At 32.7% G+C, this 1,138,211-nt stretch overlaps 42 protein-coding genes, 4 long non-coding RNA genes, 8 other non-coding genes and 3 pseudogenes across 130 annotated transcripts; 31 read left to right on the top strand and 26 right to left on the bottom strand.

The window, feature by feature from the left end:
- Nucleotides 1-1,825: 1,825 nt before the first annotated feature.
- On the bottom strand, nucleotides 1,826-9,336 carry LOC105152314 (transmembrane protein 164). 3 transcript variants are annotated; one of them, XR_846933.2, is made up of 7 exons: nucleotides 9,170-9,336; nucleotides 7,801-8,145; nucleotides 7,580-7,696; nucleotides 7,426-7,504; nucleotides 7,260-7,360; nucleotides 6,839-7,181; nucleotides 1,826-6,660 (listed from the first exon to the last, which is right to left on the bottom strand). XR_846933.2 is itself a non-coding variant. In XM_011066519.2 (7 exons), the coding sequence occupies exons 2-6, from the start codon at nucleotides 8,116-8,118 to the stop codon at nucleotides 6,897-6,899; spliced, it is 900 nt and encodes a 299-aa protein (XP_011064821.1). In that variant the 5' UTR covers nucleotides 8,119-8,145; nucleotides 9,170-9,336; the 3' UTR covers nucleotides 1,826-6,660; nucleotides 6,869-6,896. The 3 variants fall into 3 exon arrangements, 2 of the variants coding, with proteins under 2 accessions (XP_011064821.1, XP_011064820.1); XM_011066519.2 differs by having other exon boundaries at nucleotides 6,869-7,181; XM_011066518.2 differs by lacking the exon at nucleotides 1,826-6,660 and having other exon boundaries at nucleotides 6,804-7,181.
- Nucleotides 9,337-14,171: 4,835 nt separating this feature from the next.
- On the bottom strand, nucleotides 14,172-18,378 carry LOC147909223 (uncharacterized). Its single transcript, XR_015545746.1, has 2 exons — nucleotides 16,745-18,378; nucleotides 14,172-16,303 (listed from the first exon to the last, which is right to left on the bottom strand). It is a non-coding gene; the product is annotated as an uncharacterized LOC147909223 (long non-coding RNA).
- Nucleotides 18,379-46,767: 28,389 nt separating this feature from the next.
- Nucleotides 46,768-250,656, top strand: ss (aryl hydrocarbon receptor spineless). 5 transcript variants are annotated; one of them, XM_087408049.1, is made up of 10 exons: nucleotides 46,768-47,058; nucleotides 120,338-120,528; nucleotides 194,699-194,817; nucleotides 216,148-216,237; nucleotides 239,700-239,909; nucleotides 242,841-243,135; nucleotides 243,481-243,622; nucleotides 243,686-245,110; nucleotides 246,939-247,238; nucleotides 247,990-250,656. In XM_087408049.1, the coding sequence occupies exons 1-9, from the start codon at nucleotides 46,937-46,939 to the stop codon at nucleotides 247,195-247,197; spliced, it is 2,853 nt and encodes a 950-aa protein (XP_087264175.1). In that variant the 5' UTR covers nucleotides 46,768-46,936; the 3' UTR covers nucleotides 247,198-247,238; nucleotides 247,990-250,656. The 5 variants fall into 5 exon arrangements, 2 of the variants coding, with proteins under 2 accessions (XP_087264175.1, XP_087264174.1); XM_087408048.1 differs by having other exon boundaries at nucleotides 46,769-47,058; nucleotides 243,686-245,027; nucleotides 246,958-247,238; XR_015545743.1 differs by having other exon boundaries at nucleotides 46,770-47,058; nucleotides 246,958-247,238.
- On the bottom strand, nucleotides 158,030-187,453 carry LOC147909222 (uncharacterized; annotated as a pseudogene).
- Nucleotides 237,983-238,054, bottom strand: TRNAM-CAU (transfer RNA methionine (anticodon CAU)). The gene has a single exon. It is a non-coding gene; the product is annotated as a tRNA-Met (tRNA).
- A 4,103-nt stretch (nucleotides 250,657-254,759) lies between the features above and the next one.
- LOC105152313 (putative sodium-dependent multivitamin transporter) lies at nucleotides 254,760-261,160 on the top strand. Of its 11 annotated transcripts, none has more exons than XM_087408052.1 (11): nucleotides 254,866-255,815; nucleotides 255,889-256,014; nucleotides 256,573-256,733; nucleotides 256,880-257,101; nucleotides 257,190-257,530; nucleotides 257,616-257,735; nucleotides 258,015-258,232; nucleotides 258,492-258,709; nucleotides 258,774-259,021; nucleotides 259,892-259,992; nucleotides 260,065-261,160. In XM_087408052.1, the coding sequence occupies exons 1-11, from the start codon at nucleotides 255,755-255,757 to the stop codon at nucleotides 260,190-260,192; spliced, it is 1,944 nt and encodes a 647-aa protein (XP_087264178.1). In that variant the 5' UTR covers nucleotides 254,866-255,754; the 3' UTR covers nucleotides 260,193-261,160. The 11 variants fall into 11 exon arrangements, with proteins under 11 accessions (XP_011064817.1, XP_087264180.1, XP_087264182.1 ...); XM_087408051.1 differs by having other exon boundaries at nucleotides 259,892-260,208; nucleotides 260,433-261,160; XM_087408054.1 differs by having other exon boundaries at nucleotides 254,788-254,917; nucleotides 255,916-256,014; nucleotides 259,892-261,160.
- A 6,427-nt stretch (nucleotides 261,161-267,587) lies between these two features.
- Nucleotides 267,588-277,755, top strand: LOC105152309 (sodium-coupled monocarboxylate transporter 2). 2 transcript variants are annotated; one of them, XM_011066507.2, is made up of 9 exons: nucleotides 267,588-268,004; nucleotides 271,473-271,808; nucleotides 272,535-272,760; nucleotides 273,148-273,215; nucleotides 273,297-273,592; nucleotides 274,290-274,508; nucleotides 274,618-274,801; nucleotides 275,196-275,474; nucleotides 275,863-277,755. In XM_011066507.2, exons 2-9 carry the CDS (start codon nucleotides 271,476-271,478, stop codon nucleotides 276,109-276,111), a joined length of 1,854 nt encoding a protein of 617 aa, XP_011064809.1. In that variant the 5' UTR covers nucleotides 267,588-268,004; nucleotides 271,473-271,475; the 3' UTR covers nucleotides 276,112-277,755. The 2 variants fall into 2 exon arrangements, with proteins under 2 accessions (XP_011064809.1, XP_087263721.1); XM_087407595.1 differs by lacking the exon at nucleotides 267,588-268,004 and having other exon boundaries at nucleotides 271,659-271,798.
- Nucleotides 277,756-278,534: 779 nt separating this feature from the next.
- On the top strand, nucleotides 278,535-284,927 carry myd (stromal cell derived factor mayday). The gene is made up of 5 exons (XM_011066509.2): nucleotides 278,535-279,152; nucleotides 280,255-280,732; nucleotides 281,673-281,936; nucleotides 282,021-282,202; nucleotides 282,556-284,927. Exons 1-5 carry the CDS (start codon nucleotides 279,135-279,137, stop codon nucleotides 282,733-282,735), a joined length of 1,122 nt encoding a protein of 373 aa, XP_011064811.2. The 5' UTR covers nucleotides 278,535-279,134; the 3' UTR covers nucleotides 282,736-284,927.
- Nucleotides 284,928-285,370: 443 nt separating this feature from the next.
- Nucleotides 285,371-309,404, bottom strand: Pdfr (Pigment-dispersing factor receptor). 6 transcript variants are annotated; one of them, XM_011066505.2, is made up of 16 exons: nucleotides 307,678-309,403; nucleotides 304,202-304,374; nucleotides 303,019-303,126; nucleotides 297,849-298,012; nucleotides 295,688-295,791; nucleotides 294,772-294,916; nucleotides 294,263-294,365; nucleotides 293,700-293,820; nucleotides 293,391-293,469; nucleotides 292,893-292,978; nucleotides 291,644-291,824; nucleotides 290,895-291,009; nucleotides 288,263-288,356; nucleotides 288,127-288,191; nucleotides 287,770-287,845; nucleotides 287,224-287,362 (listed from the first exon to the last, which is right to left on the bottom strand). In XM_011066505.2, the coding sequence occupies exons 2-15, from the start codon at nucleotides 304,281-304,283 to the stop codon at nucleotides 287,805-287,807; spliced, it is 1,488 nt and encodes a 495-aa protein (XP_011064807.1). In that variant the 5' UTR covers nucleotides 304,284-304,374; nucleotides 307,678-309,403; the 3' UTR covers nucleotides 287,224-287,362; nucleotides 287,770-287,804. The 6 variants fall into 6 exon arrangements, with proteins under 6 accessions (XP_011064805.1, XP_087263726.1, XP_011064807.1 ...); XM_087407599.1 differs by having other exon boundaries at nucleotides 288,127-288,173; nucleotides 307,678-309,400; XM_011066503.2 differs by lacking the exon at nucleotides 287,770-287,845 and having other exon boundaries at nucleotides 285,371-287,362; nucleotides 307,678-309,404.
- A 6,079-nt stretch (nucleotides 309,405-315,483) lies between these two features.
- Nucleotides 315,484-319,511, top strand: Arp8 (Actin-related protein 8). 3 transcript variants are annotated; one of them, XM_087407742.1, is made up of 9 exons: nucleotides 315,484-315,686; nucleotides 316,017-316,114; nucleotides 316,509-316,676; nucleotides 316,745-317,242; nucleotides 317,375-317,719; nucleotides 317,809-317,955; nucleotides 318,044-318,260; nucleotides 318,339-318,467; nucleotides 318,888-319,511. In XM_087407742.1, exons 2-9 carry the CDS (start codon nucleotides 316,079-316,081, stop codon nucleotides 319,058-319,060), a joined length of 1,713 nt encoding a protein of 570 aa, XP_087263868.1. In that variant the 5' UTR covers nucleotides 315,484-315,686; nucleotides 316,017-316,078; the 3' UTR covers nucleotides 319,061-319,511. The 3 variants fall into 3 exon arrangements, with proteins under 3 accessions (XP_087263868.1, XP_011064804.1, XP_087263869.1); XM_011066502.2 differs by having other exon boundaries at nucleotides 315,984-316,114; XM_087407743.1 differs by having other exon boundaries at nucleotides 315,495-315,513.
- LOC105152305 (hypothetical protein) lies at nucleotides 319,130-321,377 on the bottom strand. 3 transcript variants are annotated; one of them, XM_087407744.1, is made up of 5 exons: nucleotides 321,227-321,377; nucleotides 320,704-321,073; nucleotides 320,502-320,655; nucleotides 319,474-319,530; nucleotides 319,130-319,405 (listed from the first exon to the last, which is right to left on the bottom strand). In XM_087407744.1, exons 2-5 carry the CDS (start codon nucleotides 321,039-321,041, stop codon nucleotides 319,253-319,255), a joined length of 702 nt encoding a protein of 233 aa, XP_087263870.1. In that variant the 5' UTR covers nucleotides 321,042-321,073; nucleotides 321,227-321,377; the 3' UTR covers nucleotides 319,130-319,252. The 3 variants fall into 3 exon arrangements, with proteins under 3 accessions (XP_087263870.1, XP_087263871.1, XP_011064801.1); XM_087407745.1 differs by having other exon boundaries at nucleotides 321,155-321,375; XM_011066499.2 differs by having other exon boundaries at nucleotides 320,502-320,637; nucleotides 321,227-321,375.
- An 80-nt stretch (nucleotides 321,378-321,457) lies between these two features.
- On the top strand, nucleotides 321,458-324,552 carry mRpS22 (mitochondrial ribosomal protein S22). Its single transcript, XM_011066501.2, has 4 exons — nucleotides 321,458-321,676; nucleotides 322,043-322,518; nucleotides 323,152-323,627; nucleotides 324,398-324,552. Exons 1-4 carry the CDS (start codon nucleotides 321,583-321,585, stop codon nucleotides 324,405-324,407), a joined length of 1,056 nt encoding a protein of 351 aa, XP_011064803.1. The 5' UTR covers nucleotides 321,458-321,582; the 3' UTR covers nucleotides 324,408-324,552.
- Nucleotides 324,553-324,682: 130 nt separating this feature from the next.
- Nucleotides 324,683-652,317, bottom strand: LOC105152304 (uncharacterized). 17 transcript variants are annotated; one of them, XM_087407726.1, is made up of 28 exons: nucleotides 651,490-652,317; nucleotides 650,521-650,576; nucleotides 650,138-650,197; nucleotides 649,911-650,068; nucleotides 649,612-649,732; nucleotides 649,317-649,364; nucleotides 562,530-568,129; nucleotides 471,092-471,142; nucleotides 443,046-443,395; nucleotides 435,967-435,993; nucleotides 434,295-434,463; nucleotides 433,953-434,151; nucleotides 433,426-433,621; nucleotides 373,403-373,556; nucleotides 370,201-370,329; nucleotides 366,138-366,309; nucleotides 364,648-364,791; nucleotides 359,574-359,719; nucleotides 357,947-358,000; nucleotides 357,665-357,733; nucleotides 356,255-356,344; nucleotides 354,813-354,875; nucleotides 349,917-350,142; nucleotides 349,476-349,595; nucleotides 349,288-349,395; nucleotides 348,894-349,076; nucleotides 348,011-348,107; nucleotides 324,683-331,082 (listed from the first exon to the last, which is right to left on the bottom strand). In XM_087407726.1, the coding sequence occupies exons 7-28, from the start codon at nucleotides 568,090-568,092 to the stop codon at nucleotides 329,640-329,642; spliced, it is 9,753 nt and encodes a 3,250-aa protein (XP_087263852.1). In that variant the 5' UTR covers nucleotides 568,093-568,129; nucleotides 649,317-649,364; nucleotides 649,612-649,732; nucleotides 649,911-650,068; nucleotides 650,138-650,197; nucleotides 650,521-650,576; nucleotides 651,490-652,317; the 3' UTR covers nucleotides 324,683-329,639. The 17 variants fall into 17 exon arrangements, with proteins under 17 accessions (XP_087263852.1, XP_087263851.1, XP_087263850.1 ...); XM_087407737.1 differs by lacking the exons at nucleotides 649,317-649,364; nucleotides 649,612-649,732; nucleotides 649,911-650,068; ... (1 more) ...; nucleotides 650,521-650,576; nucleotides 651,490-652,317 and adding exons at nucleotides 342,191-342,243; nucleotides 578,330-579,528 and having other exon boundaries at nucleotides 330,836-331,082; XM_087407739.1 differs by lacking the exons at nucleotides 649,317-649,364; nucleotides 649,612-649,732; nucleotides 649,911-650,068; ... (1 more) ...; nucleotides 650,521-650,576; nucleotides 651,490-652,317 and adding exons at nucleotides 332,990-333,095; nucleotides 578,330-579,528 and having other exon boundaries at nucleotides 330,958-331,082.
- On the top strand, nucleotides 374,370-384,818 carry LOC147909220 (uncharacterized). The gene is given in 4 exon segments (XM_087407783.1): nucleotides 374,370-378,012; nucleotides 380,233-380,338; nucleotides 381,903-382,111; nucleotides 382,660-384,818. Coding segments are annotated over 4 exon segments (1,206 nt in total). The 5' UTR covers nucleotides 374,370-377,841; the 3' UTR covers nucleotides 383,380-384,818.
- b6 (pentraxin-related protein b6) lies at nucleotides 397,101-432,685 on the top strand. Its single transcript, XM_011066497.2, has 8 exons — nucleotides 397,101-403,422; nucleotides 407,699-407,982; nucleotides 415,141-415,246; nucleotides 419,401-419,615; nucleotides 427,006-427,105; nucleotides 427,682-427,896; nucleotides 428,833-429,189; nucleotides 430,720-432,685. The coding sequence occupies exons 2-8, from the start codon at nucleotides 407,728-407,730 to the stop codon at nucleotides 431,101-431,103; spliced, it is 1,632 nt and encodes a 543-aa protein (XP_011064799.2). The 5' UTR covers nucleotides 397,101-403,422; nucleotides 407,699-407,727; the 3' UTR covers nucleotides 431,104-432,685.
- LOC147909219 (uncharacterized) lies at nucleotides 479,737-508,590 on the bottom strand (annotated as a pseudogene). Its single transcript, XR_015545676.1, has 4 exons — nucleotides 508,526-508,590; nucleotides 508,108-508,449; nucleotides 507,881-508,064; nucleotides 479,737-479,970 (listed from the first exon to the last, which is right to left on the bottom strand). The product of XR_015545676.1 is annotated as an uncharacterized LOC147909219 (transcript).
- Nucleotides 596,407-605,758, top strand: LOC105152301 (uncharacterized). The gene is made up of 5 exons (XM_011066496.2): nucleotides 596,407-596,650; nucleotides 603,679-603,859; nucleotides 603,991-604,148; nucleotides 604,231-604,350; nucleotides 604,728-605,758. The coding sequence occupies exons 1-5, from the start codon at nucleotides 596,631-596,633 to the stop codon at nucleotides 604,903-604,905; spliced, it is 657 nt and encodes a 218-aa protein (XP_011064798.1). The 5' UTR covers nucleotides 596,407-596,630; the 3' UTR covers nucleotides 604,906-605,758.
- LOC147909218 (5S ribosomal RNA) lies at nucleotides 616,369-616,487 on the bottom strand. Its single transcript, XR_015545813.1, has one exon. It is a non-coding gene; the product is annotated as a 5S ribosomal RNA (ribosomal RNA).
- LOC147909217 (5S ribosomal RNA) lies at nucleotides 616,926-617,044 on the bottom strand. Its single transcript, XR_015545812.1, has one exon. It is a non-coding gene; the product is annotated as a 5S ribosomal RNA (ribosomal RNA).
- LOC147909216 (5S ribosomal RNA) lies at nucleotides 617,485-617,603 on the bottom strand. Its single transcript, XR_015545811.1, has one exon. It is a non-coding gene; the product is annotated as a 5S ribosomal RNA (ribosomal RNA).
- LOC147909215 (5S ribosomal RNA) lies at nucleotides 618,156-618,274 on the top strand. Its single transcript, XR_015545809.1, has one exon. It is a non-coding gene; the product is annotated as a 5S ribosomal RNA (ribosomal RNA).
- On the bottom strand, nucleotides 622,086-622,204 carry LOC147909214 (5S ribosomal RNA). Its single transcript, XR_015545806.1, has one exon. It is a non-coding gene; the product is annotated as a 5S ribosomal RNA (ribosomal RNA).
- Nucleotides 622,911-623,029, top strand: LOC147909213 (5S ribosomal RNA; annotated as a pseudogene).
- LOC105152300 (uncharacterized) lies at nucleotides 626,899-642,488 on the top strand. Of its 2 annotated transcripts, XM_011066495.2 has the most exons (10): nucleotides 626,900-627,665; nucleotides 634,149-634,279; nucleotides 634,717-635,068; nucleotides 635,343-635,541; nucleotides 636,124-636,161; nucleotides 636,252-636,446; nucleotides 636,710-637,019; nucleotides 637,584-638,155; nucleotides 638,887-639,526; nucleotides 640,992-642,488. In XM_011066495.2, the coding sequence occupies exons 1-10, from the start codon at nucleotides 627,643-627,645 to the stop codon at nucleotides 641,355-641,357; spliced, it is 2,826 nt and encodes a 941-aa protein (XP_011064797.1). In that variant the 5' UTR covers nucleotides 626,900-627,642; the 3' UTR covers nucleotides 641,358-642,488. The 2 variants fall into 2 exon arrangements, with proteins under 2 accessions (XP_011064796.1, XP_011064797.1); XM_011066494.2 differs by having other exon boundaries at nucleotides 626,899-627,665; nucleotides 636,124-636,446.
- Nucleotides 652,318-654,289: 1,972 nt separating the features above from the next.
- Nucleotides 654,290-661,369, top strand: Atg9 (autophagy-related protein 9). Of its 3 annotated transcripts, none has more exons than XM_087407741.1 (8): nucleotides 654,290-654,846; nucleotides 656,292-656,400; nucleotides 656,613-656,932; nucleotides 657,016-657,470; nucleotides 657,542-657,726; nucleotides 657,965-658,933; nucleotides 659,027-659,395; nucleotides 659,494-659,547. In XM_087407741.1, the coding sequence occupies exons 2-8, from the start codon at nucleotides 656,347-656,349 to the stop codon at nucleotides 659,512-659,514; spliced, it is 2,373 nt and encodes a 790-aa protein (XP_087263867.1). In that variant the 5' UTR covers nucleotides 654,290-654,846; nucleotides 656,292-656,346; the 3' UTR covers nucleotides 659,515-659,547. The 3 variants fall into 3 exon arrangements, with proteins under 3 accessions (XP_087263867.1, XP_011064794.1, XP_011064793.1); XM_011066492.2 differs by having other exon boundaries at nucleotides 654,305-654,846; nucleotides 659,511-661,369; XM_011066491.2 differs by lacking the exon at nucleotides 654,290-654,846 and adding an exon at nucleotides 655,271-655,325 and having other exon boundaries at nucleotides 659,511-661,369.
- Nucleotides 661,370-661,476: 107 nt separating this feature from the next.
- On the top strand, nucleotides 661,477-664,352 carry LOC105152298 (uncharacterized). The gene is made up of 3 exons (XM_011066490.2): nucleotides 661,477-662,089; nucleotides 662,262-662,384; nucleotides 663,958-664,352. Exons 1-3 carry the CDS (start codon nucleotides 661,940-661,942, stop codon nucleotides 664,159-664,161), a joined length of 477 nt encoding a protein of 158 aa, XP_011064792.1. The 5' UTR covers nucleotides 661,477-661,939; the 3' UTR covers nucleotides 664,162-664,352.
- A 2,376-nt stretch (nucleotides 664,353-666,728) lies between these two features.
- Nucleotides 666,729-743,255, top strand: LOC105152297 (trissin receptor). Of its 5 annotated transcripts, none has more exons than XM_011066489.2 (5): nucleotides 682,144-683,065; nucleotides 684,175-684,993; nucleotides 708,363-708,538; nucleotides 739,221-739,872; nucleotides 740,662-743,255. In XM_011066489.2, the coding sequence occupies exons 2-5, from the start codon at nucleotides 684,851-684,853 to the stop codon at nucleotides 741,074-741,076; spliced, it is 1,386 nt and encodes a 461-aa protein (XP_011064791.2). In that variant the 5' UTR covers nucleotides 682,144-683,065; nucleotides 684,175-684,850; the 3' UTR covers nucleotides 741,077-743,255. The 5 variants fall into 5 exon arrangements, with proteins under 5 accessions (XP_087263796.1, XP_011064791.2, XP_087263792.1 ...); XM_087407666.1 differs by having other exon boundaries at nucleotides 684,072-684,993; XM_087407668.1 differs by having other exon boundaries at nucleotides 683,979-684,993.
- LOC105152296 (sodium-independent sulfate anion transporter) lies at nucleotides 668,203-681,866 on the bottom strand. Of its 3 annotated transcripts, none has more exons than XM_087407664.1 (12): nucleotides 679,745-681,866; nucleotides 678,861-679,118; nucleotides 677,536-677,720; nucleotides 676,747-676,942; nucleotides 676,021-676,241; nucleotides 675,646-675,790; nucleotides 674,544-674,705; nucleotides 673,593-673,754; nucleotides 672,583-672,723; nucleotides 671,359-671,504; nucleotides 669,918-670,082; nucleotides 668,203-668,439 (listed from the first exon to the last, which is right to left on the bottom strand). In XM_087407664.1, exons 2-12 carry the CDS (start codon nucleotides 678,862-678,864, stop codon nucleotides 668,260-668,262), a joined length of 1,707 nt encoding a protein of 568 aa, XP_087263790.1. In that variant the 5' UTR covers nucleotides 678,865-679,118; nucleotides 679,745-681,866; the 3' UTR covers nucleotides 668,203-668,259. The 3 variants fall into 3 exon arrangements, with proteins under 3 accessions (XP_087263790.1, XP_011064789.2, XP_087263791.1); XM_011066487.2 differs by having other exon boundaries at nucleotides 680,440-681,866; XM_087407665.1 differs by having other exon boundaries at nucleotides 676,819-676,942; nucleotides 678,861-681,866.
- Nucleotides 743,256-758,537: 15,282 nt separating the features above from the next.
- On the top strand, nucleotides 758,538-758,656 carry LOC147909212 (5S ribosomal RNA). The gene has a single exon (XR_015545805.1). It is a non-coding gene; the product is annotated as a 5S ribosomal RNA (ribosomal RNA).
- An 8,736-nt stretch (nucleotides 758,657-767,392) lies between these two features.
- LOC105152294 (uncharacterized) lies at nucleotides 767,393-778,092 on the top strand. The gene is made up of 7 exons (XM_011066485.2): nucleotides 767,393-767,552; nucleotides 769,457-769,597; nucleotides 774,030-774,181; nucleotides 774,727-775,079; nucleotides 775,683-775,901; nucleotides 776,490-776,921; nucleotides 777,335-778,092. Exons 1-7 carry the CDS (start codon nucleotides 767,397-767,399, stop codon nucleotides 777,577-777,579), a joined length of 1,698 nt encoding a protein of 565 aa, XP_011064787.2. The 5' UTR covers nucleotides 767,393-767,396; the 3' UTR covers nucleotides 777,580-778,092.
- Nucleotides 778,093-778,699: 607 nt separating this feature from the next.
- Nucleotides 778,700-780,610, bottom strand: LOC105152293 (uncharacterized). Its single transcript, XM_011066484.2, has 5 exons — nucleotides 780,366-780,610; nucleotides 779,640-779,745; nucleotides 779,345-779,542; nucleotides 779,056-779,262; nucleotides 778,700-778,988 (listed from the first exon to the last, which is right to left on the bottom strand). Exons 1-5 carry the CDS (start codon nucleotides 780,542-780,544, stop codon nucleotides 778,932-778,934), a joined length of 747 nt encoding a protein of 248 aa, XP_011064786.1. The 5' UTR covers nucleotides 780,545-780,610; the 3' UTR covers nucleotides 778,700-778,931.
- Nucleotides 780,611-781,790: 1,180 nt separating this feature from the next.
- On the top strand, nucleotides 781,791-802,649 carry LOC105152292 (uncharacterized). 5 transcript variants are annotated; one of them, XM_011066481.2, is made up of 8 exons: nucleotides 781,791-781,930; nucleotides 792,764-793,096; nucleotides 794,266-794,349; nucleotides 796,027-797,356; nucleotides 800,449-800,544; nucleotides 800,634-800,986; nucleotides 801,069-801,394; nucleotides 801,591-802,649. In XM_011066481.2, exons 2-8 carry the CDS (start codon nucleotides 792,810-792,812, stop codon nucleotides 801,905-801,907), a joined length of 2,793 nt encoding a protein of 930 aa, XP_011064783.2. In that variant the 5' UTR covers nucleotides 781,791-781,930; nucleotides 792,764-792,809; the 3' UTR covers nucleotides 801,908-802,649. The 5 variants fall into 5 exon arrangements, with proteins under 5 accessions (XP_011064783.2, XP_011064782.2, XP_011064784.2 ...); XM_011066480.2 differs by lacking the exon at nucleotides 781,791-781,930 and adding an exon at nucleotides 782,480-782,621; XM_011066482.2 differs by lacking the exon at nucleotides 781,791-781,930 and having other exon boundaries at nucleotides 792,738-793,096; nucleotides 796,027-796,852.
- Nucleotides 802,650-816,587: 13,938 nt separating this feature from the next.
- Nucleotides 816,588-837,343, bottom strand: LOC147909211 (uncharacterized). Its single transcript, XR_015545631.1, has 2 exons — nucleotides 830,665-837,343; nucleotides 816,588-830,575 (listed from the first exon to the last, which is right to left on the bottom strand). It is a non-coding gene; the product is annotated as an uncharacterized LOC147909211 (long non-coding RNA).
- Nucleotides 819,220-842,223, top strand: LOC147909210 (uncharacterized). The gene is made up of 2 exons (XR_015545632.1): nucleotides 819,220-822,291; nucleotides 839,143-842,223. It is a non-coding gene; the product is annotated as an uncharacterized LOC147909210 (long non-coding RNA).
- A 233-nt stretch (nucleotides 842,224-842,456) lies between these two features.
- Ets97D (DNA-binding protein Ets97D) lies at nucleotides 842,457-846,616 on the bottom strand. 3 transcript variants are annotated; one of them, XM_011066477.2, is made up of 6 exons: nucleotides 846,497-846,616; nucleotides 846,025-846,322; nucleotides 845,069-845,216; nucleotides 844,915-844,991; nucleotides 844,141-844,375; nucleotides 842,457-844,044 (listed from the first exon to the last, which is right to left on the bottom strand). In XM_011066477.2, exons 2-6 carry the CDS (start codon nucleotides 846,286-846,288, stop codon nucleotides 843,500-843,502), a joined length of 1,269 nt encoding a protein of 422 aa, XP_011064779.1. In that variant the 5' UTR covers nucleotides 846,289-846,322; nucleotides 846,497-846,616; the 3' UTR covers nucleotides 842,457-843,499. The 3 variants fall into 3 exon arrangements, with proteins under 3 accessions (XP_011064779.1, XP_011064776.1, XP_011064777.1); XM_011066474.2 differs by having other exon boundaries at nucleotides 846,421-846,611; XM_011066475.2 differs by having other exon boundaries at nucleotides 846,387-846,609.
- Nucleotides 846,617-847,410: 794 nt separating this feature from the next.
- RpLP0 (ribosomal protein LP0) lies at nucleotides 847,411-849,633 on the top strand. Its single transcript, XM_011066473.2, has 5 exons — nucleotides 847,411-847,535; nucleotides 847,987-848,081; nucleotides 848,269-848,679; nucleotides 848,769-849,113; nucleotides 849,361-849,633. Exons 2-5 carry the CDS (start codon nucleotides 848,028-848,030, stop codon nucleotides 849,505-849,507), a joined length of 957 nt encoding a protein of 318 aa, XP_011064775.2. The 5' UTR covers nucleotides 847,411-847,535; nucleotides 847,987-848,027; the 3' UTR covers nucleotides 849,508-849,633.
- A 561-nt stretch (nucleotides 849,634-850,194) lies between these two features.
- Nucleotides 850,195-853,058, top strand: Trmt61 (tRNA methyltransferase 61). Its single transcript, XM_011066471.2, has 5 exons — nucleotides 850,195-850,399; nucleotides 850,488-850,933; nucleotides 851,017-851,289; nucleotides 851,504-851,673; nucleotides 852,001-853,058. The coding sequence occupies exons 2-5, from the start codon at nucleotides 850,579-850,581 to the stop codon at nucleotides 852,175-852,177; spliced, it is 975 nt and encodes a 324-aa protein (XP_011064773.2). The 5' UTR covers nucleotides 850,195-850,399; nucleotides 850,488-850,578; the 3' UTR covers nucleotides 852,178-853,058.
- On the bottom strand, nucleotides 851,296-855,537 carry LOC105152289 (tubulin gamma-2 chain). The gene is made up of 8 exons (XM_011066472.2): nucleotides 855,294-855,537; nucleotides 854,749-854,951; nucleotides 854,485-854,631; nucleotides 854,222-854,358; nucleotides 853,736-854,042; nucleotides 853,210-853,341; nucleotides 852,919-853,101; nucleotides 851,296-852,799 (listed from the first exon to the last, which is right to left on the bottom strand). Exons 1-8 carry the CDS (start codon nucleotides 855,340-855,342, stop codon nucleotides 852,596-852,598), a joined length of 1,362 nt encoding a protein of 453 aa, XP_011064774.1. The 5' UTR covers nucleotides 855,343-855,537; the 3' UTR covers nucleotides 851,296-852,595.
- Nucleotides 855,538-856,329: 792 nt separating this feature from the next.
- LOC105152285 (uncharacterized) lies at nucleotides 856,330-861,542 on the top strand. Of its 2 annotated transcripts, XM_011066470.2 has the most exons (10): nucleotides 856,330-856,556; nucleotides 858,054-858,221; nucleotides 858,299-858,474; nucleotides 858,551-858,742; nucleotides 858,836-859,027; nucleotides 859,190-859,317; nucleotides 859,391-859,616; nucleotides 859,698-860,095; nucleotides 860,416-860,513; nucleotides 860,875-861,542. In XM_011066470.2, exons 2-9 carry the CDS (start codon nucleotides 858,068-858,070, stop codon nucleotides 860,501-860,503), a joined length of 1,554 nt encoding a protein of 517 aa, XP_011064772.2. In that variant the 5' UTR covers nucleotides 856,330-856,556; nucleotides 858,054-858,067; the 3' UTR covers nucleotides 860,504-860,513; nucleotides 860,875-861,542. The 2 variants fall into 2 exon arrangements, with proteins under 2 accessions (XP_011064772.2, XP_087263810.1); XM_087407684.1 differs by having other exon boundaries at nucleotides 860,416-861,542.
- A 996-nt stretch (nucleotides 861,543-862,538) lies between these two features.
- On the top strand, nucleotides 862,539-867,708 carry LOC105152284 (uncharacterized). 3 transcript variants are annotated; one of them, XM_011066467.2, is made up of 7 exons: nucleotides 862,539-862,613; nucleotides 863,880-864,001; nucleotides 864,098-864,226; nucleotides 864,887-865,060; nucleotides 865,617-865,870; nucleotides 866,012-866,234; nucleotides 866,657-867,708. In XM_011066467.2, the coding sequence occupies exons 2-7, from the start codon at nucleotides 863,902-863,904 to the stop codon at nucleotides 867,025-867,027; spliced, it is 1,251 nt and encodes a 416-aa protein (XP_011064769.2). In that variant the 5' UTR covers nucleotides 862,539-862,613; nucleotides 863,880-863,901; the 3' UTR covers nucleotides 867,028-867,708. The 3 variants fall into 3 exon arrangements, with proteins under 3 accessions (XP_011064769.2, XP_011064770.2, XP_011064768.2); XM_011066468.2 differs by having other exon boundaries at nucleotides 862,579-862,665; XM_011066466.2 differs by having other exon boundaries at nucleotides 862,598-862,613; nucleotides 863,792-864,001.
- Hsepi (D-glucuronyl C5-epimerase) lies at nucleotides 867,519-872,534 on the bottom strand. 2 transcript variants are annotated; one of them, XM_011066465.2, is made up of 8 exons: nucleotides 872,318-872,534; nucleotides 871,868-871,934; nucleotides 871,105-871,432; nucleotides 870,788-870,926; nucleotides 870,544-870,672; nucleotides 869,715-870,428; nucleotides 869,452-869,639; nucleotides 867,519-869,118 (listed from the first exon to the last, which is right to left on the bottom strand). In XM_011066465.2, the coding sequence occupies exons 4-8, from the start codon at nucleotides 870,917-870,919 to the stop codon at nucleotides 868,587-868,589; spliced, it is 1,695 nt and encodes a 564-aa protein (XP_011064767.1). In that variant the 5' UTR covers nucleotides 870,920-870,926; nucleotides 871,105-871,432; nucleotides 871,868-871,934; nucleotides 872,318-872,534; the 3' UTR covers nucleotides 867,519-868,586. The 2 variants fall into 2 exon arrangements, with proteins under 2 accessions (XP_011064767.1, XP_011064766.1); XM_011066464.2 differs by lacking the exon at nucleotides 871,868-871,934.
- A 729-nt stretch (nucleotides 872,535-873,263) lies between these two features.
- On the top strand, nucleotides 873,264-876,677 carry l(2)k09848 (WD repeat domain 74 lethal (2) k09848). The gene is made up of 7 exons (XM_011066463.2): nucleotides 873,264-873,669; nucleotides 873,769-873,919; nucleotides 874,214-874,309; nucleotides 874,980-875,283; nucleotides 875,380-875,477; nucleotides 875,578-875,779; nucleotides 875,860-876,677. The coding sequence occupies exons 1-7, from the start codon at nucleotides 873,615-873,617 to the stop codon at nucleotides 875,944-875,946; spliced, it is 993 nt and encodes a 330-aa protein (XP_011064765.1). The 5' UTR covers nucleotides 873,264-873,614; the 3' UTR covers nucleotides 875,947-876,677.
- Nucleotides 876,678-877,239: 562 nt separating this feature from the next.
- Nucleotides 877,240-956,323, bottom strand: SNF4Agamma (SNF4/AMP-activated protein kinase gamma subunit). 3 transcript variants are annotated; one of them, XM_011066460.2, is made up of 16 exons: nucleotides 956,174-956,323; nucleotides 941,822-942,541; nucleotides 939,432-940,105; nucleotides 932,125-932,212; nucleotides 931,248-931,585; nucleotides 929,766-929,987; nucleotides 921,106-921,145; nucleotides 898,629-898,762; nucleotides 888,293-888,341; nucleotides 883,008-883,145; nucleotides 882,771-882,923; nucleotides 881,293-881,471; nucleotides 881,011-881,214; nucleotides 880,779-880,925; nucleotides 880,594-880,687; nucleotides 877,240-880,334 (listed from the first exon to the last, which is right to left on the bottom strand). In XM_011066460.2, the coding sequence occupies exons 2-16, from the start codon at nucleotides 942,531-942,533 to the stop codon at nucleotides 880,030-880,032; spliced, it is 3,477 nt and encodes a 1,158-aa protein (XP_011064762.2). In that variant the 5' UTR covers nucleotides 942,534-942,541; nucleotides 956,174-956,323; the 3' UTR covers nucleotides 877,240-880,029. The 3 variants fall into 3 exon arrangements, with proteins under 3 accessions (XP_011064762.2, XP_087264222.1, XP_087264221.1); XM_087408096.1 differs by lacking the exon at nucleotides 956,174-956,323 and adding an exon at nucleotides 956,038-956,156; XM_087408095.1 differs by lacking the exon at nucleotides 956,174-956,323 and adding an exon at nucleotides 954,653-954,760.
- A 69-nt stretch (nucleotides 956,324-956,392) lies between these two features.
- Nucleotides 956,393-962,144, top strand: AsnS (asparagine synthetase). Of its 2 annotated transcripts, none has more exons than XM_011066462.2 (10): nucleotides 956,393-956,886; nucleotides 958,292-958,482; nucleotides 958,557-958,682; nucleotides 959,029-959,265; nucleotides 959,807-959,981; nucleotides 960,105-960,334; nucleotides 960,407-960,534; nucleotides 960,852-961,141; nucleotides 961,369-961,603; nucleotides 961,693-962,144. In XM_011066462.2, exons 2-10 carry the CDS (start codon nucleotides 958,357-958,359, stop codon nucleotides 961,859-961,861), a joined length of 1,716 nt encoding a protein of 571 aa, XP_011064764.1. In that variant the 5' UTR covers nucleotides 956,393-956,886; nucleotides 958,292-958,356; the 3' UTR covers nucleotides 961,862-962,144. The 2 variants fall into 2 exon arrangements, with proteins under 2 accessions (XP_011064764.1, XP_011064763.1); XM_011066461.2 differs by lacking the exon at nucleotides 956,393-956,886 and adding an exon at nucleotides 957,897-958,206.
- A 563-nt stretch (nucleotides 962,145-962,707) lies between these two features.
- Nucleotides 962,708-962,780, bottom strand: TRNAR-CCU (transfer RNA arginine (anticodon CCU)). Its single transcript has one exon. It is a non-coding gene; the product is annotated as a tRNA-Arg (tRNA).
- Nucleotides 962,781-963,092: 312 nt separating this feature from the next.
- LOC105152279 (RNA exonuclease 2) lies at nucleotides 963,093-965,262 on the top strand. The gene is made up of 6 exons (XM_011066459.2): nucleotides 963,093-963,243; nucleotides 963,436-963,760; nucleotides 964,185-964,261; nucleotides 964,342-964,503; nucleotides 964,611-964,831; nucleotides 965,100-965,262. The coding sequence occupies exons 2-6, from the start codon at nucleotides 963,688-963,690 to the stop codon at nucleotides 965,221-965,223; spliced, it is 657 nt and encodes a 218-aa protein (XP_011064761.2). The 5' UTR covers nucleotides 963,093-963,243; nucleotides 963,436-963,687; the 3' UTR covers nucleotides 965,224-965,262.
- A 1,070-nt stretch (nucleotides 965,263-966,332) lies between these two features.
- LOC105152278 (Uncharacterized protein) lies at nucleotides 966,333-997,342 on the top strand. Of its 5 annotated transcripts, XM_087408084.1 has the most exons (6): nucleotides 966,333-966,538; nucleotides 967,632-967,757; nucleotides 968,958-970,946; nucleotides 971,238-971,403; nucleotides 971,994-972,056; nucleotides 997,302-997,342. In XM_087408084.1, the coding sequence occupies exons 1-6, from the start codon at nucleotides 966,473-966,475 to the stop codon at nucleotides 997,325-997,327; spliced, it is 2,436 nt and encodes an 811-aa protein (XP_087264210.1). In that variant the 5' UTR covers nucleotides 966,333-966,472; the 3' UTR covers nucleotides 997,328-997,342. The 5 variants fall into 5 exon arrangements, with proteins under 5 accessions (XP_087264210.1, XP_011064759.2, XP_011064760.2 ...); XM_011066457.2 differs by lacking the exon at nucleotides 997,302-997,342 and having other exon boundaries at nucleotides 971,994-988,141; XM_011066458.2 differs by lacking the exons at nucleotides 966,333-966,538; nucleotides 997,302-997,342 and adding an exon at nucleotides 966,750-966,870 and having other exon boundaries at nucleotides 971,994-988,141.
- On the bottom strand, nucleotides 989,319-1,040,844 carry LOC105152329 (ADAM metallopeptidase with thrombospondin type 1 motif A). 3 transcript variants are annotated; one of them, XM_087408079.1, is made up of 29 exons: nucleotides 1,040,500-1,040,844; nucleotides 1,035,252-1,036,561; nucleotides 1,021,869-1,022,000; nucleotides 1,021,296-1,021,456; nucleotides 1,020,941-1,021,066; nucleotides 1,008,768-1,008,966; nucleotides 1,007,320-1,007,530; nucleotides 1,006,518-1,006,728; nucleotides 1,004,704-1,004,918; nucleotides 1,004,125-1,004,277; nucleotides 1,003,399-1,003,548; nucleotides 1,002,304-1,002,455; nucleotides 1,001,705-1,002,044; nucleotides 1,001,036-1,001,124; nucleotides 1,000,562-1,000,909; nucleotides 1,000,071-1,000,237; nucleotides 999,724-999,974; nucleotides 999,007-999,385; nucleotides 998,468-998,626; nucleotides 998,254-998,394; nucleotides 997,913-998,038; nucleotides 997,618-997,785; nucleotides 997,231-997,446; nucleotides 996,613-996,804; nucleotides 995,167-995,355; nucleotides 994,368-994,696; nucleotides 994,102-994,238; nucleotides 993,715-993,908; nucleotides 989,319-993,294 (listed from the first exon to the last, which is right to left on the bottom strand). In XM_087408079.1, exons 2-29 carry the CDS (start codon nucleotides 1,035,508-1,035,510, stop codon nucleotides 993,205-993,207), a joined length of 5,484 nt encoding a protein of 1,827 aa, XP_087264205.1. In that variant the 5' UTR covers nucleotides 1,035,511-1,036,561; nucleotides 1,040,500-1,040,844; the 3' UTR covers nucleotides 989,319-993,204. The 3 variants fall into 3 exon arrangements, with proteins under 3 accessions (XP_087264205.1, XP_087264206.1, XP_087264207.1); XM_087408080.1 differs by having other exon boundaries at nucleotides 1,007,386-1,007,530; XM_087408081.1 differs by lacking the exon at nucleotides 996,613-996,804.
- A 1,614-nt stretch (nucleotides 1,040,845-1,042,458) lies between these two features.
- Bruce (BIR repeat containing ubiquitin-conjugating enzyme) lies at nucleotides 1,042,459-1,073,369 on the bottom strand. 3 transcript variants are annotated; one of them, XM_087408076.1, is made up of 51 exons: nucleotides 1,073,063-1,073,369; nucleotides 1,071,699-1,072,018; nucleotides 1,070,918-1,071,162; nucleotides 1,070,425-1,070,764; nucleotides 1,068,350-1,069,868; nucleotides 1,068,053-1,068,227; nucleotides 1,067,545-1,067,763; nucleotides 1,066,706-1,067,135; nucleotides 1,066,472-1,066,619; nucleotides 1,066,093-1,066,243; nucleotides 1,065,792-1,066,016; nucleotides 1,065,460-1,065,714; nucleotides 1,064,736-1,065,021; nucleotides 1,064,492-1,064,653; nucleotides 1,063,724-1,064,029; nucleotides 1,062,325-1,062,621; nucleotides 1,061,793-1,062,007; nucleotides 1,061,500-1,061,656; nucleotides 1,061,205-1,061,396; nucleotides 1,060,783-1,061,003; nucleotides 1,060,332-1,060,579; nucleotides 1,059,928-1,060,103; nucleotides 1,059,432-1,059,631; nucleotides 1,059,147-1,059,288; nucleotides 1,058,526-1,058,685; nucleotides 1,057,923-1,058,301; nucleotides 1,057,421-1,057,547; nucleotides 1,057,045-1,057,203; nucleotides 1,056,394-1,056,551; nucleotides 1,056,060-1,056,282; nucleotides 1,055,298-1,055,598; nucleotides 1,054,642-1,054,817; nucleotides 1,054,352-1,054,550; nucleotides 1,054,040-1,054,267; nucleotides 1,053,388-1,053,903; nucleotides 1,052,738-1,053,008; nucleotides 1,052,365-1,052,624; nucleotides 1,051,008-1,051,290; nucleotides 1,050,362-1,050,744; nucleotides 1,049,935-1,050,078; nucleotides 1,049,637-1,049,814; nucleotides 1,049,206-1,049,351; nucleotides 1,048,847-1,049,089; nucleotides 1,048,460-1,048,681; nucleotides 1,047,982-1,048,203; nucleotides 1,046,479-1,047,846; nucleotides 1,045,934-1,046,154; nucleotides 1,045,209-1,045,448; nucleotides 1,044,849-1,045,037; nucleotides 1,044,250-1,044,384; nucleotides 1,042,459-1,044,142 (listed from the first exon to the last, which is right to left on the bottom strand). In XM_087408076.1, exons 1-51 carry the CDS (start codon nucleotides 1,073,247-1,073,249, stop codon nucleotides 1,043,849-1,043,851), a joined length of 14,241 nt encoding a protein of 4,746 aa, XP_087264202.1. In that variant the 5' UTR covers nucleotides 1,073,250-1,073,369; the 3' UTR covers nucleotides 1,042,459-1,043,848. The 3 variants fall into 3 exon arrangements, with proteins under 3 accessions (XP_087264202.1, XP_087264203.1, XP_087264204.1); XM_087408077.1 differs by having other exon boundaries at nucleotides 1,066,715-1,067,135; XM_087408078.1 differs by lacking the exon at nucleotides 1,063,724-1,064,029.
- A 1,161-nt stretch (nucleotides 1,073,370-1,074,530) lies between these two features.
- Nucleotides 1,074,531-1,081,356, top strand: LOC105149997 (PHAF1 protein CG7083). Its single transcript, XM_011062775.2, has 8 exons — nucleotides 1,074,531-1,074,895; nucleotides 1,076,549-1,076,631; nucleotides 1,076,799-1,077,026; nucleotides 1,077,143-1,077,352; nucleotides 1,077,453-1,077,602; nucleotides 1,078,243-1,078,407; nucleotides 1,079,191-1,079,367; nucleotides 1,079,448-1,081,356. The coding sequence occupies exons 1-8, from the start codon at nucleotides 1,074,832-1,074,834 to the stop codon at nucleotides 1,079,643-1,079,645; spliced, it is 1,275 nt and encodes a 424-aa protein (XP_011061077.1). The 5' UTR covers nucleotides 1,074,531-1,074,831; the 3' UTR covers nucleotides 1,079,646-1,081,356.
- A 1,007-nt stretch (nucleotides 1,081,357-1,082,363) lies between these two features.
- On the top strand, nucleotides 1,082,364-1,085,671 carry LOC105149996 (S-adenosylmethionine mitochondrial carrier protein homolog). The gene is made up of 7 exons (XM_087407644.1): nucleotides 1,082,364-1,082,530; nucleotides 1,082,787-1,082,871; nucleotides 1,083,597-1,083,753; nucleotides 1,083,842-1,083,951; nucleotides 1,084,360-1,084,600; nucleotides 1,084,717-1,084,855; nucleotides 1,084,937-1,085,671. The coding sequence occupies exons 2-7, from the start codon at nucleotides 1,082,806-1,082,808 to the stop codon at nucleotides 1,085,052-1,085,054; spliced, it is 831 nt and encodes a 276-aa protein (XP_087263770.1). The 5' UTR covers nucleotides 1,082,364-1,082,530; nucleotides 1,082,787-1,082,805; the 3' UTR covers nucleotides 1,085,055-1,085,671.
- On the bottom strand, nucleotides 1,085,119-1,089,251 carry Hsdl2 (Hydroxysteroid dehydrogenase like 2). Of its 2 annotated transcripts, XM_087407643.1 has the most exons (8): nucleotides 1,089,111-1,089,251; nucleotides 1,088,096-1,088,259; nucleotides 1,087,293-1,087,506; nucleotides 1,086,908-1,087,113; nucleotides 1,086,471-1,086,668; nucleotides 1,086,050-1,086,232; nucleotides 1,085,837-1,085,965; nucleotides 1,085,119-1,085,668 (listed from the first exon to the last, which is right to left on the bottom strand). In XM_087407643.1, exons 1-8 carry the CDS (start codon nucleotides 1,089,122-1,089,124, stop codon nucleotides 1,085,556-1,085,558), a joined length of 1,221 nt encoding a protein of 406 aa, XP_087263769.1. In that variant the 5' UTR covers nucleotides 1,089,125-1,089,251; the 3' UTR covers nucleotides 1,085,119-1,085,555. The 2 variants fall into 2 exon arrangements, with proteins under 2 accessions (XP_087263769.1, XP_011061075.2); XM_011062773.2 differs by lacking the exon at nucleotides 1,089,111-1,089,251 and having other exon boundaries at nucleotides 1,088,029-1,088,169.
- On the top strand, nucleotides 1,087,343-1,089,105 carry LOC147909208 (uncharacterized). The gene is made up of 2 exons (XR_015545628.1): nucleotides 1,087,343-1,087,479; nucleotides 1,088,102-1,089,105. It is a non-coding gene; the product is annotated as an uncharacterized LOC147909208 (long non-coding RNA).
- LOC105149995 (outer dynein arm-docking complex subunit 4) lies at nucleotides 1,089,124-1,092,180 on the bottom strand. Its single transcript, XM_087407645.1, has 3 exons — nucleotides 1,092,016-1,092,180; nucleotides 1,090,189-1,091,056; nucleotides 1,089,124-1,089,401 (listed from the first exon to the last, which is right to left on the bottom strand). Exons 1-2 carry the CDS (start codon nucleotides 1,092,178-1,092,180, stop codon nucleotides 1,090,754-1,090,756), a joined length of 468 nt encoding a protein of 155 aa, XP_087263771.1. The 3' UTR covers nucleotides 1,089,124-1,089,401; nucleotides 1,090,189-1,090,753.
- Nucleotides 1,092,181-1,092,252: 72 nt separating this feature from the next.
- On the bottom strand, nucleotides 1,092,253-1,093,025 carry LOC147909207 (uncharacterized). The gene has a single exon (XM_087407648.1). It carries the CDS (start codon nucleotides 1,092,586-1,092,588, stop codon nucleotides 1,092,253-1,092,255), a length of 336 nt encoding a protein of 111 aa, XP_087263774.1. The 5' UTR covers nucleotides 1,092,589-1,093,025.
- Nucleotides 1,093,026-1,094,895: 1,870 nt separating this feature from the next.
- On the bottom strand, nucleotides 1,094,896-1,098,213 carry LOC105149992 (Cyclin-dependent kinase subunit 85A). Of its 2 annotated transcripts, none has more exons than XM_011062771.2 (4): nucleotides 1,098,136-1,098,213; nucleotides 1,097,293-1,097,352; nucleotides 1,096,652-1,096,779; nucleotides 1,094,896-1,096,554 (listed from the first exon to the last, which is right to left on the bottom strand). In XM_011062771.2, the coding sequence occupies exons 1-4, from the start codon at nucleotides 1,098,201-1,098,203 to the stop codon at nucleotides 1,096,457-1,096,459; spliced, it is 354 nt and encodes a 117-aa protein (XP_011061073.2). In that variant the 5' UTR covers nucleotides 1,098,204-1,098,213; the 3' UTR covers nucleotides 1,094,896-1,096,456. The 2 variants fall into 2 exon arrangements, with proteins under 2 accessions (XP_011061073.2, XP_087263773.1); XM_087407647.1 differs by having other exon boundaries at nucleotides 1,098,087-1,098,150.
- A 1,397-nt stretch (nucleotides 1,098,214-1,099,610) lies between these two features.
- Rat1 (5'-3' exoribonuclease 2 Rat1) lies at nucleotides 1,099,611-1,136,860 on the top strand. Of its 2 annotated transcripts, XM_011062769.2 has the most exons (17): nucleotides 1,099,611-1,099,857; nucleotides 1,100,860-1,100,987; nucleotides 1,101,068-1,101,179; nucleotides 1,101,255-1,101,428; nucleotides 1,101,678-1,101,840; nucleotides 1,101,928-1,102,388; nucleotides 1,102,825-1,103,031; nucleotides 1,103,244-1,103,384; nucleotides 1,103,497-1,103,660; nucleotides 1,103,806-1,103,974; nucleotides 1,104,056-1,104,145; nucleotides 1,104,636-1,104,792; nucleotides 1,105,460-1,105,688; nucleotides 1,105,965-1,106,171; nucleotides 1,106,611-1,106,690; nucleotides 1,133,924-1,134,156; nucleotides 1,134,843-1,136,860. In XM_011062769.2, exons 1-17 carry the CDS (start codon nucleotides 1,099,783-1,099,785, stop codon nucleotides 1,134,924-1,134,926), a joined length of 2,874 nt encoding a protein of 957 aa, XP_011061071.1. In that variant the 5' UTR covers nucleotides 1,099,611-1,099,782; the 3' UTR covers nucleotides 1,134,927-1,136,860. The 2 variants fall into 2 exon arrangements, with proteins under 2 accessions (XP_011061071.1, XP_087263806.1); XM_087407680.1 differs by lacking the exons at nucleotides 1,133,924-1,134,156; nucleotides 1,134,843-1,136,860 and adding an exon at nucleotides 1,107,189-1,112,178.
- Nucleotides 1,136,861-1,138,211: the final 1,351 nt, after the last annotated feature.

Here is a 1,138,211-nt window from a genome sequence, read left to right as displayed (position 1 = left end):
TTATTTAATTGTATAAAGAAAAAATATGTAATATTTTATACATTTATTGTATAATAGTTTATTTATTGTATAATAATTTTATTTTCAAAAAAGGTTTATTTCAAAAAGAATTCCATTTTAAACAATTGTATAATATTTAAATAATATTTAAATATTTTTCGATTTGTTTGCGTTTGTTTCTTTGTATTGTATGCAATAATCTCAGGACACTCGTTACAATATTACTTTTTATTGCTAGAATTAATTTTATTTTCAAAAAAGGTTTATTTCAAAAAGAATTCCATTTTAATGTCTTTAAACAATTGTATAATATTTAAATAATATTTAAATATTTTTCGATTTGTTTGCGTTTGTTTCTTTGTATTGTATGCAATAATCTCAGGACACTCGTTACAATATTACTTTTTATTGCTTAGAATTAATGAACTCGTTACATTCTTCCTGTGGTGCGTTTAAATTCCCACCCGAATGCTTTTCAGTATCATGTTATCTATTGTTTATAATTTGATATAATTCGAATTGTTAATATTCGATGAGCAAAGATATGAACAAAGATAAAATGATACCTCGGGTGAAAATCTAAATACAGCCCTGAATGCTCATATTTTTAATATAATTTATTAATTTATAACATAATTTATTAACTTATGTCATAAATAATACAGCCAAAGGAAAAATAATAAGAAAATCTTGTGTTTTTTGTAAATCTTAATGTATACGATTTGCTTGTTTCTTGTGATTTAGTGTAATTATATTATATGTAGAAATTAAGAATGCGACAAATTATATTTTATTCGTATTATAATCAAACAAAAAATGGTTTTTAAAAACGATTCTTGACGTAATAGTATACAGGGTGTCTCACTTCAAGTGTTCATTGAGTATAGCTACATTATTTTTTGTACAAGATTAAATCACGAAAATAATTATATAGTATAATAAAATCAAATAGTCAATGTCTTTTTCAAGGCCTCATTCAATAGGCATGAAAACCATTCGTCCTAAATAAATAATTAAATTTTACATTTTTTATTTCTAAAATAATAGATAGGGTTCCACACATATTCAACACATAATTTCTTTGGGAAATAAATGCGAAAAAGAAAAAAAGAAAAAATTCAACAAAGCATTGCTTAATGCAATGTATTTTTCCTCATATTTTTGAACATTTAACATCTTACATCAAAGTGATTTGATTTAGATTTTAAGTCGCCATAGATTCTATGTTGCTATATATTGAAATCTAATATCATTTTCATATCTTGTGTATGTTGCATAAATTTTTATGCCATTATTGTGGATGAATGAATAGCACAAAAGAGACATTTACTGCATAAAATTTTAAAAGTTGTCGTTTTCATTTATCGTCTAGTGAATTTTTATTGACGACATATACATGTATTTATATACATATATATGTGTATATATATATATATATATATATATATATATATATATATATGAAAGATTGTATATTACAATCTATATTTATAAATAATACTGTTTTTAATATAAAATTGAATACTGATGATTAGAGTGAACTAGGTGTGATTACTAAGACGATTATTTATAATGTACATATTTATTACAATATTTGCGTTTGCTGTATGTAGTGTTCGTGAATTAGTTTTTCTAAACTTTTGTACAGAATCGTGTACATAGTGATTATAAATATTTGGGAAATAAACTTTATTTCGTATGTATCTATTGGTTCTATTCATCTAGTTTATCAGCCTTTACTTATATTTCATAAGCATTGCATTTTAATGCCGATTTAATCTACTGTTATTACATAAATCTTGTTATATAAATAAAAAAATACAGCTAGACTTAGAATTCTTTATTCACTTTACCCAAAACCTTACAATATTTTCACAACTCGAACTAGTGTCAGTGTAACAATGTTACACGTATGTATATCTATTTCAGATATTTTAGTACCTTAATATTAACTTGTAGATTTGAAAGATTATTATGTGATATACTAAATGAAAGGCCTTTTTAATATGATCTGATACTAAATGTTGAAAATTTTTTCTCTCTTTTCAATTCTTTTTAAATTATTTAAATGGAGAGAAAAACTTTCGAATATAGAGTTTACAAATTTCCACAGCGTGAATGTGTTATTTAATCTTATTTTATTAAATAGACGCAGTTGTGTTTAGTGAAAGGAAAAATGTACAGTGAAAAATGTACATAGAAACATAATTACAACAATACTAATATTCTCTCACTGTGCAAATTTGTATACCGTAGTTAGTTAGAACCAATGTTGGATATTTACGAATATAATATAAATTGTTAATGTGTAATCTAAATCAAATGATGAAAAGCAGTTTCACATTATTCGTTTATCTAGTTTATACGTATATTGTCCCGTCAGTACTGTTTATTTATTATAAAATTATTTACTTTTATTCTTTAATATAAATTTGAGATCATATTAAGTTTGTATAAGTCTGATGATATTTAAATGCTTATCAAGCATTCAGTACAGTATTAAAAATAAAATCATTTTAATGTAATTTAAAAAATGAGATTAATTGAAAAATTATTTTAATTTTCTTTCTTCTATTTGTACCTCTAAAAATGAATTCATTCTTTTATTTTTAATTCTTTATAACGTGAGAATTTTTTTTTTATGAATGTATACGATGTGTTTTGTATATTTTAGTTTATATATTTCATATTATATATAGACTGTACGTAAATAGCCAACATTGATATAATGAAGAGATAATCTTCATACTGTTTCTTTTTTTAATCTTTTCCTAATTAAATTTGATTGAAAAAATTGTTAGTGAATCATTTAACATTGTATTTAACATCATATGTACTAAGAAATATATTAAATCATATTTTTAAGATAGATATTCAATCGAAAATATTCCATTAAAATAAAATTTCGTTAATTTTTAGTGTTTTCTGTATATCATAAAGAAAAAATTTTATTTGAATACAATTGATTCGTCATGGAACGCAACGTGCAATATGAGTACTCGCCAGAATATAATTCCACATACTTAACGTTATCGACATTATTTACACGTTTTACGTTGAAAATAAGAAGTAATGTATTTTGTACAGAATATATGTATAAAGGCAACGCGAAGTCATGTACAAAATTGTGAACAATTCACTGGCAACGCATTTTGCATATAAGCCAAGTATTTATAAATATCATATAAATGAGGCTGAAACTGACAGTAAATTCATTCACGATTAATTACAAGAATACAATCTAAATCATATAACAACAATAACAAATTCACTCAATATTTCTAATTTAAAAATAAAAATGTGCATACAAATAGTATAGATGGTATAGACGCTGTATATATACTTATATATTGTCAATCTTTTATATACATAGTGTCATGAAATTCATAAATCAAAAATATATAATAAGAATTCTCGAAAAAATAAGTTATAAAAATATTTGCGATTTGTCTTTTCGAATAGTAATTTTTGAGACATAAATATTAAAAAATGTAATCAATTATAGCTTATCGTTAAACAATCATTTAATCTATAATTTAGTCTATATAGTTTAACATATAATTAATCTATTTTTAATTTTCATGTCTTAACAACTACTTCATGAAATTGCAAATGGCAAAAACTTTTATAATTTATTTTTTCGAGAACTTTTTTTACTGTGGTGTATATATAAAATTATTCTTTACATAATATTATCCATACAAATAACGAAACTGCAAACTTATTTCATCTCTCTCTCTCTCTCTCTCTCTCTCTCTCTCTCTCTCTCTCTCTCTCTCTCTCTCTCTCTCTCTCTCTATTTCTCTCGCGTATTAGGAAAATATAATTTGAATCTTAAAATAATATTGCAATTGGTATATGAAATTTATTAGAAACTCACTTAAGTAAAAGATTACACAATTATATTTTTTTATCTCTAAATAATATTAATAACTTACAATATTAACGCAATTATCACATTAGTGACACTATGAAAATATTTCATCTAACAAATCAAATTAAAATCTTTAATATGGAATGCTCGAACATATCTACACTATTTTGCAAGTTTCTTTGTTTTAAATGTTAACGTTTGTTATCTTTTTTGACATAATTGCAATACAAACTATATAAATGAAATATATCTCAATAAATTAGAAAAATTTTCTCCGCATAAATAAGTAATTAATAACCTAGTTAAGCATATCTTACAGTATCGTATGTCAGAAATACATACACATATATATATATATATATATATATATATATATATATACTCTAGTGAAAAATTATTTAAAACAAAAATAAATATATAAATATGAATCGTTATTGAAACAGTGAAATAAATTCAATTCATCCAAAATAAAATGTTAACAAAATATGTCTCTACATAAATAAGACAATATGTTAATGTAATTTTAATTTTTCCTCTTAAAATATATGTAAATTTATTATTAGTTAACGTATTATTAGTTAATAGATCGAAAATTTCATATTACAATTATTTATATATAATATATAATAATAAAAAAACTGTTGAATAAAATTCGACTAATTTATGATTAATGATGAAAAGTATTGATTATTAAATAATAATAAGTTTACATTATTTTTTACTAAATGCAATCTGTATACAAGGATCACTTTTATTAAAACATGTACAAATAATTAATCACATCATTTTTAAATGATTTTTTTTACAATTTCTATTCTCTCTTAAAAAAAAAACCCTTTACACGATTTTCACTTTAATAAAAGATATTATAATATTGTTTTTATAATATCATGTCAATCTTATTTGCTACTACTTTAATTTTCGAAATATTACTATACATATCTAATGCAAGAATTGGAACATTCTCGTGCAAGAATCATGATCATTCTGTTTTTAATTTGAGATTTAATATGTAATTTTTATATATATGTGATATATTTAATTTAATTATATTCTACAAAGATATCTACATATTTAAACTCTTATATTCAAATTACAAGATTACCAAGTAAAATTTTTCTATATCGTTATTTTAAGTCAATTCTATACAGTGTCACTAATATTACTATTATTATCCATATTATCATTAGATACTGATAACATGAATTCCGTATTATCAAGCTGTTTTCATTAAAAAATAAGTTCTTTCTTTAATGGCAGCTTACTGAAATTGTTTTGCTTTCGTTTAAATCTGTACAAGTAACAACATGGATCGTTCTATTTTAAAGCAACAAATTTACAAAAATTTACTATATCACAAAAATTTTATATGGAAAAGTTGAAAGGACGTAAAATGGACGTTAGTTTTCATCCATGCACTATTTTCATGAATTTTAATTTCTGTCTGGACGAAAGCATTAATTTATAATCTATGCATGTATCTATTTATCACATAATATGCTATACATCGCAAAAATCGAATTCTAAATTCTAAAAGTTTCTCACTATTATAATAAGGATATATTTTCGTATGCGAAAATGCGAAAATTCGTATATAGTATGTAATTAGATAGTATAGGAACTGTCATATAAAAATATTTCCGTATACATGACTTTCGCAAATAGAATCGTAGATTTATCAAAATAAGAGCATTGTATATGTCATAAAATGCTTTGTCAGCTCTTTATGGTCTCCCGATTATGTTTAAACCTAAGAATTATTAATGTTTAAACCTAAGAGATGATACCTGAGGCCAAAATACTTATATTATATGCATTTTAAACTGAGGAAATTTACGAAGTTTCAATTTGCCAAAATGAGCAGTATTAATCATGAACATTTTATCAATAGCAATCTCCTTCAGTCCTGATAATATACGATAACATCAATCATGATTTATTAAAATTTTTGCGGATATTGAATTTAGATTAAAAAGGAAAGTTAAAAAAGATGTTACAACCACTACATGTAAATAGAATTTATCAAAATCACTTTACAAAGAAATTTTTGTTCTCTAAAAATAAAATATTTGATGTTGAAGCAAATTTTTATTTCATTGTATCATTAAGATAATTGGGCCTATTTTAGGCCCAATGCACCTCAGACCGTGCTACTAAGAAGATTTACCGTAAAACTTCGTAAACTTTTACTTTGTGCCTATCTATTATGTATAATATAAATAAAATATTGCAGTTTCGTTATTTGAATATCTTCATTTCTATTGCGAAAATAAAAATATTAAAAATGAATATAAAATGGTGACACAAAATGGTTTGTATACAATGTGTTTTTATCTAATGAAAAATGTAATTATATTTTTAATAAACCATTGTTATTACCAAACGTCAGTTTAAGCCTCTGAGATTCTATGCACAAGACTAGGCATGATAAGCTAGCATTTGGACAGAAATTCATATTTCAAATTGACTATTCTTATTCGTTTGGTATTATATACTAATGAATTGAAACTAATAATAATGATCACAACGATTGTATCAAGTTATCTATTTGGTAACTTATGTATGTATCTATGAAAGATTTTAATCCTCCAAAAACAAAAATCCTTTTAATATCTTTTAAATAAAAATTTTTACTGAAAATATATTAATTGTTTATATTGGACTGTAACACAATTAAATCTGTCAGAAATTCGTTTTTTCCTATCTCCCACTTTCCTCAAGTTTCCTTGTACACCATATTTAGGAAATTATATAATAGACATAATTATAATATAAATTGTTTTAATCTGCAAGGAAGAAAAACCTGATATTCTTATATATCTATAATCTATGATAGAATTAATATCTGCGTGATCACGAATGCAAATGCACATTATGCAAAAATATGTAAAAATCTGTTATTTCTTATAAACAAATATTCTTATATAACTTTTGGTGATGCAATATATATAAATATATACTCACTGAATCAAGATGGGTGTGCTTCAAACATACCTCTGATAAAACAATTTTCTCTTCCATATTAATCAAAATGTGTATGGCCATTTCCTGAGGTGTTAGATTCTTCACATAACTTCTCATTCTGTTCATATGTATAATTCTTTTTTGGAATAGTGCATTCCAGCGATGGCTTAACTCTAGTCAATGGAAACTTAGTCAATAAAAAATTAGATATATAACAAAACAGCTTGCACAAAGTGGGACATAATATTAATTGATGAGTTACTGCCCATAAGCGATAATTTTGACCTTCAAATGGATCCAAAACAGCTGCACATAACATATGACTAAGATTCACCTGTACAGGCTGCAAAGAACAAATAATATTGCAAATAGATCAAAGGATTAATTATAACAGCTAGATAACAAGGTATGATGTACAAACCAAGGCAACACTTTGAACAATCCAAAAGTGATATCCTACATTAAGGCCATAACTGAGGATTGACCAGCTCATATCAGATAAGGGCTCAATATTATATACACCTAATGGAAAGAGTAACACAGTATTATCCATCTATTCTATTATTCTTATTCAAACACATAATTACCTCCAATCCTCAATAAATAATATGGTATTATAAGCATCAAACCGTGCTGAATATAGTACAATGCTTTGTCCGCAAATATCTGTAAAAAACTCTCATTTAAAATTTTATTTTACATAACATATTTAATTACATAAATAATTTAATTATGATTTACAATGCGAGACTCTGTTTCTGGAAATAGATATGCTAATACCGGTCCATTCAACAGATTCAAATGTATCCTAAAGATAGCAGTGACCATTGGACTAGGATCCGCAGCCAGCAAATATAACTGTTTTATAATAGAAAATATAATAAACATAGTAAAAGTTTGTTAACTTGATTTGTAAGAAATAAAATTTAATTATTACACCAATATAATTCAAAAAAGCTTACCTGTAATGCTGTTGTAATATGACAAGGATTTAATAAATATATGACAGTTCTGCTGGTGAATTTAAAACCGATTTCCATCCCCAGGACCAATGACATCATAATCAACAAAACTCGCCTGCCTACACGGTCCTGGCCAACATAAGCTAGTTTCTTTGGCAAAGTTATTCGTTTGAGACCCCATATGATACAGGATATGATAAATACAGATATAAACAAAGTTTCTATTATCCGTCGTTTAAGTGTTAAGTAACTCGCACATTCTGGACCGACATTGCGTGGTATAGAGCCATTTACACCACCATATGCCCACTCGAACATTGCTCTAAATTAACTTCTCCTCCGAAACTGAAACAGAACAGCAATTGTTCTCAATACCTACGAGTCTTTTACTGCCTGCAGTCATGATGAACAAAATAATCGAACGACTTTAGTCACTCAGTTATTTTTCTTAACATAGAAATGAGAAACAGATCTTTTAATTGTAGTAAAAGACGTTTTACGATAAAAACGTTTATCTAAATCCTGAAAAAATGTGTTTTTTTTATATTAAACTTCAATTATCTCATATTATTTAATATCTTTTGTCTTCGTTATAAATTATATTTGAACACGTTTATTATCCGATACTTTGCGATCTTTTTCATTTATATATTTTTATATTACTGAGAATGACTAATGAGAATCGAAACATATTGTATTTAAATAATTGTAAGATTAAAATTCACATTTATTGTCATGTGTATATCACAGCACTTAACATCCTGCATTGATTCGCAGTTTTTATTATTTAATCTTCTGATCTTTTGTTTTTTTATAATTTTAAATATCGAAAACGTCTTTGCATTGTTGAAGTGCTTACGAATGGATAACACGTTTTCGAAACTGGTTATAATTAGTTTCCGAAATTAATTATAAATACATTCTGGCCATCACTTAGAATTAGTCATTATACCCATTTTAATTATTTACAGATATTTTTACACAGAAATCTTTTGGACAAATGCAAAAACTGAATTCTATAACAATAATATGGCATCAAATGTTTAAAAAAAATACATATTTAAGCAAAAACTTTCAGGGCCGGGTATAATAAAACTTTGGTTCTTGTGCTCAAAAGTTTCTAATCTTTTCGATAATTTTCCTCTCTAAATTTGACACAGTGAAGAAAAAAAATATCGAAATAGCACATAACTAATGAAATAAAAATAATGTTTTGCTAAAACGAGAAAGAATTATGAAGCCGTTTTAATTAACGATCAGTATGTTGCGGCAAGTCGAACAAGGTTAGAGTCAGCGTAAGTCAAAGGACGTACGATGCTTTATTGATCTCGACATCTAAATGTCAATCATTTGATATGCACGATCGTACCTTAAAACAAAAGATGTCTTTCGCCACAATGGAATCCGTGCTTGAGTAATAATATCTGCACCGTATACCAAAACGAAAACAATTCAGAACATCGGAATGTCAATAGACTTGATTCCACTGGTTCGACCCCCCCCCTGCTTCTGCCCCCTCCAACGAATAGAACATCGATTGGCTGACAGCGAAGCAATCGAGATATTGTTACCTGGCTTCTAGATGGCGGCACCTTCATAAAAATGCACTGTTTGCATTACACCTTTCTGCACTTTTGATTTATCGATTTAATTTAGGCCTATTCTTTTTTGACTAAACTTTTGTACCAGTTCATCTTACTTTCTTTTCTCTCAAAGAGAAAAGAAGAGGAGGAAAAATGAACTGCAAAAATTCAGTCAAAAAGAACAGACCTATTGTTACATTAAGCTTGTATTGCTTGAAATCCTAAAAAATGTTGAATTAAAAGTGAAATAAAAACATAATTAAAATAAAATCAAACAAAATATGATGATAACAAAATATAACAAATTACACATCTGTTAATTAAGAATAGTAAATCAGGAAATATTACAAAGTTTGTTTATATCTTTATAAGTTCTTAAAGAAATTATACAAGATCACATTTTTTGTAATTAAAGAAATTTTGAAAGTCACAAAATATTTTTAATTTTTTAGGTTATGTTTTCGAATAATTTTTTAGATTAATGAATTAATCCATTACATGTTTAGATTCGCTATTTTAAAGGATTATTAATCCACAGTTCTACAAGGAACATCTTGAAAATGACTCTGAAAATACTTACAACAATTCTAAAAAAAAAATTATATTTGGGAAAATACGTTAGCCGAATATCACATTTATATTTTGTTTGTATATCTGGAACAAAATCGTAAAGCTCAATTTATATGTGTTATATATAAATAAATATATAAATAATAATAAAAAAAAAGAAAAAATTAATTACAATTAAACTTAAATATAAATTATTTAAAAAATGGAAAAATACACTATATATACGATTCAAAACTTTAAACTTTTGATTCGATAATATAGATCTACACAATTAAATAACGTAATTTTTGTGTACATAAAAATATATAATTTATAAGTTTTCTCAGTCTTGTATAATTTACTTGATACGAAAGTTTTTGATTTCGATATACTTATATATTTTAACAATAAGGACTGATTTTTACCAATGCCGTTAACTGATGACCAATCGCATTTGCTGTTTAGTAGAATTGACCAATTATGATTGATAGTTAATTCCGATTAGGGTTAATCGTCGTTGATAAAACCGGCCCTAAGAACAAAACATAAACGATTTTTAGTTTTCGGTTAATTTTTATATTTTTGAATTTAATAGAAATGTAATGAGATGAAAAAACATTTATTTGCAAATTTACAAGATAACATAAATTTTAGAATAAAAATAAATTTGTGTTCAACAAAAAAAGCAGCTTTAATAAGCATTTTATGCTAATTGGATATACATATATCGAGAAAAACCGTTGACTTGTTTAATAGAATAGAATATTAGATCTGCGGTTGGTATTACGCGATCTACGTTGGTACACGCGATGTCACGTGACGCATCTAACGATTAGTGAAATAAAACGCAGGCGCGAGGTTGAAATTTAAACAAGAACATTTTTTATACGCAAATACTTACATATCGATAAAAATCTCTACAGAAAACATCCAGGATAACATCGACAATTATTGTAGCTTGTTGAAAAGTGTGTAGAAAGCATCTGATTCTTATCGCAAATCCAAATTATTCATATCTTAAATTACTGTACACCGAAAGGGCGGGAACTTTGCGCGCGCAAATGCAGCCGCCATGACAGTTTCAACGGCGCGAGCCGGAGCACAAAGACGTAGTTGCTCCGTAATTAATCGCCGATTTCATCTATCAAAAATGCACAGCGAGCCCGAATTTCTACTGGAAATAGCGACTAAGACGATGGACGATTGCCAGAGAATGTCAGTTGTCGCGGATCTTCGCCATCATTGCCGTTTCGTCGATTACGATCGGTCATACGGGTGAGTATAACATTCCGATGTCGTAGATACGCAAAATGGTCTGTGTGTCTTTTTACGAGAGAATTGAAGTGATTAGTATATTTTCTTTCCACTGGATGCTGCATATTAGGTATTTCAATTCTAAGAATATCACTCGTACGTTTATTGCTGTTTCCATCACTGGATGCAGCGTATGTTAATAAAGTTTGCATTTGATTATATTTGAATTGTAGATATAAAAAAGACGTAATCCTATCAAAATGATTGATTCTTTTATCGTCGTGCACGTCATTTATTAAATTATTTTAATATTACAAACTGAATATTACGCACATTATGACATTTTCGACGTTTGGAATGCGAATATGCGATCATTTTGCAAGGAATTGCGAATTTTACCCGTTAAAAGTATGTTCGAATTTTTTCCAGGTATCGTACATACAGAATACAGTAACTGATAATGGCTGGAACGAATGAGTTATCGCGGATTATTCATCGTTTTTGTCATAGCGCTGTTTGATAGTTAGTCAACAATATTGTATGACATCGCGATACCGGTGAGTATAAACTTCAATGCTATTTACACACGAAAATAATTAGTTTTCTCGAAAAAATTGAAGCAATTAACATACTTTTCACTAGGTGTAGCCTATTAGAAATACCAATTAGAAATACCAATCATTGTAACAATATATATGATGTTGCATATTTTATTTATATTATGTTTAATATAAAAATTGCTACTGAATATAATATATTGTGGGAGTTTTCCAACAAGAGACATTCATGACAGTGCCATATCTCTAAGAGATGACAATAAATTGTATATGATATGCCAAAGTTTGTGCATTATGTCTATAACTTAAATCTCTAAGTAAGTGTTACGACTTAGAGACTTTCTTGTGCTCAGATTCTGAGAATGCTATTTCATTTGTGCGTTTTTTGTTGTACGATAAATATGTACACAATAGAGAAGTCCTCGTATCTCTCTATCCCATAGCCAACCAACAAACTTGAAAAATTTGTCGTATGACAAAAACGCACAAATGAAATGAAATATACCCTAACACCATTACATCCTTGTGAATTATTACATCCTTGTTGTTTGCCAATATTAAACAAAGATGAAATGATCACTGTGTACCTTGCTGGAAAGCTCCGTGTATTGATAAAGTGCAAACGTTTGTCAGTTCCTTCAAGTGAACTACGTGTGATCGTAACTAGATATAGCTTATCATTTCGATAGAGATGTAATATGTATCAATTTCATCAAATAAATCTCAACCATAGTATTATTTGTATAATAAATTTAAGTGTGCACTTAAAATATTTATACATAATTCAATTGAATATATAATATTTGTATGTAATTTTATTGAAATATGCAGAATTGATACTGAAAAAAAAACAGATAATTATTATATTATGCGCACAATCTAGTAAATTTGATTACCCTTGAGACCTCTAAACGCAATTCTTGATTTAAAAGAATAATATTGAAGTACTATTGCGCATGGAAAGTTTATCATTGAACATAATAATAATCGGCCACAATTATATGCACGAAACGCATTATGGCACTAAGTGCGTTCTATTTCATGTTCTTTGTTTCATGTACTGCAAAAATTTATGTTCTTCGGAAATGACGTGCGTGGCAGATATCGAATATCATTGGGTAGTGAGCGTAATTAACTGCTCATTTCCGGTGTTCGTCCTTTCCTTGATGGAGTTTGTTTCTAAGACGTAATTTGCAACGGATGGAGTAAACTACAATATTCCGGTGGGTAAGCAAAATTAATTATGCATTATTTAAATATGTACAGAATCGTAATAATATGTATACTGCCCTTATAGCGATTATTTGTTTTAACACAGAAAAACATGTTTAGTTGAATTAATTAGAATTCATGTGGAAAATGAACGCTCTAGAATTCTAGTTAAATTTACACGATTTTTTAGAAGTTAAATCTATTACAATTCTAATTGAAATAACCAACATTTAGATTTAATTAGAAATCTAATAGATTTAACAAAAATTTTAGATCATTCATTTTCCACTGGAATTCTAGTTAATCAGCTTCAACTAAACATTTTTTTCCATGAAGTATTTATCAAAGAATTTATATATTATACATTATATATATTTATATATTATAGAAGAAGAGAATTTTTAATTTAAGAAAATTTTATTAAAATATTGCTATAATGGAGAAAGATGATATTAATAATGTCAATAATAATCATGAATTTTACAATTTGTAAAACATTTCTTGTTTTTTCTGATTTCCATTTTGATTTTATTTTTACCTATTCTCTTTCTTTGCAGTTCTTATTTAATTATTTATAAGTATTTGCAATTGAGAGTTTAAATGATGGTGAAATTTATGTATAAGTTAGAATTGTGAAAATATTAAGAAGTCGTGCGTTTAAAAAGCAAGTTTATAAATAATTTATTAATTAAGTGAATATAATCATTTTCGATAACAATGGTTAATAACTATGAATATTAGAAATAAAAATAACTAATTATTTAAAACAAGAAAATAAATAAAAATATTATACATATATAAGAAATATAAAAATAGTGCACGTTTATTAAATTTTATTGTTTCTTTACATAGCGACCACTGGAGGGTATTCCAGTGTATGGGTGACAACTTGATCGACTTCATTGTTTAACAATATCAATTTGGCTGACAAACACCGTTAAAATGTGAACAACTCTTCACGCGCGCGTTCAAGGTAAGTTCTTAGAAATTATTATGAAGGCTACCCAGTTTAGAAAAATGGAACATTTCTAATGCAGTATTGTCACACTTTACTGATGCTAATGAATTATATTAAATTTTGCTAATGAACTATATTAAATTTATGAATATTACGTTCATTATTTGAAATACAAGTTGCAGCGAATAATTCATATTGTTAATACCATTAAAATAAATTATTATTATCATAGTTATAAAGAGATGAAATTGATAAATATGTTTATATCGAATATTTTAATATATATTACATATAATAATTTTATTATTTAATTAATATTTACATGCAAAATAGCAGTATAGCTCTAATTGTTTCGTTTAGAGAGGTTTTCAATAGTATTTTAAAACTATGAATGATAAAAATGACTTTTTTAATTTCGTCATTAGCACATGAATATGTTTTTAATATTTCTCGTAATTTGTAAACTAATTATTTAATTTACAATATTTGCAAGTTGTTTTACAGCTGTGTAACTCAGTGCAAATCATATGTTTATAAATATTATTAATATGTTGTGTAAAAAGATCACACACATATATTATAGTTAACTTTATGTTTTTTTACTTGATGTTTTTTTTAAATTAATAATGTGTGTACTTCTCGTAATGGCGGCAAATGCGCCGAGCTTATACTATGTTATATACCATCAATTCTTAGAACTTCATTAGTGTAGGCTTAAAGACTCTTATCTTGCGTAAGAATGTACTTTAATTATTAAAACAATCATGGAGGAAAAACTGCTTGCGCAAAAGACGTACAGATTGGCTTTCAATAGCTTTTGTAACGATGATCTTTTCAATACATGCATATTTTATGAAAAATTCTTGTAATATTATTAGTAAAAGTTATATTAAATTTCGCATTTTTAAAAAATATATCTATATGAATAGAAAGCTGTTTTTGTCTAAAATCATTAACAATAGCACTTTGTATGTAAAGTTTTCTGACTATCATATATCATATCTTAAAATTTCTTAAATCTTTCTATCGGTTGTTTTATTTATCACACAGATGATCTTAAAAGATTCTTTCTTAAAAAGATTCTTCTGAAAAAAATTCAAAAATATTTTTTTATATTTTTCAATATTTGATTTCAAATAGCATTTATGCAATATGTATTTTTAATTATTATTTATATGTGATGTCGTAAATAATGTTAAATATAATCGCTCGAGTTTTTCAAAGCCTGTTAAATGGAGTACTATAATACTAAGGCATCTATCATGGAACAAGTCGGAATGGATTCCGATCGGAATTACTCTATTTTCTAGAAAACGCAATAGAAATTTGGAGAATAATTGAATAATTCTGATCAGAATCCATTCCGACTTATTTCATTATTGATAGATGCCTAGAATTAAATTGAATATTGAATGATTATTTTTGTTTAAAAAAATATATGTGCAAAATAAATTTAATCTCAAATTGTTTAGAAATACGTTAAGGATGTAAATTTTTTTTTTATTGTGCTCTATTATGTATCTCTTATTTTGTTCTCAATTAAGCAATTCATTTTTACACGATATCTATTTAACATCTAACACTGGAGCAAAATGAAGTAGGATCGTTCGTTCTTTGTGATATTTCTCAAATTTCTTCTTGAAATACCGAATTTAGAAAAGAGTAAGACAAATCGATAGACGTACGCAACGAGCGTTGCCGAGTGAGTCAGATTTCCAGGGAGTCCTGGCCATTGTTGAGTACAAATATACACAAACACATATATGAGTACGTACGTATACACATAATGAACATGCTTATAGTGCGGTAGTGCAAAGGCGGAGCGCGCGGCATCAACGGTGCGGGATGCGCGTCGCGAACGGCCGAACGTGTCATGTGTGCGCACCGCAAAGTGAGCAGCTTGGCACTTGCAGTTGCACAGGCCTTAGGCTTGAATAAGGGGAGGAGCCTCGTGCATTGCCTCGCGCACAATTATCCCCATTCTCCTTTTGCGGCTTCCATTCCTGCTCCGCGCGTTCTCGTCCCCCGTATCCTGTCTATCGTATATATCGGGGGTTTCGCCACGACGCCATCTTGCTCGCGTGCATTCGTTCGTTTTCTCGGCTCTTTTTTAAAGTCTTTTCCACCGACCCGCACTTTCGCAGCCCGCACGGGGGTCGCCAGGGTCGCCTGGATCGCCGCTACCAACGATCTGCACTAGGCATCCCTTAAACGGAGAACATCGAAGAGGTGTTGCTCGACAAGATAGCTCTTGACGCTAAGATAGCTCCAGTTTCCATAGTTACCATCGCTAAAACTCGCTAGATAGTCTCTTCAAACTTTTATAGAATATTATTTCTTCAGAAGAGTATTCATTTCAAATATACAAATTTCTACAAAATTCCTTTTACCTATACAAACAAAAAATAATTTATTGACCGGCACATTCTAACTTTCATCTTATTTATTCAGTAACACACTGAGAAAAATATTCTGATTATACCAATCAGAATTCTAGTTATCATAATTGAATTTCTGCTTATCTCGACTCTCTCTAGAGTATAATAGATATATATTACGATTATAGAATATGATAGATTTAATTATAAGTGTCTGAGAGATTTAGTCCTTTAGAAGTGATTATATTAGAATTCTAATTAATACAATCAGACTTTTTCTCAGTACAGTATTAATGAAACAAATAACATTTTATATTAAAACAAGAGCATGATATATTTGTTTCATTAATACTATCATTGAATTAATAAGAGTATTTTTAATTAGACTACTGATACATTATTTAAACTGTTACAAATACATGATATAATGATACAATATCATAATACAATTACATTTTTTATGTAGTCATAGCTCAGCAGAAGTCAGTCAGTTTTCAGAAAGACGATTCCTCTCGAGACGTCAAGTACTATGTACACTAATAGTACAATTAGCAACTTAAATATTTTATGATACTGAAACATATTGATTGTTCAATCACTTATTATAATAACGCTATTTACGTTTTTTAAAGACAGAGTGTTTACTGTTTGGAAAAACCTGGAATTTTTGGGATTTAGTTTTTATTCTTAAAAATATAAGAGATTTTGAAATCTCACTTTAAAGAATGAAAATTGAGCCAGTCTTAAAAAAGAATGGCTCAATTTTCAATCTTTAAGAGTGAGATTTTACTCTTTCAAGTGAAATTCACTCTAAAAGTTTTAATGAGTATATTTTATCCTATAGGTTTCGCGGCTCCAATTATAGAAAATGATAAATATATCGAGAACTCCTGTCTTCTACTAATTTATAGAGAAATTATACAAGATTTGTTTGCGTTACTTGATTCTAATTTATTTCAAAGTTGCATTAAAAAAATTGTCTAATCTTACTCACAAAAATCCAGGATATATCAAAAATTTTTTAACAAGATTTCGGTAAACATCACGAAAGATGACTCCTCTCATCCGCGCAAAATGTGAATAATGTATTTACACTGATATTGCCTCGTATATGTGTTATTTTATGTAAAATGCAGAGATAAAGGCTCGGAGGTACTAACACGCGAAGAAACGAAATATTGTAATTTTACCGCGAGTCTGTAATTGCCGTATTTATTGCGTCCGCGATGGATTATCGTCGTTATTATCCACTCGATGAGACGTTACAATACCAGCATTGATAATCGTAGACGTGAGATTATAACAAATCGGCAGATTTACCGTTATAACACTGTCGTTTAAGAAGAATATAAGAACCTGGTAATAAAGCCCGACGTTTATACGATGCATAAAAGTGTTGACGAATGAATACCAATATTTCGTGCGCGGAATATATCATGTGGGCCGATAAAATTTTTCAACGATATCCCGACTTATACGTGGGAATATGCAGTTGTTACGTTTTCCTCGTTATCGATATTCGAAAGCAGTATTAAACGCCTGACAGTTATCGATATCGCGGATCGGTCCGGCCGACTGGCCGTGCATTATTAAGCATTGTTAACTTTATACACTTGTGACATATACGCCGTGGATATTATCACGATTTAAGCACGCGGGGATATGCCACGGCTAACTCTATCGCGCACGTGCATTTAACATTAAATTGCTGAGTATATAGTACGTGCGCGCGGAAAACCGGGCTTCGCGTTGGAGCTCTGCGGTTTAGACACCAGCTATCTTGATTCGTGATATGAAAAAATGAACCTCTTTTATGTATCGGCGGCGAAAGCTAAATAAAAAAAAAGGCGACACAGAGTTTCCGAGATGTTAATCCGTTTTCGCGCGCAACCTTCCAACTCGTAAATTGCGGTCGCCATATACACGTATATATGCTGAGTTCGTTCGGTAATCGGAGAAATACATGAAAAATGCGTCGACATGATGTCGGTCGCATACATGTTTGCTGATAACGTGAATTATTGGAAAATACATGCCGACTCCGATACGTGGCTTTCAACCGATTCATATCATTTTTCAAATAATGTACCAAGAGTATGCAAGTATATAAAAAATTCCACTAAATAATTAAATTTAAAATAATCTTAAGTTTAAATTTTATAATAATCTACTTCTTGAAAGTTCGATTATGACGAATACATTATTTTTTGGAATATTTGAAAACAATTTCAAACTAATCAACTAAACTGATATTCCGACTTAATTTTAGAAAGAGCGCTTTACATGCTTTGCAAATCTGGTGAATATGACTTATGTATGATGGATCTGATATGTGTTATAATATAAAATGTTTTATATTTAAATCTTTGAGCGTAACATTTAACTCCAGTTTAATTAAAGAGAATAAAAGAATAGTTCTATTTTAATTCGCAGCAAAGTTTGTTATTTCATATATTCAAGTAATTAATCATTTTCATTATGTGATTTTTGTTTACACATGAAGAAATAATATATATATTTATCGCAAATATTATAAGAAATTTGAAATTTGAATAGAATTCTACAGATTAAGAGTAAAAAATTTTAAAATTTTTAAAAAGATTTAAATTTTTCCAATTTTTTAGACTTTCTTAAATTTTTTTAGATGTGCAAGAAGCACACTACGAGCTCCTAATAAAAATTGAATTTTCACTAATCTGAAACACAAGATTACATATGAATGAATATTCATTAGATATGTATATTATACATTTGTAATACAATTTTATCTACACATGTTTTTGTGCTCATTACTTTTGCAAAGTTTATGTATGAATTCACACAAATATACTTTCATGAGAAAAATTTTAATTTACACTATCAAACAAATAAATATAATAATTTAATTTTAGAGGAAAGTGTATGAACTAAAAAAAATTGAAATTTTTGTCGTAAAACGCTTTTTGTTAAATCAGCACGATCTTTTGACTTTGTTCTTTCCACGATCAACTTTACGCGCTTAGTATTATTACAAGTAATTGTCATTTCAGCATGGCGGACTATAATTGGCCATTTCTTAATGCCGGTTTACGAGATAAAGTAACGACTTGCCGACAAATGCGGTAATAGGATGAATTACATTAACTTTATATCGCGCGCGCGAACCTTTGTACTATTGCTTTAGAACACTTCATTTTTTTTTAGTGTATAGTTTAGAAATTGTTATTTTTTATTTAATGCATACATTGCTTTCTTATACCAAATAATTTATATTATAAAACGTAAAAATAGATACACAACAATTTTGATCCTTAACATAGTCAACTTAGAAATTATGATTTTGCTATATTTTTATGATAAATTTTTAAATAAATTTTTAATAAATTAAATAATAAATTAAATAATAAATTTCTAAAAGTTATTTATGTACTTTATTTGTATTATAAAAATATTTTTATAAGATTTATTTAAAAAATTAGTATTATCTACACCCAGTGCAAAATATATAAAAATTTAGGAATAAAATTTCCTAACATATCACTTCCCTTGGTTTCATTAATAATAAGAGTATTTCTTGAAATGGTCCTTTACAGTTTTTAGCCGTAAAAGCGGAAATGAACGATTTTAACGCAGTCGTATCTTCATCAGAAGGCTACGTTGAAAATTTTCACACGATGCCTTTTTTTATGTGTACCAACACTTAATTCTAATTATCTCATATACTATGTGCGTAATTATAGTATGCCTTCGTAAATTGCAGGATGTCGTGGAAGCGATCCATACAATATTCTTCGAGTTTTTAATGAAAAGCAAAAATCAAGAACATTTATGAAACGAAGGAATTTCTAATAAGTATAATGAGAAATCGTAGTTTTTATTTTTTCACATTTTTTTATTCTCTCGTGTTAGAGATACTCGATTGTTGCCCACTGACACTCGCGATAGTGAAATCGCGATGAAAAATATAACGCAGCGTATCTCCCAGATAATTATGGTCTCCTTATGAAATGTTTCGTACGTGAAAGATGCCGGACATACATACATGTACACAACTATGCATTTCGAGGCGTCATGCTTACGTGATCAACATTTTCTTAATAACGCGCGCGCGCGTTTCTTTATGTAATGTAAATCTCGCGGTTATTTCAAGTGACTGTTAATAGCGCCAGACACCGTATAATTATAGGTGTGCCTAGATATGAAACTATAATAAAGCTAAATTTCTCTACGATTATATGTGGCCTATTTTCACCATGTATAAATTTATATACTTATAAATACAAATAAAGTTTTTAAAAAATTAAAATTATTAAGTACTATAAAATTAAAGATGAAAATGAAATTTTTCAAAGCATTGTGTACTTTCAAAGCGATTAATAACATAAAATCGTAAGACACTTAGATTCATTTTATTATTAAGCTGAAACTATCAACGTGTTTTGTTGTCGTCTAATTTTATACTAGGCGTCGCATTTTACGATCCATAATTAATGGAACTCGTGATATACTATAAACTTCCGTATTTTTCAAGAAATAATTAGAGTCATTAGTGACTCATATGATAAACACCTTCGAAGGATTTCGTGCAGGTCATGTGATTGATGCATATTCAGTAGAAAGAAACTGACCGGTACATGGTACCTGTTGATTTCTGACGTTAATTCCCGTTACCAACTTGTCATCATACAGGTAGTTGAACTCCTTGACGACGGAGGCTGTTTGGTCACGCAGGTTACGTTTTATTGTACACGACAGTTCTGGATGAATCTCGCACCATACGTCGTGCACTCGCGCAATATCCGCTCTATCGCGTTTTCATGCACTTTAGATATAAATGTTGAAATTGCAATCGTTCGTTTATTTGCCATTACTAATTATAATCATTGCTCTAACTTATGCATTTTTATTTAAAGGGGTCGAACTCTTCATAATAGCGCAACAGTTGTAATGACAGTAATCTCTGACTGTAATTTTGCTCTTGTTGCGTTATAACATTTAATTATTACAAGACACGTTTTAGCAAAATAAAACAACAAATGATCTAAATATACGAAATTATCGAATAACCTTTTTATAAATATATTAAAATTATGTTATGATTTCGTGTGTAAGATTTAATAATGTAATTGTACTTTTTTTTATGATACGCGATGGATGATACAGCAATTATCTGTAATTTTTGATACAATGCAGGAGCGTAAAAAAGAATTATATAAACTATACATTGATTGACTAATTGCAAAATATTCTAAAGCAACTTATGAACAAGAACTTTCTTGTTATCGTGTAAACGCGAAGCTTTTCTTATATTTCCGCAGTGCGGAGATTGTTACGTAAATAGCATTTTTCATCATTGGCACAGTACATGAAATATAAAAGTAACGTGAAAGGCAACTAATTGTGTAATTTCCACGATTTTCCATATATATTTTAATTTCTATCAATAACAAATATAAAAATATTAAAAGTACAAATATTTAAAATCTGACGAGAAGCAACAGAAACAAAACTATAGTGAGTAATTATTGTTGTTTCCGCGACGATTTGTAATGAAGAATTCGGCAACTCTTTAAAGACATGCGAAATTAATGTAGAGCAATTATATCTAATATTAAATAATTAAATTTAAGTCTTTCTAAACTCTATATCTATTAAAAGAAGGAAATCTCTATATTCATTAAAATATTAGAGATTTATTATTTCTGCACTTCGCTTCTTTTTTTTTCTCTCTTCAAGGTTTCATTTAATGTAAAATAAATATAAAATAAAAAATGATTTTAGCAGGAAGTAATACGACTTTTGTGTAATTAGTTGTTTCTATTGCGAATGTATAATACGATATATTGTCATTATATTCGATTATCCGGTGCTCCGACAAGAAGAAGAATGGCGAACGGTTGGGCAGGACAGGCGTTGCCTGTGAGACTTTCCTCGAATAAGTGGCTAACCTAATTATCGATGGGTAATTTGGCGTTGGGCGATGATGGCGATCGCGTGTAGGGATATTTTCGCCCTGAAACAAAATCCAAAAAGGAAAGTAGATCCGAGTAATTTCCGAGTAATTGCTCGTCCATCGGGTCTAGAAGCGGCGATCCTTCGGCGATCTATCGACCATTCCTCCATGTTGAGAGAGAAATAAGCGTATTCCTTCTGGGTAGCGTGAGGCCCATCCCAGCTACCGACATCCACGGACTGGAATAATTTTCGACGGCGGCGGCGACGGTGACTGACGATCCTAAACGTCAAGACGAGAAGAGCGCGTCCCGATCCGCCGGCCACCACTGCCGCTGCCGCCATGTTTTATTCATCGAAAAACCGGGGAAAATAACGGCGTTAACCCAGGTAAAGATGATTTGGACGAGCGGTCGGTGATGCAATTTAAATATGATCCTGTCGATGGTCACTGTTATTTTCTCAGGGTGCAAACCGCTTTTAATATTCTGGAAATCGCCGGGCAGTTAGAGTAGTTATATGCGTAATTTTATATCTCTGCAAAGTATGTAGCTCGCAAAGGAACTCGAATTTATATTGTCCATACAAAAAAAAAATAACTTTCTATTCTTCATTAAAAAAGAAAACAAAATGGAGACATAAAAAATATAAAGTCTTTTTGCTAATTAATGTAGTAATTTTCTAGTAATTTAGTAATTTTTAAAAGAAAATTATATTATAACTTTTAGATTCTTTTTAGATACATGCATTGTTTATCATAAATCTAATATTGTTTATGCATTAAAATGCAAAAATGTAAAAACAGATGTTACATATTGCAAAAGTTTTTAAAAAATTAAAAGGTTTAACAAATTTATGAATTATGATGTTTCTGTAATTACTAAAATTGTATCAGTTGTGAGTCCTTCTTGTCAGAGATTACAAGTATTGTTTTAGATATTTTATCCTAATTGTATTGTAAATTGTTATACTGATGGCAATGAGATCATAATGATCAGAACGAACGGATGTGACATATATGGCATATGCTCTTGTATTTTAAGTGTTTAATTGTGGTAGGAATAGGTACACATCACGCAATAGTTCGTTTCGAACGTGACTTTAATTGTATCACCCATTAATTACTTACTTATTCGCCCTACATTTGAAAAGTTATCTGTCATCTTGCATATTGTAACGTATATTTAACTACTTCCTACGGATTTTATACATAACAACCCTGGTTTGAGGTTTATAGCACATTGAGAAAGTGTACTCTACATTTACTAATTAAAAAAACTTACAAAAAAGTTTGGTAAAATTGCTAAACATTCTTTAGTTATTACTTGAAATTTTGTACAATACTTTTATATGAAACATTTGTGTGTTTTTCTTATTGATATCTTAAACTGTTGACGCCGAATAATAAAATTAAAATATACAATATAAAAAACAACAATATAAATAACTTTTTTAATTCCTTAGTTATACGAATTCAAGATTAGATCGCTAATTCAAATAATACCTTATTCATTAAAAACATGCACTTGTACAACGATATCAACTTTTAAAACTTAATTATTTCTTATTATAAGTTATTAACACCAAAATCAGAAATAAATAATTAGATGAATTTACATGTTAATACTCGAAAGTATTGTATAAATCTTTTCAAACCCGCGTTGCTTACGTGTGCAAAAGCGCATGATATACATAATTCTGAAGACTGTATCTTTGTGAACTAGGGCAGCATGACATCCGTGACACTAGTCATTAAACGGTTGCAGCATTTTCCAGCTATTAAAAGAACTCGGTTAATAATTAGCGAATTAATGATAATTATTAACACGGGCATGAGTACGGGTAGTCCTATGTGAGTTTTCTCAGACAAAAAATCGGAGACTTTCTCGTTATGTCATACATATGCGAAAAAAATGCGGTGACAATACTTCACTGTGTCATAAACAATCACGTTCTGAATTCGGATTATATGACGGCATTATATTTCCTGCAATATATGTACAATTCTTCTTTTATTTTTTATTACATCTTAAAATTTAGTGATGAAATATTTTCCATATAAGAATATTAATTTTATTTTTTTACATTTTTACGAAATATTAAATTTGTCAAATTTATTATCAATTTTAATAAATATATTTTTTAATAGCTTATTGGATGTATAAAATTCGATTATTTAAATATAAGTTTATATTAATTTGCTTGATTGATATATTAATTTGCTTGATTGACTTAAAATTTTGGATGATACATGTGATATCCAAAATTACATCCAAAATACGTGTATTTTGAAAGTGTATCCCGACGGGATTTAGTCGAATCCGAAATACTTGATATACTAAAAAAAATTGCAATATTTAAATAGCAACTCTATATTGAGAATTTTAGCTATAAAACTTGTATAATTATTTGTCATTATTATTTTGATAATAATAATTTATACTCTGGAATTATATTCTTTCAGTCTTGAAAAAGAATGTAAAAGAAGTGCTCATTAAGTTTCTATAATAAAAGAATTTTATAAAAACAAGAATATAATCTTGAGTGAAATGCTATAAAAAGTATTAAATCTTTGCATGAAAGAACGTGTGTTCGAATACTAAAAAAAGATATTAAAGAATCATTTATTAGGTGTTGGAATTAATTCGTAGCGTTTTTAATGAAAGAATGTTATTTATTTCACATGAGCATTAAAAAATACATTAATGAAAGTACTTCCCATCACTTGTAAAACGCTACGAATTAATTCCAACACCTAATATATTCTTAAAGAATCATTCATTTAATATTTCTATGATAATGTGATAGTGGAAAATATAAAATTTCGATATTTTGTAAATTCTGCTATTACTACCTGGAATTTTCTATGATATTATCCCTTTTCTATGACAACACTCATCGATAAGTCATTAGGGTAGCGTGTATCATCCATAATGCACGATATTTGCTTTACATATATTTAAGTTTGCACAGTCAGAATATTGCAATTAAATATAGTATACATAGTCGGATGTGATGGAATTGATAGAAAATGTATAAGAAAGTTTAACAGATAATATATAACGTGAGTTGTTACATATTTATTTTGATATATAACTATTATATATTTTGATATATAACTATTTTATCATTAATTTATGGCATTAAATGACGTATTGATATAATAATTGTTTGATATCACAGATCATTCTTTTTAATTTATACAACATATCATTTCTGTTATAAATTAATGATTTGATAATAAATAAGTAATTCAAATAACACTATTTCTATGTTTCTATTATTGCAAAAAATAACAAAAAAAGTGTAGAATAAATTACAACACGAAATAATTAAATTTAATAGTTAATTAATTTAGTTAATTTATCTTTTAAAGAGTTAAGGAATCGGATAGTTATATGTTTTTATTTCTAATCGTTTATTACGTTTATATAGATGATTTATATTTCTTTTTATAACAATCGAACGTTTTCTTAATGAGCAAGTTATGCTTCAAACTATCTGAAAATTAATCTACGAGTAATCTATTCTGTAAAAAATACATAGCGATAATATTCAAAGACATTTATTTAACGTAAATAATATAATTGTCTAATTAAATTTTGAATAAATTTTCAAAATGATGTTATTTACAAATTTAAAACTTCTTGTTTTAGTGTTATGTTTCATTATCAATTAGAGAACAGAACAATACGCTTTGAAAATTCAACGTATTGAAAATTCTACGTATGTTTAATTTTGTTACACACCGTTAATCTTTAATATAAGACAGCTCTCAATTAATTTTTTTTTATATAAATAAGAGCGATTTAGCTAACTAATGCAAATTTTAATACGATTCTTTTGCTTATATTCGTTTTATGTCGGCTAATATCGCGTGCTACACGTGCATGCGCTCCGAGATATCGCTATCAATGAGCTATATTGCAGCACTGGCATTGATATCATAGAAATTAATAGGTGCCATGATAGAATTGAAGGAGATTGTGTTCCAGAAAATTTTAGCGTCAAAATCGGTTCTTATGCAAATTTATGGAAATATATTCTATAAATGACTAAATGTGTCATATTTCACTTTTATTTGAAGTTTTCAATGTCACAAGAACGTTTTTGGCACTTTTATGAAATCGACTGAATAATTAAATAACAGAAAAGACACATTAATTTGATTATTAATAAATATTTTTTATTTAATTTGGTTCATGTCGGTTTGTTTGTTTGTTTAGCAAATTTTAATCAGTCTCTCTTTGGAGAATCTACTAGATTTAAAAATTAAACAATGTTTAATATTCTTATGTTTTTTTTTTATTATTATATAAAGTAATAATAGCGGATATTTCGACAATTTTTTATATCTGGAATGATAAAAAAGAAAAAGAAAAAAAGAAATCAGATGTGAGATTGGATCAAAAGAAGCTCTGTTAATTTTCACATTTTGTTTTTTTTTATAACAATGCTGGCAATTCAAATTAGATAGAGTAGCAGACTAAAATCGTGCGAATAATTTACTGATCTTTATGATATTTCGCTCGCAGATTTTTTCATCTCTGGTATAATTCATATATATATCGCCAATTTATTTATTATCGCACCTCCGCTCTTCAATTCCTCTGTTCGTTGTTTCGATTATTCGACTAAGAACGGCGTCATTATTTATTTCTCGTGCATGTATGACACATAAATCCTATACAACATATACCGACGATGCATAAAATATTTGAAGCTATATTTGTACCTTTGTGAATCTTGTTTTTGCTACGATAATTTTATATTTTATTCAAAAAAATTAACCAATTATTCTTGAAACATATGTATAAATATCTTGCAGTTGATTTTGGAAACAAAAATGTAGCACATAAAAATATTTTCATACATAACATTATCTATAATGCAATTGTCAATAAACTAATTCTTTGGAAAATATTTTTTTGAAAAAAGAATTAAAACAGAACTTGATCGAATTTTTTTAGAATATTATAAATTATTAGCTCACGGTATCAATCAACTATCATTAAATTATACAAACATACATACAAAATTGATCATTAAAATCTATCCTTAGGCAAGACGTCCTTTTTAGAAGAATACATGTACAATGTTCAAAAATTATACGTTACCAGAGCAAACATCTTGACATCTCACCCTAGAAGAAGGAATTCCTCCGTTCAAGGGTTAATGTAGTTAATAGACGTAAATTTGAGCAATTTCTATCCGATCTGCCTGCATGTATGATCGCGGCCTCGAATCGGTATTGCGGCCACGTTGAAAGCGATTTCCTTGTCAAGACGAAGCGATGGGACGGACGAAAATCCGAAGCCTTAATAAGCGCCGTGGGCGCACTCTGCTTTCTTACATCGAGACACACCGTCGTCGGCACTACGCTTTATTGGGCCTCCCCGAAACACAAAACAATCGACCGCGACCGACAAAGTTCCCTGGAAGGAAGCAGAGGCGGCATTATAGCGTCTCGACTCCTTTATATCGTGAAATTGGGCTGTTAAAGAATTACGCCGAATCTCGTGGTCCCATTTCGCGCAATCATTCCGTAGAAATGCTTCTTTCAGGTCAAGTTCTGTGCCACTTCGTTTCCCCTATGTCCTTTTGATCGACACGTCGCTTTTAAGATACCGCAACGCGTTCTTTGTGACATCACTGTGTGAAGGAAGTGAAATAATAGTATTGAAATGTATCCATTACTTTCTAGATAGATTTCGGAACTTAGATCTTTGGCACAGAGAGCAGCTCTTGCGCTCATCAAACTATTTTATCATTAGACGAATGTTATAACAAGATATACGAAACATTAATATTGCTGAGATTCGCTAATAATGTTCGCTAATAATTGTAAGATTGAAAATGTTAAACGAAGATGATTTTGCAAAAATTAATTTATTATTTATATTTATTATCTTTTCCAATTTTCATTTTAGAAAATATATGATTTTAATAATTTAATAAAATAAGATTAAGTACTATTTTTTAAAGCGATAGTTTAATTTTGTTTTCTTAATTTATTGAGATCAAGAATTATTAATTTATTAAAATCATGCATTTTTTTATTACTTTTAAGACGTAGCAATTTCGAAAAAATTAGTAATCATAGGCACATATTAATTTTATATAAATACTTTCCTCATTCATAAAATAAAAATATGTTTTTCATATAAGTTTTTTTTTAAATAAAATAATCAAACAGTCATTGAGATCTTTCAAAAAAATTTAATAATTTGTTTTAAACAATTAAATTGTTTATTTTTAGAATGTGCTGTCTATTTTTAGGCAATGATTATTTTCCGAAACAGACATTTTGCGTAATATATTCGATAGAAATAATAATAATTAGAAAATAGAAATTATGAATTATTTTTTCGTAATATTTGCAGAAGATAAATCTTCAATGATATTTGAGTTGAACATATTACGTTTTAAATTTCTCTTTGGTTTGTAACGCTCACTATTTCTAGATTGAGAACATGAAGAATATTATACGAATCGTGCGAATTAAATGATTTAAGTAGAAGAAAGCTGTAATATACCGATTATATATCAAAGATTAATTTGTAAAACTCATGTTGTTAAAACACGGCATTTTGTTAAAATGCAATTCCATTTATAATCTTATACTATGTGTGTCTATCATGAAGATTTTGATTTTTTATACATTTTTCATGTTATATGGCATGTAGCGTTACAAATAGAATTTCATTATCAATTTCTATACAATAGAATTACATTATCAATTCCAATACAATTCATAATTCGTCTAAAATTACAAGACTTTGTACAAGAAATATTTGACGTATAGACATGTATTTATTTAAATATTTCATAATGGTGTCGGAATTGGTTGACACACGTTTTTTATTACGCACTGTACGGGATGTTGCTATATACACAAGGACACCGAGCAACCATTCGCACGACGTCATTCGAACGGGCAAGTAATGGAGCGAGGTGCTCCGTGTTGCGTTGTGCTATTATTCCTCGGTACGTAAAAGCAATACTGCCGATACTACAGATAAATGTGATTATATTTTCTAGATCGAAACAGTGAAGGATTATAGTTCGCGCGATTGATTATTCTCACAAATAATCTAGGAGACAGGGAGTCTATATTTTAAAAATCTTATAGCGTTTCTTTTTGAGTAAGATTTATTATAATTCATTATTTTTATTGTATTCCTTGCCTTAAAATATTGTTTTAGCGCCACTACAGTAGGGCTTTTCTTCCATAAAAGTTAATCTAACTCTTGAAACAGATATCTCGCGCGATTTATTCTTTTGAAATAACAGTCGTAACAAGAGAAGAAAGATTTTTAAATGTTTTAAATTTTGTGTAGTGTGAACAATTATACATATATATATATCTTTTACTGAATTCGTGTTACACTTTAAAATTTTTCGTCGGTATATGATAATTCATTCAAAATTTTCATAATAAGAATAGCGGAGTAATACATTAACGCTGAAATCAATTGATTCGTAATAGAAAGTCATGATATTCATATCGACATTATTAAGAATTAATTTTCGATGTGAGAGAGAAAATTCGGCGAACGATAATAATTTCAAATATTCGGTTATCAACGAACTGGCTTTGATCACGCATAAACACGCTGTATTTACAAGGTCGATTTTGTCTATCATTTACACAGTGAGACTCAAGCAAGTGGGTAATTCCGCATGTCGTCTCTCATTCTCTTTCGAAATTCATTGTCAATTGCTATAGATATTCACAAATGAATTATTCGAATAAATAACCAATATGAATTCGTAAGAATTATTCAACTTCTATGATTTGCGATTTGTAAGTGTTTTGAGATAATCATTGGAATCAAAGCGATGAAATATAGGATTATAAACTGTTGTCGTGATATTTACGGGCAACAATTATCTGTTTAAACATGATCTGCTTATTTTCGATTTGAAAACATTGAATAATTTATCGAGATTTAAGGATGTATTATATGTATTTTTTAACAAATTGAAAAACTTTTGAAAAAATTACAAATTTTTCTATATTGTATATGAAAGTGATACAATAGTAGCTTGGTATATAATATATAATAAGTAATAGTTTGACGATTTAGAACCTAGATGAAAAGTTATTTCAAGTAGACGTGCTTTTAAAGAATAATTAAGTAAAATATGAAAATTTTCGTTTAAACTATAAAATTGTTTTGTTAAATATAAATATTGATCTTATATATCGGACTATATGTTTCATTGTAATATAATGTTCATTTTTACGATTGATTAGGGATGTATTATGTATAATCTTTGTAAAAAATAACTGAAATTGGAAAATATTTTTAGAAAATATTTTTAGAAAATATTTTCCAATTTCAGTTATTTTTTATAAAGATTATACATGATACATCCTTAATCAATCGCACCAGTATAATTACTTTTATATAGTCTTTATTCGAATTGAATAACTTGTTAAAAAGCGTAATGTATTGATTAGATATATTATTTTGAGTATTTTTCAATAATAATTAATTCGGATGATATAGGTTTATACGCGTATTAAATCGCGATTGTGGTTTACAGTTGGTGTGTAAATACTTAGAAGAAAACTGTGAGGAGGAGGAGGCCTGGGAGGCATCGGGCGATGGCGGAGCAATTAGAGGGTAAGTAAATTATTATTTATATATGCTACAATTATTTATTGAAATATCAATTTTAAAATAATTGTTATAATTTGGACATGCTTGTATGTTACAGTTCAACATAGTTCAACTTCTCCCGCTACTGCGCATCGAATTGGTGAGTGATAAATTATGGTTTATTATCTTTAAGATAACAGCTCTATAAAAATATTATATGTTATATGCTCTATAAAATTATTATACAATATGTATAAATATGTACATATCTTTCATAAATTGAGAGTATAAGAATAATATAATTGCTTATAAACCCATTGTTTTAAAATGGACAAAACAGATTAGCGTTTATTTAAATTCTTGAATTTATTATGTCGATACTCTTGGATGTAAGATTGAAATTATATTGATACATTAATTATTAGCACATTTCTGTGTCATTAATTATGTTTTGTACGACAAAATATACTAATTGCAGGATATATACATATATATATATATATATCCTGCAATTTTATATATATGAAATTATATATATATATATATTAGGTGTTGGAATTAATTCGTAGCGTTTTACAAGTGATGGGAAGTACTTTCATTAATGTATTTTTTAATGCTCATGTGAAATAAATAACATTCTTTCATTAAAAACGCTACGAATTAATTCCAACACCTAATATATGTATATATATATATATATATGATTTATATATATAATTATATATATATATATATATAATTATATATATATATATGAAATATATGATAATCTCGCTAAAAAATAGAAGATTTAGTTTAGAATCCAAGTATAGTTTAGAACCCAAGTTTAGAACCCACGTATTTTATTTCAATATCAATTTGGCTCAATTTATATAGTGATCGAATACTTTTTTTGATTTTGACAGATCTGCTTTTTATCTCAAATCGCAATATCTCACAATTACGATAAGCTTATATTCGTGTTTATAATCGTCAATAATCTTGGCGCAAAAGTAATTTAGTAGTTTTATCGAACGTTCTTCAGAATTTCCGTGCTGAACAAAATTGGGCATCTGATCTAAATCTAGCAATAAGTTTTAATTAGTACGAAATTGCAGAAATTGGTATGTAATTGATGTTTCTTTCTTGACGTCGGTGGGTTAATTATCGATTAATTCTTCGCGTTTTATTTTGATATCGCGCGTTGTCAATGAACTTTCGATATTAGCGAAAAGGTAAAAATTGAAACTGCATAACGATGTAATTTATGATATTAATAATGTTAATATTATTCCATCCTTGACATTTGAATCGAGTCCGCCCGATTGTGCGCTTCGATAATCACGATACACTGGAGTAATTTACTGTAAAGAGCGAGTCGCGAAGTTTGAAAAGTGCCGGTATTGATCAGAAAGACGCCAAGCGTGCATTAGTTTGGCGCACCGCGTCTCGTGTTATCCCGGTGCTGTAATTTCAATCGCGATATCATAAATTCGTTGGAACAACGCCTTTTATTAAACTTTAGAACAAGATTTACGCCGGACGACTGATTGTAGGCTTGAATTGTGATTGCGAGTACAACGTATTGCCTTTTATGTTTTTTAATAGGTCGTCGAAAAAAGAATAATATTATCATTGTTTTTCTTACTTGAAACACAAGGCATATTTTTACACTAATATATTTTTATAAAATTTAATTTTGTATTCAATTAGTCATTCAAATTTTTTTGCAACTACTTTATTTCTAAGTTTTTAGTATACTTAAATTAATTCAAATTTTATATCAATTTTATACATCTCTCTCTCTCAATTTTTTGTTTCCAATTTGAATTTATATACATTCTATTTTATTTAATTGTTATGAAACATGTTGTGCTGTGCTATCATTTCGCTTTCTATGCAACATATATATTTCTAAGAAAAACGTGAACGTGGAAAATACATGGGTGCTGTTACCGAGAAAAAGATCTCGTGTGGTGAGGTAGCAAGATTTCATCAGTTGGAAAGGAAGCCACACTAAATACTTTAATTATTGCAGCCAGGTTGCAGACGCAGCCATCTTGGGCATGTGTCGGCGCTGTGATGGATACTTCCGATCATTATATGCGCGGACGTATCCTTCAACATATAGTTGTTTTCGAAATCTTATTAAGAACATTAAAAATTTTAGTCATTTTATTCCAAACAATTTTAGCTATCATTCGTATTATACGCGCTATTAATCTATTATTACAAAATTTTATCATATCGAATTTAATAAATTCGTCACGACTTCTGCTTTGCTAATCTGATTTAGTTTTGATTTGGAAACTGAAATATTTCTCTATTAACAGACAATTACATATTTAAAATAATGTAGAGTAGTATAAATGATAATAGAATAATTATAGTTTTTTTTGGAACTTTTCGAAATTTCTTTGGTATTTTTCATATCGTTGAAAATGAATTATTTTCACTGCCTTATCCTCCTTTAAGGCTCGGTTTTTTGTTTTCTGATTAACTTATGGTTAGATTGAACCTAATTATAGTGGAAAAATTATTATAAATATTTTTCTAACTGTGATTAATCACTATTAACTTCTAAAGCTATCACTATAAAACGATCAATTTAGTAATTAATTATGACTACAAAAATACACTTTTTATATTATCAGATTAAATTAAGTCATAAATTAAATTAAAAATTAATCAGAAAATAAAAAGTCAGATCTTAATCAGATTTTCGCAATAAAGAGTTTCTTCAACGGGAATTATCCTATTCTGTAAGTCTCGCACTCAAGGCCAGGCGGTTCTATTATCATCGCCCCGCATTTAAATCGTTCACCTAACAATTATTAAATTATTCGTCCGCCATCCTTCCCGGAATGCCCGGCTCTCGACCAAACGAGTAAGTTGCAGAGCAGCCGACCCTCACAGCCCCACTATCATGTGCGATTGACGACAATTTCAGCAGAGCTCCTTTGTTTCTCTCAACATACTTTGTTGGTTCAGAGAGTAGCTTCAGGTCTGTAATGCTTTCCAATCATAGGATTATTTCTCGGTCAGGTTATCCTAAGGGACAATCGAGGAAAAAGACGCGACTTCTCGCGGTACGCGGGGCAACGAGGGGCGAAATAGGGAGACGACGAGAGGAAGAACGACTGGTGGAAGGAACGGGGGTACGAACGATGGGTAAGATGCCCGGGTGGGTATAGGGACAGAACTCTGGACAGAGATACCGGGTGGCAAGGGGGGATGAAGAAGAACGCTGCCTGGGCAGACCGGGCTGTCAATCAACCGCGGGCTAGACTACCAATTTCTTCGCTCATAATTTCTGATAATTTCTCCGGACCGAGCGAACTGGCGCGGCCAGCCTCGTCCCTCTTTCTCCGTTTCTTCTCTCTTTCGCTCGTTCCTTCCTCGCCGCGCACCACGTCTTCTCGGCCACGAAAATCATCATAAGAAGGTAATTGCACCGATCACGTACCAGCGGCTTGTATTTATCCTTGTTTCATTATAATAACAATGTAACGCGCGCCGCACGGCCCGCTGGAAGCTGGGATAATCATCGGTTCGACACACACCGCCGCGATACGGGCTCTGGATATGTATTTTTGCGGCTCTGCTACGTACGTCCCGAGCCAATTAGATAAACGTAACACGGGTAGGTAGGTAGGTAGAAAGCTGAGGCTGCCCCTGAATCTCGCTCGCCTTCGCCGCTCTTTTCTCTATTCGCCCCGATCGCTGCGAGTCGCGGTCGAAACGAGCCCACGTTTGCTGCATTTTCGATAATGAAGGGATAATGTACGCGCCACGTGTACCATGTACCATGAATCGCGTGTAGCGCAATGCACGAAAACGCATTTAACTGTATGGATATTAGAATTTATATGTTTGCGACTATATATATATATATATATATATATATATATATATATATATATATATATACACACACACACACACACAAAGCCTATTTAATTTAATAGGATTTCCTTTTTCCGAAAGTGTTTCACTTTAGTGATCTTGCTGCATGTAGAGACGATCATAGGAAAGCGTTTCTTAGAAAATAGTTCAACGAAACTCGTTTGATGTTTCTATTTCCTGTAATATTTCATCGCGCTCGCGCTATAAGATTGCATGTTTCAAAAGAAATAAAATAACATCTGTCTGTTTGATGCTCAACACTGAGCAGGCGTTAACTGCGTACACTTCCTAGTATTTTAAAAGAATTGTGTTTGATGCTGTCATTCTGCCACTTGCGTTTAGAGTTCAATGTACTTTGATCGCCCGATATTGGCCCCAATAATCGCATGAAGGCGGCAAAACCTGTCGGCGACGATTGCCATTAATTCGAAAGGCTCCGCAATGGCAAAGTTCAGTGCTTCGTTTGACATGGCGCTTATATTTGACTCGCTAACTTTGACTTTGGTTTGTCAGCGGTACTTTAGATCCTTAAAAATTAGGAAGCTACAATCTTTTGACTTTAAACTTCGACGGCTTATTCATTTTACAAGATTAGACAAAATAATTTATTTGTACAGCAAGATTCACTCAATTACTTGTATTTTTAGTACGAAACGTAATTAATTTTAAAATGCAATTTATCACAAAGAAAAGATTCCCGTCCATTAGAAAAAATAACATGAAATATTATTTTTGAATATCTTTTTAGCAATAAGTCTAATTATATCTAATTAAAAAATTATTATTATATCTAAATTAATAAAAGAAAGCTTCATTTTTATTTACCGTAAAAATATGACTAAAATGATTTTTACGAAATTATTGCATTTATCACAAGCTTGACATAATAAAGAAACTTATTAAAATGATAAATAATGATGAAACTAATTAATACACGAAATTACTGTACAAGAAAACAAACTATCGACGTCGTGCTTTATATTTTCTAAGTTATCTGATAACGCATATATTTTTGTGTAATATAAAAACATAGCCATTAATAATATAGTCGGGATTTATTTATTGTTTCTGTTAAATTACATATAAATATGATTACACACAATTACTTGTAATGGTAATTAAAGCGAGGAATTATTTTTATACAATCTTGAAACTCGTCTAATGTGTTAACATGATTTTATCTTCGAAATTATGTAAAAGTTTATGATAATTTTTTCGAAATATTCTATTCTGTGTTATTATTCTATTATTTTTATTAACGATACTTTCAACATAAAATAACTAAAAACGAAGCATTTTTTCATTCTTATATAGAATATTAAATTTCATATTTTTTCATATATATTTTTTCGTTTGAGATAAAAAGATCATTGATATAAAAAATACCGCATATACATATAATATAAAACCGTTTAAATTCGCAAGAAAGTCACATATTAAAGAAAACGGTTATTGCAGAATTATTCAGTATTAACGAAAGTAATCAATAAAATAAAATATTAGAATTGATCTCTTTCTAATTATTTTCTTAGAAGTCAATTTGTTAGAAGTTCTTTTATCGAAGTTATATCCGTCGGGACAAGATAAACACTATGTGACGATCAACAGACGTGGAGCTAATAATTTCGTCACTGTATCAATAGTAGTTTGTTGTCGATTCAACTAGACATCACGCTTCTTTCGACGCCCGGAGTGCGGGGCCGTCCGATCGTAGCGGAAAAAGCGTTTTCATGGCGCATCGCGCATTACATGGCAGCGCCGCTGTAAATGACACGCGCACGCGATGCATGTCGAGAAACTGCGAATCCGTGAGCGAGCCGCGTCGTCGCATGACAATTTTGTAATATTCTCCGCACGACGGTGGTCAGATGAAAATAAGGGCGAATTTTCGTACACGTAGACCGCGTCGTTGTCTGCATTAATTCGTTCGGCTGAATATATTGCGGAAAGAACGCGAAGAATTGGATTTCTACCCGTAGGAAGATGGAGGCCGGCTTTGCGGTAACCTCAGTCGTTACTCCGAGACTTTACGGGCAAGTTGTTTATGCATGTTCAAAAATTGACGGTCGAGAGTTGATACGCTGCGGCTGCACATCACGAAAGAGCCTCCACAAGCCTCTGAATTTCCGTCGTGGTATTTTTGTCGGGTATACTCGCTTTTAGACGCACCGCGCAAAATAAGTCGAAGAGATGGAAAAATTAAGAATTACACTCTTTTAAACTTTCTCAAGAAAAAAATGCGATTTTGCATACTGAGCAAAGTGGATCTTACAATTGAAAATGATATTATCAGAATAGTTTATATTTTTAAATTTTTTGGGGATTTTGAATGATACTAATTATTATTTTATTTACGTTTAATTAAACATAGGTATATTTTAATTAAACATACATTTTAAAATATAATTTTAGATTCTTGTATTAAATATTATTCTATATTTAACATACAAATCGTGTTCGAATTATGTGTCCTATTATTTATATTGTCTTATTCTTTTTAAAATTATTTGACATTTCATAATTACAGAATATTCTAAAATATTCTGTACAACTCTACAAAGTTTCTTTTATTTGTATACATTACTTTAGAATTTTGTAACTTTGTTACACGAAAAAAAGTATATAATTAAAAACGTCAGCTGACAGTATCTTATTTGAAAGTAGTATCTTGTTTCTCTGCATTAATTAATGATAGTATTGATGACAGCATCAATACTATTGATAGTATTAATTAATAGCATTTGCCAATAGTAGTCTCGAAAATAATTAAATCTTAACAAAAATGTTATATTGTTTTAATAAAACTTTATTTGTTTCATTAATACTGTCATTGAATTAATAAAATTATCTCCAATTAAATTACAGTTGGCTCAAGCTGTTGATAAACTCAACATTTTTTTTTCATGTAACTTGAATTAATACTCAAGTTATTCAACTTACTCAAGTTTAAGAGAAATTACATATATTTCGCGTTTTATATATGGGGATAAATGAGAGCTTTTACTGTTTAAAAGTATTAATTTGTATGCAAATGTTTGTTTATATCTTTAGCTACCCCCTTTGGTTCTCTCTAAAGTTGGTGCTGCTAATAATATTATGTAAAAGAGAGACGCGGTGCGCGATCGTACCGTCTCGCAGTTGGCTACCCCTGGTCAGGTAGTGCAGAAGTAATTATTCATAGCACGCAATTACGAGCAGTGCGCGGCCGTGTCGCGCTGGCGCAGCGACGGTATCGCTGCATCAATTGCGGGTGCTAGTTGCGGCCCTGATTGCAGGCTCACGTTTCAAAACAATGATTTATCTAATTAAGCCTCACTTTTGTATTGTTAGCCGCGCTTTCGTTGTTGTACGCTCGCCTATTATCCCAGCGCGCCCATTACTCCCAGGGCACGAATAGCGATAGACGTCCACTCGATCGCGATCCCTTCCTTCTCTTCCCCTTACAACTTTTTATTTCTTCCTTTTTTTCGTAAATCGCATGTGATCGCTTTTGCTGGTGACGCGAGGAAAAAGTTTCCCGGAAAGTTTCCCGCGTATAGGAGTCGCTCATTCCCGTCCATGTCTACGGAAACGTAACTACATGCAATCATGGCACTCGCCTCTCTTTAGATTTCGTGGAATTTAAAAGCGATTTCTACATCGCTACGATTGCGGAAGCTAACGGTAGGCGAGAAATAGGAATCCCCGATATCCACACACACACACACACACACACACACACACACACACGCGCGCGCGCGCGCGCGCACACACATTCCCGGATATTTTTAAAAAGCCAATATTTATTTTAATAATATATTCTATCAGTTTGAAAACTGTGAATTTTTTAAAATTAAAACTGGCTCTATTTTAATTGTCAAGTTTATAGAATGTAATTAAAGAGCAAAATCTTTTAATTTATACATATTTTCTAAGACAAATAAAATTCAATGTAAAATATTTGCAATAAATGATACCTTCTCGTGAAAATGATATTATATTCGTAAAACATACTTGTTCTTATATATATAATATTTTCCTATTATTAAAATTTTTATTCAAAAAGTAGGAAGTATTTAGAAAATCCTAAATAAAATTTTGATTAAAAAACTTTTTTTATACAACGATGCAAATTAGTAATTATCAGATTATGTGCCAAATGCGAGGCCTACCGGCAGATATTCTATCTCATCGTACTACTGAAGGGATAGTCAAAGGTTTCACCAATAGATGGCGAACGTATTACATTTAAAAGTGAATTTATATGTTTTACAATAATTTTTCGGGATTACATTTCGTTATTTATATTTAAGATTAAAAATATGTAAGTCTTAATAGTTAATTTTTATCTTCTATGTTACATTTTATGGTACACGTCGAGTATACATGCAATATAAAATACGATTTAAAAAATAACATGTGAATGAGGAAAGTTAGTTAAATCCTTGCATTTGTAAAAAAATTGCATTACGTGCTTTAAACTATTTTACAAATATATACGTATTTGCGCTTGTACATTATAAATATTTAATATGTTAACGTTTCGTCAACATAAATTGCAATTTTTTAACATAAATTTCAATTAAAATAGTTTCCAAGAACTTGCCTTATAAATTCTACAAAATTTTCATGTGTTTTGCGCTAGCAAGTTTCTTTTCTCCGCAAAGTTCTCCGCGTATACAAAGTGCCTTGCTATGCTGCTTGCATAAGTACTGCTCATAAGTACCTACTACGCGCAACTTATACGATGCAAATGACTCTCGTCTCGTGCAATTCTCGCGGAGGATTGATTCCTGCAAACGTCGAACACCTGTATGTCGGATTTAATATCCAAAGATGCCCGCATTGCAGTTACATAGGTTATTCGTTTTTAAATATGCATAAATACAGAGTAAAATATATATCCAATATCTGACGTAATATATTAGCAAGATGGCAAAAAACGCTTATTATAATATTCATGAGAGTAAATTACAAAAAATGTGGCATAAACAGATGGCTTACAGACCTCGTAAATCTTATTAAATTAGTCTAACATTAAGTAAATTGTGCAGTTTTAAATATTATCGCTTTTAGAATTAAATCGCGATATAATATTCCACCGATATTAGAATTTTTTGCATTCTAAAATAATACAAAAGGACGAAATAATAATAATAATAATGCTTAATGAAGTTTGATTCTCATATTATATCTATATCTGATGGTATCTGATTTTTCACAGCAAGGGCAAGTGTGAATTACATGTGTGTTGAATTTCCATATGTGTACTGTTGTAATTCCTGTAACAATGAAAAAATTACGTAAGCCTACTTCTCACAGTTTTTCCACTGTGAATAAAAACTGGAAAAGTTCTTGCGATTGTATCATACTCAGTGTGCTGAATTTTTGCAATATAATAATTTGATTGGAAAGCAGGAAAGTTTTGATGAAATATATGTTTTTAACTTATAATTCTAAAGTATTATCACTATATCTTTAAAATATTATGAATGCATTAATATTTTAGTAATAATCTCATGTAATTAATATTTCAGTAATAATATAATATTTTTGATTATTTAAAATAACGAGTTGATATCGTAACATTCGTAATTCTTTCATTCCTTTTGCATTAATACTTAATTTTTTTATTAAACAATAAGTGTGTTGAATTGCTTAATTTTTATTCTTTGTTATTTCGAGATGGATTTAATAGTTTTTTGAACAATACATACAGTAACAATAGTTGATTAATAAATGTATCATACACCAACATGGACATTTCCATTGCAGAATCGTATAAAGCAATGAAAGAAGAAACAATGACAGAGGGTATTGCGTATGTTTAATTTCTCACACTATTTTTCTTCTATTCGAAATCTTGTTGGAAAAATCTATGTTATCTTTTAACTGCTTTCCAAGATATATACTGTTTTCTTTGAAGGTAATTTCACCGATATCGTATTTCCATTGCATGAAACAAACGCGATATACTACATATCTTTATTGATGCATCTATGATACAAGTGACACGTTTGTTCCATTTACAGATAAATGTTTTTTCTTGCAAATTTGCATTAATATGATTCTTTGTATGAAAAAAATCGCTTTATATGAAAAAAAAGTCTCTATTACATTGATATTTTATTGCGATAATAATATTTTTATTTAATTATTACATTTAATTGGATCATTATTGATTTGCTGCGGAAAATTGTTTTATAAAAAAAATAAGAGACTTAATTTAATTTTTACATTGAAAGTATATATTTTGAGATAAGAAATACAATGAAATAATGAATTATAAGTTTTTAGAGAAAAGTTATAAGATTTTAAAAATAGATATCCTCTAAAATTTATAGAATTATCGAAAATTTATCGAATTTATATTGCAAGAAATTAACATAAGATAAGCAATACAATCATAAGAGCATGTCTAAACATAATGCAATATATTATATACGTAATATACTAATGAGTTTGGTTTATCTTTTTTCTTATTTCGAAGTTTTTACATAAATGAAGCTGTCAATGAATGCGTTAACAATCGATTTTGCAGACGAGGACAAATTTATTAAAATTCCTTGGCCAGTATATGTATCGGTGATGAAAAGTCATAAAATAGGAGGTTTTCACATACGAAGTCTACTATAATTACGGAGACAATGGTTACATTGCGTTCAAGGAGGGAGGTTATTTTCTTTGCGGTAAAGAAAAATTAGAAGATTTCTTAACTATCGCTTTCAGCAACATTTTATAATGTAATTAAATTTTATATTTCTTGATAGAAACGAATAATATATTATACAAATAGAAATATTCTATAAAATTTTTAGTTGTATCTCTTCAATTCTCTACAATTCTTTATTCGTAAAACTATCTGAATTCGTGCCGCGTGCATTATTCGGGCTTAATCGCACGTATCGATATTAAAAAGTGGCGCGTCAGTTACGCGGTGTTAAATTTCATAATTAAGGGGCATCGATGTGCATACGTGCGCCAGGAGACGAGAGACGAAAGTAAAAGTTGTCAGATCTCGATTCCGGCGAAGAAGTAAACGAGCTACGTAGCCCGAATTCGCGTGACTCAGACGAAAGAGAAGAGACAGGACACGATAGAATGTACGCGGACGGAATGAGAAGAAAGGGCGGTGGAGGGCGAGGACGAGTCAGCTGTAGATGAGAGAGAGGGGGGAGAGGGAGGAGAGAGAGAGAGAGAGAGAGAGAGAGAGAGAGAGAGAGAGAGAGAGAGAGAGAGAGAGAGAGAGAGAGAGAGAGAGAGAGCTTGTGTGGTACACGCCGCGGATCTCGCGTGTAAGAAGTCCTGGGCGACGTGAGGTAGCATCCGCATAGCGTTCTGATGCTGCATGCGTGAAATGAGTTCTTAACGCGAATGAGATTTTTCGTAAAAAGGTGTGTAATACGTTATTAAAACAAGACAGAGCACGGGATATTTATTATTCGGTAATAAGCAAGTGGTATGATATTCTGAAAAAGCAGATTACTGTGTTGGATGTGAAGGATACAGGAGGATATTTTCGTTGTTCATCCGGCATTAAACATAGAGTTCTATTTACGAAATTTTATTTATTTGATATAAAAATATTAAAGTTGAAAAATCAAAGTTTTCTATACGAAATCTACTGTAATTAATAATGGAAACAATGATTATATTGCCCTTATAGTCAAGCAAGCTTTTTTCTTTGTGATGGAAAACTAGATTTCTTAACTTACACGACGTCAAGATAAAATGAGAATCAAACAATCATAATGAAAATTAAGTTTGTTAAATACAGAATTGAATAAGTTAGTAATCGTAAAATAAAATAACCCGATAAAAATTGTCGCAATTTGTTACGGCTAATTTTTAATATAACCATTTCTAATGATTTATAGTTTTAATAAAATTGCTGATTTGCATTAAAAATAAATTTGATTTAAAAAAATTTTAAATATAATTTTTATAATTTTTGTTAGGATAATATTTATTATAGGTTTCCTATCGATAAATTACAAAATATATCATAATCATGTTACATCACAAACAATATTGATGATGATTACCTTAAATGGATAAAACTTAAATATAAATTGGAAATGTATTAATAATATAATTATATTATTTGTTAACTTCTTAAAGTCAATTATTTTTTTTTAACTTCTCTTCTAATTTAAGAAATAATAATTTGCACAATTGGAATTATTATGTAATAAAATTAAATATTATATAATATAACAAAATTTTAATCTTAATGTTACGCGATGCAAGCGACGGTTCGTGCTGTTTTAACTCGCGTCATCCGCCGGCTGAAGAATGACGTAAAAAGTGTGGATTTTATACGAAAACTGAATGAAGAACTTAGATTATTCGCCTTTTAGTCAAATACTACATATATTACTCGTAATTTCTTGTAAAGGTAAACTGTATCTTATCCAGTGATTTGTTGATACTTTTATATCTCACGATTCTTCAAAAAATAAAATATACCGCAATAATGTTCGGAAACTATCCGTGTTCGACGTATCGTCGCTGATAATACAAAATATTGCCAACAGCCAAGCGATGCGTTGCGTGTCGCCCAAGCATTTCGATCACCGACGAACTCGTTTTCGGCATATATCCGGCTTGTCGATATCAGTTTACGATATATATCGAGGTGCATGAGAAATCGCTTTCGTCGCGGCCCTCGCGAGATCGTTGATCTCTTTTTTGATCGTAATATTGCTATACAATCGATACCAACGTTTGCTTTGACTGCTGTCATTTTTAGCCACGGTGATATCGCTCATGTCTCGCCATCAGATACTGTTCACGAAGAGCCAGGCTCTTCAGATAAGAGGAAAACGTGTCCCCGGACGAACGTGTGTGTACGCGTCACCCGACAGGATGATGATGCGTGCTACGAGAATCGTCAACGATCGCGGAACATTATTATTGTTCTGGTCTAACTTATCGTGTGCCATGGTCGGCAATTTATTTATTTTGTGGTCTGCAATTGGATTACCAAACACAACTCATGTGATCGATGTTTTTAGAAGAAACGTATTATTATGTCTATAGATGCAGGTATAACTCTCGAACGCTGTCGTTATTGAATGATGTATTATTGACACGTAAATTTTATGAACATTGGTCATTTTTAGTTAACGCTATACAAATTTTTTATATATTTCACATTTTTAATGACAAACAATATTTGTATTCTAGACTTTTATAGACACAATCAACTTAATTATTAACTCTAAAAGGAAAGAAAGAATAAGTAGATTGTCAATTTAATCTTGAAGTGATATGGAATATGTAATCCAATTGTATATGTATATCTTTTTGTGACATTTAAATAAAATAACAAAATAATAACATATATTTGCTTAAAAGTTGAACTTATCACATTTTCTGTTATAATATTGATTATCAGAGAGTCCAAAATGATATAAAAAAATGGACAGACTTTTGAAAAAGTCTTGTTTCTAATTTTCAGCATGGCATTAAGCTTCTTAAAGGCACAGCTTAGTGCTTAATGATTTCGTTCACTTGTACATAAAATTTACATATTGATAGCATTCTAGGGTTATAATAGATCGTAAGATATGCGTTCTCTCTAACTTGGCATACGAGTCAATTTCAAAGTACGTGACGATTAACTTTGTGAGGAAAATTTTTTGTTTAATTTTTTTACTATATCAGGTGATTAAAGCAGATTAAATGAGACAGAAAGACAACTGTTAAAAATTATGACACATTCAAATTTATGTTACATTATAATCTCATAGCTATTTTAAGTTGCATTGTTAATAGGTACTTGATTTTTATTGTTATCAATTATTCTATTTTCAGAATCACAATTAATATTGATTTTATTTCATCAAATCATTGTTCAATGTCAATATTAATTTCTTATACTTTGGCGTTTGAGATTTGAAAAGATTGGTTCATTCGTGCTCTATAATATAATTTAATGTATATAATATAAGATACTGCAACGATTATGATATTATTGTCCATTTATTTCCATTTTGTGAGAACCCATTTCATCTTTTCTCATTTGAGAATACTCGTTGTAGAACGAACTATACAGTATCTCTGCCCGATAGAAAAATATCCATTCTTCCGGACTTGTCCCAGGAGTAGTCAAATATCTCGCGCGTTTCTATCAATGCGTTTCCGAGAACAGATAGGCGCTACGTACAGGTTCGCGGACTCGTAAGGAGGAGGGCGCGAACGCGGAGGAAGAAGGAAAAGCACGTTGGGAGTAGGTGGAATCTCGAGGCGCGCGCGATGGTATCGTTTCATCGGTGGTTCCGCGGTGGTTAGGCCGGTAGCGCCATGCTGGCACCACGATTGGTCTCTTCGGCTTATTCGTAGGCGTGGCGAGCGTTGCGGGTGGGAGTCAGAGTGGTGACCCTGCTTCACGGTGGATAGAAACCAGCGGCCGGTCTCCTGGTCGACCCATGGAGGGTTACTCCTCTGTTGGGCCCACCACCACTGGCCTGCGCCTCCACTCTCCGATCTATGCCACGCTCTCCTGACTTATGCTACGCCCGGCAGGCCCGCCAGTATACGATACGCTTCTACGAAGCGAGCACCGCATCGTACGCGCTCATTCCTTTACCGCGAACCTGCCAGCACGAGGGTTCCGTCACCAACCTACCAATTAGACCTCGCGTTCGCTACTGGTTTTGGGTTCTCCAGCATTGTCGAGCGTATTAGTGCAGATAGATTCTAGAGCAGGTCTTCGACGATTCGGCGAACGGGATCGTTTCATTCGGTTATTCACATTAATCAATTCCGACGGATCGCAAGGGTAAAGGAAGAGTGACTATGGTAGGGGAAAGAGATGGCTTTCTCTTTCCTGTTCGAGACAGATAAGGGAGGGACTGTGACACCGATCTGGGGTGGAAGGGGGGACGAGAGGATGATCGTGTAACGAGTGAGGACATGCAAGTCAGTTTTCGCGCACGTGACACGACCGGATTGAGAAATCTAGTGATAAACGTCTCGTGTCGACTGGATATTCTAAGTGTTCTGGGCAGATATATCGAGATATCGCGTCATATGACCGCCACGCAACTGGATGATAATAATATCGAGTGGTACCAAATATTGAAAAGGTGGCGCTTGGGATAGTGAGTGTGAGATTTACGTGTATTTGCAGTGAGGATTAGATAACGCGCTCGAACCATCTGTAATATCGAGGATAGAGTGAATCCCTCGTTTTCATTCCAGGCTAAAAATGTTAATAGCCATACGAATGGCATCAAGTGTTTTAAATGTTGCTGCGTCCTCCGTGATGTATAATGTTGACTCCAATTCCATCGGATGGGAAAGTGAATGACTAGCGATCACAATCTGATTGATGTCGCGTCATGATTTTCATGTGACAGTGAACTTGTTCCGTAGAGAATGGTGGAAACATGATCTTGCTTCGTGTACAGTGTATCGTGAATTTCACGTTGTGAATGATATCGTCGACGAGTTGTTGACCAAGCCTGAAGATTTTCTAATGACGCTACGCATCACGACTTTTTATGAAATTTAGGGAACACAAGAGTGAACCACCCGATGCGTACTTTTTGAAAGTCATTCACTAAACTATTCCATTTACGATCCAATGACAGTTTGCTATTCTTTACCGTCGAAGTTGTTAAATGTCAATTGACGAGTGATAAACGTGTAGAGAGCCCTCGATCAGTTCTTCGTCATTAGAATCCCGCGTCAAAAGAATCCCGTGTCCATAGGGGACACTGGGTCGCTCGACTTTGCTCGAGAGGGCGAATTTGCGGTGGTAACAGCTGTCGCAGCTGCCGTGTCGTAATCGGCCGCGCGCGTACGGTGGTGTCATCAGGAGCAAGTGCCCCGACGCCAGCAGCTGGTGGCAGTGGCACCGACGGTGACAGAGGATGACGTAGCGTCGTCGCTAGAGGCAAGGGGCGTCACGGTCTGCACGGTGTACGCGCTGGACAGAACCGCCTCGGCGGGGCTGGGGGTGGTCGGGGGTGTTGGTGTCGGTGTCGGTGGTGGTGGTGGCGGCGGCGGCGGCGGCGGAGGCGGCGGCGGCGGCGGTGGTGTCGTCGGTGGCGGTGGCGGCGGCGGTGGAAACGGCAGCGGGGGCGGTGGTGCACCGGGGATCGCCGGGATCTGTGGACCGCCGACCGCGTCCCTCGCGCCGACGGATTACGTGACGGCGGCATGCTATCCCCCGGGATCGCAACTCACCCTGACCGCCACTCACCCTCAGCCCCACGTCGTTGATCCCGCGATGACGCCTACCTCGGCGCCGGTGCCGACTCCGACGTCGGCGTCGGGCCCCAACAACCCCGTCGCCATGAGCCAGCTGGGGACCGTCTACGCCACCAAGAGACGGCGTCGGAACGGAAAGAGGTCGGTGCGAGTCCGTTAAATCGATACGACAGACGGAACGAGAACGACTGATGTTATTTTGTGACTCGGAAACGGAAAGAAGGTGGTGCTACATGCGTGACACTCGGTCCTTTTTATCTCTGAGTCATAAAACGATACAAGTCGTTCTCGTTTTAAAGTATTGAGATAAAGTGTGATGATCTGATGTATTTAGGATTTAGAAATGCGTTTAGGAATATCAAATTGACATATTTAAACAAGGACTTTAAAAGAATATTGATCTTACAAATATAAAAATAGGAGATAAACGGAGATTTATGTTTCAAAGGACTTTTGAAAACCAATGAACATTATGGCAGTGAGTTTTGCTCACAAAGAGAAGTAAATGTTTAATTAATGAGTAAGGTGATGTTGCACATTCATTCTAACATAATTAAGCATAGTAGGAAATAATTATTAACTAAATAAGAAAGAGAATAAAGAGTATAAAAACGAGATCATAATTAAAAACAAGACAAAAAATATTATTAGGTGTTGGAATTAATTCGTAGCGTTTTACAAGTGATGGGAAGTACTTTCATTAATGTATTTTTTAATGCTCATGTGAAATAAATAACATTCTTTCATTAAAAACGCTACGAATTAATTCCAACACCAATAGTATATAAAAATAAACTTTTACGAAATATTAATAAACATTAATAAACTGACAGAAAATATCATTTTAATACAAAAATCGCGCATAATCGCTGTCTCGCAAAAACCTCAAAGTTAGTCCTTTCAGTGTGATTTAACATTTTATGATTTAATTGGCAAACGTTTTCCGCACGCTCAATTATTGAAGTGACTTAAAAAGCAGTCTATGGGATTAGTTTTGAAAGGCTCCGAAGTATCGCAGTTCCAAACGCATACATAATTCACGCGTTCGGAGCCCATGCTAATGGGGACGAAGCCTAGTGTTCGCACGTAAAGTTGTGCGTTTGCTCGTAAAGTTAAGTCGATGACTGATTCACAGACGTACTTCATAGTAGTACTTCATTCAGACGTTCTCGCATGAGTAACTTGAATACGTTTACACTTGATTTTGTATTATTAATTGATTATAAACGATCTATTATTATAGATTTTTACGAAATTATACTTTTATGAAAACATAATTAATATTTCTATCTTTTATTATAGAATATTTTAAACATATTATTTTAATTTATTCAATAGTTAATCAAATATTATATGCGTTATATATTTGGTTGAATTAATATTAAAATTTATTTGTTTTTCCTAAAACTATTTAGGCCCAAGAAAAATAAAAAATAATAAGGATCTAATCTGTTCTGATTTAATCATTTGTTTGATTAATGTATTTATACGTCAGTTTAGATTATCCAAAATTATTGTTTCTCATAGCTTATAAACTTAGATTTATTTAATAGAAATTATATAATATTGTATTTCAAAGGTCTTTCTCTTGACTTTTCTGTAATTTCTTGTCTTTCAAGTTTTATTCGACATATGGAAACGATGATCGCATTATGATTAAAATAATGCTTTTATCGCAAAAGGAAATAATGTTCAGTACCATGAAGCAGTTTTCAAGGCGTAATAATAGATGCGCATCACAAAAGATCCGTCGTTACGTTCATAATGTTGCGACTGATGACCGACGAAATTGCAGGTGCACGGGTCGCCAGAAAATGTTTCCTATGCATATGCGAATTAGATAGAAGCCAGAAGCCTGCAAACGATCATTTGTGATTTGTTAGACAAGATACGGTTATATATTAACAATGATGGGGCCGGAATAAGATGTACGGTCGCGTGTTTGTTTGTTCTGGAAACACGTGTATCAGGCTATTTTTCCCGCATCAAATCGAACGTGCGATGCTCCTTCTTTGTGCTTTCTGTCTCACGCCAATTTAGTTTTTCTAGACGCAAATGGTTACACCACGATTATTCGAGGAAACTTTAATGCAATGTAAGTTCCTATCTGCTTATAGAGATACGTTCATTCGTGTTTGACGAAACACTCGACAATTATGTATATCATAATATTATTAGAAAGCATCCTGTATAGTTTGATCTAAATATAATTTTATCTGTCAAAATATCAAATTGGTTAACAAGTCTACAGAATCTTATATAATGCATATATTACATTTAAAAAGTAATTTATTAATATATTTTGATATTTATTATTCTCATGAGACATAATAGAAACATTAATTCATCATTTTTTTTTATTTTTACACGATATTTTATCATGTTACTCAATGTAGTTGAGTTTGATAATTGTTGTGTCCTAAAAGTTTTGTTACGTTTAATCAAGCTCGCGTGTGTTAATGGAATTAAGATTTGCAGCACTTGCATAGATATGCATAGTTCTGCCGTTGTTCTGTAGTTCAGTGGGTTGATTGCTTAAAAAAAAAGTGTGAGCAAATAATTAGACAAGTAGAAACATTTAAACTTTCAAAATTCCACTTTAAGAATACTTACGTTATACACATTGAATATCAATATACAGTACAATTGATATTTTTAAAAGTAGTATATAATGCTCTATATTCTATTTTCTGCAAAATAATACGATTTCTTCGAATGGTAGATGAAAAGATTACAAAATTTAACGAATATTTTTTATAAAATAATTAGTAAAGAACTATGATTGAGAAATAAAACAACTAAAAAAGAAATATTCAAGACGAATCTTGGTGCTTAACGATTTTTTTTTACGTGGATCTTACATTTTTCCGATTATTATCTTGAAACACAGTTGGAGTACGTATTATAATATTACAAATTAAATTAGCAAGTAACATAATAATACAGATACTAATTTTAAAATATTTTTAAAGCATCTTTAAAATATTGTAAAAAATTTATAAATTAACATACTCAGAGTTAACATGTGATTAGTGCCATAATCTTGCCGAAGAAATCGCAACGTCGATTTAGCCAAAAAGAAGAAAACAGGTGCGTTAGTATTTCATTGCGTTAGCAAATCGAGTGTCAGAGAATTTTTTCATCGCTTCGCACCTCGAGATTGTGTGTCTTGCTCGGACGCTTGAGAAATTAAAGCAATCTGCACCAATCTGGTAAGCTCTTAATCCCCTCATAACGCTCTCGCATGCTCCCAGGTGCTTCTCTTTCGCTCGCGAGCACGCGCCCGCGTGCGTGAGTGCGTACACGCGCGTTACGTGCGGGTGTGTGCGAATCACCAGGGGTTGCTGAGTCGCACGGGTTGTACGTGCGGCACGGCGCGTTCGATGCATCAAAAGGAGGATGCACCTAGGGTAGTTGGCCGCTAAGCCGACAGAGATGGAGCGGCTCGGCTGATTGCGTAGAAGCGGAAGACTAAAATCTTACCGTGCCGAGTCTCTCCTTCGAGCCCGTGTTCTTCCGAACCGCGTCTTCCGCAACCTTGTTAACCTCGAATGGATCGCGGTTTCAACGACGCATTGCAGACGCACTTCCAAATGCAGAGTACTCCGCAGACTCGTCGGTACTCAAGGCGAACATGTGCGAAGGCTAGCCACTGATATACGTATATACAGGGTAGCCCATTAACTTCAACCACTTGACGTCTTGTGTGCCCACTTAAATGTCTTCATAAAGTATCACGAGGCAGGAGGCATGATTAATTTACTGAATTAATTTTTGAAGGCTGTCTTGGAACTTTTATTTAATATATCGTACATTTTCTCATTAAAAACAAAAGAAACTTTGACTTTTATTGCGACGAGAAAGGCTTTATGAATTTTTGTAAATTTATAGAAAAGTAACGTGACGAATATTTAATCTTTTAAACAAAATATGTTTTTAAAAGGAATAAGAAAATGAAAAAAAAAGTTTGTTTTAAAATATAAAGATACAGTATGCAATTAGTATCACTATCAATCGATGCGAATCACGAGGGGTATCTATTTTTATTTTGACAATAAGTGTAGCTAGGGACATATTTTAATAATTATACAAAAATCTACAAAAAAAGAAATTTGTATAATTGCTTTACACACTTAAACTTATATACATTATCACTACTCCTAATGAGTCTTAATCAATGTATCATTAATTCAACTAAATACTCTGTCTTATAATTTTGAAGATTATGGATTTTTAATATATGACATACCGCTTATAACTTGTGTTATAATTTTTATGCTCCTTTTATCACATTGTTAACTAAAATAATAAAGTTAAACAATTTAACTCAAGAAATGTATTGACTCAGCAATTCAATTACAGAAATGAATTGATTTATATTTTGACGTACATGGAAGTTTAAAATAATAGAACGTTATTGACACAAGGAATTGAGTTACCATTGTTCTTTTGATATTTGTAACATTGTAAGGGCTTATTCGAATATTTATTCAAGCAGGATACACAATGTATTCCTACGATTACGTGGACCCGCAGGCTCAAGAAGCGTCAATTTCTCGACGTTGAAGACGATCTCCTTCCTTCCCCGTAGCTTCGAGATCAACGTGTCACGTTGAGTAATCGGTTGAACCCTTTTCCAGTTCACGTAGGTGCCTTCTACGGTGAGGAGCGTGTACCCCGTGATCGCGCTAAGGATCACGAACGAGCGTAATGGAGTTTTAAACGGTCGTTCGAGGCATACGGGCAATGATCGGCGATCTTCTTCTCATTCCTTTCCCTCGAGTCGTCTTTGATACGATACGAGAGAGGGGAAAGAGAGGAGCACAGAGAACGAACGTTTTCTGGCTCTATGCCAGAAAATGCCCGCAGGGTTTCAACCTGGTTCGTTCCCTTACGCTTCTTCGGTTGCTTTGGCTCCTAAAGATCCCTTCGCTCAAAGAAGTCCTTCCTTCGGGCTCCGCTGGTCCTAGGCGAATGCACCTTAGAAGGTATATAAGTACGCATTTAGAGTCATTCTGTGAAATTCCATTTCGACTGATATCATTTCGCGCGGACAGTATATCGCTTTGTTTCGATCTCCGAAGTGCGAATGAATTATCAAAGACTGCGACGATCGATAAAGCTATTGTGTATAGCGGTGGATGTCGTGTACAGCGAGGCTTTCTCGATTTAATAAATACTGCTGAGAATATTTAGAATTAGTTGTATACAATTTTAACATTGTTGTGGCTTACGAGTGCGGAATGCAATTTATTCAAACTTTTGTTTGCAAAAAATTTAAATTATGTATCATTAATATATATCATGCTGAAATTTTTTTTTTAATAATGTGTAATTTTTAATATCTGTAATTGTTTGAATTATATGAACTGTGAGAAAGAAGATTTTATCAGAAGCAGATTTTTCAAATTATACCGAAAGAACAGTCTCGTTAAAGTATCTAAAAATTTAGCTACGGATAATTTGTTGAAAATTATCAAAATAATTATATAGGATGTTCAAGCTGATAACTAAAATCTTTTGCAGTGTACTCTGAGTTTTCTGCATAATTACCTTGATAGTCCAAAATTATTTTCAGATCTGTATCTAACTGAATTTTCAAATATTTCAGCAAAATCGTTTTTTTCCATATGCAATATGCTAATCAATACGTCACGATAAAATCTCTATTATACTTCTCTTTTATTCTTGACTTGTTTCTACTTGCCAATTACTTTCACTTCGAAAATCGCATCGCAGACGCATCTTGACAGCTACTTAACTCTAACAAGAAGTATCGAAGTGAAGAACCGTTGAACATCGTATCATCCTCGTACCTCGAGCACCGTCCTCGAAAGTCCTGTAAAATGTCCAGGCCGCGGGGTTTGTCAACGTCAAGGGAATGTTATCGCTAACGATCGGACGTGAACTTGCTGTCGAGTTTCCCCCAAAATTCTGTCGAGTTCGGGGAAGCAGACGAATGCAGCGCGATGCTGCGCGTACAGTGCTCGCCGCGGCCTAATGACAGCAGCTTCTATAATTTGGAGTTTTTGAGCGAACAGCCAAATTACCGGCGCAGGGAGGGATTACTGTTATTACACGCGGCCGCGGACTCAGTCGAAACCTGATTATACTTCAGTCAGTCTCTCTCTCCCGATCTTGACCCGTTCGTTCGACTGTCAGCTCTTCGCTCTCGTTCACCTCCACGGCACTTCTCCACGAGACGGACAGGCCTTCTCTCTCTTTTTCTTTCTCATTCCACCATTCGCGCGATTCCACCTCCGAACGATCCTTTAACCACGCAAATCGCACTCCACCACCCTACTCACTGGAAGCACGAAGATCTAGTATCTTGCCCATTAGCAGTTTCAAGATTCTTTCGCGCGACACCGGTAGCCACGTAGAGATGCATACGTCAGAGTATTCTCTTTCACAGATATTTATTAGTTGTCAAAATTGATTAAATAGATTTTATCAATGATGTTGGAACGTATGAGTGCACAAAACTATTTTTATAAATTATTTTTTAACTTAGATTGTATTTTATTAGAATAAGATTTAAAATTAAAAAAATTTAATACATTTTTTTAATTTCGTATTAATTAATTAACGTTAAAGTTTTTTTTTATATGAAATAAAAAATATTTAAAAAATTATTTTTCTATTTGTCAAATGTGACTTGAAAAATGATTTTTGTTTCTAATGCATTTGATACAAATAAGAATATTAAGGAGTTAATATTTGGGAATAAATTCTTTATAGTCTTTTAAGTGCTTATTAACACATCATTAAAATTGACGGTCAATGTAAAACTTGTGATGTTATTTTCAGTTTGTGATTGCGTTTCAAGTCTCTCAGACCGAATTGGTTAGTTTATATAATAGAATGAAAAAATATGTTTACAAATTTGCATATGAACTTTATCAAACACTGAGATCCATTTTAATCGAAAATAGGATTATTTCTTTTTTTGTTGGATGTTGTCCTAAATGAATTTAGGATGTTATTTTTTTCTGCAAATTTATTAAATTTAAAATCAGAGGTTAAACTATAAAGATTTAATAATTCTTTGTAAAAAAAAACCTACAAGGAATCACTGAAGATTTTTCAATTATAATGGAAAAAAGTCCGAGATTTTTTAATGAGAAAGTATAAAGCTTTAGTAATCTTTACAAAGGATTACTTAAGATTTTTCAATTATAACGAAGAAACGAGAGAACCGAAAATTCTCAATGATCATCGTAAGTAACGTGAAGGCGCAGCAGGACCATTCGAACTGAGGTCGATGATTTCTTGATGGATAGCTGCCATCGTCTCAGGTTTTGGCTGATTAGTTCTTAAGTAATTGCCGCGCATCCTTAGGGACTTATAACGTGCGTTTATAGCCCTGTAATGAACCCGCTTCTAAGACCTTTGCTCCATTCAACCAGTCGAAGACTGTAGCCGAAGCCTCCGAGGCGTGCCAAGATTTTCTTTATACATTAAGCATCACCGATATTTACCACAATATATACCACATTTATTTACGCTATTGGCTAAATAAGATCACAAATCGATTTTATCATTAACGATTAATTGTATGGCTCGGAGATACTTAACAGACGATTGATGAAAGACTATAATATACATCCAAGTGTTCTGAAAAGACAATAGTCTATACCAGATATTAAATTAGAAGTTGTGTTTTTTGTTTTATTCAACGAGTTGCAAATTAATTCGTAATGTTTGTATCTATAGATGACACTCTGCATAATTTATACAATATATTTTTAGTCATATAATTTTTAGTCAGTCTACATGCTAGAAATAAATATAGGACTCAACTCGTAAAATTGAACGTGTTCTTTCAATCGGACGTATTTCACATAAGTATACATTTCTCCCCGTTATAAATTTCGTTTGTTAGTAAAAATAGATCTGTCTGATTTCTTACATATATATATATATATATATATAACCATCTGCGATATCACTCTGCATTAAAGAAGGATATCGCTTACCTACTTTCTACATCGTAGGCGCTGTAATTTAATAGACTTCCCTTACGTTAGTCAGCGTCGTGATGCGTTGCGGTCGTGTAGGTATAATACATATAGCGACAAGAGAATTATTGGCGGGCATAACTCCCGTGTATAGCCACACCCAGCAGATTTAACACCTCGTATCCAATTATAAAGACGCCCCTTGTCGCACGTGTGATTGATACTGCATTATGTATAGCCATTGCTCCCGAAATGCCTTGTAGTAATAGTGGATTGCCACTATAAGAACTGTCGACGGTCGATATTTATAGTTCTTATTTCAAGACCTTTTAAGTAATGTCTTAAGACGCTAATGCGGCCCTCTGATTGGTTCGTGATACCTCAAGACAGAACTTAAGACGGTCTTGAATATAAGAACTGATTATGAATACTGGCCAATGAATAGAATTCCTGTATTAACTTTGCCGGTATTCCATTATTCAATATTTTTTAGATACATGGAAAGAATGAATTTGTCAGAGTATCACAAAATTTAGCTGAATACAGATCTGCAAATAATTTTGAACCATTAAAATAATTACGTAGAACTCTTTAGTGTTGATGACAATGCAGCGAAAAGTTTTAAGATTCTAGCAATTAATTTAAAGGTTTTACATAATTATTTTCAGATCTACTTATATCTAGATAAATTTTTAGATATTTGAACAAAATGTCTCCCCGTGTCAGGGATCACTTTGATTGAAACAATTCTGTTATTAAAACTGAAACATTAAAATTAATTAAAGTACGCCCTTTGAATTTGCTCTATAAAATGTATACGTTTCATATTTTGCATATTTCTCATTATAAACGTTGTCAAAAAGGACTTTGTAATTTAATTTTACCATATTGTTTCCACGCGTAAACATATTACCGATAATAATGCCATTTGTACGTCTTTATGATTGCATTCATCACGTTTATGCGTTGCTCTCTAGAGAAACAATCGACGATACGCATCGTGCGCATTCTCCAGTCGCAGTTGATGCTGCGTTGCTTTTGGTGTTTCAAGAGTGCTGAATGGGCCGCACAGCAAGGAATATCCCGTCCTCGCGTGGTTACGGCACTGAATAGAGCCATAACGAAGTGAAACGCGCAGGTGAATTTATGCCGCAGGAACGGAGGCGCCCGACGAGGAGACCAATAAGCACCGAAACGCCTTCGAGCTTCGAAAGAGAGAGAAAGAAGACCTATCTTGGAGGTGAACTCTAAAGGGATAAGACGGATAAAAAGAGACAGCACAGATGAAATGCAATAAGGAATACCTACAGAAAGAGAGAGAAGGAAAGGTGTTGAACCTGGAGCTTTCAAACTTTATAATCTCGCATGACCAATTTCGATGTGCGATAAGAAGTTATACAGCTTCGTATTCATAATGACAATTTTATTTACTTGATGTTTTAATGAGAAATTTTTTTACATTTTATGACCACGATCTGCTGATCCGAGAAACGAGCTACCGTTGTATCTTTTTGAGTATATTGATATATGGAATCAGCAGGTTGTTCAATGAATATCTCCATTGATTTGCGAGGATTGTTTTTCCATAAAGCAAGGCGTGAACATTTTATATTTTATAAAAATTAATTAAATTTATAGATGTTAGTTTTACTGTTAAATGTTAGTTAGATAATTAATTTAAATAATTCATTAGTCGTTGCAAAAAAAGTATAGAAAGGAACAGAGAGGTCAGTACCTGTTTAGAAAAAAAATCTTTAAATTCAAGTTTTTTTTAATTACAATAAAAAAAACTCAAATTTAAAAATTGTTCTAAATATAAATACTGACTTAAAAATTTTTTTACTTTCTCGAATATAAAGAGCAGAAGAATCTCCTTGAAGTTGTGTTATAATTGGACCAATTGTATTGCACGACACAGTTAAAAACTTGAATATGGAACATCGTTATCGCGTATCGCTGTTATTCATTGCGTTATGCCACCAACAACGCATGTGCTTCAATCTCTGTATTGACTTCCTCCAATGAATTATACGAATTTCGTTACACTTTCTTAAATGGAATTTAAATTTTGCGTTATCAGGCGCGGCAATCTGTCGGGAAAGAATTTAAATATAAATAGTTGCAGGATATGTGTCGCCTTGCGTTTCGTTGGTATTTCTCGGAGTACACCTCCGTCGCACCATTACCCTTTCAAATGTAACATTGGTAAGGCGTTTCGCGATGAAGGCGATTACAAGTTTTCCCAGCTATTAAAACTATAGAATTCCCGTCTCAGAAAGCAAAAGTAATGATAGTATCGTCGCATACTTAATTTATTTTGTTATATATCATATTTGCCAAATATCTTAATTTTATTTTATAATGCAATCATTTTTTTTTATTTTGTCCTGATCTGGTATATCTTTGCATTTATTTAAAATAGACGAATTTCATTTCGATATTGAAACTTGTGAAAGAAAGCTTCTCAGACAACAAGCATGTCTAAAAGATGTTACAAAGACATTTTTCAGACACGCCTATTGTTTTCTATTTATTATAAAAATCTGACTTTATCGAAATCGGAATTGATTCTAAACTCGATTATTTGACATAATTGAGTTATTAAAACTCATTGTAGCGAAAAATCATCCGATCGACACAATCAGATATTTCGAGGTGGAATTCGAGACTCTGTTTCGCAAGAAGCGGCCCTGGCACTGATCGGTAACGATGTATCTCATTCGGCTTCGGACCCGGCCCGAGCCTGGGGCCCAGCCGGTCCGATAAGGCGCTGTGTGTTTAACTATTCAATAATTCATCCCGCCATTCATCACCAGCCGAGTGTAAAATTTATCTTATTTTTATGTATTGGCCCCCTCCAGTTCGCGGCACCATGCATCAACCTCTTATTAGCCGCGATTTGTTTGGCGCGCGCGGCATCCAAATCCCATTGTACCGATTTGTCGAGTCGCGCGCGAACACGTTCCTAGTCCGTTGATGTGGGCCCCCGAGACCCGAATATGACCTTTTTCTCGGAAATGTGTGCACTGGAATAAAAAACAGGAACGATCATTGACCTCGAGTCCAAATACGTTGACTTTTCGCTTGTCTAGTATTCGCCGAATTACAAGATACACGAGTGATAAATCCAAATTGAAAAACATTCAAAACTTGGATGCAATTTTGTGATATTAATGAAAATTAATGATTTAAAAGAGTAATTAAATCTCAATTATCAATTTTTCTTTATATTACAAGTTTTTAAATAATAAAAGTGTTTTTGTTTTGATGAAAGATTATTTAATCAAAATGTATGTCTCTGATTTTCTTAGTTTCATTTTAAACTAATGCAATTTTTATATATTTTACATAATATATATAATATATGTGCATACATAATATATTTTCTGTATTATCATATTTTTTTTTTGTAAAATCTTAGTGAGAAAATATGCAAGAATGATTGTGTCCTTACATATACAAGGTATAGAATATTATCTATTTACAATGAATTTTATTTTTACAGTAGTTATATATTAGCAAATAACCGGTATATAAAAAGAAACTTTATCAGAGATCGTGAGAACGTACTCCGGAACGTGAGACTCAAATATTTGCTATAAGCGAACTAGAACTTCTAAATTTAGATTGTAAATTCCCGAGAGGCGGTATCATTATACGTAATTTATGTTGCGTCCTTCTCCACAGTTGACGAATAAGACATAACCGCGTTATTCTACGTGTTCCGCTGATAACTATGCTAGCTACTAAATGACTAATTCGTTATGGAAGAGTAACAATAATGTGATTTAAATTGCTAATGGCTTTGATATTTGCTTCAACAAGAATTTTTGTGTATTTTTAAGAGAGAAAGAAGGGAACTTTTGAAATCTTATTCTAGATCTTCTCCTTCAACTATTGCTAATTGAACTTTATTTAAAAAAAAAAATTGTTCGGTATTTTTCTTCTGAATTTATTAAAAAATGCTATTATCAAGAAATATTTTATACTAATGATTAGAAACTTCCAAGTATTATAGAAGATATCAATCATTTTAAATGTGTCGCAAAGTTTCGTTGAGCAAGTATACTTACTTGTTCAGCGATACTTATACCTGATAATTTTCAGCTATATTTGCCGAGTTAATTTAAATTTCCGTTTTTATCTTACGTCGGATATTATTATAATATCCAGTTCCACAAGACTTTCACGCGAAGACTGATTTCGTCGTTGATTTCGTCTCGTTTTTTCGAATCATTTCGCGGAGCGTCGCTTTTTGTTATTTGTCGAAGGTCGATAATTAGCGACAATCGTTTCGCGGCAATTTAGTCATTTATTCGTTACACGAAGAAGACGCCGGTGTATGACACCGGCGGCCCGACTCGACCGTTCGGTTCTCTGGCGTAGCGAGCACTTCCTGTGCCAAGCAGAGGTGGGTATTCTCATTGTCATTACGTCACCAGAGGCTGTCATTTGGTTTTTCAAGCGTCCGTTTTTCTCACCGCGAGAATAGAGGGCTTGATGATCGTAATTACACATGGCTAGCCTCGGAGAAGGATAGGCGGATTAAGGCTGCTGCGTGTGTGTGTGTACAATTTCCCTTCAAGAAACATGGCTTATTGAACCCCGAAAGCAACATAAAGTTATTTCACGAATTAGCATTTAATGTTGCTGAGAATTTGCCAGCTATCCGATTAAAAACGATAGGATGAAATAAGAAACAAATAAGAACAATCAATTTATTAAAAATTCTTGCTGCTTATTTGTGACACTGCACAAATTTTTAATCCAACACGATTTATATATGTGAAAACATATATATTACTAAAATAAGAACATAAAGTTAAATAATTAATATAAAATTAAAATGTAAGAAATATTTTAGGATAAGAGAATTAATGTCAAAGTCAAATGTTAAATTAAATGTCAAAGTGGCACGACAAATAACGTCGGATTATTTGCTAGGAACTTCAACGTCAATCAAATAAATTGTGACAATAGCAATTGAGGGTAAAAACATAGAAATCTAAAAATGGCATTTAAAAATATTTACAAAGAATTGTAATTATATTAGGTAGTCTTTTGATATTATTGCTATTGTTTATTCGTAAAGTGTATAATTCGTAAACTGATTCCCTATGAATGCGTCTTGCTAATTAGGCAGTTCTGTCATTAGTTCAAGTACCACCGCTGCCCTTCTTTCGTGACAGAATTCACTCCCCGTGTCGCACTCTGTATACCCGATGGTTGGCGTATCCTGAATTCGCCTTCCTATTAGGGTGTGGCTTACTCCCCAGGCACAATGAAATTGGTGCTGGTGCCAGTTCTCTTGTAAAGTTTAACAAAATTAATGTATGGCATTTTTTTGTTCTCGAAGTTTTCATAAATATTAATCTTTCAAAAATGTAAGCCTGATTTCATGATATTAGATTAAATGTTGTATTATTATCTAAAACAACATTTTTTATGTAATTTTTATCACTTTATTTTTTAGTATTCAATAAACGCAAAAATAACTGAAATTAATTGAAAGTGGATATAAATAATGATGAATAGATGATATATACGTTAAATATTTATAAATTTATTAAAGATTTACAAATTTTATTTATATATCAATTAATTTAATCTATTTAGAAGAAATTTTTGATTAAATTATTATGCTTTTATACGTTCCATCATGTTTGTCTGTCATTACACTGAGAGAAATGATTTTGTTATAGGAACAAATCAAGGAAAAGCAAATGTGATATTTGTTAAAAAACCGATCGATTTGTTACGGTTGCAAATTAATTCGTAACAGATAATCAATAGCAAATAAGAGGCTCATATATATATATAAAAATCGTAGGTTGCAATTTCAAATCATAAGAAATTGACCAATTCTAGTCAAGTATTCTTCCTATATCCTGCTTGGTCGGTTTCCTACGATTTAAGACTCCACGATCATCTATGAATTCTATGTAAACGAGTCTAAAGTTTATCCAAAAGATAGGTTAGATTCTATATAGTTTGTTTCTATTACTAATAATATTGATTGGTATAGCAGACTAGCAGCAATCACAACAAAATTTATTGTCACATATTTACCGATCACCGGTTAAAGATACTGGTGGCTTGTTAAATTAACAAAATCCTTTCTCTCAGTGTAAATTTATAGTTTCTTACACCCTTCTCTTATAAATAACAAGTCTATTGAAAATTACGTGAGAATTTGCTATAAGAAAATGACAGATCTAAGTAACGGGACCTTTGTGAACTCGACATATGTCAACACTGACGACTACATATCATCGTATTTCTTGAAATAAACTCGTTAGAAATAGTTGGTTTCTGTCTTCACGTTCATAATGCGTTTATACGTGCAATATACCTAGTAATATTTTGCAACAAGGTACTAACTTTTTTATTAACGCGCAATTGACGTAATATTTTTTTTTATATTTAAATCCTAATGTAAATTTAAATTAAACTGTTAGCACAAGATTGCTTCCTCGTTAGATTAATTACAAAATATTCTCCGATGGTTTAAATTAATACATATTTCGATATTTTTAATAATATAACTGCATTTTTGGAAATATAGTGAAATATACTCCAATAGGATGGACTTTGTTTCGCGACTTTACGATTGAAGCTATCAGGGAGACTTCCGTTCCGACGTGACTAATGCAACGCGTCCCGGATAAGTCAAGGGAACCAGCGGTTAGTTCGTCGTCATCGCGCTGCATCCCTTCATTTCGCCATCCGCTCGTTTCAGTAGAATTTGCATTTCAGAAACGCGAGATTGGGCGGTAGAAAGATAGAGCTAATGCTCACGGGGCGGCGAACCGCGCCGTATAAACACAGGGTAGCTCGGAGCCCCTTTTCGACTTTACATCATCTTCTGTTGTAGTGCGGTTTTACGTCGAGCTTTCTGTTTTTGGCGTAAAAGAGAGGCTACTGGTGAACCTTGAAATGCGGGGTTGCACCGAGCAACGTTATTTTAGGTAATTTAACCCTTCTGTTTTTTTTAAAGATAAAGGAATGAAGGTTAACTCGATAAATCTTGCTTTTCTATCTTCAATCGTTTTTATTCCGCAAACGAAAGTAGTATCGACTCTTAGCACAAGTGGCAAAAAAATAATTCTTTTGTATTCAATATTTATATTAAAAAAAATAGATATTATATATTAATTTTAAAGTAAGAATTTATTAATTTTCAACATTGTAAAAATTATAGTAATTTGATGTTTCTGTTTGTAATTTTTTTTTATTCCCTAAGATATAAAGTGGATAATTTGTTTCGAATCTGATGTATTGCATAAGTTTAATAATGACAGATAATTTTATAAATTGATGTTGAAAAAAGTTGTGCAATTAAGAGGCAATTAAATTTCTCGTCATGCTTTAGTCCCCTCTCATCGTTATTAGGTTCCCTCTTCAGTCCTTTAATTCTTTGATTCAGTGAAAGGCAGCATATTTGCGTAAGAAATCAAACAGCGATTCTACGCCATACATAATCAATCGCAACGAAAAATAGCCGATTGTTTTTATCACTGTTAATTGTCAGCAGTGCAAAACATGAAGTTTGCCAATCACTCCTGTTGGAAATTTTTTTCGAGATGCTTAGTTACTCTTTTATAATAACCGATAAATTGAAATCAAATATAATGATTGATTATCTCATGATACATCGTGATTGATATCTTATGATATATCATGTGTATCGACGAATTATATGAATATATAACATCGCGTGTTCCTAAAGGACGCTTTGACTCATATTCTATGCGTTGAAACGCGTAGTTTTATTTTTTAGCCAAGGAAGCGTGTATAAGTTAACTAGTATAGCTGCGAGGATTCCGACTGATGTAATTTGTTTTCCGTAACGTATAATGACGTAAATGCCTCGTATAATCTCTTTGCACTGATACATAGACATACGTTCTGTAATCGATATGATGCATACATATCTTAATAGTTTAATTTATGATCGTATTTCTCTCTCGTGGAGTTTAATCATAAATAAAATAAATTTTAATTTGTCTCTGTATCTAATAGATTATAAAACATTTGTAAAATTGCAAATATACAAATTTGTGTCAAAGTGTAATAAATATTAACTTATAAAGCAGAAATATGTTAATATGTTTATAAAAACTTATGCACGGAAAAAAATGATTTGCAGAAAGATTTAAAATTTGGCTGAATATAGATATGAGAATAATTTTGTTGGAAATTTAAACATTATTTATTTATTTTAATGGTCCAATAAAAATTTTTTTTCAGATCTGTGTATCTAGTAAAATTTTAGATCTTTTAGCAAAATCGTTCTTTTCGTGTATGTTCGAGGATACGCGTTTGTTAAAAAGTAAGAAACTAATTCTATCAAATTGTCGAACGAGCGACATCCTTGTGCAAAGTTAATTACTATTACCACACGGTAGTTGCGTGTACGATATCTTTTGCAACGCGCATTGCACCTCTATTATTCTCTCAACCGGTATTATTACAGACTGACTTACGATTAGAGCGAATAGCTTTCGATTCACGTACAAAAATTATCTCAGAGTCTATACTATGAGCCGAATTCTTGTCCGTGCAATTAACTCTCAGGATATCATATTTGGAATCGCGCGTGTTACGTCGCGAATGGATAACAATTAAAAAACTGTCGGAATATGTCCAGATTTAAAGACACTCAATTGAAGATTTAATAATAGTGATCGTATACAGATAATTCTTGCTTCGTTAACAAACCCGTATTTACTGAATGTTCTGTTAAATAAAACTAGCATAAAAACATATGTATGTTTTAATTATAGTGCAGAAAGTGTTACATTAATAAGTCTTATTATTTAATATTTTTATTAATCTTACGATAATTAATCTCATAATAACACAATATTTAATATTTAATTGCTGAAACTTAATGGCATTGGGATGTATCATTGATATTTCTGATATGATAAAAATTTAATTTGAAAATATTTTAAATTGTTTAATTTTTGTATCCTTATATTGTCTATTTTTGGAGACGTGAATGAATTCATAACGATTATCGCAAAATGGCAACTTACAGCGCACTGAATGGAAAAATATTACAAGGGGGCGTATCCGTAAAAAATTTATACAACTATGATGTGCATTTAGAGGCAAGTGGCGTAAAATAATCCCGCCTAGTATATTGCAGCATCCTTGCTAACTTACATTAGATGCACATTTCGCACCACTTACTGACAGTTACAATTTTACGCAGTTATAGATCTAGTTCTTTTCCTGACGTTTAATTAGTTTAACGTTCCGCGAGAAACTGTGAAATGAATGTTTTCGCATAACATAAAAACGCGAGGAAACGCAATAATATACCGCAACGTTCAGATGGAATTATCAAAGTCCGAGATAAAAAATAGCTCGAAAAAATGACACTATTACTTGAATTCTTATGAAATAAATGAATAAATAATAATCCCTGTTAGACAAAACGTGTCTCAATTTTTAATTACAAATTTTTTATGAATATGCAATTTTCTTAAAAAATATTCTGGAAAAGCAGTAAGATTTTCAAGACAAAAAATATTACGAACGTAATAAAGTTTTTCATAAAAACGTGTATAAAATTACAAAGTTTACCGACGTAATTCTTGAAAGAAAGCGTTCGAATTGCACGCCGGGAGAATCGAGTCATATTATTCAATGACAGATTTGTAGGCTGTTTCGCCGGCCGTTTTACTCGCGTTTAGCGAATGACGGTGAAAATACAGTATACGATGAATTGGTCGATGGCTATACGTCTAGATCAGGCGTTCGCGTCAGGTACGTAAATATAGATCGCTCCCGTCTCGAAGCTCCGACTTGTCTCACCAAGTACTCACCACCGCGCGTTCGACCACCTCTTTCTATAGCGATACTAGTGGCTACTACTATCTTGATACCCCTCCGCGCCGATCGCGAGCGTATCATTACCCCGCCTAGTGGCTAGCTCGGCAGATTACACGTCTGCGAGCCGAGTTTGGCTCAAGCTGACCCGACCTAACACGAATTTGTAACAACGATTGCGCCGGGATTTGCATGTTACCAGGCGGCATTGGTCATTTCAGAGAAAGAGAGAAAAGAAATAAAAATAATATTATTTTGGCGGTAACAATAGCGATGACGCTAATCAATGGTGTCGTCTATACGGTGAGGAATCCTGGTTATAAAAATTTATATACAGCAATCTTTCAAGACTTGAAATTTTGGAATATTGGTATATACCACAAAAATGCATGGAAAGAACAGTTTTGCTGAAGTATCTAAAGATTTAGTTAGATACGGAGTTGAAAATAATTTTATTGGATTATTAAAATAATTATGTAGAGGACACTCTTGAACTGATTGAACTTTTTGCATTGTTCATCATGCTTGATCCGACATGTTTAGATAGTTTAGCAAAATCATTTTTTCATGGGGAAGAAAGCTTCGTAAAGAATAGATGTTTATTCTATATACAGATGATCAATATTTTATTATCATCCATATTACATTTCATAATGATAATTAAAATTTAATTTAAGATTAAATCTTCAAAAATTGTATTTTTTCATATTTTTATATAGATGTATTATCATATATTTTTATCCGTGCAATAAACGCTTTTATGCGTTGATTAGTTGCTATTGTATTCAGTTTTGATTATAGAAAACGCAATAAAAATAATTTCGAGCATTCCGTTCACTTTACTTTTTCGCGTAATTGGGTTAAATAAATCGCATCGAAGTAGCAGTGACTCTCCTCGAATGCCTGCCGGAAGCGGCGCCGTTCGCTCATGTCCCACCTGCCAGTACTGGCGGGCATGAAATTATGCTAATTAAACATATCGAGCAACAAAACAGCGCTGTGCTCTCTTATATTTATATGGGCGTTGTCGAGGACTGTCGTTAAATATTTTTGACAAAAATGCAAAGCGATACAAAAATTCGCAGAAAATCTCTCGAAAACGATTAAGTAAATTTTTCTGTTAATCGTTTCTTTAAAATATTTTTCATTAAAAATGTATTAAATTCAGAGGTAATATCTTACAAGAAATCTGGTCAAAAGAATTTTTACTTATTATTTACTTATTATACAATAAAATGTATAATATGCCTAAAACGTTCAATTTTAAACGTGCGCGCGATAATTGAGTAAGAATGAACATCGAAGAGACGAGTTAACGTGCTCTAATTAGCAGGATTATGATCATATCGCGCGTGAGAACAAGTTGTTGTCGTAATTGTTTAATGAAATCTGAAGTTAAATATTTATTGCGCATTATCCATAAAACGCGCCGTCCTAATATAATGAATAACCTTGATTCGTATATTACTTAATTATAATTTTATTTGCATACATCAAATTTTATATTTTAATAATTATTTTGTTTCTTCATATATAATTAAGGCCATTTTTTTTCGAAAATTTAATTCAGCTGCTAGTATTACTGACTGAGAGTGACTGCATCGAGGCACTTTATTTGCAAATGTCAATCTTTAATACTTATCTGTGGGCCACTCAATGCACTCTCGTATGCGTTGCTATCATAATTAATTTGCAGATATTATGCATACATGAATTCAGGGACGGTTAACAAATCGATTTATACTCAATATATATCAACTCTCGATATAATATAACGGGAGATATATAAAATCGACTGCGTTAATTTAAGATGACAAAGTCAAATCGACAACTGATAAGTGAAGAAGATAATAAATAATACAATAACTTATAAAGATTTGTCACTTGAAACAATCGGAAAGATTGAGTATGTCAATATTTTCAAAGATCGAAAATTTTTATAAAATTAATTTTACAATATAATTTAATATTAACTATCTTCTTAAACTTACTGATATTCTGTGTATGTAGGACTAAGTCATTGTTTATTAAAGAAAATATATTTTATATAATATATGCCAATTTTTTATTAAAAATATTTTATCGCTGTAAAAATTTAGAAAAGTTCCACATCGCGCGATATAGACCATTTTTTTCTAAAAAAAATTATCAACAAATACGAATAAATTTATTTTAACACTTAAATAAATATAGTTAACTTTGAATTACATTTGAGTAAATGTAAGGAGATATACAAATTTCTATTGATAATTTTTTTGTGCCATTGTAGAAAAGATTTTTTTACAATACGTGTAAACTAGAAGCCACATTTTTTATTCTCTTGTTCTCCAATTAAAATCTGATGAAAATAAATATAATTCAAAGATACATTATTGTAGTAGTGATTACAGGTAACAAAGTTAAGATTATAATCATTACGGGCCACAAAGTTATGGCACTTTCTCAACACGAACGTATACTCGCTGCGTAGTAGATTGTTGATTGTCAGAACGCGATATAAATAATAAATGCTCTTTTTTTTATTAACAAAGATTTTACGATCATTTTGATATCATTTTGACATCTACACAGAACCTTTAACGTTCTAATTGTTCTAAACGATTATTTATATCACGTGTCCATGTATGATGAAATAATATAATAAAACGATGTTAATTGATAAAAAAACAAGAGCAGAATAATTATTTTAAAATGTTATGCTAAGATATTGAATGTATATGTAATATATTATTTTTGTGTTATATTTATCGGTACATTTATGAAAAGTGTTAAGAACGGTTATTTAATAAGCATCAATTAATATACTCGGTTTTGTTCTAAAAATTTAATTAAATACAACAAATAATTTTGTTTCAACCATCAAAATAGTTATATAGGATATTTAATTGATTGCTTTTTGCAGCATTGTCATTAATGTTTTAGCGTTCTATATAATTATTTTGATAATCCAAACAAAATTATTTTCACAGATTTATATCTAACTAAATTGTTAAATACTTTAACAAAATTAATTTTTCCGGATAACATCAACGTTATGTTACTGTTAATTGGTGTTTATTGGATTATATCTTGCAACATATGTATTTTAATTGGATTTTATATAAACAATAATTTAATCAGAAGTTTAATTAATGAAATAAAGAAAATTAAAAAAATTCAATGAATAATAAAAGGCATTTGACTTTATTAAATATTGAATTCAAATAAATTCTCAATCGAACACCCGGTAGAGGCTTGCGGCCGTCTGTAAGTACGTTGCGTTAAGATTGTGTTGTGAACTTGGTCGACCGATGCAGATGAAATCGCGATTCTCCTGACGTAGTATTTCAGAACAGATTAAATCACGATAGTTGCAGGGACGAGAAGAAAATCTGTTCAAGATTCCATATGCAGAACGATCGGTTTTTACTCTCAAGTTTACTGCTGTCGATCGAGTAGCTACCAGAAAAATCGATCGCTTTTAAGAATTATCTGTGGGCGCGGTTGCAATGTGATAGTCACGCTGTGGTGTGCGCATGCAGGAATAATTCAGTATTACCATTTTAGAGATCTTTCTGTATGTACGTATGGGAATATCCGTTTGTGGAGAACATCCTGTTTGTAATTTTTCTTTTTTTGCGATTAAATGCAAATTAAAAATAATTCTCGTCCTCAAATGAAAATAATATATCTTCAATGTACTAATATTATTAAAATGCTTATATCTGTGAATCTTAATAATATTAATACACAAAACACACACATACATATCGGTAATCTTGAAATACGAAGAAGGAAAACTATAATATTCTGTCTTTATGGATATTAAATTGAAATTGAAAGAGCAAAAAGTTTTTGCTATTTAGAAATTTAATGTGGAACATGGAGAGCTTCGAAAAGTAAAATAGAATTACAGGCTTAAATTCAGAGAATCGTACTTTGTCCAAGCTAGAAAGTATCGCAGTAAATTTCGCCTATATATTTACGACGTAAATCAACGACGGAATTTTTAGAAGTTTATGTCGCAAATTTATCTCTCTTGTCCTGTGGAAACAATTTGAAAAGTTTCCCGCGCATTCCTACTCGCTAATAACTCGCGAGATTATAACTACCGAACATTCGTCCGCTATTATTTACTCTTTTCAACCGAGTAGATGCTACGGCAAGTGCCCGGCAAATTGTTCTGGATATAACTGCTCGAAATTACATCCTTGATTATGAGGTCTAGAGACGCGTGGGACGTCGAATTCTGTCGCTGCGTGCACGAATTCGCTTCTGAAAGTTCCGCGGAATTTTCTAAGTTCGCGATGGACGACCGAAGCGCTTAAAGTAAAAGAGCGATGTATGAAGTAACCTATGGAAGTTTTACACGAGCCGCACGTCAATTATCGAGGTATAGAATCATCGTGATTGTTGTTCGCCATAGAAAGTAAACGTCGCTGCCGCTAAAGAATTGCCCCAAGAATTTGAGAATTATGTGCGCATTCAGCGATAAATATCACGACTCATTGAACTTTACTGATGTGCCATTCGCGTATAACGTTCCGTAATTGCGGAGTAACAATCGTAAAACGTAATATTGTAAATTATATAACGAACCTATACATCAGTCTTCGTAGAAGTAACGGGGATTTTTTTTGCAAATTATCAGAGAATCTTGAAAGAAACAATTTCTGGATCACGTTAATCCTTTGGTTTCATATTATGGTAATATGATTCAATTCAATATTTGTAACTTTCATAAAAATAAACATAAAGAATTTTTTTTTAATTGAAACATTGGAAAAAGCATCATATCGAAAGTGGAATCGAAGGATTAACTGCTCAACTAAACTTTCGTTTAAAGCATTTCTTTTGCATTTCGAATTCTGATGCCTCGACGTTGCAGCACAGTTTCAGAATTAACCCATTCGCACTAATGAGAGAATCTGAAGTCAATTAAGCAGCCTTTGCTGATACGAACTCGATAAGCCAGAAAACCAATGAATATGCAAACTATTATGCCATCACCTGCCACATATTTTTTCGTTATGTGTGCGAACAAGTATCGGCATGTGTCTATATGTGTATACATGTGCTTCACGGTATTGTAGAGAGTCAGTATTATATACACCAGAATATTCTCCGCTTTTTATTTATACAACTCGTGAACGGCTAGACGCCATGAATGAGCAACCGTCATGCGGAAACTGTTTTGTTTTAGATCGAGAGAAAAAAATTCCGCGATCTCTTGCGATCGTATTTGCATATCTTTCAATTTTTCCATGCGATTCTCATAAAATTTCGTGACAATTTGTGTTATAATTTTTAAGAGGGAAAAAGTTACATATATATACAATAATAATAATATAATAATAATGGTTAATAGTAAGTAAGTAATGATATAAATACACTAGAAGGTCAATTGAAATTTATTATAAAAAAGGAAAATCATAAAATTAGGATATCTTTTGTAGGGAAACATAGAAATTTTAATAAATCTTGTCTCGTAAACGTTCAATTAATTTCAGAAGTTGATTAATACCAGGGAAAAGTCGCCAAGTGTATAAATCACAGTGCTGTTGGCGGAGTCACGCTGTTTCACACCTCACGGCATTGATGCCAATCATTGTCGGCTCATTGTTGATCTTCTTATTCCCACATCGAGTCGCACTTTTACGTATTCTATTGATCGATAATTTGATTTGCTTGAAAGGAAAAAAGATACGGATTATTCGTCGAATCGGCCATTGGCACGGTGTGTATATATGCACGTATCCATCTTTGCGCAATGTAACCCTAATGGTCGGACAATTTGCAGAGGCGTGCCGAGTTAAAGTCAGACTCCCCTGCAAAGTTCCGCCGAGCCAGACTCGAAAGTAATGGCCTAATGTTACTTAATATCTACCGTAGACGCGCTTATTCCAGATATGCCCTAAAGGGCTGATGTATTTCCATATTTTACCATGCCACAGTCGCATCGTGCGCGAACTTCTACGGCAAAACCTGTGCATCTAATAGATGCATCTAATAGAATGCACTTCGATCTAGGCCTAGGGAAGCGAATTTCCATTTTGTACTTAGCAATAACATTGGTTGCTGTGTATAATACGAAAGTCGTCCATTTTCTCGCGTTAACACATTAGATCTGTTCTTTTCAATTGAGCTTCTTACAGATCATCTTTTCTCTTTTTCTTCTCATGTTGGAGAAAAAAAGAGAAAAGATGGATGGCGTAGGTTCACTTAAAAAGAACATATCGAATCTATTATTAGATAAATTCTGCTGTTAAATTCATAATATCAAATTACATCCAATTTAAATAATTTTTTATTATTCCTATAGATCGTTACTTCTGTTTAATGTGCTGTTATATCAAAATAATGTTTAGATTTATATTTACTTGGTACGGTCCCCAAACTTGTTACATAAATGTCTGGACAATGACGAATTGTATACATGAAAAAATTGCAAATACCTTCCACAGTGATTTTCGTCGATAGCTCGTGGCCGCGGCTTCATTTTTTCCCTGCTAATTTCCGGTCAAGATGTAGGTTACGATGATAAAGCTCAAGCACATAAGTCTCTCTGATATCAGTAGAGCTTTCTCTCCCTCTCTCTCTCTCTCTCTCTCTCTCTTTTCTCGACTATCATCTCTTTTTATCCTGTCTTATGCTGCTGTACTTATATAGTAGTTATGTTACCAAAACGGAAACGTCCAATACGTGAGAATATATGTCGCTTCAAGCTAGCGAAAGTTTCAAGTTTTAGATTTGCATTCTCAAAGAACTAATTATTTAATTAAATATTTAATTGGTTTGTGTGTGCGAAATATAAAAAATAAAATCTTAACACAATTTTTCTTCCTACTGACTGCAGAAATGATAAACAAAACGTCAAAAATTGTTTTTAATATTTATACAACATAAAACGATAATTAATTTATTATATAAAAATTGTTGAAAATTTTTATTATCGCAGATAAATGAAAATTTATTTAAAGAAATTTATGTGTAGAGAAAAATTGTAGTTAAACTTAACGATAAATTATACTGTAACTGATTGAAGGATTTATTATAGAATTTTTGAAGCTGTCGTGATATCAGCTCTAGGCTGTTAACTTATTTCTTATCCGTCAACTCTCTCGACGTTTAACGTTATCTTTCTCAGCGACATAAGGATTAGTTATTTAAATGCATAAATTTCGTGCGCTGTGACACGTTGAGAGGCTGAATATTCTCAGATCTCTGTTCAATTGCATATTAGCACGCAAAATTTGCAAATAAAGCAAAATAATATCTTTCCTTATATTCTTAAATTATGTAAAATTACTGTATATCTTTTACATGTAATGCACGTTGTCGTATTATTAAATATACTACATATGACAGACTCCGATAACGTGGGAGATTCTAATATATTTTAATGACACAGATTTGTTTCATAAAAAAATTATGTTATGTACAAAATATGTATATAATATTTTATATTTATATATATAGAAAAGGGTGTTTCAAAATTTGCGCTCGCAAAGTACAAGACGTGATACTTTATGCTTAAACAAATAACTTTTTTCTTTAACAAAATTGCCTTCGATAAATAATTTTTGCTCTTATTTGTTGACTTTAACCTGCTCTCCTGCAAAAATTACTTATCGGATACAATTTTGCTAAAAGAAAAAGTTATTTCTTTTAGCGTAAAGTATCTTGTACTTTTCGGGTGTGAATTTGAAAACACTCTGTATATACCTTTCTCAGTCATGCAAAGTTTGTCAAAAAGTTAACTTTCCATTAATATTTATGAGGGATAACAGATATGAGTAAACATCTTGTTTTTTTATCGGAAATGTATTGCATCGTAAACGACCGATAAAACTTCGATTTTGCCGAGCGATGATGTGTCATTTAATGCAGAAAATGTATTTGGACGCAGTGCGCGATGCTTTCGGACGATTAAAAGACTTATTATCAGACTTATACAATCTTTCTGATATCAGCAATCACTTTGCGACACGCGCGATCAACAACCTCACTGTTGGCGTCTTTCATCAATCGCGTTTTATTGCGGGAACGTGCTTAAGTTAAATGAATAAGGATAAGATCGATGCGTTACACTGCAGAATTTTCGATCACCGTGTTTTATAACGTTATATAAACATCTATATTCTATCAGTACGTTCCCCATGACGAAGTTATTGTTAGCTCTCTATAATTTTAATTTTTTTGAAAAGTCTTTAAGAAAGAAAATAGGAAATTCTAATTGTTGATTTTAAACGAGCAGTGTAGAACAAAGCTTTGCGATAATGTAGTAATAAATAATAAATAGGATCAAATTTTAATATTCGTCAGATATAAAAGAATTAAAGGAGTCACTATTATTTAACAGATTATATAAACAAATTAGTATATTCTATATTAACTATAACTAACTGTTAACTATATAATATATATATATATATATATATATATATATATATATGTGTTTATTGTATATAATATGCAATATTATATTAAAACAATCTTATTTTCTTTTTTCAGGTAAGTGAAAATGCACAATTTCTCTTTGGGAATAATAAATGAGTCTAAATCGTCTGAAAAAAGGTAATCTTGAATAGGAAGCTTTAATCAAAAAAGAGATTTGTCTTTGCGTTTCTCATCTTATCCGAAATTGCTTTATATGTAAAATTAAAAATTCAAATTGCGTTAAAGATATCAAATGATTTATTTGAAAAATATAGATTAAATTCAATACAAGCTCCAAGTATGAAATATTTTTTTAGCGGATTTCATTATTTTTGTTTTAAACCTATTACATACAAGAGTAACAAATTCAATGTATATATTATATTATATTATATATGCTAATATCACATGGAAAGAACAATTTTGCCTAAAGTACCTAAAAATAACTAAACTACAGATCTGAAAATAATTTTGTCAGATCAAAATAATTACATAGAAATCTCAAACATGATGAGCAATACTGTGAAAAATTATGACATTCTAACAATCAGTTTAATTTCGATGGTCCAACAAAATTTATCATCAGATCTGTATCTAGCTAAATTTTTAGATACTTCAGCAAAACCGTTCTTTCTATGCAAATGTATTATACTGCATTGAGATTTTGCCTATTCACAAATTGATTCGGCTTAAAAAAGACCGTTGTTAATAATAACTAACTAAATATCATTTTGAGAGAGAAGCAAGCAGTATAAGAAGAGAGACGCAAAACGACAATATGCATGGCCCGTTTACATACATTACGCTTTCAAAACGCTGTTCACGCAGACGAATCACCATGATAGCCGGTGCGACGGACGGATGAGTCGTACAATCGTACAGTCTACTATATCTGGCCGTCGCTAGTACACTCGTTCAAACACAGAGACATAAACTTCCACACATCGAGATACATATATACTCGCGGCACACGTATAGATCCGCGAGTGTATACACTGCCGTACGTAAGGATCCACGATTACATTTACAAACAGTTAAGGCCATTAGCGAGCACGCGAAACCTCGGGGTACTAATTTAATCCAGCTCGGTAATTGCGAAAGATTCTAATGGCCTTCGCCTCCTCGCCGCATTTCTTTTCGCCGTCGACGTCGTCCTCGTCCATCTTGGTGCCGAAATTTTCATAATTTTCGTTACCCTAGCGCGAGAGATTAGCCCTTCTCTTCCGTTTCCTTTCTCTTGAACTCGTTACATTAGATTCCTCCACGTTTTCCGTTGCTGTTCCTCTTCCTTCTTCTCTTTCGACGTGCGATTCGTTTTTCGCTTGTTGCCTGGAACAGTAAATATTTTTCGCGTGGCAAAACGAACGGGAATATGGAAATCGAGTCTTGTTTCTGGGTAAAAAGGATTTATTTCCGAGTTGGTGCATATTAATGCTGGTTCGCGCGCCGGTTTTTCGCGCGTGTCGGTCATGTCGGTGAACGAGAAATTTACGTCGCGCAGACAGCGCAGCCCCGGCGATTTCGACGGAAATCACATCGGCACTTGCACTCACGAAACCGCCACGGCTCTTCGACTTTTCACTTAGCGTGTTGAGTATCTGGATACTTTTGTATATGCCCGTATAGCTGTAATTGTCTCGTGATTACGATTTTCAATGTATACAACTTCTCGTGTTTGGAGAATTGATATTTCCTGCATGGATGTAGAAAGAAAAGAAAGAGGCTTGACTTTAATTGCAAATTTTCAAGACAGATGATGTGTCCAAAATAGACTACCGCTAACAAAACCGATTCTGAATCTGCTGAAGGATTGCAATCAAGATAAAAGTATACGATTTCGATTTACAATGAATACGTAATTTTTCATACTTTTATTACAATAGGAAAATTATTATTTTTGAATTAAACATAACATTTTTATGTATTATACAATTATAATTTTGTATAAAATCTATTGTAATATTCTCTTGAAAAATATTTGTTATAATTAAAATGTCAAATTTCCAATGCTCAATCTAAAATTATTGGTAATATATTAAATGCACACATAATACAAATTATTCAGAAATTAAGAATATAAGAAAAGAATATAAGAAAATTGATTTTTAAATTTTTCACATAGTGTCGGACGCTTGGATACAATTAAGATAATTTTTTATATTTAAATATATCGACAAAGTTAAAAAAATGATATGAAACATTCTACTTATTTGCAAATCTACAAAATTTTAGTCGTAAGAAATAGCAAATATATTCCTCGTCCGCAAAGTCGGCTTTCGTGACGCAACCGCTCCCGGATTAATCTCATTTATGGGACGCTTTGTAACCAGTCCCTGTGGTGCGGACGCGCGACAATTCCACGCGAAAAGTGCGGCGGCAAGCCGACTGCAATCCCGAGAGATGGGAAAGCCCGGAAAAAGGAACCGAAGCGAATTACTCAGCGTGGGGCCGCGCCCATTTGCGGAAAAGAAGCGGGTATAATGGTAAATTCGATTACCCGCTCGGGCGAAGAAAACGAGCGAGCGAGCGACGTGGTGCAAGAACGCGAGAAATTGCCGGTTCTCTCACTATGATCCGGTTACGCGACGATTTTACGAACGTCTCCTCGAGAACGAAAAAAGGGATATTACGATAACGATTCGTGACGAATCGGCCAAGCGGTTTTCTTCGTAAACACTTTGTGCAATTTTAAGGACCATGACATTATAAGATATAATAAAACAGAGATTTTTATATATAAAGTAGTAAGAAATGGATAATTTTGAAAGAATATTTTATTAAATGATAAGTTATATTAAGAAATGAAAAAAACAGCTATACTTCAAATAAGCCAGTCAAATAAGCATTAACATATCTTTATTTTCTAAACAATATTAATAAAATGATCTATTACAACAATTTATATAAATTAACATAATTAATGATATTCACTTATACAAAAATACATACACATATTTACTTCTGATTTATTTTAGACTTTAGTAAATAATTAACTTAATAAGATTTTATAAGACTTTAGTAAATTATTCTTTTTTAGCAATATTTTTTGAAATTCAACATTTTATTTGCTGTTAAAAATAATAAGTGTAACATATTTAGCTCAAAGATTGAAAACATGATATTATACGATTATTATCCGTATATCGCATAATCTGTACTGGAATGAACGTTACGTTTATTGGGACAACCAGGATAGGCATTACTGTCATTTGCTTCGATTCATTACTTCCGGGATTATTGAGATCACCCCTGTCATTACTCTTCCTTTCGATTTTCTTACAGCACGCGCCCTTTTTTCTGTTCCTTAAATCGCGATCACACGTATAGACGCGTTAAAGGAAATGTTAATCATGCCCGGTTAATCATCGAGATATTTATCAATCATTAATGAGGGGTAGGGAAACCGCGTTAATTAACAAACGCATGCAGCGCATTTAGCATCGTTGCACCTGCATGCAGTTCCGTGTAAAGTCTTTCGCGGCCCATATTGACAGATTAAACGAATATTCTCTTTCTGTCTTGATAATTATTATTGATGTGTCCGTAAGATCAGTTGATGCGTATTCTATTTAAATAATAAACGTTGACAAACTACATCTCTGTTATATCTCTTTATATATCAAAGTAATCAAAAAATGATACCTGCAGAATAGACTTTCCTGATTTCTTTGATTTTTATATCACCTTTTAAAAGAATTGTGTATTTTTATCTTCACACAAAAGAACGAAAAGTTTGTTTTGCTAAAGTATCTAAAGATTTAGTTAGATTTGAATTCGAAAATAATTTTGTTAGAACGTTAAAATAATTAGGTAATGTTTAAACTGATTAAAACTGTCAAAATTTACATTTTTGCAAATTTCTTTGTAATTGTTTTGATGATCCAATCAAATTATTTTCAGACTTGTATCTAACTAAATTTGAAATACTTCAGCAGAACCATCCTTTCTGTGCAAGATTATTAAATATTGTAGTTATAAGGGATTGTACATCGACATATATATTTATATGTCGATACTGTTATATGAACACGGAAATTCCCTAAGTAGATTGTTAGAGAATGATGGCAACGTTTCGATTTACGATTAGATAAATTGCACACCTTGGCCGGTCGCACGTGCAGGATGAACACGCTTCTTCGTGTGTTTATTTACGACTTCTATATTCAGAAGCATACAATTAGGTTTTGAGTTGATACGCAATGCACGCAGCCGGAAAAAAGCCGGAAAATCGTTAATGAACAAAGCGGTAGACATTCCGTTCCTCTAGGCGATACAAAAACTCATTTCCGGCATAAATTAAGTGCGTGTGCGTAAGAATAATTACTTCCACGTGCGTAATCAACTTGCGGCAGATTACCGTTTAAATTAACACATGATGCGATTAGTCAATGTGAAATATGAAGCATCGCTTTAATTGTAGCGGAAATACCCGCATTTGTGTTGTCATCTTGGCGTGTTATTATATTTATTAAATTATTTAATATTAGCCGTTATATTATATTATGAATTACAACTTTAAACGTTTTGACAATCTTAATATGTAAAATATATCACTAAACAGAAAACTAACATTGACATTTGCATCTAAAATTACGTAGCTGTATTTTAGTTATTTCTTTATATTTACTATCGTGATATACAATAATTTTTGCTAAAGCATGCATCTGTCCAATAATTTTACATAAAATGTTATGAATAGTTATTTTATTTTTCTTAGCATGGACGGATTTAAAGCATTGAGATGGAACTATACGTTATAAATGCATTTTACAATTCTACAAAATTCTCAATGTGGCGTTATCTTCGTGAAAAAAAACTGTTAACTTTCCGTCGTAATATTTCAAAGAGATATTCGCCAAACCGTGCAATATATTCGCATATATACTGAAACGCATTGGTCGCAGCGGGTGACACGACTCGGCTCCTCCCTGCAGGAACGAAAAAAGCGACCAGGCGCAGAGCACCGGTGCGCAGGGTGCGTTTTCATACAAAATAACGAAAGCTCCTTCCGGTATCGGCCGGATCACGTAATATGCCAGTGTGTGCGAAAGTTCTCTCCGCCTGGTAGGCGTGGTCGGCTGCCAGTCTAACCCTACAACGCACATTCGCCGACTATTTACGTACCCGATGTGAAAGCGTCGCGAAATGCAAGTCCCGCCCAATGGGCGGGTGGTTGCCCATTTGTTCGCTCTGGCGGGGCGATAACGAAAATACTTTTCTATTTTTCGTGAGGACTGCACACAGACGGAAATCCCACATTCGTTCGATACTTCGATACTTTTAACTCGGGTTTTCTGTTGGGAGTTAGCCGGCGTTGTCAGAAACCTGAACTGAACGCGCGCGTTTCATTGTGAAACGCAGATTGGTCTTCGAAGAAAAAAACTTTTCAGATGTGTAGTATAAAATTTTTTTTAAAGAAAAATTCTCTGCCTTTAGCTTTTTAGAATTCGAGAAGTTATCGTTACTTACATCCAAGCGTCAGACATTATTATGGTCATGCAAGCACTAATATTCCACAATTATTCTATTCCTGCGTTGAACAGAAAAATTTATCTTGATGCAGATGTAAATAAATTTTGTTGGATTATCAAAATAATTATCTAAGACGCATAAACTTAGAATGTTAGAATGTTAAAACTTTTTGCAACATTGTTCATGTTTGAGTTTTCTGCACAATTATTTTAATAATTTAGAATTATAATTATTTATAGTTATCTTCACTATCTAAATTTTTAGATACTGCAGCAAAAAATTATTCTTTCCGTGTAAGAAATTTTAATTTATTAGTTTTCGTGTTAATGACTGGCTATGAACTTGCTTTTGTGCTTTTCTTTCAAGATAATGAACGTATGCGTAAACATAGAAGATATTAAAAGATATTAGGGCAAGTTCCAGCTGAGAAAGTTTGAGGATTTTTAATTTACCTTCTAACACTTGATATTATCATATTCCCAATTAAAATCGTTGATTGAAGCATAACGTGTACGTCGTCAAATCAGGACAATGGAGCGTGTGCGTCACTAAAATATTCCGTTGTCGGGAAAAGAAAAAGAAATGGCAGCAAAAATTGCCCCTTCCGGGATGGGGTGGGGAAAAATAGCTGATAACTTCAACGGGGGTACATGATGTATGCGTGAAAACAGAGTTTAATTATACTATTAATTACACTAATTAGGAAAATGCAATTATCGACAGTTCGTACAGAGAAAGAATGATTTTGCTGAAGTATCTAAAATTGTAACTTAGATACAGATCTGAAAATAATTTTGTTGGGCTGAATACTCACGTAAAAATCTTAGCATGATAAATAATGTTATAAGAAGTTATAAGAATATTATAAGTTTCGATATTCTAGCAACAAGTTTGTGCATCCTCCATAATTATTTTGATGATCCAATAAAATTATTCTTAGAAAAAATTTTTATATAGATACTTTATACTATACTTATATAGAATACTTTATACTAGATACTTTATACTTATATTTTTATATAGATTTATATAGATTCAACAAAATTGTTCTTTTCGTATATGTTGATACAATTACGTGTACTAGCCTGTAATGTTTTCGCGGTTTGATCTTGCCGACCTGTCCATGTTCATGTTATTTTCTATGTATACGATCTCGCATATACATTGGTATCCGTGGCTTAGCACATTGCAGGTACCCCGTATGTATTTCTTCATAGGTGTTGTTTATAGCAGGAGTTAAAATGTACCGCGCGTTGATAAAGCGTTTTAAAATGCAATCATTAATTTCGCATTTCTATTACCGTAATTAGAATTTGCATATTATAAATATGCGATTTTTTGTTATGCAACTAACCCACTCTCGTAGATCATTTATCCCTCTTTCCATTCTAATCCCTTCCAGTATCACATCCCGCTCGCGATGTTCTCGTTTGATATATATAAATCTGCTTGTAATTAAAGAAAGACCTTCGGCATCTTTACAATCAAAGTATTAAGAATAATACAAATGTGACATATATCTTACAGTTAAAATACTCAATAAAACGATGTTCTGTTAGGGAATTCGCTTTCAATCCCTTTCAACTTGTGCTATTATTTTGTAATTATATCTTATTAAGATAGAGATATATTTTTATTTTTAGTCACATAGTTTTTATTCATTATAAAGGATTTAACTAATAATTATTTATTTGGAGAGAAAATAAAATATAATATATCGTATTGAGGCTTCAATTATCTATATTGCGATAAAAATTTTGACACTCTTACATTATTTTAAAGACACCCGGTATAAAAGGCACGAGCTCTGACCGGCAGTTTCAACCATGAAGCCTCGAATTAGCGATTCTAAGTATTTTAGTCGCGAGACGTCAAGTGCATGACGAGTACTCGTTGTCCAATTTTGTTAAATCTTTGATCTCGCCGCAAAGCAAATAGATCTTATGACGACCTTTGTATTCATCACATCTGCGTGTTATTTTTATCGCGGTTTAAAAATTATTGACATAATAATAATGGGGTTTTAAATTTGTTTCAATTTAATTTACTCTTTTTATTTGTGTTCATGACAATAAAATCCGTGTAACTTTTACTGCTTTACAATTTATCAGGAAACTTGCGGACGTGAATGCGCGAATTACTGAATAAATGGAACGGAATAGAAAATTTATTTTTTATTTTTATTCTTCATATTTTCATTTCTCAGTTCCTTAATTTTCTTACTTCTTCACGTATTATGAAACGTTAAAAAATTTTTTTCTATTCTGATATTTTTTCTGTTTTAATAAATACAAGTTTTCGGAACGGATATCGATAATATTAACTAAATATTAATCTTGATTTTGATATCAATCATGTATACATGAATTCTATCTACGCTGTAAGCCGTAAAATTCCTGCCTGCCAATTATTGCGAATAATTCCGCGATAAAGATGCAAATAAATTTCAACATGCATTGTAATATCCGTGAAATATTTGAGAAATATGTGTTGTTCGGAAAGGTTCGGATCGTTAAGCCGATTCTCCGAAGAGAAATTAATGATTCTAATTATCATTCCTGTTGCTGTTGCAATTGCGAGCGATGCCACACATATCGGACGACTCTGCCGGCGAGAGACTGTTTTTATTATTCAAACTATCGTGACAGCGAAAACCGTACACGAGTGTCTATGCATAGAAATCGATACCGCTGCATCTAACTATGTAATCGTGAGAAACTGGAATTGTTCAATCACGCGTTGGGAGCGAGATCGATATAATTGCATCGTCGTTGACGTCTCAGACCCGCATTCGTATCCCGCATTTAGCGCTAAATGCGTCGATGCGATTCTCAACCTTTAATAACGTTGCACGCTATCTTCACTGTATATAAACTTCAAAATCGAATGATTACGTTTAATGATAAATTGTAGCAAGCTTACAATTCATTATACGCATTGCACGCTCATTAATAAGCCATAAAACGCATCTATTTCATTTATTACAAATCTATAGGTAATTTAAAGAACTACTGTGACTAATGCATATTTTTTTAAATTAATACCCAATTATTTTTTTACAACGGTTATTGCAATTTGATTATACTGTACGTATATTACGTCGTAATAATTATCGTAGCTAATAAATATAGTTAATATATATGAGCAAGAGATATTAGCAACAAATATTATAATTAGTGGGAATTTAAATCGAAATCGTTTATCATGTTCTAAAGTATCTAGATTCTATAACTCTTAATGACACTATCGTTATCGTTACAATGTCGTTGCGTAGTTATTATATATAAAAAAACTGCCCGACAATAATATAACGATATCGACACTCTCATTAAGGTTACAGAATTGGGATACGAATCTAATTTCGATATAAAAAAATTGATAAGAAAAAGGTGTTCGTATTAGCATGCATATGTTTCATCGTTGAGATTCGAATTTGCTCTAATTATTTGATCTAGTTTAGCGAAGTAAATTTAGTTCTTACGATCAAGGCATTAATATCTCTAGGCACCAGAGAGGATACAGTCGATGCGGACGCAACCAAAGGAGCAAGAACGACCGTGGGATTCGCGCTAAGGATGCTTGCCCCGCCGCGTCTGCCCTCTGTTCTCTCTGTAACCGCTGTTCTCTTCAATCTCCGCTTAATAATTGTTTTTTGTACTCGTGTTTACGAGGACTGGGGCCAATGATACGCATTACACGTGGTATTGGTGCGCGCGTCTGCTTCTTCAACAATCTCAACTCAAAATCTGACTTACCCTGTTATCGTTTTTTTCACACTTGTCCAAGTAGTGAAATGCATTTTAGGAATTTTTTTTTCTGTATAAATAAATCGCCTGAACTCTGCAGAGAAGACTGATCCGCATAATATCGTTTAATATCGTTAGATTAGTGAACAGATCCGAACTCAATACATACATCATTATTATTACACATTATTCAATTTAATTAGAGATAATAAGACTGAATAGCATTCTGTACGTGTTTGATATAAATGGAACAAAATAGTGAAAGTTTATTTTTTATTTGTATTTTTTAATTAAAAAGATTTTTTTCACTGTAAAAATATTTTTGCATTTAATATACGAGAATATTGTTTGAAAGTATAGGATATTTATTTTTAATCTTGATATTGTTTTGGAATAGCAATGCAAGTAAAATAAATATCTCTAATGTGTAACACAAGAATTTATATTTTATTTAAAAAAAAAAACGTTGGTGGAAAGAAATTATCTACTTTCTGCAATATGTTATAATATAAAATTTTATCTTATTGTTTTTATTTTATTTAAATTAAATAAAAATGATTAACTTTAAAAAAATATATCATAAAAGCATAATATTTTTAAACAAAATATTAGATTACTTCTACTAAACAAGTACGAAATCTTGATCTTGCATTGTTATTTATAAATACTTACATATAACGGAAAAGTACTAAATTAAAGTACAGATCAATAATACCGATTCGTCCCGGATCATTTTCTGTTTTTAATTATACTTGGGTTAGCCGAGGTTAACCCCATTAAGTTTGCGATGCCGTAAGAGAAGCTACCGCGATCTTTATTTCGTTTCACTCTTCCGAGATCCAATTATGTCCGTTTACGTTAAACATTTTCGACTTTATTGCCTGGCATTGTGAAACATGAGAAGTAAGAATGGCTCACTATTGTCAGTTTGTAAATTTAGTTAAAAAATTTGCAACTTTTATTGTTATCATAAAAATACATGCATGATCATAATTATTAAATCAATAACATATTAATAATTTCTTGATATAGAAGAAATATTTCTTTCTAAGTTTTTCTTGAAAAAATTACACTTATGTCATTTATCAAACTTATGCATTTTTCAAATATAGTTTGATAAATATAGCTTGACAAATAAATGACAACAAATATTAAAAGATATATTACTAAAAGATATATTACTAAAAATGAAAACATTAAGAACAAAAAGATCGATATGTTGTGTGTGCATATGCATTATCATTTTGATTTTTTAAAATTATTTTTAAATATAATTTATAAGTAAGTTTAACACTTTTCTTGATTTATGAAAAAGTCAAAGAATTGTATTATGTGACTGTAAATTTTTTGGGTTATTAGAAAAAAGTTTTTCGCTATTATATATAGAAAGAGTGATTTTGTTGAAGTATCTAAGGGTTTGCTTTATATATGGATCTGAAAATAATTACATTGAACCAATCAAGATAATTATATGAAGACACTCAAATATGATAATAATGCAACAAGATTTAATATTCTAAGCAATTTGTTTAAACATTTAATATGATTTGGGTGGCTTAATTAAATTGTTTTCAGATCTGTATCTGGCTAGACTTTTAGATATTTCAGCAAAATTGCTCTTTCTGTGTAACATTGATTCGTTAAAAATTATATATAATTATGAATTACGCCATAAAGTATCATAGCGATTACAATTAATATATCATATTATAATATTTTATATATATATGAGAGTTTGTTCGGTTTGTCTTTAAAGGAGCCCGACATGACTCAACTTGACGACGTGACCATCTTCAGTAGAAGATATAATAAAAGCCTAAGAAATGGTTAATTTCGCACGATCACAATGAGCCAGTAACGCGTATTTGCGAGAACTTAACAGCTTCATAGAAAGGAACCAACCATTCGTTCAACCGATTCCTGTTTATCTCGGGCATTTACTATCTCGAATGAGAAGAAAGAGAGGTCCAGTAGGAGGTCGGAGTTCGGTCTTCGACGAAACTGCTCGAAAACTAAAAGAATAAGAGATAATCGCTGAACGAGCAGCAGTTAGTTTTATGAGAACCGATAATTCCGCAACGTTTTCTTACTACGTAAAAAATCATGGTTTTGCCGATATTCCGCGACTTCGTGTTTACTTTCCGGTTTTCGACAGCGCGCTTAGATTGCTACTACGGATATTTCCCTTTTACTGATTACGAAAGGTCGGGTCAACGAGGAAGTTTCGAGGAAATGTTCGACAATGCCGTCCGTAATAATTGCTGGTTTTCTCGTCTTGAAACGGTCTTGTTATTGATCTCTCGAAGCGAGACTTTTCGAACGCACGGCACTTGACTCGATTAACAATGGATTGGCTTTTTTCTGCGGCTGTCAACAATTGCGATCGATTCAGTGAGTTCTCTGGATCGGAGAGATTAATGCGAATCTATAATAGTTAAAATTGGGAAAAACTGAGATATACACATGCAGAATGAATTGGAAGTAAAATCGACATTATTTAAAATCGTGTTATAGTATAGAATTTTCCGAGACAATTTTTGAATTTAGATAATATGGAATAAAAGTTATGGGATGGTGATTTATGTAGATATTGCGAAAAATAATAATTCTAAAGAAACTGTCGGAAAAGAAAAGGAGATGCAGGATAATTAAGAAAAGATATTATAAGAAAGATATAATTTTTTTTTAAATGTAGGAAATAAAGTTGATTGAAAAGCACTGATTTAAAGGATAGTTCCATGAATCATTTAAATAGAAATATTAAATATAAATATCATATAAAGTGTTACTAAATCTGAAAAACTTGAAAATGCTAATGTATGTAGGCTGAATATTAATAAATATAGATGAAGTTATTTCTTGATTAACCGATATTGCTTACTTCACTTGAATTTTTTTGTTATAAATAATGTTGACTCGCATTTGCGAAAGACTAAATGTTAATTAAGGCAATTAACCGTCCCAACGAATTTGAGTTTGAATGAGAACATCTCGTCAAGCGTGGTGGATAGGGAGAGGCTGGACTTATCGAGGTTTTAATTATTCCGAGCTTACTCTCGTTTTAATGACCGTAATGACGCCGATCGCTTTAAGACGATTTCCGAAAGTGAAAGGGAAATGAGGGAGGCGGGGACAAATCGCTAGCGTGGTGTTTCTTCGAAAGAATCGGAGGCAGCAAGAAGCTACCGTCCAGATAATATGCTAATTTCTTGACAGTTAAGTAAAGCACGTAGGGGATCAGACCATGCTAACCTCACAATTCTGTCGAATCGGTAATGGTTATGGCCGTTAATGGCCACGTATTTCATGGCCGGCCGATCATCGTTCTACTATACACGACTTTACTGCCTTTTCCTTTCTACCCCTCCGCGCTTATACACTCACCTCGCGATATGCAGCAATTGAAAGGGCTCGTATTTCTCTTTTCTTTTATTTGTCCTTTTCTTCTCACGCAACTTCATCCGTTGTTCTCCCAACAAGAGAACAGCTGATGAGAATTGAGATTTCTTTCGTGGAACGAGATCGAAATACCAGCGAAAGAAATGAAATTCGCGAACCGCGTCTTACTTTTACACGTTGGGACCAATTGTGCAATTAATAGGTACTTTAAGAGAAATTTTACGAAGGACTTTACAAACTGCTTTGTAATTGACAGTGAATAATATTTTTAATATTATATTCTTTAATATTAATTAGGACATAGAATGGAAATTTAATTATCGTATAAATCTTGCACATTTGTACAAAAAATGAAAAGATTTATTGAATTAAAAAAAATCTTAATTAAACTGTTCATACATAATTTATACCCTTTTATACACTTATCCATAAATTCTCATAAAAATCTCATAAAAACTAAGAGATAATAAATATTATGTAAATAATTACAGAAAGAAAAAGAAAAAAGAAATTAAAAATCACACTCGCACAGATATAATAATAAGTTTTATTATAATAAAAGTTTAGTCTCGTCAGATGCTTTTAATATAGCCTACCATGCAGCCTCAGCATCGCGAAACATAACTTTGATTTCAGCCTTGCACAGAGCCGCGCAGCTCTCGGCCTTAATAACCTTTTAACGCGAGGGCAGTATCTTCCGAGTGAGAAGTGCGAGTTAAGTGCTCCACCCCGTGTGTGTCGGGCCACCCCGAACAATATCCGGGGGTCCTGCGTTCTGCGACGCCCTCTCAACGTCCCTCTCCATCGATGGACCCACGCGAGTGCGCGAGTGTGATTACCGATATTACAATTATTATTATATCATTCCGGGTGTCAGGGGGTCAAGCGTGCCACGACTACGTATAGGCGTAATATTGATGCCTATTGAACGCGCGCCACGTTCTTCTCCGCCCCAGGTATATGGCAGCGATACGTAATTATCCGGCGGTCTGCCTTGCCCCGATATTTATGGGATCGAGAGCGAGAGATCGAGCGAAATCGAAATCGTGCCCGGGCAGTCCCATCTGCCGATCTGTCCTCCCGAAATGTACGGCGTATCTACGAAATCGGAACCGACTCTCAATTCCAATAAAGCTGCCGCTTTAAGCACTTGCTTGTGGTTGACATTCATTAATATCGTGTGCACAAAGTCATTGTGAAAAAGATTTATAAAGTTAAAAAGAAGGTCATTATTTATATAGTCCTTAAAAATAAGATGTTTAAAGAATATTAACATTAAGATTAAAAGGTCAAACGTACTACACTTCCTAAAATAAAATAAGGTAGATAAAAATAACGTGAAATAATATAATATAAAATACAATACAAAGAAAATAAAGATGACTTCTTATTCGGCGTTCTGCACTACTGTTTCATAATTAAAATATGATTTTCTATTTTTAATTCCACTCACTTTTTCTGTCAAGATGAGAATTACTTTTCGCAAAGTGAGATTTGGTTGAAGAAAGGGATAAAAAATTCGGAAGGTACATCGTCCACCCTCATCGTATCGCCTTTCTCTTCCAGATCCGGCTATCGATTCGACTGCTTGATTAGCCGGTGGTCGAGCCTGGCCCAGTCCAGTTTCTCTTTCTTCCCGCGGTTTCCCAACCGGTTGGTCAATAAAATCTGTTTTTATTAATATCACATTATTGGATGAGGTTGAGGATATTTAATGTTTACGACGGTTCCACGAAGAGCACAGAATCGTAATAATACCCTGCAATTTGCCACTGGGTGGTTTTACTTTATTCGTGATAATTTAGCGCTCGAGAATCCATTTCTTTATATCATTAATTAAAACTCTATTCCAAATGCCAATCATTAAATGTACATATAATGTTGTATCTCAAATTCTTGCAGGATTTTCAAAATAATTGTTCCAAAGAAACTGTTTAGTCTTTATTGAAAGATATGAATATTTACGTCAGTCTTAACTCAATTTTTCAAGATTTTTTTCTGTGTTAAATTGTTTAGATTTTATGTTACTTTCACATTAATATTTTTATACGAATGACATTTTTTAATTAGCGAAAAAATTTGGATTTTCTTCTTTTAGCCAAATGTTAATTGTTAATTAATTATAAAAAATTATTTAACACCCTCTGTGTCGATAGAATACTGAAAAAATTGTGTAGAAACTGCAGACGCGAAAATTTCGCGACGCTTTCGTAATTACTCTGGGTCAATGACAGTGGTGGTTCACGTGTACGTGAAAGTCGTCACGGCGGTGCTAACCTATTGACCGAAGACCGAATACCGATGCATCACGCGATGCACGGTGCACTCGTGGTCATGTAAGACCTTGAACCAATCGGGTAAAGAAACGCGCACGCACTCCTGATGAGAAGGACAACGGTTCATTGAATCGCATGTGCCTTCGTCGTCGAACAAAGTGCACTCGGTGTAACTTGTTCATTCATTCGCGACGTAAGCGCGTAAGCGCGAATGTTTCCGCACATCAGAAGAACATATTTCATTGCGCCGAGTATTGTAACGAGAAGGCATTTGTGGTATTTTGAGGCTATATATTAATAGACCTTCGATGGATCCCTAGCTAATATATTATAGTGAGTCATATAGATGACCATTTCTGCGGTTTATTCACCGTGCCGCGAAAAAAAGACACGTGGCAAACATATGCGTGTGTATTGAAGCATAAATGACCATTTACAGAATGGAAAATTGCGGTTTGCAACACGCTAACCTGATAAATGTAGGGAATAATAGTGTAACGCACGCAGAGATCTTTATTTATATGCTCTATGTTTATCCATCTCTTGGTGAGTACGAATAATTAGAATTTACGTCGTAATCTGTGACTTGCTGCAATCGTTGATAGTCTGAGAAATTTACTTTTAGAAATGCGTGACTTCTTTCTTTTTTTGTAAAAAATAATCCTATAGTTCAAATTTTTTTCAGCAATTTTAATATTTTACATCACATATATTATATTGATAATACCAAACTATAAAAAAATATTAATTATGATATTATTATAATAATGTCATTAACAAAACATTAAATTTTTTCCCATTAAACTTTGCCTGCTTAACATTCTTTTTAATGCATCCATCTGCAATCTGGTCTTTTAACTCAAATGTTCCAATCTTTATTTGGTAATAATTGAAATTAAAAAATGAGGAAAAATGAATTAATTTAAAAATATATATCTTATTATTAGCAATAAGGAAACCGGATTCCATTAGTCTTTCTTATTGCAGAGAAATTTGAGAATGGAATTTTGTTTGTGAAAAAAGATGGAGGATTAATATTGAATTTTATCGTATGCAAAAAAAAAAGCAGTAATTGAGGGGATGGACGGAATAAAGACCTAATTACAAAATCTTGATTTGTAATTAGATAATAAAAGTTAAAATAACTTGCTACTTTTTTATTATACACAAACGGGCACAGTATCAAATGAATTTATGTAATGTCTTTAAGAAGTTACATGTTACAATACTTCTCTATTACGATCAATATTATATAAAAAAGCTAATTTCCGGAAAAAGGTCCTAAGAATCGTACCTTTATTCCGCTTAATTATTAATCCCTTTAATTATTAATGACAAATACAGGGTTGGCCATATTCGACGGAAAGATGTTTTTTTTTTTTCAATCATGGGAAACGTCGTTACTCGATCTCTTTCCCATGATTGAAAAAAAAAACATCTTTCCGTCGAATATGGCCAACCCTGTATTATTTATTAAAGTATCTTATGTCCTACGATTTTTATTTTTGTCATCCGCGGTCTTTTTACCTTCGATCAATAATCGCCTACCACCGAATTTGCTGTCCGAATATATCACCGATGGCTAATCAGCCATCGGGAAGTATAAGTTAATGCAGCACGCGAGGTGCATCCACGTGCGATATGTACTTACACGTGAAGACCTTGAACCGACGGAACGATCGACGGAAAAAAACGCATGCACGCATTCATTCTCGTCAGACGGGCGGGGTGGGACGACAATGGACAGACGGTTCATCAGTTCTTGCATGTCTCTCGGTCTCGAGGAGGAACGGATAGATTTACGGGGTCGTTGGGGCCGTTGCCGTCGAGGTTGTACACTTCGGCGCACCTCGGTGGTTCATTCACCAGCTCGGTGCGCGTGGATGATAGCGTGCCGCGGCAGACGCTGGTCTGTGTGTCGGTTAGGTCAGGTTTTTAACGGTCACGTGATCACGTCATCGTGCGTGCACCATCCCGCGGAATGGACCACGCGAAGCTACAACGTCGAACGTCACGAAGACGCTGCGACCGGGCGCTTCGTACGCTTCCGTTTCGAGCTCTTTCTTCTTCTTCCGCATCTTCTTCTTCTTCTTCTTCCCGTCACGATGCCGTCTCTTCGACATTCGATTAACACAGATCAACGCAGTTAAGCCCGGATATGTAGTGAGGAAAAACTTTTGAGTTGTAGTTGCGTCATATGATTATAACAGAAGCCCCGCACTAATTATGTGGAAAATTGGATCTCGACGAAATAAATTAGTTTTCATACATGATGTTAGTGTATAATGTGGTGAACGAAAGATGTCGTATACGCAAGGTTCAATAATGAATAGTTTTTGAGTTATAATATATAAAAGTGCTCTGTGAACACAAGTTTTCTTTTTCATAATTCAAAAAACTTTCCATTATTGAATCTTGTGTCTATAATGTCTTTTGTTGATATCACATTATAAACTACATTATATGTGAAAATTAATTCATTTCACTCGGATTCAATTTTTTACGTCATCATATAGAGTTATTTATATAGAAAAGAAAAAATCATTCTTCTTCTTTAAAAAGACTAGAAATTATCTTTTCAGGAAAAGAGATAGGAACTCAAAGATTAAGATATAAATTGTAATTACGGATCTTGCACTTGCTGTTAAACCTGGGCGATTGAGTCGGTATAATTAGAGAAACGTTACTATGTTTCTAATTACTCTAATAGCTAATTATCTCGTTACGAGATTATTAATAATAATCTCATCATCACACACACACAGGAATGCCATTCTTAGTGTCGTAATACAATTAAAAAAAAAGGAATACCAGAGCATTTAACAGACATCTTCCTTTCTCCGCGACACATTATACTCCGCTGGAAATCACTCAAGGTGAGCAGGTGCTCTCACTTTCGACTACAAGTACAGGAAGGGTATCGTTTTAACGGTCGATCATTAATTTCAGTCTTAAAGTGGTAACGATCGAGTGCCGGTAATAACAATGGCACTAAAGGCGCGTATCCAGTCTCCAGTCGCCAGACTTAATTACCGATTGAAAATGTTTTTCAGTCACTCCCGCCGACTGAAATGTATTATTCGCTAATGTTAATTCAATTCGACTGCAATCGAGGATATCATTCGATTATCGCCAGCGAGCGAAATTCTCCTTGAAACCTCGAAACAACTTCGAGTCATCGCTTGAAATTAAATCGCTGTTATATTTATTAATTATAAAAAATATTGTATTTATTAAGGACTTAAAACTGTTTTTAAAGAAATCAGTTTGTAATTAAGAAATGCTCAAAATCTCGGGAAAAGTATATATCTCTTGCATTTTTTTTGCAATATTTCATAAATCCATATAGCAAGAATGGTTTATAATAATGCAAATTATTATAATTGTCGCTTGCTATTTTATAAATTACAAAAAAATTGATATTGAAATAAAATACACTAGAAACTTAATTACGTTAGAAAAAGAATCGATGAAATTTTACAGACCGGTTTTGTTGCACTTTCATCCGATTGCTTCGCGGCACCGCAATCGAAATTACGATCGTTCGTTGCTGGTTGAATGCCGAAGAAACGAGACCTCATTATCGGCGCATTCGCTTAACGTCCGGTATTAAGAGAATTAGGGAGTAAATTAAATAAGAAGATATTGGCGATCGGGATTCGAATTGTCGCAGACTAGTGCACGCTGCTCGGCTGGTCCCTCGGACTGGCTTGACGATTTTGCGGACGTCGAATATTGTAAACAATCTTGTTGGGATACGAAACGGCTGACATTACCGTTAAGATAACGGCCGCGTGCCGCGATAATCGAAGAATTAGTCGTCGCATCTGCGCTGCTGCTATGCATAGCCGTTATACCGTGGAGCCGGTATTGCTTCCTATCAGTTCCGGTGCAGGAACGGAAGGTGATACGCAAAGAAGATGAAATTACGATGTATCTACCTTTGACTCACCGGGAGTAATTTAGATATGAGAGAGCGACGAGCGTATGGCAACGCAGTCCCATCATCGAGGGAAACACGCGTGAGCGAACGACTCTTGTTTCCGATAACCTAACATGTAATTATCCGATTATCTCGCGATCGGGATCACCGACGCGGTACATACATTTGGAAACTGTCGGTTTAGTCGGCGACCGCCGCGATCATGATTTCCTTCGAAGAGATATTTTTTAGAATGAGATGGAAAGTGCATCTCTCGGAGAAAATGTGAAATTTATCTATTGTAGAATTCTAAATATCTAGAATAGATTTATCTATTCTAGATATTTAGTGCAAAAATTTTAAAAGTGTTTAGATATACTTGGAAGAGAATATATTTCAAATACTTTCATTATTACAAATTCTACACTGAGAAAAAAAATTCGTTGAATTAACTTGAATTTTCATACTTCTACGCGAAAACTTTTAAGACGATCGTTGTATCGTAACGTTAAATATTCATAGGAATCGTAAATTTTGCAAATTTAATAATGAGATAAAAATTTTAAAAAATATCTTTTTCTTAAAGATTGCAAATTTATCAAGATGTTATATTTGACGAGATTTTATTGTTTTTCTATGAAAATGCAAGGATATAGAATTGTTAATTTGAAATTAAGAGTAATACAAACCATTTGTATTCGGTTATTTCTTTTTCTGTAACACGTATTTATATATGATCTAGATTACAATCATAAGACTTTACAAGTAGTTTATCTGTCTATCTACTGGCACAGTCTTTCTATCGGGTATCATTAGAGCCTATAATTTTAAACAAGTTTCTCTTTCATGCGATATGATACTATCAAGCCAAGTAAGATAATATAGCCAACATGTTTTTTCTTCTCTATATTACATAAAGTACCGGTATGAATGCAATGCATTATTTCAATAATTATACGCCATGTAACCTTACGCCATAATTATTGTATGGTACAAAGCCATAATTATTTTAAAATTCCGAAATACTTGCATTTATACATGAGAAAAACATAATTTTCTCTATTCCGTCTTCTAACGAATAATAAACGCTTGATCTTCTAATACAGTTTAATTCTAATCGAAGATTTCAATTTTATAAATTAACAATTAATTAAAAACCTAATATATACCTATAATATTATAAAATTTTTTATATACGTATAAAATATTTTTCAACGTTTCTATTATAATACATTAATATTAATGCCAAGAAAAAATTAATATAAATATTTAAAATAATAATTTAAAAAATGTAATTTAAATCGAAATATAGTTTACGTAATTACAGTTTGTATTTGGCCTAATTTTAATTTATTTTATAGCTTTCAAATATTACAAAAAGGATACGTATATCATCATAGTTTTGTAATTCTTTCAATCCACGCGCGAAACAACTTTTGATCAACACGACATTTCTTGGTCTTCCGTTAAACTAATCCACGTTATATAAACCAGCTACATTAGAGAGTCTCAGATTCGATACGTTCGCGTCGATGACGGTTCGGTACATCCTACAAAACGATGCAAATGCAGGATACGTAAACCGTGAACTATTGGATTATTCGAAGTGTACGAGTGCGGAAAAGCTGCGGTTAGCAGGCATCAGTCTGAGTTTGTTGGATTCGGGATCAGAATAATCTCGTTTGCCACCTCGCCAATCCGACCTATCCATGCTGATCAGAAAACCACGCCTAAACAGACGCAGTTATTTCCCGAAAAGTATTTTTGAGAAATTTTACATTTACGATTATCAGCTTCGAGAACAGTTCGACTTTTCACAGTCTCGATCATGTCGTATTAAACACACGTAGAAACGAGAAACAGAAAATACAATAACAGAAAATAAAGATATCTGGATATGTATTTTTTATGAAATGCATTACGCATTTCACGTTTCGAAGACATACGAATTTTCGATGGAAACACTTTATTTGCTTGAGTTTTTAATTTGTTCAGATTGTATAGCATTGTTAAATTTGTAATGCAAAATTATATTTTATTTGAATTATTTTTAATCATTTCTATCGTCACTGTTCCTACTCAATACGTTAACTAAAATAATAAAATTAAACAATTTAGATAGATTTTTCATCTTTGGATAAACTATATTGTAATTTATTTACTGAAACAAAAGAGTAAAAGAGCAAGAGTATAAGAGAATAAAAAGTAAGACAGTGAGTTGAAGTTTATCCTTTAGTGAAAGGTGGTAACAACTTAGCCTTAATTCATGAAAATAATAAAGTAACTGAAATTTATTATTTCTAATTGCATACAGTAATGGACCTTATTTTGAAATTAATCACAGAATGAATTGATTTATATTTTAATACGTATAGAAGTTAAAATTAACAAAATGATATTTAACTCAAAGGATTGGGTTACCATTACTCTTTTGATGCCTAACAGTGCATTTACGGAATGTTGGAAACCCCTGTGTCATTTGAGGCGTATGATCTAATTTGTTTGCTCTAGGGTGACTCGGTATTCTTTACCTTCTACTGCCCTCGGTGAATCGCAATCCGTTTGTTTTTCGAGCTGAGATTAGCTTTAGAATAGTGGTGATTTCAAAATCGAAGTAATTAATAAAGTATATCAAGAAAGATATCGAACATTTGATAACGAATGATAATATTTGTACAAGTGTCGATATAAAATATACTATACGATAAATTTTATTAATAGAACATCCTATATGTTTGAAGATTAAGTCCATTTGCTATGTGACATTTATTTGATTTTTTATGTTATACAGCATATTTGAAGCAAGCATCATATTATAACTTCAGAAATTCATATACAATACTATAATTATGTTTGCAATATGCGAACATATTTAACTTTTGTTTTAATTTCGAATTTCCTTGTATATAATTATTATCCTTGTATAACTGTATATAATTTAATATTACCTAAACAATTAATTTTTTTTAATTTTTTTTATTATATGTATATAACTACGTTTTATTATTAAATTATTTTTTATCTTTTATTATGTGTAACTTTTTATTATTAAAAATATTAATATATTATAATAATTGTGTCAACTGTGTAGTAACGTTTAAAAATCATTCATAAATGAAATGGCACGATTGTCGATATTTATTGTTAGCAATTTATCATTTTGTCTGAAAATATTTTAAATTTAATGAAAGCAAGGACACAAATTGAAACTAATAAAAAATATTTTAAGTCGCTCGATTGCTCATTTTACCATATATTCGCTCGAGTTTGCATCAATCGGAACTTTTTGTTCTCGTGAGTGGATTGAAAACGATACCGTTGCTAAATCCGAATCTCATCGGGATTAGGGTGAAGCGATAGCATAGGGCGATACTAATTGTAAAAGTTCACGCAGCCATACGTTTGTCGGAGTTCTGCTTACGCCAGGATTAGGTTGCACCCTTTAATTGGTTCACGTTTCGATCAATGCACCTGCTGCGTACAAAAGCTTCTGAGATGCGCACATTGTTCACAGTTTATTCGCGTCCTTGCCTCGATGAGAACTTCTGTTTCTTGCGTCGTTACTTGCGAATTGTCATGTTTACGTTTGCTGACTTCTTTGTGCTCTCCTCGATGTCTGATATCAATACTATCGCGTATTCATCGCAGTTTAATCCATTTAATCTATTTAACTTGAGATTATCAAAAGATCAGGTAACACGCACAATTATTTTTATGTACATTGTGAAGTTCCAAAGTTTAGTTGTGGAGATTTAGAGTTGTTGCTTGAAGCGCCGAATTTAATTAAGATTTTGGAATAATTAAAAATATCAGTTGAAAAGTTATTCATAAATGCATTAGTGATTTCTCAAATGGTCTAAGAGAATTTGTAAAAAAATGATTTGGTCAAGTGACTGTATTTCCATGAGAAAGCGTTTCAACTATGCACTATTGTCAGTTTATTCTTTGATGATAAGTAGCTAAGTCGAAGGTTCAGAGAATCGTGAGCGAGTTATCGGCGGTTTGAAACGTGGCAGGTACCAATGTACAGCAGGTACGAGCAGCAGGGGGCATAGTGTCGTGATGCCTCTGTTGCGCTGTTAAACACCTTCGAATGGATCTGATAATCCCATTGTGCCAGGCGACAAGTGTGAAGCCATTGCAAGTATTTAGCCGATTGCGATTTACTTTTTTCTTATTGTCGTTTCGCATATCAATTCTGTCTAATATAATTAACTGTCGCGTTTTTAAATATATATATATATAAAGTTGAATTTAATCCCATGTTAAATTCAAAAAAAATAATCATTAAACGAAAATTATAAATTTATTACTGTCTTATAGAAATGTCTATGAATATATCAAATATCTACATCATTACACAATTTAACAGAACGGTGCAATTTTCTAATATGTAGATACAATTAATAATCATGTATCATTTTATGTTTACAAAAGGAAAAAAAACTACAATTTCTAAATAAGAAAAATTTTATTACTTCAGTAAACTTAGATATCAAGAAGGGATTTAATTTACATTTTTGTTTACTCTCATATCTTATAGTTAATGTATAGTTAATGTTAAAATTTACTTGCAAGATAAATATTACTATCACCTACATTTATAGATACCTACATTTATTGCATATCTTATATACATATTACAATACTATTTTATATATTACACAATTTCTTGTTATTATATTTTAGAGGCTAGCAAGTCATAAGTCGTAATATATGGACTAATCATAGTGAGAAAAATAATCGAACATGATTAATTCATTTCTTACGGTTTACGTAATTATCTTCATTGTAGACAGTTCTTTACACTGCTTTACATTAATATCACATTTACTTTATTGTACAATTTTCAAATGAAATCCGAGTCTTTTCCTTATCTTTGTAATCTCATGTATAATCTCTTCTAATAATAAATTTTCCATACTTCTTCTTGAATTCTTCGATTTTTTTTTCTCTTAAATCTATAACTCATGTAAAGAGGTCGATCAAAGAACAGTTCAAAGTTACAACCATGATTTATGGAAGATTCGAATACGAAGATTCTCGATCCTATATCTAAAATTTAATATGAGATATGTGCATTTGTGCCATTTGAGAAACGCGATTTACGCAGATATTTATCGTGTGAGTGATCGGGTAGTAGGAAAACAACAATAGATACAATCAGAAGCAGGAGCAGCGAAGTAGCTAGACGTCTGTCGCGTTATCTGTTCTCGTGTGCGCGCGACGAAAGTGTGAAACGGTTGCGCGTTTAAGGTGCGAACTTGTGGACCGCGAATTTCGTGTCCGACTGGATTCCGAAGAGGGAGGGAGCGAAAGGGAGGATCTGGACTACGATACGAAAAGAGATACGCGAGAGAAAGAAAAAAAGTGACGGAGGAGTCGGAGAGAGGTGCCTCTCTACGGTACCTTTCCTTCTCTGCGAAGCACTCGCTCCAGGGAGGATACAAGGTCCTGGTATGCGGTGATATCGACTCATTACCATGCCCGGTGCAGAGATCGGGGCGCGACTTGCATCCATTAGGATAATTGCTCCTCTAAGTCTCCATAGTGTTTTCTTGCCTCAACCCTTTCGCCGATTGCTTTACGCGCACGTAGCAGTTAGCGTACGATAATTCATTGATTGGGTTCGGTTAGCTCACCTTCTACTTATCGCTGCTGAGATTGTAGCTTCTCACGGTTTTTGTAGAGATAAGACAAAGATACTGACAATAAGATTTGAAGACGAAAAACGAACACATTCTTCTTTCATTCTAGAAAAATGTTATTGAAGTAGAAAATAATTATATTTATATTTCAAATTTATTATGTTCTCAAAGAATGTGTGAAGAAACCGTAATAACACCTTAAAAAAAAAAGAACGATTTTGATAAGGGATTAAAAAATTTAGCTAGATACAGATCTAAATATAATTTGTTGGATCATCGAAATAATTATATAGGATGCTCATGGTAGAATATTAAAACTTTTTATAGCATTGCTTATCATGCTTGAATGTCCTATACATAATTACTTGTACAGTCCCATGAAGTTATTTTCAGAATTGTGTCTAGTTAAATTTTTAGACACTTCTGCAAAATTATTATCTTCCTTTCTGTTATATAACAAAAGATAAATTTATTTGATAAGGTATATTTGAAAAAGAAAAGAAAGACGGAGTATTTTTTTTTTTTTAATGCGTGCATGCGCATCTTTGGTGTGTCCATTTCTGATGGGCACATCCGGCACGCCCGACGATAAATTCTGCGTCGGACGAACGCAGCTTTTCCGTATCCGGAGAGGAGGGAAAGGGCGCGCGATTGCGTACGCGAGGACCCAGCACGGCACAGAAACGATTCCATTAGATAATTAATTTCGCCCTTAATGAGCCCGCGGGGACGTATGTTAATACGGAGCGTAGGACATTTACATCTACGGTAGTCATCACGAACGGCACTTTCGGTCGTTGTTCACGTATACCCACGCAACACGGAGACGCACGTCTGCCGGAGAAAAGGGGTAGTAACGTCCGAAACGTATCTCACTTCGTCTTGACACCTGCGAATTCCAGTCGGCGCGCGATACAAGCGGTCCTTCTTATTTATTCGAGTTTTTCTGCTGGCGGAGGATGTACGTCATGTCGTCGGTCAGTGGGAAATTAATTAAGTATAATTACAGGCCTCTCCTTCTCTATGTTTCTTTGTGAACTGCGGGTTTCTTTTACGAACCTGCTTAGTGTTAACATTATTTATTACTGAATCTAAAAATGCCATACAATTCTTGCTACTTTATGTACCGTGTGTAATTTTTATATTCTTTACTATTTCACATCTATTTTCTTTTCATGTTTTTACTTCTATGTTTCATCATTTACAATCAAATAATTGTCTGATTAAAATCTCCCGCTGTTGCAGATATACTTTTGCAATAATTAAATGCTGCATTTCTGGTATAAAGTTAAAGGTGTCGATTTTTATTAGTACAATCTTAAATGTTTCTACAAAACTAAAGCTAAAATAGGAATAACGAAAAGGAAGTTAGAGAGAGAAAAGACCTGGACCACTAATCTTCAGCGGTGAAAGGCCGACAAGCAAGGGGCCAACACCCGATAAATGGATTTGAGATCGTTCTCTTTTAGCCTTTTCGTTCCCTCCTTCTCCCTTCAGGTCAGCCACGATTTGCTTTTTGCTCTCTACATCGAACAGAACGTTCGTGTTCGGAATTGCTTGTACTATGTCACATGAATTCGGTAGCGCTAAGCTATTCTGTGTGTGCGTGTATGTAAGAAGGAATCGTCGAAAGAATTGATTAAGAACTGCGTGTCCCGACGATCTCTTCATTATCGCGTTAGAACGAAGAAGAAAACATGGGATGAATTTCACACGTTGTCAAAGATTCACGAAGTCACTTTGTTTTGCTTTATTTTATTCATTTTATTATTTCCTTTTTATTTCGCAAACTTTATGTGAACTCTTATAATCGTAACAGAATGATTGAATTTAAAAGAAACAAAATATTCTCGTGTGCAATATTTCAACACACAGGAAATGAATTTATGAAAATTGGACATAAAACTACAAGTTTTCACGAGGATGTACATTTTTAATTCATTAAAGGAAATTAAGAAGTCTAGTTCAGGAATTTAATTTTCTATTTTTAATTCTGAATGTCTATAATAAAAATAATTAAATTAAATTTTGAGGAAATAATATAATTTCCTCAATTTTTTAAAAGATTCAAAATATGTTATATTTTGATTGAAAAATAGTAAAATAGTTAATAAAAAATCGGTACGTATTATTTTATTATTTATAGATTTTATTATTTCATCCTGAAATATTTCCTCATCTTGTTTATCATAGTTTCACGCCATAATAAATTACTTAATTAATAGAAAGTAATGCTTATCCTTACGATTGCGTTATTACCAGATAATTAGATCAGATCGATTAATAATTAATTAAATGAATGTTGTATTTACATATGCGGCTTCTCGACTATCATTAATGGTATATTTAACAAGACCGTGGTTAGTAATTACACCGATATACCACTATTCGTAATTCAATAAGCAAAAGGGTAATACGCGGTCGGCGGTGAAACGAACCGGTTTGCGTGGATTCACCTAATTCTACTTCTCACATATAGATACGAGTAAATGAGTCCCGTGCTAATCTCCACGTATGATTTAATGTATAACTGCATATCATCTCGTTCGATATACCTACATATATAAATCACACTGATTTATACATACAAAGACATTTTCATTTGTTGTGTTTTATAGCATGTACGAAATATATAATTAAGAAATATAATTGCACATAATTCATATTCGCTAATTTATTTTATCACATACGAGATATTCGGTAAGAAATGTATTTGCGGTCGAAACATCTTTTCAATTAAATCTAATTAAATCTTTTATTTTTTAACAAATTTGAGGCTTTAATATTTCCACATATATATTTATAATTAGTTCTTTAAATTAAAATTTAAAACTCGTTGAATAGAGTTTATCTATTTGCATGAAAAAATTTTTTCTGATCAGAATTACGGAAAATTATCGATATTTTAATATTTTGTAATATTTTTTGTTGTAAGAATTAGAGCTTATTTCATTTTTTTGTATGAAACCTCTATAACATTAGAGACTCTTTATAACATTAAACTTATCGATATTAAAGATATTTTTAGATGACTCTAAAAAACAATTAGAGATTAATTAATAATTTTAGAAATTGATTTCGGATATTTCTACATCATTCAGAAGAAACAAAGTTTTTTTTACGTAGTTTTATACATTTGTACATTTTATTCGTTTGAAACAAGATACCTCGCGATTTTCGCATGTATAGAGGCATATATACGGTGCAAGTTGCCGATTGTCACATATATGCCACACCCGAGTTCGAATGGTGCTCCACTTGCACCTGTTGACTTCTAGGGATCACTTGATTAATATCGCTTTCTGAATCATATTGCCTTGCGATCTTTCTTCGTACTTATTGAAATGTACACGATATAATCATACATTCAGCTCATTTTCAACCGCGACATTTAATAGTTGTATTTATTTTCAAACCATTGACTTTTATGATCATTGATGATAGATATGCATTGCGATCGTGGATTATTTCAACAGCGTCTTCGATTATTTAAAATATCGTTAATAACTTCAGGTATCATTAATTTAACTTTTATCTGGAAACTGTTAACTTATATCAAAGAGTATTGTATCATATAAAGATAGTTATTATTTGATGGAATGTAAAAAGATGTGAAAAATATTCGCATAAGACAAATATTATGTGTTCAAACCATTTTATCGAAATGCAATTTTATATTATACATATAAGGTGTATTTACTGTTATAGGAAATGCTTTAATAATGCTAGGGTTAACGTCTTTATCGTATGCGTTTTATTTGGAGGACGCTGTGTTGGTCCAGTGCTAAGTACTGTACGGTGATTAGAGAGCTGCGATGCGTAATAAATCACGTGTATACGGTGAATTATATATCATCCGAAGTAATTATTACGCATGATTATAAAGGAGGACGGGGTCGACTTAACCCCGATGTTTGTATCTCGTCTTTTTTGCAGGAGCCTGCGGAAATGAATTCCCGCGGTGAGCACTGCGTAACAAATGCGTGAAACAATTTAATGCAATAGTATATAGATTTAACAACTCGACTATCCCTTAACCTTTTGACTTCACTTATCTTGCGCGTATCTTGCTTTACCGTTACTTACAGTAACTTGATAGCTTTAGGTATCAATATATATATATATATATATATATATATATATATACTGAAAAAAATAACTTAAATTTAAATAAATATTTATTTGAATACTGCCAACTAAATATTTACTTACAATAAATAAATATTAGGTGTTGGAATTAATTCGTAGCGTTTTTTAATGAAAGAATGTTATTTATTTCACATGAGCATTAAAAAATACATTAATGAAAGGACTTCCCATCACTTGTAAAACGCTACGAATTAATTCCAACACCTATTATTTACTTAAAATATTTACTTAAAAAGAAGTGATTATTAAATTAAATTAATGTTTTTTTATACCAAATAAATATATTTTTATATTTAATAAATATTTAATTGCTACTATTCAAATAAATATTTATTGAAATTTAGGATATTTTTTTTCAGTGTAGAATATCGATAACTACATGGAAAGAACAATTTTGCTAAAGTATCTAAAAATTTAGCTACAGTACAGAATTGAAAATAGCCATGGTAAACTATTAAAATAATTATGCAGGACGTTCAAGCTGATTGCTAGAATATCAAAATTTTTTGCATCATCGCTCATTATGTTTGGATTTCCTACATAATTATTTAATAATCCAAAATTATTTTTAGATCCGTATTTATAAGTTTTTTTAAATATTCAGCAAAATCGTTCTATCTGTGTAACGTTTATCTCTATAAGTTTTCTAATTACTCCAAATCTAGTCTTTCTTTAAATAATGATATTAAAATAAATAACTGACTTTTATTCAATAAAATTATGTAGCTATCGCAAATTAAATGTCTAGACAAACAGACAGTTTGTTTATTAGAGTTTTGTTAAGGACTGCGTTTACGATATATTATATATACTTAGATATATGTGGAGACTGGGAATCAGTTAAGTCTCACTTAACAATAAATTAATGTTAATCGAGAAGCGAACCTGAGTGAGAAGCGAGTAGAGACACGCGAAAAATTTCCTGGCACCGCGGGCACAATATATAAGTGATTTAATAATTATCGAGCGCACCGGGGCACGAATTAATGCCGCGGCCGCGACCGACCGATACGTTATTTTAATGAAACATGAACACGTGTATATAAATTACATCTTGCCGTTCGTTTTTTCCACGGTATCCTTAATGGCAGCGTGCGCGTCCCGCCTGGCCCACGGTGGCCGACCGCGGGCCGAGGACTAAATTAAATGAACATCTAAATCGTCTCGAACGCGGGCTCCACAAATCTTCCGACTGCCGAAAAACGACGGGTGCAGAACTGCTCTCTCGCTCTTTCTCTCTCTTTCTCTAGACCGAACCCACGGACAGCTACTAGGGATCGGCGCTAACCCCGCTCGCGAATGCGTCGCTATAAATTCTCCCGATCGAAATTCGAAATTCGGCATACCGTCGTGCAACGGTCACATGAGAGAGAGAGAGAGAGAGAGAGAGAGAGAGAGAGAGAGAGAGAGAGGAGAAAGGGAGAGAATGTAGAGAAGAAGAAAGAAACCGGCTAGTATGAATTTGCCAATGTAACGCTGCATCATGTGATGCAGTAGTGCAACGAGGCATTTTTATTACTTGTTTTATTACTTGTTAATTGAATTATCTGTGAATGAGAAAAAAAATTGTTTGGCTTATGTATTTCTTTTAATCTCTTATTAAAAAAAAAACAATTATTAAATATAATTTTTTATTACTATTATTAATATTTATATAAATAAGCTTATCGTCTCAATTATATGACATTTCTTTTCAAATAATTCTATTATATTATTGATACAATAATTAACAATGTTAATAATTACTGTGTGACAACATAGTATAATATAGGATGATTTTTTGAAAGAAAACTTTTAAAATGAATTATTTTTTTAATATTTATAAGTGAGATTTGAGAAATCTTTGTAAAATATCACATTTTATTATACGGACTTTAAAATTAACATAGGGGATGTGTTGGCGGTAAAAATTGTTTTTGCTGATTATACTGGAGAAGTAACAGGAAACAAATCCAATCAATCCAAATTGCTACAATTAGCTAGTTCAGCATGAGTTTCGCGTTCGTCGAATTTCAAGCGATACGATTTATAAACTCACGGCATAATTTAGTTGTTTTTGACGGCTACGAAGTGACTAGGCCGTGAGCCAGGGATTTTACCAGTGACAGGAAATTCAGAAAAAAGGCAATCCATTAACTGCCCACTGCGAACACGGAGGCTGCCTATTTCCTAAGAAATAACGAAGTCGGTTCGTGCGTCCAGTATATCTGATTGGAAATCCGCGCGACAGATTTATCGATTTCGAGAGATCCATGAATTTTTATCGTCGATCCTTTTTCCCTCCTTATAACTAGAGGCCGGTTTCTGTGAATAAATTCACACGTAATAGATATTAATATCTCGTATGTCAATTTTATGTGTTTTATAATCATCATACTTACGTATTTACGATATTCTGAAGATGTAACATTCGTTTTTTTGACGATGCTTTTTGCATCTTTCTGCAATTTCTTTTTCTTTTTTCAAAATGTAAATGCTGCAGCATTTTAAATATGACACACATACAGTATATACATAAAGCATTTAAAGAATCGATATTAAAAAATGCATTTAATATGTATTTAATATATTGTAAAAAAAATGGAATTCTTTGAAGGTTTTTATTTTGCGTGAACGATATTTTATATTGACTTCATATTTCTCCAAATTAAATGCTAATATAGAACTGTTAAACGAATCAGAGAGAAGTTTTCTACCAATTTGCCGGAAAAGAAAGTTTGGCGAACATTGAATTAACAATGATTTCTAAGTAATAGGTGCTTCTGATATCAAAGTAATTAGAACGTGTAATTATATTTAACTACCTTTATAGTTTAGCACTTTATTTTAATTTTAAATTTCTTTATTTGTGAACTATTATTCGTGTATTTTAGCTTTGGACATACAATGTCAATTATTTTATATCTAGAATCTTTTGAAGAAGTTTTCTTTGGAAACCATAACTGGAATTACAGTCGATTTTATTGTGATTAAAAATAAGATAAAAATAAATAAATATCCGCGTAAAATCATGCATTTATACTCTGAAAGAATTTCTGTAATAGAATGATTTCAAAGCAATTTCTGGGGAGAAATTTTTATTTTCTGAAGTATAGATTTCGCGTAGCAACGATTGTCGCGATGAAAATTAATATGCCATCTAATATGTTTTAATATTAAATTATAATTTCTACATTGTGCTGTCGCACGTTTACGCAAAGGAATCGTATTGGTGAAAATCCGTGCAAAATCGTGATGTCGTGGCGCAGCGAGAAATGGCCGATAGGGATCAGAGGAGGGAATAAGGAGGTTGCTGGTGTAGCATCGTAAACGTAAAAGCCACAAGGCGTGGGACGTTTAGCAGAGAGGCCTCACGGATCTTCGTTAATTGTACGGAATTGAGCACCGATCTCGACGCTGTGATATCTTCGATTTCTGCAATAATCAACTCGCCGCCAGCTGCTGCGTAAATCGGCAATTCTCGCGCCCCGACGGTGGATTTATCGATAAGCCGTCTAAATAATCGTATAAAGCTGCGATTGATACAGAGATCTTTGAAACGATCTCTATGAAATTATAATTATTTTGCATGCATATTTATAAAAAACTTATTAATTAAAAAATTATTAACAGCCAAATATTCTAGATTACTATTGCCCGTATTCATAGTCAGGTCTTATATTTAAGGCTTCCTTAAATTCATCTTCAGATGCTCTACGAATTATTTCATTGGCTACTGAGCATCTAAAGATAAATTTAAGGAAGCATTAACTATAAGGTCTGATTGAATACGGGCATATATGGTATTAATTTTAAATAATAAGATCGTTTTATTTCTATTACTCGCATATCTTAGAAAAAAATCTCCAAAATGTCCTATCGCATAGAATTGATAAAACTTATTTAAATTATGTTATTAATAAAGTTTATTAAAATTAATAAGTAAGTAATTATTAATTATATATATATATATATATATTGTATAATTAATTGATGATATAACTGTAAATGCACATTCAAGAGAAATTCGATTTGCAAGTGCGAGAAAAAAGATTTACCTACGCAGAATTTGGGATTCAGTGATTATGTAAAGCATAATAAATGCATCACAATTAGCATTCCATCGAGTAATGTATTCAGGTATTCGGGTGCTCTTCAGCAATTACTGAATCCTTCTCGGGATCACTCGTCTTTTCGATAGCTGCCATCGCAGAATTTAAATCAGCGATATCTAACGAACGACTCGTGGACTGCATTCAAATGCAAGGGCAACTTCATCTCAGCGATCTTCAACTTCTTCTTTCTGGAGTGCTGTGAAAAAACAGAACAATTTAACAAACTTGTACATTGACCGGTTTATGCATATAAACTTGTTGATTTATATGCATTGCAGTTTTATTTGAAGAAGATCGAAAAGTTGTTGAAATGTGATTTATAATATACATTCAAATAATTACACATTTTTATGAAACTATAAGTTAGAACGAACACAACTAGAACGAACGTTATTAGAATCTTATATTAAGTAAAGGAACATTTAGAAATTAAATATTCAAATAATATATAATAGTCGGATTATGTCAGTTTACAGGAATAATATTTTTAATTTTTATGAGAAGGTACGCACAAAGTAGATTATGAATCTCGTTGTTTCTGAACATAGAATGTGGGAGAAATGGGCACAGCCCAATATCCGCTAATGACTTTTTAAGTGTGCTCCAGGTAGGCGCACGGCCATGTTCTGAAGCTGCCCTAATCTGACTTTAATTTATCCTACCGTTACCCTATCAAGAGTATCCAGTAGCCTTTCCCATTTTTTTTTGCTCTCACCTATCGCTCGTCTACTACGCCCTTTTTTCTTACGAAAGCGTAACTCGAATGTGATTGATCACGAGAATTGCGAAGGAAATATACCGGAAATCGTCTTTTTTGTTCCTTCACATCCGACCGTAAACATCATACAGCTTTTCTATCGACTTTTTATTTTGCAGTTGTGCACATACCTAAGAAATGAAATAATAACTGATTTACGCATTTTAGTGTCGTATTAATGAGTTGTTGAAATTTGTTGTAACTTGTTCACTTTCACGCATTCACAGACAGAACGATTTTTCTAAAAATGTCTAAAAATTTAGCTAGATACAGATCTGAAAATAATTTTAGAAAAAATAATTATGTATAACACTTAAGCTGCTTGCTAGAATAGCAAATTTTTTTACCAGATAGATACTAGAAGGTTTATCGCTGTCCTGGTAAAAATTTCATGCATTTTTTGAACAATTACTAAATAGTTATACCAACTTCTGTAACTTCTAGTAACTGAGAAGGAAAACTACTTAAGATTTGGATGTAACGCTTTGTTTGCAATTACTGCATATAAAAGTTTCGTAAAATTTTAATTCATTTACTGAATAGAAATACAACAAATAATGGATATTAAATTGATTAATAGCAAGCCAACTGCTCATGAAATGAACAGAATAAAACTCTATCAAGTTCTTGTCCATTTCCTACTCAGTATTGGCACAACTAATGAGAATACAGTAATATTAGATAGTAACTGGAAAAGATCTAGGAAAATTGCATTTCTACTGGGGCGTATTTTTTCCATTACACTGTAAATAAAAAATAAAATGTTTAATTTAATTTTAATTTAAAAACGTTTAGTGGAACAAAAACGTTAATTTTAATATTTTTGCATGTCTTAGAAAGTACTAAATGTCTTTGAATTAAAATTAACATTTTATTTTTTACAGTGTACTATACCAAAGGCATTAATAATGTCTAAACAAGAACATGGCGATGATTTGCAAATCTTCTGGGATTATTTTGATACTTTAATAAATTTAAATATAAGTAAATTGCCTATATTCGTGATTATTAATACACACATAAATAATATATTTATAAGGCGATGAGATATAATTTGCGAACAACTGGAATATACCTACTTATCAACAAAATTATTATAACTGCAAATAATATAAAAAGGAATAAAATAAAACTATCATTATTTAATTCTGTATTTAGCCAAATTTTTAAATACTTCAGCAAAATTGTTTTTTCCGTACTGTTTTTATCGATTTATATTTTATCTGTTTTTACAATAGGGATTTTTATGCGATTTTACGCAAGATTAATTTAGCATTTTTTTTTTACATTTTCCCGCGCATAAAATAACATGTCGAAGTGTACAGCAGACTATTCTTTCGTCGCGTCGGTAAAAAAAAAAAAGAAAAAGCGCAACGGAAACGTATCGGACTTCGAGTTGGACGTAGAGTTTCGTAACTATCGGCCAGAAGGAAAGAAAGTGACTTTGGCAGCGGAACAACTTTCGACATCCTGTGCCAAACAATCAGCCATATGCCGCGCCGAATGCCGGCCGAATGCCCGAAACACCCGAATTAGTGGTTTTCAGCCGCGACGTCAAACAATACGCTGTCCAGCGCATCGAGAATGCAATTGCAGCCGGTGGTCGGCACGAAACTTTCGTATGCATCAGGCTGTATTTTGTGCTCCCTGCACACGCACGCACGCACGCATGCTCGAAACATTGTGAACAGCAATGTCTACCGAATTCAATAATTACGAAAAATTCGCGATCAGCAAAAACGTTCGTTTCGATTTGCGGTGCTTAAAATTTTGTAAAATCATGTATCCTCCTCTTGAAGAAAAATGTATATTAAGGACATTATGCATGATTATATTTGACATAATCTTTTATTACACGTGATATCAACGCAAGCTATACTGCGAAAATAAGTAATGATTTTTAAATGTTCCGTTAAAAGTAAATATGTTACTTTAATCTTTATTCATGTTTATTTAAAACCGTATTTGAAATTATCTGTACAATTTATATTCTTGCCACTTATCATAAATTGTTTTTTCTTCTTTTCCTATGTATATCTAAAATTATTTTAAATTTTTAATTATTTCCCAATCAGTTCAATTAAACTGGCTATCTTCTTGCTGACTATATTATAAATTATGTAGTTTCTTTTTTTGTCTGCAATTATTTGACATTTTTAATTATTTACTAAACGATTCTTTCAGTCTTAAATATTGTATCTCTTGAAAAGAATATATATTTTAAACGAAACGTTTCCTTATCGAGTGAGAATGAGCGAATTATTATCGAAAAAATGTGAATGATGCGAATGTTTTTGCTGCTTGTCGTGAATTGATGCAGTGTAATTTAATGCCAAATGCGACGGATAACGAGAAGTGGATAACGAGCTGATGTATGGGCGGTTCGTACCCTGAAAATCATGTCCAGACCGGAATAATTTCTCAAGTAGCTTTGCATCGATAACGTATAATGGATGATCATTGATCTCGTAATTTGCAAATACGAGGAAAAAGTTAATGAATTTACATCGTGCACATAATCTTAAATTGTAGAAGATATTTCATTTAAAGATATTACGAAATTGCACATTTAAATTTTAATTAAAGTTTTTAAATATTTACATAATTTAAAAACTGTGAACATATTTTTTTTTAGAAAAAAAAAATTAATTACAAATTGATCATGGAATCGTTAAATGGAAGCAAATATCGAGTCCCTGCGATTTAAAGTACTATCAATACTACTTTCAGTAAAATTTTTGATACATCTATGATAGTTCTAGATAAATTCTTTCTGCATTTCTCTTATTAACATCTCGATTATTAACGTTAATGGAAACAATAAAAATCAAAACAATCTCGATGAACGGGACTAATTCGTGGGATCTTATCGATCCAAATTTGCGTATCGATTATCCCAAAGTGCGATGCCCCACGATAGAATGTCGCGGCTCCTATACTCAATTAGTTCCGGCACCGCGGAATCGCATCATCCCGATAACGCGCTTATACTGGCATAATAATTCTGTTTGTCACGCTAGTTACGCGCTCTACATAGCGCCGTGCGAGAGAGATCGCACGCGCATCGCAGACGCGCAACCACAGTGCCGCATAAAGCTGCCGCATTAGACGAGGGGAGGCTCAGGCGTCGCGACGCATCGCGTCTTTTTCTCCGCAATGGGAAGAACTTTGGCTGGAATAGCAGTTTCTACTAGTAGATCTTAAAATTTGATACATTTGAATGTTTCTCTGCGTCCTTATAAAAGCGATAGCAGTTAAGTTGGAAAGATAGTTACGTTTATACATACCAGATAATTTTATAATTTTTTATTTTATTTTTTTTTTAGCTACGAAAAACATCCAAGGAAAGATAATTATGAGAATTATTATTGCCTCTTTAAATATTTATTAAAATTATTATGTTAAAATTTATTGAAATTATTATAAAATTCATTAATGAGCAATGCTGCATTGAAAAAAAAGATTGATTGTTGTAACAATTTAGATAGTAAAATATGGCATTTTATATGGTTGCAGCAACCAATCTTTTCTTTCAGTGTGCAAAATGTTTTGATATTTTAACACTTTGAGTACCTTGCATAATTATTTTAATAGTTCAACAGAATTATTTTTAGAACTGTATTCAGTTAAATTTTTAGATACTTCAATAAAATTGTCCTTTCCCCATATAAGTGTATAAATAGTTATACTGAGAAACAAATTATTATAATTATTATAATAATTTACAATTTATATTTATTTTCAGTGTCAACTATACATTTTTATAGCACTATAAATCTAATTATCATTATACTAATATAATAATAATAATAATAATAATAACTAAAAAATGAATTAAACTCCTTTCCGTGATTGTTTTATCGTATATAATATAATCGCAAGTACCAAACACTTTACTTTTAATATAATCGACTTCAAGATCGATTTGCATTTGCACCGGGAAGATAGAATTCCATATCCTGTTAGGGTTTAATCGGCAAAATCTTCTCCAGCGCGACCAACAACCCGCGCCTCATGTAATGGCGTACGATCCGTAGCATAATCGGCATATTATACGTGATATTCCCGGGCGCGCGTGATATTAACGGGAGCGTAAAGCATCTCGTTCTCTTGTTACACGCGCGCTGCATTAGACACGTTAGCACGTATGGAAGACGTATAGTGCTGCATGTTATTACGCGTGGTAAGCGCCACCGGAAGAGTCGTCCCGAACCAGAGCGTCGCGGAACTCCTCTTCGCTTCCTAAAAGTTAATTATTATAATCGCCGCGATTGTGAAATTAATTGCGCCGGCTGCGCAGACGAGATACGGCCGGCAATCTTCAACGCTGTTCGCAACTTCTGGCCAAGCCAAGCACTGTTCATGAGATGAATGATCCCCCATGATCACAGACAGTATTTTTGTTGTTAAAAAGCTCCGATAGTTAACTTATAAATGGATGTAATGGATCAGTTAATATTTCCATATGTATATTTATTCACCTTGAAAACGAATAATTTTTTATCACGTGAATGATGTTTCGACTGCAATTAGAATGCTGTAAAGTGGAATGTTTAAAACGCGTTAATTTCGGAGAACTTTTGCAAATTTTTTCACAGCAAAAATATACGTGAAGTAAACTCTGCATGGAATATTTTGCGTTATGTGGACTGGAAACGGGATCTGCGCTGCTAACGATACGTGGAATGCGTTTTCACGCTCCACGCATGGTTGACCCGCGAGAAATGATTTTATAGAGCTAGGTAAATAGCAATTTTCGCAATTTATTAAGAGTACTCGTTACTCATTAGCAGATCCATCCTTACAGAGTTAGTTATACATATCTTTTTATTCGCAAAACGCGAGAGACTTTTAAGTAGCGTTACCTTATTTGTATGGAATAGTGCAGTTTTCTCTACTTATAAGAAAGAACGATTTTACTGAAAATTCTAAAGAAAAAATCTATTGTATATAAAATTAATTTTTAATATGGGATATGTCAACTTTACTTGCAGATAGCATATCACGATATGATAACAAGGATATGTTTTTTCAACATTCTCTTGTCTCCTATGGCGTGATGAAGGATACTTACACGGCAGCAGTAATTTATAGCGGCTACTCATAATTTTTGTTTTCCAACATGGTTAAGCGTTTTTACCGTAATGTGTAATGTTTTTCTAAACGGGTTCAACGTGGCATAATGAACGCTGAGAGAATCTTTTTGAATCGAGTAAACGGATGCAACCGCGAATTCAACGTATTGTTGCCGACCTCAGATCGCGCTGGAGATAGTCGCTTATTAGATTCAATGCCTCGTTCTATGTTGAGATTTGTCAGTTAAATAGTTTTCGACCGTTAAATAGTTTTCGTAATAGACTACAACAATTGTTACGGTATTCACGCGTATCGTTCGCTTTTACAACAGTTTTAGACAAGGAACATAACTTCTTGATTCCCCTATTTATTATTGTATGAATATGCAATTGGATATTTTTTTGAGGCGATGGACAGCCGGCTGCACGTGTCATTTCCGGTGGAACGAAATTTTCACTTTTCCAGTAGAACATAATTATCGCATACGGATCCCTGAAAAGCACCTGAACCATTATCCACAGTAAAGCAAGTCATAATTTTCTGGTCACGTGATCGATTTTTATAATATCGTCTCGTAGGATCTGATTCGATAAAATCGGCTTCTCGTCTCTCACGGAATATGGAAAGCCGGTGGTGCGTAAAATATAATTAACTGCGATGGAGACATTTCGGCATGCATAATTTATTTTGAATCAATCATAAACACACACGAAGAGTTTCTTTCGTCTGTTTGGTAATTTAAGATTATAATTTCGATAGTATTTAATCATGATTTAAATACTTACTAAAGTACTTATTAACTTTCCATAAAACTCCGTAATTGATGATGTTATCAGTGAATAATTATTATAATTCTAATAATTTATTATATTGTAGCACAATATAATATATAGGGTGATTAAAAAGAATCATTCAGCATTTGTATAGTAGATAGTACTGAGTAATAAAAAGCCTTAGTGAACATAGATCGAAAATTCAACCGTTTCTAAGATATAAAACAATTTTATATGTTAGTATCATAATTATCTGACTTCTTTTTGATGTATCATATGCGATGTGGAAATTTACTTCAGTGTTTACAAACCGCGTTCTGAATGTTCTTATTCAATTTCCATACACACTTTATAATGAAAAATTTCATCGGGAATTAGTAAATCGACATTAATCAGCCATTACTATTGAATGGGCATTATCTCATTGGACCCGTCATTCTCCCAAATAGGCTATTAGTGCTATTTATTTCAATTTCTGTCTTTTTACGTGGTATATACAAGACGTAGAAGAGGCAATAAAAAGTCAGTTATATAATACTAACATACAAAATTGTTTATATCTCAAAAACGTCGAGCTTTCGATCTATGTTGTTCACTAAGGCTTTTTTATTTAATATGATTTATACTTAGGTATATCATAAATGCTGTAGGATTTTTTTTAATAGCCTGTATAAAAATCAAGCTCTATTAGCATTACGTTCATTGAAAAATTACAAAACAATTCTTGTATATGATTCAACACCTCGTCTATCATTTATTGATAAATTATGTGATTATCTCGATGACAGAGCATCTTCCTTCTCATGTCTAAATTCAGTACTCGATGCACTAATATGAAGGCTAACTAGTCGCTATTTCATTTATAATCCATCTTTCGGCAACGACAGACAATACGTGCTCCATTTTAGTTGCCATCTCCTCTCTCGCGTGAGAAGGGATCGGTCCAAGGTCGAAGCCGAGCACTCCCAGGTAGCTTTTCCCTTGCACCCCTCTCTTTGTGGAGTATATATTGCCCTCGTACGCGGTGGCTATCGGGGTGACCATCCCTCCCGCGATGGGAGCTTCCATTGCTACCCCATGCTGTCTGCCACCCCGGAACTCGACCGGCGGTGTATCTACCCTCGAAAATCCATAGTGGACCCACCCTTGATAGCGCCTGCGCATCTCTTAGTTTCATTTCAACGACCAATCCCTCGTTCTTGTCCTCGGCGGAATAGCGTCGACGAATACATACAAAGCAAATAAGCTAATAATATTATTGCAAGTATAATTACATCTCAAATATGTCGAGTATATAATTGAAAAATTATATACATCTATGAACAAAGAGAGAGATTGGATAGTTCAATAGAGAATAAAAGACAAATTAATACACTGAAAAAAATTTCTAATTAAAGATAAATGAATTAGAAAATTTTGATCGTGTCACTATCATAATTCTGCTTATCTCAAATAGAATTATAATAGATTTAACTAGAAATTTTTCACTCGTCTATTTTCTATCAGAATTCCAGTTAATACAACCAGATTCTTTTTCCAGAGTAAAAATAGAAAAAATTAGGTAGAAGAGAAAACAATACAAGTGTACATAAAATGTGCTTATTTATTTATTTCAAAGCGCCATAATAATTTTAGTTTTTCTATAAGATTTATACATCAACGATAGAAAAGTTAAGTCAATGAGAAATTTTAGAGAAATACTTTCTGGATCTTTTCTCTCAGTGTAATTATCTTTTCTTTTCTTGTACTGTTCTTCACATGATTTTATTCGGAATCTTTAAAATATCGATCGATCGTAGTTCCGAGTCATCGGCCATTCTTTGTCCACTCGTCTTCCGCTTTTCGCGCGAGGAGGATGGCAGTGCACAAAACAGACTTTAATGCGAGCACCGAGGCAACCTTGACTGGGATTTACCCGCCTGATGGATTCGAGGATGGCGTGCGGTGAGAGCTTCCGACCGTCTGAACGCGCCACCTTGTAACTCATGTTATTTAATTCTAATCAGTCAGTCGCTTACGGAATTAGCTAGCGAGAGAATGCGACCGATTTATAATTCCTAATCGAACAATCGGTCACTTGTTACGTTTTTTTGGTACTTGTAGATACACAGGAAAATTAACGTTTAGCTTAGTTTTATTTGATTATTACATATATGCATGTTTTCTAAAAGAATTTCTAAAAGAAAAAATTATAATTATTAACAAATTTAACAAATTGTAATGATTGCGATATATAAAGTTTATGTAAACTGCTAAAAATTTTAATATCTTTTTATGAATATAACGCAAATAAGTGAGTGACACTTAAAAATATGACGGATACGAAATAAGTTCTTAATTAATTTTTATCCATATTTATTATAATGCAACATAAATTACATTAAAATACCTACATTCACTTTTTCCCTTTGGTCGTGAAAACAATGTATCCCGTTCGAATATGATACTGGAATGCGTTTTGGTACAAAGCTTTATGCGTGATTTTTTTCGAAAAGTCGGTGAACTTGTCTCTCCAGGAAAACGTCGAAAATTACCTTAGTAGTGTTCCAGGATGAAAATTACCCGGAGACCTTTCCTTAACGACCGCAGCAACATTGCCGGCCATTAAGCGGAGTCTGAAGTATACATACGTATGTTTCGAGTGTGCGTTACAGTGTCACGGTTCGCGGAGTAGATACGCATCTACGCAACTGGTCTAATACTACAAATGTGTTATGCGTGTGGATTATCGGGAGGGGCGCAAGGACTTGACACGTTATCACCTGGCTTACCTGGACGGGCTAAAATCATGCGTCACTTCTAGCTCGATCGAAATAATCGATAAGCACTCAAGATGAAATAATCAAGCTGTTATTCGTATATGTTTCATACTGCCTCTGACGCTAAAGGCTAATTTATGTGCTTTTTGCTTTCTATTTCTTGCTTCTTATCTCTTGCCTTCCTCCCTCTTTATGACTATTTTATTGTCACACAGCACACTTCTGTTATGTATTTCTTATCTCTTCGAAAGTTCGTTAACTTTTATTTCGGGCTACAGAAAACGAAGAAATAAGATAAAAGGCAAAAACCAAGAGGTAAAAAGTAAGTAAAGAACAAGAAAATATTGCAGATCAGCCTTAAATGCAAATACTAAACTGTCGGATTTGTTCAGTTCAATCAAAAGTTATGTTTTGAAAGGGTGGATTCACCCCGTCCTTAAGTTAGCAAAAATGAAAACAGTTTCGAACGTAAAACGAACTTCTGCGAATAAATGTCGATTGCATAACGACGTGTATATTCTTCGGGCGGGACACATCGCATTGTTCCTTCAGATCTATAATTTTTTTATTCATCTGTCATCGAGGTACCATGCATGTACCTACAGATAATGGCATAGCGTCGGATCTTGTTTGTATTTCCAAGGTAACTGTAATCGTGCACACGGCCATGGTCTATCCATGTAGTTACTTTCGTATGATTTTATTCTTATTTATGCTTCTATAGATATGCTTTCATGTTACTTGATTTCGATGAAATATAATTCAATATATTTATAATATAATATATTTCATATTGATGAGAGCAATTAGAACGCTCAATTAAATACTAATTAGTTAAATTTGCATACAAGTGATATGTAAAAATATAAATAATAAATTTAAATTTATTATATTCACGATTTATTGTGTATAAATTTATTCTTTTTATTGTTTATAAAAATATGATAGAGCAGAATAAACGATTTATTTCGCATAACGTTATGATGTATTAAAGTATTAAAATATTAATTTTGAATTACTATACGTATAATTCAAAATTCAAATTATCATTTGAAAATTCTGCATCGTTTTTTTATTGTTAATTTTTAGTATTGATTTAGACACCAAAATTCGTATGAGAAAAATTATATTTTGTTTAGCAGTCAATTTTTCATGTACCTATCTCACAAAATTCCTTAAGCGACAATTTACGGAATGTATTATAGTTCTGAAAGATGAAGATATCGTCGTCCTCGGAAGTCGCGAATCATCAAAAATGGTGAACGCAACATACGTCCTGAAAAAGCGATGTTATTAATTAAAATGCTTAGGGGTTAGAAAGCGTGATGAATGAGATTGTCGGCCGTATATACTGCGCGACGCGGCCGCGCCAAGAAGCACTCTATTAATTATTAGACGACACCAAATCCATTATCTGGGACGAGGAGTGACGGAGGTCCACGAGGAATAATCTTATTCGAATGTTATTAGTGTTTCACCGGACGTTCATTTTCCTTTCTTCTCATCCTTCACCTCCTCGATAAAACAAAGCTAATAACTGGGCCCGTGAATAGAGCAGGCATCACGGTGTAGGTCCGGTATTAACCCTATGTTTCCCCTTTATTGGATCCACCGGATCCATATGCTACTAAAAAATGATCTTACTTCGAAACTCTCTTTCTAAGCATAGATATTAGAGAATAAAATGAGAAGAATAATGGGTTATCAATAATTACGAAATTATAAAACATTACAATTTACAATTTTTTAACAAAAATATAATAGTAATATATTTTAAATCTTTTTCAGCTAATGTATGCTATAAAATGATAAATATTAATAATATTTATTTGATTATAAACATTACGATGAAATTATAACTATTTTTAAGCTATAATTAAGAATTTTCAATAAATTTATTTCTGATGAGTTTATCTTGATACTGAAAGTATGTCTCTTGGGATGAAAATAAAATTCCAGGTATTTTTCCGACTTGTTAGGCTATAAGATAATTTTTCTACTGAATGATTACAGGCAATTTAGTATCATATACTTTAATGATATTATCTACTGCTTACACGTGTTTAAATTGTCGATTTGAGTAACAATCATCTTGTTATTTTTGAATACCTTGAATACTCGTGTATTTTTTTTTAAATGAAATTTATAACGATATTATCAAAATTATACTTTTTAAAGATTCTGTTTAAGATTTAACAATACACTGAAAAATAAAGATTGGTTGCTGCAACAATTTAGTAGAGCAAATTTTTAGTTGCGTTAGCTTATCGAAATCATACTGACACTGCGAATAGGCTAACACAATTAAAAATTTGCTGTTACAACCCAAAACTGATTGTTGCAGCCATATAAAAATGCTATGCCATATTTTACTATCTAAATTGTTGCAGCAATCTTTTCTTTCAGTGTAAATGTATAAAAATGTTATAAGAACAAAAATATGATATAAAAAAAATTGTGTCATATTTAAATTATTTGTTGCAAGAGAATCATGTACATTAAATCTAATGTCTGATAGATATCTATTATAAAGCTTTCTATTATAGACATAGAATAGATTTCTAGATATGAAGATTCATACTTTCGAATCTTTTTAAAATAAATAAAATATCAACCGGAGGGAGAGAGGGAGAGGAGAGAGAGAGAGAGAGAGAGAGAGAGAGAGAGAGAGAGAGAGAGAGAAGATAATAATTTTCGAATACTCACCGAAAATTATAAGTCATTTCTGGTACAATGATTTTATAACGAATGTTTACTTATATATTGATTTTTTTGCGAACAGAACGTAGCGTAGCACAAGATACATAGTTGCAAAAGCCAGGGGGACGAGGAGCGGCAAAGTTCACAGTGACATCTCATTAACACTATTTTCTTAATAACCAACGATAAGAACTGGTCCTGCCCGCGAACCATTCCGACATGTCCATCTCGTTTTCTTGCACAGCCTTGACGAGCTCCTTGGGGGTAAAGCGCAAGTAAAGACCGCGCAAAGGCCGTTAAATATATGTATATACCGCGTAAGAATAATAATTATTCCTAAGTATAGGCCTGCGCGAGAATGGTCATCGCGTGGCAATGCGGTGTCTTTGACGGGCCCGAGAGTACTCGTCTCACGGCGTGGTCGTTGCTTTTCTTGGCGAGTGCTTCAATTAAACAAATAATCTAGGGCCACAGATGCGTAAAATTTGATTTTACATATTCTGCGGATAGTCAATGGCGTCGCCGGGGTATCTGCAAATTAACGACGTGACTTACGATGCGTTAAGCGCAGCGAGAGTCGATGGACATTGTATGACTAGAAAGAGAAAAAAAATATTCATGTCCGAAGATAAAAATCGAAATATTTGTTTTGGAGCAAAGAAATTAAAAATTCCAAAGTATCCTACATTTTTATAAAAATGCGTGAAAATAAGCTTGGTAATAATGTGTCTGTATTTTAAAAAGAATCTTCGTAGAGTCGCGACTTACATTCATTGTGACTTTTAATTATGATTATAACTTTTAATAATATTATATCTTTAATTTATACAGGTTGAGCAAAGATTTGCATTTTAATATACAATATTTTTTCTGCGTATTAAAGTCACTCATTATTGTTACTTCGAAGCATTGCATTAGGTACTCCACGTGTTCTTTAAATTATAATGTTAATTTTGTAAGCATTCTATTGTGATAGCATTGCGTGTCGTATTAACTATATGATACGCGTCAATGGTTTTCATTTTCATAGTGAACGTTTTAATTAAGCAGACAGCAGGTTGCTTAAAAATGAAGTTTATGTTAATTTTATGGCGCAGCGTCGCTTTTTATTTTCTCATTTGTGTATATTATAAGTGTTGAAAAATTTGAAAAAGTACAGTTTTTTTAACATCTTAATTTTAATTTTAAAACAATTATTTTACTAATTAACGATGTTTCTTATAAAAGATAATCTTCTAATAATTAAATTGCATAGGTATAATTTTTTTTGCTTATAAACTACTTTTCACGTTCTTGCGTTGTCTAAATTTATTGTAGATAATTTTATCTTATAAACAAAAAGGAAAATAATATTTTCATGCTTTTTTTAAATAAATTTAGAAATGTAAAGAAGTTTTGCTTCTCAAGCACGAATTTATTATTTCTATAAAAAACAGACATTAGACGAATTCACTTATTTCTATAAAACGTTTATGTCAATGTTGTCTAATCAGGTCATCATATAGTAGCTATATTTGTCAGTCACCACATAATTACTAAATAATTCACATATTTTACTCCGAATCGAGCGGCTCGCTCGCCGACGTAAATATTTCAGGTTACGAGCATACATGTCCTTGTTTAAGGACACTGGACTGGCAGAGTCGAAGCGCATACGTGTCTGCAGGGTGTCAATCAGTCCGGTTGGCACACCGGTATCTTTTAATTATCGAAATCCTACGAGACACAGCCCGTTTGCTGTTAACGATTCGAGAAGCGCACGCTGATTTCAGTAATGAAGAGTAAAATGTAAATTCACGCACACATAACGGTCGGCGTGCCGCCGCGAATTGATTATTAAAATTAATCCCCTAGTCAACATGAAACTCGGAACAAAAGCCTACTGGTTATTGAACCCTCATCGCTACGAACCAGCAATATCGTTGATTACTGCGCATTGCAACAGTTTTATTTTTAGCAAACTGCAACGAGTCTGCTGGATACTTAGAGCGACACTCCATTGCAGTTTTATTTGCAACCTTCGTTGAACAGCGTTTTTTTGTGAATGTTTATACTTTGGAAAATTCTAATGTCAATCTTCTTTGCTTGATCTTTTAAGTTATTGTTTTTTTATTCTATAGTTCTAAATTCTCTTTTATTCCAAAACACGAAGGTTTTAATGTTTAATATATTTTTAATAATCATTGAAGTGTTATATGGAATATATATTAAAAATCTATATTTTCTATATTTTAAATAAATTATTTACTAAATTAAAAATAAAAAATATATTGTTATTTATTTATTTATTTAGTCTCTTAAACTTTCTATTTTAACATAACATCCGTTATAGAATCTCTTTTTACAATAATGTTTTTTTCTCTCTCTAATTTATTAAAATTTAACATAACATGTATTATTGTACATAAGAATATATTTGTCTCATTGCAGCTTAAAACCACCACAGAAGGACGGGGTGACAAAGTCGAATCCCAGCAAGCGGCATCGAGAACGATTAAATGCCGAGCTGGATACGCTGGCATCATTACTTCCCTTTGAGCAAAATATCCTCAGCAAGCTGGATCGACTGAGCATCCTCAGACTCAGCGTAAGCTACCTCCGCACCAAGAGCTACTTTCAAGGTAAGTATTCAGAATTACATTGCGCATATTACTGCAATTTATACTGTATATTATATTTTATAAATTTCATCCAATGTAAATATTGAACGCATATATTTCATAATTTTAAAATTTACTGCGTACATTCAAGAATCTAATTCAACTTAAATTATGTTGCTCATTTGACGATTTGATTCAAGAAATATATGACGCATATTGGTTAATTATTAATCACGTTAAGTCTATTTGAAGCTGGTATTACTAGAGTGGCTTGATTAAGTATTAATTAATCCTATTATTATTAGTAATTTAATTTAATTTATTATTGCTATCTGTGCGTAATAACAGCTGAACTAGAATAGAATTCGGACAACAAATATCTTGAATTGTAACTGTGAGCTCCATTATAATACAAGTATCCACAATCTTTCGTTGGCACGCGAGATACTCGTTATATTTTCTAAACAATATGATCCGGAAACAATGCGCGGTTCATAAACTTGCTCATCATTCTTTCACAATCCATTGACTGATGGCTTAATATCAAAATCATGTTTTACACAGAGACAGACTATTGAAATTAAATCTTTATTCGGATACACACAAAATAAGAATTTGCAGTAAAATATAAATTAACGCAGCATTTAAGGATTAATTAAAGTTGAAATATTAATACTATTAATATATATTAAAACGATTTATTTAATCATAAAATTAATGATAATTAATTCTTGTTTACATTTAAAGAAGAATTTTTTTTAGAACAAAGAGATTTTTTTGTTTTACTTCGCGCTTATAGAAAACAAAAGAACTGATTTGCTCCCGTGAGTAATACATTCGGCTGCTATGCAGAAATTATGCAACTTGAGCGAGAGAACGCCTTCCTGCACCACGGGTGTGCAATCTCATCTGCAATCGCAATCAGGTAGGGCCAATCGAAGAATCGCCGCGGAATAATGGGTAGACGCTCTCGTCTTCTTCCTCTACCATTATCCGCCACCGTACTTTCGTCCCTTCTGTTTCCAATCTCGCGACGAGCAAAGTGACTCCTGCGCCAACGCGAAATCGAGCTCATTGATTTTACGCCGAGGAAGATAGGCAAAAAAATAAGATTGTCGTCGCATTCACTTCTCATTTTCTTTAAGAAATCGCATCAGAATTTAAAACGTATCTCCGTCAGCTGATCGACAAAGATTATTACAAGAAGTTCCTAATACAATGAGACTAGATTATAACGTCTTCGCTTCAGGAGTACGTTCTTTGATAATAATTACCTCAAAGCAACTATTAACTTCATAATTAAGGAGTCTACTCTGTAATTCTTAACGATTGTAACGATATAGTTACAGTCGTTAAGAGTTACAGAATAGGATCTTTAATGTTAGGAATTCTTGGAATTACGAAAGTACAATAATACATGCGAGGAATTTAAAGAATGATTTTTTTTTTAAATTCGTATTAATATACTTGTATCTGCACTAAACAAATCATGGATTTATATTGCTTCGAGACTTTCTGTTTTTTGATTGCTCATTTTAAATTATCTTCTATCTAAACTTTTCTAATCGTTCCAATTAGTTTTAACTATCATTCTTTTAAATGCGACTGTTTGACTTCCATGTGAATGTTAAACATTGTTTCGGACATTGTTATTTTAATATTAAAAAAAGGGCTAATTTTTACTTAAACGTCACCAAAATTTTTCTTAATATATTAAAAATTCTGCAACTCTTCAAAATGCTAGAACTCTTAATTATGTAAATAGGAGCAATTAACTAGACATGTGACTGTCACCGCACAGGACTACGCGACGATATTTCCTTCGAAAGAGAGTGGCAAACGGAGAAGAAACGGGTGGGAAAGAGTCCATTAGCGGAAGAGGTTGGCATCATACGGCTCGGTTGATGGTCGAACGCGCGAAGAGTCGGGAACGACCCGATCCTTGTTTCGAGAGGACGTGAGGAAGCGAGATGGCAGATATACCGGGGGTGCAATAGCGTATGCAAGGTAATGCACGAGCACGAATCCGGATTGAACGCGCAGAGGAGGACGGCCTCCTCCATGATGCTGTTCGTCTGTTTGTGTACGTGCGTTGCTTGCTGCTGGCTACATCCGCGCGATATCGCGGATCTCGCAGTATATCACCGAGGCCCGCGCGCGAGGTTGCGGCCTGGGACTTCCACTTAGAGCTCTTGTTGCTGCCGTTGCGTCGCTATCCTGGTCACTGCTGGTTGCTGCTGCGATACCGCAGGATGGAACTCGCACGCTTGCGAAAGACGCAGCGACCTAACCCGTAGCGCATTGTTCACACCATTTTAATAGGTATTCATTGTCAAGACTTGAATCTCTGCCGAGGATTCCCAACAGAGTGTCGTCTCCGATCTGTTCTGATACCTGGGAGTTCCCGCGTCTGTATATTAAGTCCCCGTCTTTTCTTCCTTATTTCCCTGACACGCCACTTTTGCGGAATTTTAAATTATGGAGAGGGATATGCATGCACATAATAGTTTCGAATTTTATCTTCTTTTGTGTGAACAGAAATAGAGTTATCATTATTGTGACTTGACAATTGATCTTCAACTACATTTAGGTTCTAAAGCGTTCTGTTTGAAGCACATAATGTAAGCAAATATTCACCTTGGCGATTGAAGGTTCAAAGTTTTTTATTTCTACAAATCCCAGTTTCATAACTCATGGTTAACTCTTAACCGAGGTTTAACTTGGTCGTCATCTCTTTCTAATGCTAAAATTAGGAAGAGATGAGAAATAAGTTGAACCTCGGTTAAGCGCCATGATTTAAAACTGAGCCTTAGAATCTCATAGTATCATATATATTGTATAACTGTCTAAAAATGTTTGCTTTTTCAAATGACTTGTTGCTATAATCGAAGATTAAATAGAAATTAAGTTAAAGGTAATCAGGTAGAAATAATAAGTTTTAGGTTGCTTGTAGTTTTAATTATGATCATTTATCTTTGTGTATCTTTTGTTTCTAGGTATAGGGCAAAGTGATACAATTTCAAACGTGGTACAAATCTTCTAATATAAGATTTTAATCCAATTTTCAAGTCCAAAGTACAAGTTTTAGTTTTTCCTGTTTAGTACTTTCCACACAATGAATTACAGTTGAATTTTTTGAAAATTGAATTTAAATTTTATTTTATTCAGAATTGTACCATCTTACCTTATTATTTTTAAATATTACTAATATACATATTTTAATTAAAATATTATTAATATACATATTTTAGACATACAATCAATTATAACATTGATTAAAACTGCATAAAGCATTAATAAAATCGCATTGTCGTTTTCGATTTTCTACATTTTCTTATGCATTACTGTGATTACAGAATCCAATTTCCGAAAAGTTATCAACATCAACCGACTCGTTCCACAGAATCGAGCTTCTCGATTAAAAAGTTCTGTTCGCGCCTCGACAAGCGTTGCAGCTGTTAACAAGATTAACAGCTCCACATTCGATCGGCAACATTAATCCGAGTAACACGGGTAGTAACCCGTGAGGAATTCCCCCCTTTCCCCCCTTTTGCTCTCCATGAACGCTATGTAAATTAATTAGGGCCCTCGGTAACCGCGCTGATTTTTCAAGTAGGCACGTGATGCGTGCCTCCCTCGCCTCGAGGTAGAAAGAAACGAAGGAAGAAGGAGATGAGAAGAAATGGAAGAAGAAGAATAAGGTGGCGAAGTCCGGGCCTTGGAGGTGGATTCGCCGGGTGTTGAAGAGGCGGTGTGCGATAGTCCCTGGTACTCTGGTACCCTCTGGGGCTCCAGATAGCAGATCTACCCCCGGAGGTTGTGCGTCTCCCTCGCCTTTCTCACACGTTCGAGCTCATCTTCCCTCACACTCTTCGCCGTTGTGCTCTCGCTACCGGTCGCAGAGATCCTGCGAACGAGAATCTCGGCAATTAACCTACGCCACTTAGTCTTATTATTGGTAGGTCTCTTCTGCGCGCGTCGTCCTTGATTCTCGTTGCTCCATCCTCGGTTTCGAGCCGCGCTTCCTGCACGCGTTCTTGCGTCAGAATACAATCTCGCGGAGGAAGTCTTTTTTTGTACGAGAAGTTTGCTGTTAATTTTGATCTCACTTTTTTCTCTTCGACAAATTTCTTCAATTTCAAGCGAAATAATTACTTTGACAATCGTGATGTATAATAATAAATAAGATGTATGTATGGATAAGATGTATAGTTAAGAGAAATAATATATTATAGATTCTGACACACATTATGTATTGAATGTATAATATTTATTAAATGATTTTTTAAAAAGTATTACAAATTATTGTAATCATATTTTCTTTTGATTTTTTAGAAGTACATTACGTACATTATTGCAGTTAATAATGATAATTTTACTACTAATAGAACATTATAAAAGCCGTTATTTAATAATTATTAAATCACACACTTAAACAAATTATTGAAAATTAGTATCTGATATTTATTTAAAGAATGAGATTTGTTCATTTTATTTAAAACAGTATTTATAAAAATATCTATAAAATTTTCTTTTATTTAAAAAAAGTATACAAAAATTAATTTATAACTCTACTTTTTCTTCAATCTTTGATGAAAAATATATTGATTTTAATAAATTACGAAAACATGAGAATAAAGTCATCACATTTTTTGCAGCGATCAATTTCATTCTTATCATTTATTAAAATTATTACAATTAGAATTCGGCGTTTTCCTAGTACGTATATTTCGTAGAAAGCTGGCGGGTAATCTTAACGTTCGTTTTTGATGACGTATGACCTTGGTGTTTAGGCGCGTCATTGTGTATGTCGCTCAGTCATTGTTTCCCATTCACCTGATAGAACTCGAGCTAGCAGGTATCGCGATTCGCTCCGTGTATCGCGCTATCATTTCTCGAATCGCGTTTGCAACTGAAAGCAAAACGCTACCAAACTTCCTCTTTACTTATTCTTTATACAATTAGCAATTATTAACGTGTATGATCAATTGTCGCGATCAAAATTCGTAAGCATATTAAAGCATATCTTCGCATAATTTCGTTTTACGAACTGAAATGATAAGGGATAGAAAATAGATTATCTACGGACAATAAATATTTCTTCAACGATTTAGAATTCAGATTCATAATTCAGATTTATCGTGCTTTTATCTTCCGGAGCTGATATCTAAATCTAACATAGTTACTGACGTTGAATTTGTAAGATCCATTTAATTATATTAATTAAAAAGCACTAATTAGTTTCAAAGAACTAAAATATACATAACTCATTTAAAAAGAATAAATACTATATTTAATATGAATAATCTAAGATTATACAGATGTAACTTAAATAAAATTGAATTGTTTGACACTTTTTACAAGACAAAGAAATTTATAATTAAGTTTGATGGATACATTGTTAATTCCGAAAGATTTTGGTAATTTAAACATAAATTGTCTCTTATTTTGATACGAAATGTATTGTAGTATAAATCATAAAAAGTGATTTCGTAACAGAAAGACATGTAGAAAGATATGTAGATCGTTTTTTAAAATCTGTGATGCGAGGAATAGAATATTCAGCATACATTAATATTTTATAAACGTGAAAATGAAATATTTCACCCCATTCATATATATGTTTAAACATTACTAACTTTAAAATAATTATAGCCTATTCTTCAATTAATCAATCCAGATGAATAATTCTAATAATTTATACAAAAATTTTTTCTTGATTATTATATTTTATTTTTTATTCAATTTCCCTTCTATCATTAATCTTTATGTTATTACTATTTAAGATATCTAAAAATTCCTATACTTTACCACTCAACATTAACTTTAATTTTATATTTTTATTTATTCTCTTTAATACGCATTACATTAATATATTATAACGCATGAAATATTTCGTGCGTAATAGCGGAATGCGGCGGTTGATGTTTACTTACTCGCGCGCGGCGCGCGGAGCGCGTCGACCGTTGAACTTACGCAGTCACCTGTTTATTATTCGCGCTGTGAGTCGTTCGACGTCACAATATTTCTCGAAATTTCGTCGCGACAAGTGCCGAATGGAATCCCTCTCTACGAACATTTGGCGTGTCGGTAATTTGTTAAAACATCTCGTCGTTCGAAACTCGTTCATTCAATGAATCGTGGAATACGATTGAGTGATATAACTTAACCTAATTAGACGCAGTCTGAGAGTTTTCTCGCGCGTTCTCATCGTGTTGTCCGTTCTAGAATATTCCAAAAATGATTTGCAAGGTTATGTTTGAAGTGTTCGATAAAATTCCCGTATTAATGTATTTCGTAACTTATTTTCGCGGGTGTTAAGTGGTGTATGTGCAATGAAGGAAACTGAGAGGAGATATCGGGCGACGGCGGAGCAACTGTATGGTAAGTTTTCGATATATTTTTTACATATTTGCAACGTTTGAGGTTTTTATTATTTTATGTACAATTATGCAACAATTAATCTTTTGAATAACAATTATTTTAAATGCTAATTCAGATATTACGTTCGTATTTTACAGTTCGACGTAATTCAACGTAGTTCAACTCCGTTGCTGCGCATCGTACCTGTAAGTTCTAAATTATATTTTATTTTAGAGGAAAAAATGGATCTACGAAATTTCTATCAAATGTATATGTATTTCTATCAGATGTATAATGTCCCATAGATCTATTATTTTGTAATGGACAAGCTCTAAAAAAAGAAAGCGATATTTATTAATAGATAGATAATTCTGTGTAGCAATTATGTAACTTTTTTGGGGGATGGAAACATAAAAATAAAAATTTTACCATTGAAGTTAAGAAATTTCTTACTTTTTACATTTTCCATCCTAAGGAAAAAGTTACTTAATTGGTATCCAGGTATGTACAATTATTTATTGTGCATGGAAGACTAAATATATTTAAATTAAAAAAAAACGAAATTAAGACCACTGTAAAAAAATAAGGTATTACATAATAATATTGTTTAGACAATTTTGATGTGTCGAGTACATTATGAGTAATAAATTTTGGAGTTTGCTTAAATAAATGCTGAAAAAGAAGGGAAACGTAACAAAAATAAAACAAAGCTATAGAGCAAGAAATTGAAATACAAATATCCTTAGAACAATTTATAATTAAAATTAATAACTTTCATTTATACATTTTTATAGCGTTCTTATTTAATTTAATTGGAAACTTATCTGTCGGACGTTTTCCTTCGTTTATGTATTCGTAAAAAATCGATAGAATAGATTTTGCTGACACCTAAAATAAAACATTGAGGGAAAAAGATTAATGAGCATAGCTCGGAACTCATTCACACGTCGTCTTACACTTAATGCTCGATTAAGCGTGACTAAATATCGCAGCGAGAGAGAATTTTTCCGGATTGGTTTTCGTCCGATGCGTTTGAGAACTTAATAGCTATATCGTGATGGCCCTTCTGTGCGCGCAGACAGGCGTTAAGAGGATCGTACACGTAAATAGGATCGCACACAATGCGTGACTGTGCGCGGCCAATTATTTCGATGATTTACGACGTCGTATCCTTATCGCCGTAATTAGTAGAAAAAAAGATTTATAACCGAGACGTGTTACGTATATCACTTCGTTATCAGCTTATGCGAATTTTAAACATCTAGGACTACCTCCGGGATGTATCCGAGTGAGACAACCGCGTAATGCTGGCAGTTATACTTGACGAAGCCGAAGATATTTTTTATTGCAATTTTAATGAATTGAGCGATCCTCGCTACTTAAAGAGCACGCGAACGAAGCAGCAAGGCTGTCGTATTCGCGGAAAGAAACTGCACGGTATAGTTTTCTATATAAATATACCTACTTGGGAAAAGCACATAAACGTTCTATTGCTTAAAATAACGCATCCGACTTTATTATAATATTGTATCACTTCTTAATTGGGATGATTCGTGTTTAATTCATAATAAAATACTATTCTCATATAATATGATTTCATTTGACACTGAACTTTCGCGCAAAACTAAAACGATTTCTTATTATTGATTGCAAATTGTAAACGGTAATCAAAATTGGTTTTTTTCAAAATGATTTACGATATTTTATTAATCTGAGGAAATAAAACGCATGCAAAAATGCAATTACAATAACAAATTATTGCAAGCAAAATGTTAACAAATTTTTTATGAAAAAATATGTAATATAATTATAATAGATAAATGTTCTTATAGGAAAAAATATTAAATTATTCTTATTACTAAAAATAAAACTGCTCAATTATTTATAATTGACAAAGTAATATTAATTGAGTAAATATTAATTGATCTTAATTAGATAAAGGAAATATCAGTTAAATAAAGTTGTCGAATAAGATTGCATTAGGATTTATGCGATCTTTATCGTATTTTTCAGATACTGAGATTACTGCTATAAAATCATAATGAAATTAAATTATTGTATAAATACAAATTAATTAAGCTTTATATATACGATAATCACATCAGTTGATTATGAATGGTTTTCATTTTGCTTTGCGTTTTGTTCGTACTGTATCATTCTCGTCGAGGTTAGATTGTTCACATTTTCCGTATCATTTCCCAGTGTGAGTTACATACAGCAATATAGCGATAAATCAATTCGTGATGTATTAATTAATGCGATCATAATTAATAGATCCTTCGATATTTGCAATGACATGCGTTGCTGTGCGTCGAGTCAACGCCGCGTTCATTGGAGCGATTTAATTATTAAGACGCATCCTTCGTGTCTGAAGTGCATCCAGTGCACGAATCGGGTGTCGAGAGTATCTGAGCGGATTAATTAAAGATACGCGATAGTAATTAGTCGTGCAAATTTTTCAAGTGTGACACGCGTTGCGTGCTCAATAGGTATTGGAGCGTATTTCGTGTTATATATTCATTCTTCCTGAATTGCAATTTCAACAATGAAGCGCTTTCTTGACAAGAAACACAGTTCATTTATTTAACAAATTGTCTGTTTGTTTTATTCTTGACGATCTGACATCATAATATTCGCCGATTTGAACCGGACTATCTTTATCTTGAATAAGTACTTCATAAGTTAACCTTCCGAAGCTGACGATGAGTCTTTTGGAGACTCATTCATAAATCTCTTTATCAAAAGTATCAAACATTTTCCATTTTCTTTATGTTACATCTGCAAATTTAAATTATTCTTATTAAAATATAATATAATTCGGTCATTTGCATTACATTAACTGCACATAATTAACTGTACATGAAATTAGCGAAGAATGCAAATAAAAGCACATAAATATTTTAAACGATTAAATACTCAATGATATTTTGATGTTATTTAACAAAATGTACATGTATTATTTCAAAGTTGATTATATAATATTATGTTACTACATTTAGATATATTATATAAAATAGTCTTTAATGTGCACTAATCTAGTTAGTGTAAATGACCGAGTTTTATTAGTATTCATTTTCTTTCGTACGAGTTATATCATATTTTTGGTTCTTTGAATTTAATTGATGTCTTTTAATTAACATAAATTAAATATGTCTTATAGGTCCAGTGTTAGTAATTATAATAAGATTTTAATGTCAGCTTCGGAGAGTTAAATCATGTTAAATTGCCTGCATGGCAGAGAATAAATCTGAAATTAAATTAATGAAATTTAATTTAATTGTTTTGCATTAAGTATTTCAGCTACTGTATTTGAATTATCGCAGAAATTTCTTTTTAGAGTCTCAGGAATTTTTAGAGCGTTAATATCATATAAAACCAATTTACAAAACATATATACACATTCAGATTTTCTTAACAAATAATAAGTCAAATATCAAAAGAGTCAGTTTTTATCTCGCGTTCTTCCGGTTTTCGACCGACAGATCCGTCTCGCTGATTTCTCTTCGACTTTGCCTCTCTCATTCTTCTCCCTTTTATCGTCATTGGGCTCTTTCTCTTTTTTCTTCCTCCCCTCCCTCTCTCTCTCTCTCTCTCTCTTCATTTTGCTTTCTCTCACTCTGCCAGGTGCGGCGACGAAATGGAAAATGCAAATAAGGCGTAATAACGAGATGGTAACCGTATCGCCCGGCTGTATCTCTCCATCGCGGACTTACGCATCTCTCCCGGACGTTTATGATATACATTTACACGTGTGTATGATATATTAAGCATAGGCGTGTCTATATTTATAAACGTTGCTCGCGCGCGAACACCGATCGGCCAAAATGATCGGATCGTTTAGGGACGAGATGCGCGTGCCCCTTTTTTGGCGGTAGCATCACTGTTCGCGATTTGTTCGTGCCAGCGGCGTTGGTAAATCGATGATTTTTTGATAGGACGCAGTCACGATTAATCCCGATCTCTTCAACAAACCAAAACTTATTTTATCTAAATAATTGGATTTTTGTGATAAATTCTTGTAATAAATTAAAATAAATTAAAAAGATAACTTATATATAAATACATCTATAACAGGTAGCACATTTTGATCAAAATAAAAATAGAAATTGAGGAGATTTTTTTCGCAGAATTATTTATAGATATTATAATACCAAGAGGAAAATTAATTCGATACAGATGACACTTTTAATATTTCGAGGTCAGGTTTTTGTAACATTCATTTTTTGTGTTATTTAATAAGAAAAAAGTCTCCGTTCCGCAATTTAATTATTAGGTACGTACCGCTATAAGGTGACAGAAGTGTTATGGTTAATTAAGGCAAACAGCGCTGGGTCTTTAATACGCTGAGAAATTGCGGCACGTTGTCAGAATAACTCCGTAAAACTCGTTAATGACGAATGCAGAGGATATTTCGCGTGAAACCAGCATCCAGAGAAAGGTTTCTTTAATTTAAAGAAATGTTTCTTTGCTACACGGTTAAAGAAAAAAATTTCTTTGATTTGAACATAATTTTTTAAAATCAAATAGATTATTTTATTTAATTTCAAAAAATAATGTTTAAATTAAAGAAATAATGTTCAAATAAAAAAAAATTTTTTTTTAACCGTATAGCAAAGAAACATTTTTTTGAATCAAAGAAATCTTTCTCTGGTGAGCAAATCGAGAAAAAATCAAAGTATTCCACCGGTAAATGCACGTTATTATATTAAAAGGATGAAAATTTATCATTATTTATTATAATTATTATTTTTTTATAATTATTGACATTCATCAAAGAATGGGATAACAAATCAAACGCATATTATATGGTACATCTGTACCAATTATTAATTATTCAGCATTTAACTTCCTTACTCAACAAACAAATTGACATTATTTATCATTATTTTGATACTAAATGACGTTAAAGTTATTTGAAAATGATGACAGCTTGTTTGTTGAGTGATAAAGCTCTTTTTTTTCAACAGATTAATACTACTCATTTACGTAAAATCGTATCTTAATCGGATGTTATAATTTCAGTGTATATATTTTTAGATATCTAACAATACAGATAAATGTATATACCCAGTTTATTTAAATACATACATATTAATACATGTATTTAATTATAATTAATATATCTTCATAAACTGATAATTATTCAAGAGAAGATTATTCGAAATTGATTAATTTATGAATAATTCTTAGAAATTATGAGGGATTCGGCTGACATGTTTGCTTTAAATTTGAATGACTTCGCTGGCAGACGTTTCTACATAGTGTCACAAACTGATATATTGTGCACATATTGCCACCATGTCATGTTCACGTGTGGTACGTTTTGATTAAGGTGTCTGAGGGTAACGAATTGTGTAATGAGTATTTGATGCGCTCGCCCAGTGAGTAATTAGTCCTGCGACTATTATTAATGTTTCGGACTAACGTTTCCATCTTTATTCTGGCGACTATAGTATTTACAACATCGCATTCCTTCCGTCCACATTTCTAATGTCTTCTTTAAATACGCGGTGACTTTTTTTCATGATTATGGGAGGAATAGATAATTTTAAAATAAAATTAATGCATAAAATATTTAATCTTTACAGGAAGGGAAAACCATTATAGTGGCGCTAAAACAGTGTTATATTTTGAGGTAACAAATAAAATAAAATGATGAATTATAACAAATCTTACTTGAGGAAAAGCTCCCTATAGGATAAAAAAATAGACTCTCATCCTCTAAAAGTTAATTTTAATAAAAACAAAAGTATTTTTGAATAAGAATATTGGATGTTAGGGGAATAGAATAAGATTTTAAATAGCGCGAAATTTTTATTTTCTTTTACACGTCTGAATTTATTAAAATTTTATTCCTCTCTCTACATTATGCTTTATATCGATGAGTTTTGAGATATCACCATTTTATGGTATATTATATTTTATGTATTTAAGTCGAAATGATAAGAATTACATTTTAGACTACTTTTTTCGCGATGAATAAATAAAAAGCGTATTTATGCTTGGAATGAAAGGATTAAAGAAGATGTGATCAATCGATAGAAACGATGGTCCGTCATCCAATGCATTTATTTAATTTCGCCGATTATCTGCGACGGAATTCATTTTTCACGATTATCGCGATGCGGCGAGCCTTCATGATTTTACCGGACAATGTTGCAAGCGACGCACGTCGTTTTATAAAGTCGTCAGTGGCTTCCACCATCTCACCTGTCTTGTCTCGCCTCTCTTTGCAATCCGCCGTGTCCGTCTGTCCGTTGACCGCTTGAAAAATGATTCCATTCTAGATCGGAGTCGCGCCTCTCGTTTGCATCGATAGCCATCGGCAATCGCAGACGGGATCCACGAGTATCCTTCGGCGCAAGTTTGTTAACTCGACGAATAATGGCGTACGTTATAAAACCTATCCACTTCAGTATATCTTCTCTCCAAAGGATTTGCATAGATTGTTTTTTTAGGTTGTCTTTCTTCGATCGAAGTTACGACAATGAATTGTAATAAATGTGGGCAGTATCATTTTATTGCGACGTTAATTCTTGTGGTCGCAAGATCTTATTATTTTCTGTTGCAATTATACAAAATTATCTTAAAAATAAATCCTACTTTGAGATGGCTGTGTAGTTAAAGAGTGAGTCGTAAAGAGAATTGATATGCATTGCATCTCTTTTCAAAAATTTATTAGTCTTGATATTACATAAATAATGAAAAAAAAGTGAAACGACAAAGATCAATTAAAGGATTAATTATTATTCGCGAGCAATCTTTTTAGCAAGGTGAAATGCCTAATTAATTTTGCTACTTTAACTTTGGCATATCTAGAAGATTAAAAGTTATTTCACTTTGGTTGGAGTCTCTCAAGTCAAGCTATTTGGCAGCTTGATATCGCAAACGACAGAATTACAGTATATCCCCCTAACATAAATTCTCGACATTCCTATCGGATCGATCAAGAAGAACTAACTGCCGCATTTATTTATCTCCAGTTCATTAGTTTTGCATTCGTACGTCGAAATTAGTAATTATTTTTATCTTAACAAAGATATGGAAATTGTGAAAAGTTTAGCTGTCTTGAACTTTAAATCAATTAACATTAAGAATAACGATGAGAATTTATTTTATATATCTTATTCGATATATCTTAAAGATGGATATAATCACTTAACTCTCAGAGCAATTTCTTTTTAATCTCTTTCGTCGCACAAGAATAAAAATTTTGCTGTTTATATAAAAATTATACAAAAATCTTAAATCTTTGGTCTTCGTAACTTGTAGATTTTTATGACTCTATTTCAATTTATAGAAGTTTAGGAATATATTATTATATTATATTATTAACATTATATAGTAGTAATAATTATAAAAATGGAGCTCTTAATTATTTATTGTGCAATTACAATCACAAATACCAAAAATTTTTCTTTCGATATATACTTAAATAGAGGACATATAATATGTAAAGAATATTATAACTTTGTATGCGAATGTTGTTAAATTAAAAATTTTAAATTCCATATATACAGGGTATATCTTAATAATAATAATAATAATGCCCACTAATTATACAGTGTTATTCCTAATAAAAAACTGATAATGAGTCTTCTACCATTTCACAATTTTCGCAATAGTTAACGAGATATTAATTTCTAAAGATTACCGAATAAACGAATAAAATCGATATATAAGACAACTTCAACAATTTCAAGATTCAATATTCTTTCAGTATTCTTTGTGAAATATTTTGAAGATGTTTCTTAAAGTTGTCTTATACGTCGATTTTAGACATTTTGCTCATTGAATAACTAAAAAAAATATTGCGAAAATTTTAAAGTGATAGATAAGAGGATCTTTTGATTGACTCAGTTTTTTATTGGGAATTGCACTATATAATTAGTGGTTTAAGATACACCTTGTACATCCAAGATACATATTGAATGTCAAATAATACAAATCAGATTGACACCGATTTTGTTTGTGATCTCTCGCATTAAGTAACAAGCGTCGTTGTCAATTTTTCCCTTATCGTTCGTTTCGACAAGAGACGCTGAAAAAGTACGTTGAGACATCTGCCGAGTTCGGTAGCCGGCGAGGAACGTCGTCAAATATCGCATCGCGAAGAAGGCATCATCCGATAAAATGACATGACACGTAAAGGATCGTTGTTGGCCATGTGTGTGCGAACCGCGCTTTTTTTCATCCCTTTCTCTTAGATGAGAACACGGTACGCGTGCACGACGATCGGTATCGCCATCGGTGTCGGGGACAAGTCCGTTTCAACGGAGGTTAACAGAGGGAAAGCGAAAGAGAGACAGAGAGAGAGAGAGAGATTCGGTTTGCCTTTAATCGGATTGGTAACGCGCCAAGTTGGGCCGAGCTCCGGGCCCAGCGAAGTAGTTGAATCGAGTCGAGTCGAGTTGAGCCCACCGGACACGCGATACACATCGTTCATTAACGTCATTATTAAAAACACAGCAATTAGACCGCGCCAAATATCGATCTGCATAGCGGACACACATGACGGCCCGATGCGAAATGAGAGATCGGCGATCGGCAGACTCGGCGCGCGACGGCCGGTTTTTGACGCTCGACACCTTTCTTCGCGACTGCGTGACGAAAACAACGTCGGTTTGCAACGAACGCATTTATCGGCTGGTAATCGCGACGATAATAACGTTCGGCGATTGTCGATATGCAGATGACCGAGGGAGACACAAAGACGGAGAGCCTTGTATTAATTATATTATTAACTTTATCTTGCAACACTGGTAAGGTTTGTCATATCCCGGTCGTTAAATTGCACTGTCATTTTCAGCGGAACGGTAATGAAGGAGTTCTTCGCCGTTGCGAAAGAATAAAGTCGGTTATATTATAATAACGGTGAATGAATGGGATTGAAGGCTGAATCGGTTGAAGGCTGATTTATTAACCCTCATTTCCTTGTACTCCAACTTTTCTATGTTATTGCTCCGCCCTATTTGCCAGGAATTAGTTATTCTTATTTCGCGTTTTAATCCTGCTCATCTATATTACGAAAAGAATGATTTTGCGCGTTAAAGTATCTACAAAATTTAGCTACATTTAAATTGAAAATAATTTTGTTGGACCATTAAAATAATTATGTAGAACACTAAGATCCAATTTCATAATATATATGATAACCTAAAGATTAAAGGTAATCAAGAAATTCATGAATGTATTTCATTGATGAATCTGTTGGTAATCTTTAAGTAACCATATATTGTAAAAATGGGCTTAAGTGTTAATGACAATACTGCAAAAAGTTTTCACGCTCTAGCAATCAGTTTGAGCGTTCTATAATTATTTTGATAATTTAAACTTTTTTTTTTATTGTCAAATAAAATGATTGTTCTATCAATATTCAATCTGAGAATATAAAAAACTAGTTTGTATGTTTGTCAAAAGGAATTATTACTATAACTTTTAAAAGCTTGACTCTCTCTTGTCAGAACTTTATTTACTTTAAATTAATACCGTAATCTTATTCATTTTATTTTGAATGGTTTAAAATAAAAGAAATTCATTAATGTCATATTTAGACAGAGAAAAATATTGCCTTATAAATTATTATATCAATATACTTAAATAATTCTTTTCAGACCCGATTACACCAACGTTACTTCGATTTTAAACGGGCTTAAAACTTTCTCTGTCTCTGTTTCTTTATCAGCTTTAAAACGAGAGTGAATTTTAAGTCTTGCTTTAAGCAAGTCAAAGTGACATTGATGCAATCGGGCCTAAATATTATAAAATTGAGTTTAGGTTGCGACGCTGATCAATCCTTGCATCCGTTATAATATTATCGCGCTATAAGTGATTTTGCAAAAGTAATACGTATTCTCTAAATCTGAATCAGTGTATAGTCACTAATTATGTAATTATGTCAGTGGCATACTTGACACTAGATAATCAGTGAAATTCAACTAAAAAAAGAAGAATGTTTGAACATTATATAATTAAAACATTGATATTTGCACGTTAATTTCAATCTAATACCATATTCATTGAATTTATACACTAAAACAAGATTAGATCACATAATAAAGATTAAATAAGTTAGAGATCTCACATTTCATTCACTGATTACCAGTGGCATACTTGGTACCGATATCAGTGATTATCACTGATTCAGATTTAGTGAGTAATAGGAAAGAAAATGAGAAGATTCTTGTACGACAATAAATGATAAAACAGAGAAAGAGAATTAGAGATTTCTTTTCCACCTGCTCACCCGATCGGCCGTATAGTACTTGATCATACAGCGGCGTTTGTAAAGCCGTCGCAGATGTCGCGAGGACCGGCTCCGGGCCCCGTCTTGTGGGTCCGCCCGGTTCCCGTATATAATACAGCGAAAACAAAACGGTTCGCGTGGACAAGTAATAAGTTTAAAGCCCGTATACATCAGCGGCTGAATGTCAGCCGGTGCAATCGGACGGAATCATCAAAGGTGGTAGGAAAATCGATTGCCAGCATAAACCGGCGTGGCCACTTTTCGCGATGGACGGCGGTACTCGCGTGCGAACGCGCACCTGTCTCCGGATCCCCGCATCCTTCGGTTGTCCGGTCAAGTGGAGTCACGAGCCTCGTTCGAGTATGAGTCAAGCGGCGCGTCGTATCGCCATCGTCTCTCTTTCCGACGCGCTATTACCTCGCGTCGCGAGACCGCGATATTTATGGGGTGGAGTTCCGTCGACCGTCGGCGGACTCTGTGGATCTCGAACGCATCGCGAAGGAAGCGCGAGTTGTGCAGAGGCTGCTGATTCGATAACTGTTGCTGATAGTTGATGAAAAAAGAGACTCCCCGTGATGTGCCTGGTTCGAGTGATTCGTTACGTTTAGCAGCGTGGTATTGGATGAATATCGTGTTCTAAGCCTGATTTTATACCCTTATCTTAGCGTTATCTTAGATATCTTCATATAACATATAATTTTAATTGAATTATATTTTTTATTATGAAATTTATATTAATTTAATTTATAATAATTTAAGGTATTTCAATACACACACACACACACATATATATATTTATCTAGATTTAAATGAATCGCTGCGACGAATAATTTTCCGATGAGTAATTAATAGCAATTAATATAATATAGCTTTAATATAATTTTTAAGAATAATTAATATATTAATTTCTTTTTGTAAAAATGTTATAATTGTTTTCTGTTACAATATTCAGAATTGAATATTTTAAAAATTATGATACAAAAACTAGCGTTCTATAATTCGAGGATACACTACGCGATATAGACCATGGGATAGATCTTTAAATTAACTTATACATTAACAATATAAAATTGATATGTGTAATTAATTTATTACCCATCACTGTCTCGGTGAAAAAGAACTTATATGTGCAAATTTTAAAAATTCCACGACAAGGAAATTGAGCTCTTACACCATTCGGTGTAAGAGCTCAATTTTTTAATCGAACGCTCACGGCGTGAACACTCGTGCGTATTAATCGCTCATTAGGGAAGAAATGAGATCGTGGTCGAGTCGTTCGAGAGGGGTCCCTTCACTCTAATTTACCGTGCCAGGGAGGACGTAGGAAGATACGCGTTTTCGACGTGTCATTAGGTCGCGCCGCGCTACGCCGAGGCTAAGAGTTCATCGAAATTAGCCGCCGATGCTCGTTATACGCCGGAGCACTCGTCTTGCCGTTGCGGGATGATGAACTGCGATAAGAATGGCGCGGGGCGTAAGACTGTTATTAGCTGAAAATACGACGAACACCAGCGGACATCAAGCAGCACTTTTATGGGAGAAAGGGAATCATAATTGCAAGAGTTTAGCCGTAATGTCGGCAATCATTTTAATTAAGAATAACCTCCCCTCTCCCTTCTCTCTCTCTCTCTCTCTCTCTCTCTCTCTCTTTTTCTCTGCTCCCTTTTTCTTCTCTTCCTTATCTTCTACTATATTTTTCTCCTGTCGCGGCTTAACGCGCCTGCACACACACGCTTTCACATATAATTGGAGTATTTTGTATTTTACCGCGGTGTTTCTTACGCAATCGGTCGAGCAATCTATCATATCTCATTTGAAATACTAATTAAGGACCAATTTCATGAGTCTGATTTTTCTCGATTAAAAATTCATTGCAAAGATCTTAAAATTAAATCAAAATTTGATAAAAAAATTCAAATTACTCTCTAAAATTATATAATTAGTAGTATTAATTAAAGTAATTTATTTTAAGAGATACATATGTATGCATAAGTTTTAAGAAAATTATAGATATTTATTTCGTACTGTTATATAATATTTAAAATATATATTTATAATATATGTTATTTTACATTTTACTTCACGCAAGCAAAGTATTCGTGTATTAGATTTTTGTTGCAAATTCAGCTGTTGTTATACATTTATTTCTTGTGAAATATAAAACATGGATTGCTCTACTCTCTCCCGAAATGTATTCCTATCGCTCTTAGTATGGAACGAAACGGAGTTGTTCAAGTTGCAATCTGCTTAACATTAATTAAGACATACATTCCACTTTTCGATGTACTCCATACATTTTCCGTGAATTCTTTTCTTTTTTGCACGGCTACCGCTCGCAATTCCACGAGCGTATCCGACAGGTGATTGGAGAATTCGTTGTACTCATTGCGCCGCATCTGTCAGTCGATTCCATCAGACAATGCGTCAGTTTCTATTCAACTTTAACGAATTATACGCTTATTGTCATCATCGCGAAAGGAACGAGATTTACTTTTTAAATTGGCGATAACTACAGGCACCTTTCTGTCTTAGCTCATCTTATAATTATATTGAAAAATACAAAAATGTATGCATTTATGTTGAAATTTTCACGAGTCTTGATATAATGAATATTACTGTTACGAATTAATTAATCATTAATTAAGAATATATTGACATTTGACGAAAATATATACTAGAATATACATCTTTTGTTAAAAAAAAACTTTTGTTATATATAAATTTCTTTTTTAATCTAATTTTTTAATATTTATAAATAATTTTATAAATATAAATTATTAGTAACGGCATAACGATTAATTATTTCATATTAATTAAATAATTTATATCAATTAAAAATATATTATTTAATTACGATTCAAAATAACTAAACAAAATTTTTATATAATAAAACGCATTCGTGAAAACATTTACGTAGACTTTGCTGACATTTTGCCGTCAAGCCGTTGCTTTTTATTAATCTCTCGCAATTTTTTAAACGTCGCACGACAGTCGATCGAGGAATAATCTCGCCGGTTTTTTAATGACGAATTACTTATGCGCGTTCTCGTTTCACATTAGTGCATTCACGTTGGTAGGAACGTAATCATAACGTAACGCGGCAAACGATCGAGCTATCGTAAGTCTCGATACACCGAGCCATCAGAGAAGTAAATTACGTCGTGTCTGACTTATCCTGCCACGATCTATTCGCATCGACAGACTGGTGTTGTGTTCGCGTGTGTCGCGAGAGTAGAGTGGCTGCGCGACTTTTCTAGCGACCACGAAATCATGACGTGCTCATTTATGTGTCATGCTATGCCCATTGCAAGCCTTTCCCGATTGTTTCTCGCCGCCGGAACATCATATTTAGCCTGATCTTTCGCATGATGCAACTGCTAGATCGGAGATTTGATAGGAACGATAGTTTCTCGCTTTGGAGGAATGCGGGAATCATGCGGATATATTGTTAGATAATATATAAATAACGGGGTAATATAAAGATAAGACAAAGAAATTAGCTAGACGATATCATTTAATAGTTTATTGGATAACATAACGTAGTATAGGCAAAATTAAAAACATGCAATAAAAGAACGAAGGTATAATATTTTATTCAGCACACACTTCGAAATTGCGTATAAAACAAAGAGTTCCGTTTGAGAAGGAAATTCCAATTCGAAATTTGCTGATGCAATTCAATATATTATAATAATTTTGTTTTCTATAAAATTTTTATGGGAAAACTGTTTTCATTGTCAAAGAATTTTAAATACTCAAAATTATAGAAAATACTGTCGCCTTGATTATGCTTTCTGAGATATACGGTATATGTATTAAGCAAGCCAACTATGAATTGTTTCATTCAAAGAATAAAACATCGCTTTAATTACTGAGTCAGCAAGAAAATACCGGAACATTTCTCTTGAATGTATAGATATATGAAAGAAAGAGTATTTAATGCATTTTACATAATCATAAACTGCATGTATATTACATCATTTCCGTGTTTGTTCTTTTGGGACAAAATTGACGTATATAATACAAATGATAAAATAAAAATCCCAGAAAGCTTCTTTCCCGAACATTCATTTTTGCGGGAAAAGATAGGAAAGATATTAGAATTTTTATCATCATGTTATCACTTTTCTCCTGTATTATAGAATGCTGTTTCATTTCATACCAATAAATCCTCAGATAAATGGAGAACATAGTACAACTAGTTTCATGTCAAATATATCTTAATTGAGTTGTACAGCGCTGTACAGCGAGTAAATCGAAAAAAAAGAGAGCATTTATGAATATTGCATTTCATCGCCGATCTCGTTCGTCGCTATATGCATGTTCATAGATGCGTACGCGATGTGCGTGAGAAGAAAAAAATTTGCTTTAGCCGGCGCTCTGAATAGGTTCCCACCTGGATTTTCATATGAAAAATATTCAGTCCACTCATGGTCGCTGAGCTCGCGGCCGAGAAGATCGCTATCCGGACTGCCGCTGGTTCGCGGCTCATGCTAACGACTAACGGGGATATCTTTCTTAGGAAATCGCTAATTTCTCCCTCGTTTCCTCGCGCAAAACGTATCTCAAATGACGAATAATCGTCAATCAGAACGTCAGAGAGATGAAACGATAAAAGAGTAACATCAAACCTTTTTAATCGGTCGATAATAAATCGAATTACAATATATATATATATATATTAGGTGTTGGAATTAATTCGTAGCGTTTTACAAGTGATGGGAAGTACTTTCATTAATGTATTTTTTAATGCTCATGTGAAATAAATAACATTCTTTCATTAAAAACGCTACGAATTAATTCCAACACCTAATATATATATTTTTTTTAAGTTTTCGTTGAAAAGGACACGTTATGGAAAATTATTTATACAAAAGTTATAATTAGGAACGCATCCAACCAGCTTGTGTTCATAGTGAAATACACGCGCATGGAAGCATGCGCAAGTGCGCCACGGATCGCAGAATTTTCTTATTAAGAGGATTCTTGCTTCTCCGGGCGAATCTGATCGTTTTTCATCTATTGCTTCGTATAATTGCGCTTAGTAAGGCTTCCTTTCCCATGTATAGTAAATTAATGGAAAAGCGCGTCGAATTTCTTATATGCCAGAATTATGTATCCAAAGATCATTCGAGTCTTGCAGATGATATTGTGAACTGTTGTTAATAGGTATAAACTTTCATAAGAACTTTCATATTAATAGACTAAATAATCTCTCAATTTGCAATTTTTAAGGGAGTATCTTAAATACTTTTATTTAGCTGACAATAAATTTTATTTTACACTTTCAATTTTAAAAGAGATGTACCATAAAATTTTTAAATAATTTATAAACATTATAAGAAAAACATTCATATGTATTATACAAACAAATTTGTATACCTAAATTACTTATCAGTAACATAATTATTTTGTGCAAAATGTAAATTTAGTTTTATTTACGATAAAAATAAATGTAAATTTATTTTTATTTATGATAATAAATAAATTTACATGGCATGAAGGAATGTCAAAGAGGCATCAAGTGCGAGTAATCTTGATATCGTACGAAAAGAATAATTCTCGACGGGAAGTGTATACGTACTGGCGCCACTAATAAAGTATTAGCATCGACTTGAGCGGAGCGGCGCGACGTGGCGCGCATAAAAAAAGAAATCTACGTACATGAATATGAATCGAGCGTAATCCTGGTGATTACAGTCGAGGCGTATCCGTAACCGATGGGCGCGAATTGGAGTGTAATAACAACTAGTAATTATTATCGGCAATGTGGTTGTGGCATCTTGAGATCCTAACGATCTTTCCTCCTGCGCTTTTTATCCTGGCGCGAATCGAGCCGCAAATTTTTCGCGACGAGAGGCGGTCGCGGCAGAAAGCCGCGAGAATTCGTTCCCAATTGAAACTTTACTTGGGCCTCTCCTCCTCTTCCATAAATTAACGCAGAAATGCGCACTGGCGCAACTCGTGTCTGCGGTTTCTGCACTTATGTAACATCGGTATCTTAAATGTCTCGTTACAGAAATGTTCGACGCATGTAACGCGCACGGCGGCTAATTGTTGCAGCTAAGAAGCTACCCGCGATCATTAATCTTAATTGCGTAGAATGGCGTAGGATGCGCATAAACGCGAAGGAAATTAATGTATGCGCGGGAGATCGTAAAAGCGATAGAGCTCGGTGCGTTTAGATTCGCAATGGCTGATTCATCCGGTGTAAATTAAGCGACAAGATGCTCCAGCTTCCATTTCGATGCCAGGATTTCCCGATTCTGAGCAATTCCTTTAGATTTTGTCTATCGAAGTGGATTAGGATCCTAAAAAGAAAATATATTCTCTTCAAGAAGATTAAATTTTTCATGTATTTTAAAAGTAAATATACATGTCAATTTTATTTGTCTTTTCTTTTTCAAAAAAGAAAAGACAAAAATAACATGTATATTTACTTTTAAAATACATGAAAAATATAATCTTCTTGAAGAGAATATATATATTTTTTTAAATAAATTGGAAATTCCTGATAAAATATCTATATATGCACATCTCATACGTACGTATTATTTTTATTAGTTATCGAGTACTCTAGATGTAGAGAAATATTGAAAAAAGTATAACAAAATATCTAATAATAAAAGAAATATAAATATTAAAAATTATAATTTGATAATCTATAATTATAATCTTATCTTTGACAGATTTCTGTTTCGTAACTTTGAGATAACAGTTGTAAAATAAATGCAGCAAGAAAGTAATTCCATAAATTTTAATAACTATATATATATATATATATATATATATATATATATATAATGTGTGTGTGTGTGTGTATGTGTGTGTATGTGTAGAACCTCTGCAGCATAAAAATATTACTATGTATTTCCTAGTTAATTATTCTATTTTTAAGTTTAATTAATTTTATTGGCAGTCGATAGTTTACGTGCGTTTGTTTTACGTTAAACAGCATTGTGCCGCGTAGTGTAAGACGTGAGCAAGTTCGATGTTAGGACTCGTAGAAGATTAAAGTTACGAGCATAAAATCGTAAATTTTTCTTTCACGATCACAACCCGCTCGAGAGTGTCGTGTCTACGGAACACATTCGCGAAATCGAAATCGCACACGGCGACGTGTGCAGCAGCAGCTGTAATTCCTGTTGCAACCCGAGACAGTATCATCCTGATATAAATACGCTCGCGATGGTATCGTAACATACTTTACGTACGACCTTCTAATTCTTCACCGTATATTTATACGCATATACGGTATACATATCGGGAGTGTTACCGTGGTATATTAGCCAAGAATTAACGACCGTGGTAATCAGCACTCGCTTCATAACATTCGCCGTGTTACACGGCCAAGGTTATTAACACTCGAGCGCATGTCAGAACGCGTTATTGATATCTACCGCGATACACAAATCATTTATATCATTTCTTTTTCATCTACAAGGTTGAACTACGATACACTTTGAATGACTAATCTTCATTGAGTATGATTTAATCGAGAGATCAGGTTTTAACTTTGACTCTTTTTCACTCTGAAACTACTCTGGAATATTATTTTTTTTTTTTTAATATTTTTAGAATTATTTGGAAACTGTAAATTCAAACAATTAATAAATCATGTATTTACAGCTTTGGCCATAAATATAAAGTATTTTCAATTTATTGCATTTTTTTGGTAATAAGATATAAAGAACTATATAATAAAATATTAATATTGTTATAAAAGTAAATATTATGTTTTAATAATACTTCAAATTTATTTTTTGTCAGATATAAAACATTTACATCAATTTGAAACTTGAGGAAATAAAATGGAAATTATGAGATGCGAAACGGCATTACTGTTCAACGCACATTACATTAATATACTGAATATTTTTGCAATAAACTTGTCCATAAAACGGATCAACATTATGTTTAATATAATATATTATTACAATTATATAATCGTTAATTTCATACATAAAACTCTAGAAAACTCTTATTAAATATACATTTAATTGTTTCGAAGTTATTTAGTGGATCGGTTACATTTTGCATTTTATGGCTTTCTTCGCTTTCTTTCTCGATATTTATCTACTTCGCAGCGACTTATCCCCCAAGCCTTGAATTTCGCCCAACTTAATTGCTTAGTGTGCACTTAGAGGCAAGTTTAGCTCGAGCAGTGCAATAACGTGCAATTTGGCGAGCCCGGGTGATGGTAAATAACTTAGCGTTTTACGCGATAAAGGCCGAGTTAGGAGGAAGCGCCCGCGCCGTTCGTCTCGGCCGAATCAGAATTTACGTTTTTCCTACCAGCGCACATCCATCGACCCGAATGGATTGTAAGACTCCGGAGGGGAGGCCCACAATGCGCCGCTCACGGCCGTCCCGCCGTCGGGCAATTACGTGCTTTATGCATCGCGAAATAAGGCCGTCTTAATTTCATCGCGATTTATAATTCAAATTGCGCACGCTATCGGGATAACAATCGTCCGATTCGTTCGCAATCAGAATTGGGAAGAAAGAACTCAAAGAACATAATCACGTTGGATATAGATAAAGGGGAGAAAAATTGCAAATCAATAGGAAATTTTACTTTTAATCTGTTACGAAGTCTCCTCATCTTATCTTTCAAGGAATACAAGTAATGGGTATTCAAATCATCTCTCTTGCGAATTTTCAGTCAATTTAATCATTGACTTTCTTTCGAAACATTACGAATATTATTCGAAGCTGTATACTCTTGAAAGTCTTGATAGGTCTTGAAAGTCTTGATAGGACTTGAAAGTTTTGATAGATTTTTATAGGTCTTGGAAGTCTTAATAATTCTCAATTTCTTCGATTAAAAAAAATTTGTTGAATTGAAGAAATTTTTAAAGAAGTATTGCTATACGATTAAAGAAAAGTTTCTTTGATTTGAATGTCATTTCTTGAAATTAAATAAATATTTCTTTGGTTTGAACCTCATTTCTTGAAATCAAATAAAATTTTCGTCAAATGTATTTTCACTTTAATTTAAAAACATCAACGAAAGAAACAATTTTTTCAGTTTAACATTTTTTTTAAACATAACTTTTCTTTTTAGAGTGCCTTGAATCGCTTAGACTTTTTAAGACATTCAAGACTTCTCAAGACATGTATGATTTTGAATCATATTTGAATCATAATTCGAATTTTTCATGATATATTCGAATTAATTCACAGCATCTTGCTATCCATCACTAAATATATCCCTTAAATTTCATTGAATGGATTTTTTTATCTAAATGGGTAGATCATACGTTAGTTATTAGTTCTGTTTAACAAACGAATAAGAAAGACAATTATTTTATAACTAGAATTAGTAATTTAACAATAATCAAACTTGCGAAAAAAAATTTCACACTAGAGTAAGTTTAACTTCTAAGTGCACAGTAATTGTAAGTTGAGTAATTAAGTTGAGCGAAATTCAAAGCTTGCAGGTATAAGTTTTGTAAAGTAGATAAAAATCAGAAAGAAAGCGAAGAAAACTTATAACAAACTGCAAGCAATCCACTATACTTTATGGAACCATAATACATTTCTCGTTACAATAGACTTGTTTAAAAGTTCAATTACTAGCAAATATTGATTACCATTTTTAACCCTACTCACAAAGAATTAGCGTAACTCCCCCCCCCCCTCCCGATTTTCATAGTTCTGACGTTTTTTTCTGATCCCTTTTCACTTATTGCAAAATATCTTTTGTGCTACGACATTTTAGACTTTCTAACTCAAATTCTTTTTCTTTTCAGTCTTCAAACAATAGATTTAAAAAAAAAATTAGTTAAAATCGATGCACTACAATCTGAGATACAAGCAAAAGAAAACTGGGATACTCGGATGTGGGTGGATAGAGACTTTGAGAGATGTGGGTACTAAAGGTTAAGGATACTCTATAGCATGAACTTTGTATTTATTTTATCTAAATAAAATACCAATCCTTCGCTGAAATTTATCATATAAATGAAACAATTATTGCTGGTTTCTTAACGCAGATGAAAGAAGCTCATTTATCTATATTGAATTTATAGCAGTCCTATTAATTTTTCTAAATCATTCAGTTTTACTATTCGTTTTACATTATCTTATATACGACTCCGCTGTCATCCGGGTTCGACGATTCGTGATGCCTCCACGAGCCTTGCCGGATATAACGCTCATATTCTGAAGTTTAGCACGCAAGGCGAACCGCGGTGCAAGTTGCTGTACGCCGAGCAGACTCATTGTAACGTATACGGTGCGTGCGGAGAGAGAAGCAGATAGAGGCGAGAGAGAGAGAGAGAATGAGAAAGGGAGCTTTACGTAGCTGCACGCACGGCACCTCGAGTTGCCCGAAGGTAGTATCCACACGGATACGTCGCGGATACCACCGACGGAGGGACACGACACACGAGAGCGAAACGACGAGGCTCATGGATCCACAATATCCGAGTGGCAGGCCCGCGGCAGACCGTGCTGAACTAACTTCCCCGGGCACGGGGCAACCTCCGCCCTCTTTCTCTTTCTCTCCCCGCGTGTGCGGGTACCGCACACGCATCACGCCAACACGCCACGCCACGCCACGCCACGCCACGCCATGCTATGCCGCGATCAGCTGGAAACCCGGAAGGTTTCTTGGCACTCCTGACCTAGTGAACAAGACACCTTTGCATGTGCTCGCTCGTTTAACTTCACCCCCCTCTCGCTCGATGGTATCTGAAACTTTGGTGATTGTGAATGTCGACGTAAGGTGCATTGTTCATTCCCTCGGAGAACTGACCATTGTTGATAGTGTTTAAAAAAAATCTAAAAAACGGACCTACGACAATTTGATAAAATGATAAAGGATGATATATGAAGGTCTTACCGATATTAATGGTATATAAAAAATTATATGGAAAGGGAGAGTCCAACAAAGGCAGAAGCTTATTCAGTCATATAATATGTTTCTCAGATCAAATGCGTCACTCTATGCTACCCCACTTTTTTTATCGCGAATAATCTGTGATTATGCAATCTCGCGGAACGCGTAAGGTGAAGTTCAAAATACACGTTCCATAAAATGACGAATGCGCAATGATATTTATGCATCTCTGCATTCCTAGATTTGTCGGTCCGATAATAGCTTATCGATTTGTCCATTAGCCGCCGTCATTTCATGACAGCAATGCCGACGGACGCGTGACACTGTTCGATAACAAAGCACTACGGCTACACGATTCTATATGTTCTTGACAGAACAAGCAGGATACTGACGCGCGTGTCGCATGTTTATACATATTACGTTCACTTCACGTCCGTAGTCGATGGCGAGCCCGAGGAATGCCGCGAGCGATGAATCGCAATCATCACGATGCCTAAGTTTATGTTGATCGCTGATTCGAAGATTATTGCGATACATCGTGGAACTGAGTTTGATTCATGAGCGTGCAGTGCGCGATTTTGAAACGCGCAGATATACGCATAAAGAAATTTTTTGCACGTTAATTGATAATGATGTGCCTACTACATGTGAGCAACATCTTTCCGACAATCATTATAATGATAACTGGTACATTACTGGTCATTTTGACATAAGCTGATTTTTATCTACACGAAGAATGATTTTTTTGTAAGATTTAAAGTTTTGTTGGCTATAGATTTGAAAATAATCTTGTTGGAAACTTTTTGTATAGAATAAGATAAATATATATAGAAGAAAATAATTTGTTATTATGTAAAACGTAATTTCAACTAAATGTTGCAAATATTGTTATTCAAATATAGTCTAAACGTATCATAATTTATATAGAAAAAATAATTTTGTTGAAGTATCTAAAAATTTAGCTAAATACAGATCTGAAAAAATTTTACTTAGCTATCCAAATAATTATGTAGGACGCTCAAACTGGTTACTATAATATTTTGCTAAAATTTCATATTAATTTTCTGCATAATTATTTTGATGATCTAATAAAATTATTCTCAACTAAATTGTTTAAATACTTTAACATGATTGTTCTTTTCGTATACAAATTTTGCCTCCTACATTGGTTTGATTAATTACCAATTGATGCAACCAAACTTTTTAATAACTAGAGACGAACTGTTGCATTGCATTTCATAATAGTAATGACTAGTGAAAGCGCATTGTATTGTGCGCAATATCCGAGACATTGAAACGCTCGGAAAAGTGTACACATTACGAGTGCACTGTAACTCTCGGTATACACATGAGAAAAAGAAACAATAATTTACAACGATGTATACGAAATTATCACTGTACTGACAGCCAGTTTTCCTTTTATTATTACAGGCAGGAAATGCAATTTCGCTATTATTATTACGCAAGTTCTGCAATTTTACATTTTCGTATATAGAAACTTGTAGTTTCATCAACCTACAACAAATCTAATTTTTAATTTTTACAAATGTAGTACAGTCAATGGAATACAAGTAAAATATTAAATTTCCTCGGAAATGTTTTTTATAATTTTTAAGAATTTAATGTAACGTAAAATTAGGTCTAATAATTCATATTTAATATGATAAATAATATTGTCGAATAAATTTTATCAAATGTGCAATCATGGTATCTTAAAGCTGCATTATGAGATTTCATAGATCTCGGCAGATATAATGGACATTTTTTTATCCGGATGACGCACGATTAATGCTACTTAAGGACATGATTTCTCACTCCGTTTCGGCTCGACATCGTGGAACTGATCTGAAAAAATTCCGCGAACGTTTATCGACGCGACGACTGGCCCAATTATGTCCAGTCGGGCCGAGTAGTTTGTGGACCCGATCCCGAAAAGATCGCGTACGAACAAAACCGCGCATGTCCGTGACCTCTGATCGTGGAACTAATTCAAAGTACGCGTATCATGACGGCATCACGGCGCATTAAATGCGCCGTGTGAAGTCACCGGTTGATCGATGGCGTTATTAGTCAGTGGGACCGTCGGGCGTCACAAAAGGAGCCCTTCCTTTAAATAATCGGACGGCTCTCTTGACGAGCGATTAAAAAGTTCCGTCCCGCCGGACGTCCCGAGATTGATGTCGGCACGTTGCGCGAAGAATCAAGAATATTGTCTTTCCCTCTGAAAACTGTAATGTCTTCGAATCGAAAGAAACGCAGCGCGCGTTCTCTTAGTTTTCGATTATAGCGAAATATTGTAATCTGGTGCAAAATATCGAAATTCTAGTGCGAATGTCAGAGAACTGTTTAAGCTTCGAAGATTTTTTTAAGTTTACATTTTGAGATGTCAACATCTCAAATAAATGGCGATTGATAAAACAAATTCGATAAATTATTAAAAATATTAAAAAGATTAGCTGTTTTGTGAATCAAAAAATAAATATTAATTTAAATTTTCCAAATACGATAACACAGAATAATTGCAAATTGAACAATTTATATCATTACTCATTATTTTGATGTCCATAGACTTTTCCTGTCATATGTAGCCTCTCTGCAGACGCGCGACCCTTTTGCAGAACAGATTATCTACATCTTGACTCTACTGTTATCTCGGTGTTGTAATATCGTCGCACAGCGGGCGAATGTCGTTCCAATTATTCTTACACCGTCCGGAATCGCGGACTCGAGTACAGTGTCGCGGGGAATAGCGTGCAGAGACACACGAAATTATTTCCCCGACGTCAAATCTTGATCGCGAGATTTTGACTTACTGTAGCGACGATTTGAAATTATTAATACACCGTATATATATATAGCTGCGATTGAGTATGTAGAATAGATGTGTGATATCAAGTTTTTACAATTGTTGATAGAATCAAGATAATTAATCAAGATCGAAAGATTGTATTTTGTTAAGAAGCCGTGCGTATGAACTGAACTGAATCATAATTTATTAACGCAGCTCACTGCAAAATAGGCTGAGCGAATATCTATTGAACCATCGAAGAATCTAGGAGAACATTAAGAGCTGTACTTTGTCCTAAATATAAAGCTTCATATTTGACCTTATTATAGTCTAATCTCTAATCTCTATTAATCTTTAAAGGATAGATGTTTATTTTTCTAATTTTGAGGTTTTTCTTTGAGTGATATTTGTTATAATTTATTGTTATTTATTGTATTTTTTGCCTCAATATATCACTGTTTTAGCAACACTATAGATATAATGGCTTTTCTGTCTTGTAAAAGTTAACTTTTAATTGAAACTAGTTAGAAACTTACTTTCCCAATAGATACTTGATCACATTTTGTTACTATTCTCGGAGACTTTTGTTTTGTTTCTAAGCTTTTATAATGTGTATAAAAGAGATCATTTTTTGAACTCTTTTTAAGGTGTTCACTTCATTATTGCATGTTAGAGTAAACTTTAGATTAACCCTTACCCTACAAGGGTGCAATTTATTTCATCCAAATACAAATTGGGGGGGGATACTAGAATCCGTCCGTTTTTTTCACCTATTTAGAATAATTCAAAAAATCACTAAAAATTTATCAACTTTCTAGAATAAATATTGAAACTTCATTTTGGAAAATAATAAAATGTAGTATAATTTATAATTACCGGAAGACTCAAAGAAACTTGCACGAACAGGAGAATCGCTCGGGTCACCAGTGCGTTATGCAAGAGTCTGTGCTCCCCGCTTATGGATTAAGAATACTCTGCCTCGCTTTAATCCTTTATTTCAAAAATACTTTATATGTTCTACACTGTATTCTCTATCGCGTTCCATTTCTTCAATTACACTTTCCCTCAAGCGTCAATCATACATGAGTGGATTAGCTCACTCCCCTTGGCACGATCGCTCGGATAATCTCGCCAGTTCTCACGGACGGGTACAATTATATGGCGATCGGAATTAAATGTGGAATAGGAAACGCAAACATATCGCTTTCAGTCCTTGCGGCAACTTCGCAGAGCGAGCGGCAGAACACTTGCAATGAAGAGAGAGAAAGGGAGAGAAGGGAGCAGACACGACCCTGGCAGGGGAGTTTGAGGGGGGACAGAATGTGGCAGGGGGCACAAGTGGCACAACATGGTGGTGAAATGGGGGAGGCGAATGACTGGTGTCGGTTACACGGACTGGCACTGCAGCTCTCCGTACTTCCTAGCTGAGCTACCCTTGCGGTTACCTGCGGATGCAGCCCCTTCTTGCCCCCTCATATCGACTACGCTGCAAAACGGCGTATTTATATTTCTATACGTTCGTAGTTTGACCCTGGCTGTACACGATCGTCGTTAGAGACGCTAATCATCGTCGGTCTAATCGGAGTCCGCCATTACGCCTGTGCCGCGGCGTGCTGGGTAATGCGTCGGGGTTTAGCCGGTTAATTATTGTTGGCGCGGTCAGGGTTTATGTAATCGTCATGCGATATATTGCAACTCGTGTGGATGATTATGCGGGGTTCGCGTTTGTACTTTAGGATTAGGGCTTGGCAAACAGCACATTCTGTTCGTTTTAACGTGATTCGTTCTCGTTTGAATTACGGGTCTTATTGTCGGGTGAGAAATCTTAACCGCCATTCAACGGAGCAGCCTTGTAAGTCTTGTATAGCTTCTTAAGCAGGTGAACGGTTGTGTCAAGTGAGTAAAGACAAGATGCAAGTGATCTTGCCAGATTAGAAGCCCGAAAAGTGATGTGAAGCGAGCAGTTTACATCTATCACGTTGTCTTTTATTTCCCGCATGTTTATAGAAAAATGATATTAAGGTATTCTCAAGCGTGAATAATAATCTTAGACATAATTTACGGAAAGAACGATTTTGCTGAAGTTTCTAAATTTTATCAATCAAAGTATTTCCATAGGAATTTCATGAGATCCTCGTCATACTTGCAAGTATGATGAGGAACGTTGTAAAAAGTTTTTACAACATTTCAACAATCTGTAATTTGAACGTCTTATATAATTATTTTTTGATAATGCAACAAAATTATTTTTAGTCCTGATGTATTTAATTTTTAAACACTTCAGTAAAATTGCCATTCCATGAATGGATAGATATCTTATTATAAGAAAGAAACTATGCTGATGGATAAAAACTGGTTTAGCGCTCAAACACTACATTTGATTAATTTAGTGTTGCCTCGAATATAATTTTCTAAATGTTTGTAATTTTCTAATGTTTCACGTCTTACGCCGTCTGTCGTGCATTCTTTTTCGGATACAATACGTGGATTACTAATAATCGAAATCGTACCCCGCGTATGCGAGATATCTCACAGGGGCATCCACTTACATATGTTTTATCCGTCACGGGCCAACGAAGATTACGCATTCCGGACCGGTTCCTAGCGCCGTGCAAAAGCAAAGGTACCGGGGGTAATTTCAGCGATAGTGTCTGTTAGAACAAAGGCCTGGGAATTAATTAGTAGGCGCGTATATGGTTGAGCCCCCTAGAGGGCGCAGCATATGGTGCGATCACATCATCGCATCAGCGGCACACCACCTGGCCCTCCCTTTCACCTCTGCCTCTGTCTTTCGCCTGTATCTGCGTAGGGTCGAAACCATGTCTAGATGGACAAACCAACGGTCAGACAAAAAGACTACGAACAAATCGACAGGGGTTGCCCCCGTCCGCCGCGCCGGCCGGTCTTTCCATCCCGGCGTTCACGAGCCGTGGAAAACGTATTAGTCGCATAGCAGGATGAATTCCTGGATTTTTTCGATTGCTCGTAATTACGGTCGTCTGGATATATATCGCAGACAGCTGAGTCTGTCTTGCGTAGGAGCGTTATTAATTTCTCTATCGTTAAAAATGATGAAATAATAGACACACGTATTTTCGTCATTTACATTGCACCAAAATAAATTAACAATAAATTTTTTAATATATCAAAAATGGACAGCTTAGTTTATAAATGACAAGTGACTGGACATTATTAATAATGTTATAATTACTAGTGATTTGTTCTACGTTCTCAGAAAAAAATATCGTAGTAGCAACTACAATAAAAGTGACAGTTATTTTATTGTAATATATAGAATTAATATTCTAAGTTGATAATTTATTGTATGTATACTGTATGTATATTAATTCTATATATAAAACTTATACAATGATTATATTTTTATAATTGTTTGCTTCCACTATGTTTTTTTTCTCTGAGTGCATTATTATTACAATGCTAAGTGTATACAGAATCGGTTTTATTTTTCTTTAATTTATATGTTGTACAAAAGTAAGAAGGATTATGATAATTAACGCTCAAATATATTCTACTATTGTATAATCACATAACACGTATTGTATGAAATAGAATAAGACGGCTTTTAACGTACGATGAAACATGGCACATAGAAATAATTCGTACATGTTAATTAGGATGTATTATACATTTCCACACGAACGAGCGAGCGAGTTGCCAGAAGTTCTTGATACGAGAACTTTTAATTACAACCTCTGATGTTCTTTCTCATTGACCGAGTCACGGGTGACAGGTGCGATTCAAGCGGATCGTATAATAAAAAGTATCGATTTCAAACTACTCACCTATGTCTAGTTAAAACTGACGTTTGCTAATCCAGTCATGGTGAATATATTAGTATAATCTACCCTATGTTCTTCCATATCTAAGCCACATGTCATAATTACATGAATATTAATATGTTTATACTTAGACACATTTTAATTAATATCTGTCAATTCGCGCAATTATTTTTATTACAAGTATTTATTAATTGTTGCATTTTTATATTTGCAAGAACTATCGAATTTTTTAACATTTTTGAAATTATTAAATAATTATTTAATTATTTAAATATCTCGTGATTTTAGAGACTCATTTAATTATCTATAATTTATTATCTAATTCATTATCTAATTCATTATTTAATTCATTATATCATTTAATTATCTATAATTCATATTGCAATGTTTTTATCCAAGGAAGACTATCGATCAAGGAATCTATCATTACAATATTTTCATATTTACATTTTATTTTTTATTTTAAATAAGAACATTATTTGAAGTAGTTATTAAATATTTTTAAAAATATTAATAAAATTAATGCAACTGATTAAAGAAATCATAACATTTTGAAAAATGTTTGAAAACGTCGTGTTCTCCATCGCGTTAAATCTTTCGGATTAGCTTCGCTGGGTCATCCTTGATCTCGCAATGATCTCGAGGATACCGTAAATGGACGCGTGAGGATACATCAGCCGAGAGCGAGTTGAGAAAACGCGGTATCGATTACCATCCCCCGGCGTGACGTTGTGGCAAATCACCGGATATCAAGCTGAGGTATGATGATTGTTGATACCGGCAAAACGCAACGAGCCCGCTAATATTCCTCGCCTCTGCCGCCGCCTTTCACCTCCGCAGGAATGGACGACTCGTTGTCGGCGTATCGCGAGTTAAGCGACTCGCGGCAAGAAAGTCCGCGACGAATGTCGGAGTAAATCCGTAAGCGTGGCTCCGTGTCAGCGAAAAAAGGAGACGAAATAGATAAAATCTTGTGATCGTCTTATTGTTGCTCTCTGCGCTGAGGGAGACGTATTGCTCCACAACTTATTGGCGCTCGCTATTCACGGTATTTTATGAGTGATTTGCCAATTTAGCGATTTTGTCGCTAAATTTGATGATTTCAGGTACCATCTTGGCAGACAAATTTTTAGCTAATTGTGACTTTAATTATAAGTTCGTAATATTTAAATTTTACGTAACGAGTATATAATACAATCTAATATAAATTTTAGGGCTTTTTTGGACTATTTTAGCATATATTGACAATATAGGTGATGAATGTAGTATATAGTACAAAAGTCGCTCAAAATCTGATAACCTTGTGAATGATACAGTTGGCTTTACGAAAAGGAATGATCTGTATCGGTAAAAAGATTGAGATCGACATGACATATTTAACAAAACACAACAAAATTCTTTTCAGATCTATATCTATCCAAGTTTTTGAATACTTCAGTAAAATCATTATTTCCGTGCGTCAAACAATTAGCATTTGACTGCGAAAGTGTCGCTGATACTTACGGAATTACGTGTCTTGATGTCGATAATACGATCCAGTCTTCACGCGACAGGTAGCCACATTCCGCTCGACGCAACTTTTCGCTCCCGACAAGGAAATCCGGTTATTCGAGCCGTTTAGTTTAGCCCCAGTACCCTGATTTCGGCAGAAAGTCGACTCGTCTCTTACGATCAATCGAGCTGCGATCATGAGTGAATCGTGCATAACGCGCGATTCTTTCGATCGATCGGAAAGACTGTTCTCCCCGAGGCTGCTTTCCCACGTTGAAGAAGGAGAACGAAGCGGCGCGCAGCCGAGCGGAGCGGAGCGTCGGTATACGCGAGGTTGAAGAGGACTCGGGAGGATCGGGCCCTTTTGCGGACCCTAAGAGTCGACCGGAGGTGAATTCCAGAAAAATCTGCCTCCTCGAGTGCGAAGAAGGAAATAAAACGAAAGTCACGTGTCTCGAGTGTCGGCGCGACAAGAGCGACGTGGCGTGTGTTTGTGCACGCGCATCAATGCGTCGTCGAACCCTAAGATCTCTTCCTTGTTTCTCTCCTCATCGTTTCCCTCTTTCTCTCGCGAGTACGTTTGCCAGCCAAGTTCCTTGAGTACTTATATACGGAAATTTTGGGCGAGGTCCGAGCCAGCGTAACCCGGCAGCCGCGTAACAGGCGGCTCACCTTTCATGCCTCGATCATCAGCTTCGAAAAGAGACCAAACCAAGACACCTCGCGGGGTCCAAGAGGGTCTGCGCCAACGTCGCGCCATTTTTCTTGTTGCGATCGCTACCGGTGAACGCTCTCGGAGCTGTGCTCAAGGAGCAGCGGAAAGGACGAGAATGGAAGGAGCGAGCACGTCATTTGCGTGTGTATACCTCGCGAAATTCGTTTATCCCGCACGCTGGACCTGAGTCACTCAACTCGGCGTATTTGTCTTCGAAATGAATGCTCGAGAGGAGACATGCGGTACAATTCTTTCCTCGAACCTTAGCAATGCTTGAAAGTTTTGTCACGACGATCAGCAGATGTTGTTTGTTTCATTTTTTAAATGAATTTTATTTATTTATTAATTTGTTTCGTTTCTCTGATTAATTACAGAAGGAATTTATACACGGCAAATTTGCTTTATTTTAATTTTAGTTAACTTTTTGAAATATACATTGCTCAATGTTATTTAAAAAATGCAGCGTTAAAAGTTTACATTAAAATGCAGTATATAATCATACTTTATTTAATAATTGAAAGTTTGTGGCCACAGATTTTTTCCCGTAAGATAATATTTTTAATGCGTGATTAATCTCATTATGTATACTAAATTAAATTACGATTGATGTGAATGCGATTTTCCCATCATGGAATTCATCACGCGTAATTTCCTTCGTATTTTCTCATAGTTAATCGAGTCATGGAATATTACAGATAGATCGTAACAACGCGGGATTGTAAATGGCACATATGATATGCTTACTCCGCGCGTTTGCTCCAAGCAATTTGGGAAAGCGCAATGTGTATAATTTAATTCCATGCAAACCATAGCCTTGTTATGTGCATTATGTCGTACCACGTACGCGCGTATACATGCGATATATGTATGCTGATGAGTCAGAATGAATCATATTGGCGATCAATTTTATAGCTGTATATATACATGCCGCATCGCGTACATACTCAGAACTCTTCGCGTCCACAAATCACGCATTGGATCTTTAAGCTTCGATTAGCCGAATCGTCTTTGTCGCATTTAATTAAACGTGATTTATTTCGAGACGTACTCGGAATCTCTCCAAGAATCTTTCAAGCTTTTTTGTCAAGTATCTACTTAAGAAAGTATCGTAATAATTTTTCTTTTGTTTTATATTTTACATAATGCAAATCTCGCAAAATTCACGAAATTGTGAAAATAATTGAATAGTATTTACTTAATTAGTAAATATAATATCTTAAATTTTTTTATTATAAAATTATTCAGTTTATTATATATACATTCAATTTTTTTTTTTTTTTTTTTTTTTTTTTTTTTTTTTTTATAGAATTACAAACATTTTTATTTACCCCTAACACTGATTCTTAATCTTCCAAAACTAATTTCGGACATTTAAGTAGCCCATAACCATGTCGACCGGTTATTCAGTATCGTCTTTCGCGCACAAATCCACGCAGGAGATATTAAATCGGGTTACAATAATGGCATACGATCATCGCTCTCCCCCTTTTCTAGCCGGCATCACTTTTCGAGAGTTAATGTCGGCGATATTTCACGCGCAGGATCCCCGCAATAGGCGTGTAAAATGATTTGCTGTAAATCTATCGTCTACCTGGCCGCCACCACCTCCGCGAGACGCGCACCTGGTGGTATCTCACAATATCTTCCAGTTCTGTGTATGGAAGAGAAAACGAGAAAGAAAGAGAGAGAGAGAGAGAGAGAAGCAGAGGGAGGGGGATGAAATTATGTTCTCTCCTTTATATTTGAAAGGGCACAAGCACAGCTGTGAACACCGTGTTCCTCCACGTGCCGCCTGTTTTCCGCTATAGCGTGCTAAAGGTATATAGGACTTCTAACTCCACCCGCTCTCTGAATAGAGAAAGAGAACAACGTGGAAATAACGTGGGAGGGAGAGGGTGGAAGGTGAAAAGATTTCGCGGGATACGCGTACTGGAACTTAACGCGAGAAACGGAAAAGAATGGAAATTGCGAAGTAGAAAACTGGAGCGGGCGCACTCACTTACGCGCGATTGTTCCGTGAATGACGGACTTACTCACGATGTTACGGGATAATTTCGCTAGATAATGAGTTTACGTCAGCTACAGTCCTTGCTTGAAATATAGCTGCAGCATATACCGTCGTATATACCTACTTCACTACCGAAGAAAGTTCTTTAGGGATTAAAAATAGGATATAAGGCGTATTATAAGATTTGTTTTCATTTTTTTATCAGTTTTATTGAATATTATCATAGAACAGTTTTTTTCAATTATTTCAAAATAAAATTTTCAATTCTATGGTTCGAGATAAATTAAATTAATAAAATCATATACAGATTGAAGTCATTGAATAGTGGATTTAATCTGAATGCAAATATTTCGAATTATATAATATATATTTTATTTATTTTTTAATAGAACAATAAATAGAATTGAGTATTTCACGGTTTAATCACTTTCTATATTTATAATAAACATATATCTTTACGTCAATTCGTATACGACGGTTTAGTATGCATTAGTGAGCATTGAGTGCGTCCAATCGAATTTGCTATTAGTAATCATCAGTCTATTTCAAGAATTTTTTCGATGAAAATGATCTCTCCGAGGAGAGTTGCGCTTTTACGGTTTCCAGTGATGCTCGTCAGCAGGATTGCAATAAACCGATTATCCGCGTCACCGGTACCAGTCGCAGGTAGATCAGCCATCCGGCGATTGCTACAGGTCGTTTCACGGTGATTTCTGAGTACAAGTCGGTCGGGAAAGGCACTAGCGGACTGAAAGACGATCACCGTCGTCGGTATCCCGCTGAGAGAGCGAATCTTTCGCGTTACCTAGAGGCCTTCATTAAACTGACACTGATGGCGAATCGGTGGTACGAATCACGTAATCCTCCGGCCGCTTGGATCTCCTCCATTTGACACATCGAGGATCCCGATCTTTCTCGCATTTCTCTTCATCTCGATTCATCGCTTCGCGCCCGGCGCTTTGTCATCGATTTCACTCTAACCTTTAATAGTTTCTTGCGAACAAAGTTTGTTTCTAACCCCTCCCCTCCCTCCTCTCTTTCTCTCTTTCTCTCTCTCTCTCTCTCTCTCTCTCTCTCTCTCTCTCTCTCTCTCTCTCTCTCTCTTTTCGCTCTATGTACAGCACGAAAAGAATGATTTTGCTGAAAAATCTAAAAATTTAAATAGATCTGAAGATAATGTTGTTGGACCATCAAAATAATTATGTAGGAAGCTCAAGCATGATGAATAAAGCTGCAAAAAGTTTTGATATTTTAACGAATAGCTTGAACATTCTACACAATTATTTTAATAATTCAACAAAATTATTTTTAGATTTGTATCAAAATTTTTAGATACTTTGGCAAAATCGTTCTTTCTATATAGTTCTATTTTTGCTTCCGTTATATCTCTTTGCAGTCGTTTAGTTTCTCTACCTCACTTTGGAGAGGCAATTTTCCGTTAACATTCGCTCGTTTTCTTGGCGCCATGAAGAGAATTGATCAGCAATGCCACTCTTCTCCGCGAAGACTTAATGATGAAGGTAATGAATGGACAGACGGATGGATAGATGAACGAGGGTAGGTCTGTACGAGTCACTCTTTCAATGTGTGCCTCCGTGACTTGTGTGTTGATGATTATTCGAGAACGATCATGCGATCGTGTTCGATTCTGCCTAATACGAGTGTATCATCACCTGGAGGCAGTTAGGCTGTGCGATGTCAATTCATTGCGAGGATTAGGCGACGCGGTGCCAGCTGCATGAATTGGTAAAGTGGCGGCCGCGTGCTTCGTTAGTCATTCAATATAGTGACGTTGATAAAACTACTTAGCTTAATTCTTTATAGCGTCTAAAGATGTCTCGAATCATGGCGCTGACCCTTGATATTCGTCGGCGCATCAAAGTAAGAATCTGTGTTGCAGCTGGAACCGTTGGATTAACATCCTGTTGTAATAATATTATATTACGTATTTTTGCACTTATTTAAAATAAGATAACGCAACGTAGAAACTCGTATAATTAAAATCGCGTGAATGTACGTAGGCAACGTAGAAACTCGTAATTAAAATCGCGTGAATATTAGCAATATAGAAACTCGTAATTAAAATCGCGCGAATATTAAAAGACTTCAATACGATGCATAAATATTCCTGAAAACTATAATACGTTCACGAGATAAGTATTGCGCTGTAAAAGGATAAGAGAACTACTTTAAGTTGAACCACGCGCGCTCTAACTGTTTTTAATCGTTCTCTCAACTTTGCATGTTCATTACTAGCATAGCGTGTTAATTGCTGCGTCATTCCGAGGACTGCATCCGACACAAATGAGCAAGAAAATATTATTCCTACTGTCTTGCGACACAAATATGCATTGATACGCATGGAACTCGTGAAATTTACCGTTCCGAGGTTTAGGAAAACGTTATTTCAAGAGCTAATTATAAAAAAACGGTGGGATCTCTAAGAATCCCTCGTGACAGTCTATAAATGTCTCCATGCACGAAATACATCATATATCATAAAAACGTCAATTATTCTCTCTGTCTCGTTTAAATACAAGGATTGTGGACGGAAGAATTGAAATAATGCGACTATGTACATAAATTATGCATGGATTTAGACCTAATTATAGAAATATATTCAAATATTTTCATTAGTTTAAATATCATTTCTTGTTATATTATATTATATTCAATCATTTATATATCTATTCAAAATTTGTTGAGTTAATAAGAAATTTAAAAACTCATTTTTATTTCACGAATAGAGTTATGTATCAACAGAACTATATAATAATGAATTACAACGTTACGTTTGTTCCGCAATTAATTTTCCATAATATTTTAATTTTTATGAAAATGAAAAAATTAAAAATTAAAATATTGAAGAGAATTAATTGCGGAATAAATGTAGCGTTTGTTCTGTAATATATGCAGTTCTGTTGTTACGTGGTTCTATTGATAAAGTAAGAATAAAATTTATATGAAAAATTATGTTGATTTTACAGCGAATGTTTGAATTATTTTGTTATCAGAAGCACGAGTATCAAAGTTGTTTGAATATATCGAGAATTCCATCTCTTGCCTTAGTAGTTACTATCGTTCTCGATAGTATTCATGAGCTTAGTGATATTAGCGAGGGTTAGTTTTTTAAACGTGAGTTTTGATGGCAGTAAAGCTCAAAAGAAACGATAATAAAATAGCTTTACGCGATTCCTAAGACTTTATCGGTCGCCCCCGAATGGTATCTTTTATGGAAATGCCGCCGATGCTCGCTATGAGGGTAGTTGCTTTGTGCCATGTTGATTAAAAAAGGGGGTAGAAGAATTTAGGGGAAACGAAAAGAAGAAAAGATGATTCGATAAAGATAATGTTAATATATATATATATGATTTGAATGCTGATTCGGATACTTTTATGTTCGAGAAAAAGAAAAAATATTGCTAATAGGAGAATGTTTGTATTAATATTATATTTTAATTCGTAAATATTTAGGACTCAAATTTTGTGTGATCTAGAAATACAATAACAGAAATACATTTTATATATATTGCATTTAATATCTAATTTTAGATTTATTAAATCGAAATGAGAAAACGACATTGTCATAAACATAAAGTTTATAGCTGAGAAATTTAATAAAAGTATAATTTATTCAGCAATTAAGACTCACGATTTTGACGAAAATGCTAGAATCAGTCGAGGAATAACGCTAAGGGTGATCCAAGTTTGATTGTCGGTAGGTCTGACAAAAAAGAGGCAAAGGGAGTAAGCATGGCGGCGAAGGAGAGCGAACAAAGGATGGATCAATGGTGGATATAAAAAAGGGTCGAGAAACTCGTAGTTTGCGTATATGCTAATATCGGCGCTCTGATTGGGGACGATAAACAAAGCAATTATACGAAAAGGGCGGTATCCCATAGGTGCGGCAACCGGTAGTGTCTACTCCCGCGACAAGGACAAAGTATAAAAACATTTTGAATTAATTGGGCCAAATGACTTCTGGCTAATAATGGCAGTGATAACCGTCATGGCGGGTAGCGCGGACCCGCTGAGAGAGTGATGTACGATTTAACGTGTTAGTAAAATGGGTGTTTGCCTCGCAAACTGACCATGTATATGGCGACAGTAGAAGACAGTCACATTGTACGAAAAATTAAATCCCTGCTAGATAATTTAACGGGTGGTTAGAATTGTCGCTCAGCAATATGGAATATTTTACAAGAGACATTAAGGTATAATTCCATACAAAGAAAATTTGAGTAAAGATTATAAAATGAAAAATTAATAAAAATGTTTAAACATTGAACACACTTTTGATTTATTAAATATCTAAATACGTTATAATTAGAGTAAACCAAATTCAGTTATTTTATAAAAATTTTATAAAATTCGTGTAACTAGAGAATTAATTAATTCTAAAAAGATAATAATGTATTGTAAACTTTCTTTAAAAAGATTTTACTAAAAATATAGTTATTTAATCTCTTGAATATATTTTTATATTCAACCAAACAAAGGAGTTATAATTATTTATAAATATTTTAAATTATCGAAAAGTTTATAATAAATTTAGTTATATAAGATTTACATTACGAATAATTAGTGCTGAGTAACGTTAAAGAAAGTATGAAGAGATTTATGGGAGTAAATAAAATAAGGATTTATCGTCTTTTTTAGCCATTTGACTTTGCATGCTTCGTCTTGGGTTCGCTTTATGATTTATAAAGCTATTATTTGTGCTGTGTTTTCTAATCTGATAATCTTTTTGCAAACATTCTGATAACATCGAATTCTACATAATTCAGGGTGCTCTGTTTTTCGCAAATCATGTTGTTTCATCATATCTGCGTGGCCAGTGCATTTTTTGTTCCTTCCACTTCCATGCATCGTAATTATATCCCTTAATTAATTGAGAACGGTAATCCTTTTATATGTTAATAATTTACCGTCTCGTCAGATAATTCCACTTGCAATTAACGCAGCGTATACCGTATCTTTATTTAAAGTATTAAACGTAATTAAGAGGTCATTAATTCATTCGAAAAAAATTTGATCTTACTTTTCTAACCGATAACTATATTTGACACTTCCGACATGTTGATAAAGCGTATTATGTGTGATAAAACGTGATAAAAATACGACTGACAGGTTATACAATATTAATGTAAATTAAACATTAATTACATTTGAAATTTATATATTTTTGATATATTTTGATATTTTTAAGCGATATCAAGTTATTCATGCCACGAAATTATTTAATATTCCTAATGAAATGCGTTAGTAATTATGGAAATTTTATTTTTAATGCTAAATTGTAATAAATATGATTGGAGAATGTAATCATAGGAAGATACTTTACGTTTCAATTACTCTATACTTTTATCAAACGCTTTAATAACACTTTTTAATTTTTATAATCGATTATTTTCTTAATCTTTATTTTTAATTTAATGATTAAAATATTATAATTAATAATGATTACATATTAAATATAAACGATTTCGCAAAAAGGCTGAAGTTTAAAAAACGTCAACATGGTAAATTTTCACTTGGTTAGAATTTATTATCTTTGTTTATATTATAAATGGGATGCACATATTTTTGAAACTCTAATGAAAACCTGCATTTAATTCTATGATCTTTCTTGAAGTAACTTTTACTGTAAAAGTAACTCCAGTAAAAGTTACCAGTACCAGTAAGTTCTGGTTTCGTGGCCGCCGTTGCATGGAGGAGCGCGTCGAAATTAGGCGACGGCGAAGGTGACAAAGAAGGGACGGCAGGGACACCCAGATTTTATCAGGACGTTTCATTGAACCCGCGCCACGGCGCGCGTATGCTCGGCGCGGGCGGAAGTAAGCTCGGCGATGGCGCGGGCGGGCGCAGCACCGCACCGGCGGCAACGGCACGCCAATCAGCATTAGCAGAAATGTATTCATGCCACGAAATCATTTAATGCCCCTAATGAAATGCGCTGGTAATTACGGAGTGCGCCGGGAGTCATTCATATTGCATGAGAGCTCCGGAGCGGCGGCAGCGACCGGCGGTGGCAGAACGATATAACGGCGGCGGGCCACCGCGAGGTGATGCATGCCGTTCGCGCGCTGTCGTTACATTCAAACACATGTTGCGAATTTCTAATGACGCTGAGAGACGTCGCGAATTATTCTCCGCCACACCTAATCGAGGACGAGGCGGGCGGGGGTCGCGCCTTGATTATGCGCTAGGAAGACGTATGTGATGTTTAAGCCGCGAGTTGCGCTCGATCTGCGATTAGCGATCTCGCTGATCGGCCGGTCGACCGGCCGATATCGCGTGTAGCTAAATTACGTTAAACGCGTAAGTAGTAGCGGCATTAATCGAAACGGAGGCGGTAAAGATATAGCGTCGATCGCTGATATGAGAGATCGATGACTTGTATATAGCTTGTATTCTGCAAGAACTTCTCTCCTATGTCGGCGAGTGTTTTATTTCGTTAATTTAATGTGAGTATCGAAGCGTTCTTATAGAAATTTAATGTTGAAGGTACACTGAAAGAAAAGATTAGCTGAATATGATATAGCATTTTTAATTGATTGCAGCAGCCAATTTTTGATTGCGTTAGCATATCGAAATCTTATACCGACATTGCGGATATGCTAATTCAACCAAAAATTGACTGTTGCAACCAAAAATTAACTGCTACAGCCAATGAAAAATGCTATCATATTTTACCATCTAATTTGTAGATATTTTCTTTTAGTGGAGTGAAGTATTGTTGTTCAGTGCCTTTAGTGCTCAAAATAAGTAATTTTAATAATGAGTATTACATTGAATTTCTATAAGAGTAGAATCTCGAAAAGTTGCGAAAAGTTAATTTACTAAATATTAGTTTATTCTAGAATAATCTGATGAATATATTCGATGTATTCCCGTGTTGTAAATGTCTCCGCGAAAAGGATTCACTATTTCTGATCTATATTTGTAACAATTTCTTACACGAAATTAAATAAACTAACAATAAATAAGGATCAAGCGGTAATGTCTGATAACCACTTACGCGACTTTAAGAGATTAACGCGACCTTAACGTCTTAACGCCGGTAGTCAGTCAAAGGGTTAAGACTGTCATTAATATCAATCGAAGCTCTCGATTGATCCCGAACTAAGCTGCGAATGTACGATAAGCATCATGCCTTGATCCTGGGGAACGATTAATAAATTTCACTGCCATGGCCCATCTAGCGGTGAGATCGTTGGTTAAAAATGGATTCGACCCCTGTCATTGGGACTATATTTCTTGGGAATTCCCCTTTCCATATTCGTCCGACACGTGGCACCGCGTGGCTGACTTCACCGCAGTCCCGTAATTTACCGTTCATTTGAAATCTACGAAACCTATCGGAAGTCTACCTTGGCGGAACTATTCTATTCGTTCATCAAAGAGAAGAAGAGAAATTGATGGAGAGAGAAAGAGAGAGAAAGCAGGTTCTCGTTGGCCCGAGTCTTTGCTAAAAGAAATTATTAGAGCGAAAAAAAATCAAAGAAATATTTAATTACAAAATAAATGAAATGTACTTAATGTAATTAATTAATTCTGCTTTAAAATCAGATATTATATTCATATAAGGTTCTATTATTTAAATAATATATTTTAATCGAAGACTATTTGATATAAATTTATATTATCTTTCTGTAAATATTCTTATAATAATTTCTTGAATAAATATCTTTGAAGATATTAGAAATAAAGATAATACAAATGTAGGCTCTTTCCAGTTATTACATATCACACAAATCTTTCTCAAGCAAATAATTTTTAATGTAATTAGAATAAAGCATGACAATGTCACGTAATGACATGCAAAACATTTGCGATTAATTAGAGAACAGATTTATTGAATCAATTATGTTACAGTTACATGCGAGAAGCATTAGCTGATATGTTTATTTGCTGGTACAGACGAGATCGATTTTCAGGACAGAGCCCATTTCAGAAGTTTACGATTAGAGAACAATTGACTGTTGGAGTTAACCTGGGACGAGGGCCGGGGGTGAAGTTTCTCGGTGGTAGACTTTATCGATCTCTCGTGGCCTCAAACGACTACCCTGGTACCTTCTTCTTCCTTCTACACAGACGATAAGCCTAGTGGCGTGTTCGCTGTACTTTCCTTCTTACCTTCGACTCTTCTTGAATCTACGACCGGAATCTCCTTCGGCTCTTCCTCGCCACTTTTTCGATTCGTTATTTATTAGTGAAAAATATTGATATTAGATACGTATTTATACGTTTTGTTTTTAACAGAAGATTAGTAAATACTTAAATAGGAGAGAACATTTTAAATATTTTCTTGCTACTAATAATATTATTTATTTATTGAAATATATTTATTAATTTTTCTTTGAAGCCAACATATGAATGAAGATATATAAAATTTAAATAAATTATGTATTTGAAATACAATATGTATTTGCAAATAATTTTTATATGTTAGATAATATCGCTTTTCAAATAGAATTAACAAATATTTTATAAACTTGAATTTTTTAATGTTGATTTATATAATTGTATTATTTAAGAATAATTTTATATATAAGAAATTTTGGTGTTTCGGAGATGGTATTTAATAAAATGTTAGACGAACCAATTATTATTTCCTACGTAATTTGTCACATTTGTCTCATTAAATGAACAATGTGGCGGCACGTCAGGACATTATTCATCCGCCTATTATACGACGAAAGCCCACATACGTATTTGTCAGATTATTACATCGTCTAGGTACACCACGAAATTATACGTTGCATTTATTCGGTATAAGTGGAACGGCTGAGATTTTACGAAATGCTTGCAGAGACTTTCGTGATTCTTGAAACGATAATGTGCTGCGGGGTCCTTCAAAGGACGATCTATAAATAATTGTGATAATTTGCTGAAATATACTTTATTACAATTGAGATTAATACAGTCCTTCGTACAAGATAAAATATAGGGTCGTATATTAACGTAAATATAATATGGATGAGATAATGTTTAAGTTTGTAACGGTAATAAAATAGGGAAGTTGTCAAAGTTCGACAAGTGCGAAGTGCACTGAAAGTACATTTTGCGGGAAGTGCTTCAGTACTTTTCGAAGGACGATTCCTTAGCGACCCCTTTGAGAACAAACCGTGAACGCCACGCGGCGATACCAAGATAACCCGAAGAGAGTCGGGCCGAGCCGCTCGGAGAAGCGTCCAAGGAAAATCGATACATCGGGAGGAGGTACGATTACGCGAGTGACTCAGGCGGTTTCCGGTGGACGCCATGATGGATTTAAGTACTTCCGCTCGGAGGCGCGTGCGCCGCCCTGTCCCGTCCCGTGCGGAATTGTCGAGATTGCTCTCCCTTTCTCCCGCTCTTTCTCTCTCTCTTTATCTTCTCGTATCTCTCTCGCTGTCTACGCTGTACATTGCGCCTAGAGCAGGCCGATGTAAGTGTGATATTAGAGAGCGAATGCGCCTTGCAGTGGTGAGGGGAAGAGGAAGGTAGAAAGAGTGAGTGGAGCAAGGGGAGACGTAGACCGCAGGATGCGGTAAAGAGAGGTCATCTACATAATGATGAGGCCGAGTCTACTGCCATTTATTCTATCGTTATGCATTTATTTCGAGGATCTACAACGAATCTGCGGAAAGTGATTTCCACCCTGGAGCGCTTCAACCCCTTTGCATTCAGAGACGATTAAATTTTGGATAATCTATCCGATTTAAGTAAAATAAAATCTAAAGATATGATTCTTCGCGTCGTTTAATTTATAAAAATAAAATAATACATGAATTAGTTAATTTAACTGAACGTATTAAATCAGTTAAATTTAACAATTAAGCTGTACTAAATTTTAATCAAAAGATTTGCAAATTCTTTTCGTGTCATTAATTTATTGAAAGTGGTCAGTTATTTACATTCCTTGAATATATAATTTATTATTTATTTATTGTATTATTTTGACACATACTGTTTGTTCACAAACATCTACATAATATTAAAGAATTTTATAGAATTCGTAATGTACTTTTTCGATGAAAATTGACGAGCCAACAGACTTTCGGAGAAAGTCCGCGTATAATTTTTCGTCCAAATTCTACGTCGACGAAATATCAATTTTTTTTTTACGTGCTGATGGAAGAAAGACATGCGGCTGCAAATTGTAAATCGACGCTCATCCTAAACCTTAGAAGATGCTGAACTTCGTCTCGAATTTCCAAATCTCGATAAGAATACCACGAATTGCGAAATATTCGCAGCCATTCGTGTATAAAAGAAAGGGAAGGGCACAGTAGAGCGCAGGACAAGTCGTCTTATTTCCATTCTTGGCGAATCTAATACCGATAATCTGGGGCATGGGCGTGCCGATGGTTGACCAAGTAGTTAAGGAAAACGAGATATCTTGCAGCATCGCTAACTTAAAATCGAAGGGAGAATACATTGTTGTCGAAGTAAATCTTGGCAAAAAATAATTGAAACTAATTTTAATACGTTATAAAATATAATAAAAGACACATTATTTTGTTAGCTTATTGTAGCTATAGAACTTCTTGTATAACTCGTTGAAGCGAACTTTTTATATTTAATTGTAGAAATATTAAAATTCTCTTAATATCACGAAAATAAAAATTCAGGCAAAAATAATATTTTAACTTTAATTTTTAGAGATTTATTTTTTAATGTTATATATTTTCCTTCAGTAAGATTTATGAAATATTTTTTTAGCAACATATAATAACTTTTTCTTATAAAGGTTAATAATTATAATCATTAGTTATTTTGTATAGAATCTTCATTTCTTATTATTTGATGTGCAAAATCTATTATTTAAAAATATTATAATATTTATAATAAATATGTACTCGTTTTATTGCTATTATATTTTTAAGTATAAACAAAATAATACAATAATAAAATAAACAATATATATATGTAGTAAAAATAATAATTAAATGGAAATATAATAATGAAAAATATAACTTATTTATTTTAAATAACATAAAAGATAGCATTTGTTTGTCAATCAAGTATCAAGACAAGCTTAGTGTAACAAGTAAGATGAAATTTAATTATTATGATATTAATCCATAGATAGTTCGACTTGCGATGTTCTGCAGCTTCTTTAATTTTGTACTTTCAACGATACGATGTAATCATAGCTTTGTGTAGAAAAGGAGCAAGCGAATTTCCTACTTCCTCCGTAATAACTAGTGACTGACGATGAATGGTGTTGCTTATGGCGCCTAAGACGACTTCAGGGTGGTCCGCCTGTTATTTTACACCTCCTTCGAAAGGAGATTGTTTCACGGCGTTAAGGATGGTAGATCGATTTCCGATTTCGTTTGCAGAAGTTATCTCATGATTTATCGTTATATTCCTAATTTGCATAATAATGTCGCGATGTCTAAATAAACACAATCCTGAATAGAAAAATTAATTGGATAGAAAACCATTAAATTATTGAAGTAAATACATTATTCATAATTTATACGAAAATTTATACGAAAAAAAAGTTAACGTTAATGTTATATTTAAAAAAAAAATAGGAAATTCATCCTTCTTGTAATTACATTTTCTGAAAAATTTATTCTTTTAGATTTTTATCTTTATTTTTTTTTTTTAACTAGAGAAGCTTCCTGTTCTTTTAATCTGGCAACTTTTAATTCTCTATTACATTATTGGTAAAACTTTCAACGGACAAGAGTTTACATGCGTTATCTTTCATCGTTACATATAGTTTACGAAATGCACGACAGTTTCATTAGTTTTAATGTTAAACGAAAAATCTCAAGAAATATAATCGCAAGCGGTTTATCGAGATGAGGTACGATATGCGTCTCGACACGGCGAAATCGACGAGGATCAAGATAAGTGGCAAAATATCGCGGATGCCGAAAGTTAGATCTCGCCGAAATATATCACGCAGAATTCCCCTTGTAACGAGGAAGGCGAACGAGGCGAATGTTAGGACTCGCGGTTGTAGATGCCACCTACGATGGGGTGGTCCTCCATGGAGAAACGCGATGTTACCTTACACCTTCCACGGCACTCGCGCCGCCGGATATATATCGCACCACCAATACGTATCAACTGCGTGGCGTGCCGTCGTAAATATGTGACCCAAAGACATAGGGGCTCGTTATTATGATGCTAATGAGCGAATCCGAGTGCGGCGGAGTCCACACTAACCGAGCACCTCACTGCCGACGATTAACCGATTCGCGCAAAATCAAATGATGCTGATAGTTTTGCGCGATCTAAGAACGATGTTTAATGTTTCCGTGTATATATTCGAATAAATTTAACAGCAGGCGTGATCGATCCGCAATTAATCGATTATTTTTTGAAAATTGTTCTTTTTTTACGAATTGTTGCTTTTTAATATTGAAAGCTAATATTTTATTAAAATAAAACTTATTGTTTGAAATGGTCAAGATTTCTAAAATTGTTTTTAAAATTTTTAACAAAAAAAAAAAGGATATTTTTGGTCGACGCTAATCTTAATATTTAATACAAATTCTTGCAAATTTTTCTGGTATATAAATTGTATGTTAATTTTTTTCAGACAAAACGCAAACTGTAGCTGAAGTATTAATAAAATTAATTTAAAATTTAAATTAATTTTTAATTAATGAAGGTTCTATAAAAGTCATGTAGATATAAAATTAAAAGACAGAATAAATATATAAGAATTAATAAATTACAATAAATAACGAATTTTTTAAAAGCAAATTGGTAAATTTATTCAAACCAGTAATAAGCAAAAGTTATACTGTATTTAATTTCATTCATTGGCTGAGAAAAATACTGAACTCTCGAGCTAAATAATACACTATTTCACATTGTTATTAGACTCATTATTTTTACTTCTTGTTCGAGATATGTATGCGATATCAATCGTGATTAAAATCGTAATAACGATAGAACATCTGCTACGCTTGTTTTATGGTTACAACTCGATGTGCATCTTTCTTCCTGAAGCGATAAGTGTAAATACTACTTTAGCTACGAATTTAACGTCTTAATTGGGATAGTTCTCGGAATGTGCAAATACACATCAAGACCGAATCGGGAACAATGGTAATTGGCTCCGTCTAATTACTACGTCGCATTGTTTTTAACTTGATTATTACAAACAAAAGATTTGTCATGTCACTTTCGATCGATTTAAAATTATTCATTGATCGTGAAGAGGGAAAATAGTAATTTCGGAAAACTATCGCGATATTGTTCGCTTTATCGCGAGTGGTAGAATCATACTTTTTACAACAGATTTCACGCTCTGAGAAGATTTACGAATTAACTGCTTCGCCTTGTTATTTACTGTGAAATCAAACACCGTTCGCGTATTCGACATTGGATACTATAAGTGGATTAGCCGCGCGCGCTCGTACCGAGATCTTACACGAGAACGGCTTGCCGATCTCCTGGAATACGATTTTTACACAAAACGGCGCGAGTTAACTGATTTTCTCGCGTGATTCGTGCTCTCGGAAATCTTGATAAATGAAGTATTTACACGTTCAAGCGGTAAACGCAGCGTTAAAAATTCCGTTTTAATGTTAATTTCTTGAATTGTTATTAAATCCGATCTTTTTAATTGTTCGAATAAAAATAGAAGATTTTTAATGTGCAAAAATATATAAAGAACTTTCCGTTAATTATATGGAAAATTGAATCTCGATGAAATATGTTAGTCTTCACATATATAATGTAGTTTATAATATTGTATTATGAATAAAAGATGTCGAACACAAATTCAACAATAGTTTTTGAACTATAATATATTATAGAGGTCCTCTGTGAGCACCAAGTTTTATATCTTTGTAATTCAAAAACTATCCATTATTGAATCCTTGTATCTATTATATTTTTTGTTTATATTACTATATAAGCTACATTATACATGAAATTTAATTCATTTCACTGGGATCCAATTTTTCATATAATTAATGCAAAGTCTTTTCATGTATTAAACTAAATCTTCGTCGAATAATTATTCAGACATGCCGAAAGGACAAAATTCTCAAATTAAAATTAATATCCGTGCACACATAACACACATTAAAATTAATTATCTTCTTACAGTTTACTGTTTAGCTTTTACAGCCTTGCATACGTTAATCCGTTACATAATTTACCAAATATGGTGAGTAATTCAAAATTTGTACATTAATTGCAAGTTACCGGATATCAGCTGTGAAGTTATCGCGATCACAAAATGAGCATTGCCCGGTTGACGAACAGGAAAGCAAACTTTATCGGTCGGCCAACACGCCCCTTCTCCCTTTCTCCTCTTCTTCTTTTTTTTTGTGCGATTGGGCAAAGTTATAAGATCCGGTATCGATATTCTCCGGATGGACTTGAAGCGCATCGCTCGCTCATTAAACGTGAGCTTCTCTTCGCGACGCAGCGATAGCGGCAGCTGTCGCTACTCTCGCATCGATGCGTTTCAGCTGTTGACTCTGACACAAACTTCGCGGTATCCATTACCTGTTATTAACCGCGTAGATATGCAACCGTCCCGGGGTAGTCCAAGTAATTGCAATCCGTTGCGATAATTATGGTTTTCAATGAGACAGCGAGCGTTTTAATCTACCGCAGAATCTAGTTCGGTATTGCCATATCGAATTTGAACTGATACTGGACGCTGAATAAGAAGTTGATGAATTTTAAATGTCCTTCCGGTATCTTTCTTAACGAGATGCATCCGATTATATTCCTGCGAAAATTCAGACGATAACGACGATAACAATTAACATAATTAGGATAATTCGTGGACTAAACGTTCTGTATTATTAAAGTATTTTTTTTCTTTAATATTGTACCCAAACAATAAATAATCGCAGATCTTTTCTCTATCATTCTGTTGAGATTGCATTGCGAGTATTAAAAGGATATGACGAAATCTTTTAAAAGGAAGGAAACATTTTTGTCGAAAGACGCATTAATTAATAAAATTTTGAATGATATCGTGAGACTGAACCTTTCGCCTCTTCCAACTAATTACGATCCGATTTAGCATCGCGATAAGTCGCAACCCCTTGCACGAATAACCACAGACGACCATAAGCCTAAGGACATCGCGAGAGATAACGATTACCGTGAATCTCGTTCTCCTCGAAGCTCCCATAATACGAGTATGCAAGAGCGAACAATCCTGCTCTTTCTCGCCCTTCGTGGCGCAAAAGGGATAATTGCGTTCGCGCAAGAAGCGACATCATCTCTTGCATCGACATCACCAAACGTACAAGCGAAACGAAAATAGCGTATACAGCTTGCTGAATATTCAGCGTTAACGAGAACTAGACGGCTGAAATAAATTATGGCCTTTCAAAATCGATCGAAGAATCTTCAACCGAAAAGTCGATAATTTCGGAGCACCTTGCGCGCATCATGGATACGTATATAAAACGCGACGCGATTACGGCTGTAGCATTCCGTGAAGGAATGCGAACATTGCTCAAATGTTTATTACGTGCACATCGCTGCGAGTGCTTTCTCTATTTAACGAAAACATCTGCCAGTTGCGAAGTTGCAGATGGTTGTAGAGTGCTTAAGAACTCGTCATTTCGGCCGTTTTTAGGCTAAGGGCGTTTCGGTCTCGTTTGTGACCGTGTCTTACTTAATAAAACCGTGATATAATTTATACCCCCGTCGTAAATAACAATTAATGGGCGCTGTAAAAATTGTCCGTTCCTCTTTTATTTCATTGCCGTACTGTATTAACTGATTAAGCTAACTGCTGAATTGATACTTTGCTTCGTTTGTTGAATGACTATCCTTAATGAAATAATAATCGCTTGTTAAAAATAACACAGGTGCTATTTAATTTAATGTCGCGGATAAACCTGTGATTTTTATGCTTAATATGTTTATTCGATAAATCATCCGCACCTAATCTTATTACAATGTATTATGTATTATAGATGCGAGTAACGTCATTACTTTTTATGTTGAACGGATTTTTATAAGAAATAATTAAATGTTTATTATAATTGATAACTTTTTTTATTATTTACATAAATTTTTATATAAATATGTTCATAAATTTTTTATGGTACTTGAAAATGTAACGTTTATAATAATGCACTTATAAATGCAATAGTATAATATACTATATGTATATATAACATTATTATGTTTTGAAGATACAATATTATGATTAATAACTATCATTAATCAATTAAGCGGAGCGTTACGTAGATTTAAATCACGTGTCACAATTCTCCGCATTAGCAGATATAAATTGCATTTTTTACATTACAGAATATTCCCTGCAATTTAATAAGTTTTCATAAATATCGTTTTCTCCTTTCCTCCTTTCCACGATTAATTGTGAATTTAGCACCTTCGTTAAGCCGACGGCGTTAAACAAATGGTGTAAAAAAATGGGCGATATTAATTGGCATAAAGAAGAAATTTACGAGGACGCGCGGCGGCGATTCGCGATCGCGTAATTAACTACAAAGTCATACGAGAGACCTCGGCTGGCTGACCCGCTGAATTATCGGCACTACTTGTTAATGTCAGTGGGTGGTTCGGCGCGGCTTTTTACGTTTATTTGCATTTCCATACGGCCGCGCGAGTCGGGAGACTCGCCTTCGTTTATACTCGCGAACCGCGGGTTATCGCGAATGACAGAATAGAAAAAAGAAAATTGCGATTATATGGCGGCCCCAGAGCTAATTTGAATTCGGAGGCCTCCATGCCTCTCTCGTTCACCGTGTATGGGCGAGCACGCAAGCTTCCAGCCCGAGGCAAGTAAAAAGTATGAAACTAATTAAATTACAAATTTAATTCGCGGCATATAATTAAATAAAACTTCGGTCACTTCTACTCGCGAATTGATCCTCGGGATTCATGCTTCTTACCGTTGTCCGATTATTATTTTGCAAACATGTCGCCGATTTAAATATTCGGAACGACAAAGCACAAATCTAAGCGGATTATCGAAATAAAAAAAAAAGGCGAAGAAATGAAAAAAATCGCAGACAAATTAATTCGATGTAACATCGTAAGATATTCTTTAATATATTTTTTTATCATAATTTAAGATAAAGTTATAGGATATCTCCATCAGCTTATAGAATTTGACGTGATTTATCATTTAGGATAAATATCTGAAACAAAGCACAATTTATGCAAGTAGAAAATTTTCTTTCCACAAGTTCTGTGTACACTAAAGAAAAATTACCTAAATTTTAATACATATTTCTTTGAATAATACTAATTGTACGTAAACATTTAGTTACAGTAAATAAATATATATTCAATTAAAAAAATAATAGTTAAATTAAATTAATGATTTTTATATCCAATAAATATGTGTTTACTCAGTAAGTATTTATTTAGAACTATTCAAACAAATATTTAATAAAATTTAGTATTTTTTTCAATGTAATTGAAGAACAATTCTGTTTACTAGCTAATCACATGTAAATCTTGATGTCTGTGTTTCTCTCGGCTCGCTGAAGCCGTAACCACGCGAAACATCCTCGTTGTGGAAACATCCTCGAGAGTGATCCATTGCAATGCGATCGCGCGCGCGCAAGAACATGGAAACACGACGACCGGGACAAACGAGCCGTGCTAACGCATACCCACCTTCCGTATTTTGTCAGGCTCGTTTGCGGGCCGAACGGCCCGGGATACTTGAGTTAGCTGAAAAATTATGGCGATCCATTCTAGTTAGATGCACGAAGTAAGACCCCCGGACTACGCGGGAAGAGAAGAGGGTAGGGAAGGGCCGTTCGGCGGAGAAGATCGAGGAACGGCAGATTCCCGCAGGCTCCGTCCGGCTTGCAGGACATCAATGATCCATGACTCCCCTCGCCGGTCGGACCTAAATGATTTTACACAGGACCATACCACTGCGTCACAACTAACTCGATGCATATATCCCCGCTCAAATCCCAGTGGGAAAATTTAGACTGAAACAGAAACCGCAGTCGTTGTAGCATTGAAGCTGAAATCATTGATGTTCCGTGGATGTTATCAATTTACTCTGGGAGATTTAATTTGCGGCAAGTCAATTTCAAGTATTCTGGATAGTATTTTATCAATAAATATATTGCACATCACCTGCATTTTGCGCTCTTATTGACTACTTGTTTTGTTATTATTAGAAATTGTTGAACCATACATAAGAGAATAATTTAGAATTAAAATCTCCTTTTTAATAGAGATTTAATACTTAAAAAGTATGATAAAATCGAGCAAATTAATTCGTTATTCGACTATCGTCGACGCGAAAGAAACGTAATATCTGTAGATTGTTAAAGATTTCTCGTGGCAAAGAAATGGAGTCGGAAGTCACAATCATTACTGCATCTTCTCTGCAAACGGAAAGTCACGCGAAGTCCTCGGAGAGAAATATATCTTCTAACGACCTCGTTGGCTGGCTTTGTAGATAATAGGTTTGTAGGATGCACTATTTCCCTATGGTGCCAGTCCTACATATTTCCTCGTCTACAACCCTCCTTGCGATCGTAGCGCAATATGTTCGTATACGACTTGATTGGAAGACACATCGATTCGTATCGATTTTATCGAATTTAATTAATGGATGAACGAAACGTAATTCTGTGGAACTAATGCGAGCGTCGATCTAAGTTGTGTTTAATTAAGCTCCATGACATTGACGATCAGATGATTCGTAAAATTGATTGATTCGTAAAAGGATCTATGAGACTACGGAGACGAGAAAACTGGACTTCCTAGTTAACGATGATCTGTCAAATGCTCGGACGCATAAACTAAAACGACGATTCTTAATCGATAATGTGCTATAAGTAATTCAAACTTGGTAATTGATTTATATATTTTAGTATTTGTATATATTGTATTTTATAAAAGGGAAGACTAGTTTTTCGCACTATTGCTACCATTGCTAATCGCATAATCCATAACATATTATTAAGTGCTACCGTATATGCGGCAGTCTCGGACAAAAAACGAACCACTTTAACTTGTTCTATAACGCGATCACCGGTGATTCTAATAACGACGCGCAATTACAGATTTTATCGACGTTGGATCGGTGTTCTGCCATCTAGTCTAATCATGCGTAAGTATGCGTCACACGTTTGATATCAAATAACTTGGTATCAACTTATTATTAATGGGAAAGACTAATTGAAAAGATTTTGTATCTAATGCGCTGTAATTTCAAGTGATTGCTATTATTTTTAAAATTTGTGTATGTAATTATTAACTCTTTACAATATTGATTTTGTATACAGTGACGAAATGCGACAGAGAATTTTATTGGAAGTTTTATATCGAATCGTGTGTGAAGAATGCGAACAAGTAAAGTGCCTCCAACATTTAATTATTTGATTTTTTTATTTAACTCTCTGCAATCTAGGTTTTTTGGCACAAGTGAAATTTTACTTTCAAATTTCTTCAAAATAAAGGAGTTCAGTTTTCACTCTTAAAATATCTCTTAATAAATCTGGAGTCTGTATAGGTAATAGAGATTTTTGAAAAGTCATCCTGAATTTTTCCGTATTTTTTGAAAGCTTAGAATAATAAAAAAAATTGGACTGGACAAAAAAGATCCAGACAAAGCGAATAAAAATATGACGATGGAGGGTTTAATTACAATAGCCTAGCAAATTAATTGGAAAAGATTTTATCTTTACATATCTTTAAACATATCTTGTCAGTGAATTCTTTGATGAAAATTTTCTGTTAGGAAAACGAAGATTTCTTTATTCATATTTACAGCTAAAATTTATTTTGCAAAATTATTCGTCACTTTTTATGACGTGATATATTTATTGGGGATAAATCTTATTACTTTATAAGAATCTATACATGATATATTCTGTACCCAATATAATCCCTGTCTTCTTGGTCGCGAAAACATAATAATCACTGAAAATTTCTCCACGACAAAGAATCGCGTTTCAAATTTATTTGCGCAAAACTCATGACGACCGTAAAAGGAAGAAACGCTCGAGACTTTGCGTATCTCCGTCAGTGAGATACACCTGCCCGGTTTAGAGCGACGGCTACGACAGGAACACCCGGGCTAATGACGGCACAGATTAATCTTGCAAATTTAATGCCATAGTGTGGTCTCTAACGATGCTCGTCACTCTCTTTCTCTTTCTCTCTCTCTCTATTATCCTCGTGCCGCGTATAATCTCCCATACTCGCGAAGCGAAGACCCGCCCTGTCCGCATTGCCCGCTTCGGGCCAGCTCGTCGCGCGCGGGCCGAAAATTTAATTCGGTTATGAAACTCATTAAGTAATGCAGAAAACCCACACGAGGCACTCCGGTGATAAATGACGGTGTCGTGTCGCCGGGCAGTATACGTCGCGCTTAGACCGGCCGACAGCTGGGCCCCGTAGGATATACGCTGTGTATATACGACGTAACAGTCTTAGATAGAGCGAGAGAACCCCACGGCGGAATGCATTAATACAATTTGCCAAGCTATATCTACAGCTGTACGTGCTAATTATAATGTGATTTCCCCTTCGGAGAAACGTCGCCGCCTGAAAAATGCGCCGCGCTACTGGCGAGCCGTGATCTCGAGAATGCGGAATGGAGACGTTTCGAGCTTAACTCACGCGTATTGTCGAAGATATTATAAGATAATTGAAAACTGGAATATAAAACGATTTTCTTTGTGATATAAAATTCTTTTTTTATTCTTAATTTTTACTTCAAATATTTTTCCTCTACGATACGGAGTCTTTTATTCTCAACTTTTGAAAATACTTCTTATACTTTTAAAATGTTTAAAGAGTGAAAGATAGCACTATGTGGATAGTAGCGAGTTTTCTTTTATAGCAAATCTTTATAAACTGGTGCCAAAATTACTAATGATCGAATCAGACTAGATTGAGATTGAGATTGAATTTTAATCAATTTAAAAGAAAGAAAACTAATTTGAAGTTTGGTGAATCTTGCTTTGATTGATCAAAAATTTAATCTCTAGTCTGATACAGGTATAATATATTGTCCATTCAAATTAATGCACACGAATACGGAATCATCAAACAGTCATCGATAGGATCGTGTCAAGGTAATGTTTGAGAGTCGTAATCCGAGACCGGAAATGCGACGCATAATAATGCAAGTGTACATCGTTTTGCTGTCGCGTCATCGTCGCGATGTAGCTACAGCCATCATCGTTGCGTTACAACGGAGAAGTTTCAGATTTCTCATGAGTTCAGGGTCAGACACATCTCATGATTAGATAATATCCGTAATTATTGTCAGTGAGGAACATGGCGCGAATACGTTGTCCATTGGTTTCTATTGAATTAAAAGAAAAGCGATGTACAAGAAAAAAAGCAAAAACGAAGATACTTAAAATATTTATAAAACAGAAATTAAATGAAATATATTTTTGCCATGGCTGAAATATCTTAAGTCTTTTTTATTTTATTTAAAATTGTATTTTTTATTAAACAATTATATAATTATGTGAAGCTAAGCGGAATTCGTCGATAATTTATAAACTTTCCACCTGTTAAACAGCTAATAGGCAACCTCATAAAGCGTATAAGAGAAACATACTTCGCGAAGTGTTTCCAGTTACAGAAACTGGTCCCGACTACTTAGCAATGCGGTGAAAAGCTTGTTTGAAGTCAACGGGAGACATCAAGTGTAATTACACGTGTACGCGCGTACTTTTGAACGACTCCGGCTTGATTCGCGTCGCGAGAGGCCGGTACAAGTTTCATTAGCGATAGAGCAAATCACATTGTGCGTAATGCGTGACCGAGGTAATTAACTTGACGACATATATCTGTCGCCACGAAATTGCGAAAGGAGAATGATGTTCGATTTAAGCTGAGTATACACTCGGCAAATGTTCGGACATTCATGTTTGTGTTTATAAGTCTCTTATTCCTTTTCTTGATTGCACCGAGCATCAGCACTCAATTAGATTCAGTGTTTGCCGTATATAGTAAGCTTGAACTTGTGACATTTGTGCACAAATAACAACGAATTAAAATAAATATTTTATGGCTCCAAGAATAAATCGAATATAAATAAATTGTCAGTTGTCAGTGTATAAGTAATATATTCATAAGGCGATAAGATGTAATTTGCAAACAATTGGATTGTACTTATCAGTCAACTGAAGAGGACTCCAATCCGAAACATTCGTAGTTAAATCCGTTGATAAATACATTCTAGTAAATTATTTGCAAATTATATCTTATCGCCTCATAAATATGTTATTTGCACACAATAACCGCAGAGGTTTATGTAGGCAATTTACTTATATTTAGTAACAACTTTTGTGTTCGGCGTTTGTTTGTAGATATTTCCGGTTTTAATACGCGTACTCACGCAGTCTATCCTGCAAAATGTTTTATACGATAAAATAGAAGCACATCGATGAATTGTCTAGATCTATTCTTATAATGTTTCGTTACAACATTTAGATTCGTATCAGCAAGAGATCGTTTTAGGTCTACGTTATTCTTAGCGTCTAGGCTGTATGTATAAAAAAAAAAGCGGAGAAAGAAACGACGATATGTTTTCCAGTTAAGGCTGCAGTAAACGTTTTACGTGATTCTGTAAGAAGACTGACTACGAGACCATTTCTCTCATTAAAAAAGCAGATTGGCATTCGTAATAAAACGGAATAATCGGTGCAGACCTGAATGAGAAGAATGCCACTACCGTGACGTAACCTAATGATTTGGCGATGATTCACTATTAGCGAGTTAATTAGCGATGAGTACAAATTGTGTTGCGTCGCACATATATCCGCGACATGTATACGACATGAATTCTGCGAACACATTGTGTCGAGTAATGTGTAATCTGCCGTAATTGTTCCCGCTACGTTACTCCGCGTGCGTTATCGTAATGGCGAATACCAGGTCAAAGTGTCATCAAGGAGAATACGTTTTCTGCGCTTACGAATTCCGATGAATGCTATGAATTGTTTCCGAGTGGCAACATCCTTTACGTTGCGTTTTCATAAAAGAGCAGAAAAGTTTTAATGAAGTTTTTCAAAAATAAAAAAACTAACATAAAGAAATTTCTTAAATTTCTATTAATTTCTTTTTTGTTTATATAAATGAGAATGTTATTATTGGTAACTAAGCCGTAAGAAATCAATCAATAATTATTCTTGTCAATTTTGACTGTGATTGACTAATATTTTACGGTTTAAAACTTACTACACTTATTAACAGTCTCTTAGATGTAGTTGTTCAAAGTGTCGACCAGTCAGAAATTGGTCCCAAATTTTATTTATTGTTATTAGAAATTTGAAATTATAACTGAAATTTAATAAGCCAATAGAAGTTTTAGATTTTTACCATCAGTTAGAAATTAACCCCAAATTATATTTAGTCATCATTGCGATGTTATAAACCTATCATCACACATGGTTTACTCAAAAAGATTGAGTGCATATCCCAACAGAGCAGACTCCATAATACGGTAATACAATTATTACGTTAATATTCGCAATGATGAATATTTCCGTTTTATATGTAGCGCTTAGAGCAACCACACCCTCAGTATAATACTCAACTCGCTTCAAATATACATATTTTTTTGTACAAAAACGCGACCATACGCGGTGCATGCCAGTTGAACGATACCGTTCGTCGATTCCTGAGAAAGATTGACCGGTGCGGCGAAAACAAAAATAAATTTCCACATACGTATGCTTTATTGGAGTTGCCCGTCTAAGGATAACAGTCTAGCGGCAGAGGGTCCGTCTCGTTGCGTAATGAGAGATTTTATCGCGGTTACAGGGATAGGGCGGGGCCACCGCGCTCATGCATTATCACCCCGCTTCTGTCTGACGGATTACTTTATATACGGTCAACGTGTGTATATATACGCGGCTGTGCGTCATGGCTGTGTGCACGGCACCGAGCACTAAAGAGCGCCTGCAAAACTCCTGCCCGCCGCCGGACTCGATAAAAACTCCCGGTGTGTCTGATCGCCGCCCTCCTCCCGTCGGGGTATCAGATCATACACTGGAATTTGTATGGAAATAAAAAAAAGAAATGAAAGCGTGCCGATGACGCGTTTAACTCGCGTCTGGCGCGCGTATGATATATATATATACAATATATGCACGAGCTTTCCCCACTTTGAGAAATTATTTTCTTTAATTACGGTAAATTTACGATTAAAAATCATCTTGCAATTTTTTGCCTACATTGATCGAAAATTTCAAAGATTGCTTCAGAATTGCGTTCTTAATCTTGATTGTAATAACAAAATTCGGGATTATTGATGCAATGAAAAAAGATAGATGAGAATAGTGCTATAATTAATTCTTTTTACAAGTCATAGACAAAGAGTTGTAAATGAGAAAATTAAGTATTATTATGTATCGCTAAGAATGACAGAATTGATAAACTACGTTTTATATGAAACGATGACGTGCCATAATAAATTTTGCAGGGGTGTATTTTTAATGTTTCGCGATTCGCGAAATGCGGAATTTGCTCAACGTAACTTATTATCTTGACTGATTAATGAAAAAGGATTGCAAGGGTTATTCATCAGAGATCCATTTATAGACCTCATTTGTAAAGAAACTAATAATACTTGTCGCTTTTACCAACATTGCATTTATTTTGTGAATTATTTAACAGATTGTACATACTACGAATTATAATAAACATTTAAAAAAAAGATAAGTAAGTCATCGGTCACGTAATAAAAGCATTTATCGCCTACTGCCCTGTTGGTCGATTAAGCATATAAAATCGATTACCTTATACAGTACGAGATTAGAATTTTTTTCTTTAATCTGATTAACAAAGATTGTGTTATTTATATAGTCACGTGGAAAAACATAGGAATCTGCCAGTTCTAATCGAAAGTTCTTAGCACCGCATCCGCGTTATCGTAAAGATCTGACGGCTTCCGAATTCTACGTGGTCGAACACACTTTGCAAGCATCGATAAGTGAGTGTATCTACCTACAAGCGGTGCGCGGTGTATCATGGCTCAAGTAATACCTGTAATCATCCCCGTGTGGCAATATTGTGCGGTGAGCAGGGAGAAAGAGAGAGAGTGAGAGAGAGAGAGAGACGGAGAGAGGGAGGGTATACAATGCGACCTTGCACGGTGCATGGTGCACCATAAAAGATCCCCGGCAATACACGTTCACCCACGTGCAACGACGCGGCCGCGCTGGCGATGCCCAACATTGTGACGTTTTTCCCGACGACTACGACAACCGGTATGCAGAAACGGGGACGGTAATTGGGGTGCGCTCCCGTAAATTCGCAATCGGCGATACGCGCCCGCGATCGTTCGTCAGCCGGACGAACGGGTTAATAGTCTGTCTCTTTCTCTCCTCGCACACATCGCCGGACCAGACCATGAATTAACTCTCCACGTTGAACACAAACGGCGTTTCCTCCGATCTGTCCGCGTTGCCGCAGCGAAAGTTGCTCGGGAGACACACCTTCATGTACAGCTGTTTTCTGATCGACTTGCGCGGAAATAGATAATCTCTTGTTTTCAAATGAAAGAATTGAAAAAGTATTTTTATTATAACAATTTCTCATAATACATGATTTTTTTTTTTATTTTTATAGAGCAACTTTTTTCCTCAAAATTATTTTCTGATATAATTATGCCGCGGTTAAATAACTGTCTTGCAACTTTGTTTAGTCTGATTGATCTTGATTATAACAATGAAATGAACGTATTAATTAGGTTAACAGAAATGATAGAATATTCGAAAGGAGACTTTTGCATATTCTTTTTAATTACTTATGATTCTTTTATCAAGTAATTAAAACAAATAACTTTAGTTGTAAATTTACCTAATATTTTTTATTTTAAAATGTCAATTTAGGAAAACTCAAGGAAATAAGAAAAAATTTTTGTATTTGTTTCATGTATACAATTGTCTTTATTTATATTTTATATGAATTATATGCTTATTAATTTACATATTAGGTGTTGGAATTAATTCGTAGCGTTTTACAAGTGATGGGAAGTACTTTCATTAATGTATTTTTTAATGTTCATGTGAAATAAATAACATTCTTTCATTAAAAAACGCTACGAATTAATTCCAACACCTAATATAAGAAGACAGTTGTTTGTTTCGCTCGTTTGATAATACTCAACTAAAATCAAGAATTATTTAGTAAATTATAGAATAATTAACATATATATATATGTATAAGCCATAAAAGTAAATACAATGGAATATATAAAAACTACTGGAATAGACAAGTAAGAACCTCTTAAGAAACATGAAGTGTAGTGAGAAAAAACAGGAAAAGTATTTATACAGCGATGATTATGTAAATATTTCATAATCATCTACATATCTTTCTCGATTAAAGTAAGTGAAACATATAAATTACATAATGCTCGCACTTCTTGTTACAATGTTCTAATAATACGTTTTCAAATCATCTTAAGCTAATTAGCTAAGCTCTTATTGTGTACTATGCAAAAAGAGAACATCCTCCTTGCGAGATTAATTTTTCAAAAGGAGCTTACGCGAATCATGTATACTAAGCGCATATGTATCGCATTTTATGGGGTTTTTACAGTAAACTATTACCTAAGTTTTAAATCTTAAATCGTAAGAAATTTACCAATCACAATTGAATGTGAGAAGAAGAATCTATTATGATCAATTTTCTTGCAGTTGAAGACTTAAGGAGTTATGTCTAATTAGCAGACCAAAAGAAGACGAATTTTCGTGAATTTTTTTCAAAAAAGTATATGCGTATATTTTGGAATCGCCATCACCGATGTAGTTCGTGTATTTTACATCAAGTTTCCTGAGAATGCTTGAACATTTCTGTGATTGTTTCCACTTCCATTTTACCTGATGACCTTTCATGGTTTGCGTGACATTCTTCTTTATTTATATTTAACCATTCTTTATATTCTGCAGAACCTTTTTTTTAATCCAAAATTCACATACTTTACAATATGAACTTTTCACAAAAATGTCAATAATTTTGCCAGTGTAATATCCGATAAGAGAAGAAACACCATATAAATCCTCTTTTTCCATGTTTCATCACTAGACACAGTCAATTCAGTTGTTTCATCTACATTTTTTTCTTTATAAGTCTGTTATTTCTGCTTTCACTATTTCAGCTTTTTTAAAAAATATGCAACAGATTTAATACATTGGTTCATATATTTTACAATCATATACGTGATGAAAGAAATTTCACGTCCATTAAAGTCACGAAACTTTTGAGCATCTTTTAATCCTATTCCTAGAACTCTCATTGTAAATAAGAATCGTCGTTATTTCATATGAATGTGCAATAAAAGAACATGAAGAAATATACTGAGGCTCGCAACTTACACATCAAAACAATTTTAAATCCTAGGTCGCGTGTACTTGCCGTTTGAAATTTAATTTCTCTATTACACTGCTTGCACTTTACATCCGATATAGCAGCAAAAACTGTAATAAAATTTTAAATTCTGTACTCAATATTATTGTCTTGCGGCACAATAATTTCCTTCTATGTTTTAAGTTTTTTTGCAGATGCACTAAAGCTTTCTTCATTGCACTCCGCCATTTTTGAATTAAATACAGCTTTTCTTTTATGTGATCTTGATTTCTGAAAGCCTTCGGATTTTCGGATAATTCTCTTGAACCTTTTTTCGATCTATACTTTAGGAGAAAATAAAGCGGTCTCTGTAACTCGACGGTAACTGCTATACTGTCAGCGTTTCCAGGTTTCGTGCTTGTGTTCGTTGATCAAAAAGTCCGTTGGATTTGCTTACAAGACTCTTCAAGTCTTAGAAGACTCTTATTCGTATTTATTAACACATGTATATACTAGCAACACAATAGATGACCTGACAGGCAGGTAGAACGAGATGATATTCGTCCCTCGTGCAGCTGCCGCGCTAGACTATTAAGAGCACTTTGACTCAAGTTCGTATATCTCGTAAAAATATAGCGAATCAACTTAAAATTTTGAGGGAATATTTCTAACATTATATACTTCAAGAAAATGTGATTTTTGAAAACTCGATTTTTTTGAAATTTCTAACTAGACATAATCTCTCAAAGCTTAAGTAATTTTGTTGTAAAAAATCCATTACTATAATGCACTTTCTACAATAAACAATTACCTAAATTTTAAGTCTTAAGCCGTAAAAAATTGAGTCGATTATAGTCGATTATTCATCTCACATTCGACTGTGATTGATCAAATTTTTATGACTTAAAAGTTAAAGCTTAGATTATGACTTATTGTAAAAGCCTGTAACGTTTCTTTGTTGTTTCTAAATTACAATTTTGTAAATCTGTTAAAGTTAAATAACGTCGAGGTAGAAACCTTGCGTCATGATGAACGGTGAGTCGCGATTGGAGGTGTCCTTAGAAAACCGAAGCTCGTTGATTTTGCCAGTGTATCCTGACGAGATCCGGTGCTCTAAAAACTCGTCGACTGACCTGACGAAAAGCACTTCGTCTCCCTTATCGTGGAAGCCATTCGTTTCTGCGACACAATCGGCCCCGCCGGCCCGACCAGTCGCAAAGAACAAGTGTATTAGCACGCTAATCTGCGTGCTTCGTGGTTAATCTTTAATATTTGCCCCCCGGCTTCAACCCTCTCCGCTACCTCAAACCCGTTCCCGTTGGGCTCCTGACTCAGCAGGAACCCAAAGTCAGGCCTGACGTGCAATGTCTTTGCGCGTATCCCCAACGTGCATTTGCATGTAGCCACGAAGGATCTCGCCGCCATGTCACTTCCCCGTAATCCCACAGGACTAAAGAGTTCCGCTCGATACCGTTGAAAATCTTCCGGCTGAAAGAACTGATGATGTATGGCCTGTTCTCTCAAGGAAATTTGGCGGACTTTCCAGGAAGAATCTTTGTCGTGGCTGGGCGCCACGTTAAAGAAAATAAATAAATATAATCTTTAAATTATACGCCGTGTTAAGATAAAGTCTTACTGGCATGTAAAGGAAGAAATGAAAGTTATTGAAGGTATTTGTGTCTTACATTTTGTATATTATGTTAAAGAAATCTACATTCTTTATTATTTTCAAGCGATGCCAGTATATGATTACATAGTTATATTGAATTATTATTTTAATGATGCCACATAAATTAGAAGAACAAAGGTTACTATCCGTGACCATATATGATTCATTATGAACACCTAACAAATAAAATACATATAGTCACGTCACAAACATCATTCACGATCATATTTTTTATTTATCATATTATACAATTTCTTTTCATGTATTAATTTTTTATTTCAAATGAAAATTCTAGATGTCTTGTAAAATATGTCAGCATATATTTTTTATTTTATTACTTTGTCATTATGTTTTCCTTTTGAATTTATGAAATTTTACGGAAACTCGTTGACACGTTTATTACACGTTTACTCAGCGCTGAACACATCTTGTGACCATCTTAATTGCAAAACGAAATAAACGTAATCTTATCAAATCATACCGACGGACATTGCTTTTTTCACATGACATCGGAAACAATCTAACGGGTGGTCGGCGCGTGTCCCGTGGACATTTAACATTGAACGCGCTTGTTAATACACATCGTGTCTCGCGGCACCGACTCCATCAATCATCGATCGATTATGTGATTGGAAGATAATCACTTATTTAACCGTTCACTTAGCCCGGTTCGCACGACCGCCGGCCACGGTCGACGCCGGTGGCGACGGGGTGCGTAAAACGCAAGTCACCACGAGGTAGGTAGGTAGGAAAGGCACCCCTGAGGAGCAGCGTCATTATTTGCACTTCAAAGACGTCTATATAAATGAGGGCGGCGGTGCTTAATGAAGCGACCGAGCGATCGCAAGGACGATCTAATGAAAACGGTCGTTGACGCGGTCGATGGGCGAGAGTGGAATTCCGACTCTGGCTTTCGTGATTATAAACGAATCGGGATTTGTGCGATAAAGAGATAAACGAATAATTAATTTTATCGATTAGGAAAAGACTTTTACAGGAGTTTTACAGTTTTTATTAGGCGTCTCGTATAAATTCTTCCATTCGTTATCGATTAATTAAATGCGCAGGTACAAATTTAACGTAATCTCATTTAATAAAAGCATAATTAATGCTGCGAACGCATATATTTATGTTTACAAGATAAGACAGGTGACACATGTAAAGTGCTTCGTTATTAGAATTCTCAAATCTTTAATGATCGAGCCGTTTAAAACTTTTGTCACGCATTGGAGATCGAAGATTACGAATTGAAGATTAGAATTCAGCCAATTAGGACGAAACGGATTAAAATTAAAATGACTGACTTGTCGAATTCTAATCTCTAACAAATTAAATTAATGTAGAAATAAAGACTCAAAGGGTAATAAATTATAAGAGCCATACCAATGATGGAAATGTTACAATGATACACTGAAAGAAAAGATTGGTTGCTAATTGGCAACCAACTAAAAATGCTATTTCATATTTTACCATCTAATTTGCTGTAGCAGCCAATCTTTTCTTTCAGTGTACAAAATATAAAATCCGACAGACTTCTATTGGGTCAACTTTATCTAATTTTTAATTTGCGACGCACATAATATGACACGGGCTTTAAATGACCGGCGCTTGCAACTTTGGCAGCAAACCGCGTGAGCTCTTCCGTAGCGCTTCTCGACGTAGCGGAGAGCTTCTTGCGGCGACGATAATTTCTAAAAATAACGCGCTACATTCAATTGCGCCAATTTCCAGCGGCTCCATTGACGCTCGTATGCGGCAGGCGTGGGCGATAAGGATGCGAAGCGCACCACCGCGAGGCCCGATACCATGGCGTAAAACATCTGACGAGGAGAGCACGAGCGTTTTCCCCATCGCGCCATTCCGTTCCCGCTGGACGCTCTATACTGCGTTCTGATTGGCCTCCGCCTCCGCTTTTAGATCCCGCCACTTCCTGCGTTCCTCTCCGGCGCGTATATGTGTTCATAAACTGACCTTGCCGGAGGAAGTGTAATTATTATTACTGATTGCACCGGCGAGCGGCGGCGCATCGCGATGGCGCGACCTCCCCGCGCTCGGAACTTCATGTTCGCAACAGAGATTGCATCTACGCACCCGTTATTTTCCCTTTTTTTTATCCTCCTCTCTTTTCCTCTCTTTTTCATCCTCATCGCGTTCCGTCCTCGATTGCGCCTGTTGCCCGCGAGCGACGTTTTTCCGGCGAGTTTCACACATCTCCTCTCACTTTGCCGGCGGCTATTGTTTCACTCCATGTTACTGATTTGAGTATGATTATTATACGTGAGGACAAACGGGAGAATTAAGTTAACATCGCTATACTTGTGTGATTAAAACTCGCACGTTAGTAATTGCAATTAGTCTTTGAAGGTTTTCTGTCTTCTCTGCGCATTCCACATCCGGCAGGATTTTGTAAAATTAGGTGGATCCTCTTTGTAAAATGGTAAACATCCGCTACCATAAATTTTAATAATATGATGTTCTACGAACTAAAATAAGAAAGAATGTTATATAAACATGTTGTTATTTTTTAATAAAGCATCCATTTTAAGATCTTCGTTTATATAATATTTTTTCCTTATTTCCTCGGGTTTAAAATACTAAAGTTTATGACTGTGAATTTTACGTATGTTAATATTTTTCTCGTTTTATTTTCTAACATTCTGTATCATTCAGCACTCTCTAAATCTGAATCAGTGGATAGTCACTAATTACCCAATGGCACTGATAATCAGTAAAGTTCAACTAAAAAAAGAATGTTTTGATTATATAATTAAAATACTGACATTTGCACGATAATTTCAATCTTCCAATACCATATTCATTGAACTTAAAACAAGGTTAGTTAGCTCACATAATAAAGATTAGATAGGTTAGAGAGCTCATATTTAATTCACTGATTATCAGTGGCACACTTGGCACTGATATCAGTGATTATCCAAAAACATTTGTATTCTACAAAAACGTTTCCGTTTGTCTCTTTATTACTGTTCCAAACGTTCTCGCGTATTTCGTCGCGAAGAAGCCATTGTTTCAGGAAGCATTAGATATGGTCGTTAGACCCAAGTGACCGGTGGTGGTCTTCGTCCGGGTTCGTGGCAATCGAAAATCGGATTGTCCGATCGACCGGCGGTAGCCGGATACGCACGTGCGTATACATCCCCGGGACACTAGTGTACACCGCAGCCTTCTCGTCCGTCCGTTTACGCATCCTGCGGTCATTCCGACGATGGTCATCCTAATGGATCCTGTCCCGAAGGGTCGCGTGGCCGGCGACGCCGAGTGCTTCACGACATTGCGTGCGACTATTTACGAATGATCGTTACGCCTCGCTCTCGCACATCTCCCGGTGCACGCACCATTGCCTCGCGATACTGACCGCCGTCCGTTTAATGCTCCTTACGGTGGAATACTTGCGGCAACCTCTCAGATTTGCATCTCGTGAAGTAGGAACATCCATCTTCATCGTTTAACGAGAGAAGAAGAGGTGCTTGTATCAACAAGATCTTTCATCATTCACGAATTGATTGCAACGATTAGGATTATTAATAGAATTATTAACTTTATAGTTTATAATTACAATATTTAATGAGTCTGAATTGTAAGGTAATATAATTACGCATTAATACCTTTTGAGAAGGAATTTTGAAAAAGAACATTTAGATTTCTTTCTTGAGACAAGACAGAATTAATATTTAAATATTGATTACGTTCGAGTATAAGTTATTATGTTTTATCGGATTTTTCGAAGAAGAAATGAGTTGAGGAAAAAGCTTCGATTTATATTTGAATAGCAATTAAAAGGCAGAAATGATTCGTCACGTGTTATGTGAGAATGATATTTGTAAAATACGAAGGTATAGATCCAAGCAAATATCATTAAGTATTCATTTACCGTTTGAGGGATGTTTAATTGAAACGACGCTAAAAATGATTCCGATCAAAGTTTGAACACGACACGATTAATACCTAAAGCAAAATACTTAAATACAAAATATTTCGTATATATTGTCACGTTCTATTTAAATGTTTATATTTTAAGGTAAGTCTCATGCATAAGCCTTCTATCTATAAGCCTTGCCTCATTTGTACTTGACCAAATTTTTTTTTGTTACACGGTAAAGTAATTTACGTGTTAATGTAAATAATCTTTAAAGTGAGCCGAATTTTTTGTTAAAAATTCGGCTCCTCCTTTCCTTCACGAGAACCCAAGAACTATCGATGTCCAAACAATTTAAGCGCAAACGGATTAACGATGGGTCGAAGAACGAAGGCGGCGATATACATGACAGGATGTGAGCGACACTTCCTTTTAAACCCTATAATACACTCGATCTGTTACAGTTCCATACACCTGCTTGCCTCCTTAATATGCACGCCATAATTAGAACATACGAGACCACCGCCGTGTTAAATAATAAACCAATCGCGTTAACGTCGCGATAACTTCAACATGCGAATACGAAACAAAGCACCGGCATTCCGATCTGTTCGTACTATATTCATTAATCGTAACATTCATAACGCTGAAATGAGTCTATATCTAAAAAGTAATAGTAGGAAATGCGCCGAAAATTTCGAAATCTTTAAATTCGTGGAAATTTGAAATCATAAATTCATTTGATAGGTAAATTAATATATATAATATCAATTAAGTAAAATTAAAAATAATAAAATAAAAGGAAATTATTTTATTCGCTCGAGCTGAACCTTGATTTTTAATAATATTTCAATATGAATTTATATACATGTTTAATTTTGTAAACTGTTTACTAAAATAATTTTTGGTCTTAAAATAATAAATAATGAAGAACAGTAAGATAATTTTATTATAAATAAATTATATAAAGAAATATATATAAATAAATTCACAATATCAATTTGCAAAATTTGTACATTAAATGATACAGAATGATATATTTATTTCCTTTTTCTTTTCTTTTTTTCTGTTTCTTCGGTATAAGAATTGATAACATAAAATTTGATAACGCATTACGACTTCAGTTTATCTAAATGGAGTAAATTGATCGATTTATATTATTATAATAGAAAATGTTGATTTTGATCATCAAATCTATAGAAACGTCGGTCAAATTTATATCTTTGATAGTAATCGCTTTAATTATCGTTGGCCGAGAAACATAAATTTTGCGTTACAGTAAAAAGTGTTCGTCGCTCTTTTCATTTGCCCCTCGTCGACGTCATCGTCACTTTAATCTTTCATAAAAATCTGCGAACTGCAACCAACGTTACGGCGTATAATATGACAAATCTGATAACAGCTCGGTTTGTTACGGTTGACTTTAATGACTTTTAATCCGGACAGTCGAACGGTGTAACGCATCGCATGATGAGACAAACTGAATTTATGTGATTCTAGTAATGCCAATTGTCGACCGGAAACATATCTTTGCTCTTATCGGGAGGCACTATATTAATTTTATCGTTGTCTTTTACCGATTATTATCTCCAATCAGGATCAGCAATCACTTATGCAAATCACCGATGAATATCCTTTATTTTACGTAAATCGTATTTTGCGTAAATCGATCATCGCTTTTAGTTGCGATTTCGGCAAAATGTCTACTCTTGTAGGCATCGTAAAAATTGCGTTATAAGTTTTTAGCTGGCTATTAGAAACTGCCTATATATTGCAGTTTTATGTATTAGAATAAAGAAATTATAAAGATGATTGTGATTGTGGCTGGTTGCCTCGTTTTCATATTTATGTGTCGAGGGATGATGACGGGCGCGCTTAAACCCTCTAATCATCCCTGTGATTTGCAGTCGATGTGATAAAAAAGGAGGAGCGGACGAGCGGGCGTCTTATTAAAATTCGCGAACGAGTTCGCCGCGAAATTGCTTGATTGATATTTAATTGCACCGTCGAAATTATCCTCTTTCTCCGTGCATGTTTTCGACGACGTTTCCTTGATGGTTTTTATGCTTGGCGTTGTATATTATCGCATTAATGTGCCTTTTTTCTATACTGGATCATTTTTTTTCACACTTTCACCATTCTCATGTTCCCCGACAATTTCGTGCCTCGAAATTGTCGAGGAACATTAGAAATCAACTCGATCAGCGTGGAGGTTTTGGTGCAATTATTAAAAATGTATTGTAGGTTATTATAAAAAATTTTAAAAAGTAAAAAACAAAATTACACAAATAATATACAAAATTGCACGATTTATAGTGGGAATATATAAATTGTGGATTTTGCTTAAAAATTAGTACTTTTATCTTCAATTGTGTAAATACAATTTTTATATAAGAAGAAAAATTATAATAGCAATAGTTTTTTTATTTCTTATTATTTTATAGTTTTATTTTTATATAAATGTGTATAAGTTGTGTAATATTATATAATATAATAATACATATATATTATATTTTTCTTATATTCGCCTACTTTCATGTATATCGATAACATAACTTAAGAAAAATTGTAATTCGTTGGAAATTATTATACAAATATTTCTATACAATTTACTTTTGCGAATTATTTAATTATTATAAAAAAAAGAATAATTTTATTTGTAAGATATAATTTTAATTACATGTGTAAATCTTTAATAATGGATTCTAAAATTATCCACTATAATTGTTATAATTTTACATGAAATTTTGTTTAGTGTAAATTACATGTAGATATATTTTGTTTGGTGCACATTAAATATAGATTATCAAGATATTTAAATTATATATCTATTCAAAACAAAAAATAATATGCTCATAGACTTCAATTACTATCAAAGAATTGATCAAATTAACAGAAAACCGATTTAATCATATGCTTTGATTTAGAGAGTAACAAAAAAGAATAAAAGATATATGTATGTGTATATGTATTTTATATCGACGAAGTAAAGGGGAAAAGAGAGTCTCGAAGATTAAATACTAATGCAGAGATTATAACAAGCACTTAAACAAATAAGTGATTTTTATTACATTGGCTTTCCGATTTCCAAGCTCGTATCTTCATAATTTATTTTACTCTGTTACAGTGGTGATGCACAAGGATAAGGAGGAGAATTCGCACCACGACTCGCATTACAGGGCGAGAGAGCTGGCAGCGCTCGCTGCTTACGACCATCATCACCTCGACGGCGAAATGTTCCTACAGGTGAGTACTCGTCCAGTACGCTCATTACGTAGAACAGCCTGTATTTACGATCTCATTTAGACGCATCAAATTTTAAAAATATATGTCAGCACGACGCGCGCACGCTCGTATTTATCACAGTGAAAGACACCTGCTTCCTCTTCGCTCTCGATCGATCGTCTCAATTCGCTAACCGTAGCGGAGAAATCTATCACCACGAACGAGATCTTGTCCGTAATGCATGTCTCAGAAATAAGTGACAGTGACGAGTCGTGATCATGAAAATATTCATCAACCGATTTTGCGATGCGATGTGTCCTTGGTAACGGAAGTACGCATCTCAAGTTATGGTCTGATGGCTTTGTCAGCGAATACAAACGTTTCATGCGTACATTTTAATTCTTTACGGTTTGCGATCGAGCGGGGGATATCAGTCATATATAAAAGAAACATTGTGATGTGTGATACAATAGAAATAATGTCGGTATTTATAACGCAATCCTACTCTCTAAATCAGTGGATAATCACTGATATCAGTACCAAGTATGCCACTGGTAATCAGTGAATGAAATGTGAGATCCCTTACTTATTTAATGTTTATTATGTGATTTAATTAACCTTGTTTTAGTGTAGATTTAATGAATATGGAAGATTGAAATTATCGTGTAAATGTCAATATTTTAGTTATATAATGTTCAAACATTCTTCCCTTTTTAGTTGAACTTCATTGATTATCCAGTATCAAATATGCCACTAAGTAATTAGTGATTATCCACTGATTCAGATTTAGAGAATATCGTGCAAATTTTTTGCGAATTATTAATTGAATAAATATCACTGTACATTAACATCGATCGAAAAGATTCTGTACATATTCAGTATACTTCAGAATTAAATGATATTAATATTTATTACGGAAAGTAATAACCCTTTTACTAAAATATCTAAAAGTTTAACTGAATCTGAAAATAATTTTGTTGATCTATCAAAATAATTATGTATGACAGTTGCTCATCATTGCTTGAGTTTTCTACACAATTATTTTGATGATTCAATAAAATATTTAGATCTGTATCTATTTAAATTTTTTAATTCTTCAGCAAAATTGCTTAATAAATTATGTTTTATTGTTATATTTTTTTCTTTATATTATTTTCTTTATTTTTATCAAAATCTCTGGTTACATTTTGCTTTCTAATTTATATTATAAATTTCAATTTATTTTTACAACATTTTCACCAACGATGCTTATCCCTTAAACACTTGCCATACAAGAGGCCATTATGTCAATCTGCGTAAATGGAGAAAAAAGATTGCCGTTCAAGTTATTGATTCTAATCGTTAAGGACCAATCAACCGCGATATGATAAGTCAGCGACTACAAACGATCGACTCCATTTCGAGCAGCGATATTATCTGCGCGATACATTCACCTGCCATAAGCACCGTCTACGATTCACGATTGATCGACGGTTAGTAGTGTGAGTGAGAACCATGCGAACAGATGGAGAGATGAATGAGCAGGCAAAAAAAGAGAAACGGGCGTGCTACCGAATGACGACCCGTGATTGGAACTGTCCGTCAGGAAAACGATACGATTTGACGTTACATTTGAAGGGAACTGCAGACGTAGGGAGGACAGAGAGTATATTATTTCGATGAAATAAAACGTATAGTGAATCAAATCGATTATAACGAAAATAAGTATTACATTTTCTGATTTCGAATACAACAGTCTATTATATCAAATGAGACAATCTTCGTGGATTCCTTAAAATAAACAAAAACATTTGCTTTTTTTATCCAGAAATGGACAATGATAATTAATAATTCATTGATGAATAATTTTTGTTCTTATCTATTTAACATTAAAAAAATAAAATGAGATCCATTAATACGCGAGTTGGGAAATAAAAGGCATTAATTACGTATTATTTTTAATTAATTATATTAATTTTTATATTTTTTTGTTCAATTTAACTTCTCTACTAGTAATTTTTAAATGAAACTTCTGTATGCATTATTAATATCTCTCTTAAAGTATAATTTTAATTAAGATTGCAACAACGCAACATCATAATTATTTTGCCAAATATACATAACGTGTGTTAAATATTTTTATATTTTATGTAAATTCAATGGAAGGTTCACAATGTAAATTTGAATTTATTCTTTTACAAAATGTATCACAGTTATTCATGTATTTTTTTTTAATTTTTAATTTGATAAAGTGAATTGATTCATGTAATATAGAAGTCTTAAGTCGCGTCGTTGCAGAGCGCGCGCCGAAATTAAATCATTGTTAGTGAAAGGAAGAGACTGGGAGAAGCAAGAACGGGAGGAGGCCAGGGAAAAGAGAAAGAAAGAGAGAAAGAGTAGGAAGATATCCGGCTGATGAACCGGCTATGAAACCGAGGCGTACGAGGTGTCTATTCCTCCAAAGTATGGAAGGGTATATACATGGATTAATGGCCGTGTATCATGCAAGGCTATTACGTTCCCTTTCTTGCGTTTCAGGTGCGCACACGAGCGAAAGGGAGCTAGTCTGCGGATATGAGAGAGAAAAATGGAAGGGGGACAAACAGCGTGAGAAAAAGGGAGAGAGAGAGATATAGAGAGAAAGAAGAGAAAGAGACAAAAAGCAGAGATAACTAGAATAGAGCGAGAGATCACGAGGGACGAATATTATACGTACAAATTGTATGTACGCGTGCGATTTCATATGCGAGCCAATATTGCTACAATCGAATGGCCTTACTAACATCTATAACGGCAGGTTATTAATTGTCAGCCCGTTAATTGCATTACGTATGTCCTTGTACATCCGAAGCTAATCCCTAGACGGACTTCCGACGACGACACGTACACTCGAATTGCGAAACGATAAACGACAAACTATATGACTCGATAAGTACTGCTGGTATCATCTTTACGAACTAATCAAGCAAACTTATCGCAGTTTTATGATGTACTTCTTTTTTTTCACAATGTATCATGTACATTACTGCACACTATGTCTTATTAAAATAATATATAAAATTATCCTTCTTTCACATAGGATTTCATGTATTAATACTAGAAGTATCGAGCTGTTATTATTGGCTGTTACTATTTTTTTAGATCATTTATTAATAAATAATGTTGTAAACGTAATATATTTCAAAAAATATAAATATTGTATTTTTTGTCTAAGAGATAGATTTCTAAAACACTTTTTGAATTTTCAATATTTATGTCGTTTATAATATCGATGAAATGTTTGGTTTTTCTTCACTATCTTTATTTTCATCGTACTTTACTTGCTTTCCTTTTAGTAAGAAAAATATTGATACTTCTATTGTTAAATAAATTTTAAAAAATGAACAATTTATATAGTTACAATTTACAATTTATATAGTTATTTCATAAATTATATGTACATTATGAAGACGAATATAATTTACAAAATAATCATAAATAATTTATCAAATGCAGTGTTCAAGCTAATCTTTTTCACAAATTTATAACTAAGATAAATAACTTCGTTTACATGTCACAGTCTAGCATGTTTATGTAAATGATATCGTACTGTTTTAATTACGTAAGACTGCAGAATTACTATACTTTTTCAAGAACTATAGACATTCCAAAGACTGCAATTCAACACGACTTTGACTATATCACGAGGTATAAATCAACAGCGCGCGAGCGCGTATCTTCCAGACACGGTATCGATTTATGAAAATGGCGATGCAATCAGGTCGCGCTTGATTTTCTTGACCGAGCTCGGGCTTGGCTCAAGCCCGGCTCATGTTCCTTGAACCTGGATACTAGTTTCCGGGTAATCCACCTCACGCCATCCTCGGCTCGTATATCAATAACATATTTATACAATTCTCGCGGTTCCGTGAACCCGACTTTCCAGGACCACCCTTCTGCCTCCCACCACCCTTCGTCCAACCACCCTCGACTCCCTCCCGACAAACAGCACCGTCTCTCCTTTCCACGCGCCATATACCGTTTCGCCGATCCTCATAAACTTTACGAACCCCGACGGTAAATCCGGTTTATGACAAGCTGGCCACCACCACGAGGTATCCTCGAAATTACGGCTAAGAGCGATTGGATTTTTATATCCCTTCTCAATTATACTGTGAATCGCGACTGGATGGTGTACGTGAAGTGAGAGAGCGATTGAGGGAATGACTCGTTTAGACGCGGCACGACGTCTCCCTGTCTTGTAGTCTTGTCTCATGGAAAAGAATTTGCGTCTATCGAATTACACGGCATCAAATCAGCGCTCGCCCGACCGTCGCTGTGTATAGATCACATTGCATTCACGCTGTGTTTTCTACTTCTTGAACCCCCTTTGTAGGCGCCAAAGAGATCTCTTTCGTGCAGAGAGAACAGTAACAGAAACTTGCTTTGCTGTTTATGAAAATTATTTCTTCGTATAATTTTATTTCAGTTACTTTTAATAGTTTCTGGAAAAAGGCAAAAGAAATAAAAATGATCTCTTTAAAAATCTCTTTATTTATGTAGTATAAATATATATATTTATATATTTGTACATATATAATATATATATATATAAAACGGATATAAATAATTATTAAAATAAATATAAATATAAATATATAATATAAATATATATATATATATATATATTTATATTATATATTTATATTTATATTTATTTTATATTTATTTTAATAATTATTTATATCCGTTTTTTATTCTGAAGGATATAATATCGAATATCTTTTTTATGCACTTGGCGTACATTTTTTTTTAAAGATTCTTTTAAGGATTAAAATATAATTGTTCCAGTTTAAATTATTTAATATAAAATTATTTAGTATTAAATTATATAAATTTGAAAGATGCCTCAAAATAATAGTGTTTCTAATCAAATACAATCGTGTATTATTCACGGTAGACTCAGTGAAGAATGTTCGCGACCAAGAAAAGTTAATTTGCTCACTTTAATGTATTTCCGCCACGAACATGTACGATGAATATACTTATTAAATATTTTCACGCTTAGAAGCTTGGTTTCACGCTGCTAGTCTGATACACTAGGGGGGACATCTAATTTGTTAATTTGAATTGCTACCATAACGTGTAATTCGCATTACAATATCAAGAAAGCAAACGACTGAAACATAATATGAGATCCTTTCCGAGAAGTCAACATCTGACGCTCATGAAATATCATACTATAATTAAAAATCATTGTCAAATTAATAATCACTTTAATTTATAAGATTATTATTTCAGTTTGTGATTGCGTTGCAAATTCGACAGTAATCGATGGGCAATTTATATTTTAAAAAATGTATTTAAAATTTACGTACAGAAATTTTATTACCAATATTATATCCTTGATCATATTTAGCGCTTTCTAAATTATTTAATTTATTCCTGAAAGTAAATTTGGAAGTATATTTTTTTGTATCATCCTCTTTTGAGATGAGAGTTGATCGATTGATAGTTTCAAAGATTGCACTATAAATTATTATTAACGGAACTGATTGAAAAATTTCTCAAGCGCAGAATTCAATTTTTATAATAATCGATATATCGATATAAGGATATTTTGTGTCGACTTATTTAACAAGGAATTAAATTCATCAACGAAGCACTAATGCACAGTAGTTTTGGTCGAGAATGCAGTCTCTAACGCGACAGCAAGTATGGCGAAGACACGCAAAACAAGTTTCTTGTGCTAAATGCTGAATATTTAAGAAACAACTGAAATCAAATACACAGACTTTTCCCTTCTGCCACGTTAAAATATCGTTTTTCGTGAGTAGCGTGCAAGGAGGTACCTTTCTACTTAATACTTACTATTCTCTAAACGGTATGCGGATACATTACTTCTACGAAAGTTTCCTCGCGTAAAACGTTTACTGCCCTTTTTCGTCACTTCTGCTGTGGCGCGCGAACACAAAAGAAGAGAGAGAGAGAGACGGAGAGAGAGCAAGAAAAACCGTTTCTCCTGAATCTCCGACGTAAAAGGTTCAAGCAGACCGAAAGCATTCTTCGATCAACTCGACACGAAACCGTCGCGCCAGTAATTTGCCACACTAAACACCGCCATTTTCGTAAATCCGCGCACGAGTCAGAAATTAGAACAAAGAAAAGGCCGAGAAATAATAACGAATATCACGTGTTAATTACTTAATTATTTATTTGGAATACTAAAAGCATTGAACAACAATGCTTTCAATATTTAAAATAAGTAATTAATTACTGTCTTTCAATATTAAATTTCTATGAAACGGTATCTACAATGAGATTTTAAGATAAAACCTTAAACTTTAATACTTAAGCCGTAAGAAGTGGACCAATTACAGTCGAATGTGAAGAGACTAATCGACTATGATTGATCAATTTTTTACGGCTTGAGGCTAAAAGTTTGACATCAAAAGCTCATTGTACACAGAAAGAAAAGATTGGCTGAATATGACATAACATTTTTAATTTTTTTATTGGTTGCAGCAGTCAATTTTTGGTTGCATTAGCTTATCGAAATCTTATACTAACATTGCAGATAGGCTAAAGCAACCAAAAATTAGCTGCTACAACAAAAAATTGGCTATTGCAGACAATTAAAAATGATAGATCATATTTTACTATCTAATTTGCTGCAGCAGCTAATCTTTTTTTTTTTTTTTCAGTGTAGACGCCGCTTAAGGGAAATTAAACAAAATACATTTGGTAGTTATTACCAAACTTTTTTCTCATAATTTCTCATAATCAATGACTCAAATTGAAGTGTAAATTCTTACATATTACACATGTTCTATATGTTCTATATGTGTACAAAATTATATAATATTAATTTTTATAATATTAATTTTGTAAATTTGTGATGTAAAATGTTTCTTTTTCTATTTATAATCTTAGCTGGTGCAAATTTTAACAAATTAGCGCGAATGATGGTAGGAGACGCTTGATTGTCTCTGAAGTAAACTAATAAAACGCTGATTATCCGGCCGGACGGCCGGATTTTTCGATCGTTGAGCGAAACATACTTCGCCAATCCATTTCTGTCATCTCTCGGAAATTATCACCCGGCGCGAACGCACGATACACGGCGGGGGGCCCCCCGTTGAGCGCACACGGCTCTCAGCTTTCGTTCCTTTATGAAACTCGAATAAACTTTTCTCCAGCCACTAACTCGCGCACCGTTCGCGAGGAAAAATATGCAGACGGCTGCATTTTTCGCATTAAGACACCGCCATTACGCGAATAGCTGTGATGCACAACGATCGACCAGTGAAAAGCGAGAAAGTCTTAAAGATATAAATAGATAAGAGCTCAATCATATCTCTCGATCTCTTATAATAGATACCTTTTTAGGAGAATTTTAATTTACTGAAGATAAAAAAATTCACGGAAAAAAGGTCTTAACATACTCATCATTAAATGAAAAGAGGGAAAGAAAAAGAGTTTTAAATAAAATATTATATAAGAGAATAAATTATTTTTTAACACAAAAATAGACTTGGACAGACCAGTAGGGTTCATTTAGCAAGCCTTCGAAAAATAGAAACAGACACCCAGAGACTGATTACGCAAAGAATTGCTTTCAGATCAGAAATAAAAAAAAATTCGCGAAGGAGAATCGCATTTGCATCTTGCGGAACGGCAGGAATTTCGGGAGGAACAAAGGCGCGTAAGGTCGAACGAGGTGCCCAGAAAGCCGGCCATACGAAACGTATTGCCCTCGAGATTACCCGTTAAAGCGCTGACAGAGCCGATCAAAATGCAACGAACCTGTACATTATGTTGTTGATACATCACTGCAGGCGAAATTCAGCGACCAGCGGGGGCCTCGCGTTTCTTTCCCGTCCGCTCGCCTGCCTTGCCCCCCATTTCTGGTACACGGTGGATCGACCAATTTTTACCCTGGTGCACAGCTCGGGCTTCGGTACAAATCACGCCTCTCAGTGACGTATCGCCGCGAAAGCAGCCATTTTGCTCTCATATTTTTTATTTAATAGCCACCAGGCTATCGTGTATCGCATTAATACGCGGCAGCTACGCCGCGCGGTAGCGGTAAAAGAGGGTCGTGGTCCGAGCGACCCCCGTCACCCGGTAACCCGTAATCATAACCGAGCTATTTTTCTCCCCGCGCCTCTCTCTCTCTCTCTCTCTCTTTCTTCAACCCCCTTCTTTTCTTTTTTTTTTGCGATGCCCGCTACCACATCTACGCTTCTCGCAAATTCTGATTGCGAACGGCTACACCCTAAAGATGCTCCTAATGCTATGATACTGACGGAGTAACCATATCTTTCGTTGCAATTGAGATAATTCAACGGCAAAGCTGACATCTATAATTGTCAGGGAAGGAGCGAGATGAGGATATCTTTTATATACGAATTTAAAATGATTCTATTTATATATTTTTTGGAGTAAATAGTAATTTACGAAGGTCCATTCAAAACCTGGTCGTAGTAGGCATGGTTACCTCCGTGACTTTGATTATTTTCAAGTCACGAACACTACCGTCTGCAATCTGGGAACTATTTTCATGTCGTTCGATGCTTTGAACACAAAATGCCACTTAAACGTCATAAACCCGAAATGACATGCTTCACGGTTGAATGAATTAACATAAATGATATTTTTCGCGTACAGCTTAAGCGAACGAATATCGGCATACATATTCATTTATAATAACGCGAATGTAGAAAATATTTATTCCTCATCGAGGAAATTATTCTTAGCGATTCTTTCTTGATTCTTTAAGAGTCGGATTTTTATTTTCTGGTTAACTTGTGGTTTAGACTTATCCCTATTTCTGCTAATGTAGTTTAGTTTTAATCTCTTCAACTAACTTTTTATCTTTTTCTAATTCTAAGAATTAGAAAAGATGAAAAATAAATTGAACAGAAATGAAAATTAAAAGCACATTGATAGAAACGAAATTAATCATCACTTAATGATGATAAGATGATACAAAAATTGTGTTTTTTCTAGCCATAACGAATCATTAAACTGATAATCACTAAATTGATTAGACTCTACCTGATAATACAAAAATTGATAATATTAAAACTGATGATAATGCAACCGAATGTAAGGTGAGTAACTTAAAGCAGGTATTAAAATATAAAATGAATAACTTTTAAAGTTACCACTACAAAACCATCAATACAACCAGAAAATGAAATACAGGACCTAAAAGTACATTTAAACGTGGAATATTTTATTCCACACTTTTACTTCGCCCGTTTTCCTCTTACGATCGTTCATAAGATTTGCTATCGTCGTTCGATCGACTTAACGATCACGACAGAACAATCGCTATTCTTTCGGGCCATCGAGCCAGGAATAAGCTCCACTTTCCACATCAATCAGGACACGCGGCGGGACTTTCCTCCACTTGGCGTGAGTACAAGATGCGTGTTATACTCATGCGGGCGCGCGGTGCAATTTAGATCACGTCTCCGCGTGAGCGAGCGATGCGCCCAAGTCGGCCTAAGTGAATTCTGTGTATGCGGCAAGAGTTAGCGAAGTAGCGAGTCAGAGCCTAGCTGGCTAGATGGAATGAGAAGGAACGTACAGCCAAGTTGATCACCGTGCTATAAGGTCTTACTTGTTGCTGATGGTTGCATGTCTGCCACGACGGCGAGCCGTGCCTTCTGCTTCCCGGCTGATTGCTCCGTATGCGAGAAACGATAGGGAACTTCGTCCCGGATGGACGGCCGGCGGTTTTCTAACCGTTGAACCGGACGAAAGTTGGCGATTTCTGCGCAAAGTGGGTGAACAGCGAACCGCTTTGGTTGTACGGAGAAAGGAAACACGCTTCCTGGACATATTTAGATTCAGGCTGCATCGTGGGATGCGATATTATTTTATGTCCTGAGAAAGCAATAAAACTAAATTCTTACAGAAGTCAGTTTCATGATTCATGAGTCACTGATGATTCATGAATACAACTTAGATACTAGAGAAAAAAAATTTAGTAAAACTATGTAGTTGAGGCACTTTTTGTACAACAAAGAATTTAGTTGCTTCTATATATTTTTTGTTATTTTCTTATTTTTTAGTAATAAACATATTTGTTTCTATTTGTTTACATTAAACAATGTAGTTAACATAAAGTTAAGGTTCGATACATTTTAACCAAATTTTCGTTGTTACAGTAAAGTTTTGGTTGAACATTTTTCCTAGTGCAATTAACGCAATGTTCATAATATCTGTGTACTTATTCAAACTCTCTGTTTAGAGGATCATTTTTATTGATTTTCGTAGAAAGTTATTGACTGAAAAATAATTTTTTTTATCTCGATATCATCACGAATTAACGATGAATGAATAATTAAGTCGGTGATACTTTTGAAACGCGTGCGCATGATCTGTTCTAAATATAAAACATGCTAGCATAAGATTACTTATCGGACATAATTAAATGGCTTTCGCATTTTTTTTTCTCCGGATAAAGTAACGTTGCTTGCATGCATGTCTATAAGGATGAGGTTCTCTTTTCGCACTTGAATATTCACGAAGCGGCGCAGGTAATTTCTTCGCAGTAACCGCACACTCGAACTTTTACCGACTATGTGTGTTGCGGCACACAGTGTATGCAAAGCCATTCAACTTTTTAACTTTCTTGACCGTGACTTTTCGCGGATTGACTATACCGGCAAGAGTAATTAACGAGTTCGTTTTGGCGAACACCTAATTTCGTCCATGTTGAATCAAATGCGGCCATCGAATACATTCTTTAAATGCATCACAGGTCTAATAAGACTTCATTCTTTTTTCTTTTTCGAAATTATTTTAAGCGGTAAAATTAGAGAGATGTAAAAGTTACAGTAGTTTTTATATTTTTCAAATCAATTGGCAAATTAAACGCGATCATCAAATATATTCTTTAAATGAATCACAAGTCTAATAAGATTTCGTTCTTTTGATTTTTCTAAATTACAGTGATGTAAGAGTTAAAGTTAGAAAGAGGAAAGAGTTATAGTTTTTCTATTTTTCAAATTGACAATTTAACAAATTTATCTGCTCGTAGAAACAGTATCTATTTAAATAAGAATTTATATTAGGTGTTGGAATTAATTCGTAGCGTTTTTTAATGAAAGAATGTTATTTATTTCACATGAGCATTAAAAAATACATTAATGAAAGTACTTCCCATCACTTGTAAAACGCTACAAATTAATTCCAACACCTAATACCAAAATATACATTATATGATATTTAACATGTATTAATATAATCTTCACATTTAATTATTTGCTTCATCTATTACATGAAATTTTCATAATTTTAAATATCGTGCTTTTTCCAGCTGTAAAAGTGATGTCATTAATGATTGATGTATTAAGAGGTAATATTCTAATATTTAAATAATTATAATAATTGCGAATTTATTATTAACAACCATCCAGCATGAAAAATCAGGAGAGTTCACATTGCTTAATTAAGATTATCGCTATGTTAAGCTATGAAAAGGTTAAAAAGGCGATCTAACTAAGCAATGACAAGCAATAAAAAAAAACCATCAGCAGAAGGGAAAGCATCAGCCGAGATAAACAAGACAGTCGTCATTAAATCGATTGAATTTGATACGAAAGTCTAATCGCATCTATACGTCCTACGGAACCATTTTTTTGCAGAAATGTCAATTCCTGCGAAACTTTTTTTTTCTTAAATAATCGTTACACTTTTACCGATGATACACTAACAAAGGAAAACGAGTTGCGAAGAATACTTATCGCATTCGGAGAATAAAATAAATATGTCCGCAGTGCTTTACCGACATTTTGCGTTTCGCAGGAAACACTTTGAGGAAACTGATTCTAATAAAATTGAATCTCGTGATTTTTGTTCAATGTTATTAGCTGCAAACTTGTAGACATAGCAGAATATATAGAAATAGAAGATTCTATTTAATAAAAATTTATATTGAGAGAAACGTTTCATAATTGCATACTAAAATAATTATGAGTTTCATTTTTATTACTGCTGTAGTATTAGTAATAATAATATTTATTGTTTTTTAAAAAAATTATACAGTTAATTGAAAATGATGTATGTATAATTAAATGAAAGTAATTGTAATCATTTATTTCTTTCAATGTAGTATTTTATTAACGATGAAAGAGGAGAGGGAGAATAGTGGTAAAAATATTAATTAATAAATTATTTGATAGTAAGAGAATAGAAATAACACTTCTATACTTGTCATTTTAGTGTTAATCATACTTTTGTCTTTAACTCAACATTACATCAATCATATATGTATATAATAGATATTTTCTCATCTTCGACACTCGATACATAATCTGATCAAAAATGCATTAAATATAAAAAGGGAAGCTTGGAATGTATCCAGACATAACGATAAATTCTAAAGAACATTAAACGCGCAATGCGAAGGTAGATTAGTAGGAAACCTTGGCCGTCCACTTCAATTACGTTTTATGGAACAGCGATAATATTCGAGCTTCATTTAATTGGACGTAATCATTAATGTAACGCGGCTTACTAATCCTAAAATTAGTGAAGGCCAAATTGCGGCAGCTGGCAATTACGCAGCATTGGTTTAATGATATTAAATGTATTCCCGTTATATATTTTCCGTATAAGATAACACTTGGCGCATTTATCTTTAAATATCCTTTTCTCAACGACATCAATGGACCGCCATCTTGATATATTCCTTAATCTAGAAAGTTAATCTTCTTAATTTTCTCTTTATAGGATGTACATGAACTATAGAATTTTTATTGCTTACATTGCAATTTAAAATTTTTAATAAATTTAAAATAATTTTTGATAGTTTAATTTATATTCTCAAGCTCCTTTTTTAAGATATATCTCTATTTCTTATTTCACAAAAATATGTAAAAATTATTTTAATTATAGGTTGTTGTGCTTAATCCTGCCGAATTCCCAATGTTTTAAAATCGCAAAAATGTTTTGGTTTTAAAATTCTTTATTATTTTGTATTATTGTGGTATTTATCAATTAAAGTGCGATGATTGATTTTTCCTATTCTTTGTTGATGATTAAAAATACTTGAAAGACTTCCCGTGATAATTTGAGAATAATTCTGTGCCCCGCAATCACTGCCATCTGACTTGTATTAATATCATTACCGTCTGACATTTTAACCAGATTCAAATTATATAGGACCTTATCGCGCTTAGCTTGTGCAGAGCATAATCATGTAGAGCCTTGTAATACCTGACATAACTTAGCCTCGTATCTGAGCTACGCGAAATACTCGTCGAGTAAACGCATTGCTCGCAGCCGTCCTTAGGTAGCTCGTACGAGCCCGTTTGATGCTACCCGGTGAACTTTACGATATCAGCCTTGGGATGCTTTTGGAACGGTCGGTCGGATCGAGAGTCAAGGACGTCAATAGCAGTATGAGCGGAAATCGGATGGAGAGAGAGCGAACGTGATTCAAAGACAGTGACTCGCAGTGAGTCAGAATATACGCGTGAGAAAGACAGAAAGAGACGTAGGCTGAGTCAAAGGTAACTGTAGGTTAGGTGGGTGCATGGGATGGGATGATATCGGGTTAGGTTGGTGGTCGACGGGGCTCGCCTTGGTCTGGCACCGCTAGTCCTTCCCGTATTGATCGCGTGCTCCTTTCCTCCCTTAGATACCACGTCGACCCTCTCTTAAGCCTTACGTACAGCCCGCGTTTGCTCCTACCTTAGGCTCGACCTTAGGCCGAGGCGTTCACGGCGGATCCACCGATTGGGGGTTGAAATCAAGGATTGAAATCTATATAAATCCGGTTAGCTTAGCTCTTGATGTCTCACACACCAGAAAAGATATTATTTATTTTGAAAACACAGTCTACGTAAAACATATGTCTCTGCACTTTGTGTGAAAACTCAAACTTGACAAAATTTCGTCAACAATATTTCGGTTTGTAGTTTTGTAGTTTATTTCATTCTACTGTAACAGTTTTCCGAAAATGTAAAGAAAATTTTATTATAGACTGTGAAATCTTTTTAACGAAAACGCTTTTATTTATAAAATGAAATTTTATTTTTAGGAAGTTAAGAGTTGATGTTTCCATGTACCCTTTAGTCTTATTGATTGTCAATACCACTAGAAATGACGTTTTAAAATTTTTATTTTTCTTACCGATGCAGATAATTTTTATCATTAGGTGTTTTACATAAAAGAAATAGAAATTACAATATTTACACAAATAAAATTATCTGGTGATTTAGATAAATACTCCGGCGTGTCAGATAAAATTATCTCATCCCCCATATTCTTATAAGTCCATCGCAATATAAATTCAATTATACAACAATGGTTTACATTATATTTCCTAATAAAGGTGCATGAAGCGCATGGTCACATTTGCCTGATAGCATGGCTTTTGTTATGGCTACGGTTACAAGATGGTTGCGAATATATGCATATTCGCGATCGTATGGTTTGAGGAAAGGGAGGTATTTACCGCGTCGTTTAACGGTCTTAACAGGATACGATGCCGAAGGCTTAATTAACGGAAGGGTCCGAAAGGCGTTCGTTACGCGCGCTGGATGTGTGAGAGCGACCAATGAATTACAAGCCGGGTGAATTTACAAAGATATCGTCCCGTCTCGGTGTATGCCGTAACGAACGAGTCCTTCTCGTGCTTATCGTACACTGAAAGAAAAGATTGGCTGAATATGGCGTAGCATTTTTAATTCAACGCAGCAGCCAATTTTTGATCGTTAGTCTATCGAAATCCTATATTGACATTGCAGATATATAGGCTATTGCAATAAAAAGTTGGCTGCTGTAGAGCCAATCTTTTCTTTCAGTGTACACACAAACGATGACAACGCTGCACTACATAAAGCTGTCGCGACTGATAGACATACAGAACAAGTATTTGTATGCGGCATCGTTGAAAATTTCTGTCGTGCATTTCTGATACCAAAAAGTCTGACAAATCTTTACGTCTATTACATTGGAAAAAAAGATTGGCTGCTGCAACAAATTAGGTAGTAAAATATGGCATAGTATTTTTAATTGGCTGCAGCAGCCAATCTTTTTTTTCAATGTTGGAAAGCTAAATTTTCGATAAATAAAATTTTATTTGTTGATTTGCAGTTTTAAAATTTGAAATTACAAAATTAAGTTATAATCAAAATTAATAAAAGTTTAATACAGACGACAGTATGCAGTTATATATTTTGTGAAATAATTAAACATAAAAATAAATTGAACGCTTCAGCAAGGTAATACCTATATTTCCATTTGTGAATTAATTAATGTTGATTCAATTGACTCTTCGTCTTTTTATAATTCTGCTCATTTCTTTGAACCGAAACGGCAGCGATGGTTGTGGATATGATCGTCGTGATCCACATTTTATCGGAATCATTGCTAAGCGCGGTTGACAGCGTCCACGAAATTCCACAGCAAATCGGCATTAGCGAGCTGATCCAATTTCGTCGTTGGGTCGGTCGCGTGTTCGCTCGCGACACAATTAGTTGTTCGATAAGAGAATGGAGCGAGGCGGCCTAAACCGAGATAAAACCGGGTGAGAAAAGGGAGATAGAGAGAGAAAGAGAGGAACAGGTAAAAATCAGGCTAATTCGGATGCGGTTTCTTTTAATCGGCTAAACCGAGCGGAGTAAGACGACGTGGCGCGCGGTATACCCGATCATAACGATAATAGCGCATGCAACGAACACGGAGTAACAAGCCGTTGTTGCGTATGGAAATGAAAAGCCATGAAAATCCGCTCCGGCACGAACGCGTTAACGCTCAGTTCATATTCAGCGACGGCTTATCTTCGACACCCTTATTGATCTCTAAACGCGAACGACTTCTCGCCTCGCCTCTCTTCCTCTTCCCCCGAGCGTATCTTTTTTTCCTTCTGTAGCGTACAAACGTCGTTGTGCGTCACGTGAATTCCATTCTGGTAATACTTTGTAGACTTAACAGCTGATTAGAGACACGCGTTCGATTCTACCGCGACGTTTGAATTAAAATGCACGGCTCTGTAAGTTTTACACTTTCGCGATATCGCGTGTTTATCCACTGTGAGCCAGTATCCTGCACTTTTCCTGTAGAGAGAATTAATATGATCTTAAGTAACACGCTAAAAACAAATAAAAAAATTACTGCTCGAAAAGAACGATCGTTGAAGTATCTAAAAATTGAACTAGATAAAATGTGAAAATAATTTTGTTGAACCATTAAAATAATTAGGTAGGAATTTTAAGCATGATGAGCAATGCTGCAGTAAAAAGTTTGGATGTTTTCTACTAACCAGTTTGAGCGTCCTGTACATAATTATTTTCAGATCTAAATTTTCTATTTAGCTAAATTTTTAGAGACTACAGCAAAACACTATTCTTTTTGTATGAATATCTTTAATCCGAAATTAACTTATGAACTTTTTGTTCCATGAATAAGTATTTTCGCGATCGCCTTTAATTAAGTCTTCCAATGAATTGGCAAATTCGTGATGATTTGCATTTCCTTCAGCGATTTTAATTTTTCTCATCTAATTTTATTAAGTGCCACGTGCGATATGATACATGATGACTATTGTTTCGCTTGCTTAAGATTGCTATATCAAGCTGTACGAATGCAGAAACTTTGCGTGGCGTTTTTTTAAAGAAAGAACGAATGGAGAAGCGACTCAAAACGTCGATATCAAAAAACGTCGCGATATCAAATTTGGTATTAAATCCGACACGGTGTTTCTTTTCGTGGAGAGGATGAAGAGTGGAAGAAGGGCAGGTGAAAAAGACACACACATACATATACACACGTGGTTTTCTATTTCTCGCGTGAGCCACCCGGCGAATCAGTCGCGTGCCACTCGCGGGCGCACTCGCGTGTTCCGTCCAAGCGTGAACTTCTAATACCCCTTCATCCTCACCTTGACTCTCCCGCATTAGCAGGTCGCCAATAATACTTCACGCACGAAATCTTTCCATTTTCTTCCATCATGCGAGCGAGAGTCACGGGCACGGACATGAGCCCTGGAGCACGATCGGATACGCCGGTATGCAGATTGCGGAATCTCGGGCGATCGCGTTCCCGAGTTCAAGAAACTGAACGGCGTTTCCTCGAGTTCGGTGATCGTTCATCGGAAACCACTGTAGATGTTAAATTAATGGACACATGGAAAATGTGCATGCTCACCTAATCGAGACGCTTTGGATAAATTTTATTCAATTTTATATCTCGATCATACATTAATCTATATCTATGGCAGCATTTTCTAATTTTTTTTTTAATTTGCGACATATTAATGAGCTAAATTTGTCGAAATATGTTGTTAGATGCTTTAGTGCTGAACGTAAGTCTTTTGTCAGTTAATACGACATTCTTTCTATTTTTTATTTCATTGTTTTAAAATGATTTTAATTGCAATGATGTCGCTTTGGTCGAAATGAGATAAACACAATATAATTTGGATAATTTTCACAGTTTTTAAAATATTTGTTATACTTTGTGCATTGCTGGCTTTTTATTTATTTTTACATTTTTTCGCTTCTTTTTTCTAACTTTCGCTGATCGAATTGAAAAAGCTTAATTTCGTGAGTACACAAAGAAAAGATTGGCTGCTGCACCAAATTAGGTAAAATATGGCATTTTTAATTGATTGCAACAGCCAATTTTTGGTTGCTGCAGTCAATTGTTACTTGTATTAATCTATCCGCAATGTCAGTATAGGATTTTGATTGACTAATATTACCAAAAATTGGTTGCAACAACTAATCTTTTCTTTTCAGTGTATGCTCCGGAAATTCTGAAGATATTTTTTGTTTTGAATAATTTTTGTAAATAATAAGAACGTTCATTTTATGAAGAAATGGATTAGTGCTACCGCAAATATAAGAAACTGCATGACGCACATTGCATTTGCATTTACTTCGAGATGTATCGTTCACCTAAATATTATTAGTATTTTATCGTAACATGAAACAGCCCGAACGAAGCGATAGTCATAATCGTGAAGACTCCGCCGGTCGATCGAGAAAACTCGATTACCTCCCCAAACAATACAATTATAGTAGTAACGACGAACGAGTCTCGCGGGATGATGCCTTCCGTGGAATGGCTATGTCGGCCATTTCGTAGGGATGGAAAAGGGGGAAGCACACAGAAGAAAATCCTATTATAGCTTCGTGTCCGTACGCGGAGTGGTACAGTGTGGGGTGAAGCGAGAGGGTCGTGAGCCCGTTGCTCACCCCCTCGGGCGCACATCCGTATTGACGCAACGCAGGAGCCCACCCTGTGGATTAACCAATCGAAACGCAGCATCCGCGCATGCGATCCCTCGGAAACGCGTGCCATTTTGTATGCCACGCTATCGCAGGGTGGAATCAGGGTGCCTGTTTCCGCGACCGGAAAATGAAACCGAGAGTTTGACACAGTGACATATTTAATCATAAGGGTTGCACGAAGGGTTGCATACTTGGTCGGTGTGTGAATGAGTGACAGAACGAGTTTTTTTTTCCATTAAATTGCATTAAATTTCTCGATTCCAAGGATATTTGGAAATGTAATTATGAGTTGCATTATTTTGCGTGAAATAAATTCTTATATTATAAAATGGCAGTATAAAATTGTACACTAATGTAGATTAGAAGATAAATAATAAGGTTTCTTATTTATGCTTTCTTGGCATTTAAGAATTTTTCACAAGAAAATATAACTTATTCTAGTAAGTGCAATGTTATTAAAGATAAAAATTCCAATTTTATTGACAATATTAAATGGATAAATGCAAATTTTGTCACATCTTGAACTGACAATATTTTCACATTGCATATCATCTTGCCAATGATGACCAAAAGTAAGACTTGTAAATATACTTTCTAAATATATAATCCAAATATATATAATAATATAATATCCAAATAGATCGATTCAAAATTTATCTATGTAAATTTGCCTATGAAAATCTACCTTATTGAAAAAAATATGCCTAAAAGTTTCAACACTGATTAAACCGCGCAACTACGATAATTACTTAATGTTTCCCTTCTGAGAAATATAACCCTTGTTTTACCTTACCATTAATAAGATATTACGAAGTCCATGATCATTCCTTGTAAGATTGTCGGTAGCTATGGATTAAGAAGCCGCGAGATACCTGCAATTATTGCAACTTTACGAGCATACATCGCGTCGGCGCGTTAAAGAGAAACTCTAAAGAGTCATAAAAGACAGTTATACACTAGTATCCTTTATGTATCAAAATCATCAGAAGAAAAGCAGCAAAGACGAGAATCTGCTTTAAACAGAAATAATTATTTTAATTAAATAAAACGTTATAATAAAATCATCAATTATTCTTTTAAGAATGAAAAAGTTATTTTTAAATACAGATTTTTTTTACATATTATATTTGAAAGTAATACAAAAAAAATTTTGCGGCGATTTAAAATCTATCAAAAATTATTTCAAGGAGGAGACATATTTTTTTTATTAATAATAATTAAAATGAATTCAGGAAATTTTCATTTAAGGTATAAAAATTGTATTGTTAAATATAAATATTGACTTTATTGAACTGTCTTATATGTTTATTTTTATATTATACAAAAAGTATAAATTTCCAATTGCAGTCAACTATTGCAGAGACTGTATATCTGATATCCTTAAGTCTTTTTTAATCAATTAATTTAGGAAGCTGTTATTTACCTACACGTACGTCATCATAATCGCGTGTTGAATTAAAACGGAATTGTTGAAATAAAAAATTCGTTGGAAATTGAATTAACAAGTCTGCGTATAGCTGAAACAGTACGTCTTCTTTCTACGTTCTGGGCGGTTTTAGCGTTGCTCGCCATATTTCAGAACAATAAGTTTCCGCGGTCTGGCGTGCCTGGCACCGCCACCGTGAAATAAAACAAAACAATACACATTTAGCTCGCAGAAACGCGGAGAGCGGACGAGGCTTTAAATGGTTTCCTACCCCGTTTCCGAGCGGCGTAGGGCGGCGGGCCGAAGAAACTGCTAAAACTGGGACGGATATTTTCGGCTTCGATGCGCCGAGGGCTCGTTTGGTATTTGCCGGTATCGGGACCGCCGATAAATGGGAAAACTTTCCCGGGGCGTTTTCAACGCGTTCCCAGCGAGAAACAACGCTCGCCGCCCTCTGCTTTCCGAAAGGCAACGCACCCTTCCGTTTTCGTGCCGCCGCACTATTCTCGCGTGGTGGCTCGAAATTGCTTCTGTATTTCGGAAAGCTTAATCGTGTGTGCCACGTCGGATTACGTGATTTACTTGAATTATTCTTATCGGTATACCGGTAGCCTTTGTTCTCAAGATTCATTCACTCCAAAGTTTGCTTTTTACAGGAAATTCTGCTATCATCATGCTACAAACATTATTGGACATAATAATAAATTATCAAACGGATTTTTTCGCTCAATTTTTTTCTTAAGTGCAACTTGCGCTTTGATGTTATTTTATAATAATTTGAAAATTTATAATCTATAGATTTGATAACGCAAAGTAATGCCCATTTCTACCAATATAGATTAACTTTAATCTCGGTTCAACTTACACTTCGTCTTTTTCTCTAGTTCTAAAAATTAGAAAATTTACGGATGTGTTTTTATTGATTTTTTTTTACTAGATAATTACTTTTTAACTACTACTAGATAAGTTTTGTATTTATTTTTTTAATTAACGTTTTTAACTATTTTTTCTTACGTTTAACGTATAAAATTTAACGCGCTTATTGCATCGATCGATTCTCAATTTCGATATCTATCGGTTGAATATTACAAAGGTATGCTTTCCCTCTCGTGAGAAAGCTAGGAGAATAACAGGTATTTTGGGCTTCGAGGTGAACACTCGAGTTGTGCAAGCTCGTTTGGTATTTGCTGGTATCGAGTCGGCAGACAAATGAGAAAACTTTCTGAAACGTTTCCGACCGATGCCGCCGCAAAACGCTAACCTTCGGTTTCGAAAAGGCAACGTACCCTTTCGTTCTCGTGCCGCCGTTCTATTCGCACGGGGTGTACTCCCGCGTACGTCTAACAACGTCTAAACCTGTATTTTACTGTGCCCCTAACTTATCCGTGCTACGAATTAGCCTCTTGAGCCTCGACCCGATGCAAACGGAGCAGTCTCTACTCGATTATGTTCAATTCTGAACAATTTTACATGGTTGATTGATAATTTTTTTGGTCGATTGATCATCGAAAGAAGATGCTCGGTTTCGCCGAGTATAATTTATAAATTATTGTATTAACATAATATTTTTATAAAATGGAAAAGTGTGGGTGTATTAACATTTTATTGAAAATTAATTATTCTGTGTATGTTTACAGTGTATGTACTTAGTTGCTTTCGCGTACATTTATGTGTAATTTAATTTGTCGGATCGATTTTCTGTTCCAGGCACTGAACGGGTTCCTGCTAATATTGACTTGCGACGGAGAAGTGTTTTTCGCTACTCATAGCATAGAGAGTTATCTTGGCTTCCATCAGGTATGATTGTTATAATTAAGGCAACCGTTGTATTAATATAGCAAAGAGAAAGAGAGACACTGAATATAGAACATTAAAACCGTTGGATTTATATTCAGGATAGTAGGCGTATTATACAATATTATTATATAAATACATTACAATAACATATAACATTAAAATAACATTATAATATTATATATAATATATAAAACAAGCGGAACAAATCGTTAGATAATAATATAATTAAAATAACAACTCTTTTCACGTAATGCTGTTTTCGAAATTGAATATCTAATTTTATCCGGCCTTGTATAAATCTCTGTCGACAAATCCGAATGATGTTTGGAAAATCACTTGCGTGTATTTTAAAGGTGAAATCGTCGACGTATTTATAGATCGAAGATGCTTGCGCATTTGTCTCTCCAAGGCTCCCCCTTGCAAGGTAATTCTAGAGACAGTTCACCCTCGTTGTTAGTTTATCTTCAGTCAACGTGTGTCCACACCCAACACGCGGCAGTCACGCCAACGCTGTCAAGTCAAGTTCGCCGTACGTGTCACGTTTGCCCGAGGCATCATCCCTTTCGCAAGACAATGTATCCATCTACCAGGACTGACGGCCGACATACATTTTTCAGTAGTAACAGTGGGTCATCGACGCAAACGAGCAACACGCTCACGATATTGTCCGGCTCAGCTTAGACAAATCTGTTTGATGCTCGAATGGAAAAATCTCAATTTACTAACTCTTGTAGAAGAATCATGTCTAAATTTTGCCTCCCATAATTCATGATTGTCAGATTTGTAAATGTTTATCTAGAATAATTTTCGAGTTACTTGAGAAATGGAGCATGATTAACTGGGGAACATTAATATTAAAGACATTCTGAATGAATGAGACAAATGATAAAAATGTAAATCAAGTTATAATGAGTCATAAGAATTGAACTTGTTTTTGAAATGTTTTTTAAGACTCCTGACCACTCATGGATTTTTCATGGTGATCGTCAGAAGCAAAAAACACAATGAAAATTCTTGCAAAAAATTAACATAAAAATATTTTTTAATGAAACAACATTTGCATTTGATGGAGTACTTGTACAAAGTACACTGAAAACTTATTTTTATTTCGGAATAGAATAAAATAATATTTATTTCAATTCGATAGCTGTTATAAAGCTTGTTTTTAATTAGCGTACATTGAAAAAAAATTAAATGTTAATAAATATTTGTTTGAATTTATTACTGCAAGTAATAAGCCTTACTTTGCTAATAATATTCAAAGAAATATATTATGGTTTAGAAAATTTGTTTAAATGTAAATCAACTTCAAATATATTTTACAAATCTATTTTATCGATTGCAAATGTTATTTTATTAAAAAATATTCACATTTCAATACAGTATATATTTTCTCGTTTCTGACGTCACAATTCAAGATGGCTAAAGTGAATAGGCAAGAACATTAATATTCAATATGATAATTCGACGAGCTCTTTTTGCTCAGTCGGCGTGCGGCGATGCGCCAGGTCTCAATTATCGCGATTTCAATTATCCTAATTCATTGCGAGCGGAATCCGGATTCAGCCGCGGTACATGTCGGTAGTCGCGGATTTGCATACGCGAGTATTCCGAATAAACGTGAACTGTCGAATAAGAGACCGTTATCAGGAGCGGGATGCCAGATCGACATTGCGACGATCCTTAATTAATTATGACACCGGATAATCGTGCCGGGCAGAACGCCTCGTTAAAGGCGACGTAACTCCGGCGATTTTATTCGACCGCGACAGCGACGATCGGCCGAGGATCAGGAGAGGATCGTCTCCGGCTGGTTTTCTCGGCGTGGCGATGCACCCGCGCGGTGTGGGAACCACGGAACATCCGATCCCGATTCGCCGTGCAGACCGAATCTAATTGCGCGGCCACGATCCACACTGTTGCACATTCGATTGCTACCGGCGTTCCCGCGCACGATCATTTGAATACTTCGGCCGGACCTCGCTCGAACACCGAGGTTTCCCCTTAATGATAAAGCGGCTATGTGTAACCACAGCCCCGGCGCGGACTATTGGTTCCACGCGAGAGAATTGTGTACACAGTGTAGAAGCCGATTTTACGCTATATTCCGCCGTGCTCTCAGCGTCCATTGTTCCGAAACCCGCGACTTGATGACGGCGTGAAGTGTATCGATGGATTCCTCATTTCTCAAATTCTCCAAATCCTCCCCGGTGCCGAAACGCGAAATCGGTCGCAGGAATAGTCCATGTTTCCACGTACAGAAGTTTGAAGAATGATAAATAATTGATAAATGTATTATTTAATCCGAGAGTAACTTATTTGTTTACGTAAACGTCATCTGAGACACTTCAATTAAAAATCACACGAAAAAAAATAGTACAGTAAAGCTACAGCTTATCTACTGCGCGGATTCAACATCTATAACTAAAAAGATTTGATGGTTTAACAATCGTAATGTTATTCAGCTGTCAACTTTGCTATTTTAACACAGAAAACTGACTGTCCGTATGTTATGTCTGTAGATTTGCTGAATCAGTGAAGTTTTTTTAACTGTTTTTTTTTCCATGCACTATTATTAACAACATATTTTATGTTATTAACTGTTTCCCTATTTATTAGTGCTTGAGAATTGCATATTTAGAGATTCGTAAAGAATAATTATCAAAAAGGAAAGTAAAAAGTTATTAAAATAGAAAGAAAATATATTAAACAATATCCATTTTACAATCCACATTTTTTCGTCGCTGTAATATAATAACATCCTCAATGATTATTCCCAGATTAAACATAATTTATTAACAATTCTCGATTATAAATATGATGTATTATCTGAAAATTAATTTACATACATTTATAAGTACGCTGTAAGAATTGTACTTTATAATAGCTTCTGGACTCTACGAATGCAAGAGATGGCATGAGATATTTGCATATACATATTACGTATTTCGGGAAAAATGGTCGACAATCCGATCGCATTATCGTCGGTCGTCCACACGAAAGCGCATTAAAAAATCATCCATCCGTCTATACGGGGGATAAGTACTCGACTACCCGCGGCATAATACCGTCACTCGAGCCCCTTCGGTACACACCGAGAGGGATCCGGGCATGCACGCGAATGCAATGTGCATACATTGTAAAAAATGACGGATGATGATTTCCCGAGCCGATGACTCTCTATACGGGGCGCACGCGAACGCGTTGAGTATGAATTGCAGAAAATAGCGGACGATGATTTTCTGACTCGATGACCGCATATCCGAGACAACAAAAAAGAACCAAGAAGCGGTTTGTTATATGAGCGTTCTAGATTTCCTCCTAAATACCCCTCGCGATATGCACGTATCTATGCGTTTGAAATCACCGACGGAAATCATCCTACCCCGGTTTCGCTGGGAATGACGGAAGTCGAATCAACTTCTTGCAGAAATCCACGCGAATATGATTGTGGGAAAAAAAGTGCTGTAGTTTTATAAAGTTTTAAGATCCGCCGCTTGAATTGTGCGTTTTATTAATAATTGACCTAAAGAAAATTTATACTGATAGAAATTAATCTGTCTCACAAATGTTCGATATTATAATTTAACGTTATTATTATCTTGCGATGTATTGATAGCTAAATAATTTTTGTAAAATAAACTTAATGGTGCCTTAACAACCAAACTTATAATTTGAGGATGTTATATCAAGTTTATTAATTACAAACGTGTCATAAGAATGTGTTAGAAAGTAATTATTAACAAAATATGTTAATTTTCTTACAGAAAAATAATATTTAGAATATAATTTAGCTTTACTGAATATTTTAATTTAATATAATACATTTAAAACTTTATCTTATCTTAAAAATCAATCATAAGTTACATTTATTTAACTTTATATATTCAAAACTAATATATTTTTACTTGGCAATGAAAAAATAAGGACGAATCTTACATTCGCTTTTTTATTTTTACAAAATTGCAGAGATTATCAATCTCATAATTTATTATTATTATTCATGCACATGTTTTATACGCTTCTTATGGTGCGGATTTTCTAGTAAGCGCGTAGTATCTTACAACGTTGTTCGTAAACGGATCTTACGGAACACGCGTTGGAAATTATATTGAAAGGCCCTTCATCCGTATTCTTTAACAAGCTCGAATTATTACGCCAACTTTCGTGCACGAGTATCCATTGAGATGTAACAATGCACGCAACGGTATCGTATATATATATGTACGATATATTGAGAAAAACAAGGACGATGACTTCGCACGAAGCTGCGTTCGAGGAAAATGGTCGTCTCATTACACGATTTTTCTTCTCTTTTTTTTTCTTCGATTGTAGTACGATTGCATCTTTAATCACGGTTTGCAACGTTATGTTTCACATTAATTGATTCTCATAGTTATTATATATACACAGTTGAATCTTACCTTCTATCTTTCGTGGCGCGAATTACTTAACGCGACAAGGAATGACGTTACAACTTTTTTCGCATGATTAATAGCAATTTTCCCTCTTTCTCCACATATTTACCATTTACGTATTTTACTTTGCAATATATATTTTATTTATCAATATATTTTTTTTTTTCTAAAAATTATTTCTTCTAAATCCGGGGAAGATATTTCTAATCATTATTCACGATTCTTAAAACGCACCTCATCCCGTTACGGAGATTATTCATCTGCATCCGTAATGAGAATAATCTACCTCGTGCAGGTGCTCGTTGAGACGTAGAAACGCGAGCAAATGCACGCGAACCTAAACAGCGCACTCAGATGTGCTATAAGGAAGCATTGAATAACGTTATGAAAAGCACCCCCTCGAACGCTACATGCTATGTGATCATCTTTATACGATAGTCTGAAAATACGTCTGTATTTCTTTAGTACTATCCTTACACAATACATCCCTTTGCCCATTCAAAGTGTTTCATCTTTTTTTAAAGATCTTCGCGTGCTTGTATTTACATTGAAATATTAATGAATGTGCAATATTAATTTATTGACCTGTAAGCGAAAGAAATACTGTCAATGTTTATCAAGATTAGAAAGATTTTTTACTAACAGAATATATTTATATAATAGAAAAAACATCCTTTGATCAATTACTTCTATTTTGCGACCTAAAATTGAAAATTTTTCTCAGAACGAGATATTTAATGCAGTAAATAATTTTTATTACATTTATAAATTTAATATTTTCAAGAAGTGTAAATTAACTATCAAAACTACCCAAGTTATAAAGCATCCCGTTTGAAGTATAAAATGTAAGTGAACTTCCGTCTTAATGATTGATAGAGGAAGGTTTAAAGTTTTTTTACTTATAATTTAAAATCTCATAGTACCAATCGTAATTTTCGCTTCAGGTCCAAATAACCCATTCCTATAGTTATAGTCGAGGGTTAAGTCTCGTTTTTACATTGAAAGTTTTTGAATTCTAACATAATCCACACTGAAAAATATTTTATTTATTCATTTTTGGTCCAATGAATGATCATTAATCAATGTCCGACTTAATGTCTGACTTAATATAGTTAATTCATTGATACAATAATTGGATTCATTTATATAACTATATATTTATTCTTGCAATGAATTTTAATAATAGTTTTATAACCTAAATCATTATGAGAATTCATTGAACCATTATTTTTTCAATGAATATTTTATTGCATTTACGTACAGTTTTGGTTCAGTGCAAATTTATCAATTGCAGTCCATCCACAATCTTCGTATAGATAAACTCACGACTCTAATATAAAACTCTCGTTCATATTCAATCACGACGCGATTGTACTTAGCGGTTGTACTTAGCAGAAAAAGCAACTTTGTAACTGTTACAAGATTCTTTAATATGATTGGTTATTCATTTAGATCTAACAAGGAACTGAGGTCAAGATCCAGTCACGTTAATTCTTACAGTAATTTTAAAGTTGCTTTTTCTGCTGAACGCAGCTGATAATTTCCCGACTCGATGACCGCGTGAGCTCTCGCGAGTGCTTGCTTGCCACATCCAAGTCGGCGTAATCGCGACGGGGCGTTTCGGACGACGCGATTACACGGCTTCGTAACCCCGCTCGAGAAAGCCCGGTTGAAGACCTAGGCAGCGGCCTACGTTAGTTCGCAGCGAGGGAAAAACCGCGTAATGACAGCGCCGACCCACAATGTAATTCACGAGCAGTCTATGCCGCGGCTCCACCGACGCCGCCGGCTCTTTAGTTCCATATCTCACGCGAGAAATATAAAAAAGCTCGCGACACAAGACTCGCAGTGAATCGCAAAGTAAGGGTGCAAAGGGGCGCCCGTTAGGCCTTGGGGATCGAGGTGTGGTTTCGCGATTGTTTGCGCGGCCGGCACGCCGGTTAATTGGACTGATAAAGTCGATTCGATGCTCAACGAGCCTTTATGCCCCGTGACCTACGCCGGATAAAAGTAATAACTTAACTGAAAGGTCAAAGGGGGGCTTATCGCCCACGAAAGGAGCGAAGGGAGCGAGGGAGAGGAAAACAGGAATGGAGAGAAAAAGGAAAACGGCGAGAAAGAGGAAGGTGAGAAAAGGAAAAGAGGCTTTGAGTCGAGACCCCCTTCGGGGTAAACCATTTTCCCATGTGATGTATTATTTCATATTTCAAGATCTCAATTTTAATTTTTGCTCAGTGATGTAATTAAAGATAATTAGGAGTCTTTTGAAATTTTAACCAGACATAATTCGCAAACAATTGAAATGTACTTACTAAATGAAATTAACTGTAGACGTTTTGATTCCGGTTCTCTTCAGTACAGAAGTCAAGTACATACAAACAATGAAAGTGTAAAGGAGAACCGGATATAAACATGTAGACATTTTATTTGTATTAGATTTATTTTTGGAGCCAAAAACATGAATTTAATTTATTTTGATTTAATTAAATTATATAGTCAGATATTTTATATATGTATATATTATTTTATTTTAATTGAAATTTCCGAAAGTATAATTTTTTCTCTCAGAGAGATATTAATTACCGCAATACAGGAATTCAATATTGTAGGGCAAACATCAATTATATCCGTCGTAAAATGCGGTTTGGCGCTCTGAAGATTAATCTCACGGAGACGACAAGTTTAATTACGGTACGCCGTAAGAGTATTAAATATAAATAGTAATGATAGTAATAAAGCGATAACGGATTGGCTCCGCTCATGCCCGGCGGCGGAACGTATAATTTGCATAAACGCAACCGCGTACGAGATGAAATCCATCAGAGAATCTAATAATGCCGCGTGTCTGTTAGAGGCGCGATAAAGATGCAATTTGTAAGAAATAATAACAGCGCACGCTGATTTGAGCCACTAAATCTGTCTTGCCATTCCGCCATGTGGTTACTGAAAAATTCTTTCCTTCGGATGATAACGCGTCTTCAACGAGTCGCGGAGACGACGGTGTATTGTATCTCGCTATTATCTCGTTTACATTTATCTGTAGCAGCAATCGCGTAATTAATTGTCGTTCAGCGCGTGAAATGTCGTCCTGTGTGATTTAGGACTGGAAAAGAACGCAAGACACGCGTTACTTTATTGATGATGAATTATTTCTGTGATGGGATTACACAGCACAAACATACGCATAATCGCGTGAATTCAGAAATAATTTTGACGTTGAGATGAATCAAAATGCAAATATAACTTTCGTATAAAGTGCGATTTAAAAATATTGAGTTATATATATATATATATATATATATATATATATATATACATACTGTTACACTTGGAGGAAAAGTATCGTGATAATTTATCGCAATTCCAGTGACATTTCTCGTTAGTTCTAGCAGAGAGATTTAATATATGATACTCTACTATTATTTTTAAACATAATTCCAGCTTATTTTTTCAATTTTAATTTTTTAGTATAAAAAATGGAACGCGGAACTCTTTTTTTTATAGTTTTATAAGAAATTCTATAACTATGAAAAATGATACTGGAACTGTCATTATTCTTTTCATATTAGTAGAATGTCGTGCTAATTTTACATACCCGAAGGTGGAAGCCATAAAATTAGCACATTCCATTAATAAAATAATGACAATTAGAGTAGCATTTTTTTCATAATTTTACAGTTTCTTATAAAAATAAAATAGTTTCGCATTTTTTATACTAAAAAATCAAAATTGAAAACATTGGCGTACTAACTTCGCGAATTTAACACGACACTTCCTCTCTAAAGTGTCTAAAATACGAGAAAAGATAAATATTTCCATTTTCGACTAAAATTCCAACAATTATCAATTTTACTACACTTTATTAAATTGTGATAGTTATGAAAACACGAAGTACATACAAAGTTATAAGATGGATGATAATTAAATAAAGCATATGCAGCCGGCGGGAAATCGTGCGTTCGCAATCTTGTTAGTGTTTGAGGTATTAAAAGATCGCGACTTACGTGACTCCGAAAGGGAGCATGCTCGTACTTTCGCGCGTATCTCTCGGTGGATCAGAAGGACGCTTCCGTGATGATATGAGGATGAAGGAGACGGCAGAAAGGCAACGAGCTGCAACAAAAAAATTAGACGTGGAACGCGAGTGCGACGTCGACGGTAATACGTTACCCCTTTCTGTCATGTGACGCGTGTTTCGAACGGCCATTTTCTCGTAAATCTCGCTTGTCCCTGGACGCGAATAAATCTTGTCGTCATTTACATTATCGTGCGTAATATTTTGGCGTACCGGTAGGTGTAATGAAGCGGCCCCACGGCGCACCGGCGCCTCGGGAAAGCAAATTATCGATCACACGAGAAACCGTTTAAGAAAAAAATTATTACCAACATGGACGGTTAAAATGAATATTTGATCGATCTCGTTTATCTTGCTAGAGAGTTACAAAATTTACAGTTTAAAAATTAAATATATTGAGAGAGGCATGTTGAAAATGTATTTTTTCCTTGTTAACATTCCAATTCTATGCAGTAATAATTAATCTGAGCGGCTCCATTCTTACAATTGAAGGAATCTATTGTAGCAGTAGACTAACTCATATTTTATTTAAAAACGAAATATATTTTATAAAAACGAAATATATTTTTTTTTCTTTATTGTAACTTTAGAGTTTATTTTCTCCGTTTTTTAGAAAATATGAATTAGCCCATTATTGGAGTCCTTCAATTCTTTTAAATTAGAATTTAAAAGAAATATAAATAATTGTTGAATAACAAATTAAATAATTATCAATTACTAAACTTTGTATAACTTTGTATAAATATACGATATGTTTACATTAAGATTCTATAAATATTGCACAGAATGTATAGATTCGCTTTTAATAAGAGTTTCCTACGATCATCTATTCTTCCAATTTTATCTTTATCGATTCATTTACTGCAAAACAATAATTCTTTTTCAGTCTTTTCTCCATTTCTCTTAACATACCATTTGCTGCAAAGTACGATTCGACCTTTATTTTAGACTACCATGATCCTTCGTCGTTCCAGGCTCGCTTTCTGCCGGAGTCTCCCGTGAGAATCGTAGCGTACCTGTGTCGAAGGAGGTCAAGAGCCGAGTCGTCCCGTCTTTATCCCGGAATTAATTACCCATTAGCAATTACCCGCGCGCGCGCATTCTCTCAGAACGTCGGCGGCGTTTCGGCGCCGACCGGTACGTTTCCCCGTAGATATCGCGAATGATTCACCGAGGGATTAGGGCCCCGAGGCCCTTCCCTTCCCTTCCCTCTTCCTCTCTGCGAGAATCAATTGAGCACGTTAAGCTTAAATATATACGGCGGGGCCTCGCGCGCGAGTCGAACGAGAGAGCGGGCGTTGGGCGCGAACTGAATTATGTGGCACATTTTGACAATTAATAGTCGCTAATGAAGACACAATCGGGCTGCCCCGGAGCACTCTCGCCTTTCACCCTGTTTCTCGGGCTCGAGAGGAATAACGTGAGGAGGGGTTACAAAGAATCGCAAAAGGGATCCAAGAGAGGGGGGGGGGGAGGGCCCGAATTGGCCAAACGCCGCAGCTTCATAATTCTCTGGTGTAATTGAGAGCTCAACTTCGAGGCCGCGATATTCCATCACGTACCTACATTACGGTGTATCTGTCTGAGTGAGTGCACGAGTACTTGAGATTCATTGTTTGTATGAGTTTGTATGTGCGTTTAATGTGGTCAGAGAACCGCCAGCAGGCGCTAAGCGGAGAGAGACTCGTCTCAGGATGCATGGAATTAAAAAAATACAATGGATCATGATGACGTGCATTCACGTTTATATTAAATGTGAAAATAAAAGATTTATCTTAAGGAAGAGATGGAGATAGAAATGGAATCACATGGAATTAATGGATACGATTAGAACAGTGGAATTAATTACTTACGGAATAAATTGATACATTATTTTTTAAATAGCAATTATACTGTGAATTGAAACGTAACAAATTACGAAGTACACAAATTGCTGTAACTGCCTTCACGTCGATGAGACGTCGGCGTCGGGACGCCGGACTGTAACGATCGCGATCTGGAGGAGTGCCAGAACCGGTCGCGGGGTCGAGCGAGAATTATTAACGCGCGATCGCGGATTAATTATTATTACCCGCCTGATTTGTTTCAATTTGTAGCAGAACCCTTTGATCACGGGCCGAATCATGTTTCCGTCGTGGTCCCGCCCGGTGTCCACCGGGCTGGATTTATTTCGCCGGGGAACGGCCGCGATCGTGGCCGCGGTGCTGGTGCCCGGACGTACCACCGATGGGGCACCGGCGATGGTACCCTCGGTACCTGCCTCCGCTGTGACACTGAAATATCGCGAGAACGATTTTCAAGTTCGATGGGCGAGCGAGCGCGGCCCTCCTCGTGACGCGACCACCGCTCGTTTATCATGGCGCAAGGATGCGGCGCGTACGATCGATAACTCGAGGCCTCCGTATGATGTCCTCTTTCTCTTTCCTTTTCTCTTCCTCTTTCTCTCTTCGCAAAACCAAAATTTTACCGTGCCCGAATCTTACAAGGTTTGAATTTTTTGCCATACTCTTTTAGCGCCTAAGGGCTATTTAACTCTTCTCTTGTCCTATGCGTTGAATCTAATTTATTTGGCTCGATATTTTTACACAATTTTTACACAAATATATTAATTCTTTTTTGTTGGTATTATTGATGTAATATTATTTCAAGGTGAAAATGTGATTAAACGTTTTAATTATAAAATATTTAATCCTATCATATGATAACTACATGGAGAAAAAAATAAAATAACTACATGTGTATTTTTTACTATGTAATAAAGTAAATTTTGTCAATGCTGAAGAAAAAATATTCGTCAATAAAGTAAATTCTACTATTGAGATGTCTGATAAGTTATTACTTAATTTATGACGACAATCTCATATAATAGAAATGTAAAGAAAATTGTACATAAGGAGACACGTATCCCTATATAAACTTGATAATTGTATAAAGTTTACTAGAATTCTAGCATATATTACTGTACATTTTTCTCCGTGTAAAAAATCTACTTGGTTTTATTAAAATGAATTCAATCATATACGTTATGTTGTCCAATCAAATTTTTCTTTCATTTTTCTCAGTGAACAGAATTAATTAATCGAATATGATTTGTTTCAGTCGCTTTGTATCATAAATGTGCACTTAGCTATCGTCGGAAAAATGCTTACGGAATTTCGTGAGAATCAAATGAGAAATAATTAATAATAACAACAACTCTATCTACTGCTGTTTCTTACATTTGTATGTATAAAATGAAAAATAGTATCCGCTAAATTATTAACGTCATTACGTCAGGATTTTATTCTTGAAGCATCTTGGAAGTAGAAAATGTAAATGCTCTTTCGACTTTTATCCGTTATTGCTTTACGGAAATGTGAAATAAACGATATAATAGAATTTCCGTTGCGAAAAACGACATCTGCAAACTATTTATTGAAAAATGTAAATGGCACGTTGATAATTAAGGATTATATCACGGAATATGTCACAGTATGACGCTGTTTTTGAGCGAATATCACATTGTGCTCTACTAACGTTCAAGCAATCAGCATTTATCAACTACAATTAAATTTCACGGAAATAACCGTTTTAGGACTTTATTAACTTGTATTTGTCATTTATTTTGTAAATATGATTGTAGATGAATTTAAAAAATATATGGTAAAATATATATATTTTCCATATTAAGAATAAGTTTTCTACATTATGGAAATAATTTCCGATTTTCTACATCGCGCACTCTGCTATTGTTCACAACATTTGTTATAATAATCGTGATCGTGTTTAATACTCCATAGAGCAAAATACACATAATTTATAATAAAACACGATGCTCTTAATTGATATTCCTCGCGATAAAAAAAATATGAAAGCCTCGAACACGACAGGAGCTCATAAATCGATTGGTACATGCATCTCGAGACGCTCGTACATCATCTGTCATGTGTTAACACATTGATATCTTGGTGTCCTTACTTTCCATGTATCTATACTAACGTTTACATAATTTTCTAGATTCTAATTGAATTATACGATATTTCTTATGTTAATATTATGAGACAGTGAGGTCGTGATACATATCTATTCGAATTAAAACCTCCACTTCTATAAAAAACGACAGAATACATTTTAGTGGGAGAAAATGGATATAGCAATAAGAAAAGAATCAGCGCTAAAATGTTCTTATTTAAGCCCTTCGCTGTATATCGGGGAACCTCTTTGAAAATTTTGAGAAATAGAAGAGTTCGATCAGCGCAAAGGAAAATGTACTTAACGAAATTTATTTTCTCTTCTATATAAATACAAAATTTTCAACGAATATTCTATGAATGTGGCAGAAAATTTTTTTTTTTGCAAAATTAAGTATTTTAGAAATCATTTTCAATCAGTCATCTTTATCATATCTTTATATATATTATTAATTAATTTAAATGAATTTATTACTCTTAATTATAAAATAATTTTCACGATAACCACTCTTTGATTGAAAAATCTATCGGTTTGAATCATGTCACCGAGACAACGCGATGCGACGGTCAGGTCTCTCACTTGTTTGCGAAATAAGAGCCGACGAGAGGGTTCAAAGGACGGGAAGAAAAACGAGAATGAGATCTGAGCGGCTCGTGATGGAAGGAGCGACGGAGAAGGCCTACAGCGTGCGAGTCCTACACTTCGTGCGGACGAAGAGTTGGCGCAAGAGCGGGGGGGAGGAACGAAGCGGGCGCGGGGGTGTTGCGAGTAGAAAAAGAAAATAGAGCGAAGGAAGGCGAGGCCGACGCATTCTTCGCAGGAATGTAAATCAAGTCTCTCTCTCTCCGGTCGAGGGAGAGCTCAGGCCGCGCCGATGCCGGCGGGGGTGCGCTAGCGTCCACCACTAAATAATTACAAGCTCTTAATTAACGACGAGGGCCGATCGTAAAGCCATCCGTGACCGCGCACGAGCGCGAAGCTCCCCCCCCCCCCTCTCTCTCTCTTTCTTTTCCTCTTGCTTGTGCCTTGCAACCCCGTGGACGCATGTTTCGAGATTATTTAAACGAGCAATGGTAACAAACGTTATACGGACGGACCTTACCGGACCGTGGCCGCCGTCGCGCCGCCGTCCATCGGTGACTGGCCTCTCTCGGGTGTGCCCGGTGAGTATGGAAAAAAAGCGGGGAAAAAGAGGTAAGCGATACCTGGACGCGAAGAAAGGAAGAAAGAGAGTGAGAGAGAAAGAGACAGATCAGCGGAGAAGCTGACTCGCGCGCGGATGACATCAGGCTGGTACTGTAATTAATTGATTCGCCCAGGAACATGTGAAAATGCGAAATGAGTTTGCATAAACGTACAAAACGTACGTACAAAACGATCGAGCGAATGTACGTTAGCTCGTATTAAGAACGCTGCAAGGAATTTTGCTAAATAATCTTGCACGATATATAAAAAGATGTAAAAATAAAGTATACAAAATAATTGAATGTAAATAAATATAATGAAAAACATATGAAATAATTGAATAAATTTATGAATATGTAAATTCTGGAGAGTAGATCGAGTTTAATGAAATTGATACTTTTATTTACATTATTATAACAACTCAAGAATTAATTTAAAAAATATTTGAAGATTTGTTTTTTGTAACTTTTATTACTTTTATTAGATTGATATTGTAATTATTCGTCTTTGTACGGATAAATATTTACATAACGTTGTTATTCTATATTATTAAGGTTATTTCCTGTCAGAATGTTCGCGTGCATACGGACTGATGAAATGGAACGTTTCTTTATTAGACTGTGGAGATATTCAATAAGCTATTAATTAACATTATCGATGCAAATTCATATGCATTCGGAATCCGAGGTCGGATATTTGCGCCGCACATCGTGAATATTTTTGAGACGAGGAGAAACAGTTACTCCAAAGATTCCAAATGTCGCAGTTAACGAATATAACAAGCGATTAAGAAAAAATGCAACTACAAAGCTACGCGTTTTGTATATTATTAGCGCTATTAAAGTAGATGAATAATTCCTAATGTAGGAAGGCAATTCATCCCGCGGTTGAACCAGCGGTAGATTTCCATGGCCTTTAATTGCTGCAGGCCGAAGCATTAATTAGCGCAATCTTGAGCTAATTATGCAATAAAATTACATACGAGGTACAGCGATATTGCTGCATCAGCTATTCTGTCATCGTTTTCGAATTAAAAAGCATGTGCTTGTCAATGTCGAGTATTCCAAAGTCATTTGTCCACTCATCTCGTTCATAATATCGCAATATGTGTAACAACTTTTAACGTCGGTTGTATTTAAACATGTATTTTTTTTACTTTGAAAATCTGTCGCGTCTCTTAATCATAACATGAACTCTCGCCATTATCTGTCTAAACTCGGAGAAAACGACGCACATATCTTAATTCAGATTGTATAATTAAAACGCTTCATAATTATTTCGCATTATATATTGCACGCGAATATCATACGATGAAAAATTCAATATTAACAGCACGTTACGCAATGCCTTAGTTCTGATCATATCAGACCCTATTATATTGTCATAGGTAATTAAATCTTGGATGAAAAGCGCCAGACGCTTTTGCCATTTTTTTTTAAAGCTCCTGCTTAATAAAGGTATTAACTTTGCCGTTGTATCGCAATCAAGTACGTTCAATTAAAACGTAGACAATGGCGGCGCATAGTCAGTGCAACGATGCTGTGTAATTTACACTCTCGATACCTGCAACTCAGCGTGTGCACTTTGTAATACTGATTCGGTTGCACACGATTAACTCAACTAAATTGATCAGAAGAATATCTGTAATTATTTCGCTAATATTGCGAAACTAACGTTATATCCCCTGTTGAACCGATACTTGGTGTTACGTGTTGCGAATTTTTCCTCTAAATTCGATCGAAATAAAGGTGGAAAGAGTCAACTGCGATCAAACTGGGTATTACAATACATTTAGATGATATACATATGGAAAGAATTGTTTTGCTGAAATATTAAAAAGTTTAGTTAGATACACATATATTTGAAAATAGTACTACTATATTACAGGTATAGATACTATAATATAAGTAGATAAAAATAATAGATTTGAAAATAATGCTCTGTTGGAAAATTTGTGTTTCAATTTAAATTACATTTTACATGCCTCAAACGGGCATAAAATTAATATTTTTGATATGTTAAATTAATATATTTTTATTTAAAATTTAGGTTTTAAAATACATTATTTTTAATTATTTACTTTTATTCGTAAATTATGTTATAATATTTTAATACTATGAAATGTTAAATATCAGTTTAACATGAACTGCTGGTTAAAACAAAAAAAAAAACAATTTTTACAGCATTACTAATAATGTTTGAGCATTCTACATAATTATTTTAATGGTTTAGTAAAATTATTTTCACACACACCTGCATCTAGTTAAAATTTTAAATTCAGCAAAATTGTTCTTTCTCTGTATGCAAAATATTGCGATAATCTCACACACCAAATTTGTTTTAATTATGAGTAACATATGGTATTTGTTGTGTACCCATTTTTTTCAGTAAAATATTTTGTGAAAAGATGTGATAAATATTAAAAATTATGAAGTTATATGATGAAGAAGAAACTGTCATTTTTTATTAAAATTAATATGATCATAATGGCATCTAGAATCGTTATAAAATATATATGCCACGTTAAAAATATCGGAACATAACGTATTATCAAGCAACGTACATCTTACACATAGTTAAACATAGTAATTACGTGTCTCCAATGTCTCAAACGAGAAGACGCCATATCCTTCGCTGAAAGGCTCTGGAATGAACGAGCAATCGCATTAATGTATCGCACGTGTAAATTACGCTCGTCTCCGCGGAAGAAGTTACGGTGAAGGAATAGCAGCTGATATCGTTCGGGAATGTTTAATATGTATCGATAACGGGAGGGCTTTTGCAATTCGCTGAAATGCGCTTCCAAGAAAACGTAATGGCATTAACGGTCGGGAGAGGGATGGAATTACATTGATTATTCTTGTGATACGAATCAAAGAGTTTCTTGGGGCCGTCCTCTGACGTTTGTCAGAGACGGTTGACACACAGTCCGATTATAATTTGCGTAAGAAGCACGGGCACGTGAGCGTGCAATTATATCCTCGTCAAGTCGACCACGGGGATGGTGAACACGGTGGTAGGGGTGGCTCCGTATCGACCGGCGATTAAAATATAATTTGTGATTAGGCCACTTAACGAGAGCGATCGCTCAGATTGGAGGGCTATTATGCGTTGGTACGTGACGACAAACTATTACGACGTAAGATGTAATTGCGGGCCGTTTATAAACGGCCGCGGTGGCGTTAAGGGCAATTTACACTTTGGCCTGCCTCTATCGATCGACGATTTTAAGAGGGACTCGATTATTACGCGGAATCAGCTTCAAGATACGAGGTACGTTGTGTACCGGTGCCTCCTTTTCGTCATGCATTGCGAGGGACAATTGTTGAACTGTCCAAGTATCGGCGAACGTGCTGTTAGATAAATGTAACAGCGCGCAGCCGACGATGCATACTGTATAGTTAAAGGGTTAAAAATATACCGCCTGACCTCGACCACGTTATGCAAAACAACGTATCCCAGAAAATTCCACGCTCCGCTATCCTTCTCTACTCTAAACCGACGGTGTAATAACGGCAATCAATGAACAATGGCATAATAAACAACGAATTGGTTATTCATTTCAATTATAATAAATAGCACAGAGATAAACGTAGAGGAGAAGAATTTATTATTCGATCGCAAAACATGAGATTAGTTTTATTACGTTTGCGTGTAACGGAGACTGCATTTCTATATATTGCATTTTATATAATACATTCTTTAGCGGCTTTGAAATATAAATTATTTTTGTAGCAAAGCTTTTCAATCAATTTGTCTCTCGAATTTCTTATTTCGTTAAGTATCTTGATATCTAAATTTTAATCTAAGAATTTACTCATTGAAATTGAACGAGAATTAAAAAATTGCATTCCACTTGCATACTTGAGGTTTCATTCGTCAATTAAAACCTTCGGCATCTTAAAATTAGGATAAAAATATTCTGCAGCAATAACTCATTTTAACTCTTAATTATTTTATGAAAAAATTGACATGAATCAAATTGGTGTTCAATTATTACAATTATTTATTCTGTTTATTCTGTTTATTTTAATCCGGATTTTCATCATACTGGTTAATTAATATATGCTGATAAAAATTTTTTTTAATTTTGAATGTCTGTAATTACATATAAAATATCATGGAAAGTAAGTACATTATTTCTTTAGTGAATAGAGAATATTATTTGTTCAAGAAGATTAATTTTTATCTACCGATAAAATTTGCCAGGCACTCGCGAAATAAACAAGCCGTTCCAGCGGCGCGCTAAGAATAATCGATCGCGTCGTTCATCAATGAGAATTACAAGTGAATGTATTCTCATCGTTATTGCTGCGATATACATATGGCAAGCGGGAATGTAGGGGCACCAGGACGAAGGTGGAACATGGCTGTGCAATTACATGTCCACTGTGTGTTCAGGTGAGGTACGGACGGTGATTATCACGGAAATCGTCTGTAATCCTTAATTAAAATTAGAGCTCTCGCGATCGCAGCAGGGTTGCGACTAGTGAAGGAGGAAAAGGAGGAAGAAAAGAAAGAAAAAAAAAAGAATGGAAACGATCCGCGCTCAAATTCATTGGATCCCACGGCGAACCAGAACTTCTATCTCTTCAGCTTACCTGCGGGTTTCGTCGAGAACCCCTCTCCCCTTCGTCATATTTATTGGGATTCGGAGTTTTATGATCGGTGTGAATGCGCCGGGAAACGTTGCTTCGATGAAATTGCGCTCTCGCTGCTTATATCGAACCTAGGCGTTCGACAATTATGATCCACGTGTACGAGATATGTAATGCGAATCCCCGATGTCCCGTACTCGAGTGAGCGCACGAATCGTTAATGAATTTAATAAACTTGCGGATAGGGTGGTGATATTAATGTATATTATCTCATTCACCTCGAGTAGCAGCGAATCGCGCGTTTAGACTTTCCGCGATATTTAAATTCGCGACAAAAGACACGATAAATAGTTAACCGTGTCATAATTTTCGAAATAAAATAGATGAGCTTCTCAATGATAGTGGAAAGAACGATTGTATGATGTATTTAAAAATTTAGGTAGATATAAATCTGAAAATTTTATTGAACTGTTGGAATAATTATGTACATTGAGAAAAACTTCTAGTTGAAAATGAACGAACTTGGAGATTTTGATTATATCAATGAAAATTGTGATTATCTCAATTAGAATTATAATAGATTCAAATAGAAAATTCTATTTATTTTTTTGTTTATTTTTTTCAATCGGAATTCCAATTCAACCAGATTCTTTCAGTATAAGAAATTCGAAAAAATAATGAGTATTGCTGCAAAAGTTTTGATATTCTAGCAACCTATTAGAATGTCTTATATAATTATTTTGATAAAATTTCAACAAAATTATTTCCAAATCCGTTCTCTAAATTTTTTTAAGTAGAATTTTACTCTAAAAAATGGAAATTGAGCTCGTCTTGAAAAAGTGTGACTCAACTTTTAATCTTTAAGAGTGAGAGTTCACTCTTCAAAGTGAGACACACTCTCTAAAAGTTTTAGATTTTAGAGTTTTAAATTTTTAGATTCTTTAGCAAAACCATTCTTTAAACATTCTAGAAACAATTGTCCTGGATAAATATACGTTCTAAATAGAGATCTGTTTAGAATTATTTTCCCTATTCGAATTGCTTTATGTATATGTGAAAGCACTGTCCATATCGTAATCTTCCGAATGTCGTCGTGAATAAACTTATGACGACGCATTTATTATAGCAATTAAATTATTATGTTATACGCGGTAATTTTAGTGACATTGCATAAACTCATCAAGTTGATACATCGTCCATTATGGTGATATATTATGGACAGCAGATCTCGGATCCATAATTTTCTTCATATAGACCAAGAGGTATAAACTGAATGCAACGAGCGGGAATGACACGTGGGCAAAAACAGGAAGAGACCATCCTCGGACGTGGGATGTACGGCAAACCGAGTGGCATTATTTCAGAAAATATCTGATCGGCCGTGACGTCGCGTACCGCGATGCAAGCTCGCGTACCAGTACATGTAGTTACACGTGTTCGACGCACTTTATCGCGCATAATTAATCCGAGACTAGTCTACAGTAAGAGAGCGACGAGTCCGCACACTGAAGAAATAGAATTTTCTACATAGCTCCAGCTCTTGGAAGGACTGTAGAAATTAATACGGCATGCATTCGACGTTGCTGTCCTTTCGCTCATTAGAATATCGCTCTCTTACTGATTTTAGAAAAAAAAATAAATAAATATCTAGAGAAATGTGTCGCAAAAATGTTAAAGAAGATAAAATGGAGTGAAAAAAATTAAAGAATGAGACACTTTACTTATTTTTTATTAGGTGTTGGAATTAATTCGTAGCGTTTTTTAATGAAAGAATGTTATTTATTTCACATGAGCATTAAAAAATACATTAATGAAAGTACTTCCCATCACTTGTAAAACGCTACGAATTAATTCCAACACCTAATACTTATTTATAATTTTTTTCACTTTTTTGTGTGATATGTTTAACTCTCATTTTAACCAAAGCGATATAATTATTGCAATAAAATCATTTTTATAAAACAGTAAAATAAAAATAAAATTATAACTTTATATTAAAGTTTTATAACTTTTTATTTTTTAATGTATTAATGATATTTGATAAAAGAATTATATGAGCGCTGAAGCAAATGCATTTAATAATCTATCTTGAGAAATTTAGCTCGTTATTTAAAGTGAATTGAAAACAATTGAAAAAACGTTGATCTAAACTGATAATATAATTTATATTATCCATTTAGATCACATTTTTCATCCTTTTTCAATTTTAATAACATTCGTATGAAGAAAATAGATTTCCGGACGTATAAAAATACTATATACATAACCATAAAAATATTTCGTAAATTTTGTTGCAAATATTAAATTAAAAAAATTTCATTTATTACAAATATATTATAAAATTGAGCTACATATTTTCTATTTATGAAATAATACACAAGATACAAAATGTGTACAAGGCAAATCGCGCTTGTTGCTAAAAGTACTTTACGTAGACGTAGATAAATATAAATATTCCAGGATGCATCTTTAAGTAAGTATTTTGCATCACTGGACTTCACGTAACAGGACCGAGGAGATCTCGACCAGGTCGAGCTTAGGAGTGGATAGGTGCAACGCGCGTGACTTTTAATCCGATAATCGACACTATACACACGCACCCGCCCTAACCCCCCTGGCTGGGTTCAGCTCTAAGCCGAGGGCTCTTGAACAGATCGAATTGACTCTCTCTACATCGACCATTACCTGGTCACGGCTGTCAGCTCGGGTGCTCGCACTCACCCGGCGCGAATAATATAATAAATCACGCGGGTAGAGAGTACGATATCAGGCGACTTCCTTCGGCTACCAGAGCTACGTTTCCAACGCCGGCCGTACGCCCCGATCCCCTGTGTGTATCTGTCCAGTGTACACGACCGGCGTGTGTATTATACCTGCCTACGTACGTTCGTGCCTAGGTGTATATCAGCGGTGCCGCGATCTCACGACTTCCATGTTTAGCCGCGCTCCCTGTCGCGGTCGTTGCTGTTGCTGTTGCTGTTGCTGGTCATAAGCGAGAAATTGCGAAGTAACATTGGCAGCGACGATGCAAGAGAGAAACGCGAGGGAGAGGGAGAATTGATCGTGCCTGCCACTTCTCATGTTTTTCCACTTGAAATTGTTATGTAATTCCGCATGACGGCATTGATCGCCAACACCGCGCGAAGCGCCCGGCTGCGACCTAGGAATCCTCTAATGATATCATTACTATTATACTGTTGAAAAATTCATGTTAAATTTAATACATTTTGTGTCTTAAACGGTTCATTTCAATTTTTGTGTTAATTTAACACAAGATGAATATGTTTAATAATACAAATATTGCGTAAAAGAATTAGCACAAAAATTGTGACAAATTGTAAGCAAATTGTGTCAATTTACAAATTGTGAAAACATATAAGCTTTTCTTATACCTACAAAAATTACTAATTATTTTTTTACGAGATTGCGTAATAATATTTACTCATGAAAAAATATATATATATTTATTCACGAGCTGTATACATGATAGCTTAAATAAAAAAAAAAAAAAAAAGATATAGCAGAGCGTGGTTTCGATCCACGGACCTCTGGGTTATGGGCCCAGCACGCTTCCACTGCGCCACTCTGCTTGTTGAACTTATCAAGCTTTAAAATAGTATAATTGTGAACCTACCTATAGTTCAATTATATCAGAAATACAATTTATAACTATGCGATTATTATTACTGAAAAAACATTTTAATATTTTTATTTCAGAAAGAAGTAACATGTTTTTACATAAAAAAAATAGAAATATATAGTAAATACAAAATCAACACTAAGTTTGAAATAAATTTTTCATTACTTGAAATATTTGTACATTCATGTTTTTTTATTATTTATACATATATAGAAATGTAAGTTTTTTAATTTATAAAATTCCGAAAAATTAATATTTAACCTTTGATGCACGAATTATTCGTTGCAGTCAAATTTTCTGAAACTTCGTACCTAAGAGTTTTTTGGGTCGCTGATTATGAATTTGAAATAAAATTTTCAAAATTCAAGATGGCAGACCAAAAATATTAAAAATACTTTATTTAGGCAAAAAACGAAAGAGAAAAAGGTGTTATAAATATACAACACCGTGCAGCAAAGGGTTAAGGTATCGTATCTTTTCTAAAGACATTACGAAATTTTATTAATTATCTTGTTTACTTATAATTTTTTTTTTACTGCAATATATTTCAAGTTAATTAAAGCCATTTCTCCTGCTTTCAAAAGTGATCATTTTTAACACAGAAATGGCTCAATACATTTTATAAATATAAGCAACGCGGAAATCGGCACTGGCTTACTTCGAATTCGGACAAGTCTGATGGTCTTACACAGTAATCTTTGTACGCACCGCGATCTCCCGTGGTATAAGAGCAGCGTAAACGAGATTGCGACGAGGATTGACACGAAGAAAACGGTAGTCAAAGAGTTAATCGTAAATAATGGCTCTGAGTTCGCGCACATTCGTGACACACGATAGAATGTATGCACGAATTCTTAGATTGGATAAACGCGAATGTCAGGTGCCCGCGAGGCAAGGAACGCGAGCACTATTATTAACTCGTTTTATAGCCGGTATCTAAACTGCGAATAAACGAACATTAATTATGTATGGACGCAATAAAATCTGTATTGCTCGTGTTGTGGATAAGCGAGTCTCACTTTTTGTTTTTATTATTTTCGACGTTGGCAACAAATCACAATGATATAGTATATCACCCATTTGATTTCGTAGACGTCTTTCGTTAGGAAAAACGACGTAATATTTGATTTGGTATACATACGTAATCATACAATATGAATCTATTTTTACATACATTAAATTCTCTACAGTAAAGTAGAAATGCTATACAATACATATAATTATTGTGGATGAAATGAATTACGTTGAAATTAATTACGCAATAAAATCTACAAAAGTGTTACAAAAAGGAAAAAAATTAAAATAAAGAGAAATAATCTGTCTTAATGGATTCTTCTTAATATTTGCAATTTACATCATATATTTTTATTACATACTTTTTTAATATTTCACGAAATATTAAAAGACGAAAGAAAAGCTTATCGATCTAATTGATTGAATTCTAATCTTTAATTCGTAATCCTCAATCTTCAATGCTAGTCTGATGCTTTAGAAGAAAACACTGTAAACATCAATCATGTACTAAATATTAAAAATTAAATGGCTATGAAATATCTGATAGAGAAGTAACAAGATCTGTCCTCTTCTTTTTTCAGTCTGACATCGTCCACCAGAGTGTCTACGAACTGGTGCATAGCGAAGACCGGGAGGAATTACAACGGCAATTAATGTGGAATTCTTTCTTGCCTGCCGAAAGTGCAAGCCTGCCCTTGCACGACGCACTTTCGCCCCAACATTGTCATCTGCTCGAACGTAGTTTCACAGTTCGCTTCCGTTGTCTTCTTGACAATACATCAGGTTTTCTGGTATGTACACGTTGCTTTATATCGCAGAACTTGTATTTTTGCACTTTTTTAATTGTATCACCAGCTTACACACAATCCAAACGAAAACATGGACTTTTATATTCTATACATGTAAATATACACATACAAAATGTATTGGAATCGTTCTAATATTTGTCGATTAACATGAAACAATTTGATTTTTTATTTAATAAGTTACTAGTTCTTTTAATACCATCTTTCAATTAAATTTTATAAAATTGAAGTCAAATTACTTGAGTTTCTGTCTGCAATCTGAATCTTTTTTGACATAAGCGAAATTTTACTCTCAAATTTCTTTTCAAATTTCTTCCACTTTTATTCAAATTTTTATTTTTATTAAATAAAAGTTTAACATTGAGTTAATTGATAATTTAATCTTAAAAAGCGACTCTACATTTTTTTAACCTAAAAAAAATTATGTTGAATAAAAAGATTCAGATTGCAGATGGAGGGAGCAAAAATATGATGTAATAGAAGGTTAATTAATCAAACTTTTAAATATTAAATAATTTTTTCTTAATTAAAGTCCAACACTTTAATTTTTTAATGTATTAGAAACAACGTCAAGTTTATTAAAAACAATTATTAATACTAAATCTTCTAATACGTAATTTAAATTTACCTAATATAGAATTCATTTTTTAAAAATATACATAGATTTGTTTGAGATTCAAATGTTTCTAATACTGTGTACAATCGTTAAAGATCTCTTGAAATTGAAGAGTAAAATATTCCAAGCTATTAAAAAGCTACGAGAATACAGTGTGGTGATTTTTGCGCACAAATTTTTAATTAGTTACATATTATATGTACATAATTTATATTTAAATTATTATTATCACAAACTTACTCCGAATGTTTCGACCGCATATGGAGCTATCCTTAGATTCTAATATTATCTCGGATATTTTAACGTATTCGGATGCTTCGTGAAAGCATGTAATGATCTCGAAATCTTTGTGGCAAATGCGCCACGTAATTACAATAAATGGTATGCGCGCTGACTGCCTTAGGTAAGGACCAAGCCAAGTAGGAGTCAAGACGACGTTCCTTCATGGTTACAAAAGCGATGTGCCGACATACAAAACAGTAATTAATAATTTCACTGTCATAAAGGGAAGAGAAGCGAGCTCTTCTCTCCATAACGACGCCACTATTTCCCCCGCTCTCACGTAATTGCTTTTTTTCTCTTCCATCCTCCCGTCCATCTCCTCTTCCGATCCTCTCTCTCCTGGATTGTTTGCTACTTACCCTCTCGACCTGCCACCAAGTTCTAAAACCACGAAGGCATGTATTAGATTGTTACGCGCAAAGTATTGGTTTCAACGACCTCTCCGTAATTTTACGGGACATCGAACGTACGTCAGTACAACCGAATTATAATTTTTACAACGCTAGAGGTAACACCAACAACTTTCACCAAGCGACACAAATGCTACTTAGTTTGTACCTAAAACATGATGCTTCAAATTGACTTTCGTTCACTCGCAACGATCAGCAAAATACATATATCCGGTGTTAAACAGATTTCTTTAAATATTCCCGAAGAAATTTCAAGTCACGCTTACGTCAACGGCCTTAAATCTAGACCGTGGGGCCGACATTCTCCGCGCAAAAGCTGGACGTGTATAATCATAGGCCCAGCCAATGAACCGTGACAGCGCGGCAGAGATTGAAACGATAATTCGTCCGGACGGCCGAGCTGTCCATCGTTGGTACCGTTGTCCCGACGGCGTTCAAGAAAAGGTATAAATCAAGGGCCAAACAAAACCAGGTTCTCTCCGGAAGGGACGGGGGTGAAGAAGGGAAGGTCGGGCAGCCGGGGTACGAAGACGCGGCAAAACACTAATTATCTTACGGCAAACACACCGCGGACGCGCGCAGGTATACCCGATGTCGAACGCGGGCTGGACGGCGGTATTATTCCGGGCAAAGGACGAGACGCGCGAAAGAGAGCGAGTTCCGCGCTACGCCAAGCTCGCAAGAGTTTGGCAAAAACGACGCCGCTTTGACGTTTATGAAAATGAAATTGTAATCGTAAAAGAGTTTACGGCGCGAGAAGCGCACTGCCACCTCCTCCAGGACCTGCCCTTGACGGCATCCTTCGCGTACCATCGATCTAGCTACCGGTGAACTTTTGCCGGTTTTTTTTTGCGACGGGTCCATCTACGTGAGACCTTCTTCTGTTACGAACGCCATGGGCGACTTTGATCTATCACTCATCCGGATGCTGCGTGATAGATCCTTCGATGAAACTATATACAACTTCAAGAATTCATACATGGAAAGAATGATTTTGTTGAAGTATTAAAAAATTTAATTAGGTACAGATCTCAAAATAATTTTCTTGGACACCATCAAAATAATTATTTAGAACACTTAAGCATAGATGAAAAAATTTGTAATATTTTAATAATTAATTTGAGTGTTTAATAGTTATCTTGATAATCTAAATTTAATAAAATTATTTTTATCTAACTGAATTTTTAAACTTCAGCAAAAACATTCTTGCTGTATGTACATAACATAATAGCAATAATATTAGGTGTTGGAATTAATTCGTAGCGTTTTACAAGTGATGGGAAGTACTTTCATTAATGTATTTTTTAATGCTCATGTGAAATAAATAACATTCTTTCATTAAAAACGCTACGAATTAATTCCAACACCTAATATTTATTATATAAGTATTTATTAATTATATTATATATTTAATAATTGTGTGGCTACAATGAGTCTGTAACAAGTATTATTATACAAATTAAAAATTAAAAAAAAATAGAAATGGTTTATATGATTCCACTTCAATTAATATTTGTTCACCAAATAATCATGGTTTTATGCGTTCAACTTTTTAGTTGCATGATATTTTTTATTGTCGCTCTAGACACTACGAATTATTTATTGCAGCGTCTGGACATCAGGGGCCGAGTTAAAGTACTTCATGGCCAGAACCGGAAGACGGAAGAGCCACCGCTGGCTCTGTTCGCTCTGTGCACACCGTTCGGGCCGCCTTCGCTCCTGGAGGTGCCGCAGAAGGAAGTAATGTTTAAGAGCAAACACAAGTTGGATCTTGCGCTCGTAACGATGGATCAGAAAGGAAAGATGCTCCTCGGCTATTCCGATGCGGAACTAACGAATCTCGGTGGCTACGATCTAGTCCATTACGATGACCTGGCCTATGTTGCTAGCGCGCATCAAGAATGTAAGTCCACTGTGAAAGCTTTAATACAATATGTATTTACAACATAAAATTCTGCCCACATAATTTCCCCAGAAAACAAGCAGAAAAAATAAAAATGCACCGAATTCAATTAATATCTCTTTTATTTTTAATAATAATAATAATTATTATAAAATATGCGAATATAAATTGAAAGCGAATTAGTATCTATTATTTGTCACTTACATCATACTTAATATTTGAATAATTTTGTTAAGTTCATTGATACTAGACATAAAATAAATTTTGCTGAAATGACATATTGTTTTACGAAATTAGATAATTATAAATATAGGATTTTAACTATTGTCCCTTTTCTTCTTTTAGTATTGAAAACCGGTGCATCAGGCATGATAGCTTACAGATTTCAAACGAAGGACGGTGGATGGCAGTGGCTGCAAACTAGCTCCAGACTGGTTTACAAAAACTCGAAACCAGACTTTGTGCTCAGTACTCATCGACCTCTTATGTAAGTGTCAGTGAAACATTTGATTCGACGCGCAGACCGCAATATGATTAGTTCACATTTCAGGGAGGAGGAAGGTAGAGACTTACTTGGCAAACGTACAATGGACTTCAAAGTGAGTTATCTGGACGCCGGATTGACCAACAGCTATTTCTCGGACAGTGATACTCTGACGGGATCAGTCATGACACCGACGTTACCGGCGCAACCGGCGCCTCAAAGAGTAAACAGGCGGTACAAGACGCAGCTGCGGGACTTCCTCTCGTCATGTCGCAACAAGCGCAAGCTTTCTTCTCAGTCGTCGGTCTCGCCACCAGCTCCGCCAGTTGCGTCCGTGGACTATCTCGCGGCGGATACCAGCACAGCGGCCGCGGTCGCCGCGGCGTATAGCAATTTGAACACCATGTACCCAACACCGTACGCGCCCACGGCAGTAGCGGCAAGCACTGATCCTTCTCTGACAACTTACATCGGTCATACGGGCAACTATCATCAAACTCTCTATCCAGCGAGTGCGTTAGATAATAGGTACCTCACAGCTGCGACAGAAAACTTATTTCAATACAGACCATTGGGCTCATATTATCCAGAATATCATACCGGCACTGCATACAACGGTTTCATCGACGTATCATTGCCTACGTACGAGACTCATCAGCTGACCGGTAAGACAGAAGAGAAGCTCTACTGTCAGCAACTCGGTAGCGGCGAGTCGCCTAAATACAGCTATGTGGAAACGAGACACCCTGGAAGCGTCAGCGGTTCACCCTACGCTGCCAGTCCCGTGGCGAGCGCATCCACGATGCATCCAGCGACGACCGATATGAACGTGGTGCGCGCCGGAAGCAGGCATTCATTGGAGGGCGGCGCGTCATCCAGCAATTCTGCCGGCAGCTCGCCGGTGACTAGCGCAGCCAATGGCATGCTGACGCCGAAGATCGAGGATGTAAAATCTGAGGTATATAGCAACGAAGCGCCGCGACAAACTGTGCTAATGTGGGGCGCACCACCGTCACGCACGCCACCCAGGAACAACGGCAGCTACAGTCCTCCGACGCCGCATTCAACCCACTCGTCTACGCACTCGACAAATACCACCGGCGATCCGCTTAAATCGCTTGCGGAGATGAATTCTATGAATGGAGACTGTAAATGGCGACAAACCTCCCCAACGGATCAAGTAACTGCACCGAGTCCGCCAAGAAATAATAAAACGCAACAATCTCAACAGCAGCAACATCATCATCAGCAACAGCAACAACAGCAGCAGCATCAACAATATCCTGTCACGACGTCACAATATCAAGCAGCTGCAGCTGCTGCTGCAGCCGCTGCCGCCGCAGCCAGCACTATCGGTTATACGCATTCTCATCCAGGCCATGGTGGACACGGAGAAACGGGCTCCGAGGTATGGCAAGGAGTGCAACACCATCACTACCAGTACTATCCTTACCACCATCACCACCCCGCACCACCAAGGCACACGCCCCAGTGAGTGTCACTGCTGCCTCACAGATTTTATTATAATTTTCCGTCATTTACAATAAGATGATCAAAAAAATCTCCAAAGAAATAAAAAAACTAGATCTAATTCTGCTTTTAGATTCATAACTATATAATATCAATCTTGGTTTTTTAAAACGCAAAAGTTTATCTTTATATTATTGTATTTTTTATACATTGAAACAATTTAATCTTTAATTTTTTAAATATTAATAATTATAATTTTTCTATATTTATATTTTAAATGAAAAAGTTGATGAAAATGATAATTAAGAAAATGAAACAAATTTCAAATTCTTTTTTAAGGCGAAATGAATTGAGAAGATTGGAGGATTGGTCATCTTAAATTTAAAGATTAAATGTGAGATGCTATTACTATACGTACAAGTGATTTCAATGCTAAAATTAATTTTCATTTATAAAAAAATTAAATGCCATATCAAACTTTAAACTTTTATATGATATAAATTGAATTTAGTTTTACCTTTTGAGATATTTTTTTTAATATTATATTCGAATCTTGGAACATAATTGGTGTTATTTATTTCACAAAATCTGTTATTTGCAGATTGATTATAATATAAAAGGCATTGAAAAACAAAATTGTTCGCATACTCAAAAAGAATACTTGATAATTTCAAGTACTTGCACATCTTTACCAATTGGACAATCTGTTATTAGTATATTCCATATTCTATAAAAATATTTACTTTTTTACATAAATATTTATGGATACATTGTTAATAAATTTTCCATGATTTATGCTTGTCCATTTGGTTTGTGATATAGCAAATGCATGGTTAATTAAAATTTTATTTCTGCATCATTCTACATATATAATTTTAATAATTATTTATAAAATTCACTTCACTATTATAGGAATTATTAGAGTTTATAACTATAGTATATAATTGCAGCAACGTTGTAATCCTAAGTTTACTGTGTTGATAGAAAAGTGATACAAGTAAAAAATTAGTGTTTTTGAAATAATGAAAGAATATGCTCTCGTAAAGACTAATATATTTGTATGGAAAAACGATGTCACCCATTTGTTTATATGAAAAAATGTTACAATTCTAGGGATGAAATTTACACTATATATTAGGATTGTGTATATTAGGACTGTAATATTTGAATTTTGAAAATTTGATATACTTTAAAAGAATACATTACAATTGAAAGTATAATAATCTTATATCGCGATTGAAAATTATTGTACTGAAAAGAGTCCAAACCAGAGGTCGAAATGTTTTTTTGTTTGACAATACAATAAAATAATTTATCACACACTAATACCCAGTATTGGCTCGATCAAAGGCAATACATAATTTATATCGGAAGTACACGTGGAAAGAAAGTAAAGTTATATAGAAATTACTATATTCACTATTCTAATTAAAATGTTCCAATTCAAAATCTTTAAAAATGCTCTATTGAAAAGTTGATAATTCTGAGATGTATCATTTTTCTATCAACACAGCATGTTGTTTGATAACGTCATCAATCAAAGAATAAGTCAAACACGCAAATGTTACGTAAAAAAAATAACGATAACCTTTTACATAATTAGGAAATCGTATCTAATTCAATCTTATTTTCCAAGAAAAGCACATTTAAGAAATAAATAAAACATAATCGAATAGTCGATCATTTTCTAAGCAAACTATTTGATGTCGGATTTATATTCAGCCAAGTTAAATTACTAAATAAGCACTTGCTTCCGCAATAACATTAAAAACAAATTTCTGTGTCGATGCTGTGTTACTATCTGTGTAATGGGAAAAACCTAATTTAGTACACGTAAGATAACGGGGAGACCGTCCATTTGGTTGCAGCACGCCACCGTCAGCTGCGGGAACGGGGACGGGGGTGGCGGCAGGCATGGGCATGGGCACCGGAGTGGACAACAGCACCAGCAACAACAACAGCAACGTCTTATACCATCCTCCGCACCACGTAGTGGGATCATCAGCGGCGGCGGGAATGGGCCCAACTGTCCCACAGATTCCAAACCGGACGCCGGGAGTCCTCTGCTGTCCATCTCTGAGGTGACTAACACCCTGCTCAACCAATAGTCCCTTGATCACTTCGGCATCGCTTTATGTCAGTGATGAAGGTAAGATTGCTTAACTGACGTTAAATGTATGCTATATAGCATCACTGGAGCGAATGATTTAACGAGAGAATGAATTACCCAACAAATATAGAACAAATAAATATAAATATAATCTTTGTATTATGTCTTTTATTGTCAAAAATTAATTATTTCATTTTAATTAAAGAAATTTTATTATTAGAAGTTAAGTTTTTACCAAAATATAAAATCAATTATTTCATTAATTTAATAAATTTGTGTAAAAGTAATAATATATAACATATTGATATATATTTTTTGCTTTAATCTTTTTCTCTTTTTATTAAATAAATATAAAATAATTTTTGTATATACGGAGTGTCCTAAAATAATTACCAAATATTTCAGGTAGAGACTAAACTGAGTCGAAAAGTCGAACTATGAGAAAAAAATAAACAATTTTCGTTTCTTGCAATTTTTTTGTAAAGTTGATAGTACTTGAGTAAAAAATTATTAAAGACCAATTTTCGACAATTTTTAGTAATTAATATCTTGTTAATTATTGCGAAAATTGCAAAATGGTAGAGAACTTTTCGACTCGGTTTAATCCGCTCTATCTGCCCACGAAATTTAGCGATAATTTTGGGACACTCTGTATATTTTATAATTTAAAATAATAATTGTAATACTAATACATTTAATAAGATAAGATATATAAAAATAACATTTTTTTGTATCTTATTATGTAACATAAAAATTTCGTGTTCAAACCACTGTATCTCTTTATTTGCAGATATCTCAGAAGAGATGTTCTCATCGAAGCTGATTCCAAAACGTGTCACTGTACCATACAGATAATGTCGATTAAAAAGAATTAAGAATATTCGTATAGTACTGTAACATACTCATTGCAAAGCTAATAACCAACCTAGTATTACGTAACTTTTATTACATTAATTTATCCGTACCGATACGTTAAGTGGATGTTATTCAGGATTCACAGTTTGAGTCTGCATGTGACACTGATCGCAAACTTGTATGTATGAAGGGCAGCGATCGCAAAGCGTTTTGCAATTTTATTTATTCGCTACTACAGGACGCAGCAGTTGCATAATGAATAGCAATAGCACTCTATTGAAGAATATAAATAGAGATATCCAACAAATTTTAAAATTATATTATTTTTTTATCGTTAAAGAATGATCATCAAAAATAAGGATGTCCCATTATTTATTTCAATTTAACTTTTTTAAAATGGAAGAAATTAAAAATTTAATTTATTAAGATATAAAAATAATTTTTATCGTATATTATATAAAACAAAATTCAGGAATATAAAAGCGTATTTATGAAAAGATGAAATTTGAGAAAAAATTATTGTATAATATGATGAATATCGTTTCATGATTTAATTTTTTCTAGACTTTTATTTTTAAATTTGCAACAAAATGTATTGTTTTTACTGCATTACAATAAATAAATGTACATTCTATTCCTGTTCTACGATGAACTGAAAAATATACCGCAAAAATAATGATCAAAACACTGCCCAAAGACATTGAGCAAAATTAGGGTAGTGAATGACATTTCTTTGTACCAAAAAGCATCGAATGCTATTCATATCTAACAATGCGAACATAAAATTTGTTATTTCAATCTTCGACAAGCACAATAAATGCGACTTTAGTTTGTATTAATGTCATGACGACATATTTGTATAATTCTACCCGTACACTAATGCTTTTGTATCCCGTGCTTTTGCGTTTGTATAATTCTTTTTCTTTTCTAAAAGAGAATGTGGATTCTGTGATATGCGTTAAGTAATTTAAACAATGTTCTTCAGAACGAAGGCGTACTCGAGTGTAATATTTATTATCATAAAAATAACAAACTCATCGAGATATTTGAAAAATTCAAGCGATGTATCGTGATACAAATTATGGAAACAAAGACGGTGATTTTTTTCTAAATGAAGATCGGAAGTGTTCCAATTGTGAGACAGATCAATTTTGTAAGAATACACATTTTAAGAATGCATACAAGAAAGGATGATTTAAAAAATGCCGATTATTACAATAGGCGAACAGATAATTTTAATACAAGAAAGAAAATAATCAATAAATATTCTATACACATACACACACACACACACACACACACACACACACATACATTATACATGCATGAGTGATCTGTCTCTCTCTCTCTCTCCCCCTCTCCCTCTCCCCTCCCTCCCTCTTCCCCCTCCTCCTCCCTGTCTCTCTCTTTCTGTTTATATGAATTAAAATGCAATTCCTACTGTCGAAATAAGACATAAATATAAAGTAAGCTCTTTTTCTTTTAATAGATAAATATAATAGATAAATTTATACTTTAATAGATAAATTTATACTCTCCACTTTGCACCACATTTTTTTTATGAACATCGAGACTTCAGTGTCACCGTATATTTGTAAAAAATTCAATATTTTTGCGCAATTCTTGGCTTTCTGCATATTTATTTTGAATAATTAATAGATTATTCATACGAGTTGGAAAAAAATAAAAGTTCCCGTTTGCATTAGTCGATTAATCTTTCTTTTAAAAAAGTAGAAATTGGTCTTTAGTACTAGTAATATTTTGTGCAATACGACGTTTAGAGATAAAAAAATCATGAATCTCCAAGATTATAAAAATACTTTATATACCATTTGTTATTAAGAGAGCGTATTAATAATTGCATTTCATTTAGCGATAAATAATCTTATTTTAAAAATATAAGTATAAAATATAAGTATAAAATTATAGTCTTTCATAAATTTTTCTTGATATAATTTTACGATTTGATTAATAGACTATTGTAACGGGAATCGATATAAAGCTTTGTTAAACTCCTTTTAAGTTATTTTCTTTCGAATATTGAGATCCTTGTTAGATTATCAGATAAAGGGACGGAAAATGATGCGATATTCAGCCCGTTAATTCGGCTAAACTCGTCTTGCCAATATTTTGTTAATAAGTTTGTAATTTTTGTACTTAATTAATTTATACACATTATTTATGTATACGTGTAATTCGTGTTTAGCAACGCTAGATGGGCCTTCCAATAATTTTAAGCGCATTCTCTCTTTCTCTCTTTCTTACTTGCAAAGTCAAAAACATCTCTCATTAAAGAATAAACTTTCAAAGAAGATCCGCGCGAATAAGAATATAATATATGAGCACCAAAAAAAGCTATTTTAAGGTAACATTAAAAGAGCTGTTGTTTCCACGCGCTTCTAAAAGAGTATAACTTTGCATATCTGCAACTGCATATCAAAGTGATAAAAAATAAAGATAAAGAGAGCGGTATATATTTAGATATTCTCTTCCATACTTTTCAAATCATCGTATTATTTATTAACTATAATATGTAAGACGTATCAGGTGCGCTGTACAAAAACAACGCTCCCGTTAAGGATAATAAACGAATTCCGTTTCTTACGCGTTTCATTCTTAACGCGTCATACATTTTATATGTTCATACATACGAAATATATACAGTGTCTACATTTTTAGCATAATCGAAGCATCGGATGCAAAGATTAGAAAAGTTATTCAATGAGTAAGTTGTATGCCTTTCTGTCAGTTAGTATTGTTAGCAATGCACCAATCGCATATGATAATTAACGAATAAAATATATTGAAGAGAAACATATAGAAAAGTGCATAAACTATATACATTTTTTATTTTCATAATTGAAGGAAAACAAAATGTCTGGGATATTTGTTGCATTCTTGCAGCATTTATCAAAGTTAGGCTTGTCTGACATGCGTTATTTGCATCCTGATCTACGATTATCTAAATCTCTACTTTGATTGACTTTGTAATTAAATTCAGCTCAAGATGACATCGAAACTTATTACTATCAGACATATCCTCCTTGTCTTACAAATATAAAATATAATCATGCGTGAAATATTTATAAAGCAGCAGTATCGTGAAAATTTTAGATTCTTTTAAAACATTTGCTTATAGTAAAATATCTGCTTATCAATCACCAATCTTAATTTGATTTTAATGTGCTAAAGTCTTCCCGATGTCTTCTTCATGTATATTACCTGTATATTCCTCTGAAGTATGTTATAATTTTCAAGTCACAATTCCTCAAATATTTTTAAAAAAGATGCATAATGATTGATGAATACGTTTATTATAGAATACGTTTGATGTTAGATATATGTTGATAACAAAAAAGAAATAAAAAACATAAAAGATAACAGGGAGATACGCCGATAGTAATCTGTCTCGATTCAAAATCTTGTGTATATATTTATATATGTCTGACTTATATTGTTACAGCTTGCGGAAAATATTTCTCGTTTCTCTGCAATATCCTTAAACGTTAAGAAGCTACTATTATTATTATTATAAGTAATCGAGTCTAGTCCATTTATTAAAAAAGCAAATTAGTAATTATATATAATAATATGTATGCTTAAATTGTGATAATATTCTCGTCGAGAAGCTGATTTAATCGACAATCTTATTGATTATAAGTTCTTTTTGGTGCATTAACGTATAAATGTAACTATAAGAAAGGAGATAATATGATATATTTCCGCGAGATATGCATTGACAGTCGCCTCTATGAACATTGAATTATAATCGCGAGGATATTTTGACGATCTAAGCATTAATGTATATTCATTGTATATTTGAAGTAAGGTATCTTAATAATATAACGAGCATAAATTAAGAACATAGTTAATACAGATTCTCAACCAACTATTCATATAGACCGAGAACACGTACCTTATTTTCCAACCATTTACTCGCAGGAGTAATTAAAACTCGATTAGATTCAGCGTGCTGCATAGCAGAAATTACGCTGCTTCAGAATCGAGTAATCTCGCCGAAGAAGCTCAGAGAAGTTCGCTTCTTCGAAAATTTTGAACGGATTTCTGCGTGAGAGAAATAAGTAAAAAAGTTAAGGTTATTCCTTTTAAATATGAAGCATCACATAAAAAAATTATAAATTCGTCGTTCGAGAGCATAGTTCTTTTTTATCTTGCAGTAAAATTATTATTCTAAAGAAAATTATTATTATTATTATTCTAAGGAAAAATGTAACTCTATTTAATGTCGACAACTATAATTTCACAAAAAAATTTAATGACGTTCTAGGTAACTAATTTGTTATATCAGGTCATCTATCCTAGAAATCTTCATGTTTTTGTATTAAATATTTCAAGAGAATGTTGAAAATTATTTACTTTTATCTAAATGCTTTGTTACGAAATTGAATAAAAATACTTTCGTTGTTACTTGCATCTAAATGAATGAAAATTTAACGTATATGTATATTTGAATAAAAAATAGAATCTCTCGAACGGAGAAATATATATATAAATATCAAATAAATTGTTTTGAACTCATCAGCATAAGAATTTATTTATTTAATAATTTTTGCAAACAGTGTTTTATTTTATATGTTTGAATGTATCGAAGTCGAGTAACAGTACCATGCCAAACCGAATTTTGAATCTTGATCACTCCATCCATTTTTCTCTGATATATTATATCCTATAGGATCTAGCTATTATTAACACCATTGCTAATAATAAGTTCTACAAATAAAATTTAAAAACTGTATCAAATGTTTATATATATGAAATAAATTATGATAATGCAATAAAATTAGTGTTTTATCAATTTATGTGTCTTTAATGCTTTTATCAGTTTTTTTCTTTTTCAAAACAGTTTTCAAATCAGTTTTTTTCTTATTCCAAATCATTAGATTGCCCTATTTGAAATTTTACATTTCTATAAAATTTCTCAATTCTGAATTTCCGACATTATTCTTTTTTACTCAGTATGATGTGTACTACCTACCATGAAAATATTGATTTATTTTATATACCCTATATATGCATATCTACGAAACATCAGAATACTAATAAATCATAAAATTACTATATTATCAGTTTATTTCTCTCAATCATTTAAATATTATAAATGTTTACAGCATCCGAACTTCTATAAGATCAATGATCTTTAATAGTATTTCATCGGTAATAGCTATCAATGACCTTTAATATTTCGTCGGTAATAGCGATTTCGGCTGGGACGCATATTTTAATGTCGGTATACTTTTGGATTCGACTAATCGAATGCAGTTCATTGCCGATGCTGCGTATTCGTTTAGGTTTATCGGCATCGTATAGATGCATATTGGGTATACATAAAATAAAGTTCAAATAATTGTTCAAATTTAAGTAATTAAAAGTAAGAAACTAATAATGTATCACTAATTTTATGATTTATTAGTATGATTTCATAGACATGTATATATTTTTAAAACTCGTCAATACAACAAACATTTTAATTTATTTAAAACTTCGAATATTTAATGTTATCATCCAAGTTTGATTATCAATGGAGATAATTACTGTAGAGAAAAAAATTTTGAAGAAGCAATATGTAAGATATTATAGCATTACAAATATGTATACTTATTTATGCAGTATTTATATAATAAAAAATTATAAATTTGATAATGTATTATCCAAATATTATTTTATGTTAATATAATATATAACCGCAAATTTATATCAATTGTCGATAATATCACCGTTCATTAATTACCTCCGCACCCTCCATATCCTTTTGATGGTATCACGAAAATTTGCCGAGGATTATTAACATTATCATCGGTTTTTAATAATCAATTTAATATTATTAAATTAATTGTCTATTTAATTTGTTTGATATTACTACTCTAATTCTGTTAGGAACGTGTTTCAAAATTGAAAACTATATTCGGCGCGTAGTCTGCAGGATTAAATATGATACATAAATTATTCGATATGATACACCGAATTATTTAAATAAATTATTTAGACATTAAAGCTTTCATTTCCTAGTCATTCTTAGTTATTGTCTATTCCCATTGCGATATTAAAAAATACTTTGTTTAATATTAAACTAAAAAAATATTTTAAAGCTTGAAACCTTTAATTTTTTGTTTCAGCTCTGTTTAAATAATGATCTGATTGATTTTTTACGGAATTATGCTGATACAAATGAAGATCCGTCGAAGCTGAAATTTTTTGCGGACTTTACAAATTATTGTTTCATGAGAGGAATTAAAAATTGTACATATAAATGCAGTTTACAGTGAAAAATTTCTTTCGAAAGAGTAAAATGGTCAAATTTAAAAAAAAAACGAAATTTTTTATTCAACTTTGTCACTCTGAAACTATATCGTTTCGGATATATAAAGTTTTCGTCTTAAATTAATGCGAGAAATTATATTTTAAAATCTTTTAAAACTCTTTAACTCTTTACGAAGACTCTATATTTTATTGATACATCTGTATAAACGCGAAATTTGATTGATTAGTATTTGAAAACACGTGACAATTTTCTGGAGCACTAAAATTATATCTTCAGTCGAAATCGAAGAAATTAACAGAGGCCTCTCTTCGAAAGCATGCAAAGTAATGTCCAGAACATTATTGATGATCCCTAGTGGGTCCCCTAAGGATCCTCTGAATAGAAAAGAAATTTCAGGTATGTAGGTTTTATCAACATGACTATAGAAAATGGTCGACTCACCATGGAGTATGCGCGAGTCGTCAGGTTGTTAAGAAAAGAGAAGGTCTTTCTTGAGTCTCACCGCTCGCATTTGCTCAGCGGCACTAGCAACGATCGGACAGAATTGTCGCACACGGACTCTGGACTTTAATCCTCAAAGCAGGCAAGTCATTGAAGCAGCTCTAGGTATTAAAGAGAATGTTACATTTAAAATATTCCGAGCGGTTGCTATGCATGCATAAATGTACACATACATATATTTATACACACGCACACACCCACTCACACCCACGCACACACATACACACACACCACATCACACCACACACACACACACACACACACACACACACACATATTGCGGCGGTGTGTGTGTGCATGCACCTTTACGTTATGAAGCGCGTCATGCATGCCGCAATCGCATCTCAACGCTTCGCGTCAGGTCATTGACAATTTTACGTAATCATTTGGTGCATCCGAACGGCGAGTTGAACTGATATGAGATGCAATCGGGGGCGCGAGAAGTTTGTGTTTTATCAATGTTTTATGTCATGAAATGTATTTCGCGCGATCGCATGGCCGTTGTCCGCGCAAATTCGGAGTAAGGAAGATAAACATGAAAAGTGTGATATTAGCAAATACAGAGAATGCGCAGCTGGTGTTAATATTTAGTTTTACTTGTTGCTACGTTGTTTACCTGTTGATACATCCCATTATATGCGAAATAAAAATCTCAAAGACGAAGAAAGAATGTATGGAATGCACTGTAAGGATGGAGAATCTTGCATGAGCTGATGATGAAATCATCAATAATTGAACAAGATAAATATCACACTTTGCCTCTTATACTTTATTAGTTGGAAATCTGTTAACTGATAAAGTTAATTCCGTGTTGCTAGCTTATTCAAGGTCGGCTAGATTGTAAGACTAATAAAAGAGCATAAATGTAAATTGCATTTAAAAAACTTTGTAATAAATGAATATGTATTAATTGTGATAAATGAAAATGTATTTGACGATGATTTTTTCTTCAACAATCGAAAATGTGAATGATATTTTGAGTGAGTATTTTACCGAGTTGACGTTTTTTGCTTTCATTATAATATTTTATTTATTTATTTTATTTCTAATTAGTTTTTAACTTATTGTTGTATTCACCAGAACCACGAAAAATTTCTGACAATCGGGTGTCCTTTTGCGAGCAATTGCCGAGTTTTTGCGAAGCCACATCTCTACGAAGACCATTCGTCGACCATTCTGGTTATCTAATTCACGTATATTACTTTTTGTTTGCATTATTATATGCTCTTCTTAAGTAATAACTTTACTGCGTTTTATTCGATTATCTGAAAATGGCTCAATCAAGAAATTGAAACATGTAATAATTAATTATTGTGTATTTTTGAATCTATATAATGTAATATATTTTTATATCTTGACTTTTTATACTCATGATTGTTTAAATTAATTGTTATGTGCCCTTTATTATCGTTATTGTTTTAAAATTAAGAGATCTAACTTTCTGGTTATATAAAAATGCATTCATTAATTCGAACAAAATCAACTGCTATTAGTGCTATTATTCCAATGTTAATACACGAATATGATTGATTTATTAAAGCTATAACGAAAGTGAATCAACAAGTCCCTGAATTAAAGATATTTCGTTATTTATGTTATATTATCCTTTTCTTCTTTTATATGTAGTATTTCCAAAATATAATATGTTAAATTAATATTCAGTTTAAATATTATTATATAACAACAAATCTGCTCTCGATTTATATCTATTTTTAACATATATCTTTTTTCTTTTAGACAGCATAACTACTACTAACGTGACTGCTACTTTAGACAAAATGGCAGAAATAAATACTTTAGGATGGGTCGATTATCTGATTATAGCGATAATGCTATGTATAAGTGCTGGAATTGGTGTTTATTACAGATTTAGTGGAGGACGTCAAAAAACTATGGAGGTAATTATTATTATTAGATCCTCTCTCTTTCTCGATAAAAAAAGATGAACCTTTAAAGTTTAACTTATACTTTTTAGGCATCATTAAAATAAGGTTATTTTTTTCTTATATTTTTTTGCTGTAATGAAAAGTAATGTGTTTCACAGGAGTACTTCGTTGCAAGTCGATCAATGAGCATTATACCTGTCGCTGTCGCCTTGGTGGTCTCTTTCATGTCTGCTGTTACGCTGCTTGGTGTGTCCGCTGAGAATTATACATATGGGACACAATTTGTTGTAATAAACCTATCGTATTTGTTGGGCACTCCGATTGTATGTTATGGATTCCTACCAGTATTCTTCAAGTTGCAGGCGACGAGCGCCTACGAGGTGAGTCTAATGAAATTTGATTTTGACGCTAGAAGTTTTTAATGGAGTGTATATATGGAGTGTATATTTAAAAAAAATATTCTTTTAGTACTTAGAAAAACGTTTCGGAATGAGAGCTAGGATGATGGCTAGTTTTGTTTACTGGATTCAGCTACTTTCATACTCAGGAGTGGTACTTTATGCTCCTTCTTTAGCCTTGGAGGCGACAACAGGAATTTCAAAGACTGCCAGTATCATTATTATTGGCCTCGTATGTGCGTTCTACTCAACAATAGGGGGCATTAAGGCTGTGCTAATTACTGATGTATTTCAAGGTTTACTCATGTTTGTGGCCGTGTTCTTAATTATTAGTATAGGTGCTAACGATGTAGGGGGATTGGGACAAATCTGGGAAATCGCAAAGCAAGGGCAACGGCTTGAATTTGATCGGTATTTCAACTTATTTTTTTATTTGATCTACAAGAACTAACTAATGTACACTCAGACATTAATTGATATTTTATTTTTGTTATAGCATCGATCTGGATCCAACAGTAAGACATACCTGGTGGTCGCTTACGTTAGGTGGTTTATGTACATTTTTATCACTTTACGGAGTAAATCAAGTACAAATCCAGCGTATGTTGACTGTAAAGTAAGTTTTATAATTTATTAATAACGCCGGATAAGATTAAAAATTATCAAATATATTAAAGTAGCCTATGAAAAATGAGTCGAATTGACGGATATTTCTCTGCATATTGATGCTTTATTTATCGTAACGTAAAACGATGCCAAGTTAATCAAATAATTTTAATGTTTTCTTGCTCATGTTATGAAATACGCTATTAAATACTCTTTTCACATAACATTTACCGATTAAATTACGTTTAAAATATTGTAGGAAACTTCATTAAGATACATTTTGTTTTAGAAATTTGAAAGCTTCGCGAAGAGCCATGTGGCTATCATGGCCTATTCTATCGCTTCTTTCGATTACAACTTGCTTTTCCGGATTGGCAATATATAGCAAATATCATAACTGTGATCCATTTCTTAAGAAAAGAATTACTTCATCTGATATGCTTATGCCATTGTACGTTATGGACACGATGTCCAAAATACCTGGTTTACCAGGCATCTTTGCTGCAGGTAATATTTTTATCATAAATTGACTGGATCGAGCTTAATATCTCATAGAAATTACATATTATGAAAAAAATTCTTAACGTATTAATGTCTGAAATATGCTCTCGAGCGTAATTTAAGACAATGTTAAGATAAAAACGATTAATGAATCAGTGTGTTTACAATACTAATCTTGGACTCTTTCATAATTAAATCAATTTTAAAACAAAAGCATACAATGCATATTTATAATACTAATCTCGGCCTGTCTGTGTATTTCCAGGCATCTTTAGCGCAGGTCTCAGCTCGATATCTGCGGCGCAGAATTCTTTAGCAGCAGTAACGTTGGAGGATTACATAAAACCTTTATACAAAAAATGCGTTGGATATGAATTTTCTCCTACAAAATCAGCTTTCATGGCTAAAGTGCTTGCTTTTACATTTGGTATTATTTCCATTGCGCTGGCATTTTTAGCGCAATTTTTAGGAGGGCTACTTCAGGTAATGTTCATTATTATTCTTCGACGCGTAAGATTGATGACAATAAAATAAATTTTTATCGTAGGCTTCATTAACTATTTTTGGAGTAGTCGGAGGTCCATTGTTGGGTGTTTTCACGCTTGGCATGGGTACGGAATCAGCGACGGAAAGCGGTGCAATAATCGGTGCTCTCACAGCATTTTCATTTTTATTCTGGATAGTCTTCGGTCAGCCACGTCCAATGCCACCTAAATTACCTACTTCTATCGAAGGCTGTGATAATGTTGCAAATATAACAATGTCCGTTTTGCAGAATGTCACGAGCTTGTCTAAGTAATTGATTTATCAAATAATAGTTACTGCATGGAAGAAACGGTTTTGCTGAAGAATATAAAAATTAGACTTGATACACAAATCTGAAAATTATATTGATTGATTGGAATAATTAGAGCGTTTAAACTTGTTGCTATAGCGTCAAAGCTTTTTGTGGCATATCATCATGCTTAATTGTCCTCTATAAATTTGATGGTGCAATATAATATACAGGAATTGCTCGCATTATAACAATAACTATACATTGACAGCAAATTGACTCAGATATATGTAGCAATAGATCCTGTGGTCATCATCTACGTCTACATTAAACTTATATTTTGCCTACCGATAATCTGTCAGTAGATTGTCGACAAAAACTAAACAAAATTTGTCATTTTGTAAACATTTGAATGAAATATTATTTAAATAGTTACTGCTCAGATTCTGCTCAGTTTCTGCTTTAATTTCTGCAATTAATTTGCCATTAAATTTTGTTGGACGTCGAATTGACGATTATTTCTCTGCATATTGATGCTTTATTTATCGTAACGTAAAACAATGCCAAGTTAATCAAATAATATTTCTGCGGATAAATTTCTATTGATAAAATTTATTACAGACACTATCAAATTCTCACACAACAAAAATCTTTTAGACATTACGATCTTTAGGCTATTTCTGTGTAATTTTTGTTAAATATTTTTGTTGTATGGATTTGTTTTTAACGGATTTTAGAGTAATTTTACATATTATGTATATATATATATATATATATATATATATATATATATGTGTGTGTTTCATTTTTTATACTCTTGAGCAAACTGTTTTTTTTTATATATATTACATATACGAGATCGTTTAACGTATTGTCATATTTTTTTCCAGAAGCACCGGCGACAGTTCATACTTCTATCTGTATCGTATTTCATACATGTGGTATTCACCCCTCGGATTTTTAATAACATTTATACTTGGACTGATTATTAGTAACATATCTCGTTTGTTCTTGAAGAAACAAAATGATGAATTAGACACTAATTTATTCTTTCCCGTGTTAGCGCGGCGTATACGTTATAGACGATGCATGGATGTGGAGAATGAAAGAAGTTCTTCTTCATTAAGCAGGAAATATTCTCTTAACGACGGGAAAGACGATGCCACTGATAAAATCTGTACAAAACTTTAATAGTAATCTTAGCTAGGTATTATAAATACTCCGTACTTATAATAGAAAAAATTGATGTTTAAGTCACAAGAGAGGGAAGAAAGAAAATACAAATATATTTTTATCATCTCGTGGGACCTAAATAATTCCAGCAATTTTAAGAAAAAGCTATTTAGCATCTATGATTTAAGGATAAGAATAGAATAAGTATCTTTGTAAGTACCTGTGTGCGAATGACTTATTTGCAGTTATTTTTTTCAGATAACTTTATTTTAGTACATAAATTAAGTTGGATAATTGTATACATGTTGAATTGTATACATGTTTATCATGCTGCGTTCTGGTACTGACAGTTAGTACTGTGTAGAAATATAAAAAAGTATACGTGTTTTATATAAAAATTTAGTGAGACATATTTCTTTGAACTTTAGTTCCTTTATATGCATAATTTTTGTAGATGTATTTAAAGGGAAACCTCTTAAACAATCTTGACAATATTTAGTGACGTAAAATGATAAAAAAGAAAAATAACTTTAAGGCATTACGTTCATATCATCTACCGCGGCTGCAATATGTAATTTTATAGTAATAAGGAAAAATAATTTTACTTATTATGTATAATTGTATCAATTATGCATGATTGTTTAACCGGCCAATAGTCCTCTTGGTATTTATATACTCCAGTTGCACGAAAATATGAATTGTTGTAAAATGTATATTTTCTTTCTTCTTGGACATATTTTCTTTTTTTTAATAATTATTTTTTACATACTATTCATTGCAAGTTCTTAAATTTTGACTTAAGCATACATTTGAATAATATTATGACCGTATCTTACTTTAAATAATTTTTAATATTTAATATAAAATTTTATAAGTGCGTAATGATATTGTTAATATTTAAGGAACTTTATGGCCAATAAATCATATTTCAGAGAGTATTAAAAATTCAATATTTATCTAAATAAATAATTTTTTTGTATTAAAAATACGATTGTGTTTTATGACTATTGTTTGTCAATGTCAACTAAGATGATAAAATTACAGTTAAGATGATAAAATTACATTAAGCTCAACTGAAACGCGTAAATGACTTTTAAAATTTTCACTGAAAAACTTCTCAAATATCTTATAAAAATATGATCAGAATATTTTATATTTTAAATTTACAAAAAAAATACTTTTATATTTTATGAAAAAGTTTAAGAAGAAATTTCTAAAAAAAATATTTTCAATTTCTTCAGATTTTAGAAGTTAACAAATTATAGAATAAGATTTTAGAATATTTTATAGAATAATTTTAGAATATTTCAAATTTACACATATTTATAAAGTATACTCTAGAAATAAAATAAAGATTACTTCCTCAGTATTTAAAAAAAAATTCCAATATGTATAAAAAAGATTAGAAATTTTCTAAACAGTTACACAGTTATATATTTATAATTCTAAAAATAGATTCTATAAGTTGTCTTCGGAAATTATAAATTAAAAAAAATCTTAGAATATATTTCAGAATTCACATTTACAAATTATTCTAAGAATAAAGATTTAATATTTCGTATTAAACAGCTGTAAAAAAATGTCTATTAAGAATTACGTATTTAATTATCAGGAAACATAAATTTATGATTGATAGTTTTTCTTAATAATTAATAAAGATCGTTTACAAATGGGTGATCAATTATTGGCTACATAGTCAATAATTTCAAGATGTATAATGAAAATGAAAAATGTATCCTGTTTTCTATATTATTTTCATGTCGCGGCTTTGCTGCGCAGCTTTACCTATAACGCAATAATTATCAACTTCCTTCGAAATGCTCACAATATCCAGGCGACAAAAGAAAGGAAAAAGAAAAAAATTGCGGCCTTATGCAAAATGATGGTATACCATCGCACGATGGTGGAAGGGAACAAACCAAGGTGACAGCGGAAAGCTTCTGGTTCGTTCGGATTGATACGCCAGATTGAACTAACGCCAGCCAGTTGAAACCAGTTTCAATTTATGCGACTCTGCCGGACCACCGATCGGGACTCTCAATGGGTCCTTTTTAATTATTTTTTCACTGAAACCTTGTCAGTTGGTAGGCGGGGGAGGAGCGAGAGAGAGAGACTATATAACAACACCCGATGTTTACGTTTTTCTTCGTGAATGACTGTTTGTTCATATTAATCAATTAATCATCATTAAATCATCAATGTAACGGCAACTGATGTTTCACCTTTGTCAATAGTGTCAAACATTTCGATGATCTTCCTTCGTGCGATGATTGATTTCTTTGACGTATGTTGCTGACGTGGCCGTTCAATTAGACAATCTTCGCATTAATTTTTGTTAATTAAAAAATTACCAAAAAGAAACGAAAAAATTATAGCTCTTATTACACAATGGGCTGAAGACCCATTATATGTTGTGCCAAAATTTTATAAAAGTTAACTTTTTTATAGATACGAGAATTTTATAAAAGTTAACTTTTTTTATAGATACGATTTTTTATGAAAAGATTTCTTTAAATCAAATACGACATTTTAAGTAAATTGCAGAAATTAATTTTGCAATTATTATAAACAAATAATTGAACATTGACTACAGAGTAAAATTGATTACACCAATTGGTTCTGTAAAAAAAATTACTTAAAAGAAACACACAATTTTTTCCAATTGTTATTTTTTTTAACCTTGTTTGTTCAGGGCTGCATAAATTTTAATAACCTATGACTTTTGTTTTTTTTTCGCATTATTGGAAAATGTGTAATAAGAGAAAAATTATACTGTGTGTTTTTTTTTGTAACTTTTCTTGCAGAAAAATGATTTGAAAATTGGCGTAATCGTAATCAATTTTCCTTAATAATCGATATTTAATGATTTATTTATAACAATGTGTTGCAAAATTGATTTTTAATATGCTTTTAATGTTAAAAATATTTCTATGCTCCGATTCTGTTACCAATTATTATATTTTTGCTAATTTTGCTAGTTTAGTCATATGCATTAATGAGTTCAAAAAATAAAATTGAACTCATTTTATCTTGACACTTTCATCCAAGATCTAATTTTTTAAATTAAAATATATTTTTCTTTAAATTATATAAAAAACTGAAAAAAATCAAATCTCAAGATATTTATCTTGATATTTTTCTTGAAATAATTGAGTGCATTTATTAAGATAGGACATCTCGTTTTTAATGAAGATTTTCATTAATAATAAACAAGAAATAACAAAAATTAAGAAATTCGTTGTAAAGCAAACATGTAAAATGTATCATCCTTTTCCAGAAAAACTATGAGGCTTTGTGGAGCCAAGAGTAAATAGATGATCATATATGCAAATTCAATATATTATCGGTATATTGATAATATATGTAAATTAATATAAATTAATATTAATTAAAAAATTATAATATTATTGTAAATTTTATGTAATATTCTTTTTTTCTCTGTAATCACATAGAATTTATTATAACTTTGTCTGTAACTAAGAACATTAATGCAATATTTATGTTACTTGCCATTATTCGAAAATCACGTAAACATGTTATTATTACCTGAAAAGGAGGAGAGGATTTTTATTGTTTCAATTTTATTTTTTATTTATATATGTTATGTATATATTATATTATCTCACAAGATAATGAGATAATATATACGTGCCTTTAACATGCACTTTTGTAATTCTCTCTATTCCCGCGATCTCGTCGCATTACTTAGTTTTGACAACACGCTTACATTATCTTGGACTTTTGATGTCAACAATCTCTGTAAGTGTTGCGCCTTCTCTCTCTCGATTCTATAGTAGAAATAAAGTTTCTCTCTTTCGTGTGTACAATTACAGAGTGAATAGAGTCATGTATGAGAATAATAGTTCATTTTCGTGTATATGCGTTTCTATGTGGTATTCCATGATCTGTTAATTGTAAAATCAAAGCATATGTATAATTGATCCATTGATCCGGTCAATGTAACATGATTTGCCAGTTTCGACCACTTAAGGATCTGTTGTCCTATGAATAATTTGACAATTTTATCTGCACGATTTTCTACGATTAAAGTTGTTAAGAGGTGAGTAATATTTAAATTAGCGGAATTGTTTTGAGAGCGATAAATCTTTATAATATAATATAAGACAAATTTTTCAATGAGTTCACGCTTGACATAATTAAAAAAAAAAATTTAATAGGAGATCATTAGAGTTCGCTTCTCAATTTCTACCCCGTCATTCATGCTGAGAATGAAATATTATTTTAATATTATTTTAAACGCACGTACAAATCAATAATTAATAATGTAACTTACATATTAATATATATATTCAATTAGCATTACGACGTATTTTACAGTTAGTGTCACTCATGAATCCGAGGAATCATGATTAATGCGCTAATAGAAATGCATTGGATAAAAACCTCCCTTCGTCGATTTTAATCGGAATTATCTGGTTAGATCTGAACGCGACTGTATGTACAGGGTGTCCGAGAAAATTTTCAGGACGTTCTCTTTTCAAAGCACAGGTGTCAGGAAACAATTCAGGAAATTGTTGGCGGAACTCTTGATATAAATACAATATCAATATTTTTATGACAAATCGATAAAAATATAATTAATTACCATTCGCTCGAAGAAAAAACACAAATAATTTGCAATTTGTGTTCTTGACATAAAAAAATCTGATTCATTCGGATTTTTTTCTTTTTTTGTATACAGTTATAAATATTTTTTATTTATATATGTATATGTGTCAAGAAACACATCATTTTCGTTTGATAAGTCGTCTGCCACAGTCATAAATTCTAGATTATGATTTTAATTAAATGCATGATTTATGCAATTTCAATTTCAATTGACGCACATCGACATATAAATCCTACATCAGTTAGAAATTCCCATCTACCTAGTTTGTTTATCATCCTGTAAACCATAACCGGTTAAATGTGGACTTGGCTGGATTCGCGCGTGTTGCGACTTCTTATACATACGACATTGGCTTCTTGTCCTATCTTGCATTGCGGATCGGCTGTTCGATCCTAATATTATGTATATCATTATTTGAAAATTGTATATGTCCTACATATATAATTGAACAGGAAAAAATCATGATTTTTAATAAAAAGTATGAAAGTGATCTAACATTTTTGGAAAAGCGAGAGAGAATAAAACAATAGAAAATGATTTTCAAGTAGAAATATACTACAACTTCAACTCTCCTTTGCCACTTATGTGAAATACTCCGAGAGAAACGTCATTGAATAAATACAATTTGACTAACGACAAAGTTAAATAAAATACTGTCAGTACTGCTTAATAATTAACTAAGATTTACATTTCTTATTTATTATGATAATTTATTATGAACATTTCATTATTCACATAAAATAATCGATACAGAATTCTGTACCGATCTCTGTACCGATTATTAAATGTCAAAAAGAAACGAACACTAACCTTAAAAAATATATAAAAAATTAAATATATTATTTAAGTCCTCTCCTATCAAAAGTTGCTCTCAAACGTTTTAAGAGTGAAGAAATTAATCTCTTTTATGCAACAAAAAAGATAAAAATATAAAATTAATGAGAATAATAAAATTAATAGTAAAATAATTTAATAGTGGAATATAATTATAATTTAATAATTTAAAAAATAAAGAAAAAAAAATAGATTTAAAGAACATATTTTCTTTCTCTCTCTCTCTCTCTCTCTCTCGCATTATTTCTTCGATACCTTTGTACGTTACGTTAAATTATTAATTATGTCTGATGTAATGTAATTTATATTAGATTTTGAATAGAAAATAATAGAATACAAAACCGTAATGAGAATATGTTTCTCTTCTTTTATGTTTTCAGTATTGTTCTTGTCATAAAATAAATCACTGACGGTAGAATGAACTTATAAAATGGAATATTCAGTGAACAGAGCATTGTCCAATGTTGAGGACATATTATTTTAATAAACATCCGTCATTGACGATAAACTTGTTATACTACAATTTTGTATGCTTTTGAATAATTTCTAATAAATTTCCGCCAATTATATTAACCTTGGAATATATAAATATTTGAAAGGAAATAACTCACAATAATACCTGTTTTCGTTTGAGTCATCTCAATTAATTGTAATCTTCAAATGTTTTATTAATCTCATTGCAAACTAAAGTAATCTTCCTTTTGCAATACAAAGATGGAATAGTGATAGCATTATTATTATATTAATATATATAAAACAAAATAAGTATTATTGCTTTTAATTGTTCATGGAAATTAAATTTGAAGTTTTAACGAGAAAAAACGTGGAAACTAAATTCCTCAATATTGTATTTTTAAAACGCATTTTGAAATAAAAAAATGTTAATTTTATGCAAAATCTTATTTTACATGACAATTTTAAATATCTCTCGAACAACGCATTTAAAGAAAAAAGAGATTTACATATGGCTTGAGAAAACACGTAAATAAGAATTAATTTTTATTAGAAAAAAATTTTTATTTTAAGAATAATAAATAAAGATTGTCACCATTTTTTAAAATGGAAACATATGCTTTTTTTATATTATATGATCTTCAATTATTTATAAAATATAAAATATCTTGCAAATTATTAATTTTTTGATAATTGTTTCTTTGCTTTTATGCAGAGAATAATGAAACTTAGTTAATGTAAAAAAACACTTTTGCTCATTTAAAAAATTTTGCAATATGTAACTACATATACTTTTTAAAGTAGTTATACATATTTTTTATTATATATCAATTGATTTATTTTATTATTCTGTGCATAATAATATTAAGATTAAAATTATTTGAAAGCTGTTGATTTTTGTGTATCTTCTACAATACTCATATGCAAAATAATACAGAAAAATCACATTGTGTAAAAAAAAATATATATATATAATTTCATTATTTTTTAAAATAACCTTCGTATAAAAAAAACCGTGAAAAAAATTTTTTTTTCAAAAATATTTTTTACCTTCTGAAGTCATACAACTTTATATATGAAACATTTTTCTTTAAAATGCATTTTTAAGAGGTGAACATTTAAACTAGAATATTTTATATACATTTTCTAAACGAATGTAAAATATACGTATAGTATGTATATGAATCATATATATTGAATCATATATGTTACCTATGTTATTATCTATAAGCAGAAAATCCTTGAGAAAATTTATCCTTGGAATTATATCTAAATTGACAGAATGCAATCGAAGAAGTAAAGAAAATGCGCAATTTGTATGAATACGCAGAATTGTAAAACCGCGAATAAATCCCCTGAACGACATATATTCAATTACATGATTTATCGATTTGTTATCAATACGACGACTAAACGATTGTTACCGTTTTGGCGAGTTTCACGCTGAAACCCGTCCTACGTAGTAGGGGGATGATGATAGGACCGTTCATATAAAGGCACACACGTGACAATTAAAACGATCAGTCTCGATTCCGTTCTCCGTTTAATCCGTTGTAATTCCTGCGTTCCTTCATATTACGGAAATCGTGAAAGAGGTGGAAAAAAACAGAAATCGGAAGCTCGAAAGCATTTCGAAAATATCCGCGTTTTTTTTTTCATTTGAAGCTTATACAAGTTCTCTCGCGGGACGAGCAGTCTTGCATAAGAACGAAGTTTCGCGGGGAGCTCATCAGCCGATCATATATGCGTTACGTTAGGAAAACGAGCAAAATCATTCAATTGCAATTTCGCACGTTCCTATCGGAAATTGGTACGCGAGAGTCGCGGGACTAAGCGCGATCAGACTTAGAATTGTCTATATTGCGCATCCTCTCAGGTGATTTGTTCCACGTCTTGAAAGAAACAATCGAAAGGTGAGATCTACACTATGATTCATTTCACGAGTCTTTCTACAAGTCATTTTTTTGCGAGTATCTTTCCTGGTCAAAATTTTTCTTAGAATACTTTTATATGTATAATTTTCTACATAAATTTCAGAATTTTTCAGAATTCTTAAATGTAATTTTTACAATTTTTTATAAAATTTTTACTTAGATTTTTACTTTAGATTTTTTAGAACAAATACAAATTTTTCAATATTTTTGTATAAGTTTATAACTTTTTAAAAACGTTTTAAAATTTCTCAGATTGAGACATTTTTTAGCAACATCAATTCCCAAGTAATAATTTCGTGCAAAAGCAAACTAGTGAAATCCATTTGCTAGCAATTGCGAAAGCCGTCATATTACCATTATAATAACAAAAATATTTATTGAATTAAATTTTTTTTGCATATTGCTAAAAATCGTATTTGTACTATATAATAATGACAGTTGTCATAATTTTGCCGAAATATTGCTGTAATACATTTTTTACAATAACTGTTGAACTTAGTTTATATGCTTTTTTTTTACAATATATTGCATCAAATGAGAATTCACCTTGTTGGCAATTTAGTTGCAACATATTTTAACAATTTGTCAGAAAAATATTGGCAAAATTTTATCTGTGAAGAATTTTTCTAAAATTCTTCACACATATGTGTGAATTCTAAAATACTTTCTGAGATTTCTAAAATTTCTTAGTCTCTAATTTCTAAAGGAAACTTACATAAATCTAAAGAAGAAACTTTAAAGGATTCTTTTAAAACTTTAAAGGATTCTTTCTGCATAAATTTAAAATATAAAAATTTCTTAAAATGTTAGATTATAAAATATTAAGATATATTATTATATTTTAAGATATTATAAGAAACTTTTTCACCAGGATTTAGTTAAAATAATTCCGAAAAGAATTCTGCATAAACTTTCAAATCCACGATTGCTCGCTTTCTCTTTTAACATTCCTGATGCAATTGAGTTAGTACGATGGAGAATGCAACTTTAGGGAAATTCTATTTTATCTTTGTTTTTTTTTTGCAATTTCTATAAGTATTATGTGTCAAACAGTTTGCGTATTTGCATGTTTACATCAAATTACATATTTTTATAATAAATTCTTGCGTTAAAAAAAATATTTCTTTAAAAACATGTTTGCTTTATGTACACCCTATTTGTTATTATTTATATAATTGCTCTTGATGGCGCATTTTCAGCGTAAAATAATGCTAAATTCAGAGTTTCAATATTTTATCGTTTCACACACGAAAAATGCTGTTGGATTAAATTTTATTAACATTCTTTAAAAACAATTCTGTAAGAAAAACTTTGAGCTTTTACGTTAGGAAGTCGACAATTTTTGCAAATTTTTTTAAACACGTAACAGACCAACAAAGAGAAGAAAATTTGCCATTTTATAATTTTTTGTTTTTTATGTAAAAATTATCAAACTCAGAAACTCAAAAAAACATATTGATCTTTCGAAAATAAAGATTTTAATCTTTAAGACTCCTTTTTCTTAATTTAAATGTTATTAATTTTTTTAAATACAGTTACAGCTGCAATGTTTTTATTATAATTTATGATAAAATTTATGTATATATATATATAATATATATTAACGTAATATAAATTATATATAATATATTAGGTGTTGGAATTAATTCGTAGCGTTTTACAAGTGATGGGAAGTACTTTCATTAATGTATTTTTTAATGCTCATGTGAAATAAATAACATTCTTTCATTAAAAACGCTACGAATTAATTCCAACACCTAATAATTATTATAAAATGAACAAAGTATTGTGATCATATTGATTACTTTTTAAGTGATTAAGAAACTTTGTTCATAAATTTTATTATATTTAAATAAAGTTAAAAAATATAATAAACGGTTCTATCTGTAACTTAGCAGGTTACACTTCGATATTGAAGCAACCGGTTTTAACCAGTGAATTATAATATTAACCGGTTCTAATATATGTCTTAATTAATAATTAGTAACAATGTTGATGATAGTTACTTGTAATTATTATGTATAGTCACGCACAAATATCATTAAACTAAATCACATCGATCATTATATTGCATTTTCTTGTTAATTTTACATTGCGCAACAAATTAATTGTCGATAGATTATCAATAAATTACATGTTTTTCTTATAAGGATGTATGTTTTTCTATTCTAATTATTTAAGCTTTTATGTAAATTAATATTATAAATATTTACTTAATGAGATGCTTCGCATTTACTTTTGCTTAGATCTGAAAATTATAATTTTTAATATGATCTTTGTATCTATTTAATTTATTAAATAAAATTTATTAAAGTTTAACCTCGATATCTGAATATCGAGGTTAAACTTTACATATTTTTTTGATAATTATTTATAATAAATTTGATAAATTGATTTAAGTAATTATTCTATTCTAGAATTATGACAAATATCGATAAATATTGTAATTTTTTGATAAATTTGCTAAATTATGAATAAACATGACTAAATTCACATTTCTTTTTAGCATTACATAAATTTTCCATGCCATTCACTAACATTACATTGACACATTGATTTGAATTAATTGATATTTCGATCAATTTTATACCGATGACGTTTGAATCACCATATATCTTTGACGTAATCGATAAGATTTAAATTTAAGGTGAACGATGTCAAACGAAAGAATTAATTGAAACAGTTTCGTATATCAATTTTTATGGGTGTTGTTAAAACACTTATACATCGTATTAAACAACTTCTAGATCTTTCTGCAACGTTTAACACAAACATTCTTACATTAATTTCTAATACTGGATGATTTTTTAATAAATTAATCAATATTTTAAATATTTACATGTCCAGAATTCTACTTGACATGCGTAAAATTTATTGGTACGCAGTCATGTGATAAAATTGTAAAACATCTTATATGTAAATGAAGATAATTGATTGATAATTAATTCATTTCAGCATGATCAACGAATAAATAATGATATAATTAAAACTGACAGTTGCCACAAGAGAGTGTACATTCTGTGTACTATGATTAAACTGATGACTTATAGATTTCTAAATAACATGTCGATTTTTTTTTAATATTAGTATTTGTTGTAAATGAAAAATACCATGTTCGATCAAGACGGTACCTAATAATATTTCTTGTGACAATTTTTAATTTACGCTAACTGTGTGCTAACAAATTTGTTAGTTTTGAAACACAGCCTTAAATCGAAATCGGAATAATAATATCACAATTTTAAATTGCCAAGCAATTTTTAATATTTATACTCATAAATATTTTAATAATGCTAATAAAGATGTATCTTAAAATCTATTATATATATAATTTTATTGTGAATAATATTACCTTGACCGGGAATTATAAATAAAATAATATTTAAATTTGCATAAAATTAGAATGTAAAATATGAGGAACCATTGACATAAATACCATACTTTCAGAAAATGCGACAACATCTTCTCGTCCTGTTCCTTTTTTTGTCGGCATCATCCGCGGAGCAACGGCGTGTAAAAAGTGCCGAGGAGAAATGTCACGCGGATCATCCCACCCTGCTTCACTATTTCTCATGGGCGGATTACACGGTGCTCGGCATGATGCTGCTGGTCTCTTGTCTGATCGGCACTTTTTACGGCTTCTTCTCCAAAAAACAGGAGACTAGCCAAGATTTTCTGTTAGGTGGCTCCAGCATGGGCACAATCCCTATGGCGATGTCATTAGCTGCCAGCTTCATCACGGCCATTGAACTCCTAGGGAATCCCGCGGAGATGTACGGACAGGTTCGACGAGCCAAATTCTTAAAGTGTGTTACAACCCCCCTGGTGAAAAAAATTTATTCTTAAAAAAATTTTATAGGTGTTTTAAATTTATAAAGATTTTCTTTTAAAAATACTTTAAACTTTTCTAAATTATATAAGTTTTTTAAAAAAGTAAATAAAGAGCAATAAAAAGTCAACTAGGTAATTAATTAAACATATAATGACTATAAATATATGATGATTATTTTAATATATCACTATCATGATGGCAATTTGATTAACGATCAAACTAAACATTTCGGTCCTTCTTTAGACCATCATTAGCGGTACGAACAAAAACGTAATATTTAAAAAAAACTTAAAACACTATTAATTTGCAATCTCGCAATATCAATTGTGTTCCACTGCACGACAAACACAAGTTAATCACCTGGTTGAGAGGATGTATCACAGTTTTGAATGTCAAAATTTGAATTTTTTACAAGGAAAATTAGTAAAGACCGAAAAATTCAGAAATTAAGAATTTCTTAAACATTATTATGACCTTTTTCAAAGATCATTTCAAAAACTATTGTTAAATTCTTAAAATTAAAAATTGTATGTATAATTATTTTTATTATAAAATTTTATTTGTCTCACACACACACACACACACACACACACACACACACACACACACACACAAACCGCATCCTAGACTCTCAGCTATCAATTTGTAACTAGAGTTACTTATTGTTTTTATTGCAGGGTACTCAATTCTGGATGACGTGCCTTTCTTTCATATTCGTGGTACCGATCACCTCTCGTTTGTACCTGCCGGTGTTCATAAAATTAAGGCTGACATCGAGTTATGAATATTTACAATTGCGCTTCGACCGAAATTGCCGATTACTCTCGAGCGCGTTGTATATGCTGCAAATGGTATTATACACGTCAGTAGCTGTTTATGCACCTGCATTAGCGTTAAGTCACGGTGAGCAATGACTAATGGTTATATAATAGTTTGTTAATCCTTTAACACGCTGACTGCTTTGGTAATCATCTGTAACCGACACTGTCAAAATCATAATTATAGTAACATGTAATTATCGTTACAAGTACCAAAAAATTTCCTCCCATTGTCAGTGTTGAAGTAGATAGCTGATAACATAATTCATATAATCCTATTATATTGTATTATGAGAGAAAATAAAATTGTAAAGATAAAATCTTGTTTTGTATGAGTAATATATTATGTAAAGATAAAATATTAAATGCATATATAATCAAATCTTAAATTATTATCGTAAAATTTGTAGTATACAATTAAATATTTCATTATTATGTAGAATATAAACAATAAATGTTTTTTAATTTGCAGTTACGGGCCTAAATACTTACATAGCCGTCACTCTAGTCTATATGGTCTGCATTTTCTACGCCTCACAGGTTTGTGTTTCTGTTTACACATATTATTATTATATACATACATATACATACTTTTGCTATTATATATTGTATGGTCGATAGGGTGGTATGAAAGCCGTGATAATGACCGATACTTTCCAAGCCGCCGTTCTTATCGGCTCATTATTCCTCATCATGGGTTACGGATTATCCTGGGAGGGCGGAATTACGAGCGTTTGGGAAAAGAATGCAAAATCCGGCCGGATGGAATTTTTTCATATGGATCCTAGTCCTACAGTACGGCATAGCTTCTGGAGTGTTGTGATCGGTGGTACTTTTTACTGGACCACCATGTTCTGCAGCAACCAGGCGTCCGTCCAAAAATATCTCAGTGTCGAGAATATCTCACAAGTAAGGATGTAAGTATACGGAATCAATTTTTTTGTATTAAGTTTTTGTAAAAGAAAAAGGATGAAGGTGGATAAAGAAATTATAATAGAAAATTATAATAAATAAATAAATTATAATAGAAAAATATACTTACTTATAAAAAATTTGATAAACGAATTGAAAGCTAGCGACTCAACGATTGTCAAAATTTTCCACGTTTAAGTAGTACAACATTGATAAGTTATTAATCTTGATTGAATTTGCAAATTAAGAATATTGAAATGACGTCGTTCCATTTAATCAACATCTATGATCTATTACAATAGGAATTCTTTTGAAGACCTAAATTCTCGTAAGTGCTTAACATCTGATCTTTCGGCCTTACTTAATTGTCATTAGCATGTATCGATTCTACTTAAGAAAGTGCTATCAAGTTCAGAAATTTACATAATTTGTCTTTTAGAAAATTTAGTATGCCTCTCAATATATAATAATCCAATTATGTAATAACTTAATTAATTTTAAATATGTTAATCTTATTAACATCTGACTTTGATCGTACCTAATTGTCTTTATAGTGATATAATATATCAACTGCGTTTAACAAAATATTTGTAATAAATATTTGTAACAAAAGTGAATTTAATTATCGGACAAACAACTTTACACAATTTGTTTTGTCAAACTTTATTTTGTAGTTTATTAATTAAATGACATTTCTTACAGAGCATTGTGGGTGTCTGCATTCAGTATGATCGTAATTTATAGCGTGAATTTTCTGACTGGAATGGTGCTGTATAGCGCTTATAAAGACTGTGATCCTTTAATAGCCGGATATATAAGCGGCCAGGATCAAATACTTCCGTTGTATGTGATGAATTTCTTGGGGGGACTTCAAGGAATGCCCGGATTCTTCGTAGCTGGTATTTTCGCCGCGTCTCTCGGGTTCGTAGAACATTTCAAGCAAACAATATATCTAATGGGAAATAAATTTATTTTGAACTAAAGCTCGAGAATTCATTGAATTACATTTGAAAATATCTTGTATTTTCAGAACTGTGGCGAGTGCCTTAAACTCATTAGCGGCGATAACCTGCGAAGATATTCTTCGCGGACTCTTTCAAATGGATTTGCCGACAAGTAAAGGTGCCATTTACGCCAGATGGATCAGCATATTTTTCGGAGTTCTCAGTTTCGCGCTGGTCTTCATAGTCGAGCGTCTTGGTAGCGTCTTGCAGGTAATTTTGCTTGCGTGTATTCGAAAAATCTTTGAATTTGCATAATTCGTATACATAAAGAATTCTATAAAAGGTGTAGACTTCAGCTTTTTGAAGTGTTCCAATTTTAAAAAATTGAGAAATTATAAAGCAATTATTATTAAAATTATTACAAAAATTGTACAAAATTCTGAAAATATATAAAATATTCTAAGAAAAATTTAAAAAAATATAATAAAAATTCTTTAAGCGTAATTTTCTCGTTCCATATAATATCATTATCTCATACGATGCATTATTTCATATGATTTATTTTTTTATAAGTTCAGGAATTTCATCTTTTCTTTTTTATCGCGCTGTAAATTACATTGTGAACTCGAAAAGTCATTATTGACAAAGTCGTTGTAATTCTTAGGTTGCGCTGTCTTTCAACGGCATGGTTGGGGGGGTGACTCTAGGATTATTCTCCTTGGGTATGTTTGTACCATGGGCTAATGCTAAAGGAGCAATAGTAGGTGCCATCACGAGTTTGGTAGTCGTCATATGGATTGGATTAGGTGCCCAAATTGCGGCTGTAAACGGACAGATTCAATTGGATAGCAAGCCTATATCGATTGCAGGTTGTCCTTGCATGAATGAGACAACAATTGTGCTCAATCACAACTTCAATGATGAAGTTTCGTCTATATACAAGGTGAGATTTGTCTTCTCAAAGGTATGGTTCGTAATTACGTTGTATTACACGTAATTATCTCTCAGAATTTCAATTCACTATAAGAATAAATTAAAATTGCAATTTCTGTAATTAAATGCTTATTAGTAAATGTTTGAGATCAACATTTTTAATTTATTTATTTAATTTTATATTTTAATTTATTAGACTTTGCACAATTATCTATACGTCGTAAATAGATTTATTTATTTTAAACTTTAATTTTTCTTGCTAAGTATTCAGTTTTATTATTTTTTTCGCATAATTTATCGATTTATTCCGCATTAATTTCTTCATGCAAAAAAAGAGATTTATTTGAGATTATTACATTGACAAATGAGATAAATCTTACGCGTGATATGATTTACAGACCAGTTATCTATGGTACAGTGCAATCGGTTGCATGTTGACCATGCTGGTAGGCCTGGCGGTGAGTTTTGCGACGGGCGCACAAAATCCCGCCGATATTGATCAGGACTTCCTGAGCCCGCCGATCGCAGCCATGTTCCGCATACAGACGAAACCTTGCGCCTCCACGAATGTGGTCCAAGGTATCGCGAACTTCGGTCTCGAAATGGAAGACGAAAAGCCTCGGCAAACGGAAGTTTGCAAGAAATGATCTTCTTGCGAGAGATCATCAATGAAGATCACATGAACTGGGGGAACCCGATAAATAGATATCGAGCCCGCGAGGAAAGTAGTCTGGTTCTGCGAGCGATTCATCGAATGGTCGAAAGGAACGAATTGTCCAACAGGATATTTATCCCTCGAGGGTCCGCCACTTCGGAAGGGCGTAAAATCCGTTCTCAGACTGCGTCGACAATATTGCAGGGATATTTAGAGAAAATTGTAGTCCTTTAGAGATTTCTCTTACTCATTCTGGGCTTGAAAAGAATTGTTCAGAATTCTACTGTTTTTCCGTGCCAGTATTAGTTTCAAAAGAATCAGATAATCAGATAGCTATATCCAGTAAACATCAATTAACAGTAACATTATATAACAATATTATAATACTCAATAATATAATTAACGTACAATATGTGTTATATTACAATTTATATTGTTAAATGAAAAATTATAATATTGATGTAATATTATATTATTTGATGTTTACCGGATATTATTCAAGACACACTCTGCGTTCCTATTTGTGCGCTTGTTGAGTAGAATACATCCAGGGTACTGCAACATCATATAATATATAATATTAATTTAGTTAATTATAATCAATATAAAGGTAGTTTGACAGTTATATGTACAGAGAGTTTTATTTTTTTTAACATCTGATGAATATTTTTCTTTCTACGCAAAAAAAAAACTGACAAAATAACTGACAAAATATTGATAAATATATAAACAGATATTGTGGCGATTAGGAATTTTTTCAAAAATATTATCATAACGGAGTAGGCGAGAGAGAATTTTTTATTATTAAAAGTATTACTGTATAATGTGCAGAATAAAATGCATTGCACGCATCTGTCATTATTTTTTGCGCATCTTTTTATAACATATATTTCTGATTAATGTGATTTAACTTTCCTAAGTAATTTCTCATATAAACGCGATAGCAAGAAATTTAGATTATATGTATATTCAGCGTATTTATATATTATACGTCATAAAAATACGTCATTAAATATTAAATAAATCAAAAAAGTCTTATTTAAAGTCTTAAATCTTATTTAAATTTTTTCTTTCTTTTATTTGATATACAAACGATTTTACTTTCGGAATTATTATTCTACACCTTGCATATCGTTTCGCTTTAAAAATTCTTATTTCATGGAGACAGATATCTCAGTGTGTATGAAAGATGTTTGACTATTTCATTGTACTTTTATCTTTGCTTTCACATAATTTATTAACATGACAGCGTGTTTGGTGAATGTTTTCGAATAGTGGATTAAAGTAAATGTTAAAATATTGTATACTTGTTTTTTGTAAACACATGTGGAATAAAAAATATTTAAAAATGTAGATCAATAAATATTTAAAAATGTGGAACAATAATTATAAGCTTAAAAAATCGATTAGTAATTATATTAACGATGAAATATTATATAAAAAAATAAAAACCACATACAGAATAACATAAAACACATAAGAATAACATAAAATCCCTGGATCATATTCATCATAAAAACACTATGTTAATTTATATAAAATATTCATTAGTCCAATGGCGTTATGCTATGATTGTGCAGCTTATCATTTTATGTGTGATGGCCTTAGACTTTAGAAATAAATTAAAAGACAAGTTTATGTGAGTCTATGAGCCTATGTTAAGTGATCGTGTGTAAAAAATTTTGATTCTATTGATTTTATTGTGAAACGAAATAGTTCCTTTGTTAACTGTCCAATACTATACTGAAAATAAGGATCCAAAATAAGGATTAAAATGATTAACTCATATCTTTACTAATCATTTTTACACGTGATTATCTAACGTCTACTCGTATGGACTTTTTCTTTAATTTATGATTAATGATAAAATCATCAATTAATAACCAACTATCATGAAATAAATATTTCCTCGATTAAATGAAACTTATAAATGAACGATTTTAATAATAAGAAAGACTTTTTTAAAGTTTCTTTTAGTAACTCGGAACTTTAAGCTATTAAAATAATTTATTTATTTTAGAATCACTTTGACCGTATTTGAAGATAAAAAAAGATTTCAGTTAACGTAGAAATTCTTTATAGCTCTTTATAGAAATCTATGTTAATATTAGCCAATTTAATAATGAAAGGTAATAATAATTACTTATTTTAATTACTAAAAGCACTGAATAACTCAAAGTAAGTAATCTCTACCTTTCAGTATTAAATTTCTATAAGGAGCTATCATCTAATCAGACAAATTCTATTCTATTTAATGCAATTACAGTAACAAAAAATAAAACGTTTCCGTTAGACAGTTTTCCGTTAGATAGTTTTACATATTAAAAATGATATCGAGACATCTGGTATCCGAGTACAAGTATCATTGTCCCGTTAAAGTATCTGAGTACATAGTGAACGTACGTTAACACCATTTGTGTTATTGTGGAAAGAGGAGAGAAGGAGAACGAGACAGTGAAAGTGGATCAATACGCGGTGAGTGTGCGGCTCGTCTGGCAGCGTACGGCTGTTTCTCCGCGAAGTGAGGCCGCCTGTTCGCGCTCGCAAAACACCCACGGTGATTACGTTGATAAGAATCAGATCCATTCTCTTTGACAGTCGTGGAATCGTCGACTCGTCTCCGAATTCTACGTGGAACGGAGATGCGCGGAGCCGCGCTCGAATCGTCAGTGTTCTATCGAGGGTGTCTGACTTGGCGTGTAAGGTGTTTCGTCTTGACGATGAGGCATTTGATTTCTCAGGACGATTAAAGGAGATAGCTACATAGCTCTCGCTGGGAGAGTCTTGCTCCCACGTCATCCGTCCTCTACGATTAACCTTTTTGCCTGTTTATCATCGACAATCGAAGGGTGTCTTCACGTTTGATTATATATGCAGACGCGCGCGGTAGTGACGGATAGACGACAGATCGATCCTCGCTGCATGGAGTCGAGAAAATTGGAAACTTCGCCGGCTCACGGTTGAAACAAAGAGGGAATTAGAAAGCGGCTCGGGTCATCGTGTTACGTAGCCAAGATGTATCTGGCTCATCTTGTGAGTAAAAACGAAATCACCGACGTTTTGCCGGAGTGTTAAAAAATTATTGTAAAAGAAATTACATGTAAAATTACAAGTATAGTAAGTTGTTATTTTTTTGGGACTCTATTAAAAGTATATTTACATATACGTGATTAATATATATATGAACATAAAAATACAAATAGAATATACGTGATGTATTATAAAAATGTATAATATTTTGAAATTATATAATATTATAAAAATTTGTACATTTACGTAGAAATTATAAATATATAACTATTATTGTAATTTTCCTAATATAAAGATATATTTATATAATTAAAAGTATATAAAAGTAACTTTTGTAAAGACCCTCAATTATATACATTTACATGTCAAATATTATACTTTTATTTAAATTATTTACTGAAATTATATATTTCTGAAATTTAACATATATTGTTACTATTGCTATTATTATATATAATTATATATAATTTAATATTGTTAGTATTTCTAATATGTTTTTGGTTATAATTAGATAATGCCATTTTATTTAAATTACTAATATAATCCATTAATCTATAATTTGTATCTAAATTCTATGTCAACCTGAATCTTTTATCTCATTATTCACTGATCCTGAACTAATATTTTTCAACAGATTCTGTGCAATATTGTAAGATGCTTATTTGCATTACACACACACACACACACACACACACACACACACATTATTAAATTGATAATCAATCATTTAATTCGTAATATTATTACTTCAGTTTCGGCTTATGGTTGCATTTTATAGTAATCGGCAATTTATATAACTGAAAGATGTTTTTAAAAATTACATTTACCTAAATATTATTAAATAGATTTATTTTAATTTCAATCATATCTGGTGCTTCTTTACTTAATTTGATTTTATTTATATAACAGTTTAGAGTTTCACCTATTTTTTTTTCAACTATTGTTCACTGATATAATTCTTTAAAAAATATATCCCTTTGTTCTTCTATATCTAAATAATTATCTATATTTGCAACCTCATTTCTATCTACTTATATTTTTTCTTTATAATAACATAAATTAAACTTACTAGAAGAAGTTCATGAAGATTAAATTTCTTCAAAAGGTGCGAAGAGCGTTCTGCAAGCAGGAATTGACGTGTCTACGGTTCCTGCGTTGGACCGTCCTGGTGCCGCTTGTGATTTATATGTCGCTTCTATTTGTCAAGTACAACAAAAGCGTGCCTCTGAAAAGTTTATCGACTCCGAGCGACCGGAATAAAGAGGGTGCTGCGATGGATAGCTTGTTCTTCGAGTTGGAGGCCGTTACGGCCGATAAAAAGAACTTGGCGGGTTACAAGGATGCAGGAATCGATCGACGCGGAAACGATGAGACCATCGTAGAACTGGAAAATCGTCAGGATTTGTTCTCTCCGAGAAGCCTTCTCGAGGACATTTTCCGACGAGCAGACACGGACGAGAACGAATTGTTGGATATCCAGGAACTAGCCAAGTGGATCCATGCAAAAATCACCGAGCATATCACGCGCGCCATGCGAGAGAACGTCGGTCTATTCACTGCGATCGACAACAATCCTAGAAATGGTATGTAGCTGATTACAGTGCGGTTTGCACAAGTGTTAATTAAAATCAATTGGAGCTTAACTAACGTTATTCAAGTGAATGGTTTTATTTCTCGATGACATCGTATTCGGGACGAATGGTTTTTCGATCTACGACATGTAGCATTGCATGAGAATAATTGATGAATGTAGTTTCTACATTTCTATTTTGATCTGTTGAATTAAATATTGACACGAAATATCAAAGAAACCACATTTTTTGCTATAATATGGGTTATATTTATATTTATAGCGTAAAATTAATATGACAAAACACGTTTAATTAATCTTTTTGAGTTTATTAATTAATTTATTGTTTGACAAGTTAGTTGATTAATAATAAATAATTAATATTTATACATAGATACAATATATAGTTATAATTTAATAGATATATTGTATATGAATACATAATTGATTATATTAAACTAATTTATTATTATTATTTATTTTCTTGTTATAATTTATTTTATTTTTATTTTAAAAATTTAACTGTTAGAGAAAGAAATTCTTGTGACGGTTTATATGATCTCAGAAAAATAAAAAAGAACAATAGTAAAATCTAGTGTGTATCCGGATAACACAGTTACATACTATAAACATTTTATAAAGGTTTTCTTAAAATTTTAGATTATTCTTAAAAGATACGTATAAAGCAGGACGTTCTAAGATTATTTGTAACATATTTAATTCAATAATTAATAATTGCTTATCTAAGAAAAGCTGTAGAATATATTCCATTAAATCGTCAAAAAATATTGTAAGACTATTCAACAATAATCTGAAAGAATATTCTATGGACTTTTCTAGAATTATGAGCCTCAATTGAACATATCACAAGTATTTTGAGAATATTCTAAAACTTCCGGAAAATATTGATAAAATATTCAATATTATTGACTGCTTCTCAATATTTATCGCAGGTGAGGTATCATGGGAAGAATATCACGCTTATTTCCTGAGAACCCATGGTTTCTCCGAGACATACATAAATTCCCACGACAAGAAGCATAGCGAGATGCCGAGGACACTGAAAGAGAGCATAATGAGGGATCGAGCGCGATGGGCTGAAGCAGCTAGGAACGATCCTGAAAAGTTAGCTCTAGACGAATTTCTCGCTTTCACACATCCCGAGAGCAGTCACAGAGCTCTCCTGCAAATGGTAGAGGACCTCTTTGAAAAATTTGGTAGGGAATTACCTCCTCTATCTTTATTTTATTTTTAATTAACGAATACCGCACGATAATCATGGTCCACTCATGTAATCTTAGATCGGGATGGAGACGAGCAACTAACAGAAGATGAGTTTTCGGATTTACCATCAGAAGGAGTCGGTCTGGATTTACGCGAAGATCGACAGCAAGCGATAGGAGGTAGCGAAGATAGGCGTAAGGAGTTTCGACATCTGATTGACAAGAACAAAAACGGGAAAGCGGATCGAACTGAACTGTTGGTGAGTAATAGAGCATAAATATATTAATAAGGAACGAAGGGAGACGCTCCACAATCCCGCGATTTAATGAACGAACATTTGATGAACAGCACTATTTTTAAACCTTATATATGTGGCTTCAAACTTTTGATCGGCAGTACATACGAATGCTCAGAAGAGGGAAGCAATTTTTGCAAAATTGCGAGAGTCTACTTTTAAACATTTGTAATCGCTTTAAAATTAAATGTCAAAAAATTGAAGCATAAGTATATTTTATATATACATTTCTAAGAATTGCTACAAATATCTTTTTTTAATTACATAAAAAATATATTTTTTTAGATTTTATGATAAAACCAAAATTTTTCTTGTAGATGTACATCGATCCGCGTAATCCCAGACATGCTATTCAAGAAGCTCAACATTTGATCACCCTGTCGGACACGAATTTAGACGGAAAACTGGATCTTCTGGAAATTCTGAGTAAGATGGACCTATTTCTCGACAGCAAAATGGTAGACACTGAGAAAAGTTTTCATGATGAGTTCCGATAATTTCTGAAGACAAAAATTAAAAGAAGGGGTTTTGCTGAAGTATATAAAATGAATTGTATAAAAAGTAAAATAGATACAGATATGAAATAATATGAGGTTATCAAAATATTTAATAGGATGTTCAAGCATGATGATAATGCTGCTGAAAGTTTTTAAAGTCTATCAATTAATTTGATAGTTCAAAATAATTATTCACATGATCCAACATAATTATTTTTAGATCTGTATCTTGGTGAAAATTTCTTATATAATTTTTTAAATAAGTTTTAGAATTTTTTATAAATTTTATATAATTAAAAAAATTTTTTATATATAGTGAAATAAGAGAAGTGCTGAAAAAGTCTGCAATCTTTTTTAGAATTCTTTATGTAAATATTTATGTGAAAATTTTGAAATATCTACAATTTCTAAGATTTTTCATTTTATAATTTTCAAGAAGAATTAAAAAAGTTTATATTTTATCAAAACTCAACAAAACATAACCATAAATTGAATGTTGATTCGACATCGATTGACATTAATTCAATGAATCATTTCTCGCTGGGAAAGCATAAATTTGCATATAAACATTTTTTAATATTGTGAGACTTTTAATATTATGAGAATCTTTTCATCAGAATCTAACTAAATTTTCAAATACTTCAGCAAAACTTTTCTTTTCCAACAAACATAATTTAAAAGATTAAAGAAAGGGAAAAATTAAAGAGGAAAATTTCTTCAACATTCATACTGAGAGATTAGACAATATGATTTTTCCATCGTTAATAAGAGATTAATGAGAGATTAGACCAATTACAGTTAATTAATCAATTTGTGCAGGGTACACACTAGCAAACTTTAACGGAGTTTCTTTACGAACGTTAATCGACTTAACGCGCAAATAAAAATTGTAGGCTTTTAGAACGTATCTGTGATAGTCTTTACGACGTAGAATATATCATTTAAGTAGGCACCAGTTATTATAGTCATCACAATTGTAGACAAGCGTTACGTTAATTCGCGAAGAAATAATTCAATAAAATCCTTTAAACAGGATTAGAATTATCAATAATTACTTGCTAATTGAATGAACAATGATAATACGATAATGAAGGGTTACAAAAATCCGTCCTTTCATAGATCTCTTTTACGACTTCTCACGTGTGACTCGGCCGTAAACTATCTAGAAGATTTACTTAGATTTTAGATGCGGAGATCAGAAAAAGATTCTCTGTTTTGAATCATCGATCTTAAGATATCTTTTAAATCGTGCAAGAAGAAAATATCAGAGATAACATATAACTTGATACAATTATTTAATTTGTGATATTAATGGAGGTAATTACTAATTAATATTTATACAATATGTTATGGTAAAATAATATAATATTACGATATTAATGTAATATTATATTTAACGTGAAACATGTGCTAGCTTTTTTATATCATACTGACTTACAATTGTAGTTACACGAGTGAATTTGAAATTTGTTTTTTTCTATAATTGTCTTCATTTATTTATTACTTTGTTCTTTAGCGTTCATTTACTTTAAGAATAAACTAACACTCTTCAAATAGTTTAAATTGGAGAGGCTCTATCTATTGCACACTGAGACTGAACCTATTATTGTTGTTTTGTACTGATGTTGTACTGATTAATGGATCATTTTACTATGTGTACATCGCTGAAGATGGAATGGAATCGAAACGTCCAATTTTGTTTTAATTTGATGTAAGGAATCCAGAAATACAATTGTTAAATAATAGCGCACGAATTATCGCGCAATTATTATTTTTCCATTGCCCATTATTTAAACATTAATTTGTTGTTATATATCGAGAGTCCATTTTTATCTTGTTGTTGAAACATATGTATGTACATTCAATGTCTTTGGGGATGAAAAATTGCAAAAAGTTTACAAAACTGAAGACCGGGAAATATTTAGATGTGTTAGAGATATGATCAACATATGAAATAAGCTTGATTTGATGGAGGCGTCTGAGGACTTGAAGAAATATAACTACTCACAACAACGCAATGTATCCCGTAATGAATAACAACTTAATCTCTCATTTTACAACAAAATTAAAAATAAAATTTTATATTACATTTTAAGGACAGAAATTGATGTTCCTTTGTAGAAAATTTTGTACTTTAGAGCATTTTTCTATGTACATTGTGATGTGACACAATAAAACTTGTTTAGAAATAATCTTGTATTTCATCACTTTGTGAATGCTATATACTTATTAATGACCAAAATGTTTCAAAGTTACTTTTATTTGTATTCTTCATATATTTTTTAAATTAAATTATATATTTCTGACGTATTCTCTTTTTATTAAAATTTATTAAATTTAAATATTATAAAACAATTCATATTATAAAAGATAAAAGTAATATTTAATTTAATTTAGTTGAAATTAATAAATTGGAAACATTTGTTACGTTTAATTGATAAAGTTAGTTACAAGAAGTGATATTATACCTACATTTTCATGTATAAATATTTTCTTTTTTTCTAGCTTACGAAGAGAAATAGTGGTCATGAATTTATCGACCAATTTAATGAAAATAAATAATTAAGTCATAACACTAACATGATATTAATATTAGAAGAATGTGTGAGTAATCTGTTTGTAATGTGAAACTTCATTTACAATTCAAATTTAATTTATTACATAATAATAAGTACATATGAACATCCTGCAAATTAATTTAGTTGAGAATATCATCTAATTAAATTTACAATTAATAACTGCCAACAATCCATTTTCATTTTATAATTGAAAGTCAGTATATCAGTTGCTTATTCATTTGTTTATAAAAAAAATTCTAGACAATATAAAATTCAAAATCAGGATATGAGATAAAGATATCTAAAAGACGTCTTATAAATATCTTTTTTTTCAAGAACTGTCTAAAAGACGTCTTATATATGTTCCGATTTTAAATCTTGGAATTGCGTTGCCTGGGAATCTTCGCGACACGAAAAAGAATAAATATTTTAAACGGCGCATTGAAACGTCTTCATTGAATTCGAAGATAGAATCGGCAATTCCTGGACTACAATTAAAAGTACAAATAACTGTTAAATATTCCATTTATACATCGTTATATGTTTGGAGAATGTTTCATTAGATAAGTTATAATTTCTGCAAGTTATAATTATAACTTTGCATCGCAAAGTTATAATTTTCTTAGAAATTTTCTAGAAGTTTGAAGGTAGGCTCTAAATTAATTTTTTAACAAAATTATATCATTCGAATAAGATATATTCGATAAGACATCAAATTTATCCAAAAATTGCAATAATCTAACACACAAAAAAACAATATCCGGATACTAGATAACACGTGTTAAAATTCTTAATTTTCCATCTCAGCGATATTAATCAAAATTAACTAAAGTATTTTACAAAGTTTCTTGATAGCGTAACCTTTAAACTTCATAGTTTAGCTGCACAGTTTAGTTGCAAACGTTTGATCCGTGCCACTAATTATAAGTGTTAAAGAGCAGGTTTCTGCCAGATAACGAGCAGGCAGTTTTAGCTGAGGTCAAATCACATTTGATAGCTTCCTTTGACGTAGACAGAATCTTTTAGTAAGTCGGATTTCCGTTTTCTGTGATCCTCGACTATTCTCTCGCTCCGAATTTTCCATGATTAAAAAAATGAATTACGCATTATACCAATTACAGTGACTTGATTTATTACAAAAATACGATATTTTATTAAAACTAAACTACATTAACTCTATTTTTTCAAAAATAAATTCTACATCAAATTCACAGTTTCTCTTTTAAAGTTTCCTCAGAAGCTATCATATAAAATATTTTTCATTTTTCATATTAGTATTAAATATATCAATTAAGTCTTATAAATCAATTTTATATTAAAATAAAATTGTAGTTATAACTTAGTATATAGTAAATAAAATATTTTTGCAAGTATTAATTTTATTATTAAAATAACTTTCAATTTTTTAATTATTTTGCTAAATGATTAAATTACCTTAGAGTAATTTACAAAATGAATTTTAAAATCGCATTTCTCAATGTTTGATAATTACTGAATATAGATTATATCAGTGTTGTTCAAATGATTCATATCAACTGTTTTTTTACAATACAATGGTAATTCCAAATATAATCAAAATTAAATAAGAATATGTGGCAGTATAATTTTAGCTTAAAAAAATTATTAAAATAATCTATAATATCTTAAAAATTATGTAAGTTAAAATGAGGTAATGTAATAAATATTAATGTTTCATTTAGTTATTCTAAATAAACATTGCTCTATTTTTAAATACAACAGAAAAGAAATTTTTGAAATGTTTATAATCTATTTAAGAAAATTTGGGCATCACTGATTTACAAAATAATTACAAGAGAAGACGTCATGGATTCCATTACATTACGAGACTTCAAGACTTCAAGCTTAACGTAGATTCTTATGAGAAAATTCCGCCTCAGTTACTGTGACGTGATGCACACTGTCAATCTACGTCAAAGAAAAATCCGTTTCTTTTGACCGAAAATCAGAATGTAGCATTGATAATTCTACGATCCAAGGAATTATTTTACTGTGAGATTGACTTCCAGACGTTGAGAGATTTGCGCGTTTACTACGATTAAACTGTTGTCCTGAAACGTGAAGAAATATTGTTTTTTATAGAAATCAGCTTAAGAAAATTACATTTTGCAAATCACATGTACAAGATAATTTCAAACTAAATCATATTTCAAATCATAGAGCCGCCTTTAATTAATTTTTGAAATTTAAAGAATAAATGTTCTATTTAAAACATTTCTTTCTAACATTTCTTTTTAATTCAATAAATAAATTCCTAAATTTTTTCAAATACGATTATTACAATTTGATTAAAAACAAATTTAACTTTAACTTGATAACATAGCTTTAATTATAAAACAAAAGATGAAGTAATCTCTATTTGACTTTAGATAAGTTCTATTCATGGGAGACATTAAGATTAGGAATAACGAAAGATAAAAAGCGACAGAACAAAAACTATTACATCAATAGTATTTACAAGCTGGATGTAATCTTGAGAATTCTAATACATTGTCATTTCCTTTCACCTTTTCCTGCGTTGGAATTTTCTCGCTCTGTAAAGTGAGATACAAAAGAGAAATTTGTTTCATATTTGTTTACTTGACAGGTAAAAAATATAAACAGCATTAAAGCTTGATACTACATTAGCAAATATTGCTACATAATTGCTTGCACATCGGAAACGTTCAATGTAAAGTATGCTGGGGAACTTATTGTCTTCCTTACGGAAGTAAACAGGAGCGAAATTAAAGTACTAAGAAATAAAAGTAATTATTCTCTATACAACATTATTCTTTGTACAATATTAATATATCGGAATGTAGCTCCTAAATACCTCGAGAAAGTACGCATTCAATTTTTTCATCTCTTTGTTCTTGTATTCTGTAACACAAAGTGGAACTATATAAGATTGGAGAATAGATAAATCGGATCGGCGCTAACTTTTGAGGCCTTTCTCAATTACTACTTACTCGACAGGTCGATCTGGTGGCGGAGTATTTTTACCCCGACAGCACAGTCTCATCAACCCAATAGGTCTCGTTTCTTCCTCTTCCATCTCGATCACTGTGACACAAAGACAACAAACGTATTGGGAATAGCGCTTTTATTCAAATTCTATTAGGTGTTGGAATTAATTCGTAGCGTTTGTAATGAAAGAATGTTATTTATTTCACATGAGCATTAAAAAATACATTAATGAAAGTACTTCCCATCACTTGTAAAACGCTACGAATTAATTCCAACACCTAATACAACAAAGCTAAATTTTGCACAAATCAAATTTTCTACAAAATTTAAGAAAAAAAATTTTTTTTAAATATAAGTTTTTAAGGAACAAACATAAAAAATGATAAATATCTTTCTGTCCTTCGTATTTTACGTAAGAACGAGATAATTTAATGTTTTGAAAATTAATACGCAATTTACGGGGAAGATTTTATCATTAATATGTAAGGCACAGCCTTCCACAACTCGAGCATGCGTTTTATGTTATAAAATCTGTTTCCCTTCTTCCTCTGATTAGATTTCTGACTTACAGAGGCGATCACAGTATCATAGTATGGTACCGTGATTTGCCTCTTAAGGTCAAAAACCTAAAGAGGGGAAGAAGGAAGAGAGATTTCATAACGTAAAAGTTGGAGGACTCTAAAAGTTGGACGTAAATTCTTTATGTTGATGTTCAAGAAAGAATTCAATTTACTATGCTAGTGTAATAACGTCGCTCGAATACGATTATCTACTCCAGTGATCCGATAGATGTGACAGTATTACGGGAAAGAAATACCTATTTTCAAACGGGAATACTAAGAACTTCTATTGTTATTATTAACGCTTTTAAATAATGAATCAAATTGTTTTGTAATAAGTAAGCAAAATACTTTTTTTAAAATTGACGCTGCTAAAGCTTAAAATATATATATATAATTAATAATTATTGTATAAAGATATTTTGAGTTCAAGCAGTATAAAGATTTTAAATAAAAATTTTTTTTACATTGCAGAATGTAATTTTGTGATATCATTATTTATTTAACGATATTACAAGAATTACTTAGATTAGAACTGGATGATTCTTGAATAAGAATATAAAAATATGTACATATTACTTGGGTCTTAATCTTTTTATGTTTACGTGACATGTTGCCTATTGTATTTTTTTTTTAAATTATACTAATTCTATAAATAAAATATCAATCTTTTAATAAAAAATTTAATTAACGATTAATGTCAACGTTTGACTATATTATGATTATTGAAAATGAAAAACTGTCAATTATTTTCAAAGGTTTCAAAAAAATAATTTATCGTAATGAACAATGCTTTTCATAATAACTGAATTTATTATACATTAACAAAACTAAAACATCACTTAAATTAGTGCTGAAAAGGATCGTGTAAATTCAAAGTTACGTATCTTTGCAAAAAATGGTCGGAGAATGTTTTAAAGTTTGAAATCTCCATCTTCGAAGGAGGAGCATGCACTCTTAGTAATGAATAGCATTGGTTGATCGGTGATATTAAAAGAAGGTTTTTTTAATAAGAATACGTTATCGGCTTATATTCCGTAATCCGACATTATGGATTTCCACAGAACTGTTAAACTGCAGCCATCCAATACATTAATAGGAATTATAACAAATAATATACTGCACTTGTCTTTACATAATACTAAATGTAATAATATCGCACAATAATATGAAATTTACTAAAAATTATTCTATAAATAAAAAATATTTTGATAGAGGGAATAAGCGTTTATAAATACGCATCGAATAAAACAATAGTTGCTTGCCTTTTAAAAGTTATCATATATTTTTTTAAATTATAAAGAATTTTAATTTGTCGAGTTATACTTCAGCATTTTAGATCGCATTGCAAATGTAAATAACTTACAAATATTAATTACAAATATTCAACAAGTGTCAGACCAGAGTTTTTTAATCAATATTCTACGGTACACCGATATGCTCCAAGTGTAGCGAAAATTTTAGAGAAATAAAAAGAAAAACACACAAAAAATTAAGAAATAAACAAGTAAACAAGCGAATGAAATAAAAAATGTAAAAATAAAAATGTAAAAATTACCTAAATTATATTATATTTACTTTTATTTTAATCAAATCGAGCTTTGCAATCATCATTGCAATAAAATTATTTTTAAAATAATAAAATATTAACGATAAAACTTTAAAACTTCATTTTTTATTTTTAAGTGTCATGTTAAAGATATCTGATAATAAATCTATATTGAATGCTAATGCATGTGAACTAATGATTACCTCAATAAGTTTGGCTCATTATATGTACAATGTGCCACGAATTGAAAAAAATTGAAAAACTAAATTAGATTATTTATGCTATTTTTCTCGATTACCCCGAAGCAGAATCTGTACTTCTTTTTTCTGCGGATTTTTATTTGATGGAATGTTCTAATGGAAATGTCTTCGACAGATAATAATGCGAAGTCAATTTTTAAAAAGTTCAACATGATTCTCATTAGAGAAAAAATTGTCTGCTATTTGAATGTTTTTGTCGCTTGTTTTAGTATAAAATGTACACTTTCAACAAATATTCGTTTTAAAAATGAATTTTTGTACTTACCCGAAGTTATTCGCTGAGGTTGACCGCCGCTAAGGGTCGACTGTCTTCTAGTCTGCAAGTCGCCTCCTCTTAGAGAAAGATAAACGGCAATGGTTTTATCCAAAGCGAGTCTTACCTAAGCAAATGAAATATATAAAATTCTTATATCTCTTCTCTTTTTCTCTTTCTTTATAAGAACATAAATTAATGCTTTAATTAAAAAATTACTAATTTATGTTATTATACAGAGAGAGAGGAGATTTTTTCATAAAAAATACTTTTATTTTTCTTTATAATGCTAAGATAACAAAAATAATACGGGCAGAATGCCTTGGATCGTTTGTGTTCTCTGCTTATCATATTATTTTTAATTTTTAATTAAATCTAGATTTTTTCAATTAATTTTTTTTATTTTATTATAAAAACTTAGTGAATAAATAAGAGCATAACTTTCAGTTGTTGTTATATATTCTATTCTTTTAGAAAATTAAATTGATAAATAAATTAACAAAGTTTTAAAGAAAATGACCCCTATTTAATTATTAAATTTATATTAAATAAATTTTAGAAAAGATAATATCTATAAAATTATAAGTTCATAACAAATTATTAACTGATATAATAATATTATCTATAAAAATAAGTGGAAAATAATCTTGTAACAGTTACTCAAATATGACTAGTAAATTCTACAATTAATAAGATTAATCATAAAATAATATTAACTTCAATTATGACTGAGATAATGTTTCTAAATGAAATTTACTCACTTCGCCATTAAGAAAACAATAAAGCATTGCGATGAAAAGGCCCTGAAACGATTGCAGAAAATGAGTGGAGTAGGACCACACAGCGAACTTGCTTACGTTATCCAACGGTGCTTCGATCATGAAGAGCACGTTAGTAATACCTAATAACGGTAAAAGTACCACGGCTGCCCTCACGGCTTTCCTAAGTACAATAAAAAATTATTTTGATATTTTTATAACTGCATGTTTTACACGAATACTTGTGCTTGCTATCGACGTTTTTCGCAAAGTCATTTATAATGTAATCATCAGAAATATATTTATTGAGCTATTGAGAGATATATTAAAATCATTATTTAAACTTTGTAATATAACCTTTATTATTTTATTAATAAAAAATATTGTTTTAATAAATTATTGAATAAATAAATAATGTTATATAAATTATTTATTTATTCAATAATTTATTAACTTTTTAAATTAATATTTTAATTTTGTATAATAATTTCCCAAATATTCCAAGATATTTTACAAATATAAATTGTTAAAAATTAACACTTAGAACACTCAAGTATTTCGTTCGAATTAAGAAATTAATTAAGTTTTCGATTTAAATAAAATCGAATTCGATTTCAAATGAATGCTATTTCAGACTGATTGAAATAAAACATAGATCTTTAAAAATATATCATTCAAAACAATTATACAATTCTAAGGCAGCATAAAAAAAAATGACTGAAAGTGCACATGTGGATATAATAGATCAAATAGACGGATATTATAAAAGATACGTAAAGCAAAACTGACATTGTTTTACGTCAGATTATGACATTAGATTATTGTCAACATTTGCATGACATTGGTCGACAGCAATCGTCAGTGTTTAAATTAGAATTACTTTCGCACACTTGTCAGCTGTCAATTATGTTTTTTTTTAACGAAACTGATAAACTGGTTAACAGTTGTATACATAGATTTTTGTGCACAAAGACCAAACATGAAAAATTCAATTAAAATTGAATAAATAAGCGAAAAAGAATCAAAAACATGCAAAATATCACGCAGAAAAATTTTAAAATTTTTTATGATGTAAATTTTTATATTTCTAAAGTAAATAAAATAGAGAATATTTTGTTGGTTTAAAGTAATCGATTAATTTTTTAAGTTTTTTTTGTGAGAAATTAGAAATTTCTAAGTTTGAAAATGAGACTAAAATTCTGAACCTATTTGCTTCTTTGGAGAAATCTAATTTGTTTATTTGTGTACTTACAGAACTTGTTCAATTTCGCTTGTATGACTTTGCCGTAACTTAATCACGAGCACTCTTATAATATTCAGCAAGAATAAAAAGTTGAGCTGAAAGAAAATAATGAGAAGAAATAAGCTAAAACTTATTAAAAATTTTTAATTGATTATTAGATATAATGTAAACTTTATTTTTCTATGGATAAATAATCGCCTGATAGCATGTTTCTTTCAAGGAATGAATATATGTTATAATTATATTAAACAATAAAAAAATTGTTAATACACAAATAGTTGCAATTATCTATGAATTCATAACTCTACGAACGTTTTTATATATCTACATAATTATCACACATATTATAGAATCACACTTTAAATTTTAAATTACATTATATATATAATGTAATTTAATATATATATATATATATATATATATATATATATATAATATAATTTAAACGAATGTGATTGGTTTTTTTTTCTTTTACCGATTATTAAAAATTCATTCTGGTTTGCTCACCAATATCACTGCGAATCTAGGTCCTTCGAGGATCCAAAAGTAAGACGATAAATTGTACCCCGACCAACATCTAGGAAATCTAATATTTCAAAATTCATAATATTTAATATATTTATAAATACAAACGACTTTTGCTTTGGGTCTTCTTCAATAAATCACTGAATGTAAACTTTGTGCTTATGTTTTAATGATTGTAATATATTATTAATATTTTGCAATTGTATGTCCATATTGTGTCAAACGTTAATGTTCAAATAAATAAAAGTTATAAAAACGTCTTAGTATTTAAGCAAATAATCCGCAACTTACTTTGATTTCGGATGATAATAAAATGCCATAACAATGACCCAAGCCGAGGTCATCAGCACTGGACATCCCCATCCAACGAATCGATACATGCGATAATAAGACGTCTCTTGAAAAACCGTCACTGTAAAATTACAATCGAAATGCGAAATTACGTGACAATCATTAAATTGAAATTTGAATTAAAATATTTTTTTAAAGCTAATTAATTTGTCAATGATAGAAAAAAGTCAGATTATATTAAATAGTCTTTTGTGTAGGATAAGAATTAATTTAAAATATGTATTAGACGCGTGTGGCAATATTTATTGTGATTATTGTGTAGTGTACTTATAGTGAACAAAATAAAATACACATTTCAAATATTTTCACATTTATGTAAATAACTCGTCAGTCAAAATTTCTTACCCGATTTATTGTTATGCCAGGATTAACGAGTTGTTTACTACTTTATAATTACGATTACACAAAAATTCTAGAAATACTCGCTTTCTACGATTCTAGTGACATTAACGTGGCTTTCATGCGATACGTATGTAAAACATGTCACATTCCCGAGTACATACCAGTCACCATGTTGTGCAGAAACAGACCCTCTATGAACATCCACATAAACATCGCAGTCTTGACGTATTCCAGTAGTACGTAACTAGCCTCACACAATACCGGCTGTAAAAGAGGTAAAAAGTGCATCACGTTTTATGGATTTACATGTAAATGTAAATAATGCAAAGGTTCAAAGGTTTTCTCTATAAGTGAAAAAAGTGACGTTTGAACACTTGACATTTGAATTTATAATAAGAGATTTATATAATCCAAATTTCTATAAAATTTAGCATTTCTAACTCGTTTTTGAGCTTCGCGGAGAATCGTTTTATTTGCATTGAAATGTGGATTTTACTAAAATTGCTCTCATCTCGTAATTATATTAAGGAATAATACGGGGATAAAAATAAAAAAAAAATAGAATCGCAAAAATAAATAATAACATTAAATCTCTGTGAAAAAGAATAAGGAAATAATCTCTCGCCTTGTGCTCCAGTTATAAAAGTAAAAGAATCCCATTGTGTCTTACAGTATTTCCTATTCCTCGTTGTATGCCGTGCGGCTTCCTACGATAAATCGCGATGTCTATGTACAACATTAATCTGATCAGCACCTGTACGACCATGGCGACAAAGAGATTCTTGTGAATTCTGGTCCTCGTGTTTCGCAACGATCTAGAAAATTAGACGCAAAGACCGTTTAGCATTAATTTTAGCCGTTTAACTACTTCAGATGTAAATTTATGCAAAGTGACAGCGGTTCTACAAGGATGGCTATACGCCGGACGTAATTTTGCGCAATTATTTTTTATTAAATCAATGACTTCTAAAAGTAATTATTAATTAAATATTAGGTATATAATACACAAATATGTAACTGTATGGTCCCATACAGCACAGAAGATTGAAATAATATTGCTGCAATGTTGCAATATTACAGATTGCAATGTAACATTGCAGAGGTACTACAGAAATGTAAATTAACAATATGCCTGCAAAATGTCAATAATATGCTTGTAATATTTCACAAATATTGCAAAACTGTAATTCTTTAATTGTTACAATAATAATAATATAAAAATATAAGTTTTTACAATATTTATGTAATACAGTCTTTTAATTTAACAGCCATTTTTATGATATAATAATTAATATAATTCATTTTATATTTAAATAAAAAATTTATTGATCTATTATTTGACGGTCATTTCATTAGCTAAGTTTTATATTTATTTTAAATATGAAAGATTGTATAATATCGAATTTGTCGCAAAACTTTGTCGCAAATTCTCTAATAGGATTATGTAATGTTGAAAATCGAATTGAAAATCAAGTTACTTTTTAATTGCAAACTTTAAAGGAACTGTTTAACAACTGTTTCACTTGAACCAAGTTTCTTCACACAAATAAAATACGCGAAATCACTTTTTGAAATTTTTTACTCACCTAAATCGACAGAAAATCACCAGAGAAGCAAGTAAAGCCACCAGAGATATACTGAGACCGACAAATTCAAGGGTGCGCGTCTTCTCAGCTATTTCCATTTTCATCTGGAAAAAGAGAACAAAGCAGTCGATTGTAATGAAACTTTATACTTCGATGTAATGAAAACATATTTGCGATGTATTTCTTCACAGGGAAAACTCACAAAAATTTTTTTGTAAAACGTGCGACTTACATTACATATTTATACAAATAGATATAAAAAAAACTTTTCTAATTTTTTTTAACTATAATTCTTAACAATACAGGAAGAATAATTTGTCAATTATTTTACATAGCAAATAAATATATTTTTTTATTTGTCAAATTTCCTTTAATTAATCGGTCAATATTTTTAATTTTATTAATTAATAACTAATTCATATCATTTTTCAAACATCTATAAATCTATTTATAATGAAATTTTGAAATATTTGATAATATTTAATTATCAATATTTATAATGTCTATAGCGTACGTTTATATAAAGAAAAATAAAGTTTATCACAATTTTTTCCCAGTATTTATGAAAGTTATTTCAAAAGACGAAAAAATCAATAATATCAATCCCAGATGCGAATAAATGATCGACAGTTAGAATAAATACACAAAGGTATAAAATCAAAATATTGTAAATAAAATATAGAGCATATACGTGAAGATAGATACTCTAAGATATAAATAACATGATCCGCGAAAATATTCATTTAGAAAGAACAATAACAAAATAGTTGCATAAAAACACGTATTTCAAATAAAAAGAAAAAAATTGGGTAAGTAAGAGATCGGGGAGAGAAGCGAGAGATTAAAAAGCAAATTAACGAGATGTGTAGCCGCAATTTTTATCATCGTAGCATCCACAAAGATTATAATATGTCCGAACAATACGCAGAAACAAAACATAGGAATATCTATTGTAAGATAAAAAAAAACAATAAACATGTTAAAAATGTTTTGCTGCCTCAATTTTGTACAGTAATATTTATTTAAAATTTTGTGGCACCAACTTCATATAAATTTGATTTATTTCAATTTTTGATCTATTACGTTAAAACGTTAAATAAAACATCAGTTATACTATAAAGTCTATTTTACAACGTGTACTCTTTGTTTCCTGTCTCTTGCTTTTTCCCCTTTGCAACCGTTTTATCGACAATTGCATTTGTTGCTACGTGTTTCTTGTTTCTTCCAAAGTTCGTTAACTTTTATCTCGAGCAACATAAAACCGAATAAGAAGCAAAAAGACAAGATGTAAAAAATAGCAAAAAGCAAGAAATAGAAAACAAAAAGCACATAGTAGAATAACTATTAAACGGCTTTAAAACAAAAGTGGAATATAGAAATATCTAAAATGAAGAAAATAATAGATGCGTTAGGAGTGTTTTACTACTTCAGTTTTGTACGTAATGTTTTTGTATGTAAATGTTTGATTTGTTTTACCTTTTGATTTGTCACGTTAAAATATTAAATGAAACGTCAGTCACACTATAAAGCTTTCAAATATAAAAAATAAATTTAATTATAATCTTAGTTAATTCTTAAAAATTATATTAAATAATAATTAAGAAGATCATGTTTACAATTAAATAAATAAAAGTTTTTTTGTGTTTAAGGAAAAAAATTATTTTTATAAAATATTCAATTTTATTTACATTTTAATAAATAAAATAAATTGTTAACAATTTTAAAATTTGAATTAATCAATTATGATTAAAGCATGAATTTTTATTTGTCCTATATATCAAAATCAATTAAGAATAATTAACTGTCATGTCCTCCTATTTAAAAATTATTACTTATTATTATTTTAATTATTATTTTTTAATCTTTTAATATTCGAAATTGAAAAAAAACTTGTTGCTTTTTCAAATTTCTGCGCATGTCATGTTTTCGAAGTTTCTTACGTTTAATTTGTAATTTAATTGGAAAAAACTAACTTTTTAGAGATATAACATATAATTTTTATAAATGTAATTTATACATATAATAATTTATACATATAATTATATATATATAACTATTTTTAACTTGATTTAGACTATTTAGATTTGTACATTGCAATTCTTCAAATGCACATCATCGTCATTTTTGACAGATATCAAAACATTCAAAACATGAAATTTACCTCGCCCTCGACATTATTATTGTAGACTCTGTAATGAAGCTTCAGCATTTCTGGCGTTAAGCAGGTAGTGTAATTCGCCCAGCCAATGAACGATTCCTCGTTCATGCTTGTGCCGTTCTGTGCCTCCCACCGTCCATTGTAGCCGCATTTCTTCTCTACGTATTCTGGAAAAATATACAAGATTCAAGAGGATATGAAAATGACATCGCTAGAAATATGTCAGTTGCATCTTCATTTGATCTACATTTTTATTAGGCCGTTATTTCTCTTACTACTTTTACTAGATTATAATAATATTAAACAATCGTGCGTTTAAATATGCAATAATGTATAAATTATCAAAAAAATAAGCTGATGTTATTTGCTGTTACAAGATATCAAAAATTATCGGTCAATTTTTTGAATTTATAAACTCAATTACAGAACATATTTCTAATACTTTAGAACATGTTTCCCTATTTCTTCAATAAGAACATATCTTTATAGAGACGTTTCTCTTTGAAAAAAAATAATTAATAATGCAAAAAAGAATTTTATCACTCATGATAAAACGTATTTTTAACAGATTCATATGCGATAAAAATATTACGACATACGATTTACTTTGATTTTACGCTGAAAGTATGATGTCTCATCTTCTATACATAATAGAATCTGATCATATTTTATCTGATAATCTTTCTGATGAGTTAAATATAACGAAATTCTCTTACACGTTGAATTAAAAATCAAGTTTTTACTCAAGAAATTAAATTTTCATATTGAAGAACGTGCTGTAATGTGGATGGAAAGAATGATGCATTCAATGGATATTCCATGATTAAAGGAAACAGGAAGAAGACGACATCATGTAGTCCACTTTTATCTTAAAGATTTCTCTAAAGCTTGGAAAATTGAAGGGTGGTCCATCCATCAAGGGGGCTGCGCTTTCCACACTATTCAACATATGTTGCATATATATAATATAGTACAAGAAACGAATAATGGTGCTATTTGAGAATCCTTTGCCAATGACTAAACACTTCTGAGTGCATCCGTTACGAACGCTATTCATCTAAGATTTTACCTTGTGCCATAAAATTTAAAAGAGTCTCTTTCATATATTTTTATATAGATTTATATAGATTTATATATTACCGTAAAAATTTTCAAGGCAATTGGATCTTAAAATCGAAAAAATACTAATTAAATACAAGTATTTATACAAGTATACATATAATGGTTTCTTTCCACCTTTTATTATTCTGTCTTTTTAAAAGAAAAAATAATGATAAAAATGTTAATAATAGACGTTATGAGATATCTAATAAATAAAAAATTGTGCGCCTTAAATTTCTCGATCTTTAAATTAACCGTTAAGGGAAATGTTTAATAATGGCATATCTTAATTTCAGATAATTTATTTTCAGATAAATTACTTATTTTTTAAAATAAATAATAAATTATATTTATACTTGTAACACTTTCTGTATTAATTAATTTTAATATAAAACGAATTTAATTTAAAAACATTTTTTTCGAGTAACTTTTAGTATGCACGATTAATTGATTTCTTTTCTTGGAAATACCAGGAGCAGGAAATAATTAATTATAATATTTGTAATTTTTTTTTAATACATAACCTTACGAATATTTTCAAAATATGTTAAAGTATATGTAAAAATTTAATAATTTTTATATTGTAAAATAAATTACCCAGTTAATCCATTGTATAATAAAGAACCAAAAAATTATGTGTACTAATGATTAATTATGAAATGTTTAATTTGTGCAAATTCTGTCTTTCTTTCTCTCTTAACTATTAATACATAATTTGTGCGACGTAAAGTTCCGTTTAAACATTAATTGTTGTTAAAAGTAAAAACATTTAATATATACAATCTATTGCATAAAGATAGATTTTCTTGCAGTTTCTGTTACTGTAATTTTACAATTATTAATAATTTTTCAAAAATAAAATATTTCTATTCGTGAAACCATCGATTATTTTTCATAAATGACGAATAAAAGTATTTTAATTTATTATATGTATATATAGATACAAATGCCTTTCGTTATTTCAGAAATTTGAAGTGTGCTGAAGGTCATAATTTTTACCTTCTTGCTCTGCTTAGTTTCTTAAAGACGATGTACGACAATGAAACATCTATAACGAATTCATTCATTTGCACTACACTAAATTAGTACATACTAAAAATTGCTATGTATGAAATTAGCAAAGTTAAATGTAAAAGTATATAAATATTTTGAACAAGTAAATACTCAATAATAATATCATGTTATTTAACACAATACATTATTTTATTGTCAAAGATTATTATATTATGCTATTATATTTAGATAAGTTATTTTTTAAAAAAGTTAATGTTATAAAGAAAAGGTAATAATATATCAATATTTAAAAAATTCATTTCACGACGCATTTGCAGTTCGCGACGCTATTGAATCCGATCAAAGTGTTTCAGGGAAGACATGTCGAGAGGACAAAATCTCTCTGCATTTTTATTACGCGTCACTGCTTCGAAGATTTTTATTACGCGTCATTGCTTGAATACTTCTGTTCAGTCATATTCAATACTAAATATTTCGAATAAAAATCGAGAATTTATTTTCAATGAATAATTACTTTCATCTTGATGTAAATTTTCGATAAAACAAACTGTTGAAAATTCTCGAAGTATTTTCGACCAATTATATAATGTGCGAAGGCTTTCGAGAAATTTCTTGTCTTAAATTCTCAAAGAATTGCATTGTTTTGGACATGTGCGTCTGCAGCATCTCTCTCATTACTGCATTATCGCCCTTAAAAATTTATTTTATCCACTAGAAAACGTGATTGCATTGTAGTGAAAAACGTGACTTTAAATTAATTTACTTGAAATTAATAACACTGGCAATAAGATCTACGGTACATAATATTGCAACGACGGTAAAATTCTTTAAATATGTAGAATATACGATCATGTAATTTCTTCCCTAAGCAGAAACATAAAAAGTAAAAGATTTCTTCAAATTAATTCAATTTTTAAATTTATTAACGTATCATGCACTGAAAGAAAAATGTTTAGTATTATACTTAAGTATTATACTTAAGTACTTTAGTATTATACTATTTACTATAATGATAATAATTGTATGTATAGTTATGTCAACAAATATATACAATTGGCAACCCTAAAAAGACTGTAACTATAGTGACTATAAATATATATAGTAATTGCAATGAATTTTAATAATAACTATATATAATTGTAATTCTTTCAGTTATTAATTATATATATTTGTTAATGGAACTATATAATTCTTATTACTAACGTTATTACAGTAATTATTATAATTATGATAACATATAATAATAGTCACAAATTCCAAAAATATTTCTTTCAATGTGCGTGCTTTGGTTTTCAATTTCAACAATTTTATAGTATATTTTATCTGTAAATCAATTAAAAGATTGTTTAGTTTAATTTTCACAAATAATATAATTAATTTGGGATTAAATTGCAAAATAGAAATAAAATATAGAATATATGATTTTATTTATGGCATTTTTATTTTTATATAAAATATTGTTGTGTAATAAATTTAGTAATATCATTTCCAACATAATTTCAAAATTATGATTAAAATTTGTCCGTCTGTGAAATATTTGTGGAAACATGTTGCTGTTTAAACTCGCTTTGTTCCTATTAAAAAGGAAGTATTGTTGTGACGTATTCTTATCCACAATTTTTTCTACGAAATTTCCAAACAATATACAATATATACTTCTATAATTAAATCTGTAAATTATGATACATATGAACAACTAGATAGTGCAAACTCATGTAATTTTTTAAACATAAGTACTTACATTATTTTTGAAAATAAGCTAATTTGTTAATGATTTATTAAAAAATTATCTAATTTTCTGTCTAATTCTTTTTAATTAACATCCACTGATAATATCCAATATTAATATCTGATATTTGGTATGGAAAAATAATATATATATATATAAATTTTTAAATGTGTAAAAAATTAATTTTTAACATATAAATAATCAAATAATATAAAAAAAATGTATGTTTTTTATAAGAAATTAATCTCCAATTAATAAAATAATTAGAAAATATTTAAAAAATCACGCACATAATTAAAGATAAAATTTTGTCTCATATTTACTTATTTACTTTTTATTGTGTCCAGATTAAATAATTCTTTATTTTACAATTTACACATTGTTTTAAAAATGCACAATTAAAATGTTAATAAATGTGTAGAAACATGAAAGGTAAAAAAAATGAAAAATAATAAAAATTAAAAAGGATTGAAACATTAGAAATATTTTCAGCTTTATATTATATTACTAAAATATACATCAGTTTTTCTAATATCAATAAAATTTTATTTTCTAATAACTTTTTAAAACAAAAGTAATAATTTTTTCACATTTATTTTTCGAATAATTTTAACAAAATATGTGTACAAGCAAAAAGATTTATATGAATACTTTTCATGTTTGTAAAAGACTGATCTTATGACCCAAAAAAAATAGTTTTATATTAGTTTTATAAGTGCATTTTAATAAATGCGTAGAAATGTGAAAGGTAAAAAAGTGAAAAATAATAAAAATTAAAAAGGATTGAAACATCAGAAATATTTTCAGCTTTATATTATATTACTAAAATATACGTCAGTTTTTCTAATATCTATTTTCACAAAACATGTGTGCAAGGAAAAAGATTTTTAAAAATATTTTTCACATATTTTTACTCGCTGAGAAATCAATTTCAATAAATACATAGAAATCGAATAAAGGGCAAAAAGGAAAAAAGAGTTCAAATCAGAATCTATTTTATATTCCAAATATTAAGTTTTTTATACTAATATCCATTTTTCTCTTCTTCTAAAAAAAAAAGTGAAATTTAGAAATTACGATCTAAATATATCTCTGATTAATTCATCTTTAAAATTCGCTAATTACAGAAATTTTTATTCGATTTTAACAATTTCTTTTATTATACTAATAACTTGAAAAATGACAGAAACTCATTTAACGGACATTAAAATCACAATAAAGGAATATCTACATATAGCTATTCACAATCCATTGTCAACTCAAACAATGTCAATGTTAAATTATTAGGAAGATTGAAATCAACATTGAAATCAAGCTTCATTTACTTACTAGTCGTATCAAATCCATCCACGAAGGGGCATCGCTGCTTTGCCGTAATAGAGGCTATCGTTGGCGGCCAACAGAGTAATGAGTCCCATACCGGATTACACCAGAGCTCTAAAAAATATAAAAAGAGCAGCGCAAAGGAGTCGATAATACTGCAACTAATTTTACATGTATAAATCAGCAAATAGATCTCACAGAAAGAATTTCTAACAAATTAGGTTTTAAAAAAGCAATGAATTTTATAAAATATGTTTAATCAAATAATATTTAAAAAATGTTTCTCAACAATTTTTGATAAAGAATATTGCACTGTTTATCTATTAACTCATTTTTTGTTATAATTATTCTGATGAAAAAAATCTTATAATATCTCATAACATTTTTATAAAAATTCTTCATATTTTAAATTTATAAAAATTGCTGGAAAATATCTGACTCTTCTTCAGATTTCATACATTATATTTTCTCTTTTTTTTCAGAAATTATAAAATAAAACATATTAGAATATTTCAAAATTTATACAGAAAAATTAAAAAAAAGACTTCCTCAACATTTTTGAAAAGTGTCTCAATTGGTATAATAATTTTTGTTATTTTCTAGAAAATAGAAATCTCAAAAAATCGAATGAATTCTAAAATTTATGAAATTTTAAAAAATTATATAAAAATTTTTTGGTAAAACAATAACAAAAATTTATGATATAAAAGTAAAATGAGCATTATCTACTGCGCCGACTTCCATTAAACCATTTCACTTTTATATCGAATTTATCGAAAGTCTAGATTACTTTTATTTTATAAAAAATTATGTCTTATACGCAATCTTCATATCGAGTAATTTTTTAAGAATTTAGTTAAATTCATATGTATGAAAGAACATTTTGCAAAATGTTCTATCATGCATCATGTAAATTCAACTTATTAAAGTTTTATGAAATTATTCCGATTTGCGAGAAATGTATTGGTTATAATTCTAAATTTGATTAAAATAATTAATAAGATAATTTGTTTCTTATAAACAATTTTCTTTATTTATGTGCATACGAAAATAAATCAGTGAAAATGTTTTAGTGAAAGAACACTTGAAAAGATAAATATAGTGACAAATGAAAAATATATTCTCTCTCTCTACTTGCTTTAAATGTGAATATAAACGCGAAAAATGACAAAATCATTAAGGAGCATACCTCCGTAGGGCGCCACGAAATGTTTGTATTGATTATTACAAAATTCACGAGTGTTATTGCCGTTGACATTTAAGCTGTCCATTTTTTTTTTAACAGGATTCCCATTTTTTGCTCGGTGTCTCTACGCTTTTGTTCCAGTGCTTGCCACGCAGTCAACAGAAGTGTGCAGCGCCCTGTAAATAAGCTCTCCTATTTCCTGTTTTCTTTTCCTTCTACTTAGAGCATAAAGAGCTTCCGCTTTCTTTTTAAATAAATGAGAAAGATTCTGAAGTAAATTGTGAATTACATTCTCTTTTTGTTACGGAAAGAATACGTTTCCTATAGTTTGGATTCATATCACATTTCTTTTGAACAATTATAGAAGTGCAAAAAATTGCTTCATTCATCTTATTCATGTAAAAAATGCAGAATGAACTCAGCGTTAAAACGAGATGATAAGAATATTATCAATACATATATACTCTTTTAAATAAAAAAAAAAACAAAATATAATATAATATTCAACTGAAGCAATATATACTATGCTAAATCTATGATTCTCTCCAGTTTCTGTATTGACGTTTATTACCTTTATTATCCATAAAATTAATTGTTTTAATTAAATATTCAACTTATAATAATAGTATTAAAAATTATAGACGCATAAATCTTATATATTGTAATATATATATTATGTAGAAACAGGGAATAGAAGTAATGCCGTTATATACTTTTATTATTACTTTTTATAATAACGATAATATTTGATAATAATATTGTGAATGTTTGCTGTGTTTAATCTAATAGCTAAGTATTTAATGAAATTTGATTCCAAAATTGAGTGTTTTTTTTATTTGTATTTTATACCAGAAATAACGATTATTAATGTATTTTTTTAAGGTACTAAATTTATTTTTCATGTTGAACATAAAAGAGTCAATTCGTGCCGATATTCATGGTCTTATTAAGCTTTCACGTGAAAGAGGTCAAGCTAAGAATCAACACGTTTTCTGATGTAGCAATTTAAAAAATTTAGGGACTGTTTAAAAAAAATGGTAATTTTATTACTTCAAGAAAAAAATAAGCTCCTAGAATAACCCACACTGTATAGTCAGTCAATTAGTACATAAACATATAGATTTAAAAGTTTATACTTATCATAAATTACATTTTCTGTTGTCTAAACTCATAAACATAATTTAATATGAAATTTCTACAAAACTGTGTAAAATTAAATTAATAAGATTAACACATACTTACAATTAATAATAACATATTATTTATATAAAACATCTTTTAACATAAAATAATAATAAATATATATGTAAAATGTATCATTAAATATTACTATTGCTACAAAATTTTTGAAAAAAATTAATTAGTAAATATATATTAAGATTCCGCGACTAATTTATAATTCTGATGATTTTAGTTAAATTTTGTCGTTGTTTAAATTTGTATAATCTATTGGCTTTTTACTTAAAAAATTCAGTGAAATTGTATCTAATTACAATTTGAATGAACAAAATTCACGTTCATTTTACACAAAATTCACATTCGAGATTTCTCATTGAAATGGAACAATCGATTGTGAGCAGGCTAAGACCGCTAAAATAGGACTATATATTTTAGGATCAGAATATTTTAGTATATGATCGTTTATTCAAATGAAAAAAGAGCCTCCATAAACTGTGAAAAATTAGAAAATTTTATTTTATAATAAAAATTGATCAATGTGGATATATATATACGTATCAATTATATTATATTATTGTATATTTATATGATCAATATTATTTCAACCTTAATAACAATATTGGCTATTCTCTCTCTCTCTCTCTCTCTGTCTTTCTATATATATATATAAAATATTATACATATACAAAGTAATTATATTAATGCCAGAAAAATGCATCATTCTCACTACTGTTGACGTATATTGATTATATGATCTGCAATCGACTTTACAATATAACATTATCAAATATAATGTGATACACATAAATAGATGAATAGCTAAAACAAAATATATAGCATTAGATTATGCTTTCTACATAAAAATGCACATATGAAATCAATTTGTATCATATTTATTTAGTCAAGTCAATCAGAATATCAATCAACAAGTTCATCACTTTACAAATATTATTCGTAATCCTGTTTATTTAACATCCGTATAAAGCCGATAGCAAAACTATTGCATATTCAATTATTATTAGCATAAAAAATTCTACATATATCTATTGTAACTTAAACTCCTTTTCGTTAATAAATATAATAAAAAATATAATATTCGTAAATAATAATACTTTAACCTATTTAAAAAAAAAAACGTATTACAGAAGCAACATATTAGTTATAGATATACATACTTCATTTAATAATATGTTTAAATTGTGGATAGTTATATTAACATAATTGTAATAGTTTCTACAGTCTAGGTAATTATTCGATATATACTTATTAATAGCTTCAAAAATCTTGTTTTATGTAATTCTTAGTTTTCACGTAGATGAGTTTAATATAAGCATAATATAAAGACTGTTTTTAGAATAATTTTCGACATTAAATCCGAATCAATAGCTATCGAAATGTTTCCATCAAGTTCGATTTCTGAGATATAAGAAAAGACATGTTTTCCAATATATAAAGTAAAGTTTTATTAAAATTAGAAAACAAATCTGAAATATTAAAGTTTAATTTTTATTCTTTATATGACTTTGGAGAGGTTTCACGTATTAAAATTGTCACAGAATGCATAACATAGCACGTACAAAATGCATAGCATAGCATAGTCTGGACCAATAAGCATATTACGTAAATCAATGTGGCGAGTTTATTCTGGATGTTTATTAATCTAGACGCTATATTATACTATATTTATACATTTTGTTTAGAACAGCCCTTAATCATCTAGTACGTTTTGATTTGTCTCAATATCCTTAATAACGGTTCTCAATTATTTAAAATCTTGATGGAAACGTTCACCTTATTCATCACTAATTGCACTCACATTATTCGGAAAGGAATACTATATCTTAAAAATCTATATGCTAAATTTTAAAATTGATTGAGTGCTATATGTTAAAAATCTATGTAGTGGAATTTTTTTAAATGTCAGATTCAAACTCTCAGCGCTCCAAAATATGTTTAAAAAACTTTCCCTTTCTTACACTAAAAATTATTACCAAAATTTGTAAACTAATATTATTGTCAATGTAGAAAAAAATATATAACATTAAAATAAACCAAAAAGAATAATATATAATATTTAATAAACAATATTGTGTTGGACATTTCTTAATAAAAATTTCTTATTTATCCATATATAAAAAGTCCGCGTAATCGATAAAAAAATAACAATTATTAAATCATAATTATAGTTTAAAATAATTAATGATTAAATGACATAATCACGTTATTAATTTTTTGGGTTTATTTTATCATGATTTAATTAACCATAATTCAATCATAATGCATAATATTAAAAATCTTACCAGTATCTCTTTTTCCGTTCGTTTCACCGTTAATAGTTCAAACTTAGATTAATCAGCCTCGCTAAACTCTCTTTCATTCTTTGAACAATATGGACAAATTTTTGAACTTACATTAATGTCGTAACATAAAATGTATAGAATGATAATTTAAAGAAATAATTTTTAATCCAATTTTAATTTCTTTAGTAAAAAGGTTGAAGTTATTCAAAAGTTAACACTATTTTTTGACAAAATTAATTTAAAATACGTACTATATCAAATTCTATTGAAAATTATGTTATTTATGCCAAAGATGAGTTAATTCCAAAAAATGCGAATGTGATTTCAATTACGATTAGAATCCGAACTTGAAAATTATAGGAGCGATCGAGAGATCAGGCAAAACGTCATGTAATAACTGTTTCGATCGGAATAAGGGTTCTCTCGCGAGTTCTCAAAGATAAGAAGATACCCGAACGTTTCAAGAGACGCGTGCCGACTGTTTCGTACTTGTGAAATATATTCTGCGACAACTCGAACCACAGCGCAGCCTCCCATCATTGGTCCAGCCGTTTACCAATCCCGTATTACTACCCCTATCGCTTGCTTCTTTCGAGATTTTTATCAGAAAGTATATAACTGCTCTCAAGACATTATGTCTTCAAATTAACTCTAGACTCGATTTACTCTTATATCATGAGAAAAGATTTCTTTCCTTTTTGCTTTTAATGACATAATCTGTAATGATGGATCATTAAGAAAGTTTTAAATATAATATCAATCAGTTATGAAAAAATTAAAAATAATTATTCTGACAAATGTTTCTGACAAATTGCTGACCATAACATTTTTTTTAAGGAAAAATTATATTATTGCTATTATATTGATAATTCAAATCTAATAATCGTAAAAACGTTGCCGTATATTATATAATACTTTACTTTATTCATATATTTTTCATATCATTTTCTGGTATTATTTATTACTCAATATTGCAATTAATTTATAAGGGAAGAATTATATTGAATAGTTGGTATAAGATAAAGATTATTTAAAATATCAGGCAAAATATTAGGTCGCTTCTCTGATGAAGTAAACTGCAATGTTCATGAAACGTTGGCATTCTAAGAATTGATTTGGACGTAGATAACCCGCGAAACGCATAATTTCTGTATAGAAAGTGCCCGTGGAAGCCTCAAAAATATTATTGTTCAAAATATTTATTAAGTCCACCATGTGAGAGCTGGGATCTCTTCACATGGAGAATAGAAGCAATGTTATTTGTAAGGTATTGTGTACATTTTGTTGTAACTGTTATTTTCACTACACGGGACGGAATTGACTGCACCAACTAGTCATGTTATTAAACTCGAATATTGTTTCTAGTTTATCAATATAAACAGTATCTATTATTCTTTTAGTTATGGACTTAAAATTCTTTTTTAAAGCTGCTCGTATCATATGTTGTTTTTTGTTGTGTATTATTTGGATAAAATAACGATGTAACAAATGGTATAAGAGAATCTTTAGATAGGGATACAAATAAGGATAAAAAATCAAATATCAGCGAGTGCTGTAAAAAAGCCTCAGTTTTTAAAGAAAACAATGCAATGAAACAAGGCAATGAAAAGACTAATTGCATCATTTGCAGAAAAAATTTAAATGAAAACTAGATTTAATGCAATGAATGGGAAGGTTGAGTTCATGAAAATTTTATCAACTTTGAAGGACTTGGTTTCTTTTATAAATATAAAGTTTATATATCCAAAATAAAAAAATTAATGTATTATAATTCAAAATTTATAATTAATAAAGATATTTTCAAAAATATTTCTATCCAATACTATCCTCCAATTTATAAAAATAAAATATAATGACATTTAAAAATATAAAAATCTTAATTATTTTAATTTTTAGAAAAATATGAATAAAAAAATATTTGAGATAAAAATAATGTTTCAGGCGTTTGATACTACTCGGCTTTTTCTTATATTAATTTTGCACTTTATCGAAATTATATATGAATCTAAAATATAAATGAAATATAATAAATAATCTAAATATAAATAAATCTAAAATATAAATGAAATTAGAATCCTTCAGTATGCAAAAATATAAAATTCAATGATTCAGGCATCAATAGAATTTTTTATCTTACGCTGTTAAATTTCTTTAAATTGTTCGCGTTTGATCAAATTGAATGGCTTTTCGCCAGAGAACAACAAGAGAGTAACAAAACAAAGTAAGAGCTTTCAAGATATATCTTTAAATCACGAGAAATTGCAGGACTATCGTGGCATACGTAATAAGGATTTCATTGTAACGATATATTTATACTCGTACAACCTATGGCATGCATTTACTTCTGCTTATGCAACGTCATTCGTGTGTAACAAAATATCGCCTCGAGGACTGTGCTCCCTTTTCACGTAAAGAAAGGAAGTTCAATGGATGTGACGGTCTATAAATATCTATTGAGCGAAATAAGAATTATATTATACAGGATAATTTTCAGGATAATTTTCTAATTCAAAAAAAAGAAATACTTCATAAAAAATTCGAGATTATTTAAATTGTCGCAATGATCGTATATATCTCTATGGCAACAACTCTTTCATTAGATTTAATCAATTGTTAATAAAAAACTTGGTTTCTTTTCTCTACATGTATGAAACGTTTGGTTACATAATGGTGGGTTTCCAATAATTAAAGTTAAACTTTTCAATAATTGATTTTTTTTACGTCCAAACAAAGGGACAAAAAACTTCACAAAAATCTCTCCAAAAACAATACGTATAGTCCCACAAGATGAACGCGGCGATCATTCTATATTTCTCGTAAATAAAAGCCATACAGGATAGAATAAAAAGAACAACATATAAAATTTCTTATCCATGTTTTAATGAAATGATTTTTTTAAAACGACCGAATAACTCCAAGATGTGAAAATAAATAAAATATACTTTTTAAATATTTTGAGAATATATCAAGTTTTGAGAGTTTAACAAAAAGTTCGATGACATTCCGTTCGTGTTTACTTGACAAAAAGTTTGACAACGCTCCGTTTACATTCGACAAAATAGTTCTCTTACCGAAGGATTCTCCATACTTTTAACACTTTTCCAACATTTTGTGATGTCTCTTCTTTACGTTCGTTATCTCTATTTTTGTCTTTTACAGATTTTGCTTACACTTTTTATCTACTCTCCCTTTACATTAGATTTATTCTCAAAGTAACGTTTTATTGATGCTCGTTTTACATTTTATTTTTACCTTTGTAACATAAAAGAGCAATATGGTAAATGGAGTCGGATTCACAACACTCAAGAAACTAAAACAGAAAATGATTACTCTTCTTCTTGTGCTCGAAGAAAGTTATTTTTTTCTTAAATAGTGTGTTATCAACGCGATATAAAAGACACATGGAAATTTTAATATTTCTGTGAGAAGCTACAGAATAAATCTGGAATCGTTGTCAAAAAAAAAACAAATTCAATTTTTCTTAAATTTGCATGCAATGTATTTTTCACAAATACTCTCGTAAATAGGGAAACTATTAACTACACTATACATACATAAATGATATATACATAATATAAATCATACAAATTGGATTCAGCGGATATCCGATTAATACATTCACGATGATACCATCCATAAGTTGGATCCTATCACGAACTATATATATATATATATATATATATATATATATATATATATATATACACAAGCATTATTTGCAAACTTTTTATAAGTCGTACTTTCCATTCATAAGTATATCCCTTAAAAATATATGGCAAATGCTAGGGTTTTAAAAAGTTTTTTTAAATATAAAATATGGCAATCGCATTGTCACAAAAGTATCTATCTTCGCGGAATTCGTCGGTGCAAAACAAAAGCATAAGCACACACATATACATATCAATTGACGAACATACACGTATTTAGTTAGATATTTAATTAGATACACGAATCGTCGGTTGCGAGAACAAAGACAATAGCTCTTTAAACTCGTTAAATTTTTTTCAACAGTTTTGAGCTTTCTTTACATTGGTCGCGTATTAAAGCAGAGTCTAATCAGATTGCAGTAATGTAACTTTTGTACTTTAATTAATTTGTAACTTGTAATTTGCCGTTTAATCAGTCTCCGCGGATGTAACTGAATTATTAAAATTTAAACATAATAGCGATAAATGATAAACATATACGAATAATAAACATATCATAGCGGCGAATTAATAAACATATACAAATAATATTTTGGATACAAAGAAGTTGCTAAAGAGATGCGAAGAATAAGAATCGACTTCGAGACACGGCCAAACGCGCTCCGAGTATACATTGTTATAATAACAGCTGTATAATAAATCGATATCGAATTAACTTATTACTGAGATGGTAATTATTTTATTTTACCAAAAAAAAATTTAGCCTTCTAAAGTGATCATCCCGACGTGTACACGAGTTGATGAGTATTTTTACTTTTAATTTTATTTTATTTTATTATTCGCGGTGACGAAGTCAGAGTGTTAAACTTAGAGTGTTAAATACTACACTTAGAGTGTTAAATTCGAAATTTAGTGTACTATTAAATAAGCCGATAGTGCAAGATTGTGAGGAAGATATGCTAGAATCAGAATATCAAGAGATGAATAGCAAAAATAGCGCCGACCTGGACAAGCAGCAATTACTCGAGGATCTGCAGGAGAAATTCCTAGAGGTCTGTTTTCTCTGTGGCTGAACTTATGTTTTTAGAACTTAAAGTGAAATAGATATACGTTTGATATTTGTCGAAAGTGAGAAAGAATTAGAGTTCTAGAGCAGTTTAGTTCCAAAGACATAGAGTACTGCTCGATCTAAGTAGTATGGGCGACAAAAATGAGAGAAAGGGATCGTGGAAGACAGCCAATCTGCCTCTCATTCTCTCTCTCATTATATCGTTGAGTGAAAAGAGATAAAGATACGATCGAGAAGTCCATACTCTATATCTTTGTCTAATTCAGGAATAGAAAACAGGTCACAGAGTATAGTAGCAACAGCTTGAATGAGCGCGGCATCACCAAGATTGCAAGTGGAAGAACAGCCACCACAATTTTGTGAGTCTAAACTTAAGATGAACCGTGTAAACATGAGAATGGAGTTTACTCCTACTGATCCGAAGCTGTGGTTCCATATATTATTTTATTTTACCGACTAAACTTAGCCACCTCTCAAAAAAATAACTATTTCATATTTTTAATTATCTAAAGCAATAGACAGAATAAAGTTTTATTGGTATAGTTTATCTTAAACAATAATAAATAATACTTGATAAATGAAATTATTTTGGGGTGCAGCGTATATACCGGAATTACCTTATATTTCAGATAAGTTCGCATACTGAATAAACATTCGATAATCTCTTTTGATATCTGTGCAAAATAAAAACAGGGATATAAATTAAGAGTATAAGATTTAAAAATAAACCATATAATATACTATAAATATAAAAGCACATCAATTTCTACGTTTCATAAATTACTTTATTTTTGTCTACTTTTAATTTTGTTGGTTTATTATATTTCTATCATTTATATTAGTTTATTCTTTCAAATTCTTCCATCTCCTTATATTTTCGGTGTTACACTCTTTACGAATCCTACATATTACATAGTACAATGCATTTTTATGAAAAGTCGAATCTACCGTACATATTAAAAGCGATAAACGATATATATGGTAAACGATCTGTGAAATTGGAGAGCAGACCTGCGTTAAATCACTGAATATATAAAACGAAGTTTGTAATATCTCGTTGACAATCCCATCAACATCACAGCCGTACATTACGTAATGAAGGACACGTTCTAGCTCGGTGCTTGATACATTTACTTGCCTTTGTAATCAAACAAATTAACGCGCATTGGGATAGCGACGTCGATTACAAGTCGTTAATTAATATTCGCAGGAAATAATTGCCGTGCGTCAGCGATTGAGAACTGCGTGTTTTCAGTTACGTAACGTGCGACAAGACATGAAAGCACGTGGATCGTCGGCCACGTGATTAGCGTCACATGCCAATAAAGATGTATCCTTCCGTTCATTCGGCCACGTGAGCATCATTTCCTCTTCACCACGAGATGGGAGACAATGGATAAAATTACGTAACTGCGAAATCCCTTCGCAATAAATTGTCTTCATTGATCTTTGCGAAGAAATTACGCAAAATGGTTCACTTGATATTCTTGATACAAGATATATATATTTTTGAATTCCCCTAACATACTATGAATAACCAATTATAAAATGGAACTAAAAATATTTTTAAAATGTTAAATAAATTACTTCGAATATTAATGATATTATTTTGGCGAAAGGAGTACTGATTATAGTGTTGATTGTATATTTTACTTTAGAAGTACTTGGCAGTACTGGATTATTAGAAATTACTTATTGCTGTACTGACAGTAATACAATACACAGAATACTACTAGATAGTATTGAGTACCAATCAAATTATTAATATGAAGAAAAAACAAAACTATAGAGAACATTACATATATTAAATATAATTGTAAAACTCGATTAGAAAATTTTACACATCATAATATTTATTTGTAAATAAATCAATAAATACACAAATAGTTTCATCCCTGATAAAAATAAAAATCGGAGCATAAATCGGATGTAATTGGAGAGTAAACGAAACTCATAAAAGGCGAAAATTGAAACAAAGAAATGTAAAAGAAGCATTTACGTTTCTTTTACATTTGGATATTCCAATTTTCGCCTCCTTTCGTTTACGCTTCTGTTACTTTCCCATTACATTCGACTTACACTCTCATTTTTATTTTCATCAGGGATGTCAGATTTAAAAATAAATATAACGATCTAATGCCTGGTTTATGCTTCGGTCTTAATCTTAGTCTTAAAAGTTGGCAACAAAGAATGCTATAAAAAAAAAGGTTGTTTATGCTTCCCATTCTTAATCCAGTAGTCTCCCAGCGAACAAGAATGGATTAAAATGGATTGAAATTTTTTTCTATCCAAATGCATATTTTAAATAGCGAATACTTTTTTTTGAATTTAATTGGATTCAATTAGATTCAATTGATTGCAATTGGATTGAAAAACTGCATTTCCTATTCAAAATTTTGAATTGAACAATATTCACAATTGTATGTGTTGTGTATTTATGTGCACAGAAAATGCTAATATTATTTTTAGATTGAAAGGTATAGAGATATGCTTCATGCAATTTCTATAAATGAATAAAAATGCATTTAAGATTGAAAAGTATTCATTTTAACATTCGTGAATCAATATTTCTGAAAATCTGAATCCATTTCAATTCATTTCAATTCATTCTTGTTTGCTGGAATGGTTTTTATATCAATTCATACATTACTGTGAATCTTCAAAATATATTAATTTGCTTTGAAAACAAGATTAATCACGTTAAGGGATTTTACACAACAGTATCAATTAAACTGCTTTTTCTAAGATGCGTTTAGGGAATTATTTATCTTAAAATGAGATAAAAATTTCAAAAGTGAGCAAATCACTCGAATATTCATAATTTAATTGGTTAACACTTGCCTGGGAAAAAATATTACGTTTGTTCACTTTTCTTATTATCACATCATTTTAAAATACAATCGACCTTCGAATTATGCCCAGGTAATTTTGGTATACACTTTTGCTATAATATACGTAACATAAACTATAACCTATCTGAGTATTTTTGAACGCATCTCTACTAAACGCAGTCGATTATTGGTAGAAATTTCTCTCTAGTGAAAAAAATACACTAGTAATTTTCACTGCTACCAACTGTTTTTACTGACAATAATCAAACTTATTTTTGAACACGCGGATGTAAGCTGTGGAGAGCATAACCTATCTCATAGACGTTAAACTCGTTTTATAAATCGACAACGTACAATGAAAGAATATCTATATTTCGAATATAAAATATCATGTTAAATTATGTAATATTTTCAAAAAATTTTTTCTTCAGAAAATTGGAATAAAATATTGACAAGAAGAGGGTATGAAAAAAAAACATTGTACTGATATTGATATCATTTCTGTCCTGAAAGAAGATCTTATGTTGATTTTACAATGAGTTTATAGTCGAAAGTTTTAGGTTAATTCTACAATGTGCTTTTTATTTTGTTTCTTGTTGTTTGTCTCTTGTCTTATTGATCAAAAAGGCAAGAGACAAACAGCAAGAAATAGGAAACAAAGAGCACATTGTAAAATTAGCCTTAGTCTTAATCAGTGAAGTTGTGGCCAATCAGCGTTAGTTATACAAGTTGGCTATTGGTCAATTTCATTAAACTTAGGACATAAAACTTAGGACTATCGACTCATTGTAGAATCAGCATTAGAAGAAGAATAAAAGTGAAACAAGAAATTTTGATTATTATTGCTATATTGAATGTCAACGAAGATGCCAGTTTATCAAGAAACCGAAGTAATTATTTTTATTTTATTGATATAAATAAATCGATATATAAATTTGTTCTCTATCACTCAACTGCACTAAACTTTTTTTCTCACTTTCTCATCAAACTTTAAATATAAATTTATTTTATTTAAAATACAACAAGTTTATATCAATCCAATTATAAAAAAACATATCTATTATTTTCTATGAGCTTATTTAAGACTTCTGCTTATACTTATTTCACATAATGTAAAATATTTATACAGACCAAGTACAAAAATATAAACAAATCATGATCTTATCCTAAGTTTATATCCTATATTTAACTTTATTGCTTCATGTATATTATTCTTAGCATTAACACAAATATCATATAGAAACGACACTTGCAAGATTCATTTTTATTCTATCTATATTTCAGCAAATCCAAGCACAAACGATTATTGTTATTCATCCAGGCTCTATGTACCTTCGTATGGGCCGTGCCTGTGATCTGAAGCCCATTACGTTACTACACGCCATAGCAAGAAGACGTTTACCAAATGGAGCAACATACAAAGATAGTCTCTTGCCTCCAACTGTGACACTAGTAAGTACTGGAATAAATGTGCAATAAAATCATATTATCATGTTTCTATCTGTCATTATCTTTGGCAGACAAAGGAGTTAACACAAGCAATGGAAGAATCTCGGCTGCAAGTATCTCATACTCTTCAGTCCTGTTTACAGTCGGATGGAAGTCGAAGATATGCGACACCTCCGCAGCAAATAGCAGCTTTCAATCGTAGATCTAGCCCAGAAATCTCTTCACCCAGCAACATGAAATGGACAATCACTGATAGTAATATAGTTATCGGTGATGATATCTTATCATTAGATCCAGAGGAAGAATGCAATTTTAATATCCATTTTCCATATAGAAGAGGAGAGCTTAATATACATTCAGGCATAGGTGGTAGCATAACAGCTGTCATGGCAGACTTAAAAATCATCTGGGAATATGTATTGACTGAGAAGTTAGATATCCCTCTTAGAGACTTAAAGCACTATCGTGCAGTACTTGTTATACCTGATATTTATCATCGACCATATCTGAAGGAATTGATCACTCTGTTATTGGATGAGATTGGTTTTGGACGCTGTATTCTATTGCAAGTTAGTTGATATCCATAATACATTATGTACTCTCCTGGAAAAATTCTCGTCTTTTTTTATGAAATATTTTACTTGTATAATTATTTGGAATTCAAAAACCTTCTTTTTCAAATATCTTTTCATTACTGATAGGATCACGTAGGTGCGATGTTTGGAGCAGGTTTGGGTTATGCGTGTATAGTAGATGTTGGGGCTCAGAAGATATCAGTATCCTGTGTAGAGGACGCAATTTCTCATAAAGATACACGAGTGCGTATGGATTACGGTGGGGCAGATGTTACGCAGACATTTCTCTGGCTTTTACAAAAGTCCGCATTTCCGTACAAATCATGCGATTCTACTAACAAGTTGGATGCACTACTCTTAGAGCAACTGAAGATAGATTTTTGTCATGTAGATTTAAATGTGTGTGGCTCACAGGAGAAAACGTTTGTTGTCAGAAAACCAAAACAACAAACGGAAACATACACTATGCAGGTATTGCCTTTTTAAAATTTATTCTTTAAAAAAGAATTATTTTTTATGGTATTGAGATTAGTACATTGAAATTTGTTGGCATTGAACAGGTTGGCGATGAATGTTTAATAGCGCCTTTAAGTCTATTTCAACCTGAACTGTTCAGAATTACCGGAACGCATAACGTTCATGTTCAGAAACGATCATTAGGAGATCCAGAAGATCCTTATGACGAAAACTATTTAAGAGAAACAAGTGTAAGTAATTGCTTTGTGTTTTTCAAATTCCTAATTGATGTTTCCATTTTAACATATCCAAGTTTGATTCAATTGCTCTCGATTTTAGAGACGTGGCATGAAAGAAACTCTGGATCATTCGTCGGAAATGCAAGAGGAGGCGGCGGCTGCACCTGCAGTCGTGGGAGACGATGAAGTTGTAGTTGACGCTGGTGATCCTGCACCTAGTTTGTTAAAAAGTGATTTGGACGCTCCTCGAGATTTCGTAATCCCGCAACAACTATTGGGTCTTGATCAAGCGATTTTGCAGAGTATCGAGCGATGTTGTGAGCATAAACATATTTATCAGATACCTATAACTATAAATAAAAATATATACAGTTAGTCTAATTTCTTTATAATAGCCAATGAAGATCTCAAAAGAAAAATGTATAGTTGTGTGCTAGTCGTTGGATCAGGTTTGAAATTTAAAGGTATCGGTATGTGGCTTCGTAATCGAATATCTCTTCAAACTCCTTACATGTATAGGCCTGGTAAGTATTTCCTTCAAGACTCGTAGTAAATCAATTGCAGTAACTTAAACTAAACCGTTAAATAAATTACTTAATTAGATAAAGAAATGTCAAATGCAATCAAAGCTATATCTTGATGCCTCAATACTTCTATGTGAATTTTTAAATATAATATATTTTCTAGTATTTCCGAAAAAGAAGTTAATATAATAATATCACATTAAATTGATTATCAATAATAATGCTAATCGTAAGCTAATAAGTATCGTAAAAATACTGCAAAGAAATGTTGTGATTAATATGTATTCTCCAGCTTTAATTTCAAGATTTAGCCTCAATTGTATTTGGCATTTTTTTTACTTATTAATTTATTCAATTAATTGTAGTTTGCTTACGACGAATGAAACATATTTTTTACACGCTGCTTGATTTTTCTTGCAGAACAACTGGATATTATAACACAGCCGAAAGATATGGATCCCGGTATGACAACGTGGAAAGGAGCAGGGATTTTAAGCTGTTTGGAATCAGCACAAGAATTGTGGATCACTCGAAACGAGTGGCATCGCTGGGGTGTTAGAATATTGAGAGAACGATCCCCTTTCTTATGGTAAAAAATAATTTTCCACAAGATTAAGATTATTTTTTAAGATATTAGCGATAATATATGAACAAATAAGCAGTTTTCTATTTTTTTAATATAGTAAATCTATTATTTTTTTATATTACGCTGTAACACGAGGTTGTTGTACAAAATTATTATTATTAGGTACAGAAACATTTAAAAGATTCAGAATTACCGGATATCATAATATCTCGATCATTCTAATTCTAGTCTTATCATTAGGGTGGTATTGTATTATATCGGCTTCCAGTAGAAAATTTATGTAAGTTAATACGTTAGGCGTGACATCTACATAAACATCATCTCCCCCTTTCATGTAAGCTTTCGTTAATGCCTGTAATCGTAATTTCGTACAATTAATCAACATATAAAAAAAATATAGATGTATAAAGACGATCGTACCGCTAATAAGTTCTTGAAATCATCATTGTTCGGAAAAATTACATCCACCACAGTATGCTGCAAAGAAATTTTTATCTATCAATACTTTATTTCATGTTTTACTTCAATACTGTCTAAGATTTATAATTATATATATAGACATTTGTTTTATAATTATATATATAGACATTAGTTTTATAATTATATATAGGCATTAGTTTTATATATAGTTTAATGTTCATTCCAACTGTCTTCCTTTTTCTTAATGGAGATAGAAAAAGGGAAGCACAAAACATGAATAATACAGATATTTGACAATATCATTTTACTTTGTAAAAATCAGACATGACAAATATATATTGAACTATAATACAATTATGTCTGCGAGATTATTACAAGAATTTCTAGAATTTCGTCGACGCTTATTGATTGAAAGAAAGTTACAATTTTTACTTATTCGCGTTTGGGAATTGTTTTTACATTCTTATATGTATTTTTCTTAAAAACCAAAACTTGTCATAATAATGACACTATATCAAAAGAAAAATTAACACTTACAATAAAGAATAAAATATTCACAGTTAATCTTAAAGGTCTAAATAGTTTTTAAATGATTAAAGCTAAATTAATGATATATATATATATATATATGACAGCAATTTCATAATGATGTGTGAATAAGGATTTTGTCAACTATTTCAATATACCAATTTCCTTAAATATATATCATTAGCATATATAATTTTCGATTTCCATGAAAAATACATAAAAAAATACAGAAAATAAAATGATCCCCAAACTGCGAAAAAAATTGTTTTTATGCGATTACAGACAAATATTGGAAAAACGAAAAATAATGAAGATAATATACATTTATAATCTGTTTGCGAGAATTTTTAATGAGGCTATACAAAAACAGAAATCCTTGTTGTGACGCTCTCTTTCTCTTTCTTTTTTTTCAATGATACATAGATACATTCAAGGATCAAAAGAAAAGCTTGTTGTAATTATATTATAGTTCAATGATGACGAGTCATAACTTTTCATACCAAATCATCCTTCATTTCGGAAAATAAATGTTTCACTAAGTTGAATTCTTTCTTGTAAGTTATGTTTGCAAAGGTTTCTGTAATATCCAAATAAACTTCCTCCATTTTATTCAGTCCATTTTTCTTATTTCTCAAACTGCAATAAACAATGATACTAAAGAAACTGATGAAGGTAATGGAACTTGCGTATTACTGTACTTACTATGCAATGTCCTCCTGGATATCAGAAAGTTTTTGCTGTTGATTATCGAAGAGCTTTTGCATGTCGTGAATTTCTGCCTCCAGCTCGATTAACATTTCTGCACGCAAATCAGATGTTCTCAAAATTGGATAATCTTCGGGATCTACTTGTCGAATTTCCTTACGCAAGCTGTCATGCAACTTGTTTTGTTTGATTCTCATGTCGTCCAGCGAACTGGATGATTTTATCGTGAAGACTTCATTGTTCGATAGTTTGTTTATCAAATCTTCAATATTTTTTTCCTGTTCTTTCTTTCTCTCTATTAGCAACTCAAAAGCATCTTTTAACGTATATTCCATATTTTATTTTAAAATATAGATAAAATTCAATGCTGCAAATAACATAAAAAATGTTAATGGGGAACACAGCTTATAATAAAATTTTCAATGAGGTATTTGTAAGTCTAACCTACACAATCACAAAAATTAAAAAAAAATATATATATACTAGTCGAGCGTTTTTTCAAGAAATGAACGAATCTTACAGAAAAAAAATGTTTCTCTGCTTCACGAACAGAGATATTAATCGTAGAAGTTTTGTTATTATTGAAACCGCGAAACCTGTTACATCCACAATATAAACAAATGTCTGCTGCACACCTCTACTTGACAGAGTCGAGTTTTAGAACGCACTCCAAGCGCGAAGCATCGGTGCAGTATTTTATCCTTGTTTAACATTCAGTGAACAAGGATAAAATAGTACTTGGATTGATCGAATTTTGGAACGCAATTCTAGGAGCATTCAGTATTGGTGAATTGATGCCTTGGTGGAGCAAAGTAGAATGGAGTAAAGTGAAGTGATGAGACTATCGTTATTTGCTGTTGTTTGTTAAAAATTATCATGCTTTCTCATCATATAAGTAAACTTTTGCGTCGTTCGTATTCACGTGCAATCTCAAATTACCGTGGCTTCGCCTCGACGAACGTTGAAACAGGTATTTATTATTCTATCATGACCAGTTACAATTTTTAGGTTATCTTTTTACTGTGCCGGATAACAAAATTGATGAAAATTGTTGCTGTATAATTGAAATTATGTAATGTAATTATAGCTTCTTCGTTTTATTCTTTTATGTGATAAATTTAGTTTTCTATATATATATATATATATATATATATATATATATATATATATATATCACAAGTCATTTATAATTCTTATTTTTTTATTCCTTGCCATTTAAGCTCTACACGTAAACATTTCTAGTATTATTCCGTTATTAATGTAGAGTTATGTATTAAGTTTTATTGTTTCAAATTTATTAAGATAGATTTGTTGATCTTCATGTAATTTTTTACAGATCCAACGGAAAGAGATCCAACACCATTCTTTTTTAATAAAGAAATTCAGGAATGTCTGCAGACATTAACGACACTGGATTATAATAAGGTCTTTCGGACTCGCAAAGATGGACACAAACTAGAACCACCGCAGTTTAAATTCCTGACAGATGAACAACTCGAGGAAGCTAGGAAAGCGGCGGAATGTAGAGCGAAGGAATATTTGCAAATGCCACCAGTAGTAAAACAAAGATTGGAACCGTCTGAGCCGTTATGTGAGGATCCTGCGCTACAGAATCATGATACTGCTAAATACGTCTTTACTGATGTCACATACGGTCTTAAAGATAAACAAAGATCAATAGTAGTTAGAGAACCGGATGGTACATTAAGACACGCTTCTTGGAAAGAACGAGATAGAATGATACAAATCTTTTTACCAAAACCAGAAAGGGAACTACAAAAACCAAAGATGTTTGAAGGCGAATACTTGAAGGTACATACATTGTCTCTAATTTGTATCTAGTATCTTTGCTGAATTTATATATAGATTTAAGATTTCTAAAATATGCCAAAAATTATCTCCTTGTTTTCGGGAGAAATTAAATTATATGCATTTTTATATTTAATTATGTATTTAATTTCTATATATTATTTGTAATTTGTCATAACTGTGAACGTCACTTATATTTCAGCATAATTCAATATATATATATTATATATATTCAATATATATTATATATATATATATATATATTTATATATTATTTCTATATATGGTTATTTATTAACAAAATAAAAGAGATTTACTTTACAAGTTGATATTCTGTTGATTATAAGTGTTTTATAATAACATATCAGGTGTAGTAAAAAGAAATCCATTATTTTTCCAATAGATGGCTTTAGTAATCTATATCTCATCTACGTATGATACAGATTACTAAGCCATCTATTGGAAAAATAATGGATTTCTTTTTACTACACCTAATATTTCCACATTAATATATTTTTATAGAATTTGTGTATTTTTTTGTTTCTGAGATAGTAATGAGTTGATGAGGAATCTTAAGAGAAAGAAGGAGAATGTTTGCATGAAGTAAACACTGATGTACTGCCATATTTTTCACAGGATTTGTTAAATCGTAACGAGTACGAGTTCATACTGGACCGCGCATGCACGCAATTTGAGCCGGACGATCTGGATTATCAAGCAGTCACCCAAGAAGTCTACGAACACATAAATGCCGAGAATCATTTCGACGTCTTAAGATCCACGCGTCACTTCGGGCCGATGGTGTTTCATCTAGTGTGGACGAGTAACATCGACAATCTATTGTACGAAATGATCGAAACCAATCGGATCAAGGATGCTGCGCTGCTGATACGTCTATACCATATGGTTCATCCTACAACCAAGTCGGCAGTTGAGCAATGCGAGCACACGGACGATGTGGACTTCATTATGCATTACGTGCACCTCGAATCGCTAAAAAAGAATAAGCTCCAAAAGCTCTTGCAATCGTACAAAGAATTGCAGCGGGAACGTGAAATTGTGGCGGAAGGTATTAAACAGGCCCATGGCATTTCTTCGGAAACGGATAAAACGTAAATATAAATAAATAAATATTTCGTATTCTCTTTTTCGTTGATATAATTAGTAATTATTCTTCCATTTTTTCAATCCATTATCCCAAACGTAGTAATAGTCGATAATAAAAGACTTGAATATGTTAAATATTTTGATCTTATTCCCTAAAAAAAAGTTGCTTACCTCAATGAATTTTATTCTCCCTTAAAAGTGTCGTTTAGAGATTAGAAAAATGAATTAGAAACGTGAATTAAATTGATAAAACAGATAAATTGTGAAGAGACGTTTAACCCTTGAGAACTGGAGTTTCCTAATAAAAGGTCTTTAACCAAAAATTTTTACACTTAAAATAAGATAAATAAATAATCGGGCGAAGAGAAGATTCTGAATAAAAAGTTTAAGCAACGCGAACAAACATAAAATAACTTCATAAATTTTACTTTCTATTAAATTTTCTAATATCATAAGATTCGATTTGTAGGAGATTCTCTCTTGGTATCTGAAGTGTGAATGTAATTTAAAAATGGAAAATGTCAAAAGTATTATAGTAATCTCCATGAAGGAGGATTTAATGTCACAGGGTTCGTAATCAGAATTTAAAAAATCAGTTTGGAAATCAATAATGACTATTTATACTTCACATAACATTGATGAGCTTCAAATAAAACAAAATTGGAAGAAATTAAAAACTCTCTAAAATCGAATCTTATATATAATCAAATATGTTTTTAAAATTCTGTCCACCATATAGAATCCACTATTTTGAATTTTCTATTTTTTATCTCAGATTCGAATAAAGCATCATCAAATTAGCCATAAATTCATAAACCAAGTTTCATGAAACTTGAACAAGCAATTTATGAAGTAAAAAGGGATAAGCCCAAATGGGGTCGCCGATCTACAAAGGATTAATAAGAAAATACAGGTAATTCAGAATCGGAATTCATTTGTTCATTTGTTCTGTCCAATAATTGTCAGTTCTGATCTTCGTCAGGGAAGTGGATTCTTCTTCGAGAGCAGTCCGCTGCTCCTCTTTTATAGGACACCCTATAGAATAAGAGTGAGACTGTGCTGCAGTATGTAATGATTTGCTTTATTCGTTGTTCGTAAGGTTGAATTAATCGATTGGATAACAGACACACGGTGGTCGTCAGGGTAATTCGATGATTATTACTCGATTATTTTATTACGTACGGTAGTACTTACAAACATTTACAAATGTAACAAGTCAATTCGATTTGGCGTACAGGATTCGTCAGAAAACATTACACTAATGACCTTTCGCTAATTCGCGTTTACGGAGAAGAAAACGGAGGAGGGGAGGAAAAAAACGCAAAATCGGACAGCGCACATCTGTCCTGCGAAACGCTTTGTCTTCGCTTCAATTGGGAGGAGAATGGAGATGGGGATCAGTACGGATGAGAATAGGGAGATCGATTGATATCTAGCGATTAAATGTATCCGGTAACGAATATAACGGCTCTACCGATACTCGGAGTATCACCGCGAACGAAAATGCACCGTTCAAAGTAGCTTTATACAAACGCAACGTTACGGTTGTGGCGCCACGCTGTAAGTTACAATCGTGAAACGATATCACAAACCTGATCATTTGCGTAAAAAAAAGGAAGAGAATGAAACATAAAAAAGAACGAGATTTTCGCTTTTTTTTTTTAATTTCTCTTTTTTTCGCTTCTATCTTCGTCCTCGCACTGGGGGACTGTCTCGCTTCGTTATAATACTTGATAAGCACTCGCAAATCGTAATGTTCGTTTATCAATCATTATCATTCGCCTTATCTTTAATATACTCTTACTGCGTGTAGGTAATTATTATTTCCCTATAAAGACGTGCTCCGGATTGCGTGTACATGTGTGTTTTTGTGTGTGTATGTGTTCGTATATGTGTGACAGTAAAAAATAAATAGGGTATGCCTTTTCGCCGCGCGTTTCAACCCCCGGACGCGACCAATCGTGTTACTCTGCTTTGCGATAAGCAACTTTCTTCTCGACTGCGAGATAAATATCAATCGATCACGACAATGGAGGTCCACGTCGCTTATTATACTAATATTGCTACCAACAAATCATAAGATTAACGAGCTTCCGATCGCGAGATGCGCTAATACTAATTTCCATTCTCTTTTTTCAGCGAATAGCAAAAGGCGCGAGCACGTATACTAACTATATCGACGCAGTTATCAGTTCGCGATCTTGCTTAGAGACAACATCGCAGCATGCGCATGATCCACTCCTAATGATTCTAATATTCCTAATAACAATTTTTCAATAATTTCCTAATTCTTATGTTCAATAATTTCCTAATTCTTATTTAACTATCAACTAGGTAACTTAACGAAAGGAATCTACGAATTAGAAAACAGTCAAATATAGAACACCGATTCTCATCATTGATTTTATCATTTGACAATCGACAGATTAGAAAATTTTATTCTACAATTTTTCGATAATCGGCAACGTCTTATTCGCTTTGAAGAAGATACGATTCGCTAAGGAATCCAATAAAATGCGCGATCTCTAGGCGATCTGGATCAAAGAAAATCGTCCGTCTGCCGAAGTAAAGTCCGCAAACGCATCCGAGGGTTGATACGAAAGCCTCGTCGAATCGGTCCACGGATGCAGACCGGGTTAACGTAAGGTATGGAAGCGTACAAAATAAATAAATACGTATATACGCGAATGTGTGTCAGCTGTTAGGCCCTTCTCGAGCAAGGTATGCGATACTGCATCGAGCACCAGTGGTCCAAACAACGCAAACAGAAGATATCTCCAAGATATCTCTGAGAGGAGAGCATACCTTTAGATACTTCACTCGGAATCTCGGAGGGATGTATATATAAATATTTGCGTTGTCCGGAAGGCGCAATGACGAGTTTGTGCGGTATAAGCTGCGATAAAATAGCGCAAAACCGGCGATCGCACTCGAGAAACGATCAAGGTGACGCACGAAGTTCTCGCGATGGATTGTTACATTAAATTCTCATTCCCGATATCAATTACACTTCAATTGTACTTATGTGCGAGCTTCTTAATTAATGGATCATTTCTTCTTCAGTTCGATCGCGTTAAAAACTTAATTGTCAGCGAATATTAGTATGACAATTATTAGCATTCCTCACAGAAATTTACTGCTGGAAGGAAGTGATTAATTACTTTTTTCCTAGTAGATATTAAAAGCATTATTCAGTGTTTTTAATATTCAAAATAAATAATTAATCACTACTTTTAATATTAAATTGGTAGTGATTAATTATTTATTCTGAGTATTAAAAGCACCGGATAATAGTGCTTTTAATACTCTACTCAAAATAAGTAATTAATCACTGTCTTTCAATTTTAAATTGAATTTCTGTAAGGAATAACAGTTCGATAATGAAACTTCGATTCGCCACTTTGATCGCAAAACGCTCGATCCTTCGGCAATCGCGATAATGGAGAGACGATGAAGCTCGATGACTCGACGATTGTCATCTGATAGTGGGGCGCAAGGTAATAATTAGCTAATGATTGTGATCTAAATAATCCGACGCGGGATGCATGTTGCACGGCGTCAGTTGCGAGATGTATGTAGCGGAGCTGCGTTCGGGTTGGCAAATATTGAGCAATATCCTTCCTTACGCACACCTTTGGCCGCCGGAAAAGTTCGCCGGCAGGTCTATCACGCGTCTTGCCGTCTCTCGATCATTATCAACCAGTTGTTTCGAATTAATTATACCGACACTGATTCCACTAATTCCATTAATTCACGCTAATTCCGAATCAATTAATTGTCTCTCTCTTTTTCTTTCTTTCAATCTATAAATCATTACTGTAAAGATTTAATAAAAAATAGTTACCATTAGAAGACTTCAGAAATGATGGACTTTAAATAAAAACATTTTTCGACAAAGTTGAAAAAGTAAATGTGAAGTAAAAATTGCAGACTCATTTTCTTCATTATGTGTATTTTTCTTCTTCTAGATTTTTCTCTGATTTTATTATCTACAAGAGAATTGTTCAACTCTAATGATTTTTAAAATAATGGTCCTGCATATCGAAATAGAAATAAAATTGAGAATCTGGAGAGAGATAGTGATTCGTCAGATTGATGATTCGATCTAAGGAATTTGTTCCTTGCATCTTATTACCGCTTTCCTGGTCCCTTCTGGATCTTTTTATCGATCATCTCGTATTGTGCCAGCTTCTCACTTCCACTGTATCCGTGTCCTTTCGTACTCTTTCGTATCTCCTGAATAAATCGCGTATTTCTCGCTAGTGTCATCCGTAAATTCCTTATCAGTAATGAGAATAACGTCGATCGCCTATCGCTACGCATCTTGTATATAATAAATAGATATATAATATATATTGTATATAATATATATTATATATATGCATATTATATATATTCATGTAAATGTGGCTGGATGCGTGTATATTTTATACACATACGGTAGACAGTTGCTCTAATAAGTTTTTTCTGATAAAAGTCACGTCTGCAGTGCACGTTAGGACCGTCGTCGTGTACAAAACGCGTTTCTATACGTGTCACTTCGTCGACATCCGAAAAAAGAAATCGTTCTGCAGCTTTGTGTGCGGCGTGTATATGTGTACGACTGCAGAGTTATATATTTCATGTATATGAAATATACAATTTTATGTATATTATGTACTTAGCTCTACCTACCTATATCTCCACTTACGTGTATATATTCATATAAATCTCCTTCCCATCCGCGCGTAGTGTAGCGCGTTGTATGTATATATTTATATATATAATACGTATGTATATATGTATAATATTTATATACGATGATCACCTACGTAGAACCTTACGCTCGCCCTACTACGATGAAGAAAGAACGAATAGCCGGATAATTACGGGTGTATAATTATCTTAGAAAAAAGTACGCGAGTACTGCGTTTCCTCTTTTGTTCTAGTATTTGGCACACAGACGTTGCGAGGTACGAATGCGTGGACCCCAAGTAACAAGCTGACGTCATTTTTCTAATGTCTAATGTCGTCAAAATGACGACAAATAACATCAGCTTGTTATCTGGGACTAGAGTTCTAGAAAATCAGAGAAATGACATCGAGTCGATTAATTTAATTAGTTCGCTGCTATCATAGTTCTTTATGGGCACCCAATATGGATACTGATTGGCTTTATAAATCACATAATCACAGTGCCATTTTAGTTCCTTATTATGATAGCCAATCAGACTATAATACTCTTTAGCAGATAACAGATTATACCCTTCTTCTGTTACATTTCTGATTTTTTAGGACTCTACCTAGGACGTATACGAGCCAAAGTCGAGAACTCAGCACGTTTCTGAGATCAAAGTTGAGGGGGATTAAAGATTGAGAGACCGATGGCAAGACGCGAGAACCGGGGTGTAGCCCGCCTGCCCGCCTTGAACATGCTACGTGATGCGAGATTCGCGTCGCGTTTCTATTTCTTCTTTTCTTCTTCTCGTTTTCTAGTTTGGACGTCGACGCGACTTCGTCGCGCGTCCGCGTATCGAAAGGTTTCCTCGCGCCGCGCGTTCTTTTTTTTTTCAATCATTAATACTATATTTAATCATAACGATTAGTGCGGTATTATTACTCGCGTCTCTAGCGCTGAATCCCTACGCTGTACTCTAACTTTCCAAGAGACGCTCCAAGCGCCCGTGTACGGCGACATCCTCGTCGTTCAGAATATCGGAAGCAGCAATCTTCCTCCACCTTCCGTTCTTCTTGTTCTTCGGTTCGCATTCCTTCTTGTCCGCCAGCCAATTTGGTCTTCTTAATTCTAGCAATTCCTTGTTGTCGAACTCGAACCCCAATCTTCTCCGACGGTTTCGTATTTCGTTCCCTTCTTCTTACTCGTCTCATTTAACGGACAATCTGCCTGGGGACTGTTGTCCGAGGATCAAGGACCACGTGGTAGCAGTCTTGCGATCACGCCAGCCGTGTTAACTCGCTAGCGCGATTTCAGTGGCAATCTTGACGGTCGAGCAGCCGATCAGCGAGCGGCTTCTCGGTCACAGAATGTCCGTCTCATAAACCTTGCTGGTGGTCGTGGTGGACGTAGTGGTGACGGTGGTGGCTGATCCTGTGGTTGTGCTCGATACCACCGTTGTGGATGTGGTACCAGAGACCTGGCCGTTGGTCGACGCCGTCCCGGTCGTTGGAATCGTTTGTCCGTTGATGATCTCGATCTTGGCTACTTGATTACCACCGTCGATTGTAATCTCCTGCGAGATTTGAGGCTTAATGCTGAGGCTGGTGAGGGATCCGGAACTTGCCGTACTCAGGCCGAGACCCATCTTCGCCAGGAGATTACTCTCGGAACCAGTCTTCTTTAGGAGATCAGGCGGTGCTGGCGGTACGGTGGTGAGACCGGCCGCGTTCCTTTGCAATTGCTGTAGCCGGGCGTACTGCTCCTGCAGAGCCTTCTGCTTCCTGAGGAGCTCCTGATGTCGTTGCTCCAGTTGTTCCTGGCGGCCGCGCTTGCTTTGCAGCCCTTCCTGCGAATTGACGCTCTCACAGGAGCTGGAGTTACTGGTTGACAACACCGCGGAAGATTGCGAGGACGACGAATTATGCGGCCCGACGCCTGGCGCGGTTGGCGCCAACGAGGACGCGGCGACTTGGTCCACGGTGGACAGGATTGCGTTCGGTGGTAGAGCCATCGGCGGCTTACCCTCCTTGCCGACGAGACTGTTGTTGCGCGAGGGTCGGCGCAAGGTCGCGTTGCCGCTCTGCAGATTGCACGGATGATTTCTGGGCGGCAACTGCGGGCTGGTAGGGCTTGCCAGGGGCGATCGGGAACTGGTGCGCGGCGGTGGTGGCGGCGGTACCCTTCTGGCGGTCGCCAGCTGCAGCAGCTCGGCGTTCCGTTCCGGTACTGGCGGCTTCTGTCCAGGCAGAAAGTTCTGTGGTAGCACCGGCATGCCTGGCTGTGTTTGCTGCTGTTGTTGCTGCAACACCTGTTGGTCCAACGACAGCGCCTGCAGCCTGGCGATAGGCGGTGAGGTGTCGGTGTCCGAGCTCGAAGGATACGAATGCAGACGACGTAGAGTGCCGCCCGGTGCCATCCCGGGCAAGCCCATCAGGCCGACGGTGGGTGCGGTCAAGGTACCGCTGGAAGAATCCACGCTGCCCTTTCGACCGATATCGCTGATGTTGGGTGCGCGTCCACTGCCACCGGTGGTCGCCACGACGCTCGGCGTATCTCGAAGACTGGAGGTGCGGCCGATGTCGGCCAGGAGCGTGTTCGAGGCCGGGTGCACCGACAGGCTGCTTGACACGTGACCCATCTGCGAGCTTGGTCGGGAGAAGGTCTGCAACTCGTCTAGCAGAGCGTCGAGTGCGTTCTCCGGACGCTGCTGATGGTCGGCGGATGACTCGTGAGGGTGGCCCCCTCCCCCGAGGACGCTCGCTGACCCCACGACAGTGCGTTCCGCTGGCACAGGGGCAGTTGCCTGTTCGTTCAGACACGTGGAATCAACGGTCGGACCAAGAACGTCGCGCCGGCCGGCCGGCCGACCCGGGTGGGGCCCGGCTCTGCCTCGCGGCGTCGCGCCAGCGGTCTCACAGGAGCTGATTTCCCCTGGAGGACGCGGACCGCCGCGTCGGGTGTTCTTCCGCATGCTGGCGCGACGCACTCTTGGCATCGTAGGATGAATCGTGCTTTATTTTTGCGCGCTCTCGTTGAGAAGAAGCATCCCATGCGATCGTCTCCAGTGATGTCTCGGTTCCGGTACCTCGCGAGGTGACGCGCGAGTTTTTGATGTAAAAACGTGTATAAAGTACACAACGACACATATAGATACTTACGCGTTTGTAGACACGACGTACAATACATAGAGACACATATAGATGTATAAGGGTGTAGAGAACGATAATAATATAAGAACTCGAAAATCGCATATGAAAATCGACTATGTACACTTGATCGTATGTACAGAGATACATTTTTAAAATTTGATTCTTGGTGCTTGGTGCAGACCGGAAGTAGTCCAGTACCGGATGTTGAAAGTGTCGTGTATCATGATACACTTTCTCGTTTGCAGTATGCCGTCGCTGCGGATGCTTTTTCTGACAACGAGAGCGGTGATCGTAGAAAGTGGCGTCTCGATGCGAAGATCCGAATAATGAGATTGGAGGAAGGATGAATTGCGAAAAAGAGATAACAGAGTGATGATACTTGAAAACACGGATCACGCAAAGTCCGATATTGCCTCATGATTGATTGTTCGTTGTACATATTCATTAATATTATTTATTTTTCTAATAAAATTATTACGAAAGTAAAAAATTATTCAATAATTTTTATCATACTATTTGGCGACTCTGAAATTTCTCATAACTATAATTAAGAATTATATGCTAATTCTTATTAGGTAATTATACAGGAGTAATCCTTCCAGTGAAAGTATTCTAAAATATTTTAAAAGATGATTCCACACATTAATTTAAGATGAAAACTTGACATGTCCAAAATAACTTAATTTTAAAGATACAGGATGTCAAAATGGAAGGAAAAATTTCATCTTTTTTTTTTCAAAAATTTCAAAAATCACTTGGGTTATTTTTATAAAATTTTGTATATTCCAAGAACATAAAATTCCATTAAAATAACTCGAACGGTTTACAAAATTTTAGGAAAAAACTATATTTTTTTCATAGATATATCTTTAAAACTAAGGCATTTTACATACATAAAGCTTTGTCTTAAATTAATCACCTCTTAAAATCTTTTAGAGTATTTAAAGACCGTCCTCTATATATGCAATATCTTAACGTATAATTCAATTCAAATATTCGATTTAATTCACATTCGGACTTCGCGTTTCGTGTCATTGAATCGCGTAAACATTTTTTTGCGACGAAGACGCACTTCGATACACCACGATCGTACGATCGGATGATCACGAGTCGAATTTCGTCTTTTTTTTTTCTATGTCATGCGTATATGTGCGAATAATGTGCATGCGTAATAACGATGTGACAGAAGAGAGAGCATGATTATGAGAAGATGAACGATAAGAGACGTAATGAGCGTAAATCATGGAAATGCAGAATATAGTGAACGACGAAAGAAAAGTGAAAGAGAAAAGACGCGCGAGAGAAAGAGATGGATAAGAGAGAGAGAGAGAGAGAGATATAGAAAGTCATAGAAAGAGAGAGAAAGAGAAAAAGACGGATAGAAAGAGAGAAAGAGTAAGAGAGAGAGAGAGAGAGAGAGAGAGAGAGAGAGAGAGAAAGAGAGAGAGAGAGAGAGAGAGAGAGCGCAATGATGAGTCGTGAATCGCAATAAGTGAACGAAAAAAAAGGCACAATCGTAGAATATAATACGTAAATATGATTAATTCCGTTAGATAATTACCTGCGGATCGGTTATACGTTTTGTGCGTGCGTTGTGCGTGTTACAAGTCAGTACTCGTTTGGGGCTCTTTTACATTTGGCATCGATTGCTGTCCGGTATTAGTCAACTTAAAAAAAAAAACAGAGAAACCAAAAATCAAAAATCCGAGGTCAGAGGTCATAATCATGGACCGCGCGGAGAGAACAGAAAAGAGAGGCAGAGAAAAAGAGAAAGAGAGAAAATTCTCTTACTTCTTCGCGAAAATTTTTCGTTTCTTGTTTTTCGTTTGTTAACGCGAACGCGCCAAAAGTCGAGGGTGAATCACGCCAAGGACCGCGAATTATGTAAAAGGACTAAGGAAAATCGTGGAAGTCTTCTTGAAGATCCAACGCGACGTTTACTGAGTATTTCACATTGTATTTCACAGTGCGACAGCGTGAGATTGTCCAGAGGAAAATTGTAGCGATCGTTGAAATCTCTTCGATTGATAAATTAATATTTACAATATAATTGTTGAAATTAATTACACTATGAAGGGCACAATCGGAAGTCACGATTGAGTGAGAGCTCGCTGCTATTTCCAAGGAACACACCAAGTCAAGAGAAAGTCAAAATGACGTTGACATCAAAATAATGATTTTTGGTTACAAAATATGATTATTTTATTTACTTTAAGCATCAAAATAAAATCATTTTAACGTCATTTTGATTTTTTGTTGACTTTTGCGTGTGCCTTGAATTGTTATACTCTTTAAGATTTATCATAGCTTTAAAGATTTACTTCATATAAGCAACAATTACTGAGGACTCACTTAATCACTTCGAAACAGAATACAAATCATAATAACACCAAAATGACATTAAAATGACTCCAAAATGATTCCAAAATGATTGTTAAAATCATTTTTCGATCAGTCATGATTCACTTTAACGTATCATTTTTGACGTTATTGTGATTTGTCCTGCTCGAATTATAACTTCTGATTGCAACCTCGCACTGTCGGATTTATTCTTGGCGTGATCACCTCTGATCTTATCGAGTATCTCATACGATATTCTGCCCGTCGTCCGTACGATCGACATCCGATCTCGCGCACGAAAGAGCCAAGAACGCGCGGCGCATCGCCCGGGCATCGACCTGTCGTCATTTCGAGACTGACTCCGGATGGATCTCGCATTAGTCGTCTCACGGATTGAGAGGGACAGTTACGAGCAAATAAAAAAAATCGCTTAGAACCAATACGAGTTTTAAACGAGCGCAGTTTATCGCGATATCGCCCGCGGTGAATCCGTTTTAACACGGAGTAAAAAAAAAATAAACGCGTGAGATTTGAAAGAGAAAAAGTCGTCGTCCTTATGTTACTCGGGCAGATGGATTATAGTAACGCAAATGAAGATACGTACAGAGCGTTCGGTAATTGGCGTACTGCTGGCGAACGTGGCGATGTTGTTTGTTGAAAACCATGCATGATTAATTAATTAATTTTTTCACGGATAAATTTAATCCATCGCGATTTTCGAAATGTTGACATATTTTTCAAGCAACTTCGTTTAATATTTATCCAGAAAAATAACAATTTATCATCTACTGCACTGAGAGAAAAAACGGTTGCAATTATCAGAATCTATTATCAGAAATTATTAGTATTATTAACTAAAATTTCGTATCATCTATGTATAATTTTTCTATGTAGAACTAAATATAATTATTATGATTGAACATCAGAGTAATAAAATGAAACTCTATAAAAATGAAACTCTTAATCATAATTATTGTACCATGCAATTATCACAAATATTAAACATTTTCTCTTTAAGATGATATCATATTTATTTGCGTTCCCGAAGAGTACAGTCTATAAGACGTCTTATTTTTGCGTAATTGTGAAAATTAGTGATACCTTTATTAACAGAAATCTTAACAGAAAATCATTTTCGGTTCTCGACAAAAAGATACCGCCACGTGCACCACGAGCGATCCGTATAATGATCACCGTTCACACAAGTTCTCCTTGTTCAAAATAAAATAAAACATCGTATGAAGATTGTTGTGCCCATGCCGATGGTCGAGGTGCACAGAGATGTAGATCGCATTTACATTGAAAATAGAAGCAGAGACGTTTTTCTTACCGAGTTCGCCGTTTACGAAATAGTACGAGTACGCTCGTATTATGTCGATGCCCGCACAAATGACGCCGACCTTCCGGGTTTCGAAGCAACGGAGGATACTCTTATACGCAGAATATAATAGCATGCATCTCGAAGGCGCGAAGAACGAAAAAAAAATTTTAAAAAAATAAAAAAAAAAACAAAAAAAAGAGAGAAAAGAGAGAAAGAGAGAAAACGACGGGGATGCCTTCTCCCATGCGAAACTGCATGCGCGTCTACCCAAGATCTTACACACGTACGCATTTTATGTGTTACAGGCATACATACACACGCACCACATACACACAGACGTACATACACATGCCGCATGCCGCACACGTACGTACGAAACGTGCCTAGTAATTAATACTCCGGCTAGTTGTGAAACGAACAAAACCCGAGAAATAACACAAAGTAGTATATATTATACATAAATATATATAAAAAAAAAGAAACATCGGCCAATCAAAAAATACACAGAGAAAACCTTCAGTCCAATCCTTATAGTAAGGCAATATAATATATTAAGTATATAGTACGGACTCAGACTCATATAGATAGATAGATATATAGAGAAAAAGATAGAGAAATGAGATGGACAGAGACAGACAGAAAAGGGAAGGAAAAGAAATGGAGAGTATATATATATATATATATATATATATATATATATATATATATATATTGTATATATAGATATATAATATATGTATATCGATTCTTCAAAGTGTGTTTTCGATGGATGGGTATGTACATACATATACACAATAGAAAAAGAGAGAGAGAAAAAGAGAAACAGAGATAGAAAAAGAGAGAATGTGATGGAAAGAAGAATGATGAATCTTGTACGAGGGCGGAGTACGCATATCGAATGTGTGAGACGCGATAATAACATTCGATCGGTATCGGTGAAATCGAAAGAGGTGATTATGTGGTAGCAAACCGTCGACAGGAGCAAATACGACATAGCGTGGAGAAACCAGACATATAAGAAGCCGAAATATTATACAAATTAATAAGAGGGAGCTAATTAGATCTCTAAAGATGCTACACGCCAGCGTGTAGACCGGTGTGACCGTAAATTCGCGCATCTATCCAATAGTGAAATTTTTTTTATCAATTTGATATCGTCATTGGCTCTTCCCAAACGACAATTGAAGTTTCGTTTAAATAAAATCCAAAATCATTTATTTTATACTATTTAGATAGTTATATTTTAATCAATAATTTCTGAGACAATTAGATTTTCTAATAAAAAATTATTATTTATTAGAAATTTTGAGTTATAAAGTTATTTACCAAAGATCTTTAATATTCTTTAAGCTGTGGAGATCAACTCCAGCTTGATTAAAAGATTTCACTACGCTATATGTGCGAATTTATGGTCACTCCACTTTATCCAGTAATTTTCGCGAGGTACAATACCGACACCTCAAAATTAAAACAATCAACATCACTGTCTATAGCTTGAGGTTAATATCAACATATTTTCCTCGACATGTAACATTTTTTCCCCTTTTGCTTCCAAGTCATAGAATGACATTGGTTGTCTCGGTTCCGAGGTGCTAGAGTGCTGTACAGCCTCGTCATTGCGCATTTAATTGATTGCGATTGCATTTGTCGAGACTGATCGAGACTCGTCTTCTTGACGTTGAAAAGATTCATGAAAGGCATCTCAGTTTTTAATATACTTTTTACGTCTTTCGTTCCTCGTGCGGGATAATTCCAAAAATTTTTTTAAACAGCAGTGACTATACAAAGAATTTTTACAATACAATATGAAAAGAACAGTTTTACTGAAGTATTTAAAAATTCAGCTAAATATAGACCTGAAAATAATTTTGTTGGACTGTCAAAATAATTATGTAGGACATTAAAACTGACTACTATGTCAAAATTTTTGCAAGCATTATAGCATGCTTGAGTTTCCTATATGTATAATTATTTTGACAGTTTAACAAAATTATATACAGATCTACAGATCTGGCTAAATACTTCGATAAAATCATTTTTTCGTATATATCAACAAATTGAAGAATAATTATATCAACAAATTGAGAATAATTAGTATTTGGAATTAATACATAGGAACAGAGATACCGAGAGAATTTAACGAATCTCAATTTGTTCCCGCTCACTTCCTTTGCACACGTGCGCGTGAACACGACGAAATGCTTGTGGATTGTGAATATAAATGCATGTGAGTACTAACCAAATAAGTCTAATAAGCTTCATAATAATAATGCAGTGGAAAACAATAAAAAACCGAAGAATTAGAATTGTACAATATAAACAAGTTTAGTTATCTAGTAGTTTATGCGAATATTTGTTTTTAATGTTAAAGGGGCTCTAATAATTATTAATCTAGAAAATTAATAATAATTTAAATGTATCCCATATTTTGTAGAGGGACTATCCTCAAATGTTGTACGTATTTAGATGTAAATCATTCCACCAGTAATCGTCGATTATAGAAGAACTATAATAATGGACACATAATATGTATACGTTAGCAAGTGGAATAAATTTAACAATATTCTCCCTTTGCAATATCTTGTGATCACATAAAACATATTGAAACAAATCAAATAAAATCTACATTATTTAACTTATTTATTTCACCTACTTTAAAATAATTTGTACTCTCGTGTATGTAAAGCTATTCTTAATCCGCGACTGAAATCAATTCAATTTATTTAATAAATCAGTAACCTATTAAATAAATTATCGAATTTAATTTATTATACACGGTAATCGCTTAACAGAAATCCACTTGGAAGAGATGTCGATATTCTATAGTTTCGTAAAAATAGAAAAGGGATCAAAATCATTCTATTTCGGTCCATATCCTTGAAATCGCCACATGATTATGTCGCATAATTGTTGACTTTATTCCATTTGGCATGTATGCTCGCGCGCACGTACATACAGAGGCATAATAATATGCAGACGCATAATTTTTCATAGTCGCAGTAAGAAGGTAGAACCACCCTCTCGAATTTCCTATGCGCGAGCTGTGACGAGGCGGCGCACCGGTACGAACCTATCGCGACAATTAATATCATCGGATCATATAAAATATATATTTGTATATACATATGTACACGCTGCTGAAAGCAGCAAACAATCCGATTCGATTTACTTCAGCCGCGGAGGAATCGCGACGTTTGGACGGAACGTGCAGGCCAGACGCGTCATCATGCGTCAAGTGACCTCTTGTCGTCCCGTAAAAGACTGGTGGATGTGACGAGGTGAGACAGAGAGAAAAAAGACAGAGAGAAAGAGAAAAAGAGAGAAAGAGAGAGAGAGAGAGAGAGAGAAAAAGAGAGGGAGTCGGTGGAAAAAAGACTAGCACAGCAATACAAGGGAGAATCTCTGTGAGATGCACTTGCGCACGCGGGTGATGCGTGCCATCGTCGTGGTACGTCACGCAACGGGAAATCCAATGTAAACCTTGAAAAAACGTACGAAGATGGTACAGACGACGGTTAAGAGGACGAGGGAGCTGATCGTAGTGGTGGACGAAAGGTGCGGGCGAGACCTTACTATAAGAAGTGGATTGGAGCAAGTGTGTATGTGTGTCTGACTAAACTCGGGCCGCTACTACTGTCGCGTTTCTACGTCGTGTCGTGTGTGTCATAAAACTGTCTCGCATCGTCGATGACCCGATCGGGATCCAGAAACGCCGCAAAATTTCAACAGGCACGACTCCTGGACGTTTCGAGAATGTAAAACGGATATATTCCTGCGTGATATATCTTGAAATCCTTGCATTTGCATTTTTATGGAATAAATGTAGCCGTTTCCATTGGATGCATCAAAATGCGAACTTGCCTCGAGTATACGGGGTGTTGGATTTCATCTAACGTGATTATCCTTTATATTTTTGTAGGATAAGGTTGAAATAAAAATATGTTCAAACAAAAGTTATCTGATGAAGCACAAATAAATATCAAAATTTCATTATTCTGCATAAAAGTATTAAAGTGTGATTATAAAAAATTTAATAGTTTACGAGATATTTTATATGTGTATTTCATGTCAAAATATGTCAGAATAAAGCATAAATTGTCTCGTAAATCATTAATTTTTCGAAAAAAAAATACTTTTATATATACAGAACAATTAGAAGAATCCTTTTATGTAAAAAAGTGATACAGTTCCATTAAAAAAAAAAAGATAATACGATCATAAAAAATCAATTCGAAAATTGATTTTTTTATTTGTGCATCGTTAGGTCGTAGAACTTGTATCTGAATATTTTTAATTCAACCTTATCTTATAAAGATATAAAGGATGATCACATTAGGTGGGATATTCTCTGTTTTATATATGAAAAAAGCGATTTTGCTGAAGTATCTAAAAATGTAATTAGATACAGATCTAAAAATAATTTTCTTAGAGCATCAAAATAATTATGTAGAACACTTAACATTGAAAATGCTGTGAAAAGTCTTTTAAATTTCTAGCAACCAGTTTAAGCATCTTACATAATTATTTTAATGATCCAAGAAAAGTTACTTTCAGAACTGAATCTAACTAAATTTTTAAATACTTCAACAAGACCGTTCTTTTCATGTAAAGCAAATATAATAAGTTTTAACTCGGTTTTACTATAAAATTTATGGATAATAATATACATTATTTCTTATTTCGCGATACATTTCACAACAAAGAAGGAGGATAATCTCGTTTGAACTGGCATTTCAAGATTGAAATGTCGTTTACGAAGTTGCTTCTTAAAATGAATTAGCTATCCGGATCAGAAAAATTGATCTTATATCGACGACGATGCCAGACAATCCTCGACATTTGTCGATGCTCGATGAGCGAAAGCGCTCTCCTTTCTTCGTCTTTCGCGTCGAATCGGCATATGGGCGTCTCGATGAGGACTATAGCCCGAAAGTACAATATTTGGATGCGCGGATGGAAACCAAGAAGGAAACGTTGTTGTAAATATATATTATACAAATAGGTATATCTTGCGAAAAAGGCGAAGTGAGAGCGCTAAAATCAAAGACGTATAGCACGTAGCACAGCAGAGTCTTAATGAAAGTTTGCTCGTCTTTCGAACTGGCTAATTGTATATAAATGACACTAACCAATACACATGTATCTGAGTGGTGTAACTATGTGTGTGTGTTTGTGTGTTTATAACTGGATAATTTTGGACAATTGATGTGCCACATAAATGTTTTCTCGCGAATAGAATTTCGTATTGAATCAAATGGTATCGCGAAAGCCGTAGGACAAAGGCTTTTCTTCCCTTGTCATATTTGTATCGGACGCAGGCACTAGCAGAATATTTGAACGGTCTCAAGCAGAAAAGAAGTGTAAAGCTGTAGGAAATCAAGTAGAGTGCAAAATAACTTTAGAATAGAGCGAGAAATCGCGCGGCGTTCCTTGCGCTTCGGACGTCGCGATTCTCCTTTCAATGTGCTCCATGAAAAACGTGCAGTAGATACAAGCAGATTTAATAATAGAGAGATCCAAGGAGTGAGACATTCCTAAAGTGTTCGCCTGTTTCTATGTATTCAGAAGATAATGTTAAAAGATATAAGTTATTTGCAGAGCATAAAAGTCTGATGATTTGTAGGTACGTGCTAATGTAATGTCGAAGAGAGATTAACATTTAACAAAAATTAAAATTTAAATAATTTAAATAAGTAAAATTTACGGAATTATAATAAAACGTTGAGATGCACGTTTCACATACTATAAAAAGTTTAATTAAGCTGCGTGGCATTATTATCATTATTATATATATATTGCAATAATAAAATAAATATTAAACAGAAAGTGCATATTTAAAATCTGCTACGCAATTGTGATGTAACTTTATTCAATATCTTATTAAGCTTTAAATAAAGCTAAAGTTATAAAATAGACATAGAGTAGAAATAATTTCTCTTATTGTTATTTTCGATCTGTATAAAATTATTAATAAATCACAATGATTAAGAAATACACAACATAATTTTCAAAGATCCTGTAGAAAAGAATGCACGTTACGATCGTATGAGCGATTTTCTTCTGATCGTTCAAAGCTGCTTATACCTATTGCACATTTTAGATTATTTTTTAATTGCATTTACAAAAAACATATTTCTCGATCTTTAAACAACCAGTACAAACACGATGCCAATCAATCAGTCGCCTGTGCGTTTTCCGAATATTCTCAATGAAGTATCTTGACAAAAGGAAAAGCATCTGTCGCTTTTGACACTTTTCTTTATATAGCACAAAGTGATAGAGAACGCGAACGTACAAAAATTGAGAGAATAAAAAAATCGGACAAAAAGATTCGTCTCAGAGCAAGCATGTGGTGTCAAAACTATAATTGAAAGGTAGAATATCAGATGACTGTAGCACATATGTGAGAGATAGGAAAGTTAGACTCGCTGGATTAACTCCGAAGAATTCCGCTAAACTGCTATAAATATTGGACTTTGTCATAACTTCAAACAGAAAAATTAAAAATTCTGCACACACACATATACACACAACATATATATCTATATACAATTTATTATTTTATTACCTATATACGTGAGAATAAACTGTTAGTTTTTTTTTCCAGTTTTTTTTATCTCTCGTCGAGACCAATATTTCGCAATAATGACGGTATTTGCTCCACAAATCTGTGTGCGTGGACTTTGCAAATTATTTTATACAAATTATGGGAAATTTATACAATGATCTTATTGGAATAGTGCACGAATGGGATTTACGAGAAAAAGAAAATCTTTTACTTTTGCTTTACATTCAGAATGACAAAATAGATAGCAGGATCTGGCGGAATGCTCCGGAGTGCCGTGAAAGGATAACAGTTATCAACAGTATGATAATTGTGCTGCAGACATACCGAATAAAAAAAGAATATAAATATATTCCGTGTGTTTGATATATATGTATATGCGTGTATATATAATATATATAAAAACAGTACAGAATAATAATTATAATAATAATAATGATAATGATAATAATAATAATAGAATAATAAACGGTAAATCTTTTATAATAGTAATAATAATTATAATAATTTATAAGTATGAATAAGTAAAAATTTACTCGTGACTGGTCTGTATGGCCTCCTTGAAGTTAGTACTCCACTTCCAGCCATACTAAAAAATTAATATTATTTTCACTATCTGTTAGATTGTAACATCTGCTTATTTGTCTCTTTTTTCTTTAATTTTTATTTTTTCTTTTCTAATCTCTTTAGTACACAGAACTTTTTTATGTACGATATAGCTTGCGATAACCCGCGTCGCTCGCGATTCTTTTGCAAAAAAAAAAAAAAATAAATAAATGCGGAGAGAAAGAGAGAGCTTCGGCAAGCGGGAGCCTCTCTCCCGCTTCGCTCGTTATCAAAGATGTATCTGCTCTGTTATCAGCAACGGCGAATAGCCGTCTTGGACGAATTATAATTGCGATATCCGTCGATAAAAAAAAAGATAAAAAAAAGAGAGGAAAAGAAGAGACTCGTCGCGACGCAGATTTTCCGTCGTTATACCACAACTAACACTCATGAATGATCTGACAAAACATCGTGATCGGCGTCGTCGAAGAAGAGGATCGTGAAAGCGATCTTGCGCTCTATGCCATCGGGGCGATCTTGCGGCGCTTCATCTTACGCTTTGCGCGAATGAAAGCTCTGGCATTTTCTCATTTCTGCTTCTACAATTATTTCTACATCGTAAATCAGCTATACAGTATCGTCCGCATTGAGACGCAGAGCGCAAGATACGAAGCTGCGAGGTCGCTTTCATGGGATAGTAAGGCAATATTTGCTATAAGAAGATAGTTAAAGCAACGCGACGTTTAGGCGAACGTTGCATTGCCACTCTTCAAGCAATCTTCGAATCGCTCTCAAAACGAGTGAATGACGATGAGAAAGAGAGAGAGAGAGAGAGAGAGAGAGAGAGAGAGAGAGAGAGAGAGAGAGAATGAGAAAGAGAGAAAAAGGTAGACAGAATGAGAGAGAAAGAGAGGGAGAGGAAGAGAAGCTCGAGACAGCCGATCCGAGCGATTCGATTCTTCCGATACTTATGAACGATAAGCATCGATGGCTACGAATGTTTTGTCACACCATGCTCTAAATGTATAAAAGATATCTATACTATCGGGACACAGCAAACACTGAAAATATTGGTTTGTTGGATAAGGACGGAGGGGTCCATATCACAGAGACAGACAGAGAGAGAAAGATAAAGACATGAAAGAGTAAAAAAGAAAGAATGAGAGAGAGAGAGAGAAAGAGAGAGAGAGAGAGAGACAAGTTGTAGGAGAATTGCACATTTTATTTCGTCGAATGTTTTCTCGTGTGATACTGAATTCGGCTCGAAAAGACGAATCTTCGGAGAAGGAAGAGACAGGTAAAGACGCGCGAAAAAAAAGAGAAAAAGGTAGAGAAAAGAGAGGGAAAAAATGAGAGAGAGAGAGAAAGAGAAATAGAGATAGAGAGACAGAGAGAGAAAGAGAGACAGAGAGAGAGAGAGAGAGAGCCATCATCGTATTCGTGTATAGTTAGCATTTTTGTTTATTCCCCGGAGGACCGTGCTTAGCGAAGAAGATGGCAAGAGAGGTTTGATAGTATTTCACACGTGACCGAAGGGAAATGAAGATGTTGGCATTTCCCGGGTAGAGATGAGCGACGTCGGCCGCTGCGGGACATTCGCTAATGGATTCCCAACATCGCAATGTGTAGTGGCGATCCTTGTATGAAAGTTGAAAATTGACAGTCCGTGTTACGACTGACTTCGCGGTTTAATCGCGACAGCGAAATGCGATTAAAGGCAGATCGAAACGAAAAATTAATTTCAATGTAGCAGAAAAAGTGATTTTAACTTGAAATTGGAGGAAACGCGTTTTCAGGAAATTAAGTGCCTTATTGTCTAGATTAAAAGTCCCAAGATCAATTCGTTTGTACACGACGATAGAGCTGTCTGATAGCTGATACTTGTATGGGACAGATAATATCTTTTAGTATTGATATTTTTTATCAAAGTGAATATGACGTGCTGGTACCACTTATGTAGCACTAAAAATATATTGAGAGATAAGTACTTGGTATTTGTGACTATAGTTGCATAATAAAATAATTATTTATAGCTAAGAGCTTCATTTTTATAGTTATTACTACTGTAATATATATATATTTATAGTTCTATATACAAAAAAATATGCTACATGTAAATTATAATCATATTCGGTGCCAACTATATATTTTTTATATAGAATTATAAATACAATTATTATTACATTATAGCAGCAATAATTATAAAAATAGAACTCCTAATTATTTTACCATCCCAGTTATATTAAGCGCGAAATTATAACATTGATGTTATGTTACTTTTAGTTTATGTCGACTGGAATGTAATTATAATCAAGTATCAAACATCTCTCAGTATATATAGCACCATTATTTCTCTTTTAAATATTATGACAACTATTAACAGTCACAAAATTATTTTTCGTGATTTACTCTGGTGCTGCCCGGCACGTTGTACGACGGAGGGCAAAGGCAAATGTTTGATTTTTGATGAGAAGGTTTACATCAGATTTCGTACTGTCAATGATCGATGGTAATGCGGGATAAGCGAGCCGAGAAAAGCAAATGGAGGTGAAGGTCTGTTCCTAATTAAACAATTGATGACAGCGGAAGACTTTCGCGATAATAGTCTTTCAAATTTTTCCAAATCATATAGAGAAGAGTGTGTAATTTTGAATTCATATCGCAATTTTCAAGTTGCCTTCGATTAGAAAAAGATTCAACTTTTACATTTATCAACATCGAAAAACATGTTAACGATAGAATTCAACAAAATTTTGCAACTGCGTGTTATTTTATTTGCTATGCTATGTATGTAGATAGATTGTACAATTTTCGAATTCCAAACAGGTAAATTTTATGTTACATGTAGCACGTACTTTTTCAGTGAAATTATTTACAATCAAAATTAGAACTTAGAATTTTTAGTACTAACGCTGTATGTTACAAACATGTTGCAAAACTTTGAGATGTATTAACAATTATTCTAACAAATTTCTTATTATTTTAATTCCGCGTAACTCACGTGTGCCAATTTCTCGTCGTAAATGTATTTCCGCCGATTCGATAGCTGTCTTGTCTGTCTGACTATGCCATCATTGTTCTACTTACAGCTTTGAAGTTACAGATGAAGTTTTAAAATAATATAGTTTTATTCCTATGAATTTAATTCTAACCAGGTTACAATTTTACTAATAATTATTTATTAAAAAAATATATTTTTTCAATATTGATGATCGGTTCAATTAAGCAAATTAAAGTTCGACTATATTAAGGATTGACAAAAATATCTCGAATAAAATTAAATTTAATCACTTATATTTTATTATTATGTGATAATAATTTTAATAATAATAATAATAACAGATGTTACAGGGTATTCAAATTTCATCGTGATTATCCGGAATTTCGATGGAAATAGTACGCTAGGACATATTTCGTATTATTGCACATGCGATGACGCATGTCCAAAATTCAGTTAATAATCAGGCACAGTCAGACGTATGTTGTAATGATACCTACTTTTGATGATCTCGCGCATCACAGTGATTTATGCATGTGTATTAATGCCATTTGATTGACGCACGTCACAAAGGTTGTGCGCGTTAAAATAAACATTATTTGTATGTATATACAATATGACGTATGACGCATATGACGTATGTATATGCAAAAAAAGAGTGGCAAGTATTTTACGTATAATGTTGATGATATTATAGACATATTTATATATTATGTACCAGAACAAAACTCTATATCACTCGTTGCATGCGCTTGTTAGCATAATGAGGATACGGGGTAAGCGGTGGTCGGATAGTAATACACGTCTCTTTGCAAAATATCATACCGGCTTACTTATGTGGGACAAGAAAGATCTACGAAGCGTGGAGAGTGGTCTCATCGACGCTCTACTTTGTTGACAGGTAGCAGATGTAATATTGCCGCCGTGTGAGATAGTGTTCGGTGAACGAGTTTGCAGAGGTGAACAAGAAGCTGCGATGGGCACAATCGTGTTTCGTAGTCTCTTTGCAGTTTTATGCAAAGTTTATGCTTACGCGTTTTTTACATTATGCTTTATATAAGAAGTAATATATAAGCAGAAATTGGTAATCAAGAAATTGGATTATTACAATTAGCTTATTAAAAATCTCTCTCTTTTTTAATAATTATTATGAGGAATGGTCTCATACTTTACAAAGAGTTCAACAACTTTTTAAAAAATATACAGCAATATACATTTACAAAAATGTGAAGGTTCCAGAAGAAATGTTTTATTTTCCTATAGTTTTTAAAATTAAATTAAATTAAATTTTTTAATTAATTTTATTATCTATAACAAAATGTACGTATAATACATTAAAAGTTAGTGTTCCATGTAAATACTAATATGGATTAATTAAGCAAAAACTTTCGCGATCAATATTATATGTAATATATTATAATGAAAAATATCTGGCATCTAACTTACAAAACTTTTAATAATCTCTTATCATTAATAATAATTAGGATATATAATAATTATTGTATTAAAAAATAATTTTCATTGATTTTTTTGTCTAAGTTTTAAATTTTCATATTTCACTTTTCATTCACAATTAGAGATACTTCGAAATAATAAAATTAACTATCTAATAGAATAAATGTATAATTATATAAATAAGTAATTTAAAATCTAGTTTGTTTTAATTATGTTGTTATTATAAAGAAAAATCATTTGTATGATCAATGATATTAATCAAAACAAATAGATATAACATATACATGTATATTTGGAGTTTATTGCAAATTTCTTTGCAAAAATTTTAATTGTCTTATTTGTCATAATTTTTCAAACTACAACAAAATTCGAAGTAATTAAAGATTATAAGAAAATGAAAATTTTGTTAAAAATAAAAAATAAAAAATCTCAAGCTATACACGAAAAATATGATAAATTTAAATAATTATTCTTCATTTTCCAAGATATATAATTTGAAAATTGTACTTAATATTAATCGCTAACTTGATATTGTGGAAAATACAATGCATCCCTTCTAGAAACATGGCACCCATAATCGGGCGATTAAGGTTCGGCGACGTGCCCATCTCCTAACGAAAGCCAATATTTCGATCATCACACGTATCAGAGTGTGCGTGTGCCGTGCCACTCGCGACAAAGTGTGCCACACGACAAAATGTGCACGCAACGAGAAGGAAGGATTGTAATGCACGTAGGAAATTTGTATTGTAGGATTTCTCGTTTACCGCATTCAGTCGCGGCGGAAAGATATACGACCCTCTCGAGCGTTTCTCGTGGCCGGGACCGTACATCTCTAATGAAAATCCGCGTCCACGACCAATTGCATCTCGATTACGCGCACTCCCTACGGAAAAGGACTCTCAGCAACCAGGGGGTTTCTCTCGTCCGAGATCGCCCCCGAGACTCTAATTGAGAATTAGCGAATTGAGAATTCGCGGATTACCGCGACGTACCCCCATCTTCTCGCGATGTCTTTCCGATTCTTCTTTTTCTTCTTCCTCGAGGGAGAAGAAGCCGGGAGAACGGAAGAACGATGGATATTCAAGCGTGACACAAGGATTGATCGAGGAGAACTCGAGGGAATACTTCATGCAATTCATGGGTGGCGCGGTATTTTCCGGTACCGAGGACAGGTGCATTTTATAGGGATCGCGACGGCGAAGAAAAAATCGGTGCGGGAGATCGGTAGGAGGATTGGGTCTCGATAGAAGGTAGAAATAGATAGAGATAGAGATAGAAAGAGAGAGAGAGAGGTAGAGAAGAAAGAAAGAGAGCGAGCGAGCGAGCGAGCGAGCGGGGCCAATGGAGCGGTTACCTTGGAATGCTGTGCTGTCGTCGGTGTTATAGGCGGCGTGTCCTCGGCGTCTACGCTCGCTGCGTTTGGTAATCGCTGCTCTTGCACCGACGCCAAGCTAAGCGGGGGACAGAAACCGAGTTTCGTCAGAACAGAAAAAAATCTTTGATGTTATATAGGTCCTAATTTATCTCTGTATCAATTATTAGAAAGAAAAACGCTTGTTAAAATTTTGCGATAGACTAAAGAACCGAGCTATCTCTAAAAAATTTCGATTAAAGTGATTCTTCTTGCCAAATAATATACTGATAAATAATCGGCACATAGTTAGCTTGAAATTGTATAAATTCATAAGAAATATTATTAGGCACGAAGAACTGCTTTGATCGAATATGACATTTTTCACTCATATGTGTTTAATTTCATCAATCTATTTTCATTTAATATTGTTTAAAAAATTTGATTGAACATCTAAAGTAGTTAATCAAGTTTGAATTAATTCCGTTTAGAACCTGCGTTTAATAAGTTATATATTTGCTTTTTCTTCATCTGATAAGATTTTATTACCGTAAGTGAATTTACTACTGTAATTACTGTTTGTAAGAAGAGTATATATTGAAATCTTGCTGGTAAAAGAATCGAGATATCTTTAAAAAATTTAATTAGAGATCCAGTTACATGCTTCAAATTTTGTTAAATTAATTCAAAAAATTTAGAAAAATCTGCATTTAATATAAGCTATAAATTTGTTTTATTTTTTGACTTGATGAGCTTTTAATATCGTAAATGAAACGCAAAAATTTTCGATGTTAATTTTTGATTGCGCTCGCAAACTTTCGAAAAACATGACAATTTTATTGAACTGAAATTTCTACTACTATTTTAATAAAGTAAAAAGTCATACCGTTTAAGCGTCACGAGGGTGCCGGTGAGTTTCTTGCAACGTCTCAACGCGGACTCCAGTCGTTCGGGCTCTTCCTTCAGAAACTTCTCTTCGCGCACCACTTTTTCCATTTCGGAGCTCAGCAGACCTTTCATACCTTCTTGCAAACTCGGGAATCGAACTTTCAGGTCGGCTACAGTTTTGCTGGAACGCAAATTTATTATTCTGTAAAATTATCACGTGTACGTGCCATTGCATTTAGCCCTAAAATTTCCCGTTCTGAATTCCGAATTTTTTTATCGCTGACAAAGAGAAGACAATCAACGCAATCATTTGTAAAATTCTACGTATGTCGACTACACGACGGCAGTGATGACGCTCTGCTCAAGTGGGATTGAACGCGCGCGTGGCTTACCTGGATTTACTCAATATCAAAGCCATGTTCTCCACATCCGACATATTGACACGCGTCTTTCTATTGATCACGTTACCGCGAAGCTCCTCCACTGTGCTCTCGAGCTCGCTGAAATTCGCAAATCGTTTCGTTTACGTCTCTTGATTGCGGCATTTCTTTCATTCTCGTCTCTAGGAGGCGATACTCACGTCAGATCTTTTTCCAGCCTTATCACCTCCTGTTTGTAGAGATCTTCCTCGCGGCTCAGTCGAATCTTCTCCGTATCCCCGGCCGTCCAAACTGCGTCTCCTCCCGATAATAGCATGGCCCTGCAGCAGTAATTGTGTGAATTCACAATCAATAATCATTGAGCAGTATTTCCTTTATTAAAACATTGTCGAGAGAGAAAATGCGTTTTAATTTTATTATAACAATATATCATATAAAAATTATTAAAGCGTGTATATGAGTTTATAATATATTAAAATTATTACACATTATTGTAATATTTACATAAAACTGGCGGATGACGTCGCGCATTTTTTATTTACTTTATTCGTATCCATATATCATACTTTTTTTTATATTATAATTATAAAGTCTCGTCGTTTATTTATTCAATCGATTGCGAGATACGTTCGTATACTTACCTAATCGTGATAAACGTGTCTTTGATGGTCTCACGCACTGTGTGAGCCTGAGCTTGCGACATGCGTCTCAAATTTCTCACTTCTTGCCTGAGATCCTTCGCCTTCTTCTGCAGACCTCTCAGCTGATTGTACATCTCCGGCGTGAGCGCTAAATCCCTGTATACGTACTGACCGGCCACCAGGGCGGCCGGTTTCGGCGGTGGTGTCGGCTTGTGCCTGTCTCTCTCTGTAATCGTTCATTTAGTGCGTAAGAACGCATGTCTCTCGTGATGATTATCCGCGAATTGCGTGAACATTTAAGGGATTTAAGCTCGAACGACTCCGCTTGTTCTCTCGTGCGAAAAGTATCTTAAATTCGAAGTGGCGAGCGACTGGAACCGAAACTTTGCCAAAGATATAAGACTGCGCAATCATTCGTATCAGCCGAATCCTTTCGTGAATAATGTACAGAATATCCGAAAGAATATTGAATAATTAAATGGAATGAATCATCTGTAGTACGGTTTATTTAATCAATTTCCCCCCAATTCTCAAACAAACTGCAAAACTATTATGAAAAGATCGGTTTTGTTGCAACAGTATCTGATAACTGTATGTACTAAGGATATTTTTTTAGACCTTCTTTGTCTTTTATTACCATCCTTCAAGATTATGTAATTAATTGAAGGTGTTTTATTATATTCTTTTATGACCAAGGTTTTTAGATCTGCATCTAGTTAAATTTTCAGACGCTTCAATAAAACTGTTGCTTTCTCTATATTAATTAACAATGGAATTTGCCTTTCTCATTTCTCTTAGCCAAATGTCCCGAAGCATTCGTCGTTTTGTCGTGCGAAGGATTAGAAATCCTATATCAGAGAGAAAAGTGTGAGTGTGAGTGTGTGTGTGTGTGTGTGTGTGTGTGTGTGTGTGTGTGTGTGTGTGTATACATTTTCTTTGTATATATAATACTTTTACCATTTTAACTCACACTTGTTTCACTCTATAACTTTAATTAAGATTATAGAGCAAAACACAGTATAAGTTAAAGAGAGTATAAGTGAGATGGTATATATACAGGAAGAAATTATATATATATATTTTTCTCTCTCGTAAGATTTTGGTAAAATCAGACGCTAGATTATAGAGTCTCTATTCTACGAAGCACGTAATATGGCTGCCGTTATGATAGATAAACGTTGGCGGCATTTCGAGTGCGCGGCCGGTTCCTCAATCAGCTGATTAAATTTGACGTTCGCCACTCGTTGTGTCGTTAATCGACGCCTTGTCACAACTGTTTCGCACGATAGAAGAGCGGGGTCCGATAATGAGAGGACAGGAACAGTTAAACGGGTCGGCGACACAACACAATTTTACTGTCATTTTTATTACCGCGGTTTTATTGGACGGATGATGAAAGGCACGACAGGAACGGAAGAAAGGAGACATTGGACGGATGACCTAACTGCTGGATCAAAAGTGACGCTGTGTGTTTCAAATGGAAGGGCCATGTGTGCGTATTGAATATTTATATGTAACGTATATTATGTACATGGCGTATATTTCGCTGTGTGCTGTACAAGCGTTCCTCTACAATAACATAATTATCTTTATGGATTCAGGCGTCGCTTACTGATCGCAATGATATTTTCAGCGGCGATCAAGTCGAGTTGCGTTACGAATGCATTACGAATGAAAATCAATTTCCTTGTGCGCTCGTTTTAATTACATTTCCCGGCAGCTCCGCGTTGTATAAACGTATGCACAAATTTCCACGCGACAAACGTAGAACAGATCCACACTGGTTTCTCGATAAACATAATGTAATTGCAATATGGAATTATTTAACTTATTATGATTGCGATTGCAGTGAAATAATAATAGCTGAGAATTACATGATAGAATTTACAAAAAATAATTATGTAAAGATTAATTATATAAAAAGAGTATTGTATGATTGTATATGTAAAAGAATATTTGTCGCTATTTGTTGTACGTTAAACAAAAAAGGCAATCATTTTTATTATTACATTGCAATTGCAATAATAAGTTAAATAATTCCACATTATAGTTATGTCACAGCTTTTATCTTGCACCACAAATATTTAAAAGCTAGATATTATGATTGAATTTTTATAGAAAGCAAAATATTATTAAAATGTTGTTACTTGTACAATAAATAAAAAAAAGGCAACAATAGAAGTTATTGTTCAGCTTTTCATCATACAACAACTACAGCGGCAAGTATTCTTTTGTAAATAAAATCATAATGTCCTGCTTTTCATAATAATTCAATCGTAACATTCAGCTTTTAAATATAATAAATTGTAAAGTAAGGTGGAAGATCATATATTTTGCTGTAAAAACGCATTAATGTCAAATATAAAAGAAGCGAATTTAGGTAATAATCATATTCAATTGACGCGTTTAGGTGTACCTGTTCTACTTGAGACCGAGAAAACAATTCGCGTCGCGATTTTACATGTCAGACAATCCGTGAGACAATCCCAAATGAACCGAGCCCACGATAAGCAACGTCGCGCGTTCCTGCGGACAAATAAAAGTACGTACACCCGACACGATGAATAAAGGATGAATTTACGAGTAGGGCCGGCAGGACAGAAGGGGGTGGAGGGATAAGACGGATGTATCGTGATGCTTCCGAGTGATCGGCGGCAGATACGCAACCGTGACATATCACTCGGTCTGGAAAATAGAGAAAGGAATAGACACGCGAGCGTCGAATGCAACGCAAAGAAATGTATTTGTCGCAAGTCTCCCGTAAAATAATACAAACGCATGAATTGCTTCCTATCTCGCGCACGATAAGGCCGGTAAGGCCGCGAAGCGTTCGTCAACGAGGTGATATATGAAGGGCACATAGAAAAGGGCACTGTCACGCTTTCTCGACCGTGATCGAATGATACGTGCACTCAAAGAAATTACAGCGGTATAGCAACTATTAGCTGATAACTTATACAAGTTTTATAAAGATTATACATAAAATGTACCGAAGAGAAACCGAACTTAGGATCGAAACGTATATATATCGTCTGCATATATATTGTTTAATGAATAAATTTATTTACACATTCGTTATTCTGTGTCGGCTTGTAAAGACAATTAATTTTAATTGATTTATTTCGAGCCAGCCTCGAATTTTTCTTATATTGTTTGTAAAAATTAACTACTGTGTTAATTACTAATTACTATGTACGTAGAATTAATGTATATTAGAATTAATAAGCTGGAATGTTCATGAAATATTGATGCTTAATGATATATCAAGACGCAAATAAGTCGCAAACCACATAACTTCTTTGAAGAAAGTACCCGGAAGCCTAAAAAGAATCAATGTACATACATAGTCGAATAAGTTATTTTATAATTGATGCAACTATAAAATAGTTACAAGTTTTACATACAGAATTAACACAATTGAATAAATTATTTTATAATTGCAATAATGTATAAAATAATTTATTCAACTAAATGTATACGTATAAAATTTGAATAGTTATCGTCTATATAGTTGCTACCTCTGCTTTGTCTTTTTCTCTGAGTGTGGCTTGAAATAAAAGAGACGCACAGTGAGAGAGGCATAAGAATTTTTCATTCAAACATGAGGTCCAAACGCGCGATGTCTTGCAAATATTCTCGAAAAAAAAAAAAAAAAATTGGAGAGAATTCCCGAGAGAAAGAGAGACAGTAAATAACATTCGCCGGTAACTGAATGTGACTGATATGAAATGCGAAATGTTTTTCAAAGTAACTTCTGCGAGCTTCATGTATTGCCGATGAGTAGTTTCACATGAACACATACGAACGGATTTATTTGTACGTACGTGGCTTGATTTAGTTTTAGTTATTTTTCGCTTTGCGCCTGGATTGTGGGCCAGCACTCGCCTTTTTTTCTCCTCGCATACGGCATACTTTAAAAATCGATTTACATGGAAATGAACATATTAATTCATTTAAAATCCAGCAACGTCGACGTGCAGCAGCGCTCGTCTCAGCTTTTTATCGTGAATGGACTTACAATTTTCCGGTGCCCTCCATACAGTGTCGTCCCGGGAGGCGAGAAACGAATGAAAATAAAAAGGAAGAGAAAGAGAGTTCGAAACGACGGAACGACCGAAGAAGATTCGACACGACGCTCATTATGTGAACAACATATAAATATGGTAGACATAGCGTGACACATAGGGAAGAAGCATAGACACTAGAACTGGAACTATTCGGATATAACATAATACAACTTTGATCGTAAGTATAAAGCACCTTCTATGAGAATTTATAATTGTACGTAAAAGTGTTTCATGTCTAACGAAAAAAATTAAAAAACAGTTTTTGTTGAAAAATAATATTTTATAACAATTTTAATATTTTATTAACTCTCCTTTGGCTTTCATTACCGCATTTTCAAAGAAAATGCAATAAATTGAGGGTGCTTTATATTTGTGGCTAAAGTTGTAAAATTAATTATTTCGATTGTTTTAAAATTATTGTAATCATATTATATATAATCGTATTAAATAAATAATAAATAATCTAAAATATTTGAATATTTAAAAGGTTTATGAAAATCTTTAGTAATAAAATATCCGATTTCCGAGAACTTTTGATGAAATATTTATAAATTGCTTAATACAAAATTATTTTTATTTTATCTCATTGGAATAATGAAATAATTTTGAAAACGTATTTAAATATAATTTAAAAAATATTAACCCTCTCTCTTTAGAGAGAGAGGTATTTGTAAATGAGAAAAATAAAAGTATTTCAAGAGAAAATACAGTTCTAGATATAAGTTTTGTTTAAGTTTCATTCATATTGATGAAAATATTAGATTTCGTAAATATACAAAGAAAATTGCCGAATAGTTCCACTTCTAATAGAAAGATGGGGAAGTTTTACCTTGCGACGACATCCTCGGCAACGTGGAGGATTTGATTGCCGGTTTCGTGGGTTTTGTATCCGCTAGTTGTGGTAGGCATTGCAGAATCGAATACGAGAAGGCGTTAGAAATTATTGCGTTAGTATCCGTGTCGGAATCGTTTGCTTTATAAATATACCTTTGTGCGAAATCTTCTTACGATATTAAATCGAGTTCTTATCACTAACATCGTACTCACTGAACATTGAATATGATATTCATTACTGAGTAATCGTAGGAAGTGGCAAAAACAAATTATCGTATTTTAGAATACCTATTTTTAATTATTATCGGTCAACAATTATTGGCATAATATTAATAGGAGATTAAACAATTTCGTTAGGCGAAATAATGATATAAGTTGATCGAAATTAATATTAATATATGTCATAATATATATAAGCATTTTGGAAATGCAATATTTTTTTATAAATTTTTGCTTTTTCTCTTAAATTGGAAACATTAAAACAATGCAGATGTATTAACTCTCTATATTATTCTTATGAAGTTTTTCAAAAATGGAAAAATTATTATATTGTTCCGCTCAACGAAATTGTGGAGGTAGAGAAACGTAAAAAATATATAGATGAATATAACCAATCATATTTCGATAATTATTTATATAAAAATCATTTCATTTGTGTTATTTCTGAAGAATATGCTATTAGCGTTCGAAGATCGATATTGGGAAAGACACAAGAAAATATGTCATAACGTGCCAGATTCATTATCAGACCATTAACAGATTCATTTAGTATTATTATGAATCTATTATGTAAATGTAATAGAAAGAACGATTACTAAATGTGACCAAGCAATTATTCACGTTAATCAATCGAATGGGAGTGAAGCACGAATCGAGAACTTCGCAAGATTTTGAAAGTAGCAACACAGATTCTGTGATTATAGGTCTACTTGTGACAATCTTCAATCGAACTTCAATCGAGATCAGATACTTCAATTATTATCCCGTAGCGAAATTGCATCCAATTCCAGCTCGTTGCAAAACGACTAATCATAACACAAATTCTCATCGTTTTTAAATTGCTACAGTTTCTATTATTTCAACAGGAACAGATCGACGTCGTCGTCACAATTTTTAATTGTATTGGATTTCAATGCACGCGCAGGAGAAAAAATTTGTCATTATCAGTCCTATTAATAAAATCTAAAGAATTAAAAGAATAATATTAGGAATAGAATAGTATTACTTAAAAATTTACGCATATATTTGATGATTGTCATAAAACGAGAGTTCTTTCCGAATTTAACGTTTTGCGATGCTAGCGTTTAGACGAACGTCCACTTCCTCAATAAGTGATCCGACAACGGTGCAATTCGGTCTTTACAGCGTGCTTAGCATACATAATTTGCGATTTTGTTTCTTTTTTTTTTTTTTAATGTGAAGTGCGCTAGCCGTTACCTGCATGTTGCGGGGAATGTTGTTTGGGGGAGTTCATGTCTGGTGGCTCGTCACTGAAGGACACTGACTTTTCAAACGACACCGACTTGTCTGCAATAGATGTTGATCAGCATATTTTCGCGTGATATATGTGCGTAAGAAGCGTAAGAAGCGTGTACATGAAGGCGTGTACATCCAGTCGGGATGGACGTCGATAATGAGGAATAAACCAGCGCGGGCTTTCGGAATACCTTTCCCGTTCGGTTGAAAGAATCTCACTTTACAACTCTGCGCAATATATAATTAAGCTGAAAGCACAAACTTCGTGTTCTCCTTCAGCTTACTTCATCGACTCTTTTTATTCAAACTAATTTGTAAGTGTTTTAATTAATATAATTATAACAGTTTACGATTTTTACTTCTGGAAAGCTACGGGTAGATACTTTCGCGAATCACCCCTAAAGCCAACGCTGAGTAAAACGATCGTGAAGAGGAGATTTCGGCGCGTGCACCATGCAAACGAAAATTATGGATGATTGTAGGAAACATTAAGTCAATATTTATAATCAATTTTTATTTCAAGGCCATCTTAAATAGAGTCACAACTCATTTTAGGCTAAAATATTTCAAGCGCTCTTTTAAGATTAGATGTCATTTAATAAAATTTTTTTAAAGACAATTATATTAAACTAACTAAAAATAGATTTTCTCGAAATCTTAAAAAAATCATTTCTTTGTTTGAAGTACAAAAAAAGCAAAAAGCATACAAAATGCACAAATTAATAAAATAATAAGTATATTTCACATAATAACATTAGAAAGCAAATTTAATCTTTCTATCTAGTGACTTTAAATTATTTATGAACAACATTATCTCAATTAAAAAAATTTAATTAATTAAAAAAAATTTTTTTCTCATATTTACTGAACTTGAATAGTCTACTCAGCACATTGCTCAAATCACTGGTCTTAAGTAACGTCTTAAAATGCTATCTCACCTCTGTGATTATAACATCTTATGATACATCTGTACTTAAGACAGTCTTAGACATAAAAATCGACTACGAATACCGGCCATAACGTATTATAAATTGAATAATAATATTCTTTTTTAAAACGGCATTTCACTCCACGGGAAATAAAAAAGAAGTTATCAATAAACGATTTGATTATAAATATAACAAGCAAAATAATAGAAAAATAGAACAATTGCAAATGAGCAGATTTAACGAAAATTTGAAAATATTGATGCTATTGAAATTTATTGATGAAATCCATGAAATCAGGATCGTACGAGCGAGAAGAAAAAATACGGCACGGATGTGTATGCGAGACGTGCAACGATGACAACGCAAGAGATAAAAGGCGACAATGCGGCGAACATTCGCAAAAGTGCATACATAAAAGAAACGTATACATATTGAAGCGCACCTTTGCCTAATTTTGGCGGTTTAACGTCAGTCCTTAAGTACGAGTCATCTGTAACGGCAGGTTGAGACACTTGAATTTTAAAGGACACGCGTTTTATTAACAGCAATAAAGGTAGAAACAACGTTAAATATATATAAAAATATATATAATATATAAAAATAGATAGAAACTGTAATATCTGTATGTTATATATATATAAAGATTAACGTATGTAAATATATAAGTAGCGGTTATACAGTGATTCGGAGGTGAATAGAAGATAGAAGAAGATGAGAGACACACCTGGCAGTGAGGCAGAGCTGGAGCTAGAGTGTTTGTCGAACTCGTCCCCGGCGCCTGGTGTGTGCGTTAGTCGGAATAACAAAGCAGTTGTACAGCAGGATTTTAGGAGAGTTCAGTCCGTGAGACTACACCGCAACTATATGCCGTCGAATTCAACCAGACTCAGTGTCCTCGGAAGCGGCTTTCCAAGCTTACGCGAAAATATTTGCCAGCGTGCATATTTAAACTCGAAACAAAGCTCGCTGAGAAAAGTCAATCACGATCACGATCGCAGTCTTGCTCAATTGGCAAAATTATTGGACAAAATTCTGGCTGAGACAATTTCTTGCGGGATTCGTTACTATACATTAAGAGAAATTAACAAGTACCAATAATTCTTTTAATATTTATCGAGAGAATTTATATAAAATTACTATTTTATTTTTATTTGATAATAATCGAGTAGAACATTTGCACTTCTAACGTTATTTAATTCATTATTTTTTGTAAAACCGTTTTATTTCGTTATTTATATTATTCTAATTACAGTTGATATCACTGAAAATATTGCTAAGTGATACTCCAATGTTTCTCTAATTTCGTTAATTCCATTTTTTAATTACGCTGGCTACAAATAATGGCATATTGTTACTGGCGCGTAAAGCTCACGGCATAAATTCTCCTAATATATATGTATATCTGCATGTATGTATGCAACACATATGTATACGTATGCACGTTTATATCTAAAGTTGTGTTTTAGCGAATCTTGACTTATCTAAAAGGCGGCCACGACGTTTGTCACAAACCGAAAATATAATGTGGCATAAACATCAAAAAACTGTTGCCTACTTTTGTATGAATATACTGGATATTTCTGATATTAAACATTTATTTCTAGCTCTATGTCTCATTTTGTTTTTACAGTTCTAATACAATAGTATAAGAATAGTATAAGAGAAAATTCAATTTTTCTCGAAATTATATTTTTCATAAGTTTTATATTTATAATATTTATAATTGTTTAGAGTATGTAGTAAAAATAGCAGTGCGCGCTAGAAAAAACTCGACGTAGCCGCCTTGTTCTCAATATCTATCGACTATTGATTTCTAAAATGTATTTGCGGCATATTGTTACTAAAACCGTGGTTACAAGATGTCAGAGTCGAAAGACGATGAAGATGAATAGATGAACAGGCACGGATGAAACGAACAAGATGAATGTTAGTAGAGACTACTTTATATGAGGTGTCTAGCAGTCTCGTATGCTTCTTAGCTGAAACTATCTTAGTGAGTTAAGTGAATTGCGCTCTAAAACCTTCTGTAAAATAAGCATTGAAAGGGAATGAACGAGGTGGCATCACTAAACAGCTAAATCGATCGTCTTTATTCAGATTAGACCTCTCAAGAGAAACTATAACGGTATTTACGCGGCTTGTCTTAAAAGTAATGAGAATAATTGTAATTTGCTATTTCTGGTCAAACTAAACAAATGTTTTTTAATCAATTATTCTCGCTACGTTTGAGACGAACCTTCTTACGTCGGTACGAAAACCGTGGTAAACGACGTTATCGTGAAAGCAAAATCGAAGGTACGGAAAGAAATTTGGAGGAGGAAACGAGATCAGAGATTTTACTGGACACGTACCTGCTGCTCTCGCGTAAGGATCACGTCCCGGTGGGACTTGCAAGTACTCTCGCGGCGAAGGGCTGGTGTGCGGCGCGTGTGTCAGTGCCTTCTGCACGAGCCCGGTTAGATTGGCCAGTTGTCTTTCCATGTGCTCCACCCTTATCCTGCGACAGATAATTCTGGGTCAGGAAATGGTCAGATTAACAACAGATTTATCCGTCGCTCTAAAAAAAAAAAAGAAATGGAGAGCTCCGAAAATGTATAGGCGTTCGGCGAACAACGACGCTTGGATGCTGCAAGAATCACAGTTACTTTAAACAGATATTACGTATCACGATCTCTTTTCAGATAGTTTCATGCGCTAACGACAAATAATCCATCGGATACAGAACAAAAGAAATCTTGCTTTTATCGTATTTGGGTTTAGTGCGTTTTTGTGTCATTCTATTTTTATTTTATGTGTAATGAACGATGAAGATAGAATGACACAAATAGCACTAACAGCGTCTTCTCGAACATACCTCTAGTTAATCGATCAATTAGAATGAAGATGGCACACTTATATTACACCCAGAGAAAAGAAAAATATATAGTAGTAGCAATTATAAAAGACAACTATATAAGTTTTATGTAGAATTAATGTAGTTACATATAGTTAATTGTTTCATAATCATTACAACCATAAATAGTTTATTTAATTATATATATTAATTCATATAAAATTTGTGTAGCCATCTTTATAATTGATATTGCTATATTTTTCTCTCAGTGTATACAATGAACAAAAAAAACATCACTGTAAAAATATTAGACTTAATTTTCTTTTAATTTTTTAAGATCTTTGCCTTGATTTGTCTCGATTTGCACAAATAACGCGTTTCTTGAAAAGAAATATCGAATAAAAGAAATTCGATTTCTATAAGTTCCGTTATCAAATGAAATTTTATCTTAAACTACATTATTCATAATGCTAGAGTGCTACATAATAATGAAGATGATAATGATAAGCTGAATGTGATATAAAACGTAATGAGATGATATAAGATCAATGTCATGAAAAAGTGGTGATTGGTCAAAGATATTAATGTACATTATATTTGTATCAGATATTCTTTGAATAAAGAACATTTTAGTAAGCAAGAAAGATATCTTTCATTTTTGCTGAGCGAGTACTTATCATTATAATCTAACATTTTGGCATTCGATCTATAGTAAGAGGTCGAGACACTTCATATCACAATGTACTAACAATAAATACTGATAGACTCTACTATATCCGTTTTCACCAAAAAGATACATGGCACAGAACATTCCAGCATTAATGCAACAATTCTATAACATTCCTGCAATATTGCTGGAATATTCTATGCTGTCTGGATCGACTTTTGTGCTATGTGGGAAAATTCCTTTTGACGAAAGAGATTCTCTCGTCATGTGCCAGCGACACATGGTAAAATCTTCATTTTCGAATATATATATCCTGTCAGTGAAATCGGATATGAGTTACATAACACGATGCTAATCACGTGCATCTATCGTTTCACATGACAAGTGACAGCAGTGCCCAATCTACATCACGGTGTGACAGTACGTAAAATGATATACAGGGTGATATATGTGGTGTGGATCAGGCCAGATACGTGATTTTCATGACGATCAGTTTCGGCTTGATACAAACTTTTGTAAAAGTCGTGCAGAGGTGAGAGAAGTGAGTTTGGACAGTTGACAAGTATCCAGTTTAGTTTCCCGATATACACTACTCGCGGCATAGCATTAACTCTGTATAGAAAGTTTTTTTATGAGAATCAAATGTTCGCAACAACTTTCGAGTATCTACATCGCTAACAGAAATTTATCAAAAATGTGAATCGAGAGCAATTGCGTTATGTTTTTAAGATCTGATAAGTATCGTTATCGATGCGTTTTGTGGAAAGAAATATCTTTTTCGTTGATATTTAGAAGTTATTATCAAATGCGAGTTTCTTATACTTATCTCTCTTCATGCAAATGTAACATAAAGTAACACTGGAACGTTATACAAAATAATAATAATAAAACAATATTATTATTAAAGTGATTTCTATATGTGGATTATTATGGAAATAATGCAGAAATAGGAGACAAACGTTATTGATTATCATGTCAGCTTCATTAGACGGGGATAAATATTGTAAAGAATTTCGTGAACTGTTATGCCATTCATTAAATTTATTCAAACGCATGTTAAAAAAATTTGTAACTTGTAGTTGTGTATTGATCCGTTTCTTTTTTCCGTAGTTTTTTTCACGTGCAAAACACCCTGTATATAACCAATGCATTCTCGTCTACGATCGCTAGTCGGCATGCTGCATTCCACCGAGTTGCAAATTATATCATTTCTATATGTATTATATATATATGTATGTATATATATATATATGTATATATGTATATTCTTTGAGGCACATTAATTATTTACATATATAGTACACACACACACACCCATACACACATCTTACTTTTTTGAGTAATAGAGAGCGTAATTATTTTGCAAATGTAGAACGTTCTGAAAAATATGGGCATTATAAAATACATGTATAGTATGTAGCATGCATTAACAATCATTTTATTATTAGTTTCTTTTGTAATTAATTATAAAATAAAATTTTAATTAAAAGAATTATATAAAGATTAATTGAAAAATTATTTATTTGCGTTACTTATATTAATTTATATTTTCATGTAAAATTCAAATTAAATTAGTAACTGTAAATATTAAATAATGTTCTAATTAAAGTAAAACTCAATTTGAAAAATTAATTGAAGAATCGTCAGAGATTAATTTATATTCCCATATTATCCGTGACATACTACATAGGATGCTATTTGTCGTTTGTGTAATACTATGTCATACTAAAGTCTATTTCTGAATTCTACAATAGATAGAAAAAGTTTTGTTTTTCTTCTAATATTATATATTCTAATATACAAATTAATCTTTACAAAAACATACTTTAAAACCTAATTTAGCGATTTTAGTGATTTACGAAAATATCAGTATTATACAAACGATATCTTCATGTGTATTTGAGAAGTGGAAAGATATAAAGTTGCAAAGTTATTTTTTTTTAGTCGCAGAAGGATCATAATCGCGTGTTAAATATAATAAAATTGAAACTTCTTTCTGCGCAAAGTAATATAAATTTTTAATATTTAGTTATTAACTTAAACAAAATAAAGTGTACATCTCAATTATATAATGAATTAATTAAAAAATTCTATTTAATATATTATACAATTTATACAAATATTTGGCCTATTATAAAAATGTGATTTATACGATAAAAGTAGTGATAGTGAATTCAATAGTCGCTTCCGCTTTCCAAGTACATATTCATTAGAATCGTGCCACTGATCGATCTACCTTTGCCTCAAGAGATATAACTCGATGAAATTGGTAGTGGCAACTCTTTTTTTCTCTCTCTTTCTCTCTTTCTCTTTCATGATCACTAAATTAAGATATCCGACTTTACAACATGCACTTGCAGACAATTCGTTATGGACAGAGTTCCTGCTTTGCGTGGAGAAGGAAATGGTAGTGTTCAAAAGGGAATACGTACCTCTCGTTCGAGAGACTCGTAATGAAATTTCTATAAATTACTCAACTTGGCAAAAAAAAAATGAAAGTTGTGCAGATAGAAATCGTTAGCGTTCAGATCCGATCGGGCAAGCTGACATTTTACGAATGCGGATGTTATATTTGTATAACGATCGAGTTAATTCTGGAATGGCAAATTTTCTCTAGTTCTGTAGACGAGATTGAAAAGTTTCCACATTGAAACGGCTCGTTTTGATAAACGCGAAACTGCAAAGTCCGCAAAATATATAAGTATAAAATTTATAAATGTTTTTCGTTAGGCAAAAGGTGTGAAAAAGGTATGAAGAATATAAAAGAAAGGGAACATATAAAGAATAAAAACGAATAATTTAAATGACGCTATCATTCCCTATAAATGTAGCAATGGATACCGATCAATATTGCAGTTTAATAGCAAAACTTTGAATAGTAATTTAATGGCTGGAAATATTTCATTTCTTCGTGAAATGAGTTACATAAAAATATTTTATTGATTGATGGACATTTCTTCAAACAAAATATTTTATATAAATATAAACACAATATAAATATTAATATTTAAATATTAATATAAATATAAATATTAATATATAAATATTAATAAATATAAATATTAATAAATATAAATATTAATAAACTGTAAATAAAAATAAAATAATTAAAATATAAATGCATGTATTACTAGCTGGATTAAGTCATCTAAAAAAAAATATAATTAATAATACTATATTTATAAATGATTAAAATTATACAAAAAGACGTTACCCTTTTATGACAAATCTTTAACTATCGACACAAATTTTGCAAATTTCTCTCATGTTAAGAAAATTAATATTGAGAGATTTATAAAAAAATGATTTTGTATCATCATCATTTTATATTCTATCAAGTCACGATGCTAAATAATTGTTCGACTTTTGATTGATAAAATTTTGAGAACATTTTGTTATGTTTTACTAACAATAAATGCAATAGAACAACAATATCGAATATATCCATCCCTGGTTTTTTTTCCATTGATGAATCCAGATACTGAACAAATAGAACTGAAGAATCATTAAATTTTCTTTTCGATCTAACACAATTACTTAAAAAGTTTCTAGCTGTGTTTGTAAAAATTGTGTAAGTTCATTTCCGAGATCAAGAAAGATTTTTGCCAATAAGAGTCCTGGATTCACTAGCATTCCGCTTTCAGGGGATAGCTCGCTCGATGCTCATGCAACTCGTATTCATTCGCAAACAGCCAGCCAGCTAGCTAGTTAAGTCAGCCAGAGCCGGTCGTGGCACGATTCTCGGATGGTTTCAATTCTTTCTCCCGCTTCCTCTTTTTTCTCTCATTTCTCTCTCTCTCTCTCTCTCTCTCTCTCTCTCTCTCTTTCTCTCTTTATTTTCATTTCCTTTTTATTCTGCGCAGGCAGGCCTCTACGCAAGACAAACACGCAAGCGACAGAGTGTGCGTGACGTGGGGTGCAGTACCGAGTAGCGTCGTAGCCCTGTCCGCCGGGTGGCAAGGGTGGCGGCGCCCCCGGAGGAAACGGGGACCGCGGGGGACCAGACGGCGGACGCCCCGGTGGTTTCACGCCGTAAAGGCTGTACGATTCCTCCAACAGCTCCGTATCGCTGCACCACCCACAACAGACATACACATCCGCGCTATCAGACATCCGTGTGGAGGAGGTCACAGCGTCAGTGGGGAGTGGCGGAGACCAGCGTCAGTGGGGACTAGGGGGTGGGTTTCAGTCATTCGGGATGGGTGAGACCGGAAACAACGTTTTCCTAGGAAAGAGGTTGCGACTAGAAAGATGAGCGGATCGGGATTTCCGGATGAGTTTATTCAAACGGATTGTACAGAGTCACTGTATTTACATGGATAAATGTGCTGGATCTCTTATTAAAAAAGTTGTATGTAACAAATTAGTTCGTGCATTTATACCCAGTCAATAATTTGTCGAGGCAAAAAATACATTGTCGGCATTGGATCATCGTGCGACGCAATAACATTATATAATCGGTTATTTAATAAATTCAATCAGTTTCGGAGTATTTAAGCAGAGAGAGAATAAATGTATATCTATTCTGTGTAAAATGAAATATTGACGTTAATAAAATGAATGAAATGAATTTCGATGTAATGAAGTTTACATTCTATATATCATCGCATTTAAATAGTTATTCTTCTCCTATTAAACTTTATATGTACAGTAATATAAATTTTTTACATTTTTCTTTCGATAATAAATTCATCCGTTTATTTTTACAAATTAATTTAATTTTAGAAATTCAGTCGTCAACAGCGCAGCATAAAAATTTAAGTATATTATAATTTTATCGAATTTGAACAGTCAGTGTATAATTAAATGAAAAATGAAATTTTTCTATCATTTGCATTTTTAGAATTTAATTATCGAAGATCTTTAAGTTTTTAAATCGTTCATCTGTTAACTCAAGGAATTCCCGATGTAATTTTAATGAATAATTACTAATTGTCAGAGAAATTTGCAGATAAAAAAATCGTGGAAGTTTGGGGCATCTCTTTGTTCCGAGACATAAAAAAATTGCGTCAATTATACAGAAATTTAATACTGGCTAATTTAATACTAAAAGACAGTGATTAATTACTCATTTCAAATATTAAATGCACTGAACACACAAAAAGAGTCAAGTTACATTAATTGGAATGGTGGAAAATGGACAAATCAGAATTTTTTTCTGATTAAATCTATTAGAATTCTAGTCGAGATAAGCAGAATTATAATGATCAGAATTCTGATTAATGTAATCAGAATATGTTGGTTCGTTCATTTTTAACCACAAATTTTTCTCAATGAAACGATATTTTTAATTCTCAATCTAAGTAATTAATCGTTACCTTCCAGTGTTCAATTTTTATAAGGAAAGTCATATCACACTGTGCCTTTTCGGTATTACAAATGCGAGTTGCTTTTACTGCGCGAGATTCTGATTACCTGGCTTCTTCGTCGATGACAGGCGTAACAGTCCCCGAGTATTGCGAATAATACGGATCCTCGTAACTGCTGCCGGCGCTGTAAGGTCCGGGTGGATATCTTCCGCTTCCGGAACCGACGCCGCCGCCGCGCTCGGGGCTGCTCATGTATCCGCTTTCCCCATGTAGCCGATCTGCAGAGATTTAGTGATTCGTGTATTAGTGAAGCTCAACGTGGAGAGCACCATCAACGTTCTCTCTTTGCATCTGCATCTCTGCGTTGCATTTTTGCATTGGACTGCTTGGAGAATAATAATCCGTTATTATGTACACAGAGAGATTTATGTTCGTTTCTGTCAATGTAGATTAGTTTTAATCTCGGTTATTTAACTGATTCTTTATCCTTTTCTAATTCTCAGAACTAGGAAAAGATAAAAATAAATTAGACCGAGATTAAAATTAATCTACATTGATAGAAGTGGACATTATATTCTAATGATATTCACGTGATAACATTAGAAATTAAACAATAACAATTAATCTTAAAACGTTATCAATATTGAATGATACAGATTGCTCTTGATACATACATTTTATATGCAAGGAACTATACCGCTCTGAATTAACGTAAGATTTTTATACGTTTCATTTCACTTTTGACAAAATATTTATATTCTAGACCTTTATATATTATAAATACATATAACATAATTATTAATTAAAGGGAAAGAAAAAATAAATATACTATTAAATTCAATCTTGAGTTAATATAAAATATAAGTCCAATGTCTTCTCAACACATCAATAAATAAAATTTATAATAACACAAAACTGTACAAAAAAATTGAAATCTATTACTTTATCACGTTCCTTGTTAGAAAAAAAAACCGAATTTTTAAAAGCATATCCTCGTTTGACAAATTGAATCTCCTCGTGATTAAATTCTTCAAACATCAAAATCTTTAAATCAAATATAGATTAATCAATTAGTCGCGATCACAATTTTTTATCTCAATATGTAATAGCCAATTAGACCATATCCATGATAAATCTTTGATTTTCTAAAGACTATTCCTGATCACCGAAAGCGTAACTTAACGTTCAATGACCTTGTTCACTTGTATATAAAATTTACATACGATAGCATTCCAGAATTAAACAAGTGGGAAAAATATCAAAAGTAAAATATTAATTCTTAAACAATAATCAATCAAAAAACCAAACATGTCTTAATAAACGATTACAGCCAACAAATGATTGGTAAACAAAACAAAATTAGCAGTTATTTTATTAAAACTTAATGGTAAAGAAATTCATACGCTTGTTCTACTTGTTCTACAACGTTCCTTGTGTTTGTCAAGAGTTTTTTTTATGATTGTTATCATCTACTATATTTGGCTCGATACCTCCGTCGAGTATGAGTTTCGTGATGCGCGAAATGTGCAAATGAAATTACAATCAGAGGACCGTATCGACGAGGGAACGTCATTTATATCAGTCATTATGATATGGAGAGGATTCGAAAAAAGATCTTTCACGATCGTGCTTTTTACGGGAGGGCATACAGCTACAGTTCTCGAGTGAGAGGGAGCGGATGAAAAATGAGATGAAAGAGATGCTGCTTTTCGTACATTATGATATCACACAGCGTTGTACAAGGGAAATGTCATACGCAGGATGTTTCTAGATGTTCATGAGGGATTTAGCTTTAGTGTTGGGAATACGTAAAATCATGTAATTTTGTAATGGCTTTATAATACGTAAAATCACGTAATTTTGTAATGGCTCTGCACTTTCTACGTACGTTATGTCATAACCATTAATTAATTTAATTACGAACAAAATTACTAACAATAATATGGTTTACCAATGTAATTTCCTTTTACGTTTATATTTGCATTAAATTAAATAAAAAAAATAAAATAAATTATTAGACGCTACGGTAAATATTTTTGGTCAAATTATGATTGACAAAAAATAAAAGGCGAATAAAAGTGAATAATTCATTACATAAAATTTTAATTTTTTCAAACCAATTTTCGAGAGAAGTTAGTTCTACAATACTCAAGAAAGTTTTAGTTTTCCTTCCTCGCGCGATATGTCAACGGCATAAATTTCACGCGAATTCAAAACATTTCGATTCCATTCATATTTATTCCCAACACTATTTCCACGGTCTCGAGGTCGTTTAATTAAAACTTGACTCGACCCAGTTTGGTTAATCGCGAATTCATGCTTCACTGCCAATTTCATGATTTTTCTGCGTTCCAAACCAACCATCCCCATGATTCAGCTCCTTATTACAAATACGCCACATTTGCTACATTTTTGTCATATCTGTTACGTTTGAAATTTATTAGTTCTTTGCTCATAGCTTGTACCATTATTGGGCTTCGCCCAACGGCTTTCTTCCGTAAAAGATATAAAAGGATTTCTCGTTCACGATGTACGTTTACTAATTTCGGACAGACGAAGATTAGCTTGCGATCTTAAAAGGACTTATGTATATCAAGCCTGCCAAGATTTATCTACCACTTGGATTATAACCGTTGTGAAAACAACGATAAATAACGCTATTTTTCGCGAGTAACTAGATTTTATTCTGCATTATAACTGAATTCTATTTCATTTCATATACGCAACCGATTGTGCCGTACAAAATTTACAAAGCTTATCGTATCTCTCTTTGTATCAGAATAAATGATATTATAAAAATTGTTAACTGGAAACCGTATAAAAAGTGAGTGCTATGATTGCTAAAAATGTTTTATAAAATTTATGTTATATATATATATATATATATATATATATATAAAAAGGTGTTTTAAGACATTTATTAATATCCTTATCAAATTGACGGTCAATTTCATTATTATATTATTTTAACTTCTATTTATAATTGTTTTTTAAGTCTGACATTTTTAAATAATTGGCACGCAATTCATATATGAATAACTGGAAAATATTTAAGACTTATATATAAAATATTATTAAATACTAAGATCTATTTAGCCCTTCTTTAATTATATTTGCCCTTTAGTAATTAGTTGTAAGCGTGTGATAGTTGTGTATTTACTAGAACACTGTTAATAGAGTTGGGAAGTAACTCGTTACTTGTAACAAAGTTACAGTTAGAATTACTTTTTTTCAGTAGCTGTAACTCAACTTCGTTTCTTTCTCTCTATCTATAACTGTAACTTAACTTAGTTACATTTTAACTAGTAACTAATTTAATACTTAATATTAAATATAATTATAATAGTTACTTTATATAAAACTTATTCCTCAAACAAATGTCTAAAATAAAATGTTTAATGAATAGTTAATAATAATTCTTTATGATTGAAATATATTTTTATCCTTGATAAAATCATTATATTCTGTAAATATTTATATTAATAATTAAATTAAGAGCCTTCTAGTACATGAAGGCGATTTAATATTAATCCTATAATTTATAATAATTAATACTTTAATTTATAACTTTGATTCCAAATGTATATATTATTATTATGTAATATAGCATGTAAATAAATATAAGTAAAATAATTCAATATTGTATTAGAAATGTATAAGATTTTTGTATTTAAGATGAAAATATAAATAACAAAAAAACTAAATGAAAAGAAACAATTTATAACTTTTTAAGTAATTATAACTTACAACTGTAACGAGTAACTAGTTAATAAGAACTTTTTAAGAGAAAAAAACTATAATTGTAACTCATTACTTTTACGAAGTAACTTTCTCAATCCTGGTTATTAGTAATATTAGTAATCAGCAGTCTGCTTGGTAATATACTTCATGGATTTTAAGTAGAAGTATTTCTGTATCGCATATGTGTATTTTATATACATAATTCATTCAACGGACATTTTACTTTTGTTAAAACACACATACATTTGCAGTCGCTTTTGTTGCAGTGTAGCTCAAAGAAGGTGTTATAGCTTGTGGCACGTGAGCTTCAGACATCAAAGATCAGTTCGAGAAATCCGTAAAGCGTGTTATTGGCGATCGTCCCGCGATCGCGGCCCGTCGCGGAAGGATCGAGCTGTGTCTGACGAATGTTTAAGGATACTACTGACCTGGTATACTATAGAGGGAGACCGAGCTGTCTCTAGAGAAGCGCGCCGAGCCCCCGAGGCTTCCAAGGGGACTCTTACCACACTGGTAGCTGCGAAGCGGCTTGGCCGGCGGCACCCCGCCAACACCTCCTATCCAACCATCCAAAAAACCAAACAAAAAACCAATGTACCCAGATGCTCCGATGTACGTATCTCCTGTTTCTCCGTCACCCTCCGCTAAGCCGTTCGACGTTCAGTGCACATGCAGAAGTGAACAAGACCGGAGTACCGTGATCCGCGCGGCAGTCGGACCATTTTTCTCACGTTTCTCACCGCGGATTTCGTGTGCCACATCCAATTGAAATTCACATAGCGTGTCTACACAAACGTTCGATACTTCCGAAACGTGAATAAAACCGACTCGAGTAGGGCCGCGATAACATTCCTAAGCAGCGATTGCGCGCGATTTGTCAAGGGAGACTGGGAACCTTTCGAGTGAAAAAGCGCGATAGAATTTATACAGTCATGTCTTTTACAAGGGAACCTCACAAAATGTCAAATTTTGATTTTGATGAAATTTTGTTTATTAAGTAAAATGTTAAATTTTACATATGGGTTACATAAATAGATGAATATTTAAAAATCAATTATACGGCTAATAAATACTTCTAAGAAATAAAATCATCTCATACATGAAGCGGTTTCTAGCTTTTTTTATTCTATCTCGAAAAGTATTCAAGATATCAAAAAATGTTTTTAAAAATATAACAAAAAAAAGTAACTATATAATGAAACATATAAGAGATGATTTCCTTAAAATCATTAGCCTCAACTGATATTTTCTAAATTTATTTATTTATTTATGTAACCTATGTGTACAAAGTCTCATTAGAATTAGAATTTGACACCTCGCGAGGTTTCTTTGTTAGAAATTTTTCGACGATCGTCACGCACCCAGGTTTTGCACTACGAGTTTAAATATAATCGCGCGATTACGAACGTCATTGAAATTTTGACGTAACAGCTTGTCGACTTTTACATACATGCACTTCTCGACCACGTCACGATAATCGTAGCGTCAAGAGAAATGTCTTCTTTAGAAAATGCTTCCGTTTAACCATTTTTTCTTGGCTGACATTTAGCAGACGTTCGCGTGTTTTACAAAATAGATCTGCCTCGTCATAGTGGTTGATGATTAATCACGATCGATCTGCGTGCGATTGGGCTATTCACGCCTCCTAAATCCGTTTCTCTCGGTATCTCCGTGTAAAACGTTTCTCTCGACAACAAGGAGAACGCTCGTGGCAGTCAGAAATGAGGCCATCCTTTCCCCTTGGACTAGCAGGTAGCCTGTTAAGTGTTTTTGAGTAGTTCTCGAATAGCGCTCGGCCAAACGCCGACGGTCGTAACGATCTCCGTTGTACGATTAAGAATCGAAACGACCTTGCAACCGTCGATCGGAAGTATGAAGAATGAAGAGCGATTGCGAGTGTGTGCGTCTGTGTGCGGATATATGCGCTTAAGCTCAAAGCACGAGGTACACGTTTGAAAAAATTGGTCGAGTTTCAGGAAGATTTCAAGAGAAAAGTGCGTTAATTTGTGAACAATCGTTTCTTGTTCTCACCAATCTTTCTTTGCCAGCCAATTAAATCGCGAAGATAACAATCTTGAAATATAATTTAAAATACCAGAGCTTGTAATACAGCAAGTGAATTTTGATTTCACCAGGAATAACATTTACTCGAGATTGGAATGTCATTTACATTAAAGTTTTCAAAGGCAAAAAATTGAAGAGCAATTGTTATGTAAATTCAAATAAATATAACTATATCTATAATATTATTAACGATGTATGTCATTTATTCTAAAAAAATGATAATTAGTTAACTTAACTATCGGTTGCATTAAAATGTAAAAGTTATTCCAGATTATAAAGCCAAGCGAATATATAATATAATCCTATCTTAGCTTTCTGTTACTTATATATTAGGTGTTGGAATTAATTCGTAGCGTTTTACAAGTGATGGGAAGTACTTTCATTAATGTATTTTTTAATGCTCATGTGAAATAAATAACATTCTTTCATTAAAAAACGCTACGAATTAATTCCAACACCTAATATATATGTATAGTTATATGCTCACTGTAAATTGCAGCATGAACTAATTGCAGTCACTCAATCGATTGAATAATTGCTTCGACCAATTTTCAGCAAAACAATAAAAGATTCATATTTCTTTATATATCGCGTACAGGTGTTGGGATCGACGAACAATTTAAGCGTGTTGCACAAAAGGCGACCAGAATTTTACTATGTCCATATAAAATCTGTCTTGTACTCGAATAAAACTTTTTCTAATAATAAGAAAAAAAAATATTTACGGATATCTATTTTTCAATCCTTGTAATTTCTTCTCGCTGAAAGAAATCCTTTTAAAGAAATCGAATCCAAATTTTTATTCCAATTCGCTGAATTTTTCATGAATTTTGCAAAACCTTTTTGTCTTACAATTTTCAAAATATGCATCGATTTTTCAAAATCGGAGAAAATTTTGGGATTCTAGATATCGTTTTCAGAAGACTTCTGGTCACCTTAGCTAAAGTATTTGAGGGAATGCGAAATTACTCGTGGCGTGGTATAATATATTTGCATAGATCTCATGAGAAGGATGGTCTACTACTACAGAGAACATCGGTGCAGGCGTGAAGGAAATGCACAGGCGCACGAAGCGGTAAATTCCCATTGAGAGCGGCCCAAAGTTGTCGCTCTATAATCTCTTCAAAAATACGTGTGACATCTTGCTCATTACTAACAGCTTCATCACGAATATATAATTCTAGGGAATATATATTCTACAAATTAAATTAATTTCTCTCTAATCCTGCATACATTAATTGCAACAGTCAATTATAATCTGTTTAGAGTAGAGCTGTAAAATGATTAAACATTATTCCAATTAAGCTACAAATGTTCAAGAGTTCGCTTCAAATTTAATGCGAGGAATTTTCTGGTTTACAGTCGACAATAAATGTCACGTGTTGACGCACAGTAGTGTCAGGAATTTAATAAAAATATGATATTTCGAGCTTTGTTGGGCCGCTCGTTTGATGAATCGTGTCGATAGGGTCTCGAGAGCAAAACTCGTGTTTATACGCAACGCGCGTGCACGATGACACGCACGTGGAAACGAGGAAAAAATAGAAAACGCGGACATTCGTATACCTGGCGTGGTGAGAGTCTTGGGCTGCGTCGGGGTCGCGCTTGGACCGACGCTCGACGCCGCTGGGCTGTACGCCCTTAGAAGAGGCCCACCGCGTGGCAGGGTGCTGCTTCCGCCCACGTAGTATCCGCTGCCGGACGTCGAGTTCTTGGCCGTCTGCAATCAGAAAGGTACTTGTCAGAAAGTATAATTTGGGTCACCAATAATTCGAAGGCCGGGGAATCGCGGTTATTTTTTACGGCGATCAAGACTAGCAATGAACCTAATTGACGTATGGCGTAACAAACGTCGGACTCTGTCAATTAAAGGGCGATATGGTAATTGTGGTAACCAGCAAGACGTACTAATTACGTGGAGTTGCAAGACTCTCCTTATAATTAATTACCGATTCTCGTTTAGGTATTATAACATTTGCAAACAAATACTTTAACGAGATTGTTCGGGATTGTTATCTTGTCGAGATAGTCTTGTCCATGTACAAGTCTTCCGACTGTCGCTTTCGTAACTGGTTTTAAGACTCGGTACTGTTAACGTTCGCGCTTTCCAACGCGAATTTCCAACATGGTTTTTATGATCGTTTTAACGCACACTGTCCATATACTATATGTGTTATCTACACATACGAATTTTGATGAATGACGGTTTTAACTTGCACAGAGTTAAACAATCCATGTTAAAATATTTCGAATGTCCCAAACAACCCATTGAAATTTTCATGTTAACATAGAATGAATATATTAGAAAGTAACATAAATATTATGTAAAAAATTAACATAAAAACGTAACACTGACACAATTTGTAGAGAAAATAATATCTCTTCATTAAAATTAATATTTATGTGTTAAATTAACACATTTTCAATAATATTATACATTCATTTATCTTAATATTTATATTTTAAAATACATTATTTTTATATTATTTGGTCTTATTTAAAAATTATGTTATTTTAACATTAAGAAGTATGTTGAATATCAATTTAACATAGAATAATAAAATAATACAATTACATTATGTTAAAATAACACTCTATTTAAAAAATTCAACACAAAATTTTAACAAAGACTGAGTAAACTAGTTTTAATATTGTAAATTTTAATATTGTAAATTTAAATGAAAAGAATAATAACAAAATTCGTTATACATGCTTTTATGTTTTTTCGAGTAAAGTATATTTTTAAATGCGAGATCGACGATGCAGACCCTTGAACCTTTCTGTTTAGCTCCAAAATGCACGATACGCTTTGAAATATTTATATGCGCAATAAAGCGTTTGTAATTCCGCTGCCGCTTGCAACATGGAATGCCTAAGTTATTCGCCGTATCATCCCGTTTGTTTCGCGCTGCTTGTCTCGCCAACTTTCCACGAAAGATTCACTTTCCCATATCGATCACACAGACTGCATGACACATACAAAATATACGATTAGTGATCCCGCATAAGGTTTTAAAATGGTTAATAAAATGAAACTGTTTCGCTCGCATATTACAATCAAGTTAGCGTGATGAAATATAGTCAATAAATTCTTTAACGCGACCGCAATTTATTCATTTTGCCAGTGTATTAAATTGTTGAAAAAATTTAAATACACTGGGTGTAGTAAAAATATTTCGAAATCTTTATTTCGAAAGTAAAAAGAATTTACATAATTTAAATAATTGTAAATATATTTCCTCATATCCGCACTTCTTCATATTTCTTCATTATATGTAATTGTCAGACCGACAATTTTTCTTTATTTTCGTTATCTCGTTTATATCGAAAATCGATCATGACAAACACAGTAGATTTACATTACATTGCGAAAAAATTCTGGTTGAAAATAAACGAACCAGTAGATTCTGTTCATATCAATCAGAATTCTAGTCGAGATAATCAGATGTCCAATTACGTGACCGGAATTCCGATTAATATAATCTGGTTCGTACATTTTCAATCAAATATTTTTCTCGGTGAACTACATTTTCTAACACAACCGCGATTTATACTATTATGTTGTATTAAATTGTTCAAAAAAACTGGAGAACGCATATATAGTAGACTACGTGACACATACGGAACATATTTATGATTAGCGATCCCGCATAAGGCAACCGTTTTAAAACGGTTAATAAAATGAACCTGTTTCTCTTGCATATTATGTCGGAGTTAGCGTGGTGAAACGTAATTTATAAATTTTTGAACGTGACCGCATTTATACTATTCTTACGATTGTATTAAATTATTGTTGAAAACACCGGAAAAAACACATTATTCTCGAGAAAGAATCTTTCAAAACCTCTATTTTAGAAGTAAAAAACATGATGTAATCGTAAGTATACGTCTTCATATCCGCATTTCTTTATATTTCTTCATTATTTGCAATTGTTGGACGATTTTTCTCTATTTTCGTTATCCCGCTTGTATATTAGAAATCAATCGTGACAAACGCGGTAGCCATAAATTTCATTCTCTAACACGACAAATTTATAGATATTTATATCACAGTCTACAAAAGTTATTATATACCACAGTCAAAAGTAATATCAATTATTATTTTAGCTGAAAAATTGATTTATTTATTTTGCTAAATTATCCTTCGTTTCAAGAACTCTTTAAATTTTATAATATCGGTAATGAATAGAAAAAATACAGTAAAGTAAATTCCACATAAGTGAAAAAGATATAAATGCTTAATACTTTTAGCCAAGGAATATTATTTTACCTCTATTTCGCAAACAAAAAGTATCCATTGTAAATATATTTCTTCATATCTACATTTCTTCATACTTCTTTATTATACATATCTGCAATTGTCGGCAATTTTTCTTTGTTTTCGTTACGCTGGCTGTATCAGAAATCGATCGTGACAAACGCGGTGGTAAATATAAGGTATGGGAATAAGTGTGAACAGGTCTGATATACAGATATACATCAGGCAAAGAAGAAATCGATCGGGCGCGCATTTCAATATGGACATTCTGATATGGGCGTTCGATCTGTAGACAATCTCCAGCTTCGTAGTCTATTCTCATTCGTATCGAGATGAAAATTACATGTCGAGCCCAATGACGAAAATGGACTGCTTTAACCTGCGGCCGCCACGAAAAGTCCCTCCCTCTTACCGATTCTTACTCGCGCGCTCGCACTCGGCCGATTCACATCGATTTCGCTTTAGTCGTTGTTTACCGTCGTCGCGAGTTCAACTAGCCTTACTCGCCGGGCGAATCGCCTGGAAGAGATAGAAGTCTATCGACATAGGAGAGAATTGAACTGAGAATTTAATTAATGGAGAGTGGTTTCCCAAAGAACGATTGTATCTAAAAATCTACAAAAAAAAAGGAAAGTTGAAAAAAAAGGAAAGTTGAAAAGAAAGGAGAAAGAACTAAATTTTTCTCTCCAAAGGAGATTATTTAGTTTTGTGGCGAGACTCACGTGCACCTTTCTTTTTGGCAAATGAGAAACAATTCAGCGGCAACAAGACGAAAGGAAAATAACAACTTGTCCAGGCGTTAATCATACATCAAATAAAAGAAAAGAAAAACGACAATTCTTCCACTCTTTTTATACATCTACAAAGAGAGTGAGAAGATATACAAGAAAAAGTCCACGGTTGTTAGTCTTTTTCACTTTTAATTATAAAGATCATCAAGGACCGAGAGACATCTGTCGAGACTGTGTGAAAGAAAAGAAGATCATGAGTCTTGTACTTTTAGCCAAAGGTGTCACACATCGAGCAAAGAGGGTATAAACAACAAGATCTCTTTCGGTTTTTCGACAATCGGGTAGAGTGTACTAAGAAAGTATACACGACAACGAGTTTAGTTTCTTACTCCTGTCGTCAAGCGCAAACAAAAAGAAAAATCCAGAGAAGACGAAGTCTGTATTGGGGACAGAAAATCCGCGTGTCGTTGTTCTGATCGAGAAAAGTGTCACTTGGCGAGTGACAAGTGAGATAAGTTGCGAAAAAGGTTACGAAAAAGAGTTTGCGAAGCAGAGGGACCAATTGTAAAAAATCGACAAGGCAAGCTGTGAAGGAAGATTGGCGAACGAGGCGGAGATGCCAGGTAGTTTTCTACAGTTTGAACGGAAAGACGGTAGATGAGAGGACGAGGGAAGTTGCAGCGCCGTATGTTTTCTCTTCAGCGGCTGAAAAAGGGATACCGACAGACAAGGTCGGCAAGAAGAGTCGAGGGGACAACGTTGGGAGACAATTCTCTTTTCGTGATCGCGATCAGATAGTCGCGGGATAAGATTAAAGGGAGAGAAGACCAGAGTGGGCCAAGGAAACGAAAAGAGAGAGAAATCTCTCTCTCTCTCTCTTTCTCTTCAGAGTAAAGATACGAAGAAGAAGAAGAAGAAGTCATAAGAACAGCCGTAAGAAGCAAACAGCAAACTTTCATCGCGAAGCGATTGAAGAGACAGCAACTAGATGCAACGAGGACGATGATCAGATAAAAATGAAGAAATTCATGACGAACTTCAGGATTCTCCCTTCCATGTCCTTGATCCTTCTGAGCCTACTCGTTGTGGTGGTTTCGAAAACATCGACCGAACTTGTCGGCGCCGAGAGAAATCTCGGCGGCACGCCGATGCATAGCGTACAATTAACGCAAAAGGGCTACATTCAGGTGAGAATCGCGTATAATTCGAGGAAAGCCGGATTTTCAGCTCCTTCTGTTTGACTTACATTAAAAGCACGAGACAATCTCGCTTAATCCTTTGCAAATTATTATTTCTCACACCATGCGAATTAATAGGAAGATTAAGATTATATCTATATATATATATATATAACATATATATATATATATATATATATATATATATATATATATATATATATATATATATATATATATATATATATATATATTCGTCTTTAACTTCATCTAATCAGCTAGTTTAACAGGAATAAAATAATATTTATTATTTGAAGGAATTTATAGAGATTCGTCGAAAAGGATGATATCGTTAAAGTATCTAAAAATTTAGCTAACTATAAATCTGAAAGTAATCAGTCATGTTTCTAATAATTATGTAAAACGCTCAAATTAATTGTTAAAATGTCAAAACTTTTTGCAATATTGTTTATCATATTTGAGATTCTTGTGTAATCATTTAGATGCATCAACAAAATTATTTTCAAATCTGTATCTAGTTACATTTTTAAATACTCTTCCAAAATTCTTTCTGTTTATCTTGGGAGAATCTCCATAAATTTCTCTAAGTACCCAATAAAAATTCTTTGATTCATCAGACCAGCTAATTAGATGAGAACAAAATACCTAATTTTCATATTATTTCTCATTCATAAGAAATAATTTGGATAACTCACGATTATAATTGCGAACAGATTTGAATGTTTGAAAAGTTATGTGATTAGGCTATATCGCAACGCATTATATTGTGTTCAACTCGATTTAGGTCAGGAATATAATGAATTATTTAGTAATTAAATGTGCATTTAGTATGGAGAAAGTAGAGAAATAAAATAGAGTGAGAATTTCAGATACACAGTACGAAGACCATGATATAAAGTTATGATTATGCAATAATTTATAATTTTACATTGTTAAAAATTCTATTAAAAAATTCAGAATATAAACATAATCTATAAATAAAGTTAGATGTCTAATTTTAAATGTCAGAAGCGTATCATTTATTCTAGATAATAATAAATTGTTCAATTATTCAAGTTTGCAGTTAGAAACATAAAAATTTTTACCGTTTGCATATATTATTGGGTAGCTCTGCAGGAATTCTTGTGATTCCGTTGAAATATTCGAGTAAGCGATTAGTCAAATTGGCTACAGAGATTGTGGAGCAAAACACATTCCGTAATACCCTGCATCTAGATATATCGGGAAAGAAAAGCTAGTAAAATAGTGAGAACAAATAATGATAAATCGCCATATTGTCGCCATATCGGATATAAAAGATACACATATGCACCAACAGAGCGTGGAAACTCACGAGATTTCTATCGATTACGTGAGCAGGAGGGCAGTTCCATAACACGTAGAAAGAAAAAAAGTTGGATTTCACGCTGATTGCCTAATTTTCATCGTTCACTCTAAGAACCGTCGTGGTCTATATACCTATTTCTAAATGTACAACGTATTTTCTTGCGTTTTCTTTTGCCTACAAAGATTCTTTGACTAACTTGGAATTTTTTCTTTGTAAAATTCTTTCTTACAACAGATTTTCAATATTCGATTTTTATTGCTTTGTAAGACAAAAAAAACTTATGAAGATTTCAGTTTTTATTACGATAAAGTTTACTCTGAAAGATATTTTAAATTTAAATTTAATAGATATCTTTTTAGAGAATTCGTACAGGTTTAGCGTAGAGATATTAAAAAAAATTTCTCCTGAGAGAAATTCAACTTTGTAAATGATCAAAGAATCATCATCGTATACAGAAAAAGACATAGTAGTAGCAGCTATATAAATGACTATGCAAGTTTTATTTGTAGAATTAACGCACATATGAATAAATGTTATTGCAATTATAATATTGGTTTATTCAAATATATACCTAATGAAAATTTTTTTCTCATAAAGAAATATTTTAAATTTTTCTCATTAGAATACTTTTAAAAAAATATTGAAAATGTCTACATCTTTTTCTAAAATTCTAAAATTAACATAAAAATTATATAAAAAATTCTAAGAAAAAATTTCTCAAGGTATACATTAATTTCCTATAATATAAAATTTACGTTGTCATGTTTTTTTTTTAAGTGTAACATAAAGACCTAATTAAGTCCTGATCATTTATGGAATCATCTTTTATATACAGAATTAATTATAACGTGCGTTGTTGATTAAGCATCTTCACTTTTCAGTTTCTCAGATGGGAATTGCCGGTGCCGGAAATTCATGAATTTACATTCTGCCTTTGGGTAAAGTCCAGCGATCTCACGTATTCCCACTCAATCCTCTCGTATTCAAGTGAGTATTTTCAATGAAATTGCGACTTGACGTTACATACATACGTGCCATTAATTTTTTCTTCTTATACGCAACATATAAATTATCTCTCTACCGATTACAAATCGCTCACGATACGTGTGAAATTCGACAGATTTCAAATTCAAGAAAACGCTCATCATTCTACAATTACTTTTTAGATTGCAATTTACACACTGTAAATGGACTAAGATAGTTACTGTGACGAGAATCACAAGTAGAACAATTCACATTTCACAAATGCTCGAAATGTAGACGATAGAATTCCACTATTCTGTCGAGTTTAATATCCGTTAAACGGATGTTAAACTATATCTAAGCAAATGTAATATTTAACAAGGAATAAGAAGGCGTTTTAGAGCTCTTCTCCGCCCACTCTGCTCCATTTTTGATGGAATTGTTGTAACGTTTCTGAGTTTCTGAAATAGTTTTCCGAGAGCTGTTGTCTTACATGGTGTAGCGTTATTATCCATTCAGCCATTCACTAAGTAATTGCGCGAGAGTTCGCAGAAAGTATCTTCGCTTATGGAAAACGCTCCATCTTCTCACTCGTGCGTGCAAATATCTTATTGCAATTTAGTAGAATGCTAAGTAAACGTTTTGCCCCGAGGCGTTATTCTTTTTACGTGTGAGAATTAGCGCTACCAGTTCCGTTGGAGAAATGCTAATTGTTCGAATTACGAAATCTCGCGGAATTTAAGTACTCTGACAAAGCCGGCATAAACAGAATTTGAATATTTATGACGAAGAGCTCACGAACGGACTACTGCACCCATCATGAAATATGTTACTTTATATTAATTAGTTCGCTAAAACTTTAATCCTTTTATATATGACTTCCTATCGTCTAGGAAAACTAGAACTTTACTTTTGTTAAAGAAGTTGTAAGAAGAAAAGCAAATGGTTCCTCGATGGTGCCTATAAATGATATTTATGCGTGTGGATTACGTATAACTATATGTCGCTCATTTGCTATAATAACAACTAAAAAAAGAAAATTCTCCAAAAAATGAGTTTCAATTATTTAAATTCTATAATATTAATTTTAATGTAATAATTGATTGTACTCAGTTGGAAAGTATTAAATTCAGCACATTTCACGTATTCCAAATGATATATCAAATTATATATTAAAACATAATAAAGTATTAAAATAATACACTACAATAATAATACTAAATTTATTATCGATATTAAAATCAGCTAGGTAGTCAAGGTTTTAAGCAGTGATACAAATTATATTCAAATAAATAAAATGAAGATGGATTATATGTGGATCAGAGATTTTATATATCTTCTCTTTTATGAGATAAATGCTCTTAATTTACAAATCAATCAAAATTGCCAATAATGTTTTTAATTTATGCTGCATACACAAACAAGAAAGAAATGTAACTGTCGTAATGGAAAAATAATCATATTTTAAATCATACATATGGAAACGAGAGATATGCGGTTTACATAAATTCTAACTTTATGATATATTTCTCAGTATACCTCGACTAAGGGAATGATGCACAAACATAATCCTCTTTCACTGTCAAAGGGAACGAGCGGGAACGTTTGATTCGATCTTGGATATCGTCGCGCGGAAGAAGTATTCACTTGGAAATCGGCGGCATAGAGGTATTTCGAAGGCCAGTTCACATACACGAGCACCGTTGGTATCACATATGTCAAAGTTGGGAGAATCGGATCGGTCGTTACGCTCTGTGGCTCGACGGACATTTGGTGTCGCAAGGTCGCTCGGAAGAGGTAAATCCACTTAGGCTATCCGGAAATTCACTTTAAAAATGCAGAAATCAAATATGGACGAATTTGAATCATCTAGTTTCATAACGCGTGTCTTTCTACTGTTGTCTTTCTCGCCGAACTATTTTTTGGTCTCCTTTAATTCGTTCTTCACACAGACAAAAATTTCTAATTAAAAATGAACGAGTTAACAAAATTATGATCAATTAGATTTTCGTTATTATAATTGGACATCTAGTGATCTCAACAAGAATTTAATAGATGTAATAAAAATTTTTGATTTGTTCATTTTCAACCAAAAATTTTTTCACTACATGTAACGCATCGCGAATGTTTATTAATTTTAGATATAATATGATATAGATATATTATTCCAACATCTAACTTCGGCAATATTGGCGCTTTTTACTTAGTTGATGTATTCATATATAAAGTCCTTGTTTTAATCTTAAAATATAACAACACAATCGAATACCGTAAACGCGAGTAATTACAGTTAATAAGAAAACACGCGAGTAATGTAGAGTTAACGAAAGAATCGCTTCTTACAGATAATTGGTCACGTAATCCCGAAAGATGGCGATATCGTCCTGGGTCAAGAATATACGGACTTCGATAAAGGGCTCGAGGAGGGCATTGAGGGCTCAGTTTTGGGTTTCAATCTTCTGCTGGCCTCGGTGTTCACTTCTCTCAATAGCGGCCTTCATCAAAGACCTTCATTCTGGTCAGCTAATGGAGCCATCGATCCGACCGAGATTCCTCTCGCCACAAGAATTCGGACGAGAATAGCGAAGCGTGATTCGGATCTCGTTGGAACGCGTGCCCTTGATGGGCTAGTTTCGGTCTTATTCACGCTTGGTTCTAATTGGTCCCGTAGAATTTCTCGAACGAACAACACAAAAGCGGTGGAAGATCCCGCGACCTCGCCATCCCCGCTAAGTGTCACTAACGATACAATGAAGGAAGAGACATCATCGATTCATAGACACGCGATCACTTTCGATGATTGGACCGAGGAAATCGATCCGTTTAATGAATCATTCGATGTTTCCTTAGGTTTGCAATTAGTGAAATTGTCCTACATTCGTTGCCAATTGGGCAGGGGTAGCCCACCCATAGGCGGTCCGTTGATGTTGATTTCCTGGAGCAGGACACCCGTGAAGGTATTCGGCGGCGCCATTATAAAGAACGTTGGCAATGAGTGTGGCAAATTCTGAGACTTCCCCCGAGCAAATGAAAAGGGAAGTGCAATTGAAGATTTAATGAGATAAATATAATTTTTCAATTTTGTAAAAAATATAATAAGGCACTCGTGTCTTTAATTGCATCTGCTCCAAAAGAATTGATTTCTCTCTTATTCTGTGGAATACCATTGACGCTACTCTCATTGGAAAGACGTTTCTTTTCCTTTCTTTAGTTTCACTCCAAACATTTCACTCAGCATTTTATATCATTTGCACTATTCGATCAGTGCCATCGCAACAAGGATGTATTGCACATATTTTCAAAATAATGAAAAAGTTATGAAAAAATAAAAGATTATTTTAGATTACATTTAAAAATAATACAAAAAATTTAATGACAATTTATCATTTAAATTAAAAGTTATTTCAATAAGAAATATATATAATATTTTTTTATCTGTGCTCTAATAGAAATGTATGGAAACGTATTATAAAATAATGACAAAAATCTAATTTATGTAAAGGTAAGATTTATGTAAAGCTATATTGCGATGCAAAGATTAGTTGTTCTGTAAATAAACAAAATATTTATTTTTTCTCCGTAATTAATCTCTGAATTGCAATCAAACTTTGCATAAATCATTCATATATACTTAAAGTACGTATAATAGAAATTTTCATCATTTTTTCCAATTTTAATGTATAACAATAACAGTAATACCAAAGAAAGTAAATAAACAATAAAAAAGTGTTATTCAATAAAAATAGAATGCTATAAACACAACTTTTATATGTATACAGTTCCTTTAAAGTAGAAATATTAATATATTTGTAAAAATGTGCAATACATCCTTAAGAAAGTCACTAAGCAATAAGCGTAAACAGATTTAATATGATAAGCAAATTATTGTTTTCGCCTTGTCAATGTATTTACGGATAAAACTAATTTTCATCATGATATTCAACCATCGCGCAATCCGCGTAATTGCGCGAGTTTGGGGGTTTTAGCCCGCACGTTTATAGTCGCAGCTTCCCAAGTGGAATCTCCCAGCCGCAATCGACGATCTCGTCTCGCGTATCGATCCACGTCGCGCGTTAATTAGTTTCACAGAATTCCCTTGAACGCAATCGCGACCGCAGAGAAGGGAAGGAGAAATGTGTCTCGCGAAAACCGCGACTTCCTGGTGAAATTGTCGAACGTCAAGGGCGTAGATATCACTACGTGGTAAAAGCAAACGAGTCATAAGAACGAACCTAAAGGAGAGTTACAAAGCTCACTGGATTATCTTCTTTCTCTTCAAGCAGAAGAAAAAGATAGTCGGACTGAACGCACTTACAAGAGGACGCTTAAAAATTATCTTAATAGTTGTAGAAGTAGTACAATTTGCATAAAATTCCAATTTCATTGTGTCTTATCTCAGTATTAAAGCATCTCTAAGTGGTTAATATAAAATGTTAACATTGGACTATAAGTATAAATTAAATGTAACTTCCTGATATTATATGAAATTATTGAATGGAGGGCCTCATATTTAAATAACAATATTTTGTTTATCGCTCTTTTGGTCATAACAACTATTCCCAAAAAAATGGCAAAACGTGACAATTTTTTAGTAACTTGCAAAAAAGAGTGGAAACATACAGAAAAAAAGAACATACTTTATATATTTCTCTATACAATTAGCTATTATCAAAATTGCATTATAAAATTAATGTTATAAAATTTTAATCATTCAAAATATTTGAACTTATTTTCTGAACACTTTGTGTTATGAGTTGTGTAATAAATGACCGATATATAATTTTGGCATGAAACTTGCCTTCAAATCGCGTTGTAAATGAAGCAAATAAATTTATAAAAATAAAAAATATAACTCTCTTAAACACGAGGGCTTAAGAAGACAGACGATTTTGAACATCTTTGAACATCTTGTCTACGAGCGAAGTCGACATGAATGCTCAACAAATTCTACGCCACTGTCCGTTCGTTGTCTCTTTGTAAGCGGAGTTTCGACACTGACGTTTCACGGATGCGGATTTTCCGCTGACGTTGATAACGCCGGCGAATGAACGCGGTGGTGTCTGAGGATCCGGCCGTAAAAGCGCTTTTCCTCCTGGTGAGCCTCGTGTTGAAATTCCGTTTATGTCTCGCAATCCGGATCGCCGCCGGCGAATAAAACATGATGTCGAATAACTGGCGTTACTCTGGCGACAACATGGTGTCTACAATATGCTTTTTGTGTACTAAGATGATAGTGGAGAAAATTGAGACATTATAACGCGTACAGAGTGCGTCAGTATATGTTGTGTACTCTAACTAGAATAATTTTTTTGCAACGATAAAAATGTCTAATGGAAGATTATAAGCCGCGCAATATTCACAATATTCCGCTAATGTAGTTGGAGATTATCCTGTTAATTAAGCCATAAAAGAAGCTACTTAACTTTGAAGCTAACCTCGGTGAAAAATTTTCTTAGAATTTTTATACGAATTAAAACACTTCAAAAATGCTGAAAAGATCTACATCTTTTTTTTAGAATTTTTCATTTTTATATGTGAATTCTGAAATATTCTAAGATTTCTCGTTCTATAATTTCTGAAAAAATGTCTTAAACTTTTTTAAATTTTATAACATTTCATCAGAATTATGGAATAAGATATCTTAAAAATCTAGGCTTAAAATTCAAACTCACATATATGAAGAATTTTAGAAAAGATGTAGCCTTTTCGAAAAGTGCCAATTTGTATAAAAAAAAAAAATCTGACAAATTTTCTAAAAAGTTGTTAAATTATTCTGAAATTTACTTAAAAATTATATGAAAAGTTGTGAGAAAATTTTGCATCAAGAAATACTTTAAGAAACATTTCTCCCACCTCTTTTTCTACTGAGTTGCGCGTGTATCTTCAAAATGTGACGCACATATTTTACAAAGGATAAGTTACCGCTGCGCGTGCATACCTAATCATAAATTACTAATTAGTCTAATTATAATCACTGTTGTGTCATACGGTCGACGTAAATTACAAAGCGTACAATGCCAAATAGCTCAGGTAACAAGATTGCACAAATAGCGTTACATCAACTACTATACGCGTCTTACTATGCGTTTTCTCTCCTGGTCGTGCTTTATTTGGCGATCTTGAAGCGTCGGTTCACAGATAGCCGCTCATTTGTGCAGCCTCTTTCGCAAAGCTGCCTCCACGACCATTTAAAGAGCGCATTATGTTTCACGACGCGTGCGCTGGAATCAGATGGAAAAAAAGGATAGCGAACATATTGTCTCTTTGATAGTTTCGTGAGATAATACGGTCCTGAGTAATCTTTACTTTCATAATCTCATAATTCAACTTTATAACGTCATGACGCTGAAAATAAAAGGAGGATATTAAACTTTGGGTATTTTTCGGTTAATATGAAAAAGTTTTGAAATACACAAATTATACATATTCGAATGATGTATCACTTATCATGAAGAAACATTATAAACATTATAACGTGAAAAAAATCGTTATATATATATATATATATATATATATATATATAATATTAATAAATCTAAAAAACGTAGATAAGTATTCTCTCTGAAAATTCAGACTTCTAAAGAATAAAATAATGGAAATAATTATTAATCTTTATAATCTTAAATATCTAAATTAATAGAATATTTGTAATGTACACGTAAAAGAGAATTATTTGATTTTATATGTAGTATGGCGCGAAGAAAAAACTTTTGTATCCAATTTATAACAATTAAGGAATAAAAACATTTTTGTGTGAAATTGCAAAGAAAATTATTGCATTAATTTTGACCATTTATTTTGGCCAGTTTTGCAACTCGCATAATTCATTATGCATATGACCCATCCAATTTGTAACAATTGAGGAATAAAAATATTTCGGCGTGAAATTGTAAAGAAAGTTATTGTCTGCATTACCGCGTCAATTTTGACCTTTCGCATCGGTCATCGAGATTTGCAATTCACATAATGTATTCATTATACGCAAGAGCTATTATATGTTTCCTATCTCTTTCGATATCCATCCATCTATACGAATAAAAGCAAAAGCGTAAACACTCGTGATTACCACACATCGCGCCTAGTTATCTCGAATATTTCCGCTCTAGAAGACAATTTCGTTGATTCTCAATTTAATGGCAATTAACAATTTGTATAGCCGATAAGATAATTGTGTCGTCGATTATCGCGGTAGACGCATTAGATTTTAAGTAGATAATAATAATAATAATTGCGACTGTAATTGCATTAACGTATTAAGAGTACAAATGAAATAATTATACTAATGTACTATATTGTATTTGTCGATTATTGTGAGAGTATTGTGAGAAAATGAGAGTTGAGAATGTACACTTTATCAAAATAACATGATACTCTTTGTAAAAAATAACTCGTAACTAGGTTTAAAAAATTTACGCGTTGCCGTACTTTACTTTTTAGAAAATTACTTTTTTGTAATGTTAAGTAAGATATTAGATTTAAAATTACATTTTTTAATAATTAATAGTAATTATAATAATTAATATTACGACTTAAAATTTAAAGCTAGTCCCTATAGCAAACTTTGTACTGAACTTAATTTAATAACTTCTTTATATATTAATATTTTTATGTTAGGTGGAAAACATTATAATCTTAGAAAAATGTATTTGAATCTTTATATTTAAATCGTTTATAACATGGCTAAAAGTAAAATATGGAAATAACAAAATGCATTTTATGAAGAATGAATAATACATTTATAACTTCTGATTAGAATTTCAAGATAACGTTAACTTTTTATACAAAAAAATTATAAAGTCATTTTTTGTGATTTTTTTTTTTACAAAAATTTGAACATAAAACCTCAATCGACTTGTAAATCTGAAGTATTGGAATTTTTTGGCTTGCGCATGTATTTTCAGCCTTCAAAAAAAAACATCTAGTCCGGTTTAAAGGAATTTTTTCTTGTAAATTAGTGCTATTTCTGACCGATAAATATTTATAAACGTAATAATTATCAAGCAAATTGACCAAGAGCTTTGAATAATGTAGAGCATTAATCGTGAACGTGCTTTAGTCGATTAAATAAGAGGATTTAACTATTATTCAAATTGTTAATAAAAGCCGCTATTAATTCAGACGCACGCCCGTCAAGACTCCTTTAATCTCTCATAAACAGTGTAGCATAAATACTGTGCCTATTTATTCTCTTTTAAATAAAATATTTTTCAAAATTGTCATTTTAAACAATTTCGTTTCTCTAAACAAAACGAATTTCAATAAATATTTAAAATCGACGAATAGTACATTCAGAAAAGATTATAAATATTAATTTCAATAAAATATACATTGCGTATACAAGATTTACATGCGTGATGTTTCTTGAAGTTTTCTCAATATATAAATTTTTACTTTATCACATCTTTTATATAAACGATAATAAAGAACATCGTAAAATAATACCGATCGAAAAAGACATGAACACTGAACAGTTATGGCAACTATAAACTTCTATTATCACTTTTATAGTTACTATCACAGTCTTTTTCTCTAAAGTAAGATTAAAAAGGCTCTTCCAATTGTTTCTTATTTAGATTTTTTACTTTAGGTTTTCACTATTGCAATATTATATGTATTAATTACCCGATATTGCACGACTTAAGAGATAATAGGAGAAACTTAATTTCTCTATTTCTAGAACGTTTCGAAGAAACGAACGGCGCCGTCAAGCGAGATACGATTATGCAAAATGTAACTCTTTTCGTTACAATAGTATTACACTCGTCCTATGTCTAAGATAACTATTATAAAACGCATGTACGAAGAAATGACAGGATGCGTTATATAAAATAGCGTGCGATATGTCTGCTCATTCACATCCTGTTAAATCGTATGAACTGTAAGAGCCTCTTTCACCGATTCCAATTAACGCTAATCGCTGGTTAACTCAATCGCTAACATGAGAACTGAACACAGTTTGTCTTAGAAGAAGAAGAAGAAGAAGAGAGTAAAGTTCTGATTCATTGAACTGTTATTAGCACTTTTGCGAGTTAATCATAAATTATAATCATAAATTAATTTGAACTTAGCCAAAGGTCAGTGAAAGGAGCCCTAAGTTCGATCACTTTCGGATCTATGATTGATGTTTTGCACAAAATTGATGGCGATCTGTCGTTTAATTAGAACAAATTATCTACAAGCAAATTGCAGATACATCAAAGTCACGAAAATTTTTCAAATAAAAAGCTTAATTATTAATCTTTTAGCGTATTCTTTTATAATGCGAGGCGCACACAAGTTATCATTTAGATCTTCTTTATTATCATTATATTTTTATGTAAAGGATGTGATGAAGTAAAAATTTATTCAAGAAACTTTAAGAAACACCATACGTATAATCCTGTATATATAATGTACATTCTATGGAAATGAATATTTACACAAAATTAAAATTAAATACACTGTGATTCATGCCTCGTCACGTTTTCGTAAGTTTTTTCCTGTTTTCTAACTTTCATGATTTGCGCAAAACAGTTATATCGTATAACAGTATATCGTCGTATATATCATATATACGTGAATATTGTATTCATTCGTTTCTGCAAGTCTTCTGATGACAAATTACGTTTTCACTTTCACCAAAATATGACGTATCATGTAAAAGATCGCGGTGTAACGATCTGCCATCCCTTCTGCCATTTTAGTGAATACAAGTGCCTATTTTTAGCATCATGTAATTTTCGCAGAATTGCATCGTTTCTTGCTATTACATATGTCAGTTTCATTAGATAATAATTTCTTGTCGAACACAAAATTAATCCCAATTTAATATTCTCATCATTAAAATTGACTATCCGAAATTTTCAAAAAAGTTAACCAAGATTAATTTGCAGAAAATATTTTTAATTTGTTTTATCAAAAATAATATTTACAGAAAGATGTAAACAATATTATAGATAGAATAAATTAGAAAAGACAAATGTTTACGATTTATATTATATTACGGGCCGTAAATAAACTCGCCGACAAATTTATTGAAGAAATGAAGAAGGAACAGAATATGTCATAAGACATAATTCACACAGATATCTAAGGGACGAGAAAGTGATAACCGCACATAAACGTAAATAACTTCGAACTATCTTTAACGGTGTTGCACAATCAAAAGAAACGAGCCCGAGCCTGCCAATCGCTTGCAATTAAAATCCGAACATTGCTAATTTATCTCGTGGAATGTACGTGCCGTTGACTTTCATTTTCTGTAAACCTTTGTGCGAATTAGATTTTTTTGTCGATTACGACTAGCATGCCGTACGAGGTGCCAATTATGCGATTACGTCAACTATACAGACTGAGTTAATTGTGTGTTGTTCACGTATAAATAAATCAATACATCGACGGTACAATGTAAGGTAAAATTTATAATACATTTCTATCGTGATTTAAAACATGAACTAATAATAAATATAAAGAGTAATAAAAAATACATGTAAATTACCAATAAATAATGTAATAAAAAGCAGAAAAAAATATTTAAAAAATTAAAAAATTTGTAATTATCTTGAAACTTTTGCCTTTTCCACATTTAATAGTTGCAAAAGTGTTTTATTACAAGAATGTCAGTATATCAGTCTAAAAATTGCTGTTCTGTATTAAAACTGTTTGTCATATTACATAAATCCACGCATCCTGCTTTAATATATACATATTTCCATATCGTAGGTTCTGTTTAAAACAGTACCAGCAACGTTAGTAAAGAGTATCGGGCGGATAAATCGCATAAATGAATATATTTCGTTGGAAAAGCGTACAAAATGATAAAATGTAATTTGTAAAGCTCATAACGATGTAACAGTTTATTCAAGCGGACTTAATAATTAACGATTCTATCTCCCTGGAATTTTAAAGGTTCAATTGCAATAACGGAAACACGTGCGAGCGATGCCACTTGAAACGTAGGATTCCACATTTCCAAGCGACAAAGGGAATTTTAACGCAGTTTTTTAATTACTACGGATCGTCAGTGTAACATCCGCGTGTTTATGGCGTTTAATAAAATTGCCCGCATTCTCCACGAAGCGAACAACCATTCCAAACTGTTTTCTCTCATCATGCGGTGATTGTACATTTTTTTGCGACTAAACGTAATACACATCTCATCTTCAGGCTATTATTAATATATTCAAGCTATTATATATCTTTTAACGATGTCACATTTACAGCCTATTGAAAATACTTCATGAGATTTACACACTTGCCATAAAAGCGAATGTGACGATTTGTAATTTGCAGGTACCTGATCACGCTATAAAGGCAATAAACAGACGGACAATAATTATAAAATGGCAATAAACGTCACTTTGCTCGGACAATTACGCTGAAAGTAATCACACGACAAAGTAAACGTTGTGGCATTTATGGTTGCAAAATTGTAGCGTGTTGTGTATTTTTTGATACTCTTCCTCTATTCATACGTAAAGAAAAATATGTGATGAAAATAAAACAGCAAATTATACAAGATTAGTTTGCAATCATACACGATTAATTTGCAGTAAATATTTCTAATTTGTTTTATCGAAAATATTGTTTACCAGACGATACCTCTGAAGAGCCAAACGTTTATGATTCATATTATAGAATATTGTAAAGAAACTTTTACAATATTCTACAATATGAATCATAAAAGTTTTATAAAAACTGCCAATAACTTTATAGAAAAAAATTGCCTGTCTGAAGTTTTCAAAAGAATTAGTTCAAGTTACGAATACCAATAATTTGTATTACATAAAAATGAGAAAAAATAAGCACTTGTACGGCACCTAATGGATCTCTCGAAGATCCATCCGGTCGACAAACGGTATTTAACGGTATTCAATGGAACGCACTTGGACATATAGGCGCCTTTCTGCTTCGTAATTACGCGTGCGGCGCGAATCGACTTTCGTTTTCCAGGGTAGGATCGTCCTTTCGCCGTGTGTCGGCTTCTTCCGGTCTTCGATAGAGAGAGAAATCATTTTCGATAGACAAACAGGTCGCAGGTGAGAGCGAGGTGGTGAAGGGGCCAGGCAAGCGATCTAAATTTTTTTCTCGCAACATCCAATGCATTTCCCGCGATTACATGTTGAGTTTCCGCTGCCCACAGATAAGCAGATACGAGAACACTTGTACCCGATAGACTTTCTTCCTGGCTGGATATCTGCGATCAGGCTTCCGGTAAAGAAACGTTAAACTTGAGATTGCTGTAGATAACGGCGTGTCAAGTTCAGTTGACTTTATATGCAACAAGATATGTTACATTCTTTATTCCTGTTACGCGTGACGAGTTTCTCAGAGATCATTTTTGGAATAAAGTGAAAGTTTGAAGTTAATTTATTAGAAGTATAATAGAAAGGTGCGACTCTCACATATGCATATTTGATGTGATAAGTACAATGTGGGTGGAATATCCTTGAACTTATTTGAAAACGCACGGCAATGTCATACAACGAACTGTACTTTGTTAATTATATATATCATGCATAGACGTAATAATAAGTATAGACATTCAAGTTGTCACTCGATTTAGAAAGAGTGAGGTAGATTCACATTCTCTCTCTCTCTCTCTCTCTCTTTCTCTCTCTCTCTCTTTAAAATATAGAATTGAAAAGAAATGCTGATGCGATTTTCCATATATTTCATTCCTTTTCTATAACGGATATATTACGATCAGAAAGAGGAGAGAGAGAGAAAAAGAGAATGCGTAGTATATACTTATTATCTAACATATTATTATCTAATAATATCGCAACAAAAATTCAACTAGATTGTTAGATAAAGCGCACATTTTTTTGTTGCAATACATATAATTAAGAAAAAAATAATTAACAATAACGTATAATTAATGATAAAAATCCAAGCGATTAATACAAAATAAAAATGCGTAGAAACATGTAAAGATATAATTTTAGATATATTCTTTTCTTGCAAAAAATATATTTGAAATTGTATTTTTATATATTTCCATACATTTTTATTTTGTGTTGATCGCTTAGATTTTTACCATTAATTATTTTCTTTATTAATTATATTATGTATTATGCAACAAAAATTCGATTATTAGATAAAGCAAGGGATATATCTAAGATCGTATTTATATATGTTTCTATATGCATTTTTATTTCTATATTTTTTGAATATTTATCGTATAATTGAACACGTTTTTTAAACGTAAAGTTAATCAACTTTGCGCGGTCCTCAGCAAGTTAAAAAGATATGAAAAGATGGTATTAAAGATCGTTTTAAAAGAAAATGGCAGAGATCATGGGTTTAATCCGGTATAAGTAAATTGTAAAAGTGGCAACCTTCAAACGATTCCAGACAAAGATAATATTAGCTTCAGCGATGCTTTACATTCTTCAACGTTACGGCCGTTTTCAATATCGTTGAAATTTCCACGCGGTAAAAGGTAGACGCTTCCTGAAAGCGATTTTTGTCTTAGCAATGCGATTTTCCGTTTTTATTCAAATGGAAATGCACGCTTACGTAAAAATCTACGGGTAAACTTTCTTTCTCGTTGATAACGGAAGTGAAACGTGGTTCATGTAAATATATTAATAAAAAGAACAAAATGTCAAATATATAAAAAGAACGATATTGCTCAAATATTTACAAAATGTAAATTGGACGATGGAACGTAAAATAGAGTGTTTTTAAAAGTAAATGTTTTATTTCCAAATAATATTTCTTAAAAATTTCGTTGACACTTTTATTAAACATAATGCACAACTAAAAGGCTATAAAACATACACAGTTTCAGATAGATTGGAAACTTGTTATTTTTCATTTCTATTGCCTGTGTCTTTCAATTGTATCTTAAATCTTATTTTTCATTTATTTTTTATTCGATTTACGCTTTAATTTTTATTTTTACTAGAGTGTTGCAAAAAATTTTGACATCCTAGAAACTTATTTGAGCCCAGTAATTATTTTGATGGTCTAATAGAATGATTTTCAGATCTAGATAAATTTACAGTAAAATTGCTTGCCTCTCCGTGTTTAAATACATAAAAAACTTTTTCCCGAAAATTAATTTCTTTTCAAAAAACAATAAAAAACTGAGTAAAAAGAGAAAAATTCAAAAAGTTTAAAATAATCTGTAATATTCGCTTGAGTACAGAAAAGTTTATGTTATTTGAATCTTCAAAATCATCAATTGTAAGATTGTAATTTATTGACAAGCCGGAAATAATGTTAATTTAGTGATTAACTACTAGCCTGGCAAAGCCAACGATGCATATCGGCGTGCATTAGAGAAATCGGCAGTTTGTAATGGGAAATATGGTACACATAATTAGGAGCTCGATCGAAAATCACGAGGATTTCTACGTGCCAGTGATTTGTTTGTCGACCTCGTCGACTGTCGACAAACTACATGTACGTGTTCACGATGCATGAATATCAAGTGCAAGGATATTCCCCTTCTCTATTTCAGCATTAGTGCTATTATTTTTATTTCACCATTAAAGATGCAATATTTATAAAATTACATACATTGAAAAGTATGATACTTATGATATCGAAAAAATTGAAAATAATGAAAAAGATCAAATGAATTGAGTAAAGAGAGTTGAAAAGTTAATAACATTTTGTTCATATAAAATAAAATCTGATACGTTTGAAACTTTATTCAGTTTCTTTAGTCGTAAAAAATAATTAATTAATTAAAATATAAAAGAGGAAGAACGCTGAACAGAAAAAAGGAGCAAAAAAAATCACATCAAATAATAATTAAAACGCAAATATAATATATTATAAAATAAAATAATTTAACAATTAAAATTAATGTTCTACTCGTTATTATAAAACAATGTAATAAAATAATAATTTGGGTAAAATATGAGCGAACATTTGTTTAATTAATTTAATATGTCAATTCGCCATTAGTAAAAGCGAAACTGTAGTTTCAACTAGAAACTAATTGAAAAAGATTAAGTATGATCGAAACTATGAGCCTTGCTTTTGCTCATTGTAAATTGGCATACCTATTACATTTAATTTATTATCTTACTATTTTAAATAATTCAAATAAATAATGTTTTCCTTAGATAAATCAATATAATAGAGAAAATAAAATATTGTAGAAAGTGAAAACGTTCTTCAGAATTATTTATTGTCCCTTTTTTTATTCAAAAATTTTCCGTTCTCTTTTTTTTGTTTGAGAAAAATTGAAAAGAATTACAGACTATTATTTCTTCACGTTCTTTTAATTCCTAACATTGCATAACGTGAGTGTAAAGCTGTGAGAGAGAGAGAGAGAGAGAGAGAGAGAGAGAGAGAGAGAGAGAGAGAGAGAGAGAGAGAGAGAGAGAGAGAGAGAGAGAGAGAGAGAGAGAGAGAGCACATTAAAGTCTACTTGTGAAACTTTGAAGCAACATTTTATTATCTACGGAGCGCGCAAAGAAGTTTGATCGATTATTTTCTTGGGTGCGGTTCAATGGGATCGACATAAGTTTCGACATGACTATACCATCACACAAACGAATTGGTGTAATATCTTGTAGACAAGCAAGGACAGAAACCGGACCAGTCCAGACTTGTCTATTTGTGTCAGGTAATCATTGCAGGTAAGCAACGATAAAATCACGAACTAGTCTAGGTTTCTCGCGCCATGCAATTATTACTGTTCCACCACAGATTGCGTAATGAACTTAAGGTTTGTTTCGATTTACATTCTGCAAATTGATAAAAACGATCATCGAAAGTATATAATTGACGCATCGTACGTTTGTTTCATCATTAAAAACAATCAAGTTGTAAATCTTCTAACAAAATTTATATATTCAATAAAATACTTTAATGTTTTCGTTTAAATTTCTATTAAAAATTTTAATATAAAACAAAATTTATATTAATAAGGAAAATCAGTATTGGAAGAGTGTTTCAGTTGAAAAACGAAACTTTCTCTAAGAAAGATTTAATTGCGCTAAGAGAGAAATCGTTCTGTTTAATCAAGGAATTTTAATATTTTTTTACACATTATTATAATTAATTAGCACTAGTACTATACTAAAGAGCACGAAAGAGTAAAAAAATCGCGTGACTTTTATATCGATGCTTACACGCGTCCGGCGGAAGGTAACACGCAATTAATTGACCTAATGTTACACATATCATTCCGCAACAGTTTGAAATAAATACATCAGAAGTAACAGCGAGTTCATTATCAAACGGTCTTAACGCGAGTTTCATCGCAGTACCTCATGCAGAAAGTGTGTCAAGAAAATGCATACGCATCTAAAATGTAAATGTGGCTAGATCGCGCACATCTATCCACCTATACACTTTTTACATATGTCATTGTGACATATGTAAAACATCTGAATTATAATTTTATACTTGTGGAAATTATAACAAGGTCTGCAAAATACGGCATTTATTCATTTAGCATTCTTTTATATATTTTTAGCTATATAACATTCTATTTATAATAGAATAAGTCCAGTAATGTGTGTATATATATATATATATATATATATATATATATATATTTAAATATATATTTAAATATATATATATGTATATAGAATTAAATATTAGGTGTTGGAATTAATTCGTAGCGTTTTACAAGTGATGGGAAGTACTTTCATTAATGTATTTTTTAATGCTCATGTGAAATAAATAACATTCTTTCATTAAAAACGCTACGAATTAATTCCAACACCTAATATATAAATATAAATATATATGTATATAGTGATATCTATACACTATATCTATACACTTTATGTTTTATATTTATATATTTATATATTTTTTCTTATTGTTTTCTCATATAATTTTTTAATCTGTCTAATTAAAGGTGTTTGGACAAGATACATATATACATATTCCTCTTTAAACTAAGAGTATATTAAAAAATCATATTATGACAAACGAATACTCATCAATAATAATTTCGTAGCGGAATTAAAATAAATGTGATTAATTCTAAGTAAAAGAGCGCGTAATTAATCGACTGGGCTGAATCAGACGCGGTCACAGTTCAAGTTGAGACCAATTAGATCCACAGATCTGGCTCTAGATTCATCAGTGTTATCCGGAAAACAGGGTCGAACAGACGACCGCAAATGCGATCGTTCAGATGCGTGGGAAATAACCATTGGTTGAGCGTTTGCTCCAATTCCAGTTTTCTCCTCATTAGCATCACGAGTGATGCAAATGAACCTAATGGTGCCCGATGACTCATAATTCCTCAAACGGTTGAATTCGCTTGAAGCTTCACGTGTCGCGAGCAAACACATGGAAGGCCAATCCGGTAAATACGAACTCTTTCAATTCGATGAAAAAGGTACATGACGAACGGTTTACGTAACGCGATCGACAATCTCAAGAGAGAAAGAGAGAAAGGATCGCCTTTTGTCGACCACATTGTGTAGTATCTGAATCCGGTTTTGAAACCCGATGATGCGAATACATGGCACTGGTTACACGACACGTAGTTGAGCAGGATGTCATAACGTGGGAGATACGACTTGCACGTCAATTATAAACGACCGGGCGTTCCAAGTTCGTACCGGTTAAATGAACTTTCATGAACAAAAAAGAAAAATGCGAAAGCAGAGATATAAAAAAACACGATTACGACTTCCTTCTTTCGTAACGCTTCCATTAAGAGACTACTCGTTTAAGATAATTATTATCAAAGCTATTATACATCACTTCTCTCGTCTGTTCTTGCCATTATCATACAATTTTTAAATCTATCTAATTAAAAGTGTACTAGACAAGACGTATTCTTTTTCAATACTCTTTTAGTTTGTCAACGTAAGTCTAGCAAGTTTGATCATCGAACCTACAATTCGTTATCAGGATTACCATCTATCGTCAGCGATAAAAAATATTAAAATTCGGAGTGCTTATCATTTCGAGCCATTAATTGATTGCGTCGTAATGGAGATATCTTTTTTCTACGTTCATTATGTCAAAGATAATAGGACTTTGGTGCAGCTTCCACATCCAATTTTGACAATCGATTTCGGTGTGCCAGACAGTTCCGGTAGTCCTATTACAATCTCTAGAAAGGAAACCTTCTCGTCCTCGACCGTATTTGATTTTTAGTTGCCGCGGGCCACATCTCCAGCCACCACATTGCGAGCCGGACACTGGCAGGTCCAAATCAATTCCGAGATCTTTCGCAATTCGCAAGTTGTACGTTTTAACGAGCTGCCGTTTTTCCACGCGTTATACACTTCACACACCACGCCTGTGTGCTCACTTTCTATAGCGGAGGAGAGTACCCGAGAGGGGAAAAAAAAAGAAGGATTGCGGTCGCCGCGACGTGCGGTGACGACACGTTCGCCACCTCCGGGGCTGTCTACCTTTGTCAAGTGACTGGATTCCCAGCATTGCGTTCACAGTTGCTCCAGATCTGCCTAGTGTGTTCTTTCAGCTGTGGACTCCAAGACGAATTTAAAATCTAGCGTTTTGCTAAATCGGATGGGAATGGAAATCACCAAAGTTACCGCGTTAATTTTAATTAATTACGGTGACTAAATTTCAATTACTCGAAACAAGGTTACTTCGTACATTGAAAAAAATCACTAAATCTTAAAATATATATTATATTTCTTTGAATAATACTAGGTGAACATTTACTTAAAGTAAAGAAATATTTGCTCTTAGGTCTGTAAGATTTATTTATTATATAATTTATAATAATTAAAGCATACTGATTAACTTTACGGAACAGAAAATAACATAAAAAGGGATAAATGTATAATAAAATTACTTTAATAGAAATAATCTAAATTTGCAGGTGTAATAAAAAAAAATTGAAATAATATTTTTTACAAAAAGATTTATAATTGAATGAATCCAATAGACCCACCGGTTCCGGAAGATTAACAGCGCGCAACGTGTTTGAAAAAAATCTCCGAGATGGTTTTGTTACACAAATTTTATTACATTTATGCAAGAGCATTGGAATTAAGATCGGAAATTGAAGTTTCGTCAATATTTACCAAGGAAGAATTAACTTTTGATTAACCGAGAAACCTACACAGCGCTCGGAGGATTATCGGAGGTACATTACGCTCTGATCAATGTAATGTATGTAAATCGCAGACCGATATATAACCACCATCATCTCTGATTACACGGATCATTCTGGTTTAGTCGCCTTCGCCTTCATGGAAGGCGCCTTTTAATTTCGCGAGAAACGTTCAGACGCGCCGCGGAATCACAAACGGCGCCGTAATGGCTTCCGCCGATCGATCGGCGAATATGGAAATAACCCGATAGACCTGGATGGAAAGGACGCATAATATGTATATCGATCGATGTCACTTCTCTCGTTGGAATTCAATAAACTATCCACTGTCAGCGTCGATATCTGCTGTTATTATCTCTTCGATTGAAATGCACGGTCGCACGCGCCCGTTACTGCAGAACTCGATCTCATCCCGATCAGATTTAACGATCGCGCGCCACACAACATACAAAATACCGGAGAAAGTAAAAGCGAAGGGAAACGTATCCGTCTTCGCCGAGATTACGAGTGTATACGTAACCGAAAAAGCAGTTGACGGTTTACATATGGCCTCTTCATTTTAATGTATGTACGCGAACCTCAACGACAGATATATAGCTACGTAACATCTCAATTAACCTTAAACTCCGAAACATCAAAAGCTATTTAATTTTTATAACTTTTTAAAACATTTTAAAAACATTTTTCTTTAAATCTATGCTCGACAAACGCAAAATAACAAATCCGACAAATTGATTCGATTTTGCATATTCATTTTTTTTTTAATTTTAAAAATATATCGACGTTATTCTAATCCTTTGCAAGTTTTTCTCGAAGTAACAACTTCTTTGGATTTACAATCTTTTACTCCGGATATAGAAATAATTATGGAAAATGTATGCACAGTAAAACTCACGACAATTTTAAAGGTACTTACTCGATACATTGAAGCGAATATAGCGTATCATTATTTCTTATGACGCTGTCACATTTATGGCTACTTATAGCCGAACATTAATGTTTTTCAGTACGTTTAATAATGGCGTATATGTAATATAAACTGTAATATGCATTTTGCTAATGTAGTTGGGCAATTCAACACTTCTTAACTCTTATAATATTTCCTAATATTTATAGAGACTTTCTTTTACATATATATATATATACATCCAATTTTTTTATATTAAAAAGCCGATTGGAATATTAAACAAGAATTAAACAAGAATTTATATATAATAAAAGCAATAGTTTTATGTACAATTATATTTTAAGAAACGAAATAAAGTGACAAAAAAGTAGTAAATTATTAAATCATCTAGTTATTTTGCTTTGTGAAATATTTATACAATCTCTTTCTAGAAAAACTTTTGAAGACTTCTTTTAGAAAACGAAAACTATTCTTCCAAGATGCTTTATATTCGAGACAGCGTTTGTGAAATGTATTTCTTTTGCGGAAGAGAAGTTTTATAAATGTAAATTTGATAAACTTTTAACATATTTATATTAACAACATAAATAATAATAATAATAATTTCCATAAACGCTTACTAACAGTTTGTGAGGCCCCTGGCTATTTGTGAGAGATAAATGCACGAAAAGCGAAATGTGCTTTGAAAACTGATCATGTGTTAAAAGATGTGAAAGTGTTCCGAGTGAAAGAGATATGTAACTTGAGATTCCATCAATTCCTATTAAATCAGGAACGTGAGTCTTATTTAACATTCTTCCTGATTGGCAGAATATTTGTATTTTGCATTCTACAGAAAAAATCTGAATGCCACTATCGTTTTCGTATCTTTCTTTTGCATTACTTTAGATCTATATAAATATATTTTACAGTAATTGTGCAATTGTTGCTATAATAATTAATTCGAAATAGAAAGCAATATTAATCCAGTAATCTATAGTTTTTATAAAAGTAAAATTTCATTCTCAATTTTTTTCAAAATAAAGTAAAGCGGAGGTCGATTTCCTCTCTTAAAATAATCGAAAAAACTATTCGATATAGTAATGTTAAAAAGTGACCCTGAATTTTCTCATATTTTTTAAAAGCTTAGTAAAAAAAACTTGAACAAAAGATTCAGATTATAAAGGAAGTAAAAATATGATTGCAGATGGAGTGTTAAGCAATAAGGAACTCAACATGTGCATTGTCAATCGATTTCATGCATGTAATGTCAATATAAAAAACTAAATATCGGAAATAAACGATTCCTTAAGACGGTTAATGGCATAATGTAATAATTTCGTACCGGCTATAAAATAAAAACTGTAGCTAACAGTAAATTGTTACGCTGTACCGTGTTATACTTGCATAAAATGTTCGTTGCATCAGAGCAACTTCGGCATTTAGCCTGAAGGCCAATGTGCCAAGCTTCTCTCAGGCTTCTACATGTTTATGAAGTAGAACGAGATACTGGATGTTAAATTAAATAGATAATCACATAATTAATTGGGATTTAATGAGCATGAAAACACATGTTGTTTGCTAACGGTGGGAAGTAAAAAAACGTCGCGCTATTTAAAAAGTTATCATGGATTTAATGTTAGATCTGAAGTTAACCGGCGACTCGCTTTAACTGAATAATTATTGCACTTATCCACACACACTTTATCATTGCGTACCATCTCCCACACGACAAAAAATACAGATATAATCTTCAGGAACGAGTATTAAGATGATCAAAGAGAGTGTGGCAACCCAGAATATTTCACAATATCCGCAAAATATGTTGTTAGGAATTACTATTACAAATTGCAGAATCCTCGGCATTCTTTGACAAGAACAAGGCGAGCAACAATCATTCGCACCAATTATAAGATACCGTTCCACCATTCTAGACTGAATGCTCGAACGAATTTATTCGCCGACTTGTTAGACATTTTCAGATCACGTGCAAGAAACTTGTTGGCCACCCTGGTGTCTCAATTTTAAATTATTTATTTAAATCTGATCTAATATTATAGCTATATTGTGTATGCGCGCGCAATAAAAATACATAAAAAGAACATGTATGTTTTATTCTTTGTAATTATTATATTATTTTCATAAGTTAAATTAAAGTTCTTTGTTATATTACTGGCTCTTTGCCCTTCTTTTACTTATTAATGAAAAGAACAATTTCACATAGAAAATTTATAGCATTTAACGATAGTTTGTCTTAACAAGATATTAAATTAATAATACTCTCCTTGTATTTCTAGTAATCGTATAATCACTATCAACTATTTTTGGATACCATATCCGCTGTTATATATATATTTTTTATTATCTGTCAATCACAAAAAAATCACTTCAAATTGAAATTATTTATTGACTCAACTCATAATTACTTTATATATGTGTGTATGTAAACTATATATAATTTATAAAATAAAAAAGTAATTAAATGTGTGGAATAAAATTTGGATAGAAATAAAATTTACTGTTTTATTATAAATACTTTTTTCTGTAAATGTATACACATTATGTTGTATATATAATAATCTATAAACTAAAAGATTTTAAAAAATATTGAAAAAAATATATGCATAATTTATAAAATAATTAAATATATGTACATATCTCTACATAATTTACAAAATAAAAAGGTAATTGATGCTATAAAGTTTTGATAAAAACTTCATCAGACACATTTAATAATTTCGAAAATATGAATGAATATGATACACACACACACATACTATAATGTATTTCGAGGGTCAAGTATCGCAAGATAAGTATACCAAAATAGAACCCCAAATTTTTGCTGAAGGATTAATACTGCAAAATACATTTTCCGCACTTTTATTATGATACCTCGCATGTTACATCGTACACATGTCATGTGTGCGTATGAATAAACGAATGAACGATCCGATAATCAGCCGGAATCTCGATGTACATACATGAGAATCGCTTTTACGACAATTATGCGGCGATACGATATGCGGGGAAAAGCGAAGCAAAAGGCTCGCGAGGCAAAAGGTATATCAAACACCCAGGTAGGAGAGGTGCATACCTCCTGCAAGCTTACCAGGTCCACGGCGAGCTCAACGAGCAGACAGTTACCTTTCCGTTCTGAGACCGCGAGGATCTACCTTCTTCAATAGTGCCGAGTTCGACCGTGGTCATTATCTCTGGGTAAGTTTCGCGTTACAATAATCGCTCGAAATTTCGTGTTTCTCAAAAGAACATTGTTTTAGTGTGTTTAAACGTCGTGGTGGTCTAAACGTCTGAATGTTCGAAAAATGTTATTTAATATATCTGTGCGACTTTGTGGAAGCGTTTTTACGGAAGTGCTCCTATATCTCTCGATTCAGGCAAAGATAACTAAAGAACGCATTAAGAATTTATTATAATTACTTACAAAATTATAAATCTTACAAATTTTGAGTGTTGTTTCTTTTATCAGGTGATAAGTTTGGAAATAGTTTAAAAGTTTCGTTCAGTAAAGTAATAATTCGAAATAAAAATGTAATATTAATTATTTAATTTTTTTGTTTTTTCTAGTGGATTATTATAATATGTATATTATATATGTCTATATAGCTTAAAAAATAAAACAGTAATTAATTGTTAAATGTTTAATAAAAAACTCTTACTCACTCAAGATATTTATGCAATTGTACTAGCATTCTTTACAAATCTTTATATCTTAAAATTTTAACATAAATCTTTAATTAATGAATTTTTAACATGAATCTTTAATTCATAATGCACTTGTTTTATTATTTACTTATGTAATGTTTGTGTATCATATATCATTACCATTTCGTTACATATATTTTATGCAAGTAGAATATTAATAATGTATACGATATATTACGTATATATTTCGTTTTTTTAATAAAGTGAAAACTTTAATATATTGGCTGTCAATTTGATAGGAGATTGGTGTGATTCCATGTAAAGTATAGTCATTTCAATGTCGCCAGAGTATTCAGGGCATTGTATTTTAATTTTCACTTTGATAGCTTTTCTTGTTGATCGCAATTTGTTTGATCACGATAGAGTGTTACAAAGTGACTCGACAATCTACATTCTAAGCGGGATACTCTTATAACAAAGTGAACGGTTGCATTAATGACTATGAGATGAGAATGACGTCGCTGACACGAGTAGTAGAAGCGATGATACAAAGAGATTAGAGAAAAGAGAGACTTTCATAATTAATTAGAGTGTACAAAGTACAGTAATACGTTGATAAGAATTTAAAACGTAAAATTAATAAAAATAATGAAACAATATTTATAAACAATATATATTATTTAGGTTAGAAGTGTTAATAACAGATTATTTTTTATTAATCGACGATTATCATAAGTTCATAAGTTCATAATTGAAATGTTCAATAAAATCATTAAAATTACATCAACACAATTCCGAATAATAACTAAATAATTATACTATCAAATAATTACCATGCAATTATTCCTATCACATATGAAATGAATTATAATTACAAAAATTAATTATAATATACCTTCAGTAAAAACCTTCATGATACCATTTGACCATTTAATAAGACTTCAACTTTCAGTTTTATTCAACTTCGAGTTTCTAAAGCAGTTAATAGTCAAGCACAATTATTCAAGCGTGACAGGTCTTAGTTATTTTAAATTTAAGAGCAAATGTGCATACGCAGATCCTTTCAATATCGGAAACCATCAATTACATTTTGCGCTACTCCCGCATATCTTAGTTCCGTTAACACTACCGTTCAACGCCCAGTCATTAAAGTCTTAGTACCGTTCACTATCAAGGCAAAACAGAAAATTCTTCCGGTTGCATTCATGTGTTGCAGTAATATGATTGCACCATGTTAAAATATTGTATTAAAATACTGCACGTAATTGGTTTTATTATAAAAATTGTTTTCCTATACACGGAAAAAAATGACATATTAATTTAATTAAAAATAATCTTGTTAACGTTCAAGAGAGAAGAGTATATATAAAAAATTTTAATTAAGATTTATTATAATTCATTATTTTCTTTGCCTTAAAGTATGGCATTGTTTCTGTTCTATTACAGTAAAGAACGATTTTGCTGAAGGCAAAAATTTAGCTAATCTAAAAATTTAGCTAAGCACAGATCTGAAAATCATCAAAGTAGTTTGTTAAATCATCAAAATAGTTACGTAGAATTTTCAAGCATGCTGCAAAAATTGTTGATATTCTAGCAACTCCAGTTTGAGTGTTTATAATTATTTTAATAGATAATATTTGCTAATAATTAACTAGATTATTTTCAACTAAAATAATCCCATTCATATATCATAATTTTTTCAGTGTGTTCGATTTCCTGATTTGATTAGTATTAGCGATTTAAGAATCAAGAAAGCGTGCTCCGGCGCAATTAGAAAATCATTAGAAGTGTATTATTGGGGATATATATATATATATATACACATTGGATGTATTAGCGAGAAATAATTGTCTCGATCACGGTAATTTATATCAGCCATAAAATTCTCTCCCACCATTTCTTCACGCGACTATCACTTGTATGCACGCCATCAACTTTACGAGCGAAACATGCTTTATATAAAGGAACGCATATAAACATCAATATAACTTACGTCGCACGAATTCATCAGCAGGTCTTCGAGAACGGGCGTAGTTAGCAAAATAATTAATAGCGTCGATTAATTATCCACAAGAAGAAAAAGAGTGCAGAAGGGATGGGATATCTGCATCTCGTATCTGATTCTAATCGCGTCACGAGGCTATTCGGTATTCCGCAGCAGCGTATGATGGTAGCAGCGTAATGAGATGAAAATGATATCGTATAAAAAAAAAGGATTATCGTCGACTGCGTTCTTAGCGCGATACAACGTTCGTCACGCTTCCCTGAATTAAATTTCGCAACGAAATGATGATTGCGTGTGCACACCATTCTTTTCTGCATTATATTATACGCGGTGGCGGCATAAACTTCATTCCATCGATTCAATGTTTTTTTTTCTGTGATCCGTTTCCCACACCCGGGTGTATATCGAGTCGTAAATCTCTCGATTATAATAATGAACTAAGTGAAGAAACTCGTCGACAGTAATACACTGATACTGCACGTTGATTAATATCTACACAAATTCGCCTATTCCTTTATCTCGCAAAAATTAGACAATAAGTAAAATGAACCTTTATATTAAAAAGGCAGAGAGAACAAACCGTTTCTTTCCTTTCTAAAAGAAGACAGAATATTTGTTATATTTGCTTATATGCTAAGAGACTTTGTTTACAATTTCATCTTTTAACACGCATTTTTTATCTTTTTTTTTTTAAGAAGTAATTTTGTAAAGATTACTATTATCTAAAGCTACGTTATTTTATTATCTTTTTTCCCTAAGTATCACAATCTTTTTTATCAGATATACTAATTTATATTCATACAACATTTATCCAGTTATTGCACAAAATTCTAGCATATTTTCTTCCTTCGTAACATTTTTCCTTCCTTTTGTATCCTTCCTAATAACTAATTTTCCGTATCCTATTCTCTTTACTCTTCTTCAATTCCTTGTTCTCTCTTTCCACGATTTCCATAGAACATTGTTCATAGTAAAGCTATCGTTCTAAATCTTCATTTTATAACTTGCTCTATATTTTCCTCCCTAATTCTACAAATCAGCTCCCAATTTCTCTTTTCTATTTTCACTAATTTGGGAGAGCGCCATGTGCTTTATTATGCGTAAGGTTATTCGCGGAAAAAACAGTCGAGGAATTTTATATAATATGTGAGTCATATATGCAACATATGTGAACGTAATGACATTGCACTATCATTACTTTCAAATAAACGGAAAGTGAAAATACATGTCTCGGACGACCGAAGGATTTAACCCGTAATTAAAATATATGAGTCCTGATGATCCTAAGATTTTTCATAATTTTTAATAGTAATAATTTTGAAATAATTTTAAGTTTCACAATCTTATTTTTCAGTTTTTAACTTGGAAAATTTTTAAAAGTAAAAATAACAAAAACTTTCGTGGATTCTATATTTTTTTTTCAATATATTCCTGTTACACTGTTAAATTCATAACGTCAAATTATATTCAATATAAATTATTTGAAATCGTTTCTAAAAGTCACTACATCTACTTAATACATTGTTAATTTAACTAAAACAAAAAAGATAAACAATTTAACTAAAAAAATATATTAAATTTAACTCAAAAGTTTATTATTTACTAAGTGCACCCGTTAATACGACGTTGTTTACTTTGAAATGGATTCAATATTTTGACTCGTGAAAATTAAAAATAATAAAAAGTTATTAAACTCAAGACTCACATGAGTTATTATTATTCCTTCGATATTTAACAGTATACAATAAATTCCGAATTCTTTTTAGTCACAAAATAGTTAACGAATTCGAAAAATAAAAGCAAGTTCGATCTTTCAATTTGCAGGTAGCTCGAGAGGAACGAGCCGCCCGAAGATGACGCCGATCCTATTTACGTGCGCTATTCTCGTTGCGCTCTCACACGAGATGCAGGCGATCTCGTCGTCCTGGCGACCGATCGTGCCGGGTCATTCCGATGGCGCAGGTATATTGCATCAGGAAGCATCGATTTTCGGAAACGCGCCTACGCAGACGCTCTACGAGGACAGTCCTCATCACCTGCTGCTGCCACAAGACCAAGATACATGTTCCCTCTATAAAGTCAGCATGAACCAGCAGCTGTACTTCGAGGTAAGTCGAGGACAACAATAGATTTTTATATCGTAAACCGAATATACGTTTTCGCCAAATTTACGTTTTATAGATACATTATAACAAGAAACAAATCATGATACGATAAAAAACAGTAATTTTGTAATTAGAAATCGGATTCTAACAGCACGATTAATTCAGTTTACGATTTTTGGTTAAATATTGATTAAATATTGACAAACATTTGGGAGATATTGGGATAATATTGCGTCAATAAATTATGCTATTAGGAAAATGGAGACGATAAAAGTTTAATCAAGCGAATATCGCAAGAAATTATTGATTGCTTTCTATTCAAATATAATTTAGATAATTTAGATTGAATTTGCTAGTTCAATATTGCTAGCTTTTAGCAAAATCAATGTTAACAGACAGAGAAAAAAAACTATGAAATGTAGGTCATTTCGAATCATCACTTATAAATACGTGCGAAACGAGAATGATCATGGCGGCCAGATGGTCAATATAGTCCTATGCATGTAGAATGTTTATTTTCCAAGCCATAGGACGGTGCTTGTCGAGTTTCGCTTACTGATATTATTGTATATCTATACACATGTATAATGCATCTAAAAATAAATAAATTAAGCAATTGCCATTGCTTAATTTAAATTCGTGAATGCTACAATAATAATTGAATAATAATGTAGTTAGAGAAACACTAGGCTGCTAATTAGAATATAATTCCCACATCATTTGATAAATCATTTGTTATATAATGCGATCTCATTATTATAATTTATCGATGTGAAATAATTGTTCTACACACAAGAAGATAAGCGTAGAGATGATAACTATATAGATGACAATTATACAAGTTTTATATGTAGAATTAATGTACATTCATATATATAGTTAAATTAATTATTTTATAATTATTAATGACATCACTTTAATTACATTAATTCTACATAATATAAAATTTGTACAGTTGTGACCTATATAACTGCTATCACTATATTTTTCTTAAATTAATGTAATTTGTTCATTGATAAAGATTAGATTCTTTTAGTATATATGTCATAATTTTAATTTAATTACATTAAAATTATGTCATACGTATACAGTATGCAAAAATTATAATTTAATCTTTCTTCATTTAGAAAGTCTTACAATAAAGTGTCTATATGAGTGTGTGTCTTATATTAAATAAATTTTAAGAGTTTGTGACAATTTCCTCGTTGACAAATGATCTCTTCCCGAATCACATTTCATACGTTTCTTTCTCTTTTTCTTCTTTTTCCTCATACCCTTTCTCCTCATTTTCTTCTTCTTACTTTCCATCTTCCTCTTTTTTCTTCTTATTCTTTATCACGCATTATTCTTTGTACGCGCTAATAGTATTTATAATTAGTTCACACAACAGCAACCGTTCGTCTCGTGTGTAACTAACACGGGATTCCATTCACGTGCCACGTGAAGTACGAGTATACTTCACGCTCGAGAGAATGCAACTTGGCATTGTATCGGGAGCGCAAACGAAATGACACGCGTTCTGCGGCCAACGAAAGTAAGAGAAAACACTCTCTCGAAACCGGACGATCCCCCTCGGGCGAGTCGGAACAAGTTCTAAATTATTATCAATCGCCGTGATCCCAAAAACGGTCAAATTCCGCGACTGCGATTCCTTTCAACCGATTCCTCGCCACAATGTTCGAATGTCGTTATGCCTTCTGTACGGTTCGTTAAAGACAAAATACACAGGTGTACTTCTACATTTTCGTTTTCAATGTAACTCGACAAACGAGAAAGTGAACGTTCCATCTAAGGTGAATTACTTGCTCGTCTGATGCGGCAGCAACAATATTCCCGGGCAAATTTGTATAATAGTCAGGAAAGTCACATGATGGAAAATTTTAGCTTCACTGATTGTGAGGAAGTTGGTGAAGATAAATTACCAAGCGATGTAAAATTATATATCGCATATAAGAAATCATTTGCGATATCACAGCGATGTTGAAATATATCCAGATTTTCAATTATATAAACGCGTTTAATGAAAACAATTTTGATTTATCGCGATAAGATTTATGAAGATACTACGTTCAGGTGGCTTAGGTATTTCTTGTGTTACGGGTGGCAGGCTGTTGATTTAAGGAGAAAGGAAGTTAAACTACTTCGGTTAGAAGTAGTTCATTTAGAATGGTAATATCAATGGCCTTCGCCGATATGATTGTACGCGTTTTTGTTTAACAAAGTGAACGTTGTTGTGACAGTTGAAATTAAAACATAATTATTCAAATTAAAATGTAGTTTTGTATTTGCTGTTTCTCCAAATACTGATCAAAATATGTAAAACAATGAATGTACAACAACGAATCCTTTTTAAAAGTATCAGAGCTACTAATTTTATGAATATTTTCATATATTAAGAAAACGTTTATATTCGTAAATTTACGAATCTTTTATAACACAATTTAAAATGATTTCTCACAAATAAAATAAACATTAATATAATATTAGGTATTGGAATTAATTCGTAGCGTTTTACAAGTGATGGGAAGTACTTTCATTAATGTATTTTTTAATGCTCATGTGAAATAAATAACATTCTTTCATTAAAAAACGCTACGAATTAATTCCAACACCTAATATTATGATGTAATGCAATGTCATCACAATTTTTCTGATAATAATATAGTCCAAAAATACTCAGAATGATTTAAAAGAATGAGAAATGCTCAAGATATGCAACTAAAGATCAAAATTTTTATCCAAAGATATAGATGATATTATAAGATTAATATAATATTATAAGATAATGCAATGCATAACATTTGTGATAATATTATGATCGAAAAATATTGAAAAGAATAATTTAAATAAAATGAGAATTTAAAATAAAATTTAAAATAAAATGAGAAAAATGCTATGAGGAATGGAACTGAAAATCAAAATTTCCATCCGAATAATCTCGCAGAAAAAAATGGACATTAATATTATAATAAAACAATACGTCATCATAATATTTGCGATATGATCGAAAAATATTCAAAACAATAATTTGAAAAAAAAAATGAGAAAAATGTCACAGATATGAAATGCCATTAATATGAAATATCAAAAATCATTCCATCCGGATAATCTCACAGAGAATAAATCTATGGGGCGTGATCGACGCGATAAAAGTTGGCAATGGAAAGTACGAGTATAGTGTATTTATTGTGCTCGTTAAAACTACTCGAGTCAAGATGATATCTGACGTTGGAGAGCGTCGTTCAGACTCGACTTACGCCAGGTGTAATTGCAAAGCAAGTGCAAGAGGAAAAGAAACTGACGCGAAATCGCGGATTGTAAATGGATCCAAAGGCGACCAGAACAAAGGCCTGCTAGTGCGACTTTCTACAATCGTTAATACGGCAATCATTTTCCCCGAGGCAGGACGCCTATCACCCGATCCCTCATCAGCTTCATTCCCCGTTGCAATTAACGGCCGCCCTGACGCCTCTTGTGACGGTCGATAATGCCAGGCGGGATATTAAGCACGACTGCCAATTCGTGGAAACGCGATTTGCGAATTTATCACACGGAGAAAATCGAGAGCGACACTAGTCGAAACGTCGATACGTTTTCGCTAAAAGTGGCAGTGGAGCTAAATGGGGGCGAAACAAATCGATCTTAAATTACGGCTTAAAGCACTTTCGTATATAGGAAATACCGTGGCGATAAACGCGAAATCGCTATTTAAGGCAAGTTGTTTTCGGTGTTCTTATTTGAGCGATCCACTATCCTAATGAGAAACGTTCGTCCAGATAAATTAATGTACATGTATGAATGTCGTCACTACTTAACCTTTCGGAGTTGACGAGGGTCTACGAGACCCACTATGCTGCGATTGTTTAGCTAATAAAGATTTTGATGAATAAAAATAATTTAGTCGTAACATTTCTTTGTAAAGAAATGTTACGATTAAAAATTATTACATTTGAATAATACTATTATTAGTTCTTAATTTTTGTGTTTGTCGTTGCCACTTTATACAAAAATGTCAAACAATTCAATGTTCTTTATGCAAACGTGGATTATTTTCATTAAAATTAACTTACAAGTTAAATTAAATTTGTTAGTATTCATCATTCTTTTGTTACACGAGTTATGTCATCTTGATTCCTTGAAATTAATTAGTGCCATTTAATCAATATATTAAAAATGTCACAATTATTTTTAAATTTTCAATTCTAATCACTTTTTGCAGAAACTATAACTTGAAACATCTTTAAACGTCTATGACAGATCCAGTAATTCTGTTACAAATTTGACGTCAGCTCTGAAGAGTTAATTGAAACATTTGAAACATGTGTCTAGCAGTAATACACGTTTAATCATAATGTCACACGACATTTTCTATTCGGATATTAATATAACTCTAGTTGCTGATGGAGAAACTCGCAAGACCGATCGCGTGACGTTATAATTCGCCATGTCGATAAGTCACGGGAATTGCAGGTACAAATCACCTTAATGCAAACAGCAGGGAAACTGAGCGAGTAGTATCGCCGGGTACACGATTGAATATTTCATCCCGCTCGTCAAATTTACGGTCTCCTCTTAGAAGTCGGCTGAAACATTGCCTGTCAGGTGCCGGCTAACTCAACGGACGGTGACGCGTGTATTTCTATAGCGCCCTGGTATAACGCGCGGGGAAGTTTATGCGAGCTGACGACCGTAAAAGGAACTGGACGTATGCCGGTACAATCTCGATCGTGGTCGTCGCCGTTGTGATTTTGCGGCCGCTTTTGGCTAAACCGTTCTGCACACAGCAAGTCCTCCCGTTCCCTTCAGATAGAAACTACGGACGCAAGAAGCGGCTCTATGCCACTCTCGCGTAATCGATTAACCGCGAACTCATGCAATCGCTGATAAAAAGCAGGCATTCTTATTAATGTATCTGTCTCGGTTTAAAAAGGACGTGAGTAATAATAACGACACTTGGGGAAAGATCGGTTTAAAAGTTGTATGCTATGAAAAACACAATCTAAGAATTGGGTCTTTGGAGATAAAATCGAAATGCGGAAATCTCACATAAATCATATAAATAATAATTTTGTCGCGGAATTGTTAGAAAAACGTAACCCTTTTCAGTGTACAGATTGTCCTATTCCTATATACTGAAAAAATAATAAAAGAAAATTATGATTTTTTTTCTTTTTTTTTTTAATAAAAAAGAAATAATAGTAAAATAAGAATGCAAATAAACGTGTAAATGTGCAAATAAAAAGCTAAAAAGTAAAAAATATAATGTTTTCCTAAACGATTTGTATACTCTTATATAATGCACAAATATTTTCAATTTTTGTCTTATTTACACATAATATGTCGTAATTATTAAATTCTTAAAAAATAAAATGTATTTTCATTAATGTGTCTTCGAGCTTGTCACATTTCACTCGTGCTTATTAAATTCATATCAAGAAGAGTTGTAATCTCGACATAATATTCACTTGTCAATTATAATACCATAATTCTTTGCAGGAAGTAATTTCACTGCCTCAGGCACAAAGTATAATATACGCTAATCCTCCAGTATAATAAACGTATCACAAAGAGGAATATTTGTTCGCAAGAAAAAAATCAGTTTAAAAATTTTAAGAAAAACATAATTTTTGAGAAGGCTCTTTGATAATAAAATGAAAACGCGGATATTCCATATAAATTCCAATAATTTTGTCGCAAATGTTGAAAAACAACATAATCACATTTCAGTAGATACGTTATGATATACACATTATATCCTTGCTAGAGAAATGATAAAAATTGTGATTTCTTAATAATAAAAAAAAAGAGATAATAATAAAATAAGAATGCAAATAAAAAAATAGAAAAACTCTCTCTGAAAATATAATTTTTTCCTATAATAAGTATGACTTGTAATAAATATTTTGAATGATTTCTTATTTAAAAGAATGTTGCATTTTTATTCGCTATATTCCTAGAGAAACAAAAATTGTCATTAACTTTTGCTTTATCGTTATTTGTGTTTTATATCGAAGATAGTAGTAGATTATATACGCGATATTTACTTGTTAATTATATTATACCGTGATTCTGCACGAAGCAATTTCACTACCTAAGGCAGTGTATGCTCTGTTCATCAATATATCAATTCGATATATAGGTATCGGTCCCCGAGTAGAGCACTGTTCATACATAAATTTCAATCGATCGATGTACAACGTCAACAACCAATATAATCGACCAATTTAAAGGCGTGTGATAATCATTGTAATTCCGTATGCATCAAATTAAAGAATCTACGCAATTATATTTATGTCGCATTATGTATCTTTTTCATCCTGCTACGGTAATTTCTTTTTTCTACGCGAACAAGATGGTTCTAAATTTAACAACAATTCGGCAGATACTCTGGCGATGCAGATGAAGATGTAACTCAAACTCTCATCAAACTCTAATCATCCACGTCGAATTGAACAATAGTTGCACTCGTATGCCACGATTGTCCGATTACGTTCGCTCGATTACACCCGCGGGAACGTGCTCGCTTGCGTTGCGTTTACCTAACGTTCATTTAAACGCGAGTCGTAGGGATCGATGCCGATTAATAATGTAAGGCCGGTATAATGCAAGTGAACGCGGTAGAGTACACATTCTAGCGATTAAATCGCACGGGGCACATTAATCTTCAACGGCGCGTCGCCGGATGCATTGACAATTCGGATCGCGATAGGCACACGAAATCAACGTCAGCCGAGCGTTGCTTACTGATGCGATCTAACGGTATATATTATCGTATATATACGTGTATATATACAGTGTATATATGCAGTATATATGCAGTGAAATCTCACTCCAAGAGAGTGAAAATATTTTCTTTATAAAGAGTGAAATATTTTCACTCTTTTTCAAAAGTGGTCCTATTTTCATTCTCTTGCAGTGAGATTTCATTCCAAGAAAAATTTGGAGTGTACATATATATATGTATACACATACACATACCCTTTAAATTCGTTGGAGTGAAATCTCACTCTAAAGAAGGCTAAAAAAATTGAGCCAGTCTTAGAAACGAGTGGTTCAACTTTCAATCTTTAAATGTGAGATTTCACTCTTCAGAGTAAGATTCACTCTAAAGTTGTAGAGAGTGCGTATATGTGTATGTATATACATTTTTTCATCTTGCAGTACATCCATTACAAGGTGGACCTGCCAAACATGAAGGAGTTCACCCTCTGCATGTGGACGAAATTCCATAATCACTCCAATGACCATCCCTTGTTCTCTTACGCAGGTGAGTGTGAGCCAAAATACGAATGCATCCTTTCTCCTTTCACCTTTTATCACTGCACAATATATAGAATGTGAAAGCAAAAGTTCATTGTGTGACCACTGAAAATAATATTGCACATTATCGCATAACGATGTTACAAACATAGAGAATTAATCGTGATACTAACTTGTGGTATTAACTTTCATTGTTAGTAATATTCAATAATGTAGATAAATTTAGAAGATATCAGTTGAGGCTAATAAACAGTTGTTAGCTTTTTGTTATATGTAAAAAAAACTATTTAAGATATCAAAAAATGTTCTATATGAAAGCTCTATAATAAAAATCATCTCTATTTATTCATGTCAATAATGTATTAAAAAAATGATTTTCAAAATTATTTTAAAAAAATAATATTTATGCACACAAATAAAAATTATTTATTGTAAAATTTTTGTATAAATATTTTTTAATAATATTTTGAATATTTCTTTTATAAAGCTTCCATTTTCTCTTCAAAAAAACTAAGCAAGATTTGCGGGTTATCTCCATGTCATGATATGTCGTGCTAACGTATCGTGAACATTGGAGTTCACTTTAGAATAAAAAACACTAAGCCGCTTCTCTGGATTTTCTTTATATACGCTATTCAGAGATAGGAGAAATCTTTAATATATGAGAAATCTTGAATTTATGAAATATAATGGAAAAAAAATTAAAAATCGTTTTATATTTATATATAAAGGATTATTTCACCTCTCAAAACAGTTTCTTAGTCTCCATTAATATTTTCTAAAGTTATCTATTTATATATCTTATATGTATAAAGTTTCATTAAAATCAGAATTTTATATTTCAGTGGTTCTCTTGTAAGAAAGACAAAAACAAATTCACGACGATTTAATAATATATTCTGTTCTTCTGTTATCAGAGTAATATATACGACGAACGGACAAGACTTTCCTTTTTATATTGGAAACTTATTATCATTATAAAAACCCAGAGAAAATTCGCGCTCCTTAAATTACGGCGCAAGTTGTTTGATTAACAAATTTTGCACTAATTTACCTTTGACCTAGTTTCTTGTAATTGACATATTGTTAACTAACACAGGAACTGCGAATAAGCAAACAATAAACTTGCAAATGAACTGGTGCATTCAATTGTCAGTACTTACAAAAATGAATGTACGATGTTCACAATATTTATATATATTAGGTGTTGGAATTAATTCGTAGCGTTTTTTAATGAAAGAATGTTATTTATTTCACATGAGCATTAAAAAATACATTAATGAAAGTACTTCCCATCACTTTCTACTACTTTTGACCATCTTTCGGGCAGTGAATGAATACCGCGTCGGAAGAACTGTTCATCTTTAGATGAAATCCAGGAATCGAACCATTTTGTACAATCTTCGTAAGTTGTGAACTTCTGCTCGCACAAGCTATGAGCTAATGATCGAAACAAGTGGTAGTCGCTAGGTGCAATATCAGGAGAATACGGCGGGTGCGGTAGCACTTCCCATTTAAGTGTTTCCAGGTATGTTTTTACCGGTTTTGCAACGTGTGGGCGAGCATTGTCGTGCAGCAAGATGACTTTATCGTGTCTTTCGAAGATTCCGACCGTTTTTGCTTCAATGCACGGCTCAAGCGCATCAGTTGCCGTCGGTAGAGATCTCCAGTAACGGTTTCATGCGGTTTTAGCAGTTCGTAGTATATGACACCCTTCTGATCCCACCAAATACAGAGCAGGAGCTTTGAGCCATGGATATTGGGCTTTGCCACTGATGTTGATGGTTCGCCGGGCTTAACCCATGACTTTCTGCGCTTTGGATTGTCATAATGGATCCACTTTTCGTCACCGGTAACAATCCGATGCAAAAAACCTTTTCTTTTCTGCCGTTGAAGCAGCAGTTCGCACGTGAGAAAACGTCTCTCAATATCCCTTGGTTTCAATTCATATGGGACCCAATGTCCTTCCTTCTGGATCATGCCCAAACTTTTAAGACGTTTTCCTATTGTTGAGAAGTCAACTTCCAATGACGTAGATAATTCTTTAAGTGTTTGACATGAGTTTTCATTGAGCAGTGCCTGCAAATCGTTATCTTCAAATTTTTTCGGCTGACCAGGTCGCTCCTTGTCATCCAAGTCGAAATCACCAGCTTTAAAACGTGCAAACCACTTCCTACACGTTTGCTCAGCCAGAGCACGTTCACTATACACATCCACTAAAATACGATGAGCTTCAGCTGCACTTTTGTTCATATTAAAGTAATGAAGCAAAACTCCCCGCAAAAACACTTTATCTGGCACAAATTTTGACATATTCAATGAATTATACAGTATTGTTATTTATGATTTCAAGAAAAGTTATGTACGGCAAATGACGTCCTATGATAGATGTTTACAATGTATACAGAACTATAGGTAACAACGAAATAGTGTACTGCTTGTGCCATCTCTTGTAAAACGCTACGAATTAATTCCAACACCTAATAGATATATGAAGAATAAACAGCGACTGCTTTCAATAGCTTTTTTTTAATTATATTTTCCAAAATTATTATATTTTTTTATTCATGGAGTAAAAAATATTATCTTTCCATTGAAATTACGGAACATTTTTAAACAAAATTTAAAAAATTACGAAGTTTAACGTAAACATCGATAATAGAGCTATTTTTCGCTAAACCTGAAGTTCAGTAAACTCGTACATGCACTTATTGGTTCATCATATATAATAATAATCTTGTGTAAAATTTTTTAATAAAATTTTTTACGACATAGCGATTATTTTCACATGTAATAAATGTGAAATAAAGTTTTATCAAAATGCTCCCAGCAAATATAATATGAAGTTTTATTAAAATGCTACTACTAAATCTGGATTATGCAAATAATACTGCAAATAATTTATTGTAAATATCGAAAGAAATTTAATTTAAAATATAGTATAATCTCCAAACATCATATGCGATATTAACGGTCTTATTCAGTTGCATAATCGATTCCTACGCAATGCTCTCTCTTTCTGCAGATCAGTGATTAGCTTAAGTTACAATCATGTCGTCGTAGACAAGAATCGATTTACGCCCGCATGCATTATTATTCGCATACGAACAATGACGTTTTCCGGCTATGTTTTCAATATGCAGTTTAGAAAGGTTCCGCGCGATTTGTGGCTTTTTTGTGCCGGTAGAAAGTTCCACACATACGCTAGGTGTTTTTTTTCTTTTTTCTTAGGCGCAGGCGTGCGTGACAATAGGTGGATATGCGCGGTGTCATAAATACACCAACAATAAGTCCCTACCTTCGCATATATCTAAAAACGTTTCTCGGTCTCCAGAATCAATAGATATACTGGAAATATACCATTGTGAGAAGTAAAAGTACCTTTAATATTTAATCCACAAATCATTTTTTAGACCTTATACGAAAAATGTCGTGATAAAAATTAAGTAATTATTATTTATAAGAATTTTGCAAAACAACTTAATTTTAATTAATTTTAATTAATTCTTTAATTAATTATTAGAAACTATTAAATTTTTTTATAACTGTGTCGAATTAAAATTAATTACATAACAGTAGAATAAACTGTAAATTTGTTACACAAACGATAACCCCAAATTTAAAATTTATATTAATTCTGGATATGTAAAATAAAAAAAAGATAATTACATTCATAATTAAAAAAAATATTACATAATTAATAAATATTACATGTTGGAAATTATTTTATTTATGTAAAATATAGATAATAAAAGATAAAAGTCATCTAATTTGTGATTTAAATTTTTGATTATTCAATTTTTCCATTGCTTAATAAATAAATATTGCACGTTGGAAATGATATTAGCATTTCATTAAAGATAAAAAAAAATAACATGTTAACGTTAATCTTAAATTAAATACTAATTTTAAATAATATATATAAATAACAAGGTATTTAATATTTCTTCATCCATCTGTGGAACGAAAGCGTTCGAAAACATGAAACGTGTCCGTGAATGAAACCGTCAGAATCACGTATGTATCTGCATGTACAACTGCTATAGTATTCTTGACGGTTACCATCCCTAATAGAAATGTTACATCTATTCTACTTGCGCAGGAAAACCGTTTCCCTCTTTCCGCGTCGCGGACAGGATAATTTATACCCTCGACTTTCAGTTGGCGACCAACCACGGGGGATACTGTCGTGGGTCGCAAACACACCAAGGAGTTCATACTACATGCTTAACGTCAACGGTCACAATTTATACAGATTGAATTATCCGCTGAGACTTAATAAGTGGTACCACTCTTGCACAAGCTGGAACGGTCGCACCGGGGAATGGCAGATCTGGGTCAACGACGAGCGCGTAGGTCGCGGGTTCAACAACAGGGTAAGCGCGATTTTATCCTGCTTTTGACATTATCGTTTCGTTTCTTAAAATATTTATAGATAGGTACACTCTAAATTCTTTATAATGGAATTTTACTTTAAAGAGAGAAAATTGAGCCAGTCTTGAAACAGAGTGACTCAATTTTCAATCTTTAAGAGCGAGATACTTAAAAAGTTTCAGAGCATAGGTAAGCAAATTGGTACACGAAAAGATTTTACTAAAGCATCTAAAAATTTAAGTATACAGAAAATAATTCAGAATCTGAAAATAATTTTGTTGGACGATAAAAATAATTAAGTGGAACGCTTAATCTTTATTTAAATAAATAGCCCATACATAATCTTAAAAATTTTGCCATGGAAAAATAAAAAGTATTATCCAATCTTAAAGTTCATTATTTTTACATTTCTATTTCGAAAATATAAATAGTAAAAGTTAATTACACATATTAAAACTATTAAAAAAATGTAATTATAAAAATAAAATTTTTTGGATTATTCTAAGCACTCTACTTACCTTTGTTAGGCTAGGTATTATTTTGATAGTTCAAATAAAATTATTTTTAGATCTGATCTTTCATATAAAAAGAAATAAATAGATGAGTAGAAATATCGAAAAATATCATAAGGATAATTAATTTTCCTAAAGTCCAGATTGGCAAACAATAATTTGAGTTGAATGAAGAGCTTTTCCCCAAATTAAAAATCGTCGATTCTGCATCGCACTATTTCTGAAATTTCTCCTGGCTCATCTATGTTTACACGTGGCTTAGTATTTCGAAAACTTCGAAACTTTCGTCGAAAATACGTAATTTCGGCCGCGCTGAGAGAAAGCCATTTGCCTCTCATTTACTGAGAACGTGTTCTCATAACTTATAACGACATGGACCCAACTATATTCTAACATGAATTCGACAGAACCGTTGAACGAAGTTGTTGCGTTATTCGCAAAACTTGTTACGAGATCGTCCAGCATTAACCCCCCTGAGCGATTTCAAGATGAGAATCCTGAGACTTCGGAGTTACAATTGCTAATAATGCGTAAGAAAACGCGTCGATCTCTTGAGATTTCACTTCTCGTGCCGTGGTAAATTTGGGTCAAACGGCCAGCTCGCAATGACGGTGTAATCATGGCGCATTGTCCTCGGTATTCTAATAAGATTGCACCGGCTGTCTCTCGCACTAGAATCGACTTTTACAATCATACCGCTAATCACTAACTCGTGTTTTGTCGTCCTTTCATGGCTAAAATAGTCGCCGTCCCACTCACGCAAACACCATTTGACTTTAATTAAAGCGCGCTTTTTCATTTTTTTTCAATTTTGCTCTCGTGAACTATATTTTTGCTTATAAAAAGAGACCAGTATATCGGATGCATCATAATTAATTTCTCTAATGAAACTCAGAAATATTCTGGGTAAAATTCCGAAAACAGAATATCTCCAATTTCGCTAAAACTGTGAAAAGCTTCATTTCGGATTAAAATAAAAATGATTAAAGGAATTTTTGACGAATTCTACGGAAAAGCTGTTTTTTAAATAAAACAGTAGAATGAGTACGTATCTATTTTTTTCGGTGGTGGAGCTCATCCGAAGAGGGGAATAAAATCCATAGCGTCCATGCATTCATTTCACAATGCGAAGCAAGGGTTTCAGAAATTTACACTTTTCCATAAAATTTAAATTATAAAATTAAACTCACATTTATATTGTCAATTTTATTTGTTAATATTTTTTAATGAACAACGGTGTGACGAGATTCAAACGCTGCAACTTTCCATGCAAAGCGAGATTCATCCCACAAACCGTGTCTTTCTCCAATTAATATAAATATTAACTAATTTTACTATTTTATTAAAAAATAATTTTTCCATAAGAGCGTCATCAAAATCTTTTTAAAAGCTTTCATTTTAATGTAGTAAACTGACGCTTTTTCCATCGAAGTCGGAGTTAGTCGAACAGAACTTTATCTTGATTATAGAAATAAAAAGTTAAATTTAATTATAAATTTAGCATTTATTGCTACACAATCCTTAAAAATAACTTTTTAATAAATACATAGTGCAAAAAAGTTCAGTATAAATACAAGATAATAAATAATGCTAATAAAAATAATGATAAAATTACCTTTTTAATGAATATTAGATCATTATCGTATTAGTATTATTTTTTACATTTTACTAAAACTTTTTTTAAATACAGCATATACGGACGAAATAAAAACTGATTTAATTAATAGTTTTGACGTTAAGTACAAATCAGGAAATGTGACAGGAGATGTGCTTGTAATCAAGCATTACTAATTATAGCAGGTATTATATGATGAATTTATGGCGCGAATGTCCATGGCGATAAAATTGCGCACACGAAACGAATACGGTATTAATTAACTGTTGGAAAGTGCTTTCATTAATACGCATATTACGGCGGTGACTATTCCTGGGCAGAGAACGTACGTCTGACCGTAAACGTGGCTTTACTACTGCGACACGGAAAAAATTATGCACTAATAATTTTACTACGAAGTTCGTATCGTTTTCCGATTTTATATAATTTTCTCGGTTTCCTTGCGGTAAATGAATTTAAGTAAGATTGGCTCAATTTTAAAATGAGTTTTAATATATCCACAAACGTATCTCTGTTTAAAAAAATAATATAATTGTGTGTGTGTGTGTGTGTGTGTGAATATATGAATCAAATAATGAATTTCATTTAATTGTATTATCCTCTGTATAATTATATTTTATATTCGAAATATTCATTGTAGTCAAATTATTCCATGTTAAATTTTACTCTGAAATTTTAAGATAAATTTAATTTTTCAGAATAGATAAGTACGATAAGTAGTACGCGAATTTATATTTTCGCTACGTGATGTACATGTACCGAAAAAATGTATAATTTTACAAAAAATTTTAAAAAAGTTTGCGCAAAGAAATCTCACAAAATATTTTATGTGAATTTTAAACATAAATGGCAAAAATTATCTATTAAAAGATTGCATTTTTTTCAAGTTAAATGCGATATTATATTCCGTGTAAAATGATAATTCAAGAATTTTCATGTAAAACTGAATTCCACAGGGAACTAAATTCTTTCAAAATAAAGATATACTACAAATTACATGTCACGGCTTTGTATTCGATAATAAAATTATTTCGATAATAAAAACGCTGAAATAATGTTTTCGATTTCGTAAAAATCCTATTGAGTTTTATGTAAGAGTATGTACTATTTTTCTATAATAAATCGGACAATTTTTCAGGCATAAATAATCACTGTTTGATTTTTATTTTTTATTTTGTTTAATTAATTTTTATTTTTACTTACCTAACTCCCATCTATTTTAAAACATACATTTATGAGATATATTTTATTTTTACGCTTCGATTTATAATACATATAATACATATAATATCTACATCTTATTTTCTATATCAATATTTTTCATAAATGCGCTATTTCAAATTAAAGATAATCTGTCGTTTATCGATACAATGGAATTGTTACACGCTTCCTTCAAATATAAAATATAAATATACTCAAATTATAACGGCAAAAATAATTAACATTTATCCAAAATTATAATACACTCGACACTTGTAATATCGAGTAACTTATAAATATTATAAATTTCGTGTTGATTAAAGAATTAAATGACTATTTCAACGATTAAATAAAATAATAATAAATTTTATTCACCTCATAGTTTCTTCGACATGGCCTGATGTCTTCCAGGCATTCTCCACATTCTTCTCTCTCTCAAGTTTTCTTGTTGCACTCACAGTCACTCGTGAAAGCACGATTAATTAAGATCGCGCGCGCACCTAATTATCGGAATACAATGATTGTGCGACACTTTAAACGGCACTCACCTTTACACACGTATTTTATTACATCGCAATAGACGGATGAAATGGCACAATAAGATTCCAAGGCATAAAACTTAAGCTTTAAGCCATAAAAAAATCACAGTCGAATGTGAAGAGGATAATCGACTATAACTAGTTAATTTCTTACAATTTAAGGCTTAAGATTTAAATTTCATGTTTTAAAAATCTCATTGTAAGGCCACTCAACGCGAGAAAAAATGAGAATAATAAAATTACAATTTACAATACGCCGTTTCTTTTTTATTGCTACTTCCTAAGGCTATTCTCGCGTGTTCAATCAATTCGCGAAATATAAAATGTTTTCAATAAAATTTCGATATTATCTCATATACTCGAATCATATTTGATCCTATAATCAGTTTATTACTCCGCACTCTCCATATACGTAATCATGAGAAAAATCCGTTCGGATATTTAATATTGCTTTCAAAAGAAAAGATCGCGTGAGATAATATTTTACAAGTAGCCGTCGTTTCAACGCGCCGTTCACGAGATGTTAAGCGCGAGAGTTAATTGGCAGTGGTGAACGATCGTTAATTACTAATAGGTTCGCGTTTCAAAGAGTAATGTGGAGCGGCTCGCGAAAACTTCCCGTTTGTTCGAGTGTCGTCGTATGAATGATAGCGGTTACACCTCTCGCGTAAACAACGCGCCGAGTATCGTTCACGCTGTAAACAGACGTCACAGATATCAAGGACAATGGATTTACGTTACCATCGAAATGTTCAATTCTTGGTAAAATACCCGGTGAGAATTAAAACAAGATAAGCACGAATTATAATTCGTTATATAGAATACGGAATTCGCTATCAAGAATACGGAACGGAATCAAGAATACGGCAGCCAATTGTAATAATTACGCCATGAAAATATTTAAAGTATTATAAGATGAATACAGTAAATCTACATATTCGTCATCGACACATTTTCTTACATTCCGGTGTAATAATTAATTAATCGCGGCTTTAAAAATACTAAGCTGTGTGTTAATTAATAATAGTAATTACTTTGAGATACAAGAAAACGCAGCGACGAATATGTGGATTTAATATACAATATTTATCTCTTATAATACCTTTGATATTTTCGTGATACAACTTGATTTTTATCGTCAAAACTAATGAAGTCAATTTTTATCTATTTACATCTGCATATAATGTATTAAAAAAAATTTTAGTAAAGTGACGAATAATATTTTATATTAGGTGTTGGAATTAATTCGTAGCGTTTTTAATGAAAGAATGTTATTTATTTCACATGAGCATTAAAAAATACATTAATGAAAGTACTTCCCATCACTTGTAAAACGCTACGAATGAATTCCAACACCTAATATATATACATATATATAATATATAATTATAATTTGAAATTAAACCGACGAGAATAAATCAATTAAGAGAAATAATTCTATTTTCGTCTTAAATATTCTCGGTGTGAATTAATTCTGTAAACTGCATTGATAAAATTATTTTCTTGAAAATCACAATCAAACAAAACTAATTATATCACAATTAAATTAAATCGACAAGCAATTTAATAATATTGCTATAGTATATATGCTAATAGCATCTTGAAAATTATAAATAATTTATCGCGAGAAATATTAGCTTATAATATTAAATGTGAATCCTTGAATTAAGATACTCGTACTGATACTCGTGTTACTCGATTTTCGTTCAAAAATATGAGGTCACGAATTATTTTTAGACCGATGAAAAATAATATTTAAACAAAAAGTAATAGGAAGCTTGGTAAATATTACGAAACAGTTAAAACTTCATCAAAGCTCCTCAATTAAATTCTGATTGCAAATGCAATGTAAAAAATATCAAATTGACTCAATATCTATTTATTAAATCATACCTACCTACAGGCTAATAATTTTAATCGAATTCTTTAGCAAAAATACAATTATAAATATAAGGTTAAAAAAAGGAGATTTGACAAGAGGAGGTTTCCTTGTTTCGCATGAAAATATCTTTATATAGTTTCATAAGAATCCATATTGTAGTTGTCTCAATTATCGTTTATGTTAAATGCGCCAAGAATTCCTCGAGTGAACGAGCTTTTGTACTTTCCTTCGTATACGACTCACGTTCGCGAATGTGTCGTCGCTATTTTGTCGACTTAATGCCTGTTTTTGAATACTATAACACTTTGCATAGTCGCTTACCCCCATTTATGTAATATAATGCACAGGAATTTACTTATGTATCTTATAAACGTGTCATATCGTACAACACGTATTTTCTGACGTGCATTGTAATGATTAACCCTCCAAAGCTGATATTAAAAATTGTAGCACAGTTAATGATGCTGGGTCTGAGAAACTCATTTAACCCTTCGTTTGCTATCTGTTTTTTTTACTATTTTAGGCTTTCAAAAAATATGGAAAATTTAGAATTAATTTTCAACATCTCTATTATATTATCAAATAGCTTTTTAACAAGGTCTTTTAAGAGAGAGACTCTATCTATATTTCGGAGAAATTTAAGAGTGAAATCTTGTTTGTGCCAAAAAAAGATCCAGATTGCAAACAGAGGATTAATTTAAGTTGATTAAAAATCATTAATTAATTTCAGAACTAAAACTTATATATATTATATATATATAATGTGTGTGTGTATGTATAAATATTAAGTTCATTTTAATAATAATAATTCAAATTTACAGATGTATGTAATATAAAGAATATAATTGGAGTGAATCCAGTAGTGAGGAAGGTTAAGAGAAACGTAGTTATTTTCTTCAAAACGCAATACATTTTATCAACGCTTTATTAAGTTAATAAAATTATTGCAATTATCACATAATTATGTATTAGGTGTTGGAATTAATTCGTAGCGTTTTACAAGTGATGGGAAGTACTTTCATTAATGTATTTTTTAATGCTCATGTGAAATAAATAACATTCTTTCATTAAAAACGCTACGAATTAATTCCAACACCTAATAATTGTCAGCAATTTGAAATACAAGATTCGCAACTAAGTGCAAGATGCATTCGTCGTAAGTTCTAAGCCGCATGGGGACTGTCAAGACGACAGTTTCCTGCATTTAGATTGCGGACAAAAATGAAACGGAAAAGAATGGCGACGAAATAGAATAAACTGGAAATGGAAAGGTATAGAATTCCATATCGCGATATTCTCATCCGAGGATACCCAGGTTACTTTTCAAATAAAAAAGAATAGAAACCAATTTAAATTTCCATATAACATCGCTCGACTGCGGACGTGCAATCTATCCACTGTTATATCGTACACAGGAGACATACAATCCTGAGTTTCCATTTTATTTGTATCAATGGCTTATACTGTTGGTTTTTTCGGATTTTCTTCTAGCAATCAATTAAGGGAGCATTAGACTAGACTGCATTGCAGACTAATTTCACATGTCGTTTAGCCCAGCGAATAAAAGAGCGATTTATGCGAAGATATATCTTTAGATATTTAGTCAAATACGCGAAAAAACTTACATTATCGTGCTTTCTTCAGCTAGTTGGGCATGTTATCAAAGGCGGCGGAATCGCCATTTCGGGACAGGAACAACGACAGTTGGGTGGCGGTTTCCTGGAAGGCGAAGGTGCGCCGCCAGGTAAAAATTTTATACTAATCACTTGGAAATAAAAGAATTACAATTATCGAGTTTCAATTATTGATAATAAGACCGATAATACGAAAGGAATGGTTTTGCTGCAGTATCTAAAAATTTAACCAGATTGATGATGATGGTGCAAAAAATTTTAACATTCTACACTGAGAGCAAAAATGATTGCAATTATCATATAATAATACAACTATAATTTATAGTCATTTTCAGCTATTATATATTTTTTTATAGAATTGTAAGTATAATTATTATTACCAATATTATAGCAGTAATAACTATAAAAATAAAAAGAGATCTTAACCATAATTATTTTAGCAATTACAGCCACACATATAAAACACTTTTCTCTCAGTGTAGCAACCAGTTTGAATATTCTACACAATTATTTTGACGGTTCAGATAAAATTATTTTCTGTATCTAATTTTTAGATAGGTATTTCAGTAAAGCCATTCTTCCATGTAGTGGATTAATTATCGCACATCGAATTATGCAAACGACATCGTTGACGATAATTTATCGTCGCGACGCGCGTCTGCTGACTAACGTCTACTCTCTTTCAGGTTCCGGTGGCTATTTAGGAGAACTGACGATGGTACAGCTCTACAACGTTGCCCTGACCGCGGGCAAGGCGCACAAAGATCACAAGCACCATCACGCCCATCATTACGAACATGACACCAGTAATAACACGCCAAGAACCACCACGCTGCCGCCTGTAACCGGACCACCCTTGCCACCGCATCCCTATCTCACTGGAGGGCAGATCAATACACAAGTATAATCACGTTTTCTCACTTCGTTACACTTGAGAGCGCTCGCGTATGTGCTTCCGTATCATCAAGCTAATTACCTTCCGTTCCCTGATTAGCGTCACCGGAAACGAGACACGGAGGCATCTAAAAAACATCCGAGGAAGAATCCGAAAAATTAGAACGTCTTGTTAAATGTTTTCGCGCATGGAAAGAACGATTTTGTTGAAAAATTTAGGTTACATTATTAGATACAGATCTGAAAAATTTTATTGAATTATTAAAATAATTTCTTAAGCGTGATAGCTGCATAAAGTTTTGACATTTTAGTAATCAGCTTAAATGTTCTATATAATTATTTTGATAGTCCAACATTATTTTCAGAACTATATTTAATTAAATTTTAAACCGACGTATAATTGGCGCACAATTTGCTTGAACTGTTATAACTAAAGGAGCAATAATAATCTAATTCTGTGAGTTGTTTTTATGGAAGTAACTTCCATGTGTGCCAAAATATAAATTAATCCATTTTTGTATTAAGTTCTAACGTAAACAACATATTAACATGTATTTAATAAATAACAAACTAAATTTTGATGAAATTTAATACATTTTCTCCAATTAAATTATTCATTGTTTTAATTAAATGAATAATATATTGGAAAGAAGTATAGTGGCAACCTACGGAAATAACACAAACTAAAAACAACTCAAATTGAGTACAATTTAACATTATAAATTTAATAGTAAACAGTAATGTTCACTTATTTATGTTAAATTTTTAAATACTTCAGCAAAATCACCCTTTCTATGTGATCATTTTTCACACATCTTTTCGCGATGCCTCTTAAATGTAAGACGTCCTACTTTCCAGACCCCACGTTCTAAGTATTATTTCTTCTACGCTTCGCCACGCTCAATTGAGCATGAATGTTTCATGCGTGCGAACGACGTTCCAGGTGAGGATCAATCCAGGGGCACCGATTCAAATCGTACAAAACGGCCTGACTATCCGTCATCCGGCATTACCGCCGGTCCCGGAATCACCCCCACAACCGCTCCCGCCCTTAAACTTCGACATTTTTACGACACCCTTCCCCGCACTGCCGACGCAGCAACGATTGCCCGCCGCTCCTAGACCGTCGTCGATCTTCGCGGATGGGCCTTATCATAATCTCTTCAAAAGAGAGAAGACTGAGTCCAAGAAACGGGATATTAAGAACGAGACGGTGTCAAATCTGACTGAATCTAAGAAATCAATCACGAAGAGAGGTATCGAGAAAACTTCGAAGGAAGCTAATACTTCAGATAGCAAGGTGAGCGTGATTAAGGACCTATTTTGTTTCTATAAATGATATTGTTATTTATTAATAATAAAATAACAAAATTGTCGTGAACTCGGTATCATTTTCTTAATTGAGTATAGATGTTTAAAATACTAAAATCATCTATTGTAATTAAAACGAAAAAATTGTTACATGAGTTTAGATAACAATAAGAAAATAAAATAATATAAACACGAAAAGCACGAGATTTTAAGAGATGTTTTATAATGTGTTTAGTTCTACATATGTAAATAAAAACAAATACCGACACAAAAAGAATTAACCTAATTTGAACTTAGAATACTTCTGCGCAAGCCTTAAGTCTGTTTTCACAATATATGATTAGGTTACCAAAAGATTTATCAATGAAATTCATTCATGAATCTTTTGCTAACTTTTAAATAATCATGTACTAAAATAGACTTTAATGATGTTATTATTGAATGATTATAGTAAAGGACTTAGATACTTATTCTATTAAAAAAGAAATGATATTAGTAAAGGACCTATTAGTTTAGGTATCTATTCTGTAAAAAAGGTAACGATAAAAGTATCCTATAGTAAGGAGATATTATTGAGTTTAGAACAATTTTATCATTACTTATTGTTACGGAATAAGAGAAGTTCTTTACTAAAGTTTTGTTATTACTGAATGATTGTCGTTAGTAAAGAACTTACTTATTCTGTAACAAAAAATAACGGTAAAAATTGTCCTACTCAACATCTTCCTAGCTAGTGAGGACAATTTTATCACTACTTTTTGTTATGGAATAAGAAAAGTTCTTTACTAATAACAATTATTCAATAATTTCATCGTTAAGGATTACAGAATCAGGCCTTAAGTTTGAATTTCTTTCGCGTGTCCGTTTTTATTTATATAAGGATAAATATGTTAATGGAACATCTTCCAAAGTCCTTATCTTTTTATCTATTTCGTGTTTTTTGTTTATATACATTTCATTTCCCCAGTGTTACCTCAACTCGCAAAACAATCCTGTTCGTCTTAATTAGATCATTTTGATACTTTAAACATCACTCGATCGTAAGGTAATAATTTTTCTCAGCAAATGTTACCGTAAGTTTCGACCTAACAATTTCCGATCTATTTAACGTAAGAAATTGAAAGACTTTCGAAGAATCAGAGTGGAAATAATCTCGGCGAATGCATTTGACTTGCCTGCCAGGATCCTAAGATTTTTCATTGTATCGCTTCAAAAATATCTGTTTCACGCCGAGAAACTCTCATTCTTTCCAGTAAATTTCAGTTCAAAACATTCTGACAATTTCATATTACTTTGGCTTTAATAGACTGATTTTTTAAAATTAAATATACGATTTAAATTTCTTCTAAGAAACCTTTGCTGAAAATCGCTTCAGGAAACAAGTCTAACTTTTTTCTTTTGCATTTCTACATAAAATGAGCAAAAGGAGCAATATATATTCTATGCATACTGTGAATTTCTATTTGTTCAACTAATAGCGCGTTACGCTTCATGTGTTTCACATTTCTCAAATTCTCAGGTATCTTTCGTGCCAAGAACGGAGGTCGCGAACAATAAAACATTAGGAAAACGCGACGCCGACAAGAAGAAGAGAGGACTGTTGCAATTAGGCGACGGATCAATCTTCGATGATGGATACTCCATTCCTCAAGACTTGGACGACGATTATTTTGCGGGATTGACGGATTATGGACTCCAGACGAAGGGAACAAACGAGGAGGACGAGGAGGAAAACGTACGGGAACCCGCTGAAGCCGAGGTCAGATATGTGATGAACCTCTGCGACGGATGCGCCGATGAGCCGTTCGGGAAAGCGTTGGTCATAGGCTGGAGATCAGTAGCCAAGAAACTTTATTCCGGCGCGTTATACTTGCCAGCTGTACCGGCGTGTAAAGCATTCTAATCAACTGACGAGACGACGCGGCAAATCGCGCGCAAAGACGATATTACGTCGTGTAAATTTTCGCTGAATTTATCAAGCCACCCGGAAGGCTCCATTCTAAAAAATATCGAGGTGAATTTAACATTATGCAGTGTATCTACACAATTCTCACCGTATTAATATTAACATAAATGTAGTGAATTACATTTCTAGTGTTTATATCAACACCATCATGATGGATTTAAAACCCACAGTTATTAAATTCCATCAAATTCACATCATGTTAGTGTTAATGTTAATAACACACAACACAGTAAGAATTATAAAGGCATGATATTAAATCTACACCGATATTTTTTAAAGCATCGCGCCGAATAACCAGGCGAACCCTCGACATTACGGTCGACGAAAGATCGACGATCTCTCGAGAACAAAATGTTCCCAGGTATCCCACGCCATGTTTTAGATCGCTGAGTATCTTTAGTTGTTACGGGCGAAGATGTTTGTCACGCAATCTTTCGATTTTTTTCTCCCTGTTGTCCATTGAGTCTTTTCTTTTCTCGTGCTTAGATAATGTAGCAGAATATTTATTTGTATCTTCGTAAATATTACAAATATATTCGAAGATGTGAGTAATATTGCCATGAAAAAAATTGCGCTTGACAAAACATTTTGCCAATCATATTTATTTGCAATTTCTGACCGATTAACTGTATGACAATTAAGTCTGAAGCTTCCAGTACTGTGAGGGCGAGTACGAGGTCAATTGTGACAAGAAACAATCGCTACTCTCATTAGCAGAAATTAATAATTAATTTATAAAAATCCTGTGAAATCTTGTTTAAAGATATTAGAATCCTAATAAGTTTATTTATGCACTCTTAGGAAAACTTCTGATTTGTAAAAGTAAATTTGTAAAAATATTATTTATAAAAATATTAACGAAAGTTTTATCTATATATTCTAAAAAATATAAGTATGGATTTAACATCATGTTGAAAACCATGTTAAATTTACTGTATTAATGTTTATATCAACACCATGATAAGAATTATACAAACACCGCAATTGATATAAACATCAACATGATGTGAATTTAACATTATATAGATTTTTAATTATGTCAAATCCTCATCAATATATTTTTATAAGAGCATACAACAAGTCGACTGAAATCTTCATTAATATTTTTACAAATAGCATTTTTACAAATTTACTTTTACAAGTAGCTGAAAGTTTCTTTAACAAAAATATGCGCTGAATGTCGCAATAATTCGTACACAAAGGTAGAATTTTATTAATTCAAAAAATGTTTATTAATGGAGTGAAGGATGATTGATGTTGTAGAAGGACAGTATTATATTGTAAGTTCGAAAATTGATCAGGAATAACAACGATCACTTTTAACAAAATACTCATCGCGATTTTAAGGTGTATGCTGATCGATTGACCTCGGCGAGAAGGGAAACTTAACTACGCGACGGAAATCGCCTTGATCGATCAGTAACGTATGCCTCAGTTGCTTAAGCTCAAGACTTAGCCCTAGTGATATATATGTATTTTGTGTATATATGATGTATGCCGAATAAACTTTTGCATTATATTCTTTGATTTCTTAACAATATTCTAACACAAAACATCTCAAACTTCGTACATCTCATAATATCATTGACATATTTTATATATGATTACTCTCTCTTAATTAATAAATCCTAAAAAATATTTCTATAAACACGCGGTACTTCCTTTAAAAAAAAAAGTTGTGTTTTTGTCAATTGATTTGACTGTTCAGATTAGAAAAGAGTACAATTTATTATTCATTTTCAAATAAAAAAGAATATCTTATGATGTACTTTATATCTTTTCGAACATAATCATGAAAAGTACGTTCTTTATAAAGTATATAAAAAAGTACAAATTATTTTTTCAAATAAAAAGAATATCTTATGATGATTTCTATACTTATATTCCTCCGAATATATTGTAGATATCAAGATATGACATACATAAAATGTAAAATTAAACGAAAGAAATTGTCCCTCTAATAAAGTAAATATTTTTAAACTATTCTATAATAATCTCTTATATGTCCAATTAAAAAATATTCCATTATAGCTCCTCTTCGAGTGAATCACATACTTAAATATAATTATCAAATTTTAGTAATCCTATTTTGCATGATGGGCTGAAGAGGATATCTTTTCAATGTAATATTGCGTTATAACGCAGACTAAATTACGTAAAACTTGAGTAAAAAAAAATACCTAACTAACCAATTTCATCTTCGAAGAAGGAGAATAAAAGCGACGAACTAAGGATGGAGGCTCGTTAACTCGCACTTACCTTGCTCTTGTGAATGTGCTGATGCTGATATTCACTGTCGAATTCTGGTTCACTGAAGTAGCTCTGATCTTCCCAATGGGGAGGCAGACCGCCGCCGCCACCCGGCACCCCCAGGGGTCCCGGCATCCCCGTCACTCCATCGGCACTCTCGAAAAGTCTCAGGACACTGCGATCCCTAATATCTCTCAGGTGTGATCTAAAAACCAAAACGATCACTTTTTTTTTATGTTGCTGCAACGCAATCATTGTTCCTTCATTAAAATTCATTGAAACAAATACGTTCTTTCCGAATGTTATCATAACGAAAATTAAATAAATTGAAATTAAACAACTCTATGCAAAGCTTCTAAAACATCGCAATAGCGAATATTTGCAATAGATTTTGTAATAAATAAAAAATTTTTTAAATTGTTTGCAAAGCAAAATATATTTAACAACAGATTACGTTCTTCGAAATATCGTTTGACCATTTGAGAATAAAAGGTGAAATTTAGCAGAATATATTTATAATATGGCATAAAAATTACCTTAGATCTTCGAGTTCGTAGAACATGTCCTTGTTGCTATCGTGTATGTAAACTTTTACGTGAGGACTGTCCAGGTATTCCATAGTGAGTTGTTTCGGAAAGCTTCTGACGAAAAGAGCTTTGACGGTGTCTATACTGGTAATCTCATTCGGCAGCAATGCTCTCTTCGTCTCGTTCCTATATTGCAGGAACACTAGTCCTAAAAAGTACAGAAATGCATTTGTTTTATACAATGATTATCAATGACATATTTAAGACTGGTATAATGGTTAAGACTAGTAATTATCCGCTGATTCAGATTTAGGGGATATTATTTTATGTTCAACATATATTACATATTACCTAATGGTCGCTCCAAAGTCTTGCTGGGCGTTCGTACGACGGGCAGGCTACTTCTTTGCTTGCCCCCTCGCCGAAATCCCGTGCTGGAAGTCTCCACTTCGGACATGATGCCCGGGTCGTCATCGAAAAGCATCGTCGAAGGGGGTGGATAGCCGCGCGGAAGAGGCGACTGAAAGCACGCGAAATTTCAGTAAGGTTTCGATTCATTTATGATCCGCGAGTTTATTTACGATTCTGTTATTGTATCATGAATTGCTTATCAGTGGCATTCGTGAAGAAGAAATCATACGAGTCACTTCCCATACAGCACTGATTGTTGCAAAAAACTTTCAGAAAAGTTGTAAAATCATTTCAATCTTTCACGTTTTATGTGCAACAATTCTGAAAGAATTCTGCAAAGTCATATAAAATGTTACAACAGAAATGTTTCTGAAATCTTTCACACATAATAAAATTGAAGAACAACAGCATCGCCGCGCGCTTAAAGTTAAATAAACGTGGCGGAGTTCTTATTTCTTATAAGCAAAAAATTAGAATTTAGAGCTCCTAATTGAACTTCAAAATAGTAAATAAAATGTATTTTAACAGTTTAGTTTCGTTTAACATTGTATAAAAATTAATTTAGAAATATATTTATGAGACTTAAAGCATCTAATATTCTTGAGATTTTTAATTTATTTTTATAAATTTTCAACAACATTTCTGATATATTTCAAGAAGATTAGCCATTTCAATAACCTTTCGGCAATATTTCAGAAAAGTTAAAGATATTTTTCAATAAGATTTTTTTCAGCAAACTTTCTATAAAATTTCAAATGCAAAAATCACTGATATTTTGTTATTCCAAAGTTGCCTCAGAGCAGAAACATTTTATACTGTTTTTGAAATGTTTCAATTCATCAAAGGAACTATTTCTGAAATACCTCTGAAAGGTTTCTGTGCTGTACGAGTTAATGTATTCAGAAACAACATTCCTGTACGTACCTAACTCAAGTCTAATAAAACCGAATTAGCATTAGTCTATTATCGATTTGTGCTGATTAGAATTCGAACGATTTGCCAATCGATAACGGCAGAAAATTGTGAGCATTTATACAAACTGCGTACGGAATTGCAAATTTAGCATGATTTGTATGTAAAAGCGCTTGACTATTCCGTAATAAATTTTACTGAACATTTTATACCGTTATTATATACGACTTATACGATTATTGTCTAAAAATATAGCGCATTCAAATAATCAATATAAGACTCAAATAAGACTCACAATCAAGCATTAAAAAAAACGAATCTTTCTAATTTATTTCATCGGTGTAATTCATTATCAGTTATCCTATATAGCACAAACTTCCAAGGAACATCCTAAGACGATCAAAAGACATCTCTATATCTTCTGTATGTCTTAAAACAATTTCCAGGATTTCTCTCGAATAAAGTGTGCTACATAGGATATCACTTAGAGTTTTATTACCTGCCGCTGTAAATGCATTCACAAAGATATTTTCCGAGTAATTACGACACACGGTCACAACTCGAGGATTACGTAGATGCCACTCAAAGAAAAACGATCGTGTCAGCATGCCGACATGCACGTTGACGAAAAAAAAAAAAAGAAAAAGAACTAATTCCGCAGGCAATCTTGCGTGAAAAACATGAAAATTAAAAAAATTACCTTTCTCTGGCGAGACTTGGTCCCCATCTGTCGGCGGCAAGGCAGGTAACACGGAAACACACACACAAAGTAAAAACCAGTTAGATGTGTAATACATTGCGGGGTAGAAAAAGGAGGGAAAAAGAAAGAGAAAAAGAAAGAGAGAAAAAAAAAACGAAAAAAACCGACAATTAACTGGAAACAATCATTTCGAGAAAGAGATCGAGTAAGAGAGGCGCCAATCACAAGCGATAGAGTTACTCTTCGTTGACAGGTCGGCCGTGTAACTCGAGCGTAAATTGCGGCTGCAAATACTGCGATACATAGGCAGCAGTTTCCTGTTCGTAATAGGAACATGTTCCACGAATCGTTTTTCGGTTTTCGAAGCACGCCAAAGCGTTGATCGAATCATTACTTCTTGCGTAACGTCCTCACGCTTCGTAAATCAAAGCAATTATATCCTAAAATGTTAATTTCCTCTTTGCGTTCAAAAACATTACCCGAATGCCTTCGAGTATCATTTTATCCTTGTTTAACATCGGCATTTAACAAAGATAAAATGATCAGAGGTTTGAGTAGTGTTATCAAACGTAATTTTTCATGGCTTATACATGGTGATTTGAGAGATATGTTATTATGTAGTTTGTCAAATGTGATTAAAAAATAAAAGAGAAGGTGGAATATATACACTTATGAATCCAGATACAAGGAAATATGGAGTACCTTCCGCCTATTGTATTTTTTTTATATTTAAATAGTTTCCTTATTTCGAAAGTGATATTCTCATAATAACTCAAACAATTAAGTTTCTCAAAAAAAAAAAAATAAAAGAAAAATAATTATATTTTTCAATTCGACAGAAATTATGGAGTAATCAAATAATACAAAAAACAATATATTTCTAATCAGATGTTATTTTTGTCATTTTCGTTTCATATCTCTTAAAGAACGATCCTTTTTTAGTTATGATAATTTTGATAATTTTTTTATAAAGTTAAATTAGCTCATTTTTGATAACTGATAAAGATAATATTTATATATCTTTTAGAATAATTATTTAATTTATTCATGTTAATAACTCGAAAATCATTTTTTTGTGTCACTTTTAAAGTGAGGACGCGATATAACGAATATATGTAATTAAATATACGTATTTGCTAATATAATATGTATTTGTTATATAATCAATATAATATGTAAATAGAATAAAACGTATAAATGGAGTATATCTGGATGTATCAGAAAAACGTTGATTTTCGTCATTTCCGTTAGGAGATGCTACATACAAAAGCAATTAATAGCAGCTGTGTTTGAAAATAAATACTCGCAGTGAGTTTGAATTACAATCCTGTCCCTTGTATGGAATTTTCCGTTATTTCCTGGGCGTGTGTAAAAATACGTATACGCTATGTAAAAGAAATTGTGATTGTGCGGAGGTACTCCTTATTTCCGACACATTGATTTGTTACATAGTTACATTATCGCATTTCTTATAAAAAGTTACGAGAACTGCAAGGTCGGTGCTTATGATATCCAACATTTACATATGCAATTCACGTTCAAGAATATGTGTTAAATACTTGTTACGATGTTAGCAACTCTTTCAGATAAGAGATTAAAAGATAGGAAAAACTAGAATAAAAAAAAGGAGAGAAATAGAGAGAGAGAGAGAGAGAAAGAGAGAGAGAAAGAGAAAGAGAAGGGAAAAACTGAGCACCCGTTACACGTGAATGCATAACTATAACGAAGGGTTAGGGTCATTGTACGCGCCAAGCTAACCAGAGGGATAGGAATAGAGATATATATTTATGTATATGTATATAGTATGAGGAAAAAAGCGAGATTGCTGAGCTTGCTTGCTTGCTTGCTTTTATCGTGGACGTGATTACCGGCTCTTTGACTCACATTTTCAACACACAGATTCATACCAAACTTTATAGGTACCTACAACGTTATCATATTTATAATAAATAATTATTTCGCAAGCAATGCAATGTAATTAATTAATGTTTTCTAAAAATAGCAGTGTTACACATTATAATCTTTTTAGATTATGTAGAGGTAAAAAACCATGAACAAATTAACAATTTTACTGAAGATCTAAAATTTAGCAAGATACAGATCTTGAAAATAATTTCAAAATTGAAATCATCAAAATAATTATGTAAAACGCTCAAGTTGGTTGCTTGAACGATAAAATTTTTTGCAGCATCGCTCGTCATGTTTGAATTTTCTACATAATTATTGTGTAGTCTAACAAAATTATTTTCATATATTTATCTAAATTTTTAGATTTCGAGAAAATCAATTAAAGAAAAGTGAAAATCAAGAAACTTTATACATTTAGAATTTCGTATAAATTTTATACATTTAATATTAATTATTTTATACATTTATTTTATTAATTATTTTGTAATTAACTTTCACTTTTTTAATTAACCTTCACTTAACAATACGATTTTGAAAAAGTGACTCCATAACTGTTTTGAGCAATGTAATTTCGTGATTTGAGACGTAATTTTATTTTTCACAAAACCACGTCGCGTCGTATCGCAACAGAGCGAGTATTATAAACCGAGCGAGTCGCTAACTAATGGCAAAGCTGGAGAACATGATGACGTAACGCTCGCATGTTCGCTATCTCGAATGTGCACCACCTGCGCTCCGAGTTCGATTATCCCCTACAAACCGCAGAGACACCCCGAGGATGTTCAATAACCACGTACCAAGAGCTAATCGATCGTGCAACATCCGTCTAACACGAATGTCATGATCTTCAGATCTTTTGAGCACGCAATGTACAAAGCGTGAGATTTAATGATGTCTAAATTACAATACTAATTGCAACTAATGATGTTCAAAATAAATAAACAGTAAATAGAAATTCATTCGCGAAATTGATCATCAGCTCAATATAAATTTACATTATCTTCTCGAGCAAAAAAAAATTCATGAACTTGTAAACTTTTTAATTTGTAAATTTTTTTACACGAATCAGTTTAACAAATAATTACGAATTAACGAATAATAATGAATTATCAGGTATGTACATATTAAACGTTTATATAAACACAAATTTTACACGATATTGTAAATAATAATATATATTTAGTTTGTTGAAATTACTGATATTATAATCTATATAAAGAGTCAAAGAATATTAGGTGTTTATTATATGAGTACAAAATACAGAATTATAACATAATAATATTCTCTCATTTTCTCCCTTATGCATATATTTTTCATGTTAATAATGATTTTGAAAATAAAAATAAATTTTAACCTTAATATTTTTACTAGGTTTTTAAATTATTTTGATGTGATCAATTTAGTTGCACTAGCAATAAAACACAGTATATATTTTTTATACAAATAAATTTAATGTTTCTTTAAATGTACCTAGTTATTTTAAACTCCTCCGACTATTAATTTTATTTTTATTAAAAAGAAGAATATATTTATAATAAGCAATGGCTGCTGCTGCTAAAACGTTCAAACGTTAAAGATGCAGACTCTAGAATATTATCCGCAGTTACTAAGCGATTATCGTTAAAAGTTTAAACATCCAGGTAATTAAAGTGCAGAAAAATGAGTCAGAAATCTGGGACGTTAAGAGGACGAGCTATGTAGATACGTTTACGTTCAATATGTCGGTACTCGGTACCCTTCAATTATCGGAAACGATGAACGCAAGAAACGAGGACATCGTAGGTGGATGATAATTAATTAACCGCTTCCTCTCGTTACCGGCGGTTCTTGACCGCGTAGTGTCCGTTAAAGTAATAAGCTGCGAGTATCACATAATATTTCCAGTTAACATGTGATGGTTTAAAAATTTTTTTTTTAATTGGTCGCATAAGATATCTGGCCGAAAATTAAAGTAGGTTATAGAAGTATAATCCGCTATTTTTATTAAATACTTATACTGTTGTAACATTTAGACTAGATTTATTCTCTTACTCTCTCATGCTCTTAATTTTTTATTCTTTTGTTCATTTAGTAAATTACCATCTAGTTTATCCGAAGATAGAATAATCGGTTCTTAATCGTGTAAGTTAAATACGATATTAACATATGATATAAATAATTCCATTAAACATTACATGTACGCGAATTATATTTCATCAATAATATTTCCCAATAATTAATGTACGAGAATATTGCACGCAAACGATACTGTAATCTTTTATCTATTATTAGGTTTAATGGTATTACGATGCATATTATGCGTCTCGTGGAAGTTTTGCAATAACGTCGTGAGAGCTTAATTACATCATAAGTTTGCACGTTCATCAATTATGAAAAGTTTAATTATGCATAATAGCGATTCGCGAAGTACATTACGAGATAAAAATAATATTTGTGTATTTTGAAATATTATGCACGCAGAAATCTCTCTACGCAAAAGAATAATTTTATTAAAGTTATCTAAGAGAATACAACTTTTTTCGCGAGCGTTCGAGGATTGTTTCATTTCTACATTTTTTTATGTATTTTTCCTCATAAAAATTGAGTTATCATAATAATGACGTAATACTTAAGGAGAAATTGCTACATTAAATTGAGGTTAATAAAATCCTCATTCACATTGTTACGAAATCACTGCCAGTTATGCTTCAATCATTTAAAAACTATTCACAAAGTTAAATCAACAACTACGAATTAGTTTTTAAATGATTGGAGCATAACTGACAGCAATTTCGTATAACAATGTAAATAAAAATTTTATTCTTTATTTCAATACCAATTTTTTCGTGAGTGTAGCGTCATTATAATTTTTTGTTTCCATAAAGAAAACTACAGAAATGCAGAAATAAAATAATCCTTGAATGATCGCAACAATTGAAAGTTGTACCTTCTTTTAACTAAATACAGATCTGTGTGTAAAAATAGTTTGATCAAACCATTAAAATAATTATATAAGAAACTTAAGTGCGATGAGCAATGCTGCAAAAAAACTTTGACATTCTAGCAATTAGTTTCAATGTCTTACATAATTATTTTGATAATCCAATATTGCAACGTTATTTTCAAATCTGTATTTAAATATTTCAGCAAAATTGTTCTTTTCATGTAGGAGAAGAATTCGGTTTATCCCGCTATACGAAAAGCAGAATCAATTCTGCTCCGTTTTATAGTGCATTCTTCAGTTTACGCTTGATCGCGCAAAAACGCGAACGTTGTATAACTTATAAGACGGATGTTCCAAAGCAAACAGTGTATGTACTTTTCTCTGACGGACCGAGAAAAGGGAGGAAGTTCGGGTTGAAAAGAGTCCGGGATAAAGAGTAAAATGTGTATGCATTCACGTGCGCCATAAATAAAACGGTGACCCTCAGTACGATCGAGTAGACTCGTGCGGTTGTCTTGAATGAAACATTCTCAAAATGAAAAATGTGTGTTCCACTACGGTCTCTTCTCGATGGGAAAACGATTTTCTCCCTCGTTGCACAAACGATGTACATTTCCGTACATACGTTCAGGTAACTGAACGTTTGCCATAACCTTGGAATACTACGGGGAATAACCCGCGTTTATCGAGATTATCAAAATGCCTGAACGTAAATAATACGCCGATGAGAATTTTATTTGCGAATAAAATGCGACTTTATTTTGTCAAACGAAATAAGCAAGATTTTCATTTTCAATCCGGTGTATTGTTCTTGTAAAAATGCAAACTCATGCAGAAACACTCGGACATGTTGCATACGTGAGAGCCTAAATTACACCGGCACGTAGAGAAACGCCAGCAAAACTGGAGTGCCGTTGATAACATCCATGCATTTGAGAATCATTTTTACGCGTTTAATTTGTCGGAAATATGAGAGGAGTAGATGACAATAAAAACGTTTTTTTCAAACTATTTATCTTTCTAATTTATCATGACATTGTAAAAAAATAAAATTAAACTGCACAAGCAGAGTAAATGGAATAATAAGTATTTTACGTGCTTGTAATATTTATTGCAAAATTTTAAGTTTTATTTGATCTACGCGTAAGAGTTAAAGTTCTATTTTTAATTTCATACTTCTCTAAAAAGGTTTAATTATGTTCACCACGGACTTTATTTATGCAATTTATGACATTAAAGAATCATTCCATGTAACAAGGAAAACGTTCAGTCACTTATCAAAGAGTCGAGTCACTTCAAACATCGACACAGAAAAGGAGAGAAAAGAAAGCCTTATTGAAGGAAACTTCGATATGATACATAAAGATAAATAGAGAAATATTATCTTATATGATATGAAACCTCTTATACACACATTATAGAGAGATTTTGTGATCAATACGCAGATAAGATATAAATATATCTGTATGACGGGTAATAATTAACATTACATGTAAAAATTGAACGAACAAATGAATTATTCATAAAATATGGAAATGTATCAAAGGCATAGAAAACAGAAACTAGAAACTCGCGTCGAAATCACGCGAAATGAAAGATACATACCATAATTGAAGAGAAGGTAAAGAAAGCTAAAAAGGGTTCTGTTTATAAAGTTCTGCTGTTATAGTTTGTACTCAGAGAAAAATAGTGGAGCAATCATAAAAGCGAGAACTATGTAATGTTTATATGTACACTGAAAGAAATATTTGATGAGATTAATTGGAATTCTGATTGAAAATGGACCAGAAGATTCTAATTATCGATATAATCAGAATCTTCCGGCTTATCAATTCCATGTGAAATGTGTTTTTAACATAAATTTTCCAACTGTGTATAAAACTTGTATAATTGTCATCTTTATAGTTTTATCATTATACTGAAAGAAAAGATTGGCTGAATATGACATAGCATTTTTAATTGGCTGCAGCAGCCAAATTGGTTGCAGCAACCATGCTGTATTTTACCATCTAATTTGCTGCAGCAGACCAATCTTTTCTTTCAATGTATATCTATTTCTCTGAGTGTAAAGCAGACTCTCATTGTATACTTCAAGTTGAAATACCGTCAATGTATAATATTGCGACAATAGGTAAGCGTTAATGAGAGGCGAAGGATAATGGGGAGAGAAATCGAAATTTGAGAGAGATCATCGCAAACAATGAGAATTATGTGTATGTATTTACATGTTGCGCGAGTTAAGATTCACCTCGAGATCCATGGTGGTGTGCCGTGAGGGCGGAGTGCCGTACTGGCCGTGTGGTGGCGGCAAATGATGCGGATGAAGGGGGTGCAGCTGCTGCGCCGCGTTGAATTGTTGATGATGAAGAGAGGGTTGATGATCGCCACCGAGGGTGTGCCTCCTCGGCTCGTCCCTCGAGCGGCCGCTCCCGGAGGAGCTGCGGCCCCCCGAGCCACCCCCGCCGCTGCCGCCGCCGCCGGCGCCGACCCCCAAGACGCCACCGCCGCCTCCGCCACCGATGCCGCCGCCACCGCCAGACCGTCTGCCAGGTGTGAGTTCGTTCGAGCCGGGTTCAATCTCCCCTCTGATGGATCCGCCTGCAATCATACATGTTTCCTGTTGATAATATCGTCATTGACTCTCAAGCGACTGCTATCGGCGATCAAGACAGTTTAGAAACGATAGAAAATTTTCACTGAACGAATACGTTAAAATGTTCTTGATAAACAGATATTATAAAAATCAAGATGATTTTGTACACCCAGAGAAAGATTTCTTCGATAGAAATGAAATGAACATTATTTTTTAAAATCAAATAAAATTTACTTGATTTGAAAAATTCTTGTCTATTTAATACGTTTAATACATTTTTTAATTTAAAAAAATAATAAATTAAATTAAAGAAATGACGTTGACAAATCAAAGAAACATTTCTTTAAATCGAAGAAACCTTTTCTGTGGGTGTAGGAGGGTGTATTTAGACTTAAATCTGAACACCGAGCATTTCATGATTTCATTATTTAACATACTGCTTATGTGGTTATATTTTTCGCAACAAATTTTTTATAATGTTAAGATCACAAAAAATAAAAAAAGAATCTCACAGAGAAATGAAGCTCTTGTGAAATCTATTAATAAACGTCCTCGATGAAGAATCGAAGTAAATAGCTCTGTAGGCCCAGCGACCCATTTGGCAGAAAGTGATCGCGACAAACCGAGAATAACGCCTTCGCGGAAGTGGCCGGAAATAATCATCGAGTGACACGTGCGTGCGTATACATCAGGGACGTGTTCTCATTTTAATTATTCTTTCCCAACGTAACGAGGAAAAAAGCAAGATTGCGTTAAGTAATAACGCGCCAAAGGAATACTCAGAATAGACTCACACTGACAAAAATGTGAAAATAAGCAAACTAGAAATTTTTATCATTATTATCACACATCAGAATTTTAATTATTTTAATTAGAATTATGGCAGATTCAACTAGAAAATTCTTGTCCATTTTCAACCAGAATTCCAATTAATGCAACCAGACTCTTTTTCCAGTCCAGGAAACCGGGATCACAAAGATAGATAGACACCTCATACGAGATTCAACGTTTATTTCTCTCTCGGTCGGACGTGCCTTTGCCTGGTCTCTTCTCGTTTATGTTTCTTCAGATTGCTTACGAAATAAACACAGGGAGAAAGAGAAAGAGAGGAGTTTCACAGTTTCACAGCAAGTACGGGTCATTTTCACAGTAATTCCCGCGAAACGGGCGATAGGCTCGCGAAACGCGTATGTGAACATTCAGTGAACGTTCGCTTCTGGATTACAAAAGCGTCACGCCACTTCGTTTGTCCGGCGTCGCTCTCGACTTGATTAAATACGAGCTCACCGACAACTACGGTCTCTCATCGTTCTCTCTAAATGAACGTGCTCTCTGGGTCACAATCAATTTCGGCGAGTCCTAGTCACGTGAGGCTTAACGATGGAGGAAAGTTTGGATTCCGCGCGGAAGGAGCATCGTGGGAAAATGGGTCAATCCCCGTCAGGGTGGCGTAACCGGGAGAGCCGCTAGACGGCGTCGTCCTCCCAATTAATGACGAGGTTCGAATTCCGATGGATCTACAAGACCGATTCAATCATCCCGACAGCGCCATTCCTTGTCTGGATGATCGGACATTGCGCATTTCGGTGTTGTGCGGTAGCCGTTCCGAGCGAACGTCAAATCGCTAGGAAACGTTACAGTATCAGACATCAAAGGAGAAATGGTAATCCTTTAAATTAAGAAACATTTTAAAATAAAAATAGTTTTGTAGCTTCACAAATAAATCAAGTATAAATAAATTGCTTACACGAGTCTCCGCGATTGTTAATAATATATTTGTGACATAGTTTTAAAAAATACATTATAATTGAAAGCATAACATGAAAAGAAAGTAGAGTTACAGAAATTATACATATTCACAATCCTAATTTTAATTTAGAAGTTTAAAAATGCTCTACTGAGAAGTTGCTAATTTTGAGATGTATTATTTTTCTATCAACATAGCGATATCGTATCTATATGATTATCATTTCATTAGATTCGGAAACAATCGTTGGTATAAGAATTTCGAATCACAAGACAAAGTGGATTTATTGATAATTTAAAGACAATATTGGGTAATTCGATAAACAGAAAGCTACATACGCGAAAATTGACTGTTGTATACAGCAAGATTGCATGTGTATTTTAACAATAAGCATATGCCAGTTTCTATAATAAAGGAGTTTACGCTCCGAGGCTCGACATCCATAATTGGCACAAGTAAACTATAGTCTAGGAAACTACTTTGAAATTCCTAACAAGCATGCAGCACGAACGTAAATCGTATCGTGCAGTATTATAAGATAATTATCAAAACGAAAGATCACTCTTAACATTATCGCGTTAACCACAAAATATCATAACGCTAAATCTTCGCGTATTTTAGAAAAGCTTTTTAGCCGGTTTTTAAATTGAAATACATATAATAATTAGGTATTAAAAATTTCTTGAATTAATATTTTCTTCAATTTTATTTCAATTCGCAGAAAAAAATTAATTGATTAAATATGTCCATTAACATTTTTTTCAATAGACTGTTTTATGTTTTAATTTTACGATGTAACATTGTCTAACACATGTCCGGCACCTATTAAAACATCATCTATCCATTTGCCCTACGACTTTTAAAATCAAAATATAGATATAGCACCACGAACAAAAAATTATCATCCATAAATACTCCGGAAAATTGTCGGGAAAAGTCGTGTAAACGAGTAAAATTGGATGAAAAACTACAAAAAATAATGTGTGTATATATATATATATATATATATGACGTATAACGTAATATAAATTAATCTTTTATCGTTTTAAGCACTAAAAATGTCTGAATTTCTTCAAATTTTTGTTAATAAATTAGAATTGTACGTCGACTTCATCGAAATATTTAAATTTAATATTTGATACTTCTGATACATTAATATACTGATTCTGCAAACAAATATATGACTTAGCTTTTCATAAGAAAAATATAATATATTATATATTCTCTATTATTTGCACCAATGATTGAAATAATCTAATGTTAATTAATCGGTTTTCAATGGATTTAATCTAATCTTCTGTAGTAAGAAGGCTAAAGCAGATCCTAGATTAGCCTACTTAAAGTAACTAGCATTTGCTCTATTGTGTAGAAAGAGAGAGGGAGAGGGGGGGGGGGAAGAAAGAATAATTTTAAAAATTCATTCTATAATTTTTTATGTTAGTAACTATCAAAATAAAACTAATTTCAATATTTATAATAACATTTTCAGTATTTATACTAATAAAAATATCATAAAAAAAAAATAAAATTATATATAACAATATAACAACAAAAATTTTTTGATGTATTTTTTGCACACAATTAATTATTTTTTGCACTATAAAAAATTATAATATTCATTAAAAAATTGAACTTAATACGGGAAATTGACCTCTAATTTTTTAAAACTATTCCATCTAATACACAGCTATCTCATAAAAGCAAGTCTAGGTCGTAACTAAAAATCGAACGATCCGAGTTCTTACCAGTCCTACCCCTATAACGAATAAAATTGGATTTCCGCGTGTTTTGCTTCTTCGTTCCGGCGCTTACCGACCCTTCTTAATCTCCCTCGAAATCGCAAGTTGAATTTTTCTCGAAGCACGAATGTTCGAGGCATCGATAATTTAATCCTTCTTTAATCTACAGTGGAACTCCACAAGATTTTAACTCGAGATTTAATAGCGTAGTTATTCAATGTTGGAAATTGGAAAAAAATTGCTACAGAAGATTCTCTTCGACATTCAATTATAGGATAGATCGGCTCCAATTTGGAGAATCTGCCAATAACATTCAGTCTTTTTATTTTTCTAATATCCTTTACTAACCCGCCGAAATGATTCAATAAATTAACACGCTTCTTCTTGAAATCGCGTACGCTCGGGTCACCCCGTGTACACTGTGTATACACCCTATGTACATACACGGCAGAGATGCGACACGTTATATACGAAGCCGAGAGGAGTACTGGCGATGATGACGACGGTATCCTCATATGCGTTTATTTTCAGAAACCAACGTAGCCGTGCGCTGAGCGCGCGTGGTCGTCGAGAAATCTAATCTAACGCTCGGAAATTCGATAATCCACGGTCACAGATAAGATTCCGCGTACGTACGTATATATGTATGTGTGTGTGTGTGTGTGTGTGTGTGTGTGTGTGTGTGTGTGTGTGTGTGTGTATGTGTATGTGTACATACGATTGGCATACCTGTCGCTTCTCTCTCATGTATCAGCGACATTCTGATTTCTCCGAACGCTTGCATACAGTATACACACAAAGTAAAATAACTAACATTCGATAACATATATTAAGTGAAACAACTAATGTACTCGATAACACAAAAGGCCGCATAGGAACTCAAAGGAAAGAAAAAAAAAATAATAGAAAGAAAGCGACAGCAAATGTAACAAAGATACATCACAATCAAGTAATATAAATTTGATTGTATTTAAATCGTTATTCATTATATTTAAAGATTACTCACATTTTTCAGAAAATGAGTTTAAATGTTTCGAGTAATTAAAATTTTGTAATATTAATTTTAAAGTACAATTTTGATAACTGATTGTAGAAAAATAAAAGTATGTCGTTTTCCTCTTTCGTTATATTTTTGTTTGTTTTCCGCAAGCAACAAAAAAAAGTATTTTAAAAGTTATATAAAAACAATTAACAATTTTAATTTATATAATTTCTGTTATAACAATTTTATAACAATTTTATAGTTATATCATCGTTGTAGCAAATAAACGATACTCTTATTTGCATTTATTTATTAAATTATTAAGAGATTATTCAATATATTAAATTATTCAATAAATTACTGAAAAGCAAAATGATACTGCGATGGAAAGTCAAACACCATTTATCAGGGGAATTTTTTAATGTTATGCCGCTTGAAGATGGATATCGGAAATTATTTCACGGGTATATTATTTCGCTGGGTTGATTGATTCGGTAGCCGAGCTACCATCATAAGTATACCTATAATATGACATGCAAATATCGTTGTAAAACACCCTGGTTATACCGCCCCAGTGCGCTCATCCGATGAGCTCTTTTCCGGTCGTGAATGACCGAGAAAAACGACACTCACTTGACCAACATCACTTCTTGATTTGTAGCTACACCCATTTTGAGATAATAATTCTAGACTCATATTTCTAGAGTCTTTTTATGTTAATTCCCCTTCTAGTCCTCTTCTTTCTCTCATTCTCTTCTTCCCTTCCCATTTTCTTTTCCTGAAACATTACTCATCTCTATTTTCTAACATTTTATCTTCAAATCCTCTTTCTTTTCCATAGGAATCCAATTTTCACAAGAACATAATTTATGCGATTGTTATAATTAATGCAAACTCGTTCTAGTTTGAAGCTTATAGTGACGACCTTATGGCGATGGCTGTATCGGTGAGATACTTAGGGTTCTACGACCTCGTTTCTATCCGCTGCGTGCTCCGGCGTGCGAAAATAGATCAAATCGATATACCAATGGAGAAAATACACAGCTGGGAGCGATAATCGAAGCAGGCGGTGTAGAATTTATACTTTGTTATACCACGCCACGCTGTGTTTTAAATAAATCAATAGTTACGTAAATGGGACCGCTGCTAGTTGCAGGTTAAACAATTTTCCCAAGTGAATACCAATATATCATCAATGTAGCAAACATATTTGCCATATTCCATGCACAATGTTGTTTTCTAATTACGTGATTACATTCCATAAACAAAGATCGAGCGAAGGGGAACCACATAGAACTAATATCTCCTGGCACTCCAATAAATATAAAAAAGATAAAGAAAAATAGATACAGCTCGGAATACGTCGCTCTCGATTTGTTGAGAACATTAATAAACGCACAGCTGATTTATTAAAGAGAAGGAACATAACGAGACTGTGAGTTACAAATCATATCAATTAAAGCATTCTGTGTAGTCTAACGAAGCAAGGTCTTCTGGTCGTGTGCCGTCGACGCGATAAACATCGATACACATTCCTGGACGACTGTCCGGATGATCAGTCGCTCGTGTACGATTAAGATTGCATTATGCATGTGCCTCGGCGAGACGATCGATTGCTATGACAGGCCTGATTACCGGAGCCTCTGTCACGTGAAACGGCTCTTAAGTTCCTCGACCTCCGCGTGCCATCTGTTGCTCTCGGTGTTTTTGCATAATACCCCCGGTGTACATTTCACAGGAAGAGACGTTTCGTCCGTGTAAAAGTATCACGCTAACAGGAACAACGAGTACACGCCGCGAATATACGTATTTTGATTGCGCTCATTATCTTTAGATTTGTCTACACACGTGATCACATCCAGAGAAAAGGTTGCTTCGATTTAAAGAAATTTTCTTTGCTATACGGTTAACGAAACAATTTCTTTGATTAGTGAAAAAATTTCTTTGATTTAAACATTTTTTAATAAAATTCATTTGATTTAAAGAATAACGTTCAAATCATGATTTCTTGGATTTGAATATAATTTCTTTAAATCAAATAAATTTTATTTGATCAAATATTTTATTTGATTTTAAAAAATAATGTTTAAATCAAAGAAATTTTTCCACGAATCAAAGAAATTGTTTTTTTTAACCGTATAACAAAGAAAATTTCTTTAAATCGAAGCGACCTTTTCTCTGGGTGCACGCGCGGTTTAAACGATCGCTCCTTGATGACAGTTAAGATCATTCCCGCTTCAATCAAATAATTAGGAATTTGTCGTTGACCAGCTGATAAATAACTTCTAATTGGTTTTATCAACGCCAAGTGAACTTCAGTCGTTTAAGCAATTCTACGTCTTTTATTATACTACATTCTAAAAAAAAAGAACGGTGTCTATATAATTCTCACTCTTGTACAGAAAACGTCTGATTATAGCTATATATTGAGTGAATTAATTTCGATCGAAATATAACTAAACATAATTTTATCTTTACAAATATTTACCGATGTAATTCCGTTTAGTAATTATTACTAAATATTTGTAAAAGTAAGATTATGATTAATTACATTATCTAAACATTTGGTTGAAATTATTTCACATTCGGTAGTTGCAGCTGGACTTTTCGCAGTGTGGTGTTTATATTAATATTAATATGGATATGGATTAATATGATATGATTTAATATCATGAGTTTTAAATCTACACTGCGATGATATTGATATAAACACCATAGAAATTTAAAATCCACGCCGATATTTTTTAGTGTATAATATTCTATAGTATCAGCAAATATATGCGTATAGACATATATATATGTAAAGAGTGTTCCATTTTAAATAACGACACTGAATCTACGTTTGATGAAATCGACGCGTATTTTTGCCTTTCGATGAACATAAATAATAATAGACGATTCCGTATCTGAACATGGAAAAATCCCGTGGGTCGATGATCCGTATAACGACTGGTCGTCGGACCACAGCCCATTGCATCGGTGAACAATGACGAAGACAATGCGGAAAACGTGATCGTGAACCATAAACCGGGTGAGAAGATCGGGAAAACGGGAAAGGATCACGAACGAAATCGAAGATGAAGGTCTATGGAGGAAGAGAAGAGACGAGATGAGTAGCGAAAAGAAGGACGCGGAACTGTGTGGTCTGCTCCATAATGACAATGAATTGACGTCATGAGATCGTACGGATGCAGGCGTCACGTATTAATCTTCTCAACGAAAAGAGAATCGAAGCGAAAATGCAAAAGGTCAACATTGGTGATGGCGCGAACAAGACTAACTTCGACGACGCAAAAGGAAAAAATGAAAACGTTATTCAAACGTAGCAGCAATCTTTTTAGGGGAATCTCACATTTTATAATATGTTAAATTAACACATTTTATTAATTTATCTTAAAAAATTTATATTCCAAATAAAATATAATTTTTATGTTATTTATTCACTTACTTATAAATTGTATTATTTTAACACTAAGAAATGTTGAACATCAATTCAACATGAAATATTCAAATAACACAATCACATTATATTAAATTAACATTTAAATGTTAGAAATTCAATATCAAAATTTTAAGAATGTGGGTTTTAACACAAATACATGTTTTTTATGGTATATATGAATAATACAAATAAATAGAGAAGCGCCAAATACAATCGAGGTTGAATCTTGATGCCTAATAATATTTCTACATGAATTATTAAATGTACATATTAATTTTCAATTTTGTTCTATCAAGAATTATCACCAAGACATGTCGGCAACTAACGAGCTGCGACAGTGCCTCTCGGGATTTGCTGCGTTGTCTCTACGTTTCCATCTAATCTAACTTGCAGTTTCGTTCGGAAGTAACGGAAGCCGTTGGCGCGACAAAATCGATTTTGAAATCGGATGGGCTTTTTTCCCCGCGGGCGTGTGCAACGAAGAAGGATGTATAATAGCTTTGTAATCCAATCGTTTTCGCCGTCCGGTGGACGAAGCGTGAAGTAATTTCGGCTATTTCAGGGATGGTACGGTACAAACACCCGTAAAAGTTTCAATCAAACCTCCCATCTCTATTTTACATTATTCCTTTGTGCGCTGCTTTCTCATAATTATTCTCTCAGTAATTAAGACAGAAGATTTTCTATGAATCTCAGAAAGGCCAAAAAATTAGGCTACAAAGTTTCGTGATTATCAAATCATTAGTAACGTATATTTACAAAAAAAATTCTAAAGTGTTAGTCCATTTTATTAAATACTATCTTATTAAATATCAAGAAAACTGCTTGTTTATTTTAAATATAGGTAGCAAGTTTATTTTGCTGGTGCATCTCATCTTTTGGTGTATATCCTATTCAGTGTATTTCTATGAACGCAAAATAAAATTTAAATTTAAATTTAAATTTGAAATAATGGCAAATAAACACACACAGAACTTTGTGGCCAAACTTTTTTATCACTCTGTAAATACAACCAGTAATTGTCTGTTCCATCTTAAACTGCAGGGTGTAAAAATCACCAGACTAAAGCTGCAACATAAAGACTGAAAAACATTCTTAAAATTAAAGAATATAAAATTTAATTAAAATTTCTCTTTCTTTTTCTCTCTCTCTCTCTCTTTCACTCGTACGAGAGAAAGCCTGAGCCCAGTCCGATGTTTATCACTTTGCAGAGTACAATCACTTCAGTTTCTGCCGGCATTTTGCCTCCGAGATCGAAATGCTCATAAATCCAGCGGATGTATTTGCGCGCGTACATACGCCGCGCGTCCCTACACCCAGTCGTTGAATCTCCGGACTAACCCGCAGAAAGTATCGTCCATCTCCTGTCAGAGCGAAAACACCGGCACGATGGGACAATATCATTCCGGGCGTTCCTTGGGCAGGGCGCTTATCGATTATCGTCAGCCAAAAATACGCGCGAAAGTGCGCTTCTGTACCGCCGTCCCGCTCTCTCCAACACTCGACTTCGTCGGCTTCAAGTGCCGTGTCTCGGAAGTATCGAGAATATATACGCGCGCATTTTTCTCTCCTTCCACTCTCTTTTCCTTCCATCTCAACTCTTCTCCCTCGAGTGCAAGACGTATTGGAAGTTTAATGGCAGATAGTGAAGAAAAAGAAAAAGGCAGGAATTGAAAAGCGTTGGGAATCTTACAGTTGGCGGTAAATACATCCCGTTATGGTACTCTCAAAGTGCTTAAGTTTGAATTGAACACTAAACTAAAATTAGTCTCTTTCTCCGGATTATATTTAATTTAATTTTCGTATTATATTTAAAATTTTATAGATAGTACATTTTTCTAAAATATCTCATTTAAATTTTATTTATTTTAGTAGAAGATATTTTCTTCTAATTAAGTTCTTTAATCTGCTTATCTTTAAATAGTTAGTATGTTATATTTAGAATTTTATAGATACTGTCTCCATTTATGTAATGTATATTATTTAAATTTTATTTATTTCAATGCATAATATTTTCTCCTAATTGAATTTTAATCTGCTTATCTTTAAACGGTTAATATTTCTAAAAATTATTCTTCAAAAATTACGCTTAAAAAAATTAATTAAACGGTTATAATTATCGAAAGTAGTGCAGCTGTCAGAGAGCGAGAAGAATTTTAAACTGAATTAAAATATTAGATTTAACGTTTCTGTGGATTCTAATAATATTAAAGAGTCTAATAATATTAAAACTGCAAGGATATTTCTGGCTCGTACAAATTAAATAATGAATAAGGACTAACATACAATTTGATGAAAGAATTTCTAGAAAATTGCATTACATAATTCGCTGCCAAAAAAGTTTCCGGAAAATTTGCCATTTTTATTAGTGTGAACGAACTCGAGCGCGTAATATGTCTCGACGTGTAATCATCGATTGGCTAAAGATACATCACGTTAAATTCAGTAATAATTCAGAAACCGCGTCTCTTCCCGTTGTGACAGAACCTGCCACGTGCTCTTTACAATAACTAAATTGCCTATAATTTGCATTTCTTATTACTTCACTGTATTCTTGGTAAATTTATAAGCTTTCTCGCGCATTTCGCGAATTAAAGACAAATTCAACGGGCATCTGCAATCCGTGAATCTACATTATTCTACATCTTTCGCAAATATTTGAAGCTCAATTCAATTTCGGATTTGAGATGGAGTGACGTCGAATTCAGAGAACATTGCGATTTTAAAATCTTCGCGTTTAATCTGCATATTACATTTAATAATTCACTTTTTCAGAGTACATTATTTTAATATTATTTATTTTAAGGAATAATATTTTCCAAGCAAATATTTCCACCTATTTGTATCCACAATCACGAAAAAAATCTATATACCCCTTCAATGTCATACTATACTATTTTGTTATAAGTGCAATATACTCGTACTATAATATTATAACAATTTCTATTGCTTACAACTATCATAAAATGAACATATTGTTGTAACAAATTTTTGCTCAATCGAAACAATGCTAAGAATATATGGATCATAATTCAAAACTACCAAAAATATAAAAATTTCATAGATTGTTCTATTATTACGCGTCTGAATGTCAAAAATTTGAACATAATTCTTTTATTGATTTAAAGGTTATTTAATTTTTTGTTTCTCTTCATTCTTATATAAAAACGCACTTTGTATTTATTTGCAAATTTGATGAAAAAGCAGTATAAATTAAATTAAACTTTTTGTACATACTATATAATAAAATTAAATTGCAAAAATTCAATTGGATTCATTTACTCAATTAAAAGTTATTTATCTAAAAACTGTAGCAAAATATGGTAATTGTGCAGCAATTAATGATATCTATGATAAAATTTGTTTACCGATATTAATTGATTGACTATATAATTTTAGCTGATGTGTACATCGAAATATCCTTAAGGAATACAACAATCAAGCAAATATATGTAAAAATATATATTATTATTATTAAATATACATTTACACATGTATCTTTTATTGATAAAAATATATATCTTTATTATTATAAAAGTTATAAGCAATAAAGTAAATAAAATAAAGTAAATAAAAGTTTCATAGAAAATCATTTTTTGGAAAAAAGAGCTGAGTGTGCCATACCGAGAATAGCATTGAAGGATTAATTATCTTATTCAGAAATATTTTCGCTTACCAATTGCGGCGGTTTTTACATCGATTACACCACGCATCCCAAAGGAAATTAATCGAAGAATTTGTTTCGCACGAGTTAGCGTAACGACGTTCTGCGTAAATAAATCGATGGAGGAGCACACCCTTGCGTGCTCGATGAATCGACACTTTCACACACTGTTGCGTCAGTCTCGAGCTCGCGAAAGACTTTATACTCTTAAATTGTACAGCTTTCTCGCCTACAAGTTCAGTGAACGAAAGAGTTAAATGCGTGGCGCGCCTTAATTCCTCTTAATTGTCCGAAGTTGATCGGTAACGTCAAACAACTGTCCTTCAAAAGAAGCAAACAGATTATGCGCAAACCAGGCAGCATCTTCGAGATGATTACAATGTCTCGACTACAATCCACAAGAGTGCATAATTTTTAATGATAATTAAGAATTAAATATTCTAATCCATAATGACAATTACGGCAAGATCGATTTGAGAAGAACAGACGCATATTAAAATTTCAAAGAACCAAGCCATCTTCATTAGATATCTCATTAGATGATATCTAATTTATCGTTAAAAATTCACGTTATTCAAATTTAATCTTCAGATTTGTAATCATCAATATTAGACCAAGCGCATTCACATGATGTTACAAAAATCGATAGTTTTACTAAAAATATTCAAATTATTGTCAATATTTTTTAATAATTTATGACCATAGATCAACTTATGATTATTCGGATTTCTGTTTAGAAGTGTCAAAATCACTATCTTCAGTACTCGCACAACATCGAGTAAATAATGGTGTGCAAATCAAAATAGATTAGAAGCAGAAAAGGGATCGAAGCGGAGACGACGGAGATGGAGAACCGAAATCTTCAGAAAGGCGGAAATACGACGAATCTATATTGGGGTGATGCAATTACTATTCTCTTAATTGCGTCCTTTAATTATGTACCGGCTATGTAACGCCATTACTAGCTTGACGACGCGTATTTGTGCGTGTGTGTGCGTGGCCGCCATTCCGGCACCAAGCGAGTGCAGAACGAAAAAATCTATACCACTTTCGTGCGACTTCATACACACGCATAAAATCGAGGGAGAGTTCGTTACTTGTACGTGTATACGTGCACTATCGACTGCCTGGTCGTATCGCGATAGTATCGTGCCGGGTGAATTCGGTCGGTGAGCTTCGACTTGAAGGTTTTTCAAGCTCCTTCGCTTAGAATTTTGTACGAAGGCGCGGTTCCCTCCGACTTCGTATTTATCGCTATTTTTTAATTCTTTTGCCCCGATATTTCGTTTACTTTTTTGTTAGATTGAAGAAATCACATTTTCACAAATTAAAGTACGTACGAGAGATTAACGTTTTCCGGATTTTTCTTGCTTTAAAATAACGAGAAAGTTATAAGAAATTTTATACGAGAAAATTACAAGAAATTTTAATGAGGAGATTATAACACTAATGAAAATTGACGATATATATCGTGTCTAATTTTTTGACGTTACATAAAAGAAATGAAAACCGCGCGAGAGATTAACGTTTTCTGGATTTCTATTATTTCCGAACTTCAAGCGTGGTAAAAAAATGAAATAAAAATTTTTTTTAATGACGAAATTGTAACCCTTATAAAAGTTAATGATGCACGTCACGCCCGATTTTTTACGTTAGGTAGAAGAAATTGTATTTTCAGAAATTAAAGAACGCGCAAGAGATTAGTGATGCACGTCACATCCGATTTTTAGTTCTTCTTCTCTTTTAATTGGCCCCGTTCCTACACTCAAGAGCAATGCGACCAGTAACATAAAACACTAAATGGAATATAAATGTGTGTTAAATTCGGCAGAAACTTTCAACAATTAGAGATAACGCAATATTCGGACTGTAGCAAGAACACGTCCGTCCCGGTCGAGTCAACCAACGAAACTGTGATTTTTTTACATCAGAATAAATTATATTTCCAAAAATTAAACTTTCAGATAATAAATTAAATTTTCAAAAGTTAAAATTCAGAACGAGAGAATAACGTTTTTCGGATTTCTATAGTTTTCGAACTTGAAACTTCTAATAAGAAAGTATCATAAAAAAATTTAATCGAAGGAACATAACGCTATATGATAAAAATTAAATATTAACGTAGCTTGAGAAACTTAAGATAACAAAACTTGTAATTTTGAATATGCAAATAATTGTCTTTGGGCAAATTTTCCAAATCTCAAGACCCTGAGGAACATGCCGTTGTTTCGAACAATTGAAAGTAAAGCAAAAGTAGTTTATATTAAACACGGACACATGCTGGAGCATATGGTAACTTTGCGAATATTTTCGGGTTACAAAAGATAAAAAAGTATTGTACGGGAGCACGTGCGTGTAAGTAGTTTCTTGACACGGAAGCATGTAAGATACAAGTCAAACTACGGAACGGAAACTACAGAACTTTTCAAGTTTCTTAAAGTACGCGTTACTTTCTTCCAGTTTGTCTTTCGAACAGTCGAAAACGACGTGCCACCTTGATATTGACTTACAGAAAGGAAGCTGATTTTTATATCTCCAATTTGTGTACATATATGCGGTTTACATACACAGTAGCTACGAAAAATTTCAAAGAGAAACGATTTAACTAAATGACATATTGCGAGGCGGTAAAATGCACACAGGGAAAATCCAATTTCACAAAAATTTCATGGCAATGTATACGTATACGCACAGAAAAAGGGTCACCTGTTACAAAGCCGCAATAATAAAAAGGGAATAAAATAGGTTGATTTTTCGCGTCTCTCGGGCACAGTCATATCCAAAACAGAACGTGAGGTGTAACAAAATGTGATATGCAACGATACGTTTATGTTGAATTTTAGTCGTGCATAAACAGGGTGTTCAAAAAAAACTATTCGACATTTACATGTTAAATTGTACATATCATATTGAGTAAAAAGTCTTAGTGATCATAGGTCGAACTTTGATCGTCAAAGACTCAACTGTTTCTAAAATATAAACAATTTTCTATGTTAGTATCATAACTGATTTATTGGCTTCTACGTGTCGTATGTCTACACGACATGAAGATTTGTCTCAGTGTTTGCAAACTGAATGCTCTGATTCAATTTCCACTTTATAAAAATTTCACCGGGAATCAGTAAGTTGATATTATGGTTGTGGATGGGCATATTATGGAAGATAATCTCATTAAACTTGTAATTCTCCCAAATAAAATATCATTGCTACTTATTGTAATTCTTTTCTTTTCATATGTAACACATAGAAGAGATGATAAGTTAGTTATGATACTCAAACATACAAAATTGTTTATATCTCAAAAACGATTGAGGCTTTCGATCTATGTTCACTAAGGCTTTTTTACTTAGTGTATGGTGTGAACTATTTATCACATAAATGCTGAATGCTTATTTTGTAAACTCTACACAAAAGACAGCACGATGCGTGAAGAAAAAGTTACGCTATTTGTTCGCGTTGCTTGAAATCCCGCAAAGTTTTTGCAAACGAGATAAATATATTTATATTCGGGCGTTGAAAAGAGAAAAAAACCAGCCAGAAATGATTGGTCGATTAACGCCGAAACGATGCTAATTCAATGTCGATCAACCAATGATTTCTAGCTGCAAAACAAAGATTCTGAGTGCAAAAAGTGTAAGCAGATCTATATAACGATTTGGCATCATAACTCAAATAAAAAAAAAAAGACTTATTTGGTTTTTGTAAGAAACTCTTCGATTAATCGCGTTCGACCACATTTTACGACCACACTGTTCAAAATTCCACACAACCGGCACGATCGTTGCGTTTAATCTATTTCGTAATGCACACTACGACGACTAACGAATTAGAAATGTGCACGCTCACGTCGAGAACTCTCATCGTTCACACATCCGTGAATTCCGGGTGGATTATGGGATAGCAAATGTACATCTATTAATCCTGGGTGAGCGTTATACGCGATGTAGATTTCTGCGTCGGACGCAGGAACGTTATTTTGACACGCGTTGTTAAAGCCACACTCCACATCACACGAATCCACGTCACGCACCAAGTCTCTCTATGAACATCCCAGTCGCCTTTCCTACGTAAAACGCGGACAATCATCACGACACCAACGAGACATTTATTAGTTAAGTTTCCCGCAAGTATCTTACTAAAATGATGGCGCGAGCGTATATATACATATATCTCACGCGCGGAAACGTAACGCACGTTGGTATCGACATATCGATTTTACGCCGGAAGACTCCGACAAAAGGGGAATCGACTTCAGTCAAACGAGAACTACTCCACTCCGTCTTCATGAAATATCGTTTGAATATGAATGGAGTCGAAGTCGGGCGTCGCCGAGGCTCCGAACTACGCAGGAAGAGCCTCGTTCGCCACGCTCGCAGCTCATCATCGATTCCGACTTACGGCCGATGTAACAGAGGAAGGGTCTGTCTGATCATCGATCAGCCTCGATCCGAGATCGATTCGTGACTCGCCTTTATAAGTTGCCGTCAAAGCTCATTACAGATAGACGGAAAAAGCAACGATATTAACTCTCCGATTCTTTATGACTGTATCCTTTCAACCATATCGGCATTATCAATTAAACTGTCGGTCTTATGCGACATTAAATTGTGATATTAAATTCTGAGAAATGAGAAAAGTTAGATTAAAGAGAAATATAAGATCTGTTTGAGTTTGGACAAATATATTATACAAATATATTCTTCAAATTCAGAGAAAAGCATTGTGATGGCACAACTATAAAAATGTAGAATTAATGTATATAATAAAATAAATTAATGTACTTGAACAAACTATTTTATAGGTGCACTTATAAAATGGTTTAGTCAATTACATATATACAGTAAACACCAACTAAAAATTACATAATATGAATGTTATAATTTCAAAGTAACAAAGTAACTATCTATGTGCAATGTTACATTATATTTATACCGTCAAATTTAAAATTTTAATACTATCGATATTATGTTATTATTAGTTGGGTGTTTACCGGATAAATATAGATTTAACACCAGAGATATTAGATATTAGATATAGGCAAATCTCGCCATGTTCGTGTTGATATAACTTTATATGTATAAATTAATGAACAAAGTTTACAAATTAATACATAACTGAAATTTATATTCATATTTTTTAGAGTGTAGAGTTGATGTACTTACATACTTCAATAAATTATTACATAGTTTTAATAACTATAAAATAATTTCATTCAAATGTATATGTATTAATTCTACACTCTAAAAAAGTATGGATGTTAATTTAACACTATGAGTGTTAAATATAATTCCCACCACGTTAGTATTGATATAAATAACTTAGTGTGAAATTTAACAATTTAATGAGTTCATAGTAAACCATGTTAAATCCATGATGTTAAATCTACACTTATATTTTTTAAAGCATACATACAAAACTTGTTATCATCTTTATAATTGCTATCACTATGTTTTTTCTCCGACAAGCGCAAATTTCTTATGACTGTATAAAAATTAATAATTCACTGTTGATCGTTCGTCCATTTTAAATTCTCGTTTGTTCGAAGAGATCGTATAAAAAGTAACGTCTTAGATACAAGGGAGATCTATTTCTGTATCGCACGGTATGCGAACGATGACGCAAAGGTTGGTTTCGGAGTTCTGCGAAAGTGAGTTTATCGCTATAATATAATTAGCACAAAAGTGTATTTCAAACAAATTATTATTCCATAAATAAATTTATATACGCACATATTTTCTAATACACACAAATTGAAATTTTTCATAACAATTTCATAATAATCCATAAACGTTTTGCCTAAGGCCGACCTGCTAAAACCAATTATACACCACTATGAATAGCTGCTCTGTTATTAGCTCGATTATGTATTATACCATCTGTTTAATGAGCTATAATCGGCCGATTCTCGGAACACGTGCGCTGCGTGCAAAAGACAGATGTTTCGGAAAGGGTATCAAAGATGTGATAAGCCGATATCACATATCCGCGATTGTTTCTACCGCAATATATCTATAATGTACTCTCTCCTCCCACCGGCGTCGAGCCGGTGACAGAAACATTCTGCGACGCGTGCAACGACCGGAGTACAATTAGAGCGTCTGCTTTTACTACTTCAATTCCGTATTCTATCCGCTTTAATCTCGTCGCGCGTCAACGATTCAGTCGAACGCAATGAGATATTTGCCGAAGAGAAGCAATAATCCAGTCGCGCGACGTGGTGAGCCATCCGAACACGATACGGCACGCGTAATAAAGCTTGCGATATACGTGTAATAATATTACCGATTTGTGTCTGCCTTTGAGCGATAATATACCGATTCGCATCGTACATACATTGTGTGGCTGCAGCGTTCGGCACCGTCGATTAAGTTAGGCAACTAAAAATCGTTACTTCATAAGCGAGATTTTCGGGAAAATATGATAAATTCGAGAAAGATTTATGTCGAAATATAAAATCTGTCGTCATATTTCATATGTATTAATTTCTTTTTTTAAAAACCACTCACATTCTCCATGTATCTATTTTCTTCTTAAAAAGAGAGAGAGAAAGAGCATTCGCTTCTTTAACGTATTCATTCGCAATAGAAAAAAACATTTTGTATTATATTGAAACCAGTCTTTGTTAATATTTTTATGTTGAATTTCGTGAGTGATAATTTAACATAATGTGATTTATATTACTTGAATATTTTGTGTTAAATTGATATGTAATATTTTTCGTACTAAAATAACACAATTTATGAATAAGTGAACAAATAGCATAAAAATAATGTAAATTATATAAATCAAACATGAATATACGCGTCAAATTTATGTATTAAATATAAATTTTACTGAAAAAATATATTTTTACACAATTTATTTTCAAATTGTGTATCACTTTCTAATACATTCATCTTAAATTAAAATAGCAAAACAAAAAAGGATTTATATATAGTTTATATATAAGAGTCAGACATGAAGAAGTCAATACGCCAATTTAAAATCAAATGTAATGAGTTTAATGAAAATAAAAAAGTATTATTATATCTTTCAATTCTGAGCCATCTTTAGATCATAAATAGTATATGCAGATCGAAGAAGAATTAAATAAAGATAGTTCGTTAATTCGAATCATAATAAGTCAAATTAACACAAAAATTTGGATGGACCGTTTAAGACACACGGATATGTGTTAAATTTAATATAAATTTTACAGCTGTTATTATATCTATAATTATATCTATAATTCAGAAATTTCCCCGTAATGATTGATTAAAATACATTTTAATCAAATCAAAGTAAAGCTTTCGGACGTATTACTTAATTGTTTTGACACGACACTCACGATTGAACAGACATTGATATCTTTCTAATGTTAGCTAATACGAAGGAAAATTTATTCTATAGCTCGCTACAGTCTATATGACGTGCCAACGATCCCTGCAGATCAATGATGTCTCTTGAAAAGAAAATAAACAGAATGTCACAGAAAAGAAAGTTTCTTTGCAGGGCAAATAAAGCTTTAAAATTCTAAGAGTTTATTAATATTAAACGCGATCTCTTGTCTTGACTTTCTCAAAGTGTATCGTCACCGATATCGCGATGTCTATTCATTTCACAAAACTTATTAGCATGACAAAAATATTAACAAATAGCGAATACCGTTGACTTTTGCTTCGTGACTTTTTGCAGAATATTATATATGTAATAAACGCATTCATGCAGTTTATCGATTCGGAACTATTGCGAACGTTAAATAATTTTGTCTAAAGTAAATTTCGACATTTATTTCTGATTAAAACAGATACAAATATTTACTCCATTAAAATTTTCTAACAGTTATTTATAAACATTTTTTAGTTAACAATTGATATAATATTGTAAAATGTGACAAAAGTATTTTTTATCCCGACGGTCGTAAAATATATTTTTTATATTCGCGCATGCCAATTCTTGAAATATCACGTTCATACAAAACGTGATACTTTTCACATAAAATAAAATATATTCGTATTATAATATGTTTAAAATACGTAGAGTATATATATATAAATTAAAGTGCGAGATTCTATTCTGTCATTCATGCAAAAATATGGAATAATTTCAATGGTGAAAAGATGAAAATAATTATCGTTAGGAAAGATTAAAGAATAGAATCTATCGATATCATTCATTTTCTCATTTACATTTTTCATTTATTAAATATGTTAATACTGATATTAAAAATACGCATAAAATATATAAATTAAAGTGCAAGATTCTATTCTGTCAATTTAATGTGATGTAAAAATATGGAATAATCTCAATGATGAAAGACTGAAGATAATTATTACTAGAAAATATTAGATAAAGCCATTATTCTATCAATGCCATTCATTCACATCTCATTCAAATATTTCATATATTAAATATATTAACATTAATATATAAAATATTAGCAGAGATGCATAAAATAAGCGTGCAAGATCCTATTCTATTATTCAATATCACGCAAAAATAATGAAAATAATAAAAATAATTATCGCTAAGAAGAATTATACAGGATAGAAATTCTACACTACTTCATTCACGTCTTATTCACAGAAAACACACCGTTAAAAAAGTATACACGTTTCCAGGGACAATTTTCGCGACTTAAGACAGATCTCTTGCAGACTACTCCGGTTAGTCATAATATTGCGTAATCCTTTCGTTCGAAGACGCAGCTGTTAGAAATTCCAAAAGAATTCTTCGCGTCGTAATCATCGCGCTTTAAAGACTTTACGCGCACTGTGTCACGTCTCTCTCGTTTACTTACATTGCGTCTGGAGTCAATGCACCCTCTCTCTCTCTCTCTCTCCTCCCACTCGCTCACTCTTTCTCTCTTTCCACCTCAGGCAGGCGACGAGACGTTCCTGTCCGCAAGCGTCGATTCGTGCGCGGATTTCCGGAGCCGGGAAACGCGCGACGAAATAAGGAGACGCGACGAGGGATCGCAGACGAGAGACGACTCTACGGCGTGCGTCTGGCCCGATGGGGCTTTATTCACTTCACCGCAGGCGAGCCGGTCGTCTCCGGCGATTCTCCGCGAGAGTAATCCGTCGTCACCGACGCCACCACCGCCGCCGCCACCGCCGTCGCCGCCGCCACGACGCACACTACGGACGTATTGTGTCTCGCGCGCGTGTACCACCGCCCGTGGCTCCGCTTAACAAAAGGAAAAAAAGGAGAACGAAGAAACCACCACCACCTCCACCGCCGCCGCCGCCACCGCCGCCGCCACCGCCGCCGCCGCCGCCACCGCCACCGCCGTCGTCGCCGCCGGTTTTATAATCAATATTAGTTGACGGTGGATCCGCGCTGCGTCGCCGCTCGTCACGTGGCGGAGACCGAACAGTGGGGGGGAGAGAGAGAGTTGGAGGAGGAAGCTGCGAGGGAGGTGCACTTGTGCCAACGGAGGTCTCTTCTTTATCGTCCCGTTCGCACGAGCGAACGGACGAAGCATCACGGCGTGGATAAGGCGATAAAGTCGCTATAACATCGACGGTCGAGGGTTTTAAACGTTAACCTGAGGGTTGTTCAACCCTTCCTCCGGAATAGGAACACTTTAAATAATGAAATTCGCGGGAGAAATAGCCGCGTATAATCGTATCGTTTCGCAAACGATGTTAGTCGGTTTAAGAAGAAAATTTGTACATGTATTTCCCTTCATTTAAATAACTTAATCCTGTGTTTGCCGGATGCCCATCAAACGCATCTCTGTTTCCGCTCGAAACAACAATTGTATCCGCGGAGCAATGACGGCGTAACTCAACGGGGTTATTTGTTTTCTTACAACGTTATTGAGAGTTGACTAGCATTGCTTAATTTATCCGAGAGAAAAATAGCAACGCTTCCTTTTTTTAAATTGTGTGAAAAAATATTTTTGCTTTTGAAAGATTTATTAAATGCGTCTTCTAAAATTCATACAAGATAAATGCGGAAAAGTTGCTTTATAAAAATAAGTAGTTATTTTTATAAAGTTAAAATTTTCTCAAAAGGTAACCGTTATAAGTTATCGATTCTAAATTCTAAAAAGTAACTAAATTATAGATATAGATGGAGAAAAAGGAATAAAGTTCCTGAAAAAAGTAACTGTAACTGTAACGAGTTACTTTATACGAGTTACTTGTCAATTTTGGACAAATATCTTAACTGAAGTAATAAGAAGATGTATGATCAGTTTTATCATTGATTATTAATTAGTAGTATCATAAAATTAATATCCACTATTTCTTACTCAAAATGGTAAGAATAAATGAAAATAACTCTCTCTGAAAAATTTAAAATTATTAATTTTTTGCAATAAATTATAATCAAAATTATATATCTTTATTACTTATTTGATACATAATATTTAACATCTACTTTTAACTTTACCATTTTTTATTGTTATTGACAAATATCTTAATAATTACAAATATTATTAGGACATTTATTTTACGCATAAGGGAAATAATTTTTATTATTTCTTTGTGAAAGAAAATAGTATTAATTCTTATTATTTTTAATCTTTTAAATCAGTCATAATTTATTTAACTAGTTGAATTGAGCTCTGAGCATCTTTAAAATAATGTATCGTCTAAAGTTTAACTATAATACTGTTGTCAGAAAATCAAACTCCATGTCGATCGGATTAATTGTGTTAGACGTCATTATATTTTGATCGATTGTGTCACGGCTTAACAGAAAACGAGTTTCATCGTATTATCAAATCGATTTTTCAGCGAACGGGTTACGCCGTTTTAATTGGAATTGTACATACATACTCAACTCTTTTTTGTTGAATTGTATTTTTGCAGTGATTATGAAAATGAAATTGCATAAGAACTATTTTGGAAAAGTTACAAATACAAGATATTATTTAAACAAGCTTCGACTTTTTATTTAAAAGATTACGAAATAAAATTTTTCGGCATATTGATTACTTATTCTATTTATTTTGAAAAATTTATAATATAAAAGCAAGTAAAGCCCCCGTTTATAAAATTTTGTATGCATAGGGAAAATGAAACGTATGTAGTCAGACATAGCAATGCAATTAAATGCTATCTCATTTGCGGAAATTATTTATCCCGTATAGTAAAAATTCTCATTCAATAATTACGTGTTTAATGATGATATTACGTTATTTACGATAATTCTGGAAATTAATGAAGTATTTCGAAGATTGCAAAAATAATTTATAAACTTATCATCTAAAAGATATATTATTCTTCGATAATATAAAATGATAAAGATTTATCTTTCTATATTTTATCCTTTTTGTTCATTTTCTTCTCTTCGCTCCTTGCGATCAAAAATTTGATATAATCTTTTAATTGTTATTTAACTTTATGAAGATTAATATAATATTCTCTTGCAACAACGTACGTATATTATTGATCGCAATCTATAATTTTGTTAATAATAATAATGAAATTAAAACTAATAAGATTTAGACTCCTTTAATTGTGTGTGGTGTGTGTGTGTGTGTGTGTGTGTGTGTGTGTGTGTGTGTGTGTGTGTGTGTGTGTGTGTGTGTGTGTGTGTGTGTGTGTGTGTGTGTGTGTGTGTGTGTGTGTGTGTGTGTGTGTGTGTGTGTGTGTGTGTGTGTGTGTGTGTGTGTGTGTGTGTGTGTGTGTGTGTGTATGATATAACAACAAACAAAATTTATACCAAAGACTATAGGAGTCAACTCTGGTTGTTAAAAATTGCGAGATATACATTTAATTAACAATAGCATATAATTTCGTATTCATTAATAATAACCTATTTCGACTATATAATCTGTTTCATTGGCTGCATTCAACACAGAAACCAGCTTTGCAACTGTATAAAATTCCTCAATACGATTAGTTCTTGCTTTCGGTTCCTTATGGATCTAAATATACAAATCAATCACGAAGAATTTTACAATAGCTACAAAGCTGCTTCTTTTGCAGAACGTAGCCATTTTTTCTACACAACGATCGAAGTTGCATACACGGCATGCAAAGATGGGAAAAAAGAAGGGAAAAATTTTACCGAGATGACTTTTCCTTTTTTCCGAAAAGCAGAGAGAACGATATATTTTACGGCGATCATGCAGCGCAGGTTTCTCGGGAACATTTCGCCAGTAGAAACGGACGCAGCAGGGTGTGGCGAGACGTCGACATACCGGATACCGCCACCGCCGGACTCCGCACGCCATCTCGGCGGCGCGGCGCGGCGCCGGCTCCGACGGAGCCGAGGAGTTTCCGCGCGTCGAGAGAGCCGGTACGCCGTACGCCGATGGGTTATCCACAGAGCTTACCCCGCGAGAATTACCCCAGGTTTTCACTTCGGAGCAACCCTTGCGGAATTGATCCAAAGGGGAAGCGCGTCCACAAAAAGTAGAAATTTCAGAAAAGGTGTTCCGAGTAACGTTGAAAAACGTTTTTATCGCCTTAAAAGGAAGAGTGAAGAGATCCTCATCCCTAAAAGATCTTTATTTTCAACCCCATTGCCTTACTCAGTCTGTCGCTCTGTTATCTCCTTCTCTATATCGTAAATGTTCTCAAATTACAACAGTGATCTTTTGCTCGGATGTAAACGATAGGATTTCTATCTTGGGTGAATGATTTTTTTTCTGTCGGCAAGCATTTATAGTAAATATTTAACATTCCTATAAAATTCTCCGTAATGTGATTGACGTCAAAAAGATATAAGATAAATAAAAATAACTGTGCGGATGTATTAAATTACGCCGAGCTGTTAATAAATATTCGTATCATCAATATAACGTAATAATTAAATTTTTGTGAAAACTGATTTGTTATCTTTTATCGATTAATCGATATACCCGCACGAGTTGTACTAGATACATGTTAAACATGACAATAAAATGCATTAAACGCGTAACATGCGAAACGCACAAAGATGTTAAGGATATAGTGTACCAATTTTTACAAATGCGTTAATATTTATACTTTAAATAAACTACATTTTTATCAAATAATATTTTTTTGTTTATATATTTTATTTATTTTTTTATTGTAAACTAAAATTGAAAAAATAATAACAAGAATTTCAATTTTTTTGTACGAGTATTTTAAATATTCAAGATAATTTATATCAAGTTTTATTGCAATTAAGAGATTAGTTACAAATATTTTTAGAAAAAAGTAAATACTTTGTTTGTTTACAAAACAATTAACTTCTGCAATGCAATGTATTATATAAATCATCTTGAATATTTAAAATATCTACTTATATAAAAAATCGAGATTTTTTTCATTATTTTATAATATATTTCCATATATTTTTGTTAGAACACAAATATTACTTTTTATCGAAATAACTTTTAATCCAGATGGTGAACCATCGCTAAATTCTATATTATCTTCTAAATGCGATCTAGAATAATCTGTAATTTTTTCATAACTCTTTCATCATTTTGAAAGCATGTGTAATACATCCTCCATGCATTTTAATAGCAGATAGCTTGCTTTTATAAAGAAAGAGAGGAAGATAAATCCAGAACAACATTTCCTTTCTTTCTCATTTCGGGTTTTCGCTTAAGATCTCCGCACAAGAACATCCTAAGCAATACGTTATGTTAAGTATTGAATCGTAAACTAAAGCCTATACATTATACATAACAATAAACTTACATCAAGGCACAAAGAAAACATATTGCATAGGTTTACATATAGGCGTCAGTTTATGTTCAATATTTAATGTAATATTACGTGTTACAGATTTTGTGTGGACAGCCTTATTCGGAATGCTGCAATTACTGCTGCAAGTTTGAAATTATTTTCCATTATTTGTCTTTTATATAATATTCACGGGAAATTACATATAACAAAACTGTCGTTCGTCTTTTTTCAATCAACTTTTTCATTCTCTAATCGAGCTATATTTTCGTATAAAACTTTTTTTATCTCTTGTATTTAATTAAATTGAATAATTGGACTTCTCTGTTTCCTTTTGATTACCTCTGTTGTGATTTTATTGTTATGTTATTTTGCTGGTATTAAATTAAAATCTTCGAATTTTGATTTTTGAAATAAAAAAAAATTGTTCAGTTACGTTGACTTCAAGCAAAGATACGTTAATTGAAGTACTCTCTAAATCTGAATCAGTGCAAAAGTTCAACTAAAAAGAAAAGTTTGAACATTATATAATTAAAATACTGATTTGCACGTTAATTTCAATCTTCCAATATCATGTTCATTGAATTTATGCACTAAAACAAAGTTCATTAGATTACATAAAGATTAGATAAATTAGGGATCTCATATTTCATTGATTATGTGACATTAATATATCAGCGATTATCCACTGATTCAGATTTAGAGAGCAACTGGATAAGTACAGTTAAGGAAGTTTTGGAGCAAATGCTAACAATAAGTAGAATTAAGTATATTAAATCTTTATTTGTAGTTTTTTTTTTAATAGCAAAACAATAGTTACTCATTGGTTGAAAACTTTTAGCAGTAATTATACTTAGATAAAACACAAAAAAAGATAACAATATTTTTTTATCGGTAATTAAACATTGATATACCAATTTTTTAAATATAAACAAACGGCTCAACTGATACAAAATCATATAAATATAAAAGAGCTACAAGTCATAAACAATAAATACAAAGTATAACGCAACTGATATATCATATCCCTTTTAGTTAAGAGGTAAAAAGTTGCTCCTCGGAGCAACTTGGAGCGTTCACTCTTTAACGTCACTTTGTCTGTAGTTGCAGCAGAATAGAATCGCGATGAAGACAACAGACTGGGCGTATCAATTTCACGCGGTACAAACGGAAGAGATAGAGAGAGAGAGAGAGAGAGAGAGAGAGAGAGAGAGGAAGGCGCAGTTACTTCAGAAAATAAACGAAGGAGAGAGAGTGAAACTTGAACTGAAGAAACCTGACTGAGACCTCGCTAATTCCAAGGGTTAAGTTAAGCTCGTAATGCATCTAAAGGCCAAGGAGAAGGCGAGAGTAGAAGGGAAGGAACAGGAGCCAAAGGCGATTGCAGGCAATGCAATCTAGATAATTCCTTCACGGAACAGTCGATCTCGTGAGACAGTAATGAGTACTTCTATTCACGACAAATTCAGCCACTTCGGTACGCAAAAGGATGACAGCGAATTTTCCACGTTTCTACACTTGTTCGGATAATTATGTTATTGTCATGATTGTCACGTTCGGATTTCTATAAAATATTCGAAATCCTATATTTTCTCTTTATTTTCCTTTAAATTGAAAATCATCATTGAAGAAATGAAGAGAACAGAGTTAATTAAGACGCATTGATTTGATCATCCCAAGAAAATCTGTTCCAAAAAATTAACGTTTGTTTCCATTCGGCAAAGACACGATTAGACTGATTAAATCAAAATAAACGTATTTACGACAAATGTAATAATTAAAAAAGTATTTTTTAATAAAATAAAAAAATTATTAAAAAATTAGAGATTTTCCTATAGTATGTTTAAAAGTAAGTAAAAGTACAAAAAGTTTGGCTACAATGTAAAATTATATTATAAATATAATTAATTTTACTATTTAATTAATTTTAATTTTAATTATATAATTAAAATTGTATTAATTGTATTATTAATACAAAATTATTTTATTTCACACTATTTTGGATTAAAAAATTATAAAAATAGACGTTTTTAGAACGTAATTAAAACAAAAAAAAAGCAAATTTTCATTTAAACTAAAAAATTGTTTTATTAAACATCACCTTAAACGTTTTATATCTATATAACAATCATTGCTATATGAAAATATAAATTTCCAATTTCAGTTATTTTTTGCAAACGCTATATATCTAATATATCCTTCATTATTTACGGTCTTACTGAGCATATTTTTTATAAAACTTTTTTATAGACCACGAAAAAGATTTTTCTTCAAGTTAATCAATAAAAATTCTCGATAAGCTTAGAATATTCTGTATCGACTAAATTTAAAATATGACAGATAAAATATGATTTCTTGCAAGATATATTCTATCCGCAGAAAATTATAGTCGGGAAGTTGCGACTTGATCAATCTCAAACTAAGGTAATGACTAAAGCAGACAGCTACCGAGAAAAATGATGAAGAACAAAAATGATTAAAGAAGTCCATTCGCTCGCGAATGAAATTTCATAAAAAATTAGTACTCACCGGTATCGTTGGACTGCCGGTGACCCTTGCCATCTGGATTCCACTCTTCTTCTGTAACAAACAGAAAAAACAGCAATTAGCGACATCATTTATTAACGGGGAAGAAATTTGTAGACAGCACGTTGAGGCTAGATAATAAAAACAATAAGTTTCTTCATAATTATGCCTCTCATTAATACGAATTTATTGTCATTATTATCGAATTTGCGATAACAATAATTGTTTTATTGTACTTCTGGTCATAATAATAAGAAATGTTATCTCTTCTATGTTCTTAAACTGATTATTTTAGATTACAAACGATAAGTTAGGTAGGTGTGCAGATCAAAATGCAATTGCCATTGCAGTGAATCCTTTCCATTTGAAAGGCAACATATTGGTTTCCAGCAAATTTGCAATTATTACAGTGGTAACGCCCCTGTTTGAGAGTTTCCAGAAACTTTGGTAACAAGTATCGGAAAGTTTCCCGCGGAAACTAAAGTTCGATTTCGGAAAGTTACGGATATTGCAGAGGCCTATAGTGGAAACTCGCCATCCGCACATCCCACACTTTCCAAGTCAAGTTCCGAGTACCTAAGAAAGCGTGAGAGAATCATTGAAAAACTCGCGAACCGTCTTTCTTAGTTATTTCGACTTTCGTCATTGGCAATTTGACTATAAACTCGTATACTATTATAAAAGATCCAAGTGAAGAATCGATGCGTACTATCACAGTTCTCTGCTATTTATTCCTTTAAATTATGACTTTTATCATAATTTACTTTCATTTGTATTATTTTTTGTATTTATACATATTATGATAAATACACATAAGATTTTTTGTTGAGATGTTTTAGAGGATAATACAATATGTATTCGAAATCTATTAGGTGTTGGAATTAATTCGTAGCGTTTTTAATGAAAGAATGTTATTTATTTCACATGAGCATTAAAAAATACATTAATAAAAGTACTTCCCATCACTTGTAAAACGCTACGAATTAATTCCAACACCTAATATTTTTCAGAAAATAACTTGAAAGAACGAATTACAGCTCTAAATGTATCTAATGTATCTACTTGCTAGTTACAAAAAAAAAGTATTTTAAATTGTTTAAAATGTCATGATGATATATTCAAGCACGTAATGTAAATAAAATAATTTTATGACGAAATAAGTAATATCTAGCAAAATAATATCTTATTATAATATTTATACAAATATGCAAAATAATTAAGAATCAATTTACTAAAAAAACCTAATAATTCCATTTGTTTATATGATTGTGTAGTATTGCAAGTGTATTGTTTAAAAAGATATAATCATAGAATGATAGAGATCATATTAAATAGTTAAATAAACAGATTTTCCTTTATCACACTTTTTTCTATATTGACTTAGAAAAGAACTACATTCCAGCTCAGTTACTAGGATCACCCAATATGTATAATAGAGTTATAAGTTAAAATATTGTTCACGTTCCATCCTAAACATATGTGAATCCGACCAAATACCTACATATATTTTCCATGTATTGTAGCAAGCTGCGGTCACGCATGCATAATAACACGAAAATCGATCGAGCGTTCACGGCGGTGCATTTTTTCGTCTCTCCGACGTTTGAACGCATCACACGTATATTTATGCGAAGTGCATGTCAATATATGATAAATTGCGATACCAAAAAGCGAAACCGAATCGAGGCGAGTCTCGCGTACCCACATGGAACATGTGTGTGTACTTATGCAAAAAACACATTTATATATAACAAAACGTAAATCGAACGTGGTATCGACTGTGGGTGCACGCATCCCGAAAGCAAATCCTAAATCCAGTAAGCCATAGATCCTTGGTGTTTAAAATTTAGATTTTCCGCAATATTTTACTAGTTGCTTTTTTATTTGGATATATACTTATTTGCACGACATGTATCCCAAGATTATATCTCAATTATATCTCAATTTTATTCTCTTTAATAATATATCTATTGTGTAAATCAAATAAAATAAAGCTTGATGCAATTCTGTGTACTTTAAATAAAAAAACTGAAAAGTTTTGTTTTATTATAAAATAATTTGCCTTAAATATATATATATATACAATAATAATGTGTACAAATTGCATAATATATACAGTATAATAAGCTTAGTATTTACATTAAAATTAAATTTATTTCATAACATAATATCTATACGCGCTTTATTTAAACTTTTATATTATTTAATTAATTTATCTGTTTATTCCTTTACAGGAAAGATGATACGTCTCAAGTCGTCTTACCTGTCAAGCGAACTTTTATTCAACAGAATTAATGAAGTGATGTTCGACACGACAAAGTATTTGTTATCAATAAAATTAAAATATCAACACCGCATGATTAATTATGGATATGCTATCCATGGTATATGCATATTATATGTACGCGTACACGAGTCGCGCATATTTTATGTTTATTATGCATAATACACCAGTTATGTGTGCGTGTGTATGTTAGTCATGTACACAAGTTAGTTATGTACACCTGTTCAAGTTGATGATGTAAATGCATGATTGAATGAATTTGTAAGGATCTGACGTATGTACAGTTGTTTTAGTATTCTAAACCACGCGGGAGATATGAATTTAGATTTATGCCGTGACCCCGTTTTCTTTGGAAGCACTTGTTAATAGAACTGGTGCTCATTAATAAGATTACTCTTCGTCTTTAGCGCGCTAACTATTGTTTTTAAGGAGGAAGTTCTCACAAGGTTTTAATTTCAGTTTTATTGACAAGTTCCCAATTTGCAAATAACAAAGTTTTTTTCTGAAATGTTCCTATACATGGTCGCCAGCAGTTACAACGAAACCAACGCTCAACTGTCAACTGATAATCGAGGTTCTGTCAACCAGTATGAGGCCATCACTGACAAATAATGGCTATCGAATGACAGCTAAAGTTCTGTCAGACAGTACAGAGCCATCATTGACCCAATGGCTGGCTGACGGCCAAAGTTTTGTCAGCCAGTACTAACAAATGATTGGCTAAAATGACTGGACCAGTATCATCTGTCAGTACTGGATCCAAGTTATCATCCAATACTTAGACAATACTGGGCCAGTACTGGGCTGATTGTAAAACCTTATATGAACTTCGTGCGATTTCCTCTTTTTCCTTTTCGGTAACATCGCTCATTCAATACAATAAAACAATATAATTAAAAACTCATTCTTTAATTATTTGCAGAAGAAGAACGAAATCAAAAAGAAAAAGGAAACATACTTTTAATCCTCTACAATCAGTTATCACACTAAAATTGCATTTCAAAATTAATATCACAAAATATTGATAATTCAAAACATTGAACTTTATTTTCTAGAAACTCTGTTTTTTTTGGAGTTGTATCGCAAATTGTTATAGCAAATAAACGATACATAGTTTGTAAGTAATTAAATAGCTTCCATCAAATTATATCTCTGTATACATGCATGAATAGTAATCGTATAGATTTTAAATTACCATATTGATCAAAGTAAATCATGAATAAATGGCGTATTTAGTACAGACTTCAAAGCAGAGTTTTCCCGAGTTTCGCGAAAAGTCGAGAAACATAGAAGAGTCAAAAAGGAAGTCGATATTAAGGAAAGCGAAAAGGTGAGCCCAAGGAGAGCCTCGCGCTTTTTCTCTACTTTCCTTTCAAGCGTGCGATCCCGTTTGCAAGCTCAAGAGGAACTCTTTCACGGTGCGTTTGGCATAGTAAACGAAATTTATCACGTTCTGTGAGGGCGACTTGCAGGAAGCTGCTCGTCACAGGTAGATTCCGGAAAGTGAAATTGTGGCAGCGCTCCTCGTTTTTATATTGATGGTCGTTGATTGTGTCCATAGCAATAATGGGTGTTTTTTTTTCCTGCAATACGATGTGTGTTTTCGTGGATCCGCGTTGCAGATGATCGCCGTCACATAATTGGCGAAACGTGTAACTCGCGTGTCCCTTTCGGCGAGCGAGCGAGCGACCGAGCGTGCGATTGATCCACCGAATATTTTTTTTCGAATGGAAAATTAACGCACGGTCGTGGCGCGTATTGTACCGCGTGTTGTTTGCGCGTCAATTTGAGGGCCGAGTGGATGTCGGGGCTACGTCAAATTCGCATAGGACAAAGATAAACCATTCGAATAAACGACTATTTTCTATCGCGTGTAAATTAGCGATGCGCATTGTTGCATGGTAATTCCTTATTTTTGGATTGTCGTAAACTTCGTAAAAACACAAAATCGTTTAAAGACAGAAAATCAAAGAAAAATTCCAACGAAGGTAGGAGAATTTCGTTTGCTATCGTTCATCCACTACCCAGAGGTTTCAGTAATAAACCTGGCTCTAAGAGATAAGAGTCTAAATCCCAAACTCTCTTGGGGTGAACCTCAGAGGAAATAATCCTGATTACTGTCTTCTGTAGACGGATTATCATTGCCCTTACTGTCGTAGATCTTGAAATTGTAACACTCGATCATGACGTAAAATATGACATGATCAAACTTCATAAAATTCGAAAAGATCTATTAATATAATGTGTGAAATAATTTTATAAAGCAATTGTATAATGCAATATATAAAATATATAAAACAGCATAATAATAATTGAAGGATTTTTTTTTCACAAAAATTAAACAAATCTAAAAAGTAAAATTTTGAGAAAGTAAAAAAATTTTTTCATCTTCAAAAAGAAATCGTTCATTAAATAAATATAATAATTTTGTTCTATATAATAGATATATAATAGATACAAGAACAAAATTTTAAGTTTTGATTTAGATATTTTACTATTTAAACAAAATAAAAAACTTCTGGATTTATTTGGTTTTTGGTGGAGAAACTCTTCAATTTTATAAAATGGTTAAATGAATTAATATTAATTCAATCATTTGTAAAACATTAAAGCAATAATGACTAATTTTATCATTATATAAGCTATCTCAATTCAGAAGAGTGTATCAACTGTTTAACTTTATATTGTATAAAGTTTTAAAGTTGATTTTTAACTTATCAAGTACCTCTCGTTGCTTCGTCTTTTAATGCACAAACGTTTATTCACAAGTTCGTGCAGTGTAAAATCTCCGACAAAGAGGCCACGAGGGAGCGGCAAAAAGTCAACGTTATACGTCTTGGAATACTCATATTTCAGAGACGCTCCGTGAATACTTCCTATCCATCGTACAAAGGAGAGTTTGTGACGTTTGTGTACATCGAGAAATAGCCGGTGCTGTAATAGGACGGAAAACTCGTCGGAGGAAGAACGAACGAGAGAAAACTGAACGGATTGAGCTGAAGGAAAAAGGTGTGGAAAGACGATAAAATATATCTGCGAGAGAACCTAAATCTCGATATCCCTGATATATCTACTTGAAAATATAATACTTGAAAATGTACGAGAGCCAGTATCAAGTGTTATGTAAAGAAGTTTAGTTATATTATCGCTATTTTTCTCTTGCATACAATACGTTATGTGATATGATACATATTATATATGTATTAAGCAAAATATGTTTTATATTATCATTTTTATATTATCATTTCTATATTAGTTTATTATATTAGTTTATTATATTATTATATTAGTTTTTTTAGTCTCTATACAGAATTTTTTTACAGAAAATTTGTTTACACAAAATTATATCGCTCATTTGCTACTATAATGACACAACTCAGGAAACAAAGTTTCTCAGAAAATTTATTGAATATTTGAATCATTAAAATTTTAATATTAATTTAAAAATACAATTTTGGTTGTAATAACTGATTATAAAGTAATAAAAGATGTTATTTCTTTTTCTCTTATGTTTCTGTTCTTTTTCTGCAAATCTAATGACAATTGTTCTAGCGAGCAATATATTTTGATTTTATATGAAACAAATATAAAACAGAATATGAAGCAAAACCTTCTTTTCTTTTTCTACTAAGAGAAAAGAATTTACGTAATTTGATTTTAATTCAATAGTTGTTAAGTTTAAAAGCATCTAAAACATAGATTGGAAGAAGAAAGTTACGGAGAGAAGGACATGCGAACGTATCACGAAGAAGAAGCAGAAGAAACCTCGCGATAAAATAGAGCGAAGTTGAGTAAGGCCACGGAAGATCTTCGCGTTTTTATTACACTTTGTTGTCGTTAATCTAACTTCGCAAGAGTTCACATTACTTTGCTGTAATAAAATGTCGTATTGGGATTAGAAGTGCTTTGTGTTCTCATTCTATTAGCTCATGCTATTTACTGTCTACACGAAAGATATAATAATTAAATATCCAAGAATATGTTTTATCTTAAGCTGAAACGAATAAAATATTTCATAAATGTATTCGTATTATTGACAGAAAGTCAACTTATAAATAGTTAGCTTTATGTTTTAAAAATATTTCATCCTCCATCAGCCAGGAAATTTTGTTTATCCCGTCAGCAACCTGGATCTTCAGTGCAGATTTTTGTATTGTTTCGAATTATATAAAAATTTGAAAAAATTCTTGAATCTGTGAAGTGTTACTTTAAGTAACTATTAACAAGGTTTTACTTTCATAGAAGTCGATTGTAGTTTACTTATTTTTTACAAGATTTATCTATCAAAATTTATTATCATGATTGTGAATTTTATCAATTATTATTATTATTATTCTTGTTAATTATTTTGTAAAATAATTAACTATGCATTCAAAACATAATTAGATCGGTGGAGGGTAAAAATTAATTTCATATTCGAAAAAATAAGAAAATAAAATTAATATTACAAATAAAAACGAAATAAAATAAAACTAAGAATTTCATGTTATACAATGAAAGTATTTCGTCAGCGTTACGCAAAACTTGATTATAAAAGCAATATGATAAACAAAATACATTAGAATTTTAAGTTTGGCAGCGTCTGAAGTATCGAAAAAAGCTCGAAATAAACTCCATTCGACGAAAAAGACAAAGTTCGTCTCAATAAAAAAGCACGTTGAAAATCAAGGCTTGTTACAAAAGTACGAGAAAAAAGAGACAAAACGAAAAAATCGAACAAAGGCAGAAAGAAAATTTATAGAACGAGATAAATCTAGTCTGACAGTCGCAACTTATTTCATCAACTTGTGATTTAATTGATTTTTTTTTAAATGTTATATAACGCGCGCGCGAATACACAGAAAAAGTTCATCGTGTTTCATTATCGACGATTTATTTCCGCAAGAGATACTAATGAAAAAAAAAGTATTTAGTGGCCACTTTTGAAATTTCCTATAATAAATTGCATTTTTTGTATACTAATAATCATAAATAAGTAATTGTTAATAACAAAAGAAATTATTAAAAAATTATAAAAATTAAAAAAAATATTGGTCTCGTTTTGTCGAACAATAATAAATTCAGTTTGATCAATTTTACTGTTCAGCAAAAAGCCACTTTTTTCTCTCCGTAGTGCCACAGTACATATAGTCAAAGATTTTTTTCCGTGCTGAACATGATGCCGTTGGCAGAATTTGCGTAGCACGTCAGGATTTTTAGTAAATTGAGGTAAAATGGGTGAAAAATGGCATTTTTTACCATTTTAAACATTTTTTCTACAGCAAAACACAATCTTGTTTCGAAATAAAGTTTATGGCATTTAAAACTACAACTCAAGAGCTTTTAAATAAATTTAGTTCATAATTATACGACTTTTATTTTCATCAAATTATGACTATTTAAATTTTAGACATTTTGCAGTTTAAAGAAATTATTTTTTTTCTCTCCATAGTATGTACATAACCCGAAGATTTTTTTTACACAAAACACGATACTGTCGTTAGAATTTGCGTAGCACAGAATTTTTAGTAAATTGGAGTGTAATAATAAATTGAGGTGGCTTTTGGCCCATTTCATCTCAATTTACTAAAAATCTCAATATGCTATGGAAATTCTGATGATAGCAGTGCGAAAAAATCTCCGGAATATGTATAATGCTTCGAAAAAAATATAATGCTATCGTAGAAAAATGTATCGAGATAGATTTTTGACTTCTATTAATTCCCTGATTTTCTTAAATATCCAGTTTATCGAATTATTTATTTTACAGATAATAAGATAAACAGCTGTTTATCATCGATGTACAGAATATTTCTAATTAATCGTTGATAAAATTAGAAACACCGTGCGAGCAGTAACTAAGTTCAACAGTTAGCTGACATTAGCAACAGCAAGAGGAAGGAGTGTAATTAAAACGAATCGAGATAGCAATTATTATATCGCATACTGGCGGTTAGTTGTAGCAATTAAAATGAATATGATGCATAAGAGAACATCTAGATCACATTAAATCAGCTCTCATCCAACATACTGCCATCAATCGTACCAATTAAATCAATCGTATTGCCACAAGTATAAAAATATCACAGCCACACCAAGAGTTTCATAACAAGAGCTCATATCGCATTTCTTATTACGTTAATGCAACTAGAGATATTGATAGTAACGGATAATTCGGCTATATGGGAAACTAGCAAGACCAGAGATCGAAACGAAAATGGAAAAAGGAAAGTGAAAAATGGCGAAATCGGCGGTCGAATTTCCCTTCCTTTAGAAATCAGCTATCGTTACCTGAGGCATCGGAATCGGAGCCTGGCGTGGGGCTAGCGTCCACACTGTGCCTAGATCCTTGGCAGCATTCACTGCACTTGCTGCACATCGTCCCCGGCAATATAAAATCGACGTGAACGTCCCTTAGCACTTATCTTCGTTCGTGGCGGTTTTTCGTTCGCCGACGTTATCGTGCGTGACCGCCGTCGTTCTGCGTGAAAAGGGGCCAATCCGGAAAATCGTCTCCGATTATCGAGCGTCGACTATCGCGCGCAAACGGACGGTTTTAACCGTGGAATCCGGTTTCACCGACGATTTACGGTCCCCATCGTAAAGTCGCGAGCGTTGACTGCAAAGGAATTTCCTACTTGAGATTCTTTGGTCGCCAAGCGACAGAATCGCCCTAATTTAATAGTTCAACGCGCAACTTTAAAAGTTCAATGTACAACAGTCACAATCTCTTTGAGACAAAATTTTATCGAAGTGATAAAATATATGCGGTCTTATTAGCAAAACTGAAGATTTATTCAGACTTTTGCAAACGTTAAAAATAAAAATCTTGGTGATACAGTTCTTAATCTTTCAAAGAGAAAAGCCTTCTAGCAAAAAATTTAAAAGACCTTTTTTAAGAGTTTTCAGAAGTGCTGAATTAAATTCTGGCTTCGCACACAAAATTCTAAAAGTCAAACTTCAAAAAGTAATTAAAAGTAAAGAAAATTATTGTGAAATTTGGTTTTAGAAAATTCTTAGTATCGTTGAGTTTATATGTAGCCTAAAAATGTCGAAAAGGGCAGTAAAGGAGTAATCTCCAGTAAAGGAGAATTTAGTAACAGAATTCCTAATCAGAATTTGAAAGTTAGTTCTGTTCGGAAATCAGTTCTGTTTGCGTAGCACTGATGAGTTTCAAGTACAAGTACAACGAAACTGGAAACCTGATATTACTTCGCAATTAAAAATTACCTAAAGCCAAATTTTATGTGATATATAATTAGATTATTCTTTTTTGATTTTATCCTCCATATTAGATCTATTATTTTGAATTTTTTCTTCTCGAAATAAATTGTATTATTTTGGAAATTGTAACGTACAATTAAACAAGTAAAATTTAATGACCAATGCAATAAATATATTATTCACGTATTTAGCAAGAAAATCGCGGCTTCAGATAAACCAAAAGGTTTTGCTAATTATGTGAATAAAATTTATTTCATTGATCAACACCTGATTTTACTCGTTTAATTAATCTGTTATAATTTATTGCTTAGTATAACATGAAGTGCTGTTTATTTAGTTTTATTTTTTACCTCAAAATCGAATAAAACATTATCGGATTACTCAAAAGTCATGACAATCGAACGAGCAATTTACAAAATAAAAAGAAATGTGCTCAATTGAGTTAAATAACGTCCACAAAGAATTAAATAATGCTTTTGTTCAATAATGTTTAAATAATAATTCTCAAAAATCTCCTCATATCTCGTATTTATGAAGAAAGCAAAATAACATTTCGATTTACTGTTAGATTCAGAATCCAAGTAATTACGAATTGATAATAACTCGGGCGCAAGCTGAATTATTAAATAAACGTTCGCAGGCCAACCTAATAAAGTAATAACGGCAGTTAATAATCATCAGTACATCGATTCGTAAATACAAATTTGTGATATTTGACAATTTCTACATTAATCCGGCGAAAGTGAAATGCAAAGTCCACGGTTTTTTTGACTATGCTAATGGATGAGTATATACGAGTGCTCGTCATAAATTGATGAGCTAGTACATATATTTGTGGAAGTTCTCTCGGTATGAAGTATGGACTACTCTGGAAGCGCAGTTGATTACCGGGATGGAGATTCATTCGTACGTATACATGAACTTTAAAGTCTGCAGAAACGCATGTGAAAATCCCCCTAGATCCGGTATTCCGAACGGAAGCGAAATCAGGGCAGTGGAAAAATATGCCCTGCGGAAGAATATGCTGCAATACAGTTCAATTACATCGAAATAAAAAAACACTCAAATTCATTCGCGAGTAATATCGAAAGCTCATGGGTGTCGTACTCATGGGAAAAATGCCTGCGTCGAGAGGACTCGTTGCTTATATCAATTGAATTGAAATAATTGATGGATATTATCAATTTCGGTTGTTCGTCGGTAACCGGTGGTGGAGAGTTAGAGATACACAGATCGGATATCGACTGGATTGAATTGATAGTCGACAATATGAAACATTTAGTGGCGGCCCACTATTATTTATTGTTACGTTCCCTACTGATGACCGCCATCAATTTCGATGCTATTATTCGCAAAACTAACTCCCGATCCTTATCTCCTTCATTATTTCCAATATTACGTCACAAACGCAGCATCAAAACAGTATTCAATTTGCATCGAGAGAGAAGTGTTTAGTATTTGTGACTGTAATTGCATGGTAAAATAATTACAGTTAGAAGCTCCATTTTTGTAATTACTGTTGTAACGTTAATATTGTAATAATTATACAAACAATATATATAATTAACCAAAATATAATTTAGTCATTTTTGTGGTACAAAACTAAATTACTCTTTAAAACTGTCAGAATAAAATTCATTCTAATGAATAAAATCTCACCTTTAAAAATTGAAAATTAAATTCATTTTCAAGATTAACTTAATTTTCTCACTTTTTACAATGATGTTCCACTTAAAAAAATTTAGAGAGTATATTTTTAAAATATTATTATTATCAAGAATGAATCTGGAGAAAATCCGTGAAAGCCTCAAGAATATTATTATTATTACCATTATAGAGCAATAATAATTATAAAAATAGAGCTCTAATTCTATAATTATTTTGTCATGCAATTAGTTACAAATACCAAATATTTTTCTCTCAGTGCATTTTTTTAGAAAATTATTATTGGAAAACGTATCACTGGAAAACATTTCTCGATTTTGCAATTTATAAAATAATCCAAATGTAATAAACTCTATTTGCATTTCGTTAACGATGTTATACTATTGCTGTTTTATTCCTTTGGGCATTTCAAAATAATTGCGCAGAAAATGAATTTAAATTTTCAAAAAAATCTTGTTTCTCCTTAATGCATCTATTTGTTTATTCTTTACGAACGCTATTCATTTTGATATTTTTGCCATTATAACAAAGTTATAATGAGCGGAAATAAAATAATGCTATATTATTTATAAATAGTTGTCCCTGCAATTAATCTAAAGAACATTACAAAACATAGAAAGATGAAAGTTGTACTCGGTAATAAGTGACGAACGTCAGTAGTTACGAACAATAAGTGTCAGACACGAAACAGTGATAAAAAATAATCTTTAGTACACACTCTCGTTCTCTCTCTCAGAGAAAAAAATATAGTGGTAGCAAATAAAGATGACATTAATACAATAATATTCCCTCAAGCCCTTCTATTTCCTTTTATTGTACTTTTAAATTAGGGAATCGTGATATTCAAATTTTTTTATTAATACAAGTTTTTAGACATAGAAATAATGTACATATTATACTTGAATAAATAAGTACGTTATTGAAACTATAAAATAGTTTATTCAACTATAAATGTACATTAATTTATCCAACTACGTACATTAATCTTCAGAAGACGGGGATTTACATTTAAAAAATCTCTTTTTCTGAGTAAGGTTTGTTATTATTTCACTGTATTTTTTACTTCGAAATGACACTGTTTCAACACCTCTACAATGACGTCTCGTGTAAAAATTAATTCTATATATATAAAACATATACAGTTGTTACCTTTGTAATTGCTACTACTATATTTTTCTTTAATTATTATGTAGAATAAAAGAATACGTCTATATCGTGTCTACTTGTGTCTAATTGTCAGTAGATAATAGATATAAAAAATCCGATAATAGATATAATAATCCATAATAATTAGCATATAGATATCAACCAAAAAGATATTATCAAGCAATAACCGTTAAGGATTGAAGAAGAAATTCTAATTTCTCGATTATCAAGCTTAAAACAAGCGGCTTTGCGCGAAGCAAAGTAAAGGTCAGATATTAAAAACATGCGTTGTTGTTGACGGAGAGAATTTAATTCCTTGACGCCGGTTGCCGACAGGATTACTTCCGCCATACTGCGCTGCAAGTTTTATCATTAAAATATTGCCTGTTACGTCCGGGTCGATCAAACGCGTAGAATATATTGTTTCGAGAACTCATTATTCGAAAACTCTTTTTTCGTGTTTTAGTTAACATTTCAACGCGGAATTCCAGCGCACAAAGCATCTTTATCGACACGCACTGGCATCAGATTGCGAGTAAAATTAATTGTAAGCACCACGATGTTGCTGGACGAAATGGAACGAAATGTAAAAAAGGATTTCCTATTCTTTTTCGATAGAAACTTTCTGGTCAAAGGTTTTTTATCAACGAGACTCAGCACTTCCGTCTCTTCCCGTTTAACTCGTAAAACAGAGAGAAAACGAGCTGCAATTGTATTCAATACATCAATCGCCACAAAGCTGTACCAACGGGGTTATTCCGTAGAATATATATAATTTTTTTCACAGTGAAAAGAATCGGTCAAACGTTTTCCCATGGAACAAGAAAAGCGAGCGGAAACGAACGGCGCGGAAAAAAAATTCCGTTGAATGACATCGTGTCGACGGTGACAACCCGCAGCACGTCGCGCGTTTATCTCACGAGAGAGAAACGGACCCCCCAAAAGGTCCAACAAGTCGCTGGGCGTCCGCGCGTGCAAACGACGCGACCGATCGCGATGCTGCCGCGTCGCGAATAAACGATATCGCGTATACACGGAGCTGCGGGCGAGGGCGGATAACTGGAACGACGCGGCGCGACGCGGCGCGACGCGACGCGACGCGACGGAGGAGTCGCTTGCGCGCAGCGTCGGTCACTGGGGCGAATGTGTATTCGTGCTACCGCGGTATGGGTGACCGATAGATGCGCGTGCATGCGCGTGCACGCACATCTCGAGAGCGTCCCGACACCCCGGTTTCGCCCCCGCTCCCGACAATCTCCCGGCATACCGCGGGGATTATTTTCCATTTGGACCACGATCGATCCTCGACGCGACGATGCTCCGATCGGCAATGCGTTTACACATTTCCGCACGCGAGCCGTTCGACGATGCGGCATGAGATCGATTGCGGATTGCTTTGATCGATACGCGGAAGGAGAACCGACGACACCGATAGACGCGACGACGATAATTATAATGACGAGAGCGGTGCACGCAGGCGAAAAGAGGTGCTTTGCGACAAAACGGGAGAAAATGACGCGGGTGTAATTTGATTAATCGACGCTCGCTATCGCTGGGTAGAGATACCACCAGTATCCATTCTCTAGGTAGTGCTAGAGCGTGCTCATTACGAATACGCATGAAGGAGCAGGGAGATCGGAATATCGAGATACGTTTGAATAATGTACACGATTTACATAAATTCAGAAATAAGAAATACTCGATGCTTTCCACATTTTTCCCCTTTCTTGAAAAATAATTTTTCGCACTTTCGAAAAAGAATGCGAAAAGATTTGGACGTAGAAAGCGTTTTCAACTAATGCTTAATTCTTCAGAGCTGACGTTAAAATTTACAATATACTTACTAATGCTGGTCTGTACTGGCTTGATTTTTCACACACATTTTCTAGTTAACTGTAGTTAGATTCAAATAAAAATTATATTTTTCTAGCTGTGGTTAATCAAACTGATTTTTTGGTGAGTAACTTTTAAAGTTGTCCCTACAAAACCATCAATTTTTAAATGAAGTTAAACCACAATCAGAGAATAAAAAACTGAGCCTGAATCCTATTTAATTTACGTTAATTAAAACACTAAAAAAAGTCAAAATCAGAAAATAGACAAATCAAAATTTTATGATTGAATCTATTTTGATATGATCAGAATCTTCAGACTCGTAGCAAAAATTTTTTAATAAAGATATGAATGAAGATATGAAAGAACCAAGATGACATAATTCGTATAAAAATGAATGAATATAAAACTGGTATTCATAATCTATTCTTATTTTAAGACCATTTTAAATAATGTCTGAAGATGCTAATACAGTTCTGTGATTGATTTATGATATATTAAGATTATATTTAAAATCGTTTTAAATGTAAGAACAACGAATATCGACCCAAGTATATTTTAAGAATAATTCAAATTTGCAGATATATCACAAAGAAAATTTAATTGTTTGACAACTTTAATAAAGTAATTTATAACTGAAAGTCCAATAGATCTATCATCAGCTCTGGAGATTTAATTATATATGTATAATATATATACAATCAAATCATCATGACGAAACTATATATGATTGACAGCAAAGCATGTAGTGTCAATCTTAATTCCTTAAAGTCTCCTCCTTTCAATTTCTTTCTTACTATAATGTATAAAATCAGGATAATCTTATCGCAAGTTAAATATATAACTAAAAGATTGCTTCAATCAAGAATCGGTAACAGATATTTTATCGAAGTGATACAAGTCAAAGAGAGGAAGTCTAGTTATCGTGGGGTCGCTTTTGCAACACGAGATTGCGCAAAATCGTAGCCTATTTTACATTCGTCGTATCATGTTGCACAGCTATCTAAACGCAAGAGGTACTTTGACGCGTTTTGCCGCTAGCGATCGCGTTTACAGTAAAAACAGTTCGAAAAAATAAGTTGGGAATTGCGAAAGTAAGCACAGGTTTTTTTTCTTCGTTCACTCCATCTTCATCCCGCAATTTCTTTTTCAATTCCCTGTCATTTCATTTTAAATCTCTTTAAATCTTATTCCTATCATCCTACGCACCCTTCATTTAAGCTGGAAAATTTTTTCACATATCCTGAAGATTACGAAGACTACATCGGTTGTTTTTCATTTAAGAAGAATATTGTAGCAACAAATTTATTCAATAGCAACGAAGTCGCGTGTCGCCTGAAGAAAAACGTAAAGAGAAGTTTATAACTTACTTTTTTCATTTTAATAAAGCAGAAACATTTATTTAACCGATCTCAAGTAACGTCTACCAGAGAAAAATAACTTCTTGATTCTCGCGATGTTCCATATTATATCTATACTACTCCTATTAATAAATTAAACAAAGAGAAAACGGAAATATTATCGTACTGAAGCATATTCTTCTAAAGCCATTTTTAAAAGTACAGACTGTAGGCGTATGGGTGTTAAAAAGAAAAAAGGAGGGGAAAAAAAAAGAAAACTCGTTCGAAAATAAAACGCGTTGGATAGATACGACGTCAATATATCTCCCGGACGGAGTAGGAACTTCCTGGGATATCCTCAGCCTCGTTCGTTACAGCCTGCAAATGGCCGGATTTAAAAATAAAATCTCCTTTAAATTATCGCTGTCGCCGGCATCCCCGTTGTCCGTAAGGTATTTTTAATTATCACGATCTGCGTGGATCTATCGACTTTACGCTCGAATTGATGCGATAAATAGCCCACGATGTATTCGAGGTGCAACCCATGAACCGTCTTTCACGAGACTGAGCGTCTCGTCCAAGTATCGTTTTCAATTCCACCTCGTTTGTAAAAATGAACCGCTGATTTTCGTGTCTCGTCGAGGATTTCCAATCGATATCTCTCAAAGTTGCGTTTTCGTTCATTGAAAAAAGTGTAGTAACAATATTGCATGATAAAACGTTACTTTTTTTCCCTTCAAAGTGCCACAGTATATATCCCGAAGATTTTTTCGTGCTGAACACGGTGCCGTTGAAATTGAATTTGCGTAGCACATCAGAATTTTTAGTAAATTGAGGTAAAATGGACCAAAAGCCAATTGAATTTAATGTTATATCCCAATTTACTAAAAATCCTGATGTATTGTATTTTATACAAATTCTGTCGACATTGTGTTCAGCGCGAAAAAATTTTCGGAGTACGTACTATATTTTACTTCGAAAAGAAAAGTGATTTTTTTTATTAAACTGTATAATTTAACCGAAAAATTTTAATTCAAACAGTCATAATTTAATAAAAATAAATTGTATAATAAATGTAAATAATAATTATAAATTAAAATTCATTTAAAAGTTTTTGAATTATATTATTCGACTCTATTTTTAGAAACAAATTTTTACTTTGACGTAAGAAATATTGAAAATGTCCAAAACGTCATTTTTTGCCTACTTTACTTCAATTTATTCAAAATTCTGACGTGCTACACAACTTCGTGTTCAGCGTGAAAAAGTCTTCAGAGTTTATATATATTTATATATAAACTATGATATATTTCAGAGAGAATTTTTATATTGGATAATGTAATTAAATTTAGATATAATAATTACTAAAGCTTTGATAAAATAATTTCAATCAAATGTTCGATCAATATAATCAAAGCCAAATAAACACTAATTTTGCTTTTCTAAATATTATCTTATTTTCCTAATTATTACCAAACGATTGATTACTATTAGATATTATGTTCAATGTTTACTTTAAATATTGCACAAATATGCTAAACAAAATACATTTTATAGCAATCACTTTATCAGTGTTTCTTTGTCCGCCATTTAGCGGTTTATTGCAACCACGCATTTGCGTCGATTCTGCATCGCAATATTTAATTTTATAACACTCCACGAAGTCGGCGAACGGAATACGCATTTCATAAACTACATCAGCGTGCAGATGTGAATTCGATAGCCTAATATCATTGAATCACTCGGGCACGATCGCTACGTATCGATCTAATGTCGTATCTCAAAGTACTGAATTATTCATATAAGCTCGCTTTGCGAAAATCTTTGTATAAAAACAGGGACGTTAGAAATATTGCTTTTGCGCGTGGAAAATGAAATTTGCATTTTAATTGGCAGGTAACACATGTAATTTGCTCAACTCCATGTGTTTCTATTTCTATTGTTCTAAATAATAATAGCAATAAATTTCACTTCATCATATAAAAGCTTCATCATATATTCCTAATAAGAACCTCGATATAAATATTATTCATTCATACCATTTTGTCCGAACGCTCATCTATAAATATATTTTGCCATACGATCGGGATAATTGCGAAACTTATTGTTAGTTTTATTTTGCAGATGAATACGCTTCATTTGGACTTGTTTTAATTCCTTTTTTTGATTCGTTCTACTTTAATGTACAATAACTTCATAAATCGTTGCTGACATTTCTAGATGTTGCTTTCATATCAATTCTCTTTTAATTTTATATATTACACTGCTAAAATATCAAAAGAGCAACGATTATCTAATCTCTACCCTTTTGAGTTAAATAACATTTTGTTATTTTTAATTCTCATGTATCAAAATATCAAACCATTTCCATTTAGTTTTTTGGATGTTTATCCAGATTAACGTATGCACTTGAAATTAGTAAAAATAAATTAAATTTGAATCAAATTTAATACATTTTCTTGAATTAAATTGTTTAACTTCATTGTTTTAATGAAATTAATGACAATATTGAATAGAAACAAACATAGTTGCAAACCTATAAAAATTATTTAAAATAACTCAAAATTGAGTATATAAGTTGACATTATGAATTTAACAATGTAGGAATTTCTTTGAATAGAAAATAATCTAATAATCATCGACGAATAATACTGCTCGTGTACATTTCAAACTTTTGAACATTTCGCGATTCTAAATTTTCTATCTCGGCCCTTTAATTCACGCTGATATAAACTTCTATTAAATTCGCTGAAAATCATTTTTGACGTATCCCGCGTATATGTGCGGAAGCTGGGTCAAGAGGACGTGCACACAGTTACGCCACCTCAAATTGAACGTAATTCGGTTGTTGGAATCTGGACGTCCGCACGCCACGGGGAGTTCTCTCCCCGAATGAGGGACGAAATATGTCTTGAAATTGGGTTAAGCATGCACCCACGCATGCGGTTCCCAACTGGTATCTCTCAGTAACTTAATCACGATCATGAATTATCGATGATTATTAACGTTTTACCGCAGCACGTAAATAACTAATTGTCTTTGTACGCTGTAGATAAATTCTTACGAAGAAAATATGATTAAAAGTAATCACATTTTTCAAACGGTCTTATCACTGCCTTACTTCAAAAGTGACATAACTAAGAAATTACGTTTTTCCAGAAAAGAGGAAAACTATTTTTCAATTTAACAGAAAATATTATTAGGTGTTGGAATTAATTCGTAGCGTTTTACAAGTGATGGGAAGTACTTTCATTAATGTATTTTTTAATGCTCATGTGAAATAAATAACATTCTTTCATTAAAAACGCTACGAATTAATTCCAACACCTAATATAAATGAATATTATTTCAAAAAGAATGTTATTAATATGTTCTTAATATATTTAATTGAATGTTATTTTTATCATTTACGTTTCACAAAAAAAAAAGATCTCTTTTAAAAGATCTCTTTTTCATAACAATTTTGATAATCTTTTTTATTAGTTACCTTTCTTCCGACAATATAGATTTGCGATTTGACATCCCGCTAATGTTTATTTAAAAATAAAAAAAGCATTGTTAGAATATTATTTTATTTCGTTAAAAAGAATATCGGAACGTTCCTTAACAATTCCACAATTATTAATGGTTCCATTCTTACCTTCCACTTCTCTAAGCAAATGGAATCTCCTCAGGGGAACAAAAAGATATAAGAAGATAACGAGAAGTAACAAAGAAAATAAATTGAAAGACAGCCGAATGAGAGCGCTAAGAGACTTACAGCATGGAAGAAGGTTACTTGAGTATTTTCCAATTGATAAAAGTTGCATAACGAAGCTAAATATTCTGCAAACATTCCCATCGTACTTCTTATTTATAATAACGCCATGCACAAAAAAGATCCTCTTCAACCATTATGTGATCGCGATTTGATTTTTTACATTTATGCGAATCTTTTTAAGATTCTACGTTTCTACCGTAGCTAGAAAAATAGGATAAACGTCAAACTGAAAATACAATATTGCTAACGAAAAATAAAGTGAGAGACGTAAGTCTGACGGAATAAATTGGAGAAGGTGGCAGTAAATCGATACGTTCGGGACAAAATATCAAGAAACATAGAAAACTTTCAGTTTTGCGTCAGCCACAGAAGATCTATGGCTTGGAGTATTTAAAAAGTTTTAAGCTATTAAATTGCAAACTTTTCTCGAAATATTTAACGTTATGATTCGTACATAAACGCGAATCCCTTTCCTTAATTTTATTTTTTTAATAGTATAATAATTTCATTTCATTAAAAGTATAAATGAGTTTAGAAATAATTAGTATTTCAAATTCGAAGTACTTCAAATGTAATATAATTTGTCTTGTAATGTAATATAATTAGTGCAAATTGAACTGCCGCTTAATAACTGCTGTTTAATAAGCTTAATGAATTAATAAAATTACAAACAGTTAATTTGTATTTCTTAATTTCTCTAATAATAAATTGATAGTTTTATAATAAATGAAGTCCTGTGTGTGCATTTCTTAATTTAAACACAAATTACAGGATAAAATATCAAAGAAATGACGTACTGCAATCCAAAATAATTGAAAAAAAGAGGAAAATTTTCAAGAACAACAGAATATAATATACAGAAGGGAACAAATTCTTTCTCGCTTTAGTTACAATCGCTCAATGAAGCTAGTTGAGCTATTTCTTAAGTGGCGATTAACTAAGAACTCGCTGAAGAAACAGATAACTACGTCAGCGTTCTCACGGGTCAATGGCTTTTGAGCTACCTTAACTACGCAGTTTAAGAAGACGCAAAAAGGGATTGGGAAACCGATTTTACTTCCAAGAATAATGATTCCGTTACGTTGTTTCCCTACAACGAGATTATTTGCTAAGCAAAATGTACAACTAAAGGTATATCGATTTCAGATACTGAAAATTTACCAGTAACTATAATAAGTAAAATTGCTAAAAGTATCTTTTCATTTCATCAGTTATAAGATTATATTTTAAAATGTTTAACAGAGCGTATATGATAGCGTAAAGATTTTAAAGACAGAATGTTGAAAATTTATAAATGGATATTAACATTCTAATGAATATTTAAAATGTATAATAAAACTTTAGAGGCGAACTGCCAAAAGGTTAAATAAAGTTTCTATAAACATACGTTCGGAAAAATGTTCCCCTTCGTGTTATTCTACGATGTCGGGACAAGTCTATTGGCACGCTCAAACAGTTCACAAAGTGACCCTTTGCCAGGAAGCTGTTTTACACATGGGGATTTACTCAACGATGGCTGCAACGAGCCGATAAATGGAGAAAGTATTTTTAGAACTGTGCCCGATACGTAAACACACGTAACAACATTATTTTCGTGGTAATTGATATTTTCACAAATAATATTAAAAACATTTTTCGATTAATCCTTATAGCTTTGCCATTTTAACCCTTCTGTCGATACATAATTTCTCACCTTTTCATTACCCTGTTTCACAAGGTTTCCGCTAAAAATGTAAAAGTGAAGAGATAAAGGTTCCGTTTTTTTATAGCCAAATTAATGTACACTTTTTGTACTTAAAGGTTTTGAAATAAAGGTACATGTTTCAAACGTAGCGAGAAGAAAAGTTCTAAGGCAGTTCTAATGCAACGATAAAAAACAAATCTAAATTATGCTACTGTTTGTTGCTCAAAGGATTTAAAATCCGATATAGGTATCTAGGTGTTCATGCATTGATAGAAGAGTGAAAAGTGTACTATTTGATACCGCTGCAACAATTAATACAGATAAACTCTTTATTCTTCGTGCTCGAAAATAATTTCGGTTCGGATTTTTATATTATTTCGGATCATATAAAAAAAAAAATCTTGCAAAAGATTTAACAACGAATCTTTAACAACGAATTTTTACTATCATAAAAGTCGGATTGTATTTTACTTTTTTTTTACAGATTTATCTTTACCAGAATTCACATTCAAAATATCGAATATGCCTTCAAAGTCCAACTTGGAATTTTTCTCTTTAATTCATATTTAACACAACTAATGCTAAGGCACGCTAATGTTAGAACTTTTATTGTTTTAATAAGAGGGATCGATCATAGAGATGCTTGTAAAAGCTTCAACAACAAATTTTTACTATTAATAGAAGTCGAATTGTATTTTACTTATTTTTTTTATAGATTTAAATTTATCTATCAGAATTCTCAATGAAAATATCAACTATATTAACGAAAAATTAACTATTGGAACTTTGTTTAATCTGAAAATTTTCTTTTCAATTCGTATCTATCACAACTGAGCTTCAGCTATGTTAGAATAATCTTCCATCATTTCAATAGGAGGGATTGAAAGGTGTGAAGGTGTTTGAAAGTGCTTACACTACAAAGAGGTAGAATCATTTCTTGTATTAGCATATCAATCAGGAAAGAGGGCGTATCAATAGCATAGAATTGCGCAATGGTTGCTAAACTTCGGTTGTACGTCATCGCATCCAAGAAGGGCTGACCAAGAAGGGTTAACGAGGCAGCACACTCAGTGCCAACTGCCGATATCGACAACTCTAAATCCGTTGTGAAATTCCAAAGTACTCGAGACGTTTTCCCTCCCCGAGATAGACATGAGACGGCGTTTCAAGCTCTTCCAATCACTACGGCGTGGCGTATCGTTGGGAAGATCGGAAAGCGCCTCCCAAGTTTGCTTCAATAGAGTATGTACCGGTCAGCTCAGGGTTTCTGTTCCGTTCAACGAGTACTCGATCTCTCGCCCCTCGAACGAGAAAATGGTCTTAAGCTCGACAACGATCACTCTTTACCCTTTTATCTCTCCCTCCTACTCCACGTAAACGGATCACGTAAAAGCGTCCGCTATTTCGCTATTGTAATTTGAAATTTAAAGGCCAGAAGTAATTCAACTTTCATTCCCCTATTAAGCTTTAAATGTTTGCTCACACAAATAAATCATTATTGTTAAAACCTACACTGAGAAAAAAAATAGCTGCAATTATAATAGTTGCATAATTTATAAGTTATAATTATTTTCGATGCCAAATATATTTTTTTGATAACACTATAAATATATATATATATATATATATATATATATATAATTATTATTAACATTGTAACCATAATAATTATAAAAATGGAGCTCTTAATTGTAATTATTTTACTACGCAATTATTGATAATATTATTCTGATTATTTATAACAACAAAAAAGTCTACAAAAAAATTAATCTTCGTTAATATCTTTATTAAAAATAACGACGTCGTATATAAAGTAACAGCTACGTTGTTGTAACATCCACCAAAGCGGGCGTCATTTTACAATTGCATGAATGAGAACCAAACAGTTCGCGAGATGCAACAGTTTGAGAGATGCAAGTAGAGGAAAAATAGATGCAATTATAATTGCAACTTTTCTCTGTAAGTGTCTATAACAGTCTTTGAAAAATTAATCTATTTATTATATATTTTGTATCTTTTTTCATAAATTTTATGTGAGATAATCTCCGGAGAAAATGGATTATTTTCCAAACTCCTGAATAAAAAAGTTTCATTAAAATGATGATATTTTGATTATTTGTGACACAAACCCATAACAAAAATGTAATATTTTTATTAAAAAAATAACATTGTTTACAAAATAACAGTTATATTGTTGTAACATCCGAGAAAGTGGGTCGTTTTATGGCGTCGTTTTATGATTGCGTCAATGAGAACCACGCAGTTCGCGCTGAGAGATGCACCGGGTGCATATATAAAGTGACAATTGAGAGCAACTACCGAGAATGACACGAGTTTTCCGCGCAAATTCTCTTGTAACAAGCTGGAAAATTATTCCCACACGTATTGATATTTGCATGTATGTGATATATAAATACATGATGTGACGTTATCGACATCGCTATTAATTACCATCGTATTGTAAAGTTGCAAATTCCATGCCACGACAGAGGTGACAGTAATCCTGGAACGTACGTGTGAAACCAATTGAACGATCCGATTTTCTTCATCATATTATCCGGCGTTTTATATAAACGAATTTTGCATAAATATCTCAGAGAAATATCAGCAGTCATAGTTACCTTTACAGAAAAGTCATTATAGTAGCACTGAAACAATATCACATTTTGAGGCAACGATACAATGAAATAATAAATTATAACAAATCTTACTCAAAGAAAAGTAGTAGGGCAGAGAACAGAAGGTCGTTGACACAAAAGACAAATTGACATTGCGTTCCGTTTATGTATTTATAGTGAAAAAAAAGCAATAGAAAAGTTATCGTAAAATATCTCTCTTATAACGTACGTTTCTTTAAGTTTCATTTAAATCAAATAAGTATTACAGTAAAAAAAGAGAAAAATCTGATTCAAGAGAAGACAAATAAATCGTGTGTTTTGTATTAATGCTTTTCAGCTTGAGAAAATAAATCTAAATAATATATTATTAGTTAAAAGGAAAGTTTCTGTTATTATACGACATATTTTGTAGTAATAACTGTAATAATAAATAGTTTGAAATCAGACGTATGTAGGAATAAAGTATATTGACTGACTCATATTTAAGGGAAGCTTAGCAATAACTTGCTTACCGCGCGTGAGAATAAATATCGAAAATCTCGTGGATAGTTCACTGATTCGCACGATACTTCGGTCAAATTTATTGTAAACGACACAAAGGAACGGACGGCTGTATGATCGGAAGCATGTATCGGACGTCCTGATCTCCGAATGCGGATGTTTGAGGTATTCCAACGCGAGATATTCAGAAGAATCGCGCGTTACTCCTCGGGTGAGCTCGCCCCGAGGAATTCGAGAGTATTCCTCTCTTGACGAGTGATTCAGGCGAGTCGAATAGCATTCTATCAGAGTCGCAGCGCGATAAAGGCAAGAGCAACGAAGGAAACTCTCGCCGAGAACTCTCGCCGAGGAGCAACGTACAAGATTGGCGGAGGAGCGACGATTGCACCGAATGAGCTCTCCGAGGAATCGCGACTGCATTCGACGAGCGGAGAGACGTCATCCCCTAACCCGGAGTATTAAAGGATATTCTCGCGGTGGTAATTATCGCGCTCGTGGTCGCCGACGTCACTGCAAATTACGCGTGAGCGTAACGCGCTACTAGCTACAATACGCTCCCGGGTAATTGGAGACGAGACATGGAGACTTTCATCGAGCTTAACCTCGTTGCAGCCTAGCTCCGGTCTCTCTCCTCTCTTCTTCGAGATTCGAGCGATTCCTTACTCTCTCTTTCTCCCTTTTCTCTTCTGTTCAGTACGCGTGGTAACGAGATCTCGGAATTAACCCGTCCACCGTGAAACGACCAGCTAAAGAGGATCTCCTTTCGTCTTTTTCCTTCCGCCTCTCCCTTTCCGTCCTTTTTATTCATTCCGTCTAATACCTTACAACTTAACTACGCTTCGCTTGCCACCGCGTGCGGATCGCTACATCGCGGATAGTTATTCCAATGCAAGACATGTACATCTTAAACGAGCAAAGAGATACAAGTGGAAACGTTGTATGACATGAGCAGATAAATTGACGTAAAGATGTCTTTCGTATAGAAATTTGTTAACATTTTCAACACACCGCGAAATTTTCAATACGCTTTATTGTTCTGTTTGGTAACATATGTATTTTATAATTCGAAATATTTGCATTTTACTTCTATATAGATGAAATCAGCGTACAATGACTTTAATATGCAGTGCGCACTAGTACGTCCAATCGAATTAACTATTAAAAAAGATGTCCTTTGTAACAGAATTTTAACACGTATAAGGATACTCGTGTAAGGATTAATTTAATCTATATTTTCATGTATTTATATTTTATGTGTAAACAAAATTTTTATTTATAAGTAATTATAAGCTGCGATATGTTTTAAACATAAAATAATAATTTTCAAATATTAAAAATTATAAAAGAAATCCATATTTTTAAAATATATTTCTTTAATATCTCATTTTCATTTGTTGCCATCCGGATCAATTTGACTCCACATGAGCGAATTAAGCTATATGTTATACGTGAGCGACTATCATACCGTATTTCTATGCTTCTAATATCAGACAAAGTGCAGAACGTTTTTAATTGATTCGATATCCGGATTCGTGTGCGTGTTATTGCAAAATATTGGAGTATTCTCGCGAGGCAATTTCATATCTCGAGTATGCTGAAATGTTTTGAAAAATGGAGGTCAAACAAAAAACACAAAAGCGTTGCTTTTTGTGATATTAACGAAAAATAATTGAACAGTTGACGCATAGATTGGCACACAATAGACGATCAGACTTGCGTCAGCTGCGCATCACGCGTTAATTATTTCGCAATTCAGTGTCATCGTTAATAATTCCTCGGCTATGTATTTATTATCACGCGAAGTATGTATTTAATAAAGTGAGAAAATCAACAAGAATTAATATTGTCGTGTTCATTAAAAATGTTTTCCTTAGCGTCAGTCGAGACAATCGGATGCAAATATTTTTATTATATTTATAAAATATTATTGCGAATTTGGATTATGTAATTATAGTAATAAGGTCAATGTAATTTAACTTAACATTTGATAAAATTTTTATTCTTTAATTAACTGTAATATTTTAACACAAATAAATGAAGAAAGCTATTTGGTCAAAACAGGTCTTGGTACCTAATAATATTTTAGTATAAATCTTACAATTTCCAAATATTTAAGCCTTTAATTAGACGTAACTTCTTTACGTAAAGACGAGAGACCTACACACAAGAAGATTATCGAACAATAATAATTAAAAAAGTCGACATTTTTTAGACTGAATATTGAATTCCACCGTAAATTGGGTTAACTAACTTTAGCTGGTTCTCTCTTCTCAAACCATAAGCCACACTATTATCTACAAAGAGTAGAAAGGCGTAAAGGATTAAAGAATAAAGTTATTCAATTTAAGCTCGGTTCCATCAATGTAAGATTAACTTTAATGTCGAGATTTAAATTGCTGTTTATCTTTTTCTATTTAATTCTCAAAAATAAAAAAAAAAGAATAAATTGAACAGCGATTAAAGTTAATCATACATTGATGATACTGAGTTTTAACTGTCTAATCGATATTAACTTGGTTATAACTGAACCATCATTCAATATCATTTCATCATATCATTTCATCATATCTTCAATAATTATAATTATAGTCAGATATTACTGAATCGGAAGCTTAATTTTGTACTCTAATTTTCGTTACTGTCAAATCAGATAAACTAATTTTAATCTTGCAAATAACTGAAATATGTGACATTGCATCTGCCGAGATGCAGAACATTAAATTAGATGAGAGCACTGGAATGCAGAATTTAGAACCAACTGCGAAAGAGAAAAAGACAAAACGGTGAGTGCAAAATAAAACTACTTCATTCCGTTTACTGTCCACTTCGTTCCTTTCCTTAGAAATGCTATCATTTCTCTTTTTGTCTTCACGTCCCGTCATGGCCCTTGACGGGCCTGCTTTAAGAGATCGTTAACGTAACGAGTGGAACAAAGGAAGAGACAATGGTCGAGAAAGTAACAAAAATTGCGAGGCATTATAGTTTTACAATGTACTAAAAAAACATGAAAATATAATAATAATAATAATTGCATGTAAAAAGATAACTGCCTGTAAGAACTATAAACAAAGTTATAGCAAATAGATCAACGAAGCAACTGCGTAAATTAATTAGGAATATAAATAAACGAAGATCGATTAAAATATAATGGTCCGACCTTTTCAAGATTAATTTATTTTATTTATCTAAAAGGGCAAATATTGTGCAAAATATGCATATAATGTAATATTGTTTTTCAATAAAACTAGAAAACATATCTCTATTTAAGGTATCATTAGATATGTATTAATAATGTTTTAAAAAGTTGCCATTTCTATAAGTTAAAAAGATCTATCTGTATAATAAAAGATAAAACCAAGAAAGAAAAAAATAACTCGTTACTTCTAACGAAGTTCTAGTTAAAGTTACTGTTTTCAATAACTGTAACTTAATTTCGTGTCTTCCTACTGTGTCCATCTATAACTGTAACTTCGTTTACACTAATTTAATAATTACTTTTATAATTACTTTACTTTCTTCAAACTTATTCAATATATCAAAATAAAATTAATAAAATCAGCGATTGTTTTTTGTGAATATATCTTGATCCCTGCACTGAAAAAAAAGATTGACTACTGCAGCAAATTAGATGGTAAAATATGGCATAGCATTTTTAATTGGTTGCAGTAACCAATTTTTAGTTACATTAGCCTATAAAAATCTTACGAGAAATCTTATCTTCGAATATTCACATTGCGGATAGGCTAACGCAACCAAAAATTGGAGCTATATCAATTAAAAATATTTTACTATCTAATTTGCTGCAGCAGCCAATCTTTTTTTTTAGTGTGATAAAATCATTATATTATGTAAATATCTGTATTAAGAAATAAGTTTAAGGAACCTTTTAATATATGTATACATCTTAGTTTAATTCTGTAATTTTTATTCCAAGTGTATTAATTTATTATTAATAATATATATATATATATATAGTGTATAACACTAAATGTATAGTACGATGAATAAAATAATTTATAATGTTAAAAATAAGATTTTTGTATTTAAAATAGCAATGCAAAAAATTACAAAACGTTAACAGAAAAGTAACTGAAAAGACTAACGACTTCATGGGTAACTTTTAACTAGTTACTTTTGGAGAAAAAAACTGTAACTATAACTAGTTAGTTTTACAAACTTTTAACTTTTAGTAACTTTCTCAGTCCTATATAAAATGATTATGAAATATGCGAGTTATTTTCTATAAGGTCCCGGGACATCATACGTTTTCCCTCTTTCGTCCCTCGATGCATTTATCACGATGAACGAGGCGCCGTCCGGCATCTCGGCCCAAGGTATTCTGTATGAAATTAAAAGCGACTCGGGAGAGATGAGCACGACAGTAATTACGGAACGGTTTATTTCTCCCCCTCTCAGCCCTTCCCCTAAATTTAACGCGAAGCGAGTCTTTTATAGTATGAGATTTTCATGGCCGGTGACAGACACGTTTGCAAGCGCAACTTCGCCTTCCTCATTCATCGAGACAATTAGAACATGTTGCTGGCGCTATAACACATCTTACAACGATAAACTATGGTCTTCAACGAAGAAAAAAACAATTTTATAGAGATCTAAAAATTTAGCTAACACACATATTTAAAAATAATTTTGTTAAACTATCAAAATAATTATATAGGATGCTCAACTGAATATGAAAATCAGTCAAAACTTTTTGAAGCAGGCCTGCCCTATTTGAGCTCCGGAGCCAAAACACAAAGTTATTGATGCAAAAAATTCAATGTAAGATTTCAAGGACTGCAAAGTGTTAAACGCGTATCAACACTTTATGATTTTCGAAATTTTACCCATATTGATTTTTTGCATCGATGGCTTTGCGTTTTGGCTTCAGAGCTCAAATTCATTAGAGAGGCTTTGAAGCATTGTTGTCATTATGCTTGAGTTTCCTATATAATTATTTTATTCCTATATAATTATTATAATTACTTTAATTTTAATAATAAGATTATTTTCAGAACTGTATCTATAGCTAAATTTTTAGATACTTCATCAAAGTCGTTTAGGGAAAGAACAGTTTCGCAGGATAAATACATCGCAACAGAAAAATATGGAGAATGATGTCGTGAGAAGAAAAGAATATGGGTTACAGATTTGTATCGCGCCTACTAGTCGAGAAATTTGACACGTGCATTATAATGCAACGCGATAATTATGTTAGCGGAGACTCACGTGTGGTCAACGTGTGTCTCGGGAGTTTAGCTGCAGTTATGTAATTACAGTTATGCGGAGCGTTAAAGAGATTCAAGTTAGATAATATCGAAGTGGGCTGAGTGCCGGTTACGAAAATACACTTCTCTAGGACGATAGTTATACATCACTGAGGTGCGGACAGGGTTTCGTTTGATCGTGAACTTCCGGCTTTATCAAGAACAAAGTTGATGTATGGTTGAACTTTCTGTACATCGCGAACATTGCGCGCCCTCGTCATTTTGCATCTCATGACCATACTGCGTGTGCACGATGTAGATACACGATAATATATCACAAGAAAGTAGTATATTAATTTACTACATAATGATAAGAAAGAGAGCAGAAAATTTTGTGTTGAATTTTCACCATACTCGAATATTAATTTAATATATTACTTATTTGTTATTTGAATATCTTGTATCTATTAAATTTTCATATTTAATATTTCTTGTTAAAATACCACTATTTCTGAATAAATAAAAAAATAATTAAAATAATGTAAGTTTAAAATGTAAATTCTAAAATAAATGATTAAAAGATAAATATACACATTAAATTTAACATATTATCAATGTTAGTTTTACTAAAGAAATATGTTTCCACAATTTGTTTCCAAATTGTTTCAAAGAACTACATATTTGTTAAATTTTGTTAATTTACTTAAGTTTTATATATGTTATTTCTAGTATATTCATTGTGTGTCAAGTTAATACAAAAATTTGAGAGGAATAACTTTGAGACATGTAAAATGGGCTAAATTTAACATAAATTTTACAACTGTGCATCACATTTTCATTTTTCATGTAACCTTCATATAAACTCTCTCTCTCTCTCTTCTTCATACGCAATAAATTAAATTAAATTAAATAATTGTATTAAATTCACTATGATATTCTTCATTGCATTATATATATATAGTTATTGAATTAAATGGGGCCATTAATTACTGTCCTGAAAAAAATCCTTTCGTAGGAGTGACATTGGCGTGCACTGGATACACGTAATAGATTCGCACATAAGCTCTCTTTTCAGTGTGAGGGTTTTTGTCGAATCCGTAATAAATTAGCGGACAGGACAAAGGGTTGCATCATCGAGGAATCGAGGGTAATCCGGATCTCCGATTTCGCGGTTGCTTTGAGGGTATATGACTGACGATTTTGTGACGGTAGATAATATCTGCCGTGACTATTGACTCAAGGTAATCCCGCTCAACGATCTGACACGATGCTCTCACGGCAGATAATTGGCAATTAATAATCCGGCATAACTACTCTCTACAAAATACGGTATGCCCTCGTCAACCCTTTATCTAATCAACCGATATCAATAGATGCTTTTACTTTCGTACACTGACTCATATATTTTAACACCCGCACTTAACTATGTTCATTAATGTAATTCCGCATCGCATCACATCTGAATTATTTAGGCTCGTATATGAGAAATTGCTTAAGAAAAAGTTAGAAAAGAATGCCCTGATAAAAAATTTCTCTCAGAATGTTCACCAGGATATTTTTATAAATTAGTTTAGCACATCATGGTATAATGTTTATAAAAAAGGGTGAAGAATATATCGAACAGAATTTGCTAAGGTATACGACGGTGACAAAGGGCTCAGAGTGCTCGATCATTTTACTATCAGTGAGAAACGGCCCTTAACCCCGATCCGCTCCTGCATCGGCGTTATCTTCACTTTGTTGGATGGATAGACAGAGTAGCGAGCATTTCTAGAGCATAAACGTTTAAAGCGGTTATTCCACTTCTCCGCGAACACGTTGACGGGTCAAGGGCAATCGCAAAGCGATGCATCCCTCAGCGTTTATTTTTATTCTTGAGATAGATAGAGAAAGATACTTCAAAATTAACGGAAAGCGGATGTATATCGCGCTTTGTGAAATTTAAAGTTGATTTTCTTCAGCCCAAACATTGAGAGATAAAGAAAGAAAGAAAAAAAGAAAGAGAGAAAGAATTATCATTTTTAGTTTTAGTGTTTAATACTCAAATAATTCTGAGTGTTCTACTAAAAATCAATTGTATGATAAATCAGTATGATAATTTCATCGTTTATTTACACCTTCATAACGTTCAACTTAAAAAAATCGCGCATCTTATTTGTATAATTTAAATTTAATAAATTAATAAATTATTATTATTATGTGAATTTTATTTAAACAATTTAAATTTAGTAAATAAATAATTATAATCTGTAAAAAGATAGTAGGGGAGATTGGATGATTAACGTGTGAGCAATCTAAATTTACTCGTGCAGCCTACGTTCGATTAACTATCATTGCGATAGATTATCGGGGTCAGTTATAAAGCTTTTTTTGCTGCACGATCGCCCTCATGTTCTACCTTTTATAAGAATCGATCATAATGATGCGAATTTGCAGCAAAAAGTGTCGCTGAACGATAGCTCGTAGAGTATCTGATCATCGAAGCAAAGTTGAAAAGTACACCTCTCTATGAAATTAACATCCCATTTTCAGAACTTGCGTACACCTAATTGATAAAGCCCTGACACTTTCCCAGAATTCCTGTTACATTTTAGAAAAAAGTTTTAATGATTAAAAATGGAAGTCCGCTGAGAGGCTGCCAAATTCACATTCTCGCGCAGCACAAAATTCACAACTTTATCATTTCAATCAGGATAGACTTTTTTAGGCAATATAAAAATTCTAAAAAAATTCTTTTAAATTAATTTATAGAAACTTAAAAAATATTTCCACTGGTAATGTAAAAAATGATTTCTGTTCGATGATCAATTTAACTTGTGTAATGTTATTATTCCAATCTTATAATAGTTGAAAGCTATGTTTTCAAAACCTTCGACACGTAATTAAAAATTTATTTAAAATTCATACAGAAAATATTGTTAAGCATCAAGATGTAGCCTTGATTGTATTTGATTTCTTTACTCATTTCATTTATTTCTATTTCATTTTTACTTTTTTTATTGTTTCAAGCTATTAATTGCTAAAATCTTTTTTAACACGTATCGGAAACTCTCTGAAAATCTCTTTAGGTGCCGGAACTATATCAATTAATATCAAAATTTTAAAAAATGGAATACTAACTTCAGCCGTGAAAAGTACTCAAGTTCCATAATTCATGAGTCAACTTCGTCGAATTGCTCATCTTGAAATATTTGCATGATAATTTTATGAAGAGAGTGCGCGAGAGAAGTTTTCAGGAAATGTTACGCCAAGCACATACATTTTTGCGATAGCAACTCGAAATAGTAGATATGAATTTTTACTACCAAATAGCATTAAACGTAAATTCATTGCTTTACATTCGGACAAAGTACTTCTTTGAATAAAGAAGCAAACGTAACATAAAACTCAATATCGTTCTTTATTCCAACATTAAAAAAACAAATCGTGGAGCTAGAAAAGCTACATAACATTAATATTGACTAAAATGTCGAATTTATGAAAGTATATACGTGATCTAAAGATATCTCATTCTTTAAAAATAGAAAAGTAATAACTAATAAAAGTAGCGCTCCATTTTAGATTCTTTTCTAATTACACAGTAAAAGATATTTTATTAGGTGTTGGAATTAATTCGTAGCGTTTTTTAATGAAAGAATGTTATTTATTTCACATGAGCATTAAAAAATACATTAATGAAAGTACTTCCCATCACTTGTAAAACGCTACGAATTAATTCCAACACCTAATATATTAAAATTAATCTTTGTTAAAATTTTTATATTAAATTTTTATATATTCGAGATTAATTTAATATAATATGATTGTTATATGAATATTTTGTCTTAAATTGATATGCAGCATTTCTTAGTGTTAAAATAACATAATTTATGAGTAAGTAAACAAATAATGTACAAATAATTAAAACAATGTATTTTGAAATGTAAATTACAATATAAATGAATAAAATGTGATAAATAAATCAAATGTTGAATTAATATATTATAAATGTTAATTTTAAAGAAATATGCTTCCAAATTGTGTCAGTATTACAGCTTTGTGTTAATTATTTACATAATATTTATGTTACTTTCTAACATATTCCTCTTGTATCAAATTAACACAAAAATTTGTAATAAACTATTTAGGATAAATCATGAAATGTATCAAAAATAACCAAAATTTTCCAACTGTACAACCAAAACATTCATTTTAGTCACGGTCTTCAATCACAGTTCCATAGCTTCGTTTTATGAAAAACCGAAATGGGAACGTGCAAACATCATCGTTCAACAAACATTTCGCATTCAAAGGAGAATCTCTATACAAGAGTTACGATTGTTCTTGGTTCGCGTCGCGATTTCCGCCTCAACGATACAGCGTATATCTCTTTTAAAAACGCGGTCACCTCGATTATTCAGCGGGTAATCAAATTAACGCGATTAACTGGAGCACAGAGACTAGCCAACGTTCGCTGGTTCATGCCCTCTCACGTGAATACGCCTCCGGCGGGTCAAGGACGTTTAGCGAAACTGAGAGAAAAAAGCGCGAGAAAGAGAGAGAAAACGGAAAAGAGAGAGAGAAAAAAAAGAGCCAAGGCACTCAGGGTGAGCTTTAAAAATTCACGCGTGACCTCGCACGTTGTCTAGAACGCATATTTCCTGGCTGGCGAAGGCGGCTCGCTTAAGTGCGATCTGCTCTCATCCGTATACATCAATTTCCTGCGTGCACTCGAGCCACTTCCGTCGCGGACGACGTCATTAAGAAAATTGGCAGGCTAGTTCGCGATTTTATGAACGATTCGCGCCTTCCGTCGCGACAGCGAGATAGTTACACCGGAATTGACACTGATAACGCGTCTCGCCGATAGAAGCCCGTATCAAATCTTCGCAGTCATCTGTCGTTATTATAGACCAACTGTTGCACACCATCTCGGTTCGTGTAATCGAGCAGCGTCTGCAGCTTTCTGGATGATTTGTGATGCAATTAGTAGATATTGCCTTTAATCAGCTTCTATAATAAGACATATTTTCTCAGATCGCGTTAGTGTTGACTTCGCATATTAGTGTCGTAATATTCACGTAAAAGTGAATCTCAGAAAAGAGATAAGATCTGATATAGATAATCTTACAGAAGTTTGATCAGAGCCTCGTCACCCGTTAAAGTAAAGTAAATCCTTTTAACTCTCTGCGTTACCACCCTCCTCCCGGTTAAATCCTGATAATATATATTCTTTACGTGCAAAACGCGGAAAGACATTATCGCCGATGAATGTTTTAACTTAAAGTTAGACAAATCTTTGGATACGTTCAACAATAGAAATAAAAGAGGAAATGCGAACATTAGCCGGGCGTCCGAAGAAACAAAATGTACAGAAAAGTCGGAATCGTTGAAACGAGAACGATGATATAATAGCGCGCATTATCGGAAAAGAAAACAACTGATTGAACAGTGTAAATCAGTGGAAGACCAAAGTAGCGGGTTAAAAACCTGTTTGTGATTGCATATCGTCAAATTGCGTGCTTTCAATATATGTGTGCAACATTAAGGCCACTAAAATGCTCTTTAATGTTTATTTCTACCAATATATGTTGATTAACTTTAATCTCGTTTAATTTATTCTGTCTTTATATAATTCTCAAAACTACAGAAAGATAAAAATTAATTAAACCGAGTTAAAGTTAATTTACATTGATAGAAACAAATATAAGACGAGTCATTTGTTAATTCCTTGACAATCATAGAACTGTAACAATGTATCGAACATAATAAATCATTATAATAAATGTATATATATAAAGCGAACATTAATTATTAATTATGTATTATATGTATTGCAGATTTTCAAGATTAATTTTAAGTTATCATAATTATGTTACAATTATTGTTCATAAGAAAAGTGAAAAAGTAACAAAAAAAAATAAAAAATACACATATCGTAAAAAAGCTTTAAAATATTGCAAGAAAGATTTATATATATATATATATATATATATATATATATATATATATATATCACAATAAAAAGAACACATTATGATAATTGTTCATAAATATTCGTGCCCGATGGATTTATAATTTCCTACACAATAGAAAGGAAAATAACAATTATTGACAGATAAATTTAAATTTTAAACAGACGGTCGCTAATTACGAACGTTCATCTGTTCTATAAAATATCGGTACATATGATCGATAATTCAAAACTTCAAAATTTTAGCTCGGACTAGGCTAATATATTTAAAGCATGTAAAAATATAAGCTCTTATATTTCTATCATGAAATTGTTGGTACATGTAAGTATTTGACATTATCGCATTTTTTGATCATCAATATTTAACGCACGCAAAAAAAAATAGTGCATCTACAGGATTTCACGGAATTAACTCCATCGTAAAATCGTACGCTTATCCTCCGTGCTCTCGCAAAAGAACTATCCGTGAATTATCAATTGGTCATAATGCCTAGTGCGATTGCATTTCACGCTCATCCTATAACACCCGAATGATCAACCAATCTGAAAGAAATCGCGTAAAAACATTTCGCAGTTGGATGCCGAACGATCTCGGCTGATGGCGGAATTTTGCTCGATCGTTGATAATAGATGTAAAATAAAAAGGTTATACGCTGATGTTCGAATAATGGATAAGCAATGTTCCTTATCGTTACGAGAATTAGCAACCTGTTTAGCAAAATATCTTTTCTCATTAGAGAAAATGAGATAACGCTTATACCAAGACCTGTTTTTGCATAATTATCGTCAGCAATTTTAAAAGAGAAAAACAGAATCCTATCAACAGTTGATAGTAATCTTAATCGCTGATAATAACCATAAAATTATAATCTCAAGTTTTTTTAGTTTAGGTTTAAATTATTAATCATTGATAAATTACCTACAAATCTTCGCCCAAGAGTAAAGAATTTTTTCTTTAATGCATTAACGATTGAAGTTAGTCGAAATACAATAGTAAGCTTTAAGCCGTAAGAAGTCAATCAATCATAATCAATTATTCTCCTCACATTCGACTGTAATTGGCCAATATTTTACGGCTTACAGTTTACTATACCTGTTGTATTTCGGAACTTACTAACAGTTGGAGTATCCAATGATCTTCATCAATCATAAAAGATTTTAATTTAAAGATAATGACTTAAAGCTTCGAGTATAAATTCAATAATTCTAATCTCCTGATAATCGACGATCCCACAATCCTTCTTAGATATAAGGAGCTTTTCGCTAACAGTCGACGCTCATAATCGGAATTGTAAGCGGCTATCACATTAAAAACTTCATTAATACTAATTATCATTAAATTCACTGTAATTCTCGTATTATCACGAGTGAATTTATATTATCTAGTAATCTTCATCCTTCGTATGAAATATCGCTCGTTGCCAGTCAACGATCGCAATCTAATAATGTGCGAGAAAAGACTTCACTTCATAGCAGCCGTCAAATCTCGCGCACTCCGAACTCCCCGGCATCAACCCCGACGATGGTATTACCACCCTCGTGAAAAATCGCGAGTCTCTCGCTCCTGATTCATCCCCATCAACCAGACGTCCGTGACGTACCGTTGCGCTGTCGCATATATACACTTCACAGCAGCAACGTGGATAACGAAATCCCGCGCACACACCAAACGCCGTCGTCGTCGTCGTCGTCGTCGTCGGGACGTCGCGACGGCCGGCGTCGTCGTCGTTAGCCGTAAAGCGATTCTCTGACGCAACGGCGCGCCGTCATTCCCGAAACCGCGTACTCTCCTGATGCCACGTCAGAGAGAAGGATCAGAAATCAGGACCCGGTGCAACCTGCGGTGCGGCTTGACGTTTGCGGTACGGATGCGTCGCGACGTCACGCCAACGCCGGGGCCGACTCGGCGTCCGCGTGCACACTGACATCGCCGTTGCTCCGAAGCCGCTTCCTCCTCGTCCTCCTCCACCTCCTCCCGCGCTCATACCCGCCCTCTCTCTTTCGCACTTTACGCGCACAGTCCTCCTGCATCCACCCGCTCCCACCGCATCTCCTGCTCTCACCCCCTGTTCCCTCTTCCGTTCTCCATCTCTTTCCGTCCCAACGGGTCCCACCGCCCTTCCGCCATCTCCGCTCTCCCCGGCACTCGCCATCAAGTTCTATATATATACTATATCACTCCTTTCCTGCTACTCGCTCCGTACCATGTGGACTTGTGCAACATTCTCCTCCTTTCCTCCCTTTACCTCTTTCTCCGTCTATACTCCGTCGGATTACGTATCAGCTCTCGCTCTCCGTTCTTGGATCCCATCTGAGAACTACCTACGTCCCCTTGCACCCGTTTTTCTCATTCGCTCTCTCTCTCTCTCTCTCTCTCTCTCTCTCTCTCTCTCTCTCTCTCTCTCTTTTCTCGCTTACGTTATCAAGTTTTGTCTCCGTGCCTTCGTGTCCCAACTGCCTCTTTCCGGTTTGTCGAAATTTATTCTCACCCTTTTGCATTCCTCTCTTGCTTTATCCCATCACGGTCTACTTCTGCACTCGAGCTTCTTTCTGTCAGCGCGTCTATCGTTTCGTCTCGCCATCTCGCTGTCTTCTTGCTATTTTATCATTCATAATTTTGCATTTCAACGTGTTGATTATCTCACATAAAAGGGAAAAAATAATTTTCTCATCTAGATTAAATATTATTTTAATTAATTATAATATCATATTTCTTTCATTATTTAATTATTATGATAAAATTCCGTTTATTTGTAGAGAAACTCTGATGCAAATCTCATTATATATATATATAGAGCTTTCGTTCCATTCCATATTTTTATTTCGAAAGATAATCAAGAATTGAAACTATATCAACTAGAGCGGAATTGCTTTCGAAATTGTTGAAACTATTCGGAAATCTTTTTCGAGTTAAACAAATTCAGTAAACATGTTAATATTCAAGTGAACAACAACGACAGCATTAAAAGTTCACAAAATTTCGTGGCCATAACTAACTATTCATGGAACTGCAAACATGTAATTAACATGCAAATCTTGGAAAAAGATATTCATACTATTGTATGCTAATCGTAAAAGGAGACAATAATTCGAAGTATCGTTGTATTAAAGGGCGATCAAACGTTTAACTGGTGCATTTTCAAATCAGTGCATCTGCAGACTTTCAAATGTAAATTAAAGTTTTCATTTAATATCGCGCGCGCGCGCGCGTAGTAATTGGAATGTTTGTGTTAAATTTAATACAATTTACATGTCGTAAAAAATCCATTCCAATTTTTAAATTAATTTAGCACAAGATGAATATACTAGAAAGTAACACAAACATTATGCAAAAAAATAATACAAAATATGTAAAATGACATGATTTGTAGCAAGCTGTAAAAGCAAGCTGTAAAAGCATATTTTTCAGTAAAATTAAAATGACATTAAATCAACAATTATTTTATTTATTTATTCTTACTCATAAATTGTGTTATTGGGCACGAAGAAATGTTGAATATTCATTTAATATAAAATATTCAAATAGCATAATCACATTATGTTTAATTAACACTCGAATATGTTATTCAATACAAAATTTTCGCAAGGTCTTGAATGAACCAGTTTTAAATACAATTTTTTTTAATGTATAAAATAGATTGTATCACAATTATTCTATATACCAATAGATTTATAAAAAATGTAACATTTAAAAAAGATATTACAGTATCATTGAATAAAAATGTTTTAATTAAATAAAATTCCAAATTTTAAAGAGAACTTCATGTTGCTTGCTGATTCTAATAAATAAATTAAAAATGAACTACAAAGTTTCCTTGCAAACAAAACTTCATTTCATTATCGATGAAGGATGAAGATTCGCCTAAGTTTTCTCAGCTGCAATGTCTCGATGGAATGCGTTGGTAACACGCGCAGTAGGCTCCTTTTTACGTGTACATCGCTTAATTTAAACAAAACCTCCCGTCAATCAACTCTGCCATTGACGTTGACAGGAAAAACATCGCGTTTCAGACCACCCAAACGAGATGACATGTCACGAGATTTCACAATAAACTTCCGCATCCTGCAACGTGGAGATTTTACTGTTTCATCTCACCTTCGTAAATTCTTCGTCAACAATTTTTTTACTGTTCATCAATCAATTCCGCTCAGTAATTGTTTTAAATCGCATTACAAAAATTTTTCCATCGATTAGTTCAGCGAACAATTTATTTGAATTTCATTTGCATGCTCGCATTATAACGCGCGTTTTCCGCAGCGCCGAGTGAATGATCGGATAGCGCAGAGTACGCGAGTGTCCAACAATGAATTCATATTTCACTACACGATTTTCGCGTTACGATCATCGTAGAGGCGGCATTCTCGCAGTATTGCGGCGGGTCGGGAATTGCGCGATTCCCATTGCTCTTTCAGTATTGCATTGTGTCGCGCAAACCGGCTTGCCAAAATCCTCACTTCCCGAACACGGATTAATCCCGTTTCTCACACAGGACCGTCTTCCTTCCTGTCTCATGGACCAAGCTCCACTATCTGCACTTTACCCTCCTTATGCATTCAGCACTTCGAGTGGCGCGTAGTCGAGTCTAAGCATATCTCTCTGCACGTCGCTATACGTCTGCTTCTGTCTCTATCCATGATCCATCCATGATCTATCCGTGTCCCATCTTCGTTTCGGTTCGCAACTCTCGTGAGTGAAACTCAAAGCCTAGCGGAAGTGACCGCGACTGTTCGCTTCCTTATCGGAAGACCGACGTGGATTGATCGACCACCAACAGATCGAGAGCTTGAGTCGACTTGTTTGTTGTCAAGTTGATGTAAAGAAAATTACTAAAAGTTCGTGCGACATATGTCTGATTTTTCTGGGCGAGCAGCGACGACTTTCGATGATACTTTCATCGAATTAACGCTTAGTTTTTCATGTTTTCTTAAAAAAGTTTTTACGTCAAAAAGTGAAGGCATTATTGAATTTTACGAGAATTACCTTTTCGCGTCTGCTGAATATAAAAATTTCCTGAATCAAGACAGAAATAACTTACAATAAAATTGATATCGGAAACATATAATTACATAGAAATTAAAAACTCTTTATTTATTTATTTATTTAACTTTTTCCAATCACAGTAATTACCACTTACCAAATTATTTGCTTCAAAAAGAATTTCTTTTAAGGAGATAGATTCCTATCATATCAATTTTAGCGAGAACCCGTCGAAACAAATAACTCACTTAATTCTCGGTGAGCTCTCGGCTTTGCTCTCATTCCAATTCGTGAAGAACGTAAAAATGCCACGCGTTCAATAATGCACGAAAACGATTCTGTTCCTTGCTTGAAAGCGTAACAATCGAAATGATGATTACCGCATTGCCTTCGTACACACACACAACAGAAAAGGAAATGGGAATAAACGAGTAGTAGGTAGTGCAACGTTTACTGTATAATCATCATCATATGGGATAAACGCGCGATAAGACAATGCCGCCAACAATAGCGGCGTCTCTCCTCCGATCCTCCTCCTCAGTCGAATTACTCGTAGTTTATGCTCCAAAGTAAAATACGCAGGTGTACACGGGAGGTATACGCGAGAGAGGGAAATAAAGAGGGGCTATCAGGGAGAAAGAGGACTCCAGTATGTGGTGTTATCCGCTGATGCATCATCCGCGGACTATCTGTTCCCTGTTCCGGCGCACTCGACGCGTATAACGCATGGAAGTACGTGCATCAACGCAACGTTATGGGAGGGAGGCACAACGAGGGAGGAAGCCCTTAAAATCTCTCCGTGCGACACGAACGACTAGGATTTCAAGATATCCTGACGCCGACAACCAGCGATCGGCATCGGTTCCCGCGCGCTTCTCCGATGTCATTGTACCCTTGCGTCGTCATTCGCGTTCTACTCCGATCAGCGGAGCGGATTTAATACCTTTTAGATTTCTTTAACAGAGGGACTTTGAGCAGAAACATGAATAAACGTATCAAATAACGAATAACGCGTAATGATAGGAATAATATAATATAAAAGGAACTTCTACATGATATGGATACGGGATTGATGTAACGATCAATGTTATTACGCAGTATGAGATTTCAAATTATATTATATCATTAGTATTATATAGTAGATATTATATAGTAGATATTTTTCTATGATATAATATTATTGATGTAATATTAATAATGTAATATTATTGATATAACATTTCAGCAAAATCGTTCCTTCCGCGTATATATAAAATTTGTATAGTTATTAACACCTTTATAATTTTTTACTACTATTACACTGAAAAAAATTTAGTTGTCTTTATTTCTTTCGTTGGAGAATGTATGTATTTAAGTAAAAACTTGAATGCATATATTGTTCTTCATATTATTCATTAAAATAAATAAAGAGAAACTAAATCAATTTAGTCAAATGAACAATTTTTTTCACAGTGTATAATATGTTTTTCTCTGAATGTATCTGGCATATTTGACACTCATTGTTAACATTAAAATTACCAATGATTAATTTCCACTATTTAAATATGTATCAAATTTATCAACTAAAGATTATATAGTGGATAATTTTGTAAAAATAAAGAAAATAAATTTTAAAATTAAAGTGATAGGAAAAGCATATTTATATATTTGTACATTCCTACAAAAACTTTCCTATTTTTTGGCATGTCAAAAGAGTTTACTACAGATTGCAAATTGTGAATAAGGAATACTATGAGAAAAATATAAGTCTGTTACGTTGTAGATTAGCTCATCATGAAAAATCATGAAAATTTCAAAAGCTGGACTGTTATAAATTTGAGCAATTAAAAAAAATATTTTATTTTAACTGCTTCGGTAGTTCTAGTAAACATTGTTAACACAATGAGTGTTAATGGTGAGTAAATAACGAACAGAAGAGCAGAGCAAGTATGTAGAAAATCTAAATCGCCGCGTATTTCTTCAAGCCAATTAGTAGCCGTTTCATTTTTCAGGTCCCGAAAAAAAATTACAGCCACATAAAAAAATATGTTAAGTTCTAAGATATAATATAATCCGCCTAATTGTAGAATTTACATGCTCTTAATGAGAGGAAACTCATAACTCAACGCGTATGTTTTCATTTATCTTATCCTCCACTTCATGCTTTTATGCAATTAGCTTGCTTCTGTAAAAACACATTTTTCAAAAAATTTGAAAACATAAAACGTCGAGAAAACATAAACGATTAAAAACACGAATCAAGTTTTGCGCGCTTTCTGCATCTTCGCCGTCGTTCATATCTCCTTTTAATTTTCCTTTCATCTTTCACTCGTTAAATTCATTTTCCCCAGGAAGATTCCTTTGGCACAGTCAACGAACTTCGCTCGCTGCAGCTTTTAATTGCGGCCTCGCACCTAACCGGTATTATGCCACTTCCATGAACAAGCTTTTTGCGAGAGCGCATAATCAACCACTCTCTCCTTTGTCGATTTCCTTCGGTGATTCATTTCGGGGGAGTCATTCTTGGAGAATCTGACAGAGGTCAAAGGACGAGAAAGAGCCGGCTGTTCGTAAACCAGAGCTACGCTGGCAACGATTCAAGTTTGGCCTCGATATCTCGGCAACTGCCCTGAGCGCCTACGATTACAAGATTGACGTTCCTCTCTAGCAGGATTCGTGTCCAAGCCGGATGACTGAAAGCGAGTCAATCACGTCCGCAGGATTGCGAGAATACCGAAGGAATTTGTCGAATTTCTTTTTATTTCATTATAAGAATTAAAACATACGCTAAGTAAACCAATCGTTATCCTTATTCTTTAAATAAATATTTCGCGATAAATATTAACGCAATATATTTCTTCATAAGAAAAAATATACACAAATTACGAGTAATATTTTTTTTTATTTATCATTCTTGGTTTTATTTGGAAAATTGTTTGATAGATGTTAATTAATAAATGATAATATATTTATATGTTATCATATTTCGACAATATTCTTTAAATAAATATTTCATGATTGGTGCCACATAAATTTTTTAATAATAAAAATAGGTTACCGTTCACAAGTAATATTTTCTTGATATATCACTTTTGATTTTATTTGGAAAATCGTTTAATGTATATATAATTGACGTTAATTAATGCACGATAATACCGTTCAGATTCCGACATTATTCTTTAAGTAAATATTTCACAACTGATGTAACATGATATTTCTTAATTTAAAAAAATAGGTATCCATATTTTTTTATTTATCATTCCTTGCTTTATTCCGAAATTCGTTTGATGTATATATATATATATATATATATATATATATATATATATATATATTAACGTTAATTAATGCACAATAATACCTCATATTTCGACAATATTTTTTTAAGAATGTATTTTTAACAACAAAATTTTAAAAAATTACATATTTTTTTTATATTATATTTAAAAGTAATACACTGAGAGAAAAGGTATAACCATTTATTTCGTTGATATATGACTAACAAAAAGTTTTTGTTAGTCCCATATCAACAAAATAAATAGCTATGTGTCTCCAATCTCTCTCTCAGTTTACAAAAGTTTGGCGACGATTTAAAACTTGGAAAAAATTATATCAATAAAAGTAACCATATCTCTTTAAAAAGTAATTAAGATAAAAGAACATTTTCTTTTAAACTATTAAAATTGCATTGTTAAATATAAATAATAATCTTATTATTTTGTATGTTACATAATATTCATTTTTATACGAAAAATATAAATTTCCAATTTCAATCACTTTTTACAGAGATTATACACCTGATACATTCTAAAATAAATATTTCACAATTGATGCAATATAATATTTCTTAGTAAGAAAAAAGTGAATTATCGTCTACAAATAATATTTTTCTTAATTTGTGACATTTTTTACTGAAATAAGAAATATTATGTTGTATCAATTGTAAAATATTTATTTAAAGAATATTATTAAATATATGAGTAGTATTACTGTACATTAACTAAGCCAATATTCATTCCTTATTTGGAAAATTGTTTAATAAATATTAGCATTAATTAGTGCGCGATATCTCTCATATTTCGGCAACTTTTGCATATGGACTCTACGTCAGCAACACCTGGCAAGTCCGCATTGGGGAAAATTCGGTCTAAACAACAGGCTGAAATTAATACGACTGAACTTGGTCGTCTATCGCCAACTCTCTATACATCACTACCACTCGAGTTTCATATTCGTCGTCAGAAATTCCGAGAACCACTGAGAGCGACGTGGCTTCATATCCGACGATCCGACTGTACTATGGAAGTATTGTGGAATCGAAACGCGACGAGATTAAACTGCGAAACACGCCTCTCGTTTGGCATTAATATCGTTCATGAGGCGCATTAATACCGTTTCAGAAACGTCATGTTCTTATCCCCGTGATTTTCGATTCCCATCAGTCATTAATCTTCCATCTTACGAGACCACGACAGTACAGGCGCCATCCAGAGCTCACAATGTGCCAGAATACCCACTCAAAATGACAAGAGAAAGAAAGAGTATCATTTATGTCCCCGAATGAAAAACGCGAGTGGCAAAGAGTCGCGCGAGGATGAGAAATGTCGCGATTTTTCATCGCGAATTATTCAACAATCGGCGCGAATCAAACTGTTTTCGTATATACTATAGATGATCGCGGTACAGTTTAAATGTCACACAATGCATCTCGACACAAGCGATTTACATACGACTAATCCGTTCGGAGGGAAGGGCAACATTCAATTTACGTTCGAATGTGGTCAGATAATCCCCGTGAGTTTCGTGACCTGAATATCTTGAAATATTAATAGTTCTCCATGGCTATTACATATATTTGATCATAAATACGTGAAACAGTTCATTTATTACAATAACGACATAAAAATATACTCTGTCTTTTTTCTTTATCTTAGCCGTTGTTTTTTTAAAAATTTTTTAGTTGCTTACAAAAATAGAACAGCAATATAAAGAAAAATCTTGTTGTATTAATTAAAATTTTGATAAATTCCAGGGTTGAAAGGATTGAAAGGATTACAAATTAAATATTTATAATTAAATCTATCAAATACATTCTGATCAAAATAAATTGAATTATAATAACCAGAAATCTGATTATTATAATTCAATTCATATGATCAGAATTCGTCCTTTTTGTTGGAACAACCAAAATATTTTTCTCAACGTACTTATGATTAAAATATACTTTTTTAAAATAATATATACTTTTTTATTCTTTTACAACCATATCACGTCAAAATTGCGTTTCAATATTAATAAAATATCTACAATTAAAAGTATTCAAATTAACTTTGTGCAAAATTTTGTTTTTATCTTAGATGTATTGCTGTTGTAATAAATAAGCAATTATTATGTTGAGGAAAAAGTTAAAAATGCCTTTTCTTGAGCTATATGAAACGATGTTACAATAAGACAATCAAAATTTGTCGTGTATCTCCGTAAACATCTTCTTTACATTTTCCAAGATGAGAAAAATTATTCATCATTTTTCTAAACGACTCTTTCCTGTTTCGCACGAAACCAAGCTAAATCTCATTTTACGTGTCATTACGTTTTACATCACGTTTACATCTCATGGTCGTAACCGCTGCGCAGACCGCAAACGGGAATGCGCTCTTTCGAACGTATAAACTTTTCACGCGTGAACGCACGAAATCACTCGTGTGAGAACGAAATGTCTGACTGACAGGTGATCGTGGTCGCGGGCGATCTCCGTTTCTCACAAAATCGGCTTCAAAAACCGCCCTTGGCGAAGGTATTACGTTCGTGCGAGATACCGTGCAGCCACGTCGACAGTGGCCGCAGGCCACTTGGATGGGGGGGGGGAGAGAGAGAGAGAGAAATACGTTCTATATCCTATATACATCAATACTCGAATTATAATAATTTTAAGATGTCGGCGAATACAGAATAACTATATAACTCTCTAAATCTGTATAGTCACTGATTACTTGGCACTGGATAATCAGTGAAGTTCAATTAAAAAAGAAAGTTTGAACATTATGTATATAAAATACTATATTATATTTATATTTGTATGTTAACTTCAATCTTCTAATACCATATTCATTGAATTTATGCATTAAAATAAGTTTAGTTAGATCACATAATAAAGGTTAGCTAAGTTAGAAATCTCACATTTCATTTACTAATTACCAGTGACACATTTGGCACTAATATCAGTGATTATCCACTGATTTAGATTTAGAGAGTATCAATGCAATCCCATAAAAGCAGTCCTTGGCTTACATAAACTTGACCGAGCAATTAGAACTGTGAATCTATCTAAGGAAATTCCGCAAGTTTACTATTTCCTCCAAACCGCTTTATACATATAAAATCGTCATGTTTTTTTAATAGAGATCAATCAAAATTAAAGAATCAAGAATAAAGAATAAAAATTTTATGTAAAATATATAGTATTCCTTTATAAATTTCTTTATTCTCTCTTTTTCTTTCTTTTTAACTCTCTTAACTGTCGTTAATTATGTATTTGCAATTGTGATGAAAACAGCAAGATACGTTCTTATTATATATTATTTTTTTACGTATTATTGTCTTTATGTATTCTTGTTTTTAATTTGTTATATATCGAAGAGTTTTATATTATTTATATTTTTTTTTATTAATATTATTTTTTCTATTTATTGGAAGATTACTGGTCAATCATAATAACTATCATTAATCTGCCAAAAACAAGCATATAGAAAGGTGCATATAGAAATAAAGATATAAAAATATCTATAATAGAAATATATAAAAATAATAGAAGACATACAAAAATAATAGATAATTTAATTATATGTAACTGGGTTGTTGCACTTTGTGATAAACTTCATCTCATTCTGTAACTCTCTTACTCTCTTATGTTTTTACTTCTTTACTTTTTTGTTTATTCATTAGATAAATTACCATTTAGTTTATCCAAAGATAGAACAATCGGTCCTAAGACATATAAATAAATTACTTAAGAAATTGTGAAACGTAACTTTAAAGTTAATCAAGGACCACTATTGTAGAGATCTTCGCAGAGAATAATGGTATTTAAAAGTTATAATACTGGTTGCTGATCATGTTGCCGTAAATTATTTCCGTTCTGCTAATTGCAGACCGTACAGTCGATGCACGTATACCTACTGAAATTACTGAACAGTTTGCGAACAGTTACAAAATTACAACCGCGTTCCCGGCTCGGTAAACACGAAACAGAAGCATGAGAAGACCAACTGATCATAACAAACTTTAGAAATCTGCTACAATGCTCCTAACTCGCGCTTAGTGTTTGTCAAGGACTGAACACGTTTTTGAGTTAATGCTTTCCGAATTAACGCCAAACGCTATTCACTTAAATATTTGAACATGAGAGGTCCAGAAACCTTTGAATGGTAAAGGTATAATTTTCTCAGTTCTCGCGTACAGAAAAATTTCAAAATGTTGAGACAAAAATTCCGCATATAATATATATTTTATAATAATTAATTAATATTTCTTTGCCGTGTAGAATAAAAATTATAACTCCTAGCAATGTAAAATTAAAATATTTTAAAATTGCTTATTTGCACATATTGCATTGAAGTATGTTCATATCAGATATCAAGAAAAGGATTATAAAAAAATATATAAAATTACGTTAATAATAATGTAAAAATTACACAATGTAGAATCATATAATTCATAGTGAAAAAAACATATAAAACTTCGTATTTTTATGAAAATTAATACTTCTATCTCAAATTATATGAATATGTCTTTATATTAGAAAATTACAATAACGTATTTTATAGTGTTTACGTAAATGCACAAATTTTTTGTTATATTACATTTATATAATATAATATAATGGTAATATCACACATTTCATATTTGCATTTTTACATTCGTATATATATATATATATATATATATATATATATATATATATATATATCAATAATATAGCTTAAGAAAAATTATATTAGGTGTTGGAATTAATTCGTAGCGTTTTTTAATGAAAGAATGTTATTTATTTCACATGAGCATTAAAAAATACATTAATGAAAGTACTTCCCATCACTTGTAAAACGCTACGAATTAATTCCAACACCTAATACTTAATTCACTATTATGAACATAATTATGACATAAATATTAAATTCAACTTTAATAATCATAAATTTATTTTTTTAAATTATTTAAGTATGCAAGAAAATTGAACTAAGAAATAATTTTAGAAAGTGGACTTAAAAGCGTGTGCAATTTTCTCAAAGCCTTAAGATATTTTTAAAATGCATAGCTATATAGATTATACCAAGAAAGGGTTAATGTCGTTCGTGACGATAAAACTAAGACCATTGTAGGAAACATATGTCTTCTCCTTCTGGTGGCCTACGTGAAACGTTTGCTAAAAAGGATCCGGAAAAAGTTGCGAGACTTGAGAAGCATATTAAATCTAGAATAAAAAAATATATATATCTTGTCTCCTGACAAGAGCGGGTAAAGTCTATTTCCATTGGAATTAACTATAATAATGTTGTTAACTATAATGTCTTATTTGCAAGATAATCGAAAGTAAACCAATAAAGTGACACTTTAGCTCTTCTTGCAAGTTCTTAAGTATTAAAATATGAAGGACTGGCTACAATAGTGCAGTAAGGACAACAGCAAATGTAAGCTAACCCATATTTTGTAAAAGCGAAGAAAATAAACTTTAAAGTTAAAATGATAGGAAAAATACATTCTCTGTTTTTACAAAATATGAATTAGTCTACACAGAAAGAACGAGTTGAAATGTTTAAAAATTTAGCTATAATAGATACAAATCTAAAAATAATTTTGTTGGACCACCAAAATAATTTTACGTAGAAACTTAAGTATGCTGAGCAATATTGCAAAAAGTTTTAACCTTCAAGCAATCAACATTCTACATAATTATTTTAATAATTCAACAAAATTATTTTCGGATCTGTCTAGCTATATTTTTAGCTATATAGATAAATGTTAATTTCGGCAAAATCATTCTTTTCGTGCACTGATAGTAAGTCTTTCAATTATTCTGAGATATATTATAATAATCATGTTATATCTAAAGGAGGATATTAAAAAGAGACCGATTTTTGCCCATAAAGGTATAAGAAAAAGGAATAGTGGTTTTTGTAGATTTGGTTTCCTGAATATACGATAATATTAATAAAAAGTTGGGGATCGATAAGGAACACCTTGAAAATTGAGCATAAACATGATATATTTGAACAAATTTCAATATTCTTACTTATTTTTTAAGGTGTTTCCCAAATGTCACGAACTTTTTAATAATTTTATCATAATCAGAAAGTCAAAATCTATAAAAAACGCTATTCCTTTTATTTACACCTTTATGGGCAAAAATCGGCCTTTTTTTAACATCCTCCATTAAGAATGAAATTTCAGTAATTTCGTTTTTATTTCCTAGTTTCTTTTTTCTTTTTTTTTAAAACTTCGCCTCTTACCATAATTCGGAATATGAAATTTTAATGAACACCGAGTTCTCGTTTAGTATAACCCACTAACGATTACGTCATGTTCATAAGCGGTTGTAAAAAAATAATGAAAAAAACCCAGAAAAAGGTAAATATTACACTGAGCATAAAAATTTATTTTCCTCAACGCTCGTTCGTGAAAATTCTGTCAGAATTTATATAGTCGCACAATATTGTATGACGTAGAGATCTATAAAAAACTCATATGGACACATTTTTTTCTTGTAAAAAAAGTTAACAAATCGTTTCTTTCGTTGTGACGTAAAATCGTATACTTTGTACGTATATTAAATTGAGTCTATTAATATATCATGCAATATCGCTGAGATGCATTTTTCGGAGAAATCTGCTGTTTTCCGCTGGTTTACGTGATACGCTTGCGAAATAAAATCTCGAAAGCGGAGAATAAATGCCTCCGAATAAAATCCCAAATAATACCTGATGCTCGTATCCTCGTTAGTAATACCAGTATTACTGCAAGAGCGAATAACGATGATTCTATCGTATATACAATATTGATAATTATTGGTAGAAGCTTAATGCAAATTAACTACTGTTTTAGTTTAATTGTAAGCGTAATTCCTTTCCAATATATAAAAATCTCAGATATAAATTTAATTCCAGACGGTTTATCCTCCTGAAAGTTCAATCGATATTGTCTTGTAAGAAATAAGATATTTATTAGTAACATTTAACACTAGAAATACCGACATTTCTTATTCACTAAAAGGACTAAGCAAATAAATTAGAAAAATTAAGAAAGTAGTGAAAACTCAAATATTTGATAAGATAAAAGATAATTATTTATAAGCTAAAAAATTTCAAAATATTATTCTTTACATAAGAAATATAATATTAATCTAAAAAATAAAAGCGATCAATAATGACCGCTCGATACTTCTATAAATGTTAAACTGGCACAATTGCTTTATAGTATCTAATATACACATAAAATCTCAAGCATAAATTCCACGCGACTTAATCCTTCTAAGAGTTTATAATCGATAATATCTTACAAGAAATAAGATATTTATTAATGTAACAAATCTACTTCATTATTGCCATCGTTATCAAGAAAATTAATATAAATCATTTTACTTTCAATTTGTGGATCGCCGCCTTTTGCATTACGAATTGTATCCTCGAAATCTAACTTGCCATTTAAAAAATTACCGACTGATATAAAAAGGGATGTCCCGCGGAATTCATCTGCGTGTATCTAAACAGTCCCGCGGTATGAAGTGCATCGCTCGCATTTTAATTTCCAGCTGCTTAACTTCCGCTCACTGTGCATGTCGTTCATGTGTAACAGCAAGCGTACGCGCCATATTAAAAGTTGACACAACGCGTATTTACGACACGATAAAGCCAAAGCATAGGTTTGCAAGAAAAACTCATACGCTCAAGCCGTGCAACACATGCGATACTTGCCAGCGATGGAAGGAGCAGGAGAAGAGAAAGGAAGAAAAGAAGATGGAGAAGAGACACACATTATTTTTCTGCCGTATACATAGAATGTCGTCAGTAGGGATGCAAGTATGGTGCTAGTATACATAACGTGAACTGTCTCTCGTATAACGCGATATATTATTAAAATAATGTACAGTTATACAGCACGATTATGAATAATATGTTTCCTCTCCTTGTATTTTTTTACGTAATATAATAATATTTAAAAAATTTGTAATTATTAATAATAATAGATAATAACAATTTTAAAATGATTTTCGTATTATTTTTTTCTGCAATCATATTAAATACTAGGACATTTTCTTACAGAATATTGTATTATAATCGTTTCCATATTCAAGTACTTTTTGTTATATCAAAACAAAATACAAAAAATTAAGTAAATTTTTAGAATTTATTTTTTAAGTGTGTTAATGAAATAGAAAAAATGGGATAAGAGAGACCGACAATTATAAAATTTGCATCGAGAGAGCAGCATTATCAGACGCAATTCTGTATACACAGTGACAAAACTCGGCGAAGAAGGAATAGTTTGCACGTGAAACAAGTACTCACGGAGCTGGAAAAACACAACACGAAGTGTTTCGTTATTTCTACGTCTCAACATAGATCTTTTTTCTTTAGTAAACTGGAGCAATGAGAAAAATGAGAGAGAGAGAGAGAGAGAGAGAGAGAGAGAGGAGGGGGGGCTAGGAGAGTGACAGGGGTAAAAATGCAGTGACGAGAGTTGCCTTGTCGGAAAAAGTCGTTTCACAACAATTGCGGCATTTAAAGAGATAGTTTGCAGCAAAATAAGTTCTTTTCGTTAGGAATTCGGAAACAAGTTGCATTAATTAAAATGAATCCAACTCAGATGTAAAAACAAATACATCTTATTGTAATAATCGTCTCTAATAATCGTCACACAAGTCGTTGAAAGTACTAATCATTTTTTTAATTGTCACGTTGTTAAAAAATATGACAGTCAATTATATTTTTATAGAGTGGTGTCACATAAACTATTCAAAGAATCTCTCTTTAAAACAGCATCTAATGATTCTGGGACGCTCAACATCTAATCGTATGTTACTATACGCAATATCGCTGGTTCAAGTGACAATCATATCTCGTGGGAAATTCTTGTCAACAACGAGAACTCGTTAGTAAAGAGATTAAAGGGGACAAACTGTATATGTCAAGGGACATATAAGGGAAACAATGTTCAATCGAATACACATCCAGAAAGAAACTTATTTTCAAATCTAAAAAAGGATAAGCATAAATGCATCCCTCAAGTCACGACTAAGGAGAAATGAATTTCTGTGATAAAAAAAATTACTTGCGAAACTTGTAAAAAAGATGGAAAAACAGCGATGTAACACATAAAATAAGTAATTCGTAAATCAATGATGATTTCAATTTTGTTATACAAAAAGATGGAAAGAGTGTACGAGATAAATCGATTGATCTTCCACTGAAGACAGATATAACCATCAGATTAAAACCATGGATTACCACGAAATTTCTGAGAGTCAAGCATACTTAATCCAAGATGAAATGATCGTAAATTAAGAAAAAGTTATGGAGGTAATTCTAAAGTAGGAGTCAGGTTTGGGTGGAAAAACTTTTATTCAAGAATTCATTTCTGCAAATTATCTGTCATCAAAAACTTATCATCTCTCATATTTTCTTTTCATAAATTTCTTAGAAATTAAAATAACTACTATTTTAAGAACGCGATCAAATCTATGACAAGCAAATAAATACATAGAAAAAAACTAATCTTTTATTAACAGCATTATCTAGCCACAGTCTAATTAAAAATAATTTTCATTCAAATCAATATTAATTCGACAATATTTAAATAAAACAAATAATATTTCGTTAAAACAGAGAGGCTTATTTATTTGGCTTATTTATTTCATTAATATTAAGAACAAATTAACAAAATTAATTTTAATTATACTGCTGTCAGCTAATACTGTTAATACATCCTTCCTTTACGTATATAAAAACTCAGATTTGTAGATCGTGCTTTCGGATGTTAAATAGTTGCTGATTAATTTTATTATAAAATCATATTACGCATCTTTTCTTTTATAATTACTATAAAAAACCAGGATAAAATATCGAGTTCTATAGATTCTTTTAGCGATAAACATCATCAACGCCATCGTTTGTCGCGTAATCTTACTTCGAGTTTAAAGCTGCAAAAGTTACGACAGTGTTTCTTGACCGAAACGCATAAGCACTCCACCGCTCGGTGCAACGCGGAAAGAAAACGCGTTGCAGAGAGAGAATGACGGAAGAGCGCAGGTAAGGAGGGAAATTTGCGAGAGCGCCGGCTAAGGGTGTAACCCGGTCGATAAACCGGGGTGGGTGCGGTCTTTCCTCATCCCCCTGGACCGACAACTCCGACCCCGACCCCCGGTCCAGAGTCCCCCTGACCCCCTCACCTCTCTCATCTCCGAGTAGACGACCGAACGTCCCTGCAGCTGCAGTCCTCGCGGCGGAATTGCTCGTTCTCTCGGTAACGTCAACCCTCTTCGACCTCCTCCACAACATCAAACAATCCCTCTTCCTGCCTTCATCCCGGTGGAGCGTATATATGGGCATACGGGTGCTCCCGTATTTCTGATAGGTAAGATGTATAAGCGCTAAAGTTTCCAGAAAATTAAATAACAGGAACACCAACGATATCATCTTATTCTTGACAATAATTTTTGACTGATTTTAAGAGTTCATTTTTCACAAATTTTCATGCCTTTACTATTTGATTTTCCGTAAATTTACAACAGAAGTTTTACATCATTATTCCCTAGTTAAAAAAAAAAAGTACAAAATCAGCTTTTAAAAAAAATCACTTGAAATTGATCACAGAATCGAAACTTTTACCGTATTAAATTCATGTATCCGGATATGTCGATGGGGACACGCAACCGCGGTGGAACACATAAAGGTGCACAATGTGAGTGCATTTCCCATGGGACAGATCGAGGAATACAAACTCTCTTCCGGTTCACGAAGTCCAATGGCGACCAACAATCGAGGATAAGCGAATTCAACGGTGGAGAACTATCTTTCCTACAGTTTCATCTTTTATTGTCAGTAAAAGAGCTGTAACCGTGTAACTAGTTACTTTTACAATGTAACTTTCCTAATCCTGGAACTAACACGATGAAATTGTCTTCGAGCAAAAAAATCTTCCTATAAAATTATAACGACGTTTCGCGCAATTTTATTGCGTTTTGCTGTCAAACAATACTATTTGATTCTAGTTCGACTCGGAATCAATTTGTAATTCGCGGATCATATTTTTCTAATTGCAACATAATATGTCAAAACCGATTATTTTGTATCTATACGTTTCTGATTCTCAAATAAGAATACATATATGGATAAATTCGATTTTGTGCCAACCATTTTTGATTTATCAGTTTCTTTCTTCCGCCCAGGTTGGTCCCGCATATTAGCCTGGACGAGAAAGCGTAATTCACTTCGTGTATTCCGGAAAATAAACAAGTAAGTTAAATATTAAAGTTAAATATTAAAGCATGACAGAGAATTTGCGAGTAAATTCAGAGAAACGCGATCTCAGCAGGAAAATTGCAATAAAACTTTACTTCGATTTGACGTTATCAATTCACTATAATTTCGTGTCTCGTAGAATTTCGTATAGCTGTCGTAAGGATTTACTCAAAGAAAAGTTCATCTGAAGCAAACTCACAACTTAATTTATCGATTTTCGCCATGTTTCCATTATCCGTTTAAATTGAAGAAATTGAGCCAACACTATACGAAATTACTCAATAATTAATGTAACAAAAGAGATTACTTACAGTGTTTTTCATTGTCCCATACAATTAGTTTGAGATAATCAAATTCGCAATGCACACAATTAAAAGTACATCAGAGAATAATCTTTCAACCACAAAGGCGATTAATTTTTTAATAGTATAAACTGCAGAAGGAAGAAAATTATTTTAAATTTTTTTATATTAAATTTGTAGGTTGTGAAGGTAATCAAGATTGTCAGTACAACTAATTCATAAATTAAAAAATTTTTGAGCTTATTTGCTGCTAATGGAGCGGTTACTTAATCATTTTTTTAACCTTGTTCATATTTTATTTTATAAAAGAAAATATTAAATTTAATAAAAAATTAATAATTTTTAATTTTAAAATATTAATGTCTGGTAAAAAATATTAAATAATTATAAACATAATTACAATGACAAATTGTAAAATGTATAATTTATAACAGTTATAAATAAAAAAGCGATATCACTTTGCGCTGAGATAAAATAAAAAACATATGCTGTAAAGCTTTTGCGGAAAAATCTTGGAAACGATGATTTTCAGACATGAGAAATTTATGTATTTAAAAGATGGACATATTGACTTATAATATAACGAGATTAAAATATATTTCCTGAAAACATTTAACACTTTTGTTTATCGCAAATATTATATATCTATTAATTTAAATAACTAGGGAAATAAAGATTAAAAGTCGAAATGAAAGAATTAAGACCTACACCATTAACTCCATCGCGAGTTCAAAGAATTCCAGCGAGATTATAATGAGCAAATTACAAAGTTAAATATTAATTTTCTTTTTCCAATGAAGAACTCGTGTGATAGTTCGATGGAAAAATAATATGCCACAGTTGCGGCAAGTGAGAAAATAATTGGAAACGAAGATTTAATTACTACAAGCAAGAAATTAGCCTAGATAGCATTTCTGAATGAATAACATTCTAGAATTCGTGAGCATTGTAAAATAGATAGACATTACTTACTAAACGACACTTTGCGGGAAACATTTGAATAAAATTATTTGTTCGGAAACGCCCGCGGAAAATTTAACCGGCGTTTGATAGCGATTGCTACTTCCACGCCGAAAGTTTTAATTAATTGTAAGGTTTGAAAAGGACGCAATCCGTGAAAGTTAATGAATTTCTGTGAGGTATCTTCCGCCGTATGTCTGCGTAGGTGAACTTTCGAAATGAAACAGACGAAATTGAGAAAATGTGGAATACTGATTACTAAATCCAAGAGGAAATTAATTTCAAAGTATCACGACTTTCGTGAGCTACTCTTTTGAAGAAATATAGTTCGAGACAATGAGAACAGCTATTAGAAAGTTAATTGATTCTCCAAGAGATGCCACACTATATTTTGTTACGTATCTATTACATTGAGAATATTGTGAAAAATATTGCAAAGGAATAAACATATTATTGTTATGCGCATACATAAATTTCTTACATGAGATCTGGCGTTTCCAAGACTTTTTTACAAAAGCTTTACAGCATGCTTTCTATTTTTATCTGGTATCAGAATAAAATGTCACTATTTATTTATGATATTGACAAAATTATATTATATGATTCTGTATAAATTATATAGTAAAACATTTATCGCTATAATTATGTTTATAACAATATTCAATATTTTACAAATCTTTGAAAATAAATTTTTTTTCAATTAAAATTTTTTTGGAACGCCGAACATCAAGCAATATAACAGTACAAACATGTATCTTCATGAATAAAAAAAGTTACAGTACAGCAAAGTAAAAGAAATCTTGGATATACATATTTTATAAAATTTCTTTTATAAAAACGTAAATATTAAAATATACGCAAACAGATCTATATCGAAAACTATAATATCAATTTACGCGCAAATCTTCGAGTAAATATTTGTCATTGAAATTTTGATGATAGATATCAGCCGCTTTTCAATATTAATTGCTATTCAATATCAAAACCGAGATAATTGAGTACTTAGTGAAGCATCAAGTTTCATTTAAAATTAATTCTGAATTGAACTTCTGTTAAAGATCATTTAAAATTAATTGAAAAATTAACGTGATGTGTGACAGATGTAGCAAAATTGTACCATTCTAATTACAGTCGTATATAACAAATATTTAATCCGCTAAGAGAATGGAAAATAAATATACCTACTGTGTATATAAAAAAAATAATCGCAACAGAAATAAAAACAATATATTTTTACATTTTTATAAACTTATTGATTAAGAAACACGTAAAATTTATTATTTTGATACCATTATTGAATTATAATTTTTTTAAGCAATATAAATCTAATTATTTCTCACCTTTTGAAAACAATGCGGATTTAAGTGTCAAACACTGTACCTATTTCAACATTGTTTGAGAACGTCACGTGCTGCATTCTAGTTGAATTTATTTTTGCAACAGATTTCTACATGCAGCACGAGTGTTTTTTCACAAAAATTGAATCTGCTATCTTGCGAGAGCTAGCTATACAAATATTGATACCGATGTTTGCACGAACGGAGCAGTAACGACTAGGCGATCCGAGGCGCGTTTTATCCGAAGCACGTTTGCTGCAGGGTAAGTGGAGCAGGCATGCGAATGGTAAGCCCGGTCCAGTCTTTACTGTGGAAGGAACGGAGTTCCTGCGAGCGCCGACGTCGATATCGCAGCTCGCTGCTTGCCGTCCGTGGTTACAATCCTCGTCACGTCATTCATGCCGAGCTCTTATCGGCATTCGTTTATTTCATCTTCAAAGAATTTTGCAATTCACGTGAAAGACAGCCTGAGCCTGTCTGTCCAACATACGTCGGATATTTGAAATTTTGTTAATTACTGACAAACGACTGCAGAAACATGTCGAAGTTTAATCTGCACTCGTTTTACACGTGCGCCTTATGAACTCTTCACTTTAAAAATAATGTTGATATTCCGAACATATTCCGAAAAATGTTAAATAAAAATATTAAATTTTATTTCGCATAAATTTTTATAATGGAATTCGTAACTAAAAATAAAAAGAATTGATACAAATTCAATACTACCAAAAATAAAAGTATTTTTATTAAAAATAAAAGTATTCAGTTTATTAAAAAATTTGAAAGGAAAAAAATTGACAATATTTATGATATTTTCGTGCTGTCGTTATAGCATAGATAAAAATAATCGAGAACATGGCTGATACAATTCCGTGAGTTTTTATATTATTGATAGCGTTAACGTGCAATATAATTAAAAATCAATGCGTCAGCTTTAATGCGTACGATGCACGATATAAATATATATCAAGCATGTGTGTGACCTTTCGATTAGTCTGTCGATAAGCTACTGTAATCGCTTAACGCGTAATCGCGAAAATCAGGTTAGTGACTATATAATATTGCGGATGTCATGTCATTAAATTGTGGACGGCATATTGCATCCATTACCGTAATGTAGCGTACATTTCAAATACGCATATTGTACACGTTAAAGTGTTGATTATAAATCTACCTTTCATTACCGATGCTTTTAGAGTCTTCCGCGTCAATATTTGTAATTTTAAGTTAGCTGTATCTACAGATCAATCATATTATCACATATTTGACATTATATTTAAACTGCGATGCTTTTGTCACTTAACGAATAATTAAAATCTCGTAAAATAATTTAAATAACACATTCGTCATTTTTAAGTTTGTTTTTCAACACATTTTTAAGTTTTGTTTTGTTTTTATTTTTATGAATGTAAAGAATTGTTACTACATGAAATAATAACTGTTATATGTAATATGTTGTTTAAATACATACATAAACGAAAAAGACCATATTTGATATAAAGTAGATGTTGGAGCCTAATAATATTTTTGATTGATCTTACAATTTTCAAGTTTAAGCAAAAAAAAAATATTATAAAGTTAATTAACTGACTCTAAATAATTGTAGTAAAACAAAAAACGCGATAAAAAAACGATTTAACTGATAAAGCCATGAAGTTGCATTTAATCCCGATTCTACCATTAAAAGCTTAATTGAATGACCAAGTCGTTAAATTAATTCTGTAATAAAACTTTAACGAACAAGGAAGTGGACGAGCATATGAGTTAATCAGAACAAGATGAAAGTACCAATGAGCGAGAAAAAAAAGCTTGTATTTGTAAAAATTATTTTATAAGAATAAGACATGTGTTTGTGAAATAAGATAAATATTAAATTATATATTCTTAAAGAAAACAAAAATTTTAAATAAATTCATTAAAATTGATCCTACATTTTATAATCCTTAAAAATCTCATAATTATGGTAAATGAATACTTTATAATTTTTGAAAACCAAATAATTATATTAGAACAATATAAAGTTTTTGCTTTGTAAATAACATACCTCATTTATTTTACATTCTCATTTATATTTTCTTAAAACTGTTACATCTAAAATTCCAAGAACGACGAGGATTTAAAAAATTCTCGAAAGTTATTAACGTTACAAGAACAGTCAAGAAATTTCAAGAACCACAACGAAAATTTTCTATGTTTAAAGGCGCAAATAATTAAAAATAAAATCTCGGAAATAACTTGCGTATCGTAAGAATAATTAAGACAAATCGAGCTTTAACTCAACAAAAGATATTAATTATAAGTTAATCTAGATAATTTATATCGATACATAGCTGTAGTATAATTTATTTCTTAATGGCAACATTTTTCATGTTGCCAAAGACTGTCGATATTTCAACCAAATATCGTCCGTAGTCTTTTCGACTCGGATTTAACGCACGTCTGACTTCATCTCGTTCCTTTCGGCTGAAATAAGTGCATCACCTGGTTCCTCCAACCGCGAGAAAATCAACAATAAATCTCCAGCATATCTTGCACCATGTCGATTTACTGTAGTATTGGTTTTATCCAGTATTAACGCGTTTTATCTCACCCTTTTCATCACCTTTTTCAAATCTTTTTTATTGATTTTATATTCACTTTGGCTTCGAATGTATTATCACGATAACGAAGAATATATGCAGAAAGAATATATGCGAAAACGATAATATTATTATAATATACTTTCATATTAAAATATGTTAAATTAGTTTAAAATATGTTAAGTTTTATTTATTAGGTGTTGGAATTAATTCGTAGCGTTTTACAAGTGATGGGAAGTACTTTCATTAATGTATTTTTTAATGCTCATGTGAAATAAATAACATTCTTTCATTTAAAAACGCTACGAATTAATTCCAACACCTAATAAATTATATTAAAAATAAAAATTTTACGCTCTGTACATTTGTTAAGATACGTATAAATATATTATAATAAACAGTGAAAATTTATTTTCTTCAAAAAATAACTTTCCTTGTGATATATCTAAACAGAATGTTTTTCTATTTAATATTTTAAATGCTTTGAAATCATATTATTTATATGAATGTTGATTTGATATAAAAGCGGACGTATAAATATAAAGCAATATGTACAATATATTGTTTTTATTATATTATAATATAAAAAAAATTAATTCTCTTATTGAGTTCTTATTGTAATGCCAGAAATATTTAAATAATTAACACGAATTTCCAGATTTTATATTTTTTCATAGTGTTCTGAATTAATTAGTAGATGATTTATATATGCCGTAATTATTGTCGGTAATATTTTATAACATGACAAAATTAATTTAATAAATTCATAGCGAAAAAATAATCTGCACAAAAAAAATTAATTATTATATAACATATTGTTGAATTAACTTTAAGCTGTTTAATTAATATTTTGATTGACAAATCTCTAAATTCATATTAAATAAATGAACAAAGTTTAACGGATCTTTTAAAATATATGAGAGCATTCTGTTGAAATTAGTTATTTAATTAATATTTCGATCGGCCAAAAATCTCTAAATTCATATTAAATGAATGAACAAAGTTTCACAGGTCTTTTAAAATATAATATATGGGAACATTTTGTTGAAATTAAATTTGACTTGTCAAGTGAACATATCGCATTAATTGCGTTGAATGCTGTGTTTCTGAGTTTCATTTCGCGGTGCAAATTCGACCATAATATGCAATGCCGGTTTATAGGTCGAAATTACATACGCACCCGCGACATCGCGCACAAGGTCCAAATGAATGAACTTTTCAGACAGTAAGTTATAATTAAAATACGTCACGTAATGAGCGCTATATAGCCACTTGGAGTATACGAGGATACATCACTAGTCCACCAACAAGATTTTCCGCGCTGGCGCGGAGGACGGCATTTTTATCAAATTTACGGTGACCCGAGGAGATGCATCGTGCGGGATGCACCAAGGGAGTTCGTATCACTGAACTAGAGAATATGTCTTCCATAGAAAGTAACGGAAGTAAAGGGTAGAGCCGACTCCCTTTGGGGATTCGAAACGGAATGGAACAAAACGGAACACAAGTAGAAAAGAACAGCCGACTGCTGCTCGAGACTTCTGAGCACGTAGCACGACGCTTGGATGAGAGAGCAGAAGAGTATAGGAAGCTTACGGTACGACAGAAAGGCCCTCCCAGCCAGGCACTGGCCTTTCTTTTGTCTTCATTCGTTCGTCCTTTCTCTCCGCCTCTTCCATTGGTGCTGACTATATGTTACTTTGTTTCCTTCTGTTCGCGTAAAAATTCTCTCAAGCCTTTCTCGATTGCGGCTTCACTCGGTCTTTCTTCCTCAGACTCCGCTATACGTCCGGTATACTTAAAATAATAAATCTCTTCTCTCTCCATGCGAACTTAACCTGTCGGACTCCGTTTAATTTACTTTTTCACGGAATAATTCCTAAAGTTCTGATACGCTACGAAGTCGAATAACAGAGAAGAATCATGAACTCTCCAAAACATAATTTTAAGAAGAAGCTATTTAAAATTTTTTTGGTAGCTAGCTTCAAGTTAGTTCGAACATCAATTTTCACCTCATGGTGTGTATGCTAGATCTTCGTATACACGCGCCATATCTCGTACAAAGTTAAAAGGATTGAAAACGGAAACTCAGCGGCAACATCAGCGCGCCAGAATAAAAGCAATATCTACAAAGTGCCACGGTGAGAGAGACGCGAGAGCAGATGCAGGAGACGAGAACGGAAGATCAGAAAGAGAGAGAAAGAGAGAGAAGGAGAGAGGAAGGAGAGAGGAAGAAATTTCAACTCATATCACGAGAGAGAAACAGAACGATCGTTGATCAGATCGACCGAGGCCGCGACGCCACGGTCGGGTCTCAATTATTCAGATGTACTTTTTCAAGACAACGATGTCGCGGCCTTCCTACGATCCTCATCGGGTAAGGATGACACGCGACGTCCGTTACTTCTTTCTCTCATTTTTTTCGTCGGCGAGTGAAGATTACTTCATGGAGTGTCATTGAGATGATGCTGCCTCGCGTGATGCGTTCGTACGCGAAATGATGCGGCAAACAAATGGAGAAACTGCATTGCTATGCTGATAAGGCCTTTGAAACTGTTGGACGATTGAAACCCTTTTTCCTCTCTTTTTTTTTTCTTTTTCAATTTACCGAACGACTGTCGCGAAAATGCTTTTTCCATCGGATTGATTCGCAGCAACATGCCGATTTATTTGGCACGGTGATTACACGTGTCTCTTTAAAGCGATTGATTCTAGTTGTATTCTTCCATAGCAGCATTGAAATGCGGACTTAAATGACTTTCTTGGAACCTCTGACAAGATGCACAGCGAGTATGAATTTAATTATCATCCTTGAAATTGAGGTTGCTTCTTTCTTCCCGATGACGTTACAAATAGTTTATTCCATCTTGCTTCATTGTACCAATACAATCTTTTATACGCGACATTTCGCGTAAATTGTGTGCGCAAACCAATTAAATTTAAAAGATATTAAAGATAGAAAAATATTTATAAGAAAAAATAAAAGAAAAATAAAAATAAAATAATTTGTTCAACTACGAACATTCTATGGATCGTTTTTTCTTACTTCAAAAGTGAAAAACTCAAAAGATTAAGTTTTTCAGAAAAAAGAAAAGCTATTTTTTAACTTAAAAAAAAATCGGAAAATTATTTTTAATTGTGTCACTTTTAAAATAACGGAACGATATAAAACTTGTATAATTGTCACCTTTATAGTTACTGCCACCACTACGTTTTTAAGTGTGAGAGTAAAGTACATCGCGTCGCGGTAAAGTTAATGACTTGGAATAAAGTAGCTGACACCGGTGTAACAACTTCGGACGGTAAAAACAGTAATCTAGAGATGTAGGCCGTACGTAGAAACGGGAACGTCAGAAAATTCCCAACTGGTTAGGCGCGAAGAAGCTGCCGGCTGCCACCGTGTAACCCCGTGGCACTCAGGCCTGTTAAAACATTTACAGCACGGACGCTCACGCCGTTACTCTCGTGCATTTTCCATCAGGTGGCGAGCGGAGAACGCGGATAGATTAACTTCAACGAAGCCTCAGAGGCATCGGCTGAATTAGGGGTCCTGGTTCTGCGCGGAGAAACGCAATTTATCCGTAAGGATCGGAACGCCGGCGAACGGTGCCGCAATTAGGTCACTGACGTGGGTCACGGCGGAGGAGATCAATTTAAAGGCCGTCTGCGTGCCGCCGCCGGCTTGGATGAACATTCGCCAGGAGATGATTTTCAAGGTAAAACGCGCGCCATCTCAAATTTAATTCTACCCTCTCCCCCGCCCCTCCCTCCTCTCCTTCCCGAATTTAATTCCGTGCTCGATACAGCGGCCATCGTATGTTACATAAAGTGAAATTGTTGAGGAAAGAACATGTATATAGACTTCTTCCTTGGGAATTATAAAATCAATTATTCCTCGACGGAAAAGTAATTTTTTTTGTAATCTCACTCCGATTGAATATTCGATATTTCAGTAACTAAGTAAGCTATCAACTAAAATTCTATTCAGATAAAATTTTATTCAGGTAAATCTGCTTTAAATTAAAACTTATTTTTAATTAGAACGCTCTTTTAAATTTAATTCACGAAGTTCCCTCATTTTTATAATGTGATGGTTAGTATTTTACATTTTCACGAATAAAATCCTACATTCTCCGAGGAGAGTCTATTGGATCCACTCAATTATATTCCTCTACTAGTTGATGGGTCTATTCTCTCAATTATATTCTTTATGTTACATTTACAAATTTAAATTATTGTTATTAAAATAAATTTAGCATTTATACACACATATATTTTTGTATGAATTATGCCATTTTAGGTTCTTGACATGAACTCTCTTTGGCCATATGAAATTTTGAGTTTTCCATCAGTATCTTGGACCTTTCGCCAAAAATATAAAACATTTCCACAAACTGACGTGAGCGTCCTATATCTAACAAAAAATAAATTAAAAAAACAGTTCAGCGCAGATTTTTACATTGTTCCAAACTGTATAAAAATCTGAAAAAATGCTTGCGTACTAATACTTGTAAAAGCTTCAACAACTAGCTATAGAAATCGGATTGTATTTTACTTATTTTTTTACAGATTTAAATTTATCTTATACCAAAATTGACAATCAAAATATCGACTATGTCTTCAAATGCCGACTTAGCGAGCGAAGAATTAATTATTATCTTTTAGTTAATATGAATTAAAGGGGTCTCACAAACCCAGCGACAGTAACTGTGTTACAGATTTTGACGTCAGCTCCGGAGGGTTAATGTAAACACTTATGGTGCGCGGAGATAGTCATTTAATTAACACTATACAAACAAACGGAAAGTTGAGACTTACGTAAATGGACACACATAAAACTTTCCTATTATCGCAATAACTTATATTGCTCTTATATTCGTAAACGACAAACGAGTGCAATGTAGACAGTGAAACAGATACGATGCTGCATGCCGCAATAGGAAGCTTTCAGAGCTTTTTTATGCTTATCAAGAGTGACGTTTCTGCATTTTTAAGAAACGCAGAAAATATTTTATTGCAGGATATTTAAATTATTCAAACGCGCCCCCTCGTCTGTTCTATATCGATTTCAAGTACATCTTAAAATACATGCCGACATGTATCTTCTTTTTTTTATAAGCACTTCGGAGAGAAACAGAGTTTATTAAACTGAAATTGGTAGACTTTGTAAGTTGTAAAATTAGTCATTTAATTGTCCCTAAAGGTCGAAACATCCCAGTCTTATTAGGTCACTAGGAGCGCATATTACATTTGAAAAGCTTATTTAAAGATACGTCCATGATCTCACATCATAAATCGTGTGATGTGTCATCCAGATTTGTCACTACCTAGACAGATATACAGACATAAAATCCAAAAGAAAACTAACGAAATATAATTAAAGTTGTTATAAAAATAAATATTATTTTTCAATAATAATTATTTTCAAATTTATTTTCCATTAGATATAAAACGTTCACGTCAATTTGTGGAGATTCTTTACTTTTGGCTGTTACTTACATTTATTGTATCATTTATAATTTTTTCTAATAGTATTGTTTTAAAATCATCAATTTTTTATGTAAAGTTAATAAAACTTTTTGTTAAGAATCAACGTAATCACAAGCCTGAAATGGGAACAAGTAAAAATTTATGCAATAAAGTTACAAGAGGCAAACAAATAAATAATTAAGAATTCAAGACTGATGGACATTCTAAAATCGTATTCCACCTAAAAGTATAATGTAAAAAGATTTACATTCATATATTTAATTAGTTGATATTGCATTTTATTAATTTTTTCATACGATGACGTTTTGCGTACAGTCCATTAACGAGTCCATTATATTCTCAGTATTGCGATCGAAGAATATATTTGAAGATATTCCATATTCTATCCCACAAAATCTGTCGTTTAATTGTCTCGGAAGATCGAATCGTGGTGACAGCTCTACCGCAATTAGGTCATCGCCAAACCATCAGTTGAAAGTCAATAACGATAACAACATCGAATATGACAAACGATCAATCACGACTGGCATAGAAAACATTTCCATCGTCTTCCAAAAGTCTTATTAGTCATCTGCTAAATACTAGTTCACGGATCTAAATATTCAAAAAGAATATTTTCTATTACACAAACTTCGCGATCTTAACGACTGATGAAAATGGAATGGAAAATTGTAATAAAACTGCGCAAAAAAAAAACAGAATATATAGATAATATCAGATATTTAAAGTTAGAATTATTACTTTTTTGGAAGTCTTACAATTTTCAGCACTGATTGATCAACGTTTCCAGTACGCAGAAATCAGATTCATGAATACAATATGATATCTATACTGAATTAATCAAATAGTTCTTGATATTCCTATCTGCGCACGTAAACATTCCAATTATAATAATTCTTATTTCACTAATATACTTCATCATTTTAAAACATTATAGTCAATTAACCTTTCACAATTCAAAATATATCGCCGTAAAGCGAATTATTTATATAGCCTCAGAAAGTTTCAGAACGAGTTTGATCTTGCAGACGGCAACCTCGAAATTCATCTTGTAGGGCGAAGACAAGCTTAAATGTTAGCGAACTATACTCCACATTCGAGCTTCCCTGTTATTTACCACTGAGTTATCATCGAGAAAACTGCACCAGAAAAGAGGAAGGATGTGAGAGGGGAGATTCATATCGATGTGTCGAGTATTTAATTGGATCATTACAAAGAAGCAACGATGCGGAAACGTGTCTCTTTAGACTTAGACTGAACTAAATTGAAATCATTCGTGAATTACGAATAACACTACTGTTGTGCTCGAAACAGATGTTGAAGTTCTTCCATAAACAGTTGTCACAATATATATATATATATATATATATATATATATATATATATATGCCATAATATATAATTAGATAAACATTTCTATAACATTATTATAATATTTCGTGCTACAGTCAATTATTTTGTTCTATTACATTGTTTATCCATATTTATATTATATGTATATCTATTATATTAATTAATGAAGTTAAACAATCCATTATATCATTTAGTGACATTGGTTAGTGTGGATATACGTTACTAATTTGGCTAATTATTGGAAATACAAGAAACACAACCAATCTATTCTGTATAATTTCTGCGGTATTTTTAATAATTAATAATTATTAGTATTGACGTATAATAAAGAAAAACTCCGTAATGAACTATCAAATATTGAGCGAAATAATTCCAATTAAATGTCCAGTTAATAAGACCAAAAATAATTTTCTAGATATTTATAAAAATATTACAAACATAACAATATAACTAATTATTTAGTGATAATTACTAAATATTAAAAAAATAAAATTATTTTTGGTTATATTAACAGATCACTTGATCGATTATTTCACTCAATTATAGTGACTATCATCAAATCCTTTTTTCAGTGTGGCAATATCACGATCAAGAGTTTTCTTAACAATTAAAAAAATTGAATTTGATTAAAAAAATGTAATAAATTTCTATAACAATTAAAATTAGATGTAATTCTATAATATTAAGCTTGCATTTTGCAAAGCAATTTAATTGATGGAAAATGCGTGTCATTGTATACAAACATTTCAATTTGATTAAATTTATCTATATTCAATTTATCTATATTAATTCATATATAATGCTGATTTTTTTAGTTTTTCTCTAAAAAGAAAAATTTTTATCTTTTATTTATTTAAACAATATTTTAACAGCTACAATCGTTTAAAAGTAGTGCTTTTCTACGTCATTCCTTCAATATAATCAAAGAGATTACAGTCAATCCGCGGTTTTAGATATTGAGCAACATTTCTAGCAATTTCGTATTTCGAGGAACAAAATAGTATAATAATGGCTGCCGAGATCAAAACACATTTTCCGTAACTGGGTCACGGTGATGGTGAACTATAAACGGCCGCTCATGTAGCAGGAAGTGCATCTCTATATCCGCATTACCGTTGTCGTAAAGTAACCGCATGAGACAATTTATTCATTGCACACATACCCTGAGGCCTATACCATCAATTTAAGATCTCTTCTATACCTGAGGGAAATGTAAACATCTCTGGTATATTCGAAAATTCTCTTGGGAATGAATGATAATATATGTTCGCGAAGTATTATATTGTATGTTGAAAAGTCGCTCGCATAACGACAATCTTGTGTTTCCTATCATTTATTGTATACATGATTTTTATATAATAGAATTGTGAAAATAATTCACAAAGTTTCTGAGAAATGGAACTGCCATTAAATTTATTATTGTAATCGAATTTATTATTACGCTTGGCAAATATCGTTAAATGCCATTATCAATGTCTATTATTGACAATGAATATGTATTAACCCTCCGAAGATAACGCCAAAATCTGTAACATTACTATCGCTGGATCTGTAAAATCCATTTAATTTCTATTAATTAAAAGGCATTAATTAATTTTAAGAAATGACATAAAAAAGAATAAATACTGAGAAAAATTGTTTAAAATGTCTGGATAAAATAGAATTTTCTTATTAAATTTACTAGAATTTTAGTTGAAATAATCGAAATTCCAATTAATATATAATCAAAATCGTACGATTCATCAATTTTCAACCAGACATTTTTTTCTAGTAACTAAGTATATTTTACTAAGAATTCAAATTCGCGATTGCAACATAAAAAGAATTTAATCGTTTCATATTTTTGATAAAGAAAAATTTATAAATTTATTTAAGTGGATTCAATAGACTCACCGTCCATTCCAAAGGGTAAATAGAAACTGAATTAAAAATGTCCAAGTTAGATTTAAGATATATTATTCTTCCAAGATATATTAATCTTTAAAAAATCAATTATTAAAGTTGCTTTTAAGCACAAGATTTTAAAAACAAAACAATTTTTAATTATTTAATATAAATAAAAAATAATTCACTTACGAAATTCTCTAAGAATTGTAAAGCTTTTGACTTCTCTTTGTATGAAATTTCTATTGTTATATTTCTGAAAAAAAAACTATGGAGCTTTGAAGATTTCTTTATTCAATTTATGTTTCAGTTTATGCAATTCATATATTCAATATCGACAACAGTTCGTAATACAAAATGTTACACAATCGTAATAAAAGTCTTTATGTACAGTAGATCGATATTCATAGAGACGAAAATTACAGTTCGATATGACTATTGCTTTTGCAAAAATTCAGATGAAAGCATGCGTCGGTACGTACAATAAATAGGTCACGATATTACGAAGAAAATTTCCATCCTACGGCAAGTATTGTATTCGCATCATTATCGTCAAGTAAGACATTATTTGCTCGTTAAACTCTGTCACGGCTACGTTTCATCTCTGTATTATCACTATACGCAAGATAATATGAAAACCATTACATATTTTAAATCCTCGTCAGTACCACAAGCGGGAAATGACACGTGAAACAACGACATTTTGAAATGGCGAGTAAAAGAAACTTATTCTAACGTAGTAATAACGTGTACACGTAAATCGATGCAAGATGCAAATTGACAAGTGACACCGGGCCATATGGGTGTTGTTGAAAAACCCATTTCCTGAACGAAATTAACATTTACGGTAGAAACGTGAAAACATGACGCCTGGTGTGGAAACGTTTAATAATCGCGAAACATAATTTAACAAGTTCCCTTGCTTTGCTTTTCGATGAAATATTCTAATTAGCATCGCCGACGGATGATTAGGACATCGTTAATTGCGTTGGCTAAAATAAATGAAGGTACACCGCAATTAGGTCGACGCATCGTGGAACGTGATGCCAGAATGACAAGGGAACAAAAAGTACAAAACCTCGGTGCTTTCGCTTTAAAGCAACACAGTTTCAGTCACTCACGTTATCTCATTTTCACACGGAGACAACTTCCTAGAAAGCTCCCAGGCAAATCTTTTAACCCTTTTTACGCCAAAGTGGACAGGGCTCCTTAAAATATCACGAAACTTAGTGAAAGCTATACTCGCGACATGCTACATGCTGTTTAGGAGAGCACTCGACCGTGATATCTTTATAAAAGAAAGAAAAGAAAATTCTGTGTGCAATAAAGTGTTTGGAAGAATTCAGTGGAAAGATATCATCGCAATAACTTTGTTAATTAAAATTAAATGTGAACTATTTAGCTTCAATTAATATAAATAAAATAAATATAAATTATTTATTTATAAATATATATTATTTAGCTCTAATTAATGTTTTTTTCAATGTTCATGTTTTAACTCAATATTAGTGTACATCATTTTTGTATGTGCAGAAATTATAAAATCGCAAAATCAGCAATTTCAATTATATTTCCAAAGTGCCTGTTTTTTTTTGTTACAAAATCTAATTAATAGTAAAGCTTTTTCTTTCATAAAAAATTAAATTTTTTACGCGGATACAAATTGAATACCTTATCATATAATAAATTTGCTTGAGTTGTTTTAATTCATTTCGTTCTGCTTTCTATGAATTCAATTAAGAAATTGTAAAAGAAAATTTATTAAATACATTTTCTTTTATCTACAGTACAGTCTTTTCTGCTTACATTTCTTAAGAAAAACAATGAAAATTGAAATAATTAATTAAATTAAATGCCTTTGAATAAAATAAAAACAGATGTTTTAGAATTTTTTTTCCATATCGCATATTTTATTATCTAAAAATTTTCTTCATATATTCCTCGAGTTGCATTAAAAGAACTTGCTAAACGGAAACAAGTTGTACAGCGGAATGAGAAAAAACGCGATTTACATATGATGTAACGTGAAACTTTCTCAGTTTGAAATCTTCCAAACTTTGCGGCATCCATTTTAGACGTGCCAGTCAAGTTTCTTGCGAAGTAAATGCAGGTATCGTAATGCGCGATATGCATACGTCAGCATAGTAACAGGAAAAAGCAAAGAAATGTGCATTCCTAAACGTATTGCTAGTGCTCTGACTAATAGTCGGACAGTAACGGTAAACGTTATTTCAACGTTTTCTCAACGTTTGTTGTTTAATTCACAGCCAGTGTCAATGTGATATATAATTAAATATAATCACTCAGAAATCATCACAAACAAATTGGCAATTTCAACTATTATATTTTCTTGCTTATTTTTTTCTTGCGGAGAAAAGAATGAGTTTTGGCCCATAATGACACTCGTGGGATTTTCAAACACAGCTACTTCTAATTTACTAAATTTTAATTAATGTAGTTGTAATTACTGATTAGTATTAAATTGCCGTCAGCGAATTCGCATAGAAATTAACCTTCCGATATCCGCACTCTTTCATGTATGACTGAAATGTGACATGTATTATATTTATATTACATAATTTCTGATATCATAAATTTTTATACAATAAATTATTATTAATAATTATACTAGTTTACAAAATTTTGTGCAAGCTTATATGAAGATTTTCAAAAATAATTTTCAACACTAAATCCGAATCTATCGTCGAAATGTTTTCATCAAATCCGATTTTTTAAATATAAGAAAAAAATATTTTTAAATAATATGAAAATAACAATATTCACTTTCCTGTAGTAAGATGAATTTTCAAGATATCCAAAAGAAAGTAGGATTGGATCCAACCAGATGCTGTTTTATTCATATTTCATCTAATCAATATAATAAAATGTGTTAAAAAAGATGAAGTCGGGGCGGGTCGCATCTGATCCCCTCATCATAGAAGAGTTAATGAAATAGACCAAAAAGTGCTTAAATATTAAAAAAGAAAAAGAAAGCTACTTCCAAAGCGAATTTTGATGCTAATAATATTCATAATATACAAGTACAGTTATCAGTTTTATAGACTATACATATACTTATTGTGAAATTTTTTTTAGTGCAAGTTTTTTTCTATAGTTGAACTAGTACATACTTTTGGAATTTAAAGTTAAATAAATATATGTTTGGTATTCAGCGAAAGCGAGAAAGAAAATTCTATTGCAAGAATAAAAAAGCAGATCTGGAAATCAGAGAACAAATTGAAAGTGTTGAGCGTATAATTTTGATTTTTTTTAATTGATTTCACGTACCAAAGTCCAGCAATGGCCGCTTAACATGTTTTTTTCATCTCAATACCTCTAAATTTCTCAATTGTCATCAAATCCTGGAAACGTTTGCCTTGCTCATCATTTGTCACACCCAAATTATTCGATAAAATGATATATCTTAAAAATTAACATGCCATATCTTAAAAATGACATGCTATATCTTAAACTTGTCATGCTCCTATTTTAAAAATTCGATCTAATGGAATTTTTCTGGCGGCAAATATGAACTCAGCATCACAAAAATACATTTGAAAAGTTGTTTCCTTTTTTACATTAAAAAGTATTCAAAATTTGTAAACTGCAGTAAAAAACAAGTTTGGCTGCTGCAGGAATTTGGATGATAAAATGTAGTATAACATTTTTAATTGATTGCAGCAATTTTTGATTGCAACAGCCAATTTTTGATTACAACAGCCAATTTTTAATTAGCCTATATCTGCAATGTTAGTACATGATTTCAATAGACAAAAATTTCAGTAGCCAAAAATTGGCAGCTGCAGTCAATTAAAAATGTTATGCCATATTCAGCCGATCTTTTCTTTCAATGTTATCAAATATTCTAGTATGTTGTTAAGCGACAACTGCGTGCTTTTTATACTGATATCGGAATGTTAAAAATTAGTACAAAAGATGCGTGATATTAAATAGAATATGATGAGTAGCAATCGTCATTATTGAGCCAAAACTTCGTGCTGGGATATCAATGATACGATCGCTTTCTTACCGTCCAACGACACGCAATGCCTCCAGACGAATATGCGCATCTCTGCGAAGTCCTAGAATCGCGTTTCTACCTGGATCACGCTAACTACACACAAAAATCGTATACGCCGAGGAATCGATTTTCCGGATTCAGTATTCAAAGCAAATACGAATTACCGCGCGACCGCCATCGAGGCCTCGAACGTTCGGTCCATTAAGAGCGAATATATGTTCCTGGCTCGTTAATGTTTTCCACGAATTTTGGCACGTTTTGGCACGATCGATCCAATTTGGAAGACTTCGACCCAGCCAGGACAATTTAGAATTGTCGACAGTCGTGCAATCTAATGGTGCAATCTGATCGATGAAGACCGGCAACTGTGTGCTCTCCGCGGTCACCCGGCTGACGAACGACGACGATCATCTTCATCAATTCCCGCTGTTCATCCATATGAATGAGACACTAAATTTATTAACGGTCCAGCTACTCTTCTTTTGCTACTCATCGATTGATCCCCATGAGATTCTACATGGCAAGAGCATTCTCCTCACTCTCATGATTACTCCCACTGATTATTTGTCACTCTAGACATTGGTGCCTCCGCTTTTCCTCTAGCGATATAATGTAATTCCACCGCAAATTATTCTCGCTTCTAAGCGATACTCATCACGTTCTTTTTTCTCAAAGTGCTGCTTTCCTACCGAAGCGTTCTCTTCGATCGATCTTCGATCCGTATTGCGCGGCGATATCGTATTTCAAGAACGGAATGGAAGTAATAATAAAAAAGACTAGGATTTATTGCTCGATAAACTTACAATCTTCAGTGTAGAACAGAATAATACCACTATTCGCAAATGTTTACTGGTTTGAGAGCATGAAGTACAATTTTAGTTTTGAATTGACGTAGCGATTAATACTTTAATAGAATAAAACAATTTCTTCGCGCCTAGCTAATGGAATTCCTCATTATGATACTTTTTCCGAGAATACTATTTTGTTACTTTTTTATTATCGCTAATCAATTTCTCATCAAACATATTTTTAAGCAACAAATTCTGTCACTCCCCGCTGTTTAATTCACAACTTAAAAAATGTTTCCAAATATCAGCTGTTAGAACATTTTATTTTTCTTCAGTTATTTAGCAGCTTGAAATTTCTTCGATTCTTTTCATCGTCTCTAGCTCTAGTACGTTTAGATCAAATCACTCGTTCCTTCCTTGCGCGTGTTTATTCTCGCCGCGCGCTTTTAAATTAATTTATCGATTCAGTCAACAACCTCTCTCTCAAGTGTACCCCTTTAATCTCTTTAATCTTCTTTATCTACGTCACGAATACGCATCATGAGTCAACGACCATATATTTCGTCTCCGGAAGAGACAATTTCGACGGCGCGGTTTCACGGACGCAAAGTCCTCAGCCGCGACGATGTTACGCGACAGGACGATACGACGTAACTGTCTCACGAGGACCACTACCCGCGAACGTCAGGGTGGGATAGGGTGGGTTCACACCGAATAGAGGACGCCGCACTGTGCCACTGTACGGGGTGTGTGCACACACCCGGGACACAAACTGAGAACAGACCGTTACGCGACGGAGACGGAGAGAAAGAGAGAAAGGGAATGCGAGACACAGGGGGTGGCGGCGAGGTGGCAAAGAAGGAAAACGGGGGTGGAGAACGGGGGTTGCGCGCAACCTGCGCGCAAGCGTGCTGCGGCTTTCATGGGGTGTAGCCGTGGTGCATTGCCTATCCGCCCGTCGAGATGCATATCCTAGGTAGCCGACAGGTAAAGACGCACCGCTTTATCCCTCGTACTACCCTTTCGTTGCCTTCAACTTCTTGTCTTGCTTCCCCGTCCTTTTCGCCGCCCGGATACCGGACGCGATAACATTTGCTACGGCTTTAAACGTCTCTCATTTTCTCCTTCTCTTTCTACTTCGTTTCTCTTTGCTATGGTACTATATAGAGATGACAAAGACTCTTACGAAATGAAAAAATTAAAGCTATTATTCCGCGCAGTTCATTAAAGTCAAGTGAAGTGAAGTCGAGGCGAATCAAGTGAATAAATCAGATATGATCTGAAATCAGATAAGAACAAGAAAAAGAAATATTGTAAAAGCTACGACAGCTTTAATGTTCGAGAAAAAAAATAATGATCAATCTTGAAATTATTGCCTTGTCAACTTTTCGTTATTACGAAATATATTTATATTGTAGCTTGTAGAGATAGAGAGGGCATTTTCATTTGCGTCGTTCGCTCATGGAAATTCCGAAATAGATTATAATAGATAACAATTAAAAATAGATACTCTATCAAGTCAAGTAAAGTCGTTGAGACGACTGAATCAATTGAATCAGATATAAAGAATGAGAAAAACAAATATTACAAAAACAACAGGTTTAACAGCTTCAATGTTTTTCCTACGAAAAATCCGAAATAAATTCAAGAGATAATGATTAGGAATAAATACTCTATCAAGTCACGCTTTAAAGTCATAAAATACGCGATGAGCGACCTGATGCGAGACCTGATTCCTTTAACAGCAAATTTTACTTGACAAATCGTTCCAATCCATTCCATCATTTTTCTTGCCCACTTGTTTTATATCACAGATCGTCGCTGTTCCACTTTTCCATCAGTTTATGATGTAGGACGATAATAACTGTCGTGGGACGTAATGCTGAAATGCCATTTACCCCTTTGTCCTACACCACTAACATTGCGAGTTTTTTTATGCCGTACGATTCGAGCGGACTGTCGTAACGTGAATTATATCTACGCTAACGTATCCTGCCCGTTGTTCCCTTTTCGATGTTACCGAAATTAATCTCTCTTCTCACTTCCGGAAAAGTCTATTATCCGTCGCCGGAAACATAGCTTTTAAAGTCGAGCTTTCATTTTAGACATTCAAGAGCAAAAGATATCGTAATCCGCTTCTTTGTATAACGCGATGCTTTAGAATTTAGATACAAAATTTTTGAATTTATATTATATATATCTATTCATAAAAAGGAGAAAAAGTTCTCAATCGATATTTCTCTTATTTCATCGTGTCAAAAAGAAAAACTCTTTTTTTTTTATATTCAAAGAACTGAATACTTCTCTCGTAAATTTATAAGTTTCCCTATCACTTTTCTGAGGTCAAATTTAAAGGGAAGAGGAAGCGCCACGCCAAGTCATTCAACTTTGGGAAATCTGATCCTATTATATGCGATCTTCAGTTCTCATCGCGAGATACATTCTTCTATGTGAAACACAAACAGATTTATTACGAATCCACAAAAATTTAATAATCTAATACATGAGACAAGTTTTATATACTACATAATTATAAAAATATGTAAATCTCATTTATATGTAAAAGATTATGTGCAATTCGTATAATAAAAATCTACGCATCTTAATTTATAAATCTAGAACACAAAAAAATCTTACTTATAATTTTAATTAATAATACACAAAAAAGTTAAAAATTGATAAATATTTCGATGTTATTGATTTATTGTTATTCTGTGACAATAATCAATTTTTATGGTCGTTCACTTTATATAATATTTCCCAATGTGAACAATTCCATCTGCTAACCACGCAAGTTTAACCGACGTTCGAAATCATTCGCATTGATTGAATCTGAACAATGAAGCGACAATATAGGAACATGAAAATGGTGAAAGAGATAAGTATCTGCCATAAATGCGCAATGGAAAGGCAAGAAAAATCTCGATGCTACTAACAATCTCTCCACAAGAATTATCTATCCAGAGATCAAGGGGTTTCACTTCTTGAATTTATCAGGTCAAGCAGACTTGACAAACTTAAAGGAACCGCGTTCATGTTTCTGCAAAAGATATAACAGCCACTCGTATCTCAATGTCTAGGATTATAAGTTAGATCGTCAGCGGATTAAGCAGTTGTGAGAAATTTATAGTACAAAACAACTGTATCAAGATTACTGCGAATTCGATATCAATTTCGATATCAGATATCGCGCAACAGAGTTTGAACAAAATTGAACGTTTGAAATTCAACAAAAAATAAAATAACCTTCTACATGCAATGGATAAAATGTGTGCAAAAATAACATGACACTGTGCAATGTATAAAAATGGTATATAAACAAGAAAATCATTTATTAAACTAGCGCTAACAAGAAATAAATACGGTATACTCTAATTAAGACTTAACTATATGATTTAACCTTAAGATTAGCTACAAGATTTAACCCTACAGACAAAAATCTTGGCTACACAAAATCTATACGAATTTTTTTTATTCATTAAATACGTTCATATATTATTTAAATTATATTTATATTTACGTTTGAAACAATTTATTGTCAAAATATGTCAATAACACATCTGATTTGTATCATTTTTTTTACTACTATAATTAATACAGTAAATTTTAATATCTAATCTGTTTATATTTAATCATGTGCTTTTTTTTAAACTGATTTAATAGCTATTCCGTGACTATTCGTAAATGCCTTGCATTTATTTTACTTCGCGATAATTTACGTTCGACAAGAGTTGTCTCAGTTTGCAAAGTTGACAATTCCATTAAATGACGCTATTCCTCACGGACAGCATCGAAATTGGAGTAATTTCGCGTTCGTGTTAAAATTGTCATAAACAGCGCGTTAATAGTATGTACGAAAGCGCTTAGGGCGTTAGCAAGATGTAAAACGGACTTGGCGTAACAGCGTAATGTTACACGGCCGGCTATTATTCACCAAGACGGACGACATTTTAATGCACTACATCTAGCATTTATTGCACCACCCCCTCTAATTCAGAATCATTATAAAGCGTTACAAGGCCAGAAGCAGACAGCAAATCGCACAGAGCGAAATAACACGAGCCGCAAGAGAGAATAACAAATGAGGAAGAATATCGAATAAGGACTGTTATAAAGGCGAATTCCGGGGGAAGAACAAAGTGATACATTTTGTCCCTTTGACTTTTTTTCTCCGTAACAGATTGCGAGAAAATAATTAATTCAAGAAACAGAAAACACTATTCGTATCCCATTTTATATTTCTCTTCTGTTGAATTTTATTAAGTCACATATTGTATCATGAAAAAAATCAAAATGTGACCTTTCCATGATACATATAATACATTAAATATAACATAACGAATAATATGTTAACAAAAAAATAAATTGAAATGTATAACTTTTATAGAAATAAAATATTACAGTTGATTTTTTATATTATTGCAGATAACTCTTCAAATAAAAGTGTAATTTTAGAAATTATCAACTTTTTCTATTTTCACAGATTATATTTATATTCTTCTATTTTCACTAATTAAAAATGTTTTTAAAATCAATCACGTTTATGTACAACTTTGCTTATTGTTCAACAAAAATTAAATGTGATATTAGTGGTTTTACATTTTGTAATATTGTATAATATTCAATGTGCGAATATTTAAGCTAATAATATGTATTCTATCAGTCAGAAGTTCATATTTATAGTCAAATGAATCTCATATCAAAAAATCTATACAATAAAATAAAGAATAAAATTTCACGTCTCAAGGCACGGATTTAGTAATCATTTCGGTTAGAAGTTAATTAAGAGCATAGATTATAAAATAGATACTGATTATAAAAAGCTGTAAAAAATTGTAAAAGATTGTAAAAAATAGAACTATTATTTCGTGATATAAAATTTATAACATTAAAATATTTTAGATATAAAATACTTTGATTATGAAGCAATTAGCAAAATTATATACAATAAGATAATTACGAGATTTCACATTAAATATCTTTCTCTTAAATAAATACAGAATTATTAATAAAAATCAAAATTACGAAAAAAAAAAAAATAGAATAAAAATGGATAAGTTTGTAATAAATATATTATAAAAACAAATATATTTTTGAAAAAACAAAATCATTTTTATAAATATTTTTCCAATCAAAATCTGATGAATTCTATTCCGTAAATAAATATTAAATTTGATATTCCCGACATGTTCGCTGATATAATCATCGCAATTGCAAATATGACACAGCAAATATCAATTTGATTCTCAAGATCCATTTATTAAACCGTATCACGTCTCGAGTATCACGTCTCGGTTTCACAACTAAGTTTCTTCAACAGAAACCCACCTACAAGCGTAAGTTGGTTTCCTTTATCTTTAACTATTAAAATGTTTCAACAATTCCCGTGACACTGACGACACTATACATCCATTTAGTCCTTTCAACTTTTCTCGCCATCTCTTAGAACTTTCAAACTCGCAACTCGAAGTATTGGCTCATACCATAATGACCTACAGGACAAACAAGTTTGAAACTTTTCGACGTTGATCCGCTTTAGCGATGGTTATAATGAGATACAACCGCTTATAGCGATTTATGTAACGCGTAAGTGACGAGGAATATAAAATAAAGAATTAGAAAAATCAAAGAATGGTATGTAAATAAGACAATTGTTATCCCATGAGATAAGAATGGGATTATCCCATGAGAGATTACCCCATGAGACAAAATTTTGGACATCAGTTTTGTGTCAAACACTATGACGCGCCAACACTGTACGTAATAACATTGGATAAAAATTTTAAACATAACAATATAAACTTATATGTGTTACTTTTTTAAAGTAATAATAAGTTAATTTTATTTATAATTCAAAGGAAGAAAGTAGAAATTATTAATCTAATCTTATTGTTTTTTTATTTTTATACTGCATAAGTTTGCGATAAAGATTAAGTACGTTAAGAATATTTTTGTCTCGATATCATCCTTTCTGAGAAAGTATTTTAATAATTTTTAAAAAGCACGAATTTACTCAACATTGTTTAATTGTTTTTTTAAAAGTACATTTAATCTTAAAATTAACCCCTCGCGCTTTAATCTCAAATTATAGTATGTAAGAACAATGTCAAGAATGTAATTAACATTGTTTACGTATCTGTATCGTTTTTATTAACTTCGTTCCTTGCAAAAATATCCACGCGCTAAATAAACCATTACGATCTCGCAGAAGAAAGTTTCTTTGAGCTTTCGCAGGAAAGCAAAGTACATTCCATCTGCCTTCGACGTTTTCGAAAGAAATAAAGAAGGGTCGAAGAGGATCGTGGACAGGACGGATTTTCAGTTGCCATCAAAGGCGCGGTGTTCGCCCGATTTTTAATTAATGTCAGGTCACGGAGAGAAATGGCTCCCCCATCTACCGCCGTGTTCCTCAGAGTCTGAACGATCTCGACCCTGTCGTTTCAGGGAGAAATCGCCTATCGAAAATCGATGAAGTCGTCAGCACCCGATGGTCGCTTCCGTTACCAGCGCTTTCTAACGTTCGTAGCGTATAATCGTTGATATATCGGCAGAGTCATGCAGACAGCTGATAGGCAAAGTTGCCTTGTGAATCATGCAGCGTTTTACCTTACTCTACCTTAAATGACAAGGAAAGAGTAATAAAGAGAAAGAAAGAAAGAAGGAACCATTTTAAATTGCATAGACAAGCAATCTCAGTGTAATAATACTGAGAAAACGTGATGTTAAACATAATGACAACGTTAATCTCTGCATCCAAATTAAGAAGAAAATTAAGTAATTTCAGAATTTATGATGAAAAAAATAATGCCAAACATTTATCGAGAAAAAAAGATCGTGCAACAGAAAATCATTTAAATTACATGTTTTTTAACGATTTTAATCTCTACATAAAATAATTTATTTGGATGATCTGGAATTTGCATTAATGAAAGTCGAGAACTATTAAGAAAACCATTAGTTCCTGCGAATTACATAAGCAACTAACAAATATATTTTCTACTTTAATCTAAAATTACGCAAGCGAGCCAATTAAGCGCTTAATTGGCAATAAGAACGCCAGCTGTCTTGACATAAGTTCCGTTATTTCAACGAAAAAATCACCCACTTTATCTTTCTTGAAGAACGTCTTGCCGCGGAAAAGATAAGCAGCATCGTTTTAACTAAGCTCTCATATTACATCAGTTTACGTTCCGCAGAAATGAATTACAAGCATTTTTATGTGGATCTGGTACAAGTTGCAACAAACATAACTATCAACATTTCGCTAAAAATACTCGATACTTTTGAATTATAGACATTTATGTTCGTTTCTACCAATGTAGTCTAATTTTAATTTTGGTTCAACTAACTAGTTCTAAGAATTAAGAAAAGATAAAGTAAGTTGAACAGAGATTAAAGTTAATCTACTTTGGTAAAAGTGGACATTAGATTATCTATATGTAAAGAACTTAATTCTACAATTTACAAAAAATTTTCCAACAAGCAATATTTTGTCGAAAATGTTAATGAGAAAATGTTGAAAAAGTCATTTATCGAAAATTTGCTTTGTAACAAATTCTTAATTAAACTTTTAAAATTAAATTTTTAATTAAAAATCTATCAAAGCAAAAATTAAAAGTTAGCTGAAAAATATACTTTTACAATTCGTCTTTCTGAGAGTCAGAAAAAAATTTCTTCATTTCTAGCTTTTTAATCATCTGTAATTCTAAAACTTCTTAAATCCTTTCTGTCACTGTGCAGCCGTTCCTTCCCGAAGGAAATATCGATTTTAAATTCGTTAGAGAATCTGTTACATTAGATTGGAAGGGACAGCGAACGGCGACGACGTCGGTTCTTACCTTCTCTGCCGAACTTGCGTTTCTTCTTGCCAGCGCCGCTGCTGGACGAGCTCTTGCTCGAGCTCTTGTCCTTGCTCTTCCAGCGTCCAATCAACATTTTCCGCAGCTTCCTTCTCAGCGTCTCGAGGGTAGCGTCATCGGGCTCGAAAACGGCGCGGGCGTTCGTCGCGCGGCTGTACGCACCGCGCACGTTCACAAACCGCAACTGGCACGTAGCCACGCGGGACGCATCGTTTGATGCTGCGGATGCATAGTAACGACGGACGCACGTCGCACCGCCGCGCGATCTCGCCGTCTCGTAACGTCGTCCATCATCGACGATCGGGATGCGTTCCGCCTCTATCGTCGCGCGAATTCGCCGGCGAGACCGCGAAAATGCCTCGCGTACGCGACTTAATCCAAGCTGTCAAGCTAAGCTGTCAAGTCTTACCTGAAACTGCGCCGCGCCCTGATTGCAAAAATGCGAAAAATTCTTATCTTTTTGGTGACCACAGTTACTGAGAGAATGTCCCAGTAATAAATGAAATATACATACGAATATACATACGATAAAATATTAAATTTAGTAACGTATACACTGAAGTGATTATAAAAAGTATTTGTTAATTGTATTTATACATTTAGAAAAAACAAAGTGATAGTAAAAGATGATAGTTAAACAAGTTTTATATGTGGAATTAATATACATAATTGAATAATTATCTTATAATTGTAATAATAGTTGAATAAATTAATTTTATATATAATTAAGTAAACTATATTACGTATAATTACAATGACTATAAAATAATTTATTCAATTTTCTCTCTATACATTAATTCTACACATAAAACTTATGTAATTAACACTTTTGTAGTTTCTACCATCATGTTTCTTTCTCTGATTGCGAATGTAGGAATATTATGCTCGACTCAAATGTTTCAAATATTTTTGAATGCATAATTACATGTAGATATCAATTAATGTCTTTAATTCATCAATAAAAAATTAATCGATTATATTTAATGAATATCTTTTCATAACTATGGTCATTAAGAATATTTTCAAGCACTTTCTCAATCTGGATCAGTCATGTCAGTTACAAGCATGCGATTCTACTAAAGCAATCTCTAATCAAACAATGCGACTGGATCATCTTTAACTTCGTTACAGAGCGATGCTGTTCATTTCTAATCTACCCACTACATAATTTCGAAAATTGCTGAAAAGCGAGAAAAGCCGAAAATATCGAGGATTGCTTGCTGGCTATATTCATCTGAATTCCTCGAAGAGACAAAATATTTACATTCAAAATGGAAGAAATTTTATCAACGATGCTAACCAATGGAGGAGCCATTGTGGAGAATGAAAATTCCATAGTGCGTACTATTGAATTGTATGAAACGCAGCTCCATATTAGATCTGATCACATCACGATGGCCAATTTAGGAAGGAAATCGCGATTCAGATTTTCAAATTGGACTCTGCCATCTTCCAATCATCGAATGTTTTTTACAAAACGACGGATGATCGGGGAAATGCTTACGAACCAGATCAACGGGTCAAAGAAATGATAGTTTTTCGTAACGAAAGTATCACATTATAAGATAACTTCGTTCATTCCTTCGCTCGCTTCCTGACATTCCGAAATGGAAACGTAGATGTTTGCGAGGAATGATGGATAATACGCCAAAAACGCGATGGAAATAACGTCTGCTTTTCCGACTACTGTAAGCTCCGTCCAGAATTTATGATTTTTATTGCCGTCTACGAACTTTCCTACGTCATTCTATCACAATTTGCCAAGGGTATCGACTGTGTTAATTAGACGTCATTTATCATCGCTCAATATTAAAAGAGTATCTAGCTTCATGATGCAATCCCAGCGAAACCTCAAGCATTTTTCACTTTTTCACTTCTTTTCCTTTCTGCGTTATTGTGCCATTACTTACGGAACGGTATCGACTGTGCTAAATTAAATGATACATTAAATTAAATGATAAAATTAATTAAATGATAGATGGTGAAATTGATCGATGAAATATATTAACTGAAAAAATATAAAGAGTTTTTAAAGGGATGAACGTGAACATATCCAAGATGAGAGAGGTTTGGAAGATTCAAATCCTATCAAAATTTTTTATCCATTTTTTCATTTTTAATCATAAAAGAATATAACTTTACTTTTTTTGTTGTCATATAAAATATTTTTTCTTCCCGTCAATCAAAATTTCTAAAACCGTCGTTAGTTAGAGCTTTAACAGAGTATCCGATATATGCATATACGAAAAATTTTCGCAAAATTTTTGAGTCGAAAAAAAAAGAAAATACCCTGAGGGATAAATGAGTGTTCCATTCATAACACATTTCGTTTTTAATAACTATATTTTATCTTTACTTTCTTCGAAAAAAAAAATAAATAAATAAAAGTTATGATTTAAACCTAATATTTTTTTCAAAATAAAAAACAAAAAAGAGACACTCTAAGTTTTAAAATATCTAAAAAAAAAAATTTATTAACGTGAAAAATTGCTGTTTATATAATAACAGAACTGATAAACCTCCTCCCTTCTCCAAAAATCCTGGATACGCCCATGGATGAGAATGATCACGTTTTCCTACTATTAATTCTGTCACCCGAATATAAACTTTGTGATGCAATCATCAGATTCATTGTTTAACGCGATCTCAATAAGATGAAAGGTTAAAATTAATTAATAGGTATTTCCATTAAACAGTAATACAAACTAAAATAACATTACGTGAAGCATAATTTCAAACTAATTCATGTAACATTATTCGCTACAGAACTCACTTTGACAGAAATTTCGCTTATTGGCTTTTACCAATCCAACTGGACCAAATTGAAGAGCGCAAATCAACAAATTTAACGGACTGGCCTTTATGAACGCGGTTGTTTAACAGAAATTCGCGCTGTCCCGCTTTCCGAAAACCACAATAATCGTACTAGTCATTCAATATAAAAGCAAGGAATATCGACTGAAGTCTGAATGGCTTTAGAAGAGACAACCGTTATTGATGCCGCCTACACACTTCCGAAGAAACGGCTCACCTTGATATTAAATGTGACGTAAATCGATGGTCTCCAAAAAGCGAACGAGGGACTCGATGCTGCGTGCCGGTTAATTAACGAGACTAATTGGATCTTTTACTTCCTTTGTAAAACGGTAATTAATTAGATTCGCGAATCAAAATGATTGCTCGCGTGCGGACAAATGAACCGCTATTTCAGCTCGTGCAAGTTATTGCCTTTCGATATCTCGACATCACCGAACGAATGAATAAACGAATGAAGGCCGCGGGCAAAGAGATTCCCAAATCATTCAATTGGCAATACTCCTTTGGCCATTTATCTCTCATCGAAACCATTTTACTCTGATTCGTTGATCTTGATTTATAGGCTGCCTACAAAAACTTACTCTTTAATCAAATTAAACCTAGTATCCAGTTACGCGGATTTCAAGCGCATCGATGTACGGCTTTTGAGAAAATTCCAACAAACAAATTGGCTGTGACTTGGCGCTTTCAAGTTATGCTTCGTAAACGTTAGAAGGATCATCATTAAACTCCTTAGTTTACTTCCTAATTAAAAGAAAATGGAGACAGTATTTGACATAATTAAAGTTAAATAAAGTGACAATTAATCATCGTTTAGCTTTTAACCGTTTAGAATTTTAAGAAAAATTAATTTATAATATAATAAGATCTCATACTTTGATAACTCATACTTTTTATACCATTAAATTTTATTGCTTTGCAAAATGGTGAGAAATTCAGAAATAGATTGGCATTGATATCAAATAAGAATAATACATAAAATAAGAACTTTTTTATTTTTCTATTATAATAAATCAATGTCTTTATTTTTCTCTACTCAACTTCTTGCTTTCTTTTTCACGGCTATTAAGTATATCTTTTATATTGTCTAAGGACAAAACTTACTTGGAAAATGAGTTGTCACTTTCTTATTTTTCATACCCTGTCTAAAGAAGAATAAGATGAATTATGGTTTCCTTTATCACTGTTCGAAAAATAACACCTCTTGATATATAATAATAAATCGTTATCTCTACTTGATTCTTGTATATTTTTCTCTATTTACAGTTTATATTAAAACAATAGGTGATTGGACGTATATCAAAAGAATCAATCTCTTAATTATTGTTACAATTTACATTGCTAAATATATACGTATAGTCTATTATTTAATTTTAAACTTTATTTTTTTATTTATCAAATGATTATAGTTATCACAAGAATTTTATTCAAAAAAGAACGTGCGCATTGAAAAAAGTATTTGATATTTGTGACTATAATTGCGTGATAAAATATTCCTAGTTTAGAATCTCCATTTTTGTAGTTATTACGCTATCATGTTATAAATAGAACTATAAATGTAATAATAATTATATTTATAGTTTTATATATTATAAAACTTACGTTCTTGAAAACGATTATAAAAAATTATAGATTTAAAAATACAGAATTATAAATGTGAAACTATAAAAATACTAAATTATTTTTGTAGTTTTTGTCGCTGTAATGTTAGTAATTTTATAATTCTGTAAGTCTATTTTTTATAACTCTATATTTTGAGTTCTGTAACTTTATAGTTGCTTTCGAGGATAATCAAATATTCATTTTTATATATAGAATTATAAATATAATCATTATTAAACATATAGCATGATAATTATAATACTATTATGGAGCTCCTAACTATAATTATTTTAGTACGCATTATGATAAAAATACTAACCACTTTATTAGAAAGTAATTTTATATTTTACATAAATAATTAAAAATTAAAAATCTATTACTACCTACCTCATCTCTAAGGAATCATACTGTTGGTAATTACTGATTACTGCAACTTCATCAAATATCTGAGATCACGATCACAAAAGAGAAATACAAAGGATAATTATCGCGCAAATGTTATAACACGTTCGTGCCAATATAACAGCGTCATGATTATAAGAGATTATTTCATCGATAACAATGTACCCTCTATACATAACTGTACCATTCATAGATATCGAAAACTTTCCAAAGGATTATATCAAACAGAGAGAACGTAAGTCGAAGATAGCCGCTACATGCTATTCCACATGCGGACGGTGACCGCACCGAGGTCAAGGCACTCGGCAGTTCACCATATTGCTGCCTGCATCAGCCAGCACGGACACTACCGGCTAGAGTCCCGTTCTCCATTTTCTTCCAAGGATATTCGAAACTATTAATCGATACGATGCGCAAATACAATTGTCACAGAAGACGACGGGTATTGCCCGCACCTTTCGTTCGCACCTTAACAATCCCCGACTTAATGAATGAGCACGAAGTATCGTGTATCGAGTGACTTCCCTCGTGTCAAAGAAATTGATAGTAACGATCGGAAAGCAATGAGCAGGAATCGAGCTGCACATTGCTCCGCACTGTGCCGCAACGGGACCACAATCAAGATGGTCGGCACAACATTTTACCGGTTATCGTCACGATTGAGTGATGACGTCGACGATGACGACGGATCCGGGCAGCGGTCCCTTACGTTTGCGAGTATCACGGTCGGTGATCCGCTTCAAAGGGGGGACGAACTTGAAAGACAAGATACACCACCACGACCAACTACGACCACCACCTACACGTCGTTTCACGGGACGCGGTAACGAGATGCAGGACGTAGCGGCTGCGGCGGCGGCAGCAGCACTAGCACCACCACTACCACCCGGCGAGGGTTGTACTCTCGGGGAACCCGGCGGTTTCCTCCCTCAAGATATATCAGCCGGAGACTGTGTCTCCACGGCTTGCCTACGAGACGAGTGGCGCGTATACTTCTCGTCCGCGACGACTCTCGACTCGCGACGAAGGTCGCGATCGATCAGTACTTTTCGAAAAAGACGCTCGCATGCGGGAGGGGCGAGTGTGAGAAACGATGGGATACAAATCACCACCACCACCACCATCACCACCACCACCACCACCACCACCACCACCACCACCACCACCACCACCACCACCACCACTACTACCACCACCACCACTACACCACCGTGCCGGCTACACGTCGTTTCACACGTCGGTGCACCTGCAGCAACAACAGCAGTGGCAGCACCATCAGAGAGGAAAACGATACGTCGCTGGGACGCCCGGAAAGTCCCGGCTACACCACCCCCCGTCCCTCCCATTTACTACCCTTCCCGACGTCTTCCTCTCTCCTTCTATCTTCCCTTCGAGTGACGTCACGGGAATGGAGTCGGGGATCGATCCCAAACGCCCACCTCTAGACCCGCATTCTCTCTATTCTGAACAGTACTGACCGGATAGAAAACATTCGACCGTTCCCTCGACGATCTCCAGCGACCTCCTCTCCGCACCCCGGATGTATGTACGCAGCCGGTGACACGCACCGCGCAACGGAAGGGCGTAATTCCTCGCCGGATGGAGTGCACTGGCAAACTCGCGGTTGCAACGCGAGCCCGCGAAGGGATGAAGCGATGCGCGGGAAAATGAAACGAGAATAGATGAAGGGAGGAAATATATTGAGAAACAATTTCACAGGAGATATTTTCGCGCTTGAACTATAATTCTTTTGAATTTTTCTTTTGAATAAAGAAATATTATTAAACTTTCTATGTTAGAAGAGAATTATTTTTTGATGATAAAAGATACACACAGAAATTTTATTAGACACCAGGATCTAGCCTCGATCGAATTTAGCGCTTCTTTATTTATTGATTGAACATTTTGTTCTAATTAAATGGTTTTTTTCTAACTATAAATGTTCAAATGTATTTTTTAAATAGCTTCTAAAATCAAAACTGTATCTAATTGAATCAATATATATCAGATTATATATTGAAATCTGTCAAACTAGTTGGATAGTGTCACAGTCGTAATGGGAACTTTCGCGTCAATCTATGAAATATGTCAATAATTCAAGGAAAAAATAGATAATATAACAATTGTTCAAATTTTAAAAATAGACAATATAACAATTGTTTTTTTCTTTTGAGAAGTGTTAATTCTATATGTCAATATAAAGAATAGCCCCATGACAATACGTTGTATCGTTTAATCGTTAATCTGACTAATGTCCGTTTCTATCATGAATATAATTTTATTTTAATCACGATTCAACTAACTCTTCATCTTTTTTCTAGTCTTGAAAATTAGATTAGATTAAAAAACCGAGATTAAAATTCACTAATAAAAACGGGCATAATAGAAATATTGCGCAAAGGTTAATTTCACTTCTGCGAGATCAATTATCCATTGTAAGCACGGATATGCGCACACATAAGGACGTAATTAATGAGGGGAATAAAACTAGTATGCCAGACAGCTAGATCGTTGTTTTGTCTCCGTTATGAGGCCGGGATGCGTTGGCATGACTCTCAATTCCAAACATCGAACATTCAAATCTGCAAGTGCGGGTCGGTTAATCTGCATAGATATTGCGCCGTGCAACGCGCGCGTGAAAATTCGGCAAACTATTATTCCACTTCCCCATCAAGAATTCTTTTGTCCCCGGAAATCGCTTGTGCCAGTTCGGCGTTCAAGTGGCATTAAAGGAAGGATAATGTCCTCGCCTGTCGTCTTTTGATCTCCGATTTTTCGTCGCTTCGTCTCGAAGAGCGAAACTAACGTCAGTATGCGGATTGAGAGTAAAAGGAAGAGAAAATCTCGCGCGTGCTCGTCCTTTCGAGAGAAGACTAAAAAGAGATGCTAAAAGAACTCAATCATCGTCCCTCTGATCTCTGCCTGTCATTTGATGGTGAGATAATGAAAAGAGCATTGAACCCGCCCGGTTATATGAAGCTGTACGATTCTCAAAGCTATAAAATTCTAATGCAAACAAGGCAACATTGTGAATCTTACATAAATGACCGTAAAGGTGCTTGAAATTGGAGTTGAAATAAATAGAGACTGAGTCTTTCTCTCATATTTTGCAACATTTTGTTTTCTTATGCAGCAATTTTTCTTCCCCAGTGTCCTCATTTACAAAGTAAAAGATACTCTCGGGGCAACAACTGTATGCAGCTGTTATAAAATTTATCAAACAATTTAGAAACATGTGTGGACAAATTACTCTATTAATTAATTAAGAGAGCACAAACACTCATATATGTAATATAATATGTTACATTGTGTTAAAAATATATTATGTATGAAATTTCAAATAAACGAGCAATTCAATTACATAAAAAAATTAGAAATTGTAAAAACTAGAATTTAAAAAAAAATTTTTTTTCACGTAGAGTGTACAAACTTGTAATTTTACCTCAATATAACATTAATTGTAACATTATACGTCTCGTGTGACGGAACATTATTATCGATAACGTGTTTTACAACGAAGCTCTCTTCCGTGTAGGCGATTCGATGCATCTTACGACCGGAAGAGCGTGGGAGTACAAAAGTGCATTGGTCGGCGAAGCGACGTCTTACGCATCGGGTGAACAGTTTACCGGGATGTAATGTCAGTGACCTTATCTACTGCAGCCTAAACGAGCGATTAATTGCCCTGTTCGCCGTGCGGAAAGATATACCATCTAGAGGCGTGATTCTGCTCACTAATAGTTTAAGATAATATTACTCTTATACTTTAAATGTCTGAAATTATGTCAGACATTGAGAGACGCAATATTTCTCTCTAAATAAAAATTAAGAAAGAAAAACACTGTGAACTGTGTCAAAAGTGTATGTCGATCTAATACAGCAACAGAAAAATATCATCTATTTTCTTTGTTTTCTCTCATTATTGAAACAATATATATTTTTAAAATTGATTTTGCAATTATCTTTATATAAACCTGCTTATTTTTATTATATAACTTTAGTTTTAATCTGAAGTCTGAAATATACATCGCTCCTTAATAAGGTAAAAAAATTCTTTTAAGGAATATAAATATAAAAATATAAAATATAAAATAAATGTACATAAATATGTATATAGATTGCACTCTTGAAAAAATGATGAATTTAATTAAAGATTCAGAACGAAGAAATTATTTACGAAAAACTCTTTAAACAGTATCAATTTAATATAGTGAACAAAAATAAATATAAATGAGTTTTCGAACAAGAAACGAGAATAAGATAATCGCACTGGATACATTAAAATGCGGCCTTTGAAGAGCGATGTAAATTTCGAATAAAGGAAGTGTTAGAGACCAAAAGCGCATTTGCGTAGTGACGAAGGATCGAGCGTCATTTCAAGTGCCGAAGTAACCACATCGCGGTTAATCTTAAAATTCAGCCAGCCAATGAAGTTATCTTTGGTTTACCGCGCGCTGCTTGCACAGCTTCAAACGATTTAGCAAGAGATCGACTAAATAGACAAATAAGTAAACGGAAGAAGGAGTTTAGGTAATCGCGAGACCAAAATCGGATATTTATAAATACATTTATATGCAAAAGAGAGATTCCGCGGCAATTCCACGGAAAACGGCAAATCCACGTAAGACCCTCGAGTCTATTAGTACCCTACTATCTACGGATTTGAAGAAGTACAGTGAAGGGTGCAACGTTTCTCCCATTACCCCTTCTGTTGGTACGAACGTGCCTCAACGCGATGCACCCGTCTTCGCGTCTTAAGAGGCTCATTCGAATGCACGATCATACACAGTCATGTCGTACGGTACGTGCATATCGTCTACACCGAATTACAAACTGCAAAGCACGCCTTTGCACCCGGGATTATTTGATGAAAAAGCATCCGCGCTTATTCTCGCGACTTCCCGCCGATTCAGCAGAACGAATAAATGCAAACGATCCTTCTCTCATCTCGATGTTAAAATTCATGGCTGAATGCATGTTTCACGAGTTATTGCAGCTTAAAAAAAAATTTAATTGGCGTATTAATTACTCATTTACGGCTTTTATTCTAGATTTTTCAAAATTTTAATATTATTAAAATTAATGTTCTGCTCATTATTGTAAAATAATGTAATCATAAAATAAAGTAACTTTCACCGTAAATCGCGGTAACTTCGGCACAAATTTTGATAATGTCCGAACAACATATCAAAATTATTAATTATATTAAATTAATAATTTTATTTCTTCAAAGAAGAGAGAGAGAAAGAACTTTGAATCTTTGAATTTCGAATGTTGAAACCCTCGAAGTAAATTACCAGCTCTAGTTTTAATATGTACAATGTGGATTGATATAACGCGCGGCGCGCGCATATTTCGTGAGTATAAAATAAATCAAGATCTGACTCACCATTCTGCTTTCGCCGACAGCCGCGTTGCTCCTCACTGTTCCATCGGGCGTCGTTGCAGGCGTAATTCTTGGCATTGTTTCCACGGCGGGAGATTATTAAGGAGTCCTTAGGCAGAGGTGGCAGAGGTTTGTTAGCGTCGTACTCCTGCTCTGAGCAACTGCCATCTGAACGACACCTCGGAGACGGGCCGACAGTGCGGGCGACGTACGAAACGTCCTGAGTTCCTTCATGTCGATCTTGATGCAAAAATACCGAGTCGGTGTCTGAGGTGCTGTCCTCATTCCTGTGTCGCCTGGTGGGCGGCTCGGGTGCCGTTCCACGTTTGGTCGGCCAGTTGCCAGCCGCTAAATCCGGTCCGGCGTTCGGTTGATTAGAGAAACTGACCCTCTTGGGACCGGTGCTCCCGTACTCCACGGAATCACCCCCTATTAGGCTTCCTCTCTTAAATATAGGATGCGGTCGAGGTCTGACGTCGCCGTCGGTGCCGTCTTCCTCGTAAACCCCGCCAACTTCTGGCTTCCTTACCGGAGACGCCGTGCCAGTTCGTCCATCCGCGACAGATTTTCGGCACGTCATGTGAACACTGGTACGTTCGATGTCACCTCTGTGGAAGTGCGGGGAAGCGCTCTTCGATCTTTGCGCATCGTATCCCGCGAGATCACGTGGATTTATGACCTTCATCGACAACTCCTGACGATCCCGCAGCGCCTGTTGCGGCCTGACTATCAGCACCGGTTGATTCTGGCCCTTTTGAACTTGCATTAATAACGGTTTCCCGGTCGGGCTCACTTTGAGACGTTGCTGCGCGTTGTTCCAATAAGATCCATCCCTATGAATAACGGAACCGAGCGCGTTAGAATTGAAGGTTTGATTCGGTAACGCAGGTGATATCATAGGGCTTCCATTTCTCGTCTTGTGATGCGTTTCGTACAGTCCGTCCTCCATCAAATTCTGCTCGTAGATTCGTCGCTGCTGCTCCTCATCCAGTCTCTTCAATTGCTGCCAATACACCGCCTCTCTCATCTCCGGCAGATCGATCTTCGGTGCGATCTGCCTTGGACCGGAGTTTGCCGACGAAATGGCCGACTTCCGGTGTGCTTCCAACGCCTTTTGCTGCCAGTAAAATGCTTCCAAGTGCTGCCTAGTCTCTTGCTTCGAAGGCGACAATAATCCACAATTAGGATTTTGCTGACCGCACGTCGCATCCGTAATTCGTTGAGCATATAGCTCTTGACCTTGTCTCGGTTGTTGCGGTTGATGCTGTCGTTGGCGTTGCTCGTAAATCGGTTCGCGCTGAAGCGAATTCGCGCTTACGTACATCTTATCCTGACTCGTAGTCGGCGACGACTGTCGACCTTCCAACGTAAATGCTGCCGCCGTGAGTGGAGCCTGTTGTTGCTGAATGGCATCGGGTCGCCGTTGTTGACAAATATCTTGAGCCGCATTCGACGGTTCGCGTATCGGAGATCGTGCCACTTTTTTCCCCGGCTCATTTAGCACTTGTTTGGTCTCCGAGACACACGACTGTGGACTTTGCGATGTCGAATTACGACCTTGAACCCGAGCTATTTTCTCATCGACGTCGCGGCACGGTTTAATCGAACCGTATGGATCGGGTGGCGGCAGTTGATCGTTCTCGTGTCCTTCCCTCGTCTCTGAGACCACCACGTTACTGCGAGAGGGACTCAGCTGGCCGCGTTGTCCATAAATTGGCTCGGGGCGCGAAATACTCTTTGAGAAGCCACAGGACAATGCACTTCTTTGTCCCATAGACTTCCTCATTTCTGTAGCGGGAGAAATTTGGCCACCGTACTGATTTCGCACTTCGATTGGTACGATGCCAGAAATACCGCGCGAATCCGCTATGGGAACGGGCGATTCCGCATCGCAGAGTCTAGCCTCATTTGATGGCCGAGAAATTCGAGACTGGAAGATGACATCTCGTTTGGGCGAAGCTATCAAGATTTGATCGTCTGGTTGTGACCTTCTGACTCGAAATCCCACCGGAGATGTTGCTACTGTCACGCCAAGTTTCGACGATGATACGTTCTGAATGGACGATCTCTCAGCTGAATTGCTCGCTAATGAGTCGCTCTTCAAACTTATATCGGTAGTCTCGTAACTCTTTAAACAATCTTCCCGCGATTTCTCGATTTCTCGTTTCGATTCCATTCGCGTATTTTCGTTATCCTCGCAATATTGAAAAGAACAATTCTTCGAGGGCGATTGTTGATTTGGTGAACATTTTTGTTCAAAGTCATCTTTCTTCTCCGGTGAATTCTGCATTATACAATTTGATATTTCCGCAAAATGTTCATCATGACACGGTGACGACGGAGTCTCATCATAAAGGTGTTCTCCAATGTAATTATTGGATGGCTCAGAAACGGTTTGACCTTCGTTTTCGTAAATCCTATCACGCGCATCTTCGAAAAGCGGTCGATCGGCAGGTGAAGCTCGAGCGCTGCTACGAGGCGAGTTCAAGTAATACTCGCCGCTTTTCGAGCTGGAAGGCGAAAACTCGCTCTTCTGACTCGAGTTAGGTGTACAACTCGAGTCGGCATAATCACCGGACTTCTGGCTGGAACCGGACGACGGATACTTCGGAGTTCTCCCGACCAACGGCGCTTTCTGATTTTGATTTACGATCGGTTGCCGAGTAATTTTAACTTGCGCGGGAACCGACTGCGGTGGACTGTGAATCAGACTCGCCTCGAGATTCCTGCCGTTCTGATAAAGTCCGGATTGACTTCGGTAACTCACGTTGTCGGTCACGTCCAAACTACTAAGATTTTCACGTAACTGATCAACATCGTCCTGGTAATTTTCATAATTCGACAGCTCGAGCCGTGATTGCGGAATCTCGGGTAGCGGCCTATCGACAGGGTGAATAGCTCGTGACCGTATGTAGTACCGTTCACCGGGCGGCGCCGAGATTCGGCCGGAAGCGCCGTGATTCCTCTGGAAGAGGTAAGTACGCGCGCCTTGATTTGATTCTTGCAGACTGTGCTTGCGCTCCAGATGGCCGTATCGCCGGCTGTCATGCTGCTCGCGTCTCTGTCTCTGCTCGTACTTCCTAATGTCGGGCGAGATGCCGAACTGTCCGCTTCGCTCCAGCCATCTATCGTCCGGTGCAATCGAGCTGAGACTGGAGTTAGCGGTATACGACCTTGGCTCTCTAGAACCTCTGGTTCTCTCGCGAAGAAGTCGCGTATCGTCCGTCTGCAGAAAGTGATCGGGCGTACTGGTGATTGGCCCCTGTTCGGGAAACAATTCACGCTTGATCTCGTCCAATCTCTCCTCAATAATAGAACCGTTTAGGCTGTTATCCAGTTTAACGTTTCTCTTGATGTCCTCGTTCAGATTCATCGTATCCGGCGACCTCGTGTAATTTCCATTCTGCTGATAACGAGCGAAATGTCGCTCATCATATCTCCTTCGCTCCTTCTGCTCCTTCTTCTTGTAATCCTTTCGAGAATCCTTCGGAGAGAAGATAGCCGGTAAGAGACGCCGAAAGCCGAGCTTCTTCTTTTGCTTCTCCTCTTTCTTCACCTTGGACGATCCCGCTTCCATCGCAAATTCCTTTATAAGATTTGCGTAACCGTCGCTATCGCGACTTCGGACGACGAAGATCGTCGGATCAATGGATTCCTTCGAATTAATCACCGTAAAAGAATTGGAAGATTTATTGTTTCTCTTTTCGGTTAAAATATTCTTCCCATCGGTAAGAAGTATCTCCTCGTTTCTTATTTCTTCGATATTCTTTTTGCAGTTATTCTTTACTTCGTTCGAATTTGGATCGTTAATAACGCTAGTTGCATCACTTCTAATATTTTCTTTCTTTAAACTTAGATCTTCGTGAATTATCGCCGTTGTCGTGAGAATTGTATCGGCTCTCTCTATTTCTTCATTCCATCGAACGTAATCCTTATCTTTCTCGCCGTCGTAAGCTCGATCAAATCCATCGATATCGTCATTATCATCTGTCTGTACTTCGTTCTCTCCATTCGCCACTTGGGCGATATCTTCATCGACTGCCTTAATTCTGTCCTCCAGACACGAATCAGAGTCGACAGTGCTCACGGTACTATTCTCAAGTATCTCCTCCGAAGTTCGTCTCTTCGACTCGTCAATCGACGTTCGCCTCTCCGTGAACTTTGCTTCCGGATGCTTCCGGTCGAAGAGCAACTGGGCGTCGCGATCCTCGACGATACTTTCACGCGAAGACACGCTGTCGAACTCCTCAATGTAAGACGATTTCGAAGATTCCGAGGAGTTTCGTTGCAAACGATTATCCAGAAAATCCCCGGACCATCTTTTCTCCACCTCCGTCACTTTCGCACTGTATTTTCGTTTCACGTCGATTTTACTCGACGGTCGTTCGTCAGTCTCGCTAGTTCTGTCGTTGTCAGACGTGTAATCGAGATCAGTTTCCAACAGCCTCTTCTCTTCAATCTTCAGCCGCTTATCCAAGTTATGCCTCTCGAGAAAATCCTTGTCAAATTCGGAACTTAATCTCTCGTTGCAGTTCGACTCCAAGATAATCGGCGGTTTCAGAACATAATTCGACTGAAGACCCAGCAACTTCTCCTTGTAGCTCTGCGCCGTACTAGCGTGAATCTTGGTGCTCAGATTTTTTTGAAGATCATCGATAGTCGCTTGACTCTTCTCCAGGCGATCCCGCACGTCTCTGTCAATTCTGGCGTCACCTTCACGGCTTTCAACGTCGTCCTGCTTCTTAATCTCATCCGATTCACATTTGCAATTCACGTTTGTAGCCTCAGACGTCTCATTGTGTTTATCGATTCCGGCGGAATTTATACCGTCACCTTCTTTATCGCCCGCAACGTCTTTCGCCTCGAAAAGTTCTTGTTCAGCTTGCTCTTGCTTAACCTCAGCCACTATCTTGTCAACAACTTTTTCCCCTTTCGACAATAAATCTTCTAAAGCTTTTGCTTTCGCGGAGGAAACCGAAGTCGCTATCAAAGATGAATTATGCTCATTTCTAGTTATAGATTTCTCCGGGGCCCTCGGCGACACCTTGTTTTTTTTTACAACCGTACTCGCCGAATTCAAACTTTCGATCACGATACTATCGATTGATGGAGTTTTAGTGAATTTAATCGGGTTGATCCTGGATTCTTCTCTCGAACTAACACCGTTGTTCTTTCGGCTCTTCGGAATAGGAAGTTTTGATTGGCTGCCCGACACGATGGTCTTAGGAATAGTATCTTTTGATTTTGATATGTTTTCCAAGAAATTTTCTCGAAATCTATCATTATTCTCCGATTTCTGTCGCTCGTTTTTCACACATTTGACAACATTCGACCTCGTCTCCGAACTCAAAGACAGTTTTCTCGAAGACTCGTTTTTCGTTAGCAATACTTCTCGCGATCCATCCGAAGATTCTAGAACAATTTTTTCGACAGTAACTTTGTCGACGGACAGAACTCTCACGTTTTCTGCGTTCGCTTCTTTTTCGTCACTCTTAAATGGATCCCGATTGTGCCGCACGTCCGTTTCCGAGATATTGCTACCGAAGACTCCCTCCTGAGATTCCATGCTGGTTTGTTGCGCACCGTTCTCCTCTTAAGAACGCCTGAAAGAGTTTCATTGTGATCTTCAGATTCGAGAAAGGTACATTTTACAAAAAAAAATAGAAACAAATTTAAAAGTAAAAGCAGGTAATAGAACTACTAAGTAAAATAGATGCTTATTTTATAAAAAAAGCATTTTTGTAATCGCCTGTCGATAATTTTCTTAATATAAACATTTATTTATTTCTAATACTCCTGAAAATAACACAAGTTTGTCTTTCCACAGGCTCAAAATAAATTCTTTAACGTTTATATTTTATAGACTCATTCAATAATATTATATAAATAATGTTATGCCGTTTCATTGTGAAATGCTTTTTTCTTTATTGATACAGAAAGATTTTGTTTGTCATATTAAGATGTGTAGGTAATAAAAATATTTCAAGAACAGAATAGAAATATATGATGTTTATATATTCTATTATTTTTTTATAAAAAACTTAATAGTTATTATTATTAATTTATTATTTAGTAATTATTTATTTAATTATTCATAATTTAATGTTTAAGACTTAATTTTTTATTATCAATGTGCATAACACACACACACACACACACACACACACAACGATGTTATTTTATTTTCTATTGTTCCATTGTAAAGAGTTCTGTATAAATTAAAAATCTGAATAATATTTATATCGGAGTAATGTTAATTTAAAAATATATACTCCATAATACCTGCTTTCACACAATTGACAGAAGATAAAACAAAAAAATTCTAAATATTTTTAAACATGAGATAACGTATAAAACTTTTGTCTTTATAAAATGAAAATAAAATACATGAAAAAGCTGAATAAGCATTTAGATGACCTACTCAGTGTTTTTACTTGAAACAGATTGCCTATCTACGATAATTTATCATCTCGCTCTAAAAAGTTTTTACACATATCACATATGTTATTACATGACTATGCAACAAATAATAATCACCATAAAGTTTTCGCTACAAAAAGATCAAGCAAAATTAGATCAAAAAAATCTGCCATTAAAAAATATAATCAAACACAAGTGGCACACCTTGTTTAATGCCATTATCTATTAACTCTGTTTAATGCCTTTTATATTCGATGTACAATTCTAGATGCCGGTATAGGCAGGGATACAGGCGTCGAGAAGGTACGGGGGAACTTAAGATAACTAGATAAATGCCTGCATGATCGTTCAAAATTTTCCCATTAGGCCATCATGACTGCGAGCTGCCGCGTCGATGTTTGACCCGGTCAAGTACGTGGTGCACGTACATGGTCATGTGCGCACCAGACGCTCGTGTATACATTCGTGGGCACGTGCCAGTGCTCCCGGATCGTACGAGTGCACCAACAAATCCCCCTTGTAGTATGGTCTAAATATGTGTACGTTTCTAAACATCGAAGCGTAAAATCTCCTCGGTTCGTAGACTTCGTTCGCGCACGGTCGACGTCTCTCTCGTTCTCCGTCTCTCGAAAGGCATCACGACGACGTAGAGTCGCAAAGTGCAACGACCGTGACGAATTTGTGGCGTTCGGGAATATACAAAGCGTCTAAAACGAGAATATACAACCGTGCACGGCTTCGAATCCCTTTTTCCTCATGATACCGTTATGCTCACTTCCGCCCGTATTTCCTACCTTGGAGTGACATAAGCGTTAAGGATGTTACACGTCGAGAGGGAGAGAAGGAGAAATACGTTTATTCACATAGGCCATAAGACCTCCAAAGACGTTATTAACCTTGTGAGGACTGGCGTTTTCTAATAAAGTAACTTATGGAAGATTTTGCTTTCTAAAAGATTCGATTCTAGCTTTCTAAAATTCAAACATCAAAAAGTAATCTGATTATCGTGAAACTCTGTTTTAAGAGATTCTTGGTATTTCTGAATGTAGGTATTTTGTGAATGTAGCTTGAAAGCATTTCAAAGGTGTAGTCATCTTCAGAGGGATTTAATGTCAAAAGATTTATAATCAGAGTTTAAATGTCAGTTTGGAAATCAATACTGACTCTGTTTACTGATTCTGTTTAGCACTGATGAGCTTCAAATAAAGCAAAACTGGAAACTTGATGTTATTTCGCAACTAAAAACTCCATAAAACCAAGTTTTGATAATGAATATAACCTTTCAATATACACTATATTATTTTGTCATGAATGCAATACACTTACACATTGTGTATAGTATATCCAACTCAACTTTAATTTAAACTTTCTTGCTTATAATTTTCATAAAAATATATAGTACAAACTCTGCTTATCTACATTCCATTTATACATGCTCAGTTACAAACATCTAAACTCATAACTGAACTCTTATTATATAACTACGGCACCATATTAATAATTCGGATAATAAGAGCTTGAACATCGCTATGACCAATAAATACCAAGTTATATGTAACATACTTATCTAATTTCTCACCCAAAAATGAAACTATAACATAATACGTGCGTTATATTAAGTTACATTATTGAGTGAGAAATTACAACTAACAAAGTACATTACACGTAACTTTGTATTTGCTGGGAACGTCAGCTTCTATTATCGGAAGTAATAAGTACTGGTAGAGAGGAAAGTTTAGTCTATCTCTATTATCCTATGCTGTTAACCTATTCAGTTATCGAAACTATCTTGTCCCTCGATAAACGAAGTTCTACTGTATTATAATTTTTTTTTTCAAAAAGACAAACGTTAAGAAATACAACAATCAAGCAAACGTATGTATCCTTAGTAGTAGAAAAAGTATTATCTTTATTAATAAAAAAAAAAGCAATAAAGTAAACAGAAATATCAATAAAATCACTTTTGGAAATAAATAAATTGAAATGAATAAATTGAATAGGCCATATCGAGTGGCATTTACGTTAAAATAAAGAAAGAAAATTCTAAAATAGTAAAACAAGACAAATTTCTTATGTGAAAGGTAACGACAGAGATAAATGGAGAGAAAAAACCGAAATAAAATTCCTCGTATATGTATAAGAAAGATACATGTATAACTATGAAAGAAGAGGCATAAAAAAATCCTTCTCGGGAAAAAATTACGGAATACTTTTACTTCGCAAAAAGGAAAAATAAAAAATCGATGAAAGAGTCGTATATGGAATCTTTTTGTCTAATATTGCGATTGTAATGCTAACCGATTGCACAGTCTGCAGTATGCCACATAATATTCATTTAATGGCGCGTTAACCTAGAAACTACGGCAATATCCAAAATGAATTACTTTTTGCTACAAACTCTCGTTACATTCCCATTTGTTGGAAGAAGGGAGATGGTCGCTATTAATCTAGCATCAATACGTTCAATATCGCATAAATCGACAACTGACAAATACAATTACTTTCTCCCTGCGACTATCGGTCGCGGATGTCTATCGCACGTATGTGAACTCTCGTATTGACCCAGAGGTCCATTAATCGCTTATGACAATCACAAATTTAACAAAACGAGAGAATAAAGTAGAATAGAATATTATATAGATTATTACATATTATTTATTACACGTTTTAATATTTCTCCTCAAATTAAGACATAATATGTAATTATAGCAACATTAATGACTGGATATATGATAAAATTTTTTTCAAGTAAGAAATAAGTAAAAGTAAATAAATTAATAAAAAAATTAAAATAATATATATATGATACATTGTATGGTTCTTATTAAAGTTATGACTAGAATAAAAATTTGTATACAATGAATAATCATAAAAGAACCCTAAACTATCCATTATTAAGTCTTAGGTCTGTGATGACTTGTCTTCACCACCTTATATTATATGTGAAAATTAAAATTTCACCGAAACCTAATTTTTCATATAATTAGTCCAAAATCTGGTTTGAATAAAAAAAAAAGAATAATGAATGAATGAATCTCTATTAACTTCCTCAGTTATTTAAAATAGAACTTTTACAAATAATCTGAAATCTAAATTACTATTATATATTAATATAAATTTTACAAAATCTAAGAGAGAGAGAGAGAAAGACAGAGAGAGAGAGAGAGAGAGAGAGAGAGAGAGAGAGAGAGAAAGAGAAAGATCTTCCTAGTATTCGTTATGCTCTAATAATTTGCTTCTTTCTGCATGCTTTTACGCCTTTCGTGCTTAAAATTAAAATGAGATTTCGCTCTTAAAGAAGGAAAGAACACGAGAGAGGATGAGAAGCTAAAGAAAAAAACGAGTTAATGTTTCAACGGCACACCTTCAAATGCATCTAATTCTGATGCAATACGTGACACTCTGAGTGATTGCATCGTACACTGACACGTTTCAGTCTGAAACCGCGCGTTTTAATAAAACTTAACATTGTTAACCGCACATTGGTGCATCGCACCGACGTTTCCCGGAAGGCGTATACAATCAACTAGCCAGGTTTCGCACATTATTCATTATGAACGCGTGGACGGTGATATGGGAAAAAATGAGTAGGGAACGAGAGAAACGTAATATTCACAGGTGAAACCAATACACCGGTGTTAACTTACTATATGATCATTTCGAAAAATATCTGCTTACTATCGCCACTGATTACGTAAATAATTCGCTAGCGTGGAATAGCGTGTGCACAATTACATATGATGCAATTGCAGGAATTACGCTCGTATGGTGACTAAGTTTTTTTTATCTAACCCAAGTGCACGATATTTTACTTATCGAATATAATAGCATACCATGTACATGTACTTTTTGATAAAAATAAAAGACAAATAAAATGTTACGTAATAACGATAAAACACGTCATGCATTAATAATGGAATAACGATATTATACGGAAAATGTTTTGCTGGAGTATCTAAATATTTAGCTAGATCTGAAAATAATTTTGTTGAACAGTTAGAATAATTATGTGGGATACTTAAGCATGACAAACAATTTATATATAATAAATAAAAGAATAATTTTGATATTCTAGCAATTTATATAAATAATTATTTTAATAAATCAAAATTATTTTCAGATCTGTATCATCTAACTAAATTTTTAGATACTTCAGTCAAACTTTTTTCGTGTATGATAATTTAATGTATCAGGTGGAATTAGAAATTTACACATTCCATATAAAAATGAATGTTATAAACATATAAATAACTCAACAAAGTCATTCCAACACAATATTTATATTTAACAGTACAATTTTATTATTTAAGTCAAAATTTTCTGATTTTAACTCAATGATTTTTTTTTTAAATTATTCCATTTTTATCAAATTAATTTTTGATCCATGTTCTAAACTACCAAATTTTTGTTTTTCAAGTACAATATAGAAGAATATGTAATTTGTCATAATTTTTTTTATTTTGCTAAAAAATGTAAGTATATAATACATTCTTAAACTGTTTCACATAAATATTTACAAATTTGACTCGCTATTTTATATAATAAAAATTTATTAGTTCAGTTTTTTCATTTAATTTTAATGTCTGTACTGTGTCATAATGAAAACAATAGCAAATGCAAACGTTTGGGAAAAGAGTTCAAGGAACTTCAAAATGTCCGCAATTATACCCACTATCTCTTTAAGGATTAATTTATATCTGCCGACGTAACTAATTTCGCAGTGTAATGACTATATGATTAATGCAAAAGAACTGAAGTCGATATATTAGCAGATAACGACGGCAAGTAGTATGCGAGAATAACGTGTAATAATGCGGAAACGCCATCGTCCTTTATCCGCATTTCGTGATCATCAGCCAGAGAACTTGAACGGTGAGCTGATGAAACGTGACAAGTCGATCGCGGTCGGGACACAGAAATAAACGGAACTGAAGAACAAAGCCGGTAATTGATAGACGTGCTTTGTTTGGCTGACGTACCGCCACTCTCGCTTAATTATCACAGTACTCGTTATCTAATTATCGTCATTAGATAGCATTCCAAGTGGGCGATTCGGAAGTGGCTCTTTGGAGTTTGCCGACCGTCGATTCACGGAGCCGCAGACTCTGATACATGAGTATCTAGAGAAGATCATCTCACATATTTATAACAGTGTATGATCCCCAAATATTTATTCTAACAAATTCTTTTCGTACATGTAGACAGATCCGATAAGAGAATTTTCCGATATGTCCGATACATCTGGGATATCAAGAACTATCCTGTATACGAAAATGTCTAACAAACACAATGCAATAAGAAGAAACTTTCAAAAATTATATTTTATTTATTTTTCATAGATTTAAATTTATTCACCAGAAAAATCGACTGTGCCTTTAAAATGCAACATTGCCGAAGGATTAAATTGTTTATCAATTTAATTTCTAATATTACAATACGTATTCCTGTTTAGGACTGTATTTCAAATAAACGACATGGACTGGAAATTGTAAAATTCAAAAATTAGGCAGGATCTGCTTTGATCGAATAAGGTCTTCACTCCTTTGGTTGTGTTATTCATATATCGGTCGATTTTGCATTTATTAGTCTTTTAAATTTATATTTTCTTCTTGCATGTATTTTGCGTTTCATAAAATTTAACGGCCGATTCCGTTATAAAATGAACCGTTTTGCATTGACATAAGTACAGCATCATATATACAAACACATTCATATAATACACATACACACATACATATTAGCGATTCCCTTCTCACGTTAGATTAAATCGGCAAAACGATGGTTAAATACAAAGGTCATAAGTTAGTTTGCACGTGTTTGAAGTACGATCCGGTCTCTCGACCGGAAAAATCGGAACTCACAGCTTGCATACGATAGCGGAATGCCCGACGAGATAGCGTCTAGTGCGCAGATAAGGAGAGAAAAAGACACTTGTTAGATTCGAGAAAAGATAGTGTTTGACCTCTTGTATTTCTCTATCATTAAAAAATATGAATTTCCCTGAGACACTATGCTAAATTGTACACATACGTAATTATTAATATAAAGATATATTTGATATAACAAAGAAAAATCTTTCTTAATTTCTTATTATTCAATACTATCTCAAAAGTCGTCATTCAATGGAACTCGGTCCCAGAAAAATACTGTTTTCCCTAGAATTGAGCAAAAAGATACTCCTTTTTTCGTTTCTTTGCCAAGCATTTTCTAGCTGCAGTGATAAATCATGTATCATAAAATCATAAATCATGTAAAATATATGATGTATTTATTAATGTAATGATATGTATTTATTTAATACATATTATAATCCTAATTATTTATTCAATTAACATATATTAATTTAATATATAATACATATTAATATAAAGATATATTTAATACAGCAAAATCTCAATTAGAAAATACAAAGGTCTATTTAAAAAATTACCAGTCATCATTCAATACGTATTAATTTGGCAGAGAAAAATACTGTTTTTGTTAGAATTACAAAAGTATCCTGCGTTTTTATCTCTATTTCAAGAATTTTCTATGCCAGTAATCATGTGCATATGTATTAATTTAATATCAAAGTGATATTAATTTAGATTTTAGAAATATGTGCAATACAACAGGAAAGTATTAATTAGAAAATACAAAAGTCTCTTTCTAAAACAATTAAAAGTCATCATTCGATGTGTATTTGTCTCGATGGGAAAAATACTATTCTAGCTAGAAATCACAAAAGGATACTGGCCTTTTGTCTCTGTGCCAAGAATTCTCTATGCCAGCCTATTCACAAGTCGAGTATTGTTCGTAGCTGTATTTACGGAAACCACAATTCTGCACTCGTATTTGCAGAAACGAATCTGATGGCGCGCGATTTCATCGCAGATGTATTTCGGTACATTTTATACAAACAAAACAAGAGAAACATACCGACGCCCGAGACTAATTATGTATTAATTGTTCGTTCGATCCTCAACGGAAACGTGTGGGTAAAATATCGGTACCGCCTACGTACGGTTTTGACGGTAAAAAGACGCAACCGTTGCAAACCGGTTTGCCCGTTTCTGCATTAAATACATCCCGATAATGATTGCAGCGTTTTATATATACGACGTTTAATAATTTGCAGCTCCAAAGAGTTCGCGGAAGTGTGATATCCTTTTTGTCTTTTCTATTCGCCTGTTCGACAATATATCGCATGTCTCGATTCGCTTGCAGATAATATGTAACAAGCGCGAATACGCGAATATGCAATGTGCTCATATAGTAAAGAGTGGTTGGCTGAAGATAACTATCAAATGTACGTCGGTTTCTTTGAACAGACAGACAGCCTCGAAGTTCCCGCGACGATAAGTTTTATAGTTATGTCGCACGTGATATTCTATGAATATAAATTATTCTGCAAGTACAAATATGCAATAACAAAAGTTTTACACCATAGTAATATTCATATAATTTTTCCTCGGAATTACTAAAATTGAATCAATTTTGCAATACTTTCAATTTAGCTTAGCTAATCAATAAGTCTGATAAGGAAGCTAATTAACATGGATTGGATTTGAATTGGATTTTTTTAATATAGTTATATTTTGGAAACTAAAGAATTACAGAAGCTTAATTAATATAATGTAATTTTATTTTTGAGAACTAAAGAGTTATAGAACTTTAAGTAAGAGTCATATCAATTGATAATTCGTTTATCGATAACGGCGTTGACGGCTCAGGTTGTCACTAGTATTGATTTGGGATTCGATTTCACAAGGTAAAAATTTTTCCTCTTAAAAGAGATATTCCAAAGTAGAAAAAGACAAACTCGTCGTCTCTTTATCCGCGAAAAGATGCAATTATCGTCGACAGATTCCTGAAGCATAGATTCTTAAAGCTTATTTCATTTAAAAATATTAAATATATTTTTGCTTTAATGAAAGTAACTCTAGAGTTTCTTTTTTTGTAAATTATAGTAATAATTTAATGAACACAAAACTTGGTGGCCTAACTTTTTTGTCACTCTGTACGTTCAAATCCAATTAGCAATTTTAGAAATGTCCACTCATAATACATAAATCGAGGAAAGTAAAAAAAAAATAATAATAAGAGCTCGCGTGTTGCAACGAATACAGTTACGTGTTATATTTGCTGACTAAATCGACCCGGATGAAAGAAACAAGAAATAGACTGATCGCAAGTAGGTATAATATATAATACGCCGTGATTCCGATAGTACGATGGATGTAAAGCTGTCAGTATGAACGGATTAACTAGCACCGCTCAATTCTCGCTAATATGATAATGAGCGTTCGTGTACAACGTCGTCGTATGTTGGAGATTTACATCGATCATTCCTATAAATTTAATCATCACCGTCACCATACCACGCCAATCTGCGATTTTACCTTGGCATTAATTACTTGATAGATACGCGATAGTCTTCGGGATGTGATCAACACTTTTGTTTTCATTCTCAATTATAAGCATTTCACACTGCCTTCGTAGTGAGATCAGTGACATCGTTATTGATACACATGGTACGAATACATGAAACAGAAGCAAGATAAGAGCAAGCACATGACTTACAGGTTGCAAAATGCAAACTTATGAGTTCTTTGTGTCGACTACTGTTTGTTGCAGTAGCTATTCGCGTGTGCATACTAAGAGAAAACTTTTTGATATTTGTAACTATAATATACATGTTACTATAATTATAATTATTACGGCTGTATGTAATAACAATAACTATAATATATATATATATATGTATAGTTCTATCAACAAACATATAGATATAATTGGTAAATGATTTATTATAATTGATCATAATTATAATTATTGTTATTATTATAAAAATGATTGAAATTACTATTAATTAATTATAATTTATATTAATCATTTTTGGGACAACTGTATAGTTGGTTAAAAAAATAACTATAAATTATAATTAAATTACAGTAAATGCAACCATTTTTATATTATAATATGATAATAACTATAAATATAATCATTTCCGTTCACCAACTATGTGTATATATACATATATATATAATGTTAGCTATATTTATTAATAGAACTTACAGTTATTATTACTAACATTATAGCAGTAATAATCATAATTATACTAACATGTTACAAAAAACTTTTTCTTTCGATGCAGCGAGATGCACACATCGTAAAAAGCCGACGAAGGTAACAATATTTACACATTTATGTTGTATTTCATGTTTCGGGATTTATTTGAAAATCAAATCATACGAGGGCGCGAAATGCGAAACAGAATTGGAATAAAAGATAACTTCTCGCGTCACGAAAGAACGAAAGGAAGCAGCTGCTGTGATTTTTGCGATTGCAATTTTCGCTAGAAAAAACTACCAAATTGTTTATGTCTTTCTAAGCGCATTTACCGAATACATATGGCTCGCCGGGAGAAACCGAGGACGCCGTTTCACCGATTTACGTATCCCTGCACGATGGATTAACACTTTATCACAAAGAAAGGAGGGGCTCTTATCGTCGTCACACCTTGAACACAAGCACACTGTCATTGCCACTGTCGCACTGTTAACAAACGGAGCGCGATTTTCCGCGGCATTTTCTTCTTCGCGTACGAGGCGGATAAAGGAGGATTTTAAACGAGGCGGAGACACGCGCGCAAACAAGAACGTTTAAATAAAACAGACGCCGGTTCTAGGAGAGGTGAGATAACACGGCTTGCTTAATGATGGAAGAAAAATTAAACAAAATTAAAGAGAGGGTGGAAATTAAGAGAACGGGGAAGAAGAGAGAGAGAGAGAGAGAGAGAAAAAGGAAGAAGAAAAGGAGGGAGTGAGACGGACGAGGTGCCAGCAACGATGTCTCTGTACTGACTGACGAGTTGTTCGTATAATATACGTAGAGTACGAGAAAGAGAGAATACTGGGGGGGAACTATAGGAACGCGAGAAAGAGCGAGACGAGGATAGGGAATAATGAAGAGAGAGAATGGACGAGAAAACTGGCCGTAAACTGGCGAGTGCAGAGAGACGGAGCCACCGCGAGTTCTCCTCTTACGCGAGCGAAGACTCGATTGTGAGCGAGCTGCGTGTTAAACGCTGATAACACGCAAGTTACAGGTATGTATGTATTTACCAATGACACATCGTCGTATCGGTGAGAAACTACAGTGATTCTCAGTTATTGATAAAAGGCCCGATGCCAATTCTTGATCAGAACTCACAGTCAATAGTGCTTCAGAGAAAGTAATAAATAGTGATTCAGTTTGACATGTGATAGAATTCTTAACAAAATGTTCGGTCCTGATTATATTCGAAGTAGAAAAGTTTACTATTTTAGAGTTATTTATTTAAATATAAAATTTATTAATATTTCATAAAATTTGCTTTTTCTATTTTTTCAAAATGAATCGCAAATAAATGAGATATAAATTGTAATCGCTAAGTTCACTTGATTTCAATATGTGTGTAATTAATGTAATTACTATATATATGAGAATAATTTGTAATTTGTCGCTATAATCAATTTAGAAATTAATCATCATAGACTCAATTCCTTTTCCATGGAAATGTTTTATAAAACAATCACATTATCATTACAATACCTCTAGTAAAAAAGTTTTCATATGTATATATATATTTGATATTTTTAAAATTTCTTTATATTAAAAAATTTTTATAAAAATTTTTCAAAGAATAATTCAAAGAAAACTTAAACTACAAATTTTATAAAATTTTCAGCATTTCTGAAAATTATTTTAATTTGTATAAAAAATAAAATTTTTTTAAAAAATTCTAAAAAAAAGAATAATTCTGAAAAATTATGTAAAAAATTTTTCATCGGAGATGTAATGTTAAACATGTGTAATTATACAATCTTTCTACATATTATAACGTATTATTTATTCAGTGAAATTAAATTGTGTATGTACATATGTTCTATAATAAATAAGACAGGAACAGACAGATACCACCTGGTAATATAGAAGACCAGTGAAAAATTCCTATTAAACTGAACAAGCAAATGGAATTTTAATTAAAGCACCTTGCGTGTGAATTGAGAATTACCACGAAGGTAGTTATCGCCAACTCGTATTATCGCGATTCTATAGAATAACGTGATTTATCTCTGATTTATGGACGACTATTCTCCACCACGGTTATTCTCATCTCTCATTCGAAAATTATATCCACAAAGACAGGGGAAAGCTCAGTTTTAGAGAACGTATTAATTCGTTTGTTCTACAAAGTTTTTTTTTTCGATTTGTGGCGATTTTCAATTTCCCAATATATCGAAGAAATAACTGAAGGATTTCCTACAAAAATCAAATAAATTCATTTTTTTTAATCTGGGTTATGGCATTAAATCGTTCTTTATCAGTAACGTCATAACGTGAACAATTTTCTTCCGGCAAGAATCAGGTAAAAACCGGAAAATATAAAAATGGATAAAATTTAATATTTACAAAAGGTTTTTGTTAAGAACGCGATTGGTAAAATTTTGTAAATAGAAAATGAAAAAATTATTTTACGTTTAAATTATATCTTAGTTTTTGGCTTTATCGTAAAATATTAATAGAATAAGTATAGGCAGTACCTAAATATATAAATTTCAGCAAGAATCAAACAAGTCCAGAGATTTTTTTTTAATATTCAAAATATTAATCAAAGTCTATTTGTTCTTATATATATTTACTACATGTCCGAAAAAAATCTTTTATAATAAAAAATCTTTTATAATATTTACAATATTTTAACATATTTATATTAGGTGTTGGAATTAATTCGTAGCGTTTTACAAGTGATGGGAAGTACTTTCATTAATGTATTTTTTAATGCTCATGTGAAATAAATAACATTCTTTCATTAAAAACGCTACGAATTAATTCCAACACCTAATATAATGTACAGCTTGAAGGTAAGAAGTTTTTTGTTTCCTGAGAACTGAACCTTTTGGACTTATTTGGATTTTGTGAAAAACCCTTCAACTAAAAATATTGGAAGCTACAAAAACGATCGCCATATATTTTGCCATACTATGACGAAAGAGTTTCACGTCTATCGCACTTTTTATCGTATAGCAAACAGAAATGATCGCGATACAACGTATGTTCTGCAAATACATGGGATAACGTGCTCGATCCATAATGTGAAGGAGAGGCATGAAACTTAAAGTTTCCTTGTGATGAACGGCCTTTCGATCTTCTGAGACCTTCTTCTTCGATCGCAAGATGTATTTCTTTTTTGTTCCGGTTTCAATCAAGCTTACGACAAAGTCTCCCGCTGTTCAACCTTCATGCATCCTGCAATTTTCATTTCTCTCATATCGAATCAAATCTTCACGATTTTCACGATTCTTAGACCCATTTCAAGATATTTATTATATTGTTTTCTCATTTTTCTGTTGGTTTTTTTCGTTTCTACTGAACAATACGTTGGTCGTGCGGTCATAATTTATTGATCAAACCTACACGGTGCATTCGAGTTGCAAGGTAAACGACTGCTTGCGCAAGAAATGTCGAGTATGCGGCCGTCGATACTGGAACACCGGTGTGTTACTTCGACTGTACGAAAAAATTCAATAGCGGAGTACCGAAGCCACGAAGATCTGAATTATGTATAATGCTATCGTCTGTGCAGCTATACAACATCAGCATTGATAAATATTTGCTCCAATCACAGTATATTTATCCATGCATCACTTTGTACCATTTATAACATTAAAGCCCATCGCCTCAAATCATCCTGTCTTCACTTTAATTAAAAAAAAAATATTACTTTAATTAACGTTAAAAGCAGATACTGCAGAGTATATTTTAAAATTTCCTTTTTAAAAAAATTGATAAGAAAGAATGTTAAATATAGATGCACACCTCAAACAAAAATTGTACCAAATTAAAATATGAAACCCAAGTGATACTATATTTTATTTTTAAAACAGTTTCTATAGAATATGTGAATCATTTCCAAACTATATTTATGCTACTATTCCAAAATAAAAGATATCAATATAATTATAAATGGGTATTTTATCATTTAACATTCCTAAAATTACTCATATATTCTTTCTGTTTTTTTTAGAGAATGTAAATAAAAAAGATAAAAGTCGCCATTTATACATATATCAGATATAGCATGTAGCTAATTTAATTTCTATTTTTTCGTATGTTTTCTATTTTATTGTTGCTCTCTCTTTCTATTAAACGTATTATTCTTCACAAAATGTATATACACTGAATATGGAATTCTGGTACAATACATTCGATTGTGCCGGTGACACAGTTCTTCAGGCTCAGGAAACATCAAGTACTCCTACTGTCGATAAACGACGGGTACTAGAAGAGAGGAAAGCGAGAGTAGTCGATAAAGTAGACACATTAAACAAGCAATAAACGAGATGTTTATTTTTTTGTCGTTTAAAAAAAAAGCTTCATCGCATCATTTTGTAAAATATCATTCATGTACAAAGCAAAATAATAAGAATAATATTATTCACATATAAAAGATATGAAAGCGCAAAATCATCAGGTTAGATATCACACTTGAAAGATTAATTGTTTGAATATAATACGATAAATTAAAACAATCTAATAGAACTGGGAATATTTGATGATAAGCTACGTCATGATAATATGCAAAGGATAGGTAAAATGACAGATAAAATGTCGCAGTAGTGATTGTTATGCATGTATCACACGTTGTTTCGTTGAACAACGATACGTGCCTAATCAATACAATATGCGATTACATTATCAGGTCATTCCATAATCTAGTTATTAATTCAACAAACGAATAAAATCGATAAACAATGAATGACGCTTTTCTTTCTAGATTATCTCATAATGTATTATAAAATTATTTAATAATTCAATACAATACAAAATTCAAATTAATATAACCACACGATAACAACTATTAATAAAATAAAGGATTGATTTTTCGACTTTTGCATTATATATTTATACACACACACACACACACACACACACACACACACACACACACACACACACACACACACACACACACACACACACACACACACACACACACCAAATTGTGAAATATATATAATCCCCCTCATATCAAAATATATTTATAATAATTGCATAATCATAATAAAATGTTCTTTTCGTGATTCATAATGCTAATCATTGAATTATTGATTTAGCAATTTCTCGTCCATGATACTCATACAATCTATTTTCTTATTTCTTCTTTTTTTTATGAAAGAGATTCATCGCTTGAAGCAACAATTTGGAGCAGGATACCCATGTCTAGACGAATGCCTCATTAACATTTATAAATTCAAAACGCGTAATTACGCCAGGAAACAAGCATCGTTGCATAATGCACATATGTACGACAAAATGCACGCAATTCTTATTTTCTCTATCCCTTCCTTTTTCGCCCTCCCTCCCTCTTTCTCTCTCTCTCTCTCTCTCTTTTTGTCATGTTTGCAAGGTCAAATGCGCCTGTACATGCTTATGCAAATTTTTGACAATGCGGATTCAGAGATTTCATTAACGAGATTTTTATCAATCACATATACTTTATAAATACGAAAAGCATAATGTGAGGTTCATTTAATCAATGAAAGTTATGCATTGTAAATAAGATATTTTTTCCGTGGTTTCTGAGAATTGGAGACACTTTTTTCTTACGTCGATAAATGGAAATATTATTGTTAAAATTCATATATAAGATTATGTAAAGAAATAAATATAATGATAGTCAATATTGACTCTTATATGTCCTATTATTATATTTATTTCTTATTAATATCAAGAGTCCTTTATTACTATTGTTAATTATGTAAAAACTAAAGATCATTACATAAAACTAATATCAATAACGCTATTCTATTTGTTTTCATCTTTTAATAATTAAGAGACTAATGTTACGTAACAGAGCAATGTAATAAGAATTATTACGTAATTGTTACGCGACAAATTAATGAGAAATAATACTGTACCAATCACATCCACAGAATTATCGATAACTGTACCAAATTCTATTTCCGATTGATTTTTCAATAGTTTCATAGTTTTTTTTTCCCCCCTATGCGATTGCATGACATCATATATGATACTGGATAGAAATAATTACAAGCGGCAAGAAATTGTTTTCCTCTCGGCTTAATTTTAACTACATTGTTCGAGCTCGCACGTATTTCATTATCCCAGAATACATATACGGCTTCATGATAAAATTAAGTGAAAATTCGACAAAGACTGATTGCCGAATACGAAACATAATTACCATAATTTGGCTTGATAATAATTTCGATGAGTGTACGGTAAATAAAGGTAGACGTTTCAGTAACCTATTGGCACGAACATATACGTATTAATTTTGCAATCAATATACAAATGCAAAACAAAACACAAAATGTCAATAAACGGTTTACCATTTAGTAATTTACCAAAATAAATAACAAATATAAACATATCAAATGCATTATGTTATCATAATAAAATTAAATAACATTAAAAATGCCATATATAATTGCATGTGTTATTTTTAATTATATATGTACAATTAGCAAATGAAACAATAATAATAATATAAATGAATATACAATAAATATAAATGAAAATAATTAAAAAACTAATTAAAAACCTACAATAATGAATAAATAAAATACACATATATATATATATATATATATATATATATATATGCATGTTTAAAACTCTACAATAAAATTTATTCTTTAAAAAGACTTAATAAATGAATTGATTCTCTTTAATTTTATAATCGTCTCATTCCATATTTCATTCGTCTTACACTAAAATCGGATGTATGATAATTTTACGATAAAAGATGATATTTAGCATAGAATATAAGATATGAATACCAACTATTAGATTTTGAAATAAACACAACTCCACATCAAGATATAGATTATTAATTGGGGAAACGTATTGATATTAAAAATTCGAAAGACACATGTCACGTTCCATCTATAGATCTTATGTGCCACTCCTAAATCTCCGAGTTGCGAAGGTCCCCGAGATACTTGAGCGATAATGACGTCATCGCCGCTTAAATCAACTCCCAAGAACTCCGGAATGAATGCGGAAGGGCGAAGGATAAGGCTTAACACGCCGATGAACGAGTACGAGCGAGTGCAACGGCAATTCCGCAGCTACAAAGCGCCGATTGTGAAGACCCCGTTACATGAAGTGCCTGTTGCAGGTACGTGCACATTAGCTGCCCAATCCTGAGCCCAGGAATGCGTTTTACCGTGGGGATCTTCCTTTCACGTCGGCAGGTTCGGATGCTCTTTGTCCGCGAGATCTGACCTGATCCAGTAGCCCACCATCTGCCGCCATCTGCCTCAGCAGAGATTTTCACGAAAGAAAGGTTCCAAGAGGCTCAGAAAAACGCGGGACAATCTGAGAAATGTGCTTCTCTACGAAACACCTTTCGATGAAACTTTAACGTTGTATGTATCATCACACAGTGGAAAAAATATTCTGATTATATCAACGAAAACTCAACAAAAATGAAATTTTAGTGGGATCAAACAGAATTTCAGCTGGTTATGATAACTAAAAATTCTACTTGATCTTACTAAAATGTCATTCTTGGCCTCTTTGTTGATTTAATGAAAATATTTTCTATAATTATATATATATATATATATATATATATATGTGTGTGTACGCGAAGAGAAATGCTCTTCAATTCATCTCAAACAAAAAAATTAAACAAAGATACGAAGGACTCTCGATAATTAAAAAATCAATTAGATAAAAGGACCAATGAAAATCAAACACAGTTTTTGGTAGATGAAAAATTAATCACAATTTGTTTGAAAATTCTGTTTTACGAAATTATATTGTAGTTCTCAAATAGATCGAAATAAAAAAATGAAATATTCTATCTCGAGATTATTGCATGTATCTGCTGATTGTAATTTTATTTTGAAAGAAAAATGGCTTGTTGCATTTTGTGTCACGTTTATAGAATGGAATTATTCACAAATAAAAGACGTAACGAGTGATATTCTTTGTCGAAATATAATCTTGACAAATTCTGCAAATTTTTGAACGACTTGCGATCACAACTCGGTGTCATTTACAATCGAATTCAAACTTGAAGAACAAAAACAGGCAACGTTTAACCGAGCCTTAAATTCAGATAGATCCCACTCCACCCCCGATTCCTCTTCCTGCGTTCCTGTCCTTCCTCTCGATGAATGAATATGTGAACATAAAGCGTCAGTTCGTCTCACATCCGCCTATTTCGGTGCAGACGCGCGCCCTTCACTTTTCGTTGGGGGAGAAAATTATTTCTGGCAGCCGGGGAGCAATCTTTTCTCCGAACGTAAAGCAACGGGCGCTTCGATTTACCACACTCGGCCCGATTAACGATCGTTTACAAACGTCCGTGGCATTCTCGCGATGCGGAAGACTACGGGGATCCTATTATAGTTTCTATTCTCTTCCATACTTCGAATCGCTTCTCCATTATCGGTAAGTTCCCGTGAACGTGAGATCTCTTGCACAGAGTCGTGAGATCTATACTTTAGAAGAGAGAGCTCGAAGACAATAGAACAGTTTACCACAGCACGGTGCTGATAGTCGAGACTTATCGTTGATTAAAGTATAAGAAATATAGAAATAAGTCTACATCACAAGCAGATAATCTATAAAAATGCGAAATAAAAAAAGAAAGATTGTAGCACAATGTACAATGTACATTGTACTAAACAATTATCTTAAAATTAATAAGATAATTGATATTAAGAAAATAATATCTCAAATATATTGAACATATAACAGAATTGTGCGTTTACACGCAAAATATAAGGTAACCAGATTCTATATGATTCGATACTTAATACATTTTAATTCACTATTTGTGTAGTAATTACACGGTGAATTTAATAGATAGCACTAATATTAAGTCACGCAGGCTGTTCGTCTGACTCGATTACATAAATTTATTACTTAATTTGTTCAATTCTGTTATTGTTAATAAAATAAAATATAAAAAGTCGTGATCGTGATGTAATATTTCATAAGTAAATATTAATTCAGAATTGGGAAAGTTATATATGAATTACTTATAAGTTACATTTTAGGTTACTTTATATATGTTTGTTTTAGAAATTGAATACAAAAAGCAATCTAAAATTGGAGCAAATTTTAAAATATAATATAAAAAATAAAATAATCCGAACTTATACCGAATTTCTATATAAAAAATAACTTATAAGTAACTTGTGTGTATAAAGTAACTTTCCCACAATAGTTTATATATTTTATACTGCTTGTACTGTCTACACGAAAAAGATTCGTGCAGACTTAGCGTAAACAATACGTAAATATTTCATGCAAACTTTTAAAATATATTGCAAATCCTAATTTTAAAATATATTGCACAATCCTGATATATAAGTACTCGATCATCCTAAATTTTTACATTTTCCATGAGAAAAGGCAATGGCGCAAAATGACATAAGTTTTGTTGGCAGAGAAAAATCGTGGGAAAAGCAGCGGGAAATAGTGCATTAAAGCGCATCGGGTAGAGCTCCGGGGATCTTGGCAAATTTATGACATCTTCCTGACGATGCCTTTCAGAATTACCAAAGGTTCAAGTTCGCCGATCACTCGGCACGCCTCTCGTAACGATCGAGATGAATGCAACGCGTGCGTTCGTGCACAAATGAAAAATGCGTGTACGCTGCGTGCGCAGCGTAACATATCGGTATATCGGCGCGATAAAACTGGACGCTGACAGCTGGAAACTGGTTTCTGAGAGAACTCGCGTACGCGAATGTACTACGAAGAAGGGAAGAAGAAGATACGATAAAAGAAAAAGAAAACAGCGAAGAAAGAGAGAAAATTTTGCTGTATTCTGGAGAGAGCAAAAATTGGTTGCGTCTAGATTTTTTTCAGAGCAAAAAACATTTGCAACAATGAAACGTGTATGATCAGTAACGATTTTACGAGAGAATGGAATCGATATATCAAATCTGTCAATACTAGAAAAGCTAATTTTGTTCAATATTCTATTATATTAAAAGGTAATAACGAAAAGGGATTAGCAAATTAATTTAAAATACAATTAATTTGTTATAAATTAAACACGCTATTACTGCTTTCACTGTTGGGATCTTCGAAAAATAAATGAGAAACAGGAACACAGAGAGAAGGAGAAAGAAAAGAAAAAAATATGAAGGAGAAAAAAGAAATGAGAAAGAGAAAAATCAAGGAGCACGGTTACATTAATGCTGTCTAAGGCAAAGCATAGGCGCAGAGATTTAGGGGCGTTACTTAAATGATATAAACGATATAAATATTTTATATATATAATATTAATATTATTTATATAATAATATTATATAATATTAAATTTTATTAGATGACATGTATAATAATTTTGATTAAATAAATTTTTCCCCGAGGATCTTTTAATTCCAATTTATCTAATAAGTTCGATCTTCAGTTATCCTTAATAAAATTCATGTGCAATTAAAACGTCGACTTTCACGGATTAAACTTTACTTTTATAATTTTTCCTACAAAATTCTGCTACAAATATTCACAGAATTATCGTAGTTATATTGTAAAAAAAAACGTTTGCAACTGTTAATGCTGAATTGGGTCGAATTTTCACCGAGCTGAACTCGGCTTCAAAATCGATCGAACAATCCGCAAATGAAGACAATTGCGGCCAACTCGTGTTAACGTACGACGTGAATTCAGGATTCTCCCTGCAACAACACGCTTGCAACTTCGGATGCAGCCTGTTCGTGCGAGAGGCAGACGAGAAGACAAAGGGAGGACAGAACGGAGGCAGAATACGCGAGTACGAGGAACAGATAAAGTCGGGACAGGCGGCGACGATGACGCGAGTGCGTCTCTCGTTGCTTGCAATGCGAGGGCGGTGCATCTTTTTTTTTATCTTCTTTTTGCGCGCATTACGCGCGTTTGCGCGTCTGTGATTGAAAGGAGCAGCACGTACAGTGTTTCGGAGAAGCTTCTTTACTGCCGATCACTAAGGATTATTCCTGCCTATTTTATATGCTTCCAGACGAGAACACAAAGTTACCAAGATACGGAAAGTCGCAAAATTCTCCTCGCGTCAAGTGTGTGTAATAAATACATAAATAAGAAAAGAAAATCTCACGTAAAAAATGCATCTTTTTTGGAATGGGAATGTTATTAAGAAAAAATTGATAATTAAATTGAAAATCAAGATCATTTGTAATTTTTGCTGCGTAAAATAAGAATGATCCTTTTAGTCATAACGAAGAAGTGACATTGAAACGGTCGTTCTTATGTAACTTATATTTATTGTTCTTGCATCGTCGAAGTTAAAGTAAAAGAGGTATTAAATTATCGAGATGTTTCTAAAATAACACAAAAACTGTTTCGTACGAAAATTCAGATGCAAAGGAATAATCTAACAAACAGAAAAATTGAAAATTGATGAATTCATTTCAATGCCAGTGAGATAAGAATGATCCTTTTAGTCATAACGAAGTAATGACATTGGAATGATTGTTTTTACGTAACTGTTTTTTGTTCTTGCATTGTCGAGATTAAAGAGAGATATAGATTATTTCTCAGATAACGTAGAAACTGTCTCGTGTGAAAAATCGTGGTGAAAAGAAACAATAAACAAGTAAAAAGATTGAAGAGAGTACGACAAAAAAAATGCATGCATAAAATATATGAATTAATTTGAGTATTTCACGGATTTTAATGAAGATCCACTTGTGTAAATCACATCGTCGCACTAGCATGTCACGTGTCGCACAATTTCAAACTTCAAACAATGAGGAACGGCACAATCGCGGTTAAATCGAATCGCAGCCGGCGTACGACTCGATCTCCCGCCGCTGCCGCGGAATCCTGATCTTTGCTTTGCACTCACCATAATTTTTCGCTGAGATCGGCGTCGACGAGAGGTGAACGATACCGTTGCACGGTCGCGCGCGGAGGATGAAGAAACGCGCTTCGCTCGCGGCGCGCGTAATTACCGCACTGTGCTTCGCACGCGTCGCGTTTCGAAACAGAGCGGGGGCGACTCGATCTTCGGCGCGGTAAAACAAAGCGCGGGTGGACCGGTAGTAGCGTGCCGGGTCCGGAGCCGGAGCGAAACGGGACGGACGATGGACCCGACAGCGACGCAACAAGTGACAGCCTCCGTAGCTCGTAGACGCTCGTAGTTCGCGGCGAGATGCGTGCGCTTGTCGATGGCGCCACTGCTCGAACTGAAACTACCTCCCTTTGATATTTCTTCTCAAAATATTCGAAAGAATACCCAGATATAAAGAAGGAAAGGAAGAAGGAACAGACTTTTATCCTCGGGAGCAAGATTGTTATGTACAACTTTATGCATACAACAGGATAAAAAGTAATAAGATTGAAATGAATACGAAAATCGATGCGTAGGAATAATGTATTTTAAATTTTATTTGTGTTTGAATGGCCTCTCTCTTCTAAAGACTCAATGTATCACAATACAATGTGAATATAAATTTTTAAACAAGTTTCTTGCTTAGGTTTCCTATATGGAATTTTTCAGTATTAAATGCATGACAAAAATGTTGACATTTTAAATTCGATTTTAATTTCAAAGATACGTTGATCACAACTATAAAAAGAAATGATGTAATGCAATAATTTTTTGAGGCAAAAATATTATTACGTATATTGTTAACATTAAAATATAAATTTCATATTATCATGATATAATTATTATTTAATAAAATAATTAATTAACATGTGTCAGAAAAATATTGTATAAAAATTAAACTCTCATATAATTTAAAAAAAAATTATTTGTAGGAATTTTTATGCTTGATAAATTTTATACTTGTGAAAAGAAAAAATCGTTTAAAAAAATTTTGATATTTCAGAATTCTAAAATTTAAACTTCGTTAATTTACCGACAGAATCGCACTAACTAAATTTAATATCTTTTTCAATATATTCCAGTATACTGTGGTAAATATGGGTATTTTTAGCATAATTTAATCAGTCTATGTTAAAAATTGAATAAAACTTTCATATATTTAATTATTATTAAATTAATTATATAAATATTCATGCAGAATTACACTGTTGGTAAGCACAATATTGATAAAATAGTTTCTAAAACTCGTAATTATGATTTCATTTCATGTCTAATTTATAATTCATGAAGACAGATTTTACATTACTAACAAACAAAATGTTTAAAATAGCAAAAGATCGATACATTTTTAAGTAATAAATTTTAGTTTTTATTTTTTTTTTCAAAAATTTTTATTATAATATATAATAAAATAATTAGGCTTGCAAGAAAAGTTAAATGCTTTTGGCGCAATTTTATAAAATTCTAAAAAAGTACGTAACAAATAAAAAATTATTCTGCTTGTATTGCTTAAAGAGATACACGATAGATGACAGCACAAATACCATACAGAAATCCACACATGCTCGTGATGGAGTTGAGAGAATTCTACTTTATTGTCTCGTATAAAAGATAAAAACAGAGAAACCTTTAAAAGGTATTTAATTTTCGTGTATCTTAAATAATAAAGATTATATTTACAATTTAGGCTAATTAATAAATTTAGGCTAACTTAAAATAATTTTTTAAAATCAATTTAATGCAACTATGTAGAAATCTTGTTTATATAACATCGTTAACACAAATATAGAAGAAAAAAATTATGCCGACCAAGTTTCGTTATGTAACTGGCATGTTTTTAAACACAAATTATGTCATACAAATAATATATAATTTTATTAAAGCATTTTATATTATATACAATTTTCATTATTTTATTTGTTACAAATTTTATACTATTATGTCAAATATCGATCTTTTCATTGTAAACTAATTAGACGCATGTCTAACTAGCGCCGTTCGAAAAAACAGAATCTTGTTATCAAAATAAAGTATCGATGAACGGCTTGATCGATTGAATAGATGAGATCGATCGAGATGAACGAGCCGAACCAACCGCTCCTTCATTTAAGCGAGCCGCAGGCGATATATTGATCGGTGTATCTGTCATTCGGATACATCAACAAAAAATAGCAGAAACTTTCTTTTCGAGGTTTGATCTCGATGTCGCTTAGTCGAATATTTATTTATTCTCTTTCGACGGCACAAAGAAATAACTTACGACAGATTACAAATTGATATGAGATTCGCTTGCGTTCAGATAAGCACTTTCTTCTTCTTTTATGGATCGTTGTCCCTTTTGGAATTAACATAGTGTCATACACTTTCCCTTCCCTATTTTTCTTCGTAATTTCCCTTAAAATTTTGTATATCTCAAGATTTTCTATTTTCAGTTTATTATTTTATTCACGCGAATAAATAAAGAACTAATACTTCTTAAAATCTTTCTTGTTTATTATTAATAAAAGCATATATATGTTGATGATAATCTCATCATTTTGAAATCTAGCTTAATTTTAACTGTCTTAACAAAAAAAATTCTGACGTGAGTTTTAGATGATTACACGAAATATTTTTAAAAAGCGGCTTAACGAGTTAATGCATATTAAGGATCACTTCGACCATTATTCTATTAACTTTAATCGACGGTTATCCATTAGAATTAGCCAATCGCATCTGTCGTTGACAAATGCGAAGTGGCCCTAGAGATATCCAAAGTATGGATAGCAACACTAATAGATTACATAAATTTTTAGAGTAATAAATTACACTTCATTTTTTATTTTACTAGTTATAAACTTGCGCCCTTTCTTAAATTCATATACATATGTATGAAATTGAATTTCTAAAAATCGTAGAAATCAAAACTATATTTCAAAATAAATTACAAATATCAAACTCCTTGCGCCTAAAATAGCTCGACGTCAAAGCTATTGCTAAAAATCATTAACAGGAAACAGATGCATTCTTTATACATATCTTTATACATTCTTTATACATATCTTATCATATATTTTTGAGAAATAAATTTATAAAATTCAATAAATTAAAAACTAGAAAGAATAGTATAGGTAAATGATAATTAATTCCTCTTTTCTCGTTTTTTTATATTTGCTAAACCTAGATAAGTCGCACATATTTGCCATTTTATAAAGTAGGTCGCAATCTACACAAATTTGGAAATGCCTTAAATAACAGGCGAATTGTAATATTTTGACCTTTTAATATTACATAAGCAATATTCGAAAAGCACTTCTAATTATTCCAATCGATTTCAACTATTTCAAAATTTAAAAAAATTTAGAATTTACTGTCTTTGTTTTGATAAACTTGAAATTAAATTCCTTAAATAAAAGTTGAAAAATATTTTCTGAATAAGAAGAGAATAAAAATGAAAAATTTTAAAACATTAATGTAAAATTTCAAAATGCTCGATTAAGATTATCTTAAACATAAATTATGGTTTATAAAACATCGATACTTCAAATAAATTTAAAAAGAGTTAGAAATTGACAAAAAATATTTTTAAAAAGTTATTTCCAGTCCTTCTAACGATTGCCTTTTTCTTAATTTATTGATTGCATGTAGGATTTCAAGGATAAGCCTTTTTCAAAAAGAATTCTTCTTGTCTTAAGACGATTAAAAAAGCTTTCCGCAGATCATTGCGATTTATGGCCTTTGCAGCGACGTTCGCGAACACAATCGCTTGGGGCGTCGAAGAAATATATTCAAGAAACATAAATTGTATATATTGTATATATTGTATGTCGCGCGCGGAATTTCTTCTTATCCATTTCTTTGCAAACAAGCACATATATTTTCGTCAATTATCTGTTATATTCAACATGTATTAACAGTTTTCCATCGAGTAGATCAAATTTTTTTTCAATAAAAAAGCCATAATTTTAAAGTTCTTAAATTTTTATCTGCTAAGTTTACTAATATTTCTTATTTCCATTCGTCACTTTTTTATATTGGAAAATAAAACTCGCGGAAAGTCGTAAATTATTGCGAGAGGATTTGTCGAAATGACTATTTTACGATTTGCATATGAATGATGGATGATGCAGACTTCGTTTACTTATATGATAGCCACAGAAATTTTATTCGGGTTCATCCATTGTAACATTCATGTCTTTTTTCATTCATCAACTTTTTGAGTTTGGTACTGAGCGTTTCCGCCGTTGTTCACCTCGATCAGAGTTCGGGAGAAACGACCAGTTCTGAAAGGAGCAAAACGGAGGACATCAGATTTTCACGGCCATCGAGACAGACACTTGGTCTGGTGTTTTCTTTCGTAGACATGAAGACAAAACGAAACGAACGATAGGGCATCACCGTAAGAACCTGCAGCAGCAGGGTGCCACGCTGACATTCTTGCCTACAGCATCTCGTGCTGTAGGAGTTCGTATCTTTACTTTCACTACTCGTAGTCTGATCTAAGATACGTTGTCCCTCGCGGCGACACCTTTTCGCATCCCAAAGGGCTGTCACGGCGACCTGACGTGGTCGTGAGTCAAAGCGAGAGACGAGCGATCAAGTAATTCCTGAATATGGATCAACCGGATGCAATAGCGTAATCTCTTTTGATCGCGACCAGTCCGTTCCGGCCGCTAGCCGGACAATATCTTTGCCGTTTCATTGGCAGCAAGACCGTTGGAATTTGAATTTACATCGCGCTGGGCGAAGACGAGCCATGGATTCCAACATGGCATAAATTTCGCGAAATATGTGTGTGTGTGTGTGTGTGTGTGTGTGTGTGTATGTGTGTGTGTGGGGGAGAGGCATCGGCAATCGAGATAGCGAAGATGACAGAGAGAGGAAAACATTAAAAAGAAGTAACACGTGGGGAAATGTGGATATACAGCATCGACCGTCTTCTAACTGCGAATGAAAGGGAAAGGAATCTTATAGGAGAAGCTATACATCTTCGTCTCCTCGGGATTCAATGGAGAATAAGAGTGAGAGTGAGAGAAAGAGAAGAAAGAAATAAAAAAATAATTGATATTCGATTATTCTCAGATTTTATGGACGATTAATTTATGCATTTGTATTTTATAGAATCATATCCTCCTATCTTAGAATATTCTTTTTATTTTAGAATATTAGATTATTATTAGATTTTAATTTTACTAATTATATCAAAGATTTAGATTTATAACCGGCATACATAACATTTTTCATATTTCCTGTGCTTTAATAAAATTATTTTATTATTGTTAAAATCACATGGGTACTAATTACTTAATAACATTATGCAAAAGGCAATACAATATTCTCGAATGAAACAGTTTTTTATATAAATTTAATATTTATAAAATATTTATAAATTACCCACATAATGTTAATAATAAAAATAACAGTAACTTATTTTATAATAAATTTCTATGTAATATAAATTATTATATACAAATTTAAACAACATATATTTTTATGTAATATATTTCCTATTATATTAGATATATTTTAGCAAAAGGATATAATATACAATAAGATAACATTACAATCCGAAGCGCCACTACGGTCTAAGTATTAAGATGTTGAACTAATATATATATTATTCAAACGAATGAATTAATTTCAGAAATAATAATTACGTGTCGATATGGTTGTCGACATTAACGCAATTAATCTGAAATGTAATAATTCCCCCAAAATTCCCCAAATTAATCTTAAAAAACTGTAATAAACTTATTGCGAAAAAAGGATATAATATATTTTAGTTAAATAAACAGAATTAAAAATCACGCGTGTTGATCTCGGGATCACTAAAATGATATTATTATTTAACGTACTTCAAGAGAAACAATCGATAATATTTCCTATCCAGAAATGCAGAATATTTATTCGAGATTTATGACAAATTGCATACGTACTTTCGCAAAAATAAAATAATTAAATAATACCTTCGAAAATATTGTTGTCAATTTATCGGGCACCATCGCCGACATATATAATGTTCTGGCTAATGTTCTGTAATCGAAATGTGAAAAGGTGCGTTATTGCCCAAGACTGTTGATTCCTCTCCAAATTCTTTAATACTGCTTAAAAGTCTAATATATTCTAGTAATTAAAATATCTGATAGCTGTGTCCAAAAAATGCGATTACTAAACATATTAATGAATCGTCCTAAACATATTAATGAATTTGATCGTAGTAAATTTCTAAGGTAACAAATATAGATACTGAAAAATTTCTGATGGTTGAAAATGAACGAACCAAAAAATTCTAATCATATTGATCAGAATTCTCAGCTATAAGAATTATAGTAGATTCAACCAGAAAATTCTGAATGGTTTATTTTCAACCAAAATTCCGATTAATGCAATCAGACTCTTTTTATCAGTGCAGAGAGATAAAGCGAGTGAATAGATCTCCACTCGAGCTTTGTGTAAAAGATAATGATAAATAAATAAAAACCCGGGTATTCGCGACATTGCACACGCACTATGCGACGTAAGGGGGTAAGTGTGCACGTATCAGATATCGTAGAGTATCGTATGTATCGCTATCATGGACGGCTTTAGCACGGGTGGTTGCTGGCAGAGTGAGAGTGCCATATATATAGAGAGAAGGGGAAACTCGACTCGGCACTCCAAAGTACACAGCCTCCGCGATTGCAGTGGTGTGCTCTTTCGGTTTCCTTCCACCTGGTTGTCGCCTGATATTCATTCCCTCGCGGGCCGCGCGCCAGTGGTAACAGTCGGCCGACAAAAACCGGTGATTTCCACACATTCGCCTCAGAAGGGCATCCGCAGAGGACCAACAGAATCCGCCCTAGGCCGCCGACACCATGAAACTTACGCTGTTCACGTGAGTACGCCTTTCGACGACTCACGATCTCGAGTCTATGGAGAATAATCGAGTGGTTCAATGCAAAAATGAAATCCATAATTCATAAGATCCTCCTGCTACTTCGCAATTTAAAAGAGACCTTTACGGATTATGGATTTATTTCATTCTCGCATTGAGCTCATCGATTTCTTCCTCGAATTCAACCACTTCATGGTAACGAAATCGCAATCACGCCCAAGTTTGATAGTGCGATTGCAGATCGTACTTATGCAACGAACTTTTCTATTTTCCTCATCGAGCGTTTGTTTCGTGATGTTGCTAAATAAGAAGAGATGTTCCCTTTCGTAATCTTAAATTAGATATAATCCGTCCGGAAGGATTAAAGAACTAAGAAATAAAAAAAAAAGCAAATTGTTCAATTGCAGTAATCGCGAAGCGAGATGCAGTTACGTATTACACGCGTTTGATTAAAGCAAGAAGGAGTTAATGAAGTTAACGATTCAATCGTTCGCCCACTAATTTCACGCGATCGTAGATTACTATTATTCGTAAATCACTTTTGGTGAGACCTGAATAATTCCAAGGCCGGTTATATGTTCGTGATTGAAAGGTACATGTATGCTATCCGTACACTTCGTTTCAGTCTTAATATCTGTCATCCTGTTACCTGTAATCAAAATTGCTAACCGCCTGCCAAGGAAACCGCGGCTGCCAGGCGTCGATAACTTTCGATCTTGCAGACATAGATCGATTTACGACGCTTAATAGCCAACATATCCCGGATCGTTTAACGTGCTGTTTCCACATGGATTGAAGATAATGCATACCGGTTGCCGACTATAAAACACGTGTCCTGACTCTACAAGGAGTTATTCAATCACAACCTTTTATATACCGTCACCTATTGATTGCATTCACACTACGCTCTCGTTCGACGACATTTCGATCCGATTCATACTCAGTCGCGAGTACGGCTGCAAATCGAGTATTAATAACGGGATGCAGAGAGGCACGTTATGCAAACGAATGACTGCAGTAGCTGCACGGAGTCCTTTCCTGGTTCTGACCAGGAAATTGATTAGAAAAGCTATAGCGAGAGTGAGAGCGCATAACAACGATTATTATTAAAATTGAAATTAATAAACATTTACTCGAGAAAAATTTCATATAAATATGGCGGGTGTCACCGTTGCTTCTCTCCTTGACATTATACTAATGAGCAATGCGTGGTAATGTGTCTTCGCTCCTACACAAGTCGGCGTGAAAGAAAAATAGAAAGACATTTATTATACTCGTGTTTTAATGTCTCTCCTGAAGATTTTTCTTAAGCACGTAATAAAAAAAGCATCAGAGATGCAGTAATACATATTATTGTCAAAGAAAGAAGACTCGAATAAAATATATTAAAACAAACCGAAAAGCAAAAAAAGGAAAAAAAGAAACGAAAAAGCTGAAAGTTTAATTTTAAAGAAATGGGAAAAGAAGAATACGTAAGAGAAAATTAAATTCAGTATTATATCTTGTAATTAGTTTACATAAAACGTTTGTCATTTAATAAATTGTAATTTAAAATTACTCTTCCACAGTTTCTTGAAAGGAAAAGAAGAATTAAAATATTTCTTTCAAGAAGAAATATTTATTGAAACTGACAACTGCTTTAATAAAATGGCGTTGGAATTTATATTGCAGAGAGTTACGATTCCATCTTCAACTTGAATGACAAATATAATAAATCTTTTTTACTAAACTCAGGAGAGAAGATGAGTAAAGAGAGAGGCTACAATGCTAAAAGATACTAGAAAAATAGTAGAAAGTCGAAGGAAAGATGAGAGGTATAAAGGCGACAAAGAATTCTTACATGCAGGACAGGAGCAATGCAAACCCACGCACAAACGCTAACGACATCCTGCAGGCAGAATATAATGCGAATGCAATCGCTTTCCTCCAAGGCGAAGTTCCAGTGAAGTTCAATGATCCCGCGTCATGATGCGATGTAATCGGACGGATGATGAATTACTTCACTCGTGAGATATTATAAATCAAGATTTGCGTACGTCGGGAGATATTATGTTATAACGCGAAAATATATTCCATATTCGGGCAGTTTCGCAATTCCCCACACAACGAGAATTATGTTCATTAATTACGAACGGCTATTCTCGTTTACCGGTGAACCGGTTCGCTGATAAAAAGAAAAAGTAGATCGCAGATTCCACAGGCGGGTAAATCAATTGCACGAACATAACTTCTTTTGGGTTTCATTTTAACTTTCCACTAAGACTTCTGTATTAAATATCGTCACTTCGTATTCACGCTTTTTTAACTAAAAAAAAAAACTGTACCTTTTTTGTTGCAAAATATTTATAATATGTATTCCAAAAATAGTTCTTAGTTGAAAACAATAATAGTCACGTTTGTATTACTTCATTAAAATAAAATATTCAATTAAATGTTAGAAGAAATGAAAGTAGAAAAATTGACACGATTTTAAGAAATTAAAAAATGATGAAGATTCTGAAAATCAATTAATACTTATCATCGTATCATCATTTATATTTTATATTATACATAAAATAGATTTAAACATGTTATGCATGTAATTTTTGTTAATAATCATAATTGATAAATTAATACCTACAATTTCCATGCAGAATTAGATGCCTTCTATTATTCAAAATTTTAAATAAATATTTCAATACATCAAATTGAAATAAAAATCCAGAATTAATGATAAATAATTATAATATTCTGCATTATGTATTACAAGAAATAGCGAATATCCTTCACAATAATGTAACATTTAATGTAATATTAATCAAATATATTCAACGAGCAGCTTTTACATTTATAAATACTTCTAATTATTTACTTTATTTAAATAAATAAGTAATTGAACGAAAAAAGGATTTTAAAAAAGATCACAATTTACCTATACCTAGAATTATAAAATTTTAAAAGCAAAAGTAGAACGAAAAAATAATCCCTCAAAAAATAAAGTTATTATATAATATATATTATAATATATATAAAATTATATTATTAATCTTCAATTATTTGCACTTCGATTAAAATACGCGGATTGTATTAATATAATCCCGTTAAGCATAGACAGTAAATGTCCTTGCTAACGGTAAAAGCATAATATCGTGTGATGTCGCATAATGAATAATGAGCAACAACGTTCTGTTTCGAAGAACTCGGGAGTCAGATTTTTATCCTCGACATAACGAGAATATTCATTTAGAATATTAATGAAACGCTGGTTAAAGTATCAACAATGTAAAAATATTCAATAGAGACGTTATCGTGGCACAATTTGATAAATGGTACACATTATTTTCAATTAACTTCGCATACAGGCTGCGGGACAATTTTTATTCTTCAGAATGTATTCCTTCAACAATAAGAAGCATTACTCGCTAATAAAGGACTTTTGTGCAATAAGGCAATAGCGATTATAGCCAGAAGCATGAAAAAAACATGCATCAAGAAACTGCTAAAGGCCAATCTCTAGAGAAGAAGAAGCTCGAAGTTGTAAAAGTAAAAAAAGACACTTAATTCAAGAAAACGTTGAAAATACTAATATTATAGCTAATATTATAACTGCGAGATTCATATTAGTTTTCAAATAAAACTATTTGGGCAAATTGTATTTCAGAAAGTTAATGCAAGTTAAATATGGTAATAAAAAGATTATCAATAATAGTATAATAGTAGTGTAATCTGTTTTACCCTTAAAACATGTTCTATTCGCTCTTATATTATTCAACTATTACTATTTATATTGAATTTACATTGAAATTCGTGAATGGTTACAAGGTCTCACAAACGTAATAAAACTACTTAAAAATTTTTTCGTCGTTGAAGAAAGCGTACAAGGTAATCTTGAGAAATTTTTGGTAAAATTATCCTGTCGCAGACGACGCTATTTGATAAATAAATACATCAGGGAATCTGCTTACGAATTCTGTACGAGCAATGACCAAGTTTGGACATGTTGTAATATATTTTAAAATGTCTGCTGGAAATTGAGGACGCGAATACAACGATACTGCTGACTACTTGTTCAGAATTATTTATTTTATATTTAATGCAAAAATATATAACTTTTTATAAATTTCCATTAATCGGAAAGTTTTCTTTAAGATACGATAAGACATAGAAAGAAATTTTTTTCTAATTTCTTTTAATAATTTTAGATGCAATAAAAATAAATTAATAATTTCTCTATCAATAGCGCGCGAAACATTCAGATACGTTTTGACTTAATCATTTCCACGTGGCTAATGTCAGTCTATCTGTGTAAACATGATCATAATTAATGAATGATGAGATAAATGAATGAATTAATCTTAAATATGAATCAAACTCGCTAAGTGATAATTGTCATCCCGTATTCAATGATTAAAGAAACAAAATTTTGATTGTACTCAAGTTTTAAAAAAGATTGACGTGTATTATTTCCGCATTCAGAAAAAATGTAGTAGTGATAATTATAAAAGTGATAATTGTAAAGGTAGTTATATATATATAAATCTTGTCTGTAGAATTAATGTACATAATTGAATAAACTATTTTATAGTTGTAATCATAAAATAATCCATCTACTTCACTATGTGAATTAATTCTATATATAAAACTCGTATAATTGTCACTATCATAATTGCTATACAATATATTTTTTCCTCTGAATGCATTAATGCAATCTCATGGATTCATACAAGTAGCAGAAATATTTAGCTCCTGATTATTGCGGGATACTAAAGTTTAGAAATTGGTATCAAAAATATTTAGATTTAAAGAAACAACACATTTTTTGTACAATGATAAAGACGTTATCATTGTCCCAAGTATCAGAAATCTAATCTTTGCCAATTTAATACTGAAAGACAATAGAAATTACTTATTTTAAGTAATGCAAGCATTGTTGTTCAGTATTTTAAGTATTCCACGTAAATAATTAATTACTTTCTTTCAGTAATAAATCACCAGTATTAAATTGGTCAGTATTAGATTTCTGTAATGGAAGATGTCGTCATTGTTCTCATTTCAATTCACGTTTCGAATTCGTGCTTTCGCAATCATTCGTATTCTTACTATAGATCGAGATTGCCGGGCTCGTCGTTTCCCGCGGATCCCTCGAAATTTCTCTCCCTTTCTTCATCCCGGGTTCGGCTGGTTTTCTTGACATTTGTGAGCCGTCTCACGTATGAATGTCCCGTCGTAATGGCGCGACCAATCCCAAGCGCCGCGGCGCGCGAGTTGCACGAGAACCGTGCAGAGAAAGTGAGTCCTGTGTACGTGAATGTCACAGGTCAAAATCCACCTAGTGTACGCGGATCTACTACGAGCGAACGCGAACGCGAAACGCGAACATGCGAACAAACAGGCAGCACGCCGAGCGTACGTAATAATCGTTGCAGCGCACGTCGCGAGTAGGATCTTTCGTCCTCGGATTCCTTTTTCGATCCTGGCGAAAGTTATGACTGGACAGCCGTCCTATACATTCTGCGAAAATTTCCATTTTCATTTCAAAGAAAAAATTCGATTTATCCCACAATAAAAAGAAATCTTAAGAATGAGATGACTGTCAAAATTTTAAAAAATCTATTTTTTTTTCGAGGGAAATCTTTGAAAAGAAGCAAATCTTTGAAAAGTTTTGGAACTTTAAAATTAGAAATAAGAATCGAAAAAAATTTAATAAAGTAGAGCTAAAGTTAAAAGAAATCTACTTTTGTCAAGAAAAGTCTTTAAAATTCCAAAATTAGAAACAAAAATCAAAAAGATTAAGTGGAGCTAAAAATTTAGATCAAATATATACATAAAATAGGTGTTACGTGATTTTCTTTAATAAAGAGGTCTCGAAGATCTCAAAAATAGTATAAGTCATGATATAAATTATATAAGAAGTGAGTCTTGCGATATATAAAATGGTTCCTTTTAAGTCCTTAAAATAATAACAACTGCATAATCTCGCGCTCCAGCTACCAAGTTCTCTAAGCAATACCCTGACTTGCGTTTCACTGTTTTCTAAGCGCAGCCCGTCAATTTAACCGCAATAAACGCCGTAAACTCGTTTCGCGACAGCATTACGTGCTACTTAAATAACACACTTTTTTAAGCACAAATAGCAATAATATATAATAGATTGCAGTTTTCACACGATCGTTCGATGATTTGGCACCTTTTTCTTGGTCTAGAAAAACCTTCCCAAGGCGTTTATATACGTCTATATGTTATAACCTGTAATCTGTCAACACAATATTTATGTATATTGCATTAAATGTACCCCTTCCCTGTTTGTTTTTCTTTAAAAAGATATAAATCTTCATTTTAACGTGACTATAACTAAATATTAAAAGAATTATAATTAACATCTAAAAAAATTAATTTTTATGGATCTTGCTAACTAATAATATTTTTGCATAAATTTTGCAATTTCATGCAAACTGCACACAGACTGTACTCTCCAATACCAATTTCAACATGAGCACGAATGATCATTTCTGATGTATTTTTACTTGCTGAACACGAATTCGTTGGTCAAATTTGTCTATCATGTCATAAATTTGAAAAAAAAAAAACATAAAAAGAACGATAATTTTGAGAATTTTCACGACGTTGTATATGCAGCAAATTTTTTTTCTAAATTTCATTAATGTCGCACGAAAGCATCAATTTTAACTTTCAAATACATTTTGTTTTGTTATACAAAATTCTTTAATAAAAATTAAAATTGATAAAATTGACAAATTTTTGGTTAATAAAATTGACAAAATACAATATGTCAGGAAGATATAATATTCTTAAATCATTATAGAATGAGACTTCTATCTCTTCGTTTATTTGTTTTATACATTTCGGTCGATTTTTCTTGTTAACTTTATAATTTTGGACTTTTTTCTTTCAATGAAAACAAGAAATTTTGTAAAAGAAAAACAAACTCAGAAAAATCATAAAACAATTGTGCAATATTTTATCGAAGATAAAGTAATAAGAGATGCTGCTAATATAGTCAAAAATTATAATGTGCGTGTTCTTTGCAGAATATTAGCTCTCTGTATAATAGCTGTTTGCAAATCAGCCGAAGAGGAGTATGATTATGAAGAAGAGGTAGCAGCGCCTGTGACGCCGGCGCCGACAAAGCCAGCAGGTGGTCGACTGGGAGGTCTTCTATCTTCGAGGGGACGTGCCACTATACCAAATGTAGGAAAAAAGAAAACACCGGTGAGGCCAACATCTTTTATATTAACGCGTTATACGACAATGCATATGGAGTAAACGAAGATATGGAAATAAATTTAATATCTCAATCATACACGAAACAAATCTTTTTTTTTTCTCCTTCCCCTTTCCAGGCACAATCAACGACATCGAAGCCGGTAGAACAAGCACCCGAAGAAGACGAGGTGGAAGGAGAAGATGTGATTGATGAAAATGAGGAAAACGAAGCGCCCACGACGACAACCGAATCTGCAAAGAAACTTCGGAATAACGGTGGTGTCAGGCCTTTCAGGTGATCACTTATGCAGTGAAATACTCCGTCGTGAAATAAAACGTCCGAATATATTTTATAACAGATACTTTGTGAATTTCAGATCAAACGAGGATCTTTTGGCTGCCTTGAAGAGGCGAAGAGCTCAGACAGGACCCAGTACTCAGTCACGTGAAACTGCTGCCACGCATTCTGCAGTGGAACATACCACAGCCAAGTCGAAGTAATGCAATATTAAAAAAAAAAAAAGATATTATATTTACTCTACAAACAGCACTTAATAATTTCTATTTCAAGAAGATAATATATTGGGTCATTTAAAAAGTATCCGCGGTTTTTTCCTTTAAAAATTGAACAAAAAACCGCGGATACTTTTTAAATGACCTAATATATGATATTATTTTATAAAGATAAATGTCTTAAGCGTCCTTTTGCACAAAATGTGTTATGTGTATATTTTCTAATTTCGTTATGTATATTTTGAATTTCTTATTATCAAAATTGGAAAAATTATTGACTGTTCTAAAATTTTGTATCCTTCTTTTTTGTTAATAATAAATGTGAAAAAAAAAATAATTCAATGGCGTGATATGATTCCAGAGCCACCACAAGTAATCGTAACAATAATAGTAAGACCAGCGCAGGTAGCGAGGCAAAACCATCGGGACGCGGCAGGTTCGGAGGAAGAGGAAAGACTGTTCAGGAGGAGGTCGAGGAGACTCAACGAGAGGAGGTCCAAGTAAAACCCAAAGCCAGCTCCTACCGCAGGCGTAGTTAAACCAATCGCTAATTCGTGATGAGAGTTGCCTAAGCTTGTTGATTTCTTAGAACGCGCATCAATCGAATTCGACAACCGATCAGCGCCCGAAAACCGTCGTCTTTCTCACAGTGTATTGTAATTTTATAAAACAATCTAGCTTACCGAATTCTTAGGCACTCAAACAGAACAAAGAGTCACTGTGACATCAAAACGACATCAAAATGTCTTCAAAATAATTATTGAAAATCATTCAATCAGTACGATTTATTTTAACGTCATTCTGACGTTATTGTGACTTGTTATTAGATCTGTTAATTCGGAATACTTTCGATTTCCGTGTACGCGGATTTTCGATATACAATTAACATTAAATAAGAATTATATAAATATATTTTGGAGAAGTTATATAGAGACATCATGTCTTTCTCAAATAACGACAGCTTCGTTTATTTACATTTTACCGCGCGGTATTAAAAATATAAACGATCAATAAAAAACTAGGAAATATCAATTATGTTACGACGGGTGTTAATCGAAAGGAACAAGATCTTCCTCTTACCCAAGGAACACATAAGAGTCAACAAAAAATCAAAGTTACTTTATTTTAATTCTTAACGTCAGTAAACAGTCGAATTTTGTAACAAAAAATCATCAGTTTGACTTTCATGACATCAAAATAAAGTCACTTTGACTTCCTCTTGACTTGGTGTGTTCCTTGGATAGCCATATTGAGTTTCGATCGATGCGTGCATAAGGGATGATGGAGTAGTGATGTGTACATAGCAAAACACTGTCGTCCGTCAAGCACCTAAATCACCTATTGTATAAATGTAAATTAATGACAATAAAAATTCTCTGGAAAGCGACACTATTCCTTGTAGCCATTCAATTGTTTTCACAACATAACTCTTACTGAAGATACTTTTCATTTATTACAAAAAATTATATATTAATTATATCATTAGAATATGGAAAGTACGGAATGTTCAAGATCAATATGCAAACTTGAGATTATAGAATGAGATAAGCTTCTGTAAAACTACATTTTTTTATGTAACATTATTATAATGTATACTATCTGTGTTAATTAAATTCATAATTTACAGAAAAAAATATGAAAATGATTTGTAATTATAATAGATAAAGTTGCAAACAAGATAATAAAAATTCTACAATTTGTTCATAAAAATTAATCAATATCTTATTTTTTTAATTTTCAATAAAATATCTGTTAGTTATCATATTTTAATAAAATTTGATGATTAAAATTTATTTTGTGCAGATGAGAAAATACAGCTATTTTTAATTATGACGTAAATTATCAATTAATTATCTCTTATGTATCTTTCTAACTAATATAGATGTATTGTCAAGCTTATCTCATTACGAAATATATTTTAATCTCACGAAAAAAATACAATAACTCATTGTTCATCAAAACAAAGATGAGAGGCAATTGAAGAAAAATGAACGCTGCTGGACTACACTATTAATCAAGTGTAAAATCTTTATTGTATAGCAAAAATTGCATAACAATGTTCTACTTGTGCGTGTATGAAATTTTATTCTTATATCAGATAAAAGTAACACAATATTTATATTTATAAGGAATCTTCTAATTGTTTAAATATTTATATATTATACAAACAAACATTATTAATATTTGCAATTAAATATTTACATATGTCCAAATTTCTTTTTAATTGTTCTATATTTAATTCATGCTAAATGTTTTTAGTTATATTCATAGCTACTTCACAGTAATACTTCACAAAATGAAAGAAAAACTTGTGAAAAGTTTATTATTTTTAATGTTTCTCTCTTTAATGAACTTTTCATTATTTTATCTCTTTGAACCTTATCCTTACAGAAATCTACTAACCAATTTATTATCGAAGTATTAAAAGCAAAAGAAGTTTGGAGAACTGAAAAGCACTGAACAACAGTGATTTTAATACTTAAAATAATTAATTACTATTTAATTTAACTCAATTACTAATATTAATTTTCTGTAAGGACAAAAAGTAAACTTAAACGTGTGAGTCATGGTTTGAGAAATAGGCGATCTCGTAACAAACGCATTCAATTCCTGACTCATCCGATCAGCGTCGGACACCTAACGTTCACCATTATTGTCCCGTCACAATTCGCAAATGCTCGAGCCGTGTAAAAATAATGCACACGCATCCTCGCGGAATGTGCACACAAGAGAAAACGTCCTACGACGAACCTCGGAATGTTGGAGGCGTTCGGGGCGTGCACTCCTGCATTCTTACATTATGCGAGTGTGGCACGAGAAGTGCCGCATTACCTACCACTCCCGAAACTCCGAAAGTTTGGTGCGACCGACCCACTTTATTGCCGATAAATAATCCAATCACGACCTCTTCACAACGCTCGTTTAATGCTCCTTTCACCCTCATCGAAATGTCTCTTGCGCACCCAAACTCACGATATGCAGAAATGTCTTGAACTGCGACGATCAAAGCAAATCGCGATCCAGGCTTTAAAAAGTGAAGTACTTAAACAAATCAATTATTCATTAAAAAATATTACAGCACGTTCTAATTAAACGTAGCTTATCACAGTAATGACAATGCAAACTATATATTGTATTATTCATAAATAACTCTGTAGAAGGAAAGAGCATCCAGCAAGTCATTCCTCATCGCTCAATATATTGCACATTTTAACACATATTGACTCCTACAATACATTGACAATAATGGGATTTCGGCACAAAGGATTTGAATGTTGGAAACTACGATCGGCAGGCTGCGATACAAATCTGCGACTAGTCCAAAACTAATCGAAACGTCGGCGTTTGCATGACCTATAAGTGACCGTAATTCGTCCGCGAGAGAGAGAGAGAGAGAGAGAGAGAGAGAGAAACGCTGAACTTTAAAGTTCATCATGGACTCAATTTTATCGGGTGAAGTTCGTAGAGGGGATTTGTAGTTTCGTTTGTCCTGTTTAGCCTTGAGTCGATTGCAGATCACGAGAGGATCGCGAATTGCCGAAATATTCAAGGGAAAGATTGTGAATAAAATGTTAGAAAACAAAAAGAAACGAGGGAGGGGGGGGGGGGAGAGAGAGAGAGAGAGAGAGAGAGAGAGAGAGAGAGAGAGAGAGAGAGAAAGGTGGTCGCGACAGGGCTCGTAAGAGTAGAAGTATACGACAGGAAAGTGAGAGGAGGTGGTATCTGGTCGGCCTTGAGGCCTTTACAAGGAACATTTCACTTACAAAGAACATCCGAGCGGTGTCCTGACACCGGGATCGTACATTTTGGCCACGAACGACGAAAGGGAAGATGAGAAGGAGAAAAAAAACGAAAGCGATTACTTACGAGCAACAGGATTAATGCTATTCTTAGAAGTCTGAGAAGAAAAGAAAATGTCATAGGTAAAACAAGACGTTTCGACCTAACAAACATTCGCAGGATTCTAGTAAAAAAAAATTGACATTTAAAATAAGCTACATACACTGACAAAAAAATGGTAATGATTGTAATTATCATAATGTATATATAGAGATTAGCCATTTAATTCGCTCTTTCATCCACAAGTCTTAATTCCGAAAGACTGACATTGAATCGATGAAAAGATATATAAATGTGATAAACAACAAGCAGTAACATCACAGCAGACGTAATAATCGGAGGGATTTCAAAAGATAGAACGAAGACAACAATATGAAGATACACATGCACATTCGCGATTGTACGTGTATGAGCAATACTTTCACGACAGCCAGAGCCTACGTAAGATTCTAATCGTGAATCGGGAGTGATCTCCCGGTTCACCGGTCATCCTTGATCGCAACGACATTCTATCAGGAATTTCCCGTTTCTCTCGACCTCCGTCGTTATTGCCGGTACTTCCCGCCGGTCAGTCGCAGCGAAATCGTTATCGTTATTGCGGAAGGAAAGTAACAAATATACGGTTTCTCATTAACGAACGAAAAAAAAAACATCGAACGAAAAATTTCGATGTCGCTATTTATAATTTCTCATCGCGCGAAGCTCTTTACCGTCACGATTTATTGTCGCTGTTATTATGGCAAAGGTTAAACCTGACTTCATCTTCGAACATTATCCATTCTCTGAATGTTTCTTTGTCTATGGATTCCCGAGTGAATTTAAGACGTCTTTTCCTTGGTGAAGATTATATGGTATATCATCTTTGTCGGTTATATGGTATATTAATTTTTTTATTTTTAATATTAAACACTTTAGTAATTGCGGTTTAAGAATTTATATTCCATAAAATCAAAATCTTAGAATAGGATTTACTGCACCTGATTTTTGAATGATTTTATGGAAATAAAAAATTTAGATACTGACCTGAAAATAATTGTGGACTGTCAAAATAATTATTCACGACAGTCAAGGTAAAAAGTTTTGATGTCTTAGCAACTTCGTCCAATAATTATTTTGATGAGGTCCAACAAGTTTTCAGATCTATATTTACCTAAATTTTTAGATATTTCAGCAAAATTGTTCTTTCTGTGTGAAAAAAAAGCAAAAATTTGTTATTCATTTCTAAATCTCTATCTGCTAGTATATAATGATGAAACATTGTAATAAATATTGTATATATGAATATTCAATTCCATTGCATATATTATATATAATCAATTACATAACTAAATGTCTGAGATAGTCACAATATGCGACTTTTAAGTGTAAACAGAAATAACCGTGGGCAATGCAACAAGTCCCATGTTAACCTTTCGATAATGTCGTAGAAGAGATCGCAGGTATAATCATGCTTGTATGTCTATTTTTTTAAACATCTGTCTAAACCTCTCTATGTAGACTATGGCATATTTCATAAGTTTCTTATTTTTAAGAATAGTTTCCTCAAAGAAAAATGACACCAGAAAAATGATAAATTAAAATAGGGATAATTTTAAAGGTAACACCAGCTTAAAATTAATTTTTACGTTATTTTTAAAGAATATGGAACAAGCAATTTATGATTAAAGTTGATTCTCTTCTGAACAATTTAATATTTTTTAAGCTTGCGCCATTTTTCTTGTGGAATGCGATATTAAATGTTATTCTAAAGTATCAATTTTTGCGCTGAACACATACTAAATACTTAAATAATAATCTAAAATTCTCTTAAATCTTTGAATACTTCATTACTTTGACTTTTATTGTCATTGTGTTATTTCAAAATGTAATCTAAAATAAACATAATAATTACCGATACAAGAAAACGTGACAAACGTGACGACGAACGCATGCATCTCTACAACTGCAATTGCATTCACTGTCGCCGACAAAATGTCATTGCAACATAAGGAAACGATTATGGAAGCATGGTATATGCATTATAACACAGCGTATTGCACAAATTGTAACTGTAACTGTAGTGCATATCCTCCAAGAGCGAATAAGTGTGTTTGTCGATTACATGCGCACTATAGCAGCTCATAATTACATTTCATTTGCGAACATAAAGGAGAGTGTTGCGCTAGAAAGAGATATCCTAATATATCATTTCTCGCGAAGCTATGGATTACACAAGACACCACATCAAGATGATGTGCGAATAGGTTCATCTCTCAGGATGATATAATAATGAGATATTATCTACTACTTGACGAGAAATATTGGCGAGAGCGAACGCAGGAAGTATAAAACATAAAGTATTATAGTATACTGATGAAATAATATTAGCTGGTTATAAATAGATGAAAGCAAAGATGTACAAAAAATATTACAAAAAAAAACATTTCATTTTTTGTATACAAATAAAATAAAACAGAACAAAATAACAACACATAATGTCACGACAAAATTCTAATTGTGTAAAAGAATTACTTGAGATTCATCGTTTGATTTTTTTGCTGTAAAACAGAATCTGGAAATTCTTGTTCTACACTTTTCTTGATATGACAACTGGCGTTGTAACATTACTTTATGAAGCATCTTCACATATAAAAGAACATGTTTATTTAATTACAACTCTCGACTGTTGAATTTAATGTCAGCTAGATGTAACTCTGCGTTTTAAGAATATTATTGAATTACTGAAGATGGCCAGATTGTGGCCGAAACGTTTAATGTTTTAATTTATATAATAATAATTAAATATCACAAACTATAACTTGTGCTGTGGTTTTTTATGCTCTTATTTTTTATATGTTTTAATATTAGAATCACGTTAGTTTTCAAGATATATTTTAAAAACAATAAAAAGTGCTGAAAGAGATGGAATGTTTTGACCAAGTTAATCTTCCTCATCCACATCTAATAAATAATATTAATAAATAAGACTATTATTAGGTAAATATAAAATATATATAAAATAAAATAAATATACGATAAAACAAAATTATTTTATACGCACAGTAATAATTTTTTACACTAAAAAATGAAAGTTGAAATATGGCGTGTTAACTTCGTGAGTTTAGCATGACAATTCCCCAGAAAATGAAAAATATTTTCATTTTTAGCTTATAATTTCTGTCAGTACTGCTTGAGTTGTATCAATATACGTAATTTAAAAGCAAAATTCCAACAATTATCACTTTTAATAGACTTGAAATGCGCAGAAGACATTACTTGGGAAAAGAAAGTGTCGTGCCAATAATTTATTGCAATTCCAGCGACATTTCTCATTAGTTCTAGCAGAATCCATTGTTAATTAGAACATAATTCTGTTCACTTTGTTCTGTTAACTTATAAGACGTAAATAAATCCTTTTATATTCAAAAGTATGCAACACATTGAAGAATCGCGTGTCACGTGTTTCTGGTTGTTCGATTAATCAACCTGGTATCAAACTTTAGAATCACGAACAGGATGTCTCCGTTTGCTAACAGCTTTCCTGTCTCGATTGAACGCGTGTCAATAAGAAAAAAGCGTGACAAGTGTCGTTGACGTTTACGGTAGTAGCAAGTAATAAGGCTTGCGATTCGATCAGTTAATATCGCGATCAAGCAAAATCAATGAACGATAATAACGCCGGGCCAGCGGTAAAGTAAAATGAAATATCGTGCGGTAGAGAGGAAGTTGAGGGGAAGAGGAAGAGACTTTCTCTCTCGGGCGGAGAGGAGATCCTTATTCACTTTCCCTGATATCGTATCCGTCCACGCGCACTCAACGTGCAGGACCAACAACGCGAGACCAGCTAAACGATAGCACTGAAAGAAAAATTTTTGGTATTTGCAATAAAATTGCATATTACTGTAATTATGATTATTACTGTTATACTGTTAGCAGTAATAACTGTATGTATGATTCAACAAATATATACATATAGTTGGCAATAAAAAATGAAATATGATTGGCTCAAAAAAGTGATTACAAATTATAATTAAATTATAGTAACTGCAATTTTTATGGATAATAATTGTAATTATAGCAATTATCTATTGCTGCATATATTTGTTATTATGACAATAATCATGATTATAAAACACGTAATTATAATTGCAAATTTTTCTCTTTTTAATGCGGGGAAAATACGCTATATATCACCAGATTACAAAATAGAATAAATTTGATGAATCCGGAAAAATCTGACGCGATGCAGCATATCGTCACGCAACTATATGCGAGAAAGCAGAAATTGAAAGAAGCTGTTCGAAGCACCATGACAAGATCATAATTGTTAAACCGGCCAGTTATCTAACGATGAGTGCAGCGATAAATCCGAATACTTGACTATTTATGCTTATTTGATTTTTTATCCAATTCCTTGCGCAACTTTTTATATTTAAATTTACAACAAATTGTAAATTACAATAAATACAATACAATGCGAATCGTAACGGAAAGTACGATGCCGTTCTCGAAGAATACGATGCATTCGAGGCGATATTGAATTAACATATCGATATAAGAAAAAGCGATGCAAACACGAGTGACAGTATAATTATAACGTTTTCACCGGCACACCGCGATTGATATTGGGCGCCCACGACATGTAGTACTACGTATCGCATGTATATATGTGTGTATATCTGTATATTGTGTGTATCAATGTTAAGGTCACCAACAAGATATCCCAGAATTATCACCAGTAAAAAAATGACGGAACGTTTCATATCGTTATTTAGAATCTGCTTTCATTAAATATAAGAGTGATATAAGAAATTTTATTGCTACATAATGTTAATATTAATAGCGTTGTAATTGTATTAATACACTTTCCTTGTCTTTATCATGTTCCTTAAATAATTTAAGTTATCGGTTACTTGTATCTCAAGACATTCCACCTGACTTAAAATTATCTGCAAAAAATAATGTTCTTATAATTTTATTAATACATTTCGCTTGTCTTTATCATGTTCTTTAAATAATTTAAAAAGCTATCATTATACTTAAATACACATTACTTACGTTATCCTATAAATATTTAAAAAAGCTATCATATCGATTATCATTTTATCTTACGCAATACATTCCATCTAATCCAACATTAACATTAAAGAAAAAAATGTTTTTACCTGACTAATCTTTGTCAAAAATGTCAATTCATTTCTTTATGTTATTCTTATATCTGCAGCAAAAATTTGAATTATTTTTATTAAAATATACTTGAGCCGGTATTCAGTCGATTCTTACTTTAAAAATATTTTAAGTATAATATGCATCTCAAGATATTAAGGCAGTTGTCTACTTGATTCATGACATCCTAATATTATACTTAAGATAGTCTTAAATATAAAATCCAATATGAATACCGCCCTTAATTTATTAATTTTTTACCCTTATTAATTTTTTGTTTTTTGTTAAATTATATCATTTTGGTTCCTCAAAATTAATTAGTGCCTTTTAATTAACATAAATTATAAATAGATCTTACAGATCCAACATTAATAACTGTATTATAAATTTTGATGTCCGGAGGATTAAATATAGAATGATGAAAAACAAAAAGAAATTTCATTGCAACGTTATTTAAGGGTATATTTAATGGCGTTATAATTTCATTAATATCATTAATACATTTTTCTCGGCTTTATCACGTTCCTTGAATAATTTTAAGTTATAATTATTGGTTTTACCCAAAACGTTCCACCCGACTTAAAATTAACTGAAGAAAAAAAAGTTCTTAATCTTAATTTACATCATTTTAAATTATTATATTTTAATTACAGAAGTGTGAAAACGAAAGAGAGAATCAGAGAATTATTTATAATCAAACAATTATCAATACTTTCACGTTGAAGATAGCTTCCATTATTCATAGTTTAACTTTCAATTGGCTCATTCTTAGATAGTTATGCGATTCTGGCTCCCTGTGTTCGCTATGCATATAACGAAATGTAGAACTTCGCGATCGTCATGATGCAAAGTAGGTCAAGTTGATATCCGGTTTCGCGAAACCGGAATGCCCGACTGCGTGCCAGATCTTTCTCTACAAGCGATTCTCGAACGGGATGCATTTCATAAAGCGATAGCGCGCATTAGATGCATTATGAAATATCCATCACAGTCGAAAAGAAAGGAAAAAGTACTCACACAACAACTTATTTCCTCAAAAAATTTAGAAGTTTCTCTTTTAAATCTTACGAGATATGTAACGTTTTCTGCTCGGATAGAGAATAATACATACCGTTTTCACCAGACATGTATGTAGATTAACGTTAATTTCAGTTCAACTTATTCCTCGTTTTTCTCTCATTCTTAAAAGCAAGAAGAAAAAGAAGAGTAAATTAAATGAAAAATCTTATTATAATATAATAAAAACGATATAGACGAAGAGATAATTAAAATGATGAAGATAATTATATCACTATTTAACTTTCAATTTCTCGAATAGTAATAAGTAATGTTCTTTTATAATTCTATTCCGTTTCTTTTATCTACGAACATTTTCTGTTCAGATATTAATGCCGGTTTCCACTAATATTGAGATTAACTTTAATCTCAATTCAAATTATTCTTCATTTTTTTTAATTCTTATATAGAACTAGAAAAAGAACGATAAATAATATTTCGAACCGAAATTAAAGTTAATTTAAATTAGTGGAAATGAGCATAAAAGTAAGACAAATAAATAAAGAATAATCTTATAATATATAATAATAATACATAATAAAAACAGTAGATTAAAATGACGAGAATAATTATATCGTTATTTTATTTTCTCTCTCGAACAGTAATAACGTTCCTCTTATAATTCTATCCTGTTATTTCTTTTACGAGCGAGTAATGTATCGTCATTACATAAGGAAACTCAACGATAGATTCTTCGAAGACAAAGAGAGAAATAAATTATAAAAGATATACGTTGCGGATGTGTGCTTTCATGCGTACGTTATGCCGAAGACGGACATGTCTCGTACCGGTTTCCCATAAGCTCGTTGATAAATGCGCGTTTGCAAATGGGAAAACACAAGGATTATTTCCGAGATATGCGTACGTTATTAGTCAACATACGCTAACGCCAGGCGAGAGAGTATCGAGACAAACGAGAAAGGAAAATGCCTGGACCGGTCGATCTCGATAGAGAGAAAAAGAGAGAAGGAGAGAAGCAAGTGGGAGGTACTTTCCATGAAATTCCTTTGGGCGCCTCGACGGATTTCATCATCGCTGTCTCGTCTCTGCTCAAATCGAAATCGAAAACACTTTATTATCATTATTCGCAAATGCCGTATCTCTTCACTAACGATTTATTTGCGGCAGACAAACTCTCGACTTAGCTGTGCAAAAAAATGGATGAAAGTAAGTTAAAATTTATTTGATATGAATTTGGTAAGAATATCGTAAGTTTCCTAAAATCGAAATCGTCATTCAGTTGAAAAAATGTATGAACTTACACCTTATTCTTTATTTTGTTTTTTTAATATCAACAAGCAAATAATTAATAGACAATGTATGACGGGCGTAAACTTGTAATTTGTTTTATAAAAATATTCCTTTAAACTGAAATCATCATTCGATCGAAAATAATTTTCTGCCTTATATCATATTTTCTAATTTGTTTTGTGAATTTTGGCACACAAACTATTAAAAATTTATAGAACATGGTTGGTAAAGCAATGGACTATTCTATCGTACCAGTGATTTTTGCCAATATAATGCCATTGCCTTCACGTCTTCATTAATATTTATGCGGGCGATAGAAACTCCGATTCTTTTCTGTCCTTAACATTGAATGAGTTAGTCGTATCCGATATTCTAGATATGCGAGAAGATATTTTTCAAGATTTCACTTCGACATATCGCATTCGCGAAAGCTTTACAAAAAAATAGAATTCTATAAGAAAGAACATATTTACACGCAATCACGCTATTGTCAATCGTAAAACGAATTAACAATCATCTTGTTAATTTGTTTTCAATTAACATTTTATTAATTGAAACATTAATTAGCCTTTTTTATATCAAAATTAAACCTAAAAATAAAATCAAAACAGTTGTATTTCAATAGATGTCCTAAGTAACATTTGGATTTAAAATCTAATTATTCAGGTATTTATGCTAATTATGTTCAAAACAAAAAATAAAAAATTAAGAGACAACATCACACGGTGTTCCCAAGCGGTCACCCATCCAAGTACTAACCGTGCTCAACGTTGCTTGACTTCAGTGATCAGACGAGAACTGGTAGTTTCAACGTGATTTGGACGTTGTCTGATTACCTAAATTATTTAAGAATAGTTTTCATTGATTTTATGGCTTGTAAGGTTTATTCACATCACATGTTCCAACATGCTCCAATATGCTTCTATAACTCTTACTCACTCTAATATCTCATAATCACGAGTCTTCTTTACTTTTATTTTCAAGACATACTGTATGAATGAACACGAAAGATAAATGAGCTTGTATTGAAATATTCCATTAAGAAAATTGATTTTTATTATTATATACGTTACAAGTATTACAAAAATACAAATAAAAATATAAAAGTGGAATGAATTAAAATTTTAATAAGAGGATTAATAATTTACGTTAATAATATTAGTAACAAAAGATAAAAAAATATAATTTTGTATCTGTTACACATTCATTTCGTTTTTTTACAACAAAATGTTAATTTGTTTTATGATTGGCAAAAAATAAAAAATTGAGACAACATCACACGGTGTTCCCAAGCGGTCACCCATCCAAGTACTAACCGTGCTCAACGTTGCTTGACTTCAGTGATCAGACGAGAACTGGTAGTTTCAACGTGATTTGGACGTTGTCTGATTACCTAAATTATTTAAGAATAGTTTTCATTGATTTTATGGCTTGTAAGGTTTATTCACATCACATGTTCCAACATGCTCCAATATGCTTCTATAACTCTTACTCACTCTAATATCTCATAATCACGAGTCTTCTTTACTTTTATTTTCAAGACATACTGTATGAATGAACACGAAAGATAAATGAGCTTGTATTGAAATATTCCATTAACAAAATTGATGTTTATTATTATATATGTTATAAGTATTACAAAAATACAAATAAAAATATAAAAGTGGAATGAATTAAAATATTAATAAAAGTATTAATAATTTACGTATTAATAATATTAGTAACAAAAGTTAAAAAAATATAATTTTATATCTATTACATTCATTTCGTTTTTTTACAACAAAATGTTAATTTGTTTTATGATTGGCAAAAAATAAAAAATTGAGAGACAACATCACACGGTGTTCCCAAGCGGTCACCCATCCAAGTACTAACCGTGCTCAACGTTGCTTGACTTCAGTGATCAGACGAGAACTGGTAGTTTCAACGTGATTTGGACGTTGTCAGATTACCGAACTTATTTAACTCCTCTTTTACTGCAAAAAAAATATGAAAGTAGACAAATATTTCGCTAGCTAAATTTTTATTACAAATAATGAATGTGATTGCGTGCGTGCGCGCGTGTGTGGAACACGCTACGTACTTACCTTAAGAATTTTCAATTCGAATACTGTTATACTGAATAGCAGCAAGAGTCTGGTTACCGTACCGCTCAATTAGACATAAAAAAAATGTCTTTTTTTTAATTTGTTTGCGACATTATAAAAAAATGAGCAACTATGTATAATTGTCCCTGAAATAAACTTAATACATACATACTAGTTCTCGTCTGATCACTGAAATCAAGCAACATTGAGAATATTTCAATACAAGCTCATTCACCTTTCATATTCATTCATACGATATGTTTTGAAAATAAAAGCAAAGAAATAGACTCGTGATTAGATGAGATATTAAAGTAGGAGTTGTAGAAGCATATTGGAACATGTTGGAACATGTGATGTGAACAAACCTCACAAGTCAAAGAAAAACTATTCTTAAATAATTTAGGTAATCGGACAACGTCCAAATCACGTTGAAACTACCAGTTCTCGTCTGATCACTGAAGTCAAGCAACGTTGAGCACGGTTAGTACTTGGATGGGTGACCGCTTGGGAACACCGTGTGATGTTGTCTCTCAATTTTTTATTTTTTGCCAATCATAAAACAAATTAACATTTTGTTGTAAAAAAACGAAATGAATGTAACAGATACAAAATTATATTTTTTTATCTTTTGTTACTAATATTATTAACGTAAATTATTAATCCTCTTATTAAAATTTTAATTCATTCCACTTTTATTTGTATTTTTATTTGTATTTTTGTAATACTTATAACATATATAATAATAAAAATCAATTTTCTTAATGGAATATTTCAATACAAGCTCATTCACCTTTCGTGTTCATTCACACGATATGTTTAGAAATAAAGAAGTAGACTCCTGCTTACAGAGAAAGCAAAGTTTGTAAAAGTGAATCCGAACTGAAAACGACACAAACTATACCTTATTGGTAGTAACAGCCGGTTATTGGCTACACGCCATTTGCTGTGATGTTTTTACATTTAATCGATCTCGTTTGATGGCCAGCTGCAAAGCATGCGACTATTCTAAATGCTGACTTCTTTGGCGAATCGCCATCGTCTGCTATACTTTTACATGAATTAATCACGCTGCTTGTTTCTCGACAAAATACATGCGATTAAAATACTTTCTACTTGTGACTAGAAACCTTTAAAGATGCCATATATTTCGCTCATATTATAATTTTGCATACAATGTAATAATACATTGACAAAAATGTTTAGTTGAATATGGGCGAAGCAAAAAATTCTAATTCTCGTTCATTTCTGATTCTCAGAAGATCAAAGCGGATAATCACAATTTGCATCACTGTGCAATATGCATAGCATACTTAAATTTTGAATTTAATGAATATTAAACAAAAAAAGAACGTTTTCTTTTTGATGTATACAAAATACTTAAATAAAACAATCACGTTAAAACAATGTTATTGAAAAAAACATCAATGTCACCGAAACACGCGATATGCAGTATCGCTCTCGCAAGTTCGTCAAGTCACGTCGAAATTATGAAGCATATGCACGTACATGTAAGCGGAATCTGCATTGAATTGTAGATTTAGACAATGTATAAAAAGACGCAGAATATAATAATCTACATGCTATAGGAATATTCAATGCAAATTTAGTAAAGTCTAGTAAAAGCCTCTTCTAAAATGCAGAGATAGAAAGAGCTTTGAAATCTGAGATAGAAAGATCTTTGAAAGCTAAATAAGGTTAAAGAATGTTATTAATCTCTTATGTTTTATTATAGAAAACACCGTTTCGCAAAAAACATCTTTTGACTTCTTTTATCTCAATTATCCTAAAATATATCAATTTAAAAACCTAAAATATTATGTTTTTTTAAATATTCTGTAACATACACATCCAATACTGATGTGTTAATTAGAAACTTCTGATGATAATCTTCTCGACAGCAAATGTTTCTTAGAGAAAATATAAATAGACAGTACGTATCAGAAATGGAGCAATTCCATCAGAATCTTTAAACTGAAAGTACTTTCCAATTGAGAGGAAGAAAATATAGATTAGAAGATGAAATGCTTCATATTATATGATTGAGGGCATATAACAATATCATAAAGGTTATTTACCAATTATCTATCAGCGAATTATCTACAATTAGACTTTTTAATTCTAGGTCCAATACGAGATAAATATCTCACCTACTTCCTGAGAAAGTGCTTTCGCATCTACATTCCACATTCGCATATCTATAATTATGATTGTGACCGAGATCCTCTCATGGAAATCGTTTTAGAGGCTACATCGATAGCTTATTTCATCAGCTTCTGGTTTAAACATTTGACAAGGAAACGCGAGAAACAAGAAAGAGAATCGCAGATAGAAAACAGGCTTTTCACTGTCTCGGTAAATCGCAAATATTAAAAATGTCTGATCCTCAGTGGCGCCAAGAATTCCAGTCAGGTATTATGCGAGCTATAACTGCTTTTCGAAAGTATACTGGGAAAACGTCGGTTGGTCCTTTAAAGGTCGATTGGGATGCAGCGCGCGAGTTCCGCGAAAGTGCAGTCAAGGTTCTCCGTTTCCCGCAAACATACTGGTAAATGTATCTCGATATATATTCTGTTAAAATGTGTGCACCAACGACCTCGGCTCGAAGAGACACGCGACCGAGATCGAGAACCGTTCCAAAGCGGCGCTGGCAATCTGCGGGAGTTCCTTCCATCAAAGATAGAAAGGAAAATAGCACGTCACTCTTATGGATCGAGATGCAAAGTGCATCGGGTCGTTTCGCATGTCTTTTAGAATCCACGAAGTATCTTTCTAAATAAAGCGGAAAATAAAGTTGAAAATAAAGATCATCTCTTTCACTAAGAGAAAAATATTTGGTATTGTCTATGACAATAATTGCATAATAAAATAATTATAGTTAGGAACTTAATTTTTATAATTATTATTGCTATAATAATATTATTATTATTATTATTTATGTAGTTCTATAAACCAAAAAGAGAGAATATGGCTGTCTTCAATGTATTATCAAAGATAAAAACATTATTGACTGTTTAAAAACTTTGAACAGTCTTCTTTTTTATTAACAGTAAATGTGAACAAATAAATAATTCAAAAACAATTTGTAAAACGAAATTTTAACTACTTCCTTTTATGATAGACTGTTTCGTTGCCATTAATTGTCCGTCCATTCACGTTTTTTGCTACTTTGCTCTGATGGACGTCAAGAATACGCTCGACGTGATTTGATATCGGCAATAAAACAGCCGCGAGACAAGCGACAGACGGAAATTTCACTTGTACGAAAGGTCGTCCCTGAAATTTCTCAACTTTTTTCTTCGTTCGCGCGATTTCTTTGCTCCAACGCGATCTCGGTCAGTCAGGGATCATTATTATTCGACAAGGTCGCCGGACATGAGCGAGTTTCACGTGCTCACAGAAGTAAGTTCGCACACGGCAGTCAACGGCCGACCGTATTTAGCCTTCGACTCGCATATATGTAGAAGGTCCGTCGTTGCAGCGGATATCGCACGCGCTGCGATGAATGACAATCGCCTCCAAGTTCCAAGATTCAATGCTTAGATATATTTTATAATCATATACACTACAAGTGCCTTTCCGTTATCGAAAGAACATTTTAAAAAACATATCCTGCATCAAGATGTTCATAAATTGAAATTGAATTGTTGTTGTTGAGGTTAGAAAATTAAATAATGCTAAGTAATAATTAAGAAAATTAGCATTCCCTAATATAAGCTTAAAAAATAAGAAATATAGAAAGACTTTTCAGTACTAAATAAAAGACAGTATTAAATAAAATCGAATTAAATAAAAAAATTAATTTTGTCCTTTTTTACATCTCAGCGAACAAATTAATGTCATCATTTTAACATCATTTTGACATTAAAATAATGTCAGCTTGTTTGTTGGGACGTGTCAAAATTATATCTGAAATATTTGTTATATAATGCATATGTAACACAAAGCAGATGTGTTACTTTTTTTCAGTAATTCCATAACATACATAGCGTATGTTATTCCAACACAGAATAATATTCAGTTTGTGCTGAGAACATACTTGAATAATAAATCGGATAACACAGACGTAATACACAACTGATGTAACACACTTTATAATTTCGGTAACACACATATATGTGTTGTAAAATGCGTGACTTATAAGTAAAACGTATCAAATAAATGAATTTAATGCGAATCGATCATTAGATACTCGATATTCCGATCGGTAGCGGTAGTTAAGTATTCAAAAAATATTTATAAGGCGGAACAACATTTAATAATAATTTATTCGTCTAGAACTCAATGTAAAATAACTGATGCAGTATATTCTTCTTCTAACTTAGCAAAAATAAAAAAATAAGAGGCAACATCACACGGTGTTCCCAAGCGGTCACCCATCCAAGTACTAACCGTGCTCAACGTTGCTTGACTTCAGTGATCAGACGAGAACTGGTAATTTCAACGTGATTTGGACGTTGCCCGATTACCTGACTATCTAGAAATGGTTTTGTTTAATTTTGTAACTTGTGAGGTTTGTTCATGTCACATGTTCCAATATTATGGTTTTATCACAACTGCTACTCTAATATACTTATTAGAATGAATAGAAACTTTGGTGGGAGCATGTTGGAGCATATTGGAGCATGCAACGCAAACAAATTTATAATTATCTTCATATTTTTGTTTTTTTATGCAGCAATATAATAAGCAACGTTATAATGCTTATAACATTGCTACATAAAGAAATAATATTATGAAGGCAATAGAATTACAAAGCCAAACAAAATTATTCTCACACTCTGGATTTTGATGAGAACTGGTAGTTTCAACGTAATATAATACATTGCCAAATTACTTCACTTATTTGAGCAGAGTTTCGCTTTATTGTTTCGGTTTATGATTCTATTGCCTTCATAATTTTATTTCTTTATGTAACAATATCATAAGCATTGTTACATTGTTCATTACATTGCTACATAAAAAAACAAAAGTATGCAAACAATGATAGGTTTGTTTGCGTTACATACTCCAATATGCTCCAACATGCCCCTACCATAACTCCTTCTCACTCTGACAAACATATTAAAGTGAGTAGGAGTTATGATAAAAGTACGTTGAAGCAATTGTGATATGAACAAATCTCACAAGTCATAAAATCAAAAAAAACCATTTAACTTAGGTAGTCGGACAACGTCCAAATCACGTTGAAACTACCAGTTCTCGTCTGATCACTGAAGTCAAGCAACGTTGAGCACGGTTAGTACTTGGATGGGTGACCGCTTGGGAACACCGTGTGATGTTGCCTCTTATTTTTTTATTTTTGCTTAATAGATCTGGAAAAGGCATTTGATACAGTACAGGTAGAAGGATTCATATATCTGTGTCTAAAAAATAAAAAAATAAGAGCCAACGTCACCGTGTGATGTTGCCTCTTATTTTTTTATTTTTTGCCAAGTTGGAAGAAAATCCTACAAAGTAAAAATGATTTTATTGCAGATACAATCGAAGCAAGCTATGAGATATTATTACGTTAATTGACAATATTATGATTTATTTCTTGCTTTGGTATTTGTCATTCTCTGCTAAATAAAAATATATCTTGCGGGCAGAGTGTCGAAAGATTCGTTATAACTCTGATATTGTATTCTTATTGCAAATGTGGCTTGCAGCGAAATAGGAGCTGAGCTGTAAGTTTAGGCAGGTTTTCGTGGCACTGTGGTTAGTCCTCTTGCGAAAAGAGGTGAAGATTGTATATTCCGCGGTTATATTGACGGCAGCAAAGTAACGATGTTCTATACAGTTGGATTCCTACTCTCTCACTCACGGTTGCTTCACTATTCTTGCCGGACGAGTAGACGAGATATCACGATTTGAATATTGTTTTACGAACTTTCTGCGCGACGATCCGTTCCATTCAATGCACAATGCTATGTTCAAATATTACGTTCGCCTACGTGGCGAAGAGTTTGTTCCAACAATTGAACTTTACGTTATGTCACCCCATTCGCGGTGTAATAGCGCGGCAAAAAAGATATTGTTCTCTTGCGTTTCACGTGCCTGCCTATTCGAGGGGCGCGCACGGGTGCTCTCCTCGCTGAGAGAAAGTCTCATAGATACATATATACGTATACATGCATATACACACGCCATACATACTTGTACATATGCATCAGTTGCTTACACGTGTATATGCCTACGGCGAATCACTGTTTCTCTGTCCACGTATCTCTGTAAGTATAAGTAGTTACTGAAATACTTGACTGAAGAATCCGATCAATGATTCGACTCATAATTTATACTACACATTAATCAATTATCTTGACCAATTATCATACCTGAGAAGCAGAAAGATTTTTGTTCAAAATCTCAAATTTTCAATCAATGTTTTATAAAATTGCATCATAAATGCCTTTTACGTAAAATTTCACTTTTAAATTTGTGTTTTTGAATTCATTTCTTTCCACTTTATAAATAAAAAAAAAATCAACGTTCAGACTTCGTTAAGCACACAGCTTGTACACAAACAATTTTGTTACAACTAATCTCGTCATACCATCGAAAACTAGTGGTAAAGAAGGCGGGTTCAGAAGAACATTAGCAAAATCGACAATAAGAAACACAAGAGAAAGAAGAGCATCCCGATACCGGAATTTCAGCAAAGCCATGAGCATCATGAACAGTTTCGTTAATAATGTGTTTGAGAAAATTGCTGCTGAGGCATCAAAATTTGACGCACTACAAGAGATCGATGATCACATCTTGTGAGATACAAACTGCAGTAAGGCTTCTTTTACCTGGAGAATTGGCTAAGCAATTTTATTGCTGAAGTATTTAAAAATTTAGCTACATATAGATCTGCAAATAATTTTGTTGAGTCATCAAAATAATTACTCAAGCATAATAACAGAGTCAAATATAATAAGCAATGCTGCATAATTTTTAATTTTACATAACAACTAATTTAAGCGTCCTATAATTATTTTGATGGCATAACAAAATTATTTTTAAATCTATGTCTATGCGATTTTTTGAACTCTATGCGTTTTATTGTTATTGATGCCGATATAACTTCAGTCACGCATTTATCATACTGCAACAGTTAACGGATTGACTATAAATAGAAAGGATGGTTTTGCTGAAATATTTAAATTTAGCTATATGTATATGTTAAGAAATCTAATAAAATATCTCTACTTTTATTCCCTCCCTACTTTTATTTTTCCCCCCCTACTTCACTCTTTCATCGCGCTAACAATACCTCGTGTTTAGGAGATTTCGAATATTAACGACTAACGTTTCCCTTAAATGTCGTTCTTAATACAATTTCCAAAAAACAACCGTCAATACGACCGTTCGATATTCTCCACACTCATTCGCGGATTATCATGACCTGATCTGATCCTAATGGATCGACATTCTTCTTGCGCAACGAGACGCAAAGACCTTTAATGCCACAACTACCTTCTGGTTCTGACGCGACGCTGCGGGCTGGATAATTTATACGGCTCTCGGTTTCACTGGACCTTGACACCTACGGTGACAATCGGTGAGCATCATCTTTGTAAATTATTGTTAGAAAAGTCTTACATGATTTCTCGCCAACAATTACATAAATCACATGTGATAATCTCTACGAATCAAATCCCGACGTTAACTAGATTTCTTGAATCGTTTCGTCACTGATTTAAGTACTAGTTGAAGTTCTAATTTTAGAACTTATTGAAGCAACACATTTCAGTAAAAATTATTCTATGAGATTGCAATACAACTGACATAGTTCTGATTTCTCAAATAGAATAATCAAATAAAGTAAGAAAACTTTATTTTAAAAAACCAGGTGAAAAAATTCTATATAGGAAATTCATATAAAATTCCATGTGATTCCCAATAATTATTTGGACCAAAAATCTATATCTTATGTGAATTCCTATATAGATTTTTATATGGATTTTCATCGCGCGTATGAATTTCTATATGGATTTGAAATATTTTATGTTTATATAGTTTTCTATAGATTCCCATAAGAATCCATTAGAAATGTTCAACCGGGAAGTTTCTGAGAAAATACAGAAAATATTCTCATGTCAAGAAATAAATTAATACTCTACAGATAAATTTGTAATCTATTTGCAACTCTCGTGGAATAGCGATAAAAGTGGAACGTGGCGAAGAAATAGAATCCACGAAGAGATATCTCTTTGCTGAGTGTAGGAGGAAGTAAAGATGCTGCAGTGGCTTATGCAATGGCCGCAATAAAGATTATCGATCCTTTCAAGCACGTTTCGCTCTTGGTATCTGTGGCGGAACTACGCTTCGCTGGTTGTCGCGAGGAAGAGACCGACTCGTCAAAGAGCGATTCTACATTTCATGGTCTCGTGCCCCTTTTCTTATTTTGTCACCGTTCTACGAAGATCTTTTTGACGTGATCGGCTCCGCATTTCTAATGCAAGAACCGCCTTTTCGATGTACTTGAAGTGATTCAGGCGAAATTGCATATTACGAAAGCATCCGTGCTAATCGAGATGTTCCTCGAAATCCTCATGAGATCCCTCTCCGCGTAACAGGAACCTCCATCCATAAAAAGAGAAGCAGAGATTTAAAAAAGAGGGAACGAAGATATCTGCCGGATGAGCGAAATTGCATCAGCAGTGTTAATTTTACACTACGAAGAGGAGAAATTTTAGAATCATTTAATAGCAGCGGGAAGCAACAAGCATCAACAAGCATCGAAAGTCCTGGGAATATTACGTCTGAAACTTGTTATAATCACTTTCTCAAACAAGATATTATTTCGTATCTGTTATTTTTCCGTATATCTTTACCCATACAGCATTTCAACGACAATGCAGCAACTTTGCAATGTCACTGCAATATCGTTGAAACGTTGCAATGTTGCTGCAACATCGCTAGAATGTTCTGTGTTGTACAGATAGCTTTATAGAGCAGAATCTGAGCTCGTTGAAATCGCACGTTACTTTCAATTTCCAGTGCAAACAAGAGACAATAACGAAGAGACGGAGAAAACGGCGCTACTCAATACACTTAAGTAGAAACGGTGCTTCGCGAAGTCGAATCGGACATCGTGAGAAGTCAGGTGGTTGGACTGAGTTATATGCCGCCAGGCGAACGTGCAGTCAGCCAGGATCTCTCGGGTCTCCTGTAGCCCCCGGTGTGTCGATCGAGTGTACCAAGCCGAGTCGAGTTCGACTACGTGGTGTCCACTTTTCACGGGCTGGTGGGGTGCACTCCAGGTGGCCGTGGTGGGTGGCGGTATAAGTAGAGGCCTGCATTCGCCACCGTTCTCATACCCTCACCACGTCCTTCGGCTACCTCTTACTTTTACTCAGTGCCTCTTTTTCCACTTTTTTTTATCTTTTCTTTTTTTCTTCTTTCTCTCTCTCTCTCTCTCTCTCTCCCTCTCCCTATCTCCCTCACTCTCCATCTCTCTCTCTCGCACACACGCACACGCATTCATACTCTCACTTGATCTTTCTTTTTCTCCGTCTATCGGTGCGCGTTCGTTTTACCATTCGTTCATTCGTTTCGCGCCTCGTCGGTGAAGTCACGTCACGAAGCTGGACGGAGGTCACGTCGGCCGAGGCGCACGTCCTGGAGAACTCAGTGGACATATCAACAATAAGATCTTTTTACGTGCAGCTGGAAGACGAGTGCCGGTCGTGATCGATCGACAAAAGGACAGAGATGATCGCGAGTGTCCGGTGACGATATACACATACATAGAACATCTATATTCGCAGAAAGAGTATATATCGATATTCTCGAGAGTGCCGAAATATAGCGGGTATATACTAATATCGGAAAGTTTCATTAATCTGAAGCAGCTGTTCACATATCACGATAAAAACGGAAGAAGGAAAGGCGAGCAAGTCGAGGAAGAAAATTGTGTGCAGTGCAGACATGTGGCTAAGAAGCGTGCTCCTGTGAGTACTCAAGAAATCAGTCAACTATATAGTCCTTCGCATCTCTCTTTTATCTGAGAGAGCGATCTCAGTGTTGAAGCGTGTGAGAGTCAGATCTTTGTGAAAATCTTAGTTCAAATCAAATCTTAGTTGTGAAAAATTTAAACATAATTGAAGTAGCTACTTTATAGAAAAAAAAATGGCAGAAACTTATTTTTTCTAAGAAACGAGAAAATGATTTGATAATGTCAAGAACATTGCATGTATACATATAATGTACAAATTTTTCTATTAGGTGTTGGAATTAATTCGTAGCGTTTTTTAATGAAAGAATGTTATTTATTTCACATGAGCATTAAAAAATACATTAATGAAAGTACTTCCCATCACTTGTAAAACGCTACGAATTAATTCCAACACCTAATATATAAACAAATGCGAATCTGTATAAAAAGTAGCAAAATATAGAAAAATCTATTTTCATACTAATAAAAATATCTAATGTACAATTTTTTCTATAAAATGAGAGTAATTCAATTATATATATAACACAAGTATATATAACACAAGAACTAACACATCAAAATTTTAAGATTTTATATACCCAATGATGAATACATAATATCATAAAATGCATTATATTAAAAATATTCAAAAGACACATAAATGAACGTTATATAAAATACATAATATTGTGTGTATGTTTCTCAATTATTAAAAACATTTTAAATATTAAATTTCTAATATATTAGAATTCAGGAAGTTACGAAAACTTAATTACCTAATGTTGATTACTCATGAATAATAATGTAGAATTATAGATTCGACACAGTTTGTTTGTTTGAATCTGAATTTCTCTATCAAAATTCCTTTCTATATTCTTTGAAAATGATAATTAAATTTCAGTCAACACTTCATGCGTATCTTTATAATCACGCTATACACTGCACTTCTAAATTAGTTCCTGTTTACGTATTATTTTTATATAAATATCATTGAATATTTTATGTTCACTTTTCCATTTGATTTTTATGGTAGTATAATTCTATATATGTATATATATATATATATATATATATATATATATATATATACATACACATAAAAATATGTATACACATACATACACACACCTCTGCACGTTATAAAAAAGTTATGCAACTTTTGCTTCAAACAAAAACAAAATCTATTTAACGAACGATTTTAATTGTTATTTTATCTAGATTTTTTTTAATATTAATGATTATTCAAGGTTTTTTCAAGGACAGTAATTAAAATACTAATGTATCAAGAAAATTATACATTATCTCCATCATATACGAAATATTTATAAAATGCTCATTAATCTACATCAATTAAACTACAGCTTTTGTGAATAATGAAAAAATTCTTGTTTAAGTGACTCATAAAAAAATCACAATTAATAATTATAAATGATTATATCGATATAAAGGAAAGCGGTTTTTCATGGATAAGCAATATTACGCTTCTGAATTACGAGAATTATCGTAGCGAAAGGTGCACGCAATCAGCGACTCACTCTCTTAGATACGCCAATTACTTACAGTTTCATTCAGGAGAATGTATGTATAATTTATTTGGGAGAAACTTCCAGACATGCCCTCAATTTTAAACTGTCGATCAAAAAAAGGAATTAATCCAACTGGATCATAACTTATGTGTTCAATCATGTATAAATAATTGAAATACGTAAATGTAATAATTAAGATTCTTATAATATAGAATCTAAGTTATTGGCTACTTTTCTATCTGCTTATACATATATCTTTTGTATCATATAATTATCTATTTTAATACATTCAACAAAAGATACATACTGAAAAGCAAAATAAATCTAACACATTCTACATGCGTTTCATTTACAGATTTTCAAGTATTTTATTATTACCTAATATCTTGTTAAAAGTATCTTAAATAATAATCTTAGGAACACAACTAACTAACCCCCTTTGATTTTAATACTTTTGAAAATGTTGAAATACTGACGTCAAAAATAAGAAATATGTTTTTTTATACGTGCTCAGTCATATGTAAAAAAAAATGTATCTCTTATTTTTGTCTTTTAACATATTCAAGCTTATTAAAATCGGAAGTCAGTTGATTATACTGCCTTGTAAGTAAGAGATTTATCACGAAGTAACACAAACAAATAATCGTCAAATGCTTACAATGGATTGAGTCCATTTCAAATAATATATGTTTTATAAACGTTTCCTAAACGATTATAAAACATTAGATACATTGAGAAAACGTATAACTCAACATGCTGGGATATTACTATTACGTTTGGCGAAAGCGTTGCAAATATACGAATTTACAACGCTTTACTCGATAAAGCACATCATTAGATGCACGATCTAATTTCATGGTATTATTATTAATAAAAAATACATTATTAAAAAAAATTATTTTTCTATGAAATATAATATACATGTGTGTGTGAGTGTGTGTGTGTGTGTGTGTGTGTGTGTGTATGTGTGTGTGTGTGTGTGTGTATGCACAAAATACGTAATAAAATATTTTTAATAAATATTCTATAATATGTATTATTTCAGAAATAAAATTACGTGGAACTTTAAATAATTATTCTTTTGCATATTAAATATATACAATTTTAAAATTGTATCAGCATTGTATTTTCGCGTATCAGCAATTCTGTTTGACAGAATTGCTGATACGCGAAAAAAAGTTTATGTTTTTAAACTAATGTGTTTTAAATATTATTTATTTAATTATTCATCTCCCGATGATAGAATGAAGTAGATTAATTTAGATAAGAAATTTTAGTTACCAGAAATTTTCAAAATATGTAAAAAATTGATGCAATAGTGCATGTTTTGTATGTTTAATTGAATACACTTCAATCTTTCATACAATTAAAAATTCCTATTAACCTAATCCAAATTATCCCGCTTTATCTTACTATTTGCAATAAGTAAGTGCAAATATTCCAATTCAATATTATGAACAAAATTTTATTCTGAATTCGTTAACATATTCGTATCATTAAAATGTTAAATAAAACCTTCGCGCGTAAGATTAGTCTAAAAAACAAAACTAAATTATTCTAAGAAAATTAGTTAAAATTCAATTAGCTTTGTAACTAATATTTAAAAAAAAATGCTTACTATAAATAATTCATTGAATGAGAAACATTTAAGTATTATGTTATTAAATTTTTGAATAATTAAATTGTTACATATATTTTACATGACATTTATCTTTTATAACTTATGATGCTAGATAAGAAAAAGTAAAAAAAAAATCAAGAAATTCTAGATATTTTAAATTTTGCATTTTTTTCCCCATTAATTTTCAGCAAATTTATGCATAGAGAACTGTATTTCATAGGCGGCATGAAAAACATTTACAGGCTGTAATAGGCTTTTGCCGTAATATTGTGACTTACGTAATGCCAGTGTCTCGTGCCACTGGAGATACCTACGTACGCAGTATGTTTATGCAGATACGCGCGCTTGTAAGCGAGACCGCTTTCTCCATACGATTTCGCGATAAATTCTTATATTAAACTTCCATTTTCGATGTAATAAAATAGACGGGATGCGCCGTTATGTTTCTTGATCTCTTAATTATCAAACTTAAAATATTTTGCTTACGATTTTACTTTCATTTTTTACTACAGCTCACAAAATTTTAATCGAAAATATAAAATGTAAAATATTTTGTACCAATATATAAAAGTAAAAATCAAAAATTCTTTTATTTCATAAAGAAACGATTTTAAAAATAAAATTAAAACCTTCCAAATATTTTTCTTGTTTATATAAAGAATTTTTCTAGATCTATAGAAACCCAAAAATATATGTAAACATGTAACAATTTAATTATTTGAAAATCTTGTTCTAACATAACGGTTAACGTATTAATAAATTATAAATGTTTCAGAGTTAAAAATTGTTGAGATACTTCTACATCAATTTTAAATTATAATTCTAAAAATTGGATATTAAGTAATTAATTATTAAATACAATTTATTGCTGACACACACAAGTTTCAGAATTCTTAATTTGTGTACAGTGTGCCGGTTTACGCTGTATTATAAAGCCGTATTATTAAAAAAAATAAGAAAAAAATTTAAATAAAGCTGATTTAAAAACAATGAACTAAATACAAACATATAAAATGATACAATATTATCAATAATAACTACTATTATTTAAACTATACAATTCTACAAAAAAAGAATTTTATTTTTCTATTTATAGAATTCATTTTTAATTGATTATGTGTAGAACAAATATATGAATATAATCAATTCTTACTTCTTTAGTCATCTAAATAGATCAATATTAATAAAGTAAGAGTTAATTTCAAGAAATAAGGGGATATTGTCTCTCTTTAGGAGACTTATCTATATGTCAATATCGGAAACTTTCGTCTACACACACACACACACACACACACACACACACACGCACGCACGCACGCACGCACGCACGCACGCACGCACGCACGCACGCACGCACGCACGCACGCACGCACGCACGCACGCACGCACGCACGCACGCACGCACGCACGCACGCACGCACGCACGCACGCACGCACGCACGCACGCACGCACGCACGCACGCACGCACGCACGCACGCACGCACGCACACACACACACACACACACACACACACACACACAGTGTGTGTATATTCAAATTTACATCACTCATTTAGCGAATTTTTTAACTATATATAAATAAAGTGGGAAGTAAAAATTTTGTATTGCAGAAAAAAATTCTAAATCGGAAAACTACTACCAAGCGATTCGAAAAACTATAAACAAACTTATAATTCTATACAAATAGTTAGTTATCAACTCTATATCTGACTCGATTGCATAGAAGGGAAAGAACGTGTCTTATAATTTATTCTATTTTATTTGCTTATGTATTCCAATTGTGAATTATTTCTGTACCGGAAAATCGCTCAAACCGAACGGTGCATATTCAACATTGATTTCCTGTTACAAATGTCGTAGGATTATTTCTCTTCTCATAAAATAATAAATTTATTACAAACAGTAAATATTGATGCGGTTATATTTTTAACGTGATAAAAATAAAATATTTTCTTTAATCTAAAAAATTAATAATTAATTGAATAATTATATATATAATAAAACTGTCATATATGACAAAAATAAATTTTTTTAAACATAAAAATAATTGTAACTGACAATGCAAAACCTATTATGTTAAAACGCTGCAATTTAACTATATGTTTAATTATATATGTAATATTATATACATATGATATTATTATAAAATGTTTAAATTACTAACACTTTGCATTAAAAATACACATGTAGCATTGTTGTAATTTAAAAAAATCATCTTTTAAGTCTGATCTACAATTGCGTAAACGTAGTTGTAAGTGGTTGTAATTGTAAGAAATCATTAATCGTAGTAGGATATTCTCCTCGTACTCGACTGTAATTGATTTTATAACTACAATTACTTACAACTATATTTGCCTAATTGTAGAGCGGGTTTTAAAGTAACAATTTTGTGACCACATAATGCAACCACATTTTATTGGGGAAAAAAGTTCTAGATATTCGTGTTAATTTTAGAAACGGCTATCCTTCGCTCATGAAAGAAATTGAGAATAATCAATTGTCCTTGTGAATTCAATGCTATGAAGTAAAGACTCTCTTTGTTTCGTTATTCTTTCTTCAGCTTCGTTTAAGACTTATCTCTCTATTTTTTGAAAATTTTTTCTACGAAATGATATAGAAATTATTTTAGAGATTTTATTGCTGTTACGTGCTTCTATAATAGAAAAATGTCAACGATGTTAATTCAACAACTATAAAAGCTATCATGCGTCTCGTGATCACCAACCTTTGGAAAAGGAGGATCATATCCAGAGACTCATCATTAGTCGATCTTAATATTTTTTTCAAATAAGGAATTAAATTATAATAATAAAATTATTCCGAATATTGGAATAACTCTATTCACTCCCGTGAATTATTTTCAACAAAATGAAATTTTTTATAAAGTAAAATAAGTTACTGTCTTCAATTTAAATTACAAAATTCTTTGCTGAAACATTCCTGCGAATTTTTAACATTATTAGTAAACTTTAATTTTTGTGCAACGGGTGTGAAGAATCGAGTCACCGAGAGAACCGGACGAGCGTCGGATGCAGCTTGCGATTCGATGTGACCAGATGAGAACTTTCACCACCAATCAAGTCTGGCATTAGCTATACACATTCCGCCATCGTTTACACTTTGTCCGTTTGCATCTCATACGCGCCTTATCACTTTCGCTGATGATGCGTCGCTATATAAAATTACGATATAATAACTTTCTTTCTTACTCTCTTTATGTTAATCACACATCCATTTGTATAATATGAATCGTATAAATTAACCATTAAATAAGCTTGAACTTTCCTTATGGCAGTTAAAAAATAATTAGATTTATTAATGCGTCTTTTCTGTTTGTATTAAAATTTGCAGAATATGCAGTGTCATTGCGGGCACGCTAGCTGACAGTCCATCGGATATCATGCAGATATCCGATGACAGTCTGACTCGAAAAAATGTCGCAGCAACGACGTATCAGCCACCGCGAGCCATCGCGATTGAAGGTAGATTGCACATCATTTAAACTTAGATTTTAGAAACTTGATCGTATCAATTCACAAGTTCAATCAATTGCAAGTTAAATTAATTTAAGGAAATATGTATGTTACAACTCAAAGCATTATCAAAAATATAAAAATTTCATAAATTGTTCTATTATTAAAATCCAAATTTGTTCTTTATTTTTTAGAAACGATTTGTTTTTAGGACGTATTTATGATAAAATTATTGACTGATATTGGCTTTTTAATTGATATCAATCAAACAGCCTTAATTAATGTAATTGAATAGGTAAAACAATAACAATGGATTCTTGTTTTAAATCATATACAGATTTTTCAAAGTTATGACAATTCATCCTAAGAATTATTGTATTTTAATAAATTTTTAGAATTTTTAGCGATTGAATGAAATTGAATTAAAAAATATGATGAATTTTCAGACTTTGTGACATCGCACAAGTTGCCAGAAAACATAGCAAAACCATTGGACGATGATGATGACGAATATATCGATGAAAAAAAAGTCACATTTAAAGACAATAAGCAAGCTAAAAAAGTAGCTCAGAAGTTCGAAAATATTGAAAAAAAAGTGGCTACCCTCGAACCTGCCAGACGTTTAGATTTAGCCGAAGAAGACTTGGAGAATCTCAATGCTAAAAGACAAACACGAGTTGAGTTCGAAAATTTTAGCGACAGTGGAAAGATTCTGCAGGAAGGCAGAATACAGAAAATTGATTCTAAAAGGCCGCGACCAAGTGAACAGGATGAGGTTATTCCGGGAGTCTATGTCAGGTAAAATATTTTTGTATAACTCGCTTGTTCTAAATCTGTCTATAAGAAATGCGATGAAATAAATTTCTGATAAATGGCCGATAAATAATTGACACTAAATATTTTTATTCGAAGAAAATTTTCTAAGAAAAAAATGAAATATTTTAATTTATTTGCTTTGTTTAAAAGAAAATAACAATTTTATCTGTTTTAAATAAACAATATTCTTTTTCTTTCTCTCTCAAAAAAAAAAAATTTTTTTTTTAATAACAATATAAATATTGCATATGTTTAGCGCGGAATATCCAACAACTATGCTACCCATCCTAACAACTCCACGTGAAGCACGTAGCAAAGACAACCTCTTTGATTTCGTTCCTGTAAACATTATTCGCGAGGATAGCAAAGATGGTTATGCTCATTTTTCGGACGCAAATTTCGGAGACTTGAGTGACGTTAGTTTAGTACCGGCTGGTACGAATTCTCGTATTCAGGTATATGTAAAATTAATAAATTAATTATATATTCCCCTCATATTTGATTTAATAGAATGCATGCAACAAGAATTTTACTAAAAGAATATAAACATGTGTTTCTTGAATCGGTCGTCACAACTTTGGAGATATTTCCGATGAATTGACGACAAGAGGTTTCTAATAAAAATTTAATAAAGAATTAATTGTATAAGAAAATTTCGAAATTGCTTATTTCTTAACAAAAAAAAAGTAAAGTAAACTATGTATTTTTCTTTCCATATTTATAGTATATAAAATGACGAATTCATCCATATATCCATATATTACGTATCATGTTAATTATTTGATCCCAAGATAATTTAAAATACAACATAAGCCATGAAGAATCTGTAATCAATAACCTAAAGCAGTAGAATATATATACAAACATATACATATAATAGAAACATACATACATAGAAATAATATAGTCATCGAAATTGTATAAAGTGACGACCAATTTCGAGGAGCACCCAGTATATGTGTGGTTTAATTTTATGTTCTCTCCCTCAAAAATCACATTTTCGATTAAATCACAATTTGCTTCTTTTTACATAATAGGTGAAGAAAGGACCGAACGGGAAGGATTACGAATATGAGTATGTGTATTATTACTACGACGAGGAGGATGAAAACAAAGCAGGTACGGCAGGTTCACCTGTGACGAATTCTTACGACATTCCTTCCAGAACAACCTCGGCGCCCAGGAGAGTAAGCACCACCAACAACAGGAGCAAGTACAGTACCGTGGAGAGGTCAAGCACCGTGGAGCCTAGCAACAACGAGGTCATACCAAATAGAAACGGTAATCGAGGTAGACAATTAGTTGAAACTGAAGATATTTCCGAGGAAAGACTACCTGCGAACACTCGTTTTCCACCCAGGTATCTATCATAATTGTGTGACAAAAATTCAAGAAAAACTATAAGTTCACAATTACCTATATAAATATTCTTAATAATACATTGACTTTAAAAATGTATATTTTTTCTAAGGGTGCCTTTCATTTGGCATTCACAATGCTCAAGCATTATTTATCCTTGTTTAATATTTGAAACAATAAGGATGAAATGATTCCATGAGCGTTGCGAATGTCAAATGGAATGCCTAAATAAAATATGATTAATTATACTGTTAATTGTTACAGATCGCGATCAAATCACAATACAGGCACAACGGAACCTTCACGAGCTCGTAGTAACCGGCCGCGACCGAATTTAGATTTGGTTGATTCCAGCAGCTTCCGAACTCATCAAGAGGGTCCCGAGTTTCCGCAAACCTTGCCGAAAGGACCTGTCAGATTTTTAGGTGTTACCCCTAATGAGGACAATGAAGAGAAATCCTTGATCAGAAACCGCGGAAGACCACAAAAGGTTCAAGAACCCGCTCCTGTCGAAGAAGATGTCGAAGACACACCGACACCAAGAAGACGTCTGGGCACTACAGCATCGACTGAAGTAATTATTCTAACTATATTAAAATAAATTGTTTTCTTAAAAAAAAGTATTCAAATATAATATAGATTTGCATTCTAATCTAAAGAGCATTCACACACACACACACACACACACGCGCGCGCGCGCGCGCGCACATATTAATCAAGACATTTTAATATAAGTACATTGGTAATGGAAACATTAACATTTTAATAAAATACAATCTGCGAAAACTAATCTAAATTTGAAATAAATATCAGATAGCATTTTATAATCAAATACATTTTAATGCTCAATTAGAATTGCAAATATTTTATTACAGGAGTTGTTAATTACCCAGTAAACATCAATTAACATATATTATGTTTTCTAATTTGTAATATTATTATACAGTTTTAGTTTTAATAACGTAGTTATAATTTCTCATTTCTTAACATTAACATAACACGTGTTATTTGAGTGAGAAATTATGTTACTGTTAGTTGATGTTTGTTAGATAATTTTGTTACAACTAAAAATATTTTCAAGTTACGAAGGCATTACACAGTAAAATAAAGAACTATACACGAATAAATCAATTTTCAGGCTGGAGTCGAACTGAGCAGAGGTCAACCGATACATTTCAACGAAGAAAGTGATGATGAGGAAAGTGACGCACCGGAAAGATCAGGCAACAAACGCGTACCTTTGGAGGACAAAACGCAAGAGTCTAGCGAGACGGAAACTTCGCCGGTCTATCCTAGCGTCACTGCTGATCCCACAGATAATCCAACGACGGAATATCCGTCAGTTATGGACAAGGTTGCTCTGGATCTTTATGCTTTCCTGCAACAAGGACAAAGTAATCTGATAGACGCGACCAGCAGCGATGCTAGCGAAACAGCTGAAGATAGCACGACGCTATCAAACGATGACATCACGACCGACTTAACAACACCAGCGGAACTTGCCGATTCTACAATCATTAATGAGTCTTCTAGTACAACGACGACAACGACGACGACGACAACAACGACGACGACGACGACAACGACCACTGAACCGACAACCACAACGACAACGACCACGGAACCACCGACTACCACCACTCAAGCTCCCGCAGGAAGAGGGAAATTCCGACGACCTGGAATTGGCGGCCCAGCTATCTCGAGAAATCGGTAAATTTTTATTACAATTAATCCTTTCTATTACATATCGCATGCCTCAGTGGTCGATTTGACACGCACGAAATAGTCGAAAGACTTCATGTTTAAAACCTAACTGGCGTAATATTTTGTGCAATAAGCAATTTCCAGTGTTTCAAAAGACTTATTAGCATCTTATTAGCATCTTATTAAATTAATGATCAATTTAATTTGTAATATTATTTACTACAATTTTAATTTTGAATTCAAATTCGACAGTAATCGATGCGCAGTTTACGTAATCTGATGTATTCAAAATTTGCATATAGATATTCGACATTAAGATCTAATCTATTAATTCTTTTTTGTTTACTTGATGTAATTCTTTTTAATTTTGTTTTCATCAATATTCCTTTGCTCTAAAAATGTTTATTCATAAATTTCACTTATAAATCTTCGCAATAAAATTAAAATATACTATAAATATACAATAATATTTTTCATTATTAGGTGTTGGAATTAATTCGTAGCGTTTTTTAATGAAAGAATGTTATTTATTTCACATGAGCATTAAAAAATACATTAATGAAAGTACTTCCCATCACTTGTAAAACGCTACGAATTAATTCCAACACCTAATAAAATTACTAATATTACGAATGTATTTTAATATATACTTTAATTTTATTACGAATTTTTTTGTATTACTACTATATTGTGAAATTATATTACTAATATAAAATTTCGTCCTCAATTTCCTTCAGGTTTAAGTCCAACGGCAGTACTAGCACGACCGAAGCACCCGCAGAGCCGACCCAAAAAACCCGAACACGTTTCGGCAGCAATGGCTCAAATGGAGGTAATGGATTTAAGCGACCTCGACCGGGCGGTAATCACAAACCGATCGAGGAAGACACCGTGCAGAAAGAGACCGCCAGCTCAGCAAACGCAGAGAAACCACCGCCTGGTCGCGGCAGATTCCGCGCACCAGCCGGTGGCAGAATCGCTGTCTCCACGACAACATCGGCGCCATCAAACGGTGCAACGGCGCCAGCAACGGCAGCAGTGTCACGACCTACCTTCAACAAGGTGAATATCAACCGGAGACGCGGACGACCGACTACAGCCGCACCAGGAGGTGAAGAACCTCAGGAGGGAGCAGCACATTCCGAAACCGGTCAGATCGTCGCCCAGATCGCGCCGGAAAGCGCAACCCCGAAATCCACCGTTCGCACGAGACTTCCTGGCGCGCCTGCAATTAGACCAGCCATCAGACCGGGTAGTAGAGTAAATTTAAGACAGAAACCGGGACAGCTTTCGACCACAACGCTTGCGCCGGAAGCCCCCCCTGAAAGCCCTATTGAGGAACCGGCTGGAGAAGGAACCGAAGAAGAAACTCACGAGGTTCATACTTAATTTTACTCATTTGCATTTTTTGCTCTCTCTCTCTCTCTCTCTCTCTCTCTCTCTCTCTCTCTTTCTCTCTCTCTATTTTGTATAAAAAAAATTTTTCAATGTATTTCAAAATTCAAATATGACTTATTTTTATGTTTCTCTCATAAAACATATTATATTATTTATAAATATAAGCAATCGAGCAAAAAAATATCAGCAAACAATCCAATATTTAATGATTATTTTTAAAATCCATTTTTAAATTTATTGACAAAACTAAAGAAATTAAAAGATAAATTTCATATCAAGATAAATTTCGTTTTCTTTAAATTAATATTTTTAATTAATTAAGAATATTTTTAAATATCTTAATTGAATTATAAATACCAACTGTTCAACAAATGTATCTGTTATCAAACAAACCATATAATTATGCAAATATCTCTTTCTTTCGATCTACTAGCGATTCCGCATGCCAAAGGTAAGGTCAGATTTAAAATTTTATCTTAAATATATATGTGTATACATATCGTCGCGAGATAACTGCATACTTTGCAAGATTAGGTACGAGGACGCCGTGATGTCAATCGATAAAGTTCTCTCTTTGAGTTTACTTTCACTGAATGGCCTTTCGAAATGTCATCGACGAGTTGGGAGATGGTTCGGGATCGCTTTTCACCTTTCGATTTTATAACTTTGCGGTCGTCATCAGTTACGAAAGCTAAGCACTGATAAGAATGAAAGATCAGAGACATAATCCAAGAGGAAAAAAAAAAGAAAAAGAAAATAAAAATAGCAAAGAATGAAGACTTCATTATGATAAATAACTAATTTCAAAAACTGTATCTTTTGTACATTGCCTCTCTATAATTTATTTTTAAAAGTATTATTATATCTCTAAGAAACATTTATTTACTCTTAAATTATATACATTTATATACTCTTAAATTGTAAAATATTTTGTTTGATTATAATTTATCTATTCAAAAAATTTTAATAATACAGAATTCAAAAGTGCTTCCAGTATACAACATTCCATGAATTTTCTATAGATATTTATTAAGAATATTCATGTATTCCATGAATGTACTAAAAACACTCAAATATTTATGGTATGTTCATAATAAATCCAAATGGTCACAATTATTAATGTATGAACATATATGTAAAATATTTTGTACATTTTATAGAAATATATTCTACGTATTTTTATTCTATGAATATTTTAAAGAACATTCTATGAAAATTCCTTTGTTATGAATATAAATGCCTAAAAGAATACTATATTCTACAGTTCATAGAACTATTGATTAAAGTATCCTAAATTTAAAAAATATTTTATTTTACAAGAATGTTTATAGAATATTTTGTGTTATCCACATCACATTTTAGCCACTTCAATGAAACAAATTCCGAAAAGTTATAACTAAATCTCACTTAAACTGCTCAACTAATTATCTCCTCTGTTTCTTAGGCACCGGCAGAAACCAGCTCACCAAAAGCTACCACAACAAATCCTTTAAACAAACTTCGCAATCGTAATAGATTGCAAGTGCAACCAAAAACTACGACTAAATCACCGGCGTTACCGCTGGCGATCAGAAGATCGCCATTGCTACCGCGACGCAAGGCAACTGAAACCCCGGCTATTCAATCGAGCCAGGAGGAGACCGAATCTGAAGAGGAAACTACTTCTAGCGAAATCGAGCCGACCGAGGCGGTCCTCACCGAGACCAGCACAGCGGCCAGCACGAAGCACGAGGAAACACGCGGTCTAAGTGGCCTCTTGGCACCCCGACGCAGGATACCAGCGCGACGTCCAGGTCAGATAATCGCCTAAGAATAAAAGATAACACATCCGGCATCCTGGACCCCACAAACTAAGCATTCATCCAAGGATCTGAAAGACAATTCCCGTGATTAATTGAGACCGAAGATAGAAGAGTATACATAAATTAGACATCCTGTTCGCTCGACTAAATAATACACCAGATGCCAATCTTAGAGCGAGATCTCTCAATATTCCCTCTCTCATTTTTCCCTAATATTTTTCTCTGACCGATAAAACGGCATCTCTGTGTCACGACGAAAATGGCAGATGTACATAATAGTGTCTTTTACAAGAACAGCTTCTTTTGAAGAATTTAAGTTTGTACTATTTTAATTGTCCCCTGAACGTGCGTCAAACGCGACGTTCATTATACAACATACATATATAGTAAATTAATATGTAAAATATGAATTAGTATTTTTCAATTAAAAACAAAATGTTTCATGAAGTTATAATTTTATATTTATGGACGTCCTATTATATCTGAAGTTATAATACAATTTTGTATCATGTTAAATTGTCTTTTTTTACAGATTCATTGTTAATAAAATAACATGGAAAAATATTAACATGTGAATATTATGATTTTTTATTAAGATTAATGATGGACGTTTCTTTTTATCGTTTACCAGAATCACTTATAAAATAAATAAAGTAGATGATGAATTATATATTCAATGACTATATTAATAATATGATCAACGATCTTATCATAAACTATCGATCAATGCATTTACTACATTAAACCGATTTATAAGCACAATATAGTATATCATCTTCGCGTGATGACAATCATAATTATAACCCATAATAAGATAATCCAACAAGATAAATAAGTATAATATTTTCAAGTCTATATGTATACTGCGATAATTGTAACTATCGTATATTTAATTCGGCGAGTTGTATTTAATGATTAGCACTTGCGAAGTTATCGAAGTACTATCTCTAACGTGATACATGCATAGATATACACACATATATATATATATATATGTGTATGCAATAGTAACTCTCCCTCCCCAAGGATGTATTTTTAGAATTATTACTGCGTGTGCAATGCGTAAGGGTACTTTTGTAATTACAATGTTCCACCATACACTGTAAATATTGCAATTAAATATAAAATTAATTGTGTTATATTTTCTTTTAATTTTACCAAATTCATCTTCATCCAAAAATATAATAATTGCACAATAAATTAATGTTTTCTATCGAAACTATCTAAAAATTAAATTTTGACAAAATATTATATTCATTTTGGACACTACATCTAAATTTTAAATCCATTATTCTATTCTCCAACTATGTATGAATTTCATTGTATGCATACGCAATAAATCAAAGGATAAATGTAAATATGATAAAATTAAATAATGGCAAACTATCCCAGTCAATTCATTTCAACGCAATAGATCTTTAAAATATTTTACTTATTTAATTATTTTATTCAATTTAAACTTTTAAGCTTTCAAATAATAAAATAAATACATAAATAAAGTAAATATAATAAAATATGAACAAATAATTTAAATACATGTCTTGAAAGATATAATATATTCAAATAGCCAACAATTTAATAAAGAAGTAATTTAAAACATTTACTACTACATTTATATTATCATGATAAAATTTAAATTTTTATATTAATTTAAACTGTAATATATAAATTATATTAATAATAATTATGTGATTTTCATATAACACTATTAATTATGAGAAAAAGAAAGTTTATAAAATGTGGCATTTTTTGTATATTTTACATGTAAACTGAAAAAAAAATTTGTTCAACTAAACACATTTAGTTGTTCGCAAATTTGGTTAATTCAACAAATATTATTTAACTGAATTTAACCGTAATTTGCTCATTGAATAATTTATTAAGCAGACTATGGTTGAATTTGATTAAATAAAATTTGTTAAATTAAAAAAAAAATCTGGAAACAACTAAATGTATTTAATTACTTGAACAAATTTTTTTGTATTTACATAATTTTCGCAAAAATTTATTATCTCAAGATAAAGAAATAAAAAATAATTAACTTATTAATATAATGCACAGCTGCAAAGTTATGTACATGCCGTTAACTTATAAAATGTAAGTATATTTAAATTAAAGAAGAAATAATTAATATTTTTGAAAAATATATATTACATAATTTTTTTGCAAATTCATCCTTTAAAAATATATTTAATAAAAAAATTTAAAAATTTTAGAAAGACAAGATTTCTTCAAATATAAGTTTATATATTTATTAAGATTTTAGATATAATTTCTCAGATAATAAATAAATAAATAACTATTTACCCAACGATTGCCCCGTCGCAGTCCTCCCTGGCCTTCTCCTCCTTTTTCTCCTCTCATATTTCTTTATTCCTCCATGGCAATCATATAAATACTAACGACACTCGCGAAAACCACGTCCGTTAATTAATCATTGAAATACTATCACGCAATGCTGCCGCACTCCCGACACTGTAACGCGATGCGTAGATATGGATACTTTCCAAATATAAAACTATCACTTCGTGTACACGGCAACATAAGTTGCATTCTAATTGCTCTAATCGTCGACATAAAACTGCACATCATGTTCGAGGGTTACTAATCAACCATGTTAGCTTGTGTTTTGAAATGACAATTACAATGATTCCATGATAGAAATAGGACTTCCACCTTCCACTATGTGACATTCCTAATTGCGACGTCTATAAATGAGATTAGAGAATATTGGATAATCAACATTTTTGCTATTTATCGTTCAAAGATGGAAAAAGCAACATTTAATCTCATTCTGTCTGAAAACACACAGTATATATATTCCGAGTTACTCACTGAATATCAAAGAAGATAGAACGATGCTTGTATCGACTTATATTACCGATTGAAAAGAACCTTTTTTACATACAGTGAGAGCAAAAAATATTCGTACAAGGAAATTTGTTATAAAAAAAGCCTTATTTGTAGAAAATAAACATTAGCAATTTTATACAATACATATATTCTGTTCTAATATAAACAAACGCTTCGCATGTATTCCTGATTTTAGAAACTAAATTTCTCGTCTGTACGAATACTTTATGAGTATTCAAACAACACAATTTTTAATTTTCCCTTATTTTTCAGATGATATATTTTGTATAATTAATACACATCTTTTTGGTATATACAATTTTAAGAAAGTCTAGTCTATTTTATTCTTTATGAATAAATTGTTAATTATCCAATAAGAAATGATCGTAAATTAAACATCAAATCGACGTCAAATTGATGTTGAAATCATCGTATTTATATCTATTCGACATCAATTCAATGACTCATTTCTCGCTAGATAATATTTAGTTTCTAAAAATAAAGTTTTTTTTAAAAAATATTTTCTTTATACGAATACTTTCTGCACTCACTGTATATTCCTGCGTACGTTGTGTTAAGATGTATACATCTGGAAATATCAAGCAACTGGAAAGCACCCTACGTCGTACATACACATACAACGGTCGAAAATTCGAACGCGCCATACTTCATAAAAAATCCTTGATTATAACCTTCACGCGACGCTCGCAATCACCGAGATATGATCGCCCGACACTTTTCAGAATATTCCCCAATACCGCTTTGTTATCACTGACGATGTGAGGTGCATTTTAGTACATTCCGAGGCGAAATAATGCGAACAAATGCGATATTTACGACGCGAACGAAACTACGTGCGACTACCGTCGCCCGCGGTGTCCCGTAAATTAATGTGAAGTGTGAATCTAAAGGCCGGTGGAAACCGTTCGCTGCCAACTTCTCGCGGCATGCGACAGGCGCAATTTTTAAAGATGCTTTTATATAAAAACATTAAGCGTCAAGCATTAAAGTATATGTTTCATAATTTTACTGAAATGTACTGGATTCAATGTATGTAGGTACATACATTGTTGACGGAATCTTATAGTTTATATTATATAGAATGTTGCCGGATTAAACCGCGAAACTTACAATATTAATAATATAAAAATACGACCAATATATATGAATTCATTATACGGATATATAAAAAGCCGTCAAATGTGGCTCAAAACTAGATGTTGGGATAATTATATATAAATTCATAAATATATTTATCTCAATTTTGCAACACAATCATTTAACTGCAAAAATAATAATCACAAATTAATTTTTGATCGTCGATTTGATGCTATTAGTGTAGGATTTTAAGTATGCTAACAGAATCAAATTGACGATCAAAAATTAATTTTTGAAGATGTAAAAATATATTTTTTCAATACTAGGTATCTATTTTATAGATTAAAAATATCCTGTACACAATTTAATTGTAGTTGCATAAATAGGATACTCAAATAAAAATATTATTATTAATATGGCGACTGAAAATAATATATATTTCTTTTTTCTGATTTGATATAGAATTTAGCGACAATAAGAATATTTACAGTTGCTCAATTGAAATAATGATATATTACCGTTCTAATAAACAAACAACTTTATATATTTCGATAAATTGAAATTTATAATGTTAATGAAGTATATCAATAAAAAATTAATAAATAATAAAGAAATAAAAAATTTGAAGATTCAAAAACAGCAAAGTAAAAATGCATGTTCATATGACGAATATAAAAAAAAAAAGATCGACTTTGATTAATAAATTTCTTACTCTTATACTCTTCTTACAATAAGCTTACGCATATTGTAGACGACTCATTGTACGCACTTTCAAAGTACATCATGCAAAACACATAAAACAAAATACATGACACGAGATCCAAAAGAACATAAACATAAAACATTTAATACTATAATTATAATCAATTAATTAATTAATTAATTATTGTGTTGCAAATATGAATAACACACGTAAGTAATTATAAAATTACCGATATAGATATGTTTTATTATATTTCTCATTTCATATCAAAATTACTTATCATATTACAAATAAAAGAGAATTGTTGAATGGAAGATGGAGATGTTATTCACCAAATGGTATTTCCAGCCTATTAGAATACGATTGATACGATATATATGTTCCAGAATACATATGCATATGATAAGAAGAAATGAGTTACAATTGGGCATACAACTGTATTATATTGACAAAAAATATATGAACAAACATACTCTCAATTATTGTGTGTGGTCAGCAGTCACATAACATATTAAGCTTTACGTAATTAAACAAACTGTGAACAAAAAGCGTCAATAAAATTATCGATAGAATAATTATAATTATTTCCGATTTCCCTCTTGTAATAAGTTTCTCGAATCACACACTTTGATTTCTCTTCAGATAAATCTCTTTAATCTCGTTTCGAGAATCACTTTGACAGATCAATAAACGACAATGACAAGAATTGGGCACATATTATAACGATCTCACATATCAGACCGTATCCCATATATTTATACAAACTTCGAGTCAAACGCGGAAATGTTTTCAAAAAAACACGTTTATTGAACGTATCATGAAAAAAACTGCAACAGAAATATTAAATGATACATGAAAAATTATAGAAAATTTGAAAGAAAAAGATTAAGGAAACAGAAAGAAGAAGCTTTTATAGAAGAGATATTAAAGAAGGAACATGTGAATGAGAAGCAAAAAAGAACAGTCTTTGAAAAAGTACATAGATTGCGCACTCTATGATGCGCGAATTAGAATTGATTTTGATAACTTTTATATTTAATTTTAACTAATTTATTGTTTTCCGAGTTTCATCTTGATCGCATATAAATGTGACATTGAAAAATATTGATTTTCATCTAAATAATATAATAAATCTATGGTAACCAATATACCTTGCTATTTTTTGTATTTTTATTTTTACAATATGCAAATGCTGTTATTACTTTACAAATCGAAATAAAATTTATTTAAAACATTTAACATAATACGGTAATAATTATATATATATATATATATATATATATATATATATATATATATTTATATAAATTTTGCTATTATATTCACGACACCGATCATTTTGCCCATGGATACGTTACAGTTATTAAAATATATTTATACTTTTCATTTAATTTAAAAAAAAAAGAATTTATCGAAACTCGATATAATTATAAAGTGATCGTTGTTTCTAATACAAATATGTTTTATTAAAAAATAATTTTTTAACTACATAATTCATAATTTAACAATTTATATCACTGTTGAAACATTAAAAAAATATTTTAATTTAGACCTGGAACTTTTATGTTTGCTCAACGTTCATGTGAAATAGAAATAGTTGTAACGATATTACAGAAAGTAATGGCAAAACTGAATCATCATGCACAGAGAGAAGAATTTTGCTGAAGTATCTAAAAATTTAGCTAGGTATAGATCAGCTGAAAATAATTTTGTTAGACTATCAAAATAATTATGTAGGTCGATAAAATTGGTTGTTAGAATATCAAAACATTTTGCAGCATTGCTCATCATACTTAAGATGCCTATAAAATTTTATGGCCCAATAAAATTAGTTTCAGATCTGTAGCTAACTAAAGTTTTTAATTCTTCAGCAAAATGATTCTGACGTACTGGCTCAATTTTTGTCGAACCGTCTATAATTCTTCTATACATGTACATTAAATATAATGACTGCACAAAAAAATTCTATGTTGTAACTCATACACTTCTTATCTCATTAGTGGCATTTATATTGCTATTGTATCTAGTTGTAATACGTATTAAGTCAAAGTTAAATATATTTTTTATAGTAAAATTTTAAACATTAATAATAGTTTAAAACAGTCCGCGACGAATAGCTTATGTCAAGGATCTTATGTCAATTATTTTGTTTTATTTATTATAAATTTATTTTGTCAATCAACTAAATAATAAGCTATTATGTTAAAATTATTATGTTAAAATTGATCTATACAATATAGGTATATGCATGTATAAATGTAGCATAAGATTAGTTACAATATTATTGTATTTTTTTCTTGTAAAAAGGACAATCTTTTTATTTATTCAAAAAGTATTTTTGAATGTACATGTTTTCTTCTTGCACCAAGTTATAGCATATTTAATCTTGGATGAGTATTTGGGAATATGATTAAAAAAAATATATACCTAACCTCATTTAATAAGTTTTGCTCTTATTGAAATAGTTCTTTATTTATATACACACATATATATATATATTCGGTCATCTAAAAAGTATCCGCGGTTTTTTGTCACTAGATGTGTGTTGATGGTCATATATCTAGTGACAAAGTACCGCGGATACTTTTTAGATGACCCAATATATATATGTGTATGTATGTATATATATATATATATATATATATATATTCAATAAGTAAATATCCTATACTAATTTTGTTAAAAAGAAATCTGTGAAAAGCTTTACTTTTCTTATTTTTTTCATTATTTATTTTATTATCTTTAATTTAAAAACTAATTATTTAAATAAATTTTTCTCATACCTATGAAATTTATTTTTGTTAAAATTCAACTTTAAATATAAATATTTTATTTGTGATTTGTATTCTCTCTCTCTCTCTCTCTCTCTCTCTCTCTCTCTCTTTCTCTTTCTCTATAAAGAAAAGAACTTTAATTCTTCACCTTTTATTCTTTTAAATTAAAAAATCAAATCTTTTCTAATATGTGCAAAACAATTAATAATTCAATAAAATTGAACATATTCATGTCCTTATTTTATTTCTTTTAATAATGTATTTACAACTAAATGATTACTAAATTCTCTATTTTAATTTCTTTCTTTATATATATATATATATATATGAGTACTTGTGTGAGAATAAATACATTGCCTTAAACATAATAATAAAATTAACAAACAGTGATAGACAAATCCAAGATTAAATATAAATCACAATTCTTTGTAGTTCTATTTTAAGATAACAGATGAAGCGCTAGATTTATTTTTAATACAATGATATTGTCTGCTACATTTTTCACACAGATTTGTTATCTCATTAATAAAGTCACTCACCGACCGATGCGTAGCAATGAAGTTATTAATATCGTAGCCACGATGATTCTGAAACATATAAGATTTAAATTAAAATAACGTTCAAAACAATCAAAAAATAATTTTTATACACATTGAATTTTTCAATAATTTTTAAATTATATATCTATTAAAATAATTATATATTTTTCAAAATTGTCTTCATAAAAATAACCTTCTTTTTTGTAATTATTATTTTTAATAATCGAAATAAAACAACCTGATAGAAAGATAGGACTAAATCTTTTTACATAAGTAAATAATTAAGCTTGCTCACCGCAAAGTTGTTTCATCGGCGTCCAATCATGCTTTTCCTAAGCCTTCTCCTCCTTATGCATAGAGTTGTCAAGCCTGCTTCTCTACCTCTCGTCTTTTGCTTCGTGATATGTAGAAAGCATCTATTGAATTGAAACAAATCGTTTGTTAAAATTAAGTGCAGTTGCAAATAATTACTAAATATTACGTGATCTTATTATACTTTGTATGTATTGTCGATTAATTACACGTGATGCATAGTTTGTATTGCGATAGCGGAAAAAATAAAAACGGAGGAAATTTGTCATGTTCGATACTCACGATATTTTACAAATAAAATCTGGACATTGGAATGCATCTGAGATGGCGAATTTTTCCGAGCGTTTAACTTTATTCGTCAAAGGCAACATAGCAGCACTATTCGGCAGCACAAGTATTATGAAAAGTGTGTTCAAATTATCCAAATACTAACACCGAATCTGTAAGATTACATGAATGTTATATATTTTATAAGAATTAGATATAAAATTAATATAAATTTTGCTTACCAATTTAGTAAGTCGCGACGTCATTTATTCGGAATCAATCCGTCTCGTATCCGCCACATTCTACAAATAAAGCAAATACAATTAGTATGTCAAAGTGATTTCGTCTTTCGCGTAAACAATTTCATACGTCAAGAGCGACATAACGACACGATGCGTCGTCATGGCTAGATAGCGCGTCCTTTTCTCATATCCAGTTGCGTCAACATTACTTTAACGATATTTAAAACTCACTTTCTCTCTTTAAAGAGAGAGAGAGATAGAGTTTTAAGCCTCGCTTCAAAATCAAAGTAATATTGAGCCTCAGTAAATATTAAATCTATAATTGCGCGAACTAAATATTGTAATAAATGATAAATATTATGTGTAATATAAATTTCGATTACCATTTAATCACGACGCCACTCGTCTCGGAGCCGGTCCGTCTCGTGTCCACCACGCTCTGTAAATAAAGCGTAGATGTAATTAAGATGTCAAAAGAAGTAAATGCAAATAGTCTTCGTTTTTGCATGATTAACTTAATTCGTGCGCCAAGAGCGCCGCGAACGACGCAGCGTCGCTACGTCTCTCATTGTTGGCGTCGCGTTCACTGAATTTTTCGTGTTTCGAAAACACGTGATGCTCGAGATAGAAATAATAATCATCATAAAAGGTAAACATATATTATAACATAGTCCACTCGCCTTTTATGATGATTATTATTTTCGCGTTGTAGATTAACATGAAAATTATTGTCAATTATTCACGACGACACTTTCAGCCGAACAAGTTTTATGAAATACGCATTCAAACGGATCATTAGTAAACAAATACCGAATCTACAGTTACGCAGTACAACAGTAACAGTTAAATATCGAAAAATGGTTGTATACAAGTTTTGTATAGGTTTTTTATTTACCATATATGATCGCGCTGCCACTTGTTTGAGAGCTGATCCGTTCCGCCGTGTCATTCCCTACCCGTCGTATTTCGCGAACGAAACGTGAATGCGATCGAAATAGGGACGCGATGCATCGTTTTCCACGCGCGGTTAACTTCACGCATAAAAAGCGACGCGAAGCTCGGCGACCATCTTGATTTTCAATCGAATGAGTATCGAGAAAAATACTTTCGGCTGAATAATCGATGTACTATATAGAATCTACATTATGCGATATTTAAAATGTTATCGGAAATAAATGCAAAGTTAATTATACTTCGTATCGTATTAAACTGTAGCCTACAAATTGAATATTTTAATATAACGCATAAGATATTTTCGATAAAACTCTTCGATAGATTAAAAGCGGTTCTTAAAACATTCTCGCGTCGCGTGTCAAAATGATTTAATTTAATATTTATTAATTCTTGATTACCTCGAAATAATTCCAGTGTCCTTTCAAGTCCTTTCAAGTCGTTTCTCGTCGTTTTATTCGCTGATAGACATTCTCTGCAAAGATTAGGAACATTAGGATGCTTTGAAGAAGAAAGGTAGATTATAGAATAACTGATTCGAAGCGACAGGGGTGCGAATATACTATTTCAACGTAAAATGACAGGATATACGCCCGTCCCCCTAGCCGAATCGCAAAAGCGCGAGATCGCGAATTACGCGATATTTATATGCGCCGTCAAGTCTCAAACCCCACCACTAGCACGCTAGCCAATGGTCGCTGCGGACGCGTATTCGAGCGCTTATTGGAGCGCGCTAGCTTTTCGTTAAGAGTATATAAGCGCGACGCGTAAAGTATGCCAGTCTTTTTCGGAATTTCACGCCGTGCGTTTCACGAGAGTAGATAAGTCTATACGTATTCAGAACACACTTTTACGATATTAACACTATTTAGCACATAGTTTTTGTTACATATACTATAGAATTTCAAACATAAAAGCGCGTTTTAAATACGGGCCAGAAATTACATTATTTCCAAAAATTAAAAATCAATTAGAATAAATAAATGATGATTGAAAAAATTGTATGAAAGAAAAATCAAACATATAAAACAATGAGTAATCAATCTTAAAAAATGCGCGCAAATTAAAGTCATAAATGAACAATGAAAAATTAAATGCTAGTAGAAATGTTATCGAAATTTACGAATCAATATAATAATGTTATTTATTACAGATGATGAATTGAAAAAATAACTTACGAATTTGTATTTCAATTTTTTTGAAAGAGAAAAAGAAAAAGAAACATAATATAAATTATAATTTGTGAATCACTTAAACACTGCGCAAATATAAAAGTATATTTGTTACTTAAGTCTTTTAATAAAATTTTAAATCAAAATATTAATATAGCAGTATCATTTCACTGAGTTCTATTTTATTGTATAGTATTAAATGTATTATGATAATAATCATTAGACTCACTATGAAATGAAAAACGATATTAGGTTTTTTTGTATATACGCGACATTGGAAAATGGACTCAACGAATTATATCGAGCATTAAATGCAAATTGTCCAATGAATATAACACTTATTATATCATCATGTATTTAATATTTAATAAATAGAACTAAATAAATATAGCTCATATTGCTATTAATAGCTTGATTTGAAGAATATTGTTATAGAACTTTATAAGTAATGTATATCCTTAAAAAAAACCTCTTTACAAAGGAAAAAATATATATGCCAAATGCATAAAAAGGATTTCACTGCTTTTTGTAAATTTTTGAAAACAATGTTGTCGACGCCTGATGTCATCGTCTTCGTCCGGAGTGCCTGGTGTCGACGTTCGCCCGACACGTTCATCGTTGTCATCTTCGCCTGGCGTCGTAATCGTCATCCGGCATCACCTTATGCGAAAATTATCGACCTCACACCTAATTATTCACTTAGCGATATAGATTAGACGTGTGGATATATCATGCAAATTGCTGATTTGGGAACATCGAGAAAAAAAGTGCATCTTTAATATTTTTATATAATAAAAACAAAATCTTGTAACAATTTTCACAACTCAACTTAGCTTAAAAAATATCTCTTAGTGTATAAATAATAAATTATTTATACACTTATCTTACTCTACATTATTCTTACAAACTTATAATTAATTATTCTCATTCTTAATATGGTATTCAGTTTACTATTTTCGACTTATAGCATTTACAACTTTTATAAATATATTTTTGAGAAAAAGTACATTATTAATAACTGATAAAAAAATAAAAATAATTTATTTATATTTTTATATATTAACATTTTTATATAAATATATATAACATTTATATATATATATATAAATTTTCATAAAATTCTTTTCATTATAAATCATCTTGTTTATCTAATGATTTTAAATTGTTTATGAACATTGGTAAATATTAAGAAAAAGAAGGGGAGTCCACCTTCATTAATCTCGATCTTGATATATGATGTCAAGATCATGGCAATAACATTATTTAAAAGCTCAACTAAAAAAATTTTTTCTGAAATTTGCCGTCCTTAACTATAATCCACTCCACTCATATGTCTCAGTAGGTCTGTTTTCTATATGGCTGAGAACTAGTGTATACTTTTAGAACTTAAAGTAAGATAGTTATATATTTTATATTTGTTGAAAAAGAGTTTTAAGGGATTTCGTATAATAAAAGGAACAGTATAAACTGTTCCAGTAAACTATACTCTGCAATATATGATTTCTGATAGGTTGAAATTCTTATTTTTTGTTCTCCTGTTTCCTGTTTTTTTTGTCCCTAATGCAGTCTGGTGGAGGAACAGGAACTAGACCAAATATTGTAAAATTCATTTTACACCATTTAGCACGTGGCACTGGCAGTGTATAGATAGATTTGATTCTTTGGATCTTCATTATTATTCTGTGAGTAAATAAAATCGAATCAATTTTAAGAATTTTCCTTGCTCGGTCATCGAGATTATAAATATATATATTTTTAATTGATTACACATTCGTAAATTACTGAAAACCTTATTTATTAATGTATGAGTACGAAATATTTGGCAACGAGATGAATGAGATTTCGACCTCGTATGATCATAGGAATAGGAAAGAGGGAGATTTCGTATTGTGCTAATTGTATTGCGATCTTGAAACCAGAAAATCCTTTGAATTTATCAACTTTAACTTTTTTGTCGCGTTTTTGTTTTTATATGTGTATGCAATAATGTATAGTGCAATCACACTTTTATATTTATTTTGTTTTTATATGTGTATGCAGTAATGTATAATACAATCACACTTTTATATTTATAACTGCTATTTATACATTTCACCGAGTTTTTTCAAGAAATACGGTCTTCTAATAAATTCGTAACATCTTAAGACCGTATTTGAGACAGTCTTAAATACAAGGATCGAATGCAGAATACCGGCTTACAACAGTGGAGTGAGTACCTGTAAAGTGTAAAGTCTAAATTGTATACGTCTACATCATCGACTATCGATAATTATCGCATTTGTTTTCGATTCGTTTACGCTAACATCCGACGATTCTCTCGGCGTCGCTACCAGTTGATAACTGCATTACCCTTCCACGGAAGAAACCGAGACTGGCCGAGGCTCAGGAAAGATGGTGAAACGCAGAGAGACAGATGTGCAGTTCTAAACGTCCCGATGTCTAAATCGCCAGTGAATAATCACGCGAACGGCGGCCGATATGCGAGCGGGCAATCGTGCGTAGCTTACAGGCGGGATTGAGCGTTACGATTTGAGAGATTCGTCGTGATCCGGGCATCGCTCGTGGATCCGTAATCGCGGCACGAAGGTACGCGGATAGATGCAGAATGTGCCTTTGTTTATGGAGATCAGCTGTGCTCCCCAAAACATCTCGCGTCACCCTTTCCGTTTCGCGCGCTCTTCTTACAATCAGCGACCCACGCTGCTATTTTCGTCGGATAAAGGTCAGCCGAATTTTGCCGAATGCAGGGACGAAGTGATCGAGGAGCACGCGTGACGTTTTTTATCGCACTGTTCGCAGAGAGCTCGAAAGAACTTTATCGAAAAAAGAAAAAAAATTATGGAAAAAAGAGAAACCTGATTCACCGTCTTATGGTTGAAAGAGAGAGAGAGAGAGAGAGAAAGTCCATTTCTTTGCATTTTCCAAGAATAGCACAAATTAAGCTCTTGGTTTTTAAATCGCATTTTGCCTCGGAACATCTTAAAACTTTGTTGTTTCTGTGTTGTTCTAGAGAATCGACGTATTTTGCAACGCACAAGGAGTTCAGGTTTCGCGCTGCAGGCATTGTAAAGTTCAATTCTCTTTGATCGTATCTAAATATTACTATTCAGGGAAAATGTAAGCGCGAAAGAGAAGTGGGTCGTACAATAATTAATATAATTTTAGGGTTCTAGGTGAATTTCTAGGTGAAATAGCGTTCTGGGTGAAATGTATAATTTGATGAGTAATTGATCCATGAAAATTGATTAATTTCATGATAAAATACACAATAAAGAGGATTTCAAAAAGAGTGATAATAAAAAAAACTTATTTAAAAGACATGTATTTGGAACAATGCTTAAGTAGCAATTGTTTCACGATGAGGCAGGGATGTGCGTCATTCAAAGAGATTTCAAGTGACTTTCTTTGTGCCTAAGTCAATTGTTATCATTACCTTTGTCATTACCTTTGTGTTAAGATGTGAGTCTAATGAGCTTTTCGCGAAAAATATTTTCAAACTCGAAGAACTTCTTACATGAAAGGCATGTGAAATCTCTTGTGATCGATAAATAAGCAATTATGATGTTTTGTGAAGATTTTACAATGCTTATTAATATTTTTTTTATTAGTAATTTTCCTGCAAATATCCAGGTTTTATTATTCTTCAATTATTATGTTTATTTTTTACATTACTTTACAGTAAAGTGCAAATAAAATATTGTTTAATTTTATTAATATTTTTATTGATATTTTTTTGATACACTCATATCTTTATATGAGATAAAATGTACAGTAATCAGATACTGCTATATTACGTTAGTATTAATTGAAAAGCTTGCTATAACAATAGGCTTACCTACTTTTCATAAAAACAGACTAAATAAATTCTAAAGTGATGAGAGAAATGGATTACTAATATCGCCTACGTTATGGGTATAATGATATTTTTTCCATTTATAACTTTATAGTTCAATTACTCCGCATTTATTAAATATAGGTTAGCTCATTGTTGCAGCAAGCCCCTTCAGTGTACTAATTGATTTATATTTTAGATGCTTGTGAAGCAACCATCAACTGGTAGCTAATTAAATTTTATGACATGAAAGAATGAAACGAGAAACTGTCATTACCATTGTAGAGCCTGATCGACGTGCGCAAACGGTAAGATCTGATTATCTATTTTTGTATCCTAATTATAATATAGATATATTTTCTCTTGTATAAGAATTTGCTTCTATAATTTGAAAATTTATTAGTTTATGTCTACTTTTTAAATATTTATTATCTAAATATATTTATAATATAATCTATATTAAATAAGATAAAAATATATGCTTTTATATTATTGCTTCAATATCTCATTACTTTCACAGATGACGACGGTATTGGACAGTAGCTATCAACGTATACAGCCTTACGAGGGGCAAGAGGAAGACGCGGACGATGAAGACGATCGTGAGGAGGCGCCTCAAGAATCAGGTGTCATCATCCATGTGGTACCGGAGGGTAACAAAGCACGATGGAATCACATCGAAGACCTAGATTCATTCTTCACACGAATGTATCACTATCATCAGCAACATGGCTTCGTCTGTATGATGCTCCAAGAAGTTTTGGAATTACTGCAATTCTTTTTTGTAGTCACATTCGTTACCTACCTCTTTCACTGCATCGATTACAGTAAATTATATAGGTATATAAGTCAAGTTTGAGCAAATTATTATGCGATATGTACATCATTTTAACAGATATTTAATCGATGCTCTATATTTTTAGTGGAAATACCACCGATATCATCAACAAAAGCGATGCAATAATGTGCATGGGAGATTGTATAAAGTCGATCTCTTCATTTTATTGGAGTCTTCTCGTAGTCGCGACAATTTTCTTTATCCTCCAATTCCTCAAAGTTTTGTATCACCTAACGCAGTTCTGGGAGATCAAAATGTTCTTCAATACAGCGCTTAAAATCGCCGACAGCGAGCTAGACAATTTTACGTGGCACGAAGTTCAGAAACGTGTGATAGAAGTGCAGAAGGAGCAAGAGATGTGCATTCATAAAAGAGAACTTACGGAATTAGATATATACCATAGGATATTAAGACATAAAAATTATATGGTAGCTATGATCAACAAATCACTCTTACCTGTACGACTCAAAGTCCCCATTATAGGTGAAGTCATTTTTTTGACACGGGGTTTGAAATATAATATAGAATTATTACTATTTTGTAAGTATAATTGCATAATATGTATATGATATAATTTTATTAGAAATCATTAATTTATATCACTTTTCTAGGGGGACCATGGTCACCATTCGAAAATAATTGGCATCTAAAGGAAGATTATAAAAAGTTAAATAAGAGGCAAGAACTCGCACGATCATTGTCTAAACATATTTTATGGGTCGGTATCGCAAATTTCGTTCTGTGTTTCCTTATTCTTCTATGGCAGGTTCTTTATACGTTTTTCAATTACGCTGAAGTGAGTAATTAATAATAGCTGATTTATAGTAATCAATGTTCGCGTTCAACAGAATGTTTATTTTGCAATTTTTGGAAGTTTTCTTCGCGACGATTGAATTATACTTTGATCTAGAAAGATAGTCCCATCTCAGCAAAAAACTTCCAGCAGTTGCAAAATAAACATTCTGCTAAACGCGGCCAATAGTTTGTTTAACACGATAATCAATACTAACATATGACAATAATATTATCGACAGACTATTAAACGAGAGCCAAGTGTTCTGGCGATGCGGACGTGGTCCCTATACGGTCGATTGTACCTGCGACATTTCAACGAACTCGATCACGAAATGAATGCGCGTCTCAGTCGCGCGTACCGTCCTGCTTCGAAGTATATGAGCAGCTTCACGTCTCCAATAATGACAATAGTCGCAAAGCACATAGCGTTTATCACTGGTAGCGTATTGGCAGTGTTACTAGTTATAACGTTAATCTATGAGCCAACATTCTCGATGGAACGTGTGGTTGCCTACATGACCATGTTAGGAGGAGTGGCAGCATGCGCGAAGGCAATTGTACCCGATGAGAATCTAGTTTGGTGTCCCGAGACTCTTCTAACTGCTGTGCTGGCCCACACGCATTACAGACCGGATAGTTGGCGAGGGACTGCTCATACGCATACCACTAGAGCCCAAGTAGCACAGTTATTCCAATATCGCGCGGTGCATCTGTTGGAAGAATTGGTTTCTCCATTCGTGACAACATATATTTTGTGCTTCCGTATGCGACACCGAGCCTTAGAGATTGTAGACTTTTTTCGTAACTTCACGATTGAAGTGGCTGGAGTCGGTGATGTGTGTAGCTTCGCTCAGATGGACGTACGTAGACACGGCAATCCCATGTGGCAGACTGTAGCGCACAGTCCCACGGTCTCTCCGCTGCCAGAGGAGAGACTGCATCATAGTGCAGGATACGACAATCAGTACGGCATCGATGCAGACAAGTACCACGTACCGATGTCGAATCATTATACCCAGGCCGAAGACGGCAAAACCGAATTGTCCCTCATACATTTCACTCTGACGAATCCTGAGTGGAAGCCGCCGTCCCATGCGGAGAATTTCGTAACTGCTTTGAGAGAAAGGGCTAAGAAGGAAGTAACTGCCGATCCTGATCCTTATAACAATCCCCTGATAGCTAGTTTGAATAGTCTGTCCGGTCTTGGCGTAAGTGTTCGATATTTCTTTCGCTTATTAAATAATTTTACTTATAGAATTATTTGCTTCATGTATCATTAATATATTAATATATTATTACAGTACAGAGATCATGTGTCGAATATTATTCGAAGTACGATGAATCAAGTGAGTGTACCTAGCATGAGTAACATTTTCACAAATCAGCCGGGTACATCAGCCACATCAGTCGGCGTCGATCAGTCGTTTGCCACAAGATCTACCGTTCTACGTCGAGGTGTGTCCAGGACGGAAGGTCCATTGCACAATGATAGAGGATTCCTGTATGATTTGCAACAAGGTATATCAAATCAGTCGCTAGGTGCTTCTGTATTCGGATCGGGCCACAGTTATGTTATGGAGACGCATACAGATCCGTATGCACCTACAGAATTAACCGCTGCCGATATGTCTTTGTCTACATTGTACCTGCATGAGCTTCATCATAGACAAGTAAGTATTTTGATCAATTTTCATGATGCAACAAACGTTACGAGTACAACATAACGAAGAACATTGCAAGCAACTTTGACAAGATATGTAAAAAATAGAAACGTTTGATCTCTAGGTAAGAAGAAGGGGTTACCAAGAAATGGCAACGAGAAGTATATGGCAGCGAAGTCCCGTTCAAGAGCTAGCAACACTTCCCGAGGTTAGACAAGAAAGAATACCTCTTCTGTTGCATCAGGATTCCTCTTTAAGGAAAAACAGAGAGTCCTAACACTAGAAATTTCATTTAAATAGCATCCGATTCGCGCAATAATCATCATTTTTAGAGGAATAAAGTGATTTTTATCTGTTTTATTATATAACGAATCCATGATTTATTTTACAATAAATAAGTAGTCGCAATATCCGAGAGTGAAATCGTTTGAACATTCTCGGTGTTACATAGAAGTTATTATGTCTTCTAAATATTTTACACAGAATGCAGAGAGAGCTTGCTTCTTTCTCTCTTTTCCTCTCTCTTCTTTCTCTGTGTGGCCAACGATCTAATAATGCCTATTCTTAATATCAAAGGCCTATTAAAAAGCTTACATTTTATATGTAAAATATTCACACTTAATATTATATTTTATATTTTGACGTAATGAGCAAAGCTCTATATATAAAAAAGTACAATTGATTTAAAGGGTTAGATCCAATATAGCAAGTAGAAATTTCGACATTTTAAAAAAAAAAAGTAATCGATATATGATGTTGTAATGTTTCTATAAATTTTTCTAAATGTAATCTTAATTTTTAGAGGGTATCTTTAAAACTCGTCATTGAATTGATATACATTTATATATATATATATATATATATATATATATATATATGTGTGTGTGTGTGTATCTGTATAGCGGTTATTTGTAATGAAAATATATTATTTTCTGAGTTCAAAATATAATTTTGAAGCTTTTTTTGCTAAATTTTTGAAGCTAAATTGCTGTAAATTATTGTCATGGTTAAAGTTATGTAAATATTGTTTGAGTAAATTTATGAATTAAAATAATTTAGTTCATAAATTAAAGGGTTAAGAATTAGTCCTCAAGATTAAAGGGCTAATTATTTCAACATCAAAAAGATACATTTTTTTATGCTGATTTTTTAACAGATCTAATCCCTTAATTCAAGCTTTATTATGCTAGAAATGCAGCATATGTCAAAAGTTTGTCCAGTGACATTTAGGATATTTCAATAATAAATGAGTTGAATATAAAGGCTAGCATAGTATCCTTCCTTAGAATGATAAAAGAAAAAACAAAATAATGTCTTTTCGTTTAATAGGGAGAAATGCGTAACTTACTTGTCCGATAATTATTATCACCTCTCAATGCCACAATTCTCTAGTCATACGAAATTAATATCGCGCCGTAATATACTTCTTTTTTTTTTAGAGATAAAATGGTTCTATTTATTTTTAACATTTTATTTTTATTAACTATTTTATATATATATACATATTAAATATATATTATATATATATAATATATATTATATGTATATATACACATGTGTATATATATATATACATATACATGTATGTATATATAACGGCGGCTGAATATTGATGACTAGGGTAGAATCACATGTACATATATCGCGTTTGCAGAAACCGCGATAACAATATAAAAGTTAAAAGTACGCGTTGTGTCTCGTCCTTTGACATAACCCAGGTTGTTACGAAGTAGATTTAAGACAAAAATTTAGACTACTCTTATTCCTTGTTTATATATGCCACATCTAATAACTTAATGCGAAATCGATTTTTAAATAAATTAACATATAACAAGTAAAATAAATAAGAAGATACGTTTTGCTAAATCTTATATCGATGTGATTCTCATAACATGAGAAATTATATATGCTGTAAGGAACATCTGTAATTATAATTATAAAAATAAAAATAAATTTCATAATAAACTATGTTAATTAAATTCACGCGCTGCATATTTCTCTTATATTCAAAATCGACAGCAACAAATTTTTCGTTGCATTTTCCGGTTGCATTGCCGGTTTTTGCTTTAAATAATTTGTGGAAACTTTGTTTATATATTGTGTTTTTTTTCTGAAAGTTTTATTTTTAAGCCGGTACTCAATCGAATTTTATATTTATATAGATCGTTTTACAGTCTTTTATAATGTCACCAATCACAGAGACTGTTAGTATCTTCAGACAATTCTTAAAATAATGGACTATTGCCCGTATTTATAATCAGACCTTGTACTTAAGGCTAATACTTCCTTAAATTTATTTTTAGATGCTCAGCAGCCAATGAAATAATTCGTAGAATATCTAAAGATAAATTTAAGGAAGCCTTATTATGAGGCCTGACTATGAATACGAGGATTATGAATAGTCCATTATAGAATATGAATATCGGCTATAGAAGCTAAAAGTAAACTATTTTTGAACACGTCCTTGATTTTCAATTATTTCTCATGCTTTTGTTTTGAAAGAATGATCGATAGTCGAGTAAACATGAGAAAAATGACTAGCAGAATGCAAATATGAACGCTTGCCAAGAGGTTGTATCGTCAACTGCCAAGTTATTGGATGTCTCCAAGTACAATTTGCGTTGTAATCGCAATATCAGCGAGAAAATGACGAAGAAAGACTTCATTTACGACATCCCAACACCGGTGCAGACCATGAGAAAGGTATTTCCCCTTATTTGCGACAACAAGAATTACTCTTGGAGGATTTCTAAATATTAATTTATAAATAATTTTAAAGTATAATATTTATGGAAATAAAACGATGATTGATACATGCATTTGATGACAATTCTTAAAATGTATTTATCTCAGAATAAAAATTCATAATTTGCAGTTTGACATACAAAGACAACCAATTATTCTACTACGACGAAAAGATATTGGTACGAGAATGCCGCATTACACTATAATTTCTGAGAAACGGGAAGACAATGGTGACAGTGGCGATGCAACTGTTGTAAGTAGATATTATTTGTGAGAAACGGAATTTTATTTTTGTTGTTTGTATATCGAATCTAATTTTATTACAAGTAATGGAGTTATTGGATGCTATATGGATGTTCAAATATTCTTCTTTTTTTTAACTTAAATAATAAATTTAATTCAAATTAAATGAAAATTTAATTGTTAAAAAAATATAATTTTTTTCTATTGCATTGTTTTCTATAATTGCAATGTTATCCTATATATATATAATCATAATCTTAATATTATATATCTACTTCTATCTTAATCTATTTTTATTTCTAGTGTTTAAATTTTTACTTATTTTAAGTATCTATAAATTTCTGAGGTACAAAGAACAAATAAAAAATTTCTTGTCAAGATTTTATTAAGGTATAAAAGTTCGCTTAAAATTACATGTATTAACTAACTAATTTACAAAATATCGTAAAGTGCATAAAGTTAGTTAATTAAAAAATTGACGAACATTCGAAAATAAATCACAATTACTTTACAATGTCTGAAAAGAGAAGGTTTTCTTAAAAAATTACACACAAAATCGTTTATTTTCTATTTTACACCATTTTCTCAAAATTAGCTATCAGCTAAAAGAAAGAGAGAAAAATGGAAGAATTTTTCTTTCTGTTCCTTAGCGAAACTTTGGTGTTTCTTCTTGACCTCATTCTTAACGGACGTATTAAACAAAGTAACGGTTAGCCTCAATGACAATATTGCGACGTCACGATGGGAAAGATGAGGGGAGGGCATTGATGGGTACAATACATGCGGAACAAGAAAAAGACGACATTAAGCTGTATCTTGATTGTCTGTCGTTTTTTACAATTTCCTTCAACTCATTCGCTATTTGGCGTTAAAAGCCAGCAGTCTTGGTCAACTTTTTCTCCCAATTTCTCGCGAGGGAATGTCCGAACTCCTTTCTTCTCAGCGTTTCTTGCAAATGATTCCAGGGAAAAGCGAAAATAATGTGGGTATCAAATGACGCGAGGCGATTAATCAGACAAATTAAGGAAAATTTCCGAAGCAATTAATGAACGTTTTAAAGCAATGAAATTCAAATATTTATTGCATTTTTTTTATCATAACTGCTTGTTTTTAATTATATCAAAAAAGAATTTTATTGTAACCACTTTTTCGTGACTTTTAAGGAATTATTTAAGTTTTTTATTATATGCACGTCATAAAATGTTTTGTTATAGTAACAAGTAATAAAAAATTCTATAATTAAATCAAATATTTTAATAAAGTTTTTGTCAATAATTTCTCATAATGGGAATCTTGAGATGAGATAAGATCATATTACCTGCAATGCTCATAATACCTAAGTCTACTCTATAATAAACAATTTCCTTCAAAACAAATTTTAGTGAAATTAAATAGCTTAATATTTAAAAATATAATTCAAAAGTATAATTTTTTAAAGATACTGATACATACATACATTAGACTTTAAAGAGTTAATCTTTAGCGCCAGAGAGAATGTGAAACTTTTTTTTTTCATTTTTTAATATGTATCGACTTGTTGAAAAAATTGGAAACAAAAGTTTCATTATTGTCGAATTTTTCAGGTTGCTGATCGACGACGCATTTTAAGATACTCGTGCAATCTTTGCCAAGAACCGATGGCAACTTTATTTTCTCTGTCGACACACGTCAAGTTTCACTGCCAGAGATACTGCAAGATATGCTATTGGATTCCGCGTGAAAACGAGACGATGGAACGACACATTGGCAATTGTCATCGAATCGTATCAGAGATCGCAAGCTTCTAGTACTTAAAAATATCGAAGTAATAACACCTGTTCTTAATACTAAATGCCTAAATGCCTATTTATAAAAGCTGATATTTCAGCTTTCATAAGCTCATTTTATGTAATATATTCACTTAATGTTATAACATGTTTTATATTTTGACGTAACGAGCAAAGTTTTATATATAAAAAATACAATTGATTTAAAGCAATGATATGCAACTTGTAGCCTATGAATTTTTTACAATCAGCTAGCTTGTCGTAAATATAAAATTATATTTTCTATTTTTTATTCAAACAAAATAATGATATGGACATTTATTTACTTATGAAAATGTCTTAAAAATGATTTTTAAAAAGACTGCACATCACTAATTTAAAGAATTCAATATTTATAAGTATATCAATTTAACATTGATAAGTAGAAACTTTAGCATTCTTTAGAACGCTATATTTTCTTTGCTCCTCTAAAATATGTGTACTTTGTTTCATTTCATTCTATTTTATTATATACTCGAGATGAATTTTATTTCATTGTAGTCAAGACTGCTTGAGATTTATTTTGTTTGAGTATCCTAAATTTTAATTGCGACAATTATATATGTATATATGGGATTAAATTATCCTTTGTTTTGAATTATATTATCAACAAATTATGTAGTTATAATTCCCGCGTTGGCGAGCCATCTGTCATTAAACAACTAAATTCATTAGTTGGCATAGTACGTCTCTATCTGCTTTATTTGACTCAGATAATCTTACACGCGAATTGAAAAGAAATTAGGTTAATTGCGCTCTCGCCTGTTAATCAGCATAATACAACGACAGCTTTCACACGGCATTTCCGGTTTTTATCGCATGCACGACATGTAGTAGATAATACATTTACTAAATATCATTAATCCCATACTTCCGGATTAGACATTTTCGTATGTACAAGCCTGCAGCCGGGTTGCACATCAGTGATGCACATTTGACCTCGGGCATCTCAAAGAATCAGCCCCTCCACTTTTGCTCCACCAATTAATGCCGCGTTTAGTTAATAGAGAGTGGCGTCAATTGGTGAAGCAAAAGTAGAGAGCATCACTGGCTTAGTTTACACCGAGAGTTCGATCCGGATCAGAATGCAAGAATCAACCAACTGCGGTCGAGCATTCCCCTGTTACAGTCGAATGACAAGGGAATGCTCGTCTGCAGTTGGTTGGTTCTTACATTCCGACTCGAATCAAATCCTCGGTGTAAACTAGGCCACGGTTACACATTTCGACCGATTTTTCCTGTCATTCCTACTCCTTTTGTTTCATAGCATTTAGACTACGCAGAACGAGAAAATTCAGGGACGATAGTAGCTCTAAATCGTATGGGGCACTGTAGGACTATAGAATTTTGAAACATATTGCCCCGCGTTCACTGTTTACAGAGTTTTATTAATATTATTTGAATATTATAGAATATCAAAAGTAACAGTTCAAAATAGAACAAGTATATTAACTAAGGTACAACAGTAAGTATGTGCATGCTGAAAAGATATATATCTTAATTTCAAAAAAATTTTGATTTTAGAAATATAATATAATATAACATATATAATATTGTATAATATAATATAATATAATATTTATTAAAAATTTAATATTAAAATATTTAATATTAAGAATACTTTTTAGTCAATTAAAATTCTTTTGAAATTAAGATATTTTTTTTAGTGTATACTTAACAAGTACATCTATTCTATTCTATTTTGAAATGTTACTTTTGATTTTATATATATATATATATACACATATATATACAACATCGAATAATAATAATAATAATAATAATAATAAAATCTGTAAATAATGAACGCGAGGCAATATGTTTCAAAGCCCTATAACCCTATGCCCTACAATGTCCTGTATGATTTATAACTAATATCGTCCCTGAACAATCATTCTATAATCTATATCTCCATACGCAGTCTAAATGCTATGAAACAAAAGGAGTAGAGATGATGGTAGGCAAAATCGGTCGAACGTGTAACCCGGCTCCAGGCTTGATATATATATATATATATATATATATATATATATATATATATATATATGTATGTATGTGTGTACTTGCTCATTGTATATACATGACCGTCCAATAAAAAATAAAAATCCACATTTTTTAATAAAAAATTCAAATCACGAATTTTTATCATTAATTATTTATTATATAATAAAATAATAATATAAAATGCTAATATTGTATACACGTTGCTTACTTTTTAAAACAAAAATAAAAAAGAATTTTTGATGTCTCATTTTTCTATTCGGAATTTTTCCTTTAGAATTCGATCCTACATACAGGCCCTAATATAATAAGAAAATAAGCGCTCCATTTATTTCTTTTAACATCTATGGATTAACACAGATAGCGCTCGAAACACGAATACAAAAATTCAAAATATCCGCGGACAATTTCACACTGTTACGGCCGTGGCGTCACGCGTAATCACGTGTCTCTCATGTACAGACTCCAATAAAAATCTAGATAAAACAGCCAGTTTTGATTGGTCCACTACGCTTCATATGCTTCCAAGAAAAACAAAAAGAGATAAGAAAATTTAGAAGAAAAGGAGAAAGAAGTAGTAAGTGTATTATATTGTTCCCTCTCGTGTGATTTTCACAAAACAGCATCGTGTCCAGATTCTTATTAGAGGATCTCATTTGATTGTGAATTCGTAGATTAGAAAAGCATCTAATCTTTGTCGTCTCTATGGATCCGAAAATCCATCCAAAAATCATAAAACAGAGAGAGAGAGAGAGAGAGAGAGAGAGAATGTGTGACAGTAAAATCCTACGAAAAAGAATTTCATAGATTTTGTTAATCCAACAAGACAGTTTCAATCGGTGGATTTTTGAACTTGTGCTCATTCTTTTCTCTTCCAGAGTATTATTATATTATTATTATACTTTCAAACTTTCTCTTTCCCTCACTTTCAAATAGATTTTTTTAATCGATCGCGGATCACGCAGCGCAGCAGTGTGAAATTATCGGCGCGTCCTCTGAATCGAAATTCGAATACGTTCAGTCGATCGAAAATACTGGACGCAAAGTGATTATGTTACGTGCGTTTTATCGGACCTGCATAACACGCAGAATATAGGTCGCAGATAGCAAGTGAAACGCATTTCAGATTACAATATCCCGCAGAACTAAGTGAAGTTCGTGCAACTTTTTGCATCTTGCGTTCTGCGTCTTGCATATAATTTAAATTGGTTAGGTTAGTTTCTATAGTCTTGCGACTTTGCGGCTCTCGTTCTGCGTAGATCGGATTTTCGCGTGCTTCTTATTCGACGTGTAGTGTATACGCAATAAGAATCTGGAATGCCGTGAATTAATTAACGTAATTGCGTTAATTAGCGTGGTCGCGCGAGTGAGTATCCAAAGCAGTGGAGCAGTCAATGGACAATGATAGCGGATCACTTCCACCTCCGGTGAGTCGATTCGTATGTTTGTTGATTACATTTACATAAATACTCATTGTCTTTTGAAGTAGAATCTTAATTATATACGAATGTTACATTTAATCGAACGGATGCAAATATGCGACAGTTTTGTCAAGTGAACTTCGTACGATCGTAGCATCTCGCTACATCGCGCTAAAAAATATTTGTGCGAAAATATTGAGTGTCCATGAAATATTAAGGAAAACGGAGATAAATGTTTGTTAAAATAAATATCAACGAATATGCAAAAATACGTGATAAAAATAGGAGTAAAAACTTAATCTATTTGTAACTCACATACTTCTTTGGACTTTAGTCTCTTTTTTTCTCGAACAGGCTATGTTGTCTAAACAAAACATAAATTATAATATCAAAATGTTTCTAAAATGATTATTATTAAAAGTCATTTAAATCATTAACGATTCATTTTGACCTCAAAATAATTTTATGGCTTTTGCTTGAGAGATATATGCTTATTTTATTTCCAATAAATAAGCACATATAACCCAAATGAATTTAATGAATCGAACTTCATTGCCTTTGAAAAAGGAACGATGTCATATAAGATTTAATATCTAGTATATCCTATTTACATTTTTATTAAAAAGTTGTACTTATTTGTAAATCTAAACAGTCATATTTAAATTGATGAGCATGTGAAATAAGCGATCCTCTCTTCAGCATGATTACTTTCATCTTCCTTGACGTTTAATAATTCCGGCGCTACGACCTTCAGAACGGCGTTCACGTTCTCGCAGCAATTACTACAGACAATTGTTTGTCCACGTACTGAAAGGTCCTTTCCCAGAAGCTTGATGTTCTGCAAGGCGATCGATTTTATGTTAATTACAACGCGACGCGGGGAAGAGTACACAAGCAGTAAAAATAAAATACGCAATCATGAGAACAAACATGTACAAAATTAGAGCTGAACAAAATCGCATGATAAAATCTGGATGTATACTAAAATCTCGATGTATACTAACATCAACGAGAGAGTTTCTTTAAAAATTTAACAACTTATTCTTAAAATTCCCTTTAAAGACTATATGTTCGTACAAACGAATAAGTAGATTATTCATCAGTAAATTTATCAATTTTCTCATCAAAATTTTTCAAGCTTTCAATGTATTTAAATAATTAATATTAAATGTATGTATAAAATCCGTAAACTTCATAATCCTTTTAAATGGCTTTATAAGTCCTCTACTTCTGTAACTGATTATTGAGCGTTAAAGAACTGATCTATATACAATTTTGTATAATTTTGCAATATTATTTTCTATAAAAAAATTAAATTTTTTAAATAATCTCAGAAAAACTAACCTAATTTTTTAGTTAAATTGCTCTTACATATATATAGCTATTGTAGTTACATTGAAAACAAAGTTAATTTTAAATAATTTTATTTATGCTTCTTAATAGACATAGCAAGATCCTGGCGAAAATAAAAATCGAACTGTAAATGTAAGTGCAAAATGACAGCAGCGTAAATGAAGTTTCTAGGGAGCATAAATTGGAACAGAACAGCACATAAAAGAAACATTTAAGAAATAAATAACCCTTTTAAGTTCACTGTTTCAATTTACACCTTCTGAAAGTTTTACTACGCTTCTATTGCTCTTCTTTTTCATTTGATCTATGCTACAATTTTTATTTTTATCAGGATATTGCTAAATGAGATTAAGAGATTTTTAATCTAAAATTAAAAGGGAGATTCTTATAAACATATAATCCCATATTTTTCCCTAAGGAATTACACTTTTTCAAAGGTGATGATAAAAATTAAGTTTTTAATTTCTAAAAATATTATAATAAGTATCCTTTTTATTTGTGAAAAACTAAATTTCATTTTTCTAACTTGTCCAAAATTTGAAAAAAATATAACTTAATTTTTGCCTCCCCCTTTGATGAGTATAACTTTTCAGGGAGGGATATATATATTTATATGAAAAACCTTCCTTAATTTTTGACAAAAAATCACCTCTTAAAATTGTTCGCTCTTATTTAGATACACTCTGTATCATTGCTAATGCATCATTCTTTAATATAATTCTAATCGAATCATTTATTTAATGATCTTAATACGTATATCTCAACAGCTCTAAAGTTTAACTGACAGCAAAATAATTAATTTTAATCATCTTATTTCACTCGAAAGATATAGATAAGTATTGTTCAGCTATTATCATTATTTCCTTTTGCTTCTATTCTTTTCTCTGAATCTTTCGCTATTTAAAAAAGCATTTTATATTGATATTAGTATCTTTCAGAACACCAATAAAATCTCATACATACCTCAGCAATCGTAACGTCGAGCCTCTTCAAATTCTTGCAGTCAAGTATTATCATGTTGCATGAATTTTCTCTAGAAACCTTCATTATATTAGCACGCAAGCGTTCTGCTGCTGGAAAGGCTATTGTTTCTTTGGGTATGATAACTATTACAGTTTTCCCTTCGATCTGTATTTAAGACAAAAAAAAATAAGATACTATCCGCTCATATATCAATGAATTGTCATTGTACAGTAAGAAAATATTTACAGAAAATGTATTTAGAAATGATATTTTTAAATTAGCTATTTGCTGGTTTAAAAAGATCTATTATTCAAATAAAACAACATTTGCAATTAATAGAATAGATTTGTAAAATATACCGAAAACTCCCCTTATATCCCAGTAAACAATAAATAATTATAAATATAAATATTTTTAAAATAGAATTATATATATATTCATAATCAAAACACAAATAATCTAAGATCCGATTTCACATATATATGGTTATCTAAAGATTAAAGGTAACCAAGAAATTCATGAATGAATTTCATTGATGAAATCTGTTGATAATCTTTAATCTTTAGGTAACCATATATTGTGAAAACGAATCTAAGTAAAGTGTTTTATATAATAACATCTTATAATATAATATTGTAATTTATATTTTTAAAATTATATTTTATAAATATAATTTTTTTATTACAAAGTAAAAGGAGATTTTTTGATCTATTTTATAACTGTACTTTATTTACAGATGCGAATATTGTTTTGTTCACAAATATTTCCATTTTAATATGTTTATTAAAAAAATTTCCATTAATGTGTTTTCTCGCTTTTGGCGTCATTAATCTAAATATTTAATCTAAATATTAATCTAAGTAATGAGTAGGCAGAAACCTTGATAACAGAATTTTTTTAATATGACAAAATAAAGAAGAATTTGTTACTGTAAAAAGAAAAAGTAGAAATGCGAGAGATGTATTGATTTCATCGTTTCACTTAATGCGACAGATTAATGTGACAAGAGATGATAAATCTCTAATTACATTTAAACGATAACGACATGATTAAATTGGATTAAGATGGAAATATAGCGTCAGCGATTTCAGAGAACAGCATCATTTGTGCGTCGCAATAATATCTGTTGAATATATTTCTTCTCTTTCGTATTGATCGTGTTAAGAGAATAACAGCTGTTATATTTCTAAACATTGAAATTACTGCAAACCGAGTGTAAATATTACCCTCTGAATAAAATATGCAAACATTTGTTTTAGCACATATATATTATAATAATGTAAAATTTTTATAAGATTATTTGGTAATAAAAAAATTCGGTGAATAGATTAAAAGGTGAGAGAGATTAAAAGGTGATCGTAATTTAATGTTAGATTAGCGGTATATATTAAATTATTTAATATGGAAGGATCATTTATTAATTAATCTATTACCACTGTACCTGTTCAATTTTCGTCTGAATGGAAGGATGCGCTGAGAAATATAACAATACTACAAGATTGGCGACGATGCCAATTATGATACCGTACTCCAAGCCAAGAAAGACGCCTTTGATCAATGTCAGATTCATTACAAAGAAATCGATCTCTAAAAAATTTTACAGATGTCTTTATATTATTGTAATCTTTTAAAATAAGATTAAATTAATTTTGTATGATATATCTAGTATGATATATTTAGTATACTTTTATGTAATATCTATTTTTTAATAACATTCACTATAACTATTCACTATTGCCATTTTTGGTTTTCTGCCGGCGAATTTCCGGCACTTCAATAGGCGAGAAAAATCTCCGACTAATCGCTCTAAATTTTAATGATTTTTTTGTGAAAATGATAACATATAAGAACAGCGGCATCAATCTTCTTGTTTTATGTTTGTTAAAAGATATTTCCAACAGAAGGCTCATAAAAAAGTTTTCAACAATAATAAGCAAGTTATAATCTCTATTATGGTTGTAAATTTCTGGAAGGACAATGGTAGTTGAAAGATGGCAACCGTGACCTACTACATTTATTTTAATTGTTTTTCTGTCAGAAAACCTTCTTTAACAATAATAAATTTGATAGTAATAAAGTTTCATTTTAATTACTCGAGCAAAACAAGTCGCACAACAAATCACGATAAGATTAAAATGACGTTAAAACGAATCGTTACTAATTGAAAAATTACTTTTAGTAATTATTTTGTAGCCATTTGATGTCATCATGATGATTTGTATTCTGCTTAGACAATAACGAATTTAATCTTTTAATATCCTAATTCGATTTGTACGCGAATTTACTTATTGATTCTACCCACGTAGAATGACGTCGAATGGCATTTGCAAATGGGTGCATATCGCTAGCTCTACGAAGCTGCAGATGAGCTCGAGATGACGCCCGCGACAAAAGTTAACGGGAACGGATAGCACTGCTCCGTCTTAACAATAAATGCCACCAAGGGTGCGCTCGAGCATTATTGTTTCACGCGGGCTTTTTGAGAACAAATGCACCACGAATGCATCCCGAGTGTGGGTGGCGCTCGCTGACGCCAACTCCTTTTGTGCAGTGTGGACCATTGACGCCACACTGGTTAGATCGCGCATGGGTGAATCGGACCAGCCAGAGTGAGAGAAAAAGAGAGAAAAAGTGATAGAGAAGAGGAGAAATTTGTGAAACTTACTTTTGGCACGCCACAGCAACCTATACGTTGGGAAATCGAGCATGTTGTACATGGAATATATGACCAGACCGGCCAGTGTCGCCTTCGGTATGAAGCGAAAGGTAGAGGTCAAGAGACCGACCGCGAATAACACCAAACTGCCTGAAAAGATCACATTGTCATAATTAAAGATGTATTATACGTATTTTTTAACAAAAAGAAGAAATTACAGATTTTTTATATGTATTTGAAAGTACAAAAAGTTTGAAGACGATTTAGAATGTGGATCAAAAGTTATCTGAATAAGAAATAAATAAATGTTTTTAAGAACGCGTTACTAGTGGAAGACAGGGTGAACACCCGATCTTATTAACATTCCGACTTTACATTGGTTCTATTGCTTGCTGACTTGTTGGCGTGTTCACGGTGAAGCTTTTCTTTAAGAAGAAAATTTTATTTAAAATAATATATAATACTATAAAATAGTATTATTAAATATAAATATTAACTTTATTGAATTGTTTCGTATGTACGAGTATAAAATATGAGATATTCATTTTTATGCGGAAAATATAAATTTCCAATTCTAGTCACTTTTTGTAGAGATTATACTTGAGATACATCTTAATTTAATAAGCATCGTTTCGAAAAAAAGAAATATCTTTGCACTTTGTTAAAAAAATAAACTATTTCTGCACTCCAATCTTCCGAAAGACAACGACCAAATATTTACCTAATTTTTTATTCAATTGTGATTTTATGATAAAAATATAAATTCAATACTTACGATTTTTAAATTCCAAAATTTGTATTAAATAATATTTTATAAGTTTAATAATTATAAAATATTATATTTTTCAATATTATCAAATAATCAGAAAATTTTTATCAAAAAATATAACTATTTTATTAATTATTACGTAGCAGCTTTCAAATATAAGTTCTTAGATACATTTACGTAGTCGAGTCGATTAATATTTAAATTACGTTAAATTTGAAAGTGATAAAACTTTTGTTTACTACTCATGTACCTGTAAATATTCCTCCCAACGGAGTTTTAACGCCCGACGCATGATTGATGGCCGTTCGTACGAAAGATCCTGTAACTGGCATCGAGCAAACGAATGATCCGAAGATATTACAGGCTCCTAGAGCGATTATCTCTTGCGTGATGTCCAAAGATTCACCCTTTGCTAAAATAATAATCCTGTTATTATCTTTGATTAAGTAAATTTAATTTTTATAATTCTCGAAAATAATAATATTCAAAGTTGTCAAAAAATTAGACAAATAGCAAATGGAATCATTTGTATTGCACAGATGCTTATTATATAATGCTTATTATATAAAAACTGCTATACATGAAATTAGTAAAGTTATAAATATGAAAACACATATTCTAAACGATTAATACTGTCGCATTATTTAACAGAGAGAGAATATATATATATATTATTTCATTGTCAAAAGAATTTGTGTTGCTTGAAATTCTAAAAAATATTTATACTTAAAACGAGATAAATATACAATCAGACATTGAAAAGAGAGGAAGTGACAATTCTGAGTGCAAAAAGTGCAAGCAATACAAACAGATTTAAAATTAATTATATTATACTACTACATTTAGATACTTTAGATACAATATAAAGCAGCCTTTATATAACATGTACTAATCCAATGTAGTGCGAATTTATTATATAAGTAAACGAGCTAGGAGAAACATAAACTATTTGCTTCATGAATGCAACAGCCTCACTTTGTTTGCGCTCATTTGTTAAATTCTACTTCGTACAAACAAAAAATAGCAACACTATTACGTCGGCAAGAAATAATAAAATTACACGTTTTACAGTAAAAGCATGACATGTTAAAAGCATCATAATAAACGCACTTCATATGAAAAACTTTTTTTATTATAACGCTTTTATCAAAAAATATGTGAAAGCGATATTAGTAATTTGATACAGCAATAATTTAATTACCGAAAGCTTTTGCAACGGCAATGTGCAGGATAGTTGATACGACTGGTATTGTGAATAGCGTCGTTTTCATTGCAGTAGTCATTTCCAGAAAATTGTACGTTAGATTGTGAAAGGTGGAGAACGGCGGAGATGCGATCGATGGCAAACCCTGCCCTATTGTGCCTGAAACGTTTTGTCTATTATTCGCTTTCACGCAACCTGCTATGAAAAATATATTTTCTCATGATTTTTGTCCATATAAAGCAAGACTGTTTTTTTTTAACATTACATCGAAATCTTGGAACGAGAACAAGCCACTATAGGTAATAGCAGTTAGTACACGCATAAAAGAATTAACCAATCAGAATCTTTTATCTCCATTTCTAGTGGCCTGATTGATTGATTGGTTCTCTTATGCGTTATGCAAAAGTCTATGCTGCGCTTTTATCTCATTTCGCAATTTCAAAATAAAAAAAAGTTATTTTTTTTATTGCAATCGTTGTAATACATCGTAACATTGGCTGCGTTTAGCAGAAAAAATAGCTTTACAACTGTTGTAAAATTTTTGAACATAATTAAATTTATACATTTAGATCTAATGAGGAACTAAGAACAAAATTAATCACATTAAAGAATTTTACAATTGCAAAGTTGCTTTTTCTGTTGAATTTGCAGCCATTGATGAATTTTATTTCAAAGAATGGCTATTATATAATAACTAATAAATAAATATTAAGAATAATTTAAAAGTTAATAAATTTTGATTAATTTTAACATATATGTAGATAAACATATATGTAGAAAGTCGATCTCATTTCCAGATATTAAAGGAGATATTAAAGATGTAAATTTAGATTAATCAACGTCAACAGAATTTATTATTGCAAATTTATTTCGCAACGCGTAATACCGATAATACAATAAATCTTTTACATTAAATTCCGTAAATTTGAAATTTATAGAGAAACATCAAATAAAACGTAATTGATTATAATTATCTGGTGACTAATTGCTGCGTTTAATTGCCCAAACATTTTTATATTTTATATTTTATAAATCCGGTAATGTCAGTCGTAATAATTTAAAAAAAAATTAATATTAGACAAATGATTTATCTACTTACCCGTTAATGTAAAAGGCTCTAGATCGTTAATGTAGATAATATATGCTATGATAGTGCCTATAATTACAACTAATGCATTGCGAAACAGACCAAGAAACCATCCTATTTTCTGCAAAATTGTTCCCGTACGCTGTCCTGGTATATTCTATATAATTAGAAAAAAATAAGATTCCCTTCTGTTATATAAAATTATTGCTTTTTTTTTGTAAGAGGAAGATGTCAAAAAGGGCTAATTTTTATCTAAAAAAATGTAAATAAAGAAATATTCTTTTTGTATTTTTTCCCCTTTTTTTTAACATTTTCTTTTAAATGGAACGAGAATTAAATTTTTAATCTTAATAGAACTTGCACTTTCGATGCTGATAGAATTTATACCTTAAGCAAAATTAATGCAATGATTGTACCAACTCCCAACAATGTATCCGGACATCGGATCTCATTACGGTACTTATAAATTGCGCACACAGAATCCAGAAAACTTTCGGCTATATGACGAATGCCCAGGAGCGATTTAAATTGGGAAAATGCTATGTTGATCGCTGCGGCTGAAGTAAAGCCAGTAATTACAGGAAGCGATATAAAATCCAGCAAAGACCCTTAAAATGAACAAAAAGGATGCACAATGTAGCAACAATATTTTGCCATTATCGCATTTAAATTCTGAAATGTCATAATACATCACTTTCTTATTTACTAAAAGTGATAACTAAAAAAATTAAGATTCTCTGTAAAAAAAGAGAAAAATTGTTTTTCAACTTTGACAAAAAATGATTGACCAATCAAATAATATCGACAAAATGAACATATTTTTAACTTAATCAATTGTCATTTTTGTTTTACAACTTTAAAAAAAATCACAATCTTTATAAAATTGATGCGATAATTTTTTTATGATGTAGTTCACTTTTAATGATTGCATTGATACGATAACGTTTACTTAACTCATTCATGGTAATAACACTAATAATTAAAAAATCATGCATTTTTGAGTTGTGTTTTGAAAGGAACGATATTTATTTTTTACTTTTAAGTTATTTACTTTTAAGTGTTTTGAAGGGAATGATACTTATTTTTTACTTTTAAATGAATAAAAAAACATACCTAAATGAAAAAATCCTAAAAGCGCAATAATGCATCCTTTCAAAAAAGTAATTAATATAACCATATCAGTACCATATTTTTCGACAAAAGGATAAATCATGATGGCCATAATAACTGTTGGACCAATAGTGATGCTTTTGCATGTACCAAAAATAATATATGTAAATGATGCCATAAATGCCGCATACAGTCCGTGCTATAAAATACATAGAGTATCATAATTATACACAGAAAAATAAAGTATGACTATTTTAAAAAGATATCGATAATTAACTAAAAACTAAAATTGGGAAAAAGTCGTATATATGTACTTGAATTCTGAAATTTCTCATTTTATAATTTTCGAAATGTTGGAAATCTAAAGAATAAGATATTTTTCAGAAATCTTCATAAATTTAAAATATAAAATATTCTTAAAAATGAACATTTTTTTCATTAAGATAATTAACTAAATATATTAAACGACATTAATAAATAGCAAAAGCACTGTACTTTGAATTAGTGTTTTTATTTTATGCATCAGTATATAGACGTTAAGAATTTCTAATATTATTTTAAAAATAGGTTCCTTTAAATAATACTTTGGTTTAAATTAAACAGAAAGTATTTTTAAGTTGTACTGAATACAGATTTGTTGTTACTTCTTGATTTACTTTCACCGTCAGAGTTACTCTAAAAAATTCCATTTTATCCCTCTGAAATTTATAACAGAGAAGCGTTTATCTGTGCTGCGGGATGACTCGATACACGATTAATGCGGCGACCGCCTCTCTTTTTCTTGATATTTACCTCGGGATTTAAACCAGCGAGAGCACCATAAGCAATGCCTTGCGGTACAGCAAGGAGACCGACCGTGATGCCGGCCAATGCGTCTTGCAAGAACCACGTGGGTTTGTATCGCGGCAACCAGTTAAGAACCGGCAATCTTCGCACAGCATATTTGCTGTATTTATCTTTCTTGTACCATTTGGCCACTAAAAGCAGATTGAACTTTATTTTTTTTTTCCGAAAAATGCATGCATTTTTATCATGCTCGTAATACCAATTGAAGGTGTGATCAAACGCGTCTTTTTCTTTTTTCAAAATGTTTTTATGCGGATGTTCTTCATGAGATTAATATATAACAATTTATTAAAGAAGTACATTAATATTTCACGAATATTAAACAAATTTTCAAAATATGGTTATTTCTTTCATTAATCTTTTTTATGTACAGCGTATGATTAATTTAATTGCACATTCATTTTTGTAACATAAAACTGATTAATTTCTTACCCTAATAATTTTTCTTAAACAATCGCAATAATCTCACTTAAAAAACTACACACTATATAAAATCATTACAGTAATATTCTGAGTATTATTCTATAAACTTAAAATAGGCCAAACTGAAATGCATTGTATTATTTATTACTATAAACTCAATATTTTTTTATTATATATTATATTTAAGATTTTTATTGATTTTATTATGCATTACATTTTTATTTTTAAATAAACTATATTCTTTATTTTTAATTCTTCTAAAAATTAAGTTGCTAATTGATTAATTTTTATGGGTTTATTAAATTTCAAAATGCTAAATAAAAGAAAAGAAATTTATTGGTATCTAACACATTATATAAAGAGCAATTGCGTGTACCAATAAAGGAAAATTTAGCAAATTCGGTTAGTGCATATTAAAGCTATTGTACACTGATTTAATCTGTGAAAAAGTAAAATGTGAATATTGCGAATTATAAAATACAAATTTTATTTAACAGCACAACAATCTTTATTAAGGATAGTTTAATCCGTTTTTACGTTTACATTAAACGCATATTTTTGTGCGACATCAATTTATATACGATATGCACCAGTGTTCCAATTGAATTCATTATAATGGAACTGCATTCCATTATCATCAGGTATCACTTTATCCTATTGTTCGCAAAGTTTTAAACAAAGATAAAATGACACATCATGCGCATGACATGTCATACACGTGCAACGTGGAACGCAACTTAAAACATTACAGAAAAAAAATTCAAATCCCTCATTTACAGGAGATTAATATCGTATTTTATGAATTCAATTTTAATATTTTTCTGTTATCTATATATAGCATTACTTACTCATCCACTTAGTTCTTCAATTGATCTTGATACAATGAAAGAGCAACACGAATCCTTAGTGACTCGTTGGTGAAATGCTCTCCGAATCTGTACGTACAGAGCAATGCAATCCACTTTTGACGAGGAAAATGCAGGCGGAAGAGAAAGGAGGAAAATAAACCGTTCTGTTTGCGATCTCGTTTGACACAACTCGAAGTGTTTGCTTACTCACTTTTGTGTCACCGTAAATTGTCCCGTTTTGATCCAATAAGCTATCTTCTTTAAGTTATGTAAAAAAATGACATTGTTGATGCAACAATTTTGTACAGTTATGTGTTTTGGTCTAAAAACGATAAGCAAATTCCTTCTGGACTTCTTTAACGCTGATAAGCATTAACTATTCTTGCGAACACAGCAGTGTCGAACAATAAAATGTATTCATTTAAATTTAAAACAAATGAATAAAATGACTTCTAAATAATTACCAAAATTACTGATCACAATTTGCTACAAGTGCTACTTATTATGTAAATTATTAATTATATATATTAATTAATGAAATAATATATAATTATATACACATTAATATGAAATTAAATTAAATTAAATATTATAAATGGTTAATATTTATCGACCGATCGAAGTAAAAAATAAAGAAATTATACGACATATATAAATGAAGAAAATCAATGTGATTTCAATTCAATAAATTGAAAAATTATTTACTAATTGCTGATTTAAGTACGATTACTTTAGCATTTTTAATTAAATTATCATTTTACAACGTTTAATTTTTACCTGTACTTCACGTATCATAAAATGTATAAAAATATTCAAGATGATTAATTAAAGAACTTTTTTTTTCTGTATTATGCAAAGTACAATTTAAAAGAAGATAAACGTACTCATTTAATGGAACAACGTTTTATACGCTGAACCGGTTCTTCAGTCTACATATACAGCATACATTCAGTATTAAATATGAGATTTCATTGACAAATGCATGCCGATTCAGTGCGCTCGGATCGCTTTCCGATTAATAGCGTAATTAATAGTGCATCGCTATATTGTCAAATCAGTTATGTAAACAATTCATATCACTACCAAGTGTCGTTCCTTTTTGGATAAAAATCATTCATGGCCGAGTTGCATAATTATAATCACGACTGGCCATAAAGCACAGAAAATCATTGAAATACTTATCGCATTTTAAAGTCTATTTCACAATGGAGGTACACAATATTTCAACACATAAAGATATTCAAGGTTATCAGTGAAAATAAAAATAAAATCACATATTATGTTCTGATTCGAATGGGCATTTTATACGACATATTAAAAAAAAATAAATTATAACTGGAACGTTGAAAAACATGATTCCTTTGAGTTCACTTTCTTGAAATAAATACTCTCACTCGTGAATCGCGATCTAGTCGATTCCGATTGAGTCGTTCTTGCAAAAAGGAAAGCTTCAACTACACACTTAATTGATATGACCGATATGAAACCGGCTTAAACGTACGGTTGCTTAATTGCACAAATATTCGTCGGAGTTAGAGTGGTACTTGGAATGAAGTATAACAGTCGGTTAGAAACTTACTTTATCGCAGTCTTCTCGAGAACGACGCGGTTCTATTTCTCCTTCCGCTTTAACTGCGGATGGCAGCACATTGCTGTCCAGGAGGGGAGATCCGTTATATTATTAAATTTACGAAAGACTTTGCTACGTCCAATGAAATTACTGAATTTTGATTATTCGTTATGTAATATCTCTTCACGCTAGCGTACATTTATAATGTAATTGTGAATCTACTGTATATAACTGTGCTATTTATATAGTTTCATGATAATTTCGGATTTTATTAGATTAATAGCGAATTTGATGCACCAGTGCACACTAAAGCCATTGTACACTAGTTTAATCAGTTTAAAAATAAAATGCAGATATTTCGAATTATAAAATATAAATTTTACTTAACAATACAATAAAGTGTACTGGGAATTTTATGATTTAATCTGTGCGAGAGCGAATCAGAGCGAGAGAACTGACGTGAAGTTTTAGAGTGATGCAGCGTTTGTCTAACAATCTTTCTCGCTAGTTCAAATCCGGCTCGAAGGACCAGAAAATGTGCGAGAGCGCACCGCGCGGAAAGATTCGAGTGAGAAAACGGCACAAGGTTGATATGATGCACGACAGTAAAGAGAACTCCGTTTCTTTGTAATTTAACAAAAGAATTTTCTTTAATATGCTCAGTTACAAAGTCAAAAAATATAATTAATTAAATATTAGATTAACAGAATATTAAATGCGGTCACCTTTTCCAAATGATATTTTGGAATCGCGGTAATGGAAAATCTCGGCGATTTTCTCGGCACTTCTCGAAAGATTCGTTTTATAGCGGTTTCATTAAGCGGTTAGCACGGCGATTTTACGAAGCGAGATTATGACTCTAAGAACTCTAAGAACTTTTAGACTCTAAGAACTAAGGACTCTAAGAAGGAGGACGGCGAGATCGAAGCATTTATTGCTTTCGGCCTGGGCTTTCTTCTTGGGAAAAAATCCAATAAAATTTTGCCACAATCGTAATTATTACGTGGCATTAGGTGTACAAAATTGATTGGCGCTTTGGATTTTTTTCTAACGACGTTCAACGTAACAGTCATGCGCGACAGAAAATCCGTGCGTGGGATTGGTGACAGCGCGTGACGTATTCGTCGGAGCGCGGCGCTCGCGTGCGCGAATTGAATTGTTCTAGAACTTTCGATTGTCCATTACCAGTGCCTGTTTGCGTGTAACGAATTGTTTTTTAAAAAGAGCAAAGAACGCCAAATCGATGATTTTAACGAGGATTAAGATCATGCTCGAGATGAAATCACGAGCTCAATTTATGCATGCGTTCAATGACAATTACTGTCGGTCGACTGAAAGAATTCTTGCTTTTCTTTCGAATTACCGATCTCAAACATAATCCGTTTTTATATTTAAATCAAACACAGATTTTTACGTCAATTTATGTATGATGGCTTTAATATAACTGTGCATTCACTGAGTGCATTCAATTCTCTATAACTTTATAGAGATAAGCATGCAAAGAGTGTGATTAGCACTACACTGGTAATTACACTGAGAACAAATGCTGTTGATTTAATTAAAGTCTATATTACGGCTTGTCACTGACATAAATAATTAATTCATGTATATTTTTATTGACATAAAGACATAAATTATTTTTTCAATAATCAAGGCCTTTATGTCAATAAAAATATACATGAATTAATTACTTATGTTAGTGACAGCCCGTAACATAAATTTTAATTGAATCAACAACATTTTTCTCTCAGTGTAGAAATCTACATTATAAAAGAAAAATTTTTGACGTTTGTGTCTATTATATGCAATCATACACAAAAATGCTAAAAATTTTTCTCTCTCAATCGCGCGTTCTGAATTCTTTATCCCGTGACAACGAGCGCCAAGTTTTTTCTCCTGTATAAAAATTAAGTGTAAAAATTACCCGATCCTCGTATCGGTTTTTATCTTCGTTTCGAACATCAGCACCATACTCAATTTCTTACGCCGTTCTTATTACTCCACTCCAATCATCTACATTTTCGCGAAACAAAACATGACGTTTTCCGCGGAGTTGTTGGCGCAACGGAGAAATTCTGTCCGCTCGGATTCCATAAATCGTGGCCGAATATCGTTCTGGCTCGCCTTTTTCCCGCGAGGACGTCGCGGTGATAAATCATCACGGCTTGCCACCTCGATCGCGTCGTTTCGCGCCACTCCGTAGAAAATGCGCACGGCGAGAGAGCTCTCGATTTCTTTCTCGGTGTCCTGATGTCCTCTTCTCCACAGCGGGGATGATGCGTCGCACGACGCCTCCGGGGACCGAAGGACGAGCAACGACGAGGGTGCAACGCCTGCGCGACGTCGTCGGCGTGCGTTCACGGGGGTGCCGACGATGAATGAGCTACCGGCGCTCCTCAGTGCCGCGCGAAACAGCGAAACTCATCGTCGCGACGCTATTCCGTACGCAAATAAAATATAACAACACACACTATTGTATCGAGAGAACATTGTGAACTTTCGGAACTGGGATCCTACTCGATTCAATCATAATGATATTTCGATCGATGAGCGCAAAGTTTGAAATTATTTTATGCCGTCGATAAAATAATCTCTGAGGTCATTAAAAAATATATCAGCTTGATTTGCAACAGAGGTATAAATTGCATTCGTCATTTGTCAGTTTGTTACATATTCACGGTCTGATTTTTTTATTTTGCGAGTATCATTTCAGCTATCAATCTTCTCTGAGATAAAAAATTTGACTGGTTTAATAAATCAAATATAAATTATATTTGTTGTTTCTCGCACTGGATTGCTAATTTGTCGACATTATTTCATTAAAACTGATGAAATCATACTAATTATAAAATTAAATATACGAAAACCTAAGAATTGTATTTGAAACCCATTTCATCAATTATTTGATCACATTTTTGTTTAATATGCAAGTTTCGATATCATTTTTTATTCAATACAGATGATTCATTAATTCTCTCTAAAATGTTCTTCCATTTTCCAGCTATTTTTAAATTATTAATCTCGTATCATAATTTTATTTGTCGCTTTTACATCGAAAAATAAATATACATAAGTATTTATAGCACTTATCAATGAGATATGTTTATTACAATTGTTACAAACCGATAAATGTAACATTTGTTACATTTTTTAATTGAGAAATTTAAAAATCATTAATCGCATTAAAATATTCCTTCAAGATTGAGAAAATCATTTGTATTTTAATTTATAATGCTTATCTAATCACATAGACAATTTTAATTAATTTATAAATAAAAGACTTATGAAGATTACGAGATTTTTTGCATAATTATTATTTTTACATCTAATATTTATTCGAAGATTCACAAGTCGCTATTTTATGACTCCACTTTTACTAAAACTTACAGTAAATCTTTTCTACATCACTAAAAATTAAAGTAAAAGTTTTGACATTAAAATAAAAGTTTTAATGCGTAACAAAATTCAATAATTCATGAGTAATAAAAGCTTGAGGCAAAAATGTATCTAATATTGATTTTAATATTAATAATGTTCTTCGACACAAGAAAGTTGAGTAAGATAATAGCAGAAAGTGATAAAGAAATATTGTCATCGTATTTCCAAGAGATTTAAGTTACAAAAAATGTTATGTGACGTAGGTGCCAAATCATTGAATTTATAAACAGTATAAATTTGATGGAAGACGTTACTTAAGTTCCGTTTTTCTGAATCGTTGTGCTACGATCCGCTACGGATTTACAGTGACTGCCGACAGCATCGATGCAAAGCGCGCAAAAGAAACGCTTAAGGAATGTTTACGTTCGAGAAAATAATCACGTTCGAAGGACAATGTGCGGAACGTAATAATGGACGTACGACATAATTTTGTTTTACGTCGTTAATCATTCCCGTGTGTCGCCGACAAGAAAACTGAGTGAATCAAGACATTTCTTGCGTGCGATTACGAAGTAAGGAAGAAGAAGAATAGAATCAAATAAAGTAATCAACGAATATTGCAAAGGTTTTGTCGTAATGATGACACAATATAGATCGTTGTCCGACAACAAATACAGTAACGACCGGCGTGATTACGAGAATAAATTTGCACGCGGCGGACAATTAGATCAGTCATTATCGCAGTGCCCGTTAATGCAACATGCGCCAATGTTCCTATACACTCAACGAACCACGACACGCTAATAAGACAGTCGAAGAGAAACGAGGAGATTTTAATCTTAGCGAGTGGCGTGCTCGCCTTACTTCACCTGCCGTGCTATTTGTCGACGGAGGAAATTCATTAAGGCGACTTCGTCCATCATTATTCCATGCGTCGCCGCGACAAAGCGCATCGGTGACGAATTAGTGGGACGGTGGTGCAAAACGTGCAAAACGAAAGTGGTAAATTATCGTGTCGTGCCACGTCTCTCGTCTGCATCCAATGCGATCTCGAAATTCCTTCGTCATGAGCATCCTAATGTACATTGTTCAAAACGAGTATAAGGGATCGCCAGGGGAGACCGCGAAGCAAAACGCTGTAATGGCACGTACGCAAATCGATTTTGTCGACCAGGACACGACGAGGTGAGCCAGATTTCTAAACTCGTAACTGGAATTAATATTGTCAGATTAATTACGACTGATTTATTTTCACATCTATATCTCTTGTTATTTGAGGTATTAATTAATTTGGTTCGCTCGTTCTTCTTCCTCCTCATATAATGCAAGGATTTCTGTATTTACATCTCATATGTATTATTCAATATTTATACTAAACATTTATACTAAACTTCAATTATTAATTCTCTCTGTTAAACTATTTATTTTACATTATTTATCTTACAAAAAAAATAATAAATTGAGAATTTCTAATCTTTTAATCCGAGAAATATATCTTTTTAGAGAGTAATAGACTATGTGTTCGGCAACTGCGTCATATATTTTAATTTTTAATTTTAAATATATATTAAAGTCTTAAATGCGCCCGCGTGCAATCCGTGTTTTCTCTTTTATTATACATTATTTCTAAACAAAAGCGTATGGCATTTAACTAGTATTAAGACTTCTATTGCATCACTGTATATTAAATTATGACTTTAAACAAGAGAGATAATAGACGCCTTAAAAGTAACATTTAATATTCGCGTACGTGAAAGCTTCAACTTTACTACAAGTTTCAGAATAGAGAATATTAGTTTTACTTCTATACTTGTCACATGTTTGAAAAAAATTATTACAAAATTAATGTGTTGTGAAAATCCAAGAAAATAACATGTTGATGTTTTTAATGATGTTTTATTGACATTATTTTAAGACATCATTTCACGTCGCCTTGCTATTAGGGAAGTTACAAAAGTTATAAGAAGATAAAAGGCTAAAGATGATACAGAACGTCGGAACAAATATAACGCTACGAAAAAACTACTTCAAACTTTAAGCAACTATAACTTCGTTAAAAATAAACGAAATTTAAATTTAAAAAAGGATTTCAAAGTTTAAAATTTCTATTTTCAAAAAATCATTATGTTGTTTTTGTTTCTATAAGTTTGATTATTTGTACTTATAAAAACCTATGAACTAGACAAAATGAGAAATTCTTTTCATTTTGTGGCCTGTTCACGTACTAAAAAAAAATTTATAATTAACTTATATTATAAAAATTTACGATTTTGTAATGTGAAAACTTAAAATTTTCATTACAAAATTATTTCTTAAAAATGTTCCTAAGATTTTTTGTTACTGACTGCGGATTAAATAAAAGAATCATTTTAATTTTGTTGGCTTATAACTCCATTAAAATTGTCGCACCGGAATTCGACAAATAAATTAAGCTGAAACGTTGCCGTATTGAATTGACCATTTTTTTTAAAAAAAAACGTAAAAACATGATACAAATGAAGTAATGTTACGAACTTTTATTCCGAATTATAGGTAATAAAAAGTACAATTTATGGATACAATATTCTATAAAGATGATTTTTCGTCCTTTTTAGCTTCGTGTATTTCTGAGAATAAAGTTATAAAAATATTATTAAATATATTTATTTGTCGAAAGCAACGTTATTTTATAGAAAACAGATATTTCTAGTTTCGATATAGCGCCGCGCAATATCGTAATATTTTCTACTGATATTTTTTATATCAAATTTTTTTCTATAATTTGTTAAAACTTATTGAATTAAAATTTCGCAAATATTTACATTGCACAATTTCATGTATGCAAATCTTTATAATCAATTGCATATACTTTGTCATAAATAATTATAAATAAAATAACTATGAGAAATTATATTAAATAAAATAACACTAAATTAATAAGTTTATCTTAGACTCCTTTAATTGAACAAATTTAGAAATATTTAACATATAGTACAGGCGATAGCAGGAAAATTTTAAAACATTAACTGACAGGACACAAATAGTTCTCTCAGTTAATATTTTAAAATTTTGATAATTTTTAATTTATTAACAATGTATAAAATGTTACGATATATTTATTGTTTAATGTTGAAACGTGAGCTTGAGTTCTCATTGCTCAGCTTTCAAACTTTGTGAGTATGTGACTTACCTCACTAAAGATTGCTGATAAAAACTCAAATCATGAGTAGAAACGTCCAAAGTTAAGGTTTATATATTTAATATTAAGAATTGCGCTAATTGATAACCAGCGTTGATTCCTATCGCCTGTACTACACATGTTATATATTTCTAAATTTGTAAAATAAGTATAAAAAAGAAACAAGTGTTAACAAGTGCAGTGATTTCCTTTAACTTTTTCTGTACTTACACAATAAAAATGAACATGGATAATTTTATTATTTATCGCAATTTGAATCGTCCCTCAAAACAACAATATTTATATAAATAATATAATTATATATTATTAAAATATGAATAGTATAAAAACCTTTTGAATACATTAAATAATTAAAAGTAATAGTAATCACACATATGAGATTAATAATTCCTGGAGTTCAAAACTGAATATTTTAATTAACAAATATAAAAGCCTATTCATAATTATTCGTAAAAATCCCGGAATCTTTCATAGAATTATATATATCATTTATAACGAAATTCAAAACAAGTTATAATAAACGAGAGAATATTTTTATGTAGAATTTATGAGACTATAGGAATCATAATTTTCAGAATAGAATCAATCTTAAAATCCTAAAATTTCTACATTTATGCATTCTGTGGAAGATTAAGATATATAATTCGGAGACTCGGATAGGCAGTGCTTAAGCAGTCACATATATCTCACTTTAATTTTCCAATATCAAAATAATTAGCATTATATCTACTCTTCCACGATCATTACGATTTATCTGCATTTTAATTAATATATACGGAAAGAATTTTCTCTTAAAATTTATCCTAAAAATATAGTAGTTACGGGACAACTTTGTATTTTGAGGAATTTTATGTAAATCTCTCTTATTTACCAATAAAAAGAGATAATTATAGTTATATTTTCGTTTTTCTGATATTAACTCTGAAGAGATTGAAATCACAGACTATTATAAGACTTATATAAAAACTCTTATTATAATGTTAAAATCAGATTTTATAGAAATTTGGTGGTTAAATCAAAAATTGTGTTTTGAATTTTTCAAACTCCTTCCTTTGTTTCTATGTAAAAACAAAAATTATAATTATAATTTTAAGCAAAAATTGAAATAATAATTTAAAATAGATATTTGTACCTTAAAATTACATACAAAAGAATTTGTAAAATATTTGATATTATTAATTAATATTAATTAACAATTGATGTTTCAATAAATAAAACAAATATAAATATATTGTAATATAATAAGTTAATAGCAAATGTCATAAAAATAAAGATGTTGAGATAAAATAAATTTGAACGTAAAAAGTAGATAAATACAATATATGTTTTTAAAGGTTCGAAGAACATCATTTACAAATAAACACACCATATTTGTTTCAAGCAATTTCAGCTGTATACAAAATTACTTCGCGTAGAAAAGTTTTAAAACTAGTAGGTATAAAAAGTGATGAAAAGGTAAAAGTTGGAATACTATTGGTTAACCATATCTCGCAATTTGTTGGAATTAAATTCAGGTACTAAAAAAATGAATGACTCTTTATGTAGCAGTTAACATTGAATCAAATTAGCATGATGTGTAATTTTATAGCAATTTCAAATAATATTACAAATATCGAAGGTAATAACGAATTTTGACTTTCATTTGCAGTTAAATAAAAATAAAATGGTAATAAAAATTTTTAATTCAAATTACAACATAGTAAATTTTGTAATTTGTTCGTGTTAAATCTTTATTCTAGATTCTAGAATATATTTGCTTGTAAAGTTTTTCATTTATTATATTTTTTTTCATATGATTTTATTATCTAGATATCAAACGTATGTTTGATTCAATTTCATATAACGTATAAAAACACATTTTCGTATAAAATTTTTTTATGTCACAGAATATCAAGTAACACTGTGATAATGTCGTAGCTATAGCAGAGTTTATCAAATTGTCCTTCGTAAACTATAGATAACTCTGACATTTCAAATCGGACAGATCCATTAAAACATCAAACGTAATATCGCTATTATTTTTTTCCATGCACGCGAATGGGAATATCGTAATAATTTATTTTTCGAGAGAGATACGTGTCCTAGTCTTGCACATCATTAAATTATCAAAAGAAGGAATTATCTCACATCATTTTATAACTCTCAACAATAGAGTTAAATTAAAATTGATCTCGTTATCAAACTTTTACAGCGACTATTAGTGTTTCGTCGATAATGGCTAGTAATCGCATAGCTATTATTAATTACTTACTCTATTAAACTTGAATATAAGTTTAGTGAATAGATTTACTTAATACGTAATATGATTAGCGATACTTATAGATATAGGAATATTGATTCTTACTCCATTATTAACATTACAACATTAATAATATAATATAAAATCAATTTATAGTTGCATAAGTGAATAATATTATTTAATGTGATATATGTATAATATTCATTTTATAATAATTTACATTTGGTATCTTATGAAGATACTTTTATCTCAGAAAAAGATTCACAGATATAAACATCCAAGTGCATTCAAGGATTTAAAGGATTCACTACTAAAAATGTATGTACGTAAAAAGTAAATACTCAAGAATCTAAAGACCCTGGAGGATAAAATGGATTCGCCGAAGACCTAAGCATTTACTTGTCAGAAAAATTAAACGCTATTTATAAAGAAAAGTATCTTGGTCGTGAAAAAGTATTATGCCAACTAAAATGTAAATTGGGTACTTTAGTAACAGAAAGAAGTAACATTATTTATAACTAAATAACAGAAATTTATTAAGAGAAGCCAGATTCAACTGTCACTTTATGAAAAATGATTATTACTTATTACTCTATAGAACATATATTTTTAATATTTCTTTTTCCTTCAAATATCTGTTTTTTTTTATTTTTCTACAATTATGTTTAATTTAGAAGAAAATGTTAATATTTTATATCCCAAAAAAAACTTTAGTTAAACAGGAATTGAAAATTATTTTTGAGATTATTTCTGAGATTTCGTTACTGTGTTAAATTTATAATGTCAAAAATGATATCTAATTTATAAGTTATTTTTAATTAAAGGGTGTTTTTTTAAGCCCGATAGAACTTGAAATTGTAAAAAATAAAACAAAAAATTAAATTAAACAGCCGCGGTGGCCATATGCCCGAAATCATTTTCAAATGTTAATGCCATGCATTGATCTTTCGACTAAAAAAAAATTTTTTGATTATAATTTAATTTTTGTGTTAGTTTTTACAATTTTAAGTTCTATCGGGCTTAAAAAAATCTATCGGGCTTAAAAAAACACCCTTTATTTCTATACGTTATCACTGCCTTCACTCAATATTCTATATGTTAACTTAACAACTAAAACAGTGAAGTTGAACAATTTAAATTAAAAAAATGTGACTGAAATTTAATATATTATTACTAGTGCACACGTTAATATGGACGTTGTTTATTTTGAAATTATAATTACAGAAATGGATTTACATTTTGACACATATGGAAGTTAAAAATAACAAAAACTTATTTAATTCAAGGATTACTATTATATCTAATAGTACAAATTACAATTAATCTAATAGTACTATTCTGACTTTAATCTCTCAATGAGAAAATATTTTATTAATCTCTGAAATATGCTGGAATATCATATGCAAATATGTTAAAACGTTCACGATATAAGTTATTAAATTAAATATGCTGCAAAGTGCATTGCATTTATGTGTTTCATTTTTTTGGTTTCGATTATACAGATATTCCTTACTTTATTGTCGAATTATTCGAGAGATTTAGAATTAATTATTATAGCTAATATACTTCTATCGTGTCAACTTCTCTCGTTTCGCTTTTCCGACTTCGCTTACATCAGTTTTCCGTCAGATGAATTTAATTATGGCATTTTAGTGAAACAATTAGAATTCAAAAGAGCTGGGCGCCTACGCTTGATTATCTTGGCGAGGAGCACAATTAATTCCGCGCATACCACTCCAATCATTTTTGCAGTAGTCATACGGGGTTCCATCGTGTTCCATCCATGCAACGGCACGTCCTCGATCTGCATCACTCGTGATCGAGAAATCTTGAAGGTAGATATACACCGAGTCTCTTCAGTATGTAAATTGGTAACAATTGATTTGCGCTCGTTTCGATGTATGCCACACAAACGTCTGATTTATGATATTATGAATATCTGCATTAATTGCAAATGATATTTATAGAGACAAGTGTGTATTCGTCATAGAAAAATAGAAACGTAATTATCTTACTAACTATTTTAAAAGTATTTTACCTCTAAAATATTAAACTTATTATTTATCTATATGATGGATATTAATATCTATTATTTTATTGTACAAAATAAAATAAAATTATTTGTTATTTATTACGTAATAAAACTTTGAATCGAAAGGGATAATTAGTTGAATTGAAAATTTTCTGTACTTATTTTCGTATAAATATTTATAATATGATTTTCTACTTAATATTGAATCTTAATGCAAATACCTAAGATCAAGATCACGATTGGCGTAATTTATAACCAATGAAGATCTATCATGCCATAAATTCTCCATTTTGTAACCTGCAATCACGAAATTAGGTTTATAGCTATATCGATCAGGAACAATATAGATATTCGGAATGTTAATAAAATAATGCCAATCAATGATATTGATATTTATTTACTTAATAAAATATTTGCTTATTTTGATGTTCGAAAAATAATTAAAAAAATTATCACCAATTGATCATGTTTCTTTAATCACGGTTAAAGAAACACGGGTTAGCTTTTATCATAATTATAACATTTTCATTCATATATATATAATTAATATATCTATAACATGTTAATTAATTCAAATATCTCTGAACTTTTTTCCAGATTTTATTACATGATGATACTCGTAATAATGTATTTGTAGAATCAATGAATTCTAAAAATATTTTTCTAGAATTATTTGTCTTCAAATACTCGATTAGCTTACGAAATTATCAAATAATGATTAATCTACTATCTGAAATTCGCGATATCCGGATAAAACACGTATACCTTTATTTACGATATGATCTAAACTTTAAAATCTTTATATGTCGGCTATAAAATGATAATGCTAAATATGGTGAAACAGCTTTTTCGCATACACGGGGAAATAAATTCACTGTACCATAGTCAACAATACGTCGCGTTTACGAAAAAAAATCAACACGTAATTAGCGAAGTATTGTTATCGAAGCACACTGCGTTTGATTAATTAAAATTACCTGTTATGCGACTGACTTCATGGAAAAGTCTAGACTCAATTTTCTTTAACCATTTGAATCGGTTTCCCTGCTTCACTTCTTTTCCATTTCTCTTAAAAATCTGTCTGGATGTCTTTGCTCATGGTAAAAAGTTATGGACGAAGTTAACGACTCAATTCCGCGAGAGGACAGAAAATAAAAAGAATACACACGGGACTTCTGGCGGATGTTTTACAGCTTCCGCCAAATCAACCGGAATTCAAAATTATTATAATAAGAAATTTTTTTTCCACGAATGTCAGCTCGAGATTTAAGAAAATTCAGTTAAAGTCTGAAAGTTATAAATTGTGTGTATATAACTAAAGCGGTAAATATAAAGAACTTCTTTAGAAAACAATTCGAATTCTTACTTGATATTACAGAATAATTAGAAATACCTACAAATTATGTCTGCAGAATGGAATTATTTTTTTAAGATAAGATAAAAACGTACATAATTCATCTTCTTACTTATTACTTTGCATTTAGTTATTATCATATGAATAAACAGTAAAGAAGTAAAAAAGTGATATCGCCAATGTCGAAACCTTCACGAAAGCATTTTATAATTTTGTCACATAGAGATATAAGATAAATGCAGATACAGAAATATTTTTACTATTCCACGTACTTCGCGCATCTGTAGTTAAATCTGTATAATCTGCATATCTCCGAAAATCAAGTAGTCATAAATGCAAAATTTTTTTAGGGAAGCTTCAAAAGTTATGATCATAACTTTTGAATATATAACTTATGAGAATAACTTTAAGATAAAATTAATCAAAAATAATTAAATAATACCGAAATTAAATTACACATATATACTTATATAAAGTAAATACATTTTCAAATATGAAATTAATTATTTCCAATTTGCTTTTTTGATGAATTAATTCATCAAAAAAGTTTGCTTAATGAATTAATAATATATTTACATATTTTGTTAAATTCATGATGTCAAATTATATCCAATTAGGGTTATTTTTAATCATTTTATAGATCGGTACTGTCCCTATTTAATATGTCATTAATTTAATTAGAGCAATGGAGATAAACAATTTAACTAACGAAAATGTATTAAATTTGACTTAAATTTAGTTAATTATTTATCAAGTGCGTACATTAATATGAACATTCTTCACTTAAAACTACTCACAGAAATGGATTGATTTAGATTTCGACACACATAAAAGTTAAAAATAATAAAATATTATTTAATTCAGGAGACTTGTTCTAGGTTGCTTGTTCTCTTGATATTTATTAATGTACGTATACAAAGATTATTACTAAAAAAGATATAAATGTCAAATTTATATGTATGTCAAGTGATCTACGCACCTAGATCTACGCACAAAATTATTCAAATCGAAAATGCTTACACTCCGATTTATCTCGATAATAAATTGAACTTGGTATTAACCCGACATCCATTCGGAGCATGTTGCGGTGATTTGATGTCACATAATCACCAATTAATTATCTGCGAATTCGTTTAGGGATTACATTACTTGAATTGCGTAATTAAGCTAGTTCTATCGGTTTATACGAACTGAACTTGATCAAGTGGAACGCTAGAATATCAATGAATTGATATTATAGGAAATTATATAATAACTATGTATACCAGCTATGCAAATATTATTCGCTGCATTAGTGAAGTAATTTCTCCTCAATATAGCGCACTTGCTTCAAAATCAGTTCATTATCATAATAAAGTAACAATTATACATATATTTATTCTTTTGATTTCATGTTATGATCAATTCCTATATACTGATATATCTAAAAAATTGGTTGCTTCCCACTCCTCCTCCCCCCACACGTTTAATTCACCTAACTTATAGAAGACGTGATACCAAGTTTTTACGACGTATTCATTATTCGCACAGGTAGTGTAGGTAGTCGTGTGGGTAGCTTGTTTGTCGGATATTACATGAAACATAGATATATGGGTGGAAACAAGATGAATCTCTGCAGGATTTCGGTGGATTATGTTTCTAAAGACTTAATTCGTCTTTTGGGGGCCTTCAGAGGATCAAATATCCAGGGAATAAGATTGCTGATATTCTATTGTTGAGCGAATGTTTTATCAAATATAAAAGATTTCTTCGCAAAGATATTAACTCATTTGATTCATACTTACTTTGTCGGAGATGAGTAATATATATATATATTGTATTTATTTTTTATAAATGTTAATTCTTAGTTAATGTTTAAAAAATGAAAATTTTTTTTCTTTATGTTACTTGTTTGGAAAATATAGAATAAAATTAATAAAAAAGAAGAGTTTTCTAATTCATTTATTGTAAATAAATAGAGCATATATTTTTTCGTTTTGCAAAATTGTATAATTCTGTCACATAAAGCCTCAGTGAACAATACACTTTTCTACAAACATGGCTATAATTATTTTTATAAATTTTATCTAATTAATATTTTTTATAGTTATATATATATTTAAATTAAACATTTAAAGAAATATTTTCTAGAAAACAGAAATATTAGGTATTACTTCCAGACGTTTCAAGATAAAACACTTATCCAGTTCTTTAATACTACAGATACACAAGAAGAGAAAAATCGTGCTAGAAAAGACAGCAAATAAAGACATCAGTTGTTACGATGTTAAAGTTAGGTGATTCATTTTAAAACGACACAATGCTCAAAGCAATCGAGTACCGTGGCGAAGTTTTAAGACAACTAACATACAATCTGTGATAACTCCAGATAATCCTAATAGAAACTTTGTAAAATTTAGTGAGATAAATATACAGGTACCTTTATCTATGGTAAAAAGGAAAAAGAATACTTTATATAGAAAATCCGGCCATAAATCGAATAAGATTTATTTCTCCATTTTTGACTCATGCCAATATACATTCGATCAAGGAAGTAATAACAATACTATTTTTTCCTTCATAGCGACAGAGAAGGAGAAAAAAATCTATCTATAAAATCAATCTATATTTCCAAACAATAATTGGACTTCTACAAGTCGACCGTAAGAAAGCTAATGTGATATTGGAGAACAATAATGCGCAAAGAATGTGTATAAAATGATTAGAGTATTATGCTTATTTACTTGAAATTGAAAAGAAACCAAATTGAAAAAATAATCATTTTAATGTAAAGAGGCATAAATAATTTTTTCACACAAATAATTATAAGCGAAAAAGACTACATTCAATTAAATAGTCTTGGTGCCTAATAATATTTTTGTGTAAAAATATTTTAGTTTAAGCAATCTGCGCATTATTATTTGTCTTAAATCATAATTCTAAACCGAGAATTTACATTATATTAAGTTAAATAGATGAGCAATTTAATCTTATTGTATTAATAAGCATCTTTAATAATTTTGTAGCTATAAATAAATGAAATTCATACGAAAAATATAAATTTTGCCAGAAATGTTATACATTATTTTTTAATGGCAACGCTTAAAACATATAAATTAATACGTGCATGAAAGAGCACGTAATAGTTAGAAAAAAACATTAAATGCAGGAAATACTCTCGATTACCAATGTAAACAACAAACTTTTTAAAAGTACATATATATTGTATGATTCTTTATTTTCTGTTTTTAGTAAATAAGCGAGTTTTATTTTTGCAAAATACATGTATATGTATTTTTTAACTTAAAATATAATTTTCCTTATTTTTTCTGTAATCAAACAGAATAATATTTTAAGAAAATCGAGAGTACGGTCGATGTAGCCTTTCAAAAATATTCAGACAGATTTATCGAGAAGTACGTCGAACTCAGCGCGATAAAGTCGCGTTAATTGGGTGAAACGAAGTGCGACACATAGAACATGGGCTTAGTTATGGAACAAAAGCCTTCAGTACAAAGAGAAAAAAAGTTAATACTAGTGTTACCAACGGCGGGTGGGTCATTGTCAACCTACACAACTCCGATGTAGAAAGACTAACGATGTATGAAACATGTCAAGCTAGACGAAACTCGTGTGAAAAACATCGCCGCTCTAATAGTGATAAAATATCGCGACTTAGGCAGAGACATGCGTCGGTGGATATGAGGTGAACTAATCTGTTTATGATGCGGATTTTATCAACTTAAGCTCAAGAATAACGCAATCTACTCTTGATCACGTATTTATTTTCCATGCACCGCGCCGATATCTCTTCTAGCGAATTGGACGTATTAAGCGCATTAAGCTGCACATTAAAGCTGTTGTACGCTGATTAAGACTCCTGACCTCTCACCAGATTGATGATGTTATAGATGAAAAAATATTTAATGAAAATTTTCTTGCAAAATATATTAAAATAAAAATATTTTTTAATAAAATGATATTTACCTTTAAACAGAAAACTTGTAAAATATATCGAAAACTGTCTTTTTATTTTGGAATAAAGTAATATTTATTTCAATTCGACAGCTGTCATACAACGCATTTTGCGTTTTTTTGTTAGATATAATTCCACTTTGAATATACGATTCATTGATTACCGGAACACCACGAAAGTTTTTGTGTATTTTATAAATCTGTTTTATGGATTGCAAACATTGTTTTATTAAAAAATACATTTTAATATAATTTCCAAGAATTTTTTAATGTATTTATGTCGCTTCTGATATCACAATCCAAAATGGTTACAATAAATAACAATAGTCTTAATTTGATTGTAAGTGTAAAAACAAAATACAAATATTTTTATTATCTATAAAATATACATTTTAATAGCACAATAAAGTGTGTTGAAGATTTCGAAGTTTAATTCATTCTCTATTTATATTAAGTATACATCTTTACATGTTTAACAGCTTTAATATATGCGCACTGAGTGCGTCCAACTTAATTTACTACGCTTCTCTTACTCTCTCTGATTTTCGGGAAAAAATTTTCTTTGTCTTTCATATCGCCGCTTTGTAGCAAAATTTATAAAAAGATGTTAAAATGGTTCATATTGTACAATTTACATTGTATCTATAATTATTGCGAGATTTTCGTGAAATCATACAAGTATTATATTTCTTCTTATTTAAGTATTTTCTCTCTGCCTTATCTCTATAATATATTATATAGAGATAATTATATATATATCTCACGTGAAATGAATTTTATTAACATATTTAATGAATTTTATTGATAAAAATTTTCCGTCTTTTTTTTATTCATCAAGTTGTTTCATGTAAACGCGCAGCCAAATGAAAAAAATGAATACGTAATAACGATAAGTATATTCAGAGTTGATTAAATAGCTCATGTTTAATAAACGCTCATATTTTTCGATTTCTGTTCGACAAATGTTAATTGTTTGATTACAGTAAAGAAAATTATATTTTAATTTAACAAACATATATACATGTGTTTTGCAAAAATAAAACTCGCTTTTTACTAAAAAATAGGAAACAAAAATCAACATTTGTGTACTTTTGAGGAGCTTATTATTTATATCGCAGTTAAGAACATATTCTGTATATTATATGTTTTCTGTAATCATTACGTATTTAAATTTAAATAATGTACAGTAATTTTGAAACTGTAATTTCCGAAAAAAGTAAAAATTATGAGTTACATTAGTTTAAAAAACGAAGTATTCAAGTACTATTAAAATATTTTTTTTAAGTGCAAAGTTGTATAAGAAAGATATTTATTTATTCGAAACTTATTAGGTGTTGGAATTAATTCGTAGCGTTTTACAAGTGATGGGAAGTACTTTCATTAATGTATTTTTTAATGCTCATGTGAAATAAATAACATTCTTTCATTAAAAACGCTACGAATTAATTCCAACACCTAATATATATTTTAAATTTTCTAAACTTATGAATTTAATAGACACACAGAATATTATATTTTTATAATTTCTAATCTTTCCGGAAAATATATTAAAATATAAAGTATTAATAACTTTTTAATCATAAACGTGCAAAAAATTTTAGGCAAATTTGATTTTTGAGATGAAAATAACAAAAGTTTATTTAATTAATTAATTAATTAAATTTTCGAACAGATTTCAGCACAATTTAATTTATGTATTAATCAATAGTATTAACAAAAATTAAAGAGTTATAACAAATAATATTTTTCTTTGGTCTTCTTCTTATAATTCTAAAAGTTCTGCTTCAAATTTTTAAAGAATTTTATTTTAAACAATTTAATTCGTCAAAACTGAGTTATCGTTCTTTCTATAGAAATATATAAAATTATTAAATCTACAGAATTAAAATTACGAAAATTTATTTCAGAGAGTGTTTTAGTTGAAATTGTACGACAAATTCAACAGACTCACACACATTGCTTAAATACATTAAAGCTACCAGAAATGGAGATAGTAAATCTCTCTCGAGTATCTCTCTGCATTCTATAATGGATTGAGCGTCTAATAAAAATCGAAACAATCAATAAAATGATGTTTTTACACGTTAGTGTAAGAGAGAGAGATTATGGATGTTTCATAAATAAAATGTAATTGAATTTTAATTCTTGTTGCGATGTTATAACTATGATTGTAAGTATTAAAACTGCTGCAATGAAAACAATGAAACGCGAAATAATCTTTTTAAAATAATAAAACTAAATAGAGTTGCTTAGCAAGCAAGATTACCGTAAATATGTGTCAAATATTTTTAGTTAGGAACCAACAACAAGATGAATGACATGTACATGTCATGTGTTACAACTAAAATTGTCTGAAATAAATTATCTGAATATAACAATATTAAAAACAAGGTCTCTTGTAATATTGAAATTCACTTCAGAGATGAATTATTGGATAAAAGATTTAGCAAAAAGTATGTATCGAGGCATCGATAACTTCAAGTTATAAACGACTGAAAAGATTTATAGCATTTCATAAATTAAATTTCAAATAGATAACAGTATCATTTTAATTCTTTGTCAATTGAATCTATAAGAAACTTTAAATTATTCGCAACGATATTACATAATACGCAGAAGTCACGAATTTAATCCAATATCACAAGACGGAACGGAACACTCAATATCGTAAGTTACTAACTACACGAGTTTCCGCCGCGTTTCTTCGAGGTGAATCCTTAGCGAGGAAAAGAGGATACGTATCTTTGTCGCACTAATACATATATTTCGCGAAGACACGTGCAGTATATATCAGCCACTTTCATCGACTTTCTGATCGTAGCTACGAATATCGAGTAACATTCCATTCTCGTCGAAGACAAGGTAATTTTATCATGTAATTTTTTTTCCTCCTTTAGTCTCTTGAAATCTTGTTTGCAATACAGATTTTGCCCGAAAGATCTGGAGTACTTAAGGCCGCAAAATCAACACATCCATATGCGTATACACAGCTGCACGTTATAGTAAACGTGCACAGAATGGAGGTTACGAGCGCAATTTCTGTGGTTTAATGATCGCTATCATCGTTAAGAGCCTAGCTCTGATAACAGTGCACGCAGTTATCATACTTAATAAAGGATTTTACGTATATATGATGGACTAATAGTAAATCTCGGCTGCAAGCGACCTCACGTAACGTTCATAAGATTAACTATACAAAGCGGATGAATTTTGATAAGTAAAAGAATGAAGATGAATGGAAAAATTCATGTATGCGAAATCAAATTTAAATTTTTTACAGATAACTACTTAGATTAGCTCTCTCTCTCTCTCTCTCTCTCTCTCTCTCTCTCTCTCTCTCTCTCTCTCTCTTTGATTGAAATCTTTTTCTTTCTGTTTATTAAATGTTAATAAAACATTCAATTTAATTTTATGTATTCAAAGAATTACATTTGAATGAATAAATACATGAATTACACAGAAATGAATAAATACATGAATGGTGAAACACCAATAACGCTGCTGTTAAGTCTATCAGAACTGTTCAAGCCTTTAAATTTTAGATTAACCGACAAAATATGACAGAACAATAGATAACACAGAACTTAGATGTATTAAGTATTAAAATAAATAAAATGAGACAATACAATATTCGTAACTAAGATTACAAAGATTTGATAATTAACAATGGTTTGATGATAATTGGCAACCGCATTGGCAAAGAAAGATAAGAAGGAGGAAGAGCAGATGGAAGAAGACAGCATACTTGGTGGCAATGTAAGAAAAAACGGCTCTGAATTTGGTAGAGCGATGCAGAGAAAAGGATGGTCATGATAAAGGATATCTGGGGTGCAACAAGAATGGAAGTCGGAGTTAAAGCGCAGAAGGTTACGTAGACATAAAGGAGTGTTGGAACGGAGAAGACGACAAACAAGGCAACATAAATGGAGAAAGAAACGCTATTTCTCGGATTTTCAACCATCTAGAACTTAAAAATAGCGAAGTATTATTGTAAAGTTGTTCACAAGTTATTTGAATAGAAAGAATAATTTGGCTGGTGTATAAAAATTAAGCAAATACAGATTTAAAAATAAAAATATAAATACAGATCTGAAAATAATTATGTTGGACTGTCAAAACGATTATGTAGGACGTTCAAGAACTGATATTAATGCTACAAAAAGTCTTAACTTTTCAGCAATAATGCAATAATTGCCTCGTAAAGTAACTATTTCAATATCTGAAATTTTCTTAAGGATTTATTTTACCATTTTTCGATAAAAATAATATATAAAAAATTCTCTCTCTCTCTTTCTCTCTCTCTCTCTCTCTCAGTATAACTTTCGGTTGACATTTTTTTCTCCGCAATGAAAAGAATTCGACATCACTTGTTCATTAAAGTAACGCCGAAATCTTTTTATTACATTGTTAAGTGTCAAAAGTTGCGAGAATTTAATTTACTTAATTCGCCAGTAAATGAACATCCATCTTAATTAAATAAAGTAAAAAATTTTTTCAAATATCCTTTACATTCTTCGGTTTTATCGCAGCTAACCTTCTAACAACGCGAATAAAACAGCAAGATTGCTCCTATAATGAAAAATTTTTATTTTCATCCCGTATTTTTCCCGTAATAATTTTTGCATAAAAATTATTAAACGCGAAAGATTCGTTCTTCTCACGCAATGAAGGAGAGGAAATTTTAATTTATTTTTTTTGTGGAATATACGAACTATAAATTATTATTTAAGATTATTATTGATAATAAAAGTAAAGTATCTCTTATATTGCTAATTCGAAATTATTCGAAATTTCTTTTCTTTCGATCATAATATTAATCACATCTTTTCTTTCGATCATAATATTAATCACAAAATAATATTCCAATTTTGTATTTAATATTTTATATCATAATTTCATAAATTGTATCATATTTATCGCACGTAATAGAATGAAGCACTCATAACATTCGACCTATCATTATTTTTCTAACACGATTTTGAACGCACATGATAGCGTAGCACTTATATAAAATAGAATATGTTCAATGTTAACATATTCTTTCACGTCATCACTATTACGTATTCAGCGATAACGCATAATCTTCAGACGAAAAAAATGAAAAGAAGCTTGGATTATCGTCACCTTACACTGAACGGACAACTTTATTATGAACACGGTCTTTTCAGTGGAACGTATTCAGGCACATTGATGGACGTTTGGAAATTTGTTGTGGCTCTCACAATCTTTTTTCTGGCTTCAATGTTGATAAATAAAATTCAGTTAATTCGAGCAACTATATTAGTTGTATCATTTCGTGACGTGCTTATGACATAAAAATAACTCTTTCCGAGACTTTATTTATCGTAAAATTGGATTTTTTCGCAGCATATTTCTGAACAAACAAATACTCAACAGGAAAATATGTGAAAACTCTTTTTCAAACTCAATCAATTTATGAAGAGCATACGGTACACGATATTATCAATATTATCAAAATATGTTACAAAAAAACTTGTATTTAGAACATTTTTTTCTACTTCTTACTGTTTCGACGATATTCGAGAAAAACTATTTTGTTCAAAGAAATGTTACACTTCCTAAAAATATGATGGAGCTTATTAAGATACCTTATGGTACCTTATAAAGATACATGTCCCTTAATTTTGTCTTGTTAGAAAATAATTAATATTCAAAGCTTATCAAAATCGGAGGAGGAGACACTTCCATGAGTTTTCTTAAATGGGTTAATTTTCTTTAAAAAAGAGTTATATCTTTATAAAAATTGAGATAAATATTTTAATCGTAGATCAGTTTCTGTCAAGATGAAGTTCCTGTGAAATTAATGGAAAACCAAGTTTCGTTGTGTATTTATATTCTTGAGCGTTAATTTCCCAATTGAATTATACATGACGATAAATAACCGAATAAGTACTGCGATCCTTTTTGGAGTAATTGTGATCTTTAATAGTAACAATGCATGCTTTTCTTTTCGTAAAAATAAATTTTTCCTTCTATATTGTTAGCAAAGTCAACGACATAATAATTGCTTCAGGAAACGAATTGCCAAATGCAGGACAGAACGGATCGCGACAAAATTCATTAATCTCATATACTCTTTTAATCTTGTTGTTTGCGCATATAACAAGAATTGTAATTTCAAATCGTGTGTGTTGTTCCTTTATCGATTTTTTCTTTTTTATGTTGCCATACACGCGTATTTCGAAAATGTCTTTTATTTCCAATTTTCGTTTCTTTATGAAATTAATCTCTCGTTAATTAAAATTTCATTATGTAGGTAATTTGCAAAAATGTATTTAAATTTTTACTAACAAAAAATTTATTTCAAAAGAATCATTTTTCATTATTTTTCCAATAAATAAATAAAAGACTGTTTAAATAAATATTATTATTTTTTAGTACTTTTACAATTAGTGAAATAAAAAATTATTTGGAAAGCTATACAAAACAAGATACTTATTATTTATTTACTAAGATTATTTATTTACTAACTTTTTAATTTTTTTAATATCAAAATTTTTTATTGTTTCTGGAATTAACAACAGTATGTCATTTTCAAATTGTTTGAGAAATCCGTATCAGAGAGTCGAGGTCAATCCAATGAATTTAATAAATGATAGAGTATATTGATATAAAATGATTATACACTTATAATGGTAGCATAAAATTTATTTAGAAAGTGATTCATTTTGCAATTAACAAATGTTTGTTTTACTAATTTATGGCTCGCGTTTACGAGTTGCGTAATAAATTAATAAAACAAATGACAAATTCAGTATATCCGATTTTTGCCATTTCAACTTTTGCTTTTTTAAAGCCGTGAAGCAAATTTGCAAAATATGCTGCATAATTAATTGTTATCCAAGTGCACTCTCATTAGCGACTTCTAGGAACATTCCATTCTGTCTCATGAACAAAAAAAAGAAGCTCAAGTTTTTTTATAAGTTAATGCACAAACGTATCTTGTATATACATATCTTGAATACCTTTATTATGAGTTACAAGAAAAGGTTAAACTCAAACGGTGAATACGAAAGAAATAAAAATTTCTTCCTAAATCATGGAAAGAAATTCTATGAATTGGAGTTTTCAAAACATTTTATTCCTCTATACAGAAAGAACGAGTTTACTGAAGTATTTAAAAATAAAAATTTAGTTTTTTATTTATTGCTGCTATCAATAAGAATTTTGTTTAAAAAATAGAAAATACTAAATCGAATATAATTGCGGAAAGAAATTTTACAAATAGAAGTTTTTAAAACATTCTTTTATACAGGAAAAGTTTACTGAAGTATTTAAAAATTTAGCTAGATATAAATCTGAAAATAATTTTGTTGGACTAGCAAAATAATTATTGCAGGATGCTCAAGCTGATTGCATATAAATTTTTTATGGCATTAGCTCATTATGCTTGAATTTCTTATACATAATTATTTTTGTAGTTCAACAAAATTATTTATAGAACTGTAGCTAATTTATTAGATTCAACGAAATCATTTTTTTCGTGCTAATAGCTGAATTTAGTCATGTAACGCATACGTGTTACAATAAAAAAAAATGCGTGCAAATTTTTAAATATTTTGTTAAATAAAACTAAGATTGATATTGTATCTGTAATTTTATTGTATTCGATTATTACGTAGAAATATCAGTATGACAACAAACACGTATAACCGGTTATCGACCGATCGACTTTAGCCGTTTATCGATTCTTTAACCCACTTTAACCAATGACCTATTGCACATCCCTTGTCCCAATCACATTCGAAAGAGATAATCCTATTTCCGGTCGATCCACGTTGTACTCGTTTAGAGAATTGAACGATCGCATTTGCCTTGTAACCGTAGCTTGTCACTCCCGTATCTCTCTGTTATGCTTTCCACATAACATAACGCGAGCTCGTAATAAACACGAAACAAGTACAATTACCGTTGGCCACCGTTGGTTCATATCTGTGTCCTTTTACATGGCACATGTGCGTCAAGCTGCGTATTACATAGAAGGAAAGGATGAGTTTGACGAATATGTGCGTTTCGTATTATGCCATATTCATGCCTCTCAGCCACAAATTCTATCACAAACCCCAAGTTAAATAGACTTTTGGAGACACAAGAAGCGTTATTATAATGCTGATGAATCTTTATTTCGGATCAAAAGAATATTCAGAGTTGTTAATTTTAATGAGTTTCGCGAGATAAATATAATAGAAAGAAAGAAATAGAGTTTCATTTATATTCTAATTAATTTTTATCTTGTATCTTCTTATATTTATTGAATATCTTTGTGCATGTAAAAAATAATAGAAATAAATAAAAGAATAATTAATTTTATATATAGTATATATTTATTATGTGTAAATAATAAATTTTTCAGATTGTATTAGGTGTTGGAATTAATTCGTAGCGTTTTTTAATGAAAGAATGTTATTTATTTCACATGAGTATTAAAAAATACATTAATGAAAGTACTTCCCATCACTTGTAAAACGCTACGAATTAATTCCAACACCTAATATATATATATATATATGTATATATATATACATATATATATATGTATATATACAATCTCCTGAAAAATGTATTATTTTTAATTATTTTTTTTAATTCTCTTATGTTAAAATTTTTACTTAAAATTTTTTAATGTATTATAAAATATATAATTAATAATTTAAAAACTACAAAACTTTAGAATAAATTATATTTTTTTATCACCAAAATTGATCACAGAATCCACGGCAAAAAAACAATTTTGCTGAAAGATTTATTTTATGGCTCTAATAATAAGTTTGTTAAATTATTACATAATTATGCTGGAAATTAAAAAATAATAAGCAATGCTGCAAAAGATTTTGATATTCTATCAATCAGTTTGAGTTCCCAATAAAATTATTTTGGTCCTTCCAAAATTTTCAGATCCTTCAACAAAATCGTTCTTTCTGTATAGGTAAAACTAACTCAATAGGTCAGAGACTCTCCACATGTCAACCTACTCGCTGTAATTAATTGTAGCTCGACTTGATTCAATGGTATCAATTGTAGATAATGAAACTGGTATATTTGCCACTAGGCCACTTGTATATGTTTTGCATCAAAACTGAAAATTTCAGATTTCTGTCAGCACGTATATGATAACACAACTACAAGGTCATCAACCGTGTAAGTGCCATATTTTGCCTGCCCTGTGATTTTGCGAGTCTGTAAAATTTATCGCAAAAATGGAAGCACGTACATATATACGTATACTGCAAACACATCAAAGTACTATCGGAGTACTATAAAACGTTTTATCTTTCGATTGCTCCTATAAATCCGTAAACTCTTGATTCTTTCGGACGAATTTATTTGTGTGCTGTGTGCGCGTAATTATACAATAAAAAAATCATAATTAATTCCTAGATAACAATTTGTACCTTACAATTCTAAGAAAAAATGAGAAAACATAAAACTTGACATAAAAGAAAAAAATCATATGCGCCATATTTTTAAATTTATTTTTATGTTACGTAAGTTTGTAAGGATGGAAATGTCGTAACGGTATCGTTTAATAACAGTTAAACTGCTATTTTTTTACAGAACGTATTATGTAACGTTTTTATATAAGATATAAAATATTTAATGCAAATATAGTATTTTCTTTATGGTATTATATCTAATTTTAATTTAGTTTTGATAGAAAAATTTAAAACGTTTATCCGCAATAAAATAAGAAGTTTACTTTAATTTTGTTTATTTTTACTTTATATCTATAATAACTTATTATGATATTAATAAAATTAAATTTGAGAAGATAAATACATTTGTTTTCTCATTGGTCACTTTATCGATCACTTTAACACTCTTGAAAGTAATATTTTATTCGGCTTTATTAGCATGAAAAGGACCAAAACCAGCGGATATTTCTTTCACGTAATTTTGACTTCCCGGATTTTCCCGCAGCATCGAGCTATCTGATCATATATTTTACTATTCTCCCATTTCTTCCTAAAACGAAATTAAACTGGATGACCCTATTATTCTTACAACATTCTATAGATATTTTCTTCACAAAATAGAATTTAGCGTAAAAAAAAATTTAAACAGTAACACTTTATGTTAGAAACTAATTTTTAGTCAATAGCTATAGATTTTTACAGAAAGTATAAAAAATTCTGATATAAATATTTAAATATATAATTTTAATGTTCGGAATAAATAAAAAAGTATGTTTAGCTAAAAAATTGAAATATCTTTTAAAAAAAATGAAATCATACTTGATAAATAAATATATGAAATTTTAATTGATATTTATATAAGATAATTTGAATATCAACTACGTTATAAAGATACATATAATCAATTGCTTTCTCTCTCTCTCGCTCTCTCTCTCGCTCTCTCTCTCTCTCTCTCTCTCTCTCTCTCTCTCTCTCTCTCTCTCTCTCTCTCTCTCTCTCTCTCTCTCTCTCTAATTTTATTTCAATATGTTAGCATATAGAGAAGAAGGTATTATGGCACTATATAAATATAATGACTTCTTTAATATCTCTCTGCTTTTACATACAGCAAATTCTATTGATTATTTGTGGAATTATTTGCTCAGTAAGCTCGCCATTACGTCATGATACGCTAATATCCAATACACAATTACCAGCATTTATTACTTATAACGCATTTTCAAGTATTTTGAAACGTTTTTAAGGTACAATTAATTATACATATTTTTTCGTTCTTTCCAAATTTAAACGTATTATACATAAATATATGAATATTTGAGTGTGTAATTTGTTATTTAATATTTTATTTGGTTATGTAACATTTTGAACTGTGTTAAACAACAGCATGATATTTTGTTAATGTGACTTCCTAAACGTGTTAACTCTCTTTTTCGAAGTTTTCATATCAAAATAATAATTATTATAAATCGATTGTAGCTTACTGTTAATCTACAATTTACAGTTTATGTTATATATATAATATAGATTTTTAATACTGAGCAGCCTACATGTGAAAGAAATTATGTGTACGTATATCTGCATATTCTGTAATATTTTTATTAATTTTGTAATCAAATGTCGTGCTTGTTTCTCTTCGAGTCATTATGCAGAGTGTCGCAACATTTTTATAAATAGTGTCCTAAATTATAAATTCTTTCCTAACTTTGAATCTAAAATCGATTAAACAACACTTTGACGAATGTAATCGTTGACATTTAACGTTAAGTTTTTAATTTAAATATTGATTATTACCAAGTCACGATATATAATATAAATGAGATGTTATCTTCTCCTCTATATTTTACAAAGTACATGATAATTTGACATCCATCATATTGTGCAACTTATTAATTATATATGAAAGTTTTTGTCTAATAACGTCATGCGCCCACTTGATAACTATCATCCACCTTGCTATGTGATTACTGTAAAGTTTAAAAATTTTATGATATTTTAACGTTTATCTCGAAAGAAACTACGTATAAGATGATAGATTAGAGAGAGAGAGAGAGAGAGAGAGAGAGAGAGAGAGAGGGAGAGAGAGAGAGAGAGAGAGAGAGAGAGAGAGAGAGAGAGAGAGAGAGAGATAGAGAGATAGACATATCATTTTCTTTTACTTAATTCTTTTAAATATAAAGTTTAAGATGAAAAACCTAAACTATTGCGCGGAATATAGGTATATAATGTACACAGCACTGTATGTTTCTTTTTACAAACTGTTTTAGTTAATTTATTTACAATGTATCTCTAATGTATTATTAGTCTATTAAGAAAATGTAGTGTAAATGGTTTAATGTCATTAAAGATAAATTTTTTTGTTCTAGAACTTCCAGCGATCAAAATACAATCCCTTACGAGATCAGCAACAATGAAAGCTACATGAACAACGAAACTCTGCTTTACAATGTGTCGTTCAACGAAGATTATATTTTCGACAGGACTGACGTAAAAGTAATTTTCATCACTTTATACACCATTGTATTCGTCTGCTGTTTCTTTGGTGAGTCTTTCGACATTTTCGCATATTTAACAATTAATTAATTTCTGTATTATTTGTAAAAAATATGTCATTAGTTGCATTTGAGAAAGTAGAGATTATGTATTTATGTGTAAACATAAATTTTTTATGTTCAGCAATTTCTCAATGTAAAATCAATCAATGTAAATTATTTAATTAGAAATATTTAAGAACATAAATAAATATTACAGAAATCTAATACTAATCAATTTAATATTGGCCAATTTAATATTGAAAGTCAGTAATTAATTATTTATTTTGTATATTAGAAATACTAAACTAAATAACAGTGCTCTCTTCTAATATATCAAATAAATAAAAAATTGCTATCTTTTAGTAAATTGATCAGTATTATATTTCTATAAGGGCAGTTATAAAAAAAAAACATTCTCTATTTTAATTTATTTCTAATGAATGTTATATACAGTGTGAATCATTTAAAGTGAGTTAAATTAATATATAGCTAAAGAGTTAAAATGTTGCTAATTTAATCTGTGATGAACAAAAAATGTGAAAAGCAATTTTTATATTATTAAATATTTATTAAGCACATATTAATTTGTTCCTAAATAAATTTCATTTAATTAACTCGTATTATTTCTTTCAAAAATATTAATTTATTTTAAATATCTTCTTTTTTTACATTTATAAGAAATTTAAAAACATCGCAGTAAAAGTGTTGCTGCATTTGCACGGTTCGTACGTTAAAGGATTAATTAATCTCATTGTTCATTTACGGAATATTTAATAAGTGTCTACCTTAAATTAAAGCAAAAGACGCTGCGTGGGCATTTCATACGAATGGAGCTGCAATTCGCAGAACTCATATGTCGCTGTTAAGGTGGTTTCATTTCCTCGAAGATTTGAACAACCACCATGCGGATTACTACGAACCACTGTTAGATAGACGATCGTTTCTCCGCAGGTGTAATGAACGCGAGATATTAGTCGGTGGCTTTTAAGAGAAGAAGATTCCTCTAATTTACCGGTTCTACCTAGAGTCATCAATGCATTTACGGACTCGTGCTGAGTATAGTTGAAAATGACGTCCAATTACTCGGACAATGCCAGTTATCAGAGCTATTTTTAGGACCTAGAAGATAGCTTTCATAATTTATTCTTCACAGAAATTTTATCAGAAACTCGATTGCTAGATGATATTTAATTTACATTTGATACTAAATATTTCGAGATTTTCTATCCACAGTATACATCCACAATTTCTTATTTATAATGCTATATCAATTTCTAATTTATCATTGAATCCGTAACGAAGATAAATACTCGAGAAAACATTTAATTCTATTTTATATGATTCTATATCGATGATTTCTAATATCGATTATGGCATGACTTTAATTAATAACTTTATTTAGATTTACGATAACAATTGCGTGTGAATTTCAGGAATATCGGAATTCGATTATAGTTATTGATTATATCAAAATTGCATTTTGAATATGTTATCGATAATCTAGGCTAAAAACTTTTACAATATAAAAATTAATATTGATACACGATAAACATAAATATAAGTTAAAGTAGGAAGATTGACAGTCAAATCTTATCTTTGGTTCATATTTGTATAAGTAATGTTTGTGATATGAAAATTTAAAGAAAATATTAATATTGTACATTACATAAATATAAATTAAAGTGAGAAAATTGGCAGTCAAATCTCATCTTTGATACATAGCGTTATTCTCGTTTGGATATTAGATGATTAATGATCTTTGCGACTCGATTCAGAACAAACGAGAAACATGACGGTGCTGTTGCATGGTCAGGCGCATATCAATGAAATTCACAAGAAATATGATGCATAAAAATAGACAAGCGAAATACGGAACGCGAAATACCGAAAATAATGCAAAATATAAAAAGAAAAACGCGGATCCATAATTATTAAAATTTTGATTTTGACATGTTTGTATTATAACAATCAAAAAACAGACTCTAAGTTAGTAACAATGAAATTTAACACAGGCGATTGATTTTGACGCGATCTATAGCGAAGAGTCATGATATGTCGTATGTGATATGTCGTACTTCTTCCTGGTCACTCGTAAATAACGTAGCTGTAGTTTGCTAGATAGGGCAATAGCGAAGTTGAGCGAAACGTCGATTCAACTCTTCAAACGGAGATTTCTTTCTCTGCTGGTTGGAATTTATGCTCTCAATAAACGCCAGTACGTCCGATATGATCGCGATTTTAAATAGCCCAGAAAAAAAGATACATTTTTATAAGTTTTTTTTAAATGGAGAAATAAAAATTAAAGGTAAACTTTAAGTTTTACTATTTTGCTACTTATCATATACTATTAAACTTATAATGTCAAATTATGTCCAATTTAAATTATTTCTACTCAATGTATTGTTAATTTAATAAAATATGGAATTAAACCATTTAATTCAAAAAAATTTATTAAATTTAATTCAAGCTCAGTTTATTATTTATTATTATAAATATATTTTAGTATGGGCGTTGTTTACTTTGAAACTAATTACAGAAATGGATTGATTTACATTTTGACATACATATAAGTTAAAAATAACAAAATGTCATTTAACTTAAGGATTGAATCATCAGTGTTTCTTTGATATTTAACATATCAAACATAATTTTCATTCTTAAATTACATTATATCTTTACTTTTCCAAATATTTGTTGAAAACTTATGTTAGTATCCGTAACGTATTGAACTCAGGATTCGCTAAGTCTAAGTAACTGTGCAGATTAATCATCCTTGCAAAAAAAATCGTAACAAGACGCTGAAAAAGATCCATCCCGACACGGTCTGTTTTTCATTCCTACATTAGACTTTACTGGAACTTTCTTTCTCGCATTCGAGAAATCAAACAAAACTATTTTACTTTAAGTTTTAGAAGTGTATAAAACATATCTACTTAAACTATTTTCTTCTCAAATAAAGTTAAGGTGCGTAAAACAGTTAAACTGTGTAGAACAGTTATTTCAATACGATCGATTATGATTTATTTAGAATTTAGAATTTAATTAGAATTAGAAATATAACGTTTTCTTGTTAATTCTATAAAAAGTGTCATTTCACATGTGATGAGTTTAGAAATATTCGAAAAAGTTCTCACTATCCGACTCGCGTTTCTCGAACGTACGGTTTCGAAAACTAGAAATTCCAAACATGTGTCACACTGTCTGTTCACTAAATACATTCACTGTTAAATAATTAAATATTCGTCCATCGAATTACAAATTACATGTCAATGCGGATATTTACTTTTCTCATAGCTGTCGTGTTCCTAAACGAATAATTTCGCCGATGACTAAACGAATAATCGATAATTAAAACTGACTTATTGTCAATAAGATCGATTATAATGAAGATGAATTAGCAATATTTAGATTAATATTGCTTTATTAATATTTCCACAAGTTTTCATAATATATATTATTATCATTGATTTATTATATTAGGTGTTGGAATTAATTCGTAGCGTTTTACAAGTGATGGGAAGTACTTTCATTAATGTATTTTTTAATGCTCATGTGAAATAAATAACATTCTTTCATTAAAAAACGCTACGAATTAATTCCAACACCTAATATTATTTTCTTATTTATTAATAAAATTAAATTTTCTTTAATCTACAATTTTCGGAATTTTTTATTATTGTTTTAAAATAATCCAAAATTAAGTTTTTCTTAATAAATACATGAGATATTAATAACATTTAAATTATATAAAGAATAGATAACAAAAACAAAGAAGATAAATGATAATTTGAACATCATTATCTTTTGATCTTGATTGTTATTCATAATTATTTCGAATTTTCGCGTTATATCATTGACAATCATTCTTGAGTCTAATTATTCCGGGCTTAATTCCTGGATGTATCATCTTGTATACATTCTACTGTAGCCGGAAATGCAAATACCGTTGGTAAATCCCAGACAGTGCGCGCGTGTGATCGTTACAAGTTGAAATTTCAATTTGTTTTTCCCTCTCCTCAACTCGTTTTATCCTGGTAGTATACTCACCAAGTGCCAATTTCTCTGGCTTCTTTTTGTTTTGTAAATTACATGACTAGCAAATCGAGCTATCTGGACCGAAACGAACTAAATTGAGCTCCAGTATCATTGAAAAAGCCTTATCAAACGAGATGTGATCTCTATTACGATACTATTATTCCAAATAATACATTTAATAAATTCTCAGATATATTCAAGAAATTTATATTCGATGCATATTGTTAAGTAAACGAGAACATATACCTGTACAGAAATATCAATACAAATACATTTCTTGTAGAGAACAAAGTAGTAAACAAAGCAATATCTTTTGTATTAAAACTACCATGTTATACCATATACAGGAAATGTCAATAATTATTTATGTGTTTTTGTAAAAGCGCTTTAAATAAATTATTATAAAGCATTGTAAATTGTAAATTATTGGTTTGTTATTTACAATTATATATTTTGCATTTATTATTAGTTCCCTCAGTCAAATAATGAGCGAGATTATCGGTTGCTGCGGATTTATAATGCGAACTTATGATTCACAATTTCCTTTACACAGAGATATCCAATCTGCCATCAATACAGAAAATCGAAATGCGATATAAACACAAAACATTAACCTAACTGGCAGCTCGTAAATCCAAGTGGCCAATAATTGTGTATTTCAATAATTGTACGGTTTATTCTGTTACATGTAACAAAACATTCTACACTAAATAATATAATTAAAACGAGGAGACGAATTAAAAGGAGGAGATATAAAAATAATGGCTAGCAAGTCTGATATAATTAATCCTCAAAATAAATATGCTACGTTCGCAGAAAATTTGTACATCTGTCGATATTTCCAGTTATTTATTTAACTACGTACGTTACATATTACGTAATTATTAAGTTTTACTACATATGCTTGCAAAAATACCTGCTTGAAGGATTTTAAAATTTAATTTTATATAGATTTATGCTGCTGCATATCTGTTCAACTATCTTAGATTGTGATATCAAACGTAAGAAAAATATATAAAGAAAATTTTTGCAGACTATATTATAATAAAATATTTTTTAAATATTTGTACTCGATAGAATAGATTTGTAAAATATATCGAAAGCTCTTCTTATATTTTGATAACAAATAATCATATATTTGAAATTTAATAATATGACAAGTATCTGATTGTGATAATTTTATTCTATTCCAAAATAAAAAGAGAGTTTTTTAGCTTATTTTATAAGTATTCAAATGCTAATTATTTTATTGAAAAAAATTTCTATTTTAATATAATTTGCAAAAATTTTTTGTGTATTTTCTTACTTCTAACGTCATCAATCTGAATATCCGGGGAGATCACTTAGGAATCGAATATTTCATTTTAAATATATTTTAATTATTTAGAGGTAAAAATAAACTTACCTAGAAGTATTGACATTTACCAACGGAATGTTATTTATCTATAATTATTTTTTATAAATTACACATATTTAATATAAATAACATTTAATAATACATATATATAAAATCAATTTGAATATTTTGAATATTAGTGCATGGAAATCTCTTAATTATTATAATAATAATACCAACATATTTGTATAAATAATATAATACGTCTCTTTGTTACTTAATTGCTTCAGAATTACAAATTAATAATATTTTAATTCATATACATATTGATATAACATTTATACTATTTGCTAATTACTTTGAATTATATCAACTTTTGATATCATACTTAAACCTATAATAACGATAATCCATGTAATCCTTTGATAAATTATTAACTTTAACATTAATTAATGTACAATAATAATATAACTTTTGCTGCCTCGACTTAAAGTAATGACTACGTTCGAAACGTTGCGAAATCTGTCCGAATATTTACTTTCATCGATTGGACTCTCCCGTGTAATATTCGCAGTAGGAAATAGAATCGGAAAAATTCATTCTTCTTTGAGCAACAATCGAAAATAATCTATTTTCCACCAGTGGGGTTCGATTTCACGCTCATCCGCAATTCTGAACATGGTTACTGCGTTCGTATGGTTCGCGATATGCTACGAAAGGACTCCCCGTTTGCCGGACCCTCGCTGCTTTATGCTGTTAAGACTCGATTCAGCAGAAAGCCTTGAATAGGATACTCACGTGCGACAACGGACAATACGCTCGCTCAAAGATACCGCACTTGAGAATGTGTGCGGAGACTTAAAGCGAAACTTACATAATCTATAGTGCTGGCAAGAAGACGCGATTGAAAGACAAATCGGATTAGAAATTTAGAACCTCCATTTTAGAGAGTCCATTAAGAGTGGAAGACAATATAACTGCTTAGTATTAATAAAGTGAGCTGAAGCATAATGAAATGAATAAATCAACATCTTAATTCAATGATAAAACTTTAAAGAAATTAAATTGTGTGTTTTTATTGAATTTAATAAAGGAAAATACTCTATTATATGAGATAGACTCTTAATATGAGATAGCGGGGTTTTTGCTAAACAAACTAATAAATGGTATTTGTTGGTCCCATTATGAACTTATCGCTTTTAAGATGAAATCTATTTAAGGCCGGTTGTTCCAGCTTTAGATAAACTATGTGATAATTTACTTATTGAATAAACAAAAGAGTAAAAGAGTAAGAATATAAGAGAGCAAGAGAGTAAGACAGCGAGCTGAAGTTTATCGAAAGGTGGAACAACCCAGCCTTAGTGAAAATTCATTATTAGATTTTCCGTGTAATCATTGCAAAAAAAATTTGTGAAATTGGATGTTGTCAAATTTCATTGAGGTGAGTCTTTAAAATCTTGTTTATTATACAAGGTATTCTCCCGGTTAAACCGCTAAACTTAAAATTTAGATTTTATATTTTAATATCTTAAAGCTTATTAAATTTCCTTCAAAATGTCATTTTGAAGAGAATTTAATATAAACTTTAAGATTACATTTTAAAATTCTGTCCACAGACTTCCGGCAATTACAAAACTGTACTCCTGCAATATCTCGTAATAGAAGGACTTTTCTCTACATATAGATATAACTCTGGCTTAACTGGTGCTGAAGGGAAAACTGACCCACGATAGCTCTCAGTGAATGAACAGGTTAACAAGAAAAACTGCCAATTACTCCAAATTATTCAATTATTCAATTATCGTCTTCATGTGTAATGAATCTCTTCTCTCTCTCTCTTTCTCTCTCCCTCTCCCTCTCTCTATTTCTATCTATCACCTGGCACCAAATTTAGTACAAATTAAATATGATAATACTTAACTAACGCATCAACGATTGCCTCACTACACAGAATTCTATTACTGTTCTTACTCTTTTCTTCACTATCTGATATTTTCTAAAAAAAAAAAATAAATAAACATACAGACTGCAGACGTTTGCAAAATATTCAATCATTAATCTTTTTAATTCCAAAATTACATTTCAACAAAAATTACACTTCAACGAAAGAATGAAAGAAATTTTATCTTAATTTGATTCACTTCACATTATTGCTTAATGTTTAAGAATATAGAGACAAGCGAATACTGTTGATTTAATTTCGTATTTATATATTTTTAAAGACAAACTTTTACCTTTTATTTACCTCCATAATGACTTAACAATATTTTTCTCAAAATTGATTTTTTGAGAAATTTTGATCTTTACTTTTATCGCAACATTCTTTCTTGTTTATTTTCTATCGTAAAACATCCTCGCTAAACTTCGAAGAAAATATTTTTATTATTATCTCTTTAAATAATATCTTTCACGAAAATTGTTCAGCTTAAAGTAAAAAAAATTGAAACAAAATTTAAACACTAAAATTTTCATTTAATATTTGCATATTAACTTACATTTTTAATGCAAAATGAAAAAGGTGCACATAAAAATATTGTTCAAAACTTCAAGATAATCAAGGAAGTGAAACAAAGTTTATCTAATGGAGCTCGTTGAAAATTTGATAGGAATTTAAGATAGGCAATGCATTATTTCGTAAGAGAATATATGATGGAAATAGACAACAAATCCAGAGAAGAATAATCGATAAGCAAACTGTGAACGAAACTTTAGAATATTCATCCCAGCAGCTCTCCCAGCTGCAATCCCGTAATTCAGGGATTCATCATGTTTCCCTAATGGAAAAGATGCGGTGTATATCCGGTTTTTACTCCTCTTCTCTTATTACACCGATGATATTATTTCTAACAGAAACTCTTTACGATAATGCGCGTTCTTCTTTCTATTACAATATATTTGATACTACAATATTATTAGTTCTCCATTTTAAACTTATCCAATGCTGAAAAGCATTCTTTTTAGAACAAAGTTAATTATTTTTAATCCAACTCGCGACTCTTGTATTCATTTCTCTGTCCGTGTCGCATTTCGCGACAATTTTCACGTAATCAGATATTGCAAATATTTGTTGAAATTCTTACTTCTCTAGGAACTTGTATACAGTTCGCTCGCGGATAAAAGCGTGAGCGATATAACTCTCGACATGTCTTTCATGTCTTATCGCGATTCGACAGATTATCAAATGTCGTTTCATACTTTTTTAAATTGTTTACAAATGTCTTAGACCTCTTTGCAGTCTTTTCTTACATTTTCTCTTTCCTTCCAAGTGCGTGCAAAGGAAAACACTTTCAAATCTTTTAACGTACATGACACTCTAAATTTGTGACACTCTAAAAAAATATGAGTGTAGTTTAACACCACGATGTATATAATTTTCACCGTATTGGTCTTAATATTAATCATACAATTCCTCATTTTTCTCATCATCGATAATATATAGTTCTCAAATATATAGTTCGGTTGGACACATTAGTGTGTACTGATGCATATTAAAGGTATACACAAATCGACATAAAAATATATGTTTACGTTGACATAAATATATGTATAAATATATGTTAAACAGCGAAATCGTTAATATATTGTATTGTGCTGTTTCGTAAAATTTATTTTTAATATTTTGTATTTAACATTTTATCATTCAAGATATTTGCATTTCACTTTTAAATTCAGATTATGAACAAGATTGGTGTACAGCTTGAATATGCACCAGTGCGCACTAGTGCATCTAATCAAATTCGCTGGATGACACGCTATTCTTCATGCATTATGTTATCGAAATATAACAGCTCGTGCAGCGACTCGTAAATAATATCAGAGTCACGCTAACACCTCTTATCAAGCGACGGAACAATCAGATCCACGCAGATTCGAAAGCGACGTTTTCATACCTTTATAATCTAACATTAAATATAATTTAATACTGACCAGTTTATTACTGAAAAACATACTTAACATTACTTATAGGTAGGCTCGGTTTCACTAATACAAGATTAACTTTAATCTCGGTTTAACTTACTATTTCACTTTTTCTAATAATTAGTTTTCTTATTATCGAATTAGAAAAAGAAAAAGATAAATTGAGCCGAGGTTAAAGTTAATCTTGATTAGTGGGACCGGGCTTTATTTAAACAAATAGTGGTGGTGCTTTTAATACTTAAAATAATTTATTATTATTTTTCAATATTAAATTGGTTAATACTTAATTTCTGTAAGGATATTCGTAAGTGCTAAACGATAAACGAGAGCTCTTTCACGAAACGTGAAACATTCACGACGCATGCAATTTCCAAATAAATCGTAAAAATATAGGTCGTCCCTTATAATGTCCCTTATAATGTTGCAAGACCAAAAAATTCTCTCCAATCTCTAGTCGAATAAAAAGAAATGCAGCGAATCCAAAGGATATTCTACGAGCGATAAGGCTGTTCACATGTCACTACCATGCTCTGCTGACCACGCTGTTTCCTCAAGATCTTTAACACGGTCACTGCACGACTTAAACTTGAGATGTTTAACCTTATCAGTCGACTTTTTATTTTCTTTTTTTCTTCTTCGGAAAATTCTTAATTTAGATATGTATTATAAAATCAAATAAAAAGTAGAGAAATATAATGAATTTTATTCTGTCTTGATCGAAAGTATGAAATTTTTTTGCAAGGGGCGTTTTTTTAAAAATGCTTCATTAAGAGTATTGTTTATTAAAATAGCTTATATAATACTGAATACAAAAATAATTTGCAACTGTTAATACTAGAATATAAAAATATTATTTTTAAATATTAATTATCGTGTAATATATAATTTGGTAATTGTTAATACTAACTTCGTTGATTTATGTTATATATTTAAATTATTTGAAGAATTGAAAATATTTTATGTAACTATTCCCAAAAACAATCCTAATGTAATAACAATATTTCAGAGTTTTTAACATAAATGTATACCAAGATAATAAGAGATTCAAATCATGAAATTAATTTTGAAATGATGGGAAAGCATAACAGCGATATTGCTTTTCGAATTCCAATAATATTGGTTCAAGATAGAATTATCTCATTGCAGCGTTATTCGAGAGATCTAATTTCTGATTCTTTCTAAAAATACATAAACGTGACATGCAACTAAAAAATATCCGACGGTGTGGAAAACATATACAAATTTTGCGAAATTGACACTTTCAATAATGTTTGTACAGGAAGATAGATAAGCTTTAGGTGGTGAGAGATATTCGCATTTGTGAGGATTCAACGCACATACACGTACAACGCTGCGCGATATTATGAAATTTATAGTGGCATGCACCTGTCGCCTGCCGCGAATTCACAAAATATTTCCGCAACATCCCTCTCGTCCTTTTTCCCGGCAATCGAGTACGATCTGCATAATCGTTGCAAGAGTTATCAACACTTCCTGCTGCAACGCAAATCTATCATACAGAGTATATATACAGAGTGATGCACAAGCAAAAATCATTTTGTTTTGGTACATATTACTGTCCGTTACTATCAGGAAGAAATTCATACGTAGTATCTCATAGTTTTGAATAATTATAGACATAGAGCTGTTCGAATTTCTCTTTTTCTCTCTCGCATCTCCGCGCGAAGGACAAATTATACAGAGTTGTAATTTAGGTTCTATTATCTCAAACAAGTAACACGCAACTTTTACATGCGAGTTACAAAGTGCACATAAAATTTCAAGCAATTTGAATCGATTTAACCAATTTTATTTCTATGTCTTATCTCATTAAAAAAGAAAGCTAATTCTTTTAATATTTACATAATAAAAAAGTTCACATTCACATCGCAATAAACTCACAATAGTCACGAAAAAGTTGTGATGTCACTATAAGATTATCAAAGAGTTAGAGTAACATTACATTATCTTCATCTGTATATATGTTATAACAGTGTTACAATAAGTACAATTCTTCTTATAGCTACATAATGATGCCATAGCGATATCATACCTGTGACAAAGCGAACATTTGCACGTCATCGTGACTTTAGTGTGATATCACTCCTGTGACAGAACAGACATTCACATGTCACCATGACTTCATTGTGATATTATTACGACCTTTTTGTTATGGAAATAAATATTAGAAAAAGTAAAATATATTTTCTATTTAACTTTATTCCATTAATTTATTTTGCAAGCATTCAAAATATTACTAATTTATTTTTGTATGAAATTTTTTTCATTCGATAAATTTTATTGCTATGGGGATAAATATTAAAGACTAAAATTTATATTTTATTTAATTTCGTTTCACATATTATTTTATTTTGGAAACATTCAAAATACTATTGTATTTTTGTATAAATTTTTTTTTTCTCTTAATAATAATCTTGATATTCTCATATCTCTCAAAATATTAACATTTTCTTTTGAATTATCGTATATGTACGCTTCGTACGTCCAAAAAAAACGAACTAGAAATGCATTATGAAAGGAGCGAATAAGATTTGCGAATCTCGACTTTCAACCAAATCCTTTGCTGAGAGTAATCGATAATACGCCGCATTTATGAAAATTTAAACCTACACGATGAAATAAAAAAGTGGCCCTGAGATGGATATTTCTCCGATAACTCTTACTAAAGGAAGCTTTCTTGAGAAAGCAATGATATATATACAAATATATTATATGGCGAATTTTACGCAGATGAACTATTATGAGGATACACAAGAAGCTCTCTGATCTTTTATACACAAGACATTTTCAATTCAAATAACGTATCGTATCTCCTGATTTGTGAAATCTTTAAACTTCTAACAAATTAAATATATTGCTAAAAACAGAATTGAGATTAACACATTATTTGTAACGTCATTACCGTTATTGTTATTTTTTTAATAACGATTATTATTTTTTCTGTCTGTAATGGTAACAGCAACGTCGTTTTTTTACAAAAAGTAATGGTAATAGTAACATATTATTTTTAGTAACATTCCCAATCCTGATTAAAAATCAAATCAGCCATGTAATAATTAATAAAATATTTGAATTTTTTAATTAACAAATATTTAAGAAATGAATCTCTAGACACGATCGACCTAGAAACACTCAATCCGAAAGTAAAGAGCTTAAATAACGCTCAATGTACAGTTCCGTAGTATCTATCGATCATAAAATATGTATGTTACATGATATACAATGCGTGATTATATACATTGCGATATTTATCACAAAACACACGTAGCACATCAGACGTGTACTTTCCGTTCAATGTAGGATGCAGTGCTATGGAGAAAAATCAAGTTTTCAAAAGAATCTATGTGCTACTATATATCAAAGCGATGAAGAAGACCCTTGATGTGTCGGAGAGACGGAAATAGGTGATCTACTGAACAGAAGACACTTATTGGACAAGTACTACAGACGCTCATCGGACACATGCTTCAGTTTTTTTCCTAAGGAAAATTAACTGAGGAATTTTCGTGAAAAACATTGAAATTTCTTTAACAATAATGTTTTATGAAAAAATGCGACTTACGTATAGTGTTACTCTGTTTAGTCATAAATATAATCAATTACTAATTCGATTATTCTAATTATTTTTAAAAAAATTGATTTTTTTCAAAATCATTAATTTGATTAACCCGGTCAAATTGTTCTAACATTAGTGTGAACCATGTTTAAATAATATAATATTAAATTGAAGGCGAATAAGTAGATGCTACGTAAATTGTAACGAACAGAAAGTGCAAAGTTAACAAGATGTACATTGTTTGCACATGAATTATTAATGGAAATGTTAAAACCGTGATTTCATAATAGCACAGAATAGAATTATTTAACTTTTTAAAATCCACAAAATGATGTATCCTTTGAAACATAAAAGAATTCAAATATTATCATTCTATCTTAATTACAAATCAAGTTTAAATTAAAAGCAAAGGAGTAAATTTCTATTCTTCTAATTTGTTTCGGTTTCTTTAAATGGCGTCTTATTGATTTTAACACAGAAAGAATGATTTTGCTGAAAGTATCTAAAAATTTTATTAGATACAAATCTAAAAATAATTTTGCTGGATTGTCAAAGTACTTATTTCAGTAGAAATCTCAAGCATGATGGAAAAATTTTGCAATAAATTTTGACATTTAACCATTCCCTGTTTGAGAGTCCTACATAATTAATAGTCCAATAAAATTATTTTCAGATTCATATCAAGCTAAATTTTTAGATATTTCAGCAAACTTCTTTCCTTGTAAATATTAACATGTCCATATTTTTAATATTTTAAGTTGAAAAATAATTATTAACTTAAGCAAAGTAAATATAGTGACTTCAGAATAAGAAATACAGCTTTTTATTTCGATATGCATAACATAAAGACTTTGCAAACTCCAGTTCTTTTAACGGAAAATATTGTCTGAAATATTTTCTATTGACATATCTTACCGCCAGTAGGAAAAGTTTTCCTTGTCTACTTTCACAGGGATTGAAATTACACGGAAAGTTTATAATAACGCGAGCATTATTTCTCGGCAGACATGACGCACAATTATTTTACATAGCGTGCAAAGAAGCTATATTACGCATAATATAAAAAAAAGCAGTGAAATAACGAAGGGTGGAGACTTCCGCAGAAAAATATAACACCACTTTCTTCCTTTAAATAATTCTTTTCTAAAATAGATTTTATTTACAGTTTTCTTGTATTCTTTTACATTTTCCGAAAAAACGAAATATAACCATTACAGTAAAAGACTGTATGAATTATGATAACAAATTTTCTAATTACTTTAAACAATAATGCAATTGTAATATACTTTTTGTTGTTTTTATGCTTTGTATATTGTGGCAAATGCAATAGAAGTTCTTATATATATGTAGCCTCAAATTATCAATAAAGTTATCTGTCCATCTGTCTACAAATTTACATTAAACAATAGTTATTCCTAATGTTCAAACATTTGTATTCCGTTATCTAGCAGTTCTCATGATCTGATTATTTCCGATTTTCCAAGCGAACAGATTGGATCTCACTGGGGATGCCGAGGAGGGGATGTTATGAATTAAATAAATGCAACGTACCCAGGTGCACAGTGAAAAAGGTCGAACAGCAGGAGGATTTGAATTATCCTCTGTTTGTATAAATGTTTTGGCCGATTTTATGATAGCTATATAAATTCACGTGATTGTTCCGGCAAAATTTCGCTCGAAGAGATCCATCCAGCGTTGAGTGTAAAACACGAAACGATTTCCGATTAATGTCACGTACACAACTATTTGGTGAAGTTACACCACTGAAAAGTTCGTATAATCGACAAGTTTTAAAATCACTTTAATAGGAATTGAAAAAAATATAAAATGCTGCCCCTTTCTATTGTAAAAAAAAATGAGACATAATCCTTTATATTTAATAATCGCAGTCGTATTTAAAGATACGTACAAATTCCTATGATATCGTGAGAAGAATGGCATTTTTAATTAAATACAGAATTTCTCATAAATAATTTAATTTCTTTGCTCGAAGAAGCGCCAGTGTTTTATCCTTCAAATGTTTATTGTTAGTATAAAAAATGTAATTTAAAAAAATATGTATTGTGTAACTATTGTAATTTGTTGTCATAAAATATGTCGCTTCTTCAAATTTTCTTCATATCACGTGTTTCATATTTCATTTTCACACTTGTGAAAATTCTCCATTTCGCAAATTGAATTCGTGATGTGATTTCCTTTTTCGTTATAATTCTTTATCTTTTTAACTTTTCCGTCAATTTGCCTGACGAGAAACTTTTCTACATATCGGTTTATCGATCCGTGAATAAATTTGTAGCTCACCAGTAGTCCCAATGCAAATAGATACTAATTTCCGTAAAGCATCGAGAAAATACTTTTATTGATTTACATTTTGACATATTGTAAAATTTGACGTAAAAAAAGAACAAAACGCTTAAATGGAGAAAGAAAATGTAATGAAAAATAATAACGGGTAAAGTAGATATAGGATTGTAAAATTTATAGCATTGTCACAAGTTATGAAAAACGTTTCATTTTTGCAACATCAAATTTAAATGTCAAGTGCTTTTCGACAATTTTAAATTTTAATTTACATCAAAAAATATTTAATTTTTTTGTAGGAAATCTTATTATATGAATACTCAAAAATTAAAATGAAAAAACTTCTGTAATATTAATATAAATATTGAGTTTTATTTTAATAAAAAATTCGAAGTTGCACAGCACAAATAATAAATAAGTAATAAATTATAATGCAATTTCAAATCTTCTTTGAGAAAAAACTCTCTGTATTTGATAATATAAAGTAAAGAGAAAGATAAAGGAAGAGACGAAGAAAAGAGTGAAGGAAGTAATAAAGAATAACGATAACTGAAATCATGCAGAGAGTTCGTAAAATATGGACACGCAATTTTGTGTAAACGAGTAACTATTGGAAAATGCGATCGATCCTGCAAGCAAAACTTCACTTTTTTCACATATATTATACATATATGTATATATTCGCCCGTATTCATACGTGAGCATATGCAAATGCTCTACTCAATCGCAAACTTTGTGAACAGCCGGTGGAATTATTTATAATGCTGGCTATTCGCAAGTAAAGAGTTTAGGACAAATCGATAATAACTTCATCAATCGTTATCTTTCTAAGTCCCACGTTCTTCGTCCTCTTATCTTTATCTTTCTTATCCTTATCTTTTTCTTTTTTACTTTCTTTGTTATTCTTTGCAGAGAAAGTAAACGAGATGAAAAAGTGATCGATCGAAAGGACACAATAGCGGTGCAATGAGAAATAAAAATTTTAACGGCAGGAGAAGAGAAATTTTATTAACAAAAATCATTAGATTGCGCGAGAAAGCGGAAAATATATCATGATAATTCTGATTTGTTATTTTTGTATGGGACATTAAATCACATTGTCATTTCTTTTCCTTTTTAGCGTAGAAGTCGGTTTTTATTTCTCAGATATAAGCACAATATCGTTTGACAAGATCGTGAATTAGTACCAGGTCAATTCAGTCTATGGAAAAAGATCGCGTAGCTTTAATAAATTAATCTTTGATCTACGTTTGTATAAAGAACGGTAATCCGATGCGAATATTCCATTCAGTCTTTATCGTGTACATTTTCGAATTTAAAAATGGAAGTGTTCATGCTTTTCCATAAAATTAATGAAGCATTAACGCTTCGATTGTGGCTAGTTCATTAAGCTAAACGTTGCTCGCTCAGGCAGATACCTTCTTGCTTGTTTTGCGTAAATTTACCATTAAAGGGATAAAAGGGAAGAAACTAATAGAGACTTTGCGATAACGAATTTCAGACAAGATAATCGCTATTGTCATGTTAATTCATGTAAACAATGAATAATAATGTAAAACTTTCTCATGATACCAATTAATGATTACAAATGAATAAATTGACAGCCAGATAAGAAGAATTCCAAATAATAAACAATTGCTTTTTCCGAAACATTAAACTTTATTTTTTCTAATGAGTATAAATTAACAGAAAAATCTAAATCTATTAATAATTCAATTACTATTTAATCTTATATTTGTGTGTAATAGTACTTATAGGCCATCGATTTGCAGGCAATAATTTTTCTGCACAAATGAATTGTCGCACGTGGCAAATGGGATATCAACAAACAATACTTGGCAATTAATTTGTGTAGGCAAACAAGATTCTCTGGTCAGAAGAAGTAACGATTTTTAATAAACCGTAATATTTATTATTTTTCTGTAATAAACAGAAAACGACTTAAAAAAAAGTTATACGTAATTTTTGTAATTTTTTCTTTTTTGTAATTATTAATTCTTTTATAATGTGAAATATTTTTCATGCTTCGATCCTATTTCCGATTGTTGTTTTTTTTTGTTAACTTTGCTGATCTATGATAATCATGAATCATATATATAATAAGTTAATAACTTTATTCCAAAATCACAATTTTTAATTTCATAATTTCCTAATTTCTGTGAATAGTTTAACGGATTCGTTCATAATAAGTGTCTTCAAAAGTATGCAAATTTGCTAGTTACATTTTATGCCTTTTTGTTATTGGCATTCGATTGAAACTAGCCGAATTAACGAGATGCGATCATTGTCGTCAGATAGGTGCTGAAGCATTCGAAAGCTGCCAGGAATGTTCTATTTAACAAAGAGAATTCATTCGTATTCTCCAGTGTCTGTCTGGGATTGCGTTAGCGGATATATCCTGGAATGGGGCACCGAGCCGTAATTCCAGTAGAGAATATCTAGGGAACAGTACGATATTTCTCGTCTGGACACGATAACTGGCAGTTATTATGTTCAAATAAAAGGAAAGAAAACTACAGAATATAGGAGAAAACGCGAAAAATATGTAATTAATTTTATGTTTATTAATTTTAATATTTAATTATATCAGTTTATAATTGGTACAATATTTCAATTATTATTAATTAATTTTTCATGTAAAAAATATGAATTTAATATAATAATTTAAATGCAACAATTAAAATTTATTATTCATATATTAATGTATATGTATTAGTTTAAATTGTATAGCGTCTGCATATACAAATGAAACATCGAACAGCAACAATATTGTGGTATCAGGATAACAATACAAATTACTTCCTTTATACAACAATCTTTTTATAATAATCTCTATCCCAAACAATACCAATAATATATCAACAGGTACAAACTGTTTACAGTATTTTGTATGAGGCAATTCATCCAACATTGTTGAACGCTATAAAACGTTTTTCACACGAAAGAAGAATACTTTACAGTCCCTAGATAAATCATCACCGCGTACTTCATGTGAAGTCGCTGAGAGAGTTGGGAAATTGAAGTTTCCACGCCGGAAGTTCTCGGAAGAACCGTGTAGATGTTACTTATTTCGTTACTTCGTCGTATTTTTGAAGTTTTATGTTAACGTTTGTTCACTTAAAAACAATGTTTTACATATTTTCATAGACTAAAACGGAACTGTTCAAAAATTTTTTTTTATAAAAAATCCATTGTTTCTGTCGTCTAACGTAATTTCTATAACAAATGCTTTTTACGTTTTATTTTCTTTTTTATATAGAAGAAACAATTCTTATAAAAGTTATGCTTCCTGATCAATTTAAAGATTTATTTTGATTAATAATATTTTAAGAAAGAAATATGCATAAGAACAAAGATAATGGTTTTTTAGATATTGAATCCCGTTTATCAAATTACTCTCTTGTCACACATACAACACACACACACACACACACACACACACACACATACACACACAATTTTGAAAATTTGATTAAAATTACAAAAATGATTATTTTCATGTATTTTGATATATTATAGATACAACTATGACATGTTAAAAAAAAGTTTTATTTCAAAATTAGGTATATATATACATATATATATATATTGTCAGGACTTTCAGCTCTTTAAAAACAGACTTGTCAATTATGATTAAAAAAATATTTGCAATTAATCGTAGAATCTATTGCATCAAAATTGCAACTTTATATTTTCAAGTATAATAGCACTATAAATTAATAAATAATAACAAATAATTCTAAGATTAAATATCAGACAATTTCTTTTAGTTCATCCATTGTAAAGCATTGGATCTATAAAATATTTATCTATAATACTTTTTATTATAATTTAACACATACACGTATGAATCTAGATAGATCTGTCTGATGTATAACACAATATCTAACACAATTTTCAAAGATCTGTTACCTTAAAATATATAAAAAGTAATATTTCACTCACTCCAAAGTTGATCATTTCACCATCACTCAATGCCTGTTCTAAGTTTCCTGCTCTTCTTCCTTCTCCCCCCGGTCATTTTTCTCCTCTTAAAAAGGTTGTCAAAGTATGTTACTCACATATCACTTGCAAGAATTTCGTTAATTTCGGATCGCACGTGAATTCTCTTAATCGTAACGTACGGCGACACTTTCTATTTTCTAACTAAAACATGTCATAATTGCGTTTTGAAAAAATGCAAAGATTTGCGGAGAATCGCGCACCTTCTCGGTCGAGTAAAAACAAAGATTGAAATCACACGCCAACAGTCATATTACGTCATGTTTAACGGATTTTTAAATAATTTTCTGAATAATCAATTTGTTATCTAGTCGTATTTTGGATATTTTTCGATGAATGGATTATAATCACACGTTTTCCCTCCTTATTTCGTATAACTCATTACAACTTATTCACAATAGATAGCATAGAGAATTTAAAAAGAATTCAGAAAGAAGTTTTCAGTTGTTATGTCATCAATTTGGAATTCATTTTTAGACAAAAAAAAAATTATTTTTCTGAACAGTTCTGATAGGAATTCTTTTTGTATCTGAAAATGAACTCGGAATCGATGACATATATAAAACTGAATTCTTTTTGTGCTATCTGGGATATCTTACATATTTGATACATATATTATTCTATCAATCTCAGAATGATATAATAATTGATAAGTTAAAATTATAAGCGTAAGATACATTCTAATCAAGTGTCCTTAAAGAAATAATTTTTGCTCAGTAATATCGTAAAATAATTTCAAAAACATACGGACATTGATTTGTGTCGCAGCTAGATAACGATAAATTTTGCAGCGTTTTGTGAAAGCTGAGAAGAGTACTATTAATTGAATCCTAATTTAATAAGAATATTTTATACTCAGAGCCATGGTGGAGTTTTAATAAAGAATATTAATAAAGTGAAACATTGCACATAATGACAATAATGGCGATTACTGGAAATAATCAATCAAATGTTTATTACCTAAATTCATTCTCCTACTGCGTATCCACGAGAATGCTTATTAATTCCGCTATGCTCAGGGCCCAACTGCCAGATTCTGGGTGATTCTGATGATTCCGATATTTACTGCCAGTGCTGAAAATCTATAACGCACGTAACGTATATTGCATAGTTTCATCATTAGCAGTGAATATCGAAACGCATTCGCTTGCTATCACTTGGTTGCGCGTGGTGAAAAATGGGGCTACATATATAGAATAACACTCCTGAATGAGGGATGCTATTCTTTATACGTCTGCCGATAGTTGGTGTCGTTATGTATTGTTGTACAGATATTGTATTTTGTATGATATTTAAACTTAAAAAAAAACTGCGCAACATGTGCACAGAATAGCTCCTTTGATAGCGAAACTGATTCATTTGAATGAAAAAAGGTTCATCTTTTTAAGTCTTTTATAAATTAGCGTAATCTGTTTAAAATAAACTCAAAAAGAATTTTAAAAATATATACAAATATACTTATATAGTAATTTGATAAACAGAATTGTATTCAATGGCTAAAAAACTATGGAAAACAAGTTATTTTTATGTTCGAAAAAAATCATTTTTTTATTAAACAGTTCGGATAGCGAGCAGTATTATCGTAATTCTAATGTCGAAATAACAATAAATGACTTATAAATGAATTATAGCTTGGAAGTGTAATCGACAATGTGGTGTTGACAATGCACACATTTAAATACTCTCAAACTATGGTCGTGGTTTCATATCCCGACTCGGCAAATACATCGTTTGCGGTGAAATGCGATGAAAATATTAAGTGCATCCCTCCCCTTCTCTCTCTCTCTCTCTCTCTCTCTCTCTCTCTCTCTCTCTCTCTCTCTCTTTCTCTTGAGATTTATTTAAACATCCGTAGTTTTCTCTGAAATTATGCGTTGGAACTAGCTGCAAAATTCATAGGCAACAGTGCTTTATATACGTATACATATATGTTGTAGGCTACTAGATTAATTGCACAAGCCCGTTCCTCTAACAATTCAGAGAATTATTGACATACAGAATTCGAAGGTATGCTCAAATATTGTTTGGATAAATTTGTAGAACGCGAATTTAGTTATAACATAACGAAATCATGTTAAAGCTTGTTTAAACTTTTCCTTTTTCCATTAATACATACGTAGAACATTACAATGTTTAATATTATATATAAATGTTTATTTTATATTCAGTTAAATATCTCAGAATAATGAATCATCTTTTATCTAGAAATTCCTAATTAATTCGAAATTGATTTTCTTTTAATTAATGAAAACGATTGCTTTTAAATTACGACTGAAAAATTAAAGATATTTTGGCAATAAATTGTGAAGCACAAATAATAAAAATTGGTTTCTTTTTGAATATAAGAGAGACTTGAACAAATATCTAATTTGATGATTACTTGAAAAAAATGTTCAATATTACAAATTTAAAGTTTGTAATTTCCTTCAACATATTTTCTAGAAGAGACGATTTTGAATCAAAAGATTGATATACTAAATTAAGTGCGATATAAATTATATCGCAATTATTAAATAATATAGCGTAGCAAACTGTTTTACAATTTTAGTGTTAGTCCATCCGTCCGTTCGTTTGATTGTCCGTTTGTAAGATTTCTCATAAATGACTTAACTTTCCCAAATTTTATTTTTGGTAGATAGTCAAAAAGCTTAGTTTCACTAAGACAAAATATAAATCAAATCAATCGATCGTAAGAGGATCAATTAAAGGTCAAGGTTTTTAGTAATATATAGAACAAACTAAAAAGAGTTTAAAATGTTAATTTTAAAAGGGTATAGGTAATATATCGTACTTCGACACTTTTAATGAAGTTCTTTTAATGTTTACAGAATTTTTATTACTTCATTATATCCGTTATAAAGTGTCTGTTTCATTTGCATGTACCTCGCGGATTACAATGCAAAGTTCTTGTGTGATGAAAAAGCAGTCAGTACAAAACAATTAAGATTATACAATGATATAGAGACACAAAGCTTTTATGCAATTTAGTATAATTATGTATGTTTTATTCAATTCTTTTTATGTAAATACAATTTAAATACATAAACTTGAGGTTGAATGAATTTTTGCATAATTTATTACGACGCATCGTGTAACTTCATGTTGGTACAGGAGTATTGTCTTTCCACTGATATTATCCTATTGATAAATTGCGACAATATATTTGTTTGTCCCTTATCGACATTTTGTAGAATAAGCAGAATAGAAATTGCGAGATTAATGCTTGATAGTATTTTATAAACTCCATTAGTTGCAAAGGATTAACGTTGGGATAACAAGTATCTTTTATTTAACAAGTATTAGACATATAAGTTTATATTTATCCAAGAAGTTTCTATAGAATAAAATAGAATAATAATAGGTATCTTATTTAAGTAATTAAGAATAAGCAAGATAAAAAAAGAGAGTTAGCTTTTATTTTTCCTCATGTCTTTTCTATTGTCTTTTCATTACTGTATCAAATTATTACATTTTTCACTAAAGAAGCTCCGTTTTTTATATGTTATGTTTTTTTCGAAACATAATAAACCGCGAGGTCGATATATTCGCCTTAACAGCTGCGTGTTCTCGCAGAGATACGTGAATAAATAAATTTCTCGCGACGCTTCTAGAAGAACGTAAGGAAGAATGAGAAGATGTTATCGAACGGAAGGATGTTCAAAGCTTTTTCGCGGATCTAAATTGCGTACATACAAGCTGACGCGACGTGACGGAAAGAACCATTGGAAAGTAAAAGTCTCGGCATAAAATACGATAAGAAAATGCTTCTTGGGAAGTTTTCCGAGCGTTGAAATATCGTCTGTGTGATAACAATAATGATCTCCTTAGTTTTACCGCACAATTTCTTTAAGATCTTTCAAATCGAATCTTCTGTTCGAAAAACGAAATATTTGAAATGAAATTGTAATATATTTTAAATCTTTTCGTATATTTCTGAAACAGAAGCTCCTGAAAATAGAATGCATACATGTGTTTGCAATAAAATCGAGTATATAAATGTATTATATCACATTTCGTAAAATAACTTTGTTTTTCAACGTTGGGAATTTCATGACATACATTTTCTTATCATATTTTACATCAAGATTTAATTAACTGTATTATTAGTATATCTTTATTTTATGATATACTCAAGTTTTGCGTCAAACAGTTAATTTCTCCCATCATATAAACATTTAATTTTTTAAAGAATTTAGTCGATGGATTAAAATAAAAACTACTATTAATAATTATTTAATTAATTATTTAATTTTTATTAATGATATAATTCAAATTTAATTATATAAAAAATGTGAACATAGTAATGATTTAAATCATCGATGTTAAAGAATGAAAAGCAAATATCTGTTTATTAATCATAATTCATAAAATTGTACCGCTATAACATAAATTTTCAGGATTAATATAAAAAAGGATTTGATTTAACAGATTTCAAATACCAGTGAGAAATCACATTGGATTATCATAAATTTCCTTGCATCTTTTGACAGTTAAATCGAATTATGATCAAATTCAAATATCTCTAAAATATAATGTTAATTATCTTCTATGATCCTCTTTCTTACTCGTTTCTTCCTTGAAATATTCAGCTTAATTAAGGCTTTGTCCTCAACAAACAAATTGAAGCAAACTTTGTTGGACGAGTAAGTGGATATATCTGTAGCTCGCGTACGTAAACCTTGTTGCGAACAAGACCTTCATTTGCGACTGAATCCACTTAAAAGATCGATTTAAACATGCATGACGTCGAACTGTCTCGCAACAAAATTCCACTTACCGTGAATTCGAATCGATGTTTAACACTGTTTGGATTAATACACAAACACGAAGGCAAAACATGTGTAAGTCAAATATACACCATGCACGTCACAGAGTTCTAAATACTTGGAGAAACAACATTAACGATCTATATTTTGAAGTTTACCCTCGTTTTTACAAAATAGTCTGAATACTAAAAACCGTAATGTATGTAACTGCGGTCCGTTTATCGCTAATATTTTAAAGTGATTAATTAGGACAAAGAAATCTACATATATCGTTCATAATCTCATTAAATATTTCGTTAAATAAAAAAATAGAGAAGTTTACAAAAACGCATTTTAAAAAGGAAAGATAAAACTTTTCTCAATGATATCGAATTTCGTTTTTCTATGATATTTAGTTTCTCTATGATATTTTATTCCTAAATTACATAAAATTGAAAATTGATATTTTTTAAATATTTTTGCTTTACTTTGAAATTCTGTAGCTTGATTAAACATCGTTGAACAAAAATTAACAAAAATAAAAAAGTATTTTAATGTAAACTTTTTAAGATTTAACATAATTTTTTCTAATTAATGCGATAATTTTTTATAATAATATCAAATTTCTTGTATAAGAACTCACTTTTACAAAATACTTTTTTAATTTTAAAGTTCAAGAGTTTACAGAGAAAAGAAAAGAAAGGAAAATTTTTTATATAATGTTCTCGATTCAATTTTTTTTAATTTTTAAGGATTTTTATGTAACTGAATTTTTTGTGAGAAAATTATAGATGTTCCCGAACTTATAAACTGTAGTATATATTTCCTATAAATTTGAATGAATAAAAGTGCTATTATCATATTCAGTGACCCATAGAAACGTAAAATGTATTTAGCTTATGTTACACTTTTCAGCCCAAAGACCCATTTTACACATCGTTCTTTCAAATTGAAATAATTTTGAATTTAATACGACTTCACTCTGAATTATCTATTTTATCCTGATTTAAACAGCATATATGCAGAATGCAACGGTTAATTATTCATAAAAGTTAGATCGTTAATCTTTTGAACTTTTGCCCCACGAATGCAACTATCTCGCTTCTGTTTTATATTAAAATTAGAACGTCAAAACCGACTTGATAATGTTGCGATTATTATCCTCTATATAATAGATGCTAAAAGTGGTACGGCACGTAATAGAGCGAGGGCAAAGTTTGTTGCAAAATTTTAACAAAAAAGAATACATTATATAATAATAAAAAGTGAATCTAAAGCATGTGGCGTAATATAACGCATTTCCTAACTGCATATAAATATTCATTGGTAAGCCGATTGCCATTAATTCATTGATAAAATTCCTTATATTGAATAAAAAATTACCAACATCCTTCGTTTATCCAGGCAGTCTTTTGTCAACAAAATCTATGCATAAATAACACACATACTATTATTGTATATTGAGTGTTCCTGAACATCAAATTTAATAAGAGATTTTTATTTAATTTGTTTGACAAAAATACAATTGAAGATCTTAGCATATATTTCAAAAATTATTTTGAACAAATGATCGGAAATAATAAATCATATTGTAAGAACACTTCATCATTCTTCTTTCTTTTTTCTTGATTCTTGAAAGTACCAGGAAGTTCAAAGACTTTGACGAGTTAACTAAATAAAACAGATCGAAAGAAAAACTCTGGAATTCTTTGTCATGTAACGTCAATAAATTACGTTGAAAGTTGCGAGCCGAAAAATGTGCGACATAAATTCCTAGAGTAACAGTCATGTTGCGTAATAATAATGAGGAAAATATCTGTATGATGGGACGTGAGTGATGATTCCATGAAAATTAATATTTATACAATATTAATTTTCGAAATTCCACATTCGTTGCAGCAGTCTCTGTTTTTTAATCGTATGTATAATAGAATTTATAATTTTAAATTATAAACTATATTAAATATTGATATACAAATAAAATGATTTATAAAGTATTTTCTTAATAAAATATCGAAACATAAATTTTTTAATTGTAAGCAATGAAAAATAAAAAATTTTTTGTAAGTTTTTATTGATTAATATGAATAATAAAATCTTATTCTATTTTAATTTTATATTTGTATCAATAAAAATTTAAATTTTATACTTAATATTATAATATTTAACATAAAAAATTAAGATCGCACAAAATCAAATACGTTAAAAAATTTATTTGCAAACTTGATAGCATAGTTTCGAATCATCTAATCCACTGTATTTCTCAAACTATTTTTTTTTCTTCTCACGAGAAGATTTGTTTTATTTCATGATTGCCATATTGTCCAATTCACCAGCAAAATCAAATGACATCTTAGCTCACGTAATAATTGGAATTTCACGCACGGATTTACCTAAATAATTCCTTTCAGATTTCGCATAATATCAGCCGTGAATTGACGTCTCTAGTATGATACTTGGAGGTCGATTAATTTCCCTTGCGACGTCAACTTACGTCCTTATTTCTGATTGTCGGTCACTCGACCTTGTCCGACGTGAGAATATAACCGACAAATACATATTACGGGAGCACGTGATGTTGTAAAATGTTCGTTATTGAGTTTGTAATCTCGCTATTTCCGTAACGTATCTGTATATTTTCAATCCGTCACGAATCCGTCTTTTACCTCATCAGGAAATTTATTTACATTGGAAATCGATACTTTTCTTAATTTTTTTAACATATGATAATTTTCCGATCTTTATTTACTACACATGATAGGTTCTTAACTAGATTAATTTTCATTATCCTTACAAGTACAAATTATTAAGTGATTCTTGTACATGTACTTCTTACACACACACACACACACACACACACACACACACACACACACACACACACACACACACACACACATACACACACACACATATATATATATATATATACTGTTTATCTTCAAAAAGTACACAGTTGGAAAATTTATATTAAATTATGTTTAACACAAGATGAATATATTAAAAAATAACACAAATATTATGTAAAAAATTAACATACAAAATTTAACATTGATATAATTTGTAAACAATTTTTTTTTCAACAATAAAATTAACGTTTCTAATATGTCAAATTAATACATTTTATTCATTTATTTTTAAATTTTTGTTTTAAAATATATTATTTCTATTTGTTAATTTATTCATAAATTGTGTTATTATAATACTAATAAATATTGTATAATGTCAATTAACAAAAAATATTCAAATAACACAATTATGTTAAATTAACACTCAGATATGTTAAAAATTTGGCATAATAATTTTTATAAAAACCAGTTCCAATTCAATACAAATACAAAATGTTTTTTACTATATATTTAAAAAAAGATAAAGACCATTATTTAATTAGGCACTTCTAAAGAAAAAAAATGCGCATAACACGAATAATCTGAACCTCGTTATATTTATTTCTAGAACTTATTTTTCAGTTTGTACGACAGTATATTGAAATAATTTTTCAATTAAGGATCTTCTCTCGTCTTTTAGGTGCAAATTTATAAGGATATAATCGCATTTTTATATTCGATGGGCGCTGCGCTAAGCCACGTACTGAAAGATTAATTTTCACACGCGCCACTCCAGTCCCTTCGCAAGCAAAGCGGTCTTTTTGAAAAACAAATTTCTCACTTCTCTTTCCTTCGCGTAATTAATTTTACCAACCTGTGCTATTGATCCGTAGATTTTCGGAAACGTGACGACGCACTGATGTGTCTCTGGACACGCCAAATGAGAGACAAATACGCGTCTCATTCACAAAACCGACTTTTTTCAAAGCGCTTTGAAACTTGCTTTAGCGAAGAAGCTGAAAAATTATGGGCGTCTTAACATATTTTTTAAAGAAAAATTAATCTTTGCCAAAGTCAAGGAACAAGTTATCGCATATTTTCATTAAAAATACTTATCAGTCCCGAGAAAATCAAAGAATGCATTGAAAGACGGGGAATTGAGGACACTTCAAGAAGAATGCTCAATGAATCGCGACTAAGAATTTTCATAATTACTTCCTAATCTGGATCAATGCGTCTCCGTCGATCGTAATAATAAGAGGAATTTAACAAAAGAAAAAAATGTTTTTCAATAAAAGCCATTGAGCTTAGGTCTTACGTCAGAATAAAACTGCAGTTCTTATATGATGAAAAAAAAATTGACAGAGCGATGAATGCCAGTATGCCAAGTCGACCTTTAAGATCTTCGCAAAATTAAATTCGTTTATCGTTTGGAGGGAAAATGCTCGACAATAATTTTTCAGCGCGGTTTACAAGCGTCATTCAGAAAATCTCGCGAGCAAATGTGCGATCATGAAGATAATTCGTCATTCTCGGTGCGATCACCGTTTTATCGACGTACTGAACATTTTGCTCTTTTTAAACGATAAATCTTTAAAACGAATTTTCTGCTAATGTAAATTATATTAATTTGATTGCCACGCTACGGATATTTGAACGGTATGTAAAATTAGCAAGGATCTCGTCACTCATTTACGGCTGACAATTATATTTATTCGAATTAGAATGATTTTACTAAACATTTAAGATATTAAAGAAACAACATAAATTATATTAAAATATTTAAAAACAATAAAATGTAATGGACTCGATTATTAAACACAATTCCGAAACTTGACAAAGTGTTAAATATTAGTTATAATCAATCTTTTTAAGAAATATTATTACCTTACAGACCGCGTATACATTATATAATTGCATCTGACTGTAATAAACAATGGCAAAAATACAAAAAATGTACATAAATACGCAAAAAAATATTTTGCTGCTTCAGCTAGAATTATAACTGTTTTTTTATATCTGATAAAATATTATGTATCATACGCATAGAATTTATAGCACAAATCTAAATTCTATCTCTTTCATCTATATGATTAGATGCAATATATATCCAATATTGCAGTACTTGCTAGAAATTTATCTATTTTAGCTATTTTTCGTACTTAGATAATTTTCGCTCTAACTGCAAGATCACTTTTTTGAGTGTATCTGTTTAAAATTTGAGCATAATTTCTTATTGGTTTAAAAGTTATTTAATTTTACCTTGATTCTTATATGTAAAATGGCATAATTATTTGCAAATGATGAAGAAGAAGTAGCATTACGAATTAAATCAAATTTTTATATGTATAATACTAATAAAGCTTTAATAAATATTCGTGCAGAAATTTATTTGAATCCACTCGTTTAAAAATTGTTTACCAAAAACTGCAGCAAAATATAATAATTACGCTACGTAAGCCGTTAAAAGTCAAATAACTTGTTTTGTTTTTACAAATGATTTCAGTGCATATTTACGACAAAAATTTTTTACTGATGTTGACTGATGTTGGCCTTTTTGGCTGATTTTGGCCAGTATTTTTAACTGATAATATGCAGCCAAAACATCATTACGCTGTTTTTTACATTACATTATACTGTTAGTCATGCATATAATTGTTTTTGTCTTGCCAAGCAACATTTTGCTCATATTTTTATCTATAACAGTTGCATGCAATAATAATAGAGATATATATATGCTGATAAAATAGATGTTCTTATTTCTTATACAATACAATAGTATTACCATCGACAGACCGTAAAAGTGTTAATTAAGTCAACTTTTTAAATGGTTTAAATTGAACAAAATTGTTGTTTTTGCGAGATAATTGATACGTAAATCCAAGCAATCACGCCAAATAACAATTAATTCAATATGGATTTAAAATTAAAATGTTCCAATACAAATGACTCGTTATCGACTAAATCAATCACGAGCGTAGGACACAAATTCCGCGAACGTGGATTTACGATTCGGAAAAGAAGACTTGCATTGGATTAATCGCCGCAAATCACTCGACGATAACCAACATCTTAAATTTCTCGATCATTCGTCGAATCATTGCAGATTTATTGTCTTATGCCGTTTTGTCCTACGAATAGAATTTCACGAGAGAATCTTTAGAGCGAAAAATAAGATGGATTAAAGTGATTATGGAAGAAGGAAAGAAAGACAACTAGCAGAATATGGAAGTTGAAACGAAATCCTTTTTGTCGCGACCGGTATATAATTTTCAACTTTAATGGATCGCCAAAACTTTTCACTCGAGTTGTTCTTCGCCTCTCTATAATAAGCTATGAGACCGCGATCTCTTAGTTTCCTCAAACTCGAGTTGGCAAATCACTATTATCACTCCTCGACGATATAACGACTTAAGAAGCGGAGTTTCAAACGTCCATCATTTACGCGGAAAATATATTGACGTGCGAATTATTGCTGGTAAAAAGACCTCTGCAAATAAAAAAATATATGGTAAATCTTTAATTTATTGCGATGCAGTTGCAATAAATTTTATTATCAATGTTACGCTTTTACAAGTAAGCCTCTTCTTTAGAAAATAACGTGTGTGGAATATTCGTTCGTGTTAGGCATATCAAAATAGCGACAACGTTCCATTTCAACTCCATTTCGTTTTCTGCATTTTATGCAGTTCTCGTGACATGCGCTTTTTTAATCGGAGCAACATCGAAAATGCTTGTTTTTGTAACGATTTTGAGTACAAAAATAAAGAATGAAGGCATTCCATAAAAAAAGGCGAGGATATGGTGAGACGCGATGGCCAATATTTTCTCTTTAAATCCAAACGTGATATACGAAATGTGAATCACATATCTACTATTTTTGAATTTATTTTCTAGCAATAAGTTCAAATGTCAAGTTTTAATAATTTTAACGTTTCTATGTTCTAGGTAACTTGATGGTGATTTTCGTGGTAACATTCTCCCGTCGGTTGCGCAGCATCACGAACTTCTTCCTGGCGAATCTGGCGGTGGCGGACTTTTGCGTGGGCATATTCTGCGTCTACCAAACACTCACCAATTACTTGATGAACAGCTGGCAGCTGGGTGACTTCCTCTGCAAGGTGTATATGTTCGTGCACGCGCTCTCGTACACCGCCAGCATACTGATCCTCGTAGTAGTATGCACCGAGCGTTACCTAGCCATCGTCCATCCTATCAAGTGTCGGTCCATGTTGACCAGGAGACGCCTTAGAATGGTGATAGGTGTAGTATGGATCCTGGCTGCCGTGTACGCCTCGCCCAGATTTTTCTACGTTGAGACCATCAGCAATCGTCTCAACAGCGGCGACGTCGACATTATCTGCATAGCCAATATCAAGAAGCACAACAAGAACGTTCTAGACGTGGTGAATCTCGTCTTGCTCTATCTTCTGCCGCTCTTCCTCATGTGCTGCCTCTACACAAGGATCGCCATAGGTCTCTGGAGGAGCAGCGCGACCCTCGGAGGACCTGGCCTAGTCGCCAGGACGAAAAATGGTCGAATACACCATGTACACACGTCCAGCAGAAACGTACTGAAGGCACGACGCGGCGTTATCAGGTATGTCTATTTCCAGGTCACGTAGGTAATAGTGTCTTCAATTTCCGTCTCGCTGAAATTAATATCCGTTGGAGCAATTGCGTCCGAGGATTCGGCGGTGAGACAGTTAATGATAATTAAATTATAATTTCATTTGCTTATTAACGCTTTTGAATATTAATTAATTTTGTAGACACCAAAAGATTTTCAAGACATATATATTTATGTCTATATATAATAACAAAGTGTAAATGTATATTTGCTAATAATGGGCAAATATTATTATATTACATTCATTTCGTCATTTAATGCGTTTGCAATTTAATTGCAATTTAATCGAATACAATAATTTAATATATCCGCCTACATATCTGCCAAAAAAATCTGATAACAGCTACCGTATATTTTATTTAGCGTATTGAGGCAATATTTGATAAATACATATTATAATAATAATCAACTGATAACAAATTGAATTGTTTTATTAGTATGAATAAATATTTACGTTATTTACAAAGCTGAAAAGTGCAGTGAACAGAAACTGAATTTTTAATTATAAACAAAAATTTTATTTTTATTAAAAAATGCCTGCCTTACTGAAGGCAATTTTTTTCCTAGTGCGCATTTCTTTATCATTAATATTACGTAGAAAAAGTTTTAAGAAATCTTTCAAAGGGATCGTGTTATCAACGATTTTATGTCACTATTGACTGTCATCTATTGTCATTCGATCCTAAGGACGTATTAGAAGTCTCTAAATTCAAAACAGCGCTCGGGGCCAACCATCAACGTCTCACCACTATTTTCCAGAATGTTGATCGCAGTGGTGATGATGTTCGCCGTGTGCAACCTGCCTCAGCAAGCGCGTATCCTCTGGCGACACTGGGGCCCAAACTACGATCACGCGTCGGACTTCAGCACTTTGCTGACCGTGTCGACCTTCCTCATCTCGTATATGAACTCCTGCCTGAATCCGTTGCTGTATGCTTTTCTATCGCGCAACTTTCGCAAGGGTATGCGGGAACTACTGCACTGCAGAGGGTCGAGGAACAACGGTGGTGCCCTGGCGATGGTGTGTGCCAGTTCTGACCACAACCGTCACGAGAATGGTGTTACCCATGTACCACAGAACTCGGTCGTCCGACTAAACTCTGTGCAGGACAGCCTATCCACTACTCGGCAGACCATCACTCGGCACAATACTTTATACGGCAAGAGAACTTAATAAACTACTGTCGTCCGCGCGACGGCAGTAGATCGCGAAGTGATTCTTTACAGGGTATTCCAGGACAGGAGCTGGCAGAATCCTTCTCAGGGAGGTGCGCGAGCGCCTGCGGGATCTTTTTAGAGGGTCTATTTTGACTCGTAGTTTATTTAGTTTAACGAGAAATGAACGAAGCGTTGCATTGCTACGCGCATCGACATACTGTTTATTCGGATTTACTGAAGAATTTATACATATTATACTGGGAGAAGTAAAATGGTATAATTACTATAATTTAATATCATTTTTGTACCAACTCCTAAAATTTGCAACTCAAAATACTATAGCAAGAAGCTTAATTGTAGAAAAATTAAATGAAACAATTATTGATAAATTTTTATTTTAAACAGTAACTTTTGAGACAATAAGAGATTTATATAGCCATTATAGACGGCCACTTGTCTAGGAGTCGCGCGTGCGATAGTTTAGTAAACGCGCACTTCAGTACACTTACAAATCACAAGCCATCTAAAGCTATTGCTTAAAATAAAAATTTAATTTTTTAAATTTTTTTTTAGAACTATTTTGCTATAATATTTTAAGCCACAATTTTTGGACCTCTATATATTTTTTGGTATAACAAAATTATAATTACACTAGTTTACAAGATTTTTTGCAACATATAGTATGAAGATTGTTTCTAAGATAATTTTTGATACTAAGTCTGAATCTGCCATCAAAATATTTCCATCAATTTTATTCGATTTTTTTAGATGTATCTAAAAACTAATCTAATGAAATTTCTTTAGCGGCAAATTCGAACTTAGCACTTGAAATATATTAAAAAGAAAACATTAAAAAAAGATTACTTGATCGCAAATTATTCAAAATTTGTAAACTAATGTTATTATTATTAACATTGCAACCGTAATAACTATAAAAATAAAATTATAAGCTGCTAATTATAATTATTTTACTAATCATAATCAAATACTTCTCTCAGTGTAAAAGTAAGAACGATCAAGTTTGGAGCATCGTATATAGCTCAGACAAAGTGAACGTTTGATAGCGATGACTATCCTCTTTTCAGCATTTGAAAGACTCTTACCGTCGCATTGAGGAGCTTATTTTCAAAGTATCTAAAATTTCCATTACCAAAATAATTTGCACAATCTTGATTACAATAAAATAGACTTTTTACAAAATTCAGATCTGATTTACTTAAGAAAATCAGCTCTTTGATCTTCGAATCGCAAACTGTATCGTCTGAAAAAACGCAGTATTCGCAGCTCAATTTCTTATGCGTGTCGCTATAATCATATAATCTTGGATTATGCCGACCATTCACATTATGCAATCGCAGGAATTGCCTCATTTTGGGAACAACATACCATGTTAGTGATATAGTTTTCATTGTACAGAAAAAGAGAGAGAGAGAGAGAGAGAGAGAGAGAGAGAGAGAGAGAAGAAGGAAGGCAAGTTTTGGTTGTGTTCATAGTGTCAGTGGCATGCAACTTTTGGGGTGTGTGCAATGCGTGTATGAACGACAAAGCTGAATACAGCGAGCTTAATCGGAGCTTATTCAGAGCATGTTACTTCCATTTCCACTCCCATTCTTCGTCCCTAGGCGCATAAATAATATACAGACTGAAACTATATTATGTGTTCCGTATGTACTCGCTCGGTTTAACGCAAAAGTGTAAAAGAAATTGCGTATTACAAGGCACGATCGATATTTATATTTATATAATTACGTCATATTTTTCAAACTTGAATATCGTGATTTTTTAAATTAAAGATAATAGATATAAATTTTCTTTCGTTGATTTTTATGCCTTTTATTTATCTCATGCAAGTATCGCGCTAGAATTATATGAATATAATTTCTTTTTTTTTTTTTGCTTTAACTATTTGTAAATGCTTCTCAATTTTGAAATGAGAAATTGCAATTTTTGCTATTCGTCACAATTACTTTACTAGGAAGAAGCTCGCTCAGATTGTGAGCATCATTTAACGAATTGGCAACTGTATGTTACTGACAATGAATGAGAAGTTTGTACTTGTTGAAAGTGTATGAAAAGGAAGAATTGAAAAAAAAAACGGTATGTGTGTGAATGAATATTGTATGATATTGGAGACTTATTACCAGATTATATATTAATGTCAAGTAATTAATAAATAAAAAGAAAATGCAATGTAATTTTTGTACTGCATTTTTATGGAACGTTTATTTTTATGAATTAAGTATGATATTAAATATTAAGTACATTAGAGAAATTTTGTATTTTATTTGTAATATATTCGTTACATTAATATATTAAGTACGTATTAAAATCTGAATATATTCAAGATATCATTACCATTGGAATTCTCTCTCAAGCTTTATTTTGAAAATCGGAATATGCCCAAAATATTAGGAAACTTCTATAAGGAAACTTCCTATGCTTTCATAAAAAAAAAATACTACATTTGTGTATATATTTATCGATTAAATGGATATTAATGTGTTTTCTAACGAATTCATACTTTTTAAACGAAAAATAACAGTAATAACTAACCGATAGAAATACAATTTGTTTGCATTGACAGAAAATTAATTGGTCCGATGCGAAAGCAGAAATGCAATCTCAACGGATATATCAGATTCTGTTAGGAAGGATAATTTATTTGATCGTATTGAAATGGTCAGTGGGTATTATCATCTTTAGTTTTTAGCATTTGCTATCTCTATACGTTTAACATATGTTGCATAAAATGGAATTAAAAATAAATATAAACATTCTTAAAATAAACATTCTTAATTTTCGTTTGATATAAAGAGTAATGTAAAGTAGCTCTAAGAAATTATACTTATAAATTCTGTTATTAATTTATCTTTCGTGTAGGCAAATTTAAATTTCAAGAATATAATATTTTAATTTTTTTCATTTATTCAATTTCTAATATACATTATTATAATTGATTTTTATATATAATACTGTTGAATAAATTTAAACTTGTTTTCTAGACCATGAACGGGACAAAATAATTTTTACAGATTTTTTTAACACCGAAAATGAATTGATAAATAAAATTGTTTTAAATTGAGTATTAAAAGTAATATTATTCAATACTTTTAATATTCAAAATAAGAAATTAATTACTTCTTTTCAGTATTAAATTTCTATAAGAGAAGACAGAATCTAAATCTTACATTAATAGGGTTTAATGTTAATTGTTAAATAATTATAGTTAAATGATTATAATTGCATATTTTTAATAAATTTTTAATGAGTATCGTGGAATTGTCTATAAAACGTTTGGTGATTCTCAGACATCCTATATAAGATTCAATCTTGATTTATTAGAAAGTCTGTACTACGTAGCAAGTTAATTTGTGAAATACTCCGTACTTACAAAGTGCTGAGCCATGGCTTCGCAAGTGGCAAAAGTTCGGAACTTGTATTTCTAAAGCAATTACTTTGAAATGACGGTAAGATAAAGTATTTTAAAATACTTTAAAAAATATATGCCGCTTTGACGCGACGCTACCCTAATTTGCTTGAGAAGAAAAGTTCTTTTGACTGAGTATATATCTTTCCCGTCGCTCGCTCTCAACTGTGTGAGTTAAAAGCAAATTTTAACTCTACATTTCCGATGAGCAAACGTCCTCATTGTCTTCCTACGTCATTCCTCACAATTGTCACATTCCTCGAACGTGTTACCAACACGTTCTTTTTATGACACATTGAATAAAATTCGCGAGAAAATATTATTGTACATATATGTCTTCCCTTTACTTACAGTGAGCTAAATTTCTCTATAATTCCAATTAGAATGACAATGTTTTAAATAAATGTTTCATGTAATTTTCTAGTAAGGCAATGGAATGATTAAAACTACTAAATATTTTTATTATTTTAATTACAGCTTTAGTCTATTTAAAAATAAATTTTTTTTCTAAAGTGAGATCTTTTGAGTGAGAAACTTTTCACAGAGTGAGAATATTGAACGAAATCGTACTTTAATCACGACTATGTTTAGATATTATTAGGTGTTGGAATTAATTCGTAGCGTTTTTAATGAAAGAATGTTATTTATTTCACATGAACATTAAAAAATACATTAATGAAAGTACTTCCCATCACTTGTAAAACGCTACGAATTAATTCCAACACCTAATATGTATCTTTGTAACAAAATTTAAAATTTCTATCTATTTCAATACTTTTTCCAGAAAAAGGTATTATTTCTGTTATCGATTAAAATTAGTTGCACGAGCGTATATTATTGTACATTATATTCTAACGTTCTACTAACACAATAAATATAAATGGTTTTATATTATTTACAATCGTTATTTATTTGAATAGCTATTTTTTGCAACTAAAATATTAGCTTATTATAAATAGAAAAAGAATATATACGCAGTAGAATTATGGGTCAAAAATTATGTTATGTTTGCTTATCCAATGAAAATAATAAGAATAAATGTAGATAATTATAATTGAAAATTAAATCTAAACGAGAATAAATGAAGAGAATAACTAAATTAAATAATCGTATTTTCAATCATGATAAATCTTAAATATTTCAGTGTAAATTTATGTACATCGAATTCTGCAAACTACAAGCCAAAATCTTTTTCAGTCTTGAAACGCATAAATAATAAACATAAAAAAAATACAGTCACAATATTATGTTTTATAATGAAACTTTTGGAAAAGGCTATAAATATTTATTATGTATAACTACCTTCTAATAAAAAAATGTTAGAATTAATAAATTGTTATAGTTTTGTGAAAAACGACTTATAGATGGAGATATGAAGGATTTTTTCCGTGAAATATTATATTCTCGAGAAATCTTTTTTCTTCTCCAAAGTTAATTGCATTTCATGATGACTTCAGTTACGACTCGCGAAGGAATGATTGAAAACCTAAACACATTAGATCTAGCGAGAGAATGATAAAAAGACTGCAATGTATACTTTTCGTACTATTTTCGTCGGGAAGAGTCTGCCATTGCTTTGCAGATAACATGGATTTCGCATTAATGTAGAGATGCCAGGACATTTGACAATGACACGGAAAATTTTCGAATCGGCCTGAAAACAACGACGTGAGATAATGAAAGAAGTGTTTCAGTGTTTTTTAGCTTATAGTATGTTTAACAGCCACATAATTAATCTTTATAATAATCATTTTTAAAATGTGAAAAAATATTATATATCATAAAAATTATATATCATTAAAAATAATTGAAGATAAAATAATAACTTTAATTGCAATAATGAATAATAACATATTTATTTCACAATGCTATTTATTTCACAAAGGTGATCTTCCTCTATTAATTAATACTACTGTTAATTATATAATACAATATTTAGTAGTGTTAATTGTACATATAATTATTAATATTTCAGATTTAATAGCCGAAATTTTTAGATGCAAACACACACATATATATATATAATACACACGTATATTTTATTTCACACCTTGTACTATTGAAATATTCTTCATATTTTATTTGTAATGTTGAGATTTATAGAAATTATGAGAGAAATTTATCTCAGCTATAGTCTTCGAGATACTTTTGCACTAACTCATTACTTCAAATTGCAAACGGTATTCGATCATTTTGAATGCATTCTGTCCACTATAAATTTTGCCATTATCGCTGCGAGCTGTTAACCGCAACGCATCATTAATCATACACCCTTCTACCGCTGTCGCGCTATAAACCTTGAAAGTATTTGTAATTTACAAGTTTCTCGTGTAACAATTTATTATATTCCGCGAGGAATATAATAGTCAACGTCTCCATCTAAAAACATTCTCGTGCTACATAGGTGTAAAATTGATACAAGAAAACGCAATAAGCCACATATTTCGAGAAAATCTTTTTTTTTCTTTTTCGCTGGAAAAATAATTTTATTGAAATCTAATGATTTTGAACGTTAATTATTTTCTCTGCAAATAAATAAAATATTTTTGGAAGCGACTTTTTATATATGATTTTTCTTTAGTGTTTCTAATTTATAGTATATTTTTACACAACATCAAATATTCGAAAGAAGAAAATATGACCTGTAAATATCTATGATCTGAAAATATTATCTGATCTGATTTGTAATAACTTATTTCTGAGAGTGGAAGTTTAAATTGAAGGATATTTACTAAGTTCTTTAACAAACTCGATATCGAAAATTCAGGGATTACCATTATGTTTTATGAACGCTAATAGTTAAAAAGTTTAATTTTTCAGATACATGTCTGCATCGTTAATATGACACTCTTAATCGCCTGAATGTTTAATGGTTAAACTAGAAAGTTGCGAAAACCGAGAGAGAAATGATAATGTCGCATCTCATTTTTGAAAAAAGTATAGTTAGTCTTATCTTATATAAAATGATTAATTAAGCCGTTGAAAACTTTGCAGCCGTATTATTTAACCAACATGGATTTTTTCTTAATGAAAATTTAAATAAGAACTATTATTTGTTACAATATTTATTATTAAATCATTTATTATTGAACCAGTTTAAGTGTATACGACATTCAGTACATGTTACCTCGCACGTTTGTTTATGCGAAAAATGAAGCAGTCTGAGGTTTATGAACGGCAAAAGTCAAGAGAGACACGATGACGATTTCATTTGTCACAGCGAACGCATGAAAGTCGCTCGGAGAAGAATTGCGAAAGATAAAGTGGAAGGAAGCTTCGTGTCCGTTTTTCTGGTAGCATGATTTTGCGTCTAGCTTCGCGTTTGTCTTCTTTTAGTTCTTCTTCGTCATCTTTTTCTCAAAGGCATCGACCCAAATAAAGTGGAATCACTAGAAGACAGACGTCGCAAGCGACAAGACTCTTCATGACAGCGAAGAGAACACAGAAGAGCCTCCCGAGTTGTCATCTCTCGAACAATATCGATCGATCACTTGGTACTTAGAAAAGTACTCGCCCGCCGGTGATCTTGATAAATTGAGATAGAGATCTTGCTTATAAAAAAAATTTTGTCAATAATTAAAATTTCATTTTTGTCGCTAGACATTTAACAATAAAAATGTCGTTGTTAAATCGACAAAATTATTTTTAAAAATTAGAAAAATTTAAAAATCCTTTCAAAGTTATTTTTAAATCTTAAAAAATTAATGAAATTTTTCAAAATATATTAATAGCAATTAAATTCATTCTATACTTTTTATACTTTTTATAAAATAATTAATAAGAGTGAGATATGAAACTTATAAATTATTTATTTGTTTGATCGATTAATCGGATAAAACAGTCTAATCTCAAATAAAATCGGGTAAAATTTTTAAAAACTATTAAAAGTATTTAGAAAGAGAGATATATTGATGATACTTAATGCGAAATTCTCGTGAAATGTAGAGAATTTGTTATCGCTTCATTTTTTAAAATATAGATTTTAAATAACTTGGAAAAACAGTAAACCATTATCATTTTATAATTATCCAATCATTTTATAATTAAAATCATTTTATTATAATTAATTCATTTTATTATAATTAAAATCATTTTATAATTATCCAATCTAGGCGTGCAAAAATCAGCAGGATATACGATAATCTAAAAGCAATTCGTGCTTTTGCATGCTATAAGAGATCCACACTGCGCGTTCTCGTTCATTACGTAAAACAAATTTGCGGACCTACGGACATATTTACGTTACTCAAGCTGGAAACTGTACAAAACGCGACGGAAACCGCAATGCACGAAGGATGGTCCTTCAACGATGAAGAGGTAATCCGTCCAACAAGATGTTGCTCCAAAGCTCGGTTTAATTATATATTGACCAAAATCTCGCCTGTTCATGAACCTGTGAGATTCAATGAAGTTCCAGCTATATCGTCGCATCTCATCTTGCTACGTTGCTCCATTTAGGAAATTGGTTGTGTTTATATCTTTGATCAGATGATTACACTTATAGAGAAAGAGATACAGTGATATGGCGATTATAGCGGTGACAACTACATACAAGTTTATTTATGTAAAGAATTAATATAATAATTAGAAACAAGTAAAAAAAAAATAGAAACAAATATTCGGTAAATACAGAGATGATTTTTATTAAAAAGCATCATTTGTAGAAAACAATTAAACATTAATTAGCAATTTAATAATGAGTATCTTTTGCCCTGACATAAACAAAAAAGTTTCGCGAAAATAACGTGTTCATTATCTTAGAAGCTAAATTTTCCAACTCTATACTTTTTGTGCGTCTAAATAATACAATTTTTCCTTTTTGCTTATTATTAAGATAGTATACACACACATTTTAATTATTATATATCATTTTAAATAATTTTAAAAATATATAATCTATTTTATTCTTATTTTTAATAAATTATTGATTATATTATGTTTATTTTTTTTAAATAAAATTTTGCACTTACTGTATATAGTTAAATAAATTATAGAATGATTTATTTAACTACATATATCAATTTTACATATGAAACTTGTATAATTATCACCTTTATAATCGCCATCACTATGTTTTTTCTAAATGTGAGTGAGAACAAAATTAAGAACAAAACGCTACATATCCTATTAATTCGTGCGCGGGAAGGGGGGCTGCCTACCATCTCTTATTATTTTAAGGATTAATTTAATTTGAACATCTCTCTCATACGCAGCGACGCAAAACTTTGCTGCTCGTCAGGACTCTATGGTTTCCGTAAATTATCCAACTGACTAATGCAGACATTTCCAAACATCGGAAGGTAGTAAAGTACAATATGCGGTGGTTATATACTGTAGTGTTTGTACATAGTTCTTAGATGAAGTTACAATGTCGCGTGATATTAACACGGCAAAACTTATTGGAACCTGTCGAATCAGGCAGCTCTCATTGCAGAGAATAATATTCTGAACTAATTGGATACGCTTGCAGGCCTCCCAGAGAAAATTGAATTGATTGACAGAATATGCGGCAATGAAATATTAAAATATGATTTAGGAAACATTCGAAATAACTGTATTCTCGACGTTTTAATTCTATTCTCTTACAAAGTATTATCAACGTAAAAATCTCCTTAAGAATAAAAGATAATGATTACAAGAATTACAAACGTAAAAATCCCCTTAAAAATAAAAGATAATGATTAATTATTTTTTGAATATTAAGAGCACTGTTATTCAGTGCTTTTAACTGTTTCAGTGCTTTGTGGACCGGCAATCCTATTTCAGATCACATCCTTTTATTGTGTTAATTATTTGTACGATTTTTATGAAACTTGACCTATAAGATAATTTGATAATATTTCATTTGTATTTAAAATAAAAAATAAACAAATTTTATTGATATTGCTCCAATATAGAGGACAAAAAAATTTTTTAATAATTTAATTACCATAAAATTCAGTTTTATGGAATTTTTTTTATTGCAAAGTAAAAATATTAAATTTGCTTCGTTTTACTTTGAACTCATTAGTGCTACGTAAATAATTAATACTGATTTCCAAACTAATTTCTGAACTTTGATTATGAATCCTGTAATCCTAGATTCTCATTTATTGGAAATTATCCCTAAAATTCGATATTTTCAAGCCACATTCAAACTCGATACCAAACGTTACCAAAAACCTTTTAAAACTGACTTCATGATATATATATATATAATATATAATCAGAGTATTTTTTTAATTTGGAAATTTTTTTAGATTAGAAACAGATATTGAAAAACACATTAAATCTGGAGACGTGGTAATATCTTGACACTAATAAGACATGGCGCGAGACTCCTTATTGTAACGTCAAGTTAGAAAATCCCAAATTAAAAAAGAACACGAAGTTGTAAGTATTAAAAATAAAAATCTTAGGAAATGATATCTATTTTAGTACGACATTTATTTCTTATTTATGCCTAACGTTTATTTTAAGCTAGATATGCATAAAGCAAATAGACGGACAGTCGGATAACTTTGTTGGCAAATGAACCATCAGCGGTCTCGGTGAGTTTTTTTAAAGTCTTCACGCCTCCTCGTTGAATGAAGTTTTATTGGCGCAATTACGACAACTGCAAAAACGTCGGCGATAACGCTTGAATGATAATAACCGCGGAACCGACGATGCATCCCGATGTAACCGCAATCGTGGCAGAAGTTATAAACACCCACGCAAAGTTAGGTCGTAAAGTCGTCAACGAAGGTTCCATTTTAAAAGTGCATCCCACGAATATATTTGATATTTTCATTTATTTACACTCTAAGTGTAAAAAATAAATATAACTTATTTTGATACATTTAAAATCGTTTAGAGAAGCAAATGTCGCGATGAATATTATTTAGATTCAAAATTAACTTTTCGGTCCAGGTAATAATTATTGGAAGTGACTTGATCTGTACTGCGAATTAATGGATACATTTCTGTATTTATCGGAGAAAATGGCTGTTCGAGTTGAGAACTGAGGGGTGAGAACGCGAAACAGTGACGACTTGTCGAGGAACGGTTAAACATACGGACTCCCGGAAATTAGAATAATGAAGGACGAGAGAGAGAGAGAGAGAGAGAGAGAGAGAGAGAGAGAGAGAATGTATAATCCGCGTTTAAATGCCACAGTCACGTATAACTGTATACCGTTCGGTGTGCAGTTCTACGACGCCAAACTATACGTCAGTTTGCTTAATTCGCACGGAATTGCTTCATGTGGATTGTACACTGTGAAAGGGCACTGTGTTCGGATCATGTTATTTTTCTCTTTTCCCTTTCATTCTCCTATTTTTTTTTTTTTTTGCTTCGTTTTAATCTCTCGTTATATAACTATTAAAAAAGGATTTATTTCTTTGAATTCTAATACGTCGACTCGTTTTTCCCTTTAGCGTTTGGATACTATTTATTATGTATAAATAATCGTATATGAAATTCAGCATATAATATATAAATATAATATAAAAATATAAAAATATAAAAAATATAATTTGTCACGTTCGAAAAAATTAAAATGTTTATTGGTAAAAAAATATGTAAACATTTTAACCGAAATTAAACTTGTTTATAAACTGTGTTAATCGATATTAACACAGTTTATAATTTATATTTTTTTTTTAATTTTTATTTCGGGAATTATTTTTATTAATTATTTTATAATTTGGAAAATTTTGAATTAATTGATTTTAATTTACAATTTAAGATTTTATTATTTTTTTGAGATATAAAAAAATGTTTAAAAAAACTTTTGATTTCTTATAATTTTTGGAAAAGAAAAAAGAAGTTTTCTTTAGAAAGAATTGTTTAATAACTATTTAATTTATTTGATATTTATTTGATTTTTTAAAAACACTAATTTATTTGAATATAATATTAGCAGAGTAGTGACTTATTTAGAAGTGACTTATTTATTTTTATTACTTAATTTTTTAATAATTGATTTGATTTTTAAAAAATACAAAAATGAGTGGTTAAAACATAACAAAAATTTCCTTAGAGTGATTTTTGTGATATCAATATTTTTGTCTTTTAAATTTTAACATAAATATACATAAGAACGTTTGAAATTATGAAAGAAATCACGATGAACCAGACTGGAAAAGCGGTGAAATGTGGGCTGCGCGTTCTCCAAGTTGGGAGATACAAAAATAAATTTCCCGCAGCCCATTATTTACTCCTCTCACCATGTTTCATTTTTCATTCGTGTAACATGTCAACAAATTCGCGCGGCATTAGTCGCGTATTCAAAGCAGTAGAGGTAAAACATTGTATAAAATTATATTCAAAATTTATTATTGTTTAATTTCATTAAGATATAAATTCAATAAAACACTCGAATTTAATATTAAAATAATAAATGTTAAATTTTTTTTTATTATTTATCATAAAAAGGAATTTCAGAAATTTATTTTGATATTTTTACATTTTTTTAGATTTTTTTAGATTTCAATAGAAATCCTGCTTTTAGGAAATTGTATTTTAATTCAAAGAAAAATCCTATAAAAAATGTTATAAATTTATTGTTTCGTTTTTATATCACATCAATAATGATACGAAATACGCGATAAATAATTTATATTGTTTTATCTTAAAAATTATTCGCGTACTTTTCTTCTATATTAATTTTATCAAGATAAAATATTTATGTTAAAAATTGAAAAATTATAGTTACATAAAAGAAAGTATCTAATGATATTCTGATAAAAGAAAGCTTGTTCCTGTTTCTGAACTCCTGCAACATGCTGCAAATCATTTTAATATTAAAAGTTTTACTGTTGAAACAAACATTAAAAGATCCTTATTATAAAGCCACTATCATACATTACATTGCATAGTTTGTTTCGTGTAAAGCAATAGCCAGAGAGCGTAATTAAAACGAAATAAATTTCGTAAGTAATTAAATCTGGCTTAATGCGAACTTAAATATTTCTATAGTATTCTCTGAAAATATTTTTTTTACGTATATTTATTTAATTACTCACAACGAAGCTAAACGAGTAGACAGAAGTAGACAGAGCTCGGCTCGTCTTATCACTCTCCGCAACTTTTCTGATTAATTTAATACAGAGTGTCATCTTAAAATATTAAGATATCTATTTTAATAGATTAGTACATTTTATTAAATAATTTACCCGAAATCGGATTTGTTTTTGCAACAGTAATAGTAATATGATTTATACGTTTTATATCGCAAGTTACTGATTTAATCTGAGTGTTAAAATGAAACGCAAATATGTTTTATGAATTATAGGTTACATTTTTATTAAATAACAAAATATATTTTGAGAATTTCGCGAGAACTCGTTCTTTATTTATATTAGACATCTTTTTATTTGTATATGATAATTTTAATGGACATTAATGCGCCCAACCGCTATTTTCGAATTTGCTATGAATTTTTATATAGCATTTAATTACGAAAATGATTGAAAACTAAAACGATAATATCCAATGAAATTTTTGCTAAGAAAAAATAAATTCAACAAATTTGTCTATGTAGGAATGCATCTATTCTCCAATACTGATCGTGATTTAATTATTCCGAGACAAGTAAACGCACTTGATATCTGTTCGGATCCTTTTGTATTTGGAAAGATTTTTCCACATTCTGCCTTTGGTTGATACCGATATTAATTGAATATCGAGCTGCCGGTCATTTTACAATATCGAAATTAATTTTCGAAATTATTAATTGCAATTATGCACATACAAAGTAGAACAACTCTTTCGTAAATAAATTTCTCTTTTACTTAGTATAATACTTTTAATAGAAGTATTGATTTTAAATTAATTAGAAAATGTTACATATGTTAATTATATGAAAACAATTACTTTTCCAGAGCAATATTAATATAGCGATATTAATAGATAATATTTAATAAATATTATTAAAAAATATTATTGGAATATAATACTATAATATTACCGAAAATTAATATATTCTAGTATTTAAAATGTTGTGTTCTTAAGTTAATTATAACAAGAATCTTTATTATAATGTAAATTATATAAAACATAAATTAACACAAAAGTTATCATAAAATTATATTGTATGTTAATTGAAAACTTTTGCGGTCATTGTATTTCGCAATTTAATAAGTATATTGTGTAATGTGAAAATTTTTGTCCGTCATTTTTGTCCGTTACAGCACTTTTTAAAAGGATCTTGCATCCTCTCGGCTCGAAGGACGAGTGCACATGCGGATGTACGCTAATTATACTGTTTATTATAATTTACTTTTCTAATTTAGTTCTCAAATTTAGATTTTTATTGTTACTAAGGAGCATGATCGGTGGCGATATTTCTTTTCGTATTTTTTTCATCTCACTCGATATCAAACACAGGAAGATCTGAAGAGAATTCACTACTGAAGAAACCATTTCTGATACATGCAAATCGTATTATTTTATATTTCTTTTTGTCACGCTGCTGTTGGAATTCTATTACTGTCCCAACTATTTACAGAAAAGCAGTGAAGGATGAGCTCCAGAGATAAGGCATCTTCCTCGCAGACGGAGGACTAAAGTTGCGCGAGTAGAGTGTACCGTCCACTTAAAGGAAAGACACGCATTTATCCACTGTTGGGAAGGGCCACTTGGTATCCTGAACCATTAGGAAATGAAAGGCTGCCTGCAGTGTAGATGCTGTACATGGCTTATTATGCGCCATATCACGTAAGGATTTACTCGCGAGGGCGATTCGCGCCAGCGATAAGAGCCAATCGACGCATGAAATGATCCTGATTAGGAGGAGATAGAAAGCCTCACAGAGAGGGAGTGGCAAATTGCTTCACGTGAATGCCCACATCCAATCAGGACGGAGGTCACGTGACCAGTTTTCTCCAATCTCTCCCATGCCTATGGAGCTTTGATGCCCATGCTCGATTAGAGGAGGCGGATCACGTGATGCATTTTCCACTCTCTCTCTGTGAGACACACTAGGAGTGGGGCCTAATTCGCCCAATGGCCTAAGTGGATTTGCGGAAAAATCTCGGCTGACACTTATCACTTGTGGCTGGTTATAGCCGAGTCAGAAACCTGTGAGAAAACATACGATCTCTTAACGAGAAACTAAGCAAATACTGGGACGAGTTAAAAAGCTATGGAGACAAGATTCTGAAATATTGATGAGAAACCGGGAGAGACTGTCGTGATGAGATGAACGTAGCATAATTTATTAAGCCGCCAATCATGAGATTCTTTGCGTGGATCGCGTGTCAAGTATCGTAGAAATTGAAATCCGCTAGCCTTCCGGCTGCCATGTATGGAATCATCTTGTGAGCATCATCCCAAACTTGCCTTTGCCACAGCCGAGTCATTTTTTATTGTGTAGTCACTTTTGTTTGTTGAGAGTTGTTCTATTTTGCGGCATAACAGTCATTTTCGAGCCACCACGCAAAAAAATATTCTTTGTCGCGTAGTCATTATCTTTAAGTATTATATTATTCTTGGCGATTATATGAGCGTTTGCTTACTGGCGATATGTCTTGGTCGTAACGTAATCGTGTCTCATCGCAATCGTGTTCGTCTTTAATATTCAACAATATTAAGAGCTTATGTAACATCAAAATCTTGTAATCTTGTTTAATTAACACGTGTACAGTTGAATTGAGCTATTCTCACAGATAACTATCCTCGAATAACCAGACAAATAAAGACTATATTTTACGAAGATTGTATGTAATTCGATGCTTATTAGAATATACTTGTTACTCTCTTTTTATTATTGATTCATGTGCAATTCTTTTAGCTTATTTCTCTTGCCCTCCGACATTCTTCTCGATTGTACAAACAACACCTCCTCTACCAATTCCATAACTGAGAGATCGGATTCCGCTAATGATAATTGCGAATAAACATTGCGAGTTAAAAAATTAGAAATTAGTGAAAAAATGGCACGCTCTTTCGTGCTTGACGCCCAACTCGTTTTTGGTGAGAATTTATAGCGATTTATAGCGATGTTAAAGATTTGTTAAAAATGTTGCTTAATGATTCTTAAGATAAACTGACTCAATTATCAAGGAAAATTTATTAAAGAACGCGACGAAATTGTGTCGTCACTCATGAATACGTTCACAACTGTTAAGTTTCATAGTCTTCAAATTACAATTTGTATTCTTATTGTAGGAATTCTTGAAATTAATGGATTCTGATTGTCATAAGATTAGAGTCATTATTAGAACAGTTAAAGGCATGAGAGGACGTGTAATTCATTATCGTTCTAAGAATGATCATTTCAAGGAACATCTTTGCAAATAACTTCTTGCTCCATTTCCCGTACATAAGATTTCTCCAAAGGATTTCTCTCGAAAATAGAGATTCTTTCGAGATTTGCAATCAGTTTTTTCGGAATAAAAACTTTAATAGCGATCATATATTACAACTTTTAATATTATAATGTGGGGTTTCTTATATTAATAATTATGTCCTGAATTAAATCGAAAAAAATAAGAATATTTACTTGTACAATTTCTATTAACTTTGATATTTATTTTCCAAATTTAAAAACAAAAAAATTTAGAGACAAATTATACGATGTTCCCAAGCGGTTACTCATTCAAGCACTAATCGTGCTTAACATTGCTTGACATCAGTGATCAGACGAGAACTGGTATGTATGTATGTATGTATGTATGTATGTATGTATGTATGTATATATGTATTAAGTTTATTTCTGAGACAATCATACACAGTTGCTTATTTTATTATAACGTCGCAAACGAACTAAAAAAAAAAACATTTTTACTTTTATGTATCAAATTCAGTAGTACGGTGATAGTACTCTCGCCGCTACGAATTGTATTTGAATTAAAAATTCTTAAGGTAAGTATATGTATATGTGTTATTATTTAATAAAAGTATTCTCTCTAGAGAAATATTTGTTTAATTTTCACATTTTTTTCAGAAAAAGAGGTCCCCTAATATTAAAAAAAACTAATATTAAAAAAATTCTGTATATCTTAGGAAGATTAAGAATAAAAAAACTATAAATAAATAAATAAATAAATAAATAATAAATAAGTAATCGAGAGACAAAAAACATATTACAAAAATGATTGTATGAGAGCGTTATATATTATATTATGATATATATTAAATGTCATTTATATGTATAATAATTTATAATCTGGAACGAGCGGAAATTATAATTACTATATGATTTCTTTTTTTTTATTACGCTATTGATGCATCTGCCTTCCATTAATATTTGGAATTGCTTTTTTTCTTTTTTAGATTTTTCGTGCTTGGAATGGCCATGTTATATCGCCAAAGTATATTGGTATCATTATTGGAATGCTGTGAATATTCTAATTTTTTATTGTTATTATGCCTGCGAAAATATATTAGTAGAATGCATTTGCAGTCTTGAATATATTCTTTTTGATCAAAGTAGATAAACGTTTCCGTCAGAAGACGAGAACTGGTTTCAACATGATTTGGACTGATTACCTAAATTATTTAGAAATGGTTTTGTTTGATTTTATGATTTGTAAGGTCTGTTCATGTTCCAATATGTTTAAACCCAGAGGTTTTACAATCAGCCCAGTAGTGACTGCCATACTTCAAGTACTGGCAAACTACTGGACCAGTATTGGCTAAGTACTAGATGATAACTTGGACCCAGTACCGGCAGATGGTACCCAATCATTTTAGCTAATCATTTGGCAATAAAGACCCACAGTACTGATTAACAGAACTTTGGCCATCAGTTGACAGTCGTAGGGTTGGCTAAGCATTTGTTTCATTATAACTGTTGGCGATCTTATATAGGAATATGCTTCTATCATAGCTCCTTCTTACTCTAATACGTTTATTAGAATGAATAAGAGCTATGATAGGAACATGTTGGAAGATATTGGAGCATGAATACGAGCATGAATGCGAATAAACCTGTAATCATCATTCATATTTTTGTTTTTTTTTATGTAGCAATATAATAAGCAATATTATATTACTTACGATATTGCCACATAAAAAAAATAAAATTATGAAAGCAATTGAACCACAAAGCCAAACAAAACTTCTCAAATATGTCAGGTATTCGGGCAACGTCCAAATCACGTTGAACCTACCAGTTCTCGTCTGATCACTGAAGTCAAGCAACGTTGAGCATGGTTAGTACTTGGATGGGTGACCGCTTGGGAACACCATGTGATGTTGCCCTTAAATTTTTTTTTAAATTCGGTAAATTAATCTTAAGATGTCAACAGAAATTAATTTATATTTTGATTTAAAATTTTATTTATCTTAGGAATTTTTGGAAGACTTCTTTAATTAAGCTTAAATTTTATTAATTTTACAAATTTATTGAAAATTCTCCTTCGACAAAAAAGATTTCGATAAAAAAGATTTGAATTTAGACCCGTCAAATTATTGACCTAGAGATGAGACCAGTAATTAATCTGACAAAAGTGGAACATCTTATATATGAGCATTACGAATGTTCTCGCATTATATTCTTTGTATAACTCACTGATCGATAATATAATACAATAAAATTGGAGATGAAAGTTATAGAAAGATTTTCTAAGAATTTAAAAAAACGATTAGTGTTATAAATTTTTCTAGTACGAAGAATCAATTTATGATTTCAACAAAAAAAATAGTAAAGTAGTAAATTAAATATGTGTGCCTTGTACTTATCAATAATTACTTAAAAATAAATAATATAAAATAGGTCCAATATAATCCCCCTTAAATAAAATTCTAGCTACGCCTACACATCTAACTAAATTTTTAGATACTTCAGCAAAATCATTCTTTCCTTCAAAGATAAAATAACTTATAATTCATATATTCTTCGTAATAAATATATATAACATATATAATAATAATTTTTATAAATATTGCAAAGTTAGAAATATACACATAGTTTGTATTATTCTCAAAAATTATTAACAGTAATCATTTTTTTTATTTAAATTTATTTATAATTAATTAAATAGAATTTTACTTTTCTGCACAAAATGTTTAAATTTAAATTCTAAGCTAGATTTTTATTATTATGATATTAAGTATAATATTTTTCAAAATAGCAAGTGTCATCTCGCATAACGATATCCAAGAACATCCGACTTGCATCAGATAACAGAAGCTCGTTAAGTTATCTAGATCTAACGACTGCGTGCGAAATTATCTTTCGTTGCAATGGGTAAGATGATCTTAGGCAGTATAAAGCACAAGAAGTATAGCCGAGATAATAATAAAACCAGTATCTGCCGGGAAAACTTATCCCTGCTTGTCATAATTAAATATATTTATATCATGTGTATCAAATTAGATTGTTAGAAGAGAGCGTATGTGTTATAATTTAAAGCATTATCAAAAATATAAAAATGTCATAGATTGTTCTATTATTATATCTGCATACCTATATAAAATTTAAACACAAATCTCTTATTGATTTAAAAATTATTTTTTATTTGCCTTAATTTTTATATTACTACTTTAATAATACTACTATTTTAATAATACTACTTTATCAAATTTGCAAATAAATATTACAAAACGCGTAATATAATTACTATAAATAACTTTTAAATAGATTCAAATGAACTTTTGCACGAATTTATTGAAGTTTCATCAGTATATATAAAAAATTTAATTAATAATCATTATTAATAATAAATATTATCCAATTATCTCATAATAATAAATATATAATAATACTCAAAATAATAAATATTCGTGCAAAAGTTCATTTGGATCTATTTAAAAGTTATTTACAATTACTGTAGTTCTAAAACTATAGTAACTGTAAATTCGCGCGTTTTTATATTTATTAAAGCTTAAAAAAATAAGTCGTGAATTTTTGCCCTTTTAAAAAGTGGATCACGATTTACATAAATTTGGAAAATCCTGTTTTAATAATATAAGTAATATTTTCCCCTGCTTCATATAGAAATATTCCAAACGAAATGCATTATGCAAATATTTTCTCTAATCGCTGTACGCGATATATTGTATAACCGGTAACTTATTGTCAGAAGAATTTAAGAGAGAAGATTCTCTATATGATAAGTATAGTTGCAATAGACGTACGGCAACACGGATTATATATGAAAATATACATTTCGTGTTAAGATAACGAACTGAAATACACTCATGAAGCATTTGCTCTGTTAACAAGTAAAGTTTATCAAATGATGTTATTATCATTTTGCAAACAAGGAACATACATCATGATAACTTGTTTGAAGGAAATTAAAAAAGGATGACGTTATCATTTATTCAGAACAGACAGAGAGAGGGAGAGAGAGAGAGAGAGAGAGAGAGAGAGAGAAAGAGAATCATCATTTATTGAGGATATATTCTTTTTTCAAGCACTGAGGTACATAGTTACGTAATGTAATACGTAAAATTTTAAACAATTAACATGGCGGTGAAAAGCTTGAGATAAATAAGTATATAGATAAATAAAAAATACAAAAAATTAAAAAAAAATAAAAATAAGAAAGTAATATAAAAAAGAAAGTGAGAGTTGCATATATGTATCTCTGTATGCATTTGTAGGAAGAATAAGAAGAACTAGAGAGAAAGAGGGAGAATAAAAAAGACATGATTCGACATGATTATAATTATAAATAATATATATATATATATATATATATACATTAAAATTTACATAAATTATTCTCGTTCCACAAAAAATTCTTTACCACATTTTCTTCACTGGTTGCCATTTGTCGCACATAACAATTTGTGAAAGCATTATGAAAATTATAGTCTTTATCGCATTCGATCGGATAAACGCTATTAATTTAAGCTTTGCTTATCAAAATGCACAAATTTGCAACTGAAATTAACTGTATTTAATTAGCAATAAATATCGAGTAAATTGGAAATAGTCGACGAATGGGACCGGTCTTTGACGGTGTTCGATACAAATGATACTCTATCCCGTTCTTTCTGTCTTTCTCGAATCATGTGAGCGTTATCTCGTATCTTTTCGACTTTTTTTATTCTCCCGCCATCTCGATGGGGTCCCGAGTTCACTTATGCATAACCAGTTAATTCCAGTATACCAGCATATTCCCCTCTTTTCTCTCATTCAGCTGACGTTATTGCCGACAAGACTATTCTCATTTAATAAAATGTTTGCTAGCATGCCGATCGCAGCTGAACTCCGATATTGACAAGTTCCTCAAAGTTAAGATTATGTACGAAATACATTTGATCGTCGTGTGAAATGCGATATGCAATTCGCATTCTTCTTGTTTATTTTTTTTTAAACTTCCAAAAAATATCTCGAAGCGAACGATATCGCATTAAATAAATTATAAATAATATGAATATTACTTAATAATATACTTTAACAGAATATTTAAATAGGCTCGAAAAGAGAGAGGAAAAGATTCTTTGAAAAATACGTAAATAAGTATTGCATAAAGCAGGGTTATCGAAAAGTGATATTTTATGAAACATTTCATATTGCATATCAAATCATAGCGTATCAATATAAGATATAAATATCTCGCAAGATATCTCTCTTCTCGTCTCTCCTTCTCTCCTTTCAGTGATCTCATTTTAATTTATGAATGTAAAACTATTTTAACGATTAAAATAATAAATCGATATTAAGCAACATAAGGTTTCGCTCTTTTATATGGAAAGGCCGATTTTGCTGAAATATCTAAAGATATAGATGTAGAAAATAATTTTGTTGGACCATTGATATAATTACGTAGGAATCTCACAGTAATGCTGCGAATAGTTTTAATGTTCTAATTTGAATATTCTATACTTATTTTAGTAGTTCAACAAAATAATTTTCAGATTTGTATGCAAGAGGTATTTTATATTTTGCGGCGTTTAATAAATTCCATATTTAATGACGTAAATGTATGGTTTTCTAAGATTAAACGCAGGAGCATCAATCATTCACGAATGGACTTCGAAATGGCGTTTTATAACGTGGAACGCTCAATAACTCTATCAGTCTCGTACTATGATCGCCGGAAGGAACCAGGATTTCTTAAATGGAAAGAGAGGATCTCCCATGAGAAACTTTCAGAGATTACGAAGATACCGCAAATAAGAATCGACTCACAGCACAAGAAACGCAAAACATTTGGCGATATTGACGGTGTGGACGAATGAAACTCTCAGCAGACCAGGAACTTAATCCTTGTAAAATGTTCTGTTAATATCTTTTTGTCCGATATTTCTTTTTCTGAGGAAGAAAATGTATATATATATTATATACTTCATTTTTATATATTTTCACATATTATTTATAATTTTAAGTATTACTTCTCTCTTAAGAACGTTTACATCTTTAACTCTTAAATCTACCTTTTCGAAATTTTCATGAAAAAAGAAAAATGCAAAATAAAGCTTTTTTATACGTGACATTGTTAAGATAACTTTAAAATAAAAAATTTTTATGCCTTACTTTATTTTTATTTCTATACTGTAACATTTTTGCTCTATAAAAAGAGTTAAATCTAAATCAGAATATAAGCTGTCGATTCCATACAGACTATGTGAATTCATAGCATTTAAAGTGCAATTTGCTCTGCCAATAAAATAAACCATTTAATTAATGTTTGTACAATACTAGCATTTCTGAAAAAATGATATAGCAACATAAAATACATATTTAAAGCATCTCCACGATTGAAAAATTTATGAGTTTTGTATTTTTGTGCATTCAATTTTTCTAGAATCTGAAAGAATTTGTAATATATGCAATGATATTATTATTATTTATCACTTCGTCTTGTTGCATGACTTATATCAAATTGTTTTTTTATTTGTTTTTTTCTCTTTTTCTCCCTCCGTCTCTTTCTTTCTCTCACTCCCCTAAAACTGTATAATTCATAAATAACATGCGTGAATTGTTAAAAAATTTAGGGCTTTTTCTGCTTGCAAAGAAGCTTGAGAATCACTGCATCTCATTATTCATATTAATATCACAAAGCGCGTCTTTTGCATGCCAGTATCACTTCTCAGAAAACAAATGCAATTAAAATAGCCAGGGATAAGCCGTCGATTTTCCGAGGGCATAATTGTTATATGAAACTAGATTAATCACCGTTCGATCCGGTTAAAACGACTCGATCGCCTACTTATTGTTTACGCGGCCGGATAATGACCCATATTTTTTCGACAAGACAATTTTTGCCTGTCGGTCGTAATATCTCCGAAAGAAACTAGATGGAAAAATGCGTGACGTATCTGAGCTGATTGTCATGTCACGAAGATGGGTCGCGACGGAGTTATTTTCCATGCTGCATTGATAAGATAACGCGATCCGCTGGGGGTACCGGAGTCAGATAATTTCTTGCCACTTGATGACATCCGACGATATCTCCGTTTATTGACGCACAAAGCGTGTTATTTTGGTTGACACGTGATGCGCGAAAATAATAGACGCGAAATTGATATCTCCATTTTATCGATTTTTGTTTAATATATGGACATATATTTGTAAAATCCGTGAAATTCACTGAGTATTTTAAAAAACGTTCATAAGAAAAATTTTATCATTCAATTTTTTTAGACGAAAATCTGATTTTATCCATCCTTTTTTAAAAGATCTGTTTTTTCAATTATTTAAACGCACATCTTTTAAATTCTCAGTGATTTAAATTATGCTTCATGAAAATCTAAAATTTGTTACTTTGTTCTAAACACGCTGAAGACGTGTGATTTGTGCTTTCATCTTACAGCAATCGCATTATCAGTTGTCAGAGAGGAACAGCGAAAATTGAGTTGTTTGCAAGAGAGTGCAGAGAGCAAGGAATGAAAAAAAGAAAGAGAGAAGGAGGAAGAGAGAAAGAACTCGGGATGATTGCACCAGCGAAGAGTCATAGAGATATCACGCTGTAATAAGATTATTTATTGCTGAATCGCGCAGACCCCCAGCAGCAGCAATTGCATCACTTTCGCATCGCGCGATCCAGCGTGACCCTGTCGTGTTGCACGACGATGGAAAATATATTTTACACTCTACGTGCTTTTTAACGAATACGCGACACGATAATCCATCGTTTTACAGTCCGTTACGCAAAAACACTATCGTTTTTTTTTTGCGTAAATTGGATGAATCTCACCGGATTTCCAGTCAACAATGATGGCACATCTTCGAACTTATTCTACGATATGAACAGGTCGAGATATCGTAACGAATTATCGCGAAAGGATGTTTCTTTTTTCTTTCTTTTTTTCCTTACGTTAATGAATTACGCATTCGTTTCTCTCGATTAGTTTTTCATTTACAATTTTTAATCAAATGCCGAAGTCGATGGACATGTAATTTGTGCATAACAATCACAGAATTATTTGAAAGACACTTTTTAGAATAAATAATTTTAATGATTAAGAATAAGATACTTTTTTTATTTTAAGATAATAAGAAGAATTAAATTCGAATCGTTTAAGTGCAATATATTATTCCATAAAATAAGAAAGAATATTATATTAATATTTAAAAAATTGTCATATTATTATTTCTAATATGTGCAAAAACATCAGTATTTATGAAATAAAAATATCTTAATCTTTTTGACATGAATCATTCGAATATGAACTTATACAAGAATCGTTGCTTTGTTTGGTGGCACAATTTATTGTAGCAGAAACATTTGTTCATTCCACATGCAATTGATGTTGCAAATATCAATAAAAAAAAAAATTTGTTAAAAAGAATGAAATAATATCACAATATTGATATAATTCAATGTGTGTAAAAAATAAATAACAGAATGAAAGAGGAGATTTTAATTTTCCGTATTCAGAAAATTCCGTGTTTTAACTTCTAACTTGAAAGACTCTGACTCGACTTTTTTAAACAAAAAAAGTATAATTAAACATGCTATCAAATAGCAACAAATGAAACTTAAATTTATTTTTGTTTATCTTTAAAATTATAGTGAAATTGAAGAAATGTACGAACAAAAAAGAAATTTATAATTGTTGAAAATCAAATATTTAAAAATGAAATCACCATGCAATTTATTGCATATAATCCTATTTTTAGAACAAAAAATATAATTATATAGTAAAATTACATTTCAAAGTAAAGATTATTTTTATGTAATTCATGAAGAAAATATATTAACGTCACGGTTCTTTATGTTTTCTATTTAAAATATAATTTTTGAATGTCAAAATAAGTATTATCAGTATTTGTCAGGTACTATCAATGATAAAGTTTTGTTATGATCACTTCATAACAAAAATGAAGAGATCAAATACGATAAAGAAAGCCAATAACGATCAAAGTTGGATATTTCAAATAATTTATTATTCTTATATTAAATTTATTTCAGATATGATTGAGAAGAGCCAAAAAAACTTTCGGTTTCAATATAGAGTCATAAAACGCTAATAATCCTCCTAAATTAGAATAGATAGAAAGGAAGTAAGAAACTTATTTTGCGGAAAATATTATCTCAGTCAGGATTCGAACCTGGGACCTCTCAACTTTCCGGGAAGTGTCTTGAAAAATGAAAAGTACAGTCTGTTCAATAAGAACGTGATACTCATTATTCTACAAAGAGCGATCGTAGCGATATCTTCCTGAACTCTTTGAACCTTTATTTCGTGCTCTTTTGCGCAATATATCCTACCAGCACATTGTGTAGTTTACGTCAGCGAATTTATTATTTTTACAATGAGTGCCAAATTCTTGAAGCGGTACAATGCAGTGTTTTTAGTGAATGGAATAGCCGGCAATGTCAGATGCTAATCTCATTGAAAATGTGTGGTCGTACATGAAGATGAAACTCAAAGGAAAGCCAGTGTACACGGTGGAGCAGCTGTCATTTCAAATTAAAAAGATATGGCGATCTTTGCCAAAGAAATATGCAGATAACCTCGTCGAAAGTATGGAAAAAAGGTGTCATGCAATAATCAGTAACGGAGGTGATTGGACAAAATACTAGGGTAGGTAATTGCGCAATAGCTAATAATGTGTACTTCAAAAAAAAAATAAAAAACTGTCTAAATGTTTATAGTTTTTTGATTATGGCAGACACTTTCTTATTGAACAGACTGTATATGAATAATTTTTAAATTTTCTAATTTATTTGCTAAAAGCATTGTGTTAATTAAATACTTTCAAAATTAATAAAACTAAAAACATATAAATAATTATCTAATAAAATTTTAATGATTTTTTTAATTACATTTTATATTATTGTAAATTATTATTTCAGATTCAAATAAATTAAACTAGTAGCTATTTTAAATTGATATTCTAAATAATATTTAATATAAAACAATAAAAAGTATTATAGTGTGTAAAATAATAATATAAATAATAATATATAAGTTCCTTTTAATTCTTAGTTCTTACATCTTGATATATTAATGAATAATAAAGTTATCTCTTTTATTTCTCGATTCCTTCATATACGTGATACATACTCTGTACAAAATTAATTGTACATAACGCTTCGATCATCTAATTACGTTATCATCGCAAAACGCCATTCCACTTTTCATTTCAATTTCTTTATTTGTGTCATTTCCGTTTCTTCCAATTCATTTCACTTTTTAATTTCAATTTATCTTATTCTACTTTAATTTCCATCTATTTCGGAATATCTGAAGCGAAAACAACTGATAATAACGATATTCCATTATATTCGAAATATCGGAATTCTAAACTGCTGAATATTGTTGAAAATTTACAACTAAAGCAGGGGAAAATTTACGACTAAAGTGCGGGGCTAATAGGTCAAAAAATCACAAATAGATGTAATAATTATCTAGGTGCATTCTGAAAATGTCTATTTAAGCAAGGTGAGAGACTCGTGATGAATGCGTACAGACCGAGCGGTTTTCTCTGGGCGAGCGGACTGCCGGGAACAGGGAGAGTCAGCCCCATCAACAATTCACTCGAGACACTTCACTCGATCCGTCCAAGAGTGGGGACTCCACTATAAGAAGATAAATGACAGTACAACAAGTCAGTTTACGAGTGGACCACCGTACCCGCACTGATATCAGTTACGAGACTTCCAAGTTTCTCTCTTTTCTGCGTTCAAGAGCTACTCAGCCGCGACGTATTGCGAATTCTTCCACAAGCAAGAGGAAAGACACCGAAGAGGTAGGTCCCACAAATTTAAATTTGGTCTCGTCGATCATGCCGCGCCCAGAAGCTGACACCAAACTCTATTTCCGCTCTGAGAAAATCTGACACTTGTTGCTGACCCTGGGTTTCCGTCTATCGTCGTACATAGGCATAATACATTGTGATTTTATGTTGCAACGTAGAATAAAAAATTCGCGAGACATCCGAAAAACTTCGCCAGTAATTCTTTACAATGTTTTAATACAATTTTTGAGACGAATTTTTCACGTGATGATTTTAAATAAAGCTTCATTATTTCTTGAATTTGCATTTTGCGGTCATCATCGCCAAACATTTTACAATAAAAAATTGTATGAGAAACTCTGAAAGGCTTTAAAATTTTGCAACATTAATTTCATAACGTCTAACAAGCTCCAAAATCATTTAGATTAATATTTAACATAAACATTTCGATTAAAACGTGTTGATAGATGAAGAATTTCTGGTTTTTGTTAATCACAAGATGAAAATAAGTATACTTCGCTTATGTAACTTTCACTGACTAGTAACGTCCTATTTTTTACAACAATGAATGTCGGTAATACCTGAGCGAATATCAGCAATTTCGAGTTATTTTGTCGAATAATACTTTATCAGCTCGATATTACGTAACGGATCCGGAACTTTTAATCATGATATCAATCTACAATCTCCGTATGTGGTACTGTTTACCATATAGCGGTCAAAATGCATAAACATTTTTATTTACAAATCAAAGTATACAAATATCTATTTTTTAAATGAAAAATACTGATTGTCCTACAACTGATATAAATTAAACGCAGGATTATTTCATGTAAAATTTAAATATTTTATAACTTCTATTAACAGAATCACCGGGATACTAATCAATTTTTAATGCAAATTATAAAAACTTCTTATTAAGTCAATTATAAGAACTTCTTATTAAATCAAATCTTTAAGATAAATAATAAATATTATTCGTTGTTTTATTTAAGAGATTTTTATAGGATTTTTATAGAAAAAAATTTTTTATTATTAATTTATTAAGTGTTAAAATTTGGAAAATGAAAATGTAAAAACCATATTCTTAATATTTAAAAATTAATTGAGTAAAACACTCTAAATTTCCATTAAAAAATCGATATTTGCTTTATTGATATCTACGTTTATTTTAAATTACAGAAGACGTCATTCTTTTATTATGACCGTACATTAAATCAACATTTAGTCTCATTAATTGAAATCTAGATTGTTTACATTGTTGAATGCAAATTTACATTTATTTTTAAACAATATCGTTGTATGGAATCACAATAAAGAAAATTATTAGAAGTGGACTTCCGCGATACAATAAATAACAATAAATAAATGAATAAATTCTTAAGAGATTAGATTAAATAATCGTGTGGTAAAACATTTAGAACTAGAGACACGGTTTTCTATTTTATACCATATATTTCTGATAATCAATTACAAATGTTTAAAGATATCGTCTAATTAATTATCGAGATTCGCGCTATATTTAAATATAGTTCCAACTTTACTATGATATATTCAACCTATAATAGTAAACAGCCCGTAATTGTTTATTACTATTGATATCGATTTAAATCTGATAAAAATCAAAGAATATTTTTGCAATGCTAAATTGTTACAAATTGTTATAAGTGAGTACTTGTCGATCGATTACGAGCGTTTTCTCCATAAGCCATCTCTTGAATTTAAAACCCGACGTTTGCGTATAAAAACTCTAGAAAATATAATCATTACTAACAATTATCTAAAAATAGCAATTTAATAGTACGATTTATACCGTGCGGAAATGTTTCGACTGGAATATCACTGCTAAATCACGTGAGAGATCCTCTCTATTCAAATAAATAAGAGATTCAAGGGCAACATGTCGTTTGTTCAAGGATAACATGTCGATCAACTTCAGGAGCATTCTCATAAGTGATCCCGTGGATGAGTCTTGTGAAGCGCTGCTCGCCGAGCACGATGTTCCAGTTACGACGAAATACAAGCTACCGAAGGATGAGCTGATCAAGGAACTGCAGGTGGGTGCATCTTTTTAATGCTGTAAAATTGCGTGAGCTAGCGAGCAATTTCCGTGCTTTATTGAGCCAAAGCGAATCGCGATGGGAGTTCATCTTGCAAAGTTATAAATTCCGCTCGATATCCGACGTCAGAGACTATAAAAACGGAGAGCTCCGTCTTTCGTGGAGAAAGAGAACGTAATTTAAAGTCGGAAACTTGAAAAGAAATTTACTTAAGAGGCTATTTCGAGCTCTCCTCCCGTTCTCTAAAAATTCCACAATGCAGTTCTAAATTCTTAAAGACTGTTCTAAATTTTAATCTAGGCAGCATTGATCATTTTCATTTAAAGATATCGGTCTTCTCATAACTTTCTTTAAGTGCATCTCTGAGCTTATAAATCTAAGTTTAAGTCTAATTGATTTCAAGATAGATAAGCAATAAATATTAATAATAATCCGAGAAAAAATGTTTTACATATAATTATATATAAAATTATATAAAAATATATATAATTTTATATAATTGTATATATTTATATATAAATTTATATATAAAATTATATATAATTATATAGAATTACACATAATTATATATAAAATATGTCCATTTTTATATACAAATATATATATATAAAATTATATATAATTTTATATAATTTCATACAATTGGATATAAAATATTTTTTCCCGAGAAGCAATGGAATCAGAATGCAATGAAGTATAATTGCTATAAACATCTATTGTATTTTTCATCTCATCAAATGTCGATTCATAAAATGTATCTACGTTGTGAATAACATTGTAAACAGCGATTTAATCTCCAAAAGATCGCGCAATTTATTTTTCTTCAAGAGTAGGAGTTATTGGTGATTGAAATCAAGGTTGTTACCAATATACGATCTATCGAGTGAAAAATATCACGTGTTAGATGAGAAGGCATCATCGATAACATTAGATTACACTGGAATTCATGCGGAAGATAAACACAGTTATGATAATAGAACCTCCCGGATCGAGAAGTCGTGTGGGAAAAATGCAATCATTCTAAAATTCTAAGAAAATTGGAAAAAGGAATTCCCGATAAGTAATAGAAATATTTTGCAGCAAATTTACATAGGTATTCAGTTACGAAACAAATTTTTCCATCATTTCTTCAAACTACTGCTAATATGTTTTGTAAACATTTTTTAATGTTTTATAAATGTTTCTCAAATAAATATTTATTTGAATATTTATTTAAAAAATATTGTCTGTTGATTGAATATCCAAATGTTAAAAATTGTGATTTGACATACACATAACGGTACTGATAGTTTGTATTTATATTTGGATAACCAATTGTAAAACTACTAATGCCGTAATGCGAATCACTTTTAACATTCGGAAAACAGTTTGAAAAAATTCTCAATATAATAGAGCATAGTGAAAAAAATGAACAAACTAAAAGATGGTGATTTATGATTATATTAGAATTTCGGTTATCTCAGGTAGAATTCTAATATACATTTAACCAGAAGTTTCTGATTTGTCCATCCATTTTCAATCAGAATTCCAATTAATCCAATCTGACATTTTTCTCAGTGCACAGTTCGGACAATGTTTCCTGTTTATATATATATATATATATTCGAATTAGATAAATTTTCCCTTTCTTTATTATTAGATAACAAACATATAAATATATATAATTTAATATATTTAAACAGTGAAAAATAAAGTAAACAGCCACAAGGATCTACATAGCGAAAGTTATTTATTTAAAATAACTGGTTAACAAAGTAAACGAAATAAGTATTTAAATAAATGACTTTCGCTATGTAAATCTTGTGTGTGGCTATTTACTCTTTTTTTTTCATTGTTTATATTTATAAAGCCACGTTAATATTATTAAATATATATATACATTTCTACACAGAAGCAAATGCAGAAGTGTTTGTGACTAAAAAGCAAAATGTGTTTTATTAGAGATAAAATGTGTTTTATTATAGGCTATTCGTTTTCATTCACACGCTAAGCTGATTCTACCAATCAAATGCTATCTGCAAATATTTTTTTTAAGCACTTCTGATTGTCGATAAGCCGATTAAACTTACATAAGGATGGACTTTTGTTTTTTCAACAAATTAATATAATCATCACATGCTTCTCTGTATAAACAAAAAATAAATAAAATTGTCTAAATCATTTTCTTTTAAACATACGCGTAAATAAAAGAATATTAATAATTATATTTAATATCTATTATTATTTTAGTTATTTAAAATAATAAATCTAATTACACATGGTTTTGCAAAAGTATTTAAAAATTTTGGATCATCAGAATAATTATAGAACGCTTAAAAACATGCTGCGAGAAGATTTAACATTTTATCAAGTTTTAAAAAAACGCCTTACATAACTATACTCAGTCCAAATAAAATTATTTTCAAATTCGTATTTATAGCTAAATTTTTTAATACTTCAGCAAAATCATTCTTTATACGTGCATTCTTTATTCGCAATCCATCTTAAGGCAGGACGTTTTCGATCTAATGCAACCGTTTTATACATACAAGCATAGTATGCAAATGCAAGTAGCATGTGGAACGTATCTTGGTTTCTTTTTCTACCTTCTCCATCTTTCTTCGTCTCATGGTTTCTTTCGATCCCTGTTTGTTTTTTTTTTTTTTTCCTATTAATTACTCGTGTTCGAGTCGGCGATCCGGTTATATCCAGTTAACTCGGCTGTTGCGCATACCGGTTAGCTGCGACGGGTCGTTGTATCACCGGTTTTGTCTGCATGTGCTGCATACATGGCATGCACACATAGGCGTCTATACATAGAGTTCTGTCCCTTGGCCATTCATATTTCTCAATAGATCTATCAGGTATCCCTGCGTTCCTTCTATGCTCAATTTCTTCTCTCTACCTGCCATTTCCCGTTTCATTTTACAGAAAATTCAAGTGTAAAATAAAAAGCATCTCAAGTTGCACCTGTATCGCGGAATATATTCGGTATAACGTAAGCTAGAAAATAAAAAGAAATTATGCAGCTAAAAATTATATAGCTGATAATTCGAGTCGGACCAAAATTGGAGATTTTATAAAATCTCTCTCGAAATAAGTATACATAACGTGGACGGGAAAAGAAAATTTAAAGTAAAGAGCGAGTAGATTAAAACAGGAAAAGAAAATTTTCTAAATGTAGTTCTATTTATAATGGTCGAAGAGAGAAGATGGAAATTTTGTAAAAAGTGAATTTCGAAAAAAGTGAATTAATTGGAAAGAATTGTTATATAGAAGAGAGATTTAATTTGTGAAGCCGTGAATTTTTAATTGCCAAAATTGGAGAATTAGCAAAATTTTTTTGTCATTTTCATTTCTTTTGTATTTGTTTGAATTTTTTCTGGCAAAAAAACAAGAAAGGTTATTTCTTTATTTATAACTAATATAAAAAATATCTCTCTCTTCGCAAATATTAATCGATGCAGAAAATATCTTTTATACGTGTTTAGCATTTAAAAGATATTACATAAAGATTACATAATGTCGTTTTCGGCAGTGATCATTCTATATAAATGCCAATTGATGAAAATAATGTCGATAGACGCCTATGCGACCACATGTTATCCTTATCTCCATTTTTACGTGGATAATTATTACTGAAGCTGATTAGGCATGGAATACATTTCCACTTTGCGCAAGTTTAGTAACCAGTTTGCACAAGTTCACAAACAGTAGTCTCCATAAGCAATGAGCTGAATCATATTTCTTAATCATAGAGCCACAGAAATACATATAATTCACGTCTATGCATCTCTTTTCACTTATCGCATTTAATGCAAAAATAGAAAAATACAAATTTAGAATATACTTTTTAATGAAAACCAGAAAGATCCGGGACAATTCGATAAGATCTAATTTTACTTTCATGATATATTGAAAAGCATGAATAAATTTGATCGACTTGAAATCGTATACGGGACCTAATATTATAGATTCTGATATTTATATAAATGTTATATAAATGTGATATTTATATAAATTTTGTATTAAAAAATATGCAAAGCAATTTTTTATTGTTACGTGGAAGCTTGCTGCATTTTGGTCGACTTGAAACTCATATACAATTTAAAAATATAAATTCTTATATGAATATTCATATGAATATTCTTTATTAAAAAATATACAAAATGATTTTTTATTATAATGTGGAGACTCGCTGCATTTTTGCCACTAATATCTTTAAACGATTAGCAATTTTAACTTGAATTAAATGGTTTAAATAAATTCCAAAATTTACTTTCGCATTTGAAAAAAATCATATAACAAAACTAAATATACATACACATTTCTAAACTGCAATAATCCCGAATTTATCGCTTCTTGCTTTTCTAAATAAAAAATTTGAACTCATATTGTTCAATTTTTCTTGAACAGAAGATGAAAATGTATATTCTCTTTTTTTCAACAGAATCATGATGCTCTTATCGTCCGATCCGAGACCAAAGTTACGGCAGATATTTTCGCTGCTTGCCCAAATCTCCGCGTTGTTGGTCGAGCTGGTACCGGCGTCGACAACATTGATCTTCAAGCTGCCACACGTAAAGGAGTGGTTGTATTAAAGTACGTGTGCGATCTCATACTTTTGTCTATAAACTTTTTTTTTTATAATGAAATTAGGTAGTAGAATAGATTTCTTATTAGGAGGCAATTTGGTTTAACAGCTCTTCTCAAGTGCATCAATTTTAAGCGTAAAACTTCCATTTGGCATTTTGCAAAAAAAAAAGATAAAAATCGATTTGAGAAGAGCTGCGATTTAAAACTGCCTCTCAATCGAAGCTACTTTTTTTCTCGTCTGAAAGAATTTCAGAACAGTTTTCCAATAATTTGTGATATAATAGGTTTGCTGGTACAGGTTTGCTCATCAAACAGTAAAATAGAATTTCTTTTATTAAATCGGTTAATTAACGTCTCTACGAGAATTATTTAATTAAATTAATCTTGAATTATATCTTTATCTCTGTAATTGAGACCAGATTTATAATAGCACAAAAATAAGCGATTAAAATAGATTAAAATATTACAATGATTTCGTGACAAAGCCTACAAGTAACCATTACAATATATCACGTGATTTTTAATAATTGCATCGTTTTTAATAATTGCAGCACTCCGGGAGGCAATAGCATTAGCGCTTGCGAGTTAACATGCGCCCTGATCTCCGCGCTCGCGCGCAACGTCGCGCAAGCTGCACAGTCGCTGAAGGAAGGTCGATGGGACCGGAAATTGTATTCTGGATACGAGTTGTCCGGCAAGACCCTCGCGATCCTCGGGACGGGTCGCATAGGCCGCGAGGTGGCTCACAGAATGCAGAGCTTCGGCATGAATATCGTTGCCTATGATCCATTTTTGACAGACGAGATCGCCGCCCAGCTCGGCATCAGAAATCTCAACACGGAGGAAATATGGCCCATCGCCGACTATATCACCGTACACACGCCGCTTATGCCTGAAACCAAAAGTACGAATCGTTTGAGCTGAATCTATTAATTTGATGCAGAAGAGATTGTTGAAACGAAAAAAATTACACGAAGTTGCGAATTTTTTTAGCTGAATCGATTCAAAATACTTTTTTTACCTAAAAGAAGTTCATCTTTTTCTTAAAATACTCAGAAACTTTATCTCGAAGAGAATTTAAACGTAAAAGAATAACGTAATATCTTTCATGCCGATTTATTAGAAAAAATTATAATTTAAAAAAAAATTATTACTAATTGGTAGAAGATATCTTTTATATTATGCAATTTATATTTTTAAATTAATAATAACTGATAAAGTAATTTTAATTCATAATAATTTTATAACAATTGTAAATTAATATATATAGTAACTTTAGTTAATACTTTTGTACACAGCTATACACATATACATATGTATAAGCTATAAAGTTATTATTAATTAAAGACTGTCGATTGAAATCTACACTTGTTATATAAGAGATTTTAATAATTCTTTATTTCGAAACGAATTACTGTGAATGTAGTAAAAAGTAATCGTGTAAAATCATACCTTATATTTATAAAATAATATAAAAGAATACATGCTTAATCGTGCATGTTTGCAGATTTGATCAACGCAACAACCTTGGCAAAATGCAAAAAAGGAGTGTATATCGTTAATGTCGCACGTGGTGGCATAGTTGATGAGGAGGCTCTTTTGAATTCATTAAAATCTGGTCATTGTGGCGGAGCGGCTTTGGACGTCTTCGTGGAGGAGCCGCCGAAGAATGCAATCACTTTAGAACTCATCAAACATCCAAAAGTTGTTGCGACACCTCATCTCGGTATGTACATATAATACTTTATTTAATTTATATATGTCGCAAATATTATTAAATTAAAACGATAACTTTTTAATTATATTATTTCGATATTAATCTCATCCTTTATATTTCATCAGCCTGTTTAAATATTATAGTAATACAACTTAACATGTTACTCATTTATTACACAGCGACATGATTCGAAAATTGAGTTTTTAATTGCATGTAGAAACGAAACAGCCAAGAGCATAATTAACTAATTAAATTAGACAACACATTGTCATAGGATTTTATGATGTTATATCTTTTAGATATCTTTTAGACATGTATGTCCCAAAAGACGTCATTATGATGTAATAATTGATGATATGCTAATTAATACTTTTATTCCTGCAATCATTAATTATTACATCAAAATTGCATTCCAAAATTAAAATATATAGTTTTCACAATTTAAATTTTTTAATTTATTTTCTGGAAAAAATAAAACTATTTTTGTTTTTAGCTGTGTCACTAATTGTAGCAAATGAGCGATATCCTCTTCCATATCTTTCTTCTTTTAAATGCCTCATTATAGAAACAATGGAATTAATGGTTATTCGATTATAGGTGCCAGCACGGAGGAAGCTCAGCAACGAGTAGCAGTAGAAATTGCGCAACAATTCTTGGCTTTATCTGGCAAATCAACAGAATATACCGTCACTGGTATCGTAAACGCTCCGGTCTTATCTGCTGCTATGACGGCCGAGAACGAACCTTGGATCGAATTGTCAAAGAAATTGGGTCAATTAGCCGGTCGCTTCCTCAAGGGCAAACTAAATACAGTAATTCACAGCCGCACTGTAGGAAATGCCATGCAGGACAAAAAGTTCATACACACAGCCGTTCTGGTCGGCATATTAACCGGCCAAACGAAGAATGGCTTGAATCTAGTTAATGCGCCCACTCTGGCGCAAGATATTGGCGTTGAATTGCAAGAAGGCCACGTCGAAGATCACCATAAAGCGGTCATCGTGAAAGTTGGAGAACATATCATCAAAGGTAATATTATAATTTAATATTGTGAAAAAAAATTAGATTTTAATTCAAGGAATCTGTGAAGTTAACACTCTACTTTCAGAAGGTGATTAATAAAGATTAGAATTAAGATCAAAAACAGAATTTTAAACCATAGGAATTGAAAATATTTCCATTTGACAACTGAGACGTATATTGCTAGAATTTTTTTATTTTTGTCACTATCATTTAAAAATTTCAAGTTTTTAATTAAATTTCTTGAAGAGCTATCTAGAATTCCAGTGAAATTTTTCGAAGTTCTTAAATTAAAATTTTTAACAATTTTTTATTGCGCATTATTTTACATAGTAATATCTATGTTATCAAATAGAATGAAGTACATATAATCTGAATCATTTTCAATTGAACATTACAGTGATGTCATTGTGTAATTACAGGAACTGTGCGTGACAATCAATCGCTGTTGCTCGCTTTGGACGACGCAGTCTTTAGCAATGGCATCGTGCTCAGGGACTATATTTGTTTATATCGGGCGAATCGAGTACAGGATCTCGCCAGTATCGTAAACGTTTTCTCGTCGAAAAGCATCAACATTCACAATTTGAATGCCAATGGCAGCTGGGTCATCATTCACACCGATCAGCAGGTCTCAATTCAAGTGGACGAAATTGAGAGCTTTTGAGCGCAATTGCGTGCTTCCAAGAGAGACATACTGACAATGAGTGATCCTTGAGAAGAGACGGGAATGTAAAATGAATGCGGGAATGCCCGAATTTTGAAGAATTCAGTATTGTTCAATTACTAAAAAATGTGGGTACTTTTTGTAGAGACCGGAGCTTATTCTAGAAATACATGTCTTTAATTATGTAAACTCCATTTATATAATATATCATTATTTATTATCTGCTTATCAAAGTAGATGAATAAGAAAAGCTAGCTAAATCAACATTTCTAATGCATATTACAAGTATTTAGTTTTTTTTTAAGAAACAAATTATATATAAAAAAATATAAGTGTAACATGTTCTAGTTTCATCATAAATAACATATTAATCGTTAGCAAATAAGTCGTTATACTTTTTACATATGTACGCATGTAGAAATGTAAAAAAAAAAGTATATAAAATGTGTCTATAGAGGTATTTATATTTTTATATTATTAGACTTTGTTAATAAAACATCACATTTTATCAAATCACCGTTTCTGTGTCATTACTGACTATACAAGGGTCTAAGCGTCTATATACAAACGAACAATTGCTTGTATAAAAGAGATAAGAACTCTACTCTAAGTATAGAAAAAGTTGATCTTGAATAGGTTCTAATGTTAGTAAAAATTCTATAAAAAATATATTTATGGAGAAAAAATGCTCATGGAGAAAAATAGCATATTCATAAAAATGTCCGATTTTAACGTCTAGGCCCTTGCAGTCAAAATATAATCCTACAAACATACATCATTAATATTATCTTAAATGATCGCTTTTACCATTATTTTTTCAATATAGATTATACTTTGAAACAAGAACATCCAATGTTCGGAGAGACCAACGAGTTCTTTGGTGTATAATTCGATCCTCAGATGTTAATTATACAACTTGCAACAATTGTACACAATAAATTGATTACGCATCAAATTAAATTGAAATGTCTATCTCATAAAAAAATAATATTGATACGTGACATTGCGTAATGAGATATCACATCTTTCAATGTATATACACTGTGTTGTTTAACGTGATAAACAAATATCAAAAGCAACAGAAATATCAAAGTTGAATGTAAAATAAACTTATTATAAATAAACTGAATGCAAACAATTTATCAAATTAATTTACACGATGAATATTCTTAACTATTATAAACTCTGTTAAGAGTTAAAAATTAAATATACAAAGTCTTAAAATAATGCAAACAGAAATAGGGGGTGGAACAAATATTTGAAGTACAAATGGATTATTTATAATACACTAAATTGCGATAAAGTTTGGGCGCTTAATAAATATGAAATCGGATCAGTTTAACAAAAACATATTATATTCTCTCGTAACTGCCCGCTCGACAACAATTGAAGGCAAAGACGACGCCATCCTGCAAAAATATGGAACAATCATACTCTTGATATAATCATCTTACTAGAAGTATCGCAGTCACTTACTCTGACTAGCGAAGGAAGTTTGCACCAGAATTCATGATTAGGCACCATCTCCCAGCCTGTAGCTCCCCTCAATGCTTTCAGCACTATGATACCACCAATGAAATATACGCCAGCACTGACAAAGAACAAAATAACTAAAAGGGAACCCGTCGATAATCCTATTTCTCGTTGTAATTTACATCCATGTGGTGAAACCAGCTTAAAAACCTGTAAATTTTATTAGCAATTAATTAACTTATACATATCATCATAATAATAGACAATATTATTGCTATTTTCTATTACTTACATATGTTTTAGCGCTAACAGAATCAAGTACAAAACTCGTTTCCTTGTCTCCCATAAAGCATACAATGTTTACTATAATTTTAGTGTCATTATGATGTATTTCAAAAATTGGAAATTTGTCATTATCCGATAATTTCATTTTTGTTTCTTTTACTGTCCCAGTTAATACTGTTTTATTGACATTGTGCAATATACATAACTACAAGAACATGACATTTATTTGAGAGATACCATAGAAACATCAATACATAATGCAAATAATGTATTTTTTAAATTGAAACTGTTTGAAATCTTACTGATACATTTTCCGTAGAACAATTTGCCTTGTTCTCTATCGTTATATTTACATTTGTGCATGGATGAAAGTAGACTGTATAATTATCTCTTGTAGTTGAAAATGACCTGAAAATTAATTAATTGATCAATTAATATTCTATATAATGCACTGTTCTATAGATATATTTTAAATGAACATTAAAAATATTAAGTACACAATAAATACATGTTTAAATTCTTATAGCATTTTTCTCTGAGAAAACTAATGCAACACTGAGTGCAATTGAATACAAATCAATTTATATATTTTTAGTGTTAATAAATAATTTAACTACATATTTTTTTAATTACATATTTTTTTCTTTGTTGAAAACTTCACAACGTTAAAAGAATATTATTCACTGAAAAATTAAGTAAACTGACATGTACTTAATTGTAATGTTGCACTAATTTTCCCAGTGAAAAACGCTATTAAATAGCAAAGATATAAAAATATCAAATATCTGTAAAAATAAGAAAGAAATTATATAAACACTAAAATTCTAAAATAATAACACAAAGACTAATAGAATTAAAACATTTTGTTCATTGCTTATTTAATCAATTACTTCAAAATTTTTTCCATACAAAAGGATAAATAATTAATAATATTTTTTTTTTTTTCTATAGGAATTCGATAATGAACATATCGCAAGCATAAAAACAAAGACAAGCCGGAGGTTGGACAGAGAGGTTAATCCACCAACTTTGCGTCAGCGAGGGCGGTCAAATTGTAATAATAGCCGTTCGGTAACGAGCAAGTGCAAGGTGTCTCCTGCACGCACTCTGATGATGTCGTGTCGCAGAAGAATATCAGAAATAACGAGAGCACGATAAACGTCGCATTACTACGGCACATTTTTCCCAGCTTTGTTTTCATTGACATTTGTACTCTTGACAAGTCATACGATGATCGCGATACATTCCCGAAAAATAGATGTCGTTCGTACAATATGATATCGATGCAGATGTAGATAATGGAATTTGTAATTACCAATAGTCACATAAGTCACTGTACATTTTTATCGATCGTAGGTTAATGTTCTATCTTAAAAAATTACCGACATCAAAGATCTAAAAAAAATGGACATTGAATGAATAAAAATGCATTCAGAATTGAAAAGAATTCATTTTAACATTTATGAATCCGTATTTCAGAAAATCTAAATATATTCATTTCAATTCTTGTTTATTGTTATTTGAAATATAAATATTGACACATATGTAAAAAAAGATGCAATATAACTTTAATGTTAATACTTTTAAGCGAAATAAATCACGCGCGTGTAAGATTGCAAAGATGAATATTTCTGATCCACAGTTTATAAATGTAGCACGATTATACGAACTAAATATCGATTTATCATTTGCAGCCTTGAAAAGTGGACGTATGTACTCAAAAAAGTGAACAAAAAAGTGCTATGTGGTTTACATCGTCAGGGGGCAGTAATGTGCTATCCTAACCTAATTCTGTTAAAAAATCGGAAATCCATACAGAGATCTAGAAGAAGAAGAATTTGATTCTATTATTATCGAAAATGCCTGGTTGCTGTGTTGAAAATTGCAAAAATTGCAGCAAAAGAGACTAAAGTTTTGAATATCTGCGCGTTGTGGAGGTGCGCAAAATGGCGGCAGTTGCTTTGTTAATCTAGTGACTTTAATGACACACTCCGACACACCAGGGTATCAATCGTGAAATTTTATCCCTAGGATGGAAAGTGAAAAGTGAAAATTTTTACTATTGAAATAAATGGAGAAATTTTTTATCGCATCCAGTGTGCAGGAGGAGAAAATTACATTCTGATCCGGTTTAAACCCTCAATAGAAACTAGACTAATGATACGAAGCAAAATCCTGTTTTCTGATTGGTTGCAGAGCGTCATATGACGCACATTGAATCCAGTATGAATCCAACATACCAGCTAGAGTTGTGATTGGCTGCTGCTTTTCCATCGAGACACATGTGAACGGGGTTGTTCTAAATCCACCCATGCATTCGCTCGGCGAATTTTCTTCTGCGCTAGCGCAAAACGCGGCTCGCCGCGCCGCTACCGCCACCGTTACATCGCTGTCCTCTGGCCGCCTACCATCGTCGCCGCCGCCCGTCGTCGTCGCTGTCGTACACGCGAAGGAATGCCGATGACTGTCAACACGAAAATCGGCCACTACGTATCGCCATTTTGTCCGCGAGCGCATTGTTGGCGTATTAGTGCCGATAATCTCGCGGCACGACGAACGTCGGAGTGTGGATCGTGCCAGAAGCTGTCGAAAGGTAAATTCATCAAACGCGAGACGTGCGTGCGTGACATCAGTGAGGCTTTAATCTCGCGTTTCTCTTCGTTACATACATACGTACATATTATATACATACATATTTGCACTCGAGCGAGCAAAACGACGGGACGGGGAGGCGGCGCGCATTTCGGAAAGAATCGATCGCGTCTCACCGTCTCTTCCGCGCTTTACCGACCCCCGTTGGAATTCGGAACGGTGAAGCGCGTATGTGTACATACATACGTTCCCGGGGGTGACGTCACCGCGTCGGCACCACCGTCGGGATGGCCTGCGCGTCCCCCGCGCGTCTCCACCTCCTTCTCGCCGAGAGGGGCCAGTCTCGCCGCTTTGATCCGCGTCCCGCGAATCATTCCGCGATCTTCGTGTGATCGGCGCGGTATGCTCGCGTTGTTCGTCCGGCAGGTTTCTCCTCCTTTCCTTTCGATTTTTTTTTTTTCGTTTTCTTCTATCGGTTTTCTTCTTGCTCTGTCGCTTTCCCTTCCCCCCTCCTGGGGGGGATTCGCATGCCGAGGAACATGAGCGAAATAACGCGAGCGGTTGCTAGGTGTCACGGATGGTGAGCCGCGATAACCGGACGGCCCGGCCTTTTCGCGAATATTTCTTTCCGTGTGTTTCTTCCGCCAGGTCGCGAGAAGAACTCTCCGTTCCTCGTCGACGTCTTTCTCATCGTGAGTATCAACGAACCCTCTTTACTTCTCTTTCTTTACTTTTCTCCCCTGTTTTCTTCCTAACTGACTTTTTCCGCATAGCCGCTGGAGAAAGAAGTGTATATCTACACTGTTAAATATCAAAGGAGTCAATGGTAACTTAATCCTTTGAATTAAATAACGTTTCGTTACTTTCAGCTTCCATGTGTCAAAATGTCAATCAATCCATTTCTGTGGTTGATTTCAAAATAAACGCCCGTATTAATGTTGCACTCAGTAATAAACTAAGTTCCAGTCAGATTCAATACATTTCCATGAGGTAAATTTCATTTAACTGTATTGTTTCGGTTATTCCGATTAACGAATTCCGATTCATGAATTGAATAGTAGGGGCGACTTATAGAAGTTATTGAAAATGAGAGAGAGAACTCAAACTGTGGGCGTAATTCGACATTGTGAATTTAACGGTGTGTTGCGAGACGATTCGTGCGATATATGGATATGACTCGCGTGATTTCCACGTTTCCTTTTTCTCCCCTTTTCGCGTGAAAGAACTCCGAGGAACGAAGAAGGGTTAGGTTACCCGGTCGTAGAAGCGTTCGATAAAAATATTCGTGGATATCGATACGCGCGCGCAAAGGCCTCCCCCGTCCTCTTCGTCACCTCGCGAGTGCGTCCGAAACGAATTATTTATAAAAAAAAAAGGCGGAAAGGAGGAAGACGGATGCCCGCTGTCAAAACGGTGACGTGAGTTTCTGGGGAATAGGTATACAAAAAAAACAGAGATAAGAAAAAGAATCGATTAAATTTTGCTGCACAATTAAACAATTACGAATTTATCGATGAGAATAAATCTAATTGAATAAGAGAAATCCTATTCAGTCAAAATAGATCTTACTCGAACGGAACTACAAATCATTATGACAAAAAATGATGTCAAAATGATTCCAAAATGATCATTAAAAGTCATTTTTCAATCATTTCCGATTTATTTTAATGTCATTTTGACGTTATCGTGTACTTGTTGTTCTGCTTGGGTAATGCTTCAATATTTCTGTGTGAATTTATACACTGTAAAAAATACAATGTTAATTTTAATTTATAATTGTATAGTGGACATGCAAAGATGTTAAAATTAATACAAAAATGTGTTGTGTATACGACTAGAAATTGAAATTAACATTTTATTTTTTACAGTGTATACATTTCTGCAAACCGCGCGTCGAAATCTTTTTCCGGACTTGAAATGTGTTCATGAGAAAAACTGGAGTACCTAGTAATATTACTTATTGAATTAACAAGCAATTTAATGCGCTAATAAGCATCTTTTGAAACCAGTATTCATAGTCAATTCTTATATTTAAGCTTTTGTACTTAAGAGAGACAGTATAATCTCAGATACAAGATATTAATTAAGACAATTTTATAATAAGAATGAATTGTGAATACCAACCTGAGAGTATTAATAATGATATTTAAGTGAATAATAAATTTGCGAAAAATATTGTCTCACAGATTCGAACTTCAATTTCCTGGATTTATATAATTAATTATCATAATCAGATGCGTAAGAGAGAAGAGAAGGAGGAAATTGTAAAGATTCAGACGGCCACGTTAATACAACGCCACGTGTCGTACAAAATAAAATTTATATGGACGTTGTATTCTATGAGAAAATAATGATAGTAATTACCATAATTTAAATATATTTACATTTATATTTACATATTTTTATCATTTATAATTTAAATGATTATAATAATTTATAATCATTTTTTGGGACAACTGTATATTTTATTATTGTTAACCATGCATAGTCAATTATGTTATTAATAATAGTCACACAGAGCACTTGAAAATCTTCAGTTTTGTCTTAACATTTTTTGTAGATATTACCATATAAATAATAAGTGAATTAAAATTGTGAAAAAAAAATTATATTCACTGATTACGATTGCATTTATACTGAATAAAAATGTTTATTTTATTCACCACTTACATAATATTTTATTAACAATATTAAAATTTGAAATTTATTATTATTATTTATAATACAATTTTTTTAACGAACTATACATATATGGTTATTATCACGAACATTATAACAGTAATTACCATAAAAATGGAGTTTCTAATTATTTTATCATACAATTATAGTCACAAATATCAAACACTTTTCTCTCAGTATACAGTGACGCATAAGTACTTATTATTAGCCGTTTTGGAAAGTGATACTTTCGCATTTCTATATACACTTAATATCGGTCATTTCTGTACACTTAGAGTGGTATTCATAGTTCGTGTTTATTTTAAGAGCATCTTAAGTTCACTGTTAAATATCAAAGTTAAATATCAATGGTAATTGAATCCCTTGATTTAAATAACATTTCATTACTTTTAACTTCCATGTATGTCAAAATTAATCTATTTCTGTGGTTGAATTGCTTACTTGGTTTCAAAATAAATAAATAACGTTTATATTAACGTATGCGCTTAATAAACAATAAACTAAATTTGAGTTTAACTTAATACATTTCTTGATTCAAATTATTTGACTTAATTGTTTTATTATTTAGTAAGATCTGTTAAATTCAGTTAAATTAATATTGATTAGAAGTAAGTTGCAACCTATAAAAATAATTAAAAATTCGGTATTATGCTTTAACATGGTTCTGTGGTTGATATTTATGACATTTTAAAATTATATCTGTGACATTTTAAAATTGATGACATGGTTTTTTTACTTATGATGGCATTTTTAAATTGTATTTAAAATGGCCTTAAATATAAGAACCGACTATGAATACCGACCTCAGTATAGATTCTTCTTTTTAAAGCCGATATTCATAGACTGGTATTCATAGCTGCTTCTTATTTTTAAGACCGTCTTAAATACAGTCTTAAAATGTCATAATAAGCCAAGAAGCTCAGAATCGTATTAGCATCTCAAGACATTACTTAAGACAGTCTTAAAATAAGAACTGATTTTTGAAAAGAGTCTGTATTAATTAGAATTCGAAAAGAGATAAGTCAGAATTTTCTGATTGAATTTATTATAATTTTAATTAAGAGAGATAATCAGAATTCTGATTAATATGATCAGAATTTTCTGCTTCGTTCATTTTCAACTAGAATTTCTTTTCAGTATATGAATCAGCTATAATTTTTATATTTATTGTTCCTTATAGTTCTTATATTTAAAATCATCTCTTAAATATAATCTCAAGACAAGTAAATCAATTTCAGATATTAACATTATTTAAGATGATCTTGAAATCATATTGAACTGATGAGACTTAGACTTTTCTTTTGTAACGAAGAATCTCTAGAAAAAAGAAGAAAAAGATAAAATATATATATTTTTTGTCTTTATGGAAAAGTAACGTTAAATAATATCAAATAATATCCTCGAGGAATCGCGCAACGAATCGCTCATTCTTTTTTACCGTGTCGTTCGATTTCCGCGACGATTTGCACCGTTCAGGCTTCTCGAGACTGAAGGCCGGATGATCACGCGGTTTTTCGATTCTCATTACGTAGCAATGTGTGTACACGAGTAATTTCACCAAAGTGGACTCGATATAACAACAACGACGACGATGATGGCCAAAAATTTTCATAGTTTCTGCGCACTATTAATACACCCTTTCCGAAATCGCGGGAAGAGATATAAAAAGCAAACGGAGAGAGGTATACACGCGGAAGAAATGCGTGCCGTAAAGTTATTTATGTATCACAGGCCAGCGCATAATACTGGACCGCGGTACTTATAAATTTTAATACGATATTGTACAGCTCGCGATTTTGGGGGAAACGGGACGGATGTCGCTTATGCATACATTCGTCGGCTTCCTTGATTTTTTAATATCCATTTCTGCCAATGTAGATTACCTTATTACTTAAATTATTAACTGCAATCTGTTAATTAATGTAAACTATTTAGTTATTAATTGTAATCTTGGTTTAACTTATTCTTTATTTTTTTCCAGTTAAATTTTAATACACAGTTTTGTATGTACAGCTCGCGATTTTGGAGGAGAGATGGGACAGACATTCGTCGGCTTCGTCGACTTTTTACTATCCACATTTCTGTCAATATCAAGATCAACCTATTATTAATTTTATTTTATTAGTTAATATAAACTTAAGCAACGTGGAGTTCCATGAATGGTAAGACTAACTTTAATCTCGGTTTAACTTCCTGTTTATCTTTTCCTAATTCTTAAAATTGGAAAAAGTTGAAGAGTAAACTGAACCAAGATTAAAGTTAGGTTGATGGAACCAGGCCTTTTTGTTTACTTTAATTTTGGTTTCACTTACTCCTTATCTTTTCCTAGTTTCAGAATTAAAAGGATGTAAAAATAAATCGAGATTAAAGTTAAGCTCTATCGATATTAGAATTGGAGAGACAGAAAAAGATGGATATCTATTTCTACAAATGTAAATTAACTTTAATCTCGATTTAATTTACTCTTTCTATAATTCTTAGAACAAAAAGAAAAGAGTGAAAAGTAAGTTCAACTAGATTAAAGTTGATCTATCTTGATAGGAACGAGCAAAAGTTAGCTAAACCGAGGCTAAGGTTAATCTACATTGATAGAAATGGACGCAAGACGGCCGATGTATATCGATCTGCATCGCATGCTCTTTCTCTCTATATCTTCCTCTGCTTATGCCGCAGAGAAAAGGGGAAAGAGGAAGTGGAGCGTTCCCATTTGTCTGTATCCGACATAGAGATGGATACGCGAATGTTTTTCCATTTCATTTATACCCTCGGCGTGCAGGATGGGATATCGATTAGAAGCTTTTACATAGCTATACGCTATCTCGATGAAACTTTAAGGTCGTCGGTACGCACGCATAGACGCACACGCGAAGTTATTATTCTATAAAACGTAGATCGAACGGTCTTCGGCGTTATCGTATGAAAAAAAAAATGTATTATCAGCATTAGCCAACAGCAATTTAATTCAAAATAATCTTAATTCAACGATAATATTAGTAATAAAACAAATACACATGTTCTTCTTTTAATAAAATCGCAAGATTGTTATTAGTCAGAAAAAACTGAAAAGATCGGGGAATTAAAAGATAACCGGGAAAAGTCCAGGAATTCTTTTTCTGTTTCGCTACTAACTTGTTAAAGGAGCAGAAAAGACTTGATATGGATAAGAAAACAGAAAGAGATGATTTATTTGATGAGAAAAGGAATTAAAAAGGAAGACATTGCAAATTATACCTGACAGAATCCATGACATGGAAAAATAATCAGGAAATTTTTTTCTGTTTTGCTAAAAACCCTGGAGATATTATTTGCTTCATTAATTTAGTTTAGTACATGCAGTTTTATATGAAAACGTAAAAACGCAAATGATGAGACGTTAGCATGATTACTTTATGTTACTTGTATAATGCCTGCCAGATATTTTATGTGAAATGTAAAAAAGCAAGGGAAAACAATTTAATTTGATGACATAAGTCAAGTATTGTTCTATTGTTCTATTTTTATTATTCTTTAAATGTCAAGAAAGATAGAATGATGTTTATGTTGACTTGTATCACTAAATGGAAAACACCACACATACATAAGTCCATTAATACTGTTAATACTGTTATTATATAGATAAACAAAAGTATTTTCGATTAAACTGCTGTTAGCTAATGCTATACATTTTTTTTCCATGCATGAGTGCAAGGCTATCTTTTTCCTTTTTACAAAACGTCGAATCTTGGACGATACTCAGGGTGTTTGTGCAATGATTCATGTTTTCTCGACACCTGCTGTGAACTTAGAGGTAAATCCTTGAGGTACACGAGAGAACGTGTCTAAATACGAAAGTACACGTCTGGGCGGATGTGATCAGGCTACTTTTTCTCGGTCTCGCCGGTTAAACGTCGGTAAACGTGGACGTGTCCGGCGATAAATTACCGTTGAAATTAATTAATAACGCGCCGACGCACACCGTGCCGAGTTATGTCACGACGTGCATCGCGTCTTACGTAAGCTAATTGAATTGTAATCCATCCGAGTCACGGAATCCGCTGGCGAATGCGCGTCATCGTTCCCCCTTATTACACGATCGCTGCTCATCCTTCATTAATATCCCGCTGATTTTCGAATGGCATAATTATTGGGAGAAAAAGGGCGTGTCTGTTCGAATAATACGGGTTTCGGTGTCGAGTACGTTAACGCGATTTCCGTAATTGTTGTTTTAGTCGTTTAAAGGACATTAATCTTATAAAATTGTTATTACCTGCTAACGACAGATTAAATGACAGTTGTATCTGACAAAAAAAAAACCAATTTTAAAATCTAATATTCAAACCTAAAAATTCAGCTAAATCTGAAAATAATTACATTGAATCATAAAAACAATTAAAATAATTTGAACGCTTAAATTGGTTGCTAAAATGTTAAAATTTTTTGTTCGCATTATCGTTGCGTACTTGGTATCCTATATAATTATTTTAACGATCCAATATAATTGAAGGACTTGTAATAGTGGGTTAATTTTCGCGTTTTGCAAAATCGAGGTAAATGAACTCTAAACTGAAAATGATGGAAAAAATATATAGTTGGAAAATTTCTGTTAAAAATACATTTTACGTGTTTCAAGTGATCGCACTTAAATTTTTGTGTTAATTTTGCACAAGACGAATATGTTAGAAGATAAGATAAATATTATGCAAAAAAATTAACACAAAAAAATGTAATATTGGCACAACTTGTAAGCAAATTATGGAAGCATATTTTTTCAGATAATATGTTAAATTAACACGTATTTTATTCGTCTATCTTAGAATTTTCGTTTTAAAAATACATCATATTACTCGTTCATTTACTCATAAATTGTGTTAATTTAGCTAAGAAATATTGAATATTATTTTAACATAAAAATGACATAATCACTTTATATTAAATTAACTCTTGGATATGTCAAAAATTTAACACAAAATTTCATCAAGGACTTGGACCGGTTTTAAATACAAAATGTTTTTACTGTGTAACAATAGATTTATGATAAATTGTATTATTCCCATTACTTTAACTTCAGAATCCATTTACTTCGTTCTTATAAAATATGAGTTAGCTTATTGTAGCAAATCCTATAATTATTTTCAGATCAAACTACAATAAATTTTTAGGTACTTTAATAAAACCATTCTTTCTGCGTGTCTGCAATATCCATCATATCTTTTTTCCAATCAACACTGAGAAAAATGGTCTGGTTGTATTAAACAGTAATTCTGGTGGAAAATGGACAGAATTTTCTGGTTGTCTATTCTGGTTGAGATAACTAGAATTCTGATTAATATAATTATTCTGGTAAAAATAAGAATTCTAGATTTTACCAGAAATATTGTATCCACCAGAATTCCGGTTACCTCAACTAGAAATTCTAATAAATTTAACCAGAAATTTCTGATTCGCCCATTTTCAACCAGAAATTTTTTTCAGTGCATATCTTTTCTTCACCCCGGATTTCTTTCTTGACAAATAATTGGTGATTACCCTACAAACACACATACACACACACGAGTATATTCCACGTCAATCTACACGTGTCGCGACTTACCGCTTCGGGTCACGGAGTGGGTAGGCATTCGTGTAACGAAATTCGAAACGACACGGTTTATATTGGATATTCCGGCGTTCTAACTGCGCATTCTGACTCCGACGGAAAAGCGGGACGGCTGCCAAATTGTGGGAAAAAAATTATCCCGGGCATCAGATCCGCGTCCTATCGACTCCGTCGTTTGGCAACACCGTCAACACATCCGTCTCTTCCGTTTCCTCATCTCCACTACGAAAATTACTCACATATACGTGATAATCGATGAACCGCGACGAAACGCAAATATTGTATTATTTCATAGAGAAACACGAAAAGAATGATTTGTTAAAGGTATTGATATTAAAAAATTTATCAGATTTGAAAATAATTTCTGAAAAAAAATCTGAAAATAATTTTATTAGATCATCAAAATAATTATATAGAATTATATTAAATTAAAATAATTATATATACTTAAACTTTGATAACAATTGCTGCAAAAAGATTTAATATTCTATAACAACCAGTTTGAGTGTCCTATGTAATTATTTTGATGTAGTCTAAACAAAAATATATTTTCAGATTTTTAGCTATACTGAAGTAAAGAAAAGCTATATTGAAACACCCAAAAATTTTAGTAAATATAAATCTGAAAATATTTTTGTTTTTTACCATATTTTTACCATCAAATATTGTAGCAGTGTTCATCATGTTTGAATTTTTCTACACAATTATTCCAACAAAATTAGATTAAGATTTGTATCTAACTAAATTTTTAGATACTTTAATAAAACCGATCTTTTCATATACCGAGACATTGAATTGATTTTGTTGAAATATCTAAAAATTTAGATATACAAATTTGAAAATAATTTTGTAGAAACCTCAAGCATGGTGAGTAACTGCAAAAAATTTTAACATTCTAGTAAACATTTGAGCGTCTTACATAATTATTTTGATTAGTCTATTGAAATCATTTTCAGATTTGCATCTAACTAAACAAGTTTTTAGTTATCCTTAAGTTATTCGTTAAAACTATTTTTTTTTCGTGTAGTAGCTAATAAAATTTTAAATTCATCAGCAAAACTATTTTTTCCCTGAGTGATTTACGTCTTTTATGTTGATTTATCTCTCGTCAGCTGATAAGCGTACCGTTCGACAATGTGATGTGATTTTGCTCTCGAAATGGACCGTCGTACAATCTCTTAGCTGGATATATAATAGTATAATCTCTTGAGAAGTTCCGTAGAAAATGAGGGCAAGGTGACGCGATATATCTGAGCGAGGGACGAGGTCAGAGGTAAAGCGCGAATTAAGCTCGCCGTGTTGCACCGAGAACAATACTTGCTTGTTTTGCACATTTTTACTTTTCGCAGACTCGCACAATTTTCAATCGCGTCACGAAGGTCAATCGCGTTATATCACCGCGCGAGGCAATTATCGATAATGGCACTCGTTGAAATTGTTACTTTAACGCACGTATTATATGTGTACCGATTGATAATGAGTCTTCTGACTTGCGATACGAGCACGCAGATTCCATCAGTTATCAGATTCAAGTTCGAGTGATTTTCGCGAGAGGCGTCAGATGTACTCCGTTTCTCGAGTTGGATTTATCGACAAAAAGTCGTCGATCTGACTTCCTGTGGTAGATCTCGCGAGTGCGACATCCGCGGATGTCCGCGATTCTCCAACTACGAACGCTATACACATAGATTTGATCAGCGTCAAGAAATCTTTGTAGTAAAAAACGAAAAAAATTTCAAGTAAATTATTTCTTACTTCATATCGATTAGAGGATGTTTTTCGGCAAGAGACACAGTGAATCATAACATTTTTGTGGTTTGCTAATGTTAAACAAAGATGAAATAATTATTGCGTTATAACACTGTCTCTTGTTGGAAAGTATCAAAATAAATAGGTTTAATTAAATATAAGTACCTCGTGACACTAAATAGTAATTATAGTTACAATGTAACTATAATTTATAATCTTTTTAGACACCAATTATATATTTTTGGTAAAATTATAAATATAATGATGATTACTAACATTACAGCAATAATAAACAGCTTCTAATTATACTATGCAATTATAATCAAGTACACTGAGAGAAAAGTTTTTATGATAATAATTTTTATGCTTATATTTTTTATGATTATGTTACCATAATTATGGTTATTATTGCTACAATGGTAGTGATTTAATAACTATATGTATGATTTTATCAACAAATATAATATATATTATTACTAATTAGTTGTTACTATTAATAATAAGCCATGGCAACTATAATATAGTAATTACAATCGCAGATACTAAAAACTTTTCTCTCAGTGTATCTCTATTTCATTTGTTGAAAGTTTCGAGAAAGGATCTTTGCGCGTTGCAATCGGAAGATTGCGGTTTCCGGTCGTTCCGCGAGATCTGGGCTTGAGGAACCAGGAACGAGTTCCGCATGAAAGGTCCCTCTCGAAGTCGCAAAGACTTAATTAACGTTGCTAATAAAACTCTTGTCTCCTTTCCTCTTGTACGCATATTCATTTTCTTTTGTATTTATTTTTTTTTAGAGTGCGCGTGAGAATAGTGCAGTAAAATGAATTTCAGGCATTCGACGGAGAAGCTCGAGAAGATCGGCGAACCGCAGTGCACAATGTCGTATCATCGCGGCGGGCAGGCGGGCGCCGTAGCGGTCTCATATAGTACCAGTCCAATGGCACCACATTCACCCAGCCGGAGGTACTCGAGCGGTACCAGTGGCGGTGGCACTACCACCTCTGCACTCGGTAGCTCCACGTCCAAGTACAGCAGCTACCGTTCCACCGGCTCATCCTCGATTCTGGACCGATCCACCAGCTTCTACACATCGTCCTCGAGCTCGGGCTTGCGCTCAAATTTTATCTCTTCGGAGTACAGGAGGTCCTATTGCGCGCCAGGAAGGTTAGTATCTCGTCAGTATTCCCTAGTGAATCCTCGAGAGTTGCATCAGCGATCGCCCTTGTGTACGTTCATGTATATTCCTATCGCGGTATGTGTATGTTCATTTTTGTTAATGTAAATTAATTTTGATTTTTATCTTTTTCTAATTCTAAAAATTATAAAGGATAAAGAGTAAATTAATCTAATTTACTTTTTATCCTTTATAATTGGAGTTAATCTACATTTGGTTTTTATCAATGTAAATTAACTTTTTATTTTGGATTAATTTACTTTTTATCTTCTTCTAATTTTAAAAATTCTAAAAGGTAAAGAGTAACAGAGATTAAAATTCATCTACATAGGTTTGCTACTTTCTATTAATGTAAATTAACTTTAATCTTGGATTAACTTTTTATTTTCTTCTATTTCTGAAAATTGTAAAAAGATAAAAATTAAAAAGAGATTAAAGAGTTAATCTACATTGATTTCTATCAATGTAGAATGGATTAACTTTCACTTGGTTTAACTTACTTTTTATCTTCTTCTAGTTTTAAGAAAATCACAAAAAGTACATAAATGGAGATTAAAATAATTAATGTACTTTAGAAGTGGACATTAAACGTGTAAATTTTTCTTAAAGCAATATATAATATATTCTTTATACAGAGTCAAACATGATGATTATGAAATTGAATAATTCACACTTTAATTTGAATCACAATATGGTTTAATTCTTGTTTCGACTTTTATGTACAACTGAACATCCCGTCATATTTTTTATACTGATTGAAAAGAGAATATCTCGTTTAATACCGATGTAATATTTATCGCGCAAGTTAACAACGTATGGAGAAAGTGGACACGGTTGAACGGCAGGTTCCGCCGAGTCGAGGAGCGTGTCTTGTAATCACGTTAAACGATGTTTTTTTTCCTTCCTATCTCGATCTACATGAAATCTGACGATTAAAGTCTTCAATTAAATACGCAAGAAGTAAGACATCGCGTGCTGTCGCAATTTTTTCCTCGGCTGACGGATCTTGCGATTGACTAGGTCTGAAACGATACAGTAAAATACAGGAAGATGAAGTTTTCGATAGTATTGTCAAAAGACAAATGTATAGAGTCAACGCGCTCCCGAAATGTTGAATTAGAATTTGGCAAGGTGTTTATATATTCGATCCACCCCGCAGCTTCTACTCGTCGGCTTCTACCGGCACGAGCGTCCGCAGGAACTACTCATCGGAGTACAGTCGATCCACCTGCTCACCCGCTAGGTGAGCAATCCTCGATGTAGGATGTAGATTTTAGATAGCGAAACACAATTGTCTCACGCACAGAGTCGAAATGTTCACACGGAAAAAACAATTTCATTGAAATATTATAAAATGGGGTAACTGGCTCACAAAATCAGAGTAACTTTGATCCATATTTTGATAATGCTTAAACAACACGCATATCAAAATCGAGAAATAAGACTTAAAAGTGTTTTCAAAGAGTTTTAAGACATTTTTATATCCTGACACGCTATCTAGATATTTTTAAATTCGGGTCAAAATTATTATCCCAACTGGGCCAAAATTATCTCATTTTACAGCATTTAAAAATTTAGCTAAAGATAAGAATTTTATTGGACTATCAAAATAATTATGTAAAACACTTGTTGATAGAAAGTTTAAAATTTTTATCTGCGTTGTTGTTGCTTAAATGTCTTATATAATTGTTTTGATGGCTCAACAAAAATAGATCTGTATCCAGTTAAATTTTTAGAAACTCCAGCAAAAGCATTTGCGTAGACATACAATATAATGAACATATTCCAGCAAAAGACACAGATGACACAGTGTAAAACAGTGAATCATTTATTCCGTTTTTAACATTGGCAAACAACAAGATGAAATGATTCATTATGTCACATTGTGTTAATTGTGTTTCTTACTGGAAAGCGCCCAATATTCAATCAATATCAAATCGCCTGTATCTTTGAGATAATTTCCTACAAATAATTTTGTAAAATGAAAATCATTTTACTTTTACTCCTTTAATATATGATAATATTTTCTATCTATTTCCTTCTCATGATATCGCACCTGATGTCGAATACTTACGTCTGAACTGAAAGTCTTGCGCGTCATTTACCTTGCCTTACCTTTGTGTTCACGTCACTATAATTCAATTACAAAGGCAGACACGATATGTACATCCCCCATTCGTATGTGACTGGCATTAGTCCTACGTTAAAGGTCGAGGTCAGCATAAACTGGTCGCGCTAGGTCCGCTACCTGTTATTCCGGGTCAGATAGCTTCGTTCCCTATCTCGGTGTCGTTAATCAAAGCGTTGCTCTCCTCGTCGAGGCAACGCAAAGGAAACCTAGACGGTATAAAGCACCATTGAAATTCGCGCGGCTGTGCTATGTCGAGAGAGAGCACGTAGCCGTATTTATCGATTTTAAATAAGCACGCTCGCGCTACGGAATGTAGTCGTGGACCTTGACCTCACGAGATTATCCAGCCTGTGTATCTGCACGGTGTTCGCGTTTCGGATATCTCTGTAGCACCAGGTTTTTTCTCTTTAGGTCCCAAAGATGCATTCCACTCTAGATCTTCAACTTGCGTTATTCCTCGAGAGAATATATTTAAATATCTAGTACGAGCATGTTGGCGTTACGAGGCTGTCGCGCCTCCGCGAACGATGTCGCGAATCTGATTTAGTGACCTCCAAACCTCGAAGTAGAAGTAGTTACGAAGTAGAACCAGTTGCTAGAACCAGTGGATAGAAACGCGCATATCTCAGTAGCATGCACGCGCGCGAGTCCCGCCGAAGAACGGCGTCTATACTCGCGCGTGTTGCGTAACGCGATCTCGCGAGGTAGGGGAGCAAAGGACCTTGGCCAAAGGCCCGGTCCGGTGAAACGCGATGACCGCAATATTCTTATGTCGGACAAATTTTGCAGGTCAGTCTCGTCGTCGACGTACAGCGAAACGGGCGGTAGCAGCGGCGCCGCATTAGCAACAACGATCGTTAACGGCACCAGCAGCAGCGGTAGTGGCAGATACATCTCGCCAAGCGCCTCGGTCAACTCGTCCACATCCTCGAGGGAACGCGGCGGCAGCGTCGACGCAGCCGCCGCAGCCGCCGACATCATCAGCAGGTACTCGCCAGCCGGCTATGTGCCTAGTATTCAACGTCAACAACAGCAAACAAGCGGCGGCAGCGCGCATCACTGGAAGCACCGTTCGACGTCATCGTCCTTGAGCGAATTGTTTGGTGGGGACGAACGCGAGGTCGAGCGCAAGGATCTCCGTCTGGAGTCCTCGCTCTCTTCGTCGTCATCCTCATCGTCTGTGGCTACCGGAGCGGCCGGTCTATGGTCCAAGTCCAACAAGAGAAGACCGTCTACGAACAGCACGGTACTCATCAACGTCGGGCATTCACGTACGGATGGTGCTGTTTCTCTCGCCGAGGTAACGACTATCGACGATCACGTTATCCGTAAACCAAACGACGACGACGACGACGACGACGGAAACGACGGTACCAAGGACGACCGTCATAACAACAACGGCAACGCCGGCAACACGGGGCGCGACGGCAACGGCGAGGGTATCGCGTGCGGATACGGCGTTAACAACAACGACAACGAGCGTGACGACGATAACGACGTGGACGGGGACGACGACGAAAACGAGGACGAGGACGGCGACGACGCGAATGACGACGATAATCTCAACAATTGCCACCACCGCTTTCACCAGCAGCGTCGCCACCGACCGAACAAGGTCTCGCCCGCTAAGCGTAACGTTCTCTCACCCGCCGCCGCCGCTGGTGGTTTGATCGGTGTTGGTAGCCTTGACCTGTTAACTAACCTCGCTACTAATCCTCATAATACCGAGCTGCTGATCAATAACAACACTCAGGACAAGGTAACAAGAAGGGAGGAGGAGAACGAGGTTACGACGAACAACGAGGTAACGCGCGGCATCGACGATGTCCCGTCCATCGTGTTTCTGCAACGCGATCGCGTCAGCGACATTCCTGAGGATGGCGAGGAAGAGAATAGCGCGTCCAATAACACGAACGAAAACGGTTTCGGAGGAACGATCAACAACATAGCCGGTAGACCGTCCGTCGCGCATGGCGATGACCCGTCCATCCCTTCGACATCGAGGAGAACAGATCAGCCCGGTCTCTTCTCATGTGCTACAGGCAACAGTCTGACATCGTCACCGACGAATCCATCGACGGCACACCAGAGTATCTATCGCGGGGTCAACGAGCAATACGTGAGTACGCTTGTAAAGGAAGTAATACGCTTTGGCGCGGAGCAGCATAGACTATATTTAACCCTTGATATTTATTAATCGATTATTAATAAATGATCCTTACGTCCACTGTCGATTTTTATCAATGTAGATTGACTTTAATCTCGATTTATTTTATTTTTTATTCTAGTCCTAAGAATTGGAAAAAGTAAATTTAACCGAGATTAAAGTTAATCTATGGTAGAAATGGACTTACGATTTTTCTTTCTCCAGTCATTTATTTTTGTAATTGTTTATAGTCAATGCTGTGTCGTGACTATATTTTTAAAAGGTTTGTTAACCCATAACAGATGGAACATATGGCTCCTCGTGATTCTGAGACATTTTTCTAATTGTTAAATAGTGTAATTATTTGGAATTTTATGTGTTTCACATCTTATTTTATTCTATTCATGTAGGCTAATTATTATACAGCACAGAAGCTTGCAACGTTGTGATGTCGTTGCAATATTGCTGAGATGAACCTGCTGTAAAAAAAAAATATATATATATATATGAGTTTAAATGTTGCAATTCTTAAAGAGAAAAAGATTGATCATAGGAAACTTTAGTAGATCTCAAAGATGTTTCTGTATCACAAAAAAATATGTGTTTCTGTTACGGGTTAAATCGACAAGCACGAATCTTTCGACGATAGTACCAAAGACGTGAGTATAACGTATGTTGCGTGGATCAAAATACAATCGAATCACTGTCGAATATAAGTATAGACTCAACGACGCATGTTCTTCTATACGAAATATGTATACCGCGTATATATAATTATACGTGTGAGTTTGTATATTTGCAGTTACAGTGACTGCGTTCCTCAGAAAAGCAGCTGTTGAAATGTCTTTAATATGATTGGTTTTTGTCCTTAGTTCCTCATTTCTAAATATGAAATAAAAATAAATTTGTAAAAGATCTTCAATATTTAAACAAATAAAAAAAAAACAAATTGAAGAGTGATTGAAGGTTTAAATTTATGCACTTATCACGCCATTTACACCGTCAATTGCCTTTTAATTTATTCCTTTTTTTTTTCTAAATATATAAATCATATTAAAGAATCTTTATAACAGTTGTAAAGTTACTTTTTCTGTAAAACGCAACTGATACCAGAACCCTTTTTTCGTATGAAAAAAGATCCTTACAAGAAGCATATAAATTTTGCAAGTCCAATTCATTCTATGCTCGCTCGATTATGAGAGGAGAATAATCTTCTAAAAGAAATATTTTATGACAAAAATTTGTTTGTCTATTAATGCACAGATTCAATCATGCCTGAACATACGTTAGGAGAGAGGAATTGTGCCGTTGCCACATGATTCGTTTACTTCCCCACCCGATCTGTTGCGAAATCTCTTTGCCCTCTCGCTGTCTCCAACTAGAGCCTCTTCGAAGTTACTGGTGTTTTATTAATAACTCAGAGCTCTTTCTCTCTCCTTCTCAAACTCTCCGGGAGATAGAGGCACGTTGTCAGCGAATTCGTATTCACAGTATGTCGTGGTAATTTACGGTAGCCGACCGAGTTTACATATTTCTTCACGCGACAATTCTCCGTCAGAAATGCATCGATTCGGATGAACAATCGCGATTGTAGTCTTCACGCTCCTTGCATATTGTATCTACTCGAATGATCTCTAACAGGATGGAGTTGGCAAGTCATTCGAGTTCATTTCTGCACTTTGGAGGAAGGAATCGAAATTCCAAGTTCTCGCGTCATCTTCCAATGATAAATGGCACGTTCCTGAGAATACATTTGCCGTCCGAAAATGATATCGCGAGATATCCGGTCGTTAAAGCGTTTATTGACACGTACAGTAACAAGCGTGACGTATAGATAAATGACGTCTTTTTCGCTCGGACGAGCGACAGATTGTGTATAACGCACACAGAAGTTTTAATCCGGCGTATCATTCGCGAATTCTTTCGAGATAGAAGTCATTGCGTGTAAACTGGCTCAAGCGATAGAATGGGCCTTGTGGTGTTTGTGGACGGTAACAGCCTTCGTGCTCACTTACGCCTTCTTTCTCGGTATCGCGACACCTTTGTTATCTTCCAAACGTGTCTCTTCGAGAATCAGTTCGATACGCATTAATAATTCCACGATAATCACTCCCGCCGTGCCGCATGCCATCCGATCTTCACTTGTACATTCACAGGTGAGTATTTACGTGATTGCGATTTCTCGACAGATTGTTGATTGTCAATCACGATCAATTTTGTCTTTGTGAATTCAGTGTAGTTGCCTACACAAAAAAAAATAATTTTGTTGAAGCATTTAAAAATTTAACTAAATACAGATCTGAAAAAAACTTTTTTATTTTGGTAAAAAAAGTCTTGCTGCAAAAAGTTTTTATGTTTTAGCAATCAACTTGAACATCCTACATAATTATTTTGCGTTTAAATTCTTACTCGAGTGCTACCCTGATATTATCTATTAGGTGTTGGAATTAATTCGTAGTGTTTTTTAATGAAAGAATGTTATTTATTTCACATGAGCATTAAAAAATACATTAATGAAAGTACTTCCCATCTCTTGTAAAACGCTACGAATTAATTCCAACACCTAATATTATTTTATTCTTGTTTATAGAGTGTTAAATAAGAATGACATGGAGCATTCGGATGGGAATCTAAACGCGCTGTTTATGATGTAACAAAATTATTTTTAGATCTATGTCTAGCTAAATTTTTAGACATTTTAGCAAAATCGTAAGATAAGCACTACATTTTCCATTTGTCCTATGTGGATGTGTGTCTTTTAATAAACGCCGCCTGACGGAAGCGTCTATATCCACGTGTGCCTAACAAGTAAATGTTATTAAATCTAACGCGTTATCAGTTTGCATAAGTTTGTGTAACGCAAATTGTTTGCTACCGCGAGATGCCTAAGCCTCCTTTTATCGAGCGATTTGCGATATTTTTGTCGGAATGAATGAATGAATGCTCGGACACTGACGATTCAAGACGACAATATTTGCAACGATGTACGGACTCTATGCAACATCATATTTAATTAATAATAACTAATATTTATGTAGAAAATTAATTTGTCCAATGTCTTTCAGGAAGGAAGCCCGACTAACAGGTCGGTACGTAGCCGTCTGCAAGCTCTTCGTGATGAACGATGTGGTCTAAATGGCTTACGGAATATTGGAAATACAGTGAGTACATTTTTACGGCATCACGAAACAATCGTTTTTCTCGTAGATTGTATCGTAGATTTACGTTAATGTGTGCACGACTGTTTTAGTGTTTCATGAACAGCGTGATTCAATGCTTGAGCAACACGAGGCCTCTGTTAGAATATCTACTAAACGAACAATATCTGACCGACATAAATACGACAACGTCCAGCATGAAAGGTGCTTTGATCAAAGCGTTCAGTCAAGTGACTCACGAATTGTGGGAAGTGGGCGGTGATCACGTAGTGAATACGACCGCTCTTAAGTCTCAGATACAAAGATTCGCACCACGTTTCATGGGTTACAGTCAACAAGACGCTCAAGAGTTTCTCAGATACTTGTTGGAGGGTTTGCACGAAGATGTCAACAGAGTCACCACAAAGCTACCGCCCATACACGGAGACATACCTGATAGTTACACGTGAGGAAGTTTATTTGCGGCATATACATGCGTGTATAGTTTTCAATGTGTACGTAATACTTAACATTATTACTTTGTACAGGGATATGCAGAAAGCGGTGGAGAGTTGGAAACGATATCTACGCAGCGAAGATAGTACGATAGTCGACGTTTTCGTCGGACAGTTACGTTCATCTTTACGTTGTACTTCCTGCGATCACGTATCAGTCACCCTTGATCCATTCTGGGACCTAAGCTTACCGATACCAGCCAGAAGCGGCACAGTAAAGCTGAGTCAATGCTTGGAGCATTTCACAAGAGAGGAGGTATTGGACGGTGACGAGAAACCAACATGTTCCAAATGTCAAATGAGAAGAAAGTGCACCAAGAGCTTCAGCATACAGAAATTCCCGAAAATTTTGGTTATTCGTATCCTTTTTTTCATCTCTCTCATACGCACGCACACACACACACACACACACACACATTTTAATGAATATTTATTCATATAGGAAACGTATTATGAAACTGTTTGGAATGGATTATTTGTTTCGATACATTATTATTACAGGTAAATATAGTTCGAATTATAGGAAAAAGTATTTTTCTTAATGCTATCTATTAGATTTGAAACGTTTCTCTCCGATGGAGCGCTTTCGCGGCAAGCTGAACGTGATGGTGGACTTTCCCCTGACGGGTTTAGATCTCAGTGCCTTTGCCGCCCCGAGAGTTCCGGGCTGCACGTACAATCTGTACGGGGTCGCGAATCATTCTGGCACCACGTACTCCGGTCACTACACCGCGTACTGCAAACACCCGTACTCGGGGGAATGGCATGAGTATAACGACAGCCGAGTGTCCGTCGTGTCATCACGATCGGTCGTTTCCAGTGAAGCCTACGTACTGTTTTACGAACAACAGCCTCACAGTTCTCACTTGTAACCTTACGCCATATTTAGAGAGTAAAACAACCATCTTGCCTCTCTCGATACCTCAGCTCAGCCTAGTAAAACTCTGTCTTCTGACGTATTGAAAAGCGACTAAACACTGAAAGAAACGGAGGGACATTGTCTCCTCTCGGACAAGTCCAACGTGACCTTATTGGCGATAATCGTGTCTCTTCCCGCAATACGTTTCTCGACGTAGTGTCGCATACGTGTAACGTCCTTTCATAAAAAAAAGCATACGTAAATCGATATATAATTGATAATTCAACGTAATTATGATATGTACACATGCTTTTTGACGTGGAAAATTATTTCCGCGATCATGTTTGATCTATATGAAAATTATTTTTTTACGTAATATTTTTTGCATGACCTAATTTATACATTGAGATCGTGTTTGAGATAGGAAGACGATACTGTATTTATTCGTTACTTTAACCGCATGTGGGGAATGTTTCTATCTAAAAGAGAATACGAAGGTACGAGGGTCGCCAAAGATCACACATACACACACATACACGCAACGCTTCAGATGTCTAGTTACTTTTGAATAGACAAGTAGTGACACATCTCTGTCTCTTTTTCTCACTCTTCATTGAACACGTGGCGACATACAGCTATTTACTTTTGTAAAATATTTTGTTTAATATATATAATCACAGTCAAAAGTTATTTATTATAATTTATGGAAAGAGAAAAATAATAAAATAATATATTCGATATTGACACAGATATAATATATATTATTATACATATATATTATATTCTAATAAAAATAGATTATAAAGAAAATATAATTAGGTGAAATATCGTGTAAACTTTACAGAAAAAAAGGTTTTCTTTTCTTATCCAAAATGAGCATGTCATCCAAAAATGTCATCAAGAGAAAATTTAAAAACCTTTCCTTCCCGATTTTTTATTGTGCTACCTTTAGTGAAAATTTTCTCAGAATTTTTATACAAATTATAACACTTCCGAAATACTGAGAAAGTCTACTTTTTTTTAAATTTTTCATACATGTGATAAATTTTTAAATTTTCTGATTTTTAATTTTTTAATTTCTGAAAGATACCTTAAACTTTTTTTATATTTTATATGATATTAGAAATTAGAACAGAATAAAAAAAATTGTATTCACTAGAAATCAGTTTGAAATCTCCATTCTCAGATGGTGAAAGAATTGGCTAATCGCATTGGTGATTGAATCGTTTACATATAATTTGTTAATTATTTCATTGTCCGAAATTTCTCCGGTAAACATTAAGAGCATTTTTTCGTTGTGCAACTAGAAACAATTGCGACTAAGACTATTTTCGTCTTTTGATTTCTAGTCGCTTTTTTTGATTGGATAACGAAAATACGCTTCAAGTTTCACGTAACGTATCTGTTGGTTATAATTTTCCATTCAATATAACTAACATATAATTGTGTATAATTATGTTAATTTTTTTATTGTTATGTGGAAAATTACGATCAACGTAAGTTAGTATAACTTGGTGTTTGCTGGATCGGAGCGATTTTTAATACACAAAGTTTTATATTTCAGAATTCATGAAGAATTCTAGAAAAAAAATGTAAACTTTCTAAAAAGTTAGAGAAATAGATCAGAAATTTTTTTAAAAATTCTAAAAAGTATATGAAAACTTTTAAAAAGTTAAAATTATTCAGAAATTCAAGAATTAATGTAGTTCTGAAAAATTATGTAAAAAAAAAGTGAAAAATTTAATCAAGAAATTCGTACACGTCGCTGTTCGATCTGGTTCGATCGATTCGCGGAATTCCCGCGTGAGGTTCCCACGTGATCGTACAGATGGCAACCAATGTCTCGTCCGAAGCGCGCGTCATCCGTATACCCCTTGCGGATTTCAGACTGCACGCGAAATGCGAATCACGCGATAGAGACCTATGCACATGCACACGTATGCACGTATATACGTACATACGCGAGGGGGAACATCCAGTTTCAACACAACTTCCGTTTCACGTTCCCTTCGTTCTATTCCTCTCCTTTTCTCTTATTTTTACCCTCTCACTCCGATCGAGGAGAGTTCGGGAGCAACGAGCAACGCGGGCGAATCGCGAATCGGCCTGCCGGCGAATTCGCGACGGCACACACGTGTGCACGCGTGCGCGCGCGTGCACGTACATTATACGTACACACGTGCGAATTGTGTCGGGGAACGGGTATACGGAACGGGAGACGGGAGGAGACGGGAGAAAGCCGGACGGCCGGCGAAGCCGAGTCGGTCGGAGTCGGCCGGAGTCGACGTGCCGCCGCCGCCACCACCGCCGACGTCGCCGTCGTCTCGTGCGTTTCTCGGTTTCGCATCTCGCGCCACAATATTCACGTCGAGCGTCGTCCACTCCACGCGACGTTGTCTAGTTGTCTCGCCGGCGCGATGACCACCCGCGGAAAAAACGTCGTCGAGTCCGAACCAACGGCGGATCGTCGTGTGTCCGGCAATTCCGTGCGACTCGCGTGTTACGCGCCGCCGGAAATCCCGAGTGACAACGCGAAGGAACATCGGGGGTCCGCGAAAAAAAAAAAAAAGAAATCCGTCGGATCGACGAGAGGAGGCCGTCTCTGTGCGCGACTAATTTTCTCGGACGCGCGCGTTTCTCTCCTCTCTTCTGTCTCTCTCTCTCCCTCTCCCTCTCCCCTTTCTCTTCCTCCTCCTCCTCCACGTCGTCTTTCTCTTTCTTCTCCCTCGTTCTTCGCCCGACGTCTCCGTTCAACCCGCTCCGCGATCTCGTCCATTGCTCCGAGCTCTCCCTCCCTCCATCTCTCTCTCTCTCCCTCTCTCTCTCTCTCTCTCTCTCTCTCTCTCTGTTGCCGAGTGCAAGACTCGCGGTAGACCGGAAATCGCGCGTACGGCCGCACGGCCTGTCATCTTCGACCGGCGGACTGATTACGTGTGCCGTCTCGTCGTCGCCGTCGTCGCCGTTGTCAAGCGCGCGAATCGGTTAGTGGTTCGGTCGTTTCGCGATACGTTACTGGCCCCCGGCGGTCTGACACGAAGGAACGAGAGAAAGCCTCGTCGGGTGTGCGTGAGGGCAGTGATCTCTCTCGGAGAGCGGCGACCTGACGACGGTACGAGCGGAACCGACGGTGCCCGATAGAATATATATATATATATATATATATATATATATATATATATATATATATATGTGTATTTATATACGTTATGTGTCGACGCTCTCTTCCCTTGGCCTGCAACTGCCCACCGGACTGTCCGTGGCGGATTTCCTCTGCGGATTCGGAGCAACGTATCCCACCGTCGAGACGGAACGTCCCGGAGGATCGTGGACGCGAGTCGAGGTAAAGGAAATTCTGTCTACGAAGTCTATAGTCAGTATAGCCGGTCGGACGACGCGCTCACGCGTCGCGGCGCCGATCGCGTGAAAATCAGGAAATGTAGAATCGAAATTCGAAAGTGATTGGTAAAATTGCCGGGTACACGGGATCGCAGGGAAGAACGCGAGGAAGTCTCGGAAATTCGGGATTCTGCCTTAAATCCTGTTAAGCCTGTGGTTTAAGTTACCGATTTCGTTAATTCAACCCTCACGAGCCTCACAGCGCGATTTCCCTGGATTACGTTAATTCGAATTAATCGCTCATTCTCTGTATTATATTCTCAAAGCCATTTGTAAGCCGCGAAGCAAAGAGGAAATGGATGTATTTATTCCTAGACATTTCGAGAGGTGCAATCTTTATCTTGGCAATTTTAGGAGATTGGAGAAAAATATTACGATAGAGAATAACTATTCAAGCTCGTCTTGTTAATGTAGAACATTGTTCGTCTGAAGCCTATTTGAAACTTAAAGAAATTTAAAAAGTATAAGTCTTATACTTTGACTAACTAGATCGTAGACGATCACGCTATTAATGTTAGCCGATTTTTTATTGCTTCTTCACTTTTCTTTCGAATCCTCTTATATTCATTTTTTTATCAATGTAGATTTTTTAATCTTGGTTTAACTTTTCATTTTCTTCTAATTCTGATGTCCATTTCTACCAATATTTAGATTAAGTTTAGTCTCCATTCAATTCACTTTTTATCCTTTTCTAGTTCCAAAAATTAGAAAAAAATTAAGTCGAGATTAAAATTAAATTATATTCGTGGAAGTGGACATAAGAATTCGAAAGAAATAGAGTAAATTAAACTGAGATTTAAGTTAATTTTTCACTGCCACTCTATACCATTTTATCCCATCACATTTATCATGAAAAATATCGCATAAAAATGATCATATCGTATACTGAAAAAAAAATTATTTATTTCTTTAAATTAATTTAATTTATTTACTTCGTTGGAAAAACGTATAATATGTATTCAAGTAAAATATAGAATAGAATTTTTACCCTCTTCAGCATTTACTAAGTCAAGAAGGGAATTTCATTACAAACAGTTGTTCCTACCTCATTCATTCGTCCTTACCTTTCTCACGTTCCTATCTTAATATTTAAGTCAAATATAATAAGTTTGATTTAAATATTGTTCATTGAAAAAAATAAAAATGAATTAAATTAATTTAGTCAAATGGACATTTTTTTCTCAATGTAATAACTTTTTTTTTAACAGTAACAATTAAATGTGTTTATTGTGTATCTTTATTAATAAAAAAAAAATTACAGCATAGCAAAATAAAAGGACTTCCTTTAGATACGCCTCTCTAAAAGTGACATGGAAAGGGTTAATCTATATTGAAATAGAAATACCTCGAATCACTCAGTTCACTTCGACAAACGATTTGAAGTTCGCCCTGTCAGCGTTAATCGGTAGTTTCCGAATTAATCCGACTGCCATTCCATCACCCCTACATTCCGCGGGGTGGGACTCTGGCAGTCACATTGAGAAGAATGTTGGTCAATCCGTTCCCCAATTTCTATTGTAAACAACTCACGTGAATTTATAGAGGAAAGAATAATCGCGTTAATTGAGACGTAAAATTCATTTGCAGCTTGTAACAGCATTTTCCGCGGACTTGTTCCGTTGTAATCTCGATCAGCTACCAATAAATCCTACATTTAATTTCTCCTTTATCATCTCGATCACCGACGATCGAATGCCATTCGCGCTCCCAAGCTCTCATCGTCTCTCTGGGCGGAGTCTGCGAACCACGAGGAACTTTTCTTCCGGGAACTTTCGACGGAAAGAAGAATTTCTTCCGAATCGAGTTACCGGCATCCAGAGATGCAACCGTGCGTTTCATTTCTTCGACTCTCTGACGTCCGCTTCTACAAGTAGAGTAATTTTAATATCGGTTCAACTTGCTCTTCATCTTTTTCCAATTCCTAGGACTAGAAAGGGATGAAGAGTAAATTGAAACCAGGATTAAAATTAAACTACATTGGTAGAAACGGGCGCGAGAGTCGTCTACCTTTTTGTTATTTAACTCTTGCCGTGAATCGCGCATTCCGGTCGCGGATGTTCTGTAAGGAACAGTCAGAAATAGCGGACATATTATCTGGAACCCCGACAGCCGAACGCCGACCCTTTCCCACCGGTAGGTTTTTCATCGCCGGGCACGCCGGTCCACTATTGGTCGGGACCCAAATGAGAATTTTTCCGACGCGACCGTTTGGCCCTGCCCCCTTTGTGCCGTGCGTTTCCTTTCCAAATGGCGGCACCGATGCACCAACGGTGCTGCGACGACCGCAGAAACGCGATGCAACAAGCATTTTCGTTTGACCCCTGGTTTACCGTCTCTTTTTCTCTCTCTCTCTCTCTCTCTCTCTCTCTCTTTCTCTCTCTTTTTCTCCCTTTCCCGCCACGTGCGGTAATCACCTTGAATATACAGCTGTACCCTCAAAGAAAGAAAATGACGAGGAACTTTGTGCGTACGATTAACTTTATTTTGAAAAATAGAATACAATAGATAGTTGGGATAATTATGAAATTTTTATAAAATATGTATATTTAAGAATATTAATTTATGTTATTATTTGTATAATATTATATAAAATTATTTTTTGTAATATTTATATATTATTGTAAATTTATATTTTTTATAAACTTTCCTGGTGCAAAATTTTTCCCATAATTTTTATATGAATTGAAACATTTTTTTCAGAAATACTCAGAAATATACGGAAAGTTTATCTTTCAGAATTTTTCATACTAGTGAATTCTCAAATATTTTGAAATTTCTCATCCCATAATTTTTAAAAAATATTAAATTTTTTTTAGATTTTATAATCATCAGAAATTATATTTACAAAAAATTTTAGAAATCTTACGATATTTCCTAATTAACATATATGAAAAATTCTGTGAAAAGATGTATTAGGTGTTGGAATTAATTCGTAGCGTTTTACAAGTGATGGGAAGTACTTTCATTAATGTATTTTTTAATGCTCATGTGAAATAAATAACATTCTTTCATTAAAAACGCTACGAATTAATTCCAACACCTAATAGATTTTCTGAGAAATGTTCCAATTCGTATAAAAAAATGTGAGAAAGTTATAAAATTATATAGAAATTCTAAAAAATTATATAGAAATTCTGAAAAATTATATGAAAAATTCTGGGAAAAATTTTCACCAAGGTTGTGTTCTATACTATATAATATTTTATAATATCGAATATTTATGTGAGAATATAAATAAAAGAAATACCTATGAATAGTTACAAAATATTTGTAACTATTCTTCTTTATATTCTTACAATTCTATAATACTTATTCTTATTTATATTTTTATACAAATAATTGACAGAACGAATTACAAATTTTAAATACACATTTAATAAATGTTCTGCTAATTCTCTAAGAAACCATGAAATTGAACCATGTAATGTAGTATAAGTATGTAGCAATATTCTCAAATTAATTCTTGGTTAACACGATTACACACGATTGATTCATTCATGTTCTGTACATTTCTTTTTCTCGAAAAACTAAAGTATCAAGTAAATAATTATAACATTTATATACAATTTTTTTTAAATACACAACCCTACAAATTCTTTTCAATGATTTTTTAAAAAATATAAGAATTACTTAATGGTTTTGGTATATCTGTTAAAGTGATGAAAATTATCATGTGTACTAAGAATTAATGTCCATCTATCACATTTTAATAAAATGAGGATTTCTGAATATTTTTCTTATGAGATGTCCTCAAAATATTCAATGTTCTTTAAACGACAAACTTTTTGGACAATTAGTCAATTTTTTGCGAAAATATTGAAAGAAATTGTTACTTGTCGCAATTTCTCTCACGTCTATATTTTCAAATTAAAATAATTAATTCTAACAAAATTCTCTCTGCATCTGAAATCGACTGAAAAGGATTCTTACCCATCTAACTCTTAGTTTGCTAAAATATGCCCATTTCTACCAATGTCGAAAAGATACCTACCAGTGTGAAAGAAGATAAAAAGTAAGTTGAACTGAGATTAACTTTAATCTCAGTTTAACTTACTTTTTATCTTCCCTTAGTTCTAAGAATTAGAAAAAGATAAAGAGTAAATTACACCAAGATTAAAGTTAATCCACATTGATAGAAATGGGCCTAAAAATCCTGTCTTATCATTTCTGTTCATAACTTCGAAGTAAATCAGCGTTTCACTTTTGCCAACGAGAAATTCGAATTCATCAACGAAGGGATTCACAACCGAAGAGATATTCGGTCCCTACGAGAATTCCGACAACATTACACGTTCCAGAGGTTGGATTACGATCTTTTCATATCACCCTAGAATGAGACGCTTCTCGCCATTTCATCGATGCGTTCTTTCAGAAGCGTTCCGTGCGTTCAAGCCGATCGATTACGATCTTTTCATATCGTTCGAGAATGACGTCTCTCGTTACCTCACCTCACCTCACCGGCGCGACGCGGCGCGGTCGGAATCCAAGGCGCGAAAGCCGACGCGAAAGCCATTCTCCGTCTATGGGCTGTCTAGCCGAGAACGAGACACGACGGGGACGCGGATTATCCTGTCCGCGCGAGCGTTGCACGCGTGAGTACGCATAACGCGCCGTCGACGACGTCGACGACGCAATGCGTGCACACCTGCGCGTGCCTACGTCTGTACGTGAGAGTGCGTGCGAGATTGGTTGGCCGATCGCGTGTGCAGGTGTGAGCGATTCTTCTTCCCATACGTACGTTGCATACAAACCGCCCGTCCGTTTGTCGTTCGTTCGTCCGTCCGTCTGTTCATCCGTCCGTCCGTTCGTCTTCCGCGCTTAAAACGCGGAACGAGAGCGGATACATTTCTGGTCGTTGATGATTTCTACGTATTTCGTGAATTATCAGAAATTTTTCTAAGGACACTCTTCCCAGTTACTGCTGCACGAAAGACTTTGCTAAAGTATATAAAAAATTTAGCTACAGATCTGAAAATAATTTGGTTTGGATTATCAAAGTAATTATATTGAACAGTAAACTGATTATTGATGTGTCAAAATTTTGTGCTCGTCATACTCGAGTTTCCTACAGAAACTGTTTTAATGGTCTAAGTTATTTTCAGATTTGTACCTACCTGAACTTTTAAAAACTTTTAAATACTTTAAAAGTGATGATATTTCTTTTCTTTGGAGTGAATCTCTTTCCAAAAGAATAAAAATCTGCCGCTCTTATTCAAGAGTATAGCAAATATTTTCATTCTTTTTCAATAGTGGTAGTCTTTTCACTCTTTTGAAGTTAGATTTTACTCCAAGAAATAGAGACTGGAATTTAAAAAGTTCTACTGTCAATATTAACGTACACGTACATTTTTTCTTCCCTTTTCTCTCCCCCTTCTTTTCTTTCTCTGTCACTTCTCGATGATTGGATAAAATTTAAGATAAAATTGCTTTCTCTATGCATTGTATAATATCGTTATTCATCAACATTTACATATTCATACTTCTCATTCAGACACACGGTAGCGTCACGGTGCTAAGAGTAGACACATACGTGAATGCTTTTCGCTGTTAATGACGACATATTTCAGTCGCAGGTAGAATAACGGCGGGGAAATGACTTACGCATATCCTTAGCTTCGCTAAGAGGAGAATCTTAATAAACAAGCGAGAAGGGGTTATCGTCTAGCGTGGGAGTCAACGGCGTGGGTACGTCCGTTAGATCGCAGAAAGGATCCTTATATATATATATATATATATATATATATTATGCATGCATCCTACGTGTGTCGTGTGTGTGCATACGTGTGTATGTGCTCGATGCGCGCGCACGTGTGCAATCATCAGAATAAGATCACTGGAGGCTGCTTCTTATTGTCTGCACCTCGTCTACGCGACGCATATCCCTGCACTCGAATCTGCGCTGCAGAATCTACGTTTCGCAAAGCGATCGTTGTGGATCCCGGACGTGTATTTATCGAATTGACCGAGCAGCTAAGTAGATCTAACGGTAGAAGCTTAGCTACTTCCTTTACAAGGTTTTAACAAAGAATCGTCTATAGATGGAGAACACAAAAATTCATACGCTCGTGCGTCTTCCCCTCCCCCCCCCTCTCTCTCTCTCTCTCTCTCTCTCTCTCTCTCCCTCTTCCCAATCGTGAACTTGCGCGCGCACATGAACGCGCTTTTGCGAATATATGCACCTCCGAGGGGCAGAGGAAGAGAACGGGAGAAAGAAAGGGAGAAAGAGGAAGAGAGAGAGAGAGAGAGAGAGAGAGAGAGAGAGAGAGAGAGAGAGAGTCCCTTGCGTCCGCGGGGCTTCGGTGTCAACAGGTTTTATTTTTGCCCCGCGAAAAGGCCAAGGTCCTCTCTTGCCCCTACCGTGCGTACTCAAGGGGGAGGGGGGCCCTCTCTGCCCTGGTGTGTTCCCAGCCTCTCTGTCTCGCTGCAGTCTCGGTAGTCTCCCAGCCTTTCAGCCTTCCGTCGCTCCGGCAGGCTGAAGTTAGCAGCCCCCCTCGACCGCCTTTCTCGGCGCCCTGATAGACGGCGACGAAGACGATGAAGAGACAACGACGACGAGTCCCACGAGTGAGAACGATCCCGGGGGATGTTACGAGAAAGCTTTTGGATTAATGTTCCTCGCGCGCCTCGCTAGAGTATACATTCCGATCCGACGGAGAAGATTCCCCGCGAGCCCCTGGGGGAGCATCGCGTGACGACCGACCGTGGTCGTCGTCGTCGTCGTCGTCGTCATCGCCATTTATCACGATGGAGATTTACTCCCGGCGACGGCGAAACCAGACGGACGGCTTTCTTACGAGACGACGAAACTCGCAATTTCAGATCCCGATTATAGGGAGGGGGGAGGAGGGGGAAGGGGGTAAGAGGGGGGGTCTTTTGCAGCCACGTCAATCCCAGAGGGATAGGCTTTTCTCTCTTCGGAGTCTCTCATGCTCCGCGATAATACAGATGCAACTTGAATCACAACCCCCCCCCCTTACGCGCGTAAAACATCCCTCGCTATTTTCCGGTAAATCGACTACATTCTATGTACCACGATAAATACTCAAGAAGGAGGGCGAAGGAGACGAAGGAGGAGGAGGAGGAAGAGGAGAGGAGGAGCGGATACAGCCGCAGCATCCCGCGATGTCGGCGACGTGCAGCAGGCGTACGGCGGGGGTGGCATCGGAGGAAGCAGCTTTCGTCCGAGAGAGAGAGAGAGAGAGAGAAAGAAGGGGACTCTCCGAGAGGGAGTAAGGGCGAGAATGAAGGAGTGGAAGGGGAGTGGGGAGGGGGAGGGGAAGCGAGTGCAGCGGCCTTGCCGTCTATATTCCGCGTGACTATAGGCGGTCCGGCTAGAGGCTAGAGTCCGCGTATAATGTATTCTCGAATATCGTACACTCTCTCGTGATCGATATAAGCCCCGACGCGAGCCGGAGATGCACGAAGACCTACCACCTCCTCCCCCTCCTCCTCTTCCTCCTCTTCCTCCTCCTCCTCCTCCTCCTCCTCGTTCCTCGGAGCAGCCGCTCGCTCCTCTCCGGTGCTTTTTTCGCGCGGAGTGCAACGCACGCTGGATCGCAACGCGCGAGAAAACCGCATCTCTCTCTCTCTCTCCCTCTCTCTCTCTCTCTCTCCCTCTCTCTCTCTCTCTCTCTCTCTCTCTCATTCTCCCTCGATTATCCATGACAATGAAAGCCGGAGGGAGAGTGAATCCGCTGTGGAGCGTAGGGAGCTGGAGGACAGAATGCATAATCTGTCAAGGATCGTCTAAACGGTATTAGGGATCACACCACTTTCCTCGCTCGATCCGCGCGATCAACGCGATAGACATAACGATATTCGTTCAACTCTCGTTTGGAAACAGAAAGGACATATCGCGAGACACTTAGGACTTTCCGCTCGGTTTTAGAATTCTTCAACGTGCATTGAGGAATCCTTGACTTCTTTCTCTTTCTCTCTCTTTCTGTCTCGCATATCCTAACGAAATTTTATTTATCATGGTAAAAGCGCGAAATCTCATTTCGCTGTCCCGACTTAAATTACATTATACGTAAACAGAGAATAAAGATGCAACTGTAATTTCATCCCCGCGAAGTTAGACCTCTTCCACTTCAATCTCCCGTACAGCACCCCGAAGGGTTGCTTCAACAGATACGTTATTTATCTAGGAATCTGCCAAAGAAATCGTGCGATGACGATGACACGTTATCTCCCCCTCGCGGACAAGTGCAAAGTACCGCCGAACCGAAGCAACACCAAATATTTACAGTCTGATTATTTCTATCGGAATGCGCACCATGTCCAATTAATCTGATATCGATACGGGCGCGATTAAAAATGAAGCGAAACGCAAGTGATTTAAATTATCTTCTTGCACAAATGCGAAATTCGTATCTCTTCTGTTCGTTTATTTTTATATATTTATATGTATTTATATTATGTTGAGGAAAATGTTCTAAGAAAAAACAAAAACATATTTAAAAAAAGAGTCTGATAATAGTTATCAAATGTCGAGTGAATTCCGATTAAATATTCGATTAATTATAAAAAAATAATTTTATTTCTAAATATTTAATAATTATTACATTTAGTGTTACTTATTAAATTTTTATAGAGAAGTAAAATTATTTCAATCAAATTTCGTTTCATGTAAAAAATAATTTTATTTCTAAGTATTTAACAATTATTACCATATGATTGGTATGTTATTGTATTTAATAATATTTATTATTTTTTTAAATATATTTAATAAATATTATTGAACATAATAACATACCAACTGTATGGTAATAATTATTAAATACTTAGAAGTAAAATTATTTTTAGTTAAACGAGATTTGATTGAAATAATTTCTCTATAAATATTTAATAGTATTATTAAATGTAATAAACGAATATACCAAATGTAATAATTATTAAATATTTAGAAATTAAATTATTTTTGATTATATTAATCGAACATTTGATTGAAGTTATTTTAACATTTGGAATAGCAATTGTCAAATTTATTTTTTAATATTTTTAATATTGAATTACTAATTTGTCGATAACCAGAAATCCTATTTGATCTCATCAAGATTCTTATCGTTTTTTTTGTTGATTTAATCAGAATATTTTTTATCCTGTATATTTGAAATACTTTAAAACAGGATGTGAGTAAGTTCGTCAACTATATAGAGATAAAAATCATTGCAACGTTATTTACCAGTAAAGCTAAAGGAACATCATGATATCGAAATATCACATTGAGAAAAATGTTCTGGTTGTACCTGCAAGAGAACACAAACAAAATATATTTTGATTGTACCAATTAAAATTCCGGTTATATTGAATTTTTGGTTATCTCTTGAATATTTAGTATATTAAATTACATTGCGAAAGAATCTGATATATAATAATAATAATCAAGTTTAGAGATATTTTCTTAAAGCTTTGATGAAATAATTTTAATGAAATTTATAATTATAATCAACTAAACGCTAATTTCACTTTTCTAAATATTATCTTACATTTTTTATTACTATCAAACATTAATTACTGCTGTTATATCTAATAATATTTATTAAATATATTAGGTGTTGGAATTAATTCGTAGCGTTTTTTAATGAAAGAATGTTATTTATTTCACATGAGCATTAAAAAATACATTAATGAAAGTACTTCCCATCACTTGTAAAACGCTACGAATTAATTCCAACACCTAATAAAATAATATTTATTAATTGAATATTGTAGGCTAAACAAATACGTTTAGTTTATCAGATTTTTTTCAGTGTATAAATGTCTGATTTGTACTTTCATATGATTGAATCTCTACCAGAATTCCAATTACAACCAGAGCTTTTTTCAGCTTATAAATGAAACTGCAATCACGATGTTCAATCGCTGTAACAAAAAGGGGTGAGGGAGACTGAAGATAAATTTTATTAAGATTATGTAATTAAATTCAACACTAGAGTCATATAATTTTGGGGCAATGGTGATTGACTCATCATTCTTACGCGCGACCTCGAGCGTTTCCCTTTTTCTTTCGAAGACTAAGGAACGCGAGGGATGAAGGAGAAAGAGGAAGTGAAGTGCGCAAGGAAGACGCGTGCAGAGAAGAGAAGAGAAAACCGATGTAGAGGGAGGTTGCCGGTGCACGTTCCAGAAAACTGGCCGCCATGTCGACTCTCATCTCTCTTCCTCTCTCTCTCTCTCTCTCTCTCTCTCTCTCTCTCTCTCTCTTCTCTTTTTCTCTTCCGCTCCCTCCTCTCGTCAATGCCACCGCCTATATGCACCACACCACCACGAGATATCGTCCGTTGCACTTTTTAAGCTCGCGCTGTGCGAGCGCACAGAAGAAGGAAGAAACGAGAAGAGAGAATCAACGAGAGGTGCAACGAAAGAAAGAAAAAAAAATAGAGAGAAAGAGAGGAAGGGAAAGAGAGAAGCCGAGGTCCGTCCGTTCTGCGCGCGAGGGAAAATAAAATCGTTAAGCGACGCTCCCGTTTGTGATGTCGCGAATGAGGATTGAGGACCACGACGAGGTGCAGCCTTACGCATCACTCTCGTTAGCGAACTACGACCTTCGTTGTGGCTGACATAAAACGCGATAGCCTGGATTTGATTCGATCAGCTGGACCCGCTGTCGGACGAGCGCGAATTGTAGGGGCCCTCCATTTGGATCCACGGACGCAAGTCGAGAAAGGCCAATCGCATGATTAACGGTAACGATGAGAGAAGAGAGGGGGGACTCTCCGGCATATTCCGGCATACTCCGATTAACACGATGGCGGGAACGTGATGATATTAGCGACCCCGAAGTCACATCAATGACATGAATGACATCGTCGCTTACAACACGACGTTACGGCGGGATTTTCGATCACCGTAACGACGCCGGCCGATTTTCGAAGGCGACCTTAGGCGGGATAACGGGCTCTCCTCTCTCCCACTCGTTGCAACGAGGCTGGCAACGCCATTGGCAAACGGCAACGCTGGCCGTTCGATCGTAGGAGGGATAAACGGGGAAGGTACGCACGACAGAGTGGGGAACCGTCTCGTTCCGTTCGGTACCCCGGCACGTCGGGGTCCCTCGCTTCCTACGCCGCTGGCACTGAATTTCGCACCGCCGAAAAAGGGCTATAGAGAGAGAGAGAGAGTGAGGGGGGGGGGGTAGGGTCGAAGGAAGCGAAAGCCGCGGGATCGACAGAGAGGGGGACTGAGGAGGGGGGAGAGAGACGAGGGGCGGAAGGCAGGCCATGTGCGCGAAACTACTCCGAATGCGTTTTCTCTTCGGTTCTCCTTCGCATGGAATTCGTTGCGCGAATACGGTCCTCTCTCTCTCTCTCTCTCTCTCGCTCCCTCTGTGTCTATCCCCTTCTCCCTTCCTCTCTTTGTCTCTCCCTTTCACTCCTCCGAGTCCGCGGAAAAGCAAATTCTCTTCCGTGTCACTGAACCCTCTGGCCGTCTGACCCCGTCGTTCGGCTTTTCCGCACAAGGTGCGCTTCTCGACTTCATCTCATCCCGTCCTTCGTTCTGGACGTGAAACGGAGTGACCTCTCTCTCTTTCTCTTGGTCTTTCGACTTCGTGCCACGTATCGCTGAATTGAGTTGTCATTGAGAAGCGTGAGGACGTGAATATTCCCTCGCATGAAACCATTAGTTCGTGTACTTTCAACACAAATTGTTTAAGCTTCCGCGATACAGTATTTTTTTTGTCTGTTTTTATCGATATTCTCTTAGTATAGATCATGTCAAAAATATTACAGTAATGTTACAGTAACATTCCAAATGCTGTAGGAATATTCCTGTAAGCTTTTGTGCTGTATAGGTAACTTGAATCGAGATTAAAGTTAATCCTATATAGCACAGAAAGTTGCTGCAATATTGTTGAAATGATTTATACTATATAAAAATGTATTGGAAATCTCTTTATCATTCTTAGAAAGTGAAGAGTAAGTTGGTCTTCATTAATCTATATTGGTAGACGTCACAGTTTCCACAGAAAGTTTGCAGCAACATTGTTGTTTGAGATCGGTAATTCGGAAAAAAAAGTAAGAACTCTTTCGATCGACCGACAGTAATTGTTATTGAACGCACGCATAAGATGAGCTCGTGATTTCATCTCGAGCCTGACCTTAAGCCTCGTCAAAGTCAGGGATTCGTCGTTCTTTAGTCTTTTCAAAACAATTCGGTACACGCAAACAGGCACCGGCAATGGACAATCGAAAGTTCTAGAACAATTCAATTCGCGAGCGTCGCGCTCCGACGAATACGTCACGCGCTGTCACCAATCCCACGCACGGATTTTCTGTCGCGCATGACTGTTACGTTGAACGTCATCAAAAAAGAATCCAAAGCGCTAATCAATTTTGTACAACTAATGTCACGTAATAATTACGATTGTGGCAAAATTTTATTGGATTTTTCCCAAAAAGAAAGCCCAGGCCGAAAGCTATAAATGCTTCGATCTCGCCGTTCCTCCTTCTTAGAGTTCTTAGAGTCATAGTCTCGCTACTATATCGTTTCGTAAAACCGCCGTGCTAACCGCTATAAGACAAATCTTTTTGAGAAATGCCGAGAAAATCGCCGAGATTTTCCATCACCGCGATTCCAAATGCAATTTGGAAAAGGTGACCGCATTTAATATTCTGTTAATCTATTTAATCCGCATTTAATATTTAATTAATTATATTTTCTGAATTTGTAACTGTGCATATTAAAGAAAATTCTTTTGTTAAATTACAAAGAAACGGAGTTCTCTTTACTGTCGTGTATCATATCAACCGTGTGCCGTTCTCTCACTTGAATCTTTCCGCGCGGTGCATTCCCGCACATTGTAACGTTCCAGCAATATTACAGTAACATTACAACAATGTTGCTGCAAGCTTCTATGCTGTACGAGTCGAATTTAAAAAGACAGTGTACCAAATCAAACAATGACTTAGATCACATTTTCTCGCACTCGGCAATACAATCGATGTAAACGCAGGAATCGACTCCAATCCACTCGAAGAAGAATCTGGGTATTTAAATAGCGTCATCTTCCACGATGATCTCCTCGAGTTCTCCAATGTCCCACTGATCACTCACGTTGCTACGCGTCCTCGTGTCAATCGGCCAACATCAAGTAATCGGGTAACAGAGACCCATCGTCCAGTTCTCCATCGGCGCGGCGCATCAGGAGAAAAGCGCATCCGTTCTCCAAAGGCCATCCCCAAGGACCGTCTGTCCGACGGTCCTCTGCCGACCATTCGAGATTATCGCGCTCTCTCGTCGGTTGTCGCGCACCTCGCGACCGCGAGGAAGGCCTCGCGGGACATTGGCCTCGGCGGGAGCCAATAAAATCCCTCTCTGTATCGGGTAAGCGACACTCTCCCGCTCTTTCCGCTTTCGCTTACCCCCTCTTGTGCACCTCGCGCCTCCCCTACTCTACCCCGCGAGGAAAACCCTCGAGGAGGTACCGGTGATGCGACGGACGGACGGATCCCCCGTCCGTGACACCGCCTGAACACACGGATGCGCCGAATGCGAACTCGAACTCGAACTCGAGCGAGCGAGCGAGCGAGCGAGCGGCGATCCGTAGCGCGTCACCACGGACAAGGTAGCTGCTCCACGATGCTCTGTTTCGTTCCGTTCGTCTGTCCGACGAGACGGGCGAAAAGCCGGCGCGAAGGCAATGCAATGCAACGCGCCGCGTCGCGACAGTTTTGCCAGTTTCTCCGTTCCCCTCGATCGTCGCGTTCCTCCCATCTATCGAGGTGCAGCGCAGCGGCGGCGTCTGTCCGTCCGTTCGTCTGTCCGTCCGTTCGTTCGCGAGTGCGATGGTGCCCGGGCACACAGTCCGTCGCTGTCACCGTTGAAAGTTGGTGCTCTCTCTCTCTCTCTTTCTCTCTCTCTCTCTCTCTCTCTCTCTCTCTCTCTCTCTCTCTCTTTCTGTCTCCTCCTTTAACTCTTTCTCTCTCCATTTTTCCGCCCTGTGAAATTGCATCGTTCCACTCGGAGAGATGCAGAGATTCACGGCGCAAAGTGTGTCGACGTTGTCCGCCCAATCGATGCTCCACCGCGCGGCGCGCGTTTCCCCGGTGTGTGCACCGTGCGACGACCGAGCGACATATGCGTTTCGCGACATCGCGAGAGTGTGAGTCTAGCATCGCCAGTGCTGAATGGCTGACGACATCATGCGTGCATACGACGCACTGGACGTCTGCCTATGCGTCGCACTACGTCTCGCCGTCTCTCTTTCTCTTTCTCTCTCTCTGTCTCTCGAGCTGACGTGAGTTCTTCCTCTCGGAATGCGAGTGCGCGAGTGCCTGCCTCCTCCCAGAGAGAGGGATTCTCCGTTTCCGCGAGTGCCGTAAGATAGTGAGGATAATGTGCGCACTTTGGGAATACACGCGTCAATACGTGAGATCGTCGACGGAATTGTGAAACCCGACTCGACGAGAGGAACGAAAATGCGAGTGGAGCGAGGAGAGGAGTGAGAAAGAGAGAGAGAGAGAGAGAGAAAGAGCGAGAGAGAGAGAGGTCTAGGTGACCGCGCGCTGCATTATCGATGATGCTTGTACTTCTCTCTCTCTTTCTCTCTCTCCCTCTCTCTCTCTCTCTCTCTCTCTCTCTCTCTGTCTGGCTAACTCTACCCTTCGCGATCGAACCCACCCCCGCCTCCCTTTTCGACGGCTATCGCATATGGCTGGCGCGCGTTTTCCACGATCAACCACGCCGACGTTTCGCGAAAATTTTTTTTCGCATATTCCGCGGTCCCACTACCGTCCCGACTACAACATTCTCTCTCTCTTTCCTCTCGTCTCCTTCATCCATTCTCCTCTTTTTTCGTCTCCTCCTGCCGGTGATCGACGATTGCAATTTAATTTGACCAGTCGGCGAAAATTAGATTAGTGCCTCGCGCGTCTATTCTCAGATCTCCACGACTCACGTGGTGATTCGGCGTAGACAGTAGTTTTCAACGTGAAAAGACAGTAATCGCGAGTACGATTTGCGAGAGAAGGAAAAATAGGCTCCGCCAGAGAGAAAGACGTTCACACTTGGACGCGTCTTTCCCGTAAAACATTTCGAATGTATCGTATTGCTCCACGGTCGATCGGGTTCCGCCGAGAAGACGTCGTTACGTGGTGCTTGCAAACTTGGAGAATCTTTCCACGATCCTTGCCAAATTCGATACGGTGTGACGACGAAATATTGAGTGTCGCGAAAAGAGGAGATTGTCCAGACTAGAGACCCTGTAATGGAATCTGATCACGAACGATTTCGTTAAAATCCTACGAAAAGAAGGATGTATACCAGTCTCTTCCTCTCTGCATACATTATTTCACTCTATATAGAGATAATATATGTTAAAATGAGGTACATAGAGATAGACAGTGTATATATATATATATATATAGAAATCTTTTATTAAGAGTCTGAACTTTAACCGCGTTTTATATACAGGGTCTCTAGTTTTAGCAAAATCACGCGAGAGAGAAAAACATATAATCACTAGTTCTTTCTCTTTCTATTCTATCTTTTTCTTATCTCTTTCTCTCTTCTTCTCTCTTTGGAAGTTGTTAAAACATGGCGGACCAGTCAAAGTGGTTGTTTCGTGTCCAAACTATTATTAAAGAGTCTATACACCTTTCTTTCTCGTAGAACAAAATTTCGATTTTCGACAAAATTGCGATTGGATAACTCTGTTATGGAATCTCTAATCCAGACGAGAATGAATCTTCTCGTTCTACGTTCCATCGTTATCGTTCGAGGCGAAGTGTCGCTCTCTGTGGAAGCCTCTCGTTGTCAGCGACTTCAAAGATAGGCAATACGTCTCGCTGAACGTGCGTCGGATTTATGATTCACGCAGTCGTGGTTCACACTGCTCGTATCGGAGCAGGTCGTGAAATATCGAGACAATTTTTTTCTATTTTTCACCTCGGGCACAGTCGCGCAATTTGGAGCCCATTCGATCCACCGTGGTATCACGTTATTTTCGCATCATGCTCGATCCCATTCAAATTGAATTAACGAGCGGCACATACGTCGCTTCATTCGTCCTTTCTCGTCTGCCTTCTTGCAATTCATTTCTGAGGTATCTGAAAATTTAGCTGGATACAGATTTGAAAGTAATTTTGTTTGAACCATCGAAGTAATTACGTAGGACACTCAAACTGGTTGCTAGAACGTCAAATTATTCTCATTAAGCTTGCAGCATCCTGTACTTAATCATTTTGCTAGCTAAACAATTATTTTGGTAGTCCAATTAATTATTTATTATGCAACAGTTTTTTTCAGATCATTGCAGCAACGTTGTAATGTTGTTGCAATATACTTTTGCAATGTTACTGTAACATTGCCAGAATGTTCTATTGCTGTTATGAATATATTGAATATTTAATTAAATTTTTAGATACTTTTTAGCAAAATCATCCTTTCCGTGTGCCAGCTGTATCGCAATTAAACGTTCGTTCCAGCACAAAATTCACGCTACCTTTGAAGAGATTTCGGAAGATGTCTGTTCCGAGAGATGTCGACTTTGGCTAGGAACGCGAAACGATATTTTGCAATTTCCGGGACGACGAGAATTCGGCGGAACGCCCGACGACGGTTCAGTCACGATTTCGTCGTTCGCGAGTTTAATCGGCCTTTGTCTCGAAGTGCACGGAAGGAAGGAAGCGTTTTTCGCTGCGAAGAGAGAGACGATAAAATTACCCTTAACCTCGGTGAATACATACGTCCGGGGTCAATGACACCCTGTTGTCTCGTTTCCCCTCGTCGCGCATGCGCACGGTTTTGACAGTTTCGCGAAGCGAAAGGAGGAATCTAGGAGCATAGGATACGCTCGCACCGACGCGACGATGCTGTTTTGCTCGTTAATACGGAACAATGATCGGTTTCCGGTCGGCAAAGTGCAGCGGAGTGACGAGATATTCCGTTCAGTGGGACATTCCCAGGCAGGAGAGGAGCAAGAACGACGTTTGACGCTGGATTTAGATAGCATCCCCTGCGTTCTCCTCGTCGTTGCGTTGTACATGGATCTGATATAAGGTACGATTTTAGGTAGGGAAAGAGGTAGAAGGACAAAAGGTGTATATATTTAAAAGAAAGAGAGACAAACGCGAATGTATCGATTGGGCTAGTTATTTAGAGAAATATATAAATAATGGAAAGATTAGGCAAAATTATATTTAAATACCAACTATGACTATATTCGGAATACTTATTATGCAATCGTTGAAAATTTTCTTCGCGTTGATTAGATTATGCTTTTAAACCTGAAGGAACAAGTTCTCTTTCAATGAAAAAAAACTTACAAAAGTTGCAAACTAAATGTTCTGCTGAACGTAGTCATTGGTTGGTTGTGTAAGATTCTTTAATATGTATGATTGGTTCATATATTTAGATTTAACGGGGAGTTAAGGACCAATCATATAAAAGAATCTTACAACAATTGCTTTATCCGCAACGCAGCCATTGATTGCTTTGCAACTTCTGTAGGAATATGATTGATTTATGTACTTTAGATTTAGTGAGGAGCTAAGGGAACCAATAGTTAGATGCAGAAAATGCCTGAAAATAATTTTATTGTTGGCATCCGAGAAGGCATCAAAATAACTATAGTATGTAGAAATTTCAATCAATACTACAAAAATTTTGACATTCTAATGTAACCAACTTGAACTATAATTAGTTTGATGGCCAACAAAATTATTTTCAGATCTGTATGAGCTAAATTTTTAGATACTTCAGCGAAATTGTTCTTTCCGTGTATTAGAAAATCTTAGCAATTGTAAAGCTGCTTTTTCTGTTGAATATGATCATTCCTACCGATTGCGACAAACCGGAGATACCTAGTCAATCGATCGTTTATATTTACGTGTTATCGAATGGAATGACTGTATATTATTCTCTATGGAAAAAAAAACGATTTTGCCGAAGTATTTAAAAATTTAACTAGATACACACAGATCTAAAAATAATTTTAATGGACCATCAAAATAACTATATAGATTTCTCAAATGAGTTGATGGTTACTATAATGTCAAAATTTTGTGCAGCAATTCTTATCATGCATGAGATTCCCACAAAATTATTTTGATGATTCACTAAAATTATTTTCAGATCCGCATCTAACTAAATTTTTGGAGACTTCAGCAAAGTCGTTCTTTTCGTATAGTCGCATAATGTTATTTAGTGCAAGCACCTCGAAAAATTTTTACATTTTTAAACCTCTCCATACGCGAATTGATATGGACATTTTTTTTACTAACTCGATAACGTGCGTATAAATAATCATTGAACTTGGACCGCGCTGTTGCGTCGCACTCGTTTCCCTATCGAGGGGCATTGTCACTGTTTTATATTCGAGGTTTCATCTAATAAAACGTAATGCTCTCAATCATGTTTTGCGGAGAAAGGGAAAAGAAGGAGAAAGAAAAAGAGAGAAAGACAAAGAGAGAGAGAGAGAGAGAGAGAGAGAAAGAGATGAAAAATAATGGACGATATTACGTCATATAAAGCCGTAATCACGCTAGCTATTGCCGACTGCGATTGATGATTATTTATCAACCAATTAAAGCGAAACAATTGACGACTGTTTTGCTCTGATTGATTGACTGGTGATCGCTAATCATAATCACAATCGAATCGATAATCGCTAGTGTGATTAAGACTTAGCTAATATTTCTTATGAATTATATATCACGCGTTATTTATCACGCGATTTAGAGGGAAAATAATCACACGGGGGCAGAAGAGATGACAGAGCTTTGTATTTTATCAGAATCGCGAAAAAGGAAAGAGATGAGAACAATTGGATTGATTGATCGTAGCAAAACGCGACTCCGCGTATTTGGCTGTATAGATGGAAAGGCTATAGTTTGATTGAAAGAGGATTTTTCGACTCAAAAGAAACGCTTGAAAATTCGAGATTTATCACTAGCTCTTCGGAGAACCGCATCGCACACATTGTCGCTTGTGCCGTACGTCGATAAGCTATCGAGTTGGTGATTGCGGGCGAAAAGGACAAACACCCGCAATAAATTGCAAGCCGAAGCTAAATATAGTAGAACAACTTCGCCGTTTTCGTTCTTTTTTATCGCGTAAGAGGCCGCGATCGCTAGAAGATTGTAGCGAGGACGGTATTATAAAATGTCGGCTTACGATTAGAATAAATGTCAAATTAACGTAAAATCAAAATACAGAGCCTTTATTCTCGAAAATTGGAAAAATCCTATGCGAAAATACAATATATTTTACGTAAAGAACGGTTTTGCTGAAGTATTTAAAAATTTAATTAAATGCAGATCTAAAAATAAATTTTGTTAGACTACCAAAATAATTATAAACGTTCGAACTGATTACTATAGAATATCAACATTTTTTGCAACATTTCTCATCATGCTTGAGTTTTCTACACAAATATTTCGATGGTCCAATAAAATTATTAGGTGTTGGAATTAATTCGTAGCGTTTTACAAGTGATGGGAAGTACTTTCATTAATGTATTTTTTAATGCTCATGTGAAATAAATAACATTCTTTCATTAAAAAACGCTACGAATTAATTCCAACACCTAATATATTCAAATCTGTATCTAAATTTTTAGATATTTCAAAATCGTTCTTTCTGTGTGTTAAAAAAATACTCATATTAAAGCTAGTTTTCAAGAATCTTCAGCATTCACTCTTTTACATGAGTCACAAATTGAGCGTTTAACTTTTTATCGTAGAAATGATTCATTATTTCTTCTTGCCAAAATTTAGGGAAAGAAGGCAGGTGCCCTTCCTTGTTCCCCTTTCGGATTGATTGTGTATCTCGAAATAAGGTAAAAATTACAGAAACAAATTCACTAGAATATTCAAAATTCAATTGGTCAACACCTAATGAATTTATACTAGATAGGTAATTTTTCATCAAGATCCAATTTTTTCTATAAATAACGTGGGGTGCATTATTTTAGATCTGTATTTAGTCATATTTCTAGATATTTCATCAAAAAATCGTTCTTCCCATTAGCATCATAAATATTTTCAATATAAATTTAAGAATACAGTCTCAGGAGTCTTTCATCCTCCTTCCTCCTTGAAATTAGTCTCGATTCGCGACGTCCTCCTCGCGTTCGTTTCTCGTTTCCGCTGCATTCCGCTGACATTTCGCTTTAACGGCGGAACGTAGCGTGACGACGAGGGGGAAACACGTCCGCCGCACGCTTATTTGCGAAATTCGATCGCGAAAACAGAAAGGAGCGCGTGGAGAAGGAGCCACGGTTCGGGAACGGAGGAGGATGGTGAGACGGAAACTAGTTCCGCGCGCGGCTAAGATCAATACTTTAAGTTGTGCAAACAAGACCGGGTTTGGCGCGGAGCGGCGCGAGGCGAGTCGCGGCTCGCGTGTGGCGATTACACGCGCATCGCGGTGCAACGACTCCGTTGCGTTGCAACGGGTGCAACGTGCAATGCCATCACGACGATATCGCCCGGTGTCACGGGCACGCACGCACGCATGCACGCACGCACGCACGCACGCACGCACGCACGCTTCGACCGATCGACCGCGTTGGCTAGGTCAGTGAGATCGGTACACGTACTTTTACATTGCGCGATTAACATGCCGTGGTCACGACTCCGCGTATCTATCCCTGTTGATATCGTTGATACTCATTATCGTCGGGTCCGGAGTCCAGGATCGGTATTTCGTACGGTCGCATTTGCATAACTCACCGTCGAGTGTTATCGGGTGTCGCGGCCGATTATTGTGAATGCCACTGCTAACGATCCCACGTATGTATATCGCAGATATTTCGCGGTCGTTTCTCGGCCGGCGATAAGGAGAGTCGTGGATAACAGTATCTAACGGACGGACGGACGGACGAGTGGCTTCGAGGAGAATCGACTCCCTCTGATTATGTGTAAGTGAGTCATCTCGCGAATTTGTAAACGTGGACGCGAACACCAATCAGAAATTGCGACGCGATCGTTTAATTCCGACGATCGTTTTCCTTTTGTTGAAGGCGATCAGTTGTTGAACAACCGGATTGCTCGGTCGCGATAATTATAGGTACAGTACGATGAAATGCAAGACTATTCGTATTCATCATATATGTATAATATGTTGATCTACATATAATATAATATTATATATTGATGAGAACGAAAAATGTATTTAGGACGAGATTTTATGTTCATCACGCTGGTGACCGTGCCATAAAAAAAATTTTATAACTTTTGAAGTGAATTATTTATATCTCTGAAAATTTTATGAGAGAGTTATTGAATCGAGAAATTGCTCGGAAAAAGCGATTCTGCTCAAATATCCAAAAATTTAGTTAGAGACAGATCTGAAAATAATTTGGGCTATCAAAATAATTATATATGTATAAGACTAATGAAGCAATCAGCTTGAGTATCCTGTATAATTATTTTGATGATCCAACATAATTATTTTTAAATTTGGAATTTTTTTTTTTCCAGTAAATTTTTAAATATGTAATTATATATTTTTGCAACTTTTTTCATGTACGCTTTGAAAATTTTATGACTTTCTTGAATATCCAATTCTCTTTCTCATACACTGAAAAAAATGATGTATTATTAATAGCATATAAATAGAGTTAAATCAAAGTATCTCAAAGCAAGCTCCTTTGAGATGAATCGATCAATGAATTAATGCCTTTGTGAGCCTTATATTAGACATTGAAAAGGATTCGAACAAGGATTGAAACGTATGGATTTTGTTTTGAGAGATTAAATAAAAGAAATATTTCACACCGAAATTCAGTGCATGGCTCACAAAAGCATTAATTTATTATATTAACAGGATTAGCTTAACTGGAAATAATTTTGTTAATTCAATAACATCATTAATAAAATAAATACTTATACTCTTGTTTTAATAAAATTTTATTTATTTCATTAATACTGTTATAAATCAACAAGATTATTTTCAATTAAAATAATGCTGTTGAAATAACATTTTTTTAATGAAAGAAATGTATAAAAAGAATATTGCTGATAAACGAAAATTTGGAAAAATAATTACCAAATATATATTTTGTTTAGCGCGTTAGTATAATATTTAGTAAATGTTACCAATTATAATAATAGATAACAATCATTACTAACCGTTTGGTAATAATTAAAAAAGTGAAATTAGGCGTTTAATTAGGTTTTGATTATATTAATCTTTGATTGATTCTATCAAACATTTGATGGAAATTCTTTCATCAAAGCTTTTTAGTAGAGTTGATTATTATTTTTTTTTAATAATCAAATGTAAATAATAAAATGTGTCAGATGCAATTACTTTTCTTTGACGTCATTGTCACCCGACACCCACCGGAATATTTTGCGGGAATATAATTCAGAATTGTGGTCACATTTGACTGTCAACTCGAGTTAAGAATACCTTTTCCCGCGATCGTAAATCGCAAAGTCTTAAGACGTCTATTTCCTCGCTGCAGTCCCATTGAATTATGACGTCGGAAACGGGAGAAGCCATGTGAACTTTTCACTTGCAATATACGTCGAAATAAATTAATTCTCTTGCGTATTGCACGTCCAATACTGTAGATCACTAAAATCTATCGGAAACTCTCCTGCCTTGGTTCGTGATTAGATAATAAATTAAATTATTCTCGAATTATTATGAAATTTATTATTCGAAATTCAAACTCTTAAGTCTTAATTGTGCTTACCTGATTTTAATTTATTACTGAAGTATTAAAAGCAAAATAAGTTTGAAATACTACAAGGACTAAACATGTTGTTCTTAATATTTACAATAAATAAGTAATTAATTATTCACGAATAGAAAATGCTTCCAATTTAGGGCCGTATTTCAAAACCGACAAATAATAGAAACACATCTTGCTTGAACTATAAATTGTATAAATTTACAAGAAATATTATTAGGCACAAAAAACGTGACTGAATATGGCATTTAATTTCATCAATTTTTATTTAATATTATTTAATTAATTACCGTCTTTTAATATTAAATTGGTCACTATTGGATTTCTGAAAGGGAAGAATTGACCATTTGACTTTCTTTACCTCGACATTCTCTCAGAAAATACGACGTCTTTTGTAAACGTATGAGACAGAACGACGATCAATAATTCTTGCTTATGAGATCCCTACATGTCAGCAAAACGGTTGGCTATTATTATGACCATTGAAACGCTCCGAGCATTGACATCGTCGTCGCAAATGTTCTCAGACTTTCGAGAGAAGCATAAATAATAAAACATCGGAATCTTTCGCATCCTAGGGCCACTCGTCAGCTACTTTCAGTCTTTTCGTACGCTAATTGTCTCTTTTGTTTTCGCAACGCTAATCTTAAGACTATGATAAAAAAATTTAAACAGTAAAACGTAAGCAATAAGCTAATTGACCAATCACAATACAAAAAGTAAGACTGCAACGTACAAGCAATAAATCCAACATGTTGATTTCCTTACTTCTGTCTTACTTCTTGAGTTTTTTGTGAGACATCTCTTAAAAGCTATTCTTTGTAGTTAAGTTTTTTTCCAACTTTTTTCTCCTTTTTTTCTTTGAAGAAATCGATTATTTCATTCTCTCATTAGTGTCAGTCGATCGTAAAATCTTGTCGATATTTCTATATAATTATGCATTTATTAGTTTTTTTTTGTATATCTTAAGTATTTTCGTATTTTTTACGTTTGTTTATGTACACGTGGCTAAACTTTTTTATACGAATTATGTATTATGTATTATGTCATTTTGGTTCCACGTAATTAATTAGGTGCCTTTTAATTAATATAAATCAAATGGGTCTTACAGACAAAGTCTGACTGTTTGTCTCACGCAATCAGCTGGCAACGGCACCGCAATCCTACTTTCCGAAATTTCGACCGTAATATGTTCTTGGAACGGCTCATCAGTTTAGAGCGAATCGAGCATTAATCAGATCGCGCTTAGTGGGCACATCGATCAGTTCTAAATACAGTACCTATCTCGATTTCTTAGTTCAATCAATCTTTCTGTTTTCTTGCATTTCAAAGTTTTCCTGGTATATTTCAACGCTCAATTGTACTCATTTTATTTTAATTCTTCGTTAAAATATTTTGATATAATAAAAATGGCAACATCCGTTCTATGAGTACAACGATATGTATGATAAAATTATTTTAAAAATTATACCAATGTAAAGTTTTGCAGGCAATTATTATCTTTTCAGTTTCGACACTGGTATGACTGGTGTGGCCAACTTGCGACTCTCGCATTGATCAGATGACATGTTAACACATCAATCATAATATGGGAGTCGAAAGTTGTCCACGTTGAGGGAAACTGAAAAAGTAATAATTGCTCACAAAACTTCAAATCAAAATAACTTGTAATTTCTAAAGTAATTTTGATAGATTTACTTCATTATGCAAGAATTACCATATATATCTCTTCGTTCTCTAACATAAATAATTTTTCTCAGTGAACATTATGCTTACAATAAAATCAGTTAGAACCGTATAATTTGAGACCATATTTATGAAGTCTATCTTTGTTAGTTTACGAGATAAAAAGAGGTGTTTACTTACACGAGGCTCTCTGCACGTATCCATTCACTGAAAGAAAAGTCTGGTAATAGCTACTAAATGTTGAAATAATTCCAATGAAATGTTCAATTAATATAACCAAAAATAGTTTGATTTTTTTTTAATATTTAGTAAGTATTACGATTGGTATATTATTATGTTTACAGTACTTAAACATTTAGAAAAATAAAATTCTTTTTGATTATACAATATAACCGTACATTTGATTGAAATTATTTCACTCAATATTTGGTAGATATTATTCTCTTTTTTTCAGTGTGAAATATATCTCGACAGAAACGTACATTTTCGATGAAAAAGAAAGAAACGCATCTCTTTCTACGTAATAAAAAATTACTCCAAGAAAAATGGAGTGCGAAAATACTTCTTTCCATTTGCATATCAGCACAAAAATAAAAATGGTTTTATTGAAGTATCTAAATAAAAATTAAGCCAAATACAAATCTGAAAATAATTTGTTAGACTACCAAAGTATTTATGTAGGATTAAAATGTCAAAACTGTTTGCAACTCGTATTTAAGTTTCCTACAAAGTTATTCTAATGATCCAATAAAATTATTTTCAGATCTGTATCTAAATATTTAAACACTTACCTATTCAACAAAATACCGTGTAAATATATTCCTCCGCATTAAACGTTTGACGATTCCGTTTCCCGCGCTCTCGTCATTCTGCCACACTTAACTATCAAGTTTGCGAATACCGTTTTCGCATTAGGCATGTAGAACATGCGCAGATTGAATGTACGCACATCCGCTAATATAGATAACAAAGAAGGGAGCCGTCAGCCATCGGTGTATTTTAACAATATATATACTGTCAAACGTGACAGTACATAAATTTACCTCATACAAGGAGAAGTTTACATCGTAATTCCATGAGAACGAGATGAGGGGGATCATCAGCGAGCTTCGAGTTGCCTTCAGAATTGCCTTCGGTATTGATGAAATCATAGAAGCTCGAGCCATCGGTATTTAGCGGTAGATGTACATTGTGCAGCTGGCGTAAGCCCTGGAGCGCCTCCAGCAACGCGGATCAGCCTATGAAAGGCTCGGTCAAACGGGGACCAGGCCAGCGAATGCACGTCGCGGACGCGGGGAAGGAAGGCAGGCACAGGTAAATCGCAGGTCGCGAGTCATCGGGGCGGCAGAGGGAAGAACGCGTGCCACGGGGTACACGTGTGCGTGCGTATGTGCTGCCGGGCCTAGGCCATGCCTACGACCTCTCTAATAGAACGAGCGCATGCCAGTCATTGGCCGGTATGGTCTAGGCGATGGGCGGGGATAGGCTTCATGGGTGTGTAGTGTGTGAATCGTGGGGCATAGTGTCCCTTTTTTCCTCCCCTCCGTCTCATTCTCTCTCTCTCTCTCTCTCTTTCTCTCTCCCCCCCCCCCTCTCTCTCTCTCTGTCTGATGCTCCCACATACCGATTACTCGCTACCATGTCTTCCCTCCTCCCGCTGCGTTGCGCTGTATTGCGCTGCACTGCACTGCGCTGCATTGCGAGGTGCAACTGCATCGCTCGGCGCAGAGCGGCTCGATACTCACCTCGGACGAAGGTCCTTCGTCCTCCCGGTGTTTCGCCCCGCAAGACAGGATTGACCAGTTCCGTCCGGACGAAGAGGCTGGAGGAATATATATTCAGATATACAGTGGCTGGAAAAAAGTATCTCCTCACAAAAGCTTTCTCGGTGTAATTTTTACGCGGGAATGAGATGCATTTTTCGTTTTGTCTTTTCTTTTTTTTTTTTTTTTGCATTGTAATAAAGTGTGTCGTTTCTGTCGGAATATATTTTATTCTCGTTGCTAATGATATATTAAAAAACATATACATTATGTATACTCGATGTTGCTTGTAATAACATCTTTTTTTGTACGCAATCATTTTAAAGAAGATTGCAATCTGCTGAATTTATCTACTGTAACTAGATTCATAAATTGATAAACAATGCTTTCCTTTTTAATTTATTTTTTATGTAAAAAAAATAACGGTTTTGACGTATCTGAAAATTTAGCTAGATAAAGAAAAATAATTTTGTTGGAACCATCAAAATAATTATATAGCATATTTTTCGCTGAATGGCCATTGATTGTTTTGTAATTGTTTTAAGATTTCTTAATGATTGGTTTATATCTCTAGATTTAGATTTAGTGAACTAAGGAAACCAATCATAATATGAGTATAGAAATCAATTACAGAAAGAATAATTTTGTTGAAAGATCTGAAAAGTTTAGATAGATACAGATCTGAAAATGATTCTGTTAAATCATCAAAATAATTATTACGTAGCACGCTCAAACTGGTTGCTAAAATGTCAAAACTTGTTGCAACATTATCATCATGCTTGTGCGTGCTACGTAATTATTTTGATGGTTCAAATTATTTTCAAACCTATTTAGCTAAATTTTTAGATAATTCGGCAAAATCATCCTTTCCGTGCGGAACCTAAATCGCCTGCGTGATGGTTAGATTAAAAAAATTTAGCCAGATACAGATCTGAAAATAATTTTTGTTGAACCATCAAAATAATTATGTGGGAAACTCAAGCATGATGAGTAATGTTACAAAAAATTTTTATATTTTATATTTTAGCAATAAGCTTTAATAATCAACAAATTCTATATAATTATTTGGATAATTTAACAAATTTATTTTCAGATCTGTACAGCTAAATTTTTAGATACTTTATAAAATCTTATGTAACTATTTAATGATTCTTATTTTTCTTCGTCTCATTCTACTTTATACATTAAAATTAATATATAATTTAAATTATAATATATAATTCAATATTTTATAATCTTGTTGCATGGTTTATAATTATTAAAATCATTAATGTAAATATTTAGTAGTTTTCTATTTCGTCTTGAGTCTTATTTAATATTAATAAAATATTCGTTTAATATAAATCTGTGCAATATTTATCTCAATGTTAACACAGATTTAGGTACGTTAATGATTCCTAAATTAAAACAATTCAACTTAAAACGCTCAAAGAGATTGAAAAAAAAGCCCATCCTCCTTATCGTAATTAATATTCATTAAACTTCGATGAAAATCAATTCATGTCATGGAAAAAGGTAGAAACTAACGATAAAACACACAATAGAAACGATCATTTTAAAAGCCGCTGTCGCCTCGAAAGCCAATCTCAAGAATTCGAATACAAATTTTTATCCTACAAAAGAATCAACATTGATGCCTTCCCCTCCCCCAATCTTAGGCCATTCGCCTTCGTGGACGATCGTTTGCGCCATATGGACCCTTAACGATATAAAACGCGCGGGAGTTCCACCTGTTTCGCCTAAGATGGTAGAGTAGGAAGGGACGGGGGGAGGTCGGGTCGTTTTTCAAGGGGTTAAATCGATTATCGTTTCCCAGTTGGCGACCTCACCTCCTTCAGGTACTCGCGCGGTAGTCGGGGGTGAAAAACGACGGGCCTGAGGCCTTCGGCCAGTCGGCCGGACTGCTGTCCGGAAATGAATTTGCCGTATATGAACGTTAATACACGGGCACACATGTGCCATGCACGTAGAAAAGCGCGCGTGCAGAACGTGGCGATTGCGAGCTCGACGAGCGCGTCGTGTTGCTATGGGGACGCTTCTTCTGTCCGTAGTCTGTACTCGCGGTTCTCGTTTCTGTCTCTCCTGACTCTCCTCCTTCTCCACCTCCTCCTGCTCCTCTTTCACATCCTCCTCATCCTCCAGTTCCTCATCCTCCTCCCTTTCTCTCGCTTCTCGCACCGCAGTTCTCTTGTTCGATGCACATCGCCCCCCTTTCCTCCTCGTCTCCTTCTCTCTTTGTCTCTCTCCTCTTGACTCTCTTGTGGCTCGCCGGAAAAATGCGTCTTCTCTCGCGGCAACGTTCCTGCATCTGTCGCGTCGCCGCATCGCCGGTATGTCTGTTGCGCGCGATTTTAATGATTCAGGAACCAAAGGACATGGTGCTCGATGGTATGTTATATTCACGGATGAAAGCGTCAGGAATACATCCGCGTCCCTTTGGCGGAACAAACGTACGAACAAATGTATTGTACAAAGAATTGTGACAATGATGTCGGATCAGCGAAGAGGCAACGTGTTCGGAATCCTCAAAATTTTACTTCAACTTCGTATTCTTATTCTCAATCGATATGACGAAGTTAAACCCTCAATCTAACGCAATTTTTTAATTATTAACGCGATTTAGCTATTTTCAATAGGATGCAACTTTTTCAATAAATAAATTAGTATAATAACTACAGTTCAGTTTGAATCTTATTTTTCTGAATTTAAATCTTGGGATTCTTTTCCAGTTTTTTATACAATTTTTTAATATTGTGTCTTTGTGTTGTAATAATATGAATCTGTTATTAAATAAATCTAATACGTTTTGAAATTTTAATACATTCATTCCATGTCCTTTGGTTCCTGAATCATTGTATAACACAATTATATTCCAACAAATAAATATAACACCGTAAGAATTTACTGAAGTAAGTATCTTGTAAAAATTTAATTAGATACAGATCTAAAAATAATTTTGTTGGATCTCTAAAATAATTACGTAGAACGCTTAAACGTTAATGATGTTGCAAAAAATTTTTACATTCTAGCGTCCAATTTAAGTATGCATAATTATTTTGATAGTCCAAATATAATTATTTTTAGATCTGTGTCTACCTAAATATTTAGATATTTCAACAAAACTGTTTCTTCTTTCTTTTTGTATATATTAATCGAGATCGACAACAAACCTTACACTGAGAAAAATATCTGATCAAAAATGGATAAACCAGAAAATTTTTATTCGCTCATTTTCAATCAGAATTTTAATTTATTCAGCCAAACATTTTTTTTGGAATAAATTATTGGAATTAAACTCAAACTAAGAAAGGTTTGCTTTAGTTTTATTTCTATGAAAATAATTATCCATTAAATTCCTGATGTTAAGTCGATGACGAGGTCGAAACTTATTTCAGTAGCAAAAGTACGATAAGATAGAATGACGTTGTTTGCCTTGCCCGCGAATGTACATATTTTTGGCCAAGTATACATGGATTTACAAGATTAATTGCGTAATCGAACGATTTCGTAACGCTTTTTTGCACATATCATGTGACGGGCATCTTCCGTTGTTAAATTAAAATCGCTGATATTTGATATTTCCACAATAACGACGTCGACAATAACAAATAAAAATAACTTAAAACAATCAAGTGAAAAAAATAGCTCATACGCCCTTTATCTATCACGGACAAGAAAACAACGGTTTTTCGTGGAAATGAACTTAATTCCGACCAAGTGCAATATAATGTTAGCGTTAATTCTCTGTTTCATCGGCGCAACTCAGTGAACTCATTAACGAAAGCTCTAACTATATTGCATGACGTCTTCCTGCAACTAACGACGGTTTTGCATAAATAAGGCACGGCCAATTTTCCAGGAAACTCGGTACCTAATTCTTTCGAGGCAAAGTGCGTCGCAATATGCAAAATATAACACAACGGCCACTCTTCATCCGTATGTATTACGCTACCTTTTTATTCCATAAAAAGAACGTTCATCTTTCGCGTTGGAAAAAAAAAGGAAAAATACGTTCTCATTGCACTGTTCTCCACAAAAATAGCTATCGTAAATCGCACCGCTACGGTTTTTTTTATCATTTTCGCAAATTCATCCGGCGTGACTTCGCAGCTTATACTAGCCCGCAGTATCAGAGACGATCGGCCTACACGATCGAGAAAACTTAGCGAATTTACGGCACGCGAATTGGCAGAACGACGGAGACACTCACGGTAATCGTTCATCGAACGCGCGACAATTTCATCCGGCCAGATCAGTAATTTTACGCGAAGCCGAGAGAGGAACCGAGAGGGAAAGGGGAATCCCGTGATGGGCCCGCCCCTGAGACTCAGTTCATTCACACGGTCGTGTCTCGCTAAATATAATATGGCGGTGACCCCCGGTTCCCCGTTCGTCGATCCCCTCGCGCCCTTCTTTCCGAATCAGCCGCGCTCACGCTCTCCCTTTTTCTCCCGCACTTTCTTCCTTCTCTCCTCGATATCCCCTGAATTCAACGCCCCTCTGATTACGCGTCGCCCTTTCGCGCCCCCGCATACTTCCCTCTTCTTCCGACCGCGCGCTTACGGCCCTGCCGCCCTTCGGAGGACCCTGCCTGCGTCACGAAGGAACGCGAGATGCATCTCTCCGTTGTAACCCCGCACTTTTTAACTTCGATCAAGTAACGATATTTAACATAACGGCGTTGCGTCAAGGCTCTTGATATTCTCTCACCGCTGCTATCTCGGATTTATGACGTCAGAAGCGAGAAGACCCACGATAGAAATTCTTACAAATCGTTGAATAGAAATGTTTTTCAATAAAACATCATTTGCAATCGATGGAATAGACTTATAAAATGTACAAATGTTGAATAGAAATGTTTTTCAATAAAATATCATTTGCAATCGATGGAATAGATTTATAAAATGTATAAAAAATTATTTTGTTTCGGGAGAAACAAAACATAATTTTATATAGGTTTTTTTATATATTGTGTGGTTGGGAGAAACAAAAATTAATTGTCCTGTAAATAAATAAAATATTTATTTGTTCTAAAAATATTTACCGGTAAATCATAAGCAATTAACCGGTAAATCGTAATAAAATCTTGAATACTTGAAAGTATTCAATTACATAAAAGCATTTATAGATTTATTATTGTTTTTTAAATTTTAATTTATAACAAGAAAACTAATAACAAATAAAATACATAAACTATAAAATATGTTATTCGATAAAGATAGAATATTATTAACACTTTCATATGTATTTAATTTGTTTAATTAAAGTATAAATATTAATAATATATCTGTCATATCTTTTTAGTTTCTAAAACAAAAAGAATTTTTGATATATTTTACACGTCGGTTCTTTGTAAGTTCTGTTTTATTTCCATACTAATATATTTTGCATAATTTTTTATCATATATTTTTTGTCACAATCTGATGTAACAGTGATGAGTAAACAGAAGTCTATCATTTCAATTTAATCCCTTCGCGCATTTATATTTTATCGACAATTTCCCAGTGTAGTATTTGTGAGCTGCTGTTATTAATAAATAAAAACGAGCAAGGCCGAGCAGCTAATTGCAATTGAATCATAATAAGAATTCGCAATTCGCAGCTTGCACAAAGGGACACGCGAAAATTCACTTTCTGTATATATACCCAGACGGGGCTGCAAGATAATAATTTATTTTTCATATTCTTGCTCGACTAGTTTCGCGTCTCGGGGTTCCTCGCCGCGGATCCTGGAGCATCTTAAGCCTTATTCACAACGTCAGTCGAGCGCATTTTCGCTGTCGGTGTCAAAGCACCGTTTACCAGAGCAACGCTAAGCACGCACGTATTTAATAACTGCACCGTTCGCTTTTCTAAAAATAAAATAAAAAGCCAAATTCTTGTCGTATAATAATAATTTCTTCATGCGAAAAATCGTTAGTGTACGAATCATCTAAAATTTGCAGGCAGCAAAAAAGAAAAAAAAGTCGAGTCTTTTAACTTTGATTTATTTAATTAATACAAAATTAAAATACACGACTTTCACTTTACGATATTATTAATAAATATAATAATATTGTATATTTAATAAACAATAAATTGTATATTTATTAATAATAATATTAATATTATTAACAATATTGATATTATAATAATATTATAATAATAATATTGTATAATATTTTATTTTATTTATTTGTTTTATTAATTTATTTATGTATCTTTATTGTATAAATTTTTTCTTTTCGTTTATATTTTCTATATTTAATATATATATATTCTGTGTTTTATGTGTGTGTGTGTGTGTGTGTGTGTGTGTGTGTGTGTGTGTGTGTGTGTGTGTGTGTGTGTGTGTGTGTAATAATTATATTATATATATATATATATATATATATATTTTTTACACTAATCAATGTCAGAAACAATGAACGATTTAACGGAGTCCCGCCGTATTCGGAATATTAGCCGTAAAATTCCGCGCGCGAGTCTCGGCGTGATCGGACTCTTGGAAACGGCGCCTTACATCCCTTAGGCCCGGAGCAGCGAAGAACAGCAGAGGCCATTAAACTGTCTACGAACGAGGATGCAGGGGATTTTTACAACGTCCGAGAGAGCCTACCTACTCTCCGCGCGCGCTCCTATATTCTTCTTGCTCCTCTTTTTCTCCCCGCTTCACTCTTTCTTCGTTTCTCTCTCTTTCTCTCTCTTCCTTCCGCTGGCTTCTTGTTTCTCGTAGGACCCACAGACTTTTTCTTCTACGCCCTTCTGATCTCTGCGGCGGCCCAGCAACGGCCCAGCAACGGCGTCGCCGGACCGGGGCCGGAGTCGTCGCGAAAAGAGATTCTTAACGCGACCTTCCCGAATATTCGAAACTTGTCGAACGCTTTTGATGAAATCGAACGCTTCATCGCTTGTCAATTACGAGTACTGGCTTTACGTATCTCTTCACGAGTTCGTTTGAGGATTTTAGCTTGTCTAGCGTCACGTAGACATGTAGCGATACGGACGAAAAAACATCTTTTATCCATTCTGAAATGCAGCTTAGTTCTAATAACGAAAGGAACTTTATTGATAATTCTAAGAGAGATAATTCTAATAGATAACGTAAACATACTTTCACGGTTTTGTCAAAGTATCTAAAAATTTAGCTAGATACAAATTTAAAAATAATTTTGTTGAATCATTACAACAATTATATAAAATGCTTCACTGAAAAAAATGTTCTGTTTAAACCAATAAAAGAGATCAAGAATCACATTTTGATGAGATCAAATAGAATTTCTGGATAACCATTTAATTGATTTCTATTTGGTCTCTTACCAAAATTAACTAGAAATTCTGTTTTCTTATCAAAATATTCTCATTCTTGTTAGACCCTTTTGATGGATTAATCAGAACACTTTTGTCAGTTAAATATTGATAACAATGTTGCAAAAAGTTTTAATTCTAGCAATCATCCTTACAGAAATCTAATACCAAAGAATTTATTACTTGTATTGTTGAAAGACAGTAATTAATTACTTATTTGGGATACTAAACAATAGTGCTCTTAGTACTTAAAATAAATAAATAAACTACTGTCTTTCAGTTTTGTAGCTAATGGCTAGTATTAAATTTCTGTAGAGATACAATAGAGATTTAAGAATCCTATATAATCACTTTGATAATCCAAACAAAATTCTTATCTGTTAGCTAAATTTTCAGATACCTCAGCAAAACTATTTTTTTCCATACAGCGAAGTAAACACCGATCGCTAATATCAATTTGCATCTCCACAGGTTCGCCACCGGTTTGCCAGACTCCTTCGGACGCGCTGGACCAGGTCTCCCAGGATTTCTGGATCAGGATTTCTACGCGGATAGATCCCGGGGGACGATGATAGTTATCGGCTATACTTGATGACACTAACCCGTAGATCCGAACTTGTGGGCTTTTTTATATGCATACCGCAAGCTCCTATCTACCGGTACATGTAGTCAGGCCGGCGTTAAATCTTTTCGACGGAATCCTGCTCCTCCCCCATCATCCTAGTGGTGGTGGTGGTGATGCAGTATCATCAACACTATCCTCCGCAGCATCATCACCGCCACCAATCTCCATTCCCCCCAAACGCTCGCGCGACACTTCCGGTTATCAGCAGCAGTCTTCTTGAGTAATTTCCTGGCACGTGAAAAGGGCACCACGTTTTGCATCTGCTGACCGTTAAAGTACAATCGACATGCGCCATTAAAGTTAAGGAATAACGTCAGTCTAAGCAAATTAAGTCTATGAAGTTATCAAACCTTCTGTCATTTTTGCGCCGATGAAAAATGCTGTCTTTATATACAATATATTGTAAAGCGATATTTTGTAATACAAAGTGCCTCTCCCTCCCAGATTCGGAGGTATTGAGGCTCTTCTGTGCGGCAGGTCATTTTGTAAAAATCAAAGGTTTGTTTTTTATAGCTGAACTATAGTGTACACTCTTTGAACTTCCCTCACATAAATCTGAATATTAATAACAACTTGTACTGAGAAACAACAATTAATTACTTATTTGGAAGTATTGAACAGTACAATGCTTTTAATACTTAAGTAATTAATTACTGTCTTTTAGTATTAAATTAGTCAATAAATTTCTGTAAGGATTAAAGTGAAATAGATGTGTTTGATATTTTCGCAAAAGCGAGAAGGAAAGTTCTATGCACTTAGAGTCCAATGCAGCAATAAAAAACAGATCTCAAAAAAAAAGATTGCGAATCCGTAATTATGATTAACGTATCCAACAGCTATTGATATGATATTGTATCGACGTGATTTAATTGTACATTGTCAATGAATGCGAGTCGCGAATTCGGATGCACCGAATCGAGCGTGCGAAAGATTCGCCTGGTGAGTTGAGCGTGAGAGGGAGATGAGGCGAGACGACCTGTCGAAAAGTCGGTCGGGTGGCGAGTTAAGAGCGAGGAGAAGAACGGCGGATACACGGAGCGACAGGAACGAAGGAGGAGGAGCCGACCGCGACGATGTCTGGGTGAGGTAGTAGGTTGTATAGTAGGGAATGGAAATTCGCGAGATACGAAGTCCACTGTACAACTTGCTAACTTTCCCAGTCGTCGGCGCTTCAACGTTGCTGGCACTGCATGGAACCGCTCCCGAGACATCCGCGCCGCGAAGAATCTCTCCGCGGAGGAGGGGACGACTTCTCTTTATTTTTCTTAAAAATTCCTTCTCGAATGTACAAATTGGCGAGGCCTTGCGCCTTACACGAATGCGCGCGCGTGACATTTTCTCTTGGTGTAAATGCGTATGGACGTATGTGTATATGTTAACATGGAAATTCACTGAGAAAAATTCACTGGTTTGATTGGATTAAATAGTAATTCTGGTGGAAAATAGACGAATCGGAAATTTTTGGTTAAGTCTATTAGAATTTTAATTGAGATAACTAGAATTCTGATTGATATAATTATTCTAAAAATTATTCTAAAAGAAGATTTTATCAGAAATATTGTATCAACCAGAATTCTGGTTATCTCAACTAGAATTCTAATAATAAATTTAATCAGAAAATTCTGATTTGTCCATTTCCAATCAGAAATTTTTTTCAATGAAAGAACATTTTGCTGAAGTATCTAAAAATTTAGCTAGATACAGATCTGAAAATAATTTTGTTTGGCATCAAAATAATTATGTGAAACATTCAAACTGATTACTAGAATGTCAAGACTTTTTGTAGCATTGCTTGAGATTTCTAAATAATTATTTTGATGTCCAACAGAATTATTTTCAAATCTGTATTTGCAGCTGAATTTTTAGATACTTCAGCAAACCCATTCTTTCAATATGCATGCGCGTGAGGAGAATAGCGTATATTCGCAACTATTCTTTTGAGAAAGAAACAAGGCGTGTACGATTTCTTTGAGAGAAACCCTTTCGTCTTGAAATGCATCGTTCATCTATGTATTCTCTCTTCGTTGCATTATAATTGCGTAACGAGCGCAAGAAATGTGTCCTTGCATTGGCACTTCCGTTTCTCGTTTTCTAAGCGCGAATCCGGTATTCATAGTCCGTTCTTATTTTAAATGTCTCAAAATACTAATATGACTTTGTGATTGGCTTATCATGTCTCAAGACTACTAAGATGATTCTTAAATATAAGAACTGATTATGAGTACTGGTCCTAGATTCAGTTAGTAATTCTGCTCAAGCCAGACTGGGGAGCTCAGCCAAAGCGCGACTCACCAAAATTCGACGAAACAGTTTTCTCGACTTTTACTTTTGTCGTCACGATTCCTTTGAGAGATCTCGAGATAATAATTCGCGACGCACTGTCCAGGGCAGCCGTGAATTTGCATAAGATCCTCTTCGCAAAAGAGAAAGGGCGGAACGATCGCGGAGCGCGAGGGTGAGATGAAGGGAATGAGTGGTGCTCAGCGTGTGTGAGAATGAGAGAGAGAGAGGGAGAAAGAGAGAGAAAAAAAGGGCAATGGCGGGCGGGCTGATTGTAAAGCCTGCCGCGTCGCCGGTTCCCTGAGACCCTAACTTGTGACGTCGCGTCCGATATCTCACAGGCTAGATTCTCTGGTATTGGCGATGAGTGCTGCCTTTTGCCGATCAAAAGTCAGTCCTAGCAACAGAGATACAAACGTCGTCGCGTTTCAACTTGCCGCGCCGCACGTATTCTGCGTATTTTTTTTTCTTTTTCCTTTTCTTCTTTACGTCTCCGCATTGCTGTGTGATTGAGAGAACGAATGTTTATTTGATTCTTCATTAGACTTAATAGAAACTTACATTGGTTTCTCTTTCAGTATAGACTTGTATTCCTTTATATTCATTTATCTTATTCAGCTGCAAAAAATACAGAAAAAAGAATAAAATTATTATAAATTGGTATTAAACATCAGATAGAATCCTTATATTTTGTTTTCTGTTAAAATCAGATAAAAAAATATTCAAGTAGAAAGATGATTTCGATGACATCGATCTCAAAAATCATTAGGTACGTTAAAGAAATCTTAAATTTAGTTCCACTTTCAACTTGCATAAGAATTAAACGAGGAATACGCTATCCGCATGATACTAACAGAATCATGCAAAAAAGATACATTAATTACATAGCTCTTTACAAAGCGCATCGTTTATTTTTATTCGAAAATTTTAGATTACAATATCGCGTCTTTGTTTTTATCACGTCTTTTATTGAAGCAGTTTTATAAAACACTTATATTTTTTGATGGCCTTAGAATTTTACATATTAATCTAATAAGATAATAAAAAAATATATCAATATTGACTAAATACATTTAACAATTTTATCATACAACTGTTTTTCCTGTTATATACAACATTCTTTTAAATCGCCGAGACAATATATTTAACGTGAAAACTTTATAATATAATACATTACCTTGAGTTCTTGGTCGTAGTCAAAATCAAACCGAATGTGTTTTTTTAGCAAGAATGTGAAGGTATCATACAATATTATCCATATATAAATCCATAATGATACATAAATGCTTCGTAAAAGTCCACATGTAAATCCATAACGCTATGTATTATAAAATGAAATATTACATAATCATCATATATATATATATATATATATATATATATATATATATATATATATAGTGTATGTATATATATATATATATATATATATATATATATATATAATTTTCGAGTCTTAATATTACCCTATAATTCACGCTTGTATACACTACAAGATCTAATAAACACTAACTTCTAACTTATACCAATAATTTATTTTACATAAATATTAGTAAATTAAATTTTTCATGGATTGCTTATGAAATAATGATACTCACAAAGTCATCAACTTAATTCATTCGAAAGATGCGCAAAGAAATTTATAGCTAATGAAAGAATATAACGCGATAATGATATCCAATCGATAAAAGAATATCTCAAAAGTGATTGTTTTTTGACAAGAGATTTTACTGTAATGTATTATAGTAACATACTGTAGAGCTTTTTCCCATATATACAATATTTAAAATAATGTTAAATAAAATAATAGTGGTGAGATGAGATGCTTGTAATAAAAACTATTTTATTATTAATTGTAATCGAAAAAAAGGAGCACAGCAATGTCTCGCGCTGAGACATTACCGTGTCTCCTGAAACGATTTATCAGAAATATCTTCCTTCCTCAATGAGCTTATTCAATCTTCCATGCTCGACAAGTTTACTCAATTCTGCCGCTGAGTAACCTAATAACTGTTTTAAATCACAAACGAATTTGTAAACGAATCGCTTGCCATGAACTTTAGAGATCATGTCGCCATCGTAATAATACCGAAGCGCTCTGCTCAGTTTCTCGTAATTCATCGACGGCTTATTTTTTCGAGCTCCCCATAATTGCGCCACTACTTCTGGCTGATTAAGTTTGAACTCTCCTTCAGTCCCTACCCACTGAATCTCGTTCCTATATTCTTTGTCCGTTAATAGTTCTAATAAAAATTGCCACAGCTGTATCTGGCCGCTATTAACGGTTCGACTAGAACTGGCAATAGTAATGGAAGTCGGGTCGACATTTTCTAATGGTACGTTAACTACACGTGTCTGTTGGTTTACAGTAGGCTTCGGTTTTGTTACTTTCTGATGACTTCGTATTTTAATAGACTTCTCTGCAACACTTTCATTGGACAAGTCCGGTGTATCTTTTTGTACAACAGCTGCAAACAAACAGCAAAAAAATTGGTTAAAGAAATATAAAATAAAGTTCAACCATTTTATTAAATCATGTAATGCTATATTTCTTATAAACATACCAACAAATTTGCATTTTCTAAGAAGTTCGAAATGTGTCCAAAACACATCTCCTGGATCAAGAGGCACTTTTGCATGAAATTCCTCCATTGTAAGGTTACACAATTGCTCTCCGGTAATATTCCAATCAGCCAAACGTAATGATAGTATATTGAATTGTCTAACAGCCCATTGCAGCCAATGTTTCACGTGGGTTTCCGTCCATTCTCTTGGGTCGTTTGGTATTTTCAATCGCTCCTTTTTTCCCCAAAAAAATATTTTGTAATTTAAAAAATTAATAAAATACATTAATAATAAAAAAAAACTTGTCTTATAATATAACAAATATCCCTCTACATTTAAGAACGCAGGATTCCAAATCATAAAAATCAATCACGAAAATCAAAATATAAATACAATATAATCAATAAAGAAGTTGCATTATCTAAACTTCTAAGAATTTTCCAAAATTTTCATAATTCCAAGAATTGTATTTTTAGATCAATAATTTATGTGTTCCACAATTTATGTGGCCATAATTTCATAGATAAATTCAATTACTGAAGACAAAAATTTGTGTAAATGTAAAATTTATTTTTTAAATCTATATATTTCTTAAACCACAAAAATTTATATAAAATTATAAAAAAACAAATATTATATATAAAGCAAATCACGTTTCTTTTACATATTGATTTATAAAATAAAATATTAATCACATGAGATATGTATGTTTCACGTACATATATAAAAATAATATTTTAATTGCAATAATTTACACTAAAAGCTTTAATTACCTGGTCCTTTTTATACTGTGCATCTATCATCCACTTTATGACATTTGATTTGTTTTCTAGAGCAGTAGTCACCGGTACTATGTCAACAAAAATATTTTCCATTAAAGTAAAATCATTTTGACAAAAAAATAAGCGCATATACATTTATACATACAATTTTCTACAATTTCAATGAAATCATCCGCTGGCTTAAGAACGTCTACTATATTGATGCGTTTCTGCATTGGCTTTATTTGTACATTAATCTGAACCAGTCCTTCTCCTTGGACGCATTGATCAACCAAATTCTTGTGGCTTTCCAACTATTGTAACAACCAGAAAAAATACACTTCAAGCTAAATAAAATATAGCTAAATAAAATTTAGCTAATAAATATAGCTAAATAAAATATAGCTAATAGCTAATCTTTCATTGGTTATACGATAAATTTTTCAAGTTTGTTGTTGATTGGTTAGAAGATAAATAATTTCTAGAAATTCGAGAACCTCTTTATTCTGTAGCCAATCAACATACTTGAAGAATTTGTCATACAATAAATGAATATTAACTTAAGAATATATAGGATACTTTATTTTCTCTCGTGATAATTGTGTTAATGGCAGTTTTTAATTTTGAAATAAAAATCATAATATCAACCACATTGACGCTTATAAAAATATATAGAAAAAATATATTCACAAAAATTTACATATTAGCATTACTAAACACTAAGATTTGTTGTATCCGAAAATAGGATTATTTCTCTTAATAACAAAAATATCAAGATTATAATAATTTCTAAAAGAGAGCTACTTAAAGGTGACCATTAAATTATCCACAAGTTCATTAAGACATAAACACATTTTACAATAGTAAAAGCATGTGTGTACAGAACTATATTATTAATTTCAAGAATAGAATTGATGCTTGAAAATATCTATACACTATCTGGGTGCACAAATTTCCATAATTTCAGACATTTTAATTAGTCAGTCTTAAAACACTTCACATTTAAAAACTATTATAACCTTATTATCTCAGTATTATAACTTTCACTTTAAAGTGATGTTAGGAGCCAATAAAGGTTGTCGAGATCTTGTAAGAGATCTAGAACATTCTATGCTCACTTACCATTTGTGCGTTTTGTAACCAAAATGAGTAATTTCTTAAATCTAAAGAGAGCCTTTCCTGTAAAAGAGTCCTTAACACGGACAAGGGCTCCCTAATGTCCATGTGCTGCATTATAACACCTTCATTGTTATAATCTCCATTCAGGGAGTTCTCCAACGAGAAACTAGGTTCGACCTCCAGATCAGAACTTTCCTGTTGCAGCTGTGCTATGAGATCATCCTCAGAAAATATCGCTTCCGGTTCCATTTTTATTTGTCGTATCATAGCGTAATCAGAATCTTCTTCAGTGTCAAAAGAACTGAACAAGAAACAGAAAAATAAATACCTCAAGATAAGATATGGATCAGCAGATCAGATTATACCTAAAAATGCTAAGGCGTAAGCTCTCTCGTTAACCTTTTCTCAAAACTTTTCCGGTAATTCTCCAAGTTCATATCAGTCAGACACGTGCCCAAATCGCAAAGTTATTTACCTAGAACAATATTCTCAGCAACTCTTCAACAAGATAGTCATCTGCGTCAGCATAGCACATTTCCTTGTCTCAGGTCAGAAAAAAACCTGAGAACGATCATCTTAACGTTTTTCATACAACACTCAGCCCATCAACGTTCATTTTTGTGATATGGGAACTAGATACCATCTATTTTATGAAACTGTCGATAAAATCGTAGAGTCGAAAATGGATGTGATGTCATGGTGTGTGTCTGTTCTAATAAGACTTATCAGGATTGGCTGTAATTGATTGCGTTCAGCCGAGAAAATAACTTTATAAATATTGTAAAATTCTTCAATACGATTGGTTCTTGCTTTTGCTTCCTTATAGATCTAAACGTATAAATCAATTATTGTATTGAAGAACTTTATACAATTACAAAACTGCTTTTTCTGCTGAACGCAGCCATTGCTTGTATAGGTTTTACCATCTTCTTTGATGCTGTACTTTATATATCTAGTGACTTTGGCCGATATTCGTAATCCGTTCTTATTTCAAGACTGTCTTAAGTAATGTCTTAAGACGCTAATACAGCCCTCTGATTGGTTCGTGACTTCTTAAGACTGTACTTGAGACGGCCTTAGAATATAAGAAGTTCCGCACAATAAAAAGAACAGGAAACATAAAATAGAGAATAAGAATTTCAACCTATCAGAAACTGTGTATTCCACAATACATGATTTCTGATAGGTTGAAATTCTTATGTCCATATTCATAGTCAGGCCTTATATAATATTTAAGGCTTCCTTAAATTTATCTTCAGATACTGTCGAATTATTTTATTGGCTGCTGAACATCTAAAGATAAATTTAAGGAAGCCTTAAATACAAGGTCTAACTATGAATATGGACATTTACTCCCTGTTCCTTTTATTGTGCGGAACCCCTAAAATTCGACTATGAATACCGGCCTTTAACTTGCTTTAATTGCAAACGAGCGTGAGTTTGCATGCACTGCTACATTTCCGAGACGACTGACTTCCGTTTCCTTTTCCATAGTACTGTAGCACGTTGCTGAGGTATGTAAGATTGTCGATTCGTTATTTCTACAATATCACTCTAATGATTAATTTATATTATTCATCTTCAATCTACATCTCATGCTGTAGTTTTACATAAAAATAGTACAAAAGTTGTATATTATATAATTATTTTGAGTTATATCGAAATGAAGTTATTGATACCATGTGCCTAGATAATCAAAAGTTCGTTAGCATCAGAACATGTGGCGTGTTGATTATATTATATTCTTTAATTGAGCATGCAGTAAATTGATGAGAAAAATACGCGTTTGAAAATTTGAGAGACATAAGACTTAGAAATACTCGCGAGAATAAACTTGTGAAATTTTGAATATGTAGGAAAAGTATATTTCGTGTATTTATCATTATCCGAAAAATGTATTAATATCATTTTTTTTAATAGCAATTTTTTCTACATTATCTAAACTCAATCTTTAATTATTTCTAGTCCTTAAATTCCCATAAGGTATCCCTACCACACTATTCAAGATGGGTAGGGAGGATAAAGCAACATGGAAGTCAAATTACTTCACTAAACTTGTTGTAAGTATTTCCTTTTGTATTCATTGTTTAGTTCTATAATCTCATCATAACTTAATAGCATATAAATTGCTTATAAATTATAATTTATATATATATATATATTTTTTATATATAACTTTTATTTTTATATTTATAAAATTTATAATTAAAAAAAATACTTATTAGAATAATTTTTGTTAAATATTAGCAACTATTAGACGATTTTCCTAAATGCTTCATTGTGGGTGCGGACAATGTTGGTTCAAAGCAAATGCAACAGATTCGTATGTCACTGCGTGGAAACGCAGTCGTACTGATGGGCAAAAATACTATGATGAGAAAAGCCATTCGTGGTCATATAGAACGTAACGCAGCATTAGAGAAATTACTGCCTCACATTCGTGGTAATGTTGGGTTTGTTTTCACCCGAGGTGATTTGATTGAAGTAAGGGACAAATTGCTGGAAAATAAAGTACGTGCTCCAGCCAGAGCAGGAGCCATTGCACCCTTAAGCGTTATCATTCCTGCACAAAACACAGGACTTGGTCCTGAGAAAACTTCTTTTTTCCAAGCTTTGAGTATACCGACTAAGATCTCCAAGGGTACTATTGAAATAATAGTAAGTACTTACAATTTATTTAAATTTAATTCTGTCTTACACATTTTGCATAAAGGTACGTAATAATAACTGGATATCACATTTTATAGAATGATGTTCATATCCTCAAACCTGGTGATAAGGTGGGAGCTTCTGAAGCTACACTTTTGAACATGCTGAATATCTCGCCTTTTTCTTATGGATTGCTGGTTGAACAAGTGTACGATTCTGGTACTATTTTTGCGCCTGAGATTTTGGACATCAAACCTGAAGATCTACGTGAAAAATTCATGGCAGGAGTCGCAAATTTAGCTTCAGTTTGCTTGATGATTGGTTATCCTACAGTCGCTAGCGCTCCACATAGTATTGTAAATGGCTTCAAGAACTTGCTAGCTGTCGCTGCTGTTACTGAGGTTGAATTTGCAGAAGCTACTACTATCAAGGAATACATTAAAGTATGATTTTATTTATTACATTATATCTCATAGTTTTTAATTATTCTTGAATAATATAATGATGAAAACATTACGCGTCTAAAGATCTTGGTTTACGTGTTAGAGCTAGAAATAGTTGAACCCATTGACACGTCAAGATTATTGTTGAAATATCGCACGAAAGTGCAGTCTGAATTAAACATAATATAGGTACTCTATGTACAATTGGTCGAGAAGTATTTATTGAGAATAATGAAATTGTTTATAGGATCCAAGCAAGTTTGCTATTGCTGCCGCTGCTGTAGCAACTCCAGCAGCTGCAACTGCTGATGCTCCTGCTGCAGAGAAAAAGGAAGAAAAGAAGGAAGAATCAGACTCAGAAGACGATGACATGGGTTTTGGATTATTCGACTAATACGTACTCACGTTATGTATGCTAAAATGTCTATTTGAAACAACCTTTGTCAAACAAGAATTCGATTCAAATTTTGTATCGTGTTATAAATACTTCTGAAAATAAAGTAAAATCAAATTGAAAGGATTTTAGTTTTATTTATTATTCTGTCATCTTTGATTGTTATTTATTAACAATATTAGAAAAATTTTTAGTAATAATGATTTTGCGTATTGATATATACAACTTGTATATCCTTGGCCCATGGTGGAACACATTTTTAATGTGTGATAGCACGAGCATAAAGGCACAATCAAAGGAATAGGGAACAGGCAATAGAGAACAAAAATTCAATCAAAAACCATGAACTGTAAAATATACAATTTCTGATAAGCTTATTTTGAAATTCTTATTCTCTGTTCCTTATTTCTTCGTGTACAGTTCCTGAAGCCTTAAAGCGATAGGAGAGAGAGAGAGAGAGAGAGAGAGAGAGAGACAGTAGGGAATAAAAGATTTTACCCTATCAGAAACTATATATACTAGAATGCGTGATTTCTGATAGGTTGAAATCTATTATTCTCTGTTCTCCTATTCCCTATGCTATTCATTGTGTTCAAGGCTTAATTCCTTGCAGCTATGATGGAATTTCATTTGGTTTGTTCGGCTTACACTTTTTACACTTAAAATGAGATAGATATATGTACAATATTTGGCACTGAAAAGAGAGAAAGCAAAGATGTTAAGTGTAAAAAGTGTAAGCAAGTCGAACAGACACATGGCACATGCTTGCAGCTTGCAGCATTTTGATTTTGATACAACGCGGATTTCTTAACCTGTAAAGTCATTAACTTAACAATTAATATCTCGCTTTGCAGAGCAGAGCAGTAAGGATCATTTATACTGGCCATAATCTGTAAGAATTGATTAATAACAAATAGAGAGGGGAATAATCAATTATGATATAAACAAAGTATAAATAATTCTATACGTTTTTTTATCAGATTCTTTCGTTTTCCACAAAAACGCATCAAATAAGCATAATTTTATTAAGCATTATTGGAGCTGAAGAAAATTAAACTAAACAATTACGAAATGAGTTTCAACAAAATTAAAGAAGTTATAGAAGATGGAGATATTGTTATCTTATATTTAAATCCAAACAACATGCATCCTCTGGAAGTAAAAGCGAAAATTTCCAATAAAAAGGGCAAAATCATAGACAATGTATTCAATACTGCATATGGTGCACTAAGAGTCATATCACTCATTGGACAAAAGTATGGTTCAAAAGTCGAGTTGACTCGAGGCTGGGCATATGTATTGCAGCCAACGTCAGAACTTTGGACACTGATACTACCTCATAGAACTCAAATTATTTATAGTCCAGATATAAGTTTTATTATACATTTAATGGAACTTAGACCAGGAAGTATAGTAATTGAAACAGGTACGTCATATGCACATACACACTATGCTAATATATGCACATATTTGAAAAAAAAAAAAAATTTTATTCATAATCAATTTTAGGTACTGGTAGCGGCTCTTTATCTCATGCATTAATTCGAGTGATACGTCCAAGTGGCCATTTGTATACCTTCGATTTTCATGAACAACGTGTATCTATTGCTAGCACAGAATTTAAAAAACATGGTTTGAGTGATTTTGTAACTTTGAAAGAAAAAGACGTTTGCTTAGAAGGATTTGGAGAAGAATTAAAACATAAAGTCGATGCAGTGTTTCTAGATCTTCCACATCCATGGTTAGCTGTAGAGCATGCTACAGTTGCTCTAAAAAAAGCAGGTGAAATTTTTTAAAATTTTATTTTATTTATGAATTTTAATTGACAGTAAATATTCTAGGATGAGTATTTTAATATCTGCACAAAGATATATGTAATTTGAATTAACATTAATACATATAAGCGTATTTGAAGATATAATACACATATTACATAGTATTGTAAGTGTTACATTCATTATAGTACAATGTATAATATACAATTTTTATCCAACAGGTGGAAAACTTTGTTTCTTTTCTCCTTGCATCGAACAAGTTCAACGTACTTGCATAAAACTAATTTGTGAAGGATTTATAGAATTACATACGTACGAATGTTTGCAAAGAGAAATGAATGTTCAGTATAAGCTTTTGCCAATATTAGATTTGGAATGTTTGAAACACAAGGTTGGTATACTTTATCATTACTAGTGAAAAATCTTTAATTGCATATACAAATAAAATAAATTAAAATAATATTCAATTGTTCATCTAAAACTATATCAATGTAAATATTATATTGAATATTTGAATAGATTAATGAGATATAAAATATAAAATTTAACATGCTTTTATAACTTTATAAAATTTTATATTTTAGTATATTTTCTTGTAAAATATTTTAATAGATAGAAAAAATTTGAAGACATTGAAAAAACACAATTTTAAGACATTGAATAAATTTCAAAGAATAACCTGAATATAAAAATGAAAAATTTAATTATTCTATTATAGCACACAACTGAAGATATTAACAAGAACGGAAAAGAAAAACAAGAAGAAAAACTTCTTACAGTTACTCACTCTCATTCATTACCTGGTCATACAGGCTTTATTACGATTGCTGTTCTACCCCCTAGTTATGCACGCAAAAAAGAAATACATTTACAGTGTAGAAATTCAGACAAATGAATAAACGATTGAAGAATACTAAGGTGCAATGCGCATTTAAGTAGCGATTACTTAAGGCTCCTGAGCAATTATATTTTATAACGCCTTTATATTTATTTATAATTCTCTTTATTTACAAATGTCATGCAAGAAACTTTAACGTATTATTTCTCGCTTGTGACGTCACGATTCTATATGGCCATGGCAACTATTCAGGAGCCTTAACTAAAACTTGTAAATTAGTTTTGTTATTATCTCAAATAGAAATCCATAATTTAAAAAATTTAGAAACCATTTCTATTAATTATATTAACAAATATTTTTTTGTGAGAATGAATATTGTGATAATGTATCCTACAAATATTCTGTCAATCATAAGTATAATGGCGATGTAAAACTTAATGTAATGAAAACTAGAAAAGTTTGATTATTTGCATACTTATGTATCTGCCTTATTTGGATTCCAACTAAGATAATCGACTCGAGTCGCAGCCTGATACTCTTTCACTAAACAGTCTACAACTTCTCGTGAATTATCCAGTTCATCGAGATTATCTTCGAACATCTTTTCTTTGCGGAATTGTTCCAAAAATGCTTCGCGTTTACGCAATTTGTCATATTGTTGTAAGGCTCTATCAAACAACTGAAACATAGTTATCAATATTTAACTTCAAATATTATAGAATATATTGTATTATATATTGTGCTGTGATATATCCATTAGACGATAAGTTTTGAGAATTTAATAGACAATATTCTTACCGATGATATATTAGTATGATTAGCTAACATCAAACCAGAAACGCGATGTGCACTTTGTATATAAGGAGATTTTCGTGAAAGAGCTACTTGTATACTAGCAGGACCCCAAGGAATAAACTGCGCGAGTTTTCGCTCTCTAATCCTTTGTAATGATTTGTGTACTTGTGTCGGATCCACCTCACCCTATTCAAAATAATTATGTGTTGAGCAATATGTTTCTTTTGAATATAAGGAAACATAACAAATTAACAAATAAATTTCTTAAATGAGTGAAGTTCTCTAAAATATTACCTGAATTATATTTAAAATAGATATATAACAATGAGATGCATTTCTGTCTAATGCTGTAGAAACCATCATATTTTTCGGTTGTAGCAATCGTCGCATTACATCCAAGACAGATGTTTTTCTCACAGACGCGCCCTGTTTCCCAATAATTTACAAAATTATACAGACATGTTTAAACATCAAATGTGATTATATTCTGATTAAATAAATTGTAATTATATTCTAATAATCGGAGCAGGAATATAATTTTTTTTTAATAAAAAAAAATTTTTTAATTTTCTCTCTCTCTCTGATGTTAATTTTTTGTAAATGCATCAATATACAAAATTGTAATATGCAATTACATATTTTTAAATAGAATTAATTTTTTTCTAAATCTATATCATAAAATTCATCATTTCGTAAATAAAAATATTAATTATAAGATATTGTTATAGAAAATATTATAAAATTAATATTTTAAGTATTTTATATTTCATATCCTATTCTAACAAAATATAAAATAAGTAATAATTAAATTATCAGATACCTCTTCATCCGTTGTAAGTGGAGTATAACCAGTCATTAGAAAATGCAAGCGAGGAGTTGGTATAAGTGGTGCAATCAAACCAACCAAATCATTGTTCATATACGAAGGATATCTTAAAGTGGTTGTACTAACAGACATTATTGTTGAAACAAGTTTATTAATTTGTGTGAAACTGGGATTCTGGATATGCAATCTGTCTGAAGCAATTCTATTCAAAGCAGTATTGTCTAAAACTACTACACAGTCTGCACATTGAGTCAGCCTTTTCAATGTTAACAATGAATTATATGGTTGTACTACAACATCGCTGTAACAAAAAAGGTATGTCTATATATACATATGCACATATATATATATATATGTGTGTATGTACAGGATGTAACAGAGCATATCGGACTTATATTTTGAAAAACATATATAAATATATAAACAATATATGTATATCCATATATTATATAGAGAATTTTCAAATAAATAAATATTTACCTTATTTCATCTTGATTTGGAAAAACGCTGTATGTCTCAATTAATTTTTTGGGAAATCTATCAGCAAGAGATTCTAACATAAAAGATCCCATGCCAGAACCTGTACCTCCTGCTATTGAATGGCACAAAACAAAACCCTACACAAATTCCATGATTCTTAAAAAAAATCATATTTAAAAATATAAAGAATATTCTTATATTATAAACATCAGATTAAAATTCTATATTACTAAAGTACTAAAATATAAGAATAATATAGTTACTTCTAAACTGTCACTACCATCAGCTTCTCTATCCAAAATATCAAAGATTTCTTCCTGTAATTTTTCACCCTGATGATATCCAGATGCCCAGTTATTTCCAGCACCACCACCATGTTTTGATAAGTAGATATTTTCAGGATTATACAGCTTATAACAAAATAAAAATTTTTAACTTTAATGTCAAATGATATAAAAAGAGTAAAACATATATATATATATATATATATATGTGTGTGTGTGTATATGTATATTTATGTATATTACCTTTTTGTATGTAGAAGACATAATAGCATTAATTACTCTTGGTTCCAAATCCAATAATACAGCTCTTGGTATATAGTGTTCATCATCTGACTGATAAAAAAAGACATCCTTTCTATCCATTCCTTCTGTTGCATAATCTTCTAAAATTCCTTCTGGATTAATTCCATGTTCTGCACATAACCTTTTCCAAAATTCAAATCCAACTGCAAAGATAAACAAAATATTTAAATTTATAAATATGTATGTAATCTTGTGTTACAAGTGTGAAAGATTTAGCATATAAAGCTACACAATGTTTTGAAGATCAGATCGTTTATAGATCTTTTTTCTTTTGATTTATTCAGAAGGATTTAGATGAACTTAATGTTTTGAGTTTTGTAAAATTCCGACTTTGATTATCTAAAATTGTTAAAGTTAAAAAAATCATACAATTATGAAACTTATGTTATTTTTATGCCGCTATTTGAATTTATATTACATTTTAAAACTTATGTTTAAAAATTAATAATGGCATCATCTGTTGCAAAATAAAATTAACTATTTACTTTGATTGCCACATTGACCAAGTTGCAGAGTTATCATTTCACACGGCATTTTTATATTTGAATAAAATACTTTTCGAGAAAATTTAAGAAAAGAAATTCACAAATTCACAATCACAACCGGCGAATCTATAAACAAGCTATGTTCCGATATACACAAATTCGTTCGACAGAAACATAGGTCGCAGCCATGATATAAGACCTTAAGTCTGATCGCGTTGCTTGCACTTTTTGCATTTAAGATGCTTTTTCATGCTGATATCCGACGCTCATTTTCAGTGGCTGTGTTCGCTTTGGCGCTCACAACGCTTCAAGTGTCGTTTCATCCTTGTTGTTTATTAAATATTAAACAAGGACAATTGATGCTCATAAGTGTTGTAAGCGGCAAAGCGAACGCAGCCAGTGATAAACAGATTACATAATAAAAATTGACAAATATTAGGAGCTCCGCACAATAAAAAGAACAGAGAACAGAGAATAAAAATTTCAACCTATCAAGGAATCGATTCTGTATCTTGAAACGAGGTGAAAATTACAAAGTGAGCAAATTTACTAGGTGTTAACCAATGAAATTATCAGTATTCTAGTAAATTCGTTCACTTTTGTAATTTTCACCTCGTTTCAAGATACAGAATCGATCCCCTGCTTCTTTCCGCGAGTTCTGATTGGCTTTCGCTTTTCCGCTTTCCGTTTTTCCATCAAGATGTGAACCCAGCCTTAGACGGGCCGAATTTCAGACGCATGCGCGTCCAATGTAACTTCAGTAATGTACCTGTCACTAGTAAATAGGAGATCATTAGTCGCTTAGAGTTGAAAATGTTGAAAATTTTAATATATTTTACATATTTTACGTACGTATACATATATATAAATATATATAATATATTTCTACTATGTATACCTACGTAAAATATGTAAAATATATTAAAATTTTCAATTTCTTTGCAAAAATTTGATATAGTCGACTAATGATCTCTTATTTACTAATGACAGATACGTTACTGAAGCCATTTTGGACGCGCATGCGTCTGAGACCCGACCCGTCTAACAACACTGGGTGAGGGCGGCGAGGCTGCGCTGAGCTGTTCTGGACTGCGTGAGATGCGTAGCCGATGCGGCTCACGTTTGTGATGCCTATGTGTAACCGGCCTTCACAACTTCCGGATTCCTTGCATATTCTCGCTAGTCAGACGGATTGTCCGAATTGTGTTATCTGTTCGTAATTCAAGGAGGACTGCTGACTCGGTCTGAACTAATATTCCAAAGGTATCTTGTTCGTTGCGATGCAATCAATGCGATGTCGCAGAATGATTGTGCTTGTTAATGATAATCGTGTAACAATATCTTTCGTAATAAAGATACGGCCTCGACTTGTCATTATTCTTTCAATAAGCAGGAATTTTGATAAGTGCCAAGCTTAACACAGTGTGAAGTACTGTCGCAGATGAATTTCTTCGCTTATCTGATGTATCTATACGTCATGTATCATTACGTTTATTATATCTTCGCAGTCCAAATCAATTCTCACAAATGAGCAAAAATCAAGTATATTTTGTCTTTAATATTTTTAATTAACAAGTCTAATAGGAATTAAAGAATCTTAAAATCAAAGAAACCTATGAAAGTCTAATAAAGTAATCTATAAAGTTTTTTTATTCCTGAACTAGATAGCATTCGAATGTTCTTCTTGCTTTTGTCGAATATTAAACGTCTATTTCATTTTAATTCCAAAAATATATATTAGTTCAGTTATAGGAAGAATATTATGTTGAATCCAATTTAACATAGAACTGAAAAATCTGGGACTAGTCTCATCTGAGATGTTTTTGTACTCCAAAAATGTGAATTATAAAATATTGTTTCGTATAAAATATATATTTTATATATTCCTTTTCTTCTTTAATAATAATTATTCTTCGTGAATCTTTAAATACACAATTTCATAGAAAAACCACAATAAAAAAAAACGATATATTTTTTAGAAATACTGTTATAACAATTCAAGTAATATAAGTGCAATATTCCAGCAATAATTGTTGAAATGTTCTATGCTACATAGGAAATTATTTAATATGCTTATTCTGTTTAATATTTGGTTACTACTTACTTTTTTCAGAAAATTGTGATTAAATCTATATTCATAATATTATTATATATACTTGTGTATAACGACTTTAAAGTGTACCTATATAAAATCCAAAATTCAAATTTATTAAACTTTTTTATTTTCTCTGTATCTCTTTTTTTATAGAAAATACATGTTTATACTTTGGTATATATATATTAGGTGTTGGAATTAATTCGTAGCGTTTTTTAATGAAAGAATGTTATTTATTTCACATGAGCATTAAAAAATACATTAATGAAAGTACTTCCCATCACTTGTAAAACGCTACGAATTAATTCCAACACCTAATATATATATATATATATATATATATATATATATATATTAAAAAGTGTATGTATATATATAATATATATACAGGGTTGGCCATATTCGACGGAAAGATGTTTTTTTTTTCAATCATGGAAAGAGATGTTAGATCGAGTAACGACGTTTCCCATGATTGAAAAAAAAAACATCTTTCCGTCGAATATGGCCAACCCTGTATATATATATATATATATATATATATATATACACACATATATGTAATAAAAAAGTACAGTATGTTTGATAAGAACATATTGTTGAGATTGTAAAAGACGTTGAGTTTTGAAACTAGTTTACTGAATCTAAGTTTTACTTGTTTTTGGCAGTTTGTTTGCAGAAAATGGACTCTTTTAGAGGAGACAGGAAAACTGGCAAGGATGAGGAAATTATGAAACAAGGTATAGGACGTGGACATCGTGTTTGGTCACAATTAGATTCATGTGTGGGACTCAGACGACCATACAGTGTATCATCTGCTAGTCAATCCAGTATAAGTTAGCATTATTTTAGTTGCAACAAAATTAGGAGCTTGACTGTCAAATTTAAAATAAAATCACTTATTTATACATAGAATCCGACTCTTCATCATCTACTATGACGACACAGCATAATCAGGAAGAGAAAAAATTTGCGCTATCACCACAGGCAGCAGAATTTATTCCAAAATCCATGCTGCCTCAGGTTTTTAAGTCGCAGTCTTCTTTGGTGCAGTCTTCTCCAGCAGAGCCTAACGTGTATCTGCCTCTTGTAAGTTATTTATGCTATTTTGATTGGATTTTAAAGCAACATTCTGTTATTTTGATTCTGAATAATTTGCTGATAGCAACCTACTCTCCAATATCCAAAGAGTTCCATACAAGACAGAATCAGAATAGCTCGTGAAATACCATCAAATGTATCTGTACCTCCGTCATTTGCGGATGATAGTACTCTAGGAGACATTTTGGAACAGCAATGCAATATACAGGATACAGACGTAGGAAATTACAATAATTATGGATATGATCAAGATAATGTAAGTAATAGCAAGATAAAAGCCTGATTTCTTTTCATTATAAGGAATTGCTTTATATACAATATTTATATGTATCAATAATATTTTAATTAGAAAGAGAAGCAACAAAATGAAAAGGAAGAAGCTTATAACTTAGAAACTTATGATCATCTCAATAAAATTATCAACATTTTAATTATGAATCCTGCCGAGTTCGCTAATCTAGTTCCACCATTTATGGACAAGCTTAGGTTGAGTGGAAATATGCGTTGCTTGCAGTTGGTTATTACAACCATAATCGAATGGGTATAAAAATTCCTCTTTTTTTCTCCGAATATTCGGATGACATTTAATTTTGCGCAAGAGGCGTTTTATTCGTAAACAATATTCAGTATTTATTTGATAAAAAAACTACATAGAATACTACATAATTCGCACGTTACTTTACTGACATTATATTATTTTCAGTCTATAGCGGAAAGTAATTTTCGATATAATGGAGCCCGGTTATGTAAATATTTTGACACCAGCTTAGAAGATTCCAAAGAGATGTATATGTTTTCCAAAGAGCTATTCAGGGATTTGTTGTGCTTCCAGTAAGTTCAAGGGCATTTCATGTGTGATTGGAAGTATACGATTTAATATACATTAACGATATTTTTATGTTAGATGTAAATTGGAGACCAGATTACTCGAATCTGAATGGCTTAATCAACCCGAAGAGCAACGGGACCAACGGAAATGCAATGGACTGATATTGTTTTTAGCAGAGTTGGTCGCTCAGATGGATGAGTCTTACGCTTTCACTTTAGGAGAATTGTTGGTATTGTTTATTACTAGGGTACTGCAAAGACCAGCGTCGAGTTCTGTTAAATATATATGCCAAGCGCTCAAAGTAAGTCGCAAATAATAGTGACGATAATTTAGTTTTTATTTACATTCTACATTCAATGTACACATTTGATGTAATGCGTAGTTGGCAGGTCACGTGTTGGAGAAAGATAAAAGCAGGAGTAAAGACATGGAGAATATGATGCGGGCATTAACGGAACTCGTGAATAATGGGCAAGTTGATACGCATGTAGGAAATATGGTAAACAGTGTTCACGAATTACGAAAGGATTGGGGTAGAAGCGCGCCCAATTGTGATTCATCTGGGTCGAGTCATGTGTTATTTAACGATGTGCAGCGACAATCTGATCAATTGGGTGCGTCTAATTATCATTCATCTGAATCGTTGAAAATACAGCACCAAGTACCGGAGAAAATACCTTTCAACCAACCAGTGATGTATGGTCCTGACGGCTCGATTCTGTCTGCGGAGGAAAGCGAATTTCTTGAGCAGCACGCAAAAGCTGATTTAGACGATCAAGGGTATGTTGTAACTTCATATCACATATTTGCTAATGATATAAAAAAAATTCTTTAAAACATTTCTCTACACACACACAATCAATTATTTCATCACAATTACATTTCAAAATTAATATAAAATTTTAATGATTTAAAACATTAAATTCATTTTCTAAAAAAAACTTTGTTTCTTAAATTGTGTTGTTTGTTGTAAATAAGCATTTTAATTTCTTTCATATTATTAAAATAATAAAAGAGAAATAGTTGAAAGATAATAATTCCATTCAATAAAAATATTTATTTAAGAAATTTATGTACTAATATTATTGTATAATTTACAGGACATCTGAAGAAGAACCCGATGATAATTATGACGATGAAATTGCGACTGCTTACGAAGAGTTCTTAAGAGACGCAAAGTGCAAATAAAATTCAAACAGTAAATATAATCTCGCACAAATACATTGACAAAACGAGTAACTTGATAATAATTGTCAAATATTAAGTGAAATAGTTTCAATCAAATTTAATTAATATAATGTAATATCTAATCATATACTATATAAACATATGTATGTGCAGAGAGAAACCTGTATATATAATATAATTTTTTTTAAATATAATTTTGCTTTCCTACATATTTAGTAAGTATTACCAAACATAATAATATAACTAACTGTTTGTTAATACTAAATATTTAAAAAAAGTAAAATTATTTTTGGTTATATTGGTTAACCAAACATTTGATTGAAATTAGTTCACTTAACATTTTATAACTATTATCAGACTCTTTTTTTCAGTGCAAAATTATACTCTAGCTCAAGCATCTCATTTATAAAATACGAATATCTCTTATTTGAAAGTTTGATAATTTTCAAAGAGATAAAAATTTGATTACACGACATTAACGATACTCCATGTATCACGAAAAGTAGGACAAGATACTCATCGATGGAAAAGAAATGCACCAAACACACGATTAATGTTAAATTCATAAAGATCCGCCATGTACATAAATAGTAATATCGATATGTATATGTAGCGTGCAGAGTGGTTCACTTTGAAATGGAATGCTTGAATAAATTCATTTCATTGAACGCGAAAAAAAATATTAGGATGGAACTTACATAATTGAAAAACAAATATATTATAGAAGGAAGTTCTTCTCAAAATCGTAGTTTGTGTTTCAGGGCATATGTTTTCCTTTCATATCTTTAGCAAATATTTTAAAGTGTAAAATTTTATTTAATTTGCATCAATAAAAACTAAAATATAAAAATAGTTAAAAGCTAAATTTATTCACAAATTTAAAGAAGTTTTCAAACCTTCTGTTTCTGACGATCGACTCTGTACATAGATACGTGTTCTATATGGCAAATATATGTGTATTTTGCATTTATTTAAAGTTTTAAGCGTATGTGTATTTGTACGAAAAGTTTCCTAAATATATAACACAAGTTTTATATAACTATTACTTGTATATTTGAAAAGCGTACAACGCCAATTTATCAATTCCATTCCATCTTCTTAACACAAATTATTTCTAAAATAATTACATTTTATATGTAAATATAATTAGTTTTTCATTTGCAACTGGCGAAAATGATTCTATAGACCGTTTTCTGAAATAAATTCGCATTTACCGAATCGATGAATTTTACGTTAAGTACCAGACAAATGGTTTTCGATGAAGACCTTTAAATATATATTAAATTATTACGTTCCTCATCTCAAGATTGCTAATTGCGACATCAGATTATGCGTTCTATTCACAAAAACGACAACCAAACGGGAATGTGCGACTATTCGGGCGATGTAATATACTCAGGTTACCATACTTTATTTACGCGGCACAATTTGCATTTTTACCTTTTTTTTTACTTTGTTGACATTTTTGTTCTAGATTAGCATATAACGCGGATATAAAGAAGCACGGGGAGAGGGAGTGTATGACGCGATATATTAAAACGGTGATCCGCAGTTGAACGACAAGCCGATACCGGATTTACTTCGACTACGCTGCAGTAGCGGGATCGAGCGTATCAGAACGTATGCGTTCGCGAAGATCCATTTTTGGCGCGAAAGGGTTCCCTCGTCACGGAACTCCGCGCACCAAAGCTGCAGCTGCGATTACTCATACCTGTTTTGACCAACGCATTGTACTATGCACGCGAATATGGAATATCATTATAGCCACGCAATTCTAGGCCGGGATAGACGGATAGACGGATAATTATGTGCGTGCTCCAATCGCGCTGCGCCGCAGCTCAGGCTATGAGAAAACCATCGTGTTCGCACGTAATGCTCATCAATTATAAAAAAAAGGAAACGAAAAAAAACAAAGATATAAAATACGTAGGCGAAATTTATCGAATACCTTGAAGAATCAGGGCCGTGTGTGGGCGAAATTCGAAGGGGGGACTCTGAAGGTCGCAGATAGTGGGGCTTGGGATCGTCCTCGCGTCATTTACGCGGTCGCAGGTGATCACTGATCGGTTAGTCTTTCTCGCGCCGATCGAGCACCAAGTTGCAAGCAGAGGTGGGCATTATTCGAATAAAACTGGGATAAACTTTTTTAAGTGTCTATTCGGGTAAAAACTTAATGCATTATTCATTGATCGCATTGTCTATTATTCAGTGTTATTTGCATTGTTTGTCGTATTTATTGTCTATTGCTCATTATTTCTTTGTATTATAATGTGGACATAAATAGTCCGTTTCTACTAAATTAACTTGTAAATTAAATTAAAATGTAAATTAACTTTAATCTTGGCTTAATTTACTCTTTTTTCTATGTCTAATGCTCGTTTCTACCAATATAGTTTAATCTTAATCTTGGTTCAACTAACTCATCTTTTTCTAAAAATTAAAAAAAGATGAAGAGCAAGTGAGTTAAGATTAAAGTTAATCCATATTGATAAAAACGCGTATAAAAAAAAAGATTAAATCTTTTTCTATTTCTAGAAAAAGATAAAATTAAACCAAGATTAAAGTTAATTTGTATTGATGGAAATAAACATTGAGAATTTAAGCAAAAATATTCGCCAGTCATCCTTTGGAGCCTTTTTCTAACTTAAGTTATTGGGATGATCTTCCCTTACAAAAATATAATCCTACAAGATAGCGATTAATTACTTATTCTAAGTATTAAAGGCAGTTGTACACACTGTAATGCTCAAAATAATTAATTATTACATTCCAGTATTAAATTGGATTTACCCATCTCCCATTGCATGAAAGCGAATCATTTCGTTAAATTGAAAAAATAGGTCTCGTTTTAACTTGAATTTGCTCGTTTTGCTGCATCATCGGAGAGAAGTTCTTCATCGAATAATGTTCTCTTTCTGCATTAACGCCTATCATTATCGTCTTTCTTATAATTTAAATAATTGGGACGATTATATCTATATTTACAAGAAAGCGAGTTCATTTCGTTCAACGATTTAAATCAAAAAGAAAAATCTTGCTTTAAATTGAATTTGCGTAAAACTTGATTTGCATTGAAGAATAATTGCAAAGAATTATTGCAAAAGAATAGCGTTCTCTTCCCGCCTTGAAAATTCAAGCAAAAATGTTCACCAGTCATCATCGCCTTTTTTAATTCAAGTAGTTAGGATAATTTTTTACCCATCTTTAATTTCAAGAAAGCAAATTGTTTTATTTCTAATGATTTATATCGAAAAGAAAAGTATTATTTTAATTGAAAGAATTGCGCAGAACTTGATCTACAACATCAGAGGAGAATCATCACGAGAATAGCATTCTCTTTCCACAAGTGTCATTGGAATTTCATCTCTTTCGGCAGATACATTTGGAACAGTGGCAAAATGTACACGCAAGTCGCAACCTTGTTCCTGTTCCTGTTCATCACGTTGGTGAACGGCAGTCACTATGTCCAATACGTTCAGTCGCGAACAAGTACGTCCGGTAAGTTCTGCTTAATTCTTCAATAATCTTTGTTATTAGTAGTTATTACGCAAAACCGAAGCGTCCCTGCTGAATCATCCGACTCTCCGTCTCTAGGCGGTTGCGACAGCTACACGTGCGGCGTCAACGCGAGATGCACGATGAGCTTAGGACGGCCGGTGTGCTCGTGTTTGAATCTTCATATGGGAGACCCACTCGCGCAGTGCGTGCGAGTCGAATGTTTAAGTGAGTACAAATGCGATCAACGTGAACCGCGAGCATTATATAATTCCTGGAAGAGTAAACTCTTGTTAATTAAGTCGGAATTATACCGCGGAATTATAAACTCAAGTTTACACACCGTTGGCCATTTAAAAAAATTGCAACAATGGAAAAAACGCGTCATGTTGATCCGAAATTTGTAGGATGAGCAGATCATGATAGAATATGAAAATGAACTGTATACTTGATGGAAAACAAATATATTAACTATATTAACTGGCAGTCTAATTGAAAAATAATCTTGTTAATTTATTGACACACAGTAGGAAAATTTGTATTAATACATTTCATTAAATTCCACTAAATATTTGTGTTAATTGACACAAGATGAATGCTAAAAAGTAAAACAATGAAACAAATGCGACACATATCTCTTGTTTTAATAAAGTGTTATTTGTTTCGTTAATACTATCATTGAATTAATAAGATTATTTTCATAGACTGTTATTGTTGATTATTGCTATTGATATTCATTTTTTTTTGTATTGTCATAAAAATATTATTACCTTTTAATTCCATGTATTCAAATGTAAATAATATCTGCCATAAATATTTTCACGTTTTCTGGTGTTGTCATTTGAATGATATATCGGCATGTTATTTAACATCCTCGTCACGTTTCAGTCAATGACGATTGTCCATACAACAGAGTGTGTACGAACAACAGGTGTGTCGACCCTTGCGTAGGTCTATGTGGAATAAACGCGAACTGTTTGACCAGAAATCACATAGGTACCTGCGAGTGTATATCAGGATACGTCGGAGATCCATTCTCGAGTTGTCAAGTCGCCGATCCTCGTACGTAGAACTTTGTTTTGCCGTTTAATTTAAACAATATGAATATCTATAAAAAAACATTACACAAAAATATTTTAAGATTTTTCTAATGTGTGTGTTTCTGATTTTTTGGACTTTATGTCTTCTAAAAATATTCGTTTCTATTCTTTTCTTTCTCTCTTTCTTCGATTTAAAGAATTTAATTAAATATTAATATAATAATAATTAAAAAGTTAAATTTAATATTAATAATCCCCCCGTTTGTCTGCACTTCATACAAACAAATTCGTGTCTAGTTCCAACTCATTAATTCTCTTATTATATTATAATAAGCTGTAATATTGATAAATATTAATAATACTGATAGAAACTAATGAGCCTCTATTATCTAAATCCATTTGATTTCTGTCTTGTTGTTTTGTCTCTCATGTTCGGATAAACGAAATTTGATAAACGACTGTAATAAATAGTAATTCATAATAATTTAATAAAGATAATAACTCATAAAAGAGTGCACTTTTTTCTACTTTTTTGAAAATGTTATAAGTTATTTAAAGATCAAAGATATTCAATACAGAAGCTGCCTGTAAACCGAGTCCATGCGGAGTGAATACCCAATGCGAGGTGATCAACGAAGTGCCAGTCTGCACGTGTCTACCAGGTTACAGAGGTTCACCCTTATCTGGATGTCGTCACGAGTGTGAGAGCGACATCGATTGTCCTCATCATCTCGCGTGCTCGTCATCATACAAATGCGAGAACCCATGCAAATGCGGAGAGAACGCGGAATGCCAAGTCATCAATCATCAAGCGAAGTGCACCTGCCCGAAAGTAAGACGCCTCCGCTTTATCCATAGAGAATTACGGTTATTCTGTCGAAGGCTATAAGTCTGACTAAGCATCCTCGATGACGAATGAAACCAAATGAAACGGAACGGACGTGTGGGATCGATCCGCTTCTTGTTGTTCCAGACATGGACGGGAAACCCATTTGTCGCATGCCGACCGGAGTGCACCACCCACTCTGAATGCCCTTCGAATAAACCCGCTTGCCTCTATCAGAAATGCGTGAATCCTTGCGACGGTGTGTGCGGCGTTCATGCCGACTGCAACCTACGCGATATCACTCCCGTTTGCAGTTGCCCAAAACATATGACCGGTAATCCTTTCGTCAGCTGTAGACTGTTTGAACCACGTAAGTAATCATCCTTACAAAAATTTAATTCAATACTGAAAGGTAATAATTAATTATTTATTTTGAATCTTAAAAGCATTGTGCAACACTTAAAATATAATTAATCATTACCTTCCAGTATTAAAGTACAGTAAAGACAATATAATATCCAGTATCAAATTAGAAATTAAAATTGAGATTGAATTTAATTAATCAGAAGAAAGAAAATCAAATACAAAACAATATTAAGTTTAGTAAACTTTTGATTGGTTCAATTCGATCTTAATATCTATTCTGATACGGGCTTATAATCATTATTATTATAATTAACTAGAGTCGTATTCTTCTCTACTACATCAGTTAATCACTGATGAACCCAAGAGGATTACGAGGAAGAAGAAGAGGAAATAATTGTTTCAAAATCAATGTATCTTCATTTTCAGGCGATCTCTGCGAACCAAATCCCTGCGGTATTAATGCGATTTGTACGCCAGGCCACGACAATACTGGGAAGGAGAGGCCGGTATGCACGTGTCCCACTGGCTATATTGGCAACGCCTTGACGAGCTGCCAGCGCGGGGAGTGCTTCACCGACAGTGAATGTCCTGACAATCGGGCCTGTATCGATTTCACGTGCAAGAACCCGTGCACCGGCCATGAATGCGGTCCGAGCGCCGAGTGCACGCCTCGACGTCATATCGCGGTCTGTACGTGCCCGCAGGGCACCAGAGGCGACGCCCTGTACACCTGTAACCCGATCGAGAGCAAATCGGTGTACAATTACGGCCGCGCCTACCGTTACCGCTACTACTAGTCACACAAAACGATACCACGATCCCACGTTTAAAATACTCAACGTTTTAATACCGTAACTTCTATTCCAATTTTATATTTGGTCGTACTTTTATGAAGAATTGAACCGGGGAATAAAAAGAAGTTAACCGCCTATTCCTTACGCAGGTCGTATAACAGAGTAATAATATGTGTATATTTTTCATAACGCGCGCGCTATGCAGATAATGTCTTCCAATTCGTATCCATCACAAAGTAGATCTCACACAAAGTGTTCTATATATTTTATAAGCTGCGGCTGGTCGCAAATCTAGTTTTGATCCTTAATAAGAGTGGAAGCATAATGATTTATGCTGCAATCTTAAGATCCTTAGATGATGAATTTTTTTCCCATTTCAATTTCATTCCAAACGCTACGTTCTATGTTACATTCTTAATAGATTCTATAAGAATCATATATATTTTTAATATATAAATTTTATACACATCACATAACAAAGAGAAAATGAGAACTCAATGCAACGTTATAATATATTACTTACAAAGGTCTGAATTACATTATCTGATTAAACAATAATTTTTATTGAATAATTTAACATTATATTCCATAAGTGTGCAAGTTCATAGTTATAAAACTAGTTGAGAAAATTTACGAAAAATCACTTGTCGCTATTAAAAAATAAATGATTACAATCTTCTCTTACGTATTATTTATAATTATACAATATGACTTACGAAAGAATATCACGCTACATATTAATTATCATAATTATTGGCAGCACCGTTATGCGAAATTTACTAATTTTAAAACGGACATTGTCCGCTTCAATGTCCGAGTGTTCAGGGGGGTTCTTCAGAAATATCTTATTTACAAATATATGCAGGATGATTTTTAATTATATATATATATATATATATATATATATATATATATATATATATATATATATCAATATTTGCTATTAATCTATCATTTATTATAAGTATATATTTCATATTTTTTAAATTAAGATATTTTTCTAGACTTCTAATAAGTATAATAAATATTATATATTATATCAAATAAATAAAATGAATAATTATTATTATATTTATATGAATTATACATAAAAAATAATTATAATATAAATGTATAAAAAATGTGTATAAGAAATATGTATATCGACATATAATTAAAAATCATCTCGTGTATTAAGGACACAAATCTCCTATTCTTATAGTTATGCCATATTTCTGTATTAACAGAGATAATATTAACAAATTTAATTTTAATATCATACACGCTCGCAGTTTTTCGCCTATTCTATTCATTCACGCGTGATAACTACGACGCTGTGATTGATATAAAATAAAAATTATATTTTATACAAGGGAATATTTAATCTACTGAAAGAAAAAATTAAGATATGCATCAAATTTTTATGAAATTAATCTGTAGCATAAAAATAAGATAATGAAAATAATTCAACTATAATAGTAATATTTTGAAAATAATTCATTAAAACAATTTGATAAGATAAAAAATAATTTAAATAAATAAATATAAAAAATACAAAGGAGATGGAATATTTTCTAAAGTGGTTAATTATGCGCCGCTCTTTTACCATTCATGTAACCGATCCATCTCTCCGCGGTTGTGATAAAAATAGGATCGTTGTCGATAGAATTGAGAAGAAGAAGTTGATTAATGTGAGTAGAATGGTAATCCCATCTAGCTAAATTCGGTGCTGTTTTTAATGTAAAGTGACGCAAATCGTACGTAGTACCTGAACCGGTATCGTATAACGTTAACATATTTTTTAACGATATCATACCCTGATTAAAAAGTCTGATCGCTTCCTCCGCGTCCTTACCTACTGCTATGCTTTTCAAATCGTAGAGACCGATAAGCGAATAAATAAAACCATTGAGTATGAAAGACGAAGGGGTAGTAGGATACTCCTCGTACCAAACATATTTGCTTAGAAATAACGCAGCCACCCCTCCTTTAACGGATGTCAGTCTGAAAGGTCGTAGGCCTCTGATAGCGGCCTGTAAGTATTTTGCCTCTCCAGAATGATAATATGCTCGTGCTAACACTGATATCGCGTGACCCTGTCCCATACTGGAATACCTGTAACATATATATATATTTTTGTAACATATATATATTTTTCTTTTGAAAATCTGTTTTACTCTTAATCCTTCTGTCAATGTGTAATAACCGAGTATTCATATAAAATTTTAAACAGTAACAATTTTTCAAGTTTATGCGAATTCCGTTATGGCACCTCAAAACACTATCCTTCATACACTAAAGAGTTTTACATAGATATCTCGTTTTCATTTTTGCATTTTTAGCGAGAACTTCGTGAAACACGATAGTGAAAAGATAAATAATAAATTATACAGAAGGGTTAATTTCACAGTTACATGTATATATGTAAAAATATGCTATGAGTGATACCATCCAGGCTCGAGAATGGCCATTCCAGAAGCTACTTTTCTCCTGACAGGATTTGGCCAACCACCGGAGGTGATATTCTGATTAGCGACGAACCATCTTGCCGCATCATAAAATTGTTCCATATGCTCGCTAGTAGATAACGTCATATTGTCAATCATACCGGAGCCGTACAAAGTAATCTTAACTACCTAAAATGAGCGTGATTACATTACAAATCCATGAAATCAATTATATAATAAAATTATCGTTTGAATGACGCTTACCTTTAACTTAGACCGAGGTATTTTCTTCCTACTTTTATCATTCAAATAAAGACCTTTTTGTAAGTCAACTACAAGATCTCTAGTAAGACGTTTCCATTGATGATTAGCTTGTCCGATTCCGTAGTGCACATGATTATTATAATTATACAAAACTATGTTATTAGTGACATAATGAAGATAGTACATCTCCTTCTTCTCCCGTGACTGTAATGCAACCGTGACACTTCCATTGTCTTTAATATTAAAATCCCATTTCAATACAAAGTCCAATACATGATCCAGCTTCAAAGAAATCCCGGAAGTGCTCGTTTCCGGAGTGGCGAATTTCAGGACGTAACTATTAGCTTGCTTGTCGTAGACTCTGTTCATAACCGATCCTTGGGGAACGTTCCAATTCTGCTTAACTTTATCGGAATCCTCAATGATCTTTCTGTGTGGCTCGGGCTCGGTTAGATTTTTACTGTAATGCGATAATCCAAATTGAGCAATTTGTGTGGGATAATAATATCCCTGGCTCTCCCATTGCGTCGATATCGGTACACCATCGGTGCCACTAATACACTTAACTCTATCCCTGACTTCGACATTGTAATTTTCAAAGGTCATAAATACACCTCGGGGATCATACTTCCCCTTGGGATTTACAATCTTTGAATAACTATGCAGCCATTCGAATCTCTCCAGACCATCATAAGTAGCCAGTTTTCCATAAATCTAAAACATTGTATGTACAAGTTATCGTAATATATTTATAACATAATTTATTGATTTATAATGTACAATAATTTATTTAATTAAACGCTAATCAATTCGCATCAACTTAACTGACCTCAAAATATTTATGGATAAATGAAAATGGTATATACACTTCGTCGCCTTCTTTTCGACATCCTATAGAGTAATCGCCGTTTATATGACAATCTATCTCTTGGTATCCCGATTCTGTATTTATACGATCCTATATTAAAACGTATAAAACATATAATATATAAAAATATGTATTATGACAAGCTGATATAGATTAATACGTTAAAATCCGCTCTCACTGTTATATCATATAAATTCTGCCGTACCTTATGATATTTTGTCTTCCAGTCTGTATGAAACAACAGGGTTCCACAATTATTCCATGACGCAAGTAAAAAGCTCACTGTTGCAACAACCAAAACAAGCAAGGTTGTCTTGAAGTTCAGTCGCATCATCATATAAAACCTGTTGATATCAATTATATCTTTTATTTCTCCACAAACAATAATATACATCACGTAAATATTCTAATTAAATCTTACACGACAGATATAATAAGCTAAACAAGCATATTGTTATCGATTAAAATAACAAATAAAATTATGATAACTTTGCGATTATCCAAATCGCCAATGGAACTCACGCGACACGGATGTCACGAGCAGCTCGTCATCTTATAATTTCATCTCCAGAAAGTTTTTAAGATCCCAATCGTCCCATCTTTCCCAGAGATTATTTTTCCAAACATGTTGATATTAATCAGCTGTCATCTATCGACACTGAGATTTCAAACGAGATACAGTAATCATCCTTTCGAATGTCCAAAGCTCGTTCCAAATTTCGAGTCGTTGTCGATTTGTAGAATCTCTTGGTGGCTAAGCCACTTCCCTGCAGGTGCACCTCCAGAGTACGGAGTGTGGCGCATGGAAACATTTCCTCGCGGCCGTCATCGCCGCGTAGAAACCGAATTACTGCAAAATTACATCAGCATTTTGCTACGATAATGATAGGCGACCAATTCTACATGTAATATTTGAAAGAACATTATATTCACAACCCAGATAACATTTATGCTGCATAAAATGTCTAAAAGACATCTTTTAGATATCTTATGAAACATGTTATCTGGGAAGACACATAATACATGAAAGAAAGACATTGAATGTTCCTGCTAAATTTGATAATAAATGAGTCTTTCAGAAGATAAACGAAACAATTCAATGAAACAAAAAGTAGATAGAATTAAATAGATGAATTAGTTGATACCTTGATACAAAAACTGAGAAATTTACTGAGAAATTTAAAAAATGGAATCGATGAAATGAGGTCATTCAAAAGGCAAACTTATCAATTCTATTGTATAAAATAAAAAGCAGAAATCAAAAAGATTGTGAATCATTTCGTACCTTGATACAAAAATGAAGAAATTTGCAAAAATAGAGTCGATCGAATGAGAAGGTAAATTGATCAATTCTATAAAACAAAAAAGATTGAACTTAGTTGGATAAAAACTAAGACATTTACAAAAAGTAATGTCAATCGATTTGGTTTTTAAGAAGCTCAAAGAACGGCGTATATTTTTGTCCTCGATCCAACTATGACTAATTGAACGACGATTAATTCAACCAGAATTGTTCAGGAAATAATTCCTCTAACTATACAAATATTAATTATCTTTATAATCTATATATATATACATTAAACAAAAAATTGATTCTATTCGTATTAATAAAATAGTATTGACAAATTATTGGCTAATTAAATTAATCGAAATTAGATCGAAGCCACTCGACGTTTTCGCAAAACTTCACACGGGCTCACAACGGGACATTATTCAATAGTGAATTGGCGATTACCAGCGATCAAACGAAAACGCTTTCTGCAGTTCCATTTAAAAATCTTCGTATGTTGTGTAAAGCGCGTTCTCCTTGCTTCTGCCGCAAATACTCGTCCCGTCTTATCGTTGAGACAGTAGAATGTATATACACTGTGTACAGTGTCACGATTTGTGGTTATAACATATGATCGCGAATTCCGAACAAGTGGCGTACTCCTAGAACGCGCATGCGTGCTTTGTCCTTCCGCTTTTAAATCTAGAATATACACGAGTGTGAGGCGGAACGAATTTTCTGTGATTTTTCCTTTATACACATATATATATATATATATATATATATATATATATATATACGCAGCAAATGCAATTTATGCAGTATCAATATAGTACCTAATGTAGCAAAAAAAACACGATTTCTGTACATAATAAAAATTTCTGTATACGATAAAAGTTTTTTGAATTTAATTTAAATGGAATTTGAGAAAGTATATATAAAAATCATATTTTCTTGGAAAAAAATGATTCATACATAATCATATTTAATTATACAAAATTCAATAAAATTATGTATAATTATATGTGAAATTGACATAATTTATATACAATTATATGTAATAATTATATATGAAATATGTCCATATATAGAATAACATTTTTTCCCGAGATTATTATACGAAATTATATCGTAAAATTCAATTCAATTCAATTTTTTATATGTATAATTAAGTGAATTAACTTTGTTATAAAATTAAATTTTATTATATATATGTATCTAAATGTGATTTATATGAGAATATCTATGTATTCTTGCGGAGACTCGACATAAAATAAAGAAAGCTTTCTTTGCTGTGAAAAATGATTATATAATTTACATATATATAATATTAAAAATGTTTATAGAGACAATTAATGTGCAACTAATAAATAATTATAAATCCCATTTTACAGTTTAGATACTTTACTGAAGTTATATATTTAATATGTGCGAAAAATCAGCGCACGATTCACTTTAAATCGCACATGTTTCCCATTTCTCTTTTGGATGTCTTCGGATTTCGGTGTTTTTGCCAATCATCGTGTGATCTTGGATCGACTTAGCATTTTTACATCTTGCGTCTTGTAATATTTTCATCTACATTATTAGTCGTTATCATCACCAGTGAAGGAGGCAGTGGATGTGCGTGCTCCAGTGTTTCCAATGTTTCCACGAGTTTCTCACATCTCCGAGACTCTTTGAGAAACACGTGCTCGCGTAATACGCGTGTCCGTGTGAATTTGTGTCGTGCGATAAAAAAAAGATCAGTGGTTCGTTAAACATGAATCATACGAAGTTCGATATTTTCGTGGGTACAAAATTTGGTATCATTAAAGGTAATCCCATTAAAGGTTAATTCTGCGAAATATTTGTAGGTTATGTATAACCTGCCACCTATTTATATTTAATTCACATATGGAAAATGTAAATTGTAGGATTGCAGATCGGACGAGTAAAGAAGGAGAATAAAATAAAAAATTTGCAGAATGTATCCATTCTTACAAAAACTGATAAAGTTACTAGAATGGCATGGGGCGACAACGAACAAGAGATTTTGGTCGCATGCAATGGTTACAAAGATAACAAGTAAAGCAATCATTTTTATAGCAAAGAGAGTTTCCTTTACTTTTACATTTCTATAGGAATAAATATGATTTTATGTAATAAAATCTAATTTTACGAAAAAATTAATATAATTTTTGCAATATATATCATTTAATTAAATAAATAATTGCATTTAATATAATTTAACAATGACACATTAATGTATGTAATTTTATGGTAAAATATTTTATATAATAAAAAATGATTTTAAATGATAAATGATAAATATGATGTAATTTGATATGGTGATATAATTGCATAATCCATTTTTTACAGAGTAAAGATCTTTGATACAGAGAGTACAGTACTCAAAGATTGGTTTTCTTGTGACATAGGCACAGGTGCTATCAGTGGAATTTCACGATATGGCAGGTAAAATTATCTCGGCATCAAATAGCGTATTCTATGTACTAGCCCATATCAATATTGCCTAGAACCTTCTATAAGCAAGGTTATAAATTGTTGTGCTTGTAAGAATTGACCAATCACAATGTTTTTACATTTAATTGTGATTGGTTACTTATTTTTACTTCTTACACCAAGCTTATTCCGCATATTGCAGACAACACAATATATGAAGCTACTCAGATAGTATTTCCGAATATAATCTTAATAAAGCGATTTGTTGCTGGTATTCATAATCCGTTTTATTTTAAAACTGTTATAAGTAACGTTTCAAAAATGCTAATACAACTCCTGACTAATATTCATAATCGATTCTTATTTCAAGATTGTTTAAATCTTAAGATGCTAATATGGCTTTGTGATTGGCTTATGACATCTTAAAATTGTACTTAAGACGATCTTAAATATAATGGGCCTTCTACAAGAAGCTATTAGTAAAAAATCAAAAGCTAAAAATTGATGACTGTGATTGGTCAATTTTTTCTGACTTCTGGTTTATGACTAATAAATCAGATTATTATAAAAAGCCCATTAGAATCGATTATGACTACCAGGCTTATGACATCTTAAGACTGTACTTAAGACAATCTTAAATATAAGAACAGACTATGAACTCCAAACTGTGATTTTATTTCAGTTCTATTTTGACATCGGTCAGAACCGGAGAGATATGCTTGTGGACTGAGGGAAAAGGAGAGCTATTGATAAAAACCGAACCTTACTTGGACAGAATGTGCCACTCGCGTGAAAACACCAACTTAATAGCAACCGGGGGAAAGGAAAGTAATAAGTTGAGAGTGTTCGATATAGAGATGCAAAGATTGATATTCTCTGCAAAGGATCTTCCGCACGACTGGCTGTGCTTATCCAGAAAAACTCCAATATCAGACATACATTTTTTGCCAGGAAACCTAATAGTCACAGTCGGTAAATATGGAAATGTAAGGAAGACAATTTTGTTTTTTTCTTTGTAAAGTTAGTCTCATGCATTATCTGTGGTCATGAAAGTACAATCATTATTGACATATTTCATAAAGATACATCTGTATGATCCACGTCGTCAAAGACGTCCTACAATTGATATGTCGATGCATGATGAAGCTTGGACCTGCTTAGATATCACGCCGAAAGAAAAGTAAGATTTGTACATTTTGTACATATATATAAAATTATTGTTACTTTAAAGCATCATTTAAAATATATAAAAATCAATACAATATTTCATCATATTAAAGACACATCATAGTGGGCTCAACTAAAGGCAAACTGAATCTCGTCGATCTAAGACAACCGGGCACCCTGCTAAACACGTACAAAGGATTTATCGGTGGTGTAACCGGAGTGGCTTGTAGTAAAATCAATCCGTACGTCGCCAGCGTCAGCCTCGACAGATATCTACGGATACACCATATCCATACAAAAGAATGTCTCAAAGCCGTAAGTTTTAGGTTTTAATTTCCTGAAATACTACGGTGTTCAAAGCAAATGTTTGATTTGTATTACATTTTACATTGCAGATTTATTTAACATCAAAATTATCGTCTTTAGTAATGAAATCGGATATCTGTATAGAAATAGGATACGAAGATGGCACAGAAAGTTAACCCTCAACTACAGCAATAGGTCATTTAAATCCGAAGCAAGCAGTTTTGAATGTTTGTACAATCTGTACAAACAATTGATACTATTGATATGATTGATATTCTAAATTGTAAAAAAGCTTTGAACCTTCCTTTGTCAATCGCTATAAAGCGAAGATTCGCTTGTTTACTTTAAATAGGATGCTTTAAAATTTACAAGGAAATCCATGGAAGTGTCTTCCTCTGATTTTGAATTTGAATATGTTCTGTTCTAAAAAAAAAATAAGGAACACGTATTTTTTTTTTAAACAGCCCAATCGCACTTTTATCAGATACACCCTTTGAAGAAAATCAGTTATTTTTTAAACAATATCGTTGAAAGAGATAAAAAGAAATGTTTAAAATAAAAGTTGAATGGTTTTAAGAGTACTTAAAAAATTTTTTAAAATTTTTAAATAGTTTTTATTTAAATTTTTTAAAATTATTTTTACGAAGTATGTTTCAAACAATTTTTCAGAACATTTATTTTTATCTCTACAGTTTTTATAGTTGCTTTAAAAGAAAACTTTTCAAAGGAGCGTTGCACCACCTAAATGTTCGATTATAAAGAGATACGTGTCTTTTATTTTTGTTTAAAAAAGAATTGCTTGTTAGATGTATATATAATTTTCGCTGTAGTTAGGATTAAGATATTTGTTAATTCAAATTCATGAATAAAAAATATTAAATAAAATGCACTTTTATATGAAAAAGAATATTTTAGTCTCTTTTAAAAACGTATATTGCAAGTTTCTTCTAATTCTCTACTTTTCACGTTTCTTCAATATTATCAATCATGCAATTTATCATTTAATAGCACATCGACTACAGCTGGTTTGCATCAACCTAGGTTGGATTAATGACTCTTGTTGTTGTTTGCCCTCTTATTAGTGGAATATGTAACGTCAACTAATAGTCATTATCCAACCCAAATCGATGCAAACCCGCTCGAAAATGTTATAAGATTCATCACTTCTAGTTATATAGGCCGTTTATTATTTTCAACAAAATCATGTAAGAATTGCAGAAAACTATAGCATTAAACATTTAAAAGTCTAAAAGACCTATAAAGAAAGCCAAGTATACTTCTTACCTTAATAAAAATGTTTCTACGCAGAATCTATAAAAATATTTCTGAAATTTCTAAAAATAAAAAGTTTTTCTACGTAAAATCTAACATGTATTAAATGATGGACAGATAGTATTATTCAGATTCATTAAAAAAAATGATATCTAATCTAAATAATGAAGAAATTTAGGCAATTATTAAATAAAACATTTCTATCACAGTATATATTTTTTACTCGGCAAGCTGTTCTCTCATTTTAAATATCGAAAAAGGGACAACAAAGGTTGAACAGGGAGTAGGGATAGTACGCTAACGTCGCTTTGTTATGACTATGCGTAATGCACAAGCTTTTATATTATTTATTGTACAGTTTATTTATATTTTAATACCGCATCTCGATAGAGCTTGTATTTTGGTTCTTTGATGCAGCGCGCACAGAATTCAATCGCTCATTTCCCTCTTGATTTTCGTTCCTCTAATATTATGTAGAATGAAGAGAAGCTAAATATATTCTTCGACAATTTCTACTGTGCTTTCAACAAGTAACAAGTTATGTCGAAGCCAAGTGCGCGGTACACGCTGCGGTAATGTTACAGCGTAATCTTTAGTATCTTTAAGTAGAAGAAGGTGAACGTGGCAATTCGCAATGATTGCAACGTATTTTGTACTAAAAAAAAGAAAGAAACGCGCTCGCGCGCCTACAGCACATTAAATAGTACTTTTCAGCTGTACAAAAATCTTCGTTCACACTACGCGTCCTATTAATTAATACTAATGTTTAGCTTTGTCTTATCCCGACTGCACTTACATCTCAGATAGTATATATGTATATTTATATACGTGTATTCCAATGAACGTGTCTCTAGGAATACATTCGCTACATTTACAGGCACTATTCCCTTCAAAATCGAGTAACTACCGTCACCTGCATTTCTATATGAGGAAAAAAAAGAGATTAAGATCTGCGTCAAACATGTCAAATTTAAATTCCAACTGAAAGACAATTTATAACTCTAAAACTTTTCTTGATATTTATCTTCAACAACTTGATTATGCAGAATTGTTTTACAAAGGAATGTTTCTCTCGATCCATTAAAGAATTTGTAGTGCAAAATAATACTATACAAATTTCCTCAAAATTCCGTCATTATTATAATTTGTATTTTTCTCACGATACGAAGCGAGTAGGTAGTAATTACAATTGAATTTATATACAAAGGCTTTTTTTGCTTGCTATACTCGGAGAATTCGATATACTTGCCAATGAAAGCAAAATTAATCATGAATAAAGCAATTAATAGATCGAAGAATGTATTTTTGTTCGTAAGTCATAAGTCAGTATTCTTAATTAAGACGATTCACGATATAATTATAATATAAAATCTTATTTCGGTGGTTTGTTATATCAGTCCGCGTATCGTCAGTAATGATTATACAATATATAGAATTTGGTCAAATATCACATTAAAACTCGAGTATTTTTATCCGATTCATCGAATAATAATCGAGTATATCACGTCGATTCTTTCAATTTTTGTCATTTACGGACATAAGTATACAAGATGTGAATTAGTTCATATTGATATCTATTTTTCGTAAATATTCAAGAAAAACTATATAGTATCATATATATCAATAAAAAATTATTTTAGTGGATAACTTTAGTTCGAGAATATAATCTTGCCTTATTGTTGCAATAGAGTATTTTATCTTTTTTTTTTAATATAAAAGCCAAAAACATTGCAACTTTTGTATAGAGCTTTACTCCTCGACATTTGCGTAACTCTGATAATACAGTGAAAATAAAATATCAAAATGAGGACAAGAAAGAGACAATCTTTTAGGTGTATAGATATAATCCGAAATAATTTGTATCTTGCTTTAACAATACGTATTAACAATATAGTTTGATATACTCGATGATATCACTTCTACATAATCAATGAAAATTGTCTGAAACCTTAAAAGAACCATGCCTATTCACGTATAGAGCGGTGTTAAAATGGATCTACTTATTATGCAAAATCAGTAATTAAGATTAGATAAGGTATCTCTAAATCTTTTCAGTAGAAATAAAAGAAAAAAAAAACGATTTTTATAAATGAGTATGTAAGATATCAAAGACATTAGATCGATAATATACAATGCGTTCAGAAAAAAATGTAAAAGATCTCGTGCGTACGAGGTCAGATATTCGTTTTTGTCGATCGCGAAATACTCTTCGATAACTATTTTTTTTTAATTGTCACATATTCTAATTATACACAAGATCAAAAGGAAAATATCTACGTTACTCCATTTCACAAAGGGTGAATACAATTTGCATAAAGAATATATAATCATGATTAAGTTACGATTTTAGACATTTTTCAACAAGACAAATGACAGTGTAACAGTGAATTATTTCATCTTTATTTAACATTGGCAAACAACAAAGTTACAACGATAATTCACTGGTGTCAACTGTGTTTCTTGTTGGAAAATGTCTTTCTCTCCAAGATTTTGTCATATCTCCAAAAAAAGTTCGTTCCTTCAAAATTCGTCATTTCATTCCCGACCATGCTCGATTGTAGAAGGGTGCGGAGAATCGCATCTGAGCAAATAATGGCGCAGCTACCTACTGTCCTTGGCGAAAAGCTCGAACGTCTAATGTGTAGCGTGTCTGTGTAGCATTTGTACCATAAAAAATTAAGCTTAAGTGATTTTTTTTATACACTATACAGAGCATCGTGTTTGTTATAACCTCGCGTTCAGCGAGGAACTTCTCTGTTATTCTAACGCGCCACATCTAATTTCTCTCAAATGGGACATTCTGCCCCTCCTCTTCTGCGGCGCGTATCACCGATTAACTTGCGTACTCGCGGAGAACCACGATAACAACAAAGGATGTACAAATATGCAGTCGTTATGTTATTCGTCCGCCGCCGCGGTTAAAAGCAGCGATCAATTCAGTTCGGAGTCTGCATCCGTGTATGGCGGCACGTAAAAACGGCGACGTCTCATTCCCCACCCGAGACGCCCGAGACACAAATGTTTATCACATCCCGCCACGTCGCTTCTTGAGTTTGATTCACTAGTGTCGACTGAGGTTCCGAAATGTCCGACGTGACTGGACTCAGCGGTGGACTAGGTGTCGCCGGCGCTTCCTCGGACTGATTGCGATCCGTTGTCTCCGCGGCATCTTGCTCAGCTTCACCGTCGACGAGCGACGTTTCCGACTGCGCGGAGCTGGGAGCCTTCGACAGCAGAGAATCTTGCGCTCGCAACGATATAGAACTACCTTTATTGCTACTGCCATCCTCTCCTAAAGTCAACAGAAAATTAGCATGATAAGAATCGCTCAACAAGAAGTGCTCATTTACTAAGAAGTTGAAACATACGCCGTATTTTACTAAATCAAAATTAAAGCAATTATATATTTTAAGAATAATATTACACGTTTTACAAAGAAAAACGATATAAATTGCATAAAAAGGTAGAAAATAAACTTCTTAATATGACGTAAAAGTTAATTATAAACCAAAGATAATTATTGATCAAGAATGTTAAAAAGTATTACTCACCACAAGGCCTAAGAACGAGGTAGAAGAGCAGATCGGAGAGAGATATTATACCGATCACTTTATCGTCATCATCGATCACTACTAGCCTATGCACCTAAGAATGTACAAGACAAAAATGTATTGTATCAATAGTAGTATAGACTGGAAAATTATGCTCAATTTAAAAAAGAAAAACGTTCCCTTACTTCTGCTCTGACGATCCTTTCCATTATAGTAAACAATGTCTCATCTAATTTGCAACTCTGAACACCTTCAAACCATTCATTGCGGTGCTCATTTGCTTCGCGTAGCGAAACGTCTAGATTGTTATACGTCTTTTCCGCTGCTAAGTTCTAAAAAAGCGATATATTTAAACGTTAGCACTTGCATAACATACACTACAATATCTTGCAGATGTTTTTTTCAAATGTGACTTACAATGACATCAAACTTTGAGTAGATGTTCACTAACTTCCCCTCGGAATCGACAATCGGCAATGCTGAAACTCTCCTTTCCACAAATTTTTTCAGCGCTAAAATTATGCTAGTTTCCTCCGTAGCTGTTTCTATATTCTCGAAAGTACCTATCCTTAATTCTCTCAGTGTTTTGTTAGTGAAAGATGGTTTCGGTAACTCGTGGATCTGTCAATTGCAACGAATTAAAACAGATTCGCGCTGGTAGAGTCTCATTTGCTTGGAAGGAGAGATACGCATACTTACATATAGGAAAAGAAATCTAAGTATTCGCTTATGCGTCAAGATATAAAGGACATTTCCGGTATCGAGATCTATCACAGGCAATCGGTGGATTCTGTTTTGTATTAAGGTCCTGATAGCCTCGTACAGTGACGCGTCCGGCCCGATGCTTACAAGAGGATGGACTTGATCCTTCAAGACCTCTGGAAATCAATAATTTCCTAGATATAATACCTCGGTATCGCAAACATATCTATCGCTTCGAATATCTGACAGGATATACTATAGTTTAATAATTCTATGGCGAGCCGTATTCCATATTCAGAGAAACATAGTAATAGTAACTATAAAGATAACAACTACAAGTTCTTGTAGAATTAATACACATAGAGTACATTCCACTTGACGCTTACAAACATTATTTGTTCTTGTTAAATATTTGATGAACAAGGATTAAATGATTCCATGAACATTGCGAGCACAGTCTTAATTGAATCGTAATGTGATGAACTAATGTATACATAGTTGATCCAATTATTTTATAATTACAATAACTATAAAATAATATGTGAGAGATACGAATTTTATTTTTGAATCGATAAGAATAAATCTAATTAAATAAAGAGAATTTCTATATTCGGTCAAAGATCTTAATACTTAAATATTTCTGTGTGAATTTATATATATAGCTGAGGTTGCGAATTGCGTGCCGAAATCTTTTTTGATCTTAAAATGTAATCGTGAGCAGGAAAAATAATATTACTTATTATTCTTTATTACTTATTAGTTATTACCGGGCTTATTACACATCAAAAATTATTAAATTGACAAGCAATTTAATCATTTTTGATGTTTAATAAGCCTGGAAAGTCGGAAGTTCTGAATTCAAACTCTAGTTGAGGCAATATTTTCCACATAAAATTATTTGCAGATTTAAGATTCTCATTAACATTTTAATTATTAATATTCTAATAGAGATGCTTATTAGCAATAAACGTTATTAAATTGCTTGTCAGTTTAATAAATAATATTATTAATATTACTATTCTGTCTCATGATAGCGTTTCAAATCTGAAAAAGATTTCAACGCGCAATTTGCAGAATCAAATATGTATGTATATAAAATTCACATAAAAATATTTAACTTTAAATATTTAATACTGCGATCCACTTTGACCGAATATAGAAATTCTCTTATTTAATTAGAGTTATAAAATAGTTTATTCAACTATGTATATTAATCCTCGACTACAGTAACAGGTCATTTCAAAATAAAAACTTTTTAACTGTATAATCTGTACGATTGGTACTATAAAGTTCTAAATTATAAGTAAAAAATCTCTAAATTTTTCTCTATCAATCGCAGGTTCACTTTTTTATACTTTAAACAAATCGCTTTAGAACTGGTATAATTTTCATAGCTATAATTGACGATCAATTTTACATGTAAAACTTATTATTATATACTATCTTTTTTCTAAATTTATGAAAAAAAGACTTACTTCTCCACGTATCTAATTCGTGCTCTTCTAATTCGTCCATTGTCACCGACGGACTGGTATAATACATCTGTAGTATTTTTATGAAATCCGTTATAGTCAGCATGCCGACGAACTGCTGCCGAGAACTGTCCCACAACGGCGCGGCCCTCACCCCTGAAAATATCTCATTATCAAGCATCGTTCTTCGCACTGCGAGCCACAAATCTCTTGTAATCGTAGACAAAAAAGCAAACTTACCATTGTAGACAAGAGCGAAGAAGGCCTTTTTAACGAGTAGATGAGTGTCAAAGACGACCAGCTTGGCACTGGTCGGTATTAGGTCGTAGCATTTGTGGAACTTGAAAAACTTGACGAAGATCTGCGACTCGTCCTCCTCTGAAAGCCCAAACAGTTCGCAGTAGAGAAGAGCCTTCTGATTTCGACGAAGCATTTTCGCGCGGAGATCTATCTTGACGGTGCGGTTGTTAAAATTTATACGTGGTAAACTTATATCGAACACACGTAACTTCTTATCCCAGCATTTGCGTAGGCAAATTTTTAATTAATAACCCATAAATTGTCAGTCATTAATAAATTAAGAATTTCACACTGTGATTCTGAAATGTGAGCACATTTGAGAGAGCAACGTCACGCGATTTTTTTCTCCACGATTTTTATGAAATTGGGAAAACACTTGAAAAGCTTCCGGTTATTTTTTTCAATATCATTTTTCAGTAATATTACTTTTGATGAATAATTTCCATTTGGAGCAAATACCAATGTTAAAATTCGGTTAATGTATGCATTTTCCTTTGATAATATGACACCAATCTCAATGACCAATTTGAAGTTCGAACAGGTTAACAATATTACACAACGCAGTAATGGAACTTGATTGAATGATCGATAAATTGCGATTAACCGTCTCGGGAGCTTGATTATATGTTCGAAGAGGGACTATATCCGTGAAATATCATCGATAGTAGGTTCAATACTTAAAAATACACGTGATAGATAAAGGGCCGCGGTAATTGTAAGCCGATAAGAGCCATATTGTTGCTCGCTAGAAGCGAGTAATGAGTAATACCACAAGGAAAATGATAGAAAATTGCATCAGGAGAACAACGAAATATAACGATGTATCACCTCCTACTAGCTACGTGACGTTATAAGAAAAAAAGACGAGTTTCTGCTTCTGAGAATTGAATTAAGCGCTAAATGGAGATAAAATATACGCAATTAAATCTATGCACTCAACACACACACACACACACACACACAGGTTTAGATTAAAATTAATTATATTATATTATATTATATAATATTATATAACACAAATAACGCGATTCAGAATTAACAACACGACTCGGTATTTCAATTATCGAGAAGAAAATCGAGAGAAGAAGGAAATTATCAAACTGGAACGTAGTTCTTTTTTATACACGTCAAAGGAGACGTGTTCAGAAACGGTGAACGAGAAACGGACACGATAACAACAGCAACTTTATTTTGACACAACGATCACTTCAGTAAAATGTTCAGGAACACTTTCGAAATCACGCAGATGTTGGCGTCTACGATCTGATCGGTTAGACAGATCAGGGAACACGGCTACGGTGCGACTAACTGAAGGAGGCGAAGGAGAACGCGGCGAGGAGTCACGAACAGCTGGCGGCGAGAGAAACGAGTTGAAAGTACTGTCGATGTGTGGGTGTGTGTGTGTGTGTGTGTGTGTGGTGTGTGTGTGTGTGTGTGTATCGATGTCTTCCACGTAGCATCCGGAACGAATGTATCATCGATCGAAAATCACGGCTTCTGTTTCCCATAGCAGAGACTTCACAACACGCGTGTACGATTCGCGGAAATATCGTATTGCGAGATTACCTATCGGATGAGAAAATCGCATTGCAAATTCCGAATCCATCCCGCTCGTTTTTCGTTATAAAAATATTCTGGTGGAGTACAACTCCTATTACAAGTAGAACTCGATCGAAAACTCCGATATAGAACTGAGATAATATTGACATTCATATCAGCAGCTGGTGATTTCGACTAGACGATTCGAGTGAATTAATTGAGACGGTGGAAAAGCGACGTAAAACTTTGTCGATTATGTTTCGTAAATATAAGCTGCGTTCGCAGGCAGGATATTGTAAAATTTTTTAACCCTCCGTGAACCAACGGTTTTTCACTGCTTTTCTAGTCCAACCAGATCAGTGGACGCCTGGTTGTGTTTTTCAAAGATTAAAAAATCTGACAAAATTTTGATATTTCTTTCAACATTCAAGAATACGATTTTACAATGATATGACCTGAAATGTTTTTCATTTTTTTTTGTTACCAGAATTTAAGGCGGAATAATTTAAAATCGAAAATTCTACATCTTTAAAGCCCCGGTCGGATCACGGAAGGTTAATAAGTTCTTAGTGTTAGTTCCTCATGGATCTAAATAAGTATAAATAAGTCATATTAAAAAAAATTTATAACAATTGCAAAGCTGCTTTTTCTACTGAATGCTACCTATGATTCATTTATACATTCAAATCCAATGACGCACTAAGAACAAGAACCAATTTATCATTTATAAAAAAATCTTACAAGTTTTCAAAGCTGTTTTTTTCTGCTGAACGCAGCCTATATTTATGAAACATAATATCTCGTCCCCGGCGCTGTCGACAACTCGCTAACGATCGTACTACGCGGTACCTTTCGAGAGGATCCAAGCGAGCTCGTCCTCGAGGGGCGGGTTCTCCACCTCGAACTCCTTGATGAGGTCCTTCGAGTACACGGGATCATCGTCTTGGCTCCACCAGGCAGCCGCGACCTGCCTTAAAGCGGCGCGAACGCTCTCAGAATCCGAATAGTAGTGCAAGGCCAGCATTATTTAACATCGTTGCGTCGTTCTCCGATGACCAATAAACATCTTATCTTGCAGTATCAACGAAAATTTGCTTGGAATACTCGCAACTGCCGCATTTTTCTTCCCAGGGATCTCGGAATATTCCCTCGGCTTTCTGATCCAAGAAAAACGAATACGCCGCACGAGTTATTCATGTTTCTATCTTGACCGCGTAATAATATTGCGGCGTTAGACGATATACGAAAGGTCGAGTCTTTTTCTAATTTATCAACGTCCTGGCAACTCTCAATTCTTTTTCACCAATAGTCTTTCTCCCGTCATCAGGATCCTCCTCTCATGATTGTACGACGAATCTCCGGCCTCTCCACGCAGATTTCCTACAAATCGTCAGCTTCGTCGCTGGCGAACACTACGACTGCCCAGTCGATCCATCGTCAACGGTTTGCTCCGGTTATCTCTCTTTTACTTTAGCGTTGGTTTTTGCTTCCTCCTTCTCATCATCGTCAACCATCGTGCCAAGAATAACCGTCGCTGGTGTGTCTTGCCAAAAGAACGAAGCGCACCAAGTTTCGCATCAGTTTTCCTTTCGTTAGGACGTTTGTTTTTTCATAATTAATCCAACGCCGCGACGTAAGAAATGTCTATTTGATCTGATACCAGTACTTACTATAATTTAGACAAGATACGTCAGCTAGAATGTCGTCCAATGAATCGTCGTCTAATCCATTTAATTGACCTCCATTTCTATTAATGTAGATTAATTTTAATCTTGGTTAATTTACTTTTTACTTTTTTTAATGTTTCATTGTGAGAAAAGTATTTGGCATTTATATGACTATATATATTAGGTGTTGGAATTAATTCGTAGCGTTTTACAAGTGATGGGAAGTACTTTCATTAATGTATTTTTTAATGCTCATGTGAAATAAATAACATTCTTTCATTTAAAAACGCTACGAATTAATTCCAACACCTAATAATTGTGTAAAATAATTATAATTAAGAACTTCATTTTTATAATTATTACTGCTATAATGCTAATAATAATAATTATATTTATAATTAATAATAATAGTTATTTTTTTATAGTTCTATAAAATTATAGCCTTTTTCGGAGACAAGCATATATTTTATTATAAATATAATTATTATTATTATATATAACATTATATTATTAATAAGTATTAAAATATAAAGATCCTAATTATAATTATTTACCATATAATTATAGTCACAAATATCGAACACTTTTCTCTCAATGTTACAACTAGAAAAAAAATAAAAAATTGAACTGAGATTAGTTAATCTATATTAGTAAGAATCTTCTAAATTAATCTATATTAGTAAGTCTTCTTTCGTCTCATCTTCATTGAGTTGACACGTTTTGTTGCCCTTTCGAATTCTATTTCCTAGTCCTTTTTAGGCCTGCCTACACGTGCGCTCGTGAACGCGACATTTAATCGTGACATACAGCTGAAGGGTTTTCAATGAATTCGCGCGAAAACAAAGGTACAAAGCTACAAAGAACTATGAGTCTGTAATCCATATATTGCGAACAATTTCTGGTTCAATATTAACCAAGCGGAAAATTCTGATGAAATCAATTAGAATTCTAATTGTTTCAACTAGAATTTAATAGAATCAACTAGAAAATTCTGATTCGTCCATTTTCAAAATTCCTGATGATGCACCAGGTTCCCTTTCCAATATGATGTTAAAGGAATTCGTAGGGATTGATGAGATACAAGTAAAAAGGATAAACTTATTGAATCTAGCTCTCTCTCTCTCTCTCTCTCTCTCTGTCCCATGACCTAGACCTAGATAGGCGAAGCATGCTAGTGCGACGTAGAATGCAGAGCGCGCCGTACGACGAAGTGAAGCTGTATCGCGAGTCCCTCCCTCTCGCTCTTAACGCTAGCTGGCCTCCCGGGAGCTCATCGATCGCCACCATACACTAGGACACGTTGGAAGACCTAGTACCACGATTTCGAGGGGAAAAGCCATATGTGATTCGGAAAACACGTGGAGTTTCACATCTTGGGTTCCACTTAGGTTCACATTGCAGGGTATATCGGTTTTCCGTTAAAGCTCTCTCTGTCTATTCAAGAAAATTAATTTTAATGGAATGCTGCATTATACCCAAAAAAGAGATAAACTCACAAATATAATATTATAATTCTTAATTAAACTGAAGAAGGAAAATAAAATGATGCGCGCATTTCAAGGACTTCTTCGATGACTTTTTGCATTGAGAAATTGACTTCTTGGAATCCATAGCTCTTTGATCGACGTTAAATTTATAACAACGCCGTTTGATACTAAATCAATTCTTCCCATAAAGGGAAATTTCTCCTCTCGACGCGCACACACGAACATATATGTAGCCACACACATACATATGCAGCCTCTATTAACGCAATATACAGCTCTCCAAGATCAATATAATCCGAATTGCTCATTTTAATTGCTCACGTAAGTGAGACTCTACGGCTTAAGAGCTTGCATGTGTTTCTCTGATTACGAGTATTCAGGCTGGATTAGTCGAGTTGACTCTTATTCGGTCGATTGGATCAGTTTACAAGTTGCGAATAAACGAGCGTTCTAATCTCATCTCGAAAGATTCTAAAAGAGCGATTTCTAAAAGATCGGTTACGAGAAAATGAGAATCGTAGGTTGAACTCACCAAGATCGGACAATGAGACTTTCTCTAGGAAGGGATCCACCACCGGCAGCTGTAAATTAAGAATAAGAAATTAGTAAAATTACGTTTCAAATGCAGACTTCGAGATCGTCATTGTCGCTATAGATGATAATAATTTCTTTGCGAAAAAAAATTAATTCCAAATTATTGCCGCTAAAAATCACAATGACATTATAAAAAAAAAATCTCGAGAGAGAGATTTCTCTGTTTCTTAAACAGGCTTTAAAAAGAATCAAATGCTAAAATTAATGGTCTCTTTTCTCATATTTTTGGAAAATTCTGTCGCGAGTAACGTACTGTTTTTCAACTTCCTTTCTTCCAACCCGCTTTTTTACCGAAGATTTACAGAGTATTTACAAAGAATTACGGAAGACTGTCTGACTTATCCATTTTTCAGTCAGAACCCCAATTAATGTAATCAGACTCTCCCTCTAGTGTATTCTTAATCGAGTAAAGTCTGTGTAAAGAAAAGAGAGCGGAGAAAATACCAAAGTCCGTTTCAGCAAGGATCTCGGGCTGAAGGTGTGCCGTCTTTTGATCTTCGTATACCAGTTCGTCAGGACTCCAGAGCTCGTGGCTTGATCCGAGTTCCTGGAGATACTTCCGGTCGGCTCGCTCGTTTGACGTCGGAACAACATTTTACGCGTCAATTAAAAGCTACTGTGTTCTAAACAAACTGGCTGCTCTTTAAGGACTTCCGGGGGAATCCCTTAGCAAAGCAAACTCGCGCAACATATACGATGTTCAAAGTCTATCGATCACAGCCTGATCACGTATCCTTCCTCATTCTCGACCTCGAGCTTGACCTCGACCTTGATCTTATCCTCGTCGTCGTTGTTGCTCGTGTTCTTGCCGTCCGGATTCCGTGGCGTGAAAGACTCGGCGACGATCGACCTCAACGCGGTGCGTAACCGCTAGATCTCGCGTCTACACGACGATGTTTACGCCGCGATGAGCGAAAGCACAGCGTTAACACGTCCTCGCTTAACACCTCCGCCGGTGTTACCCGCGAGCGCGTTGTCCGGGATATTTTCGACGGTGGCATAACTCTTTCGCACCGGCTGGCTGCGAGATAGAGTATGGCGAGCCGGCATACACAGTCGGCTAATTGCGCTGCAGCCTGCCAAGAATTCGCGACTCTGTCAATAGACCGAGGCTCCGATAGCCGCGCGGCAAACGTCTTTCATGCGTGAGACCGAAGCCGAATGACGTAACGCAATTTAAGCCTGTTCTACAATAGGGTCGCAAATCGTAAGCCGTAAGAAATTAATCAATCATAGACGATTATTTTTTTTTATATTCAACTGTGATTAGCCAAATTCTTACGGCTTACGACTCGCGATTCTATTGTGGAACAGGCATTAGAACTCTTCACCGTGAATCTATCCGTGAATTCATTCCCACCGAAATCCGCATGGATTCCTTCTAGCTTTTCGCGAGTAGATTGATGATTGAATTCCTATCGTCTTAGCGGCAATTCGAAGAGATTAATCGTTAGAGAAGTCTACTTTTTAAATTATGTAGCTTTCCTTGAGTGAGATTTATTACAACTCACTGTCTTCAAAATATAACACTGTTTCAGTGCCATAGCACACTGAAAGAAAAATGTATTAAATTTTAATAAGTTATTTGAATAGTGTCGTATCATGTTCATTGAATATTTAAATGTAAACATATATTTATTTAATACAATTAATAAGAACTATTAACTTTTTATTGATTTAAATATTATTTTTTATTTAGCAATTTTTTTCTGGAAATAAATGTTATTTTAGCAAAATTTACTACATTTTTCTCTCAATGTATAGCTTTTTATTTAGGACATCATTTTTTTAGGTAAATACAGATTTAAAAATAATTTTGATAACCGATCAAAATAATTATGTACAAAACTCAAGCATGATGCAAAATGTTGATGACAATGTTACAAAAAAAATTTTAATATTCTAGCAATCAATTTGAGCATCTTATATAATTATTGATAATCCAACAAAATTATATTTTCAGATCTATGCCTAAATTTTAAATATTTCTACAAAACGTCCTTTCCAAATAAATCTTTTTTTATTTTAGCTTCTTATTGTGATAGTTAAATCACTTTTCCTACTTTTTGAGGAAAATTATATAAATATATAAATCAATCTTTTTTTTTTGACGGTCCTAATAATGTCAACATAACCCAGAATGACTTTGAATTTGAGCTCTATATCCAGTTTTATCCTCTCTTCTCTATATAGTGACTTTCTATCTTCTAAAGGTTAATCTCGTCACTTATTAAAACAGGAAACTCGCGTGCGAAACGATCGACGACCGCGTTTTAAATCTTATTAATCATTGACAGGTTTGACAGGATTGACAGCACTAGGCAGGCGACCCATACGATTTTATTAAACGCCAAGCAATCTCAAGGAAAAATAACATCGACGACGGCGGGGTCTTCGTTGTGGATCACCGGTTTGGAAAACGACGCCTCACTTTTTTTATCCCATCTCGCAGGGTCGTCTTTTTCCAACTTGCGCGACTGGGCACATTCGATCCACGCCAAGAATAGTAGAACGGTAGATACGACACACGTAACAAGTGTAATAAACAAACTCGTGATAAAGGTGGCGCCAAACACTTATCTTTCTCTTTCTCTCTTGGACGCACACTATATTTATTACATCATCAATAAGATCTGATATTTGGCGAAGCGAGCGGAGTTACTCGTTAGAAGAGTAAAAAAAAAAATAATGAAAATCAGAGGCGTTATCGCGTGAAACTGACTAGCAAGCCTGATCGAATCTAAAAATAGGATGACACCGCGCGTTTCCTGGCGGAAATTTAACCGAGAGTAACCACTGGACCACGTGGGCTTTTTCCCCTTTTTTTCACTCTTTTCTTTCTCATCAGTCATTTGACGGAATTGAGATAGATTGCGTTCAGCAGAAAAAGCAACTTTGCAACTGTAAGATTCTTTAATATAATTGGCTCTTATTGTTGTTTCTTATTAGACCTAAATAAATAAATGAACCATATTAAACAATTTTACAAAGTTGCTCTTTCTGCTGAACGCAGCCATTGGTCGCGTTCAGCTGAACGTTTATTTTGCAACTGTTAGAAGTTTTTTTCATGCTAATTGGATTATATTTTTAAATCTAGAGTAAACAGAGTCTATCTGAAAACAACAAAAAAAATCAGAAATTTGTCGTAGAAGGATGTGGTTTAATTAACTGTCTAATGAGATTGAAGATTATGATTGAAGGTTTGATTCGTGCTGATGCGTTCAGTGATTCTTTAATATGACTAGTTCTTCGCTGAATCTGAGTGTAGGAATCAATTATATTAAGGAAATACTGAGCTCTCACTGATTAAAGTTAATCTCGGTTTAATTTACTTTTTATCTTTTCCCATTTTAAGACTTAGAAAAAGATAAAGATTTAAGAAAACCACGATAAAATTTAATCTACATTAACAGAAACGGACGGAGAGTCTCTAACTGATCGATTCAATACACCTGATCGATTTTCAAAGACTTTAGTCTGTCCAAAACTTAGCTGCGAGTTAAATTCCTATTGAATTTCTTCATCGTCTCATTGAGCGAGATAGATAAAAGACAAAACAGAATAAAGCACTAATTTATTATTGAACAGAATTCAAACACACGTATTCTTTTTTTTTCTCTCTCTATGTCAACAAGAACAATGAAGAGAAAGAAGCACTTGGTTTGCGAGCTAAGTTTTGGATAGGTTTGATCTAAAGAAAAGCTTCCAACAGTTATAAAATAAATGTTCTGAATGCGGCTATTGATTTAGTGACAGTCTCCGACACGATAACTTGTTGACGCGATTCGTCCACTCGCGAAGAGACGGCGAAAATCAGGCGGAAACCCCCACTTCGGTGAGAGAAACGAGTTGGGATTTGCGAAAACACGGTGCGCGGCGCCGACGATTTAAGGATGTGATCTAGATTTACATAAACGAGACACCCACGTGAGAATTCTCCGCGAAGCATTCGCCGAGTGTGGCAACGACAGAAACAAGCCGGCAGGCGTCACCGCGACACAGCACGTTATCATTATGGGCGTGTAACGCGGAATTTTTTTTACAACACAAGCGTAGGCGCGCGACGACGAAGTTTCGATACAACTCGCGTTCGTCTGCAAGGCCGTTGTGGGAGATAAAAAAGTACACATCGCGTGCGTCACACAAACGCGAGATGAAGGAAGAGAAGGAAGAGGAACAAAGCGCGCGAACATTCGACGCGGCAACTTGTTGCCGCCGTTCGTCCTCTCGCGAGGAGGTGAAAATCAGGCGGAAACCGCGATCTCGTCGAGAAAATTCGTACAGGATTTTACAATCGACCGAGTACTGAGTCGGTATTGACTGTAATAGCTCAAGTATCGACGAATTACTAATCCAATACTGGTCAAGTACTGGATGATAACTTGAGTTCAGTATTGGCAGATAACTGGCTGTCATACTGGCAGTCATTTTAGCTAGTCATTTGCTAGCGATAGCCCAGTACTGACAGAACTTTGGCGATCAGTTGACAATCGTAGGGTTGGTTTCGTTATAATTGCACGGCGATCCTGTATAGAAATTTCCTATTAGAAAACGATTTGGACTTGGGATGTAAAACTCGATTGCGCCAACAGTTCAGCGGATCCGCGATACGCTCGCTAAATATTATTTCGACAGTACCCTCCCCTCCCTCCTGATAACATCGCGTATAAATAAGGATTATGTGCGCCGAAAGGCCCGAGACACAAAGACTCGTTATCTGAAGCGTTTAAATGCTAAGTGCGATAGGGATCGTTGGGTGTGTACATTTGAACGGCGATCGTTCGCCAGATGCGAGGAAGATGTCGAATTACTTAAGAAACGCACGCGTAGAGGCGTCAATTAAGTATCTCTCTGCGCACGATGAGACTTCGTTCGTCTCTCGCGCTCGTCAAAACGAAGACGCGGCCATTCCGTCGTGGCCAGATCTACTAGCAGTGGGCAGTGGCGCGGCGTCTAAATATAATTCTAAATCCGCAATTGTTTGTAAACAGCCGGACTTCGCCGGCATCTGCAAACCGCGAGAAGCTGCTGAACTTCGAAGCGCTTTTTCTCTCCACGTTGATTAGAGATTCTCTAATAAGAAATATGAGGGAAGATAAAATTTTCAAAAGACTCTCGAAAATGACAATAAAGGAATAAGTCTAATGAGAGTACAGTACAGTGGTAATTAAAGTGCAATTAGATTTATAAAATAAAGAGTTATTTCTAACAAAAGTCAGGACAAGACGCGGTTTTGTCAAAATCACAGGAGAGAGAAAGATATACATTTATTGTTTTCTCTTTTTTCTTCTTTCTATTGTCTTATTTCTTTCTCTCGAGAAAGAGAGTTGTCAGAGCCTGGTGGACCAATCAAAACTGACTGTCTTATGTCCAGACATTTATTAGACAGTCTCCAGCGTGGGCAATCTTGTCGCGATTTCTTCATCGTTAACATTGGAAGTACCATTGTTTCTTATTCACTAAAAGAATCAAGCAGATAAATTACTAAGAAAATTAAAAAAGTCATAAAAAACTGAATTCTTTATCAGTATGAAGGACATAATTATTGGAAACTCAGAAAATTTCAGAATCTTATCTTTTACCGCAAGAAATACAGCCACATTTAAAATTATTAAGCATCCCTATAAATTTCATAATTCTTAGTTTGTAAAGGCAGATTAATAAATCAGTGACTTTTTAAAAGGAAACTGTGTTAAAAAATAATCAAATTTTGATTAAAAAAAAATCACTAATTTAGGAAACTGTTTACGTAGATCAAAATAAATACAACAAACTATTTATTTGAAGTACATACAACAAAGTTTGTTGTATTTATAAATAAAACAATAAACTTTCTTGAACAAAGTTTAACAGTTTTATATTTTAATAAATTATCATTAGTTATGTTCAATAAAAAAAGCAACTTTGCAACTATTGTGAAATTCTTTAACATGACTGGCTTATATATTTATGTCTAGTGAAGAACCAAAAGCATAGTCGATCATACTAAACAATTTTACAACAATTACAAATCTGCTGAACGCCAATGTTTAATATTTATTACGCTTTCCTCTTATTTTATAACTTCTGCAGTTCTTTTTGATAAACTCTATTAATTTCCTATAAATGGATTTCGTTATTTCTCTCAATTCTTCTATAATCACAATTTATAAGTCCTGTTTCAAAGTGAATTTTCAATTACGCGGATCTTTTACTTTAATGTTCAATCAGGTTGAGGTCAGGACTTTGTGTAAGCCAATCTACGACATTGATTTTTTTATAAACTATATCAAATTAATGACATTTATAACCGCAATTACGCAACAATCAAAAAAATTACATACATGAATCTTAAATTTTTAACTAATTCTAAAAAATCATTAGAAGAAACAGTAATTCGTCATTTTGTAGAAAACTAATTATTGGGTGTTTAATAATTTTTGACGTGGCTGTATAACAATAATTTAAACACTAAACAATAAGTTAATCTATAATAAAAATAGTTTCACTGAATAAATCAAATACACTAAAAAACTAAATTTTAATAAATAGCTCGTTTAAATTAGTTCTAAGTAAATATTTACCAATTATAAACATATATTTGATATAAAAACCATTAATTTGATCTTTAACTATAATGTTTATTGAATAAACATTTACTTAGTATTCAAATAAATAAGTATTAAAATTTAAAAATTTGTTTCAGTATAAAAAAAAGGCGAATTGTACGAAATCTTAATGCCTACTAGTATAAAAATTCATATAAAAATTCTAAATACATCTCTCAGTTATATAAACAGCTAAAAAATAAAAACGATCAATAACGACCGCTCGGTACTCCTAATAGTAGAGTTAGATACACACGCGCACACGTCGATCAAGAAGTGCGAAGAGATGCGACTCATCGGTCTCGCGATAATTATGACGCAATAAAAACACGGTAAACCAGTTTTTCCCACTGCGGGCCAGGAGTCGGGAAACAGGAGGGCGAGAAACATCCAAGAGTCTCGCTGATTATTTCGCGTTATTTCCATTGCCGTTCGCGATTATTTTGATAAGCTCGCGAGTGCTCCCGCACCCGACTGGCCGTGAAAAGCGTCGGTGCGGGGGTGTCAGGTCAGGGACACCCATCGTGAAGGGACGCGCCGCTCCGAAAGCATCGTATTGCGTATTCGCGCGCTACGTCGCTGCTGCGCTCCGCGCACACGTTTTTCTATAGCAACAAGTGTTTGCGCCGTCGCTCATCGACCTAGACCCCGAAGGATCGTCGGAGAGAGATTAAACTACGTCGTAACTTCACACCGAAAAGTCCCTCTCCCACCCGGGCTCTCTGAAAACGGCGGTCCGCTTCGCACAACTCCGCCGTGTCCGGTTTTCAAACGGTGGATGGGAACTAACTCGTACGAATACCGGTGGCCGCGCGAGATCCGCGTACAGGAATCGTCACGGAACTCGCAAACTCGTCGAGAGCGTCGCGTGTCCGTCGATTTGCACGTTCACGTTTGAAAATGACGATTAATCGGTCGCACTTTCAGAAACGCATCGCGTTAATCGATCGTTATCCTTTACAGAAATTTGATATTGCAAAAAGAACGTCTGGTTAAAAATGAACAAATCAGAAGACTCTAATTATGTCAATCAGAATTCTGCACTGAAAGAAAATTGGCTGGATAACATGATTAATATTTAATTGATTGCAGCAGTCAATTTTTGTTAGCCTATCAAAATCCCATACTGACATCACGGATAGGCTAAAGCAACCAAAAATTGGCTGTTGCAGTCAATCATTTTTTTTCAGTGTGGTTATTTCAATTAGAATTATAATATTTAATCAGAAAATTTTCTGATTTATCTATTTTCAACCAGAATTCCAATTAATAAATATAATTCCAAACAAGCCAGACTCTTTTTCCAGCGTGGAACAGGAATTAATTACTTATTTTGAGTATCAAAAGCACTGTTGTTTTAATCCTTTGATCCCATTCTATATCGTTTTGTGACGTATCTACCATACTGGATATTATAATTCTTTTTCAATCGAAATGTAAAATATCAAGGAACACAACAAGCAAATATAGGTATTAATAGAAAAGTTATAACATAATAAAATAAAAGAAACTTCGGGAATGCCACAATGGGGATCAATTTTTCATTTCCTGATTAACACACTTTTGGTTAGACTTAACTTGATAATAATGTAAAAATATTAGTTATGGCTTGCATACATGTTTCTTAGTTAATCACAAAACTGACAATTTTGTAGTAACTTTTTAAGTTATCACTACAAAATTATCAGTTTAGTGATTAATTATATAGCTAGAAAAAAAACACAATTTTTACATTGTCAAGTAAAGTCACGTTAAATCTGTCTATCACAAATCAACCAACAAATGAAAAACTCAGCCTAGAAGGTATTAAAGGTAACCAAAAAGTTAATTCTTCAAATAAATAATTTCCAGTATTAAATTGTATTTCCGTATGAAAGAACTCAGCGTATTGTACCGATCTAGCGGAAGAGCCGATCGATTTCTCGGACACGCACTTTGTTCTCTCTCTCTCTCTCTCCCTCCCTCTCTCTCTCGGGAGAGAGAAAAAGAGCGAAGAGCGAGCAAGAGAACTCTCGGAAAAAAAACTTCACCGAGCCGGAAGAGCTCGTGCCAAGCAGAGAGAGGTGACAGGTGCGAATTGGACTGACTTCTTCGAGAAATACACGTTGACGTTAACGGTAATCGGCGGCGAGACGCGATCCGTTGCGAATCACGGTAGAGTCCGGATAGCGGCGAAGGAGTCCTCGGTCACGAGAACTCCCGCGAACAGGAGAGACGAGAGGTGCACGAAACGGCGCGAACCGGGAGGCTTGCCACGGCCGTCGTCAGCTTCCTCGGCGGTCACCCGACGCCAAGCTCGGTAGCTCGTGCTCAACTGGATCACACCGTCCAGGCCGGCGCCTGACGATGGTTCGTCGAGGCTCGGCGACACACGTTGTGTGTATGAAATTTACGGCGCATCGCTTATGTGCGCGCACAACGGAAGACGCGCGGACGCGAACGCCTCCTCGGGAGCCTCCTAGCCGGCGCCGCCGTCATAAGCCGGACATTAATTGAATTCGCCGCGCGAATTATCCCGGGGTTTTAAGTAGCTCCCTCGTGGGAAGGAAAATGGCCCAGGCAGGGAAAGTATCTTTGAACGTTACTTCCTAGGGACCAGCGAATTAGCGAGTCCGCGACGTTCGCATTTCTCAGTATCTATCGTGGCAACCATCATGAGATAAGGACGTCGATAAGCGTTTAAATATGTACTTAACGCGTGCATGAGAAGGTAAACGGAGGAGAAGAAACGAAGGAGGAAGAGAAATCGAGACTTGTGAGAATAATATAATAGTGTCTGATAGAGATGAAATGTCTCTCTTTCTACAAGTGCGAGGAAGAACGAGATAATAATATTGAGATATTTATTCTCCGCCCTCGTGCCAATGAGCACGCTTCTCTATGCAGAATAATCCTGAGAGATGTTACTCGAGAGAGAATTTTCTTAGAAGCGAAATATGAAATGTCGATTGTATGTATATGTGTATAATCGTTTTAGATATTATACAATTCAATTGCGCAAATTGAATTCTATAATATTTAAAAGTTTCTTGAGAAGACTCGCATAATGGAGGAAATATTAAGGAATGAATATTAAATATTAGAAAAGTTAAAAAATTAGGAATAGAGATTAAACGTATCGCACAATGATTATAAATACGGCATAATATATATTATATGTCTTATATCTTATTTGTATCCATTAAATATTAGAAAAATAAAAAAAAATTAATGCATTAAAATGAAACAAATACAATTTAATACAAATAAAATAATTTAATTAATCATTTTTTTTTAATTTCTAATATTTAACATTTAATTCTATTCCTAGGACTTCTTTTATTGTGCTATAGAAAATAGCACTATATGGTATGAGCGAGATACTGAGAGAGAAGAGATGTATAATTGCAGGTTCCCCTTTAAGCAACACCTGCAATCTCGTGTAGATAATTTATCAACGCGCGGTAATTTATAAACTTACCGAAGCGCTCTGATTTATCGTCGGCAGAAAGTGCCCTTATCGACGTTTGTAAATCAGATATCTGTTCCATTACGGTAAAGTAGATTATTAATTGATGCAAATGTACAAAATTTATTTATAATACTGCATTGCGACTTTTAGCGTCATATTTGCAAATATACATATATAATTCAAGTAGTGATGGCACTTTCCAATCGATAACAATAATATAATTGCAATCAACTTACCCCTCGCGCGTCCCTAAAAAGTATGGCAGCGTGAACTGGATCCAGGCAAGCGTCGGATGCTCGATGAGGTATTGCGGGTGTCCCGAGGGATAATCTCCGTGCCGTAGGATCCAATGAACTTCTTCTGTGCGCGCCTAAAACAAAAGGGGTTGCATGTAGTCAATGACGTAAAACCAAGAGGAAATTTTGTTACGTAAATAATTACAATATAAATATATTATATTTTTTATATTATAATTATGATATAAATATTTCTATATTATTTTTATAACATCATAATATTAATAATATATTATATTATTTATACATAATTGTACGTAATATATCGTATTGAAATATATATTATATATTATATATTATAAAATATAAATATAAAATTTGATTGCACGCCCAAACTCCTACTGATCAATAATTTATAAAAAGAAATTTAAGTACTGAAGGAATAATAATCAATTGCAGATATATTGGCATATGTAAAAAATAAGAACATTATCAATTCACGTGATTTAAGTCATCGAAATATAAGTACTTTATTGAAGATTTTATATCAGACTGATCAAATGTATATCTCGTAAAATGTTTATTCTTCGATAATCTCACTTTGATACTTCTCGCGGAATAATAAAAGAAACGATCTGTACAGAAAAAAGTATAGGTATATTACTCGTAAGAAAAATGTATAAAAAGAGAAATCTCTTTTTGTGAAATAAAAGTTTATTTATTTTTGTATTAATACCGTGTCATATATCGTATCATATAGAGATAACGATTTTGCTAAAGTATCTAAAAACTACACAGTAAAAAGCATTCTATGTTTGTATTAAAAATCCATTTAAATTCTTTTTAAAATTTTGTGTTAAATTGATATTCAACATTTCTCAGAGCAAAATGATACAATTTATGAGCAAATAAACTAATAACGTAAAAATGATGTATTTTAAAATGTAAAGTTTAAGATAACTAAATAAAATACGTATTAATTTAACAGATTATAAATATTAATTTAATTGAAAAAAAAATGGTTTCACAATTTTTTTTTGCGAACTATCAGTAGTATATTTTTGTGTTAAATTTTCAATATAAACTTTTATAATATTTATGTTGCTTTTTAACATAATTATATCTTGTATTAAATTAACACAAATTTAATCAAGTCATTTAGAAAATGTAAAATGTATTTTGTAACACAAATTTTGAATAGATTTGAATTTTGTATAGATTTAGAAAAAAAACTATGGACTATCAAAATAATTATGAAGGACGCTTAAACTTGTTGCTAAAATATCAAAATTGTTTGCAATCTTGCTTGTCATGCTGATTTATAACCTAATTATTTTGATGATCCAAATTATTTCCTGCATCAAGTTAAATTTTTTAATACTTTAACAAAATTGGTTGTGCATCAATCACATTTGTCAAGTTTGAATCACTCGATCATGTCGTGTTTCTATCATTGTAAACAGTTTTAATGGTTACAATTAATCCAATCTTCTTGGGTTTCGATCATAACAACTCAGTGTAACGTTAGACAATTTATCGACAGATGCGCGAAATTTGTCATTGTGATTATTACGTAAGACGTGACTTGTTATTTACATTCCTATTATGCTCGTGATTAAATATGACTAAGCCTGATTTGCGTTCGTCTAGTATATCTTTTTATTAACGAAATCGAATATCATAAATCATGTGATGTCTCCTTTTGAAATTCGTACTGATTTCGAATGGAATAATTTTACGCTATTCACTCTTCTCGTATCCATTAATTTCTCGCAATCATGTCAAGATAAAATTATGTAATAATTTATGTAATAATATTATGATGCCTGCGAATATATCATAGATTCCGGCAATAGAACCGGAACAAGTATTAATTTATGTAAATAAGCCTTATCTGCATTTATGTAAAAAAAAAAACATTGCTAGATCTTACGTAATTTTGTATTTATCGAATCACTGTTGAATCCTGCATAAAAAAGCAATTTTTTCCGTTATTACTAGTTTTTTTTCAAAGTGTAATCACCTGCACTGTTACATATTAAAAGAAAATAATGTGATAGACTTATTATTGAAAGACAATTATAACAAAATGTTATTTAACTCAATGGATTATGTAGTGTGATAATATCACAACACATAATCCATTGAGTTAAATAACATTTTGTTATAATTGTCTTTCAATAATAAGTTAGAAACAAGACATACGAATAAATAGACTAAATAAGAAGTGACGCCGAATACAGTGATAGATGTGAGAAACACAATTCTATATATTTATTTTTAGATATATTTTTTTCAGATATATGATAGCGCGCCGATTATTTTCTAATAGTTTTTTTTAAACTAATAATCAAATCAACGATTTTTAAATAGATTTTTTTAAATCAATGATCAAATTTAATTTAAGATTATTATTATTATTTTAATTGGATTATGTTGTAATTCCGAAAGTAATTGGCGCGCAGTCATATATTTGAAGTAAATATATCTAAAATAAGTTACATATAGAAATTATTATTCCAACATTTAACTTTGATTTTACAGCATTTGATGTTACATCTTTAGTTGTTTTAACTTTCATGTGTGTCAAAATGTGTGTAAATCAATTATTTATGTGGTCTCTTTTACAGTAAACAACCCATGTAAGTCCATATTAATATGCACTTACAATTAACACGTATTTTGTAGTAAATAATAAATTTAATTTAATATAAAATTAAATTTGGGTCAAATTGTTTAATTCCATTATTTTAATTAAATTAATCATACCGAGTAGAAACAATCAGTGGCAATCTATAAAAGTAATAAAAATAACTCAAATTGAATGTAAATTGACATGATAAATTTAATAGTATAAATGACGCGGACTTTTTTTCCCATTTTTATATTTGCCAACCAAGAATGATTTTACTGAAACATTCAAAACTTAGATCTGAAAAAAAATTTGTTGAACTATCTAAATAATTATAAAGGAAATATGATGAGCATGCTGCAAAAAACATTCTTTGACATTCTAGCATCCAGTTGAATCATTTCGCATAATTATTTCGATAATCCAATAACATGTATTTGCAGATCTGTTCTAATTAAATCGTTTAAGGTATATTCTATAGATTGTATTCTCACTTATACGGTTTTATAAGACATTATATTGTACATTTTTTAGATACTTCAGTAAAACTGTTCTTTCCATAAATGAACGATCAGTAATACCGATGTACAAACTCCAAACATTTGATATTCAGACACTGCACTCTAAAAAATATTGGTATAAATTTACCACGCAATGTCTATATAATTCTCACCGTGTTGATGTTAATTAATATTCACGCCAACATAATGTGGTCGACGTGGATTTACAACTCCTGATATTTATATCAACACCATATGGTGTAAATTTAACTCCATGAGCTAAATCCACATTATGTTGATATTAAATATTTAATATTAAAAGAATTATGTACATCGTATGGTATTAATTAAATCTTACATTTTTTTTAGATGATGTCGATGGCACGATATCTCATAGAACAAGAGTCGAAATCGGAGTTGACCACACTGGAGGGACGCTTTGGTCTCAGAACATGGGACTTGGAATTTTATTTTTCTCTCGGCGAAGGCCGTTTGTGCACGTTTCTACGATTAAATACGCTTCTTCAGCACAAGACGTTCAAGTGATATTCCGCTTTATCGGCGCAGTGTTTATTTCACGAGCGCGTTTTGTGATACGAGCGGTCAATAATCAGGCGGATGCCAGACGTGAATATTTGCGAATACTCCGAATCGTCGCGACAAATTTCGCGAGAAACGAACGGCGATTGTATATTTTTCGACAAATTAATACGTTAATTGGCAAGTTCTTCAGTCGTCATCTTGGGAAATGAATAAATGGGATATAAATGTGCGCGTTTGTCTCGCTTGCGGAGAATGTGAAAGATCAACTTATGAAAGATAAATCAGCAGTGATTATATCTGTGAAAAAAATGTTGTGCAATAAAAGCAATTCCAGAATCAAAACACGACAAATCGAGAATTTTGTTATCGATTCAGATTAAGGATTATACGTACAATAATTACAGTAAAATCTTTCTAAATTTGACCTATGGGGCGATAAGAGTGGAATGTAAAAATTATAGAATACCCTCTCTGTAGAACGAGTCTATTAATCACCGCGTACTTGCGTGAACGCAATTGCGTGTGCTAACCTGTGAAAGTGCACTACAGTGTACATAACCTTAGTAGAACAAGTATGTATATATGTATCATATATTATGTATCACAAAAGACATTACACAAATAGTTATACATAAAATACGCAAAAGAATACATTACACAATAATTATACATAACTTACCTATGGAATTACATTGGAATACATTGTGAGAACCTAATATAATTAAGTGCAGATGTGCAACACATGTCCAGCCTACCTGTCATGATGACATGAAGGCATGACATTTAGTGTTTGTAAAAGTGTGTACGTGTGAGGAATGCAAAGATTACAAAAGTCAAATTTAGAGAGACTCTACTGTACGTACAACGAGGAAAAATGTACTAAATTTTAATAAATATTCGTTCAAATACTACTAGCTGAATGTTTACTAATTGTAAATAATTTATTTTATGTTCGGTACAAAAACCATTGATTTGATTCAATTGTCATTTTTTTATTTAATAAATTTATTTAATATAAATATTCATATTTACCATAAATAAATATTAAGTTCGTGTATATAGTATACTGTTCAAATAAATAAATATTTGAAATTTAGTTTCTCTCATTTTCTCTGAGTGTTTTTTATGGAATAAAAAATTATTTAAATATTCCAGATTTTTCTATATTGCATTTGAAATTCAAACAGTTTAGCGATGATTTAGAAACTGAATAAAAAATTATTTTAATTTGAAATGTTTTTAATAAATAATTAAGATAATATTTTTATTTAAACTATAAAATTATATTATTAAACGTAAGTATTGAATTGTTTCGTATAACATTAATTTTTATACGGAAAGTATAAATTTTCAATTCTAATCACTTTTTGGAGAAAACTGTTGTGCACTTATATATTTTTAAACTATAGAATGCTTTTGCCGAATTATCTAAACATTTGACTAGATACAGATCTAAAAATAACTTTGTTGAACTATCAACATAATTATGTGGGACACTTATAATGATTACTATGATATGTCAAAACATTTTGTGGTGTTGTTCATGCTTAAGTTTTTGAAAATTATTTTCAAATTTGTATTTAGGTTTTTAAATACATCAGTAAAATCGTTCTGTCTGTGCCCAACAGTTTCTAGGAAAATAACTTTCACACAATTCTGTTTGTATAAATACTAAAGATTAATAATAAACCGTTATGCACTTGTCGCAATTGTCATAAGCAGTAATATAACGGCGGTCAGGTCAAGGCAAGCTTATACCGTCAATAATCACCGAGCTTTATGAAGGCTGAGCTTGCGAGATGAAGTAACTGACTGGGTGACTGTGCCAGAAATAGAATCGTTTTGAAGATCACGAGAAAATGCTAGAGATAATAATCAGAGGAGAAAAATAAAGGAACTGCGTCGCTAATACGAATGATGAGAAAAAAGTTTTTAAAAATGTAAATATATTTTTAAAAAGATATATGCATCTTTTTTTAAACTATATATTTACATTTCATTGTCTCAAATCAACGTTATGTAAAGACACAAAAAACTCAGCGTAAAATTAAAAATTCTCTAATTAAAATCCCAAGTGCTCATTAAGAATATTAGGTGCAAAGTGTAACACTGTGTGTATGTGTGTGTGTGTAGATTGAATTTGCAAGAAGATTAACAGGCAACATTTCTCAGTCCCTGTATATAGTTTATTAATTATTCCGTTAAATATTCGCTCATAGACATTTCACCGTTCCATTATTCATGCCATATGAGTATATCGTGTTTAAATTGACATCAGTATAAACTGGCGAACCCGCGAAAATGTATGCGTAACAGAAACAATACGCTACGCGGACAAGCCAATTTAGTGACACGCGAGAGAAATTTCCACGCGCCCGTACAAAAACATATTGCGCAACCGAAAATAGTCGGAAATTGAAATAGTATCTCCTCGAAAGCGACATGACTACCCATTCAATTATCAATATTTTCCCCTGTTTTTTTTTTCTTTTTGACACCTAAACTACTAAAAATTAGGAACCAATAAAATGATTGGTTCCTAATTTCTTACCAAATTTATAACAGTATTTATATTGTGAAATTCTCCATTTTATTGACATAAATAATTTATTAATTTACTTTTTTTTTTTAAATATATATTACAGACCGAAAATTTTTAAAGATTAACATTTTTAGGATTACTTATTTAAATATCCGTAACAAATGTTTTAACGCTAATTTTTTAGATTTCATTAATTGCTATTTCCGAAGAATAATTGTTAAAAAAACACATTGTTATGGATATTTAAGTAAATAATCCCAAAAGTCAATTTTTAAAAAGTGGTTGCTTTTGATTTAAAGAGTACATATATAGTATATTTAAATAATAGCAATAAATACACTGAAAAAAAAAGACATTATTTTAATTGAAATTATTTTTGTTAATTCAATAACGCTATGAATGAAATAAATATTTATGCCCTTGTTTTAATAAAATTTTTGTTTGTTTCGTTAATACTGTTGTTAATAAATCGACAAAATTATTTTTAATTAAAATAATGCTGTTGAAACGACATCATTTTTTTCCAGTTAATTGTCAGTAATTAAACGCCATGCGAAATAAATAACTTATTTCAATGATATTAAAATTTACGCTGCACCTTTCAGAATTATTTACGCAACAATGCTCTTTTTGAAGCTGTCTTCTCTTTATATCGTTAAAAAATAAATTCATATTTAAATAAGACATTGCTATACATGAGTCTTAGTAGTTGTATAAATGATCTTTGCTAAAGAGTCTAAAAGAGAACCTGCCAACTGACGTAATCAGCTACTCTATTGAGATTGGCCAGCATGTAGACTAAGATAATTGAAAAGCATAGACAATAGTAATAGAGAATAACAGATTTCAATCTATTAGAAATCGTGTATACCAGAATATGCGAAAACTGATCACGTGACTATATTATTGGTTGAAATAATTTTTATTCAGGATTACATGATTAGCACTTTTCTCCTAGTCTCTCTAATCTTTGCTTTGTACAAAATATAATAACATCTGTTACATGAATGCAGGGAAACGTGGTTCACCGGGGATTCGGCGAGATCGACAATGCGTTCGTTATCGAGATTCGGTCGCATTCGCTCGCGTTACCTTGCCTGAGTATGCTCTCATAGATCCTGTAGGTGGTTTCGCAATCGGTCTCTTGTGGACCGATGGGGGGACAATGCCTGGCGCCGCCGTCTAGACTCTGACTCCTGTTTCTAAAATCCTCGCCCCGTTTCTTTGGACTCTCATGGCTCTCACTCTGCCGTCTGATGTGCCCTAATCGTCGGCCGAAATGTCGTATCATCTCCTGTATGCTGTGATGATGGTGCTGCTTCTCGTGCTCATTGGTCGGACTGGGTGATGTCGGTGAGGCTTTGCCGGTGCTCGCTGTTCGATGATGATACTGGTAATAGTGGTGGTAGTGATGAAACGGATGATGATGAATGTTCCCGTGGACCGTGTGATACACGGACTGCTGATGATTGGACGAGTTGGAGCCATAAGATGAACCGTAGGATGAGGAACCATAAGAATACGCGGAACTAACCGAGCCGCGGGACATATGTCGCTCATGTAGATAAAGTCTGTTGCTGTCTTGTTGTTGTTGTTGTTGATCGTTATGGTTCAACAATTCCTGCAGGAACTTGGTGTCCTGGTTCCTGATGTCCGACGACGCGGAGGACGAGATGGAACTTCTCGTATCGCCGCCATTGTCGGTGCCGTGATGATGATGGGACAATAGGTGGTTTATTCCGTGCATTTCACGAGACGGACAATGCGTATGTTACATGCAAACAATAACTCTGATATCTGCCGTCGCGGAAGTTCCAGAGCCGTTCATCGACGTCGCGGAGAACGGAATCCGCGGAAGAACGGCGCCAAGTAATTCTCCGCGCTGTGAAAACGTAACCGTCCTTTGTTAGACACTCGGAGAGAACACGATAACATTTTGCCGTTTCATCGACCGTTTCCTTCGACGATCTGACGCGAAATAACGACCCTCGCGTTTCGTCCATTCACATGTACATTACTATGTATACACAAACTAAGTCTCCCACTTCCGCGTAATGATGTAAGCGAATCTCTATTCTTTAAGATTTAAGGAAACATACGAGAGGATGAAGCAGAAGAAAGTGTTACATGTTGTCTTACATAACTGATACACAGTTAAAAACATGTTGCATTGAAACCAGTCTTTGTTAAAATTTTAATGTTAAATTTTCAATGAGCTTAATATTATAATATAATTACATTTAATTGTTAAATAGTAATTTAACAATTAAATGTAATTATATTATTTGAATATTTTGTGTTAAATTGATATTTAATATTTTTTAATGCTAAAATAACAATATTTGTAAGTGAGTAAACAAATAATTATGTAGTTTTAAAATGTAAATTCTAAAATAAATAAACTGTGTAAATGTACGTTAATTTAACATATTATATGTTAAATAGTAACACAAACATTATGTAAAAATTAACATGACAAATCTAATAACTTGATATAATTTAAAAATTAAATCAGTATTACATTTTTGTAATTTTAATTTTTAAATAATATTTGAGTTACTTTTTAACATTTAGGCATCTGGTGTTAAATTAACAGAAAAATTTGAATGGGCCGTTTTTAGTGAAAAACGTGAAATATGATAAATTTAAAATAAACTCTCCAACACTATCTATCCAATATACATAATAGCATCTATCTGTTAAAATAACATTTCATATTTATCGCGCGTGTTTATTTCGCGAACAGCATGAATAAAAAAAGAGCTATTTGCATATTCTATTTTTCTTGCGGATGATGTATAAAAGAGAAAAAAAAATGCAAAGTGCTGTGTTATTTGACAACAGTTTTATTCGCGCAAATGAAAAGGGCGTATTTGATGCCGTAATAATACTTTCATTTTCCCATGTAAAATTATTCGAAAAAAAAATAAATAAAAAAATAAAGTGTAATAATAATTTCCTCCCATTCACTGTATATAAGTATAAGTTTATTCATGAACTCAACGCTACCGACTCTGAGCGCTATAATAATTTCTATCTGCGCATCGAAAATGCGAAGGAGGGAATCAGTTGCGTATTACGTCAATTGGACCGAAAAAAATCTGACGGGAAGAAACAGAAGTCACGTTCGACGCCAATTAAATTCTGGCAGAGAATAAACTTTAATAAACCCGAAAGATCCGAGCTCTCTCGTGACGAGCGTTTTTGATGTTTCTCTATAGATCTATAGATCATTATTAATTGTTTCGTTAAAATATTTCAAAAATGTCACGTTCAATAAAAATATAACTTTTGTGTACAACGATAACGATGATTCGTAATAACGTAAATTTTACTACAAGTTTTCTCTCTTTTCTTTTTTGGATCTTACTTCATTATCTATTATATTTTATTTTATTTGTCTTCATTTTTATTTCATTGCATCTTATATTGTAATTGTAATAAACTATATTGCTATTTTTTAAAATTTTGTACGCTTTTTTAAATCTTGCTTCATTATCAAGTATATTTTTCTTCTTTCTTTATTTTTGATCTTTGCATCTTACAACATAATCAAAACAACTTTATTGCCCTTTTTTTGTAATAATTTTGTATACTTTAGAGAATTCATATTTAGTAGTCCCAGAGCATCTAATAAATAAACTCTAATTCTGATTTTCTCTCTTTCTCTTCTCCTTTTCTATCTCGCTAGTGTGACTCAACGATTATGTCACGATAATCATCACGTTGCATCAAATGCAGCGTCGATGCATAACGAAGAAAACATTCTGTGTCCGACTTCTCCGAAGAAAAATCAGACGAATACGACACGTATGTGCGCGACAGCAGAAAATTAGAATTCAGAAGGAAACGTTTATGACACGAGGCTGATTGGGTGATTAGCGGAAACAGTCAGTGCCGGCTCCAATTATTAAAGAGCCGAGAATGACTCTTTGCCGCCATATCATGCGATCGCTGGTACCGGTTAGCATTCGTTGTACCGTCCGCCATCAATAAGTTCCCTCTTTAGAATTCTAACAAAGGACTTGTCACAACTGTCCGGAACTGATTCGATTCTCCTTGAAATATGTTGTCAAGTACAAAATTCTAAAACACAATTTTTTTTTATATCGATTCAATATGAGATTTAAGTGAGATTAAAGATTAAACGATCCACTCGTCAAAACTTTATAAAAATGGGAGCATTTCTGAAATAATAGATGTGTGTAAAAAAAATTTAAATACACTGCAGTTGTAAAATATATTAAAAATTTTATGTGAAACGTTTTTCTGTACATTTCATCGTTTTGCTGATAATTGATACACACAGAAAAATACTATACATATTACATGCAAATAATAATTACTTAGGTCAAATTTTTCGAAAGTCAAATCAAAATATTCAAAAAATTTTAAATATCAAATCTTTCATAAGTTCATCACAAACGTTTAATCAAAATATTCTAAATCCTATGTTTAACATTTCAATAAATATTATTAAATTTAAACATATTCGATTTGCTTGTTATATAAAGTCACCTCTTTGATTATTTTTTATAATAAAAGTAATAAATTCTTATTTTGGGTATACCTATATTAATGAGTTTCTCTAAAATTTGCAATAAATAAGATTATTTATCAAGAAAATATTTTTTAACAAAGAATATTTTTTTAATAAATAATTTGAAAATATATTTATATACAACCATTGCTTAAAGGAAAGAAAATAAATTGAACAATCACTTTTCTTAGCAATATAATGATATTTTGCTATGTACATAAGGAATCAATACAAGTGTTAACTTTAAGGAGTTGTTTCATCCCTTAAATCTGAAATATTGGGCTGATATAAAAAAATGCGTATCTCTTAGATTTTTACGTTCAATATATTTGAAGGAAAATCGAATTCAATTCCAGACAGTTGTGAGAGACAGGCCCCTTGTGAGAGCAACTCTCTCGTGACTCCAGTAACCTGCAGATATCGCTTATTATAAAACATCCGCGTACTGCGGCAATGCCCTGATTTCCAGAAATGGGTCGGCGGAACAGTAAATTTCGAGGTCGAGGGTGAGGAACTGGGTCGAATCGATCCAGCGAACCCTCCGGTTGTAGAGACAGACCAGCGTCCAAAGAAACTTTAGCCTCGGCTGAAAGTCCGTGTATCAACAACGAATCGGCACCAAGGTCGCACAAACTGCAACTCGTAGGCCAAAGAGATACACTTCGTGTATCTCATTAAATGACGATGTTAATATCGGCTTTTCGAGATTCGCGATAAGCGAAACCGACAAGAATTGGCGAGCGGCGAACAAACAAAATATTCGAGCGAGAATATCAAAACACCGTCCTGTTATTTTGATGTTAATCTTCTAGTTCAGTTCTTTTTCGAATTCCTTAAAACTGATCCCAAACAAAAGATAAAAGATTTTACTAATAAGAAGACTACAGGCAATGAGAGGATACAAGAATTTTAAGAGGGATACAATAAGAAATATAAGGAAATAGAGATAAGTAATAGAGGATCTAGATTGAGGAAAAACTAGATGAAATTGATGCTTTGCAAACAAAGAGAGGAAGTTACAGTAATAGTGAAACTAAAATACGGAAATATGGAGGAAGCAAATAAATATTGGTTAAAGGAGAAGTATTGGAAGCGTATATCCTGTGGAGAAGATAAGAATTGTATAGAGCGTTAGAAAATATAAGGAAATAAAGGATCTCATTTGTAGAATTAGAGATAGATAAAAAATAAAATTATAAAAAAAAATATGGAAGATTTAAAGGAAAGAATCAAAAGAGATATTAAGGAAATTATAAAAGGTTAGAAATAAATTTAAAAAATCGGAAAGAGAAGAGAGGGAATGCTAGTGACATGCATTATTTTTTAAAAATAAATTGCTATTATATTGTGTATTTATCCGTATATCCTGTGTCCTATTTAATAAATTATTACAAAAATATCAGATTACATATATACATTATAGTTTCGAGGATATTCGCTGAAAATGAACAAAATCAATTATTTTCGAGGGACTGTTTCGACTCATAAGAGATCTTGAGAGAGCAGCCGATAAAAAGATATATAGACCGGATATTTTTTGATGCTCTATAACATTCTCAAAGGCTATCAAAACTCGGTGAGAGATAGTTCCGACGTAGATATCTAACAATAAGGCTCAGTTCCATCAATGGATCAGACCAAGATTAACTTTAATCTCAGTCGGTTTAATTTAATTCTAAAAAGTAGAAAAAGATTAAGTTAACCGAGATTACGGTTAATCTTATACTTGTGGAGAACTAGGTCCTAGATATTAAAGAAACAATAAAAATATGTTAAGACAACAATAAAATATTGAACCAGATTTATTAAGATTAATATTAAAATAAAGCGAATAAAAAAATATTCGAGTGAATATCGAAAAGCAGCATCCTGCAATCTTGACGATAGTTCCATCGACTTCCTCAAAACCGATCCTGATACACGTGTCTTCAAGACGCTCACGTACGTGTCGTTTGTATGCAAATGCAATGAATACAAGACTTGAATTAAAAATGTCGAACAATTTCTTTAAATAAAATTGTACATAATAATTCACGTATATATACATACAGACAGATTTACTCGGACCTTCAATATCCGCAAATGTAATAGAGAATTACTTACTGACATGAAATCGAGAGAAAATATTTGTTATTTTTTTGAGTGACAAATGTTCCGATAAATAAACTAAAAAGAGACGGAAGAATTTCCTCAATACGGAAGATTCATTTCCTAGAGTTTATGGATTATACAATTAACATTCAAAATGTAGGAACTATACAGAGAAAAAGATTTTTTTTAATCTAACAAATTTTATTAAATCTAAAGAAAAATGTATTCATTAGAATAATCCAATCAAATCGATTTTTAAAATGAAAAATATGATTGTTTAACCTTTTAAATAATATTTATCTTACTTAAAACTAAATATTTTCTTATAAAGAAACGTTTTATTTCATAGAATAATATTTAATCAAGAAAAATGTTATTTCATCAAAAAATATTGTTTCAAATAACTGTGTTTTTTCTGAAATAACAACAAACAATATTTAATGCAATAAAAAACTGATACTAAATAAAATAACGTTTTTCTTTTAAAATTGAATCATTTCAAAGAAATAATAATAAATTGTAAGTTAAACAAATAGAAATCTCGAATGTAAAGAAATTCCTTTCCTCTGTGTACAAAATGTCCAAATATAAAATATGAAAGGTTCGAGGGACAGCTCGATATCGTGACCGTATTTGTATTTCACGAAGACCTTGAGTCACGGAAGACCGCATAGCGTATCGGAACATTTCGCGAACGAAGCACATTTAATTCAATTTAGCAAATGCCCATGAAGCTTGGAATAACAAATGCGCGGCTATTCTCTCGTTTGCCGCTACCGAGACTAATGCCGAAAAATTAAAGATAACTACTCGTTTAGTAGTATATATCATATCTTGTTAATACTTTAACTGCCAAGATAATTTTGGCAATGAGCTTAATAAATCTAGTGTGTCGTTTTAACACTTATTACCCCTTTTTTAAATATCTCAATATGATTTACATTGTTTCATTAATGCCTTAAATAATTTATATATTGTTTCTTTAATGTCTTAAGTCCAATTTGTAAAAAAAATCCTTCTTGTGTTCATTAATGCAGGTATTATTAATGCAGGTATTTTTTTTTATTTTTAGAGTAAAGTCTCTCGCTCTTAAAGATTGAAAATTGAGTCACTCTTGATAGACTGGCTCAATTTTTACTCTTTAGAAAGAAATTCCACTTTAGAAAATTTAAACAGTAGGTAAACTTCAATCTCAATTTAATTTTCTCTTCATATTTTTCTAATTCTTAGAACTAGAAAAAGATAAAGAGAAAAAAATTAAATTGAGATTAAAATTAATCTAAATTAGTAGAAATGGACATCAAATGGAATAAATAAAACTATTATTATAATACAAATGAGTGACAGGACTCGTGCGAATTCCAAGCGTCACTCAAATAAATCGATGAGTTGGCAAAGTGTTGAGTGAATCGTGCTAATGCATACTTAATATATTAAATACGAATTGTTTGTATATTCTACTAGTGACGTAATTGTTTTTCAAGTTCAAGGAGAGACGCATGTACGAGTAACATAGATTTTTTTTTTGCACAAAGAAAGAGGCACGTTTCTAACGAGCTTAACTGCATACTTTAAACGCAAACTACGTGCTTCTCCGATGAAAAAAATTTGCGATAATGTTTCCTCTGTTTCGCAGCGAGATTATTCCAAGCGGATGCAAACGTTTTTAATCTCGTAACTCGTATATCTGGCACAATCAATATATTATAAAAATGTACGTGGAGGCGGGAATGAGGATAAACAATTCATGAAATAATTACATATTTTACTTCCCGGCGTTTATCCGTTAACTGTAAAGTAATCCGCTGCATTATCACTCATTGTCATTACAGAACATTAATATTATATTGATCACGTTAAAAACACGATTCATGAAACGTGCATAATAAAAAAACCTCGTATAATTTTTTTTTCTATATTTTTATATACAACGACGAGTAATCAATGAAAGAAGAGCTTACATAAGATGCGTCTTTATCATTATCTCTTTCGGTATCTTTTGCTCGGAGGCTCGGCCTAAACACTGAGACGAAAGGAAACGGACTTGATCTCTCTCATTAAAAATTTATGATATCTACGCGACACGCCGCGGTGTGTTTACTCACCACGAGTTTAAAGTCATCGCTCGACTCGATAAGAATGCGACTTTGATAAAGCTCGCCGCTGCCGTCGCGATCGAGTTTTATCGAAGTTGCACTCTTATCGTGCGTCGAACGCGCGATTACGATGGATATGCGAGAAGAGGAAGAGAAACTGAGAGAAGTGGGGAAAGAAAAAAAAAATGAAGCGTGCGAGATGTTGCGGTGAAATCTCTCCGAGAACGGAACTTTGGACCGCCCGCGAATCGGTGATTCTATTTTTTACGGCATAAATATAGTATCTCTCTTTATTTCGCAGACAACTTGCGTCCTAAAACAGTGCTGTTCAAGAATTGTAGTTGTGGTCATTGGCTTGACACATATAATGCCTATATTCATTGCCTTCTATTTTCTTAAAGAAGATAGGAAAGAAAGATAACAGGCGTGAAAGTTGACACACGTCAACAAGTCGATGCTTAGAATTACAAATCAGCACTGCCCTAAAATATTAAGGAAGTTCTCACGTTCTACTTTCTAGTGCCTCAATGGACAGTTTATTCATAATAATGTGTAAACAATTAAAATAATGGAATAAAAAGATTACTAACAATCTCTTATACCATTATACATAATTATTGTTAATTTTATATGTCACTAAATATTTTCAAAATGACAAAATAAAAGTTGTAAGATACTCATTTGATGTACATACTCGCATCGTCCATTTGACATATATTCCAGCCTTTTTTATTGAAGATGAAAACTTCTTGTAAACTGTACGGTCAGTTTAAATAAAATTTTACGAGAACAAACTTAAGTGTTTACTTTATAATTGTAACGATTTTTAAATTTGCTGTCTTATACATAAGTGCTGCCTTAATTTGAAAGAGAATAACTACAGAATAAGGTTATACTTTCAATTTGTAATGTAAAATTCTAGAAATTTATAATTAAATATCAGAAATTTTTTCTAGATATTATTGATATTATTGGGTCATCTAAAAAGTATCCGCGGTTTTTTGTCACTAGATGTGTGTTGATGGTCATATATCTAGTGATAAAGTACCGCGGATACTTTTTAGATGACCCAATAATATCAATAATATCTAGAAAAAATTTCTGATATTTAATTATAAATTTCTAGAATTTTACATTACAAATTGAAAGTATAACCTTATTCTGTAGTTATTCTCTTTCAAATTAAGGCAGCACTTATGTATAAGACAGCAAATTTAAAAATCGTTACAATTATAACTTTTGTATTACATGTATATTATAGACTTGTCTTATATTCCATCAAACGAGAATCTCCTTGATAAGCTTTGTCCATCTGTATTTCTCTTTTTCTTTTCTCTTCGCAGGATCATCAGAGGATCAGGAATATTAGGTCTGCTCACTCGGTACCTTCGCTTTCTCTCTCTCTCTCTCTCTCTCTCTCTCTCTCTCTCTCTCTCTCTCTCTCTCTCTCTCTCTCTCTCTCTCTCTCTCTCTCCAGTGCCCAAATATATTTTATCTCACTTTTAAGTGGAAAAATTTCAAGGGATTTCAAGCAATGTGAACAGACCTATTGATGAGACGCTCATTTCTCGTCAATATTCCGACGAACAAGACCCGGCGTGACGCGCGGCATTTCCGGTTCCAAACATGGAACAATCGATGCGCGAATCTCTCCGGGGAGACCGGTTTCTCCTCAAGGCCGACGAAGACCCTCCAGCCTACATCGACATGCCGAGAGAATCGGAGTCACACGCATCGAACTTATTCCCCGTATCGTTCCCTCGCGCGATGTAGAATAACAATGTGTATGTGCGTGCGCGCGCGCGCTAATATTACGCCTCTCTAATACGTAAAAAGGGATGACCTTCCTTTTCTTCCTATATTGCGTCCTATATTGTCGAAAATGGCAGCGGCGACAGCCGGGCGAAAACGAAAAGAGATTTTTCATTGCGGAGATTTAATCTTATTCCGGTTTCTACACTGGAAAAAATGTAATAAATTTTAATGAATTACTTGTTTGAATAGTACTAACTAAATATGTTTACTAAATATAAGAAATATTTATATATTTGATACACAAGGATCATTAATTTAATCAAATTATTTGATTTAACTCATTTTTTTATTAAATAACTATTAGTCTATTGTTACTATAAGTAAATATTAAGTTGATTCTATTCAAAGAAATATTTATTAAAATTTAGTACCTACATTTTTTTTCCTCGTCTCAATGTAAATTAACTCTAATCTCGATTCAATATTAAAACGTAATAAGAACAGACTACGTATTCCTATAAAGTTATCATTATTGATTTAGAAAGAATCAGGTAGCTTGAATATTGTTTTCTCATACTGCTCTCTCTCTCTCTCTCTCTCTCTCTCTCTCTCTCTCTCTCTCTCTCTCTCTCTCTCTCTCTCTCTCAAGTATTCAGTTGAAGAGAAATGCTAATATATTCAATTTTTTCTAACGGAGCTAAGATCAGAGAATGCACGGTTTATGGGTTCAACTCACTTTTAATTTTTTCTAAGTTTTAAGAATTAAAAATAAATAAAAACCAAATTTATTTATTTCGGATTAATGTCCGAAATTAGAATTAATCTACATTGATAGAAACGGACATTAAAGGAATCCTGTCCAATATTTAATTGTAAGAATCAGCTTGACGTATCGATTATTCACACCTTCCCTTTTTTTAATGAAAGTAAAAAAAAGCAATAAGCGTAAACATCAGCACATGTGAAGTCATTGACTGCATTCGGAAGAAAAAAATTGCTTTGTAACTGCTGTAAAATTTTTAATAAGATTGATCTTGCTCTTAATCATTCATTGGACCTAAATGTATAAACCAATCATATTGAAAAGTCTTACGCAATTGCAAAGCTGTTTTTTCTGTTCAACACGGCCAATATTTAGGCATTACAAATATCTTGGACAACATCTTAAATCCGTATCACACTACACATCCAATTTCGAATTCGAGATTAAAAATCACGAATTGGAAATTGAAATTCGATGAGTCAAGTAATTTTAATTTCAATTTATTTATTCGTTCTGACTGGCTGACTTCCAATTCACAATCCTCAATTTCCAATGCATAGTAATAACAAGAGTTGAATGCCTAATTGAAGATTAGAATTCAGCCAATTCAGAAATGAATTCAGAACAAAATGAATTAAAATAAAAATCGTTTAATTGATCGAATTCCAATCTCTAATTCGCAAATCTCAATTTCCAACGCGTAATGTGACACGAGCTTTAGAGAACGCTGCTCTACTCTTACTCGTAATGCTTCATCCTCTCCCTTTGTTGTCCCTTTAACGCTCGATATAATGCCAAGTGCGATAGAGGCGTGGAAATGAATGAGGGAGAACAGGCTCAATGACGTTTGGGAACAACGTAGTTATGCGAAGAGAAGTGAGTCAATTTCCTAAGTGATAAAAATTCGCAAATGCGTTTGACAATACGATTACGCAATAACACGAATAAAAACAATAAGGAAAGAAAAAAATAAATGAGAAGAATGCCAAACGAGATGCCGATGGAGATACCGAGTGAAATCCGCGGCATCTCCATTCGCGTCGTCATTGGCACTCCGAGAATGGACTTTACGCTGCGACTCCGTTTAAGGTGACGATAACAAGAAGGCGATAAACCGCTGGCTGAAGTAAGGAGACAAGGAGCACTTACGAAAGATGGCGAATATGATCCGGTTTTTCATTTCTTTAGATCTGTTTTCTATAGGCTGAATTACATTTCTGGAATTTAAAGTGAAATAGAAATATATTTGATATTTGACTAAAGTGAGAAAGAAAGTTCTAGTGCAGAAATAAAAAACAGACCCTTTGTTTATCTCGTTCTCTCTCTCTCTCTCTCAATATTTTCCAATAAGAGACATAGATGATAGTGTAATACACAGTAAATTAAAGACTCTATAACAGAAGGCCTTTTCTTTCCAGAACTTCTTGCACGGTTCAGCCTTTTTTTCTTATCTCTTTTTGTTTTCACATTAGAGTGAAAAATAGAAAAAAGATGAACTGCAAATAGTTTAGCTAAAAAAAACAGACTTTGGTGATTAGAATCTGGTCACAAGAAATTTGTCAAAATTCTATGAGAGAAAAAGATACATGTAATTTCTCCTTGAATATACTGTCTCACTTTAACTTATACTGTTTCACTCTATAACTTTAATTAAGATTACAGAGTAGAATAGTATAAGTTAGAGTGAGATAGTAATATGGTGTCCCAAAATTCGCCATTAAAAATACCGTAGCAAGGTAGTTCTAAAAAAAATTAAATAAAAAAGTTATTTGTAAATTTTCATTTCAAGTAGCAATTTTTTAGATAGTAAGGCCAACTATAGACTATGTTTAAATGGCCATATATCCGTAATTTATGCATGTGATAGTATTAATGAGCGCAGTTCAGCACATTCATTAATACTAACAGGTGACTATCTAAATGCAATTTGATCATATTTAAATACTTGTATCAGAAACTATTGCTTAAAATAAAAATTTACAAGTAACTTCTTTTACTTCATTTTTCAAAAACTTTCTTGCTTTAATATTCTAAGTCGCGAATTTGGAAGCATTCTTATAATACAGGATAAAAATTATATGCATTTTTCTTCTCGCTTTTCTCTTTGCAAGATTTTAAAATAAATAAAATCGCTCTCCAATCGTAATCAGCTCTGATATGAGTCTCTATAGTAGATTATTATATCTTTATCGTTTGCCAATGCTAAACAAAGATGAAATAATCACTGTGTTATATTGTTTCTTATTGGCAAGAAACTCTTTCTCTCTCTCTCTCTCTTTCGCAGATATGTGATTTTTCGACCAAACGGCGGATACGTGATACGAGAAAGGAAATGGCTCACTTGCCCTTAACCCTTTAACCCTTTAACCCTCGCTCGGCTCGGCGCGAGCGTGCGAGAGAACATCTCTCCTCGGGGAAGAAAATACGAAGGATCACACTTCACGTCGATCAAGTCACGTAAAACAATCAACGCGAAACGTCAACAGGAAAACCGGCGACAGGGTGTCGTGTCACGAAACTCATCGAAGAGACGTCTTGTCCTTCAACCGCGGACGAGCCGTCACTAACCGACTAACACACACTAGCGGATAGTATACGACGCGTGCGACGTGATGTTTACGTTCCGGACCGCACGCGTTGCCACTGTCGTCGCCGTCGACGGCGACGACGTGGTGGTGCCGTGCCGCGAGGTTGAGTCGAGGAGGAACGCGGGAACGCTGGAGTAGATTCTCGAGTCACGTGGATGCGCGGTATCGGGCCTGCGGAACACCGCGAATATGCCGCGAACCGGCGACCGCCGTCCAATTTCGAGTCTCGCGGGCATCGATCGTCGTATCCCGCCGTGCTGCTACTGAAGCGTGCGTGCGTCATGCTCTCACTCCGTCGCTCTGCCGCTTCGCTCAGCATCGCGTCGCGTCGAGCCCGATTAAGAGCATTCTCGCGTCACCTACACGAGAGACGGTGAAATTCCTCGAGAACCGAATGTGCTCGGAAGGTACGCGCGTCAATACCAACGTATGGCTAATTCTAGTATATTTACAGGGTGCCTTGTAAGTTTTGGGTACTGCATTTGTGTAGATAGAAAGGATTAAACTGACAATGAGTCGAAAAGTCCTCTACCATTTTGCAATTTTCGTAATAATTAACAAGATATTAATTATTAAAAATTACCGAATATTAGTCTTGAATAATTTTTTATTCAAATAGTATCCAGTTTACAGAAAAACTGCAAGAGACAAAAATCATTAATTTTCTTTTTATAGAACTCTAAGAATTTTTTCAGAATTTTTTCAGAATTTATCAACTTTTTAGTACTGTATTTTCTTATTTTTACCATAAAAATATATGAATTCTTAGAATTTTATGAGAAGAAAATATAAAAAATTATTCAAGACTAATATTCGGCAATGTTTAATAATTAATATCTTGTTATTGCGAAAATTGCAAAATGGTAGAGGACTTTTCGATATATATCATTGTTTATATTTTGTATGTGTATGTATAATATAAATAATATTAAGGTTGTACTGCTAAATTAAAAAGATAAAATTAAGTTAAAAAGTTAATTAATTTTAACTAAACTTAGTTACATTTTAGACTCTTAACTTTTTAACTTAATTTAGTTACATTTTATAATTTAGTAATTTTATATTGTATAATCATTACTTGTGAACAAAAAAAATCATATTAAATAAGCTGTAAGAAAGGAAAAATACGAAAAATTATGTAAAATAGTCAAACTTTTTCTTTTTCTTTTTTGGTTGTTCGTTTGAACCACATTTAACTTTTAATTTTTTAATTACTTTTTTTATTAACTTAATTTTTAATTCAATTAATTTTATTATGGATTAACTTGTATTTTAATTAAATTAAATTTTCAAGGCTGTTAACTTTAATTTAATTTAGTAAAAAAAAAAGTTAACTTACTCAACCCTGAATAATATATTAATATGTGTATTATATAATAATATATTATATTAATATTATGTTATAAGATATAATTGATCGAAACAAAAGTACGCAGCGCTACTTCATTATAATTTTCTAAAATCACTAACATACAGACACTTAAAAGCACAGTAATCTTTCGAAAGTAGAGATTTTAAGCTTTAAAACTTTTGTTTCAATTTAAATTTCATTCGTTCATTTTTAATGAAGTTACAGTTATTTAAATTTTGAAAAGTTCATAACGCTACGAACTTTTGTTTCAATCAAATACACAATTCTTATATATATTTAAATATTATATATATATGTAAAAATTATGTACATATTTATAATAATATTTATATTAATACGTCATACACATATGTATATAAAACATACATCGTAAATGTTTAAGTTATTTAAATATCTACGAGATTAAATATCTCATAGATATTTAAATAAACGTAAGATTTCAGTAAATCATTAAAATTAAGTAACAAAATATGAGGCGCAATGGAAAAATATTAGAAACAAGAATATTAAATATTGAAAATAATTAAAAAATTAGGAGATTAGAAATTGATGTAACTCACAATAGATACAAATAAGAAATATGAATATATATGTCTTATATTGTACGTTACGTTTAATCTTTATCTCTAATTTTTTTATTTCTAATATTTAATATCTATTCCTATTTCTAATATTTCATCCATTGTACTGAATGTTCAGATTGTTGCGTGTAAATAAAAAATACTTATCGATAATTCACAATAAATTACCGACGTGTCGAATAGGTGACGGCACCTATCTCGAATAAGCGCTCATGTGAAGAAGGAGAGTCAATTCACACTCGGCTCCCTCGCAAACATCGAACAAATGTCCAAGAAATTAATATTCCACGTGCATCCTTGGTGTGCGTTAACAGTTGAAGAAATAATTCAATGACGCTTCATGAACCCCCCCCCCCCCCCTCATCCACCGAATAAAAATAGATCTCTTATCTGCCGACGTATTATCTCGTTATGCTTTTTCCTAACAATGAGATTAAAGAAATCTTAACAGACAATTTAATTACAGTTACTTACTCTGTGACGCTACTTGTGACTGGTGCTGCACTGCCGCTCGCTGAAACAGAAAACGAGAAAACGAAAGTCAGTCGGCATTCGTCACATTTTGCATGAGAGGAATTTTTAATTTACCACCTGGCAATGGTCGCAAACGTCTCGCATTTTCCATATATACCTGAAGTTCATTTGCTACGCAAATACATTCCTGTTCATTGAAATTGCAGCGCGGAGAAATCTTGGAGACATGCAAATATCGCGGAACTTTACCACATAAATTTTAAATTTATACTTTCTACAATTAGCCGTGAAGTGATACCTTCCCCGAGTTTCACAAGCACACTTGAACGCTAGTCTTTTGTACGTTTGAACGTTTCCTTTCAATCTAGATTCCTTTCAATCTAGATTCCTTTCAATCTAGTTCTACATTCTAAACAATCGCACGCTTCTGTTTACAATCTCGATGAATAGCAAGTGCAATTTTTTGACAATTTTTTTGACAATTTTTTGACATCTGCGATATCGAAAATAAACGAAGCGACCATCGCTTTAAGTCTACAATGAAATTTCAAAGCGCAAAACTTAAGCTTCAAGCCTTAAGTCGTAAGAAATTGACTAATCACAGTTGAATAACCGATTATGACTGGCCAATTTTTTTACGGCTAATAGCTTAAAGCTTTTACATCTCAAAATCTCATTGTAAATGCCGCTAAAAATATTACAATTTAGAGCAGTGCTGTCCAAAATTTGTAATTGTGGGCATCGGCTTGACGTGCATCGATATATAATGAGTCCGTTGGATGACTCAGCCAGGATAAATGTATTCTTACTTCGTCCGAATGTTGCATCTTCAATTTTTGGAAATTTCTGTCGAGTTCAATTCATGCATTTGTAAGGTACAACCGACTATGCTAATCTCGGAAAATCGTCAAAATCAAAATGAAGAAAAATATGAAGAAAAAAAAGTGGAAATAAAGATAAAGAAGAAGTATCAATATTCATGCCTATTGTCTTCTTTTTTACATATAATAGGTGATTGATATATATATATATATATATATATATATATATATATATATATAATATATATATATATATATATATACACACATCGAATCAAAATGTAGAAAATTACAAATCTTAAGATTAATCTACAATGTGCTCTTTACTTTCTGTTTCTTGTTTTTTATTAATTCTCTTGTTTTCTCTCTTTGCAAAAATTTTAAATTTATTATACGCGTAATTTTACTCACGCGAAATTTTTGCAAATGTACACCATGCATTCGACAATGATATGATAATTCGTGACAACTTCACGGCAGTTAAAATTTTAATTGTCACGAAGTTGTATCGAACCATCGAGAATTCATGTCACGAATTATTATAATATCAATGTCGAATGACGAATTCATGGTGTGTATTCGCAATAATTGCGCGCATAGTAAATTTAGAGAAGTAAAATCTTTATATTGAAAATGCTTGCAATGTCAAAAAAAAAAAACAATTAAAGATTAGAAAGGGCTTATAAGAGTCAATGGCCTCATCAAGCCTCATCTAATGCATGTCCATCTCTGTTATTAGGTTTATTATCTTAATAACACTACTGCATTGATTAGAATATCTGAAGAGGGCTTAATCTAGAAGCCGAAACATGTAATTATTCAAATTTTAATTTATAAAGTACAATACATTTTGTTTTGTAATTTTATATTATATGATTTGCGTTATTAACTCTTATATGCTCTTTCTAATTTTTTTTTACATTAAGAGTCCTTATTTAATTTAAGTCAAGAAAACAACTTTCAGAAATACAGGCAACTCGAATTATATCAGTATACCAGCGCAACGCGGTACAAGTTTTTAAAGAAAATAAGCTACTAAAAATGCATTACCCACCATTACTCATAAATCAGTGAAAAAAAAATCATAGCGTAATAATTAAAAAAGTATTTTAAAGAGGGAAGATTACATTTTACGACACAATTGAAGAAATTTGCAGATAAAATTGTTTCTTCCGAAGTTCGTTAAATTTTATCTCGGGCAAACGAAAACATAAAAACAGAGTAAGAAGCAAAAAGGTGAAAGATAAAAAGTGGTAAAAAGCACAAAACAAAAAAAAAGAGCACATTGTAGTAGCCTTTAGACAGCTCTGGTTTAGAGACAAAAAATCGAGTCTAAGACGTAAGTACATTTTGCAAAATCAGCCGAATGCCGGATGCTTCAAGGCTTTTGGCATCCAAGGAGCGACTCCGAGGTTTTGCTCCGAACGCGTCATCCTTCTTTCCGCTCTTTATCCATCGGAAATACGAAGACATCTCTGATGATTCTCCGTTTATCCGCCAATTCTAGACTCGTCGCCGATTCGCATAACCGATCGCGTCGCAGCCGCGTCGTCGCCTACGTCACTTATGTCGTTGACGTGAATGGCAGTTTGTTGAGTAATTTCCTGATTACAGGCACGAGCTTTTTTACGTAAGACACGCCACGTATGTAAGTGCGCCGGAAAGGTGAACCGAAGACACGATCGGAGACCAGATCAACGAAAGCTCTTCGCCCTTTCTGCTCTCGAAACTTCATCACTCGCTCGAACACATGAGACAATTAGTTCCACGGTCACATGCAACATAAACGTGTCGTATCGCGTTGTCTGCGTGATAAAGAGGATGATTACTAATACAATGTGATCCATATGTTGCAGGTGCAGTGCACACATTTTGTCGTCTTGTCTTACAAACAATCGCAAATGATATCATCATTTTTTCCTCTCTCCCTCTTCTATGATATGTTTTAAGCTTTTTGCTATCATTTCAAGTTCTTCCAATCATTCTTTTCCTATATATTTTTTTTGTATTTTTAGTTTGTTATTTTTGTTTGTTATTTTCAGCGTTTAAAAAGATGCAATTCTAAAATGCTCAATAAATAACAATTTATCTACTCTCTTCTTCCACGATCGTTATTTTCTTTTTAGTTTAATAATAATAATTTAATGCTCATTTCCAGCAATGCCAATTAAAAAAGTATCAATAAGACCAAAAAACGAGCAAAATGATTATACGATATTAAGATGATATCTACGTAATTAATTTAATGTCCAATGATGTAATATATAAAACTGATGTAATATATTTCGACTACATAGAGTCTCCTTCAGTTTGCAACAATCAAAAGGATGATATACAATATTTAAATATAACTCTATAACGGTGATGCACAATCCGCGGCAATTCCGTCAATTAATTTTCTGAAACCCGTTGTCTCATGCTGAAATAAAAAATTTTATTTCTTGTTTTATATAAATTATGAAAATTTATGCAATAATGATTTAACAGTTTCATTTGAGATATTTATATTTTTAAAAATCTTTAAGAATTTGTATTTAAAAATGTAGTTATTTCATAAATAAATAGCCTATAAAATAGTTTATTTTTATAAATTATCTTAATTTTTAATTTTTTTAACAATGATGCACGACTTTTCTTAAACTAAAATCTATATCTAGAAATGACTTTCAGTTTAAAAAAAGTTCGCATCACACTCTATAGAATAATATGATATTCAAATATTCATAGCTCTATGAGAGGGAGAGAAAGAGAAAGAGAAAGAGAAAGAGAGAGAGAATACAATATTTAAATATATATATATAAAAGAATAAATTTAGAGTAAAAAATAAAAGATAAAAAATTTTTTTAATCTTAGGGTGATATTTATAAATCGTTTTTATTTTAAGATTGTCTTAAGTATTATCTTAAGATACTAATACGGCCTTTTGATTGGTTTGTGACATATTAAGATTGTACATAAGACGATCTTAAATATAAGAACTAACCATGAATGCGAGCTGCAAGAAAGAATGAGACATAAAGATACAGCATTCAAGTTAGTAAGTAAAGAAACATGAGACACCAAGAGGATATATTGAGATAATTAAATATATGCAACAGATAAATCCGTTCATATCACAATGAAAGTAATGAGTACCGTATTCATAGAATCAATAAAATTCAATGAAAAATTTTGATATCTAATCCGTAGAATAGCATAACGATTTATTGTTTCAGAGTAAGAAAAGGTTGAGTCCTAAGCTGAAAAAGTTTTTTTATCATTGATATTAACCTTATCTTGAAAAATGTTATTAGGTGTTGGAATTAATTCGTAGCGTTTTACAAAGTATTTATAAGTTTTAAAAGTACTTTCATTAATGTATTTTTTAATGCTCATGTGAAATAAATAACATTCTTTCATTAAAAAACGCTACGAATTAATTCCAACACCTAATAAAAGTGTCATAAAATGATATAAAACTTTACTCTAAATTTATAATTCTTTTTATATGTAATATTTAAATATTGTATCATCCTTTTAACTATTGCGAAGTGAAGAAGACTTTGTGCAATTGAAGTTACATCACATTAATTTTGAAAATCATTGGACATTAAACTAGTTATATACAATATTATTTTAAGTATCTTGTGAATTCTTTTTACTCGTTTCTTGCCCTTATTATCACTCTTTTTTTGCTCTGCACTCACGAGCTTGACATTTGCTAATATAGATCAACTTAACTTGTCAGTTCATCTTTTATACTTCACCTTTACTACATACAAAAAATACACACTGTATTTAAATGTTATTTATTTATATACATTTCAAGCATTTCAAAAGTTTTCATAAATTTATCATAAATTTATCATAAGCATCAAATTTCAGGGTTACTACATGAATTTAAAAATTCCCTGACTTTTCCAGGTTTTCCAGAAATGGAAAATATTCCATGACTAATATAAAATATGTAAATTTTAACATTTAGACTTTGGGAATGTAGGAAAGCTAGTTTATATTATTGAAAATAACGCAAAAAAAGCTTAGTAATATAGTAAAATTTTGGGTGCAAATTCGAGCCAGCAAAAAATAAATTAGTTTTGAAAAAAAGAATGCAGTTATGACGAAAAAGAGGGATCAAATAAAAATACTGAATAAAATATAAATTTTAATTATTTTATTAAAATCGTTAAAAATGCACAAGTTTTGAATGTATTTGACTATAAGCGTCAGATATAATATTTAAAAAATTATAACAATTATTTGAAATACGAGTAGTTTAAAGAAATTGTGAGCAAATTTTAAAATTCCAGACTTCAATTTCCCTGACTTTTCCCGGTTTTTTTTAGATCTGTGGCAACCCTGAATTCATTCATATAAAATATATTTTCAATTCTAGTAAGTCATTAATGCTTCGATCAAGACTATTCAATTAAAACAAATTTTATTTGCTTATTATATAAAGTCATTTTTCTGCAATAAAATTTAATAGATTCTTCAAGAGAAAATAAATTCTTATTTTGAGTCACAAGTTTTTCTAAAATTTCTAATTGAGTATATTTTAAAACTATTATTTAGAAAATATTGTTTGCTAAAGCCATCATTTAAAAAAAAAGGAAGAAAAAGAATAATCACTTTTCTCAGCAGTACGTTGATATTTTCTGTGTTTAGTTCTAAGAATTAGAAAAAGATAAAGATTAAATTAAATCGAGATTAAAAAATTAATTTACATTGGTAGAGATGAACATAAGAACAAGTAATAGTAATTCTATATAATAAGGACAATTCGTTCAATTCAGCTGAAGCTGTAAATTTTAAACAACGATACGCTTCAATCACAATTAATTCCCCTATTATTTCGCGTTCAATGGTGTAAAAATAAATGACAAAGTACTTGACGTCGCCCGCAGACTTTACATATGTTTTTCAAGAAAAATTTTTTTCTTCTTTTCCATACATCAACGAGAGAATTCCAACACGTGGTGTTTATCCAAGATAAATACCTATACACTAGTAGTGTGAATACTCTGTTATCGCGATTTGAAAAGCATGTCATAAACCGGGCTCAAGATTTTTCCATTGCAAATTTCATATTGTTGGTAACCCGACGTGACATTAAGCCGCCTTGCCATTCTTAATGGCAAGAGGATCGCATCTTCATCTAGGTCGCGCCGACGAAGCCGCGAGAATCGTAAATCTTTTAGGATTCGTATGCACGTTCTTCGGAGTCTCTCTCTTCTCCGACGCATCTACCCTCGGAATTCTGCTTCAGCGATTCCGCGAAGGCGCGATATCTGTATCTTGTAACGTAACCGCAGGAGAATGCTTCTACGAATCGCTACAATTTGGACACGTGTTGTCAAGAATCCTTGAGTTGGCTTTAATCCGTAGAAGAGATCAACAACGATTCTCGGTGTCTTCACTTTGAGACAGAAACTCTCAATAAATACCATTAATAATATTACATCAATATTATAATTTCCTACTCAACAATTAAGTATCACAATATGTGTTATATTACATTTATATTTTTAAATAAGAAATTAGTGAACCGGAAATCCAAAAGGAGTCTTGGAGAAGAAGTAGAAAATTATAATACTGATGTAATATTACTTGTTAAGTTAATTCGTTTCTCTTTCTCTCTCTCTCTTTGTTTCTTTTTCTCTCACTTTCTCTCTCTTTTGTATGATTATTCCAATTAACATCAATCACTCCTGTAAGTTTCTTCGAGTCATCCAAGAGTCAACCGATACACATGCACTGTCGCGGAAGCAATGCGGTTGTTTTTCTTCTTTTACATGTTTGATGTCGTATGTAAGCGGCGTCACTGCGTGAAAAATGCGTCTCTCTCTCTTTCTTTCCCGTCTCTCTTTCCGTTTGACACAAGTATACGTACGAAAAATGCTACCTCCCACTAGCAGCGACCGTGCTCGACTGCACTCGTTGTGCTCTTTCGCAAGCACCAAGGCAACACACACCTGTTCCCGAGGAACTGTCGCGAACTCGCCTGATCGCCGATCACGCCGAGTCATCTTCATAATGCGCGAAGAAGAAACGTCTTTCTCGCCTACCGTAATTAATCAAGCAGATGTTGCCGAGCTCTATGCTCTTTTATGTCATGTTAATCATCTTGAGTAAACAAATGTATCTCAATTACCGAGATATTTCTACGTAGACTTTAACAGCCAAACTGTGCCAGCACGCGTATCCTGAAGCCAGAAATAATAAGATGAAGATAAAATAAAAATATTAAATGCTCCACCAAAGAGAAAAAGCTATGTGGCGAATATAAATGTAAAGCAATAATATTTTAATTGATTCTTTGATGTTTTTATTATTTGAAACTATTAAAGATAAATTGTAGTAAAATTTACAGTGCCTGCCCAAAATTTCCAGTCAATATATCGTTCATTTGTTACAACAATGGCACAATTTAAAAAAGTTTTTCCAGAAGACGAATTTTAATGTTTGGAACATTAAAATTTTGTAATATTAATTTTGAACTGCAATTTGCATGTAATAATTGATTATACAATTATAAGTAATACAATTATGTATGTTCTTTTAAAATAGGTATATTCTGATTTTTTAAGTTTCTTTTCTGTAAGCAATTAAAATATAATAATAATTTTTTAATTATATTGTTGTTGTAGCATATGAGCGATATAATTTTACGGATAATTTTTGTCAATCTGTTTTTAATTTACATTATAAGTTAATAAAAATCTTGTTATAATCAATTTAAACACAATATTTTAAACATAAAATATATTAAGTATTTGTATACTAAGATTTTTATTTGCAATATTTTTTATCTAAACGATACAATAAAATTAATCATTGGCAAACTGGAAACTTTTGGCAGCCACTGTATTTCTAAAGTACACAAATTAAGTTGATTATCTTCAATGACTTCAAATAGTAAACACAGTTCGAATATAAACAGATTGAAAACTAATCTATTCTGTTTTCAACTTTATTATAATTTTATTTCTAAAATATAGATCATTTTTTACATCAAATTTATAGAAAATTCTCTCAATAATTTATTCATAAAACACAATTTGGCCGTAAAAGTCTTTCTATAGTAATAACGTAATAAATATATCACATAAAGCATGCAATAATACATTTTTAATATCATTTTTTATAGCTTTGCGCAATTATCAATAATAAAAAATGTTCTCAATGCACCAGCGATGAATCTTTAACGCATCTCTCGTGAACATCGTAACTATTACGTTTTTCCCTAGTTACGTATCTAATTGCAATCGCATTTACATATATAACACGTTGCGTTATTTGACGATACGATGTATTATTCAGCGTGCAAGCTTGACAGGTAATAATTTCCTCCGACAATGCCCCGAGTTAAGAATCGAACGATGAGAAGGTAGAGAGCGTGCTTGCCTACTCTCAATACGAGCACACGATAAAAAAGACGTCTGCCTTTACTGAAGCGGATACTAGATGCGTGTTGTTGATTATGCTCGAATGATATGTATTTTCTAGATTATAGTTATCACACACATCATAATTTGAAACTGTCTCACAGTTCAATATCCGTATTCGACACGTAAAAAACTAAATACAAATTCGAAGATTGACATAACAGCCTGCATACATGTAGAACGTTACGTTAAATGTCAGTAGACATACAGCTCTGATATTTTTAATCAAGAGTCGTAATATGTGAATCTAAATGCGGTATAGTCAGATCTCTCATAGCATCTAAATGAAAGGCCTACCACAATCTTTCACGTGATATAATTCGAGATATTACTTGAATTGATAAATATTGAGATATAAATGCAACTATTATTGCTTGGCATGTCAGTTATGAATAGTAAAGAACCGCTTACCGCTTTCCGCTTGTCCTCCGCGCTCAAGGCACTGTGGCTCCTGTGCCTAATGAGATCCATGACTTTGCTCACAGGATTCCTGCTGCTCTCGGATCCAGCTCTAGGCCGACCGCTTCCTTGGTCTCTATTCTCCTTTTGTTCCTTCTGGCTTTCTCTATGATGCTCCTTCTCCGTATGTACATCCACCGACGAGCTTCCATGCGAACTTCTATGCAAGGAATGCTGGACAATCATATAATAAAGAAATTAGTAATGTTATAATGTATAATGTTATAATGTATTAGGTGTTGGAATTAATTCGTAGCGTTTTTAATGAAAGAATGTTATTTATTTCACATGAGCATTAAAAAATACATTAATGAAAGTACTTCCCATCACTTGTAAAACGCTACGAATTAATTCCAACACCTAATACTTAATAGTAATGTATGAGCTTTCTAAAATGTGATATTTCCAATAAACTTCTATACGGAAACAACAATTGCTAAAAGTATCTAGAAACTTAGCTTTTGAAAATAATTTTGTTGGATCATTCAAATGATTATATAGAAGATGATTATTGAAATGTCAAAATTCTTCGCAACGTTGCTCATCATGCTTAAGTGTTTTATGTATGTAATTATTTTATAGTCCAATATATAAAATTATTTTCAAATCTATATCTAATTAAATTTTTAGATACTTAACGAAACCATTCCTTTTGTAGACTGATAACAATTAAAATTATAGTTTTAATACAAATTTTTCAAAATTGAAGGATTTTATATAATTTAACATATCACGATCATGGTTGCCACTTCTGTGGTCGAAGATTTTTTTTTTAAACGAATCTTCGGCTCTTTAACTAACTCTAAATTTTTATAATCTTTTTTTTATGAAACGGTAATGTACAAATGATATCAGCTTTCTTCATTTTCATACTCATGTAGAAAGAGGTAGAAATGAGAAAGAAATAGAGATGTATGTGTGTAATGGTAGGAATAGATAAAAGGAAATGCATTAGAGAAAGTATTGTATATAAGACTGTAATAGTGTGAATACCAAAGATCCATGAAAGGAATAAATACAAAGAAATTTAGATTTAGATTGATATATTATTGGTATATTGATATATTTAGATTGGTAGATTAGTATAGTAGACTGTAGATTGTAGACAAAAGAATAGATGAAAGTAATAAATCAAGTTCCTTTTTTGAATTATGTACGTTGAAGTGAATAAATTCTATTCAATTTTTTATACACGCATTGATTTTCCTTCGGTTTTGAAAAGAAATCTACAGCGGAAAGCGCCAAGCTGATAATCTTTTTCTTTAGAGAGATCGATTACAAGGCAATAATAGTTTCGGTAGATAATCGATCTCCGATAAAAAGAGTCATCTATCAACAGGACTTGAAAGATGGCAACCATAATCACTAATCATACGTATCACATTTCTACTGTAATTTTATAATGCATATCGTATATTGTTCTCTTGCTTGTACCTGAACGGCACTTTTCATATTAGCTATAATACTGGGCTTCCTCTTGCTGGCGTCCGACTTGCTCCTCGGCCTGAAAGCGTCGAAGAGCGCCGGCTTTCTCGTAGGGCTAGCAGTGTCATCCGTACCACCGCCACTTCTTCGACGTTCCGCGCTATTACTGCGACTATTACTGCGACTGGTGGAACCGGACCGAGTACCGGAAGTCTTTCGGCCGCTTTTGCCGGAACTCGACGAACTCGACGGTTCTGCTGGCTGCGGAAGCGGCGTAGATTTTCCAGAACTAGGTGCGCTCCCGTAAGACGACTTTCTGATCGTCTTCGAGTGCGATCCCCACGTATCTGCAAGTCAAATTATTTCTATAAATATAGTGTATAATTATTCCATAACTTTGGTTACTATGATTCTACTATTTTATTTGCAAATCGTTCAACGTAATATGGACATACACGATTAATAATATTGTCAGTCAAAGAATACTGTATAATAGTATAAAAGTATTATTGATGTGATCTGGATTTCTAGATTCTCGAGTATCAGTGCCGCTTCTGTAGGAGATACTCGAGAATGAATAAATCCGGCTCTCTCACTATCAATATTCTACATTAATTTATCAATATTAACCGGTCGTAAATAATATTGTCAGTATTTGTTAGTACTGATAGTAGTATTGAATGTGTAAAATATTTCCAATAATTACTGATCTTCACTCGCATAGACTACTTTGCGTATTTAAAAAAATATCAATTTTCTGCCACACAGATAAACAAATAATAATTATGCGATATGGATCTCCTTACAAAAAGTGAATATATTCGCGTGCCCCGGAAGAGAAGAAAATATAATGGCCGGCATGCACGATCGTCAATTACGAACTCACCTGCTCGTGGCCTATGACCTTGAGAAACATGCCCGGAGTTATCCGTATCCTCGGTCACGATCGTTGGTAGTGGTTGCGAACCAAGCTCCTGAAAAGAAGAAAGTGCTTTTAGAGACGATCGATCGAGTTGTTCGCACGGAATCCTGAAAACATTCAGGGACTTTCAGTTACAATTCTAACGACTTCTCATGGGAATTATTGGGTCATCTAAAAAGTATCCGCCAAAGTGTTGACCATCAACACCATCTAGTGACAAAAAACCGCGGATACTTTTTAGATGACCCAATATTATAAGCTGAAGACAACGCGAGAAGCGGTGATTAGATATCGCTATTTAATCGCACGATAGACGATACAGCGCGATTATTTACACACACATTCTTGCATTTGTAAGCTCTTCTCAACCGCGATGAGTGCAATGCAAGATACGCCCGCGAGTGCAGCGAGAAATTTTGCATTGATTTATTCGAATATTAAAGAAAAAGAGGAGATAAATAAGATAGGCGTATCCAATTACATAATAATAATAATATCTTTGGAACTCGTCCAAGAAGAGATTCACTCTGGGAAATGTCCAACGAATGGCACCGTACGATCGTTTCGCCTGATGTTCGCATCTCCTAGAATGTTTTAACAAGTCGGATCTATTTTTATTCTGTTACTTGGTCAACAGCACATCGCGCTATACAACAGATTATGAATCATACTTTATCAGCTGAAATGCGTCAGTTAATGATGTAATTGTTCCTAGCGTTTATAAAAAAAAAAACAAATAATTAATACTTCACTTAAGCGACAAGAATTCGTACTTTCCATAGTTTACAAAACTGTCTCGTTATCGCTCATTTTCCTGTAATTCAATTTTTGTTTCCAATATAAATATTAAATTTTAATAAATATTTGTTTAAATAAAGTTTTAAGCAAATTTACTAAATATAATAATATATTTATTTAGTACAAGAACTATTTGATTTAAACTTTATTGATTTAATTATCATTTTTTTATTAAATAAATATTTATTTGCTACAACTAAATGTTTACTTAGTAATACTATATTCAAAAAAATATGTATTAAGATTTAGTAATTTTTTTCAGTACATAAAAACATTTTTTTGTTGTACATAAAAAGAGAATGGAAACATAAAAAAAATATTTTTTAGGAATATATTTATATTCCTAAATATATTTATATTCCTCTGAATCATTTATTATCAAAATTGTACTTCAAAATAAATATTACAAAATTTTAATGATTCAAAACATTTATTTTATAGAAAACTTTAAGCAAATTCAACTGGAAGCGCTTATATTAAAACCGTCGTACACAAACTGAAATGTAAAAATGTGTTTAATATAAATATAGAAACAGGTTAAACCGTGAAATCTTCAATGCATTTTGTTGTGTGCTGTTAAGTGAAATATGCATTTTATAAATCAAAATATTTGCATGTCACTTTTACAGTCCAATTAAATCAGTGTACAACAGCTTTAGTATGCACCAGTGCACACTTGTGCGTCCAACCGAATTCACTATTTGTTTTTTGAGTTGTGCCGTTGTTGTAGCAAATGACATCGATATTTTTATCTATAAATCTTTTTAACGAGAAAAGAGAATGTTCGAAGTGAAATTTCCGAGAGACTCTTTATGGTAAGAACAGTTTGGGAAATTGTTGTTTCGTGTTTGTATGCGCAACAATGTTTAAAAAAAAAAATACATTCATTACTGCGAGGCGAGTATTGAAAAAGTCTGGTAATATCTGCTAAATGTATTTCGTTTAGCGCATTTATACAATATTTAGTAAATGTTACCAAACATAACAATAGTAACCAAACATTATTATTGGCAATAATAAAAAAAAATAATTTTTTAAAAAAGTAAAAATAAAAATTAAAGTTCAGTTGATTTTAGTTATATAAACCCAACGTTTGATTGAAATTATTACACCAAAGCCTTAGTGAAATCATCATCTAGCTTGATTATTATTACCAGACCTTTTTCAGCGAGAGACTAACGATGGGTCGAAATATAATTGCGAAATAACAAATTGCTTAGCGCATAAAAGGGATATTGATAGGCGCCCCGCGTGGATGTTCGTTATGCGCATTCACGTGAATTCCCGTGGAGCACAATGGGAGATGGGATCGAAGAAGGGCGCGACAGGATGGCGACCTTCGAGCGGTTCTCATCTCCAATCTCTTCTTCATTCACTGTTTCTCTCTCTTTCTTTCTCTCTATCTGTCTATCTATCTTGCTCCTCTCCGTTGAAGAACCACACCTCTTGCCAGAGTTGACATGGATGAATATATATCAGCCGCGCGAGAGCGAGATGTATTAATTTTGCATGAGCAAAAGGAACACCTCGCAAAATACCTTATAAGTCCCATGATACTCCGGGCAACGGTCCAAATGCGGCATCAGAGAGTACTTCCGCACTTTCCCGACCAAGGTCACCGACATCCTCTCGCGATCATCGAGATGAAAACGACGCGCTTCCCAGGTGTTCATTTCGTTAGATATCATGCGTCCATCCATCGAGATTCCGACACTGAATGACAAGTGTCACGGATAGGGTGCTCAAATTATCTCACGACCACTATCTTTTCGCAACGCGTTATCGCGATAACGATTCTCCTTCGAGCAACGGTCATCGTTCGCTTCGCGGTAAGCGTTGTCTGTTTACTGCGCCGCATACAAAACGAATAATTTTGCTGAAGTGTAAAAATTTTGCTAGATACAAATCTAAAAATAACTAGTTACATCATCAAAATAATTATACAAAATGCTTAAGCGTTAATAATGCTGCAAAAAATTTTAACATCTATGTAGCAACCAGTTTGAACATTCTATATAATTATTTTGTTGATTCAAGATTATATTCAGATCTATATGGAAAGAACGGTTTTGCTGAAATATTAAAAAATTTAGATAAATGTAAATGCAGATCTAAAATAATTTTGTCAGACTATTAAAATAATTAAGTGCTATAAAATATTTAAGCATTGATGGTAATATTGGAAAAAGTTTCAATATTCTATATAGCAACTAGTTTAAGCGTTCTACATGAATAATTATTTTGATGGTTTTAACAACATTATTTTCAGATCTATATCTAACCAAATTTTTAGATAGAGGGAGACTGAAGCTCGTTGGCATAGTTTTTACAAGTTTTTACAGTTTCGAATTTTTAACAATTATTATAAACAATTAATTACTGTACTTACTCTCTAAGTCTGAAGTCTCTAATCAGTGAATAGTCACTAATTATCCAATGGCATACTTTGCACTGATATCTCAGTGATTATCTACTGATTCAGATTTAGAGAGTAAAATGTACTAATATGATAGAAAGAATTTTTCTCTAAATTTTCACGCTACAAAAGATTTTGTACACTGTGCAGTTTCTTTGTAGTAAATGAAATACGAGTGTGCTGCATTGTAATCAATTTATCCCGATAGATGGAGTAAATTGATATGTATCACGGTGTAAATCGTCTCTTTGATAAACTCTATACTAAATTAATGAAAACGTAATAGAAATATAAAAAAATCGAATGTACTTTTCGAAAAGAAATCCATTATCTGTCTCCGATTTTGATGAGCTCCTGAATATGCTATTTTTTTTTTTTTTAACACACAGCAATGTAGAGTTAAAGACAAGTAATAATTAAAGCTTTTCGTTATAGCAAAAAAATCGATGCAATACAGACTAATTTTAAAACTGCGGTTTTGAAAGATTCATAAAAATTCGTATCTATCAAGATCTCAATGTTGACTGACGGCACGTGGATATGAGAATTCAGATATGCGTTCGTTTCTCTCATTTAATTGACAGTGAAACATACCGATAATGATATTCTCTGGACAATTGTCATAATGACATTATTGTTGACGTCATCAAGAATAATTCCGTGCAACGTCCGCGTGGCGATCCATTTTTAGCGGAATTTTATTGTGATACTGCTAGCTTGTTTTCTTACACGTAAAAAGCTTATCCTACCGCCTACAGTCGCGCCGTTAAAGACGGAACATCAATTATCAATAGTGACAATATTGGCATAACGCACGTGTGCACGTCTCAGAAATTAAATATCGCTTTGCTTTCATATCTCTTACCTTTCTTTTTTTGGGTTCTATTTGTTTTATTTTTCTAATTTCATTTATCGTTCTTTTTGAAAACTACTACACCGAAAAAACAATTTTATTGAAATATCTAAAAATTCAACTAGATTCAGATCTAAAAGTAATTTTACTGTCTATCAAATAATTATGTAAGATGTTGAAACTAGTTCCTAGAATGTTAAAACTTTTTGCAGCATTATCATCAACTACAAAGGAAGAACTGTTTTGCTGAATTTTTTTTTTAATTTAGCTCAGACCTATAATTTAATTTTGTTGACTACGTAATAATTCTGAACTATCAGAATTATTACGTAAGGCATTTATGAGGAATGCTGCAAAAAGTTTTGACAGTCTAGAAATCAGTTTGAATGTCTACATAATTATCATCATCGGATCATTCAAATCAAATTATTTTCAGATCTGAAATCTATCCAAATTTTTAAGATACTTTAGCAAATCTGTTTTTTCCAATAAGATTATGGAATTATTTCATTCTCTTTCTTTCTTTTTCTGATTACATAAAATATAATATTAAATCAAACAGACGAACTATAAATGTTAAAGATCAACATTGATTTTAATGAATCATAAAACTTCTTAAAAAATTGAAAGAATCGCTAAGCGCGCGATATGCACAGTGATCTGAAATGATGAGAGATAAAAATGTACAGCGATCCTGGGAAAAATGCAAATAGTGACCAAGCTTCGATGTAAGATATTTGAGGTTGCTTCGTTGTTCCAATTAATATTTCGATACTCTTATAACAAGGTAAAGATACGCACGATGGACACGTCAAAATATTTATCCATCATAAGACCTCGCCATGAGAGGCATCAGTAATTTCTCCTTCGAGTGAATCGATAGAGCTTAAAGGAAGCCTTGTACCACTTCGTTTCACCCCTTCCGTAAAACGTTACAGCCGCATCGGGAGATCTGGGGCAAATGATATGACATTTAGAAACACATAATCTAGTCTTCTCTTCATTACTTTTTAACATCAACACGGAAAAAATGGTTTTGCTACATCTTGTTTTGTGCCAACAGCATTTTAAAAAATCAGGTATAATTGATATTATAATTTTTGTTTAATTTATGTAATTGATTTATGTAACTGATAATTATGCAATTTTTTCTGAATTTTTATATTTACATAAAAATGATTTGTCGTACGTGGAATATTTTACATTCGTTGTACATATTTATGTATATATACATATTTATACATATTTATAACTATAGTAACGATTAAATTGATATTTTAAAATGTCTCAAGTTTTCTACCACTTATACCAGTTAAACAGATAATTAACAATAACCTTGCTATTTGTCAGTTGTAAAAATAAACTCAGTTTATTTTTATTTCGACATCCTTGTCTTTTAAAATTAATCTCTCAAAAAAATTAATGATTGTGCAAGGATCGTTTGTCTATTGCAAGACGGAAAATTACTCTGAAATTCACAATCATTATTTCCTACATTCGACTCGTTTCTCATCGATTGTTCCATTGGAAAGAAACTCCGTCAACTAACTCGCCAAATATATAATTCTCAGAAGAAAAAAAGAAGAGGAAATAGAAGAAAAGCAAAAGTCCTTTCGAAGTTCTCTCTACCGATTCTATATATATCTTTTTTTTAAAGACATGCGATTGAATATATTAGGTCTGCTACTTACGGAAGCCGTGCTAATAGCAAATATCTTCACAATGACGATTTTACGCTATTCACCATGCAAAAGGAACGTAACAAGAGCGAGCTAATAAAAATGCAAAAACCTTATTCAGCAGGCACAATGACGCATTGAAAAAAAAAAGGAAAAAAAAAAGGAAAAAAAACTTCGAATGAACAAAAAAAGAGAAAAAGAAGTAAACCGACAAAATGAGCAATGCGACCGTAATATTCAGGGCCACACGAAATTGCGTTATCAATCATTTATACAATAATGACGGCGCGCATCATCGAGCGTTTTAATAAAGCGTATTTTAATAAAGCATTGTCGAGAAAGACACACGCAAACATGAGAACGATGACAAAGTATTCAATTTCGTTGCGTTGACGTACAATCGACGAATAATCATGGCGCAATCGACGAGAAAACAACGAGCGATTCGCGAAAGGAAGAAACGATGGGATTACTCGTATGAGCCGCTTTCGTAAGAATCGACCGGTTGGGATCGCTGTAAACAAATTTACGGGACTGCCTCCACTCGCAGCAATTGGTTAATTGGTGCAATTATAGGACGGAACAAATGGAACGCCGACGCCGACGAGGCGCGATTGTCTACATGTCGTTAGTTCGATCCTTAAAGGGATAACGCATAAAATAATATGTTTTCATTTAAGCGAAGGTTATTCTTCTCGAAGGAAAAATTTACGATAAAATATATTGTCGTTCGTTGGACATTTTATGCACACTTCATCAATTAAATATATATGATGTGTGCAAAAAAAAAAGAATGCGCTCTTTTACTAAACATATGAATTATAATATCAACAATATACTGCGTTCAGCAGAAAAAGCAGCTTTGCAACTGTAAGATTTTTTAATATGATTCGATTATAATACATTTAGATTTAGTAAAGAACTAAAAACCAGAATATGTTTGACGATATTAACTTTTAATCATATTAAAGAATTTTAATAAATAACTTATTTTATTTTCATATGTTTTTTTTTTAAATATGAGTGTGTTTATCTATTAATTTTATCACAATTACAAAGCTGCTTTTTCTATTAAACGCGGCCATCAGTTCGATAATTTTGGAGTGACACTTGTTCAATTCAGTCGAACAATTGCATTGCACGTGTAAATTCTATTTAAAAAATTCATTCTTTTTTAAATACATAGCGCGTATAACAAACCGATAGTAAAAAAAAAAAAAAACGATTGCGAAGAAATCAATTTCATTTCAACAAATGAAATTAATTTCTTTACAATCGTTCTTTTACATTCATATTTATCTATTATATTTGCTACTATATTTTAGCAACGTGCTACCATGAGTAAATTTACTCAGTACACGATTTTTCTACCTCACCAACACGAGCAACAAGTACTGTTGCAATATCAGATAGTTCCTAGGTAGTCATTACAGTTTCGTAGCAACCGGAGCATTAAAAGCAGGAGATTCTTGGCGCGTCTCGTTAATATCATGCGGGTTAATACTCGAGATAATGGTTCACTCACCCGTCGTTTCTTCTCCTGCACGAGATCCATCCTGCGCACCCACACCTCCTCCGTGGAGTCATAATCGAGAGTGCTGGTGCTGCTCGCCTGGCTTTTCATCTCGATCAGGCTACTGTCAAAGAACCGTTTGTCGAAATGCGGGCTGGGCAACGGACTGGTTCTCGAAAAGGTCATGCTAGTGGAATACGAAGGAGGATCCGTAGCGGGGAAGGTCATGCCTGGACCGGTGGTATGCCGCCTTCGTAGTGGAGGTTTCGTCGTCGACGTCGGTGACGTCACAGTGGATGTTGTAAATCTACCGGAAACCGACGTCGCGACCGTCGTCGTCGCCATGGTCGCGCCCGTCGTCGGCGTCGTCATCGTCGTCGTCATCGTCGTCGTCATCGTCGTCGTCGTCGTCATCGTCATCGTCGTCATCGTCGTCGGCGTCGTCGTCATCGTCGTCGTCGTCGTCGTCATCGTCGTTGTCACTATTAACGACGGTGACGGTGGTTTTGCATCCGACACACTGGACGTCGCCAAAGACTTCTCGTCGATCTTCTCCGAACTAGAATTCTCCGAAGACGACGGACTCGACGCCTTCGATGTCTTGGAGGAGATGCTGTCCGTCTTTTCGATCTGTGTCTTCGATGTATCCTTCTTGTTATCGACGCTCGGGCTATCAACGTTCTTCCCTGTAAAAGTCATCGCGATTAGAGTTTCTGAAACGCCGTGGAAATGACAAAGCTCTCGTTATACAATTCACGTGTGGAGTTTCAAGGTCGAGGAGTGGCACAAAGGCGCGTCTGTGACCCCGTTGGATCGTCGGAAAATTCGCAGTGACGCGACAAGACTATTGCGCATCGATAAAAGTCGGTCGATGCTATTAAATTATTAAGAGCAATATTTGCAGGAATAGGAAAACGTCAAATACAATTATAAATCTTTCGTAACGTGATTAAAATAGTAACGTGATTAAGACAGTAACGTGAAGGCAGTAAAGAAACGCGCGAGGTAAATATTATAATATCGTGATATTTTAATATTCTATACGCACTCTAGGTCAAAAAAGTTTGGAAATATTTTTAAAAAATTGATATTTTTGGGATACTTACTAAAGTATCTATAATTCTTCAATTATAAGTGAAATTTAGACTAATAAATTTATATTTTAAAAAATCTGATTTAATAAATAAAACGGATCTTGGTACTTAATTATATATTTATATGTAAATTTGCAAATACATTGTTCAATTTTATAAACGCAATCATAAACTAAAATTGCACGGAAAAAACAAATTTTGTTGAATTATTTAAAAATTTAGCTACATACAGACTCAAGATAATTTTATTGGACTATCATAATACTTACATAAGAATTTCAAGCATGCTGCAATAAATTTTGAGCAACATTCGAGCAACAAGTTTGAGCATCTTACATAATTATTTTAATGGACAAACAAAATTCTTTTCAGATCTGATTTCAGATATTCAGCTAAATTTTTAGATACATCAAAAAAACAATATTTTTTTTATATGGAAATAATCTCATAAATTACCTTGCTCGTCAATGTAATAATAATAAGTATGTAATAATATATCTTAAAACATTGTGAAGAACTTATTGCGAAAAATTATCTGAGTTGGAATTTAAGCCTGAATCTTTCTCATTCCGTGCGAATGTCTTATTAATTCGATTACTGAGGCATGTGAAGATAATTGGCGAAATAATCAGTGAGAGAACATTACTTTTCAAGGAGACGGTATAAACAATCATAAACTTCAGTTCATGATTGCGTTTCAATTAAGTCTGACAAACTGAATCGACGCGATAATTTATAGAACTGAAAAATACAGTGTGTTTCTAATGTATTTACTTTGTACATAAATATTATCAAGCACCAAGATCCGCTTTAACCGAAAATCAAATTTTGTCTCTTCTTTAAATAATTCTTCAGACTCAAAATCAATTTATAGATCTAAAGAAGTATTAAAAAAACATCGTTATGGACATTTTAATATTATAAGTAATCCCAAAAATATCAAATTTTAAAAAACGTTAAAATTTTCCAAATTTTCCAAATTTTTGGTCTAAAGCATCTCAAAGTCGATTATGTCCTTGTAAACGGTCAAGGATCGTATCTCTCTAATTCCAGAGAGAGGAGAGAAATACGCGTTATAAATACGCTTAAAAGCGATCGTTACCTAAGTGGAGTGACTTTTCGCACCGCGCGTTGCCAAACGCGAGCACGTTAAGCTAATCTTAGCCCTCATTGGACAGGCTCCTCGCAATAGCTTATATTTCGTAACTGCACGCTTTTCTCGTAATTGTCTGCGGGAATCCGGTTTAATCCGGAGTAATTAACTCCCAAAAACTCTCTTCAAAGTTACAAACCCATGCCTTCCCTCACCTTCCTCGGTCTCGTACTCGTCCTCTTCTCGACACTCCGACAATCTCCTGCCCCAGGGATATGGACTATGCGTCTGATTCCTCGACGGCAGCCGGTTTACATGCGATAGGAAATAATGATGGAAGAAACTATCCACACCGTCGGAGTCCTCCCCAGAAGACTGTAACATATCCTTAAGCGCCGCCAAAGAGGTGATTGTGTTGTAATTGATCGCCGAAACCAAATCATCCTCGATATCGCTATCGTCCGTCGTATCCTCGTTCTTGGAAGTGCTCTCCTTCGATTCCTCTCGCGAAGTCGCTTCCGTTTGCGTCGTCTGAACCGTTTCCGGCTTTGACGGCTCCGTCTTGTCCTCCGAACTGGTTTCGGACTCGTCGTCGGTAGTGCTGGTGGATGTACTGTCGCTGGATGACTCCTGTTCCTTCTTCTCACCACCTGGTTGCGTTTCCTTGCGCTCCTCCTCGTCGGCGGACTCCTTGCTGCCCTCGTCCTCCTCATCGGCCTCCTCGTCGTCGGCCGACAGCGTCTTCTTCAGCGTCTTCATCTCATTCTTCAAATTCATGTTCTCCAGAGACTCACGTTTGTCCTCCGCCTTCATCTTCCGATCGACGTCCTCCTGCCCAGTCGAATCGTCGTCGTCTCGCTTCCTATTGTCCCCGTTCACGTCGCACTCGTCCGACTCGTTCTGCTTGTCGTTGCCGGTGCCCTCCATCGAGGAAGCTGAAAAAGAAGGCAAGAATTATCGTTCTCGCGCGCAAGGTCGGGCTTCTCTCCCGTTCTTATATAGTTCCCCATACATACGTAACGCTAAGCTACGTCGATGCGATCGCGAAATAGAGCGCGTACCTACCGCTTACCGCAATGCGCCAGCGACATAGCGCCTATCCCTATCCCTATACATACATTATCTGCAATTCTCTTTGTCTCTTTCTTCTTCTTCTAAGCTCCTTTTTGGATTTCCAATCTACCCTCTCTCTCTGTCTGAGAGCATCCTCGTGGATGTATACCGTGGGAAGCGGAACAATTAAAATAATGGCCATGGATTCCGCTAAGTGCGATTCGAGTCATAAGAGCGCATCTGCGAGTCATGGACCAGACGTCGCAGCATTGTACGCAAGATCGCGTAAGACGAAAGGGCATAGCGATTGGAACTTTAGCGGTTCTTTGGCCGAACGCCAAGCTCCGTCGTGCGCGAATTACTTGTTTACCGCGTGCTGGCGCGTGACGTAAAACGCTATTCGGCTCGTGGACCCGATCTGAGCGGCCTGGCAGACGTAGGCACGTGACGGATCATGCGAAACATCTTGCAAACGAGCGAGCAAAGTTGAAAAAAAATGCTTTATCGCTGATAAATTTCTCTCAGAAGTGTCACGATTCTCGATTCGTTCCCGACGAGGCAGAACAAAAAGAATTAAGTATGAGTATGTGTGTGTGTGTGTGTATGTGAGTGAGAGAGAGAGAGAGAGAACGAGAAAAAGAGAAAAAAATTAGCTAGCTCCTTTTTTATTTTTAAATGCATCATATTTTCTTCATTCCTTTGTACGTACATTCCAGGCCAAAGTTTGAAAATAATTTTTTTTAAATTGACATTCCTGGAATCACTTACTGAAATATTCATAACAATGCGTTTCTGTAACAATAATTCTTTAGATTCCATAACTGTTATTGGATCTAGAAAAATTATTGTTAAATAAACGTGGATATTTTAGTAAGTGATCCAAAAAAAAGGCCAATTTTTTAAAAGTGTTTTCCAAACTTTCGACCTGAAGTATGTATGCGTATCTCTTGGGATAACGCGATATTTCACTAAAAAAGAGAAACGCAAAATTAAAAACGATACTCGCGGTACAGTGTCCCGTGAAGAGCCGATAACCGCGATTTTATATCGTTTTATCTCGGAGGTATCACAAGGAAATTCACCACAAGAGTCTTATCATACGCCACGCGGCAATATGTCACAGAAACAATGTGTGTAAAACTGGGTAATCCGTTACTGGAATTACCACGACAATTAGTATCATGACGTATGCTGCGCGCTACATCCGTCCCTACTCACTCTCTATTTCTACGAAATCTGCTAACAATTGAATCTCCTCCGCTTTGTTAACATATGGTAATTGTGATTTTGTTGCATATGATAGTATAATAATGAAAATATCGCGCGTGGCTCAAATACAAACAAATATATATATATATATATATATAGATAGTGTGTATATTTATATATAACATAAAATATAACCTATAATAATATAATATAATATATACAATACACGTACATTAAAAGAGATTTATAATTATATTTAACACTTTTTTAATTTTTGCAAGATTTTGTTTTTAATAATTTAACAGATTATATATTATATACATTATAATTAAAAAATATAAATATAAATAACATAGAAAATAGAAAAACATCAAATTATAATATAAATCTCTTGTCGACTGTATATAATATATTATATTATTTTATTACATATTATTTTATTGCATATTAAGTATTTTGTATATCGGAGTATTTGTCTGAAATATTGTAGAAAACTTTCCTAAAAATTTCTGAAATTTCCAAGTACTTTTGTTCAAAATTCTAGATGACAATTCTAGATAGCAACTTTTAAATAAACAAGACAAATATAAATAACACAAACTTATACATTGTAAATCAATATATTGAAAAAGAAAGATGTTATGTCAACAGCAAACATTATTTTAATTGAAAATAATTTTTAATGTTAATTCAGTTACGCTATTAATAAAACAAATACATCTCCTGTTTTAATAAAATTTTATTTATTCATTAAACCGTTATTGAATCAACAGGATTGTTTTAAAATTAAAATAATGTTGATATAACATCATTTTTTTCAGTATAAAAAACAGAAATTCACGAGATTACATCTATCTACAGTTTCAAGAGTAAATAAAGTATCTAATATTTTAAGAGTAAAAAAAATTCCCCGAAAATTCCAGGTAGTAAACCCTATATAATATAAATCAATTTGTTTCCAAACTCTTAACTTATTTTACATTATAATTTGGCTGAAGTAAACTTAGTATAGTTGAAACGTTCCATGCATTGTATATTAATGAGAAATTAAATTTAATCCCTTCTTCTCTAATTCCTTATTTAATAGATTTAATCCCTTCTTAACGTTTCTCTCAATAAACTAATTTTAATCTTTGACCTAATTAATTACTCATTTGTTTGACTTTTCATCAATTTTGTTACATAACAATAAACATATATATTACCAAATGATCACGCGATCATTTCCTCTCATACGATCGAAAATATTACGTCCTTCTTGTTACTAACTTCCAACTATAACACCAATGCGCGAACAACTTTTGTATAAAAGTTTCTCACTTTCTTAACACGAAAAAACAATCGAAATTATTCCCGCTTCAATCAACAGGTGTTTTCGGATACGAAGGACGACTTTCGCGGAGGTTCGTTACATGATAACGCACTCGATAGATTCCACAAAACGTTGCCACGCGACCTGAGAGTACAACGTCTTTCACTGCAGGACGGTCTTTCACGCGGTGTATTAATATACTCGTCGGCATTGAGAATAAACAGCTGATTCAAGGTCGACGCCCACCATCATCGTACGCGTTGAACCCTTCAACGATTCCGGCTGAACAATCGCGATCTACTTTCGCATCGCTCACGGAGAATTTTGTCTGCTACGAAAAACTTCCAAACTGATTTTAACTTGAAAAATCTCCTTTTATCTTGTTCGATCATCTCAACTTTGATGTGGCCTCGATACACTCGGTAAACATTTCGAGATTAATTGCCACCGTGAACGTGGCACGATGAAAAAAATATACGTATTTTATCTTGGCTCTCTCGCCGCGCTTCCGTCACGATTACGCAAACGACAATGCGAGAAAAGAAGCTGAGCGAAATAAGTGGTCGTAATAAGCCACAAGGCATCTAAACGCTTGTCTATAGTAAGCCATATAAATTATAGTCGGCGTGTCTTGTCTCGTGATTCACTAAACGATTAAAGATTCCAACGTAACTATGTGAAGTCAGTTTTCGTCATCAAATTGCTATGTAGAATCAGCCGGATTATTGTTAGGTACCAGCTATCTCTAATGAAGATGTAAAGGTTGAGGCATAATGAGAGCGGTAATTAATTCATTATGATGAGGCGTGCCTTCAAAGGGGGATTTCTTAAAGAATTTCGCTTGAATTTTATCGCGTGCGTCTCAATGCGATAAAATCCACGCTATTATGTACGCGCTATTATATAGCTGTTTTGCGTGGTCATCCAAGTGGTCGACGACGGGACGATCCATCTTGGCTCGAGCGCGTGACGATTACTGGTAAGCACGTGCTCGGTATCAATTATCATCCAAGTGAGTAAAGCGACCGCGAGCGCGAAGGAATCCCGGCACGCGAATCGCTCGAGCGATTGTCGGGAGTGTGTCGTGGGAAAAAGGCCAAACTGGAGGGACTGTAGAACTGACGGTACAGATCGCCAATTTCTATTTTCTTCCACAGAAATCCAATTAATACTGGCTAATTTAATACTGAAAATTATTTATTTCGAATATTAAAAGAACTAAACAACAGTGCTTTTATTACTCAAAATAAATATTTAATCAGAATTTACCAGTATTAAATTTTTGTAAAAGAAGAACGTCTAGAAACATTTCAGAATTTTCAAAGAATTTTCAATAAATCACAAGCGGAAGAATATCGCTCAATTAGTTATGATTGTCAAGCAAGAAAAAAAAACAGCTTAATGTGAACTCGAAGGTATTATTTGCGTGACTGAATAGAAAAAATACAAAATTATTTTGCAATCTTCATACACTTGTAAAATGTTATAGAGTTATTTGGTACGAATTTAAACTTGTCTGTTATTCAGGCTTAATTGGCAATCGATGTTATTATTATTGCTGAACGGAAAGAAATTTTATTGAAGTACAGGGTCCGGCAAAATGATCTCCCACATTTTAATCTTTAATAATTTAAAAATGTGGGAGATCATTTTGCCGGATCCTGTACTATCTGAAAATGATTTTGTTGGATTATAATAATAATTATGGAGGAAACTCTCAAGCATTATGAAAATAATATTTTGACATTCTAAAAACTAGCTTGAATGTCATACATAATTATTTTGAGTCTAAAAATTCTTTCGCCATTTTTGTACACTTTTAAAATATTAGAGTTATCACTCTAACACGAATTTAAACTTATTTATTGCTCATCAAGCTTATAATTTTCTCGGTAATGGAAAGAACGGTTTTACTGAAAGATCGAAAAATTTAGTTAGATACACAGATTTGAAAATAATTACACTGAACAATCAAAATAATTATCTGCGGCGATCGAACATTATGATAAATTTTGACATTCTAACAACGCAATTGAGTATCGCTATTTAAATATTTTATCCAACAAAATTATCTTCAAATCTGTATAGTTAAATTTTTAGACACTTCAGTAAAACCGTTTTGTTTGATTTACACCGTTTGCAACAGTTTTACTGAGAATTTTGCGCGAGTGTCGTTTATACAGGTGCACGCGTGATCTCATCCTTGGCACCTTTTTCAGTGCAAAACTTCATGAAACTCGAGTGCAAGACATGGGAAAAGACATCTTTCCGGGCTGAACGCGAACGGCACGTAGTTCACAACGATGAACAGCTTGAAGAAATTTATCGTGGAGTCGTGGAATCGTCGAGAACTTTCCGAGATATCGAAGAAGACTTAGCTTGGCGGATATTTCCTCGTGCGATTTTCGTCGATGACTATTGTGTTTAGCGGCGAACAAAATGCGATTGTTACTGCGCGCTCGAAGAATTTGTACCACTTTAACAGACGCAAGGATCTTGGAATGGTACGCGAAACGATGCAAATTTCATTGGTACGACGTGCTGCCAAAAGTTTTCACGGATGAGACGTTATCGAGAACGAGAATGATGTTGAGTCTCGTTGATGCTGATCGGGATAATCCTCGTCGCCACGTTGTCTGCCGTCGCCGGCTGAAGCAATCCCGGCGATTTCCGCTGCGAACGACTTTGTTATTGGATTCGTTGAAGCGAGCCAAGTTGTGTCGCCTTTAAGAAGAGAAAAACATATAACGCGTATATTTATTACTACACGCTGTTAACGTCAATAGTACGAGTCGGTTGTTGATCGAATGACTGCAGAGAAAATGATGATTCCGCATAAAAAATTGAAATTATCAAATAAAATTGCTGTGTAACACAAGAAGAATATTTCCATTGCCGATTATAATAATGGATCATTGATATGCAATGTGTCACTAATGATCTAACACTTCTTTTTTTTTTCTTTCGAGTGCTCGTGAAGATTTCAATTGCGTAACGTACAGGGTATTCCAATATTATCCGTTTTTTTTTTAAATAGTCACAACTTTATTAATAATTGTTACATGGAAACAAAATTTATAGAAAATATTTGTACTAATACGACGTTCAAATTAATTGCATACTTTATTCGATATAATCCTTTGCTTTCATGCATATCCGCAACCGTTTAGAGAAATTATCAATGATGACCGTAAGTTTCTCAATGGTAATGTTGTTCTATGCCTTACTTAATGATTTTTTTAATGCATTAACAGACTTGTGCACAAGCTCTGGACTCCATAATAGATCACACAGAAAGATCCATTGGATTAAGCTCTGATAAATTGGAAAGCCAATCTCTTTGTCCCAAATTTTTGAAAACAATGTTTTGCAGAGCTCAACAGTTTTCTTTGCTGAATGTTTATAATCAACTGAATCGATCGCCATGAAACTCGGCACGATTGTTTACATTTATACGAACTATCAACCTGGCAATAATCTATGTAGCGGGTTTTATAAGATACTGTTCTACACCATTAAATGAAAAGACGGATAAATTGAAATACCCTGTACAATCGTGATCAATTAGTCTTGCATAAAGAAAATGATTTTGCTCAAATATCTCAAAATGACTAGATATACATAGAAAGGACGATTTTGCTAAATTATCATCAAAAATTTTAGAGCCGAAAATAATTTTGTTAAGCCATCAAAATAATTACTGTTCTCATTTGTCAATCGCGGTCAATCGCGGTCAATTATCTTGCATGGAAAGAATGATTTTGTTGAAATACTTAAAAATAAATGCACATGGAAAGAATTCTGTTGAAAAAATTTAGGTAAATACAGATCCGAAAATAATTTTGTTGGATCTTCAAATTAATTAGTTCCAAAAATTCAACAAGTTCTGACATTCTAGTAATTAATTTGAGCATTCCAATTATTTTGATCCAACAAAATTTTTCGATACTTCAGCAAAATCGTCGTTTCCATGCAGAGTACAGAACATGTAACTTTTTCCTTAGGGCGAAAATACAATGTGAAAAGTAAAAGTTCATGTCATTAAAGTTAATGAAGTTTTTCACTTTTCACGTTTTCGCCATAGGGAAAAAGTTACAAGATCGGTACCTTATAAATTTGAAAATAATTATGTTGGATCATCAAAATAATTATTAGCAAATATAATAATAATTGACAATAGTACAAAAAACTTTAACATTCCTGCAATCAGTTTAAGCATTAAATATAATTATTTTAATAGTCCAACATAATTATTTTTTTTTGTTCTCCAGTTTGCAAATATTTCAACAAAACTGTTTTTTTCCATTGGTTTTTCGCTTATCATGTCGTTGTACAGATAGATATAGTATATCAGCCTATATTTATCTATGTTTAAAATACTATCTACTGCCCTTTTTGCGAGAACGACATAGTTTGTGGATCTTTACGAAAAAATATCGTATATCGACACAGTGTGTGAACAAGAAAATCGACGTTCATCTAGATGGCAGATAATAAAATGTACGACGGTATCACTTACGTATAAACGGTATTTTGTATCCGTTATCATTTACATTATTATCGCTTGTAATATTACCGTTGTGCATAAGTGATCACGCTCCATCAAAGATCAGCAATACTTGGGTGCTTCCTGTTTAGTATGGTTGACCGGAACCGGTAGTTTGCGATATATATTTCCATTTCTATTTTCCATTTAATCCGCGTCATTGTGTATCAGCGAGTTCGGCTCTCTGTTTAAACTACGAGTTGCAGGAAACAAAGGAAAAGAAGAAATGCACCTAAACGAAATATCACCTAAATTAATATAAGATATTAGTATAATATAAAAAATATATTAATATAATATAAAATAATATGATGATTAATATGTAATATTAATATATTCAACAATATTGTAATACATAAAATAAAATAAATAGTAAAAATATTTTTTGTACTTGTATTAAGGGGACTTTTACCTTTGTTGACTTTAAAAAAACGAAAACGATTTTGATGAATATGAAGAAATGGAAAGTTTATTACATGATTAATCGTAAGTGGACTGAAACGTTTGTTACACATGAAAAAAGTCGAATAATAAAATTCAAATGCATTTTTCTCGAAACCATGTCTTTCCTTGGAATGATAACTCAAAAACTAATTAAGATAACCTCTTCGTTATTTTTCTTAATTATTTTCTTTTGCACACGTCTAGTGGAATTAAGTTCTTACAACAAAAATTCGATTTTTTATAAACAAAAAAGTAATAAATTGTTATGATAAAAATCAAATTTTTTTAATGCCATACTTTTTTTTAAATTTTATGCAATTGACTTTATTTTACCAGGGATAACGATATAATTAACAAAAATCGAAGGGATTTTATTTTCAGATTTTATTTGCAGCTACCATGAAGACGTCTACCTAGCTGCCCTCTCCCCCCCACTTAACACTAGAAAGATCGGATAAAGAAACCAAATTGACTTCAGTCTTTCTAGGTAGACAATTAAATAAAAATTCATTTTATATAATTGAAAATTTTATTAAAAATTAAGAACATAAAAAATGATGAAAAATCATAAAAGGATCACATGGAAGCAAAATTGAAAAAAGTTATATTAGTTTCGCGAGGAACCAAATTGGCTACCTGGCTATTTGATTAAGTGGGGAGAGGGGGGGGGAGGCAGCTAGGCAGATATGAAGGTGGTTTTTCTAATGATCCCTAATTCGATCGCCATTTAAAGGCATCCATTTAAAATGCATCTTTTTTTAAATAAAAAAAATGTTTTGCTATTTAAATGTTAAATAATTTTAAAAAAAAACTCGCATCTTTTTATATATAATATCTAAATTTTCCTTATATAAAAATTCATAAAAATAACCTAATTTTAGTTGGCAGTGGTGAAACCCTCCTAAAATTCTTATTATAGTTATGTTGATTTTTTTAAATACCTACATTCGAGTGTACATTTCTTAGTGTATAAATAATTTGAGTAAATAAACAAATAATGTAAAAATAATGTATTTTAAATGTAAATTCTAAACTAAATAAATAAATTCATGTCAATTCAACACATTAAATATTAATTCAATTAAAAAAATATTATTTTAAATTTATGAAGCGTTAAATTAAAAATATGGTTCTACAATTTGCTTACAAATTGTTGCAGTATTATATTTTTCGTGTTAATTTTTTACATAATATTTATGTTACTTCCTAACATATGTATTCATTCTAAGTTAAATTAACATAAAAATTAGAGTGGACTGTTTGGGACACGTAAAAATTTTACACAAATTTTCCAACTGTGTAATATAAAGAGGCAGAAATTAGTTTCGATCCATCTTTCTTCTCCTTCTGTTTCCGACACATAATTACGTTGGAATCTATTCGCATCGTTTAGTAAGTCTGTAAGTTCAGTGAGTTTCAAACTCACTGGAAATATATAATAAAATCTTTTCAGAAATGGATAAAAATATAATTCAGAAATATAATCTTAAGAATAAAGATCCTTCAATTATGCAGTTATATAAGAAACACGTGAAACTATTTAATATACAATTAAAATTAGGACCGACTCACGTTTAATCAATTTCACCGTTAGCACGAAAAGTAAATTGATTTTATGTATCTCTAATTGTAAGTTACTCATGCCAGTATATCGCGCGCTTTAACTTCTACGTGATAAATACTTCTCATTCGTCTGCACCGGAGCTATCGATTCGAGTTAATTCAAGTCAGCGCAAATGTCGCTAAAAGTTGCAAATGAAAAACGCCCACTTGCGTTTTCACACATGTTCTTTTCAAATAAAACAGAGCAGCGAACATTGCGGTATGAGGCTGCCATTGTCTCGCAATTTCGTCTCTGTTTCTACGCGACACGTGTCGTCGCTTTCAGCAAGCACAGTTCGGTTTATTTATTAATTATTCGACGATAAATCCTTATTATTAGCCTTCTCCGCGAGAAAATTGATTCGGCGCAACGTAAGAAAGTAATAAAAGCTCTGACCTCGTCTCACGTGTTGTCTTATTAAAAATATATATCTATACGTCTTGGTAAGCACTCCTGGAAAATCCTTTCTAAGGCAAGCCACAGTTAAGTTTTACAAGTCTAGCAGTGATAGAATGTGTTTGAATATTTTATTATACTCGTTTATGCGTGAATAAGCGATACTCGAGAAAGAGTGTATTTAGGAAGCGAATGCATTTTCAATTATGAAATTATTACGTTTGATTAACAGACGACTTATCTGTTAAGCCAAATCAATATTTTCACGTTTCATTCATTTGTAAATTTATTGTATTTATTTATATCTAGTTCATTCGATATAAAAAAAAATAGGTTAATATAAGATTACTTATCAAGGATATCAATGCTGATTACATATACATGGAAAGAACAATGAAGTATCTAAAAAGCTAAACAAAAAATACAGAGCTGAAAATAATCATTTGTATCGTCAAAATAATTACGTAAGACGCTCAAGCATGATGATAATGCTACAAAATGTTTTAATAATCTTGCAAACAGCTTGAATGTTCCACATAATTTGTTTAATAATCTATCAAAATTATTTTTAGATCTCCTAGCTAAGCTTTTAAATAGCGAAGTGGCAAATTCTTTGTCTAAAATAAAATTGTTTTTTCCGTTTATATCAAACGATGATAATATCGACTGCTAACAAGACTGAGTCTGATGAACAACAGATAAATTTAAACTCGTATGAAGAATAGTGATTCTAATATTTTATAAGTGCACAAAGATTGCAGACGAACATAGCTATACATGGAAAAAACAGTTTTGCTGAAACAGCTAAAAACTTAGCTAGCTAGATATAGATCTGAAAATTTGTAACCATGATAGCAATGCTACAAAAAGTTTTGATATTTTGGCAACCAGCTTAAACGTTCTATGTAATTATTTTAACGATCGAACAAAATTATTTTCTGCATATATGGCTAAATGTTTAGATAAGCACTGTGTAGCAAATAATATCGATTGCCAACAAAATTAAATCTAGTGAACAACAGATGAATTAAAAGTATTTCGTACAAACAGTAATGATTCTAATATCTTACTAATGTACGAAGACAGTAGATGATAGTTACATGAAAAAAATGATTTTGCTGAAATATCTAAATTTAGCTAGTTACAGATCTGAAAACAATTTGCATCATCCAAATAATTATGTAAAACACTCAAGCATGAAGACAATGCTGTAAAATGTTTTGATAATCTAGCAAATAACTTAAATATTCCATATACATAATTAGTTTGATGGTCTAACAAAATTATTTTCAGATCTATATATAAATTATAGATCTATATGCTAAATTTTTAGAGAGCAAAACAACAAAGTTAGTAAAATTGTTTTTTTTTTCATTTATATCAAACAATAATAATATCGATTACGAATAAGATCGAGCCTAATGAATAGTAGATAAGTTTAAATTCTCACAAAGAATAATAATTCTAACATTTTATAAGTGTACGAAGATCATAGTCATAATTACGCGGAAAAAACAAGTTGCTGAAGTATCCAAGAATTTAGTTAGATATAGATCTGAAAATAATCTTCTTGAATCATTATAATAATTATTTGAATTGCTCAATGATAGTGCTGTAAATTTGTTTTGACATTCTAGTAATCAGCTTGAGCATTTTAATATATTACATACTATTTCTATTATTTCTAAACAATATGAGAATCGCTTCGATCGAAATACAGGATTTCTCTTATTCAAATTATTTTTAGATCCAGCTAAATTTTTAGATGCTTCAACAAAACCATTCTTTCCATTCAGTGAGGAAAATGTCGATTGTTAACAAGATTTAAACGTGATAAACGTCAGATAAAATCAAATATTTGAGTTTCTCACAAAAAGCAGCATTCTAGCATTGAATGTATGAACATCGGACATAGTTATATGGAAAGAACGGTTTTGCTGAGGTATTAAAAAATTCAGCTAGATCTAAAAATAATAACGTTGAATATCAAAATATTCGACGCCCAAACATGATCTGCAAAAAATTTTGACATTCTATTCTAACAAGTAACTTCATTGTCGTTATGAATTATCGTATCCAACAAAATTATCTTGATATTATCTGGCTAAATTTTTAGATACTTCAACAAAACCATTTTTTCAATCCAAATATCTACTCCTCTATTCGAAACAATTGTGACATGCGAATAACTCGGCTAATCGTAAACACAACAACAAAAACAATTTAAAAAATCTTGGATCTCGTGGATTTAAAGATTTAAATGAGACTCTAAACAAAACAAGCGAGCTTCACAGAAGAAAAAAAAATACATCTATCCGCGTGAGGTACAACTAGACGCACGCGAGCCACAGCCACGTGTTACGATAATTAAACGGAGTAATCGATAACGCGACGAATCAATGGCACAACGCCTCGATTGTAACGGTCAGAAGGACGGACGTGACAGAGCCACAGAGATACACAGAATGACTGCATATTATTACCTCAGGTTAAGAACGTGATTGACGTGGATCTCCTTACGTCGCCGTTAATTCATCTACGTGATCAATCTAAACGTGAAAAAAACAAGATCTTCTACGACGTCCTGATACTTCCCAGGCTTACTCCCGGTCGACGCGCCGTAGGAACGAGGAAGAAACAAACAGCGCGGATTCACGCCGACGAGTTTTACGTGCCGGTCGCCCCGGGATAGCCACCAGGTCGATCGATCCTCTCTCGCTCGCATTCGACTCGCGCGCGACGTATCGTGCGCGCGGACGAGGCGGTTAGGTTAGGTCTCGCGCGCGCGGGGAGCGGCGGGCCATCGAGCGAGTAACGACGCCGACGACGTCGTCGTCGTCGCGGGAACGAGGCGGACTGCGCGAACGGAAGCGTCCCGCGTTGCGTGGCCACGTCGTCCTCGTGTCTTCTGACCGACGAAGCGAAATATCGACCGGCCGGTCGCGTGAATTCGCCGGAGCCGCGCGACGTGACCGGATATATGCCGCGGTATTGAAACGTTGAAACGTGCCGACGCGCGTGTAGTACTTATATACCAATTTCCAATCGTAGGTTTATTCTTCATTGCCGCACTAGAACTTTCTTTCAATAAAAAAAATCCAAATATCAAACGTGTTAGGGTAAGGTGGTACAATTCTGAGTAAAACGAGACTTCGATCCAATTTCGAGGTTCAAGTTTTGGCAACCTTGGTCTCATTATGCGGAAGGTATTAACAAAAAGGTATCATCGAATGGGAAGAAACTAAACCTTGAACCTCAAGAAGCGAATTCAAATTTAATCAGAATTGTACCACCGCTCTGCTTTTATAGCTCAAGTAATGAAATAGGTATGTTTGATATTTAGCTAAAGTGAGAAAAAAGTTCTAATGTAGGAAGACAGACCAAATATTATATTTTCCATTTCAGAAGTACTATATTAGTTCAGCTATAGAAAACAGATTTACTAATGGCTCCCTTTTTAAAGTGACAGACGTTATAGCCAGAGCGTGCATTAAAGAGTGTTATGGCACAAAAGCCCTTTTCAGATAACAAGCATGTCTAAAAGGTGTCGTAAAGACTGCCTTTCGAGATATACACGTTTCTGAAAGGTATCAAAAAGACACGACAAAGATGTTTTCTAGACAATACGTATTGTCCGAGTTAAGCAGCGAGACATAAACAGTAAGTAAATCAACATTTTGAATTTGTTACAGCCTACGTTACCGCCTTATGTTCCCTACTGTGATTGACCGATTCACTTAACGCTTATGTCTCATATTTGAATTATTTCGCGTTGCCATAGCCTTTACACGTCGGGTACACATCGGAAGTTCGATCAGACACTGTTGGTCGAGAGCGGAAAACAGGCCGAAACACCATGGACTCTAACCTCGAAAGAAACGTCTCTGCTCCTTTCTCTTTCTCTATCCCTCCCGAGGACGATAGGAAAAATCCAAAAGCCCTCGCTCGCACTCGCGCACTCGGGCACTCGCGGCGATGGAAACGGAGCGATGAAATACACCTACCTACAGCGGGGAGAGGAGGGAGAGCGGGCTATGGTGCCGCGCGTCTATCAGCGCCTATAGGCCGTGACACGGCCAGTAAATTACGGCGCGCATCCTCCTCGGAACACCGGCGAACGCCGACTGTCCGCGTCGTTCCGCGCGCGTCGCCAGCATTCACGACAACGTCTACGAGCGGCCAGCTGAGTCGAGAACCACCGCCACCGCCACCTCCACCACTACCACTACCGCTGTCGCTGTTGGCCACCTCCGTGGCTGACCCCGTCTCCCGTGTTCCGCTCTCGCTACCGGCGGCGAGTACACGTTCGCGTCCACGTTCGTACCTCGATGGCACGGTCCGGCACGATTACGACACACCCGACGCGAGCGGCGCGCCCGCATCCGGAATCACCGATGGAACGCCAGTTAGTAGCTGAAAGTTCCCGGTTGCGCGCTGACCGAGAGCACGCGCGAAATACTGTCACACTGAAACGTATGTACGGGGATTAACGTCCCGCGTCGGTGAGAGTGAGGATCGAACGGAAAGGGGTAGACCGGAAAGGAGAGGAAGCGCGCCGATGAACCACGATGGTTGGCGGTAGAGTCACTGTGTCGCTACTGTCGCCGCTGCGGCGTGGCGCCACTGTACGCGCGCGTCGGTTGGTATTCTGTTTTATCGACGTGGTGCGATGCTGTTTTACCGACGGACCTTGGAATTCTCAGAATTTCACGCTGCAGTGAGTTCGTTTGAATTATTTGAATTCTCGGATTCGATAATTTTATGTAATTACACGTCGCAAAAATGTAACTTGTAATTTGTTTTATTTTTTCTAAGAAAATTAAAAACCTTTCTTCGTATTCATTAATATATTTTGCAAGAAAAGATTATAATTAAATTCTTGAAAGTTTTTCTGAGTTTTTTTTTCATAAATTTTATAATTGTTCAAAATTTCTGAAAATAAATTATTTCTTTTAAAAAATTTTTCAAATTTTTTAATACAAATTTGAATTAGTTTTCGAAAGTGCTATTTGAAAGTTTATTGTTATCTTTAAACGACGTAAAAATTACAAAAATAAGCTAATATTTATTAGGATATTTATAATTTAATTGATCACACTTAATACATTTTTTTCTAGCTCACTTTTGTCATTTTCGTATTGTTTCAAGACACATAATCGATCCCCTTAATTGTCTAAAATTGTTCATATATATAAATACTGAAATACTTTAAGATAATATATAAATAAAAGAGCAAAAAAGTCACACGCTGGATGTCATTAGCGAAAGTCATATATTTGAAAATCATATATTTGAAAATTTCTCAAGTTGAGAAATTTTTTGCTCTTTTATTTATATTGTATATTTAAGCCACGTTTGACAAACTTTTTTAATTAATTTTAAGATAACTATGCTCTATAATGATTGTCAAAATTAAAAAAAGAAGCAATTAAATGATATAAATGAAATAACACTCGGAACTTTCATTCTGACTTATTAGATCATCCATTTAACTTATATTAATTATAATTTATGTTTTATCTTTATTTATAGAGTAAATTAAACCGAGATAAAGTTATATAAATTGCCATTGATAAAATTAGACATAAACATATATTAATCAGTATATGAAGCGATACTTGAGCGGAAGATGATTGCTTGAAAGATCATCACTTGGAGATACGAGTAGTTTTTTTGTTACGACTCCAACTTATCGCTGTCAGACAATACCGATCGATTTTTTGGTATCCCGCTGTTGAACGACGCTCAACGACGTATTATTACATCAGAAACGCCACAAAGTGACGACATGGATTTGTAGCCAACGTCACACTATTTGGAACCGGAGCATATATAAAGCGGGTCGGCAGATTGGAGTACAGTAGCGTATCGTTAATTGTATGGTAGTCCACGTGAAAGTGCTTTTGTACAGAAAATAAGTTATACATCGAGAAAATAAAATTCGTAATCTGTAAAATTTTATTTTATCAATACTGAACGTCACTAAACTTACCGTGCGATATTTCTTTTTCAAAAAGAAATAAATAACTCACGAAAGGTTCTATTAATAGTCAAGCATTTGTATCATATTTAACTGTGACTGGCCAATTCTTTATGGTTTATGACTTGCTATCATATTGTAGAACTGACTTTGCGATACGTAACCGACTGGAGCACGTGGCATCAAAGGAAGCCGACATTTAGCAAGATGTGCGGAATCTGGGCGCTATTCGGGCTGGGTGCACAATCCATGACCTGCATCTGTGAGAACTTCGACAAAATTTCTCATCGCGGTCCGGAAGCATTTAAAATAGAGTTCGATAACAGAGTCAAAGTACGTTTTTCAAATTTTCAAATTTTGAAAGATCATGCAAGTGCTTTCTATTAATGTTTCTTTTTTTTTGGCAGAATGGATATCTGGGATTTCATCGATTGGCTATTGTCGATAGTCTCTACGGAATGCAGCCGATGAGAGTCCGTGAATATCCTTATTTATTTCTCCTATGTAATGGAGAAATATACAACTGCGACAGAGTAAGTTTCTTTCTGCTATTTTTCTTATTAGTTAAAATGTTTTTTAACTACAACAACGATCAATTAAACGAACATACAATGATGTTTGAAATAATTGTTTAACACTAAGGTAACATTATATCAATAATCTATAGACGTTTCGACCCATAGAATTTTTTTCAAAATAAATCAGCTTATTCTACTTATCATAAAATACTGTTGTTTATCGAAAAGAATTCCATGTCAACTATTCCACCGCAACTGGCATGAAATTTGAATTTGTCATTTTTATAATTGAATTGTTTTGCTGTGCAAATTTCGAGTGATGTTTATGTCCTTTGTTGTTAATAAAGATGTCCTGTTGTAGTTACAAAAACAACATCAATTCGAATATTCTACTAAATGCGACGTGGAAGTAATCATGCATTTGTACGCCTATGCTGGTAGTAACAGCGTTGCTCAATCATTGGATGGTGTATTTGCATTTTGTCTGATGGATGTCTTAAAAAGGAGGATACTGATAGCCAGAGACCCATATGGCGTAAGACCACTATTTAGATTATACTCAGATGATGGACAGCTGGCTATCTGTTCGGAGAGCAAGGTGCATTGATAACAGATTATTTCTTTCCTGATTAATCCGTAATTGGAACATATGGATCCTGATGACTTGTAATTGGAATAGTTTTGTAATTTTTAAATAATGATTTGAAATAATTTTATATTTCATAATCTTACTTTTCACAGTTGCTCTATTCATGTAGTAATTACAAAGTAAATCATTTTAATTGAGAAAAAGATTCCATACAACTGTTATTAGTAAGTTTTTAAAAAGAAATATGTTGATTACAAAAAATTGAAGGATCCGTAGGATAAAATTTTACTTCATATTCAAAATTAGCATAAAAAATACATAAGAATTATCCATTTAAAATCATTGATCTATATATCTATAAATTTATGCTAAGTTCATGGATTATGGGTTTTTTATAATTAAAAATTTTAAAACTTTTAAAACTAATAACAAAAAGCTTTAGTAGATCCCAAGGATTCTATGTGTAGCACAAAATATATTTTCCTAATTATGAAATTCCTTGCTAATTATATATATAAGTAGCATAATTATTTATAAGATAATATTTTAGGGTCTGATGGCAATATCGAAACACATAGAAAGTAACTGGACGCTAAAGCCATTTCTTCCAGGACATTATGAGGAATATGAAATTTTGCAAGATGGTCGAATTAAGCTTCTGGAGAGTCGCTGTTATTTCAAGCCCGGCGACAAACCTTCGTTTCTTCCACATATCTCTTGGAATGGTGAAATAAATTATAATCGATATTTACTTATCGTAAAACAAATTTATCTATTGTTAACACAAATTTACTAATTAATATGCAACATGTGTACCGAAAGTATACGAAAACTTTTATCTATTACAGCTTTGACTCCAAATGATGTTCATGGCAACATCCGAAAACTACTTTCAGCAGCCGTGGAGAAACGACTGATGGCTGATAGGCGGATAGGATGTCTATTGTCAGGTGGATTAGATTCTAGCTTGGTTGCTGCTTTATTGGTAAAGCAAGCGAAGGAATGTAATTTAAAGTATAAGATACAGAGTTTCGCGATAGGTATGGGTGATAGTCCAGATATCATCGCTGCTAGACAGGTTCGTGGAAGTTTTGGTACTTTAATTCTTTCTTTTCCCATCGTATGAAGGCTGAAATTTCTTATGTTACAGGTTGCAGAATACATCGGAACTGAGCATCATGAAATTATCTTTACGCAGCAAGATGTAATCAATGTACTGGACAATGTTATATATTCTTTAGAAACATACGACATTACTACTGTTCGCGCTTCAATTGGGTGAAATATTTTCTTTGAGCATGCAATTTAGTTTCCAAATTATTTAATATTATAAATTTGAAAGTAATAGGAAAAGATAATTTTTACATGTAATTCTTTTTTCTTTTCTTACTACTTTTTTAGACTAAAAAAGATAATCTACTATAGTCTTATAATATAAGGCATAAATATAAAGCATCCTCAATTTAATTTTCGTTAAATATAGAAAATGTTTTGAGATAAAACATTTATACTTTACGAAGGTGCTTTATACTTATAACCAAAGCCGTGTAATGGTGAAACATGCTGTATATAACACTGCAATGTTTTACTTATAGGATGTATCTCATTTCAAGATACATAAAACAGAATACCGAGACGATTGTGATCTTTAGTGGAGAAGGTGCGGATGAGTTGGCACAAGGCTACATTTACTTCAGAGATGCACCTAACGCAACAGATGCACACAACGAATCTCTTAGATTGTTACAGGATATATATTTATACGATGGTTTGAGAGCAGATAGAACAACCAGTGCCTTCAGTTTGGAACTCAGAGTTCCGTTTTTAGATCTTCAGTTCACCAACTATTATTTGTCGTTGGAGCCTAGTAGTAGACAACCACAAGGTAAAAGATTTAATGAACTTAAATATTATATCTATATTCTTTTTAGCTAAACTTCTTATTCATTTTTTTTTAAAGCTAAATTGTCCAAAAAGTTTAGCTGAAAAGTATAGACTTATTGTTGCAAATGATAAATATTACAAATTAAATTATTTATTAGCGTATAAATGAAAATTTTGGTAAATAAACTACTAGTAAATAATAATATTATTTGATATTTATGTACACAGGTGGAATTGAAAAGCATTTGTTAAGATCTGCGTTTGATGGAACTGGTTTACTGCCTAACAATATACTTTGGAGGCATAAAGAGGCCTTCAGTGACGGCGTTGCTTCCATAAAGAAATCTCTTTTCCAAATAATCCAAGAAATTGTAGAAGATCGCGTTTCAAATGAGGACTTGGAGAACGCTTATATCAAGTATCCCCATTGCACTCCAAGAACGAAAGAAGCGTACTATTACAGGTAATAAAATAGAAATATCTTTCCAGTGAGCTGGAATTTTCCCATTATTCGACTGAATAATACATAAGGATTATTTTTGTTTTTGTTAGAAATGTCTTCGAGTCGCATTATGAGGGACAAGCGGAAAGTTTTACACCTTACTTCTGGATGCCACGCTGGGTGAAGGGCGTTATTGATCCGTCTGCACGATTTATTAAACATTATTCTGCAAACAAAGAAAATCAGATTATAAGACTTAAGGAAAAAAATAAAGATTAAGAATGTTGCATGCATGACGATGAGTTTAGTGTAAGAAATTAAGATGTTAATGAAGATGTTTATGTAGAATATATTCTTACTTTGTGCATATCTACGATTAGATAAAATACAAATTGGAATATATAACTTATGCAAGCAAGATATTTATATATCATCGTGGTTACGCTAATATACTGAAAATTTATTTTGTCTGCAACTATTATATTATTATTATTATTATATTATTATTATATTATTATATTATAATAACTCTTATTAAAAGAATTATTATTATACCAAAAAAGACTTAAGTATCTTTAAAAAAGTTTCTTGCATTTTAATGAGGTTTCTTTTTATAATTAAAATAATTTTTGTATGTAAACATTTTTTGTATTTAAGGATCATGTATTAAAAGTACTTTTTAACAAAATGAAAAAAATTATAGATTTTTCTATATTATATTCAAAAATAATACAAAAATTTGATGATGATTTAAGATTTGGATAAAAAATTATTTCAATGTAAGAAGTAAATATGTTTTTAAAAAATAATATAAAGAACATTTTTATTTAAACTATCAAATTATATTGTTTAATATATAAATATTTTTTTATAATATATAAAGACCTTAATGAACTTTCTTATATGTATATATTATTTTTTTTTACAGAAAGTATAAGTTCCAATGACTTTTTGCACAAATATACACTTATAAATACATCTCATCCTTAATAGAATAGATATACGTTTGAAATTTGGTGAAAGCAAATTTTGAAAGGGAATTAATTGTAATGCGACAACAAAAAATAAATCTCTTTATTCCTTTTTTAAAGAAAAAAAAAGATCGAGAATCGTAAAAAGTAATTGTACCCCTGGTGGGACTCGAACCCACAATCCCCGGTTTAGGAGACCGATGCCTTATCCATTAGGCCACAGGGGCTGTTGACGTACAGTTCTTTCTATAAGAATACATATCTTCAACATCCTGCTTCCACAAAAAACAATAAATTTAAAGAGAAGAAGATACATGTGTGCTATTTAAAGATTGAGTCGTATGAGAAATAGCGAGATAGCAGATTTTTCTTTTCGTTACTACATATATTCATCGACGAAAAGCCATAATGTATAAAGGAATGGAAATAAATCAACCAATCGTAGTCGAGATTCTTCAAGACACGTGCGTTCCAGATTCCTTATTCCAATTCATTATGAGTACATTCCGTTTCACGCATCATGTGCGTAATGTATCATTTATCCTTGTTTAACATTCAGTGAACAACAAGAATAAATGAAGCATTATGTGTGAAACGGAATTACAGTTAAAATCTTTTTTTATTAATATCAATTTTCAAGCTCGGAATTGCTAAGCAATATAATAAATAATAGAGAGATCAGAAAACGAGGCAAGAAATAAAAACTAGTTTGTTAAACATCAAAATTAATAGAAGAGAGGATTAAAACTAATTTTTTAACGATAGTCAATGTAAAAACGTTTCGACTTTTTTTTATTTACATAATAGAATTTTTCTTTTTGCTTTTATCAAATTTCAAACATATATTTATTTCATTTTAAATACAGAACAAATATGTTCCAGGTTTCACTGTTCCAGTTGATTGCTGTTGATTTTCCAATACATTGGCGAATGATCTTTCGCCCTTTAACTTTCGTTTAAAGGTTGTTATCGCTTGTTGTTTAATATAGATTTATTTTCGAATGATCGAAATTGGCAGTGATTAAATGGCGCAATTTATATAGTACAAGCAATTTTACATTTTTCTTGTACCGTATACGCAATACAATTCCCAACGTGCATATGATAAGGTTAAGTTGGTCCTAAACAACAAATATGATCTTTATGCGCGCTACTGGATTGCTTTTCAGGTATCTATATCGTGGAGTTCAACGTTATTTAAATAACGGTAATTATGATTGTTGTATAAATCTCATTAAGAAATGCCTGTTTAAAAGAAAGCTATCTTTACATATCTATCAGCTTTATCTTAAATCTGGTTTTCATATTGGTTAACTTGTGGTTTAGATTTATCTTTACTAAAAAAGAATTGATAAAAAGTAAATTAAGGGAGATCAAAATTAATTTACATTGGTGGAAATTAGCTTTATTGTTCTATAAAATTCTGATTTTTTAAACAGGATTTGTAGTACTTTATTAACATATAATATATATATATATATATATATATATATATATATATATATGGAATTAATTCTTAATAATTAAAATATTGAATGTCGAATCTAAGTTGTTTGTATTTTTATCAATGCCAGAGTGAAATTTTCTTAGTTTAATTGAAGTTACCCTGACAAATATTCCATTTTGTGTAGACCATGTGAGTTGGATACCGACAGAAACACGAAACGAAATAAAAAATGAGAAGCACATTGTCTGGCTTGATATGGAGGTGCATAATTATTGCGAATTATATCTAACAGCACAAAAAAAGAAGAAACAAAATTTTAAAGATGGAGTTGAATTTTTCAGATGACGGGACTAGAGGTGGAAACATGTCATATCTTGGAAGTTGCATGCTTCATAACTGATGAACAATTAGAGCTTGCAAGTGATTATTTAAATATCGTTGTACATCAACCGGATAAAGTTTTAGAGAATATGTCTGATTGGTGTAAAGTACAACATAAAAAGGTAATATCTTTTTTTCCTTGAAAAATTTCTTTTTTTTTATATTATAGTAATACGATCAATTGCAATTTATGAGCAATACAATTAATTTTTATTCAAATTACTTTTAGAGTGGCTTAATCGATGAATGTCGACTGAGTAAGACTACATTGGAGGAAGCGCAACAAAGAACATTGAATTTTTTGGAGAATCATGTCCCGAAAGGAGCTTGCCCATTGGCTGGAAACTCAGTTTATATGGATCGTATATTTCTGAAGAAGTATATGCCGTTGATCGATAATTACTTGCATTACAGGATTATTGATATTAGCACAATTAAAGATTTGGCTAGGTAAATTTATATGTAATCAATGTACAGACTATATAAGCTAAAAAATGTATTTGCAAATTTGTATATCAGAACATTGCATCAAGGTCTACTTTCACTGAAAATAGGAAACTGTCTTTTATTTTATTTATTCTTATTGGCTTAATATTTTCACTTATAAGTTTAAAGAAATCATAATTTACATATTAATATACATTTTTCTCGTAAAGTTGAAAATGATATTAAAAAAATACATATATACATATTTTTTTTAATACACATTTCTGTTTAGGAGATGGCAACCGACTATAAGTAAAGCAGCTCCAAAAAAGCAACACTGTCACAGGGCCGAGCACGATATAAAAGATAGTCTAAATGAGCTTCGTTATTATAGGAAATATCTATTTGTATCATAAAATAAAAATAAAAATAGATTATTAATTTTCTTATCATAATCATAATTATAAACAACTTGTATTTAACGACTACTTATAGGACTTATCAAATCGTGATATACTTCATGAAGAAACAAATACGAAGAAATTTTTTCATTGCTTTATTTTTGAGAAAGTATGAAAAGAATATGTATGTGAATTTATCAAAATATCTTTTTTTAGAGAACAGAAAAAAGTATCTCGATCAGAAAAAGAGAGAGACTCGTCGACTACGCGTCAGTGTATATATTTTATAATTTCAATATTGTATGTACACAGATATATGTATAGTATATTAATTATAATATATTGATATATTAATTATTATTATATAATATATTAATGTATTATAATTACTATAATTATAATATAATACATTAATATATTATATAATTATAGTATTAGGTGTTGGAATTAATTCGTAGCGTTTTACAAGTGATGGGAAGTACTTTCATTAATGTATTTTTTAATGCTCATGTGAAATAAATAACATTCTTTCATTAAAAAACGCTACGAATTAATTCCAACACCTAATATATTATAGTATATTAATATTAATTATAATATTTTTATTTTGATCATGTAATAAATCAATTTTAAATAATAATTAATATATAACTATTAAATTATATAATATATAATTTAATATAATTTGAATAATAACTAATAAATGATCATATTAAAAAAAGCAATATATACGTATATATGTATTAGGTATTGGAATTAATTCGTAGCGTTTTTTAATGAAAGAATGTTATTTATTTCACATGAGCATTAAAAAATACATTAATGAAAGTACTTCCCATCACTTGTAAAACGCTACGAATTAATTCCAACACCTAATATATTACTAAAACTCAAAAACAGAAAGATATATATCACAAATTTTAGATAGATCATCTAAATCTCATGGAAAAAAAGTATCTCGACCAGACAAACACACAGATACGCCATCAGTGCATGTATATGTATATGTACGTCTCTCGGTTGTAGATCCATGTAGGTCAATGCAGTGTTGATCAGCGTGAATGCATTGGGGTGCGGCGCAGGGCACGCAAACGTCAGTCGACGTCGGTGACTGTTCGGGGGACTGACTGACTGGAGTCGCGATCGGGAGTGATCGAGAATGCTCGCAGCTGGCTGCCGCGCGAGAGAACGAAAGGGTGATGGCGAGTAGCGATGGTAGTGCTGGGTGACGGTGTTGACGACCGCCGCGGATTTTTTTTTACGAATGGCTCTGTCCGAGGTACATAATCTGGCCGCGATTATCGGCAGCAATGCTTTCGCCGTTGGCAAGGTGAGGAATACGTTATCTCTTTCTTAACACATACATTCTACATTCTCGTATCTGACATCGTCGATCTGAAAATTCGAGGTATTTTTTTCCTCGTTGGCAATTTGATAGAAATTGATGGAACGTAAGTATACATATGTATGTGATGTACATACGTCGCCGACGGTTTTTCAGTCTAGTTGCACCGCGTTTACACTCTCTACACTCGTAATGACATAAGCATGTATATACTTGGGCGTCGCGGTGGGAAAAGGAAGAGAAGAGAGGTTGCATGAAAATTGCGGCTAGAAAGAACGGACTCGTCGTGCCGCACGTCTGACAAGGAAGGCGAAAGGGTGCGATTCGCGTTTGTTTGTACCCGTGCATTACCGTTTAATACAGGAACTACGAGAGAAAACGCCCGCGTGGGATGAGATTCGTTTCGCTCGCGTATCCAATTTCCGCGGGTGGTGCAAATGGTGACGGTATTTGCCCGTGTCTGTCCTCGCTCGCCGATCGCTGACGAGCGAAGATATTCGCGCGTATTATTGGATCTGTCCTCGGTGTGCTCGTCGGTGCCTGTTCCGTCCTGTGTTGTGTGCCTGTGTATGCCTGCGCATGTATGCGTGTGTGTATATATATATATATATATATATATGTATGGTGCGTGCGTGTGTATATATATATATATGTATGTGTATATATATATATGTATGTGTGTGTGCGTTTTTGCGCGCCTGTGTCGCGGCCCCGATCGTGACAGCGATAGCCTCGTCGTGCTCTCTCCCGCCTTCGATTCGTTGTTAAGATTCCATCGTCATCGCGGCTCGTCGCGACGTAGTCGCGTAACATTCCCGAGCCGCCCTCGAGTCGCGCCGTTCGAAAACAATCGATAGACTCTTTATCTCTCTCTTTCTCTCTTTTTCTCGGCCGCCGCGCGAGACTCGTCCCTACTGGCTTCTCGAGAACGAGTGTAAACGAGCACGGTTAGGCAAAGGGCAGCGCGAGATCTCCCTGCGGAAATCACGGTCGCCCCGTTGAATCTCGCCGCACGTCGTCATCGACGCGACGCGTGCCTTGAATATGAGATCTCACGACGATGACTTGCTTTCCGTAGAATAACGAGACCGAGCGCGGTGCCAATATGTTGGAAGTACCACGGAAGGTTTACTCTAGGGACATGCACGGTGTGGAATACAATCATTGGAGCTATGACTTAACGGGTTGCGGCACAAAAAGAAACGTAAGTGAAAGGTTCTTTTTATCGCTGCATTGGACTGTACTAGAATTTTTTTTTGGCTTTCGCTAAATATTAAATATATATGTGATATCTGTTTTGTACTTAGTTTGTTTTTAGATGAATCTCTTGCACAGTTTATCTCTTTCATCTTTTTCTTTTCATGTTGAGGAGAAAAAAAAAAGATAAACTGGGCAAGAAGTTTAGCTAAGAAGGGTAGATCTTGAGGGCAAGGAGTTTATACTAGTTTAATTATAAAATACAGACCTGAAATGTTAGATTTGTTTTTATTCCTATACTAGAAGTTCTCGCTTTCATCAAATTTCAAATGTAGAGTACACGTTTAAAATTTAATGAAAGCAAGAAGGAAGATTCTAGTACAGTCTCTATATATAGTGCAAGATTAAAAACAAACTTTCAGGTACAAAGAGTATATACCAATTTAATTTTAAAGTACAGTCTAGGTTTATTTTTATTTCTGTACTAAAAGTTTTTTCTTGCTTGTATTAGATTTCAAACAAAATTCTATTTTACTTTTTTTCTGATTTTACAGCTGAACCAGTGTATATTTTTTGTACTTAAAATGGAATAAATATTTTTAATTTGATGGAAAGCAAGAAAGAAGATTCTAATGCAGAAGTAAAAAACAAATCTTTTGAGTACAGAGAATATATAGTACATAGTTAAGCTATAAAAAAATAGATCTAAGATTTTGATGTACATCTTTTTATACAGTAATATATATAATACATACAATAGGTTTATTTTTTATTGTTGCACTAAACTGCCCTAGAACTTTCTTTCTGGCTTTTGTCAAAATTTCACTTTAAGTACACAAAAAGTGTTCATTGTGGATGCTTTTCAGAAAGGATCACAGATGACAGGGTATCATAAAATAATTCACTGTTGGTGCTTTCCATTTAGTAAACACGAGTCAACACAAACACTATCCTATTTTTCTTGTTATTCATATCTACGTAATAAAGACAGAACACACTTGTATTGACTTGTATCGTCAAATGGAAAGTACCAACAGTGAGTCATTTTATCTCTGTGCTAATATTAGCAAACAACAAGGATGTAATAATTAACTATATTATACTACATCACTTATGACTCTTGTCGGAAAGCATCCTAGTTTAGCTATAAAAAGACCTAACACCTAATGGATTATTAATATTATGTATTCAATTGCGATTTGTTTAGATGAATATCGAAGACGAGGATAGTCAAGACTTAAACAATCCCATGGTCAACGACTTGGTATCAAAGATTCTCGACGAAGATTCTATTACCATTGACACCTGTCACAATAATTACAACAGTGGAAGTACTCATTATCAGACGGATTACGCCAATTCTTGCTCCAATCAGGTCGCTGACGGTTTAGACTACTTAACCGATGTTGATCACTTGGTCAGTCGTTATCCGCTGTCCAGCAAGTTACACAACATTCACAACAACGTTAAGAGCGAGTACCGTCATTCCAACAATCTCTGCAACGACCTGAAAACACTGAATCTCAGTACCTGCGTGCGACAATCCGTGGAGCAGAACAATGCGTGTAGCAACGATATCGTGCCGAACGCATATTCGTCTGACCCACGATCGGTGCACGTTGTACACTCCAACGACGGTGGCATGTACACGAGTGGGAGCAGCATGCCGTTGTGCAATGATCTGTTAACAACTACGAGTGGAGTAAATTACAGTAAACAGTCGAGCAACTGGACGGAACCTCTCCAGTTGACTCCGTCGATGGGATGCCGAGCCGAGCTGACCGGGAATTACTCACGAATCTCAAATTGCGCTAAACCGGATCTCAATTTTAACGTCACCGCGTTAACCCTGGCTCTGGATTCACCGAACTCCGTTCCTATCAGCGAGTTCGAGTATCACAACAGCGTGAGGCAGAACGCATCATCGAACTCGTACAGCAACTCTATGGTCAATATGCACGATATGTACGGCGTTACCGGTAACTCTAGTCAGGGTCCCGGCTACAGGCCCAACTCGGCGATGACCGATCTGAGCGTTGATTCCGGTTTCTTATCGAACTCGCCGCTACAACATTTCTCGCCCGCCGATACGGCTTTGCACACCTGTTTCGGAAGTGGTATGCAACGCAACGGCATCGGCGACTTCAAGGACGTTCATGATACCACTAGATTAAATATGACGAGTATCAACATACCTAACGAGCAGATTCAGTTCTTACAGCAGTCGCAAGCACGTAGCTATAAACTGGATCAAGCAGTGGACCAAGATTACAAAAATTTAATCGATTATTATCCTCCCGGTACAAACAGCTTCGTCACATCCTCGGCGAGTAACTTAGACACGAACGAGAACGTTTGTTTCCCTAGTGATTGTAGAATCGATAATAGCCTGTTAAAGATGATTAATCCAAAATCAAAGTCCATTGAAACCAAGACGTATTCACCCATAGGATTTCCAAAAAATCTGAGCTCACGCAACTTGTATCAGCCTATTGCTAAATACGGCTGTCACAATTATCAACAGTACACTGCCAACAGTGGCGACACTTTGAAGATACTGCAGCAAAATTCCACGTTTTATCACAACGATTTAAAGCAGCCTAAAGTCAACGCGTACAAATTGGACGGATTTGATTTGACTAAAGAGATCGCGTACCCCTCAGGAAGTCACTTGACCGACCGTGTCACTGGATCCACCCTGGACAAGGATGCCTTTAATCATATTTTGAAACAACGACACCATATATCGAAAATACAGAGCATTCCAGCTGGAATTCCACCTCCTGATATCATTTTTAACTCGGGAATGATGTCGAACACAAATACCGTGAGATCGGGAGCGTTTCCATCGGTGATGCCAGTTCCTGTTCCTGTACCGGTTCATCCTGTGCCACGACTGTTCTCCGCTCTTTATGGGGGAAACTTGAGCTTTAGAAATGGCAGCGGTGCGGCTAGGAAGACAGGACCCTCAAGTATATTGCATTTTAATCTTGAACAAACATACGAACAATTCAAGCAGTTGGAAAAGGAGCGTAAGAAATGCGAGGCTGGATTGGCCGCACATTTCCCGGGGAAACGAGTAACCAGCGCAAATAACATACCCATCCCACGTCTTCAGGGAAATCCGTCAAGGGTGGATCGTTTGATAATCGATTACTTGAGGGAACACGCTCGTGTCATTACATTGATAGCAAAGGTGAATAGATAATGTCGTATGTGAGGACTTTTTTTCCTGTTAATAGCAAAATAATTATTTATATTTTTTTTTCTTTATATGTTATGCAATGTATTTTTATTTATTTATTTAATCTTTGCCTTTTTCAGCTCAGGATGAACTTATAATTCATATTTTCTCTATATTTATATTTCAGTTTTGCCTTCCTACTTAGCACCTTATTTCTTTATACTTTCATTTTTGCGTTATCTAAAGTATGTTTCTATACATAATATATAATTTATTAAATGTGTACTAAACTTTGTGGAATAGATGGAACGTTTACGCGGAACTACGATGAATCAACGCGTGCATAAAGCTATGGAATATTGGCTGGAAGCTATTAAATACGTTCAAGAATGCCGCAAGCAAGAGATCACGAATGCTATCAAACGCCAGAAAGAGAATCCACATTGCATTTTAGCGTATGACGACAATGGTGAGTATTACAGTTGACCAAAAGCTCTTATAAATATTTTTAGAAAGAATGCGATATCACTCTTATTGATGACTAATTTGCGAAAGTAGATTGCTCTTAAGTGATTAGTTTATCTTTTGAACAATCCTTGAGAAATCTATCTTTATCTTTATTGTGAAGTGATAAAAAGTAAATAATAAAACAGTTTTAAAAGTTTTCTATGCGTTCACAGATTAAATTTGGGAGTTAACTTCTGAAAACTTAGAATTACAGCTACAATTTTAAAATTCTTTAAAAATCTATACACAGCTTTTATTTTATTAGCTTTAAAATGACAAGATTATTTCTTAAAATATATCTATAACTCTTCAGGGAAGAAAACAATTTTGTACACTGAAAGAAAAGTGTTTGATATTTATAATTATAATTACATGTCATTATAATACCTAAAATTTCTCTTAGTCTAAAATCTTTTTATTTAATTTTTTTTTAAGTAGAACAAAAATCATGTCAAAAGTCACCTATTTAAATACGCAATAAAATATTTGATTGCATATTTAATATTCCTTTTGAAACTTATAATATTTTTAATATTATATGTGTGTGCATAGATATTCTGACTTTGGCTGGAAGCGTTCACGAATTGACGAAGGCGTCGCGTTCCGCACGGACCGGTATGTATAACGCTCTTCAAGCTACACTACTTTATGACTTGGACATAGAGAAGAAAGTCGTCGAGACTTCTAAGGATCCAGTCTTAGATGCAAAAATCGATGGCGAAAGACAAACGAAAGACGGAACCAACGATTACACAAGCAATACCTAGCAAACTTGCGCTGAATCCACTTGGTATCGCTCATCTTAAAATACGAGAGAGTCCAGCAGCTTTTTACTTACGTACTACGTATTACGTTTTTGAAAAGCTTTTGCTGGTGTTTACGATTAATTTTACTGTTGAAACAAAATGCCGCCCATTAAATTCAAAACTTTCACTCGCGATTCACACGAGGTAAATACATATGAATGAACTAAAAGCGTTAAAACAGACATTTGGAAACGCGTGCGACTTTTTACAGGTTATTAATAACTCCATAGTTTTCTACCGTACGTATTTTAATGCTTACGACAGTGTGTAATCGATTTAGCTTTTCGAGAACACCGATTTAGATACGAGAGAGTTTCGCTGAACTGCCTATCCTTTATCGGTTTATCTCTGTCGCGTGTCAAACAAAACAAAAATATATATATATCGCTTTTTCCTCGACGCCAAATGGAAATAAACCGAGAGCAGTGTCGATCGTGTTTGAACCGGTGAGCAGCTGCTAGCTTTGAAATCGTTGACGACTCGTAACTCGCAACAAGAACGAGATTGCTCAGATGTATTACATCCTTTAGAGATATGATAGAAGAAGTCGTTCTTTGTACAATTACTCGTTTATATATACGTATCCTAAGTTAAACGAGATATAGATAGGCAGAGAACGCCGATGTACTCGTTCAAAAATGTTCGGCAGTAACTCGTTAGATTAGCTCAATGTGGCCTTCCTTGAATGTGACCCATAATGTGGTAGTAGATGTTCCAGGATTTGAATATTTCTCGCGAAGTGTAAGTGCGATATTTAATCGCATGCAACACGAACTTATATATATGGTGGCTTTTATGTATATATATATATAATATATATAAAAGCTTCAATATATATATGTATATTAAAATGTTGTTTACATAGTACTAATGTCAGACTTTTCACTACTGATATCGCTCCGGATGTATTCTCACTTTACGAATACAAAAAAAAAAGGAAGATACATATATACGACACGCACATACGCGAAATAATCGTCTACATTACATTTCCACAGGTATACGCACAACGACATCAAGCTACACCTGCACATAATACATTTGCACAGTATATACATACGTAAATATGAATATGTGCATATATCACGCGTATATATACACATATACATAATATTATTTTATGTCGTTGCTGTGTGTTGCTGTTCCTGCTTCACAAAAAAATCACTTATTGTTATTTCTGTATCAGAGAGCGGAGCGACGAACGTATCGCGATAAAATCGCGAACAACACGCCGATCGCGTACTTGTATAACAGATGCTAATTAGTACCTAAAGTTTCTATTATCTGGCATTTAATTACGCGAAAGAATAACCGAGGTTAATAAACCTTTGCGCGCGTGCTTTGATCTCTTCGTGACAACCGTGTCGCATTATTGTAAACAGTAAAGAGCTCAAATTGTTTTAAATTTAAAACCTCTCCAGAATGTGAATCTAAAACAATTTGGAAATAAGCTTACCATGGAACGCAATCCTTCTTAATCGACTACATAATCCGTACGATTGTTCAGTTTTTCGTCTATTTCTTTCTTTTTTTTTTTTTTTTTTTTCAAAATGTGTGAACACGAAGATTCACGCGTGTTTTACAAACGTCCGAATATAAAGTCTAGTGTAATACCGCACATCGCGTGTTAAGATCATTAACAATACAGCATAGATATGTGTTTGACAATCCCTTTTAAACTGCATGCGATATTATTGCGAACTTATGCATGCGCATGCACACGCATGTACACAATCGTGCGCATACAAACGCGTATACATGTCAATATTTTGAAACTAGGATAACCAAGCACCGTGGCTGTGAAGTGGAAACAGGACAATGTTGTATAATGTGTGATCATTACGAGAGCAAGAATTGAAAGGCTCAGATTAAAAAGAATTAATTGACAGGATTGCTTTTAAATGAGAAATTGCTTTTTAAAAAGATTTTTACGAATTTCCGACGGGAATTTACGACTTGCCGAAGTTTTTGAATCGATATTTAATCAATGATGATTTTAAACTCAGTTTCGATTACTGATAATCTCAAAGATTTTATGTGGTGTTTTAATTAATGTAAAGGCCATTTTCGGCTAAGATTAAAATTTTAGTTCAAGTTAAATTTATATTACATACATTATCACATAGTGGAAGTATAAAAGGTGTGCTCGTTTTCGAGACGAATTTCGTACCGTTCTGCGCATAATCAGATGCAACCATTTCAAACATTTACATCGCATTTAACTTTGACATATTGCAGATATGAGTACGTAAGTAAAAACGTGTATAAATAGTTTTCGAAAAAAAGGATGCAGAAATTACATTTTTTTCGATTCCAAAGGAAAGAACTCGACATAATGTCATAATGGCATAATGACACAGCGCCAAATAATCGCGGCAACATCAATCGCGGCTTCTAGATATCATTCTTCTTATGTTCAAAATACGCGAGAGCACACCTTTTATACTTCCACTACACATTTTTTAACACTGTAGAGTTAAAAATATCTAATGTTAATCTGTTTATTATTATAAACTTAGATAAAATGTATTCTGAGCCTTCATAATATTGATTATTCTCGTTTCAAATAGCGAATACAATGTATTATATATGTAAACGACTGTTTTTCGACCAATGGCATTTATATTTCTATTATTTTTATTTTAAACAGATTTTTTTTTCTTAATTGAAATAACGTTCATTTCGCTATATCCTTTTTTTTTTTATTTGAGAAATCTTGACTCAAACTTTTGCGTTGATATGACAATTGCATTGAAAAATTATCAAATTCTGGAAAGTGTCCAACATAATCTTAGCTAGTCAGCTAACATTTTTGAAAGAAAACGCTGTTCTTCAAAGACACCTTACGTATTGTATGCACACGTATGTGTATCTCGTCGCAGCGAAGCAGTATAAGTGCGCCGCATCCGTATTATGTAAATAAAGAAAGCGATGTCGTAACAATATAGCCGAAAATATGGTAGGAACTGACCAATGTTCGAGGCGCGAGACTGTTAAACTATATGATTACCATATATATATATATATATATTATATCATAAAAAACGACATACATGCATACATAGACCAAACATTTATATAAATTTTCATTACAACAAAGCTGCAAATTGGTAGTTTAAAACCGAGAGAGATAAAGAGGGATAGTCAATTTCTCTAAATACTTTTCTTAAAATTGGAGCTTAGAAAGTTATAAATTACTCAGAGAAACTAATAGCTTCTTTCCGTCTTAAACTATCACTTCTAATTCGACCTAAGGAAATGAAATGTTTGTCTTATGTATATATGTCGTCGTCTGAAACTTAAAAACGATGCTTCTGCGATGACGCACTTCTCGAGCACTCGTGATAACGATCGTATCGTTACTTGATAACGTTGTATCGAAATTCATATCTCTCGTCGTAGATAATATCGCGAATCACGTCCGCCATTAAATATCGTGAAAGTATTTCTCTAAACGGCTTGTAAGATTAATGTTAAATTGATGGTAGCGTGTTAAATTGCGATCGATACGTACTCGGAGCTATCAACGGCATAGTTGATCCGTAGTTATTTTTCTAGTTAGTTTTTCTGTCCTACTTAAAAAGAGACTCGTCGTGAGACCGCTACTTGCGATATGTATAATTTGTTACTTGCGACTTGCGTTTATAGAGTTATTGATTTGACGCGACCACTTTGCCATGTCTTAAAGTGGCAGAAGCTTTTGTAGACGATCAGTATTTATACGTTGAAAACTGAGATATGTTGATTAATTTCTAAAGTTTTAATGAGTTTGTTACTTCTTTTTTTTTTATTATTGAGAGACTTCAAGTCCGGTTCATTTGTTTTTCTACACGTTATGTAAAACTTTATAGTTGACTTGTAGTAGTTATTTGATGTTTTAATCGTTCAATTGTTCCTATATAGAGAGGATGTAGAGAAATTCTATGTACTAAACTAGTAGACTTGGCTAGTCGAGCGTACGTAGTATCGAGGTCCTTTTCGACTTTTACACTGTCTACATCATATTTTTTCGTTCTTCCTAAATAGCTAGATACTGCTTTCGAATTCGCCTAAGCAGCTTTAAGTCTCAGATGGAGTAAAGCTGAAATCATAGGGCCTCGTGCTATGCTCATTACGAATTTTACCATATTATGTGTTTCAGCGCGTAGCGTTATTTATTATATAAATTTATTATTCGTTCGCTTATTAATATACAATTTCGGATACTCCTTTTGCATTGACACTACGATATTGTACCTCGAATTTAGTAATAGCTAGAGACCAGCGTGTATAGATATTCGAAGGAGCTTTTGTTCTGTCGATAAATAATGGGGTTAAGCGAAACCATGTCAAGGCAGTGGTTTTCGTTTGCGTATAGTACCACGTACTGACTTTGTGCGTGTATCACAATTTATATGTATTCGGCGTAGCGAGAACAAATGTGTAGGCAAGGTAATACTGCGAGCAACAATGCGAAGTGAAAATCGTGGTGTAATGTTATCAAAATGTACAGGATTCCTATTTCGACTGTATTATCTTTTATAGGCCGATGTATAATAATTTGAAGATGAGCTTTTCATAAAATGGAAGGAAATCATCCTTTTCCTTCTGTGATTCAACGCATCGATTTTCATTGAGCAAGTCTTGTGTATTACATCTTTTATACGAATTTTCGTCTCGCTGTTTAATGAAGAAATTGTCCTTTTAATAATAATTTTAACATTGTATTTATTATTCGCATTATGTTAATCTTTTTGCTTCTGACTTTTCCTCCGAAGTTAGAAACACATTTTAATAAATTTTAATATCCATTAATAGTTTAAGGATATCGACTTCAATGGCCGCAAGATAATATAGTGAAAATGGGACGTACCGTATACGTATAAACGACACACAGACATACACAATATAAACACAGGTGTTGATATATTATAGATTTATATGTATGCGTGTTAGAAATCGTTCTCGCGGCTTTTCACACAATGAAGGGGAAAAGTGCGTTGGCCTGTATATCGCGACTTTGCGATCGCTGTGGGCGAGAATATACATAAGAAAATATATCGAGAGCTTCTTAGATAAAGCTAGGGAACAACGTACGGTTCTATCTCCTGTCTTTCTTTTCTCTCTCATTTCTCCGTGGCCTTCGTGCGAAGAGGAGAAATTGAGGTCTAATATTGAAGCTCGTAGATATTCAAGCTCCGCCGTCGATCGATATCCGCACTTGTTTCTCCCCGATCGTTGGGAATCGCGTACGAATAGCGTGGAGCAAGATAGACGGAATTTTAGCGCAATTTTGGATAGATCGTTTATTATAGACGCGTTAACGGCCCGTTAGATGACAACTCAAACTAGCGCGAATAAGCTCAGGTGATGAGAAGCTTCCTGATGTTTTAGACCTTAACGATGTTAGACACTTAGTTACGAGATTCGACGGCACGTTCGCCCCCTGCCACGAAACAATTCTTCCCGTCGCGTTGTTTGTTGTTTTTCTGTTTCATATCGTTGTACATATAGCTACGTAAGAGCGGATCAGGGATCGGGAAACCGGCTACGATCTCGCCGAATTCGGATTCGTAGAGTCTGCCGATATCCTCAAGTCTCTTTTTACCTTCCGACACGATTCATCTTTTCTATTTTTCTCCACCATGGAAAGAGGAGGAAAGATGAGAGGATTGTGCAAGAAACGGCTAAAAAGCACAGACCGTTCGCTCGCGAATAAAAGATCTATTCTTTTTAGCTGAACTTCTTGCACAGTTTATTACAATTTTTTTTTTCCTTTTTTTTCTTCAATATGGATAGAATAGAAAGAAAGATGAATCGTACAAGAAGTTTAGCTAAAAAGAACAGGCCCGATGAGATTCGGTGATTAATGCGAAATGTCTTTGATTTCTTTTTCTTTTTTCCACGATATGGGGAATTGAATTCGCCGAGATCGCGCCGGTTTCTAGTACCCAGGCAAAAAATTGACCAGGGTCGGTAATTAGGCAACCAGCGTAATTTCTACGTGAAACGCGAGAATGAAGACGTTTAGTTGTCGCTCGGCCGTCTATGAGGAATGGTGCCGTCTTGCCGGCCGGTTTACTCGTAACACACATCGCCGCTTATTTTACATGGACATACCGCTTAGATAAGCAATAGGTACGTCTACTCTACGCGAAGAGAAAGATACGAAGAAGGTGCAGGCTCGCGCGTAGATATTAGCCGTTCGTCTTAGAGACACATACGCGACTCGTAAGCCGTTTACATGTTTAGAATTCGCGCTCGTATTTCGCGAAATGATACCACTTCTAATTATAGCGCGTATTAGGCTCACTGAAAATCCTCGATTAAACTCGTCGACGAGAGTCCGCAACGCGAATCACGTGGACGTCGCCGCAAGATATAATTGACGTCAGAACGGTTGACGGATTTTGCTTCTTCAAGTGATAAATTGGTATCTACATAAGTTGGGAATAACAATGATTGAAATGTTAATTATATATACTAATTATATAATATATTAATATTACATAAATATTAATATTACATAAATATTAATATTATATTATTAAAATTTATATAACGTGCTAATTATATAATATAAATCAATCTTCGATACATTTAATATTCCGATAACTTAGTCATGCGTTTTAGTTTTATACACGAGAATAGATTGATGGAAGTTACCTATAAATAGAAAGTTTCGACCGTTCTTACATCGATTGTACAATCGGATGACTCCGATGGGTTTAACTCCGCAGATAGAATTTAACGTTCGACAGAATCGAAGAGCTTACTTTCCCAAATTCTCTTAAATCCAAAGGATAATGAGATTCCTCTAAAAAAGAAAAGAATCTCTCGAATAACTATGAGTTTTCTACAACTGATTTGTTTTAAATTTGACTCGTGAAATGTGCAAGTATTTAAAAAAATTATTTGGTTTTAAGACTTGGAGATGAGCTCTTCGATTCGCCTAAGGATGTAACTTAAACAAACTGCTGCTTGTCTATATATATATATATATATATATACATATATATATATATATATATATGTACACACATATGAATGTAATCTACAGATATTCGCGTCCGTTAGATTTTAAGAAGCGAAACTTGTCGATTAGAGTTCCTAACGATGTGTTAGACAGTCGCGAATCCATTTTCAACCGCAATGACGTCGGATCAACGAATTAGCCGAGCGACTACGCATCTTAGTTTCCTGTGTCTCATTATAATCTAGACTCGATTAAGAAAGATGCTAAAGAAGTTAAACCCAGTTGGAGGCAGTCTGGCTCTCTTGCGTCACGTCTCGCGGGAAACGCGGCGCGAGCAAAGGCGAACATCGATCCTCTTCCCGCTCGTGAAATTAAGTGTAACTCAAGAAGACAATCGTGTCACTCCGCTTCGAGGCGTCATGTGCAATTCAGGGTAACATGGGGGGGAAAAAACGAAAAGGAAAGAGGAAAGCGTGCGAATGGGGCATCGGCCTACGTCGACGAGATCGAGCGGAGGTGCTCGGTTTGCGGACCATTAAACAAAGGATACTGTACAACGATTACGCTACAATAATATTTAATGTACCTCTAGGTGGAAACGGGACTTGCGATGGATCTCGCGCGACCGCGAAACTGATCGTTTTAGGATTTAGTCATCACATGTTCATCCCCCGGGTGTGGAGGAACATGGAGTCGAGATCCCTCGCGCGTATCCCGGGATATAGTAATCGTTTCCCATGTATTTTATTAGAGCTCCGACGCGTTTGGTACGAATTTATCGGGATGATTTACCTAAATCTTTCTTTTCCTCTTCAAATATACGTAACCTTCGCGATCCGAAGAGTTTTCAAGCGCCATACGTGCGAATACCTAAGCAAATAAATACGCACGTAGCGCAAAACTCCTTCGGGAGGGAATAGTCCTCCGTTCCACGAGGCGAAACTACGTTACATATTTCGACGAGGAACGTATACTCTAAAAAGTATGGGTATCGATTTAATCCCGTGTGTCTATATAATTCTCACCATGTTGGTGTTGATATAAACCATGACGATGAGTTTTTACCATGTTAAATTATCATGAAATTTATACCATGTTAAAACACCAGCATTAACATGGTAGATTTAAAACCCATGTTAATCAATGTCAGTAGTTATGTAATTCTCACCGTGTTGATATAAACTTCATGGGTTTTAAATTTACATCATGTTGATATTACTCAACATCAGTATAGTGTATGTCAACACCAACATGATGAGGCTTATACGAACACTGAGGTTGATTAACGTCAACATGGAAATTTAAAAGTACCTTCCTTTTGATCTTTTATTTAATGTCTCAATATATTGATAGCATTACTTTGGGTGCTTTCTAATTGCAAGACACTTTCCTGCACACAATGACACAAGTTTTGTTTCAATTGCTGTAATCGTCGACACAAAACTACCGTCCGTGCTCAACTCAAAAGTTACTGATCAACTGCGTAACTTATGTTTTCCAGTGACAATTAAAGTTAGTTACTAAGTTACTGTGGTGACTATAAACGATAGAAGAAAACATGGAGAGATAAAAATTGTATTTCTCCATCACAGATTAAAAAAATACTAAAATATAAGCATGGATTGAAAAATAAAATTTTATTTTATTCAAGAAAGAAATCGTGCAACCTACATATCAGTACACACTTTGTCCCAATTGAGTTGTACTACACTTTCTTTATTTTTGTCAATATATGTTAACGATAGAAAAGCACCCATTAACACCAACATGATAAGAATAACATAGTGCTAAATCCACATTCATAACTTTTAGAACGCGGTCCCTTTAAAACGATTCTTCAGTCTTTAACGATGCTCGAAATTTCGTCTTCACTTACTTCGTTTCCTCGCGTTCGCACGCGTAGCAAAGATGGTTTAGACGCAACGAAAGGCCGGCTAGCTATAGTTTTATCGTCGTGTTATCCGTTGGCTTTCTCGTGTCTCTCGCGTGTGTGAGATAAAATTGCAGGATCCATCGTTCTGTAATCTGCGCCAGGCCGAGCTACCGCGATCTGTCTGGCGGATCACGCGAGCACGAGCGTGTTACCGCGATTGTTATTTTTATATTTAACCGTAAGACTTTCTATAGCGATTTAATGGTTGTACCTTCGCGACGAATGGGAAATTAAATAAAAAGGAAAAAAAGGATCCGAAAGGCGGAGCCGTGGAAATTGGCGAACGCGCGACGATCAAGGGATCTCCTTATAGAAGTAAAATTTAACCCGGTGAACAACAGTAGCATTATATTACTATTATAATTTCCTACTCAACGATGTAAATATAATATAACATGTGTTATACGTAACAGTTACATTGTTGATTAGGAAATGATAACATTGATGTTATACCTGAGAAAATTGAAGAGCCAAAGTTCAAATTGAAGAGACAAGTCCAAAAAAGAGATATTAAAACATCTTAAGAACGTCTTTTATAACTTGATGTTTGAAAGATATGTTAATGAATTCTTCAGGATATCTTATATCCACAGTTTGAACATATTGTTCTCTGGAAACAAAGAGTAACAAATTTCAACCTGTCAGAAAATGTATATCGGAAAAAATTTCCTAAATCCGAGTAATATTTTCTTGAATAGTACTAAAATAAACATTTCCTTATTGCAAATAAATATTTACTAAACATAAACATATATTATTTGATTGAAGTATTACTCTCTTTTTTTGAATAAATATTTACTTGCAGTAAAGAAATGTTTACTCAGTACTATTCAAGAAAATACATTATTTAGGAAATTTTTTTCAGTGCAGATATATTTCTGAGAGATTGAAATTCTGTTATTCCCTTATTCCTATTGCCTACGTTTTTTAATTGTGCGTTAGGCTTTTCTGTTAGTTCGTGTTTACTGGGAATATTGATCAATTTGATATTGGAAGATAGTAATTAATTACTTCGAATATCAAAAGCGCTGTTCACTGCTTTTAATACTCAAAGTAAGTAATTAATCTACTTCCAGTATTTTTCTGTAAGAGTCGTCCAGTCTCTTCGCCGCCGTTTTCAAAAAAAATCTCGCTGTTGATTTCCGCGTCCTCGTTGCGGTATGCCTTTAAATGTGTCAACGTTAATCATGTCGACTGCGTATAGCATCTTCGTGTTGTCGTCATTGTTGTTGTCGCCATAACTGTTCACTCCTATTCTTCGCGCGACCCCGTTTTTCTAATCACGGTGATTCCCCAGCGACGGTTTTATCAATTTTTATCTTACCCTGACACATATCGTGAAAGAAAACGATATCGCAGATAATACGCGCGCTCTCCTCTCGAAGTTTACGTTTACAACGTTCTGCACTCTCTCTCTTTCTCTCCCTCCCCCTCCCCCCCCTCTCTCTCCCTCTCCTGAAGACGTCCACGTCGAGGATCTCACGATCGCTGAATATCTCTCCCCCTCGAGATTCCGCGTCTCCTCCCTCTTCTCCGTTGGAAGCGAATCTTCTCTAAAAACGGAAATATTTTCGTAAACGCTTTATTAGACCGTCATTCCGTAGATACGCAACCCCCGGCGTTACCGCGAAGCGCAACGTTTTAAAATATACGATCGGCCGACCAAGAGCGAATTCTCGAGGTTCTCTCCGCGAAACTTTAATGCTTCTAGGCTGTGACTCGTAACCGAGAATCTCTATCGCGCGTTATTATCGAAACAAATGACAATCCTTCCTCGAGCAAAAGTCGAAAGCGAGAGGGAAAGGTACGCGAAAAGGGAGAAAAAAAATTTGTCAAGGGATGAAAGCGAAGACGCGCGTTAAAAAAGAAAATGGAGAACACATTCGGATATTCTTCCTCCTCGTCCCGTTTACTTTAATATTATATTGTATTAGGTCATTTAAAAAGTATCCGCGATTCTTTGTTCAATTTTTGAATGAAAAAACCGCGGATACTTTTTAAATGACCCAATATTATCGATGTATAACGATTTCTATTCGTTTCGCCAACGCTCGTTATCAAGATAGCGGGCGCGTCTCAATTTTTGAAGGAGGAAAAGCAAGGAGAAAGAAAATAGAAGAAACGTACATACATTAAGGTCTCGGGATGGATGCGTAGGACGCGAGGAAGCCGAGATTGGGAAAACCCTTTTTCTTTCTCACACACACCGCGCGTTTCAGCACTGTACTGCAGGTCGTACCGAGAGACGGCGTAATAATATTTAATGATAATACGCGAATGATATATCTTTAAATGGGCTGTGGTAGAAACAAAAACAAAAACCTTTATATATACTTTACATAATATATACTGGATCGGGATCCTCTCGTTTTACTCACGTCGTAAAAGGGGAAAACGGCATCTCATTCAAAAGGCGCATCTGTCTTTCGAGCGTGTGAAAGTCACTGTCCTACCGTTTTGTCACACAACGATTACCTTGCACAAAGCGTACCTAATTATATGTATATAATGCATGTATACATGTATAATTATTAATTATATATATATATATGTGTGTGTATATATATATATATATATATAATATAATACATATATATGTGCATATATTGATAGTAGGATCCGCCGTAATGATTGTCAATAATATATCGTACCTATCGTATTCGTCTCGATTCGCGGGCAGATTATATATAAATATATATATTGAGCTATAGGCTGTAAATTCGAACGAAATCTCGCCGTTCGGATCGGAACGGAATTCGTTTTCTCCGAATCTCCGTGTGTGTAACGCGATGCTGTCGCTTCGAGAGTCTCGGAAGAAGATCTCAATGAATTGGTGAATTTCTTTCCTCCGCGCGATCTTCCTCGATTCGCCTTATTTAATACCCGTCCAAATGGATTTGCTTGGAAATGATGGAGAAAATTGATGGAGAACTGACTCGATTGCGTTACGAAGACATCAATTTATATAATACGGGGGTTTTTTATTTAACAAACCTTAACAGGAAAAGCGTTTCTCACGTGAAATTTAACGTCTCGTTGCGTCCTTTACGTTAAATTAGATTTCCGTAAAATGGAGTAACTTTGGTACAAATTTTGTCGCCTAGACAGTACGACATGAGACGTCGTAAAAATGTCTTAAAGGCGTCTTTTTTTAAATGTAAAGGATGTTTTTTTAAGCCCGATAGAACTTGAAATTGTAAAAAATAAAACAAAAAATTAAATTAAACAGCCGCGGTGGCCATATGCCCGAAATCATTTTCAAATGTTAATGCCGCGCATTGAGCTTTCGACTAAAAAAAATTTTTTGATTATAATTTAATTTTTGTGTTAGTTTTTACAATTTTAAGTTCTATCGGGCTTAAAAAAACACCCTGTACATGGAAGGAATGGTTTTGCATAACTAACTACAAATTCAGTCAGACACAGATCTGCAAATAATCTTGTTGAAACATCAAAAATAATTACGCAGGGATCTCTCAAGTATGACAACCAATGCTGCATAAAGTTTTAACAAATTCGAGTGTCCTACATAATTATTTTGATCGTCCAAACAAAATTATTTTCAAGTCTGTGTCTAGCAATTCTAAATTTTCAGATACTTCAGCAAAACCGTTTTTCCCCTGCAGGCTAAAGTCATCCCGACTGAACTAAAATTATCTCATTTGACAATAGATTGATCTCCATTCCCAGCAAATCCTTGGCTTTCCAACTGATCTTCCACGAGCGACGTCGAAGCGGCACAGCAGACACACGCGTAGACGTTTGTATCAATCGCGTAGAGCGTAGTTCGCTAGCTGAAAAAAAAATAAATAAAAATAAAAATAAAACGAAGGAGAAACGGTGTTTTAGACTCTTGCTCAAACGATCGTTTTGTTCTCATTTCTGGGCCGGGGGCGAACGTCGCCCCCGGCCCTACGAGGGTAGCGACGGAGAAGAAACGTGGACCATTCTGTGCGCTCGATCACAACGCGCACGTACATTGCACGCGAGAGGGTAGTCGCGAAAACGTTCCCCTTTCTAAGTAAAAACTTAGGGTATGGTCAACATTGTACCGTACGAGTGTTTCAAAGCAGTCTTTGATTGATCGACTCGCAAAATTCTCGCTTTTAATTGGTCAATCAAATACTTTGCAGTGAGATCGCATCCTTAGTCCTGCGGGGGCCGATAAATGATACGCGTAAATATCGTCGCGTTGATGGAAAAGTGACTCGAGTAAAAAGTTAGCATTACGGTTGCAGCGTTTGAATTTGGAAAATATAAAAATTAAAGGCTACATATAATTGAAAGTATAAAGTCTAGTCTATAATTGTGTGAGGGTAATCTAAGTGATTGTAGTTGTAAGAATTGACTAATCACAATTAATCACTACATTGACTTAATCTCGATATGAGAATAATATTTAATTATACTTGGACAATTCCTGTAACTACACTTTCGCAATTGTAAAATAGGCAATTAACTTGGAAAGAAAGTAAAATTATGTACATTCACTTTTTTTTTTAAAGCGATTTTATCTTAAAGATATGTTTACTTTATCTTAAAGATATGTTGAAAAATAATGTCTCATTTTGGACACATAATTGGCTTTCATTTATTACGTGTATAATATAAATAGGTTCAATTTTAAATGATGATAATAACAGTGTATTTAAAACGTTTTTTTTAATTCAAAATTTTTTTAATATTCTACTGAAGAATTGCTAATTTGGAGTTGCGTCACTTTTCTATGAAAGCAATGAGCCAGATAAAGGACAATTGCGTATGAAATTCCTTTCGCTTCCCTTTTTTACATTGATACAAGAAATCAATCGATCCCATAGGGATGTGCTGCCGCAGGATTAAAATGCGTAATTCTATCATCGCCGGAAGTCTTCTTTTGTTCGTCCTTCATCTTCGCGGTGGAGGTCTTTCTACAATTGGAGGACTCCTACGCGGATGATAAACGATAAGAAGGGGAAGTTTTAGGGTTTCGACTTTTTTTACGATCCCTTAAATACCGGCGCGTATTTTTACAATGTATTTAATGTTGCGCGATGATATATCTAATTGTTGCACGGCTGTCGAACATTACATGCGTGCGTGTGTGTATGTGTACGTGTTGTTTCCGTGTGAGTATGTATGTGAGAAAGCATTTTCTTTGTGCTCCCACGTTGATATTCGATGTATTCTCGCGGTAATGTTGTCTAAAGTGTGAAATTTTATGTCGTCCTGCGCCGGTGTTCCCAGGGCGATCTCAACTAAACCCTGATTAACTTAGACTGCGTTTCAAATTTACTGCCAGCACTGAAAATACTACAATTTACGTTATGTGCACTACAGATTTTCAGTACTAGCAGTTAATTTTGGAACAAAGCCTTAATCGGTCTTATAAGGGTGGCGATTAATCGCCCACGATAAATTTTCTAACGTCCACTTCTATCAATTTAGATAGAGAACTCTATTAAATTAGAACTATTAACTTTAACTTTTACTTTTAATTTAACCTACACTCATATTAGGTAAAAATGTTTTATTCTATGAACTAAAATTTTGCTAACAATCAAAATTTAGTTGAAATGTACCGAACAAAATTTTCGGTTAAAATATGTATATTGAATAAAACTGTAACTTTATATGAACTAAACTATTCTGTCGGTATAAACAAATATTTTTGTTAGTTACACAGAAAAATGTATTTTGTAGAAACAACTAAATTTGTTTGGCTGCTGTTAAAAACGTCTCATTTAAAGTTTTCCTGAAAGCATTAAATTTTTTATTTCACACAGGAGACAATTATACAAGTTTTATATTATAATATGTAGAATTAAATTACATAGGTAAATAAATTATTTTATAATTATAATAATTATAAAATAATTTATTTAATTATATGTACATCCCTCTACATATAAAACTTGTGTAGTTATCACCTGTATAGTTGCTATCACTACATTTTTTCTCTGAATGTATTTTTTATTATTTTCTAGAAGTTTTAAAAATTAGAAAAGAAATAAACGAGTTAATCGAGATTAAGATTAATATACATTGATAGAAATGGACATAACTCTGCAGCTCGTCAACTTTTAATCTTCCCTTCCGTGTCAAACAACAAGAGATCCCTTCCATGCTAAGAAAATGATATTGCTTGATAAGTTAATCGCTGATCGAGTTAATCGGATTTCTATCGGGGATCACCCTAAAGGGTTAATCAAAATGAATCGATCTTCGAATTCGAAAAAGCGACTAAGCGCGATTTGTGCGAAGCGCGAAATTGAGCGTACAAAACCACGTTTTTGTTAAGATATATCCATTTCTACCAATGTAGATTAACTTTAATCTCGGTTTATCTTACTTTTTATCTTCATTTAGTTCCAAGAATTAGAAAAAAATAAAGAATAAATTAATCCGAGATAAAGTTAATCTACATTTTGGTAGAAATGAGCGATAGTCATAAGTATGTAAACCTGAGCTTAATGTATCTCTCTCTCTCTCTCTCTCTCTCTCTCTCTCTCTCTCTCCCTCCCCTTTTTCTCGTAAACATGGAACTGTTTGTACTTTACTAGTTTATTAAACACTCGTTTAGACTTACATTGTAGAAGAGAGTTGAGAGAAAGGCATGTTTAATGCGCGTCCCTTTTCGGAGTCGGTTTACTTTCTGTTTTTCCTCGCTCTAGTATATAAATATCTATATATGAATATAAATATATAAATATAAATATGTATTACGCGTACATACGTGAATGTCAAGTAGGAGACGCGTATCCACGTGCTTTCGCTTTGAGAGACATTTAGTAATTCCCGATAGATCGTTTTAAGGCGTTGCGAGCGTGATGCTGTTCGAGCAAAATCTAGAATCGGCAAAGATGGTCATTTTCTCTCTTTCCCGTTCTTTCCTTTTTATTTATTCTCGTCTTTATGTTCGAACACTATGACGATTAGTAAATGTGTTTTACTCAAAGTGTCCTTCCTACGTAAATTTACTTGTTCGTTCTTATAAGCTAAATAAATGGTATCTCTTTCATGTTCACATGTTCACGTATACGTGTATTTATTATAAACAAAACCCTCCTTTCGTTCGTATATCTTTTTCAGATTACAACAATTTTTATTCATATTGGAATTAATTACTTTTAAATATTCATTAACTTTTCTTTGCAATTGGAACTTGTGAATTTGACGTAAAATCAGAATAAGTTCGCTCTCCACTGAAGATTGTTCTTCTTTGTATTGGATACTAATCTGCGTACTACAAGACGGTAAGACTTTAATATGATGAAATTATTGAGATAGTTACCTTGAACACGATGAAATAATACTGTTAAAAATATATTAATAACTTGTTATCGCGATACTATTAATTTTTATTATTAAGTTTATAAAATCGGCGGGGGTGATGGAGAGCCTCTAGCTCGTTTTTGCTAAATTAACTCTTCGTTGACACTCTTTTTTTGATCGCTTGTTGACACATTGGGTACACCCAGAGTAATGTTTGAACAACTGATATTTTTATTTAAAAAATCCAATTAATATGAAAAAAATTATGGCTTAGTCTGTAGAATACATTCAAGGTCTGTAGAATACATTCAAATAGTTTTTGATTGAAATTTCATTACAGTTTTTGTGAAAAAGATTCTTGAGTTTAACGAATAGAGAAAAAACGAGTAAAATCTTTGAAAAATTGTAACTTTTAAAAAATTCAATATTAAAAGTTAAAAATTTACAGAATTGTTGTTAAGATATGATATTTAAAAAAAAAATTAGTTTATAAGTTGGTTTTGGATAAAGGGTATTTATTTTGCATATTGAATGTAAGCTTTTTTGAGAATTGAAAAAAACGGAGCTTTTCATATAAACATTGTATTTTTGTTCCACAAAATAAAAGAAAATCGTTTTGCATTGATTTTTTTTGAGAAATTAAAAATTTATAAATTTTATTGTAATCCATCACATTCAGTGACAAATAAATGCGACGACGATCACACATAGCCCGTCTGCACGATGGGCATTGCATTTTTGTTGTCTTTTTTATAGTTGCAAATATTACATAGCTGTTGCTTATTAAATTGACATCTTTCATCGTTCGCATTTAATGAATCTGAATTTGTAAAATATTTTTTATGCCTATATTTTTTGATAAATCAATTGTTCTTGTATATTATTCCGCATATAAAAGTAAAGGTTAAAGAAATTTAAAAAATCAATAGTTTACGAGACATTTCTTATTTTATTCGGACATATACACTGGTTCACATAAAATCTTTACGATCACACGTCACATATTGCAAAAAGCCGGTATTATATTGACTTTCTCAAAAATTAACTGCTGGAATTACTTTTGTGTTATAAAGTAAACAAAAATATATTTCGTGGTTTATTTAAAATTTATATAAAATGTACAATTGCCATGTATGTAAAGAAATACTTGGGAGGGAGGGGGGGTTGGCAGTAAAGAATTATAATTACTGAAAGGCTAGCAAAGTCGTATGCATACTTACACTATAGATGTTATATGTCATACGAATGTCTATATAATTCGCTAAGCGAGTACTTTCTGAATTGTTTTTTGACATTATACATCAGAAATCATTTAAATATAATGAGTCATTTCCAGATACTTGTATATATGTGTGGACGAATTTTCATTGTACTAGGTTTTGTTCCAACTGATAACGAAAATAACTTTTACATTGAAGGGAGTCTTTGAAATTATGTCTTATAAAACGATTCTATTATATCGATCTACTATAGATTAAAATAAAAAACATATAAAAGACGGATGTCAATAATTATATTCTTACTATATCTGATATTTTTTATTGCTTTAATACAATCTATCATGATATACAGAAGCGTCACATGTTTTTCCAATAGTTCTTCAAGCTAATTCAAGGAAATTATTGAGATCTCAAATATTGTCGATTACTTCTTTTCAATTTTTAATCGTATATTTATATGCAATTAAATTAAAAAAAAACATTGATTAAGATAAAGCCCATTGCATTATGATTTTATCATCTATTTTCTCTTGTGTGAAGTTTAATTTGTTATAAATCTTTTATCTTTAGTCATTAATTATTCAAAAATTGTACGTGTTTTAAGTTGAAAAGATAAAGTAACAGCAAATGAATCATAAAATCTGTAATGAAAATGATATGGTTCTCTGTATATCATAATAGTGAAGATGAATTGGGTTTGCGAAGTCGTCCATTTAATTAATGTCAATCAGAATATTTATGACATTTAATATACATTATATACGTTGTCGGCGATGGAAATGTAAAACAACGAATTCTCATACGTGAGTTTAATTATCAAGCAACAACTGATGCCAATAGCTGCCTACGATATTAGATATGTAAGTTTGCGGCACAGCGTGTCTTTCATACTCATAAATTGGCTCTGCAGCAGTTATATTGTCTGCAAAGTCGAATTGAGGATGCCATGAGTTGTGTACTGTTCTACAGTAGGCATTAATATACTCAGTACGTGCCTCATATAAAATTTGAAAGCATATTTTATATGCACATTCGAAGCATATTTAGGGCACAAGCGAGATAATGTCGCTATAATAATGCCGCTTTGACATGCAGTGCACTTTATAGAACATGTCGCACTCGATCTGTTAATCGGTAGTAACACCACTCGCTACTAGCTTTGCTAAAGTTAATACAACAATTAAGTAAATATCGCGTTCGTTTACACATCGAATTTTTACATTATCGAGACTGTCGCGACTAACGTCGTTAATTCGGCACTTCGGAAATGTTTATCTTAAAAAAAATGCGTGCATCCTCGCGCTTATATATGAGATAGACCGCGCTATCTCTGTCAAATCTTATATTATGCTACAACGTGGCCAAGATTGGCAGGTTATATATACTTACAATTACGTATACATATACCATATAATAATATTAACTATGGCAGTCTGTTGAAATACGCGTATTTATAGCTAACAGGCGTCTATAAAGCGCCCAGCAAACTGGGCACTTTAACATTCACATTTAATAACGCGAGTGTCGCAATCGTTAGAGAAAGGCGTTTTATTGTACTGACCAATCTTGTTGGTTGTTTAATGTAAAAAGACTAATCGGCACCGTTCATGACATCGTTCCTAAGTGATGCGGTACGATAAAATGCAATAAAGTTTCCTTAGATTTTATTTACTCTACTACTTTATAGTATAAATATTATTAGTTTTTGTACAAATTTCGCGGATTTGCTTCAGTAACATAATACAATTGTACGCAATAAGTAGATAGAAAACGAATTTTGCGCTTAATCTTCATTCAGATTGCGGATAAGTGTGGAATGTCATAAGTTTCACAAACTTCATACATTTTGACCAATTTAAAGTCTTGACAAATATCAATTTTTTTTTTTTCATAAAAGAAAGAGTCGTCCTTGATGAAAATCAGTTCTAATTCGTATAAATTTTTTTTAGTTTTATATGAATAATATATTAGAACACTTTTCAGAAATCTTAGAATTTTTCATATATGTGAATTTTTATAATATTCTAAGTTTTCTCATTTTATAATTTCTGAAAAACTACCTTAAACTTTTTCAGATTTTATTTTAATAGAAATTATAGAATAAGAATAATCTTCGATTATTCAAAATTCACATGTATAAATAATTCTAGAAAAGTGTAGATTTTCTTCTGAAAAGTATTCCAATTTGTATAACATAATGTGAGAAACTTTCTAAAAAATTATAAAAATATTTAGAAAACTGCAAAATTCTGAAAAATTATATGGAAAATTCCGAGAAAAGGATTTCATCTAGAATTAAATTTCAGTAAATCTTTTAAATGCATTATCAAGAAACATGTTTCTTGATAAATCTAAGCGAAATAAGTTGTGAGATAATCTTTATTAAGAAAGAAATAGATCGATGCATCCTAATTATAAGTAGAAACAGTTTGTGAAACTTCCCGTAGCATCCTACATGATATTCCTTTTTTTAGCAATGAGATGAAATTATGTGTGTTAGTTATTAACAGCACAGTGTATACCATTTTCAAAGTACTTTACACGCGTACGCTATGAATGTTACTGCGATATCCTCGAAATAAAACGGACGATATTTTCCTATGCGCACGCGATGCAAGTAAAAAGGAAAAATTATATCTTACAGAGCTTGTTTAAGAAATTTTAAGTTTGTTTCTACAGTTCACTGCAAGTAAAATAATGTTGTACAAAATATTCATCATTGTGTAAAAAAAACCATAAATTCGAGTATATTCTTTTCTTTTTATCTGGAAGCTACAAATATTATTAATTGTACTAGTACCAAGATGTTCAATCAAGTTATTCATCTCAGTTATACATTCTATATAGACTTTACTATTAAAGTAAAAATTTTACTTTACTATTAAAGTAAAAATAAAATATCAATTGTTCTTAACGTCTCTTTCTTTTTTAAAATTGATGGAGCATTGTAGAAAACGGCAGTGCATCATGATAAGAGCAAACTGTAGAATCATAAGATCATCGAGAGAGCATATTAATCACGAGATGAATTCATAGAATAGATGTCATTATCGATTACTTTAAGTTTGTACATGAAATGCACGTAACGATTACTATATGATTTGATATCGTTACGTCTGCTGGAAATTCGATTTGTGGCGAGACAATACCTCCAGTTATATTAATATTTATTTTAGACTAATAAAATTTATTTAGACTAATAAAAATTGCTTTCTTTTTCTTTTTTTCTAGTTGCAAACTTTCTAATTTTGCATAGAGACACGTTTTCTACAAACACATAATCGTAACTCGTTATTTTTATCTGTATAATAATCGCACATGTGTGACGGCAGTGATAGATTGTACATATCGTGTCATGTGCATTCCGTTATATCGATCGCTGGAGTCCATTAGTTTCGATATCGCTATCTTCAATATACGTATATTGAAATATACGTATATTGAAAAAAAAAATATATATATATATACTTCTTTCCGGCAGCTACTAAAAAACTAATCGAATTTAAAGCAAATCGGTGGTTATGATACCGTGGCTTGTAGGCGCGGGATCATAGGACAGATAGATGAAGTACCAAAAAAAAGTTGATGGCTGTGACTAGGGAGGTAATACGTCCAGCTTTAGGCCCATCGTCGGCTTGCAGAAGCCGCAATAACCGCCGCATTTACCGACGATTCGTTGATTATTCTAATTGCAAGTAACATGAAAAATATGTGTTAGAATATATTTTCAAAAATTAACATAGAAGCAGAAACAAAATCTGTTATCATCTTAAAATTTGTCATTTTCCTATTGTCTAAATTAGTCTAAAAGAAATTTGGAATCGGTCTTCTAAGAAAAAGATTGGTAAATTTTCTGCTGAATAAAAAAATATATCGAAGTGACTTTGATTAATAATTACTTTTTAGAATTTTATTGATTTCGTTTTTGATTTTATATATTATATGAGTGCGTGAGATATAAATATAAAATAATAAATAAAGCAACATAAAAACAAACGAAAAATGTGTTAAATTTGCAATATAAATATGTATATAATTTACAATTTTAAATAAATCGATAACCACTTTCTCTTTTCGATTAACTAATTCTTACAATTCTACTTACAATTCTATTGATTGCGAGAGAAGAGATCGAGGTTTCCTTAACCCAAGTAATTTCTGGCGATAGTCCCAAAGCAGTTCCTCTCAAATCAATACTGAAACGTCCTTGTGGACATTCGACGAGGCTGTAACAATCACCGGCTTTGCCAAACTCCACGCGTTGCATTCCTTTTGTCCACGAAAATGTGTAATCATTCGCTAAACATAAAACATTTCCAATGTATTAAGTGTACAGAACTGCATGGAATGTATATAAAAATGTATATAATTAAAAATTAAATTATATCTCCTCCACTTCTCCCTTTACCCGCGAAATACAATCATCTCTGTAAACATAACTTCCAAGTTTTAATTAAAAATTAAATTCAAAATATGTATAAACATTGCTCACCTATAATGAAAAGTTTCGCTGGATCTATGCGTACCCTCTTAAACATCGTTCTGCCAGACACCGTTCCTAATTCGGACACGCAGTTGCAACTGTCATTTCTTTGACCATTGAACGGACACGTATGTGGGTTCCTCAATCTGATATATCAAAATCAAATTATTACAAGATATCACATAAAATTATTAAAAAAAATAAAATTGAAAAAATAAAAAATTGTTGAAAAAATAATGCTGTAAACATCGAGGATAAAACGATAGTTGGCCAACCTTTTGTCATAAATTTCTGCATAGTTCTCGCTATCGCCAGCTGGCAAAGTCAGATATTCTCGCGGCTCGGCGCTCGACATTCCGTGACAATAAATAGTCATATTTCTACCACCGATTAACAACGGATATTCGCCATCCGTAGTAGCTTTGAGTCGTTTCTGGATTTCGAGACAGGTGACCGGACCGCATTTTCTTTGGTTGCACTTGCGCTTTCGTAGTGGTTTGTATTCAGCTGGACAATGAAACCGCGCTACTTTCTTGTCGATGATTGCATCGTGGCAATAAAGTCTGCGGATCTGTCGACCTTTGCGTCCACAAGGATGACTACACTATAGAAACAAAAAAGAAAAATAGATATAAAGAGAGATATAGGAGAAGAAAAAAAATGAAAGATGGAGAATGCGCGAAGAAAGAAAAATTAATACAAATAACATTATTTATTAAATTAATATTAATTATTATTAATATTAAAATTAAAGAATCAAATCGGTATATAAAATTTTCAAAAAATTGAAAATATTTTTGCTTCAAAAAATAATTAATCCAACTTTTTAAATTGAACTTTATAATTGATTATAAATAATAATTTTTTTCTTTTTTTAAGATATAATTCTTAAATTACAAGAAATGTTGCAAGTTTTTTATTTTCATTTAAAATTAATAAATTTTGATATAAAATTTTGATATATTTGAAGCTATCTCTAAAGACTTTTACAGTTATTGCTATAATTGCGGATTAGTGATTAGTAGCAGTAGTGATTAGTGGCATTGAATTCAATAATATTTCAGAGGCACTCACTTTTCTCCAAGGGCCAGTAGTCCAATAATATTTATCGCTACATTCGCGTAGTTTACAAATCTGCTCGCCGACTGGTTTTTGATCCATCGGACAACCTACTGTTGGAGTTGGATCGATCCATCCGTAGCGGTTTACTCGATGACAAGTGACAGCACGACGTTGTATTCCCTTGCCACAGTCCGGCGTACACTTGTGGAAAAATAAACATCTATAAATCTTGATTATGTCAAAAGAAGTAAAAAAGCGCAAATGCGCAGAAATTATTACAATATTTCTATCAATAATTGTGTCTTGAAATTGATTAGAGTTATAAGTGAAATCATAATAAATTTCATAATAAAAGAATGTATCGGAAAATCATCGCAAATCATCACAAATAATTATTATAATCGCAGTTGCAAAAATTTCATATGTCTCTCGATAATTTAATATTCGTTAAAATTGCATTTTTATTCATAGTTAAACATTGCAAAAATAGTCTATTTCATTAAAATAGAATATACAATTTCGTTTAAATCTTTTTTCAATCTATTGACACTTTGTTTAAAGTTCATTTGATATGATAAGATACATTCTCTCATTAAAATACAAAATTATGCAATTAATTAAAAATAAATATAAAAATAAATATATACATGCTCATGCGTAATCTGAAACAAAAGTATAATCTGTGATATATTCCAGACCATTATCATTTTATTAAGACCATGTGGTTGTACGATATTATCTGTGCATAATCATGTGATTGTAATATATGGTGGTTTAATTTCCCAAGATATTTTATATATATTGATATTAGTGTTATGCATAAATATTACAAATCAATAATATTTCTTAAATCTGCTAGGTGTAGTGCAAGTTATACACATTAGTAATTAAACATCTATAATTATCTAATATCTAAATATATATAATTTTATGCTCGTTAAGTGAAAAACACTCTGTGTATATACATATTTCTGAATAAATGTGAGATTAATACCATGCAGAAAAGTCCACTGTTTGAAAAAAAAAACATTAAATTGTGCAAACATCTCGCACGGATCTAAGAATGATCCTATGAGTTATCCAGGTATCATGCATTTTCCATAATTCACCATGTATTTATGGAAGTCATTTTTTTCATATGATTAATTAGGATTAGTTATTTGTGCCATCGTTGTCAATAATCGTTATTCCCCTTTGCTGTATAGTATATATACACACCAACATTTGCGTGCGTGTAAAACTCAATTTGATGTTCATGTTTTTTTTACTTAAGGTTGTAAAATTTTCGTAAAATTTGGGCCTAGTAGCAACTCAGTCAGAAATTTCAATGTCGATTTGACATCGAAAGCATCGAATTGACGTCGAATTGACGTCGGAATCGATGTCGATTCCATTTCGATTATCATTTCTGACTGGGAAGATTGTAGCATTGGCGTAAGGTTTGAGGTATAAAGATACCTCCGACCAGGTGCCTTCTTGCCAGATAAAATCGCAGGCAATGCGTTGGCATAATCTCTGCGATTTTGGTTTGCGTGATTTCGATCTTATGCACTGCTCGTCCTTAACGGGTACTTCCGGCTCATGGTTGCCTCTTCTCATCATACATTCCACTCTTCGCGTCTGAATCCCGGTGCCGCATGATTTCGAGCACTGCAAAATATTTCGATTCGGTGCAAACTGGCCACATATCCATAACGAACAAATTTAGCGTTCAACATCGCTATTGCCGAAATTGGCCCGTTAAAATATCGATTCCATTGAATTGTTTTAACTGTTTTATTACGTTTATGATTCACTAAAATAAAATGGGGATTAAGAGAAGTTCCGTTCAAGAATTTGCTTAATAAAAAGAGTTTTCCTAAAACGATGTTTCATTAATATTTTTAAAATGCCTATATATTTCTTTTTCCATTGATTCTCATATAAAGATAAATTCCGATAAAACTTCAACTTTTATTGTTGCCCTCAATTACTATTCAAAAATTAAAGGATAAAAAAACAATTTCGTTAATCAATAAATATTGCTTCATATTTTTATATTATAATTTTACTATAGATAATATACGATTTACTTACCGGAGTCCAATTAGACATTTTCCATTTACGAATGATGTTAGACTCTAGACTGTTCTCTCTGCTGTTTTTAGGACTACTTCTACAAGATTCCATCTGACATCTTCGCATATGTTTTGGTTGTTCTTCGCTACACTCCTTGTGCGGCAAAATTTCACCGTCATGCCTTTGGCAGCGAACTTGACGATGTTGGAATCCATTACCGCATGTTACGTCACACTAAAATCATTAAATCGAAAGCATATCATTAATCAGAAGAATCACTGCATATTTTCGCGAAACATATTCTGAAAAAATATTTGATATAATTTTACATCATAATTAATTCTGTACACAAAAAATAATGTTCAGAAATATATTAATTTTGTATAACAGAAAATGTTTCAATACCTCACTCCAGTCGCCGGTATTCCAAGTCGGACATGGGTGATGGTTGCACGTCGTTCTGACTGTCAGTTGTTGATTAGAATCGCAGTAATAGTCAGGTGCAACCATTCCGATTTCTGATATACATCTCACTATTCTACTTTTGAATCCGATATTACACTTTTGCGAGCACTATACATAAATGATAAAATAATATGAATTATTCCGAATTATAAATTGTAAAATTAAAAATTTGTGAAAGCTGTAACTATATAAATGAACCGCATTCTAATAAACAATGTTGACTAAATAAACCTACCTCTCCATAAGGTCCTACGCGCCACTTGTAGTGGAATGTAATACCATTGTTATCAATTTCGTTTTCTTGTGGAGATGAATCTTCACGTGAAGGATTCGTTGAATATGTTGTCGACGGTAAGTTCACCTAAAAAAAAAGTAAGACTTTCTTTTTAGGTGAAAAATGTTATATTATAGAAAAAAAACAAAGATGAAAATGATTTAAAATAACTAATCTCTTTTTTTATGTAAATGCTGAAGAAAATAAATTCTATCTATTCGATCTATATTCGAGTCTTGTAATTCTGTATTATTAGCTTCAAAAAAAAATTGCTTTTGTCGATAAATATAATGGAAACTTACTACATTGAGACATGGTTTTAACGTGCAAATAACCGAAATCTCTGGTTTCTCAGCAATGGGGCATCCGTCACTCGGAGTACCATCTGCATTCTTGCAAACGACTTTTCTTCGCGACGTCCCCTCGCCACACGTCACTGAACACTGTACAACGAGAGACTAGATTCAACCTGATAACTTATTAAACGTGTACAGAAAATTGTCCAATGTACTGTACCGGACTCCAATCGCTGGCATGCCATTGATGACAAGGACCAGCATCGCAGACTTCTGTTACGACCGGCGTACTGCTGCAGAACGTGCGCGATACCACGCGATTCTCGACCTGGCACCAGGAAGCTCTATGTCGTTTTCCCATGCCACAAGTCACGGAGCACTGTAACATTTCATGATATCCATTAATCCAAATTATTCACAAATATTATCCAATACTGCATGAGAGATATTTAAAACATAACAACTGATCAATTATATTTCGTTATCAGAAAGTACTTTTAAGAGAAAGATATTTAAAGAACAAATATGTTTTTGTGTTCTGTATAACATATCAAAATATTTCTATATAGCTAATTTTGATAAAATTTTCTTCAGAATTTTTATTTTTTTCTAAATAATTATAAAATTATTAAGAAATTTTGAAAAATTCTGAAATTCATAAAAATTTTGAAAAATTATGTGACAAATTCTAAGAAAAACTATCAACAAGCTAATCTGATTTTAACATCACATTTTATCTCTGTATAGCGTGCATCTTACCTGACTCCATTCTCCCAGATCCCATTTCGGACAAGCCTCTTGATTGCACGTCTGCTTAAGATGTTTCTCCTGTCTGGCGCAATTCTCATCTCGTACCTGTCTCTCATTTGAATCAACGCATATCGCGCTTCTCAATTGCACACCGCCGCCGCACGAGACACTGCAGACATTCCATTCGCTGTAACTCCAATGAGCATCGTCGCAAGGACCAACACATGGTTGGTGTTCGCTCGGTTTTTCGATGTGCAAGCATGCATGCGCCGGTATCGGTCGTGGAGGATGCGATGAGTCTAGCAAGATTTGAACGCATCGCGAAATGACAGTTCGCACGCCCGGACCACAGTGATTCGAGCATTCAGACATGGAAGTCGTTTGCCATCTGAAAGCGATTTAAATATGTAGATTCAGTAATTAGAGTTATCATGAATGCAGAAATACCATTTAAATTTTGCTACAATATGCGCATAAAATGCACATATCCTACTAAACATAAACTAACAGTAACATTATATCAATATTTCCTATTCAATATGAATATAATGTAACACATATTGTACATAACAGTTACATTGTTGAATAGAAAATTGCAATAATAGATATAATATTACTATTAGTTTGTGTTCAGCAAAATTCTTTTATGTTCTTATTTCATAAATTTTTAATTTTTCCAAATGATATATTACTGATCCTTTGTTTTCGCTCGCGTTTCTCACTTACTGCAATGTACAATGCGCGTTGCACATCTGACTCTCCTCTTGCGGTTTTTCCTCATTTCTGCAATAAGCATCGGGCACTGCTTCCTTGTGCTCAGTACTTCTACATTCGGCTTTACGATACTTCATACCCTGACACATTCGATTGCAAGTTGACCAATCGCTGAGCAACCACGTGTAGCTATTTAGAATTCTTTTGGGTACAGTGTACTCATACGTGATTTGTGGTGGATAAACGTTTCCTACGGATAATACCTGGAATTCCGTATTCTTAGTTGAGCGGAGTCACATAGCCAGAGAAACTACTTTTAGCTAAGTGACGTAATTGTAAAATGTAAACGGTGAACCTGCCTCCAAAATTAAATCGATGGCAGTAGGCCGGGAACTATTCAGTCGTTCCACAACCGATTCCGGTCCGCTGTATTCAATAGTGACGCCCGGATGCACGATCACCTTACGATGCATTACCATAAAGTTTCCATTTAAAATATATTCGCCGTCTTCTCCAATCCGTAGCGCTATATAATAATATGTTGGTTTAAAAAATAATAAAATAAAAAAACTTTAATAGAAAAGCTGAGATATAAGGTCACATGTACATATTACATTTGATTCACAATAAATCTTTATGTGTAATTTTCTTTACATTAACATGACAATATTTTTATATAAATATAGAATAGAATAGAATAGCTTTATATTATCTTCAATTTACTAATTTTATATGATTATATTTAATTTAAATATTATTATAATATCCTTATTAATTGTTTAGTACGTTTCTGATTCATTAAAAAAATTAATTTAAAAAATCTATTCGAAATAACGCAGGAAAATCTTACCGAGATAATTACTATCGTTGTGAGAGTTTAGCCATCCGTGTTGTTTAATATCAATATAGCTGCTGCCTGCAGGAATTTTAGCTACCCTAGTATAACCGTACACGCTAGTGTTGTAGGCACCCGCGATTCTCTGACAAGTGGCGTTATTTCCTCTGCAGACCCCGCAGGTATCAAGATCGGCTGTCGAATTCAAGATGTGATCGCATCCAGCGGGCTTACATTGGCCATTAACGCATATGTGAAAAGTGTCGGGGCCGCAGGGTGTCCCATCGATTACTTTGTCGCGTAACATGTAATACTGATTGCTCTCCACTTGGCAGTATAGTTTGCAGCGATCTTGTGGCAATACTATAAAAAAAAGTTCCAAAAATCATATATTCCTCACATAACTTCCTCCGGAAATTGAGTCAAATCTATCGCATAGATTAAAAAAAGATGAATTTAGAAATGATAAAAAAATAAATCATTGCTTACTTCTTGTATACTTTGCGTGCCACTTAACATCTCTAGCAAGATTCTGAATGTTAAAGTTATTGTTATCGAATTTCGAGCACTGCTGTTCTCTGTAAATGAAAGAGAAAAATAAATATTAATGCATTGAAATAATCAACAATGCATTGAAATAATAATGGTGAATAATCCACTATTAATTAATATATTGAAGGAACTGGATCTAAAAATTTAGACGCAGCTAACGATATAGATCTGAAAATAATTTTAGAGCATCAAAACAATTATATTGGACGCTCAAGTATTAGGTGTTGGAATTAATTCGTAGCGTTTTTTAATGAAAGAATGTTATTTATTTCACATGAGCATTAAAAAATACATTAATAAAAGTACTTCCCATCACTTGTAAAACGCTACGAATTAATTCCAACACCTAATATAATAAACACTGCAAAAATTCTAACAACCAACTTGAGCGTCCATAATTATTTTGATAGTTCAATAAAATTATTTAGATCTGTATTTACTAAATTTTCAGATACTTTAACAAAAGCGTTCTTTCTTCCGTATACATTTTAATGTCGAAATAATTATATTAATTTCGTTTTATCAGTCGTCTTGCCATTAGAATGCCAATTAATTGATAGAACTATGTTCTTGCGGATTTATACAATACATTTTCTTCATACGTACCTAAAATCTGGGCTACCTGAGGGGCACTCTCTAGTGCCGCAGCTGCGATATTTTACGCGCTCGCCGATGCAGTAATTGCCGCCGTTGTTCGGCGCCGGATTGTCGCACTCGCGATACTTCCTCTTGACGCCACCACCGCAGGTCCGCGAACACTCGCCGTATCTTCCCCACTCACCCCATTGACCATGCACCGGCTCGAGGTTTCTACGCGAGACACATTCACCGCGATGACACCATTTATCGACGCCGCAAGCTGTACCATCAGCCCAGGGCATGTGCTGAGTATGACACTGCTGATGATGATCCCACAGTGGCGCGGTGCACCACAGTCTCCTACACACTGCCTGGCCGGTAACCGACCAAGCTCTCAATTTACTTCAATTCTTAAGCAAATTCCGTCATAATAACGCTACGGAATAGACAAGTCAAAAGCAAGCTTGAGCTTATTCCAATAGATATTTCCAATCATTAATAATATTATATAAAGACACATGCTAAACATGAAATTAAAATAAGCGAGAGGATGGAATGTATTTTGTCTGAGATACGAACACAAATACGTCTCCATCAAACGCGTGAAGAGAACGTTTTCGACTTACCATCACTCACCATATGAGGACAGATTCTGGATCCTTGCCCGAAGACGAGTTCGCACTGTTTGTTCTCCGAATAGTCTTCGCCGGGTAACCGACCATTTTGTCTCTTCATCATTTTACTGGGCTCATCAAGCAAACAGTTAGCATATCCGGCTCTGGAACAAAAAATCATTACGAATTAATTAAACAATTCTCGATCTCGTTAATTAAGAGAAAGTTGTCCATTCACCCGAATAGCTTTGAGGATTATATTTCTCGTGACAATGCGTGAAATATATTACAAGTGTATAACAGTCGCTTAGAATCTCGTTAAACCGGATCTCTAAGCAACAGCGATGACTCGTTTCGGCCCCTTCGGCGTCATAGAAAAACTCGCGACATTGCCTTTCTCGATCGAAATTAATTTATCTGGCCGATATCCATTCCCTGGAAATCGATGTGTTTGACGCAAACGGTTTATTCTCGGCTTTCCTATTTGTGCTTGAATCGTGATTCAAAATGCAATTTTAGAACGCGTTATTTCAGCCTACAAATGACAATGAATTAATTGCCTTAACTAATTAAGAGAACACGATGTAATTAAATTATTTTGATAGCAAAAACAGAAATAAACCTAATTAATCTGATTAAACCTATTTAAACGCAATACATGCGCCATTAACTTGAGACATATGAAGTGCCTTTCGCTAAATATAGATACAAGAGACATCAAGAGACATCTTTTAAAGAACACGAGAGAACTTTCAAATTAAATACGATTATTTATTTAGAAAAGTTGTAACATATTTACAGAAAGCTAAATGTCAAAAGAACAGAGAAAAAATTATTTATTTATTAAAAATCAACTTAATAAATCTCTTATTTTAATAAAATTCTAAAGACGGAACATTGCCAATAACCATTAATGAATTAAAGATCCCACGAATTGTACCGTTATGAACAGAAAGGCAAATCAACACGGTCACAGACAAAACCTGACATCGCATTGCGTACTGTCTCAAGTAGAGGTCACGAGTCAATTAGTAACGATCTCTTTCCAGAATGCTCCCCGGCACATCGTTTATAACCGAGTCATTCGCCAATTAATGACTGACTCACTCGAGAAATTCGGTGACATAGTGTCGGGAACACTTGGACCACTCCCAGGGAAAAGTATTATCGTCCAGCATGCGGGACATTACGTTGTGCACACCCGAACGATTCCTGAAACCAGCGCACTTGGAGTCGTCATCGTGCGGCATGTTAAGTCTGTAATGCATTTCGGATATTTCCTCTGAGTGGCATGAATGTTTCAAAAAATCATAGTCATAATATACGCATAGATAAAAAAAGCGAAAAAGAATTGGAAAATTAGAGGTTTAAAGATTAATTATAAAAAATGTTTCAAAAAGAAATAGTATGAAATATAAATTCAGTAAATACTAAATAATATAATCAATGTTATAATTTTATACTCAACAATGCAACTTATAATATATGTTATATTACATTTATACTGTTGAGTATAAAATTATAATTAACATTTATTACTGTTAGTTGGTATTTATTGGGAAATGTATAATATAATACAAGATCTACTATAAAAAGGACAGAGAAAAGAAGAAGATTGGAAAATCAAAGACTTAAATATGAAGACACACATGGCAAACAGATATATATAGCACAACAATAATCTCATGAAGAAGATACGACGTATCTTTTAAGAAGGTTTAAATGATCTCATTACATAAATTATAACATTACATAAATTATAACATTACATAAATTATGTAACATAAGTTATAAAGAACGTATGGTATACTTTACGACGATAAATATATTTACACGTGACCAATCTCGTGTGCGATGGTAAACGCTGCGGCTAATCCATTATCCTGCACGATAGCGCACGAAGATCCAGGCGAGCACATTCTACCCAGCTCGGCCAAGCCCAAAGTATCACAACGTTTTTGGCGCGGATTGTGACACAGATTTTCTCTGAAAATTATTTTCAGATTGTACACGTGTCACATGTTTTTAAACTTTGAATCTTTATTTCTACAAGATCATTGTTTCGGTAAATTTGAGTTTGAAAAATTTTAATAGAAAGTCATCATTTGAAATTATTTTATATTCATTATTAAACATATTGTCAACATTCTATTATAATTTCTTTTTAAATTTTTTAATTAATCAGATAATAAATTTACAAATATATTTTAAATAAAGTTTTTTGTTATTTAATTACATTCTAAAAATTAAATTTAAATGCTTTATACTTTAGACAAGAAAAATTTTAGTTTCAATCGTCTACTAAACTAACTAAAAACTATTATCACTTTATAAAAAACAGTAACTTTTACGAAAAATTTTATATTATAGAAAAACGTATATTTTTACAATATAGATTCTTCTAATACAAACCTAGTTAATAGAAGCGCAGCGTCGTGATGTTCTGGTGAGGGTTCATCGGGATTGTTACGTTTCTGCCATTGACAGAATCGCTTCAACATTTCAGCCGCCGCGATTCCGTCACTTCCGCTGTGCTTGACACCGAATATTTCTTCAGTCTTGACGATCTTCATCACTGCAATGCTTACTGGATTGCCAATAGACTGGTCTTTGTAGATCCGTGAAACCTATCCTTCCAGGGGGGCAAATAGAAACATATCTGGTAATTCAGTTGTAACAAATTAAGATATCTGAACCGAATAAGACCTAGCACTAAATAAGGACTAAAAACTTTTAAATTTATTACTTAAAAACGTGCTTCACGCCAGTAAAATAAGTCCTACAGAATTTCATTTAAAACTGATTTAGAAAAGCAATGTTTAGTTCCTTTATTATTTTTATTTTTATTAATTTATTTTTATTTAAGCCTCTTATTCGGTACGTTTATACATGTAAAAGTCAGAGTTTATAAAAAAAATTTTTTTTTCGTTTATTCACAAATATTCTATATAGAAGATATATTTTACTTTTATATGTGAGTGAAATAAAGATTTTTATTCTCATTTATTTCCTCATTAAACAAAATTAAAAAAAAATAAATAAATTGGATGGGCCTTATTCGGTTCAAGTACCTTAATTAATTACTTTTTAGCTCATTAATTACTTTTTAGCTTTATTTGATATATCTCTATATCTGATTAAAGACTCTATACGTGTATATGTATTAAAAGAGACATCCGATCTATTCTGGGACACTATACACATAAAGAGTCTATTTTGATCTTTTGTCTGCACTCTTTCATTCATAAAAAATTCATGAATCTTAAAGTTGATCGATTATTGTTGAGAAACGCGATTGAATCATCGAACAGACGACAAGCGTAGGTTCGTGAAAGCGAACTCCTCGCAGGATGTTGCCCTCCCCGTAAGGTGTGGCCTTCGCGTGGGATACATAACTGGCGTAGCGTACTCGGTAATGACCGCCGTGACGAAGCTAATTGTCGAATTACATTGAATCGACATCTCTCATCCCCTTCCTTTTTTTCTTTATTGGCTCTGTTTTTTTTTACTAAGACTTACTTCGAAAGAAATATGCCGATGCAGAGAGTTTCGTTTTCAATAATGAATAACATCTTACTGCGTCCTTGATCTTTATCAATGGATTTAAACATTGCTATGTTCATGTTGTGACAATGTGAATTACTCTTTTAAAATCTTTTGCAATTTTTTTATCAAAGAGATTATTTATTTATTGCATTTTTTTAATTTTTAATGTTATACTTCCATTATAAGAAAGAAACTCTCAACTAAAAGCTATTAACTAAAAACTATTAAAATTTGTTCAAAATTAAAGCAAGAATATTCTTTCATCATACATTTTTTTCTCATAAAATTTAGCTCACTAGAAACTCATTATCTTAATTAATTACTCATCAAGATTATTAAAATTAAGCAACAATCCCGCATTGCAAGATATTTTATATATATATATATATATATATATATATATATATATATATACTGGACTGCTCAGAAAGTAATGTCCTACATTTTTTCTCAACCATAAATATAGAAAAGTGAAATTTTGCTGCAAATTTGAAGTTTGAAAAATGTGAGGTATTATTTTGTGACCTCATATAAACAAATGAACACATTAAATGTAGCCACAATTTTTTATTAAAAAAAAATGTAAAGGACCATATCTTGGTGCGGCATTAACACAGAAATTTAATTGGAAAGCAGAATTGAATATTTTGAAACTACGTCTAAAGAGTATATATACCCACCGTGCTCATCAAGACAAGAATGTAACTGACCAAGCCAGTACCATGATACTCCACCATTTTCGCATCGGCTACCACCATGATCTCGATGAAATATTCACGCGGTAAGGCACGTCGCGGTCTCCATGTCACGAAGGGATCCGAGTCCATCTCTGAGTCCTGTGCGTCTTCGTTCTGATAGCCACGTTCATGTTCACGTTCCATAATATAATACCTAGAATTTATAGAACAAGCTCTACAGATTGACAGAGCGTCCCAGAATATGCAGAAAGCGTATCGTTGTTCCTCGTGAAGATTAGAGTCAACTCTTCCGCGAAAATATTGTGAGAAAAGGCGACAGTTCACAATTTTCAAATTTTAACAATTAAACTTCCTCAAATTTCGTTCAAATTAAAACTCGCTTTAAATTAAACAACAAATAATATGCTGTTTACATACATTACATACATTACGTTTAAAACTTTCTGAATTCTGAAGATTAAAATTCGAAAATAATTTCTTGAATACATAATAATGAATTTCTAAAATTTGTAATAAGTATATTTTTCAGACTATCAAGAAAATATTCTTTGTTAAAGATAACCAATACATAAAGAAAGGATATAAATTGAATAATTATTTTTCTCAGCAACAGAATATTTTTTCTGTGCGTGGAACATTTTGCGAAGTACTAACACAATATTTAATTCAAAATTTATTCGTTAATTAAGTTTAAGAACAAATTAAGAACAACAGTTGAAATATCTCGATAATTTTCAAGATCTTCAAGAATATACAAAATTTGCGTATTTATATGTGCCTATACCTGTCGTCATAATCCAATCTCTGAAAAAAATCCCGATGCTCGCTCAGCTCTGTGAATTGTTCGTACCTCTCTTCCTCCTCCCTAGGAAACCGCTCCAACGATGCGGTTTTCCGCGTCAATGATCTACGCTCCCGCGAACGCTCCCCGACGTAAATTCTACGAGCGGAACTATCGTCGGTTAACGGAGAGGGGATGTCGTCTGAGTCATAATCTGTGGGCAGATTGGCATCGACAATGCCAATTATAATCAAGTCAATTAATTCGGTGTCCAATAGAAAAATTCGCAAGAATATCGCTCGACAGAAGAATATCGGAATCAACAATTGACACCGTACCATCGCAATACCATCGTAGATCCGAGGTCAGTGTTATTTAAAACGAGAGACCGCAGTCTCGCGATAGATGTGACAAGAAACGAGAAAAATTTCGAGTGTACGGTGTAGTATCAACGACGTTGTTTTGTGGGCAGAAAGTACGCGCGTCGCCAAGCTGTCTCGATGGTACATCAGAATCCGCCCGAGGGAAGACGTAAATGCCTGAACCTGTTTTGGTACAGGTGGTCGTGCGAGTATGTGTTGAGTGAAAAAAGACGCGACGCTTTTTCTCCGAAGCCTCGTGAAGCACGTGAACATGCGTATCGGAATTTCATATCGGAATAACCGTGGATATTCGCGAGATCGTGGTCCAGCGCGGTAACATAAATAAAATGTTTCTTGATTCATCCTCGTTATTTTCGACCAATGCTGGAACCAGTATTAATTTATTATTGCGATCAGTATTAATATGCTATTGATATTTTATGTCGATTCTTCTTAACGATATGTTTACGAATATATGAGATATTAATGTAATTTTATTGTCAATGCGTGTCAAATCTTAGAAGATATAATTATAATATGAATAAATTATTATAATGTAATATATTAATTAATTATAATATATTATAATTAATATATTATAATGTAAATAAAGAATAATACTCAATTTGTTCAAAAGCTACGTTTTTATGTCAATCCTTTTTAATAATATATTTAAACATTACATGAAATGTTAATATAATTTTATTCTCAATCGTAGCGTCAAATCTCAAATATAATTATAATATAAATAAATAATTAAAATGTAATATATTAATTATAATACATTATAATTAATTGTAATGTATTAATATAATATAAATAATTCTCAATCTATTAAAAAACAATAAAATAAACTAAGATTTCTATTTTGTTCAATAAAACATTTATGATTGTTTGTACATTTTGATAGCCACTGTTGAAACAAATTTGACTTGGTTTCATTTTCTTCTGCATTCCTTCGACTTGCTTCTTCGGACAGAATGACCCGCTTTTCCCGACTGTGTCACTAACGAATCACCCCACATACCAAGCGGATAACGCATCGTGATATTGTAAATAAAATCGAAATAAGTGAATCTTCTCATTTACCTATTAAGCCGCAGTTGCGACTTTTAACATCATTTTCAGGAGCATCGTAATTGGAGTCATCATTTAAATTGATCGCAGCCGTAGGTACACGATAGATCGCGTGCTCTAACGAAGACCCAAGAGAATCCTTATCGTCCTCGCGCCAATGCTCGGTAGGCTTAATGAAGTAGTTGCCCATTGACGTCTTCATGTGACCAGTCTGAAAATAAAATTTACGAAAGAAAATAATCCTGCTAATTTAATAACATAGCATTAACGAAATAAATTTATCATACTCTTGTTTTAATAAAATGTCATTTATTTTATTAACACTAAACATTTCTTACTGACTGAATTAAGGATCAAGCGAATAAATTATTATAAAAATAAATAAATATTTAATTAAAAATCAAGTGTTTCGTTAGTGTAAAAAAACATAAAAGTAAATAATTTTCAGACTTGTTTTTTTTTTGCACAAAAATATAGATAATATTAAACTAAAAAATAAAAATGGTCAATAATGATCGCTCAATACTTCTAATGTTTAATACTTATTGAATAAAGAAAATTATTTTCAATCAAACTTAGCTAATGCTACAATATATTAGGTGTTGGAATTAATTCGTAGCGTTTTACAAGTGATGGGAAGTACTTTCATTAATGTATTTTTTAATGCTCATGTGAAATAAATAACATTCTTTCATTAAAAACGCTACGAATTAATTCCAACACCTAATAGTATTATTTTTTTCTATGTATAATAACGCATGATAAAATGGAACTAACTGGTAAAATTAATACAACTTGATACGAATTCAATTGTAAAATAAGATTTTGCATCATACATACGAGACTTAATTTACGTTTCTAAGAAAATTCATTTTACTCGAAAAAAAAATCGATTGGAGTTCGCGAACCTTTGGCTCGAGTAAACTATTTCCTAACGATTAGACAGAATTACGTTGGAATTATTTATAAATGTGACGTTTCATGTAATCAGACGAATTATTACACATTACGCGTTTACGTGAAATAAGAGAAGATTCGGTTCGCGTTTATTTTAAGCAGCGCTGAGTTATAGACAGATGCTATTAGAAGAGCGTTATTTACAAACGAAGCGCTACTCGTTGTTATCCTATTCGCCAACTACGATACGTTTCCTTGATTAAACATTCGAAACGGAGATGAACTCTCTAGATCTATTTATTTTTTCGAAATACAGATTCTCGACATTCGGCGCATGTGCGTGCTGTGAGAGGAACGAACAGGCCTCCTATTTCAAATACTTGTGACTTATGGCCCGTGAATTTTATTATAGTTACATTATCAAAGATCTCGAGCTACTCTAATTCAATTAAATATAAATACGCATTCCGATGCTAGAACCGTACGAGAGCAAGGACGTTCCTCAGCGAATTAAAACTGGATATTATATAACTTGAAATTTCCTGTCAAACGACTCGAGTAATAAAATTAATAGGGCAACTAATTAGCATATAAATAGCGCTAAATTTCTCGAGCTCTGGAACGAATCTTTTGATAACATTGAGGAGATCAATTCAATGGAATAAAAACTTATCTTACTGTGTCAAATTCCCTGACTTGAGAGTGAAGAAAATTGGAAAGTTATGTGTGTAACGTGAAACGTATATTTTTTAATTAAAAAATACGCCCACTTTGCAGGATAATTAGGAGATTCAGGAAGTCATTGGTGGATCCAGAAATTATGGGGGATCATTGGTGCGCCACGAGTGAAATTTTTTTTTAAATCAAATATGAAAAAAAAAATTAAATTACTATTTAAATTATTACATTTAAGATTAAGAATATTGCTGAAGAAGATTCCAAAGAGAATTAAAATGTTCAAGACTTTGAAAAATAAAGAAGACATCAGCACATCAAATGGAGTAACAAATTTACTTGTTAAAATTTATTGGGCATTTTCTCTCGCGCTGACTCTTATTAGCCCTCTTATTAAATTAATTTGGTTTTTGTTATTTTAAAGAGAGAGAGTTGATTAACATATTTATTTTTAAATTATTACATTGAAACAGTTTATTTAGATGTATAATTCATAAAATGTTTTGTTTAAAATTATATTAACACAAAAAAAGAATAATATGATAGAATCTGTTTTTTTATATATAGGAATTTCTTAAATTAAAAAGTATTTTAATTTTGGAATATTAAAATTGTGATTAAGCATTTCAAAAACATATAACATTTTACTATAAATTTTAAAAAAAGGAGACTCGAAGAAAAGGCTATCTTATGCTCTCCTCCTTCGTGGATTTGTCGATAGCAGAAGGTTAAAACCTTGGCTGAGGTAATATTTTTCGCAATAAGTGTTTGCAGTATTTTAAGCTTATCAATATCTATTTTTGGTCAAAGCGAATGGTGGTTGGTTGCTTATTCACATGCAAATTTGCAAATGCATTTTTCAGTCTTATTAAACTACGCGCCGATTTGGCTTATCAAACTTGAAACGCAATCATACACTGAATTAAGCAAACAATAATATTACAAATTATACTCATCGTCAAATACAAAAAAAAGAATGAATAGAGATTATTATTTAGCTAGGTGCTCCTAATATTTAAAAAAAAAATACGCAGGACACGATTGACTAAATTATACTAATAACTGTCTGATTCAGACAAATTTACATAACCGCATAAACACATGCATAAAGAAAATTATCCAATCACATTGCTGTTATAAACATGCGCGTAAAATTTGATTGGATAATTTTCTTTATGTATTCATATATGCAGATATGCGAGTTTGTCTGGATATATCCTAAAGGTTATAAAATTTACATAGAAATATAATATTATTAGGCACCAAGAATCAGCCTTGACCACATTTGGAGCTTATTTCTTACTTATTTATATTATTCACGTACATTGCGATCTAATTTAGCTCATTGTGAAACGTTTTAATGCAAATTCAAGGTTTATCTAACGAAGTAAGAAAGAGAATTGTTTCCTAGTGAGATCGTCTTGTCGCGAAGCGACAGCGCAGCGACAGTGCAGCGACCGTGTAGATAACGTGAATGAAACTTTACTAGCCGCAAACCATCGGCCGTAAGCGATGGCACGCGGCTCGTATACGCGGCTCCACTCGATTCGCTTGTGTCTGCGATTTGCATTCTTGCCGACATGCGCCTTCTCTATTCCGCGGACAAAGACTGACTTGAAGATTACCGAGAACTCTCGGCGGGAACGCCGTTTTTCTCTCCGTCTCTTCTTCCCCGTATCTCTCGTTCAGTCACTATTTTACCCTTTCGCTCATCTCCCTTTTTGCCTTTTCGATCGGCCAACACACAACTACGGCCACTAACGACCTCGCGATTATCCTGCTGAAGCAATTCATCGACCTTTCGACGAGGCTGATTCAACGTGCCCCTCACGTCATTCGGTGAAAATGCCGCTCGTTAATTAATAATGCGAAACATTAAAAATGTAGCCGCTTAAGTTCACATGGAAAGGACAATTTTGCTGAAGTATCTAAATATGATATTTAATTAAATATGAAAAATAATTTTGTGAATTATCCAAATAATTATGTACATTGTTAGATAAAAAAAAATAATAATAACCCAATTTCTTGAGTTAAATAATATTTTGTTAATTTTAACGTCTATATGTAGATTAATACATTTATGTGTTTTTTTTTTAAATAAACAATTCATATTAATACGTATGAACTTAATAAATAATAAATTAAATTTGAGTCAATTGTTTTTGATTAAATTGTTCAACACTGTTTTAATTAAATTAATGACATATTGAATAGGAGCTGAGGCGATCTATAGAAATGATTAAAAATATGTGAAGGTAAATGACCATGAACAAGCAACAAAATTTAAATCAGATAATAATATACAATTTTATTCATCAGATAATGATAATGACACACTTAAACTCTCGATTTAAACTCTCTTACAGACTCTTCTGATTAAAAATAATATAAATTGAATATAATTTGACGTTATGAATTTAAAAGTGTAAAAATTTCAAACATAATGACACTGAGAAGATTTCAAGTTGAAAATAAACGAATCAAAACATTCTGTTTATATCAATCAGAATTCTGGTCATCTCTATTAAAATCTCAATTAAAATTATTGTATAATAGATTCAACCAGAAAATTCTGGTTTGTCCATTTTCAATTGAAATTCTAATTAATGCAACCAGATTCTTTTTCCAGTGGAATAATGCTGTAAAATGTTTTACATTTTAGCAGTTTCAGCATCTTACATAATTATTTTGGTAGTCTACCAAAATTATCTTTAAATTCATGTAGTTAAATTTAAATACAAAACCGTCCTCTCCATGCAGATATTCAGAACAGCGTTTGCAATGAGATTCTTTACCATAATCGTCTTAAGTAATGTCCTCATTCTCTTTGAAGATGCGAAAAAATAATTGAAAGAAATTAGAAAAGAGTAAGAGAAAAAGCGAATTCACGCGTGACTTTCTCTCACTTCTGACATCGTGGCTCAATCGTGGCGGAGGAAACGCGGAAGCTTCGAAAGAATTAAGCAAATTAGCTAGCAATTTTCAAGTATCTCCTCGCGTGAATATCCCTATCCGAGAGCAAGCGATGTCAAATCGTGAGCGAGCATCTTCTATACTGCGACGGCAAGTCGTAAAAATGCTGACCGCATCCTGTATCCTTCGCGCTTTCGTTACAGAACGTGTACATTATGTTTGCATATTGTTGATTGTTTTGACTCGACATGTCGAATCGACTTTTACGCCGGCGTCCGTGTTTATGCTAAAACATCAAAAAGCATGTCGCGACGACGGAGTTAAAAAACAGCGCTATCAAGCGCTATACCGAGAAAGATGCCTCAAGACTCGGCACTACCGGGAAGAAAAAATATGCGAAACGCACACCACGAATGCATGTAACGTTTCGTCGTGCACAACCGAGCCGGCTTAAATTATAAAGGCAGTTAGGGTACCAGGCCAGGCCAGAGTTATCTTTATTTAGGTTCCGCTTAATACGCGAGGTATAATACATCATAATATAAGGTGCCTGGCTCTGTAACGTGCTTTGCGCGGCCTGTACAAACGGAGACAATAATAGACTATGGTAATTCGATACAAGAACGCGTCTGAATATATTAATATTAAATATAAATTTTAGTTCTTTAAGACAGGAATCATATATTTTTTTTAAATATTTGGGGAGAATTTTTTGTAATACAAAATAAACGGACTTAATAACTTCATCTAATTTTGATGATTATTTTTCTAGTGACTTGGCCATTATAATAGCGTCGTTTTCGAATCTAAATTATCAAATAAATGAAATAAACAAATAGATAAAAAAGTAGAAAAACATGATGAAGAGATGTGTTCTTTCATCAGCAAGAGATGTGTTCATTCATCAGCAAGAGATGTGCGATTGTTATTATTATCATTGTTATCTCATATTATTGCTAATAATAATAATGAATATATAAATATATTTAAATTTCTTACTAAAATATGTAATTGCTTTCAACGTCGAGTTCTTTAAACTTTAAACTTTTGACATTCATTTTTGATATCTTAAAAACGCTCTTATCTTAATGCCTTTTATCTTAACCGAAACAGAGAGTTGAGAGGAAACTTCTTAAATTGGTAGGCGTTATCGTTTACAAATAAATACTTAATTAATCGAATAAATTAATTACGTTTCACACTTATGCATCGTCTCGTTGTCGGGACACAAATCAAGTTCAGCATTTCTGCAGCCTGTCTTTCATGACGAGGTGATCCTTATTAAGACGACTGCATAAAATGTCATCACAGACAAAATATCTCCAATTAATTCCGCCTATTATATTACACATTTCTGTCAAGGTCGTCAGGTCGATCCAAAACTGGTCGTACCGGCTCGAGTAGAACTTACAGATTTGCGTTCTTATGATGCTGTTCCATGTCGAAAAACAATATCGAGTTTCTTAGTAAATCGGGTGCTTCGAACGCACTGCAAACATTTCATCAATTCAAATGATTGTTCACGAGATACAATTATATGACGTATGTGAGTTTTACATGAAGTGTAAAAGTTAAGAAATGCAAGGAGTCTTCATAATATTTATGCCAAATAATTGCCAACGGATTACATCGAATGCAACAATTATTCTTTTATTATTTATATCTCTAAAGTAAAAGCATCAATCAAAATTTTCATTTGATATTCTAAACAAAATTATTTTTATAAATTGATATAAAAGAGTTTACCGTTTAAAATCGCAAAAAGATGTATGGATTGATCTGAGATTGAGATGAGATTCTAACTAATCTTTCGTAATCTATAATTATATTTTTACTTCCGTCTGTCTATAATCTAAATTTTTTGTTCAATTCAAGTTTTTACTGTTATAGACTTCAAGAGATATAGAAAAATTCAGAGTCATTTTTCAATATCTCTGTTACATTACCAAATAGTTTTTTAACTCAAACGTTAAAAATTTATTTAATAAAAATTAAAATTTGAAAGTAAAATTTTGCCTGTACTAAAAAAAACCCAGATTACGAAAGGTTAAAAATAATACAATACAAATTTTGACGTAATTATATTAGAATGATGTAAAATGTGAGATCCTTCCTTTGTTAAAACCTGCGTTTCACCAGCATGAAGAAAGAAAGGAAATTGGTTCTCGATCTTGTAAGTCGAGTACAATTTTATGTCAAGTATTCATTCACCGACTTTTCCCATATTTATTAGATTAAGATACAAGAATGTTAACATCGTCCCATTCGTCCGTTATCATGATCGCCTCGCCAGCAAAATTCCGTACGATTTGTAATAGAGAGCTCCAGTTTGCCTAACAGCGTAATCTGTTATTATGACGATTCGTGACTGAGATTCAAACAAATAAAAAGATACACGATGATTACTGAGCCATGAGAAATTATCTCGAGTTTCTCGCCACGCGCGCGCATCGGTTCTTGACGGCCATATATATCATACGTGTCGAAAGATACATAAAATCGGTACATTATGTGCATTTATACTGCTAACATAAGAATCATGGAAATCTGAAAAAGTTTTTATAATATTTTTTTAGAATTCTTCATATTTTAAATTTATAAAAATTTCTTTAAAAATACTTTAAATGTTTTTTTTTCATTTTATAAATTTTTTTTAATTATACAATAAGAAATCTTAAGAATTATAAAATATTTCAAAATTTATATATATAAACAATTCTAGAAAAGATATAAATATCTCATTGTTAGTACTTTTGAACAAAAAAAAATCTGAGAACAGATTTTTCTAAAAAGTTATTAGAATTATACAGAAATTTCAGAACAATTTCGAAATTTATATAGAAATTCTGAAAAATGATATGAAGAATTCTAAGAAAAACTTTCACCAGGGATACGTAAGGTCTGAAATTATGGGATTCCTAACGAGCTGTGCTCAAAAAGAAATACCCGATCATAAACTATATAATTTCCAATTCAGGCATGGAATATCGAGGGCAATAAAAAGGATTAGTGGATATCGGAAAATGATGAGAAGAGCGAACGATCGAGATAACGACTGAGATTCACTCGTCTCACGAGCAGGGTCGAATAATTAGGTCGAGTGGCTCGGCTTGCTATCGAGAGTAAAGACATCAAGGCTCAGCTCAACCGGGCACTTACTTCTTCCTATTTCTATGTCTGAAACAGACGGCCGATTGATCAGTCTAACCTTGTCATGGCTAAATTAAAGCATGACCCAAATCGCTATGAGAAACATTAAATAAGCGAGGAGCAAATTTTTTTATTTCATTTTCGCCTTTCCAGAGCCTTTTCTCCAAGGAAGAAGACCCGCGTTTCACATAAGATCGCGAGAAAGATCCTAACAGAGAAGGTCTGTAAGACCACGAAGGGTCAACAAGACTCGAACGCAATTTCTGACGCTCACAAATACACACTACACGGAAAGAATAATTTTGTTGAAGTATTTAAAAATTATGTTAGATACAGATCTGAAAATAATTTTATTGAATCATTGAAATAATTATAGAAAACAAGTATGATAAACAATACTGAAAAAGTTTTGACATTTTCTAGCCATCAGTTTGAGTATCCTATGCAATTATTATATTTTCATCCAATAAAATTGTTTTCTGTATATCTAATAGCAAATTTAGTTGGACGTTCTAGTATGTATTGGTGCGTATTAAAGCTGCTGTAAACTGATTTAATCTGAGTGTAAAAATGAATTGCAAATATTTCGGATTATAAAATACATATTTTGTCTAACAACATAATAAAGTGAAGATTTCGTAGTTAATCCATTTCTATATTATTTATACTAAACATATATTTTATATCAATCTGTATATGACAATTTTATGTGCATCAATGCGTCCTGAATGCGTCAAATCGAATTTGCTGTAACTAAATTTTTAGACAATTATAAGTGAAATTTTCAGATATTTCAGTAAAATTGTTCTTTCCGTATACATATTACTACACTGAAAAAAATCTGATTACATTAATTGAAATTTTAATAGATTTAATCATAAAGCTACAAATCAGACTGATAGTTAAATCTAACAAACCAGAATTATGCCATATATTTCAAGATTACATTTACGGAAATTTTATGAATTATTTACGTCAAGTTCACACGAATTTTTCTCATGTGAACAATATAAACAATATAAAATGTGAACAATATAAACAATATAAAATGTGTATAAATTATTATAAATTGAATTACACAATACAGAAAGAAAAGTAATTAAATTTTATGATTGTTAATATGTTTAACTTTACATTGATAAATAAAAAAAAATATAACCGAGATAAAATCTTTGACGCAATCCAATGTAGCGACAAGAAGGCTTCAAGGCTCATAGATTGTTTATACAGATGATATACATAAAACATAATTTACTACTTTGTGTGTACACATAGATGTAGATTATTTTATTATACGCGTAAATGCACAATCCTGCATTTTTCTCAGTATACCGATTTTTCTTCTACAAATTGTTTTGATCTTTTTTTGATCGAAATAGCTTCCTTCATCTATCTGAAAACAAAGCACGATAATCAATCTTATATACCGTATCGTCCCGAAAAAATTTGACAAAGAATCTTTATGCATCTTAATGAATCCCAATCTTCTTCTTAATGAATTTCTCATTCAGGCTCGCCTAAGATAATCGAAAGAAACGATCTTTGACGAAAACTCTAAAATGTTTCAGAACGAATTTGACGTAAGGGACGATAAAAAAAACTTAAAGGTTTCCACCGACAGCTCGCAACTGGTAACCATAGTGGTGAAGAAATTTCAGACAGTCCCTAGACAATCCCAGACGATGAACGTCTCAGACAGTCCCAGATGCCGAAGATTAATTTATTCGACGGGATATATACGTTTCGAAGAATCGATTGGAGGACGACAACTAGAATTTCCGCGCGCGTAAACGTGCCTGTCATTTCCTCGATGTTTCGCAAAAGCGCAGCTTCGCAATCCGCGAGGGACATTGCGACAAACGACGTCCACCATCGCGTCCACCATCCGGTTGTGTGATGTACGGGCCGTCTCGCGCAATAAATCGCACTCACGAAGCGTCGCAAATAATTCTTCTCTCGATCTCTAACACCTCTTGATATAAAATCCAATCGTATCGCAGAGTCTACGTTCCCATGGAACGTCGTGGTAGATTGCAGATGATCAACCGTGCATTCCCACTGAATGGCTCACGGTTGCGCGACTCAGATGATTCCGAGATGTTTGATATACGATCGAGAGTATCTTTTTTTTTTTCTTTTGGAATCGACTTTCGGATAGAGGCACAGCCAGACGATTCCACCGGATGTATGTATGTGCGCGCGCGGCACATGTAATCTAACAAATCACATAAAATACGTACCAACCAGCATGATACACGCTGGCTAATGCCTGCAGGTCTATGCGGGCCTTGAACCTATTTTTTGCGTACAACTATTTTCAGACATTCTCGCGTATGTACCATAGAACATACATTTTTCTTCCTTTACCTCTTTTTTTTTTATCTTTACAACTGATAAATAAAAGAGGATGTTAAAATAAGAGCCGATTTTTGCCAAAAAAAGGTATAAGTAAAATAAATAATGCTTTTGGAAGGTTTTTATCTCCAAATGAACCCTTTAATAATTATGAACTTTTTAATACTTTTATCTAGAGGTCAAAATCTATAAAAAAACACTTATATTTTTTTTGGGCAATAATGCACACTTTTTTTTAACATTCTTCTTTGTTGTTAAACTACCTAAGCAGAATAAAGTCATGATAACATCAACATGGAACGCACCAAACAGCGTCAAAGTGATTATTAATAGACATCGAACTGTTTGTGCAGACAAAATATGCAAATATGTACAAATAAATATGGATTTTTAGAATACTTTTTCAATAAGATAAATTTTTACTTTGATCTTTTTAATTTTTACTTTCCAATCTGTTTCCAAAAAAAATGCAATTGTGCTCAAGAATCCGATGTTTAATTATTAAAAATCGATTTCTGATCAATTTCATTCGATTCATTTTGACGTTATCGTGATCTGTTGTTTTGCTTGGATAAAAATTGATCATATAAAATGATGTAATTTGTTGTGTAATTCTTGTATTATTATAGTCAATAACAAGTATTTCATTACGTAAAATTGCAACGTCTCATTTGTTCAAATATAAATTAAAAATTTGCGATCTCTCTCGGAAATTCAACGTAACTTTATATACAAGTACCTACCCGTCCTTTTGGAAAGTGGAAGCAAGTATAGCTACAGGTTTTAATGCGAGGACTTCTAGTTTCTCTCCCGATGCCACGTGTGCATATTTATTATGCCTATAAATTAGAGGAAAAGTGAATAAAAGAACGCGACGATATGTTATTTATTATTATAAATTATCGTCGATTCTTGGCACATCGCTGATCGTAAACGATACACTACAAATGCCACTTAACAAGAAATTTTATAGCGAAGTAGTTTTAAAGAGAAATACTCCCAGCTTCTTACAGAAAAAAAGGTCGATGAACTCTGAATCTCGTAATGTGATCGTGACACTCAAACGTTATTGAAAAGTATTTTGAAGTTTGGGAAAAGTGTTTGGGGAAAGCTGCACACTAAAAAAAAAATTTTTTGACTAAATTTTAATAAATATTTGTTTGAACAGTACTAACTAAATATTTACTGAAAAAATTGTTTTTTATACTAAAACGAACAACTTTTTCCTATAGTAAAATTATATTCAATAAATAATTGTTGCATTTACCCAACTTCAACCTACTCTCCTGTAAAAATTACTTGTTAAACACCGTTTTTCAAAAGGAACAACTTGTTTCTTTTAACATAAAACATCATGTCCTGTGCTCCGAATTTGTGAATTTCGAATCACTCTATTTATTTGTGGTACAAGAACCATTAATTTAATTTAATTTATTTCTTTTATTGAATAAATATTTATTTACTGTAAGTAAATGTTTTCATTAGTACAATTTAAACAAATATTTATTTAAACAAAAATTTAGTAAATTTTTTTCAGTGCAATGACCAATTTCGAATTTATAGGAAAAGAGAAAATCGAAGACATTTATAAGAAAAGATGTTTTCCGATAAGATTAAATAAAATTTAATTTGGACTTGCATCGAGCAAGAACACTTTCTTCATCGTTTTACGACGACGTAAAACAATTTAATGTAAACGCACTCGGATAAAAGGGGAGTATTATCCGTCTTCGCGACGGATAATACTCCCTTTTAATATCACTATCTTTCAGCCTCATGTTGCAAGCGTAACGCCACGCGACTCATAAATATTTACGAAATGCGGTGAATCGGTACGCAACCGTGCAGTATTTGACATTTACGATCAATGTACGCTTGATTCGAGAGGCGTTCCTACCCTTTCAGTACTTCCGGCATACACCGAAAATCAACTCGTGTCTGCGTGTTTAATAACAACGATTTTAATAACAATAACGATGCCAATAACTAAAATGATAGCCCGAAGTATATTCATCAAGGATGGAAAATATATTTAGCTGTCCCAATGCGACTTTATGCTAATCGACTCGCTCGGGAACACAAGCTCCAGGCAGATTTATCATCTTCATAATCGGAATTAACTGGCTTGTGTGCGCAACGAGTATAAAGAATCACGAAGACGACGATTTTCTGAAGCTTGATCTCTGACTCACCATTCCGTGACAAAGGCTGACGCTGACCGCTGAACTTGGATCACCGTCGACTGACCCGCTATAGAAACAGCCCAAGTGATGACCAGCGTGTTCCCTCCTGGTCGTGTTCTCGCTCATGTGTGTCACCTGCATCAACGTCACCGCGAAGAGGCTAGTTAATTAAGGCTGTCAATTAAGTAGCGAAACGGCCCACCAGAGTTGCAGCCTTAGCTCGTTTCGCTTCAACCCCTCCCTCTTTCTCCGGTTTTTACTCAAAGATATATCACGATGATAAAGGCAATGTAATGTAAAGGCATTATAACTTTTTAAAATGTCTCGTATAAAAGAGGAATGTCACTTGATTGATCCTCCTCACCTTTATGTCGGGAGATACGAAACTGGCGTCGTGTGCCAGTCGCAAGCGAAATCGTCTTCCAAAGGCGGTAAATTCATATTGTGGATGAGGATCCCAGACTTCAGCCGTCGCGTGTCGAAAGTGACCACTGTGATGCCTCTTCGCTGTGGAAAACTGCTCGGCTGAAAACATAAAAGGAGTTTCGTCAATTAAAATAAATTAAATAAAAATTATATGGAATAGTTAGACACCTTCTGGTTTATATACTTTTCAATCTAGGAACACATTTTACATTGTATATTAATATGTTTTAGTACTTTTATATACAATTTCAAACATACGTGTTCATTTTTCTAAATATTTATTCTAAGTTGATATGACCGTCTACGTTAATAATTTATTTTAGTGCTTTCTGGTTTACATCTTCAGATTTGAGAAGGCTGTCGGAGATAAAAAAGGGCCGAGATAAATGGAGAAAGCAAAAATATACTTAAAATGTAGGGACTAAATATTTGTATACATTTTCACTTTCAACTAAAGCTAAAGATTTACAGTTTAAAATTGAGGGAGGTTCTATTTACTTCAGATACTTACGTGGATCTTCATATTGGTTTTGACTAATTTTTAAAGGTTTGACGTATTCCAGATTGTCCTTAGCGAGCGGTAACACGTTAATCGATGCTGTGCTATTGAATTCCTTCGTTTTTTGTATTCTCTTAGGAAGCACTGAAATGAAAATAAATCTTATCATTCACACAATTTTTTAGCATCATTTTTAAATTTATATTGTTTGTGCAATAATAACTTTGAAAATGAAGAAAACATAAATATTTAATAAAATACTAAAATATTAACGTATAAGTTATAAAAATTATATATGTCCTAAATTTCTTATAAATTAAATTGTCAATTTAATTATTTTAATTTAATCGAACATATATACTCTTACATAGAAAATGTTTCTATAATATATAGATTTTTACGAAGATACTTCATAATTTTTAAAGTAAAATAAAAACAATTATCAAATTTTTTATAGGAACAGTTTATTAATAAAAAAATTGATACATTTAATGTTTTAACAAATTCTGGTTTTCATGCAGTGCTTCAATATTTTATTTAATTATTATTAGTTACTAATCTTATTATTTTTGAATTTAATAATTTAAATAATTTGAACAAGGTTTCGAAAATTTATATAGACAATTTGATAAAAACTACTACAAAATCTCTTTCAACTTGCAGGAAGAATCGATTCGTTCGAGTCATTTTCCGTATCTCTTAGTTCTTCTCTTAAAAAAAGACTCTGAAAAGAAGTAATTTAACCGCTAGAGATTAGTTAAAATTTTATTATCGATCACGGATCTTTTTCTTCGATTAGCAAACATTAATGTGACTCATCAAAAGATAAAACAACTTTATACGCTCAAATGTTGACTGACACTAATTACTAACCGGCTGAAGGAGCCAATCTACCGGTATAAACAGAGTAATTGCGCGTAATAATGATCAGCCAGCATTGCACGTTCCACGATCACGTTCCTGGCGAGTACCTCACCGATGCAGTTCGGTCGAGTGATTTGCGTTTTTTTATGTTATTACATATGAGCAGTTTATTATACTTACAGGAGCGCGCGACTAGACGTCTACTAATTTAGATTTAACGGCGGATCGTGGAATACAGTGGGACCTTGAGGAAATGTTTCGCGGTATAAACGCAGCGAACGCGCGGAATCGCCGCCGCACCTAATTATATCGGGTTCTACCTATAACTTCGGTCTCCCGGCATAGTACGGCGTCTGGAGAAACACGTAGCACCACACACACACACACGGGTTCTATAATTACGCACGACAGTTTTTGCGAGACGTATCAAATGTCAGGTCTGAATCACGGGTCATGAGATAAACGCGAATGCCATACAGACCGAATTTACAGTTTTGTTGCGTATATACACGCCCCGTAAAGCATACTCGTACCGAGAAGTTTTCTTTTTCTATGTCTTCTCAAATGAAATATCAAGAGACATACTCGTAGAAAAATATTGCTGTATTCAAATATTAATTACTTATTTCAAAATTTTATATATTATAATCCGCAAATCTATCATAAATTCATCACAAATATCAAAATTCAAAATACATTTTGAATTCTAGTAAGTTTAACATTTCACAATCAAGATTATTAGATTGTGTTCGAATATATTAGGTGTTGGAATTAATTCGTAGCGTTTTACAAGTGATGGGAAGTACTTCCATTAATGTATTTTTTAATGCTCATGTGAAATAAATAACATTCTTTCATTAAAAACGCTACGAATTAATTCCAACACCTAATACATTATCAGTTAGTACAAGACTTAATTAAAAAATAAAACAAATTTAATTTACTTATTATATAAAATTATTCTCTTCTTCGATAAAATTTTATAATATTCTTCAAAAGAAAATTAATTCTTGTTTGGAGTACATGATAATGAGTTTTCTCTTAAATTTGTAATAAGTGTATTTTAATAAGACTATTATCGAGAAAATATCCTTTGTTAAATATAATCGTTATTTGGAAAAAAAACTGAATAATCACTGAACTGAGTAATCACTTTTCTTGTAGCGAATTCTATTGGACGCACTTAGTGCGCATTCGTACAAAAAACTATCGCATACAGATTGACGTAAAAATTTATACTAATATAAATGTACATAAAAAGAAGTTTTGCCAAAGTATCTAAAAATTTAGCTAGATATAAAAAACCTGAAATTTTATTAGATCATTAAAATAATTATGTAGGACACTCCAGTGGGTTGCTACAATATTTTTTTTGCTGCACTGTTTATTATATTTCAGTGTCCTACATATAATAATTTTAGTCTAACAAAATTATTTTCAGATACATATCTAGCTAAATTTTTAAATATTTCAGCAAAATTATTTTTTCTGTAGAAATGAGTTAAATCTTCAACACACTCATATTATTGAGATATGTGTTTTAAAATTCAAAATATTTACACATCTCATTACATTAAGATTAATCAGTATACAATATAACTTTAATGTACCACACTCAGAGAAAAGATTGTTTCGATTTAAAGAAATTTCGGTTCGAAATGAAAAAAATTTCTTCAATTTAAACGTTATTTTTTAAAAGAAAAAAAAATTTTTTCACAAATCAAACAAATTTTTTCATTTAACAGAAATTTCTTTAAATCGAAGCAATCTTTTTTCTGGGTGCAGTGCGTCCAACCAAATTCGATTATTCTATCATAGCAGTAGAACGACATTTTTCTGCGTGTATTCTCGCGAAAAGGAACGTTTTAATGCTACGCAACTGCTTGTTGCGTGGCATTAAAACATGAAAGATTACGAGACAAAGGGACACCGTGTCGCGCGCCAGGATAAATGAAGCCCGGTTGCAAAACGTGGTCGCGAACAACGTGAACACACGTGGGCGACGCTAGTCAAGAATGCAACGTCGAGTGTTGCACAATCCCAGGACGTTACGCGGATATTCAAATGGGAAGGCGAGACGATTTTTAAGAGCCAAGTAGAGATCTTAGATGGAGAACACTGTTGACTGCGTAGTTATCTGTTCATTTGTTGTCAACGTACTCGGCGCGAATGCGTTTAAGATCTTATACTCAGGCGGATTTGCATAGCAATCACGCATCAGCGTACGTGCACGCACAACGAGATCATTCACGTGTGTCTATCATTATGACGCGTTTAACGTAATGGGACGGCAGGAGAACGAGCTTGTCTTCTACATATTAAATGCGATCGATTTTCCATGCATACGCATTATGCAACTACGCAAGTTTGTTTGAATAGGTCTTCAATATTAAACGGGGACTTCACGAATCAACGTCACGTTTAGATACTAGATGGATATAAATGGTCTTAGATCAATTGCACTTTGATCCGCGGATGTTCTGAATCGAGTCTCTCTGATTAAAAATTCGATGCAATTATCCACTTCATTCGTAATCGCGTATATGATGGAATTTGACGATAAGAGATCTTTCTTTATCTTTGCAGAAGAGTGGATGAAGAGAGTATGCCAAATAATAATAATAGCTCAAATTTATACATATAATATATTTACGTAATAAAAAAATGATAATTTTGTAGATTTATGTAATGCATTGAGAGAAAAATGTAATAAATTTTTATTTGAATAATATTATATAGTTATAATATATTTATAGTTATAAAGAATATTAATACACAGCTATAAAAATGTTTATTAAATGCAAACATACATTTATTTGATACAAAAGAATTATTAATTTTGATTTAATTTCTTTTATTATATAGTAAATATTTATTTACTGTATTGTAATTTATTATTAACTAAATAAAGTTAAGTTAATATTTCTTAAACAAATACAATATTTATTAAAATTTGGTACATTTTTTCTCAATGTGTGCAATAATTTTATTTTACTTTTTAATTTTGTAAAATATGCAATATGCATCGTTAATTTTGAATTACTCTTATCACTGGTTACATTTCCTAGTGCATTTTTTTATAGTCCATTTACGAAAAAAAGAACACTAAAATAACAGTCTGTTTAAAAACAAAATATTGCTCAAAGAACACTAAAATCTTCCTTTAAATATAGGATAAAGTCCTATACAATAAGAAGAACAAGAAAATATACAAATGTAATCCTTTGATAGATAAATATCTATCTAATGAACGCTGCGATGTTTGCAATATAGAACCGTAAAAAAATTCTTTCATATTTTAAATTTGTAGAGATTTTTGAACAAATATTTTAAACTTCAGATTGTATAAACTTTCTTTAGAAATTATAGAATGAGAATTCTTAAAATATTTCGGTAGTCATATTAATAATAATAAACAAATTCTAGAAAATATGTAGGCTTTTTTTAATACTTCTGAAAAATGCTCCAATTTGCACAAAAATATCTAAAAAATTTTCTGATTGTAAGAGAAAAATTATAAAATTATAAAAGTTCTGAAAAATTCCAAAATTTATATAAAAATACTAAGGAATTATATGAAAAATTCTAAGAAAATTTTCCACCAGGAAGTAGTAATCTAAAATAGAAAATAGTCTGAGTACATCAAGAAAGCTCAAAAACACGTGCATGATATGTTGTATAGCAACTTGAAATATACGTCACCAAATGTGTTACGATGTTTACATTTTCGTCACGTCGCACCAATGCATTTCGTTGCTACACACGCGGAATTGTTTGTCCAAGTCGCAAGGAGTAATAGTAATTATTCGTTTCAACTTCCCCGGCTTAATATTCATCTATAAAGTGTAATATTCCTGAAAATACGAACGGAAACGTGCCGGACGTGCGCTAACCCTTTTCGAAAACAACACGTTTGTTTTGCGCCCTAAAATTCGCAAAAGGAACCCCTTCTCTGTTAATGATAACAATAACCGTTTCCGTTCCCTTTGCAAAACGTACAAGTAACACGTAAGCCATAAATACTTTCAGCATTTTAAGCAGAATTAAGATTACATCGTAATTTTTCGCACGCACATAATTTCATGACATAAAAACGTTGCATTTCATATTATCGCAAAAATATAAATATGCGATAATTACACCCACAACAAGAAGTTAATCGTCGTTTAAAATTCCAATGAAATATCCTAACGAAGTTGACAGTTCAGAATTCATTCTTCAAAAACCTTCAAGTGAAGATTTTTTTTTTAGAAAAAATCCTTGGAAAAAGAAAGAATCCTTGGAACAATTCTTTTGCATGTACTAGAAACGCCAATGCGCTTTTCCAGAATGATACTTAACTTTTTTTTTGCAATTATCTTAGTAATAACTGCGACAATCCTCGTTGATTGTACAATTGAAAATTGCACGATAATAGAACTGTGTCATAAATAGCAGACTTGGTATCGACATAGTAACACGATATTAATAATGAGTACTAAATTGCAATGTTACACGCATGTAATCATATCTTTGCGATTACGTCGACAAAAAGAGAAAATAAAAACTAAATTAACCATCACTCACAGCACACATTATCGCAAAGCAGTTTGACGCCTTGCTCGAAAAACGCTCTATTTTTTATTCTAATATTAACAAATAAGAAAGTAAAGATGAGGAAGGAATATCAATTTTCCTGTAAAGCGTAAGACTTTCTATTCTATAAATATTTTTAATATGTTTTCACACATATATTTAGAAGAATTTAGAACAACCGTTTAATTAACGTCTGAAGTTGTCAGATTTATACTATCAGAAGTATTGTAGGATTTAAAGAAATTATCGTTGTCGAATAAATTATCTTCGTGAACCAACCTACAACGAAATCTCTAAGGCTCAATTGCACCAACGTTACTTTGATTTTAAGCGAGATTTAAAATTTATTTATATTTATTTATTTCGGTCTTTATCTCTTTTTGGCTTTAAAACGAGACAGATAAAGTTTTAAGTCTCGCTTAAAGTCAAAGTGACATGGATGCAACTGGTCCTAAGTGTCAATGAACTGTGACGTTTGGGTGACATTGTTTTCTCCGTACAAAAGATCCATTCTCATTATTGCCAGACCGCTCCTCTCGTGTAAACGTTTATATGGTTCAACCGTCTCGACTGTGCCGAGTGACACTCATTTGCCTTCCTCTGCCGTGCCACAAGGCGGACACTGTTCGTGAGAGAAAGAATGTCTGTAGTGTCCTGCGTGCATTGCCGTTTAATTACTGTATCAAAACACGAGCATGGAAGACACACGCGGGAGACATAAGTTATCCGACCGGAAATGATGAAAGATGCACTACAAAATAATCGCCACTATAAATGTCGTATTTTTTCAATTAAAATAACAATCGTACAAAATTCACGAAAGTCCAAATAGAATGTTCAATTATATCGTATATAAGCCACCTAAACGTCATTAATCCGTATTAACTTAATTGAGGAAAAACGTTCTATGATATATCATCGAATTAATTGTTAACATATCGTTCATTTGTTACAACAACGACGCAACTCAAAAAATAAGTTTTCTAAACAATTAATTTCTATAATGCTTTGAACCATGCAAATTTTATAATATAAACTTTGAAGTGTAATTTTGGTGTAATAACTAACTGTAGAGGAATAAAAGTACGTATATTCTTTTAAGGATGTATGTATTACATCTTAAAACATTCAAAAATACCATTCATCATTTCATTTGGGTCCACTTACTCGATACTTTAGAAATTATTCATCTAAAACTGCAATATTTCATTGGGCTGCATAAACCAAATTGTTAATTTTTTTATTTCGGAGTATATTTATGCGATCAGAATTTTTTTACTGATATTAGCTTCTCTTGCTGATTTTTTTATCTCTTATTTTTAATTGATATTGTACAGCCAAAATGATAAATCCTTAAAATGATAAAAATTTTCTTTTTCTTTATGTTTTCGTCTCATTAATTACCTACTTTTAAAGTAATATAAAAGGAAAAGATCCAAAAAGAATGAAAAAAATCTTTTCTGAGTTCGAATTAGAAACTGCAGAGTTTAAATTAGAAACGCAATGTTTTTACGCAAGTAAGTGGTAACTTGTACCTAGTTTCATCAACAAACATGATTTCATATTAATAATTTTTAATCAGACACGTTTCAAGAAGGCAGTAAATTATATCTCACTTCGCAGAGTTGACTGTAACGTTAGCTTGACAAGTAAGTTTGGAGTATAGGAGTTTACTCTGAATAGCGACAATAAAAAACACTTGCTATCATATTATTATTGAACTAAATTAGATATTGCAGAAATTATGCAACCGATCGCGAGTATGTTAATATCAATAGCTATCAGTTTAAATACTTGCTCAAAGTATATATTAAATATTGCAATTAATAAATAGATTTATCTTTTTCTTATCTTTTTCTTTGTCGATTCTCAAAAGTATTCAAAGCAACAAAAAATTAACTTTGCACAACTCAATTATTATAAGAAAGAATTCAAATTTTCAATTAAAAGAGAAAATAAAAATGATTTAAAAATAAAAAAAAATCAAATCATATTACAGAATGAAAAAGAAAAGAAATTATATGAAAATCAAATAATATAAAAAATTCATTTCTTATTCTCTATTTAAGGAAGACATAATGATAGTTATGTTATAAGAAATCTATCTATCTGTCTTCAATCTATCTGTCATAATTTAAAGAAACTATAATCATAGCTGTGTTATCAGAAATCTATCTTCGATCCATCTATCATGCAGCAACCGCAAGAACATGTAATAAAACATTAAGAGGGAAAACGATAAATATGAGTAGCAGCGCTGTAACTGATGCTCGAATAAAATATAATATAGTTAATTAATTTTGTAAATAAAAATTTTATATATATTATATATATATAAAAGAGGTCTGAAACTCAAATATTATGACCATAGCCTGTAATTTTTTCAATAATTGCTATAAATAGAGTATTTTTGTAGTCATTTTGAAAGCCATTTTTTATCCGAGTTTATGATGTATTCCTATTCTGTCAGAGTGATTCAGGCCACCATTTAAAGCAAAATTTCGATCCGTAATGAATACAAAACAGTAGTACTAGTCACAAAGAACATATAGATAATAAGAACTGAGTCAGCAAATTAAAATATTTCTTTTGTGTCTAATACATCCGATTTAAAGAAGTATCAATAACAAAATAAAAAAATTTTAAGTGTCTTTAATGTTGCGCACGAGAAAAGTTTGTTTAAAAATAATAAAAATTCGGAGGGATTATATTTTGTCCAAAATAGAGATAACAGATGTAAGCATGTAACAAGTTTGTCCAGATTGAAATCAATTGAAAATCGAATCGAGCGGGATAACGGAGCAAAAGTGGCATAAAATTGCGAGCGGCATTGATGCCGTTAAGGTTCAAGACCATCGAACGTTACCATATCATCCCGGAGTACCAGCTGGCTTTAGCTATTTTAACTCGAAAATATAATCTCAGACGTAAATTATGACCGATGCGACCGATATATCCTGCGGCAAAGCACAGCAATCCAAATTCTGTGGATCAACCAAAATGTTTATGGACGAGGGCTTTAAACGTCTGGCAGCAATATCGCATCCTGCATTCGCAACCTCTCATCAGCAGCCGAGTAAATCTTTCCAAAATGAATTAAATATCAGTTTTTAGGCCAATCATGCGACGTTTCGTAGACCTACCTATTTAAGCTAATCTCTGTTCAGTCCAACCAAACAACGAATTCTCTCCCATCTGTCGAAACAAATTGTCAGTCTATTTCAATCTTCGTTTATAGCTTCCGAGTATCTAAATACACAAACGTGTTAAATGTTAATACGCAATCCAAATACACGAAAACACATTTCTCAATCAAGATCTTCGACAATATGAGAAATTTTTTATGTCTTATGTTTTATGCAAAAATATAAAATCCTTTCATACGAGATACGCTTCCTTTAGAATTTCATTAAGCTTGTTTGTGGTATTAAGTCAAAATTATTCAGACACGACGCGTAAAAGCAGCGTAACAAATTCTCTTCAACGTCTTCGTAAAATTTATCGATCTTGCCTTCTAATAGCTTCTACTGGTCTGTTAAGAAAGAAGAATGTTCCACCGCGTAGGAGCTAAAAGAATGATGCTCTCTCATCAAACACCTTCGTCCCAGATGACGAACCAGCAGATGCTTTTATACGGGAATGTGTATAGATAAGATTATTCTTTCTCCTCGATCTACTGGATCTACTACGAATTCGAGGTCGTCTTTGGATGTCAGAGGTTAAATTGGAAGAGCCGGAGATCTCGAGAACGAAGTTTGTACATATAAACACATTGAGAAGTACGGTTGCATTCAAATGCTACGTCGAGATGACTTGGGCAAACTCGTTAATAAAGAATTTCCGTAGGTGCGTTTCATTCGTGCGTTACTCCGGACATTTACGGAGAGACGGTGCGTTAGCACGTTGCTGCATCATGCTAGCTAATATGGACTAACAATCAAGGTCTCGCTTGAACGGCACGCAACACTTTAGAGCGTATAATCCAAGTGCAACTACATAGTAATGGAACTCGGAGAAACGGTGCGAACAATTAAAGTACCCTAAGGGGAAATTGCAAAATTGATATTATGTAAACGAATTATTGCGGAAGATAACTTTGACAGCGTTTCGCGATGTAAACAATATAATTTATAAATAGATATAGGCATAGAGACGTCAGCGATTTATAAAATATTAAATCAGTTAATGGTGCACAATGTTAAATTTTTTAATAAACGTCTGAAAAAAATCATCTGCCTCTCATAAGACTTTTAAATCTAGCTATAAATTATTTCTTTCTCAAATCTTTACTTTCAAAATTAAATTGCAAAATCAAATTCCTTCATAAATCTGAAAGGCACGGAACAGATTATTAAATTTACATTCGGTTTATGAAGATTTAATTACACTGGGAAAAAAATGGTAGCAATTATCATAATTTAACTATAATTTATAATCATTTTCGATGCCAACTATTCTTTTTTCTTTGTAGAACTATAATTATTGTTAACTGACGTTAGCAATAACAATTATATATAATAAATAGAGCTAACTATAATTATTTTACCATGCAATTATAGTCACAAACACTTTCACAATAAAAAAAAATACTAAATTTTAATAAACATTTATTTGAATAATCCTAATAAGTAAATATTTATTTATTGTAAATAAATGTTTCCTTAGTATTATTCAAAGAAATATGTATAATATTAAAATTTAGTTTTTTTTTTTTGGTGTATCTTTCGTAAGACTTTTAAGTTATTAATTTCTTTTTCAAAAACTACTTCTAAAACTAGATTGTAAAGTTTCCTTACGACTGATTATTAAAATTTCCATTCCGTTCGTATAAATATTCAGGCTACATTGAGAGAAAAAATTCAATGCATCGTATCTAGGCCTCGCAAATAATTGTTTCGTTCCGCGCATACGAGCCGAACTCGTCGACAAGGAGCTCGAAAAGGTGTTCGAATGCGAATGCGGTAAAAAGATGCTTCATGAGGACGACGTTGTGCTTAGTTGAACGCGTGATACCCGCGTCTGCTGACCCTGGCAGAAATACGAGCCTTCACAACGTACGCACTTTTAGTGGCGTCCGCCACTCGAACGCGGCCTGCACTTTTAGTTACATCAACGTTCCTCTCCTCGTTTCTCCCTTCTACGAGCTGTCTGTATTTGTATCATACGTATGTCTATCCTACACTCGTGTAGGCGCGATGTTTTGTGTCAGGATGCCAACGTGGCTATGCGAAGAATATGTCTTATCAACGCGCGCGCGCGCACGCGATGTCACACGAAGCAGCCGCGATTATGCGTTGTATGCGTTTTAATGAACGAGCTTACCGGCAAATTCGCGAAAACGTATCTACCTCATTACAACGATATCGCTTCTCAGAACGTTTGCTTGGGAACGGAGGAGGAGGATAAGATTTCGTAACAGCCGAAAAAGATACTTGAATTTCCGAGTCTCGGACGTACGCTCCTCGGAAGCCTTATATCCACACGATATTACATTGAGAAAAATTTCTGGAGAAAAATAACAGGAAAATAGCAGTAGATTCTAATCATATCAATCAAAATTCTGATTATCTCGACTCAAATTATAATATATTCAATAAAAAAAACTCTGATTTATCCATTTTCACAGTCAGAATTCTAATTAACCAGTACAAAAGAGAGTGTTTATATTATAATTGCACGATAAAATAATTAAGAGTTTCATTTTTATGATTATTATTGCTATAATAAATGTTAGTAGCAATACATACATACATACAGTTCTATCAACAAATATACATAGATAGTTGCATTGAAAATATGGTTGGCCTGAAAGATGAATTATAAATTATGGTAATTGTAACCATTTTTATGATAATAAAAATAATTATAATTTGTAATTATTTTTGACCAATTGTTACATATATTTGTTGATAAAATTTATATTTATTATTACTGCTTATAGTATAATAATTATAATTAATAACGTATATTTATGGTCACAAAAATTTTTCTCTCATATTTAGTGAAGGTTTTATAGAGACTGTGAATAAAAATTTATCTTTTTAGAAAAAAAAAGATATTGATTAAAGAAAAGAGTTGCATAATTACAAGTTATTAAAAACAATCTTTTATATAGACTTCGTGAGGATAATTATTTTTGCATAAGCAAATCACAAGCTGTGCAAAAGAAGGTTGCACGGAAAACGCGGAGGCTGAGCTGGCAAAGTGCGTGTAACGAGATGGGACATCTCTGTATGGAACACGGATGTTGGCATTATATATGCAATTTCATATACACTCGCGTCTATGTACTTATTATGCATAATATAATGCATTACACATTCTATTATATACGCTGCGCATTAAAAATATCGAAAGCATCCAAGTTCTAAGATTTCCCAAAGCGGCTGAATATTGACACAGCACCTTATCATAGCTTATTAGAATTTTAACGATTCGACATAAACGTGTTTTTGTAGAAGAAAAAAATCTTAGTTGTTTAACCCTTTAAGATTCCATTGTACATACATATATGATATATGTACTAGCATCTTTAAAAAAAATCATATTTTTGATAAATATTAAACTATTTAGTTCAACTATATAGGATTTGTTTTAAAAGAAATTATTCATTATATATTAATGTGTATAAATAAGCATACTTTTTAAAATACGATGCGTTACAATGTGTGTGTAAAAGGCTAATAAGAGTCAAAAGAACATAAAAAGTTTCATTATCTCATTTAATATGAGTATAATTATAACTAAATATAAACAACTGCAAAAAATAAGGATATGAATAATGGAAACTTTTTATGTTCTTTTGACTGTTATTAGTCTTTTATATAATGTCATATTTTGAATATTAAGAGTCCTGTTACTTTGAGTTTCATAATTTTTAAATCTTTCATATTTCAATGATAAAATAACTATTGACAAAAAAATTCTAAATCGATGCTTATATGTAGATGCTAGGAAAATTTTTAAATTTTTCTACACAGTTTTTACTAATATATATTTTGTTATCAATAAATGTCCAATTTTATTTGTAATAAAATATTAATTAATATTATTTAGTAATATACTATAAAACTCACAATAATTTATTTTTATACATCATTTTATGTCTGACAATGTCATGTATTTTTAAACTTAATTTTCTTGCAAAACCACATAATAAATAATTTTATAATATACAATTAGATAATATTTTATTTCTTGGATTCACCGTATATTGGATTTGCCATTATAATTCGTCAATTTTTATGTTTCGATCTCATTTTTATATTCGCGATATACATTCCTCAAATCTTTAAAAATAATTACACAATATATGTCCCATTTCTAAAAAACTAGATCTCAAAGGGTTAATGACATACTTAAATAAAAGCTTATAAAAATAAACACGATTATCTCTCAATCTATCTATAATTAAAATCTAATGATATCTAAGCACATCTCAGGCCGTCATTCCTGAAGTCAAACTCGATGGAAGTATTCTTAGTGTAAATTACAGAATTCTACCTCTCACAGTAAACGATACTGAGAATGCAGGAAAAGTTGCAGATAAATAGAAAGTCTATGTACGTATGAAGGAACAAACGCAGCTACAACGAACAAACGCGGCTCTATAAGGGTATAAGAAGGGCTTTATACTGTTTCATTTTATAATCTTACAATTAGTAATGAATAAATCTTAACTATTGATAATTATTGACTGCCCAGACAGCAAACTAATGTTATTTTTCATCGTTATTTTGATATCAAAATAACGCCTTTAGCTTCATTTTCACATTAAATAACGTCAATTATCTGAATGCGACAGAAGTTAAAATGAGATAGTAATATATGTATATTCAGAGAAGAAATATATATACGTATCTTTTTCTCTTGGATTTTGACAAAATCGCTCATGGCCAGACTGTATTATATGAGCTCTAATAAAATGAATAGGCGAATAAATGAATAGAGACTTACCTTCGTTCGTGAGATTCTGCTCAATAGATTCGAACGTCGTAACCAGATCCGTCGTGGCGATGTGCAGGCCGCCGACCTGCTGCTTCCTCGTTTCATTGACGACAGAATCGATCGGAGTTGAATTCTTTCGTATCCGACCGAGATTCTCGATCTTGTCTACATTGCGCACGTCCGACCAGAGGATTACTAGAAGTATCACGAGCAAAACGATGACGAGAACCGCGCCAATTGTGGCAACGCGATTTGAAATTCGCGACATCTCTGCGATCTTTCCCACTGGTGCACGCGCATCTATTCGTCCGTTCTAAACGTGTTCAGCGTTTTCTCACGCTATTCGAAAGCTATCACTAGTATATATATATATATATGTATGGTATATGTATTCGGTATATATATGTATATATATAAGAAGTATATATATCACCGAGAGACCGATCTCGCATCGATCTCACCGCGCGTCAATCGATCATCCTGAGCGCGTCATTGGACGACGATTATCGCGGATACTCCGAAGCATGCGAGAGCCGAGAGAGAGCCTCCGGTACCTTCGCGTATCCATAAACCCTCCGCAACCGGTGGAGATCTCAAGGTCCCTCTGCCTCCTCTCGAATCTTGTTTTCCTCACGAACGACTCACCAGCAGAATGCAACGAGGATCGACGCAACGTCCATTAAAGAAGTGCGGATCTCGTCCCGCGTCCTAGTCTTATCTCTCTCGAAGGACCTCGACCATACCGCTTTTACCTGCTTATGCGTATCGTGCTGATTACTCGGAGAGTGACCGGTTGGAAGAATGGAAACGCATAGCGCCGATTGTATGCTCAGGAACGGATATCATAGCTCAGATTTCTAGTTCAGCATCCGACAAGATCGTTCCTTTTGCCTCTCGCGCTTCTTCTTCTTCTTCTTCTTCTTCTTCTTCTTCTTCTTCTTCTTCTTCTGTCTTCAAGTCGCCTTATAAATTTCCGACCTACTAAGGTCAAAGTACCACTGTTTAGTTTGAGCTAAAGGACAACAGATTGCTTCCTCGGGAATCTCGCGCTTTACACCACCGGAAGCTTACGTCTATCGCGCCAACTTCGTCGCACTCCTTCTCTCGACGATCCCCCGAGAAGCATTTCCAAGTTGAAGCGACGAAAGCGTGCGTAATGGGGTCGATGATCGACGATGACGACAACGAGGACTGAGACGATCGAAACCCTCGGTTTTCACGTGAGGTGAGAAACTTTAGGAGCACGTGATTGGAGAGTTTATATACGCGCTGATGTACGGTTCAATCTTCCCTTTCGAACTGTGCTGAGCAACGCTTTCCTGAAACCAAACAAACGATTCTTCATCAGCTAGAGATTAAATCGACGCGCCGCAGCCTTGTCTCGTATTTATTTTCTGTCTTTCCTTGAGGGATAATGCATTCTGTCAAGATTTGGAGCTTAAATCTCCACCGCGACGTTTCGTCAAGGCTGAGGCGAGAGAAAATATAAATATAGCTTTTTCTCCCCGACTTTCTTAGACGATATTCTTAGAGATTTGTCCAGGTTTCGGAAGGAGAAGCTTAAATCCGCGTCATCAAGGCCAGGAACGATTGAAATATAAAAGCTGCTCGGCGAGCAGCCGACCTCGGGAATCTCTTAAGGTCTGGGTCAAACTATTCTCGTCGCATGCATTCAGTTTGATCAATCGGTTGGACGATCGATACATCTTTGTCTCGAAATTTCACGCAACCACTATCCCGTTCTCTCGCTCAGACAAACATAGTACTGTATAGCATTTCCACGACGGCTACTTTCTTCATCGATCAAAGACAACTGATTGATGATATTGAATATATTAATATTTAAGTGCACGATAATATCTAATATAAGAGGATAATTGATATTTATTTGTTTTTGCATATTTATTATTTATATCCATTTCTACCAATGTAAATTAACTTTAATCTCGATCCAACTTATTCTTCATATTTTTCTTGTTTTTAGAAAAAGATGAAAAGTAAGCTGAACTGAAATTAAAATCAATCTACATTGATGAAAATGAACCTTAAAGGAACACCTTGTGATGGATGTAAAAAAAACCTCATCAATAAATTAAGCATTCCTATTGATAAATAATATTGAATTATATGAAAAAATCCATAAAATATATTTAACGTATAAATTCTATTTGAAATTAGCTGAGTGATGTGGATTCTCTCCAAAGTTTGATTCGCAAAGTTCTTTTATGTCTCAAAAGCTAGTTTCTTGATATTTTTCGAGAAAATCTATGTGTCCAAATTCGTTAAGAAATTTCTCACTAAAGTTGTGAATAAGTCATGCAAATTGACAATGTATTTTTAAAAAATTTCCACACAGCACGAGACGTCGCACGGACGTCGTATAAATATTACTGTCCTTCGGCCAAGACGTGTGGGTTATTTATTGATGCAATGATCAAGACAAAAGATCGTTTCCGTTGAACAAAGAAGAAGGATATTTTACGAAATAATTCCTGGCTTCGCTGCAATTAATGATTAATGACATGAGTGAAAGAGTGGGTCTAAATTACGTTATCGTCTCATCGTGCCGAAACTCAATTTCAGAAACAAATACTTTGATTAAAAGATTGATGATGAGCATCACGCCGCCTTACAATGCCGCGGAATGTAAAATCAACATCGCATACTCGCGTTCCTTATCAAAGCTCCATCGTATGATGCTTGATTCATGCCATGCAGCCGCCAACAAAAATGAATCGGAGGAACAAATTACTCGTTTATTGACTCTATCCGCTCGGTAAATCTATATTGATAGTATGATGGTAAATTTAATATTAAACATGGTAGTCGAAGGGTTTTTAATTTAACAACTATTATTGCCTCGGGGAAAAAGTCATAAACACGCAAGGAAAAGAACAAAACGTTACAAAGCGTTGCACAGTAACTACACATAAAAGAGAATCTTTTGTCGGTATCCAAGGATACTTGAATACAAACCGCAAAGGGAAGTATCGAATATTTTGGAGTGTTCAACTTCACAGTTTCTTCTATGATTTACGAGAATTCCTTGCGTTGAGTAAGGAAATATGCAAATACGGATCGTAAAGTGAGATTTCAAGATATTTTGGAGTGTCCAATCTCGCCGTTTTCTTCATGATTTATAAGAATCGTTTACGTTGTACAAGAAAATGCGCGAATGAGGGCCGTGAGGTAAGGTTTTAAGATATTTTGGAATGTGTGTGTGTGTGTGTGTGTCCAGCTCCATAGTTTTCTCCGTGATTTATAAGAATTCCTCACATTGTGTAAGGAAATGTGCGAGTATAAATCGCGAAACGAAGTTTTAAGATAAGTTTGAAATATCCCGCGCTACAAAATTATCTGTATTATTTATAAGAATCATACGGTATAAAGAAATGCGTGAATGTGGCTCGCAAAACGAAATCTTAAATATTTTGGTATATTCAACTCCATAGTTTCCTCTATAATTTAAATCCTTCATGTTATGTAAGAAAACATGCAAATACGGATAGTAAAGAGAAGAGTTTGAATATTTTCAAGTATCTAATTGTACGATTAATTTATCATTTATAAGAATTCTTCGCGTTGTACAAAGAAATATGCAAATACAGATCACGAAATAAAGTTTTGAATATTTTGAAGTGTCTACAGTTTTTTCCAAGATTTATAAGAATCCTTCATAGTATAAAGAGATGCACGAATGCGAGCTGCAAAGATAAATTTAAAATTTTTTGGAGCATTCAGCTCCACTCGATTTTCTCGATCATTTATACGATTTCTTCGCGTTGTACAACAAAATACACGAATGCAGATTATAAAATAAGATTCTGAGTATTTTGGAGTGTCCAGAGTTTTCTCCTTAATTTATATATAAACAATCACGTTGTACAAAGAAATGCGTAAATGCAGACTGCAAAGTGAAATTTAAATATTTTGGAGTATCCAACTCCACAATTTTTTTTATAATTTGTGAGAAATCCTCATGTTGTACACAGAAATATACAAGTGCGAATTACTACGCAAAATTTCCAAAGGGTCAATTTGGAATCTCCAACTTTCACAGTTTTCCCTAGGATTTACGAGCATCCCCTGCATTTTTCAAGAAAATACGTGAATGTCAATCGTGAAGCAATCAAGATTATTCCAAGATACTTTAAGTTTCGAATCTCTACCGCAGTTTTCTCCTGATACGAAAAAAGCAGTTATTGTTAAAAATAAACAATCTTCACTCGGAAAAGTAATGGCAACTAGAAAATTGAACGTATCAAAAAGGATTAATCCCCATAGTTGTATCTTATTTTTCGGAGTATTCAATTTGACAGGGATTGAGTGGGTTGGAGCATGAATTAGAACCCAACGATATCGATTCCTTCCGACCTGCCTGTCATCGGTATGTCGATCCGTATATCGGTGACTGTCAGCAGAGCTATCTCTACATCCATAAATCATATTGTATAACGTTCCTGCCGGCGGCTGCGTGAATCAGGCTTAACATCGGGCGCCCGCAGACAAGACCGGGCGCAGCGAGGGGAGTGCAAACTAGATGGAAACCGGTAGTGTGCATTTTCAACTTGTGCTCACACACAACACACACACACACACACACACATATGCACGCATACACATACGCCTGATTTTAACCTGTGTTAAATTTACACTGGCTGTACACATGTTACCACCTGCCTTGTCACGTACCGCTACGAGCGTTGACTCCAAATCTTGGTTTAATGCAAATAGCAGCCGCACGGCTTACCGATAACTCCACCTTCGAAGTAGACGTCCGCTGTAAGCCGACGTAAGGAGAATCAGCGAGGACGCGATACGGTAAGACGCGGTTTTAAACGTCGCGATTTTACGCGGGGAGTCGATCGGAAATTCTGCCTCGCCGTCCTTTTAAGTGGGAATCGATCCTTAAGATCTTACGGGAAAGCAGATCAGAGATTTCCGCAGCTTCCCAATCCGCGCCTCATGAGACCTGATCTTCCGAACGAGAGCTCATCAGGCGAGCGTATCACTGGCAGGCGGACGAACGCGCGCGCGCGCGCGCGCATACGATTCCTAAACCTAAAAATACGAATTTAAATATTGCGTAACGCGTCTCGGTGCCGGCGTTAACTCATTTTCGCGGGCGAGAGTCGCTCGCGGGAGGCGGATACACCTGACGCGACACGAGACACGAGACAATCGCGGCGCGGATCGCATTGTCCCATCGCTTCGTCGCGTTCCTCTCAATGAATATAATGAATTATGAGATACTTACCACCCGCAACAGATCGCAGATCGCCCCGTAACGCGAACTGAAGTATGCCGCCAATGCCGCGTGCGTGCGCGCGCCGACGAACGACTAGTGGAGCGAATCCGTGGATCGGCGACAGAGACGATCGTCGGATTGATCGATCGATCGATCGGTTGGGTGCGATCCTCTCCGGCGGCGCGGTGCGAGACGATCCGGAGCGTTGACGATCGGCTCCACGCGACGCCGGGCGATCGGTTACGAGCGTGCGGAACGACGCGACCGATCTGAACCGCTCGAGCGCTCGCAGTGCTCGCACTGACTGAACTGAACTGAACTGAAGTGCGCGCCGGGCCGCCCGAGGCCTCGCGACCTCCGCCACCCCCTGTCCCCTCCCCCCGGCGTTTCTCTCCCGCGCCTTCCCACCGTTGTCGACCGACGCACCGGCTACGGACAACGATCTCGCCGTCGTATAATTCACACTGCTCACTTCTCCGCGACTACCATCTTCCCGCAGAATACGATCTGACAGGAACATTATATTATAATATTAAATTTCCCGCTCAACAGTTATAAATGTAATTCTACACATCACAGAAGCTCGCAGCAACATTGCTGTAGTAATATTTACAATGTTATTGTAATATTATACTGAAACGTTGCAATTATGTTGCTGCAATATTGTTGAAACGTTACAATGTTGCTGCAAGCTTCTTTGCTATATGGATTATTGAGTAAGAAATTATAATATTAATGTACTTAATGTTATACTGTTAGTTTATATTCTGTTTTACCAGTACAATGCACTTAGCAATATTCATGAATAATGCTTGTGATTCCTCGGAAAATATTCTGGACTATCGCTTAAATGACCTGCGTTAATTTGCAGTTTGCCCGGCATCCATTTCCCGCCCTGTTCCGTCGCTCACACTGAGCGTTAGAAGAAAAAAATTCGAATTTTTTCGAAATCCCCAATAATCTCAGTGAGAAGTTTCCCCGCAACCTCGTTCATCGATATAGATTGAGAACATAACCGAGGACTGTCCTTTATTTGCCAATCAATAGATATTTGAGATCTATTTTGGACGCGCATAAATGATGTCGCATGTATATTTATGAATAAGAAATTTAACAAACCTTTTTCCGAAAGGAATTTTTTCCGTGGAAAAATCGAATGTAAGATTTCGACATATTGTGCGTTTGCAATTTCAAAAAAATTTCAATCTTATGAGCCGTATCATTGCATCGATCGCGTCTTCTGAGAAGTTAGCTCTTGAGCTTCAAATCCGCCACCTATCTCGATTCGATGAATCGTAGTACTTAGAGAGCGCAAAATTTGAAACGGTATTTAATTCTCTCACTGATTCTGCTTTTTTAAAAAGTAATAAAAAATAGGTATTCTATTTCTTTCATCTAATTACGCAATTCCATTATCTTAGAAAAACAAATTCGCGTAAAATTTAATATAACATAAATATAATAATAATATAAATGTTTTAAAACATCTCTTTTAAAAAAATGTAAATATTCTAAAGCGTCAACTCTTTTTAAAATATTATTAAGAAGTATATTTTTAAATATATATATTTTTTATTTTCAAACTATTAAATTAAATATATAAAAGTATATCATAAATATTTTAAAACATCTCTTTTAAAAATGTATAAATATTTCTAAAAAGTATTTCTCTCTTCAAAATATCATTTTCAAGTATTTTTTAAAAATATGAAATTTATACACACAAATATAATATGATACAAATATTTTAAAGCATTATTTTTTCAAAGATATAAATAATATAAATAATATAAATTTCTATCATTTTACATTCTTTAAAATATTTTGAAAAAATGAAATATATATTAAATAATAGGAGCATAGAGAATATTTAATTAATTGCACATCTGTTCTTGTCCTCGGCTGGGATGTAATTCCAAGTTGTAACTGGTACGAATAAATCCGGACGAAAAACAGGAAGAGACTATCTCAAAACAATGTGACTTTATTCGTTCCATATGGTCGATTCATATGAAATTTACGTGTACTAAGTAGCTGTTACAATTACAAAGAGCAATTCTCGTTTACGCGAGAAATGTACCACCTGATCATCCATGATTTTTTTTCTGTTTCCAGGATACCATTTTTTTCCAGTTCATTCAATCGACATAGAACACGTACTATTATTATTAAACGTTATCTAACGATGTACCTAGATCGTCGTCTTGTTCGGATGACAGTTGTTATTTAGATTCGATCGCATTGCGCGCAGGGATACCCGCTACATCAATAACTCGTAATTAGTTGCACCTGTCACAAACTGACTTCTGCCAACATGTAGTGCCAACATGCTTTATATTGTCTCTTCTTTGCCGCCCGCAGCTTTTGATAACGAGCCATTTAATGCTCAATGATTGCATCGTGCATCCCTGAAGAGATGTTTACTAAAAAACGGGATCTACATAGTAAATCGCTTGATAAAGTATAATCATATTACATCCTAATAGAGAAATACATTTAAAACGAAGAGAACGACGCGATAGAATTGTACATATACACACCATACATATGCATATATAAAAGAGAAACAAGTACTATAATTATTGATAAAATAAAATGTCGATAAAACGAAAACTTACACGGGCATTGATAGCGGAATTGCGATCGCGTCGCTCTCGGAAGACACGAGCGACAAGGAGAGGACGATAAACGTAATGTCCAAGATTATATTCGCATGAAAGTGCAGCTAATTCAGAGTTACGCTACATAAACGAGGAACATGTATAATAAATATCGAATAACAGTTGTGGTACTTATGGTAGTACGAAGTAGTAGAATGCAGCGTACACGTACTATAGCAGCGGCTATAAAAAGTATCTACTACGCACGAGTTTGTTACATTCGCGCTACTTATTCTTTGCCTCTATCTGTTTCGTTCTCTCTTTCTCTCTCTCGTCCTTTCACTCTCTCGCTTATTCTCACCCATGCATACTCATTCTCTCACTTTCTGTCTCACTCTCTCCCTCTCTTTTTCTCTTCACACACTTTCTCGCTATATTGTAAATTCTTACTTGTCTTTCTCACTCTACCACACCTTATATTTTTCTACCTACTTATCATCATCACGTCTTAGCATCGTCATCATTGTAATAATTATCATCAATATGATTATTATGTATTCGGCCGAAAGTCGTCACTGTTTTCTTTTCTTAACGCCTTGGCTAAACACCGATAATTCGGCCGCTGGACAGAATAATCTGCACACTTGATATCAGTCCGTTATGTCATCTGTTCATGTTCAATGTCCATTTGTTCATCTTGTAACACAAACAATAGACTCTTTTCAAAATGTCCAACAATGTCTATTAACATCCTTTAGCTATTCACACATTTTCGAAACCATCTTCTCCATCTCGACGTCCGTATCGATGTCGTGATGCACATGGCTACTCGTGCTGCTATTACTGATCGGAACTATATTGTTAGCGGCGATAGGAGTAGCCACCGTAGCGGTCGCGGATGCCGTAACCGTCGATGGCGTATTCGGTGTTGTGCCTGGGGTCCCGGATAGTTCGATGGGCGAGCCTGGCGATGCAAGTGGTTCGGCCAAGTCTTCCAACCCTTTGGGCGTTGGCAGTTTATTTAGTTCTTCCCTCAATAATGTATAATGTCTCTGTGAATATACAAGAGAAATGCATATGGTAAAGCATGCCTGTAACTGTGTAAGTCGAAAATCTTGAATCATCTTCTTTTTTTTTTTAATAAAAATAACACTCTTACCCTTAAAGACAACGCATTGAGAGAAATTGTACGGCCTGACCTACGATCTGATCCATGCATTTCCATATCTCTTATCCATCCCTCCAATTGTGCAACAATCTCGTGCCTTTTTATCCAAAAGTGGGTATGTATGACCTGTTGCAAAATGATAAGAACTTTTCTATTTGCGAGAACGCGCTATATATAATCGAGACATTTTTATTTCACAAGTAGAGTCTTTACAAATATATTTCTATAATAAATTATAAATGATAATTTGTAATTGTAAATAATAAATTGTAAATAATAATTATTATTTTCAACATAACAGAATTATTGTATTAATAAAATAATTCCGTTATATCGAAAACACAATATTGCGATATATTTCTATACAGCACAAAAGCTTGTAACACCGCTGTTGCAATGTTTGCAATGTTTCTGCAAAATTGCTGGAACATTGCAATGGTGTTAGAATGATCTGTACTGACAGGTTTGTTTTAATATTATTATTGCTACTTGATTTTTATATATATGCATATTTTGGAATAAAATGCATAGACTGGTTATTGAAAAAAAAATATATTTCAACCATAAAACCAGTTGCATGTTTAACGCACCTCCTTGAAGCATGGACAGGGATTGCGTATTTGATCAAGCATCGCCCACTTGGCAGTAGCCTGACAAATATTCGCATTATACTCTTGACTAGATTGAGCACCGCTTGACGTACCCCGTGACCGTTCGTATCCAGGCTCGTTGAAATAGGGTTCGGACACTAAGATTAACGACTGTATTGATACTAAAACCTGTTTTCAACAAAGTTATAACGATGTGTAATTAACATCTTCCTCTTTTAAAATTTTTTAATTCTCTCTAAGATCTATTTATAAATAGATAAACGCGATATCGTAGTCTCGATCGCTAAATCAATCTTAACAAATAATTATGCTAGAATTGACCAGACTTCAAGAGCTTACCTGAAGGAAGCTACTCGTATGCGCGTTCCACTTTTCCTCAGGTCGGCCGTGCCAAGTGTTTAGTACGCTGAGACAAACCTTCCCATCATTATATAAATTCGGATTGAAGCGCACGGTGTGACGGCCGGTCGTCTCTAGATTTATTAACATCGGGCTATTAGGATAATCAGGAGGAAAGTATACGTCAAACTCAAAACAGCCATTTGCGTACGGCGTTTCTGCTGGCCCCGTTATGAGTACCTTTAACAATTATACATCGTATTACATTACGGCGCACATGCGAGAGACTACTATGCTTGAATTACTAAATTTAATCTTTAAGCACATCAGAATATCGAAAACCAGATATTCTTTTGCGTATGCGTTATTAAAATTGCAACAGCAAATAGTTATATTTTGTGTTCCTATCATAATTTAGTATCACTAATTAAGAAAATAAATTTTGCACAAAATTAGACATCTTCAGAACTTTTTCATGATATAATTTTAATAAATAAAAGTTACATATGTACATTTTGATTTAATACAATAACGTTACGAAATACATTCCAGTGCTTAAGGATCAAACAGTTATTAGATGACTAATTAATCCTGCTGTTTTTTGTCCATTTCTTCTATGATATTCAAAGTCATATTCATGAAATTATTACGTGTTATAAATGAAAATTGATGAATAGAGTCGAATGAGACAGCAGGATTTAAGCGTCATATAAAAGATGATATACCTTCATAATATCCAATCTATCCGCGTCGCATCTCACAAACACACTACTGCTGTAAGATAGAGGCAGTGCTGTCGAGAGCGTAACGGCTTCCTGAGCTAATCGTTTCACTCGTGTCGGATGACTTCTCTCGCCGGCAGCTCTCATATTTGATTCGAAGTGATACGAAATGGTAAATTTGTAGCCTCCACCATCTGGATTCTCGGTAATCATTTCGTAGGTATCTATGGTGCCAATATAAGTATTAATTATCAGTATTATTATTACTTATTATTACAGATATTATTTAATTCTAGAATCTTTTGAAAATTATATGGATTTTTTAAATATAATTACGAGTAGTTTCGCATTCTCAATAAATTCAAATTTATAATTATATAAAGATTTCTAAAATAAAAATTTTAAGATTTTTTAAAGAAGTAACTAAGTATATGTATGTAAATCGTATTATTACACAAACATTTTAAGTTATCTAATATAATTATTAAATATATCTTTTCTATATTTTGGAGATAAGCGAGTTTCATTATATTAAGTTGAGGACTTACCAAATTGTAGATTTTTCATTACTTCCAGATATCGGTGCTCCAGACTTGAGCGCAATGGTAATTCCGGCGCCGTCGGGCTTGATCCAGGTAATTCTTCACCGATACCAGATAATCGACATGTAGCATTTTGCACTATAGTTGCACTGTCTTGTATATCGGGAATTAGTGTGGCCAAGCCTTCGTCTTGCTCAGTATCATCGGGATACTTGGATACCACTTTCATGTTCGTTTTGTTGCCCCTCGTGCGATTTATCTTGTTTACATAAGTGTCCACGCACACTTTCATGCTCGACAAGAGGGACACCACGGATGGTTCTCCAGATCTACCGCCGCGCGGTAACAAAAGCGGTGCTAATTGACTAGAGAGAGCCATGGCACGAAGCAGTTGCAGGACCGCGCGATAAAGAGGTATGTGCCTGGCCATATCTAGAACGGAATCATTCCGCAGGTACGATGATAACGCCGGCAGTAGACAAGAACGCGCTAGTAAATCGGAGAAAGAAGCTGGTAACTCCTGCTGTGGTTGCCCGCCTCCCGATGTGCCGATATAACTGGCAAGAACTTGTAGTAGTACCGTCACGTGCTCGTCTTCGCATCGTTGACGTAGTAACGCCTGCTCGACATTCCACGACTGCTGTGTAGACCCAGTACCAAAGCCGGTACCTTTCGCCCAATACAGATGTGAATTATCATCACTACGTCCTCCACTGCTACCGCCGACACCGCCACTCTGACCCGTTTTATGCTCAGTTGAACCGTCGTTCTGTCCAGTTTGATGTGTGAATATCGCCAGGCAATTCAAGAGCAGCAGCATAGCGCCCACTTCTATGGTCGTTCCTCGTAGAAGCAGACCGTCATCGGTGGTCGGTGGCGTGGCATCCAACAACTGTTTTAAAACCTGAAACGGCAAGGTTGGCAACGAGGCGGCCAATGGCGAAGTCAGCACCTCGCCACCTTCACCGTCGTCGGAAACGCCGAGAGCGAGTCGCAACAGACATTGTGCCCGTTTCTTATCCCGCAGTAGCACCTCGGCGTAGCCTGGTAATCTGAGAAATAGACCGAAAGCCGCGAGAGAATGCGGTGGCACGTATGGGGCAGGGACTGACACCTTCGGCGGACAATTCGTTCTACCCTCTTCCAAGGCCTCGTAAATGTCATCGTTGGTTTCCAATTTTACCCAGTCGGCATCGGTCTGCTCCGGCGACGGTGACTTCTCGACGAAGAACGACGGCCTGCCGGGATCCGGATATACCAGCGGTAAATGGCGCGCCAACACCGCCAATCCACCACCCGCGCTGAAGACGCCTAACGAACTTTCTATGCTTCTGTAGTTCAACAGTTCACTGTCGTTTTGCTTCGCCGCGTCTTCTGTAACCAAATGCATGGACTTATGTAAACCACGAAAACATTCGTACTCTTTCAATTTCAAACGATTAATATTGAGATAATGCGAACAGTTTTGTCATATATTACTCACGAAATAAACAAAAAGAAATTAGATACCTTTGGAATCCTTACTGCGTTGACGTAAAATGAGATGTAAGCACGGTTCAGACAACGAAACACCACTGTCCTCAGCGATCGCTAAAAGTTGCGCGATTGTAAGTTGAGGTGGTAAAGGAGTATTAGGACGAGACGAATGTATTAGATATTGTTGATTCGTCGTGTTGGTTGGGTTTGTTTGTGCATTATTAGATGAGGCTTTACTCGTTACCGGCGTTCCATCTGTTAATCAATACAAAAATAAGTAATATTAATAAATACTGTAATATTAATAAATACTTATTCAATTTAAGTAATACGTAATATGTGTGTGTGTGTGTGTGTGTGTGTGTGTGTGTGTGTGTGTGTGTGTGTGTGTGTGTGTGTGTGTGTGTGTGTGTGTGTGCGCAGTTCTATTGAACAGATTTCTTTCACTTATTGCATTATTAAGATGTGAAGATACATGTGGTATCTCTATCTTCTAAGTAAACAAACGTACCAGAATTTAAACGCGTTTTTCTGATTATAGGACCTCGAGCTTGTGACCTATTTGATGCTTCTTTAGCCCGCTTGTCTTTCGCCGTGTTTCCAGCAGCCACGCTAAGTGTGTCTACTACTAAAGTCATTCCCGATTCCCAGAATTCACGAGACCGATTATTTCCATTGGAACTTGCTTCGTTACCCTTATACGTATTCGGAAGTAACAAGAGAAGCCACGTCCCTTAAAAATTAAATTTCGTATTAGTATTCATAATAATAAATCGAAAACATTGGTAAATCTTTTTTAATACTTGCTTATTCTATTCATTTTTGCTTTAACTAATTATTACTTTTTATCAATTGCTTACATATTTTTAATATAATATTGCGTACGTAAGATACATACCTGATACTTGCTGTAATATATCTGCCACTGTTGCTTGTGTCGACATGTATAATAATTGATGATAATGACCGAGAGGATGAGCAGGATGTGGAGGCATGGATGGCATACTGTGATTGGCTGCGGTTGCTGAAACTTTCATAGGAGCTTCCGACGTTACAGAAACCAATACCTTCTCTCCTTCCAAAAGCAGTTGCAGAATTAATCTTCGCGTAAATCCAGAAATGCCGTGAAGATACCGTACACCTGTAATTATAATAATGTTAATCCGAAATGCGCTGATTCCCCTCAATTTATTAATTATACTTAGGGAAACTTGAAATTATGCAAACTTTCGATACTGTAATATACGATATACTTACTTGAAGTAGTTCGTTGTTGAGAAATGACTTCGATAAGAAGCTTCGCCAGTAATTTTTGATTAGCCAAGTGACACCAACAACATCTTGATAAGAATTTAATCATAGCGCTTTCCAGTAATGCATATGATGCGCTTGTTTTCGAACAACTACAAAAAAACAAATAATACATATATACAAATAATACAAATAATACATATAAAATAAGGCAAAAGATTTACAACTCTTCTTTGTATATAAAAAAAATTACAATTGTAACATAACAAAGAAGAAGCCAAAGTCTGCATATAATGACTTTTCCAGGAAATTAAAGCTCGATTTGAATCCAATGATGATGATGGCAATGTATAGCACAGTATCACGGTTTTTGCGCATACATTGATGCAACCGTGTCTTTAATCTAATATATCTAAAGATTATGTAAACATGTATACCTTGACGCAGATGCAGATGGACTTTCAATAGGACGATTACTAAGAAGCGATAGAAGTGGTAACCAGAAACTACGACCTTCTTCACCAAGCCAATCACGCATTCTACCTTCCGCACATACGAGTGTTAAGAATTCTATCACTATCGCTATACTCTCTGATTTCGTCATACATAATCCACCTAAAAGAGAAAAAGAATATTATAATTCCTGTCTATATTATTCCCGTCTTTAAACAGTTTGAACATATAGGTTTAGAAATAAACTTCTAAAATATCACAATGTGTAATGTCAATGTTTACCAGAATAATTGTTTGATCCGGAACTCGAACCTGCTGCCTTATCATTATCTGTCGAGTTGACATCTTCAGTTACATTATTTTCATTGCTGTCGCCCGATGCCATTTTACTATCTCGTTGTTTGGATTTCTCCAGATTACAGAAATCTAAATGCATAAATATTACTGCATTAATAATAAATTCTGAACAAATTTGCTTGAAATGCATTTAAAAGCATTTTAGCACAATTAATTCGAAATACAATATATTTTTATACAAAAAATACATTTGTAATACAATTTTTAAAAATTTAACATAAAATTATGTCTCTCTCAATAAAAATGATACTTAATGGAAGGTATATATGTCAAATTATATTCAGAATTTTGTCACAAATTATAGATTGTTTAAAGCAGATTTTTGTATTTGAAATAGAAAGAAAAGTTAAACCTGTAATCGATGCTGTCAGTAACGCTGGAAGACCAGAATCGATCAGTTGCTGAGTACCGGGTGGTGAACGAGCCGCTGCTGCGACAGTCAGCAATTGTCCCTCCGTCAAATGCAACCATTTATGTTTCAGCAAGATAAACTGACAATACCATCCCTCGGTGTTCATATCGCTTTTCTTATCATCTGTCTGTTCTTCGCTTTCCTTGCAGTCATCGGATATAGAAGCAGTCGGATTTACGATATTCGGTATCAAGATTTGTACCCATTCCAGAAGCAAAATCAACAACGATGGTCTCACGTAACAGAAAGCGCACAGGACAGAATCAATCGCTTGTTTCAAAGCTGAATTATTTCCAAGAGTCAAGGTCCATTTGTACAACGAGCTGTTTAACGAAAAAAAATTAGAATTAATTAAAGAATTGAATGCAATAAACGTTAAATAGCTTTATAAGAAAAATAACTTATATGAAAACTATCTCATATACAATAATTTACAATATTCAACTAATTATAATATTCGAATTCTTTATTATAAAGGAAGATCAAAGATATCCAAAATAAAATTTATATATATTTATAAAATAAATCAACTTATGTTCGGATAGAAAAGTTTGAAACACAAAAGAATATGTGATTAAAGTCTTACTAGAACAGCTCATCTGTCAGCAAGACTTGCAGATCATAGTTGTGATTCTGCTGTTGATGAGCCTTCCAAATGATAGAAGACACACAATGAATATATACCGCTGGTGGATTCACTGAATTGGGATTACTGTTCGTCTGAGATATTCCATTCGCGGCCGATATTTGCAACCACGTAAGAACGGCTTTCATGCGAGCCTCCGTGCTAAAGTCTCGAATGGAACACAATTGCTGAAGCAATTCAACGACCAACTGTACGATGGACGTTTCCTGGGAAGTCACAGCTCCTGTCAATATCAGCACAAATATTTTAGTATATCGTCACAAGCTTAAAAGAAGAGATTATTGTTAAATATTTAATTTGATTATAATTAAATATTTAATTTAAAAATAGCCTAATATTCGTGGTATCTTAAGCAATAGATATTTTCGTTAATATTGTAATATTATAATAAAATTAATACTTATTATATAAAGACTTCAAAGTGAAATAAATTTTTATAAATACTGAATATAAAAATACTGAATAAATCAGCAAATATTATCAGTTTTACTTGTAAATATTAAAAAAATTATTTAGTCTCTAATTTATATATTATACATTTATATATTATCATATATAATATATCTCAAACATAAATAAAAAAAGAGTTGCTTTGTATATCTTAATGCGGATTGATTGTCTAATGACTATTAATATAAATTTGGATTACTTTTCACTTATTAATATTAAATTTTAACGCACTCTTGCACTTGGCTGAACTAATTTTAACAGAATAATTATTAAGAAAGGACATTCACGATGCTGAAATATGTAATCACATATGATTTAACAAGAATCTCTGGTAATTTTATCTAATGTGTTATTCGCTGAAGATGGTTGAAACGTTTGATCGAGAATATTGAGAATAAGGATTGTAGAAGGGAAGTATTAGACTACGGATTAACGATTACGATTGACAGTTGCCCAATTCTATTTCAATCAATTACAATGGACTCACTACATCGTGATTGGTTGAAGTAGAATCGAGCAATCATTAATCGTCATCGTCAATCTATAGTCTGATAACATATACATTCCACACACGGACTAAAATAACTAATATAAACTTGAAAATATTATTAAATTTACATTATTAATAATTACAATGGTGCTTTCATTTGCCTTTCCTCTCACTATTAATATTGATTTAAAAAAAAAAGAATTATCTTTTCGTCATTCGTAACATATTATACTTGCTTGAAGAGTTTAACTAAATAATTTAAAACGTGAGCCTTCAAAAAGCTTAATCGCGATCGCTACATCTATATTTAAGACCATTGCGGATTTTATTTGCAGAAAACGGAAAATAAAGCGATACCTTGAAAGAAAGGGGTAGACCTGTTGTTGAGTAAAAGACCAATGAGACGAAGTCCAAGCTCTCGAGAGTGTAAGCCAAGTTGTAATAGAACCCTCTCCAGGTTGGGAGTAAAAAGAGACGGTGCTGGGAGTAACAGGAGATTGCAGCATGCCTCGACCAGGCCTTCGACCGAAGCCGCGGAATTAAGCACCTCGACGGCTAGATTACTGTTCAGTATGCTTACCGATAAGCACTGATGCAATAATCTCAGCCAACCCAAGCTACATAAATGTTATCAGAAATAAATTTCTTAATTTCTCATAACCGTGATAAATCTTTAACCCATAACGCCAATAGTCTTACTTCTAGGACAAGAGAGAGAAAATAATGTTACCTAGTCTTCGTTAGCTGTTCTTCATCTATCGTGTCCGGATTCGTTTTAATCTCGCCAAACGCGGTGGTACCCAGTAATCTTATTTGACTAAGATTTATGTTTGTCGAATCCCGCGGTTTGTATAGACGCACCAATACGGAAGTCGCGACTTCTGGCTGTGATAAAGTAACGCGTATGTATGTTAAGCCCGCCGTTGGCATTGGTGGACAAACCGGTGTAAGTGGACCATTACTCTCTCTTGAAACTTCCAACGCTACAGCTGATGGACACGCTGTCAGACAAATATGCGTGCATTAAAAAAAAGTTTTGTTTTTAATTACAAGGAATATCTCTCATCAATCGCATTTCTCTTGATTTGCTAATTATTTGCAGAACCTTAAATCAATTTTTTTATAAAACTTTTTTTAATTTGGAAAGAATTGGCAGTTTGAAAGAAACGTATTTAATAAAGAATATCCTGTATTATTGTTGTAGAAATAATTAAAAATTAGATTCTATGATAAGCTTTCTCAGTATTGACATTCAAACAAGGCGAATGTATAAGAGAAGTGCTAATGTAGAAATATGAATAAAAGTATATATCATGAGAATTTCGAAATCTTGAGAATTTCGTCAACTTTTGCATATAAATTAGGATACAATCAACTTACTGGATAACGCCGTAAGATGTGGTTGTAACTCCACTTTCCTAAGCAGGATAGCGCACGGTAAAGTGATGGTGAGATCGACCCACGCCTCGTCGGGATAAAAATGATACGACCACGCCGGTGTTCTCGCACGTTTATGAGGTGTGGCGTTCTGTATAAGAACATCCGCTGGCTGCGCAGTCGGATTCAACCATGATATTGTTCCAAGAGGCGCGAAATTTAATAAACCGTCGTCGTGAGTTTCCAACGAGCTAACGCCTTTCTTGCTGCTGCTCGCCATCATTTGCATCACGTTTGGCGCATTCGATAGATGTTCCATGACGAGGGCGATCACCCCTGACGAAACGGAAGCACCGGCGGTACCGCTGTTACTTGATTTCACAAGATTTTCGCAAAGCACTTTTACGCCACCCATCGCAGTAAAAATAGATAACGATGATGCGTTGTCCAACACCCTTAGGATATACCAAAGAAGGGGTTCGGATAGCTGCATAACTCCTAATTCAATTTCACCGCATGCTGCAAATAATCGTATGACAATTATTTTATTTTTCCAAAATCAAGACTTTATATAAAAAGATTGTATGCTATATTTTTTTCGCGCAGCATATGATTAATAATAAATCTCTCAATTCTATAATGTATAAATTCTTACACGAAGAGAGATAGTGATAAAGCGGCTTCAGAACTAGAGTTGGATCGCTAGCCTTTTTCGTAAGGGTCGTAAGGAGCTGGAATGTTGCATCCGCTATTGAAGCCGGATCGCCGAGCTCGGTAGTCGATGCTGCACTCGCACTTTCACCTAAGAGCATAGCTAACGAGGATCCTGTGCTATGACCAAGAGCGCCTAGTAAACGCATCATAGTTGGCTCGTGCTGCAAAACTTAAAAATAAAAATTTTTAATTTAGTGTACTTGACATAAGGAATAAATATATATTTAAAGTCTTTTATATAATTAGTAGTTACCAGTATCAGCCAAGCAAGGCACAGAAGATTTGCTAGTTTTAGGTTGTTGTAAATGAAAAGAGTTTCGTTGCTCTGCCGCTTTACTTTCATCCGTTTGCCAAGTGTTTGCATTCTGAGAATCGCTTACATTGCTTCTAGAAGTCCACGTCGTATCAGATAATTCCATTTCCGCCGATTCTTCCGAAGGATCTTGACGAGTCTAAAAATATAAAATCATTTTCTATATGTTATAAAAAAAGAAACCAATATAAATACATTTCTTTGATAACTTTTGAATGCAAAATACATACATTCGGTAATGGAGTCTGAATGAGTGTGCATACTAATTTGATGAGAGCCACAATTAAAGTGTCCCACGATGCGGGACGACATTGTCTCGCATCACCGCCAAGCACGCAAGCAAACAGACCACCAAAACTACCGGACTGATTGTTTGAATCAACTGCACCTCCACATTGTGCGCCAACTGTTAGAATAATATTGATATTCTTGCAATCTTTTTACGAAGACAAAGAGCCCATTTAGCGGACATAGTTGAGCGCTTGCTACTATTGGTATATTTTTCTAGATTTATCAAAGATCTAAAAATCTATTCCAATTATAGGCAACAATTATTGAACGCTCAATCGTTATATCTATTGAACACACCCAAAGACAATCACATTAAATCATTAATAATCAATATTTATAATTTTTTAAACAATTTTATATTATATATATGTAAAATAATTTTAATAAACAATCTTTAATTCATCCAAAACAAAAAGTAACTGTACAATATCAGTATAAAGCTATCTATTTAAAATGTATAACCTTGTTAACAATTAACTTTTGAATACATTGACTGTGGGAGACTAATTTTTTTTTATACTAAAAACTTCACATTGCAATTCCTATTGTTAATTTTATTTATAATAAAAATATTTGATAAGAAAAAAAACTTTACCTTCGGATCCTTTGACATATGTCGAAACCAATACACCAACGCATTCCGATATACTCATTGCGATACCCAAGTCAGTATTGACATAATTCAGATTAACTACAGATGTTATTAGTTTGCATTGCGCATCTAAAGGCCCCTTCCTTAAAATGAGAGGTCCGCTTGGTTGCACAAGTTGATATATCACCTTCAGTAGAAGATCCTTCAGGGAATTACCTAAACAGCTATCCGTCGTAATAACATCACACATCATTTCCAGCCTAACGAGAAAATCGTGTAATGCTTGGCAAACTGTAGGCCCAGCCTGAAATAGAAATATTATCATAAATAAGATAAAAAATGTATAACTAAACATTAATCTATTTTTTTCATACGATATATAAATTATTATAGGAATCACATTTAAGTAATACATATTTAAATATGTACACAGAATTCTTGCTTTGCTTACCATATTCTTTAACGATAAATTTTTTAGTTGAGGTATATGATTTTACAAATCGCATTTGATAAACTTGATAAATTTAAAAAAAAAATAAATAAAATATACTGCTACCAATGATTTCTTAATATAATCTACATTTTAATTTTACTTTTTTATGACATTATTTTATAGCTTTTATTTTATAATTTTATAATAGTTTTTAACATATTACATGATCTTAAACGCAATTTCTAAGAAACTTTAATTCTTGATCAAAATCTTTGATATGACAACTAAACAATGTCACCAAAATTTATAATAAAATGAAAAAATATCCTCACCATGATGTATTGCTTGTCCATTGTATTAATATTTAATCCGTTGCCGGAAAGTAGGCGCAACAACATAGGGCCTGTATTACGTTCTTTAACAATACAACTAGCCATAGAAGGACTACTAGGTGCAAAGCCGTCTAAACCAGAATATCTTCGTAACGGCTGATTGCAGACGATAGTTAAACATTGCAACGCAAGACACCAAGCGCGTAAAGAAACCTCAGTGTGCCTAAAATTTAATACAAATTAAATACACAATAAAAATATTAATATCAAAAGTTTGAAACATATTAAATGTTATCATGGCTCGTATCACCAATATATTTATTTATTAATTTACCACGAAAGTGCTGATATTAAGCTAGAAATAGCTGCTGGACTAAGTGGAATCAAGGGTGTTAAAGAAGGTTCAAATTGTGACCCTGGATGTTCAGTAGCAGCGTCCATATTCAGTGCAAACCAAAGTTGGAGAACGAGTTCCAAGTTTGTACTGTTATTCTGTTATACAGAGACATAGATAAAAATGCATTATATAAATGCATTTTATAAATAACGTATTCAGAAAAAATATAATTTAATACAAAATATTCATATCTAAGAATAAAACTATTTATTTAATTGTTTATATGCTTGTTAAAACGATATCAGTGGAATACAAAATATAAATATATGATTTATTTTATCATATAAAGTTGAATAAATTATATAATTTAGAAATAATTGTGTTAATCGAAATATCATTCTAATATAATTTTTTCATCAAGAATAAATTTTTTAAGGGAAGCCAAATCAATAACGTTATTCAAAACAAAAATTTAAAAACCTGCATTGATCTAATAATATATCACAAATGTGGCTGCGCCCCCTTTAACGCTCACAACGTTTGTGGAATCATTTCATTCTTGTCATTTATCAAATGTTAAACAAGGACAAACGATACTCGCGAGCGTTAAGCAGCCTATGTATTTTATTTCATTAATAAATAACTTACTCGTAAATATAAGTCCGTGAACATCTTTTCGAAACATCTTGTTAATATTGAAAGATTAGAAGGAGTAGGGTCAGAAAAGTTCCCAGTTTCTTGACTTCTATCGTTCGTTTCGGTACGCAAGAACGGTTGTTGACAACAGCGATTTGCTTCTGTTGGTACCTATATTCGATTCATATAATAGCATGTCTTTGCAATAATTATTTCTTAACAAACATTAATAATTATCTCTCTTCCCTACTAAGAAGTTTTAAAAACATCTATAGCTCATTTAAAGAAATTAATATCCTAATTGTAATATCCTAATTGTTCTAATATAAATAAGACAAATATATCAATAAAAATCGATAACATATACTTTTCTATTTTTATTACTAACGTGTATTGTTGCATTTATGCTATGAGGTAGATTGTATATGCCAAATGTAGCAAGTATTCTCAGTGAAATTTCTACGCCCATTTCGACTCCGTACTCCAAGCGTGCGTCCATCGCTAAAGACATGCTCCTAAAAATATATCATTTATTTATTTTCTAATTAGGTCATAAAGTGAAAAGCAAGTTGTTATACTCTTAAATACTGATACTGAATACAAGTGAGATCCTATGTGAAATTTTTCTAAAATTCAAACTATTTTATCACGGAAATTGTTATAAGTTAGTATACATTGAATACAAACGTAGCTATGTTAAGTTAAACAAAGTATTGCTTCATATATGTATATATATATATATATATAGTCTGTAATAATATCCACACAACTACTGGAAACATTCTACACTAATACTTAACATTATGAAAAAAAGGCATTAGTGTCTAAGGATCAACCGTTATTAAAAGTTTTCTTTTAGATATAGAATAAAACAGTAAAAGAAAAGATACCCAGCAATGGCAGAAGCTAAAATTTTCGATACTGTGCTGTCTTTCTTCAACATATTTCTGCCACGTTCCAATATGTCGTCCAAAAAGTCTTCCAATTCGCTATCGTCCGATTCCAAAAGGGACGGGAGATAACCATTGGATTTTGACGTGCCTGGAGTGGTTGAAGTTACTACGATATTATCTTGCACATCCTCGTCCGCATCACCTTCGGTAAATCCTTCACCTAATGTAGCAGTAGAAGGTGCACTAGTACTAGCGACATTGGTCGAGTCCTCCTCCGTACGACTTTCGTCCGTATGACTCCCCAGAGTCTCCAAAATCTCTTCAGACGGACTACCTTCATGCGTAGAAGTACACGCTTTAGGATACAATCGTCCTCCTGCAAATTAAAATTTATCTATCTATTTTGCACTTTAATCAAATCGCTGGGATTTACTATTTTATTTCAAGAAAAAAGATAGAGAGCACATTTTTTAATATTTTAAAGATTTATTATGTAAACGAAGTATTATAAATTATATCTTGAAAATTTATAAATAATAATATTATAAATTATTTATAATTATTTTTTCGTGATAAAGAAGTGATATAAATTATAATTACCTTCTAATAGGTCCATTAGAAGACAAGAAACAGCATGCGATGACCAAGCAGCGTCAGATGTGTCCGTTGCCAATCTGATTAATTTCAAGAGTTGTTCTTCGGTCATAAGCTCGCACAAGCCTATTGCGGGACGTGTAGATACTACTAGCCTAGCGACTACCTATGTACGATAATTCAAAAATATAATTATAGACGTATAATTACAAAGCCACGTAGATATTGTAAATCCAATTGCTTTATCTATATAATTAAATGCCGTTAAGAGACATCAAAAGAATCATATTCTACAATCTGTGTACAATTTGTTTCCTTTTGCGTATTTCATAACATATCAGATTTATAAATTACAAACCTGATTGTGAAAACAATAAATAACACATACAGAGCTCTACAAATTTGCACAAAATAAAATTTTTTTCTTCTAAGACAAACTGTAGCATTTTGAAAATATTTACTATAGCAATATAATTTTGTGCATTTTGAGAAAGAAAATGTCACGAATAACAAAACTCAACATTTTTTTATCGAGTTAAAGTAAATTTTAAATAAATCAAATCTTACAATATAGAGCCTGATAAGAATCCATGCTATTGCATATTTGTGTATCTTCAAATTTCTTACCTTGCAAGCTAATAGAAACATATCCACATTAGCCGAATTATGTAAAATGAGCGCGATGAGACCGCGAGCCACCGGTAAAACATTCTGGTGAGATAAGTTTGTTACACTGTACTCGATTTCCAAATCCATGACATCAGATTTGCTGCAAATATGTATATATATATATAAAATGTGTGTGTGTGTGTGTGTGTGTGTGTAATAATAATAATATAAATAAAAAAAATTTTTTCGAATTACATTGAATCACATCTTAAAAATCATGCATGACAAAATTCGTGTATTAACCTGGTATTGGATTGTCGTGATTGACTGCAACACGGACTGCGAAGCAACGACTCGTTTCTTTTAAGAATGTCCTTGTAATGTTTTGCGGAATGTTGCGAATGTTGCTTTAGTGTTTTCTTGAAATAACGTTCTTGAACCTTCAGAGTCGCTTCCACCTTATTGTACAATGTAGCAGCATCAGATGAAAGAGTCATCAATCCCTAAATAATATATATATATGTATATGTATATATATATATATATATATATGTTTAATACATGATATATATATATATATTTAATATATTAGGTGTTGGAATTAATTCGTAGCGTTTTTTAATGAAAGAATGTTATTTATTTCACATGAGCATTAAAAAATACATTAATGAAAGTACTTCCCATCACTTGTAAAACGCTACGAATTAATTCCAACACCTAATATATATATATATATTTTTTTTTAATCTAACATTTATTTTATAAATAAAAAACTACTCGCTTAAAATTATGTACATACTTTAGACGCTGCAGATTTTTTCGCTTGTTCTAATTCATGAAGTTGCTGTTTATGATGCAACAATCGCTTTTGTAATCTTTTACGGTAACTACGAGAGGCTGACGATCGGTTAGCATTTACATATCTCCTTTGCATGGCCGATTCTCCTTGAATAAACTCCCAACGGGAAAATAAACCTTCCAAAATAAAAATGTTATATTATTCTGTTATAAAATTGCAATAAAAAAAGAACATTTTATTTTTTTAAGATTGCTCTGAAGCACTAGTTTGTTTTAAAATATTTTCACACGTATATAGAATTGTTTTTCTTTTATTAATTTTCTAGTATATTTTTAAAGTGTGTTAATAATCACGAAAAAAATATTTTTTAAATGTGCATAAATAACACGCCGTATATTAAATACCTTGTTCTCTAGTTTTCTCATGATTGTCCTCGAAACAAGGCGGTGGTGCGATGGTGTCTAAGCATACTGACAGAAACAATAATACCCAGCCTATTAAGGTGATGTCCAGTCGATTAGAATTGGATGGCGCGTTCGTAAGAGGAGCCAATAATTTACCCAACGTACGAACCATGGCTTCAATAACTGAAGATTTATTTCCCCCGGCTATTAATGACTTCCGTCCAAGGAATGTTAGTAAAATAAACACTCTAAAAATAAAATTTAAATTTCTAAATTCTCTTTAAATTTTTATATCTTTTTACATTTATATGTATAATATTTACAAGTCATGCGCGAAAACATTTAATACGTACAATAAACATTTCCTTTATATTGATTTAATATAAAAGATAAATATATTTGATAAAATATATTTAAATATAAATAAATTCAAATAAATATAAAGCCTCACCTATCTTGTGGGAAAATGTGTGTAGACGCCGACGAGTAAAGATTTATCAAGGTATTAGATAAGAAGTTGCCCCACCATGGTTGATGCCCTGCCATACCAGCTAAGAGCGCAGCAGCTTGAAGTTGCAAACGTGGGGCTGGCGTTACAACGCATATTGAATGGAAAAATTTCTCACAAATTGTTGGAGTGAAAACTTCATATAATGATGTTGGTCGATATACCTGTATTTAAAAAACGCTACATCATATACAGACCTTGTCACGTATAAAATAATGAAACCAAATGTCATGTGCTAATATTAGATACATAAAAAATGCAGCATAATATTGACTGTGGCTTTTAAGCTTTTATCTAATATTAAATTTTTAACATTTTGGCGATTTATCATAATTTTGCACTTAAGATTTGCAATATATACATACATTAGGTAATGGACCAATTTCGTACACGATATACAGTAGAATGTCAAGAAGAGTCTCTTCAAGAACTCGTAATTTGTCGCTGGGTGCGTTCGCGAAAGATGTAGTTGGCACATTCCGCATACCTCTCCACCACTCGAGACGTCGCCAGACACTCCGTACGACATTTAATTGATGTTGGAACATAATGCATTCCTATAACAATATGACAGATCAATGTGTTAATATGCATTAAAATTATATAAAATAGTGAACTTGAATTACATCCTGAAAATAACAATTCATAATTATAACTCACTTGGTACGTCGACATTATTTTCGCTGATGGTTGTTCCTTACTTTCATTAGGTATCTTATTATAACATAGATAATTTTGCATATGCATAACATTAGGAGTTTCCGAACACAATAATGGATCCAACAAAGTTTTTAGTCTTTCAGTAGCTAAACTAAATCTAAAAATAAGAGAAAGATATTTCTACATATTAAAAGAAAACACACATATACTCGTATTTATTTATTTATTTATTATTTTATTTATTTATTACTTATTTTATCATTATTTATTTTATTATATCTTATATGCAATACCTGCATTGTACATCTTCTGCTAAAGCCGATAATATATTACATTGTGTATCAATGGTAGCTTGTAAAGAAGAATCAAAAATATCGGCATCAAATGATGAAGCATCATTTGTTTCCGAATAATCTTCCCCAGGCAAAACTACCATATGTCCGTAAAACATTCCTAATGGTATTTTACACGTAGTTGTGGACATTCCATAGCGTCCTATTGTAGTGATCTAATAATCATATAAAGTAAATAATTAATTTACAGAGTAAATAATTAATTTATAAATTTACAAAATTCGATATTTTATAAGTGAAAACATAAAAGAAAGGCAAGTGGATTGATATATATAAAAAAGAAAAATTAAATAAATAATAAAAAATGTATTGTATACAAAATCGCAACTGTAAGATAATGTTTTAGAAGTACTAAATATTATAATACTTGTAGGATAAAGCAAATATGATTAGAATGAGGTTAAATATCATAGGTGAAAAGAAACAACTAAAATAAAGATCTATTATTATTGATGTATTATATAGTTTATACCTTGAGATATCTACACACAGGTGGCGGCTGAAGATCGCAGACGATCAACGGCCTACCTCCAATATCACCTGCGACGATAAGCCGCGTGCCATCTATTTCTTCGCTCTTAGTCCAAATATCTATGGACAGCGATACCAAATCATTACACGAAGGTATCATCAAATCGGTTAGCAATACAGGTGATCCGAAATCTAAAATAACGAATCGACGGGCTCCCGAATGCATCCGTTCGACGACCAATGCTTGCTGAGGCGGCCAGCATAGCAACCTTCCCCACGGGAATGTAATATCGTCTCGCTGCAACATACATAATTTATTAATCGCTAGTGAAATAATTATTTCTTAAATTTACACACTTCTCAAACGCAATGTGACAAAAATATAAGAAAGCGAAATGCTATTTCATTCACTGCAGCGATTATTACTGTGAAATAGGCAATTGTATTTTGTGGATACATACTGAAACACATAAAAAATTACATCGTAATGTCCCACGATTTGCGATTATAATTTTAATAACAATTTTTGTCGGGTTTTTATAATATTTTCGAATTGTAAGCAAATAAGAGATTTCACTGCAAATTAAAATTGATTATAAATAAGTAACAAAACATATTTGTAATTAATTTCGAGCACATATTACTTCAATATATATAGAACGTTAATAAATATCAAATCCACATTAATTATAGAATATGTCATTATGTTAAGGTCGCTAATTATGGGACACTTCAAACAATTGAGTTATAAATTAAAACATAACTAAATCACAACTTTGTAATTTTCTGAATATACACATTTGTAGATCTGTTGATTTATGTGTACAGAAAGATAAGTTTGCAAACTCTCATTACGCACAATTTTCGCGTAAAACAAGAACACACATAAAAAATAAAATGAGATTATATTCGGTATATTATAACAACTAGCCCTGTAATTACATCAAACAATAAAGCAAATGTATAAAAAAAAAGAACAAACTGTGTCGGCTGCACGTACATATGAAAATTGTTTAAATAATTTTAAATAAAACTAGTTGATAGCTAGTTCTCTGCTATGAATAATATTAACTTAAAATAAAAAAAGGGAATGAGAAGAAAACCCATGAGCGTACGACAAATAATATATGCAGGAATATTAACATCGAATACATAATTAATTACATAATAAATTTCATAATAAATTTCATGTAACTCATGCAACTTGCACTTAACATCATTCAGCTGCAGTTGACAGATAGAAAACTTTTAGCGAACGAGTGTCTCTATTACAATCAGCATATTAACAAAGCGATTGAATGATGAAAGGACAGTGTATCACTGAACTTAGAAATAGGAATTTACAAAAAAAAGAAAGAAAAAATAAGAATGGTGCGTGTGTTTTTGTCTATGTAATCTACCTTTTTAGAATTGCTCTCCTCAACTTTGTTTACAGCAGTATTGATACTTTGTACGCATGACTTTTCTTTTGTTATAATGGAACTTAATATGTGTGAACTAGGCATATTATTTTGTGTGCTATGCCAAGTCTGGTTGTCACTAGACATTTCATTAGCCTCATCATAATCCGATTGTTCATCGGGTGTGAGCAATAGTTGCGCAGACGGCTTCTTTAAAACTCTTCCCGTATACATACTAAGCAGATCGCTTAATGTAGCTGTCGATTTAGCTTGAACATGTGGTCCTAGCGATCCAGCATCCAAGTTCTACAATTAATATTTCTATCTGAATTAAAATTCAACTACTCTAACATCTGTATTGTATATGCCATTTTATGACTGAACAGTCATTACACAGTCGTTGCAGCCACTGTTAATTGTGAAAAAATGTAATTCGCCTTGCCTACTCTACGAATGCTGAGAATTAATTTGGCGCACTATTTCATAGATGGTATTTACAATTGTGCTCAAGCTGCTCGAGCTTATATATATATATATATATATATATATATATATATATATATATATTGTCCGTAGTCTAATATCACATTTGCATGAAACAATTGTAATATTACCACATCATTGACATCGTAGAACTTTTTAAACAAAGCAATGATTCAATTTATGTGTTCGCTCTTATACATGGTTACAGAATAAGTCACATATCGTTTCATTAAAAAAAGATACACAAACTTTTAATACATTTAAATGCATGCACAGAATACTTACATATGTGTGATGTATCGTTTTAATATCAGGCACACCATTGTTACTTGTCGCTGCACTATCATACAAAGTGGGTCCAATATTAATTGTATTCATACCAGGATCGATCTTTTCCATCTTCGTACCGTCAGAGGCAGCGTGACAAGTAAAATGAAGAGGTTCAACCTAAATCAACGTTCAAATATCATAAGTAATACAGAAAATAATCGATATACAATCATCTTATTTATTAATTAAATAATATTACCTCGAGGAGGCCTTTCATATTCTGATTGGTGCACAATGCCTTCAACTTGCTGGATATTACAAATTCACTAGCGGGATGTGTAGGCAGTGTGAGTAGGTCCCTCAAATCAATAGAATCTTGTGATATCTTGGACGAGTGTATAGCACTCGACGAAGCAACAGGAGGGCCTGTTTGCTCACTGGTTACAACAGATGCATACGTCACGGGTATTGAACTAAATTTTGGTAACATTGGTGGCTCTAAGTCGAAAAGCTCCGTTTCAAAAGGCGTGTTATATAGACCGAATCTGGAGAAAAATTTATTTGTTAAGATTAAAAAAAAAATAAAAATTATTTTAAAAATTTAATATTGTATATATAAAATTGATTAATCATTATTTATTTTAAGTATTAAAAGCACTTATTAATGCCTTTAATACTCAAAACAATTAATCACTAACCGATTTAGGGCGACTTTTATCAAGCTCCGGTTAACTTAACTAGTCTAATAACTTTGCAGGATTCCAACTGGAACAGATGTCGGGGAAAAAATGCAAAGAGAAAAATTATCAATGCGAATGTAAATGTATTAACTCTTCAGTTCGCAATTTTTCTCCGACATCAGCTTCAGTTGAAATCCTGCAAAGTCACTAAACTGGTTAAGTTAATCGGAATTTGGTAAAAGTTGCCCTTAGTACTTAAAGATTTATCCAAGGACATAAAAAAAAGATAAGAAATACACAAACCTTGTCGCGAGCAGCAAATGGTATGGATTCACTCTATTAGATACTTCAGTGGCTATCTGTTGCACCAGGGTGACACATTTATGTGCAATACTGTAATTTTTATCTAATGGTAAAAATCTAGTAATGAGTAATTGAAGCCATCTCAGTGAACCAGCCCAGTGAACTTCCATTATTGACGGTAACAAATTGACCAATACAGAGAGCATGGCCTCATCAAAGGTTTGAACCGATGAATCCTCAATGTTATAAAATCCCCTAAAAAGAATAATAATTTTTTCCATAAAATCTTCACATAATTAACGTTATCAATATCATTTTAAATAATCGCTCACCCGCTGCAAAGAATAATTAATTTAACACATTTGTGCGCTATACTTCTCCCAGCATGCAAGAGACATGTTCGTAATAAGCTGGATAGTCGTCCTTGCACAGAACGTATCGTCTCCAATTGAAGAGCTTTAATTTCAGCGCTGTTCTGAACGCTGCGCAACCTCGTTAATCTTATTGAGGCTACCCATATTAGAATGTCAAGAGCTATAGATTGTACGACGGGAGAGCTGCAAACGTTTGTTTAGAGTGTTAACTTTCTATAAGCTTAAACATCGTTAAATTTCTATTATTCTTGTTACTTACTCGATAGGTACTTGCAAGCATGCGACATTCAAAAGATTATCGACAAAAGTTTTGGATTCTAACATAGCACATCTTTGCATCCTTTCGTCGGGCATGCTGGTGGGATTTACTGATCTCACAGTGATGGAGATCTCGTAAATCCAATTGCACCCTTAAATAAAAAACAAGTGTATAGTTTTTAATGTACAAAATTTTTAGTGCAAAACAATTAGCATTTTCTTATAAATTATATTGAAAATCTGACGACAGTAAAATTGTCGCACGTATAAAAAGAACATAAAGATATTCTTGAAAAATTATGTGACACAGAGTATTTTATATATATATAATAAATTTATAATGTGTTCGTTATATTAATAAATTCTCAGATTATATTTACCAACATAACATCCCAACTTCTTGCTATTCCCCTCATCAAATCGTTCTCCAGCATTAGGGGGCACAAGCGGACGTACTTCAAATATCTTTAGTTTTTTACAAGTTGGTGGTTTACTTTCTCCTAAATTTGCTTTAGATTTCGTAGACGTCTTGAAAGTAGAGAAAGAAAAGAAAATACTATAATAAAACACTGATACTATAAAGATACAGAACATAATAAAAGATTGACAAGTACATTACTCACTCCATCCTTTTGATCTACTAAAGCTTTGACGTGAACGAGCAATGTCCTAGCTTTCGAGCGAAACAATTTCGGGCTTGTCAATGTTACACATCCCATATGACAAGACAGATCTACACAACGATGTAAATCGATAGGACCACAAAGGATTTCCGTATTATGCTGGCGTTGATACTCCTCTGTGATAACTGGATTTTCGTTCTTTTGTTCGGTTCCTATGTTAAATTCAATTCTCTCGTCTATGGGGGTAGTTGGTATCTTCTGATGACCGATCCTCTTTATATTTTGCTTCAACAAAGTAACTTGAATATTGGGTAACTCTTGATAGAACGGATGCAAGGTAAATCGGACATCAACGTGTCCTATACTTCCTGCTGCGCTTCGAGGTAAAGTAAGTTCGAATACGTGTTCATCCCAAGTAGTCCTAACATAACATGCAAATATGTTACAACTTTATAACATATCTTCCTTTTTTAATCGCGTATTCTTTTATATCGATTCGCGTATAATTTTACATCGATCTTTTCTTATCAAGAAATATATTGTACTATTTCATTTACAATTCTTTAAATTTCAATATAGATAGTTTTATTTATCACGCGTAAGATAACACTAAAAACATTTATATTACTAAATATAAAAGAATAAATACAATAAAAGAATAATTAGAAATTAATTAAAAAATCATTTAAAAAATATAAAAATATTAAAAAATAATGTAAAAAATATATACAGATATTTTAATAATTAATAAGAGAATCCGCAATTAAAAGAATGCAGTTTCTCTGAAATGGTCAGCATATCTGTTAAAATTTATAATTATGTCTCCTTACGCATCACTTTGTAACCGCCACGTTCTCGTATGATGCTGATCTTCTGATTGATGAAGATGCTGCGGATGACGTCTTTGTCTCTGAGCTTGCATCATTTCACTCCAACACGGAGGGACGGTCGCGCTATATGCAGGGGAATGTCGACTAAATCGTGTAAGTTCGTACAACAGCCCTAAGTCCCAGTATGAGAAATTCGATTTATGTGCTAATAATTCGTCGCTAAAACATAGAAAATATTCAAAAGTTAATAAATAAATATCAAAAGAATACTTTTACATTGTTTTATAAATAATGTCATAAAACATATTATAAAGCTATTAATACTAGAACTATGTCAATGGTGTCATTTTGATATCGCTCCGCTAATCATTTTTTTCTTTTTCTTCAAATAATAATAAAATAACTCCTTCCTAATCAAAAACAAGGATAAGAAATTATCAAATTGGCACCTTCGACAGTTCTAGTGTTAAAATATTTCGGCTGCTGCAAATTCAAAATGAAAACTTACTAACAAATCGATGAAGTTGATGTACTAGGAGCTATATTTTCACAAGTACAACTTCCTTCACTACCCATATTCACATCATCAACATCGTCTTTCTCCTCTGTAGAGTCCTCCTCCTCCGCTGTAATGAAAAAATGCAATGTGCCATCGCTCGTGCACACACACAGCCTTTCCAAACCTGAAAAAACCACCGGCCTTAACACATAAATTCTCAACACAATCCTCACAAATATTCCAAATTAATCTCCCATTCACTTCCGTTTGTTTTTCCTTTGAAAACGTTTTTAGAGAAACACTTACTGTTGCAATAAGTCGCAGAAATAAATTTCTTTCCATCTAATCTCGCTTCCATTACAGTCTTCAGCGTACTTAAGTTTAATAATCTGACCACACCGTCTTTACATACAAGAGCAACTTGTCCAGTAGGTTCCTGAATAACTGAATTATTAGTGGAATTGGTACTAGAATTAGTAGAAAATGACGTGCACTTTTGTTTTTCTTGAAGTGGAAGTAATACATGTTCTATTGGCGCCTGTTCCAAAGATAACTCTCGCTTCACCAGCGGTTCCGACGCTACTTTTACTACCGAGCCCGTGAAATCCAAAGCATATACAAGCAACAGGGCGTTCGCGTTGCTCTCGTTACTGTGGATCTCGCCGTTTATCAATTTGCTCGATTGACTATCATTATGGTCCCAGTACATATAACTTTTCTGCGGGAAGAAATCGCTTTCGTCATCAACATCCATCTGATTGGTATTTGACGAAGAAGATTCGACGGAAGCGTTATCAGCGGGACACATGGCGACATACAGGTATCTTCCGTCCTTAGACGTAATTATGTACGTAATGCGGAGAGAGTCTGGAGCGTTTATCGCCAACGTTTTGATGACTACCGGTTCTGCTTTGGTAATCTTCATAAGATCTAAGCTCTTTTTGTTTATCGTTGTCAAGTCAGATGTCGATGCAAAGTGGGTCGAACCGTTAATAGGAGGAAAATTGGGATCGTAGGGAGTTGACGTCGTCGGGGTCGGACCAAAGGGAATACCAATGGGACTCGAATAAATGCCGTTGGAGGACGAGGCGGTTAAAGTGTTGGGTGGGAAGATACCGTCGTAATGCGGACCGACTACCATATCCGAGTCTACATCTTCGATAACTGGCACTTCATAAAAAATTTTACTAAGGAAGAGCTCCTGGTACAAGCTTTCCTGGCGTCCGCCATTCGAGCTAGCGCTAGTTCCTGTTCCAGATAGAGTCTTCTTAGTCTTTGATTCTTTAGAATTATCTTCCTTGATAGGTTGCGCCGTTGCAGCCTTATGATGAAAGTCATACAATACTAAGTAATGCAACCTCGACGATATGTACCTATCACCCGCTACCTTCATTATATCTAGAGTATCACTGGCAGCACTATTTACACTGTTCATTGCACGAACTAACGACGATGAACTCGCTAGATCGCTCGAGGCAGCCCACACATTCTCTAAAGTTCTTAATTGCGAGGGATTGTTAACTGTCACTGTAACCCCACACACTAAGCACGGTCGAATCTTATGCTCTGTCGTCTCAATGTTTATAGACGACGAGGAGTTGGTGCTTTTCGCTTCCTCTCTCAGGGTTACTGGAGATCCCACTACTGAAAGTGCTGTAACTTGTACTTTATAGAACGACGAAGGCTTGTATTCCGAAAGTGGATCCGAGTCTGAGCCTAGATTTGTTAAATACGGAGGCGTCAAATTTCTCGCAGCACAAAATTGTATCGATTCCTTATTGTTTATTTCTTGATCCAAAGGTGATATATAAAATGATACTTCTCTCTGCAAAATGACAGTAATTATATTACTTTAAATAAAGATAAAATTATATTACTTTTAATTAAAGTAAAAAAGATAACATACATCTAAAGAATATCAAGCTTAATTTTTAAAATAAATAATTTATGAATATACAGCCTTATATATGGTTAAAAGTATTAAGCATCTTATTAATCATTATTTAACATTTTAGCTAAAAAATCGATTTATGATTACTTACTATAAATTATCTTTTGTTTTAAAAACAAAAGATAATTTAAACTTATTAACTTATTACCTTATTATGCCAATAATCAATAAATAATATTGGTAAAAGAATTCCAGAGATTTATTTTCTATTTCTATATTATAACAATTTTCTTTTCACTGTCGCTAAAAATTTCAAACATGTACCTATTTCATTTTAAATACAGAAAATGTGAAGTAGTTCAGCTAAAAGCCAGAATTCCAGATAAATAAAAAAAAAAATATAAGTGCCTAATACTTCTGACCAAAATTGTAAAAAAGATATTCTCAGATTTTGATAGCATTGATAATATAAAAACCTCGAATAGCTTACCTTCAATTGATTCGTTATATTCCAAATATTTACAAAACCATTGGAAGAGGCTGTAGCCGCGAGGCCTGTGACATTAGTAGTACCTATGACGTCCACCGTATCGCCTGCCTCACGAGCGGGAGCTGTTGCAAGAGTCACGGATAATGGAACATTCTGTGTGTATTCACCCTTAACGAATGGACATGCGGGCGAATGCCTCTCATGCTCCGACCATGGCTCGTCAGTAGGCTCCCAACATACTAAGCATACGTTACAAGTAAAACACATCGCTCTGTCATCTCCTGTAGCATTTGGCTCATGATAGAAACCAGCCTGGGCCATTTGATCAGGTAAAGCCCATCTAAAATATTTATTATATTATAATATAATTTTGTGTGTAATAAGTCATTAATTGCATTCATTTTAACAAAAATATAGAATATAAAAAAGTTGTAAAATAAAAGTAACTATGTCACAATCTACATAATAATAAAATACGTAATATGTTACGTACTTGTAATTCATATGTGGCCATTTTGGAAAAGTATTACGACGTGCTGCTTCACTAAACATTAATGCTCTATCAGTGGGACCACCTTCTAACGCAAGACTAGGCAATAGGCCATTTAGTCGTTCATTGATCGCGGAGGCAATGGGCAGTGCTGCTATATGCCGATTTTGCCTTTTTAATTCCATTACTAAACCAGAGCAGACGAGTTTTAAATATCCATGCGATAATTCCAAACATATCGTATTCCACTGCAATTAAAATTTCCATTTTCAATTTTAATAATTTTAGCATTAATATATTGATATTAATTCTGTATACATAACACAAAGATATATTAAAAATCTTATATGTATTTATATAATAAAATGTTTTGTTCTGTTTATATAACACAATATAATAAACTATATTTTTAACTAATTCCGATAATCACATTAACTATCAAATTTAAATTGTTCAATATTAAAAATCTCTATTAATCAGTTCTATGATTATCTCCTTAAATAAAACTTACTCAAAATTAATTGAGTAAAAATAACAGTTCTCTATATTATAATATAAAAATTAAGTTATTAAAAAATATATTAACTTTTTATTTTTACTAAATGCACTAAATAAATAAACATCTAACAAGTATACTAGAACATGTACTTCAACTTTAAAATAATTTATTTACTTTTACATTTTCACTTTTATATTCATCTATAATCTAAAATAACTATAACAAAAAATGTTATACATTTAACATTTTATACATAAAATAATTAACTTTACAAACTATACTTACTTTTTGAGCTTTAATACCCTTTTTCTGATTTGCTTGTGCTGTAGTAATTTTTCTTGACAGTTCTCGCAGCACCTCCAGCATATGTTCCACACCTGGCAATTCTACACATTGTAGGCATTGAAGCAATATCGTCGCCTCCGACAGTAATAGTTCCAGCTTTATGACATCCTCGCTTTTAGAAACTGGGGTTTGCAAAATTGTATCTAATAGCAGGACCCCATTGTAATCGCTACGTATGCCAATCCCTCGTCCATCTGTATACAGCACTTTGTCTATTCCATCTGATAAATAAATTCCTTGCAATTTCCCATTAGGTTTACCTACAATCGTCATTATAAACATAAACATTTTATAATTCTTCACACATTTCACTATTAATATTTTCACTATTAATATTTTTCACTTTTATTTTCAATAATACATATTTTAACAATATACGAATTAATGTAATATAAATTTATAAAAAACATTAATACAAAAATGTAAATTGATTACTTTTATTTTAATGACTGCGAAAAACACTAATATTAAATATTTAAATATTTTCCAATTGCCATTACATAATCTTATAAAATTGTTCGAATATCCGCATAATATATATTTTAAGTACATTTTACTAAATAATATATATTTCATATAATATTAATAGATACTAATATATTGGTATTTCCTCAACATGATCTTGGAAAATTATGAAAAGATCTTACAAAAATCTTGATTTTGAAAAACATATAAACATTCTTCGTTCTTATTTCTTGAACTTGTAAAAGAATGCTTTGCAATCACAATAAAGATACCGTTCATAAAAAAACTTTATCTTTGATGATTGGATCAGTACAAGTGCCAAAGCAATTTGTGAAATTAATAGAATTAGTTCTTAAAAGATAACAACAAAGAATATATTTGGAATAATGCACAATGCTGACAGTCATAGATCCATTTCTTTAAGCCACACCGTATTACTTTCCACATTCAAAATGCAAATTCATTTTTGCAGAACAGAGGAACAGAGACAAAATCCAGGAAAGTGTGAAAAGCATGGCCAGAATGCAACAAACTATAAGATTATCTTCTTGACTCTCCGGATTCCAGGGAAGAGACAAAATCTGTCGCTTTCAGGCACTTTGTGAAAGAAAATTTCAATGACGAGGAAGTAGTGTCGTCTTATTCCGGGAAAACATACGCGACCTTGACACGCGTTATTGCACAGTATTCCGCAAACATCGGGCGGACAGTCGTGACGGCGACAGGGATAACGCTGTCGGTGGGGGGGGGGGGGAGGGAGGAAATCTATCGTTTGCTCGGCGCCGACCCGGCGGAGTTCCGCGAGGATCGATCACGACGAGGAAGCCACACACGCTCACCAGACAGAGAACTCCTCTGTAGGATCACGCCGGAGTTGACATCGAACACGTATACTTGTGCGCTGCCAGTAGTGATGAGTAGAACGTTTAGATTGGCGTGATAGATAATACTCTTGCACTCGGTGTCCACGTTCAAGCAACCGTCCTCCTTCAATAGCCACGGGTCATCATCAGCCATTTTGCTCATACGGATCACGCTTTTCTGAAAAACTTTTCTCTAACGCTCGAACATCACGAGAAACATGGCGCACTCATCAACGCCATCTTTGAATGGAACGTCAGCAGACCGCACTGAATATAGCCGACTATCGTCCCTCCCGTATCAATCGATCCTTGCGAGATTTCGAGCTTTGATTCTCAGAACGTTCACACCGAATGCTTTAAAGCGATTTTTACCGCCTTGAGATGCCTTTCCATGGAAGCGTCATAACAGACAGAAGCCTGGGGTTCGTTTCAAAACTTGACTCTGTCAACTCCGTATCCTTTATCTTTATTCAACATTTAGGCTTTGAAGCGTTTGCAGCATCGCGTTGATCGTACCCTTGAATGACCAACAAGGATAAAATAATACTCGGAATTGACAGAATTGAATTTTGGAACGCAATCCTGAGGATCGAGTCTGTATCTTGAAATGAGGGAATCGATTCTGTATCTTGAAACGAGATGAAAATTACAAAAATGAGCGAATTTACTAGGATATTGATAATTTCATTGTTCAATACCTAGTAAATTTGAGGCTGCATCCAGTGTATCCCAAGAGAAAACGCTATAAGAAAATTAATCCTCGAGTTTGTTATTTTGAGTGGAAAGAAAACAAAGAACTTTGATTGGATCATTTTTGCATTATATGCATTATATTCCATGACAGTCTAAATTTCGGGAAACGGAATCTCGAAGAAGTAATACAACCAATCACATTAACGCGCTAAACTTAAATGATTCTAATTGATCGTATTACTTTTTCGAAATTCAAGACTGAGTGCTTTCATTCTTATCTTGCTTTATGCAAGAATTTGTGCTGCTGTTCTTAGCGTCAGAATAGAACACGTAGTCAAAATTGATAAATGCCAAACATCCATTTTGATCACATAACCTGATTTAACGCTGTACGAGCCACTTTCACAGCTACCAGAGAGAAACTTTGCTACATAAGTTAGTATTACAAATCTATATTTATAACTGCTCTCTTTGCATTTTTTTCTCTGACATCAGCTTCAGTTGGAATCCTGCAAAGTTACTAGGCCTGTTAAATTAGGGTGCATTCCGAATTTCGCATGAAGCGCATGATGCATTATTTGTCCATGTCGTTCATCAAATAATAAAGAAGGATAAAACAATACATCATGCGCTTCATGCATAACTCGCAACGCATCTTTAATCGGAACTTGGTGAAAGTGGCCCTAAATAACCATTGAGCAAAACAACATGAAAAGATACCTTAAGCTATGGAACGCAACCATAATCACATTCGTTTCCGCGAAAGGCCCATTCTTCTAAATTCCTCATGCTCCGCGGCAGTGTATCAGCTGTTCGATGACAGTTTGCCAACCGTAGGAGGTGGTAGAAGTCGCAGCAGCGCTGCGAAAATAGTGAGAGCGGGGTTTGTTGTTGTGGGATGTGACAGCAATATGGCTATCTGGTGATTAACAATCGAACGGACGGACAAAGGAGCAGCGCAGTTCTTATGATAATCGACGATTCTGCTCTCCTCCTTGACGCATCATTGTTCCGTTGTTTCGTACGTGGCTAGCTAGACGGGACGGGACAGGATGCTGGAGCTCGAGGTGGTGCCTGAAAGGTCCCTCGGATGCGAGCAATGGGAATTTATTTTGGGCAAGTGACGAAACGCAAGCGCAAACGCTCGCGACTGACGAGCGTGTGTTATGATTTGCGACACGCAAACTAAGCCTCTTCTCTCTCGTTAAGTTTCATTCGATCGAATCGAGTTTATATGAGTCGAGAACAAGCGATTGCAATCCGTCGACTTTGTCTCGCATAACACATGATTTGTCCCTTGTTTCCTTATATGCGTTGCTCCACTATTATCTTTGTTATCTAACTGTGAAACTTCGACGAGCGAGAACGAATATGAGCATTTTTTTTTCCTTTTTCTCTATTATAATGGCAGCGGATAACGATTTTTTAAAATAATATTATATTTTTTAAAATTAAATAATTATAAATACAATTTACAAAAATAAAACAAAATAAATATTAAATCAAAATCTTGATAGAAGAACAGGCAATTTATTCTACATTCATATCAATTTATCAATCTTTAGTCTCATTTCTTTGTTTCTTAGGCATTTGTTTTGAGAAAATATAATTTTCATTTTTTTAGAGAAAATATAGTTTTCATTTTTTCAATTTTATTTGGCTTGTATTATTGATCATTTTCTCATTTGCAATTGTTCTATTTGTGAAAAATCAATCTTGTGTAAAGAATAAATTGTAAATAAGTAAAGAAAATGGTCAATGAGGCTAGAAATTATGAGTAATTTAATTTCTGTGTTTAAACTATAATAATTTATTATTTTTTATTCTCATTTTTATTCATTTCTTAATTAACTGTTTTAAGAATAAATATAGTTTTTATTTTTCTAGTCTATATCTCTCTAGCTTCATTGACCATTTTCTTTACTTATTTACAATTTATTCTATTTGTGAAAATCAATCTTATATAAGTTAGATTATTTTAATGATTTATTCAACAATATATTTATTCTAATAACTTATTCAATGAACTATGTATAGAAGAATAATAATTTTTTACACACTGGCTTTCTGTGTTGGCTCATTTAAAGACATTTTTTACGTTTTTTATTTATTTAACGTTCATATTAATTTATCATTCTTTGTTTTTACTTTTATTCATTTCTCAATCATCTGTTTTGAAAATAAATATGAGTTTTGATTTCTCAATCCTTATTTGGTCTTATATTATCAAGCATTTTTTTTTTATTTGCAATTTATTTTATTTGTGAAAACCAATCATATGTAAATTAATTTTTCAATTAACCTCTGTGCAATTAAAAAATGTTTTGTCTATTTTTTGAAAGTAGCTATCTTTTCATTTTTTAATTTCAAAATTCTTTTATTCAAGATTTATTTTCTGTAGCTGTAATAAAATTTTCTATCTTGCTTTTGTTGAATTTTAGATATATAAACAGCAATAAGTGTCATTAGACTGATATATATATATATATATATATATATATATATATATATATAATACAGCTAAATATAATTTAAACATATATATTTAATTATATATAAAATGTATATATTTAAGTATATAAAATTCTGTTTCATTTTAAATATGAAAACATCAATTCAGCTACAAAGAACAGACTTATAATTTTGTATAAATTTTTTTATTTCTATTTTGTAATGTTTTTCTGTATAAATTTTATTTGATATATCAAAGAAAAACGTGCAAGCATTAACTTATTTTAAAGTCCAAATATTAAGCTTACTACATTGCAGGTATGCACTTTTCTCAGTCAGTATCGATAATACAGTCTCAAGTCGGTGTTATAAGAGGAGTACAAGTACTTTATAGCGATACTGTAAGTATACTTTAACGTCTGTGTTGGCATGAATCTTATTACATATACATATACGCATAATGCACTAAAATTTTTTGAATGCATAAACAAGTAATACTCCTATTGTATCGTATGTCAAATTTAAATAGCATATCAGATGTTACATAAAGCATTATGCACGTTCGCAGAATCCGTTAGACGTAGATCTAGTAATAAATTTACCTCACGACGGCATTCGGCTTATATTCGATCCTGTTGTACAAAGGCTTAAAATAATTGAGATTTATAACATGAAGTTAGTAAAATTGAAATATTGCGGCTTGCCATTCAATTCGCCGGAAGTGTTACCTTCGATCGAGCAGATAGAACATTCATTTGGTGCGACTCACCCGGGTGTTTATGATAGTGAAAAGCAGGTATGCGACTCTTCGTAAAATTTAATTTATCATACATACAAAACCATACTATTCAAAATAATTAAAATTTATAAGGTATATGCGTGATATATAATATCTGTAATGATAAATTTCAGGTGTTTGTATTGAATTTTCGAGGACTATCATTTTATTTTCCGATCGATTCAAAATTCCATCCTGGTTACGCCCACGGATTAGGCTCATTACAGTTTCCTAATGGAACTTCTCCTTTGGTTGCAAAAACGGCAATTTACGTTGGAAATATTCTAGCCAGTGGTAGCGGCGAAGAACATGGTTCCAAGACATCGCCGCCACCTTTACCACTTGTAATTATATTTGTGAACTTTGGCTATTTTTTTGCCATTACTTAAAAATAAATTAAAATGTTGAACATTTAATGTATCTTTAACATTCATCCTTACACAGGTTTGTTACCATAATAACTTATACTTGGAGAAAGCTGATATTATTCGAGACAAAGCACGTACTCGAGGACTCAAATTACATCTTTTCACGGAAGGTAGTTCTGGAACAAGAGCATTGCTAGAACCGAAGAAGCGATGTCTGACCAAAGAGGTTGCGCTTTATCAATACACTTTTTGTTAAGAAATAACATCATAGCATTTTTTAATATTTAAAATAGAAATTATAAAGTAGAGCTCTCAAACATGTGATTCACAACAATTAAATATTTCTGTTTAATAAATTTATTCCACATTGAATATAAATTTCAATATGCGAAAAAAATCAAACTTGCTTTAAATGGAGAGAGCCTCCATAACCGATTCGAAAAAAATCGAAAAAAAATTTTCTTTAATCAAAGTATAGTAAAAGAAAATACATTTCTAAAAATTATCTTGATTCATCGACAAGATAATTTCATATAAAAAAATAAATTATATATTTTTGCTTCAAACGAGTACAAAAGACACTTGTAACTCCCGCCAACCCGCAACTCCGGTGAGGAGGCCGTATCGACATTTATTTATGAACTATAAAATTATTTTTTAACAAAATTTTTTTCCATATTTGAAAATGTATAATAACATAAAAAAATCTTCAAAAAGATCCATTGCATTGCTCCTTCAAAAGAAAAATTATTATCTCCTTTTTGATACACGAAGCTCTCCCCATAATATATGAAGCAAAAAAAAACAAACATGTTTTTTGCATGCATATTTTTTGTTTCTGATGTTATAATTTAATACGATTTCAGGTATTGTTCGGTGATACATGTGAGGATGTTTTGAGTGCGCTTGGTGCCCCATCTAGAGTATTCTACAAAGCTGAGGATAAGATGCGTATTCATAGTCCACACGCGCACAAACGAGACAAAACAAGGCGGTCAGACTTTTTCTATAATTATTTTACTTTAGGTTTGGTAAGTACATTTTTTTCATATGTGGATATGACACGAGCTTATTTACAGTTGAATCAAAAAAGTACAAATTACTAACACTAAAGATATTACTTATTATTGATATATCTAAAAGAGATAATCAATATAAATACTTTCTTTTTTCTTCAAACTATTTATAGAAAAAAATTCTAGATATTTATTAGACGCATAGGTTTTCCTCGGATTTTCTATACAAACTTTAATAGTATTTTCTATGAATTGAAATAAAAAAAAAATGTTATATAAATTTAGGTCCTAAAATGCTTTATTAAAAAGTTTTATAACAAAAATACAAAATGTGTAAAAAGTAATTTTACTTAAGTTTGCATATCAAAGTATCGTTCCATATCAATACAAGCTTGACATCGATATAATTTTGAATTTATCCCTTTTTGCGAGGGTAGAGAAAACCTTTGATAAATTCAAAATTACATTGATATCATGTCAACATCAGATTACATATCAAGGAACTAAAATCCTTGAGTATCTGTTACCAACAACAGAATTTGAAAAAGTTAAGCCATTTTTTTTAAGAAATCTTGCAGGCGGGCAATTGGACGGACAGACGGACAGCCGGACTAACATTGAAATCATAAAATAATTTGCTACGCTGCACTACTCAATAAGTAGATCCAGCTAAATAATTAGTAGACAAATCAGTACAATGCTTCTATATGAAATTGTAGGCCATATCATTCTTAAATACATTCTTTCTTTGTCTATTGATTCCATTTTTCACATTTATAATCATATAATTCTTTACAGGATATCTTATTCAATGCTAAAACTCAATGTATAAAAAAATTCGTACTTCACACGAATTATCCAGGACATTATAACTTTAATATGTATCACCGCTGCGAATTTTCTCTGACTCTGCCTCCTGAAAATAATTCCACGGAATCGGGAAAATTGATTGATGTTTCCCCATCTCCTGTTACAGTAGGGTTTTTAGTAGTTATTCATGTATTTGATATAAATATTTAATGTGTTAATGATACTAATGAATCTTAATTTCATAGATCACTGCCTATACAAAATGGGATAGAGTGAGCGAGCAATTGAAAGCAAGTGCGCGACCAGTAGTTCTGAATCGAGCGTCTTCGACAAACACAACTAACCCATTCGGCTGTACGTTTTGTTACGGCATACGGGACGCGATCGTCGAAGTTATGGCGAATCAACATATCGCAAGTGTAACTTTATATAGAACTGCGTGACGTTGATAATTCATACTATGTAAAGCATTACGTAGCGTGATTTATGACGAACTGTCGAGGACAAGAAATTACTTTAGCTAACTTAGGACATCTTAAGTTTGCCGATTAAAAGCGACGGGATGTGACCAGATCGAGGTAGAACACTCTATCAGGAAGCTTTTTTAATATGTAATCAATTATTTTAGAATACAAAGGATGATAAATAAGTGTTACGTAAAGTGTGAATATTAAGACGATTAAACGGTGACCATATAAGATATGTATAAAATCCAGGGCAAAAAATACATGGAAAGTAAAAAAAATATATCAATGTGAGGACTTATGTGATTACATACATATATGTATGTTATTTATTATTTCTCTTTAAGCCTTGTCTCGCAGCTATGGATACTTGGATCAATTTCAAGTTGAGTTTATCTTAACAAGTTCGGTAGTTATCCTTTTTTTAACGTCTTAATTTTTCACATTAATCTTTACGCAACGTTAGAACTAGCTGAAAGACATACAGCAATCATTGTAACGCAACAATACGCTGCTCTATTCTTAAGAATATTGTCTTTTTTTCTACATGTAGAATTATAAAAGGCATAATTACTATATTCTATAAGTTAACATATCTGTACAAATAATAGTATGTAAGTTCAATAATTATAAGAAATATGCGAACGAAAATTATGATACTAAAACTTTGGTAGATTCTGAAGGTTTTTCGACAAGACACTGGCCGGTATTCATAGTTCGCTCTTATCACACAAGATCGTCTTAAATATTTTGAGGCATTAATACGGTTCTGTGATTGGTTTTATCATCTTAAGACTGTACTTAAGACAATCTTAAATATAAGAAACCACTATAAATACCGGTCATTATAGTGGCTTTTCGTACACAATAAACGTACAATAAAAACCACTATATAGTGATCATTAGTAGCAAAGATTAAATAGAAGAGTAAAATTAAAAATCTTATACATTCAATACAATTTTTATTTAGTTTTAACGATTAATTCCTTTATGTCTCCATGTCTTATTATTTTTGTTAAGAAAACATTGACTCTAGCATTCAAAGAATCTGTAGCTGGAAGAAAGGCGATATTATTTTAAGATACGTTAAATTTGTCATGATTAAGAAACTAATATATATATATTGTCAATATATATTATTATATTATGAAAAAAGATGGAAATACTAATAATTTCATCTAACAGTAATATCTAGTTACTTTTATTTGGAACATTACAGCGTAATGTCTAATTTAAATTTATCATCTTTTGCCATAATTATACAGATAATAACAATTAATAAGGCAGACAAATTATAATGGAAATTATTAATATCCGCAAAAAGTATTTTAACTCGACAATTCTGGAAAGCAGAAAAAAACGACGAAAATATTATAAATTTTTATAGGCGATATAATCTTTTTAATCAATTATAAGGACTGTTATTAATAATCTTGACATATAATATTATCCTTTAGATGAAGTAAGAAAGTAACTCTCTCAAATTTCGTATAAATGGTAAATTTTTTAACATGGGTGTGAAGAAAAAAATGCGTGAAATTGGTGGTGGAAACCAAAATTATGTATACCCTGATTATCGTGTTCTCATTATAAGATTATGGATTCTCACCCAGCACAAATGTCGTCTGAGTGACGAGAAAATTAGAAGTTACAACATTGTGTAACATAATAAAAATATTTGTTGTATCCACGTGGATTTATTAATTTTTCCCTAAAATTTGTTATTAATAAAAATATAATTTTATACCTTGTCCCAAAGTTCACGACTCAAAACACTAGAAAGTTCTCAAGGTAAACAAGTGAAAAAGTTATTCGTAATTTTTATTCTAAGCGGAAATTTTCTAGATAATAAGGGTTAAAAAGATGACCAATTACAGTCTACATTTAAACAACTGCTTGTCCATGACTATAATACATTATTAACACTCATAAGTATAATATATCATCTGTGATTAAAAAATGCGCTCATTGAAATTACCGTACACGACGCATAAACAAGTAATAATTTTGTAATCTGTAGTTAGTCATTTTTTTTATTATCTAAAAAATTACTAACAAGCTTACAAACAATAACTTTTTTGTTTAATTTTTACAAAAGTTTCTTCTCATAATATTTTGAATCACAAATTCTGTATATATTATAATTTTTATTATACTCATAATAAATAAATTATTATGTGATATATAATTATCATGTGTATATATATATACATATATATATATAATATAATTTATTATATAGAAGTATATAAGAGTATATAATTTAATAATTTTATATTGTATTGTATAATCGTTACTGAACAAAAATAATTAAATTAAATAAATAAGCTGTAAGAAAGGAAAAATATGAAAAATTATATAAAATAGTCAAACTTTTTCTTTTTTTTTTCTTGATTGTTCATTCGAACCAAATTTAACTTTTAACTTTTTAATTACTTTTTTTATTAACTTAATTTTTAATTCAATTAATTTTATTATGGATTAACTTGTATTTTAATTAAGTTAAAATTTCAAAGCTGTTAACTTTAACTTTATTTAGTTAAAAAAAAAGTTAACTTGATTAACTTTAACTTAATTTAGTTAAAAAAAAAGTAAACCAATCCTGGACATGATTCTGACATCTTATATTTATTTATCTTATCTGATTCTATGAGCTTGTAGTCGAAAGTCTTAGTCTTAATCGATGAAGTTGGCCAATCAGCGCTGTCATCACATAAGTTGGCTATTGGTCAACTTCATTGATAAGGTCCAGTTGCACCAACGTTACTTTGATTTTGAGCGTAACTTAAAACTCTTTTTATCTCGTTCAAAAAAAAAGGAAAAGTTTTAAGTTTCGCTTAAAACTAACGTTGATGCAACTGGAGGTAAGACTTAGGACTATCGATTACCGATTTTTATCTCAGTATTGTAGAATCAGCATTATTTATGTTAAGATATATACACACACGTCAATTAAAATACAACGAAGTTGAACAAACTATGACGAAGTCTTTTAATAAAATAACTTTCTGCTGCGCAATAATTTGTGGCATTGCGCAACACGTCTATCTCGATCGAGTCAAATGACAGGTTATGTGAGAGCCGAGTGGGAATTGTATAGAAATTATTTTTATTTTGAAGTAATTCACTTAAAGACAAGATGACAACGAGCAAAGGAATGGAGAAAGGAACGAACTTGCGAAATGTCTTCGCTACTTCACTTATTGTAAGTGAATTATTATGCATAGTTTATGTTTTGTATTGACACATATGTATCACACATGTGTGGCATGTATTTTATAATTCTTAAATAATGTTTTTTTCTGAATGACATTGGCATAAACATTATTGTTGAACACATTGTGATTGTAAAACGAGGAAAATTAACTAGATTTGCTCGTACAATTATCGATTTCACGTGTCTATTGATAATTGATAAGATAAGCTACAATTGATTTTTCTCTTTCTTTTTTCATTGAAATTTTAATTAAATAGCCTTTTATATCACGATTAAACGAATGTTAATAAAATAGGAAATGTTAAAAAAAAGGAAAAAGTGAAAATATACTTTTATATATTATAAATGAGAATCAGTGCTATAATATTATAACTAATAATAAATAACTAATAATTAATGCATGTGCATTAATTACAATTCTAACTTAATTGTTTCTCTTTTTGTAAATTATAATATATTTTTATATTTTTATATTATTTAAAAATATACATTGTTCTATTGTTCCAAAAATCAGAATAATTGATTTTAATTGTTAATAATTTTTTAATAAAAAATAAATAAAATCTGAAAGAGGATCATTGACATTGTCAAAATCATTGCTTTTCTTTTGTACGGTTTTTATTGATTTACCTTTTATTATTATTATTTTTTGACATTTTCAAGTTATTGAATTATCTATCTGCTATCATTTACATATAATTATGTTTAAATAGGCAGGAGGTACTGCAGGTACATTTGTAGATATCGCATTGTTTCCACTGGATACATTGAAGACACGACTACAAAGTGCACAGGGATTTTTAAAAACTGGAGGCTTCACAGGTCTTTATAAAGGCATCGGTCCAGTCATAGTTGGTTCAGCACCAACAGGTATAATACTAAAAATATTCAATACACTCAGGAATTAATAAATTTATGGATTATATATATTCGTACATTAACACATTTTACATTTCAGCCGCGCTATTTTTTCTAACATATGAAGAAATTAAAACTATATTGAAACCTAGAATTTCTACGAATTATTATACTCCACTTCACATGGGAGCAGCCGCGATATCAGAAATGGTAAGACTTTAATAATTATTATCTTGTTTGTGACAAATGAACGGTATCAATCAAATTAACAGTATTCAATTTACATTAAATAATTGAGCTTAAAGAATTTTGATTCTGAAATAAAAAAAATTTATAAAGCAATGTTTTCTAATTATTGTTTTTCTCTTAATTCTTTTATAGCTAAATTATAATAATTAGAAAAACATTGCTTTTATATGCTTTTATATGTTAAATTATGTAATAATTAGAAAAACATTGCTTTCTACATAAATTTAACATGGCTTAAGATTTTTCAATTTCGGAATCAAAAGTGTTTTCTAAGCTCAATTGTTTACAGACTGAATGCTATTAAATTAACTAATTTATCTATAAAGAACAAATTTAGTTTGTATATTAATTATTATTCTGTATACAAAGGTAGCATGTTTATTACGAGTTCCAGTGGAAGTTATGAAACAGAGGAGACAGGCACAAATATATGATAAAAAATCATTTGATTTCAAATTACTATATCGTGGATATTGGAGTACGGTATTACGAGACATGCCATTTAGTATTGTACAATTTCCGTTATGGGAATATTTCAAAAAATCCTACAGATTCTATATTGAAAGAGAAATATATCCTGTGGAAAGTGCAATTTGTGGTGCAATTGCAGGTTTTTATACTAATTTTATACGCTCCAAATAGAAATAAGAAAATAAATTATATTTTGCATAAATACGATTTTTATCTATTTTTTCGCACCTACATGTGTACGCTTTGCAATTTTAGGTGGCATTTCTGCAGCTGTTACCACTCCATTAGACGTTGCAAAAACGAGAATAATGCTCTCAAATAGAATGTTACTTTCGTCAGAATTAAAGATACTAAATATACTTCATGGAGTATATGTAGAGAATGGTTTTCATGGGTAAATATCTTCCGCATTTCTTCTCTTTCCCTTCCTGCGTGTGTAATCTACAATTTTTAAAAATTTCACTAAATATCACAGATTATTCGCTGGTTTTGGACCAAGAATAATGTGGATCACATTAGGAGGCTTTATTTTCTTTGGAGTCTACGAAGAAGCAAAAGTACTTACACATATAATATTTCCAATGCTGAAATAAAAATATGTGTCGATATGAAATAAAAATATGTCTTATATAGAAAAGTAATTCATAAGTTATCAAATTTTAATATTTTTTGCAACATATATAAAAATTATTTTATTTATTGTACAAATCTTCCTGATAACAATATATAAATTATATATTTATATGAATATCATTTGAATACAAAATATTTTTTAACCTATATGTAGAATTATTACTTATAAAAAATTATTCTTATTTATGTATTATACAAAATTTTTCTTAGACGTTTTATTTTCTAGAAATAGACTTGAACAATTCTACTAAAAGTTATGATATTAATGTAAATTTTAATTCATTAGTTATTATCATTTATACATATATTTTTTTATTTTCCAACGAAGAAAAAAGATGCACATAAAAATGTGCATATAAAATATTTATGTTCGTTTTTTTTTTTAAAGAGAATTTGATGTGTTATATATTACAATACATTAAAAATATACTGCAGGATATATGGTATTTTAATCTTTATATTCATAGTTTAGATTTCAAACTGATCATTAATTTTTCCAGTTTCATTGCTTTCTGCATATTTCCACTAATGTTTAATTTACCTGTCATGAATGCAGAAACTGGTTTTAGTTTGCCTGTCGACAAAAAGCAAATTTAAGATAAGGTAATGTAATAATAACATTAACGCACAGGTGTACATATTATGTTCTTAGCGCCGAGACATTACCGTGTCTCTTATATACATAATACAGATAACAGATGCAAAAATAAATTCAAGAAAAAGTTATTAGATTTGCACGTACCTGAAAACATAGCAAAAAAATTTTCTGAATCCATCGTAAGAGTTGCATCTGCTGGCTGACTCGGTTCTCCCTTGCCAGTAGCGCCTTTTCCATTTTTCAAATCAAGGAACCATACACCAGATTCCTTTCCTAAACATGAATGTATATATAAATATAAAGATATATATTCTCTTACAATCTCTTTTTTTTCTTCTATAAACGAAAAGAAATTACCTTTTATGTTGAATTGATATATAGCACCAGTTTTGTCAACCAGTTCGCTACTTAAATTTGCATTGATAACATTAAATAAATGTGCCAACTGTCCAGTTTCTTCATTATTCATTTTATCAGCATTATGAACGTTAGTTTGTGCACCATCCAGAAAGAAGTCCAGCATTAAATTGTCCTTATTTGCTAAATAAAAAATTACAAATGCTCATTGCTAAAAAACTATTTAACAACTGATAATATCTAACATATTTTTAAAGATTTTATATTTAGAAAACAAATTTATTAATATAAAACTTTAAAAGTTAATTGATTGTCATCACACAATTCACTTATTTATAATTGCTATAAATTTTACAAGATAAATGTTAATATAATTAATATTTTTATTTATCTATAAAATATAAATAAAATCCAATATTACCTGGATTACACGCGTAGTCTGTAAAATCAGTAATGCCCTCGTTCTTTAATATTTCTTCGTCAATTAGAAATTGACCAGTAACGGATTTGCTATCTTTACAAAGCAATGCATAAACAGCATCAGCCATAATTTCAGGCTTTCGAGAAACATTACTTGAGTCTGAGCTTAATAGCATGTCCATTGCAGCAGTATATATAGCTAAAAATATGTAATTTATTAAAAATAAATTTTACATAATTATTTAATATTATCCAATACACGGACAAAACTACTAAATACAATCTATAAGTTACTCAAGTAAACAAAATTTTTACTTATTATCATTAATTTCTCTATTTAAAATAATACTAGCAATATATGTATATTTATAATATTTTGTTATCATAAATGCAATTATTTCCTTATTATATCTTATAAACTTAAATATGACAATATACCTGTTTTAGGCCAAACAGCATTAACTGCAATGCCATCAGGCTTAAATTCTTCTGCCATTCCAAGAACGCACATAGACATTCCATATTTAGCCATTGTGTATGCGACATGATTTTGGAACCAAATTGGTTTCATATTTAACGGCGGACTTATATTAATTATATGTGGATTTGTACTTTTCTTTAGATATGGTATACAAACTCTCGATCTACAATACAATTTTATTTCTTGGTAATTTGCAGTGCGAACTTGAGAATGCGTGATAATATTAATCAATTTTTCCAATCAATTTTTTTCAATCATTGTTATAGATTATGATAGATTTTTAATATTAAATTAAATATTGAACATTAAAAACCTGTAAGCAATGTGAAAAAAACAACCTACACGAGAAAAGTTCCTCTGGCATTAATATTATTCATTAGATCGTATCTTTTCATTTCAGTTGCAAGAGTACCCGTTAAAGAAATAGCGCTCGCATTATTCACAACAACATCTATTCCACCGAACTTGGCAACAGCATTTTCCACCGCGTCAATCACCTGTTTCTCATCGCGTACATCCACAATACAAGGTAAAGCTTTACCACCGGCTGCTTCAACTGAAAAATATTTTTTCTACATAAATCTTTAAATTTCAAAAATTTTTGACTGTTGGATCTAATCGACTTAGTTGGAATTAACTTCGTTTTTAATTATTAAATTTCGTTTAATCCTAAATTAAAAAAAGATTCATTAAATTGAATAAAAAAAAATTGTACTAGACTAATATATTATAAAATCCTATTTCTATGTGTGTTAGATATCATATTTCTTTTTGTATTATAGATATCAGCATTAAAACTAACATTTTATTAGTTGATATTATTTTAACATAAATATAAAAATTATTTTAGAGATAGTCAATTTTTAAATTTATAAACAATTAATTATTAAATATAAATAAAAGAAGATTATACTATAATCTATATAACATATATCATCTATAAAATATAAATATTCTATTTTTGTAATAATTACATTAGTTTTAATATTGATATTTAACACAAATATAAAAATAATTTTGTATTGAACTTTTTATTCATAAAAATCAGTAAGTATTTTTTTTATCTATAAACCAATACCTATAAATGTATCGCTGTCAGATTGTACCATAAACCCAAATCTGTTGAAAAATTAAGCGATAATTACTTTCAGAAGCCGCCGTATAAATGGTACCCGGTAACTTTGGATGTGGTTCAGCAGTTTTTGCAGCAATAACAACATTTGCACCATCTTTCGCTGCTTTTAAAGCTATACTTTTCCCAATACCTCTCGAAGCTCCAGTTATAAAAATAGTGCGACCGGCTAACTTCCTGTCAAATATTGGTAATATTATCTTGTTCAATGACACAACATTTATAATAGCATTATTGTTTATTCAAATGTATTATTGAATACTATCATTTAACAAATTATAAATCATGAGGATTGTAAATATTATATTTATATTTATATATTTATTTTTATTGTTCTACAAATAATATATTGTAATAATTCATTATATCTAAGTTTTAAAATGTAAAATAGTAATTTAATGTAATCATATAAGATAAATATAATAATGTTATCATATAAGATAAATGTATCAGTTAGTAGACACGACTCAATTGTTGAATAAAAGGATAAAACATTTTAAATATTATGCTTTTAATGATATGTACAATTCCAAATATATTTATTATTAAATTTTTATAAACAATAAATTTAATCAGAGTCATATATACCATTAAAAACTTAATATTTAAAATTTTATGTCACTTTGTCTAGTAAATTGGGTCATATCTACTAATTGATACATTTACATTACATCATATCCACTAATTGATACATTTACAAACATAAATTTTATTTTTGAATAAATTTTTGTTTTCAATATGCAAATAAAACAACAATACTAGAATTAAGTAAAAAATTTTTAGACTTAAGTAAAAAATAAACGCAATGAACATTTTAATCTGCATAATTTATAAACAGTACAGATTTAAACATGTTGTGTACATTATCATGTATTTACGTAAATTATGAGAATAAGTTCACGTGGCAATTAAATAATGTACATACGTAAATTTATATTTACTGTCTGGTAATAGCCAGTTGTTGAGGATGAAAACTTGCTGAATCATATACGAACACAATAAACTTGAAATTACAAAACATTACTTACCCTGTATTAATCATTTTTCTGCCTTTTTGTCAATATGCTAGCTGTAGAATGTTAACGTCTTCGTTAATACGTGGCCAAGTGACCGAAAACGGTATCGCTGATCAGTCGACGTCAATTACAAATCAAGAGCCTGGCTGCTAGAGATGTAAATCACAATTGTTTTTGTTGCGGCCGTTTCGAACTATAGTTTCCACTCAGCAGGTTCAAAGTACATACAAGTACATTATATCTTAAAAAAAAACGCTCTCGATGCATCAACAATCATCCCGCAACAGAAAATCTTGATATTTTCTGTAATAAGAAATATATATACGCATATAATACACACGCCACACACACACACACACACCCACCACACACACACACACACACACCACACACACACACCACACACACACACACACCACACCACACACCACACACACATACACATACACATACACACACCACACACACACATATATATAGTATACTATAAATCGTATATATATATATATATATATACACATCAGAAAAGCACACACAAATTCTGATACGACATCTGTATCAACTTCAGAAATGAAAATGCTCACAAAATGAGAGCATGTCGGTAAATTCACGTATGATTATATCACAATATTATTTATCTATGCGCGGTAAAACTAATGATTATCTATATGATTTAATGCAGAATAAAAAGATTAGATTCACTCTTATTAAAGAAATTTATATATATATATATATATATATATATATATATATATATATATATATTGGGTCATCTAAAAAGTATCCGCGGTACTTTGTCACTAGATATATGACCATCAACACACATCTAATGACAAAAAACCGCGGATACTTTTTAGATGACCCATATATGTGTGTGTGTGGTGTGTGTGTGTGTGTGTGTGTGTGTGTGTGTGTGTGTGTGTGTGTGTGTGTACTGGGTTAAGAAAAAAATTTTTACAGTCGAGATTTTTTACGTGCTACTGTTGGTGTATTTAAGGAGACGCTATTAGCGCTACTTCTGTCATTTTATCTTCGTATTTATTAAATGTAAAACAAAGATAGACGGACACAAATATCACTAATAACCTACGTTCAGCTAATAGAGAGCGGCGTCAATTGGTGGAGCAAAAGTGGAGAGGCTGATTCTCTAAGTCAACGGCATCGATGCTAATTTTCTTGCTGGAGCATTTTCTAACCCAAGTTGGTGCAAACTCGATCGGTCGAAAACGTTAATAGAATTTCATGGATACAACTATATGTAAATATATAATATGTGTTGTTATGAACGCAGCACAGACTTTTGCATAACGCATAATGCATAGTGCATAAAAGAATCAATCAATCGAAATTCTTCTTTTCTATGAAATGGGAGAAAAGAAAAAATTCTGATTAGTTTAATTCGCTTATACACTATGCATTATGCAAGCTGTGTTGTGGTCATAATTTACATATAGTTGCTTGAATATCTACTTTTTCATTGAAAGTTTTAACAATGTTCCAACAGATAAATCACTAAATAAACTAAAATTATCGACTTTCATAAAATTCATTTTATAATGCATACATTTCTTTTTACATATTGCAGTATATTATCGCATATATATGTATTATTAGAATAATTAAAGATCAATATGTTAGAAATATAACGACTGTTGTTAATTCTTACGTAACACATTCTGTATCGCATTTTTCGCTTTTTGGACACCAAGACGAAATTCGCCGAATTCCGGACGAATCCTCATCCCACGGTAATAATATACCAAACTCATTTCGAAGTCGCCGAGATGATAGAGAGCTTCCGCCTTACAGTATACCGCTTTGGACTTGCTAGAATCCTTAGGATTCAGTCTTAAAGCCGCTTCAGCGTCGTCCAAGGCCTTTTGCGGATCACCCAGTAAAAGATAACATTTGCTCCGCGCTATCAAAGCGTTCTTGTCGTTTGGATTTAATTCCAGTGCCTGTCAGAATAAATTTCTTATATAATGTCTTTATTGAAATGATTAAAGTTTTAATATTGTTAAAACACATAGATATATTATAGAGTTATTATATTTATAGTAATTATAAACATTGTAAATTCTTTTTTATATATATTTTTAAATATACATCAATAATTCTAAATATTTTTTTCATCTTATATTATTTTTAATCTCTTTGAAATGTAACAAATTTATGTAATTTAAATATAAATATAAAAATCTACTTTAATACGTCATATAAATATTTTCTAGTATTAAATACAAATTATATGAACATATTTGTAATATTATTTTACTTATAAATTTCTTAAATTTTTTTTTATACAAATGGAACACTTTTTAGAGGTATACCTGAAAAAGTCTATATACCTTCTCGAGAGTTCTTTATATATGTACATGTATTGTGAAATATTAAAATTTTTTCATTCCATGATTTCTTATAAAATCTTATAAAATAATAAAAAATATTTTTTCAGAAATTCTAAAATAAAAAATCGTAGAATATTTCAGAATTCATTTACATGAAAAATTCTAAGAAAAGATAAACTTTTTTAGTATTTATGAAACGTGTTTCAATTTATGTAAAAATTCTGAGAAGAATTTTCACCATTATATCAAATTATATAGATGCCAATTTTTTAAATTAACAAATCAATTATGTATATTATATAGAATATAAATTATGCAATTTTTTAAAAAACTTAGACAATATTTCTTTCGAAATCGATAATGATAACAATCCCCGCAACTATTACGTCCGTTTCAATCTTATATAATATAAATCGTTACGATCGATTTATTCGCTTATTACGGAGGGTCACGTTTATTCATGCGCGCATGCACGACCATGCACGGAAGACATAAATCACTCTCATCGATTGTGCCCGCCAAGAATTAACAAGAAATCATATCATGTAACGAGGCAAGCGAATAGAAACCTTATTAATGCAATTAACAGCGACATTAACGTCGCCAAAGCGCATCTCGCGTAGACCAAGCGTCAGCAACGCTCCGGGCTCGGTCTCTTCCGGGATTTGCAAACTCTTGCTGCGATCCTGGCGTTGCTTTATCTTCAAAGACTGCTTTATGTCCGTGGTACCCATGTTCACAGCAGCTGCGCGATCCTTATCGGTGTACACCTCTTCCTGTCGACGACCTTCGCCGTCACGCTGGCGTCACTTTCTCTTCGACTTCTGTATTCTCATCTCCGACTCGATAGCGGTGTCAGGACCCTGCTTTTCCTTCCTGTCATTACCCTTCTTCCCTTTATCATGAGCGTAACGAGCCTTGTCACCTCTCAATGCTGTTAGATGTTTACTCGAATGAACTTCTTTACACGGTTCTTCGAACTCTTCAGGGTCCTGCTTCGAATCGGAACAGACTTCCACACGCACGTAGCTTTGCAGCAGGTCATGGTGATGCAAGCCAGGGTTTAGGATGTCCATAACGTGATGCTCCATCGCGCTCGTAGACATTGCGTTTTCAGCGACGATTTGCGGTACATCGCCCATCTTCACTTGTCGATTTTAACAATATTTTATCTGATAATTATATTACAATATTGTACAATAGGAATTTACAATGATTTACTTTATAAAACTCTCAGTTCCTCTTTCATATATTTTTGCTTTGCACATAACAGCAGAAATCGAGGAATCCTCAGCTAGGAAACGCGAACAGATGATCCTCGCCTACGTGCCAAGATACGTGTGGTTGCCGACACCTTAAAATAGGTGACTCGTTTCCTTAGAAACGAATAACAACACTAGCATAAGTCAAATATGCTAATTCTACCCCTTGTGAGATTCAGAAATATAAAAAAAGAACAAGAACACACTCTGTATATTTGAATGATATATAGAATATTCTTGAGATTGCCAAAGTTTGATAACGTATTTTTTCGTTTATTTATTTGGCTGTGTTCCAAATTCATTGCCAGCCTAAAAATTTATAATTTATGTTGTTTACGTGACATTCGATTTTCAACATTGGCAGTGAATTATAATACTACCTCTTAAAGCAAAGAAGAGATCGTGATTATAAAATCTTTTTTTTTATATTTTTTTAGCAAATGTACCTTTTAATTTTTCAATCCACCTGACTGCAAAGTCTTTTGCAAATACGTCTAAAAAATTCATAAAGATTTGGATTCTTAAGATAGATCCCATTACAGCACAAATTATTCCAGTAATATCCCAGAATATTTATGATAAAATCTATTACTATATATTTTTTTTAATGTTATATAAATATTTTATACACATTTTATATAAAGCTTTATTAAATATTTTATTAAAATACAGACTAAATATTTTATGCAATATTTATGATAAATATAATATTTTTTACTTCGATTATAATGTCTTATTATAATGTCTTATTAAGTATTTTCATATCATTTACTATAACATTTTTTTTGCAATAAATATTTTATAATATTATTATAATAAATATTAATTTGTGCAATATATATATATATCTAAGACCAAAAAAAAGATATTTACAAAATATTTAAAATAAGTCTTATAAATATTTACAAATATTTTGTAAATATTTTATAAATATTGTGTGCTATTTAAGATTATAACAATTGAAAAGTTCCAATAATATTACAGTAATATATTGCAACGTTCCAATAATATTACAGTAATCTTGTAACGTTGCAGTAATATTGCTGGAGTAATTTATGAAAAATTCTAATCCATATTCAGAACGCACTTTTATCAATAAATACACGCTCTTATTTCTAAAATTTTATAATACGTAACTATATGCTAAGTAAGCCCTGATATTGTCATGATGCAAGAATACCAAGTGTAACATTTTTATAATGATAATTGAATACAATTGCACTTCAATCCACAATGGGAATGTACATCTAATGGTATTCTTACGTCATGGATATTGCTGGTCCATTTGTTTTGAAGAAATTATCTCGTAAGTTGTACACTTCATATTGATATCTTCTAAACTCAAATATAATAATTTATGCATTTCTTTCCGCTTCATTGCGCTAATTATCACAGAACAACGTATTCAACTAACGTATTAGATTATAATATAAAAAAGTTGATAACATTTATCTATGTTTTTCGTTATATAATGTGCCCTCAAAATTCTTGTTTCGACAGCTTTGTTCTTCGATCTTGATACATCAGGGGGATTATTAAAATTCGTCAAGATTTCTATATTTCTATTTGAATACTTTGTTTTCATATCCCCCAAAATACAATAAATATATTAAACATTCTGTTTAAAAATATATTAAATAATAAATTTAAAACTTACTTGATTGTACAAAAATATGGCCTTATCGTAACTTCCATTTTTCATATGAATGGTTGCTTCATTTACTAAAACTGTGTTTCGTACAAGAGATTCTCGCCGTACTACTGGCTGTCCTTTTGGATGATGAACCATATCGTCTTTTTAGGTTTAGAAATCACTCAATCAATATTAATGTAGAATTTAAGGAACATTGTTCAAAACAATAAAATCGCTTTTTAAAAATTTTTAAATCAAAATACAAAGCAATCGATATTAAATTAACATTAATAGCAAAATTGTTTTTATTATAAACAAATAAAAAATAAAATTAATATTATTATCAAAATAAATATTAATATCAAAACTCACAAACTCGAAAATTTTTAATTTAATTAAAAATTTACAAAACTCTAAAAAAAATATACGAACAAAAGTAGAACTTTTCAATTTTAATTAACATCAAGAAATACACAGATAATAAATGCAAAAAAATATACTCACTGTGATGTCACTTATACATAGTTGAGAATTACGAAAAAATATTCGATTAATAATAATTATTCAATTTCTTTTCGTTTTTAATTAATTTAACACAGATCAGATTTCAAACATCGGTGAATCGCTACACAATGTACAAGAGCCATCGTTCCAATCGGGTATGGTTGCTTCTATCGTCTTAAATTCTTAACTTACAACAAAACTTTTCCATCCATACTTTTTGCGCTGTCTCCCTACCCGCAATATTAAGAAATAATCGATAAGAAAGTCAGAGAAAGGGATAATAAGGAAGAATAACTACATGACAATTCTTATTCTTTACTCACTACTACACGCTGCATCTCTGATTACTAACGGAAAAGCCATTAAATGGCTCGCATGCTTTCGTGAATGTTTCCTATCAATCCATTGTTATCGTCCTTGCTCGATTATTTATGTCATTTAGCCGAAGAAACGCACGCGATCTACATATATTATTAACCGATTATCGTTCTATCACAATTCTGTGAAAATAAATCTTGGACAATCATATACCTAAATAAATTTTGTAATAGCTCTTTAGATTCATCTTGTATATAATTTATTTGTAATAATGCATAAACTGTATGCTAGAGAAAAAGGCACAAAACTTTTTAATATAAAATTTCGTTTTCCAAATCATAAAAATTTTATCAAATTAGTTGGTTGCAATTATTAAAATTTTAATTATAATAAAAGTATTTATGAATAAATTTTAGTTTTAATATCAATTCGTTAAGATAATCTTCTGCCTTTTGCTCTGCAAATTATAGAAAGTAAATTCAATTTTATAAGCAAGTTATATTACATTATAACATTTCGAATTCTAATATAAAAATTTATACAAAATTGTTACAATATATAAAAATTATTATAAACAGGCAGCAACGCGTGACTTCTTGTTAGAAGGAAATGTTCCAATATAGATATATGTACTTTTCAAAGTACGAAAAGTTTAGCTAATAGATAAACAGATTTTATAATTATTCATCGCGTGCTGCGCGCGGACACGCGAAGTTCCGAAGAAAGAAAATACACGCTTGAAATGATTAACATTTTAAATGCAGAGTACCCCAGATCCATCACGCAATCTTTCAGCAATAAGCTCATCAATAAATTTATAGCTAATCGAATTTGCTTCTTATTCAATATTTCTCTTTTTCTTTTATCTTCAATTAGCTTTTTTTCTTTTGACAAAGTTCTCTTGTGTTATGTGACATATATGGAATTTGCAACACTTGGATATAAATTTGGAAATATCGCGAAAAACTTTCATAACTTGTCTGTTTTCTAAAATTTATTGAAGAAAAGATGTTGCAAATTTTCTACACAAAATTATTACGCAAATAATTACATGTTTTTTAAAAAAAGATTCATTTAGAGAAGTCAACAATACTTGATAGATAATTGTAAGATATTCTTTTATATTTTATATTGTGTGAAAGATGTAGATGGGGACGATAAAATATAATATATTCTGATGCTTATAATTTTTAACTATTAATAAATACTTATAAATATGGTAGAATACAATCTTATATCAACGGATATCTCATTTTCATTCATATCATCTCACATTAGATTATCACATCAGATTCAATTATAACAAGTAATAGGTTCTCCTTGTAAAGTGGTACATCTAGGTGCTGTCACAAGATCAGGTCTCATTCTGCGAAATAATAAAACATGTGGTTCTGAAAAAAAAATTTAGATTGTATTAATAAATGATGCTGATTATAATTCATGATGTATACACATTTCCCTAAATAATTTTCATTTATCAAATCGTACCTGGTCCATGCATCATATAATGAACCCATCCAGGACTCTGTTGAACTCCTAAATTTCTCCATTCGGTTTCTGTCATGAGATGAGTCTTTGGAACATGTCTGGCTATATCAACTGGCAGTATTACATGCCTATACATAATTTTTAATTGAAATTATATGACTTTATTTATACTGACATTAACTTGAGTTCAACGTATTAGATTATATTCATAAAAACTTATAAAATAGTTTAAAGTCTTTTACATATTTTTATATATAAGAAAATCTTCTTTTTAATTGAAAATCTCGGAAAAGAGAATTTCTTCTATTTAAATTTCTGTATTCATATCCAATTTTATAAAAAATCGGTATAATTTCAAAATTAAATTTGCCAATGATTATCATAAGATATATTTTACACAAATAATATAATGTGACTTAAATTATAAAAAGAAAAATATAATTGTAATAAAAGTTGACAATATTTAAATAATAGTAAAAACTAATTTTTATAACTCATTACTCAGACAACATGCATGTTTAAAAATGAAATGATGTCTTAAAGATACCTAAAAGACATTTTCAAGACGTCTTATGTTTCAATTTTGAATTTTTTATTGTTTAAGTATTTTTAAAGATATGATTCATAGTCCAAATTCTTACCTGTATTCATATCTATCATCATTGTACTTTTCAGAATACTGAATCTGGTCTACTGGCATTCTAATTGAAATTAAGATAAGTAGGTAAACAACAAAAGTTAAACAATCTAAAAAAAATAAAAATAGTATCAACTAATCTTAAAGTTTTAAGAAAAAGTCTTTATATATAAAATTGTTCTGTGATAATATCTTGTTTGATATAACTAATTGTGAAAGAAATTCTATTATTCTCTGGTAATTTAATTCATAAAATTGAGCTACTTAAAATAAACATAAAAATAAGACAGTTGTTGATATAAATATAAATATAAAGATTTTTACAATATTCAAATTTTTATAGCATTATTACAAATTTTAATAGAAGATTTTCATTTAATTAAAACAGCAAGAAATCTAATGAAATTGTGAGATAAAATTAGCAAAGGAATAAGTTTGTATCCGTATATATAATATAATTTCCTTAATGTAAAAAATGGATCAACTCAGGCAAGATTATTTTATTTTAATAGATTATAAATTTATTTGTTAGTAAAACAAAAGAATTCTCTAACTTGAAAAATTTTAATACTATTACGTGAAAAATTTTAATATATTATTAACATAATATAAAAATCAACGTTTTCAATCAACGTTATAATTACATTCGCGCGTTTATTCAGTCGGTACGACAGATTTCCTAACCTTCAAAAATATTGTTTTTGAGAGGACTTGTTCAATAATATCGCAAATAATAGCAAGATTCATAAATTAGCGACGAGAAAAAATAATTTTAATCTATTTTTATTATTTACTTACATTAGTATTCGATTTATCTATCAATTTAATATTTAATCGCACAACATACCTGTTGCACTCGAAGATGGGAGGACATATATTTTGATATATTTTAGAACGCAAGTATATTTGAACCATGGTATATGAATATTTAGATACGATTTATTGCGACTTTTGCGAATGATGAAAGCGCATCGATTTTGAAGTTTCTCAAGAGGACAATTTATTGGATAATTTATTAATTCGTTATATATTTTAGATTAAATATAAAGAAATTTTATTATTATTTACATATATTTTATTATTATTTATTTATACTTTATTATTATTAAATACTTTCGCGTTGCTTGCACTCTTTGCACTCAGCATCTTCGCTTTCTTTTTTTTTTCAACGTTTAAAATAAATTGCGAATTTCAAGTAACGCGAACAAACCTATTATTTAAGACGGTCTTGAAATAAGAACAAATTATGAATATTGATTTCTGATTGGTTTATGACATCTTAAATACTGAAGTTACCGACGGAACATGCATTTCGAATTTTTCCATTCATTTCGTTTTCCTTATATAAAATAAAATGTTTTTTTCTAGAATAAAAAAATCAACACAAATAATTATAGGAAACTACAAATTTATATAAAAAAAAATTGTAAACAATTCCTGTTATCACGTAGGTTATTATTTTTTCACATATATACATATATAACACATATATACATATATAATGAATTGAAGTATATTGGGTCATCTAAAAAGTATCCGCGGTACTTTGTCACTAGATATATGACCATCAACACACATCTAGTGACAAAAAACAGCGGATACTTTTTAGATGACCCAATATATCTAAACAAAAAGTACTTTCCCACACATTTACATACATTTGAATAATGTATAAGAATATAATAAGACCTTCAAATTATGATTTTAAAACTATCAACAAGAAATGAGCGATTTATACTCTACATTTTAAACTCATATCTCTTGAGCAACATCTATAAATTTCATCCTTATCAGTTTTCACCAATTTTCTTTACTAAATGCATCAATAGTCTAGTTTCTATCGAAGGTTTAAACCGAATTAGAATGTAAGAACCAACCAATTACAGTCGAACATTCCTCTGTCGTTCGATTGTAACAGGTGAATACTCGACTGTAATTGGTTGGTTCTTACATTCTGATCCGGATTAAATCCTCGGTGAAAACTGGGCCAATAAAATTATAAAAAAATTTGAAAATGTATCATAGCTTTCTCTATTAAGAAAAACTGGTGCAATTGAGTGCACATACACACGCACACACACACACACACACACAATATCATTTTTAATATTAATAAATTAATTAATTCTTTTGAAATTATAAAGTTGTGACAACAAAGATATGTAATTAAAAATAATTAAATTATTTATCAATACTGAAAATATGTGAATTGATTTGTATTCAATTGTACTCAGAGTGCACTAGTGTTACACTAAATTTCCATGAGTGGCACCAAAAGCCGAGTGGCATGAAATCATATCTCGTGTTTCATATCATATATAATATTAATTCATGATTAACCAAGCGAAACAACTCTAACCTATTCGCCTATTTCATATTAAAGTTAAACGTAAGCATTGATGTTGGTTGATGCTGTTGATTTAATATGACATAGTAGTGCTGTAACGGTAATTATAAGTTTTTATAATACTATCAAGCAAGCTACGAACGAGCAATGGGTGTCCCAGCATTTTTTCGTTGGCTAAGCCGCAAATATCCCTCCGTAATTGTGGAGTGCATCGAACAAAAGGTAGGTTAGATTGTTGATAAGTTTTCCTCTGTTTTACATGTTTGTCATTTGTATTTACATTTTATTCACGTTTACATCTCGTTTCCTGAGATATAATCCTTGCACTTATGGATTGCACAAATTTTTTAATTACGTGCATTATTATATTTTAGTTAAGCTCATAATAAATTTCTGAAACTTTCTAGGATGGTTATTATAATCCTTTATTTGCTTTTATTTGTCAAATTTAATATCTAGGAAATTAAAGTTAATATTTAGTAAGTTTGTGTATATTTAAATTATTTTCGTATTTTAAATATTAAAAATCTCAAATTAATGTAATATTAGGGTGCATTCTGTTTCATGCATAATATGGACGATGCTTCATTTATCCTTGTTTAATATTCGGTGAACAATAAGGATAAATAAATGATGCATTATTTCATGTGTGAAACGGAATGCACTCTTAGAACAAATGATTATAAAAATTTTGAACTGTTTTGTTAAAAAAGATTTTAAAAAATTAAAAGATAATTTGTATAACATGTGCTTTGTTTTTAGAATTACATTATTTAATTTTTTTTTATTTCTAATAATTTAGAATAAATAAAAGCTCAATAGATTCTTTGATCCGTATTCAAATGTTTTCAATATGATCAATATACAAGCCTATATTCAGAATGCTTTTACAACAATGTTAGTGCACTAATATACTATATGTTAAGCATATTATAGAATTTCAGAGATAAAAGCATTCTGAATGTGGGCCACAATATTTAATTAAAATATAAAGTGTTTAGTTAAAATATTACTTCATTAAAATACTAAATGTTCTCACAAATGTTTACTTAACACAAAATACATACATATAAGATGATAATATTATCTTAAGTAAAATATTTTTTAATTAATAATCATATGATTTCATGTTTAAAATGAATTAATTTCACTGCCAAATTATTTCAATAATATTCTAAATCCAATGATATATAAGAGTAAAATTTTGATATTTTATATTTATAGTCAGTATCTGCAGATGGGGTATGCATTCCTGTGAATTCAGCAGAACCGAATCCAAATGGGGTAGAATTTGATAATTTGTATCTTGATATGAATGGTATAATACATCCTTGTACGCATCCTGAGGATAAGTAAGTACAAATAAGATGTTACAAATAGTTTATTGTCTATGATAAATTGTTTATGTGATCTTGTACTATGTAAATATAAGGCCAGCTCCCAAGGATGAAGATGAGATGATGGAGGCTATTTTCGAGTGTATTGACAGATTGTTTCGCATTGTTAGACCAAGGAAATTACTTTACATGGCAATTGATGGAGTTGTAAGTATTTTTGCATATAAAATATAAGGAGAGGAAAACTAATGAGATTATAATGTCTAATGAGTTGTTATGCAGGCACCCAGAGCAAAAATGAATCAACAAAGATCTCGGCGATTTCGTGCAGCAAAAGAATCAACAGAAAAGATTAATGAAATAGAGAGGATACGCTCCGAATTAACCCTCAAAGGAGCATCCTTGCCTCCCGAAAAATCGAAGGAAGAGCATTTCGACAGTAATTGTATTACTCCGGTTTGTAACCATAAATTATAATATTGTAATTGAATTTATAATAACGAATAGAATATAAAATATGTATAAAAATCAATTTTGTTTATATTGTTATTATTATCATTTAACGAAATAAAATATTTAAGATCTGAAACATATTTATACTTTTTAATAAATAAAATGGAATTTTTTGCAATTAATTGTTATTAATTTTGAAAAATATATCAGTCACTATAAAGTTACGTATATATCGGAAGCTTCATATTTCAGGGCACGCCATTTATGGCAAGATTATCATCATGTTTACATTACTACATTCATGATCGCTTGAATAATGATCCAGGCTGGAGGAATATTAAAGTAATATTAAGCGATGCTAATGTTCCCGGCGAAGGAGAACATAAAATAATGGATTTTATACGACGACAAAGAGGTAAATATTTATATACAGTATTATTTTATGTATAGGTTATAGAATTCATTAGAAATAATAATTTTTGTTGTTTTTAATGTGTTATAGCGCAACCCGATCACGATCCTAATACACAACATGTTTTATGCGGAGCCGATGCCGATTTAATTATGTTAGGTCTTGCTACACACGAACCCAATTTTACTATTATTCGTGAAGAATTTAAACCGAATAAACCAAAACCATGCGATATATGTGGTCAGTTAGGGCATGAAATGCGTGAGTGTACAGGCGCGGAACCAAACCAAAAGCCAGAGGAGAATACATATGGATCTGAATGCCAGTTCATATTCGTGCGATTGAATGTCCTCAGAGAATATTTAGAAAGAGAATTGCATATGCCAAATCTACCATTCAAATATGATTTTGAACGAGCTGTTGATGATTGGGTGTTTATGTGTTTCTTCGTAGGAAACGATTTTTTGCCTCATCTCCCTTCTCTGGAGATTAGAGAAGGCGCAATTGACAGACTTGTTGCTTTATATAAAAGAGCAGTATATAAAACCGGAGTATGTAACATTTTTTACAAAGCAAGATGATAAAAAATTAATAATTAGAAAATTATATCCTTATTAATTCTGATTTAAAAAATATACCTTTTTGTAATATACTTTATATTACAATATAATAATTACACAAATAATATAATTGTTAAATATTGTTTAAAGAATTGAGGTATATTTTGTACATATTTCATTTTTATACTATATATATTAATTTTTTATACTAAATTTCTTTGTTAATTATTTCTGACTTACTTAAAAAGATTTAGATCTTGTATCTCTCTCTATTTGTATATATACATTTATATATACATTTATAATTATCAATTTGATTTACCTTTAAATTCTATAAATTTATGAAAATGTCTATTGGATATTAATATTATTGCTAAAGCAAATATTTGTTTATAGAAAGTAATTTAATTTTTTAAATTATTTTCAGGGTTTTTTGACAGATAGCGGTGACGTTAATTTAGATCGTGTACAATTGATAATGTCAGAGCTTGGAGACGCAGAAGATGAAATCTTTAAGAAGAGGCAACAAAATGAATTGGCTTTTAAACAACGTGAAAAAGACAAAAAGAAGAGGAACGAGATCATTAGTAGTTTTAAACCAACGTGGATTCCTGCAGGTCAATTTGCACCCACTGTAAGATTTTCATTTTATTACGTATTCTATATTTACAAAAAACTAAACTGATATTAATTTTATTGAAATTGATTTAATTGAAATGTTTCTAAATAAAATTTTGAAAATTAATAGCTCACCGAATGTTGCTAAGAAAAAATTTAATAAGCACTTGTAATTCGGTGAGTAAAGTGTGACATACAATTTTTAAAATATATTTATAATTTTTACAGCCCCTTGGACAAACGGTAAAACCTATAGAGAATGCACGTTATGAAGCTTATAAAATGCGTGTGCAGGGTAGGAATTACAATACGAATGCTGCCGATAACACGAACGCTAATAACGCCTTGGAAAGCATGCTAAGACCTGAGGTATTCCATTTCGTTTTTTTAGCAGTGAATATTCCATATTCTTAAATATTTGCATTGTTTTTTTAATATATACGCGTAGTATGTAACTTATAGTTTTTTATTTTATTACTAGAATTCGGGCAATAAAGGGCAGAAACGTAAAATTAATGAGGTTTCATCGAATGATGATTCGGATGATGACCAGGCGCACGATGAGGTGCGACTTTGGGAGGATGGTTTTAAAGATCGATACTATGAATCTAAATTTGACGTATCTCCCGATAATCTCGCATTTAGGTAATACAGAGAAAAATAGAATAATTTTTATAAACGTTTTTAAATTTTGTAAATATTTTTTATTTCTGTTTTTTATTTTTTATAAATAGAATTTATTTTGTAAAAGTATCTCACATTAATGTTGGTTTTACTTGTTTGCTTGTAGAAATAACGTTGCTTTACAATATGTTCGAGGTTTATGTTGGGTTTTACGATATTATTATCAAGGTTGTGCGTCGTGGCGATGGTATTTTCCATATCATTATGCACCATTTGCAAGCGACTTTATTAATATTGGCGGTCTCTCTACAGAATTTGAGAAGGGTACTGTACCAGTAAGTATTACATATTCTTTGTAAAATACAAACATTTCTTACAAATGTGTAATTAATGTGTTATTAATGTTTTTTTTACAGTTTCGTCCATTGGAACAATTGATGGGTGTATTTCCTGCTGCTAGTAGAAAACATGTACCTAAACCATGGGCTAAATTAATGACAGATCCAGTATGTATTTTTTATCATGATTTGAAAAATGAAAACAAAATGATATTATCATTTTAAACAATCAAATTAAAGTGATTTGATAAAATATTATTGCTGGAGGCTTTGATTTACTTATCGTAAAGAAATAATTTAGATAAAAAAGCTTTATCTTCTTTGATAAATTTGATGTTTTATAATGAGTACACACATAAAACACAATACATTATTTCAATAAAGTCTAATTAAAATTATTGATTTCTTAGTATTTTTTAATACTTTTTTCAAATAATATTGAAAGCAAATATAATCATTTTATAAATAAAAAGAAAAAAGAAGGAAATAATATAATATGAATAGGTTGATTATATGAATGAGATTATATGTTGATAAATATGAATAAAATAAAATGCTAAAGAATAATTATTATATACATAATTAAATAGGAATTCATGGTAAATTTTATAATAAATTACTTCAATATTATTTTTATCTGTAGCTTATTTATTCACAGAAATCTCAGATCATTGATTTTTACCCAGAAGATTTTAAAATTGACTTAAACGGAAAGAAATTTGCTTGGCAAGGCGTAGCTTTGCTTCCGTTTGTTGATGAAAAAAGATTATTCAAGGCTTTGGCGCCATACTACGATAGTTTAACAGAAGCAGAAAGTAAGTGATACAAACGTTTTTTGAAAGACCTATTTCATGCAAATTTATCCATATTTGATGATTGTCGGTCGACAAATAATTAGCGCATAGTTTCTGAAAATTGTATAAATTCACAAAAAATATTAGACATGAAGATCTATCTTGACTTAATATGGCGTTTTCCATTTATTTTTAATGACATCTCGCTGGTGTAAACAAATTAAATTCAATTCAAATTTTGCGCTCCCTTGAAGCAGGCTACAAATTCGAATTTCGAAAGCTAAGTTCACGGCATTAAGGCCAGTATATTTGTAGTCGGTTCTTACATTTAAGAAACGTCATAAATAAATACAGTCTTAAAATATTATGAGCCATATTAGTAGCTTAAAACATTGCTAAAATAAGAACAGACTATGAATATATCGATATAGAAAGTTTGAATCGTATCACTAACCTCTTTGCGATATGCGATTTCTCGATAACTTCAGCCAACTTCAGCTCATCAAGGATATCGAAGAATGCGTTCCAATGAGTTCTGGCCTAATTTTCTTAATTTTCTCAGAAAAAGAGTTGTATTTACATTTGAATACTTTAAAGTTAACGTGCGGAATGATATAATTCTAAAATATACATATATATAAATGCACATATCAAATATTATATTTATTTCATGTTTTATGATTTTCAGAAATGAGAAACGTTCGCGGTGACGACAGGCTGTATGTCGGAATAGAGAATAGTGGTTACAACTTTGTAAAAGGTCTGTACAAGAATCGCATAGGATTCGATAAGGAGGTCGAGATAAGCATAGACGGGATGCGAGGTACTGTATTTCTATCGGAAGACTGTGTGAGTGATGGTGGTACATTGCCTTCACCTGTGAGAGGTTTACCGGTTAGGAACAACAAAGTATACTGGTTTGTATACATTCGTTATGCAATCTCCTTAAAACAAACTATAATCTGCACTGGGATTCTGTAACTCTTAACAAGTCAATATCGTTATATTATCATTATGCAGTTTTTTTTATAATATAATACCTGCACAATGATAATTTAATGATAACTTAATGAAAACCAACATTTTTGATTGTCGTCAAGAGTTGCAAAATCCCAATGTTGATTATCTAATATTATTCGTTGACAATGAAAGATAGAAGAAAGTTTAGAGTGTATCTTTCTCTCGGCTTACAGTATCAAGTTTAAGGATCCCAAGTACAATAACAGCTACATTTTCCTTGCTCGCAAACTGAAGGGAGCTAAAGAACCGCCGCGCGTCCTGAAACCGCAAGACTTCGATGCTTTGAATCACAAAAACGGGACTCAGTGGGTACCACAAATCGGTTTCACTCGATCTACACAGTCAGCTTCGTTAGGACAGGCAGGACGTAGAATGCTCGAGTAAGTATTAATTGTTATGATCAGCCGTTTACCGTATAACTTTATTGATAAATATCTCTCTAAAATTGATAAATGTCTTACGGTTATTTAGAATCTAGCTCCCTTTTTGTTTTTTTTTGTTTCGAGCAACATCGAAGATGTATAAAAAATATTTACAATAAAAATATTTGCTGTTGATACAGTAGAATAATTCGCAATTGCACAAATTACAAATGAAAGTCTCATCTAATAATGACACAATTTAAGAATATTTTAAATTAGATATTTAATTTAAATCTCAGATAAATTTACGACTTTTTTCAAGTATTTTATTATTTTTGTATGGAATAATATTTAATTATATAAAATTTTATATATTAAAGAAGTAATTTCTTTTTTGCAAAATATTCTATTATTATGTTAATGCAGACGTTAAATAAGACAAATTGTTTTCTTACAGTCATCATGTGAATCGTAATAATAGATCGACTGCGTATGCGAATGTTCCTCCGCCGACGAATTTGTATATGGAACTTCATGGTAAGTCACATCATTATTATACGCATGCCTCTCGCGTTAGGAGCTAATTAATACGTTTACTAGAAATATAGAATTATGATATTAAAGATGAAAAAAAGCAAGTAGGAAATACTCGAAGCGATTTTCTTATTAAGATAATTACACTGATATCAGTCTCTGACTTTATTGAAATTAAAGCACAAAATTATGCACGAGAAAAATTTATATTGAATAATCAAGATTAGAAATTGAATAGTTTATCTAAATAAATCAACTAAATATGAGAAGCAAATTGGCGCTTTTCACATATTTAATTAAAATTTATATTAATATTATTAAAATTCTGAAATATGAACGAAATTATAAAACTTAATGAACAAGTATTCCACTGTGTTATTCCACTATATTACATTAAAGGTGATTATGAAAGGATTATTTTTCATCGTCACGTTAATGCCTTTCTTCAGAAGCGGTTCTGCACCAATTATTTTTTCGTGCTTATTGCGCATAAATTTCTAGGACTTTTGACATAGCTAGGTGATGCACGAGACGTGTTTACGCTGAGATCGAAACGTCATGTGAGGAAGGGATTGAATTGAAGGGTCGGGAAGGGCTTGCGTTGCGACCCTAACGAAAGAGCGTTTCGTAATCAGTCAGTCAGTGAGTCAATCGTTTTCTAACTGGGACCAGTTTCTCCTACTACTTGTTTTACCCCTTGTTCTTCTGACAATACCGAGATTAGAAGAGTCGAATTAAAGCCCGCACGCGACTTCTTCAGGTTCGACGGCATTGAGAGGAAATTTTTTTTCGTATCGTATCGACTCGCATTTCTTATTTTGCCTTTTATTTAATTACGGTTTAAAAAATCATCGCTAATAAGATTATTTATATCGAACTATGGATGGTCGTTAATCTTATTCTTTTATCAATTAGAGAGAACAAACTTTTCAGTTTGTCCTCTTTTGACTAACATAGATAAATTTTTCTTACATGATTTAGATCTAAATTATATTCTACTTTATCTCTGCACGAAATTAGAAAGAAGAGGGAGATTTATGACAAATTCATCTAATGTAAAAAAATTTTATTTTATTTGTAGAAAGATGTCTTCTTAAAATAAATGATATCCAAAGGAATGATTTGAATTTAAATTATATTCTATCTCTTCATAAAATTAGAAAGAAAGGAGACAAGTTGCCCCACGTCGTGTCACGAAGATGGGCGGTGGTGAACCGTTGGTAGGTGGACAAACGATGAATCGGCGGAGAGTAGTTGACGTCGGCTGGCGCGGAGGGCTCGAAAGCACGAGTCGTGGGGGTGGGATGGGCTTAGGGAGTCGGAGGGATGCGAACCCTCGGCTCCTGGATTAGCTCCGAGGGTAGTTTGTCACGTAGAGCGTGACTCCGGCCGTTTTGTTGTTTGGCACGTCGAGGCAACGACGGTTCCCCGGTTTCGCCCAATTATAAAACAAACGCGGCGCACTCCGTAATTATCCAATTAGCGGACGTGCCTACTGTCGTACCGCCTCCTCCTGTTCATCGTGTTCTCTTCTTCCGTCTTTGTTGCGTTCCCCGGTATGTTCATTCGTACAAAAGCTGTTGTGATATCAGGATACGCACAGAAGTCATGAAAAATGTTTCCTATAACGATTTCGATTAACATTTTATTGCTAAGCAATTTATTTACGTTAAGAAGAATTTTTGGTATTTTTTTATTATAATTATATGGTATAATATACTTAGGAACTCTATAATGGAACTCCTTATTATATATTTTTCTATGCAATTATAAGCACAAGTAAGAAAAATTTTTATCTGAGTTATTTCTCAAATATTGACGAAACTATGAAAATATTTTGAATAACGTATAGGAGAAGCCATTTTGCAGAATAATAACATGCATTCTGATAATAATGCAACTCTAAACAATTTGTCCAAACAAATTTAAATAAAAGATATCAGCTTTATTTAAATTTAAGACAAAAATGAGAAAAATGAGAGAGAGAGAGAGAGAGAGAGAGAGAGAGAGAGAGAGAGAGAGAGAGAGAGAGAGATGAGATGAGATGAGATGAGAGACAAATGCATGTAACATAGGTTTGTCTGCGTTGTTTCAAATCCCCCAAATTTTTGTAACTTAAAAGGAGAAAAATATATATTCGAACTTTGAAGAGAAAAAGCGAAGATGCTGACTGCAAAAAGTAACACGAACAAATCTAATAGCATTTGCTTTGATTTGAAATTTGAACAAAACAAGAGTGTTTGTTTCAATTGCATTCATTACAATGTGCTTTATTTTATTAAATTTACCATCCAATTGATTTTTCCAAATAATTTTTATATTACTCATTTCTTATACGTTATTTTTTATACGTTGTATCTTATTCCTGCATTATATGCTTCAGCTCTATCGCCGACTGTCTTTACGCGTGAACATAAAAACAAAACGTTATATGGGGTACGATGAGCGTGTGTGATTGATTTACTGAGGGGAGTAAATGCCACGCGCAGACAGAAGCGAACCCTCGAAAGTAAGTGTCGAGGATACGAAATGGTTTTCCTGCGAAAAACGCAAGAAGTTCGCCTTTTCTCTTCCTCGCAGATGCATTATTATACTTTAACAGTTTATTTACTCGGACTTAAAATTCTACAATTCTTTAATGGACTCAATATTATCTAAAGATTTAAGAGAAATTAATTCAGAATTAGAGTATACAGGATATTTCGAATATTGACAATACACATAAAGAACGATTTTGCTGAAATGTGTAAGAATGTAGCTATTACAGATACACATGAAAATAATCACATTAAATCACCAAAATAATTATGCAGGACGCTCAAGTATGGTGATAATGCCGTAAACAGTTTTCTAGCAACCAGCTCGAGCATCCAATGTAATTATTTTAACGATTGACTAACTAGCTAAATTTTTAGATACATCAGAAAAACTATTCTTTTCGTCTATTCCAGAGATACAACAAATACTTGATAAAAGCACATCTCCTTATAAGATGTCATTGTTTAAATTTATATATTATGAAATATCAATATAATATGCAGTATAATCAAGCAAAGGGAACTATCAGTAATCAGGAACAAATCAAAGGAGAAATAATTAATAAAACTGCGATTGATATTTTTTTTTATATTTCTAATATTTCACATTGTGACCCTGTATTCGCATTCTTTTAATCTCGATAAGATTTATTCTCGGAATAGAGATTAACAGATTACTATTAATCGCTACGCACCAATGCGTCCTTACGCGTATATATACGTAGATTCTCTATTGTATGCTTGACGTATGCTAAACGCGCTCGCGTTGTACATTATTAACCCGGTATGCGCAATCTGACGATGTTGAAGTAGCGAAACGATGTAGGCGAGCGAATAAACAAGTAAACGGTATCTTCGCTGGGAGGGACAGGAGCTCGGCCGACGGGGGATGGTCGTACTTTGTCCGCTCGTCCATCTCCGTGTCCGGATGACAGGTGCAGGGAGCCCTCGTTAGACAAATTAAGCAACCTTTCTGGCCTCGCGGTGCTGTCGGTGTTATATCTTCGTCTACTTTCATCTCCCGTCCATTTTCTCTCTCCGCACGCACGCACGCACATTTGTACGCACACACGTGCGCGACTATTCGCTGGGACTGGTTTCGAGTGGACTGCAAACACTCGTGTAGCAGCAGCAGCAGCAGCAGCCAGCAGCAGCAACAGCAGCAGCAGCAGCAGAGGCTCGAATTGTGTAGAGACTGGGCATAAGACGAGTCTCTGTACGGCTACCGTGACAGAAACGCCGATATGAAAACGATGATATGAGTCCATCTCGAACCAGTAAAGTCCTAGAAAATTATATCTCCTATCGAGACATCTCCCATCGATAGGAGATTTCTCTAATTTCGTTTATATGTATTTCAATATACAAGAGATCGCACGCTCTTCAGCATCATTTTAATCAAACAACTTTGATCTTCCAAGCGAAATTATATTTATGGAATTGCGGATTTTTCATTGATATTAAATTTCTCTTAAAATGGCATTTTCTTTCTCTCTGCATCTTTGTTTTGAAAAACAAAGAATATTAAAAATTTGGTTCCATCGATGGGGAAGATTAACTTCTAGATTAGATTGAAGTTAATTTAAGCGTCATTTTAAGATCAATTACGATCTTTCAAGCGAAATTATAAATAGATTTATGTAATTGCAGATTTTTTAAATTTCTCATAAAGTAGCATTTTCTTTCTTTCTGCATCTTTGTTTCGAAAAACAAAGAATTATTAGACCCGGTTTCACCAATAGGGGATTAACTTTAATTTCGGGGGGGGGGGGTCAATTTACTCTTTATCTTTTTCTAATTCTTACTTAGAGATTAAAGTTAATTTTACAAAGCAAGAAACAGGCACAGCAAAGAACATTGTAGATTAGGCTTAAGAGTTCGTAAATACGCGTATTTTACGAGACGAGTCTTTTTGTACCGTTAAAGCTGATGCGAAAATTAATTACAGCGACGTATAGCTTCCAGTGTTAACTCATCGGAAAACGGATATAGGTACGCAAAACGCGTAAGTGCTGTACACGCGTGAAGAATTCTTAAAGAAGAGGTAGGAGAGACGCGACTGTGAAGGGAGACAGGACGAAAGGTTGCGCGTCTTCTCTTCTGCCGTTTCTTTAACCATTCATTCAAACCCGCGGCCTATTCACGGTACGTTTATCTACCTGCGCATCATGGGATCCCCATTAAAGACGGGTTCCATTCACCTACGCGTGCAATGACGAACTTATCCCTCGGATCTTGGCAGGCAGTCAATGTCCACGGTTCTCTTTTGACCCTCGCTTCAAGACGATGAGAGGAACATTTGATAATCCTTGACGCCAAAAGACAGGCGGAAATTTAATCGCCATTGACTTGGTTTTTCAGAGGGAAAAAGAGAAGGACAGAAAAGAATTACGAGAATTACGCTTCACGATAGCCGTTGAATTTTGCACTTCGATTACTAATAACACGCGGCTTTCACGGCCAATAAAAACTTGGCTTACATTAACGAGATCTGCCAATCTCATTACCAGACATTTGCCTTACAGTTATTCTTTTCAATTCAGATACATAATTACGTCATATATAATATTCAAGAAACTCTTTTATGCTCTTTGATATTTTCACTGCGAGAATATTTCTAATATTGATTATATTTTTACTTTTTTATTCGCATTTCCTTTTATCTTTCTGTGTCTACTGTAAATTAAATTTATTAAAATTAGAAGCTAAACATTTTTCTGTGCGAATTTATACGCTTTTATTGAGGGTTTTCAAAAATTTTCAACACTGAATTATATAAAAGTTAATAATTAGGATGTTAGAAAAGGAAAATATTTCATATTTTATTTTGATACTTCTAAATATAAAGAACGCGAAATATCTTCTAAGATATTCTTCTAAGATACTTTTCTATTTTATCTTCCTATTTTTATACTAATAATGCTGTGAAGAAGTATAATAAAAAAAAAAGAAAACTTGATAAATATTACTATTTTACACAAATTTCCTTCTATTTTCTTTTTTGTTTAATGGTGTATAATTTTTAACATAAATCTATTGTTTTGATATAAACGTCTCTACAGCATTTAAGATATTCTGTGTATTTGTATCAGAGATCCAAGTGGCTTAAATCATATCGAGAAGGGGCGTATCTCGACAATCGCGCATCGGTTATTGGCGACGATATTTGACGCGATATAAATTAGTCGATGGATGATAATATCGGAGCGGCGTGCTTCTGTGGGATATAAGGCATGAGGCTTGTTTTCCATGGTATGGGGTTGACGGGCGTCACCGGCAGCGCCGCGGCTAATTTCTTCGGCATTGAGCCGCATTGTGCTCTAAATCGGCCTTCCCGCTCTCCTCCTCTTGCAAAATCTACCCGCCGCAACCGCTCGTCGGGAACCCTCGGTGAAATTTGTCAGAATCCATTGAGAGCCGGGGTCAGCTATTTTGTTTGCGTGATAGCTATGCCTGTGAACGGCTTTACTAAAAACTAACTTGCATCTCGCGCGCTTGCATCGTTTGATCTTCTTAATTACACGGAAAGAACAGTTTGCTAAAGTTTCTAAAAATTTAGCTAGACATAGAGATCATAAAAGAATTTTATTGGATATCAAAATAATTATGTAAAATGCTTAAACATGGTGAGTAATGTTAATGCAAAAAGTTTTGATCTACGAATGGCTTTACTAAAAACTAACTTGCATTTCGCATGCTTGCATTGTTGATCTTCTTAAAGAACAGTTTTTGATTAAGTTTCTAAAACTTTACTTACTATTTAGATCTGAAAATAATTTTGTTGGACTGGCAAAATAATTACAGAATGCTGAAACGTGATGAGCAATGCTCCAAAAAGTTTCTGGTAACTAACTTGAGCGTTCTAATAATTATTTTGATGGTCCAACAAAGTTATTTTCAGATATGTATCTAGTTAAATTTTTAGGTACTTCAGCAAAATTATTCTTTGTATTTTTCGCGCGTAAATTGCTTCTGTCCGAAAAAATGTACGAACGTTTTTGAAAAAAGAAATCAACTAATCAAATGTAGCCTAAGATATAAAGTACAAAATTTTTCGATATTTAAATTTCTATTATAAACCATTTCAATTGAAAATAATGTGAATCTATTAAAAAGTTATAAAAATAATCAAGGATTGAAGTAACAATAAAAGTAACAGTTGAATTCGTTACAAATAGAAAAAAAGTAATGAAACGTAATTACAAGTAACACGTGTTACTGTTCAACTATTTAATGTTCGACATATAGGAATCAAAATTGAAATGTTGAAAATTTCCTACGTTGCAAATAGATCTATTTTAAACGAAAAAATGTCGAGAATTTCTTTTTCGCTTTTCTTGTCACGAATGGCAGTCGAATTTATATTTTTGCTAACTGGTAACGAGTTCCCTTTTTTGCATCAACAAGATTTCGCAATACGATTCGAGGATGCGTGAAGAATAGAAGGGTGAGTGAGCGACTCAGGGCGTCGAGAGGGATCTGCCCTCTTGTGAAGACTTCACCCGGTAGACAGTCTCACTAATTACGCCGCGCCTCATTAGCGTGGAAGCACTGCTGTCATCTTAAGGATACGTGTGACTACTTCTATTCTGCTCTGTCAAAGATGACATTTTTTTGCTTAAAAGTACGCGAAGGTCACAATGATGGGCAGCAAAAGAGCATGTCTCAAAATGCGCATGAAAATGTCTCGAAAAAGTAATTAAGTATTGCCAAATTTGGGCGTTAAAAATTGATACTTTATTACTCTTTATTACGCGCAATTCTGCACGTAAATGAGAGGAGAATAATATAATTTGTATGTGCAATATATCTATTAAATTGGAAACACGACTAGTTTTCGCTTTAAGCAAAATGTGAAATAGCTTTTTGAAAATCTCAAGTACAATTTATTTGGAGTTAAATATCTATTTCTGAAATCGCAATCGTAGAAAACTATGGTTAGTTTTTAGTGAATAATAAATTATAATTCACTATTTCTTATTTTTTTATCCTGGACTATTTAATTGAGATAATAATTAACTTTGCTGTGTATAATAAGGGATGTCGAATGTTGTTTGAATCTAACAGACTACTCCAATCGATCTTTGGCGGGTTGCTTTGATTATCAATTCCTCGCCTGACCGAACTTCGCGTCCGGCAGAAAAGACCCCCCGATCTACCCCTCCATTTGGTTCCCCTGACACGTCCAATTCTCGATAAGCATGAAATTCTATTAGAGCGTTCCGATATCGGCACACGATTTCGATTTGTGTGTCGTGAAGGGTCAGTTCCCAGCGGCTAATTGAAAATTAAAGTCTTTTATAGTTTTGCCTTCTAATCACAAAGAACTCCTTTTCGAACGTTCATTTAAAACAATCCTAGTAAAGATTTTGAAATGGTACGCAGAAAGAATAATTTTGTTAAAATATCTAAAAATTTTAAATATCTTAAAACTATTTATGGATTTTAAGATGTTTATCAGCATCAGATAATTAAAATCTTTCTGAGATGCTTATAAACATATCAATATTAAATTGTGTTTGTCAATTTGTGATATTACTATTCTACTTCTGTTAGAATTGCGCTTTCAAGATAGATAATTAAATTGAACGCTCAGTTTGCATAATTGAATGTGTAGTATATAAATTCACACTGAATTATTTAAGCATTAAAGATCCTTTATTTCCTATTTATTGTCTAAAAATTTAGCTACATACAAATCTGAAAATAATTTTATTAAACTGTTGAAATAATTTATGCAAGACGCTCAAACTGGTTGCTAGAATGTCAAATCGAGATTAAAATTTTTTGCAATATTGTTGTATATATTTGAAAACAGTAAATTCTAAATAATTATTTTCAGATCTGTATCTTAAATTCTTTAGCAAAATCGTTCTTGCAGTTCTTGATTTGACATTAACTTAAAATTTTGAAATATACGTGTTGATTTTTGCACTGATGAATTTTTTGAGTGACATGTGCAAAAATTAATCTATTGCTACATATGTCGAAATAATGTCACGTGATACGTATCTCGCTTTCGTAATTTAATTTAGCTTCAACGAGGCAAAAAGCTTTATGTCGTTCAGAAACGTCAAAATTCATTCGAGAAAATTCACTCAATCCTGCCAGATCCGTCGTGTCGTGGCGTGCAGTTCCTCGTCACGTTGACTTCATTGGTTTTGCTTACATGACGTCGTCTCGAATTACATCTCCGTGACTTGACTCGAAGAAACGAATGTCTCTGATAATTGGCTGTTTACCATAATTTATCTGAAAGGAAAGGCCGCAGGTTGTAGTTTCATGGGGGACCGAGATTGCGTTTCGTTCAGCGTTCAGGTTTATGTGAATGGACCTTTTCTCGCTTCTTCGCGCGTAATACCGCATAAAGGTAAATGGTCCGTATATCCGAGAGACTATGAAAGGACAATCCCACTTCTAGAAGCGGTACACCTGTTCCGCACCCTAATTTCCTTCTTTTTATTCTCACGCGACCCTCGCTTCTTCGTGATATCCCAAGGCTTCGGGAACAGAATGGATGTTGTGATACTATAATCACTACATGTAAGAACAAATTGAATCCGACAACAGTATTAATCGCCTTCTGTCTTATGTTCGTTTCTACCAAGTATTTAATTCGGTTCAATTTACTCTTCATCTTCTTCTAGTTCTAAGGGGATTAAAAGTTCTAAAGATTAAAGTTAATCCACGTTGATAGAACGGGCATTAATCTATTATTTATGTTTAACACTATGACTGCCATGTCACCCAAATCTGAATGTAATATTTTTATCGTTTTTCTTTTCTTGAAATTATTATTGATATAAGTTATTGAAATGTATAGTATCGAAAAAGTGAATACAAAATTTCTACTTACATCTCTAAAAATGTTATCAAGCGATAATTTGTCTCCACGTAAGAAGTGTTCAATCTAATTTTTAACGCTCTCTTGTGACTGACAGTGTTAGATTTTGTTTACAAAAATTTCTTAAGTTCTATGTATTGACAAGTGAGTTGGCAGAGAGTTCGTTGATCCTTAGGAAATCATCACCGTCTTTTGACCCGCCCCTGTAGCATCCCCTTTTTCCTTCGTGTTGTGCTCTTTCCTTTTTTGCTTTCATTCCAATTAACCTTGAAGCCACGAAGCGGCTAGGTACAACTCGCCACGGGATATATGAGGGAGAACCACCGTATAAAGGGAGCAGTCGAATGAGATTAATTCAAAAATGTCGACGAGCTCTCGCGCCCCACGATACGCGCACTCGTTTCCACGATAAAAACTCTACAGGGTACTAACCAAACGAGAGGACACTAGCTCGATATCAAACAGGAAATTTCATTTTAAGTAACAAAAAGTTCCAGTATAAACGTTGATATGTCTGGAAATTCTCCTTCAGGGATCGTCGTTAAAAGACTTCAAATTTTGGAAGGTCAAATTACCTGTTAAACTTTTTAAATTTTATTTTATTTTTCATAAAAAGATTTATATATTATTGAACATCTAATCGCCAATTTTTCGAATATTAGACGCACATCCTTCGTTAAAAGAATTATGATTTTTTTTTTAAACGTGGCGTAGCATTCCCATTTTATTTTATTGCGTTCTTCTTTTTTCTCGCGGGCGGAATCTCGGCTCTGTGAACGTTCTTTTTCATTTGCAGTTTAGTACGATTTTCTCGCGCTCGGTTGCCTCGAGAACCCGCTCCGTGATTCGGACACGTTTGAAATATCGAGGAACCGCAGTAGTGCTCGAAATCCAACGTTAGTATCCTCGTGGAACGTAAAGAAAAGGTGAGTCGATCCCAGTAGGGTGCGGTTTTCCACCTCATTTCCGCGCGAAGTGAGGGAACGAGGATTGTGGATAAGAATTCGGGACTTCTTTCCCTTTTTCTTCCGCCCTCTCCTCTTCAGTTTTCACCACTCTCTCAATCTCCTCTATTGTGCCCTCCCATAGCAAACGGTGGATCATCCGGCGAATCGGATTTTTGTAGGCGCCGCTACAGTGAGCGATTTTTTATATATAGACTGTCTGAACAATACCATTGCTCTCAGTGGCTTTAAAATCCATTTCTCGCAATAGAAATGTACGTAAGGTGAGTCAAAAGTCGTGCGCCGTAATAAAAAAGAATTTATTTTTAATGATTGCGTTGAGAACAAATTTTGGATTTGTAACTATGATTACATAATGTTTCCATGATTATTACTGCTATGATATTAGTAATAATAATTATACAGTTCTATTTACTTTACAACAAATATATATAGTTGGCAATCCTCGAAAATGATTATAATTATAGTTAATAGTTATTATTGTCATAAAAGTGGTTGCAATTACTATAATTTATAGTCATTTTTTTTAGTCAATTACAAATATGGTTATACAAATAAGGGAGCTTTTCAAAAAATATATCAATATAAAAGTTGTTCTCTATTTTTGTTAAATATTTAGTGGAAAATAAAGATAGAGTCTCTTGTATTGATATGTGTCTCTTGCTGGAAAGCTCCTTTTATTTGTATTTAAAATAACTACGAGATGCTTTTTTTACACGGAAAGAACAATTTTGCTGAAGTATTTAAAAACGTAACTAGACACACACACACACAGATCTGTAAATAATTTTGTTAGATCAAAATAATTATGTAGCTTAAGTTGGTTACTAGAATCTTAAAAATAATTTTTTATAGCTCATCATGCTTGAGTACATAATTATTTTGATAGTCCAACAAAATTGTCAGATCTGTATCTAGATAAATTTTTAGATACTTCAATAAAATTGTTCTTTTCATGCATCTATTTTCTAATGATATTATTTCTGTAAGAGTACTGGTCTCTTTCGCTATCGGAAGCGTAAAATACCATATAAATACACACTTGAAAAAAATTTGGGGTCTATGATACCGTTCGGAATCTCGCAAATCGTATCAGGTTTCTCGAAGTCCATGGCTAGGTGAAGATCTCTTCAGTTCGGTTCTCCGTTCGAACTTGGGTCGCTTCGACTTGTTGACCTATCGTCCCATTCCAGAAGGATCCAGTTTCGTATCTTCAAGAACTTGACTAACGATCGTGTGTGATGGGCCGCATTTTATTGGCCGAATGCGGAATCTTCGAAAGCGGATCCTCTTTCCTTTTATCTACGTTTCTGACGTTTCTAGCATTTTTATGGTGGACCATTTTCATACAGACACCAAGTATTAAAGACTCAAACGTTGTCAGTCTTCTTTTAAAAATTATCACGAAAAGAGAAATAAATGACTTTTTTTTTAAATGTAAAACGAATGTTTCGCGTGATGAAGCCAAGACCAGACGCACCTACCTTGTCAACTACTTTAGGCTTTTCAGAGAGCTCTTGATTTCGCAATCCGTATCAAAGTCTTGCGGGGTATGAAACGAGGGTGGAAGAGAAAGGAAGAAGAAACGAGCCACGCCTAAGTCCGTTAGAGTAAAGGAAAAAGGACGTCCCCTGATGTCGGTACCCCCTCGTGGTGTAGCGCTTGTAGGAGACGACGATTCCCTTTGCGAGGAATAAGTCCTGATGGGACAGAGTGGGGCATATTTACAACCCGGAAAAAGAATCGAGGAAGAGGAAGAAAGAGGGAACGGGGAGCCATAGAAAGGGCACGAAAAAGAGGGCGATGGGAGTGAAGCATCCTCGACAATTCTAGGATACTCCTTGCCGGTATCCTGGGGTCCTTGCTGCACAAGGACCATTCTCTTCCTCTTCCTCTTCTTCAACATACTCGTTCCTATACCTACGTCTTGTCTTGTTGTCTCTCTTCTTTTCTTCATCTCTCCTTGTCACTTCTATTACTTTCCTCTCTTTTTATCGTATGTCTCGTCGTTCATCTCTTTTTCGTTAAGTTTCGATATACCTTTCCTTGTTCCTTTCTCCATCGGTTTTCTCTTTTGTCGAACAGCCACCTTTGCGACGCTTTTCTTGCTCTTCGGGATCTTCCGCACTGCGACTCTTCAGTCTCGTTCCGTCCGCGTGCCCTTCTCGTTTACTTTACCAAGTGATCATGTATAGGATCAGATATCACCTAATCGCGGTCCTCGGGATAGAGAAGTCTCTTGTAGTAACTGTACCCAATACGGTCTACTTCAGGTGCGAGAACTTTCACCTTTTTTAAAATGAAGTTATTTGCTTGACTATTCTTCGAAACGTTTGCTTGACGCTATCGAGAATTTAACATGAGAAGAGTTTACTTTGGAGAGAGAGAGAGAGAGAGAGAGAGAGAGAGAGAGAGAGAGAGAGAGAGAGAGAATGGAGTGAAAGCAAATGGATAAAAGGGAAAAGAAAAATAGGAAAATATATAACGAAAAAAAAAATGAATCGAAATTTACAATTTTAATCAGAATTTTGTGCATTCCATTACCAGTGCTACATCAATGATGAAGAGTGCGTCCGGCACTGAATGTTTCAAGTGGTATCACGTAGGTAGAGTGTGACATCAGTGGGAAAAATCCATATTTTCGAGGCATTCGATGCGAAAATGATGATCAAAATAAGTCATAAAGTTCTTTTTGCTAAAATCCCTTTACTAAAAGACTATATTATTTTTTTATTCCGTGAATCAAAAATTTCGATTTAATCTAGAAGTTTATGTTTGCACATAATTTCCCTTTATCTCAAATGAGCTTAATTATCCACCTTAAAATTAATCAATTCCTTTATTAATTATTTTTTTTGTTGTATTAGGTGTTGGAATTAATTCGTAGCGTTTTTAATGAAAGAATGTTATTTATTTCACATGAGCATTAAAAAATACATTAATGAAAGTACTTCCCATCACTTGTAAAACGCTACGAATTAATTCCAACACCTAATACATTCCTCAAATGGATTCTAGCTTTTAAATACCACACTACTGCTATTAGGACAATACACTGGAAACGGGCATAACTAATTCAGCATAACAATTCGATTGTTTATAACTTTCATGAAAAATGAATGTACTGTAAAAAATTTTTTTCAATCGAAACGCCAGATATTGAGGAACATAATGATACTAAACAAATGTATATCTTTATTAATAAAAAGTTATAAGCGTTGGAAGAAACATTGGAAAAGCATTGGAAAAAGAAAGCCGGATATGCCATACCGAAAAGGCGTTTAAGGGCTAGTATACGTAAAAGCGTAAGAGTGCATTGCATTTTTTCCCTGGGCGCCATTACGTTAAAAACCGATACAATGACAGCGAGATTTGAACAGCGCAATCGGCTTGATCTGAAGAGCGGGCAAGTAGCTAACTATGGGAAATATATTTCTCTCTTCTTTTCCCCTCTGCTGTTTTCGTATTCCCCGGATTTTTCCGATATTCGCTTTGCTCTGTCATAAACAACGAAAATATTGGCTCCGTGGTAATAAATGCGTGAAACATAAATTGGGCGCTGCCATCTCTAGCAATTTTGCGTATAAATGTTACGCAGAAATTTAGGCAGAGTATCGGGCGAAATTATCGAAAAATTAATTTATGTATTTGATATTTTACAGAATATATTATTATAAAATATCTCGTAAAATATTTTCTCTTTTCAGTTTGATATTTAATCATTCTCAATGAATTCTTATATTGAATGAATCAATATGTCTTTGCTAAATGTTATTTAACGTTAACGTTTAGGTGACAAAAAATAAACTTTGCAAACTTTGAAAGTTATTGCAAATCTTTTAAAGTAATCTTGTTTCTAGTTTAGTTTATATAGTTTTAGTTTAGTTTAGAATTTCAGTTTATTTTATTTTAGTCTGATTCTCTGCTGACCTGAATTTTACGAGACTTCCTTTGTTTTATAAAATAATATTATTCCGTAGTATTCCGAATAGTCAATGCTGATCCTATTCTAATTCGAACTATCGGGACGCTGTTATGATTAGACTTCAAATTTAGGAGAGGAAGTTATGTGCTATAAATATTATTAGGTGTTGGAATTAATTCGTAGCGTTTTTTAATGAAAGAATGTTATTTATTTCACATGAGCATTAAAAAATACATTAATGAAAGTACTTCCCATCACTTGTAAAACGCTACGAATTAATTCCAACACCTAATATATATATTTCAAGAGAGAGAGAGAGAGAACTATATCAGTTATATATATAATTTTAAATAAAAAGACACGCAAAAAAGAACGGTTTAAAAAATTTAGCTAGATACAAATCTGAAAATAATTATATTGAATCAACAATTGGATCAATCAATTGGAGAACGCTTAAGCTGATGCCATTTTAAAATTTTTTGCAAGACTCATTATAGTTTGAATTTTCTACATAATTACGAAACGATTCAACAAAATTATTTTTAGATCTAGTTAAATTTTTAGCTATTTCAGCAAAATCTTTCATCAACTAATAAATTTTATGTTTAGATTAATTTAGTTTAATAAACGTTTATATTTAGCGTGATTTCTGAAAATAATTTTGTTGAACTATCAAAATAATTATACAGGACACTGAAATTGGCTGTTACTTAGAATATCAAAATTTTTGGCAGCATTGTTCAGTATACTTAAATTTCCTACATAATTATTTTAATAGTCCAACAAAATTATTTTCAAGTTTAGCTAAACTTCTAGATATTTTAGCAAAATCGTCCTTTCCATGAAATAATAAATTTTATGATTAGATTGATTTAGAAGATTAACACAAACATTCATATTTATAATGATAAACATTCCGTGCGTTGTCGCTCGAACGTTAGATCTCATAACTTCGTCTATTAATTTATACAGGCTTACAGTTAAAAATTATTCGTACGGCACCAAACGTGAACGTATCATATCATCAACGGGAGATAAATTATAACGCCGGTAAAGGCGCCAGATAAGGCGCCATCGTTGATTGGATCACCGCGAGGAATCGATATCCTTCCTCTTCTTCCTCCTCTTCCCACTTCCGCTTGGCGGTCCTCTCCGTCTCTCTCTTACTTCCGCGCACCTACGTACAGTTTACCTTCGAACACGTCCCTCTTCTCTCCTCCCTTCTCTCCTGGGCCATGGGTGCCGTGGGTGCCGTAGCTGCCTCCAATTTCTCCGTGACGGTCTCATGGAGGATTCTCGAGTGCCCTCTCATCGCCCTCCGGGCCATCCAACCGAGCTCTGTCCGGCAGTCTCCATGCCAACACCCGCTCGATAAATTTATTGGTCGCCTCTGACACGACTGCCACCGAGTTGTGTCTCTTTCGCGTTCACCAGCGAGCGTTCGCAGCTTGGCGTGTCTGGCCAAAGATATACGAAAGATATGCGAATCAAGTCGTCTTTCGATATATTCGCGTGGAAAAGAATCAACTGCGAAAGAAAATTAGAAACAACGTGTGTTGTCGCGCGAAATAAAAATTATTAACTTATTTCCTGACAGTTGTTTCTTCTTTCTGCACGTAAATAAATCACCTTCATTCGTAACAATTGATTCCGAATAAATATGAATGATCGTACTCGATCAGATTCAAACATCTCGGATATTAAAAGAGAGTTTGCCAACCATGAGGTCGAAAAATCCGACTTCCCCTGTAAAATGGTAAATAAATTAGGAGCACGATCGCAAGAGTCAACACGTTACTCACGCATCTCCTGGTCGTCCTTTCTCCTGATGCTCCCCCATAAATGTGCGTCGGTTACGAGGGTGTATGGGTGTACGCATATATAGATATCTGTCCTCGTACACGCATAATATGTTCCGAGGTTGCGTACGCAGCACGAGAGTGGATGCAAGAACCGCAGAATTTGGGGAACGTCGCAGAAGCGACGAGTGCGACTATTTTCGGATGTTATTTACCATGTTTTTCTCATTGAAAACTAGTGCATTCGTAACAAATCCGTTGTACTTCGGAAGAATGTTTCATTGCAAATATTAATCATGTTAAAATATTAAATCGTTTTAAATTATAAATATTAATTATAAATATCGTGCAATTTTAATAATTATTCATTATGCGAATATTACGATATTTTTATGTATTTCTACTGAGAAAAATGTCTGATTGAATTAATTGAATTCTGATTGAAAATGGAATCAAAATTTTCTAGTCTGTTAGAATTCTAGTTGAGATAACCAGAATTCTGATTGATACAATCAGAATCTTCTGGTTCGTCCATCTCAGACATTTTTCTCAGTGTCTGTATGAACAGATTTTGCTGAAGAAAAAAATTTAGCTAGATACAGATCTGGAAATAAACTTGTTACCTTCGATCGTTACATAATTATTTATATGGTCCGACAAAATTACTTACAAATTTGCATTTATAGCTAAATTTTAAAATTTGCAAAACTATTCTTTCCTTGCATAATCGGTAGATATTTTTAAATATTTCAGAATTCTTTATTTTTTATTAATTCCTTAAAATTTTACGAAATTACTAAGATCGTACATAATCAATAGCTCTCGAAATAAAAAAACAGATCAGTTAAGAAGTACACTTTCATGTTGCGCGTGCGAACTGATTACTGAATTCGAAACGGAGATAGGACGATTTAAGTAACGAGAAGTAGAAAAGCTGACGGAACAAAGTTGGAAGAGAGGAGTCGTGTGAATCGACGATTGTGAGAACTTCGAGTAGGAGTAAGAATACTCGCAGAGAGACGGAACGGAAAGCATCGAGGACGGTAAAAAAGAAGAGAGGAAGTGATAAGGAGGAATTAGTTGGAGAGAAGTAAAACGGAAAGGAACAGTGGAAAAGAAATAGGAAGAGAGCACGGACGATCAAGTTACCAACACACTCTCGATACGTTTATTAACGCACGTCGCGCGCGAACGAGGATTCGCTGGAGCAGCTTCGGGATCAGCTGTGTGCGGCAGGCAGCCAAGCAGAGGGTCAAGTGTTCCTCCTTCTCTGATCTTCCCTCTTTTTGTCTCGCTTCTCTGCTTGTGCTCGGTCCTGTCCTGCCTCCGCACTTCTCCGCGTTTGCCATCTCCGAATGCTTTGCGTCGCGACGGTCGAAGGTAAAAACCGTTCGAGATAGAAATGCTTGCGCCTACAAAACCGCATCGCGTCGCTAAGAATCGAAACTCGGAAATCGTCGAAAATTCTGTACCTTTAATAATACTATATAGACATAATGCTATGTAGATATACACGTTAAGTATGTGCTTCTTACGCTCAATGTGAGTTATAATTTTTAGACATGTACACACGGAAAGAATGTTTTTGTTGAAGTATCTAAACATTTAGGTACAGATTCGAAAATAATTTTGTTGGATTATATCAAAATAATTATCAAAATAATTAGAACGTTTAAGAATCGATATAATGCTGCAAAAAGTTTTAACGTTCTAGCAAGCTTCATGAGTTTATGCATTCTATATTGAAAAAAATGGTTAAATGAAAAATTTTGGTTAAAAATGGACAAGTCAGAATTTTCTGGTTAAATCTATTATAATCCTAATTGAGATAATCATCCATTGAAAGAAAAGATTGGCTGCTGCTGCAAATTAGATGATAAAATATGGCATAGCATTTTTAATTGGCTGCAACAGCCAATTTTTGTCTTAGCCTATCCGCAATGTCAGTATAAGATTTCGATAGACTAACGCAACCAAAAATTGGCTGCTGCTATCAATTAAAAATGCTATGCCATATTTTACCATCTAAATTTGCTGCAGCAGCCAATCTTTTCTTTCAGTGCAGAATTCTGATTGATATGATCTTCTGGTTCATCCATTTTCAACCAAAAATTTTTCTCAGTACTTATACTTCATGGTGTGCATCTTATAAATGATTTTTTAAAATAATATATTAAAAATTAGATAAATTATTTTAATATATTATATTTATTTGACAGCAAACTCGGGTAAAATAATTATAATTTTTTAAAACCATATAAATGCTGAATGATTTTTTTTTACACGCTGTATAAAAGACAGCATTTGAAGAAAAAATGTCGTACTGATAATTTACCGCATATTTTAATATCTACATTTCAAATACAGGGTGTCCAAAAAAATCACTTAACATTTATATGGTTTTAAAAAATTATGACTATTTTACTCAAATTTGCTGTCAAATAAATATAATCTATTAAAATAACTTATCTGATTTCAATATATTTATCGATGATATTATGCAATGCACGCTTATAAGATATACGCACATTAATTGAATTACACAATTGAATAGTAGAAGTTTTCGAAGTAAACAAATTATTTGGGATTTAGAGCCATTTTATCCAAATAGATAAAAATTTTGTATTCAGTTCCAGTCGCAAAGGACATGATAATTACGCGTATTTCCGCTTTAACGGACGCCTACAGTAAAGCGGTCGTTAAATGTAGATAGAATCGGTCACACAGAAACGAATGGGAACGAGTGGCTTCTCCGTCCGTCTCTTTCCGTGCCATCGCGGGACTCGTCCAGTCATCGATATCGAAACGCCAATTGGAAAGCTCTGCTGAATACTCACGAGCCGGTTGGAAATCGGAGCTTTTCCGCACTCGAGTTTCGGTTTCGCTGATTCCCAAAGCTCATCGAGGCGTAGATTGAATTGTTTCGACAAACGGCCGAACATTTAGCAGATACGGTTTTGAAATTGTTACCGTCGGATTGTCGTCTATCGAAATAAACATGCGCCTATGGGATGCTTTGGTCAACGTAATTTCAATATCGCCCATCACGATTTCGTTTTAAAATTAACACGTGGTTGTCGCAGCGAAGAGATCGATACATGTACAGTCAAAAAATAAACGAGAAGAATACAATAATATCTTGCACAATATAGCCTCCATTTGTTTTTGTGAATTTTTATGAAATATGAATTTTTTTCATATAGGAAATCGGAATAGCATAAAGTCATGGGGTACCATGGATTTTATTTCTTGTTTGGGGTAATCCAAAGTGTTTAGGTTAATATAATTAATATTATACAATTGTCTTATCTTGTTGCTCTTTTATTATGTTTCGTATCTAAGATGATAGTGATTCGACTTAGAATGCACGTGCATTAATGATTTTTGTGATGCAAAAGTAATTTTTTTACCATTTAGAAATACTTTAATATTGTCTTTGTAGTAAAAGATACACGTATTAAAGGTCAGGTATAAGTTTTTGCATCTTTCCTCATCTTACTACACTATAAATAATTATCTGTCACTTATTTTTATATTTTACCGTTTTTCATATTAAGAGTGTTCGGGGTCACACATTAAATACTTATGAGAAAACAAGGCAAATTAATATATACGCTAGAATGGCAGTTTACAAGCGTAAACAATTAATTTTATTTTACCTTCATAAGTTTTGTATTCTATCTATTCACTGATCAATAGGTTTATTTATGGATTTTTTATTTTATTAATTTTATATACTTATTAGTTGTAATTTTGTTTTATTATATTCAATTACTATGTTAAGACTGTGTAAGTTAGTTGAAATTATAAATAACAAAATATTAAAATTGTTATAAAAATAAATATTTTTCAATAAAACTATTTTTTAATTAATTTTTTTTTTATATATAGAATGTCAATTTGTGGAGAGTGCTTCATATTTATGATTATGAAAACTGTTCCACCTCTCTCTCTTTTTAATAAATTTTCTATTAAATTTAATATATAAAGCTTAATTCGCAAAAAGTTCTTTACTTCTAATTACTTGTAATGTGGAGATCACGGGTTTGCGATTTTCTCGTTTAAGAAAAAAATCTTTTTAAATTTGTCGCAACATAAATGTGAATGAAATAAATTTCATATATTTATTCTGTTTTATTAATATATTAATAAATTAAATAAATATCTGAAAGAGGGAACACGCGTTAGATTCTTTCCTCAAACGAATAAAAAATATCGAAATGAGGAGAAGAGAAGAAGATAGGAAATAAAGAGTAAGCGAAAAGAGGAATCTCGCGAATCGTTGGAAGTAAATGCCGTCTTGGTTCTCATGCCGTCTCGTCTCATTTCGTTTCATTCCGTTTCGTTTCGTCGACCGGCTCGTCGAGGCGCTAGAAGAGCCGCCTTCGAGGGCCTCCATTACCGCCGACTCGCAACTGGAGGAAGACGGAAGTGGGGATGGAAGAAATAAGAAAGTGGAGAACTTGGAGTCGCAGTCGCTTCGTTTCTTCTCTGCAGCGCAAACTCCTGCACGAATACTTGTTCGAAAAAACGGGGAGAAAATGCGGAAGAAGGAAACGAAGCTGAATACAAAGGTTTTATAGATGACGATGAAGAGACGAAGTCAAAGACAAAGTCGAAAACGACGTAATGATGGTATACTTAAGTAGATAAAGACGAAGACGATGGCGAAGATGATGCACGGAAAGAACGGTTTGATTGAAGTATCTAAAAATTTAGCTAGATGAAAATCTAAAAATAATTTTATTGGACCATCAAAATAATTATGTAGGATGCTCAAACTGCTAGTGGTTGTTAGACATTGAGAAAAAAAATGATTGCAATTATCATAATTTAACTATAATTTATAGTCAGTTTTTGGGACAATATATTATAATTATATATATATATATAATAATATTTTATAATTATTTTAACTATGGAAATATATCAGCTATTAATAATAATCACACACATTGCTTGAAAATTTGTGGTCTTTTCTTAATATATTTTTTAGCTATTATTACCACATAAATAGTAAGTAAATTTAAGAAAATAGTTATATTCACTATAATTACAATTACATTTATCGAATAAAAATGTTTATTCTATTTACCATTTATATCTTGATATTTTACTATATTAATATTCGAAATTATCGTAATTTATAGTACAATTTTTTTATATTTGTATGTGAAAGAACTATCATATATTATTATTATTAAGATTATAACAGTATAATAACCGTAAAAATAGAGTTCTTAGCCATACAATTATAGTTGCAAATACTTTGCTCTCATTGTCAGTAGAATATCAAAACTCTTTGCAACCTTGCTCATATTTGAGCAAGGTCTTACATCATTATTTTGACAGTCCAATGAAATTATTTTCAAATATTTGTATCTATAACTAAACCGTTACTCCAGCAAAATCATTCTTTCCACGAAGACGAAAACAAAGTTAAAGATAAAAATGAAGACAGAAGTGAAGATGAAGAAGAGGAACGAACTGAAATATTATAATGAAAAAAGAAGATGGCTCGAACAGAGAGACGCGTGGGGATGATGCGTCAAGAAGCGCGACGGAAAAAATTCTGTATGCTGACTAACTGGCTTCATAGAGGAAAAGCCTTTTTATATTTTACGCACACGCATCGTAAGCATGCGGTGGCCTCAAAGGCGCGCCTTCATCCACGGGTTTCATCGATCCTCCCCCTTCCTCTTCGTCTTCTCCCGCTCTGTGCTCTGCAAGAGTGGTGGGCGGAACAAAGCCACCGGAAATCGCCCGAGTGGTACTTTGGCCTGGTGGTGGCGCCATCTTGTACCATTGGGTGCTGAGTTTTATGGGGGAGAACGTGTACGCATTGTTCTTGCAACCAGGTAGTTCGTACATGCGGGCTCTCTCCCCTTGTCCCGCTTCCATCACCCCTTTTACTTTCTTCTTAGCGTTGCACGTAAGCTTTGCCGTTCGGATTCTGAATACGAAGGTTTGAAATTCACAAATTAATAAGTAATACATACCATAAGCCTATAAGCAACGTAATCAGCGCGATTACAGCGTCTTCAGTGATGAATTGATAATTTTGAGCGAGATGTGATTTAAGGAGATATGATCGATATTTCAAAATAATAAAAGATAAAAAAATTGGAGATTATTCTAGATTGCATTTAAAAACAGGTAATACAAAAAACGATGGTATGTCATCTGGACCCAAAATTATTTCAGAGTAAGAAATAATATTTATTTTATCTGTGCTCTAATAGAAATAATAGAAATACATGGAAATGTATTATAAAGTAATGTATACAAAAATCTCAATTTTTTATATAAGTACTTTAACCATTCAAGATGATTTATGTAAAGTTACATTGCGATGCAGAGATTAATTGTCCTCACGTAAATAAACAAAATATTTATCGAACTTTGTAACTAATTGATGAATCGCAATGAAATTTTGCATAAGCTATTTTGAATATTTAAGTACTTATGTAAATACATTTAATTTTTATTATTGTTTAAATTTTAATTTATAACAAAAATGATAATAAATAATAAAATAAATAAATTATAAAAATATATTTTTCAATAAAGATTTTATATATATATATATATATATAATATAATATAAACACCTTTCACATAAATATGGTTCGTTTAAAATATAAACATTAATATATATGAGAGAACTGATTGCATCGATTGATCTCATGTTCATTATACGCGTTAAAATGTTTCTATCGAACTTTGTACTCTGGATAATTTCTTTTTTTATAAATTAGACGTATTTGAAGCTGAACTCGATAAATTCGATTAAACGAGAAAGTAAAAATCTATTGAACAAATATAACTGGATAATTCTTTATTTTCTTGTTCCGTTGAATAAAGTCGAGTAAAGTGGCTAAAAATTCGCGGCTAAAAATTACGATTTGTGATACGATGGAAAATTGAAATAGGTACTCCATTCAACTTGTCCACGTCTCTGATTGATAAGAGATGCTCCGTACATGCTTCTGCATAAAAGGAGGACAAGATGGAGAGAAAGAAGGGAACGTTTATGTAGCCTATGCCTTTTACTTACACGTGTTGTACAATATTTACCTACACCCACCATAAGCATATAAGATCGGGAGAGAACTGCTTTCATAGGAATTATATGTACGTAAAGGAAAGGTTGGCGATTTCTAAAAAAAGAACGGAGGTCAAGGTTTAGCCATCCAGCTGATGGTGAAAATCTCGATTCATGATGCACAGACAAATTAATGTCGAAGACTAATTCACGTAGCAATAAATTAATTACTATTCTGAAAATTGTTTAAACATATAGTTAAAACAATTTTATCTAGTATTAATAGATTTTAATATCTTTTTTATACTTTTCAAAGTAATTAATTCACAATTAATCAGTTTGTATCACATTGATTCATATTTGCTTGCTAAAACGCTAAGAACACTCTGCCTTTTAAATATATCTATGCGCTTTAATTTAATTAGTTATTTGTTTATTGATATCAAATTAATGTCAAATTTTCGGTATATTACTGGTTTTATTTACTTTGAATATGACTAGAGAAATATTTTTAAAATAATGTTGTGCATATAATATGACAAACCATTCCGAAAAATCTGGCATATTGTAATTTTTTGTAATTATCTAAGTCACTTGAAATTTTTACTTTACGTATCAAAACATAATTTCTTTTTCGATCTCATCGAAAAATCGTGAGATAAAAATACGTCTTTATTTATACAAAAGATAAAAACTCGTAAACGTGAAGTAGAAACCAAAAAGTACACGTTAAGGCTAAATAAAACGATACGTAAAGACAAGTTCATCATTGAAGAATCGAGAGATAAGGGGCGGACTCGTGAACATTATTTATAAGTTCGATATGGACAAAAGATGCAGCCAAGAGAGAAACACGTAGCTATATATTGTGGCAGGTCGAACGTGGTGGATGGGAAAGTGTAATTTCAGTTTGAAACAGGAACGGGAGAGGCCGACCCACATCGAGGTTTTGAGTGTTTGTACTGCTGACGCGGCAATCCAATCCAATCCAATACCCATAGCGAGGAACCCACTATAGCGCGTATACGTACATATAAACGAATCGTCTTTCTTTCTCGGGTCTTGATACTTTTCCGTCTGGCTTCCAATACAATTTCGGCTCCAGCTCGAAATTGGTGGAAGTTCCGTCTGGCAACTGGACGCAACGCCATTTTCTCCATTTCTAATGATTCTCGAATCACTCGACTGTTATATAAACCGATGATCTATTTTGAACAAACATCGATTTTATTGTCTCCGAATATTCACTAATTATGTTTACTTGGCACATAGAAAAATAATCTCCCCCCAATTTCGATCGAACCACAAAATATTCTGCCATGTATCACGTAATTATATTTATTTGGTCGAAGGAAATTCTTTATATACGCTTACACCACACTTATTTTACTTTTTATTCTTTACGTTTTTTATAAATTCTTTAAAGAATCATTTCGTTGCAGTATCTAAAAATTTAGATAAAAGAAGGATTTAAAATCTGAAAATAATTTTGTCGGACCATCAAAATAATTATATAGAAAACTCCAGCATGATCAGAATGAACCGGCAGAATATTTTGACATTCTAGTAATCAGCTTGAGCCTCCTACATAATTATTTTGATAGTCTAAAATTATTGTTAGATCTATATCTATCTGATTTTTAGATACTTCAGAAAAGCTTATAAATTTCCACGTAATTTTAAGTCTCTTATATATTATATGTATATTTTAAAAACACAAAAAAGAACGATTTCGGTAAAGATTCGGATAACAAACAAAATAATTTTGTTAGACCATCAAAATAATTATGTAACAAAAACTGGTTGCTAAAATGTCAAAATTTTTTGCAGCGTTGCTTATGCTTGAAAATTCTACATAATTATGGTAGTCTAACGAATCATTTTCAGAGCTGTATCTTATTAAATTTTTCGATACTTCAGTAAATAATTTTTTCCGCGAAGAGAACAATATATATTTTCAATAATTATTTCTAAAACATAATTTCTAAAAATCAGAAAAGAATCTCTTTAAAAATAAAATTGTTCTTAAACTATTGTATACCTTGCGACGTTGATCTTTTTATACTTGAACATTTTTGTTATGTTACTGTACTAATATTGCAGAATAATTTTTGGATCTAAATTCGTTTATTAATTCCTTAGGCTATTCTCTGGTTAAATAATTTTAGCGTTCACGAATGATTAATGCGATGGATTTCGACGAATGTATCGCATACCGAAGATCTAATTAACTACCTATCTGAGTACACATAGTTCGAGTTCGGTTCGCGATAGGGTTGAAACGAATCAAGCAACACGCGAGCTGGCCGTAACGGTGCATTATTATCATAAACGCAACAATAACGAGGGATGATCCGACATGTAAACTGTTAAACCCTCCTTCCTTTCCCCTATCAGAGGCTGTGGGTGAGGATTATCGTTGGGGGTCGAAATCGTTGGGCGCGGGCCGTCTGGAACCTACGGGGGATGTTATTGTTGCCACGAAAGAATGAGAGGAAACGTCGGGATGGAAGAGAAAGGGTAATGTACTCTCCCTTTCTCTCTCTCTCTCTCTCTCTCTCTCTCTCTCTCTCTCACGCATATACAGATACGATAGGAGTCTATAACTGTATGGTATTCAAAAGCGAGATCGCCCCTTCAGTCTTCGATGATATCGACGGTGTTTGCCGACTCCTATTACGAGCTCGACTGCACCAAACTATACGATTATCGTGCGTCAGTGATAGCCTTTGTATGCACGGCCGCTGAATCCCGGGGGTTAAAGAGTTACGCCACTTCGCGCGAATGCTGCTGGCGTCGAAGTATGTAGTACAATGACGAAGTACTGAGCAGAAATCACCGGACAATACAGAGCGTTCCTCGCCAAGCGCCACTTCCTTCAAACCGCGAGATCTCTCTGGTCAGTCTTCGCATCGATTCTCTCACGGAAACACCGAGAGGGATCATTTATCGCAATCTTCCAACTTTGCACGCTGCGTATATTTATTGCCGGAGAAAAAGACGTAGTGAGACAATTATAAAGGCTCAGCACGTATTTTTTTCACGTAGTAACTGTAAAATTTTCAATTATACATATATATATATGTTTTAATTCTATACAATATTTCTATACATTACTATACATCTATACATTCTATACAATAATTCTATACATATACAACATTAATTCCATACAGATATAGTATGGTTGTCCATCCATTAAAGTTGCCATCATTTGTGTTTTTCTCCGAGTATACATGTTCTTACATAATCAAGTATAATAACTTAAAGTTCTGTCAAAGTAACGCTTTACTTAAATGTTAATTAACTGAAGAATATACGCGCCGCGTGTGCGCGCAATCAATTCAATTAAAATTCACTTCCATCCATGGCGACACATCAAACAAACGCGATGCTTTCTCTTATTCCGGATTCCCCCTGAACACAATCATAAAGCAATGATAATCTGGCAATTCGAACGCTATGAATATTCAAAGGTGGGAAGTCGCGGATCGGTAGCGACGTACTGTTTTGTCCTTTTGTCAGTGCAATCATTATATCTCGCTACCAATTTTTCTATCGACTTCCGAGAGAGAAGACCGCGAGGGAATCTGACGTTTCTCGACAACGGCAATATTGAAAACTGTTCAAACTGGAAACGGTAGGTATTGACGACACCGAGAGCGATGTGTACACCGTGCATCTCGCTCTCCTTCCCCGTCCAAGTGCGCTTTCGAAAATCCCTTATTAACGATGGGTCTGGTAGCGCTATTATGACGTTTCACGGCGCGGCCGAGTGCTTATCGAGTGACGTTACCGAATCCTACGCACGCTGCATATTATTTGGGAACTAGGGACACGCGCCGGCACGCTCCCATTCATCTAGCCAGCTTTATTGCGCCCGCCTGTTTCCCTTTCCCGTCCCTCTCGCATGCCTCTATGTTAATTATTGAGAATAACTACGCGTTCTTAGTGCAACTAATTCATGAAAATATTTATTGAGAGATTAAATCCTAAGCCGGATATACTTTTTGGGCCTTTATTGCCGCTCGATTATTTCTATGTGCGCAAATATAGGTATACGGACTTTCCCTTTGCATATCTAATGTATATTAAATATTCCCGCGTGCATTTGCTTCCAGGTTATCGGAATGAATACCAGTCCGGATACAACAGCGGTTACAACAGCGCCAGTTCGAGTCATGTGCGTAGAACGTGGACATCAGGACCAAGTTATGGCATGCGTCAGTCGAATTATCCATCTTCGGATTATCAGTATCATCGTCATAATTACGATAATCGTCAGCAATCCTCGCGGAACAATTACCAGAATACACAGCACCAGAATGCTCAGCACGGCTACAATCAACGAGGGGTATGTTTCTTCATTTTTTTTGGTTTGTCTTACATTCGTATCTTCCATGTAATATGAACTGAACGGCGTATATGAAAAGAATTACTTTTGCTAAAGTGTAAAAATTTGGCTAGATACAGATCTGAAAATAATTTTGTTGAACCATCAAAACAATTAAGACAGTCAAACCTGATGAGAAATTTTGCGTCAAAAATTTTGACATTATTGATATTATTGTTACCAGATTGATCGACATATATCATTATTTTGGTAATCCAAAATTATTTTCAGATCTGTATTTAGATTTTTCAGATATTTCGACAAGAAAACTTTTAGATTCGGCAAAATTGTTCTTTCTGTAATAAGAATTCTTGGAGGCCACGTAATACTTGCTAAATTAAGTAAAGAATATAATAATCTAATCAATGTTGAGATAGCATAATTGAAATTAAGAGTTAAGCGTGATAAAACTGGGAAAAGAGAAAAATCGAAGTTAAAGTTGTTTCTTCTAAAATTGTGTTTTAATATTTTTGCTTTTAACTAGTAATATATTGCCAATGTGACTTCGAAATAAAAAGGTAGCTGAAGCAAGGATTTTTCGTTTTTTTTTCTAAACGATATTGTGGAATAAAGAGAAAACTATTTAACAAAGTACCATTAAAATAAGACGGTAGCTTTAGCTAGAGATTGCTTATCTCATGTTATAGAATTACTCATCAACTCGAGGAGGAGGTGGAGGAAGTGGGGGAGGTGGAGGAGGCCACCGAGATGCATGGCGACGATCGATGTAGATGTTACAGTAAGAGGTCGACTAATTTTGTCGTACATAATAGTTAAGAACGATTTCTATAAGAAATCACCGCACATAATAATTGTCTAGTTAATATTTAACGATCATTGTCAAAGTACGCGTTCTAAAGGAATGCGTTAATTCGAATGCAATGAGGCAGGCCGGAGTACTCGGAGAATTTTCAGTGCAATAAATACGCGATTATCGGCATTGCTCGAGCACTGCGTTTTTTGGAGTACTGCAAATCCCGAATGCTGCAACGGATGTCTTTTCTAACGCGATGTGTGTTGTCTCGGAGATAACGTTAAACGTATTTCTACTTGTAATTTTTTGGAGGACGTGTACATGAAATATCAGTGTTTACAATTATAAATGTACATGCAGAATGCACGAAATAGTCATGGAACTTTTTTATTATATTTAATTATAAATATGTTTATCTGACAAATTTCGAATAAAGTTTCTGTGACCATAATCTTCGATTTATAAAATCATCATGGCAATGGAATAACAATTTTGTTAAAGTACGACTCAAATTCAATAGAAAAGAAAACAGTTCAACAGAATTTCAATAGAAAAGAAAATTTTGATATCCATTTATGCTTTTCCTGTTAAATTTTTACTCTGAAACATTCCAATTTATCGGAAAATTCGTAACAGAGAGGAAACGCGCAAAACCTGACATAGCGTGTATGTATTTGCTGCACTTGTCGGAAACAATTCATGACGTGAAAATTCATACCATGGATTAAATTTATGTCATATAAAAAAAGCGTAAAAAAAAATTTACAAACGATCAGTCTGATACTTTCAAGAACGACAGATTAAATTGTATAAAAAAAAAATACATTTAATCTCATTCTTTTTTTTCGTGAATTTTTTTATTACTTAAGTTACATATTGTTTCCTTATTACTATGATTTTTTTAATAATTTATTAAACGGTGCATAATAATTGAACATCACATGATAATGATATTGTACATCCTTCCGATACACAGACGCTTAATTACTTTTGCTTTCGTGTTTATAGACGTATCGGCGGAAGTCTGTCATAAAATTAATTTCAATGTTGATGTTTTTCATCGCTTATATTCGATCAGGTTGCACGTTTATAATCAGTTGTATATAGAATGTACGGTTTTACTGAAGTATATAAAAATTAGGTCAATTAGGTCAGATCTGAAAATACTTGATTATTATGTAGGATGCTCAAGTTGATTGCTAGAACATCAAAACTTTTAATTTAAATAACATTATCATCGTGCTTGAGCATTTTACATAACTATTTTTTTATCCAACACCTAAAATTATAAGTTACACGAAATTCCTTTATTTTGTAAAGCATCCTCTTGAAATCATATATAAATGGAAAATCCTCTAACATTAACACGGAACTGATGAATGATATTGTAGAATATTTTTTTGAGTGAACATATTAGGTGTTGGAATTAATTCGTAGCGTTTTTTAATGAAAGAATGTTATTTATTTCACATGAGCATTAAAAAATACATTAATGAAAGTACTTCCCATCTCTTGTAAAACGCTACGAATTAATTCCAACACCTAATAATTATTTTCAAATCTATATCTATAGCCTAATTTTTTATACTTCTGCAAAACAGTTCTTTCTTTACTATAATAGTTATAATCGATAGGATTTCTGTATTTCATTATATTTGAACGATTAGAACGGGTACGTTGACGAACATATAATTTGTGTATTGTATATTAATGGCTAACGCATTAAAATATTGGTTGAGTTAGGAATATAAACGTCGCGTCACATTGGATTTTGCATGTGAAACTGCGGTATGCAGCAATACGTGCTAAATGCAGTGCCGGTGTATAGCGATAGATCAATGTATCACTAAATGACCGAACAGGCATTTGGAATTTCTCACTCTGTATTGAAATACACGATATTTCTTTAAATGAAGGCTACTGAATGACTGAATTATACTTATCCATAAATTCTTATATTTTCCTGTCATTCCTCGAACGAGTCGGTAAGCTCTGATATTAATCCCCAATAAATGTTTGAGATTTTTTTAAACATTAGGATATAATTAACATCGATCTTATATAAAGTAAGAAAATAAAAATAAATAAAAATTTCACGTAACTTAAATAATTATCGATATTAATTTTTTTCTAAAGAAAAAGTTAAATGCAGATAATTTAATAGAATTAAATTAAGAATACATTGTGTGCATTATTTAGAATAAAAAAAACCTATTGTCCTTTTTTATTATTGGACATCTTATTGACTTTTTAGCGAAGCTATTTTCGATTAATTAGGAATTTATGGACCGAGATAGATTTTTATTCGGACTACAAATTATCGCGTACGTTGTAAGGACGAAAACACGTCTTCCCACACACGGCAATCGACGTTATCGGTTCCGTTATTGTCCCTTTGATGAAATAAATCTCTATCTGCACCGAGATCTACCCTAGGCTAGTAGTTGCGGTCGCTTATCAGATACGTCGCTCTCTTCTTTTCCATTGTCCGAAACTCTCTCAACCCAGCAAGGTTTGTCAAATAGTCGTCGTAATGTACTTGTTCATACGTGCATGGTTGTTGCGCGAAATCCGATTCGAAAGGAGACTGATAGAGCTTCAAGAAATTTTATAAAATTTTTATTTTTTTCTTATAATATGTAATATTTTCTTTGCAATATTCACATACAGGATTGTGCCACAATTTGTAAAAATGCATGGAGCTGAAATTAAAATTGCCCGCAAAAATGTTGGAAGTCTGAAGCGCCGATCCCGATTGCGAACTATGTATTAGTTGGCAACTTTATAATTATAGTTATTATTACTAGAAAAATGATTGCAATTAATAATTTATAATTATTTTTTAGATCAACTATAATTATATATATATATATATATATATATATATAAAATCTATAATTATAGTCACAAATGCTAAAAATTTTTCTCTCAGTGAAGGAACTTAGTGGAAAAAATAACTGGAGGCGATCTGTTGGGCGGTTAAATCGCGGAATAGAAGGCAGTGAGGACTCTTGGATGCATATGGAAAAGAAGGTCCAGGTGCTCCCTCACCTCGCACGATCGCGTATGACCGCACATCGAAGTTCTCTTCTACCTTTTGTCTTTTTCCTTTTCTGTCTCTCTCTCTCTCTCTCTCTCTCATTCTCTCTGCTTTTTTTCCTCCTCTCCGTGTTCCCGTCTCATTTCATATACGCACTCGCGAGGAACACGTACGAGGAACGTACGTACGCGCGCTTTGCCGACTAACGTAAAAACGCGCGCA

This window comes from Acromyrmex echinatior, chromosome 7 (assembly GCF_024713525.1).
Source record: "Acromyrmex echinatior isolate Ae372 chromosome 7, ASM2471352v2, whole genome shotgun sequence".
NCBI classification, from domain to species: Eukaryota; Metazoa; Arthropoda; class Insecta; order Hymenoptera; family Formicidae; genus Acromyrmex; species Acromyrmex echinatior.
This window is presented reverse-complemented; position numbering and strand designations above follow the sequence as displayed.

What these genes read in the sequence shown, in the direction of transcription:
- LOC105152305 (XM_087407744.1), bottom strand. Translation starts at nt 321,041, where the DNA reads ATGGAATATACGTTAAAAGATGCTTTTGAGTTGCTAATAGAGAGAAAG. An exon ending in ATCCAGGAGGACATTGCATA is followed by an intron (nt 320,656 to 320,703) that starts GTAAGTACAGTA and finishes CAGTTTCTTTAG; the next exon opens with TATCATTGTTTATTGCAGTT. An exon ending in ATTTCAAGAACTTATTAGCG is followed by an intron (nt 319,406 to 319,473) that starts GTACGATCGTCT and finishes TTACGATTACAG; the next exon opens with GCATTAACGAAAGCTTACAT.
- LOC105152294 (XM_011066485.2), top strand. Translation starts at nt 767,397, where the DNA reads ATGACAGTACAACAAGTCAGTTTACGAGTGGACCACCGTACCCGCACT. An exon ending in TGTTGCGACACCTCATCTCG is followed by an intron (nt 775,902 to 776,489) that starts GTATGTACATAT and finishes ATTCGATTATAG; the next exon opens with GTGCCAGCACGGAGGAAGCT. An exon ending in TGGAGAACATATCATCAAAG is followed by an intron (nt 776,922 to 777,334) that starts GTAATATTATAA and finishes GTGTAATTACAG; the next exon opens with GAACTGTGCGTGACAATCAA.
- Trmt61 (XM_011066471.2), top strand. Translation starts at nt 850,579, where the DNA reads ATGAGTTTCAACAAAATTAAAGAAGTTATAGAAGATGGAGATATTGTT. An exon ending in AAGTATAGTAATTGAAACAG is followed by an intron (nt 850,934 to 851,016) that starts GTACGTCATATG and finishes AATCAATTTTAG; the next exon opens with GTACTGGTAGCGGCTCTTTA. An exon ending in AGTTGCTCTAAAAAAAGCAG is followed by an intron (nt 851,290 to 851,503) that starts GTGAAATTTTTT and finishes TTTATCCAACAG; the next exon opens with GTGGAAAACTTTGTTTCTTT.
- LOC105152293 (XM_011066484.2), bottom strand. Translation starts at nt 780,544, where the DNA reads ATGTCAATGAAAACAAAGCTGGGAAAAATGTGCCGTAGTAATGCGACG. An exon ending in GTTCTACGGAAAATGTATCA is followed by an intron (nt 779,543 to 779,639) that starts GTAAGATTTCAA and finishes ATGTTCTTGTAG; the next exon opens with TTATGTATATTGCACAATGT. An exon ending in AACTTCCTTCGCTAGTCAGA is followed by an intron (nt 778,989 to 779,055) that starts GTAAGTGACTGC and finishes ATATTTTTGCAG; the next exon opens with GATGGCGTCGTCTTTGCCTT.
- myd (XM_011066509.2), top strand. An exon ending in GGACCTCTTTGAAAAATTTG is followed by an intron (nt 281,937 to 282,020) that starts GTAGGGAATTAC and finishes ATGTAATCTTAG; the next exon opens with ATCGGGATGGAGACGAGCAA. An exon ending in CGGATCGAACTGAACTGTTG is followed by an intron (nt 282,203 to 282,555) that starts GTGAGTAATAGA and finishes TTTTTCTTGTAG; the next exon opens with ATGTACATCGATCCGCGTAA.
- SNF4Agamma (XM_011066460.2), bottom strand. Translation starts at nt 942,533, where the DNA reads ATGGAGGGCACCGGCAACGACAAGCAGAACGAGTCGGACGAGTGCGAC. An exon ending in CGAGTACGAGACCGAGGAAG is followed by an intron (nt 940,106 to 941,821) that starts GTGAGGGAAGGC and finishes TGACTTTTACAG; the next exon opens with GGAAGAACGTTGATAGCCCG. An exon ending in TGCAGGAGAAGAAACGACGG is followed by an intron (nt 932,213 to 939,431) that starts GTGAGTGAACCA and finishes TCTTCTTTTCAG; the next exon opens with GAGCTTGGTTCGCAACCACT.
- Ets97D (XM_011066474.2), bottom strand. Translation starts at nt 846,458, where the DNA reads ATGAACTTGGAGAATTACCGGAAAAGTTTTGAGAAAAG. An exon ending in CGGAAAAGTTTTGAGAAAAG is followed by an intron (nt 846,323 to 846,420) that starts GTTAACGAGAGA and finishes TTTCTTGTTCAG; the next exon opens with TTCTTTTGACACTGAAGAAG. An exon ending in TAGAAAATGCAAATTTGTTG is followed by an intron (nt 844,045 to 844,140) that starts GTATGTTTATAA and finishes GTTTGTTTGCAG; the next exon opens with CTGTTGTACAAAAAGATACA.
- LOC105152284 (XM_011066467.2), top strand. Translation starts at nt 863,902, where the DNA reads ATGTACACGCAAGTCGCAACCTTGTTCCTGTTCCTGTTCATCACGTTG. An exon ending in CGTGCGAGTCGAATGTTTAA is followed by an intron (nt 864,227 to 864,886) that starts GTGAGTACAAAT and finishes GTCACGTTTCAG; the next exon opens with TCAATGACGATTGTCCATAC. An exon ending in CTGTAGACTGTTTGAACCAC is followed by an intron (nt 866,235 to 866,656) that starts GTAAGTAATCAT and finishes CTTCATTTTCAG; the next exon opens with GCGATCTCTGCGAACCAAAT.
- LOC105152292 (XM_011066479.2), top strand. Translation starts at nt 792,753, where the DNA reads ATGAATTTCAGGCATTCGACGGAGAAGCTCGAGAAGATCGGCGAACCG. An exon ending in TACGGAATATTGGAAATACA is followed by an intron (nt 800,545 to 800,633) that starts GTGAGTACATTT and finishes CGACTGTTTTAG; the next exon opens with TGTTTCATGAACAGCGTGAT. An exon ending in GACATACCTGATAGTTACAC is followed by an intron (nt 800,987 to 801,068) that starts GTGAGGAAGTTT and finishes TACTTTGTACAG; the next exon opens with GGATATGCAGAAAGCGGTGG.
- Bruce (XM_087408076.1), bottom strand. Translation starts at nt 1,073,249, where the DNA reads ATGAGCAAAATGGCTGATGATGACCCGTGGCTATTGAAGGAGGACGGT. An exon ending in AAATTGGTCCATTACCTAAT is followed by an intron (nt 1,061,004 to 1,061,204) that starts GTATGTATATAT and finishes TTTTAAATACAG; the next exon opens with GTATATCGACCAACATCATT. An exon ending in GCATAAATGCAACAATACAC is followed by an intron (nt 1,057,204 to 1,057,420) that starts GTTAGTAATAAA and finishes AATCGAATATAG; the next exon opens with GTACCAACAGAAGCAAATCG.
- LOC105149992 (XM_011062771.2), bottom strand. Translation starts at nt 1,098,203, where the DNA reads ATGGTTCAAATATACTTGCGTTCTAAAATATATCAAAATATATGTCCT. An exon ending in CCCATCTTCGAGTGCAACAG is followed by an intron (nt 1,097,353 to 1,098,135) that starts GTATGTTGTGCG and finishes AATTTCAATTAG; the next exon opens with AATGCCAGTAGACCAGATTC. An exon ending in TTATATGATGCATGGACCAG is followed by an intron (nt 1,096,555 to 1,096,651) that starts GTACGATTTGAT and finishes TTTTTTTTTCAG; the next exon opens with AACCACATGTTTTATTATTT.
- mRpS22 (XM_011066501.2), top strand. Translation starts at nt 321,583, where the DNA reads ATGCTTTCTCATCATATAAGTAAACTTTTGCGTCGTTCGTATTCACGT. An exon ending in CTCGACGAACGTTGAAACAG is followed by an intron (nt 321,677 to 322,042) that starts GTATTTATTATT and finishes AATTTTTTACAG; the next exon opens with ATCCAACGGAAAGAGATCCA. An exon ending in TTGAAGGCGAATACTTGAAG is followed by an intron (nt 322,519 to 323,151) that starts GTACATACATTG and finishes TATTTTTCACAG; the next exon opens with GATTTGTTAAATCGTAACGA.
- Arp8 (XM_087407742.1), top strand. Translation starts at nt 316,079, where the DNA reads ATGTCAACGAAGATGCCAGTTTATCAAGAAACCGAA. An exon ending in GACGCTGTATTCTATTGCAA is followed by an intron (nt 317,243 to 317,374) that starts GTTAGTTGATAT and finishes CATTACTGATAG; the next exon opens with GATCACGTAGGTGCGATGTT. An exon ending in ACTATTTAAGAGAAACAAGT is followed by an intron (nt 317,956 to 318,043) that starts GTAAGTAATTGC and finishes TCTCGATTTTAG; the next exon opens with AGACGTGGCATGAAAGAAAC.
- AsnS (XM_011066462.2), top strand. Translation starts at nt 958,357, where the DNA reads ATGTGCGGAATCTGGGCGCTATTCGGGCTGGGTGCACAATCCATGACC. An exon ending in AGTTCGATAACAGAGTCAAA is followed by an intron (nt 958,483 to 958,556) that starts GTACGTTTTTCA and finishes TTTTTTTGGCAG; the next exon opens with AATGGATATCTGGGATTTCA. An exon ending in ACTGTTCGCGCTTCAATTGG is followed by an intron (nt 960,535 to 960,851) that starts GTGAAATATTTT and finishes TTTTACTTATAG; the next exon opens with GATGTATCTCATTTCAAGAT.
- LOC105149996 (XM_087407644.1), top strand. Translation starts at nt 1,082,806, where the DNA reads ATGACAACGAGCAAAGGAATGGAGAAAGGAACGAACTTGCGAAATGTC. An exon ending in TCTTCGCTACTTCACTTATT is followed by an intron (nt 1,082,872 to 1,083,596) that starts GTAAGTGAATTA and finishes ATGTTTAAATAG; the next exon opens with GCAGGAGGTACTGCAGGTAC. An exon ending in AGTTGGTTCAGCACCAACAG is followed by an intron (nt 1,083,754 to 1,083,841) that starts GTATAATACTAA and finishes TTTACATTTCAG; the next exon opens with CCGCGCTATTTTTTCTAACA.
- Atg9 (XM_011066492.2), top strand. Translation starts at nt 656,347, where the DNA reads ATGAAACGAGAAACTGTCATTACCATTGTAGAGCCTGATCGACGTGCG. An exon ending in CTGATCGACGTGCGCAAACG is followed by an intron (nt 656,401 to 656,612) that starts GTAAGATCTGAT and finishes TTACTTTCACAG; the next exon opens with ATGACGACGGTATTGGACAG. An exon ending in CGTTTTTCAATTACGCTGAA is followed by an intron (nt 657,727 to 657,964) that starts GTGAGTAATTAA and finishes TATTATCGACAG; the next exon opens with ACTATTAAACGAGAGCCAAG.
- LOC105152313 (XM_087408051.1), top strand. Translation starts at nt 255,755, where the DNA reads ATGAAAATGTATTTGACGATGATTTTTTCTTCAACAATCGAAAATGTG. An exon ending in ACCATTCGTCGACCATTCTG is followed by an intron (nt 256,015 to 256,572) that starts GTTATCTAATTC and finishes TTTTTCTTTTAG; the next exon opens with ACAGCATAACTACTACTAAC. An exon ending in GACGTCAAAAAACTATGGAG is followed by an intron (nt 256,734 to 256,879) that starts GTAATTATTATT and finishes TGTGTTTCACAG; the next exon opens with GAGTACTTCGTTGCAAGTCG.
- LOC105152304 (XM_087407726.1), bottom strand. Translation starts at nt 568,092, where the DNA reads ATGGAATCTCAGGAGGGAGTCTTCGGTAGCAATATCTCGGAAACGGAC. An exon ending in CCGGCAGTCCAACGATACCG is followed by an intron (nt 443,396 to 471,091) that starts GTGAGTACTAAT and finishes GTATGATTGCAG; the next exon opens with GCGGATCCATCAGAGGGGAG. An exon ending in GCCGAGGATGTCGTCGCAAG is followed by an intron (nt 350,143 to 354,812) that starts GTAAAACTTCCC and finishes GAACGATTACAG; the next exon opens with AGAGAGACAGGCACAAGCCG.
- LOC105149997 (XM_011062775.2), top strand. Translation starts at nt 1,074,832, where the DNA reads ATGCTGGAGCTCGAGGTGGTGCCTGAAAGGTCCCTCGGATGCGAGCAA. An exon ending in GCAATGGGAATTTATTTTGG is followed by an intron (nt 1,074,896 to 1,076,548) that starts GCAAGTGACGAA and finishes ACTACATTGCAG; the next exon opens with GTATGCACTTTTCTCAGTCA. An exon ending in AGCGATGTCTGACCAAAGAG is followed by an intron (nt 1,077,603 to 1,078,242) that starts GTTGCGCTTTAT and finishes ATACGATTTCAG; the next exon opens with GTATTGTTCGGTGATACATG.
- ss (XM_087408049.1), top strand. Translation starts at nt 46,937, where the DNA reads ATGACGCCTACCTCGGCGCCGGTGCCGACTCCGACGTCGGCGTCGGGC. An exon ending in CGGCGTCGGAACGGAAAGAG is followed by an intron (nt 47,059 to 120,337) that starts GTCGGTGCGAGT and finishes GTCTCATTGCAG; the next exon opens with CTTAAAACCACCACAGAAGG. An exon ending in CCACCAAGGCACACGCCCCA is followed by an intron (nt 245,111 to 246,938) that starts GTGAGTGTCACT and finishes GATAACGGGGAG; the next exon opens with ACCGTCCATTTGGTTGCAGC.
- LOC105152279 (XM_011066459.2), top strand. Translation starts at nt 963,688, where the DNA reads ATGATCTTTATGCGCGCTACTGGATTGCTTTTCAGGTATCTATATCGT. An exon ending in TTGTCTGGCTTGATATGGAG is followed by an intron (nt 964,262 to 964,341) that starts GTGCATAATTAT and finishes TGAATTTTTCAG; the next exon opens with ATGACGGGACTAGAGGTGGA. An exon ending in GTAAAGTACAACATAAAAAG is followed by an intron (nt 964,504 to 964,610) that starts GTAATATCTTTT and finishes AATTACTTTTAG; the next exon opens with AGTGGCTTAATCGATGAATG.
- LOC105152296 (XM_087407664.1), bottom strand. An exon ending in TGCCGTTGCAAAAGCTTTCG is followed by an intron (nt 673,755 to 674,543) that starts GTAATTAAATTA and finishes TTATTATTTTAG; the next exon opens with CAAAGGGTGAATCTTTGGAC. An exon ending in GTTGCTGTGGCGTGCCAAAA is followed by an intron (nt 671,505 to 672,582) that starts GTAAGTTTCACA and finishes AAAATTTTTTAG; the next exon opens with AGATCGATTTCTTTGTAATG.
- Hsepi (XM_011066465.2), bottom strand. Translation starts at nt 870,919, where the DNA reads ATGATGATGCGACTGAACTTCAAGACAACCTTGCTTGTTTTGGTTGTT. An exon ending in GGAAGACAAAATATCATAAG is followed by an intron (nt 870,673 to 870,787) that starts GTACGGCAGAAT and finishes GTTTTAATATAG; the next exon opens with GATCGTATAAATACAGAATC. An exon ending in TACCTCGGTCTAAGTTAAAG is followed by an intron (nt 869,640 to 869,714) that starts GTAAGCGTCATT and finishes CGCTCATTTTAG; the next exon opens with GTAGTTAAGATTACTTTGTA.
- LOC105152289 (XM_011066472.2), bottom strand. Translation starts at nt 855,342, where the DNA reads ATGCCGTGTGAAATGATAACTCTGCAACTTGGTCAATGTGGCAATCAA. An exon ending in TGTCTTCTACATACAAAAAG is followed by an intron (nt 854,632 to 854,748) that starts GTAATATACATA and finishes TTTTGTTATAAG; the next exon opens with CTGTATAATCCTGAAAATAT. An exon ending in ATGGTAGTGACAGTTTAGAA is followed by an intron (nt 854,359 to 854,484) that starts GTAACTATATTA and finishes GAATTTGTGTAG; the next exon opens with GGTTTTGTTTTGTGCCATTC.
- LOC105152329 (XM_087408079.1), bottom strand. Translation starts at nt 1,035,510, where the DNA reads ATGTCGCGAATTTCAAATCGCGTTGCCACAATTGGCGCGGTTCTCGTC. An exon ending in AACGCGCATTGTACATTGCA is followed by an intron (nt 999,386 to 999,723) that starts GTAAGTGAGAAA and finishes AATCGCTTTCAG; the next exon opens with ATGGCAAACGACTTCCATGT. An exon ending in ATCTGGGAGAATGGAGTCAG is followed by an intron (nt 998,627 to 999,006) that starts GTAAGATGCACG and finishes GAAATGTTACAG; the next exon opens with TGCTCCGTGACTTGTGGCAT.
- Pdfr (XM_011066503.2), bottom strand. Translation starts at nt 304,283, where the DNA reads ATGGACAGCTTAAATGTCAACGGCAATAACACTCGTGAATTTTGTAAT. An exon ending in GTGATTTTCTGTCGATTTAG is followed by an intron (nt 294,917 to 295,687) that starts GTGAGTAAAAAA and finishes CTAATTTTCTAG; the next exon opens with ATCGTTGCGAAACACGAGGA. An exon ending in AGCGAAATTGAACAAGTTCT is followed by an intron (nt 291,825 to 292,892) that starts GTAAGTACACAA and finishes TATTGTACTTAG; the next exon opens with GAAAGCCGTGAGGGCAGCCG.
- LOC147909207 (XM_087407648.1), bottom strand. Translation starts at nt 1,092,588, where the DNA reads ATGGGCGATGTACCGCAAATCGTCGCTGAAAACGCAATGTCTACGAGC.
- LOC105152309 (XM_011066507.2), top strand. Translation starts at nt 271,476, where the DNA reads ATGCGACAACATCTTCTCGTCCTGTTCCTTTTTTTGTCGGCATCATCC. An exon ending in ATTTTCGCCGCGTCTCTCGG is followed by an intron (nt 274,509 to 274,617) that starts GTTCGTAGAACA and finishes TTGTATTTTCAG; the next exon opens with AACTGTGGCGAGTGCCTTAA. An exon ending in AAGTTTCGTCTATATACAAG is followed by an intron (nt 275,475 to 275,862) that starts GTGAGATTTGTC and finishes TATGATTTACAG; the next exon opens with ACCAGTTATCTATGGTACAG.
- LOC105152301 (XM_011066496.2), top strand. Translation starts at nt 596,631, where the DNA reads ATGAAACTTACGCTGTTCAC. An exon ending in ATGAAACTTACGCTGTTCAC is followed by an intron (nt 596,651 to 603,678) that starts GTGAGTACGCCT and finishes TGTTCTTTGCAG; the next exon opens with AATATTAGCTCTCTGTATAA. An exon ending in TAGGAAAAAAGAAAACACCG is followed by an intron (nt 603,860 to 603,990) that starts GTGAGGCCAACA and finishes TCCCCTTTCCAG; the next exon opens with GCACAATCAACGACATCGAA.
- LOC105152297 (XM_011066489.2), top strand. Translation starts at nt 684,851, where the DNA reads ATGCGATCTCGAAATTCCTTCGTCATGAGCATCCTAATGTACATTGTT. An exon ending in ATTCGTCTGCTGTTTCTTTG is followed by an intron (nt 708,539 to 739,220) that starts GTGAGTCTTTCG and finishes TCTATGTTCTAG; the next exon opens with GTAACTTGATGGTGATTTTC. An exon ending in GCACGACGCGGCGTTATCAG is followed by an intron (nt 739,873 to 740,661) that starts GTATGTCTATTT and finishes ACTATTTTCCAG; the next exon opens with AATGTTGATCGCAGTGGTGA.
- LOC105152278 (XM_011066457.2), top strand. Translation starts at nt 966,473, where the DNA reads ATGGCTCTGTCCGAGGTACATAATCTGGCCGCGATTATCGGCAGCAAT. An exon ending in GTTGCGGCACAAAAAGAAAC is followed by an intron (nt 967,758 to 968,957) that starts GTAAGTGAAAGG and finishes CGATTTGTTTAG; the next exon opens with ATGAATATCGAAGACGAGGA. An exon ending in TCATTACATTGATAGCAAAG is followed by an intron (nt 970,947 to 971,237) that starts GTGAATAGATAA and finishes TTTGTGGAATAG; the next exon opens with ATGGAACGTTTACGCGGAAC.
- LOC105152285 (XM_011066470.2), top strand. Translation starts at nt 858,068, where the DNA reads ATGGACTCTTTTAGAGGAGACAGGAAAACTGGCAAGGATGAGGAAATT. An exon ending in CTAACGTGTATCTGCCTCTT is followed by an intron (nt 858,475 to 858,550) that starts GTAAGTTATTTA and finishes ATTTGCTGATAG; the next exon opens with CAACCTACTCTCCAATATCC. An exon ending in ATATATGCCAAGCGCTCAAA is followed by an intron (nt 859,617 to 859,697) that starts GTAAGTCGCAAA and finishes TGTAATGCGTAG; the next exon opens with TTGGCAGGTCACGTGTTGGA.
- Rat1 (XM_011062769.2), top strand. Translation starts at nt 1,099,783, where the DNA reads ATGGGTGTCCCAGCATTTTTTCGTTGGCTAAGCCGCAAATATCCCTCC. An exon ending in TGGAGTGCATCGAACAAAAG is followed by an intron (nt 1,099,858 to 1,100,859) that starts GTAGGTTAGATT and finishes TTATATTTATAG; the next exon opens with TCAGTATCTGCAGATGGGGT. An exon ending in TAGTTTAACAGAAGCAGAAA is followed by an intron (nt 1,104,793 to 1,105,459) that starts GTAAGTGATACA and finishes TATGATTTTCAG; the next exon opens with AAATGAGAAACGTTCGCGGT.
- Hsdl2 (XM_087407643.1), bottom strand. An exon ending in AGACTACGCGTGTAATCCAG is followed by an intron (nt 1,086,233 to 1,086,470) that starts GTAATATTGGAT and finishes TTTTTTATTTAG; the next exon opens with CAAATAAGGACAATTTAATG. An exon ending in TTTTTTTGCTATGTTTTCAG is followed by an intron (nt 1,085,669 to 1,085,836) that starts GTACGTGCAAAT and finishes TTTTGTCGACAG; the next exon opens with GCAAACTAAAACCAGTTTCT.
- LOC105152298 (XM_011066490.2), top strand. Translation starts at nt 661,940, where the DNA reads ATGAACGCTTGCCAAGAGGTTGTATCGTCAACTGCCAAGTTATTGGAT. An exon ending in CGGTGCAGACCATGAGAAAG is followed by an intron (nt 662,090 to 662,261) that starts GTATTTCCCCTT and finishes CATAATTTGCAG; the next exon opens with TTTGACATACAAAGACAACC. An exon ending in ACAGTGGCGATGCAACTGTT is followed by an intron (nt 662,385 to 663,957) that starts GTAAGTAGATAT and finishes CGAATTTTTCAG; the next exon opens with GTTGCTGATCGACGACGCAT.
- b6 (XM_011066497.2), top strand. Translation starts at nt 407,728, where the DNA reads ATGACGCCGATCCTATTTACGTGCGCTATTCTCGTTGCGCTCTCACAC. An exon ending in TCCCTTGTTCTCTTACGCAG is followed by an intron (nt 415,247 to 419,400) that starts GTGAGTGTGAGC and finishes CTCGACTTTCAG; the next exon opens with TTGGCGACCAACCACGGGGG. An exon ending in CTAATACTTCAGATAGCAAG is followed by an intron (nt 429,190 to 430,719) that starts GTGAGCGTGATT and finishes TCAAATTCTCAG; the next exon opens with GTATCTTTCGTGCCAAGAAC.
- RpLP0 (XM_011066473.2), top strand. Translation starts at nt 848,028, where the DNA reads ATGGGTAGGGAGGATAAAGCAACATGGAAGTCAAATTACTTCACTAAA. An exon ending in ATTACTTCACTAAACTTGTT is followed by an intron (nt 848,082 to 848,268) that starts GTAAGTATTTCC and finishes GTTAAATATTAG; the next exon opens with CAACTATTAGACGATTTTCC. An exon ending in AGGGTACTATTGAAATAATA is followed by an intron (nt 848,680 to 848,768) that starts GTAAGTACTTAC and finishes CACATTTTATAG; the next exon opens with AATGATGTTCATATCCTCAA.
- LOC105149995 (XM_087407645.1), bottom strand. Translation starts at nt 1,092,180, where the DNA reads ATGGGTACCACGGACATAAAGCAGTCTTTGAAGATAAAGCAACGCCAG. An exon ending in CTGTTAATTGCATTAATAAG is followed by an intron (nt 1,091,057 to 1,092,015) that starts GTTTCTATTCGC and finishes TTATTCTGACAG; the next exon opens with GCACTGGAATTAAATCCAAA.
- LOC105152300 (XM_011066494.2), top strand. Translation starts at nt 627,643, where the DNA reads ATGTGGCTAAGAAGCGTGCTCCT. An exon ending in GCGAGCCATCGCGATTGAAG is followed by an intron (nt 634,280 to 634,716) that starts GTAGATTGCACA and finishes ATGAATTTTCAG; the next exon opens with ACTTTGTGACATCGCACAAG. An exon ending in CCAGCTATCTCGAGAAATCG is followed by an intron (nt 638,156 to 638,886) that starts GTAAATTTTTAT and finishes AATTTCCTTCAG; the next exon opens with GTTTAAGTCCAACGGCAGTA.
- LOC105152314 (XM_011066519.2), bottom strand. Translation starts at nt 8,118, where the DNA reads ATGTTCGAGTGGGCATATGGTGGTGTAAATGGCTCTATACCACGCAAT. An exon ending in ATATTACAACAGCATTACAG is followed by an intron (nt 7,697 to 7,800) that starts GTAAGCTTTTTT and finishes ATTATAAAACAG; the next exon opens with TTATATTTGCTGGCTGCGGA. An exon ending in TTATTTATTGAGGATTGGAG is followed by an intron (nt 7,361 to 7,425) that starts GTAATTATGTGT and finishes TCTTTCCATTAG; the next exon opens with GTGTATATAATATTGAGCCC.